This window comes from Schistocerca gregaria, chromosome X (assembly GCF_023897955.1).
Source record: "Schistocerca gregaria isolate iqSchGreg1 chromosome X, iqSchGreg1.2, whole genome shotgun sequence".
In the NCBI taxonomy this organism is placed as follows: Eukaryota; Metazoa; Arthropoda; class Insecta; order Orthoptera; family Acrididae; genus Schistocerca; species Schistocerca gregaria.
The window spans coordinates 169,200,299-170,353,731 of record NC_064931.1 but is presented as its reverse complement, the minus strand read 5'-3'; the positions used below and the strand labels follow the sequence as shown (position 1 = coordinate 170,353,731).

Genomic DNA, 1,153,433 nt, shown 5'->3' with positions numbered 1-1,153,433 from the left:
CTACATTTTCTAAGGACTCTCCCAATGAATCTCAACCTGGTGCCCGCTCTTACCAAAAAATTAATTTTATATAATCATTCCACTTCAAATCGTTCCGCACGCATACTCCCAGATATTTTAGAGAAGTAACTGCTACCAGCGTTTGTTCCGCTATCATATCATCATACAATAAAGGATCCTTCTTTCTATGTATTCGCAATACATTACATTTATCTATGTTAAGGGTCAGTTGCCACTCCCTGCACCATGTGCCTATGCGCTGTAGATCTTCCTTCATTTCGCTACAATTTTTCTAATGCTGCAACTTTTCTGTATACTACAGCATCACCCGCGAAAAGCCGCATGGAACTTCCGACTCTATCTAAAAGGTCATTTATATATATTATGAAAAGCAATGGTCCCATAACACTCCCCTGTGGCACGCCAGAGGTTACCTTAACGTCTGTAGACGTCTCTCCATTGAGAACAACATGCTGTGTTCTGTTTGCTTAAAGCTCTTCAATCCAGCCACACAGCTGGTCTGATATTCCGTAGGCTCCTACTTTGTTTATCAGGTGACATTGCGGAACTGTATCGAACGCGCCTTCCGGAAGTCAAGGAAAATAGCAGCTACCTGGGAGACTGTATCTAATATTTTCTGGGTTTCATGAACAAATAAAGCGAGTTGGGTCTCACACGATCGCTGTTTCCGGAATCCATGTTGATTCCTACAGAGTAGATTCTGGGTTTCCAAAAGCGACTTGATAGGCGAGCAAAAAACATGTTCTGACCTAGATGTCGACAGCTCGTTAAACCTGATCTTCCTTACTTTCTTCCTTCATTAAGTTTCACATTCCTCCTGTGTACTCGGGCACTGCCACTCACGCCACATGCACAAGTACGAAACAGCGCAGCTGCGGCCAGCGACCAGCAGGTGTGGGGAGGGGCAAGAAGTTGCAGTGGGTAAGAAGTGGGTGTCGACCCACTGACTGCAGCCGGTTGTGGGCAGCCACCTCTCCTGGCTACCAGGTCCAAGACCTCGTGGCCAGTGGCTGCAACCAGTTCTCGGCGGTGCTCACTGCATATTTGCATATTTCCCTTCTCTTCTGTGCCGCAGAAAAAAAAAAGGTTCAAATGGCTCTAAGCACTATGGGACTTAACATCTGTGGTCATCAGTCCCCTAGACTTAGAACTACTTAAACCTACCTAACCTAAGGACAACACACACATCCATACCCGAGGCAGGATTCGAACCTGCGACCGTAGCAGCAGCGCGGTTCGTTTTGTACATAACGAATCAGGAGAAACACAATAGAGATTCATAGGGTTTTATGAAGTATCCAAAGACCATAGTGCACAAGGCGTTTACTTGCAATACTAATAATAATTATAATGCCGGCTGGAGTGGCCGTGCGATTGTGAACGCTACAGTCTGGAACCAAGCGACTGCTACGGTCGCAGGTTCGAATCCTGCCTCGGGCATGGATGTGTGTGATGTCCTTAGGTTAGTTAGGTTTAATTAGATCTAAGTTCTAGGCGACTGATGACCTCAGAAGTTTAGTCGCATAGTGCTCAGAGCCATTTGAACCATTTGAACCAATAATAATAATAATAAGATACATAACTTATCTGACAAAAGAAATAATTATTTTTTGTGGAATTTTGTTGTTTTGTACATAACAAAATACAGTGTAGGGCAGTAACGAAATAATGTGTAAGCTTTCACAACTCTCCATTTTATATTTTTGTGTGATTTGGAGTATTCGTGTTTTTCCATTTTTCGGACTAAGGAGATCCCTAACAGATGTATTAGTTCACCAATTTGCTTCCTGGCTGAAAATCAAATATTCTTACGCTGCATCCACACAGCAGCGTGTGCTAACTGTACGCTTTCATGTTAAATGTTCGCTTGTAGTCACGCTTATTTGATTTCATCACTTTCTCAATCAAAGTATCTGTTCTTGGAAGCCCTATTTCAGTTACGGCTAACTTTTCCTGGTAATGTACGTTTCTGTTTCCAGAATGAGATTTTCACTCTGCAGTGGAGTGTGCGCTGATATGAAACTTCCTGGCAGATTAAATCCTTGTGCTGAACTGAGACTCAAACTCGGAACCTTTACCTTTCGCAGGCAAGTGCTCTACCTACTGAGCTACCAAGTATGACTCACGACGTGTCCTCACAGCTATACTTTATGTTAGCATTTAAAATAGATTCAACATAAAAATCAAATGGCTCAAAGCTCTATGGGACTTAACATCTGAGGTCCTCAGTCGCCTAGACTTAGAACTACTTTAACCTAACTAACCTAAAGACATCACACATATCCATGCCCGAGGCAGGATTCGAACCTGCGACCGTAGCAGCAGCGCGGTTCCGGACTGAAGCGCCTAGAACCGCTTTTTTTCTCTATCCGGTTTTTTATCCATTCTTGTTTTCCATCAATTCAATTTTTTATTAACCACTTTTATTTTCTTTTTCTTTTTTATTTATTTTTTATTTATTTTTTGTTTTTTTTTTAGGATGGTCAGGGCGTGGTACACGCCGCACTAGCCGTGGTGTCTCTTCATGGCACTGCCAGTGCGTCGAAGCCCAAACCCCTCCCGCCCTTTTTTTCATGTTCCCTGTTGGGTCATAGCACTAAGTGTGCAGAAATCTTAACACAATATTCCCATTCTCCGATGTAAGAAAGACAAAGAAACCTCTTCTCTGAGTAGAAACTGAACTCTGATATAAAAAAAAACTTAACAATTCTTCTCGAAGCACAAAAAAAGTTCCGGAAGCAAGGTGATAGTAAATAATAATAAGAAACCAAGTGACTTTTAATTTTCTTCTGTGCCATACAGCTTTCCAGTCACAATTTGGGAATTTCGTTTCAATTTTGTTTCTACCCTCATTTAACTTCCTTTCAAGTATAATGTCGCGCGCTGTGATACGTGTGTTGCTTCTGATTTCGTCACTAAGATAACTTGCTTCGAGGAAAAAGTTCCTCACATACTGCAGACGGGCATTAATCCTTCGCACATCAATCGGTGCTTGCAGGCTATGGGGTGTCACAGCCTCAAAGAGCTTTGCGGTTACATATTGTGGAAGTTCTCTGAGTATATGAAAAGTCCGTTTGAGGAACAGAGCAGACGCTTTATTGCGAATATCCACCAAACCGAGGCCCCCCTTTCTGACATTCAGTATAATGGTAGTCGCACCAACCCTGAATATGTCTCCTCGCCACAAATAATTGGTAACAGTGGACATGATCCCTTTCGCTACTAGTTTAGGGATTGGAAAGACCTGCCAGTGAAATACGCTTTAGACAAAACGCAGGAGTTGATGAATCTGACTTTTTGCACCAGGTCCATAGTTCGATGGATGTACTCCATTACAGCACCATGAACTTTCCTCCTAGTTTCCGTCCAGTTAAAAGCAGTCATCCTCATCGGACATGCCATTAAGGTTATTCCCAAAGTTTTATGTTTGTTGTCCTGTTTTGTCCATGCCAGTCGAAGGTGATCTAGGCCCCGTAGATTCAATATTTGACTTTTGTTTTCATTTGCTGTCGCTCCCGACACTAGACAATACCTTTGGATTTCTCTTTCCAGTGTAACTGTCTCCTCCTTATTCCTTATTACAACGCCCACGTCATCAGCATAAGTGCGTATGACAGTTTTCTCACCACTCAATGTTATGCCTGTTAATCTTGCGTGGACAGTGCGGAGGAAGGGCTCTAAAGATACGGAAAATAAAAACATAGATAAGGGACTGCCCTGTGGAACCCCTCGCCTTATCTGTATGGGTTTAGATGTTTGGCCATTGATTGCTATTTTCGCATATATACCTGTTGCAATATTCTTTAGCATGTTCACAATCTGGGGGTGGGAAGCCATTCTTGACAGCGTCGCAAAGAGGTATCTGTGACTAACGCGGTCAAAAGCTTTGTTGAAATCTATAAAGATTAACGCACATTTTATACTTGTCACTGAGGTAACTGCAATGACGTCTCTGTATGCAGATAGACCTTCGAATATCGTTCTGATCGGAGAACAAGATTGATGATGACTCAATATTTTGTTGGAAAAGGCAGAGAGTCTTTTGTTGATAATACGCGAAATTATTTTGTAATCAGAATTTAGTAGCGAAAGAGGCCGAAAATTGTTTAAGTTGGTTTTGCCTTTACTCTTAGGATCAGTACTATTTTACTTTCCTTAAAAGCTGCAGGGACCGGTTTTCCGTTCAGGACCTCATTTGCCATGGAAGTGATCTTGTCACCTATTATAGACCAGTAGCGGGCATAAAACTCCACAGGGAGGCCATCAAGTCCCGAAGATTTTTTGAGAGGTGAGTTATGCACTGCCTCATGCACTTCGTCTTTAGTAATAGGTAACAACTGTGGACATAAAATAGTGAGAAAGTCCTCGAGAGCTGCATCTTCCACTGTGGTAGGGGCATATAAGGTTTCATAGTACCTGTGGACTTCGTCCAGTATTTGTTTCTGGCATGTGAGCCTCGTACCAGCATGCGTCTGGACGTCATCAATTAAAGTTTGACGTCTGTTTTTAGCATGCCGCACCAAGTGATACAGAGAAGCTGTTTCATCGGCTACGACTGATGTGGCTTTTGATTTAATTTTAAGTCCCTCCATCTGTTGCCGTTTAATGCTTAATAACTTGGCTTTTATTTTTTTGATATCATTCAGACGAATTACGTCATCATGGGCCAGTTGATATAAGTCTCTTAAAACTTTATAATAAAACTCCATTGTATCCCTCAACTCCCTGTGCCTCCTGCACCATGCTGCATGACAACTTTCCGCAGCCTTGGTTTAGCCCTCCTAGTCCACCAGTCAATGACTGTTGGGTGCTTGTCTACTGTGCGGAGGCACATAGTCCACGTTACTCTTATTTCCTGTTCCAGTTCTTCGTCAGTTAAAACAGAGATATTTAAATTCCATTGGCCTCTGAATCGACGGGTTGGCTGTACACTTAAATTAAAGCAAGTTAAAAGTGTACTGTGATCGCTAAAATACACGGGAATAGTTTCAACGTTTAATAAATAATTTTGCAAATTTGGTGACACGCAAATTCTATCTAGTCTGCTGCGGGAATGGCTGGTTATATAAGTGAACCCGACTGACGTCGGGTGCTGAAGTTCCCACACATCCTTAAGATGTAGATCACTTACTAACTTTTTTAACTGTGGCGAGTAGTTGAAGTTGGGTTGTTGACCTTTCTGATTTAAAACACAGTTAAAATCTCCACCTAGTATAAGATAACACAGATTTTTCCTCAATAAATAAATCAGTTCATCTTGAAAAAACTTCGCACGATCCAATTTGTGGGAATTTCCTGATGGGGCGTAAAGGTTAAGCACTGTCACATCGAAAATTTTTATGCCTATGGCTCTTCCTGATTCTAGTCGCTCGATTTCAGTCACCGGAATGCCTTCCCTTATAAGAATGGCTGTACCGATATTGGCTTCCGTGGAAACATTAACAGTTTCAAAAATGCCTGGGATCCGAAGTTCCGTTATCGCAAACTTCTTGTAGCAACGCGATATCTGTCCCGGACTGGTACAAGGATTGTTTTAGTGCTGCCAATTTCAAGGGTGACTGTATTTTATTAATGTTAATAGTAGTAATGCTATATGCTTGCATCACAGACATACCAGAAGAAGCTATTTGGGATTAGGATCGGTATGATTATAGCAGAAACGTACTTCCCCACAAGGCACGATCTTTACAAGCTGTGTGCCCATTACATGTACTAACTTCCTAGAAAAATTTGCACTGCTTGATGACGCGTGACAGCAAGACCCGGTGTCGGTCGCTGCCGCCGGCGGTGGTTGTATGGGGCAACGGCCGTGGCTTGCGAGTCGTCAATATGTGGGTCGGGCGTGGTATCTGTTGTGGTGTCTTGCTGGCGAGGCGGTGATGCTTGTTTGTTCCCTCCTTCGGCGCGGCGTTGCGCTTCGGAGTCAGCAGGTTGTTTACTTGGTACTTCCTCGTACTGTTCGCACTGTATGGGCTGTGCACTTGATGCGGTTATTTCAGCCGTGACCTCAGGCTCAGGGTCACATTTCCGTAAAAGGTCACTACCAGCTGCGTCACTATCTGTTCGTGGCGGTATAAGTCCTTGTGCGGAAGTGGGAGCTACATCGACCTGCATTCCATCTCCTTTTTTTACTTCCAACGGATCTTCAGGACTGGGCTTCGGCCTCCTGGCAACGGGTGTTTCACACGAAGAGTCCTCATCAACATTTTTTTCAGTGTCCTCTAGAGGACGCTTTTTAGTGGAAATCTCGCTGTCACGGGACGGAATTTCAGCAGTTAATGCAGGTTTTAAAGGCGGAAAGTCATTAACATTAAGTGCAACATTTTCAGAGGTAGTAACAGGATCCACGACAGCCGCCGGCTCTGTTGCTTTACTGACTGGCAACAAATCGTTGAGTGTTAATTTCCGGCGTTGCGTAAGGTTATTTGTTAGCACAAAAACACGGCGAGGGCAGTCCTGACGGAGGTGACCAGACTCGTTACATACATGACATGTAGGGATTTACCCCGAGTCCATAACATGCGCCTTGTGCCCGTCAACAAAGATGTGGGAGGGAATGTTTGCCTTCACCTCCATCTCCACGGAGCGAATGCCGTTAACGCACTGCAGCTTGAAATGCGAAGCCCACCTTTCGTAGACTATTTGCCTGACAACCCCATACTTTGAAAGGACATCTTTAATTTTCGAGTTGTCTACTTCAATGGGAATATTCAAAACCCTAACATTCCTAATTACAGACTCGGAATTCCGGAATTTGACAGTACTTTTAGTACCATCACGGTGTATAAATTCCGTTTCATAACCAAATTTTGCCAGAAAGCGATCTACACTCACGGAATCGTTAAACTTTACAAAAATACAGTATTCATCAGCGTCTAGCTGCATGGTATGAACAGATTCGGAATGAAGGCCAATTACCTCGGTAATCCAGTCGTGTATTTCAAGTGCAGAGGGCTGTACTCGACGGGTATACTTATCGAAGGTGAAAATCACGGTGTTTTTTCTCACGGAGTTTGCCATGGTGTACTGCAGCGAAGAAATCTCGGACAACGCCAAAATCCCAATGGCACTACGTAGAAAGACGACACGAACGAAGACCAAATGCTCAATTGATAACGCTTAATTCACGTGCAGAAACGTCAATAAATGATCACGAAACACGAAAACACTGGTGTAAACACTGAACGTTCACGGAGCAAACTTGAGGAGCGTGCGACCGCTAAAGCCAGACTGTTTTAAAAATGGTTCAAATGGCTCTGGGCACTATGGGACTTAATATCTATAGGTCATCAGTCCTCTAGAACTTAGAACTACTTAAACCTCACTAACCTAAGGACATCACACAACACCCAGCCATCACGAGGCAGAGAAAATCCCTGACCCCGCCGGGAATCGAACCCGGGAACCCGGGCATTGGAAGCGAGAACGCTACCGCACGACCACGAGCTGCGGGCAAAATCCCTGACGCCGCCGCGAATCGAACTCGGGAACCCGGGCGTGGGAAGCGAGAACGCTACCCCACGACCACGAGCTGCGGGTAGTCCACAGCGGCCGACCTGTGCGGCAGCAGTCTGTTTGCCTCTTGCCTGGGGTCTTTAGAGGGCAGCTGTTGTCGATTTAAATTAGTCAGTCCTTGTCAGCTGCCTGAGTCACTGCAGTTGACTTCCGTATTCAGCGCTCTCTGAAGGAAGTGCTGGCGATAGAAACTACGGTGACTGAGCTGCGAGACAACATTACTCTGGCTCCAGAGTTAACATTTACATGTCGAGTACAGTTACAAAAATAAAACAAAACAATACTCATAATAAAGAGGTTTGAATTCCCTTAAAACTAAACTACCCTGCCGTGCCTTTCACTCCAGCACTGAAGCAGTTTCAGCACGATTCACAGTTTCATTAATACTAACAGTGTCAAATTTATACTGACCTTTTAATCACCCGGTATTTTCACTACTTTCGTAATCTATTTGGGTGGTATGATACGCTACGATATTCGAAGGTTATCCCCTTTATTTAGACTGCAGCCTCTTCCCTTTTTACCTTGCCACTTGTCAGTGTGTTCTCTTTCACACCTTTTTGTATGATCTAAACGTGTTTTCCTTACACTTGGACGCTTCTAAATAATTAAAAATGAACGTTTTAAATGTTTGTAGTTTTCTCACTTTCGTCCATCTTTTCTTAATAGTGTATTAGTTTTATTCCGCCGTGAATCATGTTTTTGCTGTAAACGGTTTTCCTTGGTGAATGTCAGAATTTGTGTATGTGTGAGGATGTCTGTCTCTTGTCTGTTGTCTGTTGGCTGTGTACATAATGAAACTAGCTTACTGTGTTGGAAATACTTCAGTATTGCAGATCGATCGTCAGACTCGATTTACACTGAAGAACGAAAGAAACTGGTACACCTGCCTAATACTGTGTAGGGCCACAACACGATGTCACATGGACTCGACTAATGTCTGAAGCAGTGCTGGGGGAAACTGACACCATGAATCCTGCAGGGCTGTCCATAAATCCGTAAGAGTACGAGGAGGTGGAGATCTTTTCTGAACAGCACGCTCCAAGGTATCCCAGATATGCTCAATTATGTTTATGTCTGCGGAGTCTGGTGGCCGGTGGAAGTGTTTAAACTCATAAGAGTGCTCCTGGAGCCTCTTTGTAGCAATTATGTACCTGTGGGGTGTCGCACTGTCCTGCTGGAATTGCCCAAGTTCGTCGGAATGCACAATGGACATGACTGAAAGCAGGGGATCAGACAGGACGCATACGTGCATGTCACCTGTCAGAGTCGTATCTAGACGTACCAGGGTTCCCATATCACTCCAAATGCACACGCCCCACACCATTACAGTGCCTTCACCACCTTGAACAGTCCCCTGCTGACATGCAAGGGCCATGGATTTATGAGGTTGTCTCCATACCCGTACACGTCCATCCCCTCGATATAATTTGGAACGAGACTGGTCCGACCAGGCAACATGTTTTCGGCCATCAAAAGTCCAATGTCGGTGTTGACGGGCTCAGGTGAGTCGTAAAGCTTTGTGTCGTGCAGACATCAAGAGTACACGAATGGGCCTTCGGCTCAGAAAGTCCGTCTCGGCGATGTTTCGTTGAATGGTTTGCACGCTGACACTTTTTGATGGCCTAGCACTGAAATGTGCAGCAATTTGCGGAAGGGTTACACTTCTGTCAAGTTGAATGATTCTCTTCGGTCATCGTTGGTCCCTTTCTTGCAGACTCTTCTTCCGGCCGCAGCGATGTTGGAGATTTGATGTTTAACCAGATTCCTAATATTCACGGCACACTCGTGAAATGCTCGTACTGGAAAGTCCCCACTTTATTGCTACCTCGGACATGCTGAGCCCCATCGCTCGGCGCCGACTATAGCACCATGTTCAAACTCACTTAAATCTTGATAACCCGCCATTGTAGCAGGAGTAACCGATGTAGCTACAGCGCCAGATACTTATTGTCTTATATAGGCGTTGCCGACCGCAGTGCCGTATTCTGCCTGTTTACATATCTCTGTATTTCAATACGCATGCCTATACCAGCTTCTTTGACGCTTCGATGTATATTTGGTAACTATTTGTATGGGTTTGGTGGACCGCAGTAGCGCACTGTTTACAGCCCGTCATGCGTGGCAGTTACCTCCCATGTGCCTCCTGCCTCATCGGGTTTCTGAACGGGTTTCTGCACGGACTGACACTTCTACAGAGAGGGAAAGTGCTGACATTTTTACGGAGCCCGCGACACTGTAGGTAGTTGGCAGTGTGTTCCAGATGTAGGATACACCGGCCTGTCCGCTGCTACCTTAGGCGTATTCTGGGGAATGCCAAAGCCCATTTCGTGCATAACGTTCCCTTTCCCTGACCAGTTCGTGGTTTGTGTGGCTTTCTCCGAGAGTTTAGTACTGCAGTTGACCTCAAATTGGCAAGTAGTATTCCGTGTTTTAGTGCTGAGTTAATGGCGTGAAGCCTTTACAGATTGACAACATCCGTCAGTATGCAGTGGACTATACAAACAAACAAGAAACGACATTCTGGCGTGGTGTAAACTTCAACAAGGTTAAAATCAACGGAAGACTATCCTCAAAAAACAACAGTTTCTGGGGAAGGTAGCCATGTTTGCATTTCAGATAAAGCAGCAAATTAAGTTCGAAAACATTTTGTCAGCAAAAAGAAGCGGGCAAAAGAAACAGGTACCTCAGTTTCATTCGTTTACGTTGAGGGAGTAGGGAAGCTCTTCAATCGAGGCTACGACCGAGTAACAGTGTTACCATCGCACACGAGTGCGAAACAATTCTTACTTCAAAAATAGTTCAAATGACTCTGAGCATTATGGGACTTAACATCTGAGGTCATCAGTCCACTAGAACCTAGAGCTACTTAAACCTAACTAACCTAAGGACCACACACACATCCATGCCCGAGGCAGGATTCGCACCTGCGACCGTAGCAGTCGCGCGGTTCTGGACTGAATGTTACTATCGGACACGAGTGTGAAACAATCCTTACATCGCATTAGGCGAAGATATATGGGAAATACACAGGATCTCACCGATTCTGCAGAAACATTCTTCCAAAAAAATTGTTTACTGATGAATGATGATAGCAGTTTTTGTCTTGCAGATGATAGCAAAGGACCGAATGACAGAATACTGGTGTTTGCCAGCGAAAAAAGAAAAGTTTGTTAATCAAACTGATAATTATTCTTTGTAGATGGAACGTTCAAGATTTTGAGCAAGCAATCTGGACAGTCGTTTGTACTCCACGCCGACCTTAATAGTTCTTGGGAGGAAACAAATACCATTCCAGTCGTTAACGCTCCGCTGTCAAATAGAAAGGGAGAAATATATGAAAGTTTTTTTTGAACTATTAAAACTAACGCGCCTGGATGGAACCCTGCATCTATGATGATTGAATACGAAATTGCTATCGTCGAAGCAACCCTGGAACAGAGATTAGTGGTTGCAACTATCATTTTAATCGATGTTTGTGGAAACAAGTTCAGTGTTGTGACCTCGTTCCAGCCTATAAGTAAACCAGGGAAATACACTTTGCGTAAGAATGTGTTCTGCTTCAGCAGCTATAGACTACTTCCTGAAAAAATTTCATTCAAGTGGTTGATATATATGATACAAAAGTTGGCACTTATCTAAGAAAAAAAACAAAGTTTTGATAAATGGATTTTAATATTTTATCAAAAAATTAATGTTACTACAAGACACACACCAATTAAAATTCACAGGAATCATGAAGTTTCCCTTTGTTGCTTATATGAGGTTTCTTCTTGTAATTTCAAAATCAGGGTAGCCCTTTCTTGAATTTTCTGAGTAAAAGTTACTCACAACCTTCTTGAGGACGTGTAGTGGTAGGGATACTTGATTGTATTTCCTTGGAGCTTGTTGATTCTACTGAACACGACTTCGGTGTATTCCCTAAATTTATATTTACACAGTCAACAAGCAAAGTAATTGATTGCCAACGACTGGGTGCTAATTTCTTCGCTCCAGTTTCCCTGGAAATCTTGCAACATGCTTTTCTCAGTGTGAGTTCATGCCAAATTCGGGGAAAAGATGGTTCTCTTTGATGGTGATAGAAATCAAAAATTATCTTTGGCATCCTTTGGTGTGCCACAGCCTTTTACACAGTCCATATTTCAAATGTTTCTTATAGGGACGTGTAATACGGATACGCCGGCCGAAGTGGCCATGCTGTTCTAGGCGCTGCAGTCTGGAACCGCGAGACCGCTACGGTCTCAGGTTCGAATCCTGTCTCGGGCATGGATGTGTGTGATGTCCTTAGGTTAGTTAGGTTTAACTAGTTCTAAGTTCTAGGGGACTAATGACCTCAGAAGTTGAGTCCCATAATGCTCAGAGCCATTTGAACCATTTTGTAATACGGATACAGCAAAATCGTTTTGGGATCTAAGTTTAAACACTCCAAAGATATGAAATGGCCAATATATATATATTTTTTTAAATTGAAGTTTTAGGGTTGTGTCTCCCCTTAAAATGGAGAGCAGGTTTTTTAAAGGAATGAAAAGTAGGACGTTGTCGGATTAGGAACTTCAAAGCGGTCAGATGCATTAACATCAACGTATCTGTGCAGGATACTTAGTCTTTATGTTTATTGTATGCGATGGTGTCTTCATATGTTTAGTGTTATATGAATGTACTTCGAAACTTTGAACAAAACGAAAAAAATCAGTTTACAACAACATTACTACAGATTGAATGCAAAGGATTAAGGACACTTGGTAGGCGAACAGCGAGAAGCCGATGCGCAAAAATTTAAAAAAATTAAAAAACGCTTCTGAGCGATGTGACTCAAGAAAATATTCATGAGATGGGGGCAGAGAAATAAACATCTCAATAATTTTCGCAAAATTTTCGCTATGAGAATACAGTTTTGTTTTCAGGAGGAACACTCAACGAATGAATCTACAGTTACATCAAGTTACCATACTTCTTTTCAGCTTGCAGAGGGTTGCGCAGTTTCGCTAATTTCGGGTTATATTGACAGTGTGTAAACTCAGTTACAGCTAGAACTTGTACACCTACACTGTGAGGTTTGCGTGATTAGTTTCATAGCAAAATTAGTCTCGTAGATTTTTATTTCCTCATTGTAAATTTTCACCACTTTGCAAGTCTGTAGCTACGATTATGTCATTGTTTAGACTCACATGTACATGCTGCTTTTGATACGCAATGAAGAGAACGAAATCCATCCACAGAACCTCACTGGTGGACTTCAGCTTAAGAGCTTATCTTCGAATTAGCATTACTCGAAAAGTGGTACGGAACATTGATCCTTTAGTGAAAAGCAAAATAAGTAACACTCATTGACATTCTGTGTTTTTATGTTTAACGTTTAAATACAATGGTAACCAAATGTAAAGTTGTCATTTTAAATTTCGGCCTAAAACGGGAGTCATCATAACGCTGCAAAAGTGACAAGTATCTTACTTCCAGAATGAGATTTTCACTCTGCAGCGGAGTGTGCGCTGATATGAAACTTCCTGGCAGATTAAAACTGTGTGCCCGACCGAGATTCGAACTCGGGACCTTTGCCTCCGCTGCAGAGTGAAAATCTCATTCTGGAAACATCCCCCAGGCTGTGGCTAAGCCATGTCTCCACAGTATCCTTTCTTTCAGGAGTGCTAGTTCTGCATGTTTCGCAGAAGAGCTTCTGTAAAGTTTGGAAGGTAGGAGACGGATACTGCCAGAAGTAGAGCTGTGGGTACGGGCCGTGAGTCGTGCTTCGGTAGCTCAGTTGGTAGAGCACTTGCCCGCGAAAGGCAAAGGTCCCGAGTTCGAGTCTCGGTCGGGCACACAGTTTTAATCTGCCAGGAAGTTTCAGTATCTTACTTAGCTGCCCCCGTAGTTTTTGTGTCATCAAAATATTAGTAGAGAAGCGAATTTCATTGTCAGTTCTCATTACGTTGAATTTCATTTGCATTTCTCATTAATACAACAGGCTTAAAAATAAATTTGCCGCGAAACGCGTTGATGAGCCACCCTGAAGCAATATATGGTTACTCACTGCTGCGGTGTGAACGCCTGCCAGTTTCATGCAGTATACCATTACTGATTTAAGTGAAGACCAACACTAAGGACCTATTTACCTGAACCACTTGTTTGATACAGTTCACTATATCAGTTGCGCAACAGTTCTTAATTGAGTTTCGCAACTGTTGAGTGTATGAAGAACTCTGTTCGTTTAATTAGGATCAACATTTTACCAGAGCATTCAACTTGGAGAATAAAATATATCTGCATCGTTTCTGTTAGGAGGTTCGTTGATGGTTCAAATGGCTCTGAGCACTATGGGACTTAACTTCTGAGGTCATCAGTCCCCTAGAGCTTACAACTACCTAAACCTAACTAATCTAAGGACATCACACACATCCATGCCCGAGGCAGGATTCGAACCTGCGACCTTAGCGATCGCGCGGTTTCAGACTGTAGCGCGAGGTTCGTTGATGTTGAAGATGACACAGACCACTAAAAATTTGTTCCTCATTTAACAGACGTCGGCCAAATTATGTTTACGGTAGGAACACTTTTAACAAAAAGAAACTATATTTACCCAGCATAGATTTAAAGACTAAAGAGAAAGTTAATGTTGCAATAATTGATGTTTTTAATGCCGTAGTAGGACCCCATACAAGCAATGAGACAATAGTAAATTTTCGCTTTCGGGAAACAAATGAAACTTGAAAATTTGATAGATATTTGCAGTGAGGTTGATATGGTTATTACAAACAGATTATTTGAAGTTCCTGTTAGAAGGCTGTAAACATAGGAGTCACCATTCAAAAGACGATTTCAGATTAGATTATATAGTAATGAAGCAAAGTCACAGGAATCAAATAAAACCATACCACAGCTATTCGGGTCCACACACAGATTTGACCATACACTTGTGTTAGCCATGTGCAACGTTAGATTTAAAGATTTAAAAGAACTAAGAGATCTGTCATAAAGAGAGGGAGAATAGAAGGATTGCAAGAAGAAAGAATTGGGATGGCTTTTGAAGAAAGAACCAAGTAAAATAACTAATGGAAGTCGTGAGTCAATACAGTGGAATAATATCAAGATAGGATAATTGGAGCAACAAATGAGGCTTTAGAGAAAAAGAAACTGGAACACAAAAGACGGAAGAAGTACTACTCCTAGTTCAGGGAAGGAATAAGCTCATGGAGGAAAAGAATGTGGATGCCTACAAAAGAATTAAATGTCACATCACAATCAAATGCAGAGAAGGAAAAGAGAAATGAACAAAAACATCGCTGAAGAGATAGAAGAAGGTCAGAAAAATGGAAAACAGGACCAAGTTTATAAGAAATTAAGAGCCCTTCACTACAGACCGAGAGCGAAATCAGTAGTAGTTAAAAATAAAGGAGGAATGTTACTGATAGACAATGAAGAGATATGTGTTCGTTGGGAAGAATACACAGAAGAACTGTGTAATAATAAGGGCTTCAAGAGTGAAAGTAATCCAATTAAAGACATCACTGAGTGTGAAAGAGAAGTGCAAAGTCCTTCAATCATTAGACATCAAATGGAGTTGAGTAGATGGATAGAAGAATGATTAGTCAACTGTATCAGAACCAAAGCAAAAAAGTAAACATTAACAACATACGAAAAGAGGCCAAGATTAAAAAAGGAGTTAGATAGATACCCACTCTACCCAAATTTATTTAATGTGTTCATTGAGGAAGCTATACAGATAAGGATAGCATTGTATAAGATTTGCTGATGACATTCTAATAGTTGCAGACTTCGAAAAAGGAATGAGTAATATACTGGAAGTGCTATCAGTCTTAAACAGTGGAAGTTAAAAGTGAAGAAATGGAAAACAGGGTAATGGTTTATGAAAAATATAGGAGAAAGTAAAACCAATATAAAAATCGATGAGGTCATAGAAATGAGAGGATGAAACAATTTTGACACTTTGTTAGTATAATCTCAGCACGGATTTATAACTAAGAAAAACATTTTGACAAGGAATATTGATATACACTGACGAAAAACATCCGAAAACCAAGAAGGAGTTGTGTGAGATAAACGAAAGTTGGTAAGCGTGTTTCTACATCTGAAAGATGACCTCTATTTTAATTTCTGGCCAGTCGCATTAGACTGGCGCTAGTAGCGACAGTATGAGGATGCAAATCAGGATTGCTTGAAATATGTCCTGCAACGATCGTGGGCGTTAGCTATCTTTGAGGTTGGATGTAGTGACATGTTAGTCAAGAATTCCTTGAAGACGACGAAGCTATTGACAACTCACCAATTTTGAATGAGGTCTTGTACTACTGCTAAGAGAAGCTGGATGTTCCTTCTGCGATATTGCAGAAAGACCTGGCAGGAATAGAGCCACTGTATATGATTGGTGGCAGCGGCGGTTACGGGAAGGTACGGTCGCAAGAAGACCGAGCTCCAGCCGACCACGTGGCGCTACGGAGTGGGAAGGCCATCGTGTTCGGTGCATGGTTCTGTCGCATCGTCCGGTTTTCAGACAACTCAAATCTGTACTAATTACATGAAGCGGAGAGTTACTTTATGTCACAAGGTCTCGAAACCATGTAAAATATTAGTGCAGGACTATGTGATATCCACGCTCCTTCAAATAACTATGAATACCTGAGTGTATCTACATCTACATCTACATTCATACTCCGCAAGCCACCCAACGGTGTGTGGCGGAGGGTACTTTACGTGCCACTGTCATTACCTCCCAATTCTGTTCCAGTCGCGTATGGTTCGCGGGAAGAACGACTGTCTGAAAGCCTCCGTGCGCGCTCAAATCTCTCTAATTTTACATTCGTGATCTCCACAGGAGGTATAAGTAGGGGGAAGCAGTATATTCGATACCTCATCCAGAAACGCACCCTCTCGAAACCTGGCGAGCAAGGTACACAGAGCGCCTCTCTTGCAAAGTCTGCCACTTGAGTTTGCTAAACATCTCCGCAACGCTATCACGGTTACCAAATAACCCTGTGACGAAACGCTCTTCTTTGGATCTTCTCGAGGGACACCTTTATGCAGTTACCATGTGATGTACAGACTTACAAATACACTCCTGGAAATGGAAAAAAGAACACATTGACACCGGTGTGTCAGACACACCATACTTGCTCCGGACACTGCGAGAGGGCTGTACAAGCAATGATCACACGCACGGCACAGCGGACACACCAGGAACCGCGGTGTTGGCCGTCGAATGACGCTAGCTGCGCAGCATTTGTGCACCGCCGCCGTCAGTGTCAGCCAGTTTGCCGTGGCATACGGAGCTCCATCGCAGTCTTTAACACTGGTAGCATGCCGCGACAGCGTGGACGTGAACCGTATGTTCAGTTGACGGACTTTGAGCGAGGGCGTATAGTGGGCATGCGGGAGGCCGGGTGGACGTACCGCCGAATTGCTCAACACGTGGGGCGTGAGGTCTCCACAGTACATCGATGTTGTCGCCAGTGGTCGGCGGAAGGTGCATGTGCCCGTCGACCTGGGACCGGACCGAAGCGACGCACGGATGCACATCAACACCGTAGGATCATACGCAGTGCCGTAGGGGACCGCACCGCCACTTCCCAGCAAATTACGGACACTGTTGCTCCTGGGGTATCGGCGAGGACCATTCGCAACCGTCTCCATGAAGCTGGGCTACGGTCCTGCACACCGTTGGCCCGTCTTCCGCTCACGCCCCAACATCGTGCAGCCCGCCTCCAGTGGTGTCGCGACAGGCGCGAATGGAGGGACGAATGGAGACGTGTCGTCTTCAGCGATGAGAGTCGCTTCTGTCTTGGTGCCAATGACGGTCGTATGCGTGTTTGGCGCCGTGCAGGTGAGCGCCACAATCAGGACTGCATACGACCGAGGCACACAGGTCCAACACCCGGCATCATGGTGTGGGGAGCGATCTCCTACACTGTCCGTACACCTCTGGTGATCGTCGAGGGGACACTGAATAGTGCACGGTACATCCAAACCGTCATCTAACCCATCGTTCTACCATTCCTAGACCGGCAAGGGAACTTGCTGTTCCAACAGGACAATGCACGTCCGCATGTATCCCGTGCCACCCAACGTGCTCTAGAAGGTGTAAGTCAACTACCCTGGCCAGCAAGATCTCCGGATCTGTCCCCCATTGAGCATGTTTTGGACTGGATGAAGCGTCGTCTCACGTGGTCTGCACGTCCAGCACGAACGCTGGTCCAGCTGAGGCACCAGGTGGAAATGGCATGGCAAGCCGTTCCACAGGACTACATCCAGCATCTCTACGATCGTCTCCATGGGAGAACAGCAGCCCGCATTGCTGCGAAAGGTGGATATACACTGTACTAGTGCCGACATTGTGCATGCTCTGTTGCCTGTGTCTATGTGCCTGTGTTTCTGTCAGCGTGATCATGTGATGTATCTGACCCCAGGAATGTGTCAATAAAGTTTCCCCTTCCTGGGACAATGAATTCACGGTGTTCTTATTTCAATTTCCAGCAGTGTAGAAGTGCCCGCCACTCCCCTTTCTCTTTCATTGAGACACTCATGATCAATATGCAGTAGCTCCAACCTATTAGAAGTACAGCTCAATCATTGTGTCAAATTGACCTTCTTTGGGTACTTCAGCAAGAAGTCTCTTCGTCGGCTTCTTATCTGGGAATAAGAAGACGGTGAAGAGACTTTGTGCGTAAGCAGCTGCACCACCTAAACGTTGCAGACTACCTAAAGTTCGCAAAGAAGGAATGTTCTGTGTAATTGTTAGCAGCATTGTCGCACCAACATATGAATTAGCGAAACCACTGACAGCCCTTTCGTGGGAAAATGCCAGCACCACATACAGAATTCGGAGCATTTCATCCAGCAACTCCACAACTACTGACTGGGTCTAGAAGACCTCATTGTGAGCTTCGACGTGGTATCTCTCTTTATGAGGATACCCCCAAGAGACTCTAACCCTCATAGGACAGAAGTTTAGGCCAGCACTAAAGAAACAGTCTGAATTCTTGATTACGTCGATCTACTTTCAGATCGACGGAAATTACTACGAACAAACAGAGTAGCGACGGGCTGCCCCGCTATCATCAGTGGTGGCCAATAGGTTTGTCGAGGCATTTGAAGAAGAAATCTTGGAGTCGTCAGTTTACAAGTTATCGTGCTTTTTCCGATATGCAGATGATACGTTTGTAATCTGGCCGCACAAATGACACCAACTACAAGATTTCCTGCAACACTTTAATTCGCTACATCAGAATATGAAGTTCACGATGAAAATAGAAGAAAGCAAGCAACTTCCATTTCTGGATGGGCTCGTCAAGCGACGACCGGATGGCACACTAGGAGACAACGTCTACTAAAAACCAACACATACAGATATGTACTGGCATGCCTCCGTTTGTCATGCCCCTTCTCAACTAGGTGCCTTAATCACAGCAGTCCACAGAGCAAACTCAGTCTAGTAGCCGAGTTGTAGCAACTACAGGCCGTGCTCCGTACAATCGGTTACAGATACCGTCAGATACAACATGCCCTAAGATCGAAGAAATTGACACCATAGCCTGCTGAGAATGAAGAGAACCCTGTTGCCGCAGCCATTATCCATACGTCGGGGACACGCCAGTAGAAATCGGAAGAATACTCCGAAAATTTAAGGTGAAGTCTGTCTTCCGCCCACCAGACAAGAAGAAATCCTTGGGCTCAGTCAAGGGTGACCGAGGACTACGGGAGTATACCGCATCCCCTTTCTAGTGCGGGAAAATGTGCTTAGGCCAGACTGTCCGGACGGTACACGGACAACAAACAACCGACAAAGCCTACTGTGGCACAACACTGCATCTCGCACGGACATGCAACAGTGCAGCACCTTCTGGGACTATATTCTAAAAGAACAGGAATCCGGCTACATGACGAAAAATAAATAAAGACAGTTGTTTTCATTTAAGCACGTCTGGGACCCAGCACTGACACCGTCAACACAGCGGAAACCTTCGTGGAAATCCGCTCCCGTCACAGCAATGAAGAAGACGAGGACGCACTATTATCACACGCCGGCGGAAACCAGTTTCCAACGACGATCTCATCGCTGCTGAAGACTCTGGATCGAGTCCCGACGTTGTATTTTTCGCCCCCCGCCCGCCATGCCACACCCCTCCCCCTCCCCCCTCCCGCCATCGCAACAGGTCTGCACCCGGAGTCAGCCGGGTACAGGAGCTGTGGCCGGTTGGTGGGTGGAGTGGGAGATGGTGGGGGAGGGAGGGAATATAAAGGCAACGCCCAGCGGAAAACGATCACTACACTTTCTGGCACTGGACACACACCCAGGCTAAAACCCTGATCCTGACATCAACGGAATCCAAAGATCCAACACTGCATCCCACTCTAGCAAATCTCCAAAGAAATGTAGGCTAGTTAAACAAACTAGCACCCACCTATAAAATTCTATCATATTTCTATAACAATATGTTTTGCCTCATTCCATTTGCGTTCACCAAAAATTACTTTCACACATTGTACTATAATTTCACCTCTACTCCAAATTCTATTAACATTGTATATTACTCTAACATTTATCACATGCCTTCGTTACTTATTATATCTTATTATTTCATAAATTTTATTATCTTGTTGATATTTAGCCGACCGCGGTGGTCTTGCGGTTCTAGGCGCGCAGTCCGGCACCGTGCGACTGCTACGGTCGCAGGTTCGAATCCTGCCTCGGGCATGGATGTGTGTGATGTCCTTAGGTTAGTTAGGTTTAAGTAGTTCTAAGTTCTAGGGGACTGATGACCACAGCAGTTGAGTCCCATAGTGCTCAAAGCCATTTGAACCATTTGTTGATATTTACATTTTTGTTGATAGTTCGAACACATTAGTAATCTTTCACCATTTATTTTTATTATTATTCCTCACATCTTACTCCTTCTTTCAATGATCCGTATATTCACAATCAGAAAAATTATATTTAAAATTAAGTTATTCGTTGTATGAATCCAAATAAAGAAAAATGTTAAGAAATAAAACCGCACACCAATGGCCCCTATAGAGGAATCCGCTCTAGAGAGGCCCGTCCGAACTCATCAGAATACGAAAAGATGCAATCATCAGCAACTCCTGAAAATGGCACGAAGTCGACTTGCCAAAATATCGTGCCTTCTGAATTACGCTATCTGGACGAATATCCGTGAAATATGCAAAGTGTTCCTATGCCGAAAACACATAAAATGGCCTATAAAATATACTGGGTGATCAAAAAGTCAGTACAAATTTGAAAACTGAATAAATCACGGAATAATGTAGATAGAGAGGTACAAATTGACACACATGCTTGGAATGACATGGGGTTTTATTAGAACCAAAAAAATACAAACGTTCAAAAAATATACGACAGATGGAACTTTATCTTATCAGAACAGCAATAATTAGCATAATAAAGTAAGACAAAGCAAAGACGATGTTCTTTACAGGAAATGCTCAAAATGTCCACCATCATTCCTCGACAATAGCTGTAGTCGAGTAATAATGTTGCGAACAGCACTGTAAAGGATGTCCGGAGTTATGGTGAAGCATTGGCGTCAGATGATGTCTTTCAGCATCCCTGGAGAAGTCAGTCGATCACGACACACTTGCGACTTCAGTTAACCCCAAAGCCAATAATCGCACGGGCTGCGGTCTGGGGACCTGGGAGGCCAAGCATGATGAAAGTGGGGCTGAGCACACGATCATCACCATACGACACGCCCAAAAAATCTTTCACTCGTCTAGCAATATTGGGTGCTTTTTTTTTGTTCTAATGAAACCCCATGTCATTCCAAACATGTGTGTCAATTTTTACCTCTCTATTTATTTATTTATTTATTTAAATGTCAAGTTCCGTTGGACCAAATTGAGGATCAAATCTCCAAGGTCATGGAACGTGTCAGTACATGAACTTAAAACATAAAAAGTAATAACAGATAAAAATAAATGTTCATGAACTTGAAAGAAAATCAGTACACAAGTTTAAGCAAACGCTATCAGCAATACAATGAGAATCATCTTAATTTTTAAAGGAACTCCTCGACAGAATAGAAGGAGTGACCCATGAGGAAACTCTTCAGTTTTAATTTGAAAGCACGTGGATTACTGCTAAGATTTTTGAATTCGAGTGGCAGCTTATTGAAAATGAATGCAGCAGTATACTGCACGCCTTTTTGCACAAGAGTTAAGGAAGTCCGATCCAAATGGAGGTTTGATTTCTGCCGAGTATTAACCGAATGAAAGCTGCTTATTATTGGAAATAAACTAATATTGGTAACAAGAAACGACAATAAGGAATATACATATTGAGAGGCCAATGTCAAAATACCCAGACTCGTGAAAGAGATCGACAAGAGGTTCGTGAACTCACACCACTTATTGCCCGAACCGCCCGTTTCTGAGCCAAAAATATCATTCTAGAATGGGAAGAGTTACCCCAAAACATAACACCATACGACATAAGTGAATGAAAATAAGCAAAGTAGACTAATTTACGTGTCGAAATATCACTCACTTTCGATACCGTTCGAATAGTGCAAATGGCAGTATTAAGTCTTTGAACAAGATCTTGAATGTGGGCTTTCCACGACAGCTTACTATCTATCTGAACACCTAGGAATTTGAACTGTTCAGTTTCACTAATCATATGCCCGTTCTGTGAGATTAAAACGTCAGGTTTTGTTGAATTGTGTGTTAGGAAATGTAAAAACTGAGTCTTACTGTGGTTTAATGTTAGTTTTTTTTTTTCTGCAAGCCATGAACTGAGGTCATGTACTGCTCTACTAGAAACCGAGTCAATGTTGCACACAACATCCTTTACTACCAAGCTAGCGTCATCAGCAAACAGAAATATTTTAGAGTTACCCATAATACTAGAGGGCATATCATTTATATAAATAAGGAACAGGAGCGACCCCAACACTGATCCCTGGGGCACCCCCACTTGACAGTACCCCACTCAGATCCCACATCACAGCCGTTATCAACATTGTGAATAATGACCTTTTGCTGCCTGTTGCTAGAGTAAGAGGTGAACCAATTGTGTGCTACTCCCCTTATTCCGTAATGGTCCAACTTCTGGAGCAATATTGTGTGATCAACACAGTCAAATGCCTTTGTTAAATCAAAAAATACTCCAAGCGTTCGAAACTTTTTATTTAGCCCATCCAGTGCCTCACAGAGAAAAGAGAATATAGCGTTTTCAGTTGTCAAACGACTTCTAAAGCCGAACTGTACATTTGATAGCAAATCGTGTGATATAAAATGATCAATTAACCTTACATACACAGCCTTTTCGATAACTTTTGCAAACACTGATGGTATAGAAATGGGTCTAAGTTATCTACATTATCCCTTTCTCCCTTTTTATAAAGCGGCTTTACTACTGAGTACTTTAATCGCTCAGGAAACTGACCATTCCTAAAGAAAAAAATTAGAAATATGGCTAAATACAGGGCTAACATGTGCAGCACAGTACTTTAATATTCTGCTAGACATTCCATCATAACCATAAGAGTCCTTAGTCTTCAGTGATTTGATTATTGTCTCACTCTCCCTCTTGTCTGTATCACAGAGGAGTATTATTTCAGACGTCAATCTCGGAAAGGCATTTGCTAAGAAATTTATATGATTTCCTGTAGATACTAAATTTTTATTTAATTCACCAGCAATGACAAGAAAATGGTTGTTAAATACTGTACATATATCTTATTTATCAGTTACAGAAATAATATTACTGCAAACTGACTTTATATCGTCAACCTTGTGCTGCTGACCAGACACTTCCTTCACAACTGACCATATGGCTTTAATTTTATCCTGTGAAATAGCTATTCTATTTGCATACCACATACTTTTTGCCTTGCTAATAACGTTTTTAAGCACCTTACAATACTGTTTGTAATCGGCTACTGTAGCTTGATTGTGACTACTTCTAACATTTTGATATAATTCCCGCTTTGTTCTACATGATATCCTTATCCCACTAGTCAGCCAACCGGGCTGTCCATTACTGCTAGTACCCTGTTTAGAATGTCCTAATGGAAAGCAACTCTCAAAGAGCATGAGAAATGTGTTATGGAAAGCATTGTATTTATCATCTATATTATCGGCACTATAAACATCTTGCCACTCTTGCTCCTTGACAAGCTTTGAAAAAAAACTCTATTGCTGTTGGATTAACTTTCCTACGTAGTTTGTAATTAAATATGACATTGGTTTGAGTACAAAAACCTTTTAGTGTTAAAATTTGTGCATCATGGTCTGAAAGGCCATCACCCTTTTACTAACAGAATGACCATCTAGTAATGAAGAATGAATAAAAATATTGTCTATGACTGTGCTACTGTTCCCCTGCACCCTAATTGGAAAAAACACAGTTTGCATCAGATCATATGAATTTAGGAGATCTACCAACATCCTTTTTCTTGCACAATCATGTACAAAATTAATATTGAAGTCACCACATATAACAACTTTCTGGTACTTCCTACAAAGTGAATCAAGAACCCTCTCTAACTTAAGCAAAAATGCTCTGAAGTCGCAGTTAGGGGACCCATAAACAACAGCAATTAGAAGTTTAGTTTCACTAAATTCAACTAATGTTGCACAACTTTCAAATATCTGTTCAGTGCAGTGCCGTGATACGTCTATGGACACAAATGAAATACTGTTTTTTACATACAGAGCGACTCCCCCACTCCGCAAGGAACTGCTTGAGAAACAGTCAGCTAATCTGTAGCATGGTAAAGGAAGCCTCTGAATTATCAAATTATTTAAGTGGTGCTCTGATATAGTGTAACAATAATTTCAGAGTTAACATCTATTAGCAGTTCACTAACTTTATCTCTAATACCTCTTATATTTTGATGAAATATGCTAATTCCTTCTCTACTTGGAAACATTACTTCCTGTGGAGGTGAGCCCTTAGTTAGAGGTACTTCCTTTAAGCAGGTATACCTATCAGCTGACTTCAGTCTAAAAAAGGTGCAGCTCTAACACCAACTACTATAGGAATTTTTTCATGAGTGATATCACTACCACCACCACCCACTACACTGTCACCTATAAGCTTAGCCAGCATCCCCTTCCCATGCCTATCTACATTATTCTGTGGTTTATTAAGTTTACAAATTTATACTGACTTTTTGATCACCCTGTAGATTTATACAGTGTTTTTTTTTAAATTATTCACACTCTTACATCTTAACGTAAGTCACTTTTGTCCCAAGACATTTATAAAGTTGTAAATTTGTTTGTATGTTAGTCTGCTTTCTGTTTATAAAATCTAATCCAAGGTTATAGCATACAAGCCATAAAATTATGCTTTTCCTAATACTAATCCCAGCTTTATATCCCTGTCAAACATTTGTGTCTGAAATATAACGAATACTCCATTAGCTTATCTATTGCATAATAATAACTTTCTCACTCTAAACAATCAATCCACTCAACATATATAATGAAGCATATCATAATGTTGGAACGCGCTCACCATAAGAGTACCTCTATTCAGTCATTAGTCTTCAATCGCTGAGAATGCTCCTGTAAATATTCTTCTTTTTCTTTCGTTCAGTGAACAGACAGATCGCCTGTTCTGTTCGAAGGAGAAGTTCACGTAAGCGTTCCAAAAATTGTTCCGACGGACACATTATACAACTAATTGTAACAACCCAAGGGATAATTCTACTACAAAGATGCATTTGCGAGAAAGGTGAGAGAAGACAGCTGGACGAGTTGACCGCAAAACATGTGAGTACAGGATCATAAGTATGTCGCGTATATGTCTGTGAAGAACCGCAGAGAATCATCTGCAGCACTCCACTTACAGCACAATGGCCCTGCCTTGCCTCCACCGTTTGCTGGCATCTTCTGCACCAAGCACTGTGTGCACACATTCTTTTGTTCAGGATGTATGAATATAGTCATTTATAATGAGTATCACTTAAGTCTACACTTTAAGGAACTGTTTTCCCTGTGTCCACTATAAACCTTCGACACGATGGCCGTTGAAATACCGAACACCAGGTACCTTTGTTACGGAAGCGCCCATCATAAAAGCACCAACAATTTTCCTACGTTCCAAGTCACTTTGCTCTTACATAAAGCACTCACAACTACATAGAACTCTGTTCTGACCTCGACTGACACTTACAACGTATTCACGACATTGCATAGGTGCCGTTCGTAGTCAAATTAACAGCGTAATGTGCAGGATTGAGTAGCGTCTGCATTTATGTTCAAGCATGGTTCAAATGGTTCAAATGGCTGTGAGCAGTATGGGACTGCTGAGGTCATCAGTCCCCTAGAACTTAGAACTACTTAAACCTAACTAACCTAAGAACATCACACACAGCCATGTCCGAGGCAGGATTCGAACATGCGACCGTAGCGGTCGCGCGGTTCCAGACTGTAGCGCCTAGAACCGCTCGGCCACCCCGTATGGCATTCAAGCATGCATTGTAGTGTGTCCATATTTTTGTCCAACCTCTGTATTTCTTTACCATATTGATCGTTTCTTATTTTGCAACTTAGTAGAACGATTTCATAGTCTTACGATTGTCTTGTAAGCGGGCAACACATTCAGAAGCTTATGAACAAATATTGTGGAGCCTTCACAATCAGAGTTGTTATTGACAGAAACTATTGTTGTATGGTTTTCCAATTCTCATAGATATTGGGGACTTATCCTCGTTTCATCCCTGACTTGCTTCACACAGTCAACGTGTCGGCAACGTTTGAAAGTTATTTATTTATAGGAAAAAATCTAGTTTCACTGATCTTCAGCTGTCCTTCTGCCGCTGGCTGGGTGAGCCAGTTCTCAAGGTCATAGGAAATGCAAGAGCATGAAACTCCCATTAGAACCATAATTAGTAAGAAACTGTGATGTTACAAATAGAGTTGCGCTCTACCAAAACTTTGGGTCTGAGCAGTCACGCCATTCTTTTGTAGGGATTACTGAAAGTCAGATTGCGTTGCGCCAAAAATATTGTGTGTCAGTTTAAGCACAATCATGTACAATTTTTCGAAGGGGACGTTTCATATGTCGACCCTTAGCCGAGGATACCTCACTGGAATCTTCTGATTTTTTCTTGTATTTTGTGTAATTAGTGTAGATTTAGTTTATTGCTAGCGCGTAATTATAGAGAGAATCTCCTTTGTAGTTGCAGTCTTTCATTGTTGTATAGTAAAACAGTTGTGGCATGCATGTAGATTTGCACCAAGTATTCCGCAGCTGCGCTTGCAATTAACTAGATATTATTCTCAGTGCTATGTTAATGTGTTTTCTTATTTTTGCTCTTCAAATTGTGCTTCTCTGTGTTATCGTGTGAAATATTGTGACAATTATGGCTTGTGAAAAACGTAATACTAGGCTCCAAAATAAACTGAGAAATGACGGTGAAGACGAAAGCAGTGTGTTAGCGAGACCATGTTCAAAGTGGTAATTTGGTAATTGTGCATAGGGAAAAGGAGCGGGCTGCAAATAATCGCGTAGGCAGTGAAACAATTAGTGAACAGGGAAGCATTATCGATCGATCGGTCGGCAACAGCTCGCCTCAGGATTCCGAAATGACAGGACACAATCTTGCAAATACTGTAGATTCAGGTTTTGCGTCCTCACCGTTTTCTCAAATAAGTCAAGACACATTTTCTGTTTTTCAAACTGCGAATATTGCCGGTTCAAATGCATTGCCGAATAGCACTGAGGAACATGTTTCAGACACCAGTGCATTGTTATTACAATTAATGCAAAAAATGGGACAAACGCTTCAAAAGTTAGACACCTTGGAACAAAATCAGAGACAAACACAGCAAAAGCTTCAAAAGTTAGACACAATGGAACAAAATCTTCGGAAGTTAGACACCACACTTGAACAAACACGTGAAGATTAAACTACTGAGTTGCATAACATTGAATCGAAATGTCAAAAAATATGTAATGACGTAAAAACACAAATTTGTGAGCATTTTCAACCTATTTTTTCGCGGCATGAAAATGCATTACAGAATCACGAAGCAGCCATAAAATTACTGCAAACTATTGTTCGTGAAAATCACGACACCTTGCAAGCTAAAATGGACTCAGTTGCAACCACCGATTCGGTTACGCAACTTGCAAGAACTCAGGAAAACTTAAAGGACACAGTAGATACGATTTCAACACAAATGGACGCTCTGAAACGTGGTTCAGAAAAACACACTGAGGAAATGTGTTCACTATCGGAGAAAGTAGCCGAACTTTCGGATCAGTTCACTAATTTATCTGCAAAGGTAGATGATGATATGAATGACACAAGACCTGTAGCCATCACTGACACAGAAGAGTATGAACAAACTAAGAAATTCAAACAAAATCAGAATCAAATTAATACGCAATACAAAAGAGAAAACCGGGAAGTACAAGATCAGTTGACACAGGTAATACAAAAATTACATATTTCAGAGGACACTCGCGCTTCAACACGTGAAGACGAACTTAGAAATACGGAAAAGCCACAAAATAATAACACAGGGCATTTCGGAAATCATGAAAGAAATTGGCAAAGTGCACCGAATTTTGAGATGGAACCGCCGACACGACGTAACAATGACCGATATGCTACTCGCCGTCACGATGATTTTGACTTTAAGCTGTTCATTACTGCTCGTAAATTAAAAACATTTAAGAATTCTGGCAACGACATTCATCCACAAGCGTGGCTCCATCAACTCTCTCATTGTTTTCCTCCCAACTGGTCATTAGAGCACAGATTAGAATTTATGTGTGGCTACTTGGAGAATGAACTAGCTGTAAGAATGCGATCGGTCATTCACGATTGTCACAGTGAAGGAGAATTTTATCATGCGTTCCTCTCAGCATATTGGTCTCAAGCTACACAAGACCGAGTAAAAAATAGCATCATAATGATGAAACGTTTCGAACAGTCTGAATTTTCCAGTCTTGTCAAATATTTCGAAGACATGTTACATAAGAATCAGTATCTTTCAAATCCATACAGCCCCTCAGAACTTATTCGCATTTGCTTAATCAAATTACCTGAACATTTACGACAGATTAACTTAGCAGGACGATGCAAAGACGACATTGAAGCTTTTCAGGGACTGTTACAAGAATTGGAAATTGAGACTGACAATCGCGGAACGCGAAAACAGGAGCACAACAATTACAGGTCACACCTGTCACAATTCCGCGATGACAGAAATAATACACGACAAGGCTATTCGTACAACGTAAATCGTGACCAAAACAGACACCAACCGTATGACAACCATTGGCAGAGTAGTAATAATTACAGGGAAAGATCACCTCTCCGCGGTAATGACTATCACAGAGACAATCAGAGAAACAGATAATATGGGAACCAAAATAAATATTATCATGGGTGACAGAATAACTTTAGACACAAAGGTCCAGCACTCAGTTACGATTCAGGGAGAAATTCCCCACCACGTGACCGACAAGAAATTAATTACAGAAATTACCGTCATGACGACAGACCTGAATTGCATCAGAACTGGCGGGATTCAAACAGAGCAGGGCCCTCTCGGCAAGGTGAATTTGTAGAAGTTAGGTCTCCTAATCCCAATAACGACGCACGCCAACAAAGATATAGCAGACAATGACTCGCACCGCAGGCAGCCTTGTGCGCCGGCTGGCTCAGAGAAAAATAACATAGAGGCTCTTAAGCTTGAGAAAAATTCAAGTATTCTTTACCGACGTATACCGCATGATAATTGCGTTCAAGTTGAAACTTTGAGTACTATAAAGGGAAAGAGATTGCACCACATTTCACATGTAAAACCGTTTATTGAAAGATAATCTGCTTTATAACTTAGTCTCTGCAATAAAATTTTTCACTTCACGTTACTAGTATGCTTTGTCAGACTTAAGAAACTGTTACTATGCAACAATGTTTGAAGTTAAATATCCAGTCTAGAACCTAGGGAACATTTTTAAACAGAAATTACGAATGCATTGTTATAGTGAACAGACGACACAGTTGTTATTTGTACATTCTTGCTTGTTAGTTGCACGATTACCTAACGACTATAAGGCTCACATACGCAGAACATTTACCAGTACTTTCAATGAGATTTTAATGCAACATTTTGGTTTACTTGAAAATAATTTCTGGATTTAAATTACTTTCTGTGAGATACCAGATGACACAGTGGTTAGTATATGTGACAGCTACACGATTATATCACGACGCTACTAATGTGTGACACAATTTACATTGTGGTTTTGCGGTGTATCTGTTTTATATCTGCACAGTTTTTCTGAATTATTCTGGAAAGTAAAACATGTTTTACTAATAACTTTTGTGGTGTAGCTACAATGAGATAGCCTTTTCCGTAGCACAACAATACATTACATTATAGTACTTCCTTGATCACGATAAGGTACGTAATAACTACGATATCTATACGCATAGCATTTCACTTTTGTTTATCATGAGGTAAGTACATTGACTTCTGCAGAACTTAGCTTTCGGAGGACGATAACTACGGCACTTCCGCAGAGATTATCTTACAACACGACGCACAGTTTAGCGCTACAGTACACGTATTTGAGTAACTAATTTTGTACTTAAAACATTTATTTTTAAAGATATTTGAAGTACAAAGATACAAAGGTTTTCTGTGATACATTTCATTCCATTGCTGTAATCTGTAACACCTGAGGGTATTATTCATTAATCCTCAAGGGGGTACACGCCTACTTTGTGTACCATGTGTCTGGCAAGCACAAGGAGCCCTAGCTAATACGGTATTTGCTGATACAACTTTACACATCGGTACCGTATTTCTCTAACACATAATTACACAGCTATCTGATCATTTAAGTGGGAGAGACAAACATTTATTTTACTACATCAGTGACAGATGTTCACGTAATTACACCGTTGGATAACTTCACGCTTACGAAATTGTATTTTGTCTGTACTTTGTGAACTGTTCATATTTTTTCGGAACCATTGTGATATTATGAGAGCTTTGAATGATGTATTTGGTATGGGATCATGATTTTTAAAGTACGTTTGAGGTAGATGACAGTTTTGACATGAGCAGAGAATTTTTATTTTAGGTTTTGAAATTATTTGAGGATCTACGACGATTTTGATATTTGGCTGAGGTTTTATGATGTTATGATGACGATGTGTATTACGCTGTTGCGGTATGTTTACGATCAATGGGCTGATGCCATGTGAGGAATTTGATTACGCTTCGTATTTATTATGATGAAATATTGAATAAGTGTCTACGAATATGTATATGTATAATAAGGCAAGGAATAATGAGTAGTGGTTAATGATGTTGGAAAAGGATGTTGGAAACCAAGAATCGTGCTTTAAGAATTATGAAATGTGTGTACATGCGTGAATGTATTACAATGCTGTCGAAAAATTTTTGGACACTGTTATATTTATAGGATTTTATTTTCTACACGTTTGTAACGCAAATTCTCAACCGTGAAAATATTTTTACATGAGACTGTCACTGTAGCGGAAACTGCTGTTGTAAATATTTCGGTAGGAAAGGTAAGTGACCGTGACGTAATGCGTTGTGAGCGGCCAGGTGGGCCAGCCGCCTTGAGAAAAGTCATTAGTGTGTGCCTTTCAGATGCACAGGTGGAGAAAAGAGGAGGCCATTAACCTCGCTATTGACATTCCTTTGTAGAAAGCATCGCAAATACGACACGTCCAAACTTGAAAACATATGATTACACTGTGAAGCTCTTAAGTTATGATATTTACTGAAATGAAATGATGAGAAACATTTTATATCTATTGTGTTTCTAGCTGAGAGATTGCTCATTTTGTTAAATATCCAGTTTCTACCTGCACTGCACCATTGGTTAAAATAAAATTTAATAGATGTACTAATATCACTATTTTCTGTCTACAGACCCAGTAAAGAATCATTTTATGATGTACTTTCTTAGAAAAGAGAGCACAAATAGACATTTCCCTTCACAGGAACTGCAAAAATAATTTTTTTACGATTTGGTAACTTATCTGCTAGCGTATGTTCTCATGATGCATTACTCTAGTGTTAAGATGTGACATAGGTATTAAACATTTTTACTCTAATTTTTTTTTTTTTGATTCAGCTTTGTCATGTTTAGATATAAGTTACTGCATTTGCTGTTGCTGTTTGCCAGGCATAATGTTACTGAATTTGACTTTGTATTACTCTGTTAAGCCAGTTTTACTACGGATTTATTTTTCTTGTTTGCTGCGCATTGCCTTATATTAGTTGTAATATTGTTGCTTGCTTTGACAACTTCCATTTTTTTTATTGCCTTATATTAGTTTTAATATTGCCGCTTGCTTTGACAACTTCCATTTTTTTTCATTGCTGTTTGTATTAATTGTTTTGTGCTGCTGCATTGCCTCGTCCCTTAGTTTAGCATCTGAGCTCTGTAGCTTTAAGTTAGCTTAAGATGGGGTAGGCTATAAAAGAGAACGAGTTGTGATGAATTGGAAGAAATGCATTGAGAAGCTATAAGAAAATCATTTGGCCAAAAATGTAGTGTACAGTGGAGAAAAAATATTTTTGAAAGAGAATGTGAACAAAATACAGAAAGCATGCTTGGATAGGATATTTTTGGTGGAAACAAATGTTGAGATATGACGAAAGATCTACAGAATGAAGTTTTGGGTTGGACTGCAGTACCAAATGTCACACTGAAAACAAACCCTGTCCTGTATTTTGTGTTATTACGCTATGTGAATCTGTGTTTGTCCTGTCTTTATGTGTTTAGGTAATAAGATTTCAATTGTAGAATTTTTCTGATAATATGTTATTTTCTTTGTAGAGATGTTTAGACATTATTTATTCTGTTCTGTTTTAATGCTTATGGGTGAAGTTGATGTTTCAATAATTATTCTGATATTTTATGTATTTACTTATGTCATAATTCCTGTAACACTGATGTATATGTTAATTTCTATTGTTTTGTAAAGCCTGTATTACTACAAATGTTATCTGTATTGTTATGTTCTTTAATGATGTATTTTGTACCTTTGTTATTGTATTCTCATGTTATAAAATTGTAATTGACACCAGTTCATCAAATTAAGTAATTTGTAAATTACATTTCACTGCACATGTTTCTGTTGGTCCTAGTATATGGACAATATGTGAGAATTAGGGACTGATAGTGTATGCACATGTGTTGATAATTCAGGAAGGGATTGGATAACAGAATTGCTGGTTCTAAGGACATTTCAAACAAATTCTTTGTGAGTGCACAAGTGGTGGTTTATGAACTTGCTATATTGTCCGCAAGACTCTTCGATGGTGATTGTGCACCTGCACAGTCGCAACGGATGGCTGCTAGCCATCTCTACAAGGACTGTAATTGATCCGCATCTTTGATGACTCACCAACACCATTATTTCTACAAGGACTGCAGTGGGTCTGCACCTCTGGTGGCCCAACAATACCGTAATCTGTAACAGGACTACAGTTGCTGTGATGACCTACCTACCAATATTCTTCATAACTTCGACTGACTCTGTTGTGGACTGACTCTGTTGTGGGTATGCTCTGTTGTGGCCCATTACCTGTCTGCATGTCAAGAGTCAGCACTGTCTTTCCGTTGGAAGGGCAACACTACTTCTTCAAGACTGCATGGAAATCCACTACTTCCGTGTGCATTTTCTTTTACTACTCAGACTTTGAGAAAAACACTGCAATTTTACTTTGATGAATGATCAGGACTGTCTTTATGGACTGTGAGAAAATTTTAGCTTTTGACCAACATTGTATCGATAAGTGTGTGCATTTCATTTCTTTGTTATTGTAATTATGAAAAAAATTTTGAAATCTGTATTGGCCAGTGCCCAAAACAATATGCAAATTTTTTTGTGGGGAGCATGGGGGCTATGTAAGTAGGCTGTTTAGGTTTTTTTAATTGGTAACGCCGCCGCCACGTAGCGCTCTGTATGAAAATCACTGGCTGTGCCCTGTGCAGTCTGTGGCTGATTTGCATTGTGGTCTGCCATTGTAGCGTTGCTCAGTTGGAGGTGAGCCTCCAGAAATGGTGGATGTGGGGAGAGAAATGGCGGAGTTTCGAAATTTGTAAGACTGGATGTCATGAACTGCTATATATATTATGACTTTTGAACACTAGTATGGTAAATACATTGTTTGTTCTCTATCAAAATCTTTCATTTGCTAACTATGCCTATCAGTAGTTAGTGCCTTCAGTAGTTTGAATCTTTTATTTAGCTGGCAGTAGTGGCGCTCGCTGTATTGCAGTAGTTCGAGTAACCAAGGTTTTTGTGAGGTAAGCGATTTGTGAAAGGTATAGGTTAATGTTAGTCACGCCATTCTTTTGTAGGGATTACTGAAAGTCAGATTGCGTTGCGCCAAAAATATTGTGTGTCAGCATGTACAATTTCTCTAAGGGGACGTTTCACCCTTTCTGTGCCAAAGATAGGTTAAGTAGAGGATAGTGCAAGTCTTTCTTTCTTCTGGTATTATAATCATGAATGTTACTGTTGTTTTTAAGCTGGTCAATTTTGTTGAGAGCAAATTTCATTACTGAGTCAATTTACTGAGAACCTATTGTAAGAATTCCTAACCTTTTAAACAGATGCCTATAGCGTGTGAAACGAAGACTCGCACGCATTTTTGTAACCACTTTCTTCTGAGCAGTGAATGGTTTTTACCTAAGTGTTGTCCACCTGCATAGCTGGGTGGTACCATGTTCGCCTCCTGTGCAAGTGGGCCTGGGTTCGATTCCAGGCTGTGTTGGAGATTTTATGCGCTTGGGGACTGGGTGTTGTGTTATCCTCATCACCGGCGCGCAAGCCGCCCTATGTGGCATCGACTGAAATAAGACTTGCATTTGGTGGCCGAATTTATCTGGATGGCGCCTCCCGGCCAACGATGCTGTACGCTCATTTCATTTCTTACGTAAGTGTTGAGTTACCCCAAAATAGTATTGTTTTCTTTATTTTTATTACAAACTTCCTCTTTTTCACATTACAAATCAACGATTTTCGAATAAACCTGAATGAAACGTTAACAATTTCAGTTTTTCTATGAATACTGTGTATTCTTAAGTAACAGTAAGGAGAATAACTACATGTGTTGTGGACTTCAGTCCTGAGACAGATTTGCTGCAGCCCTCCATGCTACTCTATCCTGTGCAAGCTTCTTCATCTCCCAGTGCCTACTGCAACCTACATCCTTCTGAATCTGCTTAGTGTATTCATCTCTTGGTCTCCCTCTAAGATTTTTACCCTCCACGCTGCCCTCCAATACTAAATTGTTGGTCGCTCGATGTGTCAGAACATGCCCCAGCAACCGATTCCTTCTTCTAGTCAAGTTGTGCCACAAGCTCCTCTTCTCCCCAATTCTATTCAATACCTCCTCATTAGTTATGTGATCTACTCATATAATCTTCAGCATTCTTCTGCAGCACCACATTTCGAAAGCTTCTATTCTCTTCTTGTCTAAACTATTTATCGTCCATGTTTCACTTCCATACATGGCTACACTCCATACAAATACTTTCAGAAACGACTTCCTGACATTTAAATCTATACTCGATGTTAACATAATTTTTCTTCTTCAGATACGCTTTCCTTGCCATTGCTAGTTTACGTTTTATATCCTCTCTACTTCGAACAACATCAGTTATTTTGCTCCCCAAATAGCAAAATTCCTTTACTACTTTAAGTATCTCATTTCCTAATCTAGTTCCCTCAGCATCACCCGACTTAATTCGACTACATTCCATTATCCTAGTTTTGCTTTTGTTGATGTTCATCTTATACCCCCCTTTCAAGACACTGTCCATTCCGTTCAACTGCTCTTCCAAGTCCTTTGCTGTATCTGACAGAATTACAATGTCATCAGCAGACCTCAAAGTTTTTATTTCTTCTCCATGGATTTTAGTACTTACTCCGAAATTTCTTTTGTTTCCTTTATTGCTTGCTCAATATACAGATTGAATAACATCAGGGATAGGTTACAACCCTGTCTCACTCCCTTCCCAACCACTGCTTCCCTTTCATAACTCTCAACTTTTATAACTGCCATCTGCTTTCTGTACAAATTGTTAATAGCCTTTTTCTCCCTATATTTTACTCTTGCCACCTTGAGAATTTGAAAGAGATTATTCCAGTCAACACTGTCAAAAGCTTTCTCTAAGTCTACAAATGCTAGAAATGTAGGTTTGCCTTTCCTTAATCTTTCTTCTAAGATAAGTCGTAGGGTCAGTATTCCCTCACGTATTGAAACATTTCTACGGAATCCAAACTGATCTTCCCCGAGGTCGGTTTCTATCAGTTTTTCCATTTGGCTGTAAAGAATTCGCGGTAGTATTTTGCAGTTGTGACTTATCAAACTGACAGTTGTAATTTTCACATCAGTCAACAACTGGTTTCTTTGGGATTGGAATTATTATATTATTCTTGAAGTTTAAGGGTATTTCGCCTGTCTCATACATCTTGCTTACCAAATGGTAGAGGTTTGTCAGGATTGGCTCTCCCAAGGCTGTCAGTAGTTCTAAAGGAATGTTGTCTACTCCGGGGGCCTTGTTTCGACTCAGGTCTTTCAGTGTTCTGTCAAACTCTTCACACAGTATCATATCTCCCATTTCATCTTCATCTACATCCTCTTCCATATCCATAATATTGTCCTCAAGTACATCGCCGTTGTATAGGCCCTCTATATACTCCTTCCATCTTTCTGCTTTCCCTTCTTTGCTTAGAACTGGGTTTCTATCAAAGCTCTTGACATTAATGGAAGTGGTTCTCCTTTCTCCAAAGGTCTCTTTAATTTTCCTGTAGGCAGTATCTATCTTACCCCTATTGAGATAAGCCTCTACATCCTTACATTTGTCCTCTAGCCATCCCTGCTTAGCCATTTTGCACTTCCTGTCGATCTCATTTTTGAGACGTTTGTATTCCTTTTTGCCTGCTTCATTTACTGCATTTTTATATTTTCTCCTTTCATAAATTAAATTCAGTATTTCTTCTGTTACCCAAGGGTTCCTACTTGCCCTCGTCTTTTTACCTACTTGATCCTCTGCTGCCTTCACTATTTCATCCCTCAAAGCCACCCATTCTTCTTCTACTGTATTTCTTTCCCCCATTCCTGTCAATTGTTCCGTTATGCTGTCCCTGAAACTCTGTTCAACCTCTGGTTTAGTCAGTTTATCCAGGTCCCATTACCTTAAATTCCCACCGTTTTGCAGTTACTTCAGTTTTAATCTACAGTTCATAACCAATAGATTGTGGTCAGAGTCCACATCTGCCCCTGGAAATGTCTTTCAATTTAAAATCTACATAGTTCCTAAACCTCTGTCTTACCATTATATAATCTATCTGATACCTTTTAGTATCTCCAGGGTTCTTCTATGTATACAACCTTCTTTGATGATTCTTGAACCAGACAACATAGAAGACATGTTACCCAGCCGTTTCCTCACTCAGTTTCCCGATAGTTCACCACGTCCAGCTTTTAGGGAAATCTAATTAGACGCTGATCGCATATATAAAGCAAGCGATCTTTACGAGGTAGGCCTATCGCCCAACAGATATGTAACACGCCCAACGTACAGGTAACGCGGTTACGAATTTATCTGAGCAAAGCTGCTAGGAAAGCTACCGTAGTCTAAGCTTAGTAGCCTACGATGGTTTTACAACTCTAGTTACAAACGATCTTCGGAGTTACTTTTAGTGTACAGAGGTACTGCTTTCTATTGCTGCTTCAGTACTTTCTACCGGTTTACGAGTCCTGTCATATTGAAGAAAGCTAGCGGTTGTAGGAAGAACGACTCTGTTGTGGCTGCAGGGCCTGCCGGCCACGTGAAGTCTGACTGCTGCAGGGCGAGCGAAAAATTGGCAGAGGCGCTGGGGAAGCCTGTGAGGTGTGTGTGTGGCGCTGGGTCAACCAAGGTGGGGGCCGACTACCCGGGGGTCCCGCACGAAACCGCGGCAGTAGGCAGTAGGCACTGCGCAGCCACCGCCGCAACTCGCCGTCCGAGAGCACCGCGCTTTCTCCGCTCTATATCTGCTGTGTCTAGCCTACGGTACGTATCACAAAAACTGCCTAGCTACTCAATAAATAACGTAACATTCCAGCTACCAATTTTGGAGTCAGTACTCGAGCGGTTTTTGCTGTGTCCTATGGCGTTCGTGTGAAACCTATTCCGGACTGACCACCCCGAGAAAGTCAGTTGACCTATCGATGTATTGTTACGAAACTAGGACTTTGCCTGCGACAATCTGCAGTTTTGACCGCTGCTTCTCAGAAAGTATCTCTTCATCTGCCCCACTTTTACATTTTTATTTATTCTACATTGTAGCACCTACTATTCTACAATAGCATGTATTTTCTCACTACAGATCTATTCCTACATTGAAATCAGTTCACCGCAAAACTGGACAACTTTGTGTCTTATACAGGGTGTCTCACAATTCATGTTACAAACTTCTAGAGGTTGTAGAGTGGACTTAGCACATCAAGTTTTACGTAGGGCTCTGTGTCCGGAAACGTCATCCAACGCTACAGAGCGTCAAAGTTATAGGCACTGGCATCTGTGAATGTATGTATAGGGTGACCGGAAATTTCCGTGACAAACATGTATGACTTCTCAAGAGGAATAAGTACTTAATATTTTGAATAGAGATCCGTGTCCAGAAACATACCGTTTCCGTTATAAGACGGTTTCAGTTCAGATAGTTTAACTCATTCTTTTCTGCTTGAGGAACTGAAGTAGACGTGTCGCAGTTCAGTTATTAACAATTCGAAAGGAAACGTAATGAAACATTCATTTACCACTTTCGCATATTTGTTTGTATTAACACTTAAACATTACGTGTTTAAATTATCCCAAAACAAAAGAGAAACCTGCATACAGCACATGTAGCACATAATGTTCAAAACAGTACGAAAAGAAACATAACGAAACAGCCATTTGTCACTTAAGCACGTTTGTTAGTATTAACACTTCAACTTTACGTGTTTAAATTGTTCCAAAACAAAAGAGAACCCAGCATACAGCACGTCTAGAACATAATGTTCGAAACAATTCGAAAGGAAACATAACGAAACAAACACTTATCACTTAAACACGTTTGTTTGTATTAACACTTAAACATTACGTGTTTAAATTATTCCAAGACGAAAGAGAACCCAGCATACAGCAAATGTAGAACATAAGGTTCAAAACAATTCGAAAGGAAACATAACGAAACAGCTATTTATCACTTAAGCGCGTTTGTTTGTATTAACACTTAAACATTACGTGTTTAAATTGTTCCAAAACAAAAGAGAACCCAGCATACTGCACGTGTACAACATAATGTTCAAAACAATTCGAAAGGAAACATAACGAAACAGACATTTACCACTTAAGCAAGTTTGTTTGTATTAACACATTTAAACATTTCGTGTTTAAATGGTTCCAAAACAAAAGAGAACCCAGCATACAGCACGTGTAGAACATAATGTTCAAAACAGTTCGGAAGGAAACAAAACGAAACAGCCGTTTACCACTTAAGCACGTTTGTTTGTATTAACACTTAAACATTGCGTGTTTACGGTATTCCAAAACAAAGCAGAACCCAGCTTAATGCAAGTGCAGAGCGTAACGTTCAAGTGTTAGTACAAACAAATCTGCTTAAGTGATAAATGGATGCTTCGTTACGTTTCCTTTCGAATTGTTACCTAATACTTATACTGCATCACGCCTAATTCAATTCCTCATGCAGAAGTGGATGAATTAAACATCTGAACTGGAATCGTCGTAGAACGGAAACGTGACGTTTCCGGGCATGGATTCCTATTCAAAATATTCTGTACTCACTCCCCTCTACAAAGTCGTGGAAATTTGTAACGGTAATTTCCGAACACGCTGTATGTACAAAATGAATCCGTAATGATGTTACAAAATTTCAGGGATGATGATGAAGGATAAATATATCAGCTTAAGGTAAGGGTTCCCGTATCTGAAACGAACGAGTCGAAAGTTATTAGCGAAAACCATTCTGATACTTATGAGAGTGGAATACATGTACCGGTACTACTGTTGCTAAGCTTGCAGGGTAGGCAACTTTCAGAGGTGGTGATGTGGACCAAAACAAAATATCTAGTAAACATGGGCCCTAAAATGCATACCTTAAGAGCTATGAGTACTTGTTCAATAGAGAAGATGTGTTTCACACTAGCGAAGATGAACAAGTTCCCTGTACGACCTCTAGAAGTGTGCAACATGAATTGTAAAGCATTGTGTATATTACTTTGTAACAACAGCACGGTGTGGGTTTTTTATTCTTAAATGCTGTAACTTGGGTCAACATTCAACATACAGTTCTAATATAGTGAGCTAATGCACAGTGCCACAATTAGCGACTGGAGCTACAAGCACATGCGTTATACTTGAGTGGTCACAAAACCATTTTTTTTGTGGATTTTTTGGATGCTTTCTCGTACTGCCGATAAAAATGAAGAACTGAGTAACTGAAGGTAAGATAACATCAGTAAGTTACATGTGCAGACCACTGTGTATAACATTTAAATCTTACAAAAATTTTCCACAGCCATTGGAAAGGGGAAAAATTATTTGCATAGATTATAGGGGTAGCTTTGTGACAGCACACATACCTGCAGAAACAAGTGTAAAGGTTTACCCGTAGAAAACAAGTCTCCTTAATTTAATTAGGACGTTTCGAACGGTTTAGTTAAAAAGCCAAAGTTTTATTTCGCATTATAACTTTGTTTGTAAATGTAACATGCACTTGTTCAGAATGTCGTATTAAATGTATCACGAATTCGTTTCTTCACACCACTGCACTTGTAAGTGTCTAACAGTTTGAAGTAGCTGCCTAGATTGTGATTTATTTATCACATGGTTCAACTGATCAGATGCATAAATAAGCGTATAAAAGTTTCGTTTAATCACCTTGCTTATGCAGTTAAGTTTTTTCAGTTTTATTTTGTTTCAATGAGGATAGGTTTATGATTTTCTGTACGTAGGCTGAAGCAACGAGAGAAAATTTATGCCAATGTCAGGGATCGAATCCGGATGCAGCAATTCTTTTTTGGTTTTGTTTTCTCCTCTCACAGCCCTTCCTTGTGCTCTCCAAAGGTGTCTTCATCGCCGAGCTTCACTGCTTTAGTTAAATTAACATATAGATGTCATCTTCCGACAAAGGATGATCATAGTCTTCCCACCTTTACGTCAATGAAAACAAATCATGAAATAAATGATATGAAATGAAATTGTAAATGTTCCTCATGGTCCATGTGCCGTGACGGAAGTTCCTTGTGGTGAAATAAACCTTCTTGATATATAGTAGAACAGAAATTGTATTTCTTTACGAATCAGATTTGAGAAATGAATATCTTGACTGCTGTTCCTCTTCTCAAACTAAATAAAGAACGAAGGACAAAACCACAGCGAGCAGCAAATGGACGAATTGACAGCCCGGCAGTAGAGTTTAAAGCCTGCAGCCTTAATTGGCAGGCAGACAAAAAGATAAGACATTCACTGGCTGCTGTAAGAAAATAATAGTCGTTCTCGAATTACATAGTCACTAACAAAATAATTGTCTCCTAAACTGGAAACACTCGACGGAAATATTGAAAACAAATTACCTGAACTTGGCATCAGACATCCTCACTGACACTTAAAAGTTAAAGTTCATCCCCAGAGGTTACACCCTGTTGTAAAATAAAATAAAAATGTACCTTAAGATAATGAAAATAAAAGATTCTTCCAGCTGTTATGCAGGTCCAGTCTTTGGCAGTGTCATTTAATACACAAGCCGCCTAGTCATAATACACAAGGAGACATGTATTAGAATATACAAAACACCAAGTAAGTCCAGAACACTCTTGAGACAAAGCTGCCTAAGTCTGTTTTCAGTTAGTGCTCTTCTAACCAACGTTACGTAACGAAAATATGCGATACGTGCAGTGTAAGAAAGAAAATAAGGACTTCAGGCAGCACAGTAAATCACGAAATCACATTAAACGAAAAGAAAAGATAACACAAAATAAAGGGTAGAACAAGCAAAGTCATAGTCCCGTATCACCATACGCTTTTTGCAATGTTATCTTCAGGATACTGGCAAAGCTGTCACTATATTTCTGTCGTGTTTGTTCCTTTCCATGTCCATTCCACAAATACTCCAGGAAATCCAATTTATCAGATATTTTTAAGAAAAATATTGTGTAAATTGTATGTCCTATAATCCAGTGTTCGGGGATAGGGATTCCATTGTGATTTGATGGCGTCTGATACCATGATGTGATTCATAGCAACTCTATTTATCAGTCGCAGCATGTTCCTTTCCGTGTCCCAGATGATACGAAATTTGCCGCACGCAAAGCGATCTTCGGTTGCGTTCTCTTCACCACACAATCACAGTCACTGGATTGCAGTAGGAGAATTGAGGAAAGTTTCAGTTTGTTGGAATAGTGCGATTGACGACCTTGTACCATGTTGCACGCGCACTCCCATATAGAACCTTGGATTCTAGGTTTTTCCACACAATGTTCCACTTATGTTGTGGCAGTCGCAACTCCCATTTATACCGAATTGGAGATTCACGAAGTGCGGTAGCGATGTCGCTGACTCTGTTGCCGCACAGGTCACTTTGTAGAAGGTAGCTAGTGTTGGGGTTTCAGCGCAAAAGGCTCCGAGCACTATGGGACTTAACTTCTGAGGTCATCAGTCCCCTAGAACTTAGAACTACTTAAACCTAACTAACCTAAGGACAACACACACATCCATGCCCGAGGCAGGATTCGAACCTGCGGCCGTAGCGGTCGCGCGGTTCCAGACTGTAGCGCCTAGAACCGCTCGGCCACTTCGGCCGGCTCATCGCAGAAGGGATGCTGCTGATTTGGATGGGGACATCCAGCGATTGTGGCTGGATACTACAGAATATTTTTCAATCACTGATTTGGTGCGTTTGATGAAAACTGCCTCACATTTCAAGACTCAGTTGCAAGTTTGCATGGAGACCTTGAAAATGTGCCCCCTCCACAGCATCCAATATATGGCCTGTTTAATCGCACGTGCTATTTGTTTTGGCACTGGCAGAACTTGAGCGAGATACCAGGATGTAAGTGTTAATGATCACCCTTTCGTTAAGGTCCATGGCCCTGACCGAAGATTAATGGCTACAGCTCTGATTGTATGCAGAGAGATACGCCAGTTGAGCGCCTCCTTTATCTGAGGGTAAAAAAATGAAATGACGTATGGCATTATTGGCCGGGAGGCCCCATCCGGGGACGTTCGGCGGCCGAGTGCAAGTCTTCCAGTCGACGCCACATTGGGCGACTTGTTTGTCGGTGATGAGGATGAAATGATGATGAGGACAACACAACACCCAGTCTACGATAGCAGAGGAAATCTCCAACCTGGCCGGGAATCGAACCCGGGACCGCTTGCTTGGTAGGCAAGCACGTTACCACCCAGCTAAGCAAGCGGACTGTCTGCAGATTATCCGACATGACGACTCCGAGGACTTCGTGCTGTCTTCGGACACAGAACCAGTTCCGCTGAATATTCCGCCCGGGACGCATGAAGGGGAGTAACACTGTCTTCGTGGAATTGACGATCGTCCCTGTTGCCTTCTCGTACTGGTGAAGTACAGTTAGTGCCTGTCCACATTTGCTGGCTGTTCCATGAAAACTCCGAGGTTCTAATGGCTCTGAACACTATGGGACTTAACTTCTGAGGTCATCAGTCCCCTAGAACTTAGAACTACTTAAACCTAACTAACCTAACGATATCACACACATCCATACCCGAGGCAGGATTCGAACCTGCGACCGTAGCGGTCGCGCAGTTCCAGACTGTAGCGCCTAGAACCGCTCGGCTACTCCGGCCGGCGAACTCCGAGGTCATCGGCATAAGCCCTGCAAATCAGCTGGTTCGGAATTCGTTGGGCGTCTGTCGGAGGAGTGGGTCTAATGCTATGGCGCACAAAGCCATCGACACTGGGCATCCTTGCCGTACTGACGCGCGAGTCACTAAGCCACTGTGGCAGAGCGGCTCGCAGAACTGTGTCAAGGACAGTGCTGGCCTAGCCGCCGTCGCTTGCGGAGCTCGCTGCGAGTGGCGCACGTCGTCAGCCGTGTATCCCTGTCGCTTCTGAGTACGACGTAGCCATCCGGCTATGGAAGCTCAGTGTAGGAAGTCTACGTTAAAGTTTTCGTTCCTCTTCGGATATGACAGGCCGAAAGCGTTTGAACTCGACGATTGGTTGTTCGAAAAGACAAGTTTACAAGATCATGACGTTCACGGTTTGGCGTATGATTTACTTGGTAATGCAGTGTATGTTAAAGTGCGAGACGCTGAAACATGTACCCGGATTAAGGCAAAAACAGGCGGTTTCCAGAACTTTCTTCGTTCCAGTGGAGAATCTAGTTTAACTGCGATTAGCTATGCTAGTTTGCGGTTGCGATCCGTGCGAGTATTCAACCTCCTTTTGAACTGAAGTTCGATCTCATCAAACAAGTGTTGACATATTATGGCACGGTCTGCAGATTATTCCTGAGAAATGGACGCATATCCAGTCGTATATTATGGTTCAAGGCTTCAAAGCCTTAGTTTTTTCTGATGGCCAACAATGGATCTGCGTAAAGTTTGGATCCACGGATCATCTTAAGACAACGAGGCCCCGTGTTAAATTTTTACGGAGGGAAAACCAGGCACTCACCTCCGTGAGCGATCTCCGACATCAACAAAAACCGACGTATGAGCACTTTGTCAGCCCCATTGCAGGAAACCGGGCTTTGGCAGGGTCCTGACATATTGTGTCGAGGAGAAAAGGAAGAGAATTAGGAATCAGCTGCACGGCGGGTGATGACGAACGAATAGAGTCCAACGGTTACCTTGCCAAAAGTTTCAAATCAGGCATCAGCAGGAGAGACTAATCTCAAGACCTTAGACGAAAGCTAGACAGCCTGAAAGAAAACTACTGTGGTTGTTAAACATCCCGAGGCACCATTAGGCTGCAATCCAGTAAACGACGTGTTAGTTGGCGAGGACACATACCAAAACAACCCAACATTCAACGACCGGTCCGATCATCCAATATCAAGTAAGGACAATTTGAAAAGGTCATGTAAACAAACGAAATGGTCCCCTAGAATACAAAGTCAGGAAGAGACACAAGAATTAGAAAGGAAAAGGACACACACCAGAGAAATGCTTAAGAAATCTCAACAAGAAAAACGTTAGTGGTTGATGCAACGAGGATAATGGCTCCCATTCAGGATGAGGACGTTCATGTGCATTTCGACAGTCATTATCTTTATGCCACTGTCAGCAACTTCCCCGTCTCTTCAGGATCCGAGCATGCTTTGGTCGGAAGACAATGAGCAATAGCAAACATTTACTGTATATGCAGACTTACAAAATGGTTCAAATGGCCCTGAGCACTATGGGACTTAACTTCTGAGGTCATCAGTCCCCTAGAACTTAGAACTACTTAAACCTAACTAACCTAAAGACATCATACACATCCGTGCTCGAGGCAGGATTCGAACCTGCGACTGTAGCGGTCGCGCGGTTCCAGACTGTAGCAGACTTACAAGCAGGCTATAATCAATGTCTCCCGGATAAGTTCGGTGGTAAAGCTACTGTGTTTGAAGGATTATATTTATGCCACTGATACTGATGTTTCCATGTTAGAAGAGGTTGTAGCAATGAAATAGCGGACATAACAGGTTATGAAGCCATCGTCAACACCGGAAATGAAGGAGGAACAGCAATTTTATTCAAAGAGGGTATTGGATGCCGAGCTCAAGATATTTTAGAGACGGTTACGGTATATGCGCCATCTGGGACTAATGAAAGACGGCATATAAGTAGCTTGTATCGGAACTGGATAGTTGAAATGCTAACGAACGTTGTAGTCGCCACCATGCTTGCCGGAGATTTTAACTGTGTGTTGCGCTGTGAAGACGAGACGCCTAATTTTAACTCGTGTCAGGAACTACAAACATTGGTGAATGAATTAGAACCGCAAGACACCTGGACTTACATGAATCCCCACCATACCGGCTATAGTTATATCAGTAGCACATCAGCAAGCAGGTTAGATAGAATCTGTGTTGCTAAAGAATTCGTGCACAACATCGATGACTGTAAGGTATGGCCTATCAGCTTCTCCGACCATTGTGCACACCATATATTTTATTCAGGTAATCCGACAAAAACTTTTCGTGGCCGTGGAGTATCGCAGCTTAAGATCTCACTATTGCAAGAAGCTGTCTATAAGCAATAGATTAGACAAATTTGGCAGAAATGCTTACGCTCCCAAACTAAGTATCGGTAGTGAATAATTTGGTGGATCGAGCATGCAAAACCTTTAATTCGTAAATGCATTGTACAGTATGCAAAGGTCCAAGCGTATTGGCATAAACAAACTTCTCCTGTTTGCAACACCTTTGTAAACAACCAGATGGCCTTTCGGCTAATATAATCAAGTTGAAACGCTTTTAGGTCGAATGTAATCGCCCTAGTCCAGCAGCGTCTGGACAGGGTGCGTAGCGAGCCAGAGGTAAGGACGATCTTATGCCGGAACGTACGTATTTAAACCACGTAAAAAGGGAGACAATAAGAGGGAAACAGAATAATAACCGCGCTGACGGACGATGGAAGAGGAGAACACACTAGATCTAGATATCTACGCTGGAACGCAAATAGATAGATTGGACCAACTTCGTAGAAATGCTTACGCTCCCAAACTAAGTATCGGGAGTGAATAATTTGGTGGACCGAATATGCAAAACGTTACGACGGGAATACGTGAGGAGGAGATTGCCAGTCTAATCGAACATATAACTCAGGACGAAATAAAAACCATAATTAACGACGCTACGAGGAACAAGTCAGCATGTCCCGATGGCCTCCAGGTTGATGAGTTATGAACCAACAAGGCGTTACGTCCTACATTTAAGGAGGGAATGATTGTACTCCCAAATTACCGAGCAGCAAGAGGATCCATGACTTAAGACCACTCACTTTACTCAACGCTGACTTTAAAATTCTCACTCGCATTCTGAATAGATGGTTGAAGACCCTCCTGAAAAGTGTCATATGCCGTTACCAAACGAATTCAGTAAAAGGAGTACAGGGACGTAATAAACCTCAGTTGCGTAAATGACAGTAGTCTTTCCTTATTGTTTTTAGAGTTTGAAGAAGCTTTTGATAGGACCAATCATGGCTTCCTACTCAGCACCATGCAGAAAATGGGTTTCAACGATCACTTTATAACTGCCATACGTAAATGTATCGGTGGTGCTTTTTCAAGGGTTAAAATCAATGAACAACTGACTGAAGAATTTCCAATTCAACAACCAATACGTCAAGGATGTCCCCTGTCTATGATGACATTATATTCGATCGCGGTGGTATCTTTGCTTTATACACTGTACCACAAATTGAGACAACTATAGGTCTTCAATACTAAGACATTCTGTCACGGTTATGCTGATGACATAATTTCGAATTCTTACAATAGTGCAATAGGTGGGCAATGGTTAGATGTAACTGAAGAGAGACGCCAACTCAGGTTGTGTTCAGGGACGAATGGCTATGAACAGTTGGGAGCGGAAACTTAATATTATCAGAGCCCTGCTGAAGCAACATAACGCGCGATCCTTAGATCGTTTATAGAAAGCTCAGTTTATAAATATATATACTTAGGAAAATATATCATGCCGCAGCAGCGGTACCGATACCGCACCTCGTTGCACAGAAAATACTAGTAGCTGCGTGTTCGTATGTGTGGATACAAAATATCTTCAACGTATTCTTCCACACGACGACTTTGCACCGGCACAAGGAGGGACTCGAATTAAAGACGTTACATCTAGATGTGACGCACTGTTTCTAACTCTACTTTCACACCAACACATGCCACTAAGGCAGGTATTACGAAACTTCTATTCCTGTCGTTAGAACCTGGGGAGAGAAACGCTCCCGTTAATGCAGCACATATAGATGCCAGCCTAGATTACGTCCAAAAGTACTATGTCGATTGGAGCCATCGAAGACTTCCTCGAGCGCAATGCAATACCAGAAACGTCTATGATTATATTACTAGAAATCATCTTCACAACCCAACTGAGGTAAAATATCCTGCGAAAAACTGGATGAACATTTGGAAAAATATCAACAATAAAACTCTACCAACTAAAGTCATTGCCGTACAGCATGACGTCGTATACGAAACCATGCCCACAACGGAACGATTGTACAAAAACAAATTGAGACCGTCTCCATACTACGACAAATGTCAGCGTGTAGAAACTGTATTATGTGAAAATAAAATCAGAATTTGGAACTGGACTAGGAAGACGTTAGCATTTATCAAAAGAACCACAGAAAGTCATATACCAATAGACTGAAGCTTTACAACCCGACTGGAAATGTTACCCGTCCGAAAAGTATAACAGTTATTCGTGGCTTCTGGGACAGTTTGTGTTTTACGTGTTAACAGACAAAACGTCGAACTTAGAAGAGTGTCCATTTTATATTGCAGAAGAACATTCTGAAGTTGCAAAAGAATAATAAATATGATTAATTTCAAAACTTTTTATCTTTTGCTTTATGTGGGATACTATAAGGAGGACAGTTTTGCTAATTGGAAGCGGAATACTTAACCTTTCCTCTTCTATTATTACTCTGGAAACCTTCTTATTTTGCTTCTAAAATGAAAACTGTTCTAATATGGCAGAACCCCTTCGGAGCCGAATTTTGTTTCATTTGTCGAAAGATATATAGCTTCTTAACAGGCATCACATTGCAGCCAATGCATAGAAACTCAAATTGTGAAAATGTTTCGGAATGAATATTTCTTAAGAATTTTTCTATCACCATTTTGACTGTTATGCGTTATGCCCTAGAAAGAACTCTCGCCATTGGAAGTGGTAATCTGTTATTTATTTTACCTGCTTCAGTTTTGCTTCACAGTTTAAGGCATACATGGAAACAAACATGTGACAGTGCTTCGCGTCGATAATTCAGGAATCATGATCTATGCGGCAGCGCCGACGAAGGCGAGATTTGGCGAAGGCGGGGCTGTGAGGGGAGGATGGAGCCCCTCCCCCCAAAAAAGGTGGCTTAATGGCTAGTGCACCTGCCTAGTAAGCAGGAGACCCAGGTTCGATTCACGGACTTGGTACAAATTTCCGCTTGCCGCTTCAGTCCATATACGTAAAATCATATCTGTTTGAGACCCGTAAAGTCTCTGAAATTGTGTCATTTCATTTGTGTAGGTCTATAATTATTTAAAATTTTAATAAAGTTGAAAAAATTAATTTCACTAAATTGGCAAACCATGTGAAAAATGTTTTTCTATGTGTTAGTAAAACATAAGACATAAAACTGAGGAAATTTGTAACACATAAATAATTGTGTGTCATAAACAGCCTATCTTTTTGACAGATGAATTTAATTCTGCGTTCGCTGTCTTAGCCTCATGTCACATTGTGGCTCTAAGAGAGGGATATCTTTGTGACTGTTAATATTCCATATTCTGAACACCACAGTGCACATAAAAACTTTATTTCACTCCAAAATTAGTGGATAAAGGTTATAAAATTCCACATATCTGGAAGCTAAATGTCTCATTACATAATTGCATAGGGTTATGTTCCAAAAAGTGCTAAAAGTGTCACAAAGTTGCCGAGTTGTATGGTACATAGAAGCAATGCTACGGCCAGAAAGCAGCAAATAAAACTCTTTTACCTATTGTTACTACTATTATCACCATCATTGTTGTTTCCTAATACTTCTACAACTGTTTACCTGCACCATTATTATTACTACTAACATTCATGATAATCATAGAACAGTCTGTCCCTGTTACATTAAACTAATCAAAAGCGGTTTTTGCATCATAGATATATCTAAAACTGACTTAATTAATTATGATTCGTAAGACGGGCAAATCACTGATCTAACTTCACTCAGATTCTCCTAACGACCAAACAAATATCATCTATATAACTTCAGTTACATTCAACTATTGACCAATTAAAACTCATCTATATAACTTCAGTCACGTTTTGCAAATGACGATTCAAAAATTATTGATATAATTGTTGTCACAGTCTGCTAATGACCAATCAAAAACCATATATACAATAAAATAAAATTTAAAATTTGATCTTACCTTGCCATATATTTTTATATATTTTATTTTATTTTGCTTACTACTTTATTTCTTACAATTTTTTAACTCTCCTCAAATACACACGTAAATATACAGTCAGAGTACTTGAAATTATTATTCCGTTTATTCCATGTTTAACTTTACTCTTTGAATAATGTAATACTTTCGAAAATATCAAGATGTAAAAGCAACAAGACAGCATATGTGAATCAACACGAATAGATAACACAGTTTTAAAAACTATACCACTTCAATACTTATGGATAGTGTTCTGTTTCAGAATCACGAAATCATTTGAGGATGATCTAGAAGACTGAAACTAGTTATGAACTATTAAAATTATTTCAGCGGAAGTGGAAAATGTCACCTTCTTTTAGTAAATTCATTGCTGTGGTACCCACTATGAAGAAAAGATGGTAGGTTCGAGGCTCGCCATAGGCGTTGATGCGGCTTTTAATGTTCATCGTATACAGAGTATTTCAGAATGACATTTTAAAAATTTTGGGACGGATTCCGTACACCAAAACAAGAAAAAAAGTCCAATAAACATGAGCACCTGTTTCTCGTCGCTACTGCGAAATACATCTCTTCTACTGCAAGATCTTTGCTTTCCATGTTCTGGGAGGAGGTAGGGTGGACACAAAAAAAAGAAAAAAAAGAAAGATTCCCAGTTAATATCGGATCTAAAGTGCATAGTTTAAAGCTAAGAGCACTTGTTGAAGATGTATTACAGAGTAGCCAAGATGAACCAGCCCTCATAGCTCTTAACGTATGCACCTCAGAGCCCAGGTATAGTGGAATTTTCCTTTCTTGTTTTGGTACATACTGGCTCCTTCCAGAACATGGAAAGCAAAGAGCTTGCAGTAGAAGAGATGTCTTTTGTAGTATTGAGCGTGAGCAAGTACACATAGCTTTTAAGATGTGCATTATAGAGTCCATGTTTACTGGACTCATTTTCTTGTTTTGGTGTAAGGAACCTGTCTCCAAATTTTTAAACAACCTTCTGAAACACCCAGTGTATGATATCACATTGTTATTTAGCAACAGATATGAAAAATATTGTCCGTTCTGAAATTGTAATGTAGCGATGTGTGAGGGTCTATTGAGATTTATAATAGCACCAGAGAAAAGATCGATTTCCCGCCACCGTGGTGTATGGTATCACGGTGGCGCTTGATCCTGCATTACTCGGTTAGAGCCCTGGTATTAGTAGAAATTTTTACTGAAACTATTTAGTCATCAAGTGACGGTGTACAGTTCTTGTTCACCAGACTATGCGCCGATGTTCTCGGTTAAACCTTAAGAACTCTGCACGGTGCCTCAAGGAATGAGGGCATGAAGCTCTCTTGATAGGAAAGTTCAACCCGGTGGCCTCTCGACTGTTCGGGAAAAGCAGGCTCCGAGTCGGCAGCGCGTTTCACCTTCTCCCTTCACTTTGCCGTCAACATTGCAAACACTACACAACCACGCTCAAGCACCATACTCGCCTACAGTAAGGAGTTTCACTTCGCACCGTGCAAAGAAATAAAGCCAGTCGGTACAAATACAGAATATTCCCCGGTTGTGGACTTAACCCCTTGTGGGATCAACCAACTATGCTATGCATCATGTACGTTATTAACCTCGTGTAGTGCTGCAGGTTGCTGATTCTAAAACCTTTTCACATTCTTCTCTCACAATTGCACTTTCTATATGATACCCGTATCGCAACAGAACCTTTGGGAAAAAATATTATTCATTGTGTATGTCACTTATTTTCAGTTATGCCGCTGCTGTATTAACGCGTTATTGGACTTGAAATTAGGACCAGTCATCTTGATTTCAGTTCTTTATGATTTTTATGGGTGTTTAAAACTGGGTTCAGGGATATTTCCACCAGTAAGATCAGGATGGGTTTCCTCCTACGTCTTAGAGGAGAAGTAACGAGTAGTCCTTCACTTATTACGTCAATGATGGCTGGGCACTAAAGCAAAACAATACGTTCATGAGTTTGCGAGTAATTTGTACAGCATTACATCCATTAAACGTGTTAAATGTTTCAAAAGAAGGAAGGAAGGTTAGGGTTTAATGTTCCGTCGACATCGAGGTCACCGGTGACAGAGCATAAGCTCTGATTTTTCAAGGTTGGGGAAGAAAATCGGCCTTGCTCTTTCAAAGGAAACATCCCAGGATTTCCCTGAAGTGATTCAGAGATATCGTGGAAAACCTGAATCAGGAAGCGGATCTGAACCGTCGTGCTCCCGAAAGCGAGTCCAGTGTGTTAATCACTGCACCACCTCGCTCGGTTTAATTACTACAGAATCAGTACTACACCTCGTAGTCGTAGGTCATGAAGGTTTGTTCCAACAGGCGAAAACTAATATTAGGATAACTAAATAGATTGAAGGCCACAGGAACTTTTCTTGCACTCCTCTTGAAGATTATGTAATTTCTTCTCACTTGAATGAAGAAAGTTAGGATAATGACAACATAATAAGTGACCTTCGGATACCGAATTATTTACATGGTTGCAGATCCTCCGACCAATAAACCGACGATAATTATATCCATCAGCGTACGGAAACTGTTGAGTAGCTAATTACTTTATTGCTGTTTTTACACGTGTTGACGTAAGACTATTACGGTAGAAGCTATTGTTTAACTATGGGTAAATCGTCATACTGTTGTATTACATTAATACCGGGTCACATCAGTAGTTCACCAGAGATATTAGAGCAGAGAGATAGGGGAAAAGAAAGGAAGCATGGGGTCTTATGCCCCATCAAAATAGAGCTCATCAGAAATGGAACAGCAGCAGCAGGGGCTGATGAGACAAGAATGGGAAGGAAATCGGCCGCGCACCATTTGAGGGAAACATCCGAGGATTCACCTTAAAAAGCCTATTGGAACTACGGAAAACCTAAATATGGACGACTGGATGTGGGTTTGTACCCGTACTAACCGAACCGAATCTTGGGCATTAACAGCTGCACCAACTCATCCGCTGATACACCTGAAATATGCTCCTCCAGAACACGTTTCAGTCTCTTAAACACTGCGTCATACTGTTTAGTAAAACAAATTGTTAATGTTACGCACTTTGAAACAAACACATCAGACACAGATTCCCATTATGATACGACTTACCATTTGGAGCCACCTCAAAGACGTCGTATAATAATAAAAAAATCAAGAAATGTATGAGGGTATTAGAGAAGAAGTTAAGTGTACTGAGTCAATGACAGTGGATTTTTGGTTGAAGCTTGTGGCATAATCGGCGGATACATTTGAAAAATGAAACTTGTTAAATTTGTCTTCGCAGCAATTGCTTAAGAAGCGTTGTCCCTTCAGGTTAGCCACCAATGTGTATACTCGAGAGTGATGGGATTGATATACAAATGGCTTTTTAGTAAGACTTGTGAAAGAGCGCGGAACTTTCTGTTGAGCTTGCTCTTAGCATTGTAAGTGTCACCTGAACAGTGCCAGAGTTTGCCCAGTATTTCTACTTGCGTATTTCTGTTTCTTTATTCGTCAGTACTCTTCAACATGATAAATAATATTCTTGAATATGACGTGATCCACAAAATTTATACCTAGAATGGTAATTTAGGAACTATGTAGCACTCTAGGACCACAGATAATAGCATCTGTGGTTTTGAAACTTCCCCTTAGAACAATGATACATGACTGTGCTTAAACTGACACACAATATTTTTAGCGCAACGCAATCTGACTTTCAAAAATCCCTACAAAAGAATGGCCCTGACTAACATTAACCTATACGTTTCACAAATCGCTTACCTCACAAAAATCTTCGTTACTCAAACTACTGCAATACAGTGAGCGCCACTACTGCCAGCTAAATAAAACATTCAAACTACTGAAGGCACTAACTACTGATAGGCACAGTTAGCAAATGAAAGATTTTGATAGAGAACAAACAATGTATTTACCTTAATAGTGTTCAAAAGTCATAATATATATATATATATAGCAGTTCATGACATCCAGTCTTACAAATTTTAAAAACTCCGCCATTTCTCTCCCCACATCCACCACTGCTGGCGGCTCACCTCCAACTGCGCAACGCGGCTGTTCACATCCATCTGCCCAACACTACAATGGCAGACAACAATGCAAACTACCCACAGACTGTGCACAGCACAGCCAGTGATTTTTCATACAGAGCGCTATGTGGCGTTACCAATAAGAGAACCTAAACAGCCTAATTACATAGCCCCCATGCTCCCCACAAAAAAATTTTACAAACTCTTTTGGGCACTGGCCAATACAGATTTGAAAAAAATTTTCATAATTATAATTACAATATCAAAGAAATCAAATGCACATTTGGAGCCACCTCAAAGACGTCGTATAATAAAAAAATCAAGAAATGTATGAGGGTATTAGAGAAGAAGTTAAGTGTACTGAGTCAATGACAGTGGATTTTTGGTTGAAGCTTGTGGCATAATCGGCGGATACATTTGAAAAATGAAACTTGTTAAATTTGTCTTCGCAGCAATTGCTTAAGAAGCGTTGTCCCTTCAGGTTAGTCACCAATGTGTATACTCGAGAGTGATGGGATTGGTATACAAATTCCTCATCATAGTGAATGTAGGTTAGTACTAGAAATGTCTATTCACATCTTAATGTCTATATAATTAAAGTGGTGCACTACAAAAACTTATTCTATGAAATAAATTACCAAGTACTTGAAAAGAAAATTACGTATGCAGTCTGTGAAGGGAAATGTCTTTTTGTGCTCCCTCATTTTTTTGGAAGAACATCAAGAATGTTGGTCAAAAGCTAAACTTTTCTCACAGTACATAAAGACAGTCCTGATCATTCATCACAGTAAAATTGCAGTGTTTTTTTCTCAAAGTCTGAGCAGTAAAAGAGAATGCACACAGAAGTAGTGGATTTCCATGCAGTCTTGAAGAAGTAATGTAGTCCTTCCAACGGAAAGACAGTGCTGACTCCTGACATGCAGACAGGTAATGGACCACAACAGAGCAAACCCACCGCAGAGTTAGTCGAAGTTTTGAAGAATATTGGTAGGCAGGTCATCACAGAGTAGACCACTGTAGTCTTGTTAGAGATGAAGGTATTGGTGGGCCAACAGAGATGCAGACCCACTGCAGTCCTTGTAGAAATAACGGTATTAGTGGGCCATCAAAGATGCAGACCCACTGTAGTCCTTGTAGAAAGAATGGTATTTGTGGGCCATCAAAGATGCAGACCCACCGTAGTCCTCGTAGAGATGACCAGCAGCCATCTGTTGCGACTATGCAGGTGAACAATCACCATCAAAGAGTCTTGCAGACAATATAGCAAGTCCATGAACCACCACTTGTGCACTCACAATTTTTTTTAAAAATGTTCTTAGAACCAGCAATGCTGTTAACCAGTCCCTTGCTGAATTTTTAACACACAGTACTCTTTTTTTTCACATATTGTGCATATACTATAACGAACAGAAATATGTGCAGTGAAATGAATGCTTACAAGGTACTTAATTTGATGACCTGGTTTCCATTACAATTTCATAACATGAGAATACAATTACAGAGATACAGAACATCATGAAAACATAATAATACAGATAACATTTGTAGTAGTACAGACTTTACAAAAGAATAGAAATAGACATATACATCAGTGTTATAGGAATTATGACATAAGTAAATAAATAAAATAATGAGAATAGTTTTCGAAATATTTATTTCACACATGAGCATTAAAACAGAAGAGAATAAATAATGTCTAAACATCTTTACAAAGTAAATAACATAGTATTAATGCAAATTATATTTGAGGATAACAGTATTCCTCATCATAGTGAATGTAGGTTAGTACTAGAAAAATTCTACAACATAAATCTTATTAGCTAAACACATAAAGACAGGAAGAACACAAATACCCAAGGGTAGACAAACACATAGTGGGTAACACAAGGAAAGGACAGGGTTTGTTTTACTACAGTATTTTGCAAACAAAACTTTCTTTAGTTCTCGGAGATCTCCCTTTGTTCTTTATTATTTCCAAACAGTCCTATCTATATCTGCTTTCTGCACTTTTTTGTATAACTTCTCAACGCATTTCTTCCAATCCATCATAACCCATTCTCTTATATAGCCTACCCCATCTTAAGCTAACTTAAATCTACTGAGCTCGGATGCTAAACTAAGGGATAAGGCAATGCAGCAGCACAAAACAATTAACACAAACAGCAATGACAAAAAATGGAAATTGGCAAAGCAAGCAGCAGCAAATGCAACAACTTATATCTAAACATGACAAAGCTCAGGCAGAAAAAATATTACAGTAAAAACAACAATGCAGATAAGGGAAATGTCTATTCACATCTTAATGTCTATATCATTAAAGTCGTGCACCACAAAAACTTATTCTATGAAATAAATTACCAAGTACTTGAAAAGAAAATTACGTATGCAGTTCCTGTGAAGGGAAATGTCTTTTTGTGCTCCCTCATTTTTTTTGGAAGAATATCACAAAATTATTATTTACTGGATCTGTAGACAGAAAATATTTATATTAGTACATCTATTAAATTTTATTTTAACCAATGCTGCAGTGCAGCTAGAAACTAGATATTAAACAAAATAGGCAAAGCAAGGCGTGAAATGTCATTCACTGGCCATATGGCATTTCATAATGCAGTAAACAATCTTTCAACTAGCAAGACAATAGATGTGAAATGTTTCTCATCATTTCATTTTAGTAAATATAATAAATTAAGAGCTCCACAGTATAATCATACGTTTTCAAGTTTGAGCGTGTCGTATATGCGATGCTTTCTGGAAAGGAATGTCAATAGCGAGGATAATGACCTCTTTATTTTTTCTCCACGTGTGCCTCTGAAAGGCACACACTAATGGTTTTTTCCAGGCGACTGTCGCGCAGCTGGGTGCCCATGACGTATTACGTGCAGGTGGTCACTTACCTTTCTTACGACAGCAGTTTCCGCTATAGTGGCAGTCTCATATAAAAATTTCACAGGTCGAGAATTTACGTTTCAAATCTGTAGAAACAAAATCCTGTAAATATAACAATGTCCAAAAAAATTTCGACAGCATAGTGATACATTCACGCATATACACACATTTCATAACTCTTAAAGTACGATTCTCAGTTTCCAACATCCTTTTTCACAAACCAGAGTCCCCAACCACTACTCATTATTCCTTGCTTTATTACACATATACATATTCGTGGACACTTCAATATTTCATCATAATAAATACGTAACATAATCAAATTCCTCATATAGCATCGGCTTATTGATCATAAACATACCGCAATAGCGTAATACACATCGTCATCATAACATCATAAAACCTCAGACAAATCTCAAAATCGTCGTAGCTTCCTCAAATAATTTCAAAGCCCAAAAAAAAAAAAATTCTGCTCATATCAAAAGTGTCATCTACCTCAAACGTACTTTAAAAATCATGATACCATACCAAATACATTATTCAAAGCTCTCATAATATCACTATGGTTCCGAAAAAATATGAACAGTTCACAAAGTACAGACAAAATACAATTTCGTAAGTGTGAAGTTATCCAACGGTGTAATTACGTGAACATCTGTCACTGATGTAGTAAAAAAATGTTAGTCTCTCAGTTAAATGATCAGATAGCTGTGTAATTCTGTGTTAGAGAAATACGGTACCGATGTGTAAAGTTGTATAAGCAAATACCATATTAGCTAGGGCTCCTTGAGCTTGCCAGACACATGGTACACAAAGTAAGCGTGTAGCCCCTTGAGGATTAATGAATAATACCCTCAGGTGTTACAGATTACACCAATGAAATGAAATGTATCACGGAAAACCTTTGTATCTTTGTACTTCAAATATCTTTAAAAATAAATGTTTTAAATACAAAATTAGTTACTCAAATACGTGTACTGTAGCGCTAAACTGTGCGTCGTGTTGTAAGATAATCTCTGTGGAAGTGCCGTAGTTATCGTCCCCCGAAAGCTAAGTTCTGCAGAAGTCAATGTACTTACCTCATGATAAACAAAAGTGAAATGCTTTGCGTATAGATATCGTAGTTATTACGTACCTTATCGTGATCAAGGAAGTACTATAATGTAATGTATTGTTGTGCTACGGAAACGGCTGTCTCATTGTAGCTATACCACAAAAGCTATTAGTAAAACATGTTTTACTTTCCAGAATAATTCAGAAAAACTGTGCAGATATAAAACAGATACACCGCAAAAGCACAATGTAAATTGTGTCACACATTAGTAGCGTCGTGATATAATCGTGTAGCTGTCACATATACTAACCACTGTGTCATCTGGTATCTCACAGAAAGTAATTTAAATCCAGAAATTATTTTCAAGTAAACCAAAATGTTGCATTAAAATCTCATTAGCAGTACTTGTAAATGTTCTAAGTATGTGAGCCTTGTAGTCGTTACGTATTCGTGCAACTAACAAGCAAGAATGTACAAATAATAACACTGTCACTATAACAATGCATTCGTAATTTCAGTTTAAATAAGTTCTCTTGGTTCTTGTCTAGATATTTAACTTCAAACATTGTTGCATGTTAACAGTTTCTAAGTCTGACAAAGAGTACTAGTAACGTGAAGTGAAAAATTTTATAACAAAGACTAAATTTTAAAAAAAACGGATTATCTCTCAATAAACTGTTTTACATATGAAATGTGGTGCAATCTTTTACCCTTTCTAGTATGCAGAGTTTCAACTCCAAAGCAATTATCATGCGGTATACATCGGTATAGAGTACTGGAATTTTTCTCAAGATTAGCGTCTATGTTATTTTTCTCTGAGTCAGTCGGCTGTCTGCGGTGCAAGTCATTGTCTGTTTCTTTGTTGGCGCGCGTCGTTATTGGGACTAGGAGACCTAATTTCTACAAATTCACCTTGCCGGAAGGGCCCAGCTCTGTTTGAATCCCGCCAGTTCTGATGAAATTCAGGTCTGTCGTTACGATCATATCGCCTGTCGTCATGTCGGTAGTTCCTATAGTTTCTTTCTTGTCGGTTAAGTGGTGGAGAATTTCTCCCTGAATTATCACTGCACGGAGGACCGTTGCGTCTGAAGTTATTCTGTCTCCCGTGATAATAATAGTTCTGGTTGCCATATTACCTGTTTCTATGATTGTCTGTGTCATATTCATTACTTCGGAAATGCGATCCTTCTCTGTAACTGTTACTCTGCCAGTGGTTGTCATATGGGTGGCGTCTATTTTGTTCACGATTTGCGTTGTAAGAATAGCCTTGTGTCCAGTTATTATTTCTTTCATCGCGGAATTGTGACGGATGTGACCTGTAATTGTTGTGTTCCTGGTTTCGCGTTCCGCGATTGTCAGTGTCAATTTCCAATTCTTGTAACAGTCCCTGAAAAGCTTCAATGTCATCTTTGCAACGTCCTGCCAAAATAATACGTCGTAAATGTTCAGGTAGTTTGATTAAGCAAATGCGGATGAGTTCTGAGGGGCTGTATGGGTTTGAAAGATACTGATTCTTATGCAACATGTCTTCAATATATTTCATAAGACTGGAAAATTCAGACTGTTCGAAACGTTTCATCATTATGATGCTATTTTTTACTCGGTCTTGTGTAGCTTGAGACCAATACGCTGAGAGGAAGGCATGATAAAATTCTCCTTCACTGTGACAATCGTGAATGACCGAACGCATTCGTACAGCTGGCTCATTCTCTAAATAGCCACACATAAATTCTAACCTGTGCTCCAATGACCAGTTGGGACGAAAACAATGAGAGAATTGATGAAGCCATGCTTGTGGATGAATGTCGTTGCCAGAATTCTTAAATGTTTTGAATTTACGTGCAGTAATGAACAGCTTACAGTCAAAATCATCGTGTCGGCGAGTCGCACATCGCTCATTGTTACTTCGTTTCAGCGGTTCCATCTCAAAATCCAATGCGCCTTGCCAATTTCTTTCATAATTTCCGAAGTGTCCTGTGTTATTATTTTGTGGTTGTTCCGTATTTCTATGTCCCTCTTCCCGTACTGGAGCGCGAGTGTCCTCTGAAATATGTAATTCTTGTATTACTTGTGCCAACTGATCTTGTACTTCCGGGATTTCTCTTTTGTACTGCGTATTAATTTGATTTTGATTTTGTTTGCATTTTCTAATTTGTTCATACTCTTCAGTGTCCGTGAAGGCTACAGGTTTTGTGTCATTCAGATCATCATCTACCTTTGCAGATAAGTTAGTGAACTGATCTGAAAGTTCGGCTACTTTATCCGATAGTGAAACTATTTCCTATGTGTGTTTTTCTGAACCAAGTTTCAGAGTGTCCATTTGTGATGAAATCGTATCTACTGTGTCCTTTAAGTTTTCTTGAGTTTTTGCAAGTTGCGTAACCGAATCGGTAGATGCAACTGAGTCAATTTTAGCTTGCAGGGTGTCGTGATTTTCATGAAAAATAGTTTGCAGTTCTTTTACGGCTGCTTCGTGATTCTGTAATGCATTTTCATGACGCGTAAAAATTGGTTGGAAATGCTCACAAATTTGTGTTTTTACGTTATTACAGACTTTTTGACATTTCGATTCAATGTTATGTAACTCAGTAGTTAAATCTTCACGCGTTTGTTCAAGTGTGGTGTCTAACTTTTGAAGCTTTTGCTGTTTGCTGTGTTTGTCTCTGGTGTTGTTCCACTGTGTCTAACTTTTGAAGATTTTTTTCCATTGTGTCTAACTTTTGAAGCTTTTGTTGTGTTTGTCTCTGATTTTGTTCCATTGTGTCTAACTTTTGAAGATTTTGTCCCATTTGTTTCTGATTTTGTTCAAGCGTTGTGTCTAACTTTTGTAGCCTTTGTCCCATTTGTTGTATTAACTGTAATAACAGTGCACTGGTGTCTGAAACATGTTCTGGAGTGCTATTCGGCAGTGCATTTGAACCGGCAATATTCGCATTTTGAAAAGCACAAAATGTGTCTTGATTTATTTGAGAAAACGGTGAGGACGCAAAACCTGAATCTACAGTATTTGCAAGATTGTGGTCTGTCATTTCGAAATCCTGAGGCGAGCTGTTGACGACCGATCGATCGATAATGATTCCCTGTTCACTACATGTTTCACTGTCTACACCATTATTTGCCGCCCGCTCCATTTCCCTATGCACAGTTACCAAATTACTACTTTGAATGTCTGTTAATTCATTACGCAATGGTGCTGGTAAGCTACGCTCGTCGTCACTATTATTTCTCAGTTTACTTTGGAGCCTAGTGTTACGTTTTTCACACACCATTATTGTCACAATATTTCACACTATAACACAGAAAAGCACAATTTGAAGAGCAAAATAAGAAAACACATTAACATACCATCGAAAATAATATCTCGTTAATTGCAAGCGCAGCTGCGAAATACTTGCTGCAAATCTACATGCATGCCACAACTGTTTTACTGTACAACAATCGAAAACTACAACCACAAAGGAAATTCTCTCTATAATTACACGCTAGCAATAAACAAAAGCTACACTAATTACACAAACTACAAGTAAAAATCAGAAGATTCCAGTGAGGTACATTGGCAGGGTCGCCATATGAAACTTCCCTTAGAACAATTATACATGACTGTGCTTAAACTGACACACAATATTTTTAGCGCAACGCAATCTGACTTTCAAAAATCCCTACAAAAGAATGGCCCTGACTAACATTAACCTATACGTTTCACAAATCGCTTACCTCACAAAAGCCTTGGTTACTCGAACTACTGCAATACAGTGAGCGCCACTACTGCCAGCTAAATAAAAGATTCAAACTACTGAAGGCACTAACTACTGATAGGCATAGTTAGCAAATGAAAGATTTTGATAGAGAACAAACAATGTATTTACCTTAATAGTGTTCAAAAGTTATAATATATATAGTAGTTCAATACATCCAGTCTTACAAATTTCAAAACTCCGCCATTTCTCTCCACACATCCACCACTGCTGGCGGCTCACCTCCAACTGTGCAACGCTACGCAGTGTGCACATCCATCTGCCCAACACTACAATGGCAGACAAAAATGCAATCTAACCACAGACTGCGCACAGCACAGCCAGTGATTTTTCATACAGAGCGCTAAGTGGTCTTACCAATAAGAAAACCAAAACAGCCTACTTACTACGCGACCTGCGCCACCGACTGGATGTGACGTACAGGGAGTTGCTGTATCTTCACCTAACTATAGCAGCTCCCTTGACCACTTGAGACTGGGACCAGGTTGATGGTGCCTCCTGGTCTCTAGCAGAATGCACCAGCAAGAAGTCAATGGCACGCCAACTAGCCAAGTTTGAGCGCCTCGACAACAAGGTGCAACAGACTGGGGACACACGCACGGTGGTCGATCTAAGTGACAAGCAGCTCGATGAGGCCACCTTAAAAGTACTCAGCAAGGGCCTCAATTTCGCAGTGACCCCTATAAACGTTCCTGTCACAGCCTTTGTCAGTGCAGTTGAGCAAGTGGCCAATAAGCTACCTTCTAGTGTGGCCGAAGAGAGACCTGCAGGGCGCTCACCAAGACCAAGCCACCAAAATCCAACATTTCAGGTGATGAAAGGGTAGCACTGAGGTGGCTCCGGGAGGATGACAGCATTGTGGTGTTGCCTGCACACAAGGGGAACTCCACAATCATCCTAAAGAAAACAGAATATGACAGAAAGGTGAAACAACTTCTGGAGGATCCTGCATACAGGTCAATAGCTAGCGACCCTACAGAGAAAGTGGACAAAAAGACCAGGGCTCTGTTGAAGGAGACGGGCCTGCCTGAACAAGTCATCAAGAAGATGCGTCCCAAAGCGCCAGCACCACCTAGACTTTATGGACTCCCCAAGGTTCACAAGGATGGGGTTCCACTGCGACCTATTGTCAGCAATATTGGCGCAGCAACTTACCCTACTGTGAAATACCTGAAGATTATGTTGACACCACATGTGGGTAAATGTGCACATCACATCCGGAACTCAGAGGATTTCCTGCAACGACTGGGCCAGCAACACATCACAGACACAGACATCATGGTTAGTTTAGAAGTGGTGTCTCTCTTCACACGTGTACCACTGAAGGAGTCACTTGAGCTAATTGGAGAGAATATCGATGGGCTCTTCTTGACCTATTGAGGCATGTACTGACCTCGACGTACTTCCTATATGGGGGTCAGTTTTACGAACATACAGAAGGGGTGGTGATGGGCAGCCCTCGATCACCAGTGGTGGCCAACCTATTTATGGAAAGATTTGAAGAGGAGGCACTCTCTTCAGCCACATATCAACCCAAGTGCTTTTTTAGGTATGTGGATGATACCTTTGTCATCTGGCCCCATGGTAGAGAGAAGTTAGATGAGTTCCCGCTACATCTGAACTCTTGCCATCCGAACATTCAGTTCACAATGGAAATGGAGAAGGATTGACTACTTCCGTTCTTGGATGTTCTGGTGAAGAGAAAGGCAGATGGCACATTTGGACATAGTGTGTACCGCAAACCTACGCACACTGACTTATACCTACAAGCCAGCAGTTGCCACCATCCGGCACAGAAGAATGGAGTGCTCAAAACACTGGTCCACAGAGCACAAACTCTGTCAGATCCTGATAGTCTGGCCACAGAAATAGAACACTTACAATCAGTGTTCAGCAGGAATGGGTACTCCTCTAGAGATATCCAGAAGGCACTTCAACCTGCCCACTGGCCAAAGGATCCAGAAGAAGAACCAGAAGAGGCAAAGAAGATGGCATACCTGCCATATGCCGGACCTATCTCTCTCAAGATCAGCAGGATTCTCCAGAAATATTACATGAAGAGCATATTTTGCCCACCCACCAAAATTGGGGCTATACTGGGAAATGTAAAAGATGACCTGGGGCTACGCAAGCCAGGTATTTACAATATACCATGCCAGTGTGGGATGTCATACATTGGCCAGACCACCAGAACTGTGGACATCAGGTGTAAAGAACACCAGAGACATACCAGACTCAGGCAGGCAACTAAATCTGCCAAAGCAGAGCATTGTCTGGAACTTGGTCATTCAATGGATTACAATGACACCAAGATTGTGACACAGACCTCAAGATTTTGGCACAGTGTCATTAAAGAAGTCATTGAGATTAAGGTCACAGACAATCTAATCAACCGTGACTCAGGATACCAAATCAGCACTGCCTGGAATCCAGCGCTTGAGCTTGTGAAAACTCAACGCAGGACACTCCGGGATTCTGCAAGAAATAGAAGTGGAGACCGAGAGAACAGCCGCGAGACAAGGTGTCGGACATTAGAGACCAGGTCTGACATACCCCAGATCATGTACTCGACTTCAGAAGACGGCCAGGCAGGGCGCGGACGGCAGAGGAAACACCGGCGACCAGAGACGGACAATGTAGCCGCGTCTGGCGGGCGCGGACCACAGATGGAACACTCGACTCGGCGCGGACCGATTAGGGAACGTCCAGCTCCTCCCAGGCATAAATACTGGACTCGATCGACCCAAGGACCAGTCTCAGGTAGCACCTGAAGAAGACAACGAGGCACGCTGTTGAAATATCGTGTGAGAACGACGCGAACATCCGGCTGGATTCCCGAATATCCAAGATGAAGTATAATTTGTTATTTAGGATGACCGGGATTTACAAAACACCTTGTAAGTGTGGTATGGCTTACGTAGGACAGACACAGGCACTGTGAAGGAACGCTTCATTGAATATCAACGTTGCATTCGTCTTTTTGCAACCAAGCATATCCGCTACTGTCGAACACTGTGCTTCCACTAGACATTCAATGGAGTGTGATAGAAGTATGGTTCTGATCACAGCAACATTTATTTGGGACTCCATTATTAAGGAATTGGCGGAAATATGCCTGGGGGAAAATCTGACGAACCGTGTTAGCGGCTACCAGTTCGACAGTGCGTGGAACTCCATTACCTCAATGACAGAGTGCGCATTCGACCGCGGCGAGCGGTAACGCAGAGGATAGCTGAGTTCCACGGTTCCACTAGCGAGGGCGCTGCCGCCGGGAATAGTTGTCCGTCTGTAACCTCGAATTTTGACGCATGCGTGGAACACTCGCAGCTCGCTATAAATGGCACCACGGAGGGAGAATTCATCGGCTGTCCTCCTCCTCCGTGAATCACGCCGCCTCTATCGCTCCTTCCTGCGCACTCGTAACAGGGATACACTCCAACGCCACCGGCAAATCCAGCGACACATACGGAACCTTATTACAGCAATGAAACGCCGACACTGGCGCCAGACCTGCACATGACTCAACGCCACCCTCCCTATCAACTCCTCCAAGTACTGGTCCGCCTTCCATCTCCTTACTGGTTCCCTTTCCGCTCCCCACTAGCTCCTTCTCCATTACGTTCGCCCACTTCCTGACAACCTCAGTAAGGCCATCCACTTCGCTTCCCACCTTTCCGAGGTCTTCTCCATCCCAGATGATCCCCACTTTGATTATTCTCTTTTCCCCACCGTCACGGAACGTGCCAATAACTCAGTCACTCCATTTACTTCTAGTCTCCAGTACTTGGGGCAGTTGCCCTCCTCCGACATAAACACTCCCATCACAGCGCAAGACATTAAACTTATCCTCCGGTCCAAATGCAACATGGCCCCTGGTCACGACTGTGGGGATTGCATCCTTCTACCATCCTCCATACCTACAAATCCCTCATCCATCCTATCCTCTGTTATGCCAGCATTGCCTGGATCTCCGCCCCCACCCGCATTTACAAGACCCTCCAAATCTTTGACCACCATGCACTCCGCCTTGCCTTCTGTATCCGCCTTCCTTCCCCCACATGGCTACTGTTTGAACTGATCCCTTTCCCCCACCTCCTCCTGTTCCTCCAACATCTCCGCATCCTTTACATTGTCCGCAGGTTTGATCCCCCCACCCTCTGGTTTCCTCCTTCCTCTCCACCCCCACTCGTTGTGGCATATATATCGCTGTATCCGTCCCTCTCTCCAACTCCACACCTTCCATCTCCTTCATCAGGGCAATTTCCAGCGCCTCCCCCTCCACAGATGATGAACTTTGCCGTGACATCTACCCTTCCTTCCAACTATAACCTGGCCTTGTTCCCCCCCCCCTCCCTAGGGCCCTCTTTTTCCTCTCTCCTCCTTCTCCCAGAGCGGATCCCCCCCCCCCCCCCGAGACCCTGCAGCCCATACTTGCCTCTTTCCTTCCCATATCCCTCCCTACATGGCAGATCCTCTGTTTTGATCATCGTCAGTGTGCCACATCAGTGTTGTGTTGTTTCTACTGTGTGTCAAGAGGTGTTATTCTAATTGTGTGTTGCCTTGAGGTTCGCTGTCAGTATTTGTTATGTGCTATGCCATCCGTCAATACTTTTTATGCTCCGGTCATACTGTGCCTTGTGTGCTTTTAATTGTCACAGTGTGTGGCTTTTTGTGTGTGCTACTTTTTTACAGTTTTTTATCTCCATTTCACAGTCGCCCCCTTTTTTTGTCTATTGCCCTCCATGATGTTCCCCCTTTTTTTATATTTATGTTCACCATATTGTCTCCTTTGTATATTTTTCACTGTCTTCTATTGTTTGTTCTATGTCTTTCGGCTGAAGGACAGCGCATATGCTGTTGTCAGCCTGCTCCGATGGGGAATTGAAATACAATAAAGAAAAAAAAGGAGTCTTCATCAGTCTTCGATGGCTCACCTGAAATTGACCGACTGGTGTACAGTTGAAATGTTATGCACTGACTTTAACATTTACCGCGACGGGAAAATTTTAAAATTCACATCGGTATCATCTTTGTTTTTTTTGTCTAGTACTATAATCATTTGTGCTGCTAATATCATGCACATCAACAAGGCAAATCCAATCACGTTAACACCCTTCGATATCTGAAAACTAGTCCCGGAGAAATTAAAATAGACTGAAGCGCCAAAGATACTGGTACAAGTAAGCGTATTCATATACAGAGATATGTAAACAGGCAGAATACTTTTCTGCGGTCGGCAACGATTATATAAGACAACAAGTGTCTGGCACGCACCCATCCATAACACGGATTCCTACACCTTTTTCCCCTCCGCCGGTGTGCCCCAAGGTTCCGTCCTCTCCCCTCTTCTGTACCTTTTGTATATGGCGGTCATGCCGCCGCCTTCACCCCCCATCCACCTTCTCCAGTACGCCAATGACACCGCCTTCCTTGCCCTCGCTCCCACCCTGCAGCGCTCCCAAAACCTTCTCCAATCCCATCTTGACCGTTTCACCGCTTGGTGCAACCAGTGGTCGCTGAAGATCAATCCGTCCAAGACCCATGCGATCATTGTAGGCAGAACCACCCCTTCTTCCCGTCTCCTCCACTTCTATGTCAGCATCTATGGCCGTCATATCGCCCTCACCCCCACCCTTAAATACCTTGACGTCACCTTTGACCGTCGCCTCTCCAGACAATCCAAGCCAAAGCACGCTCCCGACTCTGTCTCCTCAAGCTCGTTTCTGGCCACACATGGGGTCTGGACCCCTCCACCATCCTCCACACTTATAAATCCGTCATCCGCCCTATCCTCTGCTACGCCCACCGTGCCTGGATCTCCGCCCCTCCTACCATTGACCATTCCCTTCAAATCCTCGAATGTCATGCTCTCCGTCTCGCGTATCGCATCCGTCTCCCCTCCCTCATGCGGATCCTGTACAACCTTATTCCGTTCCCACACCTTCCCCTCACCTGCTTGTCTCTCCCATCCTCTCCCACCCCCATCAGCTGCCGCGCCTGTATTCCCACGTCCCATCTGCTCTCCACTCTCCTTACCCTCTCCCAAGGCGGCTTCCACCAGCTCCCCCTGCCTGATGACGCCCTCATCCCCTCCATCTACCCTTCCTATCAACTTTGATCCTCCTCTTCCACTTCCTGTGTTGTTTTCCTCAGGGCACCCTCTCTCCCTTCTCTCCCTCCTCCCCCCTCCTAACCCTGGGCTTCCCCTACCCCCCATACCTGCTTTCCTCCCCCCATCTCCTCTGCCACTGGCATCTCCGCTCTCCCCCCTCCCTGCTCCACAACCTTTTTCACTTCGTTACCGTCGCTCGCCCACGCCAACGCCACTACCCCAACGCCATGGCTGGACGCAAGGGAAAGCAACTCGCAGCCGCACTTGAGCTTCTCATCAACGAGATGGGGAGCAACAGCGGCCGCCGACGACAGCCGAAGCGTACTCAGCGGAAACCCAAGGATGTGCAATGCTACAGATGCCAGCAACTGCGAGTGTTTGCAAGAACGCCGTCGCGTGCTTGAAGTGCGCGGCGGCACACGACACTCGCAGTTGCACCATCCACTTCGGGTGCCCAGTATATGCGCAAACTGCGGCGGTTCACACGGCGCCAACTCGCATAGCTGCGGCTGTCTCAAGGTGTTTCGCCGCGACACGCCCTGCGGCCGTGTCTGGTGCCACGACGGCCGCCCCGCCCACCAGCTCTGGCGAGGGGTGCGAGCCGCGTCGACTCGAAGCCGCCACTGACGACGCCATGACCGGCTTCCAAGCCGCCTTTGCGGCCGAACGGGTCGCGCTTAAAGCCGTCGGCACACGGACTGTGCATCCGAACGTTGAGCGTTGAGAGTGCCGAGTTTTAGCGTGTAATAGCACGTTCGGTAATCTTTCCGAACGTGGAGAGCGATATCTGGCATGTCAGATAATCTGAGCGTGCGTCTGAACGTTGACCAATGAGATGGCACAACGCCTCCTACGTCACACACACGCCGTCTCCCTTCAGTACAGAGTTACGTGGCGCCATATTGGCATTCATTTCAAGCCTATATGTACATATGCCGTTTCTGAGCACCAGCAAATTGAGAATCACTGGAAAACCCGTTGTTGTGTGATTCGTTCCAATAAAATAATGAGAAAAATCATATTCGTGGCAAAAGAATTGTTGTAACTTGCGTATTATGAGAGTAGGCTATTTGAAGGCAGCGACACACTGAAGATCCACCCAAAACGCATTTTTCTTGGTACAATTTATTATAATTAAATTTCAATTAGTAACATAATTATCTACTATTAATGTTTTCCAAAAGGCGTAGCATACTATGATTACTTATCTGGGTCTGATGTTGGTGTAGCGTAATGAGTAGCGTGTCTGTCCCATAATTATCTTTTGTTGTGGTGTAGCGTAATGAGTAGCGTCTCTGTCCCATAATTATCTTTTGTTGTGGTGTAGCGTAATGAGTAGCGTCTCTGTCCCATAATTATCTTTTGTTGTGGTGTAGCGTAATGAGTAGCGTCTCTGTCCCATAATTATCTTTTGTTGTGGTGTAGCGTAATGAGTAGCGTCTCTGTCCCATAATTATCTTTTGTTGTGGTGTAGCGTAATGAGTAGCGTCTCTGTCCCATAATTATCTTTTGTTGTGGTGTAGCGTAATGAGTAGCGTCTCTGTCCAATAATTAGCTTTTGTCGAGGCGGTGGTTCGCATCTTAACATTTCCAAATTTTTTTTCAAACATTCGCGTTTTTGTTAGGTACTGATACTTTATTATTAGTTTACTATAAGTATATGCTATAATATTTGATGTTATGTAAATATAAGTTTACCTTTTTTTTTAGGGGTGACGTTGTTCGATTGGCTTAATCTACAGGACAGCTTGCGCTGCTTGTATAAAGATATTTTGCACCTTTTTCTTTTAAGCTTCGTAATTCACATGTTGCAGAGATTCTGCTACTGGGTAGGAACAGTGATCAAGTAAGACTGACCTTGGGGTTTTACTAAAGTGTGGGAATGATGAAATAATGTTTATATTATGCAGTGAAGTATTCCAAATTTGTACCGCACTGTTTGTAATGGAACTTTTATAAGCCTGTGTCCTTATTGATTGGACATGGTACTTTCCTTTTCGTGGACGATGGAGGAAATGTGCGTTTTTATAGAGCTAACGTGGTAATTTCACGCCCACCCGTTGACTAAACAGTGTGATTTACGAACTAGAAACATCCCTCAAACTGCCGCTGGAGTGCGTTGCGATCGCGTATATTACGTTGGGACCCACCTTACCGTATGCACAAGTCGCATCGTTCCTGAGTGTTCAGCGGCGCGTTGAACTTGGCACGCTCAACGTAAACGTTCGACAGCACGGTCCGTGTGTCGATGGCTTAAGGAAGAGCTCGTAGCAGTCCATCGTCAGCTCCAGCAGCTGCGTGAGAAGCTGCGAGTTCTCAAGAAGAAGGTGTCCGCTCCCACGCCTGCCTCCCCTGCGTGGCGCCCCTTGGGGGTGGACGCCGCCACGCAGACGCAGACGCCCATCACTTCGCCACCTTCAGGATTACGAGTGGGGATGGACGACGAGTCACCTGGACTGCCTCTCCCTGTGGCGGCAGTCCCACGAACAAGGGAGAAGGCGCCGCCAGTCACCCCCCACGTCGAGAAAGGGACTTTCGAGGAGGAGGAGCTGTGCTGTGCCTGCCACTCCCAGATGAGCGCAGTATGCAGCCCTTCCTGAACAAGATCGCGGCGTTCATTGCGGATGGGTGGTACCCTCATAGGGACAACCCACATTCCTTTACGCCGCCAAACGTGCCCAAACCTCCACTTCCCCACCGCCCGTGCAACCTCCGCCACACTCGTGGACTGCTGCACGAGGTGGTGTCTCGGAAGGAGCTACGAGCTATCAACGCCCTCCCCATCTTCACCCCCGACGACTGGGAGGACATCTACCAGGTCGCCGAGAAGTGGCTGAAGGAGGAGTGGCGTTCCGGCAGAAGGAAACCTGCCCCAGAGGACGCAGCCATCATAGCTTGCTTCGAAAATCTTCGGAAGTAGCCTGAGAACCATCCGTACCAGAGGCCATCGTTACCATCATTGCGCCGGCCAGAGTGGCCGAGCGGTTTTAGGCGCTACAGTCTGGAACCGCGCGACCGCTACGGTCGCAGGTTCGAATCCTACGTCGGGCATGGATGTGTGTGATGTCCTTAGGTTAGGTAGGTTTAAGTAGTTCTAAGTTCTAGGGGACTGATGACCTCAGAAGTTAAGTCCCATAGTGCTCAGAGCCATTTGAACCATTTTGAACCATCATTGCCTACCATGAAGGAACATAGAGTCCTACACCATCGGACTCGATGCTCAGTCCGTGCTATAAGTGAGTGAGTGAGTGAGTGAGTGAGTGACGCAGTTGTTAGATCGGTTACGGCTGCTACAATGGCAGGTTATGAAGATTTAAGTGAGTTTCAACGTGGTGTTACAGTCGGTGCAGGACGATGGGTCACAACATCTCCGAGGTAGCGGTGAAGTGGGGATTTTCAGGTACAACCGTTTCACGAGTGTAACGTGAACATCAGGAATCCGGTAAAACATCAAATCTCCGACATCGCTGGGGTCGGAAAAGGATCCTGCATGCAGGAACGGAACCAACGACGACTGAAGAGAATCGTTCAACGTGAAAGAAGTGCAACCCTTCCGCAAATTGCTGCAGATTTCAATGCTGGATCATCAACAAGTGCCAGCGTGCGAACCATTCAAAGAAACGTCATCGCTATGAAGTTTCGGAGCCGAAGGATCACTCGTGTACCCTTGATGACAGCACGACACAAAGCTTTACGCCTCTCCTGGGCCCGTCAACACCGACATTGGACTGTTGATGACTGGAAACATGTAGCCTGGTCGCACGAATCTCGTTTAAATTTTTATCGAGCGGATGGACTTGTACGGGTATGGAGACAACCTCATGAATCCATGGACTCTGCGTGTCAGCAAGGGACTGTTCAAGATGGCGAACGCTCTGTGGGGCGCGTGTAGTTGGAATGATATGAGACGCCTGATTCGTCTAGATTCTACATGTGACAGTTACGTAAGCACCCTGTCTGATGACCTGCATCCATTCCTGTCCATTATGTATTACGCAGGGTTTGGGAAATTCCAGCCTCAGAATGTGACATCCCACATGTCCAGAATTGCTACAGAGTGGCTCCAGGAACACTCTTCTGAGTTTAAACACTTTCACTGGGCACCAGTCCCCAGACATAAACATTATTGAGCATATCTGGGATGCCTTGCAACATGCTGTTTAGAAGAGATCACTACCCCCTCGTACTCTTATGGATTTATGGACAGCCCTGCAGGATTCATGGCGTCATTTCCCTCCAGCACTACTTCAGACATTAGTCGAGACCATGCCACGTCGTGTTGCGACATTTCGACGTGGTCGTGGTCGGGGGGGCCCTACACGATATTAGTCAGGTGTACCAGTTTCTTTGGCTATTCAGTGTATTAGAACATTGGTTTATTTGTTTTGTTCATCAAACGGATCGCTGTAGTATACAGAAGTTATTTCTACGTGGAACGATTGCATTCGATTGATGAGGCGCTTTAACTTGTCGCCGCTAAATAGGCCTAATGAACAATTCATAGCAGTTATGAAAATTTTTGGCTTGAAACCGACACTAATCATACTTGACAATGTAGGAAAAGGTAAATCGTTACTTGCCATATAGAAGATTTTTTTATAGACGTATAGTCCCGCAAAGAAGACACGTTAAGCTGTAGACAAACGCAATTAAAAGGCACTTACATAAAGCTTTCGGCCACAGGCAAAAGAGAGGCACACATCACTCAGACACAGCGAGCACACCTCACGGGCACATGACCACAAACTCCGGCAACTTGGTCTAGAATGCTGACGTCTTGTGTATGAATGGTGTACGCTTCTCTTTTGCTGATGAAGGCTTTGGCCGAAAGCTTTATGTAAGTGTCTTTTAATTGTGTCTGTCTGAAAATTAACATGTCTGCTTTACGGTAAGTACCAATGTATCTTTTCCTGCATTGTTGATATTCCCACCCTGAGTTCCCATTGTATAATCACACTTGGTTAAATGTGGTTGAACCAATACAATAACTGAGAGGCAAAGAACACACCGACTAAAGAAGAACTATCGGTTAACTATATTAACAATTATGCTTTTGTTTCTGGAAGATTGGTGAATAATACAAAAAAATGGTTCAAATTGCTCTGAGCGCTATGGGACTCAACTGCTGTGGTCATCAGTCCCCTAGAACTTAGAGCTACTTAAACCTAACTAACCTAAGGACATCACACACAACCATGCCCGAGGCAGGATTCGAACCTGCGACCGTAGCAGTCGCACGGTTCCAGACTGTGCGCCTAGAACCGCGAGACCACCGCAGCCGGCTGAATAATACAAACTGAATGGATGAATAAAACAGGAAACTCCGTAGAAGATCATTAAACAATAAATTCGCATCAAATAAAATATTAGCATTTTGAGATGTACACTTACATTGAAAAACTACATCAGAAACAGCAGCGAAAAAAATTACAAAAGAAAGTGTTCGTAAACCATTTCATAAAATTCTGTTTAAATCATAAAACTTTCAAAATGTGCACTGCTGCAAGCTTCATCAGTCGCTGGTTCGAGGATTTACTGGACAGACTGAAGAGATTCCTTTGGTATCGTTGCTCACTGTAATAGTGCAGTATCTTAAATCCTCTTATGATTCCGCAACCCATGCACAGCTTTCACCTGTGCGTTTTCCACAGAAGAAATATCCAGTCCCATTTGAAACGAATATGCAGACAAACTAATAACGCCTTCACGTTCTTGTTACCGACCAGGTCAGAGGTAGTTTGCCGTTGCGTTACTCCGACCGTAGTGGGGATGAATGATGAAAAATGAAGGTGACACAGCAACATCCAGTCATCTTCGGTGAGGTGAAAATCCACAACGCCGCCGGGAGCCGAACCCGGGATCCCGGGCTTTGGAAGCGAGAACTCTACCAAGAAACCACGAGCGCCACAATTCGAGGACATAGTCTTTCCAAACACCTTTGTACCTACAACTCAACTATTATCTTTACGTTCACTTTTTCATTTTCCATGAAGACGTAGAATACCATCTAATTTCTCTTGGTCTGTGAAAAACATTTTTTAAATTAATTAATTTATTTATTTATTTATTTTTAACGATCTGATTAGGGCCATAAGGCTCTGTCTTACATCGGACCAGGGTTTCAAACATACAGAATCTATTAAGTCATACTTTCCTAAGAAGTAACAATTTTAATATACCAACTACTATTAAAATAACTGTCTCAAAGTTGAAGTAGGAATAAACTATGAACTAGCAAAGTTAATGACGGAATTACTTGTGCGACTGCAGCTGCAACCACAAATAGTGATAACAGTAATAAAAGTAATGGCAACAATTACGATATTAATAACAATAATGATATTGGTAAATGTAAGAAGAATGAATACATCTACAAAATAGATGTTTTCTAAAATAGCGAGTTTTGGGGAAGGAAATGTACGGAATCTACATCGGTTAAGAATAGCCGGCCGCGGTGGCCGAGCGGTTCTAGGCGCTTCAGTCCAGAACCGCGCGACTGCTACGGTCGCAGGTTCGAATCCTGCTTCGGGCACGGATATGTGTGATTCCTTAGGTTAGTTAGGTTTACGTAGTTCTAAGTTCTAGGGGACTGATGACCTCAGATGTTAAGTCCCATAGTGCTCAGAGCCATTTGAACCATTTTTGTTAAGAATACTGGGAAATGTGGGAGGTCAGTTTGGAAAGAGGGCACATGGGTAACGAGTGTGTTCAGGGACAACGATGTCTTATAATTGAAATAAATTGTTGTAGCTGCGCCATAAGTTGCATTGAGAAGTATCTTATTTCTTTATTTCTTGATGGAGATTAGTTTCAGACATCTCTTTCCATTTTCAAATTACCGGTGTCGTGAGTGTGACAAATACAGGCAATAGCCTATGTACAAATCTCCTACTGCAGTGATGATCAAAGCGACCTACGACGCTAGCACACGCAGCTATAGTCCCCCGTTTCTGCACACCCTGAGTGTGCAGCACACTCGGAAATAAAGACCTCCACACTCGGCACAGTCTATTGATCACTGATGTCATAGACACGCTCGCGTTGTGGTTCGTTGCTGATTAACACGCAAGCATGAAAGGCGCACGCATTTCGAATAGTCGATTTTGACCAGAAAGTCCCTCATGTAAATGGGGCTTACACCACCGATCTTCCGAAGTGGCTCTGTGGAGCGACGTGACGTTCTTTTGTCAAATACTTGTGATCGGCCTGTCCGGTGGGTAACTCCATTGAAAAATACCGTCTCTGTTATACTGAAGATCCACGGCAGACGCCGGGGTCCGCGTAAACCCAAATTCCACAATTGCACCGGTTATTATCCCACGCACAAAGTCGGCTGAATCGCAACGTGCTGCCGTGTTTACTACACTGCTGTCTATGACAGACTTCTCAGATAATGTGTTTACGCTCTCGCCGCACGTCCCACCTAACCTAACATTCGGGTGACGTACAAGGCACAGCTTCAAATTAGACAACGTGTTACGCGACTTTTCACCGCGCAATTAAAAAAAAATAAAGATTTTGTATTTGCCGTTGGTTTCTTCTAGTTTGTGCAAAAATTCTCTTTCGTTTTGAAGGTGCTGTGTCGCGCACGAAAATCATCGGTCCGCCTGAAGCTTACGTGAAATGCTTCTGGTGTGAATGTTGTGTAGAAACGACCATGAATCAGGCCCTTCTTTTGACTTCTTCAACGGCTGTTTCTTCCTCTAAATGCCACGCAAGACCTCCTGCTTGGACCACAATCTCATCGATTGTTTAAAATTGAATTTCTTATGATGAAAAGAGCACTGTAAAGCAAAGTTATCACGAATAATATAAAAAGTATCAAAGACGACCATGAAATACTTAATTTTTCACATGTAAAATCCTCTGGTAAAGGCAACACAGTTGCGATTCAGGGCAAATTGAGAGAAATGGAACATAAAGTACTTCCTGAGATGCAAGGCAAAATAGAGAATAAAGTAAAACAAAAAGTCGAAATTTGGTGTGTACCAGAAAGAAAGGTATTATTCATGTAAAGGACATAGTAAATTTCGCTAATGCATATAAATTCCATCATTTATCTGGTAAAGGAACTATACACCCAGTAGCCTTCATTAGATAGTTTGAAAGCATCATTCCTGAAAACATGACTTAATAACAAAAAATCGAATTCGTGGCCAGAAGGTCAAAAGGAAAAGCTAAATCATGCGGAACAGCGGTCAGTAACACATGCAAAACGTACAAAGAATTTGTTCAAGCATTCTTGAATCAAGACTGATCTTGGAGCACGCAAAACAACGAGAGGTGAAGTATTTGTAGACAGAAAGTTTGATAGTGAAAATGCTATTAGAGTGCAGATGGACAGAAGTAAGGTACTAGAAGATCCCTTACCGAAGTTCAATGGCGTCAAGATATCAATAAATATAGTCTTGACAGCCAGATTCTCTCAGAGGCCGCTAGCAGAAAATGGTCAAATGTCTACTGTATTCGTCTATGGCAGACAAAGTAATCACTTCAGTAATCAGGTAGATTACGTGGTTGAACTTGAGAAATTTTTGAATGAAGGGCCTCGTTCAGCCACGGTAATACTGCCAGAAAAATCTAAGTCAGAGACAAGAAAAAATATGAATACTAACCTCAGGGGCAATAACGTTCTTTGTATTGCTAGGTAATAGGTGATTTCCAGCAGCCCGAGTTAAATGACAACATACTTCATCTTCTTATCCTGCTTTTAGTTCTTCACCTTCTTTCATTCAGAACTAAATCTGTTTTCTTTAACAGTTCTCACTATCAAGGCTAAGATGAGCAAATTTTCTTACAGTGAACGTGATAGCAAAAAAAAAAAAAAAAAAAAAAAAAAAAAAAAAAAAAAAAAAAAACAAGATATGACACAAACCAAGTAACCCAGGAGAATAAACAAGTACATAACCTGGGTGAAAAACAGACAATTACTGGAATTACGTGGACAGGCCTGAGTATACGCATATAGGATTACAGATACACCAGCAAGAAAAAACAGTATATAGTTACAAGAAGACACAACGACCATATTAACGCACATGACAAATATAAGGTATGTATTGGGACAACTTTTAGGTATTTACAACAACGATACATAAACCTTTAAAGATTAGAAAAGCAAGAGATAACACAGATGAAATAATGCATAAAAATAAGCTGAAGACTGCAGAAGAAAGGGTGATGCTAAATGAGGTAAGTGAATATGAAAATATACCATAGCAGAAATTCTGGAGGCAAAAAAAAAAAAGAAAAAAATGGAAACAACTAAATGCTGTCTTGATATGACGTACAAATTGTGTCAACATAGACATATCGTTACTTTTTAGTATGAATTGAAACGTCGACGATTTTTCCACTGCAATGATTTATGGTACACTGATAGGCTAGGAATTGTCCTGCCAAAGAGGTTATGGTTATCAGCCGACAGAAAATCCTTCCAATCATTTACAAAGACAGGAAAGAGGTAAACTGCGAGTTATAGAATAGGCGACAGAAAAGTGGGCCAATTGTGTACATAGAAAGGGAAAGCTAAAGTATTGTTACTGAGCGACAGGAAAGTCGGCCAGTCATTTATGAAGAGTGAGGGAGGAAACGCAAAAGGTCACATGTAAGTCTGCCATTAAGTAGTATTTATGAGCAAAGTGGTTTACGCCAACTATTTTATTAAGTACAACGGAGTAGACACATTGTCGACATAAGACCCAACAGTGACGTGGAAATCTCATAAAACATAAACTTAGAAAATAAGGTTTAGACAGAAGGCCACGTAATATGAAGTATAGACAGTAATAACACACACTGGTTTTAAATATGGAAGGAATGTGAAATAAACGTCTAGCTAAGAATAAGGTAATTGGCCCCTACATTATACAAACTGACATACCGTTCGTATATGAAAGTCAGTAGAAAACACACAGTCATTACATAAATAGAGTTCCACTAGTACTTTTTGTAGCAACAGTGACACTAAAATGTAGAAGGAATGATGCCTCATAAAGAGGAATGATGCCTCATAAAGGGGAATGAAGCAACGATTTTATAAATGAGTTTTTGTGCACTATGTTCGAAACAAGATTCTAAAAGGTTCTCTCGATATGTCTGTGAATCACAATTGTAAGCCTCCGTAGATGAGATTTAAAGAGCATAGCACTTGACGCCGTCTAGCGGCGTGAGTTATTTGTGAACCGGGTCATTAGTAACAGATGGTGCGAACAAGCACAGACCTGTTGAAGAGTGCGAACGGTAATGCCCCAGCTGTATGTAACTACAGCTATGATCAAAACAAAATTTCTGATGAACCACTGTCGTAAACAGTGATATTGACTATAAACATCCAAAATCAAAACAATATATTACTGTCATGTATTTATGTTGTAATAGTGTATGGAAACATCTTACTTAAAATTTGTTTAAAATTATTAGGAAACTAATTTAAAGCATTTTGTATTGTTTCATTGAATTGTACTGGAGCTGTGTGCTGAGGCTGGAGATGGGAGAATCGGCTGGCAGTTGTGGAACTCAACACCAGTTTGGAAGTCGGCAGTTTCACAAAGAAAGATCACATCATGGACAGCAAAATCTTGTGTTGTTTTATTTGTAACCATTTGAAGTGGACGTCTTTACATTCAAATATAGTTAAGTGCAGGACGCCATGGTGAGGAAAAGTGTAAAGTTTAAAGAACGTTTCATCGAATTTAATGGACCGCAGTGCGCCGATAGTAGTTTAACAGCATTATAAAATTTTGTGACTGAAACTTGACTAGGAGATAGCGGACTGCTATAGAGTATTCTAGCAGAAATGAAGGATTGTAACTAAAAAAAAAAAAGACTGTCAATAACAAAAAGTGGAGAATGATGCTACTTTGAAAATCGTCACTATTTAAACAATGATGTAATTAGTACAGAAAGAGTAACTAAAGAGTAATGATTTTGGGATATAAGGTATTACACGAATTTATTGAGGGTAACAACCAGTTTTTTCTAATTACAAACTAGTTAAGTTTATGATTACATATGATGATTAATAATCTGAGAATGAGAAAATATGAAGTAGACTGTATTTTTGAAAAACGGTAACAGAATACAAGTACAGTGTGAAACGTCCCCTTAGAAAAATTAGTGAATTACTGTGCTGGTAATCCTCTTACGTTATTTGATTTTCAAACAGCTGAGCCAAGTGAGGTATCCACAGCAAAGGGTCGACATATGAAACGTCCCCTTATAAAAATTTATGAATGACTGTGCTGATAAACCTCTTACATTATTTGCTTTTCAAACAGCTGAGCAAAACTGAATGTACTCAGAAATTTCTCTCTTTACTTATTCAGACCGTCACTGAACTGACACACAATATTTTTTGCGCAACGCAATCTGACTTTCAATAATCCCTACAAAAGAATGGCCCTGATTAACAATAACCTATACCTTTCATGAATCACTTAAAAATGACTCTGAGCACTATGCGACTTAACTTCTGAGGTCATCAGTCGCCTAGAACTTAGAACTAATTAAACCTAACTAACCTAAGGACATCACACACATCCATGCCCGAGGCAGGATTCGAACCTGCGACTGTAGCGGTCGCTCGGTTCCAGACTGTAGCGCCTAGAACCGCGCGGCCACTCCGGCCGGCTCAATCACTTACCTCACAAAAATATTCAGTACTCGAACTACTGCAATACAGCGAGTGCCAATGCTGCCAGCTAAATAAAAGATTCTAACTACTGAAGTCACTAACTACTGATTGGCATGGTTAGCAAATGAAAGGTTTTGATAAAGAACAAACAATGTATTTACCTTAATAGTGTTCAAAAGTCATAGTATATATATCAGTTCATGACATCCAGTCTTACAAATTTACTGTCTCTGATGGACACAGGTCCAGATCATCCGCTCTCAAAACTCTGCCGCATCTCTTCCCACATCCACCACTGCTGGCGGCTCACCTCCAACTGCACAACGCTACGCGCTGTTCACATCCAACTGCCCAACACTACAATAGCAAACAACAATGCAAACCAGCCACAGACTGCACACAGCACAGCCAGTGATTTTCATACATAGCGCTACGTGTTGTTACCAATAAAAAAAACCTAACCAGCCTACTTACAAGTGGAATGATATGGCTCTTGAGAGATGATAACTAAAAATTTACAAAATTGGAATAAAAATTTGTTTATTTCCAAAATTAATTGTCTGTGAGAACATCCCAATTTTCGAAATCTCAGAAGGAGGGGAAGGTGTAATATTTCTGGCTTTGCAGCCATCATATTTAGCTACTAGAAGCTCTTAGAGCAGTTGAGAAGGCAGCAGTGGCAAGATGAAGTAATGTGGTGTGAGGTACCGATGACAGATGATTTCTTGGTATGGTTATCGTAAGAAAGACCGCCTAAATTGTGCTCCTTCTCCGCAAATGGCTGCTGTGTTCGTAGGTTGGGTGCAGAAACTGATAATCTTCTGTTATTAATATTAGACAAACTAAACAGCGTATTTACTTACATTCCACTTTAAAGCATCTCTCAATAGCGTGCCATCCTTCCATTGTTTTACAAGTATTAATAACCAGCAGAACAATAAACAACTCCTAAACGAAAAGGCAGACGAGGCACTTCGTTGATCGGATCTCGCCTTAACTTAGATGGCGTGTGAAGTGGTTCGACTGTAAGATCAGAGCTAGTCCGCAGCCTCGGGAGTCAGACATGTTGTCTGCTGCGGTTGATGTCAGTTGAGGCTTTATTATCAATTTTGGATTATTTGGACTTGCAGTTGAGAACAGTGTGTTAGTAATTACGGAAACACACAGTTCATTATTTTGTTGAAGAATGGAAATTATTTGAGACTATAAAGTGGAATGCAGTTGCGCAGTTTCTCGTGTTTTGCTAATAAAAAGCGAGTGGCATCCCGTATAAACAAACTAATGGGAAATTTAATTATCTGGAAAATATTCGTCCCTCGCTAAGAGTTTATTACAGGCTCAAGATAACGGATTAACGACCTACGAGCTGTTTTTGGCGCAACTATAGAAGACTGCAGGTTGGTGAATATTTATTAGAACTTATGCATTCCACTCAGGGCGGTGGCAGTAAATAGGCACCTCGTGTGTACTGTAATCTTAGTACAAATGAGATCAGTGGCACGTCATCTTTGATAACACAGAGGAGGTATTAAGGACAGACATTTTCGAGGGAAGTGGTTTGTCACATACCCACGTATATATCTCCCCTTCTCTCTCCCTCTTCTTGCTATTTTGAAATACGACTACTACGAAGAGATAACCGGAAACAGAGAGAATAACCAAACTGTTTTCACACAGCAGTAAACGTCGACGAATTGTAGCATCTGCCTTGAGAGCTTTTAATGATGACTCTTGCATCAGTTGACGAAACATGCGGTAGAAAATTGTGCCTAAAACCACGGCTCCGAAAAGCCGTATGTCAACAAGGATGTTGTACCACAGACGCGGAGAGGGATTGATTGTTAAGTTCTCCAGTGTGGCTTATTATTTAGTTCTCCAGGGTGGCTTTTATTTACTCAGTTTCAGCAGAGCCACCGCAGGTTACGTCACACACCAGCAGCCTGCTGTGTTGTACGAAGTTTTTGCAAGTGAGACCTGTTGCTTGTTCTCGATTTCCAACTGCGAGATACGAATCACCTGATAATGTTTTTGAATGTGCCTCATGAATTCATTACTCTAAGCTTTATAATATGCATAATGAGAGATTGAAACGCATTCGTTCACTTGACGTTTGTCCAGAAAATTTGTTCAAACAAGAATATACTTTGAAAATTCGAGAATCCGTAGTAAATCTCTCTTACATGAGTGAACAAACAGCACCTGCATCTGGGCTGGTTAGTTTTACCAGTCCCTAATCCCATAATCTCCGTCCGTGTTTCAGTAAACTCTCTTGGGAACGGTAGAGGAACATTGTTTCTTTTAGAGAAGGAAGAAGTTGTTTAAGTGAACTGAATCGTGATGGTGGTGTATCTCTACGTAGGAGGTGATCGTGTGTTGATACTAAATACTCGTTAGCGTTCAATTTCTGGAGTAATACTGTACCATCATTTCTCATCATAAACAGACAAGAGGGATCTATGATTAACTGACCCCTTCCTGCATTCAAAAGGGACTGAGGCAAATTTCAGGATGGAATTAAATACACAAATAGGCCCTAAAATGAAACCACGACAACTGAAATTACAACACCAGGACACATGAGCACATTTCTCTAAAACAAAAAACAAAACAAAAGAATTACTCTTAGAAATATTTCTACAGCAGTTTCTTACATATGTCTAAGTTATAATAATGAGTCTTCTGTAAAGCTATTGCCAGACTTGAATAGTGGAGGAAATTCCCAGCTGAATGAAAAATACGCTAATTCAACAGAAATCTGAAAAAGACAGCTGAACACAAGAACATAACGGCCCCATTATGTGCCTAATTGTTTGTTTGCATGTGACTTATCCTCTGTAATGCCGGAATCACTTGCAAATTTCGTTTACTTGTGAGAAATGTGGAATAGCTGTGTGGTCTCAAAAATATATGTTACCTGTTTGGAGAACATGTCTGCTTGAAGAAGAGGTTAAAGCTATGCCGAGAAATAAATAAAAAATAACGCTTACTAAACACGATCATACGCCAGAGCCAAGAAACTAGTCCACAATATACAATCTTTAACATCAACTCGTCCTTGAAAAAGTCTGCAGTTAATGTATTCGAAAGAATACGGAGAAGAAAAGTGTCTTAGGTAACTTATTTCGTTGTAGAAGTACATACCACTAAGATGACCCTGGTGATAGACTATTTTAACCTCATAAGTCTTCACCGAGCGAGATGGCACAGTGATTTCTCAAAATTTCTTAAGGCTAATGCAAGGACGGTTCCATTGAAAGGGAACGGCCGACTTTCTTCACCCTTCTTTCCAGATCGGAGCTTGAGCTCCGTCTCCGATAGCATCATCGTCGACGTCGGGGGGACGTTAATCTTCCTTTTTAATTTCATACGTCATCCGACGATATACAACCTCAAAAAAAAAAAAAAAAAACGAATTTGCTCAGTCCTGCGTCTCCTTCATCCCAGTCACAAATAGAGAACTGTGTACAAGTAGAATGTAAGAACAGATGGACAGGAATAGCAGCAGTGACTAGAAATCCAGGCATAAAACAACACGTATCACAGACGTCCATCGTTCAGAAATAAGAGAGAGAAGGTGAACAGTGCTTAGGAAACTGGACTTGTATGTAGGATGAACAGATTTTACATCTCCGTCTGCTCATCATGATGCATATTTTCTGTGGTTTACCTAAATCAAATGATGCGAATGCTCTGATAATTTCTTCGAAACGTCCACAGTCAATAACGTCTCCTATATTTATTTAGTCTGAAGTAGTCGTCTGTTTCCAATGAGCACGATGTCGACAGATCTTACCTTTCTTCTTTCAGGAATGTAAACTGTTATCAGGTTAAATGATCTTGTCATTACAGTCCTTGCCCAGCCTTCTTGAACTCTCCACCATAATGGAGAGAGAAAGAAAGAGAGAACGGTCGCTAATGGAAGACTCCTGCACTACAGTGAAATACTCTGTAAGTAAAGTACATTTGTTAGTTACCTGAAGATTATTTTAAAAGTGCAGTGCTTTACTTTGAACGGTCAAATTGCAGACAGTATGCCATTACCTTCCTCCGACCGTTGGACTGACTTACACAGCCAGTTATACGGGCACCTACAGTTAAGCACGGGGTCTTAACTGTGGAGCAGCTCAGCATTTTTCAGATTATAAAATCATTCCAGAATGAGATTTTGACTCTGCAGCGGAGTGTGCGCTGATATGAATCATTGTCAGAAGTGAAGAAGGGGATGAGTGACATACAGGAATCCTGTGATTTCGTGCGTTTCAAATCTTAGACCCCACTGGGCCAAAATCTCCTGTGCTGGGAATTTCCCTGGGGAAGAAATATTTGAAAAGCCAAATAAACTCTTCTTGTGGTACAGAAATACCACGCGAAAATTACCTTCTTCGAAGTTAACGACAAATCATTGTGTAATCTACTATAGTCACGAAGTGAATGTAGATGTGAAATTGTTAGGTATAATAGATTTTAACAGAACAACCGTTCAGATTCATACATCGCTAAAACAAACAAATTAAAGAAATTAATTTCTTGCTTGAATTCGTTTATTTGGCAGCACTTTATTTCGAATAATTTTGAAACTGTCTTTAGCGATGCCGTCAGCAAGCCACCGAGCCACAACAATGGCCTCAAAACTCCCGCGAATGGACTAAGTCTCCTAGCAAGTACTTCATCTATATGTATGTATCCATTCAAGAAACTCGCTTGTACCTTCGTAACGTCCCGCTCCTACAGTTATTATCTACACAAGAGGGGTGACCTAAGTGTTGGAGGGGATAGGAGGGAACTGCAGAAATGTTTATCACTCGTTATCTTTCTCTCTTCTCCTCACTCAGTCACCAGTTACTGTTGTGGGATTGCATCATTTTACGTAACGGTCTCGGTCACGGTCACGAAGGTAATGAGGCATTCATGGAGTCACAGCTCCAATAATCATATTTCTTTATAGAAGATATTACTGCGCTAAGTATTCTATGCAAATATTCGTCTACCCATTCTTGGCATCGAGTGTTAAAGTGTGTCTTATAGTCAGAAGGTATGCATTTTCTTGGTATAAGAGAGACAACGTAATTTGCAGCGGGAAATGGTAGTACTTTACCATCTGTAGTCTACTTTACTCCAAATAGTATCCTGAAAACTCTCAAAAAATTCCAAACCTCTAGCTCAAGTACATCTTTTGTGCACAAAATAAACGTTTCAGAAAGTTGGACTCTCAGGAAATTCAATTCAAAGCTGTATTTGATCTAAGGAACATCTCTGTTGTTTCTAATACACTTCAGCTGCATAATCTTCTTGGTTTACATGTTCTTCATCTTCTCTCATCATTTCTTGTTTGTCCTTGTTATTCTTACCTGTTTAGTTGCCAAAGTCACACTTCTCAGCTTTGGAAACTCTCACGGAAACAACTGTCACCAATGATTGCCTCACACTGAACCTATAATATATTCCTAGCGACTCTAGACCTCCACACCAGTACTAAAACACATGTTTTGAGACATAATAACTTGCGTGAGTGACAAAAAAGAAAAAACTCGAACTATAGAAATTTTAATAAGAAAAACAAGCGAAACAACGCTCTAAAACCGAAGATATACAAGAGGAAACATAAGAAAGACTTGCACCAGGCGAACAGGTCTACCCGCCGGGGGGCGCTCGCCACACGACATTTCATTTCATTCGCAAAGCGTATCTCCTAACAGAGCTGCTAACTCAAGAAAACCGGCCGCTGTGACCGAGCGGTTCTAGGCTCTTCAGTTTGGAACCGCGCGACCGCTACTGTCGCAGGTTCGAATCCTGCCTCGGGCATGGATGTGTGTGATGTCCTTAGATTAGTTAGGTTTAAGTAGTTCTAAGTTCTAGGGGACTGACGACCTCAGATGTTAAGTCCCATAGTGCTCAGAGCCATATGAACCATTTTTGAACTCAAGAAATAGTTGTATAGTATATCTGTCCCGAATAGGAATCTAATGACATCATTTAAAGTGCGAAAGCAACAGGAACATTGGTTTGGCTGCACTTCGAGTAATCTTTAAGTTGATTTTAAAATAACTTCCTGATGACCTACTCACTTCTTTTTAACTACCATTTTGTTCAAAAAACTCTGAGCATATAACCGATTTTTTGAAGCCTATTTACAGGAAAATGACCTTAAGCATAGTATGGAGATCACTACCTACCCCCACCATACTCCGCAGTTGTACGTCTACATACATACTCCGCAGTCCACCATACGGTGCGTGGCGGAGGGTACCTCGTACCACAACTAGCATCTTCTCTCCCTGTTCCACTCCCAAACAGAACGAGGGAAAAATGACTGCCTATATGCCTCTGTACGAGCCCTAATCTCTCTTATCTTATCTTTGTGGTCTTTCCGCGAAATATAAGTTGGCGGCAGTAAAATTGTACCGCAGTCAGCCTCAAATGCTGGTTCTCTAAATTTCGCCAGGAGCGATTCACGAAAAGAACGCCTCCTTTCCTCTAGAGCCTCCCAACCGAGTTCCTGAAGCACTTCCGTAACACTCGCGTGATGATCAAACCTACCAGTAACAAATGTAGCAGCCCGCGTCTGAATTGCTTCTATGTCCTCCCTCAATCAGACCTGATAGGGATCCCAAACGCTCGAGCAGTACTCAAGAATAGGTCGTGTTAGTGTTTTATAAGCGGTCTCCTTTACAGATGAACCACATCTTCCCAAAATTCTACCAATAAACCGAACACGACTATCCGCCTTCTGCACAACTGCCATTACATGCTTGTCTCACTTCATATCGCTGTGCAATGTTACGCACAAATATTTAATCGACGTGACTGTGTCAAGCGCTACACTACTAATGGAGTATTCAAACTCAAACATTACAGGATTCTGTTTCCTATTCATCTGCATTAATTTACATTTATCTATATTTAGAGTTAGCTGCCATTCTTTACACCAATCACAAATCCTGTCCAAGTCATCTTGCATCCTCCTACAGTCACTCCACGACGACACCTTCTCGTACACCACAGCATCATCAGCAAACAGCGGCGCATTGCTATCCACCCTGTCCAAAAGATCATTTATGTAGATAGAAAACAACAGCGGACCTACCACACTTCCCTGGGGCACTCCAGATGATACCCTCACCTCCGATGAACACTCACCACCGAGGACAACGTACTGGGTTCTATTACTTAAGAAGTCAGTTGGCACTATGTATGATGGGAGGTAGCAATCTCCAGGCATTCGCCATACCCAAAACGTTCCATCAGATTGGTACAGGGTATAGAGTGATTCATCGCTCCACAATACTCGTTACATCATCTCAAGCTTCGCTTAGGATTGACAACTAAAATATGTGATCATTGTCCCGTATTTTTTGTAGGTCTCCACATACAATCATTGCCGCTGGACTGCCACTTGCGCTTTGAAACTCACAAATGATTGCTTCCACTAATTTTATGCGACGGTCCATGTTCGTCAGTGCATATGGTCTGTGTTGTCTTGGTTAAACTTTAGTTGTTTCTTCGTGTTTCCACTTCACAATCATATCACCAACAGTCGACTTGAGCATCTTTAGAAGTGTTGAAATGTGGTCATTGAATTTGTTACACAGGGGACGACCAATGACTAGTCTAAGTTCCAAGTTAGTCAGCTCTCCTGACCGACCCATTCTACTGTTATTGTTTCTCTACTGACATCAGAATATTCCCCGCCTCCTTGTATACTTGCAGGTTCACCCCTCATAGCATCTAGTAGTCAATTCCACATCACATGCGAGTGTTCGGGTACTTTTGATCACATGGTGTCTGTTCGGCTGAGTCTAAAAACTTAATTTAGCGAGTACGATAAATCGCATTACGGAAGCAATTGGCAATATGATAAACGTAACAAAGACAATTACAGCCTATTATTTGTTGGGATGAACTTTGAAGTTTTGCAATAATATCTAGGCGTGTAGCGATACAGAGACTCAGGTGCAGTCCAACTGTAGGCGGCGTCCCAGCTTTTATATAGCGTGGGTTGATCCCTCTAAGACCACTTGGCAATACGACATGGAGCCGTGCTGCGAGTTTCTGACATTCACAAATCATTTCTATACTGCTGCTAACCTCTGAGACTAAGCAAGTAATGTTTCTGGGAAAACTAAAACATACATATTAAATGCCATAAGCCGCGCGGGATTAGCCGAGCGGTCTAAGGCTCTGAAGTCGTGGACTGTGCGGCTGGTCCCGGCGGAGGTTCGAGTCCTCCCTCGGGCATGGGTGTGTGTGTTTGTCCTTAGGGTAATTTAGGTTATGCAGTGTGTAAGCTTAGGGACTGATGACCTTAGCAGTTAAGTCCCATAAGATTTCACACACATTTGAACATTTGTTTAAATGCCATAATGGGTAATGTAGTCCTAAGAATAATATTGTAAGAGGTTGCACAGACAATGGCGCATATTTTTACATCGCATCATTGCTGAGTTTAGATTCAGTTTTTCAGATCTTGCAAGAAGAAATGTCATTCGGATAAGCTGCCGTTGTGGGAGGGCTGGGGGGCTGATTTAGATACCAGGAGGCACCTTGGACCGAGTAATTCAGTACCAAACAACAAATGATTTGCATGATAGTACAATTCCTGAGTTCCAGAATGTGGATCTATATGCAAGTAGTGCCTTTAAAATTTGATGAATAGTTCATTATCTAAATTCTGAAGTGTATTAAGAATGCATTCATGTGTAGATGCACAGAAAAATGCTGTAAAGTGTTGGGAATACTAAGCTGAAACAGATTTCTGTGGCTTGTCTAATGTAGTGACTTCCAGGACTTCTGACATAATGATGTGGAGAATATTAAATATATAAGGTTTCCTAATGGACTGACGTAAACAAAAAATGCTACACCATGAACATCTTGACTGAAAGCTACCAGACTGTTACTCCAATATTTCCATGCTTCCACAAGCGATGTCGATTTCACCACAGAAAAAAGTCATTCCTACAATTGAAGATGAGGCATTACCAAACAACCTGCCCATGTAACATATAAATACCTGTAGAAATCTGAGAAAAGTAGAATTATTTGCAGTATTATACCGACAGTTCGCAGTATTGCAATGACTGCAAGGCAGTGCGGCTGGTCCCGGCGGAGGTTCGAGTCCTCCCTCTGGCATGGGTGTGTGCGTTTGTCCTTAGGGTAATTTAGGTTAAGAAGTGTGTAAGCATAGGGACTGATGACCTTAGCAGTTAAGTCCCATACGATTTCACACACATTTGAACATTTGAATGACTGCAAAAAGAGTGTCTCGTATGACGTATAAGTAATACCCTACGGGCGTCAATGTTGGTAACGGAATTGCCAGTTTCCATTAGACGCTGATAACGGATCCGGCAGACCCAGTGGAGCATGCCCACAGTGGCTTAGTACAATGAGCTCCGTCTGCGGCCACTTGGCAGAGCCTCTTCCCCATGACGCCATCGTTTATGCTTAGTTCAGAAACATTCTTCCTGGTTCACATTGTGATAGCTGGACTCTGTTTATTGCTGCATTATTTGTAATTATTCTTGGAGAAATACACACTTAAGTACATATTCTGCTTAATGTGTGACTTGTACACTGATCATTTGTGCTCCTGTCCAGGTTTCCTACGTCGACAATTGTCACACCCCTCTACAGCCCACTTCTCCTTACTATTGTGTAGGAAGTCCTACACAACATAGTGCTGAGGAGACGGTCTCAAAGTGTGCCAGGAAGAGTAGACACGTGCCCTGCGAGAGGAACTGCACCACAAAATGATCGTAGGATTGGTCGACTGGCTCCTACGAATAAACGGATGACAACAGCTACAATCCGGGCAGACGTTTAGGCAGTGTGTCGTCAGTGGCAAAGCATCCATTAAGGCTCTAAGGTTGAGCCTACCCAAAAATTTCCAAAACAATTCGTCCTAGCCGAATTTAATGCTATTTGATCACATAACCTCGTTTTTTTTTCATATGTGATATGGTACAATATAGCATCACCGATCTGTCACAGTCTAACTGTGTTGTTGAGGCAATAAATGTAACCACAGGGCAGTGACGCTGTCTCTGCAATACACTTTGGAGGTGTGGCTGTGGGACTTGGAGTTCCATACCACCCACCAACGGTGACAGTCCTCGTCAGTCAGGCATAAAAACTTAATCCCACATGGTCAGGGGGTGTGTGAAAGTAATGGACGTAGAATGGGGTGCTCGTCCTGCCAAAGGATCCGTGGTGGGCGTACCAGGGCTATCGTTAGCCGTGGTCGGAATCTCATTCCTCTAGGAGGGTTAGAGGAACCGGATGTCGATGCCAGCGGCGTGGAACTGTGGTCCCAACATGGCGTAGCTTATGGACAGTGTCCCGCAGGCAGCCGCCGCGCACATACCCTCGTAATTTTCTTCAAATATTTTACGTTTGAACTTCGTATGTGCACCTGCCAGTACAATGCATCACTCCTCTATCTTTGCAGCCAATAGTGACTCAGAATTCCGTGCTTGTTACGAGCATTAGAGGCAAGCTCGTTCTTTCACGCGGCAGACTGGAGTTTCTGCAGCATGGATACAGTTTTTTAAAGCTGGCCTTTGATTTGTTTTTACTTCTCGCCAGTAGCGTAGCGTCCCCTTAGGACAATTATGAATGACTTTGCTAGTAAGCTTCTACGTTATTTGATAGAAAGACAGCTGATTAAAACTGAATGTGCTTAGACAGTTTTGATCATCACTAAACTGACACACAATATTTTTAAGCGCAATGCAGTCTTACTGTCAAAAAACCCTACAAAAGAATGGCCCTGACTAACAATAACCTATACCTTTCATGAATCACTTACCTCACAAAAATCTACGTTACTCGAAGTACTGCAATACAGCGAGCGCCAATACTGCCAGCTAAATAAAAGATTCTAACTACTGAAGGCACTAACTACTGTTAGGCATAGTTAGTACATGAAAGATTTTGATAGAGAACAAACAATGTATTTACCTTAATAATGTTCAAAAGTCATCACATATATATACACTCCTGGAAATTGAAATAAGAACACCGTGAATTCATTGTCCCAGGAAGGGGAAACGTTATTGACACATTCCTGGGGTCAGATACATCACATGATCACACTGACAGAACCACAGGCACGTAGACACAGGCAACAAAGCATGCACACTGTCGGCACTAGTACAGTGTATATCCACCTTTCGCAGCAATGCAGACTGCTATTCTCCCATGGAGACGATCGTAGAGATGCTGGATGTAGTCCTGTGGAACGGCTTGCCATGCCATTTCCACCTGGCGCCTCAGTTGGACCAGCGTTCGTGCTGGACGTGCAGACCGCGTGAGACGACGCTTCATCCAGTCCCAAACATGCTCAATGGGGGACAGATCCGGAGATCTTGCTGGCCAGGGTAGTTGACTTACACCTTCTAGAGCACGTTGGGTGGCACGGGATACATGCGGACGTGCATTGCAGTTTTGGAACAGCAAGTTTCCTTGCCGGTCTAGGAATGGTAGAACGATGGGTTCGATGACGGTTTGGATGTATCGTGCACTATTCAGTGTTCCTGTAGTGTATCATGATTCATTTTCAGCGGCAAGTGACAGTTTTCGGAAAAATTATCCATTATGCGTGGTATACTACCAAATTATTACCAACGTGTGAGATCTTTAACAATATTAACGACGTTGCTTTCTCGAGTGAGATTCATACGAAGAAATGTCGCTATGGTAAACTTGTTTTCGCGCGACACTCGTTGTGATCGGAATTTGCATGTTTCCAGTCTTTCTACAATAGGTATCATCCAAGGGAAAGCAAAAAATTTTCCTAAAGAATAAACGTATGAATAAAATGTAAGAACTGCTATAGGAACTGATATAAGAATGAAATAGAAGAATATGAGAATTTTGAAAGACTGTAACACCTGAAAATACCATACATACATATATTACGTAATATACGACATTTATTGTGAAACCCAATTGTAACTTTACAAGTAATGTAACACCTGTGTATCCCCTAATTTGATAAGAAGCATCATGGGTAGATAAATTAAAAATTAAAGAAATAAAATTACTATGAAATAAAATAGAAACAATAATCGGATTTCGCAAACGAGTCGCAAAAGTGTTAAACTGTGACACTAACTACTGTGCCAGCGCTTCAGTTGGATTTACGGCATGCTAAAATGCATATAAATTACGGCGGAAACTTTGACCGTCGTTTTCTCAGAAACGATCGAGTATCTACGTATAAGCCGCGACCCACTCCTCTTCCACCAACTAACGTTTCTGGGAAATCGGGTGCTGCCAGTTGTCGTGTTGTCCTCGTTATTAGGGATCCGCTGTCTTCATTCACCAGTTCATCACGTAGCCGCATCTCAGCAGATTTTTTTAAAACGTAATCCCAGTATATGGTGGCCTGTTTTACGAATCCGGTGCCGTCAGAGTACACGCTATGTCCTTCGGAGATGCAGTCTTTTTTTTTTCTTTTTTGACAGCTGACTGCTCGTTGTTCATTGTGTGTGACACTTGTGCTCCAGGCATTTTTCCTGTGCCATCCGGATGGTGGTACTTTTTCCCCTCCTTATTTATCTCCACTACGACTGACAGATATTTCTTTGAATTTAAAACGGTTTCGTGGAAATAAAATATTATACAGCACTCGAATTCCAAAAATTACTAAGAGGTTGTCAGAGGTGGAATTACATGAGGTTGGATGGAAGGGAGGTTGGGTAGATATTTCACTTTTAGCGGAACAATAAAGTTTATTTCAGTCAAATGATCGCGCAAAATTCTGTAATACTTACAGCGGTTTTGGCTCATGATCGTAACAAGTCAGCCGAAACCGGTTTTGTCGTTAACGAATTTACGAGAGCTCTTGATTGAAATAAACTTTGTTTTTAAAAGTAGTGTACTCGCTAGCGTTATTTCACGATAACATGACAAATGTGAAGAAGATTACGGTTAATCGTTTAACATCAAAGTTTCAACAATCTGATGTACTACCAGCGTCCTGAAGTGCAGGTGGACACATATGTTTTTCAGCTATTGTTTCGAAATATAATTCATTATTATTTCTTTGAGGAGGGTTGATAGTTAGCAACTAAATTTGCTCATCCATCCCACCAGCTGAGGGCTGGAAAAACTATTCAGCACTTGTACATAGCAGATAAAACAATTTCTACCACGTAGGAGTCCTAGAAACTACTTAAAAAGTCAGAACTACGAGGAGGCCCAATAAGAAAGTTTCCCTATTGTTATAAAAGAAAAATATTAGACAGAATTTATCATGTTGAAATAATTTTATTGACATTGTACAATGCATCTGTAACTTTTCTACATAGTCGCCATGGTTTTCAAAGTACGTTTGATAACGTAACAAGCTTTTCCAAACCAGGTTGGGGCATGCGCTTCTAACCAGCTGTTCGCTATTGATGTGACTTCATCATCTGTTCGAAGTTCTTGCCTCCTAGATGAGCTTTGAATTGTGGGAAAATGTGAAAATCAAGCCGGCCGCGGTGGCCGTGCGTTTCTAGGCACTTCAGTCCGGAACCGCGTGACTGCTACGGTCGCAGGTTCGAATCCTGCCTCGGGCATGGATGTGTGTGATGTCCTTAGGTTAGTTAGGTTTAAGTAGTTCTACGTTCTAGGGGACTGATGACCTCAGATGTTGAGTCCCATAGTGCTCAGAGCCATTTTGTTTTGTGAAAATCACTTGCGACATTATCTGTTGAATATGGAGAATGCGGGAACACTTCGCAGCCTGAGTCTTCATTGTCATGAAGAAAGAGAACTTTGCGAGACATAAGTCGAAGAAGTTTTATTTTGATGGAAGCTCGCAGATTCATCACGACGATCGCAGAACACGCCCTCATAAACATTAGCTTGAAAAGGCATGTGTCACGTTACCGAAAATACTTAGAAGAACATGGCGACTACGTAGAAACGTAACAGAACCGTTGTACAATGTCAACAAAATTATTTCAAAATGATAAATTGTGTGTAATGTTCTTTATAAAATAGGGAAACTTACTTTCTGGATGTTCCTCGTGTACGGTGTCTCTTCTGGGCAGCAGAGCACATAGAATTCTATGGAAATTAAATTGTCACATAGTGTAAACGGAGAACCATATATCCCTCTGCTCCTCTGCTAACCATAATCTTGCTGTTGACGAAATCTATCATGTATGAGTGTGAATCCGAGTGGTGTCAGGAGCTACAAGATAAGAAGAAGTCCGTCTGACCCAGTTGCGAACTCGGCGCTCTCCTCTAACACGTGACTTTCTCTTCCGGAGAAAGGATTCGTCGTTTTTCGCTACGTGTGGTTCCGCTTTCACTGCTGTACATTTTACTTACTGCATTTCATTTGCGAAGTACAAGGCAAGTGTAATTGCACATGTACAATTGTATAGCGATATGCGACAAGACAATAGTACGCCTTAGAAACAGACACAGTTGTACGAAGGAAACTGCTCACTGATCCATAGATTCACAAGAAGTCTGTTTCGAGGTAATCGTAAATTAATCTATGATTACGTCATCCTCAGTATCTTTATTGATTAGTCCAACCAACAGGATCACAGCTTGTCCCGTTTTATTTTCGAATCCACATTAAATAACTGAATAAAGTTTTATGAAACTGCTGTTCTATTTTTTTGCACGTCCTATACATAGTACTGATGATGTTCACATAGTCACCTGACATTTCAATGAACTCAGGCAATTAAGAGGCAAGTCAGGTCACGAAACGGAAAGAAATTAACTGATTACTTGAAAGACATGACATTCACTGAGTATCACAAGTACCGAGGCGACTCGCTGGAGTGGTATCGTAAGTACTCTGACGTCACAACTCGTGGAGACAGTAGATAGCGTCGGATGTCTCGGTAATATAACAGAAAAACCTACAGCCTCGTTTGTTGTTGCCACGGACATCCAATCTCGCAGAGTATCAGGCTAAGAAAAATGGTCAAAGTTCGATGTGAACATTTTAGTTCTCGCAAACTAGCCGAGGTGAACGTTTTGCGATATCATAGCAAATTGAAATCCTAGCGAAACAACCACGACCAAACCGAAATACACCAACATTACATTCTGGTCTTCAACGGCTAAATTTTCTATTTCGGCAGTGATAGAGTCGTTGTGAGAGCGAAATATTGGACTGCTGTTTATTAGCACCAATTAGTAACAATGAGTTTTGAAGGACGCCTTACTAGACTTGGCGTGTAGCGTACGTTCTTGTGCGGTGGTTCACTTAAAAATGCCTTATGTTGCAGCTCGAAGAGGATGGGCATTGTGTTTAGTGGACGATGCTACAGCAAGGCGCGTCTCGACAACAAGACGGCCATTATCACTGGCGCTAACACAGGCATCGGTAAAGAGACTGCGTTGGACCTGGCCCGCAGAGGTAAGCCATCTTGTTCATATGCAACGTGCTTGTTAAAGGAACTCTAAATATAATCACTGGTCCTTCATTTATTAGTCTTTGTCATGAGTTACAGGTAGTTTTTATTCTTTGGTTTATATGAATAACGCCGACCAACACATGTAACTTCGTATTTAATATTGTTATATTTAATGACACCGTACTAAAAAGAGTGAACGTGCGGACAGAATAATGAAACAATCCGAACAAAATACACTCTTAAGACAGAAAAAAAGACGCACCGCGAAGAAATTGTCCGAATGGGACGGATATCTGTAGATGTGATATGTATGTGCAGAAAAGTTGATCGTCGGTAAAGCAGATTGCAGACTGAGATTCGTTGTAAGAATCGTAAGGAAATGCAATCCGAAAACAAAGGAATTAGGTTACAGTACACTTGTTCGCCCACTGCTTGAATATTGCTCACCAGTGTCGGATCCGTACCAGATAGAGTTGATAGAAGAGATAGGGAAGATCCAACGGAGAGCAGCGCGCTTCGTTACAGGATCATTTAGTAATCGCGAAAGCGTTGCGTAGATGATAGATAAACCCCAGTGGAAGACTCTGCAAGAGAGACGCTCAGTAGATCGTTACGGGCTTTTGTTGAAGTTTCGAGAACATACCTTCACCGAGGAGTCATGCAGTACATTGGTCCCTCCTACGTATATCTCGCGAAGAGACCTTGAGGATAAAAGCAGAGTGATTAGAGCCCACACAGAGGCATACCGACTATCTTTCTTTCTACGAACAATACGAGACTGGAACAGAAGGGAGAACCGATAGAGGTACCCAAAGTACCCTCCACCACACATCGTCGGGTGGCTTGCGGAGTATAGATGTAGATGTAGATGTAGAAGAACAAGTGATTACAATTTCAGAAAAACTGGATGATTTATTCAAGCGAAGGAGCTTCACAAATTGAGCAAGTTAATAACACGTTTCCGGCGCTTCAATCCGGAACCGCGCTGCTGCTACGGTTGCAGGTTCGAATCCTGCCTCGGGCATGGCTGTGTGTCATGTCCTTAGGTTAGTTAGGTTTAAGTACTTCTAAGTCTAGGGGACTGATGACCTCAGATGTTAAGTCCCATAGTGATTAGAGCCATTTGAACCATTTCTCAATAACACGTTGTATCACCTCTGGCCCTTATGCCTGCAGTTGTTAAACTCGGCATTGATTGACAGAGTTGGTCGAAGTCCTCCTGAAGGATATTGTACCAACTTTTGTCCAATTGATGCGTTAGATCGTCAAAGTCCCGAGCTGGTTGGAGGGCCCTGCCCATAATGCTCCAAATGTTCCCTAAATGGGCCAAGGTCGGGTTAGACAAGCACGAAGTCAAGCAGCAGAAACTCAAGACGTGAGCGGCCGGGTATTGTGTTGCTGAAATGTAAGCTATGGATGGTATGCCATGAAGGGCAACAAAACGGATGCACAATATCGTCAACGTACTGCTATGCTGGTGGGGTGCCGCGGATTACAGCAAGGGAGGTCCTGCTTTGGAAAGAAATGGCACCCCAGACCATCACTCTTGAATGTCGGGTTAGTATCCCACCACTATCCGGGCCGTTTACCCACTCTCTTCGCTGGTCATCGGGGCTCATTTCGAAGCGGGACTCATCACTGAAGACAATTCTATTACAGTCAATGAGATTTCAGGCCGAAGACGTGTCTGGAGACGCCGCAGACAGCGTGGTATAGCAATCTGACTGTCGCCCGACATACGGCCAACAACTGGGAGTGATGGTCTGGTATGCCTTTTCTTTTCATATAAGGATCCCTTTGGTTGTCATCCGTGGCGTCCTTACAAGACAGCAGTACGTCGACGGTATTCTGTGTCCCGTTTTGTTGCCCTTCGTGCCTAACCATTTTGGGCTTACATTTCAGCAAGATAATTCTCGCCCGCTCACGGCTTGCATGCTTTAAAACCTTGCCTTGGTCAGCAAGATCGCCGAATCTCTCCACAAATGAGAAAGTTTGGAGCATATCGAGTCGTTTACGATCTAACACGCCCTTGGACAGAATTCGGCACGATATCCCTCAGGCGTACATCCAACAACTCAATCAGTGCCAAGCCGAATAGTTGATTGCGTAAGGGCCAGAGGTGCACCAACGCGCTGCTGACTTGCTCAATTTGTGAGGCTCTTTTTCTCGAATAAGTCATTCACTTTTTCTGAAATTGCAATCATTTGTTTGTCTGTACATGTACATCACATCTACCGATTTCCGTTCCGTTCGGATATTTACTTCGTGGTGCACCTTTTTTTTTGTCGTAGAGTCTATAACGGAGAAACCTCGCTATTAGCAAAGATCGAATTGTAATACAAATTTCAAGAAAATTAAATCTGAACTTTCTAAAGTGTCGCTGCACTGTTATGACATCTTATACGCTTTACTTGCAAACTCTTTCATGCAGTACGCTTTCTCTTGAAGTGAGATCGATGCTGTGCTCTAAAAAAAAGGCAACTGATCCACTGATTGTAACAGGCGCAACACATATGAAGAACAAACTTACGAAGGTCGTCTCTCATTAAATGTAACTGAAAATGGCATGTATCGTTCTACTAACAACATACTTATGGGCTCTCATTCGGAATGAGCGGGATAAGCGACTCACTGCTAAAATAACATCTAGTGCTTTCCCAAGACTTTTGTTCACTCGATGCATTTATTTCCTTACTACAGTATGCCCTGTTATCTAGCTACTAAGACAAACGGTGCATTTCATATATATTAAAATTACACCTACGCAGAAAAGGAACAAGGCTACTCGCATTCGTCTTATTTTGGAACTACAATGAGGTGACAAAAAATCGTGGTACAGGGATATGCACATATACTGATGACGGTAGTATCGCGTACACAAGGTGTAAAAGGACAGTGCATTGGAGGAGCTGTCATTTGTACTCAGATGATTAACGTAAAAAGGTTTCCGACGTGATTACGGTCGCACGACGGAAAGTAACAGACTTTGAATGCGAAACAGTAGTTTGAGCTACACTCATGCTCATAAATTAGGTATAATGCTGATACATGGTGAAACATCACTCTGGTGGGTCATTTGCGGGCATAAATCACCTCGGGGTATGACCATGCTGACCGACCGGAGTGGCCGTGCGGTTCTAGGCTGGAACCGAGCGACCGATACGGTCGCAGGTTCGAATCCTGCCTCGGGCAATGATATGTGTGATGTCCTTAGGTTTGTTAGGATTAATTAGTTCTAAGTTCTAGGGGCGACTGATGACCTCAGAAGTTAAGTCGCATAGTGCTCAGAGCCATTTGAACCATGACCATGCGGTGCATTTGACCTGCGATCGTCGCGCGGTGGCGCTGGTAGCAGTCCACATATGCAGAAGTGTGTTGGTGCACGTCAGAGTACGGTGCAGCGAGTAAGTGTGCAGACATTTTCAGACGTGCTAATTGCGACTGTGTGTTGAAAATGGCTCAAACAACATATATTGATGGCGTTATGAGAGGTAGAACACTAGGGCGACTGGAGGCTGGTCAAACACAGCAGGTTGTAGCACGGTCCCTCTATGTGTCACAAAGTATGGTCTCAAGATTATGGCAACGATTCCAGCAGACAGGACACGCGTCCAGGCGCTACAGTACGGGACATCCACAGTGCACAACACTACAAGAAGACCGATATCTCACCACAAGTGCCCGCAGACGGCCATGGAGTACTGTAGGTAGCCATGCTCGGGACCTTACCGCAGCCACTGGAACAGTTGTCTCCAGACGACTGAGCAGAAATGGTTTCTTCGCCCAGAGACCAACAAGGTGCATTCCACAGACCCTGGTCACAGCAGAGCCCGTAAAGCCTAGTGTCAAGAACACAGTACATGGTCATTCGACCAGTGGTCCCAGGTAATGTACACGGACGAGGCCAGGTATAGTCTGAACAGTGATTTTCGGCGGGTTTTCATCTGGCGCTAACCAGGAACCAGAAGGGGACCTGTATAGAGATCGTGATTTGATGGTGTGGGGTGGGATTGTGATTGTTGCACGTACACCCATGCACGTCTTTGACAGAGGAACTGTAACAGGTCAGGTGTATCGGGACGTTATTTTGCACCAGTATGCCTGCCTTTTCAAGGGTGCAGTGGGTCCCACCTTCCTCGTGATGGATGATAACGCACGGCCTCACCGAGCTGCCATCGTTGAGGAGTACCTTGAAACAGAAGATATCAGGCGAATGGAGTGGCCTGCCTGTTCTCCAGCCCTAAACCCCATCGACCACGTCTGGGATGCCCTCGGTCGGCGTATCACTGCACGTCTTCAAATGCCTGCGACACTTCAGGAGCTCCGACAGGCACTGGTGCAAGAATGGGAGTCTATACCCCAGCAGCTGCTCGACCATCTGATCCAGAGTATGCGAACCCGTTGTGCGGCCTGTGTACGTGTGCATGGTGATCATATCCCATACTGATGTTGGGGTACACGCACAGAAAACAGTGACGTTTTGTAGCACATGTGTTTCAGGACGGATTTCTCAACTTGTCACCAGTACCGTGGACTTACAGATCTGTGTCGTGAGTTTTCTCTTTGTAACTATGCTATTAGCGCCAGTTTTGTGTAGTGCCACGTTGTGTGGCACCACATTCTTCAATTATCCTTAATTTATGTGGGTGAGTGTAGATGCATGGGACATCCCTTTTCGGAAATCGTTAGGAAATTCCTTATTTCGAGAACCACAGTGTCAAGAGTGTGCCGAGAATACTACAGTTCAGGCAATACCTCTCATCATGGACAACACATTGGCCGACGGCCTTCACTTAACGACCGAGAGAAGCGGCGTTTGCGTAGAATTGTCAGTACTAACAGGCAAGCAATATTGCGTGAAGTAAATGCAGAAATCAATGTGAGGCATACGACGAATGTATTCGCCAGGACAGTGTGGGAGAAATTTTGCGTTAATCGGCTATGGGAGCAGACAACCGACGCGATTGCCTTTGATAACAGCATGACATCGCCTGCAGCCGCTATGCTTGGCTGGACCCAAAACAACTGGAAAATAGTGGCCTGGTCAGATGAGTTGTAAATGTAGTTGGTAAGAGCTCATGGAAGGGTTCGAATGTGACGCAGACCCCACTAAGCCATGGCCCCAGTTTGTCAACAAGTCATTGTGGTGGCTCCATAATGGTGTGGGCTATTTTTAGATGGAATGGACTGTGTCCTCTGTTTCAACTGCACTTATCACTGGCTGGACGGCTACGTGGAGGATATTTGCAATCATCCATTGACTTCATTTTTCAGGATGAGAATGCGCCATGTCACTGGGCCACAACTGTTAGAGATTGGCCTGAAGAACATTTTCGACAATTAGAGCTAATGATTTGGCCACCGAGCTCGCCAGACTTGAATCCCGTCGAACATTCATAGGACGTAACCGCGAGGTCAGTTCGTGCTCAAATCCTGTATCGGCAACACTTCGGCTCTTAAGGACGGATACAGTGGCAGCATGGCTCATTAATTCGGCTGGGAACCTCCAAAGACTTGTTGAGTCCATGCCACGTAGAATTGCTGCGCTATGCCGAACAAAAGAAGGTCTGGCACGATATTATGAGGTATCCGATGGCTTCCTTCACCTCAGTGTAATATCACCATAATAACTGCTGGGCATTAACACTGGAACAACCGGAGGGATCATAATTAACAATTTTTTCTTATTGTGTATGTACAGTATAGTAGTGTAGCAGCGCTGCCTGGCGCAAGCCATGGCTGCAGTAATCACGTTGATGGCAGTGACCATCTGGTGCAGCACTCCACCACCGTGGCCCGTCTCCATACGTTGATGAAACAACTCGGTCAGCAATCAGCGGTGTTATCAATCCAATTGGTGTGTTGCAGCAGGTGAGCTACTTCGATGCCTGAGTATCTGCATGTCAACACACCTGGCCCTGGCACGTATAAATTGATGATTGCCCAAACGTCAGGAGGCATCGAATCTGAGACAGCTGTGGAGTTGGCTACCGCCACGTGGCCTGGAGAAGCATTATCGCTCTACCACGGTACACTGGTGCAGTGACCATTGTGCGTCAACCTATGGGTCCACCAGCTGCATGGACCAGCATCAGTTCTGTTGGGCCAAGGGCCGAACTAGCTCCTTTCCACTCCGGCCCAGCTAGGTGCCTATGGTCAACAAATGCAGCCAGCCAGAAGCCGGCAGGCTGGGTTCGTCCCCTGGATGCCGCCGCTCCCACTGCAAGCAAGGCCGCCGTCGGAAACGCTGGGCTGTGTAGTCTGCACCTACTCGAACGTCAACTGCGCCGACTACCTTGCTTGCAAACGCGCACCACTGCACTGTTTACAAGCTGGTATCCTGACAATGCATTGCCGCCGGAGACCGTGGGTTCGACACCCACCCTCCGTTTCCTGTACATAGGCATTGGCTCTCCAACGTATGCTTGTGTGTAATATTGAAACATTATCAAATAATGTTCTTCATGAAATAAGTTCGTGGCTTGTGGAAAATAAATTAATGCTAAATCACAGTAAGACTCAGTTTTTACAGTTTCTGAATCACAATTCAACACGAACTGATACTTTGATCAGACAGAAAGGGCATATTATAACCGAGACGGAAAAGTTCAAGTTCCTTGGCGTTCGGATAGATAGTAAGCTGTTGTGGAAATCCCATGTCCAGTATCTTGTTCAGAAACTAAATGCTGCTTTATTTATCATTAGAACAGTATCTGAAATACGTGACAGCTCAACACGAAAAGTAGTCTACTTCGCATATTTTCATACGCTTATGTCATATGGTATTATTTTTTGGGGTAAGTCTTCTAATTCAAAAAGGGTATTTTTGGCTCAAAAACGGGCTGTTCGAGCTATGTGTGGTGTAAGTTCGAGAACCTCTTGTCGACCCCTATTCAATAGTCTGGGAATTCTGACATTGCCCTCACAGTATATGTTTTCTTTAATGTCGTTTGTTGTTAGTAGTATTAGCTTATTCCCAAGAGTTAGCAGCTTTCACTCAGTTAATACTAGGCAGAAATCAAATCTGCATGTGGAATGCACTTCCTTGGCTCTTGTGCAGAAAGGAGTGCACTATTCTGCTGCATCCTTTTTCAATAAGCTACCACAAGAACTCAAAAATCTTGGCAATAGCTCAAAAGCTTTTAAGTCTAAACTGAAGAGTTTCCTCATGGCTCACTCCTTCTATTCTGTCGAGGAGCTCCTGGAAGAGCTGAAAAATTAATCAAATTCCAGTGTTACATTGTTGATTTTCTTTATTTAAACTTACGAATTGTCGTCTGAATACGTTTCTTGTATTTTATTTTATCTGTTTCTACTATGGTGTTATAATTTCATGTATTGACTCGTTCCATGACCCTGGAGACTTCTCCTTAATTTGGTCCCACAGAACAATAAATAAATAAATGAATAAATAAATAAAACATAAGAAATAAATCAACTAGTTCCAAACTGAATATAACTGGTTTTGGGCCTGCTCCCACGAAAGAACCCACACATCTTGGATAAGGAAGTGGAACCGGTCACTGTGACAAGTCTACTCCTGGTTTTCCAACCCTGTAACGGGGGTGATGTTGTCCAGCACTGTCGATGTCGTTACATAGTAACAATCCATAAAAATTACAAAAAAAACGACATCGCCTCCAGCACCTTTCCTGGGCTTGTCACTATGTCGGCGGGGCACTAGACGACTGGACGAGCGTGGTGTCCTCAGAGGGTACCGATTTCAGTTGGTAAGAGATAACGGTAGAGTTCGAGTATGGCACAGACCCCAATAAGCCATGGGCACAAACTGTCAACATGGCACTGATCAAAATGAATGTAGGTCCATAATGGTGTTTGCTACCCTTACATGGATTGGACTCGATGTCTGGTTCAGATGGAGCCATCATTAATTGGAAACGGTTATGTTCAGCTACTTATGGACCACTTGCAGCCGTTCATGGACTTCATGTTCCAAAACAACGATGTCATGTCACTGGAGCACAACTATTCGCGATTGGTTTGAAAAGCGTTCTGGACAATTCGAGCGAAAGATTTGGCCACCTAGGTCGCCCGACTTGAGCCCCACCAAACGTGTATGGGAAAAAATCGGGAGGCCAGTTCGGGCACAACATCGTGCAGTGGAAATACTTTCGCAGTTATGGGCGGCTATAGAAGCAGAATGGCTCAATATTTCTACAGGGGACTTCCAACGACTTGTTGAGTCTATGCGGCATGTACACTCCTGGAAATGGAAAAAAGAACACATTGACACCGGTGTGTCAGACCCACCATACTTGCTCCGGATACTGCGAGAGGGCTGTAGAAGCAATGATCACACGCACGGCACAGCGGACACACCAAGAACCGCGGTGTTGGCCGTCGAATGGCGCTAGCTGCGCAGCATTTGTGCACCGCCACCGTCAGTGTCAGCCAGTTTGCCGTGGCATATGGAGCTCCATCGCAGTCTTTAACACTGGTAGCATGCCGCGACAGCGTGGACGTGAACCGTATGTGCAGTTGACGGACTTTGAGCGAGGGCGTATAGTGGGCATGCGGGAGGCCGGTTGGACGTACCGCCGAATTGCTCAACACGTGGGGCGTGAGGTCTCCACAGTACATCGATGTTGTCGCCAGTGGTCGGCGGAAGGTGCACGTGCCCGTCGACCTGGGACCGGACCGCAGCGGCGCACGGATGCACGCCAAGACCGTAGGATCCTACGCAGTGCCGTAGGGGACCGCACCGCCACTTCCCAGCAAATTAGGGACACTGTTGCTCCTGGGGTATCGGCGAGGACCATTCGCAACCGTCTCCATGAAGCTGGGCTACGGTCCCGCACACCGTTAGGCCGTCTTCCGCTCACGCCCCAACATCGTGCACCCCGCCTCCAGTGGTGTCGCGACAGGCGTGAATGGAGGGACGAATGGAGACGTGTCGTCTTCAGCGATGAGAGTCGCTTCTGCCTTGGTGCCAATGATGGTCGTATGCGTGTTTGGCGCCGTGCAGGTGAGCGCCACAATCAGGACTGCATACGACCGAGGCCCACAGGGCCAACACCCGGCATCATGGTGTGGGGAGCGATCTCCTACACTGGCCGTACACCTCTGCTGATCGTCGAGGGGACACTGAATAGTGCACGGTACATCCAAACCGTCATCGAACCCATCGTTCTACCATTCCTAGACCGGCAAGGGAACTTGCTGTTCCAACAGGACAATGCACGTCCGCATGTATCCCGTGCCACCCAACGTGCTCTAGAAGGTGTAAGTCAACTACCCTGGCCAGCAAGATCTCCGGATCTGTCCCCCATTGAGCATGTTTGGGACTGGATGAAGCGTCGTCTCACGCGGTCTGCACGTCCAGTACGAACGCTGGTCCAACTGAGGAGCCAGGTGGAAATGGCATGGCAAGCCGTTCCACAGGACTACATCCAGCATCTCTACGATCGTCTCCATGGGAGAATAGCAGCCTGCATTGCTGCGAAAGGTGGATATATACCGTACTAGTGCCGACATTGTGCATGCTCTGTTGCCTGTGTCTATGTGCCTGTGGTTCTGTCAGTGTGATCATGTGATGTATCTGACCCCAGGAATGTGTCAATAAAGTTTCCCCTTCCTGGGACAATGAATTCACGGTGTTCTTATTTCAATTTTCAGGAGTGTAGCTGCTGCACTACGCCGGGCAAAAGGAGGTCCGACACGATATTAGGCGATATCCCATGACTTTTGTTACAGTGTCTATGACACATGTCTTTCAGAGTTACAAAATTTTGTGTCACACGATTTACCCTGCTATTTGCATATGTTCAGTGATTCGTTTTTCCGGATAGGACCCCGCGGTGATAGAGAAGAGGGGGCTAAGTGCAGACAACGTATTCCACCCTCTCCCATTTCCTCTCTCTCTCTCTCTCTCTCTCTCTCTCTCTCTCTCTCTCTTTCTTTCTTTCATCGCATCAATTAGACACACCACAAGAACTCTACTGGTACCTATACGGTCTCCTACACTGGGCAATTACACTTAAGACACAACGCTCAATCTACGCAAAGGGAAGGCGACGGTTTACACGAGGAAGGAGAAACTTTCTAATCAGAATGCTGAATAACCTCTGAGGGCCTCAGCCACGAGTGTTATCAACGTCGTATGAATTTGATCGTTGTTCGCACAGCCTCATTTCTCCGTATTCGTTTTGTGGTAGCTTGTAGCATCCTTGCACTCTCAAAACCTCAACGGCTACTGAGATTGAAAACATGATGTGCTCTATTTTCCGGCAGTAATCTCGTCGTGTGTGAGGCCAATGTTCAACCGGCACAAGTCCTGCTTGTACGTATGACTGGCAACATGTACTGCAACTCGTCGAGTTTACACTTTTAGCACATTTAGATATACGCATAATTTGAGTGAAACATAATTATCCTAGCTCTAAATTAAAATTAATTCCAGCCCCCGTTTCTATCCAAGAATTTCGTGACGTTTCTCTTTTCGAAACTATACGCTTGTTCGATTCAGATCTCACTGGAATTTGGATGAAAAGAGCAAAGTTCCAAGACTGTCCGCTTTTTCGACTTAGGCGGAAAATGAAACACAAAAATAAAAAAATTGTAAAGCAGCACACGTGTCAGCAGAAGTCAGCAAATTTATCATGTCCGCCGTATTTCGGCCGTACGTAGTACGTTCGTTTCGATGAGGTTATAAGTCTGTCGTGCTGTGCTGTGGAATGAGAGCACCGGTTCTAGTTGGATAATGGAAGGTGAAACAGTCGGTATTTTGTCCTTGCTAGACAAGGACTACAAATTTATAGGGAACAAGAAAAATTAGAGATATTATTTTCCATTTTTAATGTATAAATTATGGCAATGTGCTCAGTGGGTAGCTGTCGAACTGCAAATCGTAACATGTGGGTTTCTTTTTCAGTCACTTATCGCATCTCTTACGCTTGGCAGTGATATATAGATCTGAACGTAAAAATGGCGAGTTACTGCGTGGTTCGGAGTCCACGTTATACTATAGGTCGCCCTATAATTGGCAGCGTAAGTCACTTCAGAGGTCAGAGGGAGGCGACGGCATACCACCCCATACAGAATAGTGTCTGATAAAGTTCAAAGCAGTCTGTGGTTTGGGAACTGCTTTACTGTTTATTTGTGATAAAATGGACTACTCATTCTGTTCGCTTCGCGTTTCCTCCTGCTTCGTGCGCCAATTTCCAATTGTTCATCAGAATGGACTGTAATTGTTGCACGATACAGTTTAATTCGGAAATGAGTCATTATCGCTCCGGACACACCCACCCACCCACTGACCTATCCACTCACCCACTCACACACGCGCACACACATAAACACCACACACACAACACACACACACACACACACACACACACACACACACACACACACACACACACGCACACACACACCAGTGGCGGGTTATGAGTCTAAATTCTGGGGAAGCCAAGAAACCTTTTGGAAAATCATCTTTCCTTCCCTTTCAATGTACATACGAGTATATCTAGGGTTCCTAACGACCTCTGCCACAACCACTACTAATAAGAATACAACGACGACTCTCACTACTTCTACTACTGCTGATAATAATAATAATAATAATAATGATAATTTGATTTACAAACGAACTGATAGAGCGAGCGTTTCACTGAAACTAGTTAACTCGACAATATTCTTTCTTCCCGAATCTTTCGGGGACATCGTCATACCATGTTCTCGGCTTTCAAGTGTTTGCAGTATTAGTTTTTCAATTGAGGTACAAGCAAGAGCTGATCAGCGATCCTGGGCCATAATGACCCTCTGATACGTTTTTACGCGTTTTGGGCAAGAAAAACTCCTTGCTACTTAAGCACTTGTTGTAGAACTGGTAGAAATTAGACAAAATAGTTTGAAAACTTGTGGCAGAATATGGTCCGTTTCATTCTCAATCATTCTTTTGATAACCTCTCCGAAACTGATGGATTTAAATGTTTCCTTATGCTGGGAAGAAAATACAGCCTCCAGTTCTACACGCAACTGCGAGCGACTGAAGGACGCACCGTACTTTTGTAATAATGAATCCGTACCGTCTACAGGGAAATGCTGACAATAATTAATGAGTAATATCGCCTAATTTAAGAAAGAACAGTTTATCACAATGTGAAAATCTTGTTTCCAGTTGTGTTACAATATTATCTAATAACTCGAAGTACAACTGTTTGTGTTATGACATCAGTGGATTGCCAATATATTCATCCGCCATTTCAGCTCTATTCATGGAAATCTCAGCTTGCGATTTAGTCGAGCGTTTCGTCGAATTTAAGAAGTCTATCAGTTTATCTTCATTTATTAATGCATCTTGAGACAGCATTGTTGCAAAACTCTGCATTATTGTTTCTTTTCTGAAGAATGCCTTTAAAAATGTGCTATGAGAAGCAGAGAAAATGAAAACAAAGTCAAAGTCCAGGAGGCTAGTTTTGAAACCACAGGTTTCTCTTTTGGTCGTTGCACTAGATTCTGGAGAGTCAATCACTTCGTTTAAAGCCTCATTTAAATCCGGGCGGTTTTCTCGAATGGCAGATGTTATTCCGGCGTTACAGTTCCATCTCGTTTCACTGTTCGAAGGAATCCGTTTACCAACAACACTGTCGAGAATTGCTGTGCGCTTGTAAATCCGCTTGAAGAAAGCAGGGATAACCGGAAGAGTGGAGAAAAAAATTGTTATTGGTTTTGTGCAAGAACAGCTATACTGCGAAAGTATATCTAAGCAATTTGGAAAACAGTGAGTTAAAACAGCTTTGGGAAGGGGCGGGTGGGGGGGGGGGGGGGGAGGGGGGACATTAGCTTGTAGGTCATTTAATTCTCTTTCCAGAACGGAGCCACCATCATAAGTTTGGACCGCAGATTTTTTCTTCGCATCATAATTCAAAAACACGCCACTCAGTACAGTGAATAAAGCAGCAGCCGTTCTAGCTTCGCTAACATCATGAGAACAAAAAAAAAGTACTTGAATGTCGTCGTTGGAGTGTACTAGTCCAACAACAACAAAGCACTGTGACTTGTCTGAAACTTCTGTCGCTTCATCCACAACCCAGGCATAAAACAAGGTTCTATCAAAACATGAATGTATGTATTCACATAATTCTCCTTATTTATACATTCAACCAGTTAGTTCTGTACGGTTTTTGAAAATTCCTAGAAACAGCCCATTTTTTCTAGTGTGCTTTCACACTTTCGTTTCTCTTTAGCATACGTTTAAAAATGGCTGTGAAGTTTCCGGTATTTAGGGAATCTTCTGTCTGAATGCAGCCTCATACTTACACAAGAGACTTCTGGCGTCAGTTAAAATTTTCTGGAGGTCTCTGTTAGCTTTGACTTCATTGTGGTGTCTGTTTTTCATCAGTTTGTAATGTTCATTAAGTACCTCTTAAATAATACATCTACATCTACATCTACATGATTACTCTGAAATTCACATTTAAGTGCTTGGCAGATGGTTCATCGAACCACAATCATACTATCTCCTTACCATTCCGCTCCCGAACAGTGCGCGGGAAAATCGAACAGCTAAACCTTTCTGTTCGAGCTCTGATTTCTCTTATTTTATTTTCATGATCATTCCTACCTATGTAGGTTGGGCTCAAAAAAATATTTTCTCATTCGGAAGAGAAAGTTGGTGACTGAAATTTCGTAAATAGATCTCGCCGCGACGAAAAGCGTCTTTGCTTTAATGACTTCCATCCCAACTCGCGTATCATATCTGCCACACTCTCTCCCTTATTACGTGATAATACAGAAAGAGCTGCCCTCTTTTGCACCCTTTCGATGTCCTCCGTCAATCCCACCTGGTAAGGATCCCACACCGCGCAGCAATATTCTAACAGAGGACGAACGAGTGTAGTGTAAGCTGTCTCTTTAGTGGACTTGTTGCATCTTCTAAGTGTCCTGCCAATGAAACGCAACCTTTGGCTCGCCTTCCCCACAATATTGTCTACGTGGTCTTTCCAACTGAAGTTGTTCGTAATTTTAACACCCAGGTACTTAGTTGAATTGACAGCCTTGAGAATTGTACTATTTATCGAGTAATCGAATTCCAACGGATTTTTTTTTTTGAACTCATGTGGATTACCTCACACTTTTCGTTACTTAGCGTCAACTGCTACCTGCCACACCATACAGCAATCTTTTCTAAATCGCTTTGCAACTGATACAGGTCTTCGGATGACCTTATTAGACGGTAAATTACAGTATCATCTGCGAACAACCTAAGAGAAATGCTCAGATTGCCACCCAGGTCATTTATATAGATCAGGAACAGCAGAGGTCCCAGGACGCTTCCCTAGGCAACACCTGACATCACTTCAGTTTTACTCGACGATTTGCCGTCTATTACTACTAACTGCGACCTTCCTGACAGAAAATCACGAGTCCAGTCGCACAACTGAGACGATACCCCATAGGCCCGCAGCTTGATTAGAAGTCGCTTGTGAGGAACGGTATCAAAAGTTTTCCGGAAATCTAGAAATACGGAATAAACACTTGTTTGAATAGTTCTTTGTGTGAAATAAAATTACTTGGATGATCTTTAGAAGAAATTGTTGTGGTTGGCCAGGAGAGCCAACCGTGTTCCTAAAGGAGGCCGAAATGCACGCGTTTTAGCTCACGCAGGCTGGCGTGAGGTCTGGAACATGACAAAGGAATTAGTATCGAGAAAAACGGACGTAGCTGGTGGAATACTTAACTTTAATCCATTAATGACGAACGTCGCTCTTGACGGTACATGATTTACAATATCAATAGAAACTGATCGTGGCGCCTTGCTATGTCGTAGCAAATAACGTAGCTGAAGGCTATGCTAACTATCGTCTCGGCAAATGAGAACGTAATTTGTCAGTGAACCATCGCTAGCAAAGTCGGCTGTACAACTGGGGCGAGTGCTAGGAAGTCTCTCTAGACCTGTTGTGTGGCGGCGCTCGGTCTGCAATCACTGATAGTGGCGACACGCGGGTCCAACGTATACTACCGGACCGCGGCCGATTTAAAGGCTACCACCTAGCAAGTGTGGTGTCTGGCGGTGACACCACAGAAATGTGCCGCTCTAAACCTCTAGACAGATTCTTCAGACTGTCGAAACCTTAAGTGGACCATACAGATTTTCTTGCGCGTAAGAGCAAACATGGCTAGCTAAATAATTTTCCCTTTGTTAGGCTAACACATAAACACTTGTGCTGCTCATAGCATTAACTATGGAACTCTCGTAGTGACGCCATGGTTACGGTTACGGTTAAGCTTTCGCACTTTGACTTGCTCTCTAGTGCTGGCGGTTTAGAAGGAATCACGCCCGCTGACACAAGTGGATGAAGGTTTACTGTAAAAATAATTACTGCTGCTTCTACTACCAATTCTACCACATAAATGTGAAGAGGTCCGACCTCAGTTATCTCCTCTAATCAACCGCCACCACTGACACACACACACGCACACACACACACACACACACACACACACACTCACACACACACACACACAAACACACCTCCTTTGGCTGAGCTCGACACTCGCTGCATTCGGTCCTGCAGAACTTGCTCGCGTCACAACTTCCCTGGCGCAATGTGGAATTATCTTAACAGTTACACTAACTTCCATGTAGACAACTGATAGGTTTTGTTCGCCTTTTTATTTATCATATCATTACCTCTGTTTTTTCGTTAGATCTAAACACCAGAGGCCTGATATACTACATTTTTCTTTGTCTGATAATCATTGTTATGCAACTATGTTGTCCTGTAGTGTATTAAATTGGAATAAGATAGTGACAAGGGCAGTTTAATGTAGTCGAATTAAATCAAGAGATGCTGAGGGAATCAGATCAGTAGGTGAGACACTGAAAGCAGTAGACGATTTTTGTTATTTGTGGAGAAAAATAAATGACGATCGCTGGTGTAGGGAAGAATAAAATACAGGCTAGGAATAGCAACAAAAATTCCTGAAAAAGAGGAATTTGTTAACGTCTAGTATAACTTTAAGTGTCAGGTTGTCTTTTCTTAAGGTGTTTGTTAGAAGTGTGGCCTTGTATGGAAGTGAAACGTGAACGACAGGAAATTCAGAGAGGAAGAATATTGAAGCTTTTGAAATATGGTGCTATTGAAGAATGCTGAAGATTAGATGGGTTGATCGAATAACATGCTAGGAGAGTCTTCTTAACTGTCACTATGGCCTGGGAGACCATTTGCGTCTTCTATATTCCTCCACCAGTCATTTCTGTTCCTGGCTTCTCGTGGTCCACTCTCCTTTTCTTAGGAGAGTCGCCTCCGTATCCCTGTTGATACTATCTTCCCATCTTATCCACGGATCCTGAGAATGATACCTATGGTAGTCTTTCCTCTTCCATCCTTATTAGGTCTCCAGCCCATAACAGATCTTCTTTTCTTTATCCTTGGGACAATATCAGCTTGCGAGCATATATCAGCCAGTTCCTCATCGTTTAATATCCTCCATTCCCGTGACTGGGTGTCCATCTTGAGGCCAAATATTTTTCTTTCTGTAGACAGTCCTCACCAATGTATTTTTTTTGTGTGAGCGGGGATATAACCCTTGTGGACCATCGGCATTATGTTTGGTTGCCCATCTTAGGCGTTTCCTTCTCCCCAGCTTCTGACCCACCCCTGGTCAAGAGAAGATACTGAATGGAACTGAGGGAAAAAGATGTGATACAACTTGACTAAAAGAAGGGATGGATTGATAGGATACATCCTGAGGCATCAAGGTATTGTCAATTTGGCAAGAGAAATGTGAGGGGTAAAGGAGACCAAAGCTCGAATATAGCAAAGCAGTTTCAAATGGAAGTAGGTTGTGGTACTTATACAGAGATAAAGAGTCTTGCGCAGGATGGACTAGCATGGAGAGCTGCATCAAATTAGTCTTCGGATTGAAGACCACAACAAGAACAACAATGGTAAAAAGTTTCGGTGATGCTGAGCTACAATCATACAGGACATTTAGAAGCATTACACCGACATTTGATTGTATGTATCTCTATATTTCCAGTGCACAATCTAGATTTCGGCTCTCACGCCACTGTCAAGTACAATGATCTTAGAACATTAACGTATTTTGCTGTGTACTGTGCAGGATGGCGTATGTACAGGTCAACACATTTATTTAACATGATATGAATGGTATAAAATTAACGTCTTGTAGGAAACGTAGCACATTACCGTACCAGCACATTATATCTGGGAAAATCAACCCACAGCAGGTGAACAGGTGTCTACCTGCCTTGGGCTGATTGCCCATGTATGATGTGCCTGTACGATAATGTGTAGCATTCCCACAAGACATTAATTTTGTACCATTTATATAGCAGAATACATTAATGGCCATCGTATTCGATAAGGGCGTGAAAGCCTAAATCTATGATATTCCAGCTGGAACATAACGTCATTTTGAGACAATATTTCGGCGGCCCACCAGGCCGCCATCTTCAGCTGAGTATACCGTCGCAATAACTCGCCGCAACTGAAATAAAATATACCACGGCGATTCCTGTCTGTAGAGCACGACGTATCTGATTGTCGGTATAACCAGTCTGCTTGAACACAGCTTTTAAATGATCCAGTTCTGGTGTCAAACTATCTGAATCTGAGATGGCGTAAGCTCTTTTTACCAATGTATCGGGTGATCAAAAAGTCAGTATAAATTTGAAAACTTAATAAACCACGGAGTAATATAGATAAAGAGGTGAAAATTGACAAACATGCTTGGTATGACAGGGGTTTTTATTAGCACCAAAAAAAACCAAAGTTCACAAAATGTCCGACGGATGGCGCTGGTCAGCAATACTGCTACCGTGACAGGTGAGAGGTACGCCGATATGTTACAGAATCGCATCATCTCCATCCTGGCTGATAAGCACCTGCTGGAACGTACGGTGTTTATGCAGGATGGCGCTCCACCCTATATTGCTACACGCGTGAAAGATCTCTTGCGCGCGTCGTTTGGTGATGATCGTGTGCTCAGCCGCCACTTTCGACATTCTTAGCCTCCCAGGCCCCCAGACCTCAGTCTGTACGATTATTGGCTTTGGGGTTACCTGAAGACGCAAGCGTATCGTGATCGACCGACATTTCTAGGGATGCTGAAAAACAACATCCGACGCCAATGCCTCACCATAACTCCGGATATGCTTTACAGTGCTGTTCACAACATTATTCCTCGACTACAGGTATTGCTGAGGAATGATGGTGGACATATTGAGCATTTTCTGTAAAGAACATCATCTGTGCTTTGTCTTACTTTGCTATGCTAATTATTGCTATTCTGATCAGAGGAAGGCCATCTGTCGGACATATTTTGAACTTTTGTCTTTTTTTTTGTTCTAATAAAACCCCATGTCGTTCCAAGCATGTGTGTCAATTTGTACCCCTCTATCTACATTATTCCATGATTTATTCAGTTTTCAAATTTATACTGACTTTTTGATCACCCGGTGCGTAGGGCCCCATTACGTTGGTACGATGGATGACAACTTGATGCATGAAGATATCAGTCCGCATGCGTGGGCTTATGCCAAACACTGTGTCCTAATATCCCACCATTCCTCCTGTAGACCAAGACATCTAAAAACGGAAGTTTTCCATCTTTTTCAACTTCCATTGTGAGCTCAATATTGGAACGCTGACAGTTGAAATGATCTAGGAAACGATCCGAAGCCTCCCTCTCATGTGACCATACCATAAACGCATCGTCGACGTATCTCCAAACGGTGCCACAGCCAAAATACAGATTGTACACAGGAAATGTAGTGAAATGACGGTTTAAAAACAGTGGTGTCCTGTGCATTCAGTGTCTTTCTATTGCCGGGAACACAGATACTTTTTTTTCCCGGTTGCGGGTTCCCAAGATGCAAATGGTGGCCCACAAAGACTGTATAAACCTCGAGAGAAACAATGATATGATTTGTGTTTCTAGGAGCGACCGTGGTGCTGGCATGCCGAGACGAGCAGAAGGCGGAAACAGCGGCAGAGGACCTTCGGAAGCGGTTGCAGAGCTGTGACGGGGCGGGGGAGGTTCACGTACAGAGGCTGGACCTCGCATCTCTCACTTCAGTTCGCGCCTGCGCACGACGGCTCCTGGAGCAGCACCCTAAAATACACCTGCTCATCAACAACGCCGGTAACAACAACGCACTCTTTGATGTATGCCGCAGTATGCCTAGTTGATATAACTATAGGTTGACTTCTGGAGGAGGCCCATGGATGACAACTTGATGCATGAAGATATTGGTCCGTATGCGTGGAATTACGATAAACGCTGTGTCCTAATGTCCCATCATCCCCCATGTAGACCAAGACATCTAAAAACGGAAGTTTTCCATCCTTTTGAAATTCCATCGTGAACTACAGCACACGTAAAAGATTATTTCACTTTAGTAAAACTCTTTAAGTAATAATAGTTAATTTACGTGCAATTCGTGTCCAGAAGAGCGACAGTATATAGGGTGATTCTTACTAACGTTTAAAAAACCAGCCTGCCGGAGTGGCCGTGCGGTTTCAGGCGCTACGGTCGCAGGTTCGAATCCTGCCTCGGGCATGGATGTGTGTGCTGTACTTAGGCTGGTTAGGTTTAATTAGTTCTAAGTTCTAGGCGACTTATGACCTCAGAAGTTAAGTCGCATAGTGCTCGGAGCCATTTGAACCATTTTTTAAAACAAAACCGAAGCTACATAGATGACACACAGACAAGTAATTTACTAGTGGGTGACAATTATTGAACTATATGAAATAAAATCGTCGTAACTTCTGAACGGTTTGCTTTAGTACGTTCAAAGTGCACGGTTCACCGCGGGGTATGATAGGAATTCTTGTTGTTGTCTTGTTGTTGTCGTCCATTTGCACGTGAAAATGTCAGGAGGGTACAGCGTACCTGAGCGTATAGCGCTTGTGAAGGCCTACAATGCGAGCGATAACAATCTATCTGCGGTTCAAAGGAAGTTTTCGACCGAGTACGAGCTGAAGACAACTGGTCTAAGTGTGCTAACAATCAAGAATTTCATTCGCAAGTTTGAGAGAAGGGGTAGTGTTCGTGATGACAGTGTTGGCAATGTCGGTCCTCCAAAACGGGTAGAAACGCCGAAAAATATCGAGAAGACACGCGCTGTGTTTCAAACCAGCCCCAGGAAATCGATCAGACGAGCTGGACAACACGTGGGAATCAACCAGGAGACACTGCGAAGAATTGTCGTTGAAGATCTGCAACTCTTCCCATACAAAATTCGAACCCATCAGCCATTAAGTCCCAGGCCATGTAACAGCAGTTGTGTTTCGCCAACACTATTGTTCACAGAATTGACGAACAGGACTTTGAGGTGAATCTGGTTTGGTTTAGCGACGAATCCTAATTTCATTTGGATGGGTTCGTCAATAAGCAAAATTGGCGCATTTGGGGGGGAGTGAGAATCCGTATTTCGCGATCAAGAAGTCTCTTCACCCTCAACGGGTGACGGTGTGGTGTGCAGTGTCCAGTCACGGAATAATCGGTGCGATATGCCTTGATGGCACGGTGACTACCGAACAGTACGTGAGAAACTTCCTGGCAGATTAAAACTGCGTGCCGGACCGAGACTCGAACTCGGGACCCTTGCCTTTCGCGGGCAAGTACTCCACCATGTTGAGCACTTGCCTGCGAAAGGCAAAGGTTCCGAGTTCGTGTCTCGGTGCGGCACACAGTTTTATCTGCCAGGAAGCTTCATATCAGCGCACTCTCCGCTACAGAGTGAAAATTTCATTCTGGAGTACGTGAGAAGGTTTGGTAGATGATTTTATCCCAGTTATCCAAAGTGATCCTGGTTTCGACAAGATGTGGTTCATACAAGACTGAGCTCGACCCCATCGAAGCAGGAGAGTGTTTGATGTCCTGGAGGAGTGCTTTGGGGACATCATTCTGGCTCTGGGATACCCAGAGGCATCTGGGATGGGCCTCGATTGACCGCCATAGTCTTCAGATCTGAACACATTGACTCCTTTTTGTGGGGCTTGTTCGTTAATCATCTCTGCTCCTATCCAACTTTCCTAGGACGACAGTAATTGCACGACTCTGTAGCCCACCTCTCGCTACCATCGTGTACAAAGTCGTACAAAACATAAATAACAACAGCTTTTGCTTGGTTACTGCGATGACAATAATTTGCAACTTCTACGATTACAACAAATCGCATTTACGAAAGGTGTTCTAAACAAGAGTAGCCTAGAGGGGCGATGTGCAACAGCGACGGTACATAGACAAACCCACTGCCTCACGAGTGGCGAGGTACGTCATCTGATGACGTCACATGTACAACATTTGTCATCCACTTTCGGGATATTTCCCGAAAATTGCCGCCCCATATGTCTGACATTAACTTACTTGTCTCAACCTCATCTACGTCCGTTCGGGGATTTTTAACCGCTAGTAAGAATCATCCTGTATATTTAGTACCGTCACAAATGATTCAAATGGCTCTAAGCACTATGGGACTTAATATCTGAGATCACCAGTCTCCTAGACTTAGAACTACTTAAACCTAACTAACCTAAGGACATTACATACATCCATGCCCGAGGCAGGATTCGAACCTGCGACCAGAGCAGCAGTGCGGTTCCGGACTGAAGCGCCTAGAACCGCTCGGCCATAACGGTCGATTAGTACCGTCGCAGAACACAAAGACAACAGTTATTATTTCGAACAATACCGAATGAGAGTCAAATATCAATGTAAAGTTAACTATAATTTTGGTACGCAGCTGGCTTGAAGATGCTGCTGCCATAGTCGGCTATCACAGAGTTGGGCAAGCGGCCCTGGTGTCTCAGTAGACTTTCAGCAGCAGCAGCTTAACGAAGCCCCTGATTGCGTGTCTCCACCTACGTCTCTCATTCGTGGCAGCGTCTGGCAACGACTGTGTTTGAAACGTCCCCTTAGAAAAATTATACAAGACTGTGCTTAAACTGACACACAATATTTTTTTAGCGCAACACAATCTGACTTTTAATAATCCCTACAGAATAATGGCCCTGACTAACATTAACCTACACCTTTCACAAATCACTTACCTCACAAAAATCTTCGTTACTCGAACTACTGCAATACAGCGAGCGCCACTACTGCCAGCTAAATAAAAGATTCAAACTACGGAAGGCACTAACTACTGATAGGGATAGTTAGCAAATGAATGATTTTAATAGAGAACAAACAATGTATTTACGTTAATAGTTATAATATATATAGCAGTTCATGACATCCAGTCTTACAAATTTCAAAACTCCGCCATCTCTCTCCCCACATCCACCACTGCTGGCGGCTCACCTCCAACTGCGCAACGCTACGCGCCGCTAACAGCCAACTGCCCAACGCTACAATGGCGAGTATTACAACAATGCCAACCAGCCACAGACTGCACACAGCACAGCCAGTGATCTTCATACAGAGCGCTACGTGGCGTTACCACTAAAAAAACCTAAACAGCCTACTTACATAGCTCCCACAAAAAATTTTACAAATTGTTTTTGGCGCTGGCCAATATAGATTTGAAAAAATTTTTCATAATTATAATTACAATAACAAAGAAATCAAATGCACACACTTATTGATACAATGTTGGTCAAAAGCTAAAATTTTCTCACAGTCCATAAAGACAGTCCTGATCGTTCATCACACTAAAATAGCAGTGTTTTTGCTCAATGTCTGAGCAGTAAAGAAAAAATGAACATGGAAGTAGTGGACTTCCATGCAGGCTTGAAGAAGTAGTGTTGTCCTTCCAACGGAAAGACAGTGCTGAGTCTTGACATGCTGACAGGTAATGGGCCACAACAGAGCAAAACCACCGCAGGGTCAGTCGCACTTGAAGACCTTGTATGTAGGTCATCACAGAGCAGACCCACTGTAGTCCTGGTAGAGATTATGGTATTGGTGGGCCACCAGAGGTGCAGACCCACTGCAGTCCTTGTAGAAATAATGGTATTGGTGAGTCATCAAAGGTGTAGACCCACTGTAATCCTTGTAGAGATGGCTAGCAGCCAACTGTTGCGACTGTGCAGGTGCACAATCACCATCGAAGAGTCTTGTGGACAATATAGCAAGTCCATAAACCACCACTTGTCCACTCACAAAGAATTTGTTTGAAATGTCCTTAGAACCAGCAATGCTGTTATCCAGTCCGTTGCTGAATTCTTAACACATGTGCAAACACTATCAGTCCCTACTTCTCACATATTGTCCATATACTATGACCAACAGAAACGTGTGCAGTGAAATGTAATTTACAAGTTACTTAATTTGATGAACTGGTGTCAATTACAATTTTATAACATAAGAATACAATAACAAAGGTACAAAATACATTATTAAAGAACGTAACAAAATAGATAAATTTGTAGGAGTACAGGCTTTACAAAAGAATAGAAAAATACATGTACATCAGTGTTACAAAAATTACGACATAAGTACATACATAAAGACCAGAATAACTTTTGAAACAAAAACTTCACACATGAGCATTAGAACAAAACAGAATAAATAATGTGTAAACATCTTTACAAAGTAAATAACATTTTATTAATGCAAATTATATTTGAGGATAACAGTATTCCTCATGATAGTGAATGTAGCTTAGTATTAGAATAGAAAAAATTCTATGAAACAGTACACAGAGACAGGAAGAAAATAAATACACAAGGGTAGACAAACACATAGTGGGATAACACAAAAGAAAGGATAGGGTTTGTTCTCAGTGTAACATTTGGTACTGCAGTCTAACCCAAAACTTCATTCCATAGATCATTCGTCTTATTTCAACATTTGTTTCCACCAAAAAAATCCTATCCAAGCATGCTTTTTGTATTTATATGTTCACATATTTCTTACCTCATTATTTATTTTCCATTATCTTACCTCATCATTTATTTACAAGAAAATCCTACCTAAACCTGTTGTCCCTAAACCCTACTTTTTTTTGTTCCTATCCTCTTTCAAAATACTTTTTTGGCCAAACCATTTTCTCATACCTTCTCAATGCATTCCTTCCAATTCATCGCAACTCATTCTCTTATATAGTCTACCCCTGTTTAAGCTAACAAATCTACTGAGCTCAGATGCTTAACTAAGGGACGAGGCAATGCAGCAGCACAAAACAATTAATACAAACAGCAATGACAAAAAAAATGCAAGTAAGTAAAGCAAGCTCCAACAAATGTAATAACTTATACCTAAACATGACAAACCCACAAGCAGAAAAAATAGTACACTAAAGACAACAACGCAGATAAGGGAAATGTATATTCACATCTTAATGTCTATAAAGTGGTGCACCACAAACAATTATTCTATGAAATAAATTACCAAGTACTTGAAAAGAAAATTATGTATGCAGTTCCTGTGAAGGGAAATGTCTTTTTGTGCTCCCTCATTTTTTTGGAAGTATATCACATTATTATTATATACTGGATGTGTAGACAGAAAATACTTATATTAGTACATCTATAAAATTTTATTTTAACCAATGCTGCAGTGCAGCTAGAAACTAGATATTAAATAAAATAGGCAAAGCAAGGCGTGAAACGTCATTCGCTAGCCATAAGGCACTTCATAATGCAGTAAACAATCTTCCAACTAGCAAGACAATAGACATGAAACGTTTCTCATGATTTCATTTCAGCAAATATCTTAAATTAAGAACTCTACAGTGTAATCATGTTTTCAAGTTCGAGGGTGTCGTAGTTACGATGCTTTCTACAAAGGAATGTCAATAGCGAGGATAATGGCCTCTTTTTTTTTCTCTCCACCTGTGTCTCTGACAGGCACACACTAATGGCTTTTTTCAAGGCGTCTGTCCCGCAGCTGGGTGCCCACGACGCATTACGTGCAGGTGGTCACTTAACTCTCTTACCGAAATATTTACGACAGCAGTTTCCGCTACAGTGACAGTCTCATATAAAAATATTTCACAGGTCAAGAATTTGCGTTACAAATCTGTAGAAACAAAATGCTTTAAATATAACAGTGTCCAAAAAATTTTCGCCAGCATAGTCATACATTCACGCACATACACACATTTCATAACTCTTAAAGTACGATTCTCGGTTTCCAACATTCTTTTTCACAAACCAGAGTCCCTAACCACTGCTCATTATTCCTTACCTTATTACACATATACATATTCGTCGACACTTCTTCAATATTTCATCATAACAGATACGTAGCATAACCAAATAACTCATATAGCATCAGCTTAAACATACCTCAGCAGCATAATTCACATCGTCGTAGTAATAATAACATCATAACACCTCAGTCAAATCTCAAAATCGTCATAGCTTTCTGCAATAATTTCAAAACCTAAAAAAAATTGTCTGCACATGTCAAAAGTGTCATCTACCTCAAACATACTTTAAAAATCATGATTCCATACCAAATATGTCATTCAAAGCTCTCATAGTATCACAATGGTTCCGAAAAAATATGAACAGTTCACAAAGTACAGACAAAATACAATTTCGTAAGTGTGAAGTTATCCAGCTGTGTAATTAGGTAACATCTGTCACTGATGTAGTAAAATAAATGTTTGTCTCTCCCACTTAAATGATCAGATAGCTGTGTAATTAATGTGTTAGAGAAATATGGTACTGTTGTGTAAAGTTGTATAAGCAAATACCATATTAGCTAAGGCTCCTTGTGCTTGCCATACACATGGTACACAAAGTAATCGTGTACCCTCCTGAGAATTAATGTAATTATACCCTCAGGTGTTACAGATTACAGCAATGGAATGAAATGTATCACGGAAAACCTTTGATTCATTGTACTTCAAATACCTTTAAAAATAAATGTTTTAAGTACAAAACTAATCACTCAAATACGTGTACTGTAGCGCTAACCTGTGCGTCTTGTTGTAAGATAATCTCTGTGGAAGTGTCGTAGTTATCGTCCTCCAAAAGCTAAGTTCTGCAAAAGTCAATGTACTTACCTCATGATAAACAAAAGTGAAATGCTTTGCGTATAAATATCTTAGTTATTACGCTTATTGCCATGATGAAGAAAGTACTGTGCTGTAACGTATTGTTGTGCTACAGAAAAGGCTACCTCATTGTACCTATACCACAAAAGTTACTACTAAAACATGTTTTACTTTCCAGAATAATTCAGAAAAACTGTGCAGAAATAAAACAGATACACCGCAAAAGCACAATGTAAATTGTGTCTCACATTAGTAGCGTCGGGATATAATCGTGTAGCTATCAAAGAAACCAAATGCTAAGTCATCTTTAATCTCACAGAAAAAACTTCAAATAAAGAATGTCTTTTCAACTAAACCAAAATGTTGCATTAAAATCTCATTAACAGTATGTGTTCTAAGTATGAAAGCCTTATAGTCGTTATGTAATCGTGCAACTAACAAGCAAGAATGTACAAATAACAACACTATGTCGTCTGTTCACTATAACAATGCATTCGTAATTTCTGTTTAAAAATGTTCCCTAGGTTCTAGACTGGATACTTAACTTCAAAACATTGTTGCGTGTTAACAGTTTCTCAGTCTGACAAAGCATACTAGTAACGTGAAGTGAAAAATTTTATGGCAGAGACTAAGTTATAAAGCAGATTATCTTTCAATAAACGGTTTTACATGTGTAATGTGGTGCAATCGTTTACTCTTCATAGTACTCAGAGTTAACTTGAACGCAATTATCATGCGGTATACGTCGGTAAAGCATACTGGAATTTTTCTCAAGGTTAGCGCCTATGTTATTTTTCTCTGAGCCAGCCGGCGCACGCGGCTGCCTGCGGTGCGAGTCATTGTCTGCCTCTTTGTAGGCGCGCGTCTTTATTGGGATTAGGAGACCTAACTTCTACAAATTCACCTTGCCGAGAGGGCCCTGCTCTGTTTGAATCCCGCCAGTTCTGATGAAATTCAGGTCTGTCGTTACGATCATATCGTCTGTCGTCATGTCGGTAATTTCTGTAATTAATTTCTTGTCGGTCACATGGTGGAGAATTTCTCTCTGAATCGTAACTGCGCGCTGGACCGTTGCGTCTTAAGTTATTCTGTCTCCCTTGATAACAATTATTTTGGTTCCCATATTGTCTGTTTCTCTGATTGTCTCTGTGATAGTCACTACCGCGGAGAGGTGATCTTTCCCTGTAATTATTACTACTCTGCCAACGGTTGTCATACGGGGGGTGTCTGTTTTGGTCACGATTTGTATTGTGAGAATAGCCTTGTCGTGTCCAGTTATTATTTCTTTCATTGCGGAATTGTGACAGATGTGACCTGTAATTGTTGTGCTCCTGTTTTCGCGTTCCGCGATTGTCAGTGTCAATTTCCAGTTCTTGTAACAGTGCCTGAAAAGCTTCATTGTCATCTTTGCAACGTCCTACCAAAATCATATGTCGTAAATGTTCAGGTAGTTTAATTAAGCAAATGCGGATGAGTTCTGAGGGGCTGTATAGGTTTGACAGGTACTGATTATTATGTAACATGGCTTCGAAATATTTGACAAGACTGGAAAATTCAGATTGTTCGAAATGTTTCATCATTATGATGCTATGTTTCACTCGGTCTTGTGTAGCTTGAGACCAATATGCTGAGAGGAAGGCATGATAAAATTCTCCTTCACTGTGACAATCGTGAATGACCGATCGCATTCTTACAGCTGGTTCATTCTCCAAGTAGCCACACATAAATTCTAACTTGTGCTCTAGTGACCAGTTGGGAGGAAAACAATGAGAGAATTGATGGAGCCACGCTTGTGGATGAATGTCGTTGCCAGAATTCTTAAATGTTTTGAATTTGCGTTCAGTAATGAACAGCTTATAGTCAAAATCATCGTGTCGGCGTGTAGCATATCGGTCATAGTTACATCGTTTCGGCGGTTCCATTTAAAAATTCGGTGCACCTTCCAAATTTCTTTCATAATTTCCGAAATGCCCTGTGTTATTATTTTGTGGCTTTTCCGTATTTCTAAGTCCCTCTTCCCGTGTTGGAGCGCGAGTGTCCTCTGAATTACGTAATTCTTGTATTACCTGTGTCAGCTGATCTTGCACTCCAGGATTTCTCTTTGGTGTTGCGTATTAATTTGATTCTGATTTTGTTTGAATTTCCTAATTTGTTCGCACTCTTCTGTGTCATTCAGATCATTATCTACCTTTGCAAATAAGTTAATGAACTGATCCGAAAGTTCGGCTACTTTCTCCGATAGTGTGTTTTTCTGAACCAAATTTCAGAGTGTCCATTTGTGTTGAAATCGTATCTACTGTGTCCTTTAAGTTTTGCTGAGTTTTTGCAAGATGCGTAACCGAATCGGTAGATGCAACTGAGTCAGTTTTGGCTTGCAAGGTCTCATGATTTTCATGAACAATAGTTTGCAGTTCTTTTATGGCTGATTCGTGATTCTGTAATGCACTTTCATGCCGCGAAAAAATAGGTTGAAAATGCTCACAAATTTGTGTTTTTACGTCATTACAGACTTTTTGACATTTCGATTCGATTTTATGCAACTCAGTAGTTAAATCTTCACGTGTTTGTTCAAGCGTATGTTCCACTGAGTCTAACTTTTGAAGCTTTTGTTCCATTTTGTCTAATTTTTGAAGATTTTGTTCCATTGTGTCTAACTGTTGCTGTGTTTGTCTCTGGTTTTGTTTCATTTGTTGCATTAATTGCAATAATAATGTATTAGTGTCTGGAATCTGTTCCTCTGACAAGCAGAAAATGTGTCTTGACTTATTTGAGAAAACGGTGAGGACGCAAAACCTGAATGTACAGTATTTGCTAGATTGTGTCCTGTCATTTCGGATTCCTGACGCGAGCTGTTGCCGACCGAAAGACCGATAATGCTTCCCTGTTCACTAATTGTTTCACTGCCTACACCATTATTTGCATCCCGCTCCATTTCCCTATGCACTATTACCAAATTACTACTTTGAACATTAGTTAATTCATTGCATGGTGGCGCTAACACACTGCTTTCGTCTTCACTCTCATTTCTCAGTTTACTTTGGAGCCTAGTATTACGTTTTTCACACGACATTATTGTCACAATATTACACACGATAACACAGAAAAGCACAATGTGAAGAGCAAAAATAAGAGAACACATTAACGTAGCACTGAAAATAATATCTAGTTAATTGCAAGCGCAGCTGCGAAATACTTGGTGCAAACCTACATGCATGCCACAACTGTTTTACTGTACAACAATGAAAAACTACAACTACAGAGGAGATTCTCTCTACAATTACGCGCTAGCAATAAACAAAATCTACACTAATTACACAAGCTACAAGAAAAAAATCAGAAGATTCCAGTGAGGTATCCTCGGCTAAGGGTCGACATATGAAACGTCCCCTTAGAAAAATTGTGCAAGACTGTACTTAAACTGATACACAATATTTTTTTAGCGCAACACAATCTGACTTTTAATAATCCCTACAAAAGAATCGCCCTGACTAACATTAACCTATACCTTTCACAAATCACTTACCTCACAAAAATCTTCGTTACTCGAACTACTGCAATACAGCGAGCGCCACTACTGCCAGCTAAATAAAAGATTCAAACTACGGAAGGCACTAACTACTGATAGGGATAGTTAGCAAATGAATGATTTTAATAGAGAACAAACAATGTATTTACGTTAATAGTTATAATATATATAGCAGTTCATGACATCCAGTCTTACAAATTTCAAAACTCCGCCATCTCTCTCCCCACATCCACCACTGCTGGCGGCTCACCTCCAACTGCGCAACGCTACGCGCCGCTAACAGCCAACTGCCCAACGCTACAATGGCGAGTATTACAACAATGCCAACCAGCCACAGAGTGCACACAGCACAGCCAATGATCTTCATACAGAGCGCTACGTGGCGTTACCACTAAAATAACCTAAACAGCCTACTTACTTGTTTAGCTTGTGGCTCCGTCGAGAGGTACCAACTTTCACATGGAAACTCACTCTTCGGACGATACCACACAGTCTCCTTCGTAGTCATGTTTCTTATCCCTACTTGGTTATCTCACTGCTATCTTTACGCTCTTTAATACTCTCCTGGTCATTAAACGCGCAACACAATGAAACGGGACTCAACAAACGACAAATTACAGTGAAGTAAAAAAATGAAAAGGTCGTGTGGCAATGCTGGCCGGGAAGCCTCAACGGGGGAAGTTCGACCGCCTGGTTGCAAGTCTTATTTCAAGTGACACCACATGGGGTGACTTGCGCGTCGATGAGAGCTGATGATGATGACAACACGGTACACAGTCCACGAGCGGAGAAAATCTCCAAGCCGGCCGGGAAGCGAACCTGAGCCCGCTGTATAGTATGCAAACACGTTAGTACTCAGCTAAGCAGGTGGACTATCGCGACGTGTATTACATGCTTGGATATGCAAACGATTAGTATTTCAGCCGCGCGGGATTAGCCGAGCGGTCTCAGACGCTGCAGTCATGGACTGTGCGGCTGGTCCCGGTGGAGGTTCGAGTCCTCCCTCAGGCATGGGTGTGTGTGTTCGTTCTTAGGATAATTTAGATTATGTAGTGTGTAAGCTTAGGGACTGATGACCTTAGCAGTTAAGTCCCATAATATTAAAAAAAAGTATTTCAGTACAAATACACCGATGTGTCAAAACGTTATGACCACCTGTTAAATAGCGTGTTGGTCCACTTTTCAAGCACAGCACAACAGCGATTCTGCTTGTCATGGATTCTACAAGTCCTGGATTGGTTTCCAGAGGTATATGGCACCAGACGTCTACTAACAGGTCACTAAACTCCCGCAAATTACGTACGGTTGTTTGTGGGCACCCAATATGTGTTCCAGTGGGTACATGTCAGGGGCATTTGCTGGCTAAGACATCAATGTGAGTTCACCGTCATGCACCCGCACCATGATTCTGGCCTTGTATAGCGCAGAGTTATCCTGTTGGAAGATGTCGTAGTCGTCAGACCAAACTTCAACCATGAAGGAATGCAGGTGGCCCGAAATAATGTTCACACGAATCACTGCTGCCATGGTGTCTTCGAGTACTGCCATAGGTCCCATAGAAGTTCAACTCAATGTACCCCATAACATAATTCTGCTCTCACCGCCTTTCATCTGTGGCGCGGTGCAACTCTCAAGCAGCTATTCGTCTGGATGACGGAGTGCAAGGATGCAACCATCGACCTGGTTTCTATTGATCCATGGTGAAAACTCAGTGATGCGGTGCCCACTGCAATCGTAGCTGAAGATGTCGTCCGATCATCAAAGGAACACGTAGGGATCGTGTAATGTACACTCATGCTCATAAATTAAGGATAATTGCAGAATTTGGTGCCACACAACGTAGCACTAAACAAAACTGGCTCTAATAGCGCAGGCACATACGGAACACTCACGACACAGATCTGTGAGCCCACGGTATTGGTGGTAAGTTGAGAAAACGGTCACGAAACCCATATGCTACAAAACGTCACTGTTCCTTGCGCATGTACCCCGACGTCAATATTGGATATGATCAGCATGCACACGTACACAGGCCGCACAATGGGTTGGCATACTCTGGATCAGGTGGACGAGCAGCTGCTGGGGTATAGCCTCCCATTCTTGCACCAGTGCCTGTCGGAGCTCCTGAAGTATCGTAGGGGTTTGAAGACGTGCAGCGATACGTCGACCGAGAGCATCCTAGACGTGCTCGATTGAGTTAAGGTCTGGAGAAAAGGCAGGCCACTCCATTCGCCTGATATCTTCTGTTTCAAGGTACTCCTCCACGGTGGCAGCTCGGTGGGGCCGTGCGTTGTCATCCATCAGGAGGAAGGTGGGACCCACTGCATCCCTGAAAAGGCGTACATACTGGTGCAAAATGACGTCCCGATACACCTGACCTGTTACAGTTCCTCTGTCAAAGACATGCAAGGGTATACTTGTACCAATCATAATCCCACCCCACACCATCAAACCACGACATCCATAGAGGTCCATTTAAAGGACATTAAGGGGTTGGTTTCTGGTTCTGGTTCACGCCAGATGAAAACCCGTTGAGAATCACTATTCAGACGACACCTGGACTCGTCCGTGAACATAACCTGGGATCACTGTTCCAATGACCATGTACTGTGTTCTTGACATCAGGTTTTACGTGCTCCCCTGTGACCAGGGGTCAGTGGAATGCACCTTGCAGGTCTCCGGGCAAATAAACCAAGTCTGTTCAGTCGTCTGAAGACTGTGTGTTTGGAAACAACTGTTCCAGTGGCTGCGGTAATGTCCCGACCAAGGCTATCTGCATAACTCCGTTGCCGTCTGCGGGCACTGATGGTGAGATATCCGTCTTCTTATGGCGTTGTACACTGTGGACCTTCCGTATTGTAGCGCCTGAACACGTTTCCTGTCTGCTGGAATCGTTGCCATAATCTTGAGATCACACTTTGTGGCACACGGAGGGCCCGTGCTACGACCTGCTGTGTTTGGCCAGCCTCCAGTCGCCCTAGTGTTCTATCCCTCGTAACTTCATCAGTATGTGTTCTTTGAGCCATTTTCAACACACAGTCACCATTAGCACGTCTGAAAACGTCTCCACACCTAGTCGCTGCACCGTACTCTGATTTGCGACAAGACACATCTGCGTTTGTGGACTGCTGCCAGCGCCACCGTGCGACGACCACAGGTCAAATGCACCGCATAGTCATACCTCGAGGTGATTTAAACCCGCAAACCGCCCACCAGACCGTTGTTTCACCATGTATCAGCATTATCCTTAATTTATGATCATAATTGTAGAACTCAACGTTCAACAATGGCTCTGACCGGTGTGCTCAGAAACTTTTGTGCCTGCACAAGCCTTGTACTCCGTAGTTAGATCTGCCACAGATCGCTGCCCATTCTGGATTACACAATGGGCGATACAGCGACCTCTACGTTTCGTGATTCTTCCGCTTACATTCTTTCCTTACTGCGTTACGTACCGCAACACCACCAGGAGGCATTCAACTTCGCGGTGGACAACGTTTTTGCTCATCAGTGCAGGTATGAGCAACGCCACTCTGTAAGGAAGAAAATATTATGCACCGGGTTTCTCACTCAGAAATCGCATCTGAATGTTGGTGCTTTGTGAGAAAATCGGGTTATGCCTCGTGTAAGAAGGAGATACGTCTACCAACACCAGAAAACGACACTGGCAGCATCGTGCGCTATGGAGACTGCGGTTTATCATTCATCTACATCGACATAGACTGATGAGCCAAAACACTATGACCACTTGTGAACCAGCTTGTTTCTCCGTTTTTGGAACGAAATACATCACTGGTTTTGCGTATCAGGGCTCAGACAGTTCGTGTATAGGTTTGTGGAGGTATGTGATATTAGATGTCTACGCACAGGTCATGCAATTTGCGTAAATAACGGACCGCTGAGTTACGTACACGGTGATGGCGCCCAACAGCGACCCAGGTGGGTTGCATAGGATTTACATCACGCGAACATGGTCGCCGAGACATCAACGTGAGCTTACTATAGTGCTTCTCAAACCACTGTAGCACGATTTTGGCTCCGAGACACGGACAGTTTTACTGCTGACATCGCCGTCGGCGAAAACATCAAGCATCTATATCTACATCTACATCCATACTCTGCAAGCCACCTGATGGTGTGTGGGGGAGGGTACCTTGAGTACCTCTATAGGTCATCCTTTCTATTCCAGTCTCATAGTGTTCGTGGAAAGAAAAATTGTCGGTATGCCACTGTGTGGGCTCTAATTATCTCTGATTTTATCCTCATGGTCTCTTCGCGAGATATACGTGTTGTTGTTGTTGTCTTCAGTCCTGAGACTGGTTTGATGCAGCTCTCCATGCTACTCTATCCTGTGCAAGCTTCTTCATCTCCCAGAACCTACTGCAACCTACATCCTTCTGAATCTGCTTAGTGTACTCATCTCTCGGTCTCCCTCTACGATTTTTACCCTCCACGCTGCCCTCCAGTGCTAAATTTGTGATCCCTTGATGCCTCAAAACATGTCCTACCAACCGATCTCTTCTTCTAGTCAAGTTGTGCCACAAACTTCTCTTCTCCCCAATCCTATTCAATACCTATTCATTAGTTACGTGATCTATCCACCTTATCTTCAGTATTCTTCTGTAGCACCACATTTCGAAAGCTTCTATTCTCTTCTTGTCCAAACTAGTTATCGTCCATGTTTCACTTCCATACATGGCTACACTCCAAACAAATATTTTCAGAAACGTCTTCCTGATACATAAATCTATATTCGACGTTAACAAATTTCTCTTCTTCAGAAACGCTTTCCTTGCCATTGACAGTCTACCTTTTATATCCTCTCTACTTCGACCATCATCAGTTATTTTGCTCACCAAATAGCAAAACTCCTTTACTACTTTAAGTGTCTCATTTCCTAATCTAATTCCCTCAGCATCACCCGATTTAATTTGACTACATTCCATTATCCTCGTTTTGCTTTTGTTGATGTTCATCTTATATCCTCCTTTCAAGACACTGTCCATTCCGTTCAACTGCTCTTCCAAGTCCTTTGCCGTCTGTGACAGAATTACAATGTCATCGGCGAACCTCAAAGTTTTTACTTTTTCTCCATGAATTTTAATACCTACTCCAAATTTTTCTTTTGTTTCCTTTACTGCTTGCTCAATATACAGATTGAATAACATCGGCGAGAGGCTACAACCCTGTCTCACTCCTTTCCCAACCACTGCTTCCCTTTCATGCCCACCGACTCTAATAACTGCCATCTGGTTTCTGTACAAATTGTAAATAGCCTTTCGCCTCCTGTATTTTACCCCTGCCACCTTCAGAATTTGTAAGAGAGTATTCCAGTCAACATTGTCAAAAGCTTTCTCTAAGTCTACAAATGCTAGAAACGTAGGTTTGCCTTTTCTTAATCTTTCTTCTAAGATAAGTCGTAAGGTCAGTATTGCCTCACGTGTTCCAACATTTCTACGGAATCCAAACTGATCCTCCCCGAGGTCCGCATCTACCAGTTTTTCCATTCGTCTGTAAAGAATTCGCGTTAGTATTTTGCAGCTGTGACTTATTAAACTGATAGTTCGGTATTTTTTCACATCTGTCAGCACCTGCTTTCTTTGGGATTGGAATTATTATATTCTTCTTGAAGTCTGAGGGTATTTCGCCTGTCTCATACATCTTGCTCACCAGCTGTTAGAGTTTTGTCATGACTGGCTCTCCCAAGGCCGTCAGTAGTTCTAATGGAATGTTGTCTACTCCGGGGGCCTTGTTTCGACTCAGGTCTTTCAGTGCTCTGTCAAACTCTTCACGCAGTATCGTATCTCCCATTTCGTCTTCGTCTACATCCTCTTCCATTTCCATAATATTGTGTTCAAGTACATCGCCCTTGTATAAACCTTCTATATACTCCTTCCACCTTTCTGCCTTCCCTTCTTTGCTTAGAACTGGGTTGCCATCTGAGCTCTTGATATTCATACACGTGGTTCTCTTCTCTCCAAAGGTCTCTTTAATTTTCCTGTAGACAGTATCTATCTTACCCCTAGTGAGATAAGCTTCTACATCCTTACATTTGTCATCTAGCCATCCTTGCTTAGCCATTTTGCACTTCCTGTCGATCTCATTTTTGAGACGTTTGTATTCCTTTTTGCCTGCTTCATTTACTGCATTTTTATATTTTCTCCTTTCATAAATTAAATTCAATATTTCTTCTGTTACCCAAGGATTTCTAGCATCCCTCGTCTTTTTACCTACTTTATCCTCTGTTGCCTTCACTACTTCATCCCTCAGAGCTACCCATTCTTCTTCTATTGTATTTCTTTCCCCTATTCCTGTCAATTGTTCCCTTATGCTCTCTCTGAAACTCTGTACAACCTCTGGTTCTTTCAGTTTATCCAGGTCCCATCTCCTTAATTTCCCACATCTTATACCTTTTAGTATCTCCAGGGTTCTTCCATGTATACAACCTTCTTTCATGATTCTTAAACCAAGTGTTAGCTATGATTAAGTTGTGCTCTGTGCAAAATTCTACTAGGCGGCTTCCTCTTTCATTCCTTAGCTCCAATCCATATTCACCTACTATGTTTCCTTCTCTCCCTTTTCCTACACTCGAACTCCAGTCACCCATTACTATTAAATTTTCGTCTCCCTTCAGTATCTGAATAATTTCTTTTATTTCATCGTACATTTCTTCAATTTCTTCGTCATCTTCAGAGCTAGTTGGCATATAAACTTGTACTACTGTAGTAGGTGTGGGCTTCGTATCTATCTTGGCCACAATAATGCGTTCACTATGCTGTTTGTAGTAGCTTACCCGCATTCCTATTTTCCTATTCATGATTAAACCTACTCCTGCATTACCCCTATTTGATTTTGTGTTTATAACCCTGTAGTCACCTGACCAGAAGTTTTGTTCCTCCTGCCATCGAACTTCACTAATTCCCACTATATCAAACTTTAACCTATCCATTTCCCTTTTTAAATTTTCTAACCTACCTGCCCGATTAAGTGATCTGACATTCCACGCTCCGATCCGTAGAACGCCAGTTTTCTTTCTCCTGATAACGACATCCTCTTGAGTAGTCCCCTCCCGGAGATCCGAATAGGGGACTATTTTACCTCCGGATTATTTTACCCAAGAGGACGTCATCATCATTTAATCATACAGTAAAGCTGCATGACCTCGGGAAAAAATACGGCTGTAGTTTCCCCTTGCTTTCAGCCGTTCGCAGTACCAGTAATGTTGCAAGGCCAGATCAGTCAGTCATCCAGACTGTTGCCCCGGCAACTATTGAAAAGGCTGCTGCCCCTCTTCAGGAATTCAGGAACCACACGTTTGTCTGGTCTCTCAACAGATACCCCTCCGTTGTGGTTGCACCTACGGTACGGCCATCTGTATCGCTGAGGCACGCAAGCCTCCCCACCAACGGCGAGGTCCATGGTTTATGGGGGGGGGGGGGGGGGGGGGGAGATATACGTAGGAGGGAGCAATGTACTGCTTGACTCGCTTTCGCGATTACTAAATGATCCTGTAACGAAGCGCGCTGCTCTCCGTTGGATCTTCTCTATGTCTTCTATCAACGAACAAGTGTACTGTAACCTACTTCCTTTGTTTTCGGACTGCATTTCCTTAGGATTCTTCCAATGAATATCAGTCTGGCATCTGCTTTACAGACGATTAATTTTATATGATCACTCCATTTTAAGTCACTCCTAATGCCTACTCCCAGATAATTTATGAAATTAACTGCTTCCAGTTGCTGACCTGCTATATTGTAGCTAAATGATAAAGGATCTTTCTTTCTATGCATTCGCAGCACATTACACTTGTCTACATTGAGATTTAATTGCCATTCCCTGCACCATGCGTCAATTCGTTGCAGATCCTCCTGGATTTCAGTACAATATTCCATTGTTACAACCTGGGGTTCCCTGTGCCATTACAAGTCAGTTACTTTCATTTTCAAGCTGCAAATAGCGCGAGGGAGAAACGACTGTCTATATGCCTCCGTCCGTACGAGCTCTAATCTCTCTACTCTTATCTTCAAGGTCCTTACGCGAAATGTACGTTCGCGGCAGTAGAATCGTTCTGCAGTCAGCATTAAATGCCAGTTCTCTAAATTTTCTCAGTAGTGCTCCTCGAATAAAACGTCGCTTCCCTCCAGTGATTCCCACTTGAAATTCCATGCATCTCCTTAATACTTGCGTGTTGTTCGTATCTGTCGGTAACAAATGTAGTAGCTCGCCTCTGAATTGCTTCGATGTCCTCCTTTAATCCGATCTGGTTCGGGTCCCAAACACTCGAACAGTATTCAAAAATGGGTCGCACCAGTGTCATATATGCTGTCTCCTTTACAAGTGAACCACACTTCCAATAAACCGAAGCCTACCATTTGCCTTCCCTACTACAATTCTTACATGCTCACTCCATTTCGTACTGCTTTGCAACGTTACGCCTAGATATTTAATAGACGTGACTGGGATTCATCACACCAACATGATGATGGTTCAGATGTGTGTGAAATCTTATGGGACTTAACAGCTAAGGTCATCAGTCCCTAACCTTACACACTACTTAACCTAAATTATCCTAAGGACAAACACACACACACCCATGCCCGAGGGAGGACTCGAACCACCAACTAGAAATTTTGTCTAAGTCATCTTATATCCTCCTACTGTCACTCAACGATGTCGCCTTCCCATGCACCGCAGCTTCATATGTAAACAGCCGCAGACTGCTGCTCACCCTGTCCGCAGGTCAGTTACGTATCAGTACATAGGAAAAACAGCGGTCCTATCACACTTCCCTGGGACACTCCTGACGATACCCTAGTCTCTGATGAACACTCGTGGTAGAGGGCAACATACTGGGTTCTGTTACTTAAGAAACCTTCGAGCTACTCGCATACCTGGGAACCCGTTCTCTAGGCTTGTACCTTCGTTAACAGTGGGTAATGTGGCGCCGTATCAAATACCTTACCAAATTCTAGAAATATTGAATCTGTCTGCTACCCTTCAGGCTTGGTTCTCAGGATTTAGTGATGTTGCTGCTCACAACTACTGGGATCCGTGTCTTTCATGCGAATATGGAGTCTGTAAGTTCAGGAGGGCCATACTCAACGCCTCGCAGGATCTCAATAGCCATGCGCGGCTAGCGCCCCAAAGAACAGACACGCCGGCCGCGGTGGTCTCGCGGTTAAGGCGCTCAGTCCGGAACCGCGCGACTTCTACGGTCGCAGGTTCGAATCCTGCCTCGGGCATGGATGTGTGTGATGTCCTTAGGTTCGTTAGGTTTAAGTAGTTCTAAGTTCTAGGGGACTGATAACCCCAGATGTTAAGTCCCATAATGCTTAAAACCATTTGAACCATTTCTGAATTTTTTTAAAGCTTGTCTTCGGTCTTCAACAGTTACACTCGTCGATTTTCTTGTGAACTCCATTTAAAGTTTGACTGCTATCCGTAAAAACATGTAAAATTTCTTTTGTATGTATGCTAGTCGGAATGGTGTCTTCACTTTTGAAAAATTAGTCATTCGTTCATTCCACATGAGACGTCCGTTACAGCAGTGATTAAATATTCTAATATCTTCTTAGAAAATTTTTGTTCCAAAGATTATCTTGCTTTCGCCAAGATTAGCCCGAACAAACAGCGAGTGGAAACTTGTTTTATGTTATGTATGGTAATAACTATGTACAATGGCAAAAATATCGACGACAATTATATTTTATTTGTTGTAAGTGAGGTGTCTAGAAACAGAAAACGCAGTTTTTAATAATGATTGTTAGTGTATGACAGACCTTTTTTTTTACATTTTCTGAAGTAAGATTCTTTCAGCTGTAATCCGAAAAGATACTGTACATCTAGATCGCTCAGAAATTTGGATAAGTTATTTAACAATGGCGTGCATAAATTTCACATGTTCCCCTGAAAAAATAAATAACTGAGACTATAGTTTTTAAGCCATCACAAGGGGAACGTAATCTTTGGGTTCGGAAGAGAGAGATAAATGCTCGTAAATGCACCGCAGTTTTTCTCAGTAATCACACGTATTGCCAAACATTTTTTGAGTATTATAAAAATTGCTTGAGGATGTCACTGCTGGTCCAGAACGTGTCAATAAATATACATTTTTCTCTACGTTTCTTTTCTTCCCTTTTTTAAATTTTATTTTGCAAGACATCACAAGATGTGCGGATTTTCTTAGTGTTAACGGGAAAGATAAATACGGCGTGGTTTTCTCCCATTGTTTATCACTCTATATTCTTGCACTGATCGCCGGAAACGAGTAATAAAGCTGATCTGTCGGTTATTGATTTCACTGTTAGCATGCATTGTCGTTTTTCTACGTTACACTTTTTATACAGCCCCATATTTTAAAGGCACACAGTATTATGAGGTGAACTTACTCACAAAAGGCGTAAATTATTGCGCTTGTCATCCTTCTTGTACGAGTGCGTTACTTCAATGGGCTGAGTGCAGTAGGCGAGTGCCAAACGGAAAGCAGCTCGCGCGGTCTGGCGGCATTGCAACACGTGGCTCCCCCTCCACTACTAACAGCTGGCTGTGCCGAAGTCTCTGGCCACCCGCCAAGTTACGTGGCGTGCAGTCTAATCTTTTGAAAGACACTTTTCTTTTGCCTTGGCAAGGGTTCCACATTCGATTCCCGGTAGGAAACATAGTTTCAATCAGCCTGGAACTTTCATATCACTGTACACTCCATAGCAGAGTGAAAAATTCTTCGCGAAACCAGCCCCAGGATGTAGCTAGCTCCACAATATACTTTCTTTCTAGTCCTACAACTTTCGTAGGAGAACCTCTGTGGAGTTTAGAAGGTAGTAGATGAGATATCGACACAAGTAAAGCTGCGAGGACAGCTCCTGAGTAGTGCTTGGGAAGCTCAGCCGCCAGAGCATTTGTGAAAGTGAAAAGTTTCAGGTTCGATTCCTTGTTCAGCTCTCAAGTTTTAACCACCAGGGAAGTTCCACACTCCGACGTAGAGAGAAAAGTTCATTTAGGCCTTGTGATATTACTCTGTAACTTACGGGATCGGTGGAAGAAAATCATAACCTACAACAACGTTTTTTTAATTACTTCATATTACAGGTGCAGTGAAATTGAAAGACAAGACGTTGGCAACAGTAAGGTTAAAGACAACGTGTATAATAGAATGCGATTTCTTGCGGTACATATCTAACATACTCATCTTCAGTAAAAATAGAACACCTTGAACGACTAGAGATAGTACGTTCATATTCACAGCACATGTACATTACAATGTTCTGCAGAAATGATTACCATTTGGTCGATGTCGGCCAGCGGGTTCAAGGTCAACATCGATATCGCGGCGCAGTACCACCCAACGGTAAAATGTGCCTGAGGCTCTCGTTGTCGCGATGAACCGAAGGCAATGGATCAGTGCTACTTGAGCAGTCGTGCAGGATACCTCGAAGACGTATGCACGTTCAGTAAGTTTGAAACGGGCAGCGTTATTTGCATAAGAGGATGTGATGAATCTATCCGGAAAATTACTGCTCGTGTAGGACCAAGTGTTTCGGAGGCACAACGGGAATGTGCAGAACGGTTCACAGAAAGCGGTAGAACATGACGAGATACGTCAGGTCGCACCGCCCAGAACACTCCCAGAGAAGATCGACATCTCATCCTAATGGTGTTGCAGGAGAGATCTAAGCCCTCCTCGGTTCTGGCACAACAGTGGAACAGTGTAACACGTCGTATATTATCTGGAGTGACAGTCCGACGCCGTTTATTACGGCACGGGTTAGGTGCGCGTCGTCCACTTCGCCGCCTACCTTTGAAGAATGTGCAGAAACGTGCTAGGCGGCAGTGCTGCGTGGACCGCCGTCAGTGTGGACAGGAGTGGCATCAGATAGTGTTTTCGGACGAATCCAGGTTCTGTCTGTTTGAAAATGATCGCCACATTTTGGTTAGCCGCAGACAGGGGAGCGCCATCACAGTGACTGTATTCGCCCAAGACATACAGAGCCAGCTCGAGGCCTTATGGTATGGAGTGCTATTGGGTACATCCACAAATCACAGTTGGTGCGTGTCCAAGGTGTTGTGACCAGTGTGCCCTACGTGAATGACATCCTGTGACACGTAGCCACTCCCTTTCTGCACAACACCCCAGACGCCATTTTTCAGCAAGACAATGCACGACCGCATATTGCTCTACAAACACGCCCCTTCTTGGTGTCACAGGACGTCAACCTTTTTCCCTGGCCCGTCAGATCACCAGACTTGTCAATCGAAAATGTGTGGAGTATAGTGAAACGACGGGTGAAGCGCTGTGAGACAATGCCGACCACAGCAGATGAACTTTGGAATCAGGTGTATGCAGCATGCACGGCTATACTACATTCGCGCCTGAACAAGTTATCAGGGCCCATCGCAGAACCCGTGCCTACGAGGCAACAGGACACATGCTGAACAGAGGTGACTAATCATTTCTGCAGAACATACTAATGTGCATGTCCTGTAAATATGAATATTCAATCTCTGCTCGGTCAAGGTGTTACGTTTTTTTTTCTGAACATAAGTGCATCTATTACTAGCACGTGGAGTAGTAGAAAACAATACACATTCTGGAAATACACATACTACATCAGACTAACAAATGGATCAAATGGCTCTGAGCACTATGGGACTCAACTTCTGAGGTCATTAGTCCCCTAGAACTTAGAACTAGTTAGTCCTAACTAACCTAAGGACATCACACACATTCATGCCTGAGGCAGGAGTCGAACCTGCGACCGTAGCGGTCTCGCGGCTCCAGACTGCAGCCCCTAGAACCGCACGGCCACTTCGGCCGGCGATCAGACTAAAATTCACTACATTTCTTCCGTCGACGTCTTCAATTGTGCGTTTGTATTGTTTCGTTCTTTCTATACACGAAAGACGTCTGGCCACTTTGCTATTCACCTACAATCCATCGTCTTGTGAGATACTTTCGACCAATAAAAGTTAAGAGAAAGCTTAAATCCTTAGCGAACTCACTGTAGAAGCTAAAAAGTATTTCAATAGGGACTGGCGCCGTACTCGATTCCTATATTTGCAACACCGTATGTGTTAACTTCACTGCCATCCACTGGTAATATGATGATATAACGATGATAATGAGCTGTAAGCTCTCGTCTTTCATTTTTATTTATTTCCGCGTTAGAGTGATTAATGAGTTACTGAATGGAATCTATAGAAACGCTGAAAGATATCACATGGGACTAGGAATTTTTAGAAACCTCTGAAACACATTTTGCTATGGGACGTCTAAGACAATTGTAGGCCTTACGCAAGGTTTTTTTTTCTTACTGTACTACTAATGTATTGCTGTCAGTTTAACTACATTCAAAATATAATATCTTACAGTGCTCTGCGGAGTCATTTATAATGAAATAAAGTTCCTCGAATGCTCGCTTCTACTCTAGGTTAACGACTACTACGCCAGATACCCTACAATGCATTGGTAGTGAGATTCAGGGCACTGGACGAAATAGGGCATTATGTAACTCTCCCTACTGCAATGTACTATGAATATTTTTAGTGGAGACGGTTGTAAAACTCTAATTACAGTACGAATCACATTTGCTCTGATGTATAGAACAAAGATGGCATCTACGATTATTCGTGTTAACATCACGCGATTGAAAGGAAGGTCGACATAGTTCCACATGAACAGCGACTAGTGAGTTATGCAACTGGGCGCTGTTCGTGTGTTAGAAACAGTGCTTTATTCAAACCAAAAACAAAGAGATGAACTGTTGATGTGCGATCGTGAAAGTGGCAATTACCGTGAAGTAGCACACCTGCAGCGGGAATACATTCCGTACAGACAGCAGCTATGGTACAGGATATTTGGAGCACGGTGTCGCCACGAGTATGTTACGACATACGGACAATAATCAAGGTACAAATACACGACAATTGGCCCTGAAATAAATGATAATTACGTGACTGTCTGGTGAATTTTACATGACTATACGTTGTTGAACAGACAAACGTAGGTACAAGTAAGGTAACTGCGAAAAAACCACGGGTAACAGAAGAAATACTTCAGCTGATCGATGAAAGAAGCAAGTACGAAAATGTTCAAGGAAATTTAGGAATACAGAAATACAGGCCACTAACGGACGGAATAAACAGGAAGTGCAGGGAAGCTAAGGCGAAATGGCTGCAGGAAAAATATGAAGAAATCGAACAAGAAATGATTGTAGGGAGGACTGACTCAGCATATAGAAAAGTCAAAACAACCTTCTGTGAAATTAGAAACAAGGGTGGTAACGTTAAGAGCGTAATGGGAATTCCACTGTTAAATGCAGAGGAAAGGACGGATAGGTGGAAAGAGTTCATTGAAGGCCTCTACGAGGGTGAGAACAAGTCTAATGACGTGACAGAAGTAGAAACAAGGGCCGACAGGAAGGAGGTAAGGGATCCAGTATTAGAATCGGAATTTAAAACAGCTTTGGACGAATTAAGGTCAAATACGACCTACGGAATAGATAAAATTACATCGGAATTGCTGAAATCATTGGGGGAAGTGGCAACAAAACGGCTATTCAAGTTAGTGTGCAGAATGTATGAGGCTGGTGATATATCACCAGACTTTTGGAAAAGCATCATCCACACAATTCCGAAGATAGCAAGAGCCGACAAGAGCGAGAATTATCGCACAATCAGCTTAACAGCTCATACATCCAAGTCGCTGTCAAGAAAAATATACAGAAGAATGGAAAATATAACTGAGGATCTATTACATGACGATTAGTTTGGCTTTAGGAAAGGTGAACGCATCAAAGACGAACTTCTGACGATGCAGTTTATAATGGAAGCAAGACTGAAGATAAATCAAGACATGTCAATACGATTTATCGACCTGGAAACATCCTCTGACCATGTCAAATGGTGAAAGATGTTCGAAATTCTGAGAAAGAAATGGGTGCGCTATAGGGAAAGACGGGTAATACGCAATATGTGTAAGAACCAAGAAGGAACAATAAGGCTGGAAGACCAAGAACCAAGTGCTCGGATTAAAAAGGGTATAAGACAGGGATGTGGTCTTTCGCCCCTACTGTTCAACATACACATCGAAGAAGAAATGACGGAAATAAAAGAAAGGCTTAAGAGCGCGATTAAGATTCAGGGTGAAACGGTATCAATGATAAGATTCGCTGATGACATTGCTATCATCAGTGAAAGTGAAGGAGAGTCACGGGATCTATTGGATGGAATGGACAGTCTAATGAGTATAGAATATGGACTGAGCGTAAATCGAAAAAAGACGGAAGTAAAGAGAAGTAGCAGAAATGAAAACAGCGAGAAACTTAACGTCTGAATTGGGGATCACGGAGTAGATGAAGTTAAGGAATTCTGCTACGCAGGAAGCAAAATAACCCATGATGGACGGGGGAAGGACATAAAAGGCAGACAAGCATTGGCAAAAATGGCGTTCCTGCCCGAGAGAAGTCTGATAGTATCAGACATAGGTCTTAATTTGAAGAATAAATTTCTGAGAATGTACGTCTAGCGTGGACTGTGGGAAAACCGGAACAGAAGAAAAAAGGGTTCAAATGGCTCTGAGCACTATGGGACTTAACATCTGAAGTCATCAGTCCCCCAGAAGTTAGAACTACTTAAACCTAACTAACCTAAGGGCATCACACACATCCATGCCCGAGGCAGGATTCGAACCTGCGACCGTAGCGGTCGCGCGGTTCCGGACTGAAGCGCCTAGAACCGCTCGGTCACTCCGGCCTGCGGAACAGAAGAGAATCAAAGCATTTAAGATGTGGTGCTACAGACGAATGTTGAAAATTAGGTGGACTGCTAAGGTAAGGAATGAGGACGTTCCGCGCAGAATAGGAGAGGGAAGGAATATATGGAAAACACTGATAAGGAGAAGAGACAGGGTGATGGGACATCTGTTAAGACATCAGAGAATAACTTCCGTAGTTCTAGAGGGAGCTGTAGAGGGTAGAAACTGTAAGGGCAGACAGAGATTGGAAAACATCCAGCAAATAATTGAGAACGCAGGTTGCAAGTGCTACTCTGTGATGAAAAGGCTTGCACAGGAGAAGAGTTCGTGGCGGGCCGTATCAAAACAGTCTGAAGAACGATGACTCAAAAAATGTTTTTAAAAAATCCTCCAATACTACCAACAAAGAGCCCAGGGCAAAATTCTGCCGGTAGTTTTTTTACGAGGCCACTATACTGACATTTGCGTCGTTCGTTTTGTTCACAACCGGAGCCACATTTCCACGAGGTAGCACCTTAAAATCCCGTAACACTCAAACTTGAGCAATATATACAGGTTAAACTATTACTATGAAAACACAGAAAGTACACGCACTCAGCAAAATCAATAGTTACCGAATGTTACGAAGAAAGTAGGCAAGATATGTACTCTCAGTAAGTCTCACATTATGCAGGGAAAATCCAATGCAGGAACGACACATGAATAATGAAACGATGTTCTACAGTGTGTCCAGTGTGCGATTTACAGGGTGGGTTGGGGGGGATTCTGCCCCCCCCCCTTCCCCCCCTCTGCATCAGACCATCCCCTTCTCTGGTTTTAGTTTATGCATCCCAACCTGGGATGTTTATTTCCCACGCACTGGAGTAAAACTTTACATATAATTTAAATTTGTGGAACCGAACACCGAAAGGTTACTATTAATATGTTTACTTATTAATTTTGAAAAAGTGTTATGTAGCAGTTAAGCATTTCAAAACATTTAGAACTAAATGACAAGACGCACGCCACAATTCCGTAGCATGCCACAATGTTGCAAGACGTCGCTCCAGTGTAAACGAGGCTTTAGAGCCAGGTCTGTATTGTATGGTGGATGTGATCTGTAGCGTACGAAACTAAAACCTGCAATCAGATCCAAACGTCGTGGAAAACTGTGAAGAGGTGCCATCCTGCAGCAAGATAACGCTCGCCTACATTCTGCCAGACGGGCAGCCGACTCAATAAAGGAGTTGAGATTCGAGGTGCTGGAATATGCACCATACAGTCCAGGCCTGGCTCCAAGCGATTATCACATGTTTGGACCCTTAACGGAAGCACTACAGGGAAGAAGATTTGAAAGTGATGAAGACGTCATTGCTGTGGTGCAAAATTGGTTACAGATGCAACCGACAAACGTATTTTCTGAAGAAATAAAAACTCGTAAAACGTCGGGAAAACTGCATTGAAGTCCAGGGAGGTTACACAGAAAAATAACGCATGTTTCAGTTTTCTATCATCAGAATAAGTACAGCTTTTCACAAATGTGCCTTTACTTTTTGAATTCCCCTCGTATACCTATATGTAGATGATTTTGTAAATAAGCTTTATCTATAATGTACTTTTAAAGATATAACAAGGGATGGCTTTTCTGATAGTGCATACGCGTGAATAGTGAGTTTCGACATTAACATCTATTTATAATTAACTGTTTAACCATGGGTAACGCCACGGTCCGAGCTAGTAACATATATAATTATACTAACCCCCTAAGACATCCCCCCCCCCCCCCCCCCTGGTAAAAGCACAAATCGCACACTGAACGTGTCCGCCAACTGCTTAGTTCATGGCAGAGTAGCTAATCATCGATTATGCAAGTCACTTAGGGACGTAAACAGGTAGGCCTAAAAAACTGCCACGTCAGTTATGAATTGTCCGCCTCCGTAGCTGAGTTTCCAGCGCGGCTGATTTGTCATGCAGATGACCCGGATACTGCCCTGTAACCGGTATTGCCAGAGATTTTGCTTGGTGGAAGGACTGGAACGAAGTCCATTAAGGCTCGTGATGACAATTGAAAGCTACTTGAATGACAAGTAGCGGCTCCAAGGTCTGCAAAGTCGACAATGGCTGGGACAGCTGTGCGCTTCCTAATGCCTCTCCATACCACAACCGAAGGACGCCATCGGCTGAAAATCACGTGGTGCTCGGTCAGTTCCGACTGACCCGTCTGAGGCCAAAACGACAGACCTATAAATTTCACCGTCTCAACAACCCATTTGTCTATGAGACGCCAAGCCCTCTTTATAGCATTCCGTACCTCAATTTGTAAAAACAAAACCGTCACAGAATGACTCTGTTTTCCGAGTTTCTGTTTGTCTGTCTGTACGACTGTCAGGACCGCTTTTCTCAGGAACGGGCATACGTATCAAGTTGAAATTTACGCTACATGCTAAGACCTACGGGCCCTTGTCATTGTAAATATTTAAGGTTCCAAGTCAATGCAGTCAAGTGATACGGTCATTTATGCCCCAGATTCTGATACAAACTCGCCCATGAAAACCTATAGGATATTTCCCGTTGACCGGAATCACGAAGTGTGGCAAGAAGCAAGGTTTAACAGTACAAGTAAAGGGAAAACTCGAAAATTGGTAATTTGTAATTAAATCACACGAAAAATTATTTTTACCGTTTTTATTTGTTTGTCTGTCTGTCAAGACCCTTTTTTTATCAGGAACGAATAGGCGTATCAATTTAAGATTTATGTCACATTCTAAAATATGCAGTCCCTTGGCGGAGTAAAACATTTAAACACCTAAGTCGATTTAATCAAAAGATACGGCCATTCCTGTCACATTTTGATACTCGCAATCTCACTCATTAAAACCTATAGAGTAGATCCCGTTGACCTGCAAGCGTGAAATTTGGCAATAAGCAAGGTTTCACAGTGCAAGTGAAGGAAAAAATTCGAAAATTGTCAATTTGTTGTTATAACACACGAAAATGACTCATTTTAGCGAAGTGTTTTCAGTCTTTCCGTCCCTCTGTTAAAACCACTTTTTCTCATGAAGTTTGACGTATCACGTTGAAATTTGTTATTTGGCAGTGTGAAAAATATAAGATTCTAAGTCAACGAAATTAAAAGTTACGACCATTTATGACACATATTTTAATACTCGCAAACTCGCTCATCAAAACCTAAAGGGTTCTTCCCGTTGGCCTACAATCATTAAATTTGGCAAGGAGCAAGGTTTCAAAGTACAAGTAAAAAATCTGAAAATTCTTAAATTGTAATTGAATGCCGTAAAAAAACGTTTTTGCCGTTATAACTTACATTCCATTCATCATCCTTCAGAAACGTGATGGAAAACTATTACTGCATGCAAATGTAAAATGTAAGTTTTAGTCATGTTTTAGCAAGTAAATAAAGACATGTTATTAAATCTTCTCTCTCTACATATACAAACCGAAGGCCCCAACTCGCTTCTTTTTGTATGTCCGAGATAGCCTCAAGAATTACTGCAAAGCTTTTGATACTGTCTTGCTATTACCAGGACGATATCTTGCCATTGCCGATATCGATAATAGGCAGGAAAAATGGTCGAGATTCTCGGGTCCCAGGGTGGATGAACTGTCTATTCTTTCTTTCTTTCTCTCACTTGTGCCTTTTTCTCGCAGGGACACAGGGTCGGCATGGTTAATCGGATTTGGCAATATTAGATTAAGGGGTGGCCGGATGCCTTTCGTGCCACCACCCTGTACCCCCCGGGATGGAATTAGTGTACCCCAACTGTCTGCAACCAGTGTAATCAATGGAATATTGCGAAAGTGTTCAGATGTCTGCGAGCTGTGTAACTGAGGCGGGACATGAGGACCAGCCCGGTATTCACCTAGGGGGATGTGGAAAACCGCCTAAAAACCACACCCAGGCTGGCCGGCACACCGACCGTCGTCGGTAATCTTCCGGGCGGATTCGATCCGGGGCCGGCGCGTCTACCCGAGCCCACGAAACAGCGCATTAGCGCTCTCAGCCAACGTGGCGGGTCAGTGAACGAACTGTCTATATATATAATTAAATTTGTACGGAGCCCTCAGTGCGTGAGTCCTACTCACACTTGTCCAATTTTTATTTTTCATTTTTGTAAATTGTAAAGCATATCGAGAAAACAGTAATTTAGTCGTTTTGGTATTATGCGCCTTACAGCCAAAGTTACTGCGCATCGTACACCAACAGAGTAAAAAAGAGTTACATTGATATCAATACTATCTCCGTGACAGACGGAGGACTTTACACTTCGCTTCATACCCAGAAATGAGTTTGTTACGTGTGCATAGGCTGCCAATATGTGGTGAGACAGCTCCAATTCAGAATATAGTCCTGCATGAGGAATGTCTCCTGTCTTTGGTATACAGGGGCTGGATGAAAATATGGAAACACCTCAAGAAACGCATGCTCGAACATAAATGCAGATGCTAACCAAGCCTGCAGGTTGGTGCTGTTGTATTTGACAATGAACAGCACCTATGCATTGCCCTCAATACGCTGCAAGTGTCATTCGTGTTCAGAACAGTTTTCTGTGTTTGTGAGTGCATTATGTCGGAACTAAGGGAATTCGAATGTAGGAATATTGTTGGAACTCTAATGATGGATGCTTCCGTAAGCAAGGTACCCGTGGCGTTTGAGGTTTCAAGAGGCACCATGATGCAGATTTACACCGCAGCGGAGAAACGTCACCCAATGAGCCACAACGCAGACGAAAGTTTGTGCTGACTGATCGTGACAGACGATCATTGAAGAGGATTGTGACGACAGATATAAGAGGAAGATAGCTGCAAATTTGTCTATCCTGCGTCGCGTAGGTAGTGTGTTGATCGTCACTTGCTCCAGTGACCACAGAGAAACGAACACACGTTCCTATACGTCCGCAATAGACTGAATTTTCGAAGTGAACGAAGCACTAGCAAGTCCGGGACGTAGCGAAGACAACGACTAGTTCTTTAGTTCTTTTTTTTCCGTTATTGATATTCGATCCCCCCCCCGAAGGTGGCGGACTGGAAGCAGTTTAGTACGCCGCTCTTCAGCCTACAGAATTTGTTTTATAAAATGAAGATAATAAATAATAAAAGCAGGCGATAAAATCGGTGACTTAAATGGTAAAATGGCGGAAAATTGTGGAACTTAAAACAAAAAACAAAGGGTTGGTGATGCGAATAAAATACACAGGAAGCAGACAGGTACAATAATAGACAGACGATTAAAAAACACGCCGACCGTCTGGTTTCTGTTCCCAAGAAAAATGGTTCAAATGGCTCTGAGCACTATGGAACTTAACATCTGAGGTCACCAGTCCCCTAGAATTTAGAACTACTTAAACCTAACCAACGTAAGGACATCACACACATCCTTGCCCGAGGCAGGACTCGAACCTGCGACCGTAGCGGTCGCGGGGTTGTTCGCAAGAGATACAAAAATCACACCCAGCGAGAGCATGATTTCTGTTCGCAACACTTTGGAGAGACGCACAACACTGAACACTCACTTGAATACTGGACTAAAAAGTTGGGACAAATATGACACACCACTGCCGAGGGTATATGGGGGGAACCTGGACAGATGATGGTAAAGAAAAGCAGGAAAGAGAGGAAAAATGAAGTTGGGGGTGGGGTGGGGGGGGGGGGGGGGGTGGACGGCTAGAGACAGAACGTTCATATATACAGGACATGAAACATCCTGGCAGATTAAAACTGTGGGCCGGACTGAGACTCGAACTCGGGACCTTTGCCTTTGCGGGCAAGTGCTCTACCAACTGAGCTACCCGTGCACGACTCACGCCCCGTCCTCACAGCTTTAATTCCGCCAGTACCTCGTCTCCTACCTTCCAAACTTCACAGAAGCTCTCCTGCGAACCCTTCTTCCAGGAGTGCTAGTTCTACAAGGTTCGCAGGAGAGCTTGTGTGAAGTTTTGAAGGTAGGAGACGAGGTACTGGCGGAATTAAAGCTGTGAGGACGGGCCGTGAGTCGTACACGAGTAGCTCAGTTGGTAGAGCACTTGCTGAGTGTGATGGCGCAGTGGTTAGCGCAGTGGACTCTTATTCGCGAGGACGACAGTTCAAACCCGCCTCCCGCTCTCCTGATTTACCGGCTTTGTCTGCCGGCACGGTAGCTCAGCGTGTTCGGTCAGAGGGTTAGCTGCCCTCTGCAATAAAAAAAAACTGAGTGAATGGATCAATAACGAACTTCAACGGGCGTCAGGGGACGTCCGCCACGAACAATTGCAACGAACTATAAAGAACAAAATGAGATTAAAAAAAAAGTTGGTAGAGCACTTGCCCGCGAAAGGGAAAGGTCCCGAGTTCGAGTCTCGGTCCGGCACACAGTTTTAATCTGCCAGGAAGTTTCATATCAGCGCACACTCCGCTGTAGAGTGAAAATTTCATTCCAGATATATATAGGACATGTACGTTAATTAGTGTGGTCTGCAGCAGTGTTTAGCATTTCAGCCACCTCACTTCGTGTAACTTGTTCCATGCGTGACAACATCGACGCGTGTAAGGCACGAATGGCGTCCTGTGGTATAGCCATCCATGCTGCATTCACCTCGTACAGTCCACGCATAGGTCTACGAGGCATCCTGCACGTCTGTTCAAGCACTCTGATTACCATCGGTGTGTGGCGACAACGAGAGCCGCAGGTACATTTTACCGGTAGATGGTGATGCGCGGTGATTAGATGTTGCCCTTGAACCCACAGGCCGACATGGCTCAAATGCTAATAATTTCTGCAGAACATACTATGTACATGTCCTGTGAGTATGAACGTCATATCTTTAGTCATTCAAGTAGTTCTGTTTTTTCTGAACATGAGTGTACAACGGCCAGACCAGTAACCACTCGAGACTGGAAAAGAAACTAAGTCACATTGGCTGTGCTACAGCGCGATACTAACAGCTACAAAGTACAGCAAGCTATGAGCTGCGCAGTGAGCCAGGGCCACAGGCTCAGTGGCAGACAGTCGCGCCACGTGATATGCATACCTCGGCGGTCGCTCCCCTTATACGACGGCGGCCTGCAGCCGCCGCTCGCAGCGGCATATCCACGTCCTTGCTAGGCAGGGTTCAAACAAGGCTCTGAGCACTATGGGACTTAACATCTATGGTCATCAGTCCCCTAGAACTAAGAACTACTTAAACCTAACTAACCTAAGGACATCACACAACACCCAGTCATCACGAGGCAGAGAAGATCCCTGACCCTGCTGGGAATGGAACCCGGGAACCCGGCCGTGGGAAACGAGAACGCTACCGCACGACCACGAGCTGCGGACGCTAGGCAGCGAATCTGAATGACTGTCGCATACAAAACAAATGTCACTGCAGAACTTACTGTCCCACTCGAGAACCCTCTCAGCACCAGAACACGAAGGGAGCTCCAAAAGCTGGGAGGTGCAGGGCGAGCTGGAATACAAAAACAAATCATCAGTGATGCAAATTCCAGTTGCATGAAAATGCGGTGCCGAAGCCTCGTAACGTGGACCATTGAGCAACGGAAGAATGTCATTTGTTCGGAGTCGAGTGTCACACTGTTTCCTAGTTATTTCCGAGTTTTAGATGGTTCAAATGGCACTGAGTACTACGGGACGTAGGCCGTCTAACGCACGGCTTTCCGGGCGGGAAGGATCCGCCCGGCGGATTTGTGTCGAGCTCCGGTGAACCGGCCAGTCTGTGGATGGTTTTTAAGCGGTTTTCTATCTGCCTCGGCGAATGCGGGCTGGTTCCCCTTATTCCGCCTCAGTTACACCATGTCGGCGATTGCTGCGCTACAAGTTCTCCACATACGCGTACACCACCATTACTCTACCACGCAAACATAGTGGTTACATTCGTCTGGTGTGAGACGTTCCCTGAAGAGTCCACCGGGGGCCGAACTGCACAATAACCCTTGGTTCGGTGTGGGGCGGCGGAGGGGTGAAGTGGACTGCGATAGTTCAAATGGCTCTGAGCACTATGGGACTCAACTTCTGAGGTCTTTAGTCCCCTAGAACTTAGAACTAGTTAAACCTACCTAACCAAAGGACATCATACACATCCATGCCCGAGGCAGGATTCGAACCTGCGACCGTAGCGGTCTCGCGGTTCCAGACTGCAGCGAATAGAACCGCACGGCCACTTCGGCGGCGGACTGCGGTAGTCGTCGTAGGGTTGTGGACCACTGCGGCTGCGGCGGGGACGGAGCCTTTCCGTCGTTTCTACAATGGGACGTAACATCTGAGGTCATCAGTCCCCTAGAACTTAGAACTACTTAAACCTAACTAACCTAAGGACATCACACACATCCATGCCCGAGGCAGGATTCGAACCTGCGACCGTAGCGGTCGTGCGGTTCCAGACTGAAGCGCCTAGAACCGCTCAGCCACTGATGCCGGCATTTCCGGGTTTACGCCCCAAGAGTGAAACATGGCGGTGTTCGATTAGGACCGTCGTATCGTGGTACTCCATGAGACCCATGGTTACCCAGCGAGGTCGTATTTTGGCTGATCATGCCCATCCCATGGTACAATGTTTGTTCTCCAGTGGTGGTGATGCTGTTAAATCATCAAATATGAGGTAGCTAGGAAACCTGCTTTCTCGGATCGCTAGACAACATTCAAACAAATCGTATTAATGAGTTTTATTACAAAATGAAAAAAAAATACAATACTTAACTTGGTGTTACACAGATCTGACGCATGGAAAGGGCGGCAGACAAAATAAGAAATCTCTTCAGTTCCCAAATCCGTGTTCAAGCAAGTGATCAGAGCTGACGCTTCTATAGCGTCTGTAGAACTGGCCCGCCACCAGTCGAGTGCGGCTCTTCATACAGAGACCGCTGCTGTGGCGTTGTCGTCCTGGAAACGAGTCGGTCAGCGTGCTATTGGCTGGCGTCTTTTCACACATCTCTTCTCTCTCGTTCCCGACTGGGGTGCCGGCTCCTGACTTTACGCCGTAACAGATGCCGTGCTCCAAGACGACAGGACCCCTGTCCACACTGCTCGCATCGTCTGGGACTGTTTTTGTGAGCACGATTATGAAATGACGCATCTTCCCTGGCCACCACAGTCACCAGATCTGAATATTGTCGCAGAAGAAACTGAGTAGCACCGTCATTGTAGTGTGCTGGCACGGTAGCTCAGTCGGGCCGGCACGGCAGCTCAGCGTGTTCGGTCAGAGAGCTGCTTGGCCTCTGTAATAAAAAAAAACTGAGTGGGAGGATCAACGAAACGAACTTTAACGGATGTCATGTGACGTCCGCAACGACGAAACACAACGAACAAAAAAACATAAAAGCGTGTTCGGTCAGAGGGCTGCGTGCTCTCTGTAATAAAAAACTGAGTCAAGGAACCAACGATCAATTTGAACGGATGTCTTGTGACGTCCACCCCGACCAAACGCAACGAACTATATCGAACAAAATGCGTAAAAAAAAAAAAAATAGTATAGTGGCTATGACACTAGACTGTTGAGTAGGGGGTCGTGAGTTCGAAACTGACCTGAACTGTAAAATTTTAATTTCTATATTCGCTTCGAGTACATTCTAGAAGTATCCACAAACGCCATGAACCATTGTACTGTAATGTTCTGTAACTGTATATATACCGTATGTGTTCTGGTCCGAGGCAGTTCGCTCCGCATTCTTGTATGTGTAAGTGCTGAATACACCTTCGTTAAGTTAAGTTAGTGTTCGTTATTCATTTACTTACACCTTCTTCGACGTGACAGTATTATTGAGCCTGTGTGGTCTACCTGAGAGAGAAAGGTGAGTGATTGCTATCCACCTCCATCATCGTTAAAGGGGGCAGGACGTCAAACGGAACGACTTGGAACAGGAGAGACACCACAGGAATTTTTAATTTCCACTGTCTATACTTTTAAAAATAAATTCATAAAACTTTGTCAGAATGACCAGAAAGGATTCAGGATTTACACTTATAGTGGTGGAAGTTCAAGAATATAAGAAAATAATTTATTTTTTTGTATTTCAGCTTTTGTTCACTTACCAATGGCTGCGTTTGTTGGTATAGGTACACTTTTCTTCATAAGTAAGGGAGTTTCTTCGATGAATTTTGCACAGCATACAAACCATACTTACAGGTGTATGAAACTCTAGAATTTTCCAAATCTATTAAAAACTGTGGTAAACATTGAGATAATTAACTATAAAATTTGAGTTTTTTCTAAACATGAAGTTTAAAATGTAACAGCACATTCATTTTTTCATAAATTAAATAATTTCTAGCGTTTCATGCACCTGTAAGTATGGTTTGTATGCTGTGCAAAATTCATCGAAGAATCTCTCTTACTTATGAAGAAACGTGTAGCTACGGCAACAAACGCAGCCAGTAGTAAGTGAAAAAATGATGAACTTTCACATGTAAAACAAAGTTAATATTGTTATGTTTTTGAACTTCCACTGCTATGAGTATGAATCCTGAATCCTTCCTGGTCATGCTGACAAAGTTTTATGAATTTATTCGTAAAAGTATAGACAGTGGAAATTAAAATGTCCTGTGGTGTATCTCATGCTCCAAGACAGCCCGTTTGACGTCCTATCCCCCTTAAGTGAACTTGCCATTATTTTCCAGGAAGAATGGTATAATATTCAGTTGAAAACTACTCAGGAGCCGGCCTGAGTGGGCGATCGGTTCTAGCCGCTACAGTCTGGAACCGCGCGACCGCTACGGTCGCAGGTTCGAATCCTGCCTCGGGCATGGATGTGTGTGATGTCCTTAGGTTAGTTAGCTTTAAGTAGTTCTAAGCTCTAGGGGACTGATGACCTCAGATGTTAAGTCCCACAGTGCTCAGAGCCATTTGATTTGAACTACTCAGGACCTGTATTTATTTATTCCGAGAGGACTGAAAGATGTCCTTAAAGGACACGGTTTTCTTCATCGTATTAGGCATGTAAATGTGTTGTGTTTTTGTTGCGTCCACGTTTTTGTCCACACCCTGTATTTTCCTGTAATCGTAATCGCCAATCCAGCTTACATTCGGCCTGTGTTGCAGGCATCATGGCGTGCCCGCACGCCGTGACGGAGGACGGCTTCGAGATGCAGCTGGGCGTCAACCATCTCGGCCACTTCCTCCTCACGTGCCTCTTGCTGCCCAGGCTGCGCGCGTCTGCTCCTGCCCGCATCGTCAACGTCTCCTCGCTGGCGCATTTAGGTTGGTGGCATTTTACCCTGCGCAGTGAAGTGTGTCTTTCTCTCCGTCGCTGTCCTGCAGTGAGAGTGTTGGGGGACAGGGAAGTGGGACGGGAGAGAGTGAAAGTAGAGGGTGTTGCACATATTGTTGTCGTCGACTTCAGACTAAGGACTCATTACTTCAAGCTCTTCACGCTAATGACGTCCAAGTGTATGTAAATGTCAGCCCAAGAAAATCACGTCTGCCACGGTATGCACAAAGTGAGATTTGTTTTTTTGCCGAAGTTGGTAAAAAATTTATATCTCAAACTGAAACGTTACGAGTCTCAGCTGATACTCGTATTGTATAGATCAGGGGTTCCCAACAAAATTTTCTTGAGGACCCCGTCATCGAGCATGTTTGGTACCTTGTCATATCACAGTATCAAGTACCTAAAAAAGCCAAATTAAGCGTCTTTTTATACGTTTTCTATTTTTAGTACTTAGAAAAAACATTCATTATCGAAAAAATATTGAGCTTAAAACTTTTTCAATTTAGCTATCATTGTTATTGTTATTTTGTGTGATGTCCTTAGGTTAGTTAGGTCTAAGTAGTTCTAAGCTCTACGGGACTGATGACCATAGATGTTAAGTCCCATAGTGCTCAGAGCCATTTGTTATTGTTAAATTTTTGATTATTGCTCAAAATCTTTGTCTTCAAATCAAAATCCTTAAAAAAATTAAAATTGAGTATGAACTGAAAATGACAAGAAAAAGTTAAAACTGATTGTATTGGTCTTTCAAGTGTACTACACTTGAAATCGCATGGAGTAGACACGTGTGAAAGCCGGTCGCTGTGGCCGGGCAGTTCTAGGCGCGCATTCCGGAACCGTGCGACTGCTACGGTCGCAGGTTCGAATCCTGACACGGGCATGGATGTGTGTAATGTCCTTAGGTTGGTTTGATTTAAGTAGTTCTAAGATCTAGGGGACTGATTACCTCAGATGTTAAGTCCCATAGTGGTTCAAATGGCTCTGAGCAATATGGAACTCAACTGCTGTGGTCATTAGTCCCTTAGAACTTAGAACTACTTAAACCTAACTAACCTAAGGACATCACACACATCCATGCCCGAGGCAGGATTCGAACCTGCGACCGTAGCAGTCGCACGGTTCCGGACTGCGCGCCTAGAACCACGAGAACACCGCAGCCGGCAAGTCCCATAGTGCTCAGAGCCATTTGAGCCATCACACACATCCATGCCCGAGGCAGGATTCGAACCTGCGACCAGAGCGGTCGCGCGGTTCCAGCCTGAAGCGCCTAGAATCGCTCGGCCACACTGGCCGGCAAAACACTAATTTCATACAAGATATTATTTATTTGAAAAAATACAATTACAACAGAGTACTCCATCAGTATACAGTTAGATTTAATTTTCAGTTCTTAATGAGATGAGTTCAGTCTGACCTTTGAGTCCATTATTTCTGAAATATTAGGTTCCAAACTTGAAACGTTCACTCTGAAATCCGAACGCATGTCGAGCCGATTTCTATATTTGTTTTTCATGAAACACATGGAAGAAAATGCTTGTGCACACCGATATGGTTTTGCAAATGGAAGTCTAACGGCATACAGCAGAGCTATTTGCCCTTATCTAATTCTAGTTTTGCGCTAGTGTGTGCTAGTGACAGTTGGCTCTAGGAAGACGCTAGACGCAGAAGTTAGCGTTCGCTAAAGCTCTGCTCATGCAGGAACCTGCCAAAACAAATCTGTTATCATACGAAATATATTTAATATATTTTTTATTCTAATTGCATCTTGCGAACCCCTCTGGCATGGCTCGCGGACACCTGTTGGGAACCACTGCTATAGATAGTTGATCAGTGAACATTTTCATAAAGCATTTGCATTTATACGCTTCTGACAGCACCTCGTTACCTTAAGAAAATGAAAACTATATCGTCATAGGATGAGAATATAAACTGAGGTGAATAGACTGTTTCCAGAAAATTTCTCTTTCACTTATACGCATTACAAAAATATCGGGCATGATGGCCTAGCAGTACAGCAGTGCCAGGAAATCGAGAGGTCGAAGGGCCGAATCCCGACCAGAACATGGATTTTTCACGCTTCGTTTTATTCAGCCTTCACCTTCCTACGATGTAAAGAGTTACTAAGAACGGCATGTGGTACGGGTCTTATTTCCCCTTTACCTCGTTGGGTAACTGAGGTAAATTAGGGACACGCAAGTGGCCGAAGTGACGTCCAATTGGAAGTCTCGCATTTGGCCACTGAGCCACACAAAATTATTATTATCATAATTTCACTACAAAAGTAAAACAAAAATTAATCTACTCAGTAGTCATGTCTTATTACTACTATTACAATGCAGTTCAATTCAGAACAAATACACATAAATACAATATTGCGGAGTCTGTGTGCGTAGAATTTACGACGGAATGTTCTTCTGGACATGCATGCATGTCCGAAGGAACAGGTACAGAAGCAACTACAGCTGTTATAAAATACAGGAAATGTATTTGCAGTTGCTAATACGAGCAACCTCATATTGCAGAATGGAAGGACGACATTGAAAATTTGTGCCGGAGCGGAACTCGAACCCGTATTTGCCACTTGTCGTGAGAGGTTGCTTTCAAAATCAAATGGCTCTAAGCACTATGGGACATAACATCTGAGGTCATCAGTCCCCTAGACTTCCTTAAACCTAAATAACCTAAGGAGGCCACACAAATCCATGCCCGAGGCAGGATTCGAACATGCGACCGCAGCAGCAGCAGCGCGGTTCCTGACTGAAGCGGCCAGAACTGCTCGGCCACAGCGTCCGGCGTTTGCTCTCACCATTTCGGCTATTCGTGCACGCTTCAAGGCCGAAACCGGACTTCCATATGTCGTCATCCATGTCTCATTAGCCTGTGCTCGTACACTTACCGTAATTCTCGGACAAGAAAGCCAGTTAATCGAAAGTCGCTAGCCTGGTATCAGCGGAAAAGTACGACATTTCAGTGCCTGTGTTTGTAAATACTACGATGAATTCACTTGCCGTAGAACATGTGCAGAGAACATATGTAGACCAACGACGGACTTGCTGTCAGATCAAGCTTGCAGGACTAGAGAAAGACAATTTCACTTTCGTACTGAATGTAGAGGGCAGGCTTAAATCAGAATCTACAACCGCTACAGCGGCCGCCTTCTGCATTCGCACTGCATGAGTGTGGTAAGAATGGGCCGGCACAGCCATCACTGTTTCAGTAAGGAAGCGATGTCTTTCATCGCCCTTCAGGAACCAACAGCACAGTTTTAATGTCTTGCAGCCAGCTAGTTGCTTTCGTGATGCACTTCGGCGATCTTACTGGTGTCTGTACATACCTTTCCATGTTCTTTCTTCAACCATTAACCAGTCTGGCAGTCGTTGGTCATATCCGCAATTTATTCTCATAATTACGCTTTACTCGTGCTCACCCATCTATGCCAAGATTTGCTTTTGCGACTATAATTCTTTGTCCGCTTATTAAATGATCATTCAAATGGCTCTGAGCACTGTGGGACTTAACTTCTTTGGTCATCAGTCCCCTAGAACTTAGAACTACTTAAACCTAACTAAGGTAGGACATCACACACATCCATGCCCGAGGCAGGATTCGAACCTGCGACCGTAGCGGTCCCAGCTCGTTTTGTAAATCTTGCTAGTGAACATCTTTGTCACACGTTCCCTGAAAAGTGGACAGAAAGAGGAGATCCTGTATAGTGGACAGCTCATCCTCCCGATCTGTCTCCACTTGGTTTCTTCTTGGAGTCATGTCTAACGTCTTGTGTGCGAGACGTCTGTCGAGACTGGGGAGGATCTCCTGGCAAGATACCCTTAAGGCCATAAACCACATATAACGCAAAAAATCAACCGATTTTCTCCATTTTCCTAAGCTGGAGAAAGAGTGTAATAGCCAAATTTTTATCCTGTGCTGTCGAATAGTTAGAGTAAAACGACCGTTCTGTTTTGTATGGTAATGGTCACCTGCCCAGGGACTATTCATAACACTTGACGCTACCTATCTGTGACCAATAGAGTGCGAGGTATGAAGGTCAGAAAAGTCCCGTTTTTATGCGCGGCATTTTGCAACATACACTGAGGTGACAAAAGGCATAAGATACCTCCTATCATCATGTAGGGCCTCCTTTTGCACGGCGAAGTGTAGCAGCTCGAAGTGACTTGGGCTCAACAAGTCGTTGGAAGTCCCCTGCAGAAATATTGAGCAAAACTGCCTCTATAGCAATAGTTGCAAAGCGAAACTTCCTGGCAGATTAAAATTTTGTGGCGGACCGAGCCTCGAAGTTGGGACCTTTAGCCTTTAGCGGGCAATTACTCTACCGACTAAGCTACCAGAGTACGACTCACCACTCCTCCTCGAAGCTTTACTTCCTCAAAAGGTAAAGGTCCCGAGTTCAAGTCTCGGTCCGACACACAGTTTTAATCTCTCAGGAAGTTTCATATTAGCACATACTCGGCTGCAGAGTGAAAATTCATTCTTGAAACAACACCCCACGCTGCGGCTAAGCCATATCTCGGCCATATCCTTTCTTCCAGGAGTGCTACTCTTGCAGGGTTCGCAGGACAGCTTCTGTGGAGTTTTGGCGGTAGGAGATGAGGTACTGGCGGAAGTAAAGCTGTGAGGATGGGTCCTGAGTCGTACTTGGGTAGCTCAGTCGGTAGAGCACTTACCCACGAAAGGCAAAGGTCCCGAATTCGAGTCTCGGTACGGCACACAGTTTTAAGCTGCCAGGAAATTCCATGTTTGTTTGGGAACATGAAGTTCATTACTGGCTCCCAATGGTCTCCATGTGGCCGAACATAACAATTCCCAATCATTGATCAGTTGAGCTGGACCAGAGGACGTAGCCCGTTCCATATAAACACAGGCCATACCATTCTGGGCCACCACTGGCTTGCACAGTGCCTTGTGGACAATTTGGATCCATGCCTTCATGGGGTAAGAGCCACACTCGAACCCTACCATTAGGTCCAATCAACTGAAATCAGGACTCATCCGACAAGGACATGGTTGTTCCAGTCGTCTAGGGTCTAACCGATAAGGTCACTGATCCAGGAGTGGCGCTGCAGGCGATGTCGTGCTGTTATCCAAGGCATCGGTCGTCTGCTGCCGTAGCTCATTAACACCAAATTTCGCAGCACTGTCCTAACAGATACGTTTCTCGTTCGTCCCACATTGATTTGCGCAATTACTTCAGGCAGTGTCCGTGTCTGTTAGCACTGACAACGCAAACGTGACTGCTCTTGGTCATTAAGTGAAGGCTATCTGCCACTGAGTTGTTCGTTGTGAGAGGTAATGCCTGAAATTCGGTATTCTCAGCACAACCTTGACATAATGAACCTCGGTAAATTGAATTCCCTAACGATTTCCGAAACTGAATGTCCCATACATCTGGCTCCAACTACCATTCCGCGTTCAAAGTCTGTTGATTCCCGTCGTGCGGCCATAATCACGTCGGAAACCGTTTCACATAAATCACCTGAGTACAAACGACAGCTCCGCCATTGAACTGACTTTTTATACCTGGTGTACGCGATACTAACTCCATCTGTATATGTGCATTTCACTGTTCCATGAGTTATGACACCTCTGTGTTCCAGATAGCGAATGCTGTCGCATGCTTATCGATTTAAAATGAAAACACCATTACTGCTGAAGGCAAATTTCTCCCTCTCATCTTTAAATGTCTTTAAAGCGAATGTAGCACGTTCGAAAACGTAGTCCTTACGTGAACGCATGTAGAGACATGGAAAGCAAGAAATGTTGGATAAAGATGAGGGAATGAAAAGTAAGATCGTAAGAATCTTAGTCTATGTATACACTTAATGTATTGTTCAGGAATTGGAAACAAAAATCTCTAGTTTCGTATGCAAATCTTGGTCAACAGACCACATCCCTTTACGTGACCACCCGTATACAACAGACAAAGAAAATCATATATTAGCGTTAACGTCTGCACTATAGTTTGATGATTGGAACAACGAGATAAAAACCAGAAATCTCGGATGACAGGATAAAATTTTGGATATTGATTCCCACGTGTTCTAACGAAGTTGTGAACTCAAACAAAGCCCTAACGTGTCTCACGTTAAAGAAAACCGCAAAGTACACAACTGACATTAAAATTTGTACACCAAGAAGAAATGCAGATGATAAACGGGTATTCATTGGACAAATATATTATACTAGAACTGACATGTGATTACATATTCGCGCAATTTGGATGCATAGATCCTGAGAAATCAGTACCCAGAACAACCGCCTCTAGCTGTAATAACGGCCTTGATACGCCTGGGCATTGAGTCAAACAGAGCTTGGATGGCGTGTACAGCTGCAGCCGCCCATGCAGCTTCAACACGATACCACAGTTCATCAAGAGTAATGACTGGCGTATTGTGACGAGCCAGTTGCTCGGCCACCATTAACCAGTCTTTTTCAATTGGTGAGAGATCTGGAGAACGTGCTGGCCAGGGCAGCAGCCGATCATTTTCTGTACCCAGAAAGGCCCGTACAGGACCTGCAACATGCGGACGTGCATTATCCTGCTGAAATGTAGGGTTTCGCAGGGATCGAATGAAGGGTAGAGCCACGGGTCGTAACACATCTGAAATGTAACGTCCTCTGTTAAAAGTGCCGTCAATGCGAACAAGAGGTGACCGGGACGTGTTACCAATGGCACCCCATACCATCTCGCCAGGTGATACGCCAGTATGGCGATGACGAATACACGCTTCCAATGTGCGTTCACCGCGATGTCGCCAAATACGGATGCGACCATCATATTGATCTAACCAGAACCTGGATTCATCCGAAAAAATGACGTTTTGCCATTCGTGCACCCAGGTTCGTCGTTGCGTACACCATCGCTGGCGCTCCTGTCTGTGATGCAGCGTCAAGGGTAACCGCAGCCATGGTCTCCAAGCTGATAGTCCATGCTGCAGCAAACGTCATCGAACTGTTCGTGCAGATGGTTGTTGTCTTGCTGACGTCCACATCTGTTGACTCAGGGATCGAGACGTGGCTGAACGATCCGTTACGGCCATGCGGATAAGATGCCTGTCATGTCGACTGCTAGTGGTACGAGGCCGTTGGGATCCAGCACGGCGTTCCGTATTACCCTCCTGAACCCACCGATTCCATATTCTGCTAACAGTCATTGGATCTCGACCAACGCGAACAGCAATGTCGCGATACGATAAACCGCCATCACGATAGGCTACAATCGGACCTTTATCAAAGTCGGAAACGTGATGGTAGGCACTTCTCCTCCTTACACGATGCATGACAACAACGTTTCACCAGGCTGTTGGTGTATGAGAAATCGGTTGGAAACTTTCCTTATGTCAGCATTTTGTAGGTGTCGCCACCGGCGCTAACCTTATGTGAATTCTCTGAAAAGCTAATTATTTGCATATGACAGCATCTTCTTCCTGTCGGTTAAATTTCGCGTCTGTAACACGTCATCTTCGTGGTGTAGCAATTTTAATGGCCAGTAGTGTATCCCGCGGTTAGAAATCAAAAGTTCCACTATCTCAAATGACATGTAACGCACAATCACATACGTGAACCAGAGGCAAACAGCCAGCAACCATCTTACTGTAAGTCGGAAAGAAGTCGTTCTAGGTGCCCATGTCATTATCACAAAGCAAACACAAAGCAAATAGTCTATGCTAAATAAATGAGCACACTGTCGGAGCAGCAAGTGACCTTGGCTAACCGATTCTGCCTCCGAAGCATTTCTGTTGGCTGAGTCACATCAAAGTTTAGGGCATTTGCTATGACGTGCCTTACAATTTCCGCCCAGCGATTAATAGTGTTTGGACAAAAATATGGAGCACCGCAAGAAATGTATAAATACGGATGCTAGACAAGTCTACAGGTTGCGCTGTTGTTGTATTTTACCATGAACGGCACCTGTCCAAAGATCTCTGTATGTTGCAAGAGTTTGTCGTGGTCAGAACCAATGAACCTTAAGTGTTCGGTGCTGCAAGAGGCACCGCATCGAAGATTTGTTCCGCGTACAGGGAATGCGGAAAATATTATCCGCCAAGTCACAAAAAAAAAAACGGTTCAAATGGCTTTGAGCACTATGGGACTCAACATCTTAGGTCATAAGTCCCCTAGAACTTAGAACTACTTAAACCTAACTAACCTAAGAACATCCCATACATCCATGCCCCGAGGCAGGATTCGATCCTGCAACCGTTCGGTCGCGCGGTTCCAGACTGTAGCGCCTAGAACCGCTCGGCCACTCCGGCCGGCAGTAGGCGGAAGTGTGTACTATGTAAGTGAGACGGATGGTCATCGCAAAGGATTGTGACGAAGCATATGAGAACGACAGCTGCAAAAGTCACTGCAGTACTGAATGTCGTACTTGCTAACCCTATCAGCGCGAAAGCAACTGGAAAGGAGCTTCATAAACAGGGATTTCAGGGCGTGCTGGAATTTCAAAATCAGCGATGCAAATGCACTTAACAGGAAAACATGGTGCCGAAGGCATAAAGCCTAGACTACAGAGCAATGGAAGAATGTTATTTGGTCGGATGAGTCCTGTTTCACACTGTTTCCAACATCTGGCAGCGTTTCCGTTCCAAGAGTGAAAGCATGTTGCAGGTGATGATACGGTAATGATTTGGGCAGTCACATCCCGGTATTCCATGGGCTGCATCGTTATGCATTACTGTCAAGGGTTATGACACCATTCTGGCTGATCATGTCCATCTCATGGTACAATGTTTGTTTCCCAATGGTGATACTGTGTTGCATGGCATCAGACCCCGTTTACACGGCTCATATAGACCAGGATTGGTTTTGTGAACACGAGGATGACTTGTCACATCTCCCTTGGCCACTGCAGTATTATTGAGCCTTTTTGGTCTACTTTGGAGAGAAGTGTGATTGATTGCTATCCACCTTCCTCACCGTTACCTGAACTTGACACCATTTTGCAGACGGAATTGTATAAGATGCCCTTGTAAACTATACAGGACATGTATTTACCCGTCCGGATACGCCCGGAAGCTGTTTTGAATGCCAGTGGGTTTCCGACACCGTATTCTACATCCACGTCTACATGGCTACTCTGCAATTCACACGCAAGTGCCTGGCAGAGGTTTCTTCGAACCATCTTCATACTACTTCTCTACTGTTCCACTCTCTAACAGCCCGTGGCAAAAAAGAACGCTTAAATCTTTCAGTACGAGCTCTGAGTGCCGTTATTTTGTTATGATGACACTTCTCCATATCTAGGTTGGCGACAGTAAAATACAGGGTGATCAAACAGTCAGTACAAATTTGAAAACTTAATAAACCACGGAATAATGTAGATAGAGCGGTAAAAATCGACACACTTGCTTGGGATGACATGGGGTTTTATTAGAACAAAAAAAGTATTGCTAGACTTGTGAAAGATCTCTTGCGCGCGTCGTTTGGTGCTGATCGTGTGCTCAGCCGCCTCTTTCGTCAAGCTTGGCCTCCCAGGTCCCCAGACCTCAGTCCGTGCGATTATTGGCTTTGGGGTTACGTGAGTCGCAAGTGTATCGTGATCGACCGACATATCTAGGGATGCTGAAAGACAACATCCGACGCCAATGCCTCACCATAACTCCGGACATGCTTTACAGTGCTGTTCACAACATCATTCCTCGACTACAGCTATTGTTGAGGAATGATGGTGGACATATTGAGCATTTCCTGTAAAGAACATCATCTTTGCTTTGTCTTACTTTGTTATGCTAATTATTGCTATTCTGATCAGATGAAGCGTCATCTGTCGGACGTTTTTTGAACTTTTGTATTATTTTGGTTCTAATAAAACCCCGTGTCATTCCAAGCATTTGTGTCAATTTGTACCTCTCTATCTACATTATTCCGTGATTTATTCAGTTTTCAAATTTATACTGACTCTTAGATCACCCGGTACTTTCACATTCAGAGGAGACAGTTGGTGAATGAAATTTCGTGAAAAGGTCTTGCCGCAACGAAAAACGCCTATGTTTTAATGGTTATCATACCAAGTTGCTTATCATAACTATAACACTTTCACCCCTATTTTCTGATAATACAAGACGAGCTGCCTTTATTTGAACTTTTTCAGCGTCCTCCGTCAATCCTATCTGGTAAGGATCACGTGCAGCACAGCAGTACTCTAGCAGAGGACGAACAAGCGTAGCGTAGGCAGTCTTTAGTAAACCTGTTTCATCATCTAAGTATTCTGCCGTTAAAACTTAGTGTTTGGTGTGCCTTCTCAACAACAGTATCCAAACGGTCGTTCCAAATGAATTTTTCGTAATTGTAATTCCAAGGTATCTAGTCGAATTGACAGCCTTTAAATTTTTATGATTTATTGTGCAATCGAAATGTAACTCAATTCTTTTCGTACACATGTGGCTGACCTCACACTGTTCCTTACTGAGAGAATTGCCACTATTCGAACCAATAATGTCTAAGTCGTTTTGCAACTGGTTTAGACCTTCTGATAACTTTGCAAGACTGTAAATGACAGCGTCATCTGCAAACAATGTAAGAGGGCTGCTTAGGTTATATCTTAAACCGTTTGTTTATTAGGAACAGCAGAGGGACTATAACTCTTCCAAAAAATGGCTCTGAGCACTATGGGACTTAACATCTGAGGTCATCAGTCCCCTAGAACTTATAACTACTTAAACCTAACTAACCTAAGGACATCACACAAATCCATGCCTGAGGCAGGATTCGAACCTACGGCCGTAGCGGTCGCGCGGTTCCAAACTGTAGCGCCTAGAACTGCTCGGCCACTCCGGCCGGCTAGGGATCTACACTCCTGGAAATTGAAATAAGAACACGTGAATTCATTGTCCCAGGAAGGGGAAACATTATTGACACATTCCTGGGGTCAGATACATCACATGATCACACTGACATAACCACAGGAACATAGACACAGGCAACAGAGCATGCACAATGTCGGCATTAGTACAGTGTATATCCACCTTTCGCAGCAATGCAGGCTGCTGTTCTCCCATGGAGACGATCGTAGAGATGCTGGATGTAGTCCTGTGGAACGGCTTGCCATGCCATTTCCACCTGGCGCCTCAGTTGGACCAGCGTTCGTGTTGGACATGCAGACCGCGTGAGACGACGCTTCATCCAGTCCCAAACATGCTCAATTGGGGACAGATCCGGAGATCTTGCTGGCCAGGCTAGTTGACTTACACCTTCTAGAGCACGTTGGGTGGCACGGGATACATGCGGACGTGCATTGTCCTATTGGAACAGCAAGTTCCCTTGCCGGTCTAGGAATGGTAGAACGATGGGTTCGATGACGGTTTGGATGTACCGTGCACTATTCAGTGTCCCCTCGACGATCACCAGAGGTGTACGGCCAGTGTAGGAGATCGCTCCCCACACCATGATGCCGGGTGTTGGCCCTGTGTGTCTCGGTCGTATGCAGTCCCGATTGTGGCGCTCACCTGTACGGCGCCAAACACGCATACGACCATCATTGGCACCAAGGCAGAAGCGACTGTCATAGCTGAAGACGACACGTCTCCATTCATCTCTCCATTCACGCCTGTCGCGACACCACTGGAGGCGGGCTGCACGATGTTGGGGCGTGAGCGGAAGACGGCCTAACGGTGTGCGGGACCGTAGCCCAGCTTCATGGAGACGGTTGCGAATGGTCCTCGCCGATACCCCAGGAGCAACAGTGTCCGTAATTTGCTGGGAAGTGGCGGTGCGGTCCCCTACGGCACTGCGTAGGATCCTACGGTCTTGGCGTGCATCCGTGCGTCTCTGCGATCCGGTCTCAGGTCGACGGGCACGTGCACCTTCCGCCGATCACTGGCGACAACATCGATGTACTGTGGAGACCTCACGCCCCACGTGTTGAGCAATTCGGCGGTACGTCCACCCGGCCTCCCGCATGCCCACTATACGCCCTCGCTCAAAGTCCGTCAACTGCACATACGGTTCACGTCCACGCTGTCGCGGCATGCTACCAGTGTTAAAGACTGCGATGGAGCACCGTATGCCACGGTAAACTGGCTGACACTGACGGCGGCAGTGCACAAATGCTGCGCAGCTAGCGCCATTCGACGGCCAACACCGCGGTTCCTGGTGTGTCCGCTGTGCCGTGCGTGTGATCATTGCTTGTACAGCCCTCTGGCAGTGTCCGGAGCAAGTATGGTGGGTCTGACACACCGGTGTCAATGTGTTCTTTTTTCCATTTCCAGGAGTGTATAATTCCGCATGTTATTCCTGTTCCCTTTCTTGAGTATTGGTGCAACCTGTGCAACTTTCCACACTTTCGTACGAATCGAGCGGACATACATGATTGCTGTGTATGGGGTTGTTGTATAAACATGATTCAAGCGTCTTCACTACACCGAGGATATCTACTTGTAAGTTGCTCATGCTGGCAATTGTTCTCGATCGAATTTTGGAACATTTACTTCGTCTCCTTTGGTGAAGGTATTTCGGAAAACTGTGTTTAATAACTCCGCTTTAGTGGCGCTATCATTGGTTATATTGCCATTGGAATTGCGCAGTGAAGGTAATGACTGCGTCTTGTAGGTAGTGTACTTTACATACTACAAGAACACCTTTGGTATTTCTGTCAGATTTCGAGACAGAGTTTCGTTGTGGAAGTTATTAAAAGCATCTCGCACTGGGGCCCGTGCTAAGTTTCGAGCTTCAGTAAAATATCGTCAATATTGGAGACTGTGTTCCTTTACATTTGGCGTGCTTCTTTTAGTGCTTCTGCAACAGTGTTCCGACCTATTTTGTGTAACATGGGTTATCAGCACCATCTTTTATTACTCTGTTTGGTATAAATCTCTCAATTGCCTCAGATACTGTTTCTCTGAATTCGAGCCACAAAACGAATTTTACAAGAGTGTGGTCGAGAGTCCTTTTTACATTTACGTGTTATAATTTTGAAGTGCTTCAGGAAATCGAAGATGTACTTCCGTTTCTCAAACGACCAATGTAGAGGCAGGATAGCGCTCTGCCATGGGCCGTATGTGGGACGTGTTACGTAAGACCCGCGGGCAAACGAGATTATCTGGCTGCCCAGGTGACGGCACTGCAGCAAGAAATTACTTCCTTCTTGTCTTCCGGATTACTATGTGCCCTCTTAACCCTTACATCTGCAATCATGAAAAAAAAACTGGACGTTCACAAATTTAGATTCTTGATCGTCTCTATTTGTTGCTTTTCCATCAACCCGAGACAAGAAAGCATTGACCATGTTCCTCAAATGGAAGGCAAGTTATCCTCTTTTGTATGACAGCCAATGAATTAAATTTAGATGAATATGTGTAAGCGAGTCAACATTCTCCAGGATAACTATCGTAAATGTCGAGATTGCTCCGCGGCTGGATTCTAATCTTAGACACCAACTGCGCTGTCAATTTCTCTCCGGGTTATTAGATATTTGAATCGTAGTTCAGATATGGATTGCATTATCTTCCTTTGAAAAAGAAGGAAATATTTGAACCTGAAGCAGGCGGGTAGATTCGAACTTGTGGGAAAAATTGTATTTAAGAAATATTTTTTTAATACTAAGTACAGAGCAATTACTTTGAACGCAAAGGCTCTGCTCCATTTTTATCGGTTTTCATCAGATGCGTTGAACACTGTGATAAAGTGTTAAAGTGTAGTGAGGTACACACACAATATATAATGTGTGTCTGTAATTATGGACGATTATAAGTATGAAACAAAGAAATTGAGACGACGAAATTCGGTTCTGGCACATAGCCCACCGCTCTACAATAGAATGAAGGGGCTAATAGGGGATAAGGTTACAATAAAGTCGTATTCCCTCACATCATAGTACGTCATGGATAGATTTGAAATTTAGCCCATGATATTGACACACAGTCTGGTAACCTGAAATTTTAAACCATCTTTTCTCCTTCGAGTGACGAAAAGTTTCCCACCATAATTAGACGTTTAATGTTTTAAAAAATAATACTCTATCTTAAAATCGGATAAGTAGTTTCTGTTTTTCATACAACCAACTTCAGTTCAGTCATGGTAAAGCACTATGTCAACACGTAGAATACAGATGAACCGCGACATCTGTATAACTTGCTATATGCTCATACAAGAGACAACTTTGATAAAATGCAGGCTATACAAATAAGATAAAAGGCTGATCGTAAACTATGTTTAATAAAATAGCAGTCAATAATAAAATATTTAGACTTCATCGTTACAAAAGTGAACTTATGAAAACCGATCATATTACATGTAGGTATCCTGTGCTGGTCAAATTGACGGTTTAGGATCAGCCTTTTATCGTGTTTGTATAGCCAGCATTTTATCAAAGTTTCCTCTTGTATGAACTTGTACCAAGTTACACAAATGTTACGGTGCATCTTTATTCCATATGCTGACTCACTACTTTACCATGAATTATCTGAATGATCTTAAGATGGTTGTATAAAAACCTGAAACTATTAAATGTCAAGATATTACATTATTTGGGATCTAGCCAATTATAAAAAAGATGTACAAGTTTTGAATAGATTTTTAAACCATCTACAAGATCATTTTTGTCCACTCTTGACAACATCAGGTATTACTAATAACTCGAATTGGCCACCTCTGGGTAACGCATCACGACTGTAGAGTGCATTAGTGACCTGGGATGCGAGAATTGTATTACAGTGGTAAATAAGAGAAATATTCAAAGCCTTTTACTTGAATTCTGCAGAATCAGCGTAAAATTATTTCACGCTGCAAAATCCTCATAATGCCAAGCAGATAAAATTCTGTCTGCCAGCTTCATTAAAGACGATCCTTAAGTAAATCGTCGTGACATGGACTTAACAAGTCGTTGGAAGTCCGCTGGAGAAATACTGAGCCATGGTGCCTCTATAGTCGTCCACAATTGCGCACGTGTTGCCGTTCCATGATTTTGTCAATTTTGCCCATAAATGTTCGAGAGCATTCGTGTCGGGCGATCTGGGTGGCTAAATCGTTCTCTCGAATTGTCTAGAATGTTATTCGAACCAGTCGCAAACAGATGTGGCCCGGTGACATGACGACTGCCATCCATAAAAATTCCATGAATGGTTGCATATTATCTCCAGGAAGCCGAACATAACCATTTCCAGTCGATTATCGGTTCAATTGGACCAGAGGACGCAGTCCGTTCCACATAAACACAGCCCACACCATTATGGAGCCACCACCAACTTGCCCAGTGCCCTGTTGACAACTTACAATTCGCCGCACGGGATTAGTCGAGCGGTCTCTGGGCCTGCAGTCATGGACTGTGCGGCTGGTCCCGGCGGAGGTTCGAGTCCTCCCTCGGGCATGTGTGTGTGTTTGTCCTGAGGGCACTTAAGGTTAAGTAGTGTGTAAGATTAGGGACTGATGACCTTAGCAGTTAAGTCCCATAAGATTTCACACACACACAACTTACAATTAGATCCATACGATATTTCAGTACTTGTGTTATTCTGATTACGATACTAAGTTCCTTTGGACATGCATGCATGTCCAAAGGAATAGGTACTGCGACGACTACTGCCGTTACAAAACACATCAAATGAATTCGTAGTTGCGAATAGTGGCTACCACCAGCTGTAGAATGGAATGACAATGAAAATTTGGACCGGACCGGGACTCGAATCCGTATTTCGCCTTACCATTTGGCTATCCATGCACGACTCACGACCAGACCCAATCTTCCGTATGTCGTCAACCAAGAGTCTACGATCTGAACTCGTACATCCATTATGTATATTCTCGTGAAGGTCAGACGTTGTACTGGATAGTCGCTTGCCCGGTGTTGGCAGATAAATAAGATATTGCAGTTCCTGTGTTCTTTTGATTAAGATGCAAAGTTCCTTTGGGCATGCATGCCCTTCGTGGGGTCTGCTCCAAACTCGAACCCTGCCATCAGCTCTTACCAACTGAAATCAGGACTTATCTGATCAGACCACGGTTTTCCAGTTGTCTAGGGTGCAACCTATAAAGTCACGAGTCCAAGAGAGGCGCTGCAAGCGTTCTCGTGCTGTTAGCAAATACATTCGCGTCGGTCGCTGCTGCCATAGCACATTAACACCAAATTTCGCCACATTGTCCTAGCGAACACGTTCGCCGTACGTCCTACATTGATTTCAGTGTCTTTTCGATCAGTTTTGCAACTCTGTTAGCACTGACAACGCAAACGCCACTGATATAGGTTGTTAAGTGAAGGGCGTCTGTCACTGCGTTGCCCTTGGTGAGAGGTAATGCCTGAAATTATGTATTCTCGGCACACTCTTAACACTGTGGATCTCGGAATATTGAATTCTCTAACGATTTACGAATTGTAATGTCCCATGCGTCTAGCACCAACTACCATTCCGCGTTCAAAGTCTGTTAATTCTCGTCGTGTGGCCACAATCATGTCGGAAACCTTTTCATATGAATCACCTGAGAACAGGTCTGCTGCTGGAAGCTGGGTGGTCAGCACGACGGAATGTCATACCTAACGGCCTGTGTTCGATTCCCGGCTTTGTCGGAGATTTTCTCCGCTCAGGGTCTGGGTGTTGTGTTGTCTTTATCATCATAATTTCATCCCCACCGACACACTAGTCGCCGAAGTGGCGTCAACCCGAAAGACGTGCGCCAGGCGAACGGTCTACCCTAGCCACACGGCATTTCCATTTACCTGAGTACAAATGAGGAGGTATTGAGTAGAATTGGGGAGAAGAGGAGTATGTGGCACAGCTTGACAAGAAGAAGGGACCGGTTGGTAGGACATGTTCTGAGGCATCAGGGGATCACAAATTTCGCAATGGAGGGCAGTGTGGAGGGTAGAAATTGTAGAGGGAGACCAAGAGATGAATACACTAAGCAGATTCAGAAGGATGTAGGCTGCAGTAGGTACTGGGAGATGAAGAAGCTTGCACAGGATAGATTAGCATGGAGAGCTGCATCAAACCAGTCTCAGGACTGAAGACCACAACAACAACAACAACAACGAGTACAAATCACAACTCCGCAATGCACTGCCCTTTTACACCTTGTATACGTGATACTATTGCCATCTGTGTATGTGAATATGTCTGCCCCATGTCTTTTCTCACCCCAGTGTATTTCAAAACTTTCTTCAGATTCTGAGTGTAGTGGAAAGACAATGGGCCCACATTCGCGATGGCGGTGGTTCTGATCCCAGTCCAGCCATCCAGATTCAGATTTTCCGTATTTTGCCTACGTCACTTACGGCAAATGCCGGGATGGTTTCTGTGAATTGGATAGGGTCCCTTAATTCTCCACTCTCCCCCACCCCCACCCCACCCCAAGACTTTGTCGCTGACAGAACGCTTAACTTTAAGTCTGTCCTCTTGCCTTCCCTTAAGTTAAATGACGTCTGTAACGCAACCCGTCTGTAACTTCACTAACTACCTCTTGTTACTACATTAGGACCAGAAACAAAGGTTTTGGATTCTTCCTACCCTATAAATTCCACCATGTTGAAACTATGGACCCTCTGAATCCAGTTCAAACGATGACTTGGCAAGGCCCTATTTGGTAACATTGCAGAAGTGATTCCCAGCCAAGTTTGGTTGTATCAGTTTGACATAATAAGCTCAAACTATGCGCAGAATGGTAGAATATACGCTTATAAACCTCAGATACCACCAAATGAAATATCCATTTTGTAAATAAAACGGTAGATCACATAACTAATGAGGAGGTATTGAATAGAATTGGGGAGAAGAGGAGTTTGTGGCACAACTTGACAAGAAGAAGGGACCAGTTGGTAGGACATGTTCTGAGGCATCAAGGGATCACAAATTTAGCATTGGAGGGCAGCGTGGAGGGTAAAAATCGTAGAGGGAGACCAAGAGATGAATACACTAAGCAGATTCAGAAGGATGTAGGTTGCAGTAAGTACTGGGCGATGAAGAAGCTTGCACAGGATAGAGTAGCATGGAGAGGTGCATCAAACCAGTCTCAGGACGGAAGACAACAACAACAACAAATAAAACACCACCAAATGAGTACCTAACGCCTACTCATTTCTGTACTAGGAATAATTATTTGATTAGAGGTGTAAGCAACTACACATATTTTACAGGTATGTGTATTACATCTTGTCTCTGATGTAACAAAAAAATTTTTTATAGTTTTGCGGAGAAACCGAGATTATACTTCAATTCTTCATCTATAAACGCTTTTACCTTCCATTCGTGGATTTGTTCCTTAGTAAAATTGTCGCAACGAAAGTTTATTTAAAGTGTTTAACATGTCTGTAGTGCTTAAGAGATTTTCCCCACTATAATGTACAGAATATTTGCTAATGAAAGCGTATTTCGCTAAAAAGTCAACCACGCCATAACGTTTGTTCTGATTTACAGGTGGTTCTATCGACTTCGACGACCTGATGTGGGAGAAATCATACAACGCGACTTTCGCTTACGCGAGAAGCAAGCTTGCCAATATCCTGTTCACCAAAGAGTTGGGTAAACGACTTGAAGGTTGGTAGTATCCCAAAAATGGCAGCTCAGCACACAAAACGCACATTCCTCTGTAGGTTTATCAAAGAACGTCCCACAAACTTTTTTATGTTTTATCTGTGCTCCGAATGTATTGTTGTGCAGACGCAAGAAGTATTTAGTTTTTAAATGCGCCTTTTTGTATTGTTACTCTCGATCCACTAACGCAATTTTATCTACTTTGTCTTCCTCCATTTCTACCACTTTTGGTATAATTTCCTTCATCTTCGAAATGCAATTCCCTTTGCTTGTTCACGGTACACTTCCTCTTTCGCCGGATTTACATATATTCCCTATTTTACTGTAACTACGTAAGTTCCTCGAAACGTGAGCTCCCAGTGCTTTAAATGATATACAACACCTTGCGCTGCGGCACTCACCTAGTTTGCTGTTCATCAAGTTTCATTGGCAATTTTTGTTGTCGTTTAGATGTAGCTTTTGCGCAGCTGTGCCAGTTTCGTTTACTGTAATGACACAGAGTGTAGTTTATTCCAGGCCATATAATTAACTTAGATGGCGATGTTTAATACTGAACGCGAAATCAAAGGCCCCAAGGTGCTTACATAGCAATTAACTTTACCACAGTCCCCCTTCTTTGTTACGTGTTTTCTCGCCCAGTTGCTGCCAGCTGATTTCCCTTTTATGTTAGCGCTCGTTAACACGTTTTTTCGAACACATCAGTAGACTCCTACGGTGCAACGTCATACAGCGGAGAAACGTCGGTGCTGAAATCTCCAAAAGTATGAAGGTTCTAGTTTAACTGCAGTATTTGCACACTTAAAACTACGCAGAAATCGATTTGCAACTGGGTAAAACTTCCTTAACCACAAACGTGTACAACATCCTGCAAGTTTCACTTCCAATAAATTTCCAACGCCAAAATAATGTGAATGACAAACATCACACAGTGAGTCTGCAAAGATTCAACGAAATAAAACGAAGGAAGATTAGGCTTCAACGCATCGCCAACAGAAGGAGCACAGTTTAAGATTCGGGAAAAACAGGACAGAAATCAGCTGTGTTCTTTTTCAAAGTTATTTGGGGAAACTACCGACCATCTATAACTGGATGGCTGAACAATAATTTAAACCGCCCTAATTCTGAATGCAAGTTAATGTATTACCATTGTGCCATTTCGCTCAGTTCTAATGCAATATTGTGGCTACTGCCTATGAAAAAGGAGTGAACCTTTTACGGGAGTAAAAACGTTTCAGTTTCGGCAAAACTTAAATCTCTATTTAAAGACGTAGGTTTTAACTCCACTGTTTCTGATCCAGGAATCCAATGAATTACAGTAAAACTTCGTTTATACGTTTTTCAACGGACTACAGAAAAAAAGTATAAGTGTGATAAACGTATACCGGGTGTTACAAAAGGGTATGGCCAAACTTTCAGGAAACATTTCTTACACACAAAGAAATAAAATATGTTATGTGGACATGGGTCCGGAAACGCTTACTTTCCATGTTAGAGCTCATTTTATTACTTCTCTTCAAATCACATTAATTACGGAATGGAAACACACAGCAACAGAACGTACCAGCGTGACTTCAAACACCTTGTAACGAAATGTTCAAAATGTCCTCCGTTAGCAGAGAAACATGCATCCACCCACCGTCGCATGAATCCCTGATGCGGTGATGCAGCTCTGGAGAATGGAGTATTGTATCACAGCCGTCTACAATACGAGCACGAAGAGTCTCTACATTTGGTACCGGGGTTGCGTAGACAAGAACTTTCAAATGCCCCCATAAATGAAAGTCAAGAGGGTTGAGGTCAAGAGAGCGTAGACGCCATGGAATTGGTCCGCCTCTACCAATCCATCGGTCACCGAATCTATTGTTGAGAAGCGTACGAACACTTCGACTGAAATGTGCAGGAGTTCTATCGTGCATGAACCACATGTTATGTCGTACTTGTAAAGGCAAATGTTCTAGCAGAACAGGTAGAGTACCGCGTATGAAATCATGATAACGTGCTCCACTGAGCGTCGGTGAAAGAACATGGGGCCCAATCAAGACATCACCAACAATGCCTGCCCAAACGTTCACAGAAAATCTGTGTTGATGATGTGATTGCACAATTGCGTGCGGATTCTCTTCAGCCCACACATGTTGCTTGTGAAAATTTACAATGTGATCACGTTGGAATGAAGCCTCATCCGTAAACAGAACATTTGCACTGAAATGAGGATTGACACATTGTCGGATGAACCATTCGCAGAAGTGTACCCGTGGAGGCCAATCAGCTGCTGATAGTGCCTGCACACGCTGTACAATTGTACATGGTACGGAAACAATTGGTTCTCCCGTAGCAACGTTATCTTGTATAGCAGCAACTTCTCTGACGCTGACGTTAGGGTTATCGTCAACTGTACGAAGAATGGCCTCGTCCATTGCAGGTGTTCTCGTCGTTCTAGGTCTTCCCCAGTCGCGAGTCATAGGCTGGAATGTTCCGTGCTCCCTAAGGCGCCGATCAATTGCTTCGAACGTCTTCCTGTCGGGACACCTTCGTTCTGGAAATCAGTCTCGATACAAACGTACCGCGCCGCGACTATTGCCCCGTGCTAATCTATACATCAAATGGGCATCTGCCAACTCCACATTTGTAAACATTGCACTGACTGCAAAACCACTTTCATGATGAACACTAACCTGTTGATGCTACGTACTGATGTGCTTGATGTTAGTACTGTAGAGCAATGAGTCGCATGTCAACACAAGCACCGAAGTCAACATTACCTTCCTTCAATTGGGTCAACTGGCGGTGAATCGAGGAAGTACAGTACATACTGACGAAACTAAAATAAGCTCTAACATGGAAATTAAGCGTTTCCGGACACATGTCCACATCACATCTTTTCTTTATTTGTGTGTGAGGAATGTTTCCTGAAAGTTTGGCCGTACCTTTTTGTAAAACCCTCGCAACAAAGTGGTTTTCTAGCTGGCAACCGCGGTGCCGTGTTAATATATGAAGCTTAGGCCGGTATTATACTATCAAATTTTCTTTGACAATGATTTTTGACATGGCGCAAAAAATGTTCAAATGTGTGTGAAATCTTATGGAACTTAACTGCTAAGGTCATCAGCCCCTAAGCTTACACACTACTTAACCTAAATTATCCTCAGGACAAACACACACACCTATGCCCGAGGGAGGACTCGAACCTCCGCGGACACCAGCCGCACAGTACATGACTGCAGCTCCTCAGACCGCTCGGCTAGACGTGGCACAAAAGGGGGCATCACACTGTCATCAAATATTTCGTCAAAGTTCCTTCATAACGGCCGACTACGATTTAATAGTGTTGTCTGCAGTTCAATTTTACTTACGGTATCGGCGGTGTAGTGTGCTGATGTTGACAACACCATCTTCATATAATGCAAATGTTTTGTTACGAAAAGTTCATTTTTCGAATATCACTAATTTACTTAGCGGACAAGGGTACATACAAGAATCTGTCAACCATAGAGCAAGAACAGATTTAATTATTTACGTCTTGGTGAAATGAATTCCCAGGAATGAATAGTCGTTGCCAACATCAACACGCTACGCCACCGATGCCGTAAATAAATTTTTATACCTGGTCTGCAGTTGCGTGCACTCCAGCTGCATTTGCAAGAGAAGCAGAAGAATAGGAAACATACGTGGGTGAACCGTGGACTTCAAAGCGAGATGAGAAAGATATACAACAAAATTTGCTACTTGAGCTGCAGGTCGAGGACGTAAAGTCGCATGAAAATCCCTTTGTGAATGAACGAGAGTACATTTCAATATGTGCTCAAGAAAGTGGCTCCTCATATTATGAAGCTGAACACTCTCCTCCGAAACGCTACATCTGCAACACACAGACTTACAGTATTACTGCGATTTCTCGCAACTCTGCCGGCCGCTGTGGCCGAGCGGTTCTAGGTGCTTCAATCCGGAACCGCGCTGCTGCTACGGTCGCAGGTTCGAATCCTGCCTCGGTCATGGATGTGTGTGATGTCTTTAGGTTTGTTAGGTTTACGTAGTTCTAAGTCTAGGGAACTGATAACCTTAGATGTTAAGTCCCATAGTGCTTAGAGCCATTTGAACCATCTGAAGCATCTAGCTACTCTAGTTTACATTACCCTATCAAAAATGGCTCTGAGCACTATGGGACTTAAATTCTGAGGTCATCAATCCCCTAGAACTTAGAACTAATTAAACCTAACTAACATAAGGACATCACACACATCCATGCCCGAGGCAGGATTCGAACCTGCGACCGTTGCGGTCGCGCGGTTCCAGACTGTAGCGCCTAGAACCGCTCGTCCACCCCGGCCGGCACATTACCTGTATAGCGCTCTAATGCTGCAGTGCACATTGACGAAAATAATACCAGAAACGCCGGCCGGAGTGGCCGAGCGGTTCTAGGCGCTGCAGTCTGGAACCGCGTAACCGCTACGGCCGCAGGTTCGAGTCCTGCCTCGGGCATGGATGTGTGTGATGTCCTTAGGATAGTTAGGTTTAAGTAGTTCTAAGTTCAAGGGGCTGGCGACCACAGACGTTAAGTCCCATTGTGCTCAGAGCCATTTGAACCAATACCAGAAACATGTGAAACTATTTATTACACACTGAAGGAGGAATATGTGAAGGCAAATAAATTTAATACGTACTGCAGTCATGAAAAATTTTTATTTCAAGAGAAGTTGTAGATTTTCTCCTTTGTATTCTCGGGGGTATATCCTGGCCGTACTTCAGGGCATTTTTTTTTTGTAGCTTTTACTTTTTATTCTGTTTTTCTATTCGGAATGTCGTAAGCTACACAGTGCTTCATCTGCCCCTAACATTTCTATTAATTTCGGTATATATTCGACGCACCATGTAAATTTGGGAGTTATATTGATAAACATTATCTAATTCTAAGGCGAGGCGCTAGATTTGATAAAAGAAAATTTGACCACTACGTAACTTTGACAAAGTTCCTTATTACACTATCAAATTTTATTATAGTCTAATATCGGTCTTACCAATCCACTTATCGGCAACCCACTGTGAAACACTGCATCTTAACTTGTGCACACTGTGGATATTTCGCCGGGACACGAAAAAACGTATAAGTGGAAAACATATAAATGAAGTTTTACTGTAATCATTTCCCTACTTACACTGAGGTGACGAAAGCCATGGCACGGCGATATGCACACATACAGATGGCGGTCGTATCGCTTACACAAGGTATAAAAGGGTAGTGCATTGGCGTAGCAGTCATTTGTACTAATGTGATTCACATGAAAAGATTTCCGACGTAATGCGACGGGAATTAACAGGCACTGAACGCGGAATGGTTGTTGGAGCTAGACGCATGGGACATTCCCTTACGGATATAGTTAGGGAATTCAGTATCCCGAGATCCACAGTGCCAAGAGTGTGCCTAGAATACCCAGTTTCAGGCATTACCTCCCACCACGGACAACACAGTGGCCGACGGCGTTCACTGAACGACCGAGAGCAGCGACGTTTGCGTAGAGTTGACAGTGCTAACAGACAAGCAACACTGCGTAAATAACCAAAGAAATCAAAGTGAGACGTACGACGAACGTATAGATCAGGACAGTACGGCGGAATTCGTCATTAATGGGCTATGGCGGCAGACACCCGACACGAGTGCCTTTGCTAACAGCTCGACATCGCCTGCAGCCCCTCTCCTGCGCATGTGATCATGTGGGCTATACCCTAGACAACTAGAAAACCGTGTCCTGGTCAGATGATTTCCGATTTCAGTTGGTAAGACCTGACGGTAGGGTTCGAGTGTGGTGCAGACCCCACGAAGCTACGGACGCAGTTCGTCACCAAGATATGTGCAACTTCCTGGCAGATTAAAACTGTGTGCCGGACCGAGACTCGAACTCGGGACCTTTGCGTTTCGTGAGCAAGTGCTCTACCATCTGAGCTACCCAAGCACGACTCACGGCCCGTTATCACAGCCTTACTTCTGCCAGTACCTCGTCTCCTACAGGAGGCAAAGGTCCCGAGTTCGAGTCTCGGTCCGGCACACAGTTTTAAACTGCCAGGAAGTTTCATATCAGCACACACTCCGCTGCTGAGTAAAAATCTAATTCTGGAAGCTATGTACAAGTTGGCAGTGGCTCCATAATGAGGTGGGCTGTGTTTACATGGGATGGACTGCGTCCTCTGGTTCAGATGAACCTATAATTGACTGGAGATGGTTACGTTCGGTTGCTTGGAGACCCTTTGCAGCCATTAATGGGGTACATGTTTGTAAACAATGATGACCTAAGTCCATACCACGCCGAGTTGCTGCCCTACACCAGGCAAAAGAAGGTCCGACATGATATTAGATGGTATCCCATGATTTTTGAAACCTCAGTGCACTTTCTAGTATTATTTATTAAAAAAAGATTTTCAACTACTATATTGGAATGAAACTGTGTTAGTTATTTTTTTCACATAGAGGACGGTCCCTAGGCTACATGATAGAAACTGAAACTGCTGTATTTGTCGTAAACGACAACATCAGTTTTCTTCTGCCTTTACACCAGTGAAGTTGTATGGTGGCATCTACTATTGCGAGTTTTTTTGGTTATTACTCACTCAAAATGTATGTTGAGTAGAATGGATTATTGATATTGAATAATGTAGTGTTTTTCTTATTGCTTACGTTAATCAGTGTGATTCTGCAATTTCCTTATATTTTAGCACTGAAGATCGCTATTTATAACCTATATCTGAATATACAAGAATACCAGGAAACCATTGAGGTAGCGACTGATAGCTGTGTTTCTATACTACAGTCACTATGCACAATAGTTCCTTATGAAATCAAAGGCAGAGAAAAGAATTTTTCGCCAGTGATATATTGCTACAAGGAGTGGGTAATGAGAAAGGCTGTCCGTGGAAGAATTCATGCACTCGAACCAATCTGATGGAGAAGTGTGGTCACAGTAAGGATTTCAGTTTCAGTAGAACCCCATCAACCATCTGACGATGCCGTTGGTGGAGTGGCTTGCGTGATTCAGCGCTATAATTAGCCGTACCGTGTGTGCAACCACAACGGAGGGGTCTCTGTTGAGAGGCTAGACAAACGTGTGGTTCCTGCAGAGGGGCAGCAGCCTCTCCAGTAGTTGCAGGGGCAGCTGTCTGGATGATTGACCGACCTGCCTTGTAACATCAACCAAAACGGCCTTGCTGTGCTGGTACTGTGAACGGCTGAAAGCAAGGGGAAACTGCCCTAGGGCATACAGCTCTACTGTATGGTTAAATGATAGTGGCTTATTTTTGGGTAAAATATTCCAGAAGTCAAAGAGTCCTCCATTAGAATCTGCGGGCGGGGACTACTCAAGAGGATGTCATCAGAAGAAACAAAACTGGCGTCCTACATGTCGGAGCATGGAATGTTAGATCCCTTAATCCGCCAGATAGGTTAGAAAATTCAAAAAGGGAAATGGATAGGTTAAAGTTAGAAATAGTTGGAAGTAGTGAAGTTTGGTGGATGGAGGAACAGTACTTCTTTTTAGGTGAATACTGGGTTATAAATACAAAATCAAATGGGGGTAATGCAGGAGTAGGTTTAATAATGAATAAGAAAATAAGAATGCAGGTAAGCTACTATGAACAGCACGGTGAACGTATTATTGTATTCAAGTAAACACAAAGCCTACGCCCGTCACAGAGTTTGTACGCCAGCTAGCTCCGTAGGTCATGTAGAGAATGAAGAAATATATGATAAGATGAAAGAAATTATTTAGATAGTTAAAGGAGACGAAAATGTAATTGGGTTTGGGGGACTGGAATTTGATAGTGGGAAAGGGAAGAGAAAGAAGAGACTATGGACTGGGGGAAAGGAATGAAAGAGCACACTGTCTGGTAGAATTTTGTAAATAGCATTATATAATAATCACTAACATTTGGTTAAAGAATCATGAAATAAGGTTGTATACGTGAATGACACCTAGAGACATTTAAAGGTTTCACACTGATTATATTAATCGTATGACAAAGATTTTGGAACCAGCCTCTAAACTGTAAAACATTTCGGCCAGACGTTAACTCTGGCCGTAATTTATTGGTTATGAACAGTAGATAAAAACTGGAGGAATATCAGAAAGGTATGATATTAAATGTATGGGACCTGGATAAATTGAAAGAACCAGAGGTTGTTCAGAGTTTCAGAGGGAGCATTAGCCAACGATTGACTAGAATAAGGGAAAGGAATTCAGTAGAAGACGAATGGTTAGCTTTGAGAGATGGAATAGTGAAGGCACTAGAGGATCAAACAGGTAGTAAAAAGACAAAACCTAGAAGAAATCCTTGGACATGACAGGAGATATTGAGTTAAACTGATCAAAAGAAAAAGTATAAAAATGCAGCCAATGAGGTACTCGAAAGGGAATACAAACTTGTAAAATATGAGATTTACATGAAGTGCAAATGTAAGATTTAGAAGCGTATTTCACTAGGGGAAGGATAGATACCGCCTACCGGAAAATTAAACCGGCTTTTGGAGAAAAGAGAAGCATCTGTACGAATATCAAGTGCTCGGATAGAAAGACAGTACTGACAATATTATAGAAAGGGAAGAGGACGTAGATGAGATAGCGGATACAATACTGCGAGAGTTTGACAGAGCAGTGAAATACGTAACTCTAAACAAATCCCATGGAGTAGACGACATTCCGTCTGAACTACTGATAGCTCTGGGAGAGCCAACCATGACAAAACTATTCCATCTGGTGTACATGATGTATGACATAGGCGAAATACTCTCAGACTTCAAGAAGAATGTAATACTTCCATTTCCAAAGAAAGTTTGTGGTGATGTGAATATTACAGAACTATCAGTTGAAACAATCATGGTTGCAAAATATGAACACACATTCGTTATAGAAGAATGGGGAAACTGGTAACAGCCGACCTCAGGAGAATTCAGTTTGGAATCCGGAGAAATATAGGAACATGCGAGGCAATACTGACTCGACGATTTCTCTTAGAAGACAGATTAAGGAAAGAAAATGGTTCAAATGGCTCTAAGCACTATGGGACTTAACATCCGAGGTCCTCAGTCCCATAGACTTAGCAGTACTTAAACCTTATAAACCTAATGACATCACACACATCCATGCCCGAGGCAGGATTAGAACCTGCGACCGTAGCAGCAGCGCGGTCCGGGCTGAAGCGCCTAGAACAGCCACAACGGCTGGCGGTTAAGGAAAGACAAAACTACATTTACAGTATTTGTAAACTTAGAGAAAGCTTTTTGATAATTTTGACTGGAATACCCTCTTTGAAATTGTGAGGGTGGCAGGGTTAAAAGAGTGTGAGTGAAAGGCTGTTTACTATTTGTACAGGAACCAGACAACAGTTATAAGAGTTAAGGGCATGAAAGGGAAGCAGTGGTTGAGAAGAGAGTGAGACAGAGTTATAGTATGTCCCAGATATTATTCAATCTGTACATTGAGCAAGCAGTACAGGAAACCAAAGAAAAATTTGGAGAAGGAATTAAAGTTCGGGGAGAAGAAATGAAAACTTTGAGATTTGCTGATGACATAATAATTTTGTCAGAGGTAGCAAAGGACTTGGAAAAGCAGTTGACTGAAATGGACTGTCTTGAGAGTAGGATATGAGGTGAACATCAACAAAAGCAAAACAATGAAAATGGAATGTAGTCGAATAAAATTATGTGATGCTGATGGCACTCGATTAGAAAACGAGACACTAAAAGTAGTAAATGAATTTTACTATTTGGGCAGAAAATTAACTGATGAGGGCCAAGTAGAGAGGATATAAAATGTAGACTGACAATGGCAAGAAAAGTCTTTTGAAGAACAGAAATCTGTTAATATCGAATATAGATTTAAGTATCAGGAAGTCTTTTCTGAAGGTATCTGTGTGGAGTATGGACATGTGTGGACGAGAAACGTGGAGGACAAACATTTTAGACAAGAAGAGAAAGATGCTTTTGAAATGTGGTGCTACAGAAGCATTCTGAAGATTATATAGGTAGATCAGGTAACTAACGAGGAGGTATTGAGCAAAGACAATAAATGTTCGGCACAACTTGATTTAAAGACGGGTTCTGTTGACAGGACACATCAACAGACAACAAGGGATTACCGGTAAAGTATTGAAGGGGCGTGTGGGGGGTAAAAATCATAGAGGTAGACCAAGAGACGAATACAGTAAGCAGATTCAGAAAGATGTGGGTTGTAGTAGTTATTCGGACATGAAGGGGCTTGCACAGGATAGAATAGCAGGGAGACCTGCATGAAACCAGTCTTCGGACTGAAGACCACAATAACTAAGAAACGAATCACGATAGCCCACTAGGAGGTTGATTTTTGGGGCGAAAGTGGTTTGACTAAATTACGCACAGAAAAGATCCCCTACAGGAGTGTCTTACGCTCGCAGCTGTTAATAGGGAAAGGAACAGAAAACGGCTGAGCGGAATACTGGTTGACCTAATTAAGGTAGCAGCTAGCCTCTACGTGGATCCTCCCCAGGAAGCAACACGAAACCAAGGAAACTGTTGAACATTCTTCCACTATGTTGCGGAGAGCCTTAGGTAACTTAAAAAGTGACAGAAAATACTGTGATTGTTTTATGAAATTGATACTATGGTTTCGCTGAAATCTCAAATCAGTTAACGTTGCGTATTCCCTACCTATATGTTAGTGGCTTACAAGCTGCTTGAGAGCGGACTATCGTAATTTTATATGGATTCAGTGCCCTTTAACAAGACCACAGGAAACATTGAAAATGTACCTACAGAAATATAGCTTATCAGATAAAGAGCACACGTCACGTCAACGAAAGTATATATTATATCTAAGTCACATTTCAATTGGAACAAAAAGTCTATATGTATCGACTATCCATGGATATGTTTATCACTATCTTACTGTATTGGCTTGACAATAGATTGATGATTGCACAATCTGTAGGACGTAGTACATAGACCAAGAGTAAGAGTATTTGCAATTAGTTGCGCAATGTTAGAGTGTGTGTGCGTTTCTCATCTCTAGTGTCTTTTTATTAGTCTGTTTCTTTAGTTAACATTCTTAAGACAGGCTTCTTTTCTTTACAGTTGTCCGGAATCCTATAGGTGGGTAACACTTAAGTTATATTCGTTATTATAAACTCCATTATTATTCGGTAGCCACTGCATGTGTTTGTGTATTTATTTATGCATACATTTTGAAAAAAATGCCTGTTTGTAATTTTTAATGTATTAAATGTCACTAATACCTAAGTAATTTTCCGATATCGTTATACAGGGTAAGTCACTAACGATTGCCATGTAGAATAACTCCGAAAGTATGGCAGGAGCTGAAAAGTTTGTGGGACAAATGTTGCATGGGACAACGGAGGCCATAATATGACGCTGGTTTTTTGTTGCTGGCCGGGTCACGTCGGAGATATGAAGGTCAACTTTTTTTTTTAATGGGATGCTATAGTTTGGTACTTATTTTCTGATAGCGGTTATCGAGACGAATCCAATGATGTGTAACAGTAAGATTTTTGAAGGTCAACGAGGGTCAAAAAGGTGGAATGAACATCCATTTACAGAAGGTGTTCGAAGTGATGACCATTGGTATCAGTGCAGTGCTACAATCTTCTTATCCTGGATTGAGTGGTATTCCTTATCACTTCCGCATTTATCGAAGCACATGGTCTGACAATTCTCTCTCGTATATCGTGCAAATGGTAAATATTCGCCGAATACGGTCATATCCATCTAACGTGCCACTGACTTTTTAACACCATTCGGCGGGTTTCGTAATACAGCACTAACAGGAACGGTGAGACTAGTATCATCGAATCAAGCGAATGTGAATGACGTATTCCTTCGAAGAACATGTCGATATGCTTCTCATTTACGGTGAATGCCATCGAAATTCCGTGAGAGATAGAGACTTATATGCTGAAACATGTCCTCAACGTGCTCACCCTCCAAGCCGTACATTTTAATATTTGTGATAAATTGAGAACAACAGGATATTTAACGCATCGGGAACATATCCGGCAAAGGAAAGTTACTAACGAGGAAACGGAAACTGGTACTCTTGCCACTGTGGTTCGACATGTTTCTGTTAGTTCGCGTCAAATCGGAAGGCATGAGCTAGAGTAGCGTTGTTCGTGTTCTGCATCGCTATAAATATCTACCTTACCATATCGGTCTCCACGAAGAATTAACTGGTACGGATTGTATGCGTCGCATTGAATGCTGTCGATGCAACTTCTGATGCAGAGGATTGACATATTTATCAATTTGGTTTTATTCACTGACGAGGCTGCATTCACGAACCTTGGAAATGTTAATTTGCATAACATGCACTATTGGGCAACCGAAAATCCATGTTGGCTGCGGCAAGTTGCACACCAAAACCCGTGGTCGGTGAATGTATGGTGTGGGATTCTGGAGGACAGAATTATAGGCCCCTATTTCATCGAAGGAAATCTTAATAGTAGGAAGTACACCACATTCCTGCAAGAAACATTAGGTCTGTTATTGGAAGAAATGCCTTTAGGAACAAGGAACAGAACGTGGTATCAACACAATGGGTGGCCGGCACATTTTTCGCTGATGGCTAGAAATGAGTTGCAGAGACAATTTCCAAATCGTTGGATTGGACGCAGTGGAGATGTGTCGTGGCCAGCTCGTTCGCCGGACTTCACGCTTCTAGATTTTTTCTTGTGGGGATTCGGTAAAACACGTTGTTTATAAAGACGTTCCAACTATACCTGAAGATATGCGAGAGAGAACTATCAGAGCATGTGCTTCGATAATTGCCGATGTGATAAGGAATACCGCCCAATCCATAATAAGAAGATTGCAGCACTGCATTGATACCAATGGTCATCACTTCGAACACCTTTTCTAAATGGACGTTCATGCCACCTTTGTGACCTTCGCTGACTTTCAAAGACCTTAATGTTACACATCATTGGATTCGTCTCGATAGCCGCTGTCAGAAAATAAGTACCAAACCATAGCATCCCATTTAAAAAAAACAAAGTTGACCTTCATATCTCTTTAGCGACCCCACCTAGCAACAAAAAACCAACGTCATAATATGGCTCCAGTTGTCGCATGCAACATTTGTCCCACAAACTTTTCAGTTCCTATCATACTTCCAGAGTTATTCTCGGTGGCAATAGTTAGTGACTCACCCTGTAGACTATTTCACCTTGACGTTCAACCAAATTCGGTATAGGATATCAGCAGAGCTTGCATTTTAATTCCCAGTTACAGAACTTCATTGTATGTGTTGCAATGGGCACACATTTAGATCGGAATAAATTGTGTTTTTCCCTCTTTTGATCTTAGCCTACTACAGCTGTATGGAGAGAAAATGATTAGGGGATAAGTAGTCCTTGTTCTCCATAGGATTATATTTAACAGCTAATGTCCTTAGTTCTTCCAACACTAGGGAAGTGACGAGTCAGAGAAAATGTTTGAGAGATACGTATTTTATCTGTCGACGGCTAAAAAGCTTTCGAGAGAATGAAGAGTAATAAACTAGTGTATCATGGAGATGATCTGCTATAGGCCATTAGAATTTTGTACGAAAATACAAACATAGGATTAGATATGGGAGAAAACTTGTCAGAAAAGCCACTGATTAATAGACGAGGAAAAATACTGTGTTATTTTTCTCTAACCTTTCCTAAAAATTAAATGGTCGCCATTTTACGAGAACACAAAAATAAATTTTAGACAGACGAATGCGAGGACAAGATCACCGTCCTCGGCATCCCTTTGTCTGCACATGACGCAGTTTTATTCGTTGACATGGAAACAAAGCATCTGTGAGGTATTCACACCCTACGTAAGGTATGCGAAGAATAGGACATGAAATTTCCTCCAAATAAACGAATTTAAGGGCCTTTATTGGATATGAACCAAAGAGATCAAAGATTGTAGTTAGCAACGAAATAATTTAAGAAATGGTTTAAAATTGATGTCACGCAAAATAACGTATGACTGCAACCAATATACTGAACAAAAATATCTTTAACAAGTACCAAAACCTTAAAACGAAGGGACAGAGGGTCACATTAATAACATTCTATAAGAAGATAGCTGACCCCAAGTTCATATATAGCATCATATGCTCGGTCTTTAAATAGACATAAAAAGAAGAATGCAAGCACAATAAATTAGGTTTCTTAGAAGAGTGAAAGGCTGTGTGAGTGCAGACAGGGTTAGAAGTGAAACAATAACATATGAAAAATTACTGCCTCAATAAAAGAATATGCCAGAATCAGTTAATGTGGAATGAAAATCTTAGAAAGAATGGCTAATAGAAATTTATTCATGGAACGTCAAAACTGTTGTATAATCAGGCAGAAAAGAGTGGGATCATGACGCAAAAACTGGGTAAAGATACAGGCTACATTTTCTAATATTTAATGTGAGGGGGGAGGAAAAAAAGAAGTATCTGCCTCAGGGTGGCAGTAGTTTGGACTCAAAGCTTTTCTTCAACAATATCACAGCGTTCCTGTCCACAGATAATGAACCAATGCCTCGCGTTTGCAGAAAATCTGGTGTATTGGTTGGACTGACCTACTGAAGCCAGTCGAACATATCGGGGTGAAATTTAAGGAAGTGATCTGACAAGGGCGCAAGAAAAATCCCGGAGATAGATGAATAACAATAAACACTTTTTTTAGCAAAAGCAAAGCCGCTTCTCATTAACCCACAAGGGCTATAGTTGATTAAATCACAGAATCTCACTCCATTGATCAATCGGAAAATCGTCAGACCGTCCTATAAATATGCATATAATCACTGACAAGTGTGAAATTAGAGGTTCGTAGTGAAACATTATCGCGGTGAACTTAACAGTAAGTTCTGTTCCAGACAGGTCACTGTTAGGACGGCTGTTCGGAATCAATCACAATGAAAAACTCATGGCGCTGGAATCCGTTGACGTCAAGGCTACAGAGCGTTGCTCGTAGTGGACTACTGGCTGCCAGTAGACAGCTCCAGACCCGATGATTCCGCAATCCTGCGTTGACTTCAATTGGTCTGAATGTGGCCGTGAGGCGTCCTTAATGCAGTCGCAGTGGAAGGATACGACCAGGACTATTTTCGGCCAGATGACCGAGGACGCGATAGCCGCGCCTCCTAGGCGATGGGGATGCCGCCTGTTGGTGAAGCGAGCGCCTCAGGACGTAATGACGGCTGTCAGAGCTTCTCGGACAACAAACTGTTCATGTTGACATTCATTGGAACTTTTTGTTTTGGCTTACGTTACGGTGGCGCATAGTGTCACTGGCCTGTTATACTGATGGATTACACGTGCCAACACGGCATATACCAGGTGGTTATAATTAAAGTGTAGCTCCTTTATTCTCGGTTCGTTCTTCTTTGAAGGTAATACACCGACAGGGCCTGTCAGATGTACCGTGACGTATGCACATTATCGAGACATCCTTGAATAGCATGTGATTCCTGCTTTGGAAGAGCGCAACTGTGTGGAGCCTTCATGCGAGATGAGATAACACCCCGTGTGTGCTGCCCAGTGAAGGTTCTGCTTAATGCATCCTCCCACGAACGTGATATTTCCAGATGCAGATCACCTTATCTGAATCCAGGTGACTTTCAGCTCTGGCAGTATCTAAAAGAACGCGTTCACCAGGGACAAATTAGATCTCTGCCTGATCTGAGAGCAAGTATACAGGAGCACGTTGCTCAGATTGAACTGGAACTGCTGCAAGAAACAGTTGACAACGTCTTTTTACGTATGGAACATCTCATCGACGTCTCAGATGTTCATGCTGAACAAATTGTGTAAACGGTGGTTAACAATAAAACCGACATTATCTTTTTCTCACTTGTTTGATCTTTTCTCCCATGTCCCATTTTTAATCCATTGCATGTGGAAACATTTCTATACAGCTTTCGTGTACTCACAGCTCAGATTTCGACCTGGTGACCAAAACTGGAACTAAATTTTTTCCGTGAATTTTATCCGTAATGGATGCAGTTGAATTCCCTGACTGTTCCTTTATAGGGTGTAGAACAATAACCGCTACCAGGCACAATAGAAATTAATTTTATTTAATATAGGACCAGTTTTGCGGTTATGTCGATCTTCAGGTGGTTTTACATTCAATTTCATGTTTCAGTGCTCAGTGTTGGAGATCACTGTTCGAATATAAAATAATATGATTACAACTAAATAGATTTAACTGAAACAAATGGAAGTCGGCAACCGACATGTGTTGTGAAGTATTATAGTGCTTACGTGCAGCTGGAGCATCTATGTCGTTTGCACATTACAATCATCACACTTTTACAAAAGCATAATATTAATAACATGTGCTGTATCAAAGGCATAATGTATCAAAGGCATAGCATGGTAGTACCAGTATTTACCATGATGTATAGTTACAGTTAATGCGTAAAAATAAAGATATTTTTGTAAAAATGTGAGGAATGTAGTGTTGAAACGACATGGATACCCCAGCTGTATGTAAGTACTATAATACGTTATAAAACATGTTACTTACCAGTTTCCAATTGTTTCAGTTACATCTATTTAGTCATCATCACATTATTTGTTTTTTATTTAAACAGTGATTCCAACACTGAACACGACCAAACCTGAAATCAGTCCTGCATCAAATAAAATCACCTTCAATTGTGACTGGCAGCACATATTATTCTGAACCCTATAAATTTTTTCCGATGTAAATCGGTTCCGCATTAACGCGTAGGATCATCTACCGAGTTTTTCTGCCATGCGATAATTACAGCCGACACTGGACCTCTTTGAGTAGCTGTACTTAAGTTACAATCACCCGACAACATGCGGAGGTTGCACAAAAATATGGAAACACCGCGAGAATGCATGCTTGAACATAAATGCAGCTGCTAGCCAAAGCTGCAGGTTGCACTGTTGTATTTGACCCTACACGGCAGTTGTGCATTGTCTTCTCATCAGAACAGTGTTGTTGAGAGTGAGCTATGTCAGAGAGAAATGAATTCAAACGTGGGCAAATTAATGGTATTCATATGGTGGGTGCTTTAGTAACCAAGGCAGTGGAAGTGTTTGGTGTTTGAAGAGGCAACGTATCGAAGATTTACATTGCATACAAAGAAAATGGAAAATATCATCCGCTAAGTCACAACATGGATGAAAGTCTGTGCTGGGTCATCGTGACACACGGTAATTGAAGAAGACTGTACCGCAAAATAAGTGGACGATAGCTGCAAAAGTCACTGCAGAACTGGACGTCGAACTCGCCAAGCCGGCCGGTGTGGCCGAGCGGTTTTAGGCGCTTCAGTCTGGAACCGTGCGACCGCTACGGTCGCAGGTTCGAATCCTGCCTCGGGCATGGATGTGTGTGATCTCCTTCGGTTAGTTAGGTTTAATTAGTTCTAAGTTCTAGGGGACTGATGACCTCAGAAGTTAAGTCCCATAGTGCTCAGAGCCATTTGAACCATTTTGAACTCGCGAAATCTGTCAACACCAAAACAATGCAAGAGAGTTCCTCAAGCTGGAAGTAAACATGTGCCGAAGCCATAAAAAGTGAGCTATGCTGCAATGGGCCAACGGCCTTACCGCAGAGGAAACACCCGTTCCCGCAAATCGCCAAAGTTAAGCGCTTTCGGGCTGGGCCAGCACTTGGATGGGTGGCAGTCCGCCCTACCGAGCGCTGTCGACAAGCGGGATGCACTCAGCCCTTATTAGGCCAACTGAGGAGTTACTTCATTGAGATTTAGCGGCTCCGGTCTCGTAAACTGACATATGGTCGAGAAAGAAGTGTGCTGACCACATGCCCCTCCATATCCGCATCCAGTGGCGCCTGTGGAGCTAAGGATGACACGCGGTTGGTCCGTACCGTTGGGCCTTCATGGCCTCTTCGGGCGGAGTTTAATTTATGCTGCAATGGTATAGTAGATAGTGTCAGAAGTTCCATGCGGCTTTTCGCGGATGATGCTGTAGTATACAGAGAAGTTGCAGCATTAGAAAATTACAGCAAAATGCAGGAAGATCTGCAGCGGATAGGTACTTGGTGCAGGGAGTGCCAACTGACCCTAAACATAGACAAATGTAATGTATTGCAAATACACTCCTGGAAATTGAAATAAGAACACCGTGAATTCATTGTCCCAGGAAGGGGAAACTTTATTGACACATTCCTGGGGTCAAATACATCACATGAGCACACTGACAGAACCACAGGCACATAGACACAAGCAACAGAGCATGCACAATGTCGGCACTAGTACAGTCTATATCCACCTTTCGCAGCAATGCAGGCTGCTATTCTCCCATGGAGACGATAGTAGAGATGCTGGATGTAGTCCTGTGGAACGGCTTGCCATGCCATTTCCACCTGCCGCCTCAGTTGGACCAGCGTTCGTGCTGGACGTGCAGACCGCGTGAGACGACGCTTCATCCAGTCCCAAACATGCGCAATGGGGGACAGATCCGGAGATCTTGCTGGCCAGGGTAGTTGACTTACACCTTCTAGAGCACGTTGGGTGGCACGGGATACATGCGGACGTGCATTGTCCTGTTGGAACAGCAAGTTCCCTTGCCGGTCTAGGAATGGTAGAACGATGGGTTCGATGACGGTTTGGATGTACCGTGCACTATTCAGTGTCCCCTCGACGATCACCAGAGGTGTACGGCCAGTGTAGGAGATCGCTCCCCACACCATGATGCCGGGTGTTGGCCCTGTGTGCCTCGGTCGTATGCAGTCCTGATTGTGGCGCTCACCTGCACGGCGCCAAACACGCATACGACCATCATTGGCGCCAAGGCAGAAGCGACTCTCATCGCTGAAGACGACACGTCTCCATTCGTCCCTCCATTCACGCCTGTCGCGACACCACTGGAGGCGGGCTGCACGATGTTGGGGCGTGAGCGGAAGACGGCCTAACGGTGTGCGGGACCGTAGCCCAGCTTCATGGAGACGGTTGCGAATGGTCCTCGCCGATACCCCAGGAGCAACAGTGTCCCTAATTTGCTGGGAAGTGGCGGTGCGGTCCCCTACGGCACTGCGTAGGATCCTACGGTCTTGGCGTGCATCCGTGCGTCGCTGCGGTCCGTTCCCAGGTCGACGGGCACGTGCACCTTCCACCGACCACTGGCGACAACATCGATGTACTGTGGAGACCTCACGCCCCACGTGTTGAGCAATTCGGCGGTACGTCCACCCGGCCTTCCGCATGCCCACTATACGCCCTCGCTCAAAGTCCGTCAACTGCACATACGGTTCACGTCCACGCTGTCGCTGGCATGCTACCAGTGTTAAAGACTGCGATGGAGCTCCGTATGCCACGGCAAACTGGCTGACACTGACGGCGGCGGTGCACAAATGCTGCGCAGCTAGCGCCATTCGACGGCCAACACCGCGGTTCCTGGTGTGACCGCTGTGCCGTGCGTGTGATCATTGGATGTACAGCCCTCTCGCAGTGTCCGGAGCAAGTATGGTGGGTCTGACACACCGGTGTCAATGTGTTCTTTTTTCCATTTCCAGGAGTGTACATAGAAAGAAGGACCCTTTATTGTATGATTATATGATAGCGGAACAAACACTGGTAGCTGTTACGTCCGTAGAATATCTGGGAGTATGCGTGCGGAACGATTTGAAGTGGAATGATCATATAAAATTAATTGTCGGTAAGTCGGGTACCAGGTTGAGATACATTGGGAGAGTCCTTAGAAAATGTAGTCCATCAACCTATACTTGAGTATTGCTCATCAGTGTGGGATCCGTACCAGATCGGGTTGCCGGAGGAGAGCGGCTCGTTTCGTTACAGGGTTATTTGGTAAGCGTGATAGCGTTACGGAGATGTTTAGCAAACTCAAGCTGCAGACTCTGCATGAGAGGCGCTCTGCATCGCGGTGTAGCTTGCTGTCCAGGTTTCGAGAGGGTGCGTTTCTGGATGAAGTATTGAATATATTACTTCCCCCTACTTATACCTCCCGAGGAGATCACGAATGTAAGATTAGAGAGATTCGAGCACGCATGGAGGCTTTCCAGCAGTCGTTCTTCCCGCAAAACCATACGCGACTGGAACAGGGAAGGAAGATAATGACAGTGGCACGTAAAGTGCCCTCCGTCACACATCGTTGGGTGGCTTGCGGAGTATAAATGTAGATGTAAATGTAGATGAAAGTCATGTGGTCGTATCAGTCTTGATTCACACTGTTTCCCACTTCCAGCCAAGTTTACATCTGGCATACGCCGTCCCAAGACCACAACACAGACTGGTTGCTGCCGAGAGCCAAAAAATGGCGTGGGTTCGGCACTGATTTGGGCAGCCATATATGTATATTCCATGAGCCCCATCTTTACTTTTCATGGTCACATTACTGTCAAGGATTATGTGACCGTTTTGGCTGTTCAGATCCACCCTGTGGTACAATATTTGTTCTCCAATGGTGATGCTGTGTAACAAGACGAAACGACCTTCTGTTCAAACGGTTCGCATCGTACAGGAGTGGTTCTGTGAATGCGAGGATTAATTGTCACATAGTGTTTGACCATCACAGTCACCAGATCTCATTATTATTGAACCTTTGTGATCAACTTTGGAGAGAAAATGCCTTATCGCTATCATCTTCCATCGTCGTTACCTGAACGTACACTAATTTGCAGGAAGAATGGTTAATATCCTCTTGAAAACATTGAAGGACCTATATTTATCCATTTAGAGATAACTGGAAGCTGTTCTGAATGTCAACGGTTTTTCTACAGCGTATTAGGCATGATACTGTGTTACGCTTTTGGTGTTGTCATATTTTTGTGCTCCCTCCGTATACAGGGTGAGTCACGAATGACGTAACATCCCTTTTTGTTCTCAAGCGTTTCCAGATATCGATCCGAGTTTTCCGCAAATGGTAGTGTGCTGTGATGCATGTAATGTTTTGTACGGCTAACGCTATGAACTCTGGTATCAACCGAGATATTGAAACAAGTATGGTTTTTTTGTTTCCGAGTGAAATCGTATACTTTTCGTAACTGCATTCAGCAGCTCTTGAAGAGAAAATTAAACTGATACAGCGCTTGTTAATATGGATGTTGGAACCTTTCGCAAAAGAATCCGAGAAATGCATTGAAATTGGGTACTGCGGTGGAAACATTGCCAAGCAGATCTTTCATGCCAAGCTACGTCGTTATGTGCAGCAAAACAGACCCACGCTGCTTCGATAAAACTTCATTTCCTTCAAGACACAGATACGGGATCAGCTATGATTATCATGTATAGAACTACGGGATATGCTAGCTTCTAGCGCATCAGATACGGCTTAGGAAAGCTATCTCAAATTCAAGGGTTTGCTTGGAAATGCCTGAATGCTTCTTGAAGGTAATGAACTAAGCATTTTATTCAGAATGACTGACATGTCACCAGCAAAGTAAATATTTTTCTTAGCGAAAGATAGTTTTACACTTAAGCATGTGCTCAAATTGTTTACCAACAACTGCAAGACACGTTTCAACATGCCGTTCGAGAGATAAATGAAAAGTTGAAAGTACGTTGGATGGGATATCGTTGCCCAATGTGGCCCTTCGACGGAGCATATCACCTGGCGTAGTTTGGGCTTCATCATAGACGGCGACTTTCTGTGCTCCCCATAGAAAGAAATCAAGAGCAGTGAAATCAGAGGCTAAGGCCAGCCATTGCACTGCAGCATTCCCTTCTGTCCAACGCCCAGGAAACTTATCATTCAACATTTGTATTGCAGCCGCGAAGAGTGAACTGGACAGCCGTCGTATTGGAATCACATACACTGTCCCACATACACTGTTCTTCTAGAAGAACAGGTAGGATGTTGGTAAGAATGTGCGCTCATTTTTTTTCCATTTAACACCACTGGAATGAAGTAAGGTCACACAATGGAATTTCCTATGTTGCTGCACCATACATTTACGTTTACGGTCGTTGGTGTTGTACCTGACGAAGCCAACGTGGATTTTCCACTTCCAAGTAGTGCAGGTTCAAATGGCTCTGAACACTATGGGACTTAACATCTGAGGTCATCAGTCCCCTAGAACCTAGAACTACTTAAACGTAACTAACCTAAGGACATCACACATATCCATGCCCGAGGCAGGATTCGAACCTGCGACCGTGGCGCCGTGCGGCTGGTCCCGGCGGAGGTTCGAGTCCTCCCTTGGGCATGGATGTGTGTGTTTGTCCTTAGGATAATTTAGGTTAAGTAGTGTGTAAACGTAGGGACTGATGACTTTAGGAGTTAAGTCCCATAAGATTTCACACACATTTGAACATTTTTGAGACCGTAGCGGTCGAGCGGTTCTAGACTGAAGCGCCTAGAACCGCTCGGCCACAACGGCCGGCCCAAGTAGTGCAGGTTATGTAAATTTACATAACCGTTGTTAGTGAGCGTTGCTTCGTAGGTAAATAGCACCCGTTGGGAAAATGTAGTACTGCAGAGTACACCGATAAAATTCTATACGACGTTTGAAATCACGTCCTCCGAGTCCCTGATTTTGTGACAGATGACGAGGGTGGAATTTATGTCGATACAAGATGTAAATGACACTCGTCAGGCTGATTCCACATACAGGGTGATAATTATTGAACTATATTAAAAAAAGTAAATTAGTTACAAACTACGGCCTGAACACACTTTATTCAACATGTAAACGTCACTACAGCTATTTGGATTTATATTATGCCATGTTCGATATGCCTACCATCATTGGCGATGATGTGGCGCAGACGAATAGCGAAATTCCGCATGGCCCGCTCAAGTGTCGAAACGTCGATGCTGTCGGTGACCTGAATGGCTGTTTTCAGCTCAGCGATAGTTTTAGGTTATTACTGTACACTTTGTCCTTAATATAGCCCATGCAAAGGAGTTGCATGTGTTCAGATCCGGAGAATATGGCGGTCAATCGAGGTCCATGGCAGTGTCCTCTGGGTACCCCAGAGCTAGAATGCGGTCCCCAAAGCGTTCCTCCAGGACATCAAACACTCTCGTGCTTCGATGGGGTCGAGCTCCGTCTTGCACGAACCGAATCATGTCGAAATCAGGGTCATTTTGGATAATGGGCATGAAATCATCTCCCAAAGCCTCCACATACCTTTCGGTAGTCACCGTGCCATCAAGGAATATGGCACCGATTATTCCGTGACTGGACGTTGCACACCACACAGTCACCCGTTGAGGTGAAGAGAATTCTCGATCGCGAAATGCGGATTCTCGGTCCCCCAAATGCGTCAATTTTACTTATTGACGAAGTGAGCTGACAACAGCAAATCAGGAGCGCATGCGCATACTAATCAACCGTCATGCCCCGCGGCCAACCGCGCAGTTTGAATGTCCTTCCGCAAACCGTTCAGATGTTATGACGATTTTATTTCATAATTGTCACCCTGTGCCATGGCAGTATTTCTCGCGCCACCATTTTGTTTTCATCTTCGTCCTCTGACGTTGAAGCTGCTTGTTTACAGTGGACGTAGGCAAGGTCGTAGCGGAGGTGGTTTGCCATTGCCTTCCTCCGACCGTAATGGGATGAATGATGATGGTGAAGGCAACACAACAACATCCAGTCATCTTGAGGCAGGGAAAGTCCCTGATCCCGCCGGGAATCGGGCTCGGGACCCCGTCCGCAGGAAGCGAGAACGCTACCGCAAGACCACGATCTGCGGACACTTCGTACAATGGTACGACTTAAACTAACGTATGCACTGAATTGTCAAACCAAACTGTAGTATAACATTTCCAGTGCTGAGACGGCGGTATGGCAACGTTCCGAAAGCCAATTGAAAATGCTGTCTGTTCGTAATAGTGATCTAAGAATTTGTTCAAGTGGCTGGTGCAACGGACAGTGGCGATCAGGACAGACATCCCTATACCGTCGTACTGTTTCGACATCATTTCTTTCACATTCGCCATATAACGGTAGCACGTTTAACGTCTCCTCATTGGTGTGCATGTCTGCCGCCAGCGTTGAAGCAGAAAAGACCTGTGGATAGACAACACAGCTGCTGCTAGTTCTGCAGTGTAGTCAAGAAATACTCTCGGATTCTTTCGTGAGAGTTTAACCTTAAAATTAACAAGAATTATATCACTGTATTCACTTTTTCAAGCGTTTTCGGAGGCCCGTTAAAAGAATGTCATTCTGTTTAAAAAGTCATACTTGCTTCAATATCTCTTTCTATACAAGAGTTAAGAGTACAAAAGTGAGTGCCCTTTCAGCGTACTATCAACAGCGGAAAATCTCGTTTCGATATCTGGAACCGTTCACGAATAAAACGAGTGTTGCGTCTTACGTGACTCACCCTGCATATGCCATAAAATTCAGCAACATCGATTCACCATGGTTCAGATATCGTGGGAATAAATTCCACCTGACAGGAATTCTCTCAAATTCAAACGCTGTCACAATAGCAACAGATCCTAAACACGTTAAATTCTATAAATGGCTTTGAAACTAACAGCAGTATGTTTCTGGAGACATTTAACTGCATGGTGTATCTCTAGTTACTCTGCACCATACTCGCGAACTGCTAATGTTGTATTCTGTCTCATTTTATTAACATTTACTTATATGATACTTTAACCTTCGCTACTTTACGTTGCTTGTTTAAAGTGAATGAAAATAAAGTGTACTCCAACTATCTCTGTTTTCTCGCGCCTTTTTATTGCCTTTCAGTGCAACGGTGGTGGTATTAAAAACAAAAACCATTTGTAGCACAAAATACACATCTAAGAGCGAGAGGAAAACATGTTGAAAATAGAGAGTGGCTGTCCTCCATTTCAATCGAGTTTTATATAAAACCTACAATTTAGAGGTGTTTTACAAACATTAGTTCCTTTACAAAAAAAAAATAGTGTAAAGAAAGGAGTAGGTTTACTCGCTAAATGAACGCATAAATTGTTATCTGCACCATTAAATTGAATATTGGAAATAAAAAGCAGTCATAGGACAATCTCAAATGCCAATAACAAATGAAATGGTAAAAAAAGGTTTTGCATCATTCTCATGAATAGTTTGTGTTACTTTTTTTTTAATTATCAGAATCTTTTTCCTCGGTATGGTACTTCTTTACTTCAGAAAATTAGTACTTAAAGCAGTTTATGTAAAGGAGGGAAAAATAAACACTGATGTTGTTGCATCTGACAGTAGGGATGTGGAATGGGAGAGGGGTCAAGGGGTTGCCTATCTGCAAGCGCCTAGGACTTAGTCACGGTTTGTCTCTACACAGGCACATTTTAAACTGCTCAACAAAGGCACAAGGGTGCACCGAGGATGTTGTCGAACTGGAGGGGGTTAGAGGAACCCCATGTTGTTTTATTCATGTATGTGTCAATGCCGCAACCCTCTGTGATCACACCACAGGAGGCCGCGAAGCAGGAGGGCTGAAAAAGCATAAGCACTCTTTGCTGCTTCGAATCGCTTTCAAATTTCGTCGAATGGTTTTGAATGGTTCCTAATGGTTGTACCCTGTACACTAGAACAAAACCTGCAGTCGCACTGCACTCTAGAGGCCTGCTATCACCTTCAAATGTTCTCAACAGCATCATACTGTTGTTCATCGCACAGCGAATTATCATTTTCGACAGCGAAATGTGTGGGAGTAAACATCCTAAAGAAAGGGGTGGTTTCATCGACGCCATTTATGCACCCCATAAGGCCTTTTCGTGTCGATTCTGAGCAGTAGTGTGTCTGAAATGTTTTCCTCTGCCACCCATAAGAAAATTGCGTGATTTTAACGCTGGGCCTCGTTGTTCTGACCTCCATCGCAAAGGCGTCAAAAGAAAGGGTGAAATGGATGTAAGGCGAGATGTGACGACCTTCTCATTGTGCGACGCCTCCATGGTGGCGCTGGAGAGAATTGTGATGAAATTCCTTGCCAGTGTGACAGCATTAATCCACCTTACACCTCACATGAAATTCTGAGCTCTGGCCTTTTCTTCGCATGTGTCGACACCATGTTGGAAACAGTGACGTCGCAGGGCTCCATGTTTTGGCATCACTACAGAGGAATATTGGAGCCACCTTTCAACCAGGTTTCAAACTTCTACGTCGCAGTGGGAGGCAATCACAGCGATCTGAAAGCATCCAAAAGCTGAAGGAGAATGGCTAACAATCGCCAACGTTGTTCCTCTGCCAGGACAGATTCTATTGGCAATTCAATAGTAGCTTCCTCCCTGCATTGTCTGTAGTGATTGTGGGGCACTAATCGGCCCTTACTGAATTGGTTCGGCGGTTCCTACGCACATACCTTTAAGGATGAGTTGTGCCAGCTCATTACAGTTCGATCATCGCTGGCTTTTCGATTTCGTATGTGATCCTGAGTACATTTTTGGAATCGGAACAACCTCCATAAATTAATTGAGCATCTAGACTTACGACGGAGACTCGTCTCATTCAAGACAGTGGGATAATATCATCATCAACGGCAAACAACCGCCCAGAGCAGTCTTTGTTATTCTTGGAATAGCTTCGTCAGTCTGGAACTCCCACAGCTTATGACAGCTTGTGATGTCATTGTGAAATCCCATCCAAGACTAAGATCATGACTTCATTCTGTTAAAACATTAAATTCGTTGTGCTGTGTTTTGTTACTGATAGTTACTCTTGAAGTACATGTTCCTGTGCGCTGGACGTATTTCCCATTTGCGACTTTCAGCGAAACCATTCGTATTATAAAACATAGTGTTCTCTATGTGAAGCCGATAAGCACTCGACATTACGGAAAATGAAGCCCCTTGGTTGACAGGTGTACTGAAAACTGCACCCACTGAAATTTGCGCCCAGTGAATTTTGTGCCCAGAAAGGGCGTAGGAATGGTCCACTAGTTCCCTTGCGCGGCCGGTAGAAGAGCTGAGGAACGCTACCTGGAGGTTTTTCGGGCTTGCGTTTTCAAGCCGTACTACATAGAACACTGCGAATGGAGAATGTCAATGTAAAGAGTGCACAAGAAATCATTACACGTTGCAAAACCATGGAGCGTGTATCAGACACTGTTTGAGTTCCTAGTCATTTGATTAAAACTTCAGAAACGAAACTTCCCACTGTTATACAAAAATCTGTTGACAATTATTATGAGTTTCCTTGCACAAATTTCGCGACTAAGAGGATTTTCTTTGGAACTGTTACCAAATTTATTTTGGCATTAAGATTTTTCTTAACCTCGTGTGATTCGATAGCGTTACGTAAGATTGTTCTTTTTTTTTCCAGAAGTTAAATTAATTAAGAATTACCTTGAGTCCCCTATGAATAAGGCAAAAGTGTCTAATTTAGCACTTAGTCAATAAAAAATGGGCTAGCTAGAGGTATCCATATTGATGAGGTAATTTCAAAAATTGCTCCCGAAAAACATGAAGAAATTCTAAGCTATGTGATGGTCACCAGTCACTAAGGAAATCTTCGGTTACTCGTTCTGTTTTCTTAATAATCAATTAACTGTGCTTGTTTTTAATGCGCTTTACTTATTCGTTTTCTTCTATAAAAAACTGTTTGCGAAGTAGTTAACATAATACTTTGCTTATATAATGATGCATATGAAAAAAATCCTACACACGAAAGTTACATTTTATGCTTCTGTGATGCTGGCATTTTTTGTTTTTTGTTTTGGGGGGGGGGGGGGGGAGGTGTACGGGGAGGTGGGTCAGACAAATTAAATCTGCAACTTACCAAGCGACGCCACTGCGTAAACGTCACTATGAACCAGATTAAAATATTGGATGTGTTCATAAGCAAGGTCTAGATCTTGCACTTTTCTCCAGAGAGCAACTTTCATGTGGCTGTCGGCTTTCGGTAGTACAACTTCAATCGCAGAACTCGCCCGCTGATTCGAAATCTGCGGTCGTTCCAGTCTGGAATATTTTCCGCCAAATTTCGAAAAAGATGGATGTATGTCTCTCTTCTTTTGTCGGGCAATAATGCAAAGACAACCGGACATATGTTTTTCACGTTATATGTGCTCCCAAAGTCGGCGTAAATGATGTATATTGCGAAAACTGTTTGCTACAGCACTTAAACGTGATAAAATCATACTCTCGATTATGCAGGCAACCCACCTACTGTGAATATATTTTGGAAATAGAAGTCTCTTCCTCTTGTACCCTTGTTTCAAGTCTTCTTTACATTCAACCGAGCGTCGTCCAGAGCTCCAATCTGATGCTCGAGTGAAAAAGCACCGTCGAATCCTTAGTTTTAAGCATTCCTCGGCCAAGGTTTACTTTCTGCTTTGAACAGCGCCACGCCATAGTCCCGTCTTTTTCGTTCTCTTCCTATGTAAGAACAACCTCCGTAGTGGCTGGTCATTGAAATTCCATATCGGAACTATTGCGAGGGAAATACACAAGTCGCACGATGTCAACTCTATGACACCGAGAGCGATATCAAGGCTGGTTTCTTCAGACAATCGGCTACTGTGGTAGAGGAGGTCTATCGCAGTTTGGCTGTGTCTAGGGAGCAGGTAGTTCAGAGTAATTCCGACGGTCCGGACGCAAGGGTAAGCGGTGACACAAAGGGAGTAGGTATTTCACTGATTTCTGGTTGGGTGCAAATATCACCGGGCGCAGTTTTCATGGATTTTCGCAGCTCGCCTCCAGTTCTGCCGTTTCCATGTCAACAGGCAACTTCATCACTGGCGGAACATGTTATTCACAGACGGTTCTAGATTTCCACTGACGCATGTTGATGACCGTGTTCAGGTGTGGAGACATCATGGTGAGTGGTAACTGGAAAATGTTGTCCAGGAAATCGACAGAGTCGGCCAAGGTTTTTGTGATGGTGTTAGAAGGCAGCAGTGCTGACAGCCGTACTGATCTTGTTGTTGTGTATGATCGCCTTACCGGCAGGCAGTACGTCGAAAACTGTTGAACCACGTGGAGGCTGCTGTGTACAGCGGTGGCACTGAATTTCTTCTAGTGCATGATAATGCCAGGGCCCATGTGGCGGGCGTCATCAGAGATGTCTTGCGAAGCCTGGACATTGAAGTGACTCTCGCCCTTAACCACATCGAGCATGTGTGTGGGACATACTAGACAAACGTATTCGTGATCGTCTGTTCCATCACAGACCCTCCAAGAACTCTCAAGGGCTGTCATTCAAAACTGACGGAGTATCAGGCGGTGATAAACGCTCACGGAGGGCATACACATTATAGAAGCTCTCAGAGCCCAATGAAAAGCATCCAGAATGACGGAATGGCTTGTTGTTTTCCACACTTGTCGTTCATTTCAGTTCTTGTCATACACTAAAGCGCCAAAGAAACTGGTATAGCCATGCGTATTCAAATGCAGAGGTATGTAAACAGGCAGAATACGGCCCTGCGGTCGGCAACGCCTGTATATGATAAGTGTCTGGCGTAGTTGCTGCTACAATGGCAGGTTATCAAGATTTAAGTGAGTTGCAACGTGGTGTTATAGTCGGCGCGCTAGAGTTGGGGCACAACATCTCCGACGTAGCGATGAATTGGGGATTTTCCCGTGTGACCATTTCACGATTTTACCATGAATATCAGGAAACCCGTAAAACATCGAGTCTCCTACATCGCTGCGGCCGCGAAAGGAACGTGCAAGAACGGGACCAACGACGACTGAAGAGAATCGTTCAGCGTGGCAGAAGTGCAATCCTCCCTCAAATTGCCGCAGATTTCAACGCTTAGCCATCAACAAGCGTCGTCGATATGAGCTTTCGGAACGGAAGGCCCACGGGTGTACCCTTGATGACTGCATGACACAAAGCTTTACGCCTCGCCTGGGCCCGTTATCACCGATATTGGACAGTTGATGACTTGAAACATGTTGCGTGGTCGGACAAGTCTCTTTTCAAATTGTTTCGAGCAAATGTACATCTATGGGTATGGAGACTACCTCATGAATCCATGACCCTGCACGTCAGCAGGGGACTGTTCAAGCTGGTGGAGACTCCGAAGTGGTGCAGTTGGAGTGATATGGGACCCCTGATACGTCTAGATACGACTCTGACAGGTGACGACACGTACGTAAGCATCCTGTCTAATCACTTGCATCCATTCAAGTCCATTGTGCATTCCGACGGACTTGGGCAATTCCAGAAGGACAATGCGACATCCCATACCTCGAGAGTTACTAAAGTGGCTCCAGAAACATTCTTCTGAGTTTAAACACTTTCGTTGGCCACCCAACTCCCCAGACATGAACATTTTTGGGCGTATCTGGATGCCTTGCAACGTGCTGTTCAGAAGACATCTGCAACCTCTCGTACTCTTACGAATTTATGGATAGGCCTGCAGGATTCATGGTGTCAATTCCCTCCAGCACTACTTCATCACTCCTGTGTGCTCGCGGGCGCCCTACAGGTGTACCAGTTTCTTCAGCTCTTCAATGTATAAATGATCGAGGATTCAATGACCTTTTGTTGTGTACTTAATCTGTGAAGTATGAATGTATAATTTGGTTAATTTTTGAACAGTGGACTATGGCAGACGCCCAAAGTCATGTTCTTCTAATTTTTTGATCAGTTTAGTTCATTTGTGGGAGGAGGGGGAGGTTAAAACACCTACAGTGGGTAGAAGGGCTTTCTAACCCTACTTAGACATTGTTCTTTAACATGCTCGCCTTTTACCTTATATGGGGCAGTGTAGAATACCCGTTTGCAACGAGTTTCTTTTTTTTATCAGCTTATGCATAGTCGTTAGTAACACGTAATTGGTTGTGGAACAGACGAAGTAGTACGAGAACTGTTATTAAATATGATAAACGACGCAACTTTCGGTATGTTGTTAGCCGAAGGATCTGCTCGAACTTATGATCTTCATGGGCCATACTGAGCTGTGCACGACGTTGTATGGGTAGCCTGCAAGGCTGAAGGATCTCCCAAGTAATAGAGTGGCAGGTCTCAGTGATGAGGTAAAAAACCTATTGGCGTAACACTAAATGAGCTGGCGAGCCAGGGATAAGGTCTTCTCATTACTTTAATTCATTTTGGAGAAATTCTAAGTTGCTTGCATCAACATGGCCATACGTCACGAGCCCTTTGTGCCTGAAATAGTTACTATCAATGTTCCAACTATCTTATGATGGTCACTAATTGCTCCATTATAGACGAAAGAGGAAATACTGGGTGATCAAAAAGTTAGTATAAATTTGAAAACTTAATAAACCACGGAGTAATGTAGATAGAGAGGTAAAAATTGACACTCATGCTTGGAATGACATGGTGTTTTATTTGAACCAAAAAAAACTAAGTATTGCTAGACGCGTGGAAGATCTCTTGCGCGCGTCATTTGGTGATTATCGTGTGTTCAGCCGCCACTTTCGTCATGCTTGGCCTCCCAGGTCTCCAGACGTCAGTCCGTGCGATTATTGGCTTTGGGGTTACCTGAAGTGGCAAGTGTATAGTGATCGACCGACATCTCTAGGGATGCTTCAAGACAACATCCGACGCCAATGCCTCACCAGAACTATAGACATGCTTTATAGAGCTGTTCACAACATTATTCCTCGACTACAGCTGTTGTTGAGGAATGATGGTGGACATATTGAGCATTTCCTGTAAAGAACATCATCTTTGCTTTGTCTTACTTTGTTATGCTAATTATTGCTATTCTGATCTGATAAAGCGCCATCAGTCGGACATTTTTTGAACTTTTGTATTATTTTGGTTCTAATGAAACCCCATGTCATTCCAAGCATTTGTGTCAATTTGTACCTCTCTGTCTACATTATTCCGTGATTTATTCAGTTTTCATATTTATACTGACTTTTTGATCACCCGGTATTTTACATCGAAAAGTCACTGTCCATGCTGTGTAAGGTCTATCTAAACAAAAAGATTGCAGTTTGCCTTGAAAGTCACCTGTTGTTAGACACCGTTCATGCAATGTATTCCTGTACACATCGATAAACGCTTACCTGTCTCTAACTGCAAGACACGTCTTAAGGAAGTTTAGTCTACTCATTTTGAGAAGCAAGGCGTGCAAGAGGCGCAAGTGGCTATCAGCTCGTCGAAATCCTCACGCTCTACTTTGCAATGTAACAGCCGATAGGCATATTCTATGCACATAATACAAATGTCTGGCTGATTTTTGTCTTCTGTTCTGACATGTTTGCTATCCCAAACAACGGCCAAGGAAACTCTTGACCGTGATCGTACGTCATCGGCAGATCTCAATCAGGCTGTGACCTCCCAGTGAATCAAATTCAAGTACACGTCGTTCACACTCGTAAAATACGGTTGTCGGTTGTAGTACCTCCGGATAGCTTCATGATACAGGCATTACGCTTCTAAAACCTTTTACGTAGTTTCTCCACAGTGTGCCTGCAGTTATGAATTTCTATGTTTGCAACCCTGTTGTTGTAATAACAACAGGCGCAACTGCTGAGACCTGCATCTATTTAGTAATTGAAAGCTGTGAGCTATATTTGGACAATGGGGATTATTGTACTAAAGGGACTGAGTATCAACGCCACACAACAATATAGCAACTTCTTTGGGCATGAAGTTCGTCCATGGCAGCATTTCATCTTACATTCCGAAATACTAACGATCTTGGAGCTACGTGGGAGCGTTGGTGTTAGACAAACACGGTTTCAAATTGGTTCGGAAGGCAACAGTGTTTTCATACAGAAATGGGAACAGCTATGTAAGCCGAGAAACATTGCACTATAATGCTCAGAATTCTCACAAACTGTTTTATGCTGTCAGCTTAGAAACTCTCAAAGATGACATGCAAGTAAGTTAAAGATTGAAAGCCTGTCACTATTTTATACCTTAGCCTGCGATTTCATAAGATCTTGGCCCCGGTTGTAATGCCCCTAAACATTGCCCTTTATATGAAATCTGACCCGTAAGTGAACAAACACGTTCTGAATAACGTTGTTTTAGTTTTAGTAGTAACAGGGAACTTTTTCATAGTGCAACGTAATAATTAAGGGAGGTGTAACGTAAGCTAAGCCGTGACAAACCTGAAACCATAATCCTTACAATAGATATCAAGCAGTTATTCGCTGTGTCTATGAATTACGTAAGATAGGCGTAATTAGTGTAGTGCAAATGTGTTTGCCCTCTATATTCCACAACTCCTAATAAATTGAAAGGAGTTCAGTTAGAGTGATACTAAAATGTAGAAGTCTCTCTCAGTGCAACCACGTAACTTGTAGCTCCACTGTAATACGACCATATCTGACTGGGTGTAAAGTTCATTTAAAAATAAGAAGGGGTTATCTCTTTTGTAGGCTGTTTATTCTTTCTCTTCTAGACATATAGTAAAAGCGAAATATATTTCGTTAGACAACGTAGTTATTAAGTGGACACGTGAAGGATTTAAATAAAGACCAGAGGAGAGAAACGTAAGTACATGAAATCCCAGATTCTATGAATAATGAATATATATTACTCAGGAAATGTATGCAAAATCTCATGTTTCAAATAAAAGTGCCCTTCAACGGACCATGTGCTTTTATGTGAACTCAGACATATAAAAGACAAGGAAAATCACCCCATATTAGTATTAACAACCATGATATTATCTAATGAGTGAAAAAGCTGTGGGAAAATAAACTTACAAACCCAGATGATTGAACGGAAATTCGATGTTGATTCCCACGTGTTCTAATAAAACTGTGAACTCAAACAAAGAACTAATATTTACCAAGTCAAATACGATTGCTACATATCTTGTGTGTGTGCGTGTGTGTGTGTGTGTGTGTGTGTGTGTGTGTGTGTGTGTGTGTAAAATAAAAAAAATTAAAAAAAATTCTCCACAGAGCAGAACTACGCATGCGTAGCCCAAGCAAGCAACAATCATATGTATTACTTCTCAAGTCAACATTTCTCACATTGCATACCGATTTTGCACTAAAACTTACTATTTGTGGACAATTTTAACATAAAGGAGAGTTTTAACTATCACAGGAAAAAGTAAATCATGGATGTCCAGCTACACACCTATATTTTACGAAGCTAACTTACCATTTTATTTGTTTTAAAGTACTTATTAAGTGGATAATTTGTATACAGCATTGTCATAGATAATACGCGTGACCATTGCTGTAGTCCATTATCTCTTCCCGTTATACAAGTATACAGCTCTAAATGAATTTACTTTCTGAAACAACAAACATATTTGTTATTGTCGGCTGGAATTGTGATTTACCTATTTATACTACTGCCTAACGTGCTTATATAGACTACAAAGTTCATACATTTCGCATTTATTTACTTCTTTGTATTTTATATTCGTATTTCTCATTAAACTTCTTTTCAACAACAGATAAACATAAATATTATGGTCGAAAGTTAGAAATTATAAGTAGTACTGGTATGTCATTACTTAAAACTATAAAAGTGCGAAAGCTTTGCATTGGTCCCTTAGTCTCACTATAATCCAGAACGATGTCACTTCAGCGCACACATTTCCTTATCACTAGACAAAACGTGTTACTACACAGATCAACACGTCCTCACAGCAGCAAAGGGAAGAACAAAGTGTTTGCTTTGCCCACTGACCATGCAGTCCACGCTAATCTATTCTGCCCGCCAAGAATTTTCATTGGCTGGCTCATCTCAGAGTTTGGGTGACTTGCTTAAGACACATAAGCGTTTATCGATGTGTACATGAATACCTGACATTAACGGTATCAAACAACAAATGACTTTTCAAGGTGAACTACTATCTTCTTTTGCTATGAGGAGTGGTCTTGCTAGTAATGAGTCGCCAAAGGATATAAAACCATGTGAACAGCATCTCACGTGGGCAGCAATGTAGAAAAGACGATGCATAAGGAAAATCAGTCTAATTGGGCTACAAAAATGGAAACAAAATTCGACAATCCCACAGCTTACATCATGCATGTTTACAGTCAAATACAGAGGCAAGTCATATATGTATGTGGGACACAACCAATGATTACTGAAAACACATTAATTAGAGCTATTGGCGTTTATATTCCCAAACGTAGTAAGGGCTTATGGTGGCTTATTTTCGCTCACAAGTATCATTATCAAAACAACATGTATGATATTGTCCCTGAAGCCGTTAGAGACTGGAGATAAAGCTGGATTTTGCTTGTCGGAGCTGGTAAGACTAGAAAGATGTGATCGGTTGCAGGTACTGGCGTGACAGCATACAGCTTGCACCCAGGAGTCGTTGCTACTGAGCTGAGCAGACATTTCGACTCGGCGTACTTCCCTGGGGTGACCTGGCTCTTCAACAACATGGCGCGCTTCGTCATCAAGTCTCCTGAGCAAGGGGCGCAGACCTCCATCTACTGCGCTGTTGAGGAGAGCCTCAGCAAAGAAACTGGACTCTACTACAGGTACACCCACTAAACATCATCACATCACCACCACCACCGCTACCACTACCACCCTACCACAACCACAACCATAATCACCACCACCACCACCATTATCATCATTGTGGACTCTTGGATGAAGGATTATTCCAGACTTCTTAACATATTACAATTTTCCGGTCCATCCATCTGATTTAGAGTTTCATAACGTTTCGTTATCCTCGCTCATTCACAGTGATGAGCCAAAACATTACGACCACCTGCTTAGTAGCTTGTTTGTCCGTCTTTGGAACGAAGTACATCAGTGATTCTGTGTATCAGGGATCTGACAGTTTGTTGATAGGTTTGGGGAGGTATGTGGCATTAGATGTCTAAGCACAGGTCATGCGATTCGCACAAATAACGGGTCGTTGATTTGCACACGCGGTGATGGCGCCCGGTAGCGACCCAGATGAGTTCCGTAGCATTTACTTCAGACGAATTAGGTAGCTGAGACATCAACATGAGTTCGCTATAACGGCTCTCAAACCCCTGCAGCACGGTTCTGGCTCCGAGACGCAGACAGTTATACTGCTGAAAGATGACGTCGCCATCGGGGAAGCCATCAAGCATGAAGGGATGCAAGTGGTTCGCAGCTGTCAGCGTGTCTTCGATTACTTCCACAGGTCCCACGCAAGCTCAGGAGGATATTTCCCATAGCATAATACTGCTCCCACCGACCTGCATCCTTGGCGCGCTGCACGTTTCGAGCCGCCGTTCACCTCGATGACAGAATTTGCGGAGACGACCATCGGCCTAGTGTAGCAAAACTGTGATTCACCTGAAGAGCCAACACATTCCCATTGACCGATGGTCGAATCCAGATGGTCACAACGATTGTAATTGACGATGTCGGTGGGTCAACATCTGAACACGTAGGGGTGGTATGCTGTGGAGTTCCATGTTCAACAGTGTACGATGAACGGTGTGCTCCGAAACACATGTGCGTGCACCAGCTTGTGCTTTGTCGGGAGAGGTACCATCTATCTATCTATTTACAGAGCATATACCTCCGAACGCCACGTTTTGTGAAGAGTTGTGGACGTCCAAACATTTAGCGCCCAGTGGTAGCTTCACTGTCCTTCTGCCACTTTCCATAAATGCTCATGGCAATATCTACATCTACATATATACTCCGCAATCCACCATACGGTGCTTGGCGGAGAGTACCTCGTACCACAACTAGCATTTTCCCTCCCTGTTCCACACCCAAACAGAGCGAGGGAAAAATGACTGCCTATATGCCTCTGTACGAGCCCTAATCTCTCTTATCTTATCTTTGTGGTCTTTCCGCGAAATATAAGTTGGCGGCAGTAAAACTGTACTGCAGTCAGCCTCAAATGCTGGTTCTCTAAATTCCCTCAGTAGCGATTCACGAAAAGAACACCGCCTTTCCTCCAGAGACTCCCACCCGAGTTTCTGAAGCATTTCCGCAACACTCGCGTGATGATCAAACCTACCAGTAACAAATCTAGCAGCCCACCCCTGAATTGCTTCTATGTCCTCCCTCAATCCGGAAAGGGATCCCAAACGCTCGAGCAGTACTCAAGAATAAGTCGTATTAGTGTTTTATAAGCGGTCTGCTTTACAGATGAACCACATCTTCCCAAAATTTTACCAATGAACCGAAGACGACTATCCGCCTTCCCCACAACTGCCATTACATGCTTGTTGCTCTGCAATGTTACGCCCAAATATTTAATCGACGTGACTGTGTCAAGCGCTACACTACTAATGGAGTATTCAAACATTACAGGATTCTTTTTCCTATTCACCTGCATGAATTTACATTTATCTATATTTAGAGTTAGCTGCCATTCTTTACACCAGTCACAAATCCTGTCCAAGTCATCTTGTATCCTCCTACAGTCATTCAACGACGATATCTTCCCGTACACAACAGCATCATCAGCAAACAGCCGTACATTGCTATCCACCCTACCCAAAAGATCATTTATGTACAATCCTGGAAATGGAAAAAAGAACACATTGACACCGGAGTGTCAGACCCACCATACTTGCTCCGGACACTGCGAGAGGGCTGAACAAGCAATGATCACACGCACGGCACAGCGGACACACCAGGAACCGCGGTGTTGGCCGTCGAATGGCGCTAGCTGCGCAGCATTTGTGCACCGCCGCCGTCAGTGTCAGCCAGTTTGCCGTGGCATGTATGTTCAGTTGACAGACTTTGAGCGAGGGCGTATAGTGGGCATGCGGGAGGCCGGGTGGACGTACCGCCGAATTGCTTAACACGTGGGGCGTGAGGTCTCCACAGTACATCGATGTTGTCGCCAGTGGTCGGCGGAAGGTGCACGTGCCCGTCGACCTGGGACCGGACCGCAGCGACGCACGGATGCACGCCAAGACCGTAGGATCCTACGCAGTGCCGTAGGGGACCGCACCGCCACTTCCCAGCAAATTAGGGACACTGTTGCTCCTGGGGTATCGGCGAGGACCATTCGCAACCGTCTCCATGAAGCTGGGCTACGGTCCCGCACACCGTTAGGCCGTCTTCCGCTCACGCCCCAACATCGTGCAGCCCGCCTCCAGTGGTGTCGCGACAGGCGTGAATGGAGGGACGAATGGAGACGTGTCGTCTTCAGCGATGAGAGTCGCTTCTGCCTTGGTGCCAATGATGGTCGTATGCGTGTTTGGCGCCGTGCAGGTGAGCGCCACAATCAGGACTGCATACGACAGAGGCACACAGGGCCAACACCGGGCATCATGGTGTGGGGAGCGATCTCCTACACTGGCCGTACACCTCTGGTGATCGTCGAGGGGACACTGAATAGTGCACGGTACATCCAAACCGTCATCGAACCCATCGTTCTACCATTCCTAGACCGGCAAGGGAACTTGCTGTTCCAACAGGACAATGCACGTCCGCATGTATCCCATGCCACCCAACGTGCTCTAGAAGGTGTAAGTCAACTACCCTGGCCAGCAAGATCTCCGGATCTGTCCCCCATTCAGCATGTTTGGGACTGGATGAAGCGTCGTCTCACGCGATCTGCACGTCCAGCACGAACGCTGGTCCAACTGAGGCGCCAGGTGGAAATGGCATGGCAAGCCGTTCCGCAGGAGTACATCCAGCATCTTTACGATCGTCTACATGGGAGAATAGCAGCCTGCATTGCTGCGAAAGGTGGATGTACACTGTACTAGTGCCGACATTGTGCATGCTCTGTTGCCTGTGTCTATGTGCCTGTGGTTCTGTCAGTGTGATCATGTGATGTATCTGACCCCAGGAATGTGTCAATAAAGTTTCCCCTTCCTGGGACAATGAATTCACGGTGTTCTTATTTCAATTTCCAGGAGTGTAGATAGAAAACAACAGCGGACCTACCACACTTCCCTGGGGCACTCCAGATGATACCCTCACCTCCGGTGAACACTCACCATCGAGGACAACGTACTGGGTTCTATTACTTAAGAAGTCAATGCAATAGCACATGAACATTCCACCAGCTTCGCCGTTTTCAAGATAATCTTTCGTAGACTCTGCATAATGATAGCCTGCCCTTTGTAAATGTCGCATATCCCAATGGATTTCCCCATTTACGGCCCATATCTTCGCTAAGGTGCTCCCCCGACCGTGTCTGCTCATCCTGTATACTTTTGTTACCGCGTCACAGGCCTGCGACGCCACCAGGCGGCATCCAGTGTCACGGCGGGCAGTGGTCACAATGTTTTGGCTTATCAGTGTTCCATGTATCATTAACGTAGGTTAGAACTGGTCAAACACATTGGTTAGATTCTTCGTTTGAGACACGTGAAAAATTAGTTTTCTACAACGAGTAGCGTCAGATTTCATTCTCTTATCCATTTCTTTCGGTGTTCATCTTGCTTTCTTTTGTTATAAGTAGACACATTCATCAACTCGTTAACTAAGGTCATTCTTAACCTTCACAATCTTTCTTTCAGCATTATAAACTGCCTGACAAAAAAGCGAAGTACTCATAAGGGCGGGGGGAGATATAAAATGGAACTTCACTTGTTGAGAGGGGATGTGACTTACTTCAGTAATTACAAAATCGAGTCAAATTTACAAAGAACATGGTCGTTTGAGCCCACTTATCAGTATGAGGTTGCATCCCCGCTGACATCGATGCGTGCAGTTGGGAAGGGTATCAGACAGCCATTGTATCCTTTGCTGAGGCCGTCAGATTTACGCCCGTTCTCGTCTCAGACATGTTCTGCCTGCCACAGCTGGGGGATCCTGTTGACAGCGAGAGTACCTCAACATCATTCAGACAGTTCGTAGAGAGATGTGCCATGTGTGGTCGAGCATTTTCCCGCAGAGAAATGGCACCACAATAAAGTCACACGAGAAGAAATACATGAAGACACAGGATGTCCTGACGTAAGGTTGTGCCATCAGAATCCCTCAGTCACTGCCAGCCATTACCTGAATTTATACCAGACGTCTTCCTACACCTTGAAGCCAGAACCAATACCACAGTGCCTCTCCAAAACAATGGTGGAATGGGACTTCTCCTCATGTTGATGCCATACTCTGAGGTAGTACAGAGCTGCACTACATCTCTGAACACAGTCGGACGCAATTCATCACCAGTCCGTGATTTCCGGCCGTGGTAAAACACCAAATGCAGCCGTTTTTGTTGTAGTGTTAACGACAGCCTGGTCGTGGGAAAGTAACGTCCTAATCTGGCAGGTATTGATCTCAGGCCAGTGGTTCAGGATAACAACGAGTATTGTAGGGAGTCCATTACTTGTTCTCAGATGGCAGGAGATGGTGTGTACATGTTACAATGTGTCTGCTATACAATAGGGCGATCCTCCCTCGTGGGCCGGCCGGAGTGGCCGAGAGGTTCTAGGCGCTTCAATCTGGAACCTCGCGCCTGCTACGGTTGCAGGTTCGAATCCTGCCTTGGGCATGGATGTGTGTGATGTCGTTAGGTTAGTTAGGTTTAAGTAGTTCTAAGTTCTAGGGGACTGATGACCTCAGAAGTTAAGTCCCATAGTGCTCAAAGCCATTTGAACCTCCCTCGTGGTGGTCAAGCTTGTTCGAACAGAACCTTGACGATGAGTGTGTCTATCTCCTCACTCCCACGCAGTCCAACAGTGTCCTATTGTCACATACAAACGACTCACAAATCTGGCTATTGCACAATTCGAAGAGCAGCCAAATGGAGATCCACAGCGAGCCCCCTTTCAAACTGTCAGATGCTGATAAAGCTGCCTCATACGAATACGCGCCATCTCCGTGTCCTTTACGGAGATCACGCAACAACTTACGCTGTTCAGGCCCCTTATATTCCCTACTAGGAATCATGGACTGCTGATGAACTGCGTCAGCAATTGTGTTCAACAATGGATTACGGTTCTGCACTTCCCCAGACGGCCCAATCGTCAGCGATGGCGTGACACGGCGAGAGGTAACTTCCCCCAATGTTTTGGAGAGGCACAGAGGCGGTGTTCCTGGCTTCATGGTTTAGGGAGCTGTAGAGTATAGCTTTAGGACATGGCTGGCAGTGACTGAGGGAACCTTGATGGTAGAACCATACGTCAGGACATCCTGCGTCATCATGTGTTACTTCTCATGTGACAGAATTGTGGTACCATTTTTGAATGGGACAGTGATTGACTACACATGCCACTCGTCTCTATTAACTGTCTGCGCAATGTTGAGGCATTCTCGCGGCCAGCAAGATCCCTAAACCTTTATCAGATAGAACATGTGTGAGGCCAGTTTAGAAATCAACTCCATTCCAATGCCAGTATCCAGGACATCAAAGATCAGTTACAACAGTTGTGGACCAGCTTGCCTCATGAGAGGACACAACGGCTCTCTGACACACTTCCCAACAACAAGCATATATCCAGTTTAGAGCGGCTGCAATGTGATACTGATAAGTTTGCTCATACTGCTACGTTTTTTTACTTTATTTTGTAAATTTGACTCGATTTTGTAATCACTGAGATAACATCACATACCCTCTCAACAACTGAAGTTTGATTTTACTTCCTCCTCTCCCTTTTTGCCATGCAGTGTGTATTGTTATGGGAATGTAGGGTATCGTGACAACAACCTTGAATTAAATTCTCCCCTTTTGCTTCCCTCATTAGATTTGAATGTTGTCTCAAGCATTTGACGAGTCCCCCCATTGAGATCGTCATGAGCTGGCTGTCAAAACTGATGCTGTGCTGGTATTATGTACATTGCTTTAATTGGAAAAGTTGACAGCGACCATAGAGATAGAATTTCTGATTTGGAGACTAGAGACTTAAACTGAAAAGAAAAAAAAGTACTCTCGTGGTCCTTGTACTGATCTCTCGAGGATGTTGAATGTGATCTTTCAGTGTCTTGCAGAAGTAAACCTTAAGTGAGATATTAGTAGAGCTCATCACAGAGTTTTGGATTGGCAAAAGCTCGACATTTCTGAATGCCGTTTGTCTTATTGTAAAATTGTAGCCCATATTGGGTTTGGTGTGACAAATGTTCGACGTTTCTGAACACCATTTGCCTTATTTTAAAATTGTAGTTGATACAGGGTTTAGTGGAACTAAAATAATGTATGTGCTGAAGTTGTAGAAAAGGAGGTCTGCTTCCGATATGGATGACCATTGTACATGTCACAAGCCACAATTTAACACTGACTGGCAATGTCATCTATATAACCTAATATGGACAGTGATACCAGATGACGAATTTGTTCATTTTTCCCTTTGGGGTGTATGGGCTCGTCAGCATTACCCACTGTCCCACACGTTACTCCAATAGCTTATCATTTCACTGCCTATCCCTTCCTGATGTTCAGTGTCCTTGGTATTGTCTCTCTGTATCAGCTTCCATATCTTTCGCAGTGACTTGGTAAAATTTCTCTCTGGCTCATCATGTTTCCCACCTTACGGTTTTAATGTCTCAAATGTGAACGGCATTTTGCGAATGTACCCTACTTCATAAGACGATAGGCCTGTACCTTCACAGATCATTGAACTGTATGCCATGACAACACGTGGAAATAAAGCACCCCAGTCATTGTGTGGCTGCTCACATAGTGGTTTAACATTTTTATCGTTCGATGTGCACACTCTATTATTCCATTCGCCTGTGAGTGTAATGAGCTTATACTCAGCTTACTACTTATACTCATTGCTTCGTCAGTGTAGACCAGATCAGTGATTAACATTTCTGAAACACTAAATTTTAGTAACCATTTATTCACCACTACCTATGCTACCGTGTCGCTTGCTGATTTGGGATACTGTTGATTCCTATATCATACAAGAAATGACCCCTTATGGCCAGAACATAGTGGCTCCTGTTCATGTCTGTCTAAAAGGTCCAAAAAGGTCCATGACAATCAATTCAAAAGGTTTACTGGCTTCCAGTAACCTTTACCATGGATCCACTGATGGCTCAGCTCTGCCTGCTGTGTGTGTGGCACACAGTTTTTAACATACAGCTCCACATCTTGTCTACATGGACAACACTATTAATTGATCAACATCTCATGGTCGGGGTCCACAGTCATGCAGAATTTTTTGAAGGACGTCATATTCGCCATTGACTGCAGAAATTGTTTATTTATTTCACAACTGCAATTTCGGCCATTGGACCATTTTCAAATGATACTGAAAAGATTTTGCTTCAGCACATGTTATATTTGAAAATCCTTCGATATATATACATGTCATCTTCAAAAATTGGCGTTTTCACTGTGGAAATACAGTAACATCAGACGAGTGCGAAGCTCTGTGTATGGTGAAATGATGTAAATTACGTCAAATGCTACTAATGTTAATATCATTCATGTAAATCGCTACAAATCAAGTACCATCTGAAAATGGCCCAAAGGCCGAAATCGCAGAAATTGTGAAATAAATAGTTTCTACAGTCAATGGCGAATATTATGTCTTTCAGAAAAGCCACTAGCGAAGTCAGACTAATCTGTACTCTGTGGTTCTATGCCCCCATGACTGGAGAATACATGATTATGTGCCTGTTTTAAAAGTCCTTCTCACAGTGTGACTGACACCACAACTTGCGGTCCAAGCCTCGTAGTCTTACACAACACACCGTTGTTTACAAAAAACTGCGACTGTGTTGCAGACTGTTCAACTCCTTGCCAGCAGCTTGTACAATCTGCCACTCCAAAATGGTACGACTTGCTGTCTGTAATATGCCAGTCTTCCTACTGACGTCATTTGCATTACAACTTAATGAAATACTACGAAATCAAACTCACTCACTTTTGGTTAGTTTTGCACACGGTGCAGCAGTTGATATAATAAGTTATTATTGGTTTTTTTCTATCTTAAGCTTACTACAACTGCGAGCAGTAACAATAATATGTGGTGTTAATTTCACTCATCTTATAGATCGTTTTCAGAGAGATAGATCTTTTTATTGTACTTTCACAACAGAGATATACCCTGCGAAATTCGTCATAAATTACCCATCACTATTTGAAAAAAATAGTAATGCCCATATCTAAAATGCTAGAAGAAAAAGTGACCTATATTACCCATTATGAAAGCTGTCAATGCCTTAGGAAGGAGCTCAATATGCATCATCAAAATTTTTCGATTATTTGCCCATAAAATACACGGAGATGACAAAAGCCATGGGATACCTCCTAATATCATGTCAAACCTCCTTTTGCCCAGTGTAGTGCAGGATCTTTATGTGGCCCATACTGTCCCTATAGCCGTCCATAATTGCGCGAGTGTTGCCAGCACAGTGTTTTGTGCACAATCCGACCTGTAGATTGTGTCCCATAACTGTTCGCTGAAATTCATGTCAGGTGATCTGGGTGGCCAAATCATTCGTTCGAACTGTCCAGAATGTTCCTCAAACTGGTGACTTGGTCCACTGTCAGCCAAAAAATTTCCATAGTTGTTTGGGAAAATGAAGTCCACGAATGGCTGCAAATGGTCTCCAAGTATCCAAACATAACCATTTCCAGTTAGTGATCGGTTCAGTTGGACAAGAGGACCCACTCCATTCCATTTAAACACAGCCTACACCACTATAGAGCCACCACCAGCTTGCACAGTGCCATGTTGACAACTTGGGCCCATGACTTCTTAGGGTCTGTGCCGCACTCGAAAACTACCATCAGCTCTAACCAACTGAAATTGGGACTCATCTTACCAGGACACGGTTTTCCAGCTATTTAGGGTCCAGCCAGATGGTCAGGAGCCCAGGACAGGCGACGTCGTGCTGTTAGCAAAGGCTCTCGCATTGGTCATCACCTGGCATTAACGTCAAATTTCGCTGCGCTGTCCTACCGGATACGTTCGTCGTAAGTCCCACATTGATTTCTGCGGTTACTTCACACAGTGTTGATTGTCTGTTAGCACTGACAACTCAATGCAAACCCCGCTGCACTCGGTCGTTCAGTGAAGGCCGTAGGCCGCTGCGTTGTCCGTGGTGAGAAGCAACTCCTGAAATTTTATGTTCTGGGCACTCTCTTGAGACTGTGGATCTCGGAATATTGAATTCCCTAATGATTTACAAAATGTAATGTCCCACGCTTATAGCTCCAATCACTACACTGAAGCACCAAAGAAACTAGTATAGGCACGGGTATTCAAACGCAGAGATATGTAAACAGACAGAATACGGCTCTGCGGTCGGCAACGCCTATATAAGGCAACAATTGTCTGGCGCAGTTGTTAGGTCGGTTACTGCTGGCACAATGGCAGGTTATCAAGATTTAAGTGAGTTTGAACGTGGTGTTATAGTCGGCGCACGAGCGATGGAACAAAGCATCTTCGAGGTAGCGATGAAGTGGGGATTTTGCCGTACGATCATTTCACGAGTTACCGCTAATATCAGGAATCCGGTAAAACATCAAATCTCCGACACCACTGCGGTCGGAAAAAGATACTGTAAGAACGGGACCAGCGACGACTGAAGAAAACCGTTCAACGTGACAAAAGAGCAACCCTTCCGCAAATTGACGCATATTTCAATGCTGGGCCATCAAGAAGTGCCAGCGTGCGAACCATTCAACGAAACATCATCGATACAGGCTTTCGGAGCCGAAGGTCCGCTCGTGTACCCTTGATGTCTGCACGTCACCGCCGACATTGGACTGTTGATGACTGGAAACATGTTCCCACGTCGGACGAGTCTCGTTTCAAATTGTATCGAGGAGATGGACTTGTAGGGGTATGGCGACAACCTCATGAATCCATGGATCTTGCATGTCAGCAGGGAACTGTTCAAGCTGGTGAAGGCTATGTAATGGTGTGGGATGTGTGCAGTTGGAGTGATATGGGTCCCCTGATACGTCTAGATACGACACAGACAGGTGACGACACGTACGTCAACATCCTGTCCTATCACCTGCATCCATTCATCTCCATTGTGCATTCCGACGGACTTGGGCGATCCCAGCAGGACAATGCGACACCCCAACCGTCCAGAATTGCTACAGAGTGGCTCCAGAAACACTCTTCTGAGTTGAAACGCTTTCGCAGACCACCAAACTCTGCATACATGAAAATTATTGAGCACATCTGGGATGCCTTGCAACGTGCTGTTCAGAAGAGATCTCCACCCCCTGGTACTCTTACGGATTTATGGACGATTGATGGTGTCAGTTCCCTCCAGCACTACTTCAGACATTAGTCGAGTCCATGCAACGTCGTGTTGCGGCACTTCTGCGTGCTCGCGGGGACCCTACACGATATTAGGCAGGTGTAACAGTTTATTTGGCTCTTCAGTGTATTTCGCGTTTATATTCTGTTAATTCGTGTCGTGCGGCTGTAATCACGGCGGAAACTTTTTCACGCGAATAACCTGAGTACAAATAACTGCTCCGCCAATTCTCTGCCCTTTTGTGCCTCGCGTACGTGATGCTACCACCGTCTGTATACAGGGTGAAAAGTATTTAAACCGACAAACTCTGGGAGGTTGTAGGGGACATCAAAACAAATATTTTTCCCTAATGTCATTTTTTCCTATGAGGCTTATTTAAACCGGTAGAAGGCGTATTACGTTCTTCAGTTGTAGGCAACTGCTGTCCACCAGTGTAGTAGTGCATTGTCTCTGTTTACTAATGGAGCGATACACCTGGAGTGAGTACACTGATATGGTTGGTGCGTACTACGTAACACACCACAACGGACGAGCTGCACAGCGGGTTTATCAACAACAATATCCTAATCGCCGTATCCCGCATCATACGACCATTGCTGCTGTGTACCAACGTCTGCGTGAGACCGGGTCATTTAGCAGATTACCTGGACAGGGACGCCGTCGCACGGTAAGAACGCTGCAATTTGAGGAAGCTGTTTTGCAGCATGTGGAGTGGGATCCTTCAATCAGCACTCGTGCAATTGCACGTAACATGGGAACGAATCAGACGAATGTAAGAACAGTCCTTCGAGAGCAATTGTTACGTCCATTTCACTTACAGCATGTCCACAACCTGGAACCAGTTGATTATCCACCCAGAGCACAGTTTTCGCAGTGGTACCTGGAACAGTGTGAAATGCATCCTACATTTCCAATCCTCTGTGTTGTTTACCGATGAAGCAACGTTCGGGGGTGATGGACTCTTCAACATGCACAATTCGCATGTTTGGAGTGAGGATAACCCACATGCCGCAGTTACTAGCGCTCATCAAGAGCGGTTCTTCGTTAATGTGTGGGTCGGTGTTGTTCGGGACTGGTTAATGGGGCCGTATCTGCTACCTAGGCCATTAAATGGCAGGCACTATTACAAGTTTCTCGCCAGAGCATTGCCAGAATTGCTGGAAGATGTCCCACTCCCTACAAGATAACGCATGTGGTTCCACCATGACGGGGCGCCGGCACTTTTCAGTCGTCATGTGCGTCGATTCCTGGACCAACAGTTCCCCGAAACGTGGATTGGCAGAGGTACTGTGGTGTGCGTACTGTAAGACCTTCGGTACACACACCATCAGATTATTTGACTAGTAGCTCTAACGAAGTAGGCGAGTGTCAGCAATATGTCTCGTGGTCTTATTGTGGCGTGTTTATCTTCTGCCATTGGTCAGACGATAGAAATGACACTTGCACGCTTAGAGTAGCAGATTGACGGTGACCAACTTTAAACAGAACTTGATTCATTTCCACACACCTTTATTAAAATAATAACAAGTATAAAGATTACGTAACTTGATTCTGGATGCTATTTACAATTGACAATCTGAAGTTCCTTTGGTCTTGTTACGTTAATCTTATTCTCACATATCTCTGATACTTGACAAAGTGCCTATTCATTTATCTTCATGGCTATGTACAGGAATATGATAATCTTATTAGGCGCAGACTGAAACTTGACTATAGATTGGTACAGACAAATGCAGACTGGTACAGACTAATGCAGAGAAATGCACACTGACTGATCGGAGGTCTGTACACTCGTTATAAAACCTCGCGTGTTCAGATATCACTGCGCGAGTGTGATCTGCAAGGAGAAAAGGTTCTATGTTAGCAGCAATCTCATAGACTGCGTTACATATTAATACATGGATCGGCGGAAGCAGAATTTGGTCTGTCTCTAAGGCAGCGCCATCTTGTAGTGCGGAGATGGACGAGCGCTGCGCCTGCGCTGTTGTGCTTAGCGGGGCGCGCTCTAGTGGGAAAGTTGTGTACGCGCTGACTACGCTGAACTATGTACACAACAGGAAAAATATTTGTTTTAATGTCCCCTACAACCTCCCAGAGTTTGTCGGTTTAAATACTTTTCACCCTGTATGTGTATATTGCTCCCTCATGACGCGTGTCACCTCAGTGTTAATTGAGGTATTCTGAGTATGTATGTGTCCAGCTGAGTGTTGACGAGATGAGTTTTTTACAGCGACTGCCAACGGACGATGCCGTCGCGGCGGGCTCGGGACGGGGAGACCGCGCGTCGCCTGTGGGAGGAAAGTGCGCGACTCGTCGGCCTCAAGGACTGGGACCCATGCACCGCCCCCGACGGCTCGCAGCCCTTCTGAACGCTTCTGCAACTCACTCTTACTCAGCTCTCACACCGTCACACAGCTAGTGACGTAACGTCGGCAAACAAGCGGAAGTCCGTCCTCCTTCTAGCTTTCGGGATGAAGGAACTTCCTCTGTCACGAGATAAAGGAGTAAGAGCACACAATTTAGTACCCCAAATCGGAACTCATCCGTAAGCCGACGATAAACAGTATTGTACGGTAAAGGATAAACAGTCCAAAGGTTGTGCATACATGGTCGAGGAAATGTGGAGAAAACGCGCGCATGTGTGTGTGTAGGTGGGTGTCAGGAACAGAAAGCCGACACTTCTCTATGCCTCCAGTATAAACTTGAAACGTCCCCTTAGAAAAATTTATGTATGACTGTGATGATAAAACTCTTACGCTATTTAATTTTCAAACAGCTGAGCGAGACTGAAAGTACTCAGACATTTCGCTCTTTACCTATTCTGATGAACACTAAACTGACACACAATATTTTTAGAGCAACGCAATCTGACTTTCATTAATCCCTACAAAAGAATGGCCCTGATTAACATTAATCTATACCTTTCATGAATCACTTACCTCACAAAAATCTTCTTTACTCAAACTACTGCAATACAGCGAGCGCCAATACTGCCAGCTAACTACTGATAGGCATAGTTAGCAAATGAAAGAGTTTGATAAAGAACAAACGATGTATTCACCTTAACAGTGTTCAAAACTCATTATATATATATATATATATATATATATATATATATATATATATATATATATATATATATATATATCAGTTCATGACAACCAGTCTTACAAATTTACTGTCTCTGATGGACACACGTCCAGATCATCCGCTCTCAAAACACCGCCATCTCTCTCCCCACATCCACCACTGCTGGCGTCTCACCTCCAACTGCGCAACACTACGCGCTGTTAACAGCCAACTGCCCAACGCTACAACAGCGAATATTACAACAATTCCAACCAGCCACTGACTGCACACAGCACATCCAGTGATTTTCATATAGAGCGCTACGTGGTGTTACCAACATAAAAACCTAAACAGCCTACTTACAAACTGTATACTCTTTCTTATGAAAAAGTCTCTCTCTCTCACTCTCTCTCTCTCTCTTTCTCTCTCTCTCTCTCTCACTTTCTCTCTTTCTCCCTCCCTCCATCCCTCCCTCCCTCCCTCCCTCCCACTCTCTCCCTCCCATTCCTATTAGGTTCAAAAACGGTTCAAATGGCTCTGAGCACTGTGGGACTTAACTTCTAAGGTCATCAGTCCCCTAGAACTCAGAACTACTCAAACCCAACTAACCTGAGGACATCACACACATCCATGCCCGAGGCAGGATTCGAACCTGCAACCGTAGCGGTCACGCGGTTCCAGACTGTGGCGCCTAGAACCGCACGGCTACCCCGGCCGGCTTTCCTATTAGGTAATAGCGTATAGCGAGTCAATAAAGATATTAATCGACCTACATTTTTACATCAGATTAATCGTCACCTACTATTTGCGTATACTACAAAGATCGAGCGATGTTGCTTAACTGTATATACCTGTTTCTAATAAAAAGGGAGTGTCTAATACTGTACACAGAGAATCTTTACTTACACGATAAGTTTCATATATGAACTCAACCATGACTCACGTAAGTAACGATCTTTCATACAGTCAGAATTGCTCTAGCGATTACGTGACCTCTCCACCAGCACCTCTGCGCTGAAGAGAAAAGACTCTTGGCGTTCAGATTGTGGATTTAATCATTAGACGAGCAAACGATGTCATCAATGTGCGAAATGAGCGAGAATGTTTATTAAACAAAACATTCACGTCACGCTGACAAATGACTATCCTACGAATACCAATTCGTCAAGCAGATGCAAGTGCCAAATACGAGGTCGGTTCAGAAATTGTTTGGGACATGAGTTTTCAGAAGACGCTACTACTCGTACAAGTAAAGACTTTTACTGTTTGTTTTAACTCTACATTCTTAAGGCACTACACAACAAAATTTCCTGCAACTTAACGGGATTCATTTTAGCTATCGACAACCTTCAATATGAGTCTCGCCGTAGAAATTTGCCACTAGTGGTCTTAACCATCATTTCATGAATTCATGTAGTTCCTCGTCGTTTGTATTAACAGTAACTTATGTCCAGCCTTATCTGTTTGCCCAGTAGGTACATTATTGTTGGCTATCGACATACATTTTATTTTCTGTCAGTTATTCCAAAGTTACGCTTGCGATATGTGTACCATAAAGAAAAGAATAAAAAACGTATATATGTATGAAGCATGCATTTCCCAAATAGAGAAAAAATTAATAATGTCATGATGATGTTTGGTTTGTGGAGCGCTCATCTGCGCGGTCGTCAGCGCCCGTGCAAAGTCGCAATTTTTAGACAGTCCAATCTAGCCACAGTCACGAATGATGATGATGACATGATGAGAACAACACAAACACCCAGTCCCCAGGCAGAGAAAATCCGCAGCCCGGCTGGGAATCGAACCTGGGACCCCGTGATCCAGAGGCAGCAACGCTAGCCACTAATAATGAAATTATGCTATATAATATGTTACCTCTTATATCAACATTTTTAAAATCAACCAGGTCCAAGATTCGTAATTCTGCTTTACTAATTAAGATGAGTCCCTCTAGTTAACGCTTACTGTAAATATTATTGTTCTGTACATAAAACTGCTCTTGGCCACCTTTTTATAGTAACGTTTTTAACTACGAATCTGCGCTCTCCATTTGTCTCCAGCTTCACCTCTCTCTCTCTCTCTCTCTCTCTCTCTCTCTCTCTCTCTCTCTCGCCCTCTGTGAATGTTTGTGTGTGTGTTGTGTGTGTTTGTGTGTATTATACTATACATTCCAGAATGCAAGACGGCCTTCACGCACGTACATATAGTGAGCAAAAATGGTAATGGACCGAAGTAACTATCATAAACTGCGCCCATGCACAGTATAATCTCCTTTTCTGTGATTACCTTATGTGTGATGTCATGAATGTCTTTTTACAAACACAGAAAAGCTGCTAGACTTAAGCTAAGTTTCATATGAGGTATTAAACTTAAAACAAACACTCATGGTTGTTTGCACATGCAGAATAGTCCTTATCGTCTCTGTTACTTCTCCATTTAGAACACTTTCTCGTGATGACCTGATTCTTAGTGCTCCGACTCTGTAACAAAGCATTTCACTAATCAATATGTGTGACAAATGAGGATATGCAAACATATTGTTGAGTAATTTATATTTCCATCTTTCACTGACTTCTCGTTATTGTTTACTCGTCAAAGTACGCGACACCGCAAGCTACTGGTCCGCACTAAATTTATTTCCTGCAGTGTTTTATAATAATTAATGCATATTTGGTGTAGTTTAAAAAGAACAGAAATTTAAACAAAAAGGAACTAATGAATCGTTAGAAGTTGAATAAACGCCAGTGTATTAAGTGATGTAAGTTGGCAAAGACATTGTAGGTGCATTAAATGCATTTTTTCGCAACAGTTGCTGAACGATAGTTATCTGTGAGAGAAATGGTTTGGTATTTGTTAACCTGCAGTATCAGCATTTCCTACAAGAGAAAGATACCAATTTTCATTTCCATTTGATGAACATACCCTTTTGTTTCGGAATTCAGTTACAGAAATTGAATTTTCATTTCTTTCATTTGTAAGCAGTTTTTACAGTATATCTTTCTAGAATATCAAACAATGTATATGAAGAACTATAATGTGCTATTTACCAGAGTCGGACTTTCGTGTACAGTCATACAACAGCTGCACTCCTATTTAATAAAGTGTATAAATATGTATGATATTGTGTTGCACATAGTGTAAATATCAAAATGACGTTTTATTTAGAGTTTTCTGTGTCACTGGAAAGAAAAAGTTATCTTTTGTTGTAATCACATCTGTTATTATGTCCACTGTAATTTTCTCCTAGCATAAATAAAATCAAGAAGAAAACAAAATTTTCTTACCGGTCTGTTTATTATTCTTATGGCACAAATACATGCATTGTAAGCAAATATTTAATTGTTGTAAGAAAAAAGTACGGAATAATCACGTGACAAAATAAAAGACTATGTCAACGAATTGAAGACAGACGTGTGTAAAATAAAGAAAAAAATACAGATGGAGCAAAATGAACAGTCAGGTTATTACTAAGCACGTGCTTCATCTTTCTTCATGCTCATGTTATGTTTTCGGAATACCTTTAAATCATTAACCGCTCTTGGATTTCAGCAACCATTTTGTTGAATTTTTGAAGCAGTTCACTGGAAGCAGGACAGCAAATCTGCAAATAACTAACATAAAATGGCTAAAAAATAAGTTACGTAATAAATGCTATAAGGAAATGCACTTACTCGTACCTTACGGCGAATGTGTGAATGAAAAATCCATCTTCCTTTAATTGCGAGCAGAAAACCTGTCACTGACGGATTTTTTAAATTCTTTCCCGATGGAAATCACTGCTAGTGCTATTGGCCTGACTCACGGTGATTTGTTGAGAAAATCGCTCCGCTTAAGACTTTGTCATCGGCGTGTTACTGCTTTGCTAAAAGACTCCTGCAAACTACCGGATGATCAAAAAGTCAGTATAAATTTGAAAACATAACAAACCTCGGAATAATGTAGATAGAGAGGTAAAAATTGACACATATTCTTGGAATGACATGGGGTTTTACTAGAACCAGCTCATATTGCTAGACGCGTGAAAGATCTCTTGCGCGCGTCGTTTGGTGATGATCGTGTGCTCAGCCGCCACTTTCGTCATGCTTGGCCTCCCAGGTCCCCACACCTCAGTCCGTGCCATTATTGGCTTTGGGGTTACCTGAAGTCGCAAGTGTATCGTGATCGACAGACATCTCTAGGGATGCTGAAAGACAACATCCGACTCCAATGCCTCGCCATAACTCCGGACATGCCTTACAGTGCTGTTCACAACATTATTTCTCGATTACAGCTATTGTTGAGGAATGATGGTGGACATATTGAGCATTTCCTGTAAAGAACATCATCTTTGCTTTGTCTTACTTTGTTATGTTAATTATTGCTATTCTGATCTGATGAAGCGCCATCTGTCGGACATTTTTTGAACTTTTGTATTATTTTGGTTCTAATAAAACCCTATGTCATTCCATGCATGTGTGTCAATTTGTACCTCCCTATCTACATTATTCCGTGATTTATTCAGTTTTCAAATTTATACTGACCTTTTGATCACCCGGTACTTTAGAGCAGGAACCACAGAAGTGGAATAGCACCTGTGAGAGGTCTAAAATCTTTATTCGCGTAGACTGTCTGAATCTCCGTTCTCAGGCTACAGCATTCAAGGAAGGGACATACAGGGTGTACAAAAACTAAGTACATAAATTTGTGAAGTTATTAGAGGAGATAAAAAGAAACACATCTATTATGAGACACAAGTTTCGCAGACACTGAGGGTCCCGTAGGTTCGTGAAAGGTCTGACATTGGACTTCCCTTAAGCCGAAGTTCACAGTTGTTCTGATTTCTTAGTATGCAACACGTTGACACTAGAATCGGATCAGCAACACTGTCACATCTTACTACTATGAAGGATAAGTTTCAATTTCTGCTAGCAGCGTCCACGACCCAGCATAAACAATTACATTATTATTCAGTATGTAATGTTGTGTTTACATGAAAATTTCTACTGACATTTACAGGTTCTTGATGACTAAGTAGACTCTAAACGAGTTAGCTTAGTGAGAGGAAGAGAAGGAGGAGGAGGAGGAAACTAGTGTTTAACGTCCAGTCGACAACGAGGTCATTAGAGACGGAGCACAAGCTCGGAGTAGGGAAAGACGGAGGAGATCGGCCGTGCCCTTTGCCCTTTCAATGGAACTATACCGGCATTTGCATTAACCGATTTAGGGAAATCACAGAAAACGTAAATCTGGATGGCTGGACTCGGGTTTGAACCGCAGTCCTCCCGAATGCATATCCAGAGTGCTAGCCAGGTGATGTAGCTTACATGCATCTCATTTATGACGAGACACGATGCAACAGACGAGCAGCATAGCGCCTGTATGCAGAACTATTTCCAGGGAGCCGGTTACCAAATCATGTGACCTTTGAAAGATTAGATGATCATCTTCGTGAAACAGGGCGCCTTACACAAGACTGACGAGAAGTTGGCAGATTTCATAGTATGCGAACTGTTCAGTTTGAGAAAGTTGTATTACAGCGAAATAAGGTCAGGTCCAACACAAGCACAGGTTCCAAAGCCAAGGAACGAAATACCTCTAACGCCAGTGAGTGCAACGTTCTGCAACGGACGGGTATGCATCCATTCAAGTATCAGAAGTTACATGACCTATAGGCTGATGAATTTTCCCAGCGTGTAAAACCCTAACAAAGGTATTATACCAAACTGTAAACTTCCTTGCGCCGTCCGCGGCGGCAGTGCGGTTCTAGGCGCTTCAGTCTGGAACCGCGCGACTGCTACGGTCGTAGGTTCGAATCCTGCCTCAGGCACGGATGTGTGTAACGTCCTTAGGTTACTTAGGTTTAAGTAGTTCCAAGTTATAGGGGACTGATGACCTCAGATGTTAAGTCCCATGGTGCCCAGAGCCAAACTTCCTTCCGTTCTCAACGCGTATTTTGTTTACTGACGATACTGCCTTCACAAGGGAAGAAATATTCACCATTCACAAAAGCCTCATCTGTGTTCCGACAACAGAGACTTACCATGAATTTCCGGGCAGGTATTTCTCACGACGATCTGGTTGCGCCGTACCTTCTGCTTAACACGCGCGGTGAAAGATGCCGGCCGCGGTGGTCTACCCAGTCTGCTGTTGAGCAGCGGTGGGGCAAGGTCGCCGTGCCTGTGTCCCCCTGTTAGCGCACCGCGCGCGAGCGTTTACTGTTTACCTTCCGCTGCGGCGAGTGTCACGCGTCCGTGTCTCGGTAGTGCCATGGCGCACTCGTACCGCAAGTCCACAATTAAGATCACAAAAAAATGGCTCTAAGCACTATGGGATTCAACATCTGTGGTCATCAGTCCCCTAGAACTTAGAACTACTTAGAATTACTTAAACCTAACTAACCTAAGGTCATTACACACATCCATGCCCGGGGCAAAATTCTAACCTGCAACCGCAGCGGTCACGCGGTTACTGACTGACGCGCCTATAACCGCACGGCCACACCGGCCGGCAATTAAGATCACATTTCAAGTGGACTACGCAAGACCTCGAGCACTTGACATTGAACGTTTCATCCGAGAAGAACTTCATATTGCACCTCAAGACATCATTGTGATCCACTTTCCTATAACACAAAGTGTCGTCTACATAAAAATGATCAATGAAAAGGCGTGCACTGATGTTGTGTTCCGACACGCTCATGGACTTAAATTTAAGCATTCTGATGGTCACATAGGAACTGTCACGATCGACCACGCTGGATTAGGCCTTCGCACTCTGTGGGTCTTCGAGCTGCCATTCGAAGTCCCGCCAGATGTTGTGATGACAGCTTTCAAACCGTACGGCAACGTGCTAAGCCACTTGGCCGAAAAATGGCAAACGTTTGAGACGTACCCCGTCTTAAACGGAGTGAGACAAATTAAGATTGAACTGACGAAGCATGTGCCATCCCATCTAGTAATTGGCGGATGCAGAGCCATTGTCATGTACGACGGACAACCGCGTACTTGCACCGGCTGTGGCCAGGAAGGACATGTCCGATCGGCCTGCATTCAACGCCGACTGACTCAGACACCGGTTGGTGAAGTTCCATCCCCGGCGACGCCTACTTCACTCCCCATCACGTATGCAGCGGCTGCAACCGCAACAGCTGTTCCTGCCCAGGATCGTAACACCATATTGCAGTCAGTGGTCGATGATAGTGCGGCGGACAGCATATCCCCCTCTACGGCGTCTTCGGCAGACTTGCCTCAAGACGGTGATCAATTGTGCCACCAAGACGAGCCTAAAGATAAGATGGAAGTCGAAACTAAAATTGTCCCGACCTCTGCCTTCCTACCACTGGAAACCGCATCAGATGATTGTCGCCCGCACTCTGACACAGAACAACATGTCCGGAAACAACGGTCCCCTCGAAAACGCAAGAAACGGCGCCATACGCCATCCGATGATTGTCTGCTTCGGATGTGTGACCCAGACGAATATCCGGCGTCGGACGACACTCAGGACTCTACCACCACAACTCACCCTTCCCATCACGATGCTACGGAGGATACAATTTCTGAGCCTCGGTCTGACAACATCACTTCTGCTGCTGAACATACGCGCAAGCGCTCTACTGACAGCACTAATCAACAGTTACCAATTGCTGCATCTGGTTCTTGGGCGGATGATGTCGAGGATGAGCCACAGCACCAGGAGGATGCCGAAGGCAGAGATGCTCCCTCGGCTGTACCCAGCACCAGCCAACAACAGTGACTACGGCTGTATCGTCAGCCTCTGTGGGGCCGCCCCTGCCGCCCACACCTGGCCTTCTACACAACACAGTTGCCTACCTGGATGACCAAACGTACCGTCTAGCGACGATTAACATCAACAACATACGTGCCCGACATAAACTAGCGATGCTACAGGATCTACTCAACACAGCAGACATCGACATTGCGCTCCTTCAAGAGGTGTATGTCGCCGACTTCAAGGGACCCTATGGCTACCAGACTTGGGTCTCACATGCGTCTGCCAATGGCAGTGGTGTGGCGATCCTCCTCCGCGAAGGTATATCCGCAGAAGACGTCGAGTATCTCCCTGACGCCAGAGGCATGGCTCTTACTATCCAAGGAGTCAAACTTATTAACATCAATGCACCGTCAGGATCTGGTCGGCGTCGCGAACGATCCACCTTTTCTGCTCATACAATCACGCCCGTCTTTATGGGCCGTCAGGACGCCTTGATAATGTTCAAATGGTTCAAATGGCTCTGAGCACTATGGGACTCAACTGCCGTGGTCATCAGTCCCCTAGAACTTAGAACTAATTAAACCTAACTAACCTAAGGACATCACAAACATCCATGCCCGAGGCAGGATTCGAACCTGCGACCGTAGCAGTCGCACGGTTCCTGACTGCGCGCCTAGAACCGCGAGACCACCGCGGCCGGCCGCCTTGATAATGTGAGGGGACTTCAATTGTAGCCAAGCACCTAAGGATCAGTTACCACATCATTCTCCCTGCGCAGAACTTACGACAATTATAAATAATCTTCAATTGGTGGACTCGTGGGAACATGTTTGTGGCGATCGGCCCGGATTTACTCACTACACCAGCCAATCCTCCAGCCGCATCGACCGGATTTACATCTCGCGCTCCATAGATGTGGGGACAAGAGCTGCCGAAGTTTGGCCCACAACTTTTTCTGACCACGAGGCCTACATCTGCGCTGTTATCCTCGGCCGCCAGAAGATATGGCACAGCCGTGGTCCTTGGAAGTTGAACGTCTCCCACCTAGCTTCTCAGGAATGCCGCCGCCTTATGGAGAACACGTGGAGCTCTTGTAGCCGCCGGCGTGGCACCTACCGGTCTACACTGTCGTGGTGGTTACTCTGCGCCAAACCAGCCCTCCGGAAGACCTTGATAGGCTACGGCCGAGATGTTGCAACATGGAAGAGGCATACCATGGACTTTTACTACAGCTTCTTAAGGGAATGTACAACACTGCTGTACTCACCTGCACGGCAGGTGACGGTGAACCGTGCCAAGGCACAGATCATCAGATTAACACGTTGCCACCTTGAGGGTGCGATCGTCAGAGCGCGCACTCAAGACAGAGTAGCCCAGGAGGAACCGTCTATGTACCACGTCATTGCAGAACGACGGCGCCGACGCAGGACACTGATCCAAGCTATCATGGCGGAAGACGGACGACGCATTGATACCCAGCGCGACATAGCAAACGCCCTTCATGCTCACTACACTAGGCTGTACTCGGAACATCGACATCCCCCAGAGGTGATCGCCGAAGTCTCTCAACTCACTTGTGGCTCGATCTCTCCGACAGCGGCGGCGGATTTGACTGCAGATGTAACGGGAGAGGAAATCATTGAAGCAATACAGGCTGGGGCTGCTCATAAGTCCCCGGGACCTGATGGCCTACCTCTGGAATTTTACGGACGTATCAACAATTGCTGGCACCAGCGTGGACTGATATTTGCCGCGATCTTATGTCTCCCACGACGCAGATACCTGGGGCCTTCCTAGAAGGACTGATTGTGCCCATACACAAACCACGAGGCGGATCCAGGATCAGTGACTATCGGCCCTTGACCTTACTCAACAGTGACTTGAAGATTTTCACCCGGCTTCTGGCGGCAAGCCTAAAGCGATCAGTACGATGTGTTGTGTCACAGGACCAGGCATCGTTAGGTGGTGACCATAATATTCGCACTGCATTGTGCCGATATAGAGATATGATCGCGCTAGCCAAAGCTCGCCAACTGCCAGGAGTTTTGGCCTCACTCGACTTTAGCCAGGTCTTTGACAGAGTCGACCACACACTTTTGATGGAGGTACTGCGACACAGTTAATGTACTGATGCGTCTCCTACGCGGCGCGACGTCCAAGGTGTTATATAATGGCCGTCTTACGCCGCCGATACAGATCCAGCGATCGGTGCGACAAGGCTGCCCTCTTTCAGCGATATTGTACGCCCTCGTCTTGGAACCACTGCTCTGCGGCCTCCGACAACGCCTGACTGGGATGTCCCTTGGTGGACACACTTTTTGCTGCACTGCCTATGCGGATGATCTGGTACTCCTTCTTCGCAATAATGACGATGTTCGTGCAGCACTGGCGTGGGTGGCGACCTACGGCGCAGCATCGGGGAGCCATCTCAATCTCCATAAATCACACGCTCTGTCTATAGGCAGAGACCTACCCGACGAGAGCGTCGCACCGCTACGAATCAGTGACACAATCCGCTGTCTTGGTATTGATTTCACATCTGACATGAAGCGTTCAACAGCCTTTAACTACAGACGTTTATTGAATCAGATGAGAGCAGGAATAAGTGACCACCGTCTGAGACATCTAGACCTCCCGCAACGGACACGATATGCTAACGTCTATTTGGCGTCACGTATCCCCCATTTTGCACAGATACACCCCATACCACCTACCCTGGCTCACCGCATGTTGGCGGTTTTGGAATCCTTTGTTAATACGGGCATGTTATTTAAGATTCGTTGCGAGTCCCTAACCCTCCCGAGGAGCAGAGGAGGTTTAGGCCTTTGTCATGTTCAGAACAGAGCGAAGGCCCTGTTCGTCAGCTGTCACCTGCAACTGTGGCGACGAAGTCCGACGTGCCTCACAAGTCTCTTACTGGAAGCCTTACGACCCATCTCACTCGCACCCCGTGTGATGATATCGGACATCCCAGCACCTTTCTTCTACATTAGCCAATTCTTCCTTGAATTCAGCTACATCCGCACTGCACTACTACCCACACGTTGATGATGAGGAGGGCGATATATGCTGCCATGCAAATGAACATGACGCCGTATGTGATTGAAAGCAAACGCCACAATACAAAGTGGAGCGCTGTGTGGCAGGCAGTGAATGCCACCACCCTTGATACTGACGTGCAATCTGCATGGTATGTAACTGTTAATGGGAAACAGTTGTGCCTGTCCCGCCTACATCACATCCACCTTGCTGATTCCCCCTTGTGTGCCACATGCCCAGTGATTGACACGGATGAACATCGTTTCGAATGCGGGTCGGCAAAGGACGTATGGTATTTGGTGCGTCAGATATTGGTTTTTCTCACACGCACGACTCCCGACAGGATAACTACCCGATCACTTCTTTTCCCCGATACGATTTATTTCCCAAGAGCAAAAACGAACTCTGTGACGTGGATCAGCGGCCACGCTGTTCACTACCTCTTCGGTAATGGCGAAAAGACAGTACCCGATTTTTGGTATTACCTCAACGAACGACATTGTGCGATCGTCAAGAACTCTAAATATAGGCAATATTTTTCTAATTTCCTTTGGAGCGCATTCCATAATCCGCCTCGCAGCTGGATTATCGATGACATGAGAAGATAACCATAGCACCTCTTCCTAGTTCCTTTTTTTATGAGATTGAAAAAACAACGGAAACAACACAGCAACGAGAAGACAGTCATCGAAAAATTCGCAGCGGGCTATAGTATGGAGCATCCTTTGTCGTAACGGAACGACTTCCTATTATTCTGTTTATGTAGCCGAAGAGGAATGGCCTTCCCTTTTATCCATTTGTATTAAAATAAAATGAAATAAAAGTAAAAAAAGCAGAAAAACAAACTTTCCAAAATCCTTTTTCCTTTTTTTTTTTATTTTTGTTAAAAAAGTGGCTAGGATAGCTAGCTATTTAAAAAAAAAGCGGTTCTAGGCGCGCAGTCCTGAACCGCGCGACTGCTACGGTCGCAGGTTCGAAACCTGCCTCGGGCATGGATGTGTGTGATGTCCTTAGGTTTAAGTAGTTCTAAGTTCTAGGGGACTGATGACCACAGTAGTTAAGTCTCACAGTGCTCAGAGCCATTTGAACCATTTTGGTGGAAGTAATTACCGTATAAATTTTCTTTAATTTACGTCTATGGTCACAAACGTTTTGTTCACAGATTACCGGTTTCGGTCTATAATGACCATCTTCAGATCTGAGTTTTATAAAAACAGTGACCTAATGTACTGCTGCCGTAGTGGCATCGTCGAATGTTAAATGTAGTGCTACTGACAGTATGACTCGTGCATATGCTGTTATTATATGTATTTGACGACGCTGGTGCTGATTTTGCATTTAACATTTGACGATGCCACAATGGCTGAAATACATTAGGACACTGTTTTTATAAAATCCAGATCTAAAGATATCATTATAGACCGAAACCGGTAATCTGTGAACAAAATGTTTGTGACCATAGACGTAAATTAAAGGAAATTTATTCTATATATGTGTCACGGTTTTATTCACGACAATATCGGAGCTTGAGAAATTACCTTGAACTACTGTCATAAATGTTGGAGAATGTCCCTCTGTGCTAACTGCCTGAACCAAATAAGTTGAATAAGTTAGACCGTCACTGTAGAAAAACTGGAACACCACATCATATCGTTCGGCACTGTATTCATTTCAGAGACGTAGATCAACAAGAAAGAGTTGAAATAGGGATGAAACAATATACAGGATAGTCATAAACAGCCTGAAAAGATTATAAAGGTGTTGCAGGGAAAGTTGGGCTGCGAAATACATATACTTTTTAAATACTAGCTTTGAAGTTAGCTAATTGGGCCAAATTCGAGCGGCCCGCCAGATACAGTGTCACCAAACATGTGTACTTCGTTTAGTTTCCTAAAACCGAACGAGAGAGCGATACAAGTATTGGGGTCATATGGTAGTAAGGATCGAACCACGGCCAAAAACTGAGCAATCACGTACGCTGTCATCTACGCTATGAAAACAACTGACACTAATTTATTGTATTTGAATTTGGGCTCGTAACCGTCTGATTGGCTAACTTCAGTGCTAATTAATTCTGACACGGCGCGACGTATCCTATTTTTAACATTTATTTCTGAGCATAACCTATCCTGCAACACCTTTACAAGCTATTAAGACTGTTTCTGACCACCCTGTATAACAATGTAAGTTAAAAAGTATAAACGAGGAAGTCCGCAGGAGGGGAGTGGAAATTTGGTTCCAAGGAAGAAAGATGATAATGTCTGACTCACCACAAATGAGTAATTATACAAACAAATGTAATAAAAGATATTATTGAAGACATATGTTGACCATCATGTGGTGCGGCAATAAGCGTTGAGCAGCGACAGGAGTTATAGACTGAGGTGACAAGATCATGGGATACCTCCTAATATCATGTCGGATCTCCATTTGCCCGGCGTAGTGCAGCAAATCCACGTGGTATGGACTCAAGACGTCGTTGGGAGTCCCCTGCAAAATTACTGAGCCATGTTGCCTGTATAGCCGTCCATAATTGCGAAAGTGTTACCGGCGCAGGAGTTTGTACACGAACTGATCTCTCGATCACGCCCCATAAATGTTCGATAGAATTCATGTCGGGCCATCTTCATTGTGGTGTCACCGCCAGACACCACACTTGCTAGGTGGTAGCCTTTAAATCGGCCGCGGTCCGGTAGTATACGTTGGACCCGCGTGTCGCCACTATCAATGATTGCAGACCGAGCGCCGCCACACGGCAGGTCTAGAGAGACTTCCTAGCAGTCGCCCCAGTTGTATAGCCGACTTTGCTAGCGATGGTTCACTGACTAAATACGCTCTCATTTGCCGAGACGATAGTTAGCCTAGCCTTCAGCTACGTTATTTGCTACGACCTAGCAAGGCGCTATTATTAGTCACTATTGATATTGAGAATCATGTACCGTCCAGACCGACGTTCGTCATTAATGGATTAAAGTTAAGTATTCCACCAGCCTCGTCCGTTTTTCTAAATTCTAATTTCCTTGTCCTGTTCCAGACCTCACGCCAGCCTGCATGAGCTAAAACGCGTGCCTTTCGGCCTCCTCTAGTAACACGGTGTTGGCTCTCCTGCCAACCACAACATTCATGGCCAAATTATTCTCTCGAATTGTCCAGAATGTCCTTCAAACCAATCGCGAACAACTGTGACCTGGTGACATAAACATTCCAGCGTTGTTTCGGAACATGAAGTCCATGAATGGCTGCAAGTGGTCTCCAAGTAGTCAAACATAACCGTTTCCAGTCAGTGATTGGTTCAGTTGGACAAGAGTCCATTCCATGTAAACACAGCCTACACCACTACGGAGCCGCCACCAGCTTGCACAGTGCCTTGTTGACAACTTGGGTCTATTTTTTGGGTCTATGGCTCCGTGGGGTCTGCGCCACACTCGAACCTTACCATCAGCTCTTACCACCTGAAATCGGGACTCATCTGACCATAATACGGTTTTCCAGTCGTCTAGGGTCCAGCCAATATGGTCACGAGCCCAGGAGAGGCGCTTCAGGCGATGTCGTGGTGTTCGCAAAAGCACTCGCGCCGGTCGTCTGCTGCCGTAGCCCATTAACGCCAAATTTCGCCGCTCTGTCGTAACGGATATGTTCGTCGTACGTACCACATTGAATTCTGCGGTTATTTCACTCCGTGTTGCCTCTGCGTTGGCACTGACAATTCTGTGCAAACACCACTTCTCTCGATTGTTAAGCGAAGGCCGTCGGCCACTGTGTTTTCTGTGGTGAGAGGTAATGCCTGAAATTAATTGTTGTTGGCACACTCTTGACACTGTGGATCTCAAAGTACGAAATCGTTTATCAGATGGTTCAAATGGCTCTGAGCACTATGGAACTTAACATCTAAGGTCATCAGTCCCCTAGAACTTAGATTACTTAAACCTAACTAACCTAAGGACATCACACATAATCATGCCCGAGGTAGGATTCGAACATGCGACCGTAGCGGTCGCGCGGCTCCAGACTGAAGCGCCTAGAACCGCTCGGCCAATCCGGCCGGCAAATTGTTTATCGATTTCCGAAATGGAATGCCCCGTGGGTGTAGCTCCAATTGCAATTCTGCGTTTAAATTCTGTTCATTCCCGTCGTACGGCCAAAATCAGGTGGGAAATAGTTCAAATGGTTCAAATTGCTCTGAGCACTATGGGACTTAACTTCTGAGGTCATCAGTCTCCTAGAACTTAGAACTACTTAAACATAACTAACCTAAGGACACCACACACATTCATGCCCGAGGCAGGTTTCGAACCTGCGACCGTAGTGGTTCCAGACTGTAGCGCCTAGAACCGCACGGCCACTCCGTCCGGCTCAGGTCGGAAATCTTTTCACATTAATCACCTGAGTGCAAGTGACTGCTCCGCCAATGCACTGGCCCTTGACACCCTGTGTACACGGCACTAGCGTCGCCTGTATATGTGCGTCTCGGTATCCCATAACTTTCGTTCAAATGGCTCTGAGCACTATAGGACTTAGCATCTGAGATCATCAGTCCCCTAGACTTAAAACTACTTTAACCTAAGTACATCACACATATCCATGTCCGAGGCAGGATTCGCACCTGCGACCGTAGCAGCAGCGCGGTTCCGGACGGAAGCGAGTAGAACCGCTCGGCCACAGTGGCCGGCACTGGTCAAGGTCTTCCACATGCCAGAAACTAGTGACGGAGGCCGCAACCTGGTGGAATGTACAGTCGGCGATAGAATTCGCTAGACCCCTCGCCTACTCTTTATGGTCAACTGCGAAGCTTTGCTGTCTGGTGCACAGCATGACAGGCCAGGATACACAATGCTACCAACACACAGTCAGATGAGTAGCTACACTGGTGTCCAAAATTAAAGCAATAAACCACTGTTTCCCCGTCCTGTGTGTAATTCACGAATATAAACTGTCAATGCTGTCCCGAATGCATAATATGTTCAGACTGTATTTGGGGATTTGTAGCGCACTGGTGCGTAAAATGAGGTCCTAGGATAAAGCTCGTCTCCAAGAAAGTTTATTTTTTAATGTGCACTGATTTGCTTACATCTTCTTCTCCGAAGAAGCGGTAAGCTCCTAAATAAAAGCTCTTAAAAAAGGCAAAGCTCCTGGCCCAGACGGCATCACTGCGGAAGTGATACAGTACCTCGCCCCCCAGCTGGTGGCACCTCTCACTCAGCTGTACAACGAGTGCCTACGGCGTCAGACATTCCCCTCAATATGGAAGAAGACGAATGCAGTAATAATCAGAAAAGGCCCGGACAAAGACCCCAAATAAACCAAGTCATACAGACCTATATGTCTACTGGACTTGTTGCTTGTTGGGCAAGCTCTTTGAGAGGCTGCTAGCAGGGGATAAAAAAGGTATTAGAATAAGGGGAATTGAATTATGGAAGGAACTCTGGGACAATGACGAGACTGGCCGCAGAACACACGGGCTGCTTCCAAACATACAGGAACGCCTTAAACTCACGTACATCAAACCCACTAAAGGCTTGCTGCACTTCCTTACAGGTCACGGACCCTACCCGACATATCTGTGTCGTTTCGGGAAAAGGGCAACACCAGCGTATGACTGTGGAGTAGTGCAGGGCACTCCAGACCATATGGTGTACGAGTGTCCCCTCTTCGACGATGTTGCACAACAATTTAGAGAACAACTGCCTAACAACGACACGTACCACTTGCTCAGGCATGAAAATACCTTCAACGTCCTAAATAATCTAGCGGATGTAATTTATGAAAAAGTCCTCAAAGAATATCTAAGAAATAATCAATAAACAATTACCAGACTTGTCAAGTACACCCCCCCCCCCCCCCCCAGGTCCGCTGGGACTTGGACTTGGCCAGCCGCCTCACGGCTGGAACCCGCCAGGTTTTCGGAATAGGATGGGGGGGGGGGGGGCAGTACATCACCACCGGAACAGATCACGCACCAATTACGACATTAGATATAAGGTTAGTAATAGGGTAACTAGGATAATAAAAATAGTATAGAACTGCAGCGACCATGTCACCGGCCAGCCCAGTGCCAGGGGCACTTAGTGGGAATGGCCAACAATTAGGTTTGTATCTAAACTGGCACACTTGTAACGCTGCAGGTAGAGTAGTCTTAATAATAATAACAACAACCATTTGCAAGTAGTATCATAATTAACAGTAGCTAGACTCAAGTTAACACTAAAATAACAACATAGTATAGTATAGTAGATTAACCCCATAGTGGTAAAGGATCACCGTAGATACCTGTAGTGCTTAACATAATAGCTGCAGATAGAACATTGTAATAGTTGAAATAGGACCTACTAATGTATTTAGGTAGTAGGTTAAATTGTATCATAATAATGATAAATAAAGATTAAAAAAATAGTGACGACCCTACAAGAAATCATGAAACTTTGTAACACCATATACGAGAGCGAATGCGTCTTTCTCGATCTGTGAATAATTTCTTTGAGCAGACGAGAGCAATTTGGACGCAAAGGCAATAAGGCGATCGTGCGATCCATCTTTGTGCGCAAGCACAGCAGCGATCCCGAAATCCGATGCATCCACCATCAACAAGAGGGGCTTCTGGGGATCGAATGGCGTAAGGCAAGTGTTGGAAAGCAACGCCGATTTCAACTGGCGAAAGGCGGGATCGCATTCCGTCGTCCAGACGAACGGATCACCCTTACGTCGTAAGCGATGAAGCGGAGCTGAAATGAAAGAGGCATGCGGCATATATTTATGATAATAGTTGATTTTCCCCAGCGCACTCTGTAACTGCTTCAAATTCTGCGGCGAAGGCAAGTCTTGTATGGCACGGAGGTGCGTGGGACTGGGATTGGGCATTGAGTACATGGCCCAAGTATGGCAAGTCCCGAGCAAAAACAACACATCTGTCCTTCCGCAAGCGAAGACCATTTTGTCGCAAGACCTGAAATAACGTTCTGAGATTGGTCAAATGTTCTTCTTCCGTCTTTCCAGAGATCACAATATCGTCCAGATAATTTGCTGCAGTAGGGACCGACGCACAAACAGTTTGTAGATATTGCTGAAACAATGCAGGGGCGGATGCACACCCGAATGGCAGTCGTTTGAATTGATACAACCCAAGATGCGTGTTAACCACGAAAACGCGCTGCGATTCTTCGTCCACCGGTATTTGCAAGTACGCATCTGCGAGGTCTAACTTTGAAAATATTCACCCGGTCACAGTTTGTCAAAAAGATCTTCCGGGCGGGGTAAAGGAAAAGTTGCAATCACTAGCTGTGGATTCACTGTTGCCTTGAAGTCCACACAAAGTCTCAACTTTCCGGAAGGTTTTGGCAAAATTACTAAGGGTGATGCCCAGAGAGAAGTCTGCACATGTTCAATTACACCTTGTGATTCCAAATCGTGTAATGTTTTTGCGACCTCACCACGCAATGCGTGGGGAACATTGCGCGCTCTGAAAAATTACGGTTGCGCGTTGACTTTCAGTTCCAAATGTGCTTTATAGTTCTTAGCGCAACCGAGGCCCGGTGCAAAAATGTCTGCAAATGCTTCACATAGACGAGAAACACTGTCTGAAGGCACCGTCTGGTTCACTGATAGGACCTGATTTACTATAGATAATTTAAACAACTGAAATAAATCGAAACCAAACAAGTTCACTGCAGAAGAAGAACGAAGGACGTAAAATGACACAAGTTTTGTTTGTCCTTTGTATGTTGGAAGAAGGCTGCACTGTCCTAACACAGGGATATCTTGACCTGAAAAACTAGTTAACTTAACATTTGTGGCACGCAACGGAGGTGTGCCCAGTCGTTTGTACGTATCGTGATTGATCAGCGAAACTGCAGCTCCGGTATCGAGCTGGAATGGTATCACTTTGCCGTTAATGTCCAAGTCTACAAAACGTTTATTGTCCTGCTGACAACAAGAGCGACTGTCTCGTGCAACGTGAACTGACACTGGTACATAATCACTTGCGACTTGACGGGAGTTCCGGCGATGTCGACGCACCCTATTTTTGGGACGAACACAGTCACTGTTAGAGAGTGTGGCACTGGGCGGAGTGGAATGAACTACATGAATTTCCATGGGCGAAGTTTCGCGAGCCTGAGTGTCCTTGGTTCGATTCCGATTCCGGCGCGAAGCAATGGGCCTGGAACGGTTTGGAGCTTTCAATCTGAGCTTTTTCTGGCAAACACTCTGAACATGTCATTTTTTATTACAATAAAAGCATATAGCTTGGCGTGACGGGCAATTCTCACGCGAATGTTTAGTAGCACACCGCGGGCATGATTTGATCACTGCATTAGCTTGCCTGCGCGGCACACGTGGCTGAGAGCCTGGCGGCAGCGGCGCGGCCGGGCGCGAGGGCTGTTTACTGCTCCGTGCAGCTCCCCGGCGGGCCGGTTAACCTGACACACTGCTGGCGAAGTTTCAAATGATTCCTGAGCAAAGTCAAGTGTGTCCTACCGATCCAATATGTCCATCACTTGTTCAAGGGAGGTATTTACTAGTTTCAAAATCTGTTCCCTTATACGAACATCAGAAACGTTCTCTGCAATTGCATCACGTACCATAGTATCCATATTGGCAGGAGAGCCAACACCGTGTTACTAGAGGAGGCCAAAAGGCACGCGATTTAGCTCACGCAGGCTGGCGTGAGGTCTGGAACAGGACAAGGAAATTAGAATTTAGAAAAAAGGACGTAGCTGGTGGAATACTTAACTTTAATCCATAATGACAAACGTCGGTCTTGACGGTACATGACTCAATATCAATAATAACTGATAATGGCACCTTGCTAGGTCGTAGCAAATGACGTAGCTGAAGGCTATGCTAAATATCGTCTAGGCAAATGAGAGCGTATTTTGTCAGTGAACCATCGCTAGCAAAGTCGGCTGTACAACTGGGGCGAGTGTTAGGAAGTCTCTCTAGACCTGCCGTGTGGCGGCGCTCGGTCTGCAATCATTGATAGTGGCGACACGCGGGTCCGACGTATACTACCGGACCGCGGCCGATTTAAAGGCTACCACCTAGGAAGTGCTGTGTCTGGCGGTGACACCACAATGGCTGTTATATATTGGGACTGGTAGTATTTTGGCAAGATCTTAAAAATATAGGTTGACACGCAGCGTAAAGAGTATAGATAAAACATAGTAAACAAAGCAGGTGATAGGATTGTTTTTCAGTTAGCTAAAATATCAAAAGCAGCTTGGATCGACTCCAGGACCCTCAGCGAACAAGCTTACGCCACAGACACCTCCCGCAAAGTACCTCTAATTGTTTGTCATTAGACAGTCATTCTTCCTCACTTATCAGCTATTGACAGTCCTTGGTCACATAAGAAACAATTGAGTTTAATTTAATGATGAGATAGCAAATTGTATCTCTGCTCATCTCTGTATATTCGAACAAATTGCCTGGTGACCTTCGTTTTACATCTGCAAATTCTTAAAAATTTCGCGCAGCCATGTACTCAATTTCGTGCAGCACAGTAAGTATGACAAATTACGAAAATAAATTCAGACTTTCACATGTTGCACACCCGAATGTATCGCCTGCTGTGGCTCGTCGCACACCCAAACACTGCACACTCTTGGTCGCTTTTGACGATTAGGTACACCGCGACTTTGCAGTGTGCTACGTGAGCGACACAAGCGACGGACAGCGAGCGACTTCTGGATACGCAACACTCCAGCGACAAGCAGCAGCATCAGGCAAAAAGCTCGGATGTTCTGCGTGTGAGCAACCATGTCATGCTACAAGTTGGCTGCTTAGAGTTAACCAGCTGTTTCTATGATACGGAGCCCCTAAACTGTAGAACCTCAGTGGAGAATTTCATAAACATCATCAACTACGAATATCACCAGACTAGTTCTTCGAATACACGGTATGTAGCAGAGAAGCATTCGACTATCTCATCAATAAATAAAATACGAATGTTTTCTACATGATCAAGAACTTTTAACAGCCAATAAATGCCGAAGAATGACTGACTACATGACAAACTTCCCTGAATGCAAGGATTGCTAGGCAATTAGTAGAGATACCTGTGGTGTAGTGGTAGCAAGACAGTTCGCTCTGACATGCTTCGCAATGGTCCTTGGTTCGCTTATTGGTTCTGCTTACATTTTACCTGACTCAGTTACAATTCTGTATACTACGTTTTATGTATATTGTTTACACTGCATCGCTAAGTATATTTTTAAGGTTTTGCCAAAGAACTTGATATTTAAGTGTATACACACCTATCCCAGTACAGCATACACATTGTCCTAATAAACTGCAATTAACCATGAAATTTTACAGATATGTGAAGTTTCGAACGTAACTCATCAGCAGTCAGTGTTAAGGCCAAGCGTTTCAATTACTTTAAATAGTCTTCTAAAGTAAAGCTTACAAAAGTTTTGAAAAGAAAGGCAAAAGTTTTGTGTAATGATTTGTGTAAAAGTATGAAATAAGAAATATTAGGGAACATTTGGAGCACCTCATTTTCTGTTCATGATTTTGAGCATTATTCAAAGGCACCTAGAACGTTTCTCTGATCTACTTATTTCTTTACACAAATCGTTTCATATAATATTTCACTGATTTCTTTCATTTTTTATTCTCAAGTTTTATTCAGAAAGCAGGATCTTACTGACTCCCCGTTTGCCTTCCTAAAGTATTTGATTCTAAGGAAGCCTTAATGGCATTTAAATACCCCACCAATGTATCTTTTTATGTGCAAAATAGCTAGACGTTGAACAGATCAAATTTTTGACACTTCATTTACGAAGTTTGGCAGCAGCTTTTCGTGAAGTATTTCAATTTTTCCTCAACTCATTAATTAAGTTTTCGTTAATTAGCCTGATTACGTTCAAGAAGTTCAAAATTTTCAAGCAAAACTCGACCTCACGCTGGACTCTTTGATACCACACTTACCTGTTTCTCTCCCTTTGTTTGGCTCTGAAAATTCGGAGAAAACCTCATGGTGTAATTATAGGGAGTCTTGCTTTCACTCACGCGTTTACAAAAACGTATCGAGTGTTAATCGTACGATAAAATAATCCTTTCTGCGTGCTGTCCTTTCCAAAAATCGTCATTCCGATGTCTAGAACCGTTTATGATATACTATGATTTTTACAGTTTGATTCCCGAAGCGCAGGAAAGGTTATGGGATATCGTCTCAGTTGTACGACTGGATTCGTGATTTCCTGTCAGGAAGGTAGCAATTCGTAGTAATAGACGGCAAATCATCGAGTAAAACTGAAGTGATATCAGGTGTTCCCCAGGGAAGCGTCCTGGGACCTCTGCTGTTCCTGATCTATATAAATGACCTAGGTGACAATCTGAGCAGTTCCCTTAGGTTGTTCGCAGATGATGCTGTAATTTACCTTATAGTAAGGTCATCGGAAGACCAGTATCAGTTGGAAAGCGATTTAGAAAAGATTGCTGTATGGTGTGGCAGGTGGCAGTTGACGCTAAATAACGAAATGTGTGAGGTGATCCACACGAGTTCCAAAAGAAATCCGCTGGAATTCGATTACTTGATAAATAGTACAATTCTCAAGGCTATCAATTCAACAAAGTACCTGGGGTTTACAATTACGATCAGCTTCAGTTGGAAAGACCACATAGGGAATATTGTGGGGAAGGCGAGCCAAAGGTTGCGTTTCATTGGCAAGACACTTAGAAGATGCACCAAGTCCACTAAAGAGACAGCTTACACTACACTCGTTCGTCCTCTGTTAGAATATTGCTGCGCGGTGTGGGATCCTTACCAGGTGGGGTTGACGGAGGACATCGAAAGGGTGCAAAAAAGGGCAGCTCGTTTTGTATTATCACGTAATAGGGGAGAGAGTGTGGCAGATATGATACGCGAACTGGGATGGAAGTCATTAAAGCAAAGACTTTTTCTTCGCGGCGAGATCTATTTACGAAATTTCAGTCACCAACTTTCTCTTCCGAATGCGAAAATATTTTGTTGAGCCCAACCTACATAGGTAGGGATGATCATCAAAATAAAATAAGAGAAATCATAGCTCGAACAGAAAGGTTTAGGTATTCGTTTTTCCCGCGCGCTGTCCGGGAGTGGAATGGTAGCGAGATAGTATGATTGTGGTTCGATGAACCCTCTGCCAAGCACCTAAATGTGAATTTCAGAGTACTCGTGTAGATGTAGAACGTTTCGGACGCGCCGGAGCGACCCGTTCACGGATATAACAACCAATATCTCAAGAATGAAAAGAGACATCATTCCGGGCTCGACTTAACATATAATTTCGATATATTGGTTACATTTCATACGCAATAATATATGGCCTTACATGATCTATATGAAAAGTCTACACAATGTGATTTTACCTCTGCAAATTCTTAAGAATTTCGTGCAGCCATGTACTCAATTTTTTGCAGCACAGTAAGTATGACAAATAACGAAAATAAATTCAGACCTTTATCTTTTAAAAATATCAAGCTATAAGACACGGAAGAATCAATTTTTTTCACCGAATCGTTTTCTTAAAATCGGATCATTTCATAGCTGCCGTCGCGTCCGCTCCGCTTCTTTGTCGAGAATACACGTGGCTGTCGCTCTCTGTCGTGCGTGCTGCAGTGACAAGATTCAAACGTGTTTGAACTCGAACGTCGCCACGTAGGACATGGCCTAAATGACAGAAGCGACCGACAGCACACAACAGCTTCAGGCGACAAAACACAACCGTTGGTATAGTTACGGAATTGCCCTACGTGAGCGACATCTGTGTCGCTGCCTGTTTCCTGCTGCAACTGGCGACTTTCGAATTCAAACGTATTTGAATCTTGTCATTGCAGCACGCACGACACAGAGCGATTGCCCCGTGTCTTCTCGGCAAAGTAGTGGAGCGGACACGGCGGCAGCTATGATTTACTTAACATCCGATTTTAAGAAAACTGTACCGTCAAAAAATTTGATTCTTCTGCAACCTATAGCTTGATATCCTTAAATGATAAAGGTCAGAATTTATTTTCGTTATTCGTCATAGTTACTGTGCTGCACGAAAATGAGTACATGGCTCCACAAAATTTTTAAGAATTTGCAGAGGTAAAATCACATTGGGTACACTTCCCGGATAGTTCATTTAAGGCCATACATTATTGCATATGATATGTCACCAGTACATCTAAACTGTATTTAAAGTTGAGACCGGAATGATATGTCTTTTCATTCATGAGATATTGGTTGTTATATCCGCGGACAGCGTGGTCGCGGCGCGTCTTAAGCTTTCCTGCACTTCAGGAATCAAGTGGTCGTACAAATCGTCGTAGCTCATAAAGTGTTCAAGATATCGAAAAGACGAATTTTGGAAATAATAGCACGCAGAAAAAACTATTTTAGCATATGATTAACACTCGATACGTTTTCGTAAACGAGTGAGCAGAGCGCAACAAGACGCCCTATAGCTTAGACCATGAGGTTTTGTCCAAACTTTCATAGCCAGACAAAGGGAGAGAAACAGGTAAACGGGGTATCAAAGTGGCCAGCATGAGGTCTAGTTTGGCACGAAAATTTTTAGTTACTTGAAAGTAATCAGGGTAATGAACAAAAACTTAATTAATAAGCTAAGGAAAAATTGAAATACTTCACGAAAATCTGCTGTAAACGAAGTGTCAAAAATGTCATCTGTTCAAGACCTAGCTATTTTGCACATAAAAAGATACATTGGTGCTGTATTTAAATGTCAAAAAGGCTTCCTTTGAATCAAGTACTTTAGGAAGGCAAATGAGGGGTCGGTAAAAGCATGCTTTCTGAATAAAACTTGAAATTCAATAGTGGAAGAAATCAGTCAAATATTTTATGAAATAGTTTGTGTAAAAGAAATAAGTAGATTAGAAAAAAATGGTTCAAATGGCTCTGAGCACTATGAGACTTAACTGCTGAGGTCATCAGTCCCCTAGAACCTAGGACTACTTAAACCTAACTAACCTAAGGACATCACACACATCCATGCCCGAGGCAGGATTCGAACCTGCGACCATAGCAGTCACGCAGTTTCAGACTGTAGCGACTAGAACCGCTCGGCCACACCTGCCGGCCAAGTAGATCAGAGAAACGTTCTACGTGCCTTTGAATGATGCTCAAAATCATGAACAGAAATTGAGATGCTCCCAATGTTTCCCTAATATTTTTTATTTCATACTTTTAGACAGATCATTACACAAAACTTTTGCCTTTCTTTTCAAAACTTTTCTAAGCTTTACTTTTACAGACTATTTAAAGTAATTGAAACGCTTAGCCTTAACACTGACTGCTGATGAGTTATGTTCACAACTTCAAATACTTGTAAATTTTAATGATTCATTGTAATTTATTAAGCATTAAATGTGTGTGATACACTGGGATAGGTGTGAAGATGAAGTTCTTTGCAAGACCTTAAAAACACATAAAACTTAGTATACAGAATCGTAACTGAGTCACCCTCGGTGTCCTGCGTGCGAGCGACCATGTCGCGCTACAAGATGGCTGCTTAGACCCAACCATCAGTTTCTACAAAACGGCATCTTTAACCTGTAGAATAATGTAGCTGGAGAGAAAGGCTACAGAATTAGGTTTACTTAAGAAAAGAAATCGAAAAGAAATTGTGTGCATGAAATTTACAAAGGGAGGAATCTCCATGGAGAATTTCATAAGTATCGACAACTACGAAGATTACAAACAAGTTCTTAGAATACACGTGACTGAGCGAAGAAGCATTCGACTATCTCATCAATAAATTAACTACAAATGTTTTTTTTACATGATCAAGAACTTTTAACAGCCAATAAATGTGGAGGAATGACTATTACATGAGTAACTACGCTAAAAATAATATAAAGATATGCACACAGGATGACTCCAGCGAACCACAGGTACCTGTGGTGTAGTGGTAGCATACACAGTTCATGCTTATGTGTGAGGAAAACGTGCTGGGTTCGGTTCCCAGTCGTTCTTGTATTTTTACTGACTTAGTTATGATTCTGTATACTAAGTTTAAGTGTTAATCATATGATAAAATAGTCCTTTGTGCATGCTGTTATTTCCAAAATTCGTCTTTTCGATATCATGAACCTTTTACGAGCTACGACGATTTTTGCGACCACTTGATTCCTGAAGTGCAGGAAAGCTTAAGACGCGCCGCGACCACCCTGTCCGCAAATATAACAACCAATATCTCATGAATGAAAAGAGATATCATTCTGGCCTCAACTTTAAATACAGTTTAGATATATTGGTTACATTTCATACACAATAATGTATGGCCTTAAATGAACTAAATGGAAAGTCTACACAATGTCTGCAAATTCTTAAAAATTTTGTGGAGCCATGTACTCATTTTCGTGCAGCACAGTAACTATGACGAATAACGAAAATAAATTCTGACCTTTATCATTTAAGGATATCAAGCTATAGGTTGCGGAAGAATCAAATTTTTTCACCGAACAGTTTTCTTAAAATCGGATGATAAGTAAATCATAGCTGACATCCCGTGCGCTCCACTGCTTTGCCAAGAAGACACGTGGCTGTCGCTCTGTGTCGCGCGTGCTGCAGCATCACGAGTCAAACACGTTTGAATTCAAACGTCGCCGGGTGCAGCGGGAGAGAGACAGTGACACAGGTGTCGCTCACGTAGGACACTTCCGTAACTACACTAGCGGTTGTGTTTGGTCGCCTGAAGCTGCCGCGCGCAGTCAGTCGCTTCTGTCATTAGGCCGTGTAATACGTAAGCAACAGAAGCGAACTACAGCGCGCGACAGCTGGATTCGCGACATTCCTGCTAAAACTCGCTTCTTCGCGCGACATGCGAGGGTGTCCTGCGTGCGAGCGACAAACTACCACAAGCTCCAATTACCCATTTCCGAATCAAGGCGCCCACAAATCGTACAGTTATGTTATTGCTCGAAAGTACTGCAACAAAATTAATTGTAATTAGGAAGTTAAGACGTCAAAGGAGTGCTGTACATAAAATATATAAAACAAGGAGTTTCCATGGCGAATTCCATCAATTATATCGTGAGTTACGACAATCACCAAACAATTTATTTGAATACACGAGAATAAACATACATACCTACGATTATCTCGTCAGTGGTCTAAAGATGTGTATTTCACATGCAACCACCAACTTTCAGCGGCCAATAAGCATGGAAGAGAGTATAGGATGTGTTATACAAGTTTATAGGCACACAGATTAAGACAGACTCTGTTCTGACTGCATTTACCCTGTTACTTTAGAATATATATATATATATATATATATATATATATATATATATATATATATATATATATATATATATATATTCTACCACACTTCGAAGTTAAATCACTTAAAAAATTCAATCTTTTTCTTCCTTCATTGATTTGATGGCTTAATAATTTTTTTTTTTTTTTTTGCCTGCTTAATCTGGAAAACTCGCTGTCAGTTTCAAATTTTTCTGTCATATGTAATAATGTTCCTTCCCTCTTACGAAGTCTATGTAGTCATGAGAATACATTTTTATGTAGGAGTGGTCTATCATTACTCTCATTACACAAATATTCTGATTTTTATGCACATACAACCCACTGCTCTTTTCTGAGTTTTAAATATTTCTAAGCATGTATCTTGTACACTTCATCATACAGGGTGTTTCAAAAATGACCGGTATATTTGAAACGGCAATAAAAACTAAACGAGCAGCGATAGAAATACACCGTTTGTTGCAATATGCTTGGGACAACAGTACATTTTCAGGCGGACAAACTTTCGAAATTAGAGTAGTTACAATTTTCAACAACAGATGGCGCTGCAAGTGATGTGAAAGATATAGAAGACAACTCAGTCTGTGGGTGCGCCATTCTGTACGTCGTCTTTCTGCTGTAAGCGTGTGCTGTGGACAACATGGTTTATTCCTTAGAACGGAGGATTTTTCTGGTGTTGGAATTCCACCGCCTAGAACACAGTGTTGTTGCAACAAGACGAAGTTTTCAACGGAGGTTTAATGTAACCAAAGGACCGAAAAGCGATACAATAAAGGATCTGTTTGAAAAATTTCAGCGGACTGGGAACGTGACGGATGAACGTGCTGGAAAGGTAGGGCGACCGCGTACGGCAACCACAGAGGGCAACGGGCAGCTAGTGCAGCAGGTGATACAACAGCGGCCTCGGGTATCGTTCGCCGTGTTGCAGCTGCGGTCCAAATGACGCCAACGTCCACGTATCGTCTCATGCGCCAGAGTTTACACCTCTATCCATACAAAATTCAAACGCAGCAACCCCTCAGCGCCGCTACCATTGTAAGTAGGCTGTTTAAGTATTTTTATTGGTAACGCCAACACCACGTAGCGCTCTGTATGAAAAATCACTGGCTGTGCTGTGTGCAGTCTGTGGCTGGTTTGCATTGTTGTCTGCCATTGTAGTGTTGGGCAGCGGCAGCTGGATGCTAACAGCGGGTAGCGTTGCGCAGTTGGAGGTGAGCCGCCAGCAGTGGTGGACGTGGGGAGAGAGATGGCGGAGTTTTGAAATTTGTAAGAATTGGTGTCACGGACTGATATATATATTATGAATATTAAGGTAAATACATTGCTTGTTCTGTATTAAAATCTTTCATATGCTAACTGTGCCTATCAGTAGTTAGTGCCTTCAGTAGTTTGAATCTTTTATTTAGCTGGCAGTAGTGGCGTTCGCTGTATTGCAGTAGCTTAAGTAACGAAGATTTTTGTGAGGTAAGTGATTTGTGAAACGTATAGCTTAATGTTAGTCAGGGCCATTCTTTCGTAGGGATTTTTGGAAGTCAGATTGCGTTGCGCTAAAAATATTGTGTGTCAGCTTAAGCACAGTCGTGTATAAATTGTTCTAAGGGGACGTTTCATATGTCGACCCTTAGCCAAGGATACCTCACTGGAATCTTCTGATTTTTTCTTGTAGTTTGTGTAGTTAGTGTAGCCTTTGTGTATTGCTAGCGTGTAATCATAGAGAGAATTTCCTTTGTAGTTGCAGTCTTTCATTGTTGTACAGTATCTTTCAAACCCATACAGCCCCTCAGAACTCATCCGCATTTGATTAATCACATTACCTGAACATTTACGACAGATTATTTTAGCAGGACGATGCAAAGACGACATTGACGCTTTTCAGGGACTGTTACAAGAACTGCAAATTGACACTGACAATAGCGGAACGCGAAAACAGGAGCACAACAATTACAGGTCACACCTGTCACAATTCCGCTATGAAAGAAACAATAACTGGACACGACAAGGCTGTTCTCACAACACAAATCGTGACCAAAACAGACACCACCCATATGACAACCACTGGCAGAGTAATAGTTACAGAGAAAGATCGCATTTCGGTAGTAATGAATATTACATAGACAATCATAGAAACAGACAATATGGCAACCAGAACTATTATTATCAAGGGAGACAGAATAACGTCAGACGCAACGGTCCAGCGCGCAGTTACGATTCAGGGAGAAATTCTCCACCACTTAACCGACAAGAAAGAAACTACAGGAACTACCGACATGACGACAGACGATATAATCATAACGACAGACCGGAATTTCATCAGAACTGGCGGGATTCAAACAGAGCTGGGCCCTCTGGACGAGGTGAATTTGTAGAAGTTAGGTCTCCTAATCCCAATAACGACGCGCGCCAACAAAGAAACAGACAATGACTCGCACCTCAGGCAGTCGCGTGCGCCGGCTGACTCAGAAAAAAAAAAAAAAAAACATCGACGCTAACCTTGAGAAAAATTTTAGCATTACTTACCGTTGTATACAACATGATAATTACTTTGAAGTTGAAACTCTTCACCTTAGAAAGGGTAAAGCATTGCACCACATTTCACATGTAAAACCGTTTATTTAGAGATAATCTGTTTTTTTTTTAACTTTGTCTTTGCCATAAAACATTTCACTTCACATTTCTAGTATGCTTTGTCACACTTAGAAACTGTTAACATGCAACAATGTTTTGAAGTTCACTATCCAGTCTAGAACCTACGGAACATATTTAGACATTATTTACGAGTGCATTGTTATAGTGAACAGACATCACTGTGTTATTTCGTGTGTACATTCTTGCTTGTTAGTTGCACGATTACGTAACGATTATAAGGCTCACATACTTAGAACATTTACCAGTATTGCTAATGAGATTTTAATGCAACATTTTGGTTTACTTGAAAATACATTGTGGATTTAAAATACTTTCTGTGAGATACCAGATGATACAGTGGTTAGTTTGTGTGACAGCTACACGATTTTATCACGACGCTACTAATGAGTGACAATTTACAATGTTGCTTTTGCAGTTTATCTGTTTTATATCTGCACAGTTTTTCTGAATTTTTCTGGAAAGTAAAACATGTTTTAGTAGTAACGTTTGTGGTATAGCTACAATGAGACAGCCTTTTCTGTAGCACAACAATACGTACAGTACAGTACTTACTTCATCACGGCAATAAGCGTAATAACTAAGCTATCTATACGCAAAGCATTTCAATTTCGTTTATCATGAGGTAAGTACATTGACTTCTGCAGAACTTAGCTTTCGGAGGACAATAACTACGACACTTCCACAGAGATTGTCTTACAGCAAGACGCACATTTAGCGCTACAGGACACGCATTAAACTATTTATTTTTCAACATATTTGAATTACAAAGAAAGTTTTCCGTGATAGATTTCATTCCATTGCTGTAATCTGTAACACCTGAGGATATAATTACATTAATCCTCAGGGGGGTACACGTCTACTTTGTGTACCATGTGTTTGGCAAGCACAAGGAGCCCTAGCTAATATGGTATTCGCTTATACAACTTTACACATCGGTACCATATTTCTCTAACACATAAATTACACAGCTATCTGGTCATTTAACTGAGAGATAAACATTTTTTTTTACTACATCATCAGTGACACATGTTTACGCAATTACACAGTTGGATGATTTAACACCTATGAAATTGTATTTTGTCTGTACTTTGTGAACTGTTCATATTTTTTCGGAACCATTGTGATACTATGAGAGCTTTGAATGACATATTTGGTATGGGATCACGATTTTTAAAGTACGTTTGAGGCAGATGACACTTTTGACATGAGCAGAGAATTTTTTTTTAGGTTTTGAAATTATTGGAGGAAGCTACGAAGATTTTGAGAATTTGACTGTGGTGTTATGATGTTATTATTACGATGACGATGTGAATTATGCTGCTGAGGTATGTTTAAGCTGATGCTGTATGAGTTATTTGGTTATGCTACGTATCTGTTATGATGAAATATTTAAGAAGTGTCGACGAATATATATATGTGTAATAAGGTAAGAAATAATGAGTAGTGGTTAGGGACTCTGATTTGTGAAAAAGGATGTTGGAAACCGAGAATCGTACTTTAAGAGTTATGAAATGAGTGTATATGCGTGAATGTATCACTATGCTGGCGAAAATTATTTGGACACTATTCTATTTAAAGGATTTTGTTTCTACATATTTGTAACGCAAATTCTTGACCTGTGAATTTTTTTATATGAGACTGCCACTGTAGCGGAAACTGGTGTCGTAAATATTTAGATAAGACAGTTAAGTGACCACCTGCATGTAATGGGTCGTGGGCACCCAGCTGCGCGACAACCACCTGACAGAAGAAAGCCATTAGTGTGTGCCTGTCAGAGGCACAGGTGGAGAAAAAAAAGAGGTCATTATCCTCGCTATTGAGATTCCTTTGTAGAAAGCATCGCAAATACTACACGCCCAAACTTGAAAACATATGATTACACTGTGGAGCTCTTAATTTATGATATTTACTAAAATGCCTAATGAAACGACGAGAAACATTTCATGGCTATTGTCCTGCTAGTTGAGAGAAATGCCATGTGGCTTGCTTTATGCATTTATTTACTCATTTTGTTTAATATCTAGTTTCTAACTGCACTGAAGCATTGGTTAAAATAAATTTTATGGATGTACTAATATAAATATTTTATGCCTACAGATCCAGTAAATAATAACTTTATGATGTACTTAAAAAAAACGAAGTACCACAAAAAGACATTTCCCTTCACAGAAATTGCATACAGAATTGTCTTTTCAAGTACATGGTAATATTTTTTTACAATAAATTTTTGTGGTGCACCACTTTAATTGCATAGACATTAAGATGTGAATAGACATTGTCCTTATCTGCATTCTTGTCTTTAGTGTAACATTTTTTCTGCTTGAGCTTTGTCATGTTTAGGTATAAGTTATAGCATTTGCTGCGGCTGTTTGCCATTCATAGTGCTACTGAATGTCACTTTGTATTACTAGGTTAAGCCAATTTTATTACTGATTTATTTTTCTTGTTTGCTGCGCATTGCCTTATATTAGTTGTAATTTTGCTGCCTTTTTTTGCCAATTTCCATTTTTTAACATTGCTGTTTGTGTAAATTGTTTTGTGCTGCTCATTGCCTCATCCCTTAGTTAAGCATCTGAGCTCAGTAGATTTAAGTTAGCTTAAGAGGGGGTAGCCTATATAAGAGAATGATTTGCGATGGATTGGAAGATATGCATTGAGAAGTTATACGAAAAAAGTACAGAAATCAGGTATAGATAGGACTTTTTGGAAATAATGAAGAACGAAGGGAGATCTCCGAGAAGTAAAGAAAGTTTTGTTTGCAAAATACTGCAGTAAAACAAACCCTGTCCTTTCCTTGTGTTATCCCACTATGTGTTTGTGTACCCATGTGTATTTATGTTCTTCCTGTCTTTATATTTTCATCTGATAAGACTTATGTTGTAAAATTTTCTAATATTCAGCTACATTCACTACGATGAGGAATACTGTTATCCTCAAATATAATTTGCATTAATAACATGTTATTTACTTTGTAAAGATGTTTAGACATTATTTATTCTATTTTGTTCTAATGTTCATGTGTGAAGTTGATATTTCAAAAGTTATTCTGATCTTTTATGTATGTACTTATAATTTTTGTAACACTGATGTATTTGCTATTTCGATTCTTTTGTAAAGCCTGTACCACTGCAAATGTTATCTGTATTGTTATGTTCTTTAAAGATGTATTTTGTACCTTTGTTATTGCATTCTTATGTTATAAAATTGTAATTGACACCAGTTCATCAAATTAAGTAACTTGTAAATTACATTTCACTGCACACGTTTCTGTTGGTCATAGTATATGGACAATATGTGAGAAGTAGGGACTGTTAGTGTTTGCACATGTGTTAATAATTCAGCAAGGGACTGGACAACAGCATTGCTGGTTCTAAGGACATTTCAAACAAATTCTTTGTGATTGGACAAGTGATGGTTTATGGACTTGCTATATTCTCCGCAAGACTCTTCGAGGGTGATTGTGCACCTGCACATTCGCAACAGATGGCTGTTGGCCATCTCTACAAGGACTGAAGTGGGTCTGCACCTTCGATGGCCCACCAATACCATTATTTCTACATGGACTGCAGTGGGTCTGTACCTCTGGTGGTCCACCAATACCCTAATCTCTACCAGGACTACAGTGGGTCTGCTCTGTGATGACCTACCTACCAATAGTCTTCAACTTCGACTGACTGTGCTGTGGGTTTGCTCTGTTGTGGCCCATTACCTGTCTGCATGTCAAGAGTCAGCACAGTCTTTCCGTTGGAAGGACAACACTACTTCTTCAAGACTGCTTAGAAATCCACTACTTCCAAGTGCAATTTCCTTTATTGCTCAGACTCTGAGAAAAACACTGCAATTTTACTGTTATGAACGATCAGGACTGTCTTTATGGACTGTGAGAAAATTTTAGCTTTTGACCAACATTATATCAATAAGTGTGTGCATTTGATATCTTTGTTATTGTAATTATGAAAAAAATTGTTCAAATCTGTATTGGCCACTGCCCAAAACAATTTGTAAATTTTTTTGTGAGGAGCATGGTGGCTATGTAAGTAGGCTGTTTAAGTATTTTTATTGGTAACGCCAACACCACGTAGCGCTCTGTATGAAAAATCACTGGCTGTGCCGTGTGCAGTCTGTGGCTGGTTTGCATTGTTGTCTGCCATTGTAGTGTTGGGCAGCGGCAGCTGGATGCTAACAGCGGGTAGCGTTGCGCAGTTGGAGGTGAGCCGCCAGCAGTGGTGGACGTGGGGAGAGAGATGGCGGAGTTTTGAAATTTGTAAGAATTGGTGTCACGGACTGATATATATATTATGAATATTAAGGTAAATACATTGTTTGTTCTGTATTAAAATCTTTCATATGCTAACTGTGCCTATCAGTAGTTAGTGCCTTCAGTAGTTTGAATCTTTTATTTAGCTGGCAGTAGTGGCGCTCGCTGTATTGCAGTAGCTTGAGTAACGAAGATTTTTGTGAGGTAAGTGATTTGTGAAACGTATAGCTTAATGTTAGTCAGGGCCATTCTTTCGTAGGGATTTTTGGAAGTCAGATTGCGTTGCGCTAAAAATATTGTGTGTCAGCTTAAGCACAGTCGTGTATAAATTGTTCTAAGGGGACGTTTCACCATTGCTGCACGAGAGATATTCGCTAACGATATAGTGCACAGGAGTGATGACGGCGATATGCATGTGGGCAGCATTTGGTTTACTGACGAAGCTTATTTTTAGCTGGACGGCTTCGTCAATAAACAGATATCGTCCCTGCATCCTCAAAAAGTACTGGTCTGAGCCGCCATTTCTTCCAAAGGAATCATTGGCCCATTTTTCAGATCCGAAACGATTACTGCATCACGCTATCTGGACATTCTTCGTGAATTTGTGGCGGTACAAACTGACTTAGACGACACTGCGAACACCTCGTGGTTTATTCAATATGGTGCCCGGCCACATCGCACGGCCGACGTCTTCAATTTCCTGAATGAATATTTCGATGATCGTGTGATTGCTTTGGGCTATCCGAAACATACAGGAGGCGGCGTGGATTGGCCTCCCTATTCGCCAGACGTGAACCCCTGTGACTTCTTTCTGTGGGGACACTTGAAAGACCAGATGTACCGCCAGAATCCAGAAACAATTGAACAGCTGAAGCAGTACATCTCATCTGCATGTGAAGCCATTCCGCCAGACACGTTGTCAAAGGTTTCGGGTAATTTCATTCAGAGACTACGCCATATTATTGCTACGCATGGTGGATATGTGGAAAATATCGTACTATTAGAGTTTCCCAGACCGCAGCGCCATCTGTTGTTGACAATTGCAACTACTGTAATTTCGAAAGTTTGTCTGCCTGAAAATGTACTGTTGTCCCAAGCGTATTGCAACAAACGGTGTATTTCTATCGCTGCTCGTTTAGTTTGTATTGCCGTTTCAAATATACCGGTCATTTTTGAAACACCCTGTATGTGAACTGACTAGGAAAGATGTGGGAATACAGGTCCATAGTACATTGTCCTGACGACCTTATCTTCCACAATGTATACTGTTTTGTACATGAAACTCTGCGTCTTTGCATTACATGAAATAAAGAAAGACAACCATTCACCTACAGATGACTCAGGTGTGCGGCATAGACTGTTTTCCCTTGTATGTGTCTATACTCCACCCATCAGCCATCTATAGATAAGTGGTTCCCTTTTTTTTATTTTATGAATTATTCCATCCAGGAATTTCCATTGTGTGTTTATCTTTTTACATAGTACATATGTCCTCCTCCGAGTCAAATGCTTGTCTATAACAGTTCATAAAAATTTGTGCTTTTTATTTCTTTAATTGTGTCCATTGAATTTAATATATTCATTCCACTTTTTTCAGTTTTGAGTACTACATACATACATTGATTTATAAAATGATAACTTTGTACTAGATACTAGTTTACAGATTCAATAGTTAGTAGTGCTTCCTCTTACTTTGCTTTATCAAATCATCTGCTGCAGTTACAAAATATCTGTCAAAGGTGCTTGCTATGTCTACAAGATCTACATCCCTTTTGCTATCCTTCAGTGTGCAGATATCCTCTTCCCTTTTTGTTACTTTCCCACTTTTCATTTGTAAAGGAATGTAAGTCTTTTTGAATAATTATCTCCTTTGTCTACTGCCATGTTAATGAATAATGTTCTTGTTCCTCAGCTGAAGCTGCAGTCATCTGTCTTTTATTTTGTACAAAGAATAATATGCGTCAGTGTTTCTTCGCTTAGAGAGGTCTTAATACATTTTCAATTTATTTGTTTATTTGTGTACCTCACCAGTCACCCATCTTTTTCTCTTAATGGTACTAGTTTATTACCCTTCTCCTGACAGGAAGTAAGTGTCTGTAGAGAAAGTTATTATTATAGAATACCTGTTCCAATTTAAGACATACTACTTTTACAAAGCAAAAACTGTATACAAACCAAGAGTTATTCTTCATTCAGGTATTATGCAACGGGAGTGTCATTTCACCAGCTCTCCTATTCCTTCGGGTTTGGCAAAACAACAGTGGCAAATATTGTGAAGGACGTGTAGAGGACAAGGGGTTATTTTTAGGAAATATGGTGCGAAATTGTGATTTACTGTGTTTCAGTGCGCGATGCGCAGTTTTGCAACGAGCGTCGGTATGTGTGTAGGTGCACGGCAGCCATCAACAGCCAGAACGCAGCATTAGCAGAATTACGCAGGCTCGGTTGCGTTAGCCAACTGATCGAGAACATTCTAATAAACACGGCGCCGCGTAACCGGCGGATTCAGCAACGGTCTGGACTATTTCAGGGCATCAGAGGTGGGTGTCGGCATCGGTACGACCCATTGGGCGTTCATCTACATCTACATCTACATCTACATCCATACTCCGCAAGCCACATGACGGTGTGTGGCGGAGGGTACCCTGAGTACCTCTATCGGTTCTCCCTTCTATTCCAGTCTCGTATTGTTCGTGGAAAGAAGGATTGTCGGTATGCTTCTGTGTGGGCTCTAATCTCTCTGATTTTATCCTCATGGTCTCTTCGCGAGATATACGTAGGAGGGAGCAATATACTCCTTGACTCTTCGGTGAAGGTATGTTCTCGAAACTTTAACAAAAGCCCGTACCGAGCTACTGAGCGTCTCTCCTGCAGTCTTCCACTGGAGTTTATCTATCATCTCCGTAACGCTTTCGCGATTACTAAATGATCCTGTAACGAAGCGCGCTGCTCTCCGTTGGATCTTCTCTATCTCTTCTATCAACCCTATCTGGTACGGATCCTACACTGTTGAGCAGTATTCAAGCATTGGGCGAACAAGCGTACTGTAACCTACTTCCTTTGTTTTCTGATTGCATTTCCTTAGGATTCTTCCAATGAATCTCAGTCTGGCATCTGCTTTACCTACGATCAACTTTATATGATCATTCCATTTTAAATCACTCCTAATGCGTACTCCCAGATAATTTATGGAATTAACTGCTTCCAGTTGCTGACCTGCTATTTTGTAGCTAAATGATAAGGGATCTATCTTTCTATGTATTCGCAGCGCATTACACTTGTCTACATTGAGATTCAATTGCCATTCTGTGCACCATGCGTCAATTCGCTGCAGATCCTCCTGCATTTCAGTACAATTTTTTATTGTTGCAACCTCTCGATACACCACAGCATCATCTGCAAAAAGCCTCAGTGAACTTCCGATGTCATCCACCAGGTCATTTATGTATATTGTGAATAGCAACGGTCCTATGACACTCCCCTGCGCCACACCTGAAATCACTCTTACTTCGGAAGACTTCACTCCATTGAGAATGACATGCTGCGTTCTGTTATCTAGGAACTCGTCAATCCAATCGCACAATTGATCTGATAGTCCGTATGATCTTACTTTGTTCATTAAACGACTGTGGGGAACTGTGTCAAACGCCTTGCGGAAGTCAAGAAACACGGCATCTACCTGTGAACTCGTGTCTATGGCCCTCTGAGTCTCGTGGACGAATAGCGCTAGCTGGGTTTCACACGACCGTCTTTTTCGAAACCCATGCTGACTCGTACAGAGTAGATTTCTGGTCTCCGGAAAAGTCATTATATTCGAACAGAATACGTGTTACAAAATTCTACAACTGATCGACGTTAGAGATATAGGTCTATAGTTCTGCACATCTGTTCGACCTCCCTTCTTGAAAACGGGGATGACCTGTGCCCTTTTCCAATCCTTTGGAACGCTTCGCTCTTCTAGAGACCTACGGTACACCGCTGCAGGAAGGGGGGCAAGTTCCTTCGCGTACTCTGTGTAAAATCGAACTGGTATCCCATCAGGTCCAGCGCCCTTTCCTCTTTTGAGCGATTTTAATTGTTTCTCTATCCCTCTGTCGTCTATTTCGATATCTACCATTTTGTCATCTGTGCGACAATCTAGAGAAGGAACTACAGTGCAGTCTTTCTCTGTGAAACAACTTTGGAAGAAGACATTTAGTTTTTCGGCCTTTATTCTGTCATCCTCTGTTTCAGTACCATTTTGGTCACAGAGTGTCTGGACATTTTGTTTTGATCCACCTACCACTTTGACATAGAACCAAAATTTCTTAGGGTTTTCTTCCAAGTCAGTACATAGAACTTTACTTTCGAATTCATTGAACGCCTCTCGCATAGCCCTCCTCACACTACATTTCGCTTCGCGTAATTTTTGATTGTCTGCAAGGCTTTAGCTATGTTTATGTTTGCTGTGAAGTTCCCTTTGCTTCCCCAGCAGTTTTCTAACTCGGTCGTTATACCACGGTGGCTCTTTTCCATCTCTTACGATCTTGCTTGGCACATACTCATCTAATATATTCCAGAATTTGAAACACGAACAGCTGCTAGCATGAGTTTCTTAGAAGTAGATACCTTAGGGGTTGCGAAGCAACTCAAATCGCTTGATATGGGCAAGTCTTCAGGTCCAGATTGTATACCGATTAGGTTCCTTTCAGATTACGCTGATACTATAGCTGCCTACTTAGCACTCATATACAACCGCTCGCTCACCGATAGATCTGTACCTACAGATTGGAAAATTGCGCAGGTCGCACCAGTGTTCAAGAAGGGTAGAAGGAGTAATCCATTTAACTACAGACCTATGTCACTGACGTCGGTTTGCAGTAGGGTTTTGGAGCATATACTGTATTCAAACATTATGAATCACCTCGAAGGGAACGATCTATTGACACGTAATCAGCATGGCTTCAGAAAATATCGCTCTTGTGCAACGCAGCTAGCTCTTTATTCGCACGAAGTAATGGCCGCTATCGACAGGGGATCTCAAGTTGATTCCGTATTTCTAGATTACCGGAAAGCTTTTGAGACCGTTCCTCACAAGTGACTTCTAATCAAGCTGCGGAGCTATGGGGTATCGTCTCAGTTGTGCGACTGGATTCGTGATTTCCTGTCAGGAAGGTCGCAGTTCGTAGTAATAGACGGCAAATCATCGAGTAAAACTGAAGTGATATCAGGTGTTCCCCAGGGAAGCGTCCTGGGACCTCTACTGTTCCTGATCTAAATAAATGACCTGGGTGATAATCTGAGCAGTTCTCTTAGATTGTTCGCAGATGATGCTGTAATTTACCGTCTAGTAAGTTCATCCGAAGACCAGTATCAGTTGCAAAGCGATTTAGAAAAGATTGCTGTATGGTGTGGCAGGTGGCAGTTGACGCTAAATAACGAAAAGTGTGAGGTGATCCACATGAGTTCCAAAAGAAATCCGTTGGAATTCGATTACTCGATAAATAGTACAATTCTCAAGGCTGTCAATTCAACTAAGTACCTGGGTGTTAAAATTGCGAACAACTTCAGTTGGAAAGACCACATAGATAATATTGTGAAGAAGGCGAGCCAAAGGTTGCGTTTCATTGACAGGACACTTAGAAGATGCAACAAGTCCACTAAAGAGACAGCTTACACTACACTCGTTCGTCCTCTGTTAGAATATTGCTGCGCGGTGTGGGATCCTTACCAGGTGGGATTGACGGAGGACATCGAAAGGGTGCAAAAAAGCGCAGCTCGTTTTGTATTATCACGTTATAGGGGAGAGAGTGTGGCAGATATGATACACGAGTTGGGATGGAAGTCATTACAGCATAGACGTTTTTCGTCGCGGCGAGACCTTTTTACGAAATTTCAGTCACCAACTTTCTCTTCCGAAGGCGAAAATATTTTGTTGAGCCCAACCTACATAGGTAGGAATGATCATCAAAATAAAATAAGAGAAATCAGAGCTCGAACAGAAAGGTTTAGGTGCTCGTTTTTCCCGCTCGCTGTGCGGGAGTGGAATAGTAGAGAGATAGTAAGATTGTGGTTCGATGAACCCTCTGCCAAGCACTTAAATGTGAATTGCAGAGTAGTCATGTAGATGTAGATGTAACGCATATTGTACGATGGTTTTGAACTTTGTCCACTGATCCTCAACACTATCTGTACTTGAGACAAAACTTTTGTGTTGAGCCATCAAGTACTCTGAAATCTGCTTTTTGTCACTTTTGCTAAACAGAAAAATCTTCCTACCTTTTTTAATATTTATATTTACGGCTGAAATCATTGATGCAGTAACCGCTTTATGATCGCTGACTCCCCGTTCTGCATTAACTGATTCAAATAGTTCGGGTCTGTTTGTCACCAGAAGGTCTAATATGTTATCGCCACGAGTCGGTTCTCTGTTTAACTGCTCAAGGTAGTTTTCAGATAAAGCACTTTAAAAAAATTCACTGGATTCTTTTTCCCTGCCGCCCGTTATGAACGTTTGAGTCTCTCAGTCTATATTCGGCAAATTAAAATCTCCACCCAGAACTATAACATGGTGGGGAAATCTACTCGAAATATTTTCCAAATTATTCTTCAGGTGCTCAGCCACAACAGATGCTGAGCCCGGGGGCCTATAGAGACATCCAATTACCATGTCTGAGCCTGCTTCAACGGTGACCTTCACCCAAATCATTTCACAATTCGGATCTCCGTGAATTTCCTTCGATACTATTGCACTTCTTATCGCTATAAACACGCCTCCCCCTTCACTGTCCAGCCTGTCTCTGCGGTATACATTCCAATCTGAGTTTAGGATTTCATTACTGTTTACGTCTGGTTTCAGCCAACTTTATGTCCCTAGTACTATATGGACGTTGTGACCGTTTATTAATGAGAGCAGCTCTCGGACCTTTCTATAGACGCTCCTGCAGTTTACTATTAGCACATTAATATTGTTATTCCCTGTTGCATTTTGTCTACTCCTACCTTGCCGCGTCTCAGGAGGCGTCTTGTCGGGCCTAGGGAGGGAATTCTCTAACCTAAAAAAACCCCATGTGCACTCCACACGTACTCCGCTACCCTTGTAGCCGCTTCAGGCGCGTAGTGCACGCCTGACCTATTCAGGGGGACCCTACATTTCTCCACCCGATAGCGGAGGTTGAGAAATTTGCACCCCAGCTCTCCGCAGAATCGTCTGAGCCTCTGGTTTAAGCCTTCCACTCAGCTTCAAACCAGAGGACCGCGATCGGTTCTGGGAACGATACTACAAATAGTTAGCTCTGATTCCACCCCGCGAGCGAGGCTTTTCGCCTTCACCAATTCCGCCAACCGCCTGTACGAACTGAGGATGACCTCTGAACCCAGACGGCAGGAGTCATTGGTGCCGACATGAGCAACAACTTGCAGTCGGGTGCACCCAGTGCCTTCTATCGCCGCCGGTAGGGCCTCCTCCACATCTCGGATGAGACCCCCCGGCAGGCGGACAGAGTGAACACTGGCCTTATTCCGTCACCTTTCCGCTATTTCCCTAAGGGGCTCCATCACCCGCCTAACGTTGGAGCTCCCAATAACTAATAAACCCCTCTCCCCGTGTGCCTGCTCGGACCTTGCTGAAGGAGCAGCCACGTGTCCACTCACAGGCAGAGCGGGCGATGCCACACGGCCAGCCTCCACATTAACCCTCCGCCTCGTGCGCCACGAACGCCGCTGAACCCGCCACTCCCCTTGGGGAGAGGGTGGCCCAACCGCGCCCGGTACCCGCGAAGATGTCTCGACTGCAGGGACAGTGGGTGAAGCATGTAACACCTGGGGTGTATCTTGCGACGCACCAGACTCCCCACTGCCCCTACACTCCGAGGCAGCAGCCTGAAGACGGCAGACCGCGACCATCAACACGCTCGGCTCTTCGCGAAGAGTGGCCAGCTCCTCCTGCGTCCGTACACAGCAGTCACACATCCTATCCATCCTAAGGAATCAATTTACTGAGGAGACTTAATCAACTTTTAACTAGACTGCTAATTCACTAACGGCGGTTGATTATTGACTAAACTGTGTTTGCTAACCACTTCCTGTAGAAAACAATGAAAATAGCACTACCTGTCTCTGGACTGTATTAAAACCAAACACTAGCACTACTGCCACTATGGCTGACTAAAGGGACTCTCTCTGACTGTATTCCAAACAAACACGAAATCTATGGAACTCTATTAGTAGCACTCGACAATTAAAGCTTCTTAAAAGCACAAACACACGGAAGAAGAAGTGACAAGTAAGAAAAATACTGTTAATACTTAAATTAAGGTAGCTCGATGCACAGCAGACGTGAAGCAGACGGCGGTTAGGGCGACACTGACACTGTCGCTGTTACATCGTCGTCATCAGTGACGCTGTCCCTGAGGACCGGCCGGCGGAGGGCGTTGCCCGCTGCTGCACCGGCGACTCCCGGCGTCGTCACGAGCCGCAGCGTGTGCAGGAGGTGTGCCAGGCCGGGCCTCGTGCTGCTAACCTCCTACCGCCTGCGCAGCCGCTGACCGAGCGCGGCGTCGCGTTACGCGGGCTGCGCGCATCAGCACGTCTCCAGCACGACACGAGTGGTGGAGCTGAGCTACCGGAAAATGTATTGGAAGAAACAACAATAAAGGGGAAGATTGTTAAAAACAGCCACCTTCTTCTACCCAGCCATGCTCTACAGCCCCAACCATGTCACCCGCTCTGGTCATCCTATTACAGAAGTCTCAAGAGCTCTGTGGTTACATTTACAACCATTACATATGCCACAACCAACAGAAGAGTATTTTGCCAATGCTGCAAACGACGTTCTGGAAAAATGGCAATTTCCACATTGCATTGGCAGTGTAGACGGCAAACACATCCGAATTCGCAGACCCTCTAATTCAAGAAGTCAATATTTCAGTTATAAAAATTACTGTTCAATAGTTCTGCTGTCAGTAACGGATGCCAAATATAGATTTGCTGTAATTGATGTTGGTGCATATGGAAGAGACAGTGATGCTTGAGTATTCAATAACTCAGTATTCTGTAGGAAAATTGAATCAAATGTAATCATTTTGCCTGGGGAATCATTCCTGTCAAATTAGAACATGAAAGTGTCACATGTGTTTGTTGGAGATGAAGTGTTCCCACTGAGGTCATACTTAATGAGACCACACCCAGGAAGAAATTTAACTGCTGAAAAGGCAGTCTTTAATGAAAGGCTTTCAAGAGCAAGGAGAGTTGTTGAATGCTCATTTGCACTTCTCTCCTCATAATGGAGAATCTTGTTGAAACCAATAGATACGGATGTGGACAATGCAGTAGCCATTGTGAAAGCAACAACTCTTCTACATAATATTATTATTGACAAAGAAGGTGTTGACTACACATTTAACACAGCCACTGAGTCAAGAGTGGGAACAAATATTCGTAGTTCAGTGAGGTTAAATTCTTCACGTCTTGAGGCAACAAATATCAGAAATGCATTTCGTAATTATTTTAATAGTGTACAAAATGTAAATTTGGAATAAAATTCATTCAAAAACATACTAGAATATTTTCATTACTAGCTAGTACATAAATATATATCTTCACAAACATATTTACCAATAAAGAAAAATGTTAGCACTTTTAATTCATGAGAATATTCATGTTCATCTTTGTATTATTTTCCACAGTGTCATTCTGTATGACAATTGAATGAGACTGTGAAAGAGCTACTGATGATTTGGTTCCAAATCCAACAACATTCAGTTATTTAGCTGTAAAACCTACATTCAGTCATTTATCTGACCATGATATTCAAATGTTATCAATAAAATTTACTGGCCAGTTAGGCACTGATCATACCAAAACTGTTGTATCACAATACCATTAACAATGACTATCACCATAGAGAGAAGTTATGGAAAGAATGTGGGGAAGAAATTTATAAAGCATGTTAATGGTAACTTTAACTCTTTCTTAAATACATTCCAGGAACAACTCCAATCTCGTTTTTTAACAATAAAAGAAGGGCAAAACTGAACAAAAAGATAAACACTGGATAACTCCTGGCACTCAAGTATCTTGTAGGGAGAGGAAAGCTCTGTGTAATCCAGTAACTGTAAACACAGAAACTAGAAATAAGAAATGGAATAAAGATCCTTGTGCAGACAGTGTATGCACCAACAACAGTGTATACCTTGATTTACTCCACGTTCCTGAAGGTTCTCCTCCCTGATGTAATCTATGGAACATGATGGATGACAGAAAACCACCATGTGTTTGTCTCACTGCTGACCAACAAACCTACTACATTTCAAAGAATATCCTAAATGTGTCATATTCCCTACTCCTGTTACATAAAACTGCCCTCTTCTAGTAGAAATATCTGGCCTCAGTACAAAAAAATTCACTGTTCTTGAAATGTACAAACAGTTATCCCAATATACCCATGTACAAAGTCCCACAACCTTTTTGCCACGCCCCTACTTGGTCTACCTGCAGATCAACTTACGATATTTCAGACATGTGGCATTTTCCCCACATTTATTGCTGAGAACTGCAGTCTACATGTTTAATATCTTGTCTCATTCCAACACATTCTCCAGTCTTGAAATATACACACACTTATCCCAATATACTCATGTACAAATTCCCACAGCCTTTTTGCCACATCACTACTTGGTAACAGTGTATTTTACTACTTGACCCTAAGTTATATAAATCGTGACCTGTGTCTCGTTGTTTCAACAGCACATGACAACTAAATTCTGAGAATGCTTTCTAATAGGAGTATGTACAAATCTATGAAAGTGCAAACAAAGAGACCATCATAGTAAGTGTTTTTAAATTGTTCTGATTAATTTATAAAAAAATGGTTCAAATGGCTCTGAGCACTATGGGACTTAACGTCTATGGTCATCAGTCCCCTAGAACTTAGAACTACTTAAACCTAACTAACCTAAGGACAGCACACAACACCCAGCCATCACGAGACAGAGAAAATCCCTGACGCCGGAATCGAACCCGGGAACCAGGGCGTGGGAAGCGAGAACGCTACCGCACGACGACGAGATGTGGGCAGTTAATTTATAGTAGATACATGTCACTAATAAAAACTATAATGGTAGTTACGATCCACAGCTTTGACTCACTGAAAACAGAATGGCAGGATACAATATATAGTTACAGACAAAAAAGACACTTGCTTGTATTAAGTTTTATTTGAAATTTTGCTTCTCAGTACATCAATTATTTGCCCCATTGCTTCTAATTTTTGTAGTGGTTCAATTTGCTTAAAATAAGGTACCAATGACAACAAAAACTTTCTGTCCTCACATTCGGCTTGAGACTCCAAAATTTTGATCTTTTTCGCTTCCATTTCGAGCAGTTCTCTCTCAAAACTAGCAGAGTGTCTTCTCTTTGCTGACTGTGTCAGTGACGATGGAAGTGGTGATGTGGCAGCCAGAGAGTTATGGTCTCCTATGCTGGGCAGGAACTGCTCGGTCACAACACAATCAACATTGCCATCGAAGACTATACTTTCACCAAGATCAGTTTCTGGCACTTCAGTGTCACTGTCACTATTTGATGACAGTGATTGTTGGCATTCAAGTGCCACATTTGTTCCAGCCTCTCTTGGTGTCATTATGTCCTTCAGAAACATTAATGCCTGGAAATAACACCACTTGCTACTCCGTGCATTAGCTGCAGCACCTGATGATGATATTGGTTTCTTCTTCAGTTCTCTTCGGAAACAGTCTCTCAGGGATTTCCATCTGTTTTTGGCATAGTCTTCTGAAACCAGATAAGCAAATATGTAATAAAAGTTATCTTTGGGACTGTGGATTTATATTTTTCATTGTATTATGTGACCCATTAATTATGCTAAGATGAAAGTAGGAATATGTAAAACAACTGCAGTATACTTGGAAATATTAGCCAAAATGAAAGGAAAATGTCCTCAGTTTTTCACTTGAGCAAAAATGATAGAGAATAAGATGAAAGTGAAACTTGTTATTCTACAGATTATATACCACTTAACTTTTAAGTACCATTGTAAAGTAGTGAGCTAATTATTTGGCTTCTTAATTATATGAGGCATGTTTTTCAAGTAAGTACCATTTTGAAATTAAAAAAAGATGTGCTAAGATATCTCAATAATTTTATTTTACATGAAAGCCTGTGCCTTAATATACTTTTCTACATAATTTCCGTCAATATTGAGGCACTTGTCTTAACGTTGTACCAGTTTTTGAATGCCCTCCTCCTCTGTCGCGTGACTTGTTAACCACTGCATCACCACTGTTTTGACTTCATCATCATCTTGAAGATGCTGACCTCCCAGGTGTTTCCTCAAGTGTAGGAACAGATGGTAGTCACTGTGAGCAAGATCGGGGCTGTACATAGGATGATCTAGAGTTTCCCATCGAAAAGATGTGATGAGATCTTTGGTCTGATTCGCCACATGCGGACGGTCATTGTCTTACAGCAAAACGATGCCCTTGCTCAACTTGCCATGTCTTTTGTTCTGAACTGAACGGCACAGATTGTGCAATGTCTTACAGTAAGCTACTGCATTGATTGTCTCGTTACGAGGCAGAAATTCCACAAGCAATACTCCTTTTCTGCCCCAAAAAACTGTGCACATGATTTTTGGGACAGAAATTGTTTGCTTAAGCTTCACTTTTCTGGGCAAATCTGAATGTTTCCATTCCATGGACTGTTGCTTTGATTGTGGTGCGTCATAGGCCACCCATGTTTCATTGCCTGTAACAATTTGGCTTGAGAAATCATCATTGTCGTTTTATTACCACTCAATGAAAGTCAATGCAGTGTCTAAACGTTTGGTTTTTTGCACATCCGTCAACATTTTCAGTACCTATCGTGAGCACAATTTCCGGTAATTCAAGTGCTCGATCACAATGCCATACAAAACACTACAAGAAACATTAGGAAAGTCATCCCGCAAGGAGGAAATCGTAAAGCGTCTGTTTTCTCTCACCTTATTGTCCACTAACTGCACCAAATTTTCAATAACGACCAAAGGGCGCCCGCTCCGTAGTTCATCATGCACATTTGTGCGGCCATCTTTAAATGCTCTCACCCACTTTCTTACCATTCCATCACTCATAATGTTTTCTCCATAAACTGCACAGATCTCACGATGACATTGATCGCTTTTACGCCTTTAGCACTAAGAAATATTATAACAGCCCATACTTCACATTCGGCGAGACTCACGATTATCGGAGGCATCTTAAACACTCAGTACACAACGTAAACAAGGAAGCATCAGACTGTAATGGCGTCAGTGCGTAGACAACAGATGCAGGTACCCAGTGCGCATACGCAAACGTCGACCGCAGCGCTGCGGCCGCAGTGTGGCAAAACGGTACTTACTTAAAAAACACGCCTCGTACTAAGTAGCATAATTACAGTTTTCTTCACATTGTCGAAAAAATAAAATATTTCATTACATGCACATTAACGAGACTGCCTATAACAATTAAGGAACGGCAAACTATACCAGAATGTTCAGCAATATTTAAGAACATGACAACTTTCTATTCCAGTCCTTACATTGTATTTACATAATACAGAAAAAGAAAAGCAAACGTAGGGCAGGTGCTATGAAAAAAAGGAAAATCTTTTGAGTCAAGGATTTGTAAAGATGAAGAAAATCTGATATTGAGCGCAATGTCTATGTTTGAACACCTCATATTCAGCAGACATATCGTTATAAAAGTCAAAATTGAAGGGCATATTCAGAAAAACTTAGTTTTAATGATAATTAAATCCCTTAAGTCTATTTTTGGGTGTATTGTGTAAATAAAATATAGAAAACGTAAGTGGTACAAGTACATGATTTCTACCTTCATCACAGACGCCAATGTGTTACATTACTTTGTATCGTAATGTAAAATGGGTCTTAACAGTAGTTTTAATCAAATATTTAAAAATTCTCATACATATTTAATAACTTTTTGACAGTTGTAAAACGGAATCAGAAAACAAAAGAAATAACTCCAATGAGATGAACTTGTAACTGATATACGATGATAAACAATAAAACCAACGTTTTTGGATATCGTAATAACATAAATATGAATATTCGCACATACAAAAGAAGAGAAAATACTCACTTGTTGAGCCCACTGCATTGGCCACAGCCGCCCATTCTTGGTCACATATGAATCTATTGTGGTAGTTTTTCTGTCTTATATCCCATAAACAGCGCCTCTTACTAACTTCTGCTATTAAAATTTCGGCGAAATCCGCCGACATGTCTGTTGCCTCACAAAACCCTGTGCAGTATGGACTATGGCTGCCGCTGTCGCACGCGCTACAGGCGACAAGATTCATACACGTTTGCTTTCAAACGTCGCCAGTTGCAGCGTGAGACAGGCAGCGACACAGATGTCGCTCACGTAGGATACTTACGTAACAACACCTGTGGTTGTATTTTGTCACCTGAAGCTGTCGCGCGCTGTCGGTCGCTTCTGTCGCTTACGTAGGACATAACACGGCAAGCGGGGATAAATAAAATTTCCTACTTACACGGCAACCTGCTGCAGCTAAAATTCATGTGGTGTTCTTCGGCATACCTCAGACGTTTTAGAGATGCTTCTTGCGTTTATGTATACTGGTAATACGAAAGTGCAAAATTGTAAAATGATAACTCATGGTTTCATAATATATGACCATGTTTCTGTGACATTAACAGATATTTTATGAATAAATTGGTCTCTCAGTATTATTGTACTCAGGGGAAGTTACAGTAGAATGAATACCTCGATATACTAAGTTTCAAATGGTTCAAATGGCTCTGAGAACTGTGGGACTTAACATCTGTGGTCATCAGTCCCCTAGTACTTATAAACTACTTAAACCTAACTAACCTAAGACATCACACACATCCATGCCCGAGGCACGATTCGAACCTGCGACCATAGCGGTCACGCGGTTCCAGACTGAAGCGCCTAGAACCGCACGGTCACTCGATATACTAAGTAAAATCTTTCTTGTGGGTGCTTCGAAACCCGACTCGTCAAATAAGTATACACTTTTGTCCTAAGCTTTCCGTAACGTTACTGTGCTCATATTAACGCATGTGCTCTTCAACTATAGATAAATTTTCATTAACGAGAAAGAATACTGTGAGAAAAATGTCCATGTTAAAAATTTAGTTTCGTACCTGTTTCATTGATTCAGCATTTGTAGACGCAGCAGAATATTTCTACCTTTATGAATTTAAAGTGAGAGATGTCTCAATTCACGGTATTTCCACAATTATTTGGTTAAGGCTGCGAATGTAAGAGGACGCTGGAGTTCACATTCCGAACATTTGTCAGTAGGTGGACCCCACACCATGAGCTTTTCACTCATTGAATTTTGATTGATAAGGAGTGGTGCGAAGGGACGCGAACTTTCCCTCGACGATCCATCCGTAATTCAGCTTATGTAAAGTTCATGACTGTGGCGTCCTGTACGAATAAGTGTCTGTCGTTCTGGAGCCGTAGAGGCTCCGTGGTAAGCATTCCGCCTGTGAATGCGATGTCGACGTTCTGGGTTCACATTAACCAGCTTTTTCATTACACACTACCGTGCCTTAATAAATTATATCTATATTGTGTTGATATTAATAAATGTGTGTTATATGAGCCCTGAAGACTCTATCAAGGACACTTTTCATGTAGAAATGTGTTTTCATGGAATATTCACATTATGATTCTTAGTACCTCTGTTGTTTTTTCTCTGTAGCAGTGATGATCTGCTCAGAATATCTGCACAAATCAGATTTTCAATTGGCTGTGGGGAGTGAAGTAAGAACACAACCTCATCCAGCGGCTGAAAAGTATATACAGTTCTCACTGTGCCTATGTGACTCGTCATATGACAGGTTTGAGTGGAGAGTTCAGTTTTTAGATATTATACTCCCTCGAAAAGTGGTTGATGGACACATAACTTTTGTATTTATGAATATCAACTACACGGATAGCAAATTTTTTTATGCGCAAGGGTGCTGGGAGATGGGCTCGACCCCAGGACCTCGTTTTACGCATCAGCGTGTTTACAGCTACGACACCATCTCCAAATATAATCTGAGCATATTATGTATTTCGAACAGCACTGATAATTTTTGAATGGATTTTCTCGAGGTTGGCCATAAATGCCACTTTATGCTTCTGTCTATTTTTGGGCTGGGTCGTGAACTTGATTTGTGTTTAAAAATGGATCGAATGAGTGAGGAAACTTACTATCTTTCTCCTATAAGAAGAAAAGCATGACCAATTTTCCATCTTCTGCAACAACATAATATTTATGAAGAAGTGACAGACACCATCCGGAAACCACACACCCTTTATCAGACAGGAGCCCACAGTTTTGATTTCTTGGTACTGAGTCTCACAGTAGAATAATACTGTCCAACTGCATTTGTGTTCATGGCAGAATTAGCGTCGCCTTCTACACTCCTGGAAATTGAAATAAGAACACCGTGAATTCATTGTCCCAGGAAGGTGAAACTTTATTGACACATTCCTGGGGTCAGATACGTCACATGATCACACTGACAGAACCACAGGCACATCGACACAGGAAACAGAGCATGCACAATGTCGGCACTAGTACAGTGTATATCCAGCTTTCGCAGCAATGCAGGCTGCTATTCTCCCATGGAGACGATCGTAGAGATGCTGGATGTAGTCCTGTGGAACGGCTTGCCATGCCATTTCCACCTAGCGCCTCAGTTGGACCAGCGTTCGTGCTGGACGTGCAGACCACGTGAGACGATGCTTCATCCAGTCCCAAACATGCTCAATGGGGGACAGATCCGGAGATCTTGCTGGCCAGGGTAGTTGACTTACACCTTCTAGAGCACGTTGGGTGGCACGGGATACATGCGGACGTGCATTGTCCTGTTGGAACAGCAAGTTCCCTTGCCGGTCTAGGAATGGTAGAACGATGGGTTCGATGACGGTTTGGATGTAGCGTGCACTATTCAGTGTCCCCTCGACGATCACCAGAGGTGTACGGCCAGTGTAGGAGATCGCTCCCCACACCATGATGCCCGGTGTTGGCCCTGTGTGCCTCGGTCGTATGCAGTCCTGATTGTGGCGCTCACCTGCACGGCGCCAAACACGCATACGACCATCATTGGCACCAAGGCAGAAGCGACTCTCATCGCTGAAGACGACACGTCTCCATTCGTCCCTCCATTCACGCCTGTCGCGACACCACTGGAGGCGGGCTGCACGATGTTGGGGCGTGAGCGGAAGACGGCCTAACGGTGTGCGGGACCGTAGCCCAGCTTCATGGAGACGGTTGCGAATGTTCCTCGCCGATACCCCAGGAGCAACAGTGTCCCTAATTTGCTGGGAAGTGGCGGTGCGGTCCCCTACGGCACTGCGTAGGATCCTACGGTCTTGGCGTTAACATCGATGTACTGTGGAGACCTCACGCCCCACGTGTTGAGCAATTCGGCGGTACGTCCACCCGGCCTCCCGCATGCCCACTATACGCCCTCGCTCAAAGTCCGTCAACTGCACATACGGTTCACGTCCACGCTGTCGCGGCATGCTACCAGTGTTAAAGACTGCGATGGAGCTCCGTATGCCACGGCAAACTGGCTGACACTGACGGCGGCGGTGCACAAATGCTGCGCAGCTAGCGCCATTCGACGGCCAACACCGCGGTTCCTGGTGTGTCCGCTGTGCCGTGCGTGTGATCATTGCTTGTACAGCCCTCTCGCAGTGTCCGGAGCAAGTATAGTGGGTCTGACACACCGGTGTCAATGTGTTCTTTTTTCCATTTCCAGGAGTATATATTCAAAGAGACTATCGTACAAATCATTTAGCCCTCCCATATTTCTTCCTTTTTAAGGTTTCGCACCTCAGTCTGTTGTCCATCTGCCCCCCTCCCCCCACCCCTGCCTGCCTGCCTGTCTGTCTGCCTGTACGATCTGTACGATACATAAGAGCCGCGCGGGGTAGCCGCGCGATCTCTGGCGCCTCGTCACGGTTCGCACGGCTCCCTCTGTCGGGGGTTCGAGTCCTCCCTTGGGCATGGGTGTGTGTGTTGTCCTTAGCCTTAGTTAGTTTTAAGTGATATCAAGTAGCGTCTAAGCCTAGGGACCGATGACCTCAGTAGTTTGGTCACGTAGAATCTTACCACAAATTTCCAAACTTTTACTGGTATAAGACCACTTTTCTTCAGAAACAGGTGAAGTTAACATTTTGAAATTTTTTTGACATATTGAGATCTACTGTCCCTTGGCGGTCTGCGAGATTTAATCTTCAAAGTCAATGCATTCAAAATATAGGGCCATTTATGTCACATATTTCGATAGTCGCAAACTCTATCAAAACCTATCTCTTACTGCCCAGTGGCCTAGAAGCATGAAATTTGATGAGAAGTAAGGTTTCACAGTATAAGTAGAGAAAAAAAGTCCGAAAACCAATTTGTAATTATATCACATAAAAACATTTTTTGCCATTTATTGTCAGTCTCTCTATCTTTTCGTCTGTTAAAACTGCTTTCCTTAGGAACCTATAGAAGTATCAAATTAAAATTTATGTCAGAGACTAAGGTCTATGGCCCCTTGGTGAGGTAAATAATTTAAACATTAAGTCTATGCAGTCCAGAGATACGGCCAAATATGCCGCATATACTGATAACCCCAAACTCACCTTTCAAAGCCTGTAGACTTCCTTTCTCACAATACGTCGGTCCTAATACTGAATTCACAGCCGATCTCCGTCGCTCAGCGGCGATTAACGGTAGGCGTTTGCTACAGACCATCAGAGCCTTCCAGATCACCGGCTACGAGCACTCGACATTCTCCAGCGCGCACAATATGTGAACATCTATCATGCCGCTCGTACACCACATGTGGCTCAGGTATCCAGGTCCGACGTCTGCTGATGGCATTGGGCTCATTCGTCAGCTCAGGGATGTTATTCAAAGTGCAGTATGACTCCCTTGCACTTCCACGGGACCATGGTGGGGTGGGACTGATACATGTGCCGGCCAGAGTCACGGCACTGTACATCAGCTCCCATCTCAAACTCTGGCATCGTTGCCCACAGAGCCTCAATGGACACATATTCCAAGACTTTGCGCTGTACTCTTTGTCCTCCCCAATTTTGGTATCGATCATCTCATCCCCATTTTATCATATCCGGCGATATTTCCTGTACTTCGATTATGTCTACCGGTCTTTAACCACTTACAAGTTTGTTTCAGACAAAAACAGTTTACCAAATGTCACAACAGTGCCGCCCGCCTAACCCCATCGAAATTAATTACCCCCAATATGTGTGGCGACACATATGGAAAGCAGTCCAGTCCCGCGGTCCAATCAGAGTGGTATATCACAGTGAATGGCAAACAAGCTAATCGACATCAATTGCATACCATCCATCTAGCCGACTCGCTCTCCTGCACCCGATGTGGAGTGGACGACACTGTGGTCCATCGTCCAATCACTGGACACTTGCGCGGCGTATTTTGGCGTTTCTTACCCGCCAACGCCCGCTCAGATCGATATCCACACACTTTTATCCCCGGAGGGGACCTTTTACCCACCCAACCAAAACTCACTCTGTCTGGATCTGGATCTGGGCATAAATCAGTGCTAGGATATTGGAGTTACCTCGAAAGACGACACAGCGTCCCAACACGCAACCCACACTATCAGCAATTTCAGAAGGAGCACCTTTAATAAATCGCCTCCCAGCTGGAACGTCCAAGTCAGGAGAAGCTGAAAACTGATCTGAACATATCCGAGCCGAACAGAACCGATAACGGAATCTACGCCCACTAGACGAGAAGATACGCTTGGACGTGCTGGCCGAAGCAGGACCCGCTCCTCAAGGCGCTCACATACAAAACAAAATAAATAAATAAAACGAAAAACCTAATTATGTTTAATTTTCGTAGCTCCCCTGTAGTTTTTTTGTCCTTTCTCACCCCCTCATAGCTCTAGGTTAGTCGTACTGGGAGTAGGATTAGATAGGGGCCAAAGGCTGAAGTGGTGGTTTTTGTTGTTTTTTTTCTACTTAGGGTAAAAGTGGTTGTGGCAATTTCCTTCCATAGTTCTGAATTCCTTTTGTACTCTCCAAGGGCATTAAAAACATGGTGGTCTAGCAGCAAAGGGGATGCGTGGAGTTCGACAGGTCGCTAGAACGATTCCTTGTCGACCCACGGAATTTTTTTGTCTCCGTTTTAACCTAGCCTCCACCTCTCAACGATGTAAAGAGTTGCCAGAAGCAACATGTGGTTCGTATACTATACATTCCCTTTCCCCAGCTAGCTAACTATAGTATCGTAGGAACACCCAAGTCGCCGAAGTGGCGTCCAACAGAGAGACTGCCAACAAGCCACTGAGCCACACGAAATTATTATACACTATTACCAACATATATAACTGTGTACGAAACCGCCAGAGGACAAATCTTACTCACACTTGTCCGGCTTTTCTCCTTATTTTGAAACAGTACGACTACTACTACTAAGAACGGACTCAAATATTCGAATCTCAGGCTCGAATTTTTGCTTAATACAAGTTACTTATTATCTTCGGTCTCGCTGTACACAGTATGAAATTAAGGCCTGCTCCTTGGAAATTATGTCCGAGTGCAGTGTAAGGCAATCGATGTGTTTCTGTTACATCTCTGGGTGCAAATAGTCTGACGGTTGGCTTTGTCTCATGTTCTACAATCACCAACGACAATAATTTTTGCTCGCACCAAACGACCTCCTTCTCTTCTGTCAGTGCCAAGCGAAGAACCCTGGCACAGCCGTTACTCGGAATTGTTGTCAGACTCTACTGCCGACTGATTTTATATACGACCAAAATCTCTTAGGGTTTTTACTCAGGTCGGTTGACAACGTCTTACTTCCAAAATCATTGAACGCTTCTCTTATTGTTCTCTTTACTCTCATTTTCGCTTCATTTAGCTTTTGCTTGGCAGCTAGGTTTTTACTTCTCTTGAATCTGAGATGAAGTGCTCTTTGTTTACGTAGCGCTTTTCTAACATCCCTTAAAATCTTACTCGGAACATACTTGTCTAGGGCATATTGAACGATGCCTTTGAATTTTTTTCCATTTATTTTACACATTTTCGTCCTTATCACCGAACATTAGATGCTGACAGCTGAGATATTCTGAAATTCGTATCCTGCCACCCTTGCTGAGCAAATATATCTTCCTGCCTTTCTTAACATTCCTTGTAGGATCCGTCGTCATAGATGCTGTCACAGCCTTATGATCACTGATATCTTCCTGATTCGATAAGTTAAGGTCTGTTGGTTGCCAGAGGTCTAAGACGTTACCCTCACCAGTTGGTTCTCTATCTGCTCAAGGCAGTTTTCCGACAGGACATCCAGAACAATGCCACACGATTGCCTGTCTCTGGCACCAGTTTTGATAGCATAACACTCTCAATCTATACCTGGCAAGTTGAAGTCACCCCCTATTACAACGGCATGATCAGGTAAATAACTGATGATATCCTGCAGGCTCTGTCTAAAGCGCTCTACAACTACAGATGCTGACCCAGGTGGTCTATAAAAGCATCCGATCAGCATTTTTGACTGTTCTTTGATACTCAATTCCACCCAGATTAATTCACACTAGGAATCCGTGATACCCTCACTAGATTTTATCGAATTTTTACTGCAATAAACACGCCGCCACCATTGGCGACAAACCTATCCTTACGATAAGCATTCCATTCTGAACTTAAGGTTCCGTTGTCATTGACGTCTGGCTTCAATCAGTTTTCTGTTCCCAATACTTTCTGTGCATTATAACCTTCAATAAGCGATACTAATTCTGGGCCCTTTCCTTGGATGCTCCTGCAGTTTACTAAAATCATATTAATCGTTTATATCTCTGATCTGCCAGGACCCAGATTCTCTAAGGTCGCTGCGGATAGTTTAACAGGCAAATCGTGTTCGCTTCCAAGGGAGGGGTCCTCTAACCTAAACAAGCCCTATGTGCACGCCACACGTACTCCTCTACCCTAGTAGCCGCTTCCTGCGTGTAGTGCACGCCTGACCTATTAAGAGGAACCCTACAATTCTGCACCCGATACCGGAGGTCGAGAAATTCGCATCTGATACCGTCGCAGAGCCGTCTGAGCCTCTGGTTTAGACCTTCCACTCCGCTCCCAGCCAGAGGACCGCGATCAACCCTCGGTACGATGCTACAAATAGACACCTTAACCTGCGTTGCTAATTGCCTTCACCAAATCAGCCAGCCGCCGAAAGGAGCCGAGGATAGCCTCAGAACCCAAGCGGCAGGCGTCATTCGGGACGACATATGCAACTACATGCAGCCGGTTGCACACAGTGCGCTCGATAGCTGCTGGCAGGACCTGCACGGATGAGGCCACCCGCCTTGCCCGCTATCTCCCTGAGGGGCTCCATCACCTGCCTAACATTGGGGCTCCCAATGACTAGCATACCCACCCTCTGTACTTGTCCGGACTGGGAAGGAAAATCGACTACTGGCCCAACATGAAAGGCATCCCATGCTGGCTCAGAGGTATCATCAACACTGGGAAACACCTTGTACCTGTTGCTAAGACGTAGGGAGCCAGCCGCACGGCCTGCTCCCTCTTCCGCCTTCCGCCCAGTGACACGTGAACCCACCACTGTCTGCCACCCACTCTGGAGTGAGGACGGACCGGTCAGATGTTGCCTATCGGAAGCCGCAGCTACGCCCGGACCACCAGGGGATTCCAGTGGCACCAAAGGAGTCGCAAATCTCGTCACTGGCGCCCCGACGTAGATACAATGGTTTTGAGAAATTCGTTTAGTGCATCACAATTCTGTTTCCCATATTTTTTTCCTTACTATCCAGATTGTTTCAGGTCTTTGAAACAAGACTGTGAATTCCAATAATAATTTAATCACACCGTAACTTCGAACATTGGGTAGAAGTGCAGCTTCCAGCTGTTTACAGACAGCAGCCAACTTTCCTTGTGTCCTCTCACACCAAGCACAGTCTCTAGCCATATCATATATATATATATATATATATATATATATATATATATATATATGAGCCACCGAGGACACAGATGAATAGCGCGACTGCAGGGACTTATCCCTTACACGCTTCCCGTGATACTCACGTTCCCAACTGTCCACAATTCTACCTATGTAATGTACCTTATAGACATTTGCCCATTCACTCATTACTCGCGCAAGCTTTGGCAGTAGCGCTATTTATCTGTGTCCTCGGTGGCTCAGATGGATAGAGCGTCTGCCATGTAAGCAGGAGATCCCGAGTTTGAGTCCCGGTCGGGGCACACATTTTCAGCTGTCCACATCAAGGTATATCAACAGCACCTCTCGGCAGCTGAGGGTTTCAGTCAGTCATTATTTAAATAGATATATGGTCGCAAATGGCACTACTGAGTTTGGAAATATACCAAGGGGAACAAAGTAACACTAAAAGTTGGTGTGCGGATTTCTCACTGAACTCTGAGACCGCAAGGTATTAAACAGAAATACATTTCTCTACGCGGAAAATTTATAGTAGGAAGCTGCTCTACACAACAAAATTCACAAGACTTACGCAAGAAAAAACTACGATTAATTTTCTAACCAATAGTCTACACAGTAAAATACACACGTACAGTTTACGTGAACAAAAAACAATCAAAAGCTAAATTAATTTACAGCTTATCACACAAGTGCTGCTGCTACTCTGCTGCGCGTCCTCTCGGCTCGGCGGCTGCCGCTAGTGTTATAATTAACGACCGGATTATATGCATCATAAAAACCTTCAAACACGCGTGAAAAATGCTTATAAAATGCATGGGAAGTGTCGAAATATGCAAGATCAAATAATAAAGAAACATGGTAGTTACTATGTACATTATATCCCCAAGTCGAACCTGTAATTACAAGGAAAAAGAGCCAGCCGCGCAAAAATCGGTACATTTAGAATGCTGATATTTTCTGAATACTTTCTGGTAGAGGTTAGGAAGGGGTCCTTTCTGGGATTATTCTCTAAAAATTTGCAAAATAAGGATGCATACCGTGTTTCAAGAACTGTTCTCTTTGCTAATGTTGTCGGTAACAAGCTGACGCGATGCGAGTGAGTCGCAGCAAAGTCGATATATATAGGACCAACTTCGAGATATATCGCGCGCAGAGGGGCACGCTCAAAAATTCCATAATATTTTATTTAGAAAACAACACACAGTCATGAATCTTTTGAACAGTGTTAACTTGTAAGTAATACTATTTGACCAAACCATCATATACAAATCATTTTACATTTTTCTACAATTGTAAACATAAACGGCCAATTCTATTCTATCACTTGAGCCTAGTCCCGCAGTGTTAGCCATAGTCAATCGGATTTGGCACGTTAATGGTTAAGGGGTGGCTGGATGCCCTTCCCGCCGCCACCCCATACCCCCGGGGACGGAATTAGTGTACCCCAAATATTTGCGTCGAGTGTAATCGATGGAATAGTGCGAATGTGTTCAGATGTCTGCGAGGCGTGTAACTGAGGCGGAACATGTGGACCAGCCCCGTATTCACCTAACGGGACGTGGAAAACCGCCTAAAAACCACATCCAGGCTGGCCGGGATATCGGCCCTCGTCGTTAATCCGCCGGGCGTGTTCGATCAAGGACCGGCGCGCCTACCCGAGTCCAGGAAGCAGCGCGTTAGCGCTCTTGGCTGCCGTGCCGACTTGTAAACATAAACGACCAAGTACTGTTCCAAAATGTTCGCTAGTAAGATTGCGTCTTCGATCACTCAAAACATTTTTATAAGCGGAAAAGGACCGCTCTACATCAACGGAGATAACTGGGCAGTATTTGAATTTGGGTACTATATTGGCACTTATTGTTTCTGGTAAAAGTTCACCCGTCCCAGTAATAAAACTATCAATTTGGCAGAAGGGTTCAAAGCCTGGGTTATTGTTTAAAATATTTTCAAACTTTTCTTTAAGTTTTCTCGGAAATATTTCCGGTAATGAGGAGTTCACTAGACTAATTTTATTCATTAACTGAATAGATTCATTCAACGCCAAACCTTGAGTTTCAAGTTTTTTACTACTTGCGGGTATATGGAAAAAATCAGTGCAAATCACAGCAATATCTTTTTTAATACCGGAAAATACTCGCAAAATGCCAATGTCTCTGCACTATCGAAGTAGTTTGCTACCCCTCAATGGACTCGAAATGTTCATTGTAAAACAACACAGCTTTGACCCACGTACCCAACGAGTTACCACTGGTTTGGGAGATAAAGGCACATCTGGTAGCTTTTCTTTGTAGGTCTTGATGCGAGCGTGTGCCTTTAGAAACACTTTCTTTGTTTATTTACATTCACAAACGTGGAATGTACTTCTTCAACAAGGCGATGTACTGCACGAGCAAAGCACGTCACACGAATCAAATTGGGATGAAATACTCGGAGGGCTTTTCCTGCTTTGATCATATAGGGAGCAGCATCTGAAATAAACACAAACACCTTTCATCTGAAGAAGATTCTGGAAATCTTTTTCTAATACCCTTATTCACAAATCTGGCGATCGCGGAATGATTTACTTTTTCAAGCTCTTTGCACGCCACTAAACAGGAAGAAGACGGCTCTTCTTTTAAAGCGCCAACAATTAAATTTGCAATGTAACAGACACAAGTGTCTGTAGTTTCCTCAATTGAAATCCAGGTAATGCTGTCCTTGAGTTCATTACGTATTTCTTCCAGAACATTTACGTAAGTTGTCGGTATGTATTTTTTACGCAATGTTGATCCATCTGGTACATTTTGATTTAAGCAATATTTTCGAAGGAAGCCTTTGAGGATGTTGTTGTTGTTGTCTTCAGTCCTGAGACTGGTTTGATGCAGCTCTCCATGCTACTCTATCCTGTGCAAGCTGCTTCATCTCCCAGTACCTACTGCAACCTACATCCTTCTGAATCTGCTTAGTGTACTCATCTCTCGGTCTCCCTCTACGATTTTTACCCTCCACGCTGCCCTCCAACGCTAAATTTGTGATCCCTTGATGCCTCAAAACATGTCCTACCAACCTATCCCTTCTTCTAGTCAAGTTGTGCCACAAACTTCTCTTCTCCCCAATCCTATTCAATACCTCCTCCTTAGTTACGTGATCTATCCACCTTATCTTCAGTATTCTTCTGTAGCACCACATTTCGAAAGCTTCTATTCTCTTCTTGTCCAAACTAGTTATCGTCCATGTTTCACTTCCATACATGGCTACACTCCAAACAAATACTTTCAGAAACGACTTCCTGATACATAAATCTATATTCGATGTTAACAAATTTCTCTTCTTCAGAAACGCTTTCCTTGCCATTGCCAGTCTACATTTTATATCCTCTCTACTTCGACCATCATCAGTTATTTTACTTCCTAAATAGCAAAACTCCTTTACTACTTTAAGTGTCTCATTTCCTAATCTAATTCCCTCAGCATCACCCGATTTAATTTGACTACATTCCATTATCCTCGTTTTGCTTTTGTTAATGTTCATCTTATATCCTCCTTTCAAGACACTGTCCATTCCGTTCAACTGCTCTTCCAAGTCCTTTGCCGTCTCTGACAGAATTACAATGTCATCGGCGAACCTCAAGGTTTTTACTTCGTCTCCATGAATTTTAATACCTACTCCAAATTTTTCTTTTGTTTCCTTTACTGCTTGCTCAATATACAGATTGAATAACATCGGGGAGATGCTACAACCCTGTCTCACTCCTTTCCCAACCACTGCTTCCCTTTCATGCCCCTCGACTTTTATGACGGCCATCTGGTTTCTGTACAAATTGTAAATAGCCTTTCGCTCCCTGTATTTTACCCCTGCCACCTTTAGAATTTGAAAAAGAGTATTCCAGTCAACATTGTCAAAAGCTTTCTCTAAGTCTACAAATGCTAGAAACGTAGGTTTTCCTTTTCTTAATCTTTCTTCTAAGATAAGTCGTAAGGTCAGTATTGCCTCACGTGTTCCAACATTTCGACGGAATCCAAACTGATCCTCCCCGAGGCCCGCATCTACCAGTTTTTCCATTCGTCTGTAAAGAATTCGCGTTAGTATTTTGCAGCTGTGACTTATTAAACTGATAGTTCGGTAATTTTCACATCTGTCAGCACCTGCTTTCTTTGGGATTGGAATTATTATATTCTTCTTGAAGTCTGAGGGTATTTCGCCTGTCTCATACATCTTGCTCACCAGCTGGAAGAGTTTTGTCATGACTGGCTCTCCCAAGGCCGTCAGTAGTTCTAATGGAATGTTGTCTACTCCGGGGGCCTTGTTTCAACTCAGGTCTTTCAGTGCTCTGTCAAACTCTTCACGCAGTATCGTATCTCCCATTTCGTCTTCATCTACATCCTCTTCCATTTCCATAATATTGTCCTCAAGTACATCACCCTTGTATAAACCTTCTATATACTCCTTCCACCTTTCTGCCTTCCCTTCTTTGCTTAGAACTGGGTTGCCATCTGAGCTCTTGATATTCATACACGTGGTTCTCTTCTCTCCAAAGGTCTCTTTAATTTTCCTGTAGGCAGTATCTATCTTACCCCTAGTGAGATAAGCCTCTACATCCTTACATTTGTCCTCTAGCCATCCCTGTTTAGCCATTTTGCACTTCCTTTCGATCTCATTTTTGAGACGTTTGATTTGCTTTTTGCCTGCTTCATTTACTGCGTTTTTATATTTTCTCCTTTCATCAATTAAATTCAATATTTCTTCTGTTACCCAAGGATTTCTAGCAGCCCTCGTCTTTGTACCTACTTTATCCTCTGCTGCCTTCACTACTACATCCCTCAGAGCTACCCATTCTTCTTCTACTGTATTTCTTTCCCCTATTCCTGTCAATTGTCCCCTTATGCTTTCCCTGAAACTCTGTACAACCTCTGGTTCTTTCAGTTTATCCAGGTCCCATCTCCTTAATTTCCCACATTTTTGCAGTTTCTTCAGCTTTAATCTACAGGTCATAACCAATAGATTGTGGTCAGAGTCCACATCTGCCCCTGGAAATGTCTTACAACTTAAAACCTGGTTCCTAAATCTCTGTCTTACCATTATATAATCTATTTGATACCTTTTAGTATCTCCAGGGTTCTTCCACGTATACAACCTTCTTTCATGATTCTTAAACCAAGTGTTAGCTATGATTAAGTTGTGCTCTGTGCAAAATTCTACTAGGCGGCTTCCTCTTTCATTTCTTAGCCCCAATCCATATTCACCTACTATGTTTCCTTCTCTCCCTTTAACTACACTCGAATTCCAGTCACCCATTACTATTAAATTTTCGTCTCCCTTCACTATCTGAACAATTTCTTTTATTTCATCGTACATTTCTTCAATTTCTTCATCATCTGCAGAGCTAGTTGGCATATAAACTTGTATTACTGTAGTAGGTGTGGGCTTCCTATCTATCTTGACCACAATAATGCGTTCACTATGCTGTTTGTAGTAGCTTACCCGCATTCCTATTTTCCTATTCATTATTAAACCTACTCCTGCATTACCCCTATTTGATTTTGTGTTTATAACCCTGTAGTCACCTGACTAGAAGTCTTGTTCCTCCTGCCACCGAACTTCACTAATCCCCACTACATCTAACTTTAACCTCTCCATTTCCCTTTTTAAATTTTCTAACCTACCTGCCCGATTAAGGGATCTGACATTCCACGCTCCGATCCGTAGAACGCCAGTTTTCTTTCTCCTGATAACGACATCCTCCTGAGTAGTCCCCGCCCGGAGAACCGAATGGGGGACTATTTTACCTCCGGAATATTTTACCCAAGAGGATGCCATCATCATTTAATCATACAGTAAAGCTGCATGTCCTCGGGAAAAATTACGGCTGTAGTTTCCCCTTGCTTTCAGCCGTTCGCAGTACCAGCACAGCAAGGCCATTTTGGTTAATGTTGCAACGCCAGATCAGTCAATCATCCAGACTGTTGCCCCTGCAACTACTGAAAAGGCTGCTGCCCCTCTTTAGGAACCACATGTTTGTCTGGCCTCTCAACAGATACCCCTCCGTTGTGGTTGCACCTACGGTACGGCCATCTGTATCGCTGAGGCACGCAAGCCTCCCCACCAACGGCAAGGTCCATGGTTCAAAGGGGGGGGGGGGGGGGGATAGCGTTTAGAAGTGGAATATTACTTGCAATGAATGCTTCACATAGATCCATGTTAAAACGACGTTTTCGGTTACGTTTGAAAAAATCCCTGCTACTGCAACTTGCTGTTGTCAGTAATTGTTTTCGTGGTCCTTTCTTCTGCGTTCCTGTGGTATGAAGACTTGTCCTGACATGCTGGTCTATTTGAAATCTTTTTTTGTTGTTGTTGTTGCACGAGACGTTTTTATCGCAATCTCGACAATATAAAACAATTCCGTCATATGTAAATGTTCCAGGATGGTCAGCTATCCACGAAACGTTTTTTCGGGTGGCATGGCGCACAACACGTTACACACTACACGTCGTAAACACATTCAACCGTGTACAAGTAAATAGCAAGCTAAACTGAAACAATGGACGTGCGACAAAAAATTGCGTAGTTTAATGTAATTGTTGCCGGCGCGTACGGATTAACAGGGGCGCGTGCGCAAAGTGCATTGACTGCCTACTTCTTCCTGTTCCTCTTCTGTAATGACTTCACTAGGCAGTGGCTCCTTGATTAGTGATTGCACGCAGGTTTAGGTCGCGGTCAATCTTTGAGACATCGAAACTAGATCGAAATAGAGACCGCCCGTCTAAATTTTTAAAATATTGTAAACATAGAGCGGAAATATGCATCGTCACTAGTTTTTAGTTAAGATATGCAATAACCGGTGAAAAGGGGCCAAATTTGGAAATGCATATGCAACATGCATTCCATACCACAATCTGTAAAAACGGAACCCTTATTGGATCGCTTTCTCAACCAATTCGTTTTTCCTACCCAGTAAGTCACTCAGGTAAAAAGAAGCAAAGGAATTTCGTACGTTTTTAATACGCAAAACGAAATCTGCACTCCCATATATCCAAGCCACATAAATTCATTGTTATGATGTCTATAACTGAAACAGCAACCGGTCACAAGTATGATTTAACAAGGTTTATTTGGATCAAACGATGACTGGTTTCAGCAGTTTTACCATCCATGTTCAGATGGTTGTTAAAATTTCGTTGTTCCCTTGCTGGGGTTTCGTTTTGTATCCGTTATTAGTTTGCTGCAATGCTGTATGCTTCTTTGTGATGAAATCGCCCTTTGTTTTCGTTATGAATTTTGAAATAAACTGCCGGCCGGGGTGACCGAGCGGTTCTAGGCGCTACAATCTGGAACCGCCACCGCCACGGTCATAGGTCGAATCCTGCCTCGGGCATGGATGTGTGTGATATCCTTAGGTTAGCTAGGTTTAAGTAGTTCTAAGTTCTAGGGGACTGATGACCTCAGAAGTTAAGTCCCATAGTGCTCAGAGCCATTTGCACCATTTTGAAATTAACTCATTTGTGGACGTGCACTATGCGAGTGCTGTACAATTCACTGAAAAACACCCCACCATTCTCTGTTCAGTACAAGCACACGACATTTACAAAGTGTGGCCCAGCTTCACACGAGTAACATAAAAAATGTTTTCAAAGTTCTTGAAACCTGTCATGATTTGATCCAAACAAACCTTGTTAAACCATACTTATGACTGTTTGCTGTTTCAATTATAAACCTTATAGTATTGCAGCCACGGTTCTCAGTATGTCAATTTTTCGACAAAATACCGTAATTCAGTATTATTGTATATTCCTAAAACTGACATCGTACGGGACACGTTTCTCATCGCGATGTACCTCATCATGATTTGCGACCACAACGCACTCCAGTAGCAATTGTCAGCTGCACCTAGCGCGCGGTGCGAAATAAAAAGCGGACGTTGTAATAAGAGTGTGATTCACATCAACACTTCCGAGACCCAGGCAATCATCATAGGTTTTAACACCATTCCTTCCAGCTCCACGATTTATGGTCGTCCTATCCACGTCACTCCTATCCTGAAATACCTTGGTCTCACCCTCAGTCGACACCACACCTAGACTCTCCATTCCTTACTATCCAACACATAACCCTAATATATACCCCAACTACTATCTCCAACCCTAACTAACTTCTCTCCTCCGACTCCTCTGGGCTCCCTCACCCCTTCTCTTTCCTTCCCCTGGGCGGTTTTCCTCCCTCCTTCACCCCCCCTCCCTTTTGAGTGCACCCCTTCTGTGCCTCTGAACTCCCTCCTGACTTGCCTTCCCTTTCCATCTCCCATCCTGCCCATCTCCTGCCCCTTGGTGCCCCCCCCCCTCGATCCCTTCCTTTTCTTCCTCTCCCCTCCTCTCAGGCCTCCTCCCCCTCAGCAGGTTCCTTCCGGCTCGTTTGATTCTTCATCGTGTGTGGTCCATGTTTACAGTGGTTTTAAAGTGCCTTCATTCTGAAGTGTTTTAATACTGTGTCCAACTTTGATCTTGTGCTTGTGTCTTCAGTGTATTACATGTACTCCATGAAATGCCAACTGTGTTTCTTAACTTTTTTTAACCATCCCACAAGGAATGTCTCCGTGTCATGTACAGGGTGTTTCAAAAATGACCGGTATATTTGAAACGGCAATAAAAACTAAACGAGCAGCGATAGAAATACACCGTTTGTTGCAATATGCTTGGAACAACAGTACATTTTCAGGCAGACATCCTTTCGAAATTACAGTAGTTACAATTGTCAACAACAGATGGCGCTGCGTTCTGGGAAACTCTAATAGTACGATATTTTCCATATATCCACCATGCGTAGCAATAATATGGCGTAGTCTCTGAATGAAATTACCCGAAACCTTTGACAACGTGTCTGGCGGGATGGCTTCACATGCAGATGAGGTGTACTGCTTCAGCTGTTCAATTGTTTCTGGATTCTGGCGGTACACCTGGTCTTTCAAGTGTCCCCACAGAAAGAAGTCACAGGGGTTCATGTCTGGCGAATAGGGAGGCCAATCCACGCCGCCTCCTGTATGTTTCGGATAGCCCAAAGCAATCACACAATCATCGAAATATTCATTCAGGAAATTAAAGACGTCGGCTGTGCGATGTGGCCGGGCATCATCTTGCATAAACCACGAGGTGTTCGCAGTGTCGTCTAAGGCAGTTTGTACCGCCACAAATTCACGAAGAATGTCCAGATAGCGTGATGCAGTAATCGTTTCGGATCTGAAAAATGGGCCAATGATTCCTTTGGAAGAAATGGCGGCCCAGACCAGTACTTTTTGAGGATGCAGGGACGATGGGACTGCGACATGGGGCTTTTTCGGTTCCCCATATGCGCCAGTTCTGTTTATTGACGAAGCCGTCCAGGTAAAAATAAGCTTCGTCAGTAAATCAAATGCTGCCCACATGCATATCGCCGTCATCAATCCTGTGCACTATATCGTTAGCAAATGTCTCTCGTGCAGCAATGGTAGCGGCGCTGAGGGGTTGCCACGTTTGAATTTTGTATGGATAGAGGTGTAAACTCTGGCGCATGAGACGATACGTGGACATTGGCGTCATTTGGACCGCAGCTGCAACACGGCGAACAGAAACCCGAGGCTGCTGTTGGATCACCTGCTGCACTAGCTGCGCGTTGCCCTCTGTGGTTGCTGTACGCGGTCGCCCTACCTTTCCAGCATGTTCATCCATCACGTTCCCAGTGTGTTGAAATTTTTCAAACAGATCCTTTATTGTATCGCTTTTCGGTCCTTTAGTTACATTAAACCTCCGTTGAAAACTTCGTCTTGTTGCAACAACACTGTGTTCTAGGAGGTGGAATTCCAACATCAGAAAAATCCTCTGTTCTAAGGAATAAACCATGTTGTCCACAGCACACTTGCACGTTATGAACAGCACACGCTTACAGCAGAAAGACGACGTACAGAATGGTGCACCCACAGACTGCGTTGTCTTCTATATCTTTCACATCACTTGCAGCGCCATCTGTTGTTGAAAATTGTAACTACTGTAATTTCGAAAGTTTGTCTGCCTGAAAATGTACTGTTGCCCCAAGCATATTGCAACACACAGTGTATATTTCAACCCTCATTTTCTCCACCTATTATGTTATTATGTCCCCATTTTTATTGCCTTTTATATGTATAGTTGCCTCCTTTTTAACTGTAATGTCACTCGGCTGCAGAGTGGAAGATTGTACCACTGCCAGCTTTCCTCTGCCCATATCGGATAGGGGACTGAAATTACAATAAACAGAAAAATAAAATAAAAGCGTGTTTTGTTTTACAGTATTTCATTTTTGAGCAAAATCCCAAATGTTGCATTCCACAGGACTTCAGCAGTACAATATCTGGAACAGAAGCCATCCCACTGCAACATGGAAGGCATGCTACTGCATAGTCTGTAAAGATAAGGGAGAATTTTACAAATTGTTTCATTGTAATGGGAGCAGTGCCATAGTAGCAGGAGTCAGCAGATGCTGGTAGGTGGTGATAGGTCTATTTGAATTTTATTCATCTCATAACATATATTTTACAGTTCATCTAATCATATTGTACAAGAGACATAAATTTTTGACTGATGATATACACAGTCGCACAACCTTCACTATTTTTACCAGCAGAGGTTTATGATTTTTTGATTTTTATTTGGTCCTGTTAAATTGTATTCTGAACAAAGATTATACTCTAGTGTAAGACAAGTCAATAAATACAATATTAAATGGGCAAAGGTACACTATAACATTCACGATTTTAAAAAAATATACATACTGTATTACATACATTAGTATAGAAATTACTTAATTTATAATGTAATACATCTTATATAAAATTTATAGTTCTGTAAATGCATTTAAATTATGTACAGTATGAATTATGAGGAATTGTTTCAGTTTCCTCTTGAATACATGAGCATTGTCAATTTTTATATTCAGTGTGAGCTGATTGTAAATTACTATTCCTGCTTGGATAACTCCTTTTTGTACTAATAGAGCGTTACTGAGACTTTTTGAAGACTGCATTTGTCTTGTCATGACTTTAAAGATCCCAGTTAGTTTGGAAAAGCTTTTTATTATTGGTTACAAGCATCACCAACGAGTAGATGTACTGCCTTGTGAGTATAAATATCCTAAGTGTCTTGGATAGGTGACTACAGGATATCTGATTTGAAAAACCAAAGATCAGCCTCACTGCTCATTTTTGGATTTCAAAAACTTTTTCGACTTTTGCAGCATTTTGCTAGAATATTATACCATATGAGATCAGGGAATGAGAATGTGTGAAAGATGGCATCATTATTATTTCACTGCCAACATAGGATGAAATAGTTCTTAGTGCAAAGCAGGGTGAGCTTAGTTTCTTTATCACATAATTGTTTTTCCTTCAATCAGTAGACTAGTGTCATCAGTAAACAGTGACACTTCTGAATCCTGAATGTGTAATGCAAAATCATTAATGCATACAAAAAAGGCCTAGAAGGAGCCCTGCAAAACATCATGACTTAGTCCACATGGTTCTGAATGATGTACTTGGAGTGCATTTCCTTCCAAGTGCTTAATTTCAGATACCTGAGACCAATATTCCAAATATGATTTAATTCATACATTTGGGGAAGAAAGAAACAGGTTTCTAACTGAAGATCTGTGCACACATAAAAGATTTTTCAGACACTACCTCAACAGATGAGATTTCAAACTCTCTTTTACAACCTAGGCTGCATGCAGAGGCTATACTCTAATAATCTACATTTTCTTTTATATTTGTACAAGTTTTTCAATGTTTTGATTCCATTTTACAAAAGCAGATTTCAAGGTCAAAATCAAATATTTTTAAGTGAAGAAAATATTCATTTTGTAACCAGTATTCACAAAAACATAAAACTGAAACATCTTTCCATCCACTATTGAGAAGTAAGTTTATTTCATCAACTCTGTTTTTTAATGACATACCATCTTTAGTGTGTATTTTCAATTTGGCTCTGCATCACATTTTTTTGTGACACAGTCTACTTCCCAAAAAAATGTCATTCATTCCTTTTATAACAGATCACATCTTTCTTTATGAACTATTTGACCAAAGTACTTCAAACTGCTCCTGTACTATGTTTCTTGTGACTCACGTTTACTAAACAACAGATTTATTCAACCGAAAACTGTTTGCCAATGTAATTTAAATGAAAGCTATGGTTGGTATGCATGGATTTGTCTTATTTTGCTTACATTAAGTTCACATACAGAATTTTTTTTACTTCATCTATTTCTTTATTTACATTTTCTATAATTTATTTACACATGACCAAGGAGGTAGGTCGTGCCTGTGTGGCTGATTTACAACAGCTGCATTTGTGTTGCCTAATTTGAGCAGCACACTTTCAACAACTGTGACGATTGTGAACTCTACCTTTATGTCTGGCAACATCATTTGCACCTGCAAACATTCTGACACAGGCTTTTGAGCCAAAGTTTTGACATGGTTTTACCACTCCCCCCACTCCACCCCCCCCCTCCCCTCATCACCCTCAATGCCTGCTTCTGGATTGACAAAGGCCTGAACACTGAAGTTAGTTTGGGTACATGCCACCTCTCTTGTAATCTGATGTCCATGTCCATGATTATCAGCAAAATTAACTTTTCATTTCTTTTTTGCATATTTCACACATGTTGATTGATTTTTAATATATTTTGTTGTTTACTGTCTGAGATGAGAGTCAGATGTTTCTGAGTGACATTGTTTGTAGGATCCCAGATCATGTTTGATATGTGGTCAAATTACTTTTGTCATAGCTATTTCATGCACTTATTTTTATATTTTCAATTTCTGTGCTAGTTTCCACCATGTTTCTCGCATTGTTTACATCACAGGTAGCCAATATTTCTTTTGGGTTGATTTCAAGCTCTGTTGAGTTTTTTGCAGCTAATTCTCCAATAAGGCTACAGTCTTTTTTAAGTTAATTGATTTCACTGCTTTTTGTAGCTGAAATGAGACAAAAGGTCTCACAGTGTTTACATATAGATGTTACTAAAATCACACTGGCCACTGTTTTTCCATTTGATTCTGATGATTTCATTTGTGTTCTTTACTTTAACTTTGCAGCAATAACATTTTCCAGGTTCAGCCATGATACTTTTTTTGCACTGAATACATAAAGACACATTCTTTTTTACATTCTTCACAAAACTCAATTATCACATACCTTTATACATACTATAATATTATACACAACACTATGGTATTAAATAGACTGTTTAAGTGATAATCTCATCATTCATAAAATCCTCAGTTCAGTAATGCATTCCCACATACGGAGGTGTCTGTTGGTAGTGTTTTAAACAACGTGTTGGTTGCATGAAATTTGTGTCTACTGTTGTACACGTGTTTGAAATGGTTTTCTTCAGTTACCTCAGTATTAGTGTGTAAGAAGATGATAACCTCAAATATGTACAATGCATGGCTAGATAATATTTTTAGGTTCTTTAATGACTGGTGATAGGATGTTCTTGGAGCAGCTCACATTTTTCTAACAATTTTTTTGAGTATTAGGATTAGTGTCATTTGGCTTGAATTCCCCCAAAATTAAAACATATCTAGTGCAATTCCAAAAGCGAGGCTGTTTAATTTAGTAGCTAAATAATCTATTCACAGTTGCTGGCTTAATTTTCTGTCCTAGTTATTCCCAAGAATATGATGGACTGAAGATTCTTACACAACTTTACTTTTATGTACAGTGCTTATGTCATCGATTTTTGATTGTTTAATTTTAAATTGAGAAAACAGTGTCTTTGAAGTATTAAGTTTAAGACTATTTTGATGAAACCATGCATCTAGGTTGTTTAGTGTGTTCATTACACCATCCGAAATTTCCCTCATTTCCCCTCCCCCTCCCCTTTTCTTCTTCAGTAAGTACTGAAATATCATCAGCAAACATGACTTGTTGGGCACTGATACTGAGACACAAAACAAGTACGTAAAAGGGAAACAAGATTGCCCTAAGAGTGAGCCTTGAGGGACTGATTGTGAAACTGTATCCCGCTGAGATTCATAATTTATGGTATTAGATGTTATGATTACCCTTTGCTTCCATTGCAGAACATATTGTCTGATAGTGTACCTGTCTAGTTTATTAGGCAGCACAGAGTGATTCACTGAGTCAAATGCCTGTGTTAGGTTGCAGAAGATACCTGTCACTCTACTGCTTTTGTCTAGTGATGAGCTGATTTTTATCAATAAATTTTTGCTGTTTGGAACTCGTATAAGTTTTTGAAAATAACATCATGTTTCATGATAAAATTTGTAATTGGGACTGCAGCTGTTTTTTTTTTTTTTTTTTTCAAATACTTTGGTAGCACTGGGAGGGTCAAGGCAGGAGGTGGGGCCATGACATCCCATGATCCTGTATTGTGTAGTGTTTTAACTCTGCATACAAAGTTGACTTGAGCAAATGACTGACTAATTATTAAAGACAGAGGGTGTGCTATTATATCATACACTAATTTTGTGAGTATTTGATTTCATTCTGCAGCATTCTTTATTTTAACAACAGAATATCATTTGTTACATCATCATTTTAGATTACTAAATACCATAAGGGGTCACTATTCTGACCAAGACCAAAGAAATGTACACTGTTTGATAAATAATCACATCTGCATTAGAGTTTGCTACATTTATGAGAAATCTATTAAAGCACTGAGATATATGAACAGGGTTCAAAATGGTGTTATTGTTTTGTTTAATTTTTGAAATTTCCTGGTCATTAACTGTTGCACCTAGTTCAGGTTTAATAACATATCATAGTGCCATATACTTAGTCTTGTCTCCTAAAATGAACTTATCATTTGACATTCTTTTGTCAGTTTTAACAACACTTTTAAATAAAACTTTGTAACATCCCACATAGTTAATAAAGTCAGGATTTATACTGCCTTTCAGCTCTTTATATAGCTCTTGTTTTCTCGCAGTAGATATTTTTTTAAGCCTGGAGTAAACCAGTTTAGTTTACTGAATAGCATGAATTTCTGTGTTGTGACTATTCTTTTGTAACTAATACCGTGTACATAATACTTTTGTTAATTATCTTTACTTCCTAGAGGCTAACATGAATGGTTAAGTCTGCACAACATGAGGAGAGATGAATGATGAATGTTCTGTCTTGACCTCCTACAGATATCACAGAGACTATGTTGGTGCATTATAATGTAAGCACTTTCACTACGATATCTTGTAAAGCATATGATATCATTGTTGAATGCCTCTGAATACTTGAAGCATTTTGGGAACAAAATAATTTTTTTACTGAATATCTCATTGTTTGGTTGATCCTAATTTTAGTTCTTGCTCCATTTTCAGCCGTATAATGCTGACATCAGCAGTGCCATGATTCTGTATGTTTACCAGGATGTAAACTAGTCCACTTGATTTCTACACTGATCGGTGATGAATGCAAACCTTTTCATGTATTCTAATTTTGTAGAACATCTCTGATGAAAGAGGAGCTTTTAAATGTGTACACAGCTCACCCAAACTTAATTAACAACCAGCAACATAATAAGAAAGCTTCATCTTTATCCAAATTCTGGTGGGAACAGGACTGTTTAAAGGGGCAAACGATAGCACACTAATTCACTTCACTTATATTACTTCCAGCTTTACACAATATGCAAACAGCTTCAATCATTAAATTGCATATGACAGTAGCAACTTAACAGATAGTGTTTTTGTGTGTACAGTTACACTCAACTAAGTTAATGAAAATCTAGGTTTAGTTGAGATCCCAGATATGATGGCCAATTAACTTCACTCAAAATAAATGGAGGAAAGTTTTGAGTTGGACAATAAAAGATGTCAAACAGAAAGCATAAGAAGTAACCAGCAGAGTATCAGATGCGTTGGTGTAGGGGATATAACCTAAATGTAATGCAAGTGTAAAGGAAGATCTCCATCTTTAGCAGCTCTTTCCAAAAGATAACTGTAATATGTCACCAATACAGGGTTATAAATACAAAATCAAATAAGGGTAACGCAACAGTAGGTTTATTAATGAGTAAAAAAGTAGGAACATGGATAAGCTACTATGAACAGCATAGTGAATGCATTATTGTAGCCAAGATAGACATAAAGCCCACACCCACCACAGTAGTACAAATCTATATGCTAACTAGCTCTGCAGATGAGGAGAAGATTGAGGAAATGTAGGATGAGATAAAAGAAATTATTCAGATGTTTAAGGGAGATAAAAATATAATAGTCATGGAGGACTTGAGTTCAATAGCAGGAAAAGAGAGAGAAGGAAAAGTAGAAGGGGAATATGGACTGGGGGAAAGGAATGAAAGAGGAAGCCACCTAACAGAGTTTGTAAAGAGCACAATTTAATCATAGCTAACACTTTATTTAAGAATCATGAGAGAAATTTGTATATATGGAAGAGACCATGAGACAGCAAAAGGTTTCAGATTGATTATGTAATGGTTAGACAGAGATTTAGGAGCCATATTTTAAAATGTAAGACATTTGCAGGGGCACATGTGGATTCTGACCACAATTTATTGGTTATGAGCTGCAGATCAAAACTGAAGAAACTGCATAAAGGCAGGAATTTAAGGAGATGGGATCTGGATAAAGTGAAATAACCAGAGGTTGTAGATGGTTTCAGAGGAACCATTAGGGAATGATTGACAAGAACAGGGGAAAAGACTACATTAGAAAAAGAATGTGTAGCTTTGAGAGATGAAGTAGTGAAGGCAGCAGGGGATGACATAGGTAAAAAGATGAGGTCTAGTAGAAATCCTTGGATAGCACAAGAGATATTTACTTTAATCGAGGAAAGGAAAAAATATAAAAATGCAATAAATGAAGTAGCCAAAAGGAAATACAAACGTCTAAAAAAATCGACCGGAAGTGCAAAATGGCAAAGTAGGAATGTCTACAGGACAAATATAAGGATTTAGAAGCATAAATCACTAGGGGTAAGATAGATACTGCCTACAGGAAAATTAGAGAGACCTTTGGAGAAAAGAGAACCACCTGTCTGAACATCAAGAGCTCAGATGGAAAACCAGTCTTAAGCAACGAAGGGAAAGCAGAAAGGTGGAAGGAGTACATGGAGGGGCTATCCAAGGGAAATGTACTTGAGAGCAGTGTTATGGAAGTGGAAGTGTATGTAGAGGAAGATGAGAAGGGAGATATGATACCGCATGAAGAATTTGATGAAGCACTGAAAGACTTAAATAAAACAAGGCCCCGGGAGTAGACAACATTCTGTTAGAGCTACTGATAGCCGTGGGAGGACCAACCATGACAAAACTCTTCCATCCGGTGAGCAAGATGTATGAGACAGGCAAAATACCCATAAGCTTCAAGAAGAATGTAATAATTCCTAAGCCAAAGAAAGCAGGTGCTGACAGGTGCGAAAATTCCCGAACTATGTTTCATAAGTCATGGCTGCTAAATACTAACATGAATCCAATAGAGGAGAATGAAAAACCTAGTAGAAGCCAACCTTAGAGAAGATCAGTTTGGATTCTGAAGAAATGCAGGAACGCACGAGGCAATACTGACCCTACAACTTCTCATAGCAGATAAGTTAAGGAAAGGCAAACCTACGTTTGTAGTATCCTGCATGAGAAAGCTTTCGACAATGTTGACTGGAATACTCTTTTTCAAATTCTAAAGGTGGCAGGCGTAAAATACAGGGTGCAAAAGGCTATTTACAATTTGTACAGAAACTAGATGGCAGTTATAAGAGGCGAGGGCATGAAAGGGAAGCAGTGGTTGAGAATGGAGTGAGACGGGGCTGTACCCTAACCCTAATGTTATTCAATCTGTATATTGAGCAAGTAGTAAAGGAAACAAAAGAAAATTTGGAGAAGGAATTAAATTCCAGGGGAAGAAATAAAAACTGTGAGGGTGGGTGATGACATTTAATTCTGCCAGAGACAGCAAAGGACTTGGAAGCTTTTCTGAAGAAGAGAGATTCATTACATTAAGTATACATTCAAGCGTCAGGAAGTCCTTCATGAAAGTATTTGTATGGAGTGTAGCCATGTGTGGAAATTAAACACGGATGATAAACAGTGTAGGCAAGAAGAGAATGGAATCTTTTGAAATGTGGTGCTACAAAAAATGCTGAAGATTAGAAAGGCAGATCACATAACTAATGAGGATGTATTGAACAGAACTGGGGAGAAGAAAAAATTTGTGGTATAACTTCACCAAAAGAGGGGATCAGTTGGTAGGGCACATTCTGAGGCATCAAGGGATCACCAGTTTAGTTTTGGAGAGAAGCATGGGGGGTAAAAATGTAGAGGGAGACCAAGAGATGAATACAGTAAGCAGATTCAGTGGAATGTAGGTTGCAGTAGTTAATCGGAGATGAAGATGCTTGCACAGGATAGAGTAATATGGAGAGCTGCATCAAACCAGTCTTTGGAGTGAAGACTGCAACAACAACAACACCAACACCAACACCAACATGGTAATCAGCAGAATCTTAGATACCAAAAGCATTAATGTAACCTGTCACGTCAGAACTATAAAAGATTTATGGTTAATGAAGATGATATCGTGTTTTATGATACAGTGATCTTTGCTGATGAGTTAAAAATGCATACTTGTACAATCATATTTAATGGCCAAACACATAATAGTACAAACAGTAAATCTGCTAAGCAAATTAGGTAAATAATTAACTCTAGTGAAGGCTAAAATTATAATAGCATAAATATCATTAAAAAAAAAAAGAAAAGAAAAGGGGCATTATCCATCCTCTGTCTTTGCTGTTTTAATTATCACATACGCAATACATAATTTTTAGAAGGTACTTTCATAGAACCAATTATGCCATAGTGGCACCTTTTGAATATTGATATGAAGATAGACAGTTATCAGCTACTGTCCCCATTTCATTAAGAATGTCTTAACCAAAAGTTTTGGAAAATCTGATGTAGTTACAAATAGTTGGAAATATCTCTGAATATGAAAATGCGAGCCAGTCAGTTTGAATTCCAGAAGGGTTTCTCTAATGACTGTGCCATGCTCCATTTCACGAAAAATGTATTGAAATATATTATGAATAACGAAGCAGTATACCGGCCATTATGTACCTTCAGGAGGTGAGATCTATAGTACTGCCTGTAGACAAACATGCAAATAAAAGGAATATAGAGCTTAGCTTTGGGGACTAATAGCTATTTCATCGAGAAAGGTTTCTTAGTATTTGGAGAACAACCAGGTGAATCTGAGTTGGGAAAAGAGTTAAGGAGTAGCAGGAAGTGGAGGAGTTCGTCTTCTCCGTTAGTCCACACCACAAAGATATTATTGATAAATCACTACTGAGCCAGTGTTCCCAGCTCCCAGATCCTGAGAAATGCATTCTTATTCTCTAAGAAGTAACCCTTATTTGTTTACATGTATGGTCCTCAAAAGGTTTCATTTTTGTATTGAAATACGTACCTGACAAATTTTCATCTTGCAAGAATAAGGTCAATGCATCACTTTTTTGTTTTATGGAATTATCTTCTGATGCAGTGCTGTTAAATTACTGATTACTTGGCAGAAGCTAGCAGTAACAATATTGCATAAAGTGGTTAACTGTTCATCTTGTGGAAAACTTTTGAAGGTAAATGGAATTCTTACACAAATTCACTCTCTGACATTGGGACAATGATGTCAGTGAAATACCATCATTTGCTGATTTCACAAATTCTAAGAAATTCTGTAAACCATATGAACAACTTGCAGAATTCAGATCATATTGTGTCAAATAATTCAACGTGAGTGTCATGAATCTGTCTAATAGTCCATCTTCGTTGGCCAAGGTAAACTGCATTCTTGTCAGAAGGTACGTCATCATCTTGAGACTCTGCTTCAGGAAGGCGGCATCCAGTAAGGTGTGTAGAAGCGCAATGAACTCTAGCAGGTTTTACATTATTCAAAATCTGCAAACAATTGATCTAGTAAGTCTGCATCTTCTTCCTCCGAATCAATAACTGAACCCAAAGAACCTCCGCAATGTACACTGCGAAATAATGGCGTATTCACACAGAAAGAACACCAATGGCTGTAACGTTTTATTAATGGGGGTGGAACAACACCGCGAACAAATTTATTTCTAAATAATGTAAAGTAACGTTCAATGAACTCCAACAGTTGTGCAAAGGTTCTTTTGGTCTCACAGCAACCAGTTCATGTAAACAATTGTGACAAATATTGAATACAATTCCACGCACAGTTACTTCAAAGAAATGTTCATTAATTTTAAATGTATTCAACCAAAAGTCACATGGGTGCATATAGCTCATTGGTAGTAAACACATTATTGACCAAGGTATTGGTACATTTAATCTAAATTTTCTCCCAGCAGTAAGTGCATCAAACATAATTTCACAAATCATAGGCACATTCTCAGATCCATTAAATATGTAATCTTCTGGTAGTTTGTAACTGTCAAGCATAAAATGGAATTTATCAGTACAATAATTAACTAAACAATCTGATTCAATTGTATATGGTAATCCCAACACAAAAATATCTAATGCGTTATTTAACGCTCCATTAACTTGAATTTGTGCACATTCAAAGAGAGATTTAGGATTCGCCATTATTAACACAGTGTACTTACGAATGATTCTTCAGGTGCAGCAGCAGACAAAGTAGATGTAACAATGAGACTGTATTCCGAAGACATGATGCAAAGTCAGGAAAACTTAACACCTTATATACTCATTTTTCGTTGTCTGTTCGTAACCAAAATCATTTATCTGACACGAGAATCCGACATGGCACTAACTTTTAAAATGTCTACACGTACCAACCTTTTGCTGGCGTGGGTGCTTGACCAGATAATGCCCTAACCGGACTATTATCTCAGTGGGACAGCACCGCCACCATGCATAATGGGGGTCTCGAAACGAAACAGCACATTGTGCCATATTTCATGTTTTGTGAGACCCCAGGCTCATTGGGTCCCCCAGGGTCATCAATGTCAGCATGGCGCGGGCACTGTCCTGCTGAGATAATAGTCCGGTTAGGACATTATCTGGGCAAGCACCCACGCCAGCAAAAGCTTGGCACGTGTAGAAATTTTAAAAATTACAGTGCACTGCTGTACCAGATCTTTACATTGTTATGTATACAAACACAGAATAGAATAAATGTCTTTTATTCAGCACAATGTAAACAATTGAGTAGCCAAACTATGACTTGTCTGAAGAGACAACTTGCTGTCATTGAGCAACGGTCAAATCCCAATTGTCCTGTGTCAACTGCAATCGTAATTGATAATGTCAATGGGTAACATGTCACACATAGTGATGGTCTGCTGTGGAGCTTCATGTTCAACAATGTACATTCAACGGTGAGCCCTGGAATACTTATGCATCCACCAGCATTGTGCTCTCTCAGCAGCGATGCCATATATCACCATTGATCATACTTTACAGAGCAACAAGCCAGTGAACCCCATGTTCTGTGAAGAGTCATGGACATCTAACCATATAGCACATAATGGTAGTTTCAGTGTCCTACCTCTTTCTGTAGATGCTCTCTACAGTAGCACATGAACATTAGAATAGCTTCACCATTATCAGGATACTCATTCATAGAATCTGCATTATAATAACCTGCCCTTCGGCAGTCAGTTATCTCAATGAAATTCCCCATTTGCAGCTCAACTTTTGACTAGGGTGACACCCTGTCTGTATCTGCTCTGCTCTGCTCACATATTTTTGCTACTGCGCCATGTCCCCGCATCGTCATCAGGTAGCATCCAACATCATGATAGGCATTGATCATAATGTTTTGGCTTATCAGCGAATATAATTACTGTTTCCTACAAACTGTCCGAGTATCAAGATACAGAGATTGGAAAGTTCTATCAACTACATGGCAAATTATAGTGTTTCTCATAAAGATGCATGCCAACTGGTATTCTACTGTACTCTGAGCTGACAAAGGTGATGGGATAGCAATATGCACATATATAGATGACGTTAGTATCGCATACACAAAATATAAAAAGAGCAGTGCATTGGTGGAGCTGTCATTTATATTCAGGTGATTCATGTGAAAAGCTTTCTGATGTGATTATGGCTGCACAATGTGAATTAACAGACTTTGAACATGGAATGGTACTTGGAGCTAGATGCATGGAACATTCCATTTCAGAAATCAATAGAGAGCTCAATATTCGGAGACTCACAGTGTCAAGAGTGTGCTGAGAACATTACATTTCAGGCTTTAACTCTCACCACGAACAGTGCAGAGGCCAAAGGCCTTCTCCTAATGACCAAGAGCAGTGGTATTTGCGTAGTTGTCAGTGTTATCCGACTATTGACACTGCATGAAATAACTGCAGGAATCAGTGTGGGATGTTCGACAAATGTATCCAGTAAGACAGTGTGGTTAAATTTGGTGTTAATGGACTATGGCAACATATGACAGATGCAAATGCCTTTGGTAACAGCATGACATTGCCTGCAGTGCTTCTCCTGGACTTGTGGCCGTATCTTTTGGGCACTTTATGACTAGAAAACTGTGGCTTGGTCAGGTGAGCATTTCAGTTGGTAAGAGCTGATAGTGGTTCAAGTGTAGCACAGAGCCCACAAAGACATGGGCCCAAGTTGTCAACAAGGCACTGTGCAAGCAGGTGGTGGTTCCACAATGGTGTGGGCTGTGTTCAAATGGAACAGACTGAGTCAACATAGTTATATTCAGCCACTTGGAGGCCATTCGCAGCCATTCATAGATTTTGTGTTCCAAAACAATGATGTACTTGTTATGGATGACAATATGCCATGTCAGTGGGGCACAATTGTTCATGATTGGTTTGAAGAACATTCTGGTCAGTTCAAGCGACCCAGATCACCCAATATGAGTCCCATTGAACATTTATGGGGCATAATTGAGAGGTCAGTTCACGCACAAAATTCTGCACTGCAACACTTTTGAAATTATGGATGGCTATAGAGGCAGTATTGCTCAATATTTCTAAAGGGGACGTCCAATGACTTGCTGAGCCCATGCTACATTGAGTTGCTGTGCCACACCAGACAAAAAGAGGTCCAACACAATGTTAGGAGGCATCCCATGACTTTTGCCAGCTCAGTGTAAATAGGTGTTTGAAAAAGACCATTATATTGAAATAAATAATATGCTGTTAATGACAAATAAATAACATCTATACAGTGATATTGAGGAGGCAGCAACGTCTTTACATTTATCAAAGTCTTACAAATATAGTTGATTAAATATAGATTACATAAACATGAATAGCATTAAGAAATATTGTGATAGTTTATTGTTAACACCACCTAAAGATTACGTAATTTCAATTTCCTTGTTTCTTTTCATTTATACCTTCACTTGTTCTGCATCCTAGAAGAATGTTCATTATGGGGTCTTTGTAATGCAATGAATGAATAAATGGCAATGTAGTGAGTACATTTGTGTTTCCTATGTGGTTCTCAACCCATTGCTTATATTTATAAGGTTTATAATTTGGTTGTCCCCTGGATAGCTTTTCCACTTGAACTTTAAAGGATTCTAAGTCATTCTACAGTAATTCAGATCTGAACATCTAGGGTTGTGCCTCTGCGGTTAACAACCGTAGTTGTAAATCAGAGTTTGCTCCACCCAAGGTTAACTACCTCTGAAAGTCAACCATGGAAATGTCTTTTAGGAAAAAATTTTCACCACCCTGTCCAAGAATGCAGGCGAAGGCTACATTGGATTTGATGGGTAGCCACCTAGAAGGCATCAATGAGTCGGAGCATTAGCTATCACCCATTCTTATTCCAGTTCATAAGAACAGGAGCAAACAAGATCAGATCAACTACATTACAACTCACACTATTAATTCTCTACTTAAAGCAGGAAAACTAAAGAATTTGATGGATGAATTAGATAAACAGAAAATTTTAGTAGCAGGGCTCCAGGAAATGAGAAATACTACAGAAGAACCATTTGAATCACACGGCTACAGAATTTACAATGGAAAACCTGGAATAAGGGTTATGAAAGAATGTCCCCAATTTGGAACTGGGATCATAGTGAATGTAAAAATAATAGAGTCGATTATCGATTTTCCAGTCATCTCCCCTAGAATTGTAACTGAGTTTAAAAGCATCCACTAAAATTTATACCATCATCAATGCCCAAGCCCCTACTAATGAAAAGAATTTTCTAACAAAGACTAGGAAAGAAGTGGAAAAGTCTTGGGACCTCCTTGACCAAACAAAAAACCAAGTAAATATTAAAATGTTAAGATACTGTTAGGGGACTTCAATGCCCAACTCTGAAGAGAAAAGAAATACCAGGATATTATTGGGAAATGGTTTCCACATAAACAACAAATAAGAATGGTGAAAGACTTTTTGACCTCTGTAGGGAACACAAACTGAACTCAAAGTCCACATACTTCAAAAGGAGGCCAAACAAATTTATAACTTGGAAAGATACTGACTGGAGAAAAGGAGAATCGCAGCTGGATCATGTATTTATGGACAAATTCTTCCACAGAGAAATTTACAATGTTAAAGTATTAAAAGGGGTAGATACAGGTTCAGATCATTACATTGTCAAAATCAAAATTAAGTTTACACCACTAAAAAAGAAACCAAAGAGCAATGAACGAAAGAGGAACTTTGATCCCCACCACTTTATTAGAAAGGATAAATATAGAAAAGTCACACAAAACATAAAACAGAGATAATTTAGAAGAGCTGGTTCAAATTCAAAGGCAACAACCAGAAAAATTTATCCCTATTGAACCCACGTAAAAGACATATCTGGAGGAACTCAGAATGTGATAAAATTCATGAAGACAGACATCATCCATGGTTAAAATTTCAAACACACAAAACAGAAGAAAATGCAACCAACCTCCAAAATATCAGGAAAAAGTTCACGCAAATTATCAGGCAAACCAAGAGTCAATCATAGAAAGGTCTAATTGACTCAATAGAAGAAAATTACCATAAAACCAATTCCAGAGACTTTTACAAAATGTTTGGAAGACAATTGCAAAAATTTGCCCCTCCCATGTTAATGCTGAGAAGGGAAGATGGAAAAATGGCAGATAATGACAAGGGATATGCTGAAATCATGGCAAAAGCATTTAGTAAACTTTTGAATTGTGAAGAACCCCATGAACTTTTAGCAGTTAATACAGACACACCCATCAAGACTCCACCTGATCTCAAAAATCCTCCAACAATCCAAGTGGTGGAAACGGCACTCAGGGAGATGGAAAAATTATGAGGCATGAGGAGAAGACCAAGTTTTTGCAGAAATGTGGGAATATGCCAGTAATACAGTTCGAACATCCTTACACATAGCCCTAACAAAAATCTCGATAACACAAAAGTTTCCCAAACATTGGACCACAGCCATAATCCACCCACTCCATAAAAAAGGAGAAAAAAGGAGATAAAAGCAACCCAGATAATTACTGAGTTATCTCTCTCTTAGACTGCACATACAAGATTTTCTATAGAATCCTTTACAAGAGGATCAAAGAGCAAGTAGAGGAAGAATTAGGTGAATACCAAGGAGGCTTTAGACCTTGGAGAAGCTGTGCAGAACAGATAATCACTTTAAAATTAGCCACAGCATATAACAAGAAATGAAATAAGCCTCATGTAACAACCTTCGTGGTCTTTAAAGAAATTTCGGGCTCCATACAAAAATAAATCAAATTGGTAGAACTCACCTTAAACAACACTGTATCAAAATTAAAGTTCAGGGGGAAACTCTCTGAGCCGTTCAACATAAAAACAGTTTTAAGACAAGAAGATTGCTTGGCACCCCTGCTGTTCAGCTGTCTTTAGAATACATAATGAGGGAATGGTACAAGACTAACAAAAAGAACATCCAAACTGGAAGACCCAAAGGCAAACATAAGTTTAAATTGTGTAGGATTTGCTGATGACCTTGCTCTCTTGTCATACACTATTCAGGAAACCAAACAACAAGTTATCTCACTACAGGAAATAGCACAGAAAGTTGGTCTTGGAACATACTTTGAAAAAACAGTCATGTTAACTGACTCACCACTCAAAATTACCATAGGACACCAAGAAATCAAAATTGTAGATAAATTTAAATATCTGAGAGAAATCATGACATGTAACCTCAATGAAAAGCCATCATGGTGTAACAGAATAAACAAACTGACTAGAGCACAATATATCACCAAGAACACCTACAACAAAAAGAGCCTGTCAATAGCAACAAAATTAAAACACTGCAAAACAGTCTCTCAACTAGAAATAACATACACAAGTGAAACCATCTTCAAAACAACCAACACTGCACAAATAGACAAAATACTCAAAATAGAAGAATCATCAGAATGTGCAGCAACAAATCACACCAGAAAGATGGACACTGGAGAGTAGCCACAAATGAAACAGTCTACAAGGAAACAGAACTTGTAATGACTACAATCAGGAAGAAACGCATTTCATTTTTCAGACATCTAATCAGAACACCAGAGAACAGGATCATCAGGAGAATAATAGAAAAATTGTGGAATAGTAAGTGCAACATTCAGTGGATTGCAGAAACCAAGAAAGATATGGATGAGCTACAGATTACTTTGGAAGACCTAAGAAACAAAACTGACAAAATCAGAAGACTCGCAAACAAACCAGACTGCAAATGAAAATCAACGAACAGACAATAGGTAGGGTGGTTTCTGGCGAAGAAAGAAGGATGAGATCTGAGAGAATGAAGAAGTACTGGGCTGACAGATGATGATGATGATGATAATTCAGATGTGGGAGTGCATATAACACAGAATACCAGAAGAAAATGTTAATTTAGTATAAAGTTGTTTGCATGGTTTAATTTGGAATCAAATGGAAAAGGAAAAAGAAGTGGAAACCAGATATAAGCTTAATAAAGCTGTGTTAAAAAAATTCAAAACAGAGGCAAATTATTGGTATTTTTCAGATTATTTGAAGCAATTTGGTTGAAGATATTTTCTACATTGAGCACACAGAATCCAGAATTTTGGGTTCCTTTGTCTATTGTAGGTTTATTATTGCACTACAATACTTCCTTTAGCATATCTCCAAAATTCTCCCTTTTCACCTTAAAGAGTTAAAGACCATTTTTGCACACTTTTTCCATTTTGTTAATGGATGAAATACATACATCCACTAGCAGTGAAATGTGAATTTCACTTGGGAACAACACAATAACCTGTATACCATTATCAGAGCAAAACTCATAAAAGTGTAAAGTCCTGTGAGCTACATGACCATAAATGAAATCTGATTGGCCATTGGCTTTCTTGTTCAGTTTTCTGAGGTAAGAGCTCATGGGTCACATTCATAGAACATGGGTTCAGATCATCCAGTATGTAACACTATTGGCATAGCAATAGCTAATATGCCAAGAAACTCTTGTCTTCAAAATACAATGAATACTTGACAAAAATTAGCTGATAAGACACATCCTTAGGCATTGAGGAAGAGTCACTATGGTAATGGAAGGAACTGTGAAGGGAACATTATAAAGTGGGGACAGCATGCAGGTTCAGCTTGATGCAGATTGCAGTAGTAACAAATAGGCTTGCTCAGGCTTGACTAGCTTGGAGAGTTGCTGATTATTTTGTTGGTACTGACCTACATATGGAGGAACGATCACTATGATAAAATAAGGGAAATAAGAGCTCATACAGAAAGGTATAGGTGCTCATTCTTTCCGTGTGCTATACGAGATTGAAATAATAGGGATTTGTGTACGCGGTTCGATGAACCCTCTGCCAGGCACTTAAATGTGATTTGCAGAGCATCCACATAGATGTAGATTTAGATGCAGACTGAAGACAATGACATTTCCTTTCTCATCATTCCCAACACTGCATACAACTTTATTCCTCTTACCTTTTCGTGTTTTTACTTTTCCCCCTGCAGACTGCAAAAATAAAAAGTAAAAAATGTGCTTTATCTGAATTGAAACCTACATGACTCAACTGCTACTTTAAAATTTTCTCTTCTCACAAATACTGTTTTCTACTGTAGACTAATTATAAATGTTGATCACTGGCATATTCACAGGAAGCTGTCAAGTTCTGTATCATTCTTACATGTTATTTATTACAGACTGTTTTAAGTGAATCACACTGCAGTAAACATAACCAGGAATTAATTTGATTCAGAAAACATAACTGCCTGAGAAGATTTCTCTAACTGGATATATTTGTTTAAAATAACAAATTCATATTACTGTGGGTGCAGTGAGGCTTTTAGCTGATAACTCCAAAATTACTGTCAGAAAATTACCCCAGGCTATTCTAGAAATGGAAATCACTGGACAAGCAAGCTCAATATATTTTATTTGTTAACCTTGCACCCGTTCTCAATGTGACTAATTATTCCATGTAATTTCAGGTAGACAACAGTGTGTTGCATGAAAGTGTTCCTGCAGTACCTTCCACCACTACTATTGCAGAAGTCCACAAAGATTGTGGGGAGCCTCTGGACATTGAAAGAAGTGTTTGTGTGTGTGCCACGTGATCTGCTACTGACAGGTCCACTGTCATACCAGATTCAAAGGTTGCTTCAGATTAAATACAAATGTAATATTGCCTTTTCTACAAATAACAACTTGAGAAAAAAAGTCATCCATAATTTAAAGTCAACTACTAGCCCTCTGCAGAATTCTGGTGTCTACAAGATTTCATGTGACACATTGCAGTGCCTATTATATTGGTCAAACAGGACACGCCTTTTCAATTTGCTGTAAAGAACATTTTCTGAGGGAAAACGGTTCATGTGCCCCTAATTCTTCTTAAGCTAATGTGCAAGTGTGTCTTAATTGTGCTCGTCTGCAATGTAATGTGTAATCTTCGTGGTGAGTAGCATTCTTTTCTGTACATTGTTGGAATACCAACCTGGAGTTCCTATTGTTTGAAATAATTACAAAAGTTATTTATGAAGAGCTAAACAATAAAATGTTGTGAAAATTTGAGTGTTTTTATTTTGAAATCTGAAGTTTTTCTCAAGACATTAAGTGACAAAATTTTAGTCCCACAAGCCCTATACTGAGATTCCCAGTCTCATAAAATAAAGTAATATGCTGTCAGACTAAGTTAGAAATGTAACAAACATGAATGCATTATTCTTTAAGCATTCTAATTATTTAACTGTCACAAAATCACTTATCTGGTTATTCTAAAGAAGAGTTCCTAGTAGTGCTATTGTCACAGCTGAATCAGGTTAAATTTCATGTATTTATACATCATTTGCTTATGTTGCATTGTGCCAGTTGGTGAAATGCCTGTATTTTAAGCTCATATTCGCAAATGCTCTGTCATTAGAGTTGATTGAGAAACAGATCACGTGTGATAGCATAAACCTTCAACACTTACGTTTCATTACATAACGTGGAAAATAAATGAATTTTTAATAAGCATATGTGGTACTTTTTCACTACATGGCATCCTTGTAGGTTAGCTGATTTTGAACACAGTTGTTTTGAGGGAAAAAGATATTGTGAAGTGATCATTGATATTCTGAGAGCAATATTCAATATTTTTGCAAAGATAAAGATTAAGGTAAGGCTGTTCCCTAACACATTGCAAGTTAAATTTAGTAACAGTGTATTAGACATACCCAGTATGTTGTAGGAAGTAAATAAACTTGTTAAAAACAAATCAAACATAGCTCTTAATTTTCAGGAAGGGTGTATAAGACCATTACCGCCTTGTCTATGATGGTCGTCTGTGGCACCATCAATCAATTGCTAATACTCATTTTTTACATGTGGCAAAACACACATTGCTGATGTAGAATGAAATTACGTTATGAACTCCTGGCTTGGCAATGTATTTGTGATTCCTGTCCAGTGACAATGACTGGAACACCACTGTGAATAACTATAGCGATTTTTACTGTTCATCCTGGGCTCCAAATTTAAATGTCTAAAGCTATAGATGTACAGGCAGGCACTGCAATAGCTCTTGCAGCCAAAGCAGTTGGTGTGTCACAGTTAAGCAGCTAAAGTCCCAAATGGTGCAAGTCTGGTCCTTCAGCTGCAGTGACAGAAGATGAAGAAAATATTCTAGTCCAGTGACTAGTTTAAATTGCAAAGAATAATTAAAGACCAGTGCACAAAGGTCCACATTTTCATTTATTTACCAAGCCATCCATGGACATTTTAAAATGTATGGATGTTGTCAGTTTGTGTACATTCATATATATGTGCAGTTTGTTGTTGCATGCAGTTAAACATTGTGACATATAAGTTATTTACATTCATTTTTGCTCCTTAACAAAATGTTACATCTAGTTAAATATTGTGAAACATTACAATCATTTTGTACTAAGGAATTCACTTAGTGTAAAAGCAGTGTTCCTCCAAAAACAATTTGATTTTTCCTAAAGCGTTACATGTTATGTTTCTTTTATTTTCTGTGGCAGTTTATTATGAAATTTTAGGCCTTCATACAAGAAGCTGTTTTAAGTCCTACATTTATTCTTCCTGTCTAGGTGAAGACAGTGAATTGTTCTTGTACTATAGTTATCAAAACTGCTATTTGTGCTATAATTATCTATATTTTTCTTGATGTACACTATGGTTTGGATATAAATTCACAAGGAACAGTTAGAATTTCTAACATTTCAAAACGTTCTCTGCAGTGGGTCTGCGTACTGCTTTTTGTTAAAATTCTTACTGCTCTCTTTTGCATTTTAAATACTATTTGTAAATTCTGAGCACTGTTTCCCCATAAAATACCATAACTGATTATTGAATGTATGTAACTAAAGTATACAGTTCTCAAACACTCATTACTGCATGGGGATACAAGGATTCAGAGAGCATAACATGTTGTGGGTATCTTTTTCGAGAGTTTCATAGCATGTTCATTCCACTTCATTTTGCTGTCAATGTGCAGCCCTAAGAATTTTGTTGTAGGTACATCATCTACAGAGATGTTATCTAGTTCTAAATTTGATGGAGTGTTTTCTGTTCATTCTAAAGCATATTGTTTTTGTTTTCTTTATGTTGAGTTACTTTGTTTTCCTGAGGCCATTTGTCAACATCCCTCAGCACTTCAGTAGAATTTTCCAGCATTTGTGCTGGTGCCTTACTGGTGATTACTATGTTGCTGTCATCAGCAAACAATATCTTCTCTCCATGGCTGATATGTTTTGGGAAATCATTTATATACACCAGAAACAATACTGGCCCAGTGCACTTCCTTGAGTGACCCCAATATTGATGTATTGCGGATCAGTTATGTTTCTTAATGTACTTTGATGAACTGGAGATGTGTGATCTCTACAGACTGTACTGTTTTCTAGATATGAACGAAACCATTTGAGAACCACTCCCCTTACTCCTAATGCCTCTAACTTACGATTTGTCACAAAATATAAACAATTCACTTTTCGAAAAATTATCACTGTAAGTACTTCATGGTGATAACCATGTATAAATTTAAGGATTTTTACTTAACTGAAACAAATTCTTATAATGTTTCCACTTTCTTTTCATGTGGTCGTAGATTCCAGGTACCTGGGTCAGAATGTTGTAGATTGAGGAACGATTTAGTTTTTACTCTTTATTGTACATATAGGCAAAGGTGCTTTGTAAAATTTAACAAGGTTTCTTTCTGAAGTAACTTACTTTATGGTCAAGAAGTTGATAGAAGACTTGTTACTTTGGCCTTTGGAAGTTAGCTTCAAACAATCCTGCAAGAAATGGGACATCTCATTAGCCTTCTATTTGTATCTTACAAACATACAACCTGCATCTCATCCTGTAGTAAGACTGATTAAGTGAAGTACAGTAATAAGTTTTAGAATCTACGTTAATATTAAAATTTGAGGACTTTACACCGCATGTTCAGCATAATGCTCTGGACAGCTGAACTTCCAGTTGTACTATGCTGAGGCATCTCAGAGACCATATCTCCTCACTATTCATACATATCCTCTTTATTACACAAGAATTTATTGGCTGAAGTAGGTATCTTCTTTAGGTGCTTTAATGAATCTGTCATTGCCCCCCCCTTTTTCCTGTAAATGTTAGCTATTTCTACCACAGATGATGATATCCACTCTTCTCTGCCAGTTTTTTATGCAAAAGTCTCAAATTGTTTTTGTTTCATCTTTTTTTGGTGGTTCAATGACTGGAAAAGTCACAGCCATCTGTAGAGACTGAATCAGTTTGTGTGCTGTCATCAGAAGTTGAAGAACTACACTCAAATTTCAACTTCTTTGCAGGAGCCTCACTGTACTTTTTGTTGTCTCTTCACTGCCTTCTTAACTGACTTGACTTCTTTTACTGGTACTGCAAGTACATGTAACTCTTCGGGATTAGCAGCAGTCAATACTCAGCTCTTGTCTGTAAAATGGTCTTGATGTTGAGGTTTTCTTGATGAAGCCTTTGGAAAGGTAACTTGGAGCAAGCTGTATAGTGGTGGTGTATCTTTCAGAAACTGATGCACTTATCTGCTGTAGATGAAAAAGATGCCAAATCTTTCTGTTCGTTAATTGTAGCAAAACAGGTTCTGCTGAAGGAAGGTTCTTGATTATGATCACATAAGTGCCCATTAGCGTGATGAGGCATGTCAGGGACACTTAAACTTCTCTTCACTGAAAATTTTTCTATCAATTGGACAGATGCCCGTTGCTCTGAAACCATACATTATTTTAGTTGGTGTAAAGACCTTCAGATAACCTTAGCCAAAGTTCTTCTCAGTTGGCATACCAGCATGCAGACTGTGATAAATTTAAGCACCATTGTTAGCATTTTACACCTCATCAGAAGTTTTTGGCCACAATTTATCAACTGAAAGTTCAGTTTTATGTTTTACATTTGCTGTGGAAATTATGAACAACCTCGACAAGTTCTACAGTATCCTCATACATAAGTCCATGGTCTTAGGTGCAGACATTTACAATAACAAGCAAATGTGATTGTAATAACCTCACTCTTGAACAACTTAAAAGCATAATATAGGAATAGATAATACATCAAATTATAATTTGTGTGGTATACATAAAAATTGGTTAGTGTTTACCTCTTAACTGAGTACCAAAAAAATTAAATATACCTAATTTTTTCCAAATAATGTGGCTGTATGTACAAGGTGGCTCTAGGTACACTACTGTCCTCTTCAATTGAAAGCCAAAACCCCCTTTTATTAATGGAACACAAGGCTGGATGTGATTCACTTAAAACAGTCTGTAATAAATAACATGTAAGAATGATACAGAACTTGACAGCTTCCTGTGAATATGCCAGTGATCAACATTTATAATTAGTTTACAGTAGAAAACAGTATTTGTGAGAAGAGAAAATTTTAAAGTAGCAGTTGAGTCATGTAGGTTTCAATTCAGATAAAGCACATTTTTTACTTTTTATTTTTGCAGTCTGCAGGGGGAAAAGTAAAAACATGAAAAGGTAAGAGGAATAAAGTTGTATGCAGTGTTGGGAATGATGAGAAAGGAAATGTCATTGTCTTCAGTCTGCATCTAAATCTACATCTATGTGGATGCTCTGCAAATCACATTTAAGTGCCTGGCAGAGGGTTCATCGAACCGCGTACACAAATCCCTATTATTTCAATCTCGTATAGCACACGGAAAGAAAATGTTGCCAATAAATTAATGTTAAACATTTTGTTTGATCAAATTCTAATTTAATTTTCCATTGCATGAAAGGCATAATCAGTCAAATAATGATTGCATGAGTGCAATAAGAGCTCAATTTTATGCAGAGTTATCAGCCTACGTAAACCACTCTTCATGCAAGAACTATAGCCTCTAATCAGTGCGACAAAGACTGGAAATGTTAAATTTTCTACAGATGACAGTCATGCAGGGATTGAAAACTAAGTATTATGAAAAGTAACAGATTTATAACAAATGCTACATTTTTATTAAAAATTGCCACAGGCTATGCATTTGCTCACCTGTGGCTGTGTGATTCAGTAAATTATAATAGTAGTAACAAAACAATGCATACTTGACTATGAATAAGCAACATATTTAAGCACTAGCTTTACTAATCTTTCAACTATGCTTTTAAAGTCGATTTGTGACAATAGGCTTGATCATGAAAAAAATATATACTGTTAACCAATCCAGACAGCAGCTTCCACATTTGAGTAAATATTTTAGTGTGTTTTGTATGTCCATCCACACTTTTACACTGTCATAACATTCTTGCCCCATAAATTAGATGCAGCGGAGTATTAACTGGGTAATCTTACGTACAATGAAAGACGCCTGCCAACCCTCGGCACACACACACACACACACACACACACACACAGTGCCTGTAACTACGTCTGTAAACTCAAGAGCGAGCAGCGCTTTTGGTGGGGGAAGTGGCCTTCCCCAGAAGAACCCTGCCACTGGCGTACAGGGCCACCGAAAATCAGTTGCCCGTTACCTGTCTAGCGGTGTAGTTCGGCATGCAGTGATATAAGTCGTTTCTGTTCGTGGGATCTTAGTTGCCAGTGTCAGTCAGTTGACTTTGTGTACTCACTGATATATTTCAGTATCCGAATGTGAGAAAATCGCCCTGCATTGCAAGAAAATGTGCACAATACGAAGGAGAGGAGGTATTTGCGGAGTAACGAGCGTTCGATCGTCTCACGTTATTACAGCGTGTGTTAACGAGTAGACACAAAAAGAACTGTTGGCTAATATTACCAGTCCCAATCAAAGGGCTGCAGTTTATGCAAACGTCAGCCTCGCCACAACAGGACGCATAAAGGAGGAACGCGAAAACAAGGTGCATGGTTTACTGGAATCGCACCGAAGATAAACTAATAATTTAGGGAAGAAACCCCTCGTTATAGACAGTTTCACAAAATCGGTCATTCGACAAACAATGGAGGACTTTCACATAAACCAAAAATAGTGTCCACTTTACGGAAATTACTTACCGCCGTGAAACGAAAAATAAATTTTGCTTGGCAGAAAGATATTTTACACAAGACACTGCGTGAAATGGGATTTACCTGGAAATACTTTTCAGACATGTTTACGAAGACAGTGCGAATCGAACTAATACAATACACAAAATTATAAATTTCTAGTTACTTCGTAAACACTCTTCGTGTTGCAAGAATTGTTAAGTTTCAATGCAGCCCTTCAAAGAAAACTACCTTTTAGTAGAAACACAAAGTAAGAACAAGCCTTAAATTCTACAGATTGATTGCACTATATGTGGTTCGTATTACTAATTGAGTAACATACATTCACATGAATAGGCATCCGGTATTATGTTTGTAATAGAATCCTGACTTCCGTTCAAATGTTAATATTATCTACTCTAGAACGTTGTGTTTCGAAAGAAGCTATCGTCTTTAGTTTTCCTTATACTCTTAACGCATTTGTCTAAAAATAAACGCAGACGGGACGTGTCTGTAGACGGCTTCGCCACATCTAAAGCGCGCGCCGCGGCAGGGACGGTACTACGCTGTGAAACAGCCTGTAGAAGAGCCGAGGCCAACGAGAAATACCTCGTTGGCCTCGTAGAAGAGCCCAGTGACGTAGCTGGGTTGGCAGAGTGGGGACTCGCTCGCTCTTCAGTTCAACGACAGACTATAACAAGCATATGGGATATTCATACCTACTCTCAACCATGACTCCTAAAGCAGTGATAAAATGCGATAATTCACACATGCAGTTAACGACAGATTGCTTGGGGGGGGGGGGGGGGGCACAAAAGACAAGTATGAAAGCTCTTGTGCAAGACATTTACAAAGCTCAATACCATAGCTTTCTTCTGTGTCAAGTACATGTCTACTTTTTCCTAGTCTATGGCATATAGTATTCCACCAAAAAATTTTATTTCTTGAAACACCATGAAGACGGTATACACCGCTGAAAGCAATTAACATGACAAATGAAATATATTACGAATCACATTTGGCAAAGTACCACACCTATAACTAACCGAAACTAACTTTAAATGCACTCCGGTTTTCGTGCTCTTACTTCCCATATTATACGCTACATATAGGCCTAACGCATTTTTTTAAAAAAGTTTGGCATTACTATGGAGACAAGAACAGGCTTACTACATTTTAAAACAAAAAACTAGGGTTATTGCAGTATGTACGTAAACGACAATAGTTTACTTTTTTACAAAAACATAGTTTTCAATTCACCGCTTCTTCTTAAGTAAATGTTTCTTGGATTTGATGTTATCACAGTATTGAGTAAAAGCAAGATTTTTTCGTTTTACTTCATGATCAACAAATTCTTCACGCACTGTACAGAAAGTAATTTCTTTTATCAGTCAAATTTAAAACAAACGTCGACAGCCGTACTGCGTGCAGCGTTCGCAATGAAAGACATTGCACACTTTTCAAAACTTCTAGTCAGTCATCTCCGGAATGAGTGTGTGATTTCATGAACAATCTCCAACAACTTTCTGTAAAAATCTGATTTCTCATTTGAGCTGTTCACATAGAAACATTTTTAGATGATTTACCTCATCAACCTCTAACTACTTTCGAGATGTTATCTATAATCACAACACATAACACCTTCGCTTACTCCACGTCCCCAGCTAAAAAGATATAAATGAAGACAGTAGTACACCTTCACTATGTAAGCTGGTATTACACGACGATCCACTGCGAGCGCTACTGGTTAGAGAGCGTGTATATAGGTTCTCGAACAGACATATTAACCGCGCGGCAGGATAGAGAACAGGCCAGAGGATGGAAGCTGAATTCAAGCAACGCCACCTAGAACACCTTAGGTTCTTATGAGCATTTGGCAGTGGGCTCGTGCGCATGCGCAGAGCTGAATTAGCGTGTGAGCTGTGCCTTCCTCCCGCTTCTGGCTACAGGCTACTTGAAGCGTGGCTGCTGTACGAGCAGTAGCGAGACAGGCGAAATACCCTCAGACTTCAAGAAGAATATAATAATTTCAATCCTAAAGAAAGCAGGTGTTGACATGAGAAATTACCGAATTATCAGTTTAATAAGTCACAGCTGCAAAATACTAACGCGAATTCTTTACAGACGAATGGCAAAATTGGTAGAAGCCGACCTTGGGAGAGATCAGTTTGGATTCCGCAGAAATGTTGGAAAACGTGAGGCAAGACTGACCTTACGACTTGTCTTAGAAGAAAGATTAAGGAAAGGCAAACCTATGTTTCTAGCATTTGTAAAGTTAGAGAACGCTTTTGACTTTTGACAACGTTGATTGGAATACTCTTTCAAATTCTGAAGGTGGCAGGGGTAAAATACAGGGAGCGAAAGGATATTTACAATTTGAGACAAATCAGATGGCAGTTATAAGAGTCGAGGGGCATGAAAGAAAAGCAGTGGTTAGGAAGGGTATGAGTCAGGGTCGTAGCCTCTCCCCAATGCTATTCAATCTGTATATTGAGCAAGCAGTAAAGGAAACAAAAGAAATTTGGAGTAGGTATTAAAATCCATGGAGAAGAAATAAAAACTGAGGTTCGCCGATGACATTGTAATTCTGTCACACAGCAAAGGACTTTGAAGAGCAGTTGAACAGAATGGACAGTGTCTTGCAAGAAGGGTATAAGATGATCAACAAAAGCAAAACGAGGATAATGGGATCTAGTCGAATTAAGTTGGGTGATGCTGAGGGAATTAGATTAGGAAATGAGACAAAGCAATAAAGGAGTTTTGCTATTTGGGGAGCAAACTGATTTTCGAAGTAGAGAGGACATAAAATGTTGACTGGCAAAGGCAAGGAAAGCGTTTCTGAAGAGAAATTTAACATCGAGTACAGATTTAAGTGTCAGGACGTCTTTTCTGAAAGCATTTGTACGGAGTGTAACCATCTATGGAAGTGAAACAGACGATAAATAGTGGAGCAAAGAAGAGAATAGAAGCTCTAGAAATGTGGTGCTACAGAAGAATGCTTAAGATTGGATGGGTAGACCACATAACTAATGATGAGGTAGTCAGAATTGGGGAGAATAGTTTTTGGCACAACTTGACTAGAAGAAGGGGTCGGTTGGTAGGACATGTTCTGAGGCGTCAAGGGATCACCAATTTAGTACTGGAGGGCAGCGTAGAGGGTAAAAACAGCACAGGGAGATCAAGAGATGAATACACCAGGCAGATTCAGAAGGATGTACGCTGCAGTAGATACTGGGAGATGAAGCTTGCGCAGGATAGAGTAGCATGAATATGTAATCTCTTTATATTCGATGAATTATTCTGATACTATTCTACCCTTGAATGACGTTTACAAATTTTCTATCTTCATACTCGCAGAATCCATGCGCAAATATTTTCATACAATAGCTATGCCACGAGCGCATAATTATTCTTTGTAGTACTCTCTCTGGTGGTGGTTAGAAGAAAACAGCTTCCGAGAATTTTCTTCGTGCCGATTAGCCTGAGCTTGCTTTGAAGAACTGTAATCTGATTGAGATTTATGACAGAAGATAACTGATACGAACTGTACGATTAAAAGAGTAATACACTCCTGGAAATTGAAATAAGAACACTGTGAATTAATTGTCCCAGGAACGGGAAACTTTATTGACACATTCCTGGGGTCAGATACATCACATGATCACACTGACAGAACCACAGGCACATAGACACAGGCAACAGAGCATGCACAATGTCGGCACTAGTACAGTGTATATCCACCTTTCGCAGCAATGCAGGCTGCTATTCTCCCATGTAGACGATCGTAGAGATGCTGGATGTAGTCCTGTGGAATGGCTTGCCATGCCATTTCCACCTGGCGCCTCAGTTGGACCAGCGTTCGTGCTGGACGTGCAGACCGCGTGAGACGACGCTTCATCCAGTCCCAAACATGCTCAATGGGGAACAGATCCGGAGATCTTGCTGGCCAGGGTAGTTGACTTACACCTTCTAGAGCACGTTGGGTGGCACGGGATACATGCGGACGTGCATTGTCCTGTTGGAACAGCATGTTCCCTTGCCGGTCTAGGAATGGTAGAACGATGGGTTCGATGACGGTTTGGATGTACCGTGCACTATTCAGTGTCCCCTCGACGATTACCAGAGGTGTACGGCCAGCGTAGGAGATCGCTCCCCACACCATGATGCCGGGTGTTGGCCCTGTGTGCCTCGGTCGTATGCAGTCCTGATTGTGGCGCTCACCTGCACGGCGCCAAACACGCATACGACCATTATTAGCACCAAGGCAGAAGCGACTCTCATCGCTGAAGACGACACGTCTCCATTCGTCCCTCCATTCACGCCTGTCGCGACACCACTGGAGGCGGGCTGCACCGATGTTGGGGCGTGAGCGGAAGACGGCCTAACGGTGTGCGGGACCGCAGCCCAGCTTCATGGAGACGGTTGCGAATGGTCCTCGCCGATACCCCAGGAGCAACAGTGTCCCTAATTTGCTGGGAAGTGGCGGTGCGGTCCCCTACGGCACTGCGTAGGATCCTACGGTCTTGGCGTGCATCCGTGCGTCGCTGCGGTCCGGTCCCAGGTCGACGGGCACGTGCACCTTCCGCCGACCACTGGCGACAACATCGATGTACTGTGGAGACTTCACGCCCCACGTGTTGAGCAATTCGGCGGTACGTCCACCCGGCCTCCCGCATGCCCACTATACGCCCTCGCTCAAAGTCCGTCAACTGCACATACGGTTCACGTCCACGCTGTCGCGGCATGCTACCAGTGTTAAAGACTGCGATGGAGCTCCGTATGCCACGGCAAACTGGCTGACACTGACGGCGGCGGTGCGCCATTCGACGGCCAACACCGCGGTTCCTGGTGTGTCCGCTGTGCCGTGCGTGTGATCATTGCTTGTACAGCCCTCTCGCAGTGTCCGGAGCAAGTATAGTGGGTCTGACACACCGGTGTCAATGTGTTCTTTTTTCCATTTCCTGGAGTGTATATTGCTCCTTCATACAAAGGTGTGTATTTGACATTTGAGAATCAATGATATTCGTCGATATATTGCGTAGTTGTTAATCAGAAGGGAACTTCCGAAAGACTGGATACGAACCTGCATTTAATAATCCAAGAGCTCCATTACTTCTTCGGAAGGTTAAACTTAATCAAAGCCAAATATCCGCTTGATCTGAGGTTTCCCGACTGATTATACAACGCTCCCAAAATTACGAGGCATTTCATTTGTACAGATTAGACTGCCGCAAAGCACGAGCCTGCAGAGAAGAAGAATCATCGCCTGATTACATTCTAACATGTAAAATTTCTGAATCATTGAGTGAATGAGCTATGACTGTTTCTTATCATGAAAGATTGATTGGTCGAACGAATTGAGAGCTACAGAGATATGAGGAACAATTACAGAGAGCTGCATCAAACCAGTCTCAGGACTGAAGACCACAACAACAGTAGCAGCAAGTAGCCAGATGTACCCGTAAAAATTTTTCCGGCGCGCCCAAGCTGCCAGATTCGCGCATGCGCAGAGCAAGCTGAGTTATAATGGGGGATCCTTCCCCACGTGACCCGTGTATATATTTTGTCTCTTCGTAATATTTCTGGTCTCTGTCTAAAGCTCCCACGTCAAATGAAATCAAAACATTTCTGTGGCCAGGAGCCATCAAGTGATTCATATACCTTCTCATAACTATGAAAGACCAAAATAAGTTAGTAGTTTCAATTTTCTGATTTTATATTTGTTGTGTTGGCAGAAGTGCCAACACCGTGTTATTAGTGGAGCCCGAAATGCACGCGTTTTAGCTCACGCAGGCTGACGTGAGGAGGGAAGAACTATACTGGGGTGAGGTCTGGAACATGACAAGGAATGAGAATTCAGAAAGCGGACGTAATTAGTTTGATACTTAACTTCAATCAATTAATGATGAACGTCGCTCTTGAGGGTACATGATTCACAATACTGTCTGTTCAGAATACATTCGTAGCAACTGAATATGGCGCCTTGCTAGGTCGTAGCAAATGTAGCTGAAGGCTATGCTAAACTATCGTCTCTGCAAATGAAAGCGTATGTAGTCAGTGAACCATCGCTAGCAATGTCGGCTGTACAACTGAGGCGAGTGTTAGGGAGTCTCCCTAGACTAGACCTGCCGTGTGGCGGGCGCTCAGTCTGCAATCACTGATAGTGGCGACACGCGGGTCCGACGTATATTAACGGACCGCAGCCGATTTAAAGGCTACCACCTAGCAAGTGTGGTGTCTCGCGGTGACAGCACAATATTATTTCCACGTTATTAGCAATCAACCATTAATGTCTTAATGAAGCAATTTCTGTCTGTTTTGTAGAAAAATTTTTTCTATTAAATTTTTTCCGCTGAGGCAGTTAGTTTATTTGAAACGAAGCGTTTCCTTCCGCACTATTGGCCACTTTCAATTTCGTTCAATTTCAAGTGCAAATTTTCATTTTCTGGGACGAATGACATTGTACCATTGTAAAGAACATGAGAATACAGTACTGGACCTCCGAGAAAATTGGTATCACGAAAACCACATGAAAAGCTGAATATCAGGTACTTCAGAGTGCATCTGGACATAGAAATGAGCAATTAGAGTGGAATGAAGCATTTTAGTATGGTTTTTGAAATTCCGATGCTGCTGGAGTAGTCTCTGATGTCCTGCTCCTTTTATGACACTGTAAGATCTCTTAATGCTATATACATACGAACATACGTAAACATTGACTTGAAGCTGACTAAGTAGACAAATTTTGTCGGTAGTTTTGAATTAATATTTTGTTTCAAATATAATGACAGCTGTTGCAGAATTTTACAAATTTGCCTTCTGTGAAAGTGTTTTTCGATCACAAGACACTTGTCTAGCACTTCCTCTAGGCCTGAAGTTATTTCTTAATTTGTGTTTACGTCTTAAATTTGTTGTTGTTGTGGTCTTCAGTCCTGAGACTGGTTTGATGCAGCTATCCATGCTACTCTATCCTGTGCAAGCTTCGTCATCTCCCAGTACCTACCGCAACCTACATCCTTCTGAATCTGCTTAGTGTATTCATCTCTTGGTCTCCCTCTACGATTTTTACCCTCCACACTGCCCTCCAATACTAAATTGGTGATCCCTTGATGCCTCAGAACGTGTCCTACCAACCGGTCTCTTCTTCTCGTCAAGTTGTGCCACAAACTCCTCTTCTCCCCAATCCAATTCAATACCACCTCATTAGTTACGTGATATATCCACCTAATCTTCAGCATTCTTCTGTAGCACCACATGTCGAAAGCTTCTATTCTCTTCTTGTCTAAACTATTTATTGTTCACATGTCACTTCCATATATGGCTACACTCCACACACGTACTTCCAAGAAACGACTTCCTCATCCTTAAATTTATACTCGATGTTGACAAATTTCAAACGCATTCCTTGCCATTGCCAGTCTACATTTTATATCCTCTCTACTTCGACCATCATCAGTTATTTTGCTCCCCAAATAGCGAAACTCCTTTACTACTTTAAGTGTCTCATTTCCTAATCTTATTCCCTCAGCCTCAACCGACTTAATTCGACTACATTCCATTATCCTCGTTTTACTTTTGTTAATGTTCATCTTATGTCCTCCTTTCAAGACACTGTCCATTCCGTTCAACTTCTCTTCTAAGTCCTTTGCAGTCTCTGACAGAATTACAATGTCATCGGCGAAACTCAAAGTTTTAATTTCTTCTCCCTGGATTTTAATACCTACTCCGAACTTTTCTTTTGTTTACTTTACTGCTTGCTCAATATACAGATTGAAAAACATCGGGGAGAGGCTACACCCCTGTCTGTCTCACTCCCTTCCCAATCACTGCTTCCCTTTCAAGTCCCTCGACTCTTATAAATGCCATCTGGTTTCTGTACAAATCGTAAATAACCTTTCGCTATCTGTATTTTACCCCTGCCACCTTCAGAATTTGAAAGAGAGTATTCCAGTCAACATTGTCAAAAGCTTTCTCTAAGTCTACAAATGATAGTAGCGTAGGTTTGCCTTTCCTTAATCTCTCTTCTAAGATAAGTCTTAGGGTCAGTATTGCCTCACGTGTTCCAATATTTCTACGGAATCCAAACTGATCTTCCCCGAGGTCGGATTCTACCAGTTCTGCCATTCGTCTGTAAATAATTCGCGTTCGTATTTTGCAGCACTGATAGTTCGGTAATTTTCACATCTGTCAACACCTGCTTTCTTTGGGATTGGAATTATTATATTCTTCTTGAAGTCTGAGGGTATTTCGCCTGTTTCATACATCTTGATCACCAGATGGTAGAGTTTTGTCATGACTGGCTCTCCCAAGGCCGTCAGTAGTTCTAATGGAATGTTGTCTACTCCGGCGGCCTTGTTTCGACTCAGGTCTTTCAGTGCTCTTTCAAACTCTTCACGCAGTACTCCCCTTTCATCTTCATCTACATCCTCTTCCATTTCCATAATATTGACCCCAAGTACATCGCCCTCGCCCTCTATATACTCCTTCCTCCTTTCTGCTTTCCTTTCTTTGCTTAGAACTGGGTTTCCATCTGAGCTCTTGATGTTCATGGAAGTGGTTCTCTTATCTCCAAAGGTCTCATTAATTTTCCTGTAGGCAATATCTATCTTACCCCTAGTGAGATAAGCCTCTACATACTTACATTTGTCCTCTAGCTATACCTGCTTAGCCGTTTTGCACTTCCTGTCGATCTCATTTTTGAGTCGTTTGTAATCCTTTTTGCCTGCTTCATTTACTGCATTTTCATATTTTCTCCTTTCATCAATTAAATGCAATATTTCTTCTGTTACCCAAGGATTTCTACTAGCCCTCGTCGTTTTACCTACTTTATCCTCTGCTGCCTTCACTATTTCATCCCTCAAAGCTACCCATTCTTCTTCTACTGTATTTCTTTCTCCCATTCCTGTCAATTGTTCCCTTATGCTCTCCCTGAACCTCTGTACAACCTCTTGTTTAGTCAGTTTATCCAGGTCCCATCTCCTTAAATTCCAACCTTTTTGCAGTTTCTTCAGTTTTAATCTACAGTTCATAACCAATACATTGTGGTGAGAGTCCACATCTGACCCTGAAATGTCTTACAACTTAAAACTTGGTTACTAAATCTCTGTCTTACCATTATATAATCCATCTGATACCTTTTAGTATCTCCAAGATTCTTCCATGTATACAACCGTCTTTTATGATTCTTGAACCTAGTGTTAGCTATGATTAACTTATGCTCTGTGCAAAATTCTACCAGGCGGGTTCCTCTTTCATTTCTTAGCCCCAAACCATATTCACCTACTACATTTCCTTCTCTCCCTTTTCCTACTGACGAATTCCAGTCACCCATGACTATTAAATTTTCGTCTCCCTTCACTATCTGAATAATTTCGTTTATTTCATCATACATTTCTTCAATTTCTTCGTCATCTGCAGAGCCAGTTGGTATATAAACTTGTACTACAGTAGTAGGCGTTGCTTTGTATCTGTCTTTGCCACAATAATGCGTTCACTATGCTGTTTGTAGTAGCTTACCCGCATTCCTTATTTCCTATTCATTATTAAACCTACTCCTGCATTACCCCTATTTGCTTTTGTGTTTATAACCCTGTAGTCACATGACCAGAAGTCTTGTTCCTCCTGCCACCAGACTTCACTAATTCCCACTATATCTACCTTTAACCTATCCATTTCCCTTTTTAAATTTTCTAACCTACCTGCCCGATTAAGGGATCCGACATTCCACCCTCCGATCTGTAGAACGCCAGTTTTCTTTCTCCTGATAACGACATCCTCTTGAGTAGTCCCCGCCCGGAGATCCGAATGGGAGACTATTTTACCTCCGGACTATTTTACCCAGGAGGATGCCATCATCATTTAACCATACAGTAAAGCTGCATGCCCTCGGGAAAAATTACGGCCGTAGTTTCCCCTTGCTTTCAGCCGTTCGCAGTACCAGCACAGCAAGACCGTTTTGGTTAGTGTTACAAGGCCAGGTCAGTCAATCATCCAGACTGTTGCCCTTGCAACTACTGAAAAGGCTGCTGCCCCTCTTCAGGAACCACACGTTTGTCTGACCTCTCAACAGATACCCCTCCGTTGTGGTTGCACCTACGGTACGGCTATCTGTATTGCTGAGGCACGCAAGCCTCTCCACCAACGGCAAGGTATGTGGTTCATGAGGGGGGGGTCTTAAATTTATAGAATGCTATTCTATGGTAAATTGTAGACGGGCGGCATACGGTGATTTATCGTTTTAACTCCGCACATGACTTCATATTTAATCCCTGTTGTCAATTGTACAGCGTCTTTGCCTCACAGACAACCTTGTTAATTTTTTGCACATTTTGAGATAGTCATGAAATTTATTGTCCTTTATTCCAGTGTAAGCTATACAAGAAACTGTTTCTTTTTTTTCTTTTTTTTTGCATCCTACTAGCTTTTTACAGTGCTGTGTAGATGTAAACCTGTTGGAAATGCTACCTAACAATATTGCAGAGTACGAATTAAAAAAAAAAAGAATCTGTCAAATTCACCCCGAGCTGTGGAATGTAATTTTAAAATGATATTTTGCCAAGAACTGCTTCCTTATTTGCATCCCTTATCTGGGTGGGATATGATAAAATAGTTGCTCTAAGTACAACTCTGTATGTCCTCTCAACAACATTCCGCAGGGCTGCACATGGTCACGTAATGCCCCACCACGCACGAAATTCCACCAGAAATGCGACGAAAAACGTATGAGCAGAGAAAGCACCAAGCACGGCCTGCCTCGTCATCGTAGCTGTGCATGCGCAGTACAGCCTGTTGTCAGGCGCTGTCTGGTAACTGCTCAAACGAACCCCGAACACAGGGTACAAGGAAGACAGGGGGTTTGAGGTCAGTCTGCAATTTCCGAGCGATGAGGTGTAAATACAAAAAGATAAATTCCCAGTGAACGTGGATCAGCGCCAAACATTCTCACAGGGCATCTACGAGAGGCTGGTGCTGTGGGCTCGATAGGACTCTTGCAGCAGGAGACTCATGGAATTCAGGGGTCTCATTAACACTATGTATTTACGATCAGACTAACTCCTATTCTGAAGGCTAATTCTAAACATTAGAAAAAGCAAAGGGGGCATTTTTTGCACAACAGAAGTCAGTGTCTGAAGCTACGGGGGTGGCTGCTAACAGAAGTAGCGAACACTAGTGCAAATTTGAGAGCAGCATCCAGGTGAGGAAAGCAGACATGTCGGAGGCTGGCAACGAGTTGGCGCCCCAGCCATTTGACTGATAACTCTCTCTGAATACAAAAACATGGGTTTTTAAGAATCGTGGTGGCGCACCATTTCTCCCTTCCTATAGTCGACTCATCAATTCACAAGCACTTAACAAGCTTCGTCCAACCTGGCGAGTCGCTCTGCACCTCCAGGGTGCCTTTGGTTATTTAGATTCCCACCGTACTCCTACTCGGTAAGTAGGGATGTTTCTGGATTTTACGTTACCAAACCTGAAGTTTCGTATCAACAGCGTTCAGCTGAAAGCCAAACGTCATTGCCAGTTCTATTATGACCAGCAACAACAGGTTTTACGTCACTTGGCCCCACCCTCCGTCCTTTTGTGGGTGAAGGCTGCTGTAGTAGCACTCTAACCTGTGTAAACCCAATGACGTTGCAGTTCTCAGTAGCAAGTATCAAGCTTGCGCCTCTGCTAAGATGTGCCTCTTCATGGCCATCTTCCACTGTGACGCCTTACAACAGTGTCTAGGCAGTGGATGGAGGTATCAGTTAATTCTCTGAAGCGAGACTTCTCCCCTGGGACATCTGCCCAGAGCATCTGCAATTTGCTCGGCTCTAGTGTTACTATTTAGCTCCGGTAACCTAAACGCTACCTCTTTTGTCTGTTATCTGCATTGTGTCTTTGATTTCCTATTTTGGAATTGCCTTTATGCCTCCCAACAGCCTTAAGCGTAACAACGTACAAGTTGTTAAGTCGTCAATGACTTCCATAACGTCGACATCACGTATGAATGTGCGCAGGTTCCAAGGAAACGAATATTTACAGACTATATTCGTGCTCATCATAAGGGCCCAGAACCTGCCGAGACGGTATAGGGCCTGCACAGAATACACGAGATGATCAGCTCTGGTTAGCATACGAGATACTATCCAAATTTTCGGGACTGGTGCTGCCATCTGTTGAAAACCTTACCTTCGGACTAATGATCACCATCTCCCTCAAAGTAGTTCCCGTCCGCACGTACACACAGGTCCCAGCGCTTCTGCCACTGGTCAAACGTTTTCTGGAAGTCCTGTTCTTTGAAGGTGTTTATCACCGCCAGCGATGCTTCTTGAATCCCATCTAGAGTGTCAAACCGACGGCATTTCAACTGGAGTTTCAGATTTGAAAGTTGCGCGAAGTCTCAAGGTGCCAAACCTGACGAGTACGGTGGATGGGGTACAACCGCCCTGCTGCTTTTGCCAAAAAGGCCCTGGTGAGCAAGGACGTGTGACAGGGGGCGTTGTCGTGATGCAGCAGCCAGTTCCCTTGACGCTAGAGTTCGGGCCGTCTTCGCCACACCTTTTCACAGAGCCGTCGCAAAACATCAAAGTAGTACGCGGAATTCACTATTTGGTTGTGTGGGTGAATTCTTTGTGCACAATTCCCTCAGTATCAAAGAAAACGGTGATCATGCTGTTCACTTTTCTCTTCACGTGTCTCGCTTTTTTGGATCTTGGAGGGCCCGGGCTCTTTCACTGGGACGGTTGTTGCTTTGTCCCTGGAGGAGGAGGAGAGGGAGATTAGTGTTTAACGTCCCGTCGACAACGATGCCAATAGAGACGGAGCGCAAGCTCGGGTGAGGGAAGGATGGGGAAGGAAATCGGCCGTGCACTTTCAAAGGAACCATCCCGGCATTTGCCTGAAGCGATTTAGGGAAATCACGGAAAACCTAAATCAGGATAGCCGGAGACGGGATTGAACAGTCTTCCTCCCGAATGCGAGTCCATTGTGCTAACCACTGCGCCACCTCACTCGGTTTTGTCTCTGGGTCATAACCGTAAATTCACCTCTCGTCTCCAGGGGATAACCCGTGACAAGAAGGTTGGATCATCAGATGTGGTCTGACGAAGGTCCGTGCACACTTCAACATGCTGTGCCTTCTGATCGGCAGTCAAGATCCTTGGCATATATTTTGCGGCGACACGATGTATGCGCAATTCATCAGTCAACATTCGTTGACATGTCCCATTACCAATACCCACTTCATTTGCAAGGTCTTCAATGGTTCGACGCCGATCCACACGAACCAATCGTTGAAGTTTGGCAACAATGTCTGGCGTTGTGCGGCTAACGGGCCTTCCAGTGTGAGCATCACCTTCGATGTCTGTACAGCCGGCCCTGAACCGAACATGCCACTCAAACACATGCGTACAGCTCATTCTCTGTCCCCCAAATACTTGTTGAATTATTGCAAGGGTCTCCGTAGCACTTTTCTCGAGATTCGCACAGAATTTGATACACACGCGCTGTTCTGTTCACGGATCCATTGTAAAATCGCCACACACCAAACACATAATATTACGGAAATCACTGTGCACACGCAAAACGTCCTCCTAGCTGAATGCCACTTCATACACTGACTCATCAGATATGCAGCTCTCTCCCGCCACATGGTGGTGCAAAGATCTACTACTCCTACTTTCCAGAAAGCAGCACTGGTCCTGAAAATTTTGGATTCCACCTCGAAGACGATAATTTGGTCAGAAACCATTATATCTGTGACCTGTTAAGATCAGTTTTTTTGTGATACGGTCAGTATTGTCACGAGTGAGTTACAAGTAATTTTTGTTGAGTACAACAGCTGCTGAAGTAATCCATGTTTCAGAAGTAAACCGCTTTCAGCTGTACACGAACTTTTATTTTTATTCACAAGAGCACAACCCGTTTCATGATATCAAATCACACAATCAGATGTACATCAACAACATAGGAAACATACAATAAGCATTGTGATAAGAAACCGGCTACTTATCATAATAATATGAAATACTTGACCGCAGCTCGTGGTCGTGCAGTAGCGTTCTCGCTTCCCACGCCCGGGTTCCCGGGTTCGATTCCGGGAGGGGGGGGGGGGGGCAGGGATTTTCTCTACCTCGTGATGACTGGGTGTTGTGTGATGTCCTTAGGTTAGTTAGGTTTAAGAAGTTCTAAGTTCTAGGGACTGATGACCATAGATGTCAAATCGCATAGTGCTCAGAGCCAAGCCATGGAATACTCACGCGACAGTGAAACATCAAGGCTATGACACGGGAAGGAAGGAGACTCAACTTTCTCAAGCTAAAATGCTGTTAACCGCAACAAGCAGGGTATCATAGAACAAATTGGCCAGTTGTAAAACACGCATGTTAAACGCGAGTTTACTTATAATGGAAAGAGCAAATAAGAAAGCAAAAAAAATGCTTAATTTCCCTTGCTAGTAACGTTGCTGAAGTGATTTATAGTTTATATGGTTGTGCCATGTAACGGGGGCATCAATCATTCCCATAATATTTGGACACGCGGAAAATGTTAGTAACTTTCCCCGCTTTGTGTGTGGTTGCGGTAGTGCCCTCTGTGACACACATCTGCACGTTGAACAACAGTATGACCCTGCACGTCAAGGGGGGTTGCTGTCCGCCGCTTCCTGGTGTGAAGTGAGTATTTTTAACCATGGATTTTCAACGTTGCTACCTGGGACAGTTTTACTTTTTCTGTTTTCTTATTTTGAATTTTTCGTTTCAGGTAAACGCGCTTCCAACATGTCAGTTTTCAATTAGTCAGTTTGATGAGTGATGTTCTGCTTGTTGCAGATTACAGTATTTTAGTTTGAAAAGGCTGAGCCGCCTTCCTTCCCGTACCATGGGCTTAATGTTTCACCGACGTCTGAGTATTTCATATTCGTTGTCATAGAGCACAGATTATTAAGAATAGATATTTTTATATAATATCGATGTATATTTATGTATGTTGAAAAGGGAACATCATCGTGATAAATGAATGTGTTTATAGGATTGTGCTATCCTCTGTAGTGACAAATGGAGCGCCGGCCAGAGTGGCCAAGCGGTTCTAGGCGCTTCAGTCTGGAACCGCGCGACCGCTACGGTCGCAGGTTCGAATCCTGCCTCGGGCTTGGATGTGTATGATGTCCTTATATTAGTTAAGTTTAAGCAGTTCTAAGTTCTAGGGGACTGATGACCTCAGATGTTAAGTCCCATAGTGCTCAAAGCAATTTGACAAATGGAGCGATTATTAGGCAGAAGCCGGGCGGAGTGGCTGTGCGGTTCTAGGCACTACAGTCTGGAGCCGGGCGACCGCTCCGGTCGCAGGTTCGAATCCTGCCTCGGGCATGGATGTGTGTGATGTCCTTAGGTTAGTTAGGTTTAATTAGTTCTAAGTTCTAGGCGACTGATGACCTCAGAAGATAAGTCGCATAGTGCTCAGAGCCATTTGAACCATTAGGCAGAAAATTGGTACTGTCGTAGTCAGCACTAACTCAACGGATTCGTATACGCTGCTTCTTAGTGCCTTAGTGTGGATCCCTGTAATATGTTTTCGCGTTAATTAACCTCACACTAAGTACAGTTTGTAGACAGGTAAAGGCTAATTACCGAAGTGGCCATCAAGGTGAACCGGAAGATTGGTGCGACAATTACCCACATTAACCTTCTGGACCCTTCGCCTCCGCAGTCCATGGCAACAGTCTGACGTCTGTGTAACACTACTTGTGTATAGTAGTCATTGCTCCCTATATCTGCGCATAGCAAGACAGCCCCTACGTATGCTTCACCCTAAGATACAACTAACTGATAACTCGAAATAATCAAGAGATCGAAAGCTGCCTAATTTGGTCTGAGAATCTACAGAACTGACTAACGATGGCCACTGGAAGGGGGTAATTATGGCGAAAGATTGATGAGCTTGCTTGCTCTACTAAAATCCGAACATGTAACCGTAGTTGTTATAAACACACAAACAAGTAATTGAGCTGATCTATGGGAAATGAGAAACAGTCTAAACCACACTGAAAGAAAAAAAATCGAACATAAAGAAGGACTTGTGCGACATAAACGGAAGTTGGTAGGCGTCTTTCTACATCTGAAAGATGATGTCTGTTCAAATTCCACGCCAGTCCAAAAAGAATGGCGCTAGTAGCGCCATAATGAGGATGCAAATCAGGTTTGCCTTAATTACATCTACATCTACATCCATACTCTGCAAGCCACCTGACGGTGTGTGGCGGAGGGTACCATGAGTACCTCTATCGGTTCTCCCTTCTATTCCAGTCTCGTATTGTTCGTGGTAAGAAAGATTGTCGGTATGCCTCTTTGTGCCCTCTAATCTCTCTGATTTTATCCTCATGGTCTCTTCGCGAGATATACGTAAGGGGGAGAAATATACTGCTTGACTCCTCGGTGAAGGTATGTTCTCGAAACTTCAACAAAAGCCCGTACCGAGCTACTGAGCGTCTCTCTTGGAGAGTCTTCCACTGGGGTTTATCTATCATCTCCGTAACGCTTTCGTGATTACTAAATGATCCTGTAACGAAGCGCGCTGCTCTCCATTCAATCTTCTCTACCTCCTCTATCAAACCTATCTGGTACGGATCCCACACCGGTGAGCTGTATTCAAATAATGGGCGAACAAGTGTGCTGTAATCTACTTCCTTTGTTTTCGGACTGCATTTCCTTAGGATTCTTCCAATGAGTCTCAGTCTGGTATGTGCTTTACCGCCGATTAATTTTATATGGTCATTCCATTTTAAATCACCCATAATGCCTACCCCCAGATAATTTATGGAATTAACTGCTTCCAGTTGCTGACCTGCTACATTGTAGCTAAATGATCTCTCTTTCTATGTATTCGCAGCACATTACACTTGCATACATTGGGATTCAATTGCCATTCCCTGCACCATTCGTCAATTCGTTGCAGATCCTATTGCATTTCAGTACAATTTTCCATTGTTACAACCTCTCGATATACCACAGCATCATCCTCAAAAAGCCTCAGTGAACTTCCGATGTTATCCACAAGGTCATTTATGTATATATTGTGAATAGCAACGGTCCTACGACACTCCCCTGCGCCACACCCGAAATCACTCTTACATCGGAAGACTTCTCTCCATTGAGAATGACATACTGCGTTCTGTTATCTAGGAACACTGCAATCCAATCACACAATTGGTCTGATAATCCATATGCTCTTACTTTGTTCATTAAACGACTGTGGGGAACTGTATCAAACGCCTTGCGGAATTCAAGAAACACAGCATCTACCTGTGAACCCGTGTCTATGGCCCTCTGAGCCTCGTGGACGAATAGCGCGAGCTAGGTTTCACACGATCGTCTTTTTCGAAACCCATGCTGACTCGTACAGAGTAGATTTCTAGTCTCCAGAAAAGTCATTATATTCGAACATACTACGTGTTCCAAAATTCTACAACTGACTGACGATAGAGATATAGTTCTATAGTTCTGCACATCTGTTCGACCTCCCTTCTTGAAAACGGGGATGACCTGTGCCCTTTTCCAATCCTTTGGAATGCTTCGCTCTTCTAGAGACCTACGGTACACCGCTGCAAGAAGGGGGCAAGTTCCTTCGCGTACTCTGTGTAAAATCGAACTGGTATCCCACCAATACACGCTATAACGGTCGTGATCGTTAGTTACCTTTCAGATTGGACGTGATGAGTTGATGTAAGTCATGAATGTCTTAAAGGCGACAAAGACGCCATTATCAGCACCACACTGAGTTTGAACAACGTCGTGTAACACTGCTACGAGAAGCTGGATGTTCCTTCTGCGATTTTGCAGAACGACTTGGCAGCAATGTAGCCAGTGTACATGATTCCTGGCAGCGGTGGTCACGAGAATGGACAGTCGCAAGAAGACCGCGTTCCGGACGGCCATGTGGCACTACCGAGAGGGAAGACCATCGTAAGTGACTCAATGAACTGTCACAAGTCATTTACTCCAAGGACAACTCCGAGCCAGACGCCCTGTAGCGAACATTCCACGGACCCCAAATCTCCGCCATCTGCGTCTTCAGTGATGTCGAGCGAGAGCTCATTGGAGGGCAGGGTGGAGGTCTGTTGTATTGTCTGATGAAAGCTGATTCTGCCTCGGTACCAGTGATGGCCGTGTGTTGGTTAGAAAGAGGCCAGTTGAGGGCCTGCAAACAACCTGTCTGCGTGCTAGGCACACTGGATCTACACTTGGACTTATGGTCTGGTGTGCGATCTCGTATGGTACCAACAATACTCTCGTGGTTACCCCACGCACCCCGACTGCAAAACTGTACGCGAATCTAGTTATTCGACCTGTCGTTGAGCCATTAATGAACGGCGATCCAAGGGGTGTTTTCCAACAGGATAACGCTCGACCACATATACCTATTGGAACAAACATGCGCCATAGAGTGTCAAGATGTAGCCTTGGCCTGCTCGATTACCATATCTGTTCCAATCGATGACATCATCGGACGACAACTCCAGCGTCATCCACTACCAGCATTAACCGTCCCTGTATTGATCGACAAAGTGCGACAGGCGTGTAATTTCATCACACAGACTGCCATCCGGCACCTATACAACACAATGCATGCACATTTGCATGCTTGAGTTCAACATTCTGGCGGTTCCATCGGTTATTAATGTACCACCATTTCACATTTGCAAAGGCTTATCTAGTGTGATCTTACAGTGTTAATCGCTTAAATATGTTACTTAGACAAATGTATTGCCGTAATTTCATTACTCAATATTAATTATTTTTAGCGTTGCCTCTTTTTTTGCCAGTGTATATTTGCTGCAGCCATTCACGCAATGAAAAATAACTAGGCTGCGCGAAATATAATTTATTCGGTGGTAAATACGTATACCAAATCAGGAATGCTACACGGAAGATCAGCATGGCCTTGCGCGTAGATGACACGCAAAATCGTGAGGCATTCCACATTATGCAGGTGACGTAGGCTTTCTGCTCACTATCACGAAGTAGGGAAAGCTTTACAGATAGTTAGTAAATATGAACTTGTTTCAGGAACGAAGCTGAACAGCAGGAAGTCTATACTTGTAAATATAAGAGGAAGCATTTCTATGCAATATCACTGCCAGCTAAGAACACTCTAAAGAGAAATGCTTATGCACCGAATATAGAAGCAACAGGAAACACCCGGTAGCCATTAACTTCAATATTACTGCGAGTATGTGTGCGTGCATATAGGAACACTATATTACGAAGCTTGACGAAATACAAAAAGTAACAGTCGTCATTGTCCATACAACGTCAGATGAATGTGGTGCACAAGTGCTGCCGACGCCACAAGAGACGATGAAGCGAATCGTGAAGCTTTAGACCATTTTGTTACTCAAGAATGTATTTTTAAAGTTATGTTGATGTGTTAACACTCGGCGCAGGAGATGGAGGATCAGATCTAACAGATGTCCAAAACAAGTCACGGGCGATACGTGTTTGTAACACAAACAGTGGACGTCAGCCAGCAGTTTAACAGCTCAGTTATTAAACGAAAGAGTGCTTTCCAGTCTTCAGCCTCCCATTAATGTGCAACATATTACCAATGAACTGTTTAATCCAAAAACGTTTTTAATTGACAAACTAGGCTTATTTTCCATCTTTCGATCACTGTTTTTATTTCAAAACTAGCAGACCGGACAATGTTTCGCAGTTGCGAAGTATGTATAAGAGTTGGAGATATGTTCTAATCTCCTTCTCCCACCTCTTTAATTCTCCTCCTCTCAACTCTATGTCCATCTAAATGTTCATTAAAGTGCCATATAAAAATTTGTAGTAAATAGTGCAAGAGCTTTTTGAGATTTTGGTAACAACGGTTGTTCGTTATATAGCATATTTATCTTTAAATGATATATATTGAACATTAAATAGGCTCAGTCTGTCCAAATTATCGTTAGAGCATCGTTTAGAATCCTGACGTAAATCAGTCAAGAAGTTTTCGAAATTTTTTGTAACAATGTTTCTTCCGTGTACAGGGTATTCAGAAATTCCCGTTACGAACTTCTAGGACCTGTAGACGGTAGGGAGTATATAACAATTTCAGATGGAACCCATGTCCGGAAACGCATCGTTTCCGTGCTACAACCATTTTAGAACATGTTGGTAATGCAACTAATTTTACAAGTACTGGAACAGGCGTGACCCAGTCCATTACTTCTTCTACATTTCCGTTCATTAATAGCCAAAGAAATTGCTCTTGTATTCGTTGAAGGGTTATTTTGAAAGTGATGGAGTATGTTCTCTTCCACTTCCGGTGTGCGGCGTTTCCTTTGAACACCACAGTCACACCTGCTGACGGTGAAGGTTGTTGTTGTTGTTGTGGTCTTCAGTCCTGAGACTGGTTTGATGCAGCTCTCCATGCTACTCTATCCTGTGCAAGTTACCTCATCTAGCAGGACTTACTGCAACCTACATCCATCTGAATCTGTTTAGTGTATTCGTCTCTTGGTCCCCCTCTACGATTTTTACCCTCCACGCTGCCCTCCAATACTAAATTGGTGATCCCTTGATGCCTCAGAACATGTCCTATCAACCGATCCCTTCTTCTACTCAAGTTGTGCCACAAACTTCTCTTCTCCCCAATCCTATTCAATACCTCCTCATTAGTTATGTGATCTAGCCATCTAATCTTCAGCAATCTTCTGTAGCACCACATTTCGAAAGCTTCTATTTTCTTCTTGTCCAAACTATTTATCGTCCATGTTTCACTTTCATACATGGCTACACTCCCTACAAATATTTTCAGAAATGACTTCCTCACACTCGATGTTAACAAATTTCGCTTCTTCAGAAACGCTTTCCTTGCCATTGCCAGTCTACATTTTATATCCTCTCTACTTCGACCATCATCAGTTATTTTGCTCCCCAAATAGCAAAACTTCTTTACTACTTTAAGTGTCTCATTTCCTAATCTAATTCCCTCAGCATCACCGGACTTAATTCGACTACATTCCATTATCCTCGTTTAGCTTTTGTTGATGTTCATCTTATATCCTCCTTTCAAGACACTGTCCATTCCGTTTTACTGCTCTTCCAAGTCCTTTGCTCTCTCTGAAAGAATTACAATGTCGTCGATAAACGTCAAAGTTTTTATTATATAACTGCCATCTGGTTTCTGTACAAATTGTAAATAGGATTTCGCTCCCTGCATTTTACCCCTGCCTCCTTCAGAATTTGAAAGAGAGTATTCCAATCAACATTGTCAAAAGCTTTCTCTAAGTCTACAAATGCTAGTAACGTAGGTTTGCCTTTCCTTAATCTCTCTTCTAAGTTAAGCCTTAGGGTCTGTTTTGCCTAACGTGTTCCAATATTTCTACTGAATTCACACTGATCTTCCCCGAGGTCGGCTTCTACTACTTCTTCCATTCTTCTATAAAGAATTCGCGTTAGTATATTGCAGCCGTGACTTATTAAACTGATAGTTTGGTAATTTTTGCATCTGTCAACACCTGCTTGCTTTGGGATTGGAATTATTATATTCTTCTTGAAGTCTGAGGGTATTTCGCCTGTCTCATGTATATTGCTCACCAAATGGTACAGTTTTCTGCTTTCCCTTCTATCTTTAGAACTGGGTTTTCCATCTGAGCTCTTGATATTCATACAAGTAGTTCTCTTTTCTCCAAAGGTCTCTTTAATTTACCTGTAGGCAGTATCTATCTTACCCCCTGGTGAGATAAGCCTCTACATTCTTACATTTGTCCTCTAGCCATGCCTGCTTAGCCATTTTTCACTTCCTGCCGATCTCATTTTTGAGACGTTTTTATTCCTTTTGGCCTGCTTCATTTACTGCATTTTTAGATTTCCTCCTTTCATCACTTAAGTTCAATATTTCTTCTGTTAATCAAGGATTTCTAGTAGCCCTCTTCTTTTTACCTACTTTATCCTCTGCTGCCTTCACGATTTCATCCCTCGAAGCTACCCATTCTTCTTCTACTGTATTCGTTTCCCCCATTCGTCTCAGTTGTTCCCTCATGCTCTCCCTGAAACTCTGTACAACTTCTGGTTTACTCAGTTTATCCAAGTCCCATCTCCTTAAATTCCCACCTTTTTTCAGTTTCTTCAGTTTTAATCTACAGTTCATAACCAACAGATTGTGGTCAGAGTCCACATCTGCCCCTGGAAATGTATTACAATTTAAAACCTGGTTCCTAAATCTCTGTCTTACCATTAAATAATCTATTTGAAACCTGTCAGTATCTTCAGGATTCATCCACGTATACAACCTTCTTTTATGATTCTCGAATCAAGTGTTAGCTACGATTAAGTTGTGCTCTGTGCAAAATTCTACCAGGGGGCTTCCTCTTTCATTTCTTCCCCCCAATCCATATTCACCTACTATGTTTCATTCTCTCCCTTTTTCTACTACCGAATTACAGTCACCCATGACTATTAAATTTTCGTCTCCCTTCACTATCTGAAAAATTTCTTACACTTCATAATACATTTCTTCAATTTCTTCGTCATCTGCAGAGCTAGTTGGCATATAAACTTGTACTAATGTAGTAGGCGTGGGCTTCGTGGCTATCTTGGCCACAATAATGTGTTCACTATGCTGTTTGTAGTAGCTTACCCGAACTCCTATTTTTTTATTCATTATTAAACCTACTCCTGCTTTACCTCTATTTGATTTTGTATTTATAGCCCTGTATTCGCCTGACCAAAAGTCTTGTTCCTCCTGCCACCGAACTTCACTAATTCCGACTGTATCTAACTTTAACCTATCCATTTCCCTTTTTAAATTTTCTAACCTACCTGCCCGATTAAGGGAGCTGACATTCCACGCTCCGATCCCTAGGACGCCAGTTTTCTCTCTCCTGATAACGACGTCCTCTTGAGCAGTCCCCGCCCGGAGATCCGAATGGGGGACTATTTTACCTCCGGAATATTTTACCCAAGAGTACGCCATCATCATTTAACCATACAGTAAAGCTACATGCCCTCGGGAAAAATTACGGCTGTAATTTCCCCTCGCTTTCAGCCGTTCGCAGTACCAGCACAGCAAGGCCGTTTTGGTTAGTGTTACAAGGCTAGATCAGTCAATCATCCAGACTGTTGCCCCTACAACTACTGAAAAGGCTGCTGCCCCTCTTCAGGACCACACCTTTGTTTGGCCTCTCAACAGATACCCTTCGGTTGTGGTTACACGTACCTGCCATCTATATCGCTGAGGCACGCAAGCCTCCCCATCAACAGCAAGGTCATTGGTCCATGGGGTGGGGGGGGGGGGGGGGAAGGAGGGAGAGATAAAATGCTAAAATTTGTTATGGTTATTTATCACCACAGGGAGAACAAATAAGGCAAGTTTCAACCAAATCTGAGATGGTAAGCGAGCAAATGCTCTTTTCTGGTATAGCTAATGTGGAATGACCAAACAATAATCATTTATTATACATTAAAATCATGTGCCAAACAGTGTTACGAAATCAGTCTTGGTGACAGATTTTGTTTCTCTAAAATTTCACGAACTTTCTTTCAAATCTAGGACTGGGAACAGCAGGGATGTACTTATAAAACTGTGTGGCAAGAAGATGTCACATCGAAGAAATGTCGATAAAAAATGCAGCTTTTATAAGTTTCCAAGACAGCATAGCATATTTTTTACCTCTACGTACCAGATAACATGCAATTAAGAGAAAATCACATAAAAACAAGTCGACCTGTACAACTACACGCTCCCAATTACTGTAGTTTCAGAGGAGCTACCAAAACAAAATAAAAAATTCACAACTTATAGTTTTTAGATCTAAAATAGAAAATTAACAACGAATTTTGCATAATATTTTCACATAAATAAAGCGAGACCCACTGAAAATGACACACAAGTATCGAAACATGTTTGGTAAAGAATATAAAAAAGAAGAGTATTGTGTTTACGGAAGATGCCGTTTAAAAAAATCCAAATTTAATCAGCAAACAGTGAGAAAAAAACAAAGAAAGGAGCTTCCAACTCCTGCAAGATAATTCTTTGAAAATAGCCTTTTAAGACAGCAGCAAATCTTAATTAAACTGGCAAGCTGATCGTACAAATATAAAACGAAAACATGTAGGAATGTCATTCTATTTTATCTAGCAAGCAACAGTTGCTCAACATCGAAGTACAATCGTGTGATTTACGACAGAGAGCAGGAGTTTCTGTTGCAAGTTCGCTGTATGGTGACAATATGATGCTTGTCCACATTGCGTGGACAATGATCCTGCTCACACCGAAGTAAAGGTACGTGATTTACATAGTAGAGCAAGCATCTTAGTTGAATGTTGGCGAGAAAATCGTCGTTGGCAACGTGGTGTGGAGAGTGATGTGGTTCAGGGTCAGTTCGGAGCGGCTGCGATCCGTCAGGCGCGGTGCAGGGGTCCTAGTCGTTCAGCTTGACAAGTCGCAAACTCTCCTCCCATAGGCGGCGCGCCGATTCCGCGTTCCGCGCCCTTTGTGAGGGCGTAGCCTTCTTGCACCCACTGCAACAACACACACACAGGTAAAGTCCGTCTGGTCAGTCTTCATTTGTGGGCAGTGAGCAGCCTGGTGTCTGCTGACATAGACTCAAATATTGTCGCGTTCCGATACTGCCCACACAACGCGCCTGTCCTACAGGGCAGCCGAGATGTCAAGCGTTACCAAACTTTTTCACCCCCATTCCCGCTCCCAGTCGACAAGAAAGTGAGTTAATGTTGCATTACGATCATGTTTTGGGCGGTGTTTAAAATGTGAAGCCCCTAGCTCATTGGGAAGCTAATTAAAAATCAACTGCAAAATTTGATTGAACAGGCAGAAAGACAACAAGGCGACGTAACAAAAACGTGTTAAAATAATTGTAACTGACAGCTATCCAGAAACGGAAATTCTGCAATATGCCTTATGTATACCGTTCCACCGCCTCAAAAAAAAAGCGTTATGTTGTAATAGTACGCCATCAGACCTGCTTTCTTCATATTTCATTTACCGCTGGTAACTGAGAGCGTTGGCTCTTTCTCAAGCGGTACCTAGATGAGATCAAGCTATTGTCAGTACACACACACACACACACACACACACACACACACACATTATATATAGGGTGATTCAGCTGCTGCTATCTATGTCTTTTTATACAATCCGCAACGTTATATCTGGTCTTCATAAACCGAGTGCGAGATTTTCATTTTCTTTCACTCGCTACACGCGAACAGTTAGTCCTGTAGAAAATATGAGCAGGACGTTTTTGTAGGAAATTTAATGTAGACAAGTTTTCGCTGGGGGTAATAGTTTCCGAGTTGTTCAAGAAAAACATACAAAAGTGACCCTCAAACCACCTCGCCCACACTCATCCCTCAACAGTCAGCCTGCATTTATACGAGTAGTATGCTGTTCGTGGCACTCCTTCCTGGCACTGTACAAAAATTTCCGACTACAGGAACTGTTCCCGGTATTCCTCCTTTCTTTAGTTTCTATTTATTGGGCTATTACGCCACCGTAATTCCGTTAGTGTTATTACTTTAAACGTGCCCGTGAATGAAAAAGAACTTTTGTAAACATTACACTAAAAGTAAATACTTTGGCAATTCGATCCAAACTGAATTCTTACAGGCAAAGTAGTTTCGTAGTCAGAAGGCTTGGCAAATATAATGATGTAATTGTTTATTTTATGCTGTTACGATTCACAAAATTTTTATCAAAGGTCAATTTTACAATTTGTAAGTGCTCAACTAAACCAGTGACGACATAGGTAAGTCCACGAACGTCAAAAAAGGTCGAATATGGAAAATAATTCGTGCAGTTGAAAACTCAACAAACTAGAAATCCTGACCAGGGCGAGGGGGGGGGGGGATGGGGGAGGGGGGAGGTGCGCGGTCACTTTTGTACGTTTTTCTTAAATAACTCGAAAACTACGGTCACTATCGGAAACGTAGCTCAGTACAAAATTACAATAAGTTTCCATTCATATTTTCGTAGGACTAACAGTTTGCTCGTAGCGAGCGAGAGGATGGGGTTATTAAGGCCGTATGTTACACTGTGGGTTGCATAAAACGACATCTGTGAGGGCAGCTGAGTCGCCCTGTATACAGGGTGGTCCACTGATCGTGACAAGGCCAAATATCTCAAGAAATAAGCATCAAAAGGAAAAACTACAAAGAACGAAACTCGTCTAGCTTGAAGGTGGAAGCCAGATGGCGCTATCGTTGGCCCGCTAGATGGCGCTGCCATAGGTCAAACGGATATCAGCTGCGTTTTTTTTTAAATTGAATCCCCATTTTTATTACATATTCGTAGAGTACGTAAAGAAATGTGAATGTTGCAGTTGGACCACTTTTTTCGCTTTGTGATAGATGGCGCTGTAATAGACAGTGGACAGTTTATCAATTTCGGAAAAGGTCGATATCGTGTTGATGTATGACTTTTGTGATCAAAATGCCCAACGGGCGTGCGCTATGTATGCTGCTCGGTATCCTGGACGACATCATCCAAGTATCCGGACCGTTCGCCGGATAGTTACGTTATTTAAGGAAACTGGAGGTGTTCACCCACGTGTGAAACGCCAACCACGACCTGCAACAAATGATGATGCCCAAGTAGGTGTTTTAGCTGCTGTCGCGGCTAATCCGCACATCAGTAGCAGACAAATTGCGCGAGAATCGGGTATGTAAAAAACGTCGGTGTTGAGAATGCTACATCAACATCAATTGCACCCGTACCATATTTCTATGCACCAGGAATTGCATGACGACGACTTTGAACGTCGTGTACAGTTCTGCCACTGGGCACAAGAGAAATTACGGGACGGTGACAGATTTTTTGCACGCGTTCTATTTAGCGACTAAGCGTCATTCACCAACAGGGGTAACGTAAACCGGCATAATATGCACTATTGGGCAACGGAAAATCCACGATGGCTGCGACAAGTGGAACATTAGCATGTCCCAAGTATGGCAAGTCCCGAGCAAAAAACACACGTTTGTCCTTCCGCAAGCGAAGACCATTTTGTCGCAAGACCTGAAATAATGTTCTGAGATTGGCCAAATGTTCTTCTTCCATCTTTCCGGAGATCACAATATCGTCCAGATAATGTGCTGCAGTAGGGACCGACGCACAAACCATTTGTAGATATTGCTGAAACAATGCAGGGGCGGATGCACACCCGAATGGCAGTCGTTTGAACTGATAATAACCAAGATGCGTGTTAACCACCAAATCGCGCTGGGATTCGTCGTCCACCGGTATTTGTAAGTACGCATCTGCTAGGTACAACTTCGAAAAATATTTACCCAGGCACAGTTTGTCAAAAAGATCTTCCGGGCGGGGTAAAGGAAAAGTCGCAATCACTAGTTGTGGATTCACTGTTGCCTTGTAGTCCACACAAAGTCTCAACTTTCCGGAAGGCATTGGCAAAATTACTAAGGGTGATGCCCAGACAGAAGTCTGCACATGTTCAATTACACCTTGTGATTCCAAATCGTGTAATGTTTTTGCGACCTCATCACGCAATGCGTGGGGAACATTGCGCGCTCTGAAAAATTTCGGTTGCGCCTTTACTTTCAGTTCCAAATGTGCTTTATAGTTCTTAGCGCAACCGAGGCCCGGTGCAAAAATGTCTGCAAATTCTTCATGTAGACGAGAAACACTGTCTGAAGGCACCGTCTGGTTCACTGATAGGACCTGATTTACTATAGACAAGTTAAACAACTGAAATAAATCGAAACCAAACAAGTTCCCTGCAGAAGAAGAACGAAGGACGTAAAATGACACAAGTGTTGTTTGTCCTTTGTATGTTGCAAGAAGGCTGCACTGTCCTAACACAGGGATCTCTTGACCTGAATAGCTAGTTAACTTAACATTTGCGGCACGCAACGGAGGTGTGCCCAGCCGTTTGTACGTGTCTTGATTGATAAGTGAAACTGCAGCTCCAGTATCGAGCTGGAATGGTATCACTTTGCCGTTAATGTCCAAGTCTACAAAAAGTTTATTGCCCTGCTGACGACAAGAGCGACTGTCTCGTGCAACGTGAACTGACAGTGGCACATAATCACATGCGACTTGCCGGGAGTTCCGGCGATGTCGACGCACACTATTTTTGGGACGAACACAGTCACTGTTAGAGAGAGCGGCACTGAGCAGAGTGGAATGAACTACATGAATTTCCATGGGCGAAGTTTTGCGAGCCTGAGTATCCTTGGTTCGATTCCGATTCCGGCGCGAAGCAAAGGGCCTGGAACGGGTTTGAGCTTCCGATCTGAGCTTTTTCTGGCAAACACTCTGAACATATCCTTTTTTATTACAATAAAAGCAAATAGCTTGGCGTGACGGGCAATTCTCACGCGAATGTTTAGTAACACACCTCGGGCATGATTTGATTACTGCATTTGCTTGCCGGCACGGCACACGTGGGTGAGAGCCTGGCGGCAGCGGCGCGGCCGGGCGCGAGGGCTGTTTACTGCTCCGTGCAGCTCACCCGGCGGGCCGGTCAACCTGACACACAGCTGGCGATGTTTCAAACGATTCCTGAGCAAAGTCAAGTGTGTCCTGCAGATCCAACATGTCCATCACTTGTTGAAGGGAGGGATTGACTAGTTTCAAAATCTGTTCCCTTAAACGAACATCAGAAACGTTCTGTGCAATTGCATCACGTACCATAGTATCTGAATAAGGGAGTCCACATTGACACTCAAAAGCACAATCTCTAATAAGGCCTTGCAAGGTTGCAACCTACTCCCGATTAGTCTGACCTGCCGTACGTTTTGTACGAAAGAAGGTTTACTGTTTAGCAACTACATTGGCGGATTCTTTGAAATATGCATCTAATGCAGACAAAATTTATTCGTAGGACAGAGTTGCTACGTCGTGGCGGGAAAATAATTTGACTATCACACGGTACGTAGTCACCCCTACTGAAGAAAGGAGAAAAGGCTGCCGCTCGTTACCTTGAATTCTGTAGGCGGCGAGATGGAATCCAAATTGGCGTGACCACTCCGTCCAGCTTTCCAGTGCAGCATCAAAAGGTCGAAAAGTGGGTGCAACAGCGTGCTGTGGCTGCAGTAGCGGTGGAGCGGCGGCTGCCGCATCGTTTTGCGTCGCACGTTGACCCTGGACGAGTTGTCCAAGGGCATCCAGTAATGCCTGCGTCTGCTGATTCTGTAAGCGATAAAATTCGGACAGTACATCTGGAGATTGTGGCGAAGCCATTACACAAGTAAATCAGGGCAATATCGATAAGAACGCGGCTGTGCCTTGTCGCCAATGTTGTGGTTGGCAGGAGAGCCAACACCGTGTTACTAGAGGAGACCGAAAGGCACGCGTTTTAGCTAACGCAGGCTGGCGTGAGGTCTGGAACAGGACAAGGAAATGAGACTTTTTTCCAAACGGATGTAGCTGGTGGAATACTTAACTTTAATCCATTAATGATAAACGTCGGTTGTTGACATTACATGATTCACAATATCAATAGTAACTGATAATGGCGCCTTGCTAGGTCGTAGCAAATAACATAGCTATGCTAACTATCTTCTTGGCAAATGAGAGCGTATTTATTCAGTGAACCATTGCTAGCAAAGTCGGCTGTACAACTGTGGCAAGTGCTAGGAAGTCTCTCCAGACCTGCCGTGTGGCTCCAGACCTGCCGTGTGGCGGCGCTCGGTCTGCAATCACTGATAGTGGCGACACGCGGGTCCGGACCGCGGCCGATTTAAAGGCTACCACCTAGCAAGTGTGGTGTCTGGCGGTGACACCACACACCGTGCACGCGTAATTGTGTGGGGAATGTTATCGCGGCTTTCGCTTGGTGATCTCGTCACTTTGGAAGACACAATGGATTAACACAAGTTTGCATCTATCCTTGGGGACCGTGTCCACCTCTACATGGAGTTTGTTTTTCCTCGGCGCTAAGGCATCTACCAGCAGGACAACGTAACGTGTCACACAGTTTGCAGTTTACGTGCGTGGATCGAAGAGCACCATAATGAGTTTACCGTTTACCTCTGGCCACCAAACTCCCAGAATTTAAACGTAAAAGAGAATTTGTGTAACCACCTCGATCGGCCTGTTCGTCCCTAGGATTGAGTGTCAAGGATCCGCAACCGAGAAACCTATCGCAGCTGGCAGTGGCAGTGGAGTCAGCAAGGCTCCACATGTCTGTCGGAATCTTCTAGAATCTCATTGACTCTCTTCCTGCACGTCTCGCAGCGGTCCACACTGAAAAATATGGTATTCAGGTTTTGGCTGGTGGTCACGTCTGTGGTGTCACCGCCAGACGCCACACTTGCTAGGTGGTAGCCTTTAAATCGGCCGCGGTCCGTTAGTATACGTCGGACCCGCGTGTCGCCACTATGAGTGATTGCAGACCGAGGGCCGCCAAACGGCAGGTCTAGAGAGACTCCCTAGCACTCGCCCAGTTGTACAGCCGACGTTGCTAGCGATGGTTCACTGACTACTTACGCTCTCATTTGCAGAGACGACAGTTTAGCATAGCCTTCAGCAACGCCATTTGCTAATACCTAGCAAGGCGCCATATTCAGTTACTATGTCTTCTGAACAGATAAAATTGTGACTCATATACAGTCAAGAGCGACGTTCATCATTAATGGATTAAAGTTAAGTATCAAACTAGCTATGTGAGCTTTCTGAATTCTAATTCCTTGTCATGTTCCAGACCTCACGTCGGTACAGTTCTTCCCTCCTCACGCAAGCCTGCGTGAGCTTAAACGCGTGCATTTCGGCCCCCACTAGTAACACGGTGTTAGCTCTTCTGCCAACACAACAACGTCAATGTGACTGGACAGTGTAGTAGTGGCGTCAAAAGATGTTGAGTTATCACACTAAAGGACACGGAAATGGAGTGTACACGATCTAGACAGCGTTATCAGTTTCGTTAACAAAGGAATATAAGGAGAAAAATTCGTGTAGCCGAAATTTTTTACACACATCAAAAAAAGGTTTGCATCACCTCGGTTTCGAGAGATCCGGAACTTGTTCAGAAAATTGGAACAGAGATCAACATAAATATCATTTCCACCCTTTTTATTGCTCATGGAAACCACACATTGCATGTTGTACCAGATTTCTGTACACACCGACCGAGCAAGGTGGCGCAGTGGTTAGCACACTGGTCTCGCATTCGGGAGGACGACGGTTCAATCCTGCGTCCGGCCATCCTGATTTAGGTTTTCCGTGATTTCCCTAAATCGCTCCAGGCAAATGCCGGGGTGGTTCCTTTGAAAGGGCACTGCCGACTTCCTTCCCTGTCCTTCCCTGTCCTTCCCTACACCGATGAGACTGATGACCTCGCAGTTTGGTCTCTTCCCCCAAAACAACAACCAACTGTACACACTGGTACCTCTAATGCCCAGAAGCACGTTCTCTTGTATTGATGCATGCCTGTATTCGTCTTGGCATAGTATCCACAAGTTAATCAAGGCGCTGTTGGTCTAGATTGTCCCATTGCTCAACGGCGATTCGGCGTGGATCCCTCAGAGTGATTTGTGGGTCACGTCGTCCAAACCAGCCCTTTTCAAATTATCCCAGTCATGTTCGACAGAGTTCATGTCTGGAGAACATGCTGGCCACTCTAGTCGAGCAATGTCGTTATCCTGAAGGATGTTATTCACAAAATGTGCACGATGGGGTCGCGAATTATCGTCCGTGAAGATGAATGCCGAATGCCACGCCAACATGCTGCCGATATGGTAGGACTATCTGTCGGAGGATGGCATTCACGTGTCGTACAGCCGTTACAGCACCTTCCATAACCACCATCGGCGTACATCGGCCCCACATAATTCCACCCCAAAACAGCAGGAAACATTCACTTTGCTGCACTCCCTGGACAGTGTGTCTAAGGCGTTCCAGACAGGTCTCCGACGATTGTCTGGTTGAAGGCATATGCGATACTCATCGGTGAAGAGAACGTGATGCCAATCCTGAGCGGTCCATTCGGCACGTTGTTGGCCCATCTGTACCGCGCTGCATGGTGTCGTGGTTACAAAGATGGACCTCGTCATGGACGTCGGGAGTGAAGCTGCGCATCATGCAGCTTATTGCTCATAACACGACGTCCTGTGGCTGCACGAAAAGCATTGTTCAACATGGTGGCGTTGCTGTCAGGGTTCCTCCGAGCCATAATCCGTAGGTAGCGGTCATGCACTGCAGTAATAGCCTTTGTGCGGCCTGAGGCGTATCATCGACAGTCCTGTCTCTCTGTTTCTCCTCCATTTCCGAACAACACTCCTTTGGTTCACTCTGAGACGCCTGGACTCTCTTAGATGCCCTTGTTGAGAGCCCATCCTGCCTTAAAGTAAAAATGTGGACGCTATCGAACGGTGATATTGAGACCGTCTAGGCGTGGTTGAACTACAGACAAACGAGGCGTGTACCTCGTTCCTGGTGGTATGACTGGGACTGGTCGGCTGTCGGACTCCCTCCGCCTAATACGCGCTGCTCATGCATGGTTGTTTACATCTTTGGACGGGTTTAGTGACATCTCTGAACAGCCAAAGGGACTGCGTCTGTGATCCAATACCCACAGTCAACTTCTATCTTCAGGAGTTCTGGGAACCGGGGTGATGCAAAGCTTTTTTTATGTGTGTATTACGGTGGTATGGGAGAGGGGCATGAACAACATATTAATAGCGCAAAATGAAACTACATGAAATTTCCCACGAATAAGGTTATTTGCATTTTTTCTCTAAGTTAATGATTGAAGCAGAAGAAAAGAATTTTCTCTAAAACTAATAGTTTCTGCATTTCAGGTGATGGAAAAACTGCAGATTTTAAAAATTGTGTCTCCGTTATGTTGAGGTATTCAGAAAGGTCGCTAGATCCTTCCCCGACAGAACATGTGTGGGATCATTTAGACGTGTCTCTCTCCCAGTGCCAGTATACAGAATATAAAGCGCGGGGTGCAACGTGATACTGATAAGTGGGATCATAGTGTCAAGTTCTTTGTAAATTGGACTAGAGTTTGTAATGACCGGAACAACATGACATACCCTCTCAACACGTGAAATTGCAATTCAGTCCCCCTCCACCAATCCCACCGTCAAATGCTATTATCAGGCAGCGAATTGATTTCCCGAATGTATGCAAAGTACACTGGTGTGCAAAACCACCAAAACGATCATGTTCTCCAATTTGGGGCGTAAGCAGAATGTACTGTGAGGCTGTTGTAAGAACTCCAAATCTTTTAAAAAGATGCCTACAAGATCTGCGACTATGAACCCCACACATTATTCTAACCACTTTCTTTAGAGCAGTGAATACTTTGTGTAAATGTTGAGTAACCCCAAAATATTATTCCGTATGTCATCAGAGAGTGAAAGTATGCAAAGTATGTTAGCTTACTAATTTCTACATCCTCAAAATTGGTAATTATTCTAATTGCAAAAGTTGCTGACCTAGTCGCTTTAGGAGACCCAAAATATGAATTTTCCAATTAAGATTCTCATCTATGTGTCCCCCATGCTCTACCCTGTCTACTGGCTTCTGTTGGTGTGTTATATTTATTGAAGGAACTGTACTTTTTACAGCAGAAAATTGGATATACTGTGTTGTTTCAAAGTTTAGAGCAAGCTCATTTGCAGAAAACCAATTAATGACTTTTTCAAAGACCTTATTGTATCATTTTCAATTGGAGTTCCTTTTGCCGGATTAATAATGATGCTTGTATCATCAGCAAACAGTGTCAGTTCAGCTTCCTGTTTCAAATAGAAAGGTAGGTCGTTCACATATATCAAGAACAAAAGGGAACCCATGATTGAACCCTGTGGAACGCCTAACGTAATTTCATCCCACTTAGATGACGTGGCAAACTTATTTAAATCACCTGACATGTATAAGAATACTTTTTGCTTCCTGTTCTGTAGATATGTCTTAAACCACTCATATACTATTCCATTTATACCATGGAACTGTAATTTCTGTAACATTGTGTCGTGGTTCACACAGTCAAATGCTTTGGACAAGTCACAGAAAATTCCTATTGGTGACATTTTACTATTTAAAGACTATGTTGTGGACAGTGAAATTGTATATTGCTGTCTCAGTATTATCGAAGGAAAGAGTTTACATACTTAGTATCTGAATTAGTTTCCAGGAGGGAGCGCTCGTTGATAGGCTTATGTTTCTACAACCTGAGTAGCCGGCCCATGAGATTCAGATGCCGTATCGAGACTGCGAGAAGGAATCATCGAAGTTCGCTCTTTAGACCTAGCGGCAGTTATCTTCTGCTCCCGTGACCACATAGTTATCAAAAATTTTCGCAAATCGTTGTTCGTAATCTCCTATCAGTTGAGTTTAGATTTTGCTCGAGAATGACTAGCTTTTGTCGTTATCAGTGTCAACATCTATACCTACATTTATACCGTGTGAATTACTTTACAGTGCACAGTCGAGCTTAGTTAGCATCAATATTAAACATTTCATGTGATATTCTTCTTTCCTAGTGCGCGTGGGAAAAATGGCGCACTGTATACCGACGTAAAAATCACAGTCTCTGTTAACGATATTATCAGCGCCACTGCCGAAATATAATGGGACAATTAGGATCTACAGAAATGACATACTTTTGAGGAATGCAGCTTCGTTTCTTGTACTGTGGACTTTGTTTCTAGACAGAATCCAATTCCTGGTACTCTTCGTATATATGACAAGTTAGTTCTTCCTCAAATCGGGAGGATTTTGGAGCGAAACTTCACATAACCAGCGGTCGTCAGATTGGTCATAACACAATGATCTACGTGTATTTACCCACTATAATCATTATGTAATTATCTCTCTAGTAATAGCCCTGAACATTATTAGTTTGACATGAGTAATCTGTAGTGAAATTATTAAGGAGTAAGCAATTTTTTTTCATCATCATTCATGAGCCATTTGCTATACACTACTGGATAAAGACTACCTCCAGACATGCAGTGCGGCCTTTGAGTTGTGACGTTATCTATGCTTGGGGGTCGATAAAAATTGTCTGAGCCCCCATTTAATACAGCACCAGCACTCCAAAAAATGCAACTTGTTGGTTTAATCAATGTAACATGGTAAATTTGATAGCTGTAGTTGAAGCTCCATTATGCTGTCAGATTTCGTAACCGCATTGTAGATATTGGTAAATAAACGATGGCTTCAGAACTTAGAATTTATGCCGTAAAGAACACATAAAAGCCTCCAATGACTAACAACAGACATCTTTATGCACTGTTGCGAAACTACGTTTGGCTGGTATTCACAAAAATTAAAAGCATTGCAAGTCTACGTGACCTACACAGCGTCAACTTATCCTTGCGTCCACGATTGTATTCTCGAACCCGTCTACCATCTTAGTGAAATAAAGTAACTGAATATTACGAAACTTAAAACGACTGACAATTTATGTATAAAATGTGCCATTTTAAAGTAATTTTTGTGCTGAATACAGAAATTCTGTTAGATTTTGTGTTTTCTGTAATAGTCCGTGAAGTTATGGAGGATTTAATATTCTGATGCATATGCTAGTAATATTAATTCAGAAGTTGCGTTTTGATGATAGCTGTATGTTTAAAAAATGAAATTTTGTACGCCAGCATCTCCTAAATAAATGTTACTTTTATAAGCAGTCCTATTATTGAATTTGGACATTACACAACAGCATTCTTTGTTCATACTTAACCCAATTTTGAATTAGTCAAATTAATTGACTTGACATAAATTTTTGGTTAGTTTGAATTGTTTCATAGGCTTCACGATCTATGTTACGTTGAAACTCGATATATAAAATTATATCACAAGCTATAGGCCTCTATGATATTTCTGCTTGTTGTCTGTTCTACGCCTTCCTTCTATTATGTTGTCACTTCGTCATTTCCTTATCTAAATGATTCAAATGGCTCTAGGCACTATGGGACTTAACATCTGAGGTCATCAGTCCCCTAGAATTAGAACTACTTAAACCTAACTAACCTAAGGACATCACACACATCCGTGCTCGAGGCAGGATTCGAACCTGCGACCGTAGCAGCAGTGCGGTTCCGGACTGAAGCGCCTAATACCGCTCGATCAGAACGGTCGGCTTTCCTTATCTAACACCTACAATTCATTTCCATTGCCTCTGTGAAATTACAGTATCCCGTCCAGTTTGTTCTTTGATCCACTTACTTAGGTTTCGTTTGCCCGATTAATTCCAATCACATATCTCTCGAGTTTCGCAGAGCAACCTTCTTTATCTGAACGGATTACACAATACCACATGCATTTCAGGCAATTTTTACTTTTGTGTTTATTTCGGTTGTTGATTAACTAGCTACTGTCGTCAACTACACTAAACATTTGGTTCTAAGAGTTCATTTCTAATTTGTCCATCTTTCTTTCAGACACGTGAATGACACATCATTTTACTCTTATTGCAATTGGTTTTCAGGTCTGCTTTCAAACTACACTCATGCTCATAAATTAAGGATAATTGCAGAATGTGGAGCCACACAACATGGCACTACACAAAACTGGCGTTAATAGCATAGGCACATAGGGAATACACATGACAAAGATCTGTAAGTCCACGGTATTGGTGATAAGTTGAGAAAACGGTCCCGAAACACATGTGCTACAAAAAGCCACTGTTTCCTGCGCTTGTACCCCGACATCAATATGGGATATGATCATCATGCACACGTACACAGGCCGCACAACGGGTTGGCATACTCTGGATCAGGTGGTCGAGCAGCTGCTGGGGTATAGACTCCCACTCTTGCACCAGTGCCTGTCGGAGCTCCTGAAGTGTCGTAGGGGTTTGAAGACGTGCAGCGATACGTCGACCGAGAGCATCCCAGACGTGCTCGAGGGGGTTTCGGTCTGGAGAACAGGCAGGCCACTCCATTCGCCTGATGTCTTCTGTTTCAAGGTACTCCTCCACGATGGCAGCTCGGTAGGGCTGTGCAATATCACCCATTAGGAGGTTCAAAATGGCTCTGAGCACTATGGGACTCAACTGCTGTGGTCATTAGTCCCTTAGAACTTAGAACTACTTGAATCTAACTAACCTAAGGAGATCACACACATCCATGCCCGAGGCAGGATTCGAACCTGCGACCGTAGCAGTCGCACGGTTCCGGACTGCGCGCCTAGAACCGCGAGACCACCGCGGCCGGCCCCATTAGGAGGAAGGCAGGACCCACTTCACCCCTGAAAAGCAGACATACTGGTGCAAAATGACGTCCCGATACCCCTGACCTGTTACAGTTCCTCTGTCAAAGTCATGCAGGGGTGTACGTGCACCAATCATCATCGCACCCCACACCATCAGACCACGACCTCCACACAGGTCCCTTTCAAGGAAGTTAAGGGGTTGGTATCTGGTTCCTGGTTCACGACATATGAAAACCCGGTGAAAATCACTGTTCACACAATACCTGGACTCGTCCGTGAACATACTTGGGACCACTGTTCCAATGACCATGTACTGTGCTCTTGACACCAGGCTTTATGGGCTCTCCTGTGACAGCGGAATGCACCTTTCAGGTCTCTGGGCGAATGAACCATATCTAGTCAGTCGTCTGTAGACTGTGTGTCTGGAGACAACTGTTACAGTGGCTGCAGTAAGGTCCCGAGCAAAGCTATCTGCAGTACACTGTGGCCGTCTGCGGGCACTGATGGTGAGATATCGGTCTTCTTGTGGTGTTGTACACTGTGGGCGTCGTGCACTGTAGCGCCTGGACACGTTTCCTGTCCATTGAAATCGTTGCCATAATCTTGAGATCACACTTCGTGGTACAAGGAGGGCCCATGCTACGACCTGGTGTGTTAGACCAGCCTCCAGTCGCCCTAGTATTCTACCCTTCATAACGTCATCAATGTGTGTTTTTTGAACCATTTTCAACACACAGTCACCATTAGCACGTCTGAAAAGGTCTGCACACTTATTCGCTACACCGCACTCTCACATGCAGCAACACACCTCTGCGTATGTGGACTGCTGCCAGCTCCACCGTGCGACGACCCCGAGGTGATTTAAGCCAGCAAACCGCCCACCAGAGGGTTGTTTCACCATGTATCAGCATTATCCTTAAGTTATGAGCAGGGGTGTTTTTAGTTCCTCCGCTAGTTGCTGAAGATTACACTGAGGGGACGGAAGTCATGGATAGCGATATGCACCTACACAGATGGCGGTAGTATAGCGTGCTCAACATATAAAAGGGCAGTGCATTAGGTGAGTCGTCATTTGCATTGGCATGGTTCAAAAGGCTCTGAGCACTATGCGACTTAACTTCTGAGGTCATCAGTCGCCTAGAACTTATAACTAATTAAACCTAACTAACCTAAGGACATCACACACATCCATACCCGATGCAGTCGAACCTGCGACCGTAGCGGTCGCTCGGATCCAGACTGTAGCGCCTAGAACCGCACGGCCACTCCGGCCAGCTCATTTGCATTCAGGTGATTCACGTGAAAATGTATCCGAGGTGATTGTGGCCACACGATGGGAATTAACAGACTTTCAACTGGGAATGGTAATTGCAACTAAACGTATGAGACATTCCAAGTCGGAAATCGTTGGGGAATTCAATATTCCGAGATCCACAGGGGTCAAGAGTGTGACGAGAACAGCAAATTTCAGGTATTACCTCTCACCACGAACTACGCAGTGACACACGGCTTTCGTTTGATGACTGAGAGCACTGTCGTTTGTGTAGAGCTGTCAGTGGTAACAGGCAAGTAACACTGCGTTAAAAGATTGTAGAAATCAATGTAGGACGTACGACGAACGTATCCGTTAGGACAGTGAGGCGAAATTTGATGTTGACTATGGCAGCAGACGACCGACGCGAGTGCCTTTGCTGACAGCTCGACATCGGCTCCAACGCGTCTCCTGGGCTGGTGACCGTATCGGTTGGACCCTAGACAACTGAAAAACCGTTTCCTGGTCAGTTGATTCCAGATTTCAGTTGATAGGAGCTGACAGTAAAGTCCGTGTGTTGCGCAGACCACACGAAACCATGGCCCTAAGTTGTCGGCAAAGCACAGTGTAACCTGGTGATATACAGGGTGGAGAAAAATTGTGCCACGAAATTTTAATCCTGGATAGCTGACGCCAGTAGGAACCAAAATTACTAATGTCGTGTCGGTCGACAACGCACAATTTTTAAACTACGCGATTCGATTGGCCGCGGGATGGCCCTGTTGGCGGATGCTCTGGACAACGCATGACCGCGAATGCCCAGTATTGCACGTTTCGAGTGTTGTAAAGGCCATCCCGATGGAAGGTGCACTCGTCGGTAAACAACATAATGGCGGGGCGTCGGGATCTCGTGCAACACGTCGCAGAAACCACCGGCAAAACACTAGTCTGTATTCATTGTCTGCCACGGGGTTTAGGTCTTGGACAAGATGGAAACTAAATGGATGCTGGCCGTCATCCCTCAAAACCTCCCAGACTAACCGATGAATGACCCCCCATGTCGTCGCCAACCGCTCAAGTACTTGTTGTAGGTACTTCCTCGAAGCGCTCGAGAACAGTCTCTTCGAATGCAGCATCCCGTCGTATTCGAGGTCTTCCAGCATCACCATGATGTCCACGTAACGAGCCTGTTTCGCCAAGTCGCCGGTGAACTGCTGAAAACCTTGTGGGTGGCATCTTGCTGGGTAAAGTTCCTCATACAACCGTCGAGCTTAGTGTTCTTTACCGTCGGTTAGTCGATAAAGAAAAACCATATCTCGTTATTCTTCAAACGAATACTGTGTCGCCATGCTTACTGTATGACTAAATCGCAGGTGACGTGTGTGTGCTCCGAAGTGAAGCTTACAAGTGGCCGTCCGCGGTGGTCTCGCGGTTGTAGGCGCGCAGTCCGGAACCGTGCGACTGCTACGGTCGCAGTTTCGAATCCTACCTCGGGCGTGGCTGTGTGTGATGTCCTTAGGTTAGTTAGGTTTAAGTAGTTCTAAGTTCTAGGGGACTGATGGCCACAGCAGTTGAGTCCCATAGTGCTCAGAGCCATTTGAACCTTTTTTTTTTTTTTTTTTTTAAGCTTACATGTGAGTGCTCACGGACAATAGGAGCGCGTGGCGCCAAGTTTCCGTAGTTTAAAAATGGTGTGTTGTCGACCTACACAACATTAGTAACTTTGGTTCCTACTGGCATCGGGTATCCACGGTTAAAATTTCGTGACACAATTTTTCTCCACCCTGTATATGCGCCCAGCGTGGCGAATAAATACGTTAGTGCAGTGCCTGTGTTGTTAACCGTAGCTTCATTTTTGTTACCTGTAAGACCAACGGAAGGGAGAGCGGGTAGCCCTCAGGCCTCAGAAAGAAAGTGGCAATTTAATTTGTCATATTGCAGGTTTATTTACTTCTGATACTATTGAGAACACTTATAACTGCTTAGACACTATTTTTTGTATACTGGATAATAAAAAGTTGAATTATAACTGGAACAAAATTAGCAAACCATTAATTTCACTTTTTTATAAGTTTTTCCAGTAACGTTGATTATTGAGTTTTCTTATAATAAACAACTATTTAATTTTGGTCCACTACATGAAGCAAACAGAATTTACTGTCTCATTCTGAAACATATTTTTCACACAACACTGTCTTCTTGCTGTGTTTCCAATAGCGGCGTTTGCGGCACTGAGAGCAGATAGCATTTGATTTCCCCAACTTGTTGTACTCGATCTTTTTAGTTGCAGCTTCTTGGCAGCGTAGGTGGTACGATCCAAGAGTTCCTGGCTCTGATGTTGATGGTGAAGTTTCCATACTGCAGCTAAGCTTCCTTTATGTGATGCTTTTCCATTGCCATTACTCCTGGTTTCTGAAGCCCGTACATATTTCGGGCCGGTTTATTTACATGAGGTCTTATTAGTTCAAGACCTAAGTTAGTGAGAAAAACTAATCTGCCATTTAGCAAATACTTTTTCCAGTTTGAAAGTTGAGAAGGAAGACTGAATAGGCATTTAATGCTTCTATATCAATGATTGTGATTGCCTTCTCCTCTTTTCTCTGTTCGTACTGTAATGTCTTTCCTTCTGGTCTGTGGCGTCCACGCCTCCCTTTGCAGAATTATAAAATACACTACTGGCCATTAAAATTGCTACACCACGAAGATGGCGTGCTACAGGCACGAAATATAACCGACAGGAAGAAGATGCTGTGATATGCAAATGATTAGCTTTTCAGAGCATTCACACAAGGTTGGCGCCGGTGGCGACACCTACAACGTGCTGACATGAGGAACGTTTCCAACCGATTTTTCATACACAAACAACAATTGAGCGGCGTTGCCTGGTGAAACGCTGTTGTGATGCCTCGTGTAAGGAGGAGAAATGCGTACCATCACGTTTCCGGCTTTGATAAACGTCGGATTGAAGCCTATAGCGATTGCGGTTTATCGTTTTGCGAAATTGCTGCTCGCGTTGGTCGAGATCCAATGACTGTTAGCAGAATATGGAATCGGTGGGTTCAGGAGGGAAATACGGAACGCCGTGTTGGATCCCAACGGCCTCGTATCACTAGCATCTTTTCCTCATGGCTGTAACGGATCGTGCAGCCACGTCTCGATCCCTGAGTCAGCAGATGGGGACGTTTGTAAGACAACAACCATCTGCACGAACAGTTCCACGACGTTTGCAGCAGCATGGGCTATCAGCTCGGAGACCATGGCTGCGGTTACCCCTGACGCTGCATCACAGACAGGAGAGGCTGCGATGGTGTACTCAACGACGAACCTGGGTCCACGAATGGCAAAACGTCATTTTAGATGATGAATCCAGGTTCTGTTTACAGCATCATGATGGTCGCATCCGTGTTTGGCGACATCGCGGTGAACGCACATTGGAAGCGTGTATTCGTCATCGCCATACTGGCGTATCACCCGATGTGATGGTATGAGGTGCCATTGGTTACGCGTCTCGGTCACCTCTTGTTCGCATTGACGGCACATTGAACAGTGGACGTTAAGTTTCAGATGTGTTACGACCTGTGGCTCTACCCTTCATTCGATCCCTTCGAAACCCTACATTTCAGCAGGATAATGCACGACCGCATGTTGCAGGTCCGGTACGGGCTTTTCTGGATGCAGAAAATGTTCGACTGCTGCCCTGGCCGGCACATTCTCCAGATCCCTCACCAATTGAAAACATCTGGTCAATGGTGGCCGAGCAACTAGCTCGTCGCAATACGCCAGTCACTACTCATGATGAACTGTGGTATCATGTTGAAGCTGCATGGGCAGCTGTACCTGTACACGCCTCCAAGCTCCGTTTGAGTCAATGCCCTGGCACATCAAGGTCGTTATTACGGCCAGAGGTTGTTTTTCTGGGTACTGATTTCTCAGGATCTATGCACCCAAATTGCGCGAAAATGTAATCACATGTCAGTTCTAGTATAATATATTTCTCCAATGAATACCTGTTTATCATCTGCATTTCTTCTTGGTGTAACAACTTTAATGGCCAGTAGTGTATTTGGAACGAGATTCCTTAAGAACTCATTCTCGACCTGTCTCCTCCGATCTCACCTGGTTTCGGGGCTCTTACAAATACTACTTCCGGATACTTAATATCATTTTAATGATCATAGGCCATATTCAGAGTAACTTTGATTAATTTAGGGTGTTTTATTAATGTAGTTATAGGTTTGACGTACAGTGGTAAATAAATAAATAAAATCGTATGGCCTGAATGGCTGGGAAACCCCGACGCGCAGAATCAGCCACCTAAGTGGAAAGGTTTTACCTATCCTTCGCGCCCGAGGCACTATTTCTTCGCTACCAAGGGGAGGCCGTCAATTGTGAAATTCAGATTCGATTCATACTGCGCATAATAAAAGGTCATGGCCGGAGGTGTAATGTGGCAAAGCACCAAGCTGCACTTCTCAGCCGTTGTCGAGAAAAGCGGCAGTTAAAAGAAACCGTTGCGGTGAAATACTCTCTACGATTAATAGTTTTCCACAGAGTCATGGCGCAGCGGTAAGCGCTCGGTTTCGTAATCCGAATGTCGCCGGATCGAATCTCGCGCCATGCAACCTTATTTTTTAGTATTTGTTTTTTTAAATTCATATATATATAATTCCCGGCAATCAGTTGCAACAATTATACGTATAATAAGTAGTTGAAAGTCGTTTGTCGTGGAAGAACTGGCGACTTCGAACAACATTATGTTTTCCGCAAACAAAGTTTTATTTCACAAATGTTATTAATTGTCTTCATAATGTTTACGACGTATAGTTAACGGAAGACGTAGAAACGATATTCCGAAACGAATACGTATAGTGTAAGTCAAACGTTCGAATTAGAATAGAGACCCCACGAACACAAATTTGGTGTGGCAGGTATGAAATATAAACTGCGCTAGTTGCTCGTTACACTTGAAGGACAGATGTTGAATGGGCCGAAACGAGCCGCCGCATAACAGCGTAGTTGCCTGTCAACTTCGAAAGAAGGTAGATGCGGTCCCTAGCGCAACTTATAACATCGTCGAAAATCAGTGCGTACGTGAGAGCTTTGGTACACCCTGTTAAACAAACGGAAAAATGGGGGCGCAACAATTGGAGAGCGATCCGCCTTCACCAACATGCATAAGCAATTTGTTAATAGTTCGTGTGTGTGTGTGTGTGTGTGTGTGTGTGTGTGTCTACATTTGAATTACAAAAAACAAATAATAAAGAAAAAGTTGCATGGCGCGAGATTCGATCCGCGGACCTTCGGATTACGAACCCGTGCACTTACCGCTGCTCTACGACGCTGTAGAGAATTAATAATCGTAGAAAGTATTTCACTGCATCGGTTTCTTTTAACTGTCGATTTTCTCGACAACGGCGAAGAAGTGCATCTTGGTGCTTTGCCACATTACACCTCTGGCCATGAGCTTTTATTATGCGGAGCATGAATCGAATCTGAATTTCACAATTGGCGGCCTCCCCTTGTAAGTATGAGAGCTGTCTACGTAAGTGTATCTGTCAAGTGTAGGAGACTGTAATGGTTGTGCGAATAGTGTAGTGTCATGTTCGCATTGAAAATAATGAGAGAAGGGAGAGGGTTAAAACAGGCGCCGGCACATAGCCTACTTCTCTCGAAGAACACAAAGGGGCCCGCCAAGCTTGACGCCCCATCCGACGGGCAGAGATCACCATCAGTAGTGTCGCATGCCCTCACATCATGAGACACAACGGGGAGATTTGATATTTAAACCAGGTGATCCGAAACTTTACGCCACCATCTCTCTCCCCCATCCCACCCCCCTCCTCACCCCCCCCCCCCCCCACACACGTGACAACCAAATACTGTCAGTGAAAATTTCTTCGACTACCAGGATTCGAACCGGCTTACATCCGCACAGGCGTGCGTTAGCGAGCTCGGCCACGGATGCGGGTATGTAAGCAGTGTAGGATACGTATGGCCATTTTTTCTGTATCCCGTCGTTGCCTGGATGCTTTTCTGTTCTTGTAGATGTGGTCTGTCTGTGTAAGTATGTGTTTGTGTTGGGGCTTATGGGCGCTGTGTAAGTAAACTAAAGGCAATTTATTTTGAGCCATACATGTTTCGCCCCTTTTTATTTGTGAAGTTTCTTCAGTGACCTTAGTACTTACTTGTTTTAAGTATATAATAACTGCGTTACATAATGATTCCAGTTATGTCACTGTATTACAATGCTTCGTTATTTTCCTATTTTTCGGTAAGAAACAACTTTTGGAGCGAAAGTTTCGTTAAGGTTAAATAACTACTTTATGCCACTTATGACGTTATGACGTTATTGTTCCGAATGTGTCCTTTGGTTTTGTACTTAGTTGGTCTGTGTAAACCAGAATGTCCGTTTTTCGGCGCTTTAGAACATATTGCAACAGAATATTCCTCCTTCACTCTTTCACTGTGTGTTAGTTGTGTATTTTTATTGCGTGTAATGTTTCCAATTGTCGCTGTGTGTTCTACATTCGTGTTTTCTTTCTGTTGTGGTGGCTATATGTTGTTTGACATACGTTTCTTTATTACGTGTCAAAATTGTTGTTATATGAGTCTAAACATTCATGGTGGTGTCTGTTTGTACTATATCGTGTCTCCCTACCACTTTCGAGCAACGACGCTCTGAGCGTGTTTTTTAGGGAATTAACTAGTTTGAACCTGGGACCTGCTGCTGGTAAGGAGACGCCAGACCACACATGACATGTAGAATTCAGAAGAGTTCAGTGAGACTAGCGATGATATAACCAAATACTAAATGATCTCAGCGTGAGCTCCACTGCACTCCCTGTAAAAGAATCTTAATACTAACTAAATTTAGTGGAAAGGGTTCAAGGCTTTCCTATTTTTAGTTAGCTGGTAAAATAACGTCGAAAAAGCAATTAAGTTTACCATTGGAAATTTTATTCTACTCACAAAACAGCATTTAAAAATTGCACTATTGATAAAAGGAAATGTTTTAATACAGTATGGTAAAAACCAACTGCGTTCAACAAAAATGTGAAGGAATATTCCCTGAATGGGTTTCCAAGTTCTACTATGGATCGAATGCCATATCACATCTATAATCTTGGTTTAAGTTAAGTTTCACAAAAGAGAAACTTATCAAAATGGTCTACAGTGACCCTCAATTATCTTTAATTACTTATCTAACTTGTCGTAAATTACAATGGCTGATGTGGCTTCGCAATAACTATATAACAGAAAAATCATCGCGTTTCAGATTTTTACTTCAAGTGGCAAATGTGAACACCATGAGTTTTAATTAACGATCGACACTAGTATTACGCAAAAAAGGGGTGTAACAGATGAGTCTTCTGCAGTTCTGAGTGAAGCCTCATGCGCTCAAAAATGCGGCATCGCGTGCGTTCATTACCTTGTCGGTGTTTAGGCAGCGTCAGGTCGACAGCGGCAGGCGCAGCGGCCATCCAGCTCGCCGTCTCGGAAGCAACTCCCTCCTAACTTCTCCTTACTACAATTTACCGAAGTTGGTTTTAAAAAAACTATCTGGCTGTGTTTTCATCTGACCAATCAGAGTCTCAATGTTAACCTTAAGCTCCGCCTACAAAAATTCTGTCTATCCAATGAGAAACGTTATACTTTTCGTGGTGGGGCAATGTTTTTAAAGTTTGCAACGTAACAGAGACGCGAAATGTCTCACGCTAAAACCTGCAGCTGGTGTGGTCCTTTTAGCGTTATCGTGAGATCTATACTGTTCTTCTGGAGGGCTCTATCTTTTAACATGGGCTGGAGGATTGTCCTAATGTAACAGACACGCGAAAAAGTCTCACGCTAAAACTTGCGGGTGGTAGTGGCCTTTTTTGTGTTATCGTAAGATCTATACTGCTTTTCTGGAGGGCTCTAGCCTTTAACATGGGCTGGAGGTGGTCCTTGACGTACCTGAGACGCGAAAAAGTCTCACGCTAAAACGTGCGGGTGGTAGTCGTACAGGTAGGCTAGCCTGTCCGTCCCTTATCGTAGGGCCTTCTAGCTTAACACGGTTCTGCTCTCGGCTTCTGTCCTCGTTTCTCCCCTCGCAACTGCGTCTGCCTCACGATGGGAAGGTACGACATGCATTTAGGCATTCTTGTGTTAGTCTGTGGTATTCCATTTGCTCACTCGTTACTCGTATTACTTTGGTTAATTTAATGTCACGATTTATTCGGAGCTATGTGACATACTACTGGATTTGCTTATCATGTCAGGGTTTTCATGGAAGGTGTTGGATTTGCCTGACACCTTACATGAGGCGGGGCCTACTCTTGGAAAAAGATTATGTTAATCACTAAGACAATAACAAACAGAGCCATAGAACACAAAGAAAAAGATAATTTAATCTCTTACTACATTAACTTTTATATAACAAAACAAAAACAGTAACTGTGATTCCCTCCAATCAAAATTTTTCTTGTTCCAAGAGCAGAGCCCACCATACCCCATAACGCACGTGAACAGTAACGAACAAATGGATATCAATTACATAGGGACACCAAAGCACAAGTAAAAGACGAATCCAAACCACACCGCGAGATTTGACAACACTATATACAGTAAACACACACAACTGACACAGAGTGAAAGTGAAGCGTTGTGTTGAAATGTGTTCGAAATCGCCGAAAATCGGAAATCCTTGTGTACACAAGCCGACTACTTACAACTCCAGGACAACACATACAGAATAATAAGATCAAAAAATGCTAAGAAGAATGAAATAGTAGTTTAACACTGGGAAACTTACGCTAATAAAAAAATTAAAAATAAAAAAAGCTGCAATGTATCAACATATTTAGAATCATTTGAGAAGTAGCAGTTCCGGTCTCACAAACTGGCATATGGCCGGGAGAGCGTTGTGCTGACCACATGCTCATCCATATCCTCATCCAGTGATGCCTGTGATTGAGGATGACACGACGGCCGGTCGGCACCGTTGGGCCTTCATGGCGTTCGGACGGAGTTTAAAAATGGTTCAGACGGCTCTGAGCACTATGGGACTTAACTTCTGAGGTCATCAGTCCCCTAGAACTTAGAACTACTTAAACCTAACTAACCTAAGGACATCACACACATCTATGCCCGAGGCAGGATTCGGACGGAGTTTAGTTTATCTAGAATTATTATATTATACAACTATTATATGTATAAAAAACATGTACTACTGATCGCTAAAGGTGCTTCATAAATAAAAAGAAGCGAAACGCGTATGGTACATAACAAACAGCCTTTCATTTAGTTGCACAGACAGACTAATCTCCAAGACATGATGCTACCAGCAATGGCGCAGAAAAAATGTCACATGATCAGTAAGAATGGTCAGTGGTGTGCTTTTCATTGTGTGTGTGTCTGTGTGTGTGTGTGTGTGTGTGTGTGTGTGTGTGTGTGATAGAGAGAGAGAGAGAGAGAGAGAGAGAGAGAGAGAGAGAGAGACGAAGGTCACTTCTCAGGCAAGAGTCATCTGCACTACGACCTGTTTATGTCCATCACATTCTTCAGCTTATCGCTTTGCACCGAACACTCTCTTTAAGTACACAGCTTTTATCTATCACCTGATTCAAAAATAAGTTTGATGGCGTGATTCCTTCAATAAACATAACACATCAAAAGAAGTCAGTAGCCAGGGTAGAGCATACTAAGTTTTTGGGTGTACATATAGATGAGAATCTTAATTGGAAAAGTCATATTTTGGATCTCCTAAAGCGACTAGGTTCAGCAACTTTTGCAATCAGAATAATTGACAATTTTGAGGATGTAGAAATTAGTAAGCTAAAATACTTTGCATACTTCCACTCTTTGATGTCATACCGAATAATATTCTGGGGCAACTCAACACTTAGGCAAAAGGTATTCACTGCTCAAAAGAAAGTAGTTAGAATAATGTGTGGGGTTCATAGTCGCACAACTTGTAGGCATCTGTTTAAAAGGTTAGGAATTCTTACAACTGCTTCACACTACATTTACTCAGTAATGAAATTTTTTCTCAACAACGTGGGCCAGTTTAAAATCAACAGCTACAATCATGATTACAATACAAAAAAAAAGAAAGACCTGCACTATCCTTTACTTAACGTATCTTTGGCACAGGAAGGGGTAAAATATGCTGCTATAAAACATTTTGATAAATTACCAGATGAAACAAAATGTCTGACAGACAGCAGTAATAGTTTCAAAACAAATTGAAATCATATCTCCTTGACAAGTCCTTCTTTACCATAAATGAATTCTTGAATATGAGCCAATAAACTTGGAGATATAATATATGCATATTGTGCCATTTAAGTGACTGGGATAGATAATAGAAATATTTAGGAATAACACTGTAATTTAAAAAAAAAGTTGTTTACTGTGCGCATTTCTTGTACATTTGACACGTTCCACATCACAACGTTTTTTCCGCGCTATTGATCAATGGAACACGTAACTAACTAACTAACTAACTAACTCGCGAACCCTGTCAGCGACAAAACAAAGCGAAGGGAGCTCCACAAGCAGGGAATTGCAGGGTGAGATGGAATTCCAACATCTCTCATCAGTGACTCAAATGCCCGTAATAACAGGACGTGGGACCGAAGCCATAAAACGTAAGAGTATGGAGGAATAGAAGAAAGTCATTTGGTTGCATGAGTCTTGTTTCACACTGTTTCCAACTTCTAGCCGAGTTAACGTTCCAAGAATGAAACACGGCGGTGATTCTGTGGTGATTTGAGCAGTCATAGCGTGGTATCCCATGGGCGCCAAGCTTAATCTGCGAGGCAGCATTACTGCCAAGGATTATTTGACCATTTTGGATGATCATGTCCATTACATGGTACAATTTTTGACCCTCAGTGGTGAAGCTGTGTTTAATGACCCTGGTCACACAGTTCCCATCGCCCAGGACTGGTTTCGTGACAACGAGGATGAATTGTCGCATCTGTCCTAGGCACCACAGTCACGAGATCTCAGTATTATTGAGCCTTTACGGTCTCCTTTGAAGACAAGAGTGCGTGATCACTATCCATCTCCATCATTGCTACTGAGTCCGCAGTTCGTGGTCTTGCGGTAGCGTTCTCGCTTCCCGCGCAGGGGGTCCCGGGTTAGATTCCCGGCGGGGTTAGGGATTTTCTCTGTCTAGTGATGACTGGGTATTGTTTGTTCTCAATCATCATTTCAACATCATTGACACACGCCGAAGTGGCGTCAACTAAAAAGAACTTGCAATACGGCGGCCGAACTGCACCACATGGGGCCTCCCGGCCAACATTGCTATACGATCATTTCATTTCATCATTACCTAAACTAGCAACTATTTTGCAGGAATACTGGTATAAGATTCCCTTGAAAACCATACATGACCTCTGTTTATCCATTCTGAGACGACTGGAAGCTGTTTTTGACTCCAAGGGGTTACCTACACCGTTTTAAGCTTGGTACTGTTTTGTGTTGTCACTATTTCCATTTTTTGTTCACCCCTGTACATTTTCTTTAACCGTACACAATCACCTTTGCTTGCACGGAGCATAAAAGAAGTCATTTCATCGCACTCTGTGAAGGTAACAGGCGCAGAGTAGCTAGTTATCAGTTCGTCGGTTATGCGTTAACGGGAATAGAGATAACGGCCTACAGCGAAGCGATACAATACAATCGTGGACCTTGACTTTTAAGTTTACGGAGCGAAGGTTTTTTGAGCGTAGAAAATGAATTCTGAAACTTGTTAGTCGACACTCTAAATTCAGTAGCAATTTCTGTACTCTTTAATCTTAAAGGCTTTCAGAGGAATCTATACATATTCAAAGAGTTTCAAATAAGAAAATTAAATATGAATGTTTATTCTTAACTCTACTGGGATGGAATAAGAACCATTTCAAGTTGGCAGGTACTGTTACACTACCTTTGAGAATGAACTTATTGCAGATGGAGTCTGTTTTGAATTTAAAAAATTATCAGTGCGTCTGTCACTCGAAAAGCATTTATACGTGCCAGTTTTTCAGTACACAAACGTTCTGAAGAGTGAATCAGCATAGTTTGCAAGATTTTCATAATATTAAACAGCGTGTACACAAATACCACACAGCATTACATTCTCTCACACTTCCGCGTTTTAGAAAGAGCAGTTTTTCAAATCTTTGTGTTTTTACTCAAATTTCACTAAATTTTTTCCGCGCTGTAAGTACTAAATGACAATTAAACAAGTGCCTCACATCACATATGAAACTCATATTATTTTGTCCTTAACAACAGTAGTTTCGCAGTTCTCTGGTGACTAATACGGGAAAACCTACACAGTAAAGGTATGATCCTGGTTTGAAGCATGTTATACCAATCACGCCAAAGTAATGTGATTAACTGTAGGTGTTAGGTATTTGTTTCCCACACTGAACGAGCATTTTGTTATAAAATGTTATATTCAATAAATAAAATGTTTCACTGTTCGTACAGAAGACGCTAGCTAGAAATTGGCGGACCATTTGTACTTCGGGGACAATTAGTGGCACGGTTTTAGTAGCTCCGTAAATTATACTAAAAACTCCACCCGAACAAGCCCTAACGGTCCAACGGTACCGACCGGCAGCCGTGTCATCCTCAGCTCATATGCCTCCCCGGATGCAGATATGGAGGTGCACATGGTCAGCACAGCGTCCTCCCGGCCGTGTGTCTGTTAAGAGACTGTCTCCAACTAGACAGTCAAAAAAAAAAAAAAAAAAAAAAAAAAAAAAAAAAAAAAAAAGAAAAAAAAAGAAAACAAACACAACGAAGCAATTATCTAAATGGGTAAATTCGACGTACGTGTACAAATAAACAAGTGGATACAATTTCGGTAAAACTTGATGATTTATTCGAGAGAAAGACATTAACATATGGAGCAAGTTAATAACTCGTCGGTCCATCTCTGGCCCTTGTGCAAGCAGTTATTCAGCTTGTCACTGATAGACATCCACATCTGGGACATGACTGCCTGTGACACATACCGAGTGCAAGCTACTTTTCCTATTTTACTCACTGTTATTTCTCGAGAGTTTTCCGTCCTTGCCGGCCAGAGTGGCCGAGCGGTTCTAAGCGCTTCAGTCTGGAACCGCGCGACCGCTACGGTCGCAGGTTCGAATCCTGCCTCAGGATAGAAGTGTATGATGTCCTTAGGTTAGTTAGGTTTAAGTAGTTCTAAGTTCTAGGTGACTGATGACCTCAGCTGTTAAGTCCCATGGTGCTCAGAGCCATTTGAACCATTTTTTTCCGTCACCCACCCAACATCTGGACTACTAATAACAAGTAATCCCTCTCTCTCTTAATGAAGGACTCCATCATTTGCCTAACATAGGAACTGCCAATAACGAGCAATCCGTCATCCCTGTTGTAGTATCGCAGCCTATCGAAACTGCCGGAGTTGGCGCCTCGAATACTCCCGCGGGCGTCGTTTTCAACATCGCCACCAATTATAAAACTCCAGGCCGCCGATCAACGAAGACCGCCAAGACGGTGTTATAATTATCAGGTACCTAGCCATCAGTTTTGTAGCAGAGATTACTTGAGCGTCGCTAGATGGTCCCGAACGTTACACCGAGCTGTTGATACTAACTCTACCGGCAAACATTTACCGTACTTAGATGCACAACCGTGTCAGGTTGTCACATGTTGTCAACAGTATAACAGTGCTTCAGCAACAAGTTGAATACAATATACTTTTTTAAAGTGCATTAATAAGAATTAACCTTAAATTGCTGGTAGACTCATGCACCACCACAATAAAATAAAAACAGTGAATAGCTGACGGAATATGAAAGAGAGCAGCGACGTATTCAAGCTTACAAAAATATGACAGGTCTTATTGATCCTTCAGCTCTTTTGTAAATACAACTAGGAAAATGACGAACAGAAATCAGAAAAGGAATGGTGTTTGACTGGCCAAGCATACATTGGGGTGGAAGCTATACAATTTCTCCCCTGAATTAATTCCTTTTACAACGCAATCGAACTTCGTTTGCACGTATCCACTGTGAGGCCCTACACTGTTAAAATGGAATCAACTACGACCAAGTTTACCACAAACTGTGGTTCACCTGACAACAGGGAGCTGTGAATATCATTTAACACTACGCTGGTGCAGCAGTATTTTACCCTTTACCTTAATTCAGGCAGTAGCAGAAAACGGTGCACTGTGGGCGAGGAGCGTTGTACTGTGGCAGCTGTAATGCTCTGACTCCTCTATGAAAATTTGCAAACTCCGCGGTCTGTCGTTCTGATTATCATAACGCGGAAACTTCCCTGTAGACCTGCTTTACTGGCAGATTTCAGTGCGAGGCGCACCCGTTTGCAGGTCTGGCCAAAACAATTTGACTTAAAGACACGACAGTGCGTGCTGGAATTGTCTTGCGACAGACGATCGATTTAGTACGAATAAATTCACTCTGTGACACGCGATATGTCTGAGATGATATGCGGTTCTACCGTCGGTACAGCTGGAAAATATCATTGGCTCTTAGTTCACCACAAGATACAGATCACGTGCCTCACCCCCTACGGAAAGATCTGAAGTTCTCCACCAGGATGGTCCAGAGGACGACAAAGAGCAAAGAATCACAACCACTTTCCACTAAGCCTTGGCACGAGAGCCGAATTAGCAAAAACGAAATCACCTCCATATTGCACAAACCAAACCCGTTGAATCTCCGCTCTTGAGTGTCCTGTTGGCCTGGAAACCATCCACACACAGCACCAGAGTCCCCACGCTGGGGGAGCAACCACCGCTTTGTATATCCTAAGAGGAGCCAATCAAGGTCTCCAAATCCATCTTGAATAAAAAAAAAAGATTTCTGACTAGGGAGGCGTTCTCACGGTAGGCATGGCCATGTTTTGGCAACAACATTTACCTAGATGGATCCACAGTCCCTCATTTACAGAAAGATCTAATTTTTTTGGGCCAACCGTTTCCTGTTTTCGAAAGAAGGCTGTTAAGCTTCCCACAATCATGCCCATGAAATGTTTTTGCCACTCGCTAAAAGAACCTGGCGTCTTTCTGGCACCAGAGAGGGTTACAGTCTTGCGTCCACTAGACATGTGCATGAGCCACTCTGTCCGTATTGTCCCAGCTTCTAACATGAGAATGCACGGAGTTCTATGACTTCCCACCGTTTGTTCAAAACCCAGTTTACAAAATGGCTTCCTTAACCAACTTTCTGCCAACTGGCCGCCTTCACGAAAGACTGCCACCTTGCCCAGGTAAAATATTTTGCGAACCAATGCCTTTCTGTCCAACCCTAAATGGGAAGGATGAGAGGGCTTCGGGCCTCTGCTGGTACAGTCCACTGAGCGCTGCTTACCAGAATCAGTCACATACCCTGGTCGCTACACTCAGCATTTATGGCCCAGTATTTATCTCTTCCCTGTTCTCCATCGCCTTCACTACGGCCCCTCAGGTACGAGCTATTTACAGGCTACATATGCAGGTATAAAAACATGCAGCCCACAATTTCCCCATGTAAAAAAGTCATACACCACACATTCCCAATATAGTACTGGGGAACACCGACATCATGGCCTAAAATATGAATGTTAATCTGACTGAGAATGTCACTAAAGGGCCGGCCGGAGTGGCCGAGCGGTTCTAGGCGCTACAGTCTGGAACCGCGCGACTGCTATGGTCGCAGGTTCGAATCCCGCCTCAGAAGTTAAGTTCCATAGTGCTCAGAGCCATTTGAACCATCTGTTTTTGTCATTAAAGTGAGACAGTGGCGTGCCATCTCCCAACGTTCCACCCTCTCGTCATTAGCAATAAGAACACGACGTTTGATTACTCAGAACACAGCGGTTGCCCACTCGCAGCAGACCTGTGAATGTCTATTAAGATCGTCCTCAGTTGGGACATATGCTTTCGGCCATTAAAATTGGAACACAATGAAGACAGCACACAACAAATGAGAACTGGTATAAAGTGCAAAATATAGTTGGATATGCAAACGGTTAGCATTTAGGTGTAGCCACGCAAACTGATAAGTGTAGTGCTGTCTTAATCTTGTATATAAAGAAAGTTTACACAGCGAGTTTCTCTTTCAGGAATTGCATTTGAATGTCTTTTGTTTGTGACAAGATCATGTTATCCCTCGTATAAGAAGGAAAAAATTTTACCAACATGAGGAGGTATTCAACAGCAGCAGGACTGTGTCGTCAGTTTACTCGAACTGGCAAATGTGATGAATTAAGAACATTCCATCATCGTGCGACATTTCCGCCGGTCGTTGTGGCCGAGAGGTTCTAGGCGCTACAGTCTGGAACCGTGCGACCGCTATGGTCGCAGGTTCGAATCTTGCCTCGGACATGGATGTGTGTGATATCCTTAGGTTTAAGTAATTCTAAGTTTGTTGTATTGTACAATATGCAGACATCTATCCAGACCATCGCACAGGAATTCCAAACTGCATCAGGATCCACTGCAAGTACTATGACAGTCAGGCGGAAGGTGAGTAAACTTGAATTTCATGGTTGATCGGCTGCTCATAAGCGACACATCACGTCGGTAAATGCCAAAAGACGCCTCGCTTGGTGTAAGGAGCGTAAACAGTGGAAAAACGTTGTGTGTAGTGACGAATCACTGTACCCAATGTGGCAGGTTGTGGGTGTGGCAAATGCCCGCTGTACGTCATCTGCCAGCGTGTGTAGTGCCAATAGTAAAATTCTGAGGCGGTTGTATTATAGAGTGGTCGTGTTTTTTATGGAGGGGGCTTGCACCCCTTGTTGTTTTGCGTGGCACTATCATAGCACAGGCCTACATTGATGTTTTAAGCAACTTCTTGCTTCCCACTGTTGAAGAGCAATTCGTGGATGACGATTGCATCTCTCAACACGATCGAGCACCTGTTCATAAAACACGGGCTGTGGCGGAGTGGTTACACGACAATAACGTCCTTTTAATGAACTGGTCTGCACAGAGTCCTGACCTCAGTCCTATAGAACACCTTTGGGATGTTTTAGAACGCCGACTTCGTGCCAAGCCTTACCGCTCGACATCGATACCTCTCCTCAGTGCAGCACTCTGTGAAGAATGGGCTGCCATTCCGCAAGAAACCTTCCAGCACCTGATTGAACGTATGCCTGCGAGAGTGGAAGCTGTCATCAAGGCTAAGGATGGGCCAATACCATATTGAATTCCAGCATTACCGATGGAGGGCGCCACGAACTTGTAAGTCATTTTCAGCCAGGTGTTAGGATACTTTTGATCACATGGTGTATGTGAGTGGAATTAATAGAACAAACGAAACCAAAATTGGTGGACGAAAGAATAAACTGCAGGGGAAGCCGTTATTTTACAACGGCAATGAAAGTGAAGTGTAGGTGTTAGATAAGGATATGCCGAAGTGACGACATAATAGAAGGAAGGCCTAAAACAGACAACATACAGGAATATCACAGTAGCCTATAGCGGGCGATAAAATTTCATAATCGAGTTTCGAACTAAAATCGATCGTGAAGCCTAACAAACAAACTAACCACAAATTTATATCAAGTGAATTAATTTGGCTAATTCAAAAAGTGTATTACATATGAACAAAGGAAGCTGTTTTGTTATGTTCAAATTCAATGTAATGACTGATTATAAAAGCAATATTTATTCAGGAGATACTGAAGAACAAAATTTCATATTTTAAACATACATCTATCATCAAAACACAGCAGCTGAATTAATTTTACAAGCATATGAATCAGAATATTAAATCCTCAATTACTTCACGAAATATTACAGAGTCGCGAAGTCTAAGAGAATTCCTGGATTCAGCACAAAAATTACTGCAACATGAAACATTTTATACACAATTTCTCAGTCGTTTTAAGTATCGTAAATATCACATGTTTTATTTAACAAAGATGGTAGACGGGTTCGAGGATATAATCGTGGTCGTAAGTATTATTGCTGCCACTGTAATTATAAGTCAATTCAAACGAATTTAATGTGTAACAGAGAGACTCTTTCAAAGTAATATTAACATTAATGAAAATAAAGCTAGTCTTCAGATAGCTTAATTTTAGTTATTAAGCACATTTTTATAATTCGCTTTTGTGACATCAATTCCCTGAAACTGGTGGAGATAGGTATGTCCATAAATAAATTTTGAATAGACGATAAGCTTCACTGGAGGGTGAGGTGATGATGTGGTAGGTCGCGTAGCCTTCAATACTTATAATTTTTGTGAATTCCATCCAAACGTAGTTTAGCAACAGTGCCTAAATAAGTCTGATGTTAGTCACTGGTGACTTCTATGAGTTTTTTACGGCCTAAATTCTGAGTTCTGGAGCCATCGTTTATTTACCAATATCTGTAATGCAGTTACAAAATCTGACAGTATAATGGAGCTTCGGTGCTAGAGAGCTCGATTCAATTGCAGCCATCAAATTAATCATATTACATTGAATAAACCAACAAGTTGCATTGTAAGGTGGCTATAATTTCGCACCTTACAAGAACTCATCCACATACTTTGCCATGATCTAAAAACACAATTAGGCATCACGTGGCAGGTTTTACATCGTATATATGAATATATAAAGGAGACTGACATTGTCACGTACGTCTTGTAAATAACTGTTAACGCTTATTGCATGAAAGTTGACGGAGTGGCTTTGTTAGAAAAACAGAGTAATGAATGATTGCCTATACAAGTAGAGGTTGGAACGCCAGTGGAGACAAAATGGCAGGCAAAACTCAAGCTCTGCGTGGAAAGCCCGCACAGGTGTAGGTCCTGCTTAAACACAGGAAGTAGCTAGAAAGAGGTTATTTCCAAGGATTTTTACTCAGAAGCGTACCATTGTACGAGTATAGATTTTTCCTCGCAAACTTTCCACGCTGGACGACAAAAAACTAAAATATGGTTGGTCGCCGTTCGGAAGAGTCTGTAGAGCGTGAGAATATTCCGTGGTTTCGGGAATACGATTCGTTTTTGGAACTACGATGGCGGGGAGTCAAGCCTTGCTGGGAAGCCAGCGCTGGGGAGACGAGGTCTTCTGTTTTGAGCTCCCGTGTGTGACGGTCGCTCAGTATCAGCTTCTTGTTGGTACTGCCGGACTTGCTGTCTTTTCTCTAACGAGATTTTATTGTTAGAACCGTTAGACACTGTCGTGTTGTGAACCTATACGATTCTGGACTTCGCCTCCGGGTTGGAAGTCGTCGTTGAGTACGCAGCGTCCAGTGATTGAGAGCACTTCTTCTGCCTATACTTACGTTGAGGCGTTATCTGAACTCCGTCCTTGTCGCTGGGAATTCGCGTTTCTGGTCTGTAGAACACCGAGAGGAGAAGATAGTATTAAAGTATAGTAATCTGAGGACTGCCTTCAGCCATCCTACTCTTCGAAAAAGTTTATTTTGTGGCTGGAGCTCTTCCATCGTCGCAGACGTGTACGAGAATCATCACTCCGACGCATCGGACGCAGTACATACGGTGATATTGCTAATTGCTTTGGCTTATTAGGGGCTATAAGGCTAAACAGCTGTGATCACATAGGATTTATTTCCATTGACAATGCACTCCATTATAGCTCATCTTTAAAAGTAGAGTCTTCTTGTGTTTGGTACGTAGATGACGTCAATCACTTCGCGTCATTTATATTAGATCGTGCAGTCATAATAAAAGGGCAGAGTTGTTCAATGGATCAGTAATTTTAGTTAGGAAATATATACATTTCTAATAAAGATTGTTTTTAAAATACAAGCATGTAAAAGCAGCAACAACGTTTATGATTTAGTAAATTAGTTCCCTTAATCATTCATTTCTGTTTAGGTTGGAATTTATATGTTAAAGAGCATTAAGAGATCCTTAAGATCTGCTTCAGGGGGTAGTCAAGTCAGACAGGGCCAAATCTTTATTTTAGCGTTTATTATTTTCCGTTGCGCACAGTCATTTGACACGCGCCTGCAGCAACATCTTGGAGATTTGTGGAATACTGGTACTGTATTAAATGGGGCTCAGACAATTTTTATCGACCCCCAAGCATAGATAACGCCACAACCTGAAGACCGCTATGCATGTTTGGAGGAAGCCTTTATCCAGTAGACTATAGCAAATGGGCGATGAACGATGATGAAAAAAATTTGTTGACTCCTTTATAATTTCGCTACAGATATGTTCACGTCAAATTAATAATTACTACCGAGAGAATTACATCATGATTATGTTGGGTAAATACAGATAAATTCTTGTGGTCACGGGTACGTAGTTCATTGTGTTATGACCAATATAACGACCGCTGGTTTTGTGAAGTTGCGCAAGATGATCCCATCGATCTGAGGAAGAACTTATCGCATATATTAAGGGTACCAGAATTTCCATTCTGTCTGGAAACAAAGTGTACAGTTCAAGAAACGAAGCTTCATTCCTCAAAAGTATCTCAATTCTATAGGTCCTATGTGTCCCAGTACATATCGCGCAGTGGCCTTGATAACATCGTAACAGATACTGGGATTCTTACGTAAGTAACAGAAAAAAACGCCATTTTTCCCACACCCACTAGGAAAATGGAATACCCCATAAAGCGTCTAATATTGATACTAAGTAAGCTTCACCATGGAATGTAAAGTGGTTTACATAGTATACGTACTGACATTCTTCCTGATATTGATAACGACAAAGTCCACTCATTCTCGGTCAAAAGCTAAACTCAACTGATAGGAGATAAAGATCAATGAGTTGCGAAAATTTTGATAATTCTGAGGTCAATAGACCAGAAGATAACCGCCGCTACGTCTAAAGTGCGAATTGTCGTGAATCGTTCAGCAGTCTCTCTTAGGCATCTGAGTCACACCTGCTGGCTACTCGGGTTGTGGAACCTTAAGACTGACAACCAGCGCTCCCTCCAGGAAAGTGATTCGGATACGAATTCAGCAAACAGACCACTCGTCACTGTATAAAGACGCGTAAGTACGTAATAGCTTTACTTCGATAATACTGATAACTACTGCTTCGTCAGGGAGCCAGCTTCATTTCCCACCTATCTGTCCACTTTCAGGACGGAGCATTCACTGCACAGTGTAATCTACTCATTCTGCTCCCGTATTTATTTACAAATTATGAAGAGTGTTTAAAGAGAAAATAGAACTACTATAAGAGGTGATAAATCTATCACATCCGAAGGGAACCTATGGGGAAATCTCGATGGTTTCAGTCATATAAATGCTGAACATCGTCAGCAACTAAAACGGTATAGATCATAGTAAGTCATTAAATTGTCACAGGTGTTTTTTTGTCAATTTCCCTTTACTTAACATATTCAAATAGCTTCAGTGAAATTTGCAGATCGTGTAGACAAATGCCGTATAACTAATCGGAGCTGCGGCCCAGATTTTTATTTAACATGTAAATCAATGTTTAAAAGATGACAAAAATCTCTTCACCTCTTTGCTCTTTGTAGAGCAGACCTCTATCCTAGATGTCATAAATACACTGCTTGACAAAAAAGAGCAGCACCCAAAATACATGGTAGGGCATTAACGTACTTCGTAGACGTACACAGCAGCGGCGGGTTTGCAAATGATTAGTGTTGCAATTCTGTGTAACAGGTAGCACGGCATTAGAGTGCATTAGCTTTGTTGGTATTTAGTGTAGTTACCACATCTGGTAGGGGAGACACTGAGATGGCAGAAGTCATGGTATAGCGATATGCACATCTACAGATGGAGGTGGTATCTAGTACACAACGTATAAAAGGACAGTTCATTGGCGGAGCCGTCATTTGAACTCAGGTGATTCACCTGAAAGAGTTTCCGCCTTTCTAACTCATCTCAAAAGTCTTTCGTTGTGTTCAGGTCGGCACTGTGGGCAGAAAAGTCCTTATCAGGAATGTTATTGTCCACAAACCATTGCCCCACAGATGCTGCTTCATAAGAGAAAGCTTTGTCATCTTCATAGAAATAGCATCGGCTCTAAAATTTCCCTCCACTGTATGCAGTACATAAGTGTTCCTTCTGGATTTAGCGTACCCGTAAATGCAATAAGGGTTCCACACCGTAAGCATGAAAAACAACAACGTGCTGTAATAAATACCACCTCCTCTGCATTTCACTGTTGGCGCTACACATGATGGTACATAACCCTTTCGAGACATTCGCCAAACCCAAATCCTTCCATCGGATTTCCACAGGGTATAACGTGGCTCATCACGACAAACCACTCGTTTTCCATCATGTCCAGTGACATCGCGCTTTACACCACTTGAAACGTAGCTTGCAGAAATGTATAGCTTATTAGGAGCCACTCAACGACTGTTCCACATTCTTTTTAAATCCTCGTGCACCGCAAATGAGCTAGTCTGTTTACTGGTAACACTTTGAAACTCAAGAGTGCTTCCTTCCTTTACTGACTTAAAACGAATTTTTATAACCATTCTCCGCAATGCTCCCCGCTCCGTGTCCGTCAGTACGTGAGGTCTGGCTGTTGTTGGATTAGCTATAGTCGCACCTTCGCATTTACACTTAACAATCACATCACCAACAGTCGACTTGAGCAACTTTAGAGGAGTTGAAATATCGCTAATGGGTTTGGTGCTAAGTGACACCCAATGAGTAATGCACGTTCGAAGTAAATGAGCTCTTCTGAAGGACACATTTTTCTTTTACTACTTCTCTACTGATGCAATACTCCCCTCCCTTTTTCACTCGTAACTCCATCTCACGGAAGATCTAGTGGTCAGTTCCACATTACATAGTGATGCCCGGGTGCTTTTGATCAGCAAGTGTATTCTGCAAGAACTGCAAATACCATTTTCCATTAAGTTAGAGATGTATCTTGTCAACAGTTGAGAATAAAGCCTATGACTGGACCATTTGCCTTAGGAATGGACTACACAGATATATCTTGTGGTTTCGTGTTTACTTCTGAAACATTGAGTGCAGTGGTGCAGTTAGATTGTGTACTTCGACATAGTGAATGAAATATACAGAATAGGTCAAGTGCAATCAAATATTATTTGCAACACTCGATTAGTATGCTGTTTATTGGTCCCGAGTTCCACATTCTTCATTCTTTTATTTCCATCATAATAGGTGTCTACACACACACACACACACACACACACACACACACACACACACACACACACACACACTGAGCAAGGTGGTGTAGTAAAAAACTGTGTACTGAGTAGGACTCAAATGCGAACTGTTGACATTTACCGTATAGGCCCCTACCTGCTGAGATATTAAGTCACGATTTACGATCCGACTTCGCAGCTTCAATCCACCTGTAGCTCCCTTCTACTTTCCAAAGCCCGCAGAAGTTCTGCTGTGTACATTGCTATACTAGCACTCCTGAGAGAAAGGACATCGTTCAGAAGGGTGCAATGGGGTCGGATGGTTGAAGTGCTTATCTTTCTATCCTGTTGGAGGTAGTGATGACAGTATTGTTTGTTTAGTGGGGCAGCAGGTATGTAGAACCGGGTGGATGACAGTCGTAAAATCATAGAAGCAATGTGAAACCGTTCATTTATTTGTGCGTACAGTTTAACACGGGAAAGTTGCCTTGTTGTGGTCAGCACCCAAGGAAGCAGGCAGGCCCTGGATGGCGGGGAGTGCTTAGCTCAGCACGTGGTCTAGGTGTCGGCCAGCGTGCAAAGAGGTGATGCCAAGGAGGCAGTAGCAGGGGCGAAGTTACGTTGTCAGCATCTCGGTGAGTGTAATTCCATGTCGGACACAGGCAAAAGGCCAGTACGCAGTGACAGCGAGCTCCGTGGCGAGTCGGTCACACTGTACGGCACAGATGCGCATGGCAATGTAAGTGGCACCCGAACGTGGAGGTGAACCGATGACTCCTGTGTAGGATGCAGTGGCAGGGGTCCACAGTTGCAAGCCTGCAGCAGCAGACTGCACGTGCAGAGCAGAGCCGTGCGCAGTGGCCGGTCACAAGCACTGCGGCCGCAGTGGACTAAAACTGTCTCAGACGTAGCGACTGTGACGTCACCGCACGGGCCGACCACTGCTGCACGCAAGCACCACCTTGCTGCGGCTCAGCGGAGTCGCGCATAAAGGTACGTTGTCCAAGACGCGACGCTCACTAGCGATTGCGACGGGTCGCTACGTGACGTCAGAAGTTGCCTGCTGGCGCATGCGCAGTTCGAGATTGGGATGCCACGCGCGACTCTTGCGGCAGCTGCCGCAGCACTGCACAAGTGAGCAGTGTTGCGACGGAAGTCGGACGACACAAAGACGTACGGCTGCCAGAAAGATGTCGAGCCAGTCAAGGAAAACTGAAATGAGCCACTTACAGGATGTGATGCTCTGTGAGCTGGTCTCGCAGCATCCTTGCCTTTACGATTTGAAGAACCCTAAATACAGGGACACTTTGTTCAGAGACAGAATTTGGGAAGAAATTGGTGTACAGCTGAAACTGGCAGGTGAGTGAAATACATATTATTTTCCCATTAATGCAAATTTTTCAGTCGTGTCGCTATGATTTACCCACTACATCATATACAAAATATAATTGATGGCAAGGGGATATTAAACTAATTTGAACGTTTTTTCGCTCTGTTGAAAAACGTAAATTTTTTTACATTTGTTGGTTTTGTTAGGACGTCTACTTCAACTTGGGTATCCTCGTCCAGGTGCAGAAGAAAATACTAGAGGTGAGTAATTTATCCTCTTCCCAAGAATGAGAAGAAAATATATTGAAGGCAGCATGTCTTTACTTTTAAGAAACCTGCATTTCGTGGCATTTTAAATGAAATTGTCAAGAGCATATGGAGAAATATTAGTAACTCATACCGGAGAAATATGACATAAAATAGTTTCATTCGGTCCAAATGTGTCAGCGAAATAAAACAAATGCATTCTCTATCGTGTGATGACCACATGATTCCCGTTGTGCGTCGACAGAACTGGCGGCGCTCCCGAAGATATAAGAGGCCAAGTCTCGGAAACGGAGATCGATATCATTCTGATCTCAACTTTAAAAATAATTTCGATATGTTAGCTTCTTTTCATCGGCAACGATGTATGACCTAACGTGAACCATACGCAAAGTAGCCAGCGACCACATTCTTCACTGTACGCAATTCAAATTTTATGCAGTAGGTTACTTGTAAATTAAGTATCGGAATAACTGTGACGAATATCGGAAAAATAGACACCTCATTATCAAGCTGTGATGTGAAACTGTAAGCTACACAAACACCATGTTTTGTGCCTTTTACTTTCCTCACAATCGATAGAGGAGTAACATACAGCAAAAAAAAAAAAAAAAAAAAAAAAAACACGCAAAACCAGAAGAGATACTTTTCAGTTTTTTAAAGTAAAAGGAGTATCTGTATCGAAAAACTGACTCTGGGAGCCGATGTAACTTTGTTCCATTAACATACAGTATTTTTTACAGCAAGAAAATCGGAATTCTTATTTTTCTTATGTATTTGATCCGCCTCCGCCGTCCAGAGCTTGGGAAACAGCGACAACTCCTGTCGTGTTGAGGCCTTGTCGCCGTCTGCCAGGGTGGGACAAGAGGAGGGGGCAGTCGTAGTCGCAGCCAACTGTCGCGGCTTGCACAACGTAGCTTTAGGCTGCGTTCACACTGCCGAGCCGAGCCGAGCCTGGCCGGGCCGCCGCCCGCTTTGATATCAGACACATTGTTTTGAATTGCGGTGTTCACACTGGCGGCCGGGCCGCGCTGACACGGCGTGAGCCTCCCTGAGCCGAGCCGGCGACATCCCGAGTGTTTAATATTGCCGGCGCGAGCCGACCGCAGGCGCGAGCCTGTGGAGCAGCACTACAGCTTCTGCAGTACACGCATCACACGTCTCCCTTCTGCTTTCGTCACAAGTGTGACTTCACACGTCTTTTATTTTAAGATGTTACCTCACATTTCACAATCAGTGAGGAAAAATTACGTCTATTATAATGATACATGAGAAATCACTTTTATTTCATTTATTTAATCTACGGTATTTACATGCATTTACAACAATAGCTTGCCAGCGATCGCGGCACTGCCGCCACTGAATAGTTCGCATTTACTTGGAGACATATATGAGTGTCACTGAGAGACGGAAATGTGTTCCTACCAGATGACAATGAACTGTAAAGTCATGCTGTGGTAGTTCCTTATCAGTGGAAATAGAACCACTGAGTCAAAGGGCATTATCTGAAAACTCTTCGCCTATCAATCTCTTACAAGGTAATGAAAAGAATTCTGTGAGGTCATCAGTGGCTCTACATGATGAACCATCACCACTGCCAAGCGCTGCATCATGAAGAAAAAAGTTTGAAAATTCTGAAAGAGTATTTCTGCGATTCTTCGTTGAAGGCACAGCAAGACATTACTCAAAATGACGAAGCTAATTACTTACTAATGATTCCCAAGAGTCCCATAAACTCTCTTGTGAAATTTAAAATACAAAAGCATCTGTACAATTAATTGGAGGTAGTGAATGCTGCACAAAGTTCTACTGCAAACCAAAAAGTGTGTACTATCGAATCTTACCTTATCGTTATACACAATTTTTCTTCTGCTGTTATACTTCTGCGAAAATTTGTGTTCTGTTTCGAAATTTTGTCTTGAATGTTCCGCAGCACATACTGTAATGTATTATGATTCATTCTGTAGTATGAATAAAAACTTTCAGGATACTTTTTAAGTTCTTCATGTAAAGAAAAAAACTCTCCTAAATGTCTGTCGCTATTTATGGGAGGAATCCATAATCTCCTAGTTCTTCTGTACATCAAAACTCGACGAGTTACTGAAGAGCCAAAACAATACCAATAAAATAGTGAAAACATTGTTCTACACGACAGCACAGACTAGCTAAAGGCGAGCAACTGTTGACTGCAGCTGCGTTTTCTACTGACTTGCTTGTCAGCTGTCGAAGGGTGGGGATTTTTTTAAATTTATTTATTTGGCCTCCGGCAGCTAACAGCCATTTAGCCAAAGAGAGGGGATTACCTTGAAAGTGCAGCGCAGCCCGCCAATGAAGAAAAAAAACAATGAAACGCACATCTGTGTCGATCTACAGTAGTTTCATTAACTCTCCATTATTTTTTCTGTCAAATTAGACAACGAGACTACAGAATTGCGCTTCAGTTTCTGCAGTAAACGTATCACAAATCTCCAGTTTGTTTTTGTGATTAGTTTTACACTACTGATCACTAGTAATTAGTTTTTTTCTGTCCTGCATTATGTGACTACACTAAACCAAGTTGCAACCGCGCGAACTCCGTGGCTTGCGGACGCGGCACAGACGCGAGTGAATAGCTCGCATTACTTGTGACCAGAGACAGATATCAGTGTCATTATCATTTCAAAAACTTTTTGGTACTTTTAGCTACATTTCATTCGCAACAATGTATGGTCTAAAACGGATCTAACAGTAAGCTACCCGCTACATAACTTTTTCACCACAAGATTTGTAAATCAAGTGGACAACGTTGACAAATAGCATCATTTCACAATGACTGTTAAGAAATATGGAAAGATAGATGATTTAATACGAAGCTAAGATGTTACACTGCCACGTGTACAAAAATCAGATTTTTTAGTCGCATACTTTCTTCAAAATCGGTTGGGAAGCGTTACGAAACTAAGAAATCACGCAAAACGAAAAGTAGACTTTTTCTTTTTTCACGACGTAAGTAACGCTTTTAAGGAAAAAATAAGTTCATAAAACGATGTGGCGAAATCTTATATACCGCTAAGAATTTTTAAAACATGAAAATCGGAGAAGTGGATTTTCCCCCATTTCGCCGTCCCGGCTCGGCGCGGCGCGCAATGTGAATGCACTACACGTCGGCCTGGGCTGGCTAGGCAAGAGCCGACCCAGTAAGCGTCAGCCCGGCCACATAGAACGCGGTCTGCCAGCGCAGTCTGTGACCTTGAGCGGCAGCGAACTGGCCGAGTCGTTGAAATGCTTGTTACTGCTACGTGTCTGTCACACAAAGGGCGGTCTTGCCGCCACGTGCATCTGCTAGCAGCCACGGGCAGCGCCAGTCTGTCGGCTGCAGGCGCCTGTGAGCGCCTGCAGCCGCATTTTAGGCTGTGTTCACACACTGGAGGCTGAGCCACCGTCAGCGGGAGGCAGGTTTGTCGTATCGACGAACGTGCAATGCACTCTGTGGAAATCATTCAAACTGAAAAACTCATCCAACAGGTGAAGAAATACAACTTCTTGTACGATTTATCGCGAATCTCTTCCCCAACGTAAAGTTCTGAGCGACTGGAAAAAAGCGCAGGTGACGCCTGCATATAAGAAGGGTAGAAGGACGGATCCTAAAAATTACAGACCAATATCCTTAACGGTTTGTTGCAGGATTCTCGAACACATTCTCAGTTCGAATATAATGAATTTCCTTGAGACAGAGAAGTTGCTGTCCATGCATCAGCACGGCTTTAGAAAGCATCACTCCTGCGAAACGCAACTCGCCCTTTTTTCACATGATATCTTGCGAACTATGGATGAAGGGTATCAGACGGATGCCATATTCCTTGAAAGCGTTTGACTCGGTGCCCCACTGCAGACCCCCAACTAAGGTACGAGCATATGGGATTGGTTTCCAAATATGCGAGTGGCTCGAAGACTTCTTAAGTAATAGAACCCAGTACGTTGTTCTTTATGGTGAGTGTTCATCGGAGGTGAGGGTATCATCTGGAGTGCCCCAGGGAAGTGGGGTAGGTCCGCTGTAGGGTTTCTTTCTACATAAATGATCTTTTGGATAGGGTGGATAGCAATATGCGCCTGTTTGCTGATGATGCTGAGGTGTACGGGAAGGTGTCGTCGTTGAGCGACTGTAGGAGGATACAAGATGACTTGGACAGGATTTGTGATTGCTGTAAAGAATGGCAACTAACTCTAAATATAGATAAATGTAAATTAATGCAGATGAATAGGAAAAAGAATCGCGTAATGTTTGAATACTCCATTAGTAGTGTAGCGCTTGACATGCTCACGTCGATTAAATATTTGGGTGTAACGTTGCAGAGCGATATGAAGTGGGACAAGCATGTAATGGCAGTTGTGGGGAAGGCAGATGGTCTTCTCCGGTTCATTGCTAGAATTTTGGGAAGATGTGGTTCATCTGTAAAGGGGACCGGTTATAAAACACTAATACGACCTATTCTCGAGCAGTGATCGAGCGTTTGGGATCCCTATCAGGTCGGATTGACGGAGGACATAGAAGCAATTCAGAGGCGGGCTGCTAGATTTGCTACTGGTAGGTTTGATCATCACGCGAGTGTTACAGAAATGCTTCAGGGACTCGGGTGGGAGTCTCTAGAGGAAAGGAGGCGTTCTTTTCGTGAATCGCTACTGAGGAAATTTAGAGAACCAGCATTTGAGGCTGACTGCAGTACAATTTTACTGCCGCCAACTTACATTTCGCGGAAAGACCACAAAGATAAGATAGGTTAAGTCTCGTACAGAGGCATATATGCGGTCATTTTTCCGTTGTTCTGTTTGGGAGTGGAACAGGGAGAGAAGATGCTAGTTGTGGTACGAGGTACCCTCCGCCACGCACCGTATGGTGGATTGCGAAGTATGTATGAAGATGTAGATACAGGCAAGGCAGATAATAAGAACGTTTTGAAGTAGCCCGATGCGTGGAAGGATATATAGCTGCTAAACTGTTTCAAAATGGCAAGTAGGTCCCAAAAATTTTAATTTTCGCGCATCCAATATGTTACGTAAAATGAAGGACAGTACAGGAACAAGTACTGGAAATCGGCTAGAGCATATTACATATTAAAGCATCTGAAATATATATTACAGCAACTATGTAAGCAACCATGGGATCCAAATAGAAAATTTATTCTCTAGCCTCACATGGTTTGCTGATGTCGAAATGATTTATTTCCACGCCTTTTTCTAGCACTGAAAGTTGAAGATGTTATTCCTACACTTGTTTTGTAATACACTCATGGAAATGGAAAAAAGAACACATTGACACCGGTGTGTCAGACCCACCATACTTGCTCCGGACACTGCGAGAGGGCTGTACAAGCAATGATCACACGCACGGCACAGCGGACACACAAGGAACCGCGGTGTTGGGCGTCGAATGGCGCTAGCTGCGCAGCATTTGTGCACCGCCACCGTCAGTGTCAGCCAGTTTGCCGTGGCATACGGAGCTCCATCGCAGTCCTTAACACTGGTAGCATGCCGCGACAGCGTGGACGTGAACCGTATGTGCAGTTGACGGACTTTGAGCGAGGGCGTATAGTGGGCATGCAGGAGGCCGGGTGGACGTACCGCCGAATTGCTCAACACGTGGGGCGTGAGGTCTCCACAGTACATCGATGTTGTCGCCAGTGGTCGGCGGAAGGTGCACGTGCCCGTCGACCTGGAGCCGGACCGCAGCGACGCACAGATGCACGCCAAGACCGTAGGATCCTACGCAGTGCCGTAGGGGACCGCACCGCCACTTCCCAGCAAATTAGGGACACTGTTGCTCCTGGGGTATCGGCGAGGACCATTCGCAACCGTCTCCATGAAGCTGGGCTACGGTCCCGCACACCGTTAGGCCGTCTTCCGCTCACGCCCCAACATCGTGCAGCCCGCCTCCAGTGGTGTCGCGACAGGCGTGAATGGAGGGACGAATGGAGACGTGTCGTCTTCAGCGATGAGAGTCGCTTCTGCCTTGGTGCCAATGATGGTCGTATGCGTGTTTGGCGCCGTGCAGGTGAGCGCCACAATCAGGACTGCATACGACCGAGGCACACAGGGCCAACACCCGGCATCATGGTGTGAGGAGCGATCTCCTACACTGGCCGTACACCTCTGGTGATCGTCGAGGGGACACTGAATAGTGCACGGTACATCCAAACCGTCATCGAACCCATCGTTCTACCATTCCTAGACCGGCAAGGGAACTTGCTGTTCCAACAGGACAATGCACGTCCGCATGTATCCCGTGCCACCCAACGTGCTCTAGAAGGTGTAAGTCAACTACCCTGGCCAGCAAGATCTCCGGATCTGTCCCCCATTGATCATGTTTGGGACTGGATGAAGCGTCGTCTCACGCGGTCTGCACGTCCAGCACGAACGCTGGTCCAACTGAGGCGCCAGGTGGAAATGGCATGGCAAGCCGTTCCACAGGACTACCTCCAGCATCTGTACAATCGTCTCCATGGGAGAATAGCAGCCTGCATTGCTGCGAAAGGTGGATATTCACTGTACTAGTGCCGATATTGTGCATGCTCTGTTGCCTGTGTCTATGTGCCTGTGGTTCTGTCAGTGTGATCATGTGATGTATCTGACCCCAGGAATGTGTCAATAAAGTTTCCCCTTCCTGGGACAATGAATTCACGGTGTTCTTATTTCAATTTCCAGGAGTGTACAATTCAAAGCAATACCTCCGATCTTGTGAGATATTGTGCACTTAACATTTGGAGTCAGTAAAGAGTTTTCCTACTCGTTAAAATTTAACAAATGCCTAAGGTCCAATGTCCTCCCTGTCAAATTCCATATTGCTGCTGAGTTAGGCCCTCCGTTACCTACAATCTATTGTAGATGACTCGAACAAAAAACACACCCAGTAGTTTGAAGAAAGCGTAGATAAGATCCATCTACAGGTGGGGTAGTAGAAGTGATCCACAAAACTACCGTCCAGCATCCTTCACATAAATTTGCTGCAGTATCGTAGAACACACTCTTAGCTTAAACATAATGAGGTACCGAAAACATCGATCACACAATACCCAGCTCACACTCTTCTCACTTGACATACTGAAATATTTGTATCAAGGCAGTTATGTAGATGCAGTATATCTTGTTTCCGAAAAGCAATTGACTCAGTACCACATTTACGCTTATTGTCAAATATACTATCATATGGGGTATGAAGCGAAATGTGTGATTGGTCTAAGGATTTTTGGTAGGACGATGCAGCGGATTATCTTGGATGAAGGGTCATTGATGGATGTTGACTTAACTGCGGGTACACCCCAGAAAGTGTTTTGAGATAAGTGTGTTTAGATCCTTACTGTTCATGTTGTGTATTTATGACCTTATGGACAAAAATAATAGTAACCACAGATTTTTGCTGGTCATGTAATAATTTGTTGTGAAGTTCTGCCTGAAAGAAACTACATAAATATTCAATCAGGTATTTCTGAGATTTCATTGTTGTGCACACATAGGCAACAAACTTCAAATGTTCAGAAATGTAAAACTTTGTCCTTCACAAAATGAAAAAACTTTGCTTCCTATGACTGGACTATCATCGAGTCACATTTGGAATCAGACAACTCGTGGCATTACCTGGGTATAACATTTTCGAGAGATATGAAATGGAATGATCTCATAGGCTCAGTCATGGGTAAAGCAGGCGGCAGACTTCAGTTTATTGATACAATACTGGGGAAGTTCAATCAGTATACAAGGAAGATAGCTTACAAATCACCCATGTAATCTATTCCAGAAGCCTGCCCAACTGTGTGTAACTTGTACCAAATAGGAAATGCAGTATAGCTAGCTCTGCTGTCAACTGCGTTGTGAGATAGATAGAATGTCTCTGTGGCTACGACAGGCTCAGCTTGATGAGTGTTGAGACAGTTTAGAGAATCGGTTATATGGTTGTAAAACGTACCAAATTTTGATACATGCTTGCTTTACTTCTTGAAAATGATAGAATGTTGTACCTGAAGTGACACTGCAGCTGTTCTGCTTTTGTTAATATTTCCCAGGTATGTGGAATAACACCATTTACAACAGCAAACATGATAAATAAACGACTGTAGTCTTCAAATTATTTTGACTTTCTTACTTTAGTGTTATGGCTCATTTCGCGTCAGGTGTTCCTGGGTACAAATAGCTATTTGATAAATTCTTTCCCAAAGCTTGTTTAACCAGATCTAGGAAATAACTGAACCGAGAAAATATTTAACCTGAAGAACTCACAGAACTTGGTCTTCGTTTAATAAGTGTCGTAAACGGAATTTTTGTCAGGCCTTGTCTTAAAGATGGGATATGTTTCAACTTTTCCATAGTGCAACTGTTGGTGCAGAATGTCTTCTTCTTCCTCATTTTCTTGTAGCAATAAGTTCAACAGCCGTGCGGGATAAACCGAGCGGTCTCGGGCGCTGCAGTCACGGACTGTGCGGCTGGTCCCGGCGGAGGTTCGAGTCCTCCCTCGGGCATGGGTGTGTGTGTTTGTCCTTAGGATAATTTAGGTTAAGTAGTGTAAGCTTAGGGACTGATGACCTTAGCATTTAAGTCCCATAAGATTTCACACACACAATAAGTTCAATAATACCTTAGGGGTTGCGAAGCAACTCAAATCGCTTGATACGGGCAAGTCATCAGGTCCAGATTGTATACCGATTAGGTTCCTTTCAGATTACGCTGATACTATAGCTCCCTACTTAGCACTCATATACAACCGCTCGCTCACCGATAGATCTGTACCTACAGATTGGAAAATTGCGCAGGTCGCACCAGTGTTCAAGAAGGGTAGTAGGACTAATCCATTTAACTACAGACCTATATCATTGGCGTCGGTTTGCAGTAGGGTTTTGGAGCATATACTGTATTCAAACATTATGAATCACCTCGAAGGGAACGATCTATTGACACGTAATCAGCATGGCTTCAGAAAACATCGCTCTTGTGCAACGCAGCTAGCTCTTTATTCGCACGAAGTAATGGCCGCTATCGACAGGGGATTCCGTATTTCTAGATTTCCGGAAAGCTTTTGACACCGTTCCTCACAATCGACTTCTAATCAAGCTGCGGAGCTATGGGGTATCGTCTCAGTTGTGCGACTGGATTCATGATTTCCTGTCAGGAAGGTCGCAGTTCGTAGTAATAGACGGCAAATCATCGAGTAAAACTGAAGTGATATCAGGTGTTCCCCAGGGAAGCGTCCTGGGACCTCTACTGTTCCTGATCTATATAAATGACCTGGGTGAAAATCTGAGCAGTTCTCTTAGATTGTTCACAGATGATGCTGTAATTTACCGTCTAGTAAGGTCATCCGAAGACCAGTATCAGTTGCAAAGCGATTTAGAAAAGATTGCTGTATGGTGTGTCAGGTGGCAGTTGACGCTAAATAACGAAAAGTGTGAGATGATCCACATGAGTTCCAAAAGAAATCCGTTGGAATTCGATTACTCGATAAATAGTACAATTCTCAAGGCTGTCAATTCAACTAAGTACCTGGGTGTTAAAATTACGAACAACTTCAGTTGGAAGGACCACACAGATAATATTGCCGGGAAGGCGAGCCAAAGGTTGCGTTTCATTGGCAGGACACTTAGAAGATGCAACAAGTCCACTAAAGAGACAGCTTACACTACACTCGTTCGTCCTCTGTTAGAATATTGCTGCGCGGTGTGGGATCCTTACCAGATGGGATTGACGGAGGACATCGAAAGGGTGCAAAAAGGGCTGCTCGTTTTGTATTATCACGTTATAGGGGAGAGAGTGTGGCAGATATGATACACGAGTTGGGATGGAAGTCATTACAGCATAGACGTTTTTCGTCGCGGCGAGACCTTTTTACGAAATTTCAGTCACCAACTTTCTCTTCCGAATGCGAAAATATTTTGTTGAGCCCAACCTACATAGGTAGGAATGATCATCAAAATAAAATAAGAGAAATCAGAGCTCGAACAGAAAGGTTTAGGTGTTCGTTTTTCCCGCTCGCTGTTCGGGAGTGGAATAGTAGAGAGATAGTATGATTGTGGTTCGATGAACCCTCTGCCAAGCACTTAAATGTGAATTGCAGAGTAGTCATGTAGATGTAGAAATAATTCATGATCACTAATCTGAAAAAGGTGTGTATATTTCCACGAAATTTCCCCGAATGAGCCGGCCGCTGTGACCGAGCGGTTCTAGGCGCTTCAGTCCAGAACCACGCGGCTGCTATGGTCGCCGGTTTGAATCCTGCCTCGGGCATGGATGTGTGTGATTTCCTTAGGTTAGTTAGGTTTAAGAAGTTCTAAGTCTAGGAGACTTGTAACCTCAGATGTTAAGTCCAATAGTGCTCAGAGCCATTTGAACCTTAAAACTTTATGCTTCATAGTACTTGGAAAATAGGTATCACAATACTTACGACCAATAACAACAAAATAGGCACTTCATTATCAAGCTGTAATGCCTTTTTTTCCTTTATTGAATTTCGATTCCCCCAAAGGGGGCGGGCTGGCAGCAGCTTAGTATGCTGCTCTTCAGCCTACAGACTTTGTTTTAAAAAGATGAAGAGAATAAGTAATAAAAACAGGTGATAAAATCGGAGACTTAAATAGTAACATGGCGAAAAAAAAGTCGTGGAACTTAAAACATAAAACAAAGGGATGATGATGCAAATAAAGTATATACGAAGCGGACAGGTAAAATAATAGACAGACAATTAAAAAATACGGTGACAGTCCAGTCTCTGTTCGCAAAAGACATAAAATTCACACCAGCGACAGCATGGTTTCTGTTCGCAACACTAAAAAGTCGGAGAACAATGAACATTCACTGGAAACACTGCACTAAAAGGGTGGCAAATGTGATATACCATAGCTGAGAGCAGGTGGGGGGAAACTGGACAGATGATGGGAAAATAAGTAAGAGGGGGCGGGGGAAGGAGAGGAAAAGCGAAGGGGGGAGGGGGGAAAGGAGCCGACAGGGGATGATGACCCATAAGAGGGATGTGGGGTGCTGGGCAGACGCGACAGGGAGTGGGGAAGGCAGAGGAGGGAAGACAAAAGGACTCGGGGGGAGAAGGGAGGTAGGGTGAGGTTTGGCGGGGAGAAAAACAGGATGGAAGGGGGGAGGGAAGATGTAATGTGGAATGTCAGCATTTTGTGCCAATTAGTTTCCTCAGAAACGAATGAGAAGTATTTTATAGTGAAGGTGGCACACAAAACCGAAAGAAGTGGTTTTTAATTTTATAAAAGGAAAGGAGAATCTCCGACCAAAAAACTAATTCCAGCAGTTGACGTAGCTATGCTTCATTTACATACAGTATTTTTTACAGCAAGACATTTGGAAAACTCATTTTACTCGTGTGCTGCTATCTGCCGCTCTCCTGTGTGGCGTCCCTCTCCGCTGGAAGTCGCTGCCGTTCGTTCCGCCAGACAGCAAGGTCTGTATAGTCTGTCTGTAAACTCAAGAGCGAGTAGCGCTATTGGTGGGGGAAGTGGCCTTTCCCGGAAGAACGCTGTCACTGGCGTACAGGGGCTCCCAAAATCTGTTGCCCATTACCTGTCTAGCGGCGTAAACCGGCGTGCAGTGATATACGTTGTTTCTGTTGGTACGATCTTAGTTGCCAGTGTCAGTCAGTTAACTCTGTATATTCACTAATACACTCCATATGGATAATCGCCCTGCATTGCAAGAAAATGTGCAGAATACGAAGAAGAGGAGGTATTTGCGGAGTAACGAGCGTTCGATCGTCTCTAATGTTATTACAGCATTTATTAAAGAGGCGTCCCAAAAAGAACTGTTGGCTAATCGAATCAGTCCCTATCAAAGGGCTGCAATTTATGCACACGTCAGCCTCACCACAATAGGACGCATAAGGAAGAAACGCGAAAATAAGCCGCGTGGTTTACTGGAATCGCCACGAAGGAAAACAATTTTGGGAGGAAACCCACCGTTATAGACAATTTCTAAATCACACAAAACCTTTGATGCGTATGAAACACTAAATCTCTATCTCGATCAATATTCACCTGATTCTAACACAAATTGCTTAAAACATGTGCGCAATAGCTATTCTAAACACTGCTGAAATTTCCTTCGAAACATGTACACGGATTCTGGACTTCTAAGCAAAAAGATTGACATACGAGGTGCGTTCACATATTAATTTTTATTTTTTAGTAACAAGTTTATTTTTTAATCTACAGCAATGTTATTCTCTTCAAAATATTCCCCATTACATACTAAACACGTATGCCAGTGATTTTTCAAATTCCCGAAACACTTTAGGAACTGTTTCTCCAGGATAGTTTATAGATCTCTTAACTGTGCATTTTTAATCTCATCCATGCTTGTAAAACCGCTGTTCTTTAAGGCCTGCTTTGAAATGTTTATACCACTTGTATGCTCTTGGTTCACTCATAATGGGCTCACCAAAAGCAATATTTACATTTCTAAAAATTTCATACACTTTATTCTACTCTTATAACAAAATTTAATACAGGTTCTCTCTAATCTATTTTTATACAAAACAAATAATCGTTGATGCTACCAAAACATATGCAACCTGTTTGACAGCTGACAACAGGATTCAAATGGTTCAAATGACTCTGAGCACTATGGGACTTAACATCTGTGGTCATCAGTCCCCTAGAACGTAGAACTACTTAATCCTAACTAACCTAAGGACATCACACACATCCATGCCCGAGGCAGGATTCGAACCTGCGACTGTAGCAGCCTCGCGGTTCCGGACTGAGCGCCTAGAACCGCTAGACCACCGCGGCCGGCAACAACAGGGTAAATACCTAATATGCACAACATTGTACACATACTTTTGAGACATGTTCATGAAGACAGTGACAAAAAAGTAGTGCAAATCGGACTAATACAACACACAAAATTAGAAATTTCTGCTTACTTTTTAAACACTTTTCGTGTTGCAGGAATTGTAAAGTTTCAATGCACTCTTTCAAGGACAACTTCTACCTTTTAGTAGAAACACAAAGTAAGAACAAGCCTTAAATTCTACAGATTGATTGCATTATATGCGGTTCGTTTTACGAATAGCAATAAAGGAACATTCATTCACATGAACAGGCATTTGGTTCTATGTTTGTAGTAGAATCCTGACCTCCGTTCTTATGTTAATATTATTTACTCAATAATGTTATGTTTCGGAAGAAGCTTTCGTTTTTTTGTATTCCTTGTGGTCTTACTGTATTTGTCTAAAAATAAACACAGCCGAGACGCATGTGTACACGGCGTCGCCACAGATTTAAAGCGCGCGCCGCGGCAGGGCCGGTACTACGTTGTGAAACAGCCTGTAGAAGCGCCCAGTGACGTAGCTGGGTTGGCAGAGTGGGGACTCGCTCGCTCGCTCTTCAGTTTACCGTCAGACAATAGAGGCGCAGACCGCATTGCTCCGCACTGAGCGAGCCTGTGACGTCACTCTCGCTCGGAGCAGTGCTGTGCGCAAGTACTGATACGCTGCGGCCTACATGCGGACGGCAGCACCGACCGCCGTTGTGTGCTAAGGCTTACAAACGGCGAATACAGCAGTGCTTAGTGGAGTGGTACGACTTCTCCATTTTTTTTGTAACGCAGTAAATCAGTGAAGAAACTTAACGTGGGTTGCAAAAGGAGTAGAACATGTCGAAAAAAGTAAAGTAAAATAAAAAACAATCAGTCGTGAATATAGAACAACACAGCCTGAAACAAATCTTTAAAGTTCAGTTTGAACGATATTTAAGCCTATTGTGGACGGCGATGGTTGCACCCTCTACCGTCCTCCACACCTACAAATCTTTAATCCGTCCCATCCTCTGTTATGCCAGCCACGCCTGGGCATCGGCCTCCTCCAAATTCTATTAGTCCCTCCAGATCCTTCAGCGTCATGCACTCCGCCTGACTTTCCGTATACGCCTCCTGTCCCCCACGCGGATCCTCTATGACCTCATTCCTTTCCCCCCATCTGCTCCTGTTCCTCGAACATATCCGCATACTCTACACCTCCAACCACCTTGATCCCCCTCACCCCCTTGTTGCTCCTCTCCTTTCCCATCCCCGCCCCCTGCCACGTCTTCACTGTTGTGTCCCCCCTATCCTCCATCTCTACACCCTTCATCTCCTTTCCCAAGGTGGCTTCCATCAACTCCCCCTCCCAGATGATGCCCTCTCTCCCTCCATTTATCCCTCCTATCAAGTCTGATCCTCAACCCCCCTCCTTTCCACGTACTTTTCCTGGGCTCCCTCCTCCCTCTTCCATCCTCTTTTTTTCCCACCTACCCTCTCTCTACCCCACTTCTCTGCCCTGAGTCCTTTTGCATTTCCCTCCTCTGTCTTTTCCCATTCCCTCTCGCATCTGCCCTGCCCCTCCCCCCCCCCCCCCTTATGAGTCTTCTCCCTCCTTTGGTTCCCACTCCCTTTCGTTTTTCCTCTCCCTCCTCCTTGTTATCCCCCCATCTGGCCAGGTCCCCCCCCCCCCCCCATCTGCCCTCGGCTATGATGTGTTATTTTTTTGCCAACATTTTAGTACAGTGCTTGCAGTGAGTGATCAGTGTTGTCTGTCTTCTCCGAACGGACATCATACTGTCGCTGGGTGTGATTTTTATGTCTCTTGCGAACAGAAACCAGACTGCCGCCATGTTTTTTAATTGTCTGTCTCCTATGTTCCCTGTTTACTTCCTGTGTATTTTATTAGCTTTGCCAACCCTTTGCTTTATGTTTTAACTTTCCACAATTTTCCGCCGTTTTACAATTTCAGGCAACGTTTTATCGCCTGCTTTTATTGTTTCTTATCTTATTTCTTACATTTAAAAAGGCTATAGGCTGCAGAGCAGCGTAATAAGCTGCTGCCAGCCCGCCCCCTTCGGGAGGGAATCGAAATACAATAAAGGAAAAAAAAGGCGGAGGTTGAAACGTTAATTTTGTTTGCTGCTCACTGTGCAGTTAAATATACGTTTATGCTAAAGGTGCAAGTGGCACTTCGTACATTTCTCGCTATTATGAGCGTTTAATAAACGAGCTCTTGTGTGGGCGAGAAACGCCTTCCTAAACCTGCTCAGGAGATAACTGTTGAAAAATGCGTGGCTATGTGTGCTCGAGGCAAGGTCGTATTTAACAGCAGGAGATGTAGGTTTTTTGGATCTTGTTCAGATATTATTCGACACTGAAGCGACTTACGAAAAAGTATACACAAAAGCTATTATATCTTATGCCACAACCGTGTTGCGGTACATGGCACAAAGTGCTAAAAGCTAAAATATATACTCGTGCCTGAGGTAACTGCTTACATGATAGAAAGTGAATGCTCAGCAACTACAGTCATGTGAACATGCAGCGCACGAAGAAACATTAGATGAATGTGTACTGTCTCCTGTTTTGTTAACTGGACTCGTACTTTGATTACAACCCAGTTTCCAGATGAACCGAAAACTGGCGATAACATTCCAATCGAATTGTTGAGACAGTTTATGCCTCTTGGTATCCACAATACTGCTTTGAAAGGCGCGAGTTTTACGACTGATCAAGATGCTAACGTTATCGCTGCACTGCCTGATTATTCACGATTGAATTGTTCCTGCCACGTGCGAAATCAGTGCTACGCAATGTTTTTAATGCGCAGTGTATATGCGTCAATTGTCAACAAGTTCATGGTCTTTTAACTGCAGCGAAAGAGCTAATCATTTCCGCAAAGAAAAGTGACCTTCGTCATTGCTCTTGATACGTATCTGTAACAGTCCAGCAATATTCGCTGGAATACGCAGTTGACAATGTTACAATCGGCAGAAAGCCAGTATTCGGCTTTGTGCTAAAATATCTCTGAGAACCAAGAAATAGCTCGAGTTGAAGGAATTGTTATCATGCTAATGAAATGGTTCAAATGGCCCTGAGCACTTTGGGACTTAACATCTGAGGCCACCTGTCCCCTAGAACTTAGAACTACTTAAACCTAACTAACCTTAGGACGTCACAGACATCCATGTCCGAGGCAGAATTCGAACCTGCGACCGTAGCGGTCGCTCAGCTTCAGACTGAAGCGCCTAGAACCGTGCTGATGAAAGAAATAATTTATGTTCTCGTGGTATGTATGGTATTCTATTACTGTGATTCTTATTCATTATCATTTTATAGGGAGCCATTTAAGACGTGAGAGTTTCTGCAGCCCTTCAAGTAGCCGTCCAAGAAATCACAAGTGGTGAAATCACCGACCCTGTACCTTCTGTTTGCATGGAAGAGGACACGATCTCGCCATTTGAGTTACTCAGCTCACGACAGAGAAACCTCTGAAATAAGGCTTTAACGTAAACGCCTCAAGTGTCCAGAGATACCAGGAGGTAGAAACCATTCTCCGGCCACTATTTAGTCATTTAAAAATGATAACTGAAGATAAGAGCATGTGAAGTCATGGCCAAAGTAAGACGTACAATCCGTTTATCGTTGTGTTCATAGCTCCCCGCTCTCGAGTTCCAAAGGGAACCGGCGACTCTCAGTCGTAACCAAGGTCGGTCACAGAATCGAGTATAGGCCTCATATAAAGAATAGCCGAATGTATGAGAATACTTTGTCAGATTGTCCAATCTTGAAAAGCCTCAAAATTGAGTGAAATAGTTAAAATGCCGTCGAAAACAGAACATTTGTTGTTTTTTTTTTTCAATAAACTTCCAAATTCAGAGTAGGGCTCACATTGGCGCGGATTTGCAAAACGACATATTAAAAAGTTTTTGTATTTCTCCAATCATGCAAAAAGAATTGTGGCGAGGCATGTACGAGCTACGAAGAAACAATTCTTGCTCCAAATTCCTCAGAAGCTCCACTTCTAGTGAAAGTAATAGAGTGTGTTTTGTGGGCAGATGTCGATGACTGTCTTACTCCAACAAGTGAGTTGGGGAGACATTTAAACAAAACTGCGAAATGAGAGAAAATGCGGCTTCTTACTGGAAAACGAGTGTGCTAAATATTTGACTCTCCAGAAGACCGCCAGAAAAATATTGTGTATACAGGCACCTTCCTCTGCTTCAGAAAGAAGTTTTAATTTTGCCGGTTTCGTTCTCAACGCATGTCGGTCACTTTCACACCCAGATAATGTTGTTGTTGTTCTTTTATTCAGTTATTCTGTCAGAGGCAAAGAGTGAAAAAGTATGAAGAAACTGTTTTGGGCATTAAGTTTCGTTTCCCATTGCTTGTAGCGGTGAGAAAATTTTCGTTTATTGCACAGTGTGTTGCGTATGTCTGATTTACATACACTGTTTTTGAAATTAATTTTGATTTTTTGAAATGAAATAAAGCTCAGTTTATTTCCGAATTAGTACTGTACAACAATGCCAATACTGGCCTTTTTTAAAAAAAGTATATCATTTTACCCACAAGTGTTCTGATCAAGTAACCTGTTTCACCTGTAATGAGTCATCGTTGGAACTAAAAATCCAGTATCTTGTTACGAAAGTAACACATAAAGTCGTCTTCAAACAAACACTCGCCATCGTCGTTCAGCATACAGCTAACAAATGCGAGCAAGATATCTATGAATAAATGAATTTCTCGGCGAGGATGACGGTGGGAGTAGGGTGACCAGATGCACTTGTTTAAAAAGGAGGACAAACGTACGTTTCAGATCCACGTATCTTACATTCAGCTTCAAATTCATTTCTCCCTTTCTTGGAAGCCGGATATTTGCAGGAAAGGACATCAGAAAATGTACACTTTCGTTTAGGCATAGCCAAATATTTTACGTAACTCACTCGGTTAAAAATTACACTCACAAATCACACGTGCACTACAGGAAGTCAAGCCAATACAATGCGAAGATACGAAACGAAAATTTTAAACAGTCGATATTTGCATTCGCTTACATGTCGACCAACGATAACATCGACGATCCTGGTGCCACCTACTAACACCACAGTCTGTCTAACGTGACAGTCGCGACACTCACTGCTGTAAAAGTTGTTACCGTCTGACAGATGGAGCGACACTAGCGCTCCAAGCGGCGCGTAAGATGAATGTCAGACGAGTCGTAAGCATATATGTTTCTACAAATGATTGTAAAATAAGCGCAATAATGGACAAAAACCATGAACTGAATGTGCAAGATACAACACATTCGTAAAGAAACATTTGTGACGTTGGATAGAATTGCATCTTACCTCGTCAATATCAAAGAGTATAAACATAGAGATTCACACGTAAGAAGCACAGACGCGTACCTCTACATGCAAAAGCGATCGACACCTCATTTATCGTTTTGTAGGCCTGCTATGTTTGTCATTGTTGCCACAAGTACGGCCTTCATCGTTATATTATTCTAAGTGGGACAAGCAACTGACAAATACTGGGAGAAATATGATGAAAACATTATAATGAGCTGATTACATTACATTTCACTGAAAAACAAAATATTTGAACAATTTTCAAACGATCTGTCAGTGAACAAGGTGCTAACAAAATGTCGTCATAGGAAGGAAGCAAGGAAAATTAAGTAACTAACAACAGAAGTGAATGAAATACATACCAAAGAAATCAGCAGCCCAAATGAGCCAACTTCTTCAGTTTCTTATTTGCTTTCTTGTTGATAGAAACTATGTCTTGATACCAGTAAATATCGGGATTCTACAGTCTTCAACATTCGTTTTTCCTTGTTCACTTGATAATTCTGATACAGTTTCTGTAACTGTCTGTAGGCACTTTCCTTGTCCCGTAATACACTCCTGGAAATTGAAATAAGAACACCGTGAATTCATTGTCCCAGGAAGGGGAAACTTTATTGACACATTCCTTGGGTCAGATACATCACATGATCACACTGACAGAACCAGAGGCACATAGACACAGGCAACAAAGCATGCACAATGTCGGCACTAGTACAGTGTATATCCACCTTTCACAGCAATGCAGGCTGCTATTCTCCCATGGAGACTATCGTAGAGATGCTGGATGTAGTCCTGTGGAACGGCTTGCCATGCCATTTCCACCTGGCGCCTCAGTTGGACCAGCGTTCGTGCTGGACGTGCAGACCACGTGAGACGACGCTTCATCCAGTCCCAAACATGCTCAATGGGGGACAGATCCGGAGATCTTGCTGGCCAGGGTAGTTGACTTACACCTTCTAGAGCACGTTGGGTGGCACAGGATACATGCAGATGTGCATTGTCCTGTTGGAACAGCAAGTTCCCTTGCCGGTCTAGGAATGGTAGAACGATGGGTTCGATGACGGTTTGGATGTACCGTGCACTATTCAGTGTCCCCTCGACGATCACCAGAGGTGTACGGCCAGTGTAGGAGATCGCTCCCCACACCATGATGCCGGGTGTTGGCCCTGTGTGCCTCGGTCGTATGCAGTCCTGATTGTGGCGCTCACTAGCACGGCGCCAAACTCGTATACGACCATCATTGGAACCAAGGGAGAAGCGACTCTCATCGCTGAAGACGACACGTCTCCATTCGTCCCTCCATTCACGCCTGTCGCGACACCACTGGAGGCGGGCTGCACGATGTTGGGGCGTGAGCGGAAGACAGCCTAACGGTGTGCGGGACCGTAGCCCAGCTTCATGGAGACGGTTGCGAATGGTCCTCGCCGATACCCCAGGAGCAACAGTGTCCCTAATTTGCTGGGAAGTGGCGGTGCGGTCCCCTACGGCACTGCGTAGGATCCTACGGTCTTAGCGTGCATCCGTGCGTCGCTGCGGTCCGGTCCCAGGTCGACGGGCACGTGCACCTTCCGCCGACCACTGGCGACAACATCGATGTACTGTGGAGACCTCACGCCCCACGTGTTGAGCAATTCGGCGGTACGTCCACCCGGCCTCCCGCATGCCCACTATACGTCCTCGCTCAAAGTCCGTCAACTGCACATGCGGTTCACATCCACGCTGTCGCGGCTTGCTACCAGTGTTAAAGAGTGCGATGGAGCTCCGTATGCCACGGCAAACTGGCTGACACTGACGGTGGCGGTGCACAAATGCTGCGCAGCTAGCGCCATTCGACGGCCAACACCGCGGTTCCTGGTGTGTCCGCTGTGCCGTGTTTGTGATCATTGCTTGTACAGCCCTCTCGCAGTGTCCGGAGGAAGTATGGTGGGTCTGACACACCGGTGTCAATGTGTTCTTTTTTCCATTTCCAGGAGTGTAGTTTTGCTCGAAGTCTAGCAATCTGCACATTCTGACAGTTCACACGCTTTTGTAAGACACGAATAACTGCACTTAATCTAACCACTTCATCGTAAAAACAGTGCAACAAACGCTCCTGCTTGTAAAAACCATTGTAGAAATCAAAATAAACAACCACTATTCGCTTTCACCATCGCGCCGATCTCTCAGTTTAACCTACTGGCCGCTTGGGGCGCTGCTGGCGCGGTAGGCAACAAAATAGAGGCAAAGTGTCGCGACTGTTGTGTTAGACTGTGCTGCACCGCCTTCGTGCGTGTTTATCACGAAGGCTGTGCCAATAGTTAAAGTATTTAAGAAAAGAGCAATAGAACGGGGCGAATTGTAAATTTAACTGTATTACGTTCAACTTTGTGAAAAATCCGGACACTGTAAAAGTTCATCCGGACCCCGGACAAAGAGCTAAAAAGGAGGACATGTCCGGATTAATCCGGACGTCTGGTCACCCTAGTTGGGAGGTGCACGCTTCACAGTATTAGGCATGGCGTGCGTCACGTATACCCCCTCTGTGGTGCGACGAGTCTGCTACACAGTTTTGTCCGCGTTGTGACGCAGTAAAGCAAGTGCGGTGGCCTGTGGCAAGCTGAGGTAGCCCAGAGCCAACGGCTGCCAGGCGGCCACGTCGAATGCGGTGGGCCGAGCCCGAAAAACTCGCTGCTTGGTGGGCCATTCTGCACTGCTCTGGCGCACACGGCACGAGGCAGCTCGCAAGTGATTTAGGCCCAGGTATGAACTGTGGGCTCCGGACAGCTGCCCTGAAGTTGGTATATATCACTCAGCAGATGGCTCCCCTAGGTGGAAGGCACCATTTTAGCTCCCGATGGCATCAGTGCTGAACGCAGCCTGCAGTCACGCAGCTAACAAAGGTGGCGCCTAGAATCAGTAAGTTGGGTGGTCCATATCAGGACGACGATTGGCCTTGGAGTACCTCTCAGAGATGGCCGCAAGTGGTGACAGATACAGAACAGCTGGCACAGGCAGTATTTACAATTGCTCGTCCCATCCCATTAATCAGAGGACGTTATTCCTCCTCACGTAGGCCCAGGAATCGGCGCGATTCCAAGCTCGGACGTGTTACCATGTCACCGTTACAACAGCCTGGGCCCCTATCTTTTCTGAGTCGGTTGTATTCCTGCCGTGGCAGCTAGACATGTGGTAACCAGCCCTACTTTAATACCACGGTGGGGCCTTCCGACACGTCAATTCGCTCTGTCTATATTTTCTTGCATCAGACTGCAGTGACAGATTTTCCGTTTGCGTGGCTACAGGTTACAGACACCAAGGTAACAGTCAGTGGGTACAAGAAGAGCTTAATCACAGCCTAAGGTGTGTTTCCAAAATGAATCCTTACTCTGCAGTGGTGCTTCTGTAAACTTCGAGAAGAGAAAAGAGAGGAACTTGCAAAATTTACACCGGGATGGCAGGCAGTGAGCCCTGTCTGGATAGCTCAGACAGCTGGTAAATTAGCTTTGGAAGGCTCACGATTTTTATCTATCGGTAGATTTCACAAGGGAGTACACTCCACTGCAAAGTCAAGATTTCGGTCTGCATAATGATTTAGTTATTTCATAGTTCCAATTTAACGCTTCAGGCAAATTCTGGATTGATTGCTTCAAAATATTCACTTTTTCGTCTGAGTCCAGCTGAGGTGGTATTTCGTCTCCAATGTCGATGATAGAGCTGTAAGATTCCTTTCTGTCTTTCCTCTGCTACGTATGTAGCCATAATAACTCTACAAAAAAAAATTTGATCCTCTTCACCTGCTCCTGTAGATAGAGATATTAGCGACGGAATTGTCTTTCTACTGCTGCATTGACTAAGGAAGTCTTTCAAAATATCGCACCGAGCGAGGTGGCACAGTCGTTAGCACACTGGACTCACATTCGGGAGGAGGACGGATCAAGTCCCCATCCATTCAAGTTTAGGTTTTCGGTGGTTTCCCTAAATCGCTCCAGGCAAATGACGGATCGATTCCTTTGAAAAGGGCACGGACGATTTCCTTCGCTATCCTTTCGTAATCCGAGCTTGTGCTTCGTCTCTAAAGATCTCGCTGCCGGCGGGACCTTAAACTCTAATTTATCTTCCTTTCTTCGAAGTATGACCACATAGGGTATTTAGAATTTGCGGAAATGACAAGTGGCTTAATTGCAGCTGTTTGGCAACGTAAACGAATTTTACACTAATCATTGAAGAGCCATAGCCCTAGGAATAGCTCCTAAGGCAAAGGAAGGAACATTAGGGCCTAATATCCAATAGACAATGAGCTCATTAGAGACGGAGCAAAATTTCAGATTGTTTCAAGGATAGGGAACGAAATCGGCCGTGCCCTTCAAAGGAAACGAAAGCCGAAGTTTCAAATTTCACGTTCAAGAAATCGTTCACACAGGAGAACCGTACAAACATATCGTCATTTGACCATCGGATGGACTCCCGTAGGTACAGCATAGAAATAAGCATACCTGGCGCAGAGAAACAACTGAAAGATTTGCAAACAAATAAATCACCAGGCCCGCATGGAATCCCAGTTGGATTTTAGAAAGAGTATTCTACGGCACTGCATTTATCGTGAATCGCTCTCTCAGCACAAAGTCCCAAGCGACTGGAAAAAAATTCCAGGTGACTGCAGGATATAAAAAAGGTAAAATAACGGACCCGCACAATTACAGACCAATATCCCTAACTTCTGTCTGCTGTAGAATCCTTCAACATATTCTCAGTTTGAATATAATAAACTTTCTTGAGACTAAGAATCTTATGTCCACGAATCAGCATGGTTTCAGAAACTATCGCTCTTGCGAAACTCAGCTTAAAAAAAAGAACAACGTTCAAATGGCTCTAAGCACTATGGGACTTAACATCTGAGGTTTTTAGTTCCCTAGACGTAGAACTACTTAAACCTAACTAACCCAAGGACATCACACACATCCATGCCTGAGGCAGGATTCGAGCCTGCGACTGTAACAGCTGCGTAGTTCCGGACTGAAGCGCCTAGAACCACTCGACCACAGCGGCCGGCTGCCCCATTGCAGGCAGTTAACGAAGGTACAAGCATACGGAATAAATTCACAGATACGTTAGTGGCTCGAGGACTTCTTAAATAATACAACCCTGTATGATATACTCGACGGTGAGTGTTCATCCAAGACAAGGGTATCATCAGGAGCGCTCCAGGGAACTGTGATAGGACCATTGGTGTTCTCTATATACATAAATTATTTGGCTGATTGGATGGGCAGCAATCTGTGGCTGTTTGCTGATGATGCTGTGGTGTACGGTAAGGTGTCGAAGTTGAGCGACTGTAGGAAGATACAAGAAGACAGACAAAATTTTCAGTTGGTGTGATGAATGGCAGTTAGCCCTAAATGAGTAAAAATGTAAGTTAATGCGGATAAGTAGGAATAACAAACCTGCAATGATCGGATGCAGTATTACTAATATCCTGCTTTACACAGTTAAGTCGTTTAAATATCTGGGCGTAACGTTGCGAAGCGATTTGAGGTGGAACGACCATGTGAGAACCGTGGTAGGGAAGGCGAATGGTCAGCTTCAGTTTATTGGGAGATTTTTAGGAGAGAGTGGTTCATTTGTAAAGAGGACCGCATATAGGACTCTGGTGCTACCTATTCTTGAGTACTGCTCGCATGTTTGGGATCCATATAAGGTCGGATTGAAGGAAGACATCGAAGCAGTTCAGACGCGGGCGGCTAGATTTGTTAGGTTCGAACAACACGTAGGTATTGCGGAGATGCTTCGGGAATTCATACGGGAGTCCCTGGAGAAAAGGCGACGTTCTTTTCGAGAAACACTACTGAGAAAATTTAGAGAACCGGCATTTGAAGCTGACTGCCGAACGATTCTACTGCAGACAACATACATCACGCATAAGTACCACGAAGATAAGTAGATAAGATAGACAAATTAGGGCTTATACGGACGCCTACAAACAATCGTTTTTCCCTCGCTTTCATTGCGAGTTGAACAGGAAGGGAAATGACAGGTAGTGCCACAGAGTACGCACCGTGTGGTGGCTTGCGGAGTATCTATGTAGATGCAGAATCATCCTGGCCTTTGCCTGGAACGATTTAGGAAAATCATAAAAAATCTAAATAAGGAGGGTCGTACGTGGATTCAACTCTCGTCGTCCCAAATGCGAGATCCTAACGCGATGCCAGATGAAGCACTTTTGTGATGTTTGACTTTAGTCTTGAGCTATGTGCGTTCCAATGTTTTCCCACATCACACCTAACATAGAAACAAATTATTTGCCATATTATGAATCTAGCTCACTAGCTTGTTTCACTGGTAGCACCCAGTTACATGACAATGCAAAAACTGGATGGCCTACAGGGAAGTAACTTCTGGTCTGTCACACTGCCTTGTTACAACTTCAGATGCTGTCCGTATGTTACAAACGGAAGATGGCATCATTATGTCTATAACACTTTTAGTGGGTGACTGGATGTCTTTCTGTAGGCGTGTAATTGATATTAGCGAATATTTTGTAGATCATCATTATGTTACTTATTTAAATTTTCCCCTGAACCGTCAGTTAGGTGCAACATAGGCAATATTTACCAGATAGACACATGGTCGAAGGATATGTCTAGAAGTTCCACAAGGCAGCAGTGCGTTATCTCGGCGAGAGCAGTGCGAGAAAGTAGAAAATCTGAGACGAAAAGTATCGTTAAATCGTGGGGCACGAAAAATACGTGATACGTAAAGTTGCCATTAGTGCGTTCCATTCAGGTCATAAAATCAATTCATATTTGGATCGGTGAAAATATGATATGGCGAATCAGTTCTACGCAATGTGGGTGGGCGTCTCGAGGGATAAAAGAAAGAATATCAGACTGGAGAAACAACCAATCTTCTGTTACACCATTTCATTTCCATTAGTGTGCTTGCCAAACTAATTTTCAGTTCTCCTCTGTGCAACTTGCTTTCGACTTTTGACATCTTTCGATTCTATTAACTTGAACTGTCGTGCATGTACTGGAACAGATCTCTAGTTGTGTACCAGTTGTCAACGTTCAGTGGATGTTCTCTTTCCTAATAATTTTCCAGAAGTTTAGTTATTACTTTGCTCCAGTTTTATATAACCTACAGCAATTTTTATCTCAGCCTCTATATGCATATAAACTAAGAAATGCCATAGAAATCCAGTTCCACAGACACAGAAAGTTGTTATTCTCAAACAAACTTCTTTACTTTCCTTGGCGGAATGCACTGTATGAAAGCCAGGCACGCTTTGAACAGGTGGTAGATGGTTTCTTCATTAAATATGTTATGAAATAGTGTGAGGGGTGACGTGATCTTTTATTTTGCGCATACCTAGCAATAGACCTTACAAAGAACGTTGTTACTTCTGGAAGGTGCGTGCAGGAGACGAGAAGATGATTTTTTCGACCCTGAGATGCTGAAGGACCAAAATCGGCCGTTACCACAGTATCGTCATCCGAAGACGAAGGAAAATTAAAATCATAATATGTCACCATAAAAAGTAACCTTTCATCTTCCTCGTTTGACAGTCCACGCTTGTACATCTTCTGACAGCTTCGTAACGGGTTCCTTCAGTGTAATCCTGCTAAAATGAGTGAATACTACATAAAAAGATGGGGAAGTTCGGTCGCCGAGTTACACGTTTCTTCAGTTGACGCCGCAATGGGCGATCTGCGTGTCGATGATGATGAAGATAACACAACAGCCAGTCCTCAAGCGGAGGAAACCTCCGACCCGGCCGGGAATCGAACCCAGGCCTGCTCCATGGCAGTCAGACTCGGTGACCACTTTTTTTAAAATTTTCTTTCTTCTTTTAAGGAGGCGGGGGAGGGCGGGGAAGGCAGAGCGATCACAGGTCGTATAACCCGAGGCCTGGTCGCAGTGTCCCCGCAGTCCGTCAAGGAATCAGGGATGGGAAGGGGAAATCTTTTGTGGGAATTATTATTTATTTATTTATTTATTTTTATTTACTGTTTTTAATACATTCTTAATGTGGTTTTACTTTGTACCACAAGAAAAATAAATGTATCTAGCACCGCATTGTGCTCTGAGAAAAAGAAAACAATATCTCGGCATGTTCCTACACTTAGGTAATGTATATGGGGAAAACGAAAAAAAGTGCTTCATACAGTATGCAGAAGGGTGTGTCGCTGCTCTCCTTACGCTTCATCATCCAGGTACGTCTTCACGTATATCATGTTGTTCCACCGAGAATCGAACTTAGTCATGTCAGCTCACTCAATGGGTATCTTCTCCTACCTGTTGATGATCCAGCTGCGTGGAGGGTCGCGTAGGGCACTCCCTAAGTAATTAGCAAAATACTGTCTGTATTTTGGGTTCCGTACGATCTTGCAATGACGTTCTTGTAGGCAGTTCCAAAAGTCTAATACATCTTTAGGTCCATCGTGAAATAAGTAGTGTACCGCATGCGCACGGATCCACGTGACAGCGTTGGTCTTGGCACGCGGGAAATACTGTCGATCCGGAAATAATAGAAACCGAGGTGTAATGTGTTCCGGAGTCACTCGTAGAAAATACGACAAAATTTGTCGCACCAAGCGCCATACGTCTTCTGCCGCGCCACATGTGAGACGGTGTTCGTCCGTGTCTGGTATCCCGCAGTCTACGCAGAGAGGCGATTCCGCCATGTTTATCTTGTGGAGGCGTGATCGGGTGATCTGTTTACCATTGACTGTGATGTACCATGTAGATCGGACGGTTGTGTCCAGTGGTACCGCGTGAATCGTCTTCCACACCACCTTCTAATTAACCTGAGGGCTTTTGGTCTCCACGATGTTTGGTGGGCGCCTCTGCTGTAGGACATGATTTATATCCTGCGCCGACGCCTGTTTCGTCGGTGGTACTGCGATACGGATATAGCTGTGTTCAATGTAAAAGTTCCCGAAGTAGTAGAAGGGTGGGGGCATAAGGGAGGGCGGAGCTAAGGACTGCAACAGCAAACCTGTCAAACTTTCCGGGTGGTGGCGCCACAGCTTGATTTGTGAGCTGACGTAGAGGGCCACAGCTCTGTCGTGGACATGGACTAGACCAAGACCTCCCCTTTCTGGGGGAAGGGTCAGTGACTCATAAGTGACTTTGAAGAGCATGCCTGTACTGACGTAGGCTCCGAATGCCGCTAATAGACGTCGAGCCATCAGTAACGGTATTGGGAGAACACGTGCTATGTGTGGAAGGCGCGATGCGAGGTAAACATTGACGAAGTGTGTCCTTTGGAGAATGTCGAGGGTCCGCAGACGAAGGTTGAAGATCTGGACCCGAATTTGTTGTAATAAGCGGCGGTAGTTAAGAGCCGCAGTGCGCCGTATGTCGTCGTGAAACTCTATTCCGAGACATTTGATAGTGCCACGAAGCTGTAGGGGTTCGACACACGCTGAGGTCAACCCGTCTGCTATGGCCATGGCGACCGATTTGGCGACATTGAGACAGCTGCCGGAAGCCACACCGTACGTGGTAATCCATTCTAGTGCTCTGTTGACATCGTCGCGATTGCGAAATACGAGAACCAGGTCGTCTGCATATGCTGTACAGCGAAATGTGACGTCACGTAGGGTAAGACCGGTGAGGTGTTGACGGAGGCCACAGAGCGGTTCCAGTGCCAGAGCATATAGTAACGTCGACAAGGGGCAGCCTTGACGCACGGAGCGGAAAATCGGGAGGGACTGCGAGAGACGCCCGTTAACGAGCACTTTGGAAGTCGCCCCTCAGAGGAGGTGCTGCATGTGCTGCAGAACGGACGTTAGGTACGCGTGATCCACTCGATCAAAAGCTTGGCTAAAATCTAGTGATGCCAGCGCTCCCGGGATGCGGCGTGTCCTGGCTAGGGCTATTAAGTCACGGTATCGACACAGTGCTGTGTGGATGTTGTTGATACCCCCTGGGAAGTCTGATCTGGCGGGATGACGTAATGTAGGGTCGGTCATAGACGGTTTGCTAATAGTCTGGTGAATAACTAGTGTTAGCGGGCGGTAATCTTGTATTCGAGCCTCACCTTTAGGTTTGTGAACCGGTATAATTATTCCTTCTACGAAGGTCGCAGGGAGCGGCACCGCGGGGGACATAAGCTCCCGACAGATTTCTGTTAATTTGGGAGCCAGTAAATGCTTGAAAGTTCTGTAAAACTCCACAGGGAGCCCGTCGGGGCCAGGAGACTTATTCGCCGCTCCTTTACCGATGGCGTCGATAACTTCGTCTTCCGTAATGTCGTCCAATAATTCAGTTTGTAAATCCTGTGGGACAATGCCGTAAACCAGTTGTGAGACTGCTGTCACCGTCGTCGGGTCGGAACATTGAGCAGAATAAAGTCATGCGTAATGGTCGAAGAAGGCTGCAGCAATATCGCGTTGTGTGGTGTGATCACGGCCGTCCTCAGTGGTGATGGCATGTATCAGCGCCCGTCTTCGCAGTTTACGTTCTCGGATGACGTGGTACATGGTTGGTCGTTCCGTTGCGAATCTGTCTTGTGTTCGTGCTCGGACGATCGTCCCTTCGAGGTGTCGGCGCATATGGGCTACGATCTGTGCTTTCCCACGCTGAACTGTCAACTGTCGTTCCGGTGTGGGTGGCAAGGAGGCGCATTCGCGAAGGACGGTGAAATAAAAATCAAGGGTCTGCCGCCTGCAATCAGCAGTCTCACGACCACACGTAATAAAGGTTCGCCGTAGGGCCTGCTTGGCGCAGGTTAACCACCAACTAATCGACGTAGGATACGTTGGGAGGCAGCGGACCCACAAACTCCACGTGTCTTCGATGGCGCGTCGACAATCCGGAGAAGCGAGATGAGCAAGGTTTAATTTCCAGGGATGTCGGCTACGCCACACCCGTTGGCGACGAAGGGTGACGGCACATATATAGGCCTCGTGATCAGAAAAGGGTACAGGCCACACCTCCGCGTCACTCACCGTTGCCGCGAGAGAACGGGAGACGTAAATCCTATCGATGCGACTAGACGAGTGACTCGTTAAATGGGTGTATCCCGTCCATTTCCTCGGACATGTTCCCATGTATCTACCAGCTGGAGATCGCCGATGAGTGTCCCAAGTTCGGGGCACGGTGAATGGCGTGGCAGCTGATCTTTAGGTGCTTGGGTGCAATTGAAATCGCCCCCTAATATCAAGTGATTGTGCCTGCCCTGAAAAAGCGGTGCTATTCCTTCTGCGAAGAAAAGCGATCGGTCACCACGGCGATTCGTTCCGGAAGGGTGTACACATTGATAAACCGGACTCCTTGCACCGTTACGGCCATTCCTCTAGCGTCGGGGAGATATCGGACTTCGTCCGCCTCGAGGCCCTCTCTGAGCAGAATGGCGACTCCACTGTTAGTTGGCGAGGCGTGGGACACATGAGCTGTATAACCATACATACCCGGGAAATTGGCGACGAAGACTTCTTGGAGAAAGACAATGTCAACGTCTGCTGCATTGAGCATGTCTTGGAGCAGCGACAACTTCGTACGTGTCCGAATAGTGTTAATGTTGATGGTCGTTAAGCGATAGGTCTGTATATCGTCTCCTACGGTGGGGGCCGCCGTCAGTGTCGCCGTAAAAGGTGGGGCCGTCATCTGTTGCTACTCGGGAGGGGCCGAGGTGTGGGAGGAGAGACCCCTCTCCTCATCCACCACAGCGGCCGTAAAATCGTCTTCAATGTCATCCGCCTAAGGTCCGTAAGTTAACGGTGGCTGCGGTAGAACACTTGTGGGCTGAGTGACTAAGGGTGAATCCGCAGCTGTTTCCGGTTGTGTACCAACGGCGGGCGCTGTGCTGGCCATCCGTTTGTCCGAGAGAGCGGAATCGGGTTTGTCAAAATCAGACAAAGTGACAGGTGAGGGCTATCTCGTGTCATCCATTTTCCTCGTCGTTTCGTCGGCCGTCCGGTCGTCAACTGGAGAAGACGTCCGCTGGAGGCAATCGTCTGAGGGTGTGTGACGTCGCTTTTTATGTTTTCTCGGTGACCTTTGTTTGCGGACGTGGCTTTCTGTGTCCGTAAGAGTTTGGGGTTCACGTATAGCATCCCCCTCAGGTAGAAAGGCAGCGGTCGGTACAACCCTAAAAAAATGGTTCAAATGGCTCTGAGCACTATGGGACTTAACATCTGTGGTCATCAGTCCCCTAGAACTTAGAACTGCTTAAACCTAACTAACCTAAGGACATCACACACAACCATGCCCGAGGCAGGATTCGAACCTGCGACCGTAGCAGTCGCGCGGTTCCGGACTGAGCGCCTGAACCGCTAGACCACCGCGGTCGGCGGTACAACCCTAGCGTCGAGTTCCATTCTCTCGTCCGAATTTTCATGTGGAGTTGATGGGCGGCGTTCTTCAACCTCTGCAGACACCGTAATGGTGTTGGTCAATCCAGGACCGGCGACAGGTGCGCATTCTAACGCTTCCTGTCTTTCGGGGGGGGGGGGGAGGGGGGTTGTCGGATCGTGTCACCTCTGCGTAATTGAGGGGGATGGCTGTGAGCGTAGGAGGTGGTGTCGTGTCATGCAATGGAAGTTGTGTAACCCGACGTTGAATACACGCCGAGCGCACATGACCCTCCTGGCCGCAACCAGAACAAGTACGAGGTTGGCCGTCGTACACTACTATTGCTCGACAGCCACCTATGACTAAGTAGGACGGCACATGTTTCTTTAATTCAATCTTCACTTGTCATACGCCGTTGAGGACCTGGTACGTCTCGAAGGTGTTCCATTTTTCGGCCACGTGGCTAGGGCGGAAAACTGAGGTAACGACGTCCGGTGGTACTTCGAAAGGGAGTTCGAAGACTCTTAGTGTGCGTAATCCTAGTCCAGCATGGTCGACAGTAACCTCTCCGATGTGACCATCGGAGTGTTCGAACTTGAGAGTGTTCGCGCATCTGTTCACAACTGCGTGACATAACTCGTCATCGACCATCTTGACGTGAACGACGCTACTTGTGATGGATAGGTGGATACCGATGATGTGCTGTGTTGGTATTTGAACTTCGTCACGGATGAATCGTTCGACTTCAAAGGCTCGTGGTCGTGCGTAGTCGGGCTGGAAGCTGATCTTGATGGTAGGTTTTCTGTACGAATGAGCCATGGCGACTCAGTGTTAACGGACGCGAGTATTAGCTGCGGCGGGGAAGTAAACAAACTACGCGCGCTCGCGACTCCGCGGACGGGACGTAAACAAGACGTCCTCGCCGCTCACCGGCCGAAAGCAGTTCACTCAGCTACCCCGGCGGACAGCTATTTCTGCACTCTAAGATAGACATTAATATAACTGTTAATATGACCATCGCTGAACCATCTTCAGGGGAATGTTGGGGTTAGACGATGTGTCGTGTTTCTTGACCTCCACGATTCTCGGACTTTACCACTGCAGATATAGGCCTGTGCGGACGGTTGGAAAGCGAACTCTACAAAGGTAAATTAAACACAAGGAACGATTTAACCGTTCGAATTATAAATATTGCTATCACCATAAACGAACGCCAAGACAACCTCTGAAAAGCCACTGGCAAGACAATTAGAAAGTGCGTAGAAGTCGAACCTTGAACTTAATTATTAATTAATATTTAATGTGCTTACGCAAGGCATGCCTGCTAATAGTACCTTTTTTCCTTCCAGTTTCACAGTAATGTGGAATCCAATTAATGTTCTCAGTTTAGCAGTGATAAAACATGAAGAACACGTGGTTTCCATCCGAAATCACCTACCTCTCCTGAGGACGTACATATGTGTCATTTGTTAGTTGATTTCCTTGACATTCATTCGAATGATATCGACATTTCGTTTGAAATTGTGGATACGTTAGAAGAAATAGGAAAAAACTGCGACGATTCCATGAATTGTATTCGGACGACGTCAGTTGTGCCAGTAACAGAAGAATACCTCCTAAGCCAAAAAAAAAAAAAAAAAAAAAAAAAAAAAAAAAAAAAAAAAAAAAAGCAGCTGTGAAATATTGGTTAAACGGAGGAGGGGAAAAAAGATTGAAGTTACGCATTGCTCAAAGGCGTTTTCATTTCGTAAAATCGGAGCGTGAACTCTGCAAATGGAAATGAATTACATGAAGTAAGAAATATGTGCCAAACGGAAACCCAAAACCATCTGAATGGAAAACTATTCGAAAGATTTAGAACTGCTCGTGAGAGACAGTGCACCGTTACCGATGGAGATCTACGAGACTTGGCCCTCCGAACTGCATCTGACATCAACACTGCTGATTTCTAGGCTTCGTCGACCTGGCTGCGCAGGTTCAAGAAATTGTACAGAATTGGAAGTCGCAAAGTTACCAAGTTTACCTCACGTAAACGTGTAGAGCAGCTGCCAGTGACAGAAATAGAGAAATTCATAGCTGACTTAAAGACGAAACGTGCTGTTATCCTCGCAACTGCTGTCTATAGTTCTGATCAGTCAGGTTTCGTGAAAGAACTGCGTGCACACCGCACTTAATCATTTTGGTGTGAGAAAAAGATAGAGTCGGTTGCCCGATCAATGAATGCAATTACACATTCATATACGATAGTGCCAATCATAAATATGAGTGGTTTACTGTTTCTGCAGTGCCTCGTGTAACTTCCGAGCCCATCTATTAGGCCACTTATATAGGCCTATGTTGTCAAAAGTAATAGTCCTATAACAAACCACTGTGCTTCACCCGAAGTTACTTCTACATCTGCAGATTTATCAGCCGGCCGCGATGGACGAGCGGTTCTAGGCCCTTCAGTCCGGAACCGCGTGACTGCTACGGTCGCAGATTCATATTTTGTTGCCGGTCGTTGTGGTCGAGAGGTTCTAAGCGCTTAAGTCTGGAACCGCGCAACCGCTACGGTCGCAGGTTCGAATCCTGCCTCGGACATGGATGTGTGTGACGTCCTTAGGTTAGTTAAGTTTAAGTAGTTCTAAGTTCTAGGGAACTGATGAGCTCAGATGTTAAGTCCCGTAGTACTCAGAGCCATTTGAACCATTTTTGAAGATTTATCTCCGTTGAGAATGACGTGTTGTACTCTGTTTCCTAGGAACTCTTCAGTCATATCACATAGGTGGTCATATATTCCGTACGTTCTTATTCTGCTCATTGTGCAGCAGTGCGGAACTATATCGAACGCGTTTCCGAAGTCAGGGAACACAGAATCACTCCGGCGTCTGTAACTGTTGCTTCCTGAGTCTTACCGAGCGAGGTGGCGCAGTGGTTAGCACACTGGACTCGCATTCGGGAGGACGACGGTTCAATCCCGTCTCCAGCCATCCTGATTTAGGTTTTCCGTGGTTTCCCTAAATCGTTTCAGGCAAATGCCGGGATGGTTCCTTTGAAAGGGCACGGCCGGTTTCCTTCCCAATCCTTCCCTAACCCGAGCTTGCGCTCCGTCTCTAATGACCTCGTTGTCGACGGGACGTTAAACACTAACCACCACCACCTCCTGAGTCTTTGTTTTAGGAATTCATGTTCATTTCTAATATTCACGAAATACTAGTAAGTTTCCATTTGGTCTCCAGGACGAATGCTCTTGTAAGATACTGTATTAACTGTCGTTGTTATGAAGTTAACCACACTGCACACTGTGATCTGCAACATCTGTACAACCATTTACAATTAATGGGAGAAAACGTGACTGCTGTATATTCCGCACAACAACTGCCTGTACATTACAGTATTCAACATCCAGAAAGCCTCCTCATAGGGCGTGAAGTGTAGGGGATTCTTATTCACGATAAATGTTCTGGAAACGTATCACCAGTGTTTGGACTTTAATAGAAAAAGCAGCACACTATTTACATACATTTGAAACGTCCGTGCGGAGTCGTTTCATAAGACGCTTGTCTCACTGGATTCTGTGCATCCTACTCTGTCCACCGCCTGATTGCGGTTTAATTTATTAACTCTACCAGAAAGACTGAGCAATCAAGCTAAGGCTTATTAAATGATATTATGTTTGATTTTTTTGTGTTCCATAGGAAATCATGGCCTTTATTTATTACGTTTTTCCTTCACTGTGTGCGCAAATGTGACTGAATGAGTGTTTTCACGAGTGGTTTCGGGTTTCTTTTGTGGAGGACGCTGAGATGGTTGTCGTCTGCTAGGAGCAGGTGATTGCTTCTCGTTTGGAGGGTAGCACAAGATGACCAACTTAGGATCCCAGTACCTGGACAGAGAGGTTTACCCCTTTCATTCTGAGGCTGGTTTGTCTGTCAGGTTGGTGACGGAAGCCAACCCCTCTGGAAGCTTCCGTTGCACCGGTAGTTAGGCGAAGCTCGGTGGAGAAAGGACTGTGCAGCTAGCGGTTGTTGAGTACAGTTCGTACCTCCTAGAGAAGGGTTCTGCTGGTAGGAAGTAGGTCGAATTAGAACTTCGCTATGTTAAACTCATGGACTATTTAAGTACTTCAGCTTAACTGAAGCGTGTGTAGTTGTGTATTTTTGGAATGTGGCATAATTATTTTGTTAAACAAATCGGCGGTGATGGTGGTAGAAATTAAAAGTGCGGAAGTTGCTTTGTTCCTTTCGGACGTCATGGCGTTGAATTTCTAGCAGTGAATACGTTTAGGAAAAGCTAGTCAGTATAACTTCGGGTGAACGTGTGAATAATAGTGTTTTAAAGAGAGTGTGATTTTTTTGCTCTTATTTTCTATGTTATCGTGGAAGATGCTATTGTCTCTTTGTGCTCGTCTTGTATCTCGTGTTTGGTAACCGATTATCCTTCTGGTCTACTACTGCACTGCAGTAGGTTTTCATATTACCAGTTTAATTGTTTCGTGTGTTATAATTTCAGTAAAATTTCAGCGTTTCGCGTAAAGGAAATGCTTGTAACGGTTTGTTTCTGAACGGACCACGTGGAAGTTGAAACTGTTGGGGGGCTTTCTGCCTTGCCGAGTTAATTTTATTTCGTGGTGGCAAAATCATTCTGGTATTGCACCATTAATATTTCTTACATTTGTGCTTGGTTTAATGTCTAATTTCTGAACAGTTAACTAGTAATCAAGTTTACCACGTGCCGTTCGTAAGCGGCAGGCACGGTTTCCATGTCGTATATGTACTCTACAAAACAAACCTCTTTCCAAGCTAGTGCATGAGCATAATGGTGATAGGTATCTCTCTGAACTATTTCTGTCGTGGGTATGTAGATGGAATGATTGAATTATTGTGTTCCACTTCCCTTTTGTGTATTTTTCCTTTTTAATTGCGCTTATCTACCATTTTTGGCTGATTATTTTGTTAATTTTTTTTATTTGTGGCACCAGTCATGTGTATTCATAGGATGCGCATCAAATTCAGTCACGAAATAAAAGTGCTACGTAAAAGATAAATTCTGCGTCCTTTATCTTTCTCATTGATGCCACTTTTCAAATTAATATTCTATTCCCAGATTTTTTAAAAAGGTTATCTGCTTGCTTTTGATGAACAAAAATGGGAGGAAAAATCAAAATGAACGGGTATACTGTTTCAAAATTAAGGAATTCAGATTTAATTAAACAAGCTCATTGATGTACGACATAAAATGCTGTTCATTTTGTTAGTTTCTCTGAAAAAATTGCATTCTTTTAATTAATCTACTATTTTTGGCGAATTATTTAGTTAATGAGGGAGGGAGGGAGGGAGGGATAATTTCCAGTTCGGTCTTCTCTTAATTGTTAGGAAGAGCTTGGGCTGGTGGCAACCGTGTAAATTTTAAATTTATAATTGTCCTTGGAGGTGGCTTAACCAGAAATTGCGCACAAGGGTTACAGCTCCATTATTCTTGGTACGTAACGTATGTCGAGCCTTGGCTAGGATCCGTTTACAGTTCTACATACATACTTTACACATTATCGCCGAAATATTTCCTTCAATTTCACTCACCGGTGACAGTTATTGATGCAGCTGTAGATGACAGTACCTCAGGCAGCTTTGATGGCTCTGCAGACAATGATGTGCTCGTGGATGCTAAAGCGTAGGTTTAGCACTACTCCTTAAAACTTCTGCTTGCAACTGCTTCTGTTTCTTTCTTACTGTAAACTGTGACGAACCCATACCTTTAACAGACTGAACCGTTAAATCTCTTTTTAAAATGTGTTTTATGATTGTGACCCTCTGTGGCCTGTGTGTTGCAGTAGTGTACACTACAGTTTGGATGATAGTCACGTGGTATAAAGATACATTTCGACAAGAAATTCTGTATATTTACTCTGGAACAATAACCTCAACTAATTCTGGAACCACTGCAAAGTAAAGTTGGCACATGCAGCTGAGTTATTGCAAGTAATAAAATTTGGAAATTTTACGTCTATTTGTCATCGGATGCGAGAGTTAATCAACAGCGTGACTGACTTTGTTTGAACTTTGATCGCAACTCTTCTATGTTTGTCAGTGTTTGACTGAATGTTCTCAACTCTCTGAAATAGGATGAGGGTCCCAATATGTGATAGAGCATTCGTTAAGGTTGTGACGAATTGTTACAAGATGTACAGTGGAAACAAGAACGAGGTGAAGGAGGAGAAAGGGGAATATGGTGATAGGATTCCTCATAGCGGAGATACTACATCTATTAGAACCGAAATGCTATCAAAGCTGATGTTGATGATTAAGTATTTGCAGAAGGAACATCACGTAGATGTGAGACGGAGATTCAGCAGAAAAAAGTATCGTGGGAATAAGATGAAAATTCAGGATTAATATGAGACGTATAAAAAGGACGACATTTATATTAAAAGGAGATTTCCAGATGTATGAAACTCTTTGTTATATGAGGCAGAAAAAAAACGTAAGCCTGCCAACCTCGTCAGCCATATACCAGAAAAACACTAAACACAGTTTGTAAATGTAAATATGGTACAATCTGTGCTTTGGTCTTATAAAAGAACACTTCCTTCAAAAGAAATGTAACGGGAAAGCGGAATGTTTACATATTTTTTTGTACTACCATAGATGACGCTACAATAATTAGGATTGTGAAACGATTTGTAAGACCCACGATGTCCCTATGAATGGGAAATGAGATACTTGGAGTCATTAAACAATTTAATGCGCTGTTCAAATGGACGATCACAAGGCCGGATAATAAATAGGTTAGAGGGCGATACATTGGGATAGTACATAATAATAGTGGTTACTTATCAGTAGTATTAAGAATTTCTCAAAGATTCCATAAGAATGCAGAAGCAGCAATGTTCAGGCCAAAGTGAACAATAACAATTTCCTGGACAGAAAACTTGCAAACAACATATGCAGATTTTCCAAGAACTAATGGTAAATAAATTTATGTTCTGATCTCTTACTAAAAGAAGCGGACTTAACTGTAATCTTGTTAGTTTAATTTTCGCCTGAACAGAAAGAAAAGCGGACAGGTAATCGTAATAAGGATATTGGCAAGGTATTATTGTTCCTGTATTACTTGCTAAGAGAAGTGGAAAGACCTGGGGTCACGAAGACCAGAAAGCGATATGCTGGAGGGAATGGAGGTCTGAAATCAAAAACCAGTCACTGGGGGCATCGTGTTTATGGTTAGCTAGTACCAACTATGAGTGCCAGAAGAAACAGATTTTTGAAGAAGTAGGATAGACCGGGAACCAACTGCATCATTTTTTGGAAACAAAAGTCAAAATGATGGTGACGGACAGAGTACGACAAGGGAACTACCAGAAACCGAAGAAGAAAGTTGAGAATCAGCTCACTAGGTAGTGGAGGCTGAACAGTTGTTGCAAGAGATTTAGCTGCGAACCATACATTGACGAGTATCAAGGCACTTTATCCTATTGAAATGAGTTAGTACTTCGTAATAGTAGTTTCGTCATGGAATATAGTGTTGCTCTACTACTTCATTCTGGAGCAGGGGTGCTCAAGCCGTCGATAGCATTGTCTTTAGGAGCCGCTCTTTCAGAACCTGTGTCCGAAATCGGTTTAAATGAGCTGTTTTTGTAAAACACCAGTTTGTTGACAATGAGTGTTTTGCACGGTATTCATAGGCGGTAAATCTGACGACACTGTCTCCACCGGTCTTGTCTCTATCTGCATTTCACCGCCTTCAACGTTCACGCCAAGCATGTCCTTCCTCCTGAATTGTGAGGTTACTTCTCAGGAAATGTAAGTGAGCGATTGGATGGGGGGACAGGGGTGGTGGGACAAGCTCCGCCTCCAGTTGGCAGCACAAACTTCTGTTTTTGAGTTTCCACGAAACAACACTGTGTATGATGGAGGTAATGATCAGTTAAATACTTTGTGTTATCGAAACTGAGATTGCTGTTTTTACTGACATGTCAAAGAATCGCCTCATCACTCATTTTCCAAGCAATCCCAATCAAAGTAGCGCGACACCACATACCACAGTGACAGCACAGCTCAGAGAAAATGGAGTTGACACCAACGAATAGTGTGGTGTATAGTTGGCAAACGAACAACTCCAAAACCAATACTCCACGAAGTATCCCGCATGCTGCCGAGTGCTACCGATCAGAATTAGAAAGTCCACTCGCCAAGTTTGGTACTCACTTACTAACGAGATCGTGAATAATGAGGACAGCTAAATACAGGAGAACATACCAATTCCATGCTGACAGTTTTTGATTATAATGCATAAAGATAAGAGTGCACAGTGATGAGCCAAAACATTATGACCACCTGCATAATAACTTCTTTGTCCGCCTTTGGAACGAAATACATAATTGATTCTGCGTATTACGGAGCTGTCAGTTTGTTGGTTGGTTTGTGGAGGTATGTGGCATTAGGTGTAAACACAGACGTCACGTATTTCACGTTAGTAACGAGCCGCCGATTTGCGTACGCGGTGATAGAGACCGATAGCGACCTAGATGGGTTCCATAGAATTTACATCAGGTTAATTTGGTTGCCGTGCGATCAACGTGAGTTCTCTATAATGCTCCTCAAACCATTGTAGCGCAATTCTAGGTCCGAGATACGGACAATTATACTGGTGAAGGATGACATCGCCGTTGGGGAGGATATCAAGCGTGAAAAGATGTAGATGGTTCGCAGATGTTAGCGTGCCTTGGGTTACCAGTGCAAGTCCCATGGAAGAGCAGGAGAATGTGTCCCATAACTTAATACAGCTCCCGGCAGCTTGCATCCATTGCGCTTTGCACGTTTCGAGCCGCCGTTCACCTAAATGACGGCGTTTGTGAAGATGACTATCGACCTAGTGCAGTAAAAATGTGATACAGCCGAAGAGCCGACACGTTACCACTGATCGACGATCAAATCCCAATAGTCCTATGCATACGGCAATCGTAATTGACGATGTCGTTGGGTGAACATGTGAACACGTAGGAATGGCTTGCTGTGGAGCTCCATGTTCAACAATGTACGATGAACAATTTGCCCCAACACATCTGTGCGTGCACCTGAATTGTGCTCTTTCGGCAAAGATGCCACAGATCACCATCTATCCTATTTTACAGAGCAGCAAGCCTCCGAACCCCACATTCTATGAGGAGTATTGGACGTCCAACCATTTAGCTCCTAGTGGTATTTGACTGCCCTTCTACCTCTTTCCATAGATACTCACGACAGTAGCACGTGGAAATTTGCCCAACCTCGTCGTTTTAGAGATACTAGTTCACACGCTCTGCGTGACAACAATTTGCCCGTTGTCTAAGTAGCTCATCTCAATGGATTTCCCCATTTGGAGCACGCATCGTCGCTAGGGTGCTCCCCCGCCATTGTCTTCTCCACTTACATACTTTAGTTTCCGCGTCACTTACCCTCAGTGCCACCAGGCGACATTAAACGTCGCTGTGGGCTGTGGTCATAACGTTTTGGCTTATCAGTGTTTGTTTGATATGTAATGCTAGTTTAGCCACAGCTAAAACTGCCAATTTCCAACAGTTCTTATAGACTTCAAATCAGAAGCAGCAGTTGATAGTGAGTTGAGGAGTAAGAAATTATCTAATACAAAGAAAATAACTTTTGGAAATTAGTGAGTGTAAAAACCCACATTAACTCCATAAACGTGGAATCGTGTGCTAACTTTTTTTTTTTTTTTTTTGTATTGACGAATCTATGTGAAGCAGCGTTTTCAGCGATGAACATAATGAAATCTGATAGTAGAAATAAACTGACAGACAGTCGTCTTTAAAGCTGTACAAGTGCGGCTCTGGAAAATTGAAAGGGTGGACAGGAGAAAGTGCTAACGAGCAGTTTCGTGAAAATTTTATCACGCTCTCTGTTCTGGTTTCAGCCGCACTACATGCTGATACGATGCAGTTCGCATTCTACCGCTAGAAAGTGCTGACAGATATATACATTGTTTTGTATTATCGCAGCTTTGTTCTTATCTTTGGATGAAAAGAAAGCTACGCCATAGAGGGAACACGGCAGTTATCATGAAATCCTGTATTCAATGACACAGCTATTTGGCTAGTGTGTAAATAACAACAGTAATCCATTTATTGATGACAGTGATATAGATCCTGGTGACACACCACAGATTACATTAATTATTTAAAATTCTCTAAGTGTAGCTTAGCATTATATTGCCGACAGTGTAACCTCACATGGTTTATGCATAGCGTTTGTTAAAATTCTGGAGACTTCGCTAACGTTAAGAGTATGTAAATTTAGTATAACATATTTCAGTGAATACTTGTAAGGTTGTTCCAATCGCTTTTTCATCTCACCTTGTAACAAGAGAAAAAACCGTTATCCATGTGTTTGACAGTTAGCAACGTTTCCGCCCTAACGTTAAACATTGTGGTTTAGCATCACTTTTATCCTGTTTTTGTCCTCGACAAATGTGTGTGTCGCTTTATTATTAGGAAGAAGCACTGTCTGTATTCACTGAAAAAATAGTAGGAAGTGGGTCGTCACATCTTACTCCAGGTAGCTCACAACACACACAAAAAAGGAAAAGAAATATTGTTAAGAAGGCAAGAAACAAGCAAAGAAGAAAGGAAGGTAGATCTGATAAAAACTATAAACGGGAAGTAGTTCGTGGTCAGTCTGTCGGCGAACAGTGTAGTTGTCCACTGAAGTGTGAAGAAAAACTGTGAAATGTCAAGAATGACATTTTTATTTCTTCAAGCATCCAAAATTTCTTTATTAGACTTGTGACTGCGTTTAACTAAAACTGTTGTTCTCTCGTGAGTGTGTTATACATATTTCATTTCAGTTTATCTCATTTTGAAGATTTAATTTTTTAGTATTCAATTTTGCAATGCAAAAGAAAACTAACATAAAGGCTCACAAACACTTCCTGTACCAAATAAACTGAGGACAAAAACTGACATTGTTACAGTGTGAATGTTTCAATGTTATTACATTAAAGAGTTGCTTTTTCTTTCGTGCCTAGCAACTTTGGTATATTCGTTCCTGATGTATGATAATAGTCACATACTTGCTCTAAAAACTTATGCAAGTACTTTTTGATGAAGGCAGAGCTAACACTCGACGGCAGAGATTATGTTATACGTGAAAAATATTCTGGATCAATGATGCGTACAAGATATTAGCTATTTAAAGAAATAGTGGAGCCATTTGTAAAAAATGTTTTAATTAAGTCCATCGTGTTTTATGATTTTCAGACTTAACGAAACATATTTCACGCAATAACTCAAAACTTCAGTTATTCACCAGATCATAATAAACTTATCAGTTATGTACAAACACAAGTATCCCACTAAAACGTTTTCAGCATTTATGATGGCATATATTTCAATTTCTTTCATGTGTATAATATTTTGAAAACTGAGTAGTAGGCCTACAAATTTTGGTGGCGAGAAAATTGACTGTCATATATTTTGTATAATTAAAATGATTAATTTTATTTATCGCGTTGTTTTACGCTTTTATGTTTATGAACTTTTCAGTCAGTAGATCTCTAAACGGGCTTTTTGCATGTAGTGGACCGCAAGCTTGAAAAGGTTGAGCACCTCTGGTCTAGAGACAAATCCAAATGGTATTGGGCCCGTATTTCATGACTTTCATGTCAACAGAGAAAACTTTCTCAGTAATTTCCATGGGTAGATGTCCTTCCTGATTCTCCATCAATTCTGCCTTCATTCTGGAGGGATGGCGTGTAGATCATTGAGAGTATTATGAATGAAAACTGTGTCTCATGCACTGTAGCAATCAGAGACGGTCTCACAGAAGGAAACTTATGATATATTTAGTTGTGTATAAGGTCGACCAATGGAATTTGCTTTTGCATTTGTCCCTGACACACACACACACACACACACACACACACACACACACAGAGTGAGAGTTAGAGAGAGGGAGAAAGGGATAGGGGGGGGGGGGGGAGAGAGAGAGAGGGAGAGAGAGAGAGAGAGATTGAAATATACTCTTCATGAAGAGGATGTGTGGTTCACAGTAAGTGTGGTGTGCTACTTCATGTCTAATTTTTCTTTGCAGCCGGAAGACGATGGGTGGCCTGTTCAGTTCACGGTGTCGCAGCAAGGCTCGGCTAGACGGCAAGACGGCCATCATCACTGGCGCCAATACAGGCATTGGCAAGGAGACAGCGATGGACCTGGCGCGCAGAGGTAGGCGTCCACCGCATTCCATGTGGATACCACGATATTCTGTCCCTTACATTACATTTTATAGTCGCTCCGCATTTAGCTGTTGCCTATACACTGAGGTGACAAAAGTCATGAGATACCTCCAAATATCGTGTCAGACCTTTTGTCCGGTGCAGTGCATCAGCTCGACGTGGCATGGACTCAATACGTCGTTGGAAGTCCCCTGGTGAAATGATCGGCCATGCAACTTCTATAGCCGTCCATAATTGCGAAAGTGTTGCCGGTACAGGATGTTGGGCACAGACTGACCTCTCGATTGCGTTCCATAAATGTTCGATGGGAACCATTTAAGGAGAGCTGGGTGACGAAACCATTCGCCAAAATTGTCCACAATGTTCTTCAAATCCATAACGCCAACTGGGGTCCGATGACATGACACCGTTATTTGGTAACATGAAATCCATGAAAGGCCTCAAATGGTCTCCATGCAGGCGCAACATAACCATTTCCAGTCAATGATCGGTTTGGTTAAACCAGAGGACCCATTCCATTTCGTGTAGACGCAGCCCACATCATTATGGAGCCACCGTTAATCTGCACAGTGCCTTGTTGGCAACTTTTGTCCATGGTTTCGTGGGGTATGCGCCACACTCGAACCCTACCATGCACTCTTACCAACTGAAATCCGGAGTCATCTGTTCGGACCACGATTTCCAATCGTCCACGGTCCAACCGATAGGGTCATGAGCCCAGAACAGACGCTGCAGGCGATGTCCTACTGTTAGCAAATGTGCTCGCGTTGGTCATCAGCTGCCACAGCCCATTAACGCCGAATTTCGCCGCACCGTCCTAACGGTTACGTTGGACGTCCAACATTGATTTCTGTTCTTCTTTCACGCAGTGTTGCTTCTCTGTTAGCATTGACAACTCAAGGCAAACGTTGCTGCTCTCAGTAGTTACGTGAAGGGCGTCGGCCATTGTATTGTCCTTGGTGAGAGGTAATGCCTCAAATTTGGTTTTCTTGACACACTCTTTGACACTATTGATCTGAGAATATTTAATTCCTTAACGATATTCGAAACGGAATGTCCCATGCATCTAGACCCAACTACCACTCCGTGTTCAAAGTCTTTTAATTCCTGTTGTGTTGCCATAAACGTGTTGGAAACTTTTCACATGAATTACCTGAGTACAATGATAGCTCCGCCAATGCGCTGGCATGTTATACCTTATGTACGCGACAGTACCGTCATGTGTATATGCTAGTAGCGTTATCCCATGTCTGCTCAGTTTAGTTGACAATTGCCGCCAATTTTACTCGGAGTAGCCATTACCGGACTTCTAGGATAAGGTGCAAAATTTCCCGCCTGGCAGTAAAATCGTAAGTGCAAATGTGGAAGGTTTTCTCCGTTCCAGAAGAGGAACATGTCATAGCCATAAGAAGACGGAAGAAAGATATGCTTTATGGAGCTCCGATATGCATTGGAGTAAAGCAGAAAAATGAAATATTCCTACTAAAAATGGCGAACTAACAACAAATACAATCCTTAAAGTTACGTAATTATTTTTGTTTGTTTGCAGATGCATTCTTGCAGCCCTGGTACACAATGTGATTCCCGCTCTTTAGTACCACAGCGCACAGCTAGAGGGTTCCAAACAACATGGCGTAATCTATTAACCCACCTCCACATTGCCAGTGGTCTGCCTGGGTTTCTATCTCTTTTTTTTTCTTTTTTTGGTCGTCTAGTGGCGTGCTACGGTACTAAGACGTGCGAATTTGATTGTGTGCCAGGACTCCAGACATGTACCTGCAGGCAAATAGAAAACAATTACGTAATATTATTTTAATGGGTTCATAATTAAGAAACTGGTATAGGCATGCGTATTCAAATACAGAGATATGTAAACAGGCAGAGTACGGCGCTGCGGCCGGCAACTCCTGTGTAAGACAAGTGTCTGGCGCAGCTGTTAGATCGCATTCTGGTGCTACAATGGCAGGTTATCAAGATTTAAGTGATTTTGAAAGTGGTGTTATAGTCAGCGCACGAGCGATGAAGTGGGGATTTTCCCCTACGACCATTTCAAGAGTGCAACCCTTCTGCAAATTGCTCCAGATTTCAGTGCTGGGCCAGCAACAAGAGTCAGCGTGCAAATCATTCAACGAAACATCATCGATATGGGCTTCTGGAGCTGAAGGCCCATTCGTGTACCCTTGATGACTGCACCACACAAAGCTTTATGCCTCGCTTGGGCCTGTCAACACCGGCATTGGACTGTCGATGACTGGAAACATGTTGCCTGGTCGGATGAGTCTCGTTTCAAATTGTATCGGGCAGATGGATGTGTATGGGTATAGAGACAAACTCATGAATCCATGGACACTGGATGTCAGCTGCCCAAGCTGGTGGAGGCTCTATAATGGTATGGAGCTTGTGTAGTTGGTGTGATATGGGACCCTTGATACGTCTAGATACGACTCTGACAGGTGACACATTCGTAAGCATCCTGTCGTACTTAAACGGATTTATGAAGAGCTCTGCAGGATTCATGTTATCAGTTCCCTCCAGCACTACTTCAGACATTAGTCTACTCCATGCCACGTCGTGTTATGGTACTTCTGCGTGCTCACGTGGGCCCTATACGATATTAGGCAGGTGTACCAGTTTCTTTGTCTCTTGAATGTATCCGATGCCTTGTGGACAGTGTCACAGATGTTCTGCGACGTATTCATGAGGTTATAGACGAGAGAGGTTCGTGGTTGATTGAGAATGATCACATACAGTAGATGGTGTGCTATGTGAAGAATCATTTAATAAAAACAATGCAACATCGAAGTCTTAAAAATGTACAAAATCCTATCACCAACACACTGGCTTTTCAGATGTATAGTGTTACGCTTTGTGGTGGAAATGCCGTCTACGATCTGGAATCAAGTCTCTCCATTCTACCACACACTTACGCTGATTTCTATGGAGATGTCTTTCCATTGTTACAGCCACTGGTAAATCATATTCGCGGCACTCTCATATCTCGAAATAAGTCACCTTTTTCGAACCGACTTGCTAAGGACTACATACAGCAAAACTCTAGTGTGTTTTTAGACAGTCTCCCTGGATCTTGTTACTGTTCCTTAGTTTCTGACCCACCTTCGCTGTCCCTGCAGCTTTGTCAATGTGATTGTTCCAATTTAAGTCGGAACTAAATGAAAGTCCGAGAGTGCTTAATCTGCTACCTACTGCATTACATGGAGAAACAGAGTGAACAGGGATAAAACAGGACGGTGTTTTGACCACTCGGTAGAACTGGGAATATTTGTCACAGCTCTGCCAGTCGTGTACAAAGTGTAAGAGCAGCTCCAAACGAAGCTTTCTCCTGCAACATGAGGCAGTAGGAAAGATAGCATAAGCAGTTATGGTGGCGTTCCTTACCACTAAAATTAGGAAGACTTCACATCATAAGGGAACTAGAAAAAAAAACGAAGATTTCGCTACTGTATTGCGGTGCGTTTCCAAACTACATGCAGATACTGCAGTCCAAGATCTGAGTCTCTCAGGGTGCATTCACATGTCACCCAGATATATTTGTTTCATTCTCCCCTTGTTATTTTGTACCATCCAACAGAGAAAAACTATATACTACCAAACTTTTAAGCTCCATACCATGCTAACGTCACCTGGTCGAGAACTCGATGAGATTTTATTGTGTCTCTTTCTTCCGATGTATCGAAAACAACTGCAGTCCACGTGTCAGCATCGACCATATGTTGTGATCCAATTAAACACACAGCTAATGATTCATTGGAGCAGGTGGAAAGTGATCAAAGTCGCTCCCATAGACCTGTGTAAAGTTTCATAACCTGTGTGGAAGAAGACCATATCCCAAAAAATAGCATTCACAATAGAGGTTTCTCGTGTCATAGCTTCGTAAGCAGATTCATACATTGTTTTTTCGCTGTAACACAGAAAAGCAATGTATGACAACGGCTATGCACAGCGCCACACTTTTTTTGCTACACAAGGTGGTAGAAAAAAATCAAGACAGAGAGGCGATATTTCTTATAGACAAAAGGTGTTACAACATATGACAACTGGAAGAGGTAATCAATACAGTGCTTTCGAATGAGCATAGTACGTGTGTCACACTGGCACAATAGACTGACGCCAGTGATTGCACATATTACATTTTTTACGTCTTCAATGTAGCGTTGCATTTATTTTAGTGAATCCTCACATAGCACACCATCTACTGTATGTGATCATTCTCAATAAACCATCATCTTCCCTTGCCTATAACCGTGACGATATATTGCAGAACCTCTGTGACACTGTCTGCAAGGCATCAAGATTGAATGCATTACAAATACTATTTAGCCGCATGGTCACCTCTTCCACACAGCTTCGGGGACAAGTCCAAGTCCTGTGCAGCAGCCTTTATGGTGCCCGCTGGATAGCTGAATAATGAACTAGCCAGTACACTGGCTGAGCGGCAATGGAACTGGATGAGTGTATTCCATGAGAAGATTCAGTATGAAAGGTGTTTGCGCTGGACAATTATTCCCTCCATCTATATTGTTTGGTTAACAGCTTGGTGACAGTTTCTCTTCGACCTCTGATAGTTCAGTACGCCGGGCATGTGGATGCCAGGGGATGGGTGTGCAGCTGCCTGCATGGCCGGTGCAGATGTGGGTCTCTCCTGGATGGCGTGTGTTTGGCCACCTGGCAGTTGGCGAATGGAAGGTGCTTTGCAATCGTGAATTTGTGTGATCAGTAGGAATCAACTAGTGATACATAACCCCTAGCCTAGAGTGCTGCATGCCGACGTTGGGACATGAATATGTGGGATATATGAGCGTTCCAGTGATCTGAGACAACTAACCATGACAGCTATACTAAAGAACAGAACATGGTTTAAATGTGTTATGTTTATTGCTTCTCAGTGCAGTCCAGTAGACCCTGTCTTGCGGTGGTATTGTTGTTGTTACTATTCTATCACATGGTAGACCCTTTCCACCTCCTTCCTCATCATGGTGTAGTGGCGAGAACCAACTTATCGATTATATAGTGCTTTGAAATTCCTATCGCAATAGCAAATTCCCGATATATCAATATATTGTCCCCAATAGTGGTACTGCAAGGACACATATCAATGCAGCCTCTCTGCAGATTGTTTAAGGTTATAACATGCAACTGAGCTGACATAAGAAATTCTCAGCTACCTCCAATGTAATGGACCTCCTACCAAATGACCTAACTGTGTCAGTATCCGCCATTTGGAGGCAAGGGAAAAAATCAAGAAGGGTTTGGAAACTGGGCAGTTGCAGGATCAAATTCCACCCAATATACCAATCGTATCATCCACCAACAGGATGCATAGAAAAACTGCCCACACACAAAGAGTATCGATTTAATTAATAAATTAGTCAATCAGTGTGACAGAGTGAGGGAATATTTCGAAGACATTCACAGCTGGGGATTTACAAGGTGTCCAGTGCTTTGTTCAGGACAAACGAGTGGTTAGTGTGGCACATGACCGACTCTCACTAGGCAGGATGTCGCCGCCTGAGGGAGAAAGGAGAAAGAGAGAGAGAGAGAGAGAGGGAGAGAGAGAGGGAGAGAGAGAGAGAGAGAGAGAGAGATCATATGTTTCAGGAGGAATTTCCCAAGTATCAGTATCAGTATCAAGAGTTGCCGTCACCCGTAGCAAGAGTTGCCACCACCTGATGCTGTGGTCAGGGGAAGGAGAGGAGGGAATTGGAGGATTGCTTCTCCCAGCGTCCTCTGCCAGTCATATTGTGAACTATCTCATTCAGTATCTGCACAGCAGTAGAGCAGCTGCTTCCTCTGATCTGGTATGGAGGTTGTGTATTTCTGAGCAGGTTGTGTAGGCCGTGCAACAGATGTGCCAGAGGACGCTGCCACGAACAAAGGGGTCCATGGCTGTGGGGGTCACCTGGCTGTCATCCGGTCACAAAAAAGAAAGGAGCACGGTATTCAGAGACACTGTGGTCTGCTGATTTGTACAGGATGGTCGAAATTTCCTTCAAGCAGTGGCATGTCATGGGAAATAGGCACTTGAGATGTGATAATACGACGATATGGCTGCCATTGCGGCAGCCAACAGCAGTCCTGGGGCCCAATCGTATGTAATGCTGACTCTCAGAGAATGGTGTGTGGTAACGCGTGAGGCATCTGACACGTCGGTGTGCAATGTCCTACCCGGCTCCACTCCTGGCATCTCTGCCCAGCGTCCAGTGTGAAGACACTATCAAAAGATTTTTAACAGTATAATTACATGCAATGAGTTATGTTGACATCGATTTTGTAATGATATTCCTTCTGCAGTCGGAAAAAAGCGATCTATTTAATTAATTATTTTCGATGTATTTTACAAGATATGCATCTTCTCAAACAGCAGAGAACGATGAGCTTTTTCCACCAAGTAAAGGGAAACTTCAACTCCTGTGAATTCAATTTCATAAATAAATAGTATGTCCTTTGCTGTGTAGTTGACACTGATTTGAATTTCCTGTCATGAGATCCTTCCTCTCCAGCAGAGACTGAGTCCCTTTCCTGCCAATATCTAGTGGGGGAGGGGTGGAGGTTGGGGGATTTACTAGAGGGTAGGGGGTAATTAATTTATGAATGTAATTAGTTCGTCAATTAAAAAAGTGAGCTTGTACCAACAAGGAGGTGAAGGAAGATAGGTAGTGTTCGGAAGCTATCACAGAAGGACGAACTATCCCCGGGTGTGATAAATCAATTAACAGATCAACCGGTTAAGAGGAGGGTTTAGTGGGTCATAAATCCATCAAGTTTGCGCCTGAATGTATGCACCCTGCACTAACAAATTCTTTCAGAACCCTCATTCCCTCCTACCGTCACTAACCCACTAATCACAACCTATAGATTAGTTGCCTATATACATAATTAAGTTTGTGCGGAACCTTCAGGGCGAGAGTCTGATTCGCACATGTCCAGATTTTTTCCTAATATAATATATGTGTTCAGCAAATTTTGTACATTTTGGCACTCATTCTTCTTTCTTAATGTAGACTTGCTGGGAGTATATTTTTTCAAGAAACGTCCTATGTACAGTTTTCTTCAGCTTCTGCCAAACACATGAGCCATGCAAAGAGTCTTGCAGAATATATTCTTATGTGCAGAACTTTTGATATCAGTTAATTTTCTCTAAGTTAGCTGCCGCCTGGAGCAATTTTTGACTATATTTTCACACACAAAACAAGCCTGGATTTGATGGGTAACTGTAATTGCTTTTTGCAGGCTACCTGCAGTCAGCTGAAGCGTTTATTAATGTAATCTGAAAATGGTAGGAGAGAGTGTTGTGCTCTTTCTGACTTTTGCCTCTAGGCAGCCCTCTAATAGAAGTTTAGTATGTTTTCTTATTCCATTTTGAAACGATGACGTTAACTTTTCTTGTGATGTAGTCTTTTTATGAAATTTCAAAACGTTGCTCCAGAAAAATGAGAAAAACTGTTCCAATGTCTAACATGGCTATGTACCTCGGAACAAATACTATATTGAAATTTAAAATTGTTGCATTCGAGAAATTATTGTCATTACCATATTTGATACTCTATTCTTAGAGTGTTACTCTTCTACACATCAGTAAGTCAAATCTTATTAAGAAGAAATATTATCAAAAAACAGTTACAAATTAAAAACATTTTTAAATAGAAGTTATTGGCAACTAATACAAATTTACATTTTAAAGACATCAAAAACTGTTAAGACATTAAGAAACATTTGCAAATGTAACATGCTCTATGGTAGAAGACTTCCTTCCTTTGCAGTATACAAAGTAATGCATTAATGATGATCTGATTTAGAATGATCACTCTTCTGTCCTTCCTTTTTTAAAATTATTAAGACTTTTAAGAAATATATTGTCTTTATTTTGTAATTTTATTTCACCAAACATTATTTTATGACTGACTATCTGTTTTAGAATGTTTGCTTATATGCTTTTAGACTGCATATCGCTAATTCACATCCTTTTATTTTTGACACTACGGCTCATAGTATTATAATTTTAAATTTCTTACATTTTCATTATTTTTATTTGTTTATAAGACTGGCATACAACTTAAGTAATAGCAATGCTTTTTAAAAATTGTCATATGTAATTTAAAAATAAATAAATGCAATCTACATACGAACTTAATAGACAATATTTCATAAATATGGACAACTACTTCGTATCGTATTTGTGCAGCATGTAGTACACATGTCAGCTAAAGATTATTGCAGCCTACTCGTTGAAAATCGTTTCAATAAAGACATGTTGCTGCTCAAAAATACGTCGTCTGACGTGACAGTCTTCGCCATTCCACTTTCGCAACTTCGTTAGAAAGAAGCCTGCTGCTACATCTTTGCACTGGAGTTTATCCTCACCATGGCAACCACTAGTTTGCCTATGGACTTTACAACAACTTCAGTGGAAAGAAGCCTGTTGCCTCATCTTTGGAACGACGTGCAAATTCAGCTTAGCAACCAGTGGTTCCAAATGGTTCACTAACAGGCCTTGAGAGGGCAACCCATGTACTGCCAAACCAAAGTTCATTTATCCTACATATTTAAATATTTTAACTCTTCTTAATTGACAATAGCTGTTTAATAAGCTAAGTTTAGTGTGTGTTTATTTATGACAATGTTCTTTTAACTAAGAAATGTTACATTGTTATTCGACTTATAACTCATTGGTTAGTAATGACATCATGTCGTTAGAAGTGGGCAGAGCCTCCGTTATATATAGTAAGACGTGCACTGGTTTCTCCAGTAGTGATTTTCCAGCAGAAAGAGGTTCCTACTCAATGGTAATTCATCATTTTTAGCTTTACAACTTTATGTATTTTCTTTAATGTATGTAGCCCTCTAATTAAAGCTTTGTATACGACTTGTAGGTCTGAAGATGACCACAGTAGTGGTCGAAACCGGTCACCTTAATAAATAAACCGTGATCAATATTGTTTTTAATAGTAATTATTATAAAGCACTTCAGTGCGTAGAATTTATAATACTGAAGCATGACAAGCCCTTCGGACAACCTCTTTTCATTATTTGGTCACCTTTAGCTATGCAAATGGAGGGACGTTGAATTAGGTCAATGAGAAACGTATAATCACTGTGATAGTATGTGCCAATTTCACTTCTTTTTCTTAATTTTCTTGTAATCTGACTTGATGCCAAGCACTTTCAGTTGTTTTCTGGGCTTAATTTAGAAGCAAGGAGTGCTGGAAACATGAGACTCGCATCACGTGGCGAGGCCCGGTGGAATATGTTGTGCGATGGGGAGGGATTGTAGGTGCGCCATCCTTCGCAGATATCAGGTGGGGCGCCCACCTCCTGCCCAGGGAGAGGTGGAAGACGCTTGGGCACATAGAGTTGCAGGCAGATAGCCCATTGTCCATTTATATGATGGTTGGTGCATCGTCGAAATAGGAATCCCTTTGTTCCAGAAGACGGAAGTCTGTCAGTGGGCGATAGGCGCTGGGAGCTTGTGAAGTGACATGCTTGCGGAGATAAACATCTCCTGGCTTTCCTAAAAAAAAAACCTGAAAACAGCTCTGACCTACATTATGGATGGATGCTGGAGCATAGATGGCTACTAGCCTCATAGCAAGCTCTTTTATGTCCTTTTTTTTTTAAGAAAAAAGGGGATTAATGTGATTCATTGGCTTGTTGACTTTTCGGCGTTTTTGATTGTAAAATCTTACCTGTGAAACAATTACGCCATTGTGCAATACTGGAAACATTTTAGAGGATTAGTGTAGATGTAGGGTTGGCTGGAAGACAACAGCAATCTACGGTTTTGGAGTACTGGAGAGATATGGACGTGGAAGATGGTGATCAGGATGGGAATAAGAGAGAATGATTACGAGACGTGGAAGCTCATGCAGCTAATGCCATGGATAAGAGATGGGGGATAGATTGTGGCTGCATTATGAAGTTGCGGCGTCACTATGTCTCCACTCTGCTCACAGTTCAATGTGGATTATGGTAAGCACTGAATACAGCTCTGGCATATTAGGGAAACTAAGAGCATGGTAGTTCAGTTGCAAGATAACTAACACTGGCTTATTTATCAGTACTTCCTCAGATCTGATTGCGCCCCCATGTCCCTCATGCCAGTTATTCGACCTGTGTCAAAGTCCGAAACATGGCGATAAGGTGCATGTGCATTTCCTGTGGGGTTGCTGCACTGCGATATTCCACTAAACTTGGACACAAGCAAAAGCTGTCATGTACTCAAACTTTTCTTCTTCTCTCTATTTGTGTGTGTGTGTGTGTGTGTGTGTGTGTGTGTGTGTGTGTTTGTACATGTACTGAAAACAAGCTCATATCTCTCAGGTATGAACGTGCAGGAGTAACGTTGGTAACACTCAGTGAAGGATGGTATAATAATTTCCATTTCCGACAGTGTAGTTCATATATCGATTTTTGACTTGCTAGTATAGAATAACGCGGAGCGCGCTAGCTTGCGAGTGAGAGAAGAACGCCAGAACACGATCGAATCCGAGCGGCGGAATAACGAAAGTGGACTGATACAACAGCGAATCTGAGTTTTGTGTTTTTGCAGCTTCACAGGCTCATTCAAGCAACTGTTGCTCTGGTCTCTATATTCCACCCCGGAGAATGTGATAAACAAACAGTTAAAATACGTTAAAACACAAAAAAACGTTACACGATTCATGGAGAGTTGGCGACATGATGACTTACCTCTCTTGGGTTACCTTGACGACATTGATGTCACGAAGGACACAGTTAAATCCACACAGCCAAGCACGGTATAAATTTGTATGTGTGTATGTTCCACATCTCCTAAACCAATGGACAGATTTCACGAAACTTGGTACACATGTTACTTAATCTCTGGAAAGAAATACTGTGGGAGTAAGAACCAGCAACCTCCTGTTGGGGTAGCGGTGATAACTTGGAGAGAGAGAGGTGGAGGAGGAGTGGACAGAGAGAGAGAGAGATGAAGAAATGGATAAAGAAAGGGAAGAGGAGAAGATGGACAAATTAAGGAGAGAGGAGCAGATAGACATAGAAAGGAAAGAGATGGGCAGAGAGTGATGAGAAGAGGTAATGGACAGAGAGAGAGGAGAGGAGGAGACGGACAGAGTGAAGGGTAAAAAGGAAATGAACTGGGGAGGGAAAGGAGGAGATGGACTCGTAGAGGCAAGGAGGATTGGTTGGTTGGTTGATTTGGGGGAGAGGACCAAACAGCAAGGTCATCGACCCCAGACGAGGAAAGGATGCGGAAGGGAATCGACTATGCTTTTTCAATGGAACCATCCGGGCATTTGCCTGATTTAGGGAAATCACAGAAACCCTACTTCAGGATGACTGGACGTGGTTTTGAACTGTCCTCCAGTGTGCTACCCACTCCGCTACCTCGCTCGGTGGCAAGAGGAGATGGACTTTGAGGGTGAGGAGGAGATAGAGGAGGAAGGAGATGGACAGAGGGCGAGGAGGAGATAGGCCGACAGAGGAGGGAGGAGGAGATGGGTTAATAGAAGACTGGAAGAAATACATACCCTGGTGACACCAGGCAGTCAGCTAGTAATAAAACAAAATTTGCCAAATGCTGGAAAAGAGAGCCCTGTACAAGATGGAATGAGCTCTAGGGGAAAGAAGAAGCATCTACATCTACATACATACTCCGCAATCCACCATACGGTGTGTGGCGGAGGGTACCTCGTATCACAACTAGCATCTTCTCTCCCTGTTCCACTCCCAAACAGAACGACGGAAAAATGACTGCCTATATGCCTCTGTAGGAGCCCTAATCTCGCTTATCTTATCTTTGTGGTCTTTCCGCGAACTGTAAGTTGACGGCAGTAAAATTGTTCTGCAGTCAGTCTCAAATGTTGGTTCTCTAAATTTCCTCACTAGCGATTCGCGAAAAGAACTCCTCCTTTCCTCTAGAGACTCCTACCCAAGTTCCTGAAGCAATTCCGTAACACTCTCGTGATGATCAAACTTACCAGTAACAAATCTAGCAGCCCACCTCTGAACTGCTTCTATGTCCTCCCTCAATCCGACCTGATAGGGATCCCAAACGCTCGAGCAGCACTCAAGAATAGGTCGTATTAGTGTTTTATAAGCGGTCTCCTTTACAGATGAACCACATCTTCCTAAAATTCTACCAATGAACCGAAGACGACTATCCACCTTCCCCCAACTGCAATTACATGCTTGTCCCACTTCATATCGCTCTGCAATGTTACGCCAACGTATTTAATCGACGTGACTGTGTCAAGCGCTACACTACTAATGGAGTATTCAAACATTACAGGATTCTTTTCCCTATTCATCTGCATTAATTTACATTTATCTATATTAAAGTTAGCTGCCATTCTTTACACCAATCACAAATCCTGTCCAAGTCATCTTGTATCCTCCTACACTCATTCAACGACGACACCTTCCAGTACACCTTAGCATCATCAGCAAACAGCCGCACACTGCTATCCACCCTATCCAAAAGATCATTTATGTAGATAGAAAACAACAGCGGACCTACCACACTTCCCTGCGGCACTCCAGATGATACCCTCACCTCCGACGAACACTCACCATCGAGGACAACGTACTGGGTACTATTACTTAAGAAGTCTTCGAGCCACTCACATATTTGGGAACCAATCTCATACGCTCGTACCACACTGCCCTGCGGCACTCCAGATGATACCCTCACCTCCGATGAACACTCACCATCGAGGACAACGTACTGGGTATTATTACCTAAGAAGTCTTCGAGCCACTCACATATTTGGAAACCAATCCCATTTGCTCGTACCTTAGTTAGGAGTCTGCAGTGGGGCACCGAGTCAAACGCTTTCCGGAAGTCAAGGAATATGGCATTCGTCTGATACTCTTCATCCATGGTTCGCAAAATATCATGTGAAAAAAGGGCGAGTTGCGTTTCGCAGGAGAGGTACTTTCTAAAGCCGTGCTGATGCATGGACAGCAATTTCTCTGTCTCAAGGAAATTCATTATATTCGAACTGAGAATATGTTCGAGAATCCTGCAACAAACCGATGTTAAGGATACACATATTGACTGGTAAATTGTTTCTGGTTGCAGGAGCGACAGTTGTGCTGGCGTGCCGAGACGAGCAGAAGGCGGAGGCGGCGGCGACAGAGCTGCGGAAGCGTCTGCAGAGCTACCAGGGAGCGGGGGAGGTGCGCGTCCAGAGGCTGGACCTCTCGTCGCTGACCTCGGTACGAGACTGCGCGCGCCGCCTGCTCGACCAACACCCCAACATACACCTGCTCATCAACAACGCGGGTAAGGCAAACAGTCCAGCGAAAAACTTTGCGAAGCGATTTTCAACAGCGCGGATAAGCTGTGGGATGAGATTCCTATGAGGATAAGAAACACTTGCCAGAAGTGTATGGTTTCCATCCTGGGAGGCTATTTTATGCATCTATTCCTGCCAGTGACATTCATCCACGCTGAAATGTAGACGGATATAGTTAAGCCCCATGTTGAACCCTAGTGACGGTCCTTCCTATAAATACACCCAGGAACATTGAAAATAACAAACCAAGACTGGAGCATTCGATCAAATTGAAATTTATTAGAAGTAATGATATGGATGACAGATTCACATGATCCCAAAATCAAGACAATTGAACAAACAAGTAGACAAACACAATGTAACATAATTTATGCATTTGACCACCTTTTGCTGCAATGCATGCTGCAACACGGTCCAGTATCGAGATGGTTAGACGTCCGATGTTGTTCTGAGGCAGACTTGCCAGCAAATCCTGAACAGCCACCTCCAGTGACACGGGGGCGTCTGGTGTTTCACCTGGTCCCACACATGTCCTATAGGGATAGAGTTCACGGAGCAGTCCGGCTGTAGAACAGTTGGAACATAATGTTTTAAGTGTTGAGCAACTGGAGTTGTATGTGTACGAGCGTTGTCTAGCTATAAAAGTACCCCTGGTAGACCATGCAGGAGAAGTCCCACAAGGGTCAAAAAATGAACATAATTCTGGTCCCTAAAATGTTCAAAGTACCACAATTAGAGAGGAGTGGCAACCGTAGGCTACCTGTGTGGGTGATGCGGCGTGCGACTGCATGGTAGGGACTGTAGCATTCACCAAGCTGCCTCCACACCTCTATGCAGATAACATATGTCCACATCAGGAATTAGGATTCACCACTTAACTCGACGTTTCTTCTCTCTGTGGTAGCCCACGTCGTTCTGGCTTGGCACTACTGAACGGAGTCGCCAATGTCTTATTGTTAACGGCGGTACACAACAAGGTCGCCCGGATCGAAACTTCTCGTTCAGAAAGAATGTAGAAATGGACTGTGAAATAACTAGCACCTATACATCTGCTTGTATTGTGGATATAGTCACTATAGGATCCCTGATCGATTGCCGCACGATCGTTCAGTCATTCCTCCTTACCGTCTTCCTGTCCGCTCCATACACACTTGGATGCCATATCGTGTCCACTGCGTCCAGCATCGTCTGACGAAACACTCCTAACAATCGACGTGGCGAGCCACATGGCTTATCGACCAGCTTGCGGATTTCATGTCGATCATCAGGCGCCTCTCAAACTGACTTAATGTGAGAAATGTCATCTAACACATTTACCTTGCATTCTGCGCCTTCGAACTTCCTCCTTAAGTCGGGATATGATAGTCACATATATGACTCGTTCGTTATTCACCGTATAAATAGGGTGTGCAGCCCTATCGCAGCGCCACAGCAGGGTCTGTGAGCATGATCATTGGCACCAAGCTTCGATCATTTGAGTATCGGATCTCAGTGAACTTATTTGCGAAGTTTCGCGTTTGTATCTTTCTTCCCTTTGGCTGCGCTACGTTCAGTGTTCTTGAGTGTAGCTCAATAAGCATAGAGGTGTTTTTAAGTAACTGTCAATTGGTTTGGTTAGGTTTGGTTGTTCGGGGAAGGAGACCAGACAGCGTGGTCATCGGTCTCATCGGATTAGGGAAGGACTGGGAAGGAAGTCGGCCGTGCCCTTTCAGAGGAACCATCCCAGCATTTGCCTGGAGTGATTTAGGGAAATCACGGAAAAGCTAAATCAGGATGGCCGGACGCGGGATTGAACCGTCGTCCTCCCGAATGCGAGTCCAGTGTCTAACCACTGCGCCACCCCGCTCGGGACAACTGTCAGTTATATGTTAGTTAAGTGATATGACTTTTCCCAGATTTTCAACTGGAGGATCGTGTCTGACTGGCACAATATTTCGTCCAGTACCTTGTCGACATTATCAGGTGCTACTGATGAACTGCGCTGTCGTGGGTGTTGCCCCTATCCCCACCAATCGTCCTCTGTAGACCAGCCGGTCGTGTTGCGTTATGTCGTTGTGTGTTGTTTGTGGGAAGAGACCAGACAGTGAGGTTATTGCTCTAATCGGATTAGGGAAGGATTGGGAAGAAATTTGGCCGTGCCCTTTCAGAGGAACCATCTCGGCATTTGCCTGGAGCGATTTAGGGAAATCGCAGAAAACCTACATCAGAATGGCCGGACGCGGGATTGAACCGTCGTCCTCCCGAATGCGAGCGTCATGTCGTCTGCGACCAGGTCCTGAGTCTGTTCACCCCAGAAATATGTAAAATGCTCCCAAACTATGTCTTCAAAGAAAGTTCTGTGCACTGTATTTTGAGAAAGGAATGTGTATTGCTAGTTCATTTTAAGCAAAGAGGTACAACAATAATTTCAGTAGTGCCTCACAGACCGTTGTAACATTTTAAAAAAGCAACTGAGAGAAATGGCGTGTCATGACAATTTCGGCGTCATTTTCCTACTTGACAACACTATTCCACACACCGGGAGCTGCATGACCACCCTAAGTACATCTTTGATACCATCACAGCGTTTGTCAATCTATGGGGAATTTTAACACACCCTACTAAAGTTCGCAGATGGCTGAATTCTACGAAGAGCGTATTACAATAACTTCCTTGTGTATGAGGCCTGACTTTTTCAAGACAGCTCTACCAGACCTACAGTTCGATAATTATGGTACAGCACACAAATGGTGTAATAAATGACAGGATTTCCGGTAGTTTTGGTAGGAAAAGAATCATAAATAAATGTATGAGAGAGAAACTGTAAGCCGATGACTTCTCTCGGTCTTTTGTTTGTTTATTTGTTTTGCACAAAATTAGAACTCATGTCGCTCACAGTTTAGTTCATTATGTATTTTACACCATTACAAAATATAAATTGCGTTCCAAGAGTAATAAAAATGAGTTCAGCATGTAACTTCTGCTCTTTTGAGTAAGCAAAGCAGCTACGTTTGATCCAAGTATAGTTTGTATGCACGGACATAAAAAACATACTTATTATTTTGTTCTCAATAGAACATTCCTCACCATGATCGAAGGCAAGAGTTTCCTGTTTTTATGGACGAGTGCGAAAGTTGTACAAGAATGCCAGGACGTGTTTTATATAAGTTCGACGAAGTGTTGAAACGACGTTTGATACGTTTTTTTTTTTAATTTTTGCCATCTTGTTTCAGGAAATTGCTTTTTCTATTGCTGTGCGATAAAGCTGTATTTTTTTTTTTAGGTTTGTCATACAACATTCGTCTGTTCCGCGTTACAATTCGACAATTTTCGAATAAAACCTGAACTAAACATCAACAATTTCAATTTTATTATAAATACCGTTTTCCTTTTATGTAAAAGCAGGAGGATAATTATGCAGAACCAAAATTTTCGTGTTTCACACGACCTTTCATATATCACCACTCAGTTTTTAAACGGTTCATTCCGATTTCTAGGGGAATTTAGTAAGATAGTGATCGTACACGCAAACAAAGGGGTCGAAATGAGGTAACGCCTGACAGGTATGCAATATACCTAGGGTACAGGTAATATGGTGACGATCTTAACTCAGCAACTATGTGAACTACCGTATTCTACTTGTACTTATGATAGTCTGTGGTAGCCTACGGTAATTTTACAGCTCTGGTCAAGACTTTCTCCATTAGATCTGTCAGATACCAGGACTTTGTGGAACCAAAGACAGCTGCAACATCACCTGAATTCCTCATTCCCTTACGACTGCTTTTAATGCGAACAAATGTCAGGACATTAGATACTGTAGGCTGAGAACAGACGGACGCATAATTAAAGCGCAACTTGTTTCGTTTGCTGTGTTGCCTTGGAATGTTGTGTTTTCCGGAATAACACTGCAGCCCATGACTGCTTCAGGGAGAGATACATAACACCTGGAAACTTATGGAAATGGCGAAAGAGAATGATCGATGAACTAGAATTAAATAAATTAAAAAGAACTGCATACACAAGGAGTTATCGTATGAAATCGTTCGTCTCAAAGTCGTCCTGGATACCTACATGTATCATTTTTGGGCTTTTGGTTTTCTGATGATCATTTCCGTAGTGCATCGAAACTCATCACATCTCCAGGGTGGGGAATAGACATCCTCTGGCAGACACATTTTCGTCATCAAGGGTTTCTCTCTTTCTATACATCAGAACGCAACAGATTCCTTCCTGTCGACGCAACAAGAAGAAATTATCAGGGGAACGACACATTTCTTCTCTCAGCTGGTCAATAAACATTTTTTGGTATAGTAACAACTACATACAAGGGCCCACATGGTATAATTAACATACAGTATCTACATGCTCAGATCAAAGGCTTTGAGATTTCTAGGGTGTAATTTTCATCTTCTTTAATTAAAAAAAACAAATTAACAACACATTTGTCTGTTTTAATGTATGTGGTTTCCTATCAGCTTTTTCCTTCGTATAATCTGTTCGCAACTACATGAATTCGATCTTTGCTGATTTATCTGCGGCCCAGCAGTAATTAAAAAAAAGGAATGGATAACAAATAACTGACCCTTAGAATGGTGCTTTCGAAATAAGTGCAACATACTTAACGGCCTACGTGGGGGTAACAAAAATACCCACTATATAACAGTTTGTTCAGCGTGTTGCTAAGAACAGAATCGAATACACAATTGGCGCGCAGCGTCAATACTGCAGTATATAGAAGTTGCCTAGTTTCATTAGAAAATTACGCTGAGAAGCAGACTAAAGTTGTAACTTTGATTTGTATGTGTTAAAGTGTAGCATTAGTTTCTACTTTCTTGTGGTTCTTCAGTTTATTCCAGTGTATTGTATGGCAAAGTAGTTCACGGAAGTACTGCCAGCTGTTGGTATTTAAAGGGCACAATATTTGGGCGATGGACTCTGTCACCATCGTCAGGTATACGTGGCCTTATTCTTTCTCTCTTGATACAAAATCGATCGTCGAAATATTGGGCCCTTTGGACACCAACAGCCACAACCAAAATGCTGAGTTATTGCACTTATTGCTTTTTAACGAAATAGAAGTTACTTTCAAAACTGCCCTCATATTACTTCGTTATTGTAGTGGAATGTTCCATGATCATCTTGCAGTGGTCTTAAGGAGTAACAATTAATAATAAAATATAGGAATAGATTTAGTTGTACGTATGTCACATACTTTCATCAGTGAACACTCGCTCGCTTGGATACAAGATTACATCGAATACATAAAACTATGCAGACAACAGCGGCACTGTGATACTGCCAGATTTATAAGTTGAGCAATGTTGAAAGAAAGAATGAGGCAGGATGAGAGGTGCTCACACCTGGACAAGATTCACGAGAAGACAAACCATGGCACAGCACGTGACGCTGCAGGTCTTACGAGTGCCAGCAGCCGTCTCTAGCGGGGAGCAAGTAACTATTTCATATGGGTTTAATACACTACTGGCCATTAAAATTGCTACGCCAAGAGGAAATGCAGATGACAGACGGATATTCATTGGACAAATATGTTATACTAGAACTGACATGTGATTACATTTTCACGCAATTTGGGTGCATAGATACTGAGAAATCAGTATCCAGAACAACAGCCTCTGGCCGTAATAACGGCCTTGATACGCATGGGCATTGAATCAAACAGAGCTTGGATGGCGTGTACAGGTACAACTGCCCATGCAGCTTCAACGCGATTCCACAGTTCATCAAGAGTAGTGACTGGCGTATAGTGACGAGCCAGTTGCTCGGCCACCATTGACCAGACGTTTTCATTGGTGAGAGATCTGGAGAATGTGCTGGCCAGAGCAGTAGTCGAATATTTTCTGTATCCAGAAAGGCCCGTACAGGACCTGCAACATGCGGTCGTGCATTATCCTGGTGAAATGTAGGGCTTCGCAGGCATCGAATGAAGGGTAGTGCCACGGGTCGTAACACATCTGAAATGTAACGTCCACTGTTGAAAGTGAGGTCAATGCGAACAAGAGGTGACCGAGACGTGTAACCAATGGCACCCCATACCATCACGCCGGGTGATACGCCAGTATGGCGATGAAGAAACCACGCTCCCAATGTGCGTTCACCGCGATGTCGCCAAACACGGATGCGACCATCATGATGCTGTACACAGAACCGGGATTCATCCGAAAAAATGACGTTTTCCCATTCGTGCACCCAAGTTCGTCATTGAGTACACCATCGCAGGCGCTCCTGTCTGTGTTGCAGCGTCAAGGGCAACCGCAGCCGTGGTCTCCGAGCTGATCGTCCATGCCGCTGCAAACGTCGTTGAACCGTTCGTGCAGATGGTTGTTGTCTCGCAAACTTCCCCATCCGTTGACTCAGGGATCGAGACGTGGCTGCACGATCCGTTACAGCCATGCGGATAAGATGCCTGTCATCTTGACCGCCAGTAATACGAGGTCGTTGGGATCCAGCACTGCGTTCCGTATTACTCTCCTGAACCCACCGATTCCATATTCTGCTAACAGTCATTGGATCTCGACCAAAGTGAGCGGAAATGTCGCGATACGATAAACCGCAATCGCGATAGGCTACAATCCGACCTTTATCGAAGTCGGAAACGTGATGGTACGCATTTCTCCTCCTTACACGAGACATCACAACAACGTTTCACCAGGCAATGCCGGTCAACTGCTGTTTGTGTGTGAGAAATCGGTAGGAAACTTTCCTCATGTCAGCACGTTGTATGTGACGCCACCGGCGCCAACCTTTTGTGAATGCTCTGAAAAGCTCATCATTTGCATATCACATAATCTTCTTCCTGTCGGTTAAATTTCGCATCTGTAGCACGTCATCTTCGTGGTGTAACAATTTTAATGGCCAGTAGTGTATTTTTTAACTGCGCATCTAAGTGGATGGACTCAGTCAATAGCACATGGCAATGTTAAGAATTTTAGCCAGTACATTTCCATTGACATACTGACTGCCACTGGCCCTGCACAGACATTCGCGAAATATGGCGGACAAGGTGACTAATGTGACGTCACATGTTTGTTGTGGGCCCCATATTACTCGTGGTCCCCGCATCAGGAGCCGTGATGGCGTAAGTGCTGTGTTTCAGGTGTCATGGCGTGTCCACGCAGCCTGACGGAGGACGGCTTCGAGATGCAGCTGGGCGTCAACCACCTGGGCCACTTCCTCTTCACCTGCCTTCTGCTGCCCAGACTGCGCGCCTCTGCTCCAGCTAGGATCGTCGTCGTCTCTTCCCTAGCTCATCGCAGTACGTATAGCAAAAATTTAGTTTTCTTCTCTAATCTGGGTATTTCCTAGAGCCATTCACAAAGTAAGGGGCGATCAAAAAGTTCCCGTTCGAAGGTCGTACGGTCCACCCACCGTGAGCATTGAAGCAAACATCCCACCGTCGCTCCAGGTTGAAGATACCCGTTTCGTAAAACACCGGTCACTGTTGGATTCCTTTCATGTTAATTTTTTAAAACTGTTGTCATTTACGACATACATTCCACTTCTAAATTTACTGTGGTGTTTCTGACTATCTGGGAGGAGACTGAGAGACACATAATCAAGAACGATCTGTCACACTACTACACTTTAAAACACAGTTTATATGTATTTCATGTCACACAGTCTCATATGGAACCTACATCCGCTTTCTTTTATATACTGTGTATGATAAGATACTGCCATCCCCCTTCCCTTCTGTGTGAAAGGATGAATAAGCAAATGTATTTCTAGTTGCATGCTTGATGGTAGCAGACAAGCCTGTCTGCTAGACAACAGTAGGACCAGCGTCGGAACAGATAGCTACGCTTTCTAAAAGCAAAGAGGTTTCTATTCTTAGTATGGTCCTTTCCGTCCCTTGTCATGTCGGTATAGGAAGCTGCCTCTCTGGTCACTTCCGTTTCGAATCTGGAAGCACCCTTGGTAGGGGCCCACGGCAGTCTGTCCGCGGCGAGCGTCTGAAGTGGTAAGATCTCCGGCTAAGCGCGTCTCTGCTAAGTCCGTTGGACAATGGATTTCTTAAGTTCAGCCTAACTGAAAATTTAATCACCATTATTTCAGGTTTAGATCTAAAATATCTAATGTTATCTTAAATTGGAACGCAGTGTAATTAGAGTGTGAAGTTCAGAATATCTCCCAGTAGTTGCTTTGTCACTACTTTGTGAGTAAAGTGGAACCACGTGTGGATGATCCGTAACTCTAAGATCATCAATCTTAAATGCGAATGTGCGTGAGTTTATAACGTCTCGTCTTGATAATATTTTTCAATATAGAAACTTTTCTTTATGTTCAACCCACGTGGGGTGTACTTTATGAGACCAGTACCACGTGCTTATACAATTGTTTGACCCATCAGGTTAGTAGTAAGACGATAGTAACCAGTTCGAGGTTTTTCTTTTGTAGTTTGTGTTTCGATGTAATTTATTTTAATTATCAAAATTATTGTGGAGTTACACTCTTTGTGTAAACCAAGTTGACCACATGAAGCATGTTGTGTAATCATCAAAGTAGCCCTCAGCTATTCTTTTCCGGAAAATTTCACAGAGAGTTAGTATGAATTTAGTATACCAGTATGTGGTAATTTCATGACGGACAGTATTGCGCTACGAACGTAACTTCTTTGGGTGAAAATTGAATCGGTTGGTTGTGGTTAATTTCCTCTTGCATATGTTTCAACGTTCTTCATGTGTTATTTTATGAATGCAGTGTTGTATGCAGTCTCCCAATCTTGGCTCCATAGTTGTGTGTTCTGTACGATTACAAACTCACATTTACACAATCCTAAATAAGGCACCAGTTTAGTTATGAATCAAGTTCAGTATGCTAAAATTTTAACGGAACAATGATCAATGTTAAAATAAATGTCCAAATATAAACTGATTTATTTCTTTTTATTTAAATTGTCTTTATCACCGTTTATCGTAAGATGACTACTAAAAGATTATAATTAATGTTAGTCTGGTTGGGGATTTGGTAAGTGAGACTGGATACCTGGTGAAACAGTTTCCCAGTAATTCAAGGTTAACTTCCCCAGATAGCTCACAGCTTTTAACCCGTTTTATTGTCTTGAATATCAGCACCGCTTTCAGAACAAATTAATGCATCAACCTTACACCGTGTCCTGGTACCTGAAGAAGTCCGTAACTGCCCGATGCTCATCTGTTTCCGACAGGAATCGTGGACCCTTCAAGGCCTTTTATTAAGGGATAAGGCGTGATAATCGCATTGGAAGAGTTTAGGACCTTAGGATGGTGAAATTTCTTCATTCTTCGATGGATGTCTACCGCTGTTTGTCCTTTGGCAGCTGAGAAACGAATAACAGCATGTTGGCCGTGTTTCGGCATGTACCGTACACTTACCCCTTGCCAACATTTCGGTGCTTGTGAAGACGCATCGTAGCTGCGCCACATTGCACACACCCTGCAGCAACGTCCTCAAACGGATACTTGCTGATCGTCCCTTACACATATAAAAAAATTATCATTTTATGTTTGATAATAATGATATTTTATACTTCTGTTTTGGTACATGTTGCACGACAACGAACTTGCCAACTAGAATAGGGCTACTTAAAAGAGTAGCATTTTTTATTACTGGTCGTTCTCTGTTCATAATGGTGACCTCTCGCCGTGATATGGAAAGAGTCAGTTTTAGAACTGTACTGTACATCCTGCAAACGCGTACCGCAGGAAGCAGGCAATTTACATGATTTCTTATGTTCTGATTTTTTTATTTTTTTACGTGCATACGGTGAACTACAGTGATAAAAAAATTACAACACCAAGAAGTAGTTGGTAGGTGCGTTTCTCCAACCGAAATATGACGCCTATTCAAATTTCGCGCCACTCGCATAAGAGTGGCGTTAGTATCGCCGCTATGAGGACGCAGATCAAGTTTGCTTGAAATGCGCTCTGTAACTGAAACAAGGCATCACTACCGTGGATGTTTGCACTGAATTAATAGTAACATTCAATTGCAACATCTCAACAGCCTTATGTCGATATTGTGCGATTGAATCTGGTTTCAAATAAAGTATGCGACGTTCAATAAAAATTTGAATGGCCACAAGGCAACGCAACACTTTTGTATTTTTGCTGGTCTCTGTTAGAGATGAACTGCTATTCTTTTAGTATTTTGACTCCTGGAAACGTTGCCATAACTGAAAATAAGTTCTTCATGCTGCCCCTAAACATATTACATACACAAGGAAGTCTTACAGTACTTATGAGAGAGTTCTATCAAATCTTGATAACGACTTAGATATTTCGTCCCTCATGATTCTTTACTGAAAAATAAATTACTCGAGACTCTCTTAATCAAACAATTTTTGTAGATACTTACTTTTTATTACAGATGGATCTATCAATTTCGACGATCTGATGTGGGAGAAATCGTACAGTGCAGTGGGCGCCTACGGACGTAGCAAGCTCGCTAATATCTTGTTTGCCAAAGAACTGGCAAAGCGACTGGAAGGTTAGTGTTCTCAGACTAACTGCTTCAAACAGAACTTTCTGTCATAACGACTTGCTACATTTTAATTTTTCAGTTGTCAGACTTAACACAGACTTAGCATAGTTTAATCATTGCTATTGTGCTCTCCTAGTTAATATTTAACGTTCTATCAACAGCATCATCCTCGACAAAATTTCTTTTCTGATCTCTTATTTCTTTTGTTCGCTCATTGAGAAACAAACGTACTGAATTCGTGAACTAGTGACATCATTTGACATATTACATTATGTTAACCACACATGTAGCCGCTGTGTGACACTTTTTTAGCAGATTTGATGATGATGATTTCATATTTGGTGTTTCCTGTTTTTGGGAGACAGCATAAACCTTTGAGTATATTCTAAATGTAGCAGATTGTTGTAAAAGTGCTGCTCATTTCGAGTTCTATACATTCGGGTTTAAATTTAACTAATAACGAGCGTAGCTCTTGCATGATGCGTCACTGCCAAGTAAACACAGGTCAATTAAACTTGTACCTTGCATAGAAAGAACTGCTACAGTGTAGCACAGAAGGTAAGTGAAAGAAATGCGCACCGACAGCAATGCATGTTCTGCAACGTGCTTTCACTCTGGCCAAAAGCTGGCGAGGAGTTCATGTGGTAGGGCGTTCATCCCTCCACCAGCGCAGCTGGCAATTGCTGGATGGTCGTTGGTGCATGTGGACGGGCTGCAGTAAGTCTCCCCAACGCATCCCACACGTGCTCGATGGGGTTTAAGTCGGGGGAACAGACAGTCCAGTCCAATCGCCGATTATATCTTCTCGTTATAAGGGCTTCCCGCCTGTGCTGATAGATGCGGTCACGCTTTCTCATCCATAGAAATGAAGCAAGGGCCGAATGCATCTATGAAAAGACGCATATGGGGAAAGGAGTGCAGTGTCACAAATACGTCGGATCGGTGAGTGTACCATGTTCAAAGATTTGGAAGTCAGTACGCACATTCAACATTATGCCTCGCCACGCCATAACACCTATACCACCAAAACGATCGTATCTGACAATGTTCCTAGGTGCATTACGTCTTCCTATCTCTCTGCTTAAGTCCAAAATGGAAGAAAATGATCGTTTTGGTGGTTTTGCACACCAGTGTATTTTGCATGCATTCAGGATATTAATACGCTGCCTGATAAAAAAAAAGTGAAGTATACAGACTGGTGGGAAAGGGGTGGGTGAACCAAAGGAAATCTCACGTGTTAATGTAACTGTCGTGTGACTAGGGCCTCCCGTCGGGTAGACGGTTCGCCGGGTGCAAGTCTTTCCATATGACGCCACTTCGGCGACTTGCGCGTCGATGAGGATAAAATGATGGTGATTAGGACAACACAACACCCAGTCACTGAGCGGAGAAAATCTCCGACCTAGCCGGGAATCGAACCCGGTTCCCCAGGATTGACATTCTGTCGCACTGACCACTTTCTTTCTTTCTTTCTTTTTATCGTTGTGTTGGTCGTTGCAGACGTCACATGACATCCGTTAAAGTTCGTCTTTTGATCGTTCCACCCAGTTTGTTTTTATTACAGAGGCCAACCAGCTCTCTGACCGAACACGCTGAGCTACCGTACCGGCTACTACTCAGCTACCGGGGTAAGAAAACTCGCCCAGGAAATCGATGTTAGTGTCGGAATGGCCCACACAGTTGTAAGGAAAAAATTAGAACTTTTCCCATACAAAGTGACAGTCGTGCAAGAACTGAAAAATATTGATCATGGCAAGAGACTGCATCATTGTCAATGGTTCAGGAAGGGATATTCTTAGTGAAACGTTTTTCAGTGATGAGGCGTGGTTTCATTTATCAGGGTACATGAACTCGCAAAATTTTCAGGTGTGGAGTACTGCACATCCATTGTGTATTCATGAGGAACCACTTTATTCTGTGAAAATAGGAGTTTGGATTGCAATTTCTAGACGTCGGATTGTGGCTCCCATATTTTTCAACGAAACAATAAACGCATAACGATACTGCAGTGATATTCTGCACCCATTCATTGGAGAGTTGTGGTAAGTGAAATACTGAACGGTTGTTTTCAACAAGATGGTGCAACCGCTCATACAGCTCGCGTTTCAATGTCACTGCTTGCTGACGTTTTTGGTGATCGCATAATTTCACAGGTACATTGGCCTCCAGGATCGCCTGACCTAACGACACCTGATTTTTCTTCTGGGATGCAGCGAAAGCAACTGTCTAAAAAAAACCTTCCAAAATCCATCGATGAACTGAAAACTGCAATATCCACTTTCACTGCTACATCTACATCTACATACATACTCCGCAATCCACCATACGGTGCGTGGCGGAGGGTACCTCGTACCACAACTAGCATCTTCTCTCCCTGTTCCACTCCCAAACAGAACGACGGAAAAATGACTGCCTATATGCCTCTGTAGGAGCCCTAATCTCGCTTATCTTATCTTTGTGGTCTTTCCGCGAACTGTAAGTTGACGGCAGTAAAATTGTTCTGCAGTCAGTCTCAAATGTTGGTTCTCTAAATTTCCTCACTAGCGATTCACGAAAAGAACTCCTCCTTTCCTCTAGAGACTCCTACGCAAGTTCCTGAAGGAATTCCGTAACACTCTCGTGATGATCAAACTTACCAGTAACAAATCTAGCAGCCCACCTCTGAACTGCTTCTATGTCCTCCCTCAATCCGACCTGATAGGGATCCCAAACGCTCGAGCAGCACTCAAGAATAGATCGTATTAATGTTTTATAAGCGGTCTCCTTTACAGATGAACCACATCTTCCCAAAATTCTACCAATGAACCGAAGACGACTATCCACCTTCCCCCAACTGTAATTACATGCTTGTCCCGCTTCATATCGCTCTGCAGTGTTGCGCCAAAGTATTTAATCGACGTGGCTGTGTCAAGCGCTACACTACTAATGGAGTATTCAAACATTACAGGATTCTTTTCCCTATTCATCTGCATTAATTTACATTTATCTATATTAAAGTTAGCTGCCATTCTTTACACCAATCACAAATCTTGTCCAAGTCATCTTGTATCCTCCTACACTCATTCAACGACGACACCTTCCAGTACACCTTAGCATCATCAGCAAACAGCCGCACACTGCTATCCACACTATACAAAAGATCATCTATGTAGATAGAAAACAACAGCGGACCTACCACACTTCCCTGCGGCACTCCAGATGATACCCTCACCTCCGACGAACACTCACCATCGAGGACAACGTACTGGATACTATTACTTAAGAAGTCTTCGAGCCACTCACATATTTGGGAACCAATCCTATATGCTCGTACCTTAGTTAGGAGTCTGCAGTGGGGCACCGAGTCAAAGGCTTTCCGGAAGTCAAGGAATATGGCATCCGTCTGATAACCCTCATCCATGGTTCGCAAGATATCATGTGAAAAAAAGGCGAGTTGCGTTTCGCAGGAGCGATGCTTCCTAGAGCTGTGCTTCTGTTACAGAAGAAATGTTACAACTTGTCTTTGGAAACATGATTAGACGAATTGAATTGTGTATTCAACAACAGGGGTGATACTTTTAACATTTAATGTGAAAATTTGTAAGTAAAAATGAATATTGAATAAATTAATAACTTGTATTTCATTGAGTTTCATTTCGATATATTCACTGCGGCATATGACACGCGCGGCTAACAATCACACGTCACTGCGGAGAGACTTTTGAAAACCCATATTAGACTTGAAGCAAAAATTAAAATGACCGTTTTTGTCGGAAATTTAATGTAGTTTGATTTTCATTTTTAGTATGTTGTTCATGGCCCTTTGGCATACCACCGTACAAAAATTTTGGACTTCACGAATTTTTCTCCTTATTTTCCTATTTTGACGTTAACTGCTAGTCTGGTTTGCTGCTAGCGTCTGACAAATGGTGTGAAATGACAAGGAATGTTACAGGGAGTATATTACTTGTTCTCAGATGACAGGCACATAAGGGAAGGGACTACAGTGTGCTTGGTGCACTGTGTTGTGACCCTCCCTTTAGGTGGTGGTGATGAGACGTGGTCGACAGGAAGGTTGGTGACGAGTATGGCTGTCCTCACGTTTCCATGCAGTCCTACACGAGACCACTGTCGCATTCAGATGCTGCACAAATCCTTATGTTATACTATTCGACCAGCCGGTCATATGGAGATCTGCAATTAAGTCCTGTTCAGACCCTGTCAGGTGCTGACTAAAGCCGTCTCGCTCGAGTACGCGCCATTTCCGCGTCCTTCAGTGTGATAACATCTGAAGCTGTTGACGCCAATTCTGCACTTTCCAGTCACATTAATATAGACACTCGCAAAAACCTTGAATATCATACACTCCTGGAAATTGAAATAAGAACACCGTGAATTCATTGTCCCAGGAGGGGGAAACTTTATTGACACATTCCTGGGGTCAGATACATCACATGATCACACTGACAGAACCACAGCCACATAGACACAGCCAACACAGCATGCACAATGTCGGCACTAGTACAGTGTATATCCACCTTTCACAGCAATGCAGGCTGCTATTCTCCCATGGAGACGATCGTAGAGATGCTGGATGTAGTCCTGTAGAACGGCTTGCCATGCCATTTCCACCTGGCGCCTCAGTTGGACCAGCGTTCGTGCTGGACGTGCAGACCGCGTGAGACGACGCTTCATCCAGTCCCAAACATGCTTATTGGGGGACAGATCCGGAGATCTTGCTGGCCCGGGGAGTTGACTTACACCTTCTAGAGCACGTTGGGTGGCACGGGATACATGCGGACGTGCATTGTCCTGTTGGAACAGCAAGTTCCTTTGCCGGTCTAGGAATGGTAGAACGATGGGTTCGATGACGGTTTGGATGTACCGTGCACTAGTCAGTGCCCCCTCGACGATCACCAGAGGTGTACGGCCAGTGTAGGAGATCGCTCCCCACACCATGATGCCGGGTGTTGGCCCTGTGTGCCTCGGTCGTATGCAGTCCTGATTGTGGCGCTGACCTGCACGGCGCCAATCACGCATACGACCATCATTGGCACCAAGGCAGAAGCGACTCTCATCGCTGAAGATGACACGTCTCCATTCGTCCCTCCATTCACGCCTGTCGCGACAACACTGGAGGCGGGCTGCACGATGTTGGGGCGTGAGCGGAAGACGGCCTAACGGTGTGCGGGAGCGTAGCCCAGCTTCATGGAGACGGTTGCGAATGGTCCTCGCCGATACCCCAGGAGCAACAGTGTCCCTAATTTGCTGGGAAGTGGCGGTGCGGTCCCCTACGGCACTGCGTAGGATCCTACGGTCTTGGCATGCATCCTTGCGTCCCTGCGGTCCGGTCCCAGGTCGACGGGCACGTGCACCTCCCGCCGACCACTGGCGAGAACATCGATGTACTGTGGAGACCTCACGCGCCACGTGTTGAGCAATTCGGCGGTACGTCCACCCGGCCTCCCGCATGCCCACTATACGCGCTCGCTCAAAGTCCGTCAACTGCACATACGGTTCACATCCACGCTGTCGCGGCATGCTACCAGTGTTAAAGACTGCGATGGAGCTCCGTATGCCACGGCAAACTGGCTGACACTGACGGAGGCGGTGCACAAATGCTGCGCAGCTAGCGCCATTCGACGGCCAATACCGCGGTTCCTGGTGTGTCCGCTGTGCCGTGCGTGTGATCATTGCTTGTACAGCCCTCTCGCAGTGTCCGGAGCAAGTATGGTGGGTGTGACACACTGGTGTCAATGGTTCTTTTTTCCATTTCCAGGAGTGTATTTTGCAGCATGGTCCTTTGCGAGACGTGCAGGAAGAGAGTCAACGAGGTTGTGGAAGGTACCGACAAAGATGGGGAGCCATGTAGACTCCATTGCCACGACCAGCTGCGATACGTTCTCGGTTGAGTAGCCAAGTATCAATGGAGGGAAGCCTTCCGAAGTAAAGGTGATTTCAGGTGTGCCGCAGGGGAGTGTTGTACGACCGTTGCTATTCACATTATACATAAATGACCTTGCGGATGACATCGGAAGTTCACTGAGGCTTTTTGAAGATGGTGCTGTGGCATATCGAGAGATCGTAACAATGGAAAATTGTACTGAAATGCAGGAGGATCTCCAGGGAATTGACGCATGGTGCACAGAATGGCAATTGAATATCAATGTAGACAAGTGTAATGTGCTGCGAATACATAGAAAGAAAGGTCCCTTATCATTTAGCTACAATATAGCAGGTGGGCAACTGGAAGCAGTTAATTCCATAAATTATCTGGGAGTAGGCATTAGGAGTGATTTAAAATGGAATGATCATATAAAGTTGATCGTCGGTAAAGCAGATGCCAGACTGAGATTCATTGGAAGAATCCTAAGGAAATGCAATCCGAAAACAAAGGAAGTAGGTTACAGTACGCTTGTTCGCCCACTGCTTGAATACTGCTCAGCAGTGTGAGAACCGTACCAGAGGGGGTTGATAGAAGAGATAGAGAAGATCCAACGGAGAGCAGCGCGCTTCGTTACAGGATCATTTAGTAATCGCGAAAGCGTTACGGAGATGATAGATAAACTCCAGTGGAAAACTCTGCAGGAAAGACGCTCAGTAGCTCGGTACGGACTTTTGTTGAAGTTTCGAGAACATACCTTTACGGAGAAGTCGAGCAGTATATTGCTCCCTCCCACGTATATCTCGCGAAGACACCATGAGGATAAAATCAGAGAGATTAGAGCCCAAACAGAGGCATACCGACAATCTTTCTTCTCACGAACAATACGAGAGTGGAATAGGAGGGAGAACCGATAGAGGTACTCAAGGTACCCTCCGCCACACACCGTCATGTGGCTTGCGGAGTATGGATGTAGATGTAGATGGCACGAACACACCGAGCGAGGTGATTCCATAGATTCTCTTTTGGGTTTAAATTCGGGGAGTTTTGTGGGCAGAGGAATACGGTAAACTCATTCTGGTGCTCGTAGAACCACCGACATACACTGTTAAATGTGTGACGCGTTATATTGTCCTGCTGATAGATGCCGTCGCGGCCGGTCAGAGTGGCCGAACGGTTCTAGGCGCTACAGTCTGGAACCGAGCGACCGCTACGGTCGCAGGTTCGAATCCTGCCCCGGGCATGGATGTGTGTGATGTCCTTAGGTTAGTTAGGTTTAATTAGTTCTAAGTTCTAGGCGACTGATGACCTTAGAAGTTAAGTCGCATAGTGCTCAGAGCCATTTGATCCATTTGATGCCATCGCGCCAAGGAAAAACGTGCTGCATGTAGGGTTGGACATGGTCCCCAAGGATACATTCAAACTTGCATTGATCGATTGTGCCCTCAACAAGATCACCCACTGAAAACATCCCCAGGCCATTACGCGTGCATCTTTCCAATCGAGGAGGAAACGTTATTCATCTGAAAAGGACACATGTCACCACTCAGTGGATGCCCAGTTGCGGTGCTGATGTATAAATTCCAGCTTTCGTCGCCGATGATGAGCAGTCACCCCGGGTGCATGAGCCAGACAGCTGCTGTAGAGACCCACTCGCAGCAACGGTCGCTGAACGGTCATTGGGGAGACGTCGTTTGTGGCCCCCTGGTTCATCTCACTAGGGAACCTCCCCATCGCACCCCCCTCAGATTTAGTTATAAGTTGGCACAGCGAATAGGCCTTGAAAAACTGAACACAGATCACTCGAGAAAACAGGAAGAAGTTGTGTGGAACTATGAAAAAATAAGCAAAATATACAAACTGAGTAGTCCATGCGAAATATATGAAATATTAAGGAGAGTGTACGCTGAGGAGCGCCGTGGTCTCGTGGTTAGCGTGAGCAGTTGCGGAATGAGAAATCCTTGGTTCAAGTCTGCCCTCGAATGAAAAGTTTAATTTTTTGTATAATCAACTTCACTCCCCAGAATTCCAGGACATGTTCAGATTTGCTTGCACATATGCAGGATTTGACGGTCTACAAACGTAAATTTTGAAAACGCGAAAAACATGTGTTTTCACAGAGCACAGGGAAAACTGTGCGACTGTGAAACTGTTGCATTCATTTTTTGCAGTTTATGTGACAAACTCTCACGTTTTCATCACTTTTTTTGGGAGTGATTATCACATCAACAAGAAAATCTAACTCTGGCAAAGTAGAAAAATCTTTTTACCTAATCGCCAAGTGTACAAGTTAGGTGGGTCAACAAGATATTCCTGGCATGTGACGCACATGCCGTCACCAGTGTCGTATAGAATATATCAGATGTGTTTTCCTGTGGAGGAATCGGATGACCTATGACCTTGCGATCAAATGTTTTCGGTTCCCATTGGAGAGGCACGTCCTTTCGTCTACTAATCGCACGGATTTGCGGTGCGGTAGCAAAACACAGACACTAAACTTATTACAGTGAACAGAGACGTCATGAACGAACGGACAGATCATACCTTTGCGAAAATGAAGAAAGTAAACTTTTCACGCGAGGGAAGACTAGAACCAAGGACATTCCGCTCGGCAGCTGCTCACGCTAACCACGGGACCACAGCGCCCGTGAGCTCAGATTATCCTTGATGTTGCCTGTCTTGCGCATGGACTCCTCAGTTTGTATATTTTGCTTATTTTTTTCATAGTTCCACACAACTTCTTCCTGTTTTCCCGATTGATCTGTGTTCAGTTTTTCAAGGCCTATCCACTGTGCCAACCTATAACTAAATCTGAGGGGGGTGGGATGGGGGCATTCCCTAGTCAGCAGTCAGTTGCTCATCAGTTAGACATTTATTCACCCGTACACATCTCCGCAGGGTTCGTTCACCCCTGTCATCCATGGCCCCTGGTGCACCACAGTTGCCGTGGGGCCGGTTTTGGATAGCGCTGTTTTTCAATGCATGATATGCTTTAACAGCGTCGGTAAACGAACAATTAACATATTTAGCCGTTTCGGAAATGCTTCCACCCTTGGCTCGAAAGCCAATGATCGTACCCTTTTGGATGTCGGATATATCGCTCCATTTCCGCATTACGGCAACGACTGCACTGTTTTACCCATCCCCACGAAACGCTTTATGTGCCCTCCACTGCTAGTGCTGCCACCTGCCGTCTGTGAGTGGTTACTGGACGTTGACGTCGAACATCGACAGTGGTCTCATTAATGTGACTGGACTGCGTGTATCTACTAGACCTGGTGTGGTGTGCGTACTGTAAGACACACACCATCAGATTATTTGACTTGTCGCTCTAACGAAGTAGGCGAGTGTCAGCAATATGTCTCGTGGTCTTATCGTGGCGTGTTTATCTTCTGCCGTTAGGTCAGACGATAGAAATGCCACTTGCACACTTAGAGTAGCAGATTGACGGTGACCAACTTTAAACAGAACTTGATTCATTTTCACACACATTTATTAAAATAATAAAAAGCATACAAATTACTTAACTTGATTCTGGATGCTGTTTACAATTGACAATCTGAAGTTCCTTTGGTCTTGGTTTGTTAATCTTATTCTCACGTATCTCTAATACTTGAGAAAGTGTCTATTCATTTACCTTCATGGCTATGTACAGGAATATGATAATCTTATTAGGCGCAGACTGAAACTTGACTATAGACTGGTACAGACTAATGCAGACGCGTACAGACTAATGCAGACAAATGCAGACTGACAAATCGGAGGTCTGTACACTCGTTATAATACCTCGCGCGTTCATGTAGCACTGCGCGGGTGTGATCCGCGAGGAGCAGAGGGTCTACGTTAGCAGCAATCTCATTGGCTGCGTTACATATTAATACGCGGATCGGCGGAAGCAGAATTTGGTCCGTCTCTAAGGCAGCGCCATCTCGTAGTGCGGAGACGGACGAGCGCCGCGCCTGCGCTGTTGTGCTTAGCGGGGCGCGCTCTAGTGGGAAAGTTGTGTACGCACTGACTACGCGGAACTATGTACACAACACCTGGCAACAATACTAAACGCAAAAAACTCTGAAACACTCTTTTGGGCATTCTACTTGTCGCATAGAATTGCAACTCTGTATCATTTACGTACCCGCCGCTGCTGTGTACATGTACGAAGTTACATTGAGATCCGACCATGTCTTTTGGGTGTTTCACTTTTCTTGTCAGGCATTAGTTTAATAAGTCCATTAAGTTCAGATCCTTGCGGACGGCACTGGCGGAAACAGACAGCAGGGGGAAATATCTGAAATACTGAACGCCGATTCTAGACGATGCTTCACAAAGGAAAAATACGGGATACTGCCCCCTTTGCTGTACCTCTACAGAGATGAGCAATATTGATACTGTACAAGTACCAATGGAGTTGAAAAATAGCTAAAATTGCTCAAAATCTATAAACCTCTGGAGCGGTATGGAACTCTTGTGTAGTGTCTATGTTATTCTGGATTTGGACATATATGCATGGCGGACGTTTTTATGATTTTCTCTATGATATTATATACTCTTATGCCACAGCGTGCTGTGTGTAAGTACTGAAAGATTAAACTCAAAAGCATCAGTTCATAAAATTTTGTTGTTCCATTTCAAAGAAGTTTATCTAATTTCATCTAAAATTTGCTTTAAATTGCAAATCTATACATTCACTAACATCTTAGCGTTGAAAGACATAACACGTTCGTCGATTTGAGCAAGAGATGCTACTAGTCATTCACCAGTGGTGGTGACAAACTTCTGTCTTTTCTTTGTTTCAAAGTACACGGTGTACCGACCAGGGAATAAGATTTTCAGATAGTGGCTGTGTGTGATATTGTCTGTACAGGTAGCGGCGTAACGACATACAGCCTGCACCCTGGTGTTATCGCGACCGAACTAGGCCGCCATTTAGACGACTCGTTTTTCCCGGGCCTTAGCTGGATCTTTGGCAAACTGGGCCGCCTCTACCTGAAATCACCGAAGCAGGGCGCTCAGACCACCATATACTGCGCCGTCGAAGAGAGCATCAGCAATGAAAGCGGACTCTACTACAGGTACGGTACCAAACAATTTCATTGGCATGCACTGAACAAGTAGAAGAAAGTGTTTACATGAACTGCTTTTACAAATAAGACTGCGAGAGGCTTTTTTCTAAGTGGATCCACAGCGCCCAACTGAGGTGCTCATACTTCACCAATAACACTGAAAAGGTTCCCGCTCCCTCGATCATTTCGTTTACATACACTGCTGGACTAAAAGCGTGAGCACCCAGAAAACATGTTAAAATTAACTTTTGTACAGATAATAAACTAGGAATGAACAGAATATACAGAACAGACAAACCTCAAAAATACTACCAATCAGGAATATGTAAAACTAAGTACAGCGACTGTGACATGTTATAGAACAGACAAACAGGACCAAAATTTACTGCAAGATATAAAGAACTTATAAATAAAAACGAAAAACAACCTCTCCAAATTTAGTATGCCTTTTCGAGGACCGAGCGAGGTGGCTCAGTGGCTAGCACACTGCACTCGCATTCGGGAGGACCACGGTTCAATCCCGCGTCCGGCCAGCTTGATTTAGGTTTTCCGTGATTTCCCTAAATCGCTCCAGGCAAATGCCGGGATGCTTGCTTTGAAACGACACGGTCGACTTCCTTCTCCGTCCTTTCCTACTTCGATGAGACCGATGACCTCGCTGTCTGGTGTCCTCCCCGAAACAACACAAGCCATTTTCGAGGAAATCGATAACCTATAGTACACATAAACATTAATCTTTCTATTCTCCATAAAATCAAAAAAACGAACCTACATGAACAGCTTAGAGAAAACAAAACTTTACATACATTTGGCAAGAAATCCAAACAATGTTACAAACTAACAAAAACAACTTAAAAATGAAAAAAGTGTTGAAAGTTTTGACAAAATTCTTGTTGGTCATAGATAATTAAGAACGAAAGACAGTACTTTGTGTCACATACGCTATAAATCGATTCTTGTCAAAGATATAAATTTAATACCAAACCATGTGTATAGCATGTAAATAGATATTTTAATATCATGCACAAATATGACAAAAAGTAATTCGTAATCAAAAATAACATTTAAGATCTTATAACGTAAGTAAAAATTATGTCTGCGACTAAACCGTGTGCCCGCATCTCGTGGTCGTGCAGTAGCGTTCTCGCTTCCCACGCCCGGGTTCCCTGGTTCGATTCCCGAAGGGGTCAGGGATTTTCTCTGCCTCGTGATGTCTGGGTGTTGTGTGATGTCCTTAGGTTTGTTAGATTTAAGTAGTTCTAAGGTCTAGGGGACTGATGACCATAGATGTTAAGTCCCATAGTGCTCAGAGCCATTTGAACTAAATAGTGCGCATTTATACTATACAGGATGATGCAGCTGCTCCTGCCGATGTCATTTTATGCAACTTCATAACCTACGTGCGATATTTCCATCTTCTCTCGCTCCGTACAAGCGAACTATTAGTCCTACGGAAAAAATGAACAGGATGTTTTTGTAGGAAATTTAATGCAATTAAATTTTGAACAGGACTATGTTTACGCTAGAGACCGTAGTTATCGGTTTATTCAAGAAAAACGTACAAAAGAGACCTTCAAACACAGCCCCACTCCCACACACAGCCCCTCCACCAGTCAGGATTTCTAGTATGTTGTTCCTGGTACTTCCTTCTGCCATTGTAAAAAATTTACAATGGCGCGATTTATTTTCCATATTCGACATTTTTTGGTCTTCACTACCTGGTCTTATGACGCCAACGGCTTAGTTGAGCACATACAAACTGTAAAATTGACATTTGTGTAAATTTTACCTAACAGTTTTGTGAACCTTAACAGTATACAAGAAACAATTACAACATTGTATTCGCCAAGCATTCTTACTACGAAACTACTGTACTTTTAAGAGTTGAGTTTGGATGGAATTGCCAACGAAATTACAGTTACCATAACGTTTCCAAAAGTCCTTTTCCTTTCATTACCCTCACGGGCACGTTTAAATTAATAATGTCAACGAAATACCGGTGGCGTAATAGCCCAATCAATAGAGGCCAAAAAAGGGTGAACATCGGGAATAGCTCCTGCAGTCGGAAACTTTTGTGCAGCGGTTAGGAGTGCCACGAAGAGCATACTATAAATGATGGCTGGTGACGGATGAGTGAGAGGGAGGAGGTTTGAAGGTCACTCTTGTACGTTTTTCTTGAATAACTCGCGAACCGTGGTTTCCAGCGAAAACGGATCCACATTAAAATTAATGGTCCTGTTCATACGAGGGTTGCCCAGAAAGTAATGTACCGCATTTTTTTTTATCATCCGTAAACAATGCTACGATTGCGAAACGTTACATATCTATTATCTGAATTCTTCTGAGTGAGCGCGTCAAGTGTCCGTCACTTCCGAGAGGTGGCGTAGCTGCAGAACAGTTTCAAAATGGCGTCTGTACGTTATGCACGATACAAGCAACGTGCCGTCATTAATTTTTTTCACCGCAAGGAAAGAAACTGTCGGGAATATTCACAAACCCTTGTGCGAAGTATATGGAGCATCTGCTGTCGACAGAAGTACAGTTAGTCGCTGGGCACGGAGGGTGAGGTCATCAGAGGGCGCTTCAGCGGAGCTCCACGATTTGCAGCGGTCAGGGAGACCATCCACGGGTGTCACACGTGACATGTTGCAGCAAGCTGATGTTTGGGTCATTAAAGGATGCCATTTGTGGAAGACTTTTGAGGACGATGAGGAGGTGACTCACACCGTGAAGCACTGGCTCCGCCACCAGGAAAAGCATTGGTACCGACAGGGCAAACACGTCCTTGTTTCACGCTGGAGGAAGGCCATAGAACAGAATGCAAATTACGTGCAAAACTGGGGTGTGTAGATAAAACACCATTCCTTCGTGTGTGTAATTCCCATTATGTTCTATAAAGAATTGTTGTAGCAAAAAAATAGGTGCATTACTTTCTGGGTAATCCTCCTATTTTCAGTAGGATTAACAGTTTGGGTGTAGAGAGCGAAAGAAAGCGGAAATCTCGAACATGGTTTATGAAGACCAGGTATAACATTGTGGTTTGCATAAAAAGACATCGGGGGGAGGGGGGGGGGGCAGCTGTATCACCCTATATATAATTTGTGTAAGTGTCTGTACTGATAATAGTTTGATTTTTGATTTGTCTAGGTACCAGAATGAAATTTTCACTCTGCTGCAGTGTGTACACTGATATGAAACCTCCTGACAGATTAAAACTGTGTAGCGGACCGAAACTCGAACTCGGGGCCTTTGCCTTTTGCGGGCAAGTGCTCTACCAACTGAACTACCCAAACACGACTCACGACCTCTCCTCACCTTGGAGAACTAGCACTCCTGGAAGAAAAGCTATAGCAGAGACTTGGCTTAGTAACAGCCTCGGTGATATTTCCAGAATGAAATTTTCACTCTGCAGCAGAGTGAGCGCTGATGTGAAACTTCCTGTCTGATTGAAACTGTGAGACGGACCGGGACTCAAGCTCTGGACCTTTGCGTCTCTCGGACAAGTGCTCTACAAACTGAGCTACCCAAGCACGACTCACGACCCGTCCTCACAGCTTTAATTGCGTGAGTACCTCGTCTCCTACCTTCCAAACTTCACAGAAGCTCTCCTGCATACATTGGGTAGCTCAGTTGGTAGAGCACTTGCCCCAAAAGGCAAAGGTCCTGAGTTCGGGCCTCGGTCCGCCACACGGTTTTAATCTACCAGGATGTTTCATATCTAGGTACCGCTCGAGAAAGAGCCATTTCTCGCAACCGCTAGTGGTAAATAAAATATAAAAAAAGGTCTGATGGAGTATTATTACAACATTACACATTTCATGCAATTGTTTTGAGGCCGTGGAACCGTATACGTAAGGAATATTGCAGAATTTCCGTTTTTGTATAGCCTGAAATTAAAATTATTTTAACACTTTTTCTTAGGTCGCTTTCTTGTCTTTGTGCTTGTTCAATACAAATTTTGCAGTTGTTTTAAAACTAGCTTCCCAGTGATCTAGAGGCTTCAAATTTTAAATGTCACTCAGAACTGGATAACAATGCAGTATTAACTTGCTTTCTAGAAAGTCCATTCAGTAGGAATTGGAATATGGGTGGAAAGGTTTGGTAACGCTTGACATCTCGGCAGCCCTGGAGGACTGGCGTGTCATGTGGGCAGTACCGGAATGCGATAATATTTCAGTCTGTGTTAGCAAACACCAGCCTGCTCGCCGCACACAGGTGAAGACTGACCAGACGGACTTTACCTGTGTGTGTGTTGTTGCAGTGGGTGCAAGAAGGCGACGCCCACACGACGGGCGCGGAACGCGGAATCGGCGCGCCGCCTATGGGAGGAGAGCTTGCGACTTGTCAAGCTAAACGACTGGGACCCCTGCACCGCTCCTGACGGATCGCAGCCGCTCTGAACTGCCCCTGGACCACGTGGCCAACGACCATCTTCTCGCCGCCATGCAACTAAGACGCTTGCTCTCTCTCGTAAATCACGTACCTTTACTTCGGTGTTGAGCAGCATCACTGTCCACGCAATGTGGGCAAGCATCATCTTGTCACCGTGCAGCGAACTTGCAACAGGAACACTTGCTCTCTGTCGTAAATCACACGATTTTACTTCGATGATGAGTAACTGCTGATTGCGAGACAAGACACCAGAATGAGATTCCTGCCTGTTTTCATTTTATATTCGTATGATCAATTTTTCAGTTTACGATTCGCCACTGTCTTAAAAGACTTTTTTCAAATAATTGTCTTGCTGGAGTTGGAAGCTTCTATTGACTTTTTTTTTCTCAGAGTTTGCGAATTACATTTTCGTTTTTGTAAACTGCATCTTCCGTGAACACAATATATTTCTTTTTTATATTCTTTGCCAAACATGATTCGATACATGTGTATCGTTTTCAGTGGGTCTCACTTTATTTCTGTAAAAATATTGAACAACATTCGTTGTTGATTTTCTATTTTTGGCATATAAACCGTAATATGTGCATTTTTAATTTTCTTTTGGTTGCTCATATGAAACTACATCGACTGGGAATGTGTGTTTGTACAGGTTGACTTGCTTTTCTGCATTTTTATGGCTTAATTACATGTGATCTGCTACGTATTCGGAAGAATTTGCTTGGAGTAAAAAATATACTTTGCTGTCTTAGAAACTTTTTAGAAGCTGCATTTTTATTCGATGTTGCACCTTCCTGCCACACAGTTTTACAAGTACATCCCTGGCGTTCCTCGTCCTAGATTTGACAGAGAGTTTGTGAAACTTTAAGGGAAACAAAAACTGTCACCAAGACTGAGTTCGTAACACTGTTGGGCACATTGTTTTAATCCGTAATAAAGTTTCACTATTGTGTCTTTCCATGGCAGTTGAACCAGAAAAGAGCATTTGCTCATTCAGTATCTCAGATTTGGTCGAAACTTGTATTATTTGTTCTCCCTGTGAAGATAAGTAACCACAATAAATTTCAGCATTCTTTTATCTCTCTCTGATTCTATTTTATGGTATATCCAGATTTGGGAGTTGGTCTTTTATGACATTGTGATGGTACAAACGGACACTCGCTAACATTTTTGAAATTGGTTACCATTGGTGGATGTATATTCAACAACACAAATATTATAACAGAATATCTCATACCTATGTAAAGTCGTCAACACTGGAAAAAATATATATATACATTTGTATATTTGTATTTGTAAAAACATTATACACCAGTACATCGAAAATTACATTCTTTTCAAAATAATTCTCACTTGGGAAAATGAAATTAATGAGGTTATTGTTCCTTTGAGGTTTTTTTGCTTTTGTAGCAGATGGTGGATTTTAATTTGTGTACTTTTCAATTTTAAGTGAATGGACTTACAAAAGAAACAGGCTAAAGTGACCGTATTAAAAAGGTTAAGTTCATTCAGCTGTTATGCAACACTATGTACGAGTAGATGTAGTTCATAACTTTTTTTCCTCAGTGGAGCACATACACTCCTGTGAAAATTGCTAAATCCTTTCTGTTGATATTTTAGGAGATTCAGCAACAGGAAGCGCCTGAAGAACCGGAACCTCTCTTTTGCGCCAAAGGAACGATGACGAACACGCAAAGGGATGCGTAAATTGTACGTTAACATCATGCTCTGTTGTGTTTAATTCAGTGATTATACCAAAGTGGCGCAGACAGAATTATTCACAAGCTACATATCTTGATGGCATCTCAGTTTCTTCACTAGTAAAGGATGCCAATTTGTTACTCAAATTATATTTCAAGGTGGGCACCACATCTCCATTGATCTTCCTTCTAAGTTCCCTAAAGAATTTAATGGCTTAAAGTTATGGAAACTGGTTCCAGGACGTGTTTGAAGTCCTGCGAAACATTCTGCAAACCCAGAACGCGTCTGGATTGCAGACTCTTCATAAATAAAACAAAACTTAACTTTGGTGATGTTAACATTATAAAATTGAAACAAACCGGCTACGATAATGTTTGATTTCGTAGCGCCCTTCATAAACTTTCCTTTCGTGTTAATATTTTAACTAATTTGCTAGGCTATCAGACTCAGTTTTTCTGTGGATATTTGCAAAAAGCAACTACTCAGCACTGACGTAAAAATTGTTTTGACGCAGACATAGATGTATAAAATTAAATTAATTTTTATATTGGTCTGTATAGCCATCACTAAAAAAGTAGATTTTTTAAAAATGCGAATATGTTTCTTTGACGAATTCCGTGACAGTTTCTTCAGTTTTGTAGGCCATACCGACATCGTGTTTCTTATCATCAGATGTAACACAAAGAGATTTAACTTATTTTTCACATTCAGTATTTTATAGATGAACTAGCAGAGAAACCAGGGGCTTCCCGATTGTTTATTCACAGCTGTGCAATCACTCCCTTGTCTACGGCTCGTGGTCTCGCGGCAGCGTTCTCGCTTCCCGAGCACGGGGTCCCGGGTTCGATTCCCGGCGGGGTAAGGGATTTTTCCTGCCTCGAGATGACTGGGTGTTGTTGTGTCCTCTTTATCATCATCATTCATCCCCATTACGGTCGGAGGAAGGCAATGGCAAACCACCTCCACTAGAACCTTGCCTAGTAAGGCGGCGCGGGTCTCCCGCGTCGTTCCCCTATGCTCTGTGAAGAAGTACGAGACTTCATCATCATTCACGCCCTTACCACGCAGCGTCTGACCTTGTCAATGTTTATGATGCCGTGTCTTCTGAACTATGTGTTGTACAATGATATAATTTTATAGGAACATTAAGCGCCACATGTGGATAATGTCTGCAAAATACGCTGGGAATGGAGTTAGTAGCAACAAAGTAATAAATTTAAACGTCAGGCACTATGCGTCAGTTTTTCACGTGTCTCACTGTTTCTGACATATCTCTTGAAATACGTATCGCACATTGTAGGTACATACAGCAGCATATGTGGACAATGTCCTCACCATTTTTTGCGAAATAAGTTGGTAATTTTATTTTTTCCTCGGAATGGTAATAGTGTTTCTTTTGGAGGGCATTCATTACAGTGCGTAGCACACAGAGTATTTTTGTGAGATCTTTGTAGCTTTCTTCTAATGGTACTGCGTTCAGTAGTAAAATTACATTCTGAATAATGGTGCAGACACAATGAGTGTGTACGATCATCACTTCTTGAAACACACCACTTGGCGCGAAGCGAAAAAAAAAGGATATTTTAGTTTTTAAAATTTGAATAAATTTTGTGTAAATTACCTAAAATCAACTCTGTCCTCTCTCATTACTTATTTTCTGTGATTACCACAACTTTTGTATCTGGTAAAACTCTACACTGTTAACACTAAAAAAATTATTGGTGAATCAATGACTTCAGGTTTTAGTTTCTTTCCCCTTTTCAGGCTAGGGTCTACTAGAAAAACATTCTCTCTTAAAAGCTATTGTAATTGCAAGTATTCAGAAACTTTCGAGGTAGGAGAACTCGGGGCGGAACGGGATACTTAATGTTTAACAATTTCTATAAAATAAGGGATCACAAGGAAACACTTATTAAAGTGATAGAAAGACACCTTGTACTGTAACCTAATGTACCTTATCTTAAAATCACTTAAAACGATACATTTTGCGTTTTTTACAATTTTTCAAAGAAAGTCTTGCATATTTCCCGTTCCTCCCCACCCACGGGGCAGAATGGGATAAGGGTATTTTTTGTTAAATTGTTGCATAAACGTTGAATTTGAATTACGGATATCGTATTAAACTATGACAAAATGTTGTATAACAGGCAATTCAGACTAAGGAATGTGTAATTTAAACAATTAAAAAGTCATTCTTCAAAATGAGAAAATATTTTAATGTCATTCTGAAAAATGTACAATGCTTAATAACCACCAAACCACTAACTACTAGCCCTTTCGACAATAGTCACAAATCAGTATTTCCTCTTCATCTTCACTGTCTATGGCAGCACATGAATTGTGAGCCCACTCTGGCATGTGACCCAGCACTCTTTAGAAACGGAGTACAAGTCCCCACATAGAGATACGCAGCATCTTCTCTCTGATTCCTTCTTCTCCATCATCTTCTTCCTTTTATTTTTCTTAAGGTCTTTGATGTCCTCTGTTTTGGCTTTTTTTTTTTTTTTGGTGTACAGTTTGATATTTTTGCCTTAAGTTGCATTGCACCTGACGTCTCTGTCTTGACATTGTTCATATTTGTGCACCCTCCTCCTTTCTGTAGGCCTACTTTACGTGCGACAGCATTCTGCAGTTACTTCTTATAAGGAGAATCTGTTAATAAGACGGTTTTTCCTTTTCGTCTTGTAGTCCGCCGAGTATTTTGACAGATTATTGGGATTGGAGTGACACCTTCGGGTGATATCTGGAAAGCTGACTTGTTCGGCGAACATAGCTGGTTCACAGAGTCTGGCATCCACGAACATCCAGGCTGGGTTTCCTTTGTACTTGCATCAAAATATGACGGGGCAGAACGGGACACTATCCCATTCTGCCCCGTCCCGTTCCGTCCCAACAGCACTTTCGTGGTTAACTACTTTTATGGAGTGTAATAACTGACGTATTTAAACGCATTAAATAACTAAAGTATAACAAATGCCATACACTTTAAGGAAATGTGTCATTTTAGGGTATACAATTAACAATTAACAGCTTACCTGGCGTTGAAATTCACCAAACGTTAGAACACCGCAAGCGGTAACGTGACGGACAACAATGCACTTTGATCTCGCATTTCAAACTAAATCAGAATGGCTGCCCTCACTGCCCTTCCATTCGGAGAAATAGTTACATGCCCATACAACACGTTGCAACACTGTCCAGTCTAGAAAAGAGCAATTTCCCATTGTGCCTCGCTATCCCGAGTTCCCCTATTTAGAAATTTTTACCAGTTCAGGGTTACAGGGATAGTCACCAACCGAATTTATTTTTGTATTATAGCTTTTTGTAAATTTTTTCTTATGTTATCACCAGCAAGTCTATTTCAGCAGCGTTTTCTTCTACTGACTGTTAGGAAGTAGTTTTATTTTCTAGTACTGCAACATTTACAGCAATTTTCATTTGAAGACACAAAGGAATTAAAGATATCAGCTGCGGGTGGATATTGATTCATATCAGTGGGGCAAGACGAAAATTTGTGCCGGACCACGATTTGGGCCCGGATCTGGTGCTTACTTGTCAGATCTACTGGTTACTATACCATTCGGACAAAGTGGTCACCACAGCTGCGCGGACTATCCTAGCATGCCTCTTGTCAGGCCGTAACTCTCAGCGTGTACCACACACTACTGATGGAGTGCCTCTGCTCGCTAGCCTCGTTACTCGCAACATCTCGCCAATTGCCGTAATACAGGTACTTCGATCTTTGTGTGTATCAGCACTGAAATGACCAATGGCCATCATCGCCTTAATTATATATGTGGTGTTTGTTCTTTCAGACATACCCAAAAGCACACCAATTTGATCCTGCAACCACTATGAATCAGACACAGAGGAATTAAAGACATTATCTGCCAGTGGGCATTCATTTATACCAATGGGGCAACATCAAAATTTGTCCTGGAGCAGCATTCGAACCCGGGTGTCCTACTGACTAGGCAGATGTGCTGACCAGCATGCCATCCGGACACAGTGGTCACCACAACTACATGGACTACCCTCTCATGCCTCCCATCTAGCCTCACACGCCTCCTATTAGACCCAAATCCTCAAACGACACACTAGTGATGTAGTGTCCTCGCTCATTAGCCTTATTATTCGTGGTATCACGCCTATTCCGGTAAGAGTTCGAGTTTGGTGTGCGTCTGCGCTGAAGGTAGATTACTGTCTGTGGGGTTCACTTAAGAGCGAATTCTATACGCGCAGACTGGACGTGAAGAAAGAACTTCCGCTCGTATTTTACATGTGTGAGCTCAAGTGAAGGTTGATTCGATACTGAACAGGCCCACCGGACCGAATGAGCTCAGATCAGCAACACAGCAGCCGGCCGCGGTGGTCGTGCGGTTCTAGGCGCTCCAGTCCGGAGCCGCGCTGCTGCTACGGTCGCAGGTTCGAATCCTATCTCGGGCATGGGTGTGTGTGATGTCCTTAGGTTAGTTAGGTTTAAGTAGTTCCAAGTCTAGGGGACTGATGACCTCAGATGTTAAGTCCCATAGTGCTTATAGCCATTTGAACCAAAACATTATGACCACCTGCTTAATAACATGTTTGTCCGTCTGTGGAACGATATACATGACTGATTTTGGGTATCATAGAGACGACAGTTTGTTGGTACATTTGTGGAGGTCATGTAATTCGCGTAAATAATGGGCCGCTGATTCGTGTACGCAATGATGACGTCCGATAGCGACCCAGGTAGGATTTACATCAGACGAATTTGGTAGCCGGAATATCAACGTGAGTTCGCTATAATGCTCCTCAAACCACTATAGCACGGTTCTGGCTCCGACACACGGATAATCATACGGCTGAAAGGGAAGACATCAAGCATGAGGAGATGTAGGTGGTTCGCAGCTGTCAGCGTGTCCTCGATTACCACCACTGGTCCCATCAAGCGCAGGAGAACGTCTCCCATAGCATAATACTGCTCCTACCAGTCTACGTCCGTGACGTACTGCACGTCTGGAGCAGCCTTCCACCTCCATAACGATGTTTTTGGGGAGGACCATCGACCTAAGCTCTGAGCACAATGCGACTTAACTTCTGAGGTCATCAGTCGCCTAGAACTTAGAACTAATTAAACCTAACTAACCTAAGGACATTACACACATCCATGCCCGAGGCAGGATTCGAACCTGCGACCGTAGCGGTCTCGCGGTTCCAGAATGAAGCGCCTAGAACCGTTCGGCCTCTCCGCCCGGCCATATAAGTTTGCTGAAGTAAACCAAAACAGGTAATATTTAGAAAAAATCATAAAGTTAATGACTGTAGAGTGGAGAATGTTGTTAGAGCAGTAATGTGACAGAAAACTAACACGGACAGAGCAGCGAATCTGCTTGCTACAGCCATACGTAGCTGAAAACAATGTGTTTCGGTCTGCATAAAAGAACTGGCGAGGTGTGAATAGGGCTTGTGCACTAAATGTTCCATACAGACGTAGCTATGTGTGTAGACAGTTCGTTTATTCCGAGAATCCAGATTGTCAACGAATCCAGATTGCCTATTATGAACATTGATACGCGCAAGATATCGGCCCCAGGGATTCCAGGAGTTTCGTTATTGTTTTAATTTGAAGCTTGAAGTCGGATAACAGACAGAAGGGCAGAGAGTCAGACAGAGGGACGATTAGCAAATGACAATTTTTTTCCTGTGATAGCCGGCCGCTGTGGCCGAGCGGTTCTTGGCGCTTCAGTCCGGAACCACGCGACCCCTATGGTTGCAGGTTCGAAACCTGCCTCGGGCATGGATGTGTGTGATGTCCTTAGGTTAGTTAGGTTTAAGTAGTTCTACGTTGTAGGGGACTGATGACCTCAGATGCTAAGTCCCATAGCGCTCAGAGCCATTTCAATTTTTTTTTCCAGCGATATATTTCAGATTCACAATTTTAGGATTTTTTCCTTTACTTTTATAGTGAACCCTTGCTTCTTGCCAAATTTCATGATTCTAGACCGACGGAAAGTGCCCTATAGGTTTTGATGAGTGAATTTGTATCAAAATATGTGGCATAAATGGCCGGGTCTTTTGATTACATAGACTTAGAAGTTAATGTTTATTAGACCGCCAAGGGACCATAGACCTTAGAATGTGACGTAAATTTGAAGTGGATACGTCAATCCGTTCCTGAGAAAAAGAGGTCTTAACAGGTGGACGGGCAGATAGACAGTATAATAACAAATAAAAAAAATTTTTTTTCGTGTGATTTCATTACAAATTCACAATTTTCTGATTTTTTCTATTGGTTGTGTCATGAAACATTGCTTCTTGCCAAATTTCACGGTTCTTGGCAGTGGGAAGTACCCTACAGATTTTGATGAGTGAGTTTGCTATTATCAAAATCGGTGGCATAAATGGCCGCAACTTTCGACTGCATTGACTTAGAACCTTCAGTGTTTTTACATCACCCAAAAACGCATAAATTTTAAGTTGACACGTCTATCCGTTCCTGAGAAAAAGAGTTGTTATCAGTCGGATAGACAGACGGACGGGCGGATAAAGTATAACGGTTCTATTTTACCGACTCAGATATGAAACCCTAAAAGGTGGTATCGCTCAGTGCTTACATGCAAGTTCTCAAGGCGCTAGCTATGTGAAGCGACGAGTCACACGTGTACTGCTCATTGCTTGGCACAAGACTTGTTTGCAGAACAACTGGTACACGGTAGAATAACATCAGTCTTGCTGTAATAGTCTTGCTATGACTGGCGATGAGCTGGAGCTATCCCACAGCAAACAACAGGGATATCTTGTGGTTAGGCACTGTTTGTGTCTGTGATGGTACACATTCAAAAGCTAAAAAGTCGCCGCACACTTCAGTGGTTGCGTGCGCAAGCGTTTGGAGCCATGGAACGCCACGAATAAGTACAGTGCGCTACTATTAGATGTCTCGAGAGCGTTCTTCCGTTGACAGAGCGGCCTCTTGTGTAAGTCACTTGGCCAGGAGGTTCGGGAGCCTCGTATGAGATTTCTCCGCTCGTAGCTGGCTGATCAGGCGTTTCACACGAGGGTGGACAATGGAACGCCAAAATACCATCGACGGGACATGAACTCTAATCTTTCTTTTTTCTCAACATGCCAGCTATTTCGATCAGGCGTGCCTTAAGCATGGTATGTTGCGCCGACGCGCAATATGCTGTTTTTCACGGACATTACAAAGACCGACGGCGTGCAGGGAGCTGCTTACGCCGATACCACGGCCGTTTTTAACCACGGCATTTGTACCCGGACACTGCAGCTACGTCTCTAGAAGGAACTGGATTACCTCTCTGCTACGACAATGGTGTGGCAGCTTTACCACACTGAGGGGTGGTAATATCGTGTCGGACCTCCTTTTGCAAGCCGCAGTGCAGCAACTCGACGTGGCATGGACCCAACATATCGGAAGTCCCCTGCAGAAACATTGAGCGATGCTGCCTCTACAGCCGTCCATAATCACGAAAGTGTTGCCGGTACAGGATTTTGTCCCACAGCAAAATACTAACGCGAATTCTTTACAGACGAATGGAAAAACTGGTAGATGCGGACCTCGGGGAGGATCAGTTTGGATTCCGTAGAAAAGTTGGAACACGTGAGGCAATACTGACCTTACGACTTACCTTAGAAGAAAGATTAAGAAAAGGCAAACCTACGTTTCTAGCATTTGTAGACTTAGAGAAAGCTTTTGACAATGTTGACTGGAATACTCTCTCTCAAATTCTGAAGGTGGCAGGGGTAAAATATAGGGAGCGAAAGGCTATTTACAATTTGTACAGAAACCAGATGACAGTCATAAGAGTCGAGGGGCATGAAAGGGAAGCAGTGGTTGGGAAAGGAGTGAGACAGGGCTGTAGCCTCTCCCCGATGTTATTCAATCTGTATATTGAGCAAGCAGTAAAGGAAACAAAAGAAAAATTTGGAGTAGTTATTAAAATTCATGGAGAAGAAGTAAAAACTTTGAAGTTCGCCGATGACATTGTAATTCTATCAGAGACGGCAAAGGACTTAGAAGAGCAGTTGAACGGAATGGACAGTGTGTTGAAAGGAGGATATAAGATGAACATCAACAAAAGCAAAACGAGGATAATGGAATGTAGTCAAATTAAATCGGGTGATGCTGAGGGAATTAGATTAGGAAATAAGATACTTAAAGTAGGAAAGGAGTTTTGCTATTTGGGGAGCAAAATAACTGATGATGGTCGAAGTAGAGAGGATATAAAATGTAGACTGGCAATAGCAAGAAAAGCGTTTATGAAGAATAGAAATTTGTTAACATCGAATGTAGATTTATGTATCAGGAAGTCGTTTCTGAAAGTATTTGTATGGAGTGTAGCCATGTATGGAAGTGAAACATGGACGATAACTAGTTTGGACAAGAAGAGAAGAGAAGCTTTCGAAATGTGGTGCTACAGAAGAATGATGAAGATTAAATGGGTAGATCACATAACTAACGAGGAGGTATTGAATAGGATTGGGGAGAAGATAAGTTTGTGGCACAACTTGACTAGAAGAAGGGATCGGTTGGTAGGACATGTTCTGAGGCATCAAGGGATCACAAATTTAGCGTTGGAGGGCAGCGTGGAGGGTAAAAATCGTAGAAAGAGACCAAGAGATGAATACACTAAGCAGATTCAGAAGGATGTAGGTTGCAGTAGGTACTGGGAGATGAAGAGGCTTGCACAGGATAGAGTGGCATGGAGAGCTGCATCAAACCAGTCTCAGGACTGAAGACAACAACAACAACATGTTCGATGGGGTTCATACAGGGCGATTTGGGTGGCTAAATCATTCCCTCAAATTGTCCAGAATGTTCTTCAAACCAAGCGCGGACCACTGTGGTTCGGTGACATGTTTGGGAACATAAAGTGGCTGCTGGTGGTTTCCAAGTAAACGAACATAACTATTTCCAGTCAATGATAGGTTCAGTTGGGCCAGGAGATCCAGTTCATTCCATATGAACACAGCCCACACCATTATGGAGCCACCACCAGCTTGCACAGTGCCTTGTTGACAACTTGGGTCCATGGATTCGTGGGATCTGCGCCACACTCGGATCCCACCATCAGCTCTTACTCACTGAATTCGGCATTCATCTGACCAGGTCACGGTTCTCAATTCGTGTAGATTCCTACCGATATGGTCGCGAACCCAGGCGAGGCGCTGTAGCATGGGCACTCGCGTCTTTCGTCTGCTGCCGTAGCCCGTTAGTGCCTTGTTTCGTTGCACTGTCCTAATGGATATGTTCATCGTGCATTCCTCATTGATTTCTGCAGTTATTTCGTGCAGTGTTTGTTGTCTGTTAACACTGATAACTCTACGCAAATGCCGCTGCCCTCGGTCATTAAGTGAAGACCTTCGGCCACTACGTTTTAGTGAGAGGTAGTGCCTGAAGTTTGGTATTCTCAGCACACTCTTGACACTGTGGATCGCGGAAGATTGAATTCCCTAACGATTTCCGAATGGAATGTCCCATGCATCTAGCTCCAACTAGCATTCCGCTTTCAAATTCTGTTGATTCCAGTCGTGCGAGCATAAGCACGTCGGAAACCCTTTCACATGAATCACGTTAGTACAAATGGCAGCTCCACCAATTTACTGCCTTTTATACCTTGTGTACACGATACTGACGCCGTCCGTATTTGTGCATATCGCTATCCCATGACATTTGTCAATCAGTGTAAAACAGTTAGGCTTGATGCACAAGAGATCGTTACGAAATGGTTCAAATGGGTCTGAGCACTATGGGACTTAACATCTGACGTCATCAGTCCCCTAGAACTTGGAACTACTTGAACCTAACTAACCTAAGGGTATCACACACATCCATGCCCGAGGCTTCGAACCTGCGACCGTAGCGGTCGCGTGGTTCCAGACTGAAGCGCCCAGAACCGCTCGGCCACGGCGGCTGGCCTGAGCGCTTAACAATCTCACCTGTTCGCAGCGAGCTCGCAGCACCAGAAATCATTTCAGGGAACAAACGGTGACATCACAGCGATAATCGCACAATAATACTAGAAAATGGACTTTAAATAGCCCTAACCAACAAATGGTTTGCTCTGTGGGGATAACTCTTCTGCTTAATGTGTAAATTTTCAGTCAATAACATTTTGAAATATATTCTGTTATATCAGCCACTTCTTCGTAATCAACACTTTATTTTAAGGCAGCCACAAAATATATAATTAGACAAATTTCACTAATGATGTAAATTAGTCTTTCATATTCGGCAGTAAATTGATTTAGTGTTTACTTTGTTACCCGTCGCCTCTGGATACATTAATCTTGTCATGATACTTTGCCATTACTGTCTATAAAGTAATCAGAGAGAAGATCTCTTTTACTGTTTGGTTAACTTCCTGCTTGGGTTGATGGACGCTCATAGTCCAGATCATGTAGTGGGCCTTTACACTTAAAATGCCACGAACGCTACCTTCAGCTGCCGTGAACTATAGTGCGAGTCAAAAAGCTCCTGTTGCGCTTTTTAATTTATTCGTAAACGAAATAAGCAAACATTGTCTTCCTTTTTCCTTCCTACGTATTCGAGCGCAAATGCCACCACTAATACACAAACAAAAAGTTGTTTAATTGTCGTACTCACCTATGTCATTTCTCTCTCGATCACGCTTCGCAGCAAAACCCTCACAAAACTTTTTACGCATTTGAAAACATGCGGTTCTGTTCTTAATCGTATCACGGTATTCCTTCCAAACTGTCTCATATTTCAGCGTATTTCTTTAACTCAACAAACAATTCCACATCAAGCCGGATGCAGCAACGGCAGGCTGACAGCAGATGTTGTTGCTAGGCTTGCAAAAACGTGCGCACAGCCTAATTCTCCCAAAACGACTCTTACTTTGTGGCGATTGGCGAGACTGCAGCGGTTGGGGAAAGCAATTCTATCGGCGCATCCTCGCAGCAAGTTCGAAACTGCCACGGACGCTACCTTCAGCTGGAGACTAGAAATCTACTCTGTAGGAATCAGCATGGGTTTCGAAAAGGACGATCGTGTGAAACCCAGCTCGCGCTATTCGTCCATGAGACCCACAGCGCCATAGACACAGATTCACAGGTAGGTGCCGTGTTTCTTGACTTCCGCAAGGCATTTGATACAGTTCCCCACAGTCGTTTAATGGACAAAGTAAGGGCATATGGACTATCAGACCAATTGTGTGACTGGATTGAAGAGTTCCTAGATAACAGAACGCAGCATGTCTTTCTCAATGGAGAGAAGTCTTCCGAAGTAAGAGTGATTTCAGGTGTGCTGTAGGGGAGTGTCGTAGGATGGTTGCTATTCACAGTATACATAAATGACCTTGTGGATAACATCGAAAGTTCACTGAGGCTTTTTGTGGATGATGCTGTAGTATATCGAGAAGTTGTAGCAATGGAAAGTTGTACTGAAATGCAGGAGGATCTACAACGAAGTGACGCACGGTGCAGGGAATGGCAATTGAATTTCAATGTAGACAAGTGTAATGTGCTGCGAATATATAGAAAGAAAGATCCTTTATCATTTAGCTACAATATAGCAAGTCAGCAAATGGAAGCAGTTAATTTCATAAATTATCTGAGAGTAGACATTAGGAGTGAATGGAATGACCATATAAAATTAATTGTCGGTAAAGCAGATGCCAGACTGGGATTCATTGCAAGAATCCTAAGGAAATGCAATCCGAAAACAAAGGAAGTAGGTTACAGTACACTTGTTCGCCCACTGCTCGAATACTGCTCACTGGTGTGGGATCCGTACCAGATAGAGTTGATAGAAGAGATAGAGAAGATTTAACGGAGAGCAGCGCGCTTCATTACAGGATCATTTAGTAATCGCGAAACAGTTACGGAGATGATAGATAAACTCCAGTGTAAGACTCTGCAAGAGAGACGCACAGTATCTCGGTACGGGCTTTTGTTGAAGTTTCGAGAACATACCTTCACCGAGGAGTCGAGCAGTATATTGCTCCCTCCTATGTATATCTCGCGAAGAGACCATGAGGATAAAATCAGAGAGATTAGAGCCCACACAGAGGCATACCGACAATCCTTCTTTCCACGAACAATACGAGACTGGAATAGAAGGGAGAACGGATAGAGGCACTCAAGGTACCCTCCGCCGCACACCGCCAGGTGGCTTGCAGAGTATGGATGTAGATGTAGGTTTAGAAACATGACTGCCGTTAGCCGGGCAATCATTAGGCAGAGAAAGATCCATTCAGACATACACTGATAAGCCAAAACGTTATGGTCACTACCCACAGCTACGTTGGGGGCCGCCTGGTGCGATGAGGGCACGTGAAGCGGTAACACAAGTGTGTAGGCGGAGCAAACACGGACGGGGGATCACCCTAGCGAAGATATGGGCTGCAAATGGGGAAGTCCATTGAGATAAGCGACTTTGACAAAGGGCAGGTTATTATTACGCAGAGACTGTGAACGAGTGTCTTGAAAACGGCGAAGCTGGTCTACGGTCTACGGTCGCGAGCATCTCAAGAAAGAGGTAGAAGAACAGTGAAACTACCACTAGGCTCTAAATGGTTGGACGTCCACAACTCTTCACAGAACGCGGGGTTCGGAGGTTTGTCCGCTCTATGAAGTCTGTGGCATCTCTGCTGAAAGAGCACAATGCTGATGCACGCACAGGTGTTTCGGATCACACTTTTCATCGTTCACTGTTGAACATGGCGCTCCGCAGCGGACCACTCCTAGAAGTAAGTCAGATAAGATTTCAGTGGGCACGGGACCATCGGGATTAGACCGTCGATCAATGTAAGCGTGTCGAGCTATTCGGATTAGTCACATTTTCGCTACATTAGGTCGATGGTCGTCTCCACAAACATCGTCTACATCTACATCTACATGATTACTCTGCAATTGACATTTAAGTGCTTGGCAGAGGGTTCATCGAACCACAATCATAGTATCTCTCTACCATTCCACTCCCGAACAGCGCGCGGGAAAAACGAGCACCTAAACCTTTCTGTTCGAGCTCTAGTTTCTCTTATTTTATTTTGATGATCATTCCTACCGATGTAGGCTGGGCTCTACAAAATATTTTCGCATTCGGAAGAGAAAGTTGGTGACTGAAATTTCGTAAATAGATCTGGCCGCGACGAAAAACGTCTTTGCTTTAATGACTTCCATCCCAACTCGCTTATCATATCTGCCACACTCTCTCCCCTATTACGTGATAATACAAAACGAGCTGCCCTTTTCTGTACCCTTTCGATGTCCTCCGTCAATCCCACCTGGTAAGGATCACACACCGCGCAGCAATATTCTAACAGAGGACGAACGAGTGTAGTGTAAACTGTCTCTTTAGTAGACTTGTTGCATCTTCTAAGTGTCCTGCCAATTAAACGCAACCTTTGGCTCGCCTTCCCCACAATATTATCTATGTGGTCTTTCCAACTGAAGTTGTTCGTAATTTTAACACCCAGGTACTTAGTTGAATTGACAGCCTTGAGAATTGTACTTTATCGAGTAATCGAATTCCAACGGATTTCTTTTGGAACTCATGGGGATCACCTCACACTTTTCGTTATTTAGCGTCAAATGCCACCTGCCACACCATACAGCAATCTTTTCTAAATCGCTTTGCAACTGATACTGGTCTTTGGATGACCTTACTAGACGGTAAATTACAGCATCATCCGCGAACAACCTAAGAGAGCTGCTCGTCATCGAGGTGAAAGGCTGCTCCTAACGTGCAGTACGTCACGGACGTAGATTGGTAGCAGCAGTGTTATACTGTCGGAGACATTCTCCTGCGCTTGCATGGGTCCAGTGGTGGTAATCGAGGACACGCTGACAGCTGCGGACCACCTACATCCCTCATGCTTGTTGTCTTCCCGACGGCGATGTCGTCTTTCAGCAGTGTGATTTTCCGTGACTAGGAGCCAGAACCGTGCTACAATGACCAAATTCGCCTGATGTAAATCCCACCTGGGTCGCTATATGGCGCCAAAGTCGCGTACATGAATCAGCGGCCTGTTATTTACGCGAATTACATGATGTGTGCGTGAAATCTAATGCCACATTCCTCCACAAGCCTACCAACAAACTGTCGTATCTCAGTGATGTATATCGTTCCAAATACTGCACTCTAACATTATGAATCACCACGAAGAAAATGAGTTATTGATACATAACCAACACGGATTCAGAAAACATCGTTCTTGTGCAACGCAGTTAGATCTTTATTCCCATAAAGTAATGAGTGCTGTCGACAAGGGATCTCAGATCGATTCCATATTCCTAGATTTCCATAAGGCTTTTGATGCCGTTCCTCACAAGCGACTATTAATCAAACTGCGTGCATATGGAGTATCGTCTCAGTTGTGTGACTGGATTCGTGATTTCATCTCAGAGACGTCACAGTTCGTAGTGATAGACGGTAAATCATCGAGTAGAACAGAAGTGATATCTGGCGTTGAGCAAGGTAGTGTCATAGGCCCTCTGCTGTTCCTGATTTACATAAATGATCTAGGTGATAATCTGAGCAGCCCCCGTAGATTGTTTGCAGATGACGCTGTAATTTACCGTCTAGTAAAACCAGACCATCAATTCCTATTACAAAATTATCTAGAGAGAATTTCTTAATGGTGCGAAAAGTGGCAATCGGCACTAAACAAAGAAAAGTGCGAGTTGACCCACATGGGTACTAAAAGAAATCCGATAAATTGTGGGTAGACGATAAATCGTACAAATCTAAGGGCTGTAAATTCGACTGAATATTTAGGAATTACAATTACGAGCAACTTAAATTGGAATGACCACATAAATAATACTGTGGGGGAGGCGAAACAAAGACTGGCAGAACACTTTGAAGATGAGACAAACCCACTAAAGAGACAGCCTACAGTACACTTGTCTGTCCTCTGCTTGAATATTGCTACGCGGTTTGGGATGCTTACCAGGTAGGATTGACGGAGGAGATCGAAAAAGTGCAAAGAAGGGCAGCTCGTTTCGTGTTATCGGGCAATAGGGGTGAGAGTGTCATTGAAATGATATGCTAGTTGGGGTGGCAGTCACTGAAACAAAGGCGGTTTTCTTTGCTGCGAAATCTATTTACGAAATTTCAATCACCAACTTTCTCTTCCGAACGCGAAAATATTTTGTTTACACCCACCTACATAAGGAGAAATGATCATCATAATAAAACAAGAGAAATCAGAGCTCGAACGGAAAGATTTAGGTGTTCCTTTTTCCCATGCACCATTCGAGAGTGGAATGGTAGAGAAGTAGTATGAAAATGGTTCGATGAACCCTCTGCCAGGCACTTAAGTGTGATTGTAGAGTAACCATTTGGATGTAGAAAGACGGACAAACAAGTTATTAAGCAGGTGGTCGTAATGTTTTGGCGCATCAGTGTATAAGCACTGACGTTGTTCGGAAAAGAAGTACAGTGGAGCGCTATGGCAAACTATCTCGGCGTCACGTTAAATCTGTCACGTGAGATCAGCACGTTGAAGTGCTCAGAGGTAAGTCACAGTAAAATGAAGGCCCTTTGCCCCTATTAAACCCAGTTTCCACACTGGCGTGACGCTGTACAAGATGGCTCACACGGTCAGCACCCGAGTAGTCAACGGTCGTTGCGAAAATACACGTAAAGCATCAACAAGCAGTGCAAACTCGCGCGCTATGTCTGGAACTCCAAGCGGCTAGGGATTTCCATCGGAGCCACTGCGCACTGCCGCCGACACTGCACGCGAGTTTCCAGGAGACTACAGAAGCCTTCTAAACGAAGATACAACAGCCAAATAATAAAATAAGATATTAGAACAGCAGTGCGAGAACTTTCGCTGGCCTGACCAGCTGCGTACATCTCCGGTACGCTGCTAAATCACGAGAGTACGCTAAATGTTAGGACAATCCACAAAGTCAAGCACAAATCAAGTAGCACTAAAGATTTACTGAATGCACACTGTCATTCAAATCTGAGCTTCACTAAATTCTGGTTTTGATGAAAATAGACAACACTCGTAGCAGCAGCGCTCTGCGTGGCGACAGGCTACACATATGAATGCCACAACTCAGCTATGCGCAGCAGACATAATGCGCCAGCCTCAGGGACGTGTTTCCTGAAATACTGGATCAACATTGACTAGTAGGTCTAAGAAATTAAATAGATAGTGATAGCTATGGTCTACAGTGTGCAGAAGGAACCAGGCGTCAGGCACTCACGTCAGCTATTGCAGAGAAGTATTACTGCTTCTTGGTTGCTGGACAATCTGTCATGGGCCAACAAAACTCGGTTTCCATCGCCATGTTGCAGCCTAGGAGCTTGTGACTACGAGAACTAACATGCGAAGTCCATTTGAGTAAAGCAAACAACGCCGCCATCGGTCTGTGGAGCAGTAGAAAAGTGAATTTACGGCTTGAGGAATCACAGTATGCGATCATCTTCAGATGATGAGTACTTGGCGGTTGGTATTTATATGGGTGTGCTGTGGTGTTAGAAGAAGTCAGCAGAGGTTACCGATTTGAAATATTAACTTTTCATACTCCTCTATTCAATTAGTACCCGGTAATAAAATGTACCACCACAAAATAATGTCTCCATCTGCATATATATATTCCGAAAACAACTGTACGGTGCGTGGCGGAGGGTACTCTGTATCAGTACGAGTCTTTTCCTGTCCTGTTCCACTCACAGATAGAGCAAGGGAAAAACGACTTCTTATGCGCCTCCGTATGAACCCTAATTACTCTTATCTTATCTTCATGGTCCTTACGCGAAATGTATGTTGCCGAGAGTAGGATTTAAGAGGAGACAGAGGAAACCCATATCAGGATGACTAGACTGGCTAGTGCAAACGGGTTCATCTCACCTGATCAGAATCAAGTGGAGTGCTACGTCATGTGTACAACGAAAATATCCTTTCCCTCCATCTTTTCTTCCTCCTTTTCAGAGCTCCAGATTATGTCAGCTGAATGAAGCAAGCTCTGCTCTTATCTGTGGTATTAAAGACTGGAGCGCCGTACAAGAAACATCTGCCTGTTATCAGTGGAGCGTACAATTATGACGTGGTTTCCTGCCAGCCTCACAGAATCTATACTTGCAAGTCCAAACTACAGTCTGTAGGATTGTTCTTTGACGAATCGAACACATGACTTATCCATCGTTTCCTAATAGACACGTTTTTCTCCTTTCGGAAATAGTGATAAAATCTCTTCCATTACCTCAAACTCGATTAACTGTGGCTCGACACGTAGGATTTCACGACAGCTGTGGATCATCAGAAACACTGATTGTAATGTCCACCTACACAGTGTATTCTTGACCGGAAAGGCCATAGAAGCTGATATCCGTACATTATGTATCGAATGTGTGGAAAGCTAGTCTTCTATAAATTCCTTGTTCAACAATTCCTTGAGTTCTGTTCTTCCGTCTGGGATCCTCACTCAGCTGGGTTAATACTAGAGATAGAGAAGATTTAATGAAGAACTACCTACTTCGTCAGCGCGAGAGCGTTGCAGAAACGTTCAACAAAACTTGCTGCCTTGCTGCACTTGACAAGTCTGCAAATGGATATGTGAGAGGTATAGTTCTAAGGAGCTTGCCATCTGCGTATCTCTATCCCTTAAACTTCTCTCAAAACAGCGCTCTCCCTTCTCCACCCCTCCTTCGCCCTCCATACACAAACGCACAGTAACGCACAAATTCGAGAGGCTCAAGAAAGAACGTTATTCGTAAAATTACAAAAACCCACGTTACAAATGGTTCAAATGGCTCTGAGCACTATGGGACTTAACTTCCGACGTCATCAGTCCCCTAGAACTTAGAACTACTTAAACCTAACTTACCTAAGGACATCACACACATCCATACCCGAGGCAGGATTCGAACCTGCGACCGTAAAGGTCGCGCGGTTCCAGACTGTAGCGCCTAGAACCGCTCGGCCACTCCGGCCAGCCCCGCGTTACACTACGGCTCAAGAAACCTACGTTTCACCATCCCCCAACCTATGTTTCGAGCAGTTATCACGAAGGTAAAGTTGGATGTATACGGAGTACCAACAATCCTTCTTTCACACCGTCTGTAAATAGAACAGGAAAGTCCGGAAAACAACGATACTGGGGTTTTGGTGATACTTTCACGCTTCTCTCTCTCGGATTAAGACTAGAATCTTTTCTGACGTATACACTATCTGTCGGAATAACAGTCACATCAACAATTACCGAGTATCCAAAACGCACAAGATCTTGTACCATATCCTGTTATTCGAAGATTTCTGTGAAGTACGATGAAACGAGACACCTAATCATGACTATTGAGAAGATTAATGAGAACACAGATAAGACTTTATGGAGCTTTATGGCAACTCTTTTACAACCATATGTTGATAAAATTTATTCTTATGTAAAAGACTCACTTCATTTTGCCGATAAACGAAGAGCTAACTTTACCTCCCACAGATATTCTTGTAAATTTCGACGTAGTGTCTTTATTCACTATAATTCCAGTTAAGGTAGTTATGATTTATACAACGGATGTTTTTCCAGGGGATTTGACTGCTTTTTTTAAACACTTCTTTACTTCTAAACACTTTCAGTGGGACGATAAATTTTATGAGCAAGCTGATTTTCCAGCACTGGGTAAACCATTAAGTCCTGCGATCGCTAATTTTATAATGAAAAATTGGAAGACTGAGCTCTAGAAATAAGAATATATGTCGATGGTATTGGTTTTTCGATGATACATTCGTGGTTTTGTCATTTTTTACTAAAGCTTTATAAAACTTCTTTTGTTATTTGAATGTTCAAAAATGGTTCAAATGGCTCTGAGCACTATGCGACTTAACATCTGTGGTCATCAGTCCCCTAGAACTTAGAACTACTTAAACCTAACTAGCCTAAGGACATTACACACATCCATGCCCGAGGCAGGATTCGAATCTGCGACCGTAGTGGTCGCGCGGTTCCAGACTGAAGCGCCTAGAACCGCTCGGCCACACCGGCCGGCTATTTGAAAGCTATAAATCAAAAAATCCATTTTCCATGCAGATGGAAAACGGCAAGACAGTATCCTTCTTCGATATTTTAAGTATGAGACAAGCTGAGGGAAGGTTGAAACATTAGATTTTTCGGAAAGTCACACATACGGATATATATTTGCATATGAACTCTAACCATCATCCGCAACAAAAGACAGGTGCCATTAAAAGTCATGTTTACAGAGCCAAAAGAATTTGCACGCTGGATCACCTGGGCGCCGGATTAAGACATCTGAAGAAGGCTTTTAAGAAGAACGGCTATTCAGGCAAAGAAGTAAATAGGTTTCTGCGACCGAATAGCAGTAGGAAAAAAGGACAACGATAAAACACAGCGATGGAAGAACACGGTTTCTCTCCCTTTTATCAAAAAAGTAACTGATCAGGTGGGCAAGATTTTATAGAAACGTGACTTCATACCGGTTTGTAGATCAACTAAGAAAATATGTCAAGCACTCCGGTCTGTAAAAGAAAAACACCCACCCCTGTCAGCAAGTGCAGTATTAAGATTCCGTGTATTTTTGGGAAGGTTTACAGTGGATGTACCGAGAATAGCGTGAATATAAGACTGAAAGAACGTAAAAGTATTTGACGACTACGGAAAATGGAAAAATCTGCTGTAGCAGCACGTGCTGTTCAGTCAGGAAATCATGAATTGATGTTTTCCGAAACCAAAATGTTATTTACTGTGACAAACTCCCTATTTTTAGACAGTTATAATTTCTTTACTTATGAACCAATTTTCTTAGAACTGCTTTTGTTAGAAACAGTACTCCTTGAGGTTGTGTTTAAAATCATTTTAAACCTCCACATAAACTCCAGTATTCTCTATGTATTTTTTTAACAAACTGGTAAGGTCGATATTGCTGCCTCCAGCGTGTTATGTGGAAAATTGCCTAACACATCAGATATTACTGCTTCCAATTCATTCACGTTCCGTGGTTTCCTCTTGTAAACCTCCTCCTTATTCCACCCCCAGAGAATAAAATCGTAAGTCATTAAATCAGGGCTGTGGGGAGGCCGTTCATGTGCACAACTTCCGCCAATCGAACTACCTGATAAACGATCATACAGCCATTCGCGGACATATTTTGCAAAATGTGCAGGTGATCCGTCCCTCATGAAGTGAAGCTGTAGTTTATTGCAATGTGAAATTACTGCCCACACACGATCTTGCAGCATTTCCAGGTTATCTATCGCCGTTCATTGTGTTCCGCAGACATAAAGGACCAATAATTTCGGCTGACGTGATACCACACCGTACTGTCACCTTCGAACGCTCCTGTGCTTTTTCAGCATATTCATGTGGGGTTTCGGCATCCCAATAATGGCACCTATGCCTGTTTACAAATCCTCCAATGTGGAAAACTGCCTCATTACTCCACAGAATATCCTCAAAAAGTTGAGGCCAGTTTCTCCACATGCCATTCTTCTGGCACAGTCATGAGAGAACAATTGCTGCACATAATGTGGCTTCCACTGCGTAAAAGTGATATGTTTCTTAACAATCGTTGCAGCTTCCGAACGTGAAAGACCACTTTCACGAGATCCTTGACGCAGTGATTCCTTAGTGTTCCTCGTGAACATTTCACGAACTCTGTCAGCATTCTCTGGACTCCTGGAAGTGGATGGTCTTCTTTATCTTCTTGCATCGGCGGAACTCCTATTGTAAGAAATTTAGAAAGGCAATTTTTAACTATTTTTGCATCCAGTGTTGCGTGGATCCTTCGTTCAGTTCTCCACCACCTTTCTAGCCGCGCCACAGATCCCCGAACCTCATAACGAGCTGCTGTTTTGGACCTTTCTTCCACAGTCAAAAACAGGCGACAATTTACCACTGAAACGAAAGAAAAAAATGATTTCAAGCAGAGCGTCAAGGACTGCTGTTTCTATCAAAAGTAGTTCTAAGAAAATAGGTTCGTAAATACAGAAATTATAACTGTTTAAAGACAGGGAGTGACTTACCAGACACCTTGCATTATGTATGACTATATAGAGAAACCATCGAAAAATATAAGCATAGTGATAATTTTAAAAGAAAAGTAGAAGCCATGAAACTTTATGATGTGTGGACAGCGACTCTGCTGAATCGATAGATAAGATTTTATTCTTGGCAGGCGACAGTTGATAGTTAAGTTTTATCTCTGACACAGATAATCTCTGCTGATCACTTGTAAACTTGACCACGCCCACTTTACACAGTATTTATGTCGCTCTCCGACGTCCGACCCGTCAGTTGGCAAGACTCAGCGTCGCCAGGAGCACCTCCGAAGATATCTAGGGCAGCCATGTACGAAACGTTAGGGACCGATAAGTTTCTTCGACCACGGCCATGCACCCGGAAGACTCATCAGCAACTTCCACAAATAGGTCCCAGAGTGCAGCCCTGCAACGCGACGTTTTTTTATCTTCAAAATTTGAGCTAATTTTCCATTTTCTTGAGACTTACAATCTTCGAAAACAGCGCACAAGCATCTTCGTCACATTTTCATTAACTCAGACGTTTGTATTTATTTTTTCTTATTTCTGCGCTTCGTAGATGATTGAGTCTAAATCCAGTGCCTTTCACTAACACTACAACTTTTCGCCTGTTCTGTACTTTCTCTCGCATGTACCGAGCGGGGCTGGGGCAGTGGTTAGCACACTTGACTCACATTTCAGAAGACAACGGTTCAAACCTGCGTCCGGACAACATGACTTAGATTTTCCGTGATTTCCCTAAATTGCTTGAGGCAAGTACCGGAGCTCTCCTTTTCCATCTTTCCCCAATCCGAGCTTGTCCATCTCTGATGACCTCATTGTCGACCGGACGTTGAACGCTAATCTGATCCTCCTCCTCTTACATGTGTCTAGTAAAGTCCTTCCCGATGTACCAGAAGTAATTCGCTGCACTTAATGTAAGGGGTCCACTGACTCAGAAAACAGTGACACACAGTCAGAAGCAGTTTGACATTCCTCGCACGAGTGACAGTGTTATGGATAGCAAGTACACAATGCATATTGCGTACCAATTCTTTCACGTACGAAAGAAATTTCGGAAATAACATTCACACTTTCCTGCCTTGCTACACTTGGTAAGTCTACCAATAGACTTAAGAGAGCTACACTTGCATTAAAAAATAGTTCTCGGAAAGTTGCTGCCTGCAAATCTCTATGAGTGTGGTTTCTGTCCATGCACCTTCGAGACATACATCAATGTCTTCCACTCCTTAGCATTATATCGAAGTAGCCACAAATTAATGTTCAGAAGAATCTCACACACAGAGAGACAGACACAGACAGACTTGCTGACATCATAATATGGATCATCGTACGAGGGCTGAATGAAAAGTAATGCCTCCACCTTCATTAATTGGGTCTGGATGGCAATATTTTAATAAATCGAATGCAGAAATAATCCTTAAAATATGATCTTTAATAACCAGTATTCAATTTGCCATATAATCACCAGCCAACTGGATACATTTCTGCCACCGATGAACAAGTTTTCTGAAGCCGTCACGGAAGAAGTCGACACTCTGTTTCCGCAACCACAGTGTCACAGTTCTCTCAACGTCTTCATCAGAAGCATAATGATGTCCCCGCAGATCATCTTTCATTATCGGGAACAGATGGAAGTCAGACGGTGCTAAATCTGGACTTTATGGAGGATGACGTACGGTGGTGAGATTGTCTCTGAAGTTCTGCTGTGATGGCACGTGAAGTGTGTGGTCTGACAGTGTCATGCTGCAGGAAAACATTTCCCTTTTCCTTTCGGAGCCTTGTTAACCGTCATTTCAGAGTTCGCAGCGTTCTGATGTAATGCTCTGAATTTATTGGTGTTCCACGATCAAGGAAATCGACATGGATAGCGCCATCTGCGTCCCAGAGCACTGGGGTCATGATTTTTCCAGCTGAGGGCTGCGTCTTGAATTTCTTTCTTTGGGGTGAGTCTTTGTGTCGATATTCCATAGACTGACGTTTCGTCTCCGGGTCGTAATGGTATACCCACGTTCCGTCTCCTGTCACAACTGAATGGAGAAAGGCATCACCTTCATTCTCGTAACGCGAGAGGAGTTCTTGGCAAATTTCAAGTCTGTGCTCTTTCATTTCAGGAATCAGCATTGGGGGTATCCATCGTGCACACATCTTCCCATAGCCAAGCAAAGCGATAATGTGACCCACACGTTCTTGTGAAATGCCGATTGTGCTTGCAATTTCTGTCTGAGTGATACGACGATCATCCTGAATCAATCTGTCAACATTTTGCTTGTGAAACTCGGTGTTTGCTGTCACAGGACGTCCAACTCTTTGTCACTTAGATGAGATATTCCCGCCTCAACGTCTTCAAACTTACTCGCCCAGCGACGTACAGGACTCACATAAACACAATCGCCATAAACTGCTTTCATTCTCTGACTAATCTCCTTTGGGGTGACACCTTCCGCTGTTAAGAATTCAATGACTGCTCGTTGCTTAAATCGCATTGACCGACCGCCTGCGCAGGGTTCCATACTTTAAACTGTAACAACAAAACCGTTCAATTCTAAGGCTTCCCGCCAACTGGAGCTGTAGAGAAGAGGCTACGGAAGAAGCCAATACTTTCCGCATACCAATGCTGCCAACTGTCGAAGAGTTACGAAGGTAGAGGCATTACTTTTCAGTCAACCCTCGTACATAATGCGCCAAGTTACTTATCACCAATGCCATAACATCTGGGACCGGTAGCGCCTCGTAGAATTCTCTGAACAGGGTGAAATACGTGGCTACCTACTCGGCACGTTGCTGCCCGCAATTAGCTCCTAATTTCCGAAGAAATCGGAAACCATCACAATGCCAAAAAAGACTTTGACATTCTGTTCTCTCTTCAAGCTCGAGACATACACCATCTGATTAGAAGAATCCTGACACCCCTATGTACCACGGAATTGGCCAGTGGATGCCACAACAGCCGGACCCGCCAGTATAAAAGGAGAGAGGAGGAATTGTGTAGTAAGTAATAACGCAATAAGAGTATAATGGCTCGGCCAGATGATCTCAGTGAATTCGTACGTGGACTAGCCACTGAAAACTACTTAACTCCTCCCGAACAGGCCATGAAGGCTCAACGGTCTGACCGGCCGCCGTGTCATCCTCAGCCAGCACGCAGATGTCACTGAATGCGGATTTGGAGGGGCATGTGGACAGCACACCGCTCTCCCAGCCGTATGTCAATTTCCGAGACCGGCGCTGCTACTTCTCAATCAAGTAGCTCCTCAGTTTGCCTCACAAGAGCTGAGTGCACCCCGGGTGCCAACAGCGCTCGGCAGACTGGATGGTCACCCATCCCAGTGCTAGACCAGCCCGACAGCGCTTAACTTCGGTGATCTAACGGGAACTGGTGTTACCACTGCGGCAAGACCGTTGGCGGACTAGCCACTGGGTATCATCTAAGTAACACATTGATCGGGAACATTTTTTAACAATCTAAAGCTGCCCTAGTCGATTGTTGGTGATGTGACTATGAAGTGGAAACGCGAAGGCACAGTCATAATTACACCAAGATCAAGCGGAGGGCATTGCAGCAGGGTGGTTGTAAAAATAGCATGAAATTAGTGGCAGGAGTTACTCATGAGTTCCAAAGTTCTAACAGCAGTCTAGTTAGCACAATGGCAGTGCGTAAGAAGTTAAAAAGAATGGGGTACAGTGGTCGAGCAGCTTGTCACAAACCACACATTTCTGTAGTTAATGCTAAGGGTCGGTTGGGGCGCTCTAAAGAGAGACGCCACTGGACAGTAGATGACTGGAAAGGAGTAATTTGGAGTGATGGATCACTGGAAATCCGATGGAAGGGTTTGGGTCTGGCAAATTCCTGAGGAACGCCACCTGCCATCACGTGTAGTGCCAACAGTGAAGCACACAGAAGGTGATGTTACGGTATGGAAGTGTTCTACGTAGTTAGGGTCTTCGTTTTGTTTTGTTTTAGGGCACAGAAAGAACTCAACTAATGTCATGTGCACCCATGTCAGAACTGTAGAACATGAAGACGAAAACAGAGTTCAAAGCGACTACACTTTAACTCTAATCAGCGGAAGGAAAGACAGGTAAAACAGGGACTGCCGCTTGGAGGAAGGCCCATAAAATACACCATAGAGACAACGGAGGTCCTGGACTAAAGATTAAATGTCCTTCGCTATGTTGCTACGACATGTGAAAAGTAAAATGCGGTCGCCAGCCCTCGCGTCGTTCGCTGAAAGGGCGTTAACTCAGACGGCAAACATAAACTGGAGCGTAAGTGGTTAAAAAAAAGGGGCATTCCGTCAGGAAATGGCGAACCGTAAAAGGTTCATGACAATGGGCACAAGGTAGTGGGGGAGCACCACTTAAAAATGGCGACACCACTTAAAAATAGCGATGGCTAAAAAGACAGTGCCTAATACGCAACCTTGCTAAAATAATATCCTCGAGCCGAAAGGGCCGAGAGGAAGTCAGCCAAGCCACTGGGTCAGGTTTAATTCCCCGGAGCTTGTTCCCATCAAAAGAAGACCGGTGGTGATGCCAAAGTGACACCACCTGTTGACAGGCGGAAACAAAGAGTTCATCGGAGGGAATGGAAGAACTAGCGGTCCGAGGAACGAGGACTGTAGCCTTCGCAGCAGCATCAGCGACCTTGTTGCCCGTCAGACCGACGTGACAAGTAACTTACATAAAATGACGAGCAGTGCGTTTTGTTACGGATTCATTTTGTAAATGCAAAAGTGCTACAAGGATGGTGATCCAACTCCGCTAACAGACGTTACACGAGAGACGTTGTGCGTCTCAGCATGGTTTCCTCTTGAAATTGAGAGAACAAACGTTCATTGATGGTTCAATCACTATATTGCTTTCTTTTACATATATTTTGCGCAAATACCATACAGGAAAAATTGGCGAGATTTCTCATAATATATGGTCTTACCAACAGTCGATATTCCGGAACACCGTTCTCTAATGGACTGCAAACGTCAACGTGAAGCTTGGTGTCTACCTTCTGTACCTGTCTTCCAGAAACAATGTCTCTCATAACTGTTGATAAACCTTTTGCCGCTTTTTAAATATTTTGTACTATGTACTTATGATTTCATGTCGAGGAACGCTTGACCCAACATTGCACCACAGTTTCTATTCTTCCTAAGGCCTGACACATCCATTAAAACATCAAATCACGCTATGCCTCAGTAATGGTGTTATATACACAGTCAAAGAGTATGTTGTCGTGAGAAAGACATCATTTAAACAGCTTTGGACGAGCACAATTGATAATGAATGCTCACCAACTCATTGTATTTGCATGTCATCTTAATACTGATGAACTACTGAGTTAGAGGTGGCTGCTACGTTGGAGACTCGTAGGCGAACGGAATACTTCAGTGCAGAAAATAATCGTCACGCTATAGGACTTTGCCCATTACACCATCCCCGAAGATGTTTGTGTGCTTACTTTTCGTAGTCCTCTTCCACCCCCCCCCCCCCTCCCCCCAAGCAAAAAGGAAATCAAAGGACTTACCTAGATTCGGACAAAATCACTGCCACCAAAATCATTGTCCTTGTTTAATATCGAGTGGATGAGAAGGGTCGTCGTTGGCTAGTTGGGATTGCAAGAAAGGATAGACACGTTACAGTGTTTTCAGCAATGGAGAACAGCTACATGTGACAAGCCACCGGCAAACCGTCTTGTACAACAAAAGCCACAATGAGTCACGAATATCTCCGCTTTCTGAACGTCACGGTGCGACTAAACCTCACCGGCCGAGGGGAGTGTTGAACGCAGCAGCTCCTGCCTAGTTAACTCGTGAAAAGGTGCTTGCACCACGCGTCTGTCATTCGGACAACATTTACATCTCACTGGCAACGCGCTTTACGTAGGAGTCTTTTCAATCAAATCTAGCCTCAAATATCTTTGTTACTGGTTTCACGTCCGCAGCCTGTTATTGCAACAGTTAGCAGTTCGATTAAATGTGATCACATACTGTGATTGCGTACACGAGTTGTGGATATTTTTTTCCAATTTATTTCGGCGTTTCGTATCGTATCAAAGCAAATATCAAAAGCAGAAATATTCGAAACAATTCGTCACAAATTCCTAGAAAAATGTACATCGTGACGTGTGCTTATAATTACCGACAGTGTAGGATGGTGCGCATACTTCGTATTTTCTTGTTTTATGTGGACGAGAGAGGGAGGTACTCAGGCAAGCGTTCTCACGAGAGGAACTGTTCCTGCTCCTTCGGCTCACAGGAGCTGTAACACGATTCAGCTACAGCCACCGATCTTTTGGAGACATAGACTTACTACACACAATACACTGAGTGTATAAACTCTTGTCCCAATATACTGACGGAAAACGAAAATTGAATTGACCGGTGACGACGCAACAGGGAACAAAGGTTAGCATGGTGCAGGGACACTCGAAGCATGGAAGAAAGTCGTCTGGGCTGAGGAGTTGCGGTGTATGGCTATAGCATACAGTCACGGCGAGGTACATTTGCCAGAAAATAGGAATAATTCATGTTCTTGGAGGGGTGGGGGAGGGTTAAGTTCACATGTGCTTTGGTACTTTCGCATTGCAAATATTATCAATGGATGAAACTGAATCTCTAGCACATTTTATGTGTCCTCATATGCCAACAACCAGGGACGTATTGGGTTGGTGAATAAGTTTGTAGCTTTTTTCCAGAAGTTTAACGAACACAACAGATACACATAACAGAGACTTCAGTCATCAATAATATATTCTCCTTTCCTATATACAAAAGTCTGCCAACGCTGAGGTCACTTTACGATTCCGCGACTGTAGAAATCACCTGTTTTTGAGGCGAAGAACTCGTCGAGTCATGTTCGGCGCGCAGTTTCATAGGGAATGGAAGTTCCTTGAAGGATGTTCGATAGAGAGCAGAAATGGTGAAACTCTGAAAATCAGGTGAGTAAGATGGGTGTTTTTTTTTTTTATCAGTCAAACAGAATGCGGGCGGGCGTTATCGTGGAGTAGCACCACTTCACTCAGTCTTCCAGGTCATGTTTCCCGGATTGCGTCTGTAACACTTCTCAGTCGTAGACGATAAATGTCAGCAGTGGTGGCTACATTTCGGGGAAGCAATTCGTAGTACACCACACCATCGCTGTTCCATCAGATGCATAACGTTATCTTTTGTGGATGCGGGCAGGTCTTTGTGTGAGGAGATGCTGCTTTGTATAGATTCAAACATTCCTTTCTTTTGTTTATGTTAACATAAAGACACCATTTCTCATCACCTGTAACAATACTTGATAGGAATGGTCGGTGTTGTTCACGAGCCATGTGGTGACGAGCAAGCAGAGATGCACATATGGCCACACGCAGATTTTTGTGATTTTGGCTTAGAGCATGTGGTACCCATAAAAACGATTTTTGAACCTCCCCATTGCATGCAAATGTCGAACTATGGTGGAATGATCATAGTTCATCACAACTGCTACTTCTAGAGTTCACTGACGTGGATAAATGTGGATTAATAATTTTAAACGTTATTCATCAAACCCCGAAGGGCTTCGTGAACGTGGAAAATCACTAATGCAAAACGATCCTCCTTAAAACGAGAAAACCATTTTCTTGCACCGAGCGAAGTGGCGCAGTGATTAGCATACTGGATTCGCATTCGGGAAGACGATGGTTCCATCCCGCGTCCGGCCATCCTGATTTAGGTTTCCAATGATTTCCCTAAATCGCTCCAGGTAAATGCCGAGTCGGTTCCTTCGAAAGGGCACGGCCGATTTCCTTCCCCATACTACCCTAATCCGATGAGACCGATGAACCCACTGTTTGGTCTCCTCCCACAAACAACCCAATCCAACCCACTCATTTTCTTTCCGTGCTCTGTCCAGTGGTATTATTCTCATACAACATGCACATGTTTCTGGCTACCTCTGCTGCTGTCACCCCTCTATTGAACTCAAACAGAAGAATATGTCGGAAATGTTCCGATTTCTCCACTTGGCACTCCATTGTCTGACGTCCACAGCTCCACTCATTATCTCAAAATGACGAAATGACAATAGGTAAGCTCAAATAGCAACAGCAAACTACAAACGAAACCCAAACTGGAATACCAACATGCAAAACAAAAACGCTACGAACTTATGGATTAACCTGTTATATCCAACAAGACAATGTACTACCGTTTCATTCCCGATCTGTGTCGGACCATTTAGACGAAACTCTGCAAATAAGAAGACATTTTCCCGACCTCCAAGAGCATCTGATTAGAGCATATATACATGATGACGTAAGGCAGCGCCGATTTTAATGTTTTGACTATAAGAAAAACATGGATTCATGTTTGTCTCTTCAGAAATTAACTTGCACGCGAATGTCGACTGCTAATAATTTCTGCTATGACTTCTCAATTATACTTTTGATATCCGGAAACACGTAAGTAGATTATTCTCACATTTTTTAAAGCCAGCTGCGTAGTAACATGTTCGATTTATCCACTGCTGAAATCTACGCGTATAATTGAGTAATCATTTCAGTCTTTAGTTATTTACTAGAAGCTCGCACCCAGTTTAAATATTGGTCCTTAGATAATGAGCACTGCCTTAAGGTGGACAAAGGTCGACCGAGGAATCAGCTGTGCTTCTCCTAAGAAACAATAGAAACATTGCTATCATATGAATGACGTGATTTAAACTTAATATTTTTGAGGAAGCGTATTATGCATGAGTAACATGTCAGGGTTCTCGACGATCAGCAAGAAGTTGAGAATGGAAGATTGATGATAGCAGACTATTTAATTGGTTAATGTTATTTAGTACATCCGATTGAAAAAGATTAAGTTAGTTTCGATACATGTAGCATTCATATTACTTCACAATACTCCCATTTTACTGAGAAATAAGCTTTTTCGTCGATTGCTATTGTTCTCTGAGATACATTCACCTGCTGCGTCTCTTTTCCTGCTCTCGTTGTGGACCATTCGATTTTGTTAGCGAATCACCGCACGAAACAGATATGTGCCTTGTCATAAGCCCTTTGCCCCCAACAAATTCAGAAGAAAATATTTGTTCCGCTGCTAGGATTTGAAGTAGTGTCTATGCGTCTATCGATTGAGTACAAGATTGTTTCTGACAGCGAACGGGCTCTGTTCTGGACGATAAACTCTATACCAACAAACAGACAATCAAACAAAAATTACAAAGTACTGACACAGTGTTACTTTGAACAAGACCATACGATGCTACAACAAGACCGTATTAAGTGATGAAACCATATAACTTCGAGTTTCCATTGTTAAGTTTATATCATCAATAGCACTCAATAGTTGGTTACACTTACGTCTTCATGTGGTTTCCTTTATAGGTGAACTGCAGTTTACCAGAATTCTCTTATTAAATCTAAGTCCCCATTCACAGTTCTAAGAAAAGACTTCTTGCGTTCATTCGAAATAACATCACTTCATACATAATCTATGATGTAATCTTTCTGGCAGACCTCAATATTATTTTTTCCTTCGGCATTTACAAGGCGACTTTTAAAAAATAAAGAGGTTACACCATAAAATAAGACACATTCGGCATTACATAATACAAAATTATACGCAGTAAGACTTATTTTCTTGAGGCAGTCAACGGCATTCTCCTTGAGTTTATGCACGTCCTCAAGCACAGAATTAAAGCCATGCACAGTACACACAGTCAGGTGGTCAATCGACTGATTGAGTCCACACTTGCACTGAGGACCATTCGAGAGGACCCATGTTGTCATCATCTTCTTACATCTCCTGACGTCTGTTCTCACATGTGTTAGGGTAGTCCACGCTCTTCTCGAAAAGTTAAAGCCCTCTATTGGTATGTTTGGATCATCACCCAGGCTTCTATTCTTCACTTTGCTTCTACTCCACATTCTTTTCCATTCCTTTCGTGGATCGTAGGGAAAAAGTTCTTCACATGTTTTCCATGGTGGTGACTATGATTTCAAGTTGTTTTTTGATTTCAGGTCATGGCGTACAGGAGAAATTGGATCCAACTGAACTTTACTGAATTTTCTGAATAGTAACTCATTTCAGGTTAGTTAGTACGGGCAGCGACTCAATAGGTGTAGGTCTAAGCGTTCAGGTATTATTCTCATTCCTTCTCTTAGTAGAGCAACGACCTTGCCGCAGTGGATACGCCGGTTCCCGTCAAATTATCTCAGTTAAGCGCTGTTGGACGTGGCCGGTACTTGGATGGGTGACCATCCGGGCCCCCATGCGCTGTTGCCATTTTTCGGGCTGCACTCACCCTCGTGATGCCAATCGAGGAGCTACTCGACCGAATAATAGCGGCTCCGGTCACAGAAAACTATCATAACGACCGAGAGAGCGATGTGCTGACCACACGCCCCTCCTATCTGCATCCTCAGCTAAGGATGACACGGCGGCCGGATGGTCCTGATGGGCCACTTGTGGCCTGTAGACGGAGTGCTTTTTCTCTTAGTAGAGAATAGATATCTGACACGGGTGCATTTCTGGCCCATACAGGCGCACAGTACTCGGGCACGCTATATACCAATACCAAGGCTGAAGTTTGCAAGGTATTTGCATCACATCCCCAGTTTGTTTCAGTGAGTTTGGAAAGGATGGTATTTCTAGATTTCAGTTTTTGTTTTGTGGAGTCTGTATGGGCTCTGTACGTTAAACTGCGATCAAGCTTTACACCAAGATAGCGAGCGTTATCTTTATTTTTAATTATCTGGGTATTCATGCAGATGTTAAAATTTCTTTTGACTTCTCTATTATTACGATGCATGTTTACACTGGCTGGTTTCTCTGGATTTGGTTGTAGGTGTCATTTAGTGTAATACAGATGCAGCAGGTTTACATATTCGTCAAGTTTCTGCTCTATTTTTTTCGAAAGATTTACTCTGATGATCTCGTGCTGTATCGTCCGCGTATATAATGTTACGGGACACTGCATCTTGGACATTCGCGGTGTACAAGTTAAATAATAAGGGCAGTCCATTGTTGACCGCTGTGCATCTGCTGGTCTTGCCGTTATGTGTTATTCTAATTTTTCTTCCAGTTAAAATGTTCTTCATCAGTTTATAAATCAGATTGAGTTGAGTTTTTTTTCTATCATTTCATTAACTAGGATATCCCTCTACACTTTATCGTATGGTGATATCAGATCTATCAGTACGACGCCCGTTTCTTCTTATCCTGGTAGCCTTTCTCGACAAAAGTTGTGAGGGCAAGGACTTGATCACAGCAGTTTCTTTCAAGCCTGAATCCCGCCTTCTCCATGGGTAGGGGAGGTTCTAGATGTGGAGGGTCATCGTCCATGTATTGATGGTAATCTAAATTCTCTCGAATAACTAATAATGCTATTCAGCGCAGTGTCTTACATCTAGACACATTTAAGGCAAGTTACCATTCTCTATATCAAATCACAAAAAAATTCTATGTCTCTATCCGTTTTCTTACAGTTACCCACTGAAGACAGTGTATCGGCAGTGAAAGAACTCCGAGTTCTACTACTAGCTCTAATATACACTGACAATATCGCCAGTGCCATCACACGCCTTTTAAGGGGACATGCGACGTTACTTTCTTTGCCGTAGAAGATTACGTATTCCCATCTATGACTAGAATTCTATGACCCATTTACATACAGGATGCCAATAGCTGACGCGAGATTGACTCTTGTCAATGAACATCACACGTTAGCGTCGGTGCAGCGCTGTGCTCAATTTATCAAACTGTGGGACATGTAGCAGCTCTGCCTGAGGGCTAGCAGTATTAGAGTTTTCAGTATGTTAGTGCTTAACGTCCCCTCGACAATGAGGTCATTAGAGACGGAGTACAAACTCGGATTAGGGAATCATGGAGAAGGATAGCGTTCCTGCTCTTTCGAAGGAATCATTTCGGTATTTCCCTAAAGCGATTTAGGGAAATCATGGAAAACCTAAATTAGGATGGCCAGACGCGGGTTTGAACCGTCTTTGTCCCTAATACGAGTTCAGTGTGCTAACCACTGCGTTACCCCGCTCAGTAGGATAATTGGAGTACACATGACATATAAATGTGCCCCACGGGTAAAACTCAGAGGGAGAGAAACAAAGCGATCGAGGTGGTCAGGGGATCGCAACGTCTCTGTCGGCTGTCCTTCCCTCACCTAATATCTCATGCACTCGTGCCAAGTGTGTAAAGGCGGTGTGTGCTGTTGCCCCCTCTTGCCGGAAAAATATCCATACAGTCGTTCATCTTCTGTGAGTTGATCCACATATGGATTAAACAGTTTCTGAACATGCCGGTTATTAACAGTTTGGCGAAATAATAATGTTACGAAGCGGACAACAGAGACTGCGCACCAAACACCAATTTTGAAATTATGCTAAGGCTCTTCAAAGTACTAATGGGATGATGCATAATGGCGCATGTTTTGTGAGTTCACATACCAAACCGGCATTTATGAAGAGTAATAAAGATCCAAAAAGCATGATTCCACTTCAATCAGAAACCATCAGCAGGAGCGACTAGTGCACCGAAATCACAGATTCCAGCTTTTTCTGTGATGCGTAGTTCTGCTGTTCATTAACAAGGGTTATTTCTGTGTCAGTTTTACAATTACACTACTGGCCATTAAAATTGCTACACCAAGTAGAAATGCTGATGATGAACGGGCATTCATTGGACAAATATATTATACTAGAAATGACACGTGATTACATATTCACGCAGCTTGGGTGCATAGATCCTGAGAAATCAGTACCAAGAACAAACACCACTGGCCGTAATAACGGCCTCGACACGCCTGGGCATTGAGTCAAACAGAGCTTGGATGGCGTGTACAGATACAGCTGCCCATGCAGCTTCAGAACGATACCACAGATAATCTAGAATAGTGATTGGCATATTGTGAGGAGCCAGTTGCTCGGCCACCATTGACCAGATGTTTTCAATTGGAGAGAGATCTGGAGAATGTGCTGGCCAGGCCAGCGGTCGAACATTTTCTGCACCCAGAAAGGCCCGTACAGGACCTGCAACATCCGGTCGTGCATTATCCTGCTGAAATGTAGGGTTTCGCCGCGATCGAATGAAGGGTAGAGCCATGGGTCGTAACACATCTGAAATGTAACGTCCACTGTTGAAAGTGCCGTCAATGCGAACAAGAGGTAACCAAGACGTGTAACCAGTGGCACCCCATACCATCACGCCGGGTGATACGCAGGTATGGCGATGACGAATACACGCTTCCAATGTGCATTCACCACGATGTCGCCAAACACGGATGCGACCATCATGATGCTGTAAACAGAACCTGAATTCATCCGTAAAAATGACGTTTTGCCATTCGTGGACCCAGGTTCGTCGTTGAGTACACCATCGCAGCCTCTCCTGTCTGTGATGCAGCGTCAGGGATTACTGCAGCCATGGTCTCCGAGCTAATAGTCTATGCTGCTGCATACGTCGTCGAACTGTTCGTGCAGATGGTTGTTGTCTTGCAAACGTCCCCATCTGTTGACTCAGGGATAGAGACGTGGCTGCAAGATGCGTTACAGCCATGCGGATAAGATGCCCGTCATCTCGACTGCTAGTGATAGGAGGCCGTTGGGATCCAGCACGGCGTTCCGTATTACCCTCCTGCAGCCACCGATTCCATATTCTGCTAACAGTCATTCGATCTCGACCAACGCGAGCAGCAATGTCGCGATACGATAAACCGCAGGCGCGATAGGCTACAATCCGACCTTTATCAAAGTCGGAAACGTAATGGTACGCATTTCTCCTCCTTACACGAGGCATCACAACAACGTTTCACCATGCAACGCCGGTCAACTGCTGTTTGTGTATGAGATATCGGTTGGAAACTTTCCTCATGTCAGAACGTTGTAGGTGTCGCCACCGGCGCCAACCTTGTGCGAATGCTCTTAAAAGCTAATCATTTGCATATCACAGCATCTTCTTCGTGTCGGATAAATTTCACGTCTGTAGCACGCCATCTTCGTGGTGTAGCAATTTTAATGTCCAGTAGTGTATTTTCCAGGCTAGTTTTATTTTGCATGCCCTGCACTTATAGTCCATACATTCGTATCATAGATGTCTACTGAGAATATGATAGAAGTAAACGTCTTTCGGGATGTAGGAGAACAGAATCGTGGTATCGCCTCAAAAGAAGGAGAGATTTCGTTCAAAAATCTGTGCTGTTGCTGTTTTGTTTCAAGATATGCAAAAATCAGATCTCGTGCAGTAATTAATGGAAACTACTCCGTATATCAGTAGTCGTCAGCCAATACTGACACCGCGAGGCTACAGCTCGAACCGCATATGTGCCATTCTTATTATTAATTGGTAACCTACATAGATTATTATGTTAAGAGTCTCCAATAGACAAGCTTAAAAAATGGTTCAAATAGCTTTGAGCACTATGGGACTTAACGTCTGAGGTCATCAGACTCCTAGAACTTAGAACTACTTAAACCTAACTAACCTAAGGACATCACACACATCCATGACAGAGGCAGGATTCGAACCTGCGACCGTAGCGGTCGCGGTGTTCCAAACTGAAGCGCCTAGAACCGCTCGGCCACTCCGGCCGGCGACAAGCTTCAATAAGGGTGCGATAAGTTGGTCACCAATACCCAAGATTTCATCGTTAAAAGTCGGCACCATTCGGAATACTTCGTGCCGAATGTTCTCTGTTCCACATTGCAGCCACACGCCGGCCGCGGTGGTCTCGTGGTTCTAGGCGCGCAGTCCGGAACCGTGCGACTGCTACGGTCGCAGGTTCGAATCCTGCCTCGGGCATGGATGTGTGTGATGTCCTCAGGTTAGTTAGGTTTAAGTAGTTCTACGTTCTAGGAGACTAATGACCACAGAAGTTGAGACCCATAGTGCTCAGAGCCATTTGAACCAATTTTGCAGCCACACTCACAGGGGGACGCCACGACGTCGGAATCATGGATTTACTTCTAGGCCATAAAAACAAGATAACGTGAAAATAGTTACGTGCACTACACTGTCAATTCCGAGAAAGTCGCAAGCGAAGGTTTACTCATCTTTTATGTAACTGATGTATTTGCGCGCAGGTACTGGACGTCATGATGGTCACGTCGTTAGCGTTCGAACTACGTAAGACGACCTTACATGAGGCGTCGGTTCGACTCCAGCTGAAACCTTCATATTTGTAGTACAAGTGTAAATTCTGTGATATTCATATAATTTGCACCTACACTATTCGTTCTTGCTACATTAACTACGTCTCAAGGCTACGCAGGCTAACTGCCAAATGGGGTCTGCCAGTCTGGCTGCAACTCGAATCGTTCAGTGCAAAGTACACACATCAAAAAAAGTTTTGCATCACCCCGGTTCCGAGAACTCCTGAAGATGGACGTTGACTGTCGATATTCTATCACAGACACAGTCCTTTTGACTGTTCAGAGACGTCACTAAATCCGCCCATAGATGTAAACAACCATGCATGAGCATGGAGACGTGTCTGGAGACAACCCGGTCAGGCTGAATGCTTTAGACACACCGTCCAGCGAATGTAGCAAGATGGAGGTTCCCTGCTGTTTTGGGGTGGCGTTATGAGGGGCCGACGTACGTCGCTGGTGGTCATGCAAGGCGCCGTAACGGCTGTGGGATACGTGATAGTGATATAGATACCGATAGTGTAATGATATCGGCACTATATTGTCGAGGCATTCGTCTTCATGGACGACAATTCGCGCCCCCATCTTGCACATCACGTGAATAACTTTTGAGGTGTTTTGGAACGCTGACTTCGTGCCAGACCCCACCGACCGACATCGATACCTCTCCTCAGTGCAGCACTCCGTGAAGAATACGCTCCCTTTCCGCAAGAAACCTTCCAGCACCCAATTGAACGTATGCCTGCGAGAGTGGAAGCTGTCATCAAGGCTAAGGGTATGCAAACACCGCACTGAATTCCAGAATTACTGATGGAGGGCACCACGAACTTGTAAGTAATTTTCAGCGAGGTGTCCGGATACTCTTGATCACATAGTGTATATACTGAACATTAATGATTTATTTATTTTCCTTTTTTAAAAAAAACTAACATTAATACCACCGATAATAACAGGAAACCGGCGTCGCGAGGAGGAGAGCGCAGCAAAACATTAGCCTCTTTGAGACAATTGACTTATAGTTTTTCCGAGAAGAACATTCCGATGATCAGAGAATATATCGATTGGAAATGTGGAAGAGGCTGGGATTAACTGTTCATGACAGGAACAGAGAAAATTCGTTTGCAGTTTTGATTGCGAACTGCTGCACAATGGCGTTCATTAAGGAGATGCCAAAAATCAAGGACACTCTTCTCGCCATGAGCAAACAAGTAATGAGCTACGTGTCCACAAATCATAGTTCAAATGGCTCTGAGCACTATGGGACTTAACATTAGAGGTCATCAGTCCCCTAGAACTTAGAACTGTTTAAACCTGACTAACCTAAGGACATCACACACATCCATGCCCGAGGCAGGATTCGAACCTGTGACCGTAGCGGTCGCGTGGTTCCGGACTGAAGCGCCTAGAAGCGCTCGGCCACCGCGGCCGGCAAATCCTAGTTCACAGAGTTCGTCTTCGCTTATGGGAAGTATCCTGCGTCCGGAAAGAGAAGCAGTTGAATAGGTATCTGATGAGGAGTCGTATGGGTAATTAGTGACTACATCTGTCGCACCAGTAACAAGACACCCCTTGACGAACTGCAAACCAGGTGATGCTCGCCTGTGTCGAAAGCATCACAGGTGACACACAACGGGTTATCTACGAGGTGAATCCTGTGAAGGCGTGACTGGCATACTTGCTTCCGGTTGACAGTAAGGTACCACGCAGACTGGACATCAGTGTGAAGATAAGGAGCGCACACCAATGGCCAAGTGGCACGCCAATCGTCTTGGGGTGCTTCCCCTCAACCACATTTGGTGACCTGTGCTGCTGAAGATGTCAAATGCGCTGGTATTATCGCAGTACGGACGCAGCTCAGGTCACAGAAAAATTGGCGGAAGTAAAAGGAGGGCACCGCGGGACGGTGAGGGTCTCCTACCTTATCGTGAACAGCAAGCTGTCGCAAACAAATGAACCCAATGCCTTTCGCATGCGGCGGGCCACGGATGACGGAATAGGAAGTGTCTGTGCCACATGTGGGATACGTGACGCCGAATATAAATTTACATATTGTGTCCGTTGCAGAAGGTCGAGGGCTCGTAAACGGTGATCTAAGAGCCCAGTTCGTATTGGCACAGTAGGTGCCGGCAGTTGACGGCAATCGTGAGCCACAGATCACTAGCGAAATCGAGTTCTAAGCATCGGATAGTATTAGTTACACGCAAAAGGGCAACGCTGTCCACAGGGAGCCCCGTACCTATAGCCATGGCGCTCGATTTGAGGACGTTAAGGCAGCTACCAAAAGTTTCACCGTAGGTGCTAACCCACGCCAGTGTCTCCCTGTTCTGAGCACCGCTGCGAAGAATGATAAGGAGATCTTCTGCATAAGCAGTGCTGCTGAATACATAATCACAGAGAGCCATCCCAGAGAGACGTTGAGGAAGGCCGCAGAACAACGGATCCATGGCGAAAGCATACAACGGTGCAGAGAGCGGGCAGCCTTCACGCAGTTCGACGGATCGAGATGGGAGGAGTGAGATGACCATTGCCGAGTACACGAGAAGTAGCTCCACGAGGGAGACGCATTACGACGTCGACGGTAGCATCAGGGTAGCCCATATTGCGGAGCACTTCTTCCAGGTAGTCGTGATCGACCCGATCGAACGCCTGGTTGAAGTGAAGAGCTGCCAAAAGTCCAGGCATACGACGAGCGTCAGCTAGAGCGATTATGACACGATAGCGACAGAGGCCAGTGCGGATGTTATTGGCACCTACTAAAGAAGTTTGGCTGGGGGGAAACCACGTACCCAGCCGTCTGTTTAAACCGCGCAGACAATAGCCGCTGTTGAGTAACGTCAAGCGGCAGTAATCGCATATACGTGAGGTCCCCTGAGCCTTGTGGATGGGAATGAGGAAACCATCGAGGAAACCGTCTGGAATCGGCTCGAAACGTGAGATAAGGTCGTGACAAATTTCCGTCCACACTGACGTCAGAAGGGAACAACATGTCCGATAAAACCCCAATGAGAGGCCGTCAGGGCCAGGGGACCTGCTCGTAGAATCCGCTTGAATAGCATCATGGACTTCGTCCTCTGTGACGTTAGTAAGCAGATCCATCGTCGCACCCACGGGAACTGAGCCGAAGGAGAGTCTGGAGACCGTCGAGTTGTTGGTAGGGTGGTGACATTGTTCGGAGTAGAGCATAAAATAAAGTGCATGGAGGGCAGACACTATATCCCTTTGGGTATAAAAACGCCACCCATCATCAGTTCAAAATGGTTCAAATGGCTCTGAGCACTATGGGACCTAACTTCTGAGGTCATCAGTCCCCTAGAACTTACAACTACTTAAACCTAACTAACCTGAGGACATCACACACATCCATGCCCGAGGCAGGATTCGAACCTGCGAACGTGGCGGTCTCGCGGCTCCAGACTGTAGTGCCTAGAACGGCTCGGCCACTCCGGCCGGCATCATCAGTCGTAAGAGCATTAATTGAAGTCCTCCAAGGCTGCAGTGTTCTGCTATGACATAGTACATAGATGGACGCTCTTGCACTAGCCCATCGTGTGTGCGCCATGATCATAGATCCCCCAAGGTGGCGGTGAAACGGGGATGTGAGCCGTGTCTTGGCACGATTCATCATGGCCTGGCACTCTGGCCAATACGGCATCACAGTACACTCAGGGAGAACGGTGAAGTCGGGTGAAGTAAGATGGATCGTGTTCAGTTTCCAAAGTCCACGGCCGCACCACACCCTTTGGCGGCAGAGATTGATGGTGCAGATATGTGTCATGGTCAGGCTTCAGGCCGGCCGGAGTGGCCAAGCGGTTCTAGGCGCTACGGTCTGGAGCCGCGCAACCGCTACGATCGCAGATTCGAATCCAGCCTCGGGTATGGATGTGTGTGATGTCCTTAGGTTAGTTAAGTTTAAGTAGTTCTAAGGGGCTGATGATCTCAGAAGTTAAGTCCCATAGTGCTCAGAGCCATTTGAACCATTTTTTTCAGGCTTGACCAGCCTGCACCCCGCTGACAATATCAAGGGAGATTTAAACACGACCGAGGCTGCTGGAAGCATGGCTAGTGAAATGCGTAAACCCTGGACGATCGCCGTGAACATGCTCCCAATAATCCACAAGGCTGAGGTGCTGGAGAATTGATGCTAACGCCGCGCATGGAGAGTGGCGTGGTGGTTGGCTTTCGGGTGCCTGGGTACAGTTGAAATCGCCTCCCATGATCAACGCATCCTGCCGACTCAGGAAAAGTGACATGACTGGCTCTGAGAAGAAGGTGGTTCGTTCACGGCGGCTACCCGAACTAGATGGAGAATAGACATTGACGATCCTGACGCCACTAAACCTCTGGCATCAGGCAACTAGGCAAGTGCAGCAGTGAGGACACCATCACGTAAGAGGATCGCCACCCCACTACCAGTTGGGATGTGCGGCCCATCCTGTGGATGGTTTTTAAGGCGATTTTTCATCTGCCTCGGCGAATGCAGGCTGGTTCCCCTTATTCCACCTCAGTTACACATGTCGGTGATTGCTGCGCAAACACTTTCTCCACGTATGCATACACCATAATTACTCTACCACGCAAACATTGGGGTTACACTCGTCTGGAATGAGACGTTCCCGGAGAGGGGGGAGAGGAGGGAGGGAGAGGAGGGAGGGGGGGGGGGGGAGAGGACGGAGGTCGACTGGGGCCGAATCGCAGAATAACCGTTGGTTCGGTGTGGGGCGGCGGTAGGGTGAGTGGACTGCTGTAGCCTGTCGTGGGGTTGAGTACCGCTGAGGGCTACGGCGGAACGAGGCCTCTCCGTCGTTTCTATGTTCCCAGTTCAATACATATATACATACATACAGATTCAGAGGGGTCGCAGCAGGCAGCAGCGCCGCAGACGCGTAAGATGGATGCAACACTTTTGATGCCGCAGGAAGAGCGACGTTTCCGACGACGCCTGACTATTCTACGTCCGAGACATTCAGAACGGAGATGACCTTCCCGGTCACAACCTGAACAGGTGCACGGCTGCCCATCGTACAAGACGACAGCTCTGCAGCCGGCAATAACCAAGGAAGAAGGCACGTGTTTCCGTAGTTCGATTTTTATCTGACGGACAGCACTGAGGACGCGGTATGTATCGAACGTCTTCCACGTTTCAGAGACGAGACTGACGATGTTGCCGTAAAGTTTAATGGCGGCCACCACAACGTCCGAGGGTACCTCAAACGGGAGCTCGAAAACCCGCAACGTTCGGAGACCAAAACCAGCGTGATCATCCACGACAGTCCCTATATGACCGTCAGAGTATCGGAAATGGAAATGAGCGTACGGCATTGTGGGCCGGGTGTCCCCCATTGGGGGAAGTTTGGCCGCCGAGGGCAAGTACTTATTGCACTCGACGCCACATTGGGCAACTTGCTTTTTTTTTCGTAGTTCCACACAACTTCTTCCTGTTTTCTCGATTGATCTGTGTTCAGTTTTTCAAGGCCTATCCACTGTGCCAACTTATAACTAAATCTGAGGGGGGATGCGATGGGGAGGTTCCCTTGTTAGTAGGAAAATTATACTCTAAGAAGCTCTTAACGTTAGATGACGTTTCAGGGTGTGCTGCAGTCATAACTTCTTAAATAGACTCAAAAAATTTCCAAACACAGCTTTTCTTGTTGGGTACTACATTTAGTGAACAGGGTGGGTGTTTCATTAATTTTTACTTCAAAACACTCAGTTTTTCTGTGTTTAAGCATCTTGGCAGGCAGATGTGTTGTCTTCACGAAAGGTGATTACTTATTTTTTCTTTTGCAATACAGGACCATGCTCACAGTTTCTGTTCGTTCACTGGGTCAGGAAGGCTTGTGCGTAGTCTTCGCCAGTAGGCTTCTTATCCTTTGGAAGTTAGTCGACAACAGGAATATTTTTTCATCGCTCAAAGCAGCTGCCATAACCTTTCTGGAAGACCAAATAGACTCACCATTTCTGAGATGATGCCATTGGCTTCCACACACTGCACTGAGTGTTGTCTAATTCTCGCTGCACAGGCTGGCTCACGTCTCATCTGTGGTAGCTAAGCTGTACACAAAATAAATCAGCCTGGCGTTTTTGGTAATAAGTATGCTACCAGTCGCTTTTTTATGATTTATTCAACCATGAACATATTTTAGAGCCACTGCAGGCTCATCTTCAGATGGAGGTGTTACAGAAACATTATCTTGTGGACCAAGTGTAGATAAATCCAGTGCTGGTGTTTCTGGCGGAAATCACGGAAATTTAGTAATCGGTGACGAAACATTTACGAATCCGAAAGTTTTTTAGGTTTCAGGTACTTACAGTGCACTGCCTTGTGGTATTCGCATCAGATTGCTTCTTATAACGTGCATTATTACGCTATGATTCAAATAAACACAGTATGTAGCTACACTTGGTTTTACACTGGCTCATAGGATGTAAACATTCGATGTTTTTACAAAGAACATAGATATGACAGATACTGCACTTTTACTACATAATAGTCTTTGCAAAGAGATGCATTGTATTATGATACAAATATTACTAGTACACGTTTTACATTTCAGTGTAAGTTGCTAGCTGCTTACAAAAGGTAAACAGCTAGAGGTGAATATTTAATACATAATTAAAAACTTTTTGCAAGTTACAGAATACCATAGTCGTTACACACCAAGAAGAACAATGTTTATGCAGGAAGATAAATTATTGTCATTTTTTATATTATTTATTTATTTACTTTTTTTGTGCCAGGAAATTCTGGAAGAAAATGTTTTGCGTTGCCTAAGTCATAGCTAGTTTAAAACATAAGTTTAAATCACAGTCGCAGTTCGTCATCCACAATGGATATACTGAAATAAGAGTCTTTTTGAAAACGCTCCAAAATAGTTGACAAATTTTGTTTCACACTTGCTTTTGGCACTTATCTTGTCTCACTGTTAATTTTTAATGTTCAGTACGTACTCATTCTTCTGGTACATCCATGGTGTCAACTTTAATCGCCGGTCGCCCACTATCATAGTGTGCACATTCGCGACAATTTCATCTGTGGTTGGAGTTGTCAGACATTCTCCACAAGTACCAACGAGTACCATCTTCAATAGAAATATGCCCAGATTTAAAGTCAGGTACCTATTTCTTAACCGTCAAAAGTACAGAAGCACCATATTGGAGTTTTGTGCTCAAGTTCCGTACTTGCAGAAAATAATAATGAACTAAGGACGTATTGCACTGATTGACTGTTCCGTCCATTCTTGGGAAATATTTTATACATTGCGAATGAAACACTGACAACAGTGAATATATTATTTATTATTTATTATATATTATTTATATATATTATTTATTATTTGAACTGGTTGTCGGCTGTTGCGCCAGGTATATTATCTTTGTACCTGATGATGGCCTAGCAGCCGAAAACCGGCTCGTGTAAAAAAAATAAACATTCTAGAATATTACACCAGTGTTGTGTGTGTTTCATTCCTAATTAAGGATGGATTCGCCTTTTTACAAGTACACAATTATTATTTTGCTTTAAGATCCAAACATGTTTCACTACAGTTGTGGCTTCCTAAGTAGGTTTTTTTCTTATATTTTACACTGTGTATGTCCTGCAGCTACCAACAGAAATCAGTGACAAGGCTAAATTACTACACATTATCAGTGCTGTATTTGGTTTATTTTGTGCTGTGGCTGGTTCGTATTTGTGTGCCATACGTGTTTTTGTTATTTTTGTGTTGCTGGAATTATGTTTTCTCCTGCTCATTTGCCGGCCGGGATGGCCGAGCGGTTCTAGGCGCTATAGTCTGGAACCGCGCGACCGCTATGGTCGCAGGTTCGAATCCTGCCTCGGGCATGGATGTGTGTGGTGTCCTTAGGTTAGTTAGGTTTAAGTAGTTCTAAGTTCTAGGGGGCTTATGACCTCAGATGTTGAGTCGCATAGTGCTCAGAGCCATTTTTGAACCTGCTCATTTGTGAATACTGAGTCTTATTATACAGGGTGTAAACGGTATAAGCGCCAAAATTATACAGATGGCACATCTCGCAATGCTTGACAAAAAATTCTAGTAACATGTTGGCGTATTTCCTACGGTTGTCCCAGAAAAAAACAGTTCCGTCTCAGGATAATGGTTTTGGAAAAGTAGATACTTGGCCGTGCACGTACGTGAGGAATCAGTTTCTTCTATTGCCCGTATGCGTATTGACATCGCGAGCGTAAATCGTAAACACGTAGGCAATTGCGGCCTGAGTGGCTGCGTCATTGTAATACACCGAGCGACGACAGTAGGCGAGTAACCTGTGCAGATGTTATTGCAACTCTGTTAATTGTTAGGATGGAAGGGAGATTTACTATAGCTGAACTATGCGATATGCATTTAGTTTATGGCGAGGCAAAAGATGTTGCGAGGGCAGCTGTACGAATTTATCGAGAACGCTTCCCATAACGACGACTTCCTGCACGACAGACATTTGCTGCTGTGCACCAAAGGTTTGTGTCATTGTAATTCTCAACTTGTATGCGATCATTATGCATTTACATCTTAATAAAGTACAGTAGTTATCTGCACCTTAGTAAATTTTCGTCCGCATGCGAAACGTATCTTCTGTTCTGATATGCTTTCCGTCTTTTTTACATCATGACAGAATACAACTGACGAGTACGTATTTAATTTCCTTAGATTGAGAGATACGGGCTCTTTACTGCCCCGCGCAGAAGGCAGATGCCCACAACGCGCCGACCGTACATTGGAAGCTGAGGAAAGAATTTTGGACCGCATCCAGGAGGATCCTTCTCAGAGTACTAGAAGCATCTCCCGCCACGTGGGTATATCGCACACTGTCGTTCATCGCACTTTGAAAGAGGAGCGTCTGCGGCCTTACAACATTCAACGCGTACAAGCATTGGAAGATCAAGATTTCTCTCCATGACGTGAATTCTCAGAGTGGTTTTTGTTACACAGTGCGCAGTATGATTTTGTCAACAAAATACTCGTCACAGATGAAGCGTGTTTCATTCGAGACTGAATAACTAATTTCCACAACATGCACACGTGGAGTGTACACAATCCTCGCCACGTAGTGGCAACACATTTTCAGCGACGATTTTCCGTAAATGTGTGTGCGGGTATGCTCGATAATTACATTATTGGGCCCTCTGTTTTACCTGCACATTTGACTGGTAACCATTACCGTACGTTTCTAGAGGAAACATTGTTACCAATGTTGTTAGAAGACATTCCGTTAGGCATACGTCATAACATGTGGTTCCTCCACGATGGTGCTCCACCCCACATTGGTCACAGAGTACGTAGAATTTTGGATAGGACGATGGATCGGGCGCTCGGGTCCACGTCGATGGCCAGCACGCAGCCCTGATTTAAATCAACTAGATTTTTACTTTTGGGGCCATATGAAGGAACTTGTTTACGGTGAGCCAGTAAATAATGTGGACGGATTGACGCAGAAGATATTAGATGCTGCCAATACCATAAAGGCCAATGTGCGTGTGTGTGAATGAGTGCGACGAAACTGGGTTCGCCGTGATAAAGCATGTGTAGAAGCGGAATGATGGTCATTTCGAACATTTATTGTAGTATTGGTATAAGAGGAAACGAAGTAATGGGTTTTCTTTTCGTTACGAAGTTGTTGTACAGAAGGAAAATAATGTGAATTTAGCATTCGTTATGGCTTTGCCGTAAAAAGGTGAAACTGTTGATTGTGATTAATGCACAACTGTCTACTTGGTGACTGACTGAATTTGTACTAATGGAAAGACATTAGGTTTGATATTAGCTTGTCATTACTACTACGACCTTCGTTATCGACTTGTTGAGAAACATATTGGTTGTATTCAATTCACGCAAAGCGAATTACACATTCTTGACAACCCAAAAACCGTTTACTTTCCTTTTTTCGGCACCACCTGATTATCACACCACGTTGTTGTACACGTCTAATGATTTCAATCCTCTGGTCGGTTCGTTGCCTTTCTCTGGCCGCCCCGTCATTGTAGGCAATAAGCTCGGTACGCCGTGTACTGTCGGTTGACTACGTAAACAGAAATGCTTATACTATCTATCCTACGAACATTAGGTTTTAATAATACAAAAATAAAGTACATGATACAAGAAAATGTCATTACACTTTTTGTCAAGCACACCGAGATGTACCATCTGTATAATTTTGGCGCCTTATACCGTTTACACCCTGTATGTTGCTGTTACTTGAATACACGTTTCACTGCACAAATAGAAACGTAAATTTTTGCAGTGAAACTGTGTCCAAGTCACAGCAACATAATAAGACGCAGTATTCACAAATGAGCAGGAGAAAACACCAGACCAACGACAGAAGACAACAAAAATACGTTTGGCACTCAAGTATGAGCCAGCCACGGCTCAGGACAAGCCAAATGCAGCAATGATGAAGTGGTTACCTAATTTAGCGTTGCGGCTGATTTCAATTGGTAGCCACTGGACACACACAATGTAAAATAAAAGAAAAAAGCGCGCTTAGGATGCCACTACTGTGGGTATTAAAGCAAAACAATAATTGTGTATTGTAAAAAAGGCGGATCAATCCTTCATTCCTTAATATAACAGCACATAGGATGAATCTTTATCAGCTTGAGGTAAATTTCTGACGAGGTTGATAAACCGTTCAAAATGCCGAATTTTTCGACAGTGCGGCATTTTTCTAGCTTATCACACGCGCATGCTAACATTTAAAAAGCCGTATGAACTAGTGCATTTCGCAGATTTGTGTTACTGCGCAACATAACGAAAACGGGAATGTCATTTGTATGAGCGCCATCTGTGACCAAGATAAAGAAATTTTCGTCTTGCTCTCGTAAGCTTGAATCCCAGTACCAGGAAAGAATGCGCGCTTCAAGTTGTGAGTTCGTAAACAGTCGGCGTCTCACCTAGACAGCGCTCGAGCCTACTGATTCGGGCAACAGCCGTCGGAGCGCTGCCGTCAGCTGTGAGAAGCGGACGCTGGCAGTGGGTTGTCAGCTGACGCGCAGCGAGGTCGGAAATGCCTGGAGGTCGGCTGCCGTGTCAACGCAGGACGCTACGTGTGGCGGGGCTCACTTGCCTGGGCGCCACTATCGCAGTTGTGTTGGCGCTCTACATCTCCCTCGGGCGCACGGAGAAGCAATCCTCCAGTTCGTTGAAACTCGTGTCTATTGTGAGTACCTATGTTACTCAGCACGCACTCGGATATTCGCTTGAAATAATCAAAATGAATCATAGTCTTAAGTGACTGAAAGTGGCTACAGGCGTACATAACTGCATGCTCGACGAATATTCATAATCAGACGTCTTGCACAAGCGTGAACAAAACCCTCTCGCCTTCACAGGGCTCAAACATGCTTGCACTAGTATCAGTTCGTATGTGAAATGCGTCTGACTCACCCGGGGATGCCACGACATTCGGATATCGAGTTTACTTCAAACTTTGTATACTTTCAGAAGTCCTTCCGGGCAACTTAATTCGCAAGTAGCAACGCGTACTACTTACGAGACTTCGAGAAAATCGCAAGAGAAATTTCACGCGTCAGTGCTGTACCTACCGGTGCGTTGCGTCCCTGAACACGAGATGGCAGCTGTCATGTGCTCAGCGTTCAAGCGTTATCAGGGTCGCTGGATCGAGCCCTGCTCGTGTTTCTTTTTTCTTTATTTATATTTATTTCAATACTAGTCACATTATTTCGTACATAGCACAATTGAAAGAAAACATGATGTAGACACATGTGTCTGCGGGAACGTTTCTTGATTTTCCAATGTTGCTTGGCTATTTGCTAACTTCTCTTACCACAACAAAAATTATAATTATCGACAAGTAAATGACCCAACCCATAATGTTTTTCTGAAAATGTATGCCTGTCGCGATTTCAGAAATCCTTTGTACCTGCAATCGGGAAAGGTAGCGAGGACTGCTTTACAGCTGAACATTTCGGTCCGCAGATACAGGTTTCAAGGAGGAGAGATACGCTTGGAAAGCCAAAGTCACACATCGATACATAAAGGTGTACGCGACTTTATTCAATAATAAAACGCGTTACACTATGCCAGATCGTGAAGATAATGTACGATTAATCGGCGGATGTGCTTTCGACATTACAAGGTGCAGCATAATATTTTTCATACAAACCCGGGAAACAAATTAAAAGGGCATCTACTGCATCTAATGTAATGTAATTACCCCGCACACACAAGAAATCTTCAGCGTTTCCAAGGAGAAACAAAGCTCGTCGATACTTTTTAAAACTTCTTTCTTCCGATAATTTGGATGCAAACCATTAGTAAGGTAACATTTTCGTAAATATAGGTGCCAGAAATTGGCGATGTACGACTGAATGTATTGTAATAGCATCTTCACGAGAAACAATTTTTCGTTCGTTGTCAATCAACATCAAGTTTTAAGGCGCTTGATAATTTTCAACTTGCCAATAGGAATACAAGTCTCATAATATTTATTATAATAAAAATTAGTAAACAGCGAAATAACATTGGAAATTCAATAAAAGTTCAAGCAAAAATGTGTGTTTTTTCATCATAGTACCTTTCAAATATGTACGAAACAATAAGACTAGTGTTGGAGAAAAATATAAATTTAAAAAACCATTAGTGGGACTCGATTCAGCGATCCACCGGTTGAGGAACTTGAACGCTTACCACATAACCGCCGTCATCGTGTGCTTAGGGTCGCAACGCCTCGGTACTTCTGTGGCGATTTTCTTGAAATCGCCTACGTAGTACGCCATACTGCTTGCACATTGTTTTGTCCTAATCGTCTATTAAAAGTATAGCCGGCCAGAGTAGCCGAGCCGTTCTAGGCGCTACAGTCTGGAACCACGCGACCGGTACGGTCACAGGTTCAAATCCTGCCTCGGGCATAGATGTGTGTCATGTCCTTCGGTTAGTTAGGTTTAAGTAGTTCTAAGTTCTAGGGGACTGATGATCTCAGAAGTTAAGTCCCATAGTGCTCACAGCCATTTTTATTAGAAGTATAGAAAGTCTTAAGTAAATCCATGATCTAACGCATGGCCTCCCCTTGGCAGCTGATGATGCGCTCGCATGACTGGTGCAAGTTAGCAAAATTATTTTACAAAGAAATGGAATTTTCCGCACTGTGCTGGTTTCATTGGTGGAAAACAAGCATAGAAGAGTTTCTACAACTACAGACGGCTCACTTGATTTGCAGTACAAACATACTCTGAGACTGGTTCTACATGTCACAGCAGAGATAAATTATACATTTTTCGTGTTCGATCTGATGTTCTGTCGCTCAGATGTCAGAATATCGGGTGGTGATGGTGGTCTTCGGAACAGAAAATCTCTCAGGGCTTTCACAGCACGCTTTAGAATTTTAACACCGCTATAAATTTGGAAGTGGGTCCTATTGATAAAGTACTAAAAGTAACTGTTGCTTTACATACTTATTTAATTACCGATATAGGTCGAACGTATGATCCTTCTGATTCTGTAGTTTGTGATATCACATGATATTAAGCAATTCATGTTGGCACAGCATCCACAGCCGGCTCCAGCGACTTTTGCCGCCCCGTGCGGAAATTTCAAGCGCCGCCCTCTCCCTTGTATTTTCGGACATCATCAACCATTTTTACAATGGCACTCATCCATGACGTCTTAATTTCACATATCACACTTCCTCATACGTAGTTTTGACATGAATACGTCTTTAATACCAGAGACTGGTGTGGAGCAATGGTCAGAGAAACGGAAGTGAAATGTTTACTACGTAATACATTGAGATATAGGCATCCAAACTGCAAAATTAATTGTACAACCAAAGGAAGTTATTTCACAAGCAGGGTCTGTAACTAATGCGTGTTCACTTTTCGCCGGATCGGCCGCCGTGGCAGAGCTGTTCTTGGCGCTTCAGTCCGAAACCGCGTTGCTGGTACGGTCGCAGGTTCGAATCCCGCTTCGGGCATGGATGTGTGTGATGTCCTTTAGTCAGTTAGGTTTAAGTAGTTCTAAGTCTAGGTGACAGATAACCTCAGATGTAAAGTCCCCTAGTGCTTAGAGCCATTTGAACCATTTTTCACTTTTCGTCGTTTACTGAGCAGCGGACAGCGTGCGGCGCAAGACATGTAACAAACAGCATACCTGAGTATTACACTGTCGACGGTATCGTCGCCGCTTCTACTGTACGAAGTGGAAGATCATAGGACAGCGAGTGACTTGTATGTATTTGTTGAAAAAGGAGAGTGAAAATCGCCAGTGCCTAGTCAGTGTGTACGCAGTACACACAGGAAAAACAGCTGCGGTCGAATATCGAGACATTTTGAAAGCACTTTCATTTATTGCAGAGGAAAGTAACAATTACATTGTGTATAAAGTTATTGCAATGAAAACAGTATGAAACACGGCGTAACTGGATAAACAGTTCGTGCAATGCATTTTAATTGCTTCAGTCCAAAATAAGGTCTGACAGGTTTTCTGTAATAACTTTAATATTAATAGCTATTACTTCTGGCTTCAACACTGAGAAAATAGGGAATGAGGGAATACTTCAAAGAAGTTACAGAATTAGGTGAAAAAAGTAATTGAATTGATTGTGGCAAGAAATAGTGCAATGTAAATGGTATTAATAGCAAATCAAGGACAGGGATTGGTGGAGAAAACTGCCGTATTTCTTTCAGAGTGTAAACATCTCTTAATAGCATAGTCTGGGTTAAAAAGAGTATGTTATGTGACGGGTAGTGCATAATTTACCTATTCTTTCTCTATTTCAAACTATTTTTTCAGCGGTATTCCTATAGTTTATTTAAGGAATTTTCACGCCATCATATGTTGACATTTATCTTTATCTCTTTATTACAAAGTTTTTCGCATAACGGGAGGGTAGGGGGGCTCTCGAGCTGGTGTAAGTACATTTTAAGTTTATGTAGACGTCTAGTAAAAATAGTGGCCAACATTGGTTGTAGCAGTCTTTGCTACTTCGCAAGGCGCAACGAAAGTAACTAAGTCCAGCGCTTCCTTTGTCATCTGTTTTCACAATACCGTAGACAGCTTCCAGTAGGGAATTAGATTCTGTGAACGATTTGTATTTCCAACTTTTTCTCACACTTCTTCATTTATAAAAAACTGTCGTTGGGTTGGTTAATTCCTCCTTTCGGAACCTTTCAAGCCTAGGATTTGGCCGCCCCCCCTCTCCGTCCCCCCTCCACCCGACCCCACGCCCTCCCCCAGGGCCGATCTTGCGAACACCAGATAAATCGGTATGTTAGTAGTACGGAACTTTGTCTCTGTAAACATTCCACATGATCATAAATATGTTGAAAAATTCATGACCTGCTTTATAAATGAGTGACAAGTTCCTGGGCGACAAAACATCGTGCATTAACAAAATAAAACTACGAATGAAAGTTTTATACAAACAAATAAAGGCAACTATGATAGAGGTGTTGTATGTTGTTGTTGTTGTTGTTGTTGTTGTTGTTGTAGTCTTCAGTCCTGAGACTGGTTTGATGCAGCTCTCCATGCTAAGCTATCCTGTGCAAGCTCCTTCATCTCCCAGTACCTACTGCAGCCTACATCCTTCTGAATCTGCTTAGTGTATTCATTTCTTGGTCTCCCTCTACGATTTTTACCCTCCACACTGCACTCCAATGCTGAATTTGTGATCCCTTGATCCCTCAGAACATGCCCTACCAACCGATCGCTTCTTCTAGTCAAGTTGTGCCACAAACTTCTCTTCTCCCCAATTCTATTCAATACCTCCTCATTAGTTATGTGATCTAACCATCTAATCTTCAGCATTCTTCTATTGTCTTCTGGTCCAAACTATTTATTGTCCATGTTTCACTTCCATACATGGCTACACTCCATACAAATACTTCCAGAAACGACTTCCTGACACTTAAATCTATACTCGATGTTAACATATTTCTCTTCCTCAGAAACGCTTTCCTTCCCCTTGCCAGTCTACATTTTATATCCTCTCTACTTCGACCATCATCAGTTATTTTGCTCCCCAAATAGCAAAACTCATTTCCTACTTTAAGTGTCTCATTTCCTAATCTAATTCCCTCAGCATCACCCGACTTAATTCGACTACATTCCATTATCTTCGTTTTGCTTTTGTTGATTTTCATCTTATATCCTCCTTTTAGGACACTGCCCATTCCGTTCAACTGCTCTTCCAAGTCCTTTGCTGTCTGTGACAGAAATACAATGTCATCGGCTAACCTCAAAGTTTTTATATCTTCTCCATGGATTTTAATTCCTACTCTGAAATTTTCTTTTGTTTCCTTTACTGCTTGCTCAATGTACAGATTGAATAACATCAGGGAGAGGCTACAACCCTGTCTCACTCCCTTCCCAACCACAGCTTCCCTTTCATACCCCTCGACTTTTATAACTGCCATCTGCTTTCTGTACAAATTGTAAATAGCATTTTTCTCCCTCTATTTTACCCTTGCCACCTTCAGAATTTGAAAGAGAGTATTCCAGTCAACATTGTCAAAAGCTTTCTCTAAGTCTACAAATGCTAGAAACGTAGGTTTCCCTTTCCGTAATCTTCATTCTAAGATAAGTCGTAAGGTCAGTATTGCCTCATGTGTTCCAACATTTCTACGGAATCCAAACTGATCTTCCCCGATGTCGCCTTCTACCAGTTTTTCCATTCGTCTGTAAAGAATTCGATTTAGTATTTTGCAGCTGTGACTTATTAAACTGATAGTTCGGTAATTTTCACATCTGTCAACACCTGCTTTCTTTGGGACTGGAATTATTATATTCTTCTTGAAGTCTGAGGGTATTTCGCCTGTCTCGTACATCTTGCTCACCAGATGGTAGAGTTTTGTCAGGACTGGCTCTCCCAAGGCTGTCAGTAGAGGTGTTGTAACGAAATCAAATAATTTTTCAAAACCTACCTGACTTACTTTCCATTGTTCTAAATTAGTTGCAGACCACCTAGGTACCTCTTGCTCACAAAGACAGCTAAACAAATGAAAATACCACTGCATTGGTTTGTACACCTGGCATGCAGCAGTCCGTAATTTATAATTGCTTTCCACATTTTATTCTTTCCCTACGATTATTTGATCTCGGTGAATTTATCTTCTCAATTACTGCATCTGTCTCTACTACCGAATAAACTGCATTATATGTAACTGGAAGGTTATTCGCAGCATCTCTTTTCACTTTGTCATAACACGCCTTCTGTATCATATTCCGTAGGAAAGGCTGATTTTCATAACCACGAATAAAATCTTCAAGGAATTCGATGTTGATGTGTGTCAGATCGCTCGACATGACAGCTAAGAAAACTAATCTACTACTGACGCGTGCTTAACAAGCCTCCCTATTCTTGGTGCACACACTTGCATGCTTGCACAAGCTTAAATATAGAAAATCGAAAAAGCATCGTATGCAGTCCTGATACTTGCGCAAATTTATCGCACTCACGTGCAGGCATCCTTGTGTAAAACGCTTCCGCATGGGTGCCTGTCAAGCATGCAGTTACGTGTTTGGCCATCTTAATAGTGACTTGATTGAAGCTCCACATTGTCATCTGCAAACGCAGATGTACACATGCGTATGACATTTTTGCACGCTGTTACCTAGTTACCTAATCTATTTAAGATTATATTCCTTCCTTTCCTAGTGTTTGGCGTCGTTGATAACAAACTTGATGACCCTTGTTTCAATTCCAGAAGATAAATTCTGTTTTTTCTGGGTGAGTGTCTTTCGTTTATGACTGACACCAAACTCAGAGCTCTAAAGTATGTTTCAATAACCTGAATTTCAGAACAATGTTTTGTTAAAAAAAATTTCATGGTATCGTGTAAGTTTTCAAAGATCGTAACTTGTGATTTTTATGGTGGTTGGATGGGGAGGGGGAAGTTGTGTGAATGAAGAGATGCGGGTTCCGGCTCCTAAAATTTAATAAATGCAGCACTGATCCACGTTAAATTATCTAAAGATGGAGGATTAATACTCCAAAATTGAAAACTTAATATCGACACTCTCGCAGAGGGGTACATCATTTACTGCATTTTATAACTGCCACATACGCGTAGACTATGCGTTGCAACATGAATGAGCTTAAAAATTTGCCCAAGGGTTGTGAAACGTGTTAAATCAGTTGGGTTTCGTTAAAAAAAGTCCAGACATGGCTCATAAATTCGTTTATTGGTCAACATATCACTAACGCGGCATTCATCTTGCACAAAGCTATATCATAGTTCATTCCTAATGCAAAATAAGCCGAACTAGATCGTTTGAAATGCCTGTAGCGTCAGCTATTTAAAATACCTTTAATTGTTGAGACCGGATTGGTGCACTTTCGTGATATCTCCAACATAAATTGCTTTTTTAGAACCCGCCCTCCCCACCTCACTTGGATACTCATAAAGACAACTGCGGCCACGTTTGAATTCTTAACTATTTCAATGGAGGACCCATGCCCTAGAAGCCTACGCCTAATTTTGGTGTACTGTGTGACTGTGAAGACTTACTATAGTGTTAATCGGCCCCAGAAAAGGAATGAGACAAGATGGAAATGAAAGAGAAACACTCGAAGTAAGCATAGCTGTTCAGCACAGTTCGATGTGTCTTCCATTTGTTGCCCTGCACACATCTAAACGATATTCTAGTTACCACAATGAAATTTTCACTTTACAGTGGAGTGTGCGCTGATACGGAACTTCCTGGCAGATTAACACTGTGTGCCGGATCCTGGACTCGAACTCGGGACCTTTACCTTTCGTGAACAAGTGCTCTACCGACTGAGCTGCCCAAGCACGACTCAGGACCCGTCATCAAAGCTTTAATTCCGCCAGTAACTCGTCTTCTACCTTCTGCAAGTTTCGCAGGAGAATTTCTGTGCAGTTTGGAATGTAGCAGACGAGATACTGGCTGAATTAAAGCTGGCAGGACGGGTCGTGATTCGTGCTTGGATAGCTCAGTCGGTAGAGCACTTGCCTACAAAAGGCAAAGGTCCTGAGTTCGAATCTCGATCCGGCACACAGTGTTAATCTGCCTGGAAGTTTCGATATTCTAGCTCTTCCCATTCACGTGCAAGGACATCTGGTGTAAAAGAGTGAACAGCGTCAGCGATTCTGTTTTAAATGATTAATGTCATTGATATGTTCACTTCACACACGTTGGTGCAAATAACCCCAAAAGTAAAAGTCCTACGGTGTTAGGTCTAGGGATCGTGGTGGCCATGACTTCAGACCACTCCTTTCTATCGTCCGCTGGGGAAATTTTGTATCCAGGAATTCACGAACATTGGTGGTGTAGTGTGTAGGAGCGCTGTATTATTGAAAGATGAAACCTTCTGGGAACTCTGGCACTCTAAGCAATTACAACATGACAAGATAGTTGTCTGACGTCACACTCTGCTCCGCAAATAAAAATGGACGTACAATTTTATCATGCATCAGTTCACCTTAGGGGTCTTACGTTCGTACTCAGTGTAGACGCTAGGATTTTCAGAAGCCCATATTCTGATGTTATAGCGATGAATAGAACGACAGACATTAAATGTAGCATCATTTCCTAAACACAATCTTCTTCATAAATGGTTCATCACAGTCGATCTCGTTAAGCATATCTGTAACAACCTCGAATCGTTTGGGTCTATCAGTCGATTCGATGGCGTGCAGGTCTAATAATAATTCTCGAGCACACGCTCGCACTGATTTTGTGGGGCTCCTTATGTAGTTATCCCACATAGCTCTTACAGAGTCGTCACTTACTGGAGGCCTACCAGAACAGGGTTGTCCAACAAACTGTCGGCATCCTTTAACTGCTTATCCCAACCATTAATGTTTCTTCTATGTGGTGGCTCTTCGTTGTACACGCGACAACATTCACGTTGAACATTGGTTACGGATTCGAATTTACCAAGCCACAGAGCATAATGAACGTTTCTCTGTACCGCCCACATATCGACTGACGTAACGTGATATGCTGTTGTCACACGACTCGCTGTGATGCATCATTTTCGCACGCATACCATTGAACAGCATTGTACAGAAACTTTTTGCAGTGCTGTCCAATGCAGGGCAAATTTCAAACTTTCGTTTCGTTTTTGTTAGCTACAGCAACGGTTCATTTCTACACCATGGATCTAGGGACGCACTATATTTCTGTTCTCGATAAATCCTTCAAAGCAATGATTGATTTTTGGCCGTAATCTGCTCCGGAGTATCCACTGGAACTAAACTTGGACGACTATTTTAAAACAATTCTGCTGACTAAATTCACACTTGACTTGAATGATTCCTAAATACGTACCAACACACCAAGGACGTAATTTATAACATCAGCATTATCTCCACTGTGCCAAGCGGAGAAATTTTTACCTTGCCCTCGTAATGAAGCGGAGGCTGCAAAACATTCGGTTTCCGGATTTTTAGAATGGTTTCTAAAGAGCAGATTTGGTGGAAAAATAGGCAATACATATTTTTGCGCAACTTTTTGCGTCCTTATTTTGGGGTAATAAATGGCTCTGAGCACTATGGGACTTAACATCTGCGGTCATCAGTCCCCTAGAACTTAGAACTAGTTAAACCTAACTAACCTATGGACATCACACACATCCATGCCCGAGGCAGGATTCGAACCTGCGACCGTAGCGGTCACGCTGTTCCAGACTGAAGCGTCTAGAACCGCACGGCCACACTGGCCGGCTTTGGGGCAATACTCTCACAATAAATTTGAAATTTGTTTCGATACGCCTCATAGTGTTCACTAATTATCAAATGTATACTACGCCCGTATCAAGTGATAACAAACTGTTTCTGGCTTAGATTGTGAATGAGAAGTTGTCATAACTATGCCTGCAAATTTTAAGCAATCTCTGTATTGAAATAACAGCTATATTGTTTATAGTTCGAAGCGCCAGAGTAGTCGCAGGTTATATCTGGACAATATTTCTATGATTTTTTGTTTTTCAAATAGTAACAGCTGCATTTAAAAAAGTGGCACTGTGTCCACCGTTTCTGCTACCATACCTTGACTTTATAAAAAGAAATTGAAGAGGCCGGATGTATGATCATAGTGATGATTTTTATAACTGGTATCGGCAGGTAAAAAGTCATTTTCAGATCTATGACACTTTTAGTTAAATCTTTAACGTATCAACGCAGCTGTATGAATGTATGACGTCGACAGTTTGCAGCTGCGGAATGACAGTATATATACAAGGTGTATCATAATTAATGGCGCAAACGCATACAGTTGAAAGTACGCGATACTAGAAGCAAAAAAGCTTCACTAAACATAGGGTCGAAAATGCGTACCTTAAGACCTACGAGCAATTTTTCGTCTTCGATACTGTGAAGAGAATCTCTCCTACTGAAAGCTCTTTGTTTTCCATATTTTGGGAAGTGATAATATGGACCAAACAAAGAAAACAGTCCATTAAACATGTACTCTAAAATGCATACCTTTAGAGCTATGATCAGTTGTCCATTACAAGAGTTGCATTCCAAAGTACCGAAGATGAACAATTGCTCATAACTTTTAAAGAATGCATTTTAGAGCACATGTTTACTGGACATTTTTTCTTCCTTGATCCATATTATCACTTCCCAAAATATGGAAGCAAAGAGCTTGCAGTAGAACAGATTTGCTTCACAGTATCGAAGATGAAAAACTGCTTGTAGATCTTAAGGTATGCATTTTCAACTCAGTGTTTACTGAGACACTTTTGCTTCTAGTATCGTGTACTTTCAGGTGTTTGCGTTTACGCCATTAATTATTACACGCCCTCTATTTGACAAACATGAAAAAGAACCTGCAAACGATTAACATTCGAAACCGGCCGTAAAACGTGATTAATATTGTTAAGACTTCATGTTTAATTACAAAAAAATGATGGCTACATGGTTGATTCGGGGAAGGGGACCAAACAGCGAGGTCATCGGATGAGGGAAGGATGGTGAAGGAAGTCAGCCGTGGCTTTTCAAAGGATCCATCCCGGCATTTGCCTGAAGCGATTTCGGGAAATCAAAGAAAATCTAAATCAGGATGATCGGACGTGGATTTGAACCGTCTTCCTCCCGAATGCGAGTCCAATTAGCCCAGTGTGCCAACTCTTTCGGTCAAAAAAATGACCGCTGTCTTTCTCGATTACACATATGCCGATCTTCATCCTAGGGACTTTTCTATGTTATTCTGTCTTCGGTTGAAAGCTACTTATTTTTGTGTGCCACCATTTACGTGTCATTTTTCAAATTCAGTCTCTTTGGCAAAGTGAACAGTTTGATATAGTATGAGTATAGCTGCAAGATCCAACATACTAGTTAAATCTTGCATGTCCAGAAAAAAAAAAATTGTTTGGATTTGCGTTTCAAACAAGTGTTAACTGGAATAATGATGAAATTCACATCATCAGACCTACGCGAAAAATTTTTGAGTCATATTCCATAAAATTTCTTTGAAGTTGTACAAATAGACATGAGAGAGAGAAAACTTGTATTTTGTAGAAAGGAACTGACCCAGATATCGTATGCCTGTTTTGTCAGGTATGCATGTCTGGGGAAAGTTGTACGTCTTCTCTCAATGTACATTGTGTTAAAAATTTAAAACGTGTGTGTATTTCGCAGCTTTAACAACACTCTGCCGCTGTGTGGAACAACCGCCTCTTGTTCTGTCACCTTTCATGTCGCCGTGCTCTACTGATCCTAGGAAAATGCAGATTGAAATAAATTTTTTGGCCTTGATTATTAAACAGAATTCTACACCAATAATCGTCCATTGTGATACACAGTTCCCTGAACGAAAGCGAAATTTTTCGCCATCACCAAATTACCTTCCGTCTGTTTTCGACTGTTTGCCTAAGATAGCAATGTTAAAGTCAGAAGGTATTTATTTCGCTGTACACATTTTCAGGGCGAATAAAAGCCACTGCAAAAAACAAAAATAAGTTGTTCGCAGTTTTACGAACAGAAGCGGTACCAGTTTTTAGCAGGTAAAGAAAGCCGCGCACAGCTCCTCGAGGGCGATCTACACACGTTCTATTCACATAGGAGGAAATGGTTTAGATAGCAGCTGACAGTTACATGAAGCTAATACGAACCTCACAGGAAAACACGAGGCTTCCACTTTCTGTATGTGCGTGACATAAACACTGTTCGTTCTTAAGTACAATGGTCACTACTACGACTTTTCAGTACAACTTTAATTATTTCAGTGTTTCACAATAGTTGTGAGTAGAATTGCGCTCTACTGAAGCGAAGTTTCGGTAGTTTTACTACAGCATATAAATGACGTAGTAAATGGTGAGATTACTGGTAGCAATCGTAGGGGAAAAAAACAAATTCATAATTAAGACAGGAACTCGGAGCCCACGACTTTTTATTTTTTTGGTAGTTTGTTTTACACATAATTAGAACCGCACATCATTCACTGTTAGCCCAATGTGTATTTTATATCTTTACAGAACATAAATTGCATAAGTATTAAAAATTAGTTAAGCGTGTGTAACTTCTGCTCTCTTCTGCAACCAAAGCAATTAATTTTGATGCAAACCCAGTTTACATGAATATGCATAAAGATTATTATAATTATTATAGTTTTTACTTAGTAGAACGTCCGTTACAATGATCAAAGGCAAGAGTTTGTAATTATTTATAAATACGAAAGTTGTTTATGAATAACAGAAACATGTTTTATGTAAACTCGACGAAGTATTGAAGAAAATGATTGATATACGAGGGTTATTCGGAAAGCAAGAAACGATCGGTCGCGAAATGGAAACCACAGTGGAAATCTGATGTAGTTTTGCACAGGTGTGTAGGGCAGTGTCTGTAGTATGGCCGTCGATCGCATTACGTCGTTCTTTTTAGTTCTGAGTACACAGGGAGCACATAAAGATACCTAGAACAATAGTGCCTTCCGCCAGATACGAGGGCCTCGTGAGAAATTTCGCCTGAAGCTGTGCAGCCAACATTAGATAACTTTCGCGCATTTTCTTCTTAAAGACAATTCTCAGCTGCATTCTGAAGGGTCAATAAAGATGCTCCTTCATCGTTTTCAATTGGAAATGTTTTATTACCCACAATACAGCCCGTAATTGTCTCTGCTCACATGAACCGCTGCTATGAAGACAACATTTTGGCACAGACGACGAGCTGTAGGCCAGCGTAGAGAATTGGGGGAAAGCATTGGCGGCTGCCTTCTATAACGGGGTTATTGAAAAGTTGGTACAACGCTACAACAAACGTCTGTCGGATCGGCGACTATGAATATAAGTAGCTGGAAGTTGTAGCTAACTGTTGCAAATAAAACAGTTTTGATTTTCAGTCTGGTTTCCATTTCGGGACATATCGTTCCTTTTTTTTCGAATAGCCCTCGTATTTTTGTTTTGCTGTCTTCTTTCAATTTTCTCTTCTTTTGAGGAAATTGCATTTTCTTGTACTATGTCATAAACCTGAATTGTTATTTTATTTTTACATCATCATCCCTCTTGTAATGTTGATGCATTAATTTGTTCTGAAAGCGGTGCTGATATTCAAGACAATAAAAGCGGGTTAAAAGCTGTGAGGTATCTGGGGAAGTTAACCTTGCATTACTTAGCAACTGTTTCACCAGGTATCCAGTCTAGCTTACCAAATTCCCAACTAGACTAACATTAATTATAATCTTTTAGTAGTCATCTTACGATAACCGGCGATATATATAAGACAATTTAAATAAAAAGAAATAAATCAGTTTATATTTGGACATTTATTTTAACATTGATCATTGTTCCGTTAAAATTTCAGCATATTAAACTTGACTCATAACTAAACTGGTGCCTTATTTAGGATTGTGAAAATGTGAGTTTCTAACCTTACGGAACACATCAAATATGGAGCCAAGATTGGGAGACTGCATACAACACTGCATTCATAAAATAACACACGAAGAACGTTGAAACATATGCAAGAGGAAATTAACCACAACCAACCGATTCAATTTTCACCCAAAGAAGTTAAGTTCGTAGCGCAATCCTGTCCGTCACGAAATTACCACACACTGGTATACTAAATTCGTACTAACTCTCTGTGAACTCTTGCCGAAAAGAATAGCTGAGGGCTACTTTGATGATTACACTACATGCTTCACGTGGTCAACTAGGTTTAGACAAAGAGTGTAACTCCATGATAATTTTGATAATTAAAATAAACTACATCGAAACACAAATTATAAAAGAAAAACCTCGAACTGGTTACTATCGTCTTACTATTAACCTGATTGGTCAAACAATTGTATAAGCACGTGGTACTGGTCTCACAAAGTACACCCAACGTGGGTTGAGCATAAAGAAAAGTTACTATATTGAAAAAATTGTCAAGACGAGATTTTATAATCTCACGCACATTCGCATTTAAGATTAATGATCTTAGTTAGTTACAGATCATCCACACGTGGTTCCACTTTACTCACAAAGTAGTGACAAAGCAACTGCTGGAAGATATTCTGTTCTTCACACTCGAATTACACTGTGTTGCGATTTAAGATAACATTAGATATTTTAGATTTATACCTGAAATAAAGGTGATCAAATTTTCAGTTGGCTGAATTTAAGAAATCAATTGTCCTATGGACTTACCAGAGACGCGCTTAGCCGGAGATCTTACCACTTCAGACGCTCGCTGCGGACAGACTGCCTGGGCCCCTACCGAGGGTGCTTAACAGATACAAACGGAAGTGACCAGAGAGGCAGCCTCCTATACCAACATGACAAGGGACGGACAGGACCGTACTAAGAATAGAAACCCCTTTGCTTTTAGAAAGCGTAGCTAGCTGTTCCGACGTTGGCCCTACTGTTCTCTAGCAGACAGGCTTGTCTGCCACCATCAAGCATGCAACTAGAAATACATTTGCTCATTCATCCTTTCACACATAAGGGAAGGGGGATGACAATATCTTATCACATACAGTATATAACAGAAAGCGGATGTAGGTTCCGTATGAGACTGTGCGACATGAATTACATATAAACTGTGTTTTAAAGTGTAATAATGTGACAGATCGTTCTTGATTATGTGTAAAAGTAACACGTTCCACTGCTCAGTCTCCTCCCAGAACGTTCCACTGCTCAGTCTCCTCCCAGATAGTCAGAAACACCACAGTAAATTTAGAAGTGGAATGTATGCCGTAAATGGCAACAGTTTTAAAAAATTAACATGAAAGGAATCCAACAGAGACCATTCACTCTGTTTCGCAGTACAAATCAATAATTTTCGAATAAAAACTGAATTAAATAAAATGGTTCAAACGGCCCTGGGCACTATGCGACTTAACTTCTGAGGTCATCAGTCGCCTAGAACTTAGAACTACTTAAACCTAACTAACCTAAGGACATCACACACATCCATGCCCGAGGCAGGAATCGAACCTGCGACCGTAGCGGTCGCTCGGTTCCAGACTGTAGAGTCTAGAACCGCACGGCCACTCCGACCGGCAACTGAATTAAACACTGACAGTTTCGATTTCGCTATAAATTGTGTTTATTTTTAAGTAACAGACAGGAGGAATAATAAGAAAAAAATATGTTTCTTGTATTACTGTACATGGCCCTTAATATATCGTCAATCCGTTTTTAGGAGGTTCAACACTTACGGTTTTAAGGGGAGTCTAGTAATGCACTGACGTAAACAAAGCGATCGATATGAGGTAAAGCCCATTAGGTATGCTACACACCGATCATACATGTGATGCTGGTGTGGGCTTAACTGACCGAGGCTATTAGTAATACTACCGTAATCTACACTTACTTTCGATATACTACGTAGTTTTACAACTCAAGTTGTGAGCTATTTGGGGCAGTGGTTGAGACTGACTGTTTCCTGATGATTGCTTAATTTACGTAAGAAAAAATCAGGAAGGGTTTCTTCCGCACCATTGTCCAACTAAGCAAGTGCTCCATCTCTAATGATTCATTCTGTCAACGGGAAAATGTAGTTTCCACCACACTTTGTACATTTGTTGTTGTTCTGGTCTTCAATCTGTAGCTAGAGCCCTCCACGTTAGTCGGTTCTGTGCAAGCCTCTTCGTCTCTGAGTAACTAATGCAACCTACACCAATTTCAAACTGTTTGCTGCACCCAGGCATTGGTATCCCACTGCATACTCCCCTCCATTACTAACTTGGTGAGTGCTTCGCCGGCCGGAGTGGCCGAACGGTTCGAGGCGCTGCGGTCTGGAACCGCGCTACCGCTACGGTCGCGGGTTCGAATCCTGCCTCGAGCATGGATGTTTGTGATGTCCTTAGGTTAGTTATGTTTAAGTAGTTCTAAGTTCTAGGGGACTGATGACCTCAGAAGTTAAGTCCCATAGTGCTCAGAGCCATTTGAACCATGATTGCTTCTATTTGTTTGGTGCTCCGAGGGATGACTCGAACTTCCGACGGGGGAAGCCGCGCTAACCGTGGCAAGGCGCCGTAGACCGCACAGCTACGCCGCGCGGCATGGTTGCTTGAAGTCTCGGGATGTATCCCGTCAACCGATCTCTTCTCTTAGTCAAATTACGCCATAAATTTCTTTCCTCCCAAATTAGATTTGGTACCTCTTGATTAGTTACCCGAACTACCCATCAGCATTCTTCGCTAGGTCCCCATTTCAGAAGCTTTTATTCCCTTCTTCATGTGCTGTTTATCGTTTAGCTTCCGTAAAATGTTACCAATTTCAAATTCTCTGAAAAAATAGTTTCTAATACATTTGTGTTAGATATTAAGATATTTATCTCTTTCAGAAATTATCATCTTCCTCTAGCCAGTGTGCCTTTGATATCTTTTCTACTTTGGCCATTCGTCAGTCACATTACTCCACAAACAGTGAAACTCGTTTACTGCTTACGTTTTCTAGTTTCCTAACTAAATTCCTTGGGCATGACATGAGTTAATTTGCTTACATTTTACTACCCTTGTTTTATTTCTGCTGATGTTTATCTTGTAACCTCTTTTTCAACATAGAACCCATTCCATTCAACTGATCTCCCAAGTCCTTTACCCTGTTTGACTGGATTGCAATGTCATCGACAAACTTCGTCTTATTTATACTGAAGAGCCAAAACAATATGACCAGCTGCTTAATAGCTTGTTTGTTCGTTTTTGGAGCGAAATGCATCACTGATTCTGCGTATCACGGATCCGATAGTTTGTTGGTAGGCTAGTGGAGGTATGTGGCATTATATGTATATGTACAGGTCACGTAATTCGTGTAAATAACGGACCGCTGATTTACGTACACGGAGATGGGTTGCATAGGATTTATATCAGGTGAATTTGGTCGCCGAGACATCAACGTAAGTTCACTATAGAGGTCCTCAAACCACTATATCACGGTTCTGGCTCCGAGACACGGACAGTTATACTGCTGAAAATGACATCGCAGTAGGGGAAGACATCAAGCAAGAAGCGATGCAGGTGGCTCGCAGCTGTCAGCATGTCTCCTATTACTACCACAGGTCCCATGGAAGTGCAAGAGAATGTCTCCCATAGCATAATACTGCTGCCACCAGCCTGCGTCCATGGCGCGCTGCTCATTTCGAGCCGCCGTTCACCTCGGTGACGGCGTTTACGGAGACTATCATCGACCTACTGCACCAAAAATGTGATTCATCCGAAGACCCGACACGTTTACATTGATCGACGGTCGACTCCCGATGGTCCCCGGCCCACTGTAATCGTAACTGACGAGGCCGTTGTGTCAACATGTGAACACACAGGGACAATCTGCTGCGGAGCTTCATGTTCAACAACGTACGATGAACGGCGTGCTCCACCATTGTGTTCTTTCGGAAGAGATGCCGCAGATCACCATCTATCCTACTTTACAGAGCAGCCAAGCCTCCGAATCCCACATACTATGGAGGGTCGAGGACGTCCAATCACTTAGCACCTGGTGGTAGTTCCACTGTCGGCCTACTTCGTCCTGTAGATGCTCACGATAGTAACACGTTAGCATTCGACCAACTTCGCCGTTTGCGAGATACTTGTTCACAGGCTTTGCGTGATAATAACGTATCATTTGACAAAGTCGCTTATATCAGTGGTTTTCCCCATTTGCAGCCCATATAATCGCGGGGTTGTCCCCATCCGTCTCCACTGCGCTTACATACTTTTCATAGCGCGTCACGTGCACACACCGTCACTATGCAGGCCCCACCTCGCGGTAGGCAGTGCTCATAATGTTTTTACTGATTAGTGTATTTCTTAGTTGCCGTATGTCCGTGGTCGAAGAAATTTATCGGTTCCTGAAGTTTTGTCCAGAGCCGCGCTGGACATCTTGAAAGGTGCTCCTGGCCACGGTAAGTCTTGCCGTTTCGTCATCACCCTCCATCGACGATACCTTGTAAGCGGGGTCATCTTCATTCGTATCACTGTTAGACGTCTCCATTTACTCCTTCGTAGACATGCAGTCGGCAAGACTCGGTGTTGCCAAGAGCACCTCCGAAGACGTGCAGCGCAGCTGTGAGAGAAACTTCTGGAACCGAAATGTTCACTATTTATTTCTTCTTCCTGTCAGCAGCTCTTAATCTTGAGGTTAGCGTCGTTGATCCTTGATCGCTGGGTTAAGGTTTCGATTCCCCTCCAGGTCTAGGATTTTTTCCCTCGTATGTGTGTGTGTGTGTGTGTGTGAGAGAGAGAGAGAGAGAGAGAGAGAGAGAGAGAGAGAGATTACATCACCACCAAGGCGCAACTCACCGAACTGACGTCAAATAAAAACTCACACTGGGTGGCCGACGATCCCAGATGGGACTCCTGGCCAGATGCCATACGTACATATCATTTCATTTCTTTCCCCCGAACTCACTTCCAGATTTCTCTTGGATTTCATTTACCGCTAACTAAATACACAGAGTGAATAACATTGGGGATAAGCGACAATAATTACGTCTCCCCCCCCCCCTTTCTCAATAACTGCTTCCCTTGTGTATCCTTCGCACCGTAGCTGCATTCTGGTTTCTGTAAAAGCTGTAGATAACCTTTCGCTACCTGCAGTCCATTACATGCAAAATAATCCACACAGCCTAGCGCGGTGTCCAGTTCTCGCAGAGAGAAATAATATATCCCTTGGAGAATTAATTTTCATGATTTGAAACTTCCTGACATATTAAAATGGCGTGTTGTTCCGGGAAGTAAAGCTGTGAAGGTGGTTCTCGCTCGGGCCTCGGCATTTCAGCCGGTAGAGCACTTGCCTGCAAAAGACAAACGAAGATTTAAAATGTCAAACGTTCTAAGACCCGCCGACTGGATTGACCGAGCGGTTCTAGGAGCTACAGTTTGGAACTGCGTGACAGGGGTGGTCGCAGGTTCGAATCCTGCCTCGGGCATGGAAGTGTGTGATGTCCTTAGGTTAGTTAGATTTAAGTAGTTCTAAGTTCTAGGGGACTGATGACCACAGAAGTCCCATAGTGCTTAGAGCCATTTTGAACGTTGCAAATGCCAAATCTCACATCTGTGAGGAGATTAAAAAACAACCACCTGTTTTTGTACATCACTTATTTGTATCTAAAGACTTGAGGGGGTATTCTGATACCATAGAATTATGTACTTTAATCACCTCATCGCTGAAATAAATGAGGGAAATTCTAAACTAATGTATAAAAAATGTTCCAAGTGACAGACCGGATCTAGCAAGGGAAATTCCCCATCGAACACACCTAAGATTTAGTGGTACGAGGACCCAGTGGACAGTCCGTCAACAGCTGAACAGATATTAAGCATGAAAACAGGAAGTAGGTGTGCTGAACTATGAATAAAAGGCAAAATAGAAACACTGAACGGTCCAAGCACAAGAAGTGCAACATGAGCAGTGTGTAAGAGCTACGACGTCGTGGCCAGTCGGCTTTCGGCCGTGGTCGCGTACGGACCGGCTCCGCGCGCCGGACAGCGCACCGTAGTTTGTTTACTTCCGCGTCGCGGTATTTCGTGTTGTGTAGCGTCCATTTCTATTGCACCTCATGGCGCACTGTTACCGCCGAGCGACAGTTAAAGTAACATTCCAAGCCGAACATGCTAGACCACGCGCTTTTGAAATTGAGCAATTCATTCGCGAAGAGCTACGTCTGGACCCTCAGGAAGTGATAGGTATTCATTTCTCTATCACTAGCAGCATCGTCTATATTAAGATGACGACGGAGGAAGCGTGTGCTAACGTAGTTCGACAACACGCACGCGGACTCAAGTTCAAACATTCTGACGGGCATATTGGAGAGGTGACGGTCGATCACGCTGGTTTCGGACTTCGAACAATCCGGGTTTTTGAGCTCCCTTTCGAAGTGCCGCAAGATGTGGTCGTCGAAGCTTTCCGACCCTATGGCAATGTTGTGGGGCACATCGCGGAGAAATGGCAGACATTCACGACATACAACGTGTTGAATGGTGTCCGCCAAATCAAAATCGAACTCTCCAAACATGTACCATCCTATCTGCTGATAGGTGGCGTGCGAGCCATCGTTATGTATGATGGCCAGCCGCGGACGTGTGCCGGTTGCGGACAGGAGGGCCACGTTCGGTCAGAATGTCTCCGCCGACGTTTGCTCCAGGTCCCGACCAGTGACTCAGCTCCCAAAGTGACGGCCGCTTCTTTACCAGATAGCTACGCCACAGCCGTACGCAGCCCCGATGCGTCACTTCAGGAAGCACCTCTTCTCCACCCGGCACTCCCCACTGGAAATGACGGTGCTGCCATGGCCTCACCGGCACCATCTCCTCTGACGGCTACGACACCACCAACTCTCCAGAGCTCGATGGACATCGACGCGAATGCGGTGCCTACCTCTGCCTTTCTTCAGACTGGCGCGACCTCGGACATCGAACATCCACATTCTGATTCAGAACAGCACCTCCGAAAGCAACGGTCGCCCAGAAAACGGAAGAAGAGGAGTCAAACGCCATCTGACGACACACTTCTTCATGTGGCATCACAGGCAGTGGAGCTGATACACGACAGTGATCTCCCTTCGAGCGTTCTGACGACAGGAGAGGCTGCTCCTGATGTCCCATCTGAAGAACGATCTCACACGAATATGACGGATTCCTAGGAGGGTGCCTCCCTGGACCCCACTACAGCAGCGTCGATACAACTCGCCCTCGAGGAGTGTGACAGTCGCTCACCGTCTGTTCCAGTCTCCTGGGCTGATGATATCGACGAAGGAGCAGTTCGAGATGGTGGTCCTCCCATCAGGCAGTGCCCCATGGAGGTGCCTGACCCACCTTCCAGCCAGTGATTACGACAACGGTGACTACGTCAGATGTTACACGCCAGCCAGACATCTCTGCCGGAACATCTGTGCCAATGGTGGGAGCACGCCCCCAACATTACCGCATAGCGACGATGAATCTGGCCACCATTCGGGCACCCCATAAACTGGCAATGTTCCGTGAGACCATTTATGCTGCTGATGTCGACATTGCCCTCCTCCAAGAAGTGTTTGTCGCCGATTTCCATGCCCCCACTGGCTACGTGGCACACATCTCCCATGCTTCTGACAACGGTAGTGGAGTTGCCATCCTCCTCCGTTCTGGACTCCCTGCTGAAGATGTAGTGTACCTTGCTAATGCTAGGGGTATGGCTCTCACGCTGTTCGGCGTCCGTATCCTCAATGTATATGCGCCGTCCGGCTCCAGTCGACGTCGTGATCGACACACTTTCTTTGCTGACGAGGTAACGCCGCTGTTTGAGGGTCCCCTAGATGATATGGTCCTCGGTGGCGATTTCAACTCCACGCAAAGGCCTGAAGATCAATTACCGCATCATTCCCCTTGCGCGGCCCTCTCCGTCATCATCGACAGACTCCAGCTTGTTGACACATGGACAAAGGTGCATGGCACCCGTGCAGGTTTCACATATTATACGGCGCATTCATCTAGTCGTCTCGATCGTATATACCTCACACGTTCCCTTGCTGCCGACACTCGACATGCCGAAGTATGGCCTCTGGCTTTCTCTGACCATGACGCCTACATCTGCGATGTCGTCCTCGCCCGCCAACAAGTGTGGCACAGCCGCGGCTTGTGGAAATTCAACGTTTCCCACCTGACTGTCCCTGACTGCCGACGAATCGTTGAGGATGCGTGGGCCCTCTGTCATCGTCGTCGCCCCGCCTACGCATCCACCTTATCGTGGTGGGTATCATGCGCGAAACCAGCTCTGCGCAGGGCGCTGATAGGATATGGCAAAGACTTCAAAGCCTGGCAAGCGAGCACCATGGACTTTTATTATGCAGTCCTTCGTGACTGCACTTCGATGGCCTTCTCTCCTGATCGTCAGATGATGGTGCATCGTGCTAAAGCGCAGATCACTTCCCTCACGCGACGGCGCTTAGAAGGGACTCTTGACAGATCCTGCACCCGTGACCATATGCCTCATGAAACGCCATCGATGTACCACCTTCTCAGGGAACGCCGACGTCGTCGTCGAACCCTCATCCACGATCTCACAGATGCGGAAGGACGACGACACACTACGCAATGCGACATTGGTCACGCTTTCTATTCTCATTTCCGTCAACTGTTCGCTGCCGTCCCTCATCCCCCGACCTTAATTGAGGAGGTGGCAGCAATGACTGTCAACACCATGCCAGAGGATGTGGCTCACGAACTTCAGGAACAAGTGACCTCTGATGAAGTCCTAGATGCAATCAAGGTGGGGGCTGCCAACAAGTCCCCTGGACCTGACGGCCTCCCCCTCGACTTTTACAAGTATTTTAGCTACCTTTTGTTACCTGCTTGGACGTCCATCTGTCGTGAATTGATGTCACCCACAACGATGATCCCAGCCACCTTCCTTGATGGGGTCATCATCCTGGTCCCTAAGCCACATGGGCGATCACGGATCTGTGATTACCGGCCCATCACTCTACTCAACAGTGACATGAAAATTTTCACCCGTTTGTTGGACTCACGCCTCAAGAAGGCAGCAAGATCCGTCACCTCCCTTGATCAGACTTCGTTGGGCGGTGACAACAACATCCATACGGCCCTTTGCCGTTATAGGGACATGATTGCGCTCGCGCGCTCGCGACATTTACCTGGCGCATTGGCATCGCTTGACTTCCGTCAAGCTTTTGACCGTGTCGACCATACTTTTCTGAAATCGGTCCTCCAACACATGGGTTTTCCGGTTCGTACAATCACCGTGGTAATGCGGCTCTTGAGCGGCGCAACTTCAAGAATACTCTGTAATGGTCGCCTCACCGCGCCTCTAGCGATCGAGCGCTCTGTCCGACAGGGATGCCCACTTTCCACGATACTGTATGCTTTGGCATTAGAGCCCCTCCTACAGGGGCTTCACCAACGCCTGGTGGGCCTGACATTGCATGGGCACCGCTTCTGTTGTACAGCCTATGCTGACGATCTAGTCCTCTACCTCCGCAATGAAGACGATGTTCGCGCTGCTCTAACTTGGGTGACGACTTATGGGGAGGCATCGGGCAGTTCTCTTAACATTTCCAAATCGAAGGTTCTGCTCATTGGTGAGGGTCTACCAGAAAGATCTGTCGCTCCTCTAAGTGTGGCCACCAGTGTCCGCTGTTTGGGCATTGATTTTATGAATGACCTCCGTCGCTCAGCGGCAACCAACGGTCGACGTCTCCTACAAACGATCAGGGCTGGCCTTGTGGACCACCGGCTTCGATCCCTCGACATTATACAGCGCGCGCAATACGTGAATGTTTATCACGCCTCACGCATCCCCCATGTGGCACAAGTGTTCCCGGTTCCGATTACCCTCGCACGTCGTATGTTGATGGCGATGGGATCCTTTGTCTGTGCCGGGATGTTATTTAAAGTTCAATATTCCTCCCTTGCCCTCCCGCGGGAGCGTGGTGGAGTGGGCTTATTCCATGTGCCAGACAGAGTTACCGCACTTTTTGTTAGCTCCCAACTGAAAGTCTGGCGTCGCTGCCCGACGAGCCTGACCGGACTGCTTTTGCGTGAATACGCACCAGTCTCCATGTCAGCCCCGGTCATGTTATCCGACATTCCACCCCCTTTTATCACTTTCGGTACTACTTCTTTGAAATCAGTTACATTCTGCACTCCTTACCCCTTCTCCGTATACTCCAGACAAAGACTGTATACGACACCTTACAAATGTGTCAAACCCCCAACCCCATTGAACACAAGTTTCCCCAGATCATATGGCGCCGTGTGTGGAAAGCAGTGCATGCTGGTTACCTCGACACCAGCGTTCAGTCCACCTGTTATATCACCGTCAATGGCAAACAGGTCAACCAGTCTCGTTTGCACCGCATCCGCCTTGCTGACACACCACTCTGTGTTCACTGTGGTGTAGAGGACACGGACGCTCATCGGTTCTCATGTGGTCCGTCTGCTGACGTCTGGAGGCTCGCGCAGCGTATCCTGGCTTTCCTCACCCGACAGCCGCCTGCTCAGATTATTTTCCTGACGCTTCTATTCCCGGATGTGATTCATTACCCCACAACAAAAACTAATGCCGTGAATTGGATACGCGGTCATACAGTTCGCTACCTTTTTGGGCCCGATGAGAAATCAGAACTAGGTTATTGGACGTACCCCCCCAGGGGGCTCGCGGTCCTTTCGTGAGTACGTGCGTGGCGAGCACGGGGCCCCGAGCTATTGCAGCCTTCCTTCTTTTTCCGGGCTGCATTTCCTTTCCCTTCCCCTCCTTTCCTGTCCTTCATCCTTCCCTCCGACCTCTCCTCTCCCTCTCTTGGTGTCCCTCCTTATGTTGGCCCTGCTATTCTCCTGGTTCTGTTGACCTTGCAATTCGGCCTTGTTCTGTAATTCCTTCATCCTTTTGGTATTCTCTGGTCCCCTCTGGGGTTTGACCTCCATCACTAAATTTTCTTCCGTAGTGTGAGCCATTTGGGGAAGAGCACCTTACCTAGTGTCTCCGGCGTGTGCCATCATCATTGATTCCATCGTTTCCTTTACGTCGTTGTTTGACGCTAGGGTCCATAGCCAGCACGGTAGCCAGCCCGTGTGGTGGGGTCGCTATGTACCCTTTTGGTTGAGCCCCCTGAAAACACAGGGATCACACGTCTGATACCTGAGCTGTGACCTCCTCATGTAAGCCTAGGAGTGGTTGCTTGTCGTCCTGGAGCATCGGAACTCCCAGCAATGGCCGCCGTGCCAGACGGCCCTTGCTGTGGCTGGGTGGCGCCCATGAGGAGAGCCCCTGATCGGAGTGGGTGGTATCAGGGCGGACACTATGCTCATGAAACGCATAAGAGTCCACAACTCTGGCCGTTCTCCGGCCGTCTCTTTGACTGGAAAAGATTCTTCACGTGCTGCTTCCTCTGCCCCTTCCGTGGCTACCCCCTGGGAGGAGGGCCAGGCTCGTCGGCTGGGAGCGAAACCTTTCCCTCGCTATCTGGTTTGCGCCAGAACTGAGGGGGATACTTTTACTCATACGAAACCTATGTTTTTTGTTGAACACATCGAAGACAAGTTTGGCGAGGTGGACTCTATCAGCAAGATGCGGTCTGGGTCGCTGTTGATTAAAACCGCTTCAGCTACCCAGTCTGCAGCTCTCCGTGCCTCTACCCATCTTGGTACGATTCCTGTGTCAATTACCCCACACCAGTCCTTGAACATGGTGCAAGGTGTAATTTTCCATAGAGACCTCCTCCTTCAATCTGATGAGGAACTTCGGGACAATCTAAGCCTGCGGGGGGTTCACTTTGTTCGGCGGGTTCAGAGGGGTCCGAAGGACAACCGCGTTGACACTGGTGCCTTTATCTTGGCCTTTGAAGGGGACACCCTCCCTGAGAAGGTCAAGATTATGGTCTATCGGTGTGACGTGAAGCCATACATCCCACCACCTATGCGATGTTTCAAGTGTTTGCGTTTTGGCCACATGTCTTCGCGCTGTTCGCAGGTCCCCCTCTGTGGTGACTGTGGACATCCGTTCCATGAGGGAAGTTCCTGTGTTTCCCCTCCTGTGTGCGTAAATTGTCGTGGAAATCATTCTTCACGGTCACTGGATTGCCCAGTGTATCAGAAAGAGAAAAAGATACAGGAGTATAAGACTCTTGATCGTCTCACCTATACCGAGGCCCGTAAAAAGTATACACGCCTTCATCCAGTGACCCTGACAACTAGTTATGCTTCAGCAGTATCTTCACCCCCTCCTCATCATTCCTTACCCCAGTCCCGAACCCCTTTCCTCCCCCCTCCCCCTGCGGTTCCCACACCATCCCCCCCGGGCACCGCTTCCTCTCCCCGGCTGGAGAAGTGTCCTGCTCCTTCGGCGTCTGCCGGTCATGGGCGCCCCTCGCGGGATCCCCCTTCCCGGCACCTTCCAGGCCAAAGGTCTGCTGCCACGCGGCCACCACGAGAACCACGGTCTGCGGGCCCTCAGATCGCCCGCTCACTTTCTGTTCCCGATCTTGCTGTGGCTGGCTCCATTTTGTTGCACAGTCCTCCACGATCCCAAACAGAAAGAAAGAAGAAGCACAAGTCCCGGGACAAGGAGTCTCTGGTATCGCCAGAGGTCTCGTCCCCATCTTCACAACCTAACTCTGACCTGTTATTCATGGATGTCGCCCCCTCCTTGTCGGTGACGGGTGGTGACCCACCGGCATGACTGACATTAGCCTGTTCACCCCCCAATTGACTCATCGTTCTTTGGCTATCCAATGGAACTGTAATGGCTATTACCGTCACCTACCGGAGTTGCAATCCCTTCTTTCGTTTTACTCTGCGGCTTGTGTGGTTCTACAAGAAACTCATTTTACTGGTGGTCACTCACCAACCCTCCGTGGCTTCCGTGCTTTCTGTCGAAATCGGGTCGGCCCCCTACGGGCGTCTGGCGGAGTTTGCACGTTGGTCCGAACGGACATTGCCAGCACGTGGATTCCTCTCCAAACTACATTGGAAGCAGTTGCTGTTAGGATCCACCTGGACTCTGGAGTCACAATTTGCAATCTGTATCTCCCTCCTGACAGAACTCCTACACCTGCCTCCTTAAGTGCCCTCCTTCAGCAACTTCCTCCTCCCTTCCTTATACTTGGCGATTTTAATGCACATCATCCCTTGTGGGGCAGTGCATTTCCATCTAGTCGGGGTCATCTCATTGACCAGTTTATTACCGACCACGACTTGTGCCTTCTTAACGATGGCTCACCTACCCATTTCAGTGCCGGTCATGGTAGCTTTTCTGCCATTGATCTTTCTCTCTCTTCACCCTCCCTCCTCCCTTCCCTAAAATGGTCACCGCACGACGACCTTTGCGATAGTGACCACTTCCCGTTGATTCTCTCGCTCCCTTCCCGCTCCCCCATGGACAGATCACCTCGTTGGTCCTTCCAACGTGCCAATTGGCCTCTGTATACTGCACAGGTCGTTTTTTCTCCCTCATTGTCGGATGGTATTGATGATGTCATACGTGACATGTCTGACGCGATTGTTCACGCTGCTAGCCTTGCTATCCCGCGCTCATCTGGACCATTTCGCCGCCGGCAGGTCCCTTGGTGGAGTTCGGACATTGCCGTTGCCATCCGTGATCGCCGTCGAGCTTTGCAACACCTTAAGAGGCATCCATCCGTTGCCAATCTTATTACCTTTAAACGCCTTCGCGCAAGGGCCCGTTACTTAATCAAACGGAGCAAACGGATGTGTTGGGAACGCTTTGTTTCTTCCCTCGGTTCTGCTGTCCCTCTGTCGCGGGTATGGGCTACACTTCGCTCTCTCCAAGGTTGCCATCGGCAGTCTACCCTCCCGGGTCTTCACCTCCCGGATGGCCTTTGCACGGACCCGTTGATTCTCGCGGAACACCTTGCGACCCATTTTGCAACAGCGTCGGCATCAGCCTCCTATCCGGCTGCTTTCCTTCCCCAGAAACAGCGGGCCGAAGCTTCCGCCTTATGTTTTACCCCCAGCCAGTCAGAATCATACAACGACGCTTTTACTGAATGGGAACTTCTTTCCGCACTCTCCTCTTCTCATGATACGGCCCCTGGCCCAGACTCCATTCATAACCAACTGCTTCAACATCTCAGTGCTCCACAACAGCGACATCTTCTCCGGGTATTTAACCGTATTTGGCTCCAGGGTGACTTCCCTTCTCAATGGAGGGATAGCATCGTGGTTCCCGTCATTAAGCCCGGTAAGAACCCCCTGTTCGTCGACAGCTATCGGCCAATTAGTCTGACGAACGTTGTTTGTAAGTTACTTGAACGGATGGTAGCCCGTCGGCTCACTTGGGTCCTCGAATCTCGGCGTCTGTTGTCCCCTTACCAGTGTGGCTTCCGAGAGGGACGGTCTCCGATCGACCATTTACTTCTCTTGGAATCCGCAGTTCGGCAGGCCTTTTCCCAGCGCCGCCATTTGGTTGCTGTATTTTTCGACCTTCGCAAGGCCTATGATACGGCTTGGCGCCATCATATCCTACTTACACTTCATGAGTGGGGTCTTCGGGGCCCACTCCCGATTTTTATCCGCCAGTTCTTGTTTCATCGTTCGTTTAGGGTTAGGGTTGGTACAGTTTTAAGTTCTCCGCGAACCCAGGAGAATGGCATCCCTCAGGGTTCCGTATTGAGTGTACTTCTGTTCCTCATTGCTATAGATGGACTTCTGGCCTCCGTCGGTCCTTTGGTCACTCCTGCTCTGTATGTGGATGATTTCTGCATTTGGGTTAGTTCCTCTTCGATGGCCGCTGCAGAGCGTCAGCTCCAGGGTGCTATACGGCGTGCCTCTGCATGGACCATCTCACACGGATTTCAGTTTTCTCCTTTAAAATCGCGAGTGGTCCACTTTTGTCGCCGTGTGACAGTCCACCCCGATCCAGAGCTCTATCTCAATGCACAACGTTTACCTGTGGTCCCACAGTTTCGTTTCCTTGGCCTTCTTTTCGACAACAAGCTCACTTGGCTGCCTCATATCAGACGCTTGAAGATAGGATGTTTCCGTAAACTAAACGTCCTTCGCTTCCTTGCCCACACCTCTTGGGGTACTGACCGTTCCACTCTCCTCCACCTTTATCGGGCCTTAGTGTTGTCTCGCTTGGACTATGGTTGCCAAGTTTACGGTTCAGCTGCCCCTTCTACATTGCGCCTCTTGGATCCGGTCCACCATCGTGGTATCCGTTTGGCCATCGGTGCCTTCCCGACTAGCCCTGTAGATAGTCTCCTGGTTGAGGCTGGGATCCCCCCCCCTTTCCGTTCGGCGCTCCCAGCTTCTGGTTTCGTATGCAATCGCTGTCCGTTCCTCTCCCACTCATCCTTCCTATTCTATCCTGTTCCCTGCCCAAGGAAGTCGCCCACCTGACTCCCGCCCTCGGGCGGGTTTACCGGTTGGGCTCCGCCTAGCGTCTCTTCGCCGTGATTTTCAGCTTCCTTCCTTTTCCTGTATCCCACGTTCCCTCCCCAACACACCTCCTTGGTTAGTTCCTCGGCCCCGAGTTCGGATGGATCTCTGCCGAGGTCCGAAAGATTCCGTTCCCCCGATGGTGTTCCGTTGTTTTTTCCGCCGCATTTTATCTGAGTTTCGGGATGCTGTTGTTTTTTACACTGATGGCTCTAAATCTGCTGATCGTGTGGGCTATGCCTTCACCTCCTCTGTAGGCATGGAAAATCATCTCCTGCCAAATGCATGTGGGGTGTTCACTGCGGAATTGATGGCGGTCTCCCGGGCCCTGGCCTTTATTAAACAGTCCAAGCTCAATCGCGTTTTGTTATGTACAGACTCAATGAGTGGCCTTAAGGCACTTGACCGGTGTTTCTCCCGTCACCCCTTGGTCTCCTCCATCCATGACCATCTCGCTGATCTCCACCGTGCTGCTTGTTCTGTTAGCTTCCTTTGGGTCCCTGGCCATGTGGGCATCCGAGGAAATGAGCTTGCTGATCGTTTGGCTGGGGGAGCAGTCACTTACCCCCCATTCCCTGTCACCCCTCCTGTGGCGGATTTACGGCTTCATCTCAAATCCCACTTTGCGCAATCATGGGCCACATCCTGGGAGGCTACCTCCTTGTCTAATAAACTTCGTACGATTAAGGTGACACCTGTCCCATGGCGTTCTTCCTTACGCCTCTCGCGAAAGGACTCAACCACCCTCTGTCGTCTTCGCATCGGCCATACCAGGCTGACCCATGGTTTTCTTTTGCGTGGTGAGCCACCCCCACTTTGTGGTTGTGGAGCTTTCCAGTCAGTGGCCCACATTTTGGTGGAATGCCCCCTTCTTTTAGCTCTGCGTACTAAGTACAGACTTCCCTGCACTTTACCCTTAATATTAGCAGACGATTCCCGGATGGTTGAACTGGTTCTCAGTTTCCTCCGTGAAAGTGGTTTTTATTCTCAGTTTTAAGGATTTTCATCTCCCTCTGGAGTAGGGGCAGGGCGGTGAGGGTTGGGATGTCTCCCACTGTAGGCTGTGCTTGGAGATTCCTGTCTCCCCTCCCTGGCCATGTTCCTTCTTTTTTCCCTTTTACTGTTTTTATCGCCTTTTAGGTTTGTTTAATCCCTTTTACAATCCGCCCTTGTACACTCTGGCAGTTGAACGCTTTTAAATAGCATGTGGTCTTGCTTGTACTGCTTCACAGGTGGGATATTTCCTCTCTTGAGTTTGCCCATTTACTGACTTCCCTCCTTGTGTTTTTATCATTGACGACACAACTGCACTTTTTTTTAGCCTTTTACCTTTTACCTTTATCGTTTTTGACTCTTCTGAGCTGTCCCTCTGTCGGAACTGACCGTCTTTGTAACAAGGGACTGATGACCTTGCTGTTTGGTCCCTTCAACCCCAATCAACCAACCAACCAACTATTGGACGTACCTTAACGATCGACATTGTGCACTTGTTCGCAACCCCAGATACAAGCAGTTCTTTTCCAATTTTCTACGGAGCGCCTTTCATGACCCGCCTTCCAGCTGGAACGTCCAAGCCATGAGATGCTGATGCTTTTTTGCTGATATGATGTTCTGAACGTACTACACACGGAATCCCCACTAAAATTTCGAGAAGACACGTTTGGATGTTCCGCCAATCAGACGGCGCAAGCGACTCCTAGAATTCTGGTGCAACGACTGCCATAATACAAAAAAATGAATAAATAAAAACATACATACAAAAAAAAACAAAGAAAAATAAAGAAAACAAAAATGCAATACAATAAACTAAAAAAAAAAGTGGTAACGGTCTTGGACTCCAAAGTGCACGAGCCATGTTCAAAGCTCTCTCGTGCCCATTTTTTTGCTTTTTCCTTTTTATCGCTGCATTCAAATTTGTGGCTGTGTCATGCCGTAACGTCCGTTTGCAACAGCGAGATGTAAGGAAGGGGCCTATAATGAAAGTTCTTTCCGCGCAATACTCTATTAGCTTTCGAATGGGAACCGCAAACGTTTGATGACAAGGTGACAAATCACCCAAATCCACCGGATAAACATGTTTGATGTGTCATACACGACATTAGTGACAGTACATGTCATATGACAGGGAACTCTCACCGACGCACCTAATTTGTACGCTTGGTGAGTGAGATATGCCTCCTTTTCTGTTTTAGGTGTTTATTTGAATGTGAATGGGCACCCACCAGTGTAGCTGCACTCGGGTAGGCGCGCCCATCAGATTAAGGACGAAGGCCGGTATGCCAGCCAGCCTGTATGTGGTTTTTAGGCGGTTTTCCACATCCCACTAAGTGAATAGCGGGCTGCTCCCCACCTTCCGCCTCAGTTGCACGACTCGTAGACATTTGAAAGCGTTCCCACTATTTCATGGCTTACACTCAACACAGACAGCTGGGGTGTAGAAATTCCATCCCGGTTGTTTTTGGGGTGGTTACATGGTCGACCCCATGTAGGAGCAGGACAAAGACCCAAAGAAAATGATGATATGAATGCGGTTCAAGTGGCTCTGAGCACTATGGGACTTAACATCTGAGGTCATCAGTCGCCTAGAACTTAGAGCTACTTAAACCAAACTAACCTATGGACATCACACACATCCATGCCCGAGGCAGATTTCGAACCTGCGACTATAGTGGTCGCACGGTTCCAGACTGAAGCGCCTAGAACCGCTCGGCCACCAGCGGCCGGTTGATACGAATGTGAATGAGATCATTCCCAAGAAAACGATGAAAACACAATAGTCTGTCAGATAAGCTTCAACACATGAATATAACATTTCCAAAATCAGTGTTTCTCTGTGCTCGGCGCTACAGTCTGGAACCGCGAGACCGCTAGGGTCGCAGGCTCGAATCCTGCCTCGGGCATGGATGTGTGTGATGTCCTTAGGTTAGTAGGATTTAAGTAGTTTTAAGTGCTAGGGGACTGATGACCTCAAACGTTAAGTCCCATAGTGCTCAGACCCATTTTGATTTATCTGTGCTCGATCAAAACATATATTTTTAACGTTTTTGAAATTTCGTTCCGTTTTGGAAGTTTTGACTCCTGCATTCCCTTATTGTAACACAGTTCACACACATTTGTGTGTTGTTTTCATTTCTGTGAGACGTTTATGCGGTATTCTGCCTGCTCCAACTATTCATCACATTTACTAAAGTCGGTAATGCATTCTTACTACATAACTCATATTCTACAACGAATTGAAAGTGTGACAACTGCCAAGACTACATAAAGAGAACAAACGTTTCAGTCACCGGACAGACAGTTCATAGTGTTGTGGAAAAAAGAAATTAAAAAAAAATGCACGGGCGAGTTTTGAACTCAGCTTGACTGCTTTACAGTCAATCATCGTTATCACTTAACCACGGCGCCGTGGCTGTTCCACCTCGCTCGGTGTTCCACTCGTTAACCTTGGACCGTCCACAGTTTCCATTTTGCTTTTTTTCACAGTTCACTATACATCCATTCTGTTTTCATGCTTGATCTGTGTTCAGTTTTTGACGCGCTATCCTCTGGGCCGTCTTAACATTAGACCTGATGGGGCTGCGATGGGGAGTTTCCCTTCTAAGTACCAATAAGGAAAGCCCTGGTCAGTCCTAGGATTGATAACCGTCACTGTTTTACCTCTGGCAGTGTTTGTCGATGTGTAAAATTCCGAGTTGCGCCGTACATGTTAAGCTGTAGGTTCCACTATAAGTGGCTGGTTAAGTCAGTTCAAAGCTCGGAGGAAAGCAACGACGTGCCACCTCCAACAGTACCATGCCTAGTGAAGCACTGTGGTGTTAGAAACAATTCGGATTTATCAATACTGTACATCACGTATCATTGGATATCGATTAGGCATTAATAATGAATGAAAGATAGAGGGTCGAAACAGTGCCAAACCCTTTACTAAACACTGACTTTAAGAAATGATTTATCACAGTAGCACTAAAACTGTTCGAAAAATATCGGAAAGTTTCTCCGAATATTGAAACGGGAATTTAAATCCAGCGCAAAGTATAACGATAAACTATAGTGCGTCATATAGTTTTGGATACAATTTTTCTAATTGCTGTTTGTGTTTAAAAATTATAGTACCCCGTGGAGACGTGTGGAAGGTCGACCAACTTACGTTTCCGTGTTATGTTCGCTGAAACGTTGCGCGACTCGTCGACCGCTGCAAATGGTTTGCGTGTTGCGCTTATTGAAGACTGTTGCCATCACGCTTATCGTGGATAACACCACGCACGCCCTAAATTCCGGTCTACCCACGGTACTGAAAATATGCGAACAAGGTCAGTGTCTTAACAACCTCGGGTATCCTAGAAACGAAGTTCAACTGCGTGTCGTCGTCGTCAGCCAGCCCAGAGACTGGTTTGATGCAGCTGTCCATGCTACTCTATCCTGCGCAAGCTTCTTCATCTAAGAGCAACCTACATTTTTCTGAATCTGCTTAGTGTATTCATCTTTGAAGTCCGGGGTGGCCGAGCGGTTCTAGGCGCTGCAGTCTGGAACCGCGCGACCGCTACTGTCGCAGGTTCGAATCCTGCCTCGGGCATGGATGTGTGTGATGTCCTTAGGTTAGTTAGGTTTAAGTAGTTCTAAGTTATAGGGGATTGATGACCTCAGATGTTAAGTCCCATAGTGCTTAGAGCCATTTGAACCATAAACTTGACGTGCTGCTTGTCAAAAAAAGTCTTGCCTGCGGTTAGAGAACAATATTTTCATCATGAAATCCCGCACCAATGCAGGTAGTACCAGGTAGTTATAATTAAAGTGCAGCTGCTCTCGGAAGTCCAGTACGGGCTGTAATTACCGTATGGCAGCGAAATTTGTTCCGACAAAACGGTTGTTCTGAGAGAAAGATACGTAATGCATTTAGGCCCAGGCGATTTCAATCTATGGAGCAGAGTGAAGATACGAAGACAAGCACCACTTTGTTCTTTTAGCCGTATTTTGGTGCCATGTCGTCAAGAATCGGAAGAGTCCTCCGAAGATATGGAATTGTGTTTTTCAACTATCTGTAAAACTGAGAAACCTGTCAAGTTCGTTTACAGATGACCTTGGTGGTGTCCAAGATTCCTTGTCAATGTGGGACAGCGTGTATAGGCCAGACATGATGCACAGTACAAGAACGCTGCAATGAACATCAGCGTCATACACGCCTTCACCAACCGGAAAAGTAGGCAGTTACGGAACACTGTCTGAATACGGGACATCGGATGATTTATGAAAAGACGGAAGCTTCATCCCCGGCATCATCTTTCTGGGATTGCGTCATTAAGGAAGTAATACACACCCGTACAGCCGATAATCTTATCAACAAGGATGCGTGATTTCATCTGAGCACAGCCTGGAACCCTGCATTGGCTGCTATTAAATCACGACACGAAAATCAAGATTCTTCGATAACATGCCCGTCATAACATTGGTCTATTGCGGCCGTTGGTGAGTAACGTCTGGCCCCAATGTTGGCAAACGCAGCGATCAGCGCACGCGCAGGAGAGCCGCTCTGCGATTTTCAGCAGAGGGAGTTTGAATATGGCACTATCTAAGTGCAAATCATAGCCTATGCGCGATTTCCGCGCCTGCGCACTCTTCGTGCGTGTGTTCTAGAAACGGGGCGTATACGTGCTGCTACCGTCAGTCGTACCTAGCCACCAGCAAGGTTGAACCACATGAAGATGTCGGACAGTTGCTCGGAGGAAATATTGTGGAATTTGCACTTGATTCGGCGGCAAACCCGTAAAGACTATTTACAGCGCACCCGCCGGGAAAGCTGGAAGAGTCACAGTGCAATGTCGATGATACGCCCCATCCACTCACGGTGCTTGCTGTTGAAAACAGGAATGCCGACTTTACTCTTCGCCCTGAAACTAACATTCAGTACGGCTAGATTAGGTCTCAGGTGTGTTTTACCAGTAGTGTTAGTTGTACGTTAACAGTGACACAAAGAAATATGGATAGGTATTTGTGTGTGTGAATTTCACGTTCAAGAAATCGTTCACACAGGAAAATCGTACGAACATACCGTCATTTGACCATCGGACTGACTCCAGTAAGGACGACATAATAACAAGCATCCCTGCCGTAGAGGAACAACTGAAAGATTGGAAAGCAAATAAATCGTCACGTCCGGATAGAATCCCAGTTCTGTTTTACAAAGAGCACTCTACGGCATTAGGCCCTTGCCTAGTCTGCATTGATCGTGAATCTCCCGCCCAGCACAAAGTCCAAAGCGACTGGAAAGAAGCGCGTGTGACTATAGTAAATAAGAAGAGTAGAAGAACCGACCCGCAACATTACAGACCAATACCCCTAAATTCGGTTTGCTACAGAATCTTGGAACATATCCTCAGTTCGAATACAATAAGCTTTCTTGCGACTGAGAAGCTTATGTCCACAAACCACCATGGAGTTGGAAAGCATCGCTCTTGCGAAACTCAGGTTGCCCTTTTCTCATATGGTATACTGCGAACTATGGATGAAGGGCAACAGGCAGATGCCATATTTTAGATTTCCGGAAGGCGTTTGACACCTTGCCTCATTGCACGGTTTCAACGAAGGTACGAGCTTACGGAATAAATTCACAGATATGTGTCTCGAAGACTTCTTAAATACACTGCTGGAAATTGAAATAAGAACACCGTGAATTCATTGTCCCAGGAAGGGGAAACTTTATTGACACATTCCTGGGGTCAGATACATCACATGATCACACTGACAGAACCACAGGCACATAGACACAGGCAACAGAGCATGCACAATGTCGGCACTAGTACAGTGTATATCCACCTTTCGCAGCAATGCAGGCTGCTATTCTCCCATGGAGACGATCGTAGAGATGCTGGATGTAGTCCTGTGGAACGGCTTGCCATGCCATTTCCACCTGGCGCCTCAGTTGGACCAGCGTTCGTGCTGGACGTGCAGACCGCGTGAGACGACGCTTCATCCAGTTCCAAACATGCTCAATGGGGAACAGATCCGGAGATCTTGCTGGCCAGGGTAGTTGACTTGCACCTTCTAGAGCACGTTGGGTGGCACGGGATACATGCGGACGTGCATTGTCCTGTTGGAACAGCAAATTCCCTTGCCGGTCTAGGAATGGTAGAACGATGGGTTCGATGACGGTTTGGATGTACCGTGCACTATTCAGTGTCCCCTCGACGATCACCAGAGGTGTACGGCCAGTGTAGGAGATCGCTCCCCACACCATGATGCCGGGTGTTGGCCCTGTGTGCCTCGGTCGTATGCAGTCCTGATTGTGGCGCTCACCTGCACGGCGCCAAACACGCATACGACCATCATTGGCACCAAAGCAGAAGCGACTCTCATCGCTGAAGACGACACGTCTCCATTCGTCCCTCCATTCACGCCTGTGGCGACACCACTGGAGGCGGGCTGCACGATGTTGGGGCGTGAGCGGAAGACGGGCTAGCGGTGTGCGGGACCGTAGCCCAGCTTCATGGAGACGGCTGCGAATGGTCCTCGCCGATACCCCAGGAGCAACAGTGTCTCTAATTTGCTGGGAAGTGGCGGTGCGGTCCCCTACGGCACTGCGTAGAATCCTACGGTCTTGGCGTGCATCCGTGCGTCGCTGCGGTCCGGTCCCAGGTCGACGGGCACGTGCACCTTCCGCCGACCACTGGCGACAACATCGATGTACTGTGGAGACCTCACGCCCCACGTGTTGAGCAATTCGGCGGTACGTCCACCCGGCCTCCCGCATGCCCACTATAGGCCCTCGCTCAAAGTCCGTCAACTTCACATACGGTTCACGTCCACGCTGTCGTGGCATGCTACCAGTGTTAAAGACTGCGATGGAGCTCCGTATGCCACGGCAAACTGGCTGACACTGACGGCGGCGGTGCACAAATGCTGCGCAGCTAGCGCCATTCGACGGCCAACACCGCGGTTCCTGGTGTGTCCGCTGTGCCGTTCGTGTGATCATTGCTTGTACAGGCCTCTCGCAGTGTCCGGAGCAAGTATGGTGGTTCTGACACACCGGTGTCAATGTGTTCTTTTTTCCATTTCCAGGAGTGTAATACAACCCAGTAAGTTGTCCTTGCCACCGAGTGTTCATCAGAGGCAAGGGTAACGTCAGGAGAGCCCCATGGAAGTGCGATAGGACTGCTGCAGTTCTCTGTATACCTAAATGATTTGGCGGACAGGGTGGGCAGCAATCTGCTATTGCTTGCTGATGACGCTGAAGTATCCGGTAACGTGTCGCAGTTGAGTGACTATAGGAAGATACCAGACGACGACAGACAAAAATTTCTAGTCGGTGTGATGAATGGCAGCTAGCTCTGAATGTGGAAAAATGTAAGTTAATGCGGATGAATACGAAGAACATACCTGTACTGTTCGGATACAGTGTTACTAGTGTCCTGCTTGACATAGTCAAGTCTTTTAAATATCTGGGCGTAGCGTTGCAAAACGATATGAGGTGGAACGAGCCTGTGAGAACAGGAATAGGGAGGGCGAATGGTCGACATCGGTTTATTGAGAAAATATTAGGAAAGAATCGTTCAGCTGTAAAAGAGATCGCATATAGGACGCTGGTGGTGCGAACTATTCTTGAGTACTGCTCAAGAGTTCGTGATCCGTACCAGGTCGGACTGTAGGCAGACATCGAAGCAAGTCAGAGGCGGGCTGCCAAATTTGCTACCGGTTGATTCTAACAACACGTAAGTGAAATGATAATTAAATCGACACCCTAGCTGCAAACAGCCGTTGATATACATCATTGGGGACATGTTGAAAATGTGTGCCCCGACAGGGACTCGAACCCGGGATCTCCTGCTTACATGGCAGACGCTCTATCCATTTCTTTTTCCCTTTTTTCAAAAATCTCATTTTGTTCGCTTTCGTTCGGTTCATCTGGTCGGGGCAGACGTCGTAAGACTCCCGTTTAAGTTCGTTGTTCATCGACTGACTCAGTTTTTTTATTACAGAGGGCAGCTAACCCTCTGACCGAACACGCTGAGCTACCGAGCCGACTGTACGCTCCCCGTGAGATCTACACTCCCAACATGTCCACACCACTACATTCGTGGTGAGCCTAATAGATTTTTGCCCATCACACTCATTACTCGTGGCAGATTAATCTACCAAGTCCCGTACCAGTTGGGTCATAGTGTGTGCGTTCGTACAAGAAGGTCAATGGCCAGGTAGCCATATTTTAACTATATATGAAGGTAGTATCTGTTTCCGTAAGAACATATATTATTGATGACCATGCAGCTTCTTTCGGGAACAGATACTACCTTCATAAGGAATAAGTCCCTGCAGGCGCACTATCCTCTGTGTCCTCGGTGGGTCAGATGGATAGAGCGTCTGCCATGTAAGCAGGAGATCCTGGGTTCGAGTCCCGTTCGGGACACACGTTTCATCATGTCCCCAGTGATGTATATCAACGCCTGTTTGCAGCTAGGGTGTCGATTTAATTATCATTCCATTCTAGAGACGCTGGACGGTCATCAATGGTATTTGTTCTTTCGGGAACAGATACTACCTTCCCTGGAGGGAAGATGATGTTCTTTTCGAGGAACACTATTGAGAAAATTTAGTGAAGCGGCATTTGAAGCAGACTTCCGAACGATTTTACTGGCGCCAAATACACTGCGCGTAAGGACCACGAAGATAAGATATTAGAAATTAATGCTCATGCGGAGGCATATAGACTGTCGTTTTTCCTTCGCTGTATTTGCGAGTGGAAGATGAAATGAGTAGTTATGGTACAGGGTAGAGAGCCTGCATTCCCTGTATATAGGCTCTCTGGTACAGGATACAGTCCGCCACGCACCGTACGGTGACTTGAGGAGTATCTAAGTAGATGTAGAATGGAAAAGCGGCACAAAGACGCTATTCTGAGCTGCGGCCGCAGCGATGGAGGCCTAATGGCAAAATTTTGCTGTCCAGGTTATTGTATTACCCTATGCTTTGTGGTGTGGTGACTGCATATGACAGGCGTTTTCACACAAACAAAGATAACTCTGCATTAAACCGAATAAATCGAAGATACGTTACTACTCTGCAACGTGCCACGGGAGATCACGGTTGCCATCTACCAAAATAATCTGACAATATCCCTGGACAACCTTTGAAATTTTGTATGTGGAATTGCGTGTTCACCCTGTGTAAAACCTGACGCTGTAGGCATTTCAGAAGAAACAGAACGGTATTTTTACACGAAGTATTAACAGCAAGGAATTGTTAGCTAGAACGGTATCGCATTCTATTAATGGTGACCAAAATAGATTACAAAATCTATTAGGTAGGGGCATAAGATGATAGCGATCATAGTGCATAAGATCATTTTTGTATTCCGGTTACTATGGGTTTATTTATCGATTGTCATTTTTATTTGTAGTTCACTGTTGCTATTTCAGTTTACATATTGCCATTTTCTGATTTAAAGGTAGTGAATGGAGCCATGGGCACAAGAAAATGGGTGTGGCATGTGGAGAAATCGGAACATTTCAGACATATTATTCTGTTTGAGTGCTATAGGCGGGCGACAGCAATCAAAAACATTTGCGCCGCATGTGGGAACAATGCCATTGGACAGAACATGCCAAGAAAATGGTTTCTTGGTTCATGGGGGACAGTTTTCCCGTTAGTGACTGTCCATCTATAGGGTTTGAAGAAGATAGTTGAAACGAATTAATACACATTGATCCACGTCAGTTTACTCGAATTGGCAAATGTGATGAATTGTGAACATTCCGTCATCGTGCGACATTTCAGCCGGCCGCTGTGACCGAGCGGTTGTAGGCGTTTCAATCCGGAACCACGCAGCTGCTATGGTCGCAGGTTCCAATACTGCATCGGGCATGGATGTGTGTGATGTCTTTATGTTAGTTAGGTTTACGTAGTTCTAAGTCTAGGGGACTGATGACCTCAGATGTTAAGTCCCAAAGTGCTTAGAGCCACTTGAACTTGCGATATTTCCATGCAATGTGGAAGGTTCAAAAAAATCGGGTGTATGGGTACCACATGCTCTAAGCCAAAATCGCAAAAATACGGGGGTGGCCATACGTGCATCTCTGTTTGCTCGTCATCAACTGACTCGTGAACAACACTGGCCATTCCTCTGCTGTGTCGTTACTGGTGACGAGAAATAGTATATTTACGCTGACACAAGGAAAAGAAAGGAATGACTGAGTACAAACAAAGCAGCAACTCCCCGTACAAAGAGCTGCGTGCATCAAATGTTATGCATTTGAAGGAATAGCGACGGTGTGGTGGACTACAAATTGTTTCCCCGACATGTAACCATCACTGCTGGCATTTATTGTCAAAAACTGATACGCCTTGCAAACGCATTCCAAGAACAACGACCAAGAGGATTGGAAAACTGTGTGACGTAATCCTACTCCACAATAACGCTCGCCCGCATTCTGCTAGAGTGAAAAAAGACGCTGTACAGGAGCTGAGTTGGAAAGTCATTCCGTACTCACCTTATTCGCATGATCTTGCACCCTCAGATTTTCACCTTCTCCGATTTCCATCGTACAACTTTTAAGAAACTTCCTTCCCGGATGAAATGCGCTCCGGACATGGTTCGGCGAGTTCTTTGCCTCAAAGCCTCAAGATTTCTACAGTCGCGGGGTCGAAATGTTACCCAGCGTTGGCGAACAGTTGTAAATAGTGAAGGAGAATATATTAATGATGACTAAAGTGTCTATTAAGCGTATCTGTTGTGCTTATTAACTTATGGAAAGAACACTAAGAACTTATGTAACAACCCAATAATTTCTCGGCAGTGATTCATCTATTTAAGAAGAATGCAACTTCCCTTGTGTCCTGGTCGTTACTGTGGCAGAGACGTGGGGCCATGTTGGACCACCAGTCATCGCCAGTAACGAAACGACAATCAAAACAGTGGGTGGAAACCTGCGGGGACGAAGTCGATTTTATCTGCAGGCAACTGCTTTCTGGAATGCAAAAGGGGGTGGGGGCCTCTCAGTGATTATCTTCAAGAGGGTAAGACAGTAACTGGTAAATATTACGCAGGTCTTTTGGATCAAATGGAGGAAAAAAATACGTGAGTGGAAGCCTCTGTTAAAAAAAAAAATCAGGAGGTTGTACTTACCCATAAAGATTTCTTGGTACTGGTAAAGGTGAAATATTTCAAATGCATATTCAGCAGAACTAGTGACTGATAGTTTCCCATTATGGTATAAGGAACACCTTAACTGCATCGTACATTGCTGAGGAAGGATTTGCGACACCCGGTCACAATTCAGATTGTCACATTTCTTTTTTGTCCTTTATCAGTTAAACGTATTTTCACACCCATTTACAGAAGAAGCACTTCTAACTTGTTACTTCTATTTTCTCCCATAGCTTTTTTTGACTGGTTATTGCAAATACTTTCTCCGCAACAGAGCAGGTACCATCTGACTTTCACCTTTCCCACACCTAATGAAAATTTTAGCTAGAAAGCTTTTGACTTTGATGGAACGTGCCTTCCGTGTGGAATCCGGTCGAGATGATGGTTATGTTCTCTGTGATTACCTTCTAAAGTTTGTTTTGTGGCAGTAATGTGTCTCACTAGGTAGTGCCGAGACGTGAATTGCGTGGTAAAGTTCGGATCCACACAGTGTTTTCAACTTACACGCCGTTATTCGAACTAAGTGGCACTTACTTCTTTCTTAAAAATGTTACGACGTTGGCCAAGATCGTAAGGCAGGCATGAAGGAGAATTTGCTTTGTCCTCGCGTATCTCTGACGCACACCTGTGATGCTCCTGTTAGCAGCTTAGCAGTTATCGCTCGAGTTTATAACGTCTTTCACTAGGTCCGAAATTACATTCTCTTAGACCAGAGCTTACATTAAAAGCAGGACGGATTCTATTACAGTTTTGTGTGTCTGCATCATACGGTGCTTGACGTTTTCAGTGACTTAACAACGCTGTCCGCCATGAGCACTTAAATCAGCCATCAGCATCACGATTACTTTATTGCACATATTATGCTTTCTGTTTACGACAGAGTAGCATTACCAGAAATCTATGTTGCAGAGGAAGTTAACCAACTGTTTTCTCTTCGGTGTCCCAAGTTTGAAGTTGACCGAAAGCAAAGTATGATAAATATCGTGAATTTTTTTACGGTTCTTATTTACTAACAGTATGTTTTATGTATGGATCCAAAGGCACTGTAAGTTTCTTAAAGGGAGGAAATTTCCTGCATAGGGTATCCTATTTCGGAATAGACACCTTAGTTATTTAGCAGTTAGCCAATTTTGCCTCCTCGCGCGTTAAAGAGCTACATGAAAATAAAAATTGAATAAATTCTATTCTACTGCACATAACAGTGTGGAGGAAAAGCAACATGTGGTGGTTTCCGTAATAATAGTTTTTGCACAATCATAGTAAGGGCAGGTACAACTTTCGCAGATGTGAAATCCATACATAAAATGGGAAAAAGTGCAACCCTTATGCGCATTTTGTGATTGCACCATCATACGTAACACACAACCTAAATTAGCGTGGCTAGTGAAGTGGAAACACGTGTGTCTCGGTCAGCGTGTAAAAATGAGAGGGCACGTCAACTAATTTAGCATAAAAATTACTTCCTTTAAGAACACTTCAATTTATTATTCAGAACATCAAGTAAATCTACCACAGACACACATTAGATGAATTCGTGGTGCCTGTTTGTGTGTCCGAAAGAACAGACACCAAACGGGATCCTCAGCTGAGATACATTACACGTAAATTGAAGGTGGAGGAGGGAGAGAATGGAAAGGAATGGGGAAGGATTACCGATGTAATCTATACCGGGACAATACACGGAATCAGCGTCGACGAGTGAAAATGTGTACTGGACTGGGATTTGAACCCGGGATCTCCTGCTTAATAGGCAGTTGCATTAATCATCGCACCACCCGGGACACAGTGTTATCAGAACTATGTTGACTACCTCGGCACACCTCACGGCCATCCACATTCCCACGGAGCACCACCTATCCACAGTCCCTGTGCATTTCCTCCATGCTCATTACTCTGAGATTCCCGCACGATGTTCATATAACTGATTCGCCTAAATTGACAATGGATCTACCTTCTTCAGTGCGGAAGCACAAGTACGTGGGAATCTCGGAGTAGCTGCCATGCAGGAAATGGACAGAAACTGAGGTTAGGCGGCGTTCGTTGGGTCTGCCGAGAGGCATGCCGAGGTAGACCACACGATCACACTGTCCATGCGATCACACCGTCTCGCGGATGGCGCAATGGTTAACGCACGTGCCTAATAAGCAGGAGATCCCGGGTTCGCATCACGGCCTGACACTCATTTTCACTCGTCGCCGCTGATTCCGCGTAATGTCCCAATGCAGCTGACATCAGTAATCACTACCACTTCCTTTCCTTTCTCCCTCTCCCGCCCCCTCCACCCTCAATTTACATAAAATCTAGCACATGTTTGATCTTGGATGAAGCTGGTAGAGGGAGGAGGAAGGGTGACTTCCTTACACATCTAAACTCCATACACCCCAACATCAAATTCACTATGGAGACTGAAACGGAGGGTAAAATATCTTTCCTTGATGTCTTGGTCAAGAGAAGGGCTGACGGCACCCTAGGTCATGGGGTGTATCGGAAGACAACGCACACTGATCTGTATTTGCACGCAGACAGCTGCCACCACCCTTCACAGAGGAATGGGGTACTTAAAACTCTAGTACATAGGGCGCGCACTATCTCTAACGCAGGGAGTCTACCTCAGGAATTGGAACATCTGAGAACTGTATTTCGAAAAAAATGGGTAATCAGAGTGGCAGATTCAACGTGCTCTTCGTCCAACCACTACAGCACAACCTGTGGAGATGGATGAAATCAGGAGGGAGAAGGTGGGCACTGCGTTTATTCCATGTACAGGCGCACTCTCGGGGAAAATCGACCGCATTTTGAAGAAACACCGGGTCGGAACTGTGTTTTGTGCTCCGAATAAAACCCGTGCACTGGTGGGGAGCGCCAAAGATGACCTCGGTTTGAGGAAGGCAGGCGTGTACCAGATTCCGTGTCAATGTGGCAAGTCGTATATTGGTCAGACGATGCGTACCGTTGAGGATCGATGCCGTGAACACCAGAGGCACACTCGACTGATGTATCCGACCAAGTCGGCGGTCGCTGAACATTGTTTGTCGGAAAATCACGCTATGGAGTCTGAACGCACGAGTATTCTGGTACAGACGTCGAGGTACTGGGACAGCGTTGTTAGAGAGGCCATCGAAATTCGAACCAATGACGACCTCATAAACCGTGACTGTGGCTATAATCTTAGCAAGGCTTGGGAACCAGCGGTTGGGTTAATCAAGAGTAAATCGAGCAAACGTATAGTTGTGACGATCACGGTGGACAAAGTCATCACACCGACGTCATCTCAGACGCCGTCGCCATCTGTTCCACCGCGCGACCGTGGCGCGGGGCGCGGACGGCGGAAGGAGCGCGCCGCGGGCGGAGGGTATTTAAATCGGCCGCCGCCGCGACCGAACCCAGTTCCCTCTGAGCAGCCATAGCGTACGGATCTCAGTGCCGGCACGTTCACAGGAGCTCAGTCCGTCAGTTCACCTGATGATGGTGACATGTATGATCGCCGAAATATTGTGCTCGCTGGACACTGTAGACCAGCTGTACACCCGTGGATATTTTGATTATGAAAATAATTAGTTGTGGCCTTCTTGGGGAAAAAAGGACCACGAAATTTTCAGATCCTGGATTGTTCAAGTTAAAGGAAATCTTAAGGTTGTCACGCAGTGCTATCTCAGCTTCCTAAATAGTTGCTAGCAGCAGTTTTATTGGCGAGTATATAAGGGCATGCAGGTATAGAAGCATGCACAATTGTTAATTTGTATGCACCACCAGAGTAGTGGTAGCCGAGACAGCGAGTACACATAAGAACAACACAATTAGGAGTATGTAAAGCAGACGAATGGGTTGGCCGACGAAATATCGTGTAGGAAAATGGAATCAACAATTCGGCTGAATGCCCGACAGTATAGCATTAATTAATCACGTCGAGAAAACGCGTGAGATTATAAAACTGCGAAGAGCATTATCTGGAAGGAATACAAGCGCTAAGGCAGTTTCTCACCCGTTAGGACTAAAGTCGGCAACTGCGACAGGTTCTGCTCTAGTCCTACCTCTAGATGGAGGTCTCTGAGAGTGACGGCGGACCTGGCAAACGTTACAAAGGTCTTTCTGTAGCATGAGCGACAGCCTGTATAAACACGTTCCTTTCCACACGCTATTTATTTTACATTTAATAATGTGTCAATTATCTGCTCCTGGTGAGGGCATCTTTCACTCCCAAAGCATTATTTCATTTTCCAGTACAATCATACAATAAAAAAGGAATAGGCAGCACTATTTCTGGACATATGGTAACCTCGGTCTGCCAAGAAGTTGCCAGGCCCTGGCACAAAAACCAGGCAGTATGTTTCCCTTAGGTTTTTGTCTTTCCTCGTAGGAGGCTTCATAAAAGATTCCAGGGCGCTAATCGTGCCTTCCAATCGCCATCTTGCACAACAGGCCATTCAGTTCCATAACCTATGTAAAAGTTCCACACATCAAAAGTTCGATTCTAAATTTATAGCTGTTAGATTACAGCTTCATAAAGGAAATACATTTAGGGTTGACACAAGATCTTGGTAAGATTACAAAAGCAAGCAGCTTTCTCTAGACACAGAGGAATGTAAAGTTCCACATTTCACAAAACGTAAAAAAGTAAAATACTAGCCTTCTCATTAAATTTTTTTTATTTGTCGCATGTACTACAATCTGTCTACCCATGCAATTTTTACTCTGTATAGCTCCCTCTAGTACCATGGAGGTTATTCTATGCCCTGATATCTTAACACACATTCTGTCATACTGTCACTTCTCCATGTCGTTGTTTCCGTATGTTCTTTTCTTCACCGATTCTTTGGAAAACCACCTCATTCCTTACGTTATCAGTCTACCTGATTTTCAACAATCCTATGTAAGCACCAGATTTCAAACGCTTTAATTCTCTTCTGTTCCGGTTTTCCCATTGTCCATGATTCACTGCTATCATATACTGTGTTCGAAACATATGCTTTAGAATGTTCTTCTGTACGTTAAGGCCTATGTTTGATACCAGTACGCGTTTCTTGGCCAGGAATGCCCTCTTTGACTGAGCCAGTCTGCTATTTATGACCACCTTGCTCTATCCGTCGTGGGTTATTTTGCTCCTAAAGTAGCAGAATTCCTTAACTCCGTCTACTTCCTGATCACCAAATTTGATAAGTTTCTCTCTCTTCTCCTTTCTGCTGCTTCTCACTACTTTTTTTTCTTTTTCCACATTTACTTTCAGTCCCTATTCTGTACTCCAGACTGTCCACTCCATTCAACGGATCCCGTAATTCTTCCTCACTTTCACTGGAGGGGGCAATATCACTATCGAATCTAACCATTGTCATCCTTTCACTCCTAATTTTAATCCCACTCTTGAACTTTATTTTATTTTCGTCATTGGTTCTTCGATGTACAGACTGATCAGCGGGGACGGAAGACTGCATCCTTGTCTTGCACCATTTTTAATCCGAACATTTCGTTCTTGGTCTTCAAATGGTTCAAATAGCTCTGAGCACTATAGGACTTAACATCTGAGGTCATCAGTCCCCTAGAACTTAGAACTACTGAAACCTAACTAACCTAAGGACATTACATACATCCATGCCCGAGGCAGGATTCGAACCTGCTACCGTAGCGGTCGCGCGTTTCCAGACTGAAGCGCCTAGAACCGCTCGGTCACACTGGCCGGCTCTTGGTCTTCCACTCTTATTGTTCACTCTCGGTTTTTCTACAGATTGTATGTTGCCAGTCTTCCCCTATAGCTTACTCCTATTTCTATTAGAATTTCGTAGAACCTGCACTGTTTTACATTGCCAAACGTTTTTTTCTAATTCGACAAATCTTATGAACATATCATAATTTTTCTTCAGTCACACTTCCATTATCAAGAGCAACTCTCTGGTACCTTTACCTTACGTAAGTCAAATTAATCGTCATCTAACAGATAATCAAATTTCTTCTCTATTTTTGCGTATATTATTCTTGTCAGCAGTTGGATGCCAGAGCTGTCAAGCTGATTGCGCGTTAACTGGCGCACTCATCTGCCCATGCTGTCTTCGGAATAGTGTGAAAGATATTTTTCCGAAAGTCTGGTGGTACTGTGGTAAGGTCGATATTCACGGAGATTTTACACGCGAACTGGAACAGTCGTTTGGTTGCCGCTTCGAGTTGCTCACTAGGGCTTAAGTCAGGGGAGTACAGTAGGTGGCATAGCACTTAGCAGCCCCAACAGTCAAACAAATCAGTAACAGCTTGCACTGTACGTGCTTGAGCATTGTCCTGCAAAATGATGGTCAGGTCCTGCAAAAAGTGTCAGCACTTCTGTCTCTAAGCTAAGGTTATGTTCCATAAATGAACAGCTTAGAGACAGAAGTGATGACACTTTTTGTCGAACCTGACCATCCTTTTGCAGGACAATGCTCAAGCACGTACAGTGCAAGCTGTTACTGATTTGTTTGACTGATGGGGATGCTAAGTGCTATGCCACCTACTGCACTCCCCTGAATTAAGCCCTCGTGCGTTCAACTCGATTTATTAACCGAAGGAAACACTTCACGGCATTCGCTTCAGAACTGCTACAAATTCGTCGGACAATAGACCGCGTCCCTCGAACTGCCAACACAGCTGGTACTGCTGAGAGTATCCTACGACATCCACATCGCTGGCAACGGGTTATACACAATGCTGGTGACTACTTTGAATGTCAGTAAAACTTTGAAATACGTATCTATCTTGTACGCCGACCGCGATGTTCTCGCGGTTCTAGGCGCTCAGTCCGGAGCCGCGCGACTGGTACGGTCGCAGGTTCGAATCCTTCCTCGGGCATGGATGTGTGTGATGTCCTTAGGTTAGTCAGGTTTAAGTAGTTCTATGTTCTAGGGGACTGATGACCTCAGAAGATAAGTCGCATAGTGCTCAGAGCCATTTGAACCATCTATTTTGTACGAGCTGTAAATAAATAGTTGCCACTATTAATGTTCCAACCCTCGTATTTTATTCGTGGTCTCCTTTGTGGATGAGGTACAGTGTGCTAAAATTCTCCCAATAAACTGATGTCGAACACTCGCCTTCTTGCAACTGACCTTACGTTTGCGTTCCATTTCAGATCGCTCGGCAATGTTACGTCTAGGTATTTAACCGATGTGACTGTGTCAACCAGCATATCGCTAGTACTGTATTCGAACATTACAGGATTGTTCGTCATACTCATTTGCATGAGCTTATATTTTACTACGTTTAGAGAAAACTGCCGTTCATAATTGCTATAACGCATCATTCATGGCAGGAAAGGGAGAAAGAAATCTTAATATCCAAACGTTTGTAGGAATTGCAGCACACAGAAAGAAAGACCCGAATGAAAACAGCCTCAGAGTACGTGTAGAACAGTGTATCACCAATAAGGAATTAACACGGAAGAGAGGCGTACACATGGGTAAACAGTGTCATCTCGGGTGACCAGAAAGGTCTGTGTTAAACGGTCAGTTATTTAACGGCCATCAAACGAGACTGATACGCGAAAGAAACTGGACAAGGCTGCAGTATCGGTATGGCTTAGTTCGAGTGTGGCAAAATGACCAGACTCCGAGAAATGAGTTTCTCTTATCGTGACATTTCTTCTCGTACACGGCATGCAGCTACGTCAGTAATGCTTGTGTGGAACGGAACATGTACATCTTCGTCCGGCATTGCCAAGACGATGGGGCGCTGCAAGGATTTTAGACAAGTCTGTGAAGACGACTCGAAACCATCTGCAGCACGTTGGATTGTGATAAGCCGAAACACTACACTAGTCTGGTCACAATAAGCGTGTGAAGTCGGTCGCTTTCGCCCTAAGTTGCGGAATCTGTTGCTTTTAGACGGATCCCGATTTATCTTTTCCTGCAGTGATAGTTCTGTACGTGTTACATGGGATACTGTCCTTTCGTCAAGGAGCACCACGTGCCATATTTATTGGCGACAAGCGAGGTAACATTTGACGAGAATTCTAAAAGCATTCTTCAAAATTTCACAGGTACCACTGATTCATTGAAAGAAAAAGCTTCGGATTACGTATTTCAAAAAAAAGAAAAGTGTCACCTAAAAAATTTGTCAAACAGTTCAGATACGTATCAAAATTACATTTGCAGGTGAAGATAATTTCGAGGGGAAACTCTTCCGACTATCACATGACTTAATCGCAACGCGAACCTTTTTCGTTGTATCTTTGTCTATATTTGGGCTCTCTTCGCATCTTTTGATCTGTTGAAGATAATGAACAACCAACCTTAGTTTAATACCCCAAAAAACTTTGACTCTTAGCAGTCCTACTGACAGAACTGATTTCATTCTTTGTCCTGACTGTTGCGCAGTATTTCGTTCTCATCTTTCCGCGTGGTCACGTCTCGAGAAATTATTTAAATCCATTTCCTATGAAATGTCATGATAGAACTTCGGTATTCTTAGTGACCTCACACCCATCTTTAACACGTATGATATTCGATTCTTAAACGATTTTCCAACACATTTTTTTAAAGAAACACACCGCCATTTGATTGTTTTATTGTTTACTAAAGTACAACGCAGGTTTCGGCCTTTCATGCCATTTTCAAGTATTTCTAATGGCTCTAAGCACTATGGGACTTAACATCTGAGGACGTAGAACTACTTAAACCTAACTAACCTAAGGACATCACACATATCCATGCCCGAGGCAGGATTCGAGCCTGCGACCGTAGGAGCAGCGCGGTTCCGGACTGAAGCACCTAGAACCCATCGGTCACGGCAGCCGGCTTCAAATATTTGATTCTATGTCTTTAACACATATTGCAGAACACTTAACATGTTGTTAAGCTCACAGATGGCCATAAATTAAGAAAAATATTGGCTGCCTACGAAATGCCAGACAATCACCATTTTGCAACAGGTGAATAAATAATTGTGGGCGCACGTCATATTTAATAATTACGTTTTAAGGACATGTGCTCATCTTTTATTTACCAACATAAGCCTGTTTTTATTAAATATGATGTGCTCCCATTTTAAAGTAAATGGTGTATGACTGTTGATCAGCAAAATCAAAACCTTCTAACATATATTTCTTTCGTTACACTAGCTCAATTAGTCAAGGATGACGAATAAAATCGGTCGTGATCTGTTTAAAGTAGTCATTCGTGGTCCGACTTAGAAAGGGAATGAAAAGCTAAATCTGGGTGGCGGGACGGGAATGAGAATCGCGGTACTCAAGGTCGCGAGTGACGTACTTCCTCCACTGCTCTACTTGCCGGCTCCAGCTTCGGCATTGGTAGTCGCTTTAGATGGCAAATGCTGTTACATGAGGAACTGGTGTTACTGAAACCGTCGGTGACTGAAAAATTATGGGCCCATACCGACAGTGTTCAGTTCTAAATATATTCAGTCCGCAACTGTCCTTAAAGCTTGTCAGTACTTCCTGGTTGACTCGGTTAGGTCTTACTTTTGTTTGTCATAAAGTGTACTTCTTTCAGTTTTAGTCCCATTAACTGTCTGTTCGTTTTCTTTATTATATTTTAAGATATCTCACCATGTTTACAGACAACTCAGAAGCTCCTAGTAGAAATTGTAATAGATTAATTGGTTGCTTGGTGTCGTGAGAACTTGCCGGAGAAAGTGCAGTTTAACAGTTGCTATAAATACTGATGTTGTTGAACGACTAAGATAGACGTCTAAGCGCACGCAGCGCCCAAAGGTTTTCGTGATGTTTTGTTAACTGTTCCAGATTTTCCGCCATGGAGACCGCACACCAACGGACACTTATCCAGAGGATCCTTACAATGACGATAAGTACTGGCCCGAAGGCTGGGGTGCCCTGACAAATGTAAGTACAAACAAACACTGTTTTACGTATGTGACATGCGTATCTCATCAGTGAGCTACTACACTTACGAACCTGTACGCCTGCCACGTGTAGCGCCCCGGGAGCGTGCAGAAGTGCCGCAACACTACGTTACATGGGCTCGAATAATGTCTGAAGTCGTTCTGGAGGGAACTGACACCATGAGTCCTGCAGGGCTCTCCATAAATTCCTAAGAGTACGAGGGGCTGGAGGTCTCTTCTGAAAAGCACGTTGCAAGCCATCCCAGATATGCTCGATAATGTTCACGTGTGGAGGGTTTGGTGGCCAGAGAAAGTGTTTAAACTCAGAAGAGTATTCCTGGAGCCAATCTGTAGCAACTCAGGACGTGTGGGGTGTCGCATTGTCCTGCTGGAATTGCCCAAGTCCGTCGGAATGCGCAATCGACATGAATGGATGCAGGTGATCAGACAGGATGCTTACGTATGTGTCACCTGTCAGAATCGTATCTAGACTTATCAGGGGTCCCATATCACACCAACTGCACATGCCCACAGCATTACAGAGCCTCCATCAGCTTGAATAGTCTCATGCGAGCATGCACGGTCCATGGATTTGTGATATTTTCTCCATACCCGTACACGTCATCCGCTCGATACAATATGAAGCGAGACTCATCTGACTAGGCAACATGTTTCCAGTCATCAGCTATCCAATGTCCGTGTTGAGGGGCCCAGCCGAGGCATAAAGCTTTGTGTTGTATAGACAGCAAGGGTACACGAGTGGGCCTTCGGCTCCGAAAGTCCATACCGATGATGTTTCGTTAAATGGTTCGCACCCTTACACTTGTTGATGGCCCAGCATTGAAATATGCAGCAATGTACGGTAGGGTTGCACTTCTGTCACGTTGAACGGTTCTCTTCAGTCGTCGTTGGTCCTGTTCCTGCATGTTCCTCTTCCGGCCGCTGCGATGTCGGAGATATGATGTTTTACCGGATTCCTCATATTCACGGTATACTCGTGAAATGGTCGTACGGCAAAATCCCCACTTCATTGCTACCTCGGAGATGCTGTGTCCTATCGCTCGTGCGCCGACTGTAACACAACGTTCAAACTCACTCAGATCTTGATAACCTGCCCTTGCAACAGCAGTAACCGATCTAACAACTGCGCCAGGCACTTATTGTCTTATATGGGCGTTGCCGACCGCTGCGCCATATTGTACATGATCAGATATATCTGTATTTGAATACGCATGCCTATATCAGTTTATTTGACTCTTCAGTGTGTATTCAAACGCCTTCTTATATTGTATAATGTTACAGATTGCAGACTCTCATTATTCACTGCAAATGACCCACGACTTTCTGGTCGGATCAGCTGAGAAAATATAGCTAAGTTAACGGTATCCGAATCTACATATATACTCTACAAGCTATTTTACACCATGTGGCGGGTTGTATCTCTGGTATCCGCATCATTTCACAATTTCCTGCCCCCATTTTCAAACTGTACGTGTGATGTAAGTGTCGGTTAACCTCTGTATGGGCTCCAATTTCTCTGATTTTCTTGTTTTGGATGTTTCACAAGACGTACTTCGGACAAAACAAAACGTGCCCCTCTCCTTCTTGGAACGTACACTCTCGAAATATCAACAGTGAACCTCCTCATGAGGTCCAACGCATCTCTTGTAGCGCCTGCCACTGGAATTTATTGAGCATCTCCATATCGTTCTTGCGCTTACTAAACTAGCCTGTGATGAAACGCACCGCTCTTCTTTGTATCTTCTCCATCTCTTCTATTAATCCAACGCGGTAAGAATAATAGACTTCGAATAATACTCATCAGTCGGCCGAACAGTTGATCTGTGTAATATTATTTAACCAGTTCTTGGTGTTTCAGGTCAGACCTTAGTAAAGAACATTTCAGCATAGCAATATAATGTATTTTTCCGTTACTGTTTGTTAAAAAAGTTTCATATTTACGAACAAAGAACGTGAACTGTTTTTCTTGTTAGCATTATTTCGCCTAGATGTCGTAATTGCACAATATCTGTTATAGACCTCGAAGACGATAGTGTGCTAGTGTTCAAGCACACCTTGCAGTTGTAATATGTGCAAAAGATGTTCACCATCATGCTGTTTTTTCCACAGCTATTATCTTTTATTCACAAAAAAGTATATTTCTTAACCCAGGTACACACAAAACATCTCAAACGGAAATCTCTGTGCAGTCCATCTGCTATCCTAGTGTGCTAATTCCGCCATGATCCAACACCATCGTTCCACGACTCCACAATTACCTAATAGTTTGCCCTTGCTTTTCTTAATAATGAAACCTCTGGAAACCAGAGACGCTGTATCGCTCATGTGTTTTGCATGCAGTGATACCTGATGTGACAATATTCCGAATAAAGATGTAAATTTCATTAGTTTTGCTTTCAAAGACGCTTATAATATTACTTAAAATCCGTCTTGATTGCATTTTTTTTAAATTTATTTATTATTCATATGAACGGTTTCGGTTCATTCAGAACCATCTTCAGATCTGATATTTCAGTGTGACGCAGCATGTGAAATTTGCTGAATTTGGACGGGTTACTCCTGTAACTGAAATATCAGCTCTGAAGATAGTTCTGAATCAACCGAAACCGGTCATATGAATAAAAAAATTTGCAATCAAAATGGATTTTAAGTAATATTATAAAATCACTGATTGCTGTTATCCCATCAGACACTATGTCTGTTTTTGCAAAATTTCAAAGATGCACCGAATGGTAACATACCTAACTCCTTGTGACTACCAAACATTTCATTCAGTCTGTAAACCTTTCAAGTTTGTTTCTCAAAGGGTAGGGAAACTGCACCCATTCAGTGGAAATTGTTCCCCATTTGAAATCAGTAGTGTCGGTCCCGACTAGCCGAAATGTAACCGAATTGAGAACAGACCGGCCCATTTATCCTGTCTAGAGAATAGTCCCAACATGGGGAACCGAAACTGCTGTTCGCAGTAGCGACAGCCACTAACCCAAGGGCGCAGCCAGGAACTGATGTTACACATTTGTTGTAAAATTATTTAGGGTTTATGACTGCATAATAATGTATGGCAACTAAAACTACCAAAAATGAAGAGTGAATATTGGGGTTTAAAATCCTGTCATGGCTAAAAGGAAAACTATAGCCATAATTTATCCCGAGGGAATGCAGCCTACTATGTGTTTAAATGATTGCTTTCTCTTGGGTAAAATATTCCTGATGTAACATAGTTCCCTATTCGGATCTACAGCCGGGGACTACCCAGGATGATGTCGTCATCAGGAAAAACAGACCTGGCTGCGTATCCGAGCGTAGAATGTTAGTTCCCTTAATCGAGGAGATTGGTTAAAAAATTTAAAAATGGGAACGGATATGTTGAAGCTATAGTGGAAATTAGTGAAATTTGGTGGTGGGAGGAACAGAATTTCTGGTCACATGAATACAAGGTTATAAATACAAAATCAAATAAGGATGATGCAGTAGTAGGTTTAATAATCAATTATAAAATTGGAATGCAAGTAAGCTACTATGAACAGCATAGTGAACGTATTATTGTAGCCAAGGGAGACACAAAGCTCACACCCACAACAGTAGTACAAGTTAATATTGAACTAGCACCGCAGATAATGAAGAGATTGAAGAAATGCATGATGAAATAAAAAAAAAATATTAAAATAGTGTAGCACTCCGTCTTCAGGCCACAAGCGGCCTAACGGGCCATCCGACCGCCGGTCATCCTCAGAGGAGGATGCGGATAGGAGGGGCGTGGGGTCAGCACACCACTCTCCCGGTCGTTATGATGGTATTTTTGACCGAAGCCGCTACTGTTCGGTTGAGTAGCTCCTCAATTGGCATCACGAGGGAGAGTGCACCCCAAAAAATGGCAACAGCGCATGGCCGCTGGATGGTCACCCCATCCAAGTGCCGGCCACGCCCAACAGCGCTTAACATCGGTGATCTCATGGGAACCAGTGTATCCACTGCGGCAAAACCGTTGCCACCAAGTAGTGTAGGGAGACGATAATTTGGGATGGGGTTTGTAATTAAATATTACGAAAAGGAAGAAAAGGAGTAATTGTAGGTGAATACGGACAGACGGAAAGGAATGAAAAAGGACGTGCCGCCTGGTAGAGCTTCTCGCAGAGCATAATTTAATCAACTCTAACACTTGTCTTAAGAATCGTGAAAGGAGGTTGTATACGTGGAAAAGACCTGGAGACACCGGTAGGTTTCACATTGGCTATATAATGGTAAGACACAAGTTTCGAAACGAGATTTTAAACTGTAACAAATTTTCAGGGGCAGATGAGGACCCTGACTACAATTGGTTGTTTATGAACTGTAGATTAAAACTGAAGGAACTGGAATAATGTAGGAAATTAAGGAGATGGGACCTGGGTAAGCTGAAAGAACCAGAGGTTGTTCAGAGTTTCAGAGGACGCATTAGGCAGCAACTGACTAGGATGGGGAGGGGGGGGGGGGGGAAGGAATACAGTAGAAGACAAATGGGTAGCATTGAGAGAGGAAATAATGAAAGCAGTAGAGAATCGAAGAGGTAAAAAGACAGGGTCTACTAGAAATACTTGAATAACGTAAGAGATATTGAGTTTAGTTGGTGAAAGGAGGAAATACGAAAATACAGCAAATGAAGTAGAAATATGAGATACACAGGATGCGCAAAATGGCTAAGCAGGAATGGCTAGAGGACAAATGTAAGGAGTTAGAAGCATGTAATCACTAGGCGAAAGACAGATACCGCTTACAGGAAAAGAAAACAAAAGCAGCTGTATGATTATCAATAACTCAGTTTGAAAACCAGTCCTAAGCAAAGAAGGGAAAGCTGGAAGGTGCAAGGAGTGTAATAGAAGGACTGTGCAAAGTAGATGAACTTGAAGGAAGTATTACGGAAATGGAAGAGGATGAAGATGAGGAGGAAGATATCATACTACGGAAGAATTTGACAGAAGTCTGAAAGACGTACGTCGAAAGAACGCCCCGGGAGTAGAAGACATTCCGTCAAAACTACTGATAGCCTTGGGAGAGAGGTGACAAATCTCTTCCATCTGGTGAGCAATATGTAGGAGACAGTCGAAATACCTTCATATTTCAAGAATAACAATAATTCCAATGTCAAAGAAAGCAGATGTTGACAGATGTGAATATTACCGAACTATCAGATCAAGAGACGAGCAGTAAGCAGATTCAGAATGATCTATGTGGAGGTAGCTATTCAGACAGGAAGAAGTTTGCACACGATAGAGCAGCATGGACAGCTGCATCAACCCAATCTGAGGACTGAAGACCACACCACCACCACCACCACCACCAACAACAACAACAACAACAACAACAACGGCGTCAGAAATGCAGCACAAGCTCGGATAGCACGAGGATGCGGAAGAAAATCGCCCATATTGATCTCAAATGAACTGTCCTAGCATTTGCCTTAATCGATTTACGGAAACTACCAGAAAACCTCAGTCTGGATTGACCATACTCAGGATTGACCAACGGGCCTTTGAACGTCCCTCCTCCCCAATGAGAGCCCATTGCCTTAATTTCTGATCCGTCTCGTTACTAATACAGGCTGCATTCATTAGGATGACTGGTTGTAACGTGTCGTTGCAGCTGTGGGTCCCATTTGTCTTCTGATTCAGTAATTGGATGACAGGATCAAGGAAGAGGGAGGTCAAGTAATTATTACCAAAAACGTTTGGGTTTAATGATCGTTGGTTGACGTCATCAAGTTCACTGGGCATTGTCTGCATCAAGGTCAAACTGATTACTGTACCGTAAAAGCTACGAGCTAGGTTTACTGAAAGTACGAGGGGCGTTCAATAAGTGACGCAATGCATTTTTTCTGAAAGTAGGTTGTTTTTATTCAGGATTCCATTCTACCATATTGTTGACCTTTCTTTTGGCTACGAAAACCTATTTTTCAACATTATCTCCGTTCAATGCAATGGCCTTACGCCACCTCACTTGGAGGGCCTGTATGCCCGCATAGTATCACTCTACTGATCGACGTCGGAGCCAACGTCTTCGGCATCAATAGCCTCTCCATCATCCACGTACTGCTTCCCGCGGAGTGCATCCTTCACTGCGGCAAGTAGATGGAAGGTTTAAGATCTGGCCAGCAGGGCAGGTAAGGAAGAACAATCCAATGAAGTTTTGTGACCACCTCTCGGGTGCACAGACTTGGCTGAGACCTTGCATCGTCATGGAGAAGGAAAAATTCGTTCGCATTTTCGTGGCGACGAACACGCTGAAGTCGTTTCTTCATTTTCCTGAGGGTAGCACAATACACGTTGGAAATGATTATTTCACCTTGAGGGAAGGCATCAAACAGAACAACCGCTTCATAGTACCAGAAGTCCGTCGCCATGAGTTTACCAGCTTACGGTGCAGCTTTGAACTTTTTATTCGGGGAAGAAGTGATGTGGAGCCACTGCATGGATTGCCCTTTCGTTTTCTGTTCTACTTGATGAACCCACATTTCATCAACGGTGACGATATTCGACAAAAATTATCACGATCAGCCTCGTAACGCGCAACCAATTCCGCACAAATGCCCCCCCCCCCCCCCCCCCCACGCCCCTTTTGCTCTTTATGGGCTTCTAGTAGGCAGCAAGCAACCCAGCGGGCTCACACCTTTGAGTACCCCAACTAGTGGACGAGTGTGTCAGCACTACCAGCAGAGACGTTCAGTTGTGGAGCGAGGTGTTTGATAGTGATCCATCGATCAGCTAGAATGTTTCCACACATTCCAACATTGCAGTAATCGCAGCTGTGTGAGGCTGGCCGGCACGTGGGAGATCTGAGTGACCTTGTTTGATCAGTGACGACAGACATCTCGTCCAACGGCTCAACGTGTTTTTTTCTTAGTGCTATGTCTCTGCAGACATTCTGCAAGCCCCTATGAATATCTCCGATGCTCTAGTTTTATGCCAAAAGAAATTTAGTGTCAGCTCCCTGCTTGGAACGCACGCCCGTTTCAGACGCCACTTCGAAATCAACGTACAGTTTCGTCACCTATCGCAATTTCATGAAACTATAAGGACTGAAGCAGGAATGTTCCACAATGTCCATCAACAGATTCTACTTATTTTCAACCGAAACTGGCCGAGTAAAAATGCGTTGCATTACTTATTGAACTACCGTCGTATATAAAGTGTAAAAGCCTTAAATATGACTGTGACGATATGGGGAAAAGTTAAAAACAACAAAGATGATGCACAGCGGAAAAAATCCCTTTTAATGGGTGCAAAATGATTATGACCTTTGAAATGATTCCACGCGGAGGGGGTCATGACATCAGTGTACTACAACGGTGACCAAATAGGAGATTTTCTGGGATCCACTAACAATGTCGTCGATAAGCTCCACGCTTTGCTCCGAATGCAGGCTTGTCGGCACTAGCGAGGCAGGACGCCCCCATTAACTGACGTATCGCACAGCATGAGCGTTTCATATGACCTGGTCGACAACGAAAACCGGAAATGGCTTTTCAAGACCACTGCAAATTAAGCCTGTTTCACACGATCGATTTTGTGTTCGAAATCGACTATTCGTAGTGGACGTGCATCACACGCCAGCCTGTCAATGATCTGTTGACTGTTCCTAGTGTAACGTTCTAAACTCCTGAGTTTACTGAAGACTGCGCAAGCGCAGAGCTATAGGATCCTGTTGCCGTCTGCTAATACCAGAATTCGTCACCAATACTCGCCGTGCCCACTCATGGTATAGTAATGGCTTCGGTGCTACTGACATTAATCTTTATTTTATTGTTATCCTTCTGTTTACAAAGGTTGCACGAGGACTTGATTATTTTGTTCTACCATGAAACCAAATACTTGAAAGAAGGTATTGCAATACCTGGCGAATAAATAACAGCTGAAATTGATGGTAAATGTTTACAAAGAAAATTGCTTCAACAGTGGATTGGCTTGGGTTGTTTGGGAGAAAGACCAAACAGAGAGGTCATCGGTCTCATCGGATTAGGGAAGGACGGGGAAGGAAATCGGCCGTGCCCTTTCAAAGGAACCATGCCGGTATTTGCCTGGAGCGATTTAGGGAAATCACAGAATACCTAAATCAGGATGGCCGGACGCGGGATTGAACCGTCGTCCTCGCGAATGCGAGTCCAGTGTGCTAACCACTGCGCCACCTCGCTCGGTCAACAGTGGAATAGTTATTTCTGGTGAAGGGAAAATTAATTTGGGATGTTATTTGGGACTTGCAAAGTAAACAATGCTCAGAGGATAAACTGAAAAGGGACAATACACTGTCTTCTAAACATTGATTAATTATATTCGTTACCTGAGGTCTACACTGTCCAGTCACATTGTGATCAACTGTCAAAAGCCTGAATAACCACATTGTGCAGCGCGAGGCGTGCCCGAGGAGAGTATATGAGATTCTGGAAACTACAGACAGGGATACAAGCTAAGGCGGCTCAAGAGCCGTGGCCAGCTGCGCTGGGTTACTCGGTTTAGGACCCTTGGTGCAAACATACCCATCTAGGTAGTCCCACAAATTCTCGATTGAGTTTAGATCCTGGGAGTTTGGTGGCCAGAGGAATACGTTGAATTGGTGCTCTTCGAACCACGCACGTGTACTACGACTTGTGTGACACGTTGCAATGGCCTGTTCGTAGATGCCATCGTACTGAAGAAACAGCAAACTGCCTCCGAGAATAACGAGTTCACTCAGGGAATGCCACGAAAACATCCACCAGACCATAACGCTCCCTCCTGATTGCTAGATGTTTCCTTTCATGCCGTACACACCAACGACCATCTATCCGACGGAGCATAAAACCGTAATTCATCTTAAAAGGCCACTTGTCGCCAACCAGTGAACGTCCACATGCGGTATTGTCGTGCAAATTGCAGCCTTCTTCGCCGATGAACAGCAGCCATCATGAGTGCGTGAACCAGGCACATGCTCTCTCTCTCTCTCTCTCTCTCTCTCTCTCTCTCTCTCTCTCTCTCTCTCTCTCTGTGTGTGTGTGTGTGTGTGTGTGTGTGTGTGTGTGTGTGTGTGTGTGTGTGTGTGCGCGCGTAGGTATACTACTGGCCATTAAAATTGATACACCACTAAGATGACGTGCAACAGACGCGGGGGCGCTCGTGCGTGCAGCGACGTTCGCCGAACGGTCGTTGAGGAGACTATTGGCAGCCCCTTGGTTCATCTGGGCTGTCAGTTGATCACAGTCGCTCAACAGATGCACGCCTTTTCGCCCGTACACATCTCCGCAGCCATCATTCAACCCTGTCATATACGGCCCGTGGTGAACCACAGTTGCCTCGGCGACAGTTTTTGAAAGCTGGATAGCGCCATTTTGCTACGCACAATATACTTTAACCACGGCGGCACGCGAATAGTTTACAAACCTAGCCGATTCGCAAATGCTTCCACCGTTGGCCCGAAGGCAGTGGTCATGCCCTTCTGGACGTCATAAAAATGTTTGTTTTCGCATTACATCGACTGCCCTATTTTCCGCGTCCTCAGACGCTGTGTGTGTATCCTGCACTGCCAGTGCTGCCACTTGCCGTCTGTGCTTGTTTATTCTATATTGACGTGAAGCATAGGCGGTGGTCACATTAATGTAACTGGACCGTGTATTAGTGGACATCTGTATGGCGACACTTTCAACGAGATTTCTGAATGTCCGTGGAGGAACGGCAGCTCATTCTTCCTTAAGAGCCGAAACCAAAGAACGTAATGACATGGGGCCGTAGGGTCTGCAGAGACGTCGACGTCTAATACATCCCATTGGGTTCAAGAATGTTACTGTCGCAAAGTATTGTCTCACAGATGCTGTTTCAAAGCAAGGTGCATTGTCATGCCCAATACAATCAATCAGTGTCTCCGAACTGTTCATCTACTGTATGCATTACAAAATGCTGTAAAATGTGTTCTTATCCTTCTGCATTTAGATTTTTCTTAAATGCAGCAAGGGGACCACACCTTAACCACGAGAAGCACTCTGATAGCATAATATTAACTCCTCCCCACTTTGCTGTTGCCACTAGAGATGATGCCAGGTAATGTTTGGAGTAATTCGCCAAACCAAAACACTTCCATCTGGTTGCTACAGCGTATAGCGTGATTCATCACACCAAGCCATTCGTTTCCAGTCATCCTCTGTCTACTAGCGTCGCTCTTTATACCACCTCTAGAATCGCTTACCATCGACTACAGAAACGTGTGGCTTATGTGGCGGTACCCTGTCATTGTACCACATTCTTTTTAACTCCATAAACATTGTGTTAGCTGGACCACCGGTAGCACGTAGGTATACTACTGGCCATTAAAATTGATACACCACTAAGATGACGTGCAACAGACGCGAAATTTAACCGACAGAAAGAAGATGCTGTGATATGCAAATGATTAGCTTTTCAGAGCATTCACACAAGGTTGGCACCGGTGGCGACACCTTCAACGTGCTGACATGTCGAAAGTTTCCAACCGATTTCTCATACACAAACAGCAGTTGACCGGCGTTGTCTGGTGAAACGTTGTTGTGATGCCTCGTGTAAGGACGAGAAATGCGTACCATCATGTTTCCGACTTTGATAAAGGTCGGATTGTAGCCTATCGCGATGAAATTGCTTCTCGCATTGGTCGAGATCCAACGACTGTTAGCAGAATATGGAATCGGTAGGTTTAGGAGGGTAATACGGAACGCCGTGCTGGATCCCAACGGCCTCGTATCACTAGCAGTCGAGATGACAGGCACCTTATCCGCATGGCTGTAACGGGCGTGCAGCCACGTCTCGATCCCCGAGTCAACAGATGGGGACGGTTGGAAGACAACAACCATCTGCACGAACAGTTCGACGACGTTTGCAGCAGCATGGACTATCAGCTCGGAGACCATGGCTGCGATTACCCTTGACACTGCATCACAGACGGGAGCGTCTGCGATGGTGTATTCAACAACGAATCTGGGTGCACGAATGGCAAAACGGTATTTTTTCGGATGAATCCAGGTTCCGTTTATAGCATCATGATGGTCGCATCCGTGTTTGGCGACATCGCGGTGAACGCACATTGGAAGCGTGTATTCGTCATCGCCATACTGGCGTATCATCCGGCGTGATGGTATGGGGTGACAATGGTTACACGTCTCTGTCACCTATTGTTCGCACTGACAGTACTTTGAACAGTGGACGTTACATTTCAGATGTGTTACGACCCATGGCTCTACCCTTCATTCGATCCGTGCGAAACCCCACATTTCAGCAGGATAATGCACGACCGCATGTTGCAGGTCCTGTACTGGCCTTTCTGGATATAGAAAATGTTCGACTGCTGCCCTGGCCAGCACATTCGCCAAATCTCTCACCAATTGAAAACGTCTGGTCAATGGTGGCCGAGCAACTGGCTCGTCACAATACGCCAGTCACTACTCTTGATGAACTGTGGTATCGTGTTGAAGCTGCATGGGTAGCTGTGCCTGTACACGCCATCCAAGCTTTGTTTGACTCAATGGCCAGGCGTATCAAGGCCGTTATTACGGCCAGAGGTGGTTGTTCTGGGTACAGATTTCTCAGGATCTATGCACCCAAATTGCGTGAAAATGTAATCACATGTCAGTTGTAGTATAATATATTTGTGCAATGAATACCTGTTTATCATCTGCATTTCTTCTTGGTGTAGCAGTTTTAATGGCCAGTAGTCTACTTGTGAGTTTGTCCTTCCGCTGATTTCATGTGTTCTTTTACAGCATCCCTCCGCAATGCCCAACGGTGGGTCCCTGCCTGGCAGTACATGTGATCTACCTGATCATGGTTTAGCTGTGGCTGTTTCTTCGTGTTTCCACTTCAGTCGACGTGAGTGGCTTTAGATGGGTTGAAATGTCCTTGATGGATAAGTTACTCTGCTGATATCTATGACCAGACTACGTTAGAAGTCACTGAACTCTCGTGAGCGACTCATTCAGCTGTTACTGCTTCCCTGTTCACACCACAACCCTATCTGCCTCCTTTTACACTCGTGTTTCCACATCTCGTGACGTCTAGTGTTAGATTCTGCATCACAGAGGGGTGTCTGGAAACTTCAGTTAGTTTGTGTATCTTCTTGAACAAATCAAAATTTATGTTTGGTCGTCACTTCCCCTGTTCATTCAGCTCCCCCATAACGTGTCGTCCAATTAACACGTGGCACGCTCCTGGCATGTGACAAATGTTTAGACAGGGATCAAGTAGCACATACACAGATGAAGTACTACATCGCCCTGATGGGTGCTGCCTGTAACAATAGCCGAATTTGTGTCACATTGTGGTGCAATCACACCCCCAAATGATTTGTACTGAAGCTAAGCACATTGTCAGACATTTTATTCCCATGGGTAGAGTGTCACAGTCCAACAGTTTCATTACTGTGTTTATATATAGGTCACCTCCAACTCTACAAGAAGTTAAAGAAATATTCAAGTCACTCAAGACTCGTAAAGCACGAGGAGAAGACGGCATCAACGCTGAAATCTGGAAGTTGCAAGACCCAGAACTCACCAGAGACATCCACAGGATCTTGGAAGATATATGGGAGACCATGAAAATTCCTGACGACAGGAAAACTGCCCTGATACACCCACTACACGAAAAAGGTACTAAGACTGACCCGAACAACTACAGAGGAATATCCCTACTACCGGTAACATACAAGATCCTCTCTAAAGCTCTACTAAACAGACTAGAATACCAGACCGACCACTTGATTGGGGAATACCAAGCAGGCTTCCATAAAGGGCGCTCTTGTGCGGAAGAAATGTGGAACCTGAAAATGATTTTACAACACAAACAGAACCTGATCATTACCTTTGTCGACTTTAGAAAGGCGTACGACTCTATCGACGGGAAAACCCTGTTCAAAATTTTAGCTGAATACAAAATAGACAACAAAACACGGACTATCATAGAGCAAACCTTGACCAACACGACCTCCAAAGTAAAGTTCTGTGGGGAACTGTCAGAGCCCTTTGAAATTCGCACAGGTGTCCGACAAGACGATGGCTTCTCACCTCTCCTTTTTAATCTAGTGTTAGACAAGGTAATAAAAGAATGGGAAATATCACAACAGGGGATAACCTTAGGAAACCAACAGATTAAATGCCTGGCTTCTGTAGACGATTTAGCGATTGTCAAGAAAGGTATAAACGAAACAAAAGAAGCTATTGAAAAACTACACGAAATCGCTTCCAAAACTGGACTACAGATCTCTTACGAAAAGACACAGTTTATGAGGACAAAGAAACTCTCATCCCTGAACACAAAGTATGGCACGATTTACAAAATGACAAACTTTAAATACCACGGTGAAACACTACAAATTAGCGGACATAACAGAGACTCAAACGAAGAAGGCAAATCTAAACTGGACAAGGCATACAAAGTAGTGTGGAATCATTACTATAAGAAGTCTATCTCACAAAAAGCCAAATTACGCCGCTACGACGCGGTGGTGCTCCCCGAAGCACTATATGCAGCAGAGACCACACTAATCCTAGAGCATACACGTATCAGACAACTAGAAAAAGTAGAACGGAAAACACTTAGGAAAATATTTGGCGCAACTACTAGCAATTGAATATCGATCAAGAAACCTACAGAGGAACTATACTAACTGACGGAGACTATCACAGAAAAGATTAGAGAACGCAGACTTCAATTCTATGGCCACCTACAGATTGCCATCACACAGACTGGCCAAGCAGATCTTTGACTGGGTAACCACTAGAAACAACAAATGGGCGGCAGAGATAAAAAAACGACCTGAACCAACTCAACATCACACAAGACACAATAAATGACGAAAAAATTCAGAAACATTATTAAGAAAAGTAAACTACATGAGATACACTGCGACAAACGAACAGGCGTAAAATGGACTGAAGAACACAAACATGATCACAGCCGGAAAACGATAGAAATATGGGCAACCAAAAAGGCAACCAAGATGATGCCGAAGACACGAGGCCGACAAGAAGCATGGACAGAGGACCGGAAACAGAAACACAGCGAGCGAATGGGGGTAGTTAAGGCAGCAAGAAAGGCAGCAAAAGAAATTTGCCATGTAGTTAAGTCCAACTGCGCTCTTTAAGTGAAAAACAAGCCACACTCAGATCAATTTTTCATCCTGAAAAGGTCACTGTGTGGTGCGGGTTTACGGCATCATTTATCATAGGGCCATATTTTTTCGAAGAGACATGTGCTTCCTGTCACGTTACCTGTACCGTCACTGGTAAGCGCTAAGAGTGTTTTTTGCGCATCCGCACCATTCCATCTCTCCAACAGCGTGGATGTGTGGATGGGATCATTTTTCAGCAAGATGGCGCACCGCCGCACATTGCAAATCCAGTTAAGCAGCTGCTGAAGCGCCATTTCTGAAATGCTAGAATTATCAGCCTGGCCGTACCGATCACCTGATCTTCATCCGTGTGACTTCTGGGTGTGGTGCTATCTGAAAGATGTTGTGGTACAAATGGCTCTCAGCACTATGGGACTTAACATCTGAGGTCATCAGTCCCCTAGAACTTAGAACTACTTCAACGTAACTAACCTAAGGACATCACACACATCCATGAGCGAGGGAGGATTCGAACCTGCGACCGTAGCGGTCGCGCGGTTCCAGACTGAAGCGCCTAGAACCACTCGGCCACACCGGACGGCAAATATGTTGTGTTCAGTGTTCCGATTGCAAACTTAGCTGCATTGGACGCTCGCGTTGCGCAACACATTCTGAACGTGACCCCAGAAACACTTCGGTCAGTTGTGAAACATGCTGTTCCTCGATTTAAACTTTACGCAGAAACCGGTGGACAGCATACTGTACATGTTTTGCGCCAGTCACACGGAAATTAATAATCTGATTTTATTTTGACTGATTCTTTCTATGCGGTTTTTGGTCAATTAAAAACCGATTTTTCCCATCCGATGTCATATGACCTTGCCATGGTGAATGTGATTACGTAACTAACAGTATCATACCTGTACACCCACGCACACTGAGTGGTAAAGTATGTTTAACGTCAAACGTACATCTTAGGCATTGTTCTATGATTCATTTGTCATTTGTAGTCGACCACTACTAAATTATGATTTTTACAGCGCCGTCTATTGCTACAGCGGCGCGGTCTAGGGCGTCTTGTCACGGTCCTCGCGGCTGCCCCCGTCGGAGGTTTGAGTCCTCCCTCTGGCATGGGTGTGTGTGTCGTCCTTGGCGTAAGTTAGTTTAAGTTAGATTAAATATTGTGTAAGCTTAGGGGGACCGTAGACATCAGCAGTTTGGTCTCTCTAAGACCTTACCACAAATATCAAAATTTTCTATTGCTATATTTTGTTACTATTTATTTTTCTTCTGCCATTCGTTTTCCCCCTCTACTCCGATAATATTGTGTTCCAATCTGACGTCATTCTGACCAGTGGTGTTATTTCTACAGCGGTTTGAAAGTAAAACTTAAATTATAATCACCCTCTATATATACAGGGTGTTACAAAAAGTTACGGCCAAACTTTCAGGTAACATTACTCACAAACACATAAAGAAAGGATGTTATGTGGACATGGATCCGGAAACGCTTAATTTCTATGTTAGAACTTATTTTAGTTTCGTCAGTATGTACTGTACTTCCTCGATTCACCGCCATGATTTCATGCGGGATACTCTACCTGTGCTGCTAGAACATGTTCCTCTACAAGTACGACACAACATGTGGTTCATGCAAGATGGAGCTCCTGCACATTTCAATCGAAGTGTTCGTACGCTTCTCAACAACAGATTCGGTGACCTATGGATTGGTAGAGGCGGACCAATTCCATGGCCTCCACGCTCTCCTGACCTCAACCCTCTTGACTTTCATTTATAGGGACATTTGAAAGCTCTTGTCTACGCAACCCCGGTACCAAATGTAGAGACTCTTGGTGCTCGTATTGTGGACATCTGTAATAAAATACGCCATTCTCGAGGGCTGCATCAGCGCATCAGGGATTCCATGAGACGGAGTGTGGATGCATGTATCCTCGCTAACGGAGGACATTTTGAACATTTCCTGTAACAAAGTGTTTGAAGTCACGCTGGTACGTTCTGTTGCTGTGTGTTTCCATCTCATGAGTAATATGATATGAAGAGAAGTAATAAAATGAGCTCTAACATGGAAAGTAAGTGTTTCCGGACACATGTCCACATAACATATTTTCTTTCTTTGTGTGTGAGACATGTTTCCTGAAAGTGTGGCCATATATATATACACTCTCGGACATGTCAAAAACACACACACACACACACACACACACACACACACACACACACACACACACACACACACACACACCAAAAATCCATTCTTTCAGTATGTGAATCCGAAATGGCGAGTGAAGGGTTGATGGATAGTTGACGCTATTCTACGAGTGGTAGTGTGCAACAGGCATGGAATTTGGATCGGATACGAAAGGTGCTAGGATGACCGAAGTGGTTAAGGCGATCGCTCATATTGAATGGGTGATGAGGGTTCAAGTCCTAGTCCGTTACAAAAATTCACATGTTGTCATTGATTCATTTCTTTGCCCAAATGTGGCTAACGTCACTGAAGACCTTTTAATACCTTATCATCTTTGTACCAGTTACATTCACTAATAGCTCAAAGTGGTTCCATACTGAGGAAATCAGCGCGGGGGAGCAGATGCAGGGATCCTGTGTAGTCGATCTTGGCAAGGTCCTAGTGGAGGTGGTTTACCGCTGCCTTCCTCCTACAAGTTATGAAGTCTCCGGTGAGTGTCCGAGTCGTGTGGATGACTGTGATGAATGCTTGCACAGTGTAGTGTTGGCTTTGTGTTCCTATGGATGAAGGGAAGGGAGAGGGTGCACCCAGTGCCAGTACATAGCGTACTCCTATCAAAAGCACCCAATGGGGACACCAAGTTCAGCATCCCTATCAGATGGACGGAACATCATCAACAGTGTCACGTGCCCTCACTTCGTGACACACTATGGAAAGGGTGGAATTTAATCCAGGTTGTTGACGCAAAGACAAGTGACCGGGAAGTTCACACCACACCTCGTCTACCCTAGCCAGCCAAATACCACCAGCGAAAATTTCCCACCACGTGGATTCGAACCGCCTCTCTTCATAATCGAGCTCCATCACAGACTTACAAACAGTTAATATACACTTAGGCACCAAAGAAAGTTGTATAGCCATGCCTATTCAGATGTAGAGATATGTAAAAAGGCAGAATACGGCGCTGAGGTCGGCAACGCCTATGTAAGACAACAAGTGTCTGGCGCAGCTGCTAGATCAGTTACTCCTGCTGTAATGGTAGGTTATCAAGATTTATGTGGGTTTGAACGTGGTGTTATAGTCAGCTCACTAGGGTTGGGACACATCCTCTCCGAGGTAGCGATGAAGTGGGGATTTTCCCGTGCGACCATTTCAGGGTTCCGAGTGTACCGTGAATATCATAAATCCAGTAAAATATTAAATCCTCTACATTGCTGCGGCCGGAAAAAGATCCTGCAAGAACGGGACCAACGACAACTGAAGAGAATCGTTCAACGTGCCAGAAGTGCAACCCTTCCGCCAGTTGCTGCATATTTCAACGCTGGGCCACCAAATGTCAGCGTGCCAACTATTCCACAAAACATCATCGTTATGAACTTTCAGAGCCGAAGGCCCACTCGTGTACCCTTGATAACTGCACGACACAAAGCTTCACGCAAGCCTGGGCCCGTCAACAACTATTTTGGACTCTTGATGACTGGAAACATGTTGCCTGGTCGGACAAGTCTCCTTTCAAGTTGTACTGAGCAGATTGACGTATACGGCTATTGAGACAACCTCATGGCTCCATGAAACCTGCATGTCAGCAGGAGACTGTTCAAGCTGGTGGAGGCTCAATGTTGGTGTGGGGCGCGTGCTGTTGGACTGATATGGAAGCCCTGATACATCTAGGTATGACTCTGACAGGTGACACGTAAGTAAACATCCTGTCTGATCACCTGCATCCATTCATGTCCATTTTGCATTCCGTCGGACTTGGGCAGTTCCAACAGGTCAATGCGACACTCCCGACACTCCACACGTCCAGAATTGCTACAGCGTGTCTCCAGGAACACTCTTCTGGTTTAAACACTTCCACTGGCCCCCAAACTCCTCAGACACGAACATTACTGACCACATCTGGGATACCCTGCAACGTGCTGTTCAGAAGAGATCTGCCCCACCTCGTACTCTTACGGATTTATGGACTGCTCTGCAGGATTCATGGTGTCAGTTCACTCCTGCAGTACTTCAGACATTAGTCGAATCCATTCCAAGTCGTGTAGCGGCCCTTCCGCGTCCTTGCTGGGACCCTACACGATATTAGGCAGGTGTACCAGTTTCTTTGGCTGTTTAGTGTACTTCCATCACAAACCCAAATAAAAATAGAAAACTAATGTGCCTATAATATTAACGACAGTTGTAGGGTCATTTTATGCGAATTTCACCTTCTCGCTTGAGACAAAGGCCGCACTCACAGGCGAACTGTTACTGGAGTTGCTTTATATATAGTGCTTGGCTGACTTACCCATACATGGAATGATTGCATGCAGTGGTCGGCACATAGAATGTTCCAGTGGCATGCTGCATAGCTTGCATGTAGATGGTGGTCAGGCTGAACGCAGTGGCTGTGGCGAACTGGGACAGTTGACAATCAGCAATGACTACACCTGACAGCCATGGTGCTCAGAACAATACTGATTTGTCGGTAACTGAGGTGGCTAAGAGAGATAGACATTTACAAATAGGTAACGCATTCTTCAGTTTATTTGCAATATGTACACTTAATGACTGAGATAGACATCACATGAATTGCTGCAGGTTCTTCTGCAGTGTTGTTATATACAAGCAGAGTAACGTTATTGGTAGAAACAAATAGTGTTGAATGTCGGTACCATCAGACAGTCTCTGAACACTAGTAATACTTTGTAGTATCATGTTATAGAGATACAATTTCTCACTGCAGTCTTCTATATTAAGGTTGATCCAGATCCGAAGATACTGTGAATCTGAGTGCTGCTCTCTGAGTGGGACTGTTTAAAAAAGATGCACTGACCAGTCAGTCACAGACAGTGTGGTCATTCAGCTTCTTCTGGTGGCGTGCATGCATGGCACTCCCACTCCCACACGCCATTGGTGACTGCGAGTGATGGAAGAGTGAGCTCGTCGGTGGCTCACTGGGATGAGGTTTATACACCATGTGATCACAAGTATCCGGACACCCCCAAAAAGATACGTTTTTCATTAGGTTCACTGTGCTGCCACCTACTGCCAGGTACTCCATATCACCTATCTCAGTCGTTATTAGACATAGTGAGAGAGCCGAATGGGGCACTTTGCGATACTCACGAACTTTGAACGTGGTGAGGCGATTGCGTGTCACTCGCGTCATACGACTGTACGCGAGATTTCCACATTCCTAAACATCTCTATGTCCACTATTTCCGATGTGATAGTGAAGTGGAAACGTGAAGGGACACGTACAGCACAAAAGCATACAGGCCTATGTCGTCTGTTGACTGACAGCTAAACAGGGTCGTAATGTGTAATATGAAGACATCTATCCAGACCATCACACAGGAATTCCAAACTGCATCAGGTTCCATTGCAAGTACTATGACACTTAGGCGGGAGCTGAGAAAACGTGGATTTCATGGTCGAGCGGCTGCCCATAAGCTACACATCACGCCGGTGAACGCCAAACGACGCCTCGCTTGGTGTAAGGAGCGTAAACATTGGACGATTGAACATTGGAAAAACGTTCTATGGAGTGAAGAATCACGGTACACAGTGTGCCTATCCGATGGCAGGCTGTGGGTATGTGCGAATGCCCGATTAACGTCATCTGCCAGCGTATGTAGTGCCAACAGTAAAATTCGGAGGCGGTGTTGTTATGGTGTGGTCGTGTTTATCATGGAGGGGGCTTGCACCCCGTGTTGTTTTGAGTGGCACTATCACAGCACAGGCCTACATTGATGATTTAAACACCTTTTTGCATCCCACTGTTGAAGAGCAATTCGGGGATGGCGATTACATCTTTCAACACGATCGAGCACCTGTTCATAATGCACAGCGTGTGGCGGAGTGATCACACGACAGTAACATCCCTGTATGGACTGGTCTGCACAGAGTCTTGACCTGAATCCTATAGACCACCTCTGGGATGTTTTGGAACGTCGACTTCGTGCCAGGCCTCACAGACCGACATCGATACCTCTCCGCTCCGTGAAGAATGGGCTGTCATTCCCAAAGGAACCTTCCAGCACCTGATTGAACGTATGACTGCGAGAGTGGAAGCTGTCATCAAGGCTAAGGGTGATACAACACCATATTGAATTCCAGAATTACCGATGGAGGGCGCCACGAACTTGTAAGTCATTTTCAACCAGGTGTCCGGATACTTTTGATCACACTGTTTATGTGCCGTCTCCTGGCTTTCTATGTGTGGCACGCATTGCACGTAGTTCTGAGCGAACCTGTGCATGTGCTTCACATTGAGCCTAGGATCGAAGTGTGTCTTCTGATGCGTAGCATGGTAGTATATCTCGTGGCATATAGCGTAACAATCCTTCTCGTGGCATGCAGCATGGAAACGTTTCTTGGGAACTTGCCAGCGAAGCGTCTCTTCTGACGCGTAGCGTGGAAGATCATCTGCTGATGTGTAATGTGAAAGCGCCTCTGCTGACATCTAGCGAGGCCATGGCATGGCCAAGGAATAGGGCATTTTCTTAACTGTAATTTGTAGCCATAATTCCCGGTCCCCTATGCGATGCTCCAAATGGCTGCACTTCATGCGTAAGTCTTGCGATGTACATACAACTGGATTTGCGTCGATCTCTTCATGAAATCTCACCACATGAGCTACCACCTACCCATGTCAGTTGCGGAAACGACCACCATCCCCATTTCCGGAAATATGCTACCCTCATTACAGAGTAAAAATCGAGGAACAGAAGGTCTCTGATCGCCTCTCATACTTTGAAGCTCTGAAAATGTAAATCATTTATATCCGCTCCCAAACATATCTACGTTTTCCGCTGCTGTGGCTAGGTTGTCAGCAGTACTTCACATATTTACTGCCTCGATGTCGACCTGTGGCAGTCACACAAATAAATTGAGCCATGCAGGAGATGAGCCTTTCTCTCTTGTGATTCCTACACCATCTTCGAGGTTCCCAACTCCTTGCACCTGGCGTCAGACATGAGTGTCTCTTGGGAGCCCTCTCCGTGAAAATGTACAGACCTGCGATGTGAAGCTGAAGGCGCCACGGACTGCGTATTTCAGGGTTGCTCACTTCCACTCACTTCTTATACCCACAGTGGATAAAGAAGAGAGGATTCTGGTGAACCCGCACGCCATTCGACTCTCAACCTACGCTCGTTGATGCTGTTCCACCCCCACCCGTGACACAGCAGTCCTGTCCTCTTGACTACTTCACGCCTGATAAGGACAACCTCGCCAGAATAATTCTGTGGAACTGCGATGGATATAATTTTAGCTCACCAGAACTACAACTAATAATGTTTTCCTGTTCTGCGATCTATGTTGCTCTCCAAGAAATGCATTTCATTGATGACCATGTCCCAAATCTTTGAGGTTACCATGCAGTCTGTCAGAGCTATACTGGTGCCAAGAGAGCACTAGAGGGGTCAGCGAGTGGAGTAATTTCCATACCATGTTGGAAGAAATTGCAATGGAAGCGTGAACGAAGCCAGTCATCAGTTTCCAACGTTTATTTACCCCCACGAAGGGGACATACCTCCCTTGAGATGGCCACCTTAATCCGACAGTTCTCCTTTCATTTTCTCTTACTTGGGGATTTCAGTGCACACCTTCCCGTTGTGCATAACTTCCATGTCGTCGGGCAGGGCCTACTGGTTGACCAGCTTCTTTCCGATTATGATCGGCATTTCCTCGATGGTGATACTACTATCCACTTTCGCTGCCCATCCTCGTTACCTCATTAAATGCAGTAAAAAGGAATGCTGGGAGATTTTCTTCTCCTTGGGAATGTATGTCAACGCATCCCAGGTGTGTTTCAAGCACTGTAGCTTACTGGTCCACCACTGTCCAGCAAATGTTCCAGGTCTCTTTCATTTCTACTGATGCAACGATTCTTGCTAAATTCCTTGCAACCAACTTTGCGACAGCTTAAGTGTCCTCTTTTAACGGGTTACTTTTTGAATGCACAAAGGATATGTTAAAAACATCCCCCTATCTTTCATCCTCATCACTCTGAATCATTTGATGAACCTTCTGCTGACTGGGAAGTGCATCAGACTCTTAATTTGATTCATCATCAGATGAATCAACAACTGAATGTTACTCAAAGACTCCATCTTCTCAGGGTCCTCAACTGTATTCGACTAGGTGTTTTACCTTCGTGGTGGCGAGATAGCATCCTCGCCCTAATCCCTAAAATAGGCAAAGACCCAGCGTCCGTCGACAGCTACCGACCGATTAGTCTCAGCAACTTGCTCTGCTAATTGTTAGAAAGGATAATAGCATGACGATTATTCTGGGTGCAAGAATCATGGGGCATTTTGTCCACCTATCATTGTGGTTCCAATTAGGGACGATCCGCAACCGAACATCTGCGTGAAACAGCTATGTTGCAGTCTCTTTCTAAACGCCATCGTCTCATTGAACTTTTTTACATAAATGATTCATACTACACTGCATGGCGCCATGACATTTTACTTACCTTCCATGAGCGTAGCTTTTCCCACCAATTGTTTTGGGTTAGAGTTGGTATAGTGATCAGCTTACCATGAGTCCAAGAGAAGGGCATCCTTCAGGTTTCTGTTCTTCGCCCAACGACTCAGTGTTTCTGTTCATTGCCAGGTCTCCGTAGTCAGTCTGCAAGCGCCTATGAATATATGCAATGGGCTGACATCCCGCGAAAATAAACTCAATGCCAGCTCTCTGTTCGGAATACACCTCCGTTTCAGACGCCATTGTGAAGCTACGTATAGCGCCCCACCTATCGAAACTTAATGAAACTACAGGGACTAAAGCGGGTTTGGGGACGCCCTCCCACTTGAAATGGCAATTTTAAGGGACGTCTTTTAGTATCTAAATCAATGGCTCTCTAACATTCCGATAACGCCGACCCCCATGTTTTTTCGGAATGTGACCTGCGGACCCCCTTGCAATGCTATCTAAAATTTCACATGGTATTAAAAAAATGTACTAATCAGAATTACCTTGACAAAAATGTCAAGATAAATAATGCGATAAGTAATTTATTCTAAAGATATGATTGTTGGCTATTGAACCAAATGTCAATTGAAAATACTGTAGCTTACAGTAATACAGTAACAGTATAGTAATACAAGAAATACAGTAACTGAAAACTGTCCTATTTTTTTTTAAGAAGTCCAATTGATAAGCAATGTTCAGAAATGTAGGGTCACCAATGTGAGGAATTAAATTGTGTTTTTCCATAATTCCATTGAAATCTTCAATAAGTTTTGTCACCATCAATATTAGGTTTGATTCCCCATTAACACGATTTCGTTTTAAGGTTTTAATACTGCAAAGAGCAGGAAATGTCTGCTCAAGTAAGTGAGTGGTAGGGAAAGCCATCAAATGTTGCAATGCCTCTTTAGACAACTCTTCATACTTACAACGCACACGCAACCAAAGCGACGAAGTTCATTTTCCTTGAGAACAGTTTTCCACGAAGTATTGCAGGATAGTTCCAATAGCTGTTCTTGTACTGTGTCAGAGACATTTCGCCATTAGTGAAACGATCTTCAATCTAGCAGTTACCAGGTTGAGGCACAGGGAAATATTCTCGAAAACCTACAACTAATGCTATAAAGTGTCTTACAAGTGGTCTGCATTTCAGCACAGAGGTTTTCCACTCGAAGAATCAATGAAGTTCCTGAGCACTGGAAATGATGAATCGTTATTGTTCTGTATTCGAACTACCCACAGCTGCCGTTTGTTAATTGTATCTTCAACTTTACTCTCAACCTACATGTTATAACCACTTCTTTCTTGTAGGCCCACGTTAAATCCGTTTAGGATGGAGATAATATCCACCAGGTAGGCCACTTTAAACAACCAATCAAAATCACACAATTTCTCGCTTGAAAAACAATGTTACTTGTCTAAAAGAAACAAGCGTACTTCATCACGCATACCAAAGAAACGACATAAAACTTACCCTCTTGTCGAACAACACACTTCAGTATGTAAGAAGAGTTGAGGGTGCTAACTGACAATTCCACATAAAACTGTGACAAGACGGTAATTGGGGAATTTAGAGAACGTGATTTAATGAAAGTATCAAGTTTTGTAACTTCATCCAGAACACGTTTCAAATCGTCAGGCATTTTTCTCGCTGCTAAAGCTTCTCTGTGTATGAATCAATTAGTACACTACTTCTGCTGCTAAAGGTTGCTCTCGAGTCGCTAGGCCTGTCTTCCAACCTGTAAAAGTGTCGTAACAAAGAACGAATTTCTCTCGTTTGAAGTAGTCCTATATAACGCTTGACCAGCTTCGGGGCAGAAATAGTAAAGTAGGGAAACATTTAAATTAACAAACGTAGGTATAATTTGTAATTGCTTTCTTTTTATTATCTGAAAAATACTTATTGAATTTTATTACAACACTTTTCAATTTTTAGGCGTCGCGGACCCCGTGGTTAGGCACCGCGGACCCCCAGAGGTCTGCAGACTCTACTTTGACAAACACTGAACTAAATCTTTGCTTTTGTTTTTTTCTTCTGAAGAGTGTACTCAAATTTGTTTTTCTTTTCGAAAATGTACTTCGTGGAAAGGTTTTTTAACAACTAACACTGTTAAGTTAAAGACAAGAAAAATAACAGTACTGAGAGAAGCTGTATAAAAAGACAAAGAATTTGTCTCTGCGGCTTCTTACTAGTTTTTAGTAGCAAACGACCCACCATAATTTCCAGGGCGGAGGGGGACTCTGTAATATTTACAAATAAATAAATTTCCATATGCAACCTTCACTGAAGATCGGGTTGAAGCGGAATTCAAATGAGAACACTGTGTTTTGTCCCACAGTACGTCAACATATTTCAGATTTGCAGTGCACATTCAGGCGTTTCTCCAATAGCACCTCAAGTAATAGAACCACCAGCCCAGACTGCAGGAAACGCTGTCTAACAGTAGGCATAGCCAGATTCACGCCTGTTGCCGACATTCTAGGCGTCTGGCTCATCGTGGCTTTTGTGTTGGTAGAAGAGCCAACACCGTGTTACTAGTGGAGGCCGAAATGCACGCGTTGTAACTCACGCAGGCTGGCGTGAGAAGGGAAAAACTTTACTGACGTGAGGTCTGGAACATGACAAGGAATGAGAATTCAGAAAGCGGACGTAATTAGTTTGATACTTAACTTAAATCTATTAATGATGGACGTCGCTCTTGACGGTACATGAGTCACAATATTATCTGTTCAGAAGACATTCTTGAAGTAATTTTACTAACTGAATATGGCGCCTTCCTAGGTCGTAGCAAATGACGTAGCTGAAGGCTATGCTAAACTGTCGTCTCTGCAAATAAGAGCGTATGTAGACAGTGAACCATCGCTAGCAAGGTCGGCTGTACAACTCGGGCGAGTGCTAGGGAGTCTCTCTAGACTAGACCTGCCGTGTGGCGGCGCTCGGTCCGAAATCACTGATAGTGGCGACACGTGGGTCCGACGTATACAAAGGGACCGAGGCCGATTTAAAGGCTACCACCTAGCAAGTGTGGTGTCTGGCGGTGACACCACAGTGGCCATGCGCCCACTCTTTGTTTTCCGCGATATTTTCCTTGATGATAATGCACTTGAATGTCATCCCAAGACTGGGACCACAAATAAAATTGTAGCGAAAGTTTAAAATATAGTCTACATCTACATCTACATCCATACTCCGCAAGGCACCTGACGGTGTGTGGCGGAGGGTACCCTGAGTACCTCTATCGGTTCTCCCTTCTATTCCAGTCTCGTATTGTACGTGGAAAGAAGGATTGTCGGTATGCTTCTCTGTGGGCTCTAATCTCTCTGATTTTATCCTCATGGTCTCTTCGCGAGGTATACGTAGGAGGGAGCAATATACTGCTTGACTCTTCGGTGAAAGTATGTTCCCGAAACTTTAACAAAAGCCCGTACCGAGCTACTAAGCATCTCTCCTGCAGAGTCTTCCACTGGAGTTTATCTATCATCTCCGTAACGCTTTCGCGATTACTAAATGATCCTGTAACTAAGCGCACTGCTCTCCGTTGGATCTTCTCTCTCTCTTCTATCAACCCTATCTGGTACGGATCCCACACTGTTAAGCAGTATTCAAGCAGTGGGCGAACAAGTGTACTGTAACCTACTTCCTTTGTTTTCGGATTGCATTTCCTTAGGATTCTTCCAATGAATCTCAGTCTGGCATCTGCTTTACCGACGATCAACTTTATATGATCATTCCATTTTAAATCACTCCTAATGCGAACTCCCAGATAATTTATGGAATTAACTGCTTCCAGTTGCTGACCTGCAATTTTGTAGCTAAATGATAAGGGATCTACCTTTCTATGTATTCGCAACACATTACACTTGTCTACATTGAGATTCAGTTGCCATTCCGTGCACCATGCGTCAATTCGCTGCAGATCCTCCTGCATTTCAGTACAATTTTCCATTGTTGCAACCTCTCGATACACCACAGCATCATCTGCAAAAAGCCTCAGTGAACTTTCCAATTTCATCCACCAGGTCATTTATGTATATTGTAAATAGCAACGGTCCTATGACACTCCCCTGCGGCACACCTGAAATCACTCTTACTTCGGAAGACTTCTCTCCATTGAGAATGACATGCTGCGTTCTGTTATCTAGGAACTCCTCAATCCAATCACACAATTGATCAGATAGTCCGTATGCTCTTACTTTGTTCATTAAACGACTGTGGGGAACTGTGTCAAACGCCTTGCGGAAGTCAAGAAACACGGCATCTACCTGTTAACCCGTGTCTATGGCCCTCTGAGTCTCGTGGACGAATAGCGCGAGCTGGGTTTCACACGACCGTCTTTTTCGAAACCGATGCTGATTCCTACAGAGTAGATTTCTAGTCTCCAGAAAAGTCATTATACTCGAACATAACACGTGTTCCAAAATTCTTCAACTGATCGACGTTAGAGATATAGGTCTATAGTACTACACATCTGTTCGACGTCCCTTCTTGAAAACGGGGATGACCTGTGCCCTTTTCCAATCCTTTGGAACGCTACGCTCTTCTAGAGTCCTACGGTACACCGCTCCAAGAAGGGGGGCAAGTTCCTTCACGTACTCTGTGTAAAATCGAACTGGTATCCCATCAGGTCCAGTGGCCTTCCTTCTTTTGAGCGATTTTAATTGTTTCTCTATTCCTCTGTCGTCTATTTCGATATCTACCATTTTGTCATCTGTGCGACAATCTAGAGAAGGAACTACAGTGCAGTCTCCCTCTGTGAAACAGCTTTGGAAGAAGACATTTAGTATTTCGGCCTTTAGATTGTCATCCTCTGTTTCAGCACCATATTGGTCACAGAGTGTCTGGACATTTTGTTTTGATCCACCTACCGCTTTGACATAAAACCTAAATTTCTTAGATTGACCATTAACGGCGCATTAAATATCTGATACCATAGCCATACCAAAAGGTAAGAATACGGTACTTGTACATGAATAATCAACTATCAGTGTTTTTTGACAAATAAATGCTACATTTGTTGAATACTGACCAAAAAATACAAAAAATAATTCCTAGGCAATGTTTTGACTCTTTTTAAACGATTCAAGGTGATTTTGTGAGCCAGTTTGTTACACTACATGAGATGTGAATCCACTATTTCACGCCAGGAACGGAACATTAAACGAAGCAGCTGGTGGAAGACGGTAGCCCTGGCGCGAAACGAAGGCGATTTCGATGTCATCTTCGGGAACGAGTATGTCCAGTGATTTCTGTACTGCAGGAAGAATTCTTTTGTAGGTAACCCGGAAACTGGTAAAGCAGTAACAGGCGAATATTGCTCAAGTCTTACAGGCCAACTGAATTGGGAATAAATGAACGGCAGGAGGCTCGGACTGGAAAAAGTAAAATACTGTCTTTCACTTGGTCAGTACAACTGACAATAAAAGTGCTCCGGCAATGTTAAAATTGATAAATTAGTCACACACCTCGCTGTTCATCAAATTTGTCTTCATCTGACTTCCATCTACACTCATGCGAAAAATAAGGAGGAGATGTGCGACATAAACAAAAGTTGTAGACATGTTTCTACATCTCAATGTTATTGTTGTTGTGGTCTTCAGTCCCGAGACTATTTTTATGCAGCTCAACATGCTAATCTATCCTGTGCAAGCTCCTTCTTCTCCCAGTACCTACTGCAACCTACATCCTTCTGAATCTGCTTAGTGTATTCATCTCTTGGTCTCCCTCTACGATTTGTACCCTCCACGCTGCCCTCCAATGCTAAATTTGTGATCCCTTGATGCTTCAGGACACGTCCTACCAACCGATCCCTTCTTCTAGTCAAGTTGTGCCACAAACTTCTCTTCTCCCCAATCCAACTCAATACCACCTCATTAGTTACGTGATCTACCCACCTAATCTTCAGCATTCTTCTGCAGCACCACATTTCGAAAGCTTCTATTCTCTTCTTGTCCAAACTATCTATTGTCCACATTTCACTTCCATACATGGCTACACTCCACACAAATACTTTCAAAAAACGACTTCCTCAAGCTTAAATCTATACTCGATGTTGACAAATTTCAAACGCATTCCTTGCCATTGCCAGTCTACATTTTATATCCTCTCTACTTCGACCATCATCAGTTATTTTGCTCCCCAAATAGCAAAACCACTTTACTACTTTAAGTGTCTCATTTCCTAATCTTATTCCCTCAGCCTCACCCGACTTAATTCGACTACATTCCATTATCCTCGTTTTACTTTTGTTAACGTTCATCTTATGTCCTCCTTTCAAAACACTGTCCATTCCGTTCAACTTCTCTTCCAAGTCCTTTGCTGTCTCTGACAGAATTAAAATGTCATCGGCGAACCTCAAAGTTTTAATTTCTTCTCCCTGGATTTTAATACCTACTCCGAACTTTTCTTTTGTTTCCTTTACTGCTTGCTCAATATACAGATTGAATAACATTGGGGAGAGGCTACAGCCCTGTCTCACTCCCTTTCCAATCACTACTTCCCTTTTATGCCCCTTGACTCTAATAACTGCCATCTGGTTTCTGTACAAATTGTAAATAGCCTTTTGCTCCCTCTATTTTACCCCTGCCACCTTTATAATTTGATTGAGCGTATTCCAGTCAACACTGTCAAAAGCTTTCTCTAAGTCTACAAATGCTAGAAACGTAGGTTTGCCTTTCCTTAATCTTTCTTCTAAGATAAGTAGTAAGCTCAGTACTGCCTCACGTGTGCCAACATTTCTACGGAATCCAAACTGATCTTCCCTGAGGTCAGCTTCTACCAGTTTTTCCATTCGTCTGTAAATAATTCGCGTTAGTGTTTTGCAGCTGTGACTTATTAAACTGATAGTTCGTTAATTTTCACATCTGTCAACACCTGCTTTCTTTGGGATTGGAATTATTATATTTTTCTTGAAGTCTGAGGGTATTTCGCCTGTCTCGTACATCTTGCTCACCATATGGTAGAGTGTTTTTGTCAGGACTGGCTCTCCCAAGGCCGTCAGTAGTCCTAATGGAATGTTGTCTACTCTCGGGGCCTTGTTTCCACTCAGACCTTTCAGTGCTCTGTCAAACTCTTCACGCAGTATCGTATCCCCCATTTCATCTACATCTACATCCTCTTCCATTTCCAAAATATTGTCCTCAAGTACATCGCCCTTGTATAGACCCTCTATATACTCCTTCCACCTTTCTGCTTTCCCTTCTTTGCTTAGAACTGGGTTTCCATCTGAGCTCTTGATATTCATACAAGTGGCTCTCTTTTCTCCAAAGGTCTCTTTAATTTTCCTGTAGGCTGTATCTATCTTACCTCTAGTGAGATAAGCCTCTACATCCTTAAATTTGTCATCTAGCCATGCCTGCTTAGCCATTTTGCACTTCCTGTCGATCTCATTTTTGATACTTTTGTATTCCTTTTTGTCTGCTTCATTTACTGCATTTTTATATTTTCTCCTTTCATCAATTAAATTCAATATTTCTTCTATTACCCAAGGATTTCTACTAGCCCTCTTCTTTTTACCTACTTGATCCTCTGCTGCCTTCCCTACTTCATCCCTCAGAGCTATCCATTCGTCTTCTACTGTGTTTCTTTACCCCATTCTTGTCAATTGTTCCCTTATGCTGTCCCTGAAACTGTGTACAACCTCCGGTTTAGTCAGTTTATCCAGGTCCCATCTCCTTAAATTCCCACCTTTTTGCAATTTCTTCAATTTTAATCTACAGTTCATAACCAATTGATTGTGGTCAGAGTCCACATCTGCCCCTGGAAATGTCCTACAATTTAAAACCTGGTTCCTAAATCTCTGTCTTACCATTATATAGTCTGATACCTTTCAGTATCTCCAGGATTCTTCCATGTATACAACCTTCTTTTATGATTTTTGAACCAAGTGTTAGCTATGATTAAGTTATGCTCTGTGCAAAATTCTACCAGACGGCTTCCTCTTTCATTTCTTAGCCCCAATCCATAATCACCTACTATGTTTCCTTTTTTCCCTTTTCCTACTGTCGAATTCCAGTCACCCATGACTATTAAATTTTCGTCTCCCTTCACTACCTTAATAATTTCTTTTATCTCATCATACATTTCGTTAATTTCATCATCATCTGCAGAGCTAGTTGGCATATAAACTTGTACTACTGTAGTAGGCATGGGCTTCGTGTCTATCTTGGCCACAATAATACTTTCACTATGCTGTTTGTAGTAGCTTACCCGCACTCCTATTTTTTATTCATTATTAAACCTACTTCTGCATTACCCCTATTTGATTTTGTATTTATAACCCTGTATTCACCTGACCAGAAGCCTTGTACCTCCTGCCACCGAACTTCACTAATTCCCACTGTATCTAACTTTAACCTATCCATTTCCCTTTTTAAATTTGCTAACCTACCTGCCCGATTAAGGGATCTGACATTCCACGCTCCAATCCGTAGAATGCCAGTTTTGTTTCTCCTGATAGCGACGTCCTCTTGAGTAGTCCCCGCCCGGAGATCCGAATGGGGGACTATTTTACCTCTGGAATATTTTACCGAAGAGGACGCTATCATAATTTAACCATACAGTAAAGCTGCATGCCCTCGGGAAAAATTACAGCTGTATCTTTCAGCCGTTCGCAGTACCATAACAGCAAGGCCGTTTTGGTTAGTGTTACAAGGCCAGATCAGTCAATCATCCAGACTGTTGCCCCTGCAGCTACTGAAAAGGTTGCTGCCCCTCTTCAGGAACCACACATTTGTCTGGCCTTTCAGCAGATCCCCCTTCCGTTGTGGTTGCACGTACGGTACGGCTATCTGTATCGTTGAGGCACGCAAGCCTCCCCACCAACGGCAATGTCCATGGTTCATGGGGGGAGGTGAATGATGATTCCTATTCAAATTTAGCACCAGTCGCACAAGAGTGGCACTAATAGAGCCACCCTGAGAATGCTAGTCCGGTTTGCTTTAAATACACGTTGTAGCGGTCGTGAGCGTTAGTTACATTTGAGACTGGGCGCGGCGAGTTGATGACAGTCAAAAATGCCTTTAAGATGACAAAGACGCCATTATTAACAGTTAAGAGTTTGACTAAGGTCGTGCAATATGTTTGCGAGAGGCTAGATGTTCCTTCCGCGATATGGAGGAAATACTTGTCAGGAACGTAACCACTGTACGTGATTGATGACAGTGGTTGTCACGTGAATGTACGGTGGCAAGAAGACTGGGCTTCTGACGGCCACGTGGCACTACCGAAAGGGAAGACCGTCGTGTTCGGCATGGCTGTGGCGCATTCTACTGCGTCAGCAGCAGCAGTTGGCACCACAGTGCGATCTGTAGAGCCACACGAGCTATGGCGTGCATTCCACCGACGCCAAACCACCACCGTTTGTGACTTCAGTGGTGTCAAGCGAGAGTTCATTGGAGGGCGGAGTGGATGCCTGTCGCGTTTTCTGACAAACGCTAGTTCTGCCTCGGTGCTAGTGATGGCTGTGTATTTGTTAGGAGGCCAGCTAAGCATATGCAACCAACCTGTATGTGTGCTAGACACACTGAAGCTACACTTGGAGTTATGGTCTGGCGTGCGATTTCGTGTGGCAGCGGGGAAACTCTCATGGTTTTCCCACGCGCACTGACTGCATGTTTGTAAGTCAGTTTGGTGATTCGACATGTCCTACAGCCATTCTTGAACATCATTCCTGTGTGTGTTTTCCAACAGGATAATGCTCGCCCATATGCCGCTTTTGTTCCCCAACATACTGTACAGAGTGTCGACATGTCGCCTGGGCCTGCTGAATCATCAGATGGACAAAAACTCCAGTGTCATGCACAACCAGCACTAACCGTCCCTATATTGACCCCCCAAATGGTACATGCAGGGAACTCCAACCCCCAAACTGACCTCTAGCACGTTTGCATGCTTACATTCAACATTCTGGCGGTTACACTGGTTGTTAATTTACCAGCATTTCACATTTGCAATGGCTTTCTCACGCTTACATTAACTTGCGATTTTGCAACGTTAATCACTGAAATAGGTTACCTAAACGAATGAGGCGAATTAGGAAAGTAAGGTCAGATTAGGAGCGAAATGGAAACCACTGTGAAAATCCAATGGAACTATGTACAGATGTGTTGGGTAGTGTCTGTAGTGTGACTGTCGATCGCTTGAAGTCGCTCTTTTCAGTTCAGAGCGCAAAGTGATCACGTAGAAGTGCCTAAAACAACCTTGTTTCCCACCAAGTATGTGGATCTGGTGAGAGATTTCGCCTGAAGCTTTGCAGCCTACATAAATGTCATGCGTTTCTCTCTTCAAGACAATTTTCAGCTGCGTTCTGCAGGGGTAATGAAGACGCTCCTGCAGTGTTTTCGATGGGAACTGTTTGATCACCCACAATACAGCCCTTAATTGGCACCCTACGTTGATCATCTCTGCTCACATGAACCGCTGGCTACGAAGACAACATTTTGGCACAAACCACGAAAAGCAGACGAGCGTAGAGAATAGGCGAAAACCAAAGGCGGCTGCTTTCTGAGTCGAGGGTAGTGGAAAGTTTGTACAACTCTACGACAAATGTCTAAGTCGAAGCGCCAATTAATTAGAGAGGTAGCTGGGAGGTGTGACCAACTGTTGCGAATAAAATATTTTTGATTGTCTCTGTGGTTTTCATTTCGCGATCGATCGGACCTTACTTTCCGAACACCCCTCTTATTCCTCAGTGTTGGATTTTTTTTCGTCGGTGTATTCTCATATCTAAAGAAATGTGTGGCTAAGAAAATCTATTTTAGTACAGTGCAAAAATTTGTCACCTGTTGAGTAGTATCTCACAAAGAGCTTTTGAGGACGTAATTTAGGAAAATAAGCGCAGTTATCTAAAACAGTTAGTCGTTCACTGCTATAGAGGGAAATTATCACCTTGCCATTGTATATGCAACATATTCTGATTATGCTCTGCTATTCTCACTACATGACTTGCCAGAAATATTTCTCATTATATTCTCTTTTTCCTTTGGATTGAAAGCGTAAAGTATGAAGTTGGAACTCATTCTTACCACAAATCTCGTCTTTATATGCTGATAACAACTGCAGCATTTCATATCAAGTTCATAATATCGAATGATAAAAGTTGCGTATATCAAAACTAGACATTATTGTCTTACTGGGATATCCACGATCGTTCTTCGAATAAAAATATGGAATTATGAGATTTTTAAAGACATATTTTAGGCTTACTCTTGAATACAATAGCACGCTCCAATAAGAACCAGCTGCAGCGTAACGGCCTTCCAGCGTACTGGCAGCGAGGTAAATTGGGCGCAGCGGAAGAGGACATGGCGTGGCGCTGTGTGCGTTCTAACCTAGGGAAACTTTCTCTACCACCAATTAATAAACAGAAGAGGAAACGCATATTTGAAAAAGTATAAAATGTTTTAAGTATATTTTTAAGTTATTTGAAAACAATTTTTAATTATGTAAATTATTTCAGTTCATTGTGCACTCAAAATAGGTCATGTAGATGTTATTTCTTTAAAAATTGTCTTATTATTAAAAAGTATATTCGCCATTATTATGTACGGTGATAACATAACCTCCTGGTCTATATACACAATTCTTACAGATGGAGGGCACTTTTTACTTTTACCAATCAGGTTTCTCCAAACTGTGATATAAGGTTTTAACAGATTAAAAATGACTTTAGTTATGACAGCGAACCAATAGTTCTGTACTGACAAGTTACTCTATAACTGCAATGTATGGTATGTTTACATTTTAATTCATTCCGATTTTTTTTTTTTTTTTGTAAACTAAGATAGTTCTATCAGTGATTATATAATCTCGATTGTTAATTATATTTTTAGCTTTATCTAACAGATCTGAAGAAGGGCAGCTAGCCTGAAACCGGTTACTGAAAATAAAAAAATAGCGATCAAAGACTGAAATGCCATATTTCTATAAAAGTTGCGTAAATATTGTCTCGTGTTTAAGATGGTATACAATAGATGAAACCTGTCTGTGTGTTTCTGACACCAGTGTCTTAGTGTATTGATTTTCCCACTTAACACACTTTCACGAGAAAGCTCAGTAATCTTTCTTACCTTCGTCCATAAGATGTTAGTGGGTTGTTGACCATGTCCTATCATAAAATGAGGAACCAGCGTCTGGGCCCTTATTCGAGTAGCCTTCTTCAAGAAATCTAATACCCTTCTGTATATGCTGTATCAGTCATTTTTGCCCTCCACATTCACTGCCTTCAGTTTTTTTAGCTTCTGTGGTATTTTCTTTGAACATTGTATACTAATCACACATTCCACTTCCTTGTTTACAGAAAGGGAAAGTGGAGATGTTTACACTTGGAAAATTCTTACGGCAACGATACAATGGGTTTCTGAGTGAAACGTATTATCCGCAAGAAGTGCACGTCAGGAGCAGCGACAACGATCGCTGTTTAATGAGTGCGGAGACTTGCTTGGCAGGCCTGTACCCTCCAAAGGGCGATCAAGTCTGGAACACTGAGCTGCTATGGCAGCCCATACCAATCCACGCGACGCCCAGGAATCTCGATGCGGTAAGGTGACTCTAGTCTCTGACTTTACCCAAACAGCTACTCACTGCCTTAACACTTACGGTGCTGGTCTTGTGCGTAACTACCACTAACTTCGGACTGGCAAAAATGTCGTTTTTGGAAGTCGTAACCGTGTGTACAAATATGTACCGTAATTCGAATTTTAAAACTTTATGCTTTTTAGACTTTCTACCTTAAATTACATATTTTGGCATTGCTAGTGTTAAATCTGAATCTACAGATGAAACTTAAATTTAATAGTAATTTTCGCGGAAAAAATTATAAAGGAGTCGTGATATTCAAATTCGTACCCCGGTACGCAAACAAGTGCTCTCTGCGTTTAGATTGAAATTGATTGTAAAACAAGTTTAAAGCAACACAGAAAACACAATAACAAAACAAAATTTTACGATCATGGTGGGTACGCGATAAAAATTGAAACATAGATACAGGGTGACAATTATTGAACTATATAAAATAAAATATTCATACCTTCTAACCGGTTTGCGTTAGGACGTTCAAACTGCGCGGCTGGCCACGTGACATGATGGAAATTAGTATGAGCATGCATGGCTTGGTTTAGTGACGAAGCTCACTTTCAGTTGGATGAGTTCGTCAAAAAGTAAAATTGGCGCATTTGGGGGACTGAGAATCCGCATTTCGCGATCGAAAAGTCTCTTCAACCTCAACGGGTGACTGCGTGGTGTGCTATGTCCAGTCACGGAATTATCTGTGCGATATTCCTTGATAGCACAGAGCCTACCGAACGGTAAGTGAAAGTTTTAGTAGATGATTTCATCCCCATTATCCAAAGTGACCCTTATTTCGACAATGTGTGGTTTATGCAACACGGAGATCGGCCCCATTGAAGCCAGAGTGTGTTTGATGTCCTGTAGGAGCCTTTAGGGACTGAATTCTGGCCATGGGGTACCAAGAGTCCACTGGCATGGGCCTCGATTGGCCGTATATTCTTCGAATCTGAACACACGCGACCCCTTTTTGTGGGGCTGTGTTAAAGACAATGTGTACAGCAATGACCCCAAAATCATTGCCGAGCTCAAAACAGCCATTCAGGAGGTCATCGACAGCATCGATATTTCGACATTTCAGCGGCTCACGCAGAATTTCGCTATTCGTCTGTATCACATCATCGTCAGTGATGACAGTCGTATCGGACTCGTGATAACGTAAATCTGAATATTTGTAGTAACGTTTACGTGTTGAACAAAGTGTTTGCACCCCTTAGTCTGTAATTAATTTAAGATTTTTTTCGTATAGTTCAATAATTTTCACCCTGCACATATCCAATATTGCACTCACTGTTATGATATGTTCGAATTGGTTTTCTGATTTACCTGCTGGAGAATTATTCATGACGACACAATCTACGAGAAACGTGTAATCTGAATCATCATCATCAAATATTTCATTCTCATCATCTGTAGAATCGTCAAGGACATTGAAAATCATTCGCTTCAGACGTTTCGCCACTTTACTACACATTTTGGACACACAATCTACAAAAGCGCTCGAAAGAGAGAACATGAACCCCTGCTACCGCCTATGAAACAAGAGATAACAAATGTTTCAAAAACGACGAATTTTTCCAATGATACCGCTACTGCCATCTAAAAGAAACTGCGAAGGCTGCAGGTCTAACAGACGTTACCGAGAGTCGTAAATATACGTTTGACAGTGTGGAAGATAGTTATAACTGACGTGACGTAATATTACGTCCGCCGCACATCCCCATTTTCAGGAAGCGCTGTAATATTACCCCAGCCGCACGCCAACTGTTAATCCAGTTATACTGCAAATGACGTCTTCCGTAGTAAGAAGCTCAATAAATGAAAAGCTTACATGAACTTACATACGTGTTTATTTTTGGGTCTCCTAGAAACGGACATTTTCAATGCTTCATCCCCTGCTGTTCTCTCCTCCTCCTCCTCTTACACTCCTTAATTCTCTTACTGTTTGTCTTTATCCTCTCCTCAGAACATGTTGCAACAGTCTTCTGCTTCCTTTCTATAAATCTTTTCTTTGTTAGTTTTTTCCTAAAAAAACTCCTTCCATTGCTTTTTCTTCCTTCATAGTTCTTTCAAAATCTTTATTTCGTGTCCATGACCGCAAGGGAACAACATATTTTAACCAAAATTTCACCAGTAAATGCTTTGTCACTGGCAGTCAACAAGAAAATAAGTCATTGCTTGATAGGTCCGAGGTTAACACTGCAGTCCACCAGTCGGAAGTTCTCAGAGTCTACAGCGTGTTACAAAAAGCTACGGCCATACTTACAGGAACATTCCTCACACACTAATAAAGAAAAGACGTTATGTGGACATCTGTCCGGAAACGCTTAATTTCCATGTTCGAGCTCATTTTAGTTTCGTCAGTATGTACTGTGCTTCCTCGATTCACCGCCAGTTGGCCCAATTGAAGGAAGGTAATGTTGACTTCGGTGCTTGTGTTGACATGCGACTCATTGCTCTACAGTACTAGCATCAAGCACATCAGTACGTAGCATCAGCAGCTTAGTGTTCATCACGAACGTGGGTTTGCAGTCAGTGCAATGTTAACAAATGCGGAGTTGGCAGATGCCCATTTGATGTATGGATTAGCACGGGGAAATAGCCGTGACGCGGCACGTTTGTATCGAGACAGATTTCCAAAATGGCTCTGAGCACTATGGGACTCAACTTCTGAGGTCATTAATCCCCTAGAACTTAGAACTAGTTATACCTAACTAACCTAAGGACATCACACACATCCATGCCCGAGGCAGGATTCGAACCTTCGACCGTATCGGTCTCGCGGTTCCAGACTGCAGCGCCTAGAACCGCACGGCCACTTCGGCCGGCACAGATACCGGTATTTTAGTGCGGAGTAACCGGTATTTTTCTATATTTGTTTGGTCTGGGTTATAACAGGTGTTTTTTTTTACCGAGTAAAAAACCGAAATATCATATACCAATAGCAGCAACGCTATTACTTTTTTGTTCGTGAATTATCCTTTTTTAAAAAGGTGTAATTTTTATTCGTAAAATTCATGTTGGCTTGAAATATCGCATTATTATAGAAAATTGGGAAGCTATCAGTGCTATTTTGGTACAGAATTGTTGAGACAGTAATGTCCCTGTTGCTGTGCGTCGTGGCTTAAGGTGCACGTGTGCGTGCAGTGTGTAAGACTAGTAAGTCCAACAGACTGCCGCAGGTGTAGCGTTTTAATTACAATTTTATCGGCCGATATTATGAGGGGAGAAGGGGATTTAACAGTCGTTTCATGTGCAGCATTTATTTTACTCAAATAAGCTGATCACCAGAAAAAGAAGACGAAGAGACGGCACTGGTGGATGACCCCTCTTTCAAGAAGCAGGGAGCGGTGGGGTGAAACAAAATTAGTGTCTGCCTTAAGCTGATTTGGAATATGGGGTATTTTATAATTTTCTTTTCGAACGAAACCTGCAGACTTGGATTTATAACTGAACCATATTGGCCCAGCTGTTTCCAAAGTTAACGGTTTTTTTGGAGAGATGTATCTGCAGCAGGATGTTAATAGACTCTCCCGGTTTTGTTTGTTTCTTTTTGTCGTTCGCGCCACGTTCAAGGCACTGTTTTATTTTTGACATCGTGCACACCACTTTCTAATAACTTCAAGTGTCTGGTCTTTTCCGTTTTTATAATCGCAGTCCGTAGGACGCCATAAATATTCCTGTTCACGAAAAAACTGTCAGCTTTAATGCTTTCTCCATATTCCATTGTATACGCCAGTATTTTTAAACACAAGCAATACACATCCTTAAGCCGCGCGAGATTAGCCGATCGGTCTATATGCGCTGCAGTCATGGACTGTGCGGCTGGTCCCGGCGGAGGTTCGAGTCCTCCCTCGGGCATGGGTGTGTGTGTTTGTCCTTAGGATAATTTAGGTTAAGTAGTGTGTAAGCTTAGGGACTGATGACCTAAGCAGATTTCACACGCTTTTGAACATTTTTTTTACATATCCTTAGTGAGATCAGGCCTTGCCTGCAGGGGTGACAGTAAATGTTGAAATTAAGTTTCTCAGGACAGCCACACATCGCACTCTGTATGTATTTATAGACTGGTTTCACTCCTTGATTTGATAGCCAGTTACTGCACTTTAAACTTTAATTCCAGAGTTTCTGATAATCCACTTGTTAAATTAAAGAGCAAAACTGGTCAATAAAACATGCAGAGTGCGACTTGTGGCTTACCTGCAAATTTTAAATACACACCTGTTCCAGAGACACAACAAATCGCTACTTAATCAACAAACATCCGACCTGGTTTTAACACTAAGAAGAGGGCTCCCAATGCCAATCAACTGTCAACGCTTTGATGTTACCACCAGCAGACCAAGCTGCAGCTAAGGCCAACCGCTTCGTTGGCTCCGGTTTGCCGCCCTACACAGAAAGCAAATCTCGGCCAACGATGCGGTTTCCTGTCGTTCATTGGCCATTTTTGTGCTCAACTGTGTCGTGCGCTTGTGCGCACTACATACACGCTACATTTTCTTTCCAGTACTCGGCCACGTCGCCAAGTTTGTGGCAGTGGTAGCGCAGCTTCTTCCTCTTCTTCCTCTGTGGTTGCGGTCAACTCCAATACCTCGTCTGCCAGGTGTTCCATGGTGGTGGCAAGCAAGCCGGACTTCGACTTCCCCTTACCTTCGCCTCCATTTCCGCTTCCAGACATGTTCGGATGTGTAGATGAGCGAGAAGAGCGACAGCGACGATGTGAACCGCAGCTATATAGTAGAGCAGCAGAATTGTGAGTGACCCAGGCCTATTAAGGCCCAGGCTACTGTTCATATATACCCCCGGAGGATGCTTACACGATCGGATTCCAGCCAGTGTGTGACCGGTGTAGGAAAACAGTTCTGTGTTTGTGAGCCTGCCTGGGACGACGTTGGTGTTGTGCGGAGTTTGCTGTAAGCCTGCCGGTAAAGATGTTGATGTCCGGACATTTGCCACATTTGCCACGCTAGACATTTGCTACGGTTTTACCTGCTCCGAAGGGTCAGGTCCCTTGTCTCCCCTCCCCCTCCTCCTCCTCCTCCTCCTCCTCCTCCTCCTCCTGCTCACCCGCCCGGCCAGTTTGCTTTCGAAGTTCCTAACGTGACCATCAGTATGGAAGTTATTACAACGAACATTAGAAAGGTTACGCATATCTTAAACAGAGGGAATCTAAAGAAGGTTTTGTTACATGGATGAGCATACGCCAAAAAGCGGATCATTGCAAGGGAAAGCTGCTTTCGAGTAGCAGAGAAGTGTTGAGCGTATTAGAACATCTCTGTGGACCACCTGACGATGCAGCTCTGAAAGTGAGAAAGCAAGTGGAAAGCAAGTGGAAAAGAGCGAAGAGAAGGTCTTGAGAAGAAACTACACAGTTATCGGAGATATACGCGAATGAAATTGGAAATCTACATAATAAAGTTTATGACTTTGTTACAGTGATGCCTAATTCAGAATCTATGAAGAGAACCATGCGTCGTAGATGGAGTCAAGAGCGGGGGAACCAACAAGAGCCTAAGACCTCTTATGAAATTTATCTTCATGAAGATATATTAAAATGGGAGATTGCAGTAGTTTTCTTCTGGAAGACGATAGATTAGAGGTGAGAATAATGATTTTTAGTGGAAGCAAAGGAAAAGAAAGTTTAAAAACATATTCCCATTTTTTTATGGATGGAACATTCAAGAGATGCAGCAAGCAGTTTGCACAGATCTACACCATACACGTAGACGTAGGAGGCCCGATTAAAGAAACAAACATTCTTCCTACTGTATTTTCACTGCTCCCTAATAAGAAGAAAGACACTTATGTTCGTCTGTTTCGTCTGATAAAACAGGCTGTCTGTGAGTGGTGTCCTAAACAAGTAAAGGTGGACTTTGAGGCAGCTGCGATATTGGCCATTGGTCAAGTTTTCCCACAACTGAAATAAATGGATTCTATTTCCATATAAAGAAGTTTATGGAGAAGAATTCGAGTTTTCGGTCTAACTGAGGAGTACTGCTAGAACGAGGATTTAAGATTTCACGTCAGCATGTGTGCACCGCTGGCAGTTGTAAAACCGGACGGAGTACGTAAGCAATGGATGGATTGAGATTAATGCAGAAGCTCCTGATAACTGAAGGTTCTCTCAATTTTTTGACTACTTTGTGGATAATTTGCTAGAGAATGACGATATCACAATAGAAATGTGGCACTGTTACGGAAAAAGGCACTTAACGACGAATGCTGTTGAAGGGTGGCACAACAAAATAAATAGTATTATTGGAAACCCTTACCTTAGAATCAACTATTTGGTGGAGTGCTTGAAAAAGGAAGCAGAGCTCACAAACTGCATGTACATGAAATTGGAAATGAATGTCGAAGGTAAGAAGAGGAAGGAGAAGTACTTGAAGCTAGATGACAGGATAGAGAGAATCGTAAAGATTTATGAAGAGACTGGCAACATTAGGCCTTGCTTGAAATCCATTGCCCATATTCAGAATGCGTTAAAAATAATGTATTAAAAACTATGAAGACCACTGAGTCCTCGCAGATTACTGAGATAAAATTATTAAAACACTGAAGCAGCATTATCGGAACTAATATTAAGTTGTAATTGTAAATAGAGTGTACATTAGTTCAGCGTGTTTAGGCTGATTTTACACACGCCAGAATGGTATATGGTCATTTATCATTTTCACGGTCCAAAGCCTGTCCAAAGTGTGATACGAATCAGCCTTTAATGAAAAATTAAAAAGTGTTTCAAGCCTCACAAAAGTATCCCTATTGTCACGTTAGGATAACTTTTTTCTACCTTCCAATATTATGGCCATACTATTAAATAATTGTGAGTTCTAAAATAATTTTGTGAAGCTTCAGAATCGCAACTATCACCTAAAATATCATGGTTTGTTAAACTGATAGTATACGCTTTTGTAAAAGAAAATGGGAAATGAACCTTTAAATTGCACCTAAAATTGACATCCCAAAACTCATCTGATCCTAAGGTTGACAATTTTGGCACCTCAAATATTTTTTATTTAAGTTTAGCTGCAAACATGTATAGTAGACGTAAATCTACTTAAGTACATTTAGATATAGTCCATTAAAAATTAAATTTTCTTACTAAATTGTTGATTATCTTTAAACAGGTCAGTAAAGTCAAGGAGCTTACGACTGAAAATTGTTACTAAAGAACATCAGAAACAAATGTATTAGACCTACTTTTCTTATACATTAGAGACTTTTTGAAAAATGATCATTTCCTCTGTCACTGACAGTGTAATTTCAGTTGCTTTGCAACACCAGGGACATCTACTTCTAAATTATGTTTGCAGCTGTTTTCATTTCGAATTCTGGAATATTTACTTCGTCTTCTTTGGTGAAGGAATTTCGGATAATGCATCATTTATTAACTCCACTTTAGTGGCACTGTCATCATAACATTACCGTCGCTGTCGCGCAGTAAAGGTATTTATTGATACTTTCCGCTGGTCTACTTAACGTGGGACCAGTATCTCTTTGGATTTTCCACCACATTTCTAGAGCGAGTTTTGTTGTGGAAGCTATTAAATGCATCTCGCATTGAAATCCGCACCAAATTTCAAGCCTCAGCAAAACTTAACCAATCTTGAAGATTTTGCGTTCGTCTAAATTATACGTGCCTTTTGCGGTGCTCCTGCAACAGCTTTCTGTCGTGTTTTGTGTACCGTTGGGGATCAGTTCCGTCTCTTATTAATTTATTTGGTATGAATATCTCGAGTGCTGTTGATACTATTTCTTTGAACTTAAGCCACATATGGTCTTCATTTACATAGTTTGGAAGGATTGGAGACTCTCTCTTAGAAAGACTTCACCCGAATTTTTAGCTGCTTTCATAAATAGATACATTTCGCGTTTAGTTTTGGTGAATTTTTTTGTTACAGAAGTGAGCCTCGCTACGACTGCGTGTTCACTAAAGCCTGTATCCGTCGTGATGCCCAGGATTATTTGTGGCTAAGAGGTCAAGTGTGTTTTCGTAACCATTTACAATTTGAATGGCCTCGTCAACTAATTGTTAAAAATAATTTAAAAAAGCATTTAGAGCAATTACGGAAGTTGTTTTCTATTTACAATAGGGTATGAAAATGTAGAAGGTAGATTGAAGTAACTGCCAACCATAATTGTATGAGTAGGTTACCTATTTGTGACGAGGCTCAAGTTTTCTTTTCTTTGAACTGTTCAGCAACTGTTTCATCTGAGACAGGGTGTCGATAAAAGGAGCTAGTTATTAATTTATTCCGGTTATCGAATATAACTTCTGCCCATACTAAGTCACAGGAACTATCTACTTCAAAGTAGATTTTGAGCTTACATTATTTTTCCTTAAGTTGTCCTCCTTGTTTCTGTTGTAGCGCAGATAATTACAATTACTGCTTTTCCCTCCAGAACCTAAGATGTTTTCTCTGTGACCCTGTAAATACCAGAGCTAAACAATGTAGAACAACAACGTACGTTACAAGCGTAGTATTCTGTATTACTTCACTTCCTTATTTCTAACATTTTAAAATTGTAAGTCGACTTCAGATGACATGTCAATCATAGATGTTCTTATCCCTATTTGGTGAACGTGTTTTCAGTTAGCCGGCAGCGGTTGTCTCGCGGTTCTAGGCGCGCAGTCTGGAACCGTGCGACTGCTACGGTCGCCGGTTCGAATACTGCCTCGGGCATGGATGTGTGTGATGTCCTTAGGTTAGTTAGGTTTAAGTAGTTCTAAGTTCTAGGGGACTGATGACCACAGCAGTTGAGTCCCATAGTGCTCAGAGCCATTTTTTGTTTTCAGTTATGTTTTGAACACTGTCCCGCTACACTTTATTAACTAATGTTTTTAGAGAGTAAATTAATATGGAGTATGTCGTTCTTCTTTTCAAACATTCACAAACCCATTTATTCTTTCCCTATTGTCTCTTGGGTATGCAGCTGTAGTAATTAAAGTAGGCACCAATGCAGTGATCAAAAAGAAATGATTAGCGTACATTCGCATTCTCGTTTCATCGTTCCTTTCTTTTTGCTCCCACGTCGACGGACTATTTCTATCGCAATCAGTAAGCATGAAAGCAAGCTACCGTACAGGCAGAGGAATCTATATTTATACTTGGCAGAACTAATTACATACTAACATAATCGTCGGTATTGCTTTCGTTTCACAAAAGTTATAAATATTTCAATTTCGGAAAAGAAGCTCTGTATTTGGCCAGGATGTCGAAGAAGAAGGTCCCTTACGTACTGGTTGTATCGAGTAAATGGAGACGGTGGTTTGAAAGCGGACGGAGGTAGTGCGGGGAAGGGCGTCCCTTAACCTGAGGGATCGCTTACTCAAGCTACCTGGCGAAGGGCCAAGTGTGGCAAATGTCCGGCATTCAAAGATGTTTATGTTTACCGGAAGTGGGTGCGAAGTTTCTGTCGATAAAATTTATCGCTGGCGGCCGAGTTTTGGCGAGACCGACGTCAGGAATCTGATTGTATTGCGGTACTCCCCCCGAGGTACCGCATACGTCCATACTCTCCGTGTGTCTTTAAACCCCAACTTCGCGGACTGCCTCGGATCTGTAATGAGGAGGCAGTCCAGGAAAGGCTGCAACGAGATGCCTTCGGTGTTGCAGGAGTAAAGCTGCACAACCGGACAAATAAGAAGAGGCCGCCGCTGTACTCGCCGTGCAAACTGCAGGCGACGTTGCGCAAGCTCCTCGACTTCTCTGCCACAGCGGAAGCACTAACAAGCAACCTGGAACGTAAGCCGTAGTGCTTTCGGTGTCTGGGTGACGGCCAAGTGACGCAATACTGCCTTAACGCCATCAGATGCGTCAAATGCTCCGGAGAACACTACACTCGCAGAGGACGAGAATACACCGACGTGCGCCCGCTGATGTGAGGTGCGGCACCGAAAGCCAGGCAAAGAAGGAGACGACGAAACATGTGCACGCCAAATTCCGCGCAGAAGAAGAGAAGACGTTGGAAGACACGACCAGGCAGCTGTCCCACAATATCGCCTTCTGAGTTACCCATTGTGGTCTCCCCACTGGCGCAGCAGGCCGCTCTCTCTCTCCCCCCCCCCCCCCCCCCCCTCTCGCGTGACAACTGCCGCTCCCTCTGCGATCTACCAGTGATAAGAGTAGTGGAGGGGCAGGACCCGAACCAGCACATCAGAGCGAGAACAACCTGCGCGATGACGTCGACGAGGCACTCACAGTAGCGGAACAGTGCTCGAAACGGGATGGAAGCTGCATGCTTTTTACTGAGGTAGGTCCAGCATCGGCGGCCATAGAGGGTAACGCGTGAGGCGCAAACCAGCGCACTGCGTGTGCTACTGTGGCGCACCAGACGGAAAGTTGCAATTAAGAGCATCAGGCAGCGCAGACATCCAGCAAAAAGATGATGGTGACCAAACGATGATCGAACGGAGGCCATCGGAGAAGGCGATAATCGCCTTGAAGAAAATGACTTATTGATACATAACCAACACGGATTCAGCAAATACCGTTCTTGTGCAACACAGTTAGCTCTTTAGTCCCATTAAGTAATGAGTGCTGTTGACAAGGGATCTCAGATCGATTCCATATTCCTACATTTCGAGAAGGCTTTTGATACTGTTTCTCACAAGCGACTATTAATCAAATTGCGTGTGTATGAAGTATCGTCTCAGTTGTGGGACTGGATTCGTTTTTTCCTCTCGGAGAGGTCACAGTTCGTAGTGATAGATGGTAAATCGAGTAGAACAGAAGTGACATATGGTGGCGTTCCGCAATGTAGTGTCATAGGCCCTCTGCTGTTCCTGATTAACATAAATGATCTAGGTGATAATCTTCAGCAGCCCCCTTAAATTGTTTGCAGATGACGCTATAATTTACCGTCTAATAAAATCATCAGACGATCAATTCCAATCACAAAATTATCTAGAGAGCATTTCTGCATGGTGTGAAATGTGGCAATTGAAACTAAACAAAGAAAAGTGCGAGGTCATCCACATGGGTACTAAAAGAAATCCGATAAATTTTGGGTGTACGATAAATTGCACAAATCTGAGGACTATCAATTCGACTAAATACCTAGGAATTACAGTTACGACCACATAGATAATATTGTGGGGAAAGTGAAACAAAGACTGTACTTTGTTGACAGAACACTTAGAAGACACGACAAACCCATTAAAGAGACAGCTTACATTACACTTGTCCGTCCTCTGCTGGAATATTGCTGCTGGCCTCCGCGACTCAAGGAGAACGCGCAATGGGGACCAGCAGACGGACACCGACACCACTAAAATAATTGGTAAAACACCAACAGTTATAGTCAGGGTTTTCGTAAGTTTCCCTCGGCGTTAAGGCGAATTCCAGAACTGCCCCTTGCAACGCATCCTACAGTCACGACTGGGAAACTTTAGTAACATTCCTCACCCCTCTTATTATCCAGAAATCAGTTGCAAACAAAATAAAGCTGTGAAACAGAATAAAATAGCCATACATCTTCGCGAAAAGGAACACCACTGCAGGTCTCATTAAGGTAGGGACTGAACGTCCTTAAAATACACTACTGGCCATTAAAATTCCTACACCACGAAGATGACGTGCTACAGACGCTAAATTTAACCGACAGGAAGAAGATGCCGTGACATGCGTGATTAGCTTTTCAGAGCATCCACACGAGGTTGGCGCCGATGGCGACACCTACAACGTGCTGACATGAGGAAAGTTTCCAACCGATTTCTCATACACAAACAGCAGTTGACCGGCGTTGTCTGGTGAAACGTTGTTGTGATGCCTCGTGTAAGGAGGAGAAATGCGTACCATCACGTTTCCGACTTTGATAAAGGTTGGATTGTAGCCTATCGCGATTGCGGTTTATCGTATCGCAACATTGCTGCTCGTGTTGGTCGAGATCCAATGACTGTTAGCAGAGTATGGAATCAGTGGGTTCAGGAGGGTAATACGGAACGCCGTGCTGGATCCCAATGGCCTCGTAAGACGAGCAGTCGAGATGACCGGCATCTTATCCGCATGGCTGTAACGGATCGTGCAGCCACGTCTCCATCCCTGTGCCAACAGATGGTGACGTTTGCAAGACAACAACCATCTGCACGAACAGTTCGCCGACGTTTGCAGCAGCACGGACTATCAGCTAGGACACCATGACTGCGGTTACCCTCGACGGTGCATCACAGACAGGAGCGCCTGCGATGGTGTACTCGACGAACCTGGGTGCACGAACGGCAAACTGTCATTTTTTCAGATGAATGCAGGTTCTGTTTACAGCATCATTATGGTCGCATCCATGTTTGGCGACATCGCGGTGAACGCACATTGGAGGCGTGTATTCGTCGTCGCCATACTACCGTATCATCCAGCGTGATGGTACGGGGTGCCATTGGTTACACGTCTCGGTCACCTCTTATATCCATTGACGACACTTTGAACAGTGGACGTTACATTTCAGATGTGTTACGACCTGTGGCTCTACCCTTCATCTGATCCCGGCAAAACCCTGCATTTCAGCAGGATAATGCACGACCGCATGTTGCAGGTCCTGTACGGGCCTTTTTGGATACAGAGAATGTTCAACTGCTGCCCTGGCCAGCACATTCTCCAGATCTCTCACCAAATGAAAACGTCTGTTCAATGGTGGCCGAGCAACTGGCTCGTCACAATACGCTAGTCACTACTCTTGATGAACTGTGGTATCGTGTTGAAGCTGCATAGGCAGCTGTACCTGTACACGCCATCCAAGCTTTGTTTGACTGATTGCCCAGCCGTATCAAGGCCGTTATTAAGGCCGGAGGTGGTTGTTCTGGGTATTGATTTCTCAGCATCTATGCACGTAAATTGCATGAAAATGTTATCACATGTCAGTGCTAGTATAGTATATTCGTCCAATGAATACCCGTTTAACATCTGCATTTCTTCTTGGTGTAGCAATTTTAATGGCCAGTAGTGTATATAAATTAAATAAACACTATTGTGGTTGTGTTCCTCGAAAATCTGTTTCGTTAACCTTTTTTCTGCCATTCTGTACAAATGTCCAAACAACATTAGTCGTCTCCATATAGTTTGTTTTTAAATATTCTATGTTCTGGTTGATTCCAACGCTCCTAATATCTGACGTAATATTCTCCTTTTCAGTACTTTATATTTGGCCTACTTATAATTCAGTCCCTCCCCCCCATGAACCATGGACCTTGCCGTTGGTGGGGAGGCTTGCGCGCCTCAGAGATACAGATGGTGCAACCACAACGGAAAGGTACCTGTTGAGAGGTCAGAAAAACGTGTGGTTCCTGAAGAGGGGCAGCAGCCTTTTCAGTAGTTGCAGGGGCAACAGTCTGGAAGATTGACTGATCTGGCCTTGTAACACTAACCAAAACGGCCTTGCTGTGCTGGTACTGCGAAAGGCTGAAAGCAAGGGGAAACTACACCCGTAATTTTTCCCCAGGACATGCAGCTTTATTGTATGGTTAAATTATGATAGCGTCCTCTTCGGTAAAATATTCCGGAGGTAAAATAGTCCCCAATTCGGATCTCCAGGCCGGGACTACTCAAGAGGACGTCGTTATCAGGAGAAAGAAAACTGGCGTTCTACGGATCGGAGCTTGGATTGTCAGATCTCTTAATCGGGCAGGTAGGTCAGAAAATTTAAAAAGGGGAATGGATAGGTTAAAGTTAGATATAGTGGGAATTAGTGAAGTTCGGTGGCAGGATGAACAAGACATCTGGTCAGGTGAATGCAAGGTTATAAATACAAAATCAAATAGGGGTAATTCAGGAGTAGGTCTAATAATGAATAAAAAAGTAGGAATACCGGTAAGTGACTGCAAACAGCATAGTGAATGCATTATTGTGGCCAAGATAGACACGAAGCCCATGCCTAATACAGGAGTACAAGTTTATATGTCAACTAGCTCTGCAGATGATGAAGAAATTAATGAAATGTATGATGAGATAAAAGAAATTATTCAGGTAGCAAAGGGAGACGAAAATTTAATAGTCATGGGTGACTGCAATTCGAGAGAAGGAAAAGGCAGAGAAGGATATGTAGTAGGTGAATATGTACTGGGGATAAGAAATAAAAGAGGAAGTCGTCTGGTAGAATTTTTCACAGAGGATAACTTAATGATAGCTAACAATTGGTTCAAGAATCATAAAAGAAGGTTGTATACATTGGAAGAGGCCTGGAGATACCAGAAGGTTTCAGATAGATTATATAATGGTGAGACAGAGATTTAGGAACCAGGTTTTAAATTGTAAGTCATTTCCAGGGGTAGATGTGGTCTCTGACCACCATCTATTGGTTATGAACTGTAGATTAAAACTGAAGAAACTAGAAAAAGGTGGTAATTTAAGGAGATGGGACCTAGATAAACTGACTAAACCAGAGATTGTACAGAGTTTCAGGGAGAGAATAAGGAAACAATTGACAAGAATGGAGGAAAGAAATACAGTAAAAGAAGAATGGGTAGCTCTCAGGGATGAAGTAGTGAAGGCAGCAGAGGATCAAGTAGGGTTAGTAGAAATCCTTGGGTAACAAAAGAGATATTGAATTTAATTGATGGAAGGAGAAAATACAAAAAAGCAGTAAATGAAGCAGGCAAAAAAGAATACAAACGTCTCAAAAATGAGATCGACAGGAAGTGTAAAATAGCTAAGCAGATATGGCTAGAGGACAAATGTAGGGATGTAGATTCTTATCTCACTGGTGGTAAGATAGATACTGCCTACAGGAAAATTAAGAGACCTTTGGAGAAAAGAGAGAAAGTTGTATGAATATCAAGAGCTCAGGTGAAAACTCAGTTGTAAGCACAGCAGGGAAAGCAGAAAGATTGGAGAAGTATATAGAGGGTCTATACAAGGGCGATGTATTTGAGGACAATATTATGGAAATTGAAGAGAATGTAGATGAAGATGAAATGGGAGATACAATACTGCGTGAAGAGTTTGACAGAGCACTGAAAGACCCGAGTCCAAACAAGACCTCAGGAGTAGACAACATCCCATTAGCACTACTAACGGCCTTGGGAGAGCCAGTCCTGACAAAACAAGTCTACCATCTGTTGAGCAAGCTGTATGAGAAAGGCGAAATACCCCCAGACTTCAAGAAGAATATAATAATTCCAATCCCAAAGGAAGCAGGTGTTGACAGATGTGAAAATTACCGAACTATCAGTTTAATAAGTCACAGCTGCAAAGTAATAACGCGAATTCTTTACAGACGAATGGAAAAACTGGTAGAAGCCCACCTTGGGGAAGATCAGCTTGGATTCCGTGGAAATGTTGGAACATGTGAGGCAATACTGACCTTACGACTTAACTTAGAAGAAAGATTAAGGAAAGGTAAACCTACGTTTCTAGCATTTGTAGATTTAGAGAAAGCTTTTGAAAATGTTGACTGGAATACTCTCTTTCAAATTCTAAAGGTGGCAGGGGTAAAATACAGAGAGACAGCAAAGGACTTGGAAGAGAAGTTGAACAGAATGGACAGTGTCTTAAAAGGAGGATGTAAGATGAACATCAACAAAAGCAAAACGAGGATAATGGAATGTAGTCGAATTACGTCGGATGATGCTGAGGGAATTAGATTAGGAATTGAGACACTTAAAGTAGTAAAGGGGTTTTGCTATTTGGGGAGCAAAATAACTGATGATGGTCGAAATAGAGAGGATATTAAATGTAGACTGGCAATGGCAAGGAATGAGTTTGAAATTTGTCAACATAGAGTATAGATTTAAGCATGAGGAAGTCGTTTCTTGAAACTATTTGTGTGGAGTGTAGCCATGTATGGAAGTGAAACATGGACGATGAATACTTTGGGCAAGAAGAGAATAGAAGCTTCCGAAATGTAGTGCTACAGAAGAAAGCTGAAGATTAGATAGGTAGATCACATAACTAATGAGGAGGTATTGGCTCTGAGCACTATGGGACTTAACATGTATGGTCATCAGTCCCCTAGAACTTAGAACTGCTTAAACCTAACTAACCTAAGGACATCACACAACACCCAGTCATCACGAGGCAGGGAAAATCCCTGACTCCGCCAGGAATCGAACCCGGGAACCCGGGCGCGGGAAGCGAGAACGCTACCGCACGACCACGAGCTGCGGACAATGAGGAGATATTGAATGGGATTGGGGAGAAGAGGAGTTTGTGGCACAACTTGACAAGAAGAAGGGACCGGTTGGTAGGACATGTTCTGAGGCATCAAGGGATCACAAATTTAGCATTGGAGGGCAGCGTGGAGGGTATGTGGCCTTAGATGTCTACGGACAGGTCACGTAATTCGGGTAAATAACGAGCCGCTGATTTGTGTACCGGTGATGGCGCACGATAGCAACCCACATGAATTCCATAGGATTTACATCAGGCGAATTTGGTCGCCGAGACATCAACACATCACTATAATGGTGCTCAAACGACTGTAGCTCGGTTCTGACTCCGAGACACGGACAATAATACTGCTAAAAGATGACATCGCCGTCGGGGAAGACATAAACTGTGAAGGGATGTAGCTCGTTCGCAGCTGTCAGCGTGTCTTCGATTACTACTACAGGTCAAATGCAAGCGCAGGAGAATGTCTCCCGTAGCGTATACTGCTCCCCCCAATTTGCTTCCTTGGCGCGCTGCACATTTCGAGCCGCTGTTCACCTCGATAATGGCGTTTGTGCAGACGACCAACGACCTAGTGTAGCAAAAATGTGGTTCACCCGAAGAGCCGACACGTTTAGATTGATCGATGGTAGAATCTCGATGGTCCGGTGCCCACTGCAATCGTAATTGACAATGTCGTTGCATCATTATATGAAAACGTAGGGTGTTCTGCTGCGGGAGCTCCATGTTCAGCAATTTACAATGAACGGTGTGCTCCGAATCACTTGTGCGTGCACCAGCATTTTGCTCTTTCGGCAGCGATGCCACAGATCTATCCTACTTTACAGAGCAGACAAGCCTCCGAACGCCAATAATCTGTACTTTGTTAAACTCGCTTAAAATGTTCAAATGTGTGTGAAATCTTACGGGACTTAACTGCTAAGGTCATCAGCCCCTAAGCTTACACACTACTTAACCTAAATTATCCTCCCTAAGGACAAACACACACACCAATGCCCGAGGGAGGACTCGAACCTCCGCCGGGACCAGCCGCACAGTCCATGACTGCAGCGCCTTAGACCGCTCGAAAAGTCACTTATTTCAATAGATTTCCCCACTTGTAGTATTTCTGGCTTAGTCAGGCATCATATTAGGCTCCAAGCAACTGTTCCCAGAGCAGTGGAGATGCAAGAAGTATATAGATGACGAAATGTGATGCGAGGTACCTGTGATAGATGTTAGATTCGGTACCATTCCCGTGAGAAATAGCGCCTGCATAATGCTACTGCTCTGTGATTGGCTACTGTGTTCGGAGACAGTGCGCCAAAACGTCGAAGTATAGTTATTATTGTTAGTTAAACTACTCCTTGGAACGACTTCACTTTTTAATATAAATATATCTCAACAGCTGACTATCAATTAGTCATTATAGAATTATTAAAAACAATTTAAATCAAAAACAAAAGACTGACGAAATTGCAGACGAAGCACTTCGGAAGCGTTCGGGTCACGCCTTTTCTGGTATGGCGCACGAAGTGTTTCGGGCTGTTCGTCACTCTGGATTAGGCAGTCGAGAAGAACAGACATGTTGTCTGTCTAGGATGTGTTTCCAATTTTTATTCAAGTTCCTGTTCGTCACTCTGGATTAGGCAGTCGGGATGTACAGTCATGTTGTCTGTGGCAGGATGTGTTTGCCAGTATTCAGTACAAAAGATTCACTCCGGTAGTCATGAGGCACAGACACGTGCCACAAATAGTGTAAAGATACATTTTCGTAAACATTATGTTTGATCATGTACTTTGCTGTATCAGAAGGTGTTCTATTAAGATCATGTAGTCTTCTCGTGTGGCTATATTAAAATACGCGAGTGGCATGCGAAAGAAGTGATACATTATTTCAGAACAGAACCTCCCTAAAAGTCGGTTTCAGCCTCTGGATACAGAACCTACGACCTGCGTGCTGTTTTCTGCTCTGGGGACATCAACTTGAAGACAGCAGGTTAGTGAACTATAACAGAATCTTCGTATTCCACACAGTGCAGTGGAAACGCTTCATAACTGTGTAAATAACCCAAGTTCTTCCTGTTGTATCCGTGGTGAATTAACTCTGAATTCGCAAAAACGAAAACTTAATCTACTCGTAAGAAAAAGAGCTGTGAACTTTATTTTGGGTGCAAGGTTTGCGATTAATACAAGAAATGGGCAATCACATATGCTGTTTCACATGTGCTACTCTCCTGACAGGTTGGTTAAAAGGATAACGTCACTTTCCTTTTTTGTCCCCATGATTTGGAGGGGACCAACGGCTCACACAAGAGACTGTTATTTCTGTGTGACAGAAATAAACGAACATAGAGAAAGGTTCCATCAGGACATTTCTTAAATGGAGATTTGTTACCAAGTCATCTGGAGTACTGCTGGACCTTACAAAGAGACTGTCATAAGGCAAACTTTTACAGAAAATCAGTGAGAAACTATTATTAGATATATTTATTCACTTTTCTTTAATCTTATCTTGCTCATTTCTTTGGCTCATATGAGTATTGACACAGACATTTTTGTTCTCCTTGTGCCAGACACATACACCCATCAGCCAGAACATTATGACCACCTACATAATCGGCTGGCCAGGGTGGCCGAGCGGTTCTAGGCGCTACAGTCTGGAACCGTGCGACCGCTACGGTCCCAGGTTCGAATCCTGCCTCGGGCACGGATGAGTGTGATGTCCTTAGGTTAGTTAGGTTTAAGTAGTTCTAAGTTCTAGGGGACTGATGGCCTCAGAAGTTAAGTCCCATAGTGCTCAGAGCCATTTGAACCCTTTGAACCACCTAAATAATAGCCAGTATGTCCACCTTTGGCACGGATAACAGCAGCGACACGTCGTGGCATGGAAGCATTGAGGCATTGGTAGGTCGCTGGAGGGAGTTGGCAACACGACTGCACACACAGGTCACCTATTCCCGTAAATTTCAGGGAGGGGGTCGATGATCTCTGACGCCGTGTTCAATCTCATCCCAGATGTGACCCATCGGGCTCAGATCTGGCGAGTTGTGGGGCAGCACATCAATTGGAACTAGCCACTGTGTTCCTTGAACCACTCCATCACACTCTTGGCCTTATGACACATCACATTACCTTCTTGAAAAAATGCCACTGACGTCGGAAAACATGATCGTCATGAAGGAGTGTACGTGATTTGCAGCCAGTGCAAATACTTCTTGGCCGTTATGGTGCCTTGCATGAGCACCACTGGAGCCATGGACCCCCACGTGAATGTTCCCCAGAGCATAATGGAGTCGCCACCAGCTTATCTTCGCCCCGTAGTACAGGTGTCAAACACGACGTATTCGCGCCTTCCCATCGGCATGATGAAGAAGGTATCGGGATTCATCAGACCATGCAGCTCTTTGGCACTGCGCCAACGCCCCGTCCCGATGGTGACGTGCCTATTTCAGTCATAGCTGCCGCGTCGTGGCGTTATCATTGGCACATGTAAGGTTCGTTGGCTGCAGATGCCCATCGTTAAGAGTTTTCGCCGGATTTGGGTTCAGACACACTTGTACTCTGCCCGGCGTTACAGTCTGATGTTAGTTCCGCCACAGTTCCCCGCATGTCCTTTTGTATCAGTCTGTGCAGCCCATGATGTCCGAGATCTGTAATGAGTCGTGGCCGCCCAACCCCACGACGTCTGGACTAGGTTTCATCTTGGTTTCGCCACGTTTTGAAGACACTCACCACAGTACGCCTCGAGCACCCGACAAGTCGTGCAGTTTCCGAAATGCTCGTGCCGAACCTCTGGGCCATCACAATCTGTCCTCGATCAAACTCAGATCGCGCGCCTTCTCCATTTTACACACGGACATTCACTCATACTACATGCACTGAGTGTGTGTCTGACTAGCAGTCACTCCTCGACAGGTGAAGTTGCTGTCGCCTGGACGGGTTTATATCAATAGTAGGTTGATGGTCATAATGTTCTGGCTGATTAATGTGTTACACAGGCTGGCATAGACATTTACAGAAACCAGTATCACATGGAAATTGAGGCCGATACAGACATTCTGAAACTGAATTCAGGGACGAATTATCTTCTAGAAACTGTGTTTCGTTCTTGTGATAGATTTTTTTTTTTTTTGACCAGTCTAATTTGTTGGGCGATTCAGTAAATCTTTAGTTCCATCGACACTGAACCTCTTTATTCAGATATTCGCGATTGCTGTCTTCAGGGAAAAACACATACAAGGAGGGGAGAGAGGGAGAGAGAGAGAGAGAGAGAGAGAGAGAGAGAGAGAGAGAGAGAGAGAGAGAGAGAGAGAGAGGGAGGGAGGGGGGAGAGGCGGGTCAGTGGTATGGTTGTGAAGTCCTGTCAGAACGACTATATGGGGTTATTTGATACCACGTACCTACACAATGTGGCTCTTAAACCCTCAAGATATATGGAATGTCCCTGCATCACTCAGGATGATTTATTCCAGCAGATCCTCCATCCGTTCAGCAAGAACACTAACGCCTCACAACATGTGATCATTGGCCTGTAGGTCGTAAAGCTTGTAACTGCCAATATTACTACACACATTAAAAAAAAGTTTTGCATCACCTCGGTTCTGAGAGTTCCACATCCTGTACAGAAAATTGGAACAGAGAGCAACATAAACATCATTTCCGCCCTTTTTACTGATCATGAAAACCACACATTGCATGTTGTACCACCATACAGCGAGAACTTCAGAGGTGGTGGTGGTGGGGGTGGTGGTGGTGGTGGTGGTGGTTGTGGTGGTGCAGATTGCTGTACACACCGGTACCTCTAATACCCAGTAGCACGTCCTCTTACATTGATGCATGCCTGTATTCGTCGTGGCATACTACCCACAAGTTCATAAAGGCACTGTTGGTCCAGATTGTCCCACTCCTCAATGGCGATTCGCCGTTGATCCCTCATTGGTTGGTGGGTCACGTCGTCCATAAACAGTCCTTTTCAATCTATCCCAGGCATGTTGGATAGGGTTCATGTCTGGAGAACATGCTGGCCACTATAGTCGAGCGATGTCGTTATCCTGAAGGAAGTCATTCGCAAGATTTGCACGATGGGGGCGTGAATTATCATCCATGAAGACGAGTGCCTCGCCAATATGCTGTCGATATGATTGCACTATCAGTCGAAGGATGGCATTCACGTATCGTACAGCCGTCGTCCCAACATAATGCCACCCCAAAACAGCAGGGAACCTCCACCTTGCTGCACTCGCTGGACAGTGTATCTAAGGCGTTCAGCCAGACCAGGTTGCCTCCAAACGCGTCTCCCACGATTGTCTAATTGAAGGCATATGCGACACTCATCCGTGAAGAGAACGTGATGCCAATCCTGAGCGGTCCATTCAGCATGTTGTTGGGCTCATCTGTACCACGCTGCATGGTGTCGTGGTTGAAAAAAATGGACCTCGCCATGGACGTCGGGAGTGAAGCTGTGCATCATGCAGCTCATTGCGCCTAGTTTGAGTCGTAACACGACGTCCTGTGGCTGCACGAAAAGCATTATTCCACATGGTGACGTTGCTGTCGGGGTTCCCCCGAGCCAGAATCCGTAGGTAGTCGTCATCCACTGCAGTAGTAGCCCGTGGGCGGCCTGAGCGAGGCATGTCATCGACATTTCTTGTCTCTCTGTATCCCCTCCATGTCTGAACAACATCGCTTTGGTTCACTCCGCGACGCCTGGACACTTTCCTTGTTGAGAGCCCTTCCTGGCCAAAAGTAACAATGCAAACTCGATCGAACCGCAGTATCGATCGTCTAGGCATGGTTGCACTACAGATAACATGAGCCGTGTACCTCCTTCCTGGTGGAATGACTGGAACTGATCGGCTGTCGGACCCACTTCGTCTAATAGGCGCTGCTCATGCGTGGTTGTTTACATCTTTGGGCGTGAGAAGGTACTCCACTATCAGCGTTCACAAAATATCTTTCTATTGTTACTTAAAAGCTGTAATTGTGTTTTCCATAACTAGATAGGTAAACTGTTTGCAAAAAGGGTACGTAAAACACTCGTAACTTCGGCTAACGCTCCTATAACAAACGTATAGCTTCGTCTTACTCCTAGCCTGTGATGTCACCAGAGCATCAGCCTCTATCAGAGCGTTTTCGATCACCTGACCAGATATTGATATTTAATGATTTTTAAACTCTAATTACATAAAAGTAACATTTTTTGAAAATATTGACCGCAAATGATGTTTAAATGTTATAATAATCACAGCAACAATAACACGAACCATCTGCTTAATATAGGAAAATAGCCTATGCCTGGGCAATGTTGCGCAACTCGTCGTAGAGTGGACGTGTTGGCAGACATGAAATTGAGAGGCGTATAGCACGACGTGGCGCAGTGCGTATTTTTGTAACTTAACTGGTTCAAATGGGACAGCGAAATTGCGACAGCGAAATTGCAACGCAACGAGACGCGACTGCGACGCGACACGCGCCTGCGCCAGGTCGCACGGCGTTGCTCTTTGCGCCGTGTAAAAGGCTTCGTCGGTTTTCTTATACATATATATCTACATGGTTACTCTGCGCCGCTCGGGATTAGCCGAGCGGTCTTAGGCGCCGCAGTCATCGACTGTGCGGCTGGTCCCAGCGGAGGTTCGAGTCCTGCCTCAGGCATGGGTGTGTGTGTTTGTCCTTAGGGAGGATAATTTAGGTTAAGTAGTGTGTAAGCTTAGGGACTGATGACCTTAGCTGTTAAGTCCCATAAGATTTTCACAAACATTTCAACATTTGATTACTCTACACTTCACAGTTAATTGCCTGGCAAATGATTCATCGACCCACCTTCAAGTTATTTCTCTACCGTTACACTCTCAAACGGCGCGCGGGGAAAATGAGCGCTAGGCTAATGCCACACTAGGCGATTTTCTCCCCTCGGTAATAATCACGGCTGAAATAGTCGCCTAGGATACCACACCTCAAACGATTACAATCGCGGCGGATGAAGTCCCGCCGACGAAAGCGGGTGCTGCACTAGCGCCAAAAATCGGCGCCTTCTGCGGTTGTGTTGCAGCTAGCCATGAGACACAACACATGATGACCTGCCATTCAAAACTAAGATATTTAGCTGCAGTAGCAGTATATGTAGGTCGACGTCGCAGAAGGCATAACGGCCAACAAAAATAGTAGATTCATCCAATTATTCTGAATCGTCCAAGTGAAGGAAAGTTTGTGTTATGACGCAAGAAACTTAGAAGTTATAGGGAGAAATTCTTTGATTATTACCAGATGACCGTAGCATCTTTCGACTTACTGCTCTCAAATACAGAAACTAACTTACAAAAGAAGGATACCAACTTACGTGACTGCGTTGGCGTGGAAGAAAAACTTGCAGTAACATTGAAGTACGTTTTTTATTTAAATAGAGTAAGTAATTTATGGACATGAACATACACTTAACATGACGTTAACATAAACTAGGTTACATTACAAGTTCATTTCAGCTGCCTAATCACTTATAATATTCTTCAAATGACAAGCTCGAGTCTTCATCTGGCAGACCAATAACTGGTGAGAAATAAGTGATTAGACTCTCAGGTGTAGGGCTTTGTGAGCTTGTCAATGTCGACGTACCTGACGGTGCAGTATTTATGGAGTCAGTGTTAGTGCTGCTCTCTATAGTCTTAGGCTGTAAGATTTTATTAATTGTAATGTTTGTATTTGAAAGTCTGTTTAATCGTCGGTAGTCATTTCTTTTAAGTAAGACAAAAGATATGTCAAAAACAACTCATCAGGATCCTTTTGTGGTGCAGCACAAAAAAATTGAACTATGTGTCAAAACTGTTATCAACCCTCTTTCAAATGGATCCTGAAGTTTCCTTTTATTTGCTTCAGCGGTGGAAGGCTTAGAGCTGGACTTTTAGGTGGCGGTGCACTGTCTTATGATACTTTTCGGCTTCATCATCCTCAACAATAGAGGCAACACTCATATTTCCTGAGGTCCTGAAGTTAAAAGAAACATTTTTGGAAAAACCCGCATGTGACTTTGTACTGTGCAAATGGGTTTGATGTGGTAAGTATGTAGCAAGTCGGTATTGAGTAGGTAATTAACTACCATATCCATTGTAAATATATTTAAATGTTACAAAATTACAGAAGAAAGTTTTTACTTACTGCCTCCATGGCTTCTTGCAGGAAAGACATCTGTCTTTAGTGGACATATTTTTTTTTTTTTTTTGTAGTCGTTGCGCTGCCACTCTTTTTATTTCCTTATAATATTCTTTTAGGCTGCGACTGTATGCATCACGCATATTTTTCCACCGTTTTTGTACTTCTTTTCCTGTATGAACGTTAAAAAAATTATTCTTACACCTGCTCATTAGAATTAATAAATTTCCATCAGCCTGATATTGTGTTTTATGCTCTACTTATTTATAACAGGTATCTTGGAACGGGATGCCTCATGAAGTCTCTGCAATATGAGTTTTTACTTGTACTAGTCCACTCAACTATTGCATCTATAATGGAAGATACATGCAGAGAAATTTGGAACTGCGTACACCAAAGTACATACCAATGCCAACGAAAAAGGACTTACAAAAATAGCTCTGAATTTTGAGGAAACTACAAATTTTCCTTACTGCATAGGTGCCATTGACGGTAAGCACGTGCGGTTGGTGAAGTCCGGAATAGTGGAAGTAATTTTTTTTTATTGGAACACGTGAGGCAATACTGACCTTACAACTTACCTTGGAAGAAAGATTAAGGAAAGGCAAACCTACGTTACTAGCATTTGTAGACTTAGAGAAAGCTTTTGACAATGTTGACTGGAATACTCTTTTTCAAATTCTAAAGGTGGCATGGGTAAAATACAGGGAGCGAAAGGCTATTTATAATTTATACAAAAACCAGATGGCAATTTCAAGAGTCGAGGGACATGAAGGGGAAGCAGTGGTTGGGAAGGGAGTGAGACAGGGATGTGGGTTCTCCCCAATGTTATTCAATCTGCATATTGAACAAGCAGTAAAGAAAACAAAAGAAAAATTCGGAGTAGGTATTAAAACCCATGGAGAAAAAATAAAAAACTTTGAGGTGCGCCGATGACATTGTAATTCTGTCAGAGACAGCAAAGGACTTGGAAGAGCAGTTGAATGGATTGGACAGTGTCCTGAAAGGGTGATATAAGATGAACATTAACAAAAGCAAAACGAGGATAATGGAATGTAGTCGAATTACATCAGGTGATGCTGAGGGAATTAGATTAGGAATTGAAACACTTAAAGTAGTAAAGGAGTTTTGCTGTTTGGGGAGCAAAATAAGTGATGATGGTCGAAGTAGAGAGGATATAAAATGTAGACTGGAAATGGCAAGGAAAGCGTTTCTGAAGAAAGAAGTTTGTTAACATCGGGTGTAGATTTAAGTGCCAGGAAGTCGTATCTGAAAGTATTTGTATGGAGTGTAGCCATGTATGGAAGTGAAACATGGACGATAAATAGTTTGGACAAGAAGAGAATAGAAGCTTTCGAAATGTGGTGCTACAGAAGAATGCTGAAGAACAGATGGGTAGATCACTTAACTTATGAGGAGGGATCACAAATTTAGCATTCGAGGGCAGCGTGGAGGTTAAAAGTCGTAGAGGGAGACCAAGAGATGAATACACTAAGCAGATTCAGAAGGATGTAGTTTGCAGTAAGTACTGGGAGATGAAGAAGCTTGCACATGTCGTAAAACTTTGCAAGCACTTATATACATGTATGTACGTATATCTTCTTACCTGCTGCATTTTGTGCTTTCAGTGATTACGAGTTCCACTTCCAGGCTCCTACAACATCTACACACACCTTCCCTCATGCTTCTGTCTTCAGCAGAATCTTGCGATTATATGTTTTAGAGGCAGGGATATTTCTGGACCTCAATTATTATCAGTTGACTGTCCAAATGATCCATTGGAACAACATTTACAGAGTTTTCGGACAGTGCCACACACAGAACTGAGTGCAGTATCATTGTGGCTGCTGCCAGGCTGGTGATAATAACAGTCTAGTGTGGCAGTGATGCCGACGATTATTGCCGCGCCAAAAATAGTCCCGGGCCCATTCGACAGCGACAGTCGCGCGCGGAAACATAATGGAACGACAATTTCAGCTCAGTGTGACACCTTCCGCATGCAACATGGATTCCATTTACGGCGAGACAAAAATCGTTCACGTTTAGCGGAGAAAATCGCCTACTGATGCATTAGCCTAAGTTTGTGTGCGAGCTCTGATTTATCTTATTTCATCGTGATGATCATATCTTTTTATATAGGCGGGCTCCAGCAGAATATATTCGCAGTCGGAGGAGAAAGTTGGTGATTTGAATTCCACGAGAAGACTCTGCCGCAACGAAAAACACCTTTGTTTTAATGATTGGCACCCCAACTCAGGTATCATATGTGTGGTACTCTCTCCCATAAATCGCGATAATACGAAACAAGGTGCCGTTTTTGAACGGTTTAGATATGCTTCGTCAGTCCCACCGCACAGCAATACTCCTAAAGACGTCGGAAAATCGTGGTGTAAACAGTCTCTTTGATACATCTGTTGCGTTTCCTATGTATTCTGCCAATAAATCGCAGTTTCTGGTTTGCTTTTCCCGCAAAATTGTCTGTATGACCTTTCCAATTCAAGTTTTTGCTTTTGTTGTTAAACATCACTTATCAAGATGTGGCCAGCTGATTGTAGATTTTCATGTGACATCATGTTCGTGGGATGTTAGTAATACCAAATATAAAAATCGCAACAGGAAGAGGCTGGCTATCGAAGAGCTGGCAAAAAAAAAGTAGCAGTGAGTGATATAAAAAAAGAATCTTGCTACTTACCCTTTCGAGTCGAAAGTAAATTACAACCGAAACAAATTCCTCTGCAACCAGTATACGTTTCCTATTTCGATTTACTTCGGTATTTACTATCATCAATGGACAAGCAGAAATCCCAAAATGGTCAGCCATATTTAGCAGATATCTAGGAAAAAGGCACATATCATTCAAATGTGTACACGAGACGAAGTACGTGGACTGGCTATAAACACTACTGGCCATTAAAGTTGCTACACCAGGAAGATAACGTGCTACAGACGCGAAATTTAACCGACAGGAAGAAGATGCCGTGATATGCAAATGATTAGCTTTTTAGAGCATTCACACAAGGTTGGCGCCGGTGGCGACACTTACACCGTGCTGACATGAGGAAAGTTTCCCACCGATTTTTCATAAAAAAACAGCAGTTGACTGGCGTTGCCTGGTGAAACATTGTTGTGATGCCTCGTGTGAGGAGGAGAAAAGCATACTATCACGTTTCCGACTTTGATAACGGTCGGATTGTAGCCTATCGCGATTGCGGTTTATCGTACCACAACATTGCTGCTCGCGTTGGTCGAGATCCAATGACTCAGAATATTGAATCCGTCGGTTCAAGAGGGTAATACGGAACGCCGTGCTGGATCCCTACAGCCTCGCATCACTAGCAGTCGAGACGACAGGCATCTTATTCGCATGTCTGTAACGGATCGTTCATCCACGACTCGATCCCTGAGTCAACAGATGGGGACGTTTGCAAGACAACAACCATCTGCACGAACAGTTCGACGACGTTTGCAGCAGCATTGACTATCAGCTCGAAGACATTGCCTGCGATTACCCTTGACGCTGCATCACGGACAGGAGCTCCTGCGATGGTGTACTCAATGACGAACCTGGTTGCATGAATGGCAGAAAGTCATTTTTTCGTATGAATCCAGATTCTGTTTACAGCATCATGATGGTCGCATCCGTGTTTGACGACATCGCGGTGAACGCGCATTGGAAGCGTGTATTCGTCATCGCCATACTGGCGTATCAACCGGCGTGGTGGTATGGGGTGCCATTGGTTACACGTCACGGTCACCTCTTGTTAGCATTGACGGCACTTTGAACAGTGGACGTTATATTTCAGATGTGTTAAGACTCGTGGCTCTACCCTTCATTCAGTCCCTGCGAAACCCTACATTTCAGCAGGATAATGTACGACCGCATGTTGCAGGTCCTGTGAGGGCCTTTCTGGATACAGAAAATGTTCGACTGCTGCCCTGGCCAGCACATTCTCCAATTCTCTCACCAACTGAAAACATCTGTTCAATGGTGGCCGAGCAACTGGCTCGTCACAATACGCTAGTCACTACTCTTGAGGAACTGTGGTATCGTGTTGAAGCTGCATGGGCAGCTGTACCTGTACACGCCATCCTAGCTCTGTTAGACTCTATGCCCAGGTGTATCAAGGCCGTTATTACGACCATGGGTGGTTATTCTGGGTACTGATTTCTCAGGATCTATGCACCCAAATTGCGTGAAAATGTACTCACATGTCAGTTCTAGTATAATATATTTTTCCAATGTACACCTGTTTATCATCTGCATTTCTTCTTGGTGTAGCAATTTTTAAGGCCAGTAGTGTACATTGTCTGGCTACATGTCTATAGACAATCGCTCGATTTTTTGTGCAAGTGTGTAGGCCTACTTGCACTTAGACGGGTCGAATTGCAGATGTGATAGAATAACCGAAATGAGCTATCAAGTTTGGACACGTCCAAGGCCACGTCGTGAACGAAGTTGCCCGATATGTTTGGGCACCATTCAACATGTCTACAAGACTGGTGTATCACTTGTGGCCACGTTAGATGGTGCAAGAACAGAGGTCACAAAAACCTACTAACCAAGTTCGAAGAAGATTGCACGCCTCGTTAGCGACAGTCGGTTGCAAAGTCGACAGGAATTGCTGCTATCATTGGATCCAGGTACACATCAACTTACTAGTGAATATTGCGAAAGAAATTGCTTGTAATAGATATTTTGAGTCTGATACATCCTCACAGTGGCAGATGAAGTTCCACATCTTCTGTGGGTCAAAAAATACATAAACTGGAGAGTACTTGACTGGAGGAGTGTACTGTGATTCTACAAAACGTGATTTTTGCTTCTTCTAAAATGATGGAAGGCATAGAATGCTCCAACAGCCCAATGAGGCGTTTATCCCACTGTGTGTGGAGGATGACATTTTGGGGAGTGTTTTTCGTGAGGTGAATGAAGCCCAAATTTGGAAAAGTAATAAGAGTTAAGGGAGACGTTAAAACTAAGAGGTTTGCCAATGATATAATTATGTCAGTGGCAGCAAAGGGCTGGGAAGAACAGCTGAATGGAATAAATAGCATCTGGAAAGAAAGATATAAGATGAACAACAACAAAAGTAAAACAAGCTTACCATAATAGAATGTTGTAGTATTAAATAAGGCAATGATTATGGAATTAAATTAGGTGCATGTCGAATCAAGTTAGGAAATAAGACACAGAAAGTATCGTAGTAGATGAGTTTTGCTGTTTAGTCACCATAACTGATAATAACTGAAGCATAGACGATATAAAATGCAGACTGACAATAACAAGAAAAATATTTTTCAAAGAGAGAAATTTGATGACATTTAATATAAACTTAGGCAATGGTCTTGCCACAGTGGTGACACCGATTCCTGTCAGATTACCAAAGTGCTGTCGAGTTAGACCGGCAGTTTGATGGGTAACTATTGAGTCAGCCGAGTGCTTTTGCCAAGCAGGATCCACTCAGCCCTTGTGAGGCTAACTGAGAAGCTACTTGACTTAGAAGTAGTGGCTCTGGTCTCTTAAACTGACATACGGCCATAGAGTGATGTGCTGACCAGATGCCACTCCATATCAGCATCCAGTAATACCTGTGGGCTGAGGATGACATGGCGGCCAGACGGTACTATTGAGCCTTCATGACATGTTCATGCACGGTTTAGAATATACACTTAAGTATGTATACATATATAGAGTCTGTTCTTTCAGACACCAGACTTGAACTCTTACAGGAATTGGCAAAATGCTGCAAGTAATGTGGATAATGTGCAAGGGCCTCTACATTAGTAGTGTGTGGATAAGTCGAGAATTTGGTTGCAACAGAAGGAATGCTATGGTAGTGATTTCAATCAATGCCGACTCACAGCCAATGCCTGTAATTCCTGTAATTCTTCATGCTTTCCCGGCGATCTGTTGACATCTTGGATATTCGGGAATCCAGTCGGATGTTCGCGTCGTTCTCGCACGATATTTCAACAGCGTGCCTCGCTGTCTTCTTCAGGTGCTACCTGAGACTGGTCCTTGGGTAATTCCTTCTTGTCTCAATAAAAAAATTAAGTGTTAGGAAGTCTTTCCTGAAGGTATTTGTCTGAAGTTGCCTTGAAATGTCAGAAAAGAAGAGAATAGAAACTTCTGAAATTTGGTGCTGCAGTAGAATACGTTCTTGAGATTATGAGAGCAGGTCAGAAACCAATTGAATCTACAAGAGCAAGCAGGTGGAAATGTAGGTTGAAATTAAGAAGAGACTTGCACAGGATTGATTAGTGTAGAGAACTGCCTCTTTAGACTGGGTGGGCAGTTTATTGTTAGGCAGGATGCAGCCTGTCACCTTGATGGAGAGCCATTGACGGATGTAAAAGTAACTCAAGATGTCCTCAGGAAAGTGTACTGTGATCTTTGTTGTTTCTATTGTACATTAATGACCTGTTAGACAACATGAATAGCAACCTCATACCTCCTGCAAATGATGCCATTATTTACACTTTGAAAAAAAAATTATTGTAATATTTGATTTGAGCTTGATAATGTTTCCCAGTGGTGCAAAGGTTCGTAACTTGCTGTAAATGTACAGTAAAATAAAATTATTCATTTTACAAAATGAAGGGTGTAGTAATCTATGACTAAAATACCAAGGATTTACATAGTTATGACTATTTAACTCATATAATTACCTGGGTGCAACAATTTGTAGGAATATGAAATGGAATGATAATATAGACTCAATAGCTGGTAAATCAGGTGGCAGACTGTGGTCCACTGACAGGATACTGGGAAAATTCAGTCAGTCTACAAAGGAGACTGCTTATGAATCACTTGTGTGTTCTGTCTTAGAATATTGCAGAAGTGTGTAGGATCCAAACAAAATTGGACTCACAGGGAATATCAAATGAATACAAAGAAGGGTATCATGAATATTCACAGATTTTCTTGATGTGTGGGAGAGCACCACAAAAGTGTTGATAAACCTGAACTTTCAGAATGCTGAAGATAGAAGCAAATTATACCACAAAAGCTTACTTCCTGAAATTCAAGATACAGCATAAAGTGAAGAATATAGATCTGCCCTTGATTTACCTCCCCCCCCCTCCTCTCCCCTCCTACATGTCACACCTATAGGAACCATGGAAATAAAGTTACATGCATTAAAACACGCAAACAGGAATTTAGGCAGTCATTCTTCCTGCACTCCATATACAAATGGAACAGGAAGAAACAGTAACATGGGGCACAATGAGTAGTAGTTTCTCTCATGTACTTCAGTAGTTTACAGAGTGTTAATGTATAGATCTTATTAGTTTTATCACTGGCTCTAATAGTACATGTAAATAGTGTATTCTTTTGACTCAATACATTTGTTTTCTGTTCATATTAATATTTAACAGGTGCAAACACAATAAAATTATAGGATTGTGAGAAGTTTGTCTATGCTTTCTGTGTGTTGATAATGATTCCTGACGTGGCTAAGCCTCTTGGTTGTGTACGTCATGATACCGTAATGCAAAAGTTAAAATATTACGCAATAGTGGGCACAACAGGATCATCAGTTTTATCTAGTTTAATGATAGAAAGCAATATGTATCAGTTCTGTATCAACTACACGGCGATATGTGCTCAGAATTTGTAGCAGTCAGACATGGCATATCACAAGGTTCGATTTTTGGTCGTCTACTATCTCTGATATATGATGTTCCACTTACAGTTTAAGAAGATACAAATTTTGTACATTTTGCAAATGATCTGAGTATTGGAATAAAAAATTGTACCAATCCCCTTACTGAAAAGGCATCTAATGAAATATTTGAAAATATCAACAGATGGTTCAAAGCAAATGGATTATCATTTAATTTTGACAAGACTCAGTACAACCAGCTCAGTACCTCTCAGAGAACTCCAAAAGCTATAAAAATAGAGCCCCCAAACAGTGAAAGGCAATAAATAAGAAGTGGTAATTTTTGCGTCTACAGAATGACCATTTGAGATGATTGGAAAACCAACTGCATAGAATTAAATGCCTTGGTTCAGCTGTGTTTACTGTATACATAATTATTGCCTGACTGGATCCTCACCTGGTGTGGAGCTGGCTGTTCTATAGCACATATTGAACAAAGGTTACCTCAGTGCTCCATTGGGCAAAGAGAACTTGTGAACTTGTAAGTTAACAAGCCTGTTCCTCTGAACCAAGACACAGTTCTATGGTGAGAGATAAAAGATTCTTTTAAAGATTGTATTTTGTCATGACAAACGAACTTAAATTAAATACCAGATTAGAGCTCTTTTGTATGTAATTCTTTGCAGTGTGTAGGAACTCATTGTGTTCAAGACTAAAAGCATGGATACCTCCTGCTAATAGCCACCATTTTGAACATATATGAAAACAGAACACATCTGGTTGCCCTTGGTACAGGCACCATGCTAGTAGTGGTTCCAGTGGGAGCAAACAGTAATTATCAGAGTAAAATGATGATACCTCATAGTGTATTTGTAGTAGACTGTGCATCAAACTCCACTGTGATGAAAAAAAATTTATTGTTATCAATGTTGTATTTATGGCATTGCAAAACAGCATTTCCATTATTTTTAGAATGACAATTTAAGTTAATTTTTTATGGAATGTACTACCATTTTATCATTTTATGTGTATATGGTGGGAGGGGGAGGGGCATTGATTACACATTGGTCTGAGAAATATTTATATGATAGCTGTAGCCGATTCGTCATGTATATACAACTCCACATCTAACTACTTTACTCACTGTGAAACTCTGTGTATTTAAAAATGTAATGATGATAGAAAACACACTAAACAATTCTCAATTTTATAAAAATTATTTATTTGCTGTTTCTGGTTTTGGACATTAATCAATTTTTGGTTAGCAGTCCAAACTACATAATATTCTTAATGCAGAGAAAGGAGACACTGTACAATGTAATGCATTAGATATATTGCGGGAAGTAGGCTATGTTAACTCGGTGTGAGACTACACCTGAGACCAGCCTCCCCACCCCCACCCTTATCTTTTTCTTTTCTTTTTTAAAAAAATAAGCATTGCTGGTTTCGTCTTTTGCTACCTCTGTACATGCAAATGTCATATACATTGGTACTAGTTAAATCCAAAATATCATTCTTCCAGTAGATACTTTTATACATTTATGACTGTAATTTTCTTTATAGTTGATTGTAATGAAGAAGCCATGCCCCAGATACGAGAAAGAACTTCAGCAGATGTATAACTCACCAGAAATACAAAAAATTAATGAAGAAAACTCTGAGCTGTATAAATATTTGTCTAAACACACAGGAAAATCCATTCAGAGCATCCTGGATGTTGAATATCTGTACAATACTCTGGAAATTGAGGTACGTTCAGAAAATGCTCCTTTTAATTAACTCATAAATTAAATCTATAACTGATAATAAAACATGAATATTCTGTTTGTATATAGAATTTGAGTGGTCATATCATGAAACAGGTTTCAGGAATAGGCTACATTCACATACATGCCACATTTAAATAACAGAGGTTTAGAAACAAATAAATTTCAGGGCAATAAAAACAGAGTAAAACAGCAATATCTTATAAAGGTATTAAAAGGCACAAAAATAGTTTAAGTATATGAAAGCTTGCCATGACATAAACAAAACACCGTACCAGATCACAACCAAAGGTAGAGAGTAAATAGCCTAATTCAAAATGTGCTAACTGGAACTTGGACCCAGATCAGTGCCTTTTATGTGTAATGCTCCTAAAAAGTGAGCTATCTAAACACATCTCATGGGCTGCATCAGTTGGCAAAGATCGTAATTCAAGTACCAGGCTAGCACCTACTTTTCATCTAGCAAGGAGTTTTGTAACAGTCTTCACTTCGTTGTAGAGTGAAATATTCTTTAAAGTTTAGTTGATAGCTGCTAAAGATTTGCGACAATCTTCTCGTCCTCTCTTGTGTGCCTCTGTACTTATGGGGTACAACCCAGTTCATGGTTTGCCAATTACTTTTATTTTTACTTTGTGGTCAGATGCCCTATCTCCTGCCAAAATCATCTCATCTGAAAGAAATGCTGTGTGTAGTACCTGTTCTGTGACTTGTGTGAAATTTGCTCTGTATACCATATCCTATTTAAACTGTTTGTCTTTAATTTTGTCTGATGTGGACACTGGAGACCAGCCCAGCATATGCCTAGAAAAGGGTGACAAACTGACTAAAAGCCTCACTAAGCAGGGAGAGGTACCAAAACAAAGGCTACTAATCTAGTGCATGGACACAGTACATGTCTGGCTGACCTGTTGTCTCATAAGCTAATATGCTGCAACTTATGCTGTATGAAAAGGTTAAAGATATACAACAATGTGTTCTAGAATTTAATTCCCTTGAAGAAAGCCATTACAATAAATAACCTCCACATCAAGACAACCTGCAACTTGGGGTAAGGTGTTCTGAGATTTTTAACAGAATTCAGAAGTAATTGAGAAGAGAGAAACTTAATTTTTCAAGACAGGTGTTTACCGTAGTAAACAAAAGTTGGCCCACTCAGCTAGCTGCACTGATTCCCAGATGGAAAGGTGTGCCAGTCCCCGGCATGAATCTGCCCGGCAGATTAGTGTTGAGGTCTGGTGTGCCAGCCACGCTGTGGATGGTTTTAAGGTGGTTTTTCATCTGCCTTGGTGCATACAGACTGGTTACCCTTACTGTGCCTCAGTTAAACTATGTCAGCAATCGCTGTGCCAACACTGTCTCCACACATGTGTACATCATAATTACTCTACCATGCAAACATTTGGGGTTACTCTACTGGGGGCCGAACCACACAATAACCCTGGGTTCAGTGTGGGGTGGCGGTGGGTTGGGTAGACTGCTGTGGTCTGTTGTGGGCTTGTGAACCACTGAGGGCTGTGACAGGAAGAAGCCTCTCTGTTGTTTCTGTGTCCCCGGTTCAAGACACTAAATAAATGAATGAAGAAATATAAACAAACAAAAGTTTAAGTTGTTGATACTACAGCCAAACTGTGAACATGCGTTCCAGTCTAAATAAGTAATCACTTGTCTTTGTTGGCCACCAGATTAAACTACAGTGTTCTAAGCTCACTAAAAGACTCAACTGTGATAATACACTGGAGTGACTTCCAAGTTGTCAAACAATTACTGGGTATTAATGCAATAAGTACTTCGGGCATACATAAATGTTAAAGAAAAATAGTACTTTCCATATTCAGTGACTACTACCTCAAACAACTACTGGAACAGACTATATGAATGGTAAATATTTCATATATATTTCTGATAAGTAGGTCTCACATTATAGGCATTATTAACAAGAAAACAAAGTTTCGTTATCATATTGCCATTTTAGTAAGAATTCTTACTAAATGTCTGAAATAAATTTGCAAGAAAACTGTATTTTGAAAATGTTTGCTTTAGTAGATTATTAAACATTAAATTGCATAGAATAAGATCATAAATTAAATTTCACACAGTCCCTTCCAAATTAAATAAGAAAATTTATCTTGAATTTAACATCAAATTTAAACTTACCAGTTAAGATTCTTTGGGCAGATTCTTCCCATATATAGGTGTAAATCACACACCTTGGTTTTGTACTAGGCAGAACAGAATTTCAAACTTTTGTTCTACCATTCATGGATCAGTTTGGTGGTAAAATAGAGGACAACAAATGTAAATTTGAAAAGTTAAATTCAGTTTTTAAAGGTGGATATAAGTTCCCTTCATGTTGGAAGGCAGTTGTGAAACCAAATGAAGCAACTGGACAGTACGGCATTCCTCTCATGTTTTGAACTGATTAACCAGTTACATGTGAGTGAAAGACATTATAGATTACCCTCTTGCATTTTAAGGGTGACAGACAATCCTAAAAAGTTTTAATCCTATGTTAAATTGGTAAACATATCAAACCCACCATACCAAATACTCAGTGACCATAATGACACTGAAACAGAAGGTGACAGCGAGAAGGTCAAAATACTAAATTACTTCTTCCAAAATTGCATCACTGCAGAAAATTTCTCTGCAGTTCCTCTTTTCAGTTGTTGCACTAATCCTAAAATAGCATATATCAAAATAAGTGACTGTGATACAGAAAAACAACTGAAAGTACTCAAGAGAAGGGAAGGTAACTGGGCCTAATGTAATAGCTTAACAATTCTACATAGCATATTGAAGAGCACATTCTCTTCTTGTAGTAGCAGCCTACCATAGGTCACTAGAGGAACAAAGTGTTTCAATTTTGTTGTTGTTGTCTTCATTCCAGAGACTGGTTTGATGCATCTCTCCCTGCTACTCTATCCTGAGCAAGCTTCTTCATCTCCCAGTACCTACTGCATCCTACATCCTTCTGAATCTGTTTAGTTTATTCATCTCTTGGTCTCCCTCTACGATTTTTACCCTCCACACTGTCCTCCAATACTAAATTGCTGATCCCTTCATGCCTCAGAATATGCCCTACCAACCGATCCCTTCTTCTAATCAAGTTGTGCCACAAATTTCTCTTCTCTCCAACTCTATTCAATACCTCCTCATTAGTTATGTGATCTATCCATCTAATATTCAGCATTCTGCTGTAGCACAACATTTCAAATGTTTCTATTCTCTCCTTGTCTAAACTACTTACCGTCCACATTTCACTTCCATACATGGCTACACTCCATACAAATACTTTCAGAAACAACTTCCTCATGCTTAAATCTATACTCAATATTAACAAATTACTCTTCTTCAGAAATGCTTTCCTTGCCATTGCCAGTCTGCATTTAATATCCTCTCTACTTTGACCATCATCAGTTATTTTGCTTCCCAACTAGCAAAACTCATTTACTACTTTAAGTGTCTCATTTTATAATCTAATTCCCTCAGAATCACCCAATTTAATTTGACTACATTCCATTATCATCATTTTGCTTTAGTTGATGTACATCTTATATCCACCTTTCAAGACACTGTCGATTCTGTTCAGCTGCTCTTTGAGGTCCTTTGCTGTCTCTGGCAGAATTACAGTGAACCTCAAAGTTTTTATTTCTTCTCCATAGATTTTAATTCCTACTCCAATTTTTTCTTTTGTTTCCTTTACTGCTTGCTCAATATACTGATTGAATAACATCGGGGAGAGCCTATACAACCCTGTCTCACTCCCTTCGCAACCACTGCTTCCCTTTCATGCCCCTCAAGTCTTGTAACTGCCATCTGATTTCTGAACAAATTGTAAATAGCCTTTTGCTCCTTGTACTTTATTGATTCCACCTTCAGAATTTAAAAGAGAGTATTCCAGTCAACATTGTCAAAAGCTTTCTCTAAGTCTACAAATGCTAGAAGTGTAGGTTTGCCTTTCCTTAATCTATTTTCTAAGATAAGTTGTAGGGTCAGTATTGCCACACGTGTTCCAACATTTCTACAGAATCCAAACTGATCTTCCCCGAGATCGGCTTCTACCAGTTTTTCCATTTGTCTGTAAAGAATTCATGTTAATATTTTGCAGCTGTGGCTTATTAAACCTATAGTTCAGTAATTTTCACATCTGCCAACACATGCTTTCTTTGGGATTGGAATGATAATATTCTTCTTGAAGTCTGAGTGTGTTTCACCTGTGTCACACATCTTGCTCACCAGATGGTAGAGTTTTGTCAGGACTGGATCTTCACTATGCAGGGTTAAATCTGACTTTGGCACAGAAGGGGGTAAATTATGCTGCCACAAAAGTCTTTGGTCACCTACCAAACAGCATCAAAAGCCTGACAGATAGTCAACCAACATTTAAAAATAAATTAAAAGAATTTCTAGATGACAACTCCTTCTACTCATTGGCTGAATTTTTAGATATAAATTAAGGGAGTGTCATGCAATATTTTGTGTAGTGTAATATCTTGTACAGACATCTTTCATTAACCTGACACGTTCCACATTATTACGAAGTGTCGTATTCATGATCTATGGAACAAGTATTAATCTAATCTAATCTAAGGCTGTCAGTAGTTCTAATGGAATGTTGTCTACTCCCAGGACCTTGTTTAGACTTTGGTCTGTCAGTGCTCTGTTAATTCTTCACGCAATATCATATCTCATATTTTATCTTCATCTACATTCTCTTCCATTTCTATGATATTGTCTTCAAGAACATCACCCTTGCAAAACCCCCTATATACTCCTTCCACCTTTCTGCTTTCCCTTCTTTGCTTATAACTAGGGTTCCATCTGAGCTCTTGATATTCATGCAAGTGTTTCTCTTTCCTCCAAAGGTCTCTTTAATTTTCCTGTAGGCAGTATCTATCTTATCCCTAGTGAGCCTCCACATCCGTAAATTTGTCCTCTAGCCATCCCTGCTTAGCCATTTTGCACTTCATGTTGATCTCATTTTTGAGATGTTTGTATTCCTTTTTGCCTGGTTCATTTACAGCATTTTTTTTATATTTTCTCCTTTAATCAATTAAATTCAATATCTCTTCTGTTACCCAAGGATTTCTATTAGCCCTTGTCTTTTTACCTACTTGATCCTCTGCTACCTTCACTATTTCATCTCTGAAACCTACCCATTCTTCTTCTACTGCATTTCTTCCCCCCAGTCTTGTCAATCATTCCCTAATGCTCTCCCCAAAGCTCTCTACAAGCTCTGGTTCTTTCAGTTTATCCAGGTCCTATCTCCTCCAATTCCCACCTTTTTGCAGATGCTTCATTTTTAATCTACAGTTCATAACCAATAGATTGTGGTCAGCGTCCTCATCTGCCCCTGGAAATGTCTTACAATTTAAAACCTGGTTCCTGAAGCTCTGTCTTACCATTATATAATCTATTTGATACCTTCTAGTATCTCCAGGCCTCTTCCATGTGTTTCAAATGATTGTAAAAATGTCCAGGTCATTTACATTTTCAAGAATCTTTAGCTAAAAAATGCACACAACTATGGGCTTATACTGCTGATGTCAGTTCATTGTAGAATTTCAGAACACGTTTCAGGCTTGCCTATTATGACTTTTCTGGAGACCAAAAATCTGTTCTGTAGCCATCAAAATGAATTCTACAAATGTGTCTCATGTGAAGTGCAGCTGACTGTGTTCATTCATGAGACACAGAAGATAGTTGATACTGCTCATGTTGATGTGGTATTCCTAGACTTCTAGAGGCTGTTAGGTACAACAATATTATGAAAAGGATATGTTGCTACTCACAACACATATGACACATTGAGTTGCAGACAAGCGCAATGAAAAGACTGTTACACATTGAGCTTGTGGCCAAAGCCCTCTTGAGAAAAGAGAGAAAACAAAACAAAGCACACCTCCTGCACACATAGCCTCTATCTGCGGCTGCTCTGGCAAGAATAGCCAGAGACAGTGGTCATGTGTACTTCAGATGTGCTTGCTTGTGTGACTGTGCATGTGTTTTCTTTTATTTCCTGAAGAAGACTTTGGCCAAAAGCTCTGCGTGTAACAGTGTTTTTGTTGAGGCTGTCTGCAACTTAGCTTGTCATCTTTACATTGAGTAGCACACTTTCCTTTTCATAATATTGCTGATATTCCAATCTGGACTCTCCACTGTTAGGTCTTTCATACAGTTACTCACTGTTCTCTAATTTAAAAAAATGTGAGTGCACACGCTATCAGACCAGCTTTGTGACTGAAATGTAAATGTAACGCAACATTTCATTCTTAATGGAGTGAAATCTTCTGACATGAAAGTAACTTCAGTCATACTCCAGCAGAGTGATACAGGACCAGCACTGATACATAAACAATCTAGCTGATATTCATTAGTTTGTGGATGATACTGTTGTATGTAGAGAAGTCATAAGACTATAAAATTGTGGCAAAATTCAGGCAGAAGATTTGTTGATGATCAACATTTAGTGCAGGGACCAGCAGTTGACCTTCAGCATAAACAGATGGAATACACTGCACATAAGTTGATGGAAATACCAATTGTTGTGTGATTACATGATTGTTCAGTACTCACTGGTAATGGTAACATACTTTAAGAATGTGGTAGTGAGCATACAGAGTGATTCAAAGTGGAACAATTACACAAAACCAATTGTAGGAAAGCAGATGCCAGCCTGAGATTCATTGGAAGAATCCGCAGGAAGTGTGATCCACCCATGGAGGTGATATCGTATGGAAGTAGCCTACAAAACCCTCATTTGGGCTGATTCTTGGGAATTGCTCATTAGTTTGGGACCCTAAACAGAAAGATTTGATAGAGAAGATCAAAAGAATAGCAGGACAATTCATTTTGTAAGTACTCTTGTGCATCAATTTTGTGATTTACTTTAAAAATTCCAAGACTATGCATTTCTAGAAGAGTCTAATAATACACTGATTCTTCCTACATACATATTGTGGAAAGAACATTAAGGAAAATTAGATTCCAAAACACATGGAAGTGTACCAACAGCTGTCATTCCCATGCACCATTTGTGACTGGAACAGAAAATGGAGGAAGTGACAGTGGTACACAAAACATCCTCCACCATGCATTGGAAGGTGGTTTTTGAAGTATAGATATAGATATATCTGGTCAGTGTATAACTTCATAGCGCTTCTTTTTCCCATAAGTTCAGTAGACACAACAGATACACACAACAGGGACTTTAGTCAATAATAATATATTATTCTTCACTATTTACAACAGTCTGCCACCCATGGGGTAACTTTTCAATTCTGTGCCTGTAGAAATCATGTGATTTTGAGGCAAAGAACCTGTTTAGCCATGTTTGTAGCGCATTTTCATCCAGAAAGGAAGTTCTTTGAAGGTTGTTTGATAGAAATCTGAAAAGGTGAATATCTCGGGCATGAGATAATGTGGGTGTGGAATGATTTCCCAACCTGACTCCTTAATAGTACTTTTTGTCAGTCTAGCAGTATGTGGGCAAGTTTTATCATGGAGTAGCATCATTTAATACAGTCTTCCAGTATTCCTGGTTGCTGTTCTTTGATTGTGTCTGCAAGACATGTTAGTTGTTGACAATAAATATCAGCACTGACACTGATGGTTACATTTTAGGGAAGCAATCTGTAGTACACCACACCATCAGCGTTCCAGCAGGTGCGTAATATTATCTTTTGTAGATGCATGCAGGTCATTGTATGGAGAACTGCTGCACTGTTTGGGCTGCACCATTCCTTTATTTTTTTTATGTTAGCAACAAGATAAAATTTCTTGTCACTAGTAACAATATAGAGTAGGAATGGTTGCTGTTGTTCATGAGCCAGTTGATGATGAGCAAGTAGAGATGCACATACGGCCGCTGCTGATCTTCATGATTTTGGCTTAGAGTATGCGGTACCCACACACATGATTTTTGGACCTTCCCCATTGCATGCAAATGTTGTATGATGGTGGAATCACCACAGTTAATCACATTCTCTGCTTCTCGGTTACACTGACATTGGTCATTGTGGATTAATGCATTTCAATGACCTTATTCAAACCCTGAAGGTCCTCTTGAACATGGCGATTCACTTATGTGATGATCCTCCGTAAACAAGAAACCCATTTTCTTGCCATACTCTGTCCAGTGGCATTGTACCCATACATGGCACAAATATTTATGACTGCCTCTGCTGCTGTCACCCCTCTGTTGAATTCAACTGAAGAATATGTCAGAAATATTCCAATTTCTCCACTTGGCACTCCATTTTCTAACATCCACAGCTCCACTCACTATCTCCAAATGACAAAATATAGACATGTAAACTCAGATAGCAATAGTCAACTACAAATAAAAAAATAACAGTCGATAAACAGACCCTTAGCAACCAGAATACTGACATGCAAAACAAAAAAGGCCATGAAATTGTACACCAACCTAATAGATACAGATTTAGGTGTAAATGGAAGAACATATGTATGAAGTTAGTCAGAAATATCAGTAATGATTGTCTGTTATAGGATCCCAGAAAATATTCTGATATCATGATTAAAGAATAAGAATGTACTCCTTGAAACTCAGTGCAGCTTTAGGAAATATGATGAGTGTATTGCAACTTTAGCTTTAACACAGTATCTCATAAACTGTTGATACAAGAGAAGGAAAAGATACCTTTCTAATGTATTTCTGGACTATAGTATATCTGACACCAAATGACACTCCTAACTGTTAGCAAACATACAAAAATGGTAGAGGACAGTCTGCCCAATGATTAGCTCCAACAAAATTGATAATGTCGGACAAAGTATCACCCAGTGTAATAAATGGCCACTTGCCATGATTGTGGATAAATCAGAGATCATTTACCTGACTAGAAAGGAAAAACTGGTAGCTTTTGAGTACAGTATTGGCAGTACACAGGCTGTCTGACTCTGATTAAGTATTTAGGCATAATTCTGTTTAGTGATAAGAAGTGGGAAGTATACATAGAACAAGTTTTAGTAAATGCAAATGAATGACTAGTATTTGTTGGGAGAATTCTGGGAATTTGTAGTACAGCTGCAAATTAGGTTGTGAAAGAGACTTTTGTTTGAAAATTTTTGTGATCCTCTGCAGGTCTGATTAAAGAAGGTAATCAAAAGAATTCATGTTATTAAATTTTTAACTGGCTGGTTGAATTAGAATTAGTGTTTTGTGAAGGTGCACGAGAATCTTACATAGAAATCTTTAGAAAGGAACAGTTATTTTGTATAATGCTATTATGCAAGTTTGAAGACTTAGTATTCAAAATAGACAAAACATTTCTTCTATCTTCATTGGGGGCCTCATGTACGTAACAAGACAATAGAAGGGAGATTAACATGCTTACAGAGGTCTTCAATCAATCAATCTTGCCCAACTGCATTCATTAGTGCAAGATGTAAAGGAGAAGAAAATTAATATGAAGTACGATCCACAATGCCGTCCATAGTCATTTCTGGAGTAGATGTAGACTGGACAGGCCAAAAAAGGAATGGTGTTGTTGTTATGTTAGGAAATGAGAACATAGATCCAGAAGTATGCAGATTCAAACTGTTTACTGCTTTCATTACATTACATTAGTACTTGTGCCATAGATGATTAATACGACACATTGTAATGATGTGGAACATGTCAGGTTAATTAAGGGTGTCTATACAAAATATTACATTACACAAAATATTACATGACACTTAATAGTTTTAATTTTTTTGTGGGGTTTGGGGAAATTACCCACTTACTATATCCAAAAATTCATCTAATGAATAGAAAGACTTGACATTAAGAAATTCTTTTAATTGCCTTTTAAATGCTATATGGCTATCTGTCAGACTTTTGATGCTATTAGGCAAGTGACCAAAGACTTTCGTGGCAGCATAATTTACTACCTTCTGAGCCAAAGTTAGATTTAACCTTGAGTAGTGAAGATCATCCTTTCTCCTAGTGTTGTAGCCATGTACACTGCTATTACTTTTGAATTCATTTGGATTGTTAATAACAAATTTCATGAGTGAATATATGTGTTGTGAGGTTACAGTGGAGATCTCTAGCTCTTTAAATAAGTGTCTGCAGGATGATCTTGGATGAGCTCCAGCAATTATTCTGATTACACGCTTTTGTGCAATGAACACTCTTTTACCCAATGATGAGTTACCCCAGAATATGATGCCATACAAAAGCAGAGAATGAAAATATGCATGGTAAGCTAATTTACTCAGATGTATATCGCCAAAATTTGCAATGACCGTAATAGCATAAGTAGCTGAACTCAAACATTTCAACAGATCCTCAGTGTGTTTTTTCCAGTTCAACTCTTCATCAATGCATACACCTAGAAATTTTGAATATTCCACCTTAGCTACTGACTTCTGATTGAAGTCTATATTTATTAATGGTGTCATTCCATTTACTGTGTGGAACTGTATATACTGTGTTATGTCAAAGTTGAATGAGAGCCCATTTACAGAGAACCACTTAACGATTTTCTGAAAAACATCGTTTACATTTTCACCAGTTAATTCCTGTCAGTTTGGTCTGATTGGCAAAAATTACCAGCTTTGGATCTTCATGAATATAGAATGGAAAGTCATTAATATATATTAAGAACAGAAGAGGACCCAAGACCGAACCTTGTGGCACCCCATTCTTGATTGTTCCCCAGTTTGAGAAATCACCAGTTTTTTTGCATATTATGTGAACTGCTTATTTCAACTTTCTGCACTCTTCCAGTTAGGTATGATATAAACCATTGGAGCACTGTCCTATTCATACCAAAGTACTTGAGCTTATCTAGAAGTATTCCATGATTTATACAATCGAAAGCCTTTGATAGATCACAAAAAATCCCAACGGGTGCCTTCTGGTTACTCAGAGCATTTAATATTTCATTAGTGAAAGTATATATATTGCATTTTCCATTGAAAAACCCTTCTGGAAACCAAACTGACATTTTGTTAAAACTTTATTTTTACAAAGGTGTTAAGCTACTCTACAATACATTACTTTTTCAAAAATTTTGTATAAGGCAGTCAGAAGAGAGATTGGGCAGTAGTTGTTGACATCAGACATATCCCCTTTTTTATGCAGTGGTTTCACAATGGCATACTTCATTCTATCTATGAACATACCCTGCTTCAGAGAGCTATTACATATGTGGCTAAGAATCCCACTTATTTCTTGGGAACAAGCTTTTATTATTCTGCAGGAAATGCCATCAATTCCATATGAGCTTTTATTCTTGAGAGAGTTTATTATCTTCCTAATTTCAGCAGGAGAGGTGGGTGGAATTTTAATTGTATCAAATGATGTGGGTAAGGCCTCTTCCACTAACTGCCTTGCTTCTTCTAATGAACATTTAGATCCTATTTTCTCTACAACATTTAAAAAATGATTATTCAAAATGTTTTCAACTTCTGGCTTGTTGTTTATCAAGTTTCCATTTGCTTCGATGGTGATGCCATCATCCTGTACTCTTGGTTGCCCTGTCTCCCTTGTAATAATAATCCAAATTGTTTTGATTTTGCCATCAGAGGTATTAATCTCAGACATGATGCACATGCTTCTGGACTTTTTAATAAACTTTCTTAATGTAGCACATTAGTTTTTATAATATTTGGCTGTTTCTGGGTCATTACTCTTTCTTGTTGTTAGATACAGTTCCCTTTTGTGGTTACAAGATAATTTTTATTCCTTTAGTAAGCCAAGGTTTTTTGCATGGTTTCTTATAATTAGATTTGACTACTTTATTACGGAAACAGTTTTCAAATTCTCTTACAAGTGTATCATGAAATAAGATATATTTTAAATTAGCATCGGGTTCCTTGTACACCTCATCCCAGTCTAACTGCTGAACACTTTTTCTGAAATTTCTAATTGTTGTGTCATTAATTAAATGCAAAACTTTGGAGGGTAGTTTTGAATTACTGAATGGAGCTATGTCATAAATTGTAACTAGTTGAGCATCATGATCAGAAAGCTGATTCTCAACAGGACAAGATTTTATGTTTTTAAACCTGTCTTGGTCTATAAAAGTGTTATCTATCAATGTGCTGCTGTCCTTTACTACCAAAGAAGGAAAATTAATGACAGATGTCAAATTGAAAGAACTGAGCAAGACTTCCAGGTCATTCTTCCTATTATGCTCTTTCAGTGAATCAACATTGAAGTCCCCACAAATAATAATTTGCTTTCCCATATCTGACAGACAGCACAACAAAGTATCCAAGTTTTCCAGGAATAAATGAAAGTTCCCTGAAGGGGACCTATATACTGTTACAATTATAAAAGAGCCCTCCTTCAGTTTAAGTTGACAGGCACATGCTTCTATATGTTGCTCCAGACAAAACTTTTTTGTATTAAGCTTTCTACACAGTGATAACTTTTGACATATATGGCAACTCCTCCTTTCACCTTATTCTCTCTACTCATATGTGCAGCTAGTTTATAACCACTGATATTTACTTTTTCCATATCAGACACAATGTGATTTCATTAGGCAACAGCAATGATGGAAAATATTTACAATTTGTAAGTGAAATAACTAAAGTTACTCCATCACACAGTTTGACATCTTAGAATACACATTTGAATATGGCTATCATCTCAGCAACAATCAGTAAAAGTCTTGCATCAATGCAGTCAGATTTAAAGTAGAATTTATGCAAGAATATGACCTGTTGCTAGCCAGCATGATTTAGTGTCATATGTTCATACAAACCTGTTATGGTTTTTACTCATCATCTTCTGCCTACAATTTAATTGTGGTGCACTTAATTAATGGTAACTATGGTACTGTAGAGAATCATTTCCTATCATTGGGAAACCAGAAGATGGAGTGAGGTCTAGCAATGATATCCAGCAGCCATTATCTTGGAGCAGTCATGTCCATATAACAGCACACTTCTGGCACTATGTTCAATGATGTTAATTAAAAGTTCCTGTGAACATAAGTGTTTCTTCTCCAGCAAAGTAGATATGACTTTCTCACTGGCTCACCTCTAAGCACCTTTGTCTGGACTGAAGACATGAGCAAAGTAGCCCCTCTGCAGCTAGCCATTCAGAAATCAGCTTGTGAATTTCCCAAAGAATTAGACAGGCAGTATCTTAAAAATATTACTTAGATTAAACTTCCAAATAAATCTATTGTGACTTCACAAAACTTTCAAGATCCACAGTGTCATGAGTGTGCTGAGAATATAAAATTTCAGGCAATACCACTCACCACAGATAATGTGGTGGCCAGAGGCCTTCGCTTAATGACCAAGAGCAGTGACATTTGCATAGAGTTGTCAGTGGTAACAGACAAGCACACTGAAGGAAATAATGCAGAAATCAATGTGGAATGTTCAACAAACATATCCATTAGGACATGCAGCAAAATTTTGTTAATGGGCTGTGGCAGCAGATGGTTGATGTGAGTGCCTTTTTTTACAGCACACCTGCAGCACCTCTCCTGTGTTTGTGACCATGTTAGGTGGACCCTAGATGACTGTAAAAAAACTGTGGCCTGGTCAGATGGTTCCTGATTGCAGATGGTTCCTGATTTTAGTTGGTAAGAGCTGATGATGGTAGGGTCAGAGTGTGGTGCAGACCCCATGAAGCCATAGACCCTAGTTGTCAACAAGGCACTGTGCGATCTGGTGGTGGCTCCATAATGGTGTGTTCTGTGTTTACATGGAATGGACTGGGTCCTCTGGCCCAGCTGAACTGATCATTGACTAGAAAGGGTTATGTTCGGCTACATGAAGACCATTTGCAGTCATTCCTAGACTTCTTGTTTCCAAACATCAATGGAATTTTTATGGATGATAATGTTCCATGTCATCGGACCATAGCTGTTGGCAATCAGTTTGAAGAACATTCTGAACAGTCTTCCTCTCAGTATGGCAGTCCAGCTCTGTGTGGTGTAATGATGCTCATCCAGTTGGATGTCCATAGCCATATCATTCTGTAGAACATGTATTTGCAAGTTTTTGCAGTTTGTATCACCCTTCATTGGTGTTACATTTTCCCTTTTCAACACCTACATTCACCCACCATTTATTCTCACAAGGGCATATGTACTACAACTTATCACCAAGCTCTCAACAATTTTCTGGCTGTTCTATGACCTACCATCCTATATAGGATCTTCTCAGGACCTGTGGAAGGGCGCACACTCATGACAGATATTCTGAATCAGCTTAATATTATTTCCTTCAACATAGTCAAATCCACATTTCTTTCAAATTTGACACATTCATTGTCACACTTGGATCTCTCCTTTTGCAGAACACAGCTTTCTTATGTTCTTTTCCACTAAACAAACTATCTGTAAGAATTTTTGTTGGCAAAAGGAATTTCTCTTACCATACTTACATCTTGGTACCACTGCACCCCTTTTCATTGAAACCATGAAATGGTTGGGGTTAACAGCTTACAGAAAACTATGTTGATGCTCTCTTGAGTCCTGTTTGGCATCTCTCTCTGTACAATCTCTGAATGTTGTGCAGTTTCCAAGAGGCACATCATGGGGAGTGGACCAGACTGTTCTTCATTTGTAGCAATCCTTAGTCTGATCGAAGCTGGACTATGGATGAATCTTACATTCATCTTCATGACCATTCATTTTACGCAGCCTTAATGTGATTCATCACTGCAGAATCAACTTGATTATTGGTGTGTTCCCCACCAGTTCAGTCATGAGCTTCTATCCAGGCGCTGCCAAATTACCACTGTTATTGTGATATGGTGTCCTCTGCAAATATACTTGCCAGTTCTCCTTGGTGTCCACCTATCCATCTTACGCTTCCCTCATTAATGACTCCCCTGACTGGCAATATGACACTAGTTCTGCTCCCTTGTTCCCTCTGAGAGTTCACTTTCATATCCTTCAAAAGCTCCATCTTGCATTATGTGCTATGTTTCTGTGAGGTCAGTCTCTTTCCTCTCCTTGGCTCCATGCAGAGGTCTGTGCCCATCTTGAACTTAGTTCAATACTAAAGAACACTACCCTGGCTCCAATAACTTTTTTTATATTTCTGAACCTTTATATGTAGTTCTGAGAGACCACCTTCATTTACACTGGCGGCCCTAAGGATCATCATGGTATGAGATGCTCTTTTGTTGTTGGTAAAGAAGTTTTTAGATATTGTCTTTTAGATCTGTGCATAATTTTTACTGCAGAGCTGTTTACCCTTTATCAGGCCATCTTGTACATTCATGGACATGGAATCGCTGAGTCTGTTATATGCTCTGATTCCTTGCTGCTCTCCAGAGCCTCACTGTGATGTAGACATACCTCCCTTTAGTACAGTGGATCCATGAATGCCTTCACTTACTCACTGATGCTGGTACTAATGTATCTCTTACATGGGTCCTTAGACACAGGTCAGGAAATGAGGCAGCTGCTGCTGCTACTATGGCTGCAACTCTGCTAAAAAGCCTTCTAACAGTTCTGTCCCTATGGATGATCTCAGCATTGCTATATGTAGGAACATTCTATCACTCTTGCACATACAGTGTTCATTTCTCTGGCAAACTAGTCTATATTTAGGGCTCTGTCTTTTTCAGTCATCGTCATCTGTTATGCAGTGATCCCGCACCTCTTTACTCTCACTCTAATAAAACGCTGATGGCACCCTGCTTTCTAACCCAACTTCAGTTTTTAACCCCTTACACTTTAATGTATGTTTGCCATCTGAGCTATACAAGGTTATAGCAGATACAGCACAGGCTCTAGAATGTATTCTACTGTTTTCTTACTGTAGCAGCTTCACAAAGGAGATTTAATTTTTTCATTGTGAACACAGGTTGATCTATAAACTCCAATAAAATGGCCTGTTAAAGAAGGAATGTCATTGTAATTGTTCATTTTACCTTTCTACCATGTTTGTTGCTTTTTAACTAGCATACAATGTTAAATGTCATTCTCCATATATGTCATTTAGGCTCTTATGTGTCAACTGACTGCCGGAACCATGGAGTGCTGTCCCTAGGAAACAACCCATTTTAAGTAATGATTTGAGCACTTAATGATCTTGATTATTTTAGATCCCAGAAAAAAATTGCGAGATTAGGAACATTTCCTGTAGATGGCCATGAACAGGCTGACATGTGAGAGTACTATGTAGGCACCATGGCTGTGCCACAAATTTGTTTTTAAATCTTCCTCTCAACGGAAAACAAGTTGTGCACAAGAACATATTGTATAAAGAATGAGGTGGTGCCTTTGTAGTTGGCGGAATATGGAACAGATGTTGGTTGGTTGGTTGGTTTGCAGGGTGTTCCATTGATCAGTCTAACAGAAACTGTTATGATATGGAATGTGGCAAGTGCATAAGAAATGCACACATTAATCAAAGGTTCTTTTTACACTATTGGACATTAAAATTGCTACACCAAGAAAAGCAGATAATAAACGGATATTGATTGGACAAATATATTATACTAGAACTGACATGTGATTAAATTTTCACACAATTTTGGTGCATAGATCCTGAGAAACAAGTACCCAGAACAACCACCTCTGGCCGTAATAATGGCCTTGATATGCCTGGGCATTGAGTCAAACAGATCTTGGATGGAGGTACAGCTGCCCATGCAGCTTCAACACAATACCACAGTTCATCAAGAGTAGTGACTGGCATATTGTGATGAGCCAGTTGCTCAGCCACCATTGACCAGACATTTTCAATTGGTGAGAGATCTGGAGAATGTGCAGGCCAGGGCAGCAGTTGAACATTTTCTATATCCAGAAAGTCCCATACAGGACCTGCAACATGCGATTGTGCGTTATTCTGCTGAAATGTAGGGTTTCACAGGGATCGAATGAAGGGTAGAGCCACAGATCACAGCACATCTGAAATGTAACATCCACTGTTCAAAGTGCCGTCAATGGGAACAAGAGGTGACAGAGACGTGTAACCATTGTCACCCCATATCATCACGCCGGGTGATACGCCAGTATGGCGATGATGAATACACACTTCCAATGTGCATTCACCACAATGTCGCCAAACACAGATGTGACTATCATGATGCTGTTAGCAGAACCTGGATTCATCCAAAAAAATTACGTTTTGCCATTCGTGCACCCAGATTCTTCGCTGAGTACACTATCGCAGGTGCTCCTGTCTGTGATGCAGTGTCAAGGGTAACCGCAGCCATGGTCTCCGAGCTGATAGTCCATGCTGCCGATAACGTCGTTGAATTGTTCATGCACATGGTTGTTGTCTTTCAAACGTCCCCATCGGTTGACTCAGGGATTGAGACATGGCTACATGATCTGTTACAGCCATGCGGATCAGATGCCTGTCTTCTCAACTGCTAGTGATACGAGGCCATTGGGATCCAGCACGGCGTTACGTATTACCTTCCTGAACCCACGGATTCCATATTCTGCTAACAGCCATTGGATCTCGACCAACGCAAGCAGCAGTGCCGCGATATAAACTGCAATCACGATAGGCTACAATCCGACCTTTATCAAGGTCAGAAACGTGACGGTACGCATTTCTCCTCCTTACACTAGGCATCACAACAATATTTCACCAGGCGATGCCAGTCAGCTGCTGTTTGTGTATGAGAAATCGGTTGGAAACTTTCCTCATGTCAGCACGTTGTAGCTGTCGCCACCAGCACCAGCCTTGTGTAAATGCTCTGAAAACCTAATCATTTGCATATCACAGCATCTTCCTGTTGGTTAAATTTTGTTTCTGTAGCACATATCATCGTGGTGTAGCAATTTTAATGGCTAGTAGTGTAAAAAAGGAAAAAGATAATTTTTTTTTTAATTAGTCCATTCCCTTAAATGGAACAAAATGCATGTATTATACCTATACAATTTCAATTTATTTTTGAAACTATTACTGCTGTCTGTCAGACATTTTATTTCACCTGGTAATTTATCAAAAAGTTTTACAGTAGCATATTTTACCCCTTTCTCTGCCAAAGATAGATTACATAGAGGATAGTATAAGTCTTTCTTTCTTCTGATATTATAATCATGAATGTCACTATTGTTTTTAAACTCGTCCATGTTCTTGAAAACAAATTTCATTACTGAGTAAATGTACTGTGAGGCTGTTTTAAGAATTCCTAACCTGTAAAACAGATGCTGACAAGATGTGTGACTATGAGCCCCACACATTATTCCAAACACTTTTTTTGAGCAGTGAATACTTTTTGCCTAAGTGTTGAGTTACCCCAAAATATATTCCATATGATGTCAGGAAGTGAAAGTAAGCATATTATGTTAGCTTGATAATTTCTATATCCTCAAAATTAGCAATTATTGTGATTTCAAAAGTTGCTGAACCTAGTCACTTTAGGAGATCCAAAATATGAATTTTCCATTTAAGATTCTCATCTATGTGTACACTCAAAAAGTTAGTATGCTCTACCTTGGCTAGTGACTTCTGATGATGCGTTATATTTATTGAAGAAGCTGTACTCTTTGCTGTAGAAAATAGGATGTACTGTGTTTTTTCAAAGTTCAGAGCAAGCCCATTTGCAGAAAACCAATCAATAACTTTTCCAAAGACATTGTTTGTATCATTTTCTATTTGAGTTTTTTTACTGGATTAATAATTATGCTTGTATCAACAACAAACAGTATCAATTTAGCTCTTTGTTTCAGAGAAGAAAGGAGGTAATTCACATACATCAAGAACAGAAGGGGACCCATGGTCAAACCCTCCTTAAGTCATTTAATCCATATAAAGAAACTTTTTGCTTCTTGTTTTGTAGATATGACTTAAACCACTTATATGCTGTTCCATTTATGGTTTAGAATTGTAATTTCTGTAACATAATATCATGGTTCACACAATAAAATGCTTAGGATAAGTAACAGAAAATTCCTGTTGGTGACATTTTATTACTTAAAGACTCTGTTATGTGGGCAGCGAAACTGTATATTGCTGTTTCAGTAGAATAGCATTCTTGAAATACAAATTGTGATTTACTAAGTATCCCATCCCCCCCATGAACCATGGACCTTGCCGTTGGTGGGGAGGCTTGCGTGCCTCAGCGATACAGATGGCCGTACCGTAGGTGCAACCACAACGGAGGGGTATCTGTTGAGAGGCCAGACAAACGTGTGGTTCCTGAAGAGGGGCAGCAGCCTTTTCAGTAGTTGCAGGGGCAACAGTCTGGATGATTGACTGATCTGGCCTTGCAACATTAACCAAAATGGCCTTGCTGTGCTGGTACTGCGAACGGCTGAAAGCAAGGGGAAACTACAGCCGTAATTTTTCCCGAGGACATGCAGCTTTACTGTATGATTAAATGATGATGGCATCCTCTTGGGTAAAATATTCCGGAGGTAAAATAGTCCCCCATTCGGATCTCCGGGCGGGGACTACTCAGGAGGATGTTGTTATCAGGAGAAAGAAAACTGCCGTTCTACGGATCGGAGCGTGGAATGTCAGATCCCTTAATCGGGCAGGTAGGTTAGAAAATTTAAAAAGGGAAATGGATAGGTTAAAGTTAGATATAGTGGGAATTAGTGAAGTTCGGTGGCAGGAGGAACAAGACTTCTGGTCAGGTGACTACAGGGTTATAAACACAAAATCAAATAGGGGTAATGCAGGAGTAGGTTTAATAATGAATAGGAAAATAGGAATGCGGGTAAGCTACTACAAACAGCATAGTGAACGCATTATTGTGGCCAAGATAGATACAAAGCCCACACCTACTACAGTAGTACAAGTTTATATGCCAACTAGCTCTGCAGATGATGAAGAAATTGAAGAAATGTACGATGAAATAAAAGAAATTATTCAGATAGTGAAGGGAGACGAAAATTTAATAGTAATGGGTGACTGGAATTCGAGTGTAGGAAAAGGGAGAGAAGGAAACATAGTAGGTGAATATGGATTGGGGCTAAGAAATGAAAGAGGAAGCCGCCTAGTAGAATTTTGCACAGAGTACAACTTAATCATAGCTAACACTTCGTTTAAGAATCATGAAAGAAGGTTGTATACGTGGAAGAACCCTGGAGATACTAAAAGGTGTCAGATAGATTATATAATGGTAAGACAGAGATTTAGGAACCAGGTTTTAAGTTGTAAGACATTTCCAGGGGCAGATGTGGACTCTGACCACAATCTATTGGTTATGACCTGTAGATTAAAACTGAAGAAACTGCAAAAATGTGGGAAATTAAGGAGATGGGACCTGGATAAACTGAAAGAACCAGAGGTTGTACAGAGTTTCAGGGAGAGCATAAGGGAACAATTGACAGGAATAGGGGGAAAAAATACAGTAGAAGAAGAATGGGTAGCTCTGAGGGATGTAGTAGTGAAGGCAGTAGAGGATAAAGTAGGTACAAAGACGAGGGCTGCTAGAAATCCTTGGGTAACAGAAGAAATATTGCATTTAATTGATGAAAGGAGAAAATATAAAAATGCAGTAAATGAAGCAGGCAAAAAGGAATACAAACATCTCAAAAATGAGATCGACAGGAAGTGCAAAATGGCTAAACAGGGATGGCTAGAGGACAAATGTAAGGATGTAGAAGCTTATCTCACTAGGAGTAAGATAGATACTGTCTACAGGAAAATTAAAGAGACCTTTGGAGAGAAGAGAACCACGTGTATGAATATCAAGAGCTCACATGGCAGCCCAGTTCTAAGCAAAGAAGTGAAGGCAGAAAGGTGGAAGGAGTATATAGAAGGTTTATACAAGGGCGATGTACTTGAGGACAATATTATGGAAATGGAAGAGGATGTAGATGAAGACGAAATGGGAGATACGATACTGCGTGAAGAGTTTGACAGAGCACTGAAAGACCTGAGTCGAAACAAGGCCCCCGGAGTAGACAACATTCCATTAGAACTACTGACGGCCTTGGGACAACCAGTCCTGACAAAACTCTACCAGCTGGTGAGCAAGATGTATGAGACAGGCGAAATACCCTCAGACTTCAAGAAGAATATAATAATTCCAATCCCAAAGAAAGCAGGTGCTGACAGATGTGAAAATTACCGAACTATCAGTTTAATAAGCCACGGCTGCAAAATACTAACGCGAATTCTTTACAGACGAATGGAAAAACTGGTAGATGCAGACCTCGGGGAGGATCAGTTTGGATTCCGTCGAAATGTTGGAACACGTGAGGCAATACTGACCTTACGACTTATCTTAGAAGAAAGATTAAGAAAAGGCAAACCTACGTTTCTAGCATTTGTAGACTTAGAGAAAGCTTTTGACAATGTTGACTGGAATACTCTTTTTCAAATTATAAAGGTGGCAGGGGTAAAATACAGGGGGTGAAAGGCTATTTATAATTTGTACAGAAACCAGATGGCAGTCATAAGAGTCGAGGGGCATGAAAGGGAAGCAGTGGTTGGGAAAGGAGTGAGACAGGGTTGTAGCCTCTCCCCGATGTTATTCAATCTGTATATTGAGCAAGCAGTAAAGGAAACAAAAGAAAAATTTGGAGTAGGTATTAAAATTCATGGAGACGAAGTAAAAACTTTGAGGTTCGCCGATGACATTGTAATTCTGTCAGAGATGGCAAAGGACTTGGAAGAGCAGTTGAACGGAATGGACAGTGTCTTGAAAGGAGGATATAAGATGAACATTAACAAAAGCAAAACGAGGATAATGGAATGTAGTCAAATTAAATCGGGTGATGCTGAGGGAATTAGATTAGGAAATGAGACACTTAAAGTAGTAAAGGAGTTTTGCTATTTAGGAAGTAAAATAACTGATGATGGTCGAAGTAGAGAGGATATAAAATGTAGACTGGCAATGGCAAGGAAAGCGTTTCTGAAGAAGAGAAATTTGTTAACATCGAATATAGATTTATGTATCAGGAAGTTGTTTCTGAAAGTATTTGTTTGGAGTGTAGCCATGTATGGAAGTGAAACATGGACGATAACTAGTTTGGACAAGAAGAGAATAGAAGCTTTCGAAATGTGGTGCTACAGAAGAATACTGAAGATAAGGTGGATAGAGCACGTAACTAATGAGGAGGTATTGAATAGGATTGGGGAGAAGAGAAGTTTGTGGCACAACTTGACTAGAAGAAGGGATCGGTTGGTAGTACATGTTTTGAGGCATCAAGGGATCACAAATTTAGCATTGGAGGGCAGCGTGGAGGGTAAAAATCGTAGAGGGAGACCGAGAGATGAGTACACTAAGCAGATTCAGAAGGATGTAGGTTGCAGTAGGTACTGGGAGATGAAGCAGCTTGCACAGGATAGAGTAGCATGGAGAGCTGCATCAAACCAGTCTCAGGACTGAAGACAACAACAACAACAAGTATCCCATTACTGTTGAGATGGCTGACCACTCTTGTGTACATTACTTTCTCGACAATTTTTGGAAATGCTGTAGGCAAGGATACTGGCTGGTAATTATTGACATTGGTGGTGTCCTCTATTTTTGTAGGGAGGTTTGACAATGGCATATTTTAACCTGTCTGGGAAAATACCTTGTGTTAGTGATGTATTACAGATGTAACTCAGGACATTAACTGTAACTGCTCCAAATTGTTTTAATATCTCAGAGATATCATCTACTCGACAGAAAATTTATTTTTAAAAGATTTAATGATTTTCCTTATTTCACCAGAGCTTGTTAGATGAAAATTAATCTGACAAGGATTTTTCAAAACTGACTCTTCCATGTACTGCTTGGCTTTTTCTTTTGAACTATTCTCACCAATTTTTTCACCTGTCCTCGTCATATGAATCAATGCCCATCAACAGCTGAAGGTATTAATATAATTCCAATTTTGTTCTAGATGACTGCAGGTCATCAATGGTGTTTGTTCTTTCGGACATGCCTGAAACAACCGACACCATATCCATATAAGTATAACATTCCATATTGATTTGATTTTATTGCCTGTGTTGTTAATTTCATTTCTAATATACATATTTTTTTTATTTTCTGACAACTTTTCTAAGTATGTTACAATAATTTTTATAGTGTAAAATTACTTCTGGGTCTTCACTAATTATTGCTGTCTCATACAATTTTCTTTTTCTTTCTGAAGACACTTTAATACCTGTAGTAATCCAAGGTTTCTTTGAAAACTATTTCATTTTACATTTAGTAATTTTTTTTGGCACAACAGTGTTCAAAAAGTGATATAAATTTATCAAGAAATATGTTGTATTTATTGTTAGTATTTGGCTCATTATATACACCTCCCCAATTAACATTTCTTACTCACTCTCTGAAGTGCCCTATAGGTATCGGCTTGACTAGACTTTAACCTTTGCTTAGTGGTTTCTGATTTATACGCCCTGCCAGGTTTTGAAAGTTAATTAGTTGTGCAACACGGTCTGATAATCCATTTATCACAGTGAAGGCATGCATTAGTTTTACATCCTCTTGCTGTACAATTTCATTATCTATTAGAGTGCTACTGTCATGATCTATACAAGGGAAGTTGATCACTGCTTCTAAGTTATATGTCATTAATAACACTTCCAATTCACTTTTCCTATCAGAAATATTTAGAAAGTTTACACTGAAATCACCACAAATTAATAACCTCTTCCTTTTGTCTGACAGGCAGCATAATAGGGAGTCAAACCTTTTTATGAATAGCTCCTAATCTCCTAATGGGGACCTGTACACTGGTGCTAATATCAATGCTACATTGTCTACCTGTAGTTCACATGCACAAACTTCAAAGTGCTGATTGACACAAAATTTGCTTACTTCTATAGTTTTGTACTTGTTCCCTCATTTTGTGTTAATGGCAACTCATCCTTTATCCACACTAAACCTGCAGGTGTAAGATGCTAAATTATACCCATTTATAGTGACACTTTCCATTGCCACAGTTATGTGGTGTGAAGGCAGACAAAGTATATCAATCTCATTCTTATGTTTGAGGTCATGTAAACACACTAACAACTTATTTACTTTATTTTTTATTCCACTGATATTTTGCTAAAGTAAATTGGTAATACCCTTAGCTTTATCTCTGTTTAGTGTACGTGGAACTACTTCTATTATTTTTTCTTGGTCCTTGTCTGTTTGGACTTTGGCTTTAACCCAAAAAAGTGGTTTTCCTGGTCTCATTAACCACAGGGATCACTTCTTGTGTGACACTGCCCCCCCCCCCCCCCTGCCCCTACAGTACCTGCTAGCAGTGAAGACAACTTATCTTTCCTCTTCCTATTTAGGTGCAGGCTGTGTATAGTGTATCCCACCTACCAGTAGCATCAACTGGAACAACACTTATGTGAGATTTTGCTGGTGACTGTAGCATCCTGTTCATCTCAGTCTTAACACATCTTACAACAGTGTTTACCCAGGGCCAATCATGGCACTGAAAGACCTCCACAAGCCCCACATTTGTGCACCCAGTTTCTTCTCCTATTTTGTCCAGGTCACTCCTAATACTGTATGTAGGATTAATAGCCAGACTGTTTCCTGCTCCCCCAACTAATTACCTTATCTTCTTTTCCAAAGTCACAGCATAGCTGACCTAAGTTTCCTGTCACCTGGCTGAGGCTAGCACTTGGTTTCACAAAACTTGCCACCTGGTACCCTGCATGTAATTTCTCTAAAAGCTGCTGGCCTACACCCCTCCCATGACTGCTACCTAGAAGCAGAATTCTTCTTTTCCTATTCTGATTTGTTGCCGACCTGTCATTTTTCTGTAAGCTAATATTCTGCTTCAGCCTACATTCAACTACATCTGGATGAGGCCCTTATTTATTTATTTATTTATTTATTGTTCCGTGGGGCCACATTAAGGAGAAGTCTCCATGGTCATGGAACGAGTCAATACATGAAATTATAACATGATTGTAGAAGCAGATAAAATGAAATATAAGAAACATATTCAGGCGACAAGTCATTAGTTTAAATAAAGAAAATCAAGAATGTAACACTGGAATTTGCATAATTTTTTAGCTCTTCCAAGAGCTCCTTGACAGAACAGAAGGAGTGAGCCATGAGGAAACTCTTCAGTTTAGACTTAAAAGTGTTTGGGCTACTGCTAAGACTTTTGAGTTCTTGTGGTAGCTTACTGAAAATGGATGCAGCAGAATACTGCACTCCTTTCTGCACAAGAGTCAAGGAAGTGCATTCCACATGCAGATTTGATTTCTGTCTAGTATTAACTGAGTGAAAGCTGCTAACTCTTGGGAATAAGCTAATATTGCTAACAACAAACGACATTAAAGAAAATATATACTGTGAGGGCAATGTCAAAATTCCCAGGCTATTGAATAGGAGTCGACAAGAGGCTCTCGAACTTACACCACACATGGCTCGAACAGCCCGTTTTTGAGCCAAAAATACCTTTTTTGAATCAGAAGAATTACTCCAAACAATAATACCATATGACATAAGCGTATGAAAATATGCGAAGTAGACTACTTCCTCCACTACTTCAGATAGCAAGCCAAACTGGTTTACTAACTCAATTTCTATAGTTTTTTCAGCAGTTCCCCTTTTTCGCCCTTTGATTCCTACCTTTTCCTAGCACCCAATATCTTTTTCCCCCCATAGCCTACAAAATTCCAAATTCACATTTGATAATTCAGCCATAAGGGTACAAATTTTTGCCTCCTGTTCAGAGATTTTTCTGTCCTTTCTATGTAACCCTTATTACCATGTAAGGGCCTCATTTTCTACCCTGTTTCCTCACTGCTTCATTCGCCCCAATGAAACCATAACGTACAGTCTTGACAGAAACCCCCCCCCCCCCCACTTCAGATTTCTAAGGCAACCACCACATTAGTCACACATGGTTTGATAGAAAAATTTTTACAAAATTTGAGCAAATCAGAGAATAACTTGGCATAAGAGCACTGAAGTTCTGTAGCCTGTACTAATACATAACTAAATGCTAATGTAAATAAACATTTAAACTTACTTTCGAAAGTATTAACTACCTACCTATACTCTATATGATCAACATGAATTAATTTAACTTTGAACTGCTCAGTCTAGTAAATAAATAAATAAATAAAGGTCTACACTCGCACAAAATTTATGCCTAAAATGTAAACAAAATGAAAGACTATCGGTTTTTATTAAATACTTTCTTTTTGATCTAAATACGTTCAGAAAAGTGAAACATTCAATAGGTAGCCTAGCAAAGAAGTAAATGCACTAGTCTAAAATGTAATATTAACTAAATTACCTCTTATTTCAATTTTAATCACGTAACTTATCAAGAGCTTCATGGACGTACGTCTGCCAGAGATATTAGACCATCAGATATTAGCTCACCAAATGTTGCTTAGTGGTGATAATGTAATGGCCATGAGGGACATTGATGTGTGGGCAAATGTTGTAAAATGTGATAAGCAAGAATCCAGCTCATAATAGAGTGAGGATTGGAGAAGTGATGAAAGAAGTGATTTGTGTCCTTGCCTTGATATAGAAAATTAAGCTGTGGTCAGTGGATTGGAAGTGTTGGGCAACTAGAGCAAAGATTACTTTTATGGGTGCACAGTAATTACCATGGAACAATCTAGGATGGTTAGATTTACGAATTTTAGGAAGCACATAAAAAGTGACTGTGCATGGAGATATCTTAGATGAGGAGGGAGAATCTGCTGTGGAATTTGCAATGGTATTAGAGTTTATGATGAACTTCTAAGATGGGACAACTGTTGTTGGGCCTTTAGGTGAGAGCGTCAGACAGTTGACCTATACCTTCTGTCAGGTAATCAGTGTAGTTCTTCATGATAATGGCAGAATCTTTGTCTGCATGGCTGATAATCAAATCAGAATCTCTTTTACAATTGTGAAACTGTTCTTTCCTCCACTAAGAGGTTTATGTTCTCAAGAAGAGACCTGGGAAAGGAAGTTGAGATCAAGTTGGAGGTAAGGAATAACTGGAAGGTAATCAGAGCTGGTTGGGTGAGATTGTAAGATGGTAATGCTTGGACAGAGGTATTATAGAAAGGTAAGGTTCAGAAGGAAATTGTTTCCACTATACAGATCCTGCAAAGGGGAATAGATGTTTGACTAACCCAGCATCACTGAATTTAGACCTTTGGAATAGGAAAAAAACTTCTGTGGCATCATTGTTAATAGTGGATAGGTTGACACCAGCGTTCTGGATTTATTTGGCTTGTAGATTTTTTGAAGCATTTGGAGGGAATTTTGATAGATGTTGTTGATGGAAGAAGTGAATAAGGTGAAGGGCTGCATGTTACAAGGGGTTGACAAGGGGGTTCACTGAATGTGGAGTGGATCTAGTTGAACAATGGTATTCCAAGGCAGGAATAAAATGACAGAAGATTGGAAAACTTGTGGAGGTGAGTTTGGAGTAAGCTACCAGTAGTTGGAGACTGAGAAGTTCAGAATAATAGATGGGTGCAGATGATTTGATTGTATAATAAAATATTGTATGGAGAGGTGTAGTGAACACATCAGTTTTAATGTGATCATATTTTAAGGTGACAAACATTACACATGTGGTTGAAACAAATTACTCTTGTGAATTATTAAATTACAACCATGATCTCACTTCCATTGCACTATGGATAAAATTGCATGGAGTGCACATTGCAAAATAGTTTCTTCCACCCTGAGCCGTCAGCATTTACTAGGAAGGATCAGAGGTACACAAGACAAAATACATACCAATACTGTAACCAGGTACATAGGACAAAGATTTGAGGAACTAAGAAGAAATGCTGGAGCATTTTCTAAATGGGCAACTTAAATATGATTTATGGAGTCAGCCACATAAAGTTCTTGCTGATTGGTTAACTCTTTGACTGCTATTGACAAGTTAACTTGTTATGCTCAACTGCTTCCCAGGTGCTATTGATGAGTTTGTGTGTGGCCTCTGGGTTCTCATTCAGCACAGTTGATGGCTTAACTTGGGCATCCATGCTGATCCTTCAGTGCTAATCAAAAGTATAGCTATGCCACAACTCTGGTACCAGTGTGCTGTTAGTAAGTTTAAATGTACAGCAGATTTTCTGTTACACACCTCATTAGCTTTTTACAGTTCTGGTCACAGAGTTCTCTTCCTGTAATTTGTCTGTTGTGATCTCATTTTTCTGCATTTAGTTTCATTTCGTGTCTTAATATTCATCAGGATTTGGTAAAAAGGCTTTTGTCATCATTTGTGCTACAAAGAAAATGACAAAGGTTTCATAGTTTCACTGAGGAAGAGGTCATAAAGATGCTGATTGATGGTGGGGATGAATTATTCAATGTTGATGTAAGTGATAACTACTATTCATATTCTGAAAGCAACAGTCCTAAGCTATCAATGTTAACAGGTGTAAACCACAGTTCTATGTTTCAACAAGAGATGTAATTGATAGTTCATGTGAATTCAAAGACTGAGACAGTGATAGTTAAATGTTTAGAAAGAAATTACAGTTTAGTCACAAATTTGACAGGGAAGAAAATGATTTTCATCCAGTTAATCACAGTTTTGATGATTCGCCATCTGGACACAAGTGTCAACCAGGAAATGATCCAAGCACTCTGTTAGACTTCTTGTTATTCTTCACAGTAGATATGATGACATTTATGGTGATGAGGCAGTCAGTTTTATTTATTCAAGTAAACTGTTTTAGAATCACTGCATTCATGATTATCAAAGGAAGTAGATACAGGATGTGAAGAAATGTACTATTTCATATCTGTTTATTTTCTCATGCCTCCCACAAAGCAGCTAAAAATTAACAGATATTAATCCAGAGAAGTTTTTATGAGCAAGCCAGTTTTCAGTGAAGTTATGTATAGAGAACAGCTTCTTTCACTTTTTATAATGCTGGATTTCAGTGACACCTCTGCCATTTTAAAATTGGGAACAGTATTGGTAATGTTTGTACGGTATCCCTTAGTGAATTCAATCTGTAGCAGAAATTCTGCATTTACAAAAGCCTGTTGTTGTTAAAGAGTGTTTATATCTTTCAAACAATTTATTATATCAAAATGGAATACAGTTGATCTAAACAAAATGTATGTGGTGTGACTGTCAGACTGGCTACGTCAAGTGGCAACATTTGTGGAACATGCACACACCCTTTACAGTAACAATATATATTAAAGCCACACTTGTTTGCCTGGCTTTGCAACCATGGCACAAAAACATGTGGTACTGTTCACAGTAACAGGCACAATAAGCAAAACTTCAGAAAAAACTGAAATGAGGAGATATTTGATGTCAAATTATACGGTGCTTTCCAATAAGTGGTGCAAGGAAAGGGAAGTGTGGATACTATCTACATGTAACACTATAGAAATGCTAGAGACAGGAAAAAAATTGACAGCAATACTGGAGAAAAATTAAGAAAATGAAATGAACTGTACAATGTAACTTGAATATGATAGAAATGGATTGTTTTGTTATGCTGTGAAGCTATGTTGGCTCAATATGAAAAACAATGAAATGATATAGAAAGTTCCTTTTTCTTTTTATCAATATGGGCACTATATATGCTCATGTTCTACACAGGTTAGTGACAGGTCAAAAAAAGTGAGTAGCAAAGTTTCATTTCTTGCTGGAAAGGGAACTCCAGAAAAATCAGTAAAGGAAGTTGCTGTGATGATAATCCTGTATGTCTTGTGGGGAGCTATTTCATTTAACTTTCATGGACTTCTGTAAGATTGTACAGCAAATGGCTTACTTGACAGCACAAGGCAATTAAAAAAGATTGCCAAGAGCTGGCTATAGGGCTCAATGATGTAGACAGATTTTCTTGACCTTGATAACTGAGACACTGCTAGAATTGTATGATGGCACTGATTAAGCAGATTGAATTCTGGCTTATGCTGATGATAACTTGAAAGTGGTCTCTGGGGCTGTGAACAGAAGCTTGAAGAAAATAAAACCCTGCACATACAAAGAAGCAGTGTTGTTGCAGGGATGTGACATTAGCAATAAGTGCAGATAAAAATACATATACATTGCCTAAGGGGCAAATTTCCTTAAACTGGAATCCAACTTGTAAACTAGGCTACAGTTGAAGCTTACATAACACTGTTTACAGATGTTTAGGGGTACTATTTTATGACAGAAGAAACTTATCAGCACACATAGATACATTCTCTCAAAAGTTGGCTAAAATTTTGCATAAAACTGCCAATGTCAACACTGCCAGTTATAACTAACTACAAGTGACTGGATGTTGAAAAATCATACCACAATGCAGTCCTGTTTGCCAATGTGGGCTTTGTAGTAACTGCTTGGACTCACAGGCTTCATCCGATATGCTACAAGGCTATCCTATAATGCACACTGTGAGAAGTTCTCCTGTGAATAGTGCAAGTCTTCTGTACTTGACCACCAGAGGTTCCCATCATTAATTTGGGAACATGGCTATTGATCACTCAATTCCTCAACTATACTGTAGATGTTATCTATACTCCTTCCATTATTTGAAACCTGAATAATTTTTCGTTCTTAAATTTCCACTGGCTAGTGATTAACTACTTTTAAATTACCACTCATAGACACTTTTATGACTTTCTAAGAATAATATTATATGGCACTGATAGCACACTGTTTTTTGTAACATTCTCATTTGATGAAATGCTTAGTGTGTTGCTTGTCAGTTTTTATCTTTTACAGGAAAAACGTAAACTGCAGCTTCCTGCTTGGACTGCTGGTTATTATCCAGATAAATTAAGGACACTGGCTGCCAGAAGTTTGGCTTTGTTTTCCGAAAGTCAGACCATGAAACGTCTTAATGGAGGTTTGTCTTTTGCTTCTCTGACTGATGTTAGCAGTTGTGCAATAATTATGTAAGATATTCTAAAATAATTTTAAATTTTTCAGGTCCTTTAGTGAAACACATTGTAGAGAAAATGCAGTCACAAAGTAATACTTCAAGAACTGTGTCTCCAAAATTTCTCATGTTTTCTGCCCATGATGTTACCATTGTGAATGTTCTCCAAACTATGGGGTTCACAGATCTATTAAAGCCACAGTATGGTGCAGCAGTTATCATTGAACTTCATTCAACAAATGACAGTGATTATGAAGTTAAGGTATGTAGACATTGCATATAAAATAGTAATTACATGTCTTAAATTTTGTTGACTGCACTGACATTCTACATGTTTATTCGTGTAAATTAGTCGTGCTAGGTACAAAATATGATAGATTGTGCTTTGATGAGCAGAAGATCATCAAGGTAGTTCTGCTCATATTGATTGTTTTATTCATGTTCAACAAAAGGTTGTTATCATTCAGCCAGTACAAGGGCATTTCATTTGCTTTTGTCTAGGTCCTTTCTTTTCTGCCATTGTGAAATGTTAGGTGAGAAAAAGGCTGCATTATCAACAAGTAACACTAGTACTGTTGATGGTAGGTTTCCGGGGAGATCATTACTAACAGAATGTAGAGTATTAAATGTAGCATTGAGCCTTGTGGTACTCCTTAGGTAATGGATAATTTATTTGAAGGAGTTATTCTTCCATCAGGTGTTGTTATTTCCATCAGATGCATTACATTTGACAGACAGGATTGGAAAAACTGATTGTAGACACATCTTGTAATATATATATTCAGTTATGTAAGAGCAAATATTAATTTACTAGTTCAAAGGCTATTGTTGGATTCATAAAAAGACTAGAAGGATAATATTTTAGATTGACTCACACTGTTTCAGATCATTAAATGAAGAGAGAACTTCAGTGTTTGAATTATTTTCTTATGGATGCCAAACTGATTTGCTGTTAATAAGGAGTTGCTTTCAAGGAAGACAACACATACATTGTGGCCCATGTGTAACAGGCATATAAACTGCAGAAGATGCATCCTACACAAGATCTGGTGATTTTCAGATAACCAAAAGCAGTCGGAAAACATACAGTATAAATAAATGAATCTGTGTGATGACAGATCCCAGGACACTAACTTATGGAACATTTGATTGTATCACACACAAATTTTATCTCATTACCAACCTTTTTTATTATGTAGCTAGGTACACCACTGAGGTTAAATAAGAGGGAAAGTTCATATTCTTTATAATTTGGAGAATGTCTTTCAAAGTTGTACTTGTTAAGGAATGAGATTTCTCAGATATAGAGCATTTTAAGTGGAGATATTTTGCTGGTGGAGAGCAGCCTGCTGATAAAATATTATCTGTAACTTAAAAAATGTTTATGTGCTGTATTACTAATGTCTGATATCATTTTCTTGTTGACCACTGAAGTACAAAGATTCTGGAGTTAATGATTGGTGCCAATATGTAAAGTCTTCCTTTACGTGGTTCCTTGAAGCTCTTAAGTATTCTGATGCTGTGAAGCCTTCAATATGTCTTGTGTGGATGAAAATATGTAATGATGTGGAACTTATTAGTGGTAAGCTAAACCTTAAAAAGAAACTCTGGTGGAAAAATTAGATAAAATTTGGCCACCAGAGCAAAGGCAGCTAGGTATAATGAATTACTTCTACAATTATACAGAGTTCATGCAAAACAACTTATTCAGCAACTAGCTACAGTTTATTGTAGATTACTGAAGTAGCAAATTGTTCAGAGTGATTTAGACAAGGCTAAAGTCATTTCTGTTGCACTTTCGAGTGCCTCTTTGCAATCAAAGGTAGTTTCCCAGCTCTGTCTGGATTCAAGATAAGTAAGCTGTTGGGAAAAAAAAGCCTTAAGGATTGCAAAGACAAAATATTGTTGAGTTATTAAGAAGAGAAACAGTTCTTAACCACTCCATTTAGAGAAGTTACCAAGTTTCTGCTGTAATGCCAATGGAAATCTAGAAAATGGTGGAACATTTTGCCATGGTCACTGCCCCTGCTAGTTAGGATCCAGTTTTTCAATAATGCAAAGTGTTTGTAGAAATGGATTGTTGGGAGTTTTATTCTACCAATCACGAAGCTTACAGTAGTCCCTTCTGCATGTTGGAGCTTGAATTTGTTTTGTCTGCAGCTTCTCATGTTACCTGGTCATGATAGTTGATTACAGTATGCTACAGGAGCTCATAGCAAGAGAATTAAAGAAATGCTCTCCTCACCCTTTTAAAATGTATTTAGGTAATGGGGTATTTCATAATTGGTGGAGCAATGCTTTTTCAATCCCCTATTAAAAATTCGGGAAGGACTGCACATGCTCAAGTAGCTCTTAAAGTGTTGCGCTTACCACCTGCATAGGAAATACTAGGTGGTTCCATTTAAACATAAGAGTTCAGAGTGATACAGTGCATGCCATATACATCGCAGGATGGTGACATCAAAATAGTTATGTTAATTAATGAGTGCACTTATGAAGTACGCTGAAAAAGATAATAGTTCCACTTTCTGCCACAAGGTGAAAATATGGTGCTGTAAGCAATCAGAATGCATGTGTAATGTTCCCTGTTTCAATGTCAGTATGCTGTTTGTCACTGGGCAATGCGTGTTGACTTCTTTGTGAAGTGACTGTAGGTATAAAGGGTTAAGTTTTGCATACGGAATGTAATGACTGTTGAGAAGAAAGATCATGTGCTGCTGGTAAAGTTGTTTTATCAGAACACCAGCAATAGCAGCACTGCATTGTGGGAATATCATCAACAGAAACAACTGCAAAGAGGCCTGATGTTAATAAATGGGCTATAAAATATGATCAAGAAATTTGAAGAAACAGATGAGTAACGTGGTGCAGGAGGGAGAGGGAGGCAACTCATTCCCACAGCAGTTATTGATGAAGTTGTTGTAGCTATAACCTGCCATGCAGCATGTGCTTCAGATTCTGCAACCAGTGCTCAAGCTGTGTCATGGGAATTCTCTCTGTCCTGGGAAACAGTTAAAAAGATTTTGTGATGTATTTTACACTGGTGTCTTTACAGTATTCAGAATGTGCATCAAATGAAGCCTCAAGAAAGGCTACAACTTCATGACTTTGTCCATCAGTTTTTGGCACAGATGGAACTGGGTGACACGTGGCCAAGTAATATCCTTAAGGTGGACATAGCAGATTTTACTCTGCACAGTGTTGTATATGTCCAGAATTGTCACATATGGAGTTCTGCAGGAACATCCATTACACACAACTTATGTGACTGAGTGATGGGATTTTATAAGCTCCTTCATTCTCAGTCTGTTTTTCTTTGAGGATGACACCTCACAGGCCTATAAGGTATACACTGGCATCTGCATAACATAAGGACCTCCTTGTGCAACATGTGATTCCAACTTTGCAAAAATGCAACTGTGTCCACACCAATATTTTCATGCAGGATTGGGCAACATCACATGTTACTTGCCTGGTGAAATATTTGTTTTGAATAACCTTCAGTAATGACAACATCACCTCTAGGCAAATTTTATGTTCTGTACATAGAGTATGCTATAGGTTCTTCTTTGTTTTGGAATAATGTAAACAGGTAATGTTCAGTGTTTAAGTGTTAATACAATCAAATGTCCTTAGGTGGTAAATGAATGTTTTGTTACAATTCCTCTTAAATTGCTACCTAATAATAGCACTGTGTCATGCGTAATTCAATTCCTCAAGCAGAAGTGTATGAGTTAAACATCTGAATTGAAACTGTCATACAACAGAAGCAGTACGCATCTGAACATGGGTTCCTCTTCAAATTACTATGTATTGAGTCCCCTATACAAGTTGTAAAAGTTTGTAATGGGGATTTCTGACCTCCCTGTATGAGGTTTGTGGGGCACACTTGATTTTAAGCTTCATTGCTGCTACATAATATGGACCTGAGAGTAAGGTTCTTCAAAGATCTGGATGTTTTAAAATGTGTGTCATAGTATGCCTGTGTACCCTAGTTCGACAGAGTCTTTGTGTAATACCAGCTTGGGTTTGGATGATAGGATTAAAATAATTCATGTGCAGTGTACTGTGAGAGAATTAGTTTAGTCATTGGGGGGGTTTTCAATGAGCCCTGTTCCCAGTCTGTGTTTGGACTGATAAGGCCCCACATATATCAGGCAGTGAGTCTACATGGTGCAGTGGTCTTCTATGTTATAAAAAACACCACAGGCAACTGTATGCCTGCAAGTAACATTTTATTCATGTCATTGCTTGCCCACAAACGTAACAACCATTTCATAATCTGTAAGCAACAGTGCCTTTTGAATCAAAATAAAACTTTTGTTTTAGAGGCGGATGTGAGAAATGAATAAAGACTGAGATGGTGCCTCTTCGGCTTCTTGGGTTTGAAACAATTTAAAAATAAATGAGCTTTGTACATATATTTAAGTCTTTATTCTGTAAAATTTTAAACAAGTATGTACCTCAACTTTATTGTAGTGTATAAACAATGATGAGCAAAAGCATTTTCACCATTGGCACCATGAGACTGAATACTACCTGGTGGTGATGCAAGCAAGTCACATGCCAAAGAAAATATATAAATGAAGCAGAGACAATTATGGAATCATTCTAGAAATGATAAGGGCCACAAATGGGGAAACCCACTAACACACAAATGATTTTAACAAAGTGTACATTGTTACAGGCTGGCACCAAGGAATGAGAATCAAAGAAATGGCCGAGCTCATTGGCTATTCTCATGCTACACTTGTGAGCATCTATGGAAAATGGTTGAAGAATAGTGAAATCATCAATAGGCAACAAAGTGTTGGATGTCTATGCATCATTACAGGACATGGAGGTTGAAGGATTGTCCACTCTGTGATGCCGGATAGATAGTGATCTGTGGTAGAGCTGATAACAAAGTACAATGCTGGTGTAGGCACAAGTGTTTCAGAGCACACCGTTCAACATAAATTGTTGAACGTGGGGCTCTGCAGCAGACATTGCCTGTATGTTCCCTTGATGATCTGACAGCATTGTCAAATATGGTTGCAGTTGGCATGGCATCATAGAGACTGGGCTCTGGATCAGAGTCATGCTAAGGTGATACTGAACTGCTGATAAAACTGCCAAAGTCGTGACACCCCACTCCATTCCCCTGACCCCCCCAAACCCCCTCCCCACCATCCCACCCTCCCCCTTGCCAGCATGCCAACCTCCTCTGCCATTAAATTATTTTCCTGCAGTTTTCCCTACACAGATACTCTTGTAAGTATAGTTTAATAAAAATGGAACATTACTGAAAAACTCCTTAAATTAACCATATTGATAATATAAAATATTACATACAGCAAATTAAAAGTATCAATGCAGTAAATAAATTAAACATTGTATAAATTTTCTGAAAACCTGCGAGTAAAAAATCTAAATTTTATTATTTATGACAATTGTTGCACACTGTTTTCAGTATGATATATAATACATTTTGTTTCTCATAAACTACAAGGGGCCTCCAACTAGTAATACAACCCATTTTTTTCCTCAGCCAATTTTGGTTGAAAAATTCAGAACTTGTTGTGGGACATCATGGAATATTTGGGCTTCAGTCCCTATAGTTTCAGGAAGTTCTGATAAGTTGCGGTGCTGTGCATAGCCTTCAAAATGGGACCTGCAACAGAGGTTCATTCCAAGCAGAGAGCTGTCATTCAGTTTGTTTTGGTGGAAACCCAGAGCATCACAGATATTCATATGCACTTGATGAATGTCTGTGGAGACCTGGCAGTGAACAAAAGCATGGTGAGTCATTGGGCAAGGCGTTGTCATCATTGCAGCAAGGTTGTGCAAACCTGTGTGATCTCCAACGTGGTGGCTGGCTGCACACAGCTGTGACTTATGCAATACTGGAACACGAGGACACTCTCATGAGGTGATCGGTGGATCACAATACAACACCTTGCTGCACAACTGGATGTCTCTGTTGGTAGTGGTGACACACTTGCCCACCAGCTGGAGTACTCAAAGGTGTGTGCCCACTGGGTTCCTTGCCACCTAACAGAAGACCATAAAGAGCAATGAAGGACCATGTGTACAGAATTGCTTGTGCATTACAAGGTTTGATAATGACAACTTTTTGTCGAACATCGTCACAGGTCACTTTGATGACATGGGTTCATCACTTTGAACCAGAAACAAGAGTGATGTCCTCCCTCATGTTTGCAACAATTGCCTCAGAATTGTGTTGTGTTATCCTCAGGAAATTGAAGAAGTGACTTCAGTGTGTTCATTGCCACAAAAATGGAAACAAACATCTCTTTCTCCATGATAACCAAGGCCTCACACAAATGTGTGCACCTGAGAGCAGCTCACAAATTTCATTGCACTGTTCTTCTTCATCCATCTTACAGCCCGGATCTTGTACCTTCCATCGGTTTGGCCTAATGAAGGATGCACTCCACAGGAAGCAGTATGTGAATGATGGGGAAGTTATTACCGCAGCAATATGTTGGCTCTGATGTCAACCATTAGAGTTGTCCCATTTGAGCATACAGGCCCTCCCAGTAAGGTGGCATAAGACCATCACATTGAACAGGGATTATGTTGAAAAATAGAATTTTGTAGCCAAAAGAGTGGGGAATAATATGGCATACTTCAATCTGTTTTCAGAAAAAATATGTTGCATTACTTATTGAACACCCCTATTTTAATTGTGCTTAAATTACTAATCAGAAATAAAATAAAAAGGGTTACAATTTTAATTTGCAGTTTCCTCATTTGAGTGAAACAAGTTCATTGACTATGTTATAAAATTCACACTTAGCAGCTGTGTTCTGTTGACAAAATATCTAAATTTGATAGTCAGCTTTCACCATAATTGACCTTAAGTAGCTTCTCTTATTATCTAAAATTGTGTGCTGCAATCACTGGTGTTCTCTTTAAATATCCTTAAAGCTACTTTGATGACTGGATAAGGATTCCTTGACCTATCCTTTACAAATATCCAAAAGGGGGCCATATCACTGCTTTTCACCTGTTCTTTCAGCTGGAACCTGAAAGCAGCTGTTTTGTTAACTAGCTTGTCTGTGCCAATATTGCCATGAGATGTTGTGCATACAGTCCAGTCTTGAGGTTAGCATCACTGACTGGTGTGCTGTGGGTCACTAGTTCAAATTCAACCACCAGCAATTGGTATTTGTCAGCAAATTCAGCTGTACAGTTTTCAGGATAAGATTCAGAGGTTTCATTTACAGTGTTTTCTGACAGGTAACCAAGATGAAATAGTGTGATATATGTAAACTCTACTTTGCATTTCATGTATTATTGTGTTATATACTTTAGCTGAAACAGCCTTTGGTCAGATAGCATATATTTGCTTTGAGTAACTAGATATATCACCATAGCAAAAAATCCCATGATGCAGCTGTGTCAGCCAAGCACTCTGTTGCCGCGTAATTCATGTTGATGGTAGACATCTGTTCAGTGGTACTCATTTCTTTATGATAATACTGGGACAAAATTACACTCTAACAGCAGCATACATTTATAGTCATTGCCAGAGGGAAAGGCTTCTTCTTGCAGGCAGAAGATAACAAAATGAGGGTTAGCAGAACTTGCTTAGCTCTCCTTGGTAGTTCTTGAGCTGTCTTTTTTTTCATGGACTTTTTTACTCTCCCCCTGTGTTTGCACCCTTGGCAGGTGCCTATTTTTCCAAGTCCTCAGTACTGTTCTCTTGTGGAGCAAAGGAAACATGGCACTTGGTCAGATGAATCGAATTTCTGGTTACACCAAGATGATGGTCATGTCAGCATATGCCATCACCCAGCTGGAAGGATGCTTGAAACATGCACTGCACCCTTGGTGTAGGTCAGTGGAGGCCGTGATATGATATGGGGGACATTCACCTTGGTTTTCGTGGTACCTGGGATAATAATTGAAAGCAACATGACAGCTGTAGACTACATGAATGTTACTGTGGACCACCTGCACCTCTCTACACTAGACGTCATATCCAATGGCAATGGCACCTTCCAGCAGGATAACTGACCATTTCATGTGCCACAATCATGCTACAGTGGTTTGAGGGGCATGATATTGAACTCAGGCTGATTTCCTGACCACCAAATTTGCCCGATGTGAATCTGATGGAACACAGCTGGGATGTTATCCAATGTCAGTTCCTTGCTCACACACACCATCAGTCTGTCATTTGTGCACACATTTCGCCGGGAAAGTAATAGGGACTTGGTGACACCACGCCACGAAGTATAGCTGCTGTATTGGGTTCCAAAAAGGGCCAACATATTATTATGTAAGTAGCCATAATGTTATGGCTCATCAGCGAATTGTAGAACTATATTCAGCTCTGAAGACACTGGAACAGATGAAATGTAATTGAAGTAGAAAGTTTTTCACTTGTTCAGATTCCCTTGTTGTCCCACATGATAGATGCACATGTCAGGGAAAGTGATCTGAAATACAGAGTTACAACATTAGGATAAGCATGAATCATTTTACACTACCTGATAAAAAAATGTGAAGCACCCGGAAGTCGTGGTCATGGTCAGATGTCATTGTAACTTCATACATGTACACACCATCAGTGGGTATGTAAATGATTAGAGTTGTAATTATGTGCGACAGGTGGAACAGCCACTGGAATACATTTGTGTTGTTCATGTGTAGTGTTGTTACCAGGCCTGGTAGGTTTTATGAAGGGTGTGAACAACATGAAATGTTGGCTGCTCACTGTGAAGGGCATGGAGATATTTCATCTTCTAATGAGACTGTGTTATCAGCAACTTACAGAGTTTGAAAGGGGCCTCATTGTGGGTCCTCATTTGGCCACCTGGGCAAACTGTGCAATATCCATATATGTGGGGCATATGGATGTGACAGTGTCCTGGTATTGGACCACATGAGAATGTGACAGCAGGCATACTCATCATCAAGATTCTGGTTGATGATATCTGACAACACAAGAGATAGTCACTGTAATATCCACCAAGCACATCATAACCTCTTCACATCTTCACCTGCCATCCTGAAACAAGTAATGGACTCCCTTCAACATTGTGTCATCCAACACCATTGGTCAGAGGCTACCAGCAGCTGGAATAGGAAATTAACATTCCTGGCAGTACATTGAGTGATTTCATGACTGACAAGCATTGGAAGCATGGACTGCTGATGAATGGTGTCACATTATATTCAGTGATGAATTACAGTTCTGCACTACCCAGGATTTCCATCATTGACATAAATGCAGGTAGCCTGGAGAGACCCTGTTCTTCAGCTGTTTTGGAGAGGCACAGGGCTGATACTCCTGGGTTCACAGTGTGGGGAGCCAATCCTGTGCAAATTTAAGGTTGTGGTTGGAAATGATTGAGCAAACTCTGATGACACAATGGCATGTTATGGACATCACATGTCCACATGTGTTTCTTCTCGTGCCATTTTTCAACAGCACAATGCTTGTCCACACATGACACATGTCTTTATTAACTGACTGCATTGTGCTGAGGTACTACTATGGCCAGAATTATCCTCAGATCTGTTCCCAATAGAATGTGTGGGACCAGCCCAGATGTCAACTTTGTCCTGGTGCCAGTGTCTGGGACATCAAGGACCAGTTACGAAAGATGCAAAGCAGTTTGCCTTAGGGTAGTATACAACAGCTTTATGACACCTTTCCCAGCTGAACCAACACATGCTTACAGGCCAGAGGGGCTGAAATTTTAAACTGGTAAGTGGGCTCTTTGTAAATTTGACTCAGTTTTGTAATCATCAAAATAAACTGACTTATCCTTTCCTGACATGAAATCCTGTGAACCGTGGATGAATGGCAAAAGGCACATTCAGTATTATTAGATTTCCAGAAAACATTTGACACAATGCTATACTGAGAAGTGTTCATGAAGGCACAAGCATACGGGATAGGTACTCGATATGTGAGTGGCTCAAAGGTTTCTTAAGTAACAGAGCCCAGTAAATTGTCCTCACCAGTGAGTGTTCATCAGAGACAAGGGTGTCATCATGAGTGTCCCAGGGAAGTGTAATAGGACCATTCTTATTTTCTGTACCCGTAAATGATTTGGCGGACATGGCAAGTAGCAGTCTGTGGCTGTTTGCTGATGATATTCTGGTGTATGGACAGATGTTGTCATTGAGTGACTGTAGGATGATACAAGATGACTTAGACAAAATTTCTATTTAATTTTCTAGTTGGTGAGATAAATAGCAGCTAGTTTTAAAGGTGGAAAAATGTAAGTTAATGCAGATGAGTAGGAAAAACAAACCCATAATGTTTGGATACAGTAATAGTGGTGTGCTGCTTGACAGTCACATCATTTAAATATCAGGGCATAACATTGCAAAGTAATATGAAATGGAATGAGCATGTAAGGACTGTAGTAGTGAAGGTGAATGGTCGACTTTGGTTTATTGGGAGAATTTTACGGAAGGGTGGTTCATCTGCAGAGGAAAGTGCATATAGGGGACTAGGGTGATTTGTTGTTGAGTACTGTTAAAGTGTTTGGGATCTGCATCATGTCATATTAAAGAAAGACGTTGAAGCAATTTAGAGGCCCGCTACTAGATTTGATACCAGCAGGTTCAGGCAACATGCAAGTATTTAGTATTAAGGCTCACTGCTGAGTGATTCTACTGCTGCCTACACACATTTTGTGTAAGGACCAGAAGATAAGATTAGAGAGATCAGGGCACATACGGAGACATATAGATAGTAATTTTTTGCTTGATCTATTTACAAGTGGAACAGAAAAGGAAATAACTAGTAGTGGTACAGGGTACTCTCCATCACGCACCATACAGTGGCTTCAGGAGTATATATATATGGATGGAGACGTAGATCCTCTCAACACATTAAGTTTTGTTCTCTCCTCCCCTTCTGAATGCTTCACTTTTTTTATTAGGTAGTCTATTTGTATATATTACTTCATATGGGTATACTATGAGAAAAGTAGCAATTTTAGATTCTACTCTTTCACTTACGCAGCTCAGTTGCTGTTTTATGTAACTTTACACAGAACACTATTAGTTGTGTATCTAATGACAATGTCAAAACCTCTTTAACACAAACATTAGAGTTAAGTTGAATTTACAACTTCAGACCAAATACTCTTATAAATTACAGGAGTGGTAGATAAGGTAAAATTTATAAATGCAATGCAAGCAGAACTGAGCTTTTTGGTTAACTTATTCACGTGTTCATGCCATATCACTTTATTATCCATCTCGATGCTGAGTAGTATTGCACATAGTCTCATCTAGTGTGTGCAGACACCTGTAAATGACTTATTTGTATGGAATGGTGTAGCATGCCTTTGTATGCTTAAATGTTTAGGTGTTTGCTATGAAATGGCTGTCATCATATTCTATAATTGTCCTGATTTTTTATGGGCACTTTTTCAGTCTAATTGTCATCAATAGCCATCATAATTCTGAAAAGTCCTCAAATGTCACGTACAGATAATTTATGTCAGTCAAGAACAAGGGTCTACCAAGCACTGAAGCATACAGGGCTCCATTACTTAATGTTTCCCCAGTCGGAATTTAATCTTATTCTTGTGGTTAATTTCAGTTCCTCTGTGGAGAAGCCTTTGTGGAATCCAGGTTGAGTTGTTATTAAAATTTTATGGAATATGTTTCAACATTCTTTTGTAAAAAGCTGCCATCTCAGAAATTTTAAGAACTTGGAAAGGATTAAGTCTGAGCTACAGTTTGAAGTAACGTATTTTTACCACTTTCACAAGCAGGTGCTATTACTGTGTACCTCAGTCATTCATGAAACATACATTTATGCATCAGAGTATTGTATGGGCCACAATCAAGTTAGGACAACATTTTAGTATTTTGCTTGTTATACTGTTATAATTAAAAGATTTACTGTTTTTCAGTGACCTAATGATTTTTGTGATCTCTTTAATGGTTTATTTTCAAAAACAGATGTCTGGAAGTGGAGTATTCTGTCTTTGTCTGTTTTGGGTTTGGAATTTTTTGTGCTAATTGACACAATCAAGAAGTTTACAAAACAGCTTACATGCAACCTTTGAATCTTTATAATAAATGTGTGGACCCTGTTCAGTTCTATCTCATGTATCTCAAGTGAAACCACAACTTCAATTTTCTAGAAACGGATTAAAGGATGTTTCTTTTGTATGTCTGTTACCACACATACAAACAAGTTTTCTTACAACATTCTCATGGTCACATTACTTCACTGGGGAGTGGATGGCTGCCTTTCATCATAGTCACTATATTCAGACAAGACGTTCCATTATAACAACAAAATATTTTACCAATCAAATGTCACCTTATACACACAATGTATTATTAAATTAATGCTGACTTTGTTACAGGTGTTGTATTTGAACAATGCTTCTGACAGTGAGCCACATGTCCTCAACACTCCTGGTTGCACAGACAGTTGTCATCTGCAGCAGTTTGTAGATCTGATGAAGCCTGTTTTACCAGTAGACTGGACAGTGGAATGTCAAAAGTTAGACAGCTAAATAACAGATATTCAGCAAAGTGATTGAACACTTATATTAATGATCAAATATTTCTTGCCATAAATGTGATCACACAGCCAAAAAAAAATTGTACCATATTCAGAGTGTATCTGATAAATGTGAGATTGAATTTTGTCACTTCTTTTGTAAATAAATATAAATTTGTTACATGTAGATAATACATTTTTATGGAGAGAGAAGTTTCACTCATGATGTATCTGCAGGAAATGTGGTCATCCTTATTTCATTGCAAAGCTATCAGAATTATAAACTTGTTTTCTCATAATATACTTTAAAAGTTAAATCATAGACTTACATACAAGTGACTCACCAATGTTATTCTAAAGTCCAGTTTCAGTGTATCGTGATCATGCACAGTTCAACTATAATACATTATTTAATTTCATAAGCTACATGGAAACTGACCACTATTTAAAATAATGTAGGTTTACATATTTTAGTTCCTTTTGCTGTATTCTTGGTCAAGTAACAACATTATCATTCAATAATTCCTCTACTGAGTAATAGCACTTTTGGAGTAGCATGCTGTACAATTTTCTCTTCAGAAAACTATTCTTGATTCTATTTTAATTTCTATCTTTTAATTTGTTACAAATCACCACTCCTATGTAGTGCAAAGTGTGGACAAAAACCTGAGAGTAGCACGCATGAACTTTTCTTTATTCCTAGAATTGTGTGTATGCTCGATTATTTATTTTATATATACACTCCTGGAAATGGAAAAAACAACACATTGACACCGGTGTGTCAGACCCACCATACTTGCTCCGGACACTGTGAGAGGGCTGTACAAGCAATAATCACACACACGGCACAGCAGACACACTAGGAACTGCGGTGTTGGCCGTCGAATGGCGCTAGCTGCGCAGCATTTGTGCACCGCCACCGTCAGTGTCAGCCAGTTTGCCATGGCATACGGAGCTCCATCACAGTCTTTAACACTGGTAGCATGTTGCGACAGCATGGGCGTGAACCGTATGTGCAGTTGACGGACTTTGAGCGAGGGCGTATAGTGGGCATGCGGGAGGCCGGGTGGACATACCGCCGAATTGCTCAACACGTGGGGCGTGAGGTCTCCACAGTACATCGATGTTGTCGCCAGTGGTCAGCGGAAGGTGCACGTGCCCGTCGACCTGGGACCGGACCGCAGCGACGCACGGATGCACGCCAAGACCGTAGGATCCTACGCAGTGCCGTAGGGGACCGCACCGCCACTTCCCAGCAAATTAGGGACACTGTTGCTCCTGGGGTATCGGCGAGGACCATTCGCAACTGTCTCCATGAAGCTGGGCTACGGTCCCGCACACCGTTAGGCCATCTTCCGCTCACGCCCCATCATCATGCAGCCCGCCTCCAGTGGTGTCGTGACAGGCGTGAATGGAGGGACGAATGGAGACGTGTCATCTTCAGCGATGAGTCGCTTCTGCCTTGGTGCCAATGATGGTCGTATGCGTGTTTGGCGCCGTGCAGGTGAGCGCCACAATCAGGACTGCATACGACCGAGGTACACAGGGCCAACACCCAGCATCATGGTGTGGGGAGCGATCTCCTACACTGGCCGTACACCTCTGGTGATCGTCGAGGGGACACTGAATAGTGCACGGTACATCCAACCCGTTATCGAACCCATCGTTCTACCATTCCTAGACTGGCAAGGGAACTTGCTGTTCCAACAGGACAATTCACGTCAGCATGTATCCCGTGCCATCCAACGTGCTCTAGAAGGTGTAAGTCAACTACCCTGGCCAGCAAGATCTCCGGATCTGTCCCCCATTGAGCATGTTTGGGACTGGATGAAGCATCGTCTCACGCGGTCTGCACGTCCAGCACGAACGCTGGTCCAACTGAGGCGCCAGGTGGAAATGGCATGGCAAGCCGTTCCACAGGACTACATCCAGTATCTCTAGGATCGTCTCCATGGGAGAATAGCAGCCTGCATTGCTGCGAAAGGTGGATATACACTGTACTAGTGCCGACATTGTGCATGCTCTGTTGCCTGTGTCTATGTGCCTGTGGTTCTGTCAGTGTGATCATGTGATGTATCTGACCCCAGGAATGTGTCAATAAAGTTTCCCCTTCCTGGGACAATGAATTCACAGTGTTCTTATTTCAATTTCCAGAAGCGTGTGTCATATATATATAATTGTTTTTTTCTTTTTTTTCTTTTTTTTTTTTGTTTTGCTGGTTCAATATTCTTTCATGTTGCCTGTGTTTCCCCAAAAGGCAATACCATATTTTAGCACAGATTCAAAGTAACTATGGTACACCATTTTTCTTGTGTACATGTAGCTTGTGTTGGCTTCAACTGTCATACCAAATGCCCGGCTGTTTAATTTATTTGGAAAGTGTGCAATATGTGAAAACTGTGACAGCTTTTCATCTGCACGAGTTTCCAAGAAATTGACACAGTCTGCTTCTTTTAGTTCCTCAATTTTGTGGTTTATCTGAATACGATTTGTTTTTGATTGTTTGGTTTTAAATTGCAATAGTTGAATGTTTGAAATATTTAATTTCAGTCCATTTCAGTGAAATTGGGTATCAAATTTCTTAGGGCACCTGCAACATTTTTGGGAAGTTTGTCTGCATTACTATATTCAATCAGCATTGGGCTTGTGCATTATTTTTGGGAAGTATGCATTACTGTATTCAATCAGCACTGTTGTACCAACTGTAAATAATACTGAATGAAAATTTATGTTGAGTGGTGAGTCATTTACATAAAAAATGATATTTGCCCTAATACAGAGCCTTGTGAAATTCCTTTTAAAATGGTTTTCCACTCTGATTCCATTTTCTGTTGAATGACAGCATATGACAAACTACTGTAAAATGCAACCCTCAATTCCATATTTTTCCAATGTGTGTGTAAGTAAAGGGTGTTTGACACTGTGAAAGGTTTTTGGTAAGTAAAAAAAGTTATTGTAGTTTCCTGAGAGTTTTCTGTGTAGTTTGTTAGTTAGAACTCTTTTTTTTTGCCTCTTGGGAAACCAAATTAATTTACTGAGATGACAAAAATTTTTTTAATGAAATTTCTAGCTTGTATTACAGCAAGCTTTTGAAATACTTTAGAAAATGCTGGAAGATGAGGGAAGGGATGATAGTTTTCCATATCTTCTTTGGAGCCTTTTCTTGAATAATATTGATATCAGCATATTCCCCCCCCCCCCCCCCCCTCCCTGTCCCATGAACCATGGACCTTGAATTTTGTGGGGAAGCTTGCGTGCCTCAGTGATACAGATGGCCGTACCGTAGGTGTAACCACGACGGATGGGTATCTGTTGACAGGCCAGACAAATGTGTGGTTCCTGAAGAGGGGCAGCAGCCTTTTCAGTAGTTAGGGGCAACAGTCTGGATGATTGACTGATCTGGCCTTGTAACAGTCACCAAAACGGCCTTGCTGTGCTGGTACTGCAAATGGCTGAAAACAAGGGGAAACTGCAGCCATAATTTTTCCCAAGGGCATGCAGCTTTACTGTATGGTTAAATGATAAAGGCATACTCTTGGGTAAATTATTCTGGAGGTAAAATAGTGCCCCATTGGGATCTCAGGGTGGGGACTACTAAAGACGACATCGTTATCAGGAGGAAGAGAACTGGCGTTCTATGGATCAGAGCATGTAATGTCAGATCCCTTAATCGGGCAGGTAGGTTAGAAAATTTAAAAAGGGAAATGGATAGTTTAAAATTAGATATAGTGGAAATTGGTGAAGTTCAGTGGCAGGAAGAATAAGACTTCTGGTCAGGTGAATACAGGTTTATAAATACAAAATCAAATAGGGGTAATGCAGAAGTAGGTTTAATAACGAATAAAAAATAGGAGTGCAGGTAAGCTACTACAAACAGCACAGTGAATGCATTATTGTGGCCAAGATAGACACAAAGCCCATGCCCACTACAGTAGTACAAGTTTATATGTCAACTAGCTCTGCAGATTATGAAGAAATTTATGAAACATATGAAGAGATAAAAGAAATTATTCGGGTAGTGAAGGGAGACAAAAATAATAGTCATGGGTGACAGGAATTAGGGAGTATGAAAAGGGAGAGAAGGAAACATAGTAGATGAATATGGATTGGGGGCAAGAAATGAAAGAGGAAGCCGTCTGGTAGAATTTTGCACAGAGCATGACTGAATCATAGCTAACACTTGGTTCAAGAATCGTAAAAGAAGGTTGTATACATGGAAGAATCCTGGGGATAGTAGAAAGTATCGGATATATTATATAATGGTAAGTCACAGATTTAGGAAGCAGGTTTTAAGTTGTGAGAAATTTCCAGGGGCAGATGTGGACTCTGACTACAATCTATTCCTGACTTGGATAAACTGACTAAACTAGAGGTTGTACAGAGTTTCAGGGAGAGCATAAGCAAACAATTGACAGGAACGAGGGAAAGAAACACAGTAGAAGAAGAATGGGTAGCTCAGAGGTTGTACAGAGTTTCAGGGAGAGCATAAGCGAACAATTGACAGGAACGAGGGAAAGAAATACAGTAGAAGAAGAATGGGTAGCTCTGAGGGATGAAGTAGTGACGGCAGCAGAGGATCAAGTAGGTAAAAAGACAAGGGTTAACAGAAGAAATAGTGAATTTCATTGAAATGGCTAAGCAGGGATGGCTAGAGGAGAAATGTAAGGATGTAGAGGCTTATCTCACTAGGGGTAAGATAGATACTGCCTACAGGAAAATTAAAGAGACCTTTGTAGAAAAGAGAACCACTTGTATGAATATCAAGAGCTCAGATGGAAACCCAGTTCTATGCAAAGAAGGGAAAGCAGAAAGATGGAAGGAGTATGTAGAAGGTAAATACAAGGGCGATGTACTTGAGGACAATATTATGGAAATGGAAGAGGATGTAGATGAAGATGAGATACAATACTGTGTCAAGAGTTTGGCAGAGCACTGAAAAACGTGAGTCGAAACAAGGCCCCGGTAATACACAACATTTCGCTAGGACTACTGACAGCCTTGGGAGAGCCAGTCCTGACAAAACTCTACCATCTGGTGAGCAAGATGTATGAAACAGCCGAAATACCTTCAGACTTCAAGAAGAATATAATAATTCCAATCCCAAAAAAAGCAGGTATTGACAGATGTGAAAATTACCGAACTATCAGTTTAATAAGTCACAGCTGCACAATACTAAAGCGAATTCTTTGCAGACGAATGGAAAAACTGGTAGAAGCCGACCTCGGGGAAGATCAGTTTGGATTCCGTAGAAATGTTGGAACATGTGAGGCAATACTGACCTTACAACTTATCTTAGAAAAAAGATTAAGGAAAGGCAAACCTACATTTCTAGCATTTGTAGACTTAGAGAAAGCTTTTGACAATGTTGACTGGAATACTGTCTTTCAAATTCTAAAGGTGGCGGGGGTAAAATACGGGGAGCGAAAGGCTATTTACAATTTGTACGGAAACCTAATGGCAGTTACAAGACTCGAGGGGCATCAAAGGGAAGCAGTGGTTAGGAAGGGAGTGAGACAGGGTTGTGGTCTCTCCCCATTGTTACACAATCTGTGTGTTGAGCAAGCGGTAAAGGAAACAAAAGAAAAATTTGGAGTAGGTATTAAAATCCATGGAGAAGAAATAAAAACTTTGAGGTTGGCTGATGACATTGTAATTCTGTCAGAGACAGCAAAGGACTTGGATGAGCAGTTAAATAGAATGGACAGTGTCTTGAAAGGAGGATATAAGATGAACATCAACAAAAGCAAAACAAGGATAATGGAATGTAGTCGAATGAAGTCAGGTGATGCTGAGGGAATTAGATTAGAAAATGAGACACTTTAATTAGTAAAGGAGTTTTGCTATTTGGGGAGAAAAATAACTGATGATGGTTGAAGTAGAGAAGGTACAGAATGTAGACCGGCAATGGCAAGGAAAGCATTTCTGAAGAAGAGAAATTTGTTAACTTAGAGTATTGATTTAAGTGTCAGGAAGTAGTTTCTGAAAGTATTTGTGTGGAGTGTAGCCATGTATGGAAGTGAAACATGGACGATAAATAGTTTAGACAAGAAAAGAATAGAAGCTTTCGAAATGTGGTGCTACAGAAGAATGCTTAAGATTAGGTGGGTAGATCACACAACTAATGTGGTGGTATTGAATAGAATTGGGGAGAAGAGGAGTTTGTGGGACAACTTGACAAGAAGAAGGGACCGATTGGTAGGACATGTTCTGAGGCATCAAGGAATCACAAATTTAGTATTGGAGGGCAGCATGGAGGGTAAAAATCGTAGAGGGAGACCAAGAGATGAATACACTAAGCAGACTCAGAAGGATGTAGGTTGCAGAAAGTACTGGGAGATGAAGAAGCTTGCACAGGATAGAGTAGCACGGAGAGCTGCATCAAACCAGTCTCACGACTGAAGACAACAACAACAACAACAACAACAACAGCATATTATTGTATCCATAAAAGATAGCCAAGTCTTAACTTCAACGCTATTAATGTAATCATAGGTGAATAGCTGGGGAACTCTGTGTGTCATACAGTGGGTGCAGGCTTAATTAATACTGACAGTCTCATTTCAAACCAGGAAGAACAGTGCTAGCCCTGTCACTATCTCTGTGCTAACACTTGGTCTCTACATCCATACATCTCCTTCCATTCAAGTATGGCAAGAGTTAAAACTATTTTCTGAATAAATTTAGAATTTACAATCCTCTGCCAGTTGAGGTTATTTAAAGTCACTTTTGTAACAAGGCAAATAACATTATAGCCATGTAAACACTCCCCCTCACCTAGGCCAACTGGGTAATTCCCTTAATTCCCTTCTTTTGAAATGTGTCACACATTCTGTCAACACTCATGCTTGAGACATGACAGAAAGAAATAATTTTGGTGCCAGGTATAGGGAAAACAAATGCCTTTCACGAAGTCGTGTAGAAGATAACCTACTTACTTGGATTGCTACAGCAACTATGGAAAATTGCAATAAGTTGTGGCAGGTAGCAGCTTTTAGCCTAGAAGAAATTCTGCTCTATGACAGCAGAGTTCCATATGGAGTCCTAGTTGGTAGTGGGCTGTGGTAGCAGAGGCAGCATCAAGGATGAGTGTGGGGGTCAGCATAGCCAAGCAGGTCAATGGCTGATGCATCACAGATAGTTGGCATAAGGGCATGCCCAAGCAACTGAAGGTCCAAGAGCTTGAGGCCAGGGGACCAGTCTCAGCAGCAGTAGCAACAGCAAGAGTGAGTGACAGCATTGAATCAGTACAGACAGTTTGTCTCAAAGCACCACAATAAGATGGTATAAACCTGTTGTAACTATAATTATACGTTGCTAGCTGTAAGATGTTTAAAACAGCTCCACTTAGCAAAATAAGTTCAGTAGGAAATGGTAATGTACATTCTGAAGGAACATAGTGTGTTATAGAAAAATCTTCTGATGGGAAAAGGAGAGACCTAAGGGAATTTATTGAATATATGTGTGAATTAGTGAACATGGAATTTTGGTTAAATCTGTTTGTGAGAGAATGGGATGTGGGATGAAGTGAAGCACATTTTAAAAGAGAACTATGTAAGAGGACAATAGACTTTTATGCTTGCAGGATGTTTCAGGTAAGACTAGGCCATGGGGAACCAATCTTGTTGTGGGCAAATAACAATGATGAAATGCAGAGAGACTTTTTGGCAGCTGGGCTACAAGTAGAGAGAACCATAAAGATGCCACAGAGTTTGTAGAATTTTTAGGAAGAGCATGTATCATACAAGGGTTGACTAATGATAGAATTCAAGTGACAGTTATAAATCACAGTGATAAATTACATTAGCCTCGCAGTGGTATTAGCATTGCAGAAAGGAAGTGTACTATTGTCTATGAGAGAAAGAGGAATAGGTCTACGAACAAGGACTGAGCACACAAATGAACCAGCATCATTGCCTAATGAAAGTAAGGAATTGAGATGTTTTATGTGTGGCTTGTGAGGGCATACCTTAAGCAAATGTAGGAGAAACAGGGTGGAAGGAAGGATATGGGCTATTACTATCAACATTATGAGTATAACCAAATACCAGTAGGACTGAAAGGAGCTCCAGTTTGTTTTCAGTGACTGATGAACAAAGATTTGGCAGGTCTGCAAGGGATGACATGTTTTGTGTAGCTAGACGATATAGTGTGGTAAAGAATAAATCTGCAGGAGCATAATGAGAAGCTCTGTTTAAATTTTGATAGGTTTCAAAAGCATAAATTAAAGTTGCAACGAGATAAGTGTAATTCTTATGAAAAGATATGATTATCTTGGGTCATTGTATTACAGACAAGGGAATCTTACCAGACATGGTAAAGGTGGTTAAGGTGAAATTCTTTCCACAGCCGACAACAATGAAAGAACTGAAAGCATTTGTAGATCTAATTGGGTACTACCGATGGTTTATTGTGAAGCCACTTCATGAATTGCTAAAGAAAGGAATAGAATATGAATGATACAAAAAACAAAGCGATACATTTGAAGAACTAAAGGAGAAGCTGATCAATCCACTACTACTTCAGTAGCCAGATTTTTGAAAGCCATTCATAGTGACAACAGAAGCAAGAAGCCTTGGGAGCAATTACATCACAAGACAAGGAAGTTGGTGATGACTTGCCCATTTTATATGCATCTGGGTCATTAAACAAGGCAGAATTAAACTATAGTGACATAGAGGAAGAAGTGTTGGCTACAGGATATGCAGTGAAACAGTTACAACAGTACATACATTGACAATGGTTTATAGTTCCAACAGAACATAAGCCATTAAAATGGATATTCAGTGTAAAGGATCCTAATTTGAGGCTTCTGAATAGGAGAACCAAGCTTGAAAAGTGCAATTACAAGGTTACCTACAAGCCATCTAGGCTGAATAGCAGCACAGTTGCTCTTAATAGAATACATCCCAGTGAGCTAATCCACATTGATAGGGATCAGATGTACAGAAAGGAAAGAGGTAATCAGATGACTGTGCAACAGGCACAGGTAAATGCTGAATGTGTCAGCAGAAAATGCAGGGCAGAGGTTAAGGAAAATGAAATTAGTCTGGAAGAAAAGAAAAATATTGTAAAGAAAATAGATGTAATCTGTTAATAGGGCAATGGGCAGCTGTAGAATGTTCAAGAGGATAAAGCAGTAGAAACAATGGAAAGGATTGAAATGTGAGACAGAAGAATATGTACAGAAATTTCCATCATGCCATAAAAAATAAATTTATGCAGGTGAAGACAAAAATTGCCACTGAAAGTAACAGACATTGAGAAACGTATAACTGAAAAGTGTTCAGTGGACATAGTGTGTGCTTTAGCGGTATCAAGCACAGGTAAGAGATACATGCCGACATTTCAAATAGTAGTAGTAATCACAGAAAGCACTGACACAGAACAATTGCCAATGGAGTTCAAAGGTTCAGAAATAGAGATGTCTTCAGGACTGTACTACAATTATTTAGGAGAAGTGGAAACATGGATTACATGATGGAGAATTGTAACATGTATAAATTTAGATGGTATACATGAGCATTTTCAGACAGCTGAACAATGTGGCAAATTAACAGTACAGAGGTGCAGTGGCACTCTGAAGGAACTTCATGTAGGCTGAATAGGATGTTGCTTACTATGCAAATATGTGACATGTCATACAGGAAGGATAACAGAATTCCAGTAGTTGGTGCATCAGCTGAAACAGCATGAGACAATGATAAAAAAAGAAGAATGTCCTGTTTAACTTCCTTTAGAGCTAAGGATGATACTACTTGGCACATTAGATGAAGCTGGTGCTACATATTGCAAGGGGCACGGAAAAGGGGTGGAGAAAAATTCAAAAAGGCTTTTGAGATGATGTAAAACAAGTGGCAGTTGTAAGAGCCATATTATCTGGGGTAAACAGAACAGTAAGTGTGATAAAGGAAAACAAAAATGTGTTAAAGTTTAGAATGAAAGATTTATCAAATTGTGTGTTACTGAGGCAGACATAGGATTTAAAAGAGTTGGAACATTTGTAACAATATGCAAATAAGTGCCACAATTGGCAGATTTATTTAGAGATAAAATCAGAATATGAACAAATGATAAGTGCTATAGTTAATGCATAGAACAGAATATCGCAGCCTCACATAATAATTGCTCCAGAAATTGTGAAGTTCCTCAGTTTAACAAAAGGCAAACTTAAACATGAAGTTCTCTGTTCCTCTAGTTGAATCATCGGGTAATTCTCATTAAAGGTTATCAATGTAGATGTCTTTGTAGGGGAAAGAATGTTAGGACATATAAAAAAAATGTTACTTTTAGTAGCTAATGACATGTTGATGTTATATGGAATATTTCCTTTACTATAAGCAATCACTCAGCTATCAGGGAAGTATGTTTTCATCCAGCCAGAGGAGGAGATCTTACTTATCAATGATGCAAAGATAGAGTATGCAAAAATATTGGATTCTAAAGACTTAAATAAGAACAGAATACTTTGCAGACAAACATTTGCACTATTGTCAACACTTGATCAGGAAGATGTGTGAAGCAAAGTTGCTTCAGTCGGTAATTGCTATGCCAAGTGAGTGTGTAAAGAGGATTGTATCTTTAAATCAAAGAATTTGAACACATTTAAATAACAATAAGTGGTTATACATGGTTCCTAGTGAGGAATAGTCTGACAGTATTATGTAGGAAGCAACCTCCAAAGGATGTAGTACTGGGAGGAGTTGGAAAAGTGCACTTCAACAATCAATGTAAAGGGTATGGAACAAGAACATTCATACAGACAGACAAAATAATATGTACAAATAAAACTGAGACGGATTTAACATGACAAATGGAGTTAAAAATTGAAGGTTGTATAGTAAATAAGGAGAATACACACATTCCATTGCTAACTTAAGAGTTACCATTAGATCATGTAGTTGCACAATTAGATGATATGAAAGTTGTCGGAAAGAGTTTAAATGATGCAGAAAGAATGGTCACTGAACAGTGGGAAAAGATGAGGCAATTCAGGTGTCTAACATACTATTTCATCACTGAATATGTGAGTATAACACTGATTATAATAGTTACGATGACCTGTTTTTGTAGATAATATAAATGTTGTATGGAATGCTTTAGAAGTGTATGGAAACACTTTAATGACAATGATTGTTGTGGATGAATATGTGTATCAACTATCATTGTAAATCAGGGCCCGGAAAACATACTAGTGCAAAGATCTTGTAACAGTAGTAGTGAGGAAATAGTGATCTATGAAAGGAGTCCAAAAGAGCAAGACAGCTCCACATCTTTTAGAAACAGAGAAAGAGAAACTTTTATGGTGTAACAAAATGTAATTATCTCATATCAGAAAAAAGATTATAATTGTATCAAAATGAAATATAAAATTGACACAAAAGAAAATGTAACCCTTTGGAAGGAAATGTGACAAAAATGGTTATAAATGCCTAAAAAAACTGGATTTTAAATTGACACTACTCTACTTTTGCATCTATGTAGATACTCTGCAAGCCTCCATACAGTGCATGGTGGAGGGTACCCTGTACCATTACTAGTCATTTGCTCTCCACTTCCACTTCCACTTTCAAGTAGAAAGGAGGATAAACAATTGTCTGCATGCCTCCATATGACCCCTAACTTCAAGTATTTTATCATCATAGTCCTTATGCGCAATATATGTTGGTGGCAGTAGAATCATTCATCAGTCAGCTTCAAATGCTGGTTCTCAAAAATTTTCCCAGTAATTTTCCTCGAAAAGAACATTGCCTACCCTCCAAGGATTTCCATTTGAGTTCCTGAAGCACTTTGATAACACTTACATGTTGTCTGAACCTATCAATAACAAATCTGGCAGCCTGCCTCTGAATTGCTTTAATGTCCTCATTCAATCTCACTTGATAAAGATCCCAAAGACTCAAGCACTATTCAAGAATAGGTCACACCAATCTCCTATAAGCTGTCTCCTTTACCAATGAACCACACTTTCCTAACATTCTCCCAATAAACTGAAGTAGACCATTCGCCTTCACTACCACAACCCTCACATGGTCGTTCCATATCATACTGCTTTGAAACGTTAAGCCCAGATATTTAAATGGCTTGACTGAGTCAAGCAGGACACTATTAATACTGTATCTGAACATTACAGGTTTGTTTTTCCTACTCACCCACATAAGTTACATTTTCCCACATTTAGAGCTAGCTCCCATTCATAACACCAATTTTGTGTAAGTCATCTTGTATCTTCCTACAATCACTCAACTTTGACACCTTACCATACACCATATTGTCATTAGCAAACAACTGCAGATTGCTGCCCACCCTGCCTGCCAAATCATTTATCTATATAGAGAACAGCAGCAGTCGTATCACACTTCCCTGGGGCACTCCTGATGATATCCTTGTTTCTGGTGGACACTCGCCATTGAGGACAACATTCTGGGTTCTATTAGTTAAGAAGTCTTCAAGCCACTCACATATCTCTGAACTTATTCCATATGCTTGTACCTTCATTAACAGCCTGCAATGGAGCACCATGTCAAATGATTTTCAGAAATCTAGAAATGTGGAATCTGCCTGTTGACCTTCATCAATAGTTCACAGTATATCAGGTGAGAAAAGGGTAAGATCAGTTTTGCATGAATGATGCTTTCTGAAACCATGCTGATTTGTGGACATATGCTTCCCAGTCTCAAGAAAATTTATTATATTCAAACTGAGAATATGTTCAAGAATTCAGCAGAAAACTGAAGTTAGGGATATTAGTCTGTAATTTTGTGGAACCATTCTCTTATCCTTCTTATATACAGGTGTCACCTGCACTTTTTTCCAGTCCCTTGGGGCTTTGTGCTGGGCAAGAGATTCATGATAAATTCAAGCTCGCTAAGGAGCCAATGCCACAGAGTACTCTGTACAACTCAATTGGGATTCCATTCAGACCTCGTGACTTATTTGCTTTCAAATCTTTCAGTTGTTTCTCTATTACAGGTGGGCTTATTAATATGTCATCCATACAGGAGTCTGTCCAATGGTCAAATGATGGTATGTTTGTATGATTCTCCTGCATGAATGACTTCTCAAATGCGAAGCCTTAGGCCCACTTAGCAATTTCACATAGGACCACAATTTTCCTAGGTCCTCTGCCACATCTTTCGCTGATATGACATTAGTAGTTGTACGCTTCACACACAGGTCTTTTCACAGATGCACGAATCTCTATTAACCATTGTTTTGTCAACATTTGTGCATTCTCTCTTGAACTGAGAGTGCAACAACCTCTGTCTCCTCAGTGTCCTCCGAATTTTGTTATTAATCCATGGTGGTTCTTTCCCATTCTTTATCCACTTGTATTGCGGGGGGGAAGGGGGGGGGCCTAGACAACAGTAGCTGCAGTAGTATCATTGCAGTTAATGAACTCAAAGGCAACTAGCTGGAGAAATGTGTGCATTGTATATTGGGTGCGGGCTCAGTTAATACTGTTTGTGTCATTTTAAAGCTAGATAGAATGGTGCTAGCCAGTCACCATCTCTGTACTAACACTTGATCTCTTCATGGGTACTTCTTCAAGGCAAGTAGGAACTGTTCTCAGAATAAATTTAAAAGTTTCAGACCACTTCTAGCTGGGGTTATTTCGAGTTACTTCCCAATCGTTATATTTTGTAATAAGGGATTTAACATTACAGCCAGGTCAAGACTCCCTGTCATATAGACCAATTGGCTAATTCACTTCTCACAAACAGTGCCACCCAATCTTTGGCAATACTCATACTCAGAACATGACAATATTTCAATTTATCTGGAAAGTACAGCCCTTTCAAATGATTGATCTATAATCATGAATGGGCCAGCTATTATACTGGAAGCTGCTTTCAGAAACTTTGGAGAGGCGTGGTTTATGCCACCCCATCCTACAGAATTTTTAGTTTTTTAAGTGTAGTATTGTTTTTCCCACCTTTTTGTAAGTCACTGCATCAAATTTACAAAACATTCAGTCACATTATGATACAAAGAAATACATATTTATTTTTTAGGTAATGTTCTACATCGATGTCATATTGTGCTCCATTTTTACAGAAATCATTGAACTGTTCTGGTATTTAAGTAGGACTTACAATGAAAATGTTTTATATTTTAATTTTTGAAATTTCTTGATTGTTGGATTTAATTCCAAGTTCTGATTTAACAACTGTCCGACTGCCTTTGATTGGTTTCTTTGCTTCTGAATGAATGAAATTGTTGGTCATTTCTTTTCCTCCCTTTAAAAGCTGCTTAGATATCTTGTTTATAATTTTTAACATTAATTATAAAATCTGGATTTGTATTGTTCTAGTATAACAGTTCTGCATGTAATTTTCTTTTCTTTTTGCCACTAGATCTTTTTATGCCAACAATAGTCCAGTTAAATTTATTAGTTGTCTTTCTCTGGCAGACTACTGGTGAAAATGTTTGCCTGAAGATCAGCAGAACACTCTCCCAAAGTTTTCACCAGATCATTATTCATTTTACACTTGCACTGAGCCTTGTTTAATCTAAATATGTTTTCCTCACTGACTTCACTTTTGATAGAGATTTTTCCAGCACTTTTTACATTTACTTTTTGGCAATTCTATCAATAAAGCATAGAGATCGGAAATTGCTGTGTTGAAACAGAAGTTATGATTAAAGTCATATACACATTTTCTTAAGACATTGTCTGTATGTTTATGGCCTTCAGTTTGTGCTAGTAAAATTAGGGAAATTTAGACTTAAACCAGATTCTTAAATTAGATCAGCAAACTACGTATCATTGCTTGATTCACTTGCTGTCTGTATGTTGAAATCAGCAGTACTCAATATATATTTCTTTCCTTCTTTTTTCTTAAGATTTTCAAAAAGATGTTACGATTTTGCTGAAAATAATTAAGTTATTTCAGCAGCTAGACTCCTGTTTATGGAATAATTGAAAAAAATTGGCCTAATGCTACATAGCAGCTATCAAATACAAATTCTTCATTTGAGGCCTAAAAATCATGTCCTTTTTATATTGCAACACATTTTCAACAAGTATACAGGAGCCTCCAAGACATCTGGTGCTTCTAAAAAGCTACTAACAACTTTGAAAGTTTCCAGTTTATTTAGAACAGTGATAGACTTTCATAACCCAGTGTTAATTCAAGCAAATTACTTTGATATTTCTGAGTTCTGAGCAGATAATTTCAAGCTTATCAACTATTAGAGTTTGATTGTATTTACCAATATCATTCAGACTATTAATGTTTAACTGTATTAAGAAGGTACTTTTATCTTTATTCATAATTTTAAAAAGCAAACAATTCTTATGGTTAACTTGTGTCCCATCTTGATCTTGAAGTACAGCATGCAAATGAGACATTCTCTCAACTTGTTACACATCTGACGCACTGTATAGATTGTGAACTTATTAAATACTTTTATGCAAATGTTCATCATGATTGTATGAATATATGTTTTCATTAATTTTTATCATTATTATTACATGACAAATATGTTTCTGTTCCTTGTGGTGGACCTTATCACCAGTCTCATTTTGCCTAATGACTTTTCAGTGCTTCTCCATTCTCCTTTTCTGCTTGACCACCTCATGGCAGTGGTTACTTTGTCACTTCACTTCACCTCTGAATAGTCCCATCTTCTCCAACTTTTCTTTTCTTTTGGGTCTAAAAACTGCCATTCCATTCCCCTTTGTCAGTCTCAGCTGACACCTGGTAAGCAGCTATTTTTCCAAATTTATTTGACGAAAGTATATATGATGATTCAAATGTTTCTTCCCTTACTTACTGTCACCTCTATGCTGTGACATTTCCATTAGCAGTTGTGGACTCAGACCACAATTTATTTGGTTATGAACTGTAGATTAAAACTTAAGAAATTGCAAAAAGGTAGGAAATGGAGGAGATGGGACCTAGATAAGTTGAAAGGACTAAGGATGTTGAAAGTTTCAGAGGGAGCATCAGGCAACAATGGACTAGACGAGGGGAGAGGAATACAGTTGAAGACAAATGGGTAGTTCTGAGAGATGAAACAGTAAAGGCTGCAGAGGATCAAATAGGGAAAAAAACAAGGCCTAGTAGAAATCCATTGAGAACTTGAGCTGTTGAATTTAACTCATGAAAGGAGAAAACATAAAAATACAGGAAATGAAGCAAGCAAAAGGGAATACAAATGTCTAAAAAATGAGATTGATGACAATTGCAAAATGACTAAGCAGGAATGGCAAGATGATAAACATAGGGAAGTAGAATAATATATCATTAGGGGAAGGATAGATACCACCTAAAGGAAAATTAAATAGGTCTTTGGAGAAAAGAGAAACAGCAGTATGAGTAGCAAGAGCTCAGATGTTAGTCCATTCCTAAGCAAACAAGGGAAAATTGAAAAGTGGAAGGAGTACACGAGGCTCTATGCAACTTGAAGGGAATATTTATAGAACAGGAAGAGGATGTAGGTGAAGATAGAGTAGGATACGTTACTGCAAGAAAACTTTGATAGAGTATTGAAAGACCTAATTCGAAATAAGTCTCTGGGAGTAGATGACATTCGATCAGAACACGAATTCTTTACAGAAGAATGGAAAAACTGGCAGAAGCCAACCTCAGGCAACATGTGAGGCAATACTGACCCTACGACTTACCTTAGAAGATAAGTTAAGGAAAGGTATACCTACATTTATAGTATTTGCAGATGTAGAGTAAGCTTTTGGAGTGTTGACTGGAGCCCACTGTTTAAAATTCTGATGGTAGCAAGAGTGAAATGCAGGGAGCATAAGGCTATTCACAACTTTTGCAGAAATCAGATGGCAGTTATATGAGTTAATGGGCATGAAAGGAGAACAGTGATTGAGAAGGGAGTAAGAAATTGTTGTAGCCTATCTCTGACATTATTCAGTCTGTACATTGAAAAATGGTGAAGGAAATTAAAGAAAAATGTGGAGCAGGAATTAAAGTTCAAGGAGGAGTAATAAAAACGCTGAGGTTTGCCAATGACATTGTAATTCCGTTAGAGACAGCAAAGGACTTGGAAGAGCAGCTGAATGGAATCGAGAGTGTCTTGAAAAACAAATGTAAGATAAAAATCAACCAAAGAGAAACAAGGATAATGGAATGTAGTCAAGTTAAATCAGTTCATGCTGAGGGAAATATATTAGGAACTGAGACACTAAAAGTACTAGATGACTTTTGCTGTTTGGGCAGCAAAATAAATGATGATGGCCAAAGTAGAGAGGATATAAAATGTAGGTTGGCAGTGGCAAAAGTGTTTCTGAAGATAATAATTTTGTCAACATCAAATATAGATATAAGTACCTGGAAGTCTCTTCTGAAAGTATTTATGTGAAGTGTAGCTGTGTATGGAAGTGAAAAATGGACAATAAAGAGCTTATATAAGAAGAAGATAGAAGCTTTTGATATATGGTGCTATAGAAGAATGCTGAAGATTAGGTGGGTAGATCACATAACTAATGAGGATATACAGAATAGAACTGGGGAGAAAAATTTGTGGCACAACCAGACTAGGAGAAGGGACACAATCTGAGACATCAAGGGATCACCAGTTTAGGAATTGGGTGAAGTGTGTGTGTGTGTGTGTGAGGTGGCGGGGGGTAAAAATTGTACAGGGAGATCAAGAGATAAATATAGTAAGTAGTTTCAGAAGGATGTAGGTAGCAGTAGTTATTCGGAGATGGAGATACATGCAGTCTTTGTACTGAAGACCACCACAACAATAACAATTCTATCGTTTTCAGTACAAGAATAGGCATTTGAATTAATCATGGTAGAGATTGACTTTCAGTTTTGGAAACATTCTGCCCCTATGGAAGATACTATAATGTCAATAATGAATGAACTATTGGTGTGATAAAAGCAGGATATTTGAAAGATGTTTCAGCAGTTGGAAACTGGCTGTTTTTGTAAATTTATAAATAGTCATTCAGCAGCTTTGTCCCAAAATACTGCCAAGGAAGGTAGTGAATATGGTTTGCTCCCAGATAAAAATGAGAACTTACACATCTTCTGCTGAAAAAAAAAAAAATTTTAAAGCCATTACAAATGACTATTCCTCACAAAGAAAGGTACAAAATGGTAGTACTAGCTTCAAGTGTGTTTGCAGTGCACAAATATAATCTTAATAAATTGAAGTCATTTAAGAAATTAAAAATAGCCTTTATGGATTGTAGTATGCACTCCTTGGAATGACAATGCTAAATAAAATAACTAATGATGTTAAACTTAAGTACAGTGTGCCTCTAGGTTCTGGTTTGGGCCCAGTGTTGGTCTTGATATTTACCAGTGACCTAGAGTCATCCACCAACTACCAAAAATATATAAAATTTTAGAACGAAACAAATATTTTGATAGAGGGTAAACTGCCTACAAAATTGCACCACACACATTGCAGAATGGTTCACTAATAACAATGTTATTGTTAACACAGAGGAAACTGTTGCAATGCACCTACATACCACACAAAACAAGTATCTATTAACCTTCATCATAAAGTTATTTAATAAGCAATTAGGAACTGTAAAGTCAACAAAATTTCTAGAAATACAGATTCAGGATGACATGATGTGGAACACACACATCAGTTACACAAGCAAGAAGCTAAGGATATTATACTCTTGCTTAAAATATTGCTAGATGCGAAATGAAAGAAATATTGAAAGAATTGTATGATGCCCAAGCACAATTACTGCTATGATGTGGGATAACCTTTTGGGGCAACTCACCATTCAGCAAATGTTGTTTCATAACACTGAAGAGTAACATTAGGCTAATTGAAAATACTACATCCATAAATTCTGCAAACTCCTTTTTAAAGTACTCCAGATACTACCACTGCCATGCTTATACATTCTCGGAGGCTAAAAAACAACTTACTTTGCACAAATCAAGCAGTTCATGCTTATGACACCAGACAAAAATTGGACTTCGACAGTGAGTATGTAAGCACAACTCTCAGACAAAATTGCAAAAGATTTTACAATAAAATTCCTGTCCACATCAAGACAATAAAAGAAATCCAAAAATTCAAAGTGGGAACACAGGTGCTATTACACTGTAAACAAATCTGTTGACACAAATTTAAATTATTTCGTTTTTTGTATTATGTATCTCAAATTGCTTTTGCTGCCTATTGTACTATATATTATCTTGTGCTATTATTCTAATGTATTATATTCCAGTGATTTAGTGTGCTGTATTGTGCGCTAAAAATTATTTATGTTATTCAATCAATGTACAATGTATTTAAAACTGTATACTAATGAACAAAGTAAGCTATATCCAATGTCAAAACTTTGATGAATGGATACTTAATAAATATACTCTTTTGTAGTTGAAAATGCCCACTGAAGTTTTCCACCAATGATAGAACAGCTGTCCGCAGCTCGTGATCATGCGGTAACGTTCTTGCTTCCCACGCCCGGGTTCCTGGGTTCGATTCCCGGAGGGGTCAGGGATTTTCTCTGCCTCGTGATGACTGGGTGTTGTGTGCTGTCCTTAGGTTTGTTAGTTTTAAGTAGTTCTAAGTTCCGATGACCATAGATGTTAAGTCCCATAGTGCTCAGAGCCATTTGAACCATTTTGTACAACAGATTATGTAAATTGCATCATCACAAAGGTGTTACGGAAATGTTGTGAAACTTACAGACAGGAATGAGAAGTGAGAGCACATGTCTGATGGAACATTTTTATGCTTTTCTTGTAGACCATGTCCTATAAAAATGTGAAGAATATAAGCAACACTTCTTACATCACAGCTACACAGTACATGGAGAAAACAAAAAGTTTTGACATCTTTCCCAGTGGATTAATGACATATGTCACAAACAAAAGCCTGTCCATTTATTCATAATGATTAGCACATGAGCAAGCTGGTAGAATTTCAGTTTACAAGCAATAATCTGTCACTTGTTTTAAGCCAGCTCACTTGACTAATACTAAACAAATGATCTTACAGAGTCCTAAGAATGCCTCCATTGGCTAGTGGTTAGCGCCACTGTAGAGTGACATACAAGTCAAGGATTGAGTTCTTGTTAGCCCCAGATTTTTATGCCATGTGTTTTTCCGGAATTGAGTCTACCTACACTTATGAGATCAAATAAGAAGCTGCTCGGTATAATTTTTAGTAAAACTGATACTTAACCTGTCCAGATAGGATCAAATAGAAAGAATTTGCTGAATTTGGGATCGATATGGTTTGTATTTATCTTTGTTGTATTAGACACCTCTAATGAATATTGATGACTAACAAGAGGAACACAGAGGGTTTGGAAAAGTTCACGAGTTTCCCAGAACTGTTGCAATGAACCCAATACTAATTTTTCACAGTACAGAAAATTACAAGTACTATTGTGGACTTATGCTAGGGTGCAAAACATAAGGACAACATTAGCTTTTGTGTGATGTGTCACAGCCAAGTTACATAGCTCACTGAAACTTCGATCTTATATAGAAAGAACTGCTGTGATATAGTGCAGAAGGTAGCTAAAAGAAATGAGCAATGAGATGAACAGAAATGACACCTGTATTCAAAGACAGTAATTACATTGAAGTAACTGTGATTATATGGTCCCATAGACATTACAACAAAATGGTTCAAGTTGGCTCTGAGCACTATGGGACTTAACTCCTGAGGCCATAAGTCCCCTAGAACTTAGAACTTCTTAAACCTAACCAACCTATGGACATCTCACACATCCATGCCCGAGGCAGGATTCGAACCTGTGACCGTAGCGGTCACACAGTTCCAGACTGTAGCACCTAGAGCCGCTTGGCCACCCAGGTCGGCGAGACATTACTACAGGTGGGATATTGTTTATAATAGAGTGCTTGATAACCATGCGTGGCGATGCATAGCTCTGCAATGTGCTCCCATCCTGGCCACATTACATCCTCCAACTCTTAGTTCTCCATTCATGGATTCTCTTGTATCAAGAGGCATTCCACCAGTGCAGAGTGATGCAGTTGTGCATTGTCATCCATAAAAATGAATTCAGCTGTAATTACATACCTGAAAAGGCGCACATGGGGAAGTAGTACTGTGCCACAATAATACTGACCAGTGACTGTACTGTGTTCAAAAGTTTGTAAGTCAGTACACCCATGCAACATTATGCCCTCCCACACTATAACACCTGGACCATCAAGACAATTACTTTTGACAATGCTTCTGGTGCCTTACATACCCCCATATGGCGAGAGGCGAGACCGACCTGTGAGACATTACCCAGAATATGGCGACCTATTTTTTTGTCACAGGTACAGCCACCGCCAGTAACGATTCAGCTTTCTGTCACAACAGGGTGGCTACCGAGAGGAGCAGCTTGGACTTCAATTCTACCACGTATGAAGGATACAACTACCCCCTTCTCCATGTGGGAGCTGGGTTCTGTGTTATTTGCAACTCATGACATGTCACCTGGTCACGACACTGTCCATTGTAGCACGGTATATCATGCCACCTCACGGGGCAGAACAAAGAAATCCTCCTCGCCCTTTTAATCTCATTTGGGTGGCAGGACACTTTGCCAATTCATGACGAGCAGCAATTAGAATTCCACTTTTAAGAAATCTAGGAAGGATCACACGTATCTGAGTAGTTACCATAGGGTGTAGTGTTTCCCTGACTAGCTGTCCTGGGGAGAATGCTCAACCACCGCCTCGTCTCGTTGTTAGATCCAGATTGCTCCTTATAATCCAATTAACTGGTCAGAACTGCCGCTTTCAGAACAAAATTGCGGGAGTTTCTTTCTCAGCAGTTCCATATATCCTTGGGGATGTCGAATCCGAATTTTAAGTTTGTTGGTTTCACAAAAAAAAAAAAGAAAAAAAGGCAAACAAACGTAAAACATTCGCAATTTTGTCAGTTTTTCAGTAATCTCTCTAAAACTATACCTTTTTCAACAAAGATGACCATTTTATACAAAATTAGTTAAATTCCTATATAATGCACCAGTCCGCTTTGATATTGTGACGAGCGGTATCGGCGTTACATCGTGCTAATAAAATAGCGATTCCTTGATCCTTGTGTGAAAACGTCAAAAACGACCACTCCGCCCCCCCCCCCCCCCATTAACTCGAAAATTGTATATGGTATAAACAAAAACCCCTGTACTACGTGAAAGTACATTAATTTCGCGCTCCTAAAACGTCACGGCGCTTTATTCTCTTACGTCCATGAGTTGAATGGAACTACATTTGCCTGCCATCTGTCTCTTCCGCGTTGCGTGTCACAATTGTTTGTATCGAAATTTTGAGGGCAGCCTCGTCGGACACCCGAGACCTGTTGTCAGAGGTTCATCTGGCGTGGCACACCTGGTCTGTCCACCCCATAGCTTTATGAAACCTTACACTGAATGACTGAAGTCTGAATTATATAAATGAAAGATGAAAATCCCTTGGTAACAATGAAAAGAGCGACAATTTGCACGAGAAATTAATTTAAAGTTGGTTGCGTATTAATTCCATTTTTATTTAGATGTGGAGATAAATATTTTTGTGAGTCTCCTGGAGGAGGCCAAACGCATTCCCTCCCCCCTAACGGGATGGTCCTAAGATTTATTTGTTGTTCACATCCTCTCTTCATTGTTCCCTCTTCCAGGCCCATTCCAGCGTCTCGCAGCCCATCTACTCTTATCTTGTGGTGGGTCGGTCAGCTCAGAATAACCAACACATCATGGTTGGATCTTAAAGGCTAAAATATTTTCTCGGTTTTCAATGCAGTTTCAAGCTTTTTTCGTTATGTGCATGCATGTCTCCTCGACTATGTAGTTTTTGACAGACTGTTAAAAGATGGGGCACAGACGAGTGCTGTGAGAGGAAAAGTATTGAAATCTTTCGTTCAAGACAGTACCAAGAGACAGGATGATAACACTGTAATATTTAGAAATATCCATGACAAATGCAGGAAGAATCACGTGACTGAAAAGTCAATTGCTACTTATTTGAACTGGGCTCAATAAACCCCTGAATCAAAACTGCTGCTAAAACTCACTGCTTTTCATCCGGAGAGGAGGTGCCTCTGCATTATGTCAAGAAACAAACCAAAAGGCTGACTCAAAACACGGTTTGGTGCACCCTGCGAGGAAAATAACCTTTACAGAAAATGCGCTCACATTCACGAGAAATATAAATTAAGGTTTCAAAAGTCATTAGACAGCGATATGCTCATATACAGATGATAAACACAAGGTATAAAAGGGTAAAAGGGCAATGCATTGGCAGAACTTTATTTGTACTCAGGTGAGTTATGTGAAAAGGTTTCCGATGTGATTATTGCTGTATGACGGGAATTAAGAGACTTTGAATACTTAATTGTAAAAGGTATTGGATGCATATGACATTCCATTTAGGAAATCGTTAGGGAATTCAATATTCCGAGATCCAAAGTGTCAAGAGTGTGCTGAGAACATCAAATTTTAGGCAGTACCTCTCACCACGGACAACGCAGTGGCTGACCCTGGCCTGGTCAGATGAGTCGAAGTTTCAGCAGGTAAGAGCTGATGGTAGTGTTCGAGTGTGGTGCGGAACTCCACAAAGTCATGGACCCAGGTTGTCAACAAGGTACTATGCAATCTGGTGGTGGCTCCACAATGGTGTGGTCTGTGTTTACATGGAATGAACTGGGTCCTCTGCTCCACGTGAACCGAACATTGACTGGAAATGTTGATGTTTGGCTACCTGGAGACCATTTGCAGCCATTCACGGTCTTCGTGTTCCCAAAAAATGATGGAATTTTTGTGGGTAACATTGCGCCATGGCGCTGGACCACAATTGCTTACGACTAGTTTGAAGAGCATTCTGGACAATCCGAGCGAATGATTTGGCCACCCTGATGGCCTGACATGGGTCACATCAAACGTTTATACTTCATAATTGATAGGTCAGTTTGTGCACAAAATCATACGCCAGCAACACTTTCGAAATTATGTACAGCGATAGAGGCACCATAGCTCAGAATTTTTGCAGGGGACTTCAAATTATTTATTGAGTCCAGGCCACACCGAGTTGCTGCCCTATGCAGGGCAGGAGGAGGTATGACATGATACTAGGAGGTATCCCATGTTTGTTGTCACCGCTGTGTGGTACAGTGTGTATAGCCAGTTACTTACTTGGTAGTAGCTGATGCACAGTAGAGTTTTCTGTCGCATGGAAACTGCTTCAGACCACACAGACTATAAATGCAGTTGGCAGACCCCCTGGACGTGAGGTGGAAGATGCTATGCAAGCAGTTTACTGTTTCCTAGAAAAAACTGATGAGGAATGCCAGTGCACCATGGAAGAATTGATGGAGCATAATTGAAGGTGTTTTGTGTCCGTATCCAAGCAGTATTAGAAGACATCTCCTCCAGAAATATGGCGATGATACTTTGGTTACAACAAGCAGCTATTTCGTTGTATGTTTCATAGTCAATGGACAAAAAATCACTAATGAATGCTGGTATCAGGACGTTCTGAGGCGCTAGAAAAAGAAGAAAAGCGTGCCATTGAGGAAGACATAAGATCGCAAGTATGAAATTTGACTGAACACTCCCACCCTGTGAAGAAAGCTTTCTACATGAAACTGAGGATCTCATTTCTGTGATTCTTAGAGTTTTAATGGACGCTGTGGTGCTCAGCAAAAAGTGAAAGGATCTCGAAAAATGGAAGAAAAAATGAGGAGCCGTTGCAGATAGCGTGTGATTAGTGCTGTGCAGCCTGTGTCATTCCTCCCCCCTCTTCAGATCGGCTTAGCAGTATTTCTTTGCAAAGAAGAGGGTTCTCGCCAATTGAAAGATGCCCTTTCTTCCATGGAGTTTTGTTCCTTGTGCAAGAAGCAACTCCATTTGAGGTGTCATAGATAATGCCTGTTAACCAACGAGAACTTGGCCAGATGATCTGCGACACCATTTGCAGAATTCAAACTCTCGATGTACGAAACACATTTCACAGAATGGGAGGGGATTTTATTACTTCTCTTCAAATCACATTAATCATGGAATGGACACACACAGCAACAGAACGTACCGTCGTGACTTCAAACACTTTGTTACAGGAAATGTTCAAAATCTCCTCCATTAGCGAGGATACATGCATCCACCCTCCGTCGCATGGAATCCCTGATGCGCCTATGCAGCCCTGGAGAATGGAGTATTGTATCACAGCCGTCCACAATACGAGCACGAAGAGTCTCTACATTTGGTAGCGGGACTGCGTAGACAAGAGCTTTCAAGTGCCCCCATAAATGAAAGTCAAGAGGGTTGAGGTCAGGAGAGCGTGGAGGCCACGGAATTGGTCCACCTCTACCAATCCGTCGGTCACCGAATCTGTTGTTGAGAAGCGTACGAACACTTCGACTAAAATGTGCAGGACCTCCATCGTGCATGAACCACATGTTGTGTCGTATTTGTAAAGGCACATGTTCTAGCAGCACAGGTAGAGTATGCCGTATGAAATCATAACGTGCTCCATTGAGCGTAGGTGGACGAAACTAAAATGAGCTCTAACATGGAAATTAAGCGTTTCCGGACACATGTCCACATAACATCCTTTCTTTATTTGTGTGTGAGGAATGTTTCCTGAAAGTCGGGCCGTACCTTTTTCTAACACCTTGTATACAGTTAGAGAACATTCCAGTATAATGATTCTTGATATTTGTGGATACCTCTAGTATGTACTCGAACCGAAAAAAGAAATTAAAAATATACATGCAACCGTGTAGTATCATAACCACCACACGATTCTTCTGCTACAATGTTCATAGCTCTCATCACCTTCTTACTTTGGAATTGGAATTTTTATATTATTCTAGGAGTCTGATTGTATTTCCCCAGTGTCATACATCTTGCTCACTACATGGAAGAGTTTTGTCATGGCTGGCTCTCCGAAGGGTTTCAATAGTTCTGACGAAATGCCATGTACTCCACGGGCCTTGTTTTGGCTTAGGTCTTGATAAAATTGTTCTCGCAGTATCGTATGTCCCATCTCACCTTCATCTACGTCCTCTTCCAGTTCTGTAATATTGCCTCCAAGTTCGACACCCTTGTACAGATCCTTAATATACTGCTTCTACCTTTCAGCCGTGCGATCTCAGGCTCCTTGCCACGGTTCGCGTGGCTCCTTCGGACAAGGGGGTGTGAGTGTGTGTTGTCGTGAGCATAAGTTAGTTTAAGTTAGATTAAGTGGTGTATAAGACTTGGGACCGATGACCTCAGCAGTTTGATACCATAGGAACGTACCACAAATTTCCAGTTTTTCCCCCTTTCAGCCTTCCCTTCATCCCTTAGGACTAGTTCCCATCTGATATTCATACAGCTACTTCTCTTTTTTCTGAAGGCCTCTTTAATTTTCCTGTGGCAGTGTCTATCTTTCTCCTAATGGTGTATGATTCTAGCTCCTTGCATTAGTCCCTTATGGTTACGGCGGAGGTTCGAGTCCTCCCTCGGGCATGGGTATGTGTGTTTGTCCCTAGGAAAATTAAGGTTAAATGTGTGTAAGCTTAGGGACTTATGACCTTAGCAGTTAAGTCCCATAAGATTTCACACACATTTGAACATTTTTGATTAGTCCCCCAGTCACTCGCGGTTAGCTATGTTGCTCTTCATGTCAGTCTCATATTTTAGACGTCTGTATTCCCTTTCGCCTGCTTCATTTGGTGCATTTTATATTTTCTCCTTTCATCAATTAAATTAAATACCTCCTGTGTTATCCAATGACTTGTACAAGGCCATGTCTTTTTACCTATTTGATCCTCTGGCGATTTCGCTGTTTCATCTCTCAAAGCTATCCATTCGTCTTAAACTCTATTAATTTCCTCTGCCAATTGTGGCAGATTGCTCCCTCTGAAACTCTCAGAAATCTCTGGTTCTTACAAATTATCGAGATCTCATCTCCTTAATTTCCTACAGTTTTGCAGTTTCTTCAGATTTATTCTTCCGTTCATAACTAACAAATTATTGTCAAAGTCCACATCTGCAAGTACAGTTTAAAATCTTGTTCCGAAATCTCTGTCTAACCATTATATAATCACTCTGGAACCTCCCATTGTTTCTTAAACCAAGCGTTAGCAATGCTTAAATTATGCTCTGCTAAAAATTCTGCCAGGCAGCTTCCTCTTTCATTCCTTTCCCCCATTCCAAATTCACCTACTATTTTTCCTTCTCTTCCTTTTCCTATTGTCGAATTCCAACCCCCCATAACAATTAACTTTCGTCTCCCTTAACTACCTGAATAATTTCTTTTATCTCGTCATGCAGTTCATCAATCTCTTCATCGTTTATGGAGCTAGTTAGTACATAAACCACTACTGTTGCGGGAGTGCCGGCCGATGTGACCGAGCGGCTCTAGGCGCTTCAGCCTGGAACCGCGCGACCGCTACGGTCGCAGGTTCAAATCCTGCTTCGGGCATTGATGTGTGTGATGTCCTTAGGTTAGTTAGGTTTAGGGTGACCAGATGCAATTGTTTCAAAAGGAGGACAAACAACTTCAAAAAGGAGGACAAAGGAAGAAAAAAAAAAGAGGACACATCAAACGGGTCAACTGCAGATGAGGATACCACTCGTCAGCTTTGGACAAATCACGTGACTGCCGGGAATTACCGGTAAAACTAGTAGTTAATTGTTACTGATGGGCAGGTGGTAGTTAACTGAGTAATATAAAAAAAATTAAAAATATTTATTGTGGTGACAGTGTGGCATCAAGTGTTTTGTTATGTCAACAACAGGGAATTGTGTACAAAGCGAAAAACGTAAGACCATTCACCTCCCTTCATTCGACGCACCGCTACCAACATCTACAATTCAAGCAGCAGCTGACATGTAAACTGCACTTTCACCTTTCCGAACACAAATAAATTGAATGACTATGAAACAATAAATAAAACAATGGCAGTTAATCTGTCGAGTTATTTCTTACCTTTATTGGCCACTAAGAAGTACATTCCAGCTCCACATATCTTTACATTCCGCTTCAAATTCATTTCTCCCTTTCTTGAAAGCCGGATATTTGCAGGAAAGGACATCACAAAATGTACACTTTCGTCCAGGCATAGCCAAATATTTTACGTAACTCACTGGGTTAAAAATTATACTCACAAATCACACGTGCACTACAGAAAGCCAAGCCAATACAAAGCGAAGATACGAAACGAAAATTTTAAATAATCGATATTTGCATTCGCTTACAGGTCGATCAACGATAACATCAACGATCCTGGTGCCATCTACTAACACCACCTTCTTGCGTGTTTATCACGAAGGCTGTGCCAATAGTTAAAGTATTTAAGAAAGGAGCAATAGAACGGGACGAATTGTAAATTTAACTGCATTACGCTCAACTTTGCGAAAAATCCGCCCGGACACCAGACAAAGAACTAAAAAGGAGGACATGTCCGGATTAATCCGGACGTCTGGTCACCCTAGTTAGGTTTAAGTAGTTCTAAGTTCTAGGGGACCGATGACCTCAGATGTTAAGTCCCATAGTGGTCAGAGCCATTTGAACCATTTTTTGTGGTGGGTGTGGGCTTCTTGTACATCTCGGCTATGGTAATGTTCATAGTAACTCACCTACATTTGTATTTTCTTAATCATTATTAAATATGCTCCTGGATTACCTCTAATTGATTTTGTAACTGTAGCCCCCATATTATCTGACCAGAAGTCCTGTTGTTCCTGCCACATAACTTCGCTAATTCCCACTATATCTAACTTCAACCTATCCATTCACTTTTTAACTTCTTAACCAACCTGCTCGATTAATGGGTCTTACATTCCACACTTCAATCCCTAGAACACCAGTTTTGAGTCTCCCGATCACGACATCCTTGTGAGTAGTCCACACCCAGAGATCCGAACGGGTGCTATTTTGCCTCCGGAATATTTTACCCAAGAAGATGCCGTCATCATTTAACCATACAGTAGAGCGGCATGCCCTCGGGAAAAATTACGGTTGTAGTTTCCTCTAGCTTTCAGCCATTCATAGTACTAGCACAGTTAGTCTGTTTTGCTTGATGTTACAAGGCCATCTCAGTCAATCATCCAGATTGTTGCTGCTGCAACTAGTGAAAACGCTGCTGCCCTCTTAGGGAACCACATGTTTGTCTGGCCTCTCAATAGATACCCCTCCGTTATTACAACTGTATTTGCAATTTACCAACTGAGCTACCCAAGCACGAGTCACGCCCCGTCCTCACAACTTTGGTAGAGCACGTGCCCGCAAAAGGCAAAGGTTCCGAGTTCGAGTCTCGGTCCGGCACACAGTTTTAATCTGCCAGGAAGTTTCATATTAGCGAACACTCCGCTGTAGGATGAAAATTTCATTCTAGAAACAACCCCCAGATTGTGGCTAAGCCATGTCCCCGCAGTATCCTTTCTTCCAGGAGTTCCAGTTCTGCAACGTTCGCAGGAGGGCTTCTGGAAAGTTTGGAAGGTAGAAGACGAGATACTGGCAGTAGTAAAGCTGTGAGTCGAGCTTGGGTAGCTCAGTTGGTAGAGCACTTGCCTGCGAAAGGCAAAGGTCCCGAGTTCGAGTCTCGGTCGGGCACACAGTTTTAATCTGGCATGAAGTTTCAAATAATCGACGTCTTTCGCCATATACAATGTCCATGCAAGTAATGGATATGGATCACACGTCACGGCTTATGTAGTGCTCTGTAACTGACGACCTGCAAACAATCAGTGTCCTTTGCTATATATAATGCCCATGCAAGTAATGGCTATGGATCACAAGTGACATCTCTACCAGTATTCGTCTACTACTGTACGGCTCAGGCTGGCAGGAGCGGCGCTTATGTCCTCTTCTTGTAGAGGCCGCTCCTTTCGTGGTGCGGTGCTAGTCAGCGAGTTATTGGCTGACGTCGTCTCACAGCCTCCTCTGCTCTTGCCTTCTTTATCTTTGTGCCGACATTTGTCGCTACGCCAGAACAGATTATACCACATGCTCGGATATTTCAGAGACACCCCACAAATTATGTTGGTGCAACACTATGTGCAATCTCTATAATAGGAAAGATTATGCAGAGGCATTCTCACTGATATACAGCATTCTTGCGAATATGGATTCGATAGTTTGAGAAGGGCCATGCCGTACTTTCTATGTTTGCCTGCATGACTACTCTCAATTCATTCCTAAGTGCCTGACGTTCCAATTTAAGTTGTTCCTAATTATGGTCCCTAGGTATTTAGTTGAATTGATGGGCTTTACAGTTGTGTAATTTACCGTGTAACCGAAATGTAACGGATTACTTTCAGCACTCATGTGGTGACTCACACTTTTCGTCAACTGTCACTTTTCTCGCCATACGGATATCTTCTCTAAATCATATTTCATTTGATTTTCATCATCTGATGACTTTACTACACGGTAAACAACTGCGTCATGAGGAAACAATACAAGTGTGGCGCTCAAGTCGTCTCCTAAATCGTTTGTATGAATTAGAAATGGAAGAGGGCTACCTCGGGGAACGTCAGAATATCATTTCCATTTTACTAGGCGGCTTTCCGTCAATTACTTAATACTTTCTGACAGAAATCACGAACCCACTCGCAAAACGGAGGTGATACTATACATGCAAGCGGTTTGATTGAGGGATTGTGCCAAAAGCCTTTTGGAAATCTAATAATATATAATCTGTTTGATGTCCCCTGTCGATAGCACTCATTCATTGCTTCGTGTGAATAAAGAGCCAGCTGTGTTTCACCAGAACGGTTCAAAATGGTTCAAATGGCTCTGAGCACTATGGGACTTAACTTCTGAGATCATCAGTCCCCTAGAACTTAGAACTAATTAAACGTAACTAACCCAAGGACATCACACACATCCATACGCGAGGCAGGATTCGAACCTGCGACCGTAGCGGTCGCGCAGTTCCAGACTGTAGCGCCTAGAACTGCTCGGCCTCACCGGCCGGCGCTCCAGCTAATTGGTACCCCACAGCCTGCCCTCTTCGGAACTCTATTAGGTCTTTCTTTGCACATCGTCCTCGTCCTCTGAATGCAGATACGAAGTATGCACTATTCCTCCACAACTTGCACTGATTGCTAGTCCGTACTGAACACGTAAAGTCCGGCGCGACACGTGCCTTACCTCCGTTTTTGACCGTCAAACACAACGATCCAATTACTACCACTGTTCATATTAATTTGCTTATCCCCTGTACATACGCCTTTTGGTGTCACACTACGGGTTGCTATATTATCAAACGCCTGCCGCATTTACGTCATAGAATAGTATGTTGCTTGATTACGCTATTTTCATCAGTATAATAAGTATATATCTTCATTCGACTACAACCAACAATGTTCATGGAAGTTGTTGTTTGAGCTCTGTTTTTCCTGTTATATGTACAATATTTATTTAAGTATGATGGGCAGTGAGATGTAATGCAGGGTTGGCGTAAGATTGGGAAAAACTGAAAATGTGCATTATATTGTCACGTTACGAATCACACCACCATACATACCGCCCTTCGTTTAACTACTTCCCGCGTGCAGTTTCACTTCTGGACATTGCAATTCCATCACCATGAAGGCGGCACGCAGTGAACTTCGAACTGGTGTGGATTTAGAGGCCGCTCCTGTCTTGGTGCGGTCCTAGTCAGCCAACTATTGGCAGACGTCTCACAGCCTTCTCTGCTCTTGGGTTCGTCCGCCGCTCGTGGTCGTGCGGTAGCGTTCTCGCTTCCCATGCCGGGCTTCCCGGGTTCGATTCCCGGCGGGGTCAGGGGTTTTCTCTGCCTCGTGATGACTGGGTGTTGTGTGACGTCCTTAGTTAAGTTTAAGTAGTTCTAAGTTCTAGTGGAGTGATGACCATAGATGTTAAGTCCCATAGTGCTCAGAGCCAGACAGTCTGCTCTTGCGTTCTTCATCTTACTGCGGGCGTTTGTCGTTACTCCGGAACATTCCTCCCCCCCCCCCCCCCCCCCAAAGTCGACGGACCGTCGTCGTGTAGGGAGTGCGACCATGGCGGGGGAGGCCGGAGTGTGGGCGCATCGCTGGACGGGAAGCTGTGGTTGCAGGGGACGTCAAGCTTCCGGTCGTACCCCACCATGCTCTGGCAGAAACGTCCTCCAGAAAAGGACCAGAAGAATACGTGTCCACCTCCAGCTGCCATGACCCGGATGAAGAAGGCGGCTCCAGCTCCATCGTTAGGACGAGAGGAGGCGGAGGAGGTGAAGATTCCATCTCCATGGGGTTGTCCCGTGCTGTCGTGATGGCACCCTCTGGCGGCTGCTGTGGCCGCGGTGCCCTCTGGACCCGTGAATCTGGTGGAAGAGACACTGAAAGATCATCGTGCACATTACAGGGGCGAGGTCGATTTTGACGTCGGCGCTGCAAGCCATCTGGACATGAAATAAGGTACTGTAACTGGGCTTCCTCTCTTTTGATGCTAGTCAGTTGTCAGGATGAGCATTACTGCAAAGGGCATTTGATTCTAAAGCATTAAGTCAGGGTGAAAAAAACTAAATAAATTACTTCTTCTCTCTTAACAACATGTGGGCAGGGTGGGTTCGTCCTTGGCTCGGGTATGAGGTAGAATGAAACAGCATTTTTACATGAGATAACTTTTATTGAAAGATTTGTACAATGGTTTCCTTACTGGATTGTTCTGGCTGGGAGAGCGGATGCTGTGTCGTTACCGAAGCCATCATGCTCCGTGAGCGGCGGCGTCTGATTACGCCTGGCGGTGTGTATCTCGTGTCGCCGTCCTGCCCAGTTGACTGCAGACGCGCCTCGTGCGGTGGCCCGTTTAATTGTTGAGAACGAAGTCGTGAATCGGATGGTGATACCTTGGATGTTGTGCGTCGGCCAGCGGGGCGGGGCGGCGGGGGAGGCCAGTGTCCCGGACTCGAACAACGGACTCCAGCTTGCCAGTCTTCGGCTGTCAGATCTTCATCACTAGCTCACAGGTGACTGCAGACGTGAGGCCGTCTCCTTCCCATCCTCACGAGTCACCTGGGTATGTAAAAATCAGTCTTCAAATACCTCCTAACTTCTGTCTTCTGGCGGCGAGGCTGCTGCTTGCTATTTCATGACAGCGGCGGACTTGGTGCTTCTGTGTACGATGTAGTCTCTTCCTGCATGATGGTCTTCAGCACCGAAACTGAACTGAAAACTACTCTTGTCGGGCCCACTGCGTCTCGCGTATTTATTCACTTCACTTCAGTGGAGGTGAACGACTTCACGGTCATTGCCTCTTCTGTCACGTTGAAAAGCTTCTCGAAGAATCTTCTTAACGTCGGTCATTGGCTCTTGGAATGAAGGCGAGGGCCTTCGATCACATGAGAAAATTGAGAAACACGTGAGCCGGTCGGGGGATGGCCTGACGGCTGAATCGACAGCTTCCGCGTGTGTGGGGAGGGCGATGGCTTCTATGTCCGCTGTCTGCCAGTGTGTAATTCTTCTAAACTAAACTAATTTATTCAATTATTTTCTAATTTCTGCTTCACTTCATATTGATTTCACTAATTCATTTACCTATCTTAAGTACCACTCAACAGTACATGCAAGTGCCAAGTCGGCGGACGATCTCACCTCGAGCCCTCCGTCTGTTGCCACTAAAAATCCTGTCGGATGCTGAGGAGGGTGGAGCAGGTACAGCAGCGTCCGATAGCTCCGGCCATGAAGCAATTCCGCCGGCGAAGGTCCATCTCGTGAGTACGAACGATAGGAAGTGGAAACAATTGCAATGCTTGATCCATGGTGTGTGCGGAGCGAAGTTTGGCCATCTGCTGCTTGAAGGTTCTGACAGAACGTTCCGATTCGTCGCATGACTGTGGATGGAACGGTGCACTAGTGAGATACTGTATGTCACTGTGTTAACAGAATGTTTCAAATTCATTTGACTTGAACTGAGGTCCATTGACTGACACTATTACTTCAGGTAAATTTTCGAGGCAAAAAATAAGGGAAAACACCTGAATTCTGCTACGTGACATTGTCGAGTTTACTGGCACAGCAAAAGGAAACGTGCTATACGAGTCAATCAAAATAAACCAGAGAGTGTTCCAAAAAGGTCCCGCAAAGTCTATGTGCACACGTGACTGAGATTTAGGCCAAGCAGAGAATTTTTGTGGCGGAGCGGACTGATTTTCCGCACATGCTTGACACTGTGACGTCATCCTCTCTATTTGGGTGTCCATACCCCGCCAAGTACTGTGTCGACTCGCTAACTGTTTCGTACGAGCAATCCCCCAGTGTCCTTGGTGAAGTAACCGCAACACTTACTTTTGAAAAGGTTTAGGGATCAACTCACGTGACTGTCCACTGTCATTTTAAACAAGAATTACACCTTTCTGTACAGCGAGACTATGTCGACGTGCAAAGTATCGGCGCACTACAGAGTTCTTTATGCTATTCAATGAGAGAGGCGAAGATGTGCGAATGTATGTTAGCAAAATGTTAAAAACTGAATCAGCTTCAGTGGCCTGTGCCATTTGCTTATAGTTCAGTGGAAAAGATGGAACCAATTCAGAATTCTGAGCATCGATGTGACAACGAGATGCAGCAGAAGCGTCAGAATCTGTATCAGGGACAATCGGAAGACGTGAAAGTTCAAATGATTCAAATGGCTCTAAGCACCATGAGACTTAACATCTGAGGTCATCTGTCCCCTAGACTTAGAACTACTTAAACCTAAGTAACCTAAGGACATCACATACATCCATGCCCGAGGCAGGATTCAAACTTGCGACCGTAGCAGCAGCGCGGTTCCGGACTGAAGCGCCTAGAACCGCTCGGTCACAGTTCCGGCGGAAATTACGTGACTTGTGCGTGGACATCTGGTCCGACATACCTCCAGAAACCTACCAACAATCTGTCGAATCCATGAGACGCAGAATCGGTGCCGTAATGCTTTTCAGAGATGAATCAAGAAGTTATTAAGAAGGATGTCATAATGTTTTCGCTCGGCAATAAGTTTAACCGCTGCGGGGACGCAGTGGCTAGCGTCGCGACTTTCCACTTTTGCTCTCCGGGTTCGAAACTCGATTGTTGGTTTTATTTTATTTTGTTCCTCTGCCAATTTCCATAGAAGATTAGTATCCGAATGTTTCGTATCAAATTAGGGGATACAAGGGCGTTACAGTAATTGTGAAATTGCAAGTGTGTTTCACAATCAGTGTCATACATTTACTAAATAATATATTTCTATGGTATTTTGAGGGTTTCAATCATTTTAATTGCTCCTGTTCTTACATTTCATTCTTACATCATTTCTTATATTGATTATTACATTTTACTCTTCTTCAGGAAGTTTTAGTCCATCCACTCGGATGTTACCGATCGTAGGAGCATTGGACACAGAAATTCCGAACACCATGAGCACCGCGTGAGGGCAGGTAAACCACAGTGGCATATCTTCGTTTGAATCTCATTCGGGAAAAAACATCTTTAACATTGCTGAACATTTCATTTGTTGCCAATAATTTCACGGCAAAGGATAATTTTCCCCAGAACTGGTGCTGTAGATAAACTATAGAAATTTTACCGAAAAAAATTTCGAATAACTTCCTCATCCATTTATGGTTTTATTGAATTGATTCAACAGACATTTAGTAGATGCATAGGGACAGCATTGTTTCAACATACAATGGAAAACATTTGTACAGTAATCTTTTACGGACCTAGATAAATGCAAAACAAAAACAAATTGAAAACAATAACCGGGTTTCGAATGCAAATGTGTGACGCCTCGACGCTAGGCGTTGTACCACCGCTTTGGTCCAACTTATTACGCTCTAAAAGGCATGTAAACTACGTCGAAAACTTTGACCTCCGTTTTCTCAGAAACAGTGAGCATTTAGGGATAAGTCGAGACACGTGTTCGTTATTATGATTCATCTTTCAGTGAAAGAAGCTTCTGGGAGATCGGGTGATGGCACTTGCCGTGTTCTCCTCTTTAGCATCTAGATACGCTACAGGCACGGTTCTACACACCAAGTCAACTTGTAAAACCGTGCATGGGACCCTAGCACGCCTTTGGGTCGGCGGCGTTCACTCCTTTCTATTGAAACCAGAGTGCAGCTCACTTGTGTTTCCCGGTAACGCGTGTCCAGCGGTCGGCCTCGCCTCCAGGATTATGAACAGTTCAAAGCATCGCCGCTCTTCCAATGGCGCATGGTGCCACCATAAACTGATGATAAAATCTGAACAATTTACCTTCCTTTGTTAGGCCCTTTTACATAATAATGATGTTATATTTTAAATGTCTGTTTGCTTAACACTTGAAACATTGTTTTATCGTCTGTTTGAAAGCTTTTGATAATAATTTTATATGGTTTTATAAGATTTAATGCACACTTGCCCTTCAGTTGTTGAACACTTTATTACAGACTATAATTACAATTTGTATACATGCGTGTACAATTCCTTCCAGGTCATCAGTATTGTAAGGCGTCGGATTTTATGAACGTCTTACATGAAGAAATTACACTGAAGCATCTAAGAAACTGGCACAGGAATGCGTATTCAAATAAAGAGACATTTAAACAGGACAGTAGGGAACGCCTATGTAAGACAACAAGTGTCTGCCGCAGTTGTTAGATCGGTTACTGCTGCTACAATGTCAGGTTATCAAGACTTAAGAGAGTTTGAATCTGGTGTTATAGTCGGCGCACGAGCGATGGGACACAGCATCTCCGAGGTAGCGATGAAGTGGGGATTTTCCCGTACGACCATTTCACAAGTTAACCTTGAACATCAGGAATCCGGTAAAACATCAAATCTCCGACGTTGCTGCGGTAGGAGAAAGATCCTGCAAGAACGAGACCAATGACGACTGAGAAGAGTCGTTCAACATGACAGAAGTGCAACCCTTCTGCAACTGCTGCAGATTTCAATGCTCGGCCAACAAGTGTCTGCATGAGAACCATTCAACGAAACATCATAGATATGGGCATTCAGAGCCGAAGGCCCACTCGTGTAACCTTGATGACTGCATGGAGCAAAGCTTTACGCCACGCCTGGGGTCGTCAACACCGACATTGGACAATTCACGCCTGGAAACATGTTGCATGGTCGGACGAGTCTCGATTCAAATTGTATCGAGTGGATGGACGTGTACGGGTATGGAGACAACCTCATGAATCCATGGACCCTGCATGTCAGCAGGGGTCAGTACAAGCTGGGGGAGGCTCTGTAATGGTGTATGTCGAGTGCTGTTGGAGTGATACCGGATCCATATAAGACTAGATACGACTCTGAGAAGTGACACATACATAAACATCGTGTCTGATCACTTGCAATCCATTCATGTCCATTGTGCATTACGACGAACTTGGGAAATTCCAGCAGGACAATGAGAAATCCACACGTCCAGAATTGCTACAGAGTGGCTCCAGTAACTTTCTTCTGAGTTTAAACACTTACAGTGGCCACCAAACTCCCCAGACATGAACGTTATTGAGCATATCTGAAATGCCTTGCAACGTGCTGTTCAGAAGAGATCTCCACCCCCTCGTACTCTTAAGGATTTATGGACAGCCCTGCAGGATTCATGATGACGTGCTACAGACGCGAAATTTAACCGACAGGAAGAAGATGCTGTGATGTGCAAATTATTAGCTTTTCAGAGCATTCACACAAAATTAGCGCCGGTCTCGAAACCTACAACGTGCTGACATGAGAAAGATTTCCAACCGATTTCTCATACACAAACAGCAGTTGACCGGAGTTGCCTGGTGAAACGTTGTTGTGATGCCTCCTGTAAGGAGGAGAAATGCGTACCATCACGATTCTGACTTTGATAAAAGTCAGATTGTAGCCTATCGCGATTGCGGTTTATCGTATCGCGACATTGCTGCTCGCGTTGGTAGAGATACAATGACTGTTAGTAGAATATGGAATCGGTGGGTTCAGGAGGGTAATACGAAAAGCCGTGCTGGATGCCAACGGCCTCGTATCGCTAGCAGTCGAGATGACAGGCATTTTATCCACATGGCTGTAACGGATCGTGCAGCCAGTCTCGATCACTGTGCAGATGGTTGTCGTCTTGCTAACGTCCCCATCTGTTGACTGAAACAGTTCGACGACGTTTGCACCAGCATGGACTATCAGCTCAGAGACCATGGCTGCGGTTACCCTTGACGTTGCATCACAGACAGGAGCGCCTGCGATGGTGTACTCAACGACGAACCTGGGTACACGAACTGCAAAACGTCATTTTTTCGGCTGAATCCAGGTTCTGTTTACAGCATCGTGATGGTCGCATCCGTGTTTGACGACATCGCAGTGAACGTACATTGGAAGCGTGTATTCGTCATCACCATACTGGCGTATCACCCGGCGTGATGGTATGGGGTGCCATTGGTTACACGTCTCGGTCACCTCCTGTTCGCATTGACGGCGCTTTGAACAGTGGACGTTACATTTCAGATGTGTTACGACCCGTGGCTGTACCCTTTATTCGATGCCTGCGAAATCCTACATTTCAGCAGGATAATGCATAACAGCATGTTGCAGGTCCTGTACAGGCCTTTCTGGACACAGAAAATGTTCAACTGCTGCCCTGGCCAGCACATTCTCCAGATCTCTCACCAACTGAAAACGTCTGGTCAATGGTGGCCAAGCAACTGGCTCGTCACAATACGCCAGTCACTACCCTTGATGAACTGTGGTATCGTGCTGAAGCTCCATGGGCAGCTGTATCTGTACACGCCATCCAAGCTCTGTTTGACTCAATTCCCAGGCGTATCAAGGCCGTGGTTGTTCTGGGTACTTATTTCTCAGGATCTATGCACCCAAATTGCGTGAAAATGTAATCACATGTCAGTTCTAGTGTAATATATTTGTCCAATGAATACCCGTTTATCATCTGAATTACTTCTTCGTGTAGCAATTTTAATGGCCAATAGTGTATTTAGAACACTGATGTATGCAGACAATGGCCGGTCGAAGTGGCCGATTGGTTCTAGACGCTACAGTCTGGAACTGCGCGACCGCTACGGTCGCAGGTTCGAATCCTGCCTCGAGCATGGATGTGTGTGATGTCCTTAGGTTAGTTAGGTTTAAGTACTTCTAAGTTCTAGGGTACTGATGACCTCAGAAGTTAAGTCCCATAGTGCTCAGAGCCATTGTATGCGTACAGTGAAATGACGTTACTTATCGTCTATATTGAACTTACCGTCTATATTGAATGCTCAAGGGATAATTGTGAACTAGTGGGCTGCTCGTGTGGTGCTTAGCAGAGACAGAACATCGCTCTTACATGGGCTGCCTCAGGGCGGTGTCGTTCGGGGAGGACGTGTGCCGGTGACCACGGCACAGCGGAGGACGCAGGCCACTTAGTACTCCATGTTTATACGGGCTCTAGCCATTGAGAGTTTGCACACGGAGGAGTGGGAAGTAAAGTCTTTTGTGGCGAAACGGCTCCAGCACAGCTGCAGTCCAATGGCCATAGCTTAAATTTCAAAAACCAACAGCCGTTAGCTCTTCTGAAAAACTGGGCAGGAATGGGAGTGCTGATGGAAATTTATGCTCAATTGCTACGTGAACTAGCACGGATCGGCGACAGGCCGTATGATTCGAAGTAGGAAGGGCGCACTCATTTACAGACGAGTCCTGTGAATGAGCAGGAATTTGCGGTCCTTGTGATCTTCTTTCGCAATAGCGGAGCTGTTAGTTTTGTGTAAAGAGCATGCGTCTGAACCTTCTCCGGGAGCGGAGAGGACGTGTCTCGATTTGCGTCATCTTGTGCACAGCAGAGTGGCCCTTAGGCTGCGATTGATAATCGAGTAGATGTACCAGCGCGTCTCTATGAAATGTACGAGGGTTGGAACTTTAATAGTGGCAACTACTTATTTACAACTCGAATAGAATAGATACGTGTTTCAAAGTTTTAATGACCTTCAAAGTAGTGACCATCATTGTGTATAACCCGTTGCCAGCGATGTGAAAGTCGAAGGATACTCTTAGCAGTGCCAGTTGTGTTGACGGTTCGAGCGGCGCGGTCTGTTGCCCGACGAATTTGTAGCAGTTCTGAAGCTAATGCCGTGAAGTGTTCCCTACGACCAGCTTAGACACAGAAGTGATGACACTTTCTGCTGTACCTGGCCATCATTTTGCAGGACAATGTTCAAGCACGTACAGTGCAATCTGTTACTGATTTGTTTGACTGTTGGGGTTGCTAAGTACTATACCACCTACTGCATTCCCCTGACTTAAGCCCTCGTGAGTTCAACTCGATTTATAAACTGAAGGAAACGCTCCACGGCATTCGCTTCAGAACCGCTTGAAATTCGTCCGGCAATTGCCCGCGCCGTTGGAACCGTCAACGCATCTGGTACTGCTAATAGAAACCTACGACTTCCACATCGCTGTCAACGGGTTATACACAATGCTGGTGACTACTTTGAAGGTCAGTAAAACTTTGAAGCACGTATCTGTTTTGTAGGATCTGTAAATAACTAGTTGCCACTATTAAAGTTCCAAGTTCCACCCCCCCCCACCCCCCCCTTGTATATTCGTCACTCAGCAAGCAGTGTGGGGGAAATTAAGTGGCTGAAAGAGCAGTTGGACAGTACAAGTGCTTTTTTTATTTTATCGTACTTGTAGTGAGACTGTCTCTATCTGGCCAGTGGGCAAGCAGCTGATCGCACTCGCACACCGTACGATACCGGTGCAGTTCACAGAGAGGAGTGTTACGGACAATATTAGTCCAAGTGAGTAGGCAGGTTTCAGAGACGCAGTGAGTGTCTACTAACGGTGCGGGAGCCGCAATCAGACAGTCAGCAAAGTCGCTTTTACTGTCGTTTTGGATATGATGATACCGTAGCTCGGCAGAATGTGCGGCCTTAATTCAATAAATGCGTTGAGTTCCTTGCCGTTGTGCTGTATTCAAAAGCTGTCAGATTAATTTGATAGTTGGTTACTTTCCTTGCTATAACTCAACGACGTCCGGTTTGTCAGTATTTAGTCAGATCGCGTTGCACAATTTGTTTAAGGGGGCGAAAAGTTCAATACAAATTAATACCAGGCCAGACTGAGAGAGAGAGAGAGAGAGAGAGAGAGAGAGAGAGAGAGAGAGAGAGAGAGAGAGAGAGAGAGAGAGAGAAAGAGAGTTAATGATAAGAGATATTCTTGTCAATTGAGACTTCTAACTGAATCAAAAAAATGATTTTGATAATAAATTTTGTGTATATATATATATATATATATATATATATATATATATATATATATATATATATAAATTCTGCTTTCTTCTTATAATTTCCCACCCCCTTCCAGTATGTTGGCTGACTTTCGTAGCATATACTGTGTAGGGTTTGCGATTTGACAGCTCGTTGTTTGCTGCTCATCGCGCATATCATATTTCTAGCGATGTCACTCTATTTTATTGATTTTGCAACAAAAGGTATCTCATGGCTCTCAAGCTTAACTACTTTACATTTGATTTAACAAACATATTTTACTTCTACTTCAATCTTTGTACATTTCTGTTTAACATACATGTTTTACATGTGCATTTTTTGCCAATCCTTTTTAGGACGCTGCCATCCGATTCTTATGTTGACGTTGGCTACCACTCCATAGACTGTCGCGCGGGTGTTATTGGAAACCCATATTTCATCTCCTGAAACACACTGGTGTATGAACGTGTTGCCATCACTTTTGTAACCCTCCAATAACGCTAATGCAGCAACCATTCTCGCGTCTTTCTGGTCATCCGTGACCACTCGTGGCACCCACCGTGCACAGATTTTGTGGTACTCTAATTGCTGAGTGACAACTTCGTGTACAGTTGAACGAGACACTTCCTAATATCGTTCGTTGCACGTCGATAATCGTAATTCGTCGATTCTGTCCATCGATGCGATCCACCATTTCTTTTAGCGGATATGTGATGATGGAGGATCGCCCTAATTTTTCTTCGTCATGAACATCTGTTCTCCCATTCTTAAACATTATGCACCACTTTCGGACACTGGCTGCATTCATTACACCTTCGCCATAAACAGTAACACGTCTGCGGTGAACGTCACATGGTCTATTATTTTCCACCTGCAGACAGTGAATTACACATCGCACCTCACAGTCGGTGGGATTCGCAGTCAGTACAGCCACGGTCACCCTTATCTCTCCACGTATCACCTGACGAGATCTGACTTACAGCGGTATGTGGCAACTGTCCGCCACACCAAAAACCAGTAAGCGACTACCGCAAGACAGGTGCTCGGACTGTAAGTGTAAACGTTCTTACTTTCTGGACTGCCCTCGTACTTTAGAGCCACAAATCTTGTACGTGTATTGATTGACTGCGCTGTGTACGATGAATGGAGCTGTTCCCTCGACGCTGCAGCAGTTCCTGGCAAACAGTTTATGGCTAAGAACCCATCGAGCGTCAAGTTTTTTTTATTTGTTTACGGGCTGGGAATTATCATTAAAATATACGGCTGTATTTACAAGCTGCCTACTTTCACAGTAATGCAGTGTACATTCGTAGGTACTAATTCGGACGAAACTCAGAAGAGTGTTCCTGGAGCCACTCTGTAGAAATTCTGGACGTATGTTCGAATGCCGTATATATTCCAAAATCCTACTGAAGGTCATCCTTTCTTCTAGTGTTATAGCTATGCACTTCGCTGTTATTTTTCAATTGGAGTAGATTATTAATAACAAACTTCGTAAGTGAATATAGGTATTATAAAGGTACTGTAAATATCCCTAGATCCTTAAATAAATGTCTGCAATGTGATCTTGAGTGAGCCCATCTATTATTCTGTGCACGCATCTGTGCAACGAATACTTTTTCTCTTGCTGTTGTTGTTGTCTTCAGTCCTGAGACTGGCTTGATGCAGCTCTCCATGCTACTCTATCCTGTGCAAGCTGCTTCATCTCCCAGTACCTACTGCAACCTACATCCCTCTGAATCTGCTTAGTGTACTCATCTCTCGGTCTCCCTCTACGATTTTTACCCTCCACGCTGCCCTCCAATGCTAAATTTGTGATCCCTTGATGCCTCAAAACATGTCCGACCAACCGATCCCTTCTTCTAGTCAAGTTGTGCCACAAACTTCTCTTCTCCCCAATCCTATTCAATACCTCCTCATTAGTTACGTGCTATATCAACCTTATCTTCAGTATTCTTCTGTAGCACCACATTTCGAAAGCTTCTATTCTCTTCTTGTCCAAACTAGTTATCGTCCATGTTTCACTTCCATACATGGCTACACTCCAAACAAATACTTTCAGAAACGACTTCCTGATACATAAATCTATATTCGATGTTAACAAATTTCTCTTCTTCAGAAACGCTTTCCTTGCCATTGCCAGTCTACATTTTATATCCTCTCTACTTCGACCATCATCAGTTATTTTACTTCCTAAATAGCAAAACTCCTTTACTACTTTAAGTGCCTCATTTCCTAATCTAATTCCCTCAGCATCACTCGATTTAATTTGACTACATTCCATTATCCTCGTTTTGCTTTTGTTAATGTTCATCTTATATCCTCCTTTCAAGACACTGTCCATTCCGTTCAACTGCTCTTCCAAGTCCTTTGCCGTCTCTGACAGAGTTACAATGTCATCGGCGAACCTCAAAGTTTTTACTTCGTCTCCATGAATTTTAATACCTACTCCAAATTTTTCTTTTGTTTCCTTTACTGCTTGCTCAATATACAGATTGAATAACATCGGGGAGAGGCTACAACACTGTCTCACTCCTTTCCCAACCACTGCTTCCCTTTCATGCCCCTCGACTCTTATGACTGCCATCTGGTTTCTGTACAAATTATAAATAGCCTTTCGCTGCCTGTATTTTACCCCTGCCACCTTTAGAATTTGAAAAAGAGTATTCCAGTCAACATTGTCAAAAGCTTTCTCTAAGTCTACAAATGCTAGAAACGTAGGTTTGCCTTTTCTTAATCTTTCTTCTAAGATAAGTCGTAAGGTCAGTATTGCCTCACGTGTTCCAACATTTCGACGGAATCCAAACTGATCCTCCCCGAGGTCTGCATCTACCAGTTTTTCCATTCATCTGTAAAGAATTCGCGTTAGTATTTTGCAGCCGTGGCTTATTAAACTGATAGTTCGGTAATTTTCACATCTGTCAGCACCTGCTTTCTTTGGGATTGGAATTATTATATTCTTATTGAAGTCTGAGGGTATTTCGCCTGTCTCATACATCTTTCTCACCAGCTGGTAGAGTTTTGTCAGGACTGGTTGTCCCAAGGCCGTCAGTAGTTCTAATGGAATGTTGTCTACTCCGGGGGCCTTGTTTCGACTCAGGTCTTTCAGTGCTCTGTCAAACTCTTCACGCAGTATCGTATCTCCCATTTCGTCTTCATCTACATCCTCTTCCATTTCCATAATATTGTCCTCAAGTACATCGCCCTTGTATAAACCTTCTATATACTCCTTCCACCTTTCTGCCTTCCCTTCTTTGCTTAGAACTGGGCTGCCATCTGAGCTCTTGATATTCATACACGTGGTTCTCTTCTCTCCAAAGGTCTCTTTAATTTTCCTGCAGGCAGTATCTATCTTACCCCTAGTGAGATAAGCTTCTACATCCTTACATTTGTCCTCTAGCCATCCCTGTTTAGCCATTTTGCACTTCCTGTCGATCTCATTTTTGAGACGTTTGTATTCCTTTTTGCCTGCTTCATTTACTGCATTTTTATATTTTCTCCTTTCATCAATTAAATTCAATATTTCTTCTGTTACCCAAGGATTTCTAGCAGCCCTCGTCTTTGTACCTACTTTATCCTCTGCTGCCTTCACTACTACATCCCTCAGAGCTACCCATTCTTCTTCTACTGTATTTCTTTCCCCTATTCCTGTCAATTGTTCCCTTATGCTCTCCCTGAAACTCTGTACAACCTCTGGTTCTTTCAGTTTATCCAGGTCCCATCTCCTTAATTTCCCACATTTTTGCAGTTTCTTCAGTTTTAATCTACAGGTCATAACCAATAGATTGTGGTCAGAGTCCACATCTGCCCCTGGAAATGTCTTACAATTTAAAACCTGGTTCCTAAATCTCTGTCTTACCATTATATAATCTATCTGATACCTCTTAGTATCTCCAGGGTTCTTCCACGTATACAACCTTCTTTCATGATTCTTAAACCAAGTGTTAGCTATGATTAAGTTGTGCTCTGTACAAAATTCTACTAGGCGGCTTCCTCTTTCATTTCTTAGCCCCAATCCATATTCACCTACTATGTTTCCTTCTCTCCCTTTTCCTACACTCGAATTCCAGTCACCCATTACTATTAAATTTTCGTCTCCCTTCACTATCTGAATAATTTCTTTTATTTCATCGTACATTTCTTCAATTTCTTCATCATCTGCAGAGCTAGTTGGCATATAAACTTGTACTACTGTAGTAGGTGTGGGCTTCGAATCTATCTTGGCCACAATAATGCGTTCACTATGCTGTTTGTAGTAGCTTACCCGCATTCCTATTTTCCTATTCATTATTAAACCTACTCCTGCATTACCGCTATTTGATTTTGTGTTTATAACCCTGTAGTCACCTGACCAGAAGTCTTGTTCCTCCTGCCACCGAACTTCACTAATTCCCACTATATCAAACTTTAACCTTTCCATTTCCCTTTTTAAATTTTCTAACCTACCTGCCCGATTAAGGGATCTGACATTCCACGCTCCGATCCGTAGAACGCCAGTTTTCTTTCTCCTGGTAACGACATCCTCCTGAGTAGTCCCCGCCCGGAGATCCGAATGGGGGACTATTTTACCTCCGGAATATTTTACCCAAGAGGATGCCATCATCATTTAATCATACAGTAAAGCTGCATGTCCTCGGGAAAAATTACGGCTGTAGTTTCCCCTTGCTTTCAGCCGTTCGCAGTACCAGCACAGCAAGGCCGTTTTGGTTAATGTTGCAAAGCCAGATCAGTCAATCATCCAGACTGTTGCCCCTGCAACTACTGAAAAGGCTGCTGCCCCTCTTCAGGAACCACACGTTTGTCTGGCCTCTCAACAGATACCCCTCCGTTGTGGTTGCACCTACGGTACGGCCATCTGTATCGCTGAGGCACGCAAGCCTCCCCACCAACGGCAAGGTCCATGGTTCATGGGGGGAGGCTTTTTCTCTTAATGATGAATTACCCCAAAATATGATGCCATATGAATGCAGTGAGTGACAATAGGCATAGTAGGCTAAATTACTGATATGCGTATTACCAAAATTTGCAATAACCCTAATAACATATGTAGCTGAACTCAAACATTTCAAACATTCCTATTCACTTTTTCATCAATGTACACACCCAGAAATTTGGAATATTCTGTCATAGCAACAGACTACTTTTCAAAGTCTATACTTATCAGTGGTGTTGTGCCATTTATTGTACAGAACTGTATATACTGTGTTTTCTCAAAATTTACTGAGAATCAATTAATAATTTTCTGAAAGACATTATTTGAGATTTCCTCAGCTAATTCTTCTTTGATGGGTGTGATAATTATCTTGTATCATGATCAAATAGAACTAGCTTTGCATTTTCATAAATATAGAGTGGCAAGACATTATTACATACTAAGAACAATAAGGGACTCAGGGCTGGATTTTAGGGACACAGTTCTTGATATCTCCTCGGTTAGAGGACTCTGTTGATTTTTGTAGACTATGTGTACTGTTAATGCGAATATTCTGCATTCACCCAGTTAAATATGAATTAAACCATTTGTTAACTGTCCCATTCATACAGCATTACTTAAGTTTAACTAGAAGGATTTCATGATACACACAGTCAAAAGTCTTTGAGAGATCACTAAAAATCCCAATAGGTGATGTTAAGTTATTTAGAGCATTTAATATTTCATCAGTGAAAGCATTTCTGAGAACTAAATTAACCTTTTTGTAGTACTTCATTTTTATATATATGTGAAGGTACTCTTGAATACATAACGTTTTAAGAATTTTGAATAAAGCAGTCAGAAGTGAATTGCGCAGTAGTTGTTAGTATCAGACCTATCATCATTTTGTGCACTGGTTTAACAGTAGCACATTTCAGTCTACCTGGAAAAATGCCCTGTTCCAGTAAGCCACTACAAATGTGGCTGAGAATCCTACTTAGCTGTTTGGAACAAGATTTTAGTACTCTGTTGGAAAGGCCATCAGTTCCAGGTGAGCTTTTACCTTCGAGTGAATTTATTATTATCCTAATTTCAGTAGGAGAGGTGGGTTGAACTTCAGTTTTATCAAACGGCACAGGTATTGCTTTCTCCATACACAGCCTTACATTTTCTAGTGAACAGCTTCATCCTATTTTCTCTAGAATACTTGAAAATTATTATTTAAAAAAAATTTACTTCTCACTTTTTGTAACAAACTTGTCACCGAGTCTGATAAAAAATACAGTCTTCCTGTGTTCTTGGTTGCCCTGTTTCCGTTTTAACAATATTCCAGACTGTTTTAATTTCTTTATCGGATGTACTAATCTCAGACATTATGTACATACTTCTGAACTTTTAAAAACGTTTCTTAATACAGTGCAGTAGTTTTTATAATGTTTGACTGTTTCCAGGTAATTACTCCTTCTAGGTATAAGATACATTTACTTTTTCTGCTTACAAGATGTCTGTTCAAATTTCGGAGTAGTCATGTACGAGTAGCGCTGGTAGCGCCATTACGAGGATGCAAATCAGGTTTGCTATAAATACACGCTGTAACAGTCGTGAGCGTTAGATACGTTTAAGGTTGGACGTGGTTAGTTGTTTTCAGTCAAGAATGCCTTTAAGGCGACAAAGACGCTGTTAACAACACATCACCGAGTTTGAAGAGGCCACATAATAGGGCTTCGAGAAGCTGGATGTTTCTTTTGCGATACTGCAGAGAGACTTGGCAAGAATGAAGTCACTGTACATGACTGCTGGCAGCAGTGCTCACGAGAATGTACGGTCGCACGAAGACCGGGCTCCGGACGGCCATGTGGCACTACCGAGAGGCAAGACCATCGTGTTCGGCGTATGTCTCTGGCGTATCGTACTGCATCCACAGCAGCAGTCTAGGCAGCAGTGGCACCATAGTGACACAACGAACTGTTACAAATCGGTTACTTAAGGGATAGCTCGGAGCCAGACGCACTGTAGACTGCATTCCGCCTACCCCTAACCACCACCATTTGCAACTTCAGTCGTATCAAACGAGAGCACATTGGAGGGCAGGGTGGAGGTCTGTTGTGTTTTCTGATGAAAGCTGGTTCTGCCTCGGTGCCAGTGATGGCCCTGAGTTGGCTACAAAAAAGCCAGTAGAGGGCCGTTAACCAACCTGTCTGTGTGCTAGGCACACTGCACCTACACCTGGAGTTATGGTCTTCAGTGCGATTTCATATGACAGCAGGAGCACTCTCACGGCTATATGGTGAATAGACCTGTTGTGCTAGTATTCATGAACAACATTCCAGAGGCCCCCAGATTGAGATTTTCACTCTGCAGCGGAGTTGCTGATATGAAACTTCCTGGCAGATCAAAACTGTGTTCCGGACCGAGACTCGAACTCGGGACCTTTGCCTTTCGCGGGCAAGTGCTCTACCAACTGAGCTACCCAAGCACGACTCACGCCCCGTCCTCCCCGAGTTCTAGTCTCGGTCCGGCACACAGTTTTAATCTGCCAGGAAGTTTCATTCCAGAGGTTGTTTGCCAAGAGGATAATGCTTACCCATATACCGCTGTTGTTCTCCTGCATGCTGTACATAGTGTGAACATGTTGCCTTGCCCTGCTCAGTCAGATCTGTCTCCAATCGAGCACGTATGGGACATAATCAGCCTAGAACTCCAATGCCATCCACAAACAGCATTAACCGTACCTTTATTGACCGACCAAGTGTAACAGGTATGGAACTCCATCCGACAAACTGAAATCCAGTACCTGCACAACACAATGCATACACGTTTGTATGTTGACCTTCAACATTCTGGCCGTTACAATGGGTATTAATGTGCAAGTGTTTCACATTTGCAATGACATATGTCGCGCTTATATTAGCCTGTAATCTTGCAACGTTAATCAGTAAAATATTTTGCCTAGACAAATGTTGTACCAATATTTCATTGCTCTATGTTAATTATTTTTTGGTGTTTCAACTTTTTACCGTCACTGTATTATTAATCGTAAACCGAAGCGCCAAGGAAACTGGTATAGGCGTCAGTATTCAAATACAGATACACTCCTGGAAATTGAAATAAGAACACCATGAATTCATTGTCCCAGGAAGGGGAAACTTTATTGACACATTCCTGGGGTCAGATACATCACATGATCACACTGACAGAACCACAGGCACATAGACACAGGCAACAGAGGATGTACAATGTCGGCACTAGTACAGTGTATATCCACCTTTCGCAGCAATGCAGGCTGCTATTCTCCCATGGAGACGATCGTAGAGATGCTGGATGTAGTCCTGTCGAACGGCGTGCCATGCCATTTCCACCTGGCGCCTCAGTTGGACGTGCAGACCGCGTGAGACGACGCTTCATCCAGTCCCAAACATGCTCAATGGGGGACAGATCCGGAGATCTTGCTGGCCAGGGTAGTTGACTAACACCTTCTAGAGCACGTTGGGTGGCACGGGATACATGCGGACGTGCATTGTCCTGTTGGAACAGCAAGTTTCCTTGCCGGTCTAGGAATGGTAGAACGATGGGTTCGATGACGGTTTGGAAGTATCGTGCACTATTCAGTGTCCCCTCGACGATCACCAGAGGTGTACGGCCAGAGTAGGAGATCGCTCCCCACACCATGATGCCGGGTGTTGGCCCTGTGTGCCTCGGTCGTATGCAGTCCTGATTGTGGCGCTCACCTGCACTGCGCCAAACACGCATACGACCATCATTGGCACCAAGGCAGAAGCGACTCTCATCGCTGAAGACGACACGTCTCCATTCGTCCCTCCATTCACGCCTATCGCGACACTACTGGAGGCGGGCTGCACGATGTTGGGGCGTGAGTGGAAGACGGCCTAACGGTGTGCGGGACCGTAGCCCAGCTTCATGGAGACGGTTGCGAATGGTCCTCGCCGATACCCCAGGAGCAACAGTGTCCCTAATTTGCTGGGAAGTGGCGGTGCGGTCCCCTACGGCACTGCGTAGGATCCTACGGTCTTGGCGTGCATCCGTGCGTCGCTGCGGTCCGGTCCCAGGTCGACGGGCACGTGCACCTTCCGCCGACCACTGGCGACAACATCGATGTACTGTGGAGACCTCAAGGCCCACGTGTTGAGCAATTCGGCGGTACGTCCACCCGGCCTCCCGCATGCCCACTATACGCCTTCGCTCGAAGTCCGTCAACTGCACATACGGTTCACGTCCACGCTGTCGCAGCATGCTACCAGTGTTAAAGACTGCGATGGAGCTCCGTATGCCACGGCAAACTGGCTGACACTGACGGTGGCGGTGCACAAATGCTGCGCAGCTAGCGCCATTCGACGGCCAACACCGTGGTTCCTGGTGTGTCCGCTGTGCCGTGCGTGTGATCATAGCTTGTGCAGCCCTCTCGCAGTATCCGGAGAAAGTATGGTGGGTCTGAGACACCGGTGTCAATATGTTCTTTTTTCCATTTCCAGGAGTGTATATGTAAACAAGCAGAGTACGGCGCTGCGGTCGTCAACGCCTACAAAAGACAACAAGTGCAGTTGTTAGATCGGCTACTGCTGCTAGAATTGTATTGTAATTGTGTTGTGCTGTATGGTATTGAACTGCGGACCTATAAACGACCGAGAGGCTTCGTCCCCGCTGTAGCCCTCAGTGGATCACAACCCCACTACAGGCTACAGCAGTCCACTCACCCCACCAACGCCCCACACCGAACCCAGGGCTATCGTGCGGTTCTTTGCATTGCAAGAAGGAAGCCAAGTCATTGGGTTCCATCTAATTACACTTCCCCGTCCTCCCTCACAGCCAACCACGCTTCTCCCAGCAAAATATCAACCTCAACAAGAATATAGCATACAAGGTGGCAACACAATATACTGCAAAGTCTGCCATGCTGATGCACTTATCTGTTAATTCCTACATATAATATTACCCAACATAATGAGTTCTCCTCCCGTTGACTTTGTATGCACAAACGATAGTTTCAAACAGTCTGAACTAGTTTATCTGCACGAAACAAGCAATTGTTTGCCTGAAGTGCACTGAAATTTGTAGCAGATGAGAAATTTCGTGGTACAATTAAACTTCATTTGCTGTTTAAAAGCATTCAGATGTGCTTCTTCCTGTAACCCAGTAAATGGAAAATAATTTTTTGACCGTTATAAACCATATTGCAGAATGACTGTACCTATGATCTAAAACTGTGATTGGTTCAAATGGCTCTGAGCACTATGGGACTCATCTGCTGTGGTCATTAGTCCCCTAGAACTTAGAACTACTTAAACCTAACTAACCTAAGGACATCACACACATCCATGCCCGAGGCAGAATTCGAACCTGCGACCGTAGCAGTCGCACGGTTCCGGACTGCGGGCCTAGTAAAACAGTGATTTAATCTGTAACAATACGCAGTATGTTGTGTGGAAAGATGATTTATGAAAGGTTGCTCAATCGGTGGTCAAACATTGGTATAAGAAGGCCCCGTGACTCTGGGGTATATTACTCGTAGAAACTCATGTGCCGAACCTGGGCATGTCGTATGTTCTCCTCAATATTTAGGCAAGCAGAGTCGTTGCCATCCACAGGTGGTTTCCAATGACTGCTGGTCCACTCTTATCACCGTTCTATGCAGATATTTTCCTTTAAGGTTTTTCTTTCAAACATGTCCGAATGAACAAACACCATTCAGAATACGCAGCTGTGAGTAATTATATGTAAATTGGAGGGAGATCTCTGCTCTCAGCTGCAGCGAGCCATTAATCGGAATCAGCAGCAACCAGCAAAATGTGTACCGTACCGAGATTCAAACCCGGTATCTCCTGCTTACTAGGCATGTACGGTAACCACGGCGCCATCCGGGACGCCGCGTTATTTCAACTGCGCGAACTACACTACTGGCCATTAAAATTGCTACACCAAGAAGAAATGCAGATGATAAACGCATATTCATTAGACAAATATATTATACTAGAACTGAAATGTCATTACAGTTTCACGCAATTTGGGTGCATAGATCCTGAGAAATCAGTACCCAAAATAAACACCTCTCGCCGTAATAACGGACTTGATGCGCCCGGGTATTGAGTCAAACAGAGCTTGGATGGCGTGTACAGGTACAGCTGCCCATGCAGCTTCAACACGATACCACAGTTCCTCAAGAGTAGTGACTAGCGTATTGTGACGAGCCAGTTGCTTGGCCACCATTGACCAGACGTTTTTATTAGGTGAGAGATCTGCAGAATGTGGTGGCCAGGGCAGCAGTCGAACATTTTCTGTATACTGAAAGGCCCGTACAGGACCTGCAACATGCGGGCGTGCATTATCCTGCTGAAATGTAGGGTTTCGCAGGGATCGAATGAAGGGTAGAGCAACGGGTCGTATCACATCTGAAATGTAGCGTCCACTGTTCGAAGTGCCGTCAATGCGAACAATAGATGACGGAGTCGTGTAACCAATGGCACCCCATACCATCACGCCGGGTGATACGCCAGTATGGCGATGACGAATACACGCTTCCAATGTGCGTTCACCGCGATGTCGCCAAACACGGATGCGACAATCATGATGCTGCAAACAGAACCTGGATTCATCTGAAAAAATGACGTTTTGCCATTCGTGCACCCAGATTCGTTGTTGAATACACCATCGAAGGCGCTCCTGTCTGTGATGCAGCGTCAAGGGCAACCACAGCCATTGTCTTCGAGCTGATAGTCCATGCTACTGGAAACGTCGTCGAACTGTTTGTGCTGATGGTTGTTGACTTGCAAACGTCCCCATGTGTAGACTCTGGGATCTAGATGTGGCTGCACGATTCGTTACAGCCACGCGGATAAATGCCTGTCATCTCGACTGTTAGCGATACGAGGCCGTTGGGATCCAGCACGGCGTTCCGTATTACCCATCTGAACCCACGAATTCCATATTCTGCTAACAGTCATTGGATCTCGACCAACGCGAGCAGCAATGTCGCGATACGATAAACCGCAATCGCGATAGGCTTCAATCCGACCTTTATCAAAGTCGGAAACGTGATGGTACGCATTTCTCCTTACACGAGGCACTACAACAACGTTTCACCAGGCAACGCCGGTCAACTGCTGTTTATGTATGAGAAATCGGTTGGAAACGTTCCTCATGTCAGCACGTTGTAGGTGTCGCCACCGGTGCCAGCCTTGTGTGAATGCTCTGAAAAGCTAATCATTTGCATATGACAGCATTTTCTTCCTGTCGGTTAAATTTCGCGTCTGTAACACGTCGTCTTCGTGGTGTAGCAATTTTAATGGCTAGTAGTGTTCCTCAGCACGCTTCACGGCCGATCGCCAACTATCCGCAGTCCCTGTCCATATTACTCCCTTTCGCTACTCAGATATTCCCACATAAGAACGGACGTATTTGTGCATTCGCACTGAAGAATGTGGATCCATGTCCGAAAGAACAGAAACCACGCATAATTATAATTGATAAGCCTATCTGGTGAGAGGTAGTCCGCTCAGTTGCGATAATGCTGTGTCCCGGATGGCCCCGTGGTTACCGCACCTGCCTGGTAAGCAGTAGTTCCTGGGTTCGAATCTCGATCCGGTACACATTTTCGCTCGTCGACGCTGATTCCGCTTAATGTCGAATTTACATATACCTTTAAGGTGTTGTATTGCTGCCTTTAGAAAGGTCAAACCAACTCTCTAACCAAAGAGAAGCTTAATGGAAGCTGGGAAACAGATAATACTGTAATTGATCAAGTGCTACAGGACCTTTTCTACACAGCTAGTGTAGCGCATAGATTGAAAAGGATAATTTCTCTCTCCTTAAATTGTGTGTTTTGCGACATACTATATTGGATATGGTTATTTCCAGGAACAGTTTCCAAATCTCAGACAACGCAGAATCTAGTTTTTAAAGTGTTTTTGGAACCTATGCTGTAACCATCTCTCCATAAAAATTACTGGAGATAGGACAATAGATCCTGAATTTTTGGTGGCGATATTTGGTTTATGTTCTCTAGTCTGTAACTGCAAGCAAATGATTGATGATTCCACAGTTAGTTTGACAATATACATTTATTGCAGCCTCGCCACAGAAAACTAATGTTCCACCTATGGCAGTATTAACATCAATGATAGAATGTGAGCGCAAGAAATAAGATATGAAACTTCAAAGAATGTCGGTCCTATAATCACTGTAGCACAATTAAACAGTAGCACTGAGTGCCAAGGAAGGCTGCTGGTAGCCGCTGGGTGACGTAACATAGCGGTTCGGCTTGGTGCAGAGTCGGCTGATACTGTAAGAGATGGGTCGCCGTAGGCACCGGTGCGAATTGTCTCAAACGGAGCTGCATCTGCAACTGGCTGCTGGAGTCGCAGTTGCAGTTATGGGCGACCAAACAAAAATCGACCTGTCACAGGGCGAGCGCCGAGGTGCTGCCTTTCCTGTTGTGGTAGGGGATCGTGGCCTATCGTGTTTGATCGGTCGCAAGTTATTCGGGGATGTTGGTCCTCATGCAGTTGCGGAGAGTATCACTCTAGCAACAGGTGCTGCCAATGTGTAGTCAGTCGGTGATGGTGTTGGTGCCCTACGCTACTGAAGAGCCGGTTGCGGGAGAGGCCTGCCTTTTCATAAAATGTTTGGGCTGTTTGTCGGAACCTATCAAACAATAATGGGTGACCCACATCCTCATGGAGCTGCTGAGGTAGGATAGCGATGAGAGAGTCAGCAGTTTACCCCCGCACCACGGTCGCGTTCTGCAACACTATACGAAGCAGTGTCAGATTAAGCGTGAGACCATGGAGAGGGGAAAGCGTTGACTTGGGGGCGAGTAGAAGGTAGAGCGCGCGTATACGCCTTGCAGTCCTGTCCCTGATGTCGCGTCTATGCGGAAGCCAAGTAAGACGCTGATTGATTTTTAGTACGAGGTAGGCAGCCGTCTTGGTACACAGGATGGGGCCACCCATGATGACTGGTGGTAGAGGCGACGACAACTTCCATCTGCTAAAGACGACCCCTTGAATCTTCCCAGCACTGATTTTGAGCCGCCATTTGGTGGCCCAAGCGTCCAAGCCAACACATCCAAGCTGGAGGCTGCGTGCCATAATGTGACCTTCATACTGTGGGTGAACAACGCCGTGTCGACAGCATAGAGTGCCAAATACACTTGTGCAACCGTCGGCGGGTCGGCGGCGCACAGGGAGCATAGTAAGGGATCGAGTACCGACTCCTGTGACACCCCTATACATATGGTTTTCGCAGTCGACGTTGCTTGTTTCGCCCGACATAAAAGGTGATGCCAGAGAGGTAGGACCACATGAAGACTCCGTGTGACACCGAAACCCCGTGCACAAAGAGTTCGTACACGAGACCGTCTTGTCACACCAGGTCGAATACCCTAGACACACCCAGGAGTACTCAGTGGGTACTCTCTCGTCTCCAGTGTTCCCATGGCTGGATCCACCAGGCGCAGCAGTTGGTGAGTGGTGACATGACACTCCAGGAACCAAACTGCTCTTCTGGAAGTAAGAGTTCCTGGTTGACGTGCTCCAGTAGGTGTTTCATGCAAGGCCTCTTGAATACCTTCGAGAGGGACTGGAGCAAGCTGATAAGCCAGTAGTTCGAGGGCAGCCAAGGGTTCTCGTTCGTCTTCGGGATAGCGACCACCTCTGCGTGTTTCCACACGGAAGGGTGGGTCCTCCAAAGGAAAACTTGGTTGAAGATGTCGGCCAGAAGCCGATGGACCCCCTGAGGCAAATTCTCAAGGAGGATGTTTGTGACCCCATAGCTTCCTCCCGCCCTTCTGGTTTTGAGAGACTGGAGTCGCGCTGCAACTTCCTCGTCTATTATTAGCGCGATGGTGTTATTAGTGCCCCAGCCGCCAGGAAGGTAAGCAGCCATTCGGTGACGCGCCGGACGTGGTTGTCATCGACGACGTCAAGCAAGGGGGATAGCTGCTGGACGTGGCACCGCGGCCGCAGCCGAGAAATGTCGTTGGGCTCTTGATGATGATGTTTGGTGCCGGCCGAAGTGGCCGTGCGGTTCTGGCGCTGCAGTCTGGAGCCGCGAAACCGCTACGGTCGCAGGTTCGAATCCTGCCTCGGGCATGGATGTGTGTGATGTCTTTATGTTAGTTAGGTTTAACTAGTTCTAAGTTCTAGGGGACTAATGACCTCAGAAGTTGAGACCCATAGTGCTCAGAGCCATTTGAACCATTTGATGATGTTTGGTTTTGTTGGGCGCTCAACTACGCGGTCATAAGCGCCCATACGAATTCCCATCTTTTCACACAGTCTCGTTTCTTTACTCAGTCTAATTTAGCCACTGTCACGACCGATGATAATGATGATGAAATGATGAGGGCAACACAAACACCCAGTCCCCGGGCAGAGAAAATCACCAACCTGGCCTGGAATCGAACCTGGGACCCTGTGATCCAGAGCTACTGCAGTCAGTTTGGAAACAAACGTTGGAAGAATTGCCAGTGAAATTTTGTACACAGTGATGAGACAGTTACAAGATGGATTCAATAATTTGGCCTTTTTGTTATTTTTGCAACTTTTAAATTCACATAATTTTGATCAGTATAACCAATGTTACCCTGAACCTGCATTAAATCCACTAAAAGACTGCTAAGGATCGGTTTCAGGATTTTCCTGTTTAATACCACAGCTACTGGTTGCATATATTTCCAGAGAAATGCATCATAGAAGTGTTGGTGACTTATAGGAGTTTATTGTCATTGACCCCAGATTGCATACTGTGAAACTGTAAAACTCTTTGAAGTTATTCTGATTATTTCTGCATGTAATGCCTGATTTGCGACAAGCTTTTCAGACTTAAAAAAGAGAAAAATATAGCTTTATGTATTTAATTTATACTCTGAAGAACAGCTCTGACATTAATTGAATATGATCTCCTGTGGCAGTTGAAGTATCTTACGACACGATGACTGACGAATTCACCAATAACGTAATTTGATATTTAAAAATGACATATTCTATTGTAACTGCTTACCTCAACGAGAAGTTCAACACACGCCACTGCACTTTGCGTACAAGGCGCACTAAAACCACCTATGAATGCGGCTAGCAGGAGGAGATTTAAAACCGAGTCATTGTCTTTCTGTCGAGAGCTTCTTATAATGGAAAATATAATAAACTGTAACATTAAATGGAATGTGCACTTGTGCAGCAACATCGTGAGTGTCAGATCATCCTTCTTTCGCTAGTGGTTGTATCGCAACATACCAGTGCTGACGCTAGATTTGAAGGGTCTCCTGCAGACAAAAGCACAGTGATCGTCCTGATACTGAAAGTTTTAATTGCTTTAGTTTCAACTATAGAATGGAAATAGTTGGCTGAATAGGTTTATCTACTCTCCTTACCTTCTCCCCATTCTCTCCTTTAAGACGGACAATCAAGCTGGTACGGAGAAAAAAAACAAACTGAATGGGTGGCGACTTCGTCCAAAAATTTGCCTGAGATTTCCAAATTGAAATTCCAAATTTCCCTGAACTTGTTTTAGTTGTATGTGACAGAAAGGTTTGGTTTCCTGTTTTTATGGCTGCAAATAAAAATGTTTTGTCTTTCCATATCACGTACTGGTCATTATTGCAATTTCAGGTGTGATTTACTTACTGTATTATCAACATTTCTGTAAGTTATAAGCTCTTTGTGTCTATGGGAATTCCTTCGATATCGTCTATCACCACTTCGTGCCATACCGAGTAGTCACTGTGTTATAAACTCAAACATATAACAAATTCTGGCAGGAATTCGCTTCGAACTGTTGTGACTGGAACGTAATATTAACAGATTTAGATAATAGTAACGTATCACGTTCCAAACGAGATGCTCTATACAGTATGGCCACTGTTAACATGAATGTGTGATAAAGTACTAAAGCAAACAATCTTTATTTCGAAATTTGGTAAAACGAAAATTCGGTTAATCCATAATTACATCGAGAAACCTGCCGCTTAAACCGAATTTCAGATGCTTCGTACTAAAAACCAAAATTTGGTCTCCACATTACGAATTACACATCTTATTCTCCGTCTAAACCGGGTAAGCATACACGAGGGGCGTTCAAAATGTAATGCGACACAATTTTTTTTTTTTTTTTTTTTAAGCATATTGGCTTTGTTCGGGTTACCAGTACACCATATTATTTCTCACTCTTTTGGCGACGAAACGCTAGTTTTCAACATAACCTCCGTCATTGCGATGGTCTTACGCCATCTTACTGGTAGAGCCTGTACGCCCGCACGGCACCACTCGACGTCGGAGTCAACGTCTTGCTGCATCAATAAGCTCTCCGTAAACTCAATACTGCTTCACGCAGAGTGCAAACTTAATTGGGCCAAACAGATGGAAGTCAGAAGGTGCGAGATCCGGGATGTAGGGTGGATGAGGAAAAACGGTCCAATTAAATTTTGAGAGCTTCTCTCACGTACACAGTTTTGTGTGATGCTTTGTGTTGTCAGGAGAAGGGGAAGTTCGTTTGCATTTTCGTGGCGACGAACGCGTTTTAGTCATTTCTTCAATTTCTTGAGGGTAGCATAACGCTCTTCATACACTACTAGCCATTAAAATTGCTACACCAAGAAGAAATGCAGATGATAAACGGGTATTCATTGGACGAATATATGACACTAGACCTGACATGTGATTACATTTTCACGCAATTTGGGTGCATAGACCCTAAGAAATCAGTACTCAGAATAACCACCACTGGCCGTAATAACGGCCTTGATGCGCCTGGGCATTGATTCAAACAGAACTTGGATGACGTGTACAGGTACAGCAGCCCATGCAGCTTCAACACGATACCACAGTTCCTCAAGAGTAGTGACTGGCGTATTGTGACGAGCCAGTTGCTCGGCCGCCGTTGACCAGGCGTTTTTAATTGGTAAAAGATCTGGAGAATGTGCTGGCCAGGGCAGCAGTCGAACATTTTCTGTATACTGAAAGGCCCGTACAGGACCTGCAACATGCGGGCGCGCATTATCCTGTTGAAATGTAGGGTTTCGCAGGGATTGAATAAAGGGTAGAGCCACGGGTCGTAACACATCTGAAATATAGCGTCCACTGTTCAAAGTGTGGTCAATGCGAACAAGAGGTGACAGAGACGTGTAACCAGTGGCACCCCATACCATCACGCCAGATGATACGCCAGTATGGCGATGACGAATACACGTTTCCAATGTGCGTTCACCGCGATGTCGCCAAACACTGATGCGACCATTATGATGCTATAAACAGAACCTGGATTCATCTGAAAAAATGATCTTTTGCCATTCCTGCACCCAGGTTCGTCGTTGAGTATACCATCGCAGGCGTTCCTGTCTGTGATGCAGCGTCAAAGGTAACCGCAGCCATGGTCTCTGAGCTGATAGTCCATGCTGCTGCAAACGTCGTCGAACTGTTCGTGCAGATGGTTGTTGTCTTGCAAACATCCCCATGTGTTGACTCCGAGATCGAGACGTGGCTGCACGATCCGTTACAGCCATGCGGATAAGATTTTTGTCATCTCGACTGCTAGTCATACGAGGCCGTTGGGATCCAGCGCGGCGTTCCGTATTACCCTCCTGAACCCACCGATTACATATTCTGCTAACAGTCATTGGATCTCGAACAACGCGAGCAGCAATGTTGCAATACGATAAACCGCAATCGCGAAAGGCTACAATCCGACCTTTATCAAAGTCGGAAATGTGATGGTACGAATTTCTCCTCCTTACACGAGGCACTACAACAACGTTTCACCAGGCAACGCCGGTCAACTGCTGTTTGTGTATGAGAAATCGGTAGGAAACTCTCCTCATGTCAGCACGTTGTAGGTGTCGCCACCGTCGCCAACCTTGTGTGAATGCTCTGAAAAGCTAATCATTTGCATATCACAGCATCTTCTTCCTGTCGGTTAAATTTCGAGTCTGTAGCACGTCATCTTCGTCGTGTAGCATTTTTAATGGCCAGTAGTGTATTTGATTGTTGCTCCATGAGGGACGACACCACACAGAATAACCCCTCCAGAATCTCAGAATTCTTCGGAATAGATGTAGTGTGGCACCACTCCATGGACTGCCGTTTCGTTTACGGTTCAAAGTGATGGACACATGTTTCATCCCCTGTCACGATCAGCCACGTAATGTGCAAGCAAATGTGCGCAGATGGTCCTCCGTTGCTCTTTATGGTCTTTTGTCAGTCGCCGACGAACCCAGCGGGGACACACCTTTGAGTATCCCAGCTGGGGGACGAGTGTGTCAGCACTACCAACAGAGACGTCTAGTTGTGCAGCTAGGTGTTTAATGCAGTGCGTCGATCATCTCGAATGAAAATGTCCGTACGTTCCAACATTGCTGGAGGGTGCTGCCACCCAGGGCGTGGGAGATCGGACAGGTTTGCGCGACCTTGTTGCAATGAAGGCAGACAGCTTGCTCAATGACTCGTCGTGCTTTTGTTTAATGCCAGGTCTCCGCAAACATTCTCCAAAAGTCTATGAATATGAGCGACGGTCTGGTTTTTCTCCAAAAGAAAATTAATGACAACTCTCTGCTCGGAACTCACCTCCGTTCAGACGCCATTTTGGAGGTTGCCTATCGGAACTTCATGAAACTATAGGGTCTGAAGCGAGAATATTTCACGATATTCCAGAATAAATTCTGCATTTTCAACCGAAACTGGTCAAGAAAATAATGTGTTGTATTACTTAATGAACGGCCCTTGTACATTTGTAGTGCCGTGCACTGCGGTAGTTCCCATTATGCATTTTACATATATTTTCTTATTAATGTATTGCACCGTAATTCCGCAACAACGGCTCGAGTGCCTGATTGCCGGTCACGTGTCACTACCGTAGCGTAAGATGCAATGGTGGGGAAAGAGAGGGATTGGTAAGAGGATTGCATATAACGTGCGACACTCAACAACGTCAACGGTGAATGTGTGTTCCGTCCTTTCGCTCCACCACTCTCAATATACCTTCGTAACACAAACGAGCTCTGGCTGTAAAACAAAATCAGAAAATTATACATATCGTCGACAACGGTTCAAATGGCTATGAGCACTATGGAACTCAACATCTGAGGTCATCTGTCCCGTAGAACGTAGAACTACTGAAACCTAACTAACCTCAGAACATAACACACATCCATGCCCGAGGCAGGATTCGAACCTGCGACCTAGCGGTCGCACGGTTCCATACTGAAACTCCTAGAACCGCTCGGCCACACCGGTTGGCGATGAAATTACTACAGACACCATAACTAACTGTTTAAAGAACAACTGATAACGTAGTTGAAACTGAAGAGGAAACTTATCATCCAACGTTTGAAATTACTCATAATGCGGATACAATTTTGGATTCAGATGCTGCTCTTTTGCTGGCTTATACCCGGCTGGTGCCCTCTTGTACCGTCAATATGGAAGTATTGACGCAGGCAGACAACATCTTTGCTGCCGAAGAACTAGTCATCAGCTCTGACTATGACAAAGAAGAGAATGATAATGTTTTACTGCCATTTTCTGAGGAGGAACATGAAGATATGACACCGGAAAGTCGCGCTTAAGTGGCAGCTGCAGCTGCTGTTCTCCAGAGATTTGTTGCCACTTCTGATATTTTCATGGTATTTCTGATGTCTCCATGGTATTTCAGGCTGCTCCGGATTTGGTATCTTCAGAGAGTGCCATCGTATTACGACCAACAATCCAACAAACAATAATTAAAATTTCTTTTTCAAAATTAACTTATACAAGTAAAATGCGTAATGGATAAGGGTTGCCGGCCGCAGTAATCTAGCGGTTCTAGGCGCGCAGTCCGGAAACACGGGGCTGCATCGCTCGCAGGTTCGAATCCTGCCTCGGGCATGGATGCGTGTGATGTCCTTAGGTTAGTTAGGTTTAAGTAGTTCTAAGTTCTAGGGGACTGATGACCACAGATGGTAAGTCCCATAGTGCTCAGAACCATCCATTTTTTTGGATAAGGATTGTTATTAATTGAAACATGTGTTCTGATTGTAACCTAGTGTGCTGAAGAACAGTACATTAACCATCAAAGCGTCTCTTAAGATTATAGCTTGTTCTATTACATGATACACTAGTTCAATGAGTACAATATTGTTCCACAATATATATGTAGGCTTAACTGCAGTGTTTGAAAAAAATGATGGCAAGCATTTGACAATGTGTAAATATTACTTTATCAGTTACACAAATGTTAGAAATACTTTTGTACATCTACAGTGTAGTTATTTTCATTTCTTTTTTAGAGGTTATGGAAACAGAACACCCTCTTTCGTTGGTACCCATAACAAGACTGAAAGTAAACTGAACAGTCGTAACGTTGTTAAACGGAATTGGGTATATTCTGGCCTCTTGAAATTAGGTTAAATGAGCATCTACAGTATTGTAAAAGGAGTATTCAACACTGATCTGTCGAACATTCGTGTTCAAATACCTGCCCGTATTAATATTTTTTAAATAAAATACAAAAAATCGCCTTTGGTGTTGAGCGAATGATGAATTAAAAGTTTAAAGATAAATTCTCTTAGGCTTGTTACACTCCGTCGCATTCATGCAATGAGAAATGTTGCTGGAGCCCGAGACCCCATGGACAATTGTGAAGTATGGCAGACGTGGTTGACGGCTCAATCAAGCAACGTACATTACAACAGTCCAATGCAACGTCCCTTTCCTTACTTGACTGCGTAACGGATTGTTTCTGAAGTGGACTCTTTGGGTAGTTTTTAATAAAATAACTAGGAACATTTATTTACATCAACAACAGTACCACGTCTCTAGACTTTCTCAGAATCCAGGTATACTGACGTGAATTTCCCAAACACATGAAACAAATCCTGGGATGGTTCCTGTTAACCGTTTGAACTCCAGTGGTTTCTGCTGGAATCACCATTTTGTTAATTTTGTTTTGGACTATCAGTGCCAGAGAGAGAGAGAGAGAGAGAGAGAGAGAGAGTGAGTGAGGCGGCCCAATGGTCCTTTCTGTGCGGAAACACACACACACACACACACACACACACACACACACACACACACACACACACACACACGAACTCCTAAGGGAATCAGCGATAGCTACGAGTAATGGGCAGGGGCACTACGTTAGTACAGCGGAACCTCGGGTACTGAGCATAATTACCCGTAGTGCGAAGGACTTGTTAAGTGAAACAATTTATCACATACAAATTAATGTAAACTACGACAATGCGTTCCATGCAGAAAAGGTACTGAAAGTTTTATCTCATTCATGCCGTTTGTTCAAAGAAAATTACACATACAGTATTATCTACTTTATTATTCACGATACCACATAATTCTTTTTCACTAGAAAGCTATCTACAGTTTTTTGTTCTGCCGACGCTTTAACACTTGCAGAAATTGCGACACAGTATTATCGTCAAATAATTTCTAGCTCGCATAGCCACTGCTTTAGTTGGATGATGACTTTCAAAGTACGATGCAACTGTTACCGCCTCCTTCTCTCCCTCTGAAGAAATCCTCTCCACAACTTCCTGCTATGAAACACACTGTACCTCCATAAGCTCTTCGGCTGTCATTTATTGGCTGTGATCTTCCACAAGCTCATCGATATCATTATTATCCACTTCTAGTCCCATGCTCTTGGCCAAAGATACAATCTCGTTAACTACAGGTGGTTTTGTAGGCCTGGAGAATGGGCCGGAGCGTTGTCCATAACAAGCAAGAAAAGATGGGTTGGGTTGTTTGGGGGATGAGACCAGACAGCGAGGTCATCGGTCTCATCGGATTAGGGAAGGACGGGGAAGGAAGTCGGCCGTGCCCCGTGCCTTTTCAAAGAAACCATCCCGGTGTTTTCCTGGAGCGACTTAGGGAAATCACGGAAAACCTAAATCAGGATGGCCAGACGCGGGATTGAATCGCCGTCCTTCCGAATGCGAGTCCAGTGTGCTAGCCACTGCGCCACCTCTCTCGGTAACAAGCAAGACATGGAGTGGCAAATTTTTCTCAAGCAAATGCCACAGATTCACATTCGACATCGCACTCCGGTCAAAGCTTCTTCGAACCAGAAGTGAGATTTCTCTTGGTAGCCCCTTCCCAAGCCTTTTTGATCATCTTGACAGAGGCAAAACTCTCTGAGGTTAAGATTGGTAGCTTCAGTCAACTGAAAGCAGTGCTCGATGAGTGTTTTAGTGTAGAGCTTCTTTAAGTTAGAAATAATCTGCTGGTTCATAGGCTGGAGTAACGGAGTGGTGTTGCGAGGCAGAAATTGGATCTTGATGAAATGATACTCTTCAAGGAGATGGCGTTGTAGGCCTGGAGAATGGGCAGGAGCGTTGTCCACAACAAACAAGACATGCGGTGGCAGATTCATCTCAAGCAAATACTTTTTCACCGAAGGACCAAACAGTTCACTGATCCAATCACAAAATCACCTGTCGGCCAAGCCTTGTTGAACTTACACATCACATTTAACACGTTCTTCTGGGCTTTACACTTCTTGAAGGCTCGTGGAGTTTCCGAATGGTAAACAAGCAATAGTTTAACTTTCAAACTGACGCTTTCATTGGCACAGAATAGAAGAGTGTGACGGGCTTTCATTGTCTCGTGACCGGGCAATGCATTCTAGGCCGCTGTTATAAATGTACGCTCTGGCGTGTTTTTCCAGGATAGACCCGCCTCTTGACAATTATAAACCTATTGCGGCAGATAACCCTCAGAATCTATGATCATCTTGAAGTGGCTGACGCAGTTCTCTGGTGCGTCTGAGTCAGAGCTGGCTGCTTTGCCATGCCTCACAACGCTGTGGATGCCGTATTTGGTCATAAACCGACCGGTGTGGCCGGCGGTTCTAGGCGCTTCAGTCTGGAACCGCGTGACCGCTACGGTCGCAGGTTCGAATCCTGCCTCGGGCATGGAGGTGTGTGATGTCCTTAGGTTGGTTAGGTTTAAGTAGTCCTGAGTTCTAGGGGACTGATGACCACAGATGTTAAGTCCCATAGTGCTCAGAGCCATTTGAACCATTGTCGACGATATGTATAATTTTCTGATTTTGTTTTACAGCCAGAGCTCGTTTCTGTTTCGACGGTATATTTTTTTCCCTTAAACGTCTCAAAACACACACGGCTTCCCTTAAACACTTCTTCGACCGCTGATGATCCTGGGATCTTCTTAACGAAGTCGGCGAAAATCATTCTCGCCTTTTCACAAATGATGTTCTCGTTAGTAGTGCCACCTTGCAATTGCTTTTCATTTATCCATATAAGGAGCATCGCCAAAAATACGAAACCGTTGTTTAGATACTCTTGTCACTCCCTTTGAAACATCTGTCTCCTTAATCTTGTCTTTGTTCTTGAGGATAGTGCAAATAGTTGATGTAGACCGATTGAATGTGCGTGCTAAATCGGCAACGGTCACACGACATTCACAGTTTTCGGTGATTCAACGTTTCATTCCCCCCTCCCATGAACCGCGGACCTTGCCGTTGGTGGGGAGGCTTGCGTACCTCACCGATACAGATAGACGTACCGTAGGTGCTACCACAACGGAGGGGTATCTGTTGAGAGGCCAGACAAACGTGTGGTTCCTGAAGAGGGGCAGCAGCCTTTTCAGTAGTTGTAGGTGCAACAGTCTAGATGATTGACTGACCTGGCCTTGGAACACTAACTAAAACGGCGTTGCTGTGCTCGTACTGCGAGCGGCTGAAAGCTACGGGAAACTACAGCCGTAATTTTTTCCTAGAGTATCCAGCTTTACTGCATGATTAAATAATTATGGCGTCCTCTTAAGTAAAGGTAAAATAGTCCCCGATTCGGATCTCCGGGCGGGGACTACTCAGGAGGACGTCGCAATCAGGAGAAAGAAAACTGGCGTTCTACGGATCGGAGCGTGGAATGTCAGATCCCTTAATCGGGCAGGTAGGTTGAAAAATTTGAAAAGGGAAATGGATAGGTTAAAGTTAAATATAGTGGGAATTAGTGAAGTTCGGTGGCAGGAGGAACAAGACTTCTGGTCAGTTGAATACAGGGTTATAAATGCAAAATCAAATAGGGGTAATACAGGAGTAGGTTTAATAATGAATCTAAAAATAGGAGTGCGGGTAAGCTACTACAAACAGCACAGCGAACGCATTATTAATGCCAAGATAGACACGAAGCCCACGCCTACTACAGTAGTACAAGTTTATATGCCAACTAGCTCTGCAGATGATGAAGAAATAGATGAAATGTATTATGAGATAAAAGATATTATTCAGTTAGTGAAGGCAGACGAACATTTAATAGTCATGGGTGACTGGAATTCGACAGTAGGAAAAGGAAGAGAAAGAAACGTAGTAGGTGAATGTGGATTGGGGCTAAGAAATGCAAGAGGAAGCCGCCTGGTAGAATTTTGCACAGAGCACAACTTAATCGTAGCTAACACTTGGTTCAAGAATCATGAAAGAAGGTTGTATACATGGAAGAACCCTGGAGATACTAGAAGGTATCAGATACATTATATAATGGTAAGACAGAGATTTAGGAACTAGATTTTAAATTGTAAGACATTTACAAGGACAGATGTGGACTCTGACCACAATCTATTGGTTATGAACTGTAGATTAAAACTGAAGAAACTGCAAAAAGGTGGGAATTTAAGGAGATGGGGCCTGGATAAACTGAAGGAACCAGAGGTTGTACAGACTTTCAGGGGGAGCACAAGGGAATAATTGACAGGAATGGGGGAAACAAATACAGTAGGAGAAGAAAGGGGTAGCTTTGAGGAATGAAACAGTGAAGGGAGCAGAGGATCAAGCAGGTAAAAAGACGAGGGCTGGTAGAAATCCTTGGGTAGCAGAAGAGATACTGAATTTAATTGCTGAAAGGAGAAAATACAAAAATGCAGTAAGTGAAGCAGGCAAAAAGGAATACAATAGTCTCAAAAATGAACCCAGTTCTAAACAAAGAAGGGAAAGCAGAAAGGTGGATGGAGTATATAGAGGGTCTATACAGGGGCGATGTTCTTGAGGACAGTACCATGGAAATGGAACAGGAGGTAGACGAAAATGGAGTGGGAGATGTGATACTGCGTGAAGAGTTTGACAGAGCACCGCGAGTAGGCAACATTCCATTAGAATCTCTGATACCCTTGGGAGAGCCAAGCCTATCAAAACTACCATTTGGTGAGCAAGGTGTATGAGACAGGCGAAATCCCCTCAGACTTCAAGAAGAATATAGTTATTCCAATCCAAAAGAAAGTAGGTGTTGAGAGATGTGTAAATTACCAAACAGTCAGTTTAATAAGCCACGGCTGCAAAATACTAACGCGAATTCTTTACAGACGAATGGAAAAACTAGTAGAAGCCGACCTCGGGGAAGATCAGTTTGAATTCCGTAGAAATGTCGGAACACGTGAGGCAATACTGACCCTACGACTTATCTTAGAAGAAAGATTGAGGAATGGCAAACCCACATTTCTAGCATTTGTAGACTTAGAGAAAGCTTTTGAAAATGTTGACTGGAATACTCTCTTTCAAATTCTAAAGGTGGCAGGGGTAAAATACAGGCAGCGAAAGGCTATTTAAAATTTGTCCGAATGCAGATGGCAGTCATAAGAGTCGAGGGACATGAAAGGGAATCAGTGGTTGGGAAGGGAGTGAGACAGTGTTGTAACCTCTCCCCGATGCTATTCAATCTGTATAGCTTGAGCAAGCAGTAAAGGAAACAAAAGAAAAGTTCGAATTATGTATTAAAATCCATGGAGAAGAAATAAAAACTTTTAGGTTCGCGGATGACATTGTAAATCTGTCAGAGACAGCAAAGGACTTGGAAGAGCAGTTGAACGGATTGGATAGTGTCTTGAAAGAAGTCTATAAGATGAACATCAACTAAAGCAAAACGAGGATAATGGAATGTAGTCTAATTAAGTCGGGTGATGCTGAGGGAATTAGACTGGGAAATGAGACACTTAAAGCAGTAAAGGTGTTTTGCTATTTGGGGAGCGAAATAGCTGATGATGGTCGAAGTAGAGAGGATATAAAATGTAAAATCGAGTATAGGTTTAAGTGTCATGAATTCATTTACGAAAGTATTTGTATGGAGTGTAGCCATGTATGGAAGTGAAACCTTGACGATAAATAGTTTAGACAAGAAGAGAATAGAAGCTTTCGGAACGTGGTGCTACAGAAGAATGCTGAAGATTAGATGGGTAGATCACATAACTAATGAGGAGGTATTGAGTAGAATTGGGGAGGAGTTTGTGGCACAACTTGACCAGAAGTAGGGATCGGTTCTCAGGACACTTTCTGAGGCATCAAGGGACCACCAATTTAGTACTGGGGGACAGCGAGGAGGGTAAAAATCGTAGAGGTAGACCAAAAGATGAATACACTAAGCAGATACAGGAGGATGTAAGCTGCAGTAGGTACTGGGAGATGAAGAAGCTTGCACAGGATAGAGTAGCATGGAGAGCTGCATCAAACCAGTCTCAGGACTGAAGACCACGACAACAGCAATGGTCGTCTACTTGCTGCTTTATCTTCGGCGACATTTCTACGAAGGTTGTCAAAATTTTCACAAAAAGACCATTGTGTGAACACGAGTTTAGAAAAATCACAAGCTGCACTAAGATGGTAGCAGGAAGGTGCTAAACCGAGATTCCCGTACGCACTAAAGACGTTGGTCATATTCCGCTGCCGACAATGAAAGGTATTCATGTGGTTGAACGATTCGACCAAAACGCTCGAACGGTTGGAGACACCATACTAAATCGTCGTCACTCGTTATGCGATACATCGTTGGTTAATCAAGTCATTTTTTTACAATTTGTTTTGCTCGTTATGGGTTCAAAAATGGTTCTGAGCATTATGGGACTTACCATCTGTGGTCATCAGTCCCCTAGAACCTAGAACTACTTAAACCCATCTAACCTAAGGACATGACACACATCCATGCCCGAGGCAGGATTCGAACCTGCGACCGTAGTGGTCACGCGGTTCCAGACTGAAGCGCCTAGAACCGCACTGCCACACCGGCTGCTCGTAATGGGAATTGGGCGTTATGGGAGGTGCTCCTTAAGTTAGGTTTCGCTGTAGTGTGTCGTAAAGTCGTAAATAAGGGTCGGTCAGGGACCGTGTCGGGACGGCCTAGGCGTTCATGGTGACCGTCCACGAGAAACGAAGGAATTCGTGCTCCGTCTCGGTCCGGTACGAATTTTCTGATTTCCCCCAATAACATAATTCATTTCGCAGTAGCAACTACTACCATTATTCCTTGTATTAACTGTCGTATAAGGCTAGAGGATCAAATTTTGTGCCTGCTCTTTCAGACATGTCCGAAAGAACATGCACCACATATACGTATACAAATTCAAGCAGTCTGCCAGAGACAGTGTTGCCAAACTTGTACTTCGTTTGGTTTCTCCGATCTGAAAAACCGTAGCTTTTGCTTTTGTTCCCGTAGCTTAAATTTATGAACTGATTTGATGGAAATACATTTTGTAGGAGACATATGAGCCTCAACTTAATCTGTGATAAGAGTAGAAGGTGAAGTAATGAATTAAAACTTGCCTTACGGCTGGGACTTGACCCTGGCTCTCCTGCTTACTACGCAGATGTGCTTTCCACTACATCTCTGTGGCACTCTGGCTCAGACAGATGCACGGGTTATTCTAGTCCCATCCCCTCCCTAACACAAACCCCAAAACAAAACAAAAAATGTTCAAATGTGTGTGAATTTCTAAGGGACCAAACTGCTGAGGTCATCGGTACCTAGACTTACACACTATTTAAACTAACTTATACTAAGAACACCACACACACACCCATGCTCGAGGGAGGACTCTAACCTCCGGCGGGAGCGGCCGCGCAGTCAGTGACATGGCGCCTCTAACCGCGCGGCCACTTTTTTTTTTTAATCTCATTTTCTTCGCTTTTGTTCGTTGCATCTGCTCGGGGCGGACGTCATAAGACATCCGTTTAAGTTCGTTGTTAATCGATTAACTCAGTTTTTTTTATTGCAGAGGGCAGTTAAACCCTCTGACCGAACACGCTGAGCTACCATGCCGGCATCCACTCCGCGCCGCCGCACAAACCTGAATTCACGCCTTCAGCACATTTCCACTTCTTTAAACGTTAGCATTGCCAATGCGACCTTATATTGGAATAGCTCCGCAGCTTCGTACATAATGGGAAATCCCACCTGTACCGCAGGGATAGGTGATCTATTGATATGACGGAATTACATTCTCCTGCAGACATATGGGTCTCAACTTTATCTTAGATAAGGATAGAAGCTGTGTGAGCCACAATACCACGATGGTATAGTGGTTGGCATATCTGCCTAGTATGCAGGAGACCTGGGGTTAAACTCCTAAACTTGGCACAAATTTTGATTCATTATTTCAGTTTCTACCCTCATCGAAATTAAATTTATCGCTTCCGAAAAAGGCACATTTTAACTGATAATGAGCGTTTGAACAAGTGGTAACTCAGTGAGCCACAGATGCCTGGGTATTAACGTACTTTAGTGCTTGAATTTGGGCGTGCAACGACTTGATTTGCTAACTTCAATGCTATATAGCTCATAAACGGCACAAAGTACTGATTTTTTTCTTAACAGTTACGTCTCAACACAGTTCCCCTGCACCACCCTCAAAAGCTTTTCAGACTATTTCTAAAGACAGGAAAACCCTGTCTGAAAAACATGTTTCTCTCAGAAAGTTTGAGACAAATCTTACTAGTGCAATCGTATCTACTAAATAAGGAAATTTGAATGTGTTACGTCCAAGCACTGATGGCATGTCCAAAAAATTAAAAAACCTGCTACGACAGTAACGTCAGCGTTAGGATGCCGAAAAGACAAAACTGACCACTTTCCTCAGTGGAACAAGACAAGAGGATGGTGCAAAATCTGCAATAAACATAATATTTGTGTCAAGTGTAAAAAAAATGTAAGGATTTTCTGTTCCTCAGCAAAGATAGGAACTGCTTTAGAGGATTCAATTACTAAAAGAAATTTAATTGTTACATTATAGACTGTGTTCTTTAACAAATCGATTCTGAACGCAGAAATTTGATTGTACATTAATCTTACCCGTTCCCGTCCCGTAACTGTGAACCATTTGTGTAACATATCATAAAAACCGGACTAAAAATGAAAACGCTGATAAATATTTATTCGTGCTCCACTCTATAGTTAAATGTAAATAATGCTCTGCTAATAACAATATAAAATAAATATTAATTGTTGCGGCTCCCAGGAGGTTAATAACTGTGATACCTACAAGTTTAATGTTAATTTGATCACAAGAAAATCCTGGCTAGGGGAGTTATTGTGGATACTTATTGTTGTTTAAATTTTGCGATTAACTCACAGACTCAGTTGCTCTGGGCCACGTCAGTCAAGAAATGTAATTATTCAGTTCCTTTCAGTTTTATTCTCGCACAAATCAACTCAAATATGCCACCAGATTAACCTGAATAGAGTGATGGAGGTTGGTGTCAAAACGGAATCATGTAAAGAAACCTGATCTGCCTCAAACATAGACAAACAGATCAAATGATTTAACTAACAAGACTCCTCCGACATTAGGCGCAACTGAAAAAGTGGTTATGTATTACTTCCGGAACGTGTGATAGCAAATGGGAAGCAAGTGAAGCATCGCAATACTATGTTAATACTTATTGCACGGGAATACATCCTGTACCAATGTTAGTACATACAAAGGAAATAAGAACATTGATTAAGCCCATAAATCACACTCATTAAAACAACCTCACCTTACAGTTCATAGGCAATGGGCAACATATCATGCAAGTAATATTGTACTAGTATCTGATGCGTAAGGAAAATCGAATTAAAGAATTGTAGGAGGCACTCAGTCATACTACGTTAGTTGGAGAAAGGACTCACTAGGCTAATACGCGGGAAAGGGGATCCTAGCTACAGTTAGGATCTCCGTACAGGAATAACAGGAAAAGCATGCATTCAAATCTATAAAACATCGGTCATTTCTCCGATCGAACTGATCAACACTATCTGTTCAACAGTATATGGACATCCGTATGTAATGTGGAATTGACCGTTCTATCAGAGGTCTGCATGTAAAGATTGTGCTCGCTCGTATTGCTAGGAGCATCTAGTTCAGCAAAAGTGAAAGTCCGGTAGCCAATAAAGCTACTTCGGACTCGAGGAGCAACTATACTCCCCCTTACAGAATAACAAACTATACTCTACTTCCCTGACGCTCGTTCAAGCATGCATTGCTCGAAGGGCCCAACCGTCTACTCTAGTTAACCCATCGCCGGTCAGTCGCCCGCTGCAGGACCATTGCGCTCGAACGTGATAGGAAGGAGAGTGTAAAAACGAAACTTGTCCTGAAAGCATGCATCCTGAGTACGGAAGATGCTGGTCGTACCAGTGGTGGGGAGAGATTTTCATTACTGACTGATAAATAAGGAAGGAGGGGCACATAGCAGTCAGTCGCAATCCCGTAAGTTTTTATTGTGCTTGGAAATTTAGACTTCGGCTATAAATAGCCTCCTTCTGCGTATTTTCGTTGCAGTTCAACAGATTCGCCGCCGTTCACGTCACCCTATGTTCTTACAAGTGTATAGGCATTACCCATCCTCCTGTTGGGACGTATGGTGACGTGAACTCCGCGAGTCTGTTGAATTGTAGCGAAAATGCACTGAAGATGGCTATTTATAGCCGAAATATATATCTGTAAGCATAATAAAAACAGATGAGACTGTTGTATGTTTCCTTTCTTATAATCTACGGTCGCTGTGGGCAACGGTTCCTCAAGGAATAAAAATGAAAAAGGTTAAAACGGTTCTGAGCACTATGGGACTTAACTGCTGAGGTCATCAGTCCCCTAGAACTAAGAACTATTTAAAACTAACTAACCTAAGGACATCACACACATCCATGCCTGAGGCAAGATTCGAACCTGCGACCGTAGCGGTCGCACGGCTCCAGACTGTAGCGCCTAGAACCGCTCGGCCACTCGGGTCGGCCAAGGAATCAAAATTGACTGATAATTACAGACCAATATCCTTAACATCTGTTTGCTGCGTGATCCTTGATTATATTCTCAGTTCGAATTTAATAAACTTTCTTGAGAGTGAGAAGCTTATTTCCACGCATCAGCAAGGTTTTAGAAGGCATCGCCCGTGTCAAAGTCAGCTTGCCCTTTTCTCATGATATACTGAGAACTATGGATGAAGGGCAACAGGCAGATTCCATATTTCTAGATCTCCGGAAAGCATTTGACACAGTGCCCCATTGCAGGCTGTTAACGAAGGGACGAGCATATGGAACAAGTTCGCAGATATGTGAGTAGCTCGAAGACTTCTTAAGTAATTGAACTCAGTATGTGGTCCTCGACGGTGAGTGTTCATCGGAGACGAGGGTACCGTCAGGAGTGGCACAGGAAGTGTGATATGGCCGCTGTTGTTCTCTATATACATAAATGATTTGGCGGACAGGGTGGGCATCAATCTGCGATTGTTTGGCGATGATGCCGTGATGTACTGTAAAGTGTCGAAGTTGAGTGATGGTGGGAAGATACGAGACGATTTAGACAAAATGTCCAGTTGGCGTGATGAATAGCAGCTAGCCCTAAATGTGCAAAAATGTGAGTTAATGTGGAAGAACAAACTTGCAATGTTCGGATAGCGTATTACTAGTGTCCTAATTGACACAGGCAAGCCGTTTAAATATCTGGGCTTGACGTCGCAAAACGGTATGATATGGAACGAGCATGTGAGGACTGTGGTAAGGAAGGCGAATCGTCTACTTCGGTTTATTAGCAGAATTTTAGGAAAGACTGGTTCACCTGTAAAGGAGAACGCATGTAGGACTCTGGTACGACCTATTCTTGAGTACTATCGAGTGTTTGGCATCCGTACCAGGTCGGGTTGAAGGAAGACATCGAAGCAATTCAGAGGCGAGCTGTTAGATTTGAAAGGCGGCTTTCATTTGTGACATTCATTTCACAGATTATTCTGCATATTTGAAGTAAATAAACCCAAATAATGGTTAATTAGTCTTATCAGGTGCATTTGAAAGAGAGATACGTGATGATTAGACACATGTCTGAAATAATACGGGCTTTGCTAATGACAATATTTGGTTGCATGCTGTAGGTGTAAGCAAAGTGGATTTGCCAGTGGCGGCGGGGAGGCGAAGGCCGGTGAGCGCCGGAAGAGAATTGCGCAGGGGCCGCGGGTCCCAGGGGATGGGGCCTCTGACCTGCAAGCATCAAAAGGAAAGCCGGCGGGTGCCAGGAGAGAGAGAGAGAGAGAGAGAGAGAGAGAGAGAGAGAGAGAGAGGGGGGAGAGAGAGAGGGAGAGAGAGAGAGAGGGGGAGAGAGAGAGAGAGAGAGAGGGAGAGAGAGAGAGGGGGGGAGAGGGAGAGAGAGAGGGGGGGGTGAGAGAGAGAGAGAGAGAGAGAGAGAGAGAGAGAGAGAGAGAGAGAGAGAGAGGGAGAGAGAGAGAGAGAGAGAGAGAGAGAGAGGGGGAGAGAGAGAGAGAGGGGGGGGGGGAATGTCGAGCAGACAGAGAGCGTCCAACGTACGCGCTGGCGCCGCCCGGTCGCGCGCTGTTTTAGCGACAATGGGCTCAGCTCTGATTGGGCAGTTCATAAGAAAGTGCGGGAAACGCTGAGGGTCAACACCCACTGTTTGAACAGAGAAATTTTTGGATAGGTGGAGAAATTGTATCACTCCGCGAGGGAGATGTGGGAGGCCTTTGCAGCGTCGTGATTGGCTGATTAGAGTTTGGCGGCAAGATTGTGGCAAGAGCATCGTGCAGAGAGCGACAGGAGGGAGAGTGTCTTGAGCAGTGAAAGCGGAAAGTCGCAAAGTTCGGTAGCTCTGAGATAGGGACTTAGATTCGGTGTACTGTGCTGTGTATGATCGAGAGTTTGCAGCTACAGTAGGACATCAGCGTCCAAGATAGGCGTTGCATTGACTACTAGTATAATTGCAGTTGATTTCGCCTTATAGGCTGGCAGTCACCATTGAACGTAGTCAATCAGTGCACAGAGCTATCATACTGGTATTGCACGTTAGTACAAGACGCACCGGGTTGCACCTTAAAGGTTGTTGAGCCAGTCTTGAAAGCGTTGTATACCATTTAGAGGACATATAGAGCTTGTGGTATTAGCAGTTTCTGAGTAGTTTATTCTGCTCAAGATATTTGAGAGACTTATCTTAATTCAGCGACTTCACAGCGGCAATCGTAGCCCAATTAGTAACGACGGAGCCAGCACGCTGGTAGACGGTATTGTAAAACTTGCAGCAGCGGCGCTAAAGTTCAGAAATAGTTGTTGGATCGTGTTCTTGCCATCCACTGAGCATCCGTGCAGTTTTGCTTACGATTCTTTATTGGTTATTTGTCTTTTTGCATGTTGTTTGGTTTGTTTCTTGGTGGTGGTGTCCGAAGTGCGTATTATTTCAAACACAAAAGAGATTATAGGAACGCAGTGAGATCGCTTATCCAGGACCATAATTACATCTAACTTCGCATCAACTTAACATTAAGAGCTGAGAGCCAATCTTACCAGTGTAGTGTATCTACGAACAGTGTACAATTTGTTTGTTTTCATTGACGATTTGTTCAATATGATCTAATTTCTATAGTGAGATAATTTACAATAAATACAAGTTATTTACAATATCGCTTTTGATTCAGTAATCAGTGGTAGTTAGCCGTCACAGTCAAAGTAATATATTTTATTCTTGTTTAATAACGGCCGTTATCCCAATAGGAACCCCTACTGATTTGTTATCGGTATGTTGGAACAACACGTGATTGTTATGGAGATGCTTCGGGAACTCAAATGGGAATAGCTGGAGGGAAGGCGACATTATTTTCGAGGAACACTGTTAAGAAAATTTAGAGAACCGGCGTTTGAAGCTGACTGCCCGACGATTCTGCTGTCGCCAACATACATTGCGTGTATGGTCCACGAAGATAAGCTACGAGAAATTAGGGCTCATATGGAGCCGTATACATAGTTGTTTTCCCTTGCTCTGTTTGTGGATGGAAGAGGAAGAGAAGTGACTAGTAGAGGTACAGGGTACCCTCCACCACGCATTATACGGTAACTTGGGGAATATCTATGTAGATGCAGGTAAAGACAAACTGGTGGCAAGAATTCGATAAAGACAAGCTTGAAGTTTAGGCTAGGCAGTGCTACAGTATATAGTTAGGCAGTGCGACAAAATCAAGGAATTGCTTATGGAGAAGGACGTCTTTAAAAACCTTATTGGTTACGATAATAACACGTTAAATGAAGTCGTGACGTTTCTAGAGCCATTCATAGATACAATAGGAATAGGAGTGCTCGAAGGCGACAAGTAACATATAGTTCAGTTTGTTTTGTTATGGGAGCGTAAAATGAAAAGTCATACTAACGCAGTGCCTGAAGATACTTAGGCACATTTAAATTGCTGTAGAGTCAAGTTTCTGGTCTAACATACACTGTGTGTCCTGCAAATGAAATCTGGACTTAACTGGTTCAAATGGCTCTGCACACTATGGGACTTAACTTGTGAGGTCATCAGTCACCTAGAACTTAGAACTACTTAAACCTAACTAACCTCAGGACATCACACACATCCATGTCCGAGGCAGGATTCGAACCTGCGACCGTAGCGGTCGCGCGGTTCCAGACTGTAGTGCCTAGAACCGCTCGGCCACACCGGCCGGCGCTGGACTTAACTGCTAAACGCTAGTTTCAATATAACTGGTATTTTGTCAATATACCAGAACTGTATTATCGTCTATTAACTGTAGATACTACGAGCACCGAAAGTGTGCTGTCCCCGTTTCGTAAAGGAGATAGTCGTAAATCGGACGTTACACAATATAGTATCATCTTTGTGGCCTCCCTTCAGATTATGTAAAATGACGTCCGTTTGTGATCAAGATGAGATGTTATATACTGGGCGTCAAATATTTGATGAAATATCAGTTCCAAATACGCTAGAACAAAAGTATAGCGACACAGTAACGTCTTGCTCTGTTTTCTGAGAGAATGTCAGTCGAACTCACCAAGAAAAAAAAATGTATGTTTGACCATCAGATGCTTTTTTATTTTAAACCCAAATGTCTACTGGTTTCAGTTACAGACCATCTTCATGGATTAGGGTTAAAACAATTTCAGCTATAACATAACATCTGTCATTACATAAATAATGGCCATGTCTTATGTGTAGAGCATGTCATCAATTCCAGAATAGTACACAGGACTTTGGAAGACACCCATACTAATGACATGCATAAACAAAGCAGTACTCAACTCCATCCCACTGCAGGAGTGCCCCAGCGTTCTCCTGTCCTGCATGTCATCTGCACCGCCGATATGCCTATGCCCTTTCCCCCTCTCATCTCCACCAGAATGCCGTTGACTACGCCTTCCTCCTCCTCTATACCACTTTACAGAAATCCCAACGATCCCTCCAGTTGCTGTTGTTGTTGTTGTTGTTGTTGTTGTCGTCTTCAGTCCTGAGACTGGTTTGATGCAGCTCTCCATCCTACTCTATCCTGAGCAAGCCTCTTCATCTCCCAGTACCTACTGCAACCTACATCCTTCTGAATCTGTTTAGTGTATTCATCTCTTGGTCTCCCTCTACGATTTTTACCCTCCACGCTGCCCTCCAATACTAAACTGGTGATCTTTCGATGTCTCAGAACATGTCCTACCAACCGATCCCTTCCTCTAGTCAAGTTGTGCCCCAAGGTCCTCTTCTCCCCAATTCTATTCAATACCTCATTAGTTATGTGATCTACCCATCTAATCATCAGCATTCTTCTGTAGCACCACATTTCGAAAGCTTCTATTCTCTTCTTGTCTAAACTATATGTCGTCCACGTTTCACTTTCATACATGGCTACACTCCATACAAATACTTTCAGAAACGACAACCTGACATTTAAAACTATACTCGATGTTAACAAATTTTTCTTCTTCAGGAACGCTTTCCTTGCCATTGCCAGTCTACAATTTATCTCCTCTCTACTTCGACCATCATCAGTTATTTTGCTCTCCAAGTAGCAAAACTCCTTTACTACTTTAAGAGTCTCATTTCCCAATCTAATTCCCTCAGGATCACCCGACTTAATGAGACACCATTCCATTATCCTCGTTTTGCTTTTGTTAATGTTCATCTTATACCCTCCTATCAAGACACTATCCATTCTGTTCAGCTGCTCCTCCAAGTCCTTTGCTGTCTCTGACAGAATTACAATGTCATCGGCGAACCTCAAAGTTTTTATTTCTTCTCCATGAATTTTAATACCTACTCCGAACTTTTCTTTTGTTTCCTTTATTGCTAGCTCAATATACAGATTGAGTAACATCGGGGATAGTCTACAACCCTGTCTCACTCCCTTCCCAACTACTGCTTCCCTTTCATACCCTTCGACTCTTAACTGCCATCTGGTTTCTGTACAATTTGTAAATACCCTTTCGCTCCCTGTATTTTACCTCTGCCACCTTCAGAATTTCAAAGAGAATATTCCAATCAATATTGTCATAAAGTTTCTCTAAGTCTACAAATGCTAGAAATGTAGGTTTACCTTTCCTTAATCTTTCTTCTAGGATATCCTAGAAGAAAGATCCCTCCAGCTCCTTCTCAATTAATTCACCTCCTGGTGCAAACAGTGGCTCCTCGAAATCAACCCTACCGGAACCCAGGCAGAGCGTACCACCAGCAGATTCGATTCCGACACCTTTTATCTTACGATTTACAACCGCCCTATCCAGTTAACTGACACACTAAAATACCTCGGACCAATACTGGATCACCGACTAACATGGATGCCCCATCTACTAACCATTCTACAGAAAGCCCAGAGCAGACTAAAATTACTAAAACTACTATCCAGCCGAAGATGGCGATTGCATCCTCCCACAATCCTCCATACCTATGTCGCTGATCCGACCCATTCCCTGCTATGCAAATGTGGCATGGACTTCCGCTCCTCCCTCCACGTATCACGCCCTGCAGATCCTCGAACGCCATGCACTCTGCCTAGCGTTTCGAATCTGCTTACGCTCCACGACCCGCATCCTCTACCAATGTATAAAATTTCCCTCCCTTCCCTTCCATCTTGAACACTTCCGAATACCCTACATTACCCACAAACTCGACACTACCCACCCTATAATTTCACCCTGCTCAATGCTACTGGTACTCTACTGCGCCTCTACCACCACATTCCCATAACGCTACACATCCACACTCTCCACATTATCTCAACTAAATTTTTATCGCCTTCCCTTACACGACCATGAAATCCGCCCTGATATACAAGATGTTACAAAAAGGTACGGCCAAACTTTCAGGAAACATTCCTCACACACAAATAAAGAAAAGATGTTATGTGGACATGTGTCCGGAAACGCTTAATTTCCATGTTATAGTTTCGTCAGTATGTACTGTACTTCCTCGATTCACCGCCAGTTGGCCCAATTGAAGGAAGGTAATGTTGACTTCGGTGCTTGTGTTGACATGCGACTCATTGCTATACAGTACTAACATCAAGCACATCAGTACGTAGCATCAACAGGTTAGTGTTCATCATGAATGTGGTTTTGCGGTCAGTGCAATGTTTACAAATGTGGAGTTGGCAGATGCCCATTTGATGTATAGATTAGCACGGGGCAATAGTCGCGGCGCGGTACGTTTGTATCGAGACTGATTTCCAGAACGAAGGTGTCCCGACAGGAAGACGTTCGAAGCAATTGATCGGCGTCTTAGGGAGCACGGAACATTCCAGGCTATGACTCGCGACTGGGGAAGACCTAGAACGACGAGGACACCTGCAATGGACGAGGCAATTCTTCGTGCAGTTGACGATAACCCTAATGTCAGCGTCAGAGAAGTGGCTGCTGCACAAGGTAACGTTGACCACGTCACTGTATGGAGAGTGCTACGGGAGAACCAGTTGTTTCCGTACCATGTACAGCGTGTGCAGGCACTATGAGCAGCTGATTGGCCTCCACGGGTACAATTCAGCGAATGGTTCATCCACAATGTGTCAATCCTCATTTCAGTGCAAATGTTCTCTTTACGGATGACGCTTCATTCCAACGTGATCAAATTGTAAATTTTGACTATCAACATGTGTGGACTGACGAGAATCTGCACGCAATTGTGCAATCACGTCATCAACACAGATTTCCTGTGAACGTTTGGGCAGGAATTGTTGGTGATGTCTTGATTGGGCCCCATGTTCTTCCACCTCCGCTCAATGGAGCACGTTATCACAATTTCATACGGGATACTCTATCTGTGCTGCTAGAACATGTGCCTTTACAAGTACGACACAACATGTGGTTCATACACGATGGAGCTCCTGCACATTTCAGTCGAAGTGTTCGTACGCTTCTCAACAACAGATTCGGTGACCGATGGATTGGTAGAGGCGGACCAATTCCGTGGCCTCCACGCTCTCCTGAGCTCAACTCTGTTGACTTTCATTTATGGGGGCATTTGAAAGCTCTTGTCTCCGCAACCCCGGTACCAAATGTAGAGACTCTTCGTGCTCGTATTGTGGACGGCTGTGATACAATACGCCATTCTCCAGGGCTGCATCAGGGATTCAATGCTACGGAGGGTGGATGCATGTATCCTCGCTAACGGAGGTCATTTTGAACATTTCCTGTAACAAAGTATTTGTAGTCACGCTGGTACGTTCTGTTGCTGTGTATTTCCATTCCATGATTAATGTGATTTGAAGAGAAGTAATAAAATGAGCTCTAACATGGAAAGTAATCGTCTCCGGACACATGTCCACATAACATATTTTCTTTCTTTGTGTGTGAGGAATGTTTCCTGGAAGTATGGCCGTACCTTTTTGTAACACCCTGTATACCCAGCCTACCTGATCCAAACAGAGCCCAACGCGCCTCATCTGGTCAGGAACACCTCCCTCTTCACTCCTCTCCACCCACAGCCTAAGGATTGGTGCGGAACGGCATCCGTCTTCACTCTCTCGCATTCCTCTTCCAAACATCAGCCTACACAATCACTCTCTTACGCACTACCCCAGCTGCTAAATTCCCATGATACCGCCGGCCGGGGTGACCGAGCAGTTCTAGGCGCTACAGTATGGAACCGAGCGACTGCTACGGACGCTGGTTCGAATCCTGCCTCGGGCATGGATGTGTGTGATGTCCTTAGTTTAGGTAGGTTTCAGTAGCTCTAAGTTCTAGGGGACTAATGACCTCAGAAATTAAGTCCCATAGTGCTCAGAGCCATTTGAACCCATTTGAACCCTTCTCCTAGGCAGTCTAGGCTCACTCACCATTCCACTCATGTATCCCTATGTTCAACGGAGAACACACAGACTTTTTACTTTTTAACTTTTACAACTGTCCCTCTGTGGCCGAAGAGCGGCGACTTCTACCCGCTGATAGCCCACTCCGCCTACATCACCCCCGCCAACACTAGGCGAGGCGAATGAATGACAGTAAAGGAAAAATATGAGGACACGGTGGTAACAGAATGGCATAGCCAGGATAGAAAGTGACGAAGGAGGTATGCGACCATGTCGAAATATATGTGTAGTCTGCAAAATGCTGAATAAGTCGCTGAAGGAAACGTCACTGACTGAATGCAAAATGACTTCATATTAATCCAGTATTACGCGTTTCATCCGTTTAAATATAATAAATGACAGAACTGCATATGAAATAAAAATCGGCTACAATAGTCTCATATACATCTAATAAAACTGTCACAATCATAAAATTCTACGTGCACTGGAACTTCAAGTAACCAGTGGACATAACAGTTACGTTATATTGGTAAAAAGCATGGGCAGACTGAGAAGAGATTATTGACCATTATACGACTACACTAATTTTGAACACCAGATGGCCTAGCAAAAGTTTGGGTGGCGTTGTATAACGCCATCGTATCAATTACACTGAGGTGACAAAACTCATGGGACAGCGATATGCATATATACAGATCGCAGTAGTATCGCTTCCACACGGTATAAAAGGGATTCAGCTGAGTCATGTGAAAGGGTGTCCGCCGTGTTTATAGGCGCACGACTCTTGGTTTAATGTTGTTTGTAAGTCGTATGAAATTCATACGATGTTGCTGTAGAGAGGCATACCCACTTTTATAATCTTCTCGTGTTTGTTACCAGTATAACATGTAACTATTATGTCCATTGGTTACTTGAAGCTCCAGGATACGTCTCATGATTTTAATGTTTTTATTGTATGTCTATGTTGGTTTTGTAAACTATTTTTATTTCATATGTAGTTATGTGATTTATTTTATTTCAAAAGACGATGGCGCACCACGAAAATGTGCAATATTGGGTTAGTAAAATCACTTTGAATTTAGTCAACGATCTTTACCTCACCGATATATTCGTAATTTTGCAGACTACTCGTAAAGAAGAATAGATCGGTCAGTAAGGTTCAGTGACTTCGAACGTGGGCCACCCCATCAGCAAATCCGTCAGGCTGCCAAAGTTGACCATTGGTCATTTTGAAGTGGAAACGTGAAAGAACAAATACAGCCAAACCGAGAGCAGACATACATAGTGTACCGATAGGGACCTTCAGGCTATGCAGACGTTGTTTGTAAAATGTGCACGAATCAGCGGAAGGAATCACTCGTGAGTTCCAAAGCTGTAACGGCAGTCCATCTAGAAAAATGACTGTTCTTAGGGGGCTAAAAACAATGTGGTACAGTGGTATAGCAGCTTCTCATAAACCTCATATCAGTAGACCGTGCTAAGCGACACTTGGTGTGGTGTAAGGGCGTCGCCACAGGACACTGTATGACTGAAAACGAGTGATTTTTAGTGTTGACTCATGTTATACCCAGTGTCAGTCCAATGGAAGAGTGTGGGTTCGGTGAATGCCTGGACAACGTTACGTGCCATCAGTGTAGTGCCAACAATGAAGTACGAAGGAGACTGCGTTACGATATGGGGTATTCTTCGTGGATGAGGTGTGGTCCCCTTATCGTGCTGAAACTGTTAAGTATGGGAGAATATGAACACATTTTACAGCATTGCGTATAATATAGGAACAGTTCGGTGACTATGATTATTTGTATCAGTACGACAATGCATCCTGACATAATGCTGTACTGTGAGGCAATACGTTGTGGACAATAACATTGCGAAAATGGAATGCCTTGCCCAGATTCCCGACATAAACCCAATGGAACACCTTTGGGATGAGTAAAACGATTGAGGTTGGTTCAGACACCAGCGTCCAACACCACTACCTTCTCGCGCTTCGGCTATTGAGGAAGAATGGGCTGCTCTTCCTGCACAAACATTCAGACGTCTTATTGAAAGTTTTCCCAGAAGGGTTAAAGCCGCCATAAAAAATCTCTGCCCGAACAGGCCATGAAGGCCCAACGGTACCGACCGCCGGCAGCCCACATGCATCACTGGATGAGGTTAGGGAGGGGCATGTGGTCAGCACACCACTCTCCCGATTGTATGTTATTTTACGAGACCGGAGCTGCTACTTCTCAGTTAAGTAGCTCTTCAGTTTGCCTCACAAGGGCTGAGTGCACCCCGCTTGCCAACAGCACTCGGCAGACCGGATGGTCACCCATCGAAGTGCTAGCCCAGCCTGAGAGCGTTTAACTTCGGTGAACTGGAGGGAAACGGTGTTACCACTGCGGCAAGACCGTCGGAAAGCCATCAGAAAGGCGAAAGGTTTTAACGTCCAGAAATAGGTGTCCGGGGACTTTTGATCCCATAGTGCATTACGCTTTTATGGCGTGTGGGACCTTAATAGAGATTAATTTATGAAGTACGTCGGCACCTTAAGAGCCAATGGGTTTCATGTCTCCTATAGTACCAGTATCATGCGACAAACAGAAACATTAAATTTGTGCTGAGAAAGTATTCATACTGCTGTGTGTGTCTACCCAGCGTTCGTAAACAGCCATGTTTCGAAGGTACACTGCCACAATGACACAACAGCTAAAAAAATAAAAAAATAAAATGTTCAAATGGCTCTGAGCACTATGGGACTTAACTGCTGAGGTCATCAGTCCATCAGTCCCCTATAACTACTTAAACCAAACTAACCTAAGGACATCACACACATCCATGCCCGAGGCAGGATTCGAACCTGCGACCGTAGCGGTCGCGCGGTTCCAGACTGTAGCGCCTAGAACCGCTCGGCCACTACGGCCGACACAACAGCTCATTCGGGCACTGCATCATCAGGACAAGAACAGAAGTCCTGAGGAATAATTGGGTCAGAGATGTCACAGGGTTGTTCAGTCTCCTACTTGAAAGGAATTTCTTCTTTTGTGCCTATTGACACCATGCCTCCTATGGGCGCGAGCGTGTGCGTGTGCATGTATCTTTATAGTATAGACGTATGTGTTGGGAGACGGACTGTGATGAGGACCGTTTTTCTAATCCCACCCTTTTTTTCCTGTATTCCTCCCCTTTAATAATTTTTTAATTGGTTTATTTTATTGATGAGGGAGAAGCCCAGTACAATTACTGAGTTGGTGCATAAGTACGTAGCGTTTTTCCACTAGTTTAATGAACACAACAGATAAATATAACATAGAATTTAAAACTTTGAACATAGCTGCTAAGGTTTAGTAACCTGCTCGTACTTGAGTGAACAAGGGTTGCAACAAGACTGAAGTGTAGTGAAATCTACCACAGACTCTCACTAATATTGTGTTCGGGATCCTGGGAAAGGCCGGATAATTTTTGGAAGTTTAGACGTACGCTCATCAAACCATATCCCAACACACGTGTTAGTGCGATACAGGTAATTTTCAGACGGTCACCGTTGCCACAGAACATTACTTAGAAGAATTGAAGCACTTTAACACATGTAATATTCACGTAAACCTAGGCCATAATACATCCATGAACAGTAATAATATAAATGACGGCATATCACGAAAAATGGCTTCAATTCATCAAAGAACCACATACATATTAGAAGCTAGAAAACAGTTAGTCTGATTCACAATTATCATCGGGAATACAAGATTTCCCACATAATTAACCATTTATCGATTAAAAGATGGATGAGACCATCTCCAATGGTGTTATTCTATTTCAGCTGACGGAGGTTCGTAGTGTGATATTTCGGCCGAACGATAGTTATATGTCTGCCTCTGTTTCGTTTCTGGAATTCACGTAGTCTGTGGCCGTGGAGAATGAATTTACGAGGTGTTTCTTGATTTCTCACATCACTTTAATTATCACTGTGACGATCCTTTACAGTAGTTAGCGGTGACCATTTCAGAGGAGTCGTTTACCGCTATTATTACCCTTCGCTGATAATTTTCTACGACAGATCGTGTACGACGGATCACCTTAGACACTATTGCACTAGATACGCCCGCTACCCAACACACTAAAAAAACAGACACACATTGTGACAATGGGAATACCTAGGTTTATATAATCATTTTTAAATGCTTGGTGGCATTAATACTGCTCTTATTAAAACATGAATTAGCCTAGCAGAGTGTACAATTTTGATGGGTGACTAACCTCTGAAGTTTACTACGAATACGGAAATGATTCTCTGAAAAACTTAAGTATTATTCACGGGGTTTGTTGTTCCAAGAGATTAAAGTTCTCTTGTATTAATTTCTAAAACCGCTGCTAAAAGCCACTGTGGGTGTATTTAGTACCTGCAAAAACGAATATTTCAAAACTTTCTCTAAAAGCACATTGACCAACAAAGCCTCCGAGTAGGCGAAGGCAACTATTAATGCCTGATGGCTGTCAGATCAAGATCAAACCATTCCCAAACTTTAAGTACAATAAAAATGAAAGCATAGTTCCTGAACACGAAACTGGCAGATTTACAGTATAAGCTAAAATTTAACAGAAGGTCGCTTCACAGAAAACTGTTTCCACTACGTGAAATTACATAGCTTCTCATACGAAGAGTAGAGTTTACGTCCGAAGATTAGTGTGAAATACAGCATCCTTTATTTCTAAACTAAATCTTTCAAACAGTAGATGCAGTTTGCAGAAAGTTCCGTCTTCTTGGATTTATAAAACGCGATAGGCACTAAACCACACCATTGGCTAATATCCGAGATATCTTTATATGGAGAATTTCCCTGCAAATTTTCGATGAGAACTCCGATCGATGGAAAATTCACTACAGAACCCAGTAAGTTACATAGCTGTGAATGTTCAAACAAAAAGGAAATTAACATCGTTATCCCCAAGAAAGCGTAATACGGCCTGTAATGTCCTCAATATACATAAAAAATGTCAGGTGAGATCAGTTGCAGTGTCAGTTTATCCTTTCACGATTGTGTCGTCTACAGGAAAGCGTCGTAGCAACGCGATCGTAAGAAAGTGCAGATACGTTCTGAAATACTTTCCACTTGCTGTAAAGAATGTCACCTCTCGTTAAATGCGGATAATGGTTAGATAATTCCCACAGAAAACGGAAGGGACCCGACAGTGTCCTTTTACAAGATTTGTGGCAAATTTCTTGAGCTCGTCGCATATAAATACGAGGGGAATTTAACAAACTGGTCAGATTGCTGTTGCAGAAGCAACGAAAAAAGCATGGCAAATTTAATATGGCCCGTACTTCAATGCGAGACGCTTTTAATAATTTCCACAACGAAATTCTGTCTCGAAAAGAGATTCTGGTCATACATAAAGCACACCAATGGCAAGACGCAATCAATACCTTCACTGCGCGATAAAAACGGTGAAGTCACTGACAGTGCCACTGAAGCAGAGTTATTAAACACGGCTTTCCGAAACTCCTTCACCAAAGAAGACGAAGTAAATATACCTGCATTCCAATCAAGAACAACTGCCAAGACGAGAAACATAGACGTACATATCCTCGGAGTAACGAAGCAGCTTAAATAACTTAATAAAAGCAAGGACTACGGTCCAGATTGTATACCAGTCAGGTTCCTCTCAGAGTATGCTGATAAAATAGCTCTATATTTAGCAATTATATACGACCACTAGTTAACAGAAAGATCCGCACTTAAAGACTGGAAAATTGCTCAAGTCACACCGATACCCAAAACGGGAAGGAGTAGTAGTCCGCTGAATTACAGGCCTATATCACTAACGTCGATTTGCAGTAGAGTTTTGGAACACATACTGTATTCGAACATTAGGATGCACGTCGAAGACAGCGATTTATTGACACCTAGTCAGCAAGGTTTCAGAAAATATCGTTCTTGTGAAACACTACTAGGTCTTTATACTCATGAAGTAATAAGTGCTATCGACAGGGGATGTCAAATTGATTCCATATTTTTAGGTTTCCAGAAGGCTTTCGACACCGTTACTCACAAGCGTCTGGTAACCAAACTGCGTGTCTACGGAGTATTGCCTCAGCTGTAGGACTGGATTCGTGATTTCCTGTCAGAAAGGTCACAGTTCGTAGTAATAGACGGAGAGTCAACGAGTAAAACAGAAGTTATATCCGGCGTTCCCCAAGGAAGTGTTATAGGCCCTCTATTGTTCCTGATGTATATTAACGACATAGGAGACAATCTGAGAAGCCGCGTTAGACTGTTTGCAGACGAGGCTGTCATTTACCGTCTTGTAAAGTCATCAGATGATCAAAACAACTTGCAAAATGATTCAGATAAGGTATCTGTATGGTGGGAAAAATGGCAATTGACCCAAAATAAGAAAAAGTGTAAAGTTATTCACATGAGCACTAAAAGAAATCAGCTAAATTTCGATCACGCGATAAGTCACAAATCTGAAGGCGATTCATTGGCAGAACACTTAGAATGTGCAACAGGTCTACTATAGAGACTGATTAGACCACGCTTGTCCGCTATATTTTGGAGCATTGCTGTGCGGTGCGAGATCCGCATCAGGTGAGCCTGACGGAAGACATCGATAAAGTACAAGGAAGGGCAGCTCGTTTTGTATTATCGCGAAATAGGGGAGATAATATCACGGGCATGATACGTAAATTGGAGTGGCAATCATTATAACAAAGGCGTTTTTCTTTGCGACGGAATCTTCTCATGAAATTTCGATCACCAGTTTTCTCTTCCGATTGCGAAAACATTCTGTTGGCAGCACCCTACATAGGGAGAAGTGATCACCACGATAAAATAAGAGAAATCAAAGCTCGCACAGAAAAATTTTAGTGCTCATTGTTACGGCGTTCCCTCTTCAGCCTCTATAGTTTCATGAAGTTCCGTCGTTCCGATAGGTAGCGGCGCAATATGTCTCCTTCAAAATGGTACCTGTAACGGACGTGCATTCCAATCTGGGAAGTGTCACTGAGTGTCTCTTGGCGGAAAACTAGAGCACCACTCATATTCATAGACCCCTGCAGAATGTCTACGGAGAGATGGCAGTGAACAAAAGCACGGCGAGTCATTGGAGTAGGCATCTGTTATCATCACAACAAGGTCGCCGAAACCTATCCGATCTCTCGCGTGCCGACCGGCCACACACAGTTGTGACTCCTGCAGTGCTCGAACGTGCGGGTACTCTCATTCGAGGTGAGCGAGTGACCACAAGCAAACATTTCGCTGCTCAACTGGACGTCTCTGTCGACAGTGCTGACACACTCGTCCACCAGTTGGAGTACTCATATGCGTGTGCCTTCTTTGTTCCTCGCCGCGTAACAGAAGACCGTAAAGAGCAGCGGAGGACCATCTGCGCGGAAGGACTTGGGTGTTACGAGCCTGATCGTAATCATTTTTCATCGAACATCGTCACAGGGGAAGAAACATGGGTTCATCATTTCGAACGGGAAACAAAACGTTAATCCATGGAGTGGCGCCACGCTGCCTCTACTCGGAAGAAACAGTCCAAAGCCGCACACTCAGCCGGTAAAGTCACGGCGATGGTTTTCTGGGATTCTGAAGGGGTTATTCTATTCGATGTGCTCCCTTATTGAGCGACGATCGCCTCTGAATTGTATTGCGTTACACTCAGGAAACTGAAGAAACGATTTCAGCGTGTTCGTCACAACAAAAATGCCAACGAACTTCCCGTTCTCCACGACAATGTAGAGCCTCAGAAAAGTTTGCTCACCCGGAAGGAGCTCATAAAACTTTATTTGACTGTCTTTCTTCATCCATCATACAGATGAATCTCGTACTTTCAACTTCGATCTGTCTGGCCCAAAGAAGGATGCACTCCGCGGGAAGCAGTACTTGGGTGATAGGGAGGGCATTGATGCAGCTCGACGTTGAGTCAGGCTGCGATCACGCGGGCATACAGGCTCTCCCAGTAAGGTAGCGTAAGGAGTTCGCATTGAACGGATATTATGTTGAAAAATAGAGTTTTGTGGCCAAAAGAGTGGGAAATAATATGGTGTATTGGAATTCTGAATGAAACCAACCTGTTTCGCGAATAAAATGAGTTGCGGTAGTTACTGAACGCCCCTCGTATTTAGCGGTAATACTAAGAAGTGGTATGAAATGGGACGAAAACTTACCCTCAGTATTAAAAGAGATAGATTTCTTGGAAAGGTTCTTCGAAAGTATACTGCATCTTTGAAGGAAAACGTAAATTATAATAATGTTGCCCAATGAATTCGAGAGTATTGTTCCAGCATTTGATGTCTTTATCGAGTAGGCGTCATACCAGACATTGAACAAATTCAGAGACACGTTGCCAGGATAGTAACAGGTCGGTATAGCCCATACGGAAGTGTAGCAGAGAGAACTTACATCGAAATCTTCGGAAGAAAGACGACGCTGTTTCCGGAAATCCTGTTTGTAAATCTGAAGAAGTTGGGTTCTAGAGCGAGTGCGACCAATCTGCTAGCTCCATCGTATATCCCACGTTAGGGTCATGAGAACAAGATAAAGCTCATGGCACATACAAATGCATACAGACAGTAATTCTTGGGTTGCTCTTTGGGCGAATGGAATGGGATAGAAAATCTCTGATATTGGTTGAAAGCACCCTCTGCCAGACTGTGCATACCGGCTGACGCAGTATACAGGGTGATTCATCTGTCCCTGTTTTTGGATTTTATGTAACCTGCAACGCCTTCAGATACCACGCACAAGATCTTCATATTCTCTTGCTCGCTACACGCAAACTCTTAGTCCTACAGAAAAAATGAACAGGACCTTCTTGTAGGAAGTTTAATGTAGTTAAATTTTGTACTATGTTTTCGCCAGAGGCCATAGTTTTCCAGTTATTGAAGAAAAACCTACAAAAGTAACTTTAAAACGTGATTTTGCTGAATAACTCGAAAACGTAGCACAGTATAAAATTTAGCTACATTAAATTTCCTACAAAAAGGTCCCCTTGATTTTTGAGCCAGGACTAATAGTTCGTGGGTGGCGAGCGAGAGAATATGAAAATCTCACACGTGTTTTCTGTAGGTGTTGCGTGTTGTTTAAAACCTATCGATAGTGGCAGCTGAATTATCCTGTATATGTAGCTACAGATATTGACGCCCAATCGATCTGACATATTTCTTTACCCACGATAGGTTCATTTACTAAAATAGCTTGATACGGGCGGTATTAATGTCAATTAAAGAAAATCGCATAGGCCACTGTTGTACCTGACCTCCATATCTCGGGCCATTTACAGCACATCTTCCGCTCTAGCAAGGACGTGAAGCTCCGTACAAGTGCGGGTTCGACGGGTGGGGAATGGGGAGGGAGGTCATGAGGTTATGGGATAATGACTCTCTCTCTCTCTCTCTCTCTCTCTCCAAAAACCAAAAGAAATGTACTCAGCACTGATGTACTATATTTGATGTAGGGAGAGGGAAGTGAGAGAGAAGAGAGAGGGGGAGGCCACACCACCCCTACCGCACCCTTCAAACCTAACTAGGGGTCTGCACCTTCCTCCGTACGTTTAACAATATGATTATTCCTTCCACACGGATCCTATCGCTGACTGCTGTATTTAGCCTGTATTCTTACGTCTGTACCAACTACCAGTTTTGCTTCAGGCACATGTATGGCGGGAATCATTCTGTTTCCTGGTGCAGGATTCATCTGTCAAAACTATCATTTTCCATTTTCCAGTCGTTTGTGGTCTAGTTTCTAGATTCTTAGACTCACTATACATGGCTCCGTCATTTCACCACTGTGAGAAGCATTCAGACTGGTATAAATCTGCTCTGCACACTTTGAAATCTGCAGCTCCTGGGGCAACTTTAAGCTTTACAGGCGTTATTGAATCTAAATATAGCTACTATCAGATATTGTCTTGTTTATTATCTTACACCAACTTGCAACAAACATTGTCTGTATCTTGGAAGAGCCATGAAAACCTTGAAGTGACCCTATACTGAAATATTACGGATCTAATGCAGTGCTTTCCGTTGTCTTTAGATCTCGTGCCTATTCGAGAGAAGAAGTACTGCATTCTTCTTCGAACAACACATTTGAGGTTTACAGAGAAATATTAACGATCATTTACAGCCATTTATTACGTCTGTTCTATGTCGTCTTGGATGGATGTGTAGCAGCCCATTCTTGTCTTATATTTGCAGTCAAGCTGGATGTGGATATTCGTGGTGTTGCATAATCTCGCTATACCCAGAGCATTCGAGAAATATCAGGTTTTATTCGAGTCAGGATTTCGGTACTGCCATCCTGCTACTTGCATTAATAAAGGGTACTATACAGAAGGCAGCTGGGAATTAAAGTAGGCTCCGTTATGTTGTCGGAGACAGTGATTTTGGACGAATATGTTTTCAGCGTGAATCAGCCGTCAAGCTTTCAACTGATCCATGTAACAACCGGCACAATATTGTAACATAGAACAAGCACTTGTGTTGCTATAGCTTCTACGGGCACATGTTAAAGGAGTAGCGGTTGGTCAATAGAATTTTTTTCAGCAGAATGAGTACTCATTTCATATCTTAACGGTTTCCTTTCCACCAACTATCGTCAAACGTGTTACAGCTGTACGACTCGAGGACCAAATAGGACAATACACGAACATTCGTCTAGAACTTCTCACCTGTATATTAAATGCGACTTTCTTCTATGCTGTAAGTGGTTATGAATCAAGGATTTACTGTTCCTGTACTTATGTGTAAGTTAAATTTAATGGCATTACATCAAATATTAGAGTTAGTGCCGTCACCTTCTTACTGTGTAGATTTTGACGGTAGGCTACTTGTCTGTTTGTCAAAGGAAGCGTTCGGTGTTGTGAAGTACACAACAAAGTAAGTTCTCTTGTGTATTGTGTTTCACATAAGATATTTTTCTCTATAACATACAAAACAATGGGTCAAAGGAATATTTATGTAGATAGGTAAAAGTAAAAATCGCTGATTTTTCTTCAGAGCTATGAAAAAAGTTTATTTAGCATTTTAATTACCTGAACTGCATGTTCTTAGTGGAACATTGTATATTTATAAACTTATCGAAACACGGTTTTTTGGATTTATTTACAAACATTTATTTTCGTGCGAGCTAGGTTTCAGGTTGTAAGGGCATTTTCTAGTACGGTTTAGTATTCGACCCTTACATTTACGTTTTTTATTGGAAGATACATTTAAGTAATACTCATGTACGTTGATGAGCCAAAACATCATGACCACCTGCTTATTAGCTTGTATGTCCGTCTTGGGAACAAAATTCATCGCGGATTCAACAGCTCATTGGTACGTTTGTGGAGGTTTGTGGCATTAGATGCCTACGCACAGGTCATGTAATTCGCATAAATAACGTGCCGCTGATTTGCGTACCCGGTGATGGCGCCCGATAGCGACCCAGATGGGTTGCATAGGATTTACATCAGGCGAAATTCTGTAGCGCGGTTCTGGCTCCGAGACGCAGACAATTACATTGCTGAAAGACAACATCGCCGTCGGGCAGGACGTCAAGCATGAAGGTATGAAGGTGGTAGGCAGCTGTCAGCGCGTATTCGATTACTAACAGAGGTTCCATGCAAGCGAAGGAGAATGTCTCCCGTAGCATAATACTGTTCCCACCAGCCTGGGACAGTGGCGCGCACGTTTCGAGCCGCCGTTCACTTCGATGACGGCGTTTGTGGAGACAACCGTCGACGTAGTGCAGCAAAAATTGATTTATCCGAAGAGCTGGCACGTTTCCATTGATCGACGTTCGAATCGCGTTGATTCCGTGACCACTGTAATCGTAACTGAAGATGTCGCTGTGTCAGCATGTGACCTCGTAGGGGTAGTCTGTTGCGGAGCTCCAAGTTCAACAATGTGCTGTGATTCCATCTTCTTACTGAAGCTGTGGTTCCAGGAATTATTCCAGCATGTCATAGTATATCTTGTAACTGACTCTTTCGCAACAATTGAGGATCCATAAACTGTGGCTTTTTTGAATACTAGTCACACTTTCACTTTCCGCGTGTCTCTTTGCCATTCAGTGATAGCGTGTGGTGGCCCATTACCTCATACAGCAGTTATGTTAGTTAACTTTGCCGCAGATACGGAATGTGACCTTCTTAAACAAAATGTGATACATGACGTGTTCGCTGTGTGCAGCTTCTATTAAATCGTAACACACAGCTTTGCGAGCTACGTAATCTTTGTGGTCTAATATGTGAAGCATCTGAATATGGTAGCTTTTTTTCTTTAGAGTTAAGTGTAAAGCTTTCGGCGTCATTCATTTGGCCACCTCTAATTCGTTCATGAACACGATTGGTTGATGCATTCTGACTTCTTGGGATATCTCCTCTGATTCGCTGAACCGTCTCGTGTGGAACAAGATGTCTCCCGGAGTCTGACTCATCGGCAAAGTTTACATTTCTTTGGAACATCTTTTCAAGTAAACGAATGTTGGCTCTTGTTTCTGCTGGCATGTAAAATTTTAGAGCGAGCGCCTTTTGGATTGCCTTACAAGATAAGCCGCGCAATCGGAGACTAACACCAACCGTACGATATTTTATCGTAAGTATTCTTCTTGACTACCCCAAAAAGTAATTGGCCAACGATATCACTGGAATGGATTATAATTATCTATTGCGTAAATGCAGCCATTATTTCTTAGAAATTGATCGAGACTTTTGACCTCCTGTGTTATGGAAAGCGACGGTAAACTTAGCCATTTCTTCGAAGACCAGAATTATTGTTCCTAGCAGAAGCTCATCGAGGCGCTCTTTGATTCATTTTACTCCCTAAATTATCTACCTATTTGACTATCTCCAGGTGGTTTTGCGATGTGTGCGAGAGGTCTGATGTCTGCCGGGCTGACAGCTTGACCATCACCATCAGTAGTTTCATTTTCATTTTTGACATCTCTTTCTGGAAGAGTGTCGGCATGGCAATGAACTGAAAATTCATGTTCCCTAAAGACGCTTCTGTTTCATGGGATGAGACCTGTTTTTCTGAAAGCATTCACAGATGCTTCCATTGTTGCTGCTCGGATGTAAGCTGGCCCAAATAACCTGGCTATTAATAATGGGAAGATAACACGACCTGGGTTACTTGCCAACCACGTTTCTATCTCTTGGGCATAGTAGGTTTCCAAAGGCCCCATAAATCCGAAGTCAAGTGGCTGAATTTTATGTGTTGAGTGAGGAGGAAAACATACAATATGAACATTGTTTTCACGTGCTTTATCTAATACATCGAGATTCTTTTTGTGGGAATAATGCCCATCAAGAATCAAAATGACAGGGTCATTTGAAGATAGCTTTACATCACTCACAAAATGATCAAACCACTGAGTAAAAATTTGAGTTTGTATCCATCCACTTGGATGACAAGCTGATATTGATCCTGCAGATGCACCGTCCGTCAATTCCTGCTTCATATTCTTCCGTGGGAAGAAGATTAGTGGTGGAACATAAGTGCCAGCTTCGTTCAAACACGTTACAACTGTGATGGGAGTTCCCCTTTCTGCTTAAGTCAAGGCAGCAACTTGTCTCTTCCCTTTCATAGCACTAACCTTGCTGTGTTTGTGCTGCACAGATGTTACCCCAGTTTCGTCAACATTCAAGACTCAATGCGGGTTATGGTTGACTTTAGATAGCACAGATTCGTAAATATCAAAAAATCTCCCTGCATTTTCTGGAGTGAAAGCTTTCACTCTTGCTGCTGCAACACCCTGAGGAGTTCTCATTGAAAAAACTGGTTGTCTCTTAAGGAAAGCTCGGAGCAATTTATTTAAAGTACATATATCAAATCGTGAGAGAACGAATTCCCTGGAAGTTCCCCGAATATGCGATAGGTATGGTAATATGCGACACTGTCGCGTATTTGTAATCCCATCCTATCGCATATTAGGAATTTCGCCATCTTACACAAAGAATCACGGACTTGCTAACAAAGTTCATTGGAATCTAACTATCGTGCCGGACCGAGATTCGAACTCGGGACGTTTGCCTTTCGCGGGCAAGTGCTATAACAACTGAGCAACCCAAGCACGTCTCACGACCCGTCCTCACAGCCTTACTTCTGTAAAGTTTGGAAGGTAGGAGACGAGGTACTGGCAGAAGTAAGGCTGTGAGGACAGGTCGTGAGTCGTGCTTGGGTAGCTCAGTTGGTAGAGCAATTGCCCGCGAAAGACAAAGGTCCCGAGTTCGAGTCTCGGTCCGGCACACAGTTTTAATGTGCCAGAAAATTTCATATCAGCGCACACTCCGCTGCAGAGCGAAAATCTCATTCTGGAATCTAACTGTCAATAATTATAAGTAATACCGTCAAAAATAACAACAACAAAAGGGTGCAGTAATATCCACTCGCTTTTAAGATGAAATATTGCCTTAATACCGATGTCGCGGAAACTCCAAACACAAGAAATTTTGTATCAACCTCTACGTACTGTGTCCGGCTCAACTATGGCGTCCACTCGCTGTGTCGTCGTCTGGCACGCAATAGACGTGTTTAAGATACTCTCTACCAAAGTGCAGCCCCTAACATGAGTACAGTTGGGGTGTCTCATACTAGGGAACTATCACATAATAGGCATCTTTCCTCTACTGCCGTAACTGGCCAGTGACGCCGGGCGAACGATGATAGCGCGGGAATTCGGAACACGCTCCCCTCGCTGCTGCTATAGGTTCAAGGATGCAGCACATTCTAGACTTCCAGTCTATGGACGCCAGTGGTACAGAAAGGTTTTCAGATTAGGTGTTTTTATCTGTAATTTACAAAATAATAAGAACCACAATCTGATAAAGATAGGTGACTGCCATGGAGACTTCAGAAAAGGAACGTCTCGTATTGAACGGTTTTGGAACCTGCGAACTCTCCTGAACGCCAGACAGGCGAATAACACTGTAGTCACATTTGTGGACTTTAAGAAGGCCTACGACTCCATAGCCAGGCGGGTCCTCTTTGTCACATTAGAAGAATATTGTATAGACAGAAAAACTAGGACACTTATACAACATACACTTACAGACACTACATTCAAAACAAAATTTATTGGAGAAATCTCAAACCCATTCGAGATACATATAAGGTTCAGACAAAGACATGGTCTCTCACAGCTTTTATTCAACATTGTCTCATAATTATATTAACACACACACACAGGCTCACAAACATGATCACAAAACGCCAACTTGCATTCTATGGACACACACATAGAATGAACAACAACAGACTCACAAGGAGGATTTTTGATGTAGTAAATAGTTCAACCAAAAATTTACAGAAATAGAAGAACAACTAAAACAAGCAGAGATCTGTATAAGGGGTTATGAACATAGTGTATTGAATAGCTCAGTGGATTAGAGATAACAACCGACCAGTTGAAAAACACAGTTTTGTTAAACCTCGACCATGGTCTCGATGGTTTTAAAATCGTCTTCTTCAGAAAACGTAGGACCTGCTAACAAGTTAACGACATTGCGTGTCGAACAAAGATCGTAAAATAACAATAAGCAAAATTACGGGAAATGTTACAAACTTTTTTTAGAGAAGAAATCTCACGTAAAATCACATTATCTGTAGTCAATGTGGAAGGCGTTGACTCAGTCTAGTACATGTCATCTACTTAATCACCATTTAAAAAACATTATATAAAGGTAGTGCCCATCTATTGAGGGGCCCTGTCTTAAAACTTACATTTCTTTTTTCTATACATCACATATTTGACGCAGGATACAACAACATATAGTATATCACTTTAAAGACTTGTATAAAACTGACATTTTTTAAAAGTTGTGAGACAAAGCCCTGCAGTGGACCGCTACTACTTTCATATAATATACTATAAATGGTGATTAAATATATGGCATGCACTAGCGTAAGGTAACGACTCCCACATTGACTATAGATAATGTGATTTTACGTGAGTATGCTTCTCTAAAAGTTTTTTGCAACATTTCCTGTAATTTTCCTTATTGTAATGCTACAATCTTTGTTCCATACACTATGTCGTAATCTGTTAATACGTCCTACCTCTTTTGAAGAAGACGGTTCTAAAACCTTCAAAACTATGGTCATGATTTAATAAACCTGTATTTTGCAACTGATTGGCTGTTATTTCTAATCCACTGAAGCTCTCGTATGCACACTAAAGCACAGCCATGTTCAAAATCTTGATAGTGTATTTAGTTATTTTCCAGAAAGGTGCAGCAACGAGTTACTGTTTTTCTTATCATGTAGTTGATGTACTGGTTGGCCATAACTAAAGTTACAGTTCCAAAACGCTTTAGAAAGAGCACCACTGCTCAAGCGACGTCAAATTTAACAGTGTATTATTGACGTAAGGGGCAACGTCAAGAAAAAAAAAGGAAACGAAAATTTTAGCAATTCATAGCGTCTTGACGTAAATGGGGTCTCCTACAAATGAAACATGAATCGCAGTACGATGAATATCGTGAGTTTCACATTACAGCATCCGAGTTGTTCAATGTGCAGTCAACAGTTGTGGCACAATTAGCTAGGTAAGCCTGTCCACCATGTCAAGATCGTACCACATCCGACGGGAAAAATAGTTTTCTAAGTGTCCTGGGACCGAAAACCGCATGAAAAGCAAAATGACATCGGCCTTTAATTGTCCTGCGGCCAAAAATCGCATAAAAGGCAAAATGACATCGGTTTCTAATATGTTCAATATGTCTAGCATTTACTGCTACGAACTGAAATCGAGAAAAAGCTTGTTTCGCAATAGACCGGAGTGTCGCGAGGGTCACGTTCTGAATGTGATGTGCAATGTGTGCCTTCAGTTCAGCTACATTCGTAATTGGAGCATTGAACACAACATCATGTGATATCGGTGTCCAACCTGTAGGAAAATGACAGGTGGTGATTCCAGCGTTACCGAAATGCCTCTGCAGTAGCCGCTTCACTTGCTGTGCGACGTGCAGAGGAGCGCCAGCTTGCATATAAATGATCCTACCCACACATCCACGCTGTTGAAGTGTTGGAACGACAACGGTGGGCAAAAGACCCTCATAGCGTTTCCCAGTGACGGTACAGGTAACAAACACGACCCACAGGGCTAATCTCCTCTAAAGCATACTGCCGTGAGATAAACGGTGCCGCCAATCCGCACCACACAGTCACCTTTGCAGAATGAAGTGGTACCGGGCGTTGTTCGTGCGGATTTTCCGTTGTTCATGTGCTGCAGTTCTGCGCGTTGACATATCCTTGGAGATGGAAATTGGCCTCTTCTGTCCACAGACTCTTCCATACTCATTCATTGTCTACTTACCTACGAGCAAGAAATTCCAGAGCGAACATTTGTCTAGCTGGCAGGTCAGCTGGAAGCAACTCCTGAACATCTGTGATTTTGTGTGGATAGCAATGCAGGACGTTTCGTAGGATTTTATGCGGTTTGCTCGCAGGAATGTCGGACATTCAGGCAATTCCCCTTGCAATGTATGTTTCCACACCAAAGCTGTGGCCACACCTTCGACGGACGTCTGATGAACTGCTCTCCTCCCTTTGTCACATTACACTTCAAAAGAACCTGACTTTTCGAATTTTCTGAAGGTGGCAGGGGTAAAATACAGGGAGCGAAAGACTATTTACAATTTGTGCAGAAACGAGATGGCAGTTATAGGAGTCGAGGGGTATGAAAGGGAAGCAGTAGTTGGGAAGGGAGTGAGACAGGGTTGTAGACTATCCCCGATGTTACTCAATCTGTATATTGAGCAAGCAATAAGGGAAACAAAAGAAAAGTTCGGAGTAGGTATTAAAATTCATGGAGAAGAAATAAAAACTTTGAGGTTCGCCGATGACATTGTAATTCTGTCAGAAACAGCAAAGGACTTGGAAGAGCAGTTGAACGGAATGGACAGTGTCTTGAAAGGAAGGTATAAGATGAAAATCAACAAAAGCAAAACAAGGATAATGGAATGTAGTCGAATTAATTTGGGTGATGCTGAGGGAATTAGATTAGGAAATGAGACACTTGAAGTAGTAAAGGAGTTTTCCTATTTGGGGAGCAAAATAACTGATGATGGTCGAAGTAGAGAGGGTATAAAATGTAGACTGGCAATGGCAAGGAAAGCGTTTCTGAAGAAGAAAAAATTTGTTAACATTGAGTATTTATTTAAGTGTTAGGAAGTCGTTTCTGAAAGTATTTGTATGGAGTGTAGCCATGTATGGAAGTGATACGTGGACGTTAAATAGTTTAGACAGAAAGAGTATAGAAGCATCGAAATGTGGTGCTACAGAAGAATGCTGAAGATTAGATGGGTAGATCACATAGCTAATGAGGAGGTATTGAATAGAATTGGGGAGAAGAGGAGTTTGTGGTACAACTTGACTAGAAGAAGGGATCGGTTGGTAGGACATGTTCTGAGGCATCAAGTGATCACCAATTTAGTACTAGAGGGCAGCGTGGAGGGTAAAAATCGTAGAGGGAGACCAAGAGATAAGTACACTAAGCAGATTCAGAAGGATGTAGGCTGCAATAGGTACTGGGAGATGAAGAAGCTTGCACAGGATCGAGTAGCATGGAGAGCTGCATCAAACCAGTCTCAGGACTGAAGACCACAACAACAACGACATAATCATTTTCTGCAGACCGTTAGCTGACATTGGACGAATGCCATTTTCCATACCCCTGAGTGTGCAGGACTTCGGCAGGGCACCTCGAGCACAGTCACCGCTCCCGGAACGCGCCATGTATCATGGCGTCAGTCATATTGGGCATCTCGGATGCTACCTGAGAAACAGCTGTGTACCGCGTGTCTGGCTGTGTGCACATGTTTCGTTCCATGCCGTTTCCCGTTGTGTCAATAAGGTGTTGTTAAAATTTTACCCATTCTGAGCAATGGTTATCTTTCTATAACGTTTTGAAACTGGAACATTAATTATGGGCACTCTGCATGTAAATTAGCTGTACACATATCAGTTTGAACGGAATTTCTATCAATTTTATTTAGAGAGCCAGAAACGTTCAAAGTTCTAGGGTTGGATACAGTGTGTTGCACATAATTTACTGCATTCAGATGGATGATCAGGTGGCAGGATGTTCATTTAAACCTGTTGGTTAAGGGGAGACGGAAGGCAATTTTATCCCTATTCTGCCAATGTTATTTTACCCTTTGAATAGGTACACTTTTCAAAAGAACTATAAGTGGTAAAACATCTATTTACAAGGAAAATGAACATAGTACCTCTTATGGTTTTGAAGAAAAAAAGTTTTATTCTGTCACTAGTAAAATTTAACTTCCTTTGTTATTAACTTATTACCATAGGCAATACAATTTTTTTTTAAAAAAAATCATTTTTCTAACCCATTAGTTTATCAAATCATAGTACCTGAAGCTAAAGTTATTGATGAGAATTACTTACCACTAATATTTTCCTGCACCATACTAAGCATCATCTGAATCACACTGATCTTCGTTTCTTCTCCTGGTCCCTCTTCTTTTCTGTCTGGCTTCTTTTGTGCATTTTAAATTAACAATATCTGCTTTGCGGATTCTCTCTTTATCTATTTGCACTAAGGATTTTGCAGTATTTCCACTAGATTTTATGCCCAATAATTGCAAAACATGCAGTTTTCTAATTACACCATCACTGAAGCATAAAATAGCACCATAAACACCAAATTTGTGGGTTGTATACTGAACAAATACAACTTTGGGTAACCAGTTCCAGAAGACAGAATTCACACATTCATTTAAATTTTGGGTTTTCTCATGAAGACATTTCTTCAACAAGGTACCTTTACAAAGATCTCTAAATATGGATTTAATTTCATTCATTACTGGCGGCCGATGTGGCCGAGCGGTTCTAGGCGCTTCAGTCCGGTACCGCGCGACCGCTACGGTCGTAGATTCGAATCCTGCCTCGGACATGGATGTGTGTGATGTCCTTAGGTTAGTTACGTTTAAGTAGTTCTAAGTTCTAGGGGACTGATGACCTCATATGTTAAGTCCCATATTGCTAGAGCCATCATTCATTACTGATGCAAGTAAAGAGTGTTTGTGGTCATATTTGGCACTTCTCCTTTACTTGCACCAAGTGTCAGGATCATTCAGGCAAAGACTGTGCACTGGATTTTCATTTGTGGAAAGCTTATGGGAATAATTAGCCCATACGGCTTTTTTCATATTTTCGAAATACCCTACATTTCTTCTTATGGCCAAGCCATAATAATTCTGCAAGCTATCTATTCCAACATTTGTCAGGTGACCTTTACCACCTATCTCCTTACCATCTTCCAATGCTATTTTTGACTTTTCTTTCAATAATCTTCTCAACCTGGACCACATTATCTTTTGGACATGCCCAATGCACTTTAATTTAGAAATTGTGACATTAGGACCATAGGGTTGTCCTGCACATACCCGGTCATAAGCCTTGCTGTCACCGTCCCCTAAATGCTGTCTGTATCTGACACCTCTGTTTGCCTCTGAACGATTAAAAATCCTGAGAACTCCTCCTACTTCCATCCCACCACTTGTACCAGTATATTTTATCTGACAGTTATGTTCATGCTCTTGCTAAGTTCCACTGCCATAAGTTTTACAGAACTTATTTAGAACCTCTACATCAATTACCTTGCCGCTATCAAATGATGTAGCTGTCACGACACCATTTAGTGAAGTTTGTCCACGTTTCTGCCAGCTCATATAAAAACATTCACAACTATCACTACTTTCACTATCATCACCTTGCTTGACTGCTTCTTCAGCTGCTTCCTTCATTGGGATGTTACAAACTTCAGCAACAGCAGTACCCATAGCGTTATTGTAAGTCATAAATTTTGCAGGAGGATTTGGAATGTCAAGTAATGCACATAAGAGTTTGCCTGCCTCCATCACTTTAACAATTGATCTGGGACCATAAACCAGCCTTATGTTGTTCTCATATAAATTATTATATGCCATTTTTGATGTCATTTTTGTAGCAACTGCACCACATTTTGTGCAACTCAATGTCAGTTTTGACACAATCTCTCTACGAAGACGCTGATTCTCAGTCAAAGATACGTCAGCACCACATATTCTGCACACAGTATTTTTGGAAATGAATCACAAAGTATGCTAAGGTTCACCATAATATTTCCAAAGGAATGTTCATCTTCACAAGCTGACCGTGAGGAAATGCCTGGAAGACACTGCAGTTTCTTTCTTGATGTGCTGATTTTCTTTATGTCTAACACTCTTGGGTCCTTTGACCCGCTAACCTCATTTACCTTTACGTATTTATTTCCTCTGAGTTTTAATTTAGGTGAGAATTTCTTTATTCGCGGCATTTTTATGAAAACACGCGGAACCAAAGAAAATACAAATCAACACGTACTTCACTCACAACAAACTTCACTAAGTAGAACCGTTAACGCTCGAAAACAATAACAAACACGACCGTAAAAAAGAATATCGATAGTAGATACAGGTAAGGAAACACTGAAGCGATAAAACAATAGAAGCATGAAATAATATACAAGGAGTAACAGAATGCTGTGCATTATCTCTACATGGTGCACAAAGGAAGGCGTGGCATTTAAATGCCAGACTGCACAGAGCGTCAGTAAAACCATCATATCTCACAAAGAAGTTGTCGTATTTTTATAAAACGAAAACTGTTTCACGCAGGGAAGTCCAGGCATTTCAAATATGCTAAAATCTAAAAATTGAATTTTGGAAGCCCACTTGCCTTCCGTCTCCTCTTAAACGGGTGCCCATTTTCCTGGATTCATAACATAATGCGCCTTCTATATGACGTGCAACGATAAGTAAAGCTTTTGGTGTCACAGAGCGCCTCGCTGGTCCACCCACACCCCCACAGCCACTGGTCGGTCACGAATCGCGGAAGATGTGACCAACGGATTTTGTCGAGCACTCTTCAGTATTTAGAACTAGCACTCAGCAATGTGACAGGATGCGTAAGTTAGCGACTTGCAACGCCGTTCTACTGTGCGATATGCAGCTTACGGTCAAGTTCTGCAGCCCCTATCTAGAAGAACATGTGGACCATTCCACCACTCGTCTGAAACAATTCGGCAAAAAGGCATTTAACGAATCCTCGCGTAGCTGCTGAAATGTGTCTTTATTTTTATTTTCGCGCTTCCTTAACAGTATGCATCTCGGCCGTCAAGCCACAGTTCTGAGTGTAGAATTGCTAGCAAAACCACCAGAAATTAAGAACAGCAATGTGCCGATGCCTAGACAGACCACTGCATTAATGAGGTCATTTCACGGGGGAGACCATAAGTCGATCCGGATGTGAGCAGGAGCGTCTTCATTTTTACAGGGTTCGCGTATATATCTGTACGACGATGTTCTTGAGAACACTGATTTGGTGAAGGCTGTCGGTCTTGCTTACGAGATGAAGGCAGAGCTCACCATCTGCAGCATCGTTGACAGAACCGACTGCGGACCTTTGGTGCAGAGCCGGGTGGAGGGTCTGAATCAGAGGCTCAGACGGTTTTGCGACCGTGTTGGCTGCAGATTCCTTGACTTGTGCCATAGGGTGGTGGGGTTTTGGGTTCTGCTGAATAGGTCAGGACTTCACTACACTCAGCTGGCGGCTACACGGGTATCGGAGGCTGTGTGGCGTGGACTGGGCGTTTTTTTTTTCTTTTTAGTAAGAAGGCCTCGGGAAAGTACGGGGTAGGCTGCAATTTCAAAGGGTGCATGGCAAATACAGGACGTGCTTGGATCAAGGAACAGTCGGAATTGTAGTTGTAAATTGTTGCAGTTGTGCTGGGAAAGTCCCTGAACTTCAAGCGCTAATAGAAAGCACAGAAGCTGAAATCGTTATAGGTATAGAAAGCTCGCCAAAGCCTGAAATAAGTTCGGCAGAACGTTTTACGAAGTCTCAGAAGGTGTTCAAGAAAGATAGATTAGGCAGAATTGGTGGTGGAGTGTTTGTGTCTGTCAGTAGTGGTTTATCTTGTAGTGAAGTCGAAGTAGATACTCCGTGCGAATTGCTTTGGGTGGAGGTTATACTTAACAGCCGAACTAAGTTAATAATTGGCTCCTTCTACCGACCCTTAGACTCCGATGATATAGTTGCTGAACAGTTCAGAGAAAATTTGAGTCTCGTAACAAATAAATACCCGACTCATACGTTTATAGTTGGCGGGGACTTCAACCTTCCCTCGATATGTTGGCAAAAATACTTGTTCAAAACCGGTGGTAGGCAGAAAAGATCTTCCGAGATTGTCCTAAATGCTTTTTACGAAAATTATTTCGAGCAGTCAGTCCACGAACCCACGCGAATTGTAAATGGTTGCGAAAACACACTTGACCTCTTAGTGAGAAACAATCCAGAGCTAATAGAGAGCATCATGACTGATACAGGGATTGGTGATCACTAGGTCGTTGTAGCTAGGCTCAATACCGTTTCTTCCAAATCCACCAGAAACAAACGCAAACTAATTTTATTTTTTTAAAAAAAGCGGAAAACGTGTCACTAGAAACCTTCCTAAGAGACAATTCCCATTCCTTCCGAACTGACTATGCAAATGTAGACGAGATGTGGCTCAAATTCAAAGATATAGTAGCAACAGCAATTGAGAGATTCATACCTCATAAATTGATAAGAGATGGGACTTAACCCCCATGGTACACAACAGGTCCGAACGTTGTTGCAGAGGCAACGGGAAAAGCATGCGAAGTTCAGAAGTACGCGAAATCCGGAACATTAGCTAAAATTTACAGACGCGCGAAATTTGGCACGGACTTCAATGCGAGATGCTTTTAATGGGTTCCACAACGAAACATTGTCTCGAAATTTGGTAGAAAATCCGAAGACATTCTGGTCGTATGTAAAGTACACAAGCGGCAAAGGCGCAGTCAATACCTTCGCTGCGCAGTGCCGATGGTACTGTTACCGACGACTGTGCCACTAAATCGGAGTTATTGAACGCAGTTTTCCGAAATTCTTTCACCAGGGAAGACGAATGGAATATTCCAGAATTTGAAACACGAACAGCTGCTAGCCTGAGTTTCTTAGAAGTAGATACCTTAGGGGTTGCGAAGCAACTCAAATCGCTTGATACGGGCAAGTCTTCAGGTCCAGATTGTATACCGATTAGGTTCCTTTCAGATTACGCTGATACTATAGCTCCCTACTTAGCACCCATATACAACCGTTCGCTCAACGATAGATCTGTACCTACAGATTGGAAAATTGCGCAGGTCGCACCAGTGTTTAAGAAGGGTAGTAGAAGTAATCCATTGAACCACAGACCTATATCATTGGCGTCGGTTTGTAGTAGGGTTTTGGAGCATATACTGTATTCAAACATTATGAATCACCTCGAAGGGAAGGATCTATTGATACGTAATCAGCATGGTTTCAGAAAACATCATTCTTGTGCAACGCAGCTAGCTCTATATTCGCACGAAGTAATGTCCGCTATCGACAAGGGATCTCAAGTTTATTTCGTATTTTTATATTTCCGGAAAGCTTTTGACACCGTTCCTCACAAGCGACTTCTAATCAAGCTGCGGGCCTACGGGTTATCGTCTCAGTTGTGCGACTGGATTCGTGATTTCATGTCAGGAAGGTCGCAGTTCGTAGTAATAGACGGCAAATCATCGAGTGAAACTGAAGTGATATCAGGTGTGCCCCAGGGAAGCGTCCTGGGACGTCTACCTTTACTGATCTATATAAATGACCTGGGTGACAATCTGAGCAGTTCTCTTAGACTGTTCGCAGATGATGCTGTAATTTACCGTCTAGTAAGGTCATCCGAAGACCAGTATCAGTTGCAAAGCGATTTAGAAAAGATTGCTGTATGGTGTGGCAGGTGGCAGTTGACGCTAAATAACGAAAAGTGTGAGATGATCCACATGAGTTCCAAAAGAAATCCGTTGGAATTCGATAACTCGATAAATAGTACAATTCTCAAGGCTGTCAATTCAACTAAGTACCTGGGTGTTAAAATTACGAACAACTTCAGTTGGAAGGACCACATAGATAATATTGTGGGGAAGGCGAGCCAAAGGTTGCGTTTCATTGGCAGGACACTTAGAAGATGCAACAAGTCCACTAAAGAGACAGCTTAGACCACACTCGTTCGTCCTCTGTTAGAATATTGCTGCGCGGTGTTGGATTGACGGAGGACATCGAAAGGGTGCAAAATTTGGGAAACTCGTTTTGTATTATCACGTAATAGGGGAGAGAGTGTGGCAGATATGAAACGCGAGTTGGGATGGAAGTCATTCAAGCAAAGACGTTTTTCGTCGCGGCGAGATCTATTTACGAAATTTCAGTCACCAACTTGCTCTTCCGAATGCGAAAATATTTTGTTGAACGATCATCAAAATAAGAGAAATCAGAGCTCGAACAGAAAGGTTTAGGTGTTCGTTTTTCCCGCGCGCTGTTCGGGAGTGGAATGGTAGAGAGATAGTATGGTTGTAGTTCGATGAACCCTCTGTTAAGCACTTAAATATGAATTGCAGAGTGATCATGTAGATGTTGGTGTAGATGCACATGAGGAGTAGATGAAGCGAACACCAAATGCTCGTTCTTCTATACCCATACACATACCCCTAAATTCATTTCTGTTTTCACACCCAACTTACACCATCTTTGTCACGTTTTGATTCCACACACTTACTTTACACAGATATGCTTGACGAACAGCAATACCAATGTCAATCCTCTCAACATCAACAACATGAACATCACAACGGACACAAATGAAGTCGTCATCACTACATCATTATTATTAGGTCATAATTATATAAGCCACAGTTTACTATTATTTAATGTTTTAATGCACGATTTTCAATTAGTGTAGAGTGTGTAGATCAAGAATAGCACTTAACTAGTGTCGGCCGCTCTATAATCGCAAGAAATGTAATAATGGGGTAAAAAGGAGACACATAATGGACTGGAGCTAGTCCCTTTCCTACGTATTGTTAGATACGTTTTTAGATGACACAGCTGGCACATGACTTTAATGACGTATTGTTCATTCAAAGCCGCGCGGAGTGACCGAGAGGTTAGAGGTGTCATGTCACGGATTTCACGGCCCCTGCCGCCAGAGATTCGGTCCTTCCTCGGGCATGGGTGTGTGTGTGTGTGTGTGTTACTCATAGCATAAGTTAGTTTAAGTAGTGTATAAGTCTAGGGACCAATCTCCTCAGCAGTTTGGTTCCATAGTAATTCACACACATTTGAACATTCATTCAGGGTCTGTAAACAATTTATTCATATAAATAAACACAATTTTGCACAAAACTTCGTTTTTAAGAGGAGTTCGGTAAATTAAAATCGCCTAGAAGCCCTCATTTTAATACACACACACACACACACACACAGACACACACACACACACACACACACACACACACACACACACACACACACACACACATATATGATTGACGTAAAGAATTCAAAAGTAACTAAAAATTGGGCACGTTACTTGTCAGTTAAGTCTAACCAGTATGTTAATAGTAAAGTCGGCTGTCTTTCCTGAACGAATGCTGTAAATAGGGGTCGACAAAAAATGGAAACACCGAAAGAAATGCACGCTTGACCATATTCAAGCCTGCGGATGGTACTGTTGCATGTGACCCCGGACGACACCTTTGCAATACTCTGAACGTTTTCAAAGTGTCAGTCGTGGTACAACCGTGTTCTACATGGTTGTCAGTGCATTATGTCGCAGCTACGTGTATTCCAACGTAGTAAAATTGTTGGTGCTCGTATGCTAGGCGCGTTTGTAACCAAGGTAGCCCAACTGTTCGGTGTTCCAACAGGCACCATATCCAAGATCTATGCCACGTCAGGGAAAGCGGGAAAACGTCATCCGCTAAATCACAATGCGAACGAAAGCGTGTGTTATGTGATCATGACAGTCACTGAAAAGTATTTCCACAAAAAAATTAGGAGACGACAGCTGCAAAAGCCACGGCAGAACTGAATGACGCACTCGCAAATTGTCAGCACCAAAACAACGAGAAGAGAGCTTCAAAATCAGAGGATTGCAGGGCGAGCTGGCTTTCAAAATCACACAGCAGTGAAGCAAGTGCCAGAAACAGGAAAACGTGGTGCTGAAGGTATGAAATGACCGTGTGGCATTGATGGGCGGGAGGCCCCATCCAGGGAAGTTCGACCGCCGAGTTTTAAGTCTTATTTCAGGGACGACTTACGTTTCTTCTTCTTCTACTGTATTTCTTTCACCCAGTCTTGTCAATAGTTCCCTAATGCTCTCCCTGAAACACTCTACATTCTCTGGTTTAGTCAGTTTATCCAGGTCCCATCACCTTAAATTCCCACCTTTTTGCAGTTTCATTAGTTTTAATCTAAAGTTCATAACCAAAAGATTGTGGTCAGAGTCCACATCTGTCCCTGGAAACGTCGTACAATTTAAAATCTGGTTTCTGAACCTCTGTCTTACCATTATGTAATCTATTTGAAACCTGTCGGTATCCCCAGGCTTCTTCCATGTATACAACCTCCTTTTATGATACTTGAACCAAGTGTAAGCTATGGTTAAGTTATACTCTGTGCAAAATTCTACCAGGCGGCTTCCTCTTTCGTTCCTCACCCCCATTCCATATTCACGTACTACGTTTCCTTCTCTTCCTTTTTCTTACTATCGAATTCCAGTCACATGTGACTATTAAATTTTCGTCTCCCTTCACTATCCGAATGATTTCTTTTATCTCATCATACATTTCCTCAATGTCTTCGTCATCTGCGTAAGTAGTCGGCATATAAACTCGTTCTACTGTGGTAGGCGTGGGTTTCGTATCTATCTTGGCCACAATAATGCGTTCACTATGTTGTTTATAGTAGCTTCCTATTTTTTATTCATTATTAAACTTACTCCTGCACCACCCCTACTCGATTTTGTATTTATAACCTTGTATTCACCTACCCAGAAGTCTTGTTCCTCCTGCCACCGAACTTCCCAATATTTCTATCTTTAACTTATCCATTTCACTTTTTAAATTTTCTAACCTACCTACCCGATTAAGGGATATGACATTCCACGCTCCGATCCGTAGTTTTGTTTCTCCTGATGACGACGTCGACCTGAGTAGTCCCCGCCCGGAGATTCGCACTGGGGACTATTTTACATCCGGAGGCACGCAAACCCTCCCCACGAACGGTAAGGTCAATCTTTCAGGGCGGTACGGGGTGGAGGGTGACATGTATTATGCGACCGTTTGGCTGAACATGTCTGTCCCATGGTACAATGTTTGTTCCCTAATGATGAAGCCGTATTCCAAGACTACAGAGCCCCCGTTCACACAGCTCGAATGGCCCAGTAGTGGTTTTGTGAGCACGGGGACGGATTTTCACATCTCCCTCGGCCACGACCGTCACCATGTATCAATTTTATTGAGCCTTTGTGGCCTACTTTTGAGGAAAGTAGCTACAACCGCTATCAACTTCTGACATCGTTACCTGAACTTAGCACTATTTTGCAGGGTAAATGACATGATATTCCCTTGGAAACCATACAGGACCTGTATTTATCCGTCATAGTGTACTGGAGGCTGTTGTAAACGCCAACGGTTTGCTTATTCCGTAATATGTTGATTTGTTGATTTCGGGGAGGGGACCAAACAGTGAGGTCGTCGTCCCATCGGATTAGGGAAGGATGGGGATAAAAGTCAGCCGTGCCCTTTCAAAGGAACTCTCCAGGCATTTGTCTGAAGCGATTTAGGGATGGCAGGATGGGGGCTCGAACCGTCTTCCTCCCGAATTCGTGTCCACTGTGATAACCACTGCGCCATCTCACTCGGTGCCGTATTAGGCATGCTAATGTGGTGTGTTTTGCGCGCATACACATTTCTGGCCAAGCCCTGTATTTTTAACTCTAACTCTTTACATTAGCAACCAAGGCACATTAACACTAGAGATATAAAACAGCAGTTCCATTGTGTTTTGAACTGGTAGCAGCGATTTCCGTAAATTATGTGTAATTACTGAATTATGCGGTAAATAAAATAAACAAAAAAATCCAGCACGATTATTACAGAGGTTATATAAATCAGAGACGAATGAAGTTCCGCATGTGACTGCATAATATTGTAAGCATTTTGAATATAAATTGACTTTAAGCCCTATTTCTGACGCTGTTCCTCATTAGAAGGAGAAGGTAAAGGCGAAAGAGAAAGTTTTTATTATTTTACTTCTTTTCGTTCAACATTAGTTTCTCCATGTCAGTGTTCGAAGTTTTATTTGTTTCTGATGTCATTCCGGAATAGTTTGGTAGATGCTTCTCAGCAGATCATCGCTTTGTCTGAGAAAATGGCTGCTTCCAAAGGGCGTGTTTGAGAGTACGAAGGGGCAGGAATTTCTCGGCAGCCCAATTGTGGAGTGACGAAGCAGGGAGCAGAACTGCCGGAAGCAACAAAGTTCTCAGTATGAATCATTCCGCCTCGCTACACCGGCCCTGCCACACAGCTGCCTAGAAGCTTGGCTGTGAATCATCGAAGCTGTAGAAACACTGACGTCGCTGCACGTGACATTCCGAAGAAATCTTCGAGTACGATGCCCGCCGTTCTCTAGACCTGCGCGTAAATGACGCAAGAAGTCGGGAGCTACGATCCTAACCACGCTTGTCAGTTGACGAGTCTGTTGTTGCTGTCAGTGTAACGGTCCGTCTCACGCACGGCATCTTTGATAAAATTTAGTGACTCATTTTATCAATAAGCAATTCTATAGATTAAATAAAATTCTATCGCCAAGCAATTAATGTTATTATAAAAGGACTGAAACTCATGTTAGCCCTACTTCATTGCGATGGAACTCAGTGTCACTGGGAAATGGTCATGGAATATGTCAGTTTGTATCGAGAACTTAAAAAAAGAAAAATATAAGAATAATAGTTTTTATTACTTAATGCCAAATGATAAAAAACATGTGAATAAATTTACAATCATTCAGTGAGCACCTTAAGATATGTTTCACTTTCCAAAGCTTAGCAATGACCAAGCTAGGGCGAATGTATCGATCGCGGTCTATCAGGAGCAGCTATGCTCTTATCTTGCTGGAGTAATCTGTGGGAATCTTCCTACACGTCGGGCAGGCTCATACTATCCTATATGACATATAGAGCGGCATGAAGATGACGTAATGTATCGTCGGAACTCGAAGCCAACTAAAATAATTTAAACGGTTGAAATGTGTTTGATTTGGCGTTCTAATCACTGAAAAGGCCTAACTGTCTCTCCACTGAGAGCACTGACGTCCAGCCCGATGTCTCCCACCAACAATTTAGACACCTGAAAGCCAATCAGGAACGTTCCAGAAGGGAGTAACTATTAACTTTCTGCTGCAGATACAGCTCTCCTAAAAGAGGGGCTATCCTTGTAAATATTAGGGCCAACACAGTTCAGTAATAATTCGAAATCTGTATGTTTCATTCGAAAAAAAAATTGTGAAATAGCCCATATTCCAATTCAGCTTAAAGGCAAACAGTAATTTTGTCCCACCGCCCCGCTCCTTACTTTTTGACAGAGACGTTGTCCACCAGTACCGTTTCTTCTTCTTTTTCTGATGATCAGCTTCTTGCAGTAAAATAAATGTTTCACATGCGACGACTGCTAAATCCTCTTCTTCCTCTCAATATCGGCCGGTGAAATTGTAATTAAAACGCTACCTTTATGTTGTTGTTGTTGTAGTCTTCAGTCCTGAGACTGGTTTGATGCAGCTCTCCATGCTACTCTATCCTGTGTAAGCTTTTTCATCTTCCAGTACCTATTGCAACCTACATCCATCTGAATCTGCTTAGTGTATTCATCACTTGGTCTCACTCTACGATTTTTACCCTCTACACTGCCCTCCATTACTAAATTGGTGATCCCTTGATGGCTCAGAACATGTCCTACCAACCGATCCCTTCTTCTAAACAAGTTATGCCATAAACTGCTCTTCTCCCCAATTCTATTCAATACCTCCTCATTAGTTATGTGATCTACCCATCTAATCTTCAGCATTCTTCTGTGGCACCACATTTCGAAAGCTACTATTCTCTTCTTGTCTGACCTATTTATCGTTCATGTTTCACTTCCATACTTACATACGAATACTTTCAGAGGAGACTTACTGACACTTAAATCTACACTCGATGTTAACAAATTTCTCTTCTTCAGAAATGCTTTCCTTGCCATTGCTAGTCTACATTTTATATCCTCTCTACTTCGACCATCATCAGTTATTTTCCTCCCCAAATAGCAAAACTCCTTTAATACTTTAAGTGTCTCATCACCTAATCTAATTCCCTCAGCATCACCTGACTTAATTCCATTATCCTAGTTTTGCTTTTAAACTGGAGCAACGTCGACAAGTTATCAAAGCCAAATGTGACTCCACATGGTCCAATCCCTTGGCCCCAAGCCCTTCGTTTGGTGTGGATGAGAAATCTAAAGCCATTGCATTGGTGACGAACTTTCTGCCGAATCCAGTTTCTGTAATTCGTTGGCCTTCGTTGGCCTGGTCTGTGTGCCTTTTAACAGCTGGCATCTGCAACCCTTGCGCCAGCTGGAGTGGCCGAGCGGTTCTAGGCGCTACAGTCTGTAATCACGCGACCGCTGCGCTCGCAGGTTCGATCCTGCCTCGGGGATGGATGTGTGTGATGTCCATAGGTTAGTTAGGTTTAAGTAGTTCTAAGTTCTAGGAGACTGATGACCATGGATGTTAAGTCCCATAGTGCTCAGAGCCATTTGAACCTTTTTTTTTTTTTTGCTATTTCGGCAGCAAAACAACTGATTCTGGACGAAATAGAGAGGATATAAAATGTAGGCTGGCAATTTTTAGAAAAGCGTTTACTAAGTAGAGAAGCTATTTGTGTGGAGTGTAGCCTTGTACGGAAGCAAAACGTGAGTGATAAACAGTTTGGACAAGAAGAGAATTTAGGTTTTGAAATGTGGTGTTACAGAGTAATCCTGATGATTAGACAGGCTGATCGAGTAACTAATGAGGAGGTACCAATTGAAAATGGGGAGACAAGAAATTTGTGCTACAACTTAACTAAAAGTAGGGATATGTTGATAGGACACATTCTGAGACACCAAGGGATCACCAGTTTAGTATTTGAGGAAAAAATCGTAGAGGGAGACCGAGAGATGAATATAGCAAGCAGATTCAGAAGGATGTAGGTTGCAGCAGTTATTCGGAGATGAAGAGGCTTGCACAGGATAGTGTAGCATGGAAAGTTGCATGAAACAAGTCTTCGGACTGAAGACTATAAAAGCACCAACTATCAATGGTTACCGCATGCTCGTCCGAAAATCCAGTCTAATGTCAAGAAATGAATAGCATATTAAGTGGCCATCAATTCGTTTTTACAGGGAGACGTTATTAAAGAGACTATAGCAGCTATCACTTGAAACGATTTCGAGGTCAAAACAGTAACTGTTTCAGAAGAGTGTTATTTATGCACCATGAAGAGACTATTCCAGCGTCTTGTTTGATAGTGCACTGTGTTCTTTAGAATATCAGTACAATGTGACTGTCCTTTGTTTTACTCCTGGAGGGAAATCCACTAATTACTCCAACAAAAAAGTAAAATAATCACCACGAATTAAAAGTATGTATTTTTCCTAAGACGTTATTTCTTCGAGGATAAATAACTGCTAATTTGCCTTTGTGAACTTTTGGTTTCTATTTGCTTTTAGTCTCATCATATAAAAAGAAAAAGAAAATGATACAGTTGTATTTTTGTGTATTTCACTTTGTTTATAGTGGCACGGTATATTGTAGACACGTCTCATTTACCGTAGAAAATTACCTTACTTTCTGTGTCGCACAAAATTTCACAGAAAGCCGGTCCAATTCTGTAATGGCAACAACCCTGTTTTCATATGTTTATATACGGGTACATACAGATACGTGCACACTTACTGCAATGTTATTTTTTGTAATATAGACAGCCTAAAATAATCCAAGGTAAGATAATAATCCTGCTGTACGGATAATGGATTCCCAAAACGAACAGAAGAGTCTATTTAAATATATTCAGTCCTTTTACGGCCAATAAATTGTTTCGTTTTGCAATTTCATCAATAAATTTCACTTTTATTTTTTTACTCTCGACCATTGCCAATTAAGCTGACCAACAACTTATTATGGGATTGGATATGGACACTACAAAGCGTGTGTTGGCATTGTTCTGGGGGCCCTGCCTGAGCTTGCCCCACCCTGTAGCTTCCCCCACCATGTAGCTTCTCCCACCACGACTTCTCCCACTACTGCCTATGAGCCCCCACTATACGACTACTCCTACAGTACGAATAACGCAGTTGGCATTCAGTTTCAGTGAGACCTCGGTGAATAGTGCGACTAGTCTTAGCTATTCGAAGGGCGTCTTAGTGCTTTGCTCGAGTTCCAGTCGGTTTCATAGTGTCAGTTGGATCACTTTTCAGGGCATTATGTCGTCTGAGCCTGGCAATGAATTACGATGGAACGCAGTTATGTGTTACTTTCCTGGGCGTCCATACTACCTCAGATATCAGATTGGGTTTGATATACTTGTTAACCCTCCTGATGCACAAGCGGATCCATCTGTGGCCGGTCAACCTCCACGCTTGATCCGTGTTCAGCTTTACTTCCCAGATGGTATTATCTGCAATCCTGCATACTTCGATGAAATGCCAAATCCTCTTTCATTCGAAGGTGATGTGCCACATTCCTACCCTCCACTCCCTGATGTCTATCCACCAATGCACCCAGATAATCCACATCCAACCCAGTCGTTTTATCGTCGTCTACGCCAGCAAGCTATGATGTTGCAGGAACAACTTTATACTCGTGTGCTTGTAGATATCGCAAATGGCCAGCCTGGGGAATTTATGGTAATTGATGACACACCATACGATGTCATTCCTCACTGCAACGAGTGCAATGAGTTTCACAGAGATCCAGAACTTGTTCACATGAAACGACCCCGAGGTGCTCCAAAACGCAAGCACTCAAAGCAGTCACACAAACAGCCAGGGCGTTCACATCAGTGTCCATCAAAGTCCACATCCACAGATGAGCAGGACACGTCACATGCAGCACCACACACAGCCGGTGAAAGTGTCACCACAGGCCCCAGTGAGTATAATGCTTTTGAAAATTTTCGGATAACAATTTAAACATATTACGCTACATATTACGCTACATATTATCTGTGGATGTCTTTGTAATGCTTCCCGTAATTGTTTTACTATATTCATGACTTGCACTAGAGATCTGCCAGTCTAATAAATTTCGATGCTACTACCTGGAGACAACTAGTGAATACATTGTTGCCAACAAGATTTGAAGTAGTTGTATCATGTGATCGCTGAAAACCTTCCTTAATCACAAAAGAAATTTGTATTTTTGAGAGAATGTGGTTGATTTCTAAGTCTGCTTTATGATTTTGGATCAGCAAGATGTACTAATCGCTTTCGACTGTGATTCAGACTGAAGAAAATTTCAAAATACTAAAGCACACTAAGAATCGTAAAGTATATATTTCTTATATTTGTCGTGTGTTATTCTGAAAGGACTGCATCATAAACCAGAATCTGACATTTCCTGCGCATTTCAGTTTGTCTCTCTCTTTCAAAATTGAGTATACTATTTCCTATATTTTACATTCATTCACCTCTAGTTTTCCCCTCTGTGACGAAATTACAATGATATGAAGTTATGTTCATATTTAGTGAAAAACCTCCATGTTACTTATTTATGATATTCGATTGCTTTTCTGCAACGTGTAACAACAAATATTTTATCTAACATTTATGGAGATAGGTTCTATTAGAGACAATATGAAAACATTTAACAATATTACTGCCATCACACATACCGAGCGAGGTGGTGCAGTGGTTAGCACTCTGGACTCGCATTCAGGAGGATGACGGTTCAATTCCGTCTCCAGCCATCCTGATTTAGGTTTTCCGTCATTTCCCTAAATCGTTTCAGGCAAATGCCAGAATGGTTCCTTTGAAAGGGCACGGCCGATTTCCTTCCCAATCCTTCCCTAACCCGAGCTTGCGCTCCGTCTCTGATGACCTCGTTGTCGACGGGACGTTAAACACTAACCACCACCACTACCTGCCATCACACAGTAAGTGGTATCTAATTTGACACTCCACTACTAGTTGTGGACTTGTTAAAATAACATGCTACCTACTACCACTCAGTAAGTGGTACCTTATTTGAAATTGCACTACTAGTTCCAGCTACATACTGTACATGAATTGCTAATTCAAGTTAATGAAACTATCTGAATTTCCAGTAAGAAAATATTAATTGGACTGTGAAAAGTCATTGTCAAGCCTCTATATTCAGCTAAATTTTGGGAACTCAGAATCCCTCAGTGATTACCAAATAATTTGCACAAAATATGAATTTTCACACATGAATGTTACTAGTTCATGAGTCACAGAGGCACATCAACATACTTCATTTAATTCTTTGCTACAGCCCAGAAAGAATACAAAAGGAAATTACATTAATTAAACAGCATTGCAGAGCATAGAGAATCTGAGAAATATTTATTTACTTGTAATTTCTTTTTTTATTCTATGCTTAAACTTTTTCATTGTATGCAATCTTACTAGGTATTCTGTACTAAACTAGTTATTAGTGAGTTATCTGTAGTAAAGGATTTGTTAGAGGTCTGTGTTTGGTAAGCAATTCATACAGAAAGTAATGGAGTTGCTCACAAGAATGCAATGTGTCATTATGGGAAAATAGCACAGTATGTCACAGGGTGCTTTACAAACTTTGTCTTTGAAGTGTTTTGCAGTTAATATATTTTTTTCTACATTTGCCCACAGATTTTATATGCCATTTATTGCAATAACTGACATAAGCTAGTCCTGTGGGTTTCTTTTTTTTTTTCAGAAAAACATCTGCAAAAGCGCAAAAAGCGTACAGTGACTCAGCAGTTGCCAGAGGAAAATGAGTTACATGAAATAGCGACAGGAATACAAAACAAAAATGTTTCCACTCAGGCTGCTGTTGCAACCATCGAAAAGGCAATGGATCGTTTGAATATACAAGGTAAGAATAATGAGGGAAATGTAGTTCAGGACAGTGAGAAGCTTTATGCAGATGCAAATGTTGATAACGACAACTAGATGGATGCAAATTTAGCAACATGGCGATTCTTGTCATACATCCTGCACTCAACGTCATGAGGAATTTTATTTGTATTTTATGTTGCCCGTAAAGTCAATTATGTTGTGAAACCAGAATTGACATTTTGTCTGCGCATTTCGGTGTTAAGTATTTCCCTTTCAGCATTGTGTATTTAACACTATTTCCTATGCTTTATACACATTCAGCTCGATTTTTCTGTTCTGTGATGCAATTACAATGATGTGAAGTTATGTCCATAGTTAATGAAAAACAACAATTTATTTGTTTATGATATTTGTTTGCTTTTCTGCAACATACAATACCAAATACTTTATACAACATTTAAACAGATGAGTTCCATTAAAAGCAGTATGAAATATCTGCTGTCACTCAGTAAGTTGTGCTGTCCCTATGGCACTGCTAGTTACTGACTTGCACTCATTAGTTGAAGCCACATGCATAAATTTCTAATTCAGGTTAATGAAAATATCTAAATTTCCAGTAAGCAAATCTTAATGAAACTGGGCACAATCATAATTGTCAAGCTTCTATGTTCATCTGTATTTTGGAAACTCTGAATTTCTCAGTGAATCAGAAATAGTTTGCACAAAATATAAATTTCCACACCTGAATGATATTAACTCATGAATCACAGATGCACATGAACATACGTCATTTATATTTTTCAGCATTTCACGATACAACATAAAAAGAAATTTCAACAATTAACAGCATTATGGAGCATACAGCACCCTAGAAATATTTGTTTACTTGTCATTCATTTTTTCCTACTAAGCTTAACATTTTTCATTGTATGTAACCTTACTAGTTGTGCTATACTAAACCAGTTGTCAATGAGTTACGTTTGGCAAATGATTTGTTGAAAGCCCATAAAATCTTCTATGTTTGACTTGTGACTCAGAACAAAATGGAGTTTCTCCCAAGAATGATAATAACTGGCAGACGTCACTTGTTTTTCAGTCTTGAAAGAACCTTATAATGTTTAATTATGAGAAAATAAGCACAGTATGCTATAGGCAGCTTGACACAGTGTATCCTTGAAGTGTCTTACAGTTAATATATTTTTTGTATATTTACCCACAGATTCGACACCCTATTTATTACAATAACTGTGATGTACACTAGACCTGTGGTTTCTTTTCTTTTTTTTTTAGAAAACAATCTGCAAAAGCAAGAAAAGCCTACATTGACTCAACAGTTGCCAGAGAAAGATGGGTTACATGAAATAGCAACAGGGATACAAGACAAAAAAGCTTCCACTGAGCCTGCTGCTGCCACCATAAAAGATGAAATGGATCGTTTGAATTCGCATGAAGAGAACGATGATGGAAATGTCGTTCAGGACAACGAGAAGCTCAGTGAAGATGCAAATGTCAATGACGACAAATAGATGGATGCAAATTTAGCCACATGATGACTCTTTTCACTCATCCTGTGCTCAATGCCATGGGAAATTTCATTTGTATTTTAGACATATTGGCAAATTACGGCCTCTAAAGTAATGTACGTAACTTTATTTACCACACAGGAGGCGGTTTAGAGACTTATGTAAGCATGCATGTGGTGTCTGGCTCAGGTTTCCAACAGAGATAGTCTTAACATTTTTATGTGTATTTTTTAAATTTAAACATGAAGAATTCATTTTTATGCTATGAGTAGAGTTTTGTAGTGTAAAGATTGATTGAAAGCTTTTCATATGACGATGGAATGCTAAGCAAGTAGAAAAAGTGCTCAGCCATCTGAAAGTAATCTACTAGGTGTCTACAGTGTCAACTAGTTGTTTATTAAGATGACGTGTAGCATTTTATACTAATGTGTACTTATTGCCTGGTACCTGCATTCTGTGGTGGGTATGAATAAGAAGGTTGTCCAACCATAGTTATTGTGATTTCTATTGTACAGGGATCTTTCAACAGTGGTTACATCATTTTCCACTGCTGTGTAAAATACTTGTGATTTTAACATGTGTGCTTCACTCATACCAGTTAATGAAATAAAAACCTAAGTAAAATGTTCATTTAAAGCAGGAAACATATGATACAGAATTGCTATGTTTCTACAATTCTGACAGAATACATTACTGTTTGTTGAACAATCTTACTATGGAAACTTGTATTGGGGATTATTGTTATTGTAGAATTACTGTAGGTAGAAAAGGGAATTATACAAAATTATAGTTGGAAATAGAAGTAAATATTTCAGTTAAATAGACTGTTTTAATCATGTAATTGACCTTTGGATGTGATAGATAATATCTGACTGATGTAGCTGTTCAGTTTCTGTGCTACAATTGGGTGTGATTTCATGAATTATCAATTTATTGGTTGTTATAAGTGACTTGTAAAATGTTTGTGAGCATTAAGTAAAAAATGTGTGTGAAACCCATTTTTTATACCATGTGAGAAACGAATGCTTAGCTTCTATATTACATACAGTATCATACATGACAGTTAATTATAGCCTTTTATGGTATAACCAAATACACTGATAAATTTCTAATTGGACATAGATAAATTTGTGGGTAATGTGTTTTCCCTAAATATATCATGTGTATATTACTATGAATCCCAAAACGATAACTAATAAAATTTTAGTATTACACAGTTCTACTTATGGGTAATCATTTGTCTATGACTTTTCTAAAAACTGAAGTTGCTGAGCACCTGTACTGCTGTAAGTATGCTAACAATGTGTAAAAAATATAGTTTGACAATTGTTCTTATATAGGAACGAGTTATCCTTGATATATTTGTGAAAATACTTATGAAATTGGAAATTTCACTTTGAGCTGTGTTTTTTGTAATTAGTTTTTTCTTATAAGATTATATGATTTCTGTATGTTTTTCATTAAATAAAGGATCAATACCTTGAACAACAACTCTTTTGTGTAATTATTTTCTTATTGCTTTTTAGGCAACTGGTAAGCAATAACATATCTAAATAAAAGCTGGAAGGCCTCTGCAGCATATGCTGAGGGCTATCACAGAGCAAATTAATATTGGTACTAAGACTGTAGACCAAGTGAGGTAATGCAGTGGGTAGCACACTGGACTCGTATTCTGGAGGATAACGGTTCAATCCCGCATCTGGCCATCCTGATTTAGGTTTTCGGTGATTTTCCTAAATCGCTCCAGGCAAATGTTGTGGTGGTTCCTTTGAAAGAGCATGGCCAACATCCTTCCCCATTCTTCCCTAATCTGATGAGACCGATAACCTCGCTGTTTGGCCTCCTCCCCCTAACAACCCAACCCTACTAAGACCGTGGATCCCCATGACTGATACAGTTCAGTAGAGTGAGTGCCATTTCCACATTATTCATTTCATTATGAACAATAATTAATGTTTGTGTTAAGATGCTACCATAAACGTAGTGTCTGGATTTTCTGCAGTATTAACTAAAATTATACACGCAATACTTTTTACATTAGCAAAACAGAGATAAAAACGTTCATAGATAACTAGTCAAGTTACTCGGTCAAAGAAAACAGCTGCTATTTCTAGAAGCTTTTGCAGGTATGTCTTCAAATCTGCAGTACATATTTTATGTATGTATATGCAGAATAAAAAGTATATCTTTTCTAGCTAATATAACGATCATCAACAATATTTGTAGATTTTCTTGTACTGTGTTGCTTGCAAGATTCAGGACAAAAATCAAAAAAGTAAGTTTTCATTAAATGACTTTTAGCACCAACTAATTAGGCCAATATTTAAGTTGGAAAAATAATGTTAAAATCATGTATAACATGAGTTTATCAGTTTTGGAAGAGAAAAATTATCGTTCTTTTGGTTTAATAATTTCATGAATCCCATGTTGAAGGTAAATGAAGAAAATATTTTTGTAAAACACAGTATTGTTCTGGTGGCACATCAGTTTTAAAGCAGAATCAAAGTTTCAGTGTATTCAGCAAGTTGTTACTTCATTATCTTTTTTACATACTTTGTTTAAATTTTTTCTTGTATGTCTCTGTCATAGTTTTCACATTAACAATTATATAACGAAATTTGTCTGTAAAACTTGCTCAACTGCAAATATTGTCATGAATGGATGGGGTCACTACATTTCTTGAAACTATACTTACTGAATGGAGGTTTGTTATGTCACTGAGAAGAGGACACCAATTTTATTACTACGACGTGACGCCTAATAACACAACAATCTAAAAAATGAATACCATACACTTCACAAAAACTATGCCTCTTGTAAAAAATAGTTTCTCTCACTGAAAAAGGCACCTCTTACAACAATTCACATTCATTTCCAGTGCTTTTTTCAGTACAGATTCAATATAGTCACGAACGCTCTACATTTGACACACACATTACTATCTCCTGTTCACTAAAACACATATTTGCTCAGTTACTGGCTTCTTAGCAAAAATTCTGAGACACAAAGCACTTCATATGGTAAACTGATACTATACAGCATGAAGTACTAGAAAGTAAATAAAAGGAGCGCAGGTGCGTCACTTAAAGGCAAACAACGAGAACGCTGTAGTTGTTTTCTCAACAGCAGTAACACATTTTATGAACATATTGGAGTCTATTTAGAAAGTTAAGAAATTCTGATTTACAATCTATAGAAAATGTTTATAATCGTTCAAGCAACAAGTGACCAAGGAAAAGTCAGCCACTCGCATTTATACTTCGGGTCCACATTCATAGAGCTGATTTGACAACACAGTTGCCACATAAAATCGTGTAAGAGGCTCACAGACATGTTGAAAATAAATAGTAGTACTATATTAAGGCTGGACTGGTCACAATTAAAAAATCATGTTTGAAAATATAATGACTTTATTGCTCGTAATATGACGTGTTTCGGACTTGGCAGTAGATTAGATTAGATTAGATTAATACTTGTTCCATAGATCATGAATACGACACTTCGTAATGATGTGGAACGTGTCAGGTTAATAAAAGATGTCTGTACAAGAAATTACATTACACTAAATATTGCATGACACTAATGATTAAGTTTTTTTTTTTTTTTTTTTTACTTAGTTTATATCTAAAAATTCAGCCAATGAGTAGAAGGAGTTGTCATCTAGAAATTCTTTTAATTTATTTTTAAATGTTAGTTGGCTATCTGTCAGGCTTTTGATGCTGTTTGGTAGGTGCCCAAAGACTTCTGTGGCAGCATAATTTACCCCTTTCTGTGCCAAAGTCAGATTTAACCCTGCATAGTGAAGATCATCCTTTCTCCTGGTGTTATAGGTATGCACACTGCTATTACTTTTGAATTGGGTTGGATTATTATCAACAAATTTCATAAGGGAATATATATACTGTGAGGTTACTGTGAGGATCCCTAGATCCTTAAATAGATGTCTGCAGGATGACCGTGGGTGGGTTCCAGCAATTATTCTGATTACACGTTTTTGTGCAATGAATACTTTTCTACTCAACGATGAATTACCCCAGAATATGATGCCATACGAAAGCAGTGAATGAAAGTAGGCATAGTAAGCTAATTTACTGAGATTCTTATCACCAAACTTTGCAATAACCCTAATAGCATACGTAGCTGAACTCAGACGTTTCAGCAGACCATCAATGTGTTGCTTCCAGTTTAACCTCTCATCAATGGACACACCTAAAAATTTTGAAAATTCTACCTTAGCTACAGACTTCTGTTCAAATTCTATATTTATTACTGGAGTTGTGCCATTTACTGTACGGAACTGTATATACTGTGTTTTATCAAAATTTAAAGAGAGTCCGTTTGCTGAGAACCACTTAATAATTTTGCGAAAAACATCATTTACAATTACATCACTTAGTTCTTGGTTTTTGGATGTTATTACTATACTTGTATCATCAGCAAAAAGAACTAACTTTGCATCTTCATCAATGTGGAATGGTAAGTCATTAATGTATATCAAGAACAGTAAAGGACGAGGACCGAACACTGTGGGACCCCGTGCTTGATAGCACCCCAGTTTGAGGAATCATCTGTTGTTTTAACATTACACGAACCACTTATTTCAACTTTCTGCATTCTTCCAGTTAAGTATGAATTAAACCATTTGTGCACTGCCCCACTCAAACCATAATGATTTAACTTATCTAAAAGAATTCCATGATTTACACAATCAAAGGCCTTTGATAGATCACAAAAAATACCAATGGGTGATGTCCGGTTATTCAGAGCATTTAATATTTGATCAGTGAAAGCATATATAGCATTTTCTGTTGAAAAGCCTTTCTGAAAACCAAACTGACATTTTGTTAGTACTTTATTTTTACAAATATGGGAGGCTACTTTTGAATACATTACTTTCTCAAAAATTTTTGATAGAGCTGTCAGAAGAGAGATTAGGCGGTAGTTGTTGACATCCGACGTATCCCCCTTTTTATGCAATGGTTTTACAATGGCATATTTCAGTCTATCGGGGAAAACACCCTGCTCCAAAGAGCTATTACATACGTGGCTGAGAATCCTACTTATCTGTGGGGAACAAGCTTTAAGTACTTTGATGGAAATGCCATCAATTCCATAAGAGCTTTTACTTTTCAGTGAGTTTATTATTTTACTGTTTTCAGAGGGAGAGGTTGGTGGAATTACAGTTGTTTCAAACTGCGCAGGTATGGCCTCTTCTATTAATAGCCTTGCCTCTTCTAGTGAAGATCTAGATCCTATTTTCTCCACAACATTTAAAAAACGATTATTCAAAATATTTTCAATTTCTGATTGTTTGTTAGAGCACTTGTCATTCAGTTTTATTGCACTAAAGTCTTCCTGTGCTCTTGGTTGCCCTGTTTCCCTTTCAATAATATTCCAAATTGCTTTAATTTTATTATCAGAGTTACTGATCTCAGACATGATACACATGCTTCTGGACTTTTTAATAACTTTTCTTAGTACCGCACAATAGTTTTTATAATATTGAACAATTTCGGGGTCAGTACTCCCTCTTGCTGTTAGATACAGTTCTCTTTTACGGTTGCAAGATATTCTTATTCCTTTAGTTAGCCAAGGTTTTTTATATGTTTTCTTGGAATTATGTAACTATTTTCTTGGGAAAACAATTTTCAAATACCCTTAAAAATGTATTGTGAAATAAGTTATATTTCAAGTTTGCATCGGGTTCCTTATACACTTCATCCCAGTCTAGCTGCTGTAGGCTTTCCCTAAAGTTTGCAATACTTATATTGTTAATTGAACGCACTGCTTTGAAAGTCTGATTTATTATACTGCATGGAGCTATGTCATGTACTGTAACAAGCTGTGCACTATGATCTGAAAGACCATTCTCAACAGGATAAGCATTTATGTCCTTAAACTTATCTTGGTCTATAAAAAAGTTATCTATCAATGTACTGCTGTTCTTTGTTATCCGAGTAGGAAAATCAATGACGGAGCTCAAATTGAAAGAACTGAGTAATAGTAAAAGGTCATTCTTCCTATTACACTCTTTCAGGGAATCAACATTGAAATCCCCACAAATGATAATTTGCTTCCCCCTGTCTGACAGATAGCACAACAAAGCATCCAAGTTTTCTAGAAATGCTGGAAATTCCCTGAGGGGGACCTATACACTGTTACAATTATGAAAGTGCCATCATTTAGTGTAAGTTCAGTGGCACATGCTTCCATATGTTGCTCTACACAAATTTTTTTAGTTTCTAAATTTTTTGCACTGTGGAAGCTTTTGACATATATGGCAACTCCTCCTCTCATCATATTATCTCCACTTACATGTGCAGCTAATTTGTACCCATTGATGCTAACCTTTGGCATATCAGTGACAATGTGATGCTCAGACAGGCATAGTATATCTATTACATTCTTGGTTTCTATATCTTCTAAACAAATCAGAAGCTCATCTATTTTATTCTTCAATCCCCCAATATTTTGATGAAATATACTAACAGTATTTTTCACTTTACTTTTGTGAGTATCTTTAACTTTTTTAACATCTTTAGTACTTGCCTGGCTGAGTTTCCCACTGGACACTGATCTTACACTAAAAAAGAGTTTCCACCATGAGATGTAGTTCCTCCCCCTTTAAATTTCCTGCTATCAGCCCAGCCAGTTTACCCTTCCCTTTCCTGTTGAGGTGTAGGCCATGTCTAGTATAGTCCCACCTACAGAGTGAATCAACAGGAACCACACCAATGTGTGACCCTGCACCAGATCCAAGTATCCGTTCCAACTCCAAATTAACTCTCCTGACAGAAGAGGTCAAATGAGGTCGGTCGTAGCGCTCCAGAACCGACACAAACCCAACACTGGTATGATTCGATGCCGATGCAATCTTTGCCAGGTCACACTTTATGCTGTACCCCGGATCTCTGTCAATACTGTTGCCCGGCCCACCCACAATAACCACGGTGTCTTCCTTAGTAAAACCTTTACATAGTGAACCTAAATCCTCTGTAACCTGCACAAGTTCAGCACTAGGTTTGAAAAAACTTGTGACCTGGTAATCCAACCCTAATTCATCCTGTAGAAGTTGGCCCACACCCCTTGCATGCGAACTACCTAGCAATAAGACTTTCTTTCTCTTTGCAGACTTCCCTACATTCTTAATCAATTTGCTGCTGAAAGCTTGTTGAGCCCTGTCTACATCTACTTCTGTGAGAGGCTCATCAGTTTCTGACTGAGGCAACAGGTCAAACCTATTTTGTACATTAATAACAAAGCTGTCAGAAGAATTTCTTGGCCTGTTCCTCATGCCTGTTGCCACTTCCCACCCCTGTTTACCCTTCTCCCCCCTTAACCTGCCCAGTTCTCGCCTAGCCTCATCTAACTCAGCCTGAAGGGCAGCAATTTTCCCCTCCTGTTCCACAATCTTCCTATCTCTACTGCATAGCCTACAGAACCACTGATGAGTCTCGCATATTTTCCCAATTCCCACGCCACTACAGTCGCCCCAATGAAAAAAGTTATTACATCCATCACACCAGACCCCGGAGCTAACGATCCTACGGCACGTCAGGCACTTTACACTCATGGTACAAATCGATTTCAGTGACAGAAAGACAATTAAGTTACCGGAAAACAATGAAAATACGTGTACGAAAAATTAGGCCTACTCGCGACTATGTAAACAGTGGTTCAGAAGTTTTTTACTGGAAATTACTTAAGAGATGACGATACTCTACAGATATAAAGGGGCAGCAAACGTATTTAGCACACTAAACTATCAGTAAATGCACTTAAGATTGCGGTATGAAGTTTAATCTGAAAACTCAAAAGTTCGGTCTGTTTAGATATCTGTGATAAAGTACGAAAGATACATGGAAATTACAAAACTGAATCAGAACAGTGAACTACAAGAACAAAGCTCAGTTGTTCACACAAGGTGCTTCAGGGCAAAACATGCCTAGCATCATGATGCTGCACGTAGATATAAAGCTTACAAGATGTGTACATAACAATCGTTAGCAGACTAGTGGAAAAATCTTTAACATGAAACAGGTGAACAGTCATGCCAGATGTCAGCATAGCAGTGATGCTGGCGCCATACCTCTTCGTAATTCACAACAGAGTCCAAAAAATTTAATCATAAAAATACAGTGGTCAAATAAACATGATAAAATTACAACAGGAAGCAAGAAAGCAAAAGATTTTTTTAGTTTATAACGAGGACAAAAGAAAAAACTGATTGGCTACCGTCAGGTGGCAAAGTAGTAGCAAATATGATGACGTACTTCGTCAAGATTGATAGTGAATTTTATCTATGAGAAGTACTAGATATGAGTATGTAGGCAACAAAATAATTAGTTACAATCTTTAAAATGTAAAATAAAAACCAATAAACGAAGACGTTCTGGCTGTTATCAGGTAGCAGAATAGTAGCAACATTGACGCTGTACATCGTTGTACCTGAAAATAGCTATATTAAAAGCTAAACAAAAAATAATACATTATCACAATGCAAATAAGAAACGAATGAACAGAGTCATATTGACTGACGTCAGCTTGTAATAAAAACTAACAGATGAAAGAAGCACAAGAGCTATGGCGAGCGTCTTTACACAAGTTGTAAATGCATAGAAATAGAACAAAGTAAACAAATATACCGTGATACAAAGAGGCGAACCTTTGTAAGGAACATAAGGTAGCCATCTGTTACTGGAAGTATAAAAAGTGAAGGCGTATGAAAATGAGAATAAGATACAATTTCTAAGAAAAAAGAACCAGTGCATCAAATGCAGAATATTATCTATCTGTCAATGGTTTTAATCATATAACGAGGAAATACTGTTGTATAGGAGGAGCTATCACGTCATGCTGCATATCGTGGATCTACTTTTGATTGTTAATCTTCAATTTATAACTAAAGCACTTACTCTACACATACGGAGAAAATATTGTACTACTCCACTGGGGTTACTATGACGTGCTCAAAAAAACAAAGACAAACCTTTACTACTCACCAAACCATCAACACGAGGTCTGTAAGCATTACGAACCATGCTCTGTGTCCATCTTTTACATCATCATGCCATGAAGCAATACTGAAAGAAAAGAAAATTTCATTCATGTACAACTTAATTTGTCTCTCTACGTGATATCTCAGTAGGCACATAGGGCACACGTTGTCGACATCATGATCGCCTTACTCCCAAAACTGCCATCCGATCTAGCCACCATAACTAGCCTTCTAGATGGGTAAGAAGAAACGTCGTCTTTAACAATTCATTTTTTTTTTCAGTGCGCTATTCAAGTGTAGAATGTGGATGTGTGAAGAAAGTTACCATTAGTGCACAATACAAAGAAAAAAAAAACTGGGGCTCTGTGCTGGCTATGAATGTTGTAAATCGGCCATGTGGTAAATTAATATTGGAATACTGAAGTAATTCACATCCTGCATCCATGTATGTGTTAGTAGCAAATCTCAAAACATGCCTGTAATTTTACATAGAGAGACTGCATAGCACCAAGGTGTGTGAGGTGCTGCGTCCCATGACTCTCTCAACCTGACACACACACACACACACACACACACACACACACACACACACACAGACAGAGAGAGAAACATCACTAGGCCTGATGATGCATGTCAGATACCACACATAACTAGCATACGTCTTGACGCAGTGCATTATCGTCACAATTTAGTGAAATAATACACTGAGACTGAGGGAGGTGGCGCAGTGGTTTGCACACTGGACTCTCATACGGGAGGACAACAGTTCAAGCCCACATCCGGCCATCCTGATTTCGGTTTCTCGTGATTTCCCTAAATCCCTTCAAGCAAATTCCAAGATGGTTCCTTTGAAAGGGTACGGCCAACTTCCTTCCTTATCCTTCCCTAATCCGATGGGACTTACGACCTCGCTGTTCGGTCTCATACCCAAATTCAACCAGCTACAGTGAGATGACAAAAATCATGGGAGAGCATATATAAAAATGGTGGTAGTATAGCGTATGCAAGGTATAAAAAAAAAAATTCATTGGCGGACCTGTCATTAGTACTCAGGTGTTTTATGTGAAAAGGTTTCCAAAGTTATTATGGGCACAAGACGGGAATTAACAGATTTTTTTCATGTGTTTGACTTGTTTACCTACTTTGGACTGCCTCTACAAATATGACTTAATAATGGTCTAAAAACTTTTAGCATTGCACTTGATAATGGCATAAAAGCCGAAATCTGCATAGTACAGAAGATAAATGTAATAATACAGTCAATTGGCTGTTTACTCATTTAAAAAGTATTCCACGACTGTGGCCCAACGCCATCGAAAATTCATCAGCCATTGCCAGACTTTGAATGCGGAATAATAGTTGGAGATAAACTCAGGGGACATTCTATTTCGGAAATCCTTAGGGAATTCATATGCTCAGATGCTTAGTGTCAACAGTGTGCCGAGAGTAGGACATTACAGGCATTACCTCTCACCTCAGGCAACGCAATGACCGACAGTCTTCACTTAACGACCGAGAGCAGTGGCGTGTGCGAATAGTTATCAGTGCTAACAGACTAGCAGCACTGCGTGAAATAACCTCAGAAATCAATGTGGAACGTACGACAAACATGTCGAGATAGGACAGTGCCGCTAAGTTTGGTATTCTTGGGATATGGTAGCAGGCGACCAATGCAAGTGCTTTTGCTAACAGCACAACATCGCCTGTAGTGCCTGTTCTGGGCTCGGGAGCATATCGATTGGACCCTAAATAGCCAAAAAATGGTGGTCTGGTCAAATCAGTCCAGATTTCAGTTGGTAAGAGCAGATGGTACTGTTCGAGTGTGGCGCAGACAGCCCCCCCCCCCCCCCCCAAAAAAAGCCATGGACCCAAGTTGTCAACAAGGCTCTGTGCAAGCTGCTGGTGACTACGTAATGGTGTGGGTTGTGTTTATATACAATCGCTGACTGGAAATGGTTACGTTCGGCTACTTGGAGACCATTTGCAACCATTCATGGTCTTCATGTACCCAAACAACGAAGGAATTTTTATGGACAACAGTGCGTCATGTTGTTTGCGACCGGTATGAAGAATATTTAGGATAATTCGATGGAGGTAATTCAAATGTTTCAAATGGTTCTGAGCACTACGGGACTTAACTTCTGAAGTCATCAGTCCCCTAGAACGTAGAACTACTTAAACCTAACTAACCTAAGGACATCACACACATCCATGCCCGAGGCAGGATTCGAACATGCGACCGTAGCGGTCGTCCGGTTCCAGAATGTAGCGCCTAGAACCGCTCGGCGACTCCGTCCGGCGTTTGGTTACCCATATCGCCCGACGTGGGACATAATCAACAGGTCAGTTCGTACACAAAATGTTGCACCAGTTATGGTCGGCTATAAAGGCAGCATGACTCAATATTTCTGCAGGGGACTTCCAACGACTTGTGGAGTCCATGCCACGTCGAGTTGCTGCACTAAGCCTGGAAAATTGAAGTCCGACACGATATTAGGAGGCATCCCATGACTTTTGTCACCTCAGTTTATAGTGATAGACTTTAAGTCTCAGGACATTTATCAGAGAACTAAATCGATTGAAGATTTCGTAACAAAAACAATTCTTGTCAGTTTTTAAAATCGTTTTCGTGATTTCAGTGCAATCTTGCGGTCATCACCAAGACTCACAGTTTGTTCTAAACAGATATGGCAGAAACGTCCCTTGCCTTGAGTTCTGAAGCTCAAAAATGTGATGTTTCTACAAAAACAGCCCGTGTCAAAATCATATTTGACAAAAACAGCCTTTGTCATTTGACAAGGGCTATTTTTGTATGAAAGCAGGCGACAACGCAACCTCACTGTTCATTGTGGCTCTCGATGTAGTTGTCTGATTATTCCAATGTACTCTTTGGAAAGTGGCGCTTCAGTGTCTGAGATTCTATTATGAATTCTTAAGACTGTGTTCAGTGGCTTAAAATGCCGAAACGTTAAGAAGGAACAAAAATGTAATAAAGAAGAAGAAGAAGCTGATGGGTGAGCAACAAATGAACAACGTTGACAAAAGTATTCCCGCGAAACGTGTTGGAGATGTCTGCAAGTAAGCACTGTTTACATTCCTTATTTCCACCTGAGGTATGCAGGTGACGTGACGTCCGCTCCCTTTGGTTGCAGATAAAAAGAACTTTTTCAAATCTCATGTTTAAGCTCAGAGAAATATCTCACAGATTCATCGTTACCATGATCGTTGTCGTTGTAGTCATCGTCGTCGTCGTTGCAAAGTAATTCCGCGAGAATTTTCAGACATTTTGCATTGAGGAAAAGAAACCCTTGAAAGCTGGCTTACGACTAACAAGAGAGGCTAACATGATGTACAAAAATATATTCATAAATAATCCCATTTACTTACATACAAATCAATACATATTTCGCCGCGCGGGATTAGCCGAGCGGTCTGGTACGCTGCAGTCACGGACTGTGCAGCTAGTCCCGGCGGAGGTTCGAGTCCTCCCTCGGGCATGGGTGTGTGTGTTTGTCCTTAGGATAATTTAGGTTAAGTAGTGTGTAAGCTTAGGGACTGATGACCTTAGCAGTTAAGTCCCGTAAGATTTCACACACATTTGAACATTTTTTCCAGCACAGATTTCATTCGACTTTCTGGAATCTGTGCCATGTGGAAGAAAACACTCACTCGCGCCGGGTTACTCGCGATAAATGCATGCAAACACTTGTGTTGGGTCAGTCGCACACAAATGGCAGTTTAACGTCAAACAGTAATACCAGAAACTACTCCGATTACACTATTTTAGACATGTAGACAATTAAAGAAAAGAAATTGTTTTGTTCAGAAGCTATTTTAGAGGTAAAAATCTCGCACACAAACGGTTCAGGCGTAGTCCACGAGCTCTCTAGTTGTCCGCCCCCTTCTGTAAGTACCAGGAGTGAAACTATGAAAAAGGAAATATGTTTTACAACCCCTACCAGAGGACCTAACAAGTTTTAACGCCCCTGTGGAGCTGACACCCGATTCGGGGCGCACCTCTCGCACCCCCATTGCTACACCCCTGCTTGTGTGGGCAGTGCATTTGGTACGGAGAAAGCGGGAGCAGCGATAATGATCTAAGCGGCGACTCACTCGTGTTCGATAATATCGTCGATAGTTTGAACTCCTTCGATGTTAATAAACTTTTTGGAGCTAGTCTCGCATGTGACTTCGTAAAAGTCACAAGTTGTGCTAAGAAATGAATAGCGACGGTGAAATTTGAGAATTTGTGATAAGTTCCTATGGGACCGAACTGCTGAGGTCATCAGTCGCTAGGTTTACACACTACTTAATCTGACTTACGCTAAGGACAACACACACACCCGTGTCCGAGGGAGGACTCGGACCTCTGACGGGGAGAGCCGCACGAACCGTGGCAAGGCGCCTAACACCGCGCGGCTACTACCTGCTGCTACGCGCCGGTGAACAGTAATGCTACACTACTGGCGATTAAAATTGCGACACCACGAAGATGATATGTTACAGACGCGAAATTTAACCGACAGGAAGAAGATGCTGTTATATGCAAATGATTAGCTTTTCACTGCATTCACACAAGGTTAGCACCGGTGGCGACACCTACAACGTGCTGAAATGAGGAAAGTTTCCAACCGATTTCTCATACACAAACAGCAGTTGACCGGCGTTGCCTGGTGAAACGTTGTTGTAGTGCCTCGTGTAAGGAGGAGAAATGCGTACCATCACGTTTCTGACTTTGATAAAGGTCGGATTGTAGCCTATCACGATTGCGGTCTATCGTATCGCGACATTGCTGCTGGCGTTGGTCGAGATCCAATGACTGTTAGCAGAATATGGAACGGCGTGCTGGATCCCAACGGCCTCGTATCACTAGCAGTCGAGATGACAGGCATCTTATCCGCATGGCTGTAACGGATCGTGCAGCCACGTCTCGAATCCCTGAGTCAACAGATGGGAATGTTTACAAGACAACAACCATCTGCACGAACAGTTCGACGACGTTTGAAGCAGCATGGACGATGAGCTCGGAGACCATGGCTGCGGTTACCCTTGACGCTGCATCATAGACAGGAGCGCCTGTGATGGTGTACTCAACGACGAACCTGGGTGCACGAATGGCAAAACGTCATTATTTCGGACGAATCCATGTTTTGTTTACATCATCATGATGGTTGCATCCGTGTTTGGCGACATCGCGGTGAACGCACATTGGAAGCGTCTATTCGTCATGGCAATACTGGCATATCACCCGGCGTGATGGTATGGGGTGCCATTGGTTACACGTCTCTGTCACTTCTTGTTCGCATTGACGGCACTTTGAACAGTGGACGTTGCATTTCAGATGTGTGACGACCCGCGGCTCTACCCTTCATTCGATCTCTGCGAAACCCTACATTTCAGCAAGATAATGCACGACCGCATGTTGCAGGTCCTGTACGGGCCTTTTAGTATACAGAAAATGTTCAAATGCTGCCCTGGCCAGCACATTATCCAGATCTCTCACCAATTGAAAACGTCTGGTCAATGGTGGCCGAGCAACTGGCTCGTCACAATACGCCAGTCACTACTCTTGACGAACTGTGGTATCGTGTTGAAGCTGCATGGGCAGCTGTACCTGTACACACCATCCAAGCTCTGTTTGACCCAATGCCCAGGCGTATCAAGGCCGTTATTAGGGCCAGATATGGTTGTTCTAGGTTCTGATTTCTCAGGATCTATGCACCCAAATTGCGTGAAAATGTAATCACACGTCAGTTCTAGTATAATATATTTGTCCAATGAATACCCGTTGGCCATCTGCATTTCTTCTTTGTGTAGCAATTTTAATGGCCAGTAGTGTAGTTTGATGACAGAAATGAGGCTACGCAATTTTGTTGCAAAGTAGATGAATTAATGGTGCAACTTTATTAAATGAGTTTAATAGTCAGTGGGACTGACAATTAGTGTTTAATCATGCACCAGCTTTCATTAGACTGATACTTCTTGTGTTTGGAAGATAGCTCAGATAGATGTTGAATAGAATAAATTCTAATTAAAGCTCAAATCGATCCAAGTGTCGCCTAATTTATTTAGATTGGTGCATATATTTGCTGAACGTTCTATTGTTTTCAGCTGGTTGCTGATATTTTAGGAGCAGAATATTACGGATGTGCGTGGATACCCATGGGCACCGCAAAACAATTCTTCGCAGTCATGTGTTTCTTCGTACTATGGGAAAGTGATAACTTAGGAAGCAGTAGGTGTTCAGTGTTTATGACCCTCTCAACCTCGTTTGTGAAGTCACAGGGGTAATACTAAAAAGTCATAGGATATGACAAGGTCACGTAAAATCAGTATTACGGCAAGCAAATGGAATATTAGATTTGTTGGAAGAGATTTATGAAAATGCAATGCATCCGTAGAGGAAATGGCATACGAGTTGCTCGTGTGGTCAGTTCTAGAATATTGTTCATTATCAAGCAACCATGACAACCAACGAACGAATTCGAAAAGTGCTTTTAGATTCCTAAAAGATCGGCATTGGCCATATGATACTACGGCGTGTTCCATTTATATGATGACCGCACATGCTTGGTTGTGTTTGCGGGCCACCGGAGCAGCGCAGGCCAGTCGAATGGGTCCCACTTCTCCCTGTTAACACTCAGTTTGGTGCACCCCAAACAGGCACATGGATAGTCGTACCTGGATAGTCGCTATGAATGAGAGATGCACACGAGGCAAATGGATAATTTTATTTTTTTTTTAAAGTAAAGTATTCATTGAAAGGGTGGAACATGAGGCATGACTGTCTGTAAGTGTACATACAGGTTGTTACAAAAAGGTATGACCAAACTTTCAGGAAACATTCCTCACACGCAAATAAAGAAAAGATGTTATGTGGACATGTGTCCGGAAACGCTTAATTTCCATGTCAGAGCTCATTTTAGTTTCGTCAGTATGTACTGTACTTCCTCGATTCACCGCCAGTTGGCCCAGTTGAAGGAAGGTAATGTTGAATCCCCACGCAGTTGTGCAATCACTTCCCGACAGGAAGACGTTCGAATCAATTGATCGGCGTCTTAGGGAGCACGGAACATTCCAGGCTATGACTCGCGACTGGGGAAGACCTAGAACGACGAGGACACCTGCAATGGACGAGGCAATTCTTCGTGCAGTTGACGATAACCATAACGTCAGCGTCAGAGAAGTGGCTGCTGCACAAGGTAACGTTGACCACGTCACTGTATGGAGAGTGCTAAGGGAGAACCAGTTGTTTCCGCACCATGTACAGCGTGTGCAGGCACTATCAGCAGCTGATTGGCCTCCACGGGTACAATTCAGCGGATGGTTCATCCAACAATGTGTCAATCCTCATTTCAGTGCAAATGTTCTCTTTACAGACGAGGCTTCATTCCAACGTGATCAAAGTGTAAATTTTGACAATCAACATGTGTGGGCTGACGAGAATCTGCACGCAATTGTGCAATCACGTCATCAACACAGATTTCCTGTGAACGTTGGGGGAGGAATTGTTGGTGACGCCTTTATTGGGCCCCATGTTCTTCCACCTACGCTCAACGGAGCACGTTATCATGATTTCATACGGGATACTCTACCTGTGCTGCTAGAACATGTGCCTTTACAAGTACGACAGAACATGTGATTCATGCACAAGCTCCTGCATATTTCAGTCGAAGTGTTCGTACTCTTCTCAACAACAGATTCGGTGACCGATGGATTGGTAGAGGCGGACCAATTCCATGGCCTCCACGCTCCCCTGACCTCAACCCTCTTGACTTTCATTTATGGGGGCATTTGAAAGCTCTTGTCTACGCAAGCCCGGTACCAAATGTAGAGACTCTTCGTGCTCGTATTGTGGACGGCTGTGATACAATACGCCATTCTCCAGGGCTGTATCAGCGCATCAGGGATTCCATGCGACGGAGGGTGGATGCATGTATCCTCGCTAACGGAGGAGATTTTGAACATTTCCTGTAACAAAGTGTTTGAAGTCGCGCTGGTACGTTCTGTTGCTGTGTGTTTCCATTCCATGATTAATGTGATTTGAAGGGAAGTAATAAAATGAGCTCTAACATGGAAAGTAAGCGTTTCCTGACACATGTCCACATAACATATTTTCTTTCCTTTTGTGTGAGGAATGTTTCCTGAAAGTTTGGTCGTACCTTTTTGTAACACCCTGTATATACTGTCTTAAGAAATTTGTTATTAACAACCAAACCCAATTCAAAGTAATAGCAGTGTGCATAACTAACAATACTAGGAGAAAGGATGATCTTTACTGTTCAAGATTAAATCTAACTTTGGCACAGAAAGGGGTGAATTATACTGCCACTAAAGTCTTTAGTCACTTACCACGGTCGCACGGTTCCAGACTGTAGCGCCTAGAACCGCTCGGCCACCCCGTCCGGCGAGGGGAGTGAGAAAACTTGGATTCCATATTCGAGCGGCTGCTTATAAGCCACACATCACACCGGTGAATGCGAAACGACGCCTTGCTTGCTGTAAGAGCGTAAACATCCGAAGATTGAACAGTGGAAAAAACGTTGTGTAGAGTGGCGAATCACGGTACAAACCGTGGCGATCCGATCGGAGGTTGTGGGTATGGCGAATGCCTGGTGAACGTCATCTGCCAGCGTGTGTAGTGCCAACAGCAAAATGGTGATGGCCATCCCATCTTTCAACAAGATCGAGCACCTGTTCATAATGCACGGCCTATGGCGGAGTGGTTACACGACAATAACATCCCTGTACTGGACTGCCGTGCACAGAGTCCTGACCTAAATCCTATAGAACACCTTTTGGATGTTTTGGAACGCCGACTTCGTGCCAGGCAGAAATCGAAAGGAAGTGCAGTAACAAAGGAACTGCAAAACTACAGACCAATATCTTTAACATCGGTTTGCTGCAGACTTCTAGAACATATTCTGAGGGCGAATGTAATCAATATCCTAGAGACCGGAAAACGTATGTCCACGAATCAACACTGTTTTAGAAAGCGTCGCTTGTGTGAAACTCAGCCTGCCCTTTTCTCACAGTACTGAGAACTACTGTTCAAGAGCAACAGGGATTTCCGTATTTCTATATTTCCGGATAGTAGACTACTGGCCATTAAAACTGCTACAGAAAGAAGAAATGCAGATGGCAAACGGGTATTCACTGGACAAATATAGTATACTAGAACTGACATGTCATTACATTTTCACACAATTTGGGTGCTTAGATCCTGAGAAATCAGTACTCAGAACAACCACCTCTGGCACTAATAACGGCCTTGATGCGCTTGCGCATTCAGTCAAACAGAGCTTGGATGGCGTGTACAGTACAGATGCCCATGCAGTCCAACACGATACCACAGTTCATCAAGAGTAGTGACTGGCGTATTGTGACGAGCTAGTTGCTCGTCCACCATTATCCAGTTGGTGAGAGATCTGGAGAATGTGCTGGCCAGGGCAGCAGTCGAACAATTTCTGTATCCGGAAAGGCCCCTACAGGACCTGCAACATGCGGTCGCGCATTATCCTGCTGAAATGTAGCGTTTCGGAGAGATCGAATGAAGTGTAGAGCCACGCGTCGTAACACATCTGAAATGAAACGTCCACTGTTAAAAGTGCCGTCAATGCGAACAAGAGGTGACCGAGACGTGTAACCAATGGCACCCCATACCATCACACCGGGTGATAAGCCGGTGTGGCGATGACGAATACACGCTTCCAATGTGCGTTCACCGCAATGTCGCGAAACACGGATGCGACTATCATGATGCTGTAAACAGAACCTGGATTCATCCGAAAAATGACGTTTTGCCATTCGTGCATCCAGGTTCGTAATTGATGAGTACACCATCGCTGGCGCTCCTGCTGTGATGTAGCGTCAAGGGTAACCGCAGCCATGGTCTCCGAGCTGATAGTCCATGCTGCCTGCAACGTCGTCGAACTGTTCGTGCAGATAGTAGTTGTCTTTCAAACGCCCCATTTTTTGACTCAGGGATCGAGACGTGGCTGCATGATCCGTTACAGCCATGCGGTTAAGATAGCTGTCATCTCGACTGCTAGTGATACGAGGCAGTTGGGATCCAGCACGGCGTTCCGTATTACCCTCCTGAACCCACGGATTCCATATTCTGCTAACAATCATTGGATCTCGACCAACGCGCTGTGGCTGCCGAAGTGTGCGGGCGCTCTTTGCTGAAGCTGCCGAGGCTAACTTCTCGCTCGTATTTTGTAGCGATCGGTTGCGCGGGTTCACGCATTTGGCTACTCGTCTTGCGTGTTCTCACTGACCAGAGTTTTCTCTCTTTCTTCCAGAGTCGACATCAGCCTGCAAGGGCCTTTAGCGACTCTTGCGGCAAAATCCACGTGGCGTGACCCCACTCTGTGAGAAAGTAAAACTGTCGTGTCTTTCTAAAGAGGCAAATTTGTCGTATTGTGGGTTACGACATGGAGGAGGGGCCGGAACGAGACGATCGCTCCGGCGAGACGTAGGGTGAGGCAGATGGCGTTCTAAGGGAAGTTTCCCCGACGACGGTAGCGTCTGGCTCCCCATCACCGACGAGGACGACGAGTGAGAGTGTTGCTCGCGGCCGCCGGACGGACGCGGAAATTTCCGCGAACGGACAGCGTCGCGCCGCCACACTCTGTGCCGAGAAGACGCATCGAGCCGCCGATCTCCCTGACAAACGAGGAATTTGCCGCTGCCATCGCCATGCTGACTCCCGAGGAGAGTTGCATCTGCATGCAACGCCTGGCCATGGGAACCGATGCGGACAGGGTGGAGGTACTGACGAGACTCCGGTCCCTGGTACTTTTGGGTCGCGACAGGCAATTACCTGTCGCAGTTGCCACGACAGCTGCCGCGCCAGCAGTCGCACCAGCCGTGGTGGCTACAGAAGCTGCCACGCCATCACCTACGTCCAGGCTGGCAACACCCGACGAGCCTGCGGAGGTTGAGCAAACCTCGCGGAAGCGCCCAGCCGCGGCTGTAGAGGACGCCCCCTCCCCCCAGGCAAGCTCCGGTCGCGCCAGGCGGAAGAAGAGGAGGGTACGCCGAGGAAGCAGGACGAAGGAGGTTTCATCCACACAGCGAGAGCCAGGTAGTTTGGACCGGTGACCCCGGAACAGGTCGAGGCTGCAAACCGGTTTGCAGATCTACCGGAAGTGGCCGAGACCGACGGGGACGGGACTACCCCGACTACGGTGACGAAGCCGCCCGCCGCTGATTACCCTCCAGTGGAGGGAGGGCTACAGCGAGCTCAGACAGAAGCTCTACTCCGCCGCAAAACCGCGGAAGATGATCGCGGGGACCGACACTTACAAGATCAGAGCAGTGTGCATAGAGGACCATGCGAAACTCATGCAACTCTGTGCGACCGAGAAGTGGAACTGCTTCACGAAGAGGACGGAGCAGCTGAAGCAGCTGTAGGACGTTTTTCGTCACCTGCCGCTGAAGATGGAACCGGCGTTCCTACAGCGGCAGCTGGAAGAACTCGGCTTCCAGACCCGCCACTTCGGCCTAATGAGGTGGCCAGGACCCACAGGGACATGCCCTTGTTCCTTGTGGTCTTAGTCGACAATGTCGACAACCGGAAAATTTTTCAGGTTGAAAACATTGCCGACTTCGATTTGAAAGTCGAGCCACTCCGCCCGAAAGGCAGACGAGGCCAGTGCTTCAACTGCCAACGCATGGACCACGTGGCAAAGTTTTGCAGGATGCCTGTGCGCTGCTGCAAGTGCGCCGAGGAGCACACGTCGCGTGACTGCCAGAAGAAGGAGGAGGGGCGACCGACGTGCTGCAACTGTAACGGGGACCACGTCACCGGTTACCGGGGATGCGCCGCATTCAAGAGCGGGAAGCGCGCCAGCCGAGTCGCAGCTTCGCGGACGTTGCTAAGAGGAAGCCGGCCGCCCACTCCGAGAGGCCACGGCCGCTCGCAGGGAAGGCCGCACCGGCACCGCAGCCGTCGCAGCTGCTTTCGCTCGCGTCGCCGCCTGCAGTCGGGCAGTCGGGCAGGCCGGCTTGCCGGACCCCCGCGGCTGTAAGGAGGGTTGCCGCCCGCGCAGGGCGTTCCCAGCAAGCCGCTCCGCTGCCAACTACGGGAAATGTCGCAAAGGAGTAAAACCTTCCTGAAACGGCGAAGGAAGAGACCACCGAGCTGGCCGCGCTTCTGCGGTCTCTTTACCAGCTGATGACGCAGACACCAGTCCTCGTGGGAGCAGTGACGGCGGCCCTCCAGCCCACCGCCGGGAGAAGCCTGCCTTAAAATGGATAACGACCATATTTATGGGTTAACCATTTGCACGTTCAACGCTCGGGGTATCCACCTCCAGCAGGACAAGTTTCGCCAATCCCTACGGGGCGAGGTGGTCGACATCTGCCTTGTGCAGGAGGCCTTCCTCAAACCCGGGGTCGATGTGCGAGCACCAAGTTTTTGCTGCTACCGAGATGAGAGAGCCACCCACGAGAGCGTCACTGCCACCTACTTGAAGAAGTCACTGCGCCACCACAGAGTTCAACTGCCGGCACTCAACGCGCTGGAAGCCACAGGAGTGGCCGTCAACACCACCGTCGGAAAGATTCTTTTCGTGTCGGTCTATCAGCAGCCTAGCTGACCCGTAGAGGAAGCCGACTTCGACGTCCTACTGTCGCTGGAGGGGGTGAACTGTCAGCCGCAGTGGGCGCCGCCTCTCCCGCGTTCTTCAGCGCAACGGCGCGATCACCGTGGGGACGTTTGACCCCCACGATCTTCCCTGCAGGGGGACAACCGGACGTGCTCGATATTGCTCTTCTGGAGGGCATCGGGCACTTCGCGACAGCCGAGAAGCGTAACGTCCTCTCCTCCGACCACGTACCGTTCATTTTTGGCCTCGACGTGGCCGGAGCTTCTCTTTCAGACAGCCGTCCGAGCTATCGCTGGCTCGACGCCGAGCGCTTTCAGACGAAAGCCCTCGAACTGCTCGAGGACGCGCCAAACCCCGCTGTGGTAGGGGCAGACGCCGCCCTAGCATTCTTCAACTATAGTTGCTCAGTGAGACCGCTGCTCTGGTATCGACCTCCATCTGTGGCGGCCGACCGTTGACCTGGACATCGATCATCAGCTTGGAAGATGCCGAAGATGCGCGTGCTTGCCGCCGATGAGTAGCAGCCCCCGACGGTCATTGTCTGGAGGAGAAGGCTGCCGAGAGCGGCAGACTGAACTGACATCTCCGTTATGGGTGCACACTGTACAATATGCCCACCTGTCAGAGCAGTCGTCCCCTACATGGTCCTGAAAGCATCCTGGGCAGGACAGCAGTCGGAGGGACGGGTGGCATTGGCGAGGACTCGGGGCCCTCCGTGCACCGACAGTCTGCGCCAGACCAGCGGAGCTGGCGGAGGATGCGAAATCCTGGACCGGGCGGCTGCCCTGCCAACGCTGTGCTGACCTGGCGGCAGGAGTCAGTCATCAGAACAGACAGATGCGACGTCTTCCAACTCCGCCAGCGATGCGACAGGCTCTGAGACGTCGTTGTCTCAGAAGGACGCCACTTCCGCCTAGGATTCCAAACAGTTGACGGCCGCCTTAGAGGCTTCGTACTTTAATGCCAGATCAATGATCTGGTCCAGAGTAGGATCGTCGAGTCTTAGGGCGTGGCGTTGGAAAGTCGCGTCAGGAGTGGCCTGGATGAGGTGGTCGCGGACCATCACGTTCATGTAGGATTCTTTGGAGACCATATGGTGAAGTGTCACTTCTGGCTCGACCTTGCCCACTGGCGATAGGAGTGGCCTGCCTTATTGCGACACAGGTAGAATTCGACCTGGGCAGCCAACATGTGGAACTGTCGTTGGTAGTAAGCAATGAGAACCACACAAATCTGGGAGAAAATCAAGGAATCCGGAGGTCGAGGTTGTAGTTTCGTCAAGGGAACATACACGGTGGAATAGTTCCAGAAAAAAATGTAGGAACGACGAGCAGCCTCTTGGATAACCTGGTGGATGTGAAAATGCTGCACGAGCCACTTCACATATGTTTGCCAGTCTTCAGTATCCTCGTTGAAAACGGGAAACTGCTGGGGCGACGGAACCGGTTGGTTCTTCAAGAGTTCCGTAATGAAACGTTCCTGTGTATCCTGAGATTTCTGGCAAAACTGTTGAAGACCTTGTAGTAAATCGTGCACAGTTTGGATCAGTTGCTGAAGCACTATTTCCGCCATAATGAAGACACACACAGGTACAAATTCGTCGCCACTTGTGTTGTAACTGACAATTTGAAAGTTATTACAACACTACTTTTATTTACGTGAGTCTTCATGGAAATGACTGAATAACAACGGAAAGTTCAAATGGTTCAAATGGCTCTGAGTACAATGGGACCTCACATATGAGGTAATTAGTCCCTTAGAACTTAGAACTAGTTAAACCTAACTAACATAAGGACATCACACACATCCATGCCCGAAGCAGAAATTCGAACCAGCGACTGTAGCAGCCACGTGGTTCCGGAATGAAGCACCTACAACCGCTCGGCCACGCCGGCTGGCAACGAAAATTCGCAATCACAAAGCCAGTAAGAATTTCCTACTAGAGGCAATGAAAGGTAACTTCTACGTTTCCTACAAGAGTCCTAGGTAACACACATACACTTAATTCCAAGTCCTATTCCGATGGCGAAAACTTAGTCTTCCGTGGAGACGTCCTTGAGGTCGGTATTCGGCGTGAACTGACGTCCAGTGTTGGTTGTAGCCTTTAAATAGTATTGGCTAGCCAGTCAGATGTTGGTGTAGTAATTCTTCCTGCAGGCCATCTCAATCTCCCTCTGTGGGGAGGAGTACGCGGAAAGTCTGTTTCCAAAACAGACCATTTTTACCGTTGCTTAAACCCTGGGCATAGACAACATCGGTCCTGTGTGGTTTAGACGTGTTGCCTGCTCGCAGGGGCTACCTTGGCGATGGCGTAACAGTTACCGTGAATACGGAGCCTTTTAAAGCATTTGCAGTAATTTCGTCAGACTTACTGGCTGACTTCCCCCCCCCCAATGGCCTTGTTGCAGTGGTAACACCAGTTTACGTACGTCCAACGAAGTTAAGCGCTGTTGAGCACGACTAGCAGTTGAATGGGTGACCATCCGGTCTGCTCAGCTCTGTTGTCAAGTGGGGTGCCCTCAGCCCTTGTGAGGCAAACTGTGGAGTAGCGCCTCCGGTCTCGTAAACTGGCATGTGGTCCGGACTGCGGTGTGCTGACCACTTGCCCCTACATATCCGCATCCTGTTTCATTCTTCAGAGACGTCGTTAGTGTAATGGGGTGTAGCACTGCAGCTATAGGTGTCTCTTAGCATGCATATATTATCGAACCACGGGTCCACAAATAATCAGCGAAACTTCTGTAGCATACTTGAAACAACCTTGGCAACATGTGGGTAGGGCAACATATTGCTAAGGTTGTTTCAAAGGCTGTCTCACTAATTACTGAAATGCGACTGCCAGAGTCTAGTACTGCCGTAAATTTTACGTCATTTACTGTAATGTGAATCACAGGGTATGCAATGTTATGTTCTACGTCGTGTTCCTGGAGTAAGATGTCCCTAATGTTTTCCATTTTTACGTAATTACTAGCTACGGCCGCTGCGTCGTCAGTTTCAGAAGTACGTTTTGTGGCTGCCAGCGGTATGAGTCATTGCCTATTCTCTCTTTGTTGGCGCGCGTCGTTATTGGGATTTGGAGACCTACCTTCTACAAATTCACCTTGTCGAGAGGGCCCCGCCCTGTTTGAATCCCGCCAGTTTTGATGCAATTCAGGTCTGTCGTTACGAACGTTTCGTCTGCCGTCATGTCGGTAGATTCCAAAGTTTCTTTTTTGTCGGTCACGTGGTGGAGAATTTCTCCCTGAATCGTAACTTCGCGCTGGACCGTTGCGTCTAAAGTTATTCTGTCTCCCTTGATAATAATTATTTTAGTTCCCATATTGTGTGTTTCTTTGATTGTCTCTGTGATAGTCACTACCGAGGAGAGGTGATCTTTCCCTGTAATTATTACTACTCTGCCAACGGTTGTCATACGGGTGGTGTCTGTTTTGGTCACGATTTGTGTTGTGAGAATAGCTTTGTCGTGTCCAGTTACTGTTTCTTTCATCGCGGAATTGTGACATGTGACCTGTAATTGTTGTGTTCCTGGTTTCGCTTTCCGCGACTGTCAGTGTCAATTTCCAATTCTTGTAACAGTCCCTGAAAAGCTTCGATGTCATCTTTGCAACGCCCTGCCAAAATAATAGGTCGTAAATGCTCAGGTAGTTTGATTAAGCAAATGCGGAGGAGTTCTGAGGGGCTGTACGGATTTGACAGTACTGATTCATGTGCAACATGTCTTCAAAATATTTCACAAGACTGGAAAATTCAGATTGTTCGAAATGTTTCATCATTATGATGCTATGTTTTACTCGGTCTTGTGTGGCTTGAGACCAATATGCTGAGAGGAAGGCAAGATAAAATTCTCCTTCACTGTTACGATCTTTAATGACGGATCGCATTCTTTCAGCTGCTTCATTTTCTAAGTAGCCACACAAATACTAATCTGTACTCTAATGACCAGTTGGGAGGCAAACAATGAGAGAATTGATGAAGCCATGCTTGTGGATGAATGTCGTTGTCAGAATTGTTAAATGTTTTGAATTTACGTGTAGTAACGAACAGATTATAGTCAAAATCATCGTGTCGGCTAATATCAGATCAGTCACTGTTACTTCGTGTCGGCGGTTCCATCTCAAAATTGGGTGCACCTTGCCAATTTCTTTCGTAATTTCCGAACTGCCCCGTGTTATTATTTTGTGGCTTCTCCGTATTTCAAAGTTCCTCTTCCCGTGTTGGAGCGCCGGTGTCCTCTGAAATATGTAATTTTTGTATTACTTGTGCGAACTGATCCTGTACTTTCCGGATTTCTCTTTTGTATTGCGTATTAATTAGATTCTGATTTTGTTTGAATTTCTTAATTTGTTCATACTCTGTGTCAGTGATGGCTACAGGTCTTGTGTCATTCAGATCATCTACCTTTGCAGATAAGTTAGAGAACTGATCCAAAAGTTCGGCTACTTTCTCCGATAGTGTACTTATTTCCTCAGTGTGTTTTTCTGAACCAAGTTTCAGAGTGTCCATTTGTGTTGAAATCGTATCTACTGTGTCCTTTAAGTTTTCTTGAGTTTTTTCAAGTTGCGTAACGGAATCGGTAGATGCAACAGTCAATTTTAGCTTGCAAGGTGTCGATTTTCATGAATAGTTTGCAGTTCTTTTATGGCTGCTTCGTGATTCTGCAATGCATTTTCATGCCGCGAAAAAATAGGTTGAAAATGATCACAAATTTGTGTTTTTACCTCATTACAGACTTTTTGATATTTCTATTCAATGTTACGTAACTCAGTACTTAAATCTTCACGTGTTTGTTAAAGTGTGGTGTCTAACTTTTGAAGCTTTTACTGTGTTTCTCTGGTGTTGTTCCATTATGTCTAACTTTTGTAGCCTTTGTCCCATTTGTTGCATTAACTGTAATAACAATGCACTGATGTCTGGAACATGTTCCTCAGTGCTTTTCGGCAGTGAAGTTGCACCGGCAACATTCACATTTTGACAAGCAGAAAATGTGTCTTGACTTATTTGACAAAACGGTGAGAACCCAAAACCTGAATCTGCAGTATTTGCGAGATTGTGTCCTGTCATTCCCCATTTCTGAGGCGGGCTGTTGCGGACCGATCGATCGATAATGTTTCCCTGTTCACTAATTGTTTCACTGTCTATACCATTGTTTGCCGCCCGCTCCATTTCCCTATGCACAATTATCAAATTACTACGTTGAACATTAGTTAATTCATTACACGGTGGCGCTAACACACTGCTTTCGTCTTCACTGTCATTTCTCAGTTTACTTTGGAGCCTAGTATTACGTTTTTCACATGCCATAACTGTCACAGTATTTCCCACAGTAACACAGAAAAGCACAATTTGAAGAGCAAAAACAAGAACACACATTAACATAGCACTGAAAATAATATCTAGTTAATCGCAAGCGCAGCTGCGAAATACTTGGTGCGAATCTACATGCATGCCACAACTGTTTTACTGTACAAGAATGAAAGACTGCAACTACAAAGGAGATTCTCTCTACAATTACGCGTTAGCAATAAACAAAAACTACAAGAAAAATCAGAAGATTTCAGTGAGGCATCCTTGGCTAAGGGCCGACATATGAAATGTCCCCTTTGAAAAATTATACATGACTGTGCTTAAACTGACAATATTTTAAGCGCAACGCAATCTGACTCAAAAATCCCTACAAAAGAATGGCCCTGACTAACATTAACCTATACCTTTCACAAATCACCTCACAAAAAAATCTTCGTTACTCTAACTACTGCAATACAGCGAGCGCCACTACTGCCAGCTAATTAAAAGATTCAAACTACTGAAGGCACTAACTACTAATAGGCATAGTTAGCAAATGAAAGATTTTGGTAGAGAGCAAACAATGTATTTACCTTACTTGTGTTCAAAAGTCATATATATAGCAGTTCATGACATCCAGTCTTACAAATTTCAAAACTCTGCCATTTCTCTCCCCACATCCATCACAGCTGGCGGCTCACCTCCAACTGCGCAACGCTACGCGCTGTTCACATCCATCTGCCCTACACTACAGTGGCAGACAATGCAAACTAGCCACAGACTGCGCACAGCACAGCCAGTGATTAGTTACCAATAACAAAACCTATACAGCCTACTGCTGTTCTGCCTTTGTTAATATTTGCCAGGTATGTGGAAAAACATCATTTACAACAGCGAACATGATAAACGACTAGTCTTCAAAATATTTTCACTTTCTTACATTAGTGTTATGGCTAATTCACGTCAGGTGTTACTGCATAAAAATAGCTATTTCTTTCCCAAAGCTAGTTTAGCCAGATCTAAGAAATAACTGAACCGGGAAATACTTAACCAGAAGGACTCAAGGAACTTGGCCTTCGCTTAAGGAGTGTCGCAAACGGAATTTTTGTCAGGACTTGTCTTAAAGATGGGATATGTTTCAACTTTTCCATTGTTCAACTGTTGGTGCAGAATGTCTTCATTTTCTTCTAGCAATAAGTTCAATAGCCGTGCGGGATTAGCTGAGCGGTGTAAGGCGCTGCAGTCACGGACTATGCGGCTGGTCCCGGCGGAGGTTCCATACCTCCTTTTGGCATGGGAGTGTGTGTTTGTCCTTAGCATAATTTAGGTTAAGTAGTGTGTAAGCTTAGGGGCTGATGACCTTAGCAGTTAAGTCCCATAAGATTTCACACACACAATAAGTTGAAAAATAATCCACGAAGACTAATCTGAAAAAGGTGTGTATATTTCCACGAAATGTTCACGACTGAGCCGGCTGCTGTGGCGTAGCGGTTCTAAACGCTTCAGTCCAGAACCACGCGGCTGCTTTGGTCCCAGATTCGAACCCTGCCTCGGGCATGGATGTGTGTGATGTCCTTAGGTTAGTTAGGTTTAAGTAGTTCTAAGTTCTAGGTGACTGATGACCTCAGAAGTTAAGTCCCATAGTGCTCAGAGCCATTTTTGAAAATGCAGGCTGGGGTAACTGACGATTATTTTGGAGAGGCATTGTGTAATGCGAGGAGTAAGTTTATTGCTACTGCCCTGCCTGTGATCCACTACGCGTAGCAGGTAGCGGCCTGAGGACTCTGCTACTCCTAGTAACCTAATGTACTGCACAAACATTTTGCTTCACGAGCAATGATTTAGCATTTCGACAAAAAGATTCGTGTTAACGACTGTTCCTCCACACTTAACGGATTTTGTTGACTTTTATCTGGCGATAAATTTTTGTCTTTTTGTTGAAGGATAGTGCTGCGTTTTTACGATTTTAAATCTACCACATACAGTTTTATTTGTGGGCCACGTTTCCTCAGCATTACAAGAAATCTAGGCGCCTAGGTAAGATTATCAAATAAACTTTCTGGTAAATCAAAACTGTGTGATGGACCGAAACTCGACGTCGGGACCTTTGCCATTCGTGAGCAAGTGCTCTAGCGATAGATCTAAAGAAACATGACCCACGACCCGTCTACAGATCTTTAATTCCGCCACAAACTCGTCGCCTACCTTCCAAACTACACAAAATATTCTCTTACAGACGTTTCGCAAGAGAGATGCTGTGAAACTTGAAAAGAAGGAGACAGGTTACTGGCGGAAGTAAAGCTGTGAGGACGGGTCGTGAGTCGTGCACTGGTTGCTCTGTCGGTAGAGCACATAACCACGAAACGGTCTCGAATTCGAGTCTAGGTCTGGCACACAGCTCTAATCAGCTAGGACTGTCGTACTAGCGCACACAGCGCTGTAGAGTGAAAATTTCATTCTGGATCAGACAACAATGTTCGTGTATGAAAAAGGAGTGTGATATATATGTGTTCGAAACAAAAACAATGAATACTAGACTCAGGTTGGAGTATTTACTGTGGAAGGATGCACTGGAGCAACCTCATTGTTCTTGCTGGTGCAAGCAATGTACCATTTTCTCAGATTTATCCAAACGGTGGATAAAGATACAGGATCTCTTACTTTTTGGTCAAATCGAAACACGGCAGAGTGTGCCCACGACGGATTATATTGAGATAAAGGATCGATGGTCGTAAATGCATAATTAATGCACTGTGTACATACGACGCATTAAGTAGCTCATAGTAATTGTTCAAAGCGACGCAATTCAATTCTGACGCACTATCGCACAGATTTGGGGCATCTGTTATACACGAAAAGGCAGTGGGTGATAAACAGCACACACCCTTGAGGGATGAAGACTTACTACAGTCCAAACTGCCTGTCTCCTGGTACAACAACCACCAGGTATCTTTGAGAGCGTAATGTAAAACTCCATGCGCCATGCCATATGTACATTCAGACTGGTGATCACTTTGAGCAGTTAGTATGCGATACGTCGTTATTACGCGATGTACGCTGCGTGTGTCCTTTAAACAAAAAATTCAAGTCGAGAATTTGTCCGATACATCAAAATAATCGGTTTGGTCCCACTATAATCTGCTCCAATTTGAACCGAAGGTTTGAGTTATTCCGTGCTTGAAAATCTTGAAGGGATAAATCATTACTGTTGGCAAGGCGCCGCATTTGTTTTAAAAACGCCACATAACACTAGACGGTGTTGAAGAGATGACGCAGCAAATTGCTTTCTTAAAACCTTACCCAGTTTCTGAAGCCTTTTGAACGTTGCTGAAGGTGGGAATCACAAGCCTCCAACAGTTCAGTCCTTACAAAACGCAGCACCAGACCGGATGAATGGCGTTAACAGAGTCTTACAAAATAGAGCAGTTGAGCTTCAAATGGCTGTGGAGTTTCTGAAATCGTTACGAAACTTCGTAACATCACAAAGAGAAATATTCGATCACTACGAGAAAATAAGTGGAAAAATGACAGCGAAATACACGATGATGGTAACAGGAAAAACTGCGGTTCGTGGAAGAGAGGAGATCATGACACTTACGTACCAATAGTCATGCTACGCTGAGTATTTCCTGATTGTATAAATGCTTAAAGGAGAGCTCTTTCCTGTACAGATTTTTCTCTGAGTTCTGAGTGAAGTCTGTTGCCGAATTTCAGGTAGGTGCCCATAGCAACAAATAGGTTCCTTGAAAACTGTTCTGCGGACTTTGAAGTGAATTTTGCAGATGAAGTAGTACAATAAGTATTTCATCTGGGAAATTGTTAACAGTGGAGAAAAAATTCCAGCTTCGTGGTCATATCAAGACATATTAAAAATCAGAGTTCCCAAATGTTGTGAAAGCGTTAAAAATTTATTTATGCCTCAGTTACGAACGCTACAGGACAGTGAATTTATTCAGAACCAAAATTCCTGTAAATTCGTCATCGATTTTCAATGGTGCAAAGACAGCGGGCATAATGATAAATACTGTACTTACTAAATCAATCATTTGCATAAATTTGGAGTTTCTTAAGAGAACGTTATGGACGAAGAAAGGGGCGTTGCTTTTCTTTAGACAGTCATCCCACCGGCTCCATTCATTCAGACTTGAGACCGGCAACAGCCGCTTCAACACGAGCAACTCTGTATGCATAACTGTTGAACTTTCTCCTCCACTCAAATTCTTTCACAAATCATTTCCACACTTGACTGAAACAAAAACCGTGTCGATTTAAATTAGGACGACCTTAGATTATCTTAGCTATCCTGACAGTATACGCGCTTCAGATGGATATTCATACACTACAAAAATAGCGATACAAAACGAGCGTGTAACTACTACAACGAAATCACTTCGCCTTTTATTTCCATGGACGTAACGTATCTTATTTTAATCAATTAAATTAATGTTTCTGAGTATTGTGTGTTCAATGTGATGCGTTATGTGGAATTTCCAATAGTGTAGCAAACGTGTACCTTCACAGAGTTGAGTTGATAGCCGCCAACGCGAGTCACACTTAGGTGGTGTTTCTCAACTGTTAAACGAGATGGCAGCACGGACAGCCCGCAAAGAGTACTGATGTGCAGTAAGCAATTTTCGGCCGGTGTGCGCACGCCATGCAATCTTTTTTAAACGATTTTATAGAAATTATTCAGTAAAAATCTTTTTGCGTTATTTGTACCTTTACATGTCAGATCCACTATGCCGTGTTCGGCATTCCGTCAATGGTCATAGTTATCGTGATATTTGCTCTTACGTAATACACTGTAAATTTCGAAAAAGCTTGCAACGAATATCAGGGGTTTCTATTATTTTGCCTTTGGTGCATATTACATTATATTTTATTGCGTCGTAAATTTAACTAACATACTAAATCTTTCTGTAGACATGGGTAGAGGTCTTGATCTATTACCAACCTCGACAAAATTCATCTGATGTAGCACACCCATTTGCGATCGCGCAAGGTAGCGATAAAGCCAGAATGAAACATCCAGAACACTCATAATTCATAAGCTGTTTGAGGTATCAAAATGAGATTTTTGCAGACGATAGCATGCTGAGAGCAGAGAATTTTCCATATGGTAATACAATATTTCAGGTTTAGCATGTTATTTCACTTACTACAAACCTTTTCGATGGAACTACGTAATTATTTATAGGGGCCATCAATAGCTGATGAAACGAGAAATACTGTGGATTTTGTATTAGTCTGCGCAATGAAGTAGCGTGTGCACCAAAACACTATCTCCAACGTGCTATGGCCAAAGTAAAAATTTTACCTTGACAACAAGAGAAATGAGATTTAAGCTCAAAATTCGCCACTCATGACACATCTCTGTAACTTTGAACATAGCTGGTAAGGTTTTGTGACCCTATCAGAACTATATAGTAACAAATAAGCCCTCGGTCACATATATTAATTCAAAATTGACCTGGTTTCGACGCTACTATGAGCGTCGTCTTCAGAATTAAACTGTACTAAAACATTAGGTATACAGTACATTAATGAAATTAAAGTTCGTACTGACTCGAAAAGATGCTGTACTTACAAGTCACATATTAAAAAAAGATCTAAGCCGAAAAGACGTCATGAGCACTTGTGAGATGGCGAGCCGCTAAGGACTGCTCGTACTGTGAACAAGGGTTGCAACAAGACTGAGGTGCCCGCTTTAGAGAGTGTGGGCAAGTAAACATGGTGTTGCTTCGAGCGCCATCTAGAAGCCGCAGAAACAACTAGGCTACTGTACATTCAAAATTAGACACATGAAATTGTGATGCAGCTGATTCAGGCATAACGTAAGCATTAATAATAACAGGATGAAGCAACATATTTATCTGCTTTAAATATAGATACATTTTGTAACGTAAAAACGTTAGTTTTGACATACAAGAAAACAGCAAAGATGTGACAGGAAAACATTCCGGTAAACTGCATGAGGAAATCTGAATCGAAGATAAAGCAATGGCTTTATACAGTCAAAAAAGTTTTTATTTCGCAACTGCAGCTGTTCGTTGGAATGAGGCCATCATGACGAGTGAGATGTTTGAAAACTTGCAGTTCCTCTAAGACATCTAACCTACGCCCCTTCTTTTCGGTATGCAGAATACTGCTATCGCCTATGGCTTGAGGCACGTGTCCAGTAATTCAGAGATGATCGGCAAAGAATGAATTTAGGGGACTGGTGCCGTTCTTTCTCAAAAGATGTTCTTTACATCTGATGGTGAAAGAACGTCCGGTTTGCCCTAGATAATAGGAGGAGCAGGTATCGCAGATGATCTTATAAACGCCAGAACTTTCTGTAGGGGAGCGAATGGATTTCAAATTATGAATTAAGTTTCTCTTTAGATTATTGTTAGTAGAGCCTTAAGGCACACATTACAGTTGTATTTGTTGCGAAGCATGCGCTGAATCTGATAGGAAATGGGTCGTATGAAAGGAATTGAAAAACTTTTTTTTGGGGGAAATTTCAGTGCATGAGGTGTTGAACGTGGTACTTCTTCCAGTTTTCTTTTTTAGGATATTGTCCACTATCTTAGACGTATATTCATTATTGACTGCTATGGTTTTAAGTGTTTTAAGTAAATTAATCTTCTCATTAAACTTTTCTGTTGAAAGTGGTATGGAGGTGGTTCGGTGGACGGCAGAGAGAAAAAAGGCCATTTTTTGAGACTGTGGATAAAAAGAGGAAGCAGGCACGATTTGGTCAGTATACGTTTCTTTTCGAAAAATGTTGGAAGTAATGTTATTGTCTTCTATTGTAAGCGTCAAATCTAAATAATTTAATTGGCGGTTATCGTTTTCGAGCTCAATAGTGAAAGAAATTTTTTCGTGGAGGTCGTTAAAAAGTATAAATATATGATCAATTCCATCGGCGGGGTTCTCAGTCTTGTTGCAACCCTTGTTCACAGTACGAGCAGCCCTTAGCGGCTCAACATCTCACAAGTGTCCATGACGTCGCCTTTCCGGCTTAGATCTTTTTTAATATGTGACTTGTAAGTACTGCATCTTTTCGAGTCAGCACAAACTTTAATTTTATTAATGTACTATATACCTAATCTTTTAGTACAGTTAGTCTAATTCTGAGGGCGACGCTTATAGTAGCGTCGAAACCAGGTCAATTTTGACTTCGTACTTGTGACCGAGGGCTTATTTGTTACAATATAACTTCTCTGTAAACTGCAAATTGTTAACAAGTCAGGAAAAAATAAATCGCTTGGTTTGTTTTCAGCAGAATTCTCTTAGACACTAACCAAAGCAAAGCTGACAGTATATCGCTTTGAGTGTTCACCATTCAAGTGTGGGTGTGGAGGGACACCACTTAATATTTCCAAAAACTATGAGCGTAGGCTTCAGTCTAGAATGGCGCTCTCACTCCAGCGATCAGCATTTACCTTAGCGCCTGCCCGCAACCTCCACCACTACCGCTCTCAGCACGCAGGTCTAGCCGACTGCGCATCGTAAGGTCACGATATTTTGCGTGTGCACTATACATCCGATTACTGATGTAAACACTAGTGTCTCAAAATCAGAGGTAGGTCTGGCAGTTGGCTGAAACAGGAATGTAGAACCTTGACCTCCCTCGCTCGCCACATTTGAGGCGCTGTATTGGGTTCAACAAACATCGTTTCTTTTTATATTACAGTGCGGTCACTGTAGCCATGGGATACAGATACATATACAAATGGCGGTAGTATGGTAACATTTTCCCAACAACAGTTAACATCACCAATTCCCATTTCTACCATAGGGAGACCTGATGTACAAAATCAGAAACTGAAATAAATCTATGTTTTGTGGAAACTTTAGTTAACACTACCTTTATGTACTAGATTTGTGTTAAAATACTTTGTTTATACTACAACTACGCAGCTCACAGTACCATTCTGTTGAAACTCACTGAAATAAGAACTCTTCTGTTAATAATCGAGCAAATATTTTATTATTTGTGGTTGCAACATCCAAACAAATGAGGAAAATGATTTCTAGTTTTGCGTTTTAATTTCAAAAATTGAAACTATGCTTTAATTTCGTCTGTAAATACAATAATCTTTTTAGCATTCGTGCGAAAATTTTGCAGTGTGTGACACGAGGTGACGTAACGTGTGATTCTTATAGTCTAATACTACACTTCTAAACATGATGACCTGAAGCAATAGACAATGCACCAAAAAAAAAAAAAAAGGTAAGTGACAAACTCCTTGCTATATGAAAGCGTTGCATAGTACAAACCACAGAACTTAAAAAAAGTGTCTCGTCCATTTGGTTTAATCAAAACGTGTATTTTCTTTATTTTTTCAGTGTGACGACATTTATTCTCCATTTTGTTATGCTGCACGTTACTTAAAAACATGCTGTTTCAAAATATACGGGACATTTAACAAAAAAACGGGACAGTGTTCGACCTTTACTCTCTTTGTGGAAACAATGGGACACTTAAGCTAAGTGATAATCACATAAAATATAGGACATCTGGTCACCCAGTCCAACCTCACCCCTTCTTCTGTCACAACAGATAATCCCACCCCCTCGCTACTATGCACCAGTCCTCCATGCTTATACCGTCACATTCGTACCTTCCTCACGGTCGGCCTTTCCCCACAACAGACTCCTTACATTAGCGCACGTCTTCCCGGTTCTTAATGCTAGGAAAGTGCTTTTTTTAAAAAAAAATCAGTGTTTCGGCATCACGGTTTACACGTTTTTAAACGTGCGCTAACTGTGCTTCGTTTTACCGTTTATTGTTACTGTTTCTAACTGCTAGTGGAAGAGGTACTTCTAAATGTTTCTAAAAATATCTACTTTGTTTTTCACCTCTACGAAGTTTCAAATTCAATGTAAATATCTCCCCTACATATAGCCAGGTTTCTTTTTCACGTCATTTAATTTTTATTGTCAAGCAGCTGCATCAAATCAGTACTTTCATTGCCACTGAAACTTTGTGAACATGTGAATTATCTTGAAGAAAGATGAGTTTTTAGTTTCTTTTGTAATTCACGCCTCATCTTAATATGTTTATCATCTCTCACTGTCGCACTACCAAATACTATTAAGCACTATTGTTTTATTCTTTGCAGGGTAATCAATATAAAGAATCCATTTTGTGTACCATACCTGTAAACACTCACAATTCAGGCTTATTTTTGACAGATGAAACCGATTTCATCCTTTCGCTGCAAAATCATCAGCCTCGACTCAGTATTTTGATTGGTGTACATTTTTGACAGCAAGTGAGGTGGTGCAGTGATTAGCACACTGTACTCGCATTCTGGAGGACGACGGCTCAAATACCTGTCTGGCCATTCAGGTTTACGTTTTAAGTAATTCAGGGGTACTTCTCCAAGTAAATGTCAGCATTGCTACTTTGAAAAAGGCACAACCTACTTCCTTCCATATCCTTTCGAAATCAAGCTTGTGCTCCTCCTTTAACGACCGCAGTGTTGAAAGAAAACTAAACACAATTCTTCCGTTCTTCATTTGTGATGCAAAATGATGTATCCTTGTCTTATTCACAGAAACAAACTGCAATACAAAAACATTTAATTCTCTTCAAAATGTCCCAAAAATACTGAGAAATAAATAGCATTTTTCACGATCATTTTACGCAAAGCTTTCTACTAGTTAATTATTGATATAAAATGTACTGCACTCATCTGACTTGTTGATGGCATTAGGTATTTCACAGAGCTGTAACTGCTGATCGTCGAGGTCATATATGGCACATTTCCAACGTTTTAATCCAGAGATAGCCCTAACCTATCGGTTACAGAGATGTGAGCATTTCCATAACATTTCCAGCTGATGTTCATGCTAGGTAGACAAGCTAATCCAACTTTAGTCTTCAAAAATATAACAGGGGGGCTTACTTTTGTTTTATGGTTTACACAGAAAGACATGTTTTAGAATCTTCATTTATTATCACACATAAAAGACTAAAGGATAATTCGTTATTCAACTTTAAAATAAAAATATTTTCAGTTAAATGTTGAGTCTGAAGTGTGAGGATGAGTGTCACTCATGTAACACTGAACTGTTGTCCATGTCTGCTTCTAAAATAAAATTTATGATAAGGCAGGTCTGGGTAGAAATGTCTAATTAGCTTAGGGGAGAATGGTGCACTCAACCATCGGTGCCCTGTGTGATGGATGCCTACCGAACATCTCCCTCCCCACATCCCTCCACCTCGCAACTCATGTAGGGCGGCTATTTTCACGTGTTGTTGCAGTTTTCAAACGTGCAACAAGTGAATCACGCTGAAGAGTGGCTACATTCGAATTGAGCTGTCCATTTCTTAACTGTTTACAATGAAACAGTACACTCTGTATAATCCCTCATCGCCTTTGGATGTATTACGGTTGGTGATAAACTATTCAAAATGAAGACATTCGAGATGGTGCAGATTTTCAGTTTATCTATTTGGTCGAAATATACAGGGTAAGTCACCTAACGTTACCGCTGGATATATTTCGTAAACCACATCAAATACTGACGAACCGATTCCACAGACCGAACGTGAGGAGAGGCGCTAGTGTAATTGTTTAATACAAACCATAAAAAAAACGCACGGAACCGTTTTTTTAACACAAACCTACGTTTTCTTTAAAAATGGAACCACGTTACTTTTGTTAGCACATCTGAACATATAAACAAATACGTAATCAGTGCCGTTCGTTGCATTGTAAAATGTTAATTACATCCGGAGACATTGTAACCTAAAGTTGTCGCTTGAAACCTCTGACTTTCAGTTGCGTGTTGTAACAAACACGGGCCACGGTGGGCGAGCAGCATCTGCAGGGACATGTTTACGATGACGACCGTGTTTACGAGTGTGGCCGTAGTCCACTGTTGTGATTTGGTCTAGCTGTCGCAGTGTCCGCATGTAGCGCTTGCTGCTATTGTTATTCTGGATTCGTCTCCGCACGCAGACCAACTGTAGTACACCGTGTTACCAGACGTCTGTGATAGTGTAGTGTTGTAGGAACTGTGACCATGACGTATTCGAACTCTGAAAAGGCGGACATGATACTCATCTATGACGAGTGTCGACGAAATGCAGCTGAAGCCTGCAGGGAGTATGCAGCACGGTACCCGGACAGAGAGCATCCAACGTGCCACACATTGCAAAACATCAACCACCAACTGTATGCAATAGGTATGGTCGAAGCACGCAAACGGGTCCGTAACAGGCCCGTCACAAGAGAAGCGTGTGCAGTGGCTGTGTTAGCTGCTGTTGCCATGAACCCACACATGAGTACACGGGACATTGCGAGAGCCGATGGACTGAGTCAAAGTAGTGTCATGCGCACATTGTATCGTCACCGCTGTCACCCGTTTCATGTGTCGCTACATCAGTAATTACATGGTGATGACTTTAATCATCGAGTGCAATTCTGTCTATGGGCATTAACAGAGAATGCGTTGCAGTTCTACCTGTTTACCGATGAAGCGGGTTTCACAATCCACGGAGCAGTGAATCTACGGAACATGCACTACTGGTCTGTGGCCAATCCTCGCTGGCTCAGACAGGTAGAGCGACAGCGACCGTGGACTGTAAATGTATGGTGCGGAATCATCGGCGACCACCTCATTGGTCCTCACTTCATTGCAGGGGCCCAAACATCTGCAATATACATCGCGTTTCTACAGAATGATCTGCCAACGTTGCTCGAAAATGTCCCACTGGAAACGCGTCGACGTATGTGGTATCAGCATGATGGTGAACCTGCACATTCCGCAATTAACATTAGGCTGACCCTTGACAGGATGTTCGACGGGCGTTTCATAGGACGTGGAGGACTCATAAATAGGCCAGCCCGTTCTCCTAATCTTAAACCTCGGGACTTCTTTTTGTGGGGTACGTTAAAGGAGAATGTGTACCGTGATGTGCCTACAACCCCAGAGGCTATGAAACAACGTATTGTGGCAGCCTGCGGCGACATTACACCAGATGTACTGCGGCGTGTGCGACATTCATTACGCCAGAGATTGAAATTGTGTGCAGCAAATGATGGCCACCACATTGAACATCTATTGGCCTGACATGTCGGGACACACTCTATTCCACTCCGTAATTGAAAACGGAAACCACGTGTGTACGTGTACCTCACCCCTCATGGTAATGTACATGTGCGTCAGTGAAAAAGACCAATAAAAAGGTGTTAGCATGTTGACGTAATGTGCTGTTCCAGTCTCTTCTGTACCTAAGGCACATCACCGTTCCCTTTGGATCCCTACGTAATTCGGTGCTCTCCGATACACAGGATCGAACAGCGGAGGAGTGGTACTCAAGCGTCAACTTTAGGTTACAATAACTACGGATGTATTTAACATTTTACAGTGCAACAAACAGCACTGATTACGTATTTGTTTATATGTTCAGATGGGCTAACAAAACTAACGGGGTTCCATTTTAAAAAAAAAAACGTAGGTTTGTGTTCAAAAACATATTTCCGTGTATTTTTTTATGGTTTGTATTAACCAATTACACTAGCCCTTCTAATCACGTTCGGTCTGTGGAATCGATTGGTCAGTATTTGATGTGGTTTACGAAATATATCCAGCGGTAATGTTAGATGACTCACCCTGTATATAGCAGGGCAGCTTTAGAAAGTTATATGTATCAAATAGTTTCACAAATCAGATTGACAATTGATGTACGTTATTGTGCAATATAAAGAAAAAATCAACAAATTCATTGATATCACTTCCGTCTCTGTACCCAACGAAGAAATTTCGAACCTCAGATACGTATACAGCCAACATAAAAATTGTACGATGCGGTGGAGGCAATAGAAAAGTAGGACAGAATGACATGTTACACGTCCCTTCTTTTCTTCAGACATAAAACACACTCAGTAGCTCCACTGGGTGGTGTTTTACACACTACTGGCAAATAAAATTGCTACATCAAGAAGAAATGCCGATGTTAAACGGGTATTCATTGGACAAATATATTATGCTAGAACTGACATGTAATTACAAAAATGGCTCTGAGCACTATGGGACTTAACATCTTATGTCATCAGCCCCCTAGAACTTATAACTACTTAAACCTAACTAACCTGAGGACATCACAAACATCCATGCCCGAGGCAGGATTCGAACCTGCGACCGTAGCAGTCGCTCGATTCCGGACTGAGCGCCTAGAACCGCGAGAGCACGACGGCCAGCGCACCTTAATACCGCATCTAAATGGCACCATAGGCTGCGGATGGCATCGTGGCCGGTCTGAGGCAAGAACAGTGGATTTTTCTTGTCTTTCATGTTTACATTCACGAGTGGTGTGTAGGAAGATCGACTGTCGTTAAGCTTCCGTGCGAGTTCTAATGTCATTTTACCGCTGTGGTCATTTCGCGAGATGTACGAGGCATGTTCTGAAAGAAAGTGTACTGAATGTTTACTTTTTTTTTGAAAAAAAAAATTCAGGATATCGTTAAAACACTTCTTGACTACTTTTTTTTACATAGTCGCCGTCCTGTTCAATGCAAGTGGTGAGCTGTGGCACAAGCGTCTTTGTGGCATCCTCGAAGAACTCTCATTGCAGCTCCTTCCCTCACTTCAGAACCTCTTTCTGCACCTGCTTGTCGGTTGAAAATTTAATTCCATTCACGTGTGGCTTCAAGGAGATGAAAAGATAACCTGAAGGCGCCAAATCAGGGGCTTTGGAAGAGGGCTCAAAGACTGTGTGAGGACAGGCGTTGTCGTGTAACAGGCACACTCCTCTCGTTAGCATTGCCCTCCTTTCGTTTTGGATACTCCTTTGAGTTTTCTTAGGGTCTCACAAAATCGATGTGCGTTGAAGGTCTCCCCCTGAGGCAGAAATTCGATCCAAATGGTGTCTTTTCGGTCCCAAAACATTGAGGCCATAATTTTTCCCCGAAATTGTTGTTTTGTATATTTTGGCAAATGAGGAATTAGTGTGGCGCCACTATGAGACTTTTAGGCGTGTAATGAGCCACCCACGTTTCATTTCCAGTCACAATAGCGCTCAGTAATTCCTAGCGTTTCAGATTACGTCGCTAGAGAAACTTGATGGCGCTACTGAGCCGCTCGTAATGGACTGGCCTGCACAGAATCCTGACCTGAATCCTATAGAACACCTTTGGAATGTTTTGGTAAGCCAGCTTCATGCCAGGCCTCACCGACCGACATCGATGCCTCTCCTCAGTGCAGTACTCCATGGAGAATGGACTGCCACTCCCCAAGAAACTTCCGAGGATTGATTGAACGTATGCCTGGGAGAGTGGAAGCCGTCATCAAAGCCAAGGGTGGGCCAACACCATATTGAATCCCAGCATTACCAGTGGGGGGCGCCACGAACTTGTAAGTCATTTTCAGCAAGGTGTCCAGATACTTTTGATCACATAGTATATATCCTGTCTAGCTATGGTCCGTGTTATAAAAATAGGCGTAGTGTGATTTGTCTGGATTCAGGATACACCACATGTCTTTAAGCTGGAAACTGTCGACTACAGCACAAAGTTTGGAGAATCTGTTTGGCCATGTCATTTGATCTGAACCACTGAACACTGCATTAAAATCACCACCTATGACAAATGGGTCGTAGATGCGGTGCAGAAGTTGACATAGGTCCTGGCTATGAATCTGCCTTCTTATCGCTCTATTTCGAAAAGGGGTGTGACATAGCCTCCGAAGCGTTGGCAAATGTTCTGGCAAACGTTCCCCATGTTTTAACGAGGGCTGACCGACTATAAATCAATGAGGTTTTCACACGCGACGATTTGGAGGATCCTATCAAAGGGAGCCCCAGGGAAAAGTCTCCCAGAGATGATCAGGCTCACATGCGATTCCTCTTCGTCGAAATGCCTTGGCTCAAACTCGTCAAGAGGTTGAACCGCAAGTGTCGCATTACAGGCTCTAAATTAGACACTTGTGACCATTCGGTTAAATTGTCTGGCTGATGCAAGTTTGCGAAATTGTGTGTTTAATATAACATATAACAATAGTAATAATAATATCGGGAGCTAAATTAACAACCCATAAATGATGTAGCCTACACAGTTGCGATTTGGTTAGAATAATTTTATTCAGAAAGCAAACTAATAGCGAAAGTCGTATTTAGAATTACAATTACACTCGACTGCATATCCATTTGACACAATTCGATCATTCACAATCTCATCCAAGTCCAATACTCCTCCTCGTTAACTACACGAAAAGTTGAGTTCACACCAGGCGCGCGGCTGCTCACCTCTCAGAGACTGAAGTCCCGCGGTACTACACAACGCGACATTTTCTAAGTCGTTTCACTTCCCAGCTGCCTGAAGACCACCCGTCCGCCAGCGCTGTAGCCTTTGGTGTCTCCACAAGAACTGTGCGTCTGTCCTCTGCCCGTCTCTGGCTGCGTCCCCCGCGTGCCGAACATCGTCGCTCAGCTGACTAGAGCAGTTCCCTTTCCATCTGATTGGCTACAGCGTATTCTACATTATTTTACATTTTAACATATTTAAATAACCAAACCTTTACCACTTTCACGTTCTAAATAAGGTAACAATAATATCCATTACATAGTAAACGTTAAGTTCTTTTACACAAAACCGATACAATTTCCTTCTTGCTTTGAATGCACTAATATGCTTTCTGATAAATAAGTAAAGCACAAAAGTAACTATTATGCACTAAACTTTACAACAAATATTCTGTCACCTATTGATTCAATAAGGTAGGCTTTGAGCACTATGGGACTTTACATCTATGGTCATCAGTCCCCTAGGACTTAAAAATACTTAAACCTAACTAACCTAAGGACATCACACAACACCCAGTCATCACGAGGCAGAGAAAATCCCTGACCCCGCCGGGAAGCGACCCCGGGAACCCGGGTGTGGGAAGCGAGAACACTACCGCACGACCACGGGCTGCGGACTGATTCAATAAGGTGTCATGCTGTCATCGTTCAGTATGTTTTGTGTGGAGGAAATGATCTGATGTTTAACTGTAGATACTGTTAATTTAAATTTACTGTATCCTTTAAAAAAATAAAGTTACAGAGTTGATATTTGCAAAGTTTGTCATTTTAACGATGCGCTTCTATATGAAATGTCGTTCGTTAAGATCGACCACAGCGCTCAGATTTTAGCATTCAGGTTTTTGTTACAAAACTTATGTATTTCACTTTAACAGTAAATCCTGAACTATTATAGACATGATCAATATTCAAGTTTTATTGGGATCACCACGAAAATTTATGGAGGATTGCAGATTAAAAATACTGCGGCTTGATTTCCTGCATTACTACAGAATTAAATAGTTTTCATAAATGTTTCTCTTTATGGCAGATCTTAGGTCCGCCATATTTAACACAGCTATGCCTCCTTGACCACAATAGCCTTCTACTGGGTTTCCCTATGACATACGTTTTCGTCTCTCTCACTTGCACACTACAGCATTTAGGACTCAATAGACAATAGACGCCTGTGGGTTTTCCAATCTTGTGGTGAACAAATATTTTATTACGGTACCTAATGATTCAGTAAGGTATCATGCTGCCATTGTTCAATGTGTTTTGTGTAGAGAAAATGATGATCTAATGCTTAAGTGAAAATACTAATAAGGTCTAAAAGGGTGTACTAATTACTTTTTCCAGTAGTGCAAACTATAAAAAAATACTATAAATATTTGCATTGCAAAACATTTTAATTAACAGTAAGTTAATTTGTTATATCATTGTTATTATCAACTGACCTTTTCCCTAAAGAGAGAAAATTATTGTTTGTAACAAACATGATGGTTCTCTCCCTACTGTGTCCAATGCAAGAATGAAGCCACCCACACCAGTGCTTTAGTTAGAGAAGCAGGAGGGTAAGCATCAGTCCCACTTTTCCAGTGCTGACTTTCATTTCATGACGCCAAAACAACTGTTGTCAACATTCCACAGAGGCATGCTCTTATGAAACCGTCTATTGTGAACCGGGAAGTTCATAAAACAAATGATAGGATTAAAGCTCTATGTAGTAAATTTCAGAATGTGTGTCTAGTAGATGTCAGCTATCTAGAAAGACACCCCCCCCCCCCCCCCCCCCATGAACCATGGACCTTGCCGTTGGTGAGGAGGCTTGCGTGCCTCAGTGACACAGATAGCCGTACCGTAGGTGCAACCACAACGGAGGGGTACCTCTTGAGAGGCCAGACAAACGTGTGGTTCCTGAAGAGGGGCAACAGCCTTTTCAGTCGTTGCAGAGGCTACAGTCTGGATAATTGACTGATCTGGCCTTGTAACACTAACTAAAACGGCCTTGCTGTGCTGGTACTGCGAACGGCTGAAAGCAAGGGGAAACTACAGCCGTAGTTTTTCCCGAGGGCATGCAACTTTACTGTATGGTTAAATGATGGCGTCCTCTTGGGTAAAATATTCCGGAGGTAAAATAGTCCCCCATTCGGATCTCCGGGCGGGGACTACTCAAGAGGATGTCGTTATCAGGAGAAAGAAAACTGGCGTTCTACGGATCGGAGCGTGGAATGTCAGATCCCTTAATCGGGCAGGTAGGTTAGAAAATTTAAAAAGGGAAATGGATAGGTTAAAGTTAGATATAGTGGGAATTAGTGAAGTTCGGTGGCAGGAGGCACAAAACTTCTGGTCAGGTGACTACAGGGTTATAAACACAAAATCAAATAGGGGGAATGCAGGAGTAGGTTTAATAATTAATAGGAAAATACGAATGCGGGAAAGCTACTACAAACAGCATCGTGAACGTATAATTGTGGCCAAGATAGATACGAAGCCGACGTCTACGACAGTTGTACAAGTTTATATGACGACTAGCTCTGCAGATGACGAAGAAATTGAAGAAATGTTTGATGAAATAAAAGAAATGGTTCAGATAGTGAGGGGTGACGAAAATTTTATAGTCATGGGTGACTGGAATTCGTCAGTAGGAAAAGGGAGAGAAGGAAACATAGTAGGGGAATATGGATTGGGGCTAAGAAATGAAAGAGGAAGCCGCCTGGTAGAATTTTGCACAGAGCATAACTTAATCATAGCTAACACTTGGTTCAAGAATCATGAAAGAAGGTTGTATACATAGAAGAACCCTGGATTATATAGATTATATAATGGTAAGACAGAGATTTAAGAACTAGGTTTTAAATTGTAAGACATTTCCAGGGGAAGATGTGGACTCTGACCACAATCTGTTGGTTATGAACTGTAGATTAAAGCTAAAGGAACTACAAAAAGTTGATAATTTAAGGAGATGGGACCTGGATAAACTCACTAAACCAGAGGTTTTACAGAGTTTCAGGGAGAGCATAAGGGAACAATTGACAAAAATGAAGAAAAGAAATACGGTAGAAGAAGAATTGGTAGCTTTGAGGGATGAAGTAGTGAAGGCAGCAGAGGATCAAGTAGCTAAAAAGACGAGGGCTCGTAGAAATCCTTGGGTAACAGAAGAAATATTTAATTTAATTTATGAAAGGAGAAAATATAAAACTGCAGTAAATGAAGCAGGCAAAAAGGAATACAAACGTCTCAAAAATGAGATCGACAGAAAGTGCAAAATGGCTAAGCAGGGATGGCTAGAGCACAACTGTAAGGGTGTTGAGGCTTATCTCACTAGGGGTGAGATAGATAATGCCTACAGGAAAATTAAAGAGACCTTTGGAGATAACAGAACCACTTGTGTGAATCTCAAGAGCTCAGATGGAAACACAGTTCTCAACAAAGAAGGGAAAGCAGAAAGGTGGAAAGAGTATATCGAGGGTCTATTCAAGGGCGATGTACTTGAGGACAATATTATGGAAATGGAAGAAGATGTAGATGAAAATGAAATGGGAGATATGATACTGCTTGGAGAGTTTGACAGAGCACTGAAAGACGTGAGTCGAAACTAGGCCCCGGGAGTAGACAACATTCCATTAGAACTACTGACAGCCTTGGGAGAGCCAGTCCTGACAAAATTCCACCATCTGGTGAGCAAGACGTATGAGACAATGAGACAGGCGAAATACCCTCAGACTTCAAGAAGAATATAATAATTACAATCCCAAAGAAAGCAGGTGTTGACAGATGTGAAAATTACCGAATTATCTGTTTAGTAAGTCACAGCTGCAAAACACTAACGTGAATTCTTTACAGACGAATGGAAAAACTAGAAGAAGCCGACCTTGAGGAAGATCAGTTTGGATTCCGTAGAAATATCGGAACACGTGAGGCAATACTGACCCTACGACGTATCTTGGAAGCTAGATTAAGGAAAGGCAAACCTACATTTCTAGCATTTGTAGACTTAGAGAAAGCTTTTGACAATGTTGACTGGAATACTCTCTTTCAAATTCTGAAGGAGGCAGGGGTAAAATACAGGGAGCGAAAAGCTATTTACAATTTGTACAGAAACCAGATGGTAGTTATAAGAGTCGAGGGTCATGAAAGGGGAGCAGTGGTTGGGAAGGGAGTAAGACAGAGTTGTAGCCTCTCCCCGATATTATTCAAACTGTATATTGAGCAAGCAATAAAGGAAACAAAACAAAAATTCAGAGTAGGTATTAAAATCCATGGAGAAGAAATAAAAACTTTGAGGTTAGCTGATGACATTGTAATTCTGTCAGATACAGCAAAGGACTTGGAAGAGCAGTTGAACGAATGGACAGTGTCTTAAAAGGAGGGTATAAGATGAACATCAACAAAAGCAAAACGAGGATAATGGAATGTAGTCAAATTAAGTTAGCTGATGCTGAGGGAATTGGATTAGGGAATGAGATACTTAAAGTAGTAAAAGAATTTTGCTATTTGGGGAGCGAAATAACTGGTGATGGTCGAAGTAGAGAGGATGTAAAATGTAGACTGGCAATGACAAGGAAAGCATTTCTGAAAAAGAGAGGTTTGTTAACATCGAGTATAGATTTAAGTGTCAGGAAGTCGTTTCTGAAAGTATTTGTATGGAGTGTAGCCATGTATGGAAGTGAAATGTGGATGATAAATAGTTTGGACAAGAAGAGAATAGAATCTTTCGCAATGTGGTGCTACAGAAGAATACTGAAGATTAGATGGGTAGATCACATAACTAATGAGGAAGTACTGAATAGAATTGGGGAGAAGAGGAGCTTGTGGCACAGCTTGACTAGACGAAGGGATCGGTTGGTGGGGCATGTTCTGAGACATCGAGGAATCACCAATTTAGTATTGGAGGGCAGTGTGGAGGGTAAAAATCGTAGAGGGAGGCCAAGAGATGAATACACCAAACAGATACAGAAGGATGTAGGTTGCAGTAGGTACTGGGAGATGAAGAAGCTTTCACAGGATAGAGTAGCATGGAGAGCTGCATCGAACCAGTCTCAGGACTGGAGACCACAACAACAATATCTAGAAGGGGAGCTGCACACATCTCATGGTCTGCACGTGAACAAAAGAGGCAAAAAGATTGTTAGTAGCAAAATTATTGAGGAATTCAAGCGACATTGTTCACAAAGTAATGAAAAGAAGTCCATTGCCATGGAGTGGTACAACCCACCTCAACAAAGTCTGCCACAACACCATCCACCACTGGCAAGCCGGGCAAACTTGTAAAGCCTGCTGGCCTCATTTCTAGTCCAAAATTATCCTCTAAGGCCCAGCAGGTAAACCTCAGCCTTAAAATCATACACCACAATCTTGGTAGTTTTAGAAATAAGCATAATGATATAGATGTAATTTCACAGATTGACAAACCCGATATATTAGTTGTAACTGAACTCTGGTATAATGAAGCTCTGATTAACATTAGTCAATCACTGTGTGTGAAATTCTGATCAGCCTTCAGTAGAAAAGACAAGACTGGGGGAGGTGTAGCAATTTTCACTGTAAATGAAAGTAATTTTAATGTTACTTATGTGAGTGCCTTCTGCTTGGTAGGAGTTTCAGAATTTGCTGCAATAAACCTAAAATGGGGTAGAGATAGCATAACAGTTATCTGTGTTTACAGGTCACCTGTAGCACATACAGATACCTTTTTTGTAAATCTTTCTGACTTACTTGAATATATAGACACAATGGTCATGTAAATATCATAGTTACAGGGGATATAAATATAGATTTATTAACAAATGATGTCAGCACCAAAAAGGTACATTGCCTGTGTGATGAATTTGACCTGCCCCACACATTCGGGGACCCACTAAAGAAATTGGCAATAGTAAAACATGTCTTGATGTCTTGACAACATAATAACAAACAAGACCCACCTATCGCACAGTGCATTGGTTTTAAAACTACCCATCTCGGATCACCATGCAGTACAGCTTAAATTGGAGCTCCATGAGGCCCCCACTGTCACCACAAAGCAACAGTTTGTAAATAAAAGAATAATGTATAATGACAACATAAATAAACTGCATGCTAGCACAAATAAAATGGTTTGAAAATAATAGCTTTTCATATGATAGCTTTGCAACTGACTTCTATTACTGCTTTGATACCACATGCCCAGTTGTGATCACAAAAAGGAAACAAACAAAATATATAAACAAAAATATTTGGGTAAACAGTAATGTCACTGAAGCGAGGGAAAAATTAAAAGTATTCCACAGTGCACTCCTGAGTAATAGAGAGGTTTCTGAGCTAAAGGAAGCCTTAAAAATATATCAAACACACTATAAGGACTTACTCACACAGACCAGGAGCAACAATGTTAAAAATAAGCTTCAAAACTCACACAACATAACTGCTAGGATCTGGGCAGTGATAAGCAGTTTTAAACCTGCAATGACAAATCCTGTAGGGACTTAACTATTAACCACAATGCCACGTTCATAGAAGACCAACTGGAAATTGTCAATATTTTTAATGAATATTTTTCTTCTGTGGGGACAGGCATAAATGACAAACACAAAAACATGCAATACAGTTTTAAAGGTAATACATGTGACCATAGTATATATCTAGCCCCCACAAACTGTGCAGAAATAATGGGCCTCATTAACTCTCTAATTCAGCTGGGAATGATGGTTTAAATATTAATGTTTTAAAAGCCTGTAGCCAAAATGTGTCTGTACCTCTGTCTGTAGCAGTCAACAATGTAATAGGATCAGGCACCTTTCCAGACAGACTAAAAATAGCACAGGTAACACCAATTTTAAGAAAGGTGACAATGACCAAACAGAAAACTACAGACCAGTCTCAATCCTTCATGTCTTTCACAAAATAGTTGAGAAAGTTACATACAACAGGATTGTAAACTTCATTAACGAACACCACCTGATGTTGATGATGATGATGATGAGTCCCATACTCCGTTTACCGAGCGTAGGGGAGCGACGCGGGAGACCCGCGCCGCCATACTAGGCAAGGTCCTAGTGGAGGTGGTTTGCCATTGCCTTCCTCCGACCGTAATGGGGATGATTGATGATGATGATGAAGACGACACAAACACCCAGTCATCACGAGGCAGGTGAAAAATCCCTGACCCCGCCGGGAATCGAACCCGGGACCCCGTGCTCGGGAAGCGAGAACGCTACCGCGAGACCACGAGCTGCGGACCACCTGATGTTTGAAAATCAAAATGGGTTCCTAAAAGGTAAATCAACTAGCACTGCGGCTGCTCAACTAACTGAAGAGGTGTTAGGGGGTATCAAAAGCAAGGAACACATGGCAGGTGTATACCTAGACCTGGAAAGAGCCTTTGATTGTGTGAATGTTGACATCCTATTAGACAAGCTATGGAACATGGGCATTAGAGGCGCTGCATATGACCTAATAAAGTGTTATATGAGCAATAGAAAACAGTTTGTTCTATTTAAAATGGAAAGTGGTGTCTATAAATCAGACATCACTTGCATAAAATATGGTGTGCCCCAGGGCTCGGTGTTGTGTCCCCTTCTGTTCTTGATCTATGTGAATGATATTAAATACTGTACTATAAATTCCAATGAACTAGAGGCCGAGTGTAATAATGTGACAAAAGAAATTGTTCAGTTTTTTAATGAAAGCCACTTAAATGAAAACACCAGTAAAACATGTTTGATGGAGTTTAACAAAAGTAGTTTGAATAATGAAATTAAATTATACATTGGCAACAAATTGGTAAGGAAAGAGTCTAGTTTAAAATTCCTTGGTGTAGCAATCCAAAGCAGCCTGAAATGGGACACACATATTGACTCCCTAGCAACTAAGTTGTCAAGAAATATATTTACGATCAGTACTATTAGCAAGTTCTGTAGAGACACTGTAGTCCTAAAGACTGCATACCATGCTCTTTTTCTTCTCTCACTTGAACTAAAGTATTGGAATTTGGGGGGCAACAACCAAAGCTAATCTAGATAAGCTACCCATTCTACAAAAAGGGGGGGGGGTGAGAATAATCTGTGGAGAAAAATATAGGGAGTCTTGTCACAACTTGTTTCCAAAAACAGAGGTGTTAATTGTTATAAACACATACATACTAAAAGCCATAGTGCACGTGAAAAGACTGCACCCAAACACTTATTCAGATTTCCACCAGTACAATACTAGAAATAAAGAAAGTTTTGCATTGGCAGCCACAGAACAGCACTTTACAAAAATGGGCCTCAGTACACAGGTATAAAATTAGCTAATGCACTGCCTAGTGCAGTCATGGCTCTTCCTATAATTAAAGTGAAACATCAGCTTAAGAAAGTTTAGTAAAACACCCTTTCTACACATTATAAGAGTACCATACTTATATGAAGAACAACAAATGCTTTGTGAAATTATGTGAATAGAAATCAGTAAATATCTTATTGTAATTTTGTTGAAAATTAATGACGTATTCAGAAGAATGTGTCTTGTGTATTGTGCAAATAACTTTAATCATTACTGTTTCTTTGTACATCTGCAGTGTACCATTTGATGTTGAATAAAGCTATTATTATTATTTATTTCTCACTCCCCCTCCCCCGCATGCTCCCAGAGGCCATATGACTAGGGTTCCTGGAAGCCCTCATCAGTGTGTGGAGCAGGTTGAAGAGAGTCCCTCAAGTAATTTGGAGTTACATGCAATGTACTGCATACTTTTCTGTGGGGAAGATATCTGTAAGTCCTTATCAGTATAACCTGGCATCCCCTGAAGACAAAGTGTAATCTAGAAGTGTAAGTCTTCAGGTGCACAGGAAAACCTGAGGGATGGGTGTTTGTACCTGCAGTGCCTCAAGTGTAAAGGCAAGCCTGTAGGGAGAAAGAAAGGGGCTGACCTTGAATATATTCCATATAAGTGTGTGGATGGGACACGAATTCCCTGGGTGACCTTGAATATAACTCGACCAATGGCATTAACTAACACCAGAAGTGATGCCATGAAACCAGTTATAACCGGCTGTAGGCTCGTACACATCCTGAATAATTGCTACTTTATTATTGAAAGTGTGTTTCTTTAAATCAAGCCCCTTTAAATCATGCCCCTTAAAATATAGAATTGTCACTGACATCCTCCTGATAACCTGTGCCAGGACGAGGTCCTGTACAAGTTGCTTGTACTGTGGGACCTGTGTAGCACATCCACCTTCTCCATTCGTATCTGATTGGGTACATATTCTGCATGCATGTGGATGGAGGCACTTCGACAGCTCGTCTCAAAGGAGTTGATCTACCACAGGGGTCTCTCCTCTGTTCCCTTCTATATTTCCTCTTTACTGCAGATGTATCAAAGACATCGAGGAGCCATCTGGTGCACTATTCAATTGACACCACTGTGTTCTCATGGAGAAAGAACGCACAACTGTTGGGCCTGTGCTTTCAGCTGGCCTGCAATGAGCTGGTACCCTAGCCCACTAAATGGCAGCTCAATTTTGGTGCAGCTAAGAGACAGGAGGTGGTTTTCATTTGCAAGAAGCTGTGCACAGGTCTCCAGCCAGTGAGATCATAGGTAGCCCCATTCCTTGATCTTGCACTGGAATGTAACTTGGGGTCACTTTGGATAGGTGTCTAATTTCAAAACTGCACTTTCAGGAGGTGATGGGTAAGTCAGATATGCTTGCTGTACTCCACATATAACCCCACAACAGCGCTGCCGTTACACTGCAGTGTCCTGGTGTAACCACAAGCACCAGAACAAAGGAGAAGAACACAAGACCAGAGAAGGTGGTGAGAAGACGTCAGCCAATAGTGTGCTGACCAGGTCGTCACCACGATAGGAGTGGCATCTAGTCGAAGTGAAAATAAGCACTGCTCCTGCCAGCCTCGCCTGGACATTGGTGGACAGCATTAGCATGGCGTAGCAGAGAGTGCTATGAGAACAGTTATTAGTGATCCATATCCACTGTTAGTTTGAACTTTGTCTATAGTGAAGAACATTAATGTTTCCATGTTCCCATCACTTGTGACACCAATGTAACTCCAAAGTTAAGTACTGTCATTCTTCCTATTTGTAATAAAAACCGCTAATATTATTTACTTGAATTGTTGTGTAAGGCACCCTACAAGCGACAAGTGGGCAGAACCCCACATGCAGCATCACACTGTACTTGGCACTCATCAGGCCTGTGCTGGAGTTCACCACTGTGGTGTTGGGAAATACTGCCAACATGTCACTCAAGATGCTGAAGATGGTAAAGAATAAGGATCTGTGCTTGTTGCTGCAATTGCCCCTGACTTCCCCAACAGAGAGCTTCAGCAAATTGCCAGAATTCTGATCCTGAGCATCAGCGATGAGACTCTACGCAGTGGTGTGGGAAATGGAAAACCAACTTGTCAGTGGCCTGGGCAATCAAGTGCCACTTCTGTGTACTGGCACCCTGAGCAGCCTACAAGCTATTCACCAGTGCTACCCTCGTCATCCTTTGGTAGCGGCCATCCAGGAGTCCATCTCTGCCCTGGAACGGTGGTGTTTGTGTGGACCCCAGGACATGTCAGAATCACAGTCAATGAACTTGCTGACCAGCTGGTCAAACAGGAATCATGGGAACTGCTTATGGAGATTGGCATTCCAATAACTGACCTGTGTTCGTTTTTATGATACCAGCTTTTTCAGCTTTGGGAGATGGAATGACATAGTCTCAGTATGCACAACAAACTGTGTGCCATTAAGTAGACTATGCACATGTGGCAGTCCTCCATGTTGGCCTCTTGCAGGGACTCTGTGGTTGTCTGCTGGCTGCGCATTGACCACACATGTGCAACCCACGACTACCTACTGCACTGTGAAGAACCACCTTAGTGTCAATGTGGTGCCCAGTTGACAGTGGCCCATATTCTGATGCACTGTCCCACTTTGACTGCCCTGCGACAAAATCTTTAGTTATCAGACCCGTTGCCACTAATTTTATCTGACAACGCTTCATCAGCTGATTTAGTTTTATGTTTTATTCTTGATGGTAGGTTTTATCATTTGATCTAAATTTTAGTGTATGTCCATTGTCTCTCTGTGTCCTCCACCCTAGTGCTTTTAGAGTGGAGGTTTTAATGTGTTGCAGAGTGGCTGGCTTCTCCTTTTTATTCTCATGGTCAGCCAGCCATAGTAATCTGTTTTGTTGTTTTAATCTCTTCTGCCTGTTTCTTGCATTTCTGTGATTTTCTTCTCCCCTTTTGTCCATTTAAGTGTTTTTTGCCCTTCCGTCGTTCTTGTGGTTTTTCCTTTCTCTCCATTTTGTGTTGTCACTCTCACTTGTTTTATTCTCACCCTGTCCATACATGTTTCTTGTAATACTATTATTAGTAACTCATATCAGTATTCTATGTGGTGCTAAGACTTTATGGAAAATGAACTATCCCTGGGCATGATTGTGCACAGTGAGGTGAGTGAACAACAAGGTGGGCCACAGAATCAGAATAACTTGGTGAAATGTTCTGCAGTTGCTTCATGAGAAGTATTGGGGTAGAGAGAGTAGGGAGTTGCCTGCTCACTCTTCAATTTGCAGACCCACAAAGAAGAAATGTGCGTGACCACAACTCAGCAAGCTACCTTTCCTCATATTTCTTCTGTCCACTACCCCCTCCATCCCGCTACACCCCCAGAACATGATTCATCCCTTACTACATCTCTGCAGCACTGAGATGTGGTACACACATTTGATATTTGTTCTTCATTTAACAATAAACAATAATTTTAGCCATTAAAACACTATTTTTAATACTCTGTGATTTTTCCCTAGCTACTTTAATGTGGGTAATATTATTTCTAGATAACAATTGAATGGGACCTTTTGTGTGTATAATTTGTAGTTTAAATCTGTGCTGGGAAACATTTTTGCTAGAAGGTGCAGTTTCCAAATTCTTCAATAAAAACCAAAAAGGGAACTCTCAAATGGCCCCATCATAACACCCTCTCTCCCCCAACTTCATGCTCACACCCCACTGGTGTTCACGCCCTCCGACCACTGAACAAAAATTTGCAACTATACTAATTTTTCCCCTAATTTCCTTCAGTGACTAGACTATAATTAATTTTAGCAACTGGATGACTGTAGTAGTGAAATTGATGTTAAATTCAAATCACTGTCTGCAAAATTCAGTGAAGCCTACATATAGCAGCTGGAAAAACTTGCACAAATGGGATAGTTGAAAGCATATGCATTAGAGTAGCTTAGACTCCACATTCTCCAGCAGCAGACAGCAGGTTTGCCATATCATCTGTTATTACAGAGATCCAAAATTTTGGTAGGCCAATAGCAATTTAGGTGGTGATGATATTTTGACATCAGTACTAAACTCTCCTACTTACAAGATAGTGCAACAGGAACTCTGAGTTTGCTTTGTAATCATTTGATGGGTCAAAGTATATGTCCTGGCTCTTCTAGGGCAACATAACTGAAGTCAAAATAGTATTGTAGACTCTCAACTATCTGGACTGATGTTGACTCTCAACTATCCATCCTAATGTGACAAACTCAAGCCATATAAAAGAATGGCTGGATAGGCCAGAGTTCTATAAATTGTCTCTTTTAACCCAAGTTGTAGCATTCAAAACACCCTTTTCTATACCAAAACACAGTTTTAACAACATTTTCTGACTTCTTACAATATACATGCTAGTTACAAGTGTTTGTTATGTGCATACTGTACCCTCCAAAAATAAACATAAAATGATCCACTTTTACAAGAATGAATGTATGATTACACATACGTAAAAAGCGAGGCCCAACAAAAAACATGAAACTTGCACATTTGAGGTTTTAAAATAGTCTTTAATAGATGACTGTTTTCCTCCTTTAGCCCTCTTTCATGCTGCTGTATCCCTCCACTTATGCAGCTGATGATATCAGATGACATTGCTTCCTCCTGCTCACTAATCTACTGTAGCACTGCCTCAGTCATCTTGAAACATTCCGAATGTGGGATGAGAGTTTGCCTGTCATCCTTCTTTTGAGTTACTTCCCTGCATCACCATTTCCACAATATCATTGTTAGTTAGCTCATCAACTTCATAAATTGCCATCCATTTTGTGAAATCCACTGCACAGATGTCCTCACAGACTGGTACAATTTTGAACAACAAAACAATATCATTGCTTCCATCTTTGACTTTGGTTTCAATCATGACTTCAGAGATACAGTGTCCACCTTCATAGTCTAAAAGAATTTTCCAAGACCTTGCTAGTTATAAATTCAGAATCTCACAATGCACCAGCCAACCACCATATAACATCTGGCAAGATTCTTCATTGTTACCAATTGCTGATATCAACTAACAAAGAAGATGATGGTGATACTTCTTTAACATTTCCCTGATCCATTGGCTGACAAATAGCAGTCACACATGATGGTAAGAATGATGTTTTGATATCTACATCTGTGAAATCATCTCTGGCAGGTTGCGATGGTGCATTATCAAGAAACAGCAGAGATTTCCTTTGTAAATCATTATCTATCAGATATTTCTCTACAGCTAGTACAAATTCATTCTGGAAACAATCATTAAAATTTTCGGTTTCATGCATGCTTTCTTTCCATGAGTGTAATGTACGAGGGTAAGTCAATTATTATCCGCAAAGTAGTTATAACATTTTATTGTAATCAAATAGGAAACTTACAAGAACATCATTTATCGACATAGTCTCCTTGGGTTTCAACGCACTTGGTCAATCATTGTAGAAGCTTCCTGATGCCCTCATAAAAGAAGCTTCTCAGTTTAGCTGCAAGCCAGGAATGCACCACTTGTTTCACTGCTTTGTCTGAGGCAAATTGATGGCCCCTTAATGCCTGTTTGAGTGGACAGAACAAGTGATAGTAAGAAGGGGCAAGATCAGGACTGTATGGAGAATGATCCAGTACTTCAAAATTGAGTTTCTGGAGTGTTTCAGCATTGTGGGCAGCAGTATGTGGATGGGTAATGTTGTGCAACAACACAACACCTTTTGACAAGATTTATCCTGGCTGTAAGCATCTCACTGTAATGTACACTGTTTATTGTTGTGCGCATTTCCCCATAATGTTCGAGTACTGGACTTTGTGCATCCCAAAAAAACCATAAGCATCAGTTTTCCTGCAGATGTTTGGGTCTTGAACTTTTTCTTGCATGGCGAATTTGGATGTTTCCATTCCATACTCTGCCATTTACTCTCCTGCTTTTAATGATGGATACATGTTTCGTCACCAGTAATGATCCTCTCTAAGAAGTTGTCCCCTTCGTTACCATTGTGATCCAAATGTTTTTTGCAGATGCCCAAGAGCATTTGTTTATGCAACTGAGTAAGTTGTTTTGGGACCCATCTTGCACAAACTTCATGAAGCCCAAGTCTGTTGTGGATAAATTTGTAGGCAGAACCATGACTTATTTGTAGACAATGTGCCACCTTGTCAATAGTTAATCGTCTGTCTAAGAGAATCATTTCACATAAACGCTCAATGATTTTTTCATTTGTAGCGGGAAATAGTCATCCAGCTCCTTCATTGTGCATAACACTTGTGCAAGCATTTTGGAATTTTTCAATGCGTTTGTAGGCACTCTGTTGTGGCAAAACACTGTTCTCGTACTGTACTGAAAGTCTTTGATGAATTTTGGCCCCTGGTATGCTTTCCTACCACAAGAAACGGATCACTGAACATTGCTCTTCTTTTGTGCAAATAGACTGCAGAGCAGCCATGATTAACAGCATGGCAGCAATAGCAAAATTAACCTAGCAGCTTGAAAATAGCAAAGATATGACAAAAAATAGACAAAACCTGCATCATCAATGAAAAATGACAGTACTACCAAAATAAACATGTTGTTGTTGTTGTTGTTGTTGTCTTCAGTCCTGAGACTGGTTTGATGCAGCTCTCCATGCTACTCTATCCTGTGCAAGCTGCTTCATCTCCCAGTACATACTACAACCTACATCCTTCTGAATCTGCTTAGTGTACTCATCTCTCGGTCTCCCTCTATGATTTTTACCCTCCACACTGCCCTCAAATGCTAAATTTGTGATCCCTTGATGCCTCAAAACATGTCCTACCAACCGATCTCTTCTTCTAGTCAAGTTGTGCCACAAACTTCTCTTCTCCCCAATCCTATTCAATACCTCCTCATTAGTTACGTGATCTATCCACCTTATCTTCAGTATTTTTCTGTAGCACCTCATTTCGAAAGCTTCTATTCTCTTCTTGTCCAAACTAGTTATCGTCCATGTTTCACTTCCATACATGGCTACACTCCAAACAAATATTTTCAGAAATGACTTCCTGACACTTAAATCTATATTCGATGTTAACAAATTTCTCTTCTTCAGAAACCCTTTCCTTGCCATTGCCAGTCTACATTTTATATCCTCTCTACTTCGACCATCATCAGTTATTTTACTTCCTAAATAGCAAAACTCCTTTACTGCTTTAAGTGTCTCATTTCCTAATCTAATTCCCTCAGCATCACCCGATTTAATTTGACTACATTCCATTATCCTCGTTTTGCTTTTGTTGATGTTCATCTTATATCCTCCTTTCAAGACACTGTCCATTCCATTCAACTGCTCTTCCAAGTCCTTTGCCGTCACTGACAGAATTACAATGTCATCGGCGAACCTCAAAGTTTTTACTTCGGCTCCATGAATTTTAATACCTACTCCAAATTTTTCTTTTGTTTCCTTTACTGCTTGCTCAATATACAGATTGAATAACATCGGGGAGAGGCTACAACCCTGTCTCACTCCTTTCCCAACCACTGCTTCCCTTTCATGCCCCTCGACTCTTATGACTGCCATCTGGTTTCTGTACAAATTGTAAATAGCATTTCGCTCCCTGTATTTTACCCCTGCCACCTTTAGAATTTGAAAAAGAGTATTCCAGTCAACATTGTCAAAAGCTTTCTCTAAGTCTACAAATGCTAGAAACGTAGGTTTGCCTTTTCTTAATCTTTCTTCTAAGATAAGTCGTAAGGTCAGTATTGCCTCACGTGTTCCAACATTTCGACGGAATCCAAACTGATCCTCCCCGAGGTCCGCATCTACCAGTTTTTCCATTCGTCTGTAAAGAATTCGCATTAGTATTTTGCAGCTGTGACTTATTAAACTGATAGTTCGGTAATTTTCACATCTGTCAGCACCTGCTTTCTTTGGGATTGGAATTATTATATTCTTCTTGAAGTCTGAGGGTATTTCGCCTGTCTCATACATCTTGCTCACCAGCTCGTAGAGTTTTGTCATGACTGGCTCTCCCAAGGCCGTCAGTAGTTCTAATGGAATGTTGTCTACTCCGGGGGCCTTGTTTCGACTCAGGTCTTTCTGTGCTCTGTCAAACTCTTCACGCAGTATCGTATCTCCCATTTCGTCTTCATCTACATCCTCTTCCATTTCCATAATATTGTCCTCAAGTACATCACCCTTGTATAAACCTTCTATATACTCCTTCCACCTTTCTGCCTTCCCTTCTTTGCTTAGAACTGGGTTGCCATCTGAGCTCTTGATATTCATACACGTGGTTCTCTTCTCTCCAAAGGTCTCTTTAATTTTCCTGTAGGCAGTATCTATCTTACCCCTAGTGAGATAAGCTTCTACATCCTTACATTTGTCCTCTAGCCATCCCGGTTTAGCCATTTTGCACTTCCTATCAATCTCATTTTTGAGACGTTTGTATTCCTTTTTGCCTGCTTCATTTACTACATTTTTATATTTTCTCCTTTCATCAATTAAATTCAATATTTCTTCTGTTACCCAAGGATTTCTAGCAGCCCTCGTCTTTTTACCTACTTTATCCTCTGCTGCCCTCACTACTTCATCCCTCAGAGCTACCCATTCTTCTTCTACTGTATTTCTTTCCCCTATTCCTGTCAATTGTTCCCTTATGCTCTCCCTGAAACTCTGTACAACCTCTGGTTCTTTCAGTTTATCCAGGTCCCATCTCCTTAATTTCCCACATTTTTGCAGTTTCTTCAGTTTTAATCTACAGGTCATAACCAATAGCTTGTGGTCAGAGTCCACATCTGCCCCTGGAAATTTCTTACAATTTAAAACCTGGTTCCTAAATCTCTGTCTTACCATTATATAATCTATCTGATACCTTTTAGTATCTCCAGGGTTCTTCCACGTATACAACCTTCTTTCATGATTCTTAAACCAAGTGTTACCTATGATTAAGTTGTGCTCTGTACAAAATTCTACTAGGCGGCTTCCTCTTTCATTTCTAAACTCCAATCCATATTCCCCTACTATGTTTCCTTCTCTCCCTTTTCCTACACTCGAATTCCAGTCACCCATTACTATTAAATTTTCGTCTCCCTTCACTATCTGAATAATTTCTTTTATTTCATCGTACATTTCTTCAATTTCTTCGTCATCTGCAGAGCTAGTTGGCATATAAACTTGTACTACTGTAGTAGGTGTGGGCTTCGTATCTATCTTGGCCACAATAATGCGTTCACTATGCAGTTTGTAGTAGCTTACCCGCATTCCTATTTTCCTATTCATTATTAAACATACTCCTGCATTACCCCTATTTGATTTTGTGTTTATAACCCTGTAGTCACCTGACCAGCAGTCTTGTTCCTCCTGCCACCGAACTTCACTAATTCCCACTATATCTAACTTTAACCTATCCATTTCCCTTTTTAAATTTTCTAACCTACCTGCCCGATTAAGGGATCTGACATTCCACGCTCCGATCCGTAGAACGCCAGTTTTCTTTCTCCTGATAACGATATCCTCCTGAGTAGTCCCCGCCCGGAGATCCAAATGGGGGACTATTTTACCTCCGGAATATTTTACCCAAGAGGATGCCATCATCATTTAATCAGACAGTAAAGCTGCATGTCCTCGGGAAAAATTAAGGCTGTAGTTTCCCCTTGCTTTCAGCCGTTCGCAGTACCAGCACAGCAAGGCCATTTAGGTTAATGTTGCAAGGCCAGATCAGTCAATCATCCAGACTGTTGCCCCTGCAACTACTGAAAAGGCTGCTGCCCCTCTTCAGGAACCACATGTTTGTCTGGCCTCTCAACAGATACCCCTCCGTTGTGGTTGCACCTACGGTACGGCCATCTGTATCGCTGAGGCACGCAAGCCTCCCCACCAACGGCAAGGTCCATGGTTCATGGGGGGGGGGGGAAATGAACATAAATGTAACAAAATTGCAGATAATAATTGTCTTACCTTCATATTGCCAGTGATTCCTGATTCTTCAGGTTTTTGAAAGCTCTATGTTTCCATAATTCCTCTATCAATGTAAGCCCAAGCTTACGGTTGCCAGTTGCCTTACTGCAAACTGATGTGTTACTCATTTCTTAGTTTTCTCGTATCTGAGTGCTGCAACTTCCTTTTTTGAACGTAGCATTTTCATAGGGAGCGTTCAACCAATCATTGCTGGGAGTAAATTCTGAATCTTCTCCTTCTACCTGTCATTGAAATTGCAATGCTTTTTGCTCTGGTTTAAGCTGCAACAGACTATGGTCAAGCGCATGTGACTTGCATTTGTGTGATTTTATATATGGGTCTGTATATGTTCGGATGGATGTGTGTGTCTATCAACATGCCAACACTTTCGTTTGCTAAGTCACATCATCTTTGGTTTTTTATATATATATATATATATATATATATATATATATATATATATATATATATATATATATATGTGTGTGTGTGTGTGTGCACGCATGTCAGCTGATCCCTCCAGCCCCCCCCCCCTTTCCCTTCAAAAAAGGCCTTGTTCGCAAAAGCTCATTTTGTGATAGTCTTTTTGTTGTGCCTATCTGTGACTCAGCATCTCTGCTATATGATGACTAGCAACAAACCTTTTCATAATATTGTTACATTTCATCCTGGATTTTCCATTGTTTGACAATGTATTTTCCTGTAGTAATGGCCCAATAACAGGCAAAGTTTTTCCTCTTAGATGTTGATTCCATAAAAATAAAGCTTTCTGAACTCATTTAAGTTTACTTTTTGACATTTGTCCTCCTTTCTTTTATTCCACTTCCACTAACTTTGGAAGCACACCACTTTTCAGTTTCTGATCAATTTCTCTTCTAATCTCTAACACCACTTTTTCCTGCTCCTATCTCCAAAGTAATACTTTCATAATAGCAAGTAGTTTTTGATCCATGGTCACTACAATTTTTTTCTTTTTTTTAATCACTCATTCTGGACTCTTTACCTAAAACACAAAGGACCACACAAAGCAACAATTTAACAGTTCACACTCTTTGGACATCTGCTATGCAAGGGAAGAACTGGAGGACAAACAACTCCCAACAGAACTGCTCTCTATATGTGTTTACTGTTGTTTATGAACCACTGAAAGAAAGCTTCAAATATCATTTGTTAAAGAGTGGTTCCGGTAATTTATTCAATATTAGCAGTTCACTATGTACTTTATAATTGTGACCCCAGATGTGCTAGAAGCACAAAAGCAGCATAAAACAATTTGAAACGCCATGCAGAATTATGTCTGGCACCCACCTTCTAACTTTTTGTAAAGGTATACTACATACAATACATTAATCCTCGTTTTATCACAGAGAAGTATTACTATGATACTAATTAGGTAATCTGAATTGTAAAGAAGTCACAGTCATGAGCCAGATCATTGAGCCTACTGTATATATTCATGGTACAGAAATGTCCAGTAAAAACACAAAGTGAAATGACTTAAACAACTACCCTGCAGAGGTCTCATCAGTGAACTAGGAATTCTTAAACTTATACGACATGCATTTGCTCCCCAATGGTATTTGATGTTAATTACAACAGTGAATTTCGTAATAACTGTGCAATTCATAATCAAAATACTAAAACTAAATATAATTTCCTAATAGTCATTGCATCCCTATTTAGGATTTAGTGTAAATGTTTTATATTCTAGTGAAAATCAGGCAGACTTCATATAACGTTATTCAATGTTTTTCTGCACATTTTGAAAGTGTGATTACAACATTTTTACTGGTAAAAATTAATTTCTGTCACACTACACCTCAGAATTTGTGGTTCTGATTTTTTTTTTTTTTTGTCAGATTTACCGATATAGGTTACTGGTGTGTATTATCTAAACCAAGCACTGTGTAAGAGTATATAACATTTTTCCAGTAGACACCAGGCAGGAGATTGAAAATCCCAGATATTCTAAAACAAAGAATAATATGATATTATTAATGACTCGTCCTATAAATAATCAGAATATTTCAGCTACAGGACTTAAACTCTGATTAACACTACTGTTCACATAAGGCACTTTTATAAATTTCTCAGTTTATAGACAGTTATAGCAGTCTTTGAAATCAGTTAAGTTACTTAAATGCTTGGTATAAAGCAGAAGATAAAAATAGCAGTTGAGTAGTGTAAGGTGAGAAGCAGTGGCTTTTTCCAGAGGAGCTGTTCATTTTTCTTTCCGTACATACATAAATTCATGTAGAAGCTATTTATGTAACTATCAGTTTGAGTGGATTACCACATTAAGTCATGATTTGTCATTAGATTACTTCTCAGAAGTGGTCTGCAGAGACTACTTCTGCCTGATACGTATACTTGACTCCTTCCCTATCCCTTAAGGCTTTCCTTCATGATCAGATTTAGAAAACATGATATGTGACTGAATGAATGAGGAATTAAGCAAACCTACATTCCACAGCACCTGCATCTAGAGATATCATGTAAGTAAAAGAGTTTTCACAGAGACGTTTCAGATCACAAAAATAGAAACCATGCAAGTCATGTGGATGACGTGAGGTTTTCTTTTTTTCTGTTGAATCTCGACAAGCAGTTCAAGACCAAAATCACAGCACTATGTTGAAAATGGAACTCTCACAAAATTCAGTTGTATGAATTTATGACCAACTTATCCTTCTGAAATTAAGAAAATTACACATTCTCTGAAAAATAAAAGATCATCTGGTTTTGATGTTGTTTCCAATACAGTACTAAAGATTTTTCCTATGTAATAAGCCCAGTCTTATCCAAAATATGTACTGCATTACTAACTCAAATTTTTCCAAGGTGATTGAAATGTGCCATTGTTAAACCCAACTTTAAGAAAGGTGATAAGAAAGGTGTCAATAACTGCAGACCTGTTTCACTGCTGACATCATTCTCCAAACTTTCTGAGAAGGTGATGTATACTAGAATAGTATTGGATCTTATCAGCAATACACTGATCAGCTAGAATATTATGACCACCTGCTTAATAGCCAGTATGCCCACCTGTGGCACAAATAACAGCAGTGATGTGTCTTGGCATGGAAGCAATGAGGCCTTGGTAGGTCATTGGAGGGAATTGGCAACACATCTGCACACACATCACCTAATACCTGTGAATACTGGCAAGGAGGCAATGAGTGCTACATCCCAAATGTGTTTGATTTAGTTTAGATCTGGTGAGGTGGGGGGCTAACATGTCAACTGGAAGTCCCCACTGTGTTCCTCAACCAACTCCACTGGGTCCAAGGATGTCCACATGAATGTTCCCCCAAATCATAATGGAACTTCCACTTACTTGTCTCCTTCCCCCACAGTACAAGTGTCAAGGAGCTGTTCCCCTGGAAAACGATGGATTCACGCCCTTCCATTAGCTTGATGAACAAGGCATTCAGTAGCAGTTGCCGATGTCATGATGTTAACATTGGCACATAAAGAGGCCCATCATTAGGAGTGTTTGGTGCACTATGTGTTCACTCACACTTTGTCAGCCCAGCATTAAAGTCTGATGTTAGCTCCAACACAGGTTGCCATCTGTCCTGTTTTACCAGTCTGCCCACCCCGCGATGTCTGACATCTGTAATGAGGGGTGGCTGTCCACACCCATGACATCTGGATGTGGTTTCACCATGTGTTGAAGACACTCACCTCAGCACTCCTGGAATACCCAACATGTTGTGCAGTTTCCAAAATGGTCATGCTGAGCCTCTGGGCCATCACAATCTGCCCTTGGTCAAATTCAGATAGACCGTGTGCCTTCCCCATTCTATATGTGGACAGCATGTTCACTGATACTGTATGCAATGTGTTTGTGTCTGACTAGCAGTCGTCACTCCCCAGATGATGTTTTTATTGCCTGGAGTGATTTATATCAATAGCAGGTCAGTGGTCATAATATTGTATCTGATCAGTGTAGTAGCCTTAGCAAAACACAGTTTGTGTTTCAGAAGGATTTCTCTACTGGGAATGCCGTTTATATTTTCATTCACATGATTTTGCAAGCATTAAGTAATAAAATAGCGCTGGTTGGTATTTTTGTAATCTCTCTAAGGCATCTGACTGTGTGAACTGAAATATTCTCCAAGATAAATTGACCTTTTATTGGACTGATGGTATAGCCAACCTATGGATAATGTCATATCTAACCAAAAGAATGCAGAAAGTTGTACTCAGTAATTCAAAGAATATAGTCCAGGGACGTAATTCTAACTGAGGAGAAATCACACATGGGGTTCCCCAGGGTTTAATATTAGGTCCACTACTGTTCCTCACATACATAAACAATCTTCTGTCTAATGTATAAGAAGCAGAATTAGTTCTTTTTGCAGATGACACTAGTATTGCAATCAATCCAAGAATATATAAAGAAACAGAAGAAATGGAAAACAAATTTCTTAACAGTATCGTTGATTGGTTTTCTATGAATGGTCTCACCCTGAATTTTAAATAGACACAACATACTCAGTTCTGCACAGCTAGGCATACTACACCAGTGAAAAGTGTAACACATGGTCAGGAAATAATAAATAGGGTAGAAACTTCAAAATTCTGTTGGGTTCATATTGATGAGAATTTCAATTGACGAAAGAAAATAACACATTTTGGAAATTCTAAAACAACTTAGTTCATCCACATTTGCACTTAAATCATTGCAAATCTCAGAGGAGAGACAAATCAATATGTTGAGATATTTTACATATTTTTATTCAATAATGCCACACACAATAACATCCTGGGGTCACTCATCTTTTAAAAAAAGTGTTCATTGAACTATGGTAAGACTACTATGAGCTACTCACCCACAACCGTCTTGTAGACATCTGTTTAAGGAGGGCATTCTGAGAACTGCTTGTCAGTAGATTTATTCCCTTCTTACATTGACTGTAAACAATCCATTTCAGTTCTAAAGGAACAATGACGTATATAATTAAAATACCAGAAGGAAAAATGAAATTCATTACACCACATTAATGTGATCTTTAGCACAAAAAAAGGGGTCCACAACACTGAAACAAAAATCTTTGATCAGATAACCAGTGATATAAAATGTCAGACAGAAAAGTAAAATTTGGAAACAAACTGAGGAAGTTTCTCCTTGACAACACCTTCTATTCCACAGAAGAATTTCTATTATTGTAATATGTAAAAGGTGGAGGGCAAAAATTACTATCTCACATTTGTGTATCTTTTCCCTTTTTGTGATAAAAAAATTAAAGACTTAAAAATGTTCAGAACACAATTGGTTGAAAACAAATTTTGTTATAGTATGAATGTACTGCAGTGCTGTTTCATTTACTCGGAAGTCCACCCCTTATCTCAGTGGCCAGCACAGCTGACTGTCAAGCAGCAGACTCACAGTCCAGTGTTCGATCCCTCACCAGGTTGGAGATTTTCTCTGCTTGGAGCAGCATGTTATGTAGTCCTCATTATCATTTCACCATCACTGACAATCAAGTTTTCCACTTAGCATCACCTGAAAAGACATGCAACTTGGCAGCCAAACTTCCCCAGGTGGGGACTCCTGGCAATCAATGCCAAACAATCTTTCCATTTCATGTCCTCATAAATGTTTAGATAGGTATTTAAAAGCTTTATGTGTTTGAATCCAACGCATTATTCTAATTATACACCTTTTAGGAATGAATGCTTCAAGATTCAGTGTAGAATTATCCCAAAATACTATGTGATAGGACATTAGTGAAAGAACATGATGTTTACATACTGATTTGTCTCCATGTTACTCCTATTGCAAAAGCAGCTTAAGTTTCAAATTTGAAACTACTGTGAAATAAATATCTTAGTTAAAATTCTAACAAAATGTAACCATGCAGACTTAGAATATGTTGCCACATTTACTAATCTTTTTAAGGATCTGTATTTACTACTGATGCTGTTTTTATCTATACTCAACTTCATGAACTACCTCTTTTGAAAAATCAGAGAATGTTAGAGCATGGAAGATAAGTTCAGTATTTCACAATATATCATTTATAATTCACTGTGATAATACTCCTTTATTTTCCCCACCTGTCATTCTTGTATAACGAACTAAAAGAGATAATTTTGCCTGCTGCTTCAAATAATATGGTATATATCTCATTTATGAATAGACAAGCCATGACCACTTCCTTTTCCAATCTTTCTTCCCCTAAATGGGTGCTCTGTCTCAAATAAACTTGAGATTGGTGACATTAAAAACCTGAAACACCCTCAGCTCTAAGTGTTTACAGTTAATAATGGCCTTGTATCTACCTGTAAGTTACTAAAACTACTTGTTGTAAGGTTCTGAATTATTATTTTTCATTAACACTTAACTCCAAGCTTACTTTTGTGTAATGTATACTATGCAGTGAAGTCTACAGGGATCTAACATTTAAACTGAGATTTAATGCATAAATTGTCTGAAATTTTTAATTTAAGTTAAATAAAACTTAGTGTTGTTTAAGTACTCCTTTTTTTACCTTATTTTGATAAATTAAGCCTGCAGTAATTTACTTAATATCATACAAAATCACACATTTTGTGCATTTTTGAAAGTAGCACACATAAACAAATTGTTTGAGAAATGAATTTTATGTTCTGGAAAAACTATAGCATCTCTGTAGCAAACAAATGTTCACAGAAAACGCAAGTTTCACATCACAATTGCCCTTGATATGTGTAAAAAGCATGTCTACAAAAGTGGCATTCAATACTGGCATCCATAGTTTTCTTCATCACCACAGAGAACACAATAATTATTTTATTAGACAATCAGAGGACCACATCACAATTGTCCTTATGTTCTTCCTCTGAATGACCCTCTGCTAGCAGAACTGTGATCACAGGCTGTTGTCAAATTCTCATACATTCTGGCTGTTTCTGTATCTGTATCACTGACATCTTTCTTCATCCACTGACAAACAGTTTCATCAGAGTTAAGGTTGTTAAAAGTGACATGTTCCTGTGAGCAAAATTTGTAGCATACTGAAGAAGACAGGTACACAGTACATGAAGAATGGTCTAAGAGAACATGACATATGTCAGTAACACATTTCAACAACAAACAAAGAAGGCTATAATGCAACTGAATACAAAACACTGTAGTAAATGATGACTAACTGAAACCCTCAGCTGCCAACAGGTGGTGTTGATATACCTCAATGTGAACAGCTGACAATGTGTGCCCCGACCGAATGTAGGTGAATCACAAAAAGTTTCCATGGGAGAATTGGGAATTAAACTGCACATAATTGACTTTTGGAGCCATTTACCTCACAAAATGCCATTTCTCACAGCAGCACATACAGCTACATATCTTGAAAGTTCCAAAAAACAGCAAAACTGAACAGTAGCTAAGTGGAAGCACGTGGTTTAGTCTGGTAGGTCATGATTTTGCCTCTTTTGAAATGATGGAAAGCATCAAGTGCACTGACACCACAAGGAAGCATTTAACCCACAGTGTGTATAAGGCATACTTCGGAATGAAGGTTGTCCTATGATGTTTTGAGTGAACTTTTCTTGCTGTATCATGATGACTACCCACTCCAGGTTACCATGAATATTAAGCAGGTGGTTTACTTGAAGATTCTTGGTGACTGAATGTTACCCTTTCTTCTACATCTTGATGATGAGTGTGCTGTGAATACTCCCATCTTCCAAGATGACAACAGGTGTGTTCACAGGGAGCATGCAACAGGCATTTGGTTTTGTGAACACTCCAGCACCCTATCACATGTCAACTGGCCTACTAAAACATCAAACCTTAACCCATTACTAAATACCTTGACTAGTTGGAACAGCAGATGGGATGTATCAGTGAACATCACCACTTTTTGGTAGATCTATTAATCAGTCAATGGCTTGAGCTTGATGTGATGCACCTGAAGAAATTTCTGGACTCTCTTCCTCACTGAATTGAGTTTATTACCAAGCTAAAGGTGGTGTTACTTGGTATTAGTGTAATACCTCCTGACATTAAGTCTGTTATACTTATTTAATTGTTAGAGAGAAGTTCATAAGCTGCACAAAATGCTAAAAGAACTGCACTCCGGAAAATTTCAAATGAAATTAATTAGATACAATGATGCAGATGAGAGATTCACTTGATCCCAGAATCAAGACATGTAAGTAAAAATAGTGATTATGAAGAGACAAATACAGTGCAACACCAGTAAAGCAAAAGACCACATTTTTCAGCAATCCAGCATTGAGTTGATTAGACATCTGATGTTATTCTGAGGTAGACTGGCTCACAAAGAACAGATGCCTCCAAATCTTTTACAGAGTGATGCAGTGGCATCTGGCATTTCAGCCTGTCCAGCTCATGCACAATGGATTACAAGTCTGGGATCAGGTCAGCCATGAGAGAGTCCAAACATGATGTAGGAATATGTACTCAAACTGTATGTGGATGAGCATTATCTTCCTGAAAAAGTGCCCCGGGTAAACTTCGTAGGAAAGGTCTCACAATGGGTTCTAGAATGCCATCAACATTACACAATTAGATGGGATCGACTATCATAGGTTATGGCTCCCCAGACCATTTCACTGGCTGTTTTCGTGGTGTATCATATGACAACAAGGGTGGAAATGTACCATTCACCAGGCAGCCTACACACTAATATACAGTTATCATCCAACTCCAAAATGAATCAGGATTTATCACTCAACACCACAATTTTCCAATCTGTGGCAGCCTATGTTATTCTGGCACCACTGTAGGTGGAGTCACCAATGTCTCAGTGTTAACAGAAGTAAACAACAAGGACCACTGGATTGCAAATTCACATTTGCAAGGCATCAGGAATCAGTTTGTGGAACAACTAGCACCCATACATCTGCTTATGTCATGGGATCAGTCACTGTATGATCTCTGATCATTTTCCTCGCAGTTCCAGGACCTTCTCACCTCATTGTCTTATGGTCACTCCTGAACCAATATGTCACTTGGGTGCCATCTCATGTCCTCTGCTCCCAACACTGTCTGACAGAACACTCAGAGCAATCAATCTACCAAGCCACATGGTGTGCTGACCAGCCTGCAAATTTCATGCCAATGATTAAGCCCATCTGAAACAAGCTTAGCTGTGAGAAATGTTGCCTGACACATCTACCTGGCATTCTCCACCTACTAATGCCCTCCTACAGTTAGGATGGGATCATCATATGTACGATTCATTCACTATACACTGTTTAAATAGGACCCCCTGTCTGACTACAACACTACTGCAATGTCTGTGGGTATGCACATTGACATCAAACTTGGAACATTTACATATCAGATCTCACTGTAATTATTTGCAAAATTTCACATTTATGTCTTTCTTCCCTCTGGTTGCACAATTTTCAGTGTTGCAGAGTGTATATAAGCCAAGAGAGACCACACAGTATTTTATTGACATCTGTGGTCTCAGTTTTCTTGTAAATAGTACCAATCTGTGTGAAATTTGGAATGTATTTTTATTTTCATAAGATTGCATTTTATCTTCTTAAAACAATATGTGAAGTTATATATTTACTGCATGTATTATTTATTTATTTGTTACAAAAAAAAAAGAAAACAAATACAACATGTAGTAGCTTGTGAGTGCAAGTAGTTCACAACAGTATACAAAGAAATAAAAAGAGCAAAAATATTTATGAACTTATGAAACAAAGTAATTGTCTCAAAGATGAATAACAAGTGAGTTTAATGGACAGGAACTATAACAAAGACACACCATTTGTAATACAACATTTGTCATTACATGACCACTAGGAGAGCCCCAGACAGTGATGAAATTAAATTAATAGTGGCAGTAAAACTGTGTATCAACTGACTGGTGAGAAATAGCTTCCAAATGAAAGTAGTGCAGAAATGTTATTGGATCAGCTTGTGGACAGCAGGGACTCTTTCGCTGGCAAACAAAGCTGAGGATTGATATATTGTTCCTATTATGTACTGCTTTGCCTTTTGTGCTTATCTATTTCAATCAAATTTCTCATCCACATTTTTTGTGGTATTAAAGGTATTGATTACATCACAGTTCTAAAATTTGATGGTGTGTGGCCAGTGACATTTTTTTATGCTCTCTGTTAGGTTACACGCACGCACGCGCACACACACACACACACACACACACACACACACACACACACACCACACACACACACACACACACACACACACACACACACACACACACATTGCATACTCTTGAATCCTGGTGACAGATTTTCTTAACTTCTTGCAATACTGTTAGTAATAAGTAACTACTTTTATATCATTGCATGCACTAGCTTGTTTCCATAAAACTCTCTCTTCCTTTCTATTTGTTGAAATGCATTGTGAACACTATGCTGTCTTTTAACCCAGTTTATTCACAACCAATTTCTCATAAGACCAATTAGGCAGTCGAAAAAATATCTTTTACAAAGGAAATACCACATCGCCTTCATACGTTTCAGACATGGCATGATGGATTAATAACTAGAAAACTTTAATAACCATGAGTACATAGCATTACAACACTGACCCAAACAGCAATAATTAGACTACCTGTTATTGTTTGGATCAGTGTTATAATGCTGAGTACTTAATGTTCTTACATTTTTTAAGTAATTCAATGTCCTTCATGCTATGTCTGAAAAGCGTAAATGTGGTGTGCTTCTGCCTTTGTAGAAGATATTTTTCCACTTTGAAAATGGTCTTATGACTGAATCCAATCATTTCACTACCCCCATATAGCCTAAGTTGATATATGATGTGCTGTGTCATTTAGATATTTTTTATATTTCCTAGAAACAGAGCTGAACTCCGATGTTTCCCAGCTGGTTGTACAAGAAGTCCCTCAGAATATTCTTTAGTGGATTCCTTTACCATTTCAGTAAATATGACAGATCTTTAATATCTATATAAAGAATTAATGTAACAGTTGCAATTTTTACTTTTCTTGAGATGTAAAAATTTTACTGGGCTGTCACAATTTTATCAGAAAATTTGCTTTCATTTCTATGCTGGGCTATTTTAATTGTGCCATTTGGTGCTGCAGCAAAAACTTAGAACTTTTGTTAGTACTGAGAACAAATATTTATGATACATTTCTTTTATAATTCTTATTCTTATGACTCTGCCGGGAACAATAAGAAAATATTAACAAGGATTACCTGTAGAATTTGTCCTATCAATTTCTAAAACTGCAGCTACAATTCTCCTTTGCTTCCCAGGAATCAGATGCAGTAATCTCCTTATAATGTTTTGGATATTACTGCCCTCAGTGCTTTCATAATTTGGCTGAATATAAATCCTAACTACAAGAATTTCTTCTTGAACTGGGAACACCTCTTATACAGAAAAATGGATGTTGGCACAGTAAAGTTCATTCGTTCTTCTCCCACTCCTTTGCCTACTTGAGCACAAGTATAAAGTGAGACAAAATGTGGATGGTGCTCCCAAAATGAAAGATCCATGGATAGAAAACGTTCTAGAAGAGTATATAAAATGTCTTTCTTTAGTCTGTAAACAACATTCAGCTTTGCTCCATCTTATATGTAACATAAATTACAAAGACAAAATCTAAAATCTCATATACAAATAGTTTTCTCATTTTCAATTCAGTAATGTACATTGTATACACAATGAAAGCTACAGTTTCGAAAAGAGTGCAAAAAGAGTACTACTGTTCAGAATGATGCCAAATTTGAACATCATATTACTGATGCAGGGCAAACATCATTGGGGGGGGGGGGGGGGGGGAGGGGGCGAAGATTAAAGAAAATTTGACCAAGAAATGGTGCTGAAAGCATCAGAATATGCATAGCAACAGATGCACAGAATACAACTGTTCCTCAGTTTGCCTCCAGGATGCCCAACACCACTGTCTCCATGAAGGAGTGTGCACTGCTGGTAAAGCATTTTTACAAGAATGGTGACTGTATGTCAGTAGCCCTACAGAATTTTCAGACACTCAAGAGTATGAAGAAAGGCATTTTCTGATGTGTGCTAAACTCTCTAGAAAATGATTACAAAATTTAAAAATATGGGTTCTTTGAAAGTGCAGTGTGACAGAGCGACGAAATCATCTGTTGAAGATATTGCCACAGCCTCACAGGAGTTGTTGAGCAGTTGTGTGCAAACATGAAGTGCAAAGGGAACTGCCCAAACTCTGACTATGAGCACAATGCGTAAAATCCTACAAAACATCCTGCATTATTTTCCATACAAAATCTTCCATGGTCAGAGGATGCTTCCTGCTGACCTGCCAGCAAGCCACCGTTCACTCGAGAATTTCTCACATGGAAGTGGACAATGAATGGACTTGGAACATTCTGGGAACAGACAAAGCTCACTTACATTTCCAAGGACATTTAAATATGAAGAATTGCAGAATGTGGGCAATAATAAATCCGCATGCCCATCTACCAGTACCACTTCATTCTACAAAGGCAACTGTGGTCCTGATTGGTGGAATCATTTATTGTAGAGCCATATTTTTTTGAGGAGATGAGTTCCTTGGGTTCTGTTACCTGTACTGTCACTGATAAATGCTATGAGATTCTTTCACACAGCAATGTTATTCCAACCTTTCAACAGTATGGATGTGTGGGTAGGATTATTTTTATGCAAGATGGTGCTCCTCTTCACATAGCACAGCGAGCAAAGTGGAAAATGCAGAGGAATTTTGGAAATGCTACAATTATTGGCCATCATTTTACTACAGCTTGACTGTCCAGATCACCTGATCTTAATCTGTGTGACTTCCAGCTATGGGGTTATCTGAAAGATGTTGTGCTCAGTGCTAAGGTTATTGGACTAGTTGCATGAGCTACAAAGTGAATGTGAGGTCAGGTTGGCTTGTAGACTAGTGAGCTGATGTGGAGCCCTCTGGGCTCATCTGTGATGAGAGGCACAGCACACACCCAGACACTGCCCTCACCTGTTTGTTGCTGGGATGCAAGCATTACCTCAGTGCCCCAGCTGATGTTGAAGTTTGGATGACTAGTTAATCCAGCCCCAATATTCAGTGACTTAATGGGAATTAAATTTTTAAGGGTTTAATCAAATAAAGATGGGGCACAAGTGTTTAGAAGCCATCACCCATACAAAATGGATTTGCTCCTTAGGTTTGTGTGTAAAGTAATATTAGTAATTTGTAGCTTTGGCTAATAACTATTAATTTGCTTAATGACAGATTGTGCACTCAGTCATGGATGGCCCCACCTACCTGGATTCTCAAGCTGATGCAGTGCAGAAATGAAACAAATTTATAGTAAATACTACAAATATATACCATACTGGTGGAGATGAAGTTAACACAAGTAAAAGGGCAAAGGACTAAAAGCTCAGTAAAGATCAGAAAGTTACAGATGGTAGTGAAACAAATTCAGTGTCTGGGCTGACACTTGAAGCAGAAGCAGTTGTAGCCCTCCCACAACTGCTCCGCCCTCCAAGAGGGTGTGGTCAAAACATTAAAGTTAGGAATAAACCCATTGTCTCAGAGACTGCCTGTCATAGATGAGTTTGCAGGATTGAGGAAATGCAAAGACAAACAATAGCACTCTAATACACAGCTAATCTACAGAGATAAAGTAATAACTGATGCACATCAGTTAACAAGCTTTGTGAATGAGCATTTTTTAGGAGAATTCTTTTCACAGAATAATTACAGTAAAAACAGCCAAAAACAAACATTGCACCTGGATATAATTATTCACTAAGTACAATGATATTGATAAGTTACCAAGTGCAGAGCATGAAGTCATAAAAACTGTACTAACCTCAAATAATAAAAAGTTAACAGCCTAAGATGAAGTACCAAACGTTTTAGTGAAACAATACAAGCTGGCCGTAGCGGCCGTGCGGTTCTAGGTGCTACAGTTCAGAACCGAGCGACTGCTATGGTTGCAGGTTCGAATCCTGCCTTCGGCATGGATGTGTGTGATGTCCTTAGGTTAGTTAGATTTAATTAATTCTGTTCTAGGTGACTGATGACCTCAGAAGTTAAGTTGAATAGTGCTGAGAGCCATTTTTGAAACAATACATATAGACCTCAGAAGCTACCTTAAAAGAAGAGCATGATAAAATAGACATTCACATTGGGGCATTTTACAGAGTATTTAAAATAGGCAAGAGTTGTGCTTCCACTAAAGAAAGATAATGCAGATTACATAGAAAACTACAGGCCCATTTTCCAGCCATCATCATTCTCAAAAACAATAGAATCATTTATAAAAGTAAGATTAATGAATAACTTGAATATATGCTATGTTCTAAGTGATAGAAGTATGAATTCAACCATGGCAGAATTCAAAAAAGTGGTATTGAGGCATCGCAGCTAGGGCGTGATCACCAACTTGTCTATTAAAGCTTTCTTGTGTGAATGTGTGTGGGCTCCAGTGTAAGCAGTCAGAATTATATACAATCTGCAACAAGCAAACTGTGTCCTGCAGACGTGCATCATGACCATATGACATGACTGCAGCATGTGAAAGTAGCAGAGAGGCGCTTCTCTGGAATTATTAGAATTAATAACCGATCTAGAAATAGCCTGAGGAACTTCATATTAGGTACATAACCTTCTGCTGTGTAAAGGAACTATCTGTCAAAATCTGAAGCAAGTAACTGCCATAATTTGGAAGTTACACAAAAAAAGGTAAGTAAAAATGTAAATATCTGACACTTAAAAAACTAAATCAATATATGTATGTTAATAGTTCACCAACTGTTACTATTTGAAAAGATATGATAACACCTTCAGTGTTTAGACTCAAATTTAGAAAGTTCTCATTTTAGAAAACCTTCCGTAATTTTGCTGTAGTAATAACTTTAAGAATTTCAAGTAGATATTTATGTTTTATATTAGGGTGAGTGTGATAGAGAGTACTTGTGTGAGTGTAGGTGGGACATTTGACAGTATTAAATTTTCAGCTTGTAATTCTCTGTAGGTTCTTGCAAGTGTTCCAGCTTTGTATCATGAGAAAGAATCCACCAGTGGTTACCCTACTAGTGGATGACGGATGTTCAAGCATATTTGAATATGTAAGAGACAGCCAGAACATTTGTAACTATATAGTTAAATTCCAGATGTAAAGCACAGCTTAAAGTTTATTTCATTTTATTTGTTTAACAAGAGAATTTTGAGTTGCTTATTTTAATGACGTCAATGAGCTGCGAGCAGTGGTTGGTTCTTGCTAGATTTTGGTGCAAGCTGTGCCCTGAAAGTCAGTTCTGATTGGCCATAATTCTGTACAGCCAATAAGAAGTGAGATGGTTTGCCACCTAATGCAGGAAATAGAGGGGCTTCTAGAGACAGAGAGAGAAGAGGAAGGTGGTGGACTAGCTTTTGAAGGAGCCGGTCATGCTGAAAGTGTCCGAACGCATTATGTGCAACATGAAGTGATATAGTGACTTCTGCGTTTTGGTACAGTGATAAAGGTAGCTGGTGTTACCATTAACTAAATGTAAAATTTTAAGGGTCGAGAGATGTTTTGTTCTGGAGAAAATCACATGTGTAAACTTTGAACTAAAAGCATCACGGTACTAAGTAAATTTTTTTTACTGAGCACTTATGATGAGCTAAAACTTTATTTAAAGACATCCACTGAATGCCAAGTGCAAAAGTAAATAGCAGTCCATTGATTGTGTTACTCTCATAAATGATTTCAGAATTGGAGAGGAAAAGTTCTGGCTGTTTTAGTGGGATGAGGACTGTGAACAGGAACTTTAATGATTTGAACACACGTGGGCTGATGATCTTGCTTAATAGCAATAAAAAAATCCTAATTCAAGTTTAAAAGGACCTTCAGAGTTCACAAGACTATTTTCAGCTTCTTGTACTTTAGCGGCCTCCAATGTGTAGTTATGAAATCTCAGTTTCTTCAACACTGCTTTTATGAGCTCTCATAAGTAGCTGCAGTCAGGAGTTACATGTGCAGATTTGTAGCAGTATCAAGGTAGGTGGACAATTTATGTTGCAGAACCACCGTTGATGTGCGAAAAAGCGTGTTACGTCACAATTAGTGCAGATTTGGCCAGGAAAGACATTAGTAAAGTTCGCGGAGGTAGGCAACTTCCTAGAGAAGCAGTAGTGTTGGGATAATCAGACTGTGTAAAAGTACTCGTGAATAAATAGGAACTGTGAAAGGACAAATATTATGAGTGATCTATTGCCACGTGAATAGAAAGAAAGTGATAGCCCATGAACTGTGATTGCATTTTCTGTACTTGGCAGACGGATTTGTGGTTATATCTCGCCGACTGGAGTAGCAGGTAGTGGCAACTTCATGCAGACCACAAGCTATGAGAGATAATGTGACACTGGCAATGAAAGCAGTTGGCAGCACTGACCAGAGTGGTGGCCTGTAAACTGGTTTAACAGCCCCGGTGCATGGTGGTCAGATCCGCAGTTACAGCTAGCTGTGTCGGAGAAATCAGAAGCGCCAAGTTAAGTAGTGTTCTCTGTAAAACTTTGTGTGTAAGTGCACAGAAATTGAATAAAAGGGCTGAAAGTAAGCAGATAAGTGTAAAGGACAAGCTGGAGATAGATTTGGGGAAAGAAAAGGGAAAAGAAGTTAATGATTCCATGAGCTTTAGTCTGGATGTATCACAACCAAATTTTAGTACTAGTTTGTCAGATTCATTATGTGGTAATTATGGATTGGAGGGGGAACAGAATGTATAGGATCCCAGTGTTTCAGACCTACCTGTTGCAGTATCTAATATTGATCAGGAAATTGTGTCAGTCAATAATGTGGCGAAAGATAGTGCAGCAGTGATGTTAATGAATCTATTGACAAAAATGAGTGCGTTACATTCTAATATGACGAAAGTGGGTACGTTATTAAGTGATGAGATGGAATCTAAAATAAGTAAAATGCGGTCTGATATTGATACAAAAATGAGTGGGTTAGATTCAAAAGTGAGTAACATGGGTGTTGAAATAAAATCTAAACTGGATAAAAGTATTAGATCTAAGAGAATTATGGAAGCACAACTTGGCAGTGCTTAACAATAATATAAAAATTGAAATCAATCAGGTTAAACAGGAATGTACACAATCTATTGTTAAAGTAAAAAGTGAATTAACAACACAGATCAAACAAGTTAATGATGACCACCAACAGTTTAAAGTGCATGTTAGACCATAGATAGTCAAGGCTCGTGAACATATCCAAGGGGTGTAAACCTATGGTTTAATAAATCATGCAGCATTAGAATGTAAATTGAAAGAAAGTAAAGATAAGTATGAAAAACTTGGGGAACATTTAATAAATAAAGTCACTGGCTATGAAACCCATCTTAATCAATTCAGTAACAGTGTGAATTAGTCAACTGTGTGAGCCTGACTGTCAAATAACAAAAGTAGAACAGTGTGTTACTAACAGTAGTGGTAGCACTGTTTCTAGTGGAATAATAGAATCCGCTGAGATTGCTTATGTCACACATCATCAGTTTCTCAAGTTTGATCTAAATAAAAGTGTACATCCACGTGAATTTTGGAATGACTTTGCAGATATCTTGCCTAAAGTGTGGAGTGATAAGCAGAAGATCAGGTTTATTACTTCTAACTTAATGGGGGAGGCAAGAATCTGGAGAAACTTGGCCTCAGATAAATATAATAAGTTACAGAATTTAAGCAAGCTTTCTTTGAAGAGTACTAGGGAAAGCATAAACAAATGGATTTGCTAAATCAGTTTTGGTCTGGGGAAAAATATGACCCCAAGAACTAAGGGATAAAAATATTCATACAAAGGTGGGTAACTAGTCTATCCTATCTTAGTACTAAGGCAGAAACTGAACAAATAGTTATGGGTGTAGAAAATAAGCTACCTTGGTATTGGAAGAATAAGATTATATCTGCACCTAGAGATAATGTAGATGAATTTGTGCAATATTTTGAATGTGTAGAATCTGTACTAAACGAGGGGGACAGCACAAGGAGAGAGTATCGACACTCTGTTAGGCAGAATGAAAATTGAGCCAAGGTAAATATAAACAGAATGAGTGTACAGAGAGGAAGCAGATACTGAGGTCAATCATGAGAGAGAGGCCAAACATATGATAATCGGCTCAGTGACCAAGGTCAATATGGCGACTGTAGACAGCTGCCAGGAGATGACGCAACCAGCTGGCAGAGGACGTCAGTTAGCGGTGACGTACCTTGACAGGGGAACTGCTAAGAGTCTACGAGAAGGCTGGTGCTCGTAGACAACAACATTACCAGTTGAACCCACTGGCAAAACCATTTGTAAGAACGGCACCAGTACAACCACTTAGTATTAATGTAGTCACTAAGAAAGAAGGGGAGAATAACTGGGAGCAGCAAGAGGCAAGAGAATTAACCAATGTAGAGTTAAGGGAACACCTGTAATAAGAACACATTTGTAGAGAAGATAAGTACTAATAACAAGGTTTTGACTCAGGATGTGGAGGTAAATCTGTACAGCGAAACAGAGGAGGAACTGTCTGACAGTTGTGGAGTCAATAATGGAGCAGGGGTCAAAGGGGTGGTTGATAGGTTATTTGAACTAATTGAGAGTAGTGAAGAGGAGGAGGAAAAGGAAGAAGAGGAGGAAATGTATAATGCTGACAACACCTGGTATAGGGTCGCAGAAACAGAGGTAAATACAAAAAGGGAAACACTAGAAAAATGTTTCAATTTAGCAATAGTGGACAGACTGGTACGAGCTGCACTAGAAGTAATAATATTAAGCATGAGGAAGACCCAGTAAACATAAATATGATATACACACAGAACATAGGTTTTCCCAGAAGGGAAACGATGCAAGGTTTACTAGGTGAGGTAGAACCTGCAAATGAAAGAGAGTACATAGGACACCCTATAATAGAGATAAGTGTTTTTGATGAAAATGTAAAGTGTTTGAATGATACAGGATCAGAGGTGTGTGCTGTGTCCCAAAATTTTGTTAATGAACTCCCAGCAAATAAGTAAGTAGTAAGGATGCCAGTAAGTGGCCTAAATATAATTGTAGCGATGGGAAGAATCAAAAAGGTGGTGAAGCAAGAAATATTTCTGTTCATACTGGTAAAGGGGTTAGCAATTAAGCAGAATCCCTTAGTAATTAGTGGACCGAGTGTTTATATGATGGTGGGTGCTGGTTTCCTTAGTAAACATGAAGGATGGGTATATTTCGGGACCAAAGACATAATGATAAGAATTAATGGTAACCTTATACCATTCATAGGTAAGAGATCAAGTGAGGATGAAGAACTAAATGACTGCCAATCTGTATTTGCAGGACAACAAAACTAATGGAAGGCTGTAATGAGTGTGGTGGAAGTGAAGAAGTGGATCCGTCTGAGCTGGATAGTGTCAGAGCTAGGATCAATGATAAATTGCTAAAATTAAGTGACCTAGATGAGGGACAAAGAAATGACCTAAGAAAAATTTTGACCAAGCATATAGGAGTATTTTCTGATCAACCAGGTCTAAGTATAGATTACGAGTGTTTTTTGACAGTGGAAAAGGATGCCCATTTTTTCAAAAAACCGTTTGCAATTCCTGAAATGCACAAGGAAGCAGTACATGACCTGATTCAGAATATGCTAGAGTGGGGGATCATTGAAAGAGCAATAAGTGTTTATAACAACCCACTGGTTATAGTACTAAAGAAGGATGGCTTGATCAGATTAGTATTAGATGCTAGAGCCTTGAATAACATAGTATTACCTGAGGGTGACAGACCTGAAAATATAAAAGAACTCTTACAGAAGTTTAAATGGGCAAAATTCTTCACATCGATGGATGTAACCTATGGTTACTGGAATCTTCCTTTAGCCAAGGAATCAAGAAAGTACAAGGCATTTCTATTTGAAGGTAGATGTTATCAATATAAGGTGGTGCCGTTTGGCCTAAATAGAAGTGTATGTGCATTTGTAAGAGCTATGTCACAGGTCTTTGGGGACCAATTGTTAAGAAGAGTAACTGTGTATGTAGATGACATTTTAATATTGACTCCTTCTTGGGAAGAACATTGTTTATTACTAGATGAGGTAATGAAAGTAATTAAAATTGGGGGAAATGAAGTTAAAGTTAGATAAGACAGAATTTGTCAAGAAGGAGATCAAATTCTTGGGGCATGTAATAAATGGAGAAGGTATCATGCCTGATTCAGAGAAAATTAAAGCTATCCGAGACTATACTGCACCAGCAAAACACAAAGTACTGAAGGGGATGTTTGGTCTGTTTGGTTCTTACAGAAAATTTGTGTCTGGTCAATTGTTTAATGTGCCTTGCTTAAGAGAACTGTTAAGGAAAAATGTAGTATATAAGTGTACTATTGAATGTCTGAAGGCGTTTGAAGATCTAAAAGGCGCCATAGTTTATAGTGAAGTTTTAAACCACCCAGATTTTTCAAAACCATTCTGTCTTGGATCTGATGCCTGTGGATATGGATTAGGAGATGAACTGTTTCAGATTGAGAAAGAAGGAGAAGGAGAAGCACACAAAACAATTGCTATTGCAAGTACGACCCTTTAACAAGCTGAAAATAACTACAGTATATCTGAATTAGAAGCTTTAGCTGTAATTTTTGGCTTACAAAAATTCAAGAATTACCTTTTAGGACATGAGGTTTTAATTTTCACTGACCATAGTGCACTCACCTATCTAGATACCTGTCAACTTAAGTATGGTAGATTAAGGAGATGGTCTCTGTATCAACAACAGTTTAAGTATAACGTGATCTATATTAAGGGTTCAAGAAATGTCAAAGACAATGGACAGGGAGTGAATTCCATCTGTAATAGAGAATGTAATGGATAGTGTCTTGAAAGGAAGATATAAGATGAACATCAACAAAAGCAAAACGAGGATAATGGAATGTAGTCGAATTAAGTCAGGTGATGCTGAGGGAATTAGATTAGAGAATGAGACACTTAAAGTAGTAAATGAGTTTTGCTATTTGGGGAGCAAAATAACTGATGATGGTCGAAGCAGAGAGGATATAAAATGTAGACTGGCAATGGCAAGGAAAGTGTTTCTGAAGAAGAGAAATTTGTTAACATCGAGTATAGATTTAAGTGTCAGGAAGTCATTTCTGAAAGTATTTGTATGGAGTGTAGCCATGTATGGAAGTGAAACATGGACGATAAATAGTTTGGACAAGAAGAGAATAGAAACTTTCGAAATGTGGTGCTACAGAAGAATGCTGATGATTAGATGGGTAGATCAAATAACTAATGAGGAAGTGTTGAATAGGATTGGGGAGAAGAGACGTTTGTGGCACAACGTGACCAGAAGAAGGGATTGGTTGGTAGGACATGTTCTGAGGCATCAAGGGATCACCAATTTAGTATGGGAGGGCAGCGTGGAGGGTAAAAATCGTAGAGGGAGACCAAGAGATGAATACACTAAGCAGCTTGAGAAGGATGTAGATTACAGTAGGCACTGGGAGATGAAGAAGCTTGCACAGGATAGAGTAGCATGGACAGGTGCATCAAACCAGTCTCAGGACTGAAGACCACAACAACAACAACAATGAAGTGTTGTTGGCAGTTATGTAGTTGCAGGATGACGGTTCGATCAAACATATTTGTAAGAATCTGTGAAGGGAGCAAAACCAAGATGACAACATCAAACTAGTAAAAAGCAGAATAGGCCATCCTGATTTTCCAAAACTATCTGTATACTATAAGGTGCATAAAGATGTCCTATTTAGGCATAGGAAAAATATGGAGGAGAACTGGAAAATTTGTTTCCTGGAACGTCATGTAGATGCATTAATTGATTATATACACTGTAAGTACAGACACTACGGACCTCATAAGTGTATAGCTATGTTGAGTGAAGTGGTGATATTTAGCAACATGTGAAGAAGGGTACAACAACAGTTAGTCATGTGATTGGTGTCAGAAAGTCAGAGCCAACAATAAAATTATTCAAGGTCAGATGTATTCTTTAGAACCACAGCATCGATTGGATTTGGTAGCAATTGATTTATTCGGCCTGCAACCAGTGTCACAAGGTGACTGAGAGTATTTTTTGTAATGGTAGATAGTTTTTCCAATTATGTCAAATTTTACCCTATCAAGAAAGCTAATTCTACGATAATAGTAAGCAAATTTTAAAAGGATTACTTTGTAAATATAGGAGTGCCTAAAGCTATCTTATCTGACAATGGGCCACAATTTATTTCTAAAAGGTTTGAGGAGTACCTGAAACAAAGTGGGGTAGAGCATGTTAAGGTCTCAGCACATTTTCGTCAAGGTAATATATGTGAGAGGATCATGAAGGAACTAAACCGATTATGTAGGACTTACTGCCACTAGAAACATTCTGCAAGGGCCCACTACATAGTGTATTTTAAGGAGGTTGTTAACCATCTTAAACTTGAAGCCACCGGATTTGGACCTGTAGAACTAATGTGTGGAATTAGGCCAAATAACATCTTGTTTGATCTTGTAGAATTCCCTAGTCTTACTGATTTATCTATGGAAGAAAAGAAGAAACTAGAATGTGCTACTATAAGGAAGAATGCACTAGAAAGAAAGAGGACGATGCTAGGGCTAATCCTACTAGCTTCCAAATAGGTGATCTAGTTTTAATAAAGACCAAGAAGAAATCAAAAAAGTTTACCTCGAAAACCAAAAAGTTTACTGACAAGTATGTGGGTCCCTTTAGGATAATGAAGAAACATCACCCTAACGCTTACTGACTGGAGTTTGTAAAGTCTCATAAGATACTAGGCTTAAGAAATATAAATGATCTAAAGAGAGATGTACAAAAAAGAGACATAGCCAGGAGTAATGATAAACCTCAGAGGGCTTTGCAGTCTTTGCAGGGCTAAGTGTTTGACGAACACTAGGACTTGAGTTAATGACAATGCTACTTAATTTTCATTTAATGTTGTAATTCTTCTCTTCACCATTCAGAACTCTTGACTGTCATCTTTCCTTCTTGACAATAGTAATATTAAGTAAGAGAGATAAGTGCTGTGGAAACATCAGAAGGTTGTTATTGTAAGAAGAAACGAAAAATATTTACAGAACAGCAAGGCTGGCTGTAAGACAATGGTAATATTGTCCAGGAAGAGATGAATTATTCAACTAAATTTAGACCTCAGAAGGGGTTATATTTCATGTAAGTAAGTATTTACAAAGCAGCAAGGCTGACGGTAAGACAGTGGTGATGAATAAAGAAATGAGAGCGGCAAGGTGTTGTCTGCTAATTGTAGTAAAAAAAGAAATGTAATGTGGTTAAACAAAAGGGAGCAAAGTTTAGAAACAGGTGGAAGTACAAACGAGGCATAAGAAAGGACCTGAAGTAACCGACAATAGATATGTATATAATTAACCAACACTATTGTGAGTGAATGTGGTATGGATATGGAGGAACCTGATGTTGTAGTTGTGAGACATTGAAGCAGAACAGTAAAAGAGCTGCTTCTGAAACCTGATGTGGATGTTATTGTAACAGAGCAGCAAAATGCTGGCTTGAGAAACCCTAAGTAAATAGTAAAATGTATGCGAATCTGACATGAAGTGCCACAGAAGTCGACAGAACAATTTTCAAGTTTAGTGGTTTCAAGAAGTGTTTTCGGCATTTGTTTTTCATGTATATACACAGAATAAATAAGTGTGTCTAAAAACCACACAGTTGATTGGAAGATGGTTTCAGTATTTGGTTATGATGATGAGGGTCATGGTAGTTGGCAAGAACTAAAGGTGTGGAGAAGATGTTGAAGCCACAGAGGTTGCAGTGATTCACACACAGTGGATTCATTAATAATTTACATTTCTGCATGTATTATATTTAAGTATGTGTATATGTCAGGTTTACAGGACTACATGAGAGGTCCTGGAGAAAATTTGTTTAATTAATAATATTGTGTTTTTTTAAAAGGTAACATGTTATGCAAGATTGGATAGCCTCAAGCATTGGCTAGAATTTTATGTTTATTTATTTTAATGATTTTCAGAAGTAATTTGTATATAAAATTGTAACAGTAACTTCTTTGATTGATTGCAGTGAGATTTTGAAGAAAAGATTAATAGTCAATGTGCTACTTTGGTACTGCTTGATGGAAAGTTAGTTCACTATTTGTTAAAAAGATTATCAGTAAATGTAAATATATTAAAAAATGCTGTGACATGAGAAAGTAGATTTATTCACAAAAAGTCACTGAAAGAAGGATTAAGAGAATTTTGAGATGTATATTCATGTTAGGTTAAGAAGCAGCAATTAAGGATGGAATTTGAAGCCAGGTGAATTTTTCAGGTGTGCTGACATGATATAGAGATAGCATGAAACTCATAGAGACCTCCAAAGCAGGATTGAGTTGGACAACGAGTGCTAGCAAAGTGAATGATGTAAGTGTTCATAGGTAGATGCTCCCCAAAGCGATGTTGTTGTTAGTGTGCATGTGATGTACAAAGAGTAAGATGTTGTTACACAGACACTCACAATAGTGATGTGTAAAGAAGAAAAAGTGATGTTATAAAATATGAAAATTTTAGGTGTTGTTTCTTTTTCAGCAATTTATAAAATTTTGTTAAGATTGTATTTATTTTTTCTTTACATTGAATGATGATGTAATAAATATGTTTAGAATTAATTGACTGTAGGTCAATTAAGTGAATGTATTGATGCTGTTGTCAGTATTGCACTTGTAATGGATCTGTTAATTTCTTAGCAATCACCAGCAAAGGTAAGCATCTGATATGAGGAAGTAAATTCACAAATAGTCCCAGAATGTTTGTCAGAAGAACGCTCAGTCACCTATGAGGTAGTTCACTGGTCAGTAATGGGACCTCTTCTTTTCCTGATTTATATCAATGATCTGCACATGTATGATCATTCTCATAAAACATTTTTGTTTAATGATAATACAACATTATTGGTTCTATTTAATCGTATGGTGATTTTATACAATATACAGTTGATATAAGACAAGTGATTTTATGCAGTATGCATATAAGACAAGATTAAACCTTAAAGTCCGTGTTTTTCAACCAATTAATTAAGCTGGGTGTGAGAGTGAACAAGTCGTCAGGAATTCCAGGGTATGAATAAAGTGGACAGCATTGGACTAGATGTTCAGTTGACTGCTCTTCTTGATTACATTCACACATTGGTGAACTGATCAAGCCCATTTGTACCTGAAGTAGTTACAAGACCTTGTCCAGTACTTAACCTGTTGAGGCGGCGCCAGAAGTTCCTCGGTAAGTCAAAATGTTTTGGCTTCTCTGTGGGATCAAGGTGATGGGCTCTTGTTCCCAATGTTTTTGTTGACCATTCATGCTCCTAGCTTTCATTTAGATCAAAACCATCCATGATGAGTTGTCCTGCAGTAACACTTGCTGGTCTTCTTGATTGCAGTCATGATGGGTGATGCAGAGATTTCCTTGGCCTCCCTCAGTAGAGCTTGTTTCCACCTTAAGTGAGGTGGAGGGATGTAACTTAATACAGGTAACCAGTGGCATGGGGTTGATTTGATGGAACCAGTAATGCAGCGCATTGTGTCATTCAGTGTTGTGTCTACCTTCTTTACATGTACACTTTCCAACCAGACAGGTGCACAGTACTCGGTAATAGAGTACACAAGACTGATGCCAGTTATACACAGACAGTCAGCAGAGGTTCCCCAGGTGGTACCACTGAGTTTATGTAGTATATTGTTCCTTGCAGCAACTTGGCGAGAAAGCTTGGTGATGTGCTCTTTGTAGCTCAGGGTTATATCTAGAGTGATTTTGGGGAAGGATTGTACCTCAATGTTTATTCATTGAGCAGACCTTTTGGTTTGTAGTTTGCAGCATGATTCACTAGGTGGAAACAAGAGACCTTCCAAAAGAAGGTTGACATCACCAGATCCTCCGTAAGAATTCGTTCACCATCTTCAAAGTTACTGCTCTGTGCTACCAGTGCAATGTCATCAGCATAGATGAATTTAGTTGTTGTTGTGGTTGGTAAATCATTAATGTATAAATTGAATAGTCATGGGGCTGAAACAGATCCCTGTGTTAGTCCATTATTTAGTTTCCATTTGCGGCTTTTAGAGCTGTCTAGAAACACTTCAAATTGCCTTTCACTAAGCATGCTGGATATTAGATCCACAATTTCTCGACTTAGTAGAAACTGCAGTCGCTTGTAGATCAGTCCCTGTCGCCAGACAGTGTCATACGTACCTGTCAGGTTGATGAAGACAGCTGTTGATTTCAGATGGCCTTGACAACCTGCTTCAATTGGGTAGTTAGGGCAAGAACATTATCAGTGTAGCTGCGTGCTTGTGTGAAGGCAGCTTGTTCAGGAGGGGTACCAGCCTCGACAAACAGTGCTATTCTGGTTAGGAGGACTCATTCCAAAAGTTTTAATGTACAACTGAGCAGTGCTGTAGGGTGGTAGCTTCCAGGGCTGTCTTCAGGCTGGCCAGGTTTGAGAGTGCCTATATCTTTCAACAGTTTGAATTGACTGGAAAGTTTGTTCTTTTTGAGTATGTAAGTGAAGAGCTAAGTGAGCCAGCATATGCAGTGTGGGCCCATGTTCTTAATGAATTCATTATAGATGTCAGGGCCAGCAGCCTTACTGACTTTCAGTTGTTTGACAGCACTTTTTACTTCCGCTATGGAGAAGTGCCTGGAAAGTAGCTCGTTTCTGGGGCACTGCTCTTGAGATTAGATGGTATGATTCTTGTCTCTGTTTGCCCTTGTGAGGTCTGCGATCTGGTTGACAATGAGGTCAGGACTCAATTTAGGATACGGCTTTTTGAGGTGTTGCTTGCCAGTTAGCCCATTCAAGACTTTCCTACTTGACTTGGCGAAGTTCATTTCTTTGAGGGTTGCTTCCCATTTCTCTCATCTGTTCTTGTTTAAAGAATGGAGTAGCTGTAAACCCACTTTTTGATTTCTAGTACTTTGGTATTCTTGATATAAAGCCTCACTTTCTTGGTTACAGCGAGGCACATATTCCTTTCTGTAACCCCTAGGAATGTTTGACTTAGCAGCTTCGATAACTAGTCTAATGAATTCATTATAGTTGTTTGCTGTTGCTGTAAGTTCTTCACAGCTAAGTTGGAGTCAAGGTCTCTTGAAAATCCATCCCAGTTAGCTCGATGAAAATTCCATCTGGGTAGGGGCATTGAGTTTACAACTGGGATTTTTAAACCAATTTCTGTCATAACAGGATGGTGTTGGCAGTTTGGGAAGTTAGACAGAACAGTACGAGTGGTGTTAAGTGGTTGATCTAGCTGATCTTAGGACATAAATACCAAGTCTGGGTTGTAATCGTTATTCCAGCATGCAGAGTGGAAGGTTCCCTCGTCTTTCACATCAAAGACCAAGTGCATGCTGGTAGTTTCTGCCCATCAAGCTAATGATTCCCCATTGACATCCACAGTGTTGTACCACAAATCTGTGTGACAGCTGTTAAAGTCTCCAGTGTATATACAAGGGTGATTGAAAGCTGGCAGAATTGTGGAGGTCCAATTCACACTTGGAGGCTTGTACAGGTTGACAGTTTTTAAGTTGTTTATCTGGATTACTATTGTGTAGGTGGCTGACTTCTGTAGAATCAATTACATGCACTCCATTTAGGCCTGACTTCACATAAGTGACTATTCCATATTTTGGATGGTGGATAGCTTCGACCAGTGTATAATTAGGTATTTGTCCTCTATGCTGAAGATCTTGATATCTTTGGCATGTGTTTCTTGAATGTTGACAACATCAATGTTAAGTTCATGCAGCTGTTTCTGTAGATACTCACAATTGGCAGAGCTTATGCCTTCAATATTAAGTTGCATAATACGAACTGGGTGTTTCTCGTCTCTAGTTGGATGATCCTGAAAAGGATGGTTATTGGTTATGTTTCCAGACATATTGGGGATCGATCATTGCTAACGTCCATAGGTATAACCTAAATTACCCTACATGTGACCCATAGGTGGTGCTAAATGATCAACAGTGTCATAGGTGAACATTATTGGTAAAAGTAACAGAAAAAAAGTTAAGGTATCCAACCTCTACTGCATATCAGTTCAGTAAGTGGTCTGAAACAAATCATCTCTTAAAATTCAATCTCTATAGCTTTAAAAATAGTGTCTTGCATTGTCCTTATGTCATTATCAACAATCAAGTGACTGGAAATAAATGGTCACCATATTTTCTTAGTACTTGAACACAAAGTATAAAGTTTATAAATATATTGAGTGTATCAGTTCCAAGCTAAGTACAACTAGTGTCTTTTAAGGGTCCTAAAAGGATCCATAAATGAACATTTAATAATGAGTGCATCTTTTAAAAAAGCAGTATAATATGGTTACATATTCTGGAGATATTCTTCAGCACCTCAGAGAACCTTAAGAATCCTAAAAAAGAGTTATCAAGGATATTACGGGAAGCAGAGCTAGACCATTGTGAGTTTTGAGAATGTGGGAGGACAGCTTATGTTATATTCAGTCAGAAAGATTCACAACAGCTAGCAATAAAATGATATTTATTAAATATGAACTAATGATCAACTTAAATGATGCTTCTTCCAGTGAAATTTCCAGCACAATTAGACATTTGAATTTATTACAAGTCCTCTAAAATATCAAAGTTCTTTGAGTGATTCCTATGTAGAATCCAGATCTGGCCTATGATGTCTACTGAGCATAAGTCATGGAGACGACAGACGAAAACTGCAGCGTGTAGACTCGGCAGCAACTGGAGACTACACAAAATTTGCAATTCCTAAGGCCATGTGTCCTTCATAATTTGACCCTGTTAATAGCTGTTTGTTTTGGGATTAATATACCTTTTATGAAACTCATTATTCTCCACTGTCAAAAAGAAAAAAAAAGAAAAAAAGAATTACCGAGCGAGGTGGCGCAGTGGTTAGCACACTGGACTCGCATTCGAGACGGTTCAATCCCGTCTCCAGCCATCCTTATTTAGGTTTTCAGTGATTTCCCTAAATCGTTTCAGGCAAATGCCGGGATGGTTCCTTTGAAAGGGCACGGCCGATTTCCTTCACAGTCCTTCTCTATTCCGAGCTTTTGCTCCATCTCTAATGACCTCGTTGTCAATGGGACATTAAACACTAACCACTACAACCATCAAAAAAATATTTCATGTTTTTTTTAAAATTTGATATTCCAAATTATTCAAAATCATTGTTTCCCAAAATATTAAAATTAAAAAAATCCACTGTTATGGTTTTGCAATCTAAGTTTTTCTGTTTATAAAATTGTAAAACTTTTCTATGATGACATGTTAGTTTGTGAAATGTTTCAATTTGAAAATATACTTCATCAATAATTCTTGAGGGTTTTTGTAGATCCAAGTTCATGCCAAAACTTAAACCCCAAATAACAAAACTATTATTTTTGTCATTTTAGATTATACAGCTTATGGATAAAGGAACTTACTAGTTGCATAATAAATATTTATTTGCTTAAATGTTATGTATTACTGTTTTTTTTTTTCTTTCACATTATTGTTGAAGATGTAAATACTGAGTATTTTATCATTTTGTAGTATCTGTCCTATACACATCTTTATATAAGTGTCATGCACAAACCCAAATACATTCTGTGTCAAGCACTTACAGACTACAGTCACTATAAAACATAATTTGGTGTTACATTTTTTCTGATGTGGTTGATAATGGCTGTGAAATATCAGCTGTAAATAAAAAATTAGAGTGCATTAATTGATTTATTCAAATTGAATCTGAACACACACTAGGTCAGGAAACCATGAAACTGTAAGTAACAAATAGTTTTTTATCATAACATTCCTATTCTATTAAATACATGCAGTGCAGTGAAAGTGTTTGTTATATACTGAAGTACACTTGTCATGACTGATGGAAATTCCTTATATGGTAACTAATAATATACCTAATTCTCAAAAAAATACTTCATAGATAAGATAGGATATTATATTTGAGTTATCTTCTGGGATTTTTATATAAAATGTTGAACTATTAAGGTACTGTTTATTTATCAGCACCACAAATAAAACCATATTTAAATGTTGGAGAGCTGGTGGTAATGCAGATTCTGTCAAAAGTGATAAATTGCAAATGAATTGAAGAAAGGACTGTGGGCATCCGACAAAGTGAACTTCTGGAAAAAATATAAGTATGTTCATTTTGTATTTGTATGTTTTATTTCATTTGGATATTTAAGTATTAGGGAATATAACAAAATATCTACTACTAAGGGAAATGTAGAATATATGAACAGGTTATTACCAGGGAAGATATTATATTTGAATTCGAACACTTTCTGAAATATGTACAGTGTTGAAGTGACATGTTTTTATTGACCCCTTTGTTATGTAGCAATGTATGTTATTTATGCAACATCTTTTGTTATTGTCCTAAATACATGGGTCATGCTGTAAGAACTATGCCATGCATGTGCTCTCAGTTGTTCCAGTTTCTTTACATTTGTATAATAGGTTATGGGACCACTCTGTGGTTCAAGAAGGAAACTGGGTTCTGTTATTGTACTGGTTGTACCAACAGAAATACATTTGCATGTTTTATGTGATTTGCGTGGTTATATCACGTATGAATAATTGTGCATCATGTTCTTGTTCAGAATCTTTGCACTGTAGATCTTAACTGTTTTACAATGCTGTAAAGAATTTCTATGGCACTGAGAAAATGTGTGTCTCTGAAAACAGAATGGTATGTAAGTTTGCAGTACAAAACATATTACATGCATCTGTGTATTCATAATGTGCAAAAACCAGCAGCTTTGCCAGCGGATGCTACAACAGCAGAAACAGATGGAGTTAATTCTGTGCTAAAGACATGGTGCAAAGTTGATAATGCAATGAGTAAGATCATATTAGAACTGCTGAAGTAATACTCATGGTGTTGTTGGTTACTTGTGAGAGTGCATGAGATATGTGGGACAAGCTACATACAATGTTTGAACAGAAGACAAGAAACACATTCTGTTCAGTCAGGATTTTTCAATTTTCATATGATTTCAGGTGATGACATAGTTACACATTTCTCTCAGTTTGAAAATATGGTTGTTTGCATGCAGCAACTCAGTGTGAGACTTGATGAATCATTATTAATGGTGTGACTACTTGACACATGTCCTGGCAGTTTTGAAAGTTTATTATACATATGGTGGGCAAGATCTGAAGGTCAATAGACACTTAAACATTTAATGGATGTGTTAACATCTAATGGAAGTTGTTGTACTTTTAGGAGGGGAAAATGAGACAAGTTAGTTTCACTGTTCACTACCAAAGCAAATATTAAAGAAATGAGAACTGCAGATAGTACCATTGGAAAGAATATTACCTTTTCAAATATGTACAAAAAGTCAACAAACAAAAAGAAGCTTAAAAGTTTTCATTGTGGCGAATTTTGTTATATAAAAAAAATAATAAAAGAAGTGTCCAACTCTCAGACAATCAGACACAACCAGAAAAATGTCCATAACCAAAATAAAAGTGAAATGCCTCTAGTAGGCTTTCATTGGTGAAGTAATGAGTGAAGAATTAGATGAGGACTCATTGCTCATGGGTTGCTGATTGTGGAGTGACAAACCACATAACTAAGACAACTGAGTGCTATGAATCATTTACTAGATTCACAAAACCATTGCAGATATGTGTGTGCAACTACTCAACCAAGAAAAAGGACTATTTATTTTGAAGATTTTACTGATAGAGAATTTAAGTTATGCCATATGGATAAGTTTTTCTACACTGCAGAATGGTGAGGAAATCTCTTTTCTGTGTCATCTGCTATGGACAAGGAATCAGACTTTAGTTCATTAAAAGACAAGTGTGAATTGAAACAATGATGTTGCTAAAGCATGCGGTATATGTAGCAGCAATTTATTGAAGGTGTTGATTTGAGTGACAAAGCTAATTGATCTCTAAGTAAATCTTGCAGCCAAGGAATCTTTGCAAATTTGGCATGAATGCTTGGATAATCAGAACAAACATCATGTTCAACAATTCTTGAAGCAATTTGGTGTTGATGCTGAACACTTGGGCATAGAATTTTCTGAGGTATGCATTAATGAGAAGCAGCATCAGAGCAGTTTTCAGTCACAACAACAGTATGTTACAACACCTGGAGCAGTGATTCACATTGACCTGTGTTGATCCACTTAGTGTAAACAGCTGGGAGGAGCTGAATGTTTTCTGTATTTTACCTGTGACTTTTCAAGATCATGTATGGCTGGACTTCTCAGGCAAAAGTCTGAGACTACAGAAAAAATTGTGAAAATACTGAGCATTGCAAAAAACTTTAGTGGCTGACCACCAAAAGCATTTTATTTTTTTGGAGTATGTGAATTTGAGAAAACTGAAGTTAAATATTTGGTGAAATCAAATGCTGTACAACTCTTGTCACATATCTTTACACTCCAGAACAGAACAGGTGTGCTGAGAAAAACAACAGAAGTGTTGTGGAAGTAGTTCAAACCATATTGCTAGTTCATGGTTTCCCTAAGCTTATGTGAGGAGAAGCAGTGAACACAGCTGTTTGAGTGTTAAATACAACTAGTATAAGTCATGTGAATGGTAGAACACCCAACAAAGTATTCACTGGAAAGATATTAGAGCTAAACAAGCTTCATATTCTTGGGACAAGGTGTTTTGTTCATATTCAAAAGGAAAGACAAAGGAAAGGGGTTCCAAAAGGAAAATCATGAACCTTTCTGGATATTCTGATGCCTCTGATGGCTTTCAGTGTGGAACAAATCAGAAAAAATGGTTATTTGTAGCAAAGATTTTGTCTTTGACCTGAGAAAATTGGAAAGGTAGTGGCAATGCTGCCAAGTCAAATGGGTGATGAAGAATCAATGTTAATCATGAAGATGATACAACTGTGTTTAAAGAACCTGCAGTACCAAGATGTAGAGAGAGAGAATTGAGAAATGGGTGACAACTCAAGGAACCATATCAACATTATTGAAATGATTCTGGCTGAGGTAAATGAGCCTAAGATTTATGCAGAAGCTATTAAGTCTGTAGATGATGAACATTGGAGAAAATCAATGGAGTAAGAAATGGCTTCATTGGAGGAAAATGATAAGTGGTCTTTGGAACCTCTGCCCCCAAATTTTAGCCCCATAGCAAACCACTGAACTTATAGAATTAAGCATCAAGCTCATCGTAAAATTCATCATTATAAAGCAAGTCTTGTTCTACATGTATTTAGTCTGCAAGAAGGTACTGACTATTATCAAACATTTAGTCCTATTGCTAGAGGTGACACAGTTTGAACAATTTTGAGTGTTTCTGCTAACATTCATTTTCGTTTAGCCCATTTGATGCAAAATCTGTTTTTCTGCATGGATTTCTAGAAGAAGAGATATATATGCAGGGGCCTGCGGGATTCACTGGTAGGGCTGATCTGGTGTGCAAACTACATAAAAGTTTACATGGATTGAAACAATCTCTGAGGTACTGGACTCAATGGTTCAAGGACTTCATAGTGAATCTTGGGCTTCCATAAAGTAAGGCAGATCCCTGCCTCCGTTACTGAGAAGGCTGTAACGATAAATTTATGGTAGTTATGTATGTTGATGATGAGTTAATACGTGCAAGTAAGAACTATGGCATTGAAGTTTTCCTGAGGAAAAATTAAGATCTGTTTTAGATTACTATAGAGCCAGTAGTATACTTCTTAAATATTAATATTACATGTCAAGAAGATGAATCAGTAGACATTAACCAATTAATTTATGCTGAAGACATGCTTTGATAGTTTAACATGACAGAGGCACATTCTGTGTCAACTCCAATTGAGCAATATCTACAACCAGATGTGCTGACTAATGATAAACTAACAAATGCTCCATGTCAAGAAGCAGTTAGCTGTCTTATATATTTAGCTGTTGGTACAAGATCTGATATAGAATTTAGAATGAGCTGTGTGTCAATATTTTTAGAGAAACCTCAAGAATATCACTGGTTTTTGGTAAAAAATTGTTCTAAAGTATACAAAAGGTTCAGTGTTGTTGGATGTGAAGCATGCAATTGGAAGAGTTGAGATATATATTGAAGTTCAGCAGCCCAATCCCGATAGGATTGATTGGGTTGTTTTTAACAATGATAAAAGGCAACACGAGAGGCTACCACATGCATTTGCTTTTGAAAATAGAGAGACAGAAGTGAGCACATTTCAGCAAAGGACAAAGACACAGGATCTTTCAGAGGAGCCAATTGTGACAACAACCAATATATTTGAGGTGAAACTCATGAAAGGAACAGAGGCTCACATGTTTGCTCGTCTGTGACATGAAATGCCAAGAAGTGCTGTCGACCAGTCTTCTGCCATCTCATTGCAAGGAGGAAAAGGAGGTAGAGACAACAACGAGAGATGCCCCGCATGCGATGCCATGATGAAATCATGAATTGCATGGTGGATGACATCGGAAGTTCATTGAGTCTTTTTACAGATGATGCTGTGGTGTATCGAGAGGTTGCAACAATGGAAAACTGTACTGAAATGCAGGAGGATCTGCAGCGAATTGACGCATGGTGCACGGAATGGCAATTGAATCTTAATGTAGACAAGTGTCATGTGATGTGAATACATAGAAAGTGAGGAGTGATTTAAAATGGAATGATCATATAAAGTTGATCGTCGGTAAAGCAGATGCCAGACTGAGATTCATTGGAAGAATCCTAAGAAAATGCAATCCGACAACAAAGGAAGTAGGTTACAGTACGCTTGTTCGCCCACTGCTTGAATACTGCTCAGCAGTGTGGGATTCGCAACAGATAGGGTTGATAGAAGAGATAGAGAAAATCCAACGGAGAGCAGCGTGCTTCGTTACAGGATCATTTAGTAATCCCGAAAGCGTTACGGAGATGATAGATAAACTCCAGTGGAAGACTCTGCAGGAGAGACGCTCAGTAGCCCAGTACGGGCTTTTGTTAAACTTTCGAGAACATACCTTCACCGAGGAGTCAAGCAGTATATTGCTCCCTCGTTCGTATATCTCGCGAAGAGACCATGAGGATAAAATCAGAGAGATTAGAGCCCACACAGAAGCATACTGACAATCCTTCTTTCCACGTACAATATGAGACTAGAATAGAAGGGAGAACCGATAGAGGTACTCAGGGTACCCTCCGCCACACACCGTCAGGTGGCTTGCAGAGTATGGATGTAGATGTAGATGTAGATGTAGATGTAGAAGCGTTTGCTGTTCTATGAGACCTTGAAGTAGTTGCTCTAAAGTAGCCATGGAAACATGTGGGTCAACGATGGAAAAGAAAAATCACTACCTCATCACCAATTGTTATAACTTCAAGTTGAACAAATATATTTCAAGGAAGACACAATACATGAAAGTCACAGATCAAATAAACAGAGTAAGACATGTGTACACTTTAACAGTCAAATCATAACTGAGTCCAAGTCAAGTGGCCACTGACTGGCTGGCTGCTTAGGTGGTGCTGCTGCTGCATGGCTGGCAGACAGCGCTGCATGTAGAGGACGTGCGTAAGTGCGCAGTGGCACTTTGAAAGATCGGCGGGTCACAACATATATTGATGCTGATTATGCCAGTGATCCAGCAACTCAGTGCTCAGTTAGTGGAGTGGCCATAAGATTATGTGGAGGAACAGTTACCTGAGCAAATAATGGTAATCACTGTCAACAACCAAATTGGAATATGCAGCTGCCAGTGGAGTGGCAAGAGAAGCAATATGCCTATTGGAATTCTATGGAGAAATTTCAGCATTGGAGTGTTCCTGTTGTCCTTGTTGATGTAGTAGCAGCAGTAATAGTAGTAGTAGTAATCTAAGTGCCATTTTTCACAAGAGATCAAAGAACAATGATGTTTATATGCACCATATCCATGAAAAGACTCAAGAAAGCAAGGCAGCTAATGTCTTCAAACTACAAAAGAAGGCAATAAGACTGATATGTAGCTTGGCACCCAGAGCTCACTGTAGGCCAAGCTTTAAAAAATTACAGATTATGACCCTGCCGTCAATATCTATAATACAGTGTGTAATGCATATTAAGGAAAACTATCCAAGTTATCAACAGTATGACATGCAACATAATTATAACACAAGAAACAAGCAGGGCCTAGTTTCTTACCGATGTAACTATAAAAAAAACACAAAAGTGCTTCTTTACAAGTCAATAAAAATTTTTAATGCCATACCTCAGGGCATCAGGGATCTTCCAATTCAAAAATTCAAAAAAAAGTAAAAGAATTTCTTCATGAGCTCAGCATTTATGAAACTCATGAATTTTTAAGGGAGGCAAAGAATATGGTGTGACTACACTTTGTGATCAGTTTTTATATGCTTCTATATATGAGTAGGTCTGTAATTGGCTAAATTTACTATCGAATATCAATTTGTACCAGAAGTTTCTCTGTTTTGAATTTGTGTGAAGGTATCATAATTATTTGTGTAATATTTATATTGTGTAATATTTTTCTTGTTTTTGTAATTATGTGTGTAACATTTATACTGTGTAATATCCACTTTTGTAATGCCTCAGATGATCTCTGAGGTCTCTACAACAATAAACATCAATCAATCAATCAGTTAGTTTCCTAGCATATACTGGGCAATAAACAAGTGGTAGGTATTCTCAACAACCCAATACCATAAGTTTCGATTGAACATTTAAAATCATTAGTTCGAATGTGTTAAGTACTGCATTTAGCAATGTAAACATTTAGGGGAAGTGTTGAAGTTATTTTAATCTCTTTGAAGAGAAGTTATTTTAATCTCTTTGCCATGTAGCATATCTCTGTATACCAATGTCTTTTGTTATTGTCCTAAATACATATGTCACTCTGTAAGAATTATGCCATGTCAATGTGTTTCATGTTGTCCCCCTTTTCTTTGAGTTTCTACAACATTGATTAACAGGACTTTGGGCTTTGGAAATAAGTACTAGAAAAAAATTTAATGAAAAAATGTCCAATATATGGTGGATTTGGAGCTGTAATTGGGGAATCATGGAAAAAAAGAACATGGAAACTTTAGAAATGAATATGAGGGTGGTGGCATTAGAAAGGATTTCAGTGGAAATGGGAGACATAGAAATGGAGAAAGAGGATTTGGAAACAGTGACAGGACATGAGAAGGGGCAATGGGGTGCAAAATAATAAAAGACAGGAGAACAGAAGGGATTGTGACCTGATAGATATACCTCATCAGTCTCATGCAATATTACGTATCCAGTCATCATCAGAGGATTAGTTAATGATTTTACTTTTTAGTTCATTCACATTTATTGTTGCTAAACCCATGCAAATCAACTAGCTTGTAATGTTATATCAAAGATTTTACAACACTGTTCAGTAATATACATACTTAATGAGTTGTTTGACAAAATTCACAAATGGCAAAGACTATCTGATTAACACAGACAGCTGCATACTGAGTGACTGACTATGGCTTTGTATGTGATGCCTATTTAACCCTTAAGTTGGTGTGCCTATGTATAAAGTGCACCAGCCACAAATAAAATTGTTTTGCACTGTTCCATTGTTGTTTCACACTTGCAAGTCCATACCCATTCCTTCATTATTGCTTCAGCTAACACAGTGATAAATTGTGTTGCCTTATGGCCAACTGATCAGTAGTAATATAAAATAAACAGAAAGCTAGGTGAGAAAAAAGTTTCAACCCCTACAAGCAGATGATCCAGACTATGAGCTAGCAGCAAAGTCTCACAATGAGGCAGTTGTCTACATGATAGTAATCAAATAAGCAGTTGGTTGGGATAGATGCAACTGCACTGTTTTGTGTGGGTCATTAGTGTGGTAACACTTGTTGCGGTAACAAAGTGGTATAAGCACAGTTCATTTCATTATTGATTAATTAAACAATGTAATAGCTCACATTATGTAAGTTTATTTCATTGTTATTTAATTCAAATAAGATTAACTGTAATTTTACTCATACATGTTTATCTTGGTAACTTAAAAGAGAGTTATTTCCTTACATGTGTACGAAGTACACTGCACACACATATGTGTTAGAAAAAACAGTGCACCTGCTTAAGGTTTTATAGATGCACAAAGTATAAAAATAAAAAAAAAATTGTGAAATATTGAACTATTACATTATAAATATTAATACAAAAGCAGAAAAAAGCCAAATATATGAAAATAAAATACATAGTGAATTAATTATCATTAACTATATGCTTTACAATCAAAATGACAGATATTTGGAGACTTCACACATCAGAGATGAGAAATTTGTCATAAACTACAATCTTTGATATTAATACAAATTGGGAGGGCAGGTGCACTCTCTCTGGAGTTAGTTAGTCTGTTGCTGATTTCCATGTTGGGCATACCTGTATGTGTTTCTGTTGTACTCCTGATATTAATAAAGCAGATATAACTGTATCTGTAGTATTAGACTTTAATATAATTCACATCCTTCATGGAAGTCCTACAGTTACCTTTTTATGATGTTTTATGATGAGGAAGTTCTTCTTTACACAGGGATTTTCAAAGTTACCCATGAATTTTCTAGAAAGTGAAGTTCTATAATTTAGGTTCTTCTTAAAATAGCATATTAGCTTAGAAAACATATACATTTTTGGAAACATAAAAATCATGGTTACAAAACTGTAGCAATAAGACTTTTAGAGGATTACATTTTAGCATTTGAAGTGTTAACTTTTCAAGAAAAGTAGAAAAATTACTTAAAAGTGAGAAAGAAGTTTTTCAAATAAGCTATTTTGATCTTAAAACAAACATACATTAGTTGTGTGAAATTTTGATGAGCACACAGAATTACTTGCACGATCAGCAGCCATAATGAAGTTTATTGAAATAGTGCATGAATAAAACTGCAGTAATCATTTTCTCCAGACACTTAGCAGATATCGGACCAGAGCCTTTCTCAATGCCCTTGAGTGTCCAGAACTTCTGCAGAGCTACTGGCACACAGTCAACATTCTTTTAAAAGAGATTTACTGACAGTGCTTGATGATTCATTGAGACAATCATGTTGGGTATCTCAGATGGAAACTAATACTGTGAAACACATGTCTTCCTCAGAGCAAGTGCTCGTAGCTCTTAAGGTATGCATTTTACAGACCATGTCTACTAGATACTTTTTTCTTGTTTCAGTCCACACTAACACCTCCCCAAATATGGAAAACAAAGAGCTTGCAGAAGAAGAGAGTTGTTTCACAGCAACAAAGGTGAAGAGGTGCTCATAGCTTTTAAGGTATGCCTTTTAGAGCCCATGATTACTGGACTTTTTTGCTTGGAAAGATTATTAATGGACATATCCCTAAGTGTTGATCATCCCTGCTGGGGCACCCTTCATATGTTTTCATCTGTACTTATTATGTATACAACTTAGGAGATTAAATTTTGTGCAGTAGTTGTGTGAATAGTTGATATGTTATGGTCAGTGCTATGCAGTAAGATGGGCTGGAACACTGCACATATACTTAACTTCTCTAGCCACAGCTTCTCTAGCCACAACATTCCTTGTTCCTTTTGTAAATGACTTATTTCATGTTTTCTGTGCTTACAGTAGTGTAAGGAGAGAATTGACATCCACCATAGAATTAGTTTGTCCCCAGTAAGGAAAATTATTGTTCTCAGATCTGTATTTGAAGGACCCAGTGCTCAAAACTAGTATAATTTTGTAGGTATATCACTTGCAAAAAAACATGAGAAAAGAGGTCAAGACAGTACAGACATCAAGCCAATTTTATATTATCAAAGAGGAACAGTTATCAAAATCATGAAGAAATGAAACCAAACCCCCAAGATGGAGAAGAATCAATCAAAACTATTAAAGATGAAAAGAACTCATTTGTACAGTGAATTTGCTTTACTAACTATTGTAATTTGATGCATTTTGTTTTTCATGTTTATTAATGTAATAGTTAGGAAACATGTGATGAGCTGTCTGGTTTGTAGTTTATCAGTAAAAATCCCATTTTACTTTTATGAATAGTGAAAAAATTTGTAATTGAACAGTATTGTCAATATATGAATGACAACAATGATAGATCATTGTGACCTGACATAGATTAACAAATTCATTACAATCTAATTTACTAAATGAATTATTTTCTTTCAAGTATATTCTTGGATTGGACCATGTCTGTTTCTATATGTTGATTAATTCTAACTTAGATAACTTTCAAACAGAACTTGCACAGGATAAAATACCTAACTGCATAAAGCAACTGGTATTTATGTTAATACTTGGCACAATAGTCACATCTGATGAATTGGTAAATACATTTACTTGTCTCTTATTTGAATGACTTCAGTTGCCAGAGGCTGCAGAAATGTGTGTGTGAGTTGCATTTGTGTGTGTGTGTGTGTGTGTGTGTGTGTGTGTGTGTGTGTGTGTGTGTGTGTGTGTGTGTGTGTCTGTTGTCTATTATTGATTAAGGCCTTGCTGGCCAAAGCTTATTTGTGAGAGTCCTTTTGTTGTGCCTATCTGCGACCCAGCATCTGTGCTATATAGTGAGTGGCAAATTTCCTTTTCATAATATTGTCTTTGAGATATTTTCATTTAGATAGTTTGTAATTATTAAGGATATTTCTATTTGAGAGAGAGCAATTTTTATCATGAATGACCTGTAAATCACAGAAAAGTTCATCACTACATATGGCTCAACAAGTTCTTTTTCCAGGCTGTATTTTCAGTATATACTTTACAGCCTGCTGATAACACTGCAATTAAGTCATGTAGAAGCACTTTATTTAAAGAACTGTTCTAAATTTATGATTCCCTAAAACCACAAACTCTTCATAATGTGAACCCATTAATAAATGTTTACTTTATGACTAATGTACCTTATTTGAAACATCTTATTCTCCTCTGCCAAACAAGTATTTTATGTTTTTCAAAGGCTTAATATTTCAAAAGCTATATTTGTTCAAAATTATATCAAATTTCAAAGTGTGCCAATCTTAAAATGTAATCTTCTCAAAATTTCACAATTGTAAATTTGCAGTGCAAATTTTTCTGATTATGGAAGTGTATAACTTTCCCAGAATAAAATGATAGTTTGTGAAATATTTTGATTAGAAAAGTTATCTTTCCACAACATTCTTGGTATGTTTCTGTAGACCCAAGTTCATGTAAGACATACATGTTTATGGTACAATTATTATTTTTACCATTCTTAAAATATAGTACTTATAGCTAAATAACATTACTTCATCGGCTAATGTGTATAACTTATTCTCAGAAGAGCATCCCTTCTGAAACGCAAACTGTGATGTACTAAATAAATTATTTCTACTTAAATGCAACACTTTTCTTGAACACACTACTTTTTTGAATATTTTGGAAAAAAATATGTGTTAGGAAATTGGGTGGTAATTATTTAAATCTGTCTTGTTTTGTGACAAAACTGAACAACACATGTTACCTGATACTTCCAGGCAGCAAACCAATAACAAACAAATTTACTTAAGTCTCAGTGAACATAATTTAACACAATCTAGCAATTAGTTTAGACACAAAGTTGTGAGCCTGTCAGTGCACATGGTTGTAAATCAGTCTGAGTGTCATAGTGGGATGCAAGGTCCAAATAATGGAATAAAATGAGGAATTTAAATGAGAAGTTGCTACTGTTCTGACAAAGTCTAGGAATCAAAAACAGTGTCTGTCTATCAAGACTAAATAATGTACATCAATTAATCACTTGAATGCTGAGTCAAACTAGTAGATTAATTGTTCACTTCGTGACTAAGTCCACATAAGGAAAGGCTGGTAATCTGTTGGAGGCTAAATCCAAGTAGGAGATTACAGTTCACTTGAATGCTAAGTCCCACAAATCTGCGGACTATAGTGAGCATTATGGACCTGCACTGGTGAAGGCTTAGTTGTTTGCTGACTGGCAACAGTAGAGTTTAAGTTCAACAAGGCAGTGGTCAGCGGTGAGAGTGAGGGCTACATGCTGGCAATGGCTCAGTTGTTCATTGGGCCTGAGCAGTGTCGACCAAGGATTTGATATGCAAATGGCACATGCTGCCTAGGTGCAGGGCAGCCACATAAATACTCATTTTACAGAAGGTTACATGTTCCATTCCCAGGCAGGTATGTGACCAGCATAGGAAAACAGTCCAGTGACTGTAGCACTACCAGTGGTGATGCAGGTGCCACAATTGGTGATGCTGGTGCCATGAGTCTGTGGAAGTCTTCTGCAGGCCAGCTGGTAAACATGTTATTTATCTCTATTGGATGCGAACCAGTATTATTATTCACTGGTAGGTGATGCTATTTGATGCTATTATTTACAGGTGGTTGGCGTTTACTGCTTTGACAACCCATCAATCTAAGCTTTGTTGTAATTTAACTGAAATTGTAGGGTATAGCACTAGGATACAGAATCCCTCCACCCATAGGGACGAGGTGGTGGAGCCATCTTGATGTCATGTGGAACTGTCTTGGTGGGATGAAGTGGTCTGGGGCGGCATTGCCAGTATCAAGTACAGCATCCCTCCTCCCCTAGGGGAGAGATGGTGGAGTCATTCCCATGTCATGTAGCACTACCTCATGTGTACAGTGACAGGACTAATCATTCCAGGAGCAGTGTTCATTGACACCAGTTGTGAAATTGGAGGGTGCCATTGTCATGATCAGGAAGAGCCCAAAACTGGATGCAGTGCCTAACCCACATGTGGCCATGACTACTTAGACCATTCTGGAAAGTATCCTGTGTGCAGAGGATGTGAAAAAACCTGCAGAGTCTTCATCATGGCATGGTCTAGTGGGTAGATAAGAGACAGAGGTGTCCTGAGATGATGACCATATAGGTATGCCACCGGGCATAGACTTTTGGGAGATGTCCTGAGGTGGGGTACATCACAAGGACTGGGAATTGCACAGCAACCCATGGCCACAAATTTCAGATGCTGCAGACCAGAAACAGAACAAAAGAGTAATTCATCTGAAACATTTATTGCACATAATGAGTACACATGGTATAGGATGTGAATACAGCTTTAATGTTACAACAGATGCTCAAAGTCTGTGACAGAGCACTGACTGCCAGACATGCTTGAGCACACCAGAAGTTTCTTTAGTTGTAGCAGCTGTGCAGACAGTTATTGTGGTTAGGTCCAGTTCAGACTCCACAGGATTTGGTTATATGAACGATTTCATGGCTCCCTACAGAAAGATATCAAGGCTTGATAAATTTGATGAATGCTGGTGCCAGGGAACCAGACCACCATGCCCAACTCATTGAGACAGGAATGACCTGTTCTAACACTTACATACAACTAGTCCAAAATGAGCAGGTGCCCTATCATGTTGGAACTACATGCTGCGCCTGAAATTTCCTCGAACATCTTCAAGCAAGCTGAGAAGAATCTCTTCCAGAAAGTTCTGAAAATTTTTCATGGTCCAGTGGTATGATAAAATGGATGACCCGACTAAGCACTTGCTCAACAAACCTTCCCACCCATTAACTGTGAAGTGATAATGTGTTATGCAGTGGCACACACCGTGGGGGTCTTATGGTGTCCACAAATGGTCATTGTGGTGACTGTGGTGAATCTGGCGTCATCACACATGGAAATGTTAGTCTCAGCCACTATGTTGCAGAAACCACTGTGTGAAATGCACACATGCTTGTTGGTTATCAGGATGCAATAACTGCGCTCTTTTGAGATGATTTGATTGATTTGATTTAGGACTCAACATTCAAAACATGCTGGACACTGGTATGAAAATTCTTAAATCCAAGGCAATGACACATATCCCAATATTTGAATTACTCTCCATGGTATCCAACACACTTTCTTCCCAAATGACCAAATGTGCCAGTTGTGGCCTGCCCTCACTACCCTTACCACATCCTGATGCCCTGAACTCTCACAAATTCCAGTGCAAACATCTAAACAAACTGTGGTGTGGTTGATATCTGGGAAGTGTTCTCAACAAATGCATCCAGCAGCTCATTCATTGCACTCAGCTATTCCATATATTAAGTTCATACCTGCAAGCTCGCCATTCTCATTTCATGCTCCTTATGCTGACTAGTGCTTTAATGAGGAAATCCTTATGTTCCTCTCCAGTACTCTCATGTATAACATCACCTAGTGTCATACAATGATGATAGCTACCACGTGTTACTATGAAATTCTCAAACATTACAATGTGCCCCAGCTCCCCCAGAAGTTTGTAGCAAAATTTCTGAGACACCCTGCATACTTACAAAGTGGCATTGATGATAATAATGTTACAGAAGTTGGGCTACAGTTTTTGGCTGATTCTTAACAAATAATGGAGATTTTGAAATGATGACATACAGGAATACATTTATGCCATTCAATAATGGATGAATTATTTATGTATTCTTGCATTAAAAGACAAGCAAAAGTAAAAATGAAGTCTGTAGCACAGGCCCATGGCTGAACTATTAACCTGATAGCAGGTACAGTGAGGCCTGGCTTTGCTACAACACTACGAGCATTAGAGTGGTCACACCACCACCCCAGCCACCTTTTACCAAGAAAGATCACAGTACTCATTTGATAGCTGACTGAGTTGACCTGTAGCCATCCCAGAGGGACTAGAACAAGTCAAAATTCCTCTTCCTATGCAGGACTGAACCTGGGAGCTCTAGAGCTGGTTCTAGTGTTCCCCCTGAGACCATCACCATCACAATTCTTGCTTTAAAAACAAAAAAAAGAAGCATGCAGGGGAATGGCTACATTTTCTGAATGACAAGTAAGGGATCAGTGCAATCTTTTTTACATTCTCTCTCTCTCTCTCTCTCTCTCTCTCTCTCTCTCTCTCTATGTGACACACACAGACACACACACACACACACAAATTCTTCCTCTCTATGAATGTAAATATGCTGAATCTGAGACACTTGTAAAATCACAGTTATTTAATTTGATATGCTATCATACAAAATTAAAATAATAATAATAAGGAGAAGAAGAAGAAGAAGAAGATATAATACGTAATTTCTTTCAAACAAATGTAAGGAAAACCATCGTTATTCATTGTTGCATGCTTCATACTAATAACCAGCATAATGTATGCAAAATTTCCTCCATACAATTGTTTCACAATTTATAGGACTCACTAATTTTAATTCCAGACCATTACTTGGTCTTCCCCTTTTAACCTTCACATAAAATCAGTATATATTTCTTGATTAGTGAATGAATTGCTGATATCTTTACAAAATATTGCAGTAATCTGTAAGTAAAGACACAGTGTTTCGTAACAACTGAAGTGTCAAACAAGAAGGATGTTGTTGTACATGGTGAAGGTAGAGTTAGTAATGCCAACTTACGAACTTCAGGTACAGCTGTATCTAAATTTTTGCTGTTTGATGAGCACAGTAGCTGACAGCGGTCTTCACCAACTAGTTCTTCAAATGAATGAAATATTGTGAGTTTAGTTTTTAAATGTATGAAGTATTTAGTTTAAAAATACAGTAGTGTAATAATTTATGATTTTCTGCATGCATTCAGCGAACTGATGAGATCTGCAAACATCATAATTAGGTGTATATCGATGGATGGAGACAATGTACTGAATTCAAATTTCACAGTGGTTACTTAAGAGATGCATGCACAAGGTGCTTCATACATAACTATCACAAATCCTTATGCCTATCCGGTACTAGTATGATACATATTGCATAAGTCTTCACATTGTCACAACAATCTTGCTCATCATGGAAGAAAGTGATGGAACAGATGATGGTGAAAAGAAGGTGTATAAAAATAATCATGATGTTTCCTCGCATAACTCTTGTGGTGAACAGTGCTAAACTAGTATGATGTGAGTGGATAACACAGATTTAACACCAGACTGTTGCCAATATATACAGCAGTTGAAAGAGCTTACTGCAAATCACGTCATAAGATGAAAATCATATTTTATCTTCATTGGTTTTTTTTTCTGGGCAAAAAATAAATAAAATAACTTGTTATAGCGAGAACAAATACAGTATATGGAACATAGTACTTTATAGAACAGCATGTAAGATACAGGTTGTGCATAGCACTGACACATTGACTGCACAACAGTAATACATCATAAAGAATAGGCCTAGCACTCGCTTGCAATCACTTCAATAATACTGTTTCTTTGACGGCTCACCAGAACATGTCAGGTGACTGACCCAAGTGGCATTTTTAAGCAGGCCTGTGACCTGTATGGACGTGCTCTCTCTGAAACTGCATTCATCAGTTAGTACATCACTCCTCACTTTTAGGGGTGGGAAGAGCACATAAATACACATATACGCAAAAACAGTGGGCAAAGAAAAATGCATGATACAGAAAAGAAGCACTAGTACCAATAAAGCACTAATAAAGACAAAGCACTGGTACCATGAAAAAGGAAAAAAGAAACACTGATCTCACAAGGCACCAAGATTGAGTCACAGAAAATACCAGTGATGATGGTGATGTCCCTTTCATCACCCAGTGTTGGTGGCTGGTGGAGAAATGATGAGGGGGTATGTTGGGATGCTGTCTCCTCTCTCATGAGAGGCCATAGGGTAGGACAAGGAATGGCATCTCCATAGTGACGTCATTGTTAATGTCATTGTTCAGTGCCAGAGGTTGGGACATAAGAGATGATGGCTGCACAGGATATGCAGCAATGGAACTGTTAGCAGTGGATGTGGCATCTGGTGGACAAGCCAGACTGTCTGCAATGCAGCAACATGCATCAGCTGTGTTGGAGGCAGGGCAGGTGGAAGGCCCTCCATAACAGGCTCCACCATGCTTATTGAAGTGATGGAATGGCTGCCCATCAGGAGTGTGGATGACAAACAGGCACTGGCCTTGGTGACACTTAATGACAGCAGGAACCTAGTTCAGCCTGCAGCTGAAACCATGAGCCCAATCAAGCACACCCAGCCATAACTGTCATGGGGCTGGTAATGTGAGCAGATATGGTGTGAGATGGAGTAGGTGAAGGAGGTCCCTTGGTTGGTGTCCATGTACCAGTTCCACCAGGCTCTTGTCCCCCACTGGAGTGAAACAGTACGAACTCAAGAAACTGTCTAAAACAGCTTCAGAGGACAGGCCAGATATACACTTCTGCATGTGAGTTTTAAACATCTAAACCATGTGTTCAGCCTCACCATTACAGTGAGAATGAAACTGGAGAGCTGTGAGATGGCTGATACCACTAGACTGACAAAGAAATGCAAATTCTTGAGAAACAAATTAGGAGCTTTTACCAGTAACCACACTCTATGGAAGTTTTTCAGTTATAAATATCTTACACAGGGTCAAAATAGTGGTCACCATGGATGTCGATGGACAATACATAATGTAGGGAAACTTGGAACAGGCATTCACTACAGTTAGCCAATACTGATTTAGGGAGGACACAGCAAAATCAACATGTAGACGCTCCCACTGGAACTTTGGCATTGGCCAGGGGGAAAAAGAAGCCTGTAGGGCTGCCTGTTGCTGAACACAGTGAATGCAAGTGGTGCTAGGTTCTGCAATATCCCCATCTATGCATGACTAATACATAAGTTGGCAGTCAAAAGCTTTGGTGCGAGAGGTCCCTCAATTTCCAACATGCAAATGTCGCAGTACATTATGGAATAAGGAAGTGAGAATCACAAACCAGGGTGCAGAGTCCTCCGTAGCTGACAAAAGAACCCCATTAAGCACAGAAAGGCTGTGCTGGTGGGTGAAGTAAATATGCAAGGCATAAAAGATGCAGAAGATAGGATCTGACTAAGCACAAGACCTGCGGTGACATCTGGTGTTTACCTGGTGTTATCATGGCACTAGTGATGAGAAAACCATCGACCAAATTCTGTTTCTCAGTGTCTAAATAGAGAGAAACCAAACCCACCCTGATTAAATGCTGGGTCCAGCCAAATCAGAAGGTAATATAAGGCATCAGAGTTGGCCTGTTGTACCACCGGCCAGTATTGGAGCTGATAATGGTAACAGGAAAGGAAGAGAGCTCACTGCTGCAAACGATGTGTTACCTTCTGCAACACAGAAGCTGAAGAGTTAAAAGGAGCAACCAACAGCGTGTGATCCACAATTAAACTGAACTCATAACCACACAAGAAGACCTGAAATTTCTTAAGGGTGAACACAATTGCTAAAGCCTCCTTTTCAGTCTGTGAAGACCGCTGCTGAGTAGGAGTTAAAGTCTAAGAAGCATAAGCAATGGGTCATTCAAATCCATGTGTGTATTTGTCCACGAATACCATGCTGAGAGGCATGTGTAGCCAAGACAAGGTGCTGACCCAGCTGAAAAGTGGCCACATGTGGCACAGGCTGAGGGTTAGGTTTAAGCAATGTGAGTGCTCACTCACAAGCCATGGACCAAAAAAAGGCGCATTTTTGCACAAAAGTGTATGCAGTAGCTGACCCAGAGAGGATGCATTTGATTAAAACATATGCTAGTACACAACTTTCCTAGAAACACTGGCAAAGATGCAATTGCATCAATGTGGTAATGCAATAGCTTGACCTCTGTGTGAGAAACATGAAGAGGTAGGTACTCATTTGATGGCTGAAAAAACTGAGATGTTGCAAGATTGCACAGCAAAACAGAGAAAAATGATCAGATATTGCTAAGGTGGTCTACGGAGGAAGAACCCAAAACAACTACAACATCAAGGTAATTGATTTGTCTGGGTACAGAGGCTGTCAGCTGTTCTAAAAGATGCTAAAAAATTGTGGGTGCACTAGCATCACCAAAAGGCAAGCGTTGATATTGGTATAAACAAGAAAGTGTATCTGTAACGAGAAGGCAACTAGTGGCCTCATCCAAGGGAAACTGGAAGTATGCTCCCGACAAATCAGTCTTGGAAAAGTAGTGGCCCTCTGACAATTTTGCAAGTAACTCATCAGAGTGGGCCAAAGGATACATATATATCATTGACTGTCCATTAATCATGACATCAGCTTCTTAACAATTACAAGTGGTGTAGTCCATTCACTGTTGTTCCATGAAACCTTGCTGCTGGGCAATAAGACATTGGAGTATTTCTTCCATTGAAAGGTTTATCTAGTGACATAGCACTGTACTACACAGAGAAAAAAGAACCCTCACTCAATGCCAAGTTTGTTATAGCAAGAACAAACATTTTATCTGGAACATTGTGCTTTATAGAGCAACATGTATGGTACAGGTTGTGTGTAGCACTGAACACATTGATTGGACAACAATAATACAACCAAGGATAGGCTGGGCATTCATTGGTGATCACTTAAATAATGTTTGTTTGGTGGCTCACCAGAGCATGCCAGAGGGCTGACCCAGGGGGATTCTACAAGCAGACCTGTGAACCGTATAGATTCTCTGAAACTGTGTGCATCGTGAGTGAAGGTACATCATAACTCTTATTAGTTGTAACATAAATGGCATTGAACTCAGATATTTGAGATGATGTATATTATATGACTTCTATTTCAACACTATATCAGAATCACACCCAAAAATTTTGCAAACTTCATCTAACTGGTGGTATTTGTTAAGGATGAGATAATGTATATAAAAGAGAGTTGGATGCTCTTTGTCTATTTTATGAGAAACAGTTATGAATTTTTAGGATCATTTCATTTATGTTGCCTGCTGTTGTATCTCTTGACTACAATGTTTGCATAGTCAGCAAAAGAACAATTCTTGCTTCATTGGTAAGTGACAGAAAAGGTTAAAAATGGAGCCAATTTTGTACAATGTGGTACATTAGTAGTGGTTTCTCCCCTTCTGAAAATGATATTTCAATACTCACACTCCATCTGATTGTTGTTGCAGGTTTCTGTTACCTAGGCAAGATAGAAGTAAACCTATTCCCACAGCATCTATAACATCATAATTTCAAGTACTTAATAAAGAATACTGTGTACAGTACAATAAAAAGAACTGAGATAAGTTACAGAAAATCTCAGTTGTTGAAATATTGTCATTCAAAAATTATGTTGATCAATGAGTTGAAAACTGCAGTTAATACATGGTGTGTCGTGGGCCGATCACACTGTTTTTAAAATAATTGAAAAGCCATGATTGCTTCAATCATTTATTAGATGACTGGTTTCAGCACTCTGAAGGTGCCATCATCAGATCTGAAATGTGGATTAACATTTATAAAACCATATGGATATCATGGCATATGAGGCAGACCATCTGATAGAATAACTGTCACAACCAATAAAAAATAATAAACTGCTCTCATGGTCGTTCTTTCCATAAAATATAAAACTGAAATCACCAGATGAAACTACCACAGTTCGCCTAACACCAGTTAGGTGTGGTCTGTGGGTCTTGATGGCACATTGCAGCTTGTCCAGTGACAAACAGTAACAGTACCAGTTAATTGTGGAGCCAGGTTCCAAAAAGTCAATGAAAATGGCACCGTAGAGAAACAATTTAAATCACTCAAAAGAGGAAAGGCCGCTGGTCATGATGGGATACCAGTTCGATTTTACACAGAGTACGCGAAGGAACTTGCCCACTTTCTTGCAGCGGTGTACCGTAGGTCTCTAGAAGAGCGAAGCATTCCAAAGGATTGGAAAAGGGCACAGGTCATCCCCGTTTTCAAGAAGGGACGTCGAACAGATGTGCAGAACTATAGACCTATATCTCTAACGTCGATCAGTTGTAGAATTTTGGAACACGTATTATGTTCGACTATAATGTCTTTTCTGGAGACTAGAAATCTACTCTGTAGGAATCAGCATGGGTTTCAAAAAAGACGGTCGTGTGAAACCCAGCTCGCGCTATTCATCTACGAGACTCAGAGGGCCTTAGACACGGGTTCACGGGTAGATGCCGTGTTTCTTGACTTCTGCAAGGCGTTTGACACAGTTCCCCACAGTCGTTTAATGAACAAAGTAAGAGCATACGGACTATCAGATCAATTGTGTGATTGGATTGAGGAGTTCCTAGATAACAGAACGCAGCATGTCATTCTCAATGGAGAAAAGTCTTCCGAAGTAAGAGTGATTTCAGGTGTGCCGCAGGGGAGTGTCATAGGACCGTTGCTATTCACAATATACATAAATGACCTGGTGGATGACATCCGAAGTTCACTGAGGCTTTTTGCAGATGATGCTGTGGTGTATCGAGAGGTTGCAACAATGGAAAATTGTACTGAAATGCAGGAGGATCTGCAGCGAATTGACGCATGGTGCACGGAATGGCAATTGAATCTCAATGTAGACAAGTGTAATGTGATGCGAATACATAGAAAGATAGGTCCCTTATCATTTAGCAATAAAATAGCAGGTCAGCAACTGGAAGCAGTTAATTCCATAAATTATCTGGGAGTACGCATTAGGAGTGATTTAAAATGGAATGATCATATAAAGTTGATCGTCGGTAAATCAGATGCCAGACTGAGATTCATTGGAAGAATCCTAAGGAAATGCAATCCGACAACAAAGGAAGTAGGTTACAGTACGCTTGTTTGCCCAATGCTTGAATACTGCTCAGCAGTGTGGGATCCGCACAAGGTAGGGTTGATAGAAGAGATAGAGAAGATCCAAAGCAGAGCAGCGCACTTCGTTACAGGATCATTTAGTAATTGTGAAAGCATTACGGAGATGATAGATGAACTCCAGTGGAAGACTCTGCAGGAGAGACGCTCAGTAGCTCGGTACAGGCTTTTGTTAAAGTTTCGAGAACATACCTTCACCGAAGAGTCAAGCAGTATATTGCTCCCTCCTACGTATATCTCGCGAAGAGACCATGAGGATAAAATCAGAGAGATTAGAGCCCACACGGAAGCATACCGACAATCCTTCTTTCCACGTACAATACGAGACTGGAATAGAAGGGAGAACCGATAGAGGTACTCAGGGTACCCTCCGCCACACACCGTCAGGTGGCTTGCAGAGTATGGATGTAGATGTAGATGTAGACACTGATCCCAGAAGAAGGAGGCCATCACCTTTCGGCCTGCTGCTCTTCAAAGTCTTGGTTTCTTCTTCCAAGAGAACTCAGATGACGCCACTCCATGGATTGGGTTTTGCTCTCAGGTTCAGACAAAAATAACCATGTTTCATCATGGGTAATGATGCCATCAAAACACTGTTTCCATTCTTCAGTAAAGGTCTTCACAAGACCCTCGCACACATTCTTCCTCATCGTTTTCTCCTTATCCATATCACTCACGGCCATCGATGGATTGTCCAGTAGAGAAAAATCACCTTCTTTAAACCTCTGCAACCACTGCAGGATACTATTGTGATCCACTGTGTCTTTGCCATAAACATGGAGCAACTTCCTGTGAATCGAGGTGGCAGAGTCAGCGCTAGTCTTGAACAGGGACTCCATCACCGAGCGTTGTCACAACCTGACATCTACTTCACGGTCCATTAAGGCTAACCTGTAATTAAAAGAAAATGCTTGTATATACCAATGTATATATGTATGTATATGTGTATGTGTAATAGAGTCATACGTATACATGTATATGTATATGTATATGTATATATGTATATATGTTCACAAAAAATTTCATTCTCCTCCTGCAAAAAATTAAAAAAGAAATAGAGACAACTGTGCAAACTGTTCTGAATGCGCATTGTGTATGACTTTTTCAACTATTTTGGAATGGGCAGAAAGTATTGAGATTTGTCTGTAATTTTCAGTTTTGTATTCGTCACCTATTTAAAGATTAATGTTACCAGGGAAATTTTTAGCCTGTGTGGGTTGGTGCCCAGTTCTGTTATATTATTTACTGCTACACAAAGAGGTACAGAGACAGTTTTTCTACACACTTATAATTCATTAGTATTGAGGGTATCATGCCCAGCAGAACTGGATGATTTTAAAGAGCTAATGATTTTCATTCTTTCTTTGCAATTTTTGGGGGATAGAGATATGCTGTGCTCAGATGGATTGCCTTTAAAATTATACAACAGGTTATTATGTTTGTCAGTGATAGCTCCCCTTACTGAAGAAAAATATCCATTGAAAATATTTGCAACTTCAAGTTGGTCTTTCACAACTACTGCACTGTGGTCAATAATAAAGTTCATACAGGATTTGTCTCTGCCTGTTCTAAAACAGTTTATCACTCCCCAGAAGCCAGTAGTAACAAAGTGAAGCTTGTTAGCAACTTAGTTGCTTGTGGACAGTATTAATAAATCTTTTTAATATTCTTGATACATTTTGAAGGTCTTCATTAGCTTGAGAGTTTCTCTCTTATTCAACATTCCACTATGGAGTAATTTTAATATTTCCTTGCTTCAGTGACATCAGTGGGTACTTCTGTTTATATTTTTTGTTTGTATCACTTTTTTGGCTACAACTGAGTATGTGCCATCAAAACAGTAGTAGAAGTCAGCAGCAAAGCTATTATAGGAAAACCTACCATTCTGAAATCATGGTATGTGTGCAAATATGCAGCTCAATCTGTTGATGTTATCATTATACATAAATCATTTGCTTACACATAGTTTTCTTTAGTGATGAAGGGCATCTCATTTTCCTCCAACTGTAGCTATACTGCATGGCAATCAGAGATGGCTAGTTTTAGAACAGATGTGGGAAATATGGGTCGTGTTTGTTATTACTTTATCTAGACCTGTTTCGCTGTTTCCTGTTTCTCTAGTTGGCTTATGGATAATTGGGGTCAGATTGAATTTCTGGAGGAGGAGGTATAGCTTTTAGGAGTTGGCATCATTGTTTAATAAGTCTACATTTACATCCCCTGTCATTATAACATTTACGTGGCCTTTCAACCCTGAAAATGTACTATCTATATTTATTAGGGAGATAGATACATTTTTGAAAAAGGTATCCATGCAAGCACCAGGTGGCTTATACATGCCAATAATCACTATATTTTCTCCATCGTATCTTAAATTTTTTGTAGAAAATTATCTGACCCCTCCTAAGCAGAATGCCCTTACAGCAATAACAATGAAATTACTTGCTTTTACAGTGAAGATTGCTACACCAGAATTTCATGAAAAGTGGTTGATTATTGCTTATTAGGTCTTCAGTGTACCAATATTCAGTTACAACTAAGGTATCAGGTCTGTCAACACCTGCAATGATATGCAGATCATTCCCGAAATTGCTTCGGGCAAATGCTGGAATAGCTCCTTTGAAAGGGCATGGCCCATTTCTTCCCCCCGTCCTTTCCTAACGTAGCTTGTGCTCCATATTGAATGGCCTCATTGTCGATGGGACATTAAACTCTAATCTCCTTCTCCTCCAAATACCTGTACTTATTTTTAGGCTACCAAAATTCTGGGGTAGGACATTAACTCTGAGTTTTTTCTACTGGCCCATATAGGGTGATTTAGGAATACCCAGCTGTCCAGCAGGTTTTACAGTTTTTCCTGGCTTGCCTGCAGTGGCTCTTAGTGTTACAGATCCTGATTTGGTGGGTTGTGCCATTCCAAGGCAATCCACTTATTTATACCACTTTGTGGAGAATTTTGTCTAATTTTCACAACAGTAAATTTCCTGACGATTGTTTTGCCTCTTTTATTCATGTGCATACCATGAGCTGTCTGCAGGTCTCTTTCTAGATTTCTGACATTTATTAGAGACACACTGTGACATTTATTACATATTGTCTTAAGCCTTGTGCAGTGTTCCATTAGATTGTGTCATTGTATAATATTAACAACAATTACTTTAGTGCTATTTAACTTACTAAGTGTCACTTTCATGTGCCTGATAGTGTAATTTGCTTGATCTTTTGCTATATCTTTTGTATCTCCCGTGATTATGACATAATCATTTTCTGAGGAAGATTCACTATCTAGCACACACAGCTTCACAACAGCAGAAAGAATTGCTACAGACTGAATGTGAGCCATAGCTGTACAGTTGTCTTGGATACTCACAATGTTCTGTGCTGTTCCCTGAACATGACTATCTCCATATATTAGAATTCTATAGTTAATAAGATGGAGTATTATTCAGACATTAATGCAACTTTTTTTCAAATATTCAGTTCATTCTTCATGAATTCTACAACTGAGTAGTAGCATCACTGAAGTAGAATACCATGTAGCTTTCTTTTCATTGAACTGGGTTCATACTCAGAATGTCTTTGGCTTTTAGTATATTGTAAATTTTCATTCTCATATACTGAGGAGATTAAGCATATAGATTAAAACAATCAGCAGGGAGCAGTACATTATATTTATTTCTTGTATTGCAAGTGGGACCAAAGCATTTCTCCTTGCATAATTCTAAATTTCTATGTAAAAACATGATAACATCATAGACACATAGGGAGGGAACTGTTAACAGTTTTAGAATTTTAACTAACAGGTGACATTATGTTGCTCGAATTTCCTCAAAACACAATATCATATCTTATAACTGACTAAAAGTAGCTATAATATGCAATTTTTCTTTTTTTCCCTGTCGGTATCATTAGCTAATATTTGCATTGCAGATGTAAATCTACATACATAGTTTGTTTACTAGATAGTCCACATTTCCAATTTAAATTCTAGTCCAGGTTTAATCATAAATATTTCATTGTATCCATCTCTTACAAATGTTGGTTTTTATGGTTTACTTTAATTTCCTAGGATGTTGACTGTTTGGTTCTAAGCTGGATCATTTGCATTTTTGAAATGTTCAGGGTTAATTCATTGAGACGAAATGATGTTTCTAAAGTATCTATTGCACTGCTGATACAGACAGGAATATTTTCTGACTCACACTTGACAATTAATGCGGATGTATCATCCAAAAATAAAACCAATGCGGCACTAGATTGATTAGTAGGTCATTAATGAAAAATAGAAACAAAATAGGTCCTAGAATAGGATGCTGAGGGCACCTTATGTTACTGTTTTCCATTTGAAAGAATAATTTGCTGCTTTTGCAGAGACAGTCACTCATTGTTTCCTGTTGCACATGAACAAAGTGAGCCAATGTAGAACATTATCTCCAATTTCATATTCCTGCAGCTGTATTCTTACTGTTTAAGATGTTCTAATATTATCAGCAAATTTGTTAATTGCATCTATAACACTTTTTCCATACTAGAAACCAAATTGATTTTTCAAAATAATCTCTTGTTTTTCAATAAAATTTTGAATCTGTGTAGCAGCAACTTTTTTGAACACTTTTGACAGGATTTTAAGAATAGATATGGAACAATAATTTTCCATATCATCTCTTGACACTTTTTTAAACAGTAGTTTTACTTTTGCATACTGTAGCACCTCTGGGAAACATCCTTGTTCAAAAGATTGGTTTAATATAATAAATATTCTGTGTCCTGTTATTTTACTTAGGAATTTGAGAACTTTTGCAGATATTTCACTCCAACCTGCAGGACATTGATTTTTCAGTGTCAATATAATATTTTTCTGCTTCTACTGCTGGCACTGTTTTAAAATTTTGTAAGGCAGTCAGGCCCTTGATCTGGTACAAATGGCATACTTTGTTGTCATAATCTACAACACTGTCAACTGATTTCACTACTGCATTAATGAAGAATTCATTGAAGTATTCTGAAATTTGAGCTGAATTTACAAGAATCTCATCTTCAAGCTTGATTTTTACAAATTTCAAGACTAGACGCTTTAATACCTAATTCAGATTTCACACCTGACCACACTGCTTTTCGTTTATTCTCATGTCTTTAAAATTAATTTATTATTTGCCATTCGCTTTCCTGACTTCACAGTTATTTAAATGTAGTTTTTTTTATAATCTTGTATATTTAGCAAATTTGGTACTTTTATTATACCTTAGTTGTGTAGCTGTCTTTTCTTATCACTAAAGATTTTGTATCTTTAGTGATCCATTTCAATTTTTTGTCACTGTACTAAAACAAGTTTCATGTGGAATCATTTCATTAGAAACATTTTAAAAAACTACTTAAAAATTTGTGGTGTTTGAAATATTTGCTCAAAGTGCCATAGTGTCCCACTCAGCTTGTCATGAAATAAGATCTCATTTACCTGATTAAAGTTCCTTTTTATGTAGACTTTTTTTACACAGAACTTCCTTACTTGATATGGGCAGCTCAATTAATAATGCTGAATGATCAGAAACTCCTAAATCCAAATGGTCAAACACCTAATTTATTAAAATTTGTCAATACATGTAGCTGACTGAGAACTCTATCTCACTGCTTCTGAAAATTTTTATTTCAAACCTTATTTTTTATTAAATGAATAGATTTTGGTGCTTCAGTGTTTTGACTCAACAGACTGATATTGAAATCAGCAGAAATTTCAATTTTTTTCTTTTTCTCTTTATCGAAGTGTTTTAGCAAAAACTGAAGTTTACATAGGAAATGCTAAGTTTAACTCTTATAAGAACATAAAGGTTCCTTAATTTGACGTAATAAACCTCAAAACTACATTCTTCATCCAGACAGTTAAAGTCACTTCTTACATGGTAATCTACACCTGAATAAGTATGCATGAACTCCTACTGACTTATTTTTCGTAGAAAAGCTAGTAGCTACCTTAAAGTTTTCAGTTTTATTTAATATTTTTATTGTACTGTCATGAAGTGTTCATTTCAACAAATTATTTCAATAATTTTAATCTCAGTCAAAAACATTTGTAGTTTATCTATTCCAGAGGTTATGTCACCCAAGTATTCAGCATCTAAGCCATTTACATTATAGTGCATGATATATTTACTCTCAGTTAAGACTGACTAGTCTCAATTTGGCAGAAATATGCAACATTCTTGAATGTGTGATCTTAATTGCTTTACTAAGGAAGGTTAGCGTCTAATGACAAAGTATTAAACATGAAGACCTGAGTGGGTATTCAATAATTTCTCATTTGCCTAGCCATTTCCTGACAAGTGTTTCACACAGGAGTGAGTGTCTTGATGGTGATGTAGTAGTGCACGATCCTGCTGGCAAATGGAGTTGTCATCTGCCTGGAGATACTGAGGAACAAAGGCATGAGTTTAGTTTCCTATTGATGACAAAGTAATCAAGAGCTGGAGTGCAATCAAGAATATATCAAGTGTGGAGAAAGTAAATTGATCACATCCTTTGCTTTGGCTTTAACAATGTAGGGAAATTTTAGATTATCTGTCTGCCTCTGTAGTGTAGTGGTAGCGTTTCCACCATCCATGCAAGGGGCCCAGGTTTGATTCCTGGCAGGGAACTCGGTATTGTCTGACCATCATCATTTTCATCATCATTGACACACAAGTCGCCAAAGTGGCGCAAACTAAAAAGGACTTGCAATACGGCCGCCGAACTCCCCCGCATGAGGCCTCCAAACCAAAAATGGCATACGATCATTTCACCTTTTATCTAAGCCTGGTTAGTTCATTAAAGATGTTAATCATGGTCCTCCTGAACAGGAGTTCTGTGACTTAACCACTGGGATACCTCATTCAGTATCAGAGTTGGCGAATACAAGTAACCTGCACCAGAATTCCCTTAAAAAAAAAATGGACTCTGTGATTCCTCTGTCAGACAAAAGCAACACACTGTCAACCCATGAATATTATTTACTTACTGTGCTACAATGTACTGATTTTCATTGCCCCAATATATGCAGTTCTAACTGACTGTTACATTCATATTTGAAAGCTTGTTAACAGGTTAAACATACAAAATGGTCAGGTGTTTTCAACAATTTCCCACGATCCCTGTCCAGTTTCTAAGAAGGAATTGCCAACCTGGTCCTCTTTATTTTGATTATGAAGTTACTTGGAAATAAAGTGAATCAGTTTCATTTACTTCCACATGGTATTATTCTTGCAGCTTCAACAGAAACAGTTACTGTCATATCTATAAACTTAATAATCAAATTCCCTCTCTCTCCTGGTCGTTGTCAGTTTTGTGCCCTGGAGTCATTACTGTTCAGCCAAGTAGCTCCTCTATTGGCATAGTAAGGCTGAGTGCACCCTGGTAGGTCAACTGCACATGGCAGTCCAGATTTTCACCCATCCAAGTGCCATCCATGCCTGACAGTGCTTAAGTTCAGTGATTTGACTTAATAATCAAATAGTGCAAGAAAAAAAGAAATAGTTATTATTGAGATGACATTACAGTATGGTAGTAATGCATTTTTCACCCAGAAATACTCTTTCACAAATTTTAAGCAGTTTATATTCTGAAACAGTTCACATTTTAGACTGTGTACAAAAACAGTGTGAAACATACACAGGGTGGAAAAAATATGGTAACATCAAAACACAACTTCTGGTTGAGTTTACATATGAAGAGTGAAACATGGTGGGGGTTCATTGAAGATTTTGGTAACAATATCATAGTATTCCATGGGCCCCATGGATACTCAGCAGGGAAACAGTTGACATTGAAACCAGCTTCCAGTTATCTCAGGCTGGATAAATATGGATGGGATAACAGGATACTATATTCTGTTCAAGGGAATCTAGCACCATTCTTCCTGTAAAACAGTGGCAAGTTCAGGTAACAATGATGGAGGACAATAATAATCACATGCTCTTCTCATCAAAGTAGACCACAAAGGCTCAATAATATTAAAATCTTGTGGCCGTACCAGTGGAGATACAAAACATCATCCTTGGGCTCACAAAACCAATTCTGGATTATGTGAGCTTTGTGAACAAGAATCCTGTTACCCTGTTACCTTGGAACATAGCATCATCTCTGGGGAACAAAGCAGTACAGTGGGAGATATCTCATCAGATAAATTGGTCACATAATGCCTGGCAGTAATATTACCCTGCCGAGTAACCACGGGACCCACAGAATGCCATGATATTTATGCCCAAATCTTCAGTGAACCCTCACCATGTGTCACTCTTGGGATGTAAACTTAACCAGAAGTTGGAAACAATGTGAAACAAGACTCATCCAACCAAATAACAATCTTTATTTGCTCCACAGTCCATTTTATGTTTTTTCTATTAGAAGCATCTGAATTACTGATGTGTGATTTTGGAATTCCAGCTTTCTTGCTTATGGAGCTTTCATGCTACTAACAGTATTTGGGAGTGTGATAGTCACTTCTCCAGTGATTTCTACAACTGCCATAGTCTCATTTTTCATCACAGTCCTCTTCAATGACCATCAGACATGATCACTCAACACGTGCTTTGTTCACATTGTGACTTAGTGGATGAAGTTCATCTGCTTTCCCTGCATGTGGTATAAATGCTCAATACAGTGCCTCTTGAAGCACCAGACACATGCTGTCTTGGTTATGGAAGTACCCCCCCCCCCCCCCCCCCATACAAGCATCAACCACTTGCCCATGTTTGATTTCAGGTAGCCCCAGCTACATAGAACATTGTTCTGGTTATGACTGGCAGTTACAATATGTTGAGGACATTGCCATTCATGGACAAATACAAGGGCACAACCTGCCATCTTGGCTAGTACGTGCATTTATGTCCAGGAATGCATTTCCCATGGTGTTTCCATATTTTTATCAAATCCCTATACATCAGGATAACAGAAGCTGTATCTGATGAGGACAGAGACCTCAGAGCCAGCTGTTTAATTTAGCTTCAGAAGATTATTATTTTATGGCAACCAATGGCATTTGCTTCACTAGCAAAAGTTGGCTCATGTTCAGGAAGCACACCAAGATCTATGCAATTACAGATTCAGCTGTGGTGGACAAAAAAGTTGACTGAATCCTAATTTATGCAGATGAGTTGAGTGAAGGGCAAAGAAAGGAGGAAAGCCACATCTTCAAAACTGTTTCCTCAGTTTGTCATGCAGTATTAGTAAACTGCAGGAGATGATAACTGTGATATCTTGGTGTTCATTAACTTCTATAAAGTATGATTAAAACTGATTATTTAAATTACAAATCAGATGTGAATGATTTATGCATAAAGTGCTTGGGCAGTTTGTGGACACAGGAGGAGAGAAAAGGATTTAGTGCTCTCTGCACATGCACACTATTTTGTTCAATGGGTGATCTTGCACCCCACGAGATGGAGTAAGCATCTAGCACTCACAGAACAGTTATGATGCTACTTACAAGCAAAGAGATAGGTGTTTGGTTTAGCACAGGAAGGCTGTATTTTAGGTCAAAAATAAATTCACAAAGCATCTACTATGCAAATACAGTTACAGGATGGAAAGAGTTTGATACTGTGTCTGTACTGATCATGTAGCTCTCTCATTTTCTGAAAGAACAGTAAGTGCTTTTATATAAGGCCATTAAGGAATTGCCTTATGTTGTTGTAGAGGGTGAGCAAAATATTGATATTTGTTGCCACCAAAATTGCTGATCCCTTGACGAGTGATATAAAATATCTGATAGTCAGCCAAGTTAAATTTGAAACTGAACTGAAGAAGTTTCTCCTTGACAACTCCTACTATATAGAAGAATGCATAAAAGGTGATCAGCAGGAATTATTAACTTAGGATTGTAGATGCTCAGAAGGTAGCCATATTTATATGTGAATGTTTAACACAAATATAAAATGATTTGTTACACATCATTATGATTAATCATACAAACAATCTACAGAACACAATACATATCTTAGGAAATCCAAGTTAGTTGTTCACTCAGACAGTCATGGTCGTGATCTTGCAAAAATCTTGCAAAACAAACACAATCTTATAGCTACCTGCTATGTAAAACATGGGGCCCCTATGAATGAAGCTATAAGGAACACACAGCGTGATAACACTACACAAGAAAATCAGGTTTTAGTTATACTTGGTGGTGCAAAAAAATGGTTCAAATGGCTCTGAGCACTATGGGACTTAACATCAGTCCCCCACAACTTAGAACTACTTAAACCTAACTAACCTAAGGACATCACACACATCCATGCCCGAGACAGTATTCGAACCTGCAACCATAGCGGTCACGCGGTTCCAGACTGAAGCACCTAGAACCGCTCGGCCACTCAGGCCGGCCTTGGTGGTGCAAATGGTGTTTATTGCAATGAACTGAAAAGTGCCATCCGTGATCTCCGGAAAACCATAGATACAGTTAAAATAAAAGTGTAATAGTGACTGGAATACCACACAGATATGACCTAATAGAAACGTCATGTATCAACCAAGAAATTATTAAGGCCAACAGGCAATTTCACAAAATATGCAAAGCATACAGAAACACAAACTTCCTAGATGTGAAATTCTTCAAAGGAAACACTTCACCAGGCATGGTAGTCATTTAAATACTCATGGGAAAAAGTTTATAGGTTCTAGAATAAACGAGGTGGATGAGATGATGTACACAAAAAACATCATGCCTAATATTGTATCAAATCAAAACAGAGCAGCCACCTCATCACAGATGATACCAGCAACACAAAATGCAGCAGAACAAACACAACCAATAGCAGTTACACAAAATGCAGCAGTACAAACAATAATCAGAACAGAAATGCCAACAACAGCATCACCATCAGCAGCAGCATCACAGGCAGCAGTAACAGCAGAAATCCCAGCAATAGCAGGAACAGCAGCAGTCATGGAAACAACCATCCATGGGGCAGCAAGTAGATGGAAAAAGACACCTCCTTCCCATCTGAAGGATTTTTTAATGGTAGATATGACAAAAAAGAAGCCAGCAAGATAAGTAACATTAAATGTCTAACAGTACTCCACCAAAATATTCAGTGTGTAAAAAACAAAGTGCTACAGCTGGAAGTCATGTTACAAACCTTAGACAGCACTGTTATCTGTATTACAGAGCACTGGTGTAAAGAAAGTGAAATCTTATATATTAATTTAGCCTCATATGTCCAAGCACGTTCTTATTGCAGAAACACAATGAAAGGTGGAGGATCATGTATTAATGTTAAGAACGGTCAGAAATGATATTATCATGCTAAGTGTAGACAAAGACTTTGAAGTGTCAGCAATAGAGATAGTTGCTATAAATATGCCCAAGAAACTAACTATATTATGTGTATATCATTCTCCCAGTGATAATTTAGAGATATTCTTTTCAAAACTTATACAAAGTCTAGAACTAGTGTTGACTCTGAAACATAATATCCTTTTGTATGGGGACTTTAACATAAATATAACTAAAACAGTTGGCACCAGTAATACGTTTATGAATATCCTACATAGTTTTGGTCTACCATCACTAGTGAACTGTGCAACAACAATAACCACACATTCCTCATCTACAATTGACCATGTAGCTACAGATGTAGGCAGAGAAAACTGATGTACTTGTCAAAAATCTGGGACTGCCTGACCATCTATGTCAGATTATAAAAGTAAAAGCTTGTGCAAAACAAGAATCAAAACTTCATGTATATAAAAGAGTCTACTCTCCATCAGCTTTGAAAGAGTTTTCCTTAAAGTTAGCACATGAAAGTTGGCAAGGAGTATACATAGAAACTAAAGTAAATAGCAAGTTCCCCAATTTTATGTCCGAGTTTAAATTAAAATTTGAAGAAACATTCCCCAAAGCATTAATTCCCATTGGAACACCCACCAACAACAAATGGATTACTAAAGGAATTAGAAAAAGTGCTGAAACTTGTACATACTTAAACTCCAATAAAAAGGAGAATAGAGATCCATTTTTTTTGCACTACTACAAAAACTACAAAAGGATCTACAGGAAGGCACTCAACACTGCAAAAAATCAGCCAACGATAGGTTCATAAATTTAGCCAATAATAAAAGTAAAGCTACATAGGCTGTAGTGAAACAAGAAACAGGAACTATGAAGCAGAGAGGTACAAACACGCAAATCAGGAACAAGGAAAACGTAGAAAGTAACCAGAAGGAATTAGCAAATTACGTGAATACCTACTCTAGCAACATTGCAACGAACTTACAGAAATTTTTTACAAAGTGTGCTAATCAATCAATACAGAAGCATTTAGCAAACTCAATGGTATTGCTTCCAACTACTGAGGAGGAAGTATGCAACGTTGTAAGGCAATTAAAGAACAAAAATTCAGCAGGTTTAGATGAAATCTCAATGTGTGTGCTGAAAAAAATGCATAATCGGTATCACAGCTCTGCTAACAGAAATCATAAATGAGTCCTTCAAAACTAGTTCCTTCCCTGACTATCTGAAGCATGCCAAAATTTTACCAGTTCACAAGAAAGGTGACATAGAAAACATTGAGAACTACAGACCAATAGCCCTATTGTCACGCTTTTCCAAAGTGATGGAAACAATAGTGAAAAACAGGCTTTTGAGCTATCTAAGGAAATTCAACCTCCTCTGCAATGACCAGCATGGTTTCAGGCCTGGCAGACATACAGAATCTGCAATAACACAATTTACAAAAACAGTTTTAGAAGCACTAGATGAGAACAGCTATGTAAGTGGCCTTTTCGTAGACCTGTCTAAGGCATTTGATACAGTTGACCACCAGAAGCTGTTGCATAAATTAGAGGCACTAGGAATAAGGGGAGTGATTCTCAAATGGTTTCCTTCATATCTAGAAAACAGAGTACAGTCAGTAGAAGTCACACATGTCTCCAGTGGATCAAAGTACATTGAAAAACGTATATCTGATCCACAATATATCAATATTGGGGTCTCTCAATGAAGTGTACTAGGCCCTGTATTACTTCTGGTGTATATAAATGATTTCTCGCAACATATCAACCACGGAGAGAAGATATTGTTTGCGGATGACAGCAACATAGTAATGACCAGTAAGACACCAGCACAAATGTTGGAAAATTCTACTGATGTGCTCAGGGATGTTCACAAATGGTCTCAGGAAAACAAAGTAACTCTCAACGTAAAGAAAACAAATACAATATGCTTTAGAATGAACAGAAAACAGAGTCCCTTAAATTTAAAACTACATAACATCTCCATAGATGATGTATCTACAACAAAATTCTCAGGGATGCACATTGGCAGCCAAATGAAGTGGAATGAACGTGCTATGAAACTCTCGAAAAAGATATCCACAACATGTTATGCACTTAGAGTGCTTGTATCCGCATGCAGTAGTGAATGTTTGAGAACTGTATACTTTAGTTATGTTCATTCAGTAACCAGTTGTGGTATTATTTTCTGGGGAAACAGTGCTCAGAATTTACAAACAGTACTTAAAATGCAAAAGAGAGCAGTAAGAATTAGAACAAAAAGCAGTAACTGGGCCCACTGCAGATAATTTTTCAATATGTTAGAAATTCTAACTGTTCCTCATGAATTTATATTCCAAACCATAGTGTACATCAAGAAAAATATAGAAAATTATAGCACAAATTGCAGTTTTCATAACTATAGTACAAGAACAAGTCATTGTTTTGACCTAGACAGCAAGAATAAACACAAGACTCTAAATAGCTTCTTGTATGAAGGTGTAAAACTGTATAATAAACTGCCGCAAAGAAATAAAAGAAGCAGATAACATGTACCACTTTAGGAAAATTCTTACATTGTTTTTGCAGCATCACTGCTTTTACACTATAAGTGAATTCCTTAGTACAAAATGATTGTAAATAGCTTTTGTTTCACAATATTTTGATAAGGAGCAAAAATGATTGTAAAAAAATGTTTAACTACATGTAACAACATACTGTATAAATATATGAATGTACGCAACTGACAACATCCATACATTTTAAAATGTCCATGGCTGGCTAAATAAATAAATAAAACTAACTTTAAAAGATAGTTGTTATACAAGAATTTTCTGTGACATGGTAAGTACCTGCAATCTCATGTTAGATATAGCTAAATAGTCCAACAATGTGTTGTAGGACATCACAGACTCTTACCATGTAATTGCAGTACTAATACTTGTCAAAGGTGGGCAAATGGTGCAAGTAACAAATACTGTAATCTCAAATGATTATGAAAAAGTAGTTGAAACACCATATGTCAATGTCTGCTGTAAGAAAAGAAAAAAAAAAAAATCTTCAGAATTTATGGAATTGAAAAGGGTAAATTTCTAAAGGCTGAAAATATTACTACAGCAAAAGACTGAAGGGAAAAACAGACATCTAGTTTCATGGAGGAAAAAAGAGGATACTTTTCCACAAAACTGTGTTACTACATAAATATTGCGTGCATAACTGGATGCAGAAATCGAATATGGAGAATACTATGAGAGCAATCACAACATGTGTTATGATATCAAATGAAGTACTGAACACGACACATGAAAATTGAAATGCAAACTTAACTCAAGCCAGCATAAACATTTATAAGGACAAGAAGGAAATCTATGGTTGGTTAATAAGAGAAACGAAATCTAGGTTTTACCAAAATGAAATCTGAGGGTCCAGTAACACTTCTGAGACTATATCATCCCACATAAAAGCATATAAGACAGTTTCTGGTAGGAAATGGAACAGTAAACAAATTCTCAAAGGAGACTGGAAGGGATGTGGAGTTCTAAATAAGGCCACCAATATGTTCAATCAACATCATGTTGAGATAGTGGAAAATGCATAACAGTACCAGTAGCTTCCAAAAGCATAAAATATCTACTGTCACATACCGTATTTTTCTACTGCCAACAAAAGAACCTGAGGTAGCAAAAATAATACACAATCAACAGAGGGTCTTAATGAAATATCTATTAGTGCAGTAAAATGTTGTGGTTATTGGTTGGCAAGATGTGACTGACTTGGTACATTCAACTGATGAAAGAAGGGATACTGTACTTCCTAAATACCTGTAAAGGAATAAGGTAGTGCTCATTTATAAAAGTGGTGATGGGAAACATCCTGAAAATTACAGTCCAAGTTACATTATATCTGTCCTCTCTGCAACTGTAGAAAAAGACTTGAAATGTAGGATATTACATGTTATAGAGAAGAATGTCATACAGGTACTCAATGAAGCACACAATGGCTTGAGAAATGTAGATCTACCACCACAGAAATCTTTGTAGCTTATGTATCTGTAATTGAGGCATTAAATGTGTGAAAAAAGTCTGAAGTTTTTCTTGTGTATCTAAATACATTTTGCTATATATGTCACAACACATATTACATAGGCTGAACAGTTGTGGCATCAGATAGAGGATTACATCATGTAGCTTCAAATGGAGTGGAGAGTGATCTTCAAGCCACTGTCCAGTCACACCAAAGTAAGCACCTCCAACCACATAAAGACACGAAGACACTAGCTCAGACTCACTTAACTAGGGATTTTTCATCTATCAACTTATAACTTTCGAACCAGTAACAATTGCAGTAAATTGTCAACGTCTGAATAAGTGGCTGTGTTACCTTTTAAAGTTGACAGATTATTCATAGAAATAAAAATGTATAATTTCTCTCGTTCCAGGTTCAAGATGTCCTCAGCATACTGGGTGGAAGAAGGCAAAATGATGTTGATGAAGTCAATCAGCTAACGGTATTTCTACAGATTCCAGAGCTCTGTGAAGAGTTTTGTGTCAACGTTCGATTGCCATGTTTGGTTGAAAGACAACAGGACTGTGGGAACACTTCACACTAAACACCTGAGGAATACTTCAACATCAGTTTTTACATCCCTACATTCAACTATTACACAGTGAATTGTCAGATTTTTTCAGACATCAGAATGAATATCTTAAGTAGCAATACCTTGTCCCGAAATTCATGACTAAAGTCGACTTTTCAGGTACACAGTTCACTATTCGCGCTTAGGTAGTGACCTCCCAAGTTCAGGAAGTGTTTATAAAGTGATTTCGAGAGGTGGAAGAAGAAATGGGAAATCGTTGATCAGAGTGATAAGGCGAACAATGCAATTGAAACATTAGAACCTGCTCAGAGACTTCCTTCCTAAACATCCGAACACTGATTGAAATATTAGCAGCGTGCGATTTGTGCTTTTACCAGTGTGTGTGTGTTGGGGGGGGGGGGAGGCGAGAATGTCTTAGGGGGTTAGCAGAATACCGAAACTCACTATTGACGAGTATGCACTATCAGAAAAGCCATCCCTTGTTATATCTTTAAAAACACATTATAGGTAAAGCTTATTTACAAAATCATCTACATACGGGTACAGATATACGAGGGGAATTCAAAAAGTAGAGGCACATTTGTGAAAAGATGTACTTATAGTGATGATTGAAAACTGAAACATATTAATAGTATTAATAGTATTATTAAAAACTTTCAGTTTTCGGCTCCACAAATTTAAATTATATGTAAAGTTTTACTCCAATGCGTGGGAAATAAACATCCCAGGTTGGGATGCATAAACTAAAGCCAGAGGAGGGGATGGTCTGATGCAGAGGTGGGAAATCCCCCCCCCCCCCCCAACCCCCCTGCAAATCGCACACTGAATATTAGCTGTCCTTCTATCATCTTGCAGTTGTGAACGAAGTTTCGGCTGCTGGAATCGTTGCTTGCGCTTGACAATGAAAGAAGAGAAGTTGAATGGATTGGCACTCCTGTCCGCTAACCGACGTTTCAGTATGAACCCCGACGTAATAATTGACGTTTTCACTCGATCCCCTCCACGATTTGACTGCACTGAGTAATCTGTTAGTTTCATTCTCTACTGCACACAGTGTGGAATTGATATTTCAGTAACACTGCTATAAAAAATGATTCAAATGGCTACGAGCACTATGGGGCTTAACGTCTGAGGTCATGAGTCCCCTAGAACTTAGAACTACTTAAACCTAACTAACCTAAGGACATCACACCCACCCACGCCCGAGGCAGGCTATCTACAAATAACTATGCTCCTTTGGGCTCTGTAGACCACATATGGCTCCAATTCAAAGATACAGCATCGAGAGCAATAGATAGATTCATAGTTAACAAGAGAGAGGACTGATCCATCATGATACACAAAACACGTCAGAATACTGTTGTAGATGCAACGAAAAGTGCATGCCAAATTCAGAAGAACGCAAAATCCCCAAGACTGGCTAAGTTTCACGGACGCTCGAAATTTAGTGCGGACGAGACGCTTTTAATAGTTTCCACAACGAAACATTATCTCAAGATAAAGCAGAAAACCAAAAGAGACTCCGGTCGTATGTAAAGTACACCAGTGGCAAAAAACAGTCAATACCGTCACTGCGCGATAGCGATGGAAATGTTACCGATGGTGGTATCGCTAAAGCAGAGTTACTAAATACAGTTTTCCGTAATTCCTTCACGAAAGAAGACGAAGTAAAAATTCCAGAATTCGAAACCAGAACAGTTGTTAGCATGAGAGACATAAAAGTAGATATATTAGTTGTTGCGAAACAACTGAAATCACTTAAGAAAGGCAAGTCTTCCGGTCCAGATGATATACCAATCAGGTTGCTTTCAGAGTATGCACACACAATAGTGCCTTTCTTAGCAATCATATACAACCGCTCACTTGTCGAAAGTTCTGTTCGTAAAGAATGGAAAGTAGCACAGGTCACACCAATATTCAAGAAAGGAAATAGGAGTAACCCACTGAATTACAGACCCATATCACTGACCGCAATTTGCAGTAGCGTTTTTGAGCATATACTGCTCTCGAACATTATGAGTCACCTTGAAGAAAATGACTTATTGATACATAACCAAAACGGATTCAGAAAATATCGTTCTTGTGCAAGACAGCTAGCTCTTTATTCCCATGAAGTAGTGAGTGCTGTCGACAAGGGATCTCAAATAGATTCCATATTCCTAGATTTCCAGAAGGCTTTTGATACCGTTCCTCACAAGCGACTATTAATCAAATTGTGTGCATATGGAGTATCGTCTCAGTTGTGTGACTGGATTCGTGATTTCCTCTCAGAGAGATCACAATTCGTAGTGATAGACGGTAAATCATCGAGTAGAACAGAAGTGATATCTGGCGTTTCGCAAGGTAGTGTCATAGGCACTATGCTGTTCCTGATTTACACAAATAATCTAGGTGATAATCTGAGCAGACCTCTTACTCTGTTTGCAGATGACGCTGTAGTTTACCGTCTAGTAAAATCATCAGACGATCCATTACAATTACAAAATGATCTAGAGACAATTTCTGTAGGCCGCGAAAAGTGACAATTGGCGCTAAACAAAGAAAAGAGTGAGATCATCCACATGGGTACTAAAAGAAATCCGATAAATTTTGGGTATACGATAAATCGCACAAATCTAAGGGCTGTCAGTTCGACTAAATACCTAGGAATTACAACTATGAGCAATTTCAATTGGAAAGACCACATAGATAATATTGTGGGGAAGGCGAAACAAAGACTGCGGTTTGTTGGCAGAACACTTAGAAGATGCGACAAACCCAGTAAAGGGACAGGCTACATTACGCTTGTCCGTCCTCTGCTGGAATACTGCTGCGTGGTATGGGATCCTTACCAGGTAGGATTGACGGAGGACATCGAAAAAGTGCAAATAAAGGCAGCTCGTTGGGGTGGCAGTCACTGAAACAAAGGCGGTTTTCTTTGCGGCGAGATCTATTTAGGAAATTTTAATCACCTACTTTCTCTTCCGAATGCGAAAATATTTTGTTGACACCCACCTACGTATGGAGAAATGATCATCTAATAAAATAAGAGAAATCAGAACTCGAACGGAAAGATTTAGGTGCTCCTGTTTCCCACCCGCCATTCGAGAGTGGAATGGTAGAGAAGTAGTATGGAAAAGGTTCGATGAACCCTCTGCCACGCACTTAAGTGTGAATTGCAGAGTAACCATGTAGATGTAGCGGATGAACTAGGTTTGCAGAAGGTTGTAGTCCACAGAATACCTTGTCAATGCCGTAAAGCCTACACTGGTCAGGGCACGCGCTCAATTCGTCGAGCACGATTCATCACCGCCGGTCGCCTGTGGCACTCCGGTAAGTTTGCCACAGCCGAGGAGTGTATCTCCACAGGGCATTCTGTCGATTGTTCTGCGCACCTACGTCAGATATACTGCGACAGCCAGTGAGTGTTCAGTAGTGTTCTAGTCTGAATGCCGTAGCCGCGTGGAGTGGCCGTGCGGTTTGAGGCGCCATGTCACGGATTGCGCGGCCTCTCCCGCCTGTGGTTCGAGTCCTCCCTCGGCCATGTGTGTGTGTGTGTGTGTGTGTGTGTGTGTGCGTGTGTGTGTGTTGTTCTTAGCATAAGTTACACTAAGTTAGTTTAAGCAGTGTGTAAGTCTAGGGACCGATGACCTCAGCGGTTTGGTCTCTTAGGAATTCACACACATTTGAACGTTTGAATGCCGTAGCTAATACGAGCTTAAACAAGATCGTAGCGAATTGTTTAATGAATTTATATTTCATTTATTGCGAGTTGTCACTGTCGATGGTTGTGGTAAGAGAAAAATTCTGCATAAGCAAGCGAGCGACGTAATTTGCAGGTTATACGCTTCCTTCACGCGAAAAGCACGCGCATGCGCGTACCGCAGCTGTCGCTTGGAATCTTCAACAATGCCATTCCCGTCCGTGTCTCGAGATGCATGGACAGCCATCAATCGTGGGTCGGACTATAGTGTCTGTTCTACAAGGAGACAGGCAGCTTGGACCCTAGAAAGCAGGTCTTCATCCGTTTCTGTGGGGGCTTCATACACGCACATCTTGACATAGCCCCAGAGGAAAAAGGCCAGAAGCATGAGATCAGGTGATCACGCTGGCCATGAGACAGGACCTCCCAAACGACGAGTGTACGTGTTGTTCAGGTGCTCTCGGACATTAGCAGAGAAATTAGCTGGTGCACTGTCGTTTGAAACCACGTTCGCAGACAACACAGCATGCAGTCTCCAAGAACTACATGGGCAGTTGCAATACATGCACCGAGACTGGCTTTTGAACAGCTACTATGAGCTACATTGTTGTTGTTCGGTGTATGCTGTGTATGTCCATAACACAATAAATATGGATTTCCGATCACTGGTTCCCTACCTCAGTGTAATCGGTTATGGTCCCCCTATCACCTATTTCAATCCAGATACACCGTATACGCCACACCAGTATAGAAGAGTTCCAGTCTGCTACATCTCATCCCAAGGGGACATGTCTGGCACCAGGCTGCAGGCTGCTGTAGAACACTCGATTCTTTTGAGCCATATTCCACTGAACTGGGAGCTACACAAATGGTTTTCCAGTCGAGTATTTAGAAGTAGGTTACCATTCCACGACCAAAGAGGCCCAGACATTTTTTTCTTTTTTTTTTTTTGGGGGGGGGGGTCGTTCAGTTCTGTTCAAGTACAAGATATTGATTAAGATTATTATTGCAAAATATCAGCAGCTGAATTCTCAAACTGCTTCAACGTTTAGAATTGGAACTCAGGTTGCATCTACTAAAATTTTTTATACTATGGGGATATTTAGAAGTGGAGTGGTGGGTTGAGAGGTGTGCAACAACATTCAGGAAGCATTTTTATTAATCACGTAAAATTTTTAGCCTGCAGTCCAAAGTAAAGAGACGCCTGTCCCCAAGTCTCTACTCCCCTCTCCCCGCGCCACCCCCCCACCCCCCACCCCCCAGTTAATCATACAATACAATACACAGCTTGTTTCACAATTAAAACGACCTAAAAATCTCAGAACTATGGCACCATTTACATTTGACTCTTTAAAACAATTACATGAGGTGCGTTATTATTTCAAATCCAGTTAGGTTAAAAAATCCGCCTCAGACAATAATCACCAGACGTTTTAAGAAACACAGTATGACCAACATACGGCCACACAAAATACTCGATACTAGTGTTGTGCTCTACCAAAATTACGGTTCCGTCGTTTTGGTACAGTACATACAAGACTTAGTAAATGGTAGGATTACCAGTAGTACTGGTAGCATTGGCAGGGACAGAAACGTAAGAGAATATATGAGAGAGAAACCGGGAGCCGAAGACTTCTCTTTGTTTTTTGTTTGTTTGTTTATTTGTTTTACACCTAACTAGACCATACATCATTCAGTGTTAGTCCACTTTGCATTCTGTATCCTTACAAAATATAAATTGCATATTTCAAGTAACAAAAATTAGTTGATTAAGGAAATTCTGCGCATTTGTGTAACCAAAGCAAGTACTTCTGATTCAAGAATAGTATACATTCACAAACATGAAAATGTACACCATAAAAAGTTCTTCAACATGATCAAAGGCAAGAGTTTCTTCTTACTGCTGATAAGTTCGAAAGTTTTTATGAATAACAGAAACGCGTTTTATATAACCTCGACGAAGAAATGAAGATATGTTTGACATGTTTTTGTTGTGCCTTTTTCATATTTTACCGGTTTTTAAAAGAAATTACGATTTCTGGTGCTATATGATACGTCTGTATTGTTTTTTATTTGTATTACAATCCTCCGTTTCACGTTACAGATCAACAGTTTTCGAATAAACGTGAATTAAATATTGAACACTTCAATTTTGCTATAATCACCGTTTATTTTTAAGTACAAGTCCGGAGGATAGCTATGTCCAACAAAACTGTTCAATGGGTTACGGGGCTCTTAATAGAAATCCTCTTTTAGTTTCCAGACAGCTCGCCACAAGCTCTGTTTCTAGAGGGATCCAGTAAGACACTGATCGCATAAGCAAAGAAAGCGATCGAAATTAGCTAACGTCCGGTAGGTATGCAACACACATACCATACAGGAAAGGCGTTTACGATTTTAACTGACCAAAGGTATTATGGAAACTACCGTAGTGTACGCTTACTTGTGATAGTTTACAGTAGTCTATGGTAGCTTTAAAACTCAATACAGCGCCCAAAACATTGGGAATAAAGATGGATACCAGTTAACACACATGAGCACAGAAAACAAACGCAACTACTGTTTCAAACGGCAACCCAAGTCAGCATGGAACTGTCACCATGCCAGTAGTTAGTAATAAACATTTGTACGAAAGAAGAACACAATCACCTTTAAAGCCGTCAATGGCGACATTTATACGTCGTCCTGTAAACCAGTGACCCTATCACCCAATAAGTCCCTAGCGAACCAAAAATACAACACACTTGGGCTCCATTTCATACGAGCCAAAGTGAGCCGATTCGACGCAAAGTGACACGCCAGCGGCAAATCTCGATGGTAAGTTCATCTCGTCGCCAGGTAAGGCATGTGGCACGGTCCACTCAGAGCCGCAGCGCCTATGCTATGACAGACGTCGTTTTCTTACTGATACACTGAAGCACCAAAGAAACTAGTATAGACATGCGTATTCAAATACAGAGATATGTAAACAGTCAAAATACGGCGCTGCGGTCGGCAACACCTATATAAGACAAGAAGTGTCTGGCGCAGTTGTTAGATCTGTTACTGCTGCTACAATAGCAGCTTATCAAAATTTAAGTGAATTTCAACGCGGTGTTATAGTCGGCGCACCAGCGATGGAACATAGTATCTACGAGGAAGCGATGAAGTGGGTATTTTCCCATACGACCAGGTCACGAGTGTACCGTGAAAATCAGGAATCCGGTAAAACATCAAATCTCCGACATCGCTGAGGCCAGAAAAGGTCCTGCAAGAACAGAACCAACGACAACTGAAGAGAAGAGTTCAACGTGAGAGAAGTGCAACCCTTCTGCAAATTGCTGCAGATTTCAATGCTGGGCCATCAACAAGTGTCAGTGTGGGAACCATTGAACGAAACATCATCGATATGGGCTTTCGGAGCCGAGAGTCCACTCGTGTACCCTTGATGACTGCACGACAAAAAGCTTTACGCCTGGCCTGGCCCGTCAACACCAGCAATGTACTGTTGATGACTGGAAACATGTTGCCTGTTCGGACGAACCTCTTTTCAAATTGTATCGAGCGGATGGACATGTACGGGTATGGAGACAACCTCATCAATCCATGGACCCTGCATGTCAGCAGGGGACTGTTCAAGCAGGTGGAGTCATTTTAATGATGTGGAGCATGTGCACTTAGGATGATATCAGACCCCTGATACATTTAGATATGACTCTGACAGGTAACACGTGCGTAAGCATCCTGTCTGATCACCTGCATCCATTCATGTCCATTGTTTATTTCGACGGACTTAGGCAATTCCAGCAGGACAATGCGACACCCCACACGTCCAAAATTGCTACAGCGTAGTTCCGGGAGCACCTTTCTGAGTTTAAACACTTCCGCTGGTCTCCAAACTCCCAAGCCATGAAAATTATTGAGCATATCTGGGATGCGTTGAAACGTGCTGTTCAGAAGAGATCTCCACCCCCTCGTACTCTTACAGATTATGGACAGCCCTGTAGGATTCATGGTGTCAGTTCCCTCCAGCACTACTTCAGACATTAGACGAGGTCATGGCACTTCTGCGTGCTCAAGGGTGCCCTACACGATATTAGCAAGAAGTACCAGTTTCTTTGGCTCTTCAGTGTAGCTCGTCAGAGGAGACCACGCTAGGATTGCCGCGCCATCGGAAAGAGCCTCCTCAGTAGTTCGCTGTACCTCGCGCCAGTAAAACGCCTGGCTGCGCCGAAAGGATGGCGGTTATTGCTGAAACAACCGGTTTTCGGCTATACCGTTGTTTTTCAAGCCAGTTTAACCGGACTATTAAAACCGCTCTAAATAACTGGTTCCTGAAATAACCGATTTTATGTTTTTTATTCCTATTATTTCCTGTGAAATCGAACAAAGGTTGAATAAATTAGACTCCCTCAGTTTTAAAATTCATAGACTTGAAATATTAAATTGAGTAGGCTAATAAAGGAAAAATTTGCCCGTCCATCATTCGCTGTTTTTCTCTAAAAGTGACAAGAGGTTGTTGTTGTTGTTGTGGTCTTCAGTCCTGTGACTGGTTTGATGCAGCTCTCATGCTACTTTATCCTGTGCAAGCTTCTTCATCTCCCAGTACCTACTGCAGTTTACATCCTTCTGAATCTGCTTAGTGTATTCATCTCTTGGTCTCCCTCTACGATTTTTACCCTCCACGCTGCCCTCCACTACTAAATTGGTGATCCCTTGATGCCTCAGAACATGTCCTACCAACCGATCCCTTCTTCTAGTCAAGTTGTGCCACAAACTCCTCTTCTCCCCAATTCTATTCAATACCTAATCATTAGTTATGTCATCTACCCATGTAATCTTCATCATTCTTCTATAGCACCACATTTCGAAAGCTTCTATTCTCTTCTTGTTTAAACTATTTATCGTCCATGTCTCACTTCCATACATGGCTACACTCCATACAAATACTTTCAGAAACGACTTCCTGACACTTAAATCTACACTCGATGTTAACAAATTTCTTTTCTTCAGAAACGCTTTCCTTGCCATTGCCAGTCTACGTTTTATATCCTCTCTACTTCGACCATCATCAGTTATTTTGCTCCCCAAAAAGAAAAACTCCTTTACTACTTTAAGTGTCTCATTTCCTAATCTAATTCCCGCAGCAGCACCCGACTTAATTCGACTACATTCCATTATCCTCGTTTTGCTTTTGTTGATGTTCATCTTATATCCTCCTTTCAGGGCACTGTCCATTCCGTTCAACTGCTCTTCCAAGTCCTTTGATGTCTCTGACAGAATTACAATGTCATCGCCGAACCTCAACATTTTGATTTCTTCTCCATGGATTTTAATACCTACTCCGAATTTTTCTTTTGTTTCCTTCACTGCTTGCTCAATATACAGATTAAATAACATCGGGGAGAGACTACAACCCTGTCTCACTCCCTTCCCAACCACTGCTTCCCTTTCATGTCCCTCGACTCTTATAACTGCCATCTGGTTTCTGTACAAATTGTAAATAGCCTTTCGCTCCCTGTATTTTACCCCTGATGCCTTCAGAATTTGAAAGAGAGTATTCCAATCAACATTGTCAAAAGCTTTCTCTAAGTCTACAAATGCTAGAAACGTAGGTTTGCCTTTCCTTAATCTATTTTTTAAAATAAGTCTTAGGGTCAGTATTGCCTCACGTGTTCCAACATTTCTACAGAATCCAAACTGATCTTCCCTGAGTTCGGCTTCTACCAGTTTTTCCATTCGTCTGTAAAGAATTCGCGTTAGTATTTTGCAGCTGTGACTTATTAAACTGATAGTTCGGTAATTTTCACATTTGTCATCACCTGCTTTCTTTGGGATTGGAATTATTATATTATTCTTGAAATCTGAGGGAATTTCGCTTGTCTCATCCATCTTGCTCACCAGATAGTAGAGGTTTGTCAGGACTGGCTCTCACGAGGCTGTCAGTGCTCTGTCAAACTCTTCACGCAGTATCATATCTCCCATTTCATCTTCATCTACCTCCTCTTCCATTTCCATAATATTGTCCTCAAGAACACCGCCCCTGTATAGACCCTCTATAAACTCCTTCCATCTTTCTGCTTTCCCTTCTTTGCTTAGAACTGGGTTTCACCCTGAGCTCTTTATGTTCATACAAGTGGTTCACTTATCTCCAAAGGTCTCTTTAATTTTCCTGTAGGCAGTATCTATCTTACCCCTCATGAGATAAGCCTTTACATCCTTACATCTGTCCTCTAGCCATCCCTGCTTAGCCATTGTGCACTTCCTGTCGATCTCATTTTTGAGACGTTGTCTTCGTTTTTGCATTCTTCGCTTGCTGCATTTTTGTATTTTCTGCTTTCATCAGTTAAATTCAGTTTCTCTTCTGTTACCCAAGGATTTCTACTAGCCCTCGTCTTTTTACCTTCTTGATGCTCTGCTGCCTTCACTATTTCATTCGTCAAAGCTACCTATTCTTCTTGTACTGTATTTCCTTCCCCCATTCCTGTCAATTGTTCCCTTATGCTCTCCCTGAAACTCTGTAAAACCACTGGTTCTTTCAGTTTGTCCAGGTTCCATCTCCTTAAGCTCCCACCTTTTTGTAGTTTCTTCAGTTTTAATCTACAGGTTATAACTAATAGATTGTGGTCAGAGTCCATATCTGCCCCTGGAAATATCTTACGATTTAAAACCTGGTTCCAAAATCTCTGTCTTACCATTGTATAATCTATCTGAAACCTTTTAGTTTCTCCAGGGTTCTTTCGTGTATACAACCTTCTTTCATGATTCTTGAACCAAGTGTTAGCTATGATTAAGTTGTGCTGTGTGCAAAATTCTACTAGGTGGCTTCCTCTTTCATTTCTTTGCCCCAGTCCATATTCACCTACTACGGTTCCTTCTCTTCCTTTTCCTACTGTCGAATTCCAGTCACCCATGACTATTAAATTTTCATCTCCCTTCACTACCTGAATAATTTCTTTTATCTCATCATACATTTCATCAACTTCTTCATCATCTGCAGTGCTTGTTGGCCTATAAACTTGTACTACTGTAGTAGGCGTGGGCTTCGTGTCTATCTTGGGCACAATAATGCGTTCACTATGCTGTTTGTAGTAGCTTACCCGCACTCCTATTTTTTATTCATTATTAAACCTACTCCTGCATTACCCCTATTTGATTTTGTATTTATAACCCTATATGCACCTGACCAAAAGTCTTGTTCCTCCAGCCACCGAACTTCATTAATTCCCACTATATCTAACTTTAACCTATCCATTTCCCTTTTTAAATTTTCTACCCTACCTGCCCGATTAAGGGATCTGACATTCCACGCTCCGATCCGTAGAATGCCAGTTTTCTTTGGTTGACTATTACAAAAAAATCACCATTATTCTCCTTTTGATTCTAATTTTGAGAAACTGTTGAATTATACCACTATTGGGATAATACGAAAAGCTGATGCTAAAGAGTGGAAACTGAGGTTAAGGCACTCTACTTAACACGTAAATTTGTCGGTTTTTTAGGGCTACAATCAGATAATGGCACGTCATGTAGATGCAGGCAGCAGGTCAGTTGATTTCAGTTGTTATTGTGAACTATGGATGAACTATTACGTTTTAAGTTTTCTTCGTATGTTACGTCACAAGTTTTTTTGTGTCTCCTCCCGTTTTTAATCTTTTAAAGCAAACTGAGCATCACTCTTCATAGATGCCGCGCTTCGTAAGGACTTCCCAATTAGGGGTTCTGCCATTCCATAATAAAACTGATGTCCAACAACGGCAGTGAGAAACTACCATTCACACCAGACGGGGCAAGTGTTGCACACTGAAATGTGCACTCATACCATCTGGTAACAGATACATTATTGTCTCATGGCATTGTTATGCTGATTGCTTTTCCTATTTTCTATAACAGCGCAGTACTTCAAAGCGATGGATTTGACGAATAAAAAAATCCTCGTTCATTAGAAAAGGTTTACTTACAAACTAAAAATTTAAGTACTACTGAAAAAAACACCCATTACAACCGAAAACAACCAAATACCGAAAAATACCGATTATTGCGAACTAAAACGCCGGTATCGGTTTTAACTGATCAGTTTTTCCCAGCACTACCGCGCCGACGTTTCGGACCGTAAGTTGATAACACGTGACCATACCCAGCCGGCTACAGAAAAACCTGACTGCTCGCGTTCTACCATTCTGAAAGTAGCTTCTCATGTGTGCTACTCTTGTCTACTCCCATTTCACTTGCTTATCCTCATTTCGCTTGCTGGTTTTGTTACTGCTTGTTGTTTTATATTAGCTTCTGGAATTTATTTTTTTTTACATATTTTATGTTATTAAAGAGATGAACACAGCAATCGGTTTCAACATGGTACAGGTTACAACAGTTATCTGGAGGTGAAGAAGCTTGCACGGATTAGCATAGTTTGGAGAGCTGCATCAAATAAGTCCCAGAATGAAGACAACAGCCACCACAATGTTGTTACGGGGATGACTGTCACTGTTTAAATAGCATGCTATTTCTTGTGCATTATTTTAGTTTTAAAGAACGAGAGTCACCGTAATGTAAACAGAGTTGACATCCTTTACGATCCTAATGGCCTTTTTTGTATTCTGTAAACTATTTTAGTTGCTGCCGAATTAATCCAGACTATGTATCCACATTTAAGTCGGGAAAGAAAGTAGGCATAATAGGTACTCTTAATCGTTTCTCCACATAACATTCACATTTCGAATAACATTTAAGCTGATGCTAGTTACATTTTCCATCACAAACTCAGTGACGGAATTAATAAGTATGCTCGATCAGAAGGCAAGTCCTACTGATAGGTCTCAAATTGAGGTTGTAGGCACATACTAAGCAGGTATATAACATGGTATTAAAAGTGGTTTCATCCTTCACAAATTAGGAACCATTGTAAGTGAAAAATAGTTGCATGCTACACTCACGCTACTTTCGTCTGTAACAATTTTCTCTGCGGAATCTTCACTGTTCACTAACAGTATTACTGTGCAAAAGAAAACAACCAGAGCCGTCAAAGGAATACTGAATACGTGACAATTATGTAGGCCACCATTCTCAGTGATTTACAGCATTAATTGTATTACCACTGCAAGTAGGAATCAATATGGGTTTCGAAAAAGACGATCGTGTGAAACCCAGCTCGCGCTATTCGTCCACGAGACTCAGAGGGCCATAGACACGGGTTCCCAGGTGGATGCCATGTTTCTTGACTTCCGCAAGGCGTTCGATACAGTTCCCCACAGTCGTTTAATGAATAAAGTAAGAGAATATGGAATATCAGACCAATTGTGTGATTGGATTGAAGAGTTCCTAGATAACAGAACGCAGCATGTCATTCTCAATGGAGAGAAGTCTTCTGAAGTAAGAGTGATTTCAGGTGTGCCGCAGGGGAGTGTCGTAGGACAGTTGCTATTCACAATATACATAAATGACTTTGTGGATAACATCGGAAGTTCACTGAAGCTTTTTGCGGATGATGCTGTGGTATATCGAGAGGTTGTACCAATGGAAAATTGTACCGATATGCAGGAGTATCTGCAACGAATTGACACATGGTGTAGGGGATGGCAATTGAATCTCAATGTAGAAAAGTGTAATGTGCTGCGAATACATGGAAAGAAAGATCCTTTATCATTTAGCTACAGTATAGCAGGTCAGCAACTGGAAGCAGTTAATTCCATAAATTATCTGGGAGTCGGCATTAGGAGTGATTTAAAATGGAATGATCACATAAAGTTGATCGTCGGTAAATCAGATGCCAGACTGAGATTCATTGGAAGAATCCTAAAGAAATACAATCCGAAAACAAATGAAGTAGGTTACAGTACACTTGTTCACCCACTGCTTGAATATTGCTCACCAGTGTGGCCTCCGTACCAGATATGGTTGATAGAAGAGATAGAGAAGATCCAGCGGAGAGGAGCGCGCTTCGTTACAAGATCATTTAGTAATCGCGAAAGCGTTACGGAGATGATAGATAAACTCCAGTGGAAGACTCTGCAGGAGAGACGCTCAGTAGCACGGTACGGGCGTTTGTTGAAGTTTCGTGAACATACCTTCACCGAAGAGTCAAGCAGTATTTTGCTCCCTCCTACGTATATCTCGCGAAGAGACCATGAGGATAAAATCAGAGAGATTACAACCCACACAGAGGCATACCGACAATCCTTCTTTCCACGAACAATACGAGACTGGAATAGAAGGGAGAACCGATAGAGGTACTCAAGGTACCCTCCACCACACACCGTCAGATGGCTTGCGGATTATGGATGTAAATGTAGACGTAGAAGCTAAAAAATGCCTTATTCTAAACGCACACAAAAGCTGGTTGTGTCATTATCACAAAGACGTGTTGTACACAGGGATGAACTGGCATGCGGTAGTAATCTAGACTTCGTTTTTAGACTGAATAAATCTTAATAGTTTTAACTTCGCTGGGATGAAGATTTCAGTGAATTATCTTAACTAGTCATACAGATGCCTAGAAAAATATGTGAACTTTGTGTCACACACCAAGTGTTAACAGAAGCGTTTATCAAATTTGAAAGTCGTTTACTTGGTTCACGGAAACAACTTTACAACAGTAAAGTAATTTATGGGCATATAGTAATAATTATATCTAAAATTAAACAATTACTCAGCATTAAAGTAATTTATGTGCATTGAGTAATACTTACGTTTAAAATATCAATATAAATATATTTAAAGTAATCCCCAACGCGCCAGTAGCGTATGGAACAGTTTTCTTGTAATAACTTTTCGAGGAAAGCTTCGATACCGTAATATAACAATTAACTTGACCACGTAAGTTACAACAAACGTTAACTACTGCTTAATCTTGAGTGTGCTGGTAGAACAGGGTCACAAACATGTGTTGCGAAAATAGCAATCACACTCTTTCTGTCTGTCAGGCCAAAGCTTTTAACCACAACTGAAATGTAATTAGCACTATATTTTTCCATTAATAGCAGTCAGCCATTTTAGTACAATCGCTAATTTATCTTGTGCCTACACGAATTTTATATCTACGAATACATAATCTAGTATAAATTCCATGTTAGCTGTTCTTCTTTCGTTGCAGCCAAGTGTGTACAGTAGCTAGTGACATGATACCGATATCCAGTCCAAAACGTCAATCCAGTCAGGCGTTTTACTGGGGCGAGACACTCCCCTCAGTAGCTGCGGCGAGCGAGTACACTTCTCCAGTGGTGTGTGCAGGACGCGCCAGCGCCGTTCGACGAATATTTAAAACAACTCGGTCGCGTGACAGAATTGAGCGTAGATGAAAGCGCTGTAGTACAAAAACTCCTACGCTTAAGGATGCTGACATAAATCATGAGTATTTAGCGTCTATAAAGTTATAAGACAGTCCACTTCAAATGCTTCCTTTCTCAAAAAAAATCAGAACATTTCGTTCTTGGTCTTCAGATGGTTCAAAGAGCTCTGAGCACTATGGGACTTAACATCTGAGGTCATCAGTCCCCTAGAACTTAGAACTACTTAAACCTAACTAACCTAAGGACATCGCACACATCCATGCCCGAGGCAGGATTCGAACCTGCGACCGTAGCAGTCACGCGGCTCCGGACTGAAGCGAATAGAACCGCTCGGCCACCACGGCCGGCTGCTTCCTTTCTCAGCATAATTGATATGGAAGGATAGAACTTTACAAAACCTAGCACGGATCTGAATAAAAGGGGCAAATCATTAGTCAGCCTGAGGGTTAGTGTTTTAGGACTAAATATAAGGAGCATTATGCGAAGTATTGACGGCATGCATACCACTTACATAGTTCTACAGATAAACAAATAAATAAATTCTGGCTTAAAATAATCAGAAGTAAGACTACGGTACCAGATAATAATAAGCATCTTCCCTGTAATGACATACCCAGTTCCTTTTTTCTCTTGGCAAGGTTGTCTGTCGCCTCCAGTGGTGTAACAGATTCTAAACGATGAATGGACAAGAGGGCTAATCCAACTAGTTTTTTCAGAAAGGATAACTCAACTAGTACAACAACATACATTATTTTTTGAACTTGTAAATAATAGAAAATAAAAATCTAATAGTTGTTGTATAAGAATGTAAGACAGCATATTTCAAAACTTCCCTGTCCTGTTGAATTTATTAGGTACGTCTCGCTTCTCTTTAAATTGGAAATGACCTCTCTGCTGTGGCTGTCGATACAGGAAGTGTTGCCAATACCTTCAGATGACTGTTCATATTTGGATACACGTCTTCGTTGCGTAACTGCAGTGCTTCCATGACAGATGGAGCTTCGGAACCTTTTTTCACAGATCTCCTTCTCTAGAAATATATCTCAGCAAGAATGTCTTCCATTACACATTCTATATCTTCAATGTAGAGTTCAATTAAAGCCTTGAACACTTCTCGTTCGTCACAGTTTAAGAGTTTTTCACTAGTTGAAATTGGAAACATTGAAGAAAATCCAGACAGCGCTTTCTTATTTTCAGTAAACAATGTAAAAATGGAATAGAGACCAGCCCTCCGTAGTACTCTTCAGGTACATGTCTAACTAGGCTGTTTAGGTTTTGATGTTGGTAACGCCACGTAGCGCTCTATATGAAAATCACTGGCGGTGCTGTGTGCAGTCTGTGGTTAGTGGGCAATGTTGTTCGCTATTGTAGTGTTGGGCAGTTGGCTGTTAACAGCGCGTAGCGTTGTGCAGTTGGGGGTGAGCCGTCAGCAGTGGTGGATGTGGGGAGAGAGATGGCGGAGTTTTGAGAGCGGATTATCTGGATGTGTGTCCAGCAGAGACAGTAAATTTGTAAGACTGGATGTCATGAACTGATATATATATATATATAATGACTTTTGAACACTATTAAGGTAAATACATTGTTTGTTCTTTATCAAAATTTTCATTTGCTAACTATGCCTATCAGTAGTTAGTGCCTTCAGTAGTTAGAATATTTTATTTAGCTGGCAGTATTGGCGCTCGCTGTATTGCAGTAGTTCGATTAATGAAGATTTTTGTGAGGTAAGTGATTGATGAAAGGTATAGGTTGTTGTTAGTCAGGGCCATTCTTTTCTATGGATTATTGAAAGTCAGATTGCGTTGCGCTAAAAATATTGTGTGTCAGTTTAATGATGATCAGAATAAGTAAAGAGATAAATGTCTGAGTACGTTCAGTTTTGCTCAGCCGTTTGAAAATCAAATAACGTAAGGGGTTTACCAGCACAGTAATTCACTAATTTTTCTAAGGGGACGTTTCACATGCATCAAGCAGTCTGGTCCGTTTTTTTGGATCTCAAAGAAGACTGATATGTCCAGCTGTTGATAAATTGCAGTTGCTCTTTCATAACCAGCCCTCAGAATTCTATCCCCAACGGTTCTGTCTTCCGTAGCATTACCCCTATTTTAATGCATTTACAAGGTCACGAAAAACAAACTACTTGTGCAGTTTACTTGAGACATGAAATTTCGGAGGAGGCAGGGGACTATGGTTATACAACAACGTAGTACTGTATTGAAGCTTAATTAGTCACTTCAGACAAGTTATACACCCGGTTAAAAATGACTTCATTACCCAAATTCCTCAAGTTACCCATTTCCATTTATTTCCAACACCAGATGAGAACAAATCTGTACTTACAATGTGTAAACATATAACAGGCGTTAACAAAGTACAAAATACAATATATGAAAACCCACCCATGTGCACAGAGGGCCACAGAGATAACTCTACAGTGCGTTTTACAATTCACTTTACACACATCTACCATCTGTAGAGGGGATTTAGTAAATCGAGTTTTACATAGGAACCCATGTCCGGAAACGTCCAGACTGTAGCGCCTAGAACCGCTCGGCCACTTCGGCCGGCCCATCTCCCTTATTTCTGAGCAAAAATACGAGTCCTCGATTCGGAAACTCACGAGTCGAAAATTATAAGCGCAAACCGTTCTCATACCTCTGAAAGTGAGATACTAGAACTGGTACAGTTGTTTCTAACATTGTAGTGCAGGCAACTTTCAGAGATGCTAATATGGATCAAAATAATAAACAGTGTCTAGTAAATACGGGCTCTAAAATGCACACCGTAAGAGCTATGAACACTTGTTCAATAGAGGAGATATGTTACACTCTAGTGAATATGAACAAGTGTTCATAGCTTCTCAGGTGAGCATTTTAGAGTTCATATTTACTGATTTTTTTTCCTTTTTTGGTCCATAGCAGCACTTTCGAAAGTTGCCTACCCTACAATCTAAGCAAAAACAGTACCAGTGAATGTATTCCACTGTCAGAGGTTCAAATTTACTCTGAGCACTATGAGACTTAACTTCTGAGGTCATCAGTCCTCTAGAAATTAGAACTACTTAAACCAAACTAATCTAAGGACATCACACACATCCCTGCCCGAGGCAGGATTCGAACCTGCGACCGCAGCGGTCACGCGGCTCCGGACTGTAGCGCCTAGAACCGCTCGGCCACTTCGGCCGGCCCACTGTCAGAGGTATAAGAACGGTTACCGCTTATAACCTTCGACTCGTTGCTTTCCGTTATAGGGACCCTTACTTGTAATCGATACACTTATCCTTCTGCATCATCCTAGAAAGTTTGTAACATCATGACAGAATCACCCTGCACGTCCATACATTTATAGATACCTGTAGCGTTCGTAGTGTCGTTGGATGACGTTTCCGGACGTGGGTTCCTGTGTACAGCGTGCTCTAATAAGTCCCTCTACAATCACTAGAAGTGTGTAACACGAATTCTGCAACACCATGCATATGTAACATAAGCTGACTACCAACTATCGTAGAGAGCTGGAGGGGACGAAAGACAAGGTTAGCCACCGGAGGGCAGGGGCTACATGGTGGTGCCATGGGCGTAATATCTCCCATCTCCTTCTTCCCGCCAGCCACTGTGGCCGTGAGGTTCTAGGCGATACAGTCTGGAACCGCGTGACAGCTACGGTCGCAGGTTCGAATCCTGCCTCGGACATGGACGTGTGTTATGTCCTTAGGTTAGTTAGGTTTAAGTAGTTCTAAGTTCTAGGGGACTGATGACCACAGATGTTAAGTCCCATAGCGCTCAGAGCCATTTGAACCTTCTTCCCGACTAACTATCCCCCACCCCTCCTTATTTGGAGCTCCCAGCAATGTTCTTAATAAAATTCTTCCACGTTCTTTATACAAATATGTGTCACCATGTTCCTTCATGTCGTCGCTGACTAAATTTAATTATTTACTTTATACATTTTTGTGATCAGCGAGATATGCTTGCTTTTTGCTCGTGACTAGGTGGATCGTTAACTATCCAAACTATGTTATCAGTCGTGGCTTGTGCTTTGTTAAATATATTTTTCTACCCTATAGTAAACCTAAAATAATGTTCATATAACAACAATGTAGCGATCATTGGCTTTTTCCCGTCGCTTGATTAATCTCCTGCAATTAAATACCGTTTTACAAGCATTTACATCATCCTTACTTCCTACCTGTCCCCAGCCCCCTCACAGTCCTACCTCCTGTCAACCCCCCCCCCACCTTCCCCACCCACACGACCTATATCTCCCCCCTATCCTCCCCCTCTCCCCTCGAGCTCTGATTCCAGAACTTAAAATCGAAAATTGTTTCTAGATAGGTTTTATGTAATTAGTCTTAATGTTATGGTTCTGGTGTAATTCTTTATCTATTTGGACAGCTAACATAATCACTTTGCAACTAATTCTTTCACCTTATTCAAATATTTTAATTTCCTTGATGAAGCTTGATTTTATTCTGTTGTCCTGTTGCTGAATCTCCCTTATTTCTGAGCCAAAATCGTTTTAAGGTACGTCACTGCTTGGTGGGATTATTTTCAGTGTTTTCTTTGATGTAAATCTATATCTGCGTTGGACAAATAAAATAGGCACTCTGTAATTAATTCTTTCACCTTACTCGAAGTTTTATTTCCTCTGGTGTAGTGTATGTTATATTCTGTTGATTGTTCATCTGTTACTCCAGTTACTTTTACTGATGTTTTCTGCCAAGTGGTTTATGCATGTAGTACAGCTTATTACTACTCACATCAAAAAAGTTTTGCATCACCACGGTTCCGAGAGTTTCGGAACCTGTGCAGAAAATTGGAATACAGGTCAACATAAACACAATTCCCGCCCTTCTCATAGCTCATGAAAACCTCACATTGCATGTTGTACAACCAAACAGCGAGACCTGCAGAGGTGGTGGTCTAGATAGCTGTACACACCGGTACCTCTAGTACCCAATAGCACGGCCTCTTGCATTGATGCCTGCCTGTATTCGTTGTGGCATACTATCCACAAGTTCATCTAGGCACTGTTGGTCCAGATTGTCCCACTCCTCAAACGCGATTCGGCGTAGATGCCTCAGAGTGGTTGATGGGTAGCGTCGTCCCTTTTCAATCTATCCCAGGCATGTTCGACAGGGTTCATGTCTGTAGAACATGCTGGCCACTCTAGTCGAGCGATGTCATTATCCTGAAGGAAGTCATTCACAATACGTGCACGATGGGGGCGCGAATTGTCGTCCACGAAGACGAATGCCTCGCCAGTATGCTGCTGATATGGTTGCACTATCGGTAGGAGGATGGCATTCAGGTATCGTAGAGCCACTACAGCGCCTTCCATGATCACCAGCGGCGTACGTCGGCCCCACAAAAACCCACCCCAAAACAGCAGAGAACCGCCACCTTGCTGCTATCGCTGGACGGTATGTGTAAGGCGTTCAGCCTGACCGGGTTGCCTCCAAACACGTCTCCGACGATTGTCTGATTGAAGGTATATGCGACAATCATCGGTAAAGAGAACGTGATGCCAATCCTGAGCGGTCCATTCGGCATGTTGTTGGGCCCATCTGTACAGCGGTGCATGGTGTCGCGTTTGCGAAGATGGACCTCGCCATGGACGTCGGGAGTTAAGTTGAGAATCATGCAGCCTACAGCGCACAGTTTGAATCGTAACACGACGTCCTGTGGCTGCACGAAAAGCATTATTCAACATGGTGGCGTTACTGTCACGGTTCCTCGGAGCCATTATCCCAAGGTAGCGGTCATCCACTGCAGTAGTAGCCCTTGAGCGGCCCGAGCGAGGCATGTCATCGACAGTTCCTGTCTCTCTGTATGTCCTCCTTGTCCGAACAACACCGCTTTGGGTCACTCGGAAACGCCTGGACACTTCCCTTGTTGGGAGCCCTTCCTGGCACAAAGCAACAATGCGGACGCGATCGAACCGCAGTATTGACCGTCTAGGCATGGTTGAACTACAGGCAACACGAGCCGTGTACCTCCTTCTTGGTGGAATGACTGGCAGTGATCAGCTATAGGATCCACCCCGTCTAACAGGCGCTGCCCATGCATCGTTATTTACATCTTTGGGCGGGTTTAGTGAAATCTCTGAACAGTGAAAGGGACTGTGTCTGTGATACAATATCCACAGTCAACGTCTATCTGCAGGAGTTCTGGGAACCGGGGTGATGCAAAACTTTTTTTGTTTGATGTGTGTATACAGTGTGAAAAGTATCTAAACCGACAAATTCTGGGAGGTTGTAGGGGACATCAAAACAAATATTTTTCCCTAATGTCATTTTTTCCTATGAGGATTATTCAAACCGATTGATGCCATATTACACTCTTCAGTTGTTAGAGGTCGTATTAAGATCTTCAGTTGTTAGAGGGCGTATTACGATCTTCAGTTGTAGACAACTGCTGTCCACCAGTGTAGTAGTGCATCGTCTCTGTTTACTAGTGGAGCGATGCACCTGCAGTGTATACACTGATATGATTGGTGCGTACTACGTAGCGCACCACAACGGACGAGATGCACAACGGGTTTATCGGCAACAATATCCTAATCGCCGTATCCCGCATCATACGACCTTTGCTATTGTGTACCAACGTCTGCGTGAGACCAGGTCATTTAGCAGATTACCTGGACAGAGACGCCGTCGCACGGTAAGAACGCTAAAATTTGAAGAAGCTGCCTTGCAACATGTGGAGCGAGTGGCTTCAATCAACATTCGTAAAATTGCATTTAACATAGGGACGAATCAGACGAATGTAAGAACAGTCCTTCGAGAGCAATTGTTACGTCTGTTTCACTTACAGCGTGCCCACAACCTGGAACCAGTTCATTATCCACCCAGAGCCCAGTTTTTGCCGTGGTACCTGGAACAGTGTGAAATGCATCCTACATTTCCGTCCTCTATGTTGTTTACCGATGAAGCAACGTTGCCGGCCGGTGTGGCCGTAAGTTTCTAGGCGCTTCAGTCTGGAACCGCGTAACCGCTACGGTCGCAGGTTCGAATCCTGCCCCGCGCCTGGATGTGTGTGATGTCCTCATATTAGTTAGGTTTAAGTAGTTCTAAGTTCTAGGGGACTGATGACAACAGATGTTAAGTCCCATAGTACACGGAGCCATATGAACCAAGCAACGTTTGGGCGTGATGGAGTCTTCAACATTCACAATTTGCATGTTTGGGGTGGGGCTAACCCACATGCCACAGTTACTAGCGCTCATCAAGTGCGGTTCTTCGTTAATGTGTGGGTCGGTGTTTCTGGGGACTGTTTAATTGGGCCGTATCTGCTACCTAGGCCATTAAATGGCAGGCACTATTACAATTTTCTCGCCAGAGCATTGCCAGAATATCTGGAAGACGTCCCGCTCCCTACCAGACAGCGCATGTGGTTCCAGCATGACGGGGCGCCGGCACATTTCAATCATCGTGTGCGTCGATTCCTGGACTGACGGTTCCCAGAAACGTGGATTGGCAGAGGTGGTCCTGTACCAAGGCCTGCACTACTGGCCATTGAAATTGCTACACCACGAAGATGATGTGCTACAGACGCGAAATTTAGCCGACAGGAAAAAGATGCTGTGATATGTAAATGATTAGCTATTCAGAGCATTCACGCAAGGTAGGCGCCGGCGGTGACACCTACAACGTGCTCACATGTTGAAAGTTTCCAACCGATTTCTCATACGCAAACAGCAGTTGACCGGCGTTGCCTAATGAAACGTTGTTGTGATGTCTCGTGTAAGGAGGAGAAATGCGTACCATCACATTTCCGACTTTGATAAAGGTCGGACTGTAGCCTATCGCGACTGCGGTGTATCGTATCGCGACATTGCTGCTCGCATTGCTCGAGGTCCAATGACTGTTAGCAGAATATCGAATCGGTGGGATCAAGAGGGTAATACGGTGCGCCGTGCTGGTTCCCAACGGCCCCGTATCACTAGCAGTCGAGATTACAGGCATCTTATCCGCATGGCTGTCACGGATCGTGCAGCCACGCCTCGATCCTTGAGTCAACAGATGGGGGCGTTTGCAAGACAACAATCAGCTGCACGAACACTTCTACGACTTTTGCACTAGCATGGACTATCAGCTCGGAGACCATGGCTGCGGTTACCCTTGACGCTGCATCACAGACAGGAGCGCCTGCGATGGTGTACTCAACGACAAACCTGGGTGCACGAACGGCAAAACGTCATTTTTTCGGATGAATCCAGGTTCTGATTACAGCATCATGATGGTCGCATCCGTGTTTGGCGACATCGCTGTGAACGCACATTGGAAGCGTGTACTCGTCGTCGCCATACTGGCATATTACCCGGCGGTGGTATAGGGTGCCATTGGTTACACGTCTCGGTCCCTCTTGTTCACATTGACGGCACTTTAAACAGTGGACGTTACATTTCAGATGTGTTACGACCCGTGGCTCTAACCTTCATTCGATCCCTGCGAAACCTTACATTTCAGCAGGATAATGCACGACCACACGTTGTAGGTCGTATATGGGCCTTTCTGGATACAGAAAATGTTCGACTGCAGACCTGGCCAGCACATTCTCCAGCTCTTTCACCAATTGAAAACGTCTGGTCAATGGTAGTCGAGCAACTGGCTCGTCAGAATACGCCAGTCACTACTCTTGATGAACTGTGGTATCGTGTTGAAGCTGCATGGGCAGCTGTACCTGTACACACCATCCAAGCTCTGTTTGACCCAATGCCCAGGCGTATCAAGGCCGTTATTACGGCCAGATGTGGTTCTTCTGGGTACTGATTTCTCAGGATCTATGCACCCAAATTGCGTGAAAATGTAATGACATGTCAGTTCTAGTATAATGTATTTGTCCAATGAATACCCGTTTATCATGTGCATTTCTTCTTGGTGTAGCAATTTTAATGGCCAGTAGTGTAGATAAGATGAATTATCTAGTTTTGTACACTCCATGTCCGCAGGAATTTTACGAGTATTTACATCTACCTTTGGACATTAACGTATCATTTAATGCAGACAAAATACATTTCTCTCACTCAGAGGACATTTAACAATAACTTTCACTTTGAGCTCTGTCTTATACACTGATCACTCAGCTGGCCTACTACACTGAAGCGCCAAAGAAACTGGTACAGGCATGCGTATTCAAATACAGAAATAAGTAAACAGGCAGAATACGGCGCTGCGGTTGGAAACGCCTATATAAGACAATAAGTGTGTAGCGCAGTTGTCGTTCTCTGCCGATGACCTTCTCCTTCACTTCAGTCACCGCCTCTCCGAACAACTTAACTCCCATCACTCTTCCACCTTCCTCTCCCTCAACCTTGAACGTGCTTACTACCGTGTATGGCATTCCGGCCTCCTCTTCAAGCTCCAAACCTTTGACCTTCCTATTAACTACGTCCGTCTGATCGCCTTCTTTCTTTCCCACCGTCCTTCCTATGTCACCATGCATAACACGGATTCCTACACCTTCTACCCCTCCGTCGGTGTGCACCAAGGTTCCGTTTTCTCCCCTCTTCTCTGCCTTCTTTACACGGCAAACATGCCGCCGCCTTCACCCCGTTACACCTTCTCCCGTACGCCGATGACACTGCCTTCCTTGCCTTCGCTCACACCTTGCAACGCTCCCAGCACCTTCTCCAATCCCATCTTGACTGGTTCACCACTTGGTGTAACCAGTGGCTGCCCAAGGTCAATCCCTCCAAGACCCATGCGATCATTATAGGCAAAACCACCCCGTCCTTCCGTCTCCTCGATTTCTATCTCACTATCTATGGCCGTCCTATCAACCTCACCCCCACCCTCAAGTACCTTGGCGTCACCCTTGACCATCGCTTCTGCTGGATCCCCCATCTCTGGACGATCCAAGCCAAGGCACGCTCCCGACTCTGCCTCCTCAAGCTCCTTTCTGGCCGCACATGGGGTCTGGACCCCTCCATCGTCCTCCACACCTATAAATCCCTCATCTGCCCTATCCTCTGTTATGCCCATCCTGCCTGGATCGCCGCCCCTCCTACCTTCTACAAATCCCTTCAAATCCTGGAACGCCATGCGCTCCACTTCGCCTATCGCATCTGGCTCCCCTCCCCATGAAGATCCTGTATAACTTAATTCCGTTCCCACACCTCCTCCTTTTGCTCGAATGGACACGGATCTTTTAGAGCTCCCGCAAACTTGTCTCTCCCATCCTTTCCTATCCCTGCCCACTACTGCGCCTGTACTCCCACATCTCACCCACTCTCCGTCTCTCCACACTCGATACCATTGCCCAAGGTGGCTTCCGCCAACTCCCCCTCCCTGATGATCCCTTCATCCCTTCCATCTACCCCTCTTACCAACTTTCATCCTCCCCTTCCTCCCCCTGTGTTTTACCTCCAGGACACCTTCTTTCCTTTCTCCCCCCCTTACTACCTCCCTCCCTCCCCTCCCCCCCTCACCGAGCTTCCACATACCCCCCTATCCTCTCCCCTACCCCTCCCTTCCACTCTCCCACTGGCACATACCCCTAGCCCTCTCTCTCCTACCAACACCTCTTCCCTATGGCAGGCCCCCAGCTTTTTTGTGTGAATTGTGCGTCTTCATGTGGGTAATCAAGATTTAAGTGAGTCTGAACGTGGTGTTATAGTCGGCGCGCAAGCGATAGGACACAGCATCTCCGAGGTAGCGATGAAGTTGCGATTTTCCCGTACGACCATTTCACGAGAGTACCTTGACTTTCAGGAATCCGGTAAAACATCTAATCTCCGACATCGCGCGGCCGGAAAAAGATCCTGCAACATTGAGGCCAATGACGACTGAAGAGAATCGATCAACTTGTTAGAAGTGCAACCCTTCTGTAAACTGCTATACATTTCAATGTTGGGCCATCAAAAAATGTCAGCATGTGAACCATTCAACGAAACATCATAGATATGGCCTTTTGGAGCCGAAGGTCCACTCGTGTACCCTTGATGACTGTACGACACAAAGCATTATGACTCGCCTGGGTCCATCAACACGGACATCATTGGACTGTTGATGACTGAAAACATGTTGCCTGGTCGGACGAGTCTCGTTTCAAATTGTATCGAGCAGATGGACGTGTACGGGTATGGAGACAACCTCATGAATCCATTGGACTCTGCATGTCAGGAGGGGACTGTTCAAGCTGGTGAAGGCTCTGTAATGGAATGCTGTACGACTTCAGATACGCCTAGATACGACTCTGACATGTGACATGTACGTAAGCATCCTGTCCGATCACCTGCATCCATTGATGTCCATTGTGCTTTCCGATGGACTTGGGCAATTTCAGCAGGACAATGCGACGCCCCACACGTCCAGAATTGCTACAGAGTGGCTCCAAGAACACCCTTCTGAGTTTAAACACTTCCGCTGGCCACCAAACCCCGCATACATCAACATTATTGAGCATATCTGGGATGCCTTGCAACGTGCTGTTCAGAAGAGATCCCCACCGCATCGTACTCTTACGGATTTATGGACAGCCCTGCAGCATTCACGGTGTCAGTTCCCTCTAGTACTACTTCAGACATTATTTGAGTCCATGCCACATCGTGTTGCGGCACTTCTCCGTGCTCCCGTGGGCCCTACATGATATTAGACAGGTATACCAGTTTCTTTGGCTCTTCAGTGTAGAAGACTGTGATGTCTTATTATTACCATTCTGCTAAATTTGCAAATTTAGATGACTGAAAGGAACTGGATATATCATGGAACACCAAATAATCCAACATACAGCCAATATTTACGTACAGTAATTATAATAACTTGCTCTGGGCAGACGTCCGTGCGAGCCAGAGGTACCAGATCGGCTGACTGACTTCACAACATGAATACCACATTTGATTATTTGACCCGTGTACCATATCGACAGCTATTATTAAATGGTTTGTTTCCAAATAGCACCGGCCGGTGTGGCCGTGCAGTTCTGGGCGCTACAGTCTGGAATCGCGAGACCGCTACGGTCGCAGGTTCGAATCCTGCCTCGGGCATGGATGTGTGTGATGTCCTTAGGTTAGTTAGGTTTAAGTAGTTCTAAGTTCTAGGGGACTGATGACCTCAGCAGTTGAGTCCCATAGTGCTCTGAACCATTTGAACCATTTTTTTCCAAATAGCATCCAAACGTTTCTGTGAATCATCAAGTCCCTGCCCATGTCTCATTTCATCAGCAAGTTTCTAAACTATGATAAACGAAGTGACGTCAACAGAAGAGTTCTAGTATAGATTACGTGCATGAATGGAGGTTTGGATCGATCAAAGTATATGAGTGACAAATCGTGCACCCTCAGACCCATTATTGTTTGGTCCAAAATCAATGGAAACAGTCATAGCCATTAAGTATCTGGGTATATACCTGTCGAGTTGTTTAAACTTTAACTACCACATAAAACTAATCGTAGGAGGGACAGATGCCAGACTAAGATTCATTGAAGCAATCTTCAGGCAGGGTAGATAACCAACGAGGGAGATAACATACAAAACTATTTCAGTCGTTACTCGAGTGTTGCTCCCCGGCCTGTAGTATACAGAGAAGTTGCAGCATTAGAAAATTGCAGCGAAATGCAGAAAGATCTGCAGCGGATAGGCATTTGGTGCAGGGAGTGGCAACTGACCCTTAACATAGACAAATGTAATGTATTGCGAATACATAGAAAGAAGGATCCTTTGTTGTATGATTACATGATAGTGGGACAAACACTGGTAGCGGTTAATTCTGTAAAATATCTGGGAGTATGCGTACAGAACGATTTGAAGTGGAATGATCATATAAAATTAATTGTTGCTAAGGCTAGTACCAGGTTGAGATTCATTGGGAGAGTTCTTAGAAAATGCAGTCCATCAACAAAGGAGGTGGCTTACAAAACACTCGTTCGATCTATACTTGAGTATTGCTCATGAGTGTGGGATCCATACCAGGTCGGGTTGACAGAGGAGATAGAGAAGATCCAAAGAAGAGCAGTGCGTTTCGTCACAGGGTTCTTTGGTAAGCGTGATAGTGTTACGGAGATATTTAGCAAACTCAAGTGGCACACTCTGCAAGAGAGGTGCTCTGCATCGCGGTATAGCTTGCTGTCCAGGTTCGAAAGGGTGCGTTTCTGGATGAGGTATCGAATATATTCCTTCCCCCTACTTATACCTCCCGGGGGCAACGGTCTTGCCGCAGTAGATACACCAGTTCCCGTCAGATCACCGAAGTTAAGCGCTGTCGGGCGTGGCCGGCACTTGGATGGGTGACCATCAGGGCCACCATGCGCTGTTGTCATTTTTCGGGGTTCACTCATCCTCCTGATGCCAATTGGGGAGCTACTTGACCGAATAGTAGTGGCTCCGGTCAAAGAAAACCATCGTAACGACCGGGAAAGCGGTGTGCTAACCACACGCTCCTCCTCTCCACATCCTTAGCTGAGGATGACACGACGGTCAGATGGTCCCGATTGGCCACTTGTGACCTGAAGACGGAGTACTTATACCTCCCGAGGAGATCACGAATGTAAAATTAGAGAGATTCGAGCGCCCACGGAGGCTTTCCGGCAGTCGTTCTTAGCGCGAACCATACGCGACTGGAACAGGAAAGGGAGGCAATGACAGTGGCACGTAAAGGTGGCTTGCTGAGTATAAATGTAGATGTAGATGAACTTAACCAGTTAGGACTGATAGAGTCGTAAAAAATATCAAATGACGAGCTGTGCGTTTTGTTAAGGATTCGTTTTGTAAATGCAAAAGTGCCACAGGGATGGTGATCCAACTCCGCTAACAGACGTTACACTAGAGGCGTTGTGCGTCACAGCATGGTTTCCTTGTTGAAATTGAGAGAGCAAACATTCCTTGATGGTTCAGTCACCATACTGCTTTCTTTTAGATGTATTTGGCGCAAATACCATACAGGAAAAAATTAGGGATATTCCTGATAGCATATGGTCTTACCAACAGCGATATTCCGGAGCACCGTTCTCGAATGGACTGCAAACGTCAACCTGAAGCTTGGTGTCTACTTTCTGTACCTGTCTTCCAGAAACAATGTCTCTCATAACTGTTGATAAACCTTTTGCCGCTTTTTAAATATTTTGTACTATGTACTTATGATTTCATATCGAGGAACGCTTGACCCAACATTGCACCACAGTTTCTATTCTTCCTAAGGCCTGACACATCCATTAAAACATCAAATCACGCTATGCCTCAGTAATGGTGTTATATACACAGTCAAAAAGTATGTTGTCGTGAGAAAGACATCATCTAAACAGCTTTGGACGAGCACAATTGGTAATGAATGCTCACCAACTCATTGTATTTGCATGTCATCTTAATATTGATGAACTACTGAGTTAGAGGTGGCTGCTACGTTGGAGACTCGTAGGCGAACGGAATACTTCAGTGCAGCAAATAATCGTCACGCTATAGGACTTTGCCCATTACACCATCCCCGAAGATGTTTGTGTGCTTACTTTTCGTAGTCCTCTCCCACCCCCTCCCTCCCCCCAAGCAAAAAGGAAATCAAAGGACTTACCTAGATTCGGACAAACTCACTGCCACCAAAATCATTGTCCTTGTTTAATATCGTGTGGATGAGAAGGGTCGTCGTTGGCTAGTTGGGATTGCAAGAAAGGATAGACACGTTACAGTGTTTTCAGCAATGGAGAACAGCTACATGTGACAAGCCACCGGCAAACCGTCTTGTACAACAAAAGCCACAATGAGTCACGAATATCTCCGCTTTCTGAACGTCACGGTGCGACTAAACCTCACCGGCCGAGGGGAGTGTTGAACGCAGCAGCTCCTGCCTAGTTAACTCGTGAAAAGGTGCTTGCACCACGCGTCTGTCGTTCGGACAACATTTACATCTCACTGGCAACGCGCTTTACGTAGGAGTCTTTTCAATCAAATCTAGCCTCAAATATCTTTGTTACTGGTTTCAAGTCCGCAGCCTGTTATTGCAACAGATAGCAGTTAGATTAAATGTGATCACATACTGTGATTGCCTACACGAGTTGTGGATATATTTTTCCAATTTATTTCGGCGTTTCGTATCGTATCATAGCAAATGACAAATATCCCATATCAAAAGAAGAAATATTCGAAACAATTCGTCACAAATTCATAGAAAAATGTACATCGTGACGTGTGCTTATAACTACCGACAGTGTAGGATGGTGCGCATACTTCGTATTTTCTTGTTTTATGTGGACGAGAGAGGGAGGTACTCAGGCAAGCGTTCTCACGAGAGTAACTGTTCCTGCTCCTTCGGCTCACAGGAGCTGTAACAAGATTCAGCTGCAGCCACCGATATTTTGGAGACATAGACTTAATACACACAATACACTGAGTGTAATAACTCTTGTCCCAATATACTGACTGAAAACGAAAATTGAATTGACCGGTGACGACGCAACAGGGAACAAAGATTAGCATGGTGCAGTATGGACGAAGGTCGTCTGGGCTGAGGAGTTGCGGTGTATGGCTATAGCATACAGTCATGGCAAGGTACGTTTGCCAGAAAAATAGGAATAATTCCTGTTCTTGGAAATGGGGGGGGGGGGGGGGGGTTAAATTCACATGTGCGGTGGTACTCTAGCATTGCAAATATTATCATGGAATGAAACTGAATCTCTAGCATATTTTATGTTAATCAAAATATCCACGAGTGTACTGCCGGTCTACAGTGTCCAACGGGCGCAATATTTCGGCGATCATACATGTCGCCATCACCAGGTGAACTGACGGACTGAGCTCCTGTGAACGTGCTGGCACGGAGATCCGTACGCTATGGCTGCTCATGGATCTCCGTGCCGGCACGTTCACAGGAGCTCAGTCCGTCAGTTCACCTGATGATGGCGACATGTATGATCGCCGAAATATTGTGCCCGTTGGACACTGTAGACCGGCAGTAGATCCGTGGATATTTTGATTATCAAATACGCTGGGAGAAACTCAGGAATCACATATTTTATGTTGTCCTCAAATTCCAATAATCCATTGATGTATTGGGTTGGTGAATAAGTTTGTAGCGTTTTTCTAGAATATTAACGAACACGACAGATATGAATAACAGAGACTTTAGTCATCAATAATATATTCTCCTTCCCTATGTACAAAAGTCTTCCAACGCTGAGGTCACTTTACGATTCCGCTATTGTAGAAATCACATGGTTTTGAGGCGAAGAACTCGTCGAGCCGTGTTCGGAGCACAGTTTCATCCGGAAATCAAGTTCCTTGAAGGATGTTCGATAGAGAGCAGAAATGGTGAGACTCTCAGGGCGCAAAATCAGGTGAATAAGGTGTGTGGTTTTTTTATCAGTCTAGCAGAATGCGGGCGGGCGTTATCGTGGAGTAGCATCACTTCACGCAGTCTTCCTGGTCATGTTTCCCGGATTGCATCTGTAACACTTCTCAGTCGTAGACGATAAATGCCAGCAGTGGTGGTTACATTTCGTAGTACGCCACACCGTCGCTGTTCCACCAGATGCGTAACATTATCTTTTGTGGATGTGCGCAGATCTTTGCGCAGGGAGATGCTGCTTTGTATAGACTCAACCATTCCTTTCTTTTGTTTATGTTAGTATAAAGACACCATTTCTCATCACCAGTAACAATACATGATAGGAATGGTTGGTGTTGTTCACGAGCCATTTGATGACGAGCAAGCAGAGATGCACATATGGCCACACACTGCTTTTTGTGTGTGGTGTGCGTACTGTAAGACCTTCGGTACACACACCATTAGATTATTTGACTTGTCACTCTAACGAAGTAGGCGAGTGTAAGCAATATGTCTACTGGTCTTATCATGTCGTGTTTATCTTCTGCCGTTAGGTCAGACGATAGAAATGCCACTTGCACGTTTAGAGTAGCAGATTGACAGTGACCAACTTTAAACAGAACTTGATTAATTTTCACACACATTTATTAAAATAATAACAAGCATAAACCTTATGTAGCTTGATTCTGGAAGCTATTTACAAATGATAATCTGAAGTTCCTTTGGTCTTAGTACGTTAATCTTATTCTCACATATCTCTGATACTCGACAAAGTGTCTATACATTTATCTTCATGGCTATGTACAGGAATATGGCAATCTTATTAGGCGCAGACTGAAACTTGACTATAGACTGGTACAGACAAATGTAGACTGACTGATCGGAGGTCTGTACACTCGTTGTAATACCTCGCGCGTTCAGGTATCACTGCGCGACTGTGATCCGCGAGGAGAAAACGTTCTATGTTAGCAGCAATCTCATTGGCTGCGTTACATATTAATACACGGATTGGCGGAAGCAGAATTTGGTCCGTCTCTAAGGCAGCGCCATCTCGTAGTGCGGAGACGGACGAGCGCTGCGCCTGCGCTGTTGTGCTTAGCGGGGTGCGCTCTAGTGGGAAAGTTGTGTAAGCGCTAACTACGCAGAACTATGTGCACAACATTGTGAATTTGGCTTAGAGCATGCGGTACCCACAAAAACGATTTTTGAGCCTCCCCATTGCATGCAAATGTCGAACAATGCTGGAATGATCATAGTTCATCTCATCTGCCAATTTTTGAGTACATTGACGTATATCAATGCGGATTAATGCGTTTAAACAATCCTCATGAAACCCCGAAGAGCTTCGTGAACGTGGAAAGTCACTAATGCCAAAACGATCCTCCTTAAAACGAGAAAACCATCTTCTTGCCATGCTCTGTCGAATGGCATTATCCTCATACAATGTGCACATGTTTCTGGGTACCTCTGCTGCTGTCACCGCTCTATTGAACTCAAACAGAAGAATATGTCGGAAATGTTCCGATTTCTCCACTTGCCACTCCATTTCTGACGTCCACAGCTCTACTCACTATCTCAAAATGAGGAAATGACAATACGTAAACTCAAATAGCAACAGCGAACTACAAACAAAACCCATAGCAACTGGAATACCAACATGCAAAACATAAACGCTACGAACATATGGATCAACCTATTATATCCAACAAGACAATATACTACCGCTTCATTCCCGATCTGTGTCAGACCATTTAGACAGACCTCTGCAAATAAGACGACATTTGCCCGGCCTCTACGGGCATCTGACGAGAACATATATACAAGATGACGTAAGGCAGCACCGATTTTAAAGTTTTGACTATAAGAAAAAGATGGATTCATGTTTGTCTCTTCAGAAATTAACTTGCACTCGAATGACGACTGCTAATAATTTCTCCTATAACTTCTCAATTATACTTTTGATATCCGGAAACACGTAAGTAAATTATTCTCTCTTTTTTTTAAAAAAAAAGTCAGCTGCATAGTAACATGTTCGATCTTTCCATTGCTGAAATCTACACGTGTAATCATGTAACAGCCAAGAGTGATATATCCAGAATGAGATTTTCACTCTGCAGCCGAGTGTGCGCTGATATGAAACTTCCTGGCAGATTAAAACTGTGTGCCCGACCGAGACTCGAACTCGGGACCTTTGCCTTTGGCGGGCAAGTGCTCTACCATCTGAGCTACCGAAGCACGACTCACGCCCGGTACTCACAGCTTTACTTCTGCCAGTATCCGTCTCCAACCTTCCAAACTTTACAGAAGCTCTCCTGCGAAACTTGCAGAACTAGCACTCCTGAAAGAAAGGATATTGCGGAGACATGGCTTAGCCACAGCCTAGGGGATGTTTCCAGAATGAGATTTTCACTCTGCAGCGGAGTGTGCGCTGATATGAAACTTCCTGGCAGATTAAAACTGTGTGCCCGACCGAGACTCGAACTCGGGACCTTTGCCTTTCGCGAGCAAGTGCTCTACCATCTGAGCTACCGAAGCACGACTCACGCCCGGTACTCACAGCTTTACTTCTGCCAGTATCCGTCTCCTACCTTCCAAACTTTACAGAAGCTCTCCTGCGAAACTTGCAGAACTAGCACTCCTGAAAGAAAGGATATTGCGGAGACATGGCTTAGCCACAGTCTAGGGGATGTTTCCAGAATGATATTCAAGAGTGATATAATCATTTCGGTCTTTAGTTATTTACTAGAAGCTCGCACCCAGTTTAAATATTGGTCCTTAGATAATGAGCACTGCCTTAAGTTGGACAAAGGTTGACCGAGGAGTCAGCTGTGCTTCTCCTAAGAAACACTGCTAGCATATACCTGACGTGATTTAAACTTTATATTTTTGAGGAAGCGTATTATGCATGAGTAACATGTCAGGGTTCTCGACGATCAGCAAGAAGTTGAGAATGGAAGATTGACGATAGCAGACTATTTAATTGGTTAATGTTATTTAGTAGATCCGAATGAAAAAGATTAAGTTAGTTTCGATACATGTAGCATTCACAGTACTTCACAATACTCCGATTTTTCTGAGAAATAAGCTTTTTCGTCGATTGCTGTTGTTTATTGTAGTTACATTCACCATTGTAGTTACATTGTAGATACATTCACCTGCTCCGACACTGTTTTACTGCTGTCGTTGTGGACCATTCGACTTTGTTAAAGAACCACTGCACGAAACAGATATATGCCTTGTCATAAGCCCTTTGCCCCGACAAATTCAGAGGAAAATATTTGTTCCACTGCTAGGATTTGAAGTAGCATCAATGGATCTATCGACTGAGTACAACATTGTTTCTGACAGTTAGCGAACGGGCTCTGTTCTGGACGATAAACTCTAAGCCAACAAACAAACAATAAAACAAAGATTACAAAGTACTGACACAGTGTTACTTTGAACAAGACCATACGATGCTGCAACAAGACCGATTCTAAATCTACATCTACATCCCGCAAGCCACCCAACGGTGTGTGGCGGAGGGCACTTTATGTGCCACCGTCATTACCTCACTTTCCTGTTCCAGTCGCGTATGGTTCGCGGGAAGAACGACTGTCTGAAAGCCTCCGTGCGCGCTCGAATCTCTCTAATTTTACATTCGTGATCTCCTCGGGAGGTATAAGTAGGGGAAAGCAATATATTCGATACCTCATCCAGAAACGCACCCTCTCGAAACCTGGCGAGCAAGCTACACCGCGATGCAGAGCGCCTCTCTTTGCAGAGTCTGCCACTTGAGTTTGTTAAACATCTCCGTAACGCTATCACGGTTACCAAATAATCGTACAATAAAGGATCCTTCTTTCTATGTATTCGCAATACATTACATTTGTCTATGTTAAGGGTCAGTGGCCACTCCCTGCACCAAGTGCCTATCCGCTGAAGATCTTCCTGCATTTCGCTACAATTTTCTAATGCTGCAACTTCTCTGTATACAACAGCATCATCCGCGAAAAGCCGCATGGAACTTCCGACACTATCTACTAGGTCTCGAACAGCAAGCCGTCGCAAACAAATGAACCCAATGCGGCGGGCCACGGATAGCGGAATAGGAAGTGTCTGTGCCACATGGGGGATACGTGACGCCAAATATACATTTACACATTGTGCCCGTTGCAGAAGGTCGAGGGCTCGTACACGGTGATCTAAGAGCCCAGCTCGTATTGGCACAGTAGGCACGGCAGTTGACGGCAATCGTGCACCACAGATCACTAGCGAAATCGAGTTCTAAGCATCGTATAGTATTAGGTGCACTCAAAGGGGCAACGCTGTCCATAGAGAGCCCCGCACCTATAACCATGGCGCTCGATTTGTGGACGTTAAGGCAGTTACCAAAAGTTTCACCGTAGGTGGTAACCCACGCCAGTGTCTCCCTGACCTCTGCATAAGCAGTGCTGCTGAATGCATAGTCACAGACTGGCTTTGAGGAAGGCCGCAGAACAACGGATCCATGGCGAAAGCATACAACGGTGCAGAGAGCGGGCAGCCTTGACGCAGTTCGACGGATCGAGATGGGAGGAGTGAGATTGCCATTGCAGAGTACACGAGAAGTAGCTCCACGAAGGAGACGCATTACGACGTCGACGGTAGTATCAGGGTAGCCCATATTGCGGAGCACCTCATCCAGGTAGTCGTGATCGACCCGATCGAACGCCTGGCTGAAGTGAAGAGCTGGCAAAAGTCCAGGCATACGACGAGCGTCAGCTAGAGCGATTATGACACGATAGCGACAGAGGCCAGTGCGGATGTTATTGACACCTCCTAAAGAAGTTTGGCTGGGGGAAACCACGTACCCAGCCGTCCGTTTAAGCCGCGCAGCCAACAGCCGCTGGTGAGTAACGTCAAGCGGCGGTAATCGCATATCCGTGAGGTGCCCCGAGCCTTGTGGATGGGAATGAGGAAACCATCGAGGAAACCGTCTGGAATCGGCACGAAACGTGACATAAGGTCGTGACAAATTTCCGTCCATACAGGGATACAGGGATGTGAGCCGTGTCTTGGCACGATTCACCATGGCCTGGCACTCTGGCAAATACCGCATCACAGTACACTCAGGGGGAACGGTGAATTAGAATTACTGAGTTCGTTGCCGCAGTGCCGCAACCACCCTTCCGCAACCTATCAAGGCCTTGCGTAGGGCAGGCTATGCACAGACCACCCACCAAGACAGGGCAGACTAATAGGTAGCGCGGCGTCGACGACAAGCTGTCAACGTGACCTCGATGAGCTGCCGGCAGTCGTGTGAAGTAAAGTGGATCGTGTTCAGTTTCCAAAGTCCACGGCTGCACTACACCCTTTGGCGGCAGAGATTGATGGCGCAGATATGTGTCATGGTCAGGCTTCAGGCCGGCCAGAGTGACCGAGCGGTTCTAGGCGCTACATTCTGGAACCGTGCAACCGCTAAGGTCGCATGTTAGAATCCTGCCTCAGGCATGGATGTGTGTGATGTCCTTAGGTTAGTTAGGTTTAATTAGTTCTAAGTTCTAAGGGACTGATGACCTCAGAAGTTAAGTCCCATAGTGATCAGAGCCATTTGAACCATTTTTTTCAGGCTTCACCAGCCTGCAGCTCGTTGACAATATCGCGGGAGATTTAAACACGATCGAGGCGGCTGGAAGCATGGCTGGTGAAATGCGTAAACCCTGGATGATCGCCATGAGCGTGCTCCCAATAATTCACAAGGCTGAGGTGCTGGAGAAGTGATGCTAACGCCACGCATGGAGAGTGACGTGGTAGTTGGCTTTTGGGTGCCTGGGTACAGTTGAAATCGCATCCTATGATCAACGCATACTGCCGACTCAGGAAAAGAGACATGACTGGCTCTGAGAAGAAAGTGGTTAGTTCACGGCAGCGTCCCGAACTAGATAGAGAATAGATACTGACGATCCTGACGCCACTAAACCTCTGGCATCAGGCAACTAGGCAACTGCATCAGTGAGGACACCATCACGTAAGAGGATCGCCACCCCACTACCATTTGGGGTGTGCGGCCCATCCTGTGGATGGTTTTTAAGGCTGTTTTCCATCTGCTTCGGCGAATGCAGGCTGGTTCCCCTTATTCCCCCTCAGTTACACTATGTCGGCGATTGCTGCACAAACACTTTCTCCACGTATGCGTTCACCATAATTACTCTACCATTCAAACATTGGGGTTACACTCGTCTGGAATGAGAAGTTCCCGGGTTAGTGGGGGGGAGGAGGAGGGAGGAGGGAGGGGCGGAAGGGATGGAGGTCGACAGGATGACCGTTGGTTCGGTGTGGGGCGGCGGTGGGGTGAGTGGACTGCTGTAGCCTGTCGTGGGGTTGAGTAACGCTGAGGGCTACGGCGGGACGAAGCCTCTCCGTCGTTTCTATGTCCCCAGTTCAATAAATACATACATACATACAGATTCAGAGGGGGCGCAGCAGGCAGCAGCGGCGCAGACGCGTAAGATGGGTACAACACATTGGGTGCCGCCGGAAGAGCGACGTTTCCGACGGCGCCTGACCATTCTACGTCCGAGACATTCAGAACAGAGATGGCCTTCCCGGCCACAACCTGAATAGGTGCGCGGCTGCCCATCGTACAAGACGACAGCTCTGCAGCCGGCAATAACCAAGGAGGAAGGTACGTGTTTCGGTAGTTCAATTTTTATCTGACGGACACCACTGAGGACGCGGTATGTATCCAACGTCTTCCACGTTTCAGCAACGAGACTGACGACGTTGCTCTAAGGTTTAAAGGCGGCCACCACAACGTCCGACGGTATCTCAAACGGGAGCTCGAAAACCCGCAACGTTCGGAGACTGTGATCATCCAGGACAGTCCCTATGTGTCCGTCAGAGTATCAGAAATGGAAATGAGCGTACGGCATTGTGGACTGGGAGTCCCCCATTCGGGGAAGTTCGGCCGCCGAGGGCAAGTACTTATTGCATTCGACGCCACATTGGGCAACTTGAGCGTCGGAGATGAGGATGAAATAACAATGAGGACAACGCAACACCCAGTCCCTGAGTGGAGAAAATCACCTGCCCCAGCCAGGAATCGAACCTTGGCCTGACCACTCAGCTAACGGGGGCGGACGGAGAATCGGAACTTGAGAGCATTAGCATGGGGCCGCACAATGTCGGCGCATAGCTCCTCATTCGCCAGCTTTAAGTACACAGCAGTACCAAGGATCGAGAAATGAATTCCGAGAACATCTTGTGGCAGGAGACGCATTTCATCCCGTTTGGAACGTTCTATATTTCATACGCCTTCGGTCGTTCGTGATCCAAAGGGAAAGTTAATTTAATTGTGGCTTGGCGGTAAGAAAACGCCATGATGGTCGTTGAAGACGGACTCTGACACAAGCAGCTCAACAGGCGAGACGCAAACAAGCCGTGCGCGCCTCACCACTGCCGAAGGCAAACTTTTGACCAACAGGAACTCAGACCTCTGGCACCTACGCACAGATACATCAGTTACATAACAGACGCGTAAAATTTCTCTTACAATTTTCTCAGAATTGCCAGAGTAGTGCACCTTCCTACGTGCACACTATGTTGTTTTAATGGCCTACTAATGGTGTACAAAGTTTGAAGTAAATCTATGATCCAAAGTCGTGGCCTACCCAGAGATATGACACTGTTACTGCCTGACGAACTGTTATTGTTTTGTCTGTGTCAGCGAATGACTGATGTCATGTTTCTCCTACTCATTGAGTTGTATTAAAACAGCCTTACTTTAATTTCGTATTCCTTACTACAGACCATATACCACATTTCAAGATGACCGAATCTAAAACGCACACATGAATCAGTCTGAAATTTACACCAGAGCAGCAGATCGGTACGACACATACACGCCCATGAGCTGTCAGTAGTGGAAGACAAACAACAAAACTTCCCCCTCCCGTATCTGGGAGCCCCAATTGGCATTACTGTCTCTGCCTCTGAGGTGAGCGACCACCTATACTTAGCTCACGGGCTCATTCACCAATGTCACTTAAAATCAAACACATCTTCAAATATTACTGTCTCTGCAAGTATTTTTGTCTGTTACTTACAAGGGAACGTCACCATCGCACCCTCCTCAGATTCAGTTATAAATTGGCGCAGTGGATATGCCTTGAAAAATTGAACACATATCAATCGCGAAAACAGGAAGAAGTTGTGTGGAACTATGAAAAAATAAGCAAAATATGCAAACTGAGTAGTTCATGCGCAAGATAAGCAACATCAAGGATAGTGTGAGTTCGAGAGGGCCGTGGCCCCGTGGTTAGCGTGAGCAGCTGCGGAACGAGAGGTCCTAGGTTCAAGTATTCCCTCAAGTTAAAAGTTTACTTTCTTTATTTTCGCAAAGTTATGATCTGTCCGTTCGTTCATTGACGTCTCTGTTCACTGTAATAAGTTTAATGTCTGTGTTCCGCGACCGCACCGGAAAAACGTGTGATTTGTAGACGAAAGGACGTGCCTCTCCAATGGGCACCGAAAACATTTGATCGCAAGGTCATAGGTCAACCGATTCCTCCACAGGAAATCACGTCTGATATATTCTATACGACACTGGTGACGGCATGTGCGTCACATGACAGGAATATGTTGTCGATCCACCTAACTTGTACACTTGGCGAATGGGTAAAAAGATTCTTCTACCATGCCCGATTTAGGTTTTCTTGTGGATGTGATAATCATAAATTAAATAAAAAAATTAAACTTTCCACTCGAAGGAAGACTTGAACCAAAGACCTCTCATTCCGCAGCTGCTCACGCCAACCACGGGACCACGTCGCTCCTGAGCTCACACTATCCTTGATGTTGCCTGTCTTGTGCATGAACTACTCAGTTTGTATATTTTGCTTATTTTTTTTTCATAGTTCCACACAACTTCTTCCTGTTTTTTCGATTGATCTGTGTTCAGTTTTTCAAGGCCTATCCACTGTGCCAATTTATAACTAAATCTGAAGGGGGTGCGATGGGGATGTTCCCTTGTTAGTAGGAAAATTATACTTTAAGAAGCTCTTAACGTTAGATGACATTTCAGGGTTCGGCTGTTAGTTACTAGACACACATTATTATCGGAAACAGCTGACAAGGGAAATTCCCCATCGCATAGCCTCAGATTTAGTGGTAAGATGGCCCAGTGGATATCCGGTCAAAAACTGAAATCAGATCCAGCAAGAAAACAGGGAGAAGGTGTACTGAACTGTGAAAAAAAGAAGAAAAATCGAAACAGCGTACGGTCCAAGATCAAGATGTAACATCGAGCGCACTCGAATAGCAACGGCGTTGTTGTTGTATGGTCACAGTGTTGGACTGTAGAGGGGGATATTCGTGCTCAAATCACCCTTATGCCCATTTTCTTTTTCACAAACTGTCCCGTCGGTCATTGCCGTTCCTCACATGCGACTTCTAATCAAGCTGCGGACCTATGGGGTATTGTCTCAGCTGTGCGACTGGATTCGTGATTTCCTGTCAGGAAGGCCGCAGTTCGTAGTAATTGACGGCAAATCATCGAGTAAAACTGAAGTGATATCAGGTGTTCCCCAGGGAAGCGTCCTGTGACCTCTGCTGTTCCTCATCTATTTAAATGACCTGGGTGACACTCTGAGCAGTTCTCTTAGGTTGTTCGCAGATGACGCTGTAATTTACCGTGTAGGAAGGTCATCCGAAGACCAGTATCAGTTGCAAAGCGATTTAGATTGCTGTATGGTGTGGCAGGTGGCAGTTGACGCTAAATAACGAAAAGTGTGAGGTGATCCACATGAGTCCCAAAAGAAATCCGTTGGAATTCGGTTACTCGATAAATAGTACAATTCTCAAGGCTTTCAGTTCAACTAAGTACCTGGGTATAAAAATTACGAACAACTTCAATTGGGAAGACCACATAGATAATATTGTGGAGAAGGCGAGCCAAAGGTTGCGTTTCGTTGGCAGGACACTTAGAAGATGCAACAAGTCCACTAAAGAGACAGCTTACACTACACTCGTTCGTCCTCTGTTAGAATATTGCTTCGCGGTGTGGGATCCTTACCAGGTGGGTTTGACGGAGGTCATCGAAAGGGTGCAAAAACATGGCAGCTAGTTTTGTATTATCACGTAATAGGGGAGAGAGTGTGGCAGGTATGATACGCGAGTTGGAATGGAAGTCATTAAAGCAAAGACGTTTTTCGTCGCGGTGAGATCTATTTACGAAATTTCAGTCACCAAATTTCTCTTCCGAATGCTAAAATATTTTGTTGAGCCCAACCTACATATGTAGGAATGATCATCAAAATAAAATAAGAGAAACCCTCTGCCAAGCACTTAAATGTGAATTGCAGAGTAATCATGTAGATGTAGATGTAGACATGTCTGTTCGATGTATTCAATTTTGTGTCTGTGTCGTGGTGTAACGTCCGTTTACAACAGCGAGGTGCAAGGAAGAGACAACCAGATGTACGTACCTCGTAGTTGTCCCACGCACGTACCACATGTTATGGCTCTTGCGTTCCGTTTTGGGAATTTTAACTTTGAATTTCTTTGTTGTTACATAGTTCACAACCGTTTATTTATTGTTTTCATTTCTGTGAGAGGTCTATTCGCCATCTTGCCTGCTCGGACTGTTCATCACATTTACTTGCGACGGTAATATATTCTTACCACATGATTCATATTCTGTAACCAATGTACAGTACACTTGTGAAGACTATAGAAGGAGAACAGGCACGTCAATGGCAGGAAGGAAAGTTCATAATTTTATGAAAGAGAAATTTGGCGTACCGTCGAGATTTGACCCTCTTTGCATTCCAACACCGTGACCACATAACCACGACGCTATGATTGGTGCAACTCATTTGATGTACGTCTTCAGCTTGGACTGTTCGGTGTTTCTATCCTGCTTTTTTCACAGTTCAGTGTACCTTCTTCCTGTTTTCATGCTTGATCTGTCTTCAGTTTTTAACGGGATATCCACTGGGCCATTTTACCACTAAATCTGAGAGAGGGTGCGATGGGGAGTTCCCTTTGTGAGAACCGCGGGCTTCACGAAGACTTATTTAGGACCACACGCAGCCTAGGGGCTGCAAAAGGACGGGCACTGCTATAGGTGACCGTTGGCAGGTTACGAAGAACATACATAATTTGACATGGCAAGAAACAAAACAACACTCATGCTGAGGACTGGATTGTCGAAGTTTCTGTGTAGACTTATTTCACACTATTTTTCACGCAGATGGTTGCAACGACTTCTGTCGCCACTCTATAAGAGAAAGTGCATATGAGGACAAGGTGAATTTTCCCGCCTGGTATGAAACACTGTACAAAAATGCACTTCTTTCTCCATGTAGATCACTTTTAGGGCAATGTACTTCACCCAACAGTTTTACAGTGAGTAGTATTCAACTCTGAAAAGTTATAAAAAAACCATATGGTGCTGTCATAACTTCTTAAATGGACTCAAAACATTTCCTAACACAGCTTTTCTTATTAGGTACTAAATCTAGTGAACAGGGCGGGTGTTTCATTAATTTTTACTCCGAAACACTCAGTTTTTCCGTGTTTAAGCATCTTGGTAGGCAGATGTGTTGTCTTCAAGAGAGGTGATTACTTATTTTTTCTTTTGCAATACAGGACCATGCCCATAGTTTCTATCCGTTCACTGGGTCAGGAAGGCTTGTGTGTAGGCTTCTTATCCTTTGGAAGTTAGTCGACAACAGGAATATTTTTTCATCGCTCGAAACAGTTGCCATAACCTTTATGGAAGACCAAATATGCTCACCATTTCTGTGATGATGCCATTGGCTTCCACAAACTGCACTGAGTGTTGTCTAATTTCTCGCTGCACAGGCTGGCTCACGTCTCATCTGTGGTAGCTAAGCTGTACACAAAATAAATCAGTCTGGCGTTTTTGGTAATAAGTATGCTACCGGTTGATTTTTTATGATTTATTCAACCATGAACATATTTTAGAGCCACTGCAGGCTCATCTTCAGATGGAGGTGTTACAGAAACATTATCTTGTGGACCAAGTGTAGCTAGATCCAGTGCTGGTGTTTCTGGCGGAAATCACGGAAATTTAGTAATCGGTGACGAAACATTTACGAATCCGAAAGTTTTTTAGGTTTTGGGTACTTACAGTGCACTGCCTTGTGGTATTCGCATCATATTGCTTCTTATAACGTGCATTATTACGCTATGATTCAAATAACCACAGTATGTAGCTACACTTGGTTTTACACTGGCTCAAACATTCGATGTTTTTACAAAGAACACAGATATGACAGATACTGCACTTTCACTACATAATAGTCTTTGTCAAGAGATGCATTGTATTATCATACAAATATTACTAGTACGCGTTTTACATTTCAGTGTATGTTGCTAGCTGCTTACAAAAGGTAAACAGCTAGAGGTGAATATTTAATACATAATTTAAAACTTTTTGTAAGTTCCAGAATACCATAGTCGTTACACACCAAGAAGAAAAAATATTTTTGCAGGAAGATAAATTATTGTCATTTTTAATTTTATTTATTTATTTATTTTTTGTGCCAGGAAATTCTGGAAGAAAAGGCTTTGCGTTGCCTAAGTCATCTCTAGTTTAAAACATAAGTTTAAATCACAGTCGCAGTTCGTCATCCACAACGGATATACTGAAATAAGTCTTTTTGAAAACGGTCCAAACATAGTTGACAAATTTTGTTTCACACTTGCTTTTGGTCACCATTAGACTATCATGGCACTTACCTTGCACAGAACTGTCTCACTGTTAATTTTTCATGTTTATTACATACTCATTCTTCTGGTACATCCATGGCGTCAACTTTAATAGCCGGTCGCCCACTGTCATAGTGTGCACATTGGCGACAATTTCATCTGTGGTTGGAGTTGTCAGACATTCTCCACAAGTACCAACGAGTACCATCTTCAATAGAAATATGCCCAGATTTAAAGTCAGGTACCTATTTCTTAACCGTCAAAAGTACAGAAGCACCATATTGGAGTTTTGTGCCCAAGTTCCGTACTTGCAGAAAATAATAATGAACTAAGGACGTATTGCACTGATTGACTGTTCCGTTCATTCTTGGGGAATATTTTATACATTGCGAATGAAACACTGACAACACTGGTGTAATATTCTACAATATTTATTATTTATTATTTGAACTGGTTGTCGGCTGTTGCGCCAGGTATATTATCTTTGTACCTGATGATGGCCTCACAGCCGAAAACCGGCTCGTGTAAAAATAATAAACATTCTAGAATATTACACCAGTGTTGCGCGTGTTTCATTCGTAATTAAGGATGGATCCGTTATTATTTTGTTTTAAGACCCAAACATGTTTCACCACAGTTGTGGCTTCCTAAGTAGGTTTTTATATTTTACAATATGTATGTCCTGCAGCTACCAACTGAAATCAGCGACAAGGCTAAATTACTACACGTCATCATTGCTGTATTTGGTTTGTTCTGTGTTGTGGCTGGTTCGTATTTGTGTGCCATACGTGTTTTTGTTGTTTTTGTGTTGTTGGAATGATGTTTTCTCCTGCTCATTTGCCGGCCGGGGTGGCCGAGCGGTTCTCGGCGCTACAGTCTGGAACCGCGCGACCGCTACGGTCGTAGGTTCGAATCCTGCCTTGGGCATGGATGTGTGTGGTGTCCTTAGGTTAGTTAGGTTTAAGTAGTTCTAAGTTCTAGGGGCTTATGACCTCAGATGTTGAGTCCCATAATGCTCAGAGCCATTTTTGAACCTGCTCATTTGTGAATACTGAGTCTTATTATACAGGGTGTAAACGGTATAAGGCGCCAAAATTATACAGATGGCCCATCTCGCAATGCTTGACAAAAATGTCTAGTAACATGTTGGCCTGTTTCCTACGGTTGTCCCAGAAAAAAACAGTTCGTCTCAGGATATGGTTTTGGAAAAGTAGATACTTGGCCGTGCACGTACGTGAGGAATCAGTTTCTTCTATTGCCCGTGTGCGTATTGACATCGCGAGCGTAAATCGTAAACACGTAGGCAATTGCGGCCTGAGTGGCTGCGTCATTGTAATGCACCGAGCGACGACAGTGGGCGAGTAACCTGTGCAGATGTTATTGCAACTCTGTTAACTGTTAGGATGGAAAGGAGATTTACTATAGCTGAACTATGCGATATGCATTTAGTTTATGGCGAGGCAAAAGGTGTTGCGAGGGCAGCTGTACGAATTTATCGAGAACGCTTCCCATAACGACGACTTCCTGCACGATAGACATTTGCTGCTGTGCACCAAAGGTTTGTGTCATTGTAATTCTCAACTTGTATGCGATCATTATGCATTTACATCTTAATAAAGTACAGTAGTTATCTGCACCTTAGTACATTTTCGTCCGCATGCGAAACGTATCTTCTGTTCTGATATGCTTTCCGTTTTTTTCACATCATGACAGAATACAACTGACGAGTACGTATTTAATTTCCTTAGATTGAGAGATACTGGCTCTTTACTGCCCCGCGAAGAAGGCAGAGGCCCACAACGCGCCGACCGTACATTGGAAGCTGAGGAAAGAATTCTGGACTGCATGCAGGAGGATCCTTATCAGAGTACTAGAAGCATCTCCCGCCACGTGGGTATGTCGCACACTGTCGTTCATCGCACTTTGAAAGAGGAGCGTCTGCGGCCTTACCACATTCAACGCGTACAAGCATTGGAAGGAACAAGATTTCCCTCCACGACGTGAATTCTCAGAGTGGTTTTTGTTACCCAGTGCGCAGCATGATTTTGTCAACAAAATACTCGTCACAGATGAAGCGTGTTTCATTCGAGACTGAATAACTAATTTCCACAACATGCACACGTGGAGTGTACACAATCCTCGCCACGTAGTGGCAACACATTTTCAGCGACGATTTTCCGTAAATGTGTGGGCGGGTATGCTCGATAATTACATTATTGGGCCCTCTGTTTTACCTGCACGTTTGACTGGTAACCATTACCGAAGGTTTCTAGAGGAAACATTGTTACCAATGTTGTTAGAAGACATTCCGTTAGGCATACGTCATAATATGTGGTTCCTCCACGATGGTGCTCCACCCCACATTGGTCACAGAGTACGTAGAATTTTGGATAGGACGATGGATCGGGCGTTCGGGTCCACGTCGATGGCCAGCACGCAGCCCTGATTTAAATCAACTAGATTTTTACTTTTGGGGCCATATGAAGGAACTTGTTTACAGTGAGCCAGTAAATAATGTGGACGGATTGACGCAGAAGGTTTTAGATGCTGCCAATACCATGAAGGCCAATGTGCATATGTGTGAATGAGTGCGACGAAACTGGGTTCGCCGTAGTGAAGCATGTGTAGAAGCGAATGATGGTCATTTCGAACATTTATTGTAGTATTGGTTTAAGAGCAAACGAAGTATGGGTTTTCTTTTCGTTACAATGTTGTTGTACAGAAGGAAAATAATGTGAATTTAGTATTCGTTATGGCATTGCCATAAAAAGGTGAAACAGTTGATTGTGATTAATGCACAACTGTCTACTTGGTGACTGACTGAATTTGTACTAATGGAACATTAGGTTTGATATTAGCTTGTCATTACTACTACGACCTTCGTTATCGACTTGTTGAGAAACATATTGGTTGTATTCAATTCACGCAAAGCGAATTACACATTCTTGACAACCCAAAAACCGTTTACATTCCTTTTTTCGGTACCACCTGATTATCACACCACGTTGTTGTACACGTCTAATGATTTCAATCCTCTGGTCGGTTCGTTGCCTTTCTCTGGCCGCCCCGTCATTGTAGGCAATAAGCTCGGTACGCCGTGTACTGTCGGTTGACTACGTAAACAGAAATGCTTATACTATCTATCCTACGAACATTAGGTTTTAATAATACAAAAATAAAGTACATGATACAAGAAAATGTCATTAGACTTTTTGTCAAGCACACCGAGATGTACCATCTGTATAATTTTGACGCCTTATACTTTTTACACCCTGTATGTTGCTGTTACTTGAATACACGTTTCACTGCACAAATAGAAACGTAAATTTGGCAGTGAAACTGTGTCCAAGTCACAGCAACATAATAAGACGCAGTATTCACAAATGAGCAGGAGAAAACACCAGACCAACGACAGAAGACAACAAAAACACGTTTGGCACTCAAGTATGAGCCAGCCACGGCTCAGGACAAGCCAAATGCAGAAATGATGAAGTGGTTACCTAATTTAGCGTTTCGGCCGATTTCAATTGGTAGCCACTGGACACACACAATGTAAAATAAAAGAAAAAAGCGCGCTTAGGATGCCACTACTGTGGGTATTAAAGCAAAACAATAATTGTGTATGTGTAAAAAAGGCGGATCAATCCTTCATTCCTTAATGTAACAGCACATAGGATGAATCTTTATCAGCTTGAGGTAAATTTCTGACGAGGTTGATAAACCGTTCAAAATGCCGAATTTTTCGACAGTGCGGCATTTTTCTAGCTTATCACACGCGGATGCTAACATTTAAAAAGCCGTATTAACTAGTGCATTTCGCAGATTTGTGTTACTGCGCAACATAACGAAAACGGGAATGTCATTTGTATGAGCGCCATCTGTGACCAAGATAAAGAAATTTTCATCTTGCTCTCGTAAGCTTGAATCCCCGCACCTTGAAAGAATGCGCGCTTCAGGTTGTGAGTTCGTAAACAGTCGGCGTCTCACCTAGACAGCGCTCGAGCCTACTGATTCGGGCAACAGCCGTCGGAGCGCTGCCGTCAGCTGTGAGAAGCCGACGCTGGCAGTGGGTTGTCAGCTGACGCGCAGCGAGGTCGGAAATGTTTGGAGGTCGGCTGCCGTGTCAACGCAGGACTCTACGTGTGGCGGGGCTCACTTGCCTGGGCGCCACTATCGCAGTTGTGTTCGCGCTCTACATCTCCCTTGGGCGCACGGAGAAGCAATCCTCCAGTTCGTTGAAACTCGTGTCTATTGTGAGTACCTATGTTACTCAGCACGCACTCGGATATTCGCTTGAAATAATCAAAATGAATCATAGTCTTAAGTGACTAAAAGTGGCTACAGGCGTACGTAACTGCATGCTTGACGAGTATTCATAATCAGACGTCTTGCACAAGTGTGAACAAAACCCTCTCGCCTTCACAGGGCTCAAACATGCTAGCACTAGTATCAGTTCGTATGTGAAATGCGTCTGACTCACCCGGGGAGGCCACGACATTCAGATATCGAGTTTACTTCAAACTTTGTATACTTTCAGAAGTCCTTCAGGGCAACTTAATTCGCAAGTAGCAACGTGTACTACTTACACGACTTCGAGAAAATCGCAAGAGAAATTTCACGCGTCAGTGCTGTACCTACCGGTGCGTTGCGTCCCTGAACACGAGATGGCAGCTGTCATGTGCTCAGCGTTCAAGCGTTATTGGGGTCGCTGGATCGAGCCCTGCTCGTGTTTCTTATTTTTTATTTATATTTATTTCAATACTAGTCACATTATTTCGTACATAGCACAATTGAAAGAAAACATGATGTAGACACATGTGTCTGCGGGAACGTTTCTTGATTTTCCAATGTTGCTTGGCTATTTGCTAACTTCTCTTACCACAACAAAAATTATAATTATCGACAAGTAAATGACCCAACCCATAATGTTTTTCTGAAAATGTATGCCTGTCGCGATTTCAGAAATCCTTTGTACCTGCAATCGGGAAAGGTAGCGAGGACTGCTTTACAGCTGAACATTTCGATCCGCAGACACAGGTTTCAAGGAGGAGAGATACGCTTGGAAAGCCAAAGTCACACATCGATACATAAAGGTGTACGCGACTTTATTCAATAATACAACGCGTTACACTATGCCAGATCGTGAAGATAATGTACGATTAATCGGCGGATGTGCTTTCGACATTACAAGGTGCAGCATAATATTTTTCATACAAACCCAGGAAACAAATTAAAAGGGCATCTACTGCATCTAATGGAATGTAATTACCCTGCACACACAAGAAATCTTCAGCGTTTCCAAGGAGAAACAAAGCTCGTCGATACTTTTTAAGACTTCTTTCTTCCGATAATTTGGATGCAAACCATTAGTAAGGTAACATTTTCGTAAATATAGGTGCCAGAAATTGGCGATGTACGACTGAATGTATTGTAATAGCATCTTCACGAGAAACAATTTTTCGTTCGTTGTCAATCAACATCAAGTTTTAAGGCGCTTGATAATTTTCAACTTGCCAATAGGAATACAAGTCGCATAATATTTATTATAATAAAGATTAGTAAACAGCGAAATAACATTGGAAATTCAATAAAAGTTCAAGCAAATATGTGTGTTTTTTCATCATAGTTGTTGTTGTTGTGGTCTTCAGTCCTGAGACTGGTTTGATGCAGCTCTCCATGCTACTCTATCCTGTGCAAGCTTCTTCATCTCCCAGTACCTACTGCAACCTACATCCTTCTGAATCTGCTTAGTGTATTCATTTCTCGGTCTCCCTCTACGATTTTTACCCTCCACACTGCCCTCCAATGCTAAATTTGTGATCCCTTGATGCCTCAAAACATGTCCTACCAACCGATTCCTTCTTCTAGTCAAGTTGTGCCACAAACTTCTCTTCTCCTCAATCCTATTCAATACCTCCTCATTAGTTATGTGATCTATCCACCTTATCTTCAGTATTCTTCTGTAGCACCACATTTCGAAAGCTTCTATTCTCTTCTTGTCCAAACTAGTTATCGTCCATGTTTCACTTCCATACATGGCTACACTCCAAACAAATATTTTCAGAAATGACTTCCTGACACTTAAATCTATATTCGATGTTAACAAATTTCTCTTCTTTAGAAACGCTTTCCTTGCCATTGCCAGTCTACATTTTATATCCTCTCTACTTCGACCATCATCAGTTATTTTACTTCCTAAATAGCAAAACTCCTTTACTACTTTAAGTGTCTCATTTCCTAATCTAATTCCCTCAGCATCACCCGATTTAATTGGACTACATTCCATTATCCTCGTTTTGCTTTTGTTGATGTTCATCTTATATCCTCCTTTCAAGACACTGTCCATTCCGTTCAACTGCTCTTCCAAGTCCTTTGCCGTCTCTGACAGAATTACAATGTCATCGGCGAACCTCAAAGTTTTTACTTCGTCTCCATGAATTTTAATACCTACTCCAAATTTTTCTTTTGTTTCCTTTACTGCTTGCTCAATATACAGATTGAATAACATCGGGGAGAGGCTACAACCCTGTCTCACTCCTTTCCCAACCACTGCTTCCCTTTCATGCCCCTCGACTCTTATGACTGCCATCTGGTTTCTGTACAAATTGTAAATAGCCTTTCGCTCCCTGTATTTTACCCCTGCCACCTTTAGAATTTGAAAAAGAGTATTCCAGTCAACATTGTCAAAAGCTTTCTCTAAGTCTACAAATGCTAGAAACGTAGGTTTGCCTTTTCTTAATCTTTCTTCTAAGATAAGTCGTAAGGTCAGTATTGCCTCACGTGTTCCAACATTTCGACGGAACCCAAACTGATCCTCCCCGAGGTCCGCATCTACCAGTTTTTCCATTCGTCTGTAAAGAATTCGCGTTAGTATTTTGCAGCTGTGACTTATTAAACTTATTGTTCGGTAATTTTCACATCTGTCAGCACCTGCTTTCTTTGGGATTGGAATTATTATATTCTTCTTGAAGTCTGAGGGTATTTCGCCTGTCTCATACATCTTGCTCACCAGCTCGTAGAGTTTTGTCATGACTGGCTCTCCCAAGGCCGTCAGTAGTTCTAATGGAATGTTGTCTACTCCGGGGGCCTTGTTTCGACTCAGGTCTTTCAGTGCTCTGTCAAACTCTTCACGCAGTATCGTATCACCCATTTCGTCTTCATCTACATCCTCTTCCATTTCCATAATATTGTCCGCAAGTACATCACCCTTGTATAAACCTTCTATATACTCCTTCCACCTTTCTGCCTTCCCTTCTTTGCTTAGAACTGGGTTGCCATCTGAGCTCTTGATATTCATACACGTGGTTCTCTTCTCTCCAAAGGTCTCTTTAATTTTCCTGTAGGCAGTATCTATCTTACCCCTAGTGAGATAAGCCTCTACATCCTTACATTTGTCCTCTAGCCATCCCTGTTTAGCCATTTTGCACTTCCTGTCGATCTCATTTTTGAGACCTTTGTATTCCTTTTTGCCTGCTTCATTTACTGCATTTTTATATTTTCTCCTTTCATCAATTAAATTCAATATTTCTTCTGTTACCCAAGGATTTCTAGCAGCCCTCGTCTTTTTACCTACTTTATCCTCTGCTGCCTTCACTACTTCATCACTCAGAGCTACCCATTCTTCTTCTACTGTATTTCTTTCCACTATTCCTGTCAATTGTTCCCTGATGCTCTCCCTGAAACTCTGTACAACCTCTGGTTCTTTCAGTTTATCCAGGTCCCATCTCCTTAATTTCCCACATTTTTGCAGTTTCTTCAGTTTTAATCTACAGGTCATAACCAATAGATTGTGGTCAGAGTCCACATCTGCCCCTGGAAATGTCTTACAACTTAAAACCTGGTTCCTAAATCTCTGTCTTACCATTATATAATCTATCTGATACCTTTTAGTATCTCCAGGGTTCTTCCACGTATACAACCTTCTTTCATGATTCTTAAACCAAGTGTTACCTATGACTAAGTTGTGCTCTGTACAAAATTCTACTAGGCGGCTTCCTCTTTCATTTCTTAGCCCCAATCCATATTCACCTACTATGTTTCCTTCTCTCCCTTTTCCTACACTCGAATTCCAGTCACCCATTACTATTAAATTTTCGTCTCCCTTCACTATCTGAATAATTTCTTTTATTTCATCGTACATTTCTTCAATTTCTTCGTCATCTGCAGAGCTAGTTGGCATATAAACTTGTACTACTGTAGTAGGTGTGGGCTTCGTATCTATCTTGGCCACAATAATGCGTTCACTATGCTGTTTGTAGTAGCTTACCCGCATTCCTATTTTCCTATTCATTATTAAACCTACTCCTGCATTACCCCTATTTGATTTTGTGTTTATAACCCTGTAGTCACCTGACCAGAAGTCTTGTTCCTCCTGCCACCGAACTTCACTAATTCCCACTATATCTAACTTTAACCTATCCATTTCCCTTTTTAAATTTTCTAACCTACCTGCCCGATTAAGGGATCTGACATTCCACGCTCCGATCCGTAGAACGCCAGTTTTCTTTCTCCTGATAACGACATCCTCCTGAGTAGTCCCCGCCCGGAGATCCGAATGGGGGACTATTTTACCTCCGGAATATTTTACCCAAGAGGATGCCATCATCATTTAATCATACAGTAAAGCTGCATGTCCTCGGGAAAAATTACGGCTGTAGTTTCCCCTTGCTTTCAGCCGTTCGCAGTACCAGCACAGCAACGCCGTTTTGGTTAATGTTGCAAGGCCAGATCAGTCAATCATCCAGACTGTTGCCCCTGCAACTACTGAAAAGGCTGCTTCCCCTCTTCAGGAACCACACGTTTGTCTGGCCTCTCAACAGATACCCCTCCGTTGTGGTTGCACCTATGGTACGGCCATCTGTATCGCTGAGGCACGCAAGCCTCCCCACCAACGGCAAGGTCCATGGTTCATGGGGGGGTTCATCATAGTACCTTTCAAATATGTACGAAATAATAAGACTAGTGTTGGAGAAAAATATAAATTTAAAAAACCATTAGTGGAACTCGATTCAGCGATCCACCGGTTGAGGAACTTGAACGCTTACTACATAACCGCCGTCATCGTGTGCTTAGGGTCGCAACGCCTCGATACTTCTCTTGCGATTTTCTTGAAATCGCCTACGTAGTACGCCATACTGCTTGCACATTGTTTTGTCCTAATCGTCTATTAAAAGTATAGCCGGCCGGAGTAGCCGAGCCGTTCTAGGCGCTACAGTCTGGAACCGCGCGACCGGTACGGTCGCAGGTTCGAATCCTGCCTCGGGCATGGATGTGTGTGATGTCCTTCGGTTAGTTAGGTTTAAGTAGTTCTAAGTTCTAGGGGACTGATGATCTCAGAAGTTAAGTCCCATAGTGCTCACAGCCATTTTTATTAGAAGTATAGAAAGTCTTAAGTAAATCCATGATCTAACGCATGGCCTCCCCCTGGCAGCTGATGATGCGCTCGCATGACTGGTGCAAGTTAGCAAAATTATTTTACAAAGAAATGGAATTTTCCGCACTGTGCTGGTTTCATTGGTGGAAAACAAGCATAGAAGAGTTTCTACAACTACAGTCGGCTCACTTGATTTTCAGTGCAAACATACTCTGAGACTGGTTCTACATGTCACAACAGAGATAAATTATAAATTTTTCGTGTTCGATCTGATGTTCTGTCGCTCAAATGTCAGAACATCGGGTGGTGATGGTGGTCTTCGGAACAGAAAATTTCTCAGGGCTTTCACAGCACGCTTTAGAATTTTAACACCGCTATAAATTTGGAAGTGGGTCCTATTGATAAAGTACTAAAAGTAACTGTTGCTTTACATACTTATTTAATTACCGATATAGGTCGAACGTATGATCCTTGTGATTCTGTAGTTTGTGATATCACATGATATTAAGCAATTCATGTTGGCACAGCATCCACAGCCGGCTCCAGCGACTTTTGCCACCCCGTGCGGAAATTTCAAGCGCCGCCCTCTCCCTTGTATTTTCGGACATCATCAACCATTTTTACAATGGCATTCATCCATGACGTCTTAATTTCACATATCACACTTCCTCATACGTAGTTTTGACATGAATACGTCTTTAATACCAGAGACTGGTGTGGAGCAATGGTCAGAGAAACGGAAGTGAAATGTTTACTACATAATACATTGAGATATAGGCATCCTAACTGCAAAATTAATTGTACAACCAAAGGAAGTTATTTCACAAGCAGGGTCTGTAACTAATGCGTGTTCACTTTTCGCCGGATCGGCCGCCGTGGCAGAGCAGTTCTAGGCGCTTCAGTCCGAAACCGCGTTGCTGCTACGGTCGCAGGTTCGAATCCCGCCTCGGGCATGGATGTGTGTGATGTCCTTTAGTCAGTTAGGTTTAAGTAGTTCTAAGTCTAGGTGACAGATAACCTCAGATGTAAAGTCCCCTAGTGCTTAGAGCCATTTGAACCATTTTTCACTTTTCGTCGTTTCCTGACCAGCGAACAGCGTGCGGCGCAAGACATGTAACAAACAGCATACCTGAGTATTACACTGTCGACGGTATCGTCGCCGCTTCTACTGTACAAAATGGAAGATCATAGGACAGCGAGTGACTTGTATGTATGTGTTGAAAAAGGAGAGTGAAAATCGCCAGTGCCAAGTCAGTGTGTCCGCAGTACATACAGGAAAAACAGCTGCGGTCGAATATCGAGAAATTTTGAAAGCACTTTCATTTATTGCAGAGGAAAGTAACAATTACATTGTGTATAAAGTTATTGCAATGAAAACAGTATGAAACACGGCGGAACTGGATAAACAGTTCGTGCAATGCATTTTAATTGCTTCAGTCCAAAATAAGGTCTGACAGGTTTTCTGTAATAACTTTAATATTAATAGCTATTACTTCTGGCTTCAACACTGAGAAAATAGGGAATGAGGGAATACTTCAAAGAAGTTACAGAATTAGGTGAAAAAAGTAATTGAATTGATTGTGGCAAGAAATAGTGCAATGTAAATGGTATTAATAGCAAATCAAGGACAGGGATTGGTGGAGAAAACTGCCGTATTTCTTTCAGAGTGTAAACATCTCTTAATAGCATAGTCTGGGTTAAAAAGAGTATGTTATGTGACGGGTAGTGCATAATTTACCTATTCTTTCTCTATTTCAAACTATTTTTTCAGCGGTATTCCTATAGTTTATTTAAGGAATTTTCACGCCATCATATGTTGACATTTATCTTTATCTCTTTATTACAAAGTTTTTCGCATAACGGGAGGGTAGGGGGGCTCTCGAGCTGGTGTAAGTACATTTTAAGTTTATGTAGACGTCTAGTAAAAATAGTGGCCAACATTGGTTGTAGCAGTCTTTGCTACTTCGCAAGGCGCAACGAAAGTAACTAAGTCCAGCGCTTCCTTTGTCATCTGTTTTCACAATACCGTAGACAGCTTCCAGTAGGGAATTAGATTCTGTGAACGATTTGTATTTCCAACTTTTTCTCACACTTCTTCATTTATAAAAAACTGTCATTGGGTTGGTTAATTCCTCCTTTCGGAACTTTTCAAGCGTAGGATTTGGCCGCCCCCCCTCTCCGTCCCCCCTCCACCCGACCCCACGCCCTCCCCCAGGGCCGGTCTTGCGAACACCAGGTAAATCGGTATGTTAGTAGTACGGAACTTTGTCTCTGTAAACATTCCACTTGATCATAAATATGTTGAAAAATTCATGACCTGCTTTATAAATGAGTGACAAGTTCCTGGGCGACAAAACATCGTGCATTAACAAAATAAAATCAGAATTAGTAAAATGAAACTACGAATGAAAGTTTTATACAAACAAATAAAGGCAACTATGATAGAGGTGTTGTATGTTGTTGTTGTTGTGGTCTTCAGTCCTGAGACTGGTTTGATGCAGCTCTCCATCCTAATCTATCCTGTGCAAGCTCCTTCATCTCCCAGTACCTACTGCAACCTACATCCTTCTGAATATGCTTAGTGTATTCATTTCTTGGTCTCCCTCTACGATTTTTACCCTCCACACTGCACTCCAATGCTGAATTTGTGATCCCTTGATCCCTCAGAACATGTCCTACCAACCGATCGCTTCTTCTAGTCAAGTTGTGCCACAAACTTCTCTTCTCCCCAATTCTATTCAATACCTCCTCATTAGTTATGTGATCTAACCATCTAATCTTGAGCATTCTTCTATTCTCTTCTGGTCCAAACTATTTATTGTCCATGTTTCACTTCCATACATGGCTACACTCCATACAAATTCTTTCAGAAACGACTTCCTGACACTTCAATCTTTACTCGATGTTAACAAATTTCTCTTCCTCAGAAACGCTTTCCTTCCCATTGCCAGTCTACATTTTATATCCTCTCTACTTCGACCATCATCAGTTATTTTGCTCCTCAAATAGCAAAACCCCTTTACTACTTTAAGTGTCTCATTTCCTAATCTAGTTCCCTCAGCATCACCCGACTTAATTCGACTGCATTCCATTATCTTCGTTTTGCTTTTGTTGATGTTCATCTTATATCCTCCTTTCAGGGCACTGCCCAATTCGTTCAACTGCTCTTCCAAGTCCTTTGCTATCTCTGACAGAATTACAATGTTATCGGCGAACCTCAAAGTTTTTATATGTTCTCCATGGATTTTAATTCCTACTCTGAAATTTTCTATTGTTTCCTTTACTGCTTGCTCAATATACAGATAGAATAACATCGGGGAGAAGGTACAACCCTGTCTCACTTCCTTCCCAACCACTGCTTCCCTTTCATGCCCCTCGACTCTTATAACTGCCATCCGGTTTCTGCACAAATTATAAATAGCCTATCGCGCCCTATATTTTACCCTGCCACCTTTAGAATTTGAAAGAGAGTATTGTAGTCAACATTGTCAAAAGCTTTCTCTAAGCCTAAAAATGCTATAAACGTAGGTTTCCCTTTCCGTAATCTTCATTGTAAGATAAGTCGTAAGGTCAGTTTTGCCTCACGTGTTCCCATATTTCTACGGAATCCAAACTGATCTTCCCCGAGGTCGCCTTCTACCAGTTTTTCCATTCGTCTGTAAAGAATTCGTGTTAGTATTGTGCAGCTGTGACTTATTAAACTGATAGTTCGGTAATTTTCACATCTGTCAACACCTGCATTCTTTGGGATTGGAATTATTATATTCTTCTTGAAGTCTGAGGGTATTTCGCCTGTCTCGTACATCTTGCTCACCAGATGGTAGAGTTTTGTCAGGACTGGCTTTCCCAAGGCTGTCAGTAGAGGTGTAACGAAATCAAATAATTTTTCAAAACCTACCTCACTTACTTTCCATTGTTCTAAATTAGTTGCAGACCACCTAGGTACCTCTTGCTCACAAAGACAGCTAAACAAATGAAAATACCACTGCATTGGTTTGTACACCTGGCATGCAGCAGTCTGTAATTTATAATTGCTTTCCACGTTTTATTCTTTCCCTGCGATTATTTGATCTCGGTGAATTTATCTTCTCAATTACTGCATCTGTCTCTACTACCGAATAAACTGCTTTATATGTAACATGAAGGTTATTCGCAGCATCTCTTTTCACTTTGTCATAACACGCCTTCTATTTGATATTCCGCAGGAAAGGCTGATTTTCATAACCACGAATAAAATCTTCCAGGAATTCGATGTTGATATGTGTCAGGTCGCTCGACATGACAGCTAAGAAAACTAATCTACTACTGACGCGTGCTTGAACAAGCCTCCCTATTCTTGGTGCACACACTTGCATGCTTGCACAAGCTTACATAATAGAAAATCGACAAAGCATCGTATACAGTCCTGATACTTGCGCAAATTTATCGCACTCACGCGCAGGCATCCTTCTGTAAAACTCTTGCGCATGGGTGCCTGTCAAGCATGCAGTTACGTGTTTGGCCATCTTAATAGTGACTTGATAGAAGCTCCACATTGTCATCTGCAAACGCAGATGAACACATGCGTACGACATTTTTGCACGCTGTTACCTAGTTACCTAATCTATTTAAGATTATATTCCTTCCTTTCCTAGTGTTTGGCGTCGTTGGCTACAAACTTGGTGACCCTTGGTTCAATTCCAGAAGATAAATTCGGTTTTTTCTGGGTGAGTGTCTTTCGTTTATGACTGACACCAAACTCAGAGCTCTAAAGTATGTTTTAATAACCTGAATTTCAGAACAATGTTTTGTTAAAAAAAACTCATGGTATCGTGTAAGTTTTCAAAGATCGTAACTTGTGATTTTTATGGAGGTTGGACTGGGGAGGGAAGAAGTTGTATGAATGAAGAGATGCGGGTTTCGGCTCCTAACATTTAATAAATTTAGCACTGATCCACGTTAAATTATCTAAAGATGGAGGATTAATACTCCAAAATTGAAAACTTAATATCGACACTCTCGCAGAGGGTACATCATTTACTGCATTTTATAACTGCCACATACGCGCAGACTATGCGTTACAACATGAATGAGCTTAAAAATTTGCCCAAGGGTTGTGAAACGTGTTAAATCAGTTGGATTTCGTTAAAAAAAGTCCAGACATGGCTCATAAATTCGTTTTTTGGTCAACATACCACTAACGCGGTATTCATCTTGCACAAAGCTATATCATAGTTAATTCCTCATGCAAAATAAGCCGAACTAGATCGTTTGAAATGCCTGTACCGTCAGCTATTTAAAATACCTTTAATTGTTGAGACCGGATTGGTGCACTTTCTTGATATCTCCAACATAAATTGCTTTTTTAAAACCCGCCCTCCCCACCTCATTTGGATCCTCATAAAGACAACTGCGGCTACGTTTGAATTCTTAATCATTTTAATGGAGGACCCATGCTCTAGAAGCCTAAGCCAAATTTTGGTGTACTGTGTGACTGTGAAGACTTAGCATAGTGTTAATCGGCTCCAGAAAAGGAATGAGACAAGATCGAAATGAAAGAGAAACACTCGAAGTAAGCATAGCTGTTCAGCACAGTTCGATGTGGCTTCCATTTGTTGCCCTGCACACATCTAAACGATATTCTAGTGCCCACAATGAAATTTTCACTTTACAGTGGAGTGTGCGCTGATACGGAACTTCCTGGCAGATTAACACTGTGTGCCGGATCCTGGACTCGAACTCGGGACCTTTACCTTTCGTGGACAAGTGCTCTACCGACTGAGCTGCCCAAGCACGACTCACGGCCCGTCATCAAACCTTTAATTCCGCCAGTAACTCGTCTCCCACCTTGTCCAAGTTTCGCAGGAGAACTTCTGTGCAGTTTGGAATGTAGCAGACGAGATACTGGCTGAATTAAAGCTGTCAGGGCGGGTCGTGAGTTGTGCTTGGATAGCTCAGTCGGTAGAGCACTTGCCTACAAAAGGCAAAGGTCCCGAGTTCGAATCTCGGTCCGGCACACAGTGTTAATCTGCTTGGAAGTTTCGATATTCTAGTTCTTCTCACTCACGTGCGAGGACATCTGGTGTAAAAGAGTGAACAGCGTCAGCGATTCTGTTTCAAATGATTAATGTCATTGATATGTTCACTTCACACACGTTGGTGCAAATAACCCCAAAAGTAAAAGTCTTACGGTGTTAGGTCCAGGGATCGTGGTGGCCATGACTTCAAACCACTCCTTTCTATCGTCCGCTGAGGAAATTTTGTATCCAGGAACTCGCGAACATTGGTGGTGTAGTGTGTAGGAGCGCTGTGTTATTGAAAGATGACACCTTCTGGGAACTGTGGCACTCTAAGCAATTACAACATGACAAGATAGTTGTCTGACGTCACAGTCTGCTCCGCAAATAAAAATGGACGTACAATTTTATCATGCATCATTTCACCTTAGGGGTCTTACGTCCGTACTCAGTATAGACACCAGGATTTTAAGAAGCCCATATTCTGATGTTATAGCGATGAATAGAACGACAGACATTAAATGTAGCATCATTTCCTAAACACAATCTTCTTCATAAATGGTTCATCACAGTCGTTAAGCATATCTGTAACAACCTCGAATCGTTTGGGTCTATCAGTCGATTCGATAGCGTGCAGGTGTAGTATTTTTTAGGTCTAATTCTAATTCTCGAGCACACGCACGCACTGATTTTGTGGGGCTCCTTATGTAGTTATCCCACATAGCTCTTACAGAGTCGTCACTTACTGGAGGCCTACCAGTACGGGGTTGTCCAACAAACAGTCGGTATCCTTTAACTGCTTATCCCAACCATTAATGTTACTTCTATGTGGTGGCTCTTCGTTGTACACGCGACAACATTCACGTTGAACATTGGTTACGGATTCGAATTTACCAAGCCACAGAGCATAATGAACGTTCCTCTGAACCGCCCACATTTAGACTGACGTAACCTGGTATGCTGTTGTCACACGACTCGTTGTGATGCATCATTTTCGCACGCATACCATTGAACAGCATTGTACAGAAACTTTTTGCAGTACTGTCCAATGCAGGACAAATTTCAAACTTTCGTTTCGTTTCTGTTAGCTACAGCAACGGTTCATTTCTACACCATGACTCTAGGGATGCACTATATTTCTGTTCTCGATAAATCCTTCAAAGTAATGATTGATTTTTTGGCCGTAATCTGCTCCGGAGTATCCACTGGAACTAAACTTGGACGACTATTTTAAAACAATTCTGCTGACTAATACTTGACTTGAATGATTCCTAAATACGTACCAACACACCAAGAACGTAATTTATAACATCAGCATCATCTCCTCTGCGCCAAGCGGAGAAATTTTTACCTTGCCCTCGTAGTGAAGCGGAGGCTGCAAAACATTCGGTTTTCGGATTTTTAGAATGGTTTCTAAAGAGCGGATTTGGTGGAAAAATAGGCAATACATATTTTTGCGCAACTTTTTGCGTCCTTATTTTGGGGTAATAAATGGTTCTGAGCACAATGGGACTTATCATCTGTGGTCATCAGTCCCCTAGAACTTAGAAATACTTAAACCTAACTAATCTATGGACATCACACACATCCATGCCCGAGGCAGGATTCGAACCTGCGACCGTAGCGGTCACGCTGTTCCAGACTGAAGCGTCTAGAACCGCACGGCCACACCGGCCGGCTTTGGGGCAATACTCTCACACTAAATTTGAAATTTGTTTCGAAATTCCTCATACTGTTCTCTAATTATCAAATGTATACTACGCCCGTATCAAGTGATAACAAACTGTTTGTGGCTTAGATTTCGAATGAGAAGTTGTCACAACTATGCCTGCAAATTTTAAGCAATCTCTGTATTGAAATAACAGTTTTATTGTTTATAGTTCGAAGCGCCAGAGTAGTCGCAGGTTATATCTGGACAATATTTCTATGAATTTTTGTTTTTAAAATAGTAACAGCTGCATTTAAAAAAGTGGCACTGTGTCCCCGTTTCTGCTACCACACCTTGACTTTATAAAAATAAATTGAAGACGCCGGATGTAGCTGAAGATTATAGATAGTTATGATCATAGTGATGACTTTTATAACTGGTATCGGCAGGTAAAAAGTCATTTTCAGATCTATATCACTTTTAGTTAAATCTTTAACGTATCAATTCAGCTGTATGAATGTATGACGTCGACAGTTTGCAGCTGCGGAATGACAGTATATACAAGGTGTATCATAATTAACGGCGCAAACGCATACAGTTGAAAGTACGCGATACTAGAAGCAAAAAGCTTCACTAAACATAGGGTCGAAAATGCGTACCTTAAGACCTACGAGCAATTTTTCGTCTTCGATACTGTGAAGAGAATCTCTCCTACTGCATGCACTTTGTTTTCCATATTTTGGGAAGTGATAATATGGACCAAACAAGGAAAAAAGTCCATTAAACATGTGCTCTAAAATGCATACCTTTAGAGCTATGATCAGTTGTCCATTAGAAGAGTTGCATTCCAAAGTACCGAAGATGAACAAGTGCTCATAACTTTTAAAGAATGCATTTTAGAGCACATGTTTACTGGACATTTTTTCTTCTTTGATCCATATTATCACTTCCGAAAATATGGAAAGCAAAGAGATTGCAGTAGAAGAGATTTGCTTCACAGTATCGAAGATGAAAAATTGCTTGTAGATCTTAAGGTATGCATTTTCAACTCAATATTTACTGAGACACTTTTGCTTCTAGTATCGTGTACTTTCAGCTGTTTGCGTTTACGCCATTAATTATTATACGCCCTCTATTTGACAAACATGAAAAAGAACCTGCAAACGGTTAACATTCGAAACCGGCCGTAAAACGTAATTAATGTTGTTAAGACTTCATGTTTAATTACAAAAAAAATGGTGGCTAGGTGGTTGATTTGGGGAAGGGGACCAAACAGCGAGGTCATCGGATGAGGGAAGGATGGTGAAGGAAGTCAGCCGTGTCTTTTCAAAGGAACCATCCCGGCATTTGCCTGAAGCGATTTAGGGAAATCAAGGAAAACCTAAATCAGGATGATCGGACGCGGATTTGAACCGTCTTCCTCCCGAATGCGAGTCCAATGAGCCCAGCGTGCCAACTCTTTCGGTCAAAAAAATGACCGCTGTCTTTCTCGATTAGACATATGCCGATCTTCATCCTAGGGACTTTTCTATTTCTTCTTTCTTCGGTTGAAAGCTACTTATTTTTGTGTGCCACCATTTGCGTGTCATTTTTCAAATTCAGTCTCTTTGGCAAAGTGAATAGTTTGATATAGTGTGGGCAGAGGTAGGGACCACTTCGTATATCCATGACCTGTGGTAGCTGTCGTACTCACAAATGATTATATATAACGTTAGTATAGCTGCAAGATCCAACATACTAGTTAAATCTTGCATGTACAGAAAAAAAATTGTTTGGATTTGCGTTTCAAACAAGTGTTAACTGGAATAATGATGAAATTCACATCATCAGACCTACGCGAAAAAATTTTTGAGTCATATTTCATAAAATTTCTTTGAAGCTGTACAATTAGGCATGAGAGAGAGAAAACTTGTATTTTGTAGAAAGGAATTGACCCAGATATCGTCTGCCTGTTTTGTCAGATATGCATGTCTGGGGAAAGTTGTACGTCTTCTCTCAATGTACATTGTCTTAAAAATTTAATAACCTTTGTGTGTTTTGCATCTTTAGCAACACACTGCCGCTATATCGAACAACCGCCTCTTGTTCTGTCACCTTTCATGTTGCCGTGCTCTACTGACCCTAGGAAAATGCAGATTGAAATAAATGTTTTGGCCTCGATTATTAAACAGAATGCTAGATCAATAATCGTCCATTTTGATACACAGTTCCCTGAACTAAAGGGAAATTTTCCGCCATCACCAAGTTAACTTCCATCTGTTTTCGACTGTTTGCCTAAGATAGCAATGTTAAAGTCAGAAGGTATTTATTTCGCTGTACGCATTTTCAGGGCGAATAAAAGCCACAGCGAAAAACAAATAAGTTGTTCGCAGTTTTACGAACAGAAGCGGTACCAGTTTTTAGCAGGTAAAGAAAGCCGCGCACAGCTCCTCGAGGGCGGTTTACACACGCTCTTAAGTTCTATTCACTTAGGAGGAAATGGTTTAGATAGCAGCTGCAGTTACATGAAGCTAATACGAACGTCACAGGAAAACACGAGGCTTCCACTTTCTGTATATGCGTGACATAAACACTGTTCGTTCTTAAGTACAATGGTCACTACTACGACTTTTCAGTACAACTTTAATTATTTCAGTGTTTCACAATAGTTGTGAGTAGAATTGCGCTCTACTGAAGCGAAGTTTCGGTAGTTTTACTACAGCATATAAATGACGTAGTAAATGGTGAGATTACTGGTAGCAATCGTACGGGAAAAAAACAAATTCATAATTAAGACAGGAACTGGGAGCCGACGACTTTTTATTTTTTTGGTTGTTTGTTTTACGCATAATTAGAACCGCACATCATTCACTGTTGGCCCAATGTGTACTTTATATCTTTACAGAATATAAATTGCATTTTATAAGTATTAAAAATTAGTTAAGCGTGTGTAACGTCTGCTCTCTTATGCAACCAAAGCAATTAATTTTGATGCAAACCCAGTTTACATGCATATGCATAAAGATCATTATAATCATTATAATTATTATAGTTTTTACTTAGTATAATGTCCTTTACAATGATCAAAGGCAAAAGTTTGTAATTATTTATAAATACGAAAGTTGTTTATAAATAACAAAAAAAAATGGCTCTGAGCACTATGGGACTCAACTGCTGTGGTCATTAGTCCCCTAGAACTTAGAACTACTTAAACCTAACTAACCTAAGGACATCACACACATCCATGCCCGAGGCAGGATTCGAACCTGCGACCGTAGCAGTAGCACGGTTCCGGACTGCGCGCCTAGAACCGCGAGACCACTGCGGCCGGCTATAAATAACAGTAACATGTTGTATGTAAACTTGACGAAGTATTGAAGCGATGATTGATATACGAGGGTTATTCGGAAAGCAAGAAACGATCGGTCGCAAAATGGAAACCACAGTGGAAATCTGATGTAGTTTTGCACAGATGTGTAGGGCAGTGTCTGTAGTATGGCCGTCGATCGCATTACGTCGTTCTTTTTAGTTCTGAGTACACAGGGAGCACATAAAGATACCTAGAACAATAGTGCCTTCCGCCAGATACGAGGGACTCGTGAGAAATTCCGCCTGAAGCTGTGCAGCCAACATTAGATAACTTTCGTGCATTTTCTTCTTAAAAACAATTCTCAGCTGTATTCTGAAGGGTCAATAAAGATGCTCCTTCATCGTTTTCAACTGGAAATGTTTTATTACCCACAATACAGCCCGTAATTGTCTCTGCTCACATGAACCGCTGTTATGAAGACAACATTTTGGCACAGACGACGAGCTGTAGGCCAGCGTAGAGAATTGGGGGAAAGCTCTGGCGGCTGCCTTCTATAACGGGGTTATTGAAAAGTTGGTACAACGCTACAACAAACGTCTGTCGGATCGGCGACTATGAATATAAGTAGCTGGAAGTTGTAGCTAACTGTTACAAATAAAACAGTTTTGATTTTCACTCTGGTTTCCATTTCGCGACATATCATTCCTTTTTTTCCGAATAGCCCTCGTATTTTTGTTTTGCTGTCTTCTTTCAATTTTCTCTTCTTTTGAAGAAAATGCATTTTCTTGCACTGTCATAAACCTGAATTGTTATTTTATTTTTACATCATCATCCCTCTTGTAATGTTGATGCATTAATTTGTTCTGAAAGCGGTGCTGATATTCAAGACAATAAAAGCGGGTTAAAAGCTGTGAGGTATCTGGGGAAGTTAACCTTGCATTACTGAGCAACTGTTTCACCAGGTATCCAGTCTAGCTTACCAAATTCCCAACTAGACTAACATTAATTATAATCTTTTAGTAGTCATCTTACGATAACAGTTGATATACACTCCTGGAAATGGAAAAAAGAACACATTGACACCGGTGTGTCAGACCCACCATACTTGCTCCAGACACTGCGAGAGGGCTGTACAAGCAATGATCATACGCACGGCACAGCGGACACACCAGGAACCGCGTTGTTGGCCGTCGAATGGCGCTAGCTGCGCAGCATTTGTGCACCGCCGCCGTCAGTGTCAGCCAGTTTGCCGTGGCATACGGAGCTCCATCGCAGTCTTTAACACTGGTAGCATGCCGCGACAGCGTGGACGTGGACCGTATGTGCAGTTGACGGACTTTGAGGGAGGGCGTATAGTGGGCACGCGGGAGGCCGGGTGGACGTACCGCCGAATTGCTCAACACGTGGGGCGTGAGGTCTCCACAGTACATAGATGTTGTCGCCAGTGGTCGGAGGAAGGTGCACGTGCCCGTCGACCTGGGACCGGACCGCAGCGACGCAAGGATGCACGCCAAGACCGTAGGATCCTACGCAGTGCCATAGGGGACCGCACCGCCACTTCCCAGCAAATTAGGGACACTGTTGCTCCTGGGGTATCGGCGAGGACCATTCGCAACCGTCTCCATGAAGCTGGGCTACGGTCCCGCACACCGTTAGGCCGTCTTCCGCTCACGCCCCAACATCGTGCAGCCCGCCTCCAGTAGTGTCGCGACAGGCGTGAATGGAGGGACGAATGGAGACGTGTCGTCTTCAGCGATGAGAGTCGCTTTTGCCTTGGTGCCAATGATGGTCGTATGCGTGTTTGGCGCCGTGCAGGTGAGCGCCACAATCAGGACTGCATACGACCGAGGCACACAGGGCCAACACCCGGCATCATGATGTGGGGAGCGATCTCCTACACTGGCCGTACACCTCTTGTGATCGTCGAGAGGACACTGAATAGTGAACGGTACATCCAAACCGTCATCGAACCCATCGTTCTACCACTCCTAGACCGGCAAAGGAACTTGCTGTTCCAACAGGACAATGCACGTCCGCATGTATCCCGTGCCACCCAACGTGCTCTAGAAGGTGTAAGTCAACTACCCTGGCCAGCAAGATCTCCGGATCTGTCCCCCATTGAGCATGTTTGGGACTGGATGAAGCGTCGTCTCACGCGGTCTGCACGTCCAGCACGAACGCTGGTCCAACTGAGGCACCTGGTGGAAATGGCATGGCAAGCCGTTCCACAGGACTACATCCAGCATCTCTACGATCGTCTCCATGGGAGAATAGCAGTCTGCATTGCTCCGAAAGGTGGATATACACTGTACTAGTGCCGACATTGTGCATGCTCTGTTGCCTGTGTCTATGTGCCTGTGGTTCTGTCAGTGTGATCATGTGATGTATCTGACCCCAGGAATGTGTCAATAAAGTTTCCCCTTCCTGGGACAATGAATTCACGGTGTTCTTATTTCAATTTCCAGGAGTGTATATATATAAAGACAATTTAAATAAAAAGAAATAAATCAGTTTATATTTGGACATTTATTTTAACATTGATCATTGTTCCGTTAAAATTTCAGCATATTAAACTTGACTCATAACTAAACTGGTACGTTATTTAGGATTGTGAAAAAGTGAGTTTCTAATCTTACGGAACACATCAAATATGGAGCCAAGATTGGGAGACTGCATACAACACTGCATTCATAAAATAACACACGAAGAACGTTGAAACATATGCAAGAGGAAATTAACTGCAACCAACCGATTCAATTTCCACCCAAAGAAGTTACGTTCGTAGCGCAATTCTGTCCGTCACGAAATTACCACACACTGGTATACTAAATTCGTACTAACTCTCTGTGAAATCTTGCCGGAAAGAATAGCTGAGGGCTACTTTGATGATTACACTACATGCTTCACGTGGTCAACTTGGTTTACACAAAGAGTGTAACTCCAGAATAATTTTGATAATTAAAATAAATTACATCGAAACACAAATTATAAAAGAAAAACCTCGAACTGGTTCCTATCGTCTTACTATTAACCTGATTGGTCAAACAATTGTATAAGCACGTGGTACTGGTCTCACAAAGTACACCCAACGTGGGTTGAGCATAAAGAAAAGTTACTATATTGAAAAAAAATTGTCAAGACGAGACGTTATAATCTCACGCACATTCGCATTTAAGATTGATGATCTTACAGTTACGGATCATCCACACGTGGTTCCACTTTACTCACAAAGTAGTGACAAAGCAACGACTGGAAGATATTCTGAACTTCAGACTCGAATTACACTGTATTGCAATTTAAGATAACATTAGATGTTTTAGATCTATACCTGAAATAAAGGTGACTAAATTTTCAGTTAGGCTGAACTTAAGAAATCCATTGTCCTATGGCCTTAGCAGAGACGGCTTAGCCGGAGATCTTACCACTTCAGACGCTCGCTGCGGACAGACTGCCTGGGCCCCTACCGAGGGTGCTTAACAGATACAAACGGAAGTGACCAGAGAGGCAGCTTCCTATACCAACATGACAAGGGACGGACAGGACCATACTAAGAATAGAAACCTCTTTGCTTTTAGAAAGCGTAGCTACCTGTTCCGACGTTGGTCCTAGTGTTCTCTAGCAGACAGGCTTGTCTGCCACCATCATGCATGCAACTAGAAATACAATTGCTCATTCATCCTTTCACACAGAAGGGAAGGGAGATGACAATATCTTATCACATACAGTATATAAAAGAAAGCGGATGTAGGTTCCGTATGAGACTGTGTGACATGAATTACATATAAACTGTGTTTTAAAGTGTAGTAATGAGACAGATCGTTCTTGATTATGTGTAAAAGTAAAACGTCCCACTGCTCAGTCTCCTCCCAGAACGTTCCACTGCTCAGTCTTCTCCCAGATAGTCAGAAACACCACAGTAAATTTAGAAGTGGAATGTATGCCGTAAATGACAACAGTTTTAAAAAATTAACATGACAGGTATCCAACAGAGACCATTCACTCTGTTTCGCACTACAAATCAATAATTTTCGAATAAAAACTGAATTAAATAAAATGGTTCAAACTGCTCTGGGCACTATGCGACTTAACTTCTGAGGTCATCAGTCGCCCAGAACTTAGAACTAATTAAACCTAACTAACATAAGGGCATCACACACATCCATGCCCGAGGCAGGATTCGAACCTGCGATCGTAGCGGTCGCTCGGTTCCAGACTGTAGAGCCTAGACCCGCACGGCCACTCCGGCCGGCAACTGAATTAAACACTGACAGTTTCGATTTCGCTATAAATTGTGTTTATTTTAAAGTAACAGACAGGAGGTTAAATAAGAAGAAAAAAAATGTTTGTTGTATTACTGTACATGGCCCTTAATATATCGTCAATCCGTTTTTAGGAGGTTCAACACTTATGGTTTCGAGGGGAGTCTAGTAATGCACTGACGTAAACAAAGCGATCGATATGAGGTAAAGCCCATTAGGTATGCTACACACCGATGATACATGTGATGCGGGTGTGGGCTTAACTGACCGAGGTTATTAGTAATACTACCGTAGTCTACACTTACTTTCGATATACTACGTAGTTTTACAACTCAAGTTGTGAGCTATTTGGGGCAGTGGTTGTGACTCACCCGCCATCTGACTGTTTTCTGATGATTGCTTAATTTACGTAAGAAAAAATCAGGAAGGGTTTCTTCCGCACCATTGTCCAACTAAGCAAGCGCTCCATCTCTAATGATTCATTCGGTCAACGGGAAATTAAATTTCAACATTTCCTCCTTTATTTCAAAGTAGTTTCCACCACACTTTGTACATTTGTTGTTGTTGTTGTTGTTGTTCTGGTCTTCAATCTGTAGCTAGAGCCCTCCACGTTAGTCGGTTCTGTGCAAGCCTCTTCGTCTCTGAGTAACTAATCCAACCTACACCAATTTCAAACTGTTTGCTGCACCCAGGCATTGGTCTCCCACTGCATACTCCCCTCCATTACCAACTTGGTGGCCGAGCGGTTCGAGGTGCTGCGGTCTGGAACCGCGCTACCGCTACGGTCGCGGGTTCGAATCCTGCCTCGAGCATGGATGTTTGTGATGTCCTTAGGTAAGTTAGGTTTAAGTAGTTCTAAGTTCTAGGGGACTGATGACCTCAGAAGTTAAGTCCCATAGTGCTCAGAGCCATTTGAACCATGATTGCTTCAATTTGTTTGGTGCTCCGAGGGATGACTCGAACTTCCGACGGGGGAAGCCGCGCTAACCGTGGCAAGGCGCCGCAGACCGCACAGCTATGCCGCGCGGCATGGTTGCTTGAAGTCTCGGGATGTATCCCGTCAACCGATCTCTTCTCTTAGTCAAATTACGCCATAAATTTCTTTCCTCCCAAATTAGATTTGGTACCTCTTGATTAGTTACCCGAACTACCCATCAGCATTCTTCGCTAGCTTCCCATTTCAGAAGCTTTTATTCCCTTCTTCATGTGCTGTTTATCGCACACGTTTAGCTTCCGTAAAATGTTGCCAATTTCAAATTCTCTCAAAAAATAGTTTCTAATACATTTGTGTTAGATATTAAGATATTTATCTCTTTCAGAAATTATCATCTTCCTCTAGCCAGTGTGCCTTTGATATCTTTTCCACTTTGACCATCGGCAGTCAACTTACTCCAAAAACAGTAAAACTCGTTTACTGCTTACGTTTTCTCGTTTCCTAACTAAATTCCTTGGGCATGACATGAGTTGATTTGCTTACATTTTACTACCCTTGTTTTATTTCTGCTGATGTTTATCTTGTAACCTCTTTTTCAAGATAGAACCCATTCCATCCAACTGATCTCCCAAGTCCTTTACCCTGTTTGACTGAATTGCAATGTCATCGACAAACTTCGTATTATTTATACTGACGAGCCAAAACAATATGACTTGCTGCTTAATAGCTTGTTTGTTCGTTTTTGGAGCGAAATGGATAACTGATTCTGCGTATCACGGATCCGACAGTTTGTTGGTAGGCTAGTGGAGGTATGTGGCATTATATGTCTATGTACAGGTCACATAATTCGTGTAAATAACGGACCGCTGATTCACGTACACGGAGATGGGTTGCATAGGATTTATATCAGGTGAATTTGGTCGCCGAGACATCAACGTAAGTTCACTATAGAGGTCCTCAAACCACTATATCACGGTTCTGGCTCCGAGACACGGACAGTTATACTGCTGAAAATGACATCGCAGTAGGGGAAGACATCAAGCGAGAAGCGATACAGGTGGCTCGCAGCTGTCAGCATGTCTCCTATTACTTCCACAGGTCCCATGGAAGTGCAAGAGAATGTCTCCCATAGCATAATACTGCTGCCACCAGCCTGCGTCCGTGGCGCGCTGCTCGTTTCGAGCCGCCGTTCACCTCGGTGACGGCGTTTACGGAGACTATCATCGACCTACTGCACCAAAAATGTGATTCATCCGAAGACCCGACACGTTTACATTGATCGACGGTCGACTCCCGATGGTCCCCGGCCCACTGTAATCGTAACTGACGAGGTCGTTGTGTCAACATGTGAACACACAGGGACAATCTGCTGCGGAGCTTCATGTTCAACAACGTACGATGAACGGCGTGCGCCACCATTGTGTTCTTTCGGAAGAGATGCCGCAGATCACCATCTATCCTACTTTACAGAGCAGCCAAGCCTCCGAAACCCACATACTATGGAGCGTCGAGGACGTCCAATCACTTAGCACCTGGTGGTAGTTTCACTGTCTGCCTACTTCGTCCTGTAGATGATCACGATAGTAACACGTTAGCATTCGACCAACTTCGCCGTTTGCGAGATACTTGTTCACAGGCTTTGCGTAATAATAACGTATCATTTGACAAAGTCGCATATCTCAGTGGTTTTCCCCATTTGCAGCCCATATAATCGCGGGGTGATCCCCATCCGTCTCCATTGCGCTTACATACTTTTCATAGCGCGTCACGTGCACACATCGTCACTATGCAGGCCCCAGCTCGCGGTAGGCAGTGCTCATAATGTTTTTACTGATTAGTGTATTTCTTAGTTGGCATATGTCCGTGGTCGAAGAAATTTTTCGGTTCCTGAAGTTTTGTCCAGAGCCGCGCTGGACATCTTCAAAGGTGCTCCTGGCCACGGTAAGTCTTGCCGTTTCGTCATCACCCTCCATCGACGATACCTTGTAAGCGGGGTCATCTTCATTCGTATCACTGTTAGACGTCTCCATTTCCTCCTTCGTAGACATGCAGTCGGCAAGACTCGGTGTTGCCAAGAGCACCTCCGAAGACGTGCAGCGCAGCTGTGAGAGAAACTTCTGGAACCGATATGTTTCTTCAATCACGCTCTTACAGCCCGGATGACTCATGAGCAACTATGACATCTGGTCGTGAAAGCATTCACTATTTATTTCTTCTTCCTGTCAGCAGCTCTTAATCTTGAGGTTAGCGTCGTTGATCCTCGATCGCTGGGTTAAGGTTTCGATTCCCCTCCAGTTCTAGGATTTTTTCCGCTCGTATGTGTGTGTGTGTGTGTGTGTGAGAGAGAGAGAGAGAGAGAGAGAGAGAGAGAGAGAGAGAGAGAGAGAGAGAGAGAGAGAGAGAGAGGGGGGGGGGGGAGAGAGAGAGATAGAGAGAGAGATTACATCACCACCAAGGCGCAGCTCACCGAAATGACGTCAGATAAAACCTCACACTGGGTGGCCGACAATCCCAGATGGGACTCCTGGCCAGATGCCATACGTACATATCATTTCTTTTCTTTTCCCCGAAATCTCTTCCAGATTTCTCTTGCATTTCATTTACTGCTAACTAAATGCACAGAGTGAATAACATTGGGGATAAGCGACAATAATTACGTCTCCCCTCCCCCCCCCCCCTTTCTCAATAACTGCTTCCCTTATGTATCCTTCGCACCGTAGCTGCATTCTGGTTTCTGTAAAAGCTGTATATAACCTTTCGCTACCTGCAGTCCATTACATGCAAAATAATCCACACAGCCTAGCGAGGTGTCCATATCTCGCAGAGAGAAATAATATATCCCTTGGAGAATTAATTTTCACGATTTGAAACTTCCTGACATATTAAAATGGCGTATTGTTCCGGAAAGTAAAGCTGTGAGGGTGGTTCTCGCTCGGGCCTGGGTATTTCAGCCGGTAGAGCACTTGCCTGCAAAAGACAAACGAAGATTTAAAATGTCAAACGTTCCAAGTGCCGCCGACTGGATTGGCCGAGCGGTTCTAGGAGCTACAGTTTGGAACTGCGCGATAGGGGTGGTCGCAGGTACGAATCCTGCCTCCGGCATGGATGTGTGTGCTGTCCTTAGGTTAGTTAGGTTTAAGTAGTTCTAAGTTCTAGGGGACTGATGACCTCAGACGTTAAGTCCCATAGTGCTCAGAGCCGTTTTGATTTCTCTGTGCTCGTTCAAAACATACATACTCCTGGAAATTGAAATAAGAACACCGTGAATTCATTGTCCCAGGAAGGGGAAACTTTATTGACACATTCCTGGGGTCAGATACATCACATGATCACACTGACGGAACCACGGGCACATAGACACAGGCAACAGAGCATGCACAATATCGGCACTAGTACAGTGTATATCCACCTTTCGCAGCAATGCAGGCTGCTATTCTCCCATGGAGACGTTCGTAGAGATGCTGGATGTAGTCCTGTGGAGTGGCTTGCCATGCCATTTCCACCAGGCGCCTCAGTTGGACCAGAGTTCGTGCTGGACGTGCAGACCGCGTGAGACGACGCTTCATCCAGTCCCAAACATGCTCAATGGGGGACAGATCCGGAGATCTTGCTGGCCAGGGTAGTTGACTTACACCTTCTAGAGCACGTTGGGTGGCACGGGATACATGCGGACGTGCATTGTCCTGTTGGAACAGCAGTTTCCCTTGCCGGTCTAGTAATGGTAGAACGATGGGTTCGATGACGGTTTGGATGTACCGTGCACTATTCAGTGTCCCCTCGACGATCACCAGAGGTGTACGGCCAGTGTAAGAGATCGCTCCCCACACCATGATGCCGGGTGTTGGCCCTGTGTGCCTCGGTCGTACGCAGTCCTGATTGTGGCGCTCACCTGCACGGCGCCAAACACGCATACGACATCATTGGCACCAAGGCAGAAGCGACTCTCATCGCTGAAGACGACACGTCTCCATTCGTCCCTCCATTCACGCCTGTGGCGACACCACTGGAGGCGGGCTGCACGATGTTGGGGCGTGAGCGGAAGACGGCCTAACGGTGTGCGGGACCGTAGCCCAGCTTCATGGAGACTGTTGCGAATGGTCCTCGCCGATACCCCAGGAGCAACAGTGTCCCTAATTTGCTGGGAAGTGGCGGTGCGGTCTCCTACGGCACTGCGTAGGATCCTACGGTCTTGGCGTGCATCCGTGCGTCACTGCGGTCCGGTCCCAGGTCGACGGGCACGTGCACCTTCCGCCGACCAATGGCGACAACATCGATGTACTGTGGAGACCTCACGCCCCACGTGTTGAGCAATTCGGCGGTACGTCCACCCGGCCTCCCGCATGCCCACTATACGCCCTCGCTCAAAGTCCTTCAACTTCACATATGGTCCACGTCCACGCTGTCGTGGCATGCTACCAGTGTTAAAGACTGCGATGGAGCTCCGTATGCCACGGCAAACTGTCTGACACTGACGGCGGCGGTGCACAAATGCTGCGCAGCTAGCGCCATTCGACGGCCAACACCGCGGTTCCTGGTGTGTCCGCTGTGCCGTGCGTGTGATCATTGCTTGTACAGCCCTCTCGCAGTGTCCGGAGCAAGTATGGTGGGTATGACACACCGGTGTCAATGAGTTCTTTTTTCCATTTCCATGAGTGTATTTTTAACGTTTTTGAAATTTCGTTCCGTTTTGGAAGTTTTGTCTCCTACATTCCTTTATTGTAACTCAGTTCACACACATCTGTGTGTTGTTTTCATTTCTGTGAGACGTTTATGCGGTATTCTGCCTGCTCCAACTATTCATCACATTTACTTACGTCGGTAATGTATTCTTACTATATGACTCATATTCTACAACCAATTTAAAGTGTGACAGCTGCCAAGACTACATAAAGAGAACAAACATTTCAATCACCGGACAGACAGTTCATAGCGTTGTGGAAAAAAGAAATTTTAAAAAAAAAATGCACGGGCGAGTTTTGAACTCAGCTTGACTGCTTTACAGTCAATCATCGTTATCACTTAACCACGGCGCCGTGGCTGTTCCACCTCGCTCGGTGTTCCACTCGTTAACCTTGGACCGTCCACAGTTTCCATTTTGCTTTTTTTTCACAGTTCACTATACATCCATTCTGTTTTCATGCTTGATCTGTGTTCAGTTTTTGACGGGCTATCCTCTGGGCCGTCTTAACATTAGACCTGATGGGGCTGCGATGGGGTGTTTCCCTTCTAAGTACCAATAAGGAAAGCCCTGGTCAGTCCTAGGATTGATAACCGTCACTGTTTTACCTCTGGCAGTGTTTGTCGATGTGTAAAATTCCGAGTTGCGCCGTACATGTTAAACAGTAGGTTCCACTATAAGTGACTGGTTAAGTCAGTTCAAAGCTCGGAGGAAAGCAACGACGTGCCACCTCCAACAGTACCATGCTTAGTGAAGCACTGTGGTATTAGAAACAATTCGGATTTATCGATACTGTACATCACGTATCATTGGATATCGATTAGGCATTTATAATGAATGAAAGATAGAGGGTCGAAACAGTGCCAAACCCTTTACTAAACATTGACTTTAAGAAATGATTTATCACAGTAGCACTAAAACTGTTCGAAAAATATCGGCAAGGTTCTCCGAATATTGAAACGGGAATTTGAATACAGCGCAAAGTATAACGATAAACTGTAGTGCGTCATATAGTTTTGGATACAATTTTTCTAATTGCTGTTTGTGTTTAAAAATTATAGTACCCCGTGGAGACGTGTGGCAGGTCTATCAACTTAGGTTTCCGTGTTATGTTCGCTGAAACGTTGCGCGACTCTTCGACCGCTGCAAATGGTTTGCGTGTTGCGCTTATTGAAGACTGTTGCCATCACGCTTATCGTGGAGAACACCACGCACGCCCTAAATTCTGGTCTACCCACGGTACTGAAAATATGCGGAACAAGGTTAGTGTCTTAACAACCTCGGGTATCCTAGAAACGAAGTTCAACTGCGTGTCGTCGTCGTCGTCAGCCCAGAGACTGGTTTGATGCAGCTCTCCATGCTACTCTATCCTGCGCAAGCTTCTTCATCTAAGAGCAACCTACATTTTTCTGAATCTGCTTAGTGTATTCATCTTTGAAGTCCGGGGTGGCCGAGCGGTTCTAGGCGCTGCAGTCTGGAACAGCACGACCGCTACTGTCGCAGGTTCGAATCCTGCCTCGGGCATGGATGTGTGTGATGTCCTTAGTTTAGTTACGTTTAAGTAGTTCTAAGTTCTAGGGGATTGATGACCTTAGATGTTAAGTCCCATAGTGCTTAGAGCCATTTGAACCATAAACTTGACATGCTGCTTGTCGAAAAAGTCTCGCCTGCGGTTAGAGAACAATATTTTCATTATGAAATCCAGCACCAATGCAGGTAGTACCAGGTAGTTATAGTTAAAGTGCAGCTGCTCTCGGAAGTCCAGTACGGGCTGTAATTACCGTATGGAAGCGAAATTTGTTCCGACAAAACGGTTATTCTGAGAGAAAGATACATTATGCATTTAGGCCCAGGCGAGTTCAATCTATGGAGCAGAATGAACATACGAAGACAAGCACCACTTTGTCCTTTTAGCCGTATTTTGGTGCCATGTCGTCAAGAATCGGAAGAATCCTCCGAAGATATGGAATTAAGTGTGTTTTTCAACTATCTGTGAAACTGAGAAACCTGTCAGGTTCGGTTACAGATGACCTTGGCCTGAGGAAATATGTGTCCAAGATTCCTTGTCAATGTGGGACAGCGTATATAGGCCAGACATGCTGGACAGTACAAGAACGCTGCAATGAACATCAGCGTCATACACGCCTTCGCCAACCGGAAAAGTAGGCAATTACGGAACACTGTCTGAATACGGGACATCGGATGATTTATGAAAAGACGGAAGCTTCATCCCCGGCATCATCTTTCTGGGATTGCGTCATTAAGGAAGTAATACTTATCCGTACAGCCGATAATCTCATCAACAAGAATGCGTGATTTCATCTGAGCGCAGCCTGGAACCCTGCATTGGCTGCTATTATATCACGACACGAAAATCAATATTCTTAGATAACAGGCTCGTCATAACATTGGTCTACTGCGGCCGTTGGTGAGTAACGTCTGGCCCCAATGTTGGCAAACGCAGCGATCAGCGCACGCGCAGGAGAGCCGCTCTGCGATTTTCAGCAGAGGGAGTTTGAATATGGCACCATCTAAGTACAAATCATGGCCCATGCGCGATTTCCGCGCCTGCGCACTCTTCGTGCGTGTGTTCTAGAAACGCGGCGTATACGTGCTGCTACCGTCAGTCGTACCTAGCCACCAGCAAGGTTGAGCCACATGAAGATGTCGGACAGTTGCGCGGAGGAAATATTGTGGAAATTGCACGTGATGCGGCGGCAAACCCGTAAAGACTATTTACAGCGCATCCGCCGGGAAAACTGGAAGAGTCACAGTGCAATGTCGATGATACGCCCTGTGTGTCTTGTTTGGGACAAACTTATCCCATCCACTCACGGTGCTTGCTGTTGAAAACAGTAATGCCGACTTTACTCTTCGCCCTGAAACTAACGTTCAGTACTGCTAGATTAGGTCTCAGGTGTGTTTTACCAGTGGTGTTAGTTGTACGTTAACAGTGACTCAAAGGAATATGGATAGGTATTTGTGTGTGTGAATTTTACGTTCAAGAAATCGTTCACACAGGAAAATCGTACAAACATACCGTCATTTGACCATCGGACTGATTCCAGTAAGGACGACATAATAACAAGCATCCGTGCCGTAGAGAAACAACTGAAAGATTGAAAAGCAAATAAATCGTCACGTCCGGATGGAATCCCAGTTCGGTTTTACAAAGAGCACTCTACGGCATTAGGCCCTGGCCTAGTCTGCATTGATCATGAATCTCCCGCCCAGCACAAAGTCCAAAGCGACTGGAAAGAAGCGCAGGTGACTCTAGTAAATAAGAAGAGTAGAAGAACCGACCCGCAACATTTCATACCAATACCCCTAACTTCCGTTTGCTACAGAATCTTGGAACATATCCTCAGTTCGAATACAATAAGCTTTCTTGCGACTGAGAAGCTTATGTCCACAAACAACCATGGTGTTGGAAAGCATCGCTCTTGCGAAACTCAGGTTGCCCTTTTCTCATATGGTATACTGCGAACTATGGATGAAGGGCAACAGGCAGATGCCATATTTTTAGATTTCCGGAAGGCGTTTGACACCTTGCCCCATTGCAAGGTTTCAACGAAGGTACGCGCTTACGGAATAAGTTACAGATATGTGTCTCGAAGACTTCTTAAATAATACAACCCAGTAAGTTGTCCTTGCCACCGAGTGTTCATCAGAGGCAAGGGTAACGTCAGGAGAGCCCCATGGAAGTGCGATAGGACTGCTGCTGTTCTCTGTATACCTAAATGATTTGGCGGACAGGGTGGGCAGCAATCTGCTATTGCTTGCTGATGACACTGAAGTATACGGTAACGTGTCGCAGTTGAGTGACTATAGGAAGATACCAGACGACTTAGACAAAAAGTTCTAGTCGGTGTGATGAATGGCAGCTAGCTCTGGATGTGGAAAAATGTAAGTTAATGCGGTTGAATACGAAGAACAAACCTGTACTGTTCGGATACAGTGTTACTAGTGTCCTGCGTGACATATTCAAGTCTTTAAAATATCTGGGGGCAGCGTTGCAAAACGATATGTGTTGGAACGAGCCTGTGAGAACAGGAATAGAGAGGGCGAATGGTCGACATGGGTTTATTGAGAAAATATTAGGAAAGAATAGTTCAGCTGTAAAAGAGACCGCATATTGGACGCTGGTGGTGCGAACTATTCTTGAGTACTGCTCAAGAGTTCATGATCTGTACCAGGTCGGACTGTAGGCAGACATCGAAGCAATTCAGAGGCAGGCTGCCAGATTTGCTACCGGTAGATTCGAACAACACGTAAGTGAAATGATAATTAAATCCACACCCTAGCTGCAAACAGGCGTTGACATACATCATTGGAGACATGTTGAAAATGTGTGCCCCGACAGGGACTCGAACCCGGGATCTCCTGCTTACATGGCAGACGCTTTATCCATTTCTTTTTCCCTTTTTTCAAAAATCGCTTTCGTTCGGTTCATCTGGTCGGGGCGGACGTCGTAAGACTCCCGTTTAAGTTCGTTGTTCATCGACTGACTCAGTTTTTTTATTACAGAGGGCAGCTAACCCTCTGGCCGAACACGCTGAGCTACCGAGCCGACTGTACGCTCCCCGTGAGATCTAAACTCCCAACATGTCCACACCAATACATTCGTGGTGAGCCTAATAGATTTTTGCCCATCACTCTCATTACTCGTGGCAGATTAATCTACCAAGTCCCGTACGAGTTGGGACATAGTGTATGCGTTAGCACAAGAAGGTCAATGGCCGAGTAGCCATATTTTAACTATATATGAAGGTAGTATCTGTTCCTGAAAGAAGCTGCATGGTCATCAATAATATATGTTCTTTCGGGAACAGATACTACCTTCAAATATAGTTAAAATATGGCTACTCGGCCATTGACCTTCTTGTGCTAACGCATACACTATGTCCCAACTCGTACGGGACTTGGTAGATTAATCTGCCACGAGTAATGAGTGTGATGGGCAAACATCTATTAAGCGCACTACGAATGTAGTGGCGTGGACATGGTGGGAATGTGGGTCTCACAGGGAGCGTGCACCTTGCAGGCGCACTACCCTCTGTGTCCTCGGTGGGTCAGATGGATAGAGCGTCTGCCATGTAAGCAGGAGATCCTGGGTTCGAGTCCCGTTCGGGACACACGTTTCAACACGTCCCCAATGATGTATATCAACGCCTGTTTGCAGCTAGGGTGTCGATTTAATTATCATTCCATTCTAGAGACGCTGCACGGTCATCAATGGTATTTGGTCTTTCGGGAACAGATACTACCTTCCCTGGAGGGAAGATGATGTTCTTTTCGAGGAACACTATTGAGAAAATTTAGTGAACCGGCATTTGAAGCAGACTGCCGAACGATTTTACTGGCGCCAAATACACTGCCCGTAAGGACCACGAAGATAAGATATTAGAAATTAGTGCTCATGCGGAGGCATATAGACGGTCGTTTTTCCTTCCCTGTATTTGAGAGTGGAAGATGAAATGAGTAGTTATGGCACAGGGTAGAGAGCCTGCATTCCCTGTATATAGGGTCTGTGGTACAGGATACAGTCCGCCACGCACCGTACGGTGACTTGAGGAGTATCTAAGTAGATGTAGAATGGAAAAGCGGCACAAAGACGCTATTCTGATCTGTTGCCGCAGCGATGGAGACCTAATCGCAAAATTTTGCTGTCCAGGTTATTGTATTACCCTATGCTTTGTGGTGTGGTGACTGCATATGACAGGCGTTTTCACACAAACAAAGATAACTGGGCATTAAACCGAATAAATCGAAGATACGTTACTATTCTGCAACGTGCCACGGGAGATAACGCTTGCCATCTACCAAAATAATCTGACAATATCCCTGGACAACCTTTGAAATTTTGTAGGTGGAATTGCGTGTTCACCCTGTGTAAAACCTGACGCTGTAGGCATTTCAGAAGAAACAGAACGGTATTTTTACACGAAGTATTAACAGCAAGGAATTGTTAGCTAGAACGGTATCGCATTCTATTAATGGTGACCAAAATAGATTACAAAATCTATTAGGTTGGGGCATAAGATGATAGCGATCATAGTGCATATGATCATTTTTGTATTCCGGTTACTATGGGTTTAATGATCGATTGTCATTTTTATTTGTAGTTCACTGTTGCTATTTGAGTTTACATATTGCCATTTTCTGATTTAAAGGTAGTGAATGGAGCCGTGGGCACAAAAAAATGGGTGTGGCATGTGGAGAAATCGGAACATTTCAGACATATTATTCTGGTTGAGTGATATAGGCGGGCGACAGCAGTCAAAAACATTTGCGTCGCATGTGGGAACAATGCCATTGGACAGAACATGCCAAGAAAATGGTCTCTTGGTTCATGGGGGACAGTTTTGCCGTTAGTGACTCTCCATCTATAGGGTTTGAAGAAGATAGTTGAAACGAATTAATACACATTGATCCACGTCAGTTTACTCGAATTGGCAAATGTGATGAATTGTGAACATTTCGTCATCGTGCGACATTTCAGCCAGCCGCTGTAACCGAGCGGTTCTAGGCGTTTCAATCCGGAACTACGCAGCTGCTACGGTCGCAGGTTCGAATACTGCATTGGGCATGGATGTGTGTGATGTCTTTATGTTAGTTAGGTTTACGTAGTTCTAAGTCTAGGGGACTGATGACCTCAGATGTTAAGTCCCAAAGTGCTTAGAGCCACTTGAACTTGCGATATTTCCATGCAATGTGGAAGGTTCAAAAAAATCGGGTGTATGGGTACCACATGCTCTAAGCCAAAATCGCAAAAATACGGGGGTGGCCATACGTGCATCTCTGTTTGCTCGTTATCAATTGGCTCGTGAAGAACACTGGCCATTCCTCTGCTGTGTCGTTACTGGTGACGAGAAATAGTATATTTACGCTGACACAAGGAAAAGAAAGGAATGACTGAGTACAAACAAAGCAGCAACTCCCTGTACAAAGAGCTGCGTGCATCAAATGTTATGCATTTGAAGGAATAGCGACGGTGTGGTGAACTACAAATTGTTTCCCCGAGATGTAACCATCACTGATGGCATTTATTGTCAAAAACTGATACGCCTTGCAAACGCAATCCAAGAACAACGACCACGAGGATTGGAAAACTGTGTGACGTAATCCTACTCCACAATAACGCTCGCCCGCATTCTGCTAGAGTGACAAAAGACGCTGTACAGGAGCTGAGTTGGAAAGTCATTCCGTTCACACCCATTTACAGAAGAAGCACTTCTAACTTGTTACTTCTATTTTTTCCCATAGCTATTTTTGACTGGTCATTGCAAATACTTTCCCCGCAACAGAGTAGGTATCATATGACTTTCACCTTTCCCACACCTAATGAAAATTTTAGCTAGAAAGCTTTTGACTTGGATGGAACGTGCCTTCCGTGTGGAATCCGGTCGAGATGATGAAGGTTATGTTCTCTGTGATTACCTTCTAAAGTTTGTTTTGTGGCAGTAATGTGTCTCACTAGGTAGTGCCGAGACGTGAATTGCGTGGTAAAGTTCGGATGCACACAGTGTTTTCAACTTACACGCCGTTATTCGAACTAAGTGGCACTTACTTCTTTCTTAAAAATGTTACGACGTTGGCCAAGATCGTAAGGCAGGCATGAAGGAGAATTTGCTTTGTCCTCGCGTATCTCTGACGCAGACCTGTGATGCTCCTGTTAGCAGCTTAGCAGTTATCGCTCCTTGAGTTTATAACGTCTTTCACTAGGTCCGAAATTACATTCTCTTAGCAGGACGGATTCTATTACAGTTTTGTGTGTCTGCATCATACGGTGCTTGACGTTTTCAGTGACTTAACAACGCTGTCCGCCATGATCACTTAAATCAGCCATCAGCATCACGATTACTTTATTGCACATATTATGCTTTCTGTTTACGACAGAGTTGCATTACCAGAAATCTATGTTACAGAGGAAGTTAACCAACCGTTTGTTCTTCGGTGTCCCAAGTTTGAAGTTGACCGAAAGCAAAGTATGATAAATATCGTGAATTTTTTTACGGTTCTTATTTACTAACAGTATGTTTTATGTATGGATCCAAAGGCACTGTAAGTTTCTTAAAGGGAAGAAATTTCCTGCATAGGGTGTCCTATTTCGGAATAGACACCTTAGTTATTTAGCAGTTAGCCAATTTTGCCTCCTTGCGCGTTAAAGAGCTACATGAAAATAAAAATTGAATAAATTCTATTCTACTGCAAATAACAGTGTGGAGGAAAAGTAACATGTGGTGGTTTCCGTAATAATAGTTTTTGCACAATCATAGTAAGGGCAGGTGTGAAATCCATACATAAAATGGGAAAAAGTGCAACCCTTATGCGCATTTTGTGATTGCACCATCATACGTAACACACAACCTAAATTAGCGTGGCTAGTGAAGTGGAAACACGTGTGTCTCGGTCAGCGTGTAAAAATGAGAGGGCACGTCAACTAATTTAGCATAAAAATTACTTCCTTTAAGAACACTTTAATTTATTATTCAGAACATCAAGTAAATCTACCACACACACACATTAGATGAATTCGTGGTGCCTGCTTGTGTGTCCGAAAGAACAGACACCAAACGGGATCCTCAGATGAGATACATTACACGTAAATTGAAGGTGGAGGAGGGAGAGAATGGAAAGGAATGGGGAAGGATTACCGATGTAATCTATACTGAGACAATACACGGAATCAGCGGCGACGAGTGAAAATGTGTACTGGACTGGGATTTGAACCCGGGATCTCCTGCTTAATAGACAGTTGCATTAATCATAGCACCACACGGGACACAGTGTTATCACAACTATGTGGACTACCTCGGCACACCTCACGGCCATCCACATTCCCACGGAGCACCACCTGTCCACAGTCCCTGTCCATATCCTCCATGCTCATTACTCTGAGATTCCCGCACGATGTTCATATAACTGATTCGCCTAAATTGACAATGGATCTACCTTCTTCAGTGCGGAAGCACAAGTACGTGGGAATCTCGGAGTAGCTGCCATGCAGGAAATGGACAGAAACTGCGGTTAGGCGGCGCTCGGTGGGTCTGCCGAGAGGCATGCCGAGGTAGACCATACGCTCACACTGTCCATGCGATCACACTGTCTCGCGGATGGCGCAGTGGTTAACGCACGTGCCTAATACGCAGGAGATCCCGGGTTCGAATCAATGTCTGGTACACATTTGCACTCGTCGCCGCTGATTCCGCGTAATGTCCCAATGCAGCTGACATCAGTAATCACTACCACTTCCTTTCCTTTCCCCCTCTCCCGCCCCCTCCACCTTCAATTTACATAAAATCTAGCACATGTTTGATCTTGGATGAAGCTGGTAGAGGGAGGAGGAAGGGTGAAACCCTTCCGTCCACCTCGAGGTCTTCGAGGCGAATTATTCCTTCAACTGGACGAGGATCACGAAAATAATTTGATTATTGAGTTTCTCCCGTCGTATTTGATAATCAAAATATCCATTGTTAGTGCTGTTGAACAGGTAGCAGCTCGACTTCCGCCTGAATCCGCTGAGGAAATACGTCGTGAAGCTTGTCGTGCGTTGACGAAATCCAAGTCGATGAAGTCAAATATCACCAGTAAAGAGAGGGCGGACATTCGTGATCTGAGGGAGCGCTCTCAAATTGTCTTACCGGCTGACAAAGGCAATGCTACAGTTGTTGTCTCCCATAAGGACTACACTGATAAGATGCAGAGCCTGCTAAATGACGATTCCTACCGGAAGATCAGCGTTGACCCTACAAAGAAGGTGGAGAACAAGAGGAGGTCGCTTCTCAAGGACGCAGATTTACCGGAGGGTGACGCTAAGAAATTGTTACCACAAGGTCCGGTACCGCCTAGACTATATGGACTTCCGAAGGTTCACAAAGGGGGGATATCATTACGCCCCATTGTCAGCAACATCAGGGCACCTACATATTTGTTGGCCAAATACCTGACGGGAATATTACGTCCTTATGTGGGTAAATGCCCTCATCACATCCGTAATTCCGTGGATTTTGTTAAACGCCTTGATAGCTTCAGGTTGGGTGAGTTAGATATCATGGTGAGTTTTGACGTCGTGTCCTTGTTTACGAGGGTACCCCTGCGAGAGTCACTAGAATTGATTAGTCAGAAGTTTGAAGAGAAGACCACTGAACTTTTCAGACATGTCTTGACTTCCACGTATTTTCTTTTTAATGGAGAATACTACGAACAAACGGAGGGAGTCGCCATGGTTAGCCCACTCTCACCGGTGGTAGCGAATTTGTACATGGAGAACTTGGAGGAGGAAGCCCTGTCGTCATCCGAATGGAAACCTACTTGCTTTTTCCGTTACGTTGACGACACGTTCGTCATCTGGCCACATGGTATGGATAAACTCCTTGACTTCCTTACACATCTAAACTCCATACATCCCAACATTAAATTCACTATGAAGACTGAAACGGAGGGTAAATTACCTTTTCTTGATGTCTTGGTCAAGAGAAGGGCTGACGGCACCCTAGGTCATGGGGTGTATCGGAAGACAACCCACACCGATCTGTATTAGCACGCAGACAGCTGCCACCACCCTTTACAGAGGAATGGGGTAGTTAAAACTCTAGTACATAGGGCGCGCACTATCTCTGACGCAGAGAGTCTACCCCAGGAACTGGAACATCTGAGAACTGTATTTCGAAAAAAATGGGTACTCAGAGTGGCAGATTCAACGTGCTCTTCGTCCAACCACTACAGCACAACCTGTGGAGATGGATGAAATCACGAGGGAGGAGGTGGGCACTGCGTTTATTCCATGTACAGGCGCACTCTCGGGGAAAATCGCCCGCAATTTGAAGAAACACCGGGTCGGAACTGTGTTTTGTCCTCCGAATGAAACCCGTGCACTGGTGGGGAGCGTCAAAGATGACCTCGGTTTGAGGAAGGCCGGCGTGTACCAGATTCCGTGTCAATGTGGCAAGTCGTATATTGGTCAGACGATGCGTACCGTCGAGGATCGATGCCGTGAACACCAGAGGCACACTGACTGATGTATCCGACCAAGTCGGCGGTCGCTGAACATTGTTTGTCGGAAAATCACGCTATGGAGTATGAACGCACGAGGATTCTGGTACAGACGTCGAGATACTGGGACAGCGTTGTTAGAGAGGCCATCGAAATTCGCACCAATGACGACCTCATAAACCGTGACTGTGGCTATAATCTTAGCAAGGCTTGGGAACAAGCGATTGGGTTAAACAAGAGTATATCGAGCAAACGTATAGTTGTGACGACCACGGCGGACAGAGCCATCACACCGACGTCATCTCAGACGCCGTCGCAATCTGTTCCACCGCGCGACCGTGGCGCGGGGCGCGGACGGCGGAAGGAGCGCGCCGCGGGCGGAGGGTATTTAAATCGGCCGCCGCCGCGACCGAACCCAGTTCCCTCTGAGCAGCCATAGCGTACGGATCTCAGTGCCGGCACGTTCACAGGAGCTCAGTCCGTCAGTTCACCTGATGATGGTGACATGTATGATCGCCGAAATATTGTGCTCGTTGGACACTGTAGACCAGCTGTACACCCGTGGATATTTTGATTATGAAAATAATTAGTTGTGGCCTTCTTGGGGAAAAAAGGACCACGAAATTTTCAGGTCCTGGATTGTTCAAGTTAAAGGAAATCTTAAGGTTGTCACGCAGTGCTATTTCAGCTTTCTAAATAGTTGCTAGTAGCAGTTTTCTTGGCGAGTATATAAGGGCATGCAGGTATAGAAGCATGCACAATTGTTAATTTGTATGCACCACCAGAGTAGTGGTAGCCGAGACAGCGAGTACACATAAGAACAACACAATTAGGAGTATCTAAAGCAGACGAATGAGTTGGCCGACGAAATATCGTGTAGGAAAATGGAATCAACGATTCGGCTGAATGCCCGACAGTATAGCATTAATTAATCACGTCGAGAAAACGCGTGAGATTATAAAACTGCGAAGAGCATTATCTGGAAGGAATACAAGCGCAAAGGCAGTTTCTCACCCGTTAGGACTAAAGTCGGCTACTGCGACAGGTTCTGCTCCAGTCCTACATCTAGATGGAGGTCTCTGAGAGTGACGGCGGACCTGGCAAACGTTACAAAGGTCTTTCTGCACCATGAGCGACAGCCTGTATAAACCTTTTCGCATCAACGTTCCTTTTCACACGGTATTTATTTTACATTTAATAATGTGTCAATAATCTGCTCCTGGTGAGGGCATCTTTCACTCCCAAAGCATTATTTCATTTTCCAGTACAATCATACAATAAAAAAGGAATAGGCAGCACTATTTCTGGACATATGGTAACCTCGGTCTGCCAAGAAGTTGCCAGGCCCTGGCACAAAAACCAGGCAGTATGTTTCCCTTCGGTTTTTATCTTTCCTCGTAGGAGGCTTCATAAAAGATTCCAGGGCGCTAATCTTGCCTTCAAATCGCCATCTTGGGACTTTTTTTCCACTCGGCTGCCATTTCATGTAGCATGATGAAAGTTGATTACTAAAAACACGCTTGAACTGTTTCCGCTTTGCCTTCTAGAACAGCCCTCTTTACAAAGACACAAATTAAAATGTACAACAGGCCATTCAGTTCCATACCCTACGTAAAAGTTCCACACATCAAAAGTTCGATTCTAAATTTATAGCTGTTAGATTACAGCTTCATAAAGGAAACACATTTAGGTTTGACACAAGATCTTGGCAAGATTACAAAAGCAAGCAGCTTTCTCTAGACACAGAGGAATGTAAAGTTCCACATTTCACAAAACGTAAAAAAGTAAAATACTTGCCTTCTCATTAATTTTTTTTATTTGTCGTATGTATTACAATCTGTCTACCCCTGCAATTTTTACTCTGTACAGCTCCCTCTAGTACCATGGAGGTTATTCTATGCCCTGATAACTTAACACACATTCTGTCATCCTGTCACTTATTCTTGTAGTTGTTTCCGTATGTTCTTTTCTTCGCCGATTCCTTGGAAAACCACCTCATTTCTTACGTTATCAGTCTACCTGATTTTCAACAATCCTATGTAAGCACCAGATTTCAAACGCTTCAATTCTCTTCTGTTCCGGTTTTCCCATTGTCCATGATTCACTGCTATCATATACTGTGTTCCAAACATATGCTTTAGAATGTTCTTCTGTACGTTAAGGCCTATGTTTGATACCAGTAGACTTTTCTTGGCCAGGAATGCCCTCTTTGACTGAGCCAGTCTGCTATTTATGACCACTTTGCTCCATCCGTCGTGGGTTATTTTGCTCCTAAAGTAGTAGAATTCCTTAACTTCGTCTACTTCCTGATCACAAAATTTAATAAGTTTCTCTCTCTTCTGCTTTCTGCTGCTTCTCACTACTTTTTTTTCTATTTCCACATTTACTTTCAATCCATATTCTGTATTCCAGACTGTCCACTCCATTCAACGGATCCCGTAATTCTTCCTCACTTTCACTGGAGGTGGCAATATCACTATCGAATCTTACCATTGACATCCTTTCACTCCGAATTTTAATCCCACTCTTGAACTTTATTTTATTTTCGTCATTGGTTCTTCGATGTACAGACTGATCAGCGGGTACGGAAGACTGCATCCCTGCCTTGCAGCATTTTTAATCCGAACATTTCGTTCTTGGTCTTCAAATGGTTCAAATAACTCTGAGCACTATGGGACTTAACATCTGAGGTCATCAGTCCCCTAGAACTTAGAACTACTTAAATCTAACTAACCTAAGGACATTACATACATCCATGCCCCAGGCAGGATTCGAACCTGCTACCGTAGCGGTCGCGCGTTTCCAGACTGAAGCGCCTAGAACCGCTCGGTCACACAGGCCGGCTCTTGGTCTTCCACTCTCATTGTTCACTCTCGGTTTTTCTACAGATTGTATGTTGCCAGTCTTCCCCTATAGCTTACTCCTATTTCTATTAGAATTTCGTAGAACCTGCACTGTTTTACATTGCCAAACGTTTTTTTCTAATTCGACAAAACTTATGAACATATCATAATTTTTCTTCAGTCACACTTCCATTATCAAGAGCAACTCTCTGGTACCTTTACCTTACGTAATTCAAATTAATCGTCATCTAACAGATAATCAAATTTCTTCTCTATTTTTGCGTATATTATTCTTGTCAGCAGTTGGATGCTAGAGCTGTCAAGCTGATTGCGCGATAACTGGCGCACTCATCTGCCCATGCTGTCTTCGGAATAGTGTGAAAGATATTTTTCCGAAAGTCTGCTGGTACTGTGGTAAGGTCGACATTCACAGAGATTCCTCACGCGAACGGGAACAGTCGTTTGGTTGCCGCTTCGAGTTGCTCACTAGGGCTTAAGTCAGGGGAGTACAGTAGGTGGCATAGCACTTAGCAGCCCCATCAGTCAAACAAATCAGTAACAGCTTGCACTGTACGTGCTTGAGCATTGTCCTGCAAAATGATGGTCAGGTCCTGCAAAAAGTGTCAGCACTTCTGTCTCTAAGCTAAGGTGATGTTCCATTAATGAACAGCTTAGAGACAGAAGTGATGACACTTTCTGTAGGACCTGACCATCCCTTTGCAGGACAATGCTCAAGCACGTACAGTGCAAGCTGTTACTGATTTGTTTGACTGATGGGGCTGCTAAGTGCTATGCCACCTACTGCACTACCCTGAATTAAGCCCTCGTGAGTTCAACTCGATTTATTAACCGAAGGAAACACTTCACGGCATTCGCTTCAGAACTGCTACAAATTCGTCGGACAATAGACCGCGTCCCTCGAACTGCCAACACAACTGGCACTTCTGAGAGGATCCTAAGACATCCACATCGCTGGCAACGGGTTATACACAATGCTGGTGACTACTTTGAATGTCGGTAAAACTTTGAGACACGTATCTATTTTGTGCGAGCTGTAAATAAATAGTTGCCACCATTAATGTTCCGACCCTCGTATTTTATTCGTGGTCTCCTTTGTGGATGAGGTACAGTGTGCTAAAATTCTCCCAATAAACTGATGTCGACCACTCGCCTTCTTGCAACTGACCTTACGTTTGCGTTCCATTTCAGATCGCTCTGCAATGTTATGTCTAGATATTTAACCGATGTGACTGTGTCAACCAGCATATCGGTAATACTGTATTCGAACATTACAGGATTGTTCGTCATACTCATTTGCATTAGCTTATATTTTACTACGTTTAGAGAAAACTGCCGTTCATAATTGCTATAACGCATCATTCAGGGCAGGAAAGGGAGAAAGAAATCTTAATATCCAAACCTTTGTGGGAATTGCAGCACACAGAAAGAAAGACCCGAATGAAAATAGCCTCAGAGTACGTGTAGAACAGTGTATCACCAATAAGGAATTAACACGGAAGAGAGGCGTACACATGGGTGAACAGTGTCATCTCGGGTGACCAGAAAGGTCTGTGTTAAACGGTCAGTTATTTAACGGCCATCAAACGAGACTGATACGCGAAAGAAACTGGACAAGGCTGCAGTATCGGTATGGCTTAATTCGAGTGTGGCAAAATGACCAGACTCCGAGAAATGAGTTTCTCTTATCGTGACATTTCTTCTCGTACACGACATGCAGCTACGTCAGTAATGCTTGTGTGGAACGGAACATGTACATCTTCGTCCGGTGTTGCCAAGACGATGGGGCGTTGCAATGATTTTGGGAAGACTGTGAAGACGACTCGAAGCCATCTGCAGCATGTTGGATTGTGATAAGCCGAAACACTACACGAGTCTGGTAACAATAAGCATGTGAAGTCGGTCGCTTTCGTGCTAAGTTGCGGAATCTGTTGCTTTTAGACGGATCCCGATTTATCTTTTCCTGCAGTGATAGTTCTGTACGTATTACATGGGATACTGTCCTTTCGTCAAGGAGCACCACGTGCCATATTTATTGGCGACAAGCGAGGTAACATTTGACGAGAATTGTACAAGCATTCTTCAAAATTTCACAGGTACCACTGATTCATTGAAAGAAAAAGCTTCGGATTACGTATTTCAAAAAAAGAAAAGTGTAACCTAAAAAAATTGTCAGACAGTTCAGATACGTATCAAAATTACATTTGCAGGTGAAGATAATTTCGAGGGGAAACTCTTCCGACTATCACATGACTTATCGCAACGCGAACCTTTTTTGTTGTATCTTTAACTATATTTGGGCTCTCTTCGCATCTTTTGATCTGTTGAAGATAATGAACAACCAGCCTTAGTTTAATACCCCAAAAAACTTTGACTCTTAGCAGTCCTACTGACAGAACTGATTTCATTCTTTGTCCTGACTGTTGCGCAGTATTTCGTTCTCATCTTTCCGCGTGGTCACGTCTCGAGAAATTATTTAAATCCATTTCCTATGAAATGTCATGATAGAACTTCGGTATTCTTAGTGACCTCACACCCATCTTTAACACGTATGATATTCGATTCTTAAACGATTTTCCAACACATTTTTTAAAGAAACACACCGCCATTTGATTGTTTTATTGTTTAGTAAAGTACAACGCAGGTTTCGGCCTTTAATGCCATTTTCAAGTATTTCAAATGGCTCTAAGCACTATGGGACTTAACATCTGATGACGTAGAACTACTTAAACCTAACTAACCTAAGGACATCACACATATCCATGCCCGAGGCAGGATTCGAGCCTGCTACCGTAGCAGCAGCGCGGTTCCGGACTGAAGCGCCTAGAACCCATCGGTCACGGCGGCCGGCTTCAAGTATTTGATTCTATGTCTTTAACACATGATGCAGAACACTTAACATGTTGTTAAGCTCAAAGTTGGCCATAAATTAAGAAAAATATTGGTTGCCTACGAAATGCCAGACAATCACCATTTTGCAACAGATGAATAAATAATTGTGGGCGCACGTCATATTTAATAATTACGTTTTAAGGACATGTGCTCACCTTTTATTTACCAACATAAGCCTGTTTTTATTAAATATGACGTGCTCACATTTTAAAGAAAATGGTGTATGACTGTTGCTCAGCAAAATCAAAACCTTGTAACATATATTTCATTCGTTACACTAGCTCAATTTGTCAAGGATGACGAATAAAATCGGTCGTGATTTGTTTAAAGTAGTCATTCGTGGCCCGACTTGGAAAGGGAATGAAAAGCTAAATCTGGGTGGCGGGGCGGGACTGAGAATCGCGGTACTCAATGTCGCGAGTGACGTACTTCCTCCACTGCTCTACTTCCCGGTTTCAGCTTCGGCATTGGTAGTCGGTTTAGATGGCAAATGCTGTTACACGAGGAACTGGTATTACTGAAACCGTCAGTGACTGAAAAATTATGGGCCCATACCGACAGTGTTCAGTTCCAAATACATTCAGTCTGCAACTATCCTTAAAGCCAGTCAGTACTTCCTGGTTGACTCGGTTAGGTCTTACTTTTGTTTGTTATGAAGTGTACTTCTTTCAGTTTTAGTACCATTAACTGTCTGTTCGTTTTCTTTATTATATTTTAAGTTACCTCACCATGTTTACAGACAACTCAGAAGCCCCTAGTAAAAATTGTACTAGGTTAATTGGTTGCTTGGTGCCGTGAGAACTTGCAGGAGAAAGTGCACTTTAACAGTTGCTATAAATACTGATGTTGTTGAACGACTAAGATAGATGTCTAAGCGCACGCAGCGCCCAAAGGTTTTCGTGATGTTTTGTTAACTGTTCCAGATTTTCCGCCATGGAGACCGCACACCAACGGACACTTATCCAGAGGATCCTTACAATGACGATAAGTACTGGCCCGAAGGCTGGGGTGCCCTGACAAATGTAAGTACAAACAAACACTGTTTAACGTATGTGACATGCGTATCTCATCAGTGAGCTATTACACTTACGAACCTGTACGCCTGCCACGTGTAGGGCCCCGGGAGCATGCAGAAGTGCCGCAGCACTACGTGACATGGGCTCGACTAATGTCTGAAGTCGTTCTGGAGGGAACTGACACCACGAGTCCTGCAGGGCTCTCCATAAATCCCTAAGAGTACGGGGGGCTGGAGATCTCTTCTGAAAAGCACGTTGCAAGCCATCCCAGATATGCTCGATAATGTTCACGTGTGGAGGGTTTGGTGGCCAGAGAAAGTGTTTAAACTCAGAAGAGTATTCCTGGAGCCAATCTGTAGCAACTCAGGACGTGTGGGGTGTCGCATTGTCCTGCTGGAATTGCCCAAGTCCGTCGGAATGCACAATCGACATGAATGGATGCAGGTGATCAGACAGGATGCTTACGTATGTGTCACCTGTCAGAATCGTATCTAGACATATCAGGGGTCCCATATCACACCAACTGCACATGCCCACACCATTACAGAGCCTCCATCAGCTTGAATAGTCTCATGCGAACATTCACGGTCCATGGATTTGTGAAATTTTCTCCATACCCGTACACGTCATCCGCTCGATACAATATGAAGCGAGACTCATCTGACGAGGCAACATGTTTCCAGTCATCAGCTGTCCAATGTCCGTGTTGAGGGGCCCAGCCGAGGCATAAAGCTTTGTGTTGTACATACAGCAAGGGTACACGAGTGGGCCTTCGGCTCCGAAAGTCCATACCGATGATGTTTCGTTAAATGGTTCGCACCCTTACACTTGTTGATGGCCCAGCATTGAAATCTGCAGCAATTTACGGTAGGGTTGCACTTCTGTCACGTTGAACGGTTCTATTCAGTCGTAGTTGGTCCTGTTCTTGCATGTTCCTTTTCCGGCCGCTGCGATGTCGGAGATCTGATGTTTTACCGGATTCCTCATATTCACGATATACTCGTGAAATGGTCGTACCGCAAAATCCCCACTTTATTGGTACCTCGGAGATGCTGTGTCCTATCGCTCGTGCGCCGACTGTAACACAACGTTCAAACTCACTCAGATCTTGATAACCTGCGTTGCAACAGCAGTAACCGATCTAAAAACTGCGCCAGGCACTTAGTCTTATATGGACGTTGCCGACCGCTGCGCCATATTCTACATGTTCAGATATATCTGTATTTGAATACGCATGCCTATATCAGTTTCTTTGACTCTTCAGTGTGTATTCAAACGCCTTCTTATATTGTATAATGTTACAGATTGCAGACTCTCATTATCCACTGCAAATGACCCACGACTTTCTGGTCGGATCAGCTGAGAAAATATAGCTAAGTTAACGGTATCAGAATCTACATATATACTCTACAAGCTATTTTACACCATGTGGCGGGTTGTATCTCTGGTATCCGTATCATTTCACAATTCACTGCCCCTATTTGTAAACTGTATGTGTGATGTAAGTGTCGGTTAACCTCGGTATGGGCTCCAATTTCTCTGATTTTCTTGTTTTGGACGTTTCACAAGACGTACTTCGGACAAAGCGAAACGTGCCCCTCTCCTTCTTGGAACGTACACTCTCGAAATATCAACAGTGAACCTCCTCATGAGGTCCAACGCATCTCTTGTAGCGCCTGTCACTGGAATTTATTGAGCATCTCCATATCGTTCTTGCGCTTACTAAACTAGCCTGTGATGAAACGCACCGCTCTTCTTTGTATCTTCTCCATCTCTTCTATTAATCCAACGCGGTAAGAATAATAGGGCTTCGAATAATACTCATCAGTCGGCCGAACAGTTGATCTGTGTAATATTATTTAACCAGTTCTTGGTGTTTCAGGTCATACCTTAGTAAAGAACATTTCAGCATAGCAATATAATGTATTTTTCCGTTACTGTTTGTTAAAAAAGTTTCATATTTACGAACAAAGAACGTGAACTGTTTTCTTGTTGGTATTATTTCGCCTAGATCTCGTAATTGCACAATATCTGTTATAGACCTCGAAGACGATAGTGTGCTAGTGTTCAAGCACACCTTTCAGTTGTAATATGTGCAAAAGATGTTCACCATCATTCTGTTTTTTCCACAGCGATTATTTTTTATTCACAAAAAAGTATATTTCTTAACCCAGGTACACACAAAACGTCTCAAACAGAAATCTCTGTGCTGCCCATCTGCTACCCTAGTGTGCTAATTCCTTCATGATCCAACACCCTCGTTCCACGACTCCACAATTACCTAATAGTTTGCCCTTGCTTTTCTTAATAATGAAACCTCTGGAAACCAGAGACGCTGTATCGCTCATGTGTTTTGCATGCAGTGATACCTGATGTGACAATATTCCGAATAAACATGTAAATTTCATTAGTTTTGCTTTAAAAGACGCTTATAATATTACTTAAAATCCGTCTTGATTGCAATTTTTTTTAAATTTATTTATTATTCATATGAACGGTTTCGGTTCATTCAGAACCATCTTCAGATCTGATATTTATTTAGGGTTTATGGCAACTAAAACTACCAAAAATGAAGAGTGAATATTGGGGTTTAAAATCCTGTCATGGCTGAAAGGAAAGCTATAGCCGTAATTTATCCCGAGGGAATGCAGCCTACTGTGTGTTTAAATGATTGCATTCTCTTGGGTAAAATATTCCTGATGTAAAATAGTCCCCTATTCCGATCTACAGGCGGGGACTACCCAGGACGATGTCGTCATCAGGAAAAATAGACCTGGATGCGTATCCGAGTGTAGAATGTTAGTTCCCTTAATCGAGGAGATTGGTTAAGAAATTTAAATATGGGAAAGGATAAGTTGAAGCTATAGTGGAAATTAGTGAAATTTGGTGGTGGGAGGAACAGAATTTCTGGTCACATGAATACAAGGTTATAAATACAAAATCAAATAAGGATGATGCAGTAGTAGGTTTAATAATCAATGATAAAGCTAGTATGAACAGCATAGTGAACATATTATTGCAGCCAAGGGAGACACAAAGCGCACACCCACAACAGTAGTACAAGTTTATATTGAACTAGCACCGCAGATGATGAAGAGATTGAAGAAATGCATGATGAAATAAAAAAAATTATTCAAATAGTATAGCACTCCGTCTTCAGGTCACAAGCGGCCTAACGGGCCATCCAACCGCCGGTCATCCTCAGAGGAAAATGCGTATAGGAGGGGCGTGGGGTCAGCACACCACTCTCCCGGTCGTTATGATGGTATTCTTGACCGAAGCCGCTAGTGTTCGGTTGAGTAGCTCCTCAATTGGCATCACGAGGCAGAGTGCACCACGAAAAATGGCAACAGCGCATGGCCGCTGGATGGTCACCCCATCCAACTGCCGGCCACGCCCAACAGCGCTTAACATCGGTGATCTCATGGGAACCGGTGTATCCACTGCGGCAAAACCGTTGCCACCAAGTAGTTTAGGGAGACGAAAATTTGTGATGGGATTTGTAATTAAATATTAGGAAAAGGAAGAAAAGGAGTAATTGTAGGTGAATACGGACAGGCGGAAATGAATGGAAAAGGACGTGCCGCCTGGTAGAGCTTCTCGCAAAGCATAATTTAATCGACTCTAATACTTGTATTAAGAATCGTGAAAGGATGTTGTATACGTGGAAAAGACCTGGAGACACCGGTAGGTTTCACATTGGCTATATAATGGTAAGACACAAGTTTCGAAACGAGATTTTAAACTGTAACAAATGTTCAGGGGCAGATGAGGACCCTAACCACAATTGGTTGTTTATGAACTGTAGATTAAAACTGAAGGAACTGGAATAATGTAGGAAATTAAGGAGATGGGACCTGGGTAAGCTGAAAGAACCAGAGGTTGTTCAGAGTTTCAGAGGACGCATTAGGCAGCAACTGACTAGGATGGGGGGGGGGGGGGGGGGGGGAAGGAATACAGTAGAAGACGAATGGGTGGCATTGAGAGAGGAAATAATGAAAGCAGTAGAGAATCGAAGAGGTAAAAAGACAGGGTCTACTAGAAATACTTGAATAACGTAAGAGATATTGAGTTTAGTTGGTGAAAGGAGGAAATACGAAAATACAGCAAATGAAGTAGAAATATGAGATAGACAGGATGCGCAAAATGGCTAAGCAGGAATGGCTAGAGGACAAATGTAAGAAGTTAGAAGCATGTAATCACTAGGCGAAAGACAGATACCGCCTACAGGAAAAGAAAACAAAAGCAGCTGTATGATTATCAATAACTCAGTTTGAAAACCAGTCCTAAGCAAAGAAGGGAAAGCTGGAAGGTGCAAGGAGTGTAATAGAGGGACTGTGCAAAGTAGATGAACTTGAAGGAAGTATTACGGAAATGGAAGAGGATGAAGATGAGGAGGAAGATATCATACTACGGAAGAATTTGACAGAAGTCTGAAAGACCTACGTCGAAAGAAAGCCCCGGGAGAAGAAGACATTCCGTCAAAACTACTGGTAGCCTTGGGAGAGAGGTGACAAAACGCTTCCATCTGGTGAGCAATATGTAGGAGACAGTCGAAATACCTTCATATTTCAAGAATAACAATAATTCCAATGTCAAAGAAAGCAGATGTTGACAGATGTGAATATTACCGAACTATCAGATCAAGAGACGAGCAGTAAGCAGATTCAGAATGATCTATGTGGAGGTAGCTATTCGGACAGGAAGAAGTTTGCACACGATAGAGCAGCATGGACAGCTGCATCAACCCAATCTGAGGACTGAAGACCACCACCACCACCACCACCACCACCACCACCACCACCAACAACAACAACAACAACAACAACAACGGCGTCAGAAATTCAGCACAAGCTCGGATAGCACGAGCATGCGGAAGAAAATCGCCCATATTGATCTCAAATGAACTGTCCTAGCATTTGCCTTAATCGATTTACGGAAACTACCAGAAAACCTCAGTCTGGATTGACCATACTCAGGATTGACCAACGGGCCTTTGAACGTCCCTCCTCCCCAATGAGAGCCCATTGCCTTAATTTCTGATCCGTCTCGTTACTAATACAGGCTGCATTCATTAGTATGACTGGTTGTAACGTGTCGTTGCAGCTGTGGGTCCCATTTGTCTTCTGATTCAGTAATTGGATGATAGGATCAAGGAAGAGGGAGGTCAAGTAATTATTACCAAAAACGTTTGGGTTTAATGATCGTTGGTTGACGTCATCAAGTTCACTGGGCATTGTCTGCATCATGGTCAAACTGATTACTATACTGTAAAACCTAAGAGCTGGGTTTACTGAAAGTACGAGGGGCGTTCAATAAGTAACGCAATGCATTTTTCCTGAAAGTAGGTTGTTGTTATTCAGGATTCCAATATACCATATTATTCACCTTTCTTTTGGCTACGAAAACCTCTCTTTCAACATTATCTCCGTTCAATGCAATGGCCTTATGCCACCTCACTCGGAGGGCCTGTATGCCCGCATAGTATCACTCTACTGATCGACGTCGGAGCCAACGTCTTCGGCATCAATAGCCTCTCCATCATCCACGTACTGCTTCCCGCGGAGTGCATCCTTCACTGCGGCAAGTAGATGGAAGGTTTAAGATCTGGCCAGCAGGGCAGGTAAGGAAGAACAATCCAATGAAGTTTTGTGACCACCTCTCGGGTGCACAGACTTGGCTGAGGCCTTGCGTCGTCATGGAGAAGGAAAAATTCGTTCGCATTTTCGTGGCGACGAACACGCTGAAGTCGTTTCTTCATTTTCCTGAGGGTAGCACAATACACGTTGGAAATGATTATTTCACCTTGAGGGAAGGCATCAAACAGAACAACCGCTTCATAGTACCAGAAGTCCGTCGCCATGAGTTTACCAGCTTAGGGTGCAGCTTTGAACTTTTTATTCGGGGAAGAAGTGATGTGGAGCCACTCCATGGATTGCCCTTTTGTTTTCTGTTCTAAGTGATGAACCCACATCTCATCAACGGTGACGATATTCGACAAAAATTATCACGATCAGCCTCGTAACGCGCAACCAATTCCGCACAAATGCCCCCCCCCCTCCCCCCTTTTGCTCTTTATGGGCTTCTAGTAGGCAGCAAGCAACCCAGCGGCCACACACCTTTGAGTACCCCAACTGGTGGACGAGTGTGTCAGCACTACCAGCAGAGACGTTCAGTTGTGCAGCGAGGTGTTCGATAGTGATCCATCGATCAGCTAGAATGTTTCCACACATTCCAACATTGCAGTAATCGCAGCTGTGTGAGGCTGGCCGGCACGTGGGAGATCTGAGTGACCTTGTTTGATCAGTGACGACAGACATCTCGTCCAACGGCTCAACGTGTTTTTTTCTTAGTGCTATGTCTCTACAGACATTCTGCAAGCCCCTATGAATATCTCCGATGCTCTAGTTTTATGCCAAAAGAAATTTAGTGTCAGCTCCCTGCTTGGAACGCACGCCCGTTTCAGACGCCACTTTGAAATCAACGTACAGTTTCGTCACCTATCGGAATTTCATGAAACTATAAGGACTGAAGCAGGAATGTTCCACAATGTCCATCAACAGATTCTACTTATTTTCAACCGAAACTGGCTGAGTAAAAATGCGTTGCATTACTTATTGAACGACCGTCGTATATAAAGTGTAAAAGCCATAAATATGACTGTGACGATATGGGGAAAAGTTAAAAACAACAAAGATGATGCACAGCGGAAAAAAATCCCTTTTAATGGGTGCAAAATGATTATGACCTTGGAAATGAGTCCACGCGGAGGGGGCCATCACATCAGTGTACTACAACGGTAACCAAATAGGAGATTTTCTGGGATCCACTAACAATGTCGTCGATAAGCTACACGCTTTGCTCCGAATGCAGGCTTGTCGGCACTAGCGAGGCAGGACGCCCCCATTAACTGACGTATCGCACAGCATGAGCGTTTCATATGACCTGGTCGACAACGAAAACCGGAAATGGCTTTTCAAGACCTCTGCAAATTAAGCCTGTTTCACACGATCGATTTTGTGTTCGAAATCGACTACTCGTAGTGGACGTGCATCACACGCCAGCCTGTCAATGATCTGTTGACTGTTCCTAGTGTAACGTTCTAAACTCCTGAGTTTACTGAAGACTGCGCAAGCGCAGAGCTATAGGATCCTGTTGCCGTCTGCTAATACCAGAATTCGTCACCAATACTCGCCGTGCCCACTCATGGTATAGTAATGGCTTCGGTGCTACTGATATTAATCTTTATTTTATTGTTATCCTTCTGTTTACAAAGGTTGCACGAGGACTTGATTATTTTGTTCTACCATGAAACCAAATACTTGAAAGAAGGTATTGCAATACATGGCGAATAAATAACAGCTGAAATTGATGGTAAATGTTTACAAAGGAAATTGCTTCAACAGTGGATTGGCTTGGGTTGTTTGGGAGAAAAGACGAAACAGAGGTGTCATCGGTCTCATCGGATTAGGGAAGGACGGGGAAGGAAATCGGCCGTGCCCTTTCAAAGGAACCATCCCGGTATTTGCCTGGAGCGATTTAGGGAAATCACAGAAAACCTAAATCAGGATGGTCGGACGCGGGATTGAAACGTCGTCCTCGCGAATGCGAGTCCAGTGTGCTAACCACTGCGTCACCTCGCTCGGTCAACAGTGGAATAGTTATCTCTGGTGAAAGGGAAAATTAATTTGGGATGTTATTTGAAACTTGCAAAGTAAACAATGCTCAGAGGATAAACTGAAAAGGGACAATACACTGTCTTCTAAACATTGTTTAATTATATTCGTTACCTGAGGTCTACACTGTCCAGTCACATTGTGATCAACAGTCAAAAGCCTGAATAACCACATTGTGCAGCGCGAGACGTGCACGAGGAGAGTGTATGAGATTCTGGAAACTACAGACAGGGATACAAGCTAAGGCGGCTCACGTGCCGTGGCCAGCTGCCTGGGTTACTCGGTTTAGGACCCTTGGTGCAGACAGTCCCGTCGAGGTAGTCCCACAATTCTCGATTGGGTTTGGATCCGGGGAGTTCGGTGGCCAGAGGAATACGTTGGATTGGTGCTCTTCGAACCACGCACGTGTACTACGACTTGTGTGACACGTTGCAATGGCCTGTTCGTAGATGCCATCGTACTGAAGAAACAGCAAACTGCCTCCGAGAATAACGAGTTCACTCAGGGAATGCCACGAAAACATCCACCAGACCATAACGCTCCCTCCTGATTGCTAGATGTTTCCTTTCATGCCGTACACACCAACGACCATCTATCCGACGGAGCATAAAACCGTAATTCATCTTAAAAGGCCACTTGTTGCCAACCAGTGAACGTCCAGATGCGGTATTGTCGTGCAAATTCCAGCCTTCTTCGCCGATGAACAGCAGCCATCAAGAGTGCGTGAACCAGGCACACGCTCTCTCTCTCTCTCTCTCTCTCTCTCTCTCTCTCTCTCTCTCTCTCTCTCTGTGTGTGTGTGTGTGTGTGTGTGTGTGTGTGTGTGTGTGTGTGTGTGTGTGTGTGTGCGGCCGCGCGGAGGCACTCGTGCGTGCAGCGTCGTTCGCCGAACGGTCGTTGAGGAGACTATTGGCAGCCCCTTGGTTCATCTGGGCTGTCAGTTGACCACAGTCGCTCAACAGATGCACGCCTTTTCGCCCGTACACATCTCCGCAGCCATCACTCAACCCTGTCATATATGGCCCGTGGTGAACCACAGTTGCCTCGGCGACAGTTTTTGATAGCTGGACAGCGCCATTTTGCTACGCTCAATATACTTTAACCACGGCGGCACGCGAATAGTTTACAAACGTAGCCGATTCGCAAATGCTTCCACCGTTGGCCCGAAGGCAGTGGTCATGCCCTTCTGGACGTCATAAAAATGTTTATTTTCGCATTACATCGACTGCCCTGTTTTCCGCGTCCTCAGACGCTGTGTGTGTATCCTGCACTGCCAGTGCTGCCACTTGCCGTCTGTGCTTGTTTATTCTATATTGACGTGAAGCATAGGCAGTGGTCACATTAATGTAACTGGACCGTGTATTAGTGGACATCTGTATGGCGACACTTTCAACGAGATTTCTGAATGTCCGTGGAGGAACGGCAGCTCATTCTTCCTTAAGAGCCGAAACCAAAGAACGTAATGACATGCGGCCGTAGGGTCTGCAGAGACGTCGACGTCTAATACATCCCATTGGGTTCAAGTCTGGACTCTAGGCAGACCAGTCCATTTCAAGAATGTTACTGTCGCAAAGTATTGTCTCACAGATGCTGTTTCAAAGCAAGGTGCATCCAATATAATCAATCAGTGTCTCCGAACTGTTCATCTACTGAATGCATTACAAAATGCTGTAAAATGTGTTCTTATCCTTCTGCATTTAGATTTTTCTTAAATGCAGCAAGGGGACCACACCTTAACCACGAGAAGCACTCTGATACCATAATATTAACTCCTCCCCACTTTGCTGTTGCCACTAGAGATGATGCCAGGTAATGTTTGGCGTAATTCGCCAAACCAAAACACTTCCATCTGGTTGCTACAGCGTATAGCGTGATTCATCACACCAAGCCATTCGTTTCCAGTCATCCTCTGTCCACTAGCGTCGCTCTTTATACCACCTCTAGAATCGCTTACCATCGACTACAGAAACGTGTAGCTTATGTGGCGCTATCCTGTCATTGTACCACATTCTTTTTAACTCCATAAACATTGTGTTAGCTGGACCGCCGGTGGCACGTAGGTATACTACTGGCCATTAAAATTGCTACACCACTGAGATTACGTGCTACAGACGCAAAATTTAACCGACAGGAAGAAGATGCTGTGATATGCAAATGATTAGCTTTTCAGAGCATTCACACAAGGTTGGCACTGGTGGCGACACCTTCAACTTGCTGACATGTCGAAAGTTTCCAACCGATTTCTCATACACAAACAGCAGTTGACCGACGTTCCCTGGTGAAACGTTGTTGTGATGCCTCGTGTAAGGACGAGAAATGCGTACCATCATGTTTCCGACTTTGATAAAGGTCGGATTGTAGCCTATCGCGATGAAATTGCTTCTCGCATTGGTCGAGATCCAACGACTGTTAGCAGAATATGGAATCGGTAGGTTTAGGAGGGTAATACGGAACGCCGTGCTGGATCCCAACGGCCTCGTATCACTAGCAGTCGAGATGACATGCACCTTATCCGCATGGCTGTAACGGGCGTGCAGCCACGTCTCGATCCCCGAGTCAACAGATGGGGACGGTTGCAAGACAACAACCATCTGCACGAACAGTTCGACGACGTTTGCAGCAGCATGCACTATCAGCTCGGAGACCATGGCTGCGGTTACCCTTGACACTGCATCACAGACAGGAGCGTCTGCGATGGTGTATTCAACGACGAATCTGGCTACACGAATGGCAAAACGGTATTTTTCGGATGAATCCAGGTTCCGTTTACAGCATCATGATGATCGCATCCGTGTTTGGTGACATCGCGGTGAACGCACATTGGAAGCGTGTATTCGTCATCGCCATACTGGCGTATCATCCGGCGTGATGGTATGGGTTGCCATTGGTGACACGTCTCGGTCACCTCTTGTTCGTATTGACGGCACTTTGAACGGTGGACGTTACATTTCAGATGTGTTACGACCCATGGCTCTACCCTTCATTCGATCCGTGCGAAACCCTACATTTCAGCAGGATAATGCACGATGCATAATGCATGTTGCAGGTCCTGTACTGGCCTTTCTGGATATAGAAAATGTTAGACTGCAGCCCTGGCCAGCACATTCGCCAAATCTCTCACCAATTGAAAACGTCTGGTCAATGGTGGCCGACCAACTGGCTCGTCACAATACGCCAGTCACTACTCTTGATGAACTGTGGTATCGTGTTGAAGCTGCATGGGCAGCTGTGCCTGTACACGCCATCCAAGCTTGCTTTGACTCAATGGCCAGGCGTATCAAGGCCGTTATTACGGTCAGAGGTGGTTGTTCTGGGTACAGATTTCTCAGGATCTATGCACCCAAATTGCGTGAAAATGTAATCACATGTCAGTTGTAGTATAATATATTTGTGCAATGAATACCTGTTTATCATCTGCATTTCTTCTTGGTGTAGCAGTTTTAATGGCCAGTAGTCTACTTGTGAGTGTGTCCTTCCGCCGATTTCATGTGTTCTTTTACAACATCCCTCCGCAATGCCCAACGGTGGGTCCCTGCCTGGCAGTACATGTGATCTACCTGATCATGGTTTAGCTGTGGCTGTTTCTTCGTGTTTCCACTTCAGTCGACGTGAGTGGCTTTAGATGGGTGTAGCCGAATTTGTGTCACATTGTGGTCCAATAACACCCCCAAATGATGTGTACTGAAACTAATCACATTGTCAGATATTTTATTCCCATGGGTAGAGTGTCACAGTCCAACAGTTTCATTACTGTGTTTATATATAGGTCACCTCCAACTCTACAAGAAGTTAAAGAAATATTCAAGTCACTCAAGAATCGTAGAGCACGAGGAGAAGACGGCATCATCGCGGAAATCTGGAAGTTGCAGGACCCAGAACTCAACAGAGACATCCACAGGATCTTGGAAGATATATGGGAGACCATGAAAATTCCTGACGACAGGAAAACTGCCCTGATACACCCACTACAGAAAAAGGTACCAAGACTGACCCGAACAACTACAGAGGAATATCCCTACTACCGGTAACATACAAGATCCTCTCTAAAGCTCTACTAAACAGACTAGAATGCCAGACCGACCACTTGATTGGGGAATACCAAGCAGGCTTCCATAAAGAGCGCTCTTGTGAGGAAGAAATGTGGAACCTGAAAATGATTATACAACACAAACAGAACCTGATCATTACCTTTGTCGACTTCAGAAAGGCCTACGACTCTATCGACCGGAAAACCCTGTTCAAAATTTTAGCTGAATACAAAGTAGACAACAAAACACGGACAATATAATGGAGCAAACCTTGACCAACACGACCTCCAAAGTAAAGTCCTTTGGGGAACTGTCAGAGCCCTTTGAAATTCGCATAGGTGTCCGACAAGACGATGGTTTCTCACCTCTCCATTTCAATCTAGTGTTAGATAAGGTAATAAAAGAATGGGAAATATCACAACAGGGGATAACCTTAGGAAACCTGCAGATGAAATGCCTGGATTCTGCAGACGATTTGGCGATTGTCAAGAAAGGTATAAACGAAACAAAAGAAGCTATTGAAAAACTACACGAAATCGCTTCCAAAACTGGACTACAGATCTCTTACGAAAAGACACAGTTTATGAGGACAAAGAAACTCTCATCCCTGAACACAAAGTATGGCACGATTTACAAAATGACAAACTTTAAATACCACGGTGAAACACTACAAATGAGCGGACATAACAGAGACTCAAACGAAGAAAGCAAATCTAAACTGGACAAGGCATACAAAGTAGTGTGGAATCATTACTATAAGAAGTCTATCTCACAAAAAGCCAAATTACGCCTCTACGACGCGGTGGTGCTCCCCGAAGCACTATATGCAGCAGAGACCACACTAATCCTAGAGCATACACGTATGAGACAACTAGAAAAAGTAGAACAGAAAACACATAGGAAAATATTTGGCGCAACTAGCAGCAATTCAATATCGATCAAGAAACCTACAGAGGAACTATACAAACTGACGGAGACAATCACAGAAAAGATTAGAGAACGCAGACTTCAATTCCATGGACACCTACAGAATGCCATCACACAGACTGGCCAAGCAGATCTTTGACTGGGTAACCACTAGAAACAACAAATGGGCGGCAGAGATAAAAAAACGACCTGAACCAACTCAACATCACACAAGACACAATAAACGACGAAAAAATTCAGAAACATTATTAAGAAAAGTAAACTACATGAGATACACTGCGACAAACGAACAGGCGTAAAATGGACTGAAGAACACAAACATGATCACAGCCGGAAAACGATAGAAATATGGGCAACCAAAAAGGCAACCAAGATGATGCCGAAGACACGAAGCCGACAAGAAGCATGGACAGAGGACCGGATACAGAAACACAGCGAGCGAATGGGGGTAGTTCTGGCAGCAAGAAAGGCAGCAAAAGGAATTTGCCATGTAGTTTAGTCCAACTGCGCTCTTTAAGGGCAAAACAAGCCACACTCAGATCAGTTTTTCATCCTGAAAAGGTCACTGTGTGGTGCGGGTTTACGGCATCATTTATCATAGGGCCATATTTTTTCGAAGAGACATGTGCTTCCTGTCATGTTACCTGTACCGTCACTGGTAAGCGCTATGAGTGTTTTTTGCGCATCCACACCATTCCATCTCTCCAACAGCGTGGATGTGTAGATGGGATTATTTTTATGCAAGATGGCGCACCTCCGCACATTGCAAAACCAGTTAAGCAGCTGCTGAAGCGCCATTTCGGAAACGCTAGAATTACCAGCCTGGTCGTACCGATCACCTGATCTTAATCCGTGTGACTTCTGGGTGTGGTGCTATCTGAAAGATGTTGTGGTACAAATGGCTCTCAGCACTATGGGACTTAACATCTGAGGTCATCAGTCCCCTAGAACTTAGAACTACTTCAACGTAACCAACCTAAGGACATCACACACATCCATGAGCGAGGGAGGATTCGAACCTGCGACCGTAGCGGTCGCGCGGTTCCAGACTGAAGCGCCACTCGACCACAACGGACGGCAAATATGTTGTGTTCAGTGTTCCGATTGCAAACTTAGCTGCATTGGACGCACGCATTGCGCAACACATTCTGAACGTGACCCCAGAAACACTTCGGTCAGTTGTGGAACATGCTGTTCCTCGATTTCAACTTGACGCAGAAACCGGTGGACAGCATACTGTACATGTTTTGCGCCAGTCACACGGAAATTAATAATCTGATTTGATTTTGATTGATTCTTTCCATGCTGTTTTTGGTCAATTAAAAACCGATTTTTCCCATCCGATGTCATATGACCTTGCCATGGTGAATGCGATTACGTAACTAACAGTATCATACCTGTACACCCACGCACACTGAGTGGTAAAGTATGTTTAACGTCAAACGTACATCTTAGGCATTGTTCTATGATTCATTTGTCATTTGTAGTCGACCACTACTAAATTATGATTTTTACAGCGCCGTCTATTGCTACAGCGGCGCGGTCTAGGGCGTCTTGTCACGGTCCTCGCGGCTGCCCCCATCGGAGGTTTGAGTCCTCCCTCGGGCATGGGTGTGTGTGTCCTCCTCAGCGTAAGTTAAATATTGTGTAAGCTTAGGGGGACCGTAGACATCAGCAGTTTGGTCTCTCCAAGACCTTACCACAAATATCCAAATTTTCTATTGCTATATTTTGTTAGTATTTATTTTTCTTCTGCCATACGTTTTCCCCCTCTTCTCCGATAATATTCTGTTCCAATCTGACGTTATTCTGACCAGTGGTGTTATTCTACAGCGGTTTGAAAGTTTAACTTAAATTATAATCACCCTCTATATATACAGGGTGTTACAAAAAGGTACGGCCAAACTTTCAGGAAACATTACTCACACACACATAAAGAAAGGATGTTATGTGGACATGGGTCCAGAAAAGCTTAATTTCCATGTTAGAGCTCATTTTAGTTTCGTCAGTATGTACTGTACTTCCTCGATTCACCGCCATGATTTCATGCGGGATACTCTACCTGTGCTGCTAGAACATGATCCTTTACAAGTACTACATAACATGTGGTTCATGCAAGATGGAGCTCCTGCACATTTCAGTCGAAGTGTTCGTACGCTTCTCAACAACAGATTCGGTGACCTATGGATTGGTAGAGGCGTACCAATTCCATGGCCTCCACGCTCTCCTGACCTCAACGCTCTTGACTTTCATTTATGGGGGCATTTGAAAGCTCTTGTCTACGCAACCCCGGTACGCCATTCTCCAGGGCTACATCAGCGCACAAGGGATTCCATGCGACGGAGGGTGGATGCACGTATCCTCGCTAACGGAGGGCATTTTGAACATTTCCTGTAACAAAGTGTTTGAAGTCACGCTGGTACGTTCTGTTGCTGTGTGTTTCCATTTCATGAGTAATGTGATATGAAGGGAAGTAACAAAATGAGCCCTAACATGGAAAGTAAGTGTTTCCGGACACATGTCCACGTAACATATTTTCTTTCTTTGTGTGTGAGACATGTTTCCTGAAAGTGTGGCCTATATTACTGTCGGGCATGTCGAAAAACACACACACACACACACACACACACACACACACACACACACACACACACACACACCAAAAATCCATTCTTTCAGTATGTGAATCCGAAAGGGCGAGTGAAGGGTTGATGGATAGGTGACGCTATCCTACGAGTGGTAGTGTGCAACAGGCATGGAATTTGGATCGGATACGAAGGGTGCTCGGATGACCGAAGTGGTTAAGGCGATCGCTCATATTGAATGGGTGATGTGGGTTCAAGTCCTAGTCCGTTACAAAAAATCACATGTTGTCATTGATTCATTTATTTGCCCAAATGCGGCTAACGTCACTGAAGACCTTTTAATACCTTATCATCTTTGTACCAGTTACATTCACTAATAGCTCAAAGTGGTTCCATACTGAGGAAATCAGCGCGGAGGAGCAGATACGGGGATCCTGTGTAGTGGATCTTGGCAAGGTCCTAGTGGAGGTGGTTTACCGCTGCCTTCCTCCTACAAGTTATGAAGTCTCCGGTGAGTATCCGAGTCGTGTGGATGACTGTGATGAATGCTTGCACAGTGTAATGTTGGCTTTGTGTTCCTATGGATGAAGGGAAGGGAGAGGGTGCACCCAGTTCCAGTACATAGCGTACTCCTATCAAATAGCACCCAATGGGGACACCAAGTTCAGCATCCCTATCAGATGGACGGAACATGATCAACAGTGTCACGTGCCCTCACTTCGTGACACACTATGGAAAGGTTGGAATTTAATCCAGGTTGTTGACCCAAAGACAAGTGACCGGGAAGTTCACACCACACGACACCTCGTCTCCCCTAGCCAGCCAAATACCACCAGCGAAAATTTCCCACCACGTGGATTCGAGCCGCCTTTCTTCATAAACGAGCTCCATCACAGACTTAAAAACAGTTAAGATACACTTAAGCACCAAAGAAACTTGTATAGCCATGCCTATTCAGATGTAGAGATATGTAAAAAGGCAAAATACGGCTCTGAGGTAGGCAACGCCTATGTACGACAACAAGTGTCTGGCGCAGTTGTTAGATCAGTTACTCCTGCTACAGTGGTAGGTTATCAAGATTTATGTGGGTTTGAAGGCGGCCGGAATAAGATCCTGCAAGAACGGGACCAACGACGACTGAAGAGAATCGTTCAACGTGACAGAAGTGCAACCCTTCCGCCAATTGGTGCATATTTCAACGCTGGGCCACCAAATGTCAGCGTGCCAACTATTCAACAAAACATAATCGTTATGAACTTTCAGAGCCGAAGGCCCACTCGTGTACCCTTGATAACTGCACGACACAAAGCTTTACACAAGCCTGGGCCCGTCAACAACTATTTTGGAGTGTTGATGACTGGAAACATGTTGCCTGGTCGGACAAGTCTCCTTTCAAGTTGTACTGAGCAGACTGACGTATACGGCTATTGAGACAACCTCATGGCTCCATGAACCCTGCATGTCAGCAGGAGACTGTTCAAGCTGGTGGAGGCTCAATGTTGGTGTGGGGCGCGTGCTGTTGGATTGATATGGAACCCCTGATACATCTAGGTATGACACTGACAGGTGACACGTAAGTAAACATCCTGTCTGATCACCTGCATCCATTCATGTCCATTTTGCATTCTGTCGGACTTGGGCAGTTCCAACAGGTCAATGCGACACTCCCGACACTCCACACGTCCAGAATTGCTACAGAGTGTCTCCAGGAACACTCTTCTGGTTTAAACACTTCCACTGGCCCCCAGACTCCTCAGACACGAACACTGAGCACATCTGGGATACCCTGCAACGTGCTGTTCAGAAGAGATCTCCACCACCTCCTACTCTTACGGAATTATGGACTGCCCTGCAGCATTCATGGTGTCAGTTCACTCCTGCAGTACTTCAGACATTAGTCGAATCCATTCCAAGTCGTGTAGCGGCCCTTCCGCGTCCTTGCGGGGACCCTACACGATATTAGGCAGGTGTACCAGTTTCTTCGGCTGTTTAGTGTACTTCCATCACAAACCCAAATAAAAATAGAAAACTAATGTGCCTATAATATTAACGACAGTTGTAGGGTCATTTTATGCGAATTTCACCTTCTCGCTTGAGACAAAGGCAGCACTCACAGGCGAACTGTTACTGGAGTTGCTTTATATATAGTGCTTGGCTGACTTACCCATACATGGAATGATTGCATGCAGTGGTCGGCACATAGAATGTTCCAGTGGCATGCTGCATAGCTTGCATGTAGATGGTGGTCAGGCTGAACGCAGTGGCTGTGGCGAACTGGGACAGTTGACAATCAGCAATGACTACACCTGACAGCCATGGTGCTCAGAACAATACTGATTTGTCGGTAACTGAGGTGGCTAAGAGAGATAGACATTTACAAATAGGTAACGCATTCTTCAGTTTATTTGCAATATGTACACTTAATGACTGAGATAGACATCACATGAATTGCTGCAGGTTCTTCTGCAGTGTTGTTATATACAAGCAGAGTAACGTTATTGGTAGAAACAAATAGTGTTGAATGTCGGTACCATCAGACAGTCTCTGAACACTAGTAATGCTTAGTAGTATCATGTTATAGAGATACAATTTCTCACTGCAGTCTTCTATATTAAGGTTGATCCAGATCCGAAGATACTGTGAATCTGAGTGCTGCTCTCTGAGTGGGACTGTTTGAAAAAGATGCACTGACCAGTCAGAGTCACAGACAGTGTGGTCATTCAGCTTCTTCTGGTGGCGTGCATGCATGGCACTCCCACTCCCACACGCCATTGGTGACTGCGAGTGATGGAAGAGTGAGCTCGTCGGTGGCTCACTGGGATGAGGTTTATACACCATGTGATCACAAGTATCCGGACACCCCCAAAAAGATACGTTTTTCATTAGGTTCACTGTGCTGCCACCTACTGCCAGGTACTCCATATCACCTATCTCAGTCGTTATTAGACATAGTGAGAGAGCCGAATGGGGCACTTTGCGATACTCACGAACTTTGAACGTGGTGAGGCGATTGCGTGTCACTCGCGTCATACGACTGTACGCGAGATTTCCACATTCCTAAACATCTCTATGTCCACTATTTCCGATGTGATAGTGAAGTGGAAACGTGAAGGGACACGTACAGCACAAAAGCATACAGGCCTATGTCGTCTGTTGACTGACAGCTAAACAGGGTCGTAATGTGTAATATGAAGACATCTATCCAGACCATCACACAGGAATTCCAAACTGCATCAGGTTCCATTGCAAGTACTATGACACTTAGGCGGGAGCTGAGAAAACGTGGATTTCATGGTCGAGCGGCTGCCCATAAGCTACACATCACGCCGGTGAACGCCAAACGACGCCTCGCTTGGTGTAAGGAGCGTAAACATTGGACGATTGAACATTGGAAAAACGTTCTATGGAGTGAAGAATCACGGTACACAGTGTGCCTATCCGATGGCAGGCTGTGGGTATGTGCGAATGCCCGATTAACGTCATCTGCCAGCGTATGTAGTGCCAACAGTAAAATTCGGAGGCGGTGTTGTTATGGTGTGGTCGTGTTTATCATGGAGGGGGCTTGCACCCCGTGTTGTTTTGAGTGGCACTATCACAGCACAGGCCTACATTGATGATTTAAACACCTTTTTGCATCCCACTGTTGAAGAGCAATTCGGGGATGGCGATTACATCTTTCAACACGATCGAGCACCTGTTCATAATGCACAGCGTGTGGCGGAGTGATCACACGACAGTAACATCCCTGTATGGACTGGTCTGCACAGAGTCTTGACCTGAATCCTATAGACCACCTCTGGGATGTTTTGGAACGTCGACTTCGTGCCAGGCCTCACAGACCGACATCGATACCTCTCCGCTCCGTGAAGAATGGGCTGTCATTCCCAAAGGAACCTTCCAGCACCTGATTGAAAGTATGACTGCGAGAGTGGAAGCTGTCATCAAGGCTAAGGGTGATACAACACCATATTGAATTCCAGAATTACCGATGGAGGGCGCCACGAACTTGTAAGTCATTTTCAACCAGGTGTCCGGATACTTTTGATCACACTGTTTATGTGCCGTCTCCTGGCTTTCTATGTGTGGCACGCATTGCACGTAGTTCTGAGCGAACCTGTGCATGTGCTTCACATTGAGCCTAGGATCGAAGTGTGTCTTCTGATGCGTAGCATGGTAGTATATCTCGTGGCATATAGCGTAACAATCCTTCTCGTGGCATGCAGCATGGAAACGTTTCTTGGGAACTTGCCAGCGAAGCGTCTCTTCTGACGCGTAGCGTGGAAGATCATCTGCTGATGTGTAATGTGAAAGCGCCTCTGCTGACATCTAGCGAGGCCATGGCATGGCCAAGGAATAGGGCATTTTCTTAACTGTAATTTGTAGCCATAATTCCCGGTCCCCTATGCGATGCTCCAAATGGCTGCACTTCATGCGTAAGTCTTGCGATGTACATACAACTGGATTTGCGTCGATCTCTTCATGAAATCTCACCACATGAGCTACCACCTACCCATGTCAGTTGCGGAAACGACCACCATCCCCATTTCCGGAAATATGCTACCCTCATTACAGAGTAAAAATCGAGGAACAGAAGGTCTCTGATCGCCTCTCATACTTTGAAGCTCTGAAAATGTAAATCATTTATATCCGCTCCCAAACATATCTACGTTTTCCGCTGCTGTGGCTAGGTTGTCAGCAGTACTTCACATATTTACTGCCTCGATGTCGACCTGTGGCAGTCACACAAATAAATTGAGCCATGCAGGAGATGAGCCTTTCTCTCTTGTGATTCCTACACCATCTTCGAGGTTCCCAACTCCTTGCACCTGGCGTCAGACATGAGTGTCTCTTGGGAGCCCTCTCCGTGAAAATGTACAGACCTGCGATGTGAAGCTGAAGGCGCCACGGACTGCGTATTTCAGGGTTGCTCACTTCCACTCACTTCTTATACCCACAGTGGATAAAGAAGAGAGGATTCTGGTGAACCCGCACGCCATTCGACTCTCAACCTACGCTCGTTGATGCTGTTCCACCCCCACCAGTGACACAGCAGTCCTGTCCTCTTGACTACTTCACGCCTGATAAGGACAACCTCGCCAGAATAATTCTGTGGAACTGCGATGGATATAATTTTAGCTCACCAGAACTACAACTAATAATGTCTTCCTGTTCTTCGATCTACGTTGCTCTCCAAGAAATGCATTTCATTGATGACCATGTCCCAAATCTTTGAGGTTACCATGCAGTCTGTCAGAGCTATACTGGTGCCAAGAGAGCACTAGAGGGGTCAGCGAGTGGAGTAATTTCCATACCATGTTGGAAGAAATTGCAATGGAAGCGTGAACGAAGCCAGTCATCAGTTTCCAACGTTTATTTACCCCCACGAAGGGGACATACCTCCCTTGAGATGGCCACCTTAATCCGACAGTTCTCCTTTCATTTTCTCTTACTTGGGGATTTCAGTGCACACCTTCCCGTTGTGCATAACTTCCATGTCGTCGGGCAGGGCCTACTGGTTGACCAGCTTCTTTCCGATTATGATCGGCATTTCCTCGATGGTGATACTACTATCCACTTTCGCTGCCCATCCTCGTTACCTCATTAAATGCAGTAAAAAGGAATGCTGGGAGATTTTCTTCTCCTTGGGAATGTATGTCAACGCATCCCAGGTGTGTTTCAAGCACTGTAGCTTACTGGTCCACCACTGTCCAGCAAATGTTCCAGGTCTCTTTCATTTCTACTGATGCAACGATTCTTGCTAAATTCCTTGCAACCAACTTTGCGACAGCTTAAGTGTCCTCTTTTAACGGGTTACTTTTTGAATGCACAAAGGATATGTTAAAAACACCCCCCTATCTTTCATCCTCATCACTCTGAATCATTTGATGAACCTTCTGCTGACTGGGAAGTGCATCAGACTCTTAATTTGATTCATCATCAGATGAATCAACAACTGAATGTTACTCAAAGACTCCATCTTCTCAGGGTCCTCAACTGTATTCGACTAGGTGTTTTACCTTCGTGGTGGCGAGATAGCATCCTCGCCCTAATCCCTAAAATAGGCAAAGACCCAGCGTCCGTCGACAGCTACCGACCGATTAGTCTCAGCAACTTGCTCTGCTAATTGTTAGAAAGGATAATAGCATGACGATTATTCTGGGTGCAAGAATCATGGGGCATTTTGTCCACCTATCATTGTGGTTCCAATTAGGGACGATCCGCAACCGAACATCTGCGTGAAACAGCTATGTTGCAGTCTTCTTTCTAAACGCCATCGTCTCATTGAACTTTTTTACATAAATGATTCATACTACACTGCATGGTGCCATGACATTTTACTTACCTTCCATGAGCGTAGCTTTTCCCACCAATTGTTTTGGGTTAGAGTTGGTATAGTGATCAGCTTACCATGAGTCCAAGAGAAGGGCATCCTTCAGGTTTCTGTTCTTCGCCCAACGACTCAGTGTTTCTGTTCATTGCCAGGTCTCCGTAGTCAGTCTGCAAGCGCCTATGAATATATGCAATGGGCTGACATCCCGCGAAAATAAACTCAATGCCAGCTCTCTGTTCGGAATACACCTCCGTTTCAGACGCCATTGTGAAGCTACGTATAGCGCCCCACCTATCGAAACTTAATGAAACTACAGGGACTGAAGCGGGTTTGGGGACGCCCTCCCACTTGAAATGGCAATTTTAAGGGACGTCTTTTAGTATCTAAATCAATGGCTCTCAAACATTCCGATAACGCCGACCCCCATGTTTTTTCGGAATGTGACCTGCGGACCCCCTTGCAATGCTATCTAAAATTTCACATGGTATTAAAAAAATGTACTAATCAGAATTACCTTGACAAAAATGTCAAGATAAATAATGCGATAAGTAATTTATTCTAAAGATATGATTGTTGGCTATTGAACCAAATGTCAATTGAAAATACTGTAGCTTACAGTAATACAGTAACAGTATAGTAATACAAGAAATACAGTAACTGAAAACTGTCCTATTTTTTTTTTAAGAAGTCCAATTGATAAGCAATGTTCAGAAATGTAGGGTCACCAATGTGAGGAATTAAATTGTGTTTTTCCATAATTCCATTGAAATCTTCAATAAGTTTTGTCACCATCAATATTAGGTTTGATTCCCCATTAACACGATTTCGTTTTAAGGTTTTAATACTGCAAAGAGCAGGAAATGTCTGCTCAAGTAAGTGAGTGGTAGGGAAAGCCATCAAATGTTGCAATGCCTCTTTAGACAACTCTTCATACTTACAACGCACACGCAACCAAAGCGACGAAGTTCATTTTCCTTGAGAACAGTTTTCCACGAAGTATTGCAGGATAGTTCCAATAGCTGTTCTTGTACTGTGTCAGAGACATTTCGCCATTAGTGAAACGATCTTCAATCTAGCAGTTACCAGGTTGAGGCACAGGGAAATATTCTCGAAAACCTACAACTAATGCTATAAAGTGTCTTACAAGTGGTCTGCATTTCAGCACAGAGGTTTTCCACTCGAAGAATCAATGAAGTTCCTGAGCACTGGAAATGATGAATCGTTATTGTTCTGTATTCGAACTACCCACAGCTGCCGTTTGTTAATTGTATCTTCAACTTTACTCTCAACCTACATGTTATAACCACTTCTTTCTTGTAGGCCCACGTTAAATCCGTTTAGGATGGAGATAATATCCACCAGGTAGGCCACTTTAAACAACCAATCAAAATCACACAATTTCTCGCTTGAAAAACAATGTTACTTGTCTAAAAGAAACAAGCGTACTTCATCACGCATACCAAAGAAACGACATAAAACTTACCCTCTTGTCGAACAACACACTTCAGTATGTAAGAAGAGTTGAGGGTGCTAACTGACAATTCCACATAAAACTGTGACAAGACGGTAATTGGGGAATTTAGAGAACGTGATTTAATGAAAGTATCAAGTTTTGTAACTTCATCCAGAACACGTTTCAAATCGTCAGGCATTTTTCTCGCTGCTAAAGCTTCTCTGTGTATGAATCAATTAGTACACTACTTCTGCTGCTAAAGGTTGCTCTCGAGTCGCTAGGCCTGTCTTCCAACCTGTAAAAGTGTCGTAACAAAGAACGAATTTCTCTCGTTTGAAGTAGTCCTATATAACGCTTGACCAGCTTCGGGGCAGAAATAGTAAAGTAGGGAAACATTTAAATTAACAAACGTAGGTATAATTTGTAATTGCTTTCTTTTTATTATCTGAAAAATACTTATTGAATTTTATTACAACACTTTTCAATTTTTAGGCGTCGCGGACCCCGTGGTTAGGCACCGCGGACCCCCAGAGGTCTGCAGACTCTACTTTGACAAACACTGAACTAAATCTTTGCTTTTGTTTTTTTCTTCTGAAGAGTGTACTCAAATTTGTTTTTCTTTTCGAAAATGTACTTCGTGGAAAGGTTTTTTAACAACTAACACTGTTAAGTTAAAGACAAGAAAAATAACAGTACTGAGAGAAGCTGTATAAAAAGACAAAGAATTTGTCTCTGCGGCTTCTTACTAGTTTTTAGTAGCAAACGACCCACCATAATTTCCAGGGCGGAGGGGGACTCTGTAATATTTACAAATAAATAAATTTCCATATGCAACCTTCACTGAAGATCGGGTTGAAGCGGAATTCAAATGAGAACACTGTGTTTTGTCCCACAGTACGTCAACATATTTCAGATTTGCAGTGCACATTCAGGCGTTTCTCCAATAGCACCTCAAGTAATAGAACCACCAGCCCAGACTGCAGGAAACGCTGTCTAACAGTAGGCATAGCCAGATTCACGCCTGTTGCCGACATTCTAGGCGTCTGGCTCATCGTGGCTTTTGTGTTGGTAGAAGAGCCAACACCGTGTTACTAGTGGAGGCCGAAATGCACGCGTTGTAACTCACGCAGGCTGGCGTGAGAAGGGAAAAACTTTACTGACGTGAGGTCTGGAACATGACAAGGAATGAGAATTCAGAAAGCGGACGTAATTAGTTTGATACTTAACTTAAATCCATTAATGATGGACGTCGCTCTTGACGGTACATGAGTCACAATATTATCTGTTCAGAAGACATTCTTGAAGTAATTTTACTAACTGAATATGGCGCCTTCCTAGGTCGTAGCAAATGACGCTATGCTAAACTGTCGTCTCTGCAAATAAGAGCGTATGTAGACAGTGAACCATCGCTAGCAAGGTCGGCTGTACAACTCGGGCGAGTGCTAGGGAGCCTCTATAGACTAGACCTGCCGTGTGGCGGCGCTCGTTCTGCAATCACTGATAGTGGCGACACGCGGGTGCGACGTATACTAACGGACCGCGGCCGATTTAAAGGCTACCACGTAGCAAGTGTGGTGTCTGGCGGTGACACCACCGTGGCCATGCGCCCACTCTTTGTTTTCCGCGATATTTTCCTTGATGATAATGCACTTGAATGTCATCCCAAGACTGGGACCACAAATAAAATTGTAGCGAAAGTTTAAAATATAGTCTACATCTACATCTACATCCATACTCCGCAAGGCACCTGACGGTGTGTGGCGGAGGGTACCCTGAGTACCTCTATCGGTTCTCCCTTCTATTCCAGTCTCGTATTGTACGTGGAAAGAAGGATTGTCGGTATGCTTCTCTGTGGGCTCTAATCTCTCTGATTTTATCCTCATGGTCTCTTCGCGAGGTATACGTAGGAGGGAGCAATATACTGCTTGACTCTTCGGTGAAAGTATGTTCCCGAAACTTTAACAAAAGCCCGTACCGAGCTACTAAGCATCTCTCCTGCAGAGTCTTCCACTGGAGTTTATCTATCATCTCCGTAACGCTTTCGCGATTACTAAATGATCCTGTAACGAAGCGCACTGCTCTCCGTTGGATCTTCTCTCTCTCTTCTATCAACCCTATCTGGTACGGATCCCACACTGTTGAGCAGTATTCAAGCAGTGGGCGAACAAGTGTACTGTAACCTACTTCCTTTGTTTTCGGATTGCATTTCCTTAGGATTCTTCCAATGAATCTCAGTCTGGCATTTGCTTTACCGACGATCAACTTTATATGATCATTCCATTTTAAATCACTCCTAATGCGAACTCCCAGATAATTTATGGAATTAACTGCTTCCAGTTGCTGACCTGCAATTTTGTAGCTAAATGATAAGGGATCTACCTTTCTATGTATTCGCAACACATTACACTTGTCTACATTGAGATTCAGTTGCCATTCCGTGCACCATGCGTCAATTCGCTGCAGATCCTCCTGCATTTCAGTACAATTTTCCATTGTTGCAACCTCTCGATACACCACAGCATCATCTGCAAAAAGCCTCAGTGAACTTTCCAATTTCATCCACCAGGTCATTTATGTATATTGTAAATAGCAACGGTCCTATGACACTCCCCTGCGGCACACCTGAAATCACTCTTACTTCGGAAGACTTCTCTCCATTGAGAATGACATGCTGCGTTCTGTTATCTAGGAACTCCTCAATCCAATCACACAATTGATCAGATAGTCCGTATGCTCTTACTTTGTTCATTAAACGACTGTGGGGAACTGTGTCAAACGCCTTGCGGAAGTCAAGAAACACGGCATCTACCTGTGAACCCGTGTCTATGGCCCTCTGAGTCTCGTGGACGAATAGCGCGAGCTGGGTTTCACACGACCGTCTTTTTCGAAACCCATGCTGATTCCTACAGAGTAGATTTCTAGTCTCCAGAAAAGTCATTATACTCGAACATAACACGTGTTCCAAAATTCTTCAACTGATCGACGTTAGAGATATAGGTCTATAGTACTACACATCTGTTCGACGTCCCTTCTTGAAAACGGGGATGACCTGTGCCCTTTTCCAATCCTTTGGAACGCTACGCTCTTCTAGAGTCCTACGGTACACCGCTCCAAGAAGGGGGGCAAGTTCCTTCACGTACTCTGTGTAAAATCGAACTGGTATCCCATCAGGTCCAGTGGCCTTCCTTCTTTTGAGTGATTTTAATTGTTTCTCTATCCCTCTGTCGTCTATTTCGATATCTACCATTTTGTCATCTGTGCGACAATCTAGAGAAGGAACTACAGTGCAGTCTCCCTCTGTGAAACAGCTTTGGAAGAAGACATTTAGTATTTCGGCCTTTAGATTGTCATCCTCTGTTTCAGCACCATATTGGTCACAGAGTGTCTGGACATTTTGTTTTGATCCACCTACCGCTTTGACATAAAACCTAAATTTCTTAGATTGACCATTAACGGCGCATTAAATATCTGATACCATAGCCATACCAAAAGGTAAGGATACGGTACTTGTACATGAATAATCAACTATCAGTGTTTTTTGACAAATAAATGCTACATTTGTTGAATACTGACCAAAAAATACAAAAAATAATTCCTAGGCAATGTTTTGACTCTTTTTAAACGATTCAAGGTGATTTTGTGAGCCAGTTTGTTACACTACATGAGATGTGAATCCACTATTTCACGCCAGGAACGGAACATTAAACGAAGCAGCTGGTGGAAGACGGTAGCCCTGGCGCGAAACGAAGGCGATTTCGATGTCATCTTCGGGAACGAGTATGTCCAGTGATTTCTGTACTGCAGGAAGAATTCTTTTGTAGGTAACCCGGAAACTGGTAAAGCAGTAACAGGCGAATATTGCTCAAGTCTTACAGGCCAACTGAATTGGGAATAAATGAACGGCAGGAGGCTCGGACTGGAAAAAGTAAAATACTGTCTTTCACTTGGTCAGTACAACTGACAATAAAAGTGCTCCGGCAATGTTAAAATTGATAAATTAGTCACACACCTCGCTGTTCATCAAATTTGTCTTCATCTGACTTCCATCTACACTCATGCGAAAAATAAGGAGGAGATGTGCGACATAAACAAAAGTTGTAGACATGTTTCTACATCTCAATGTTATTGTTGTTGTGGTCTTCAGTCCCGAGACTATTTTTATGCAGCTCAACATGCTAATCTATCCTGTGCAAGCTCCTTCTTCTCCCAGTACCTACTGCAACCTACATCCTTCTGAATCTGCTTAGTGTATTCATCTCTTGGTCTCCCTCTACGATTTGTACCCTCCACGCTGCCCTCCAATGCCAAATTTGTGATCCCTTGATGCTTCAGGACACGTCCTACCAACCGATCCCTTCTTCTAGTCAAGTTGTGCCACAAACTTCTCTTCTCCCCAATCCAACTCAATACCACCTCATTAGTTACGTGATCTACCCACCTAATCTTCAGCATTCTTCTGCAGCACCACATTTCGAAAGCTTCTATTCTCTTCTTGTCCAAACTATCTATTGTCCACATTTCACTTCCATACATGGCTACACTCCACACAAATACTTTCAAAAAACGACTTCCTCAAGCTTAAATCTATACTCGATGTTGACAAATTTCAAACGCATTCCTTGCCATTGCCAGTCTACATTTTATATCCTCTCTACTTCGACCATCATCAGTTATTTTGCTCCCCAAATAGCAAAACTCCTTTCCTACTTTAAGTATCTTATTTCCTAATCTAATTCCCTCAGCATCACCCGATTTAATTTGACTACATTCCATTATCCTCGTTTTACTTTTGTTAACGTTCATCTTATGTCCTCCTTTCAAAACACTGTCCATTCCGTTCAACTTCTCTTCCAAGTCCTTTGCTGTCTCTGACAGAATTAAAATGTCATCGGCGAACCTCAAAGTTTTAATTTCTTCTCCCTGGATTTTAATACCTACTCCGAACTTTTCTTTTGTTTCCTTTACTGCTTGCTCAATATACAGATTGAATAACATTGGGGAGAGGCTACAGCCCTGTCTCACTCCCTTTCCAATCACTACTTCCCTTTTATGCCCCTTGACTCTAATAACTGCCATCTGCTTTCTGTACAAATTGTAAATAGCCTTTTGCTCCCTCTATTTTACCCCTGCCACCTTTATAATTTGATTGAGCGTATTCCAGTCAACACTGTCAAAAGCTTTCTCTAAGTCTACAAATGCTAGAAACGTAGGTTTGCCTTTCCTTAATCTTTCTTCTAAGATAAGTAGTAAGCTCAGTACTGCCTCACGTGTGCCAACATTTCTACGGAATCCAAACTGATCTTCCCTGAGGTCAGCTTCTACCAGTTTTTCCATTCGTCTGTAAATAATTCGCGTTAGTGTTTTGCAGCTGTGACTTATTAAACTGATAGTTCGTTAATTTTCACATCTGTCAACACCTGCTTTCTTTGGGATTGGAATTATTATATTTTTCTTGAAGTCTGAGGGTATTTCGCCTGTCTCGTACATCTTGCTCACCATATGGTAGAGTGTTTTTGTCAGGACTGGCTCTCCCAAGGCCGTCAGTAGTTCTAATGGAATGTTGTCTACTCTCGGGGCCTTGTTTCGACTCAGACCTTTCAGTGCTCTGTCAAACTCTTCACGCAGTATCGTATCCCCCATTTCATCTACATCTACATCCTCTTCCATTTCCAAAATATTGTCCTCAAGTACATCGCCCTTGTATAGACCCTCTATATACTCCTTCCACCTTTCTGCTTTCCCTTCTTTGCTTAGAACTGGGTTTCCATCTGAGCTCTTGATATTCATACAAGTGGCTCTCTTTTCTCCAAAGGTCTCTTTAATTTTCCTGTAGGCTGTATCTATCTTACCCCTAGTGAGATAAGCCTCTACATCCTTAAATTTGTCATCTAGCCATGCCTGCTTAGCCATTTTGCACTTCCTGTCGATCTCATTTTTGATACTTTTGTATTCCTTTTTGTCTGCTTCATTTACTGCATTTTTATATTTTCTCGTTTCATCAATTAAATTCAATATTTCTTCTATTACCCAAGGATTTCTACTAGCCCTCTTCTTTTTACCTACTTGATCCTCTGCTGCCTTCCCTACTTCATCCCTCAGAGCTATCCATTCGTCTTCTACTGTGTTTCTTTACCTCATTCTTGTCAATTGTTCCCTTATGCTGTCCCTGAAACTGTGTACAACCTCTGGTTTAGTCAGTTTATCCAGGTCCCATCTCCTTAAATTCCCACCTTTTTGCAATTTCTTCAATTTTAATCTACAGTTCATAACCAATTGATTGTGGTCAGAGTCCACATCTGCCCCTGGAAATGTCCTACAATTTAAAACCTGGTTCCTAAATTTCTGTCTTACCATTATATAGTCTGATACCTTTCAGTATCTCCAGGATTCTTCCATGTATACAACCTTCTTTTATGATTTTTGAACCAAGTGTTAGCTATGATTAAGTTATGCTCTGTGCAAAATTCTACCAGACGGCTTCCTCTTTCATTTCTTAGCCCCAATCCATATTCACCTACTATGTTTCCTTTTTTCCCTTTTCCTACTGTCGAATTCCAGTCACCCATGACTATTAAATTTTCGTCTCCCTTCACTACCTTAATAATTTCTTTTATCTCATCATACATTTCGTTAATTTCATCATCATCTGCAGAGCTAGTTGGCATATAAACTTGTACTACTGTAGTAGGCATGGGCTTCGTGTCTATCTTGGCCACAATAATACTTTCACTATGCTGTTTGTAGTAGCTTACCCGCACTCCTATTTTTTATTCATTATTAAACCTACTTCTGCATTACCCCTATTTGATTTTGTATTTATAACCCTGTATTCACCTGACCAGAAGCCTTGTACCTCCTGCCACCGAACTTCACTAATTCCCACTGTATCTAACTTTAACCTATCCATTTCCCTTTTTAAATTTGCTAACCTACCTGCCCGATTAAGGGATCTGACATTCCACGCTCCAATCCGTAGAATGCCAGTTTTGTTTCTCCTGATAGCGACGTCCTCTTGAGTAGTCCCCGCCCGGAGATCCGAATGGGGGACTATTTTACCTCTGGAATATTTTACCGAAGAGGACGCTATCATAATTTAATCATACAGTAAAGCTGCATGCCCTCGGGAAAAATTACAGCTGTATCTTTCAGCCGTTCGCAGTACCATAACAGCAAGGCCGTTTTGGTTAGTGTTACAAGGCCAGATCAGTCAATCATCCAGACTGTTGCCCCTGCAGCTACTGAAAAGGTTGCTGCCCCTCTTCAGGAACCACACATTTGTCTGGCCTTTCAGCAGATCCCCCTTCCGTTGTGGTTGCACGTACGGTACGGCTATCTGTATCGTTGAGGCACGCAAGCCTCCCCACCAACGGCTACGTCCATGGTTAAGGGGGGGAGGTGAATGATGATTCCTATTCAAATTTAGCGCCAGTCGCACAAGTGTGGCACTACTAGAGCCACCCTGAGGATGCTAGTCCGGTTTGCTTTAAATACACGTTGTAGCGGTCGTGAGCGTTAGTTACATTTGAGACTGGGCGCGGCGAGTTGATGACAGTCAAAAATGGCTTTAAGATGACAAAGACGCCATTATTAACAGTTAAGAGTTTGACTAAGGACGTGCAATATGTTTGCGAGAGGCTAGATGTTCCTTCCGCGATATGGAGGAAATACTTGTCAGGAACGTAACCACTGTACGTGATTGATGACAGTGGTTGTCACGAGAATGTACGGTGGCAAGAAGACTGGGCTTCTGACGGCCACGTGGCACTACCGAAAGGGAAGACCGTCGTGTTCGCCATGCCTGTGGCGCATTCTACTGCGTCAGCAGCAGCAGTTGGCACCACAGTGCGATCTGTAGAGCCACACGAGCTATGGCGTGCATTCCACTGACGCCAAACTACCACCGTTTGTGACTTCAGTGGTGTCAAGCGAGAGTTCATTGGAGGGCGGAGTGGATGCCTGTCGCGTTTTCTGACAAACGCTAGTTCTGCCTCGGTGCTAGTGATGGCTGTGTATTTGTTAGGAGGCCAGCTAAGCATATGCAACCAACCTGTATGTGTGCTAGACACACTGAAGCTACACTTGGAGTTATGGTCTGGCGTGCGATTTCGTGTGGCAGCGGGGAAACTCTCATGGTTTTCCCACGCGCACTGACTGCATGTTTGTAAGTCAGTTTGGTGATTCGACATGTCCTACAGCCATTCTTGAACATCATTCCTGTGTGTGTTTTCCAACAGGATAATGCTCGCCCATATGCCGCTTTTGTTCCCCAACATACTGTACAGAGTGTCGACATGTCGCCTGGGCCTGCTGAATCATCAGATGGACAAAAACTCCAGTGTCATGCACAACCAGCACTAACCGTCCCTATATTGACCCCCCAAATGGTACATGCAGGGAACTCCAACCCCCAAACTGACCTCTAGCACGTTTGCATGCTTACATTCAACATTCTGGCGGTTACACTGGTTGTTAATTTACCAGCATTTCACATTTGCAATGGCTTTCTCACGCTTACATTAACTTGCGATTTTGCAACGTTAATCACTGAAATAGGTTACCTAAACGAATGAGGCGAATTAGGAAAGTAAGGTCAGATTAGGAGCGAAATGGAAACCACTGTGAAAATCCAATGGAACTATGTACAGATGTGTTGGGTAGTGTCTGTAGTGTGACTGTCGATCGCTTGAAGTCGCTCTTTTCAGTTCAGAGCGCAAAGTGATCACGTAGAAGTGCCTAAAACAACCTTGTTTCCCACCAAGTATGTGGATCTGGTGAGAGATTTCGCCTGAAGCTTTGCAGCCTACATAAATGTCATGCGTTTCTCTCTTCAAGACAATTTTCAGCTGCGTTCTGCAGGGGTAATGAAGACGCTCCTGCAGTGTTTTCGATGGGAACTGTTTGATCACCCACAATACAGCCCTTAATTGGCACCCTACGTTGATCATCTCTGCTCACATGAACCGCTGGCTACGAAGACAACATTTTGGCACAAACCACGAAAAGCAGACGAGCGTAGAGAATAGGCGAAAACCAAAGGCGGCTGCTTTCTGAGTCGAGGGTAGTGGAAAGTTTGTACAACTCTACGACAAATGTCTAAGTCGAAGCGCCAATTAATTAGAGAGGTAGCTGGGAGGTGTGACCAACTGTTGCGAATAAAATATTTTTGATTGTCTCTGTGGTTTTCATTTCGCGATCGATCGGACCTTACTTTCCGAACACCCCTCTTATTCCTTAGTGTTGGATTTTTTTTCGTCGGTGTATTCTCATATCTAAAGAAATGTGTGGCTAAGAAAATCTATTTTAGTACAGTGCAAAAATTTGTCACCTGTTGAGTAGTATCTCACAAAGAGCTTTTGAGGACGTAATTTAGGAAAATAAGCGCAGTTATCTAAAACAGTTAGTCGTTCACTGCTATAGAGGGAAATTATCACCTTGCCATTGTATATGCAACATTTTCTGATTATGCTCTGCTATTCTCACTACATGACTTGCCAGAAATATTTCTCATTATATTCTCTTTTTCCTTTGGATTGAAAGCGTAAAGTATGAAGTTGGAACTCATTCTTACCACAAATCTCGTCTTTATATGCTGATAACAACTGCAGCATTTCATATCAAGTTCATAATATCGAATGATAAAAGTTGCGTATATCAAAACTAGACATTATTGTCTTACTGGGATATCCACGATCGTTCTTCGAATAAAAATATGGAATTATGAGATTTTTAAAGACATATTTTAGGCTTACTCTTGAATACAATAGCACGCTCCAATAAGAACCAGCTGCAGCGTAACGGCCTTCCAGCGTACTGGCAGCGAGGTAAATTGGGCGCAGCGGAAGAGGACATGGCGTGGCGCTGTGTGCGTTCTAACCTAGGGAAACTTTCTCTACCACCAATTAATAAAAAGAAGAGGAAACGCATATTTGAAAAATTATAAAATGTTTTAAGTATATTTTTAAGTTATTTGAAAACAATTTTTAATTATGTAAATTATTTCAGTTCATTGTGCACTCAAAATAGGTCATGTAAATGTTATTTCTTTAAAAATTGTCTTATTATTAAAAAGTATATTCGCCATTAATATGTACGGTGATAACATAACCTCCTAGTCTATATACACAATTCTTACAGATGGAGGGCACTTTTTACTTTTACCAATCAGGTTTCTCCAAACTGTGATATAAGGTTTTAACAGATTAAAAATGACTTTAGTTATGACAGCGAACCAATAGTTCTGTACTGACAAGTTACTCTATAACTGCAATGTATGGTATGTTTACATTTTAATTCATTCCGATTTTTTTTTTTTTTGTAAACTAAGATAGTTCTATCAGTGATTATATAATCTCGATTGTTAATTATATTTTTAGCTTTATCTAACAGATCTGAAGAAGGGCAGCTAGCCTGAAACCGGTTACTGAAAATAAAAAAATAGCGATCAAAGACTGAAATGCCATATTTCTATAAAAGTTGCGTAAATATTGTCTCGTGTTTAAGATGGTATACAATAGATGAAACCTGTCTGTGTGTTTCTGACACCAGTGTCTTAGTGTATTGATTTTCCCACATAACACACTTTCACGAGAAAGCTCAGTAATCTTTCTTACCTTCGTCCATAAGATGTTAGTGGGTTGTTGACCATGTCCTATCATAAAATGAGGAACCAGCGTCTGGGCCCTTATTCGAGTAGCCTTCTTCAAGAAATCTAATACCCTTCTGTATATGCTGTATCAGTCATTTTTGCCCTCCACATTCACTGCCTTCAGTTTTTTTAGCTTCTGTGGTATTTTCTTTGAACATTGTATACTAATCACACATTCCACTTCCTTGTTTACAGAAAGGGAAAGTGGAGATGTTTACACTTGGAAAATTCTTACGGCAACGATACAATGGGTTTCTGAGTGAAACGTATTATCCGCAAGAAGTGCACGTCAGGAGCAGCGACAACGATCGCTGTTTAATGAGTGCGGAGACTTGCTTGGCAGGCCTGTACCCTCCAAAGGGCGATCAAGTCTGGAACACTGAGCTGCTATGGCAGCCCATACCAATCCACGCGACGCCCAGGAATCTCGATGCGGTAAGGTGACTCTAGTCTCTGACTTTACCCAAACAGCTACTCACTGCCTTAACACTTACGGTGCTGGTCTTGTGCGTAACTACCACTAACTACGGACTGGCAAAAATGTCGTTTTTGGAAGTCGTAACCGTGTGTACAAATATGTACCGTAATTCGAATTTTAAAACTTTATGCTTTTTAGACTTTTTACCTTAAATTACATATTTTGGCATTGCTAGTGTTAAATCTGAATCTACAGATGAAACTTAAATTTAATAGTAATTTTCGCGGAAAAAATTATAAAGGAGTCGTGATATTCAAATTCGTACCCCGGTACGCAAACAAGTGCTCTCTGCGTTTAGATTGAAATTGATTGTAAAACAAGTTTAAAGCAACACAGAAAACACAATAACAAAACAAAATTTTACGTTCATGGTGGGTACGCGATAAAAATTGAAACATAGATACAGGGTGACAATTATTGAACTATATAAAATAAAATATTCATACCTTCTAACCGGTTTGCGTTAGGACGTTCAAACTGCGCGGCTGGCCACGTGACATGATGGAAATTAGTATGAGCATGCATGGCTTGGTTTAGTGACGAAGCTCACTTTCAGTTGGATGAGTTCGTCAAAAAGTAAAATTGGCGCATTTGGGGGACTGAGAATCCGCATTTCGCGATCGAAAAGTCTCTTCAACCTCAACGGGTGACTGCGTGGTGTGCTATGTCCAGTCACGGAATTATCTGTGCGATATTCCTTGATAGCACAGAGCCTACCGAACGGTAAGTGAAAGTTTTAGTAGATGATTTCATCCCCATTATCCAAAGTGACCCTTATTTCGACAATGTGTGGTTTATGCAACACGGAGATCGGCCCCATTGAAGCCAGAGTGTGTTTGATGTCCTGTAGGAGCCTTTAGGGACTGAATTCTGGCCATGGGGTACCAAGAGTCCACTGGCATGGGCCTCGATTGGCCGTATATTCTTCGAATCTGAACACACGCGACCCCTTTTTGTGGGGCTGTGTTAAAGACAATGTGTACAGCAATGACCCCAAAATCATTGCCGAGCTCAAAACAGCCATTCAGGAGGTCATCGACAGCATCGATATTTCGACACTTCAGCGGCTCACGCAGAATTTCGCTATTCGTCTGTATCACATCATCGTCAGTGATGACAGTCGTATCGGACTCGTGATAACGTAAATCTGAATATTTGTAGTAACGTTTACGTGTTGAACAAAGTGTTTGCACCCCTTAGTCTGTAATTAATTTAAGATTTTTTTCGTATAGTTCAATAATTTTCACCCTGCACATATCCAATATTGCACTCACTGTTATGATATGTTCGAATTGGTTTTCTGATTTACCTGCTGGAGAATTATTCATGACGACACAATCTACGAGAAACGTGTAATCTGAATCATCATCATCAAATATTTCATTCTCATCATCTGTAGAATCGTCAAGGACATTGAAAATCATTCGCTTCAGACGTTTCGCCACTTTACTACACATTTTGGACACACAATCTACAAAAGCGCTCGAAAGAGAGAACATGAACCCCTGCTACCGCCTATGAAACAAGAGATAACAAATGTTTCAAAAACGACGAATTTTTCCAATGATACCGCTACTGCCATCTAAAAGAAACTGCGAAGGCTGCAGGTCTAACAGACGTTACCGAGAGTCGTAAATATACGTTTGACAGTGTGGAAGATAGTTATAACTGACGTGACGTAATATTACGTCCGCCGCACATCCCCATTTTCAGGAAGCGCTGTAATATTACCCCAGCCGCACGCCAACTGTTAATCCAGTTATACTGCAAATGACGTCTTCCGTAGTAAGAAGCTCAATAAATGAAAAGCTTACATGAACTTACATACGTATTTATTTTTGGGTCTCCTAGAAACGGACATTTTCAATGCTTCATCCCCTGCTGTTCTCTCCTCCTCCTCCTCTTACACTCCTTAATTCTCTTACTGTTTGTCTTTATCCTCTCCTCAGAACATGTTGCAACAGTCTTCTGCTTCCTTTCTATAAATCTTTTCTTTGTTAGTTTTTTCCTAAAAAAACTCCTTCCATTGCTTTTTCTTCCTTCATAGTTCTTTCAAAATCTTTATTTCGTGTCCATGACCGCAAGGGAGCAACATATTTTAACCAAAATTTCACCAGTAAATGCTTTGTCACTGGCAGTCAACAAGAAAATAAGTCATTGCTTGATAGGTCCGAGGTTAACACTGCAGTCCACCAGTCGGAAGTTCTCAGAGTCTACAGCGTGTTACAAAAAGCTACGGCCATACTTACAGGAACATTCCTCACACACTAATAAAGAAAAGACGTTATGTGGACATCTGTCCGGAAACGCTTAATTTCCATGTTCGAGCTCATTTTAGTTTCGTCAGTATGTACTGTGCTTCCTCGATTCACCGCCAGTTGGCCCAATTGAAGGAAGGTAATGTTGACTTCGGTGCTTGTGTTGACATGCGACTCATTGCTCTACAGTACTAGCATCAAGCACATCAGTACGTAGCATCAGCAGCTTAGTGTTCATCACGAACGTGGGTTTGCAGTCAGTGCAATGTTAACAAATGCGGAGTTGGCAGATGCCCATTTGATCTATGGATTAGCACGGGGAAATAGCCATGACGCGGCACGTTTGTATCGAGACAGATTTCCAAAATGGCTCTGAGCACTATGGGACTTAACAGCTGTGGTCATCAGTCCCCTAGAACTTAGAACTACTTAAACCTAACTAACCTAAGGACATCACACACATCCATGCCCGAGGCAGGATTCGAAACTGCGATCGTAGCAGTTCCGGACTGCGCGCCTAGAACCGCGAGACCACAGCGGCCGGAACAGATTTCCAGAACGAAGGTGTCCCGACAGGAAGACGTTCGAAGCAATTGATCGGCGTCTTAGGGAGCACGGAACATTCCAGGCTGTGACTCGCGACTGGGGAAGACCTAGAAGGACGAGGACACCTGCAATGGACGAGGCAATTCTTCGTGCAGTTGACGATAACCCTAATGTCTGCGTCAGAGAAGTTGCTGCTGTACAAGGTAACGTGGACCACGTCACTGTATGGAGAGTGCTACGGGAGAACCAGTTGTTTCCGTACCATGTACAGCGTGTGCAGGCACTATCAGCAGCTGATTGACCTCCACGGGTACACTTCTGCGACTGGTTCATCCAACAATGTGTCAATCCTCATTTCAGTGCAAATGTTCTCTTTATGGATGAGGCTTCATTCCAACGTGATCAAATTGTAAATTTTCACAATCAACATGTGTGGGATGACGAGAATCCGCACGCAATTGTGCAATCACGTCATCAACACAGAATTTCTGTGAACGTTTGGGCAGGCATTGTTGGTGATGTCTTGATTGGTCCCATGTTCTTCCACCTACGCTCAATGGAGTACATTATCATGATTTCATACGGGATACTCTACCTGTGCTGCTAGAACATGTTCCTTTAGAAGTATGACACAACATGTGGTTCATGCAAGATGGAGCTCCTGCACATTTCAGTCGAAGTGTTCGTACGCTTCTCAACAACAGATTCGGTGACCGATGGATTGGTAGAGGTGGACCAATTCCATGGCCTCCACGCTCTCCTGACCTCAACCCTCTTGACTTTCATTATGGGGGCATTCGATAGCTCTTGTCTACTCAACCCCGGTACCAAATGTAGAGACTCTTCGTGCTCGTATTGTGGACGGCTGTGATACAATACGCCATTCTCCAGGGCTGCATCATCGCATCACGGATTCCATGCTACGGAGGGTGGATGCATGTATCCTCGCTAACGGAGGAGATTTTGAACATATCCTGTAACAAAGTGTTTGAAGACACGCTGGTACGTTCTGTTCCTGTGTGTTTCCATTCCATGATTAATGTGATTTGAAGAGAAGTAATAAAATGAGCTGTAACATGGAAAGTAAGCGTTTCCGGACACATGTCCACATAACATATTTTCTTTCTTTGTGTGTGAGGAATGTTCCCTGAAAGTTTGGCTGTATCTTTTTGTAACACCCTGTATATTCCAACACCGGAATATGGAGTTTCTCACAGAGTCCATGAATGCTAGCCCAAACGAGGCAGTGGAGTGTGATACACCGAGGCCGCGTCCGGTGACGGTTGGGCGGTAGTGATGAAAAAAACCGACCGGTTAAAACCGATACCGGTTCAAAAATGTCTCTGAGCACTATGGGACTCAACTTCTGAGGTCATTAATCCCCTAGAACTTAGAACTAGTTATACCTAACTAACCTAAGGACATCACACACATCCATGCCCGAGGCAGGATTCGAACCTTCGACCGTATCGGTCTCGCGGTTCCAGACTGCAGCGCCTAGAACCGCACGGCCACTTCGGCCGGCACAGATACCGGTATTTTAGTGCGGAGTAACCGGTATTTTTCTATATTTGTTTGGTCTGGGTTATAACAGGTGTTTTTTTTTACCGAGTAAAAAACCGAAATATCATATACCAATAGCAGCAACGCTATTACTTTTTTGTTCGTGAATTATCCTTTTTTAAAAAAGGTGTAATTTTTATTCGTAAAATTCATGTTGGCTTGAAATATCGCATTATTATAGAAAATTGGGAAGCTATCAGTGCTATTTTGGTACAGAATTGTTGAGACAGTAATGTCCCTGTTGCTGTGCGTCGTGGCTTAAGGTGCACGTGTGCGTGCAGTGTGTAAGACTAGTAAGTCCAACAGACTGCCGCAGGTGTAGCGTTTTAATTACAATTTTATCGGCCGATATTATGAGGGGAGAAGGGGATTTAACAGTCGTTTCATGTGCAGCATTTATTTTACTCAAAGAAGCTGATCACCAGAAAAAGAAGACGAAGAGACGGCACTGGTGGATGACCCCTCTTTCAAGAAGCAGGGAGCGGTGGGGTGAAACAAAATTAGTGTCTGCCTTAAGCTGATTTGGAATATGGGGTATTTTATAATTTTCTTTTCGAACGAAACCTGCAGACTTGGATTTATAACTGAACCATATTGGCCCAGCTGTTTCCAAAGTTAACGGTTTTTTTGGAGAGATGTATCTGCAGCAGGATGTTAATAGACTCTCCCGGTTTTGTTTGTTTCTTTTTGTCGTTCGCGCCACGTTCAAGGCACTGTTTTATTTTTGACATCGTGCACACCACTTTCTAATAACTTCAAGTGTCTGGTCTTTTCCGTTTTTATAATCGCAGTCCGTAGGACGCCATAAATATTCCTGTTCACGAAAAAACTGTCAGCTTTAATGCTTTCTCCATATTCCAATGTATACGCCAGTATTTTTAAACACAAGCAATACACATCCTTAAGCCGCGCGAGATTAGCCGATCGGTCTATATGCGCTGCAGTCATGGACTGTGCGGCTGGTCCCGGCGGAGGTTCGAGTCCTCCCTCGGGCATGGGTGTGTGTGTTTGTCCTTAGGATAATTTAGGTTAAGTAGTGTGTAAGCTTAGGGACTGATGACCTAAGCAGATTTCACACGCTTTTGAACATTTTTTTTACATATCCTTAGTGAGATCAGGCCTTGCCTGCAGGGGTGACAGTAAATGTTGAAATTAAGTTTCTCAGGACAGCCACACATCGCACTCTGTATGTATTTATAGACTGGTTTCACTCCTTGATTTGATAGCCAGTTACTGCACTTTAAACTTTAATTCCAGAGTTTCTGATAATCCACTTGTTAAATTAAAGAGCAAAACTGGTCAATAAAACATGCAGAGTGCGACTTGTGGCTTACCTGCAAATTTTAAATACACACCTGTTCCAGAGACACAACAAATCGCTACTTAATCAACAAACATCCGACCTGGTTTTAACACTAAGAAGAGGGCTCCCAATGCCAATCAACTGTCAACGCTTTGATGTTACCACCAGCAGACCAAGCTGCAGCTAAGGCCAACCGCTTCGTTGGCTCCGGTTTGCCGCCCTACACAGAAAGCAAATCTCGGCCAACGATGCGGTTTCCTGTCGTTCGTTGGCCATTTTTGTGCTCAACTGTGTCGTGCGCTTGTGCGCACTACATACACGCTACATTTTCTTTCCAGTACTCGGCCACGTCGCCAAGTTTGTGGCAGTGGTAGCGCAGCTTCTTCCTCTTCTTCCTCTGTGGTTGCGGTCAACTCCAATACCTCGTCTGCCAGGTGTTCCATGGTGGTGGCAAGCAAGCCGGACTTCGACTTCCCCTTACCTTCGCCTCCATTTCCGCTTCCAGACATGTTCGGATGTGTAGATGAGCGAGAAGAGCGACAGCGACGATGTGAACTGCAGCTATATAGTAGAGCAGCAGAATTGTGAGTGACCCAGGCCTATTAAGGCCCAGGCTACTGTTTATATATACCCCCGGAGGATGCTTACACGATCGGATTCCAGCCAGTGTGTGACCGGTGTAGGAAAACAGTTCTGTGTTTGTGAGCCTGCCTGGGACGACGTTGGTGTTGTGCGGAGTTTGCTGTAAGCCTGCCGGTAAAGATGTTGATGTCCGGACATTTGCCACATTTGCCACGCTAGACATTTGCTACGGTTTTACCTGCTCCGAAGGGTCAGGTCCCTTGTCTCCCCTCCCCCTCCTCCTCCTCCTCCTCCTCCTCCTCCTCCTCCTCCTCCTGCTCACCCGCCCGGCCAGTTTGCTTTCGAAGTTCCTAACGTGACCATCAGTATGGAAGTTATTACAACGAACATTAGAAAGGTTACGCATATCTTAAACAGAGGGAATCTAAAGAAGGTTTTGTTACATGGATGAGCATACGCCAAAAAGCGGATCATTGCAAGGGAAAGCTGCTTTCGAGTAGCAGAGAAGTGTTGAGCGTATTAGAACATCTCTGTGGACCACCTGACGATGCAGCTCTGAAAGTGAGAAAGCAAGTGGAAAGCAAGTGGAAAAGAGCGAAGAGAAGGTCTTGAGAAGAAACTACACAGTTATCGGAGATATACGCGAATGAAATTGGAAATCTACATAATAAAGTTTATGACTTTGTTACAGTGATGCCTAATTCAGAATCTATGAAGAGAACCATGCGTCGTAGATGGAGTCAAGAGCGGGGGAACCAACAAGAGCCTAAGACCTCTTATGAAATTTATCTTCATGAAGATATATTAAAATGGGAGATTGCAGTAGTTTTCTTCTGGAAGACGATAGATTAGAGGTGAGAATAATGATTTTTAGTGGAAGCAAAGGAAAAGAAAGTTTAAAAACATATTCCCATTTTTTTATGGATGGAACATTCAAGAGATGCAGCAAGCAGTTTGCACAGATCTACACCATACACGTAGACTTAGGAGGCCCGATTAAAGAAACAAACATTCTTCCTACTGTATTTTCACTGCTCCCTAATAAGAAGAGAGACACTTATGTTCGTCTGTTTCGTCTGATAAAACAGGCTGTCTGTGAGTGGTGTCCTAAACAAGTAAAGGTGGACTTTGAGGCAGCTGCGATATTGGCCATTGGTCAAGTTTTCCCACAACTGAAATAAATGGATTCTATTTCCATATAAAGAAGTTTATGGAGAAGAATTCGAGTTTTCGGTCTAACTGAGGAGTACTGCTAGAACGAGGATTTAAGATTTCACGTCAGCATGTGTGCACCGCTGGCAGTTGTAAAACCGGAGTACGTAAGCAATGGATGGATTGAGATTAATGCAGAAGCTCCTGATAACTGAAGGTTCTCTCAATTTTTTGACTACTTTGTGGATAATTTGCTAGAGAATGACGATATCACAATAGAAATGTGGCACTGTTACGGAAAAAGGCACTTAACGACGAATGCTGTTGAAGGGTGGCACAACAAAATAAATAGTATTATTGGAAACCCTTACCCTAGAATCAACTATTTGGTGGAGTGCTTGAAAAAGGAAGCAGAGCTCACAAACTGCATGTACATGAAATTGGAAATGAATGTCGAAGGTAAGAAGAGGAAGGAGAAGTACTTGAAGCTAGATGACAGGATAGAGAGAATCGTAAAGATTTATGAAGAGACTGGCAACATTAGGCCTTGCTTGAAATCCATTGCCCATATTCAGAATGCGTTAAAAATAATGTATTAAAAACTATGAAGACCACTGAGTCCTCGCAGATTACTGAGATAAAATTATTAAAACACTGAAGCAGCATTATCGGAACTAATATTAAGTTGTAATTGTAAATAGAGTGTACATTAGTTCAGCGTGTTTAGGCTGATTTTACACACGCCAGAATGGTATATGGTCATTTATCATTTTCACGGTCCAAAGCCTGTCCAAAGTGTGATACGAATCAGCCTTTAATGAAAAATTAAAAAGTGTTTCAAGCCTCACAAAAGTATCCCTATTGTCACGTTAGGATAACTTTTTTCTACCTTCCAATATTATGGCCATACTATTAAATAATTGTGAGTTCTAAAATAATTTTGTGAAGCTTCAGAATCGCAACTATCACCTAAAATATCATGGTTTGTTAAACTGATAGTATACGCTTTTGTAAAAGAAAATGGGAAATGAACCTTTAAATTGCACCTAAAATTGACATCCCAAAACTCATCTGATCCTAAGGTTGACAATTTTGGCACCTCAAATATTTTTTATTTAAGTTTAGCTGCAAACATGTATAGTAGATGTAAATCTACTTAAGTACATTTAGATATAGTCCATTAAAAATTAAATTTTCTTACTAAATTGTTGATTATCTTTAAACAGGTCAGTAAAGTCAAGGAGCTTACGACTGAAAATTGTTACTAAAGAACATCAGAAACAAATGTATTAGACCTACTTTTCTTATACATTAGAGACTTTTTGAAAAATGATCATTTCCTCTGTCACTGACAGTGTAATTTCAGTTGCTTTGCAACACCAGGGACATCTACTTCTAAATTATGTTTGCAGCTGTTCTCATTTCGAATTCTGGAATATTTACTTCGTCTTCTTTGGTGAAGGAATTTCGGAAAATGCATCATTTATTAACTCCACTTTAGTGGCACTGTCATCATAACATTACCGTCGCTGTCGCGCAGTAAAGGTATTTATTGATACTTTCCGCTGGTCTACTTAACGTGGGACCAGTATCTCTTTGGATTTTCCACCACATTTCTAGAGCGAGTTTTGTTGTGGAAGCTATTAAATGCATCTCGCATTGAAATCCGCACCAAATTTCAAGCCTCAGCAAAACTTAACCAATCTTGAAGATTTTGCGTTCGTCTAAATTATACGTGCCTTTTGCGGTGCTCCTGCAACAGCTTTCTGTCGTGTTTTGTGTACCGTTGGGGATCAGTTCCGTCTCTTATTAATTTATTTGGTATGAATATCTCGAGTGCTGTTGATACTATTTCTTTGAACTTAAGCCACATATGGTCTTCATTTACATAGTTTGGAAGGATTGGAGACTCTCTCTTAGAAAGACTTCACCCGAATTTTTAGCTGCTTTCATAAATAGATACATTTCGCGTTTAGTTTTGGTGAATTTTTTTGTTACAGAAGTGAGCCTCGCTACGACTGCGTGTTCACTAAAGCCTGTATCCGTCGTGATGCCCAGGATTATTTGTGGCTAAGAGGTCAAGTGTGTTTTCGTAACCATTTACAATTTGAATGGCCTCGTCAACTAATTGTTAAAAATAATTTAAAAAAGCATTTAGAGCAATTACGGAAGTTGTTTTCTATTTACAATAGGGTATGAAAATGTAGAAGGTAGATTGAAGTAACTGCCAACCATAATTGTATGAGTAGGTTACCTATTTGTGACGAGGCTCAAGTTTTCTTTTCTTTGAACTGTTCAGCAACTGTTTCATCTGAGACAGGGTGTCGATAAAAGGAGCTAGTTATTAATTTATTCCGGTTATCGAATATAACTTCTGCCCATACTAAGTCACAGGAACTATCTACTTCAAAGTAGATTTTGAGCTTACATTATTTTTCCTTAAGTTGTCCTCCTTGTTTCTGTTGTAGCGCAGATAATTACAATTACTGCTTTTCCCTCCAGAACCTAAGATGTTTTCTCTGTGACCCTGTAAATACCAGAGCTAAACAATGTAGAACAACAACGTACGTTACAAGCGTAGCATTCTGTATTACTTCACTTCCTTATTTCTAACATTTTAAAATTGTAAGTCGACTTCAGATGACATGTCAATCATAGATGTTCTTATCCCTATTTGGTGAACGTGTTTTCAGTTAGCCGGCAGCGGTGGTCTCGCGGTTCTAGGCGCGCAGTCTGGAACCGTGCGACTGCTACGGTCGCCGGTTCGAATACTGCCTCGGGCATGGATGTGTGTGATGTCCTTAGGTTAGTTAGGTTTAAGTAGTTCTAAGTTCTAGGGGACTGATGACCACAGCAGTTGAGTCCCATAGTGCTCAGAGCCATTTTTTGTTTTCAGTTATGTTTTGAACACTGTCCCGCTACACTTTATTAACTAATGTTTTTAGAGAGTAAATTAATATGGAGTATGTCGTTCTTCTTTTCAAACATTCACAAACCCATTTATTCTTTCCCTATTGTCTCTTGGGTATGCAGCTGTAGTAATTAAAGTAGGCACCAATGCAGTGATCAAAAAGAAATGATTAGCGTACATTCGCATTCTCGTTTCATCGTTCCTTTCTTTTTGCTCCCACGTCGACGGACTATTTCTATCGCAATCAGTAAGCATGAAAGCAAGCTACCGTACAGGCAAAGGAATCTATATTTATACTTGGCAGAACTAATTACATACTAACATAATCGTCGGTATTGCTTTCGTTTCACAAAAGTTATAAATATTTCAATTTCGGAAAAGAAGCTCTGTATTTGGCCAGGATGTCGAAGAAGAAGGTCCCTTACGTACTGGTTGTATCGAGTAAATGGAGACGGTGGTTTGAAAGCGGACGGAGGTAGTGCGGGGAAGGGCGTCCCTTAACCTGAGGGATCGCTTACTCAAGCTACCTGGCGAAGGGCCAAGTGTGGCAAATGTCCGGCATTCAAAGATGTTTATGTTTACCGGAAGTGGGTGCGAAGTTTCTGTCGATAAAATTTATCGCTGGCGGCCGAGTTTTGGCGAGACCGACGTCAGGAATCTGATTGTATTGCGGTACTCCCCCCGAGGTACCGCATACGTCCATACTCTCCGTGTGTCTTTAAACCCCAACTTCGCGGACTGCCTCGGATCTGTAATGAGGAGGCAGTCCAGGAAAGGCTGCAACGAGATGCCTTCGGTGTTGCAGGAGTAAAGCTGCACAACCGGACAAATAAGAAGAGGCCGCCGCTGTACTCGCCGTGCAAACTGCAGGCGACGTTGCGCAAGCTCCTCGACTTCTCTGCCACAGCGGAAGCACTAACAAGCAACCTGGAACGTAAGCCGTAGTGCTTTCGGTGTCTGGGTGACGGCCAAGTGACGCAATACTGCCTTAACGCCATCAGATGCGTCAAATGCTCCGGAGAACACTACACTCGCAGAGGACGAGAATACACCGACGTGCGCCCGCTGATGTGAGATGCGGCACCGAAAGCCAGGCAAAGAAGGAGACGACGAAACATGTGCACGCCAAATTCCGCGCAGAAGAAGAGAAGACGTTGGAAGACACGACCAGGCAGCTGCCCCACAATATCGCCTTCTGAGTTACCCATTGTGGTCTCCCCACTGGCGCAGCAGGCCGCTCTCCCCCCCCCCCCCCCTCTCGCGTGACAACTGCCGCTCCCTCTGCGATCTACCAGTGATAAGAGTAGTGGAGGGGCAGGACCCGAACCAGCACATCAGAGCGAGAACAACCTGCGCGATGACGTCGACGAGGCACTCACAGTAGCGGAACAGTGCTCGAAACGGGATGGAAGCTGCATGCTTTTTACTGAGGTAGGTCCAGCATCGGCGGCCATAGAGGGTAACGCGTGAGGCGCAAACCAGCGCACTGCGTGTGCTACTGTGGCGCACCAGACGGAAAGTTGCAATTAAGAGCATCAGGCAGCGCAGACATCCAGCAAAAAGATGATGGTGACCAAACGATGATCGAACGGAGGCCATCGGAGAAGGCGATAATCGCCTTGAAGAAAATGACTTATTGATACATAACCAACACGGATTCAGCAAATACCGTTCTTGTGCAACACAGCTAGCTCTTTAGTCCCATTAAGTAATGAGTGCTGTTGACAAGGGATCTCAGATCGATTCCATATTCCTACATTTCGAGAAGGCTTTTGATACTGTTTCTCACAAGCGACTATTAATCAAATTGCGTGTGTATGAAGTATCGTCTCAGTTGTGGGACTGGATTCGTTTTTTCCTCTCGGAGAGGTCACAGTTCGTAGTGATAGATGGTAAATCGAGTAGAACAGAAGTGACATATGGTGGCGTTCCGCAATGTAGTGTCATAGGCCCTCTGCTGTTCCTGATTAACATAAATGATCTAGGTGATAATCTTCAGCAGCCCCCTTAAATTGTTTGCAGATGACGCTATAATTTACCGTCTAATAAAATCATCAGACGATCAATTCCAATCACAAAATTATCTAGAGAGCATTTCTGCATGGTGTGAAATGTGGCAATTGAAACTAAACAAAGAAAAGTGCGAGGTCATCCACATGGGTACTAAAAGAAATCCGATAAATTTTGGGTGTACGATAAATTGCACAAATCTGAGGACTATCAATTCGACTAAATACCTAGGAATTACAGTTACGACCACATAGATAATATTGTGGGGAAAGTGAAACAAAGACTGTACTTTGTTGACAGAACACTTAGAAGACACGACAAACCCATTAAAGAGACAGCGTACATTACACTTGTCCGTCCTCTGCTGGAATATTGCTGCTGGCCTCCGCGACTCAAGGAGAACGCGCAATGGGGACCAGCAGACGGACACCGACACCACTAAAATAATTGGTAAAACACCAACAGTTATAGTCAGGGTTTTCGTAAGTTTCCCTCGGCGTTAAGGCGAATTCCAGAACTGCCCCTTGCAACGCATCCTACAGTCACGACTGGGAAACTTTAGTAACATTCCTCACCCCTCTTATTATCCAGAAATCAGTTGCAAACAAAATAAAGCTGTGAAACAGAATAAAATAGCCATACATCTTCGCGAAAAGGAACACCACTGCAGGTCTCATTAAGGTAGGGACTGAACGTCCTTAAAATACACTACTGGCCATTAAAATTCCTACACCACGAAGATGACGTGCTACAGACGCTAAATTTAACCGACAGGAAGAAGATGCCGTGACATGCGTGATTAGCTTTTCAGAGCATCCACACGAGGTTGGCGCCGATGGCGACACCTACAACGTGCTGACATGAGGAAAGTTTCCAACCGATTTCTCATACACAAACAGCAGTTGACCGGCGTTGTCTGGTGAAACGTTGTTGTGATGCCTCGTGTAAGGAGGAGAAATGCGTACCATCACGTTTCCGACTTTGATAAAGGTTGGATTGTAGCCTATCGCGATTGCGGTTTATCGTATCGCAACATTGCTGCTCGTGTTGGTCGAGATCCAATGACTGTTGGCAGAGTATGGAATCAGTGGGTTCAGGAGGGTAATACGGAACGCCGTGCTGGATCCCAATGGCCTCGTAAGACGAGCAGTCGAGATGACCGGCATCTTATCCGCATGGCTGTAACGGATCGTGCAGCCACGTCTCCATCCCTGTGCCAACAGATGGTGACGTTTGCAAGACAACAACCATCTGCACGAACAGTTCGCCGACGTTTGCAGCAGCACGGACTATCAGCTAGGACACCATGACTGCGGTTACCCTCGACGGTGCATCACAGACAGGAGCGCCTGCGATGGTGTACTCGACGAACCTGGGTGCACGAACGGCAAACTGTCATTTTTTCAGATGAATGCAGGTTCTGTTTACAGCATCATTATGGTCGCATCCATGTTTGGCGACATCGCGGTGAACGCACATTGGAGGCGTGTATTCGTCGTCGCCATACTACTGTATCATCCAGCGTGATGGTACGGGGTGCCATTGGTTACACGTCTCGGTCACCTCTTATATCCATTGACGACACTTTGAACAGTGGACGTTACATTTCAGATGTGTTACGACCTGTGGCTCTACCCTTCATCTGATCCCGGCAAAACCCTGCATTTCAGCAGGATAATGCACGACCGCATGTTGCAGGTCCTGTACGGGCCTTTTTGGATACAGAGAATGTTCAACTGCTGCCCTGGCCAGCACATTCTCCAGATCTCTCACCAAATGAAAACGTCTGTTCAATGGTGGCCGAGCAACTGGCTCGTCACAATACGCTAGTCACTACTCTTGATGAACTGTGGTATCGTGTTGAAGCTGCATAGGCAGCTGTACCTGTACACGCCATCCAAGCTTTGTTTGACTGATTGCCCAGCCGTATCAAGGCCGTTATTAAGGCCGGAGGTGGTTGTTCTGGGTATTGATTTCTCAGCATCTATGCACGTAAATTGCATGAAAATGTTATCACATGTCAGTGCTAGTATAGTATATTCGTCCAATGAATACCCGTTTAACATCTGCATTTCTTCTTGGTGTAGCAATTTTAATGGCCAGTAGTGTATATAAATTAAATAAACACTATTGTGGTTGTGTTCCTCGAAAATCTGTTTCGTTAACCTTTTTTCTGCCATTCTGTACAAATGTCCAAACAACATTAGTCGTCTCCATATAGTTTGTTTTTAAATATTCTATGTTCTGGTTGATTCCAACGCTCCTAATATCTGACGTAATATTCTCCTTTTCAGTACTTTATATTTGGCCTACTTATAATTCAGTCCCCCCCCCCCCCCCCCCATGAACCATGGACCTTGCCGTTGGTGGGGAGGCTTGCGCGCCTCAGAGATACAGATGGCCGTACCGTAGGTGCAACCACAACGGAAAGGTACCTGTTGAGAGGTCAGAAAAACGTGTGGTTCCTGAAGAGGGGCAGCAGCCTTTTCAGTAGTTGCAGGGGCAACAGTCTGGAAGATTGACTGATCTGGCCTTGTAACACTAACCAAAACGGCCTTGCTGTGCTGGTACTGCGAAAGGCTGAAAGCAAGGGGAAACTACACCCGTAATTTTTCCCCAGGACATGCAGCTTTATTGTATGGTTAAATTATGATAGCGTCCTCTTCGGTAAAATATTCCGGAGGTAAAATAGTCCCCAATTCGGATCTCCAGGCCGGGACTACTCAAGAGGACGTCGTTATCAGGAGAAAGAAAACTGGCGTTCTACGGATCGGAGCTTGGATTGTCAGATCTCTTAATCGGGCAGGTAGGTCAGAAAATTTAAAAAGGGGAATGGATAGGTTAAAGTTAGATATAGTGGGAATTAGTGAAGTTCGGTGGCAGGATGAACAAGACATCTGGTCAGGTGAATGCAAGGTTATAAATACAAAATCAAATAGGGGTAATTCAGGAGTAGGTCTAATAATGAATAAAAAAGTAGGAATACCGGTAAGTGACTGCAAACAGCATAGTGAATGCATTATTGTGGCCAAGATAGACACGAAGCCCATGCCTAATACAGGAGTACAAGTTTATATGTCAACTAGCTCTGCAGATGATGAAGAAATTAATGAAATGTATGATGAGATAAAAGAAATTATTCAGGTAGTAAAGGGAGACGAAAATTTAATAGTCATGGGTGACTGCAATTCGAGAGAAGGAAAAGGCAGAGAAGGATATGTAGTAGGTGAATATGTACTGGGGATAAGAAATAAAAGAGGAAGTCGTCTGGTAGAATTTTTCACAGAGGATAACTTAATGATAGCTAACAATTGGTTCAAGAATCATAAAAGAAGGTTGTATACATTGGAAGAGGCCTGGAGATACCAGAAGGTTTCAGATAGATTATATAATGGTGAGACAGAGATTTAGGAACCAGGTTTTAAATTGTAAGTCATTTCCAGGGGTAGATGTGGTCTCTGACCACCATCTATTGGTTATGAACTGTAGATTAAAACTGAAGAAACTAGAAAAAGGTGGTAATTTAAGGAGATGGGACCTAGATAAACTGACTAAACCAGAGATTGTACAGAGTTTCAGGGAGAGAATAAGGAAACAATTGACAAGAATGGAGGAAAGAAATACAGTAAAAGAAGAATGGGTAGCTCTCAGGGATGAAGTAGTGAAGGCAGCAGAGGATCAAGTAGGGTTAGTAGAAATCCTTGGGTAACAAAAGAGATATTGAATTTAATTGATGGAAGGAGAAAATACAAAAAAGCAGTAAATGAAGCAGGCAAAAAAGAATACAAACGTCTCAAAAATGAGATCGACAGGAAGTGTAAAATAGCTAAGCAGATATGGCTAGAGGACAAATGTAGGGATGTAGATTCTTATCTCACTGGGGGTAAGATAGATACTGCCTACAGGAAAATTAAGAGACCTTTGGAGAAAAGAGAGAAAGTTGTATGAATATCAAGAGCTCAGGTGAAAACTCAGTTGTAAGCACAGCAGGGAAAGCAGAAAGATTGGAGAAGTATATAGAGGGTCTATACAAGGGCGATGTATTTGAGGACAATATTATGGAAATTGAAGAGAATGTAGATGAAGATGAAATGGGAGATACAATACTGCGTGAAGAGTTTGACAGAGCACTGAAAGACCCGAGTCCAAACAAGACCCCAGGAGTAGACAACATCCCATTAGCACTACTAACGGCCTTGGGAGAGCCAGTCCTGACAAAACAAGTCTACCATCTGTTGAGCAAGCTGTATGAGAAAGGCGAAATACCCCCAGACTTCAAGAAGAATATAATAATTCCAATCCCAAAGGAAGCAGGTGTTGACAGATGTGAAAATTACCGAACTATCAGTTTAATAAGTCACAGCTGCAAAGTAATAACGCGAATTCTTTACAGACGAATGGAAAAACTGGTAGAAGCCCACCTTGGGGAAGATCAGCTTGGATTCCGTGGAAATGTTGGAACATGTGAGGCAATACTGACCTTACGACTTAACTTAGAAGAAAGATTAAGGAAAGGTAAACCTACGTTTCTAGCATTTGTAGATTTAGAGAAAGCTTTTGAAAATGTTGACTGGAATACTCTCTTTCAAATTCTAAAGGTGGCAGGGGTAAAATACAGAGAGACAGCAAAGGACTTGGAAGAGAAGTTGAACGGAATGGACAGTGTCTTAAAAGGAGGATGTAAGATGAACATCAACAAAAGCAAAACGAGGATAATGGAATGTAGTCGAATTACGTCGGATGATGCTGAGGGAATTAGATTAGGAATTGAGACACTTAAAGTAGTAAAGGGGTTTTGCTATTTGGGGAGCAAAATAACTGATGATGGTCGAAATAGAGAGGATATTAAATGTAGACTGGCAATGGCAAGGAATGAGTTTGAAATTTGTCAACATCGAGTATAGATTTAAGCATGAGGAAGTCGTTTCTTGAAACTATTTGTGTGGAGTGTAGCCATGTATGGAAGTGAAACATGGACGATGAATACTTTGGGCAAGAAGAGAATAGAAGCTTCCGAAATGTAGTGCTACAGAAGAAAGCTGAAGATTAGATGGGTAGATCACATAACTAATGAGGAGGTATTGGCTCTGAGCACTATGGGACTTAACATGTATGGTCATCAGTCCCCTAGAACTTAGAACTGCTTAAACCTAACTAACCTAAGGACATCACACAACACCCAGTCATCACGAGGCAGGGAAAATCCCTGACTCCGCCAGGAATCGAACCCGGGAACCCGGGCGCGGGAAGCGAGAACGCTACCGCACGACCACGAGCTGCGGACAATGAGGAGATATTGAATGGGATTGGGGAGAAGAGGAGTTTGTGGCACAACTTGACAAGAAGAAGGGACCGGTTGGTAGGACATGTTCTGAGGCATCAAGGGATCACAAATTTAGCATTGGAGGGCAGCGTGGAGGGTATGTGGCCTTAGATGTCTACGGACAGGTCACGTAATTCGGGTAAATAACGAGCCGCTGATTTGTGTACCGGTGATGGCGCACGATAGCAACCCACATGAATTCCATAGGATTTACATCAGGCGAATTTGGTCGCCGAGACATCAACACATCACTATAATGGTGCTCAAACGACTGTAGCTCGGTTCTGACTCCGAGACACAGACAATAATACTGCTAAAAGATGACATCGCCGTCGGGGAAGACATAAACTGTGAAGGGATGTAGCTCGTTTGCAGCTGTCAGCGTGTCTTCGATTACTACTACAGGTCAAATGCAAGCGCAGGAGAATGTCTCCCGTAGCGTATACTGCTCCCCCCAATTTGCTTCCTTGGCGCGCTGCACATTTCGAGCCGCTGTTCACCTCGATAATGGCGTTTGTGCAGACGACCAACGACCTAGTGTAGCAAAAATGTGGTTCACCCGAAGAGCCGACACGTTTAGATTGATCGATGGTAGAATCTCGATGGTCCGGTGCCCACTGCAATCGTAATTGACAATGTCGTTGCATCATTATATGAAAACGTAGGGTGTTCTGCTGCGGGAGCTCCATGTTCAGCAATTTACAATGAACGGTGTGCTCCGAATCACTTGTGCGTGCACCAGCATTTTGCTCTTTCGGCAGCGATGCCACAGATCTATCCTACTTTACAGAGCAGACAAGCCTCCGAACGCCAATAATCTGTACTTTGTTAAACTCGCTTAAAATGTTCAAATGTGTGTGAAATCTTACGGGACTTAACTGCTGAGGTCATCAGCCCCTAAGCTTACACACTACTTAACCTAAATTATCCTCCCTAAGGACAAACACACACACCCATGCCCGAGGGAGGACTCGAACCTCCGCCGGGACCAGCCGCACAGTCCATGACTGCAGCGCCTTAGACCGCTCGAAAAGTCACTTATTTCAATAGATTTCCCCACTTGTAGTATTTCTGCCTTAGTCAGCCATCATATTAGGCTCCAAGCAGCTGTTCCCAGAGCAGTGGAGATGCAAGAAGTATATAGATGACGAAATGTGATGCGAGGTACCTGTGATAGATGTTAGATTCGGTACCATTCCCGTGAGAAATAGCGCCTGCATAATGCTACTGCTCTGTGATTGGCTACTGTGTTCGGAGACAGTGCGCCAAAACGTCGAAGTATAGTTATTATTGTTAGTTAAACTACTCCTTGGAACGACTTCACTTTTTAATATAAATATATCTCAACAGCTGACTATCAATTAGTCATTATAGAATTATTAAAAACAATTTAAATCAAAAACAAAAGACTGACGAAATTGCAGACGAAGCACTTCGGAAGCGTTCGGGTCACGCCTTTTCTGGTATGGCGCGCGAAGTGTTTCGGGCTGTTCGTCACTCTGGATTAGGCAGTCGAGAAGAACAGACATGTTGTCTGTCGTAGGATGTGTTTCCAATTTTTATTCAAGTTCCTGTTCGTCACTCTGGATTAGGCAGTCGGGATGTACAGTCATGTTGTCTGTGGCAGGATGTGTTTGCCAGTATTCAGTACAAAAGATTCACTCCGGTAGTCATGAGGCACAGACATGTGCCACAAATAGTGTAAAGATACATTTTCGTAAACATTATGTTTGATCATGTACTTTGCTGTATTAGAAGGTGTTCTATTAAGATCATGTAGTCTTCTCGTGTGGCTATATTAAAATACGCGAGTGGCATGCGAAAGAAGTGATACATTATTTCAGAACAGAACCTCCCTAAAAGTCGGTTTCAGCCTCTGGATACAGAACCTACGACCTGCGTGCTGTTTTCTGCTCTGGGGACATCAACTTGAAGACAGCAGGTTAGTGAACTATAACAGAATCTTCGTATTCCACACAGTGCAGTGGAAACGCTTCATAACTGTGTAAATAACCCAAGTTCTTCCTGTTGTATCCGTGGTGAATTAACTCTGAATTCGCAAAAACGAAAACTTAATCTACTCGTAAGAAAAAGAGCTGTGAACTTTATTTTGGGTGCAAGGTTTGCGATTAATACAAGAAATGGGCAATCACATATGCTGTTTCACATGTGCTACTCTCCTGACAGGTTGGTTAAAAGGATAACGTCACTTTCCTTTTTTGTCCCCATGATTTGGAGGGGACCAACGGCTCACACAAGAGACTGTTATTTCTGTGTGACAGAAATAAACGAACATAGAGAAAGGTTCCATCAGGACATTTCTTAAATGGAGATTTGTTACCAAGTCATCTGGAGTACTGCTGGACCTTACAAAGAGACTGTCATAAGGCAAATTTTTACAGAAAATCAGTGAGAAACTATTATTAGATATATTTATTCACTTTTCTTTAATCTTATCTTGCTCATTTCTTTGGCTCATATGAGTATTGACACAGACATTTTTGTTCTCCTTGTGCCAGACACATACACCCATCAGCCAGAACATTATGACCACCTACATAATCGGCTGGCCAGGGTGGCCGAGCGGTTCTAGGCGCTACAGTCTGGAACCGTGCGACCGCTACGGTCCCAGGTTCGAATCCTGCCTCGGGCACGGATGAGTGTGATGTCCTTAGGTTAGTTAGGTTTAAGTAGTTCTAAGTTCTAGGGGACTGATGGCCTCAGAAGTTAAGTCCCATAGTGCTCAGAGCCATTTGAACCCTTTGAACCACCTAAATAATAGCCAGTATGTCCACCTTTGGCACGGATAACAGCAGCGACACGTCGTGGCATGGAAGCATTGAGGCATTGGTAGGTCGCTGGAGGGAGTTGGCAACACGACTGCACACACAGGTCACCTATTCCCGTAAATTTCAGGGAGGGGGTCGATGATCTCTGACGCCGTGTTCAATCTCATCCCAGATGTGACCCATCGGGCTCAGATCTGGCGAGTTGTGGGGCAGCACATCAATTGGAACTAGCCACTGTGTTCCTTGAACCACTCCATCACACTCTTGGCCTTATGACACATCACATTACCTTCTTGAAAAAATGCCACTGACGTCGGAAAACATGATCGTCATGAAGGAGTGTACGTGATTTGCAGCCAGTGCACAATACTTCTTGGCCGTTATGGTGCCTTGCATGAGCACCACTGGAGCCATGGACCCCCACGTGAATGTTCCCCAGAGCATAATGGAGTCGCCACCAGCTTATCTTCGCCCCGTAGTACAGGTGTCAAACACGACGTATTCGCGCCTTCCCATCGGCATGATGAAGAAGGTATCGGGATTTATCAGACCATGCAGCTCTTTGGCACTGCGCCAACGCCCCGTCCCGATGGTGACGTGCCTATTTCAGTCATAGCTGCCGCGTCGTGGCGTTATCATTGGCACATGTAAGGTTCGTTGGCTGCAGAGGCCCATCGTTAAGAGTTTTCGCCGGATTTGGGTTCAGACACACTTGTACTCTGCCCGGCGTTACAGTCTGATGTTAGTTCCGCCACAGTTCCCCGCATGTCCTTTTGTATCAGTCTGTGCAGCCCATGATGTCCGAGATCTGTAATGAGTCGTGGCCGCCCAACCCCACGACGTCTGGACTAGGTTTCATCTTGGTTTCGCCACGTTTTGAAGACACTCACCACAGTACGCCTCGAGCACCCGACAAGTCGTGCAGTTTCCGAAATGCTCAAACTGAGATCGCGCGCCTTCTCCATTTTACACACGGACATTCACTCATACTACATGCACTGAGTGTGTGTCTGACTAGCAGTCACTCCTCGACAGGTGAAGTTGCTGTCGCCTGGACGGGTTTATATCGATAGTAGGTTGATGGTCATAATGTTCTGGCTGATTAATGTGTTACACAGGCTGGCATAGACATTTACAGAAACCAGTATCACATGGAAATTGAGGCCGATACAGACATTCTGAAACTGAATTCAGGGACGAATTATCTTCTAGAAACTGTGTTTCGTTCTTGTGATAGATTTTTTTTTTTGACCAGTCTAATTTGTTGGGCGATTCAGTAAATCTTTAGTTCCATCGACACTGAACCTCTTTATTCAGATATTCGCGATTGCTGTCTTCAGGGAAAAACACATACAAGGAGGGGAGAGAGGGGGAGAGAGAGAGAGAGAGAGAGAGAGAGAGAGAGAGAGAGAGAGAGAGAGAGAGAGAGAGAGAGGGAGGGAGGGGGGAGAGGCGGGTCAGTGGTTTGGTTGTGAAGTCCTGTCAGAACGACTATATGGGGTTATTTGATACCACGTACCTACACAATGTGGCTCTTAAACCCTCAAGATATATGGAATGTCCCTGCATCACTCAGGATGATTTATTCCAGCAGATCCTCCATCCGTTCAGCAAGAACACTAACGCCTCACAACATGTGATCATTGGCCTGTAGGTCGTAAAGCTTGTAACTGCCAATATTACTACACACATTAAAAAAAAGTTTTGCATCACCTCGGTTTTGAGAGTTCCACATCCTGTACAGAAAATTGGAACAGAGAGCAACATAAACATCATTTCCGCCCTTTTTACTGATCATGAAAACCACACATTGCATGTTGTACCACCATACAGCGAGAACTTCAGAGGTGGTGGTGGTGGTGGTGGTGGTGGTGGTGGTGGTGGTTGTGGTGGTGCAGATTGCTATACACACCGGTACCTCTAATACCCAGTAGCACGTCCTCTTACATTGATGCATGCCTGTATTCGTCGTGGCATACTACCCACAAGTTCATAAAGGCACTGTTGGTCCAGATTGTCCCACTCCTCAATGGCGATTCGCCGTTGATCCCTCATTGGTTGGTGGGTCACGTCGTCCATAAACAGTCCTTTTCAATCTATCCCAGGCATGTTGGATAGGGTTCATGTCTGGAGAACATGCTGGCCACTATAGTCGAGCGATGTCGTTATCCTGAAGGAAGTCATTCGCAAGATTTGCACGATGGGGGCGTGAATTATCATCCATGAAGACGAGTGCCTCGCCAATATGCTGTCGATATGGTTGCACTATCAGTCGGAGGATGGCATTCACGTATCGTACAGCCGTCGGCCCAACATAATGCCACCCCAAAACAGCAGGGAACCTCCATCTTGCTGCACTCGCTGGACAGTGTATCTAAGGCGTTCAGCCAGACCAGGTTGCCTCCAAACGCGTCTCTCACGATTGTCTGATTGAATTCATATGCGACACTCATCCGTGAAGAGAACGTGATGCCAATCCTGAGCGGTCCATTCGGCATGTCGTTGGGCTCACCTGTACCGCGCTGCATGGTGTCGTGGTGGAAAAAATGGACCTCGCCATGGACGTCGGGAGTGAAGCTGTGCATCTTGCAGCTCATTGCGCCTAGTTTGAGTCGTAACACGACGTCCTGTGGCTGCACGAAAAGCATTATTCCACACGGTGACGTTGCTGTCGGGGTCCCTCCGAGCCAGAATCCGTAGGTAGTCGTCATTCACTGCACTAGTAGCCCTATCCCCTCCATGTCTGAACAACATCGCTTTGGTTCACTCCGCGACGCCTGGACACTTTCCTTGTTGAGAGCCCTTCCTGGCCAAAAGTAACAATGCAAACTCGATCGAACCGCAGTATCGATCGTCTAGGCATGGTTGAACTACAGATAACATGAGCCGTGTACCTCCTTCCTGGTGGAATGACTGGAACTGATCGGCTGTCGGACCCACTTCGTCTAATAGGCGCTGCTCATGCGTGGTTGTTTACATCTTTGGGCGTGAGAAGGTATTCCACTATCAGCGTTCACAAAATATCTTTCTATTGTTACTTAAAAGCTGTAATTGTGTTTTCCATAACTAGATAGGTAAACTGTTTGCAAAAAGAGTACGTAAAACACTCGTAACTTCGGCTAACGCTCCTATAACACACGTATAGCTTCGTCTTACTTCTAGTCTGTGACGTCACCAGAGCATCAGCCTCTATCAGAGCGTTTTCGATCACGTGAACAGATATTGATATTTAATGATTTTTAAACTCTAATTACATAAAAGTAACATTTTTTTGAAAATATTGACCGCAAATGATGTTTAAATGTTCTAATAATCAGAGTATCAACAACACGAACCATCTTCTTAATATAGGAAAATAGCCTATTGCTAGGCAGTGTTGCGCAACACGTCGTACAGTGGACGTGTTGGCAGACATGAAATTGAGAGGCGTATAGCACGACGCGGCGCAGTGCGTATTTTTGTAACTTAACTGGTTCAAATGGGACAGCGAAATTGCAACGCAACGAGACGCGACTGCGACGCGACACGCGCCTGCGCCAGGTCGCACGGCGTTGCTCTTTGCGCCGTGTAAAAGGCTTCGTCGGTTTTCTTATACATATATGTCTACATGATTACTCTGCGCCGCTCGGGATTAGCCGAGCGGTCTTAGGCGCCGCAGTCATCGACTGTGCGGCTGGTCCCAGCGGAGGTTCGAGTCCTGCCTCGGGCATGGGTGTGTGTGTTTGTCCTTAGGGAGGATAATTTAGGTAAAGTAGTGTGTAAGCTTAGGGACTGATGACCTTAGCTGTTAAGTCCCATAAGATTTTCACAAACATTTCAACATTTGATTACTCTGCACTTCACAGTTAATTGCCTGGCAAATGATTCATCGACACACCTTCAAGTTATTTCTCTACCGTTACACTCTCAAACGGCGCGCGGGGAAAATGAGCGCTAGGCTAATGCCACACTAGGCGATTTTCTCCCCTCGATAATAATCGCGGCTGAAATAGTCGCCTAGGATACCACACCTCAAACGATTACAATCGCGGCGGATGAAGTCCCGCCGACGAAAGCGGGTGCTGCACTAGCGCCAAAAATCGGCGCCTTCTGCGGTTGTGTTGCAGCTAGCCATGAGACACCACGCATGATGACCTGCCATTCAAAACTAAGATATTTAGCTGCAGTAGCAGTATATGTAGGTCGACGTCGCAGAAGGCATAACCGCCAACAAAAATAGTAGATTCATCCTATTATTATGAATCGTCCAAGTGAAGGAAAGTTTGTGTTATGACGCAAGAAACTTAGAAGTTATAGGGAGAAATTCTTTGATTATTACCAGATGACCGTAGCATCTTTCGACTTACTGCTCTCAAATACAGAAACTAACTTACAAAAGAAGGATACCAAGTTACGTGACTGCGTTGGCGTGGAAGAAAAACTTGCAGTAACATTGACGTACGTTTTTTATTTAAATAGAGTAAGTAATTTATGGACATGAACATACACTTAACATGACGTTAACATAAACTAGGTTACATTACAAGTTCATTTCAGCTGCCTAATCACTTATAATATTCTTCAAATGACAAGATCGAGTCTTCATCTGGCAGACCAATAACTGGTGAGAAATAAGTGATTAGACTCTCAGGTGTAGGGCTTTGTGAGCTTGTCAGTGTCGACGTACCTGACGGTGCAGTATTTATGGAGTCAGTATTAGTGCTGCTCTCTATAGTCTTTAGGCTGTAAGATTTTATTAATTGTAATGTTTGTATTTGAAAGTCTGTTTAATCGTCGGTAGTCATTTCTTTTAAGTAAGACAAAAGATATGTCAAAAACAACTCATCAGGATCCTTTTGTGGTGCAGCACAAAAAAATTGAACTATGTGTCAAAACTGTTATCAACCCTCTTTCAAATGGATCCTGAAGTTTCCTTTTATTTGCTTCAGCGGTGAAAGGCTTAGAGCTGGACTGTTAGGTGGCGGTGCTCTGTCTTATGATACTTTTCGGCTTCATCATCCTCAACAATAGAGGCAACACTCATATTTCCTGAGGTCCTGAAGTTAAAAGAAACATTTTTAGAAAAACCCGCATGTGACTTTGTACTGTGCAAATGGGTTTGATGTGATAAGTATGTAGCAAGTCGGTATTGAGTAGGTAATTAACTACCATATCCATTGCAAATATATTTAAATGTTACAAAATTGCAGAAGAAAGTTTTTACTTACTGCCTCCATGGCTTCTTGCAGGAAAGACCTCTGTCTTTAGTGGACATATGGTTTTTTTTTTTTTTTTGTACTCGTTGCGCTGCCACTCTTTTTATTTCCTTATAATATTCTTTTAGGCTGCGACTGTATGCATCACGCATATTTTTCCACCGTTTTTGTACTTCTTTTCCTGTAGGAACGTTAAAAAATTATTCTTACACCTGCTCATTAGAATTAATAAATTTCCATCAACCTGATATTGTGTTTTATGCTCTACTTATTTATAACAGGTACCTTGGAACGGGATGCCTCATGAAGTCTCTGCAATATGAGTTTTTACTTGTACTAGTCCACTCAACTATTGCATCTATAATGGAAGATACATGCAGAGAAATTTGGAACTGCGTACACCAAAGTACATACCAATGCCAACGAAAAAGGACTTACAAAAATAGCTCTGAATTTTGAGAAAACTACAAATTTTCCTTACTGCATAGGTGCCATTGACGGTAAGCACGTGCGGTTGGTGAAGCCCTGGAATAGTGGAAGTAATTTTTTTTATTGGAACACGTGAGGCAATACTGACCTTACAACTTACCTTGGAAGAAAGATTAAGGAAACGCAAACCTACGTTACTAGCATTTGTAGACTTAGAGAAAGCTTTGGACAATGTTGACTGGAATTCTCTGTTTCAAATTCTAAAGGTGGCATGGGTAAAATACAGGGAGCGAAAGGCTATTTATAATTTATACAGAAACCAGATGGCAATTTCAAGAGTCGAGGGACATGAAGGGGAAGCAGTGGTTGGGAAGGGAGTGAGACAGGGATGTGGGCTCTCCCCAATGTTATTCAATCTGCATATTGAACAAGCAGTAAAGAAAACAAAAGAAAAATTCGGAGTAGGTATTAAAACCCATGGAGAAAAAATAAAAACTTTGAGGTTCACCGATGACATTGTAATTCTGTCAGAGACAGCAAAGGACTTGAAAGAGCAGTTGAATGGATTGGACAGTGTCCTGAAAGGGTGATATAAGATGAACATTAACAAAAGCAAAACGAGGATAATGGAATGTAGTCGAATTACATCAGGTGATGCTGAGGGAATTAGATTAGGAAATGAGACACTTAAAGTAGTAAAGGAGTTTTGCTATTTAGGAAGTAAAATAACTGATGATGGTCGAAGTAGAGAGGATATAAAATGTAGACTGGAAATGGCAAGGAAAGCGTTTCTGAAGAAAGAAGTTTGTTAACATCGGGTGTAGATTTAAGTGTCAGGAAGTCGTATCTGAAAGTATTTGTATGGAGTGTAGCCATGTACGGAAGTGAAACATGGACGATAAATAGTTTGGACCAGAAGAGAATAGAAGCTTTCGAAATGTAGTGCTACAGAAGAATGCTGAAGATCAGATGGGTAGATCACTTAACTTATGAGGAGGGATCACAAATTTAGCATTCGAGGGCAGCGTGGAGGTTAAAAGTCGTAGAGGGAGACCAAGAGATGAATACACTAAGCAGATTCAGAAGGATGTAGTTTGCAGTAAGTACTGGGAGATGAAGAAGCTTGTACATGTCGTAAAACTTTGCAAGCACTTATATACATGTATGTAGGTATATCTTCTTACCTGCTGCATTTTGTGCTTTCAGTGATTACGAGTTCCACTTCCCAGCTCCTACAACATCTACACACACCTTCCCTCATGCTTCTGTCTTCAGCAGAATCTTGCGATTATATGTTTTAGAGGCAGGGATATTTCTGGACCTCAATTATTATCAGTTCACTGTCCAAATGATCCATTGGAACAACATTTACAGAGTTTTCGGACAGTGCCACACACAGAACTGAGTGCAGTATCATTGTGGCTGCTGCCAGGCTGGTGATAATAACAGTCTAGTGTGGTAGGGATGCCGACGATTATTGCCGCGCCAAAAATAGTCCCGGGCCCATTCGACAGCGACAGTCGCGCGCGGAAACATAATGGAACGACAATTTCAGCCCAGTGTGACACCTTCCGCATGCAACATGGATTCCATTTACGGCGAGACAAAAATCGTTCACGTTTAGCGGAGAAAATCGCCTACTGATGCATTAGCCTAAGTTTGTGTGCAAGCTCTGATTTCTCTTATTTTATCGTGATGATCATATCTTTTTATATAGGCGGGCTCCAGCAGAATATATTCGCAGTCGGAGGAGAAAGTTGGTGATTTTAATTCCACGAGAAGACTCTGCCGCAACGAAAAACACCTTTGTTTTAATGATTGGCACCCCAACTCAGGTATCATATGTGTGGTACTCTCTCCCATATATCGCGATAATACGAAACAAGGTGCCGTTTCTGAACGGTTTAGATATCCTTCGTCAGTCCCACCGCACAGCAATACTCCGAAAGACGTCGGAAAATCGTGGTGTAAACCGTCTCTTTGATACATCTGTTGCGTTTCCTATGTATTCTGCCAATGAATCGCAGTTTCTGGTTTGCTTTTCCCGCAAAATTGTCTGTATGACCTTTCCAATTCAAGTTTTTGCTTTTGTTGTTTAACATCACTTATCAAGATGTGGCCAGCTGATTGTAGATTTTCATGTGACATCATGTTCGTGGGATGTTAGTAATACCAAATATAAAAATCGCAACAGGAAGAGGCTGGCTATCGAAGAGCTGGCAAAAAAAAAAAAAAGTATCAGTGAGTGATATAAAAAAAGAATCTTGCTTCTTACCCTTTCGAGTCGAAAGTAAATTACAACCGAAACAAATCCCTCTGCAACCTGTATACGTTTCCTCTTTCGATTTACTTCGGTATTTACTATCATCAATGGACAAGCAGAAATCCCAAAATGGTCAGCCATATTTAGCAGATATCTAGGAAAAAGGCACATATCATTCAAATGTGTACACGAGACGAAGTACGTGGACTGGCTATAAACACTACTGGCCATTAAAGTTGCTACACCAGGAAGATAACGTGCTACAGACGCGAAATTTAACCGACAGGAAGAAGATGCCGTGATATGCAAATGATTAGCTTTTTAAAGCATTCACACAAGGTTGGCGCCGGTGGCGTCACCTACAACGTGCTGACATGAGGAAAGTTTCCCACCGATTTTTCATAAAAAAAACAGCAGTTGACCGGTGTTGCCTGGTGAAACATTGTTGTGATGCCTCGTGTGAAGAGGGGAAATGCATACTATCACGTTTCCGACTTTGATAACGGTCGAATTGTAGCCTATCGCGATTGCGGTTTATCGTACCACGACATTGCTGCTCGCGTTGGTCGAGATCCAATGACTGTTAGCAGAATATTGAATCCGTCGGTTCAAGAGGGTAATACGGAACGCCGTGCTGGATCCCAACAGCCTCGCATCATTAGCAGTTGAGACGACAGGCATCTTATTCGCATGGCTGTAACGGATCGTGCAGCCACGACTCGATCCCTGAGACAACAGATGGGGACGTTTGCAAGACAACAACCATCTGCACGAACAGTTCGACGACGTTTGCAGCAGCATGGACCATCAGCTCGGAGACATTGGCTGCGATTACCCTTGACGCTGCATCACAGACAGGAGCTCCTGCGATGGTGTACTCAATGACGAACCTGGGTGCATGAATGGCAGACAGACTTACTAGTGAATATTGCGAAAGAAATTGCTTGTAATAGATATTTTGAGTCTGATACATCTACATCCTCACAGTGGCACATGAAGTTCCACATCTTCTGTGGGTCAAACAATACATAAACTGGAGAGTACTTGACCGGAGGAGTGTAGTGTGGTTCTACAAAACGTGATTTTTGCGTCTTCTAAAATTGTCGAAGGCATAGAATGCTCCAACAGCCCAATGAGGCGTTTATCCCACTGTGTGTGGAGGATGAAGCTCAGGCAGGAGGTTGTTGTATGACATTTTGGGGAGTGTTTTTCGTGAGTTGAATGGAGCCCAAATTTGGAAAAGTAATAAGAGTTAAGGGAGACGTTAAAACTAAGAGGTTTGCCAATGATATAATTATGTCAGTGGCAGCAAAGGGCTGGGAAGAACAGCTGAATGGAATAAATAGCATCTGGAAAGAAAGATATAAGATGAACATCAACAAAAGTAAAACAAGTTTACCCTAATGGAATGTTGTAGTATTAAATAAGGCAATGATTATAGAATTAAATTAGGTGCATGTGGAATCAAGTTAGGAAATAAGACACAGAAAGTATCGTAGTAGATGAGATTTGCTGTTTAGTCACCATAACTGATAATAACTGAAGCATAGACGATATAAAATGCAGACTGACAATAACAAGAAAAATATTTTTGAAAGAGAGAAATTTGATGACATTTAATATAAACTTAGGCAATGGTCTTGCCACAGTGGTGACACCGATTCCTGTCAGATTACCAAAGTGCTGTCGAGTTGGACTGGCAGTTTGATGGGTAACTATCCAGTCTGCCGAGTGCTTTTGCCAAGCAGGATGCACTCAGCCCTTGTGAGGCTAACTGAGAAGCTACTTGACTTAGAAGTACTGGCTCTGGTCTCTTAAACTGACATACGGCCATAGAGTGACGTGCTGACCAGATGCCACTCCATATCAGCATCCAGTAATCCCTGTGGGCTGAGGATGACATGGCGGCCAGACGGTACTATTGGGCCTTCATGACATGTTCATGCACGGTTTAGAACATACACTTAAGTATGTATACATATATGGAGTCTGTTCTTTCAAACACCAGACTTGAACTCTTACAGGAATTGGCAAAATGCTGCAAGTAATGTGGATAATGTGCAAGGGCCTCTACATTAGTAGTGTGTGGATAAGTTGAGAATTTGGTTGCAACAGAAGGAATGCTATGGTAGTGCATGCAGTTGAAATGACCACTGTTTACAGGTGGCTTAGTAGTCAGAGCAACTGTCTAGTAAGCATGAGACCCAGGTTCGAATCCCGGTCCAACACAAATTTTCAACTTTTCCCATTGATTTCAATCAATGCCGACTCACAGCCAATGCCTGTAATTCCTTCTTGTCTCAATAAAAAAATTAAGTGTTAGGAAGTCTTTCCTGAAGGTATTTGTCTGAAGTTGCCTTGAAATGTTAGAAAAGAAGAGAATAGAAACTTCTGAAATTTGGTGCTGCAGTAGAATAGGTTCTTGAGATTATGAGAGCAGGTCAGAAACCAATTGAATGTCTGAACTGGGGAAAAATTAAATTTGTGATATATGTTGACTACAAAAGCAAGCAGGTGGAAATGTAGGTTGAAATTAAGAAGAGACTTGCACAGGATTGATTAGTGTAGAGAACTGCCTCTTTAGACTGGATGGGCAGTTTATTGTTAGGCAGGATGCAGCCTGTCACCTTGATGGAGAGCCATTGACAGATGTAAAAGTAACTCAAGATGTCCTCAGGAAAGTGTACTGTGATCTTTGTTGTTTCTATTGTACATTAATGACCTGTTAGACAACATGAATAGCAACCTCATACCTCCTGCAAATGATGCCGTTATTTACACTTTGAAAAAAAAAAATTATTGTAATATTTGATTTGAGCTTGATAATGTTTCCCAGTGGTGCAAACCTTCGTAACTTGCTGTAAATGTACAGTAAAACAAAATTATTCATTTTACAAAATGAAAGGTGTAGTAATCTATGACTACAATACCAAGGATTTACACAGTTATGACTATTTAACTCATATAATTACCTGGGTGCAACAATTTGTTGGAATATGAAACGGAATAATCATATAGGCTCAATAGCTGGTAAATCAGGTGGCAGACTGTGGTCCACTGACAGGATAATGGGAAAATTCAGTCAGTCTACAAAGGAGACTGCTTATGAATCACTTGTGTGTTCTGTCTTAGAATATTGCAGAAGTGTGTAGGATCCAAACAAAATTGGACTCACAGGGAATATCAAATGAATACAAAGAAGGGCATCATGAATATTCACAGATTTTCTTGATGTGTGGGAGAGCACCACAAAAGTGTTGATAAACCTGAACTGGCAGAATGCTGAAGATAGAAGCAAATTATACCACAAAAGCTTACTTCCTGAATTTCAAGATACAGCATAAAGTGAAGAATATAGATCTGCCCTTGATTTACCCCCCCCCCTCCTCTCCCCTCCTACATGTCACACCTATAGGAACCATGGAAATAAAGTTACATGCATTAAAACACGCAAACAGGAATTTAGGCAGTCATTCTTCCTGCACTCCATATACAAATGGAACAGGAAGAAACAGTAACATGGGGCACAATGAGTAGTAGTTTCTCTCATGTACTTCAGTATTTTACAGAGTGTTAATGTATAGATCTTATTAGTTTTATCACTGGCTCTAATAGTACATGTAAATAGTGTATTCTTTTGACTCAATACATTTGTTTTCTGTTCATATTAATATTTAACAGGTGCAAACAAAATAAAATTATAGGATTGTGAGAAGTTTGTCTATGCTTTCTGTGTGTTGATAATGATTCCTGACTTGGCTAAGCCTCTTGGTTGTGTACGTCATGATACCGTAATGCAAAAGTTAAAATATTACGCAATAGTGGGCACAACAGGATCATCAGTTTTATCTAGTTTAAATGACAGAAAGCAATATGTATCAGTTCTGTATCAACTACACGGCGATATGTGCTCAGAATTTGTAGCAGTCAGACATGGCATATCACAAGGTTCGATTTTTGGTCATCTACTATCTCTGATATATAATGTTCCACTTACAGTTTGAGAAGATGCAAATTTTGTACATTTTGCAAATGATCTGAGTATTGGAAAAAAAAATTGTACCAATACCCTTACTGAAAAGGCATGTAATGAAATATTTGAAAATATCAACAGATGGTTCAAAGCAAATGGATTATCATTTAATTTTGACAAGACTCAGTACATACAGCTCAATACCTCTCAGAGAACTCCAAAAGCTATAAAAATAGAGCCCCCAAACAGTGAAAGGCGACAAATAAGAAGTGGTAATTTTTGCGTCTACAGAATGACCATTTGAGATGATTGGAAAACCAACTGCATAGAATTAAATGCCTTGGTTCAGCTGTATTTACTGTATACATAATTATTGCCTGACTGGATCCTCACCTGGTGTGGAGCTGGCTGTTCTATAGCACATATTGAACAAAGGTTACCTCAGTGCTCCATTGGGCAAAGAGAACTTGTGAACTTGTAAGTTAACAAGCCTGTTCCTCTGAACCAAGACACAGTTCTATGGTGAGAGATAAAAGATTCTTTAAAAGATTGTATTTTGTCATGACAAACGAACTTAAATTAAATACCAGATTAGAGCTCTTTTGTATGTAATTCTTTGCAGTGTGTAAGAACTCATTGTGTTCAAGACTAAAAGCTAATAGCAACCATTTTGAACATATATGAAAACAGAACACATCTGGTTGCACTTGGTACAGACACCATGCTAGTAGTGGTTCCAGTGGGAGCAAACAGTAATTATCAGAGTACAATGATGATACCTCATAGTGTATTTGTAGTAGACTGTGCATCAAACTCCACTGTGATGAAAAAAAATTTATTGTTATCAATGTTGTATTTATGGCATTGCAAAACAGCATTTCCATTATTTTTAGAATGACAATTTCAGTTAATTTTTTATGGAATGTACTACCATTTTATCATTTTATGTGTATATGTGCATTGATTACACATTCGTCTGAGAAATATTTATATGATAGCTGTAGCCAATTCGTCATGTATATACAACTCCACATCTAACTACTTTATTCACTGTGAAAATCTGTGTATTTAAAAATGTAATGATGATAGAAAACACACTAAACAATTCTCAATTTTATAAAAATTACTTTTTTGCTGTTTCTGGTTTTGGACATTAATCAATCTTTGGTTAGCAGTTCAAACTACATAATATTCTTAATGCAGAGAAAGGAGACACTGTACAATGTAATGCATTAGATATATTGTGGGAAGTAGGCTATGTTAACTCGGTGTGGGACTACACCTGAGACCAGCCTCTCCACCCCCTCCCTTATTTTTTTCTTTTCTTTTTTAAAAAAATAAGCATTGCTGGTTTCGTCTTTTGCTATCTCTGTACATGCAAATGTCATATACATTGGTACTAGTTCCATCCAAAATATCATTCTTCCAGTAGATACTTTTATACATTTATGACTGGAATTTTCTTTATAGTTGATTGTAATGAAGAAGCCATGCCCCAGATACGAGAAAGAACTTCAGCAGATGTATAACTCACCAGAAATACAAAAAATTAATGAAGAAAACTCTGAGCTGTATAAATATTTGTCTAAACACACAGGAAAATCCATTCAGAGCATCCTGGATGTTGAATATCTGTACAATACTCTGGAAATTGAGGTACGTTCAGAAAATGCTCCTTTTAATTAACTCATAAATTAAATCTATAACTGATAATAAAACATGAATATTCTGTTTGTATATAGAATTTGAATGGTCATATCATGAAACAGGTTTAAGGAATAGGCTACATTCACATACATGCCACATTTAAATAACAGAGGTTTAGAAACAAATAAATTTCAGGGCAACAAAAACAGATACAGAGTAAAACAAAAATATCTTATAAAGGTATTAAAAGGCACAAAAATAGTTTAAGTATATGAATGCTTGCCATGACAACAAAACACCATACCAGATCTTAAGCAAATGTAGAGAGTAAATAGCCTAATTCAAAATGTGCTAACTGGAACTTGGACCCAGATCAGTGCCTTTTATGAGTCATGCTCCTAAAAAGTGAGCTATCTAAACACATCTCATGGGCTGCGTCAGTTGGCAAAGATCATAATTCAAGTACCAGGCTAGCACTTACTTTTCATCCAGCAAGGAGCTTTGTAACAGTGTACACTTGTAGAGTGAAATATTCTTTAAAGTTTAGTCGATAGCTGCTAAAGATTTGCAACAATCTTCTCCTCCTCTCTTGAGTGGCTCTGTACTTATGGGGTACAACCCAGGTCATGGTTTGGCAATTATTTTTATTTTTACTTTGTGGTCAGATGCCCTATCTCCTGCCAAAATCATCTCATCTGAAAGAAATGCTGTGTGTAGTACCTGTTCTGTGACTTGTGTGAAATTTGCTGTGTATACCATATCCTATTTAAACTGTTTGTCTTTAATTTTGTCTGATATGGACACTGGAGACCAGCCCAGCATATGCCTAGAAAAGGGTGACAAACTGACTAAAAGCCTCACTAAGCAGGGAGAGGTACCAAAACAAAGGCTACTAATCTAGTGCTTGGACACAGTACATGTCTGGCTGACCTGTTGTCTCATAAGCTAATATGCTGCAACTTATGCTATATGAAAAGGTTAAAGATATACAACAATGTGTTCTAGAATTTAATTCCCTTGAAGAAAGCCGTTACAATAAATAACCTCACATCAAGACAACCTGCAACTTGGGGTAAGGTGTTCTGAGATTTTTAACAGAATGCAGAAGTAATTGAGAAGAGAGAAACTTAATTTTTCAAGACAGGTGTTTACCGTAGTAAACAAAAGTTGGCCCACTCAGCTAGCTGCACTGATTCCCAGATGGAAAGGTGTGCCAGTCCCCGGCATGAATCTGCCCAGCAGATTGGTGTTGAGGTCTGGTGTGCCAGCCACCCTGTGGATGGTTTTAAGGTGGTTTTTCATCTGCCTTGGTACATGCAGACTGGTTACCCTTACTGTGCCTCAGTTAAACTATGTCAGCAATCGCTGCGCAAACACTGTCTCCACACATGTGTGCATCATAATTACTCTACCATGCAAACATTTGGGGTTACTCTACTGGGGGCCGAACCACACAATAACCCTGGGTTCAGTGTGGGGTGGCGGTGGGTTGGGTAGACTGCTGTGGTCTGTTGTGGGCTTGTGAACCACTGAGGGCTGCGACAGGAAGAAGCCTCTCTGTTGTTTCTGTGCCCCGGTTCAAGACACTAAATAAATAAATGAAGAAATATAAACAAACAAAAGTTTAAGTTGTTGATACTACAGCCAAACTGTGAACATACGTTCCAGTCTAAATAAGTAATCACTTGTCTTTGTTGGCCACCAGATTAAACTACAGTGTTCTAAGCTCACTAAAAGACTCAACTGTGATAATACACTGGAGTGACTCCTAAGTTGTCAAATAATTACTGAGTATTAATGCAATAACTACTTCGGGCATACATAAATGTTAATGAAAAATAGTACTTTCCACATTCACTGACAACTACCTCAAACAACTACTGGAACAGACTATATGAATGGTAAATATTTCTTATATATTTCTGATAAGTAGGTCTCACATTATAGGCATTATTAACAAGAAAACAAAGTTTAGTCATCATATTGCCATTTTAGTAAGAATTCTTACTAAATGTCTGAAATAAATTTGCAAGAAAACTGTATTTTGAAAATGTTTGCTTTAGTAGATTATTAAACATTAAATTGCATAGAATAAGATCATAAATTAAATTTCACACAGTCCCTTCAAAATTAAATAACAAAATTTATCCTGAATTTAACATAAAATTTAAACTTACCAGTTAAGATTCTTTGGGCAGATTCTTCCCACATATAGGTGTAAATCACACACCTTGGTTTTGTACTAGGCATAACAGAATTTCAGACTTTTGTTCTACCATTCATGGATCAGTTTGGTGGTAAAATATAGGACAAGAAATGTAAATTTGAAAAGTTAAATTCAGTATTTAAAGGTGGATATAAGTTCCCTTCATGTTGGAAGGCAGTTGTGAAACCAAATGAAGCAACTGGACAGTACGGCATTCCTCTCATGTTTTGAACTGATTATCCAGTTACATTTGAGTGAAAGACATTATAGATTACCCTCTTGCATTTTAAGGGTGACAGACAATCCTAAAATGTTTTAATCCTATGTTAAATTGGTAAACATATCAAACCCACCATGCCAAACACTCAGTGACCATAATGACAGTGAAACAGAAGGTGACAGCGAGAAGGTCAAAATACTAAATTACTTCTTCCAAAATTGCATCACTGCAGAAAATTTCTCTGCAGTTCCTCTTTTCAGTTGTTGCACTAATCCTAAAATAGCATATATCAAAATAAGTGACTGTGATATAGAAAAACAACTGGAAGTACTCAAGAGAAGGGAAGGTAACTGGGCCTAATGTAATAGCTTAACAATTCTACATAGCATATTGAACAACACATTCTCTTCTTGTAGTAGCAGCCTACCATAGGTCACTAGAGGAACAAAGTGTTTCAATGTTGTTGTTGTTGTCTTCATTCCAGAGATTGGTTTGATGCATCTCTCCCTGCTACTCTATCCTGAGCAAGCTTCTTTGTCTCCCAGTACCTACTGAAACCTACATCCTTCTGAATCTGTTTAGTGTATTCATCTCTTGGTCTCCCTCTACGATTTTTACCCTCCACACTGCCCTCCAATACTAAATTGGTGATCCCTTCATGCCTCAGAATATGCCCTACCAACCGATCCCTTCTTCTAATCAAGTTGTGCCACAAATTTCTCTTCTCTCCAACTCTATTCAATACCTCCCCATTAGTTATGTGATCTATCCATCTAATATTCAGCATTCTGCTGTAGCACAACATTTCAAAAGTTTCTATTCTCTCCTTGTCTAAACTACTTATCGTTCACATTTCACTTCCATACATGGCTACACTCCATACAAATACTTTCAGAAACAACTTCCTCATGCTTAAATCTATACTCGATATTAACAAATTTCTCTTATTCAGAAATGCTTTCCTTGCCATTGCCAGTCTGCATTTAATATCCTCTCTACTTTGACCATCATCAGTTATTTTGCTTCCCAACTAGCAAAACTCATTTACTACTTTAAGTGTCTCATTTTCTAATTTAATTCCCTCGGCATCACCCAATTTAATTCGACTACATTTCATTATCATCGTTTTGCTCTAGTTGATGTACATCTTATATCCACCTTTCAAGACACTGTCGATTCTGTTCAGCTGCTCTTTGAGGTCCTTTGCTGTCTCTGACAGAATTACAATGTCATCGGCGAACCTCAAAGTTTTTGTTTCTTCTCCATAGATTTTAATTCCTACTCCAATTTTTTCTTTTGTTTCCTTTACTGCTTGCTCAATATACTGATTGAATAACATCGGGGAGAGCCTATACAACCCTGTCTCACTCCCTTCCCAACCACTGCTTCCCTTTCATGCCCCTCAAGTCTTGTAACTGCCATCTGATTTCTGAACAAATTGTAAATAGCCTTTTGCTCCTTGTACTTTATCGCTGCCACCTTCAGAGTTTGAAAGAGAGTATTCCAGTCAACATTGTCAAAAGCTTTCTCTAAGTCTACAAATGCTAGAAGTGTAGGTTTGCCTTTCCTTAATCTATTTTGTAAGATAAGTTGTAGGGTCAGTATTGCCACACGTGTTCCAACATTTCTACAGAATCCAAACTGATCTTCCCCGAGATCGGCTTCTACCAGTTTTTCCATTTGTCTGTAAAGAATTCATGTTAATATTTTGCAGCTGTGGCTTATTAAACCTATAGTTCAGTAATTTTCACATCTGCCAACACATGCTTTCTTTGGGATTGGAATTATAATATTCTTCTTGAAGTCTGAGTGTATTTCACCTGTGTCTCACATCTTGCTCACCAGATGGTAGAGTTTTGTCAGGACTGGATCTTCACTATGCAGGGTTAAATCTGACTTTGGCACAGAAGGGAGTGAATTAAGCTGCCACAAATGTCTTTGGTCACCTACCAAACAGCATCAAAAGCCTGACAGATAGTCAACCAACATTTAAAAATAAATTAAAAGAATTTCTAGATGACAACTCCTACTCATTGGCTGAATTTTTAGATATAAATTAAGGGAGGGGAAAAAACTAACTTAAGCATTAGTGTCATGCAATATTTTATGTAATGTAATATCTTGTACAGACATCTTTCATTAACCTGACACGTTCCACATTATTACGAAGTGTCGTATTCATGATCTATGGAACAAGTATTAATCTCATCTAATCTAAGGCTGTCAGCAGTTCTAATGGAATGTTATCTACTCCCAGGACCTTGTTTAGACTTTGGTCTGTCAGTACTCTGTTAATTCTTCACGCAATATCATATCTCATATTTTATCTTCATCTACATTCTCTTCCATTTCTATGATATTGTCCTCAAGAACATCACCTTTGCATAAACCCCCTATATACTCCTTCCACCTTTCTGCTTTCCCTTCTTTGCTTATAACTAGGGTTCCATCTGAGCTCTTGATATTCATGCAAGTGGTTCTCTTTCCTCCAAAGGTCTCTTTAATTTTCCTGTAGGCAGTATCTATCTTATCCCTAGTGAGCCTCCACATCCGTAAATTTGTCCTCTAGCCATCCCTGCTTAGCCATTTTGCACTTCATGTTAATCTCATTTTTGAGATGTTTGTATTCCTTTTTGCCTGGTTCATGTACAGCATTTTTGTCTTACAATTTAAAACCTGGTTCCTGAATCTCTGTCTTACCATTATATAATCTATTTGATACCTTCTAGTATCTCCAGGCCTCTTCCATGTGTTTCAAATGATTGTAAAAATGTCCAGGTCATTTAAATTTTCAAGAATCTTTAGCTAAAGAATGCACACAACTATGGGCTTATACTGCTGGTGTCAGTTCATTGTAGAATTTCAGAACACGTTTCAGGCTTGCCTATTATGACTTTTCTGGAGACCAAAAATCTGTTCTGTAGCCATCAACATGAATTTTACAAATGTGTATCATGTGAAGCGCAGCTGACTGTGTTCATTCATGAGACACAGAAGATAGTTGATACTGCTCATGTTGATGTGGTATTCCTAGACTTCTAGAGGCTGTTAGGTACAACAATATTATGAAAAGGATATGTTGCTACTCACAACACACATGACACATTGAGTTGCAGACAAGTGCAATGAAAAGACTGTTACACATTGAGCTTGTGGCCAAAGCCTTCTTGAGAAAAGAGAGAAAACAAAACAAAGCACACCTCCTGCACACATAGCCTCTATCTGCGGCTGCTCTGGCAAGAATAGCCAGAGACAGTGGCCATGTGTACTTCAGATGTGCTTGCTTGTGTGACTGTGCATGTGTTTTCTTTTATTTCCTGAAGAAGACTTTGGCCAAAAGCTCTGCGTGTAACAGTGTTTTTATTGAGGCTGTCTGCAACTTAGCTTCTCATCTTTACATTGAGTAGCACACTTTCCTTTTCATAATATTGCTGATATTCCAATCTGGACTCTCCACTGTTAGGTCTTTCATACAGTTACTCACTGTTCTCTAATTTAAAAAAATGTGAGTGCACACGCTATCAGACCAGCTTTGTGACTGAAATGTAAATGGAACGCAACATTTCATTCTTAATGGAGTGAAATCTTCTGACATGAAAGTAACTTCAGTCATACTCCAGCAGAATGATACAGGACCAGCACTGATACATAAACAAACTAGCTGATATTCATTAGTTTGTGGATGATACTGTTGTATGTAGAGAAGTCATAAGACTATAAAATTGTGGCAAAATTCAGGCAGAAGATTTGTCGATGATCAACATTTAGTGCAGGGATCAGCAGTTGACCTTCAGCATAAACAGATGTAATACACTGCACATAAGTTGATGGAAATACCAATTGCTGTGTGATTACATGATTGTTCAGTACTCACTGGTAATGGTAACATACTTTAAGAATGTGGTAGTGAGCATACAGAGTGATTCAAAGTGGAACAATTACATAAAACTAATTGTAGGAAAGCAGATGCCAGTCTGAGATTCATTGGAAGAATCCGCAGGAAGTGTGATCCACCCATGGAGGTGATATCGTATGGAAGTAGCCTACAAAACCCTCATTTGGGCTGATTCTTGGGAATTGCTCATTAGTTTGGGACCCTAAACAGAATGAATTGATAGAGAAGATCGAAAGAATAGCAGGACAATTCATTTTGTAAGTACTCTTGTGCATCAATTTTGTGATTTACTTTAAAAATTCCAAGCGTATGCATTTCTAGAAGAGTCTAATAATACACTGATTCTTCCTACATACATATTGTGGAAAGAACATTAAGGAAAATTAGATTCCAAAACACATGGAGGTGTACCAACAGCTGTCATTCCCATGCACCATTTGTGACTGGAACAGAAAATGGAGGAAGTGACAGTGGTACACAAAACATCCTCCACCACGCATTGGAAGGTGGTTTTTTTGGAGTATAGATATAGATATATTAGGTCAGTGCATAACTTCGTAGCGCTTCTTTTTCCCATAAGTTGAGTAGACACAACAGATACACACAACAGGGACTTTAGTCAATAATAATATATTATTCTTCACTATTTACAACAGTCTGCCACCCATGGGGTAACTTTTCAGTTCTGTGTCTGTAGAAAACATGTGATTTTGAGGCAAAGAACCTGTTTAGCCATGTTTGTAGCGCATTTTCATCCAGGAAGGAAGTTCTTTGAAGGTTGTTTGACAGAAATCAGAAAAGTTGAATATCTTGGGCATGAGAAAATGTGGGTGTGGAATGATTTCCCAACCTGACTCCTGAATAGTGTTTTTTGTCAGTCTAGCAGTATGTGGGCAAGTTTTATCATGGAGTATCATCATTTAATGCAGTCTTCCAGTATTCCTGGTTGCTGTTCTTTGATTGTGTCTGCAAGACATGTTAGTTGTTGACAATAAATGTCAGCACTGACACTGATGGTTACATTTTAGGGAAGCAATCTGTAGTACACCACACCATCAGCGTTCCAGCAGGTGCGTAATATTATTTTTTGTAGATGCATGTAGGTCATTGTATGGAGAACTGCTGCACTGTTTGGGCTGCACCATTCCTTTATTTTTTATGTTAGCAACAAGATAAAATTTCTTGTCACTAGTAACAATATAGAGTAGGAATGGTTGCTGTTGTTCATGAGCCAGTTGATGATGAGCAAGTAGAGATGCACATACGGCCACTGCTGACCTTCATGATTTTGGCTTAGAGTATGCGGTACCCACACACATGATTTTTGGACCTTCCCCATTGCATGCAAATGTTGTATGATGGTGGAATCACCACAGTTAATCACATTCTCTGCTTCTCGGTTACACTGACATTGGTCATTGTGGATTAATGCATTTCAATGACCTTATTCAAACCCTGAAGGTCCTCTTGAACATGGAGATTCACTTATGTGATGATCCTCCGTAAACAAGAAACCCATTTTCTTGCCATACTCTGTCCAGTGGCATTGTACCCATACATGGCACAAATATTTATGACTGCCTCTGCTGCTGTCACCCCTCTGTTGAATTCAACTGAAGAATATGTCAGAAATATTCCAATTTCTCCACTTGGCACTCCATTTTCTAACATCCACAGCTCCACTCACTATCTCCAAATGACAAAATATAGACATGTAAACTCAGATAGCAATAGTCAACTACAAATAAAAAAATACCAGTCGATAAACAGATCCTTAGCAACCAGAATACTGACATGCAAAACAAAAAAGGCCATGAACTTGTACACCAACCTAATAGATACAGATGTAGGTGTAAATGGAAGAATATATGTATTAAGTTAGTCAGAAATATCAGTAATGATTGTCTGTTATAGGATGATATTCTGATGGCATGATTAAAGAATAAGAATGTTCTCCTTGAAACTCAGTGCAGCTTTAGGAAATACGATGAGTGTATTGCAACTTTTGCTTTAACACAGTATCTCATAAACTGTTGATACAAGAGAAGGAAAAGATACCTTTCTAATGTATTTCTGAAATACAGTATATCTGACACCAAATGACACTTCTAACTGTTAGCAAACATACAAAAATGGTAGAGGACAGTCTGCCCAATGATTAGCTCCAACAAAATTGATAATGTTGGACAAAGTATCACCCAGTGTAATAAATGGCCACTTGCCATGATTGTGGATAAATCAGAGATCATTTACCTGACTAGAAAGGAAAAACTGGTAGCTTTTGAGTACAGTATTGGTGGTACACAGACTGTCTGACTCTGATTAAATATTTAGGCATAATTCTGTTTAATGATAAGAAGTGGGAAGTAAACATAGAACAAGTTTTAGTAAATGCAAATGAAGGAATAGTATTTGTTGGGAGAATTCTAGGAATTTGTAGTACAGCTGCAAATTAGGTTGCGAAAGAGACTTTTGTTTGAAAATCTTTGTGATCCTCTGCAGGTCTGATTGTTGTTGTTGTCTTCAGTCCTGAGACTGGTTTGATGCAGCTCTCCATGCTACTCTATCCTGTGCAAGCTGCTTCATCTCCCAGTACCTACTGCAACCTACATCCTTCTGAATCTGCTTAGTGTACTCATCTCTCGGTCTCCCTCTACGATTTTACCCTCCACGCTGCCCTCCAATACTAAATTTGTGATCCCTTGATGCCTCAAAACATGTCCTACCAACCGATCCCTTCTTCTAGTCAAGTTGTGCCACAAACTTCTCTTCTCCCCAATCCTATTCAATACCTCCTCATTAGTTACGTGATCTATCCACCTTATCTTCAGTATTCTTCTGTAGCACCACATTTCGAAAGCTTCTATTCTCTTCTTGTCCAAACTAGTTATCGTCCATGTTTCACTTCCATACATGGCTACACTCCAAACAAATACTTTCAGAAACGACTTCCTAATACATAAATCTATATTCGATGTTAACAAATTTCTCTTCTTCAGAAACGCTTTCCTTGCCATTGCCAGTCTACATTTTATATCCTCTCTACTTCGACCATCATCAGTTATTTTACTTCCTAAATAACAAAACTCCATTACTACTTTAAGTGTCTCATTTCCTAATCTAATTCCCTCAGCATCACCCGATTTAATTTGACTACATTCCATTATCCTCGTTTTGCTTTTGTTAATGTTCGTCTTATATCCTCCTTTCAAGACACTGTCCATTCCGTTCAACTGCTCTTCCAAGTCCTTTGCCGTCTCTGACAGAATTACAATGTCATCGGCGAACCTCAAAGTTTTTACTTCGTCTCCATGAATTTTAATACCTACTCCAAATTTTTCTTTTGTTTCCTTTACTGCTTGCTCAATATACAGATTGAATAACATCGGGGAGAGGCTACAACCCTGTCTCACTCCTTTCCCAACCACTGCTTCCCTTTCATGCCCTCGACTCTTATTACTGCCATCTGGTTTCTGTACAAATTATAAATAGCCTTTCGCTCCCTGTATTTTACCCCTGCCACCTTTAGAATTTGAAAAAGAGTATTCCAGTCAACATTGTCAAAAGCTTTCTCGAAGTCTGCTAATGCTAGAAACGTAGGTTTGCTTTTTCTTAATCTTTCTTCTAAGATAAGTCGTAAGGTCAGTATTGCCTCACGTGTTCCAACATTTCGACGGAATCCAAACTGATCCTCCCCGAGGTCTGCATCTACCAGTTTTTCCATTCGTCTGTAAAGAATTCGCGTTAGTATTTTGCAGCCGTGGTTTATTAAACTGATAGTTCGGTAATTTTCACATCTGTCAGCACCTGCTTTCTTTGGGATTGGAATTATTATATTCTTATTGAAGTCTGAGGGTATTTCGCCTGTCTCATACATCTTGCTCACCAGCTGGTAGAGTTTTGTCATGACTGGCTCTCCCAAGGCCATCAGTAGTTCTAATGGAATGTTGTCTACTCCGGGGGCCTTGTTTCGACTCAGGTCTTTCAGTGCTCTGTCAAACTCTTTCCGCAGTATCGTATCTCCCATTTCGTCTTCATCTACATCCTCTTCTATTTCCATAATATTGTCCTCAAGTACATCGCCCTTGTATAAACCTTCTATATACTCCTTCCACCTTTCTGCCTTCCCTTCTTTGCTTAGAACTGGGCTGCCATCTGAGCTCTTGATATTCATACACGTGGTTCTCTTCTCTCCAAAGGTCTCTGTAATTTTCCTGTAGGCTGTATCTATCTTACCCCTAGTGAGATAAGCTTCTACATCCTTACATTTGTCCTCTAGCCATCCCTGTTAAGCCATTTTGCACTTCCTGTCAATCTCATTTTTGAGACGTTTGTATTCCTTTTTGCCTGTTTCATTTACTGCATTTTTATATTTTCTCCTTTCATCAATTAAATTCAATATTTCTTCTGTTACCCAAGGATTTCTAGCAGCCCTCGTCTTTGTACCTACTTTATCCTCTGCTGCCTTCACTACTAGATCCCTCAGAGCTACCCATTCTTCTTCTACTGTATTTCTTTCCCCTATTCCTGTCAATTGTTCCCTTATGCTCTCTCTGAAACTCTGTACAACCTCTGGTTCTTTCAGTTTATCCAGGTCCCATCTCCTTAATTTCCCACATTTTTGCAGTTTCTTCAGTTTTAATCTACAGGTCATAACCAATAGATTGTGGTCAGAGTCCACATCTGCCCCTGGAAATGTCTTACAACTTAAAACCTGGTTCCTAAATCTCTGTATTACCATTATATAATCTATCTGATACCTTTTAGTATCTCCAGGGTTCTTCCAGGTATACAACCTTCTTTCATGATTCTTAAACCAAGTGTTAGCTATGATTAAGTTGTGCTCTGTGCAAAATTCTACTAGGCGGCTTCCTCTTTCATTTCTTAGCCCCAATCCATATTCACCTACTATGTTTCCTTCTCTCCCTTTTCCTACACTCGAATTCCAGTCACCCATTACTATTAAATTTTCGTCTCCCTTCACTATCTGAATAATTTCTTTTATTTCATCGTACATTTCTTCAATTTCTTCATCATCTGCAGAGCTAGTTGGCACATAAACTTGTACTACTGTAGTAGGTGTGGGCTTCGTATCTATCTTGGCCACAATAATGCGTTCACTATGCTGTTTGTAGTAGCTTACCCGCATTCCTATTTTCCTATTCATTATTAAACCTACTCCTGCATTACCCCTATTTGATTTTGTGTTTATAACCCTGTAGTCACCTGACCAGAAGTCTTGTTCCTCCTACCACCGAACTTCACTAATTCCCACTATATCTAACTTTAACCTATCCATTTCCCTTTTTAAATTTTCTAACCTACCTGCCCGATTAAGGGATCTGACATTCCACGCTCCGATCCGTAGAACGCCAGTTTTCTTTCTCCTGATAACGACATCCTCCTGAGTAGTCCCCGCCCGGAGATCCGAATGGGGGACTATTTTACCTCCGGAATATTTTACCCAAGAGGATGCCATCATCATTTAACCATACAGTAAAGCTGCATGTCCTCGGGAAAAATTATGGCTGTAGTTTCCCCTTGCTTTCAGCCGTTCGCAGTACCAGCACAGCAAGGCCGTTTTGGTTAACGTTGCAAGGCCAGATCAGTCAATCATCCAGACTGTTGCCCCTGCAACTACTGAAAAGGCTGCTGCCCCTCTTCAGGAACCACACGTTTGTCTGGCCTCTCAACAGATACCCCTCCGTTGTGGTTGCACCTACGGTACGGCCATCTGTATCGCTGAGGCACGCAAGCCTCCCCACCAACGGCAAGGTCCATGGTTCATGGGGAAAAGCAGGTCTGATTAAAGAAGGTAATCAAAAGAATTCATGTTATTAAATTTTTAACTGGCTGGTTGAATTAGAATTAGTGTTTTGTGAAGGTGCACGAGAATCTTACATAGAAATCTTTAGAAAGGAACAGTTATTTTGTATAATGCTATTATGCAAGTTTGAAGAATTAGTATTCAAAATAGACAAAACATTTCTTCTATCTTCATTGGGGGCCTCATGTAAGTAACAAGACAATAGAAGGGAGATTACCATGCTTACAGAGGTCTTCAATCTATCATTCTTGCCCAACTGCATTCATTAGTGCAAATGTAAAGGAGAAGAAAATTAATATGAAGTACGATCCACAATGCCGTCCATAGTCATTTCTGGAGTACTGGAGTGGATGTAGACTGGACAGGCCAAAAAAGGAATGGTGTTGCTGTCATGTTAGGAAATGAGAACATAGATCCAGAAGTATGCAGATTCAAACAGTTTACTGCTTTCATTACATTATATTAGTACTTGTTCCATAGATGATGAATACAACACTTCGTAATGATGTGGAACATGTCAGGTTAATTAAGGGTGTCTATGCAAGATATTACATTACACGAAATATTACATGACACTTAATAGTTTTAATTTTTTGTGGGGTTTGGGGAAATTACCCACTTACTATATCCAAAAATTCATCTAATGAATAGAAAGACTTGCCATTAAGAAATTCTTTTAATTGCCTTTTAAATGCTATATGGCTATCTGTCAGACTTTTGATGCTATTAGGCAAGTGACCAAAGACTTTCGTGGCAGCATAATTTACTACCTTCTGAGCCAAAGTTAGATTTAACCTTGAGTAGTGAAGATCATCCTTTCTCCTAGTGTTGTAGCCATGTACACTGCTATTACTTTTGAATTCATTTGCATTGTTAATAACAAATTTCATGAGTGAATATATGTGTTGTGAGGTTACAGTGAAGATCTCTAGCTCTTTAAATAAGTGTCTGCAGGATGATCTTGGATGAGCTCCAGCAATTATTCTGATTACATGCTTTTGTACAATGAACACTCTTTTACCCAATGATGAGTTACCCCAGAATATGATGCCATACGAAAGCAGAGAATGAAAATATGCGTGGTAAGCTAATTTACTCAGATGTATATCGCCAAAATTTGCAATGACCGTAATAGCATAAGTGGCTGAACTCAAACATTTCAACAGATCCTCAGTGTGTTTTTTCCAGTTCAACCCTTCATCAATGCATACACCTAGAAATTTTGAATATTCCACCTTAGCTACTGACTTCTGATTGAAGTCTATATTTATTAATGGTGTCATTCCATTTACTGTGTGGAACTGTATATACTGTGTTATGTCAAAGTTGAATGAGAGCCCATTTACAGAGAACCACTTAATGATTTTCTGAAAAACATCGTTTACATTTTCACCAGTTAATTCCTGTCTGTTGGGTGTGATTGGCAAAAAGTACCAGCTTTGGATCTTCATGAATATAGAATGGAAAGTCATTAATATATATTAAGAACAGCAGAGGACCCAAGACCGAACGTTGTGGCACCCCATTCTTGATTGTTCCCCAGTTTGAGAAATCTCCAGTTTTTTTTGCATATTATGTGAACTGCTTATTTCAACTTTCTGCACTCTTCCAGTTAGGTATGATATAAACCATTGGAGCACTGTCCCATTCATACCAAAGTACTTGAGCTTATCTAGAAGTATTCCATGATTTATACAATCGAAAGCCTTTGATAGATCACAAAAAATCCCAACGGGTGCCTTCTGGTTACTCAGAGCATTTAATATTTCATTAGTGAAAGTATATATATTGCATTTTCCATTGAAAAGCCCTTCTGGAAACCAAACTGACATTTTGTTAAAACTTTATTTTTACAAAGGTGTTAAGCTACTCTACAATACATTACTTTTTCAAAAATTTTGGATAAGGCAGTCAGAAGAGAGATTGGGCAGTAGTTGTTGACATCAGACATATCCCCTTTTTTATGCAGTGGTTTAACAATGGCATACTTCATTCTATCTGTGAACATACCCTGCTTCAGAGAGCTATTACATATGTGGCTAAGAATCCCACTTATTTCTTGGGAACAAGCTTTTATTATTCTGCAGGAAATGCCATCAATTCCATGTGAGCTTTTATTCTTGAGAGAGTTTATTATCTTCCTAATTTCAGCAGGAGAGGTGGGTGGAATTTTAATTGTATTAAATGATCTGGGTAAGGCCTCTTCCACTAACTGCCTTGCTTCTTCTAATGAACATTTAGATCCTATTTTCTCTACAACATTTAAAAAATGATTATTCAAAATGTTTTCAACTTCTGGCTTGTTGTTTATCAAGTTTCCATTTGCTTCAATGGTGATGCCATCATCCTGTACTCTTGGTTGCCCTGTCTCCCTTGTAATAATAATCCAAATTGTTTTGATTTTGTCATCAGAGGTATTAATCTCAGACATGATGCACATGCTTCTGGACTTTTTAATAACCTTTCTTAATGTAGCACAGTAGTTTTTATAATATTTGGCTGTTTCTGGGTCATTACTCTTTCTTGTTGTTAGATACAGTTCCCTTTTGTGGTTACAAGATAATTTTTATTCCTTTAGTAAGCCAAGGTTTTTTGCATGGTTTCTTATAATTAGATTTGACTACTTTCTTATGGAAACAGTTTTCAAATTCTCTTACAAGTGTATCATGAAATAAGATATATTTTAAATTAGCATCAGGTTCCTTGTACACCTCATCCCAGTCTAACTGCTGAACATTTTTTCTGAAATTTCTAATTGTTGTGTCATTAATTAAACGCACAACTTTGGAGGGTAGTTTTGAATTACTGAATGGAGCTATGTCATAAACTGTAACTAGTTGAGCATCATGATCAGAAAGCCGATTCTCAACAGGACAAGATTTTATGTTTTTAAACCTGTCTTGGCCTATAAAAGTGTTATCTATCAATGTGCTGCTGTCCTTTACTACCCGAGAAGGAAAATTAATGACAGATGTCAAATTGAAAGAACTGAGCAAGACTTCCAGGTCATTCTTCCTATTACGCTCTTTCAGTGAATCAACATTGAAGTCCCCACAAATAATAATTTGCTTTCCCATATATGACAGATAGCACAACAAAGTATCCAAGTTTTCCAGGAATAAATGAAAGTTCCCTGAAGGGGACCTATATACTGTTACAATTATAAAAGAGCCCTCCTTCAGTTTAAGTTGACAGGCACATGCTTCTATATGTTGCTCTAGACAAAACTTTTTTGTATTAAGCTTTCTACACAGTGATAACTTTTGACATATATGGCAACTCCTCCTTTCACCTTATTCTCTCTACTCATATGTGCAGCTAGTTTATAACCACTGATATTTACTTTTTCCATATCAGACACAATGTGATTTCATTAGGCAACAGCAATGATGGAAAATATTTACAGTTTGTAGGAAGTGAAATAACTAAAGCTACTCCATCACACAGTTTGACATCTTAGAATACACGTTTGAATATGGCTATCATCTCAGCAACAATCAGTAAAAGTCTTGCATCAATGCAGTCAGATTTAAAATAGAATTTATGCAAGAATATGACCTGTTGCTATCCAGCATGATTTAGTGTCATATGTTCATACAAACCTGTTATGGTTTTTACTTATCATCCTCTGCCTACAATTTAATTGTGGTAAACTAAATTAATGGTAACTATGGTACTGTAGAGAATCATTTCCTATCATTGGGAAACCAGAAGATGGAGTGGGGTCTAGCAATGATATCCAGCAGCCATTATCTTGGAGCAGTCATGTCCATATCACAGCACACTTCTGGCACTATGTTCAATGATGTTAATTACAAGTTCCTGTGAACATAAGTGTTTCTTCTCCAGCAAAGTAGATATGACTTTCTCACTGGCTCACCTCCAAGCACCTTTGTCTGGACTGAAGACATGAGTAAAGTAGCCCCTCTGCAGCTAGCCATTCAGAAATCAGCTTGTGAATTTCCCAAAGAATTAGACAGGCAGTATTTTAAAAATATTACTTAGATTAAACTTCCAAATAAATCTATTGTGTCTTCACAAAACTTTCAAGATCCACAGTGTCATGAGTGTGCTGAGAATATAAAATTTCAGGCAATACCACTCACCACAGACAATGTGGTAGCCAGAGGCCTTCGCTTAATGACCAAGAGCAGTGACATTTGCATAGAGTTGTCAGTGGTAACAGACAAGCACACTGAAGGAAATAATGCAGAAATCAATGTGGAATGTACAACAAACATATCCATTAGGACATGCAGCAAAATTTTGTTAATGGGCTGTGGCAGCAGATGGTTGATGTGAGCGCCTTTTTTTACAGCACACCTGCAGCACCTCTCCTGTGTTTGTGACCATGTTAGGTGGACCCTAGATGACTGTAAAAAAACTGTGGCCTGGTCAGATGGTTCCTGATTGCAGATGGTTCCTGATTTTAGTTGGTAAGAGCTGATGATGGTAGGGTCAGAGTGTGGTGCAGACCCCATGAAGCCATAGACCCTAGTTGTCAACAATGCACTGTGCAACCTGGTGGTGGCTCCATAATGGTGTGTTCTGCGTTTACATGGAATGGACTGGGTCCTCTGGCCCAGCTGAACTGATCATTGACTAGAAAGGGTAATGTTCGGCTACATGAAGACCATTTGCAGTCATTCCTAGACTTCTTGTTTCCAAACATCAATGGAATTTTTATGGATGATAATGTTCCATGTCATCGGACCATAGCTGTTGGCAATCAGTTTGAAGAACATTCTGAACAGTCTTCCTCTTAGTATGGCAGTCCAGCTCTGTGTGGTGTAATGATGCTCATCCAGTTGGATGTCCATAGCCATATAATTCTGTAGAACATGTATTTGCAAGTTTTTGCTGTTTGTATCACCCTTCATTGGTGTTACATTTTCTCTTTGCAACACCTACATTCACCCATCATTTATTCTCACAAGGGCATATGTACTACAACTTATCACCAACCTCTCAACAATTTTCTGGCTGTTCTATGACCTACCATCCTATATAGGATCTTCTCAGGACCTGTGGAAGGGCGCACACTCATGACAGATATTCTGAATCAGCTTAATATTATTTCCTTCAACATAGTCAAATCCACATTTCTTTCAAATTTGACACATTCATTGTCACACTTGGATCTCTCCTTTTGCAGAACACAGCTTTCTTATGTTCTTTTCCACTAAACAAACTATCTGTAAGAATTTTTGTTGGCAAAAGGAATTTCTCTTACCATACTTACATCTTGGTACCACTGCACCCCTTTTCATTGAAACCATGAAATGGTTGGGGTTAACAGCTTACAGAAAACTATGTTGATGCTCTCTTGAGTCCTGTTTGGCATCTCTCTCTGTACAATCTCTGAATGTTGTGCAGTTTCCAAGAGGCACATCATGGGGAGTGGACCAGACTGTTCTTCATTTGTAGCAATCCTTAGTCTGATCGAAGCTGGACTATGGATGAATCTTACATTCAACTTCATGACCATTCATTTCACGCAGCCTTAATGTGATTCATCGCTGCAGAATCAACTTGGTTATTGGTGTGTTCCCCACCAGTTCAGTCATGAGCTTCTATCCAGGAGCTGCCAAATTACCACTGTTATTCTGATATGGTGTCCTCTGCAAATATACTTGCCAGTTCTCCTTGGTGTCCACCTATCCACCTTATGCTTCCCTCATTAATGACTCCCCTGAATGGCAATATGACACTAGTTCTGCTCCCTTGTTGCCTCCGAGAGTTCACTTTCATATCCTTCAAAAGCTCCATCTTGCATTATGTGCTATGTTTCTGTGAGGTCAGTCTCTTTCCTCTCCTTGGCTCCATGCAGAGGTCTGTGCCCATCTTGAACTTAGTTCAATACTAAAGAACACTACCCTGGCTACAATATATGTAGTTCTGAGAGACCACCTTCATTTACACTGATGGTCCTAAGGATCATCATGATATGAGATGCTCTTTTGTTGTTGGTAAACAAGTTTTTAGATATTGTCTTTTAGATCTGTGCATAATTTTTACTGCAAAGCTGTTTACCCTTTATCAGGCCATCTTGTACATTCATGGACATAGAATCGCTGAGTCTGTTATATGCTCTGATTCCTTGGTGCTCTCCAGAGCCTCACTGTGATGTAGACATACCTCCCTTTAGTACAGTGGATCCATGAATGCCTTCACTTACTCACTGATGCTGGCACTAATGTATCTCTTACATGGGTCCTTAGACACAGGTCAGGAAATGAGGCAGCTGCTGCTGCTACTATGGCTGCAACTCTGCTAAAAAGCCTTCTAACAGTTCTGTCCCTATGGATGATCTCAGCATTGCTATATGTGGGAACATTCTATCACTCTTGCACATACAGTGTTCATTTCTCTGGCAAACTAGTCTATATATAGGGCTCTGCCTTTTTCAGTCATCGTCATCTGTTATGCAGTGATCCCGCACCTCTTTACTTTCACTCTAATAAAACACTGATGGCACCCTGCTTTCTAACCCAACTTCAGTTTTTAACCCCTTACACTTTAATGTATGTTTGCCATCTGAGCTATACAAGGTTATAGCAGATACAGCACAGGCTCTAGAATGTATTCTACTGTTTTCTTACTGTAGCAGCTTCACAAAGGAGATTTAATTTTTTCATCGTGAACACAGGTTGATCTATAAACTCTCATAAAATGGCCTGTTAAAGAAGGAATGTCATTGTAATTGTTCATTTTACCTTTCTACCATGTTTGTTTGCTTTTTAACTAGCATACAATGTTAAATGTCATTCTCCATTATAGTTTTCTCATCCTACTAATGTCATTTAGGCTCTTATGTGTCAGCTGACTGCCAGAACCATGGAGTGCTGTCTCTAGGAAATAACCCATTTTAAGTAATGATTTGAGCACTTAATGATCTTGATTATTTTAGATCCCAGAAAAAATTGCGAGATTAGGAACGTTTCCTGTAGATGGCCATGAACAGGCTGACATGTGAGAGTACTATGTGGGCACCATGGCTGTGCCACAAATTTGTTTTTAAATCTTCCTCTCAACGGAAAACAAGTTGTGCTCAAGAACATATTGTATAAAGAATGAGGTGGTGCCTTTGTAGTTGGCGGAATATGGGGACAGATGTTGGTTGGTTGGTTGGTTGGTTTGCAGGGTGTTCCATTGATCAGTCTAACAGAAACTGTTATCATATGGAATGTGTCAAGTGCATAAGAAATGCACACATGAATCAAAGGTTCTTTTTACACTATTGGACATTAAAATTGCTACACCAAGAAAAGCAGGTAATAAACAGGTATTGATTGGACAAATATATTATACTAGAACTGACATGTGATTACATTTTCACACAATTTGGGTGCATAGATCCTGAGAAACCAGTACCCAGAACAACCACCTCTGGCCGTAATAATGGCCTTGATATACCTGGGCATTGAGTCAAACAGATCTTGGATGGAGGTACAGCTGCCCATACAGCTTCAACACAATACCACAGTTCATCAAGAGTAGTGACTGGCATATTGTGATGAGCCAGTTGCTCAGCCACCATTGACCAGACGTTTTCAATTGGTGAGAGATCTGGAGAATGTGCAGGCCAGGGCAGCAGTTGAACATTTTCTGTATCCAGAAAGGCCCATACAGGACCTGCGATTGTGCGTTATCCTGCTGAAATGTAGGGTTTCACAGGGATCGAATGAAGGGTAGAGCCACAGGTCACAGCACATCTGAAATGTAACATCCACTGTTCAAAGTGCCGTCAATGGGAACAAGAGGTGACAGAGACGTGTAACCATTGTCACCCCATACCATCACGCCGGGTGATACGCCAGTATGGCGATGATGAATACACACTTCCAATGTGCATTCACCACAATGTCGCCAAACACAGATGTGACTATCATGATGCTGTTAGCAGAACCTGGATTCATCCAAAAAAATTACGTTTTGCCATTCGTGCACCCAGATTCATCGCTGAGTACACTATCGCAGGTGCTCCTGTCTGTGATGCTGTGTCAAGGGTAACCGCAGCCATGGTTTCCGAGCTGATAGTCCATGCTGCCGATAACGTTGTTGAATTGTTCATGCAGATGGTTGTTGTCTTTCAAACGTCCCCATCGGTTGACTCAGGGATTGAGACATGGCTGCATGATCCGTTATAGCCATGTGGATCACATACCTGTCTTCTCGACTGCTAATGATACGAGGCCATTGGGATCCAGCACGGCGTTACGTATTACCTTCCTGAACCCACGGATTCCATATTCTGCTAACAGCCATTGGATCTCGACCAACGCAAGCAGCAGTGCCGCGATATAAACTGCAATCACGATAGGCTACAATCCGACCTTTATCAAGGTCAGAAACATGACGGTACGCATTTCTCCTCCTTACACTAGGCATCACAACAATATTTCACCAGGCGATGCCAGTCAGCTGCTGTTTGTGTATGAGAAATTGGTTGGAAACTTTCCTCATGTCAGCACATTGTAGGTGTCGCCACCAGCACCAGCCTTGTGTGAATGCTCTGAAAAGCTAATCATTTGCGTATCACAGCATCTTCCTGTCGGTTAAATTTTGTTTCTGTAGCACATATCATCATGGGTTAGCAATTTTAATGGCTAGTAGTGTAAAAAAGGAAAAAGATTAATTTTTTTAATTAGTCCATTCCCTTAAATGGAACAAAATGCATCTATTATACCTATATGATTTCAATTTATTTTTGAAACTATTACTGCTGTCTGTCAGACATTTTATTTCACCGGGTAATTTATCAAAAAGTTTTACAGTAGCATATTTTACCCCTTTCTCTGCCAAAGATAGATTACATAGAGGATAGTATAAGTCTTTATTTCTTTTGGTATTATAATCATGAATGTCACTATTGTTTTTAAACTGGTCCATGTTCTTGAAAACAAATTTCATTACTGAGTAAATGTACTGTGAGGCTGTTTTAAGAATTCCTAACCTGTAAAACAGACGCTGACAAGATGTGTGACTATGAGCCCCACACATTATTCCAAATACTTTTTTTGAGCAGTGAATACTTTTTGCTAAGTGTTGAGTTACCCCAAAATATTATTCCATATGATGTCAGGAAGTGAAAGTAAGCATATTATGTTAGCTTGATAATTTCTATATCCTCAAAATTAGCAATTATTGTGATTTCAAAAGCTGCTGAACCTAGTCACTTTAGGAGATCCAAAATATGAATTTTCCATTTAAGATTCTCATCTATGTGTACACTCAAAAAGTTAGTATGCTCTACCTTGGCTAGTGACTTCTGATGATGTGTTATATTTATTGAAGAAGCTGTACTCTTTGCAGTAGAAAATAGGATGTACTGTGTTTTTTCAAAGTTCAGAGCAAGCCCATTTGCAGAAAACCAATCAATAACTTTTCCAAATACATTGTTTGTATCATTTTCTATTGGAGTTTTTTTACTGGATTAATAATTATGCTTGTATCATCAACAAACAGTATCAATTTAGCTCTTTGTTTCAGAGAAGAAAGGAGGTAATTCACATACATCAAGAACAGAAGGGGACCCATGGTCAAACCCTCCTTAAGTCATTTAATCCATATAAAGAAACTTTTTGCTTCTTGTTTTGTAGATATGGCTTAAACCACTTATATGCTGTTCCATTTATGGTGTAGAATTGTAATTTCTGTAACATAATATCATGGTTCACACAATAAAATGCTTAGGATAAGTAACAGAAAATTCCTGTTGGTGACATTTTATTACTTAAAGACTCTGTTATGTGGGCAGTGAAACTGTATATTGCTGTTTCAGTAGAATAGCATTCTTGAAATACAAATTGTGATTTACTAAGTATCCCATTAGTGTTGAGATGGCTGACCACTCTTGTGTACATTACTTTCTCGACAATTTTTGGAAATGCTGTAGGCAAGGATACTGGCTGGTAATTATTGACATTGGTGGTGTCCTCTATTTTTGTAGGGAGGTTTGACAATGGCATATTTTAACCTGTCTGGGAAAATACCTCGTGTTAGTGATGTATTACAGATGTAACTCAGGACATTAACTGTAACTGCTCCAAATTGTTTTAATATCTCAGAGATATCATCTACTCAACAGTAAATTTATTTTTAAAAGATTTAAAAGATTTTCCTTATTTCACCAGAGCTTGTTAGATGAAAATTAATCTGACAAGGATTTCTCAAAACTGACTCTTCCATGTACTGCTTGGCTTTTTCTTTTGAACTATTCTCACCAATTTTTTCACCTGTCCTCGTCGTATGAATCAATGCCCATCAACAGCTGAAGGAATTAATATAATTCCAATTTTGTTCTAGATGGCTGCAGGTCATCAATGGTGTTTGTTCTTTTGGACATGCCTGAAAGAACCGACACCATATCCATATAAGTATAACATTCCATATTGATTTGATTTTATTGCCTGTGTTGTTAATTTCATTTCTAATATACATATTTTTTTATTTTTCTGACAACTTTTCTAAGTATGTTACAATAATTTTTATAGTGTAAAATTACTTCTGGGTCTTCACTAATTATTGCTGTCTCATACAATTTTCTTTTTCTGTCTGAAGACACTTTAATACCTGTAGTAATCCAAGGTTTCTTTGAAAACTATTTGATGTTACATTTAGTAATTTTTTTGGCACAACAGTGTTCAAAAAGTGATATAAATTTATCAAGAAATATGTTGTATTTATTGTTAGTATTTGGCTCATTATATACACCTTCCCAATTAACATTTCTTACTCACTCTCTGAAGTGCCCTATAGGTATCAGCTTGACCAGACTGTACCCTTTGCTTAGTGGTTTCTGAATTATACGCCCTGCCAGGTTTTGAAAGTTAATTAGTTGTGCATCACGGTCTGATAATCCATTTATCACAGTGAAGGCATGCATTAGTTTTACATCCTCTTGCTGTACAACTTCATTATCTATTAGAGTGCTACTGTCATGATCTATACAAGGGAAGTTGATCACTGCTTCTAAGTTATATGTCATTAATAACACTTCCAATTCACTTTTCCCATCAGAAATGTTTAGAAAGTTTACACTGAAATCACCACAAATTAATAACCTCTTCCTTTTGTCTGACAGGCAGCGTAATAGGGAGTCAAACCTTTTTATGAATAGCTCCTAATCTCCTAATGGGGACCTGTACACTGGTGCTAATATCAATGCTACATTGTCTACCTGTAGTTCACATGCACAAACTTCAAAGTGCTGATTGACACAAAATTTGCTTACTTCTATAGTTTTGTACTTGTTCCCTCATTTTGTGTTAATGGCAACTCATCTTTTATCCACGCTAAACCTGCAGGTGTAAGATGCTAAATTATACCCATTTATACTGACACTTTCCATTGCCACAGTTATGTGGTGTGAAGGCAGACAAAGTATATCAATCTCATTCTTATGTTTGAGGTCATGTAAACACACTAACAACTTATTTACTTTATTTTTTATTCCACTGATATTTTGATGAAGTAAATTGGTACTACCCTTAGCTTTATCTCTGTTTAGTGTATGTGGAACTTCTTCTATTATTGTTTCTTGGTCCTTGTCTGTCTGGACTTTGGCTTTAACCCAAAAAAGTGGTTTTCCTGGTCTCATTAACCACAGGGATCACTCCTTGTGTGATATTACCCCTCCCCCCCCCCCCCCCCTGCCCCTACAGTACCTGCTAGCAGTGAAGCTAACTTATCTTTCCTCTTCCTATTTAGGTGCAGGTTGTGTATAGTGTATCCCACCTACCAGTAGCATCAACTGGAACAACACGTATGTGAGATTTTGCTGGTGACTGTAGCATCCTGTTCACCTCAGTCTTAACACGTCTTACAACAGTGTTTACCCAGGGCCAATCGTGGCACTGAAAGACCTCCACAAGCCCAACATTTGTGCACCCAGTTTCTTCTATTTTGTCCAGGTCACTCCTAATACTATATGTAGGATTCATAGCCAGACTGTTTCCTGCTTCCCCAACTAATTACCTTATCTTCTTTTTCAAAGTCACAGCATAGCTGACCTAAGTTTCCTGTCACCTGGCTGAGGCTAGCACTTGGTTTCACAAAACTTGCCACCTGGTACCCTGCACGTAATTTCTCTAAAAGCTGCTGGCCTACACCCCTCCCATGACTGCTACCTAGAAGCAGAATTCTTCTTTACCTATTCTGATTTGTTGCCGACCTGTCATTTTTCTGTAAGCTAATATTCTGCTTCAGCCTACATTCAACTACATCTGGATGAGGCCCTTATTTATTTATTTATTGTTCCGTGGGGCCACATTAAGGAGATGTCTCCATGGTCATGGAACGAGTCAATACATGAAATTATAACACGATTGTAGAAGCAGATAAAATGAAATATAAGAAACATATTCAGTTGTAGATTGTAGAAACAGATAAAATGAAATATAAGAAACATTCAGGCGACAAGTCATTAGTTTAAATAAAGAAAATCAAGAACGTAACACTGGAATTTGCATAATTTTTTAGCTCTTCCAGGAGCTCCTTGACAGAACAGAAGGAGTGAGCCATGAGGAAACTCTTCAGTTTAGACTTAAAAGTGTTTGGGCTACTGCTAAGATTTTTGAGTTCTTGTGGTAGCTTACTGAAAATGGATGCAGCAGAATACTGCACTCCTTTCTGCACAAGAGTCAAGCAAGTGCATTCCACATGCAGATTTGATTTCTGTCTAGTATTAACTGAGTGAAAGCTGCTAACTCTTGGGAATAAGCTAATATTGCTAACAACAAACGACATTAAAGAAAATATATACTGTGAGGGCAATGTCAAAATTCCCAGGCTATTGAATAGGGGTCGACAAGAGGCTCTTGAACTTACACCACACATGGCTCGAACAGCCCGTTTTTGAGCCAAAAATACCTTTTTTGAATCAGAAGAATTACTCCAAAAAATAATACCATATGACATAAGCGTATGAAAATATGCGAAGTAGACTACTTCCTCCACTACTTCCTCCACTACTTCAGATAGCAAGCCAAACTGGTTTACTAACTCAATTTCTATAGTATTTTCAGCAGTTCCCCTTTTTCGCCCTTTGATTCCTACCTTTCCCCAGCACCCAATATCTTTTTCCCCCCATAGCCTACAAAATTCCAAATACACATTTGATAATTCAGCCATAAGGGTACAAATTTTTGCTCCTGTTCAGAGATTTTTCTGTCCTTTCTATGTAACCCTCATTACCATGGAAGGGCCTCATTATCTACCCTGTTTCCTCACTGCTTCATTTGCCCCAATGAAACCATAACCTACAGTCTTGACAGAACACCCCCCCCCCCCCCACTTAAGATTTCTAAGGCAACCACCACATTAGTCACACATGGTTTGATAGAAAAATTTATACGAAATTTGCACAAAAGCAGAGAATAACTTGGCATAAGAGCTCTGAAGTTCTGTAGCCTGTACTAATATATAACTAAATGCTAATGTAAATAAACATTTACACTTACTTTCAAAAGTATTAACTACCTACCTATACTCTATATGATCAACATGAATTAATTTAACTGTGAACTGCTCAGTCTAGTAAATAAATAAATAAATAAATAAAGGTCTACACTCGCACAAAATTTATGCCTAAAATGTAAACAAAATGAAAGACTATCGGTTTTTATTAAATACTTTCTTTTTGATCTAAATACGTTCAGAAAAGTGAAACATTCAATAGATAGCCTAGCAAAGAAGTAAATGTACTAGTCTAAAATGTAATATTAACTAAATTACCTCTTATTTCAATATTAATAACTTAACTTATCAAGAGCTTCATGGACATACGTCTGCCAGAGATATTGGACCATCAGATATTAGCTCACCAAATGTTGCTCAGTGGTGATAATGTAATGGGCATGAGGGACATTGATGTGTGGGCAAATGTTGTAAAATGTGATAAGCAAGAATCCAGGTCATAATAGAGTGAGGATTGGAGAAGTAATGAAGGAAGTGATTTGTGTCCTTGATATAGAAAATTAAGCTGTGGTCAGTGGATTGGAAGTGTTGGGCAACTAGAGCAAAGATTACTTTTATGGGTGCACAGTAATTACCATGGAACAATCTAGGATGGTTAGATTTACGAATTTTAGGAAGCACATAAAAAGTGACTGTGCATGGAGATATCTTAGATGAGGAGGGAGAATCTGCTGAGGAATTTGCATTGGTATTAGAGTTTATGATGAACTTCTAGGATGGGACAACTGTTGTTGGACCTTTAGGTGAGAGCGTCAGACAGTTGACCTATACCTTCTGTCAGGTAATCAGTGTAGTTCTTCATGATAATAGCAGAATCTTTGTCTGCATGGCTGATAATCAAATCAGAATCTCTTTTACAATTGTGAAACTGTTCTTTCCTCCACTAAGAGGTTTATGTTCTCAAGAAGAGACCTGGGAAAGGAAGTTGAGATCAAGTTGGAGGTAAGGAATAACTGGAAGGTAATCAGAGCTGTTTGGGTGAGATTGGAAAATGGTAATGCTTGGACAGAGGTATTATAGAAAGGTAAGGTTCAGAAGGAAATTGTTTCCACTATACAGATCCTGCAAAGGGGACTAGATGTTTGACAAACCCAGCATCACTGAATTTAGACCTTTGGAATAGGAAAAAAACCTCTGTGGCATCATTGTTAATAGTGGATAGGTTGACACCAGCGTTCTGGATTTATTTGGCTTGTAGATTTTTTGAAGCATTTGGAGGGAATTTTGATAGATCTTGTTGATGGAAGAAGTGAATAAGGTGAAGGGCTGCATGTTACAAGGGGTTGACAAGGGGGTTCACTGAATATGGAGTGGATCTAGTTGAACAATGGTATTCCAAGGCAGGAATAAAATGACAGAAGATTGGAAAACTTGTGGAGGTGAGTTTGGAGTAAGCTACCAGTATTTGGAGACTGAGAAGTTCAGAATAATAGATGGGTGCAGATGATTTGATTGTATGATAAAAATATTGTATGGAGAGGTGTAGTGAACACATCAGTTTTAATGTGATCATATTTTAAGGTGACAAACATTACACATGTGGTTGAAAGAAATTACTCTCGTGAATTATTGAATTACAACCATGATCTCACTTCCATTACGCTATGGATAAAATTGCATGGAGTGCACATTGCAAAATAGTTTCTTCCACCCTGAGCCATCAGCATTTACTAGGAAGGATCAGAGGTACACAAGACAAAACACATACCAATACCGTAACCAGGTACATAGGACAAAGATTTGAGGAACTAAGAAGAAATGCTGGAGCATTTTCTAAATGGGCAACTTAAATATGATTTATGGAGTCAGCCACATGTAGTTCTTGCTGATTGGTTAACTCTTTGACTGCTATTGACAAGTTAACTTGTTATGCTCAACTGCTTCCCAGGTGCTATTGATGAGTTTAAGTGTGGCCTCTGGGTTCTCATTCAGCACAGTTGATGGCTTAACTTGGGCATCCATGCTGATCCTTCAGTGCTAATCAAAAGTATAGCTATGCCACAAGTCTGGTACCAGTGTGCTGTTAGTAAGTTTAAATGTACAGCAGATTTTCTGTTCCACACCTCATTAGCTTTTTACAGTTCTGGTCACGGAGTTCTCTTCCTGTAATTTGTCTGTTGTGATCTCATTTTTTTGCATTTAGTTTCATTTCGTGTCTTAATATTCATCAGGATTTGGTAATAAAGGCTTTTGTCATCATTTGTGCTACAAAGAAAATGACAAAGGTTTCATAGTTTCACTGAGGAAGAGATCATAAAGATGGTGACAAAGATTGATGGTGGGGATGAATTATTCAATGTTGATGTAAGTGATAACTACTACTCATATTCTGAAAGCAACAGTCTTAAGCTATCAATGTTAACAGGTGTAAACCACAGTCCTATGTTTCAACAAGAGATGTAATTGATAGTTCATGTGAATTCAAAGACTGAGACAGTGATAGTTAAATGTTTAGAAAGAAATTACAGTTTAGTCACAAATTTGACAGGGAAGAAAATGATTTTCATCCAGTTAATCACAGTTTTGATGATTCACCATCTGGACACAAGTGTCAACCAGGAAATGAGCCAAGCACTCTGTTAGACTTCTTGTTATTCTTCACAGTAGATATGATGACATTTATGGTGATGAGGCAGTCAGTTTTATTTATTCAAGTAAACTGTTTTAGAATCACTGCATTCATGATTATCAAAGGGAATAGATACAGGATGTGAAGAAATGTACTGTTTCATATCTGTTTATTTTCTCATGCCTCCCACAAAGCAGCTAAAAATTAACAGATATTAATCCAGAGAAGTTTTTATGAGCAAGCCAGTTTTCAGTGAAGTTATGTATAGAGAACAGCTTCTTTTACTTTTTATATTGCTGGATTTCAGTGACACCTCTGCCATTTTAAAATTGGGAACAGTATTGGTAATGTTTGTACGGTATCCCTTAGCGAATTCAATCTGTAGCAGAAATTCTGCATTCACAAAAGCCTGTTGTTGTTAAAGTGTGTTTATATCTTTCAAACAATTTATTCTATCAAAATGGAATACAGTTGATCTAAACAAAATGTATGTGGTGTGACTGTCAGACTGGCTACGTCAAGTGGCAACATTTATGGAACATGCACACACCCTTTACAGTAACAATATATATTAAAGTCACACTTGTTTGCCTGGCTTTGCAACCATGGACAAAAACATGTGGTACTGTTCACAGTAACAGGCACAATAAGCAAAACTTCAGAAAAAACTGAAACGAGGAGATATTTGATGTCAAATAATACGGTGCTTTCCAATAAGTGGCGCAAGGAAAGGGAAGTGTGGATACTATCTACATGTAACACTATAGAAATGCTAGAGACAGTAAAAAAATTGACAGCAATACTGGAGAAAAATTAAGAAAATGAAATGAACTGTAGAATGTAACTTGAATATGATAGAAATGGATTGTTTTGTTATGCTGTGAAGCTATGTTGGCTCAATATGAAAAACAATGAAATGATATAGAAAGTTCCTTTTTCTTTTTATCAATATGGGCATTATATATGCTCATGTTCTACACAGGTTAGTGACAGGTCAAAAAAAGTGAGTAGCAGACTTTAATTTCTTGCTGGAAAGGGAACTCCAGAAAAATCAGTAAAGGAAGGTGCTGTGATGATAATCCTGTATGTCTTGTGGGGAGCTATTTCATTTAACTTTCATGGACTTCTGTAAGATTGTACAGCAAATGGCTTACTTGACAGCACAAGGTAATTAAAAAAGATTGCCAAGAGCTGGCTATAGGGCTCAATGATGTAGACAGATTTTCTAGACCTTGATAACTGAGACACTGCTAGAATTGTATGATGGCACTGATTAAGCAGATTGAATTCTGGCTTATGCTGATGATAACTTGAAAGTGGTCTCTGGGGCTGTGAACAGAAGCTTGAAGAAAATTAAACCCTGCACATACAAAGAAGCAGTGTTGTTGCAGGGATGTGACATTAGCAATAACTGCAGATAAAAATACATATACATTGCCTAAGGGGCAAAATTTCCTTAAACTGGAATCTAACTTGTAAACTAGGCTACAGTTGAAGCTTACATAACACTGTTTACAGATGTTTAGGAGTATTACTTTATGACAGAAGAAACTTATCAGCACACATAGATACATTCTCTCAAAAGTTGGCTAAAATTTTGCATAAAACTGCCAATGTCAACACTGCCAGTAATAACTAACTACAAGTGACTGGATGTTGAAAAATCATACCACAATGCAGTCCTGTTTGCCAATGTGGGCTTTGTAGTAACTGCTTGGACTCACAGGCTTCATCCGATATGCTACAAGGCTACCCTATAATGCACACTGTGAGAAGTTCTCCTGTGAATAGTGCAAGTCTTCTGTACTTCACCACCAGAGGTTCCCATCATTAATTTGGGAACATGGCTATTGATCACTCAATTCCTCAACTATACTGTAGATGTTATCTATACTCCTTCCATTATTTGAAACCTGAATAATTTTTCGTTCTTAAATTTCCACTGGCTAGTGATTAACAACTTTTAAATTACCACTCATAGACACTTTTATGACTTTCTAAGAATAATATTATGTGGCACTGATAGCACACTGTTTTTTGTAACGTTCTCCTTTGATGAAATGCTTAGTGTGTTGCTTCTCAGTTTTTATCTTTTACAGGAAAAACGTAAACTGCAGCTTCCTGCTTGGACTGCTGGTTATTATCCAGATAAATTAAGGACACTGGCTGCCAGAAGTTTGGCTTTGTTTTCCGAAAGTCAGACCATGAAACGTCTTAATGGAGGTTTGTCTTTTGCTTCTCTGACTGATGTTAGCAGTTGTGCAATAATTATGTAAGATATTCTAAAATAATTTTAAATTTTTCAGGTCCTTTAGTGAAACACATTGTAGAGAAAATGCAGTCACAAAGTAACACTTCAACAACTGTGTCTCCAAAATTTCTCATGTTTTCTGCCCACGATGTTACCATTGTGAATGTTCTCCAAACTATGGGGTTCACAGATCTATTAAAGCCACAGTATGGTGCAGCAGTTATCATTGAACTTCATTCAACAAATGACAGTGATTATGAAGTTAAGGTATGTAGACATTGCATATAAAATAGTAATTAGATGTCTTAAATTTTGTTGACTGCACTGACATTCTATATGTTTATTCGTGTAAATTAGTCATGCTAGGTACAAAATATGATAGATTGTGCTTTGATGAGCAGAAGATCATCAAGGTAGTTCTGCTCATATTGACTGTTTTATTCATGTTCAACAAAAGGTTGTTATCATTCAGCCAGTACAAGGGCATTTCATTTGCTTTTGTCTAGGTCATTTCTTTTCTGCCATTGTGAAATGTTAGGTGAGAAAAAGGCTGCATTATCAACAAGTAACACTAGTACTGTTGATGGTAGGTTTCCGGGGAGATCATTACTAACAGAATGTAGAGTATTAAATGTAGCATTGAGCCTTGTGGTACTCCTTAGGTAATGGATAATTTATTTGAAGGAGTTATTCGTCCATCAGGTGTTGTTATTTCCATCAGATGCATTACATTTGACAGACAGGATTGGAAAAACTGATTGTAGACACATCTTGTAATATATATATTCAGTTATGTAAGAGCAGATATTAATTTACTAGTTCAAAGGCTATTGTTGGATTCATAAAAAGACTAGAAGGATAATATTTTAGATTGACTCACACTGTTTCAGATCATTAAATGAAGAGAGAACTTCAGTGTTTGAATTATTTTCTTATGGATGCCAAACTGATTTGCTGTTAATAAGGAGTTGCTTTCAAGGAAGACAACACATACATTGTGGCCCATGTGTAACAGGCATATAAACTGCAGAAGATGCATCCTCCACAAGATCTGTTGATTTTCAGATAACCAAAAGCAGTCGGAAAACCAAATGCAGTCATAATAAATAAATGAATCTGTGTGATGACAGATCCCAGGACACTAACTTATGGAACATTTGATTGTATCACACACAAATTTTATCTCATTACCAACCTTTTTTATTATGTAGCTAGGTACATCACTGAGGTTAAATAAGAGGGAAAGTTCATATTCTTTATAATTTGGAGAATGTCTTTCAAAGTTGTACTTGTTAAGGAATGAGATTTCTCAGATATGCAGCATTTTAAGTGGAGATATTTTGCTGGTGGAGAGCAGCCTGCTGATAAAATATTATCTGTAACTTAAAAAATGTTTATGTGCTGTATTACTAATGTCTGATATCATTTTCTTGTTGACCACTGAAGTATAAAGATTCTGGAGTTAATGATTGGTGCCAATATGTAAAGTCTTCCTTTACATGGTTCCTTGAAGCTCTTAAGTATTCTGATGCTGTGAAGCCTTCAATATGTCTTGTGTGGATGAAAATATGTAATGATGTGGAACTTATTTGTGGTAAGCTAAACCTTAAAAAGAAACTCTGGTGGAAAAATTAGATAAAATTTGGCCACCAGAGCAAAGGCAGCTAGGTATAATGAATTACTTCTACAATTATACAGAGTTCATGCAAAACAACTTATTCAGCAACTAGCTACAGTTTATTGTAGATTACTGAAGTAGCAAATTGTTCCGAGTGATTTAGACAAGGCTCAAGTCATTTCTGTTGCCACTTTCGAGTGCCACTTTGCAATCAAAGTTAGCTTCCCAGCTCTGTCTGGATTCAAGATAAGTAAGCTGTTGGAAAAAAAAACAGCCTTATGGATTGCAAAGACAAAATATTGTTGAGTTATTAAGAAGAGAAACAGTTCTTAACCACTCCATTTATATAAGTTACCAAGTTTCTGCTGTAATGCCAATGGAAATCTAGAAAATGGTGGAACATTTTGCCATGGTCACTGCCCCTGCTAGTTAGAATCCAGTTTTTCAATAATGCAAAGTGTTTGTAGAACTGGATTGTTGGGACTTTTGTTCTACCAATCATGAAGTTATAGTAGTCCCTTCTGCATGTTGGAGCTTGAATTTGTTTTGTCTGCAGCTTCTCATGTTACCTGGTCATGATAGTTGATTACAGTATGCTACAGGAGCTCATAGCAAGAGAATTAAAGAAATGCCCCCCCCCCCTCTCACCCTTTTAAAATGGATTTAGGTAATGGGGTATTTCATAATTGGTGGAGCAATGCTTTTTCAATCCCCTATTAAAAATTCGGGAAGGACTGCACATGCTCAAGTAGCTCTTAAAGTGTTGCGCTTACCACCTGCATAGGAAGTACTAGGTGGTTACATTTAAACATAAGAGTTCAGAGTGATACAGTGCATGCCATATACATCGCAGGATGGTGACATCATCATAGTTATGTTCATTAATGAGTGCACTTATGAAGTACGCTGAAAAAGATAATAGTTCCACTTTCTGCCACAAGGTGAAAATATGGTGCTGTAAGCAATCAGAATGCATGTGTAATGTTCCCTGTTTCAATGTCAGTATGCTGTTTGTCACTGGGCAATGCGTGTTGACTTCTTTGTGAAGTGACTGTTGGTATAAAGGGTTAAGTTTTGCATACGGAATGTAATGACAGTTGAGAAGAAAGATCATGCACTGCTGGTAAAGTTGTTTTATCAGGACACCAGCAATAGCAGCACTGCATTGTGGGAATATCATCAACAGAAACACCTGCAAAGAGGCCTGATGTTAATAAATGGGCTATAAAATATGATCAAGAAATTTGAAGAAACAGATGAGTAACATGGTGCAGGAGGGAGAGGGAGGCAACTCATTCACACAGCAGTTCTTGATGAAGTTGTTGTAGCTATGACCTGCCATGCAGCATGTGCTTCAGATTCTGAAACCAGTGCTCAAGCTGTGTCATGGGAATTCTCTCTGTCCTGGGAAACAGTTAAAAAGATTTTGTGATGTATTTTACACTGGTGCCCTTACAGTATTCAGAATGTGCATCAAATGAAGCCTCAAGAAAGGCTACAACTTCATGACTTTGTCCATCAGTTTTTGGCACAGATGGAACTGGGTGACACGTGGCCGTGTGATATCCTTAAGGTGGACGAAGCACATTTTACTCTGCACAGTGTTGTGTATGTCCAGAATTGTTACATATGGAGTTGTGCAGGAACATCCATTACACACAACTTATGTGACTGAGTGATGGGATTTTATAAGCTCCTTCATTCTCAGTCTGTTTTTCTTTGAGGATGACAGCTCACAGGCCTATAAGGTGTACATTGGCATCTGCATAACATAAGGACCTCCTTGTGCAACAAGTGATTCCAACTTTGCAAAAATGCAACTGTGTCCACACCAATATTTTCATGCAGGATTGGGCAACATCACATGTTACTTGCCTGGCGAAAGATTTGTTTTGAATAACCTTCAGTAATGACCACATCACCTCTAGGCAAATTTTATGTTCTGTATATAGAGTATGCTCTAGGTTCTTCTTTGTTTTGGAATAATGTAAACAGGTAATGTTCAGTGTTTAAGTGTTAATACAATCAAATGTCCTTAGGTGGTAAATGAATGTTTTGTTACATTTCCTCTTAAATTGTTACCTAACAATAGCACTGTGTCATGCGTAATTCAATTCCTCAAGCAGAAGTGTATGAGTTAAACATCTGAATTGAAACTGTCATACAACAGAAGCAGTATGCATCTGGACATGGGTTCCTCTTCAAATTACTATGTATTGAGTCCCCTATACAAGTTGTAAAAGTTTGTAATGGGGATTTCTGAACTCCCTGTATGAGGTTTTTGGGGCACACTTGATTTTAAGCTTCATTGCTGCTACATCATATGGACCTGAGAGTAAGGTTCTTCAAAGATCTGGATGTTATAAAATGTGTGTCATAGTATGTCAGAGGTAGCAGCCTGTGTATCCTAGTTCGACAGAGTCTTTGTGTAATACCAGCTTGGGTTTGGATGATAGGTTTAAAATAATTCATGTGCAGTGTACTGTGAGAGAATTAGTTTAGTCATTGGGGTGTTTTCAATGAGCCCTGTTCCCAGTCTGTGTTTGGACTGGTGAGGCCCCACATATATCAGGCAGTGAGTCTACATGGTGCAGTGGTCTTCCATGTTATAAAAAACACCACAGGCAACTGTATGCCTGCAAGTATCATTTTATTCATGTCATTGCTTGCCCACAAACGTAACGACCATTTCATAATCTGTAAGCAACAGTGCCTTTTGAATCCAAATAAAACTTTTGTTTTAGAGGCAGATGTGAGGAATGAATAAAGACTGAGATGGTGCCTCTTCGGCTTCTTGGGTTTGAAACAATTTAAAAATAAATGAGCTTTGTACATATATTTAAGTCTTTATTCTGTAAAATTTTAAACAAGTATGTACCTCAACTTTATTGTAGTGTATAAACAATGATGAGCAAAAGCATTTTCACCATTGGCACCATGAGACTGAATACTACCTGATGGTGATGCAAGCAAGTGACGTGACAAAGAAAATATATAAATGAAGCAGAGACAATTATGGAATCATTCTAGAAATGATAAGGGCCACAAATGGGGAAACCCACTAACACATAAATGATTTTAACAAAGTGTACATTGTTACAGGCTGGCACCAAGGAATGAGAATCAAAGAAATGGCAAAGAAATAGCAGAGCTCATTGGCTATTCTCATGCTACACTTGTGAGCATCTATGGAAAATGGTTGAAGGATAGTGAAATCATCAATAGGCAACAAAGTGTTGGATGTCTATGCATCATTACAGGACATGGAGGTTGAAGGATTGTCCACTCTGTGATGCCGGATAGATAGTGATCTGTGGTAGAGCTGATAACAAAGTACAATGCTGGTGTAGGCACAAGTGTTTCAGAGCACACCATTCAACATAAACTGTTGAACGTGGGGCTCTGCAGCAGACATTGCCTGTATGTTCCCTTGATGATCTGACAGCATTGTCAAATATGGTTGCAGTTGGCATGGCATCATAGAGACTGGGCTCTGGATCAGAGTCATGCTAAGGTGATACTGAACTGCTGATAAAACTGCCAAAGTCGTGACACCCCACTCCATTCCCCTGACCCCCCCAAACCCCCTCCCCACCACCCCACCCTCCCCCTTGCCAGCATGCCAACCTCCTCTGCCATGAAATTATTTTCCCGCAGTTTTCCCTACACAGATACTCTTGTAAGTATAGTTTAATAAAAATGGAACATTACTGAAAAAAATGCTTTAATTAACCATATTGATAATATAAAATATTACATACAGGAAATTAAAAGTATCAATGCAGTAAATAAATTAAACATTGTATAAATTTTCTGAAAACCTGCGAGTAAAAAATCTAAATTTTATTACTTATGACAATTGTTGCACACTGTTTTCAGTGTGATATATAATACATTTTGTTTCTCATAAACTACAAGGGGCCTCCAACGAGTAATACAACCCATTTTTTTCCTCAGCCAATTTTGGTTGAAAAATTCAGAACTTGTTGGGGGACATCATGGAATATTCGGGCTTCAGTCCCTATAGTTTCAGGAAGTTCTGATAAGCTGCGGTGCTGTGCATAGCCTTCAGAATGGGACCTGCAACAGAGGTTCATTCCAAGCAGAGAGCTGTCATTCAGTTTGTTTTGGTGGAAACCCAGAGCATCACAGATATTCATATGCACTTGATGAATGTCTGTGGAGACCTGGCAGTGAACAAAAGCATGGTGAGTCATTGGGCAAGGCGTTGTCATCATTGCAGCAAGGTTGTGATCTCCAACGAGGTGGCTGGCTGCACACAGCTGTGACTTATGCAATACTGGAACACGAGGACACTCTCATGAGGTGATCGGTGGATCACAATACAACACCTTGCTGCACAACTGGATGTCTCTGTTGGTAGTGGTGACACACTTGTCCACCAGCTGGAGTACTCAAAGGTGTGTGCCCACTGGGTTTCTTGCCACCTAACAGAAGACCATAAAGAGCAATGAAGGACCATGTGTACAGAATTGCTTGTGCATTACAAGGTTTGATAATGACAACTTTTTGTCGAACATCGTCACATGTGCTGAAACATGGGTTCATCACTTTGAACCAGAAACAAGAGTGATGTCCTCCCTCATATTGCAACAATTGCCTCAGAATTGTGTTGTGTTACCCTCAGGAAATTGAAGAAGTGACTTCAGTGTGTTCATTGCCACAAAAATGGAAACAAACATATCTTTCTCCATGATAACCAAGGCCTCACACAAGTGTGTGCACCTGAGAGCAGCTCACAAATTTCATTGGACTGTTCTTCTTCGTCCACCCTACAGCCCGGATCTTGTACCTTCCATCGGTTTGGCCTAATGAAGGATGCACTCCACAGGAAGCAGTATGTGAATGGTGGGGAAGTTATTACCGCAGCAAGATGTTGGCTCTGATGTCAACCATTAGAGTTGTCCCATTTGAGCATACAGGCCCTCCCAGTAAGGTGGCATAAGACCATCACATTGAACAGGGATTATGTTGAAAAATAGAATTTTGTAGCCAAAAGAGTGGGGAATAATATGGCATACTTCAATCTGTTTTCAGAAAAAATATGTTGCATTACTTATTGAACACCCCTATTTTAATTGTGCTTAAATTACTAATCAGAAATAAAATAAAAAGGGTTACAATTTTAATTTGCAGTTTCCTCATTTGAGTGAAACAAGTTCATTGACTATGTTATAAAATTCACACTTAGCAGCTGTGTTCTGTTGACAAAATATCTAAATTTTACAGTCAGCTTTCACCATAATTGACCTTAAGTAGCTTCTCTTATTATCTAAAATTGTGTGCTGCAATCACAGGTGTTCTCTTTAAATATCCTTAAAGCTACTTTGATGACTGGATAAGGATTCCTTGACCTATCCTTTGCAAATATCCAGAAGGGGGCCATATCACTGCTTTTCACCTGTTCTTTCAGCTGGAACCTGAAAGCAGCTGTTTTGTTAACTAACTTGTCTGTGTCAATATTGCCATGAGATGTTGTGCATACAGTCCAGTCTTGAGGTTAGCATCACTGACTGGTGTGCTGTGGGTCACTAGTTCAAATTCAACCACCAGCAATTGGTATTTGTCAGCAAATTCAGCTGTACAGTTTTCAGGATAAGATTCAGAGGTTTCATTTACAGTGTTTTCTGACAGGTAACGAAGATGAAATAGTGTGATATATGTAAACTCTACTTTGCATTTCATGTATTATTGTGTTATATACTTTAGCTGAAACAGCCTTTGATCACATAGCATATATTTGCTTTGAGTAACTAGATATATCACCATAGCAAAAAATCCAATGATGCAGCTGTGTCAGCCAAGCACTCTGTTGCCACATAATTCATGTTGATAGTAGACATCTGTTCAGTCCTCAGTACTGTTCTCTTGTGGAGCAAAGGAAACATGGCACTTGGTCAGATGAATCGAATTTCTGGTTACACCAAGATGATGGTCATGTCAGCATATCCCATCACCCAGCTGGAAGGATGCTTGAAACATGCACTGCACCCTTGGTGTAGGTCAGTGGAGGCAGTGATATGATATGGGGGACATTCACCTTGGTTTTCGTGGTACCTGGGATAATAATTGAAAGCAACATGACAGCTGTAGACTACATGAATGTTGCTGTGGACCACCTGCACCTCTCTACACTAGACGTCATATCCAATGGCAATGGCACCTTCCAGCAGGATAACTGACCATTTCATGTGCCACAATCATGCTACAGTGGTTTGAGGGGCATGATATTGAACTCAGGCTGATTTCCTGACCACCAAATTTGCCCGATGTGAATCTGATGGAACACAGCTGGGATGTTATCCAATGTCAGTTCCTTGCTCACACACACCATCAGTCTGTCATTTGTGCACACATTTCTCCGGGAAAGTAATAGGGACTTGGTGACACCACGCCACGAAGAATAGCTGCTGTATTGGGTTCCAAAAAGGGCCAAAATATTATTATGTAAGTAGCCATAATGTTATGGCTCATCAGCGAATTGTAGAACTATATTCAGCTCTGAAGACACTGGAACAGATGAAATGTAATTGAAGTAGAAAGTTTTTCACCTGTTCAGATTCCATTGTTGTCCCACATGATAGATGCACATGTCAGGGAAAGTGATCCGAAATACAGAGTTACAACATTAGGATAAGCATGAATCATTTTACACTACCTGATAAAAAAATGTGAAGCACCCGGAAGTCGTGGTCATGGTCAGATGTCATTGTAACTTCATACATGTACACACCATCAGTGGGTATGTAAATGATTAGAGTTGTAATTATGTGCGACAGGTGGAACAGCCGCTGGAATACATTTGTGTTGTTCATGTGTAGTGTTGTTACCAGGCCTGGTAGGTTTTATGAAGGGTGTGAACAACATGAAATGTTGGCTGCTCACTGTGAAGGGCATGGAGATATTTCATCATCTAATGAGACTGTGTTATCAGCAACTTACAGAGTTTGAAAGGGGCCTCATTGTGGGTCCTCATTTGGCCACCTGGGCAAACTGTGCAATATCCATATATGTGGGGCATATGGATGTGACAGTGTCCTGGTATTGGACCACATGAGAATGTGACAGCAGGCATACTCATCATCAAGATTCTGGTTGATGATATCTGACAACACAAGAGATAGTCACTGTAATATCCACCAAGCACATCATAACCTCTTCACATCTTCACCTGCCATCCTGAAACAAGTAATGGACTCCCTTCAACATTGTGTCATCCAACACCATTGGTCAGAGGTTACCAGCAGCTGGAATAGGAAATTAACATTCCTGGCAGTACATTGAGTGATTTCATGACTGACAAGCATTGGAAGTATGGACTGCTGATGAATGGTGTCACATTATATTCAGTGATGAATTACAGTTCTGCACTACCCAGGATTTCCATCATTGACATAAATGCAGGTAGCCTGGAGAGACCCTGTTCTTCAGCTGTTTTGGAGAGGCACAGGGCTGATACTCCTGGGTTCACAGTGTGGGGAGCCAATCCTGTGCGAATTTAAGGTTGTGGTTGGAAATGATTGAGCGAACTGTGATGACACAATGGCATGTTATGGACATCACATGTCCACATGTGTTTCTTCTCGTGCCATTTTTCAACAGCACAATGCTTGTCCACACACGACACATGTCTCTATTAACTGACTGCATTGTGTTGAGGTACTACTATGGCCAGAATTATCCTCAGATCTGTTCCCAATAGAATGTGTGGGACCAGCCCAGATGTCAACTTTGTCCTGGTGCCAGTGTCTGGGACATCAAGGACCAGTTACGAAAGATTCAAAGCAGTTTGCTTAGGGTAGTATACAACAGCTTTATGACACCTTTCCCAGCTGAACCAACACATGCTTACAGGCCAGAGGGGCTGAAATTTTAAACTGGTAAGTGGGCTCTTTGTAAATTTGACTCAGTTTTGTAATCATCAAAATAAACTGACTTGTCCTTTCCTGACATGAAATCCTGTGAACCGTGGATGAATGGCAAAAGGCACATTCAGTATTCTTAGATTTCCAGAAAACATTTGACACAATGCTATACTGAGAACTGTTAATGAAGGCACAAGCATACAGGATAGATACTCGATATGTGAGTGGTTCAAAGGTTTCTTAAGTAACAGAGCCCAGTAAATTGTCCTCACCAGTGAGTGTTCATCAGAGACAAGGGTATCATCATGAGTGTCCCAGGGAAGTGTAATAGGACCATTCTTATTTTCTGTACCCATAAATGATTTGGCGGACATGGCAAGTAGCAGTCTGTGGCTGTTTGCTGATGATATTGTGGTGTATGGACAGATGTTGTCATTGAGTGACTGTAGGATGATACAAGATGACTTAGACAAAATTTCTATTTAATTTTCTAGTTGGTGAGATAAATAGCAGCTAGTTTTAAAGGTGGAAAAATGTAAGTTAATGCAGATGAGTAGGAAAAACAAACCCATAATGTTTGGATACAGTAATAGTGGTGTGCTGCTTGACAGTGACATCATTTAAATATCAGGGCATAACATTGCAAAGTAATATGAAATGGAATGAGCATGTAAGGACTGTAGTAGTGAAGGTGAATGGTCGACTTTGGTTTATTGGGAGAATTTTACGGAAGGGTGGTTCATCTGTAGAGGAAAGTGCATATAGGAGAGTAGGGTGATTTGTTGTTGAGTACTGTTAAAGTGTTTGGGATCTGCATCATGTCATATTAAAGAAAGACGTTGAACCAATTTAGAGGCCAGCTACTAGATTTGATACCAGCAGGTTCAGGCAACATGCAAGTATTTAGTATCAAGGCTCACTGCTGAGTGATTCTACTGCTGCCTACACACATTTTGTGTAAGGACCAGAAGATAAGATTAGAGAGATCAGGGCACATATGGAGACATATAGATAGTCATTTTTTGCTTGATCTGTTTACAAGTGGAACAGAAAAGGAAATAACTAGTAGTGGTACAGGGTACTCTCCATCACGCACCATACAGTGGCTTCGGGAGTATATATATATGGATGGAGACGTAGATCCTCTCAACACATTAAGTTTTGTCCTCTCCTCCCCTTCTGAATGCTTCACTTTTTTTATTAGGTAGTCTATTTGTATATATCACGTCATATGGGTATACTATGAGAAAAGTAGCAATTTTAGATTCTACTCTTCCACTTACGCAGCTCAGTTGCTGTTTTATGTAACTTTACACAGAACACTATTAGTTGTGTACCTAATGACAATGTCAAAACCTCTTTAACACAAACATTAGAGTTAAGTTGAATTTACAACTTCAGACCAAATACTCTTATAAATTACAGGAGTGGTAGATAAGGTAAAATTTACAAATGCAATGAAAGCAGAACTGAACTTTTTGGTTAACTTATTCACGTGTTCATGCCATATCACTTTATTATCCATCTCGATGCTGAGTAGTACTGCACATAGTCTCATCTAGTGTGTGCAGACACCTGTAAATGACTTTTATTTGTATGGAATGGTGTAGCATGCCTCTGTATGCTTAAATGTTTAGGTGTTTGCTATGAAATGGCTGTCACCATATTCTATAATTGTCCTGATTTGTTATGGGCACTTTTTCAGTCTAATTGTCATCAATAGCCATCATAATTCTGAAAAGTCCTCAAATGTCACGTACAAATAATTTATGTCAGTCAAGAACAAGGGTCTACCAAGCACTGAAGCATACAGGGCTCCATTACTTAATGTTTCCCCGGTCGGAATTTAATCTTATTCTTGTGGTTAATTTCAGTTCCTCTGTGGAGAAGCCTTTGTGGAATCCAGGTTGATTTGTTATTAAAATTTTAAGGAATATGTTTCAACATTCTTTTGTAAAAAGCTGCCATCTCAGAAATTTTAAGAACTTGGAAAGGATTAAGTCTAAGCTACAGTTTGAAGTGACGTATTTATACCACTTTCACAAGCAGGTGCTATAACTGTGTACCTCAGTCATTCATGAAACATACATTTATGCATCATGGGCCACAATCAAGTTAGGACAACATTTTAGTATTTTGCTTGTTATACTGTTATAATTAAAATATTTACTGTTTTTCAGTGACCTAATGATTTTTGTGATCTCTTTAATGGTTCATTTTCAAAAACAGATGTCTGGAAGTGGAGTATTATTTCTTTGTATAGTAACACTTCAGACTGTCTGTTTTGGATTTGGAATTTTTTGTGCTAATTGACACAATCAAGAAGTTTACAATACAGCTTGCATGCCACCTTTGAATCTTCATAATAAATGTGTGGACCGTGTTCAGTTCTATCTCATGTATCTGAAGTGAAACCAGAACTTCAATTTTCTAGAAACGGATTAAAGGATGTTTGTTTTGTATGTCTGTTACCACACATACAAACAAGTTTTCTTACAACATCCTCATGGTCGCATTTCTTCACTGGGGAGTGGATGGCTGCCTTTCATTATAACAACAAAATATTTTACCAATCAAATATCACCTTATACACACAATATATTATTAAATTAATGCTGACTTTGTTACAGGTGTTGTATTTGAACAATGCTTCTGACAGTGAGCCACATGTTCTCAACACTCCTGGTTGCACAGACAATTGTCATCTGCAGCAGTTTGTAGATCTGATGAAGCCTGTTTTACCAGTAGACTGGACAGTGGAATGTCAAAAGTTAGACAGCTAAATAACAGATATTCAGCAAAGTGATTGAACACTTATATTAATGATCAAATATTTCATGCCATAAATGTGATCACACTGCCTCAAAAAAATTGTACCATATTCAGAGTGTATCTGATAAATGTGAGATTGAACTTTGTCACTTCTTTTGTAAATAAATATAAATTTGTTACATGTAGATAATACATTTTTATGGAGAGAGAAGTTTCACTCATGATGTATCTGCAGGAAGTGTGGTCATCCTTATTTCATTGCAAAGCTATCAGAATTATAAACTTATTTTCTCATAATATACTTTAAAAGTTAAATCATAGACTTACATACAAGTGACTCACCAATGTTATTCTAAAGTCAAGTTTCAGTGTATCGTGATCATGCACAGTTCAACTATAATACATTATTTAATTTCATAAGCTACATGGAAACTGACCACTATTTAAAATAATGTAGGTTTACATATTTTAGTTCCTTTTGCTGTATTCTTGGTCAAGTAACAACATTATCATTCAATAATTCCTCTACTGAGTAATAGCACTTTTGGAGTAGCATGCTGTACAATTTTCTCTTCAGAAAACTATTCTTGATTCTATTTTAATTTCTATCTTTTAATTTGTTACAAATCACCACTCCTATGTAGTGCAAAGTGTGGACAAAAACCTGAGAGTAGCACGCATGAACTTTTCTTTATTCCTAGAATTGTGTGTATGTTCGATTATTTATTTTATATATACACTCCTGGAAATGGAAAAAAGAACACATTGACACCGGTGTGTCAGACCCACCATACTTGCTCTGGACACTGCAAGAGGGCTGTACAAGCAATGATCACACGCACGACACAGCGGACACACCAGGAACCATGGTGTTGGCAGTCGAATGGCGCTAGCTGCGCAGCATTTGTGCACCACCGCCATCAGTGTCAGCCAGTTTGCCGTGGCATACGGAGCTCCATCGCACTCTTTAACACTGGTAGCATGCCGCGACAGCGTGCACGTGAACCGTATGTGCAGTTGACGGACTTTGAGCGAGGGCGTATAGTGGGCATGCGGGAGGCCGGGTGGACGTACCGCCGAATTGCTCAACACGTGGGGCGTGAGGTCTCCACAGTACATCGATGTTGTCGCCAGTGGTCGGCAGGAAGTGCACGTGCCCATCGACCTGGGACCGGACCACAGTGACGCACGGATGCACGCCAAGACCGTAGGATCCTACGCAGTGCCGTAGGGGACCGCACCGCCACTTCCAAACAAATTAGGGACACGGTTGCTCCTGGGGTATTGGCGAGGACCATTCGCAACCGTCTCCATGAAGCTGGGCTACAGTCCCACACACCATTAGGCCGTCTTCTGCTCATGCCCCAACATCGTGCAGCCCGCCTCCAGTGGTGTCGCGACAGGCATAAATGGAGGGACGAATGGAGACGTGTCGTCTTCAGCGATGAGAGTCGCTTCTGCCTTGGTGCCAATGATGGTCGTATGCGTGTTTGGCGCCGTGCAGGTGAGCGCCACAATCTGGACTGCATATGACCGAGGCACACAGGGCCAACACCCGGCATCATGGTGTGGGGAGCGATCTCCTACACTGGCCGTACACCTCTGGTGATCGTCGAGGGGACACTGAATAGTGCACGGTACATCCAAACCATCATCGAACCCATCGTTCTACCATTCCTAGACCGGCAAGGGAACTTGCTGTTCCAACAGGACAATGCACGTCCGCATGTATCCCGTGCCACCCAAAGTGCTTTAGAGGGTGTAAGTCAACTACCCTGGCCAGCAAGATCTCTTTATCTGTCCCCCATTGAGCATGTTTGGGACTGGATGAAGCGTCGTCTCACGCGGTCTGCACGTCCAGCACGAACGCTGGTCCAACTGAGGCGCCAGGTGGAAATGGCATGGCAAGCCGTTCCACAGGACTACATCCAGCATCTCTACGATCGTCTCCATGGGAGAATAGCCGCCTGCATTGCTGCGAAAGGTGGATATATACTGTACTAGTGCCGACATTGCGCATTCTCTGTTGCCTGTGTCTATGTGCCTGTGGTTCTTTCAGTGTGATCATGTGATGTATCTGACCCCAGGAATGTGTCAATAAAGTTTCCCCTTCCTGGGACAATGAATTCACGGTGTTCTTGTTTTTTTTTTTATTTTTTTTGTTAGGTCAATATTCTTTCATGTTACCTGTGTTTCCCCAAAAGGCAATACCATATTTTAGAACAGATTCAAAGTAACTACGGTACACCATTTTTCTTGTGTACATGTAGATTGTGTTGGCTTCAACTGTCATACCAAATGCCCGGCTGTTTAATTTATTTGGAAAGTGTGCAATATGTGAAGGCTGTGACAGCTTTTCATCCGCGTGAGTTTCCAAGAAATTGACACAGTCTGCTTCTTTTAGTTCCTCAAATTTGTGGTTTATCTGAATACGATTTGTTTTTGATTGTTTGGTTTTAAATTGCAATAGTTGAATGTTTGAAATATTTAATTTCAGTCCATTTCAGTGAAATTAGGTATCAAATTTCTTAGGGCACCTGCAACATTTTTGGGAAGTTTGTCTGCATTACTATATTCAATCAGCATTGGGCATGTGCATTATTTTTGGAAGTATGCATTACTGTATTCAATCAGCACTGTCGTACCAACTGTAAATAATACTGAATGAAAATTTATGTTGAGTGGTGAGTCATTTACATAAAAAATGATGTTTGCCCTAATACAGAGCCTTGTGAAATTCCTTTTAAAATGGTTTTCCACTCTGATTCCATTTTCTGTTGAATGACAGCATATGACTTAAACTACTGTAAAATGCAACCCTCAATTCCATATTTTTCCAATGTGTGTATAAGTAAAGAGTGGTTGACACTGTGAAAGGTTTTTGGTAAGTAAAAAAAAAAAAGTTATTGTAGTTTCCTGAGAGTTTTCTGTGTAGTTTGTTAGTTAGAACTCTTGTTGCACAATTAATAGCATAATTTGTGCTTTTCCCTCTTGGGAAACCAAATTAATTTACTGAAATGACAAAAATTTTTTTAATGAAATTTCTAGCTTGTATTACAGCAAGCTTTTGAAATACTTTAGAAAATGCTGGAAGATAAGAGAAGGGATGATAGTTTTCCATATCTTCTTTGGAGCCTTTTCTTGAATAATATTGATATCAGCATATCCCGCCCCCCCCTCTCCCTGTCCCATGAACTATGGACCTTGAAGTTTGTGGGGAAGCTTGCGTGCCTCAGTGATACAGATGGCCGTACCGTAGGTGTAACCACGACGGATGGGTATCTGTTGACAGGCCAGACAAATGTGTGGTTCCTGAAGAGGGGCAGAAGCCTTTTCAGTAGTTAGGGGCAACAGTCTGGATGATTGACTGATCTGGCCTTGTAACACTCACCAAAACGGCCTTGCTGTGCTGGTACTGCAAATGGCTGAAAACAAGGGGAAACTGCAGCCATAATTTTTCCCAAGGGCATGCAGCTTTACTGTATGGTTAAATGATGAAGGCATACTCTATGGTAAAATATTCTGGAGGTAAAATAGTCCCCCATTCGGATCTCAGGGTGGGGACTACTAAAGAGGACATCGTTATCAGGAGGAAGAAAACTGGCATTCTATGGATCGGAGCATGCAATGTCAGGTCCCTTAATCGGGCAGGTAGGTTAGAAAATTTAAAAAGGGAAATGGATAGTTTAATGTTAGATATAGTGGGAATTGGTGAAGTTCAGTGGCAGGAAGAATAAGACTTTTGGTCAGGTGAATACAGGTTTATAAATACAAAATCAAATAGGGGTAATGCAGAAGTAGGTTTAATAATGAATAAAAAATAGGAGTGCGGGTAAGCTACTACAAACAGCACAGTGAATGCATTATTGTGGCCAAGATAGACACAAAGCCCATGCCCACTACAGTAGTACAAGTTTATATGTCAACTAGCTCTGCAGATGATGAAGAAATTTATGAAACATATGAAGAGATAAATGAAATTATTCGGGTAGTGAAGGGAGACAAAAATAATAGTCATGGGTGACTGGAATTAGAGAGTATGAAAAGGGAGAGAAGGAAACATAGTAGATGAATATGGATTGGGGCAAGAAATGACAGAGGAAGCCGTCTGGTAGAATTTTGCACAGAGCATGACTGAATCCTAGCTAACACTTGGTTCAAGAATTGTAAAAGAAGGTTGTATACATGGAAGAACACTGGGGATAGTAGAAGGTATCGGATATATTATATAATGATAAGTCACAGATTTAGGAAGCAGGTTTTAAATTGTGAGAAATTTCCAGGGGCAGATGTGGACTCTGACCACAATATATTCCTAACTTGGATAAACTGACTAAACCAGAGGTTGTACAGAGTTTCAGGGAGAGCATAAGTGAACAATTGACAGGAATGAGGGAAAGAAATACAGTAGAAGAAGAATGGGTAGCTCACAGGTTGTACAGAGTTTCAGGGAGAGCATAAGCGAACAATTGACAAGAACGAGGGAAAGAAATACAGTAGAAGAAGAATGGGTAGCTCTGAGGGATGAAGTAGTGACGGCAGCAGAGGATCAAGTAGGTAAAAAGACAAGGGCTAACAGAAGAAATAGTGAATTTCATTGAAATGGCTAAGCAGGGATGGCTAGAGGACAAATGTAAGGATGTAGAGGCTTATCTCACGAGGGGTAAGATATATACTGCCTACAGGAAAATTAAAGAGACCTTTGCAGAAAAGAGAACCACTTGTATGAATATCAAGAGCTCAGATGGAAACCCAGTTCTATGCAAAGAAGGGAAAGCAGAAAGATGGAAGGAGTATATAGAAGGTATATACAAGGGCAATGTACTTGAGGACAATATTATGGAAATGGAAGAGGATGTAGATGAAGATGAAATGGGAGATACAATACTGTGTCAAGAGTTTGGCAGAGCACTGAAAAACGTGAGTCGAAACAAGGCCCTGGTAATACACAACATTCCGCTAGGACTACTGACAGTCTTGGGAGAGCCAGTCCTGACAAAACTCTACCATCTGGTGAGCAAGATGTATGAAACAGCCAAAATACCTTCAGACTTCAAGAAGAATATAATAATTCCAATCCCAAAGAAAGCAGGTATTGACAGATGTGAAAATTACCGAACTATCAGTTTAATAAGTCACAGCTGCAAAATACTAAAGCGAATTCTTTGAAGACGAATGGAAAAACTGGTAGAAGCCGACATCGGGGAAGATCAGTTTGGATTCTGCAGAAATGTTGGAACATGTGAGGCAATACTGACCTTACGACTAATCTTAGAAAAAAGATTAAGGAACGGCAAACCTACATTTCTAGCATTTGTAGACTTAGAGAAAGCTTTTGACAATGTTGACTGGAATACTGTCTTTCAAATTCTAAAGGTGGCGGGGGTAAAATACGGGGAGCGAAAGGCTATTTACAATTTGTACAGAAACCTAATGGCAGTTACAAGACTCGAGGGGCATCAAAGGGAAGCAGTGGTTGGAAAGGGAGTGAGACAGGGTTGTGGTCTCTCCCCATTGTTACACAATGTGTGTGTTGAGCAAGCAGTAAAGGAAACAAAAGAAAAATTTGGAGTAGGTATTAAAATCCATGGAGAAGAAATAAAAACTTTGAGGTTGGCTGATGACATTGTAATTCTGTCAGAGACAGCAAATGACTTGGATGAGCAGTTAAATAGAATGGACAGTGTCTTGAAAGGAGGATATAAGATGGACATCAACAAAAGCAAAACAAGGATAATGGAATGTAGTCGAATGAAGTCAGGTGATGCTGAGGGAATTAGATTAGGAAATGAGACACTTAAATTAGTAAAGGAGTTTTGTTATTTGGGGAGCAAAATAAATGATGATGGTTGAAGTAGAGAAGGTACAGAATGTAGACCGGCAATGGCAAGGAAAGCATTTCTGAAGAAGAGAAATTTGTTAACTTAGAGTATTGATTTAAGTGTCAGGAAGTAGTTTCTGAAAGTATTTGTGTGGAGTGTAGCCATGTATGGAAGTGAAACATGGACAATAAATAGTTTGGAGAAGAAGAGAATAGAAGCTTTCGAAATGTGGTGCTACAGAAGAATGCTGAAGATTAGGTGGGTAGATCACACAACTAATGTGGTGGTATTGAATAGAATAGGAGAGAGGAGGAGTTTGTGGGACAACTTGACAAGAAGAAGGGACCGATTGGTAGGACATGTTCTGAGGCATCAAGGAATCACAAATTTAGTATTGGAGGGCAGCATGGAGGGTAAAAATCGTAGAGGGAGACCAAGAGATGAATACACTAAGCAGACTCAGAAGGGTGTAGGTTGCAGAAAGTACTGGGAGATGAAGAAGCTTGCACAGGATAGAGTAGCACGGAGAGCTGCATCAAACCAGTCTCAGGACTGAAGACGACAACAACAACAACAACAACAACAACAACAACAACAACATCAGCAGCATATTATTGTATCCATAGAAGATAGCCAAGTCTTAACTTCAACACTATTAATGTAATCATAGGTGAATGGCTGGGGAACTCTGTGTGTCATACAGTGGGTGCAGGCTTAATTAATACTGACAGTCTAATTTCAAACCAGGAAGAACAGTGCTAGCCCTGTCACCATCTCTGTGCTAACACTTGGTCTCTACATCCATACATCTCCTTCAAGGCAAGTATGGCAAGAGTTAAAACTATTTTCTGAATAAATTTAGAATTTACAATCCTCTGCCAGTTGAGGTTATTTAAAGTCACTTTTGTAACAAGTCAAATAACATTATAGCCATGTAAACACTCCCCCTCACCTAGGCCAACTGGGTAATTCCCTTAATTCCCTTCTTTTGAAATGTGTCACACATTCTGTCAAAACTCATGCTTGAGACATGACAGAAAGAAATAATTTTGGTTCCAGGTATGGGGAAAACAAATGCCTTTCACAAAGTCATGTAGAAGATAACCTACTTACTTTGATTGCTACAGCAACTATGGAAAATTGCAATAAATTGTGGCAGGTAGCAGCTTTTAGCCTAGAAGAAATTCTGCTCTATGACAGCAGAGTTCCATATGGAGTCCCAGTTGGTAGTGGGCTGTGGTAGCAGAGGCAGCATCAAGGATGAGTGTGGGGGTCAGCATAGCCAAGCAGGTCAATGGCTGATGCATCACAGGTAGTTGGCATAAGGGCATGCCCAAGCAACTGAAGGTCCAAGAGCTTGAGGCCAGGAGACCAGTCTCAGCAGCAGTAGCAACAGCAAGAGTGAGTGACAGCATTGAATCAGTACAGACAGTTTGTCTCAAAGCACCACAATAAGATGGTATAAACCTGTTGTAACTATAATTATACGTTGCTAGCTGTAAGATGTTTAAAACAGCTCCACTTAGCAAAATAAGTTCAGTAGGAAATGGTAATGTACATTCTGAAGGAACATAGTGTGTTATAGAAAAATCTTCTGATGGGAAAAGGAGAGACCTAAGGGAATTTATTGAATATATGTGTGAATTAGTGAACATGGAATTTTGGTTAAATCTGTTTGTGAGAGAATGGGATGTGGGATGAAGTGAAGCACATTTTAAAAGAGAACTATGTAAGAGGACAATAGACTTTTATGCTTGCAGGATGTTTCAGGTAAGACTAGGCCATGGGGAACCAATCTTGTTGTGGGCAAATAACAATGATGAAATGCAGAGAGACTTTTTGGCAGCTGGGCTACAAGTAGAGAGAACCATAAAGATGCCACAGAGTTTGTAGAATTTTTAGGAAGAGCATGTATCATACAAGGGTTGACTAATGATAGAATTCAAGTGACAGTTATAAATCACAGTGATAAAATTACATTAGCCTAGCAGTGGTACTAGCATTGCAGAAAGAAAGAGTACTATTGTCTACGAGAGAAACAGGAATAGGTCTATGAACAAGGACTGAGCATACAAATGAACCAGTATCATTGCCTAATGAAAGTAAGGAATTGAGATGTTTTATGTGTGGCTTGTCAGGGCATACCATAAGCAAATGTAGGTGAAACAGGGTGGAAGGAAGGATACGGGCTATTACTATCAACATTATGAGTATAACCAAATACCAGTAGGACTGAAAGGAGCTCCAGTTTGTTTTCAGTGACTGATGAACAAAGATTTGGCAGGTCTGCAAGGGATAACATGTTTTGTGTAGCTAGACGATATAGTGTGGTAAAGAATAAATCTGCAGGAGCATAATGAGAAGCTCTGTTTAAATTTTGATAGGTTTCAAAAGCATAAATTAAAGTTGGAACGAGATAAGTGTAATTCTTATGAAAAGATATGATTTTCTTGGGTCATTGTATTACAGACAAGGGAATCTTACCAGACATGGTAAAGGTGGTTAAGGTGAAATTCTTTCCAGAGCCGAGAACAATGAAAGAAATGAAAGCATTTGTAGATCTAATTGGGTACTACCGATGGTTTATTGTGAAGCCACTTCATGAATTGCTAAAGAAAGGAATAGAATATGAATGATACAAAAAACAAAGTGATACATTTGAAGAACTAAAGGAGAAGCTGATCAATCCACTACTACTTCAGTAGCCAGATTTTTGAAAGCCATTCATAGTGACAACAGAAGCAAGAAATGCAGCTCTGGGAGAAATTACATCACAAGACAAGGAATTTGGTTATGACTTGCCCATTTTATATGCATCTGGGTCATTAAACAAGGCAGAATTAAACTATAGTGATATAGAGGAAGAAGTGTTGGCTACAGGATATGCAGTGAAACAGTTACGACAGTACATACATTGACAATGGTTTATAGTGCCAACAGAACATAAGCTATTAATATGGATATTCAGTGTAAAGGATCCTAATTTGAGGCTTCTGAATAGGAGAACTAAGCTTGAAACGTGCAATTACAAGGTTACCTACAAGTCATCTAGGCTGAATAGCAGCACAGATGCTCTTAATAGAATACATCCCAGTGAGCTAATCCATACTGATAGGGATCAGATGGACAGAAAGGAAAGAGGTAATCAGATGACTGTGCAACAGGCAGAGGTTAAGGAAAATGAAATTAGTCTGGAAGAAAAGAAAAATATTCTAAACAAAATAGATGTAATCTGTTAATAGGGCAATGGGCAGCTATAGAATGTTCAAGAGGATAAAGCAGTAGAAACAATGGAAAGGATTGAAATGTGAGACAGAAGAATATGTACAGAAATTTCCATCATGCCATAAAAAATAAATTTATGCAGGTGAAGGCAAAAATTGCCTCTGAAAGTAACAGACATTGAGAAACGTATAACTGAAAAGTGTTCAGTGGACATAGTGTGTGCTTTAGAGGTATCAAGCACAGGTAAGAGATACATGCTGACATTTCAAATAGTAGTAGTAATCACAGAAAGCACCAACACAGAACAATTGCCAATGGAGTTCAAAGGTTCAGAAATAGAGATGTCTTCAGGACTGTACTATAATTATTTAGGAGAAGTGGAAACATGGATTACATGATGGAGAATTGTAACATGTATAAATTTAGATGGTATACATGAGCATTTTCAGACAGCTGAACAATGTGGCAAATTAACAGTACAGAGGTGCAGTGGCACTCTGAAGGAACTTCATGTAGGCTGAATAGGATGTTGCTTGCTATGCAAATATGTGACATGTCATACAGGAAGGATAACAGAATTACAGTAGTTGGTGCATCAGTTGAAACAGCATGAGACAATGATAAAAAAGAAGAATGTCCTGTTTAACTTCCTTTGGAGCTAAGGATGATACTACTTGGCACACTAGATGAAGCTGGTGCTACATTTGCAAGGAGCACGGAAAAGAGGTGGAGAAAAATTCAAAAAGGCTTTTGAGATGATGTAAAACAAGTGGCAGTTGTAAGAGCCATATTATCAGGGGTAAACAGAACAGTAAGTGTGATAAAGGAAAACAAAAATGTGTTAAAGTTTGGAATGAAAGATTTATCAAATTGTGTGTTACAGAGGCAGACATAGGATTTAAAAGAGTTGGAACATTTGTAACAATATGCAAATAAGTGCCACAATTGGCAGATTTATTTAGAGATAAAATCAGAGTATGAACAAATGATAAGTGCTATAGTTAATGCATAGAACAGAATATCGCAGCCTCACATAATAATTGCTCCAGAAATTGTGAAGTTCCTCAGTTTAACAAAAGGCAAACTTAAACATGAAGTTCTCTGTACCTCTAGTTGAATCATCGGGTAATTCTCATTAAAAGTTATCAATGTAGATGTCTTTGTTGGGGAAAGAATGTTAGGATATATAAAAAAAGTTACTTTTAGTAGCTAATGACATGTTTATGTTATATGGAATATTTCCTTTACTATAAGCAATCACTCAGCTATCAGGGAAGTATGTTTTCATCCAGCCAGAGGAGGAGATCTTACTTATTAATGATGCAAAGAGAGAGTATGCAAAAATATTGGATTCTAAAGACTTAAATAAGAACAGAATGCTTTGCAGACAAACATTTCCACTATTGTCAACATTTGATCAGGAAGATGTGTGAAGCAAAGTTGCTTCAGCCAGTAATTGCTATACCAAGTGAGTGTGTAAAGAGGATTATATCTTTAAATCAAAGAATTTGAACACTATAAATAACAATAAGTGGTTATACATGGTTCCTAATGAGGAATAGTCTGACAGTATTATGTAGGAAGCAAGCTCCAAAGGATGTAGTACTGGGAGGAGTTGGAAAAGTGCACTTCAACAATCAATGTAAAGGGTATGGAACAAGAACATTCATACAGACAGACAAAATAATACGTGCAAATAAAACTGAGACGGATTTAACATGACAAATGGAGTTAAAAATTGATGGTTGTATAGTAAATAAGGAGAATACACACATTCCATTGCTAACTTAAGAGTTACCATTAGATCATGTAGTTGCACAATTAGATGATATGAAAGTTGTCGGAAAGAGTTTAAATGATGCAGAAAGAATGGTCACTGAACAGTGGGAAAAGATGAGGCAATTCAGGTGTCTAACATACTATTTCATCACTGAATATGTGAGTATAACACTGATTATAATAGTTACGATGACCTGTTTTTGTAGTAATGTAAATGTTGTATGGAATGCTTTAGAAGTGTATGGAAACATTTTAATGACAACGATTGTTGTGGATGAGTATGTGTATCAACTATCATTGTAAATCAGGGCCCAGAAAACATACTAGTGCAAAGATCTTGTAACAGTAGTAGTGAGGAAATAGTGATCTATGAAAGGAGTCCAAAAGAGCAAGACAGCTCCACATCTTTTAGAAACAGAGAAAGAGAAACTTTTATGGTGTAACAAAATGTAATTATCGCATATCAGAAAAAGATTATAATTGTATCAAAATGAAATATAAAATTGACACAAAAGAAAATGTAACCATTTGGAAAGAAATGTGACAAAAATGGTTATAAATGTCTAAAAAAAACTGGATTTTAAATTGACACTACTCTACTTTTGCATCTATGTAGATACTCTGCAAGCCTCCATACAGTGCATGGTGGAGGGTACCCTGTACCATTACTAGTAATTTGCTCTCCTCTTCCACTTTCAAGTAGAAAGGAGGATAAACAATTGTCTGCATGCCTCCATATGACCCCTAACTTCAAGTATTTTATCATCATAGTCCTTATGCGCAATATATGTTGGTGGCAGTAGAATCATTCATCAGTAAGCTTCAAATGCTGGTTCTCGAAAATTTTTCCAGTAATTTTCCTTGAAAAGAACATTGCCAACCCTCCAGGGATTCCCATTTGAGTTCCTGAAGTACTTTGATAACACTTTCATGTTGTCTGAACCTATCAATAACAGATATGGCAGCCTGCCTCTGAATTGCTTTAATGTCCTCATTCAATCTGACCTGATACAGATCCCAAACACTCAAGCACTATTCAAGAATAGGTCACACCAATCTCCTATAAGCTGTCTCCTTTACCAATGAACCACACTTTCCTAACATTCTCCCAATAAACTGAAGTAGACCATTCGCCTTCACTACCACAACCCTCACATGCTTGTTCCATACCATACTGCTTTGAAACGTTAAGCCCAGATATTTAAATGGCTTGACTGAGTCAAGCAGGACACTATTAATACTGTATCTGAACATTACAGGTTTGTTTTTCCTACTCACCCACATTAAGTTACATTTTCCCACATTTAGAGCTAGCTCCCATTCATAACACCAATTTTGTGTAAGTCATCTTGTATCTTCCTACAATCACTCAACTTTGACACCTTACCATACACCATAGTGTCATTAGCAAACAACTGCAGATTGCTGCCCACCCTGTCTGCCAAATCAATTATCTATATAGAGAACAGCAGCAGTCCTATCACACTTCCCTGGGGCACTCCTGATGATATCCTTGTTTCTGGTGGACATTCGCCATTGAGGACAACATTCTGGGTTCTATTAGTTAAGAAGTCTTCAAGCCACTCACATATCTCTGAACTTATTCCATATGCTTGTACCTTCATTAACAGCCTGCAATGGAGCACCGTGTCAAATGCTTTTCAGAAATCTAGAAATGTGGAATCTGCCTGTTGACCTTCATCCATAGTTCACAGTATATCAGGTGAGAAAAGGGTAAGATCAGTTTTGCATGAGTGATGCTTTCTGAAACCATGCTGATTTGTGGACATATGCTTCCCAGTCTCAAGAAAATTTATTATATTCAAACTGAGAATATGTTCAAGAATTCAGCAGAAAACTGAAGTTAGGGATATTGGTCTGTAATTTTGTGGAACCATTCTCTTATCCTTCTTATATACAGATGTCACCTGTACTTTTTTCCAGTCCCTTGTGGCTTTGTGCTGGGCAAGAGATTCATGATAAATACAAGCTCGCTAAGGAGCCAATGCCACAGAGTACTCTGTACAACTGAATTGAGATTCCATTCAGACCTCGTGACTTATTTGCTTTAAAATCTTTCAGTTGTTTCTCTATTCCAGGTGTGCTTATTAATATGTCATACATACAGGAGTCTGTCCAATGGTCAAATGATGGTATGTTTGTATGATTCTCCTGCATGAATGATTTCTCAAATGCGAAATTTAAAACTTCAGATTTTGATTTGCTGGCTTCAACTGCCACACCATACTGGTCAACAAAGGACTGAATAGGAGCCTTAGGCCCACTTAGCAATTTCACATAGGACCACAATTTTCCTGGGTCCTCTGCTAGATCTTTCGCTGATATGACATTAGTAGTTGTACGCTTCACACACAGGTCTTTTCACAGATGCATGAATCTCTATTAACCATTGTTTTGTCAACATTTGTGCATTCTCTCTTGAACTGTGAGTGCAACAACCTCTGTCTCCTCAGTGTCTTCCGAATTTTGTTATTAATCCATGGTGGTTCTTTCCCATTCTTTATGCACTTGTATTGCATTGGGAGGGGGGGGGGAAGGGGGGGGGGGGACTAGACAACAGTAGCTGCAGTAGTATCAGTGCAGTTAATGAACTCAAAGGCAATTAGCTGGAGAAATGTGTGCATTGTATATTGGGTGCGGGCTCAGTTAATACTGTTTGTGTCATTTTAAAGCTAGATAGAATGGTGCTAGCCAGTCACCATCTCTGTACTAACACTTGATCTCTTCATGGGTACTTCTTCAAGGCAAGTAGGAACTGTTCTCAAAATAAATTTAAAAGTTTCAAACCACATCTAGCTGGGGTTATTTCGAGTTACTTCCCAATCCTTATATTTTGTAATAAGGAATTTAACATTACAGCCAGGTCAAGACTCCCTGTCATATAGACCAACTGGCTAATTCACTTCTCACAAACAGTGCCACCCAATCTTTGGCAATACTCATACTCAGAACATGACAATATTTCAATTTATCTGGAAAGTACAGCCCTTTCAAATGATCGATCTATAATTATGAATGGGCCAGCTATTATACTGGAAGCTGCTTTAAGAAACTTTGGAGAGGCATGGTTTATGCCACCCCATCCTACAGAATTTTTAGTTTTTTAAGTGTAGTATTGTTTTTCTCACCTTTTTGTAAGTCACTCCATCAAATTTACAAAACATTCAGTCACATTATGATACAAAGAAATACATATTTATTTTTTAGGTAATGTTCTACATCGATGTCATATTGTGCTCCATTTTTACAGAAATCATTGAACTGTTCTGGTATTTAAGTAGGATTTACAATGAAAATGTTTTATATTTTAATTTTTGAAATTTCTTGATTGTTGGATTTAATTCCAAGTTCTGATTTAACAACTGTCCGACTGCCTTTGATTGGTTTCTTTGCTTCTGAATGAATGAAATTGTTGGTCATTTCTTTTCCTCCCTTTAAAAGCTGCTTAGATATCTTGTTAATAATTTTTAACATTAATTATAAACTCTGGATTTGTATTGTTCTAGTATAACAGTTCTGCATGTAATTTTCTTTTCTTTTTGCCATTAGATCTTTTTATGCCAACAATAGTCCAGTTAAATTTATTAGTTGTCTTTCTCTGGCAGTCTACTGGTGAAAATGTTTGCCTGAATATCAGCAGAACACTCTCCCAAAGTTTTCACAAGATCATTATTCATTTTACACTTGCACTGAGCCTTGTTTAATCTACAAAAGAAAAAATATGTTTTCCTCACTGACTTCTCTTTTGGTAGAGATTTTTCCAGCACTTTTTACATTTACTTTTTGGCAATTCTATCAATAAAGCATAGAGATTGGAAATTCCTGTGTTGAAACAGAAGTTATGAGTAAAGTCATATACACATTTTCGTAAGACATTGTCTGTATGTTTCTGGCCTTCAGTTTGCCCTAGTAAAATTAGGGAAATTTAGACTTAAACCAGATTCTTAAATTAGATCAGCAAACTATGTATCGTTGCTTGATTCACTTGATGTCTGTATGTTGAAATCAGCAGTACTCAATATATATTTCTTTCCTTCTTTTTTCTTAAGATTTTCAAAAAGACGTTACGATTTTGCTGAAAATAATTAAATTATTTCAGCAGCTAGACTCCTGTTTATGGAATAATTGAAAAAAATTAGCCTAATGCTACATAGCAGCTACCAAATACAAATTCTTCATTTGAGGCCTAAAAATCATGTCCTTTTTATATTGCAACACATTTTCAACAAGTATACAGGAGCCTCCAAGACATCTGGTGCTTCTAAAAAGCTACTAACAACTTTGAAAGTTTCCAGTTTATTTAGAACAGCGATAGACTTTCATAACCCAGTGTTAATTCAAGCAAATTACTTTGATATTTCTGAGTTCTGACCAGATAATTTCAAGCTTATCAACTATTAGTTTTATTGTATTTACCAATATCGTTCAGACTATTAATGTTCAACTGTATTAAGAAGGTACATTTATCTTTATTGATAATTTTAAAAAGCAAACAGTTCTTATGGTTAACTTGTGTCCCATCTTGATCTTGAAGTACAGCATGCCAATGAGACATTCTCTCAACTTGTTACACATCTGACACACTGTATTGACTGTGAACTCATTAAATACTTTTATGCAAATGTTCATCATGATTGTATGAATATATGTTTAAATTAATTTTTATCATTATTATTACAGGACAAATATGTTTCTGTTCCTTGTGGTGGACCTTATCACCAGTCTCATTTTGCCTAATGACTTTTCAGTGCTTCTCCATTCTCCTTTTCTGCTTGACCACCTCATGGCAGTGGTTACTTTGTCACTTCACTTCACCTCTGAATAGTCCCATCTTCTCCAACTTTTCTTTTCTTTTGGGTCTAAAAACTGCCATTCCATTCCCCTTTGTCAGTCTCAGCTGACACCTGGTAAGCAGCTATTTTTCCAAATTTATTTGACGAAAGTATATATGATGATTCAAATGTTTCTTCCCTTACTTACTGTCACCTCTATGCTGTGACATTTACATTAGCAGTTGTGGACTCCGACCACAATTTATTTGGTTATGAACTGTAGATTAAAACTGAAGAAATTGCATAAAGGTAGGAAATGGAGGAGATGGGACCTGGATAAGTTGAAAGGACTAAGGATGTTGAAAGTTTCAGAGGGAGCATCAGGCAACAATGGACTAGACGAGGGGAGAGGAATACAGTTGGAGACAAATGGGTAGTTCTGAGAGATGAAACAGTAAAGGCTGCAGAGGATCAAACAATGCCTAGTAGAAATCCATTGAGAACTCGAGCTGTTGAATTTAACTCATGAAAGGAGAAAACATAAAAATACAGGAAATGAAGCAGGCGAAAGGGAATACAAATGTCTAAAAAATGAGATTGATGACAATTGCAAAATGACTAAGCAGGAATGGCTAGATGATAAACATAGGGAAGTAGAATAATATATCATTAGGGGAAGGATAGATACCACCTAAAGGAAAATTAAATAGGTCTTTGGAGAAAACAGAAACAGCAGTATGAGTAGCAAGAGCTCAGATGTTAGTCCATTCCTAAGCAACAAGGGAAAATTTAAAGGTGGAAGGAGTACATGAGGCTCTATGCAACTTGAAGGGAATATTTATAGAACAGGAAGAGGATGTAGGTGAAGATAGAGTAGGATACGTTACTGCAAGAAAACTTTGATAGAGTATTGAAAGACCTAATTCGAAATAAGTCTCTGGGAGTAGATGACATTCGATCAGAACATGAATTCTTTACAGAAGAATGGAAAAACTGGCAGAAGCCAACCTCAGGCAACATGTGAGGCAATACTGACCCTACGACTTACCTTAGAAGATAAGTTAAGGAAAGGTATACCTACATTTATAGTATTTGCGGATGTAGAGTAAGCTTTCGGAGTGTTTACTGGAGCCCACTGTTTAAAATTCTGATGGTAGCAAGAGTGAAATGCAGGGAGCATAAGGCTATTCACAACTTTTGCAGAAATCAGATGGCAGTTATAAGAGTTATGGGCAAGAAAGAAGAACAGTGATTGAGAAGGGAGTAAGAAATTGTTGTAGCCTATCTCTGACATTATTCAGTCTTTACATTGAGAAAATGGTGAAGGAAATTAAAGAGAAATGTGGATTAGGAATTAAAGTTCAGGGAGGAGTAATAAAAACGTTGAGGTTTGCCAATGACGTTGTAATTCTGTTAGAGACAGCAAAGGACTTGGAAGAGCAGCTGAATGGAATGGAGTGTGTCTTGAAAGACAAATGTAAGATAAACATCAACCAAAGAAAAACAAGGACAATGGAATGTAGTCAAGTTAAATCAGTTCATGCTGAGGGAAATATATTAGGAACTGAGACACTAAAAGTACTAGATAACTTTTGCTGTTTGGGCAGCAAAATAAATGATGATGGCCAAAGTAGAGAGGATATAAAATGTAGGTTGGCAGTGGCAAGAAAAGTGTTTCTGAAGATAATAATTTTGTCAACATCAAATATTGATATAAGTACCTGGAAGTCTCTTCTGAAAGTATTTGTGTGAAGTGTAGCTATGTATGGAAGTGAAAAATGGACAATAAAGAGCTTATACAAGAAGAAGATAGAAGCTTTTGATATATGGTGCTACAGAAGAATGCTGAAGATTAGGTGGGTAGATCACATAAGTAATGAGGATATACAGAATAGAACTGGGGAGAAAATTTTGTGGCACAACCAGACTAGGAGAAGGGACAGGTTGGAAGAACACAATCTGAGACATCAAGGGATCACCAGTTTAGGAATTGGGTGAAGTGTGTGTGTGTGTGAGGTGGCGGGGGGTAAAAATTGTACAGGGAGATCAAGAGATAAATATAGTAAGTAGTTTCAGAAGGATGTAGGTAGCAGTAGTTATTCGGAGATGGAGATACATGCAGTCTTTGTACTGAAGACCACCACAACAATAACAATTCTATCGTTTTCAGTACAAGAATAGGCATTTGAATTAATCATGGTAGAGATTGACTTTCAGTTTTGGAAACATTCTGCCCCTATGGAAGATACTATAATGTCAATAATGAATGAACTATTGGTGTGATAAAAGCAGGATATTTGAAAGATGTTTCAGCAGTTGGAAACTGGCTATTTTTGTAAATTTATAAATAGTCATTCAGCAGCTTTGTCCCAAAATACTGCCAAGGAAGGTAGTGAATATGATTTGCTCCCAGATAAAAATGAGAACTTACACATCTTCTGCTGAAAAAAAATAATTTAAAAAGCCATTACAAATGACTATTCCTCACAAAGAAAGGTACAAAATGGTAATATTAGCTTCAAGTGTGTTTGCAGTGCACAAATATAATCTTAATAAATTGAAGTCATTTAAGAAATTAAAAATAGCCTTTATGGATTGTAGTATACACTCCTTGGAATGACAATGCTAAATAAAATAACTAATGATGTTAAACTTAAGTATAGTGTGCCTCTAGGTTCTGGTTTGGGCCCAGTGTTGGTCTTGATATTTACCAGTGACCTAGAGTCATCCAGCAACTACCAAAAATATATAAAATTTTAGAATGAAACAAATATATTAATAGAGGGTAAACTGCCTACAAAATTGCACCACACACATTGCAGAATGGGTCACTAATAACAATGTTATTGTTAACACAGAGGAAACTGTTGCAATGCACCTACATACCACACAAAACAAGTATCTATTAACCTCCATCATAAAATTATTTAATAAGCAATTAGGAACTGTAAAGTCAACAAAATTTCTAGAAATACAGATTCAGGATGACATGATGTGGAACACACACATCAGTTACACAAGCAAGAAGCTAAGGATATTATACTCTTGCTTAAAATATTGCTAGATGCGAAATGAAAGAAATATTGAAAGAATTGTATGATGCCCAAGCACAATCACTGCTATGATATGGGATAACATTTTGGGGCAACTCAACATTCAGCAAATGCTGTTTCATAACACTGAAGAGTAACATTAGGCTAATTGAAAATACTACATCCATAAATTCTGCAAACTCCTTTTTAAAGTACTCCAGGTACTACCACTGCCATACTTATACATTCTCAGAGGCTAAAAAACAACTTACTTTGCACAAATCAAGCAGTTCATGCTTATGACACCAGACAAAAATTGGACTTCGACAGTGAGTATGTAAGCACAACACTCAGACAAAATTGCAAAAGATTTTACAATAAAATTCCTGTCCTCATCAAGACAATAAAAGAAATCCAAAAATTCAAAGTGGAAACACAGGTGCTATTACACTGTAAACAAATCTGTTGACACAAATTTAAATTATTTCATTTTTTGTATTATGTATCTCAAATTGTTTTTGCTGCCTATTGTACTATATATTATCTTGTGCTATTATTCTAATGTATTATATTCCAGTGATTTAATGTACTGTATTGTGCGCTAAAAATTATTTATGTTATTCAATCAATGTACAATGTATTTAAAACTGTATACTAATGAACAAAGTAAGCTATATCCAATGTCAAAACTTTGATGAATGGATACTTAATAAATATACTCTTTTGTAGTTGAAAATGCCCACTGAAGTTTTCCACCAATTATAGAACAGCTGTCTGCAGCTCGTGGTCGTGCGGTAACGTTCTTGCTTCCCACGCCCGGGTTCCTGGGTTCGATTCCCGGAGGGGTCAGGGATTTTCTCTGCCTCGTGATGGCTGGGTGTTGTGTGCTGTCCTTAGGTTTGTTAGTTTTAAGTAGTTCTAAGTTCTGATGACCATAGATGTTAAGTCCCATAGTGCTCAGAGCCATTTGAACCATTTTATACAACAGATTATGTAAATTGCATCATCACAAAGGTGTTACGGAAATGTTGTGAAACTTACAGACAGGAATGAGAAGTGAGAGCACATGTCTGATGGAACATTTTTATGCTTTTCTTGTAGACCATGTCCTATGAAAATGTGAAGAAGATAAGCAACACTTCTTACATCACAGCTACACAGTACATGGAGAAAACAAAAAGTTTTGACATCTTTCCCAGTGGATTAATAACATATGTCACAAACAAAAGTCTGGCCATTTATTCATAATGATTAGCACATGAGCAAGCTGGTAGAATGTCAGTTTACAAGCAATAATCTGTCACTTGTTTTAAGCCAGCTCACTTGACTAATACTAAACAAATGATCTTAGAGAGTCCTAAGAATGCCTCCATTGGCTAGTGGTTAGCGCCACTGTAGAGTGACATACAAGTCAAGGATTCAGTTCTTGTTAGACCCAGATTTTTATGCCATGTGTTTTTCCGGAACTGAGTCTACCTACACTTATGAGATCAGATAAGAAGCTGCTCGGTATAATTTTTAAGTAAAACTGATACTTGACCTGTCCAGATAGGATCAAATAGAAAGAATTTGCTGAATTTGGGATCGATATGGTTTGTATTTATCTTTGTTGTATTAGACACCTCTAATGAATATTGATGACTAACAGGAGGAACACAGAGGGTTTGGAAAAGTTCACAAGTTTCCCAGAACTGTTGCAATGAACCCAATACTAATTTTTCACAGTACAGAAAATTACAAGTACTATTGTGGACTTATGCTAGGGTGCAAAACTTAAGGACAACAGTAGCTTTTGTGTGATGTGTAACAGCCAAGTTACATAGCTCATTGAAACTTTGATCTTATATAGAAAGAACTGCTGTGATATAGTGCAGAAGGTAGCTAAAAGAAATGAGCAATGAGATGAACAGAAATGACACCTGTATTCAAAGACAGTAATTACAATGAAGTAACTGTGATTATATGGTCCCATAGACATTACAACAAAATGGTTCAAATGGCTCTGAGCACTATGGGACTTAACTCCTGAGGCCATAAGTCCCCTAGAACTTAGAACTTCTTAAACCTAACCAACCTATGGACATCTCACACATCCATGCCCGAGGCAGGATTCGAACCTGTGACCGTAGCGGTCACGCAGTTCCAGACTGTAGCACCTAGAGCCGCTTGGCCACCCAGGCCAGCGAGACATCACTACAGGTGGGATATTGTTTATAATAGAGTGCATGATCACCATATGTGGCAATGCATAGCTCTGCAATGTGCTCCCATCCTGGCCACATTACATCCTCCAACAGCGTGGCTGACAACTCTTAGTTCGCCATTCATGGATTCTCTTGTATCAAGAGGCATTCCACCAGTGCAGAGTGATGCAGTTGTGCATTGTCATCCATAAAAATGAATTCATCTGTAATTACATACCTGAAAAGGCGCACATGGGGAAGTAGTACTGTTCCCTCAATAATACTGACCAGTGACTGTACTGTGTTCAAAAGTTTTGAAGTCAGTACACCCATGCAACATTATGCCCTCCCACACTATAACACCTGGATCATCAAGACAATTACTTTTGACAATGCTTCTGGTGCCTTACATACCCCCATATGGCGAGAGGCGAGACTGACCTGTGAGACATTACCCAGAATATGGCAACCTATTTTTTTTTCACAGGTACAGCCACCGCCAGTAACAATTCAGCTTTCTGTCACAACAGGGTGGCTACCGAGAGGAGCAGCTTGGACTTTAATTCTACCACGTATGAAGGATACAACTACCCCCTTTTCCATGTGGGAGCTGGGTTCTGTGTTATTTGCAACTCATGACATGTCACCTGGTCACGACACTGTCCATTGTAGCACGGTATATGATGACACCTCACGGGGCAGAACAAAGAAATCCTCCTCGCCCTTTTAATCTCATTTGGGTGTCAGGGCACTTTGCCTATTCATGACGAGCAGCAATTCGAATTCGACTTTTAAGAAATCTAGGAAGGATCACACGTATCCGAGTAGTTACCATAGGGTGTAGTGTTTCCCTGACTAGCTGTCTGGGGGGAGAATGCTCAACCACCGCCTCGTCTCGTTGTTAGATCCAGATTGCTCCTTATAATCCAATTAACTGGTCAGAACTGCCGTTTTCAGATCAAAATTGCGGGAATTTCTTTCTCAGCAGTTCCATATATCCTTGGGGATGTCGAATCCGAATTTTAAGTTTGTTGGTTTCAGAAAAAAAAAACGGCAAACAAACCTAAAAAATTCGCAGTTTTGTCAGTTTTTCACTAATCTCTCTACAACTATACGTTTTTCAACAAAGATGACCATACTATACAAAATTAATTAAATTCCTACATAATGCACCAGTCCGCTTTGATATTGTGACGAGCGGTATCGGCGTTACATCGTGCTAATAAAATAGCGATTCCTTGATCCTTGCGTGAAAACGTCAAAAACGACCACTCCGCCCCCCCCCCCCTCCCCAATAACTCGAAAATTATATATGGTGTCAACAAAAACCCCTGTACTACGTGAAAGTACATTAATTTCGCGCTCATAAAACGTCACGGCGCTTTATTCTCTTACGTCCATGAGTTGAATGGAACTACATTTGCCTGCCATCTGTCTCTTCCGCGTTGCGTGTCACAATTGTTTGTATCGAAATTTTGAGGACAGCCTCGTCGGATACCCGAGACTTGTTGTCAGAGGTTCAACTGGCGTGGCACACCTGGTCTGTGCACCCCATAGCTTTATGAAACCTTACACTGAATGACTGAAGTCTGAATTATATAAATGAAAGATGAAAATCCCTTGGTAACAATGAAAAGAGTGACAATTTGCACGAGAAATTAATTTAAAGTTGGTTGCGTATTAATTCCATTTTTATTTAGATGTGAAGATGAATATTTTTGTGAGTCTCCTGGAGGAGGCCAAACACATTCCCTCCCCCCTAACGGGATGGTCCTACGATTTATATGTTGTTCACATTCTCCCTTCATTGTACCCTCTTCCAGGCCCATTCCAGCGTCTCGCAGCCCATCTACTCTTATCTTGTGGTGGGTCGGTCAGCTCAGAATAACCAACACATCATGGTTGGATCTTAAAGGCTAAAATATTTTCTCGGTTTAAAATGCAGTTTCAAGCTTTTTTCGTTATGTGCATGCATGTCTCCTCGACTATGTAGTTTTTGATACACTGTTAAAAGATGGGGCACAGACGAGTGCTGTGAGAGGAAAAGTATTGAAATATTTCGTTCAAGACAGTACCAAGAGACAGGATTATAACACTGTAATATTTAAGACATATCCATGAGAAATGCAGGAAGAATCACGTGACTGAAAAGTCAATTGCTACTTATTTGAACTGGGCTCAATAAAACCACGAATCAAAACTGCTGCTAAAACTGACTGCTTTTCATCCGGAGAGGAGGTGCCTCTGCATTATGTCAAGAAACAAACCAAAAGGCTGACTCAAAACACGGTTTGGTGCACCCTGCGAGTAAAATCACCTTTACAGAAAATGCGCTCACATTCACGAGAAGTATAAATTAAGGTTTCAAAAGTCATTAGACAGCAATATGCTCATATACAGATGACAAACACAAGGTATAAAAGGGTAAAAGGGCAATGCATTGGCAGAACTTTATTTGTACTCAGGTGAGTTATGTGAAAAGGTTTCCGATGTGATTATTGCTGTATGACGGGAATTAAGAGACTTTGAATACTTAATTGTAAAAGGTATTGGATGCATATGACATTCCATTTAGGAAATCGTTAGGGAATTCAATATTCCGAGATCCAAAGGGTCAAGAGTGTGCTGAGAACATCAAATTTTAGGCAGTACCTCTCACCACGGACAACGCAGTGGCTGACCCTGGCCTGGTCAGATGAGTCGAAGTTTCAGCAGGTAAGAGCTGATGGTAGTGTTCGAGTGTGGTGCGGAACTCCACAAAGTCATGGACCCAGGTTGTCAACAAGGTACTATGCAATCTGGTGGTGGCTCCACAAGGGTGTGGTTTGTGTTTACATGGAATGAACTGGGTCCTCTGCTCCACGTGAACCGAACATTGACTGGAAATGTTGATGTTTGGCTACCTGGAGACCATTTGCAGCCATTCACGGTCTTCGTGTTCCCAAAAAATGATGGAATTTTTGTGGATAACATTGCGCCATGGCGCTGGACCACAACTGCTTGCGACTAGTTTGAAGAGCATTCTGGACAATCCGAGCGAATGATTTGGCCACCCTGATGGCCTGACATGGGTCACATCAAACGTTTATACTTCATAATCGATAGGTCAGTTTGTGCACAAAATCATACGCCAGCAACACTTTCGAAATTATGTACAGCGATAGAGGCACCATAGCTCAGAATTTTTGCAGGGGACTTCCAATTATTTATTGAGTCCAGGCCACATCGAGTTGCTGCCCTATGCAGGGCAGAAGGAGGTATGACATGATACTAGGAGGTATCCCATGTTTGTTGTCACCGCTGTGTGGTACCGTGTGTATAGCCAGTTACTGACTTGGTAGTAGCTGATGCACAGTACAGTTTTCTGTCGCATGGAAACTTTGCTTCAGACCACACAGACTATAAATGCAGTTGGCAGACCCCCTTTACGTGAGGTGGAAGATGCTATGCAAGCAGTTTACTGTTTCCTAGAAAAAACTGATGAGGAATGCCAGTGCACCATGGAAGAATTGATGGAGCATAATTGAAGGTGTTTTGTGTCCGTATCCAAGCAGTATTAGAAGACATCTCCTTCAGAAATATGGCGATGATACTTTGGTTACAACAAGCAGCTATTACGTTGTATGTTTCATAGTCAATGGACAAAAAATCACTAATGAATGCTGGTATCAAGACGTTCTGAGGCGCTAGAAAAAGAAGAAAAGCGTGCCATTGAGGAAGACATAAGATCGCATGTAATTTGACTCAACACTCCCACCCTGTGAAGAAAGCTTTCTACATGAAACTGAGGATCTCATTTCTGTGATTCTTCGAGTTTTAATGGACGCTGTGGTGCTCAGCAAAAAGCGAAAGGATCTCGAAAAATGGAAGAAAAAATCAGGAGCCGTTGCAGATAGCGTATGATTAGTGCTGTGCAGCCTGTGTCATTCGTCCCCCCTCTTCAAATCGGCTTAGCAGTATTTCTTTGCAAAGACAGATGTCCTTTTTTCCATGGAGTTTTGTTCCTTGTGCATGAAGCAACTCCATTCTACACCTACATCTACATCCATACTCCGCAAGCCACCTGACGGTGTGTGGCGGAGGGTATCCTGAGTACCTCTATCGGTTCTCCCTTCTATTCCAGTCTCCTATTGTTCGTGGAAAGAAGGATTGTCGGTATGCTTCTGTGTGGGCTCTAATCTCTCTGATTTTATCGTCATGGTCTCTTCGCGAGATATACGTAGGAGGGAGCAATATACTGCTTGACTCTTCGGTGAAGGTATGTTCTCGAAACCTTAACAAAAGCCCGTACCGAGCTACTGAGCGTCTCTCCTGCAGAGTCTTCCACTGGAGTTTATCTATCATCTCCATAACGCTTTCGCAATTACTAAATGATCCTGTAACGAAGCGCGCTGCTCTCCGTTGGATCTTCTCTATCTCTTCTATCAACCCTACCTGGTGCGGATCCCACACTGCTGAGCAGTATTCAAGCATTGGGCGAACAAGCGTACTGTAACCTACTTCCTTTGTTGTCGGATTGCATTTCCTTAGGATTCTTCCAATGAATCTCAGTCTGGCATCTGCTTAACCGACGATCAACTTTATATGATCATTCCATTTTAAATCACTCCTAATGCGAACTCCCAGATAATTTATGGAATTAACTGCTTCCAGTTGCTGACCTGCTATTTTGTAGCTAAATGATAAGGGACCTACCTTTCTATGTATTCGCATCACATTACACTTCGCTACATTGAGATTCAATTGCCATTCCGTGCACCATGCGTCAATTCGCTGCAGATCCTCCTGCATTTAAGTACAATTTTCCATTGTTGCAACCTCTCGATACACCACAGCATCATCTGCAAAAAGCCTCAGTAAACTTCCGATGTCATCCGCCAGGTCATTTATGTATATTGTGAATAGCAACGGTCCTATGACACTCCCCTGCGGCACACCTGAAAACACTCTTACTTCGGAAGACTTCTCTCCATTGAGAATGACATGCTGCGTTCTGTTATCTAGGAACTCCTCAATCCAATCACACAATTGATCTGATAGTCCGTATGCTCTTACTTTGTTCATTAAACGACTGTGGGGAACTGTGTTAAACGCCTTGCGGAAGTCAAGAAACACGGCATCTACCTGTGAACCCGTGTCTAAGGCCCTCTGAGTCTCGTGGACGAATAGCGCGAGCTGGGTTTCACACGACCGTCTTTTTCGAAACCCATGCTGATTCCTACAGATTAGATTTCTAGTCTCCAGAAAAGACATTATATTCGAACATAATACGTGTTCCAAAATTCTACAACTGATCGAAGTTAGAGATATAGGTCTATAGTTCTGCTCATCTGTTCGACGTCCCTTCTTGAAAACGGGGATGACCTGTGCCCTTTTCCAATCCTTTGGAACGCTTCGCTCTTCTAGAGACCTACGGTACACCGCTGCAAGAAGGGGGGCAAGTTCCTTCGCGTACTCTGTGTAAAATCGAACTGGTATTCCATCAGGACCAGCGGCCTTTCCTCTTTTGAGGTGTCATAGATAATGCCTGTTAACCAACGAGAACTTTGCCAGATGATCTGCGACACCATTTGCAGCATTCAAACTCTCGATGTACGAAACACATTTCACAGAATGGGAGGGGATTTTATTACTTCTCTTCAAATCACATTAATCATGGAATGGACACACACAGCAAAAGAACGTACCAGCGTGACTTCAAACACTTTGTTACAGGAAATGTTCAAAATGTCCTCCATTAGCGAGGATACATGCATCCACCCTCCGTCGCATGGAATCCCTGATGCGCTGATGCAGCCCTCGAGAATGGCGTATTGTATCACAGCCGTCCACAATAAGAGCACGAAGAGTCTCTACATTTGGTACCGGGGTTGCGTAGACAAGAGCTTTCAAGTGTCCCCATAAATGAAAGTCAAGAGGGTTGAGGTCAGGAGAGCGTGGAGGCCATGGAATTGGTCCGCCTCTACCAATCCATCGGTCACCGAATCTGTTGTTGAGAAGCGTACGAACACTTCGACTAAAATGTGCAGGACCTCCATCGTGCATGAACTTCATGTTGTGTCGTACTTGTAAAGGCACATGTTCCAGCAGCACAGGTAGAGTATCCCGTATGAAATCATGATAACTTGCTCCACTGAGCGTAGGTGGACGAAACTAAAATGAGCTCTAACATGGAAATTAAGCGTTTCCGGACACATGTCCACATAACATCCTTTCTTTATTTGTGTGTGAGGAATGTTTCCTAAAAGTTTGGCCGTACCTTTTTGTAACACCTTGTATACAGTTACAGAACATTCCAGTATAATGAGTCTTAATATTTGTGGATACCTGTAGAATGTACTCGAACCGAAAATAGAAATTAAAAATATGCATGCAACCGTGTAGTATCATAACCACCACACGATTCTTCTGCTACAATATTCATAGCTGTCATCACCTTCTTACTTTGGAATTGGAATTTTTATATTATTCTTGGAGTCTGATTGTATTTCCCCAGTGTCATACATCTTGCTCACTACATGGAAGAGTTTTGTCATGCCTGGCTCTCTGAAGGCTTTCAATAGTTCTGACGGAATGCCATGTACTCCAGGGGCCTTGTTTTGGCTTAGGTCTTGATAAAATTCTTCTCGCAGTATCGTATCTCCCATCTCATCTTCATCTACGTCGTCTTCCATTTCTGTAATATTGCCTCCAAGTTCGACACCCTTGTACAGATCCTTCTACCTTTCAGCCGCGCGATCTCAGGCTCCTTGCCACGGTTCGCGTGGCTCCTTCGGACAATTGTGAGTTGTCGTGAGCATAAATTAGTTTAAGTTAGATTAAGTAGTGTATAGGACTTGGGACCGATGACCTCAGCAGTTTGATCCCATAGGAACGTACCACAAATTTCCAGTTTTTCCCCCTTTCAGGTTTCCCTTCATCCCTTAGGACTAGTTCCCATCTGATATTCATACAGCTACTTCTCTTTTTTCTGAAGGCCTCTTTAATTTTCCTGTGGCAGTGCCTATCTTTCTCCCAATGGTGTATGATTCTAGCTCCTTGCATTAGTCCCCTATGGTTACGGCGGAGGTTCGAGTCCTCCCTCGGGCATGGGTGTGTGTGTTTGTCCTTAGGAAAATTTAGGTTAAATGTGACTAAGCTTAGGGACTTATGACCTTAGCAGTTAAGTCCCATAAGATTTCACACACATTTGAACATTTTTGATTAGTCCCCCAGTCACTCGCGGTTAGCTATGTTGCTCTTCATGTCAGTCTCATATTTTAGACGTCTGTATTCCCTTTCGCCTGCTTCATTTGGTGCATTTTATATTTTCTCCTTTCATAATTAAATTAAATACCTCCTGTGTTATCCAAGGATTTGTACTAGGCCATGTCTTTTTACCTATTTGATCCTCTGCCGACTTCGCTGATTCATCTCTCAAAGCAATCCATTCGTCTTAAAATCTATTAATTTCCTCTTTTCTAGCCAACTGTTGCAGATTGCTCCCTCCGAAACTCTCAGAAATCTCTGGTTCTTACAAATTATCGAGATCCCATCTCCTTAATTTCCTACATTTTTGCAGTTTCTTCAGTTTTATTCTTACGTTCATAACTAATAAATTGTTGTCAAAGTCCACATCTGCAATTACAGTTTAAAATCTTGTTCCGAAATCTCTGTCTAACCATTATATAATCACTCTGGAACCTCCCATTGTTTCTTAAACAAGCGTTAGCAATGCTTAAATTATGCTCTGCTAAAAATTCTGCCAGGCAGCTTCCTCTTTCATTCCTTTCCCCCATTCCAAATTCACCTACTATTTTTCCTTCTCTTCGTTTACCTATTGTCGAATTCCAACACCCCATAACAATTAACTTTCGTCTCCCTTAACTACCTGAATAATTTCTTTTATCTCATCATGCAGTTCATCAATCTCTTCATCATTTATGGATCTAGTTAGTACATAAACCACTACTGTTGTGGGAGTGCCGGCCGATGTGACCAAGCGGCTCTAGGCGCTTCAGTCTGGAACCGCGCGACCGCTACGGTCGTAGGTTCAAATCTTGCTTCGGGCTTTGATGTGTGTGATGTCCTTAGGTTAGTTAGGTTTAGGGTGACCAGATGCAATTGTTTAAAAAGGAGGACAAACAACTTCAAAAAGGAGGACAAAGGAAGAAAAAAAGAGGACACATCAAACGGATCAACTGCAGATGAGAATACCACTCGTCAGCTTTGGACAAGTCACGTGACTGCCGGGAATTACCGGTAAACTAGTAGTTAATTGTTACTGATGGTCAGGTGGTGGTTAACTGAGTAATATAAAAAAAATAAAAATATTGATTGTGGTGACAGTGTGGCGTCAAGTGTTTTGTTATGTCAACACCATGGAATTGTTTACAATGCGAAAAACGTAAGACCATTCACCTCCCTTCGTTCGACGAATTTTCGAAATTTGGTAGAAAATCCGAAGAAATTCTGGTCGTATGTAAAGTACACAAGCGGCAAGACGCAGTCAATACCTTCGCTGCGCAGTGCCGATGGTACTGTTATCGACGACTGTGCCGCTAAAGCGGAGTTATTGAACGCAGTTTTCCGAAATTCCTTCACCAGGGAAGACGAATGGAATATTCCAGAATTTGAAACACGAACATCTGCTAGCATGAGTCTCTTAGAAGTAGATACCTTAGGGGTTGCGAAGCAACTCAAATCGCTTGATACGGTCAAATCTTCAGGTCCAGATTGTATACCGATTAGGTTCCTTTCAGATTACGCTCATACTATAGCTTCCTACTTAGCACTCATATACAACCGCTCGCTCACCGATAGATCTGTACATTCAGATTGGAAAATTGCGCAGGTCGCACCAGTGTTCAAGAAGGGTAGTAGGAGTAATCCATTTAACTACAGACCTATATCATTGACGTCGGTTTGCAGTAGGGTTTTGGAGCATATACTGTATTCAAACATTATGAATCACCTCGAAGGGAACGATCTATTGACACGTAATCAGCATGGCTTCAGAAAACATCGCTCTTGTGCAACGCAGCTAGCTCTTTATTCGCACGAAGTAATGGCCGCTATCGACAGGGGATCTCAAGTTGATTCCGTATTTCTAGATTTCCGGAAAGCTTTTGACACCGTTCCTCACAAGCGACTTCTAATCAAGCTGCGGAGCTATGGGGTATCGTCTCAGTTGTGCGACTGGATTCGTGATTTCCTGTCAGGAAGGTCGCAGTTCGTAGTAATAGACGGCAAATCATCGAGTAAAACTGAACTGATATCAGGTGTTCCCCAGGGAAGCGTCCTGGGACGTCTACTGTTACTGATCTATATAAATGACCTGGGTGACAATCTGAGCAGTTCTCTTAGACTGTTCGCAGATGATGCTGTAATTTACCGTCTAGTAAGGTCATCCGAAGACCAGTATCAGTTGCAAAGCGATTTAGAAAAGATTGCTGTATGGTGTGTCAGGTGGCAGTTGACGCTAAATAACGAAAAGTGTGAGATGATCCACATGAGTTCCAAAAGAAATCCGTTGGAATTCGATTACTCGATAGATAGTACAATTCTCAAGGCTGTCAATTCAGCTAAGTACCTGGGTGTTAAAATTACGAACAACTTCAGTTGGAAGGACCACATAGATAATATTGTGGGGAAGGCGAGCCAAAGGTTGCGTTTCATTGGCAGGACACTTAGAAGATGCAACAAGTCCACTAAAGAGACAGCTTACACTACACTCGTTCGTCCTCTGTTAGAATATTGCTGCTCGGTGAGGGATCCTTACCAGGTGGGATTGACGGAGGACATCGAAAGGGTGCAAAAAAGGGCAGCTCGTTTTGTATTATCACGTTATAGGGGAGAGAGTGTGGCAGATATGATACACGAGTTGGGATGGAAGTCATTACAGCATACACGTTTTTCGTCGCGGCGAGACCTTTTTACGAAATTTCAGTCACCAACTTTCTCTTCCGAATGCGAAAATATTTTGTTGAGAACAACCTACATAGGTAGGAATGATCATCAAAATAAAATAAGAGAAATCAGAGCTCGAACAGAAAGGTTTAGGTGTTCGTTTTTCCCGCTCGCTGTTCGGGAGTGGAATAGTAGAGAGATAGTATAATTGTGGTTCGATGAACGCTCTGCCAAGCACTTAAATGTGAATTGCAGAGTAGTCATGTAGATGTAGATGTAGACGTGCCGCTACCAACATCTACAATTCAAGCAGAAGCTGACTACATGTAAACTGCACTTTAACCTTCCGAACACAAATAAATTGAATGACTATGAAACAATAAATAAAACCATGACAGTTAATCTGTCGAGTTATTTCTTACCTTTATTGGCCACTGAGAAGTACATTCCAGCTCCACATATCTTTACATTCCGCTTCAAATTCATTTCTCCCTTTCTTAAAAGCCGGATATTTGCAGGAAAGGACATCACAAAATGTACACTTTCGTCCAGGCATAGCCAAATATTTTACGTAACTCACTGGGTTAAAAATTATACTCACAAATCACACGTGCACTACAGGAAGCCAAGCCAATACAAAGCGAAGATACGAAACGAAAATTTTAAATATTCGATATTTGCATTCGCTTACAGGTGATCAACGATAACATCAACGATCCTGGTGCCATCTACTAACACCACCTTCTTGCGTGTTTATCACGAAGGCTGTGCCAATAGTTAAAGTATTTAAGAAAGGAGCAATAGAACGGGACGAATTGTAAATTTAACTGCATTACGCTCAACTTTGCGAAAAAGCCGGACACTGTAAAAATCCGCCCGGACACCAGACAAAAAACTAAAAAGGAGGACGTGTCCGGATTAATCCGGACGTCTGGTCACCCTAGTTAGGTTTAAGTAGTTCTAAATTCTAGGGGACCGATGACCTCAGATGTCAAGTCCCACAGTGGTCAGAGCCCATTTGAACCATTTTTTGTGGTGGGTGTGGGCTTCGTGTATTCTTGGCTATGGTAATGTTCATAGTAACGCACCTACATTCGTATTTTCTTAATCATTGTTAAATATACTCCTGGATTACCTATATTTGATTTTGTAACTGTAGCCCCCATATTACTTGACCAGAAGTCCTGTTGTTCCTGCCACATAACTTCGCTAATATCCACTATATCTAACTTCAACCTATCCATTCACTTTTTAACTTCTTAACCTACCTGCTCGATTAATGGGTCTTACATTCCACACTTCAATCCCTAGAACACCAGTTTTGAGTCTCCCGATCACGACATCCTTGTGAGTAGTCTACACCCAGAGGTCCGAACGGGTGCTATTTTGCCTCCGGAATATTTTACCCAAGAAGATGCCATCATCATTTAACCCTCGGGAAAAATTACGGTTGTAGTTTCCTCTAGCTTTCAGCCATTCACAGTACTAGCACAGTTAGTCTGTTTTGCTTGATGTTACAAGGCAAGCTCAGGCAATCATCCAGATTGTTGCTGCTGCAACTAGTGAAAACGCTGCTGCCCTCTTAGGGAACCACATGTTTGTCTGGCCTCTCAATAGATACCCCTCCGTTATTACAACTGTATTTGCAATTTACCAACTGAGCTACCCAAGAACGAGTCACGCCCCGTCCTCACAACTTTGGTAGAGCACGTGCCCGCAAAACGCAAAGGTTCCGAGTTCGAGTCTCGGTCCGGCACGCAGTTTTAATCTGCCAGGAAGTTTCATATTAGCGAACACTCCGCTGTAGGGTGAAAATTTCATTCTAGAAACAACCCCCAGGTTGTGGCTAAGCCATGTCCCCGCAGTATCCTTTCTTCCAGGAGTGCTAGTTCTGCAAGGTTCGCAGGAGGGCTTCTGGAAAGTTTGGAAGGTAGGAGACGAGATACTGGCAGTAGTAAAGCTGTGAGGACGGGGCGTGAGTCGTGCTTGGGTAGCTCAGTTGGTAGAGCACTTGCCTGCGAAAGGCAAAGGTCCCGAGATGTCTTTCGCCGTATACAATGTCCATGCAAGTAATGGATATGGCTCACACGTCACGGCTTATGTAGTGCTCTGCAACTGACGACCTGCAAACAATCAGTGTCCTTCGCTATATATAATGCCCATGCAAGTAATGGCTATGGATCACAAGTGACATCTGTACCAGTGTCCGTCTACTACTGTAAGGCTCAGGCTGGCAGGAGCGGCGCTTATGTCCTCTTCTTGTAGAGGCCGCTCCTGTCGTGGTGCGGTCCTAGCCAGCGAACTATTGGCTGACGTCGTCTCACAGCCTCCTCTGCTCTTGCCTTCTTTATTTGTGCCGACATTTGTCGCTACGCCAGAACAGATTATACCACATGCTCGGATATTTCAGAGACACCCCACAAATTATGTTGGTGCAACACCATGTGCAATCTCTATAATAGGAAAGATTATGCAGTGGCATTCTCACTGATATACAGCATTCTTGCGAATATGGATTCGGTAGTTTGACAAGGGCCATGCCGTACTTTCTATGTTCGCCTGCATGACTACTCTCAATTCATTCCTAAGTGCCTGACGTTACAATTTAAGTTGTTCCTAATTATGGTCCCTAGGTATTTAGTTGAACTGATGGGCTTTACAGTTGTGTAATTTACCGTGTAACCGAAATTTAACGGATTACTTTCAGCACTCATGTGGTGACTCACACTTTTCGTCAACTGTCACTTTTCTCGCCATACGGATATCTTCTCTAAATCATATTTCATTTGATTTTGATCATCTGATGACTTTACTACACGGTAAACAACTCAGTCATCAGCAAACAATACAAGTGTGACGCTCAGGTCGTGTCCTAAATCGTTTGTATGGATTAGAAATGGAAGAGGGCTACCTCGGGGAACGCCAGATATAATTTCCACTTTACTAGGCGGCTTTCCGTCAATTACTTAATACTATGACCTTTCTGACAGAAATCACGAACCCACTCGCAAAACGGAGGTGATACTAGACATGCAAGCGGTTTGATTGAGGGATTGTGCCAAAAGCCTTTTGGAAATCTAATAATATATAATCTGTTTGATGTCCCCTGTCGATAGCACTCATTCATTGCTTCGTGTGAATAAAGAGCCAGCTGTGTTTCACCAGAACGGTTCAAAATGGTTCAAATGGCTCTGAGCACTATGGGACTTAACTTCTGAGATCATCAGTCCCCTAGAACTTAGAACTAATTAAACCTAACTAACCCAAGGACATCACACACATCCATACACGAGGCAGGATTCGAACCTGCGACCGTAGCGGTCGCGCAGTTCCAGACTGTAGCGCCTAGAACTGCTCGGCCTCACCGGCCGGCGCTCCAGCTAATCAGGACCCCACAGCCTGCCCTCTTCGGAACTCTATTAGGTCTTTCTTTGCACATCGTCCTCGTCCTCTGAATGCAGATACGAAGTATGCACTATTCCTCCACAACCTGCACTGATTGCTAGTCCGTACTGAACACGTTAAGTCCGGCGCGACACGTGCCTTACCTGCGTTTTTGACCGTCAAACACAACCATCCCATTACTACCACTGTTCATATTAATTTGCTTATCCCCTGTACGCACGCCTTTTGGTGTCACACTACGGACTGCTATATTATCAAACGCCTGCCGCATTTACGTCATAGAATAGTATGTTGCTTGATTACGCTATTTTCATCAGTATGGTAAGTATATATCTTCATTCGACTACAACCAACAATGTTCATGGAAGTTGTTGTTTGAGCTCCGTTTTTCCTGTTATATGTATTTATTTAAGTATGATGGGCAGTGAGATGTAATGCAGGGTTGGCTTAAGATTGGGAAAAACTGAAAATGTGCATTATATTGTCACGTTACGAATCACACCACCATACATACCGCCCTTCGTTTAACTACTTCCCGCGTGCAGTTTCACTTCTGGACATTGCAATTCCATCACCATGAAGGCGGCACGCAGTGAACTTCGAACTGGTGTGGATTTAGAGGCCGCTCCTGTCTTGGTGCGGTCCTAGTCGGCCAACTATTGGCAGACGTCTCACAGCCTTCTCTGCTCTTGCGTTCGTCCGCCGCTCGTGGTCGTGCGGTAGCGTTCTCGCTTCCCACGCCGGGGTTCCCGGGTTCGATTCCCGGCGGGGTCAGGGGTTTTCTCTGCATCGTGATGACTGGGTGTTGTGTGATGTCCTTCGTTAGGTTTAAGTAGTTCTAAGTTCTAGGGGACTGATGACCATAGATGTTAAGTCCCATAGTGCTCAGAGCCAGCCAGTCTGCTCTTGCGTTCTTCATCTTACTGCGGGCGTTTGTCGTTACTCTGGAACATTCCTCCCCCCAAAGTCGACGGACCGTCGTCGTGTAGGGAGTGCGACCATGGCGGGGGAGGCCGGAGTGTGGGCGCATCGCTGGACGGGAAGCTGTGGTTGCAGGGGACGTCAAGCTTACGGTCGTACCTCACCATCCGGCCTATACTCTGGCATAAACGTCCTCCAGAAAAGGACCAGAAGAATAGGTGTCCACCTCCAGCTGCCATGAACCGGATGAAGAAGGCGGAGACTGCTGCGGTGTGGGCGGGTCCAGCTCCATCGTTAGGACGAGAGGAGGCGGAGGAGGCGAAGATTCCATCTCCATGGGGTTGTCCCGTGGTGTCGTGATGACACCCTCTGGCGGCTGCTGTGGCCGCGGTGCCCTCTGGACCCGTGAATCTGGTGGAAGAGGCACTGAAAGATCATCGTGCACATTACAGGGGCGAGGTCGATTTTGACGTCGGCGATTGCAAGCCATCTGGACTCGAAAGAAGGTGCTGTAACTGGGCTTCCTCTCTTTTGATGCTAGTCAATTGTCAGGATGAGCATTACTGCAAAGGGCATTTGATTCTAAAGCATTATGTCAGGGTGAAAAACGCTGAATAAATTACTTTTTCTCTCTTAACAACATGTGGGCAGGGTGGGTTCGTCCTTGGCTCGGGTATGAGGTAGAGTGAAACAGCATTTTTACATGAGATAACTTTTATTGAAAGATTTGTACAATGGTTTCCTTACTGGATTGTTCTGGCTGGGAGAGCGGATGCTGTGTCGTTTCCGAAGCCATCATGCTCCGTGAGCGGCGGCGTCTGATTACGCCTGGCGATGTGTATCTCGTGTCGCCGTCTCGCCCAGTTGACTGGAGACGCGCCTCGTGCGGTGGCCCGTTTAATTGTTAAGAACGAAGTCGTGAATCGGATGGTGATACCTTGGATGTTGTGCGTCGGCCAGCGGGGTGGCGCGGCGGGGGAGGCCAGTGTCCCGGACTTGAACAACGGACTCCAGCTTGCCAGTCTTCGGCTGTCAGATCTTCATCTCTAGCTTACAGGTGACTGCTGATGTGAGGCCGTCGCCTTCCCGTCCTCACGAGTCACCGGGTAGGTAAAAATCAGTCTTCAAATACCTTCTAACTTCTGTCTTCTGGCGGCGAGGCTGCTGCTTGCTATTTCATTACAGCGGCGGACTTGGTGCTTCTGTGTACGATGTAGTCTCTTCCTGCATGATGGTCTTCAGCACCGAAACTGAACTGAAAACTACTCTTGTCGGGCCCACTGCGTCTCGCGTATTTATTCACTTCACTTCAGTGGAGGTGAACGACTTCACGGTCATTGCCTCTTCTGTCACGTTGAAAAGCTTCTCGAAGAATCTTCTAAACGTCGGTCATTGGCTCTTGGAATGTAGGCGAGGGCCTTCGATCACATGAGAAAATTGAGAAACACGTGAGCCGGTCGGGGGATGGCCTGACGGCTGAATCGACAGCTTACGCGTGTGTGGGGACGGCGATGGCTTCTATGTCCGCTCTCTGCCAGTGTGTAATTCTTCTAAACTAAACTAAATTATTCAACTATTTTCTAATTTCTGCTTCACTTCACATTCATTTCACTAATTCATTTACCTGTCTTAAGTACCACTCAACAGTACATGCAAGTGCCAAGTCGGCGGACGATCTCACCTCGAGCCCTCCGTCTGCTGCCACTAAAAATCCTGTCGGATGCTGAGGAGGGTGGAGCAGGTACAGCAGCGTCCATTAGCCGCGGCCATGAAGCAATTCCGCCGGCGAAGGTCCATCTCGTGAGTACGAACGATAGGAAGTGGAAACAATTGCAATGCTTGATCCATGGTGTGTGCGGAGCGAAGTTTGGCCATCTGCTGCTTGAAGGTTCTGACAGAACGTTCCGATTCGTCGCTTGACTGTGGATGGAACGGTGCACTAGTGAGATACTATATGTCACTGTGTTAACAGAATGTTTCAAATTCATTTGACTTGAACTGAGGTCCGTTGACTGACACTATTACTTCAGGTAAATTTTCGAGGCAAAAAATAAGGGAAAACACCTGAATTCTGCTACGTGACGTTGTCGAGTTTACTGGCACAGCAAAAGGAAACGTGCTATACGAGTCAATCAAAATAAACCAGAGAGTGTTCCAAAAAGGTCCCGCAAAGTCTATGTGCACACGTGACTGAGATTTAGGCCAAGCAGAGAATTTTTGTGGCGGAGCGGACTGATTTTCCGCACATGCTTGACACTGTGACGTCATCCTCTCTATTTGGGTGTCCATACCCCGCCAAGTACTGTGTCGACTCGCTAACTGTTTCGTACGAGCAATCCCCCAGTGTCCTTGGTGAAGTAACCGCAACACTTCCTTTTGCAAAGGTTTAGGGATCAACTCACGTGACTGTCCACTGTCATTTTAAACAAGAATTACACCTTTCTGTACAGCGAGACTATGTCGACGTGCAAAGTATCGGCGCACTACAGAGTTCTTTATGCTATTCAATGAGAGAGGCGAAGATGTGCGAATGTATGTTAGCA

The 1,153,433-nt window shown here is 42.3% G+C and overlaps 5 protein-coding genes, 4 non-coding genes and 2 pseudogenes across 24 annotated transcripts; 8 read left to right on the top strand and 3 right to left on the bottom strand.

Annotated features, from left to right (window-relative positions):
- Positions 1-13,278: 13,278 nt before the first annotated feature.
- On the top strand, positions 13,279-13,353 carry Trnas-cga (transfer RNA serine (anticodon CGA)). The gene has a single exon. It is a non-coding gene; the product is annotated as a tRNA-Ser (tRNA).
- Positions 13,354-37,517: 24,164 nt separating this feature from the next.
- Positions 37,518-218,370, top strand: LOC126298000 (retinol dehydrogenase 13-like). Of its 2 annotated transcripts, XM_049989316.1 has the most exons (8): positions 37,518-37,591; positions 94,443-94,573; positions 113,502-113,705; positions 150,800-150,958; positions 169,325-169,444; positions 180,531-180,548; positions 204,495-204,702; positions 217,530-218,370. In XM_049989316.1, the coding sequence occupies exons 2-8, from the start codon at positions 94,453-94,455 to the stop codon at positions 217,666-217,668; spliced, it is 969 nt and encodes a 322-aa protein (XP_049845273.1). In that variant the 5' UTR covers positions 37,518-37,591; positions 94,443-94,452; the 3' UTR covers positions 217,669-218,370. The 2 variants fall into 2 exon arrangements, with proteins under 2 accessions (XP_049845273.1, XP_049845274.1); XM_049989317.1 differs by lacking the exon at positions 180,531-180,548.
- Positions 218,371-263,447: 45,077 nt separating this feature from the next.
- Positions 263,448-266,613, bottom strand: LOC126298988 (transcription factor Adf-1-like). Of its 2 annotated transcripts, none has more exons than XM_049990611.1 (2): positions 266,382-266,613; positions 263,448-264,033 (listed from the first exon to the last, which is right to left on the bottom strand). In XM_049990611.1, exons 1-2 carry the CDS (start codon positions 266,599-266,601, stop codon positions 263,450-263,452), a joined length of 804 nt encoding a protein of 267 aa, XP_049846568.1. In that variant the 5' UTR covers positions 266,602-266,613; the 3' UTR covers positions 263,448-263,449. The 2 variants fall into 2 exon arrangements, with proteins under 2 accessions (XP_049846568.1, XP_049846569.1); XM_049990612.1 differs by having other exon boundaries at positions 263,448-264,030.
- A 62,360-nt stretch (positions 266,614-328,973) lies between these two features.
- On the top strand, positions 328,974-329,078 carry LOC126300078 (U6 spliceosomal RNA). The gene has a single exon (XR_007552882.1). It is a non-coding gene; the product is annotated as a U6 spliceosomal RNA (small nuclear RNA).
- A 40,182-nt stretch (positions 329,079-369,260) lies between these two features.
- On the top strand, positions 369,261-456,007 carry LOC126299404 (retinol dehydrogenase 13-like). 7 transcript variants are annotated; one of them, XM_049991288.1, is made up of 8 exons: positions 369,287-369,397; positions 373,045-373,098; positions 415,571-415,701; positions 428,791-428,994; positions 436,104-436,262; positions 439,355-439,474; positions 450,193-450,400; positions 454,653-456,005. In XM_049991288.1, the coding sequence occupies exons 3-8, from the start codon at positions 415,581-415,583 to the stop codon at positions 454,789-454,791; spliced, it is 951 nt and encodes a 316-aa protein (XP_049847245.1). In that variant the 5' UTR covers positions 369,287-369,397; positions 373,045-373,098; positions 415,571-415,580; the 3' UTR covers positions 454,792-456,005. The 7 variants fall into 7 exon arrangements, with proteins under 7 accessions (XP_049847244.1, XP_049847245.1, XP_049847246.1 ...); XM_049991285.1 differs by lacking the exon at positions 369,287-369,397 and adding an exon at positions 372,639-372,867; XM_049991287.1 differs by lacking the exon at positions 373,045-373,098 and having other exon boundaries at positions 369,261-369,397.
- Positions 456,008-480,748: 24,741 nt separating this feature from the next.
- On the bottom strand, positions 480,749-480,866 carry LOC126299776 (5S ribosomal RNA; annotated as a pseudogene).
- A 22,684-nt stretch (positions 480,867-503,550) lies between these two features.
- LOC126299039 (lysosomal acid phosphatase-like) lies at positions 503,551-1,116,380 on the top strand. Of its 8 annotated transcripts, XM_049990680.1 has the most exons (8): positions 503,551-503,612; positions 961,222-961,364; positions 1,004,960-1,005,058; positions 1,038,893-1,039,132; positions 1,072,943-1,073,128; positions 1,103,415-1,103,538; positions 1,103,622-1,103,833; positions 1,115,701-1,116,380. In XM_049990680.1, exons 1-8 carry the CDS (start codon positions 503,603-503,605, stop codon positions 1,115,851-1,115,853), a joined length of 1,167 nt encoding a protein of 388 aa, XP_049846637.1. In that variant the 5' UTR covers positions 503,551-503,602; the 3' UTR covers positions 1,115,854-1,116,380. The 8 variants fall into 8 exon arrangements, with proteins under 8 accessions (XP_049846637.1, XP_049846644.1, XP_049846643.1 ...); XM_049990687.1 differs by lacking the exons at positions 961,222-961,364; positions 1,004,960-1,005,058; positions 1,038,893-1,039,132; ... (1 more) ...; positions 1,103,415-1,103,538; positions 1,103,622-1,103,833 and adding exons at positions 554,694-554,792; positions 589,847-590,086; positions 623,507-623,692; positions 654,231-654,354; positions 654,438-654,649 and having other exon boundaries at positions 503,551-503,755; positions 1,115,701-1,116,118; XM_049990686.1 differs by lacking the exons at positions 961,222-961,364; positions 1,004,960-1,005,058; positions 1,038,893-1,039,132; positions 1,072,943-1,073,128; positions 1,103,415-1,103,538 and adding exons at positions 554,694-554,792; positions 589,847-590,086; positions 623,507-623,692; positions 654,231-654,354 and having other exon boundaries at positions 503,551-503,755; positions 1,115,701-1,116,110.
- Trnas-cga (transfer RNA serine (anticodon CGA)) lies at positions 715,300-715,374 on the bottom strand. The gene has a single exon. It is a non-coding gene; the product is annotated as a tRNA-Ser (tRNA).
- On the top strand, positions 781,382-787,144 carry LOC126299038 (uncharacterized). Its single transcript, XM_049990679.1, has 3 exons — positions 781,382-782,223; positions 784,009-784,167; positions 785,421-787,144. The coding sequence occupies exons 1-3, from the start codon at positions 781,383-781,385 to the stop codon at positions 785,654-785,656; spliced, it is 1,236 nt and encodes a 411-aa protein (XP_049846636.1). The 5' UTR covers position 781,382; the 3' UTR covers positions 785,657-787,144.
- LOC126299753 (5S ribosomal RNA) lies at positions 941,304-941,421 on the top strand (annotated as a pseudogene).
- Trnal-caa (transfer RNA leucine (anticodon CAA)) lies at positions 972,406-972,480 on the top strand. Its single transcript has one exon. It is a non-coding gene; the product is annotated as a tRNA-Leu (tRNA).
- Positions 1,116,381-1,153,433: the final 37,053 nt, after the last annotated feature.

Bases quoted from the DNA above. Each gene is read 5' to 3' on its own strand.
- LOC126298000 (XM_049989316.1), top strand. From the start codon at position 94,453: ATGGGCATTGTGTTTAGTGGACGATGCTACAGCAAGGCGCGTCTCGAC. The intron at 94,574-113,501 runs GTAAGCCATCTT...TTGTGTTTCTAG, and splicing joins GTTGGACCTGGCCCGCAGAG to GAGCGACCGTGGTGCTGGCA. The intron at 113,706-150,799 runs GTAACAACAACG...CCTGTGTTGCAG, and splicing joins CCTGCTCATCAACAACGCCG to GCATCATGGCGTGCCCGCAC.
- LOC126298988 (XM_049990611.1), bottom strand. From the start codon at position 266,601: ATGAATCTTGTCGCCTGTAGCGCGTGCGACAGCGGCAGCCATAGTCCA. The intron at 264,034-266,381 runs GTGAGTATTTTC...ATCTGGTTTCAG, and splicing joins CAATGCAGTGGGCTCAACAA to AAGACTATGCCAAAAACAGA.
- LOC126299404 (XM_049991290.1), top strand. From the start codon at position 415,581: ATGGGTGGCCTGTTCAGTTCACGGTGTCGCAGCAAGGCTCGGCTAGAC. The intron at 415,702-428,790 runs GTAGGCGTCCAC...TTCTGGTTGCAG, and splicing joins GATGGACCTGGCGCGCAGAG to GAGCGACAGTTGTGCTGGCG. The intron at 436,263-439,354 runs GTACGTATAGCA...TTTTTATTACAG, and splicing joins CTCTTCCCTAGCTCATCGCA to ATGGATCTATCAATTTCGAC.
- LOC126299039 (XM_049990680.1), top strand. The intron at 1,005,059-1,038,892 runs GTAAGTACAAAC...CCTTGTTTACAG, and splicing joins GCTGGGGTGCCCTGACAAAT to AAAGGGAAAGTGGAGATGTT. The intron at 1,103,539-1,103,621 runs GTTTGTCTTTTG...TAAATTTTTCAG, and splicing joins CATGAAACGTCTTAATGGAG to GTCCTTTAGTGAAACACATT.
- LOC126299038 (XM_049990679.1), top strand. From the start codon at position 781,383: ATGAGCCCCCACTATACGACTACTCCTACAGTACGAATAACGCAGTTG. The intron at 782,224-784,008 runs GTGAGTATAATG...TTTTTTTTTCAG, and splicing joins AAGTGTCACCACAGGCCCCA to AAAAACATCTGCAAAAGCGC. The intron at 784,168-785,420 runs GTAAGAATAATG...TTTTTTTTTTAG, and splicing joins GGATCGTTTGAATATACAAG to AAAACAATCTGCAAAAGCAA.